At 40.9% G+C, this 1153433-nt stretch overlaps 7 protein-coding genes, 1 long non-coding RNA gene and 1 pseudogene across 24 annotated transcripts; 3 read left to right on the top strand and 6 right to left on the bottom strand.

Moving 5' to 3' along the window:
* Positions 1-41477: 41477 nt before the first annotated feature.
* On the bottom strand, positions 41478-88551 carry LOC125463526 (myosin-2-like). Of its 7 annotated transcripts, XM_059653811.1 has the most exons (40): positions 88348-88548; positions 88090-88233; positions 87850-88006; positions 87667-87694; positions 86855-86969; positions 86681-86773; positions 86465-86528; positions 86275-86373; positions 86051-86154; positions 85831-85969; positions 83138-83256; positions 82910-83059; positions 82645-82815; positions 81348-81654; positions 80880-80888; positions 80000-80067; positions 76246-76333; positions 76037-76154; positions 74253-74376; positions 74029-74165; positions 73675-73930; positions 73056-73298; positions 70228-70404; positions 69980-70125; positions 69534-69624; positions 68725-69114; positions 67389-67515; positions 67088-67206; positions 61424-61620; positions 60318-60501; positions 60045-60210; positions 59828-59952; positions 59354-59662; positions 59065-59268; positions 58846-58971; positions 55940-56110; positions 53419-53523; positions 52609-52704; positions 51285-51404; positions 41478-41480 (listed from the first exon to the last, which is right to left on the bottom strand). In XM_059653811.1, the coding sequence occupies exons 1-40, from the start codon at positions 88546-88548 to the stop codon at positions 41478-41480; spliced, it is 5790 nt and encodes a 1929-aa protein (XP_059509794.1). The 7 variants fall into 7 exon arrangements, with proteins under 7 accessions (XP_059509794.1, XP_048410811.2, XP_059509793.1 ...); XM_048554854.2 differs by lacking the exons at positions 41478-41480; positions 80880-80888 and adding an exon at positions 51078-51176 and having other exon boundaries at positions 51270-51404; positions 88348-88551; XM_059653810.1 differs by lacking the exon at positions 41478-41480 and having other exon boundaries at positions 51258-51404; positions 80880-80903.
* A 21159-nt stretch (positions 88552-109710) lies between these two features.
* LOC125463623 (protein SCO1 homolog, mitochondrial-like) lies at positions 109711-135511 on the bottom strand. 2 transcript variants are annotated; one of them, XM_048555140.2, is made up of 8 exons: positions 133862-135511; positions 133336-133585; positions 126855-126980; positions 125495-125585; positions 118893-119090; positions 114985-115077; positions 114096-114211; positions 109711-109945 (listed from the first exon to the last, which is right to left on the bottom strand). In XM_048555140.2, exons 2-8 carry the CDS (start codon positions 133474-133476, stop codon positions 109814-109816), a joined length of 897 nt encoding a protein of 298 aa, XP_048411097.1. In that variant the 5' UTR covers positions 133477-133585; positions 133862-135511; the 3' UTR covers positions 109711-109813. The 2 variants fall into 2 exon arrangements, with proteins under 2 accessions (XP_048411097.1, XP_048411095.1); XM_048555138.2 differs by having other exon boundaries at positions 133336-135511.
* Positions 133381-144312, top strand: LOC125463461 (manganese-dependent ADP-ribose/CDP-alcohol diphosphatase). Of its 2 annotated transcripts, none has more exons than XM_048554717.2 (4): positions 133381-133654; positions 138246-138889; positions 139532-139654; positions 143894-144312. In XM_048554717.2, exons 1-4 carry the CDS (start codon positions 133620-133622, stop codon positions 144190-144192), a joined length of 1101 nt encoding a protein of 366 aa, XP_048410674.2. In that variant the 5' UTR covers positions 133381-133619; the 3' UTR covers positions 144193-144312. The 2 variants fall into 2 exon arrangements, with proteins under 2 accessions (XP_048410674.2, XP_059509792.1); XM_059653809.1 differs by lacking the exon at positions 133381-133654 and adding an exon at positions 136047-136168.
* An 8296-nt stretch (positions 144313-152608) lies between these two features.
* LOC132210877 (manganese-dependent ADP-ribose/CDP-alcohol diphosphatase-like) lies at positions 152609-170481 on the top strand. The gene is made up of 4 exons (XM_059653808.1): positions 152609-153224; positions 159416-160048; positions 166418-166540; positions 170006-170481. Exons 2-4 carry the CDS (start codon positions 159454-159456, stop codon positions 170299-170301), a joined length of 1014 nt encoding a protein of 337 aa, XP_059509791.1. The 5' UTR covers positions 152609-153224; positions 159416-159453; the 3' UTR covers positions 170302-170481.
* Positions 170482-172078: 1597 nt separating this feature from the next.
* tmem220 (transmembrane protein 220) lies at positions 172079-196167 on the bottom strand. Its single transcript, XM_048554714.2, has 6 exons — positions 195546-196167; positions 184916-184945; positions 184716-184776; positions 180467-180590; positions 179231-179290; positions 172079-173348 (listed from the first exon to the last, which is right to left on the bottom strand). The coding sequence occupies exons 1-6, from the start codon at positions 195663-195665 to the stop codon at positions 173219-173221; spliced, it is 525 nt and encodes a 174-aa protein (XP_048410671.1). The 5' UTR covers positions 195666-196167; the 3' UTR covers positions 172079-173218.
* Positions 196168-212576: 16409 nt separating this feature from the next.
* map2k4a (mitogen-activated protein kinase kinase 4a) lies at positions 212577-347884 on the bottom strand. Of its 4 annotated transcripts, XM_048554942.2 has the most exons (13): positions 346990-347884; positions 310361-310489; positions 298211-298243; positions 283184-283289; positions 267637-267811; positions 262223-262342; positions 260844-260963; positions 258100-258151; positions 256938-257065; positions 222995-223072; positions 222747-222895; positions 218551-218596; positions 212577-214958 (listed from the first exon to the last, which is right to left on the bottom strand). In XM_048554942.2, the coding sequence occupies exons 1-13, from the start codon at positions 347075-347077 to the stop codon at positions 214845-214847; spliced, it is 1338 nt and encodes a 445-aa protein (XP_048410899.1). In that variant the 5' UTR covers positions 347078-347884; the 3' UTR covers positions 212577-214844. The 4 variants fall into 4 exon arrangements, with proteins under 4 accessions (XP_048410899.1, XP_048410900.1, XP_048410901.1 ...); XM_048554943.2 differs by lacking the exon at positions 298211-298243; XM_048554944.2 differs by lacking the exon at positions 310361-310489.
* Positions 238025-238137, bottom strand: LOC125463891 (U6atac minor spliceosomal RNA; annotated as a pseudogene).
* A 119614-nt stretch (positions 347885-467498) lies between the features above and the next one.
* Positions 467499-1068225, bottom strand: LOC125463642 (myocardin). 6 transcript variants are annotated; one of them, XM_059653806.1, is made up of 17 exons: positions 1068069-1068225; positions 857964-858074; positions 811688-811781; positions 713293-713538; positions 579255-579320; positions 554069-554124; positions 528826-528901; positions 526192-526353; positions 513289-513464; positions 505455-505586; positions 497325-497581; positions 493027-493180; positions 487957-488973; positions 484253-484348; positions 476996-477124; positions 476296-476371; positions 467499-474568 (listed from the first exon to the last, which is right to left on the bottom strand). In XM_059653806.1, the coding sequence occupies exons 4-17, from the start codon at positions 713351-713353 to the stop codon at positions 474003-474005; spliced, it is 3024 nt and encodes a 1007-aa protein (XP_059509789.1). In that variant the 5' UTR covers positions 713354-713538; positions 811688-811781; positions 857964-858074; positions 1068069-1068225; the 3' UTR covers positions 467499-474002. The 6 variants fall into 6 exon arrangements, with proteins under 6 accessions (XP_059509789.1, XP_059509790.1, XP_048411140.1 ...); XM_059653807.1 differs by lacking the exon at positions 857964-858074; XM_048555183.2 differs by lacking the exons at positions 713293-713538; positions 811688-811781; positions 857964-858074; positions 1068069-1068225 and adding an exon at positions 594568-595064.
* LOC125463643 (uncharacterized) lies at positions 594771-608719 on the top strand. The gene is made up of 4 exons (XR_007249882.2): positions 594771-595144; positions 597468-597602; positions 599171-599358; positions 600553-608719. It is a non-coding gene; the product is annotated as an uncharacterized LOC125463643 (long non-coding RNA).
* Positions 1068226-1153433: the final 85208 nt, after the last annotated feature.

Genomic DNA, 1153433 nt, shown 5'->3' with positions numbered 1-1153433 from the left:
GGGGGATGACCTACCAGAGGAAAGCCATAGTAGTCAGTTCTCTGGCACTGAGCCTGACACTGTGGCAAAGAAGGGAAGGGGGCAGAATAGAAAAGTACTCGTGGTAGGGGACTCGATAGTTAGGGGAATCGACAGGAGGTTTTGTGGTCAGGATCGGGATTCCTGGAAGGTATGTTGCCTCCCTGGTGCCAGGGTCCGGGACGTCTCCGATCAGGTGTATAAGGTTCTAAGAGGGGAGGACGAACAGCCAGAAATTGTGTTACATATTGGCACTAATGATATAGCCAGAAATAGGATTGAGGATATAAAAAGTGAGTTCAGGGAGTTAGGATGGAAGCTGCAAAGCAGGACGAACAGAGTAGTGTTCTCTGGTTTACTACCGGTGCCACAAGATAGCGAGGCGAGGAACAGGGAGCGGGCGCAGCTTAACACGTGGCTACGCAGCTGGTGGAGGAGGGAGGGCTTCAGATATGTAGATAATTGGGATGCCTTCTGGGGAAGGTGGGACCTGTACAAGAAGGACGGATTGCATCTGAACTGGAAGGGGACCAATGTCCTGGGTGGAAGGTTTGCTCGAGTAGTTCGAGAGGGTTTAAATTAGTATGGCAGGGGGGTGGGAACCTGAGCTGTATACCGGAGGTGAGAGTTGATGCAGGTGAGACAGTAGCAAGAGGTAGACCAGCTAGTGGGAAGGACTTTCCTGGGAAGGAACCAAGGGATCAGTTAATGTGTGTTTGCTTTAACGCAAGGAGTATCAGGAATAAAAGTGATGAACTTAGAGCATGGATCAGTACCTGGTGCTATGATGTTGTGGCCATAACAGAGACATGGGCTTCTCATGGGCAGGAATGGTTGCTGGATGTTCCAGGGTTTAGAACATTTGAAAAGAATAGGGAGGGGGGAAAAAGAGGAGGGGGTGTAGCACTACTAATCAGAGAGGGCATCACAGCTACAGAAGCTTCCATTGTTGAGGAAGATCTGCCTACCGAGTCAGTGTGGGTGGAAATTAGGAACAGCAAGGGAGTAGTCACCTCGTTAGGGGTTTACTACAGGCCCCCCAATAGCAGCAGGGAGATTGAAGAAAGCATAGGTCGACAGATTTTGGAGAAGTATGGACATAGTAGGGTTGCTGTAATGGGTGACTTTAACTTTCCTAATATTGATTGGAACCTCCTTCGAGCAGAAGACTTGAATGGAGCTGTTTTTGTAAGGTGTGTTCAGGAGGATTTCCTAATGCTGTACGTTGACAGGCCGATGAGGGGAGAGGCCATTCTAGACTTGGTGCTCGGAAACGAGCCGGGGCATGTATCAGATCTTGTGGTGGGAGAGCATTTTGGTGATAGTGACCATAACTGCCTCACATTCTACATATCTATGGAGAAGGAGAGGATTAGGCAAAATGGGAGGATATTTAATTGGGGAAGAGGAAACTATGATGCGATTAGACATGAGTTAGTAAGCATGGACTGGGAGCAGTTGTTCCATGGTAAGGGCACTATAGACATGTGGAGACTGTTCAAGGAACAGTCGTTGCGAGTGATGAGTAAATATGTCCCCCTGAGACAGGCAAGAAGGGGTAAGATAAAGGAACCTTGGATGACGAGAGCGGTGGAGCTTCTCTTCAAAAAGAAGAAGGTAGCTTACATAAGGTGGAGGAAGCTAGGGTCAAGCTCAGCTCTAGAGGATGACAGGCAGGTGAGGAAAGAGCTCAAAAATGGTCTGAGGAGAGCCAGGAGGGGGCACATGAAAGGCTTGGCAGAACGAATTAGGGAAAACACAAAGGCATTTTACACTTATGTGAAGAATAAGAGAATGGTCAAAGAAAGAGTAGGGCCGATCAGGGATAGCATAAGGAACTTGTGTGTGGAGTCTGAGGAGGTAGGGGAAGCCCTAAATGAGTTTTTTGCTTCTGTCTTTACGAAAGAAACGAACTTTGTAGTGAATGAAACCTTTGAAGAGCAGGTGTGCATGCTGGAATGGATAGAGATAGAGGAAGCTGATGTGCTGAAAATTTTGTCAAACATTAAGATTGACAAGTCGCCAGGCCCGGACCAGATTTGTCCCCGGCTGCTTTGGGAAGCGAGAAATGCAATTGCTTCGCCACTTGCGAGGATCTTTGCATCCTCACTCTCCACTGGACTCGTACCTGAGGACTGGAGAGAGTGGCAAATGTAATTCCTCTCTTCAAGAAAGGAAATAGAGAAATTCCCGGCAATTACAGACCAGTAAGTCTCACGTCTGTCGTCTGCAAGGTGTTAGAAAGGATTCTGAGGGATAGGGTTTATGACCATCTGGAAGAGCATGGCTTGATCAAATGAAGTCAACACGGCTTTGTGAGGGGCAGGTCATGCCTCGCAAACCTTATCGAGTTCTTTGAGGATGTGACTAGAAAAGTTGATGAGGGTCGAGCTGTGGATGTGGTGTATATGGACTTCAGTAAGGCATTTGATCAGGTTCCCCATGGTAGGCTCATTCAGGCGGTCAGGAGGAATGGGATACAGGGGAACTAATCTGTCTGGATACAGAATTGGCTGGCCAACAGAAGGCAGCGAGTGGTAGTAGAAGGAAAATATTCTGCATGGAAGTCAGTGGTGAGTGGTGTTCCACAGGGCTCTGTCCTTGGGCCTCTACTGTTTGTAATTTTTATTAATGGCTTGGATGAGGGGATTGAAGGATGGGTCAGCAAGTTTGCAGACGACACAAAGGTTGGAGGTGTCGTTGAGAGTATAGAGGGCTGTTGTAGGCTGCAGCAGGACATTGACAGGATGCAGAGATGGGCTGAGAGGTGGCAGATGGAGTTCAACCTGGATAAATGCGAGGTGATGCATTTTGGAAGGTCGAATTTGAAAGCTGAGTACAGGATTAAGGATAGGATTCTTGGCAGTGTGGAGGAACAGAGGGATCTTGGTGTGCAAATACATAGATCCCTTAAAATGGCCACACAAGTGGACAGGGTTGTTAAGAAAGCATATGGTGTTTTGGCTTTCATTAACAGGGGGATTGAGTTTAAGAGTCGTGAGATCTTGTTGCAGCTCTGTAAAACTTTGGTTAGACCGCACTTGGAATACTGCGTCCAGTTCTGGTCGCCGTATTATAGGAAAGATGTGGATGCTTTGGAGAGGGTTCAGAGGAGGTTTACCAGGATGCTGCCTGGACTGGAGGGCTTATCTTATGAAGAGAGGTTGACTGAGGTCGGACTTTTCTCATTGGAGAAAAGGAGGAGGAGAAGGGACCTAATTGAGGTATACAAGATAATGAGAGGCATAGATAGAGTTGATAGCCAGAGACTATTTCCCAGGGCAGAAATGGCTAACACGAGGGGTCATAGTTTTAAGCTGGTTGGAGGAAAGTATAGAGGGGATGTCAGAGGCGGGTTCTTTACACAGAGAGTTGTGAGAGCATGGAATGCATTGCCAGCAGCAGTTGTGGAAGCAAGGTCATTGAGGTCATTTAAGAGACTGCTGGACATGCATATGGTCACAAAAATTTGAGGGTGCATACATGAGGATCAATGGTCGGCACAACATCGTGGGCTGAAGGGCCTGTTCTGTGCCATACTGTTCTATGTTCTATGTTCTATGTTCTTACCTTAAAAATATTCCCACCCTAGGTAAAAGACATTTGCTATCCACCTTATCCGGGCCCTTCACTGTTTCATAAACCTCTACAAGATCACCCCTCAATCTCCTAGAGAAATAAGTCCCAGCCCATTCAGCCTCTCCTAATAACTCAGACCCCCCATTTCAGGCAACATCTTGGTAAATCTTCACTGAATCCTCTCCAGTTTAATAATACGCTTCCTACAACAGGGTGACCAGAACGGCACACAGTGCTCCAGAAGAGGCCTTACCAACATCCTGTATAACCTCAATATAATGTCCCGCCTCCTATACTTAAAGGTCTCAGCAATGAAGGCAAGCATGCTGAACATATTCTTAATCACCTGTCTGCATGTGAAGCAAATTTGAAGGAATTATGTACCTGAACCCCTTGGTTCTCTCTTCTACAACATTCCCCAAGGCTCTGCCATTAGTTATATAAGTCCAGCCCTTTTTGTTTTACCAAAACTCATTTATCCAAATTAAACTCCATCTGCCAGTCCTCAGCTCATTGACCCAACTAATGGAGATCTCTCTGTAATCTTAGATAACTGTCTTCACTGCCGACTATACCAATCTTAGATCATCCACAAACTTACTAACTGTGCCTCCTATATTTTCATCCAAATCATTTTTGTAAATGACAAACAAAAGTAGACCCAGTACCAGTTCCTGTGGAGCACCACTAGTCACAAGCCTCCAATCTGCAAAACAACCCTTCAACACCATCCTCGGTTTCCTACTATAAAACCAATTTTGTATCCATTTGGGAGGCTCACCCTGAATCCCATGTGATCTAACTGTACTAGCTATTCTATCATGCAGAACCTTATCAAAGGCTTTACCAATGTCCACGTAAACAATATCTACTGCCATTCCATCATCAACCTTTTTGGCTGCTTCCTTAAAAAATTCAATCAAATTTGTAAGACAAAATGTCCCTCGCACAAAATCAAGCTGACGATTCTTATTCTGTCCTTGCCTCCCCAAATGCACGTAAATCCCATCTTTCAGAATCACCTCCAACAACTTCGCCATAACCCATGTCTGGCTCACAGGTCTATAGTTCCCGGGCTTCTCTGTACAGCCTTTCTTAAATAAAAGGACAACACTAGCCAGCCTCCAGTCCTCCATACCTCACCCATAATTGTAGATGAATATTTCTGCTAGGCACCCCACAATTTTCTTTCAAACTTCCTACTGAAAATGGTATGGAAGTTTCTCATAATTACTTCAAACCCAGAACTAATTTCATTTCTTCAAAAAGCAAGATTTAGTAGAAGAATACAGCATCCAGGAGAATCATAGGTTATTTTATTAATGATTGTTACAAGTTGATGGAGAAATGTGACTCTGATGACTTCAAGTCCAGATTTGAAAGAAAGGGAATTATTGTCAGAATTGCTGATTAATCTATGTCAGATATTTTACAATCTAAAGAAGACCTAGAGAAAGCCATTCAGACAGTGATTGAAACAGAAAACTAGAAACAACCCAAGTCAATCTTAGGGGAGAAAATCAAACCTGCCATAGAAGATCAGCTAAACCCATTCATTCTTAAAGTATAAAACCAGAATTATGTACATGAAAGACCAAGACAACAAAGTGTGGAGCTGGATGAACACAACAGGCCAAGCAGCATTTTTGGAGCACAAAAGCTGACGTTTTGGGCCTAGACCCTTCATCAGAAAGGGCCTAGGCCCGAAGCGTCAGCTTTTGTGCTCCTAAGATGCTGCTTGGCCTGTTGTGTTCATCCAGCTCCACACTTTGTTGTCTCGGATTCTCCAGCATCTGCAGTTCCCATTATCTTTGATACATGAAAAACTAGTATGGCAAATATGACAGGCACCAGAAACAAAAAGTCTTCTTCAATACAGTGGAGCAAAGAAACCTCACACAGGTACAGTTCATAAAACTGAATGCTTTATCTATCATACAATAGTTGACTTTCAGAAAATGTACAGAAGTTGGACACAGTCTCAGAAAAGAGGAAATTGAATAACTAATCACACAGATAGGTTAATGCAATAGAATAATGTATAATTGAAGAAAAATAAAATGGTCTTAGGGGAAATAATGGCCCAGAACTTACATTTTGGCAAGCTGATATTTATGTCAATGATCATCTCATGAATTAAATATCAAGTCAAGTGTCACTACATCAACAGGTAGCCATTGTCCACAACTGGTAAAAGTGTTACCACATGTTTCAGGAAACATTGCACTTAAGATAAAAAACTATATGACAGGCAACTCTTCAATATAGGAGAAACAAAATAGTAGAAAACCTTTACATAATTCATAATCATAAATTCTCACTCCTGTGAGGGAATGCATTTTTGAACTTCAGGCTTTTCCAAATGGTGGAATATGTTAAACAATATAAAGTTAAGAAACTGTACTCTATAAGCAACTTGTCAATGGGAATCTGGTGGAAGATTCATCCCCGGACAAATAGCAGAAACTGAACAAAACACAGAATTCGTTGTTAGCATAAGAAAATTTTTAGTGAGATGAGATAGACTCTTGTGGCTACATTGGATTGCACAAGTGCTTTCTGCTGCTATCAACAGTCGCACTGTAAGAGGCAGCAAGGTATGGGCAGAAAAATGAGAAATATATGACATAATTTGCATGCCTCAATTGACAAATATATGACTGATGCAGCTCAGAGTGCAACACAAATAAATATCAAATAACAATGACAGATTCAAAAAGAAAATTGCTGGAAAAGCTCAGCAGATCTGGCAGCATCTGTGAAGGAAAAAAAACAGAGTTAACATTTCAGATCCATTGAATGTCCTGAGGAATGGTCATCGAACCCGAAACGTTAACTCTCATTTTCCCCTTCATAGATTTTGCCAGACCTGCTGGTGAATAAGAAAGCTTCAAACAGTCAGCATGTTAAAATAATAGCTTTACAAGTTGGAAACCACCACTGAAAAGGAACATCCAATATCTGAGACAATGCAAGGATGCAGTTGTTCTTTCAGCAGGACAAATGTCCTCTGTGAAGGAAATCCAAGAGCTTACAGACACTTCAGTTTAAAGAAGACTACAGATGTCAAACTAACAAAAGGAAAATCAGGTGTAGAGCTGGATGAACACAGCAGGCCAAGCAACATCAGAGGAGCAGGAAGCCTGATGTTTCAGGCTTAGATCCTTCTTCAGAAATGGGGGTGGGGAAAAGGGTTCTGAAATAAATAGGGAGGGGGGGGGGAGGCAGATAAAAGTTGGATATAGGAGAAGATAAGTGGAGAGGAGACAGACAGGTCAAAGGGCCGGGGATGGAGCCGGTAAAGGTGAGTGTAGGTGGGGAGGTAGGGAGCAGGTAGGTCAGTCCAGGGAGGACGGATGGGTCAACAGGGCGGGATGATTTTATTAAGTAGGAGATGGGGGTGGGGCTTGAGGTGGGAGGAGGGGATAAGTGGGAGGAAGGACAGGTTCATGAGGCAGGGATGAGTGGGGCTGGTTTTGGGATGCTGTAGGGGGAGGGGAGATTTCCGAAGGTTGTGGGAACAGCAACTCATATTCTGCTTGAGAACCCTGGAGCCCAATGGTATCGATGTGGACTTCATAAACTTCAAAATCTCCCCTCCCCCTACAGCATCCCAAAACCAACCCCACTCTCCCAGCCTCCCTAACCTGTCCTTCCTCCCACCTATCCCCTCCTCCCGTCTCAAGTCCCAACCCCATTTTCTACCCTCATTCCACCCTCCTGACCTGTCCACCCTCCCTGGACTGACTATCTCTCCCTAACTCCCCACCTACGCTCACCTTTACTGGCTCCATCCCCGCCTCTTTGATCTGTCTGTCTCCTCTCCACCTATCTTCTCCTCTATCCATCTTTTATCCATCTCCTCCTTTCTCCCTATTTATTTCAGAAACTCCTTCCCCTCCCCCATTTCTGAAGAAGGGTCTCGGCCTGAAATGTCAGCTTTCCTGCTCCTCTGATGCTGCTTGACCTGCTGTGCTCATCCAGCTCTATACCTTGTTATCTCGGATTCTCCAGCATCTGGAGTTCCTACTATCTCTACCTGCAGCAGACCCTGTCCAACAGCTATGTCCTTTAGGCCCTGATGAACTCAATGAGTAGTGCTGCTGCTGAGCCACAGTTAGGTAGCGGACATTGAAATTCCCCACTCAGAGCGCATTCTGTGCCTTTGTTACCTTCAGGGCTTCCTCCGAGTGTTGCTCAACATGGAGCAATACTGATTCAGCAGCTGAGAGAGGATGGGATGATCAGCAGGATGTTTCCTTGCCCATATTTGGCCTGATTCCATCCAACCTCATGGGCCTGGAGTCAATATTGAAGACTCCCTCCTGATTGTTTACCTCTGAGCCACTTATGCTGGGTCTGCAGTATTGGTAGGACAGGGTATATCTAGGGGTTCTGAAGGTGGTGTCAGGGACATTGTACAGTATAATTCTTTGATTTGAGTTTACCATTGTCATTTCTGGTGCCTTAGATTTTGTAGCAGTAGGTTGATAGACCATTTCCGAGGGCATTTAAGAGCCAAGAACATTGTTGTGGATCTGAAGGTAGACCAGACAAGGTAAGAACTTCAGTTTTTGCTGAAAGACATTTGTGAACTAGGTGAGTTTTTGTAACAATCAATCATGCTTCCATGGTCATCATTGTGCATTGAATTCTAGATATTTGTTTTTTGGAATTCATGTCTACTGAGGTGAGATTTAAACTCAAGCTCCCAAAACATTACCTAAATCTCTGGATTACTGGCCCAACTACAATGCCACTGTCTCCCCTTTCAGGTTTCAAGCTTCTCGACTATTGTTAGAGCTGTACTTATCCAGAAAAGTCAAGGATATTCCATCATTCTCCTGACTTGTGCATTGTAAGTGGTGGACAGTCTTTGGGGGAAAAGGAAGTGAATTATTCACAGTAGAGTTCTTCTGACATGCTGCTGCAATCATAGTATTTAATGGCTAGTCCAGTTAAGTTTCTGTTCAATGATAGCCCTCAAGATGTTAATAGTGGGGCTTTCAGTAATTGTAATGCCATTGAATGTCAATCTCATGCGTAAGTTTCCTGTATTCTTTCTCATATGCCTCTTGTAACTCATGTCCTACTAGAAGAAATGGTTGTAGATACTTCTGAAAAATTTTTAAGGACCTACCTATGACTTCATTAGTATCTATCTCATTATGTCACAGAACAAAATACTTCTGAGTTTATGACAAGAATAAAGTCTTACTTTAGCTGTAGCTGCTTCTGTGAAGGTACAAGCAACAATTGAATCTTATCAGACTATTCCTGCATTTGTATCCAGATGAGAACACTGACTGCAAATACTGACATGTGGAAATAGATACTATTGCATTGCTACCTGATTTCTAAAGTTCACACTGTCTGTCCCTCTTGCACTTCTAAAGTACATTTCAAGATCGTTATTGGATCTGGAATTGTGGGCCTGAATATTTTAACATCAACCGATGGGAGAATTTCTCAGAGGTGCAATATTTGTGTTCGCTATCAGAGAAATCTACAGCAGATGCTGGTCACTTTTTAGAACAAAGAATTGTTGGAGAATAAATGCAGAGGGAGAAAGGAGGGTAATAGTTTGCCGGAGTTGCCTTCGATCTGCACAGGGAACTGTTAAGATGATGTGGTCTGCGTAACCCTAACCCCGTCACTTCCTTTCTACTTTTTCAACAAAGTTGTACCTAAAACAGCCTTTCCATTCTCATCCATCTGCCACTGCCCAGCATTTTTATAACTAGATTGCAAGTCTAGTTTATGTGCACAAGTGTGTGTATGGTAGTCGCACATTTCTGAACAAGTGTCTCGGCCTGAAATCAGAGATAATGGGAACTGCAGATGCTGGAGATTCCAAGATAATAAAATGTGAGGCTGGATGAACACAGCAGGCCAAGCAGCATCTCAGGAGCACAAAAGCCTCACATTTTATTAGCTTTTGTGCTCCTGAGATGCTGCTTGGCCTGCTGTGTTCATCCAGCCTCACATTTTATTAGCTTTTGTGCTCCTGAGATGCTGCTTGGCCTGCTGTGTTCATCCAGCCTCACATTTTATTATCTCGGCCTGAAATGTCAGCTTTCCTGCTCCTCTGATGCTACTTGGCCTGCTGTGTTTATCCAGCTCTATACCTTGTTATCCCAGATTCTCCAGCATTTGAAGTTCCTACTATCTCTGAAGGAAAACCAAATAGTTTTCCAACCAGGAAACTACTTTTCATGTCCAAAAAGAACATGATGCAAGAAAATAATGAAACCTACATTATGGGGGAGGGGAGATATGGGATAGTAGTAAATGTGTTCATAGACACAGGTGTATAATACTAAAAATGAAAAAGACCTTGGAGGGGATGTCATACATTGATCTGAAAAGTTCGGAAAGGATGAACTCTGAGGAATGCCATAAATCCCACCCTCTATGATGATCTTATATTGTCTTGTGGACAGAATGCCTTAAAATCTTGAAGGAGTGTAGATCTGGTTGTCTCAATTTCTAGTGTATCAATATTCGGGCAGTCCCACACGTGAGCAGATCCATTCTTGAGTCTGTCCACAAGTCGATTTGTATGCAATTCAGAACAAAATGCAGAACAGTATAAAATAGATGTTTGTAAGTACAGGAAAATACAGTTGGAGCTTTAAAATTACACCGCCTACGGGATTGCATTTATAAGTACAACTGTTCATAAGTTGGACGCTTTTAAATCGGGGACTCTTCTGTAATCTGTAACTATTTGCAGACATGCAATAACTATATCTTGTTAAGTACAGGAGACATTTTCTAGTCTGATCAGGAGGTAGCTTTTCTCTATCATGCCACAGCAATCAGGCCCTGCAGTTTCCTACATTTAAAGAGGATGATGGCAGCAACTTCCATCATATTAACAGTGTGCTGAGCTGACATGCCCACACATTACTGTCTTATATTCAATTAGGTCCACTCTGTTCCTCAAACATTGTGATGCTCCTTATTTGTGGATAGCAAGAACTGCTGATGCTGGAGTCAGAGTCAATACAGTGTGGAGCTGGAGGAACCCAGCAGGTCAGGCAGCACCAGAGGAGCAGGAGTGTCGACGTTTCGGGCCTAGATACTTCACTAGTCCTGATGCATCTGGTCCTAACTTTAACTTACTTGCTCTTTTCCCATGTCTGCATGCCATCCACAATTTGTCCTTCCTAATGTAAAGCATGTTGAGGCATTTTCCTGCACTTGATGTTCACTGTAGCAATTACTGGTTGTTAGTATTCCATGATTAATTTAAAAGTAATTGTTAGATAGATATTCAGACTGTAACGCAGTGATTTCACTCACTAGATGAATTTTGCTGAAGGTTTTATGTATATATCACATGACACCATATTGTGTCAATATAAATTCTCCAATATACCTATGTCAGCCCATTCTCTGAATCTGTCAATGATTGGGGACCATTACAGTCTGGAACTGGAAGCGCTGCATTGGCCCTGACTTCAGCATTTGCTATCACTAGGGACCATTAGTACAGTTTCCATGGCTCAATCTATCACCAGTTAATTGCCTGAAGTGGTTTAATTTACTGCAAATATTTGAGGTAGAACATAAATTATTTGTGTATTATTGTGCAGTAAATTGCATTAAAGATACGTGGTATATATTTTGCCTGTATTTATGAGATGTTCTTTGAAATAAGCAGACATATAACATCTTAAAAGATATACTGCACACTGGGATAACGACTTTGCTAAAATAGTGGACAGAGAAATGTGATACAAACATGTTCAGCATTCAAACAACTTCAAGGCTTAAGAGATGAGTTACAAATCCAGATCTGCTACAGATATTATCTCATGCACTGTGCCAGGAGTCAGCCTGCACCACACATTCCAGAATATATACTTATGCTGCAATTAACACAACGTATATACCAATGTTTTCTGTTTGGCACACAAATTCAAGATCATGTTTATCCAGATTGTACCTATTTTGACATAGTAAATGGGGGGGATGAAGGATCAGTATGGTGCAGCGTCCACTGCTTTTTGTCATTTCTATAAAGGGCTTGGATGTAAATATAAGACAAATGGCTAATAAGTTGGCAGATGACACCAAAATTGGTGGTGTCATGGACAATGAAAGTTACCTCAGAATACAACAAGACTTTGATCAGATGGGCCAGTGGACCAAAGAGTGGCACATGGTGCTTAATTTAGATAGACATGAAGTGCTGAATTTTTGTCGGGCAAATCAGGGCAGCACTTACACATTTAATGGCAAGGTCCTGGGGAGAGTTGGAGACCTTGGAGTGCAGGTTCATAGTTTCTTGAAAGTGGAGTCACAGATAGACAGGGTAGTGAAGCAGACATTTGGCATGCTAGTGTTTATTGGTCAGTGCATTGAGTATAGGAGTCAAAGGTCATGTCACTGCTATGCAGGACATCAGTTAGGCCACTTTGGAATACTGCATGCAATTCTAGTCTCTCTGATATAGGAAGGATGTTGTGAGACTTGAAAGGGTTCAGAAAAGATTTACAAGAATGTTACCAAGTTTGGAGGGTTTGAGCTGAAGGAAAGGCTGAATAAACTGGGGCTACTTTCCTTAGAGCATTGGAGGCTGAGGGATGACTGTTTAGAATTTTATCAAATCATGAGAGGCATGGATAGGGTGAATAGCCAAAGTCTTTTCCCAATGACAGGGGTGTCCAAAACTAGATGGCATAGGTTAAAGGCGAGAGGGGAAAGATTTAAAAAGGGACCTAAGGAGCAACTTTTTCAAGCAGAGGGTGGGAGTGTGTATGAAACGAGTTGCTGCAGAAAGTGGTGGAGGCTAATACAATTACATTTAAAAAAGCATCTGGTTGGGTATATGAATAGGAAGGTTTTAGAGGGTTTTAGACCAAATGCTGGCAAATGGGACAGGATTATTTTGGGGTATCTGGTCAGCATGGACAATTTAGACTGAAAGGTCTGTTTCTCTCCTCTATATCTCTATGATTCTATAACTCTATTTGGAGTCAGTTTCCTGTGCCTGTTCTGCACCTGTGTATTTTTTTAAATTTATTCGTGTGATGCGGGCATTCATGGCCAGGCCAGTATTTATTTTCTTGCCCTAATTGCCCTTGAAAGGGTAATGCTGGGCTGCTTCTTGAAGTTCATATGATGTGTGTACTCTTAGTGCCTGGGAGGAGTTCCAGAAATTTGACTCAGCAACACTGAAGGATCAGCTAAAAATGTTCAAGTCAGGAATGTGTGAAGAATTTGCAATTGGTAGCATTCCCGTGTATCTGTTTCACTTATCCTTCCGGGTGGTGGGGGCCTCAGGTTTGAAAACTGGCATCTATGGAGCTTTGTGGAGTTGTTGCACTGCATTTTGCAGATGGTACACAATGCTGGAACCCCAATTCAACAGGTTGCCAGTTAAGTGGGCTCCTTTGTCCTGGATGATATCGAGCTTCTTAAGTGTTATTGGAGTTGCACTCACCCAGAAAAGCTGAGGGTATTCCAACAACTCCTGATTTGTACCTTGTAGATGATGGACGGGCTTTGAAGATTCAGGAGATGAGTTGCATATGATAAAATCCAAGCCTTTAGCCTGCTTTTCCAGAGACAGTATCTATATGTTGATGTGATTCAGTTCTTGATCAACCGTAAGCCCCAGGGTATTGATATTGGGGATTCAGCAATGGCAACGTTATTGAATATCAATGAGCAATGGTTACTTTCTCTCTCATCAGAAATGGTCAATGTGAATGAATGTTACTTGCTGCTTATCAGCCAATACCTGCTTGCTGTCCAGATTTTGCGATATTTGGAGATGGATGTGTCAGTGTCCAGAGTTGTGGACAGTGCTGAACATTGTGCTATCTTAGGAACATCTCCACCTCTGATCTGATAAAGCAGTGAAAATGGCTTGGACTAGGACACTATATTTAGGAATTCTCGCAATGATATCCTGTGCCTGAGCTGACTAATCCTCAATAATCACAAACATTTTCTTTTGAGGTACTTATGACTCCAACTGGCAGAGAATTTCCCCCCAATTTCCATTGATTCCAGTTTTTCCTGGGGTCCTTGTTTCCACACCTGATTAAATGTTGCCTTGATGTCAAGGGTAATATTTCTCACTTCCTTCAGTGCCATGGAACTGCTATGTTGGTAAAGGAAGTTTTGCCATTACATTACTCGGTCATCTAAACAATGTATTAGGTCCCTTGCATATGTAACTAAGGAGTTCACAGTCTTTTCTAAGCAATCTGCAGCTCCAGAAAGTAAATTTTGTGAAAGATGTAAAAATATTCATGTAGATTTTGAGTGTTCCTCTGGTTTCCCAACCCATCATGATAGAAGAGGCCCCATGTCATTACAATACCAATCATAACCACCACCCCCTCCTGCCCCCTCCTACCCCTGCAACCCTCCCTGAACCTTACCTTCAGGGCCCTGATGGAAAGCATATGGCCTGATTTTTTTTAAAAAATTCATTCATGGGATGTGAGTGTCAGTGGCTGGGCTAGCATTTATTACCCATTCCTAACTGAGTGGTGTGCTAGGTTTTTACAGAGGAGTAAAGAATCAGCTATGTTACTGTGCTCTGGAATCATATGTAGACCAGACTAAGTAAGGATTGGAGATTCTTCCTTAAAAAACATGAAAGAACTGGAGGGGTTTTTACAACAATTGATACATGGATGCCATTAGACAAGTTTGTATTTCCAGCCATTTATTGATTCAAATTTCACCACCTGCAATGGTGGGATTTAAACTAATGTCCCTCGAACATTACTCTGCCACTTTGAATTACTCGTTCAGCGGCGTTACCATGCCAATGCCTCCCCAAGTGCACTAAAATAATATAAAACTCAAAGACTACTGCTAGCCCCCAGCAGGTTATGAAGCTGAGATCAGTAATCACCAATTTCCAATCCCTGTGCCTTTGGTTAATGCCATCGTGTGTTCTTTTCTTCAGGAGCAGATTATAAACACCTCAGTTGAATAAAAAGATCATAAAGATGTTATCCTTTTCCGATAGAAAATAAGACTCCTTTACTTTAATCAGTGAAACTTGTTTTCACATTTTATACAATAATGAATACGATATGTCTCTCTACATCAATGGGCTACCTTGCTCGCTGCAGGCGAAAAATGTCTCTGAACTTACTGTTTATTCCCTCAGTTCTGAGGAAGTGTCTTTCAACCCGAAACATAAACTCTGATTTCTCTCCACAATGCTGCCAGACTGGCTGAGCTTTTCCTGCAATTTCTGTTTTCGTTTCTAAATTTACCGTGTTGATTCAGCACACTCTGCCAGTGCAAACTCAATAGAGTAGGCTATCTCCTACAGTAACTTGAAATCTGTTTAAAATCAATCTGGGGGGATTCATGGCTGGGGCAGTTACTTTGTAACGTATTATTGCATGTGGTCTCTGCAACATTGGAATTTAGAATGAACATATAAAATAATGACAGGTTCATTCTAACCAGGCCAAATAGTAGCACATTCAGCTGCACCCTTCTCTTCTCCCAGGCTGCCATCTCAATATACAAATAGAATACAAATTGACAGATGTTAGAAATGGTGCCCAAATAAATAGTAAAACTCAGGCATTGCCTTCGTCTTCTATTACATTTAATCACATGGCAGGAGTTATGCAAAGTCTAGTGTTGATTGTTTTTGCAGGGATCACAGAAACACGTGGCAGAGTATGAGTGCCGAGTTCACTGCAAGGCAGTGCTGTCAATCTCAAAGCATTCTTGGCTGCTAAAAAACATGTGAATAAGATTGCATCCAAGTACGTATGGACTTGTTTTTTTAACCTTCTTAAAAACATTAGATGATATTAGCACTCAAGCCCCCAGTTGGTTCTAAACCTCATGTAGAGCAATGATCAAATCTAGTTGTGGTCAGGCTCCTTCCATCATGGCTCACAGACAAGGACATTACCACCATATCACAGATGCCCCTACAATCAAAGCTTATATCTGAACATGCAAATTAGGAGCAGGAGTAGGACAGTCAGCGTCCTGAGCCTGCTCTGTCTTTCTTAACAACCCCCAACACATATTGTGTTGAGTGTGCTTTGAGAATCTACTTCTACATTAAAAATGATCAATGACCCAGCCTTCACTATTCTGGTGAAAGGGAGTACCACAAAGTCATTCTCCTCTGACAGAGAGAAAAAATTCTCCTCATCTCCACCTTCAATAGGGCACCCCCTTATACTTAAACAGTTTCCCTGTGTCTACTTTCTTCCCACAAGGAGGAAACAGCTTTTCAATAATTATGTTGTAAAGTCCCTTCAGACTGTTTCAATAAAATCACCTCTCATTCTTCTAAATTTCAATGACTGCAGATCTAATCCCTTTAACCTTTCCAACCGAGATTGTTCCCTCTTCCCAGGCATCAGTCAAATAAAAACTGAAAGAACTGCAGATGCTGTAAATCAGGAACAAAAACAGAAGTTGCTGGAAGATCAGCAGGACTGGCAGCAGCTGTGAAGAAAAAGATCAGAGTTAATGTTCCCGGTCTGATGACCTTTCCTCAGAATTTCTCAGATTCTGAGACATAGTATTTATGATTATTGATTCTGTGAGATAGTGTTTATGATATTGATTCTGAGAGATAATATTTATGATTATTGATTCTGAGAGATAGTATTTATGATTATTTGGAAAAGCGCAATTTGATTAGAAATAGTCAGCATGGCTTTATGAGGGGCAGGTCATGCCTCACAAGCCTTATTGTGACAAAGCACATTGAAAAAGGTAGAGCAGTGGATGTGGTGTATTTAGATTTTTAGTAAAGCATTCGATAAGGTTCCACATGGTAGGCCCATTCAGAAAGTAAGGAGGCATGGGATTCAGGGAAATTTCGCTGTCTGGATACAAAACCGACTGTCCAATAGAAGACAGAGGGTGGTAGTAGATGGAACGTATTCAGCCTGGAGCTCGGTGACCAGTTGTGTTCCGTAGCGATCTGTTCTGGGATATCTGCTGTTTGTGTTTTTCATAAATGACTTGGATGAGGAAGTGGAAGGTTGGGTTAATAAGTTTTCCAATGACATGAAGGTTGGTGGAGTTGTAGACAGCGTGGAGGGCTGTTGTAGGTTTCAAAGTAACATTGACAGGATGTAGAGCTGGGCAAAGAAATGGCAGATGGAATTCAACCCAGAAAAGTGTGAAGTGCTTCATTTTGGAAGGTCGAATTTGAATGCAGAATATAGGGTTAATGGCAGTGTAGCGGATTAGGGGGATCTTGGGGTCCACGCCCATAGATCCCTCAAAGTTGCTACCCAAGTTAATAGGGTTGTAAAGAAGGCGTTCGGTGTGTTCGTTTTCGCTGGCAGGGGAATTGAGTTTAAGAGCCGTGAAGTTATGCTACAGCTCTATAAAACTCTGGTTAGACCACACTTGGAATATTGTGTTCAGTTCTGGTCACCTCATTATGGGAAAGATGTGGAAACTTCAGAGAGGATACAGAGGACAATTACCAGGTTGCTGCATGGACTGGAGGGCAGGTCTTATGAGGAAAGGTTGAGGGAGCTAGGGCTTTTTTCATTGGAGCAAAGAAGGATGAGAGCTGATTTGATAGAGGGGTACAAGATAATGAGAGGCATAGGTAGAGTGGATATTCAGAGACTTTTTCCCAAGGCGGAAATGATGATTACGAGGGAACATAATTTAAAGGTAATTAGAGGAAGGTATAGGGGAGATGTCACAGGTAGGTTCTTCACAAAGAGAGTGGTGGGCATGCACTGCTAGCAGTGGAGTGAGATACATTAGAGACTTTTAAGCAACTCTTGGATAGGCACATGGAGGACAGTAAAATGTAGGGTATGCAGGGTAGATTAATCTTAGAAGGATAATAGGTCAGCACAACATCGTGGGCCAAAAGGTCTGTACTGTGCAGCACTGTTCCATGTACCTTGTTCCATGTTCCATGTTCTATGTTCTATGTTCTAGTCCAGAAGTGATCTCATCAATTCCCTACAGAAATGCAGCAAAACTTTTCTACTTTTATCTTCCAATCCTCTTGCAATTGTTAACAACAATTGTCGTGCATTCATAATCTTTTGTTGTATATTCATCCTAACCTAGTTCTATTTCCTTCCATACTGCAGAATTCTGCAATTTCTCTCCATTTATACAATATACCATTTGCTGGCTCTGGCTGCCAAAGATGGCAAGTTCTCATTTTCCTATCTTATATTCCATCAGCCAATTTTTTTTTCTACATCCCTTTACAGCTTCCTTATGTCTTCTTCACAACTTGCTTTCCTACCAATCTTCCTGTCACCTAGTAATTTAGAAACCCTACGTATGATCCCTTTAAGAGTGATAGAGGGCAGTGCCTGAGTACTGTGTATTCAGCATTGTCTCCCACAGCTGTCACTCTGTTTTCTGTTTGGATATTGAGTTGGTGGCTTAGGAGAAGAGAAGGGTGTAGCTGACTGTACTACCATTTGGCCTGACTGGAGTCAACTCTTCATGATTTTACATGGGGCTCTGTAAATGGCAATGTTGCAGAGCGAGGCACTAATGCAGGGAAAGTTTTTTTTGTTTCAGTCCCTATCACAAAGGACAATGCATTTGACAAACTAATGGAATGGAAAGCAGACAAGTTAGGGCTGATGACCTTCAGCCAAAAGTTCTAAAGGAATTGGCTTCAGAGATTTTGGAGACATTGGCTGAAATATTCTAGATCTCACAGGATTCCAGCCAATTGAAAAGCCATTCATGCAACAGCTCTGCTGGGGAAGGAGCTGATTCAGGAAGCAGGAAACTATTGGCCAGTTAGTCTAACATCTCTCAATTGAAAAATATTAGAGCCTCTTACTATTGAATAAATAACAGGGTGTTTAGAAAAATGTAATACAATCACAAAGAGATTTCTGAAGGAGAAATTATGTTTCACAAATTTGCCAGAGTTTTTTGAGAGTTGATAAAAAGCAATAATGTAGATGTGTCAGATAGGAGGAACTGTTGATGTGGGAGAATCTGAGATAACAGTGTGTGGAGCTGGATGAGCACAACAGACCAAGCAGCATCAGAGGAGAAGGAAAGCTGACATTTCGGTTCAGGACCCTTCTTCAGAAAAGCCCATTTCCAGCTCTACACCTTGTTATCTCAGATTCTCCAGCATCGGCAGTTCCCACTATCTGGATTGATTTTAACCCCACTGCGGAGGCCCCATTTCTGAAGAAGGGTCCAGACCTGAAATGTTAGCTTTCCTGTTCCTCTGATGCTGCTTGGCCTGCTGTGATCATCCAGCTCTACACCTTGTTATGTAATGTGTCACATTGGATTTCCAGAAGGCTTTTGACTAGGTGCCGTGTAAATGGTTATTGCACAAAGTAGCAACTCCTAATTAAGGAATAACTCGTTAAGATGATTGGCTGGCTGGCAGAAATAGAGAGTACATGTAAAAGGAGTTTTTCTTATTGCTGGGATGTGATGAGTAGAGTCTGTGGAGCTCTGTGTTGGGCCATCAATTTTTTATAATTTATATCAATGACTTAGGTTGGGGCAGCAGATGTATGGCAGATAAATTCAGAGCAAGATAAGTCAGCATGTTTGTTGTGAAAAAGACACAAGGTTGCAGACAGATATGGACAAGTTGGGCAAAAATCTGGCAAGTGGAGTATAATTTGGGAAAATGTGCAATTGTTCACTTTGTTAGGCTTCTGTTACAGAGGTGATTGATGCCTGGAATAAGGGGATTTGCTTATGAGGTAAGTTTCAACAGACTGAGTTTGTTTAAAATTGTAACTGAGAAGAGAGAGGGGTGACTTGATTGAAATATGCAGGATCCTGAACAGACTTGACAAGATGGATGTGGAAAAGATGGTTCCTCTTGTGATGAGGATGTGATGTGTACCTCACTTTCTTCCTTTAAGGTATTACTTGAAATCCAACTGTTTGAGAAGCTTTCCATCATCTGGCTTAATATCTATTTCTATGAATAAGCATTATATTTTGTTTAATAATGCGCCTGTAAAGGACCTACTGACACTTTGTTTTAATGTTAAATGTGGGATATAAATCCAGACTGTGGCTGGAAGCAGTGGAAGTGAAAACTCAACAGCATAAGAGAACAGTTGCTTCTCAGATTGTAATCTCACTTAAAGGACTGTGCTGACTAACCGATACGGGATGACTGCAACAGTTGGTAGACACATTAGAATTCACGGCCAGCTGAGATTTGTTAACAAATGGCCCTAAGATGCCTTCAGTTTTGAGACGTCAGTGTAAATCGACCTCCTTTCCCTTTAAATACAAGCTAGAAGAATACTGCTGACAATAGTTGGTTCAAAATGTTTCTAAAGTGATCATGTGTCTCAAGCTATTTAAAATCTTCTTTTTGCAAACGACGCAGAAAATGTATTCAGAAGGAGTTTAACACATGTAGGATTCCAATGCAGCTCTTCTAGCTGGTAACATTTAATAAACTCGCTTCAGTAAAGGTATGCATTAATGTGATGACTTTTACCTAACATTACCCATGTCTATTCATTTCCAAAAATGATGTTGCTTTCAATGCACTTAGCAAAATGCTGGGCAATTAGAATTTAAACTCGCTGACTTACACCTACATAGCATTTGTTACACACAGGAGGGCATGTCAATGCGTTTTAATAGCAGCTGAATGAACAATGAATCTGACCAGTAGAAGGGCTGGGGTGGTGAAAAACAAGGAAATTTACAACTTGGGAGTTAAGTGGATACGGTGGAATGGTTGTAGGGAAAGCGGTCCAAACCAACAGTAATGCCCTTAAAAGTTCTTTGAAAATCAGGATGGAGAATTCTTCAGGAAATGGGATTCCAGGCACAGGAAATAGTGGTTGGCCGCAAGTCTGGATTATGTTACTTATTGCTTTGAGTGCACAATGTATACTTTATTTACTATATTCATTAATTATGGTATATATTGTTGAATTTATACAATTTGGGAACATTTCTAAGCCAAGAGACAAAATGTTACATTGTTTTTTGCAAGGTTCAAGTTGCACTGAGTTTTTTGGAGGGCTTTTGCTGTGAGGCCTAGTGAATTGTCTCACTGTATTTCACTATGTTTACCTACAGTGTCTCCCATGGCTGACCGCAGACCCAGCTTGACACATACCATTATCCGAACAAATTATCACTTCACACATACACACCATAAGACCAACATTCCTTGCACCTATGCCCACTTTGAAAGGCTGTCATGCACCCAGTCAGGTGTTGGCAATCTGACATTGCTTCTCACTGGTAATGTAATGACACAGCAGGCAGAAAACCATGTTCCTCACAGCACATAATCAACATGGCTGACACTCACTTATATATAAAACCCCATTCTCTCACTCTAGTCGTTGCTTAACCACCAGGTTACCACACACTTTACCTGTCCCTGGCCACATCCCATCTAAACATCCCGTTAATCAGGATTACCCTGTCCCCGATGCTCTTGTAGTCTCACGGTCTTTCATTGTCCAGTGGGAAAACATCACATACAGATCAGCAAATAGACAAATTCAAACGTGAGATTTTATTTAAAGACAATGAAAAAGAACACAAACAAAACCAATAGGTTTGCACGACAGAGCAACCAACATTCTGGTATGATAACCAATATTGCAGACCATGATGGTCTGCTGCACAAGCTGTCTTCCGGCACCTGACCTGAGCTTCATCATTCACAAGTGAGCTTCTTCCTCCTTAATGTCCTCATACTCCTCCCTAGGAGACTGCTCCCAAGCCTCCAGTTCCTCAGCGTCGAACACATTGCCCCATTGCCTGCCACAATGGTGCTGAGTACAACACATCAGGATGATACAGCCCAGTCTGTCTGAACAACATTGGAGAGCCATCACAGACTATTCCAAGCAGCAGAACCATATCCACAGCACCACTATTGTCTTCTCCACCACAGCACTGGTTGAGTGGGGGAAACATTGTATCTGTACTCTGTATCAGTCAGGGGGGCTGTGCAAAGGTGGTATGAATCATTGTTATAATGCGTATCTCTTATCCTCCAAAAATGAGGTGTGGTAGGCATCTAGATTCACAAATACACTAGGATGTGGCTGCCAGGGCAGTGAGTACACACCTCTAGGAGATGGTAATGGTGATCACAGATCAGTTGGATATTAATGAAATGGAAGCCCTTCCTGCTGGTGAATTCTACAGTGTTGTTTTGTGGCCCTCTCAGTCCCATGTGTGAATTGTCGATGACATCCTTGGGGATGCCAGCTTTGTTCCTGAATCCCATTGCCCAAGCTGCAGCATTGACCTCATCATCAGGAAATTAAATGAACCAGTGTGACGTCATGCAGATGGAATCGGTCAGTGTACCGACATTTTTGTGTCTGAACAGCTGAAAGATCCCACGCAAGTCCCTTGCCATTCCCTGGAAGCAGCCAGTCACATGGAAGTTCAAGCTGTTACATTCACAGTCACCAGGAGAGGATGCTTCCAACTGCTACAGTCCTCAGGTCCTACTCCAGCACCCTGCACCACACCCTCACAATGCCGTGGGATGCCTGGAACCTGCATTGGCACAGTACCTCACATTCCCAGAACATGGAGATAGGGCTGAAGAACTCTGGGCTTCCTGTGGGGCCCACTTAATATGAAATGCCCTGTGGCAATGACCTCTCGCTGAGCTGGATGCTCCTCATCTTGGTGGATAGAACAACTCTGTTGATGCTCTTGGACTTGCTTTCATCCTTGGTCCAACATCCCATCAGTGACCAACATCCCATCAGCAGCTGGGCTCAGGGCTCTTAGTAGAAATGACTGACATTAGAAACACAGAGAGTCTTAGGGCTGCACGCAGTCCACCACATAGTGAGGCATGCAGCACCCCGATGCCAAAGGACATGTCTCCATCATTCTTTCAACCATAGCCTCAGTAGGTGCACCAACTTGGTGAAGATGCTGGCTGAGGGACAAACACATTACACCAAAAAAAACCACGAGTGCCTGCTGCATTCTGAACCCCTTTCATTTGAAGTCTATGTCAATCATTTGACCTCTCACTGCATTTAGTATAGCCTCTCGTTAAACCTACATAGCAGATGATGAAGCGATGGTTTGTGGCTTCTATGAACACCTTTGGATGTTGTAGAAATAATGGTTCACAAAGCAGCATTGGCCTGTTTTAACTTCATTATTACAAACTGCATCATTGTTGAGATACCCATGTTCAATTTGCAAATATGGTGCAAATCACGTTTGACCATCCTCTGACCCCTAAGCATCTTCAAACTGTGTACATAACAAATGGATATATAAATGCTTATAAATTAAATGCAACAGGAATGTGCAGACACATGTGTCAATGTCCAAGTGTGCAGAAAACGTGGATCTCATGCTTTCACCCATCAAACTGATAATGACACCATCCACCCTACTCAATTTTGCAGTCATTTTCTAATATCACTTGGCATTTAGAAGGCATCAAATGACAGCAGGGAGCACAATTCACAGTGCACTCCATTAGGACCAGGTCCTGTCTGGTTACCAAAGTCCCAAAGCTTCCATGTCCCCTTTTACCACACTCTCTGCCAACAGCCCATTTCTACCCATCTCTCTCTCCATGTGGAGACTCAGCACAATGAACTTCACCTACAACTGTGGCCATGCACCCTGAACTCCAGCATTGCACATTATAAGGAAGTGCACCCTGCTCCACTATGTTCCTCCTTTGGAGGGCTTGATGGTGGTAGCTATCCCCACTAAACCCCTTCCACGTAACTGCCCAGTCACATCGAGTTCATCCTGGCACTATCCTCAAATACTTCTCTGCAAAGGCCTGTTGCTCCATCCATCTACCCCCAAACTTCACCACCCTTGACTCCCTGATCTCTGCCTGCAGCCCCTGCAGGATATCTTTGTTTCCTCCTGAACAACTGACAGATAGATCCCCAAGACTGTATTCAACCCAGGCCTCTAACTGACATAGATGAGCAGCTCCTAGACATGACTGACCAGACCTGTGACCGGTTGTGTTTGCAGCTCTCTGACTGGTGATATACCTGACTGCTTGTGATGGCCTGACAGGGCTGACCAATGTGCACTCTTAGACTATAAATGGGCAGTTGACTGACCATGACCAGGTCCCTGGACTGTGTGCAGACAGTGCCCATGCATGACTCCTTGGGAGACAGTGGCCTTCACTTGGCTGAACTGAGGACCAGTTCCTAACAGTTTCTGACATGGCCATTTTGTTGAAATAATGTGCAGTATGTTTGCCATGCCAGTAATTGATATGTGCTGTAGGTATTACATTGATGTCTCAGTATGAGATACATCAAGATGTTCTCACTCTAGTCAGATTTTTACTGGTTGACATGATTAGCAGCCTGTATATATGTTTGTGCTAAACAGCTCATTAATATGAAAGGACTGATAACCTTAAGCTCTAGCAATACAAGGTAAGGTAGAAATGCTGCAAGTTTGCAAGCAAGTGGTTAATATGCCAGTACTGAGAGAGCCAGCAAGCCTCTCCCAATGTTTGAACTATATGCCCATCTGTGTGTGTGAAATCTTCCCATAGCAGCTTATCAATGCTAGCTGCCAATGCAAGTGTGTGTTTTTTAAACAGCTTGCAAGTATATCTAAGAGGCGACAAGTTAACAGGGCCAATGTCTGTGGATGAGTAATGTGAGACCATGGACCATGTTCTGAGATGCTGCTCAGCTATGCACAATGTGAAATTTTTGGCTGAGTACCTGCACTGCTTTCTATGTCGTAATTATGAGGGAAGATTGGAGAGTATAGGACTGTTCTCCCTGGAGAGACGAAGGCTAAGAGGAGATCTTATTGATGTTTTCAATATCAGGAGGGGTCTGGACAGAGTAAATGAGGAGAAACCATTCTAATTCATAAAAAAAAGTTGAGAACGAGAGTGAACATGTTTAAAGTGATTTGCAAAGGTAGCAGTGGTGTGACAAAAAAAACATTTTTGAACAATATTAAGCGATTGGGGTCTGGAAAGCACTGCCAGAAAGTGTGGTGGAGGCAAGTTCAATTGAGGCATTCAAGGGAATATTTGATGTTTCTATTCAAGTAATCAATGTGCAAATGTATGGGGAAAAGGTCAGGAGAATTACAGTAATATGCATTTGGAGAACTAACAAAGGCATGATGGACAGAAAGGTTTCCTTCTGCACTGTGTCACTTCTGCGCCCTTAAGTCAGAAGACAAATATTTCTCAATGAAAATATATTGATGCCATTTCCTTTTTTGTTTACTATGAAAGTTTATGAAAGAAAAACTTTGCAATGAAAAGCCTATAACTGTAATAAAAAATTCTTTATAAAGGCTAGTGCTCATTAAAACTGAACGAAACTAAAAATAATCACTGCAGTCAGAACATTTCTTCTTCACCAAGTGGGGCTTTTTTTCAGATTGCAATTGCTGACTGACATTCTAATCAAGAGTAGCCCAAATACTTACATCTCACAACCTGTGAGATTCCCTCCAGGGGCTTAACCATGGCCAAGACCTCTCAAGATATCAGCTTTCCAATCTTTGCATGTAGGCTAGGCCTGCAATTTAGTCTGGATATCAGTTTCTGCTAATGGTTCCAAATGTAGTTGAATACTATTCAGTATCATTTAGTCCCACTTGCTCTGGACAGGATGATAATCAATTTGGCCCCAAACATTCTACAGTAGTATGTTTCTCCAAGTTACTGGTAGAGACAGTTAGCAGGAAAAGTCTACGTGTATTTTACTAAACCTACTTCTGTTCCCAGCACAACTGTATATGTCTAACCCTTGGTTAATTATCAATTATTAAGATTCCATGTGAAAAAGCCTCAGTGAAATACAACATTTTAATGAAAGAAACCAACAGTTTCATCATTTAGGTGTATTTAACGAATGTTTATACAGATTCAGGTACAGCTGCGTCATTTAATGGTTAAACTGTCATCTTGAAAATTCCAAAATTTGGGCAAATCGTGAGTGAGATTTAAAGTAATCTGTTTCACTGTAATTGTCAATCAGTCAATTCTCCAACCCTTCAAAATTCCAATTTTCCAAAAGATGCAAAACTATCCATTGCCAGATATGTGAAGGATTTTGGTGGAAGGGAAAATATCAGAGTCAGTTTTCAAAGGTACAAACCATTTAGTAGGCGTTGACAAATGATTGAGATTCCTGAGAAAGAAATGTTCACCTCCAAAAAGGAATATTGAGTAGCAGTGACTGTGGGAACGTCATGAGTACTCTATTAACAAAGAAAAGCTCAGAGACGTCAAAACCTTAGTACCAGGCATGTTGCTAGCCATTGACTATACAGAGCTTTAATATTCTCTCTGCCCCTTGTCCTGCCTGTTTTGATATTGCATAATTAACATGTTAAATGGAAGAGGGGGAGTTCTTTAAAATTAGGTTTGTATGCATTTAGCATCAATTGGACATCCAAGGTTGAGTGTTATGGTTACTTGCATTTTGTTACCTCAGGACTTTAACAGAGCAACACATGTTCCCATTGCTCCTTTGTCACAACACCCTAGGGTAACATGGAATCATACAGTCAAACAGTTTGGATACAGAGCCTTCGGTCCAACCAGCCCATGCAGAACATAATCCCAAACTAAACTAGTCCCACCTGCCAGTTCCTGGCCCATAGCCCTCCAAACCCTTTCTATTCATGCACTTATCTAAGTGTCTTTTAAATGTTGTAATTGTGCCTGCATCCATCACTTCCTCTGTGAGCTCATTCCACATCTGAACCAACCTCTGTGTGAAATGTTTGCCCCTTATGTCTTTTCTAAAGCTATCTCCTCTCACCTTAAAAATGTGCCGCATAGTCTTTAAATCCTGCATCCTACAGAAAAGGTAACTACCATTAACTCTATCTATACCCCTCATTATTTTATAAACTCTTTTCCCAGAGTTATCACAAATGTGTATATTTGAATAAACCACCAAATTGCCCAATTTTACCTAGCATACCTAAGTCATCAAAAAGATTAAAAGTTTAGTCAAACTATCCAAAGTCCCCAGCTTACCTGACTGACAAACTTGGGTTAAAGGAAGAGGTCATCATCAGATTTCTGTATTCAACATGAAAATAATGATTTATTGTGAACAAATAGTCTCTCACCAATGTCAGTTAGGAAATATGAATTGCTAACTTATATCCCCATATTTTAAACTCTACCCCATCTTAAAAGTCCCCATTTATAAATAGATAGACACACAAAGAAAACAAGATATGTTTATTATGAATACCGAAATAAATTGGGGTAACACAGTTCAATGTCACTAATCTGGAACAAGATTTGATGTATTGCTTTCTTACACTCCCTCTCAAATCTTTGATGTTGATTTGAGTATGCCAATCCTAGTCTTTCATTCTCTGGCTGAAAATTCATCCTTTCAATGTCTCGGGTAGCATTTTATTTGTCTTTCAAGAGGGTTCTACAGAGAAAGGTGAGAGAAAGTGCCTAGCTGCTATTAGAGACTTCCTGGGATACCTCCATGCAGGAGGAGAGAAATAAATGTTTCATGATTTTTTCTTTGAAGGTTAAATATTTCTGCTGCGGTGGCCCCAATGAAGACCTTTTCAGGAGTTGATCAAAATGTTTTTATCCAGTAGTTGTTCCGTTGTTCAAACCAATCAGCTCTAGTCTATTTGCATTCACTCTGACTGTTCCAGGAAAAGCCAAATTGTAACAGAACACAAATGACCCTTCTTCAAAAGTACTGGACCCAAAACATTAATTCTGCTTTCTATCCACAGGTGCTGCCAGACCTTCTGAGTTATTCCAGCAATTTCTATTCTTGTTTCTGCTTTCCAACAACTACAGTCTTTATTTAATATTTGTAATCAGGCAACAATGTGCTCCAGTGTTTTTTTTTTAAACTGCAGCCATTTCCTTATACAGTCATCTTGGTTTAAAGCAGTATTTCAAATCCCATTCGGCTATTATCCTGTACTCAGCTGACCTTCATTGAATCCATTTCAGACTTTGTTAATTTTCAAGTTCTTCCCTAATTTCTTGTGCCCCACAAACCTCACTGATATCTGTCATCCTCCAAGGCAAACCTCTTTGCCATTGCCAACTTTAACTGTTGCATCATTGATGATCATGCCATTAACTGCTGAGGATATATGCTCTAGAATTTTTTTTCCTCAACCTTGGTCTCACTGTCGATCTTTTAAGACACTCCTCAAAATCTCCTTTTAACAACCTTTAGGTCATCTGCCTTTTTACAATACACGGACTGCAGCGTGTTGAACTTGGAAGATCACCACAATCTTCTTGAGTACAATCAGGGTTGACAATAAATGCTGCCCTAACCAAAAATGCCCACATCCCTAAAATGTATCAAAAAATGTTAATATAATGCTGTTGCTGTTCATGTGGAGGGTTTTCTGCTCCAAAGATGCTACTTGGCCTGCTGTGTTCATCCAGCTCTACACCTTGTTATCTCGGATTCTCCAGCATCTGCAGTTCCTATTATCTCCTCCTGCAGCAGACCCTGTCCAACAGCTATGTCCTTTAGGCCCTGATGAAGTGCTGCTGCTGAGCCACAGTTAGGTGGTGGACATTGAAATTCCCCACTCAGAGTGCATTCTGTGCCCTTGTCACCCTCAGTGCTTCCTCCAAGTGTTGCTTAACATGGAGCAATACTGATTCAGCAGCTGAGAGAGGATGGGATGATCAGCAGGATGTTTCCTTGCCCATATTTGGCCTGATTCCATCCAACCTCATGGGCCTGGAGTCAATATTGAAGACTCTCTCCTGATTGTTTACCTCTGAGCCACTTATGCTGGGTCTGCAGTATTGGTAGGACAGGGTATATCTAGGGGTTCTGAAGGTGGTGTCAGGGACATTGTACAGTATAATTCTTTGATTTGAGTTTACCATTGTCATTTCTGGTGTCTTAGACTTTGTAGCAGTAGCTTGATAGGTCATTTCCAAGGGCATTTAAGAGCCAAGAACATTGTTGTGAATCTGAAGGTAGACCAGACAAGGTAAGAACTTCAGTTTTTGCTGAAAGACATTTGTGAACTAGGTGAGTTTTTGTAACAATCAATCATGCTTCCATGATCATCATTATGCATTGAATTCTAGATATTTGTTTTTTGGAATTCATGTCTACTGAGGTGAGATTTAAACTCAAGCTCCCAAAACATTACCTAAATCTCTGGATTACTGGCCCAACTACAATGCCACTGTCTCCCCTTTCAGGTTTCAAGCTTCTCGACTATTGTTAGAGCTGTACTTATCCAGAAAAGTCAAGGATATTCCATCATTCTCCTGACTTGTGCATTGTAAATGGTGGACAGGCTTTGGGGGAAAAGGAAGTGAATTATTCACAGTAGAGTTCTTCTGACATGCTGCTGCAATCATAGTATTTAATGGCTAGTCCAGTTAAGTTTCTGTTCAATGATAGCCCTCAAGATGTTAATAGTGGGGCTTTCAGTAATTGCAATGCCATTGAATGTCAATCTCATGCGTAAGTTTCCTGTATTCTTTCTCATATGCCTCTTGTAACTCATGTCCTACTAGAAGAAATGGCTGTAGATACTTCTGAAGAATTTTTAAGGACCTGCTTATGACTTCATTAGTATCTATCTCATTATGTCACAGAACAAAATGCTTCTGAGTTTATGACAAGAATGAAGTCTTACTTGAGCGGTAGCTGTTTCTGTGAAGGTACAAGCAACAACTTATCAGACTACTCCTGTGTTTGTATCCAAATGAGAACACTAACTGCATATACTGACATGTTGAAGCAGATACTATTGCATTGCTACCTGATTTCTAAAGCTCACTCTCTCTGTCCCTCATGCACTTCTAATGTACATTTAAAGATCATTATAGGATCTGGAATTGTCGACCTGAATATTCTAAAATCAACTGATGGGAGAATTTCTCAGAGGTGCAATATTTGTGTTTGCTATCAGAGAAAGCTACAGCAGATGCTGGTCACTTTTTAGAACAAAGAATTGTTGGAGAATAAATGAAGAGGGAGAAAGGAGGGTAATAGTTTGCCGGAGTTGCCTTCGTTCAGCACAGGGAACTGTTAAGATGATGTGGTCTGCCTAACCCTAACCCTGTCGCTTCCTTTCTACCTTTTCAACAAAGTTGTACATAAAACAGCCTTTCCATTCTCATCCACCTGCCACTGCCCAGCATTTTTATAACTCGATTGAAAGTCTTGTTTAAGTGCGCAAGTGTGTGTATGGTAGTCGCTCAGAAAAATAATGGCTTGCTAATGACAAGAACCTACATATGAGTATTTCAATGTGATGAGATTGTTCCACTACAGTCAGCACACAGTCAAGCTATCCACTCTTGTTGCGCACCATTGGCTTTAAAGGTTGATATTCAACAAGCTGGACCATATTAACATTTGTACTGTCCATGTCCATTAAGTCCTGAGGTGGGATTAAACCAAAATGTTGGGCTTGAGGTAGAGATGCTATGATTTTTGCCACTAGTCCTTTTGTTGGGCTTTAAGTGGGCAAAAATTGGCCATTTAAGACCTGCAATATACCTAAAGATAAGCTTGTTAGTCACCTTCGTCACCTCCCCAGTAGAATGGGGAACAGCTCAGGGTTGGACAGAAAGGGGTGGACTGGCCAACCAAAAAAATTTTATGCACACTCCCTTAAGAAATCATACTGAGTAGGGAACCTTGACATCCAGCCACATTGTAATTGCCAACTACTAAATTAAATGACAAATTATTATTACGTGCACTGGTAATTTAATTTGTTCGAGCAATTGTTTGCTTAACTTTCCTAAGAAAACAGCAATTTTCAAACTTAAAACAGATTGGTTGCTTTATATTACTCTGTTGGACAGGTCCACAGCCTCAGGAGATTATTACACTAATACAGAGGAAACGTGGAGGTTTATATTTGCAGTTATAATGTCAGAATGCAAACTCAAGTTCTGTTTTCAAGTCAGCCAAAAGCAAATGAATTATATGCCACTGAAATAGGAATAAATAGTGGGTTTTGTGCAATTTGGCGTAAAAGTCTAATGCTAATTTGATGTACCTTTGTGCTAATTATGAAGTAATATACAACACTATCATGGGTTATCCTTTTATAGCTGTTTTACGTTAGCAATGTCGTAATCATTGACTCGGTATTACAGACAGCAAATTATCAGATTACTTTTCTGTAGCTGACGGTGTTGGTTTTATAAATAAACTAAACCTGATGAAGAGAGTAGCTCTTATAACCCATGTGGTACAACGGGTGGAAATTATATTAACATTTCAGTTCAATCCATCAGCCAAGTAAAATAAAAATGAAGTGTCAAAGAATAAACTTCAATTTACCATTTAATTGGACGCTGACTTTCAGAAAGACACAACATTACTGTGCCTACAACGACTATTGGGCAAGAGATAATTGAATCCTCATGAGCTTCTATTTTTGCAAAGTAGAACAAAAAACCTGCCACTTACTGTCACTGCAGACGTTAAACTATCTAAAGCATCATTGCAATCAAAGAAGATGAGCAAGGTTGGCTGGTTATATCCTTTCACCTATTTACTCTTAACCCCCCCCCACAAAAGATTTGGGTTCATAAATAAAATAAAGAACTGTGAATGCCAGAAATCTAAATCAAAATAGAAATTGCTGAAGAAACCCAATAAATCTGGTAGCATCTATGGAAAGAAACCAGTGTTAATGTTTTTATTCCAGCTACCCTATTTCAGAACAGGGTTGGGTTCATGATCTTTCACTTATTTTTCTATGGGACATTGGTAAGGCCAGCATTTGTTGCCCATCCCTCGCTTCCCATGTACAGAATGATTGCTACATCGCTACAGAGGGCAGTTGGAAAGGCAACCACATGAATGTGAGTCTGGAGTCATATGTAAGACCATAAGACCATAAGGCATAAGAGCAGAAATTAGGCAATGTGGCCCATCGAGTCTTCTCCACTATTCAATCATGGCTGATAATTTCCTCAACCCCATTCTCCTGTTTTCTCCCTGTTACCCTTGATCCCCTTGAAAATCAACAACCCATCTATCTCAGTCTTAAATGTACTCACTGACCTGGCCTCCACAGCCTTCTGTGACAGTGAATTCCACAGATTCAACACTCTCTGGCTGAAGACATTTCTCCTTATCACCATACTAAAAGGTCTTCTCTGTACTCTAAGGCTGTGCCCTTGGGTCCTGGGCTCTCCTACCAATGAAAGCATCTTCCCAACATCCATTTTGTCCAGGCTATTTAGCATTCTGAAAATTTCAATTCGATACTCCCTCATCCTTCCAAACTCCAATGAGTATAGCCCCAGAGTCCTCAAACTTTCCTCATACATTAAGCTTTCCATTCCTGGGAGCATTCTCGTGAACCTCCTCTAAACCTGCTCCAGGGCCAGCACATCCTTCCTGAGACACGGGGCCCAAAACTGCACACAATACTCCAAAAGTGGCCTAACCAGAGCCTTATAAAGCCTCAGTAGTGCATCCCTGCTTTTATATTCAAGTCCTCTCAAAATAAATGCCAACATTTCATTTGCCTTCCTGACTACTGGCTCAACATGCAAGTTTACTTTGAGAGAATCCTGGACTAGAGGTCCCAAGTTTCTTTGCACTTCCGACTTCGGAATTTTCTCCCCATTTAGAAAATAGTCCATACCTCTATTCTTCTTATTAAAGTGCATGACCTCGCACTTTCCCATGTTGCACTCCATCTGCCATTTCTCTGCCCACTCTCCTAACCTGTCCAAATATCTGAAGCCTTGCCACCTCCGCAGTACTACCTGTCCTTCCACCTATCTTTGTATCGTCTACAAACTTAGCCAGAGTGCCCACAGTTCCTTCATCAAGATCATTAAGTACAGAGAAAAGTTGTGGTCCCAGCACAAACCCTTGCAGAACACCACTTGTCACTGGCTGCCATCCTGAGAAAGACCCCTTTATCCCCACTCTCTGCTTTCTGCCAGACAGCCAATCTTCTATCCATGCTAACTTCTTGCCTCTAACACCCCAGGCCTTTACCTTACTCAGCAGCCTCCTCTGTGGCACCTTGTCAAAGACCTTCTTGAAGTCCAGGAGGATAACATCCATTGGCTCTCTTTGGTCTACCCTGCTTGTTACTTCCTCAAAGAATTCTAGCAGATTTGTCAGGCATGATCTCCCCTTGATGAAACCATGCTGACTTCGCCCTGTTTTACTATACACTTCCAAATATTCAGAAATCTTATCCTTTACAATGGACTCCAAAATCTTACCCAAAACTGAGGTCAGGCTAATTGACCTGTAATTTTCCATCTTTTGTCTTACTCCCTTTTTAAACAGGGGTGTCACGTTAGCGATTTTCCATTCCTCTGGGACCGTCCCTGACTCTAGTGATTCCTGAAAGATCATCACTAACACTTCCACGATCACTTCAGCTATGTCCTTTAAAACTCTGGGGTGTAGTCCATCTGGCCTAGGTGATTTGTTCACCTTCAGGCCAATCAGTTTTACTCGCACTTTTTTCTTGGTAATGGCCATCATACTCAGCTCTGCCCCCTGACTCTCTTCAATTTATGGAATTTTACTCATGTCTTTCACCGTGAAGATTGATGAGAAGTAATTATGCAGTTCCTTAGCCATTTCCTTGTTCCCCCCTACTATCTCTCCACCATCATTTTCCAGTGGTCCAATGCCCACTTTTGCTTCTCTTTTGCCCTTTATATACCTAAAGAACTTCTTACAGTCTTCATTTACATTGCTGGCTAGCTTGCCCTCATATTTAATCTTCTCCCTCCTTACTTCTTTTTTTTTGTTGGCCTCTGTTGGTCTTTGCAACCTTCCCAGTCCTCTGGTGTCTCACTGCCTTTCACTACATTATATGCTTTCTCATTTTCTTTTATGCTATCCTTGACTTCCTTAGTCAGCCATGGTTGCCTCATCTTCCCTGCACCATGCTTTTTTATCCCTAGGGATGAATTTTTGCTGCATCTCCTGAATTACTCACAGAAATTCCTGCCATTGCTGTTCCACTGTCTTTCCTGCTAGGCTCCTCTCCCAGTCAACACTGCCCAGCTCCTCCCTCATACCTCTGTAGTTGCATTTATTCAGCTGTCATCCCATTACCTCAAATTCTATCTTTCCCCTCTCAAATTGCAGAGTAAATTCAATCATATTATGATCACTGCCTTCAAAGTGTTCCTTTACCTTAAGCTCCCTTATCAAGTCTGACTCATTGCCCAACACTCAATCCAGCATTGCCCATTCCCTTGTGGGCACCATCACAAGCTGCTCCAATTTGTGGGTAAGATCAGGTAGTGGCAACAGAAAGTTAGTCAGTGAATGAGGTAGCTTTTTACTTATGACAACTGGTGATCTTTTAATGGTCGTTACTGAGGCTATAGTTCAATTCCCAAATCTTCAATCAAATTTAAATTCCATCAGTTGCCGTAGTGAGATTTAAACCCATGTTCCCAGGGCATTTGCTAAACTAGTGACAAAGAGTCTTATCAGACTTGAAGCATTAACCCTGTTTCTCTCTCCACAGATGCTGCCAGACCTGCTGAGCTTCTCTTGCATTCTCTGCGCTCGTTTCAGATTTCCAGCGTCTGCAGTCTTTTGCTTTTATTCTCGTAATATTACTGTTACACCGCTTCCACCATGAAGATCAGAAGTTCCCCTAATACTTCTCAGACCAAGTTCCTACTACACAGATATGCCTCTGGTCCTAGTCCCTTATTAATTTAATGGTTCATGTTGCGTATTTGTGCCAAAACACTGCTGACCTCAAAGAAAGTTTCCCATGTGAATCTAGCAATCTCTGGTCATTGAATTTTCCCATTCTGGATGTCAACTGAGGTCTGGTACCAATGTTGAAGTTGTAACAGCAAGCTAGTAAACAGCTAATGGCCTTACTGTAATCATAAATAACAAACCAGAAAGTTTAATGCTGAGATAATGGGAACTGCTGATGCTGGAGAATCTGAGATGACAAAGTGTGGAGCTGGATGAACGCAGCAGGCCAAGCTGCATCTTAGGAGCACAAAAGCTAACGTTTCAGGCCTAGACGCTTCATCAGAACAGGGGGATGGGGAGAGGATTCTGAAATAAATAAGGAGAGAGGGGGAGGTGGAATGAAGATGGATAGAGGAGAAGATAGGTGGAGAGGAGAGTAAAAGTAGGGAGGTAGGGAGGGGATAGGTCAGCCCAGGGAGGACGGACATGTCAAGGGGGTGGGATGAGGCTAGTAGGTAGGAAATGGAGGTGCGGCTTGAGGTGGGAGGAGGGGATAGGTGAGAGAAAGAACAGGTTGGGGGGTGGGGTGGGGATGAGCTGGGCTGGTTTTGGGATGCAGTGGGGGTAGGTTGCAAGAACAGCAACTCATATTCTGCTTAGGAACCCTGAAGCCCAATGGTGTCAATGTGGATTTCACAAGATTCAAAATCTCCCCTTCCCCACTACATCCCAAAACCAACCCAGCTCATCCCTGCCCCCCTAACCTGTTCTTCCTCTCACCTATCCCCTCCTCCCACCTCAAGCTGCACCTCCAATTCTTACCTACTAACCTCATCCCGCCCCCTTGGCCTGTCTGTCCTCCCCGGACTGACCTATCACCTCCCTCCCTCCCCACCTATACTCACCTCTACAGGCTCCATCCCCGCCCCTTTAACGTGTCTGTCTCCTCTCCACCTATCTTCTCCTCTATCCATCTTCGATCCACCTCCTCCTCTCTCCCTATTTATTTCAGAACCCTCTCCCCATCCCCCTTTTCTGATGAAGGGTCTAGGCCCGAAACGTCAGCTTTTGTGCTCCTCAGATGCTGCTTGGCCTGCTGTGTTCATCCAGCTCCACAGAAAGTTTAATGCTCTTGGCATCCTTCAATTGTAATTTTATTTTTCATATTGAGAATTCAATTGTTATATGACTGGATTAAAATAGAATCTGATGTAAACATCAGTAAACTGTGAAGAGAAGAAATATTTTAATTATTTTAAAATATGTGGTATGTTTTTTGTCAAAATTAGACATTCCACCAATTTATTTTTCGGCTGTAGTGAGCATGTTGAGCTGTGAACTTGGTGCACAGTTAAAACCCCAGTTACAGAGCATGCAACTTGGTGCAATTTGATGAAGGGTTTACGCAAGACTATTTGGATAATAGTGAGATTTGTTGCCAATTCAGTTGATTTCTGTTCCTGAGATTGTAAGAACTGCAACTGCTGGAGAATCTGAGATAACAAGGTGTAGAGCTTGATGAACACAGCAGGCCAGGCAGCATCAGAGGTGCAGGAAAGCTGACATTTCGGGCCTAGACCCTTTTTCTGAGGAACGGTCTAGGCCTGAAATTTCAGCTTTCCTGCTCCTCTGATGCTGCCTGGCCTGCTGTGTTCATCAAGCTCTACACCTTGTTATCTCAGATTTCTGTTCCTTGCAGCTTAGGGGTCCTCAACAGCACCATCTATGGCAAAGCATAGAATCACTGACAGAAACTTTTGAACTTTTGGTTTACAGTCTCCTGATGTTTCTCACAGTTTCAGCAGAATAATGTTTCGACAGGGACATTTTTGCAGTCATTAATACTGCATAACCTGGACCTCTGATCAATCTTATTAATGTTACAAAATAGTAAAAGTGTTTGCTCCTAATCTCCTAACATTAAAAAGTAATTTATGGACAAAGTGGAGTTCTGTACATGCAGGTGAAACTAAATGTGTGGTTCAGTCTTCACACAGTCAGAATGCACAGTAGTCAGTTCCTTTTGTGACCTGGGTCTCAGAAATTGCCTTCTGCACAAGACCAGGAGTGTGGCCCAAAGACAATTTCAAGTAGAGTGGAGAAAATTCTAAACTACAAAAATCCAGATTTGATCATTGGATCGATTCTGATTCACTTTGGAGCAAGTACTGGAGCGCAGTTGATTGGACTGTGCGCCATCTCATGATAGTTAGTGGATATCTAATGACCTCTGCTGGAAGATGTGTATAATGGAGATTTTATGAAAAGTGGGCTCAAGGTCCCCTGCTGTTCAGTTGCCAAACAACACATTCTTTATCCCTCCAAATCTCAATTGAGTGTTATCTTAACCAATTTCAGTAATATATTCAATGATAGCAGTACTAATATATCAGACCAATCAAATTGAATAATTATAAATTCTTAAAGTTTGATTGGATTAGAAAGTGTCCTGTTGCTTCTGTACTGTTCACTTTCTGGAAAGCTACTATGACGACAGGCATTGACAATGCCAACTCCAGGAACAAATATAGTCACTCATTTTAACTGGTTTATGGTTATTCTAGCAAGATAAAGGCTGTATAAGTTAGAAAGTAAACATTAACAGCCAAATCATGAATGAATGACATGAAAACAGTGGCAGCATTAAAAAGTCTTTAGACTGTTGAAGAACTGAAGGGAGAACAAAATTGTAAATAGATAACCTGGAATCTGGATGTGAGTTTGCTCGCTGAGCTGGAAGGTTAGTTTTCAGACGTTTCGTCATTTTTTTTATTCGAAAAAATATACTTTATTCATAAGATGTACAAAAAATAAAACATATTTATACACCTACCAAGTAAAGCAAGCCGCTCCGGGTTACCCAGGGGGTACGTACATCAACTAAAGGAAAACAACAAACAAAGAAGAAAAAAAAACAAAGCAAAGAAAATACCCCGGCAGTCGTCACCCCGCACAGTCCCAGTTGGCCCCCTGACCAGTTGGGGAAAGCGCCAGCTGGGCCCAGCTACCAGATAGGGCCCTTTTTTCTATTCTGGACGAGGGGTTTCATACGGTGGTCTTTCCCCACCGCGCCTTGGCGGCGGCTGCCCCAAGCTTTAGCACGTCCCTCAGCACGTAGTCCTGGACCTTGGAGTGCGCCAGTCTGCAACATTCGGTCGGGGTCAGTTCTTTCAGCTGGCAGACCAGCAAGTTGTCGGCAGACCAAAGAGCGTCTTTCACCGCATTGATGGCCCTCCAGGCGCAGTTGATGTTGGTCTCGGTGTGCGTCCTAGGAAACAGCCCGTAGAGCACGGAGTCCCGCGTCACGGAGCTGCTCGGGACGAACCTCGACAAATACCACTGCATCCCCCTCCAGACCTCCTGTGCATAGGCACACTCCAGAAGGAGGTGATCGACAGTCTCGTCCCCCCCGCAGCCGCCTCGAGGACAGCGTGCGGTGGCGCAGAGATTCCGGGCATGCATAAAGGATCTCACTGGCAGAGCCCCTCTCACCGCCAGCCAAGCAATGTCCTTGTGCTTGTTTGAAAGTTTTGGTGATGAGGCATTCTGCCAAACGACTTTGGCAGTCTGCGTTGGGAATCACACGACGGGATCCACCCTCTCCTTTTCCCGAAGGGTCTCGAGGATACTATGTGCTGACCACTGCCTGACGGCCTTGTGGTCAAAGGTGTTTCCCTTCAAAAATTTCTCCACGAAGGACAGGTGGTACGGAACGGTCCAACTACTCGGAGCGTTCCGCGGCAATGAGGCCAGGCCCATCCTTCGCAACACCGGGAACAGGTAGAACCTCAGTAAGTAGTGACACTTGGTGTTTGCATACTGAGGATCTACGCACAGCTTGATGCAGCCACACACAAAGGTAGCCGTCAGGGCGAGGGTGGCGTTTGGTACGCCCTTTCCCCCATTTTCCAGGTCTTTGTACAATGTGTCCCTGCGGACCCGGTTCATCCTCGACCCCCAAATGAAGTGGAAGATGGCCCGGGTGACCACAGCGGCGCAGGTCCAGGGAATAGGCCAGGCCTGCGCCACATACAACAGTACCGAAAGCCCCTCGCACCTGACAACCAGGTTCTTACCCGCGATGGAGAGGGACCGGAGCGTCCACCTGCCCAGCTTCTGCTTCAATTTGGTGATACGCTCCTCCCAAGTCTTAGTGCACGCCCCAGCTCCACCAAACCAAACACCCAGCACCTTCAGGTAGTCTGTCCTGACGGTGAAGGGGATGAAGGAGCGGTCGTCCCAGTTCCTGAAGAACATGACCTCGCTCTTACCCCTATTGACTTTGGCACCCGAGGCCAGTTCAAACTGGCCGCAGATGTCCAACAGTCTACTCACCGACTGACGATCGGTGCAGAAGACGGCGACGTCGTCCATGTACAGGGAGGTCTTGACCTGAAGGCCTCCGCTGCCTGGGATAGTCACGCCCTTCAGGCTCACGACCTTCCTGATGGATGCGGCGAAGGGCTCCACACAGCACATGAACAAGGCAGGAGAGAGCGGGCAGCCCTGCCTGACTCCAGATCTGACGGGAAAACTGTCCGATTCCCACCCGTTGATCGAGACTGCACTAATGATGTTGGTGTAGAGCAGCCGGATCCAATTGCGGATGCCCTCCCCGAACCCCAATTTGGAGAGGACGTCACTCATGGAAGCATGAGAGACCCTGTCGAAGGCCTTCTCCTGGTCCAGGCTGACGAGGCAGGTGTCCACCCGCCTGTCCTGTACGTAGGCGATCGTATCCCTGTCCGTGGGCTTCGTGTCATACAGTCTGACATAGAAGGATCTGCTGATCCTCAAAATGTCGGGCCGAGACAATGTCACCGAGCCGTCATCCTCCTTCAGCCAGCTAAGCACAGAGCGCTCTTTTTGCACCTTCTAAAGAAGAAACGCGAGCATGTCTCGTCCTGCTCCATGGAGCGGACCCTGGACCAGAAGAGTATCCTGGAGGCCTCCGCGGCGAAGAGTGAGGCTTGCTGGCCCCTCACCTCGCGGAGGTCCTCCGTGACATCGACCCCTACCAACTGCAGAAGGAGCAGGTTCTGCATCCTTTTCTGGAGTCGCAACAGCTTTCCCCACCTCTCTCTCACCTTCCTTACACCCTTGAGGACAAAGAACCTCTTGATGTTCTCCTTCACCATCTCCCACCAGTCGCCTGGAGACTCAAAGAGGGGTTTCACGGTTCTCCAACCGGCGTACTCCCTCTTAAGCTCCTCGACGTTCTCTGGGGTCAACAGAGGGGCTCTGCCAGTGAGATCCTTTATGCATGCCCGGAATCTCTGCGCCACCGCACGCTGTCCTCGAGGCGGCTGCGGGGGGGACGAGACTGTCGATCACCTCCTTCTGGAGTGTGCCTATGCACAGGAGGTCTGGAGGGGGATGCAGTGGTATTTGTCGAGGTTCGTCCCGAGCAGCTCCGTGACGCGGGACTCCGTGCTCTACGGGCTGTTTCCTAGGACGCACACCGAGACCAACATCAACTGCGCCTGGAGGGCCATCAATGCGGTGAAAGACGCTCTTTGTGACAGTCGGCCAGCAGGAGGCAGTGGTCAGAGAAGGACGCCGGTGGACCTGACCGAGAACGCCTGTGACACCTGCAGGGAGTCTACCCTTGAGCGAATAGACCCATCTGGCCGTGACCAGGTGTTTCTCCACTGCGCTCCATCTGCGGGGGTGCTGAAGACGTCGAGCAGCTTGGCGTCCTTCACCGTGCCCATCAGGAATCTGGACGTGACGTCCAGTTGACTCCCCCTACCCGCTGTCCCCACGCTGGATCTTCCATCTGCATCGATGATGCAGTTGAAGTCTCCGTCTAGGATGACCGGCCTGGACATAGCCAGCAGGGGTGGAAGCCTCTGCAGGATGGCCAACCGCTCACTCCGTACCGCTGGGACGTACATGTTGATCAGCCTCAGGGGAGCGTTCCTGTAGGTGACATCGGCCACTAGGATGCGCCCCCCCCCCCCCCCACTAGCTCCTGAACTTGAGAGATGGTGAATTTGCGAACCGCAGCAGAATAGCCAAGCCCGAGGAGCGACAATCGTTCCCCCCCCCCGACCAGATCGAAGGCCCACAGGTCCAGGCGCCGGACCATTTCCCGTACCGGCTGAGGTGCGGTACCCCGCACTCCTGCAGAAACAGGAGGTCCGCCTTGACGGTGGTCAGGTAGGCCAATGTGGACACACATCTTGCAGTGGACTTGACGCTGCGCACATTAATGCTTGCAACTCGTACCCTCATTGTGGGCAGTGACCGCAGTACCCTCCCCAAGTCCAAGGTCCAGCCCCTCCATCTGTCCCTACATGCTCATTGCCCGGGCTAACTTCTGGACGCTCTCCGGGCTCAGGAAACCGTCCGTGCTGCCTTCCGGGTGGCATCCCCCCGTCGGGGGTACGGAGGCAGGAGAGTCCGGCTCTGGGTCAGGCTGGGGACGCGCTGTTTCCTCCTTCTCGCCTGGAAGTTCCAGGGGGCCCTCCAGGGCCCCGGCGGCACGTGGCTGGGTGTCGGAGGGAGCCGCAGGACGCCTCCCGTCACCTGGAAGCGTGCTGCTGCTTTCCTTCTCCCTTGAGATCTTTAGCTTCTGCTTTGGGCAGGCCCTCTCTGAATCTCCCTTGTCAGAGGAGTTCTTATAGCCCCCCTGTAGCTGCCTCTTCCCGCCTGATGGCTGCGGTTCCTGGGCCCGCCGATGCGCCGTCCTCCTTGCTTTCCGGACCGTCGTCCACTCCCCTGGGTCGCCTGTCGCCGCTTCCGTCGACTCCGAGTTGTTGGGGGGGAGCGGAGCCTGGAGGGGCGCTTTGCCGGCCTCAGGCCCATCCTGTGTGGCTGGGCCCTCCTGCACGACCCTGCCCTCCTGCACATTAGTGGGGTCCTTGCAGGGCCCTGGTGCCTTCCTCTCCTCCGGGGTGGGGGGCTGGCCCTGCATTTCCCCTGCCGGCGACCTGGGCATAGGTGGTTCCCCGCCGCGGACATGCCCTATAGAGGTGGCCCACTTCCCCACAAAGGTTGCAGCTTTTCTCTTGTGGGCAATCCTTTGCAAGGTGTCCCTCCTCCCTGCAGTTCCTGCAGATGGTGGCTTTGCAGTCGGCCGCCATGTGACCTGACCTACCACAGGCATGGCAGACTTTGGGTTGCCCTGCATAGGTCAGGTAGCCCTTGATCCCGCCGATCGCGAAGCTGGATGGTGGGTGTATAATGTTCCCGTGCGCGCCCATCCTCAGCGTCACCTTGACCTGCCTCTTACTGGTCCAGATGCTGAAGGGGTCTATGATGTCAGTTAGGTCCCCTTCCACCTTCACATACCTTCCAAGGAAGGTCAGGACATCAGCTGCTGGCACATGCGGGTTGTACATGTGTACAGTCACCATACGGCTCCTCTGCGCTGGCATCACAAACAGCGGGACAGCGGTCAATACAGAGAGGGGGCCCTCACCTCCTTTCTCCTTGAAAACCTCCAGGAAGCGCTCGCAAAGCTTGGCACTCCTGAAGGTTACATCGTAAGAACCTTCTCCAGGGAAATCCTGCAGGCAGTAAATGTCCGCAGCAGCGAACCCACAACTGTCCAACAGGACCCTCTTCACGAAGAAGGTGCAGTCCACAGGTGCACCTTCATCCACCTTCTTCACAGAAACGCGGATGGTGTTCCGGACCCCCCGGCCTGGGGCACAAGCACTTGCCGCAGCCATCGTTGCAGGTTGACTGCTCCCCTGAACCAGCGTTAGGCTGAAGCCAGCATTAAGATCCACCGGTTGCAAGGGTGCACAGCCAACCCGACGTCTTCCTTCCACCTCCAACACAGCGCTCTCCTCCTCTCGGTCCACAGAAGAGTGGGTCTTTATTTTGTTCCACACGTAAGCTGGTTCACTGAGCTGGAAGGTTTGTTCCCAGATGTTTTGTCACCATTCTAGGTAACGTCAACAGTGAGCCTCCGACGAAGCGCTGGTTTTATGTCCCGCTTTCTATTTATCTTGTTAAGTTTCCTTGGGTTGGTGATGTCATTTCCTGCGTTGGTGATGCCATTTCCTGTTCTTTTAGTCAGGGGATGGTAGATTGGCTCCAAATCAATGTGTTTGTTGATGGAGTTCCGGTTGGAATGCCATGCTTCTATGAAGTCTTATGCGTGTCTCTGTTTGGCTTGTCCTAGGATGGATGTGTTGTCCCAGTCAAAGTGGTGTCCTTCCTCATCTGTATGTAAGGATACGAGTGATAGTGGGTCATGTCGTTTTGTGGCTAGTTGATGTTCATGTATCCTGGTGGCTAGCTTTCTGTTTGTCTAATGTCGTGTTTGTCACAGTTCTTGCAAGGTATTTTGTAGATGACGTTCGTTTTGTTTGTTGTCTGTATAGGGTCTTTTGACAGCTAATGAACTTAATAAGACCCTTTCCAGACAACAAACAAAATGAACGTCATCTACAAAATACCTTGCAAGAACTGTGACAAACACTACATTGGACAAACTGGCAGAAAGCTAGCCACCAGGATACATGAACATCAACTAGCCACAAAACGACATGACCCACTATCACTCGTATCCTTACATACAGATGAGGAAGGACACCACATCCATCCTAGGACAAGCCAAACAGAGACACGCACGAGAATTCCTAGAAACATGGCATTCCAACTGGAACTCCATCAACAAACACATTGATTTGGAGCCAATCTACCATCCCCTGACTAAAAGAACAGGAAATGACTTCACCAATGCAGGAAATGACATCACCAACCCAAGGAAACCTATACAGATAAATAGAAAGCGGGACATAACACCAGCGCTTCGTCGGAGGCTCACTGATGATGTTAACTAGAATGGTGACGAAACGTCTGAAAACTAACCTTCCAGCTCAGCGAGTGAACTCACATCCAGAACCTCAACCTGAGCTACAAATCTTCTCAAAACTCGCTATAACCTGGAATATTGACTTACAGAATTTGTGAATGTTTGTTCATTGTTAAATGAAAAGGAGAGGAGTATTTACCACAATTATGAGTGGTAAAGATGCTCCAGACTATTTCTAACCAGCTACTGTGAACAATTATGTACATTTGTACTCATGTAGCAATTTGCCATATTTAAAGTGATAATGGGAACTGCAGGTGCTGGAGAATCCAAGATAATAAACTGTGAGGCTGGATGAACACAGTAGGCCCAGCAGCATCTCAGGAGCACAAAAGCTGACGTTTTGGGCCTAGACCTTTCATCAGAGAGCTGATGAAGGGTCTAGGCCCGAAACGTCAGCTTTTGTGCTCCTGAGATGCTGCTGGGCCTGCTGTGTTCATCCAGCCTCACATTTTATTATCTGCCGTATGTAAAGGATAGCATATACATGCTCAATGGTATATTAGGTATGAGACATGTTTCTCGAGTAGTACATTGAAGAGCTAACTAGGTATTCGGCCATATTAGTTTCTATATTACTTAATGACAAATGACTAATAAATAAACTCATTGTCAAAGAGTCTTTCGGAAATAGTGACCATAACATAACTACAAATCAAGATTGAATGTGATATAATCCAATCTGAAATTAGGCACTTAAATTTAACGAAAAGAAACCAAGAAGGTGTGGGGTTCGTGTTGACTACGAGGAGTGGGGAAAATACATTATTACAACTTATGATAGACTCTTAACTCCTCTCTGGGAAATCAGTGACAAGCAATAGATGCTGGCATGGACAGAAATACTCAAATCTCAAGAATGAATAGTAGTGAAAGAAAGGTAGTGGGTAATTCTTAAAGAACTATTATATGATATACAACAAGCATACATTTATTGCCCATCCCTAATTGCCCTTGAAAAAGTGATGGTGAGTTGCCTTCTTGAACTGCTGCAGTCCACATGCTGTAGGTTGACCAATAATGCCCTTAGGGAGGGCATTCCAGGATTCTGAAGTGACATTGAAGGAACAGTGATATATTTCCAAGTCATCTGCAAACATCCCTGCTTCTAACCCTGTGATGGAGAGAAGATCCTTGATGAAGCAGCTGAAGATGGTTGCACCTAGGATCCTCAGGAACTCTTGCAAAGATGTCCTGTAGTTGAGATAACTGACCTTCAACAACCGCAACCATCTTCCTATGTACCAGGTATGACTCCAAACACCAGACGGTTTGCCCTGATACCCATTGATTCCAGTTTTGCTAGGGATCCATCATGTTACACTCATTCAAATGTAACTGTGATGACCAATGCTGTCATTTGTCCCAACTGTGCACAAAATTGGTCATCTTACTTAAGGAAGGAAGTAAATGTATTGGAGACAGTTCAGATAATGTTTCCTGGACTAATATCTGGAATGAGCAAATTGCCTTTTGAGGAAAGGTTGGACAGGCTGGGTTTGTATCTGCAGGAGATTAGAAGAATGGGAGTTGACCCCTTGCTGAGATATATGTATCTTGAAGGCCATGGGTGAGGTCCTGGAAGTGTGGAGATGACTAAGGTGGTGACATTATTTAAGAAAAGGGGTAAGGAAAAGTCAGGGAACTTTCGACTGGTGAGCCTTACATCAGTGGTGATCAGTTGTTGGAGGGGATTCTGAGGGGCACAATCTACATGTTTTTGGATAACCAAGGAATGATTAGGGAGAGTCATAAATAGCATTGTGCGTGGGAATTCGTGACTCACTAACTTGATTGAGTTTTTTAAAGAAGTGACAAAGAAGTTTGATGAAGGCAGAGTGGTGGACATTGTCTATATGGACTTCAGCAAGATGTTCAACAAGTTTCCCCGTGGTTGACTGGTTAGCAAGGTTAGATCACATGGAATCCAGGGGAGTTAGCCTTTGGATACAAAATTGGCTGGAAGGTAGGAGACAAAGGGCGATGGTGGAGAGTTCTTTCGCAGACTGGAGACCCATCACTAGTGGTGTGTCACAAGGATTAGCACTGGGTCCACTTTTTTTGTCACTTATATAAATGATTGGATGCAAATATAAGAGGAATGGTTAGTAAGTTTGCAGATGACACCAAAACTGGTGATGTAGTGGACAGTAAAAAAATACTTCAAGAAGTTATTTCAAAGTAAAATGGGACCTTTATCAGATGGGCCAGTAGGCAGAGGAATGACAAATGGAGTTTGATTTAGAGAAATGTGAGGTGTTGTATTTTGGAAAGGCTAACCAGGGCAGGACTTATAAACTTAATGGTAAGGTCCTGGGGTATGTTGCTCTACAAAGAGACCTTGGGGTGCAGGTGCATAGTACCTTAAAAGTGGAGTCACCGGATGGTAAAGAAGGCATTTGGTACACTTGTTTTTGTTGGACAGTGTATTGAGTATGGAAGTTGGGAGGTCATGTTGCAGTTGGGCAGGACATTAGTTAGATCACAATCGGAATACTGTGTTCAATTTTGGTTTCCTTGCTATAGGAAAGATGTTATTAAATTTCAAAGGGTTCAGAAAAGATTTACAAGGATGTTGCCAGGGTTGGAGGGATTGAGCTATAGGGAGAGGCTGAGTAGGCTGGGGCTACTTTCCCTGGAGTATCAAAGGCTGAGGACTGGCATTATAAAGGTTTATAAAACCATGGGGGTCATGAACAGGGTGAATAACCAAGGTCTTTTTCTCGGGGTAGGGGAGTCCAAAAATGGAGGGCATAGGTATAAGGTTAGAGTGGAAAGATTTAAAAGGGGCCTGAGGGGCAACTGTTTCACACAGAGGACTATGGATTGGAGGATACAATCAGATCAGCCATGATCTCATTAAATGGTCTAATATTTTGACTGCGAGCAGCAGCGGAGGTAAGATGAACCCGGAAGACTGCAACTAAGGTAAGGCAGTTTTTTAAAATTACTTACCGGTAGCGGACAGCGGTGTTTTCTTTTTCACAGTAGGAGCAGGAGCAGCGGTGGAAGTGACGAGGACCAGAGTGGCAGCCGGGAAGGAAAGCAGTGAGTAGGGAAAGGAAGGGAAGGGGGCAGAATAGAAAAGTACTCGTGGTAGGGACTCGATAGTTAGGGGAATCGACAGGAGATTTTGTGGTCAAGATCGGGATTCCCGGAAGGTATGTTGCCTCCCTGGTGCCAGGGTCCGGGACGTCTCCGATCGGGTGTATAAGGTTCTAAAAGGGGAGGGCGAACAGCCAGAAATCGTGTTACATATTGGCACTAATGATATAGCCAGAAATAGGATTGAGGATATAAAAAGTGAGTTCAGGGAGTTAGGATGGAAGCTGCAAAGCAGGACGAACAGAGTAGTGTTCTCTGGTTTACTACCGGTGCCACGAGATAGCGAGGCAAGGAACAGGGAGCGGGCGCAGCTTAACACGTGGCTACGCAGCTGGTGTAGGAGGGAGGGCTTCAGATATGTAAATAATTGGGATGCCTTCTGGGGAAGGTGGGACCTGTACAAGAAGGACGGGTTGCATCTGAACTGGAAGGGGACCAATGTCCTGGGTGGAAGGTTTGCTCGAGTAGTTCGAGAGGGTTTAAATTAGTATGGCAGGGGAGTGGGAACCTGAGCTGTATACCGGAGGTGAGAGTTGATGCAGGTGAGGCAGTAGCAAGAGGTAGACCAGCTAGTGGGAAGGACTTTCCTGGGAAGGAACCAAGGGATCGGTTAAAGTGTGTTAGCTTTAATGCAAGGAGTATCAGGAATAAAAGTGATGAACTTAGAGCATGGATCAGTACCTGGTGCTATGATGTTGTGGCCATAACAGAGACATGGGTTTCTCATGGGCAGGAATGGTTGCTGGATGTTCCAGGGTTTAGAGCATTTAAAAAGAATAGGGAGGGGGGAAAAAGAGGAGGGGGTGTAGCACTACTAATCAGAGAGGGTATCACAGCTACAGAAGCTTCCATTGTCGAGGAAGATCTGCCTATTGAGTCAGTATGGGTGGAAATTAGGAACAGCAAGGGAGCAGTCACCTCGTTAGGGGTTTACTACAGGCCCCCCAATAGCAGCAGGGAGATTGACGAAAGCATAGGTCAGCAGATTTTGGAAAAGTGTGCACGTAGTAGGGTTGTTGTAATGGGTGACTTTAACTTTCCCAATATTGATTGGAACCTCCTTCGAGCAGTAGATTTGAATGGAGCTGTTTTTGTAAGATGTGTTCAGGAGGGTTTCCTAACGCAGTACGTTGACAGGCTGACGAGGGGAGAGGCCATTCTAGACTTGGTGCTCGGAAACGAGCTGGGGTAGGTATCAGATCTTGTGGTGGGAGAGCATTTTGGTGATAGTGACCATAACTGCCTCACATTCTACATAGCTATGGAGAAGGAGAGGATTAGGCAAAATGGGAGGATATTTAATTGGGGAAGAGGAAACTATGATGCGATTAGACATGAGTTAGGAAGCATGGACTGGGAGCAATTGTTCCATGGTAAAGGCACTATAGACATGTGGAGACTGTTCAAGGAACAGTTGTTGCGAGTGATGAATAAATATGTCCCTCTGAGACAGGCAAGAAGTGGTAAGATAAAGGAACCTTGGATGACGAGAGCGGTGGAGCTTCTCGTCAAAAAGAAGAAGGTACCTTACATAAGGTGGAGGAAGCTAGGGTCAAGCTCAGCTCTAGACAATTACAGGCAGGCGTGGAAAGTGCTCAAAAATGGTCTGAGGAGAGCCAGGAGGGGGCACGAGAAAGGCTTGGCAGAACAGATTAGGGTGAACACAAAGGCATTTTACATTTATGTGAGGAATAAGAGAATGGTTAAAGAAAGAGTAGGGCCAATCAGGGATAGCATAGGGAACTTGTGTGTGGAGTCTGAGGAGGTAGGGGAGGCCCTAAATGAGTTTTTTGCTTCTGTCTTTACGAAAGAGACAAACTTTGTAGTGAATGAAACCTTTGAAGAGCAGGTGTGCATGCTGGAATGGATAGAGATAGAGGAAGCTGATGTGCTGAAAATTTTGTCAAACATTAAGATGGACAAGTCGCCAGGCCCGGACCAGATTTGTCCTCGGCTGCTTTGGGAAACGAGAAATGCAATTGCTTTGCCACTTGCGAAGATCTTTGCATCCTAGCTCTCCACTGGACTTGTACCTGAGGACTGGAGAGAGGCAAATGTAATTCCTCTCTTCAAGAAAGGAAATAGGGAAATGCCCGGCAATTACAGACCAGTAAGTCTCATGTCTGTCATCTGCAAGGTGTTAGAAAGGATTCTGAGGGATAGGATTTATGACCATCTGGAAGAACATGGCTTGATCAAATGAAGTCAACACGGCTTTGTGAGGGGCAGGTCATGCCTCACAAACCTTATCGAGTTCTTTGAGGATGTGACTAGAAAAGTCGATGAGGGTCGAGCTGTGGATGTGGTGTATATGGACCTTCAGCAAGGCATTTGGTAAGGTTCCCCATGGTAGGTTCATTCAGAAGGTCAGGAGGAATGGGATACAGGGGAACTCAGCTGTCTGGATACAGAATTGGCTGGCCAACAGAAGACAGTGAGTGGTAGTAAAAGGAAAATATTCTGCCTGGAAGTCAGTGATGAGTGGTGTTCCACAGGGCTCTGTCCTTGGGCCTCTACTGTTGGTAATTTTTATTAATGACTTGGATGAGGGGATTGAAGGATGGGTCAGCAAGTTTGCAGACGACACAAAGGTTGGAGGTGTCGTTGGCAGTATAGAGGGCTGTTGTAGGCTGCAGCAGGACATTGACAGGATGCAGAGATGGGCTGAGAGGTCGCAGATGGAGTTCAACCTGGATAAATGTGAGGTGATGCATTTTGGAAGGTCGAATTTGAAAGCTGAGTACAGGATTAAGGATAGGATTCTTGGCAGTGTGGAGGAACAGAGGGATCTTGGTGTGCAAATACATAGATCCCTGAAAATGGCCACCCAAGTGGACAGGGTTGTTAAGAAAGCATATGGTGTTTTGGCTTTCATTAACAGGGGGATTGAGTTTAAGAGTCGTGAGATCTTGTTGCAGCTCTATAAAACTTTGGTTAGACCGCACTTGGAATACTTCGTCCAGTTCTGGTTGCCCTATTATAGGAAAGATGTGGATGCTTTGGAGAGGGTTCAGAGGAGGTTTACCAGGATGCTGCCTGGAATGGAGGGCTTATCTTATGAGGAGAGGTTGACTGAGCTCAGACTCTTTTCATTGGAGAAAAGGAGGAGGAGAGGGGACCTAATTGAGGTATACAAGATAATGAGAGGCATAGATAGAGTTGATAGCCAGAAACTATTTCCCAGGGCAGAAATGGCTAACACGAGGGGTCATAGTGTTAAGCTGGTTGGAGGAAAGTATAGAGGGGATGTCAGAGGTGGGTTCTTTACACAGAGAGTTGTGAGAGCATGGAATGCGTTGCCAGCAGCAGTTGTGGAAGCAAGGTCATTGGGGACATTTAAGAGACTGCTGGACATGCATACCGTCACAGAAATTTGAGGCTGCATACATGAGGATCAATGGTCGGCACAACATCGTGGGCTGAAGGGCCTGTTCTGTGCTGTACTGTTCTATGTTCTATGTTCTAATATACTCGAGGAACCGAATGGCCTACTCCTCTGCCTAATTCGTATGTTTATATGGATGTCGATATGGCTACAACATGAGCTAATGTCAGACTCGATTCTGTAACACCATATAGGCATGATCTTTCTACCATTCTATTGGTGCACTTGTTAAGTATCCTTGGAACTACACTCTTGCCTAATTATTGAATAATTAAGCAATACACTTCAGAATTCGTAATCAGCATTTGACATCCCAGCAAAGCAATAGTAATAATTATTCTATTTCGTTATGAATGATTGCCTCTCCCAATGTAAGTAGAGCTAATGTTTCCTATTTGTCAATTGGCTGTTGTAAACAATGTATCTCAAAAACTAATGGAAGGACTTTGATTAAAAATAGTGCACGGGTGCCCAAAGAGAACTGAGCAGATTTTGTCAAATATGCAGATCTGGATCCAAATCTTAAGTTTTTTTTCTGCAAAGTACAGGGTAACTTCACTTTTCTTCAAGGATGTTGTTGATTACATAAACTTCAAAAACATTTTCCTTGCTGCTGCGTGGACACTGGGTCAACTGCAAACAAAACTTTCAAAGCAGATTGCTGGCTTCAGTTTGGCCTGACAAATGCTTAGTGAGATGAAAGGTCGTCATAAACAAGTTTCTTTCATTGGCTTTGCAGTTTAATAAGCATCAAACAAGATAGGGTAGAGTCTCAAGGAAGGAATTACACACTCCCCTGAATGACTACCACTGCTTTTATCTGTGTTTCAGTTGATGGCTCATCCTCTGCTTCTCTCCCATTAACACTTGTTTCTGTTCTGCATGCCACTTTGCTCCTTCTTTACATCAACTACTGCTGGTCAACATTTGGTTATATCCACATGTCCTACAGACCATGAAAGGTTATTTCTGGTTGGAAACTGACGAGATTAGGTCAGTTGCTCATTTTACAACACATCAACTTTATTTCCTTTGACTTCAATGCAATCTAGAATGTGTTATATTGTCAAATCCACTTAACTCTGGGTGAGTCTAGATTGAAATGATCACTTCTATCTTAATCTCATCAATGTCCTTCAATAACACAGCAAAAATTCTACTGTTCTCAATTCCTCATGGATATTACCAAACACAATGGATTACTAGTTAACCTGGTATCTTCTAAAAGCTAAAACACTCTGATGAAAAGTATAATGGAAGTTTACATGTTCATCCAGTCAACACCCATCTTTACTGCCAATCTAAAAACTTATAATTTTATTGTAGGATGTACTAACATGTCTAAATGCAATGTGCTGCCTTGGGAATGCTTCTACATCTTCTACAATGATAAAAATATCATAACGTGTTGGCTACAGTCAGGAATGCCACTATCAGAGAGTGTGATACATGCTTTATTTTTCTCTATTTCCTGCTACAATTGAAATCTGTTTTGTTTTAAGTATACATTGACCAAAGCAAGACTTGCTAAGAAATTCACATTGTGTGGATTTCTTCTTTATGGTGCTGAGCTGCAAGTCGGTATTCATTCTGCAGTGTACATTACTTTCTGTGAAAGAGAATTGGACAATACAATGTCAGTAGTAGCATTGAATATCAGATGTCTCAATAATAGCCAGAAATTCTGAACTCATTCTTTTACCTTGGTGGTAATAACACGGCTTTTAGCCCTCAGTTTGTTGACCTGTGATTCAGCAATATCTGCACGCTCCTCTGCTTCCTCCAGCTCATGCTGTGTCCTTCTGAATTTGGAAATGTGAACACTGGCCTGCTCCTCCTAGACAGATAATAATACATGACAAAGTTTATTCCAGACTCTAACTCCAACCTGACATTAAATTTGCATTATTTGTTCATGTACTTTATGGCATCAAATAGATTTGCCCTGCCATTTAAAATAATTGAAACAATCTGCAGCCTCTGACAGCAGCACGCATTCAGTTAAGTGCTGAGATCCAAAACTTTCTGACAGAGGTACCATCCTTCTCCAGAAGCTACACAAGAGTAGTACCTCACAGAGGCTCAGTATTTACGTACATATGGAATGGCACATAGTTGTCATTTGAAAATTAACCTTTCCAGAAGTGGAGTCTCATTCCTTCAGATTTTAGTTATTGCTGAAGCTTTTAAACTGAAATAATTTTAACTTTTTATTTTTGCTTCCTGTTTATTTAGCTCACTTTTAATTCCACCTTTATTTTCTTCTTTCTTTTGCTCTTCTGGGCCTGATTTTACATTGCTTTAAATATTCTAGCTTAACACTTCTTGATTTAGGTCATGCCCTGCTCATTAGCAATCCTATAATCTGATTGGTTAAGGAGTGGCAATGTTCCTTCTTTGTTTAGGCTCTCTAAGGCAACACTTCCCAAACGTGTTCCCACAGTGACCCCGTTTCAAGACTCCAATGGCATCACCGCCCTCAGTGTGAACTGTAAGAGTGGCAGGTAGGGGTTATCGAGCTATGAGAGTTGGGGGGGGGGGGGGGGGGGGTCTGTTAGAATGGGAGTGCAGTTGTCCTAACTCAGTTAGACATTACTGCCTCAGAACTGACCCCAAAACTTTAGCTCGTGACCCCACTTGGGGTCCCAACACTTACTCAGGGAAACCCCACTCAACAGCAGGTTCCAATGAAAGAAACCATAGAAAATTTAGGGGCAAATGGAAACAAAAATAGTCCATAATGCCATTTGATTAGCATTGAAGGCAAAGTGTAGTCGAATGCCTTTAACACAACAGCAACAGCAGTAGCATTTAGTGTCAAAAGGAATCAGTTTTAAATGACTTTACTATTATTAGGTAATTCTGACCCACCAGATTAAAGAATTCTATTGATCCAATTTGTACCTAAGAAATGAATTGAAAACTGATGTGTTGTAACTACAAAATTGCATAAATCTAATAATGAATAGATCTTAAGTCATAGTGAAGAAATAAAAAAAACTCTTTAAATTGACTGCAGTTTGCATTATCTATTTACTTACAGCATCTTCAACATTTCTCTTATAGGACTTGACTTTTAGTTGCAATTTGTCAACCAAATCCTGCAGTCTGCTCAGATTTTTATGATCTTCCACAGACTGGATGTGAAAAATAAAAAGAAGTTAAAGGAGGCTTGGGGGCCGCTTTGCAGAACACCTCCGCTCGGTTCGCAATAAACAACTGCACCTCCCAGTTGCGAACCATTTCAACTCCCCCTCCCATTCCTCAGACGACATGTCCATCCTGGGCCTCCTGCAGTGCCACAATAATGCCACCCGCATGTTGCAGGAACAGCAACTCATATTCCGCTTGGGAACCCTGCAGCCTAATGGTATCAAGGTGGACTTCACAAGCTTCAAAATCTCCCCCTCCCCCACTGCATCACAAAACCCGCCCAGCTTGTCCCCGCTTCCCCAACCTGTTCTTCCTCTCACCTATTCCCTCCTCCCACCTCAAGCCCCACCCCCATTTCCCACCTACCAGCCTCATCCCGCCTCCTTGACCTGTCCGTCCTCCCGGACTGACCTATCTCCTCCCTACCTCCCCACCTATACTCTCCTCTCCACCTATCTTCTCCTCTATCCATCTTCGTTCCGCCTCCCCCTCTCTTCCTATGTATTCCAGAACCCTCTCCCCATCCCCCTCTCTGATGAAGGGTCTAGGCCCGAAGCGTCAGCTTTTGTGCTCCTGAGATGCTGCTTGGCCTGCTGTGTTCATCCAGCTTCACACTTTGTTATCTAAGAAGGTACAGTGTCTTCATTTTTCGTTTCCTGTTCTTAAATAACAAGAATTAAGATCTCTGAATCCTTTACCTGGAACGTCATCTCTTTAACTCTCCTTTCATACTTCCGTGAACCTTTAATAGCCTCTGCTGCACGTTTCTGTTCAGCCTCAAGTTCATTCTCTAATTCACGTATCTATAAAAGAAATAAGTATTTCAAAATTGCAATTCTCCTAGGATCGTTCTAGTTGTATACATAATTGAATGCTGCTTCGCATTGAACTTATATGTAAACAATATCACAGTTTCTACATTGCTCAGCGATACACAATTTTAGATTTTTTACTGCAGATATCAGCCTAAGGCCAGTACTTGATAATGTACATTGCCTATTCCACAATTTAAGCCCTGTCACACTTTGTCCTTAGTACAATGACAACAGGGTTTTGGCATATGCACTTGGATGCTTATGTATGGCTCTATGTTTGGACAGCTCCATTTTAATGTTACAGGATACAATTGTTTCTTTAATAATAATTCCACAGAGAGTAAAAATTACATTTACAAACTTCATAAAGCGACCTTTAAACTACCTGGGCACATGTAATTTTGATTGTCCATGGACAATGATGGAACATAGAACATAGAACAGTACAGCACAGAACAGGCCCTTCAGCCCACGATGTTGTGCCGATCATTGATCCTCATGTATGCAGCCTCAAATTTCTGTGACCATATGCATGTCCAGCAGTCTCTTAAATGTCCCCAATGACCTTGCTTCCACAACTGCTGCTGGCAACGCATTCCATGCTCTCACAACTCTCTGTGTAAGGAACCCACCTCTGACATCCCCTCTATACTTTCCTCCAACCAGCTTAACACTATGATCTTACACCCTGCATAAAAACTAAGGAATGGGTCAGAATTGAATTTATGGCAGGTTGTTAAATTACATTCTGTATTTACAATTTTGTGGGCAAAAATGTTGGAGGTGAAGGGGGGGGATGCACCTGACAAATATGGAATTACTTGTGACTCAAATTTTCAGATACAAACTACTATATGAAGGGAAAAATGTTTTTATTTGCGATTGCAAATCACAATATTCATTGAATTGACAAAGAGACTAGAATCATTGAAGAAATAAAATGGGAGCATAAACAGTAACATCACAGTTGTATTGAAATCCTGATCTCCCGCCCCTGCCCGCACATTGCTGCACCATAGCACATGACTTCAGTGGTTCATGAATGCAGCTTATCATCACCTTCTCACGGACAAATAGGAATGGGCAATAACAGCTGGCCCAGCCAGCAATACCCACTGCCTGTGAGTGAATTTAAAAACACTCCCTCTCTAACAGCATTATGGGTCCACCCCACCACTTGGACAGCAGTGGTTCAAGGATACAGTTCATTATCACTTCCTCAACAGCACTAAGAGATAATAGACAATAGACAATAGACAGTAGGTGCTGGAGTAGGCCATTCAGCCCTTCGAGCTAGCACCACCATTCATTATGATCATGGCTGATCATCCACAATCAGTATCCTGTTCCTGCCTTATCCCCATAACTCTTGATTCCACTATCTTTAAGTGCTCTATCTAAGTCTTTCTTGGAAGTATCCAGAGACATAGCCTCCACTGCCTTCTAGGGCAGAGCATTCCATATATCCACCACTCTCTGAGTGAAGAAGTTTTTCCTCAACTCTGTTCTAAATGGCCTACCCCTTATTTTTAAACTGTGTCCTCTGGTTCTGGGCTCACCCATGAGCGGAAACATGCTTCCTGCCTCCAGAGTGTCCAATCCCTTAATAATCTTCTACGCCTCAATCAGATCCCCTCTCATCCTTCTAAACTCAAGTGTATACAAGCCCAGTCGCTCCAATCTTTCAACATATGATAGTCCCGCCATTCCGGGAATTGAGCTCGTGAACCTCCATTCTGGGAATTGACCTCGTGAACCTGGACAATAAACGATGATCCACCTGCAAATCCAAACTCCCATGGGAATGAATTTTTTTTTAAAAAAGGTTCTGAATTTGTGAAGCACTGGACTTTCTATGAATTTCAATGTAAGTAAGTAGACAGACTACATTTTCCTATTTGCTATGTGAAAGCAAAATAATTAATACAGGGTCACTACAAGCTAAGAGCATGTTTCAAGGGTGTTATTTTCTTTAACTTTTTATAGAGAGGACATATACCCAAACTAAAGCTAGCCTACCCATCAGAATGAAATTCTGCTCTTCAGCAGTAAAATTTGACAATCATGTCAAATCTAATTTCTGAGATCATTAAAGGCAAATATTAAAGAGCTCATACCATTGGCCAATTCCTACTGTATACACACCATCAGCAACTTAATTTGTGTCCTCTTTCAAATGTACCCAGAAGTAATTGTTTCTTTGTAAGTTTTCTTTCCATATTTTTTTACTGTAATAAGGACACTTTTAATATCAAAAGTTAACAAACTTTGGACATTTTATAAAATTCTATGAGTTACTTGCCCTTACATATTCACTTGTAGGAAATCAACAATTATTTATGCTGTGTTTGTTACAAATGTCCTCTGAGAAAGCCTCAACTTAAAAAATGTTTACACAGCTCACCCTAGTCTCTAGTTTTTGTATCTGTTTCTTTCCACCTTTTAATGCCAACTGCTCAGCCTCATTCAGACGGAATTGCAGATCCTTGACAGTTTGATCGAGGTTCTTTTTCATTCGCTCAAGATGAGCACTTGTATCTTGTTCCTTCTTCAACTCCTCAGCCATCATTGCAGCCTGATTTAAAGAACAAATGAAGTGGAGCTTCTGAAATCACGTCAAAAAGCTATTAAATAGGACAGAAAGTGCCCACTTCATTGGCACCAATTCCAAAAACATTCAGTCATTCTAACACTGCTGCTGTAAGATGCGCTACAGAAATTCACTAAGGCTTCTTAGGCAGCACCTTCCAAACCCACTACTTTCTGAAAGGATAATAGCAGCAGATACTTGGGAACATTACCATTTGCACACTCCCCTTTAAGCCACTGCCACCCTGACTTGGAAATATATTGTTGTTGTGAGGCTAAATCCTGTAAGTCCGTCCTTAATGACACTGTGGATCTACCTACACCAAACAGACAGCAGTAGTTTCCAAAGGCAGCTCATCAACACCTTCTCAAGGACAACTAGGGATGGGCAATAAATACTGCGCAGCCAGTCATATCCATATTCCTTGAATTATTAAAACAAAACAAGAGTAGGCCATTCTTCTTCCATCATTTTAGGTCAAATTCTTAAATCCTGCCAGCTGCATAATCCACATACACCTACCAAATAAAAATACTATCAGTCTCAATATTGGCATTTTCTATTGACTGTTGCCCAGCCTCAAAATTTTTTTAAGGTATAGAACTCTAGATTTCCACTACCCTTAGTGTGAATTCCTAAAATCAGGAATTCCTGATATCATTCTGAAATAGCCATTTCCAATTTTATCTTTATACCCCCTTATACTAGACTCCTACACCAGCATAAATTGTTTCTGTCTGCCCTGTCAATTTCTTCAATCATTTTAAATCCTTCATAAAACATAGGAGTAGAAGTGGGCCATTTAGGCCATTCAGCCTCCTCCACCATTTAATGAAATCATAGATAATCTAATAATCCTCAACTCCACTTGCCTGCCCTTTCCCCATAACCCATGATTCCCTTGCTGATTAAAAATCGGTCTGTTTCAGCCTTGAATATTCTTAATGGTACAGTGCTGGCCACCCTGTGCATTAAAAAAATTCTGCAGAATCACATTCTCTGAGAGAAGAAATTTCTCCTCATTCCTGCTTTAAATATGTCACCTCTTATTCTGAAATTATGTCCTCTGTTCTTAGACTCTCCCACATCTACCCTGTCAAGTCCTCCAAAAATCTTGTATGTTTCAGTAGGGTCGTCTCTCTTTCTTCTGAAATGCAATGAGTACAGGTCCAACCTCCTCAACCTCTTTCTAAGACAGTTCCTCCAGTCATGGTACCTGATCAGTGAACCTTCTCTGAACTGCTTCCAATGCCAGTATATCTTCATTTTTGATAAAAGGTCCATAACTGTTCACAGTATTCCAGCTGTGATCTGACTAGTGTTGTGTATACAAGGGGTTCTCCCATGACGTATATTCTGGCTGTAATGAATTGGCCATAATGCGGTTGATGAATAGAGGGACGACATTTGTAAAACAGAAACTTGTTGTTGGCTATAATGCAATTCCATCAAGTATGGATTGTATGTCATAAGTCTCAAATACAATATCACGCAGAAAACAACTGCCTTACTAGGAAAATTTCTGAAGTCTTAGTTTGAAGAGTTTAAGCTGAATACATTAAATGTATCAGCATTATTTAAAGATGCAATCCATTTAAATACAATTATGGACTGCAATGCTAAATTGATGGTATAAGTGAAAAATGAAGTACTATTTAAAATATGAATGCTGTTAAAACATGCATCTTTGTTCTTAGTATTTTTCCCTGGATTTTGTTACATATTTAACATGTTAGGATTTTTGAACTTGCTCATATAAATCATTTATGCCAAAAGTCGTTTGAATTTACAACCTGCTTATTTTCAGCACGAATTTGGATACAATGTTACTCAGGTTTACAATGCATTTTACTCCTACAATTAACTTCAATGCCAATGGGCTACACAGTAAAGAAATGGTCAGATTCCTCCGCTTCACTTATCCGAAAATCTATCCAGAAGCCTGTGCCCATGGAATGTCAGGTCAGGTCACCATTTAAATGGAAGAGGGAATTATACTAAAAATTGCTGACTTGTCAATTTCAGGGCAGTTTCATGAAGGGTTGCTGGTTGTGAGCTCTTTCGAACATAACTTTGCACAGCTCACTTCTTTTGAATAATACTCACACAATCATACAGTACTGACCATTGCTGGGATTTCCAGTGGCAGAGCTCTATTTAAAAGCCCAGCTGTCACTTCATTGCAAATATAAGGTCAGATTCGTAAATGTATTGCCTCTTTGCAGCATCACATGTCTGATAAACTGTCATTATAACTGCAGCTATAAGAATGAAACTACACAGGTGAGGAAGAATTTTGGAAAATATAATTGTTATGTGTCCTTTGTGCCCCTAATCCTGCTTTCCCATAGGCCCCATTATTTATCTAGTGTGATTTGCTATAATGCGTTGTTACACTGGAACACAACTATTGCGTTATAGCAGAACCCCTGTAATTGTAGCAAAACCTCCCTGCATTTATATTCGAGATAATGGGAACTGCAGATGCTGGAGAATTCCAAGATAATAAAATGTGAGGCTGGATGAACACAGCAGGCCAAGCAGCATCTCAGGAGCATAATGCTCCTGAGATGCTGCTTGGCCTGCTGTGTTCATCCAGCCTCACATTTTATTATCTCTGCTTTTATATTCCATTTCTTTTGACGTAAAGGCCACATTCCATTTCATAGATTAAGGTAAATCTGTGAGTTATTTTAGTTATTAAAATTTGCTCATCTTACATCAGCGATAGCCTTCCTGGCCTTCTCTTCAGCATTTCGTGATTCTTGAACAACATCTTCCATCTCAGATTGAAGCTGCGAAATATCAGTCTCAAGCTTCTTTTTGGTGTTGATAAAGCTAATGTTCTAAAAAAAATAAGAAAGATGACGTTTTGGTATTATGAATGGAATAAGGTGTCTCTATATAGGCATTTAAGAATGAGTAGTGTTTTGAGCTACCTGTGTATGAAGCAGCTGAACACGTTCACTGATGTCAAAGACTTCTTGTTCAGCAATTTTGCGAGCTCTGTCTGACTGCTCTAGAGCCAATGTAACCTCTTCAAGTTCGGCTTGTAGAAGATTGCTTTTCCGCTCTGCTGAGCTTAGCTGCTCCTTCAAGTCCCCTTGAACTCTCAAAGCTTCATCCAAATGCAGTTGTGTTTCCTGAATCGTAAAGTATTCAATGTAGGAGAGAATGCATTTGGCAATTTGACAATGTAAATGCAAGACATTGACCAACTTCACTTACCTTGAGCACTCCTTGTATGTTCCGGAGATGTTTCTGTGCTTCTGCAGCCTCTCGGTTTGCGTGACCCAACTGAATCTCCATTTCATTGAGATCTCCTTCCATTTTCTTTTTGAGCCTCAAGGCATCATTCCTGCTTCTGATTTCAGCATCCAGAGTATTCTGCAGTGCCTCGATGGTTCTTTGGTGATTTCTCTTTAGTTGTTCAATTTCTTCATCTTTCTCAGCAATCTTTCTGTCAACCTCTGACTTGATTTGTGTTAATTCAAGCTGAATTCGAAGCAACCTCTCTTCTGAATGTTCAAGTGATGCCTTTTTGGTAAGTGATTAACATACAAGGAATATTGTTCAAAGTGGATCCAACATCAACTTAATGATTAGATTATTAAAGTATAATAATTAGGCATTCTTTTGCAACTGTAGCTGTCATTTACTACCAGATAAATTACTGCATTAGACGTATTAAAAAAAGTTTACCTCTGCTTCCTCTAATGCACTTTGAAGTTCAGTCTTCTCTTGTTCAGCCAGCTTTTTTGCTTTATCCAGTTCATGAATTGTCTTCCCACATTCACCAACTTGTTCAGTGAGGTCAGAAATCTCCTCTGCACAAGAGGTTTTGAACATCAGAATCAGTCAGCAGTCCTAAAAAAAACCCACTTGAAATATTCCTGACTTGAATAGTTTGGAGACTTACGTTGCAGATTCTTGTTCTCCCTCTTCAGAGTTTCAAGATGATCCAAAGATTCTTCGTAAGCATTCTTCATCTTAAACAGCTCAGTGCTAAGAGACCGAGACTCTTTCTGCACTGCCTCCAGCTCAGCCTGGCATTCCTCATACTTTTGTTTCCATTCTGCCAGGATCTATAATGAAAAGGGCAAACAGGTTTTTATTTCTTTGGGCACTGCTCCAAGACTATTCAATTTGCCATTTGGCCCAGTGAAAGCTCTTTGTTTAAATGTCTATGCACCTTGTCAAAGTTTCTCTGCTTTTTATCAAGAGCAGCTGCAGCAGCATTAGCCCGCTCCACATCAATCATTAGATCTTCCACTTCTCCTTGCAAGCGCAGTTTTGTCTTTTCCAAAGAAGCACATTTGGCATTGGCTGCCTCAGCATGCTCCTCTGCATCCTGCAGTCGTTGGGCTAGTTTCTTCCTAAAATAAAAAGTCAAATTAGTATGCAGCTCAAAAGTAAAATAATCGATCCAAGAAGAATTAACATAAGAAGTAGGAGCAGGAGTAGGCAAGTGAACACCTCGAACCATCCACTATGATTATGGTTGATCTCATTTCAGCCTCAACTCCACCTTCCTGTCACTTCCTATAACCCTTTAACCCCTTACTCATTAAAAATCTGTCCATCTCCTACTTAGGTTTATTCAGTGTCCCAGCATTCACCAATCTCCGGGGTGGTGAATTCCACAAATTCATGACCCTTCAATAGAAATAATTGCTCCTTATCTCTGTTTGAAATCCACCACCCCATAGCCTAAACCTATTAGCTCTCACTCTGGATTTTCTCACAAAGGGAAACAGCTACTATAGGCCAATACTTAGTCAGTCCCCTTTAGCATCTTGTAGACCTCATTTGGTTCTCTTCTTATCTTTCTAAACTCTAGTGAGTATAGGTCTAAACTGCTCCATCATTCTTCGTAAGTTAAGCCTTTCATCTCTGGAATTAATCAAGTGAACCTTCTCTGGATTCCTTACTTAATACATGCTCAAATGTTTGGAAAATGAGGAAAACATGTACACCATAACCAACCTCATCCCGCCTCCTTGACCTGTCCATCCTCCCTGGACTGACCTATCCCCTCCCCACCTCCCCACCTATATTCTCCTCTCCACCTATCTTCTCCTCTACCAATCTTCAGTCCACCTCCCTGTCGCTCTCTATTTATTTCAGAAACCTCTCCACATCCCCCTCTCTGATGAAGGATCTAGGCCCAAAATGTCAGCTTTTGTGCTCCTGAGATGCTGCTTGGCCTGCTGTTGTCATACAGCTTCACACTTTATTATCTTGGATTCTCCAGCATCTGCAGTTCCCGTTATCTCTGATCACATATAATGAACCTACTTGGCCTCTTCCAGTTCCTCTGTGCGCTGGATTGCATCGGTTTCATACTTTGTCCTCCACTGAGCAACTTCACTGTTGGCCTTGGACATGCCACGCTGAAGCTCAGCCTTTGCCTCCTGTTCCTCTTCATATTGTTCACGGAGCAAATCACAGTCATGGCGGGAAGATTGCAGAGCATGTGCCAAGGCATTCTTAGCCTTTTCATACATAGCACAGAAAAAAAAAGAATTCAGAAAAGTCACCAAATCTTATACCTAAGAAAACCAATAACAAATTATTAATATGACAGAGCTTTACAAGCCAAAACATGTCATAAAATGATTGCAATATTTCATTGATATGTTATTTTACGAATGAACAGTATCTACTTGTAATATTTCGCCTCCATGGGCACTCTCTGTCAAATTGACTGTAGTACCAGGTTGCCAGCAAATTGGAATGTGACTCTTAAGTAACATGATTGTCTGCCATTGGTCTTGTAAACTATAAAATCATTTGTAAAAACAATAACCACATCAGATCTGAGAACAGGTTCAGTGATCGGGATTCAGGAATACTCAATTGTCCATAGGCTCTGATACAGGCAGCTATGCAAACGTTTGACTAATTGTTAAGTTAAATGATTGTGCATTCTTAAGTCAAGATACAGTCTCAGGAATTTCACCTGAGTTACAGGTAGCCTGTACTTTTTAAAAAACCTATCTCTTAAGGTTTAGGCCTTCAAGTTATTTGACAACTGATTCTGACCTGGGAAAGACAGAGGAATGGTGCAACATGGTAGAGAGAGAGCAGGAAAAATTCTGCACTGGAGACTTTAGTTAGGCAAATGATGAAAAGGAGAGATGTCGAACAGCTAAAAAGGGCCTGGGCAGGCTGACGAATTTTGTGAAGGCAATGTGATCAAATAGATGTGGTAATCCAAGCCAGGGGTCTTAGCTCAAGGGCCTGGATGCAGTGCCACATGGCGTTCAATGGCCTCACATGAATGGTTATGGTCAATGAATGTACCCTCAAATGCCACATCCCACTTCAGCAACAATGGTTTCATGCACTACTCAACACACCCTAGTTCCCTCAGTCATTTGCCAATAATTTCTATCATTTATGACTGATACTTCATATTTATAGCTTCAGCTCACCCTCAATCAATTAGCTGAATTCGAAGTAAAATTTTTTCTGAATGTTCAAGTGATGACTTTTTGATAAGTGGTATATACAAAGAATATTGATCAATGTGGATCTAACATCAATTTAATGATTAGACTATTAAATTATTATAATTAAGTAATTTTCTGGTTCACACACTTAGCACTGATGCAAGCCTCACACCTAGAGTTTATAGTGTTTAATCATGATATTCTAATTATCAAGAAAATGTCACACCACACACATTGCATTTCACTCTTTCGCAAAGGCCAAGGTATTGATTAACTGGAGGTGACAGGCTGGATGACATGTCCTTATCCACGTTCATAGCTGAAGGTTTAGCTAGAGGTAGGGTTGATATCATTGAAAACAGTGGCAGCTTCATATCTAAGCTTCCTTTTCACATCCGCTTTCTCTCATCACACAAACTCTTCTAATTTACAAGAAACAGATGACATAGGTCTGTAACTTGTGATTTCTTCCCTCCCACCAACATAACCCTACCTGTGTACCTTCTTCCTTCCAGAAACACATAAACTTCAAACCTGCTCAGGCATTGGTGGAAAATCAAGGAATGTAACAACCACAAAGTAGTTGGAAAAGCTCAGCAGGTCTGGCAGCATCTGTGAAGGGAAAAGCAGAACTGTTCTGAGGAAGGGTCACCGGATCTGAAACATTAACTGTGTTTCTTCCTTCACAGATGTTGCCAGGCCTGCTGAGCTTTTCCAGCACTTTGTTTTTGTTCCTGATTTACAGCGGTCATAGTTCTTTCAGTTTTTATGTGAGAAATGTAGAAAGGCAGAACATTTTAAATCTTTTTTTCTTTTGCTTTGGCATGCAGAAGCATTATTACAAACAACTGATCAAACAGAATTTTAACACTTAAGAGAAGAGAGATTCAGGCACAGTAGATAAAAAAAATTCCCCTAAAGGTGGCATCAGTTCATTATCTCTATTCATACTTCCAGTCATAACAGCAGCTTTGCAGGTGACTAGGGAACACCCATGAAGCAATCAGATAAATTCAATATTCAAAGAGACAATTATTCCAGAATTTGATCCAGTATTCTGGCTTTAAAAAAAGCCACACACAGGTTTCCCAGGCAATGGAGAATGTACCAGGGCCAAGAGTTTCTTTAGTGAAACCAACAGGCTAGGAAGCCTTTGAGCAGTGATACTGACCAGCTGCATAACCACCTAGGTTACAGGTTCCTGTTCATTGCTTCTCTTCTGAGAAGTAATTGACAAGTAACTCCCATCTTCCTGGAAATACATCACTGTTCCTTCAATGCTACTGGGCCACTCTCACTAATGGTACTGCAGGTCTACCCACACCAAATGAATTTTGGAGAGTCAAGAAGGCAGCTCACCACCGTCTTCTTAAGGGCAGCTGGGATGGGCAATTAATGTTGGCCTAGTCAGCAGTGCTCACATTATATCATTGAATAAAACAAAGGAAAAACCACACTTACCATGGGTTTCACATACCTCGGACTGCACTTCCCTGCCGTCATGTCTTCACAGTAGTAAATGCTGTAACCTATATAGATCTAGTTTAGACCCCTGACAAGGACACCAACAGGCATCAGGAGCAGGAACAGCACCAACAGGAGCTGCCTTCTGCTCAATCACATCCTGCTCCAGAGGAATGTAAATGAGGGACACTGATAGCTGGTTCCAAAGAGATGAGATGCCAACACAGGCATAGGATCAAGTCTCTGAGCATTTCAAAGCACCGTTCCCTTAGATTGTTCAGGGTGCCACTGATGTGTGGAAGTTCCTGCACCAGGGCTTCCATTCCAGCACAATGGGCACATATTAACAATGATTATCAAGACCTTTGTCGGTGGAGGTCTCACACTGTTTCCACCTCTCTGTTTGGTTCTGTGACACTCCCTGGAGTTCCAAGATATCATTTCCTACATGGAAAGAAAGAGGGAAGATGTGGCACAATGGCTCAGTGGTTAGGACTGCTGTCCCGCAGTGCGAGGGATGCAGGTTTTCAATCCTAGCTTTGAACGACTGTCTGTGTGGAGTTTGCACATTCTCCCTGTGTCTGCATGGTTTTCCTCCCACAGTCCAGAGATGTGCAGGTTAGGTGGATTAGTCATGGGAAATGCAGGATTGCAAAGATTGGATGAAGGGTTGGTGTGCGCTGAATGACCTGCTTCCACACGGTGGGGTTTCTATGATTCTATCAACATATTATTTGATGTTTGCATCTAATACAACATGGTTGAGATTCTGAATTTGGTTTGGAGTGTTTATTTTGTGATGGCTTTTATTCTTGCATTGTGTCCAAGTGAAGCAAGGTTAGGTTTGGAACAAGTCCACAGTTCCATCAGAAGAATATAGGATTTTGTCACAGCATTCTTTAAGGAATGGACATATAGTTCCAGGTTAGGATGATGTGTGGTTTGGAGGCAAATTTGCAGGCGATGGTGTTCCCAAATATCTGCTGCCCTCGATCTTCTGGTTGGTAGTGGTTGTGGGCTTGGAAGAAGGAACCTTGGCGAGTTGTTGTGGCGCATTTAATAGATGTTACACATGATTGTCTATGTGTATTTGTGTTGGAAATGAATGTCTGTGGATGTGGTACCACTCCAGCAGGCTACTTTATCTTTGATAGGGTTAAGCTTCTTGACTATTGTTAAGAGTTACATTCATCCAGAAAGTGAACAGTATTTATCACACAGATAATAAAACGTGAGGCTGGATGAACACAGCAGGCCAAGCAGCATCTCAGGAGCACAAAAGCTGACGTTTCGGGCCTAGACCCTCTTTTTGTGCTCCTGAGATGCTGCTTGTCCTGCTGTGTTCATCCAGCCTCACGTTTTATTATCTTGGAATTCTCCAGCATCTGCAGTTCCCATTATCTCCGATAGTATTTATCACACACTTGTATTGTACATTAATGACAAGGCTCAAGGAGTCAAGAAACATCTTACCTGTTGTAGGATTCCCAGCCTCTGACCTACTTAAGTAGCTGTCATATTTATATGACTGATTCAGTTCAGTTTCTGGTGATTGATAAACACTAGGATATTGATAGAGGGGGTGATTCAGTAATAGTAATGCCATTGAATGGTAAGCGCTGAATCTTTAGATGCCCTCTTTTTGTAGATTTCCATTGCCTGGGACTCATGTGACTTGATATTTTTTCTTGGGCACTTATCATCCCAAGCCTGAATGTAATTCAGATCTTTCTGCATATGAACATGTTTCAGCATCCAAGGACCTAAAAGTGCTGCTGACCATTGCAAACATCTCAGGTTCCAACAGGAAGGAGTCAGACACAAAAAATTAATGGCCATGGCTATCTTTGCAGCCCAAGATAAGCCACCTTCTCCCATTCTGAGGCTGTAGATTTGGCTGCAGCAGGTAGGACAATTCAGTGAGGATATCCTCGGTGAGAGTGATACACTGTTTCTTGATTAGGTTGTGTTAAAAGAGTTGCTTTTTGATCGAATCTTGCTTCCTTCTGAGAGCTATTCTCTCCCTCCTGCTTCTCCTCTGTATCCCTGAGACTTATACACTATGTCACCTCTTGATTCATCCTGTTGTGACATTGTACAAGGGGGTTGAATACAACTGCAACAAGGACTGGGAAAAGTGCTTTATGCGGGATCCTCAAGTACAGCGTGTGCCTCACCAATTTCAGTAGGCATTGGCAACTTTAAATGTTTTTGGAAACCACAAAATGCTTCAACAATCAAAGCAAGAAGCAGTAGATCTCCATCAGCAACTAATCCTAGGGGCCTGGGTTCATTTCCAGCCTCAGCCGACTGTCTGTGTCACGTTTGTACATTCTCCCTGTGTCTGCATGGGTTCCCTTTGGGTGCTCCGGTTTCTTCCCACAGTCTAAAGATGTGCAGCTTAGATGGATTGGTCATGCTAAATTGCCCATTGTGCCCGAGGATGTGCAGGCTAGGCAGATTAGCCATGGGAAAGGCAGGGTTACAGGAATAGGGTAGTGGGGGTAGGCCTGGGGAAGATACAGTTCAGAGGGTCGATGTGGACTCGATGGGCTGAATGGCCTGCTTCCACATAACAGGGGTTCTAAGATTATATGAACATGTAAGTATTCAGTGATCTTTCTAAATGTAAGTGATGTGGGTTATTTCCGGCTACTCAACACAATTTCATTACTCACAGTTTTGAGAGATAATCATAGCTGGAGCATGAGATCCATGACAGCAGTTGGCCCAAAATCTTCATTACACACCAAATGGTATTAACATTTGTGTACTTCTCATGGAATGGCTTCTCATTGCAACATGAATTAACAATCATACCAAAATAACATCGGAGTTAGTTAGCAACAGAAGTGTGTGCTTGCTCAATTAATGCAATCTTTGTAGCAAAAAAGGTCTTCTGTGGCATCAAAAAAATGAATGCACATGATTCTTGTAATGTTATTGGATTGACAGTCCACGTTCTTCAGGAATCTATATCTTTCTCTATAAAACTTGCTGGAGAAATTATGACTAGGAATACATTTAAAGTGTATAATATTACCTTAGTTTCTTCTTCAAGTTGCCTCTTCAGTTCTTCAACTTGATGTATAAATCCCTGCTTATTCCTGGTAAGTTGGGATATCGTATTCTCCTTTTCTTCCAGTTGTCTAGATATTTCACCTTCAGGAAAATTTAAGAAATTCTACATATTTTGGTTTCAAGAGTATATTTTGATTAGTTGTCGGTCAGCATGCCAATCTATGAAGCGTTCACATGGGTAGTATTGCTTTAAAGACTGGTTCGAAAAATAGCTATATAATACTCTTTTTGCTTATTAACACAGTTAACACTACAACACTCACCATTTTCTGTGCTTAACCGTGATGTTTGAGCCATCATATCATTAATGGAACGTGAATATTCATTATTTCTTGCCTTCAGCTCATTTACCTGATCTTCCTGGGTTCGACACGTTTTTTCAAGGTTGGCCTTTGAGAAAGAAAAATAAATTCCTTAAAGATCATTATCTTCTGAAGTAGACTTGGAACGAACTGAGGTAAAAAAAACGTCACTGCAAGTTCAAGTGGTACCAAACTCATCATTTTTTATGGGCCTTTGACCAAATGTCATCTAATGTCATTCAGAATGGGTTCTGCCCATGACATAGTAAAATGGTCATCAAGGCCTGGAGCTGAGTTTGTGATGTTTAACTGCCAAAGTTAGTAGCTGGGCAGTATAACAGCTTCCTATTATGCCCAGGAATAGAGATGGGGCTTGCAAAATGGGTTCGGCCAGCATGCAAGAGCATGGACGTTTCAGTGGTACCAGGACAGGTAAGGCTGCCCTCCCACCCACCCCCAAGTAGGACAAGTAGCTGATTATGTTCAATAAAAGCCTTATTGAGTTGCGTTGAATTGCAGTGATGCTGCGGGCCAGTTATTTTGCCTGGAGGTGGACACCCTAGAGAACAACAGACAGGCCTGAAAACTTTTCTTGCTGCTTGGGTACAAGAGCAGTCACAATGAACCAGCAGGGGGCTGCCTAGCAAAAAGAATTAATTTTTTTTATTGAATTGAAGTTGAGCTCATATTGAAGTCCATTCCCTGCTCCTTAGCTACCAACACAGCTTTTTGCCTCAGCAACAGGGAAATTTGTGTGGGAACAATGACAAAAACCACTAACACAGCCTGCTGCTGCTCTCAAATGGAAGGCCTGTGATAGGCCTGGTGAACTGGAGAGCCAACAAAGCTGCCAGGGAACCTGACTGTGCCAATGAATGGGGGCACCTTTGTGAGAATCTCCATTAGCATCCAGGGAGAATTTGGGTGAGGCTGGAGGACCAGGTTGGGGTTCAGGAGCCAGAAGCAGTCCAGACATCTGTTTCTATCCTGGAGAGAAAAAACTGCCACTTTGTGTGGAAGTCATCTACTTCAATATATCTTGAAGTCCAGCTGAATGTAAAGAAAAAAAGCTGATGGGGTTTATTATGTTCCTGTAAATATCCAGCAGAAACAAGAGCCAGTTTGAAAGAAAAGCTTTAAATGATTAGCCTTCTTTGTCTATTTAATAGAACGTTGGCATACTTTGAATCTTTAACAGTCAGTAGCAAATGGCAAGGTTCTGAAGACATGACATTGCATGAATATATCAGATCATATTTCCCAGATAAGAAAGCAATACTCATTGACTTGGACTTACTTTTGACTTCACCACAGATTCTATGTTGCTAGCCAGGTCATCAATTTCCATCTTCAGCTCACTCTTTTCCTTCTCCAGCTTCTGTTTCACACGTTGCAGGTTGTCGATTTGTTCCCCAAGTTCAGCCACACTATCAGCCTGCTTCTTACGAAGAGCAGCAGCTGTGGCTTCATGCTGGAGGTTTGCTTCTTGCAGCTCACGGCGCAGTTTCTGAAACTCCGCTTCACGTTTCTTGTTCATTTCAATCTGTGCTGCTGATGCGCCACCGGCCTCTTCCAGTCTGTCACTGATTTCCTCGAGCTCACGGGCATAGTCGGAACTCTGCTTTTCAATTTTAGCACGAGCTACACGCTCAGCGTCAATCTCCTCTTCGAGCTCTTCAACACGAGCCTAGAAATATGAACAATGTAACTAGTATTCTGAGGGTTAAACTGAGAGGAAGCAATGGCCTAGTGGTATTATTACTAGACTATTAATCCAGGAGCTGAGCTAATGCTCTGGAGAGCTGGGTTCAAATCCTGCCATAGCAGATAGTGGAATTTGAGTTTGATAATGAATCTGGAATTAAGTGTCAAATCCAACCATTGTTAATTGTCAGGAAAAACCCATCTGGTTCATGAATGTCCTTCGGAGAAGGAATCTGCTTACATGTAACTCCAGACCCAATAGCAATGTGTTGCTTCTTAACTGCCCTCTGGTCAATTAGAGATAAACATAAATGGTGAGCTAGGCAGGGATATGCACATCCCATGAGTGAGTGCAAAAAATCCAGTGAAATGTATTGCTTCCAAAGAACCCCTACAGTTTACCTGAAGTTCTTTTATTTTCTTTTGCAGCTGCATGCTTAGGTTTTGTTCATCTTCGATTTTGCTTTGAAGTTGGCTGATTTCAAATTCTTTCCTGTTCAAGAACACTCAGATTAAGAATGAGGTGTGTGGAGAAACAGGGCATTAATTTCAAAACTACTCCACCAAAAATCTATTCATATTTGCAAAATACAGCCAAAATTCATTAATCCTGTATCAATTTGTATGTGCAAGTTCTTGATTTAGATAATGGACACACCTTCATCATGTCATTAAAACTAACTTGGACAGACAGCTTATAATCTTCTGATTTCTATTCATCCAATTTACACGCTGTCATTGACTGCCAAATTAACTGCCATTTGATTACTATTTGTGGATAGTCTTTTCAATCCAAATATGCAATAAACAATAGCTATTCCTTGAGGACTCACGCAAATGTTTCTCACTTTTTAAATCGTTCTTCCATTTGTTGCTTGTCATTTTCCAAATCCATTATGGAGTCCTGAGCAAGTTTCAGGTCACTTTCCAGTTTCCTCTTGCTTCGTTCCAGGTCCAAGCGAAACTTTTTCTCTTGCTCCAGAGACCCTTCAAGCTTTGAAAGAAAAGGGACATCAAAAAGCATCACAAACAAAATACTTGATTTGTGAAAAATCAAACAAAGAGCCAATGTTGTACTTATTTTGTGGATATTTACATCATCAACTTGTTGCTCCAGTTTTGCCTTTGATTTGGTAAGAGTGTTGACTTTGTCTTCCTCGGCTTGGAGATCATCTAAGACCTGCTGGTGGGCCTCTTGCAAGGCTTTCTTCTCCTTTGTCAGCTTAACAATTGATTCATCATGGGTTGAAAGTTCTTCTGTGAGGTTCTTAACCTGTATGCGAATAAGGAAAAAAGAAAACACAATAGTCTGGGGCATGCACTCTGCTGACTGCAGTCTGAGACTCACAGAGATCTGATAGTCTCTCTGGTGAGAATTTCATCTCTCTCCTTCTAAAATGGAACTGCAACTGATCATAGCATTTTTTACTAGGCACTTAAAAGTGTGGAGTAGCAGGGAGGAGCAACTGTGATATTACATGACTTAAAGGTATTGACAGACTCCAAGAAAGAAATAAAAGGCATTGAAATTCATTATTCTTTTCACACAGAGCAAATTAGAGTTTGGAACATTGCTGTGATGATTCAGGTTTAAAAGAAATCCCCAAAAAAATTCAAGTTTGAAAAAAAAATTAGCACATAACAATTCACAAGAAATAAAATCAGTTCTTGGGGCAAGTTCTGTTGTTTGTCAACTGTCATTAATCCTGCCATTGTTAAAGATCCACTTACGCATAAGAAGTAACAATTTATACAGTTTGCAAAAGCAATGGGAAATTGAGAAGGTTAAAATTTTCACTCATTTCATGATGGCTGACTTAATGATTGGCCACAGAATATAGACTTCTCCAATTCCCAAACAATCCAAACCTTAGATTCGAAAATGAAAAGGCTGGGGAGCCAGCAAATGTATAGTGCAGGCATAAATGATTGCACAGTCATTGGCTTTCATTCTGGTACGTTGATTCAAAATTGAGACTCAATTTTTTTTGTTGTGAATGTGTGATGACCGTTTTAACAGTGCACATATCTTACACTAAATTCTACTTATCACAGGTCTATACTAGAAACTTTCATAGTAAATGTATAAATAACATACAATGGTTTTGGAGACAAATGTTTGTCTATCCCTCAGTTCAATACATATTTCTCTTTTACGTAAAAATACTGCCATATATTGCTTACTTTCCCCTTTAGTTTTGGTTTACATGTTTTATAGATGATAGCAAGTGATACTTTTTAGTCTAAATTTATCATCTGTTTTAACTTCCTTTACCTTACACCTTCTCTGTTCAGTTTTGTACAGAGAAGTAGTGAAGCTCTAGAAATCTCATGAGCTGGAAGAATTTCCTGTAGGTGGCAGGAGCATCAAGTTGATGATGCTTCATTACGTTGCAAGCAATCCAGGCTTAATTGTCACTTTTGCGATCCAGTGGACATATTGTCAAACACATTTCCCTGTCTTAGGTCTACTGCTCAAGAAGGCTGCAGCTAACTAGGGGAAAGTACTGCAGGAAATATACTCTGCGGTCCTCATTGCACTGGCAGTTGCAGTCTAGAGTCACAACATTTCATTCTTGGCCACTTGTGTTTTCCAAACAATTATAATTATGAGATCTATAGTAGTTGTTGGTTTGCTATCCATCAATGTATCAAGTGCATCATGCTGCCAAGTGTGTGAAGTCCCTGAGACCCAGAGACAGTAGAAGCATTAAAGGCATGGTCTCTCGTCATGCTGTCGTAGTGAGCTTGCTTCTAGATGTGAAGGTAAAGATTTAAGTTCTGACTGCCACAGCGATGTGCCATATTACATTCAATCAAACAGGTTGTGTAGAAATAATTAGTCTAGTCTGCTCTCTCAAAATCCAATTGTTTATCATCACCAGCAGAGACAGATTAACCTATGCTCAATTCACTGGTTTCTGTATCAGTGGAGAAGACTTTAGCCTGAAGGAGCTTGAAGGTTTAGATGTGGGGGTGGTGGGCAGTTACAGAAACTAGGGACAATGCAGGCATAATTCAGGAGCTGACACCAAGATGCATACACTCAGATGTTGTAACCGGGTTCTTTGCATGCATCAGCATTTGGAGCAACAGATTATCCATTGAAATAGGCTAATTGTTCACCTTGGGCAAAATTTCAACCTTCAAATTTACAGTCTGGGGAAGTTTTCATTCAGAAGAAGGGTCACTGGACCTGAAAGGTTGACTTTGCTTTCTACCCATAATTGCTACCAAACCTGCTGAGCTTTTCCAACAGTTTCCATTTTCATTTCAGATTTCCAGCATCTGCAGTGCTTGTTTTTGTTTTACAGATTGTGTCTGCCTGGATCAGTCAGAGGGCCTTACAATATTATCTCAATCATTTCAGAACAATCTCCTCAAACTGTTAAATGCACCATTATTTAACAATATTTTGGCCTCGCACCTTAATACTTCTTCCCGCAATTCAAACTGTTTATCCATGTATCTTACCCCAAAACGATCACCTCCTCCACATACCATGCCTAGCAGATCAAATGGACCTTCTTTGACTTCTCTCAAGTTTAAATATTGCCTTATTTCTAGTTGTTTCACTCACTAATTAATATTTATAAGGCATGATTCATTAAAGTGTTTACTGGCACTCCAGCACCATTAAATGTTTCAAAATTGCTCAAATATGAACAGGTGCTACAAACTTAATTCTTTAAGATACCAAGTAGGTGTAAGCAATATTTCTAATGAAGGAGGATGTAGGACAGTAAGTAAATACTATCACAGAATGTTGCTATTCACTGAACAAAGGTATTGTGTGAACAATGTGCATAGTAAAAAAATTTCAGCGTAAAGTGCAAACACAGAATATTTTTTCTGTATTTAAAGTATTGACAATGAAATAAGCTAACACATAATGATAGCAACTAAGATGATGATGATGCATACTTTGTTTTCAGTGGAGTGCAAATCTTTTTCTGCTTTAGCTAATGAGAGCTGCAAGTCATCAATTTCTGTCTTCAGCTGTGTGGACTCATCTTCAAGCTTCCTTTTCTTGGCTGTAATCTCGGCATTTATCTCTTCTTCATCCTCTAGCCTCTCGTTTGCCTCTTTGACCTTAGATTCAAGTTGAATTTTGGTTTTGATCAGCTGGTCACATCTTTCCTCAGCATCTGTCAAACTTTCAATTTCCTGAAAAGTAAGCAAAAAAATGTGTTTGAGGTTTTGAATTAGATTTGTAGCTCGGGTTCTGCGCGTTGTGGTTGGTTGGCTCGCCGAGCTGGTTCATTGTTCCACAGACGTTTCATTATGCTGCTGGGTAACACCATCAGTGCAGCCTCCAATGTGTTTTCCTGCCTGGTTTTTAAGCTCTGGAGTCTGTTGAATTGGAAACACAAAGGCGCTTCATCAGAAGCTGCGCTGAAGATGTTACCCAGCAGGGTAATGAAACGTCTGCGAACTAATGAACGAACTCGGTGAGCCAACCAACCACAACGTATTTTCAGTTCTATTTATTTTTTAAAAACCACTTCTGCATTTTCAAGTCATGAAATAATATTCTACGTACTGCCTGTACTTGCATTTGTAGGTCATTCTTTTCCTGCAGAAGGGTAACCATGTTCTCTTCTAATTCTTTTCTTCTTGCTTCAGATTTGGAAAAAGCATCATTTAGCTTCTTGAACTCCTCCTTCATGTTTTGCATGTCCTTTTCAGCTTGTGCACTCTTCAGAAGAGGCTTGATCTTGAAATACAATTTCATCCACGGCCAGTGTTTAACATTCATAAATGAACGAATGTTGTACTGGATAGTGAAGATACCATCCCTGTACAAAGCAGTATATTAATTCACAAGGAATGTGCTTCTTTTTTGTTTAAAAAGAGCTCATTATTGAAATTAAAGCTGAGAATATGCCTCATATACCTTCTTTGATTCATCCTCTGAAATTCTACTCGCATTAAGAAACCGCGACATACGGCTTGAGTGCGGGTGATAAGTACAGCCAACCTTTCATCTCTCATGTCTTCTAGACAACCTAGGACACCAGCTTTGAAGAACACCTACAAGTGAAGAAAATAGCTTTATGAATTAGTCTTTTGTCATAGTGCCCAATTTAATTATTTTGCCGGCGTCAATTAGCACTTTACCTTAGTGTGCCCAAATCTGTATTGGCTTTGATCAATATTGATGGAGGCTAGGAGTTTCTCAGAAGCCTTCTTGCTATCAATAAAGTGACCCTCTGGTATAGCACTTGGATTGAGTACTCTGTACCTGTTCATTTCAAAATGTGTATAGTTTGAGTTTGGCATTGGGAGTAAGTCAGAAATTACTTTTAAGGTTCTATTTTTTAATCTTAAACCTGACCTCTTAAATTCACTCTTTAGTACTTTAATCTTTTCCCTAAAAATGTCATTCCTACCAATATGTACAATAATTACTGCCTTCTCAACCTCACCTTTAACAATATGCTTGAAATAGAGATGTTCTTAATCCTAGCACCAGGAAAGGAACAAACCATCCTAAATTTATGCTCATTGCCGCAAAATCTCCTGTCTCTGCCGCTAACAGGAGAGTCCCCTATAACAATAATTTGATTAAATCTTGTCAAACATTGCCTAACATTGGTGGTGGCATGGTGGCTCAGTGGTTAGCACTGCAGCCTCACAGCGCTAGGGACCCGGGTTCAATTCCCGCCTCGGACGACTGTCTGTGTGGAGTTTGCACATTCTCCCCGTGTCTGCATGGGTTTCCTCCGGGTGCACCGGTTTCCTCCCACAGTCCAAAGATGTGCGGGTTAGGTGGATTGGCCATGCTAAATTGCCCGTAACGTTCAGGGGTGTGTGGGTTATAAGGGGATGGGTCTGAGTGGGATGCTTCAAGGGGCGTTGTGGACTTGTTGGGCCAAAGGGCCTGTTTCCACACTGTAGGGAATCTAATCTAATCTAAAACTATAAGAATCATTCCAAGTGTCCAATAACTGACTGGCCCTTCCATTTTCCTCATAGAGACTATCCTTTCTACAGTTCCAAAAAGTGAATGTCTGTTTGCTGGAGGATTAACCACTGAAGACTTTTGAATAACTTTCTACCTTTCCTGACAGTCACCCATGTATCTTTGAGTACGGGAGTTGGGAAGTCTTGTTGAAATTGTACAGGACATTGGTGAGGCCTCTTCTTGAATACTGTGTCCAGTTCTGGTCACCCAGTAATATGAAGGATGTTATCCAGCAGGAGAAGGTTCAGAAGAAATTTACCAGGTTGTTGCTGGGTATGCAGGGTTTTCATTATAAAGACTAGACAGCTGGGACTTTTTTCACTGGAGCATAGGAGGTCGACAGGCGATCTGATACAAGTTTATAAATGAGAGATAGAGTTAATGGTAGTTGTCTTTTCCATAGGCTGGGGAATTTCAAAGCTAGGGTGCATATTTTTAAGATGAAAGGAGAGAGATTTAAAAAAGGACATAAGAAGCAAATTTTTTACACAGAGCGTGGTTCACATGTGAAACGAACTTCCTGAGAAAGTGATGGATAATTACAATTACAACATTTAAAAGACAATCGGACAGATACATGAATAAGAAATGTTTGGACGGATAGGGCCAGGAGCAGGCAGGTGGGACTAGTTTAGTTTGGGTTTATGTTCAGTGTGAACAGGTTGGACCGAAGGACCTGTTTCTATGCTGTATGACTCTATGACTCTATATTCCCATTTTTATGCTATTCCTATTACGACATGTGTTACATTTACTTTTTGCTGGACAGATCTGGAATGAAAAGTATTATACGTTGCAAATTAAGTTAGTGGTAAATTGTGAGAAACTGCTTTAGGACCCCAATAAATTTGGCATATCATTTATTTTACGCTTACCATTTTCATAATGCATAATATTTTGTGGTGCTTATGAAATGTTTCAACCTCCAACCATTTACCTTTGTTTGAAATCTGCGTAGAGTATTCTGCTTGGAAATCCCTTTCTACAGATTCTGATACCTTCGAGTACGCCATTGCACCTCAGCTGGTGTATGACCAGTGAATTGTCAATTTCACCTGTACAGCGGAAAGAATGCTGTTATATTTTTTGCAATATATTTTTCCACAACAGTGAGAAGGCAGAATAAAACTGATTGCTGGGACATACCTGGAGTTTTTGTTTCATTTGGAAAAATGCAACGTACGAAATGGGGATGCGTGCTTCTCAAGGTAGACATTAGTTTGTTCAGATTCTCCTGTATCAAACAAAGAATGTAATAGCCAAAAGCAATTGATTTCTTGTCTGTGAATCACATAACTGTAAGCAATAAATAAGTTGGTATTTTATTACCTTGCTGCATGTATACATGTATCTAGAATTATAGCAGGGGACTGAAAGAGAGATGTTTTTAAAACGACATCATCTTGTTTAAACTTTTTTTAAACCCTTGTCAGATTCTAGAATTTACACCCTGAACACGTAGAATAAGAAAGCTACTTCCAGAAATGTCCAATAATTACCAGGAAAAATCAACTCATTACCTCCTGAAATGTGACACTTCCTGCATTTAACATTCCAGTCAAGTGAAAGGACTAGGAGACAAGATATCTACCTCATACAGTTCTGAACAAAGGAGGCCATTAAAATAACAACTTGACTTGCTGCAAATAACTCCCCAATCATAGAACATAGAACAGAGAACAATGCAGCACAGTACTATTATCCTAATCTAAGATCAAACTACCCTTCATTCCCTACATTTTACTATCCTCAATGTGCCTATCCAACAGTCGCTTAAACGTCCCTAATGTATCTGCCTCCACTACCACTGCCGGGAATGCATTCTACATGCCCACCACTCTCTTTGAAAAGAGCCTACCTCTGACATCTCCCCTATACCTTCCTCCAATCACCTTAAAATGATGTCCCCTTGTAATAGTCATTTCCGCCGTGGGAAAATGTCTCTGGCTATTCACTCTATCTATGCCTCTCATCATCTTGTACACCATTATCGAGTCACCTCTAATCCTTCTTCACTCCAATGAGAAAAGCCCTAGCTCCTTCAACCTTTCCTCATCATACCTGCCCTCCAGTCCAGGCAGCATCCTGGTAAATCTCCTCTGCACCCTCTCGAAAGCTTCCAAATCCTTCCTATAATGAGGTGACCAGAGCTGAACACAATATTCCAAGTGTGGTCTAACCAGGGTTTTATAGATCTGCAGCATTACCTCGTGGCTCTTAAACTCAATTCCCCTGCCAATGAGAGCCAACACACCATAGGGCTTCTTAACAACCCTATCAACTTGAGTGGCAACTTTGAGGGATCTATGGATGTGGACCCTGAGATCCCTCTGTTCCTCCACACTGCCGAGAATCCTGCCATTAACCCTGTATTCTGCATTCAAATTTAACCTTCCAAAATGAATCACTTCACACTTTTCTGGGTTGAATTCCATCTGCCACTTCTTTGCCTAGCTCTGCATCGTGTCAATGTCCCGTTACAACCTACAACAGCCCTCCACGCTGTCCACAGCTCCACCAACCTTCTTGTCATTGGCAAACTTACTAACCCACCCTTCCACTTCCTCATCCAAGCCATTTATGAACATTTCAACAGATCCCTGCAGAAAACCACTAGTCACCGAGCTCCAGGCTGAATACTTTCCACCTATTATCACCCTCGGTCTTCTATTGGAGAGCCAATTCTGTATCCAAACATCCTAATTTCCTTGGATCCCATGCCTTCTTACTTTCTGAATTAGCCTACCATGGGGAACATTATCGAATGCATTACTAAAATCCGTATACACCACATCGACTGCTCTATCTTCATCAATGTGTTTTGTCACATCCTCAATGAATTCAGTAAGGCTTGTGAGGCAATGACCTGCCCCTCACAAAGCCAAACTGGCTATTTGTAATCAAACTGTGCTTTTCCAAATAATCATAAATACTATCTCTCAGCATCCTCTCCAATAATTTGCCCACCACAGAAGTAAGACTGACTGGTCTGTGATTCCCGGATTATCCCTATTACCTTTCTTGAACAAAGGAATAACATTTGCCAACCTCGAATCATCTGGTACAACTCCAGTGAACAGTGACGACTCAAAGATCATCACCAAAGGCGCAGCAATCTCTTCCCTCACTTCCCATAGAAACTTTGGGTATATCCCGTCTAGCCCAGGAGTCTTATCTATCCTCATGTTTTTCCAAATTTCTAGCACATCCTCCTTCCTAACAGCAACCTGTTTGTGCACATCACCTTGTTCCATGCTGTGCTCACAGATTACAAGGTCCCTTTCACTGGTTAATACTGAAGCAAAGTATTCATTAAGGACCTCCCCTAGCTCCTCCACATACAAGTTCCCTCCACTATGCCTGATCGGCCCTACCCTCACTCTGGCCATCCTCTTGTTCCCCACATAAGTATAGAACGCCTTATCTACAACAAGATTTTTTTAAAATGAGGAAACATCAAATCTACCTCATTAACTCAGTTCCTCAACTTGAAGCCTTAGTTACATATCTGAAACTCCTGGTTTGTTTGAACCAACTTTAATTGCACAGCTTTGATTTTTGTTTGTCAGTCTTATAGTTACCAAATCAAAGAGTAGACAGAACCAGACTGGTGATCCCAATATAACTCAAAGTTCGGATTCTTGAAAATATGCTTGTTTTTCTTCTATGTAGTGAACCAAATGCAAGTTTACAATTGCCACACCTTCACCAGCAATTTGACTGTTTCCGAACTCCACTGTGAGGCACTTATACACAATCCATTGAAAGAACCTCATAAGGACACTGACTTACTGATAACTCTAATGCATGTGAAATCTTGGATTTTAAATAATTTGTAGCTTCTCTCCTTTCACTTCTTTATTTCTTTCCATGGAGGCAGATGTGTGCAAATGTGTCATGAGCTATTGCCTGATTTTTGAATGCTGTAGAAAAACCCTACTTTGTTTTTACCCTGAAGAATATGGTATGGGTCATTTTATATTGGACTTCACAAACAAGCTTTGGGGAAACAAAGTGTGGAGCTGGATGAACACAGCAGACCAAGCAGCATCAGAGGAGCAGGAAAGCTGGCATTTTGGGTCTGGACCCTTCTTCAGAAATGGGGAGGGGAAGGGGATTCTGAAATAAATAGAGAGAGGGGAAGGAGGATGGAAGATGGATAAAGGAGCAGATAGGTGGAGAGGAGATGGATACGTCATGGGAGGCAGGGATAGAGTCAGTAGATGTGAGTGTAGGTAGGGAGTTAAGGTGGAGGTTGGTCAGTCAAGAGAAGACGGATAGGTCAAGGATGCGGGAATGAAGCTGGTAGGTAGGAGGTGGGGGTGGGGGTTGAAGTGGGAAGAGGGGATTGGTGGGAGAAAGGACAGACAGGTTCAGGAGGCGGGGATGAGCCGGGCTGGTTTTGGGATGCAGTTGGGAGGCGGCGAGATTTCGAAGGTGTGAAATCCACATTGATACCACTGGGCTGCAGGATTTCCAAGCAAAATATGAGGTGCTGTTCCTGCAACCTTCGGGTGGCATCATTGTGGCCTTGCAGGAGGCCCAGGATGGACACGTCATCTGAGGAATGGGAGGGGGAGTTGAAGTGGTTCGCGACCGGGAGGTGCAGTCATTTGTCACGAACCAAGCATAGGTGTTCCACAAAGCGGTTTCCAAGCCTCCATTTCATTTCCCCCATGTAGAGGAGGCCACATCAGGAACAACGGATACAGTATACCACACACTGTTTCATAATCTTACAAAGGAAAATAAAAAGAAAGAAAGAAAAATGAAAAACCATCTCTAATATGGACAGAGAGGAGAACAGTATGAATTATTCCCCTCTTGCTCATTCCCATGATATTAGGAAGATTAAAGTTAACGGTGCATGTAAAAGAAAATTTTACAATGGATAACTTACCCTAAAAAGTGCAGACACTGTTTGGAATGAAGAACCTTTTCTCTTGGAACCTTTCTTTCCCGTACCCTCTGCAAAGTATATATCTTATCTTCATCAGTTCATAGTAGACTGTTGTATAATAATTTGTGTTAACTAAATCATTGTGTATTTTAGAATTTCTAACTTTGAATAGTTCTTTTAAATAAATTAATTAATGTTTTAAATCACATTTATTGCCAATTTCCAGTTATGCTCAGAAGCTAGAGAGGCAGGCACCTTCTTGAGTTGCTGCAGTCCTCCGTGTGTTTGTCTTCCCATTTGGCAATATGGACTCAATAGTGTGAATACCCTCGTCCATACTGTATAATTCTATGATGGTATTTTTCATAACAAGACTGATGGCGTTAAGACTCACACCATCAAGTGTGGGTTTTAATGAGCTACATATTGTTATGCTAGCCACAAATTACCAGGTCTCCAAACTATAAGGTGGTGAGGGAGGAGGTGACAGGGGGATCATGGTGGATTAAAGTCACAACTTCCTGGTTATCCACTCTGACCATGACCACTGAACTGCCAGAAGAACATAAGAAAAAGGAGCAGGAGTAGGCCATCCAGCCCCTCAAGCCTGCCCTGCCATTCAGTAAGATCTTTTTGTCGAACTAGCTCCATTTAATTACCCGCTCACCATAACCCTTAATTCCTTTACTGTTCAAAAATTGATCTATCTTGGCTTTAAAAACACTCAGCGAGGTAGCCTTAACTGCTTCACTAGGCAGGGATTCCACAGATTCACAACACTTTGGGTGAAGATGTTCCTCTTCAATTTAGCCCTAAATCTGTTCCCCCTTATTTTGAGATGATGCCCCCGATTCTCGTTTCACCCTCCAGTGGAAACAACCTCCTGCTTCTAACGTATCTATTCCTTTCAGAGTTTTATATATTTCTATAAGATACCTCCCTCATTCTTCCAAATTCCAATGAGGGCACTCTCAGTCTACTCAATCTCTCTTCATTAGCCAACCCTCTGAACTCTGAACTTAAGCTGGTGGACCTCGTCTGTATCCCCTCCAGTGCCAATACATCCCTGTCAATGATGTTAGGATTCATATCTGGATCTTTTAAGTAACATTAGAAATACTTCCAAATTCTTTGGTGGATTGCAGCTTTTCATATAATTTTATAATTTAAATATTGCCATGTGCTTTAAAAAGCAACATTTATGGTCAACATGAACAATATTACACTTGTTGAAACATTGTTAACCTTTTGAAAAAGATTGATTGGTAATTCTGATCCGTGAGACATAATACTTGAAAATAGTAAAAATAATGTTTACTTATAAAAATAATGTAAAATATAAGGTTACCTGCAGTTGATCCATAAAAACTGTACAGGTGTGCAAGAACCTTAAGTGAAGATTTCTGGTATAGTCCAATTACAGTTTCATTCAGAGGGTCCTTATTCTTGTCCAGCCATGAATTAATATTGTAGTCAACAATGCCAGCATAATGGATCAAGGAGAAGTGAGCTTCAATCTTTCCTTTAATAAACCTGGGTTTCTGGAAATTTACTGATTTTCCTAAATGCTGATCATATAATTTGTTCTTGAAAGTCATGTCTGTGGCTTTGGGGAACATGCATTCCTCCTCAAGGATTGAGAAGATGCCCATGGGCTTTGAACAAACAAGAACAAACAAAATACATTAGTTAATTATAACATTTAAAAGACATTTGGATAAGTATATGAATAGGAAAGGTTTGAAGAGATGCGGGCCAGGAGCAGACAGGTGGGACTAATGTAGTTTGGGATCATGGTCAGCATGGACTGGTTGGACTGAAGGGTCTGTTTCCATGTTGTATGACTCTATGATTCCATGAGAGACAATGAGATTTCAGCCTATAATCAATATTCAAGATCTGCAGACAAGGCTATGGGCCTTTTGGAACTTACTGAGGCATTCAAGAGGACTTTGAATGATTATTTGGATTAAAATGGTGTTCGAGCATATGAGGAAAAGGCAGCGGGTTGGCAATAACAGAACTAGTATAGGCAAAATGGGCCAAATGGCCTCATTCTACAATTAGCTCCATTCATAAAGAGTGAAGGAGAGTTGTTGGGGTAGTAGTAATGTCAGTGAATTAATAATCCAGAGCCCTAGGCTTATGTTCTAACTACATAGGTTCAAATCCCAGCACAGCGCAGCTGGAATTTAAATTCAAACACTAAATCAACAACTTAAAGATAGTCTCGGCAATGAAGCTATCTCATCATTGTAAAACCCATCTGGTTTAGTAACGTTGTTTAGGGAAGCAAAGCTGCCATCCTTAGCTTGTCTGGCTTTTACAGAACTCCCAGACCACAGCAATGCAGTTGATTCTTAACTGCTCACTGAAACGCCTAAACAAGCCATTCAGTCAAGGGCAGTTAAGGGTGTGGAAAAATTGCCGGTCTGGCCAGCAATGCCCACATCCCATAAAAGAACAAAGAAAAGAATTATACAGTAAGAAATCAAAGTAAACCTCTACGTGAAAGCAAATATGCAAGAATGACCATATGGTGAAGCACCAGTTGTTAGCCATGAAACGAAAACAATCAGGAGAGGAGTGGTTGACCTAGGTAAAGGCACTTGGTGAGAAAACAAAGATACAAAATTTCCCCTCACCTTTTCAATGAGCTCAATGCAAGCAGCCAGATCCATTCCAAAATCAATGAATTTCCATTCAATTCCTTCCTTCGTATATTCCTCTTGTTCTAAAACGAACATATGGTGGTTGAAGAACTGTTGCAGTCTTTCATTTGTGAAGTTGATACAAAGCTGTTCCAGGCTGTTAAACTTGGGAATAGCATAACGTGTCAGAATGAGAGTCACAGTTTTCACACTGTACTAACAAATATCATTGTTACCAGATTCTTACTAAGAATCTCACCTCAAAAATTTCAAAGCCTGCAATATCTAAAACACCAATGAAATGTTGTCTGGGTAGCTTTGTATCCAATTGATGATTAATTCGTTGAACCATCCACAGGAATAACTTCTCATACACTGACTTGGTCAGAGCACCAACTGCAGAGTATACCTAGAAATATAGGAAAATTAGTGTTTCATTTCTATCACTTGTTAAAACTGAGCAGACCCTCCTGGCCCAGCACATTACCTGTTGTACAGTTTGGCCTTTGCTAACAAACTCATTGCCAACCTTCACTCTTGGCAAGCATAATGCTTTGAGCAAATCTGCTGAGTTTAGGCCCAGGAGGTAAGCAACTTTGTCAGCAACTGCAAAAAGAAACCAAAAAAAAAAATTGGCTATTGAAGGTGAGTTTCTTGTTGTTCCAGAGTTGTAATTATTTGCATTTAAAGAAGTTACCACTACTTTTGTCTGTACATTTAAAAGTCCATGTTGGACTTACCACAACCATGCTTCCATTGGGGTCAAGCTCAGCCTTCAGCTCTTGGATTATAAGATCATGGGTCTGCTCCCCTCCAGAGACTCCACTCCAGAGACTCCAGTAAAATTCTGGATTGACACTCAGAGCAGTACTGAGGCAGTGTCGCACTGTCAACAATGTTATTTTTAATAAAGTATTAAACAAGCCCTGCTGGTCCACTCAAGTAGACCACTGAAAAGTCCACCTTTTGAAGAAGCGTGGGCAAGAGTTCATCAGTGTCCTGGTAAACATTTATTCTATAGGTAACACTACCAAAATCGATGGTCATCATTCCCATAGATATTTGTAAGAATATCCTATATTGTACTTCTTTGACTTTAGGCTGTGAAAAGTTTTATATAAATACAAGTCTCCCTTTTCTATTGGTATTGTCTGATTTATTTGATCTTGAATAATGTCCAGCAGGGATCTCAATGACATAATAGTAAAGTCATTATTTTACTTCTAGATTCAATTTGGTTCCCTGTCTAGATTTTGTTCTTCTGAAATACAAATTGATGCCAACAGCTGTTGACAATGATTCAGAGCTGAATCATTCTCATATGGCCTGCAAACGACATGTTGTACATGCACGTACAGGACAATACTCACATATGAAAAAGAAACTAGTTCATTTTTTGGAAGTAATGATGAGATTATTAGATAGCATGTAGGAAAACAAGTGATAAATAAACCCTCATAAAGACCAGTTGATATTATACCATAGCTTATGTAATAAAAGCGATGCAAGGATATTTCTCCAGAATGTTCCCTGGTTACCATAAAGTGCAATACGGCATCACTTCACTGAATTAAATTTCAAAATATTCAAAAGTCTTTGCATGGACATGCATCTATTTTGAGAGGACTTGAATATAAAAGCAGGGATGTAGTTCTGATGCTCTATAAGGCTCTGGTCAGGCCACATTTAGAGTGTTGTGTGCAGTTTTGGCCCCATTTCTGAGGAAAGATGTACTAGCCCTGGAGTGGGTTCAGAGGATGTTCACGAGAATGGTCCCAGGAATAAACAGCCTAACATATGAGGAACGTTTGAGGACTCTGGGTCTATACTCGATGGAGTTTAGAAGGATGAGGGGATATCTAATTGAATCTTACAGAGAATAAATAGCCTGGACAAAGTGGATGTTTGGAAGATGTTTCCATTGGCAGGAGAGACTAGGACCCAAGGGCGTAGCCTTATAGTAAAGGGAGACATTTTAGAACGGAGATAAGGAGAAATTTCTTCAGCCAAGGAGCGGTGAGTCCATGGAATTCACTGCTGCAGAAGGTTGCGGAGGCCAGGTCATTGAATACATTTAAGATGGAGATAGATAAATTCTTGATTGTCAAGGGAATCAAGGATTATGGGAGAAAGCGGGAGAATGGGGTTGAGAAACTTATCAGCCATGATTGAATGGTGGAGCAGACTTGATGAGCTGAATGGCCTAATTTCAACCCCTGTGTATTATAGTCTTAAAAATCTGCAATTTAACTTGGTATAGCTATTAATATCTTTTCATAAATTGTGTCAGTGCTCAACAGGTAACAAGCTTGGACAATCTTGCAGTTTCTTTACTTTTTTCATTCATGGGTCTTAGGAATGCCTGGCAAAGCCAACATTTGTTGCCCAACCCAAATTGCCATTTCACTGCATGATTTGGGGAGCGATTTTAGAGAGTAGTTACAAGTCAATTACATTACTGCAGGTCTGGAATCAAACGTAGATCAGATCAGGTATTGATAGCAGATTCCTTCTCTAAAGGCCATCAGTGAACTAGTGGAGGTTTTGTGATAATCAATGATAGCTTCATGGTCAGCATTACTGAGACTAGATTTATTGTATTTCCAGAGTTAATTAATTGAATTTAAATTCCACCAATTTCTGTCACTGGATCATTAGCCTGGACATTCAGATTACTTTCCAGTGACATTACCACAATGGAAACCAAACGAACTGTGGGTGCTGTAAATCAGGAACAAAAACAAAAGTTGCTGGAAGGGTTACCGGAACAGAAACATTAATTCTGTTTTTTTCCTTCACAGATGCTGCCAGACCTGGCAGAACATTGCCACAATGGCATCACTTCCATAAGACTTGAAACAAATTATCTGTCTGTCTTTTCTCCAGCCCCTTGTTTACAAGGGTTGAGTACAGACTTCCATTGAATTTTATTTGAGAATGATATTGCAATGGTTTACCATTGCATTCAGCACTTTGGCTCACCAGGAGACTCTTCCATTCTTACCAGCTACCACCGGGCATTTCAAAAGGATTTACAGGCTAACATCAGCCAGTTTGATGGGGTTACAAACTCACAGTCCCTCAGCCATTACTAATGTTTACTGATGCAATTAATGTTAATGAATTTAGAAACAACACATTTTTCAAGTAAAGTATAGCGACTATTTTGATTTAATCTACCTTCTGTGCTATCAGGCTCAGCTTGTTCTTCCCTTTGTTTCTGCTTGAACTTCATATTGCCATGGTGCATTGTTGCACCAGTTATTTTGTAGATGCTGTTTTTCTCATCATTGGTGAAACCCAAGATATCAATAGCTTGCTACAAATTCAAGGAGATGATATTACAATTAGTTTCTCGAACACAAGTGTTATCATGGTAATTGATATGCGCAATACTCACATCAGTAGCTAATAATTCTTCTTTGTCATCAATACTCGGGACTGTAACTTCACCTTGACTGATGTACGGGTAGTCAAAGGGATTTGTGCTGATAAGAAGCATTTCTAATGAAAAATACATTATAAAGGATGTTTTAAAATGATGCAGCATAATGAAAATAATTAGAAATGTGCAGAAAGTCATATGAGCTTTCAAAAAGTATAAAAGATTAATAGCTTCTTTACCAATAAGTTCTGGTTTTTTGTTGGATGTAATCTGGTAAAAAATGTGATAGCTTCTTTCATTTTGTTGCTGGAATGTCACTCTGGATTTTTCCAACAAATCTGGATGGAAATTCAGGTCAGTTACAACTCTCTTGCAAGTCCACTGATGTTATTCATTTAACTTAAAATTTAACAGACTAGAAATGCTTACATGTTTCAATGTCTGCCGATGCCAGTTTTGCTGTGGGTCCAAAATGGATTCTGATAAATTTTCCCTTCAGGATAAAATAAATCAACTTCAGACACTGCAGTTACTTTTGTTGTTTCACACAGAGGCAATTAAATGGCACCAACCTTTTCATAAAAATAGCATCGGTTTCTTTTCAGCATTTCTTAATTTCAGATATATGTTTGCATGTCAACTTACAAAACGAGATGAGTTGTCATTTCGTATTGTCTTCGCATTACCAAAGGCTTCCAGCAGTGGGTTAGCCTGGATGATTTGATCCTCCAGGGTTCCCTAAAGAGTATAATTTGTTTATGGTTAACAGCAACTGAATTGCAAGATAAAAATGCATTGAATTATATTCTTAATACACACTTTTGACTTAGCTGTTTCAGCTTTCTTCTTGCACACATCACCAAGAGCTGCAATTGTTGCAAAGTACTGGATGACATATTTTGTGTTCACAGTCTTCCCAGCACCAGATTCTCCACTGAAGAGTACAAAATTGGTCACACAATTTCTGCCATTCCTTTCATCAGTTAAAAACCAGACTACCTTACATTAAGGAGTTACATTTTTTGGTGCCTTTAACAAAATAAAATGTCCACAAAGGTCTCCCCTGAATAGTATTGTCAAATAAAATTTGACACCATGCCACACAGTTGAAAAGTTGACTAAAAACTTAGTCGAAGAAATAGGTTTTAAAGACCAGCTTAAAAGTGGAGAGAACAAGTGAAAATGTTTAGGAGGGAATTGCAGAGATTAGGATCTAGACAATTGAAGATCAAGCTGCCAATAGTGGAAAATTGAAAACAGGATGCAAAGGGGACATCACAGCACATCAAAAAGGTTGGAGGAGGTTAACAAGATGAGGAGAGTAGAAATAAATGTGGGATTAGAAAGTTACGATGGGACCTTTAAATTCAGGGCATTGCCAGACCAGAAAGCCTTGGAGGTCAGCTGAAAAAAAAATCAGTGGATAGGACATGCTGTGCATTAGGATGAGAGTTTGAAAGGGTTCTAGTTACAATAGGACATTACGAACAATGCATGATAGAAAGTGCTACAACAAGTAGGTATGACAGGGAGAGTGTTTACATTAGAATATTCATTAAAACATCATAGTTTACATACTTGCACATAAATATGGAAAGAAATTTGTAGACTTGTGTAAATCAGTTACTTACGTGATTAGGATAGATTGGTTTTCACGGTCTGTAAGGTAAAATACCAAAAAGGTGTATTAGAAATTTCATTCTATTTAATTTTAGACTGAATTTCATTGTAAATTGTGCAAATTGTTTGCAATTATTAAACAATAAAATGGATACATGAATACTTATTAAAAATACAGAAAATTTGCAAATTACCTGTTAACATGGACTGATAGGCATTGTCAGAGATTGAAAATATATGGGGAGGAGCCTCCTGTCTTTTCTTCCCTTTATAGGCAGTCACAACCTCAGGGCCATAGACTGGTAACTTTTTGTAGGGGTTTACAGTGACACAGAACAACCCTGAGTAAGTCTTAAAAAGTAAGAATACATTAATGTTGACACTTTGTGACTTATACTCGATTTTCAAAAATCAAACATTGAAAATATCCTTACATAGATCATCCAGGCTGCATAACGCTCTTTGAGGTTAAACAGCACACATGCTTCATTCAAGTGGGTCATCATAGCCATATCCTCAATTTTGTCAAATTTTGGGGGATTCCTTGGAAAGACATCACTGGGTTTCACAACAACTGTCTGAAATGGATAATTTAGTAAGTGTATCTATAGTACACTTTTATAAGTCATGACACTATGATTGTAAATAAGATAAATAGTTGCATTCATTAAAAAAAATTCAAGTTCACCAACCTTCCCATCTGCTCTCTCCACTTCAACCTTGGTACTGTCTTGGCTCTTAATTTTTCCTTTTACAAATACCAGCTTGGGGTCACTTACATAACAAGCAGTTTTGGCATCGAAGGGCCTGTTCTGGGCTTCAACTTGCTCTTTCATAGATTTGCGGAGAAATGGTGCAGCTGCTCCAAAAATCTTCATTTCCTCAAAGTTCATGGTTGCTATGTGTTCACTGTGTGTAAAAGTACAATCATTACAATGTGCTTCAATTACAGGTGAAACTGCAGAATATCCAAATGCAGCCAAAGTAAGTGTTGAGCCTGCCATTTCTGCTCATTTCCTCTAGTTGAACCATCACATTTCACATACAATCATCCTGACCAGTGTAAACTATCACAGAACTTTAAGCATACAGTAGTTACGCACAAAGATTATTCAACATAGATGCTTCCACAGTCTTCTTCATTGGTTGAGAAAAATCACTGTGCCTGAAATTGGCCATGATTTGGCCAGCAAAATGATAATCTACCAATTGCATTCTTTTGCAGCCTCTCAAGGTGGGTCTTCAAATTGCAGTCTGTTTTTTAAAGTGCAAACTGGTTGGCAGCTTTAGTCATGTAATTCCAGCCTTGCTGCAGACTAACAATCCTTTCAGCAAGTACAGCAACAAATCCCTTTGTTAACTTGATATTAACTTCAATATTCTAAATGTATATGACTATGGTATGTACTCGAGTAATGGCCAACCTCATATGAAACCTGACCTCCAACTCTCAGCAAAGAAGAATGCAAATTCTTTCCGTACCACTGGCTTGGCACTGAAGTCAAACTCGCCTTAGTGAAAACCTACTCTTCCACAAAATCACACAATTGTACACGATTGAAACCAGCTGTTCAGTTTCTCATGTCTGTACACCCCAAGATGTGCTGTAAAGGTTTCTACCTCATTGGTGTGCTTTGCATTCCCCCACACCCTATCGTCTAGTATGAGCAAATAATGGACATTGGAGAATGAAAATCAATCTCTTACTTATTGGTGAAAAATTTAGTCTTATAAATTCAATTTTTGCACCAATACATATGGTAACATCAGAATTAATGCTGCTCTGGAGTGGACCAAATCAATCATTGGTCTAAAAACACGCATTAAAATTTACAGTATATTAAATTGGTCGATTATATGAACACAGTACCTTTACCTAAATATGCATTCTGCTCAGACTGAAATCACTTCCTATTGCTGTCAAAATAAATTTGTTAAATAAAACTGATGTGCCAGGCTCCATCGGACTTTTTTCAGAATGAGGTAACTACCCAATCTTTCAAACTCAGCCACAGTCCAAAGAAAACATTTTGAACTTTGGTTTTGTATGACCTCTTCATCAGACAGGTGCTGGTGCATCAATCAACACCCCACTGGGGTTAATCAATCAACAGCTTGCATTGATGTGATGTGTCAATTCATGGGAACATTTACACTTGGCATTGTGCAAATGTATTTTGGAAGGAGTTGAAACACAGCTTCAAAGTGACTGTGCCTGAAGCAGAAGTGTATGACCTTTTCGAAAATGTTCAATAAAATATCGAGATGGATTCTTATGAAATGTCATCAACCCAAAATGTTAATATTGTTTCTCCCACCATTGATGCTGCCTAACTTGTGAAATATATTCAAAGTCATTTGCTTGTTTCAGATTTTCAGTGCCTGCAGTTTTCACTTTTTCTTCTATTGAGAGGGATTGCATTTATTTTGCAAGCCATTCACACCAAAATTAAAGTGAGACAGGGCTGCATCCCTACAACAGATGGCTTTTTGCCCATTATTACCCATTTAAGATGATTCACCGGCCGATAAACTTGCATGATGATTTGCTAATGTGTAACCTAGACTTTGTTGAGTATTGAAAGTTGGGAGCCATGGTGAATGTATCATTATAATGCTTATCTGAAGGGGAAAAAAGACATTTCTGTACTGGATATAAATTTCATGTGCGCTGTATAGAAGATAAAGCTAGATAAGCATTCTGTAAGTAGCTATTGCAAAAATGAACTTTGTTCAAATATCATTATTTACACTCTAGAAAAAGGCAAAAACATTCGATCACCCTTTGGCTCCATAGGTAAATTAGTTGCAGTGTTAGCAACCAACTCACTGATGCCCAAAAATATTCATTAAAGCCAGTCAATAACTGGACATCATGAGCCAAATTGCCATAGATTGCAGTCTAGAATAATTCTCTCAACCAGGATATATCAATAATAAAACAGAAAGTACCAGGGAAACTGAGAGGATCTGGCAGTATCTGAGGAATAAGAAAAAGCATTAACATCATGAGTCCAAAATGAAATTTCTTCTAAACCAAAGGGAGTAGAAAAAGTGATCTTTTCTGGAGGGATAGAATCTCATTTTCTGCACAGGCACTTTATAATGTTCAGGATTAAACATTTAAGTTAATAATTTCATACCATGGACTCTATCCTGTTTTTGAGTGGGCACCTTCTCCAAACCCCTACCCAAAGTTTTCTTTGCACTTTCTTTTTCTCAATGGAGATGGTGAAAACACCTACTATTGACACTTACTCATCTGGAGCTGGTCTAGAAGCAACCACAAATCAATTCAAATCCCCTTTGCGTTCATGTAAATTCTCGCAGGTAAAGGACACTCACCACAATCTCGCGCAGACTAGAACTCCGCCCAGGCCTCTCTCGTTTTATATGAAGAGTCTGATGTTTTCCCTGACATGTGATACATCTATATATGGTCAACTGAAATTGCCTGTGGATATTACATTGATGGGATTCTTCCAATTAAATCTAAAAATAGCATGAATAGTTCGATAAACTGTTAATTATTTCGATTTTTCTTCAAGGAATCTGGCAAAACAAACTATAGATCGAGGTGAGCTTTCTTTTCAAATCAATCATCGGCTTGAGGGAATGTGATTCAATAGTAAGTGGGGAGAAAAAGGTCATTTCTTCAATCGACGCTAAGAATTTTAAAACTTTGAGAGTTCTTTCTGCAGAAAGAAAGAACAAGCAAATAAATATTCAGGAGTTCAACTGAACCTGAAATTCCTCACCCTGTGGATCCAAAGCCAAGAAGAAATCTTCTCTCCTACCTTTGCTTTTTGCTCTAGGCAACCTTTCCAATTTGAGCCACTTTCTCTTCCTCTCCCATTTTCAAACAGCATGAATCCTATCACTACTACCACTCCACTCAGTTCCGAAGAGGAGTCGTATTGGCATGAAACATTAATCCTCTCCACAGATGCTGCTGGACTGGTTAAGTTTCCCCAGCACTTATCACGTGCAGCCAATACACCTTCTCTTGAATTCCTGCTTTGTGTTCACTTTATGTGTGGATCTCAGGGCAGACAGGGATGGGACTTGGGCATTTTATCCATCCCTAAACTGAGCTAATGTTCAGAGGAAATGTAGGAGTTTAAAAGCTATCCGGTCTGTCTTCCAATGGGAATCAGTGTCACCTAGAGACCACAGAGGGGTTAATATGCATAGGAAACTCATGGAACGTATGACAACTCCCAAGGAGAGTGAGAACAAACCCATGAATTTATCTGACTCAGTAAAATAATTGCCTTGTAACTAAAAGGTAGCAAGAAGTCCTATTCATCAGCTGAGATCGCGAGCAAAATAGATACAAATTTCCCTGAGCAAGAGAAACAAACTGGTAGTGGACATTTACTTTTGGGCAGGAAGACATGGGAATCACGGTAAGTGACAGCCTCTCGACTATGCCACTTAACTACGCAACGATTGCTCATTTAAAGCTTCACCAAGCTAGAACCTCGGCTGACTTTTGAAAATAATTTTCAAACCTGTTTTCCGAGTTCGCATGTGATACCTGCGTGGGAAAGAAGAGATGGGGGATTCTGCAGAAAGAAAGAACAAGCAAATAAATATTCAGGAGTTCAACTGAACCTGAAATTCCTCACCCTGTGGATCCAAAGCCAAGAAGAATCGCTGTTCTGCTTGTCTGGCTGTGAAGTGAGACAGAATGAAGTGCAAGTGAGAAGCTGACACAGCACCGCCCGGAGTTAATACTGTCGAACTCATTTGCAAATAGTCTTTCAACATTTTCAGAACTGACTGGCAGTAGATATATTTCCACTCCCAAATATTAACCTTGCGCTTAAAGATGTAACAATAATAATCACCAGTTTCCCCAGAGTCTAGTACTAGAGCATCACACAGATCTCATCAATAAGAGGTTATAAAATAACGGAGCTGGTCTAGAAGCAACCACAAATCAGTTCAAATCCCCTTTGCGTTCATGTAAATTCTCGCAGGTAAAGGACACTCACCACAATCTCGCGCAGACTAGAACTCCGCCCAGGCCTCTCTCGTTTTATATGAAGAGTCTGATATTTTCCCTGACATGTGATACATCTATATATGGTCAACTGAAATTGCCTGTGGATATTACATTGATGGGATTCTTCCAATTAAATCTAAAAATAGCATGAATAGTTCGATAAACTGTTAATTATTTCGATTTTTCTTCAAGGAATCTGGCAAAACAAACTATAGATCGAGGTGAGCTTTCTTTTCAAATCAATCATCGGCTTGAGGGAATGTGATTCAATAGTAAGTGGGGAGAAAAAGGTCATTTCTTCAATCGACGCTAAGAATTTTAAAACTTTGAGAGTTCAATCGATGATTTAAAACGTTGAAAGTTTAATTGATGGCTTTAAAAAAAGTCAGGTGTGATGTATTTACATTCATGATGCATTTCGTTAATCCTCACTAATTAAGTATTCTGTAACAGTGGCGCATTTTGCCACAAGTACAAGCAGTAAAGGTTTCAATATCCAGTCATGAACTTGGCTCAACTGGTCAGTATGCATCGTTTGTTTTGCATTTCTGTTTTGTTCTTCAACAGTTATCTGAAAAAGAGTGCCCGCAACTTCTTCAGGAAAGAACTTTGCAAACAACCACAAATATTTACATAAGGGACTATGCCGGGAGGAAGGAGGATTTTGACAGTAAAAAATCCATTGAAAAAATCTGGGGTTGGGGAGTGGTTGATTTTTTTGTCGCTCTGGAACTCCCGGGCGAGCAAGGCGTTTAAAATTCTCAACAGAAAGTCAGGCAACATTAACCCTCACTTTTTGTCAATTACAATCTCCAATAAGGTGAGTATCGCTAACTAAATCTCTTTTTGTGCAAATAAAAATATTCAACTGAAGGAAAATAATTAGTAAACTAAACAGATAAATTAAACGCGTAACAAAAAACATCAAAATGCTGGAGAAACTCAGCAGATCTGCCAGCATCTGTGGAGAAAAAGCAGTTAACATTTCGAGTCAGTGACCCAAACTTTACGACTGTTTTCTCCCCACAGATGCTGCCAGACCTGCTGAGTTTCTCCAGCACTTTGTTTTTGTTTCAGATCTTCAGCATCCGCAGTTCTTCATTCGGTTTTAAATTAAAAGCGCAGTTATGTACTTCACAGTATTTAGGTTTCAATGTAATTTCGGCCCGACACGTACAGTTCTGAGGCTGTATGGACATTAGTTTGAACTGAATGGCATTTTAGGCATTGTAGGTACTCCAGCCAATTAACATTATTCCCGGGACACCATCCTTTCACCCCGCTTCTAGCTATTCACCGAGTAGTGATGAAACTACAGGTACGTGGATAGGAAAGTTTTGGCGAGATATGGGACAAATATCGATAGATATATGTGAATAGTTCTATTTAGGAAACCTGGTCAGCATGGATGAGTCGGGCCTAAGGACCTCTTGCAGCACTGTATGACTATATGCCTCTAAAAGATCTGTGGCGCCAAAATGGGGAAAGAGCAAGACAGATTTTCAAATGGTACATGCAATTTTATTCCCTCCATAGGAAGGAGGAGGTGATGGTGATGTAGCACTAGTGTGGTAATCAAACGGTCTAGGATGAAATGGAAACAACTGCCAGTGTCTGAATCACACAGCAGTGACCTCCCCACATTGAGGAAGATTGCACGTGTAAATGCTGTGGATTGGCCTCTGATGCCTCCCTCACCTGCTGCCTTCAGTCTGTCTTAAGGATTGACTGTGTGCGCAAGGTGGCTGCATCTCTGCTGGAGAGCTGAGGACATCTGCCCACTGTGGGCCTCTGCATGAGAATGGAAGAAATGTGGAACTAAATGCATCAACTTGGGAATTGCAACCAAAATCACCCCAGTCCAGATGAAGAAATGAGCAGTTGATTTCACACAAACATCTGGGCATTTGAGACGAACAGTCTCCGTTGCCCACTGCATTGTTGGATGAATCAAGGGGAACAAAATGGGATGGTGACCTCCTATGTTGTATTTTGGATGTCTGTCATCCAAACACTCAATTGCACAATGATCTGTACTTGCAAGTATTCAGAAGGGAACTGGAAAGCTTCTCCAATGAGATTTTATTTGCAAGGAAAACAGCTGCCTTTGTCATCTCAGGCTAAATACCATAATAGTAACTTCAAATTAGTGTGCAACTTAAAGGCTACAGTGCTGCTGGTATTATCTTTCAGATGAAATACTTAGTGAAGCTCCTCTTTGCTAGCCCAGGCTCATGTAAAATGATTTGGATGAAAATATAGAAGGTATAGTTAGTAAATTTGTGGATAACACTAAAATTGGTGGTGTTGTGGACAGGAAAGAAGGTTATCTAAGATTACAATGGGATCTTGATCAACTGGGCCAGTGGGCCAAGGACGGGCAGATGGAGTTTAATTCAGATAAATGCAAGGCGTTGCATTTTGGTAAGACAAACTAGATAGGACTTATAGAGTAAATGGTAGGGCTTTGGGGAGTGTTGTCAAACAGGTAGAGCTAGGTTTGCAGGTGCATAATTCCTTGAAAGTGATGTCACAGGCAGAGTGGATGGCAATGAAAGCATTTGGCACACATGCCTTCATCAGTTAGAGTGCTGAGTACAGGAGTTGGGATATCATGTTATAGCTGTACACGATAAATGTGGTAATGCCGCATGTGGAGTACTGAGTACAATTCTGGTCTCCCTGATATAGGAAAGATATTATTAAAGTGGAAAAGGTGCAAAAAAAATTTATGAGGATGTTACCGAGACTGGAGAGTTCGAGTTATTGGAAGTGGCATGATAGGCTGGGACATATTTTCTCTGAAGTGTTGGATGCTGAGATGTGATCTGAGAGAGGTTTATAAAACCATGAGGGGCATAGACAAGGTGAACAGCCAAAGTCTTTTCCCCAGGAGAAGGGAATACAAAACTAGAGAACATTGGTTTAAGGTGAGAGGGGAAAGATTTAAAAGGGACCTGGGAGGCAACTTTTTCACACTGAGGGTAGTGCATATATGGAACGAGCTGCCAGAGGAAGTGGTGCAGATGGGTACAATTACAACATTTAAAAGACATTTAGACAGATACATGGATAGGAGGTTTAAAGAAATATAAGTCAAATGGAGACAGATGGGCATAGTCCAGTTTAGGAAACCTTTCGGCATAGTTGAATTGGGAACAAAGGGCCTGTATCAGTGCTGTGTGACCCTATGACCGTAAAAGTTCTCTGGCGCCAAATATAGGAAAAGCAAGACAGATTTTCTAATGGTATATTTGAAGTTTATTGCCCATCATCAGAAGGAGAAAGTGTTGGTGAAGTAGTAATAGCACTAGCATAGCAATCAAATGGTATAGGTGAACATTTTGGTGACATGCGCTTAAACCCCACTCTGCCACGAGTGGAATTTAAATCTAATTAACAAAATCTGGAATATAAAGTTAGTCACGGTAATGACGATCAAGAAAATGTTGCTAATCATTGTGAAAACACTTCTGGTTCACCAGTGTACTTTAGGGAAGGAAATCTGTCCTCCTCACATGGTCTGGTCTCCACACTCATAACTATGTGGTTGTCTCTTAACCACTCTCTGAAATATTATAGTAATCTACTCAGTTCAAGGGCAATTAGAGGTGGGTAACAAATGCTGGCCTTGCCAGTGATGGATATAACCTGTGAAAATAAAACAAAATAAATAAGATAAAACATCTAATTTTCTGCTCAGAGATCTCTTTCTTCCTGTGAAAGTCTGCCGAGCGTGAATTGGTTGCTGCCTTTACCGATGTAGGGGAGTACCTGATTTACAAATATTCAAATTACAAAAGTTCATACTTATGGACATGATCCCACATATGGTTTAATTTTAAAAGGCCCAACATATGAATATTTCCTCCACTTATGAATGGCTGCTTTCCATTGTCCTGCTTTATGTTCTGACTTGCAAACAAATTGACTTGCTAGCAGAGTTCAGAATGGAACCCACTTACAACGTATAACAGTGAATAAGCTGCAAACATTTTTAGAGTTGGGGGCAAAGGTGCTAGATCATGGTTCTCTACTTCTTGAAACAATATTTGTACAGTGCTTACAGGGTTAGACTGGACCTGAAGTATTGAATAGGAGATAAAATTAGAGGAAAATGTTCAAATGGAATATTAATATCAGGAGTTGAGTCATTAGTGGGTTTGCCTTTTGTGGCCTTTATTAGGAAACCAAACAATGTCAAACCTTGAACAATTGGAGTATTGGAGATGCTCTTAAAAATTATTATTTGATGCTATGCCATCCCTGACTATGGTGAGATTAATTAGGATTTTGGGGAGGATGAGTATGTGTGGGACTATGATCCAAAATAGAGCAGGCAAGAATGGAAACTGAAACTGAACAGGCGTAAATGATCTGTGAGAATTCAGACGCCATTTTAATATCACCAGAAGCTGGTCACCATCCAAGACAACTAGCCCATTTGATTGGTATCTCATCCACCCACTTACACATTCACTCCCTCCATCTTTGGCACACAGGTGGCAGCAGTGTAAACCAATGTCAAGATAACCATACAACCATAGGAAATACCTATCGACATCAGCCTTAAACATAGTTAAGGAATCTGACCCTGCAGCTCTCTGTGGCAAGGAATTCCAAAGAATCGATCCTCCGAGAGAAGAAATTCCTTCTCATCTCTGTCTTAAACTGGCACCCTTTTATCCTGAGACAATGGCCCTCTGGTCATAGACTCTCCAGGGAGGGGAAACATCCTGTCAGCATTTACCTGACAAGCCCCTTAAAAATGCTATATTTTACAATGAGATGAACCGCTGATTCTTCTATACTGCAGTGAGTAGAGTCCCAACCTATTTATCCTTTGCTCATAAGACAACCCCTCCATAACCAGGGATCATCTACGAGAACTTCTCTGAAGTGCCTCCAAAGAAATTATATTATACCGTAAATGAGGGGACTAAAACTGCTCACGTTACTCCACACATGGTCCCACTGTCATCTTGTGCAGTTGCAATAAGACTTCACTACATCTCTACAAGAAACCCCATGAAATAACGCCAACATTCCATTAACCTTCCAGATTACCTGCGGCTGCTGTGTGCTAGCTTTCATGTTCCATGTTCCAGTACCCCCCAAGTCCCTTGTGTGAAAGCCTTTTGTAGTTTTTCACCATTTAAGTAATATTCTATCCTGTTGTTCTTCCTTCCAAAATGAACAACTTCTCCTTTTCCCAAATCATATTCAATTTACCAACTTTATGCCCACGTACCTAACCTATCAATATCTCTTTGTAAATGGTCTGCATTCCTCTTGCAACTTGCCTTTCCATCTATTCTTTGCAAATATGGCTACAGTGCATTCGCTTTCTTCCTTTAAGTCATTCAGATATATTTTAAAACAGTTGTGGTCCCAACACTGATCCCTTTGGAACCAAACCGGTCAGGAGTCAAAATCTGCACTGCAGCAATACCTGAAACCTCTCTGACAGCACCTCTCACACCCCTGACCTATGCCACCCACATGGGCAACAGCAGCAGACCCATAGAAAAACCACCACATTCCCTCAACCATCCCTCAATTCATACATAATTCCAACTTGGAACTATAGTGTCATTCCTTCACTGTTGCTGAGTTAAAATCCTGGAATTCCCACCTGAACCACACCACAGGGACTGAACATTGCAAAAAGGCAATTCACCACTTCTTTCTCAAAGGCACTTAGAGATGGGCTACAAACATTAGCCTAACCAGCTGTGTCTGCATCTTGCAAAAGATAAAAACAAAGACATCACCATCTCAAGGAAACTTAAACAGATAAATAGAAAGCGGGGCATAACACCAGTGCTTCATCAGAGGCTCACTCTTGATGTTACCTAGAATGGTGACAAAACGTCTGAAAACTAACCTTCCAGCTCAGTGAGCAAACTCACATCCAGAACCTCAACCTGAGCTACAAATCTTCTCAAAACTCGATAAAAACAAATGCCTTGGCTGAATGGCTTCCACTTCCAAACAAAAATGAATGTCTTAAAAGTCTTGCTGAAAGTCTTTGGGCAGCTGTAGTAATGAATGGTGTGTGCATTTCCTTTACAGTTACCCCCAACATCTGCAAGGTCAAAATATTATTTGAAAATCTGGCTAATAGGAAAACTAGATAAAGTTTAGGATGTTAATCAAGATTCATCCATTTGAGAAACACCAAATTGTTACTAGAGGTGGCTTACCATTGGTTAAAATGAGAGGTATCGTTAAAGAACATTTCTTATAAACACCACAAAATCAAGCACATCCACCTTTGTGGTTGCACGCACATCACTAAAAAAAAAGCTTTGGTCCCTAACATTTACTAGTGTGCAAAAAGATCAGTGACTTCTAAATTGTATACCTATATATAGTACTGAACTTGTAGAATGAGCAAGACAGAAATTTCAAATGAGCCCAAGTGGGGTACTATGCTAGGATTGCACGATACCATTAATAACTAAATTAGGAAGGATCCATTGGTCACAATCTTTGTTTCATTCTTCTTTTCCTTTTGAAGATAAACTGGTCACTCTTTCAGAATGTTCCAGTGATATGCCAGGATTGTCTGAAAGCAGATACTGTTCTAGCCCTGATGTCCAGATTAAGGAAGCTTGCAAATTGGCTTTGGCTGTGGTGACTTAATTTGAGCAGGCTTGAAACAAACTTGTGAAGACCAACTATAGGAAATATTTTTTGAGAAAATAATGTTGAGAGTCTCACAAGTTAGTCCAAAAACCAAGACCTAGAGCAGTGCGCTGTCTGATTAATAAGTTCCATTCAGTTAAGGGCTTGAACTTGACTTGCATTCAATAATTCCTACTGGTAGATCTTAACTAATGGAGTAAAAGTCACAAATGTACTTTGCAGCAGTATAGTAAAGCAAAAGCTGACACCAACTCATGGAAGGAAATATTAAGGCCAGATGATAAAAGCTTTGCTAGAGAGCTCGGCTTAAAGAGGAACCTTAAAAAGGCAGCAAGATGTGAGGAGGTAATTTCAAACCTAATGGCCATGCTAACTGAAGGCATGGAGTGATTAAAATCGAGATGTGCAAGTTGTTCAAACGGGATAAGCATAGATACTCTGAGGGTTGTGAAGATAGAAATTGCAGAGTTAGAAAGGACTATCTCAGTGGAAGAGATTTGAAAGCAAGTATTTTAACAATAATTTTAAAGGCGAGATGTCACTCAAGTAGGACCCAGTTTTGATCAGTGAATACATGGATGTTAGTTGAACATGATTTGGTGTCAGAACACGAGCAGCTGAATTCTGGATTATCTCAAGTTAATGGAGAGTAGAATGTGGGAAACCTGAAAAGGATGCGCTAGGATTCCCAAACCTAGAGGTAACATAGGCACAGATGAGGATTTGATAGCAGATAAGCTGAGGCAGGGGTGGAATCAACTGATATTACAGAGGTGGAAACAGGCAATGTAATTGATGATGACAATATGTGCTTGGAACCTCTTGCAGTTTAATTTGATCATTTAGGGAAGAGTTCTGTTCGAAGGTAAATCCACATTTGGTATGTGGGAGGCTTTTAAGGAGAGGTTATTTAGCGTGCAGGAGAGACATGTTCCTGTGAAAATGAGGAATAGAAAAGGCAAGATTAGGGAGCCATGGATGACAGGTGAAATTGTGAGACTAGCCAAGAGAAAAAAGGTAGCATACATGAGGTCTAGGCAACTGAAGACAGACGAAGCTTTGCAAGAATATCGGGAATGTAGAGCGAATCTGAAAAAAGGGATTAAGAGGGCTAAGAGAGGACATGAGATATTGCTGGCAAACATGGTTAAGGAAAATCCCAAAGGCTTTTATTCATATATAAAGAGCAAGAGAGTACCAGAGAAAGGATTGGCCCACTTAAGGACAAAGAAGGAAAGTTATGCGCTGAGTCAGAGAAAATGGGTGACATTCTTAACGAGTACTTTGCATCGGTATTCACCAAGGAGAGGGACATGACGGATGTTGAGGTTAGGGATACATGTTTGCTTAGTCTTGGTCAAGATGACATAAGGAAGGAGGAAGTGTTAGGTATCCTAAAAGACATTAAGGTGGACAAGTCCCCAGGTCCGGATGGAATCTATCCCAGGTTTCTGAGGGAAGCGAGAGAGGAAATAGCCGGGGCCCTAACAGATATCTTTGCAGTGTCCTTAGACACGGGTGAGGTCCCAGAGGACTGGAGACTTGCTAATGTTGTCCCCTTGTTTAAAAAGGGCAGCAAGGATAATCCAGGTAATTATCGACCGGTGAGCCTGACGTCAGTGGTAGGGTAGCTACTGGAGAAGATACTGAGGGATAGGATCTATTCCCATTTGGAAGAAAATGGGCTTATCAGTGATAGGCAACATGGTTTTGTACAGGGAAGGTCATGACTTACCAACTTAATAGAATTCTTTGAGGATGTGACAAAGTTGATTGATGAGGGAAAGGCTGTAGATGTCATATACATGGACTTCAGTAAGGCGTTTGATAAGGTTCCCCATGGCAGGCTGATGGAGAAAGTGAAGTCACATGGGGTCCAGGGTGTGCTAGCTAGATGGATAAAAAACTGGCTGGGCAACAGGAGACAGAGGGTAGTAGTAGAAGGGAGTTTCTCAAATTGGAGACCTGTAACCAGTGGTGTTCCACAGGGATCTGTGTTGGGACCACTGTTGTTTGTGGTATATGTAAATAATCTGGAGGAAGATGTAGGTGGTCTGATCAGCAAGTTTGCTGATGACACTAAGATTGGTGGAGTAGCTGATAGTGAAGGGGACTGTCAGAAATTACAGCAGAATATGGATAGACTGGAGAGTTGGGCAGATAAATGGCAGATGGAGTTCAATCCGGGCGAATGCGAGTTGATGCATTTTGCAAGATCAAATTCAAGGGCGAACTATACAGTAAATGGAAAAGTCCTAGGGAAAATTGATGAACAGAGAGATCTGGGTGTTCAGGTCCATTGTTCCCTGAAGGTGACAACGCAGGTCAATAGGGTGGTCAAGAAGGCATATGGCATGCTTTCCTTCATTGGGCGGGGTATTGAGTACAAGAGTTGGCAGGTCATGTTGCAATTGTATAGGACTTTGGTTCGGCCACATTTGGAGTACTGTGTGCAGTCTGGTCGCCACATTACCAAAAGGATGTGGATGCTTTGGAGAGGGTGCGGAGGAGGTTCACCAGGATGTTGCCTGGTATGGAGGGTGCTAGCTATGAGAGAGATTGAATAGACTAGCATTATTTTCATTAGAAAGACGGAGATTGAGGGGGGACCTGATTGAGGTCTACAAAATTATGAGGGGTATAGACAGGGTGGATAGCAAAAAGCTTTTTCCCAGAGTAGGGGACTCAATTACTAGGGGTCCTGAGTTCAAAGTGAGAGGGGGAAAGTTTAAGGGAGATATGCGTGGAAAGTTCTTTACACAGAGGGTGGTGGGCGCCTGGAACACGTTGCCAGCAGAGGTGGTAGACGCAGACACGTCAGCGTCTTTTAAGATATATTTGGACAGATACATGGATGGGCAGGGAGCAAATGGACACAGACCGTTAGAAAATAGATGACAGGTTAGGCAGAGGATCTTGATCGGTGCAGGCTTGGAGGGCCGAAGGGCCGAAGGGCCTGTTCCTATGCTGTAGGTTTCTTTCTTTGTTTCAGAGCTGTGGGGTTGTGGTTGGGATTGGTGTCCTCAACATCCATGTAAAATAATAATATAACAGACAGCCAGTTTATTCTGACTTGTAATCACAGTCAAAGATGGCAATATATTTGTATTACTGTATCTTCTATATTCTAAGGCCATTAAATGGAGCCTACCCATCTGCAGGTGCGAAACAAGCCCACCACTACTGGAACAGGAATGAACCACATCTTCTGTCCCTATCGACTGGTCATCTATTCAACTGGTTTAGGAACAAGCATTAGATATGATCATTTCAGGTAAGGAACTCTCGTTGACCGAGGACTTCCCAACCATAATCAGATCAACTCACAAGTCATGGCCATATTTGAGTCACTGGACAGTCAGGAGTGGATTGTGTGACAAACTAACTAAACTCTCTGCTTATTTAAGCATCTGTTTTCTCTGCAGAGAGGCACAAGTATATGATATGCTGAAATGACAAGATCCCAGTGTGGGTTTCTATCTTGCAATTTTCAAACTCCATCAGCTTTTGTTCCTCACGAAGTGCGAGATAGAGATAGAGATAGAGATTTAAAACAAAAAGAATTCATGCACATGCCATATTCACGAGACAGGTAAGTTGCCCATCTACATCTTTAAACCGCTTTGACATTGACTCAGGATGACTGTTTTCAGCCTAAAGTCAGAAAAGTTACCAAGGTTCAACAACAAATTTAAAATTACTAGACTTTAGCTATTTAATTTATACTCATACTCTGTAATCTGTGTGTGACAGTGTTAACTCTGAGCATGTGTTCGTCAATGTTGGGGGGATCCTTATTACCTTCCTCATTGCAGGTTAAGAACTATAGAAACTATTTTCTTTCCTTTTTGGGAAAAGTGCAGAAAACCTGTCTTTGGAAGTCTTTTAGAATTGCCTTTAAAGAATAGTCTTTATTGTCACATGCACTCGAATGAGGCAGTGAAAAGTTTGTAATATCACCTCTCAGCGTCATCTTACGTAGGGTATCTAGGTAGATACTTTAAGTGTTGTGACAGAGTTAAAATTGTGAAAAATCATAAACTAGCATTGTAATACAGAGTTTAAAGCTCCAGAATGAGAATTAAAGGTGCCTTCAGAGTACTCAAATTACGGTGTTTACCACTGAGTCTGTGCCCACTAGTCCTCAGAACACAAGGCCTTGCTGCGTCTGCATGCCCACCTAAATAGCCAGAGCAGTACCGAGTCAACTACTCACTGAAATGGCAAATATATTCTTTCCTTTGAAAAAAACTATCATGGTAAAACAAAGAGATGAAAAAAAGCGTAGCCCTTCAACCCTCATCACTTGATTATAGCAGGATAAATGACATTCACATCTTGGAAGAACACTCCAATGCAGCACCTTATAATCTTAGATTTTATTTTCTGCCCTGAGTGTCTTCCTTGGGCATGCCCGTACCTGATCCAGACAAATGCCCTTCTCCTTTTACAGTGTTCAAGCTGGCTTTTAATAGTGTAGTTTATTTGAGACACTTGCCAGACTCTCAAAATTAGATGGCTCCTGCTCAGGTAAGCAGCCACTCAAAAGCAGCTTAGTGCTGACTGCATGCCACAGTTATTTAAACACTGCAGCAAAGCTAATTAGCCTATCTGTGGCTGAAGACACAATCATTTGTACGAAGAAGCAACTTTTTTCCTTCCCAAGAGACTTCAGGGAGTGTTAAGGTTCCTGCAATAAGATTAGTTCACTAGATTAGCTCCTGGGAGGTGAGTGAAGTAGGCCCATTTCCACCTGGTGTTTCGAAAAATGGGAAATAATCTTACTGAAACATACAAAACTCTGAAATGGCTTCCCAGGGTGGATACTGGGAGGTTGTGACCTTTGGCTGGGGAAGCTGGAACACGCACTCAGGACAAGATGTCAATTATTTGGGACTGAGATGGGAATCGTCCTTGTGAATTTTTGGAAATCTCTACCCCAGAGGGCATGAATGCTCTGACTTTGAATATATTCATAGTGGAATTTTGGGATTCAATTCAATTTAGTATCTATTTTTGTAATAGAAAGAGTAAAAAAAGTCAAGTTGAGGCAGAAGATTCATGACAATCTTATTAAATAGTGGCTCAAAGGGCCATTTGATCTCCTTCTCCAAAGATCATCTGTACTGTTTGTGTCTGAAGAAACAGGCATAGGTTAACCTGTTTCACCATACCTGTTTTTGAATCATAATAAATTTCATGGCCATAGAATCATAAAACAGCAGCAAAGAAGGAAGACAATTAGTGCTGAATGTTTTTGCTGTCTGTTTGAAATAGTTATCCAAAGTAACCCATTGTCCATCCTTTACCCTGTAAAAGCATGCGGCTGCTTGGAAGACATGTATTTGCAAAGGATTTTGCTTTAGAAACTCACTCTATTCTGCTGCCTTTCAGCTGTGATTTCTGGGTTCTTTATAAATTTGCAATTAAATGTAAACCTGCAGTGTCACATGTCCATTGAGAATTCCAAGTGAACAGAGTCCATTTTAATATAATTGCAAATAAAAGATAATTATTTAATCACTCTTATTAATCAATGAGCTTTATGCTGACGGAGCATTCCAAGTTGCTTCTCGATTCTCCATTAGTTCAACAAACAACAGATTACTGAACATCCCAAACATAAACAGAAATGGCTGGAAAGACCTAGTACATCTGGCAGCATCTGTGAATACAAAGCAGAGTTAACATTTCAGGCCCGCTGGCCCACAGAATATTCCAATTTATTAATACATTCCAGACCAAGCTGAATGTAAATGGCGTCTTCAGTAAATAACTGAAACTGACTAATATTTAATCAATCTTACCCAGTTAAATTAAGCTTGTTCAAATTTTGCATTAAAAACATGTTTTGCACCGTTTCTAATTAGCCTATCTGTGGCTGAAGACACAATAATTTGTATGAAGCAGCAACTTTTTTCCCTCCCAAGAGACTTCAGGAAGTGTTAAGGTTCCTGCAATAAGCTAACTGCCACTTTTAACTCTGACACCACAGTTTATTTGTGGTAGTTTTTTATGACATATTTTATCATTGCCAAGAAGAATGATCTTTCCATCGAGAATGTATGACGCACCCCCTGTCTCAGTAGGTACTGTTAGTTCTCTCTCTCTTGCTACTGGAATGTGCTGAGGCCAGAGAATTGCAAAAGTATGAGATGACCCCTTTCCTTGTTTCCCATCTCCTATCAGGTCAGCAGCTGCATTGAAGGAAATGACATCTCCCAACATGTCAAGAAGCATGACCACCTGTTGGGAGACTCAATTTGCTATAGCAGTTCTGATCTATCCAAAAAGCTCATGGCAGTAATCCTGAGAGCACAGTTATCATTCTGTATGCCTTATTGGGCAGCCAGACATCAACAGGATCCTTAGCACAGCTTAGAACATTACTATTCACTAAGGAAGTTGAATACCAACACCAATGGCACTCCATGTTTTTAGTCCCGTTTTGATGAGATGAAGCAACATTGGCCAGGATTTTACAACTAACAGTCTGAGATGAAGCTGTCTTACTTTGTACTGATGGCCTTAGTGACCTCCCCTATCTAGCAGGACAAGACAGACTGTAAATGTCACTTATATATCCAGCAGCAATCTAAAAAGGCTCAGGCATTGTAAAGTTCTGAAGAAGGGTCTAGGCCCGAAATGTCAGCTTTCCTGCTCCGCTAATGCTGCTTGGCCTGCTATGTTCGTCCAGCTCTACATCTTGTTATCTCAGATTCTCCAGCATCTGCAGTTCTTACTATCTCCAACTTTAATGCGCCTAACTCCCTCCAGATTACTGCTAGACATATAAGTGATATTCGAACTCTGTCAATTTCCCAAACCAAAAAGATTCCAATCATCCCAGAACGCTATGGACAATTTCAGTATGGCCAATGTATCTAACCTGCAGACCTTTGGTTTGCAAGAGGAAAGCGGAGCACCCAGAGGAAATCCATGGAGACACAGGGAGAGCATGCAAACTTCAGACAGACAGTAACCCGAGGCTGGAATCAAACCTGGGTCCCTGGCGCTATAAGACAGCAGTGTTAACCTTATTGATCTTCATTGAAGAGATTCCAGATGAAGGATAACATTGAGCAGCACAGGGTCTGGAAGATTCCAAATCAGTATCCATTATCCTAAACTGAGTTGCAGCCGTCTGTTCTGGCTGACAGACAATAGCAGAGACTCTGGTTGTGTCCTGGGGAGGTGGGAGTGTGAATGCTGTCTGGAAGTCACTGTCTGATTTACACTATAATAACACTGAGTGAATGCTGACAGCCCCATACAATCTGAGCCATTATGTTCAAAAATCACGAAAAAAAAAGTAGTAATTCTTATTCCAATAAACTTTCTGGCAATTTTACAATCTAAAAGTTGAATTTAATTTTCAAATGTGATTGTTCACTTTTAGTCAAATTCACCAAAAGAATTGATAAGTACTGTAAAAAAAGACCAACATTGATAATTATGAGGTTTATTACAGAGAAATAGTTCTACATTTACGATTTTTGTATTGGCTCCCAATTGTTCACATACCAATGTAAGACAATTAGTACTGTTTTCCTGTAACAGTAAACTGCTGAACTTGTCATTCAAACACGGTGGCCCTATAAGCATTGAAAATATTCCAGACAGCGTTTCCTTTTATCGTGCTTTAGTAACTTTATTCTTGATGATGATTAGAGTCTGTGCAATGCTCCAAGGAACAGAAACCCAGCGATGAGCTTATTTTACCAAATGCACTTCATCGCCCTTTTAATAGGCTTTAAAGAAAACCGATTCCAGCCAAAGAAATAGTTAAGGATAATAGAAGGATTAAGCCTTACTTAATTTACATGACATTAATCCTGTGGGGGTGACTTTTGCACAATTAAGTCATTTCTTGGAGATTTTCCTGCATAATTGACCGTAATTCAACTCCAGTAGTAACTAAAGTAGACCTTAGCTCATGGTACTAAGTAGAATCATTTAACACTGATTTCTCCCTGGCAGTTTAGATTTTCATTAGAATATCCTAGATACTCAATATAACCATGCACATAGTCTCTCAAATTTATTTTTTGACACAGTTAAATGAACAATGCTGTTTACAGGTTAATTCTGTTAACTCTTGAAAAGCCATAGTCCAAAAGAAACATTGCCAGAATATGTTTATGTTAGAAATGTAGGGTATATATCTGTAATCCAGCAGACTCAGACTGATCCTTGGCTTGACCAGAGACTTTGCCAGGCTAATGAGAGGTCATGTGTCCAATATACTCCTTGGGCCCCTGGCCTGTGCTGTCCAGGCACACTGAAACCAAAGTCCAGCATGTGACCTGTCTGCTTATTTACTCTAGCCATCTTGGTTTTGGTCACTGATATTTCTGAGGAACAGGATATGCTGCTGTCGAAAAAAGACAACTTTGAGGCTGCACTTCAGATACGCCAGCATCTCCGGTGTTGTTCGGTGAGTGGGAATCTACCAAAACACTAACTAGCAAATCCAGTCTATAACTATCTCTAAATCCTGTAAGTAACCCACAACTATTCCCTCTGTAACTAGCAATAAACCCACTTGTTGCAAAGTTCTGACTCTTTAAAATGAACTTCAAAATTGTACTGTAAGGGACAAGGGTCGATGAGGAATGTAAATATTTCCTACATTTCACACAATTCCTGTTTATCAAGACCTTCAGAAGTATGGAAAGGGAACATCAAGCTCAGCTGTCATTCTGTTCAATTGTCCATGTTCCTATGACTACCCCATCCCTGTATTGGAGGGGGTAGCTAATGTAATGCAGGGGCAAATACATTAAAGTATGATCACCTGCCTGAGGACCAAGAGGAATGCCAGTTTTCTTAAAACCAGAGACCAGCAAGGCTTTTGGTCTTCCAATTAGGCAGATATTCAAGAAAAGCAAGCATTAAACATTTTATCGCCACCTCACCCAAACTCAATTGGTTGCACTAAGCTTCTCAGTCAGAAGATTGCAGGATGGGGCTCCACACCATGACAAACCTTAGTAACTAGGCCAAGAGGCCCACTCAGTCAGAGATGTCACTGGCTTTGCCTCATTTAAACAAGGTACAATCTGTCTATTCCAGTGGTTTAACAGGATGGGGTTACATTAAACAATCCAAGGAAAATTTGTTTGCTTCAAAACTGTTTCCTGTAGGCTATGTCAAAAGCCCAAACAGCAAACAGTGTCATGGCTGTTAGCTACACAGCTTGTGCAGTGCTTTCCATTGCTAATACGGAGGAAAGCCATTGAAAAAATACACGTGAAGTCCTAAGACACTAGACAGAAGTTACACTACAGCGACTTGTAAATTCTCATTTGGCAGCACTCTCCAAACCCACAATCTCTGCCACCTAAACCAGATGCTGGGGAGCATCACCACCTGAAAGTTTCCCTCCAAGTCAGATATCATGCTGACTTGGAACTATATCATTGTTCCTTCACTGTCGCTGGTTCAAAATCCTGGAACTCCTTTGCCAACAATATTGCAGCTGTCCTTATACCAGATGCACTGCAATGGTTTAAAAAGGCAGTTCATGACCACTTTTTCAATTGCAATCAGAGATAGGCAACAAATGCTGTGCTAATCTATAACACCTACTTTTCATGAGAGAATAAGTAAAATGAAGACAGCATGGAGAGGTTGGGGCCTTTATCATTAACGCTGAAAAGATCAAGTTATAATCTGACAGAGGTCGTCCAGGTTATAAAGGATTAAAAGCAGATGGCTATAGCAGCCTGAAAATGCTCAAAATCATCTGATCTTGGAAGTTAAACAGGTCTGATAGTGCTTAGAATAAAAGGCCACCTGGGAATAGCAGTTACTATAGGCTTGTACTACAGTGGTAGTGCCCTTTCCTCTGGACCAGAAGATCCAGCTTCCACTCCCAACATATCTGAACAGGTTTATTTAAAAAATTATAAAGGATTATAATAACTTAAATAGAAATAGATTCATTTCACTGCTGACTGGCTCAGAACAGGAGCACACAAATTTAAACTAATTAATGGGTAGGTTAGTTGGAAAACAAAAGGGAGGTGCAGAATTCCACCACTCAGTTATAGCAGTGCCCATAAACTCATTTCATTGTTTGAAAAAGTGGGATGACAGAGGGTACGACAGCGTGTAGAACCAGATGAGGCGGCACGTGCCGAGAGAAGTATTGGTACTGTCTTAATCAAGAATCACCTGCAAGGTTTTGGGAGTTCTAATGGAGAATAAACACTCAAAACATTATAACCAACATATTTTCTCTTCACATTCTGTTTACTCCCTGTTCCATTTCTCGTTTCTATGATTCAAACTGCACGCACAGATTTATTTCCTTTTGACAAACATATGTTTTCAAAAGCAGTAGATGATTATATGCAAAATTGTATCCTTTTCAAAAAAAAAATTGCAGTCTGTTTGTGTTTTTTTTATTCGAAATAGTATTCTTTATTTCACAGAAATGGTCAGGTTGATTTTAGCTATATTACTTTTGGTGCACAAATCAAATATTTGCATTACTTGTGTTTAAAACTTCGCATGTGTGACGCTATAGAACTAGAAATCTCAGAACTCGTCTTGTTCTGGCCGTAGTACTCCACAAATTCACTGTTGGGTCCAACAAGATACATGATTATTGTGTGGTCAACCTGAAACAAATAGACAGCATTATGGAACTTAACACTTTGTACAAGAGTCCTTTAATTTATGTACCTAAATTAGAACTGAAAGTTCCTTCAGCTCCCTAATTTTATTTCAAACAGTAATGAATCTTTGTACCTGTCTTTCCCAGACAGTAGTTGAAGTACGGACAATGAATATGACTCAAACAAAGGAAAATAGGTTCTCAACCAACAAGGGAGCCAAAGGTATGGAATGATGGAATTATGGAATTGAGCACTACGCATCTGTGAACGTATTGAATGTGAGAGAGAGAGAGAGGGGCGGAGAGAGAGAAAATGATATACCACGTTCATGGTGTACTCGTCTAATTTGTATGTCCGGGTGTTCAAAACTTACTTAAAAGCAAAGGACTCCAGAAGCAAATTTAAAAATAACACATAAAACAAAACAACCACTGACAACATTCAACAGCCTCTCAGTCTTTAAAGCAACAGTTGATGCTAAAGTTTAGTTACAAATTGGCCCCAATCAGTTCTAAACTCTCAATTTCTGAGATCCAGCATCTGCATTCAACTGAGAAATGAAAATCTCTCTATAGTTGCTGTATATAAAAGTTTTATGTGACAATAAACTAGTTTCCAATGGGAGAAATGCAGAAATACAAAATAACTTACAACTCCATCTAAATTGAGGAAAATAAAGACTGAATGATCTGGTGCTCTTTCACTCATAGGGAAGAGTTTACTGAATTAATTAATAACAATTTTCATGGTCCACACAGCTCTCTTGATCAGATTATGATTATTTGTTTGAAATTAGCATTGTAAAAGCTTCCTTTGCATCTATTTTAGGATGTGAGAGAATGAAATAGCGGCATTGTAGTACATGTGCCACAGTATCAAGAATGCATACGCACTTTGAAGCTTTTTCCTTCCTGTTGTTGCATTTGCTACTTTTGCAGCCAATATTCATTTGAAACAGGGAAAATCAAACTTAGCACCAAGGAAATAAACTAAAGGTGGTGTAGAGATGCTGACACACTGGAAAATGGCTACAGCAAAATCCTGTTCAATCACACAGAGATTATTCAAGTGTTTAACTCTAATTTCTCAATTCTGTACACCAAAGTAATGTGGGTAAAATGTCAGTGTGGGGTATATTTTAAATATAAATTGACACCTTCAGACTTTAAAAGAGAATTTAATCAGAGAAACTGAAAGTAAACAACGCTGACTTTTCTAATGTTGATCTTGCCTAGCGCAAACCCTATGCAATGTAACCTTTATGCCTCTGTATAAGTTTTTCTGATCTGTAATGTAATAATCAATCAAAACATAGCGACAACTTTCATTCTAGAATGCTGAAGGAATTGACTACAGGTTTTCTGACAAATATTTTTTCAAAATTCATAGCAGTCCAAAGGATTGGAAAATATAAATTGGACAACTAACTTCAAATTAAAATGCTATGAAGGGTCATCCATCACTTGTAGACTTGTGGCCTAACTTGGAAGATATCTTTCACTGTCCTATGCAACAGGATAACGCATTTGATTGAAACCCATCAGATAAATAGGAATTTATTAAAATAGTGCTAAATAGTTGATTTGCAGAAAACAAATAACAGTGAATAGGCAGCTATCTAATTAACAACTAGCGAAGGGATGCTAGTCTTAGTAATAAGGTTGCCGTTTATATTTTTATAACAGATTAAGAGGAACTAATTGGTCAACAGTGTTCAAATTTACAGCCACCACTAAAGAAGGAGCAGCAGCAAATCATGAACGTCAACGTACATGATTTTAAAGGACAGGTCCAATCAGTTGGTGGAGACAATGCAATATAATGTAACGGAAACACGAGGTTTATCAGAAAAAAACCATAGTATGGATTATGTCCTAAATGGGACCATATTTGAGATGTTGTAACAGGACACAGAGATCTTGGAGTTTTATTGGAAAAGTCACTAAACAACGCTTCCTGACTGCTTAAAAAAATGTTGGGATGTTTAGCAAGAGACATTGAACGGGCTCATGGCTGATTTGTTTGCAACTCAAAACTACATTCCTGCCTAGCTATTACAAGTTTGCACGCCCTTGCTTAAGAGTCTATCTACATCTCCTTTAATAGTATTCAAGGACTCAGCTTCCACCATCGTTTTGGGAAGAGAGTTTTTCGGTTGAGATAAAAAAAAATGCCTCAACACTGTTTGAAATGGACAACTTAGTGACTCTTAGTTCCAGATCCTCCCAGAAGAGGAAACATCTTTTCCACATCCAGCCTGTCAAGATGCCTCAGGATCTTAAATTAGATTAAAGTTTTGGAGTTATATAGCATGGAAACAGGCCCTTTGATCCAACCAGTCAAGGCTGACCATAATCCCAAAATAAACTAGTCCCACCTGCCTACACTTGGCCCAAAACCCACCAAATGTTTCTTATTCATTTACTTATCCAAATGTCTTTTAAACGAAGTAACTGTGCCTGTACTCATCGCTTTTTCTAGAAGTTCATTCCACACAAGAATCACGATATACGCAAGAAGAATCGCCCCCTATGTTCTTTTTTAAAATCTTTCTCTTCTCACTTCAAAATATGTCCCCTGGTCTTGCAATTCCCCACCTTACAGAAAGGGCACCTGCCATTCATTTCATCTATAACCGTCATTATTTTATAAACCTTGATGAGGTCACCCCTCAACCTCTTATGTTCCAGTGATAAAAGTCCTAGCTTATCCAGCTTCTCCCTAAAACTCTCACCCTCCATTCCTGGCAACATCCTGGTCAACCACTTCTGAACCTTTTCCTGCTTAATAATATCCTTCCTGAAACAGCGATTTTTAAAAAAAAAGTTTTAATATACATTTTCTTTAATAGACGTTTTAATCAAGTCAACTTTTACTTCTCCAAACTCCAGTGGATACAAGCCTAGCCTGTTCGACCTTTGCCCTGAACTGCTTCCAATATGTTTTTATCCTTCAATAAACAGGGTACCAAAACACTGCGTGTAGTACTCCAGAAGTAGTCTCACTAGTGCCCTGGACAACTGAACCATAACCTCTCTAATTGTGTTCGATTCCTCTCACATACTGGTCAGGGCAGGTGTAGCATTTCCTGCAGTTGCAGGGTAAAGTGCCAGGGGCGGTGGGGCTGGTGGGGATTGTGGAGTGAACAAGGGAGTCACGGAGAGAGCAGTCCCTCGGGAAGGCAGATAAGGGTGGGGTAGGATGATGCGTATATCTTTTCGTAGCTTCCTTATGTCATCTTTGCAACTTCCTTTCCGCCTATCTTTGTGTCATTGGTAAATTTGGCAACTGTTCCTTCTGTCTTCTCATAAAGACATTTGAACAAGTTCTAAAAGGTTGAGTTCTCACTGATTCCTGTGGCACATGGCTAGTTACATCTTGCCAACCTAAAAATGACCTAGTGATGCCCACTTTCTGCTCCCTGTTGACCAGACCATGTATAAATATATATATCTTGCTAAGTTAGTTTAAAACTGTATTTGGCTTGGGTGAGGCCAGAGTTCTGCCTTCCTGTTTTGGAACAAAAATTCAGTTATTGAAGAAATTACAGAGATGACAATGCAGTTTACTCCAAAACATGAAGGAATGGTGTGTGAGGATAGATTCACTGCTTTGGACCTCTGCTTTTTGAAAACGAGAATATTAAGAAAGGATAGGATTTAAAATTATGGCAGATTTGGACATCTGAGACCATTAAAACAAAGACATTGGAGCAGAAGTAGGCCATTCAGCCCATCACAATTCAACAAGCTCATGATTGATTTGATAATCCTCAACTCCATGTTAAGCTTTTTCCTTTTGATTCCAAGTTAACCTCTTTGCATGCACAGCATTTAGGCACAGGGTATCCTGTTTGTCATTTAAGGAGATGCAAGAGGAAGTTTTATGTACTGAAAAGGTAGTTCATAAATGGAACAGATTATTCATTCAGCTCTGAAACAAGAAATCATAATTGGTTTCGGGAAGAAGCAAAAGTATGTAAATAACAACAAAAGGGGAGCTCAGAATTAATTATAAATATACCAAATGAATACTATGGATAAATGGGGTCAATTGATTGCAAAACTCCTCCTGCCCAAAAATGGTTACTATCATATAATGTTTTGGAAATAAAGACAATCAAATGTTGGCCAATGGCAATAATTGTACTTACAATATAATCATTGTCCTCATCTTTAGGTCCTTGGCTATAATAGACTCTGTACGCCCTCGATACTTGTTCTATTTGCTCTTGCGACCCTGTTAAGCCAATTAACTTTGGAGAAAACTCTGAAGAAAGAATCAAAGATTTATTTGTATTTCATGACAATACACACCTTTAAAATAATCCTTACACATTAACACAAAGAACTGCATTATCTAGCAGCTTTCACAAACTGAGGATACTCCAAAGTAATTTGAAGTGTGAGCTACAAATAAACACATGCCAACTTAAAGATCAAGTGGTTGAAGCCTTATGCACTAGCACCATACAGGCACTGAAAACATCAATATTATGAAGCAGATTGAATACTTATTTTCTTTCTATTTTCTTTTTCCTTACATATGGATGCAGCAATAGGCCTCAAGGAAGATTTTTTTTCAAAAATACTAATCAGAAAATTGAAAATAAATGGCAAACACAGCAAATTCTGAAGAAACAATAGAAAATAGTATAAGTAAAAAGATCAATCTGCCTGTTTTAAGATAAGGATTAAACCAGAAGCATTAAATTTTCTTTTTGCCAAAGCCGTTGAACTGTTCATGAATAACTCCAGAATTTTCTTTTTCTTTGAAAGGTTACTCAACCTACTAAAGGGGTTGAAATCAGTTTCAGTTAGGTAACTAGTTTGCAAAGGCTGGCTCGGAACATAAGATACAGTAAGCTTGGATGAAATACAGACAGTGCCTAAAAAAGTGGGGAAACAGCAGACAATGTTTGTCTGTAACCAGAGTTAGTTTGACACTTCACATAGATACGACTAACTTTCCCAAGGTGCACAATTCAACCATTTATAACCCGACTCCGCTTATCAATTTGTCGAGGTGTCCAATAACATTACCTTTGACGTATCTTGCCATGGCCTCAACATTATCCCGGTCAGGATCTATTGTGATCAGGAGCGGAGTCAGGTTTGGCAAAGTGGGTATTTTTTCTGTAATGGGAAGCATAAGAGAAATATAAGCTCACTCTAAACTAAATAAGGGCATCTAATGTATGGCAGCCATTAGACAAGTTACAACAACTCTCAATGCGTTCCCTATCCATGCAGAACTAAATAACCAAACTAACAGTTTCAAGGCCAGTTCCATACAGAAAAGATATTTTATGCAAAAATACAGGTCCTGCTCTAATTACATCTATATAATGTCAGAAGATTAGAAGGTATCAACAATTTTCCCTCAAAGTTAATAACTACATTTCGGTATTTTATTGTTGAAACATAGTAGATAGATTTGTCAATACTTGAATAAAATGGATGTTTTATTTCTTGTTTTTTCTATCTCCTATTGTCCTATTCTCCTTTATTCTTGTACATGATTACATCCATGACATACCATGACTATTATTGATTTGTCCGTAAATTACAAATATTATTTCACTGGCTTCGTTCTGAACTCAAAAGCTAACTCTAGATCCAAATCAATGCTTTCATATTTTATGAAGGATTTCCTGCTAAACCAAAGCTTCACACAGAAATCCTCAATCACCCATCTAAGATTGGTTATCATCTGTGTTATTTTACATGGGACAAACAGAGCCTTGAAGCACTGCAGCTAATACATAACTTGAAAAGCAGAATGCTGTAGATTCTGGAAATCTGAAAGCTGTTTTTATTGTAGCTGGTAGAGAACCGTTTCTTAACTTGCAGACAAGTGTGATGCTATAAACTTCAGAACTTTAACAACTGTTCATGGATTGAAAGAATTAGAAATTACTCTTTTGGGAATGAACTGTTTCTGGAGATAAAAGGAGAAGGAATTGAAAGCAACATGTATGTTAGCCTGGGAAATGAAGGAGTTGAAGCCACATAAACAGATTGTTTCAACAAGTGCTTGATAACTGGCTGCCTTATGCCACAGGGGCAAATGATTGCCCTGCAGAAGAATTCAGGGAATTAATGGTAGGACAGGCCATGTTTCAAACATACAGCTTACACCAAATGTAACAAGGAACACCAAAGCTATGTTGAGTGCAGCTGGCTTTCACTCTTGTTAAGAAAACAAGCAACAGACTTGGTGACTTTGGAAGTGCCATAAATAACGTCTCACCTTGAGCTTAACAAGACATAAGGTCCTATAAGAATTCAACTCCAGGATTCTTCAGCAGCAGTAGCACTCCGGAAAACAACAGTTTAAAAATTGAACCAAGGACATATCCAGAGACAGATGCTGTCAGTTTGAATTGTAACTAAATTCTACCATTAATTGGGCAAAGGCAAGTTGGGTTGTTAGGTTTAACTTGCTTATTTGAGGGGTTTTATTTTGGTTGTTACATACAGTAAGGTCTAAAAAATTATTTCAGTATTCGAATGTAAGATTTCTTAATAGTAGCTAAACGAAAGGCACCTTGTGGTAATTTACACAAAACACAAGGAAACCCAAATAGTTGATTGCTTATTATAAAGCAAAGTGTTCTCATAACTATTCAGAATGGATAGAAAAGTTAGTTTTGATTAAACATTGTTTTGGTTCTCACATGGCTTAATAAGATTGGCTTCTGTTACTAACCAGCCTGAAACTAACGAGTGACTAACAGAGGTTAGTAATATGGCGAAATAAAGTATGCCTTTACTAAAGTACTCTATAAGGAAACACTAGGCCTCCTCTGTGTAATCAATTAAAAGCCAACTAAATAAGTACACAACAATTGTTTAAAAAAAAACTTAACAGGTGATAGAAAACACATAAACCATATTTCTGGACATCCTCTAAACAACTTCAATACCTGTGGTGCATCAATACCTGGTCACGAAAGACAAAGTAAGTGGCATTGAAATCGACCTCCCAATCAAAAGCTGTGATACCTTGAAACCCCAACAGTTCTTGGCCACTCTGGATAGTGTCTCTACTTCTGTCCAGAAGAACCTGGCTCGAGTCCCAGCCCAGGACTTGATGGCCAAGGAAGGTGTGTTTGTAATGCAGCTAACAGGCTGTGTATCAACCTGTAAATCCTTCCAACATACAGCAATGGCAGGCAGTAAGAGCGGGTGATTCTACTAGTCAGTTATAGAGCCAGAGAGATATTCGGAACAGAAACAGACCCTTCGGTCCAACTTGTCCATGCTAACCAGATACTAAGTGAATCTAGACCCATTTGCCCATATCCCTCCAAATCCTTCCGATATATATACACCCTTCCAGATGCCTTTTTAATGTCGCAATTGTGCCAGCCTCCACCACTTCCCCTGGCAGCTCATTCCATACATGTACCACATCCTCTGTGTGAAGAAGTTGCCCCTTAAATCCCTTTTAAATCTTTTCCCTCTCACCTTAAACCTGTGCCCTCTAGTTTTGGACTCCCCTGCCCTGGGAAAAAGACCTTGTCTATTTACCCTATAAGGTTTAGAAAAAGTTTATAAAGGTTTAGAGTTACCTCTATAAGGTTTAGAAAACCCCAGCCTCTGACACTCCAGGGAAAATAGCCCCAGTCTGTTCAGCCTCTCCTGATAGGTCAAACCCTCCAACCCTGGCGACATCTTTGTAAATCTTTTCTAAACCGTTTCAAGTTTTGCAACAACCTTCCTGTAGCAGGGAGACCAGAATTGCACACAGTATTCCAATAGTAGCCTAACCAATGTCCTGTTGAGCTGCAACATAACCTTCCAACTCATATACTCAATACACTTACCAATAAAGGCAAGCAGATCAAATGGCTTCCTCACTATCCTCATGTGATGGAAAGGAAGTTCGAGTCTCTACTATCAGTAGCATTCATAGCTCCAGATCTCATGTAAAAATACATATTACTACAGGAACCCAAATTCCCTTATCATAATGAATATCCAACTGTCAACACCGCAATATGGGGGAGAAAGCTGCAACAACTATTCGTGTTGCCTGATGCTAAACAACAGAGTTACTGTCATATACATATAATAACAGAATGCGGGTCCTCACATCAATCAAGGATAATATGATCTAATCAGGATATTCATAAACTTCAAGTTAAAATTATTTATTCACATTCAATCTAGAGTCACATATAGACCAGACCAGGTAAGGATAACAGACTAAAGGACATTAGTGAACCAGATGGATTTTTATGACAATTAACAATGAGTATATGGTCGTAATGAGGCCAGCTCTTTATTCCAGACTTTTTACTCAATTCAAATTTCACCATCTGCCAAAGCTGTGATTCAAACCCATGTCCCTAAAATATTATTAGTCTGTGATCCTGAGCTAGTCTAGTGACATTACCTTCATGACACTACCTCCCCCTGGAAACTTGTATGTCTTAGAGTTAAATGATATTAATCTCCACAACATAATACAAATCAAAAGCAAACACCAGCTACTTGGGGGTGTATTATTCAATATTATAGATGGAGGTCGACAACAAAAAAAATGACTTTCCTCAGAAAGTACTCAGTATTTGACTGTGACTTGAGGCTTGACTCTCCCTTCTCTGTCACTGGCAGGAGAATACATTTTCCATGTTTCTCTAAACCTGAACTGCCAAATCCCCAAGCACAAAATGTGGCCTTCGAACAAAACGTTATGAAGATCCCTGCACTGCAAGACATGAGTCATCATTCTGTATGAACTTCTGGAAACTACACCATGAACATAAACTGGGAAAATATGGCATTTTAATGTTAGTTCACAGACAAAAGATGTTTTAAACATGTTCCACATCTTAGTGATGCACTGGAAAGTGATATCAGCATGAGCAGCAAAGCTTTTGTTTGCTCTCTGGTCTATATTTTTGATCAATGCGTGCTGCCACCTTTTCTGAAACATTTACCTATTTCATCCACAACAGCGACCATTTTCTCCAGTTCCTCAGGACAGATGTCTGGACAGTGTGTGAACCCAAAATAAATTAAAACCCACTGTCCAAGGTAGTCTTTGTTCGTCTTGAGCTGTCCCGTATGATCGATGAGTGTAAAGGGTCCTCCAAGTGCTGCCTTTCCAATACTGCGAGTTCGTTCCTTTTCAAGCACTAAACAATAGCCAAGTTTAAAATGTAATTACACCATTTCAGTCAAACACACACTCTGTATATCCCACAGCTCTAAATGCATTTTCAGAGAGCAATCTCTCGTGTCACATCTTTATTATAGATCCCAAAACAATGTACCTTAGGGGTATGTTAGGAATAAACACACATAGTAGAAAATAAAACATTGGCATATTATATGATCTTCAGTCCACATTAACAATCCTGTTCATCTTTTGTCAAGTATGTTTTGCACAAAACAAATATAACAAGTGCCAAAACACATTGGAATGAACAATCGCACATATAGGACATTAGACACCCAAAAACTGACAGCAAACACGATGTAGCTTTCAGACTAATGGGCCACAACATTGCCATGGATAGAATTTCTAGAGACTGAAGTCATCAAATGGAAGCCAGGACAAAGAGATTCCCAACCCAGTACCACTCTCCTTGGAAATGAATGAGAAACATTCAGTTTCAGTGCATACTTGAGATCAGGTGTCTTTCTGTTCTTTCAATCCCAGTAGGCAGTGGAGTTGCTACACCTCAGTGGTAAATACTGAAATAGCCAGGTTATAATTCGGACTGAAGATAGCCCGTGCTCCCATACCAGGACATCACTGAACCTATCCACTGTGCCAAATTATCACACTTCTCATCTGACATTCAGTACTGAATGAACAGTGATTTCCTCCTACTAAATATTGGCAAAATCAAAGCCATTGCTTTCAGTTCCCCATCACAAACGCCTTTTCCTAGCCATTGAACTCTTTCCTTCTCCCTGGCAACAGCCTCAGGCTGAATGAGATTGTTATGGTAATGTCAGTGTCACAAATGATTAGACCATCAGCAACCAAACACGCTTTCTCACTATGGCCAAGAGTAACTACTTCCTTCTCCATAACACAGCCCAATTCAGACCCTACTTCAGCTCATCTGCTGCCGATGTCCTCGTGCATGCTCTTGTTCGTACTGGACTTGATTATTTCAATACTTTCCAGACCAGCCTGATCTTTTCCACCATTTAGAAACCTAAGCCCAACCAAATTCTAAACTAAAAGCAAATATCGTGGATGCCAGAAATTTGAAAGTGCTGGGAAAAGTGGTTGTGGCTGAGAAATAAACAACACCAACTTCATAGATAGTAGGAACTGCTGATGCTGGAGAATCTGAGATAACAGGGTGTAGAGCTGGATGAATGCAGCTGGCCCAGCAGCAGAGAAGCAGGCAAGCTGACGTTTCGGGTCTGGATCCTTCTTCGGAAAAATTCTTTTCTGAAGAAGGGTCCAGACCTGAAACGTCAGCTTTCCTGCTCCACTAGTGCTGCTTGGCCTGTTGTGTCCATCCAGCTCTACACCTTGTTAACACCAACTTCATGTTGTACTACTCAACAAGAGTCATATTTGACTTGGAGTGCTGACTCTGCTTTTTGTTCATGTGACGTGGGCATTGTTGCTTAGGCCAGCACTTACTGTCCATCCCTAATTGCCCTGTTGAAGGGGCTGGTGAGCTGCCTTCTTGAACTGTTGCAGTTCTTTGGATGTAGGAACATCCATAGCGCTATTAGGAAGGCAGTTCCAGAATTCTGACTCAGCGACACTGAAGGAACAACAAAATATTTCCACGTGAAGGTGGTGATCGGCTTGGAGGAGAACTCGTAGGTGGTGGTGCTCCCACCTATTTGCTGCCCTTGTCCTTCTAAATGGTGTATATCAAGGTTGAAAAGTGCAGCCAAAGGAGACTCGGTGAATTGCTGAATTGAATCCTGTAGATAATACACACTGCAGCTACTGTGTGAAAGTGGTAGCCAGCATACTAATTAAGTGAGCTGCTTTGTCCTGCATGAATCAAACTTCTTGAGTACTGTTGGAGCTGCACTCACTGAGGCAAGTGGGGATTATTCGGTCATACTCCTGATTTTTGCCTCATAGATGGTGAACAGGCTTTAGGGAGTCAGGAGGTGAGTTACCTTAAGATACCTGGTCTCTGATGTGCTCTTGTACTGTATTTATGTGGCTAGTTCAGTTCAGTTTCTTGTCAAGGGTAACCATTAGGACATTGACAGGGGAGGAATCGGTGGTGGTAAATGTTAAACTTCAAGGGGCCATGATTAAATTCTCTCTTGTTGGAAATGCACATTGCCTGGCATTTATGTTATTGTTTCCCATGGACAGTTCAAGCCTGGATATTGTCCAATCTTGTTGCAATGGACATAGAGTGCTTTGCTATCTCAATAGTTATAATGGTGAACATTGCACAATCATCAGCAAACATACCCATTTCTAACTTTATGATGGAGAGTAGAACTAGATGAAGCAGCTGGTCGGGCCCAAGACACTTCCTTGAGGAACTCCTGCAGAGGTGCCCTGGAGCCGAGATGGTTGATCTCCCAAAATCACAACCATCTTCCTATGTGCCAGGTATGATTCCAACCAACAGAGAGCTTTTCCCCTTAAGTCCCTCTGATTTCAGTTTTGCATGGGCTCCTTGATGTTACATTAATTCAAATGCAGATTTGATGTCAAGAACAGTCACTCATCTCACATCTTCAATTCTGTTGTTTTTTTCGTCCATGTTTGGACCAAGGCTGTAATAAGGGCCAGAGATGAGTGGCCCTAGCAGAAATCAAATTGAACTCCAATGAGTAGGTTATTGCATTATCAGTGCTGCTTGACTGCACTGTCGACGACACTTTCCATCACTTTGCTGGCGATCAAGACTGAATGGGCTAGGATGGATTAGTCCGCTTTTTGTGCACAGGACCAACCTGGGCAATTTGCCACATTGCCTGCTAGATGTGTTTGGCTGCATTGAAAGAGGCTAGCTGGGGCAGGGCAAGTTCAAGAGCACAAGCCTTCAGTACTATTGCAGAAATATGCTCAGGGTCCATCCTGTTTGCAACATCCATTGCCTCTAACTTTCACATGGAATGAATCAGATTGGCTGAACTCTGACATTTATGATGCTGCGGACCTCCAGAGGAGGCCAAGATGGATCATCCATTCAGCACTTCTGGATGAAGATGGATGGCAATGATTCAGCCTTGTCTTTTGCACTGATGTGCTGGGCTCTCCCAACAACAATGAAAGGGATGTTTGTGGAGCCTCCACCTTCAACGTGTAGCTTAATTATCTTCTACCATTCATGGTTGGATGTGGCAGCCATAGATCTGATCTATTGATTGTGCGACTGTTCAACCCTGTCTATTGCATGCTTCCTCTGCTATCTGGCAATGCAAGGCATGTTGTCTTGTAATTGCATCAGGGTGACATCTTGCTTTTATGTATGCCTGGTGCCCCTGCTGCTGGTATGCCCTCTGTACTCTTCATTGAACCAGGATTGCTCCCCTGGCTTAGTTGTAATGGTAGAGGAGGGCATACGCCAGGCCATGAGGTTACATGTGTGGTCCTGCTGCTGATGGCCTATAGCACTTTGTGGATGCTCAATTTTGAATTGTTGGGTCTGTTCAAAACATGGCCCAATTAGTTCACTGGCAATGCCACGATGGAAGGTAGCCTCAATGAGAAGATGGGACTTTGTCTCCTTAAACACTATGCAGCAGTTACTCCTACAGTTACTGTCATGGATAGATGCATCCACAACAGGTAGATTGGTGAGGACAAGATTGAATATGTTTCTCTCTCTTGTAGGTTCCCCAAGCACCTACCACAGACCCAGATTAGTAACTATGTCCTTTAGGTCTTGATCGATCAGTAGCAGTGCTGCCAAACCACTCTTGATGGCAGGCACTGAAGACACCAATCCAGTGTGTACCCGTGTGGCTGTCAGCAACCTCAGAGTTCTCTCCAAGTGGTATTCAACATGGAGAATACAGATTCATCAGCCAAGGGGAGGTTATGCAGAAAGCAGCATTTTATTATTTGCCTGCATATGGCCTGATGCCATAAGTCTTCACAGAATCCACAGTCAATGTACAGAACTGCCAGGGGAACTCTTTCCCATTGCATATCAGTGAGATAGGACATACACAGAGATGGTGATATCTGGAACAATGTGTGTAAGACATGATTCCATGAATATGACTATCTCATGCCTCTGACTAGCTTGGTTAGTCTGAGACAACTCTTGCAATTTTGGCAGAAGCCCGCAAATGTTGATAAGGAGGACCTTTCAGATGCGACAGATTCCCATTGATGTGACCAGTGCCTGGGTTGATGATGGGTGATCCATTCAGCTTCATTTCTTTGATTAGACTTTGTAGCAGCTATGAGCCCATTTCAGATAACAGTTAAGAATCAGCCACATTTCAATGGGTTTGACACCACATGTTGGCCAGACCAGGTAAAGATGGTCAATTTCCTCCTCTAAAAGACATTAGTGAACTGGATAGGGCATTACTACAATCAATAGTTTTTTTTAAAAATTGAATTCAAATGCCATCATCAGCTTTTGTGGGATATGAACGGATATCCCCAAAACATTAACCTGGGATTCTAAATGGGATAAGCACCAATCCACTACCTCTACAGATGCTATCAGATCTGCTCAACTTGTCCAGCATGTTGTGTTTTTACCTCAACCAAACTCTGCTGGTCACATCCTAACACACACTAGATCCCATTCACCAATAATCCTGTGCTTGCTTATCTCTATTGGCTTGTCCATAAACAATGCTTTTATTTTACGGTTTTCGTCTTTTTCAAATCACTCCACACTAACTTTTCTTATTTGGGTAACTGTATCCAGATACCCACAAAACTCATTAGGACCTTTCTCTGTGTCACCTTTTGGTTATCTACCCAAACAGCTCTTATGATTCGGTATCATATATCATTTGGTAATACTTCTCACAACCAATGTTCCTCCTACGGTCCCAAAGGTACAATGCTCTGGGAGAAATAAAAGGCTGATTTTCCAAGGTGCTATGGTCAAATTCTACCCTCCTCCACCATCTACCCAATTTTTCCAAATCGGGGAAACCCACAAAACAGTCTCCATCATCAATCAAATGGTTCACTAGGCATTAAGAGAGTGAAAGCTGGACCTCCATTCTTTCAGGAACAGGAAGTCCTGCCTCAGAGCTACCAATCAAACAAAGGCTGATGGCTGTACTGAAATGGATGCTCACCTTTGGTAATGCACTTCAGACTTGTGCAGGCATTCAGCACTGGAAGGGATGGGAGGCAGTTTGGGGGTTGTGGTGAGGCAGCTGTGGTTTGGGAGGCTGGGCCAAGGTGTGCATGTGCGCGTATGTCTGTGTGCGTGTGCATGCGGGGAGGCTGTAAACTGTGGAGCTCACCCCTACCCCTGTCTGCCATCAACCCATGCAGAGAATTCCATTGAGCTTAGGGAATGTCATGGGCTGCCTTCTCCATCAGTTATGATCCTGAAGTAAGCATTAATTTAATGCTAGAGTGGCTCAATTGACAAGCGGGCAGCAGGCAGGACATCCACTAGATTTGAAGTGCCCTCACACCACCCCTGCCACCACCTTCAAACCCACCAAAAGGGGAATGTGAAACCAGCCCAGCATGTATCCAAAGCTGTGCAAATAAATTTAAAGGGACCACACACTGAAAAAAGAGGACAGGATGTAATAATTCAACTCAAATGGAACATTGCTTGGGACCAATATGTTGAAGAAACTATATAAATGCAAGTTGTTGTTGTTGAAAATGATCAAGGGTCATTTAAAGTTGCACATTAATGTGTGAATACAACTTCCATTCTTCTATGTCACTGGGATACCCTAACTGAATCAGAATTAACCACCTCCTCCTAACGGTTAGGATTCTATTAGCTCTCAAGAACAAACAACAATAAGTCTTTTTACCTAACAGAAGAATAATAGAGGAAAAATACTGAAACTTCTAGAAATTAAAATAGAAACAGGAGATGAGGTGTATACGCTCAACACATTTGATAGTGTCAGTATCAGGGAAACAGAGTTAGTTTCAAGCCAATGACCTGTCAGCAGAACAGAGGAAAGCCCGACAACATGAATTGTTAAAACAATTTCTCTCTTCCATGTTGTAGCCAACCTACTGAACACTGCAAGCTATTTATGTTTTTATTAAAGTGACTGTTTTTTTAATGGTGAAGGACCTGCATTTATGTGGCACCTTTCACAGCCAAAAGACATCACCAAACACTTTGCAGCCAATAAAGTATTTTTGAAGGGTAGCCTTTGTAGTAATGCAGACATCCAGCCTACTTTATTCTAATACATCAGGTATAAAGTTTAGAATTCAAATTACCAATTTTAGTAATTTCTGCATCAGCTGATAACGTAATAATATTTATTCAATTATTCATTTTACTTAACGATATAATATTCACCCTGGACCTCCATTGTTTCTAGTTTTTCAATGTTTTGAAGGAGCTCTGATCTATCCTTTGCAGATCTAAAGTGATAAAAGGAGGTCATAACCCAAACTTACTTTCTTCTTTTTCTTTCTTAAAGTATTTCATGACAGCCAACAGCACTCCTCCGACAGTAAAAGTGATTGCTAGAGACTTCCACGTTACAGGCTACTAAGAGAGAGAAAATGTGTCTCAGATAAAACAGAATATTAAACAAAATGATGGCCACAGATTTTAGCATAGCTTAGGAAATAAAATATATATATGAATGTTTTCCTCAGCCTTCTGCATACAGGATGTTCTGATCTATTTCTGTTCAACTGGGATGTAACTTTGTGAGGCAGAAAGTTATTAAATGAGCCCCCCCACACCTTCAGAGCAACCATCCACCAACACCCAATAAATTCCATGAAAAAGAACAGTCCTTTCAATTAACCAACTTTATTTGATTAAAAAGAAATTTTCAAAGGTTCACATTTATTTTGTACCTTTCACCATCTTAAAATTTCCCAAAGCACTTTACAGACAATGAAGTGGATTTTTAAAATACGTTCAACATTGTAACATAGGAAATGACAGAATTCCCTTCAATGTTGAAGCAGGCCGTTTAGCCCATTCAGTCCACATTGATCCTCCAAACAGCATCCCACTTAGACCATTCCTATCCCAGTAACTCTGCACTTCATATGTCTACGCCACATTGCTCATAGTGTCCAGGGATATGCAAGCTACGCAGCATGGCCAATCCAGCTAAGCTGCACATCTTTGGACCATGGGAGGAAACCCACGCAGATACACGGAGAAAGTGCAAACTCCACATAGGCAGTGCCCCAAGGGTGGAATCCAACATTCATCCCTGGTGTTGTGAAGCAAGAGTGCTAATCACTCACCCACCCTGCTGCCCCGGTGCAGGAACTAATTTGCACACAGTAAGATGCAAAAATAGCATGGTCATAGTGGCCAGTTAATTGCATTTAATGATGCTTATTGACCAATATATATTGGCCAGGGTGCAATGATAACTTCCCTGCTCTTCTTCATAATAGTGCCGTGGGATCTTACATCCACCTTAATGAATACTTCAGGCATCAGTTTCACATCTTATTCAATGGGAGCATCTCCAACAATGCAGCACTCTCACAGTGATGCAATAGAGAATCATACCCTGAAATCTTGAGTACAGAGCAAGACTTGATCAATTTAAGTATTTGATACAGTTATATATTTATACAAAAGAATGCCCAATCTTTACAAAACAAATCAAGTTAAATGGCTGAGTGAAATATAGTGAAAAGATGGGCATGGAAAGTTACATGATTGTTGGAGAATCTGGCTCTGCAGGTGAAGGTTCACGAAAATCCACCCCATCTATTTGGGAGGGAGCGGTCAATCATCATGCCTCTTTTATTCATCAACATCAACCACAGCCTCACTTACCCCACTCTTTCTCGTTCCACTACTTGATTTCTTTTCAGATGGGGATGGAGGCATTGTGCTGAAGCAGTGCACATTGTGCATGGAGAATTTTGTAGACTTCCATATCGGACTAAGATCTTTACTGAACTGTACAAACATAAAAAACAAAACTTGCAATTACCGAGCAGCTTGCACATATGCTACACATTCTAAAACAGGTTACAATCAGTGAATTATGTTTAACGTGGAGCAAATAATGTTTTGTATCCAAACACATAATGGAAGCATGCAGGTACAGCAAAGCAATCAGGAAAGTAAATGACACATTGATCTTTATACCAAAGGGACTGAAGTACACGTACAGTACCTCAAAATCCACCTAAGTTTGCTGATTTTGTGCTTTCCTGGATCTTGGACATTGAATCTCTACTGTACCTAAAACTAATAAAGGCCATGAAACTAATAATGAACCTATATATAGTAAAGGCACCTGAATATAATAAAGACCCTGAAGCAGATACTCACAGATACTGGCATCCAGGTTAACGCAAGACTAAATGTTTCTGTCAATAGTCACTCGGGCCAGGGACCTGACCTTACACAAAGGTTAAGCTGCAAATGAAGCAGCCGTCCCGAGTACACAATTGTCCAGCTCGGGTAGCGCTGCAGGTGCCCAGTAGTGGCCCTGAGACTGGTGGAACTACATTAGGTTCTCCAGCGGTCACATGTTTCTCTTGCCCCATTGGCATCTACTCACCCACATGTCCCTGGTGGAGAAGAACCCAGGGAAACCTGAGAATGAGATTCCCTCTGAAAGAATGCAAGAAAGATTCTGCTCCACAACAGGAACAAAATGTGGAAACTCATCTTTCTACAAAGGGAGAGACAATCTGCCTGAGTGAAGGAAGTAGGAACGAGAATACCTGAATCAAGGGATAATCAATAAGATGGAGTTGGAACGATCCTGACACTAGTCAAGTGCGCTATTTCAAAAATGTCTATTAGTCACACAACTCCAGTTTTTGGACTGCAGATTTGAGGGCCTGCATCTGTACATATATAAGGGAGTCTTGCTATGATTGAACAGGGTTTTTGGCATTAACACTAGCGAAACATTGTGGAAGTTTTGGTTTCTACATTTAAGGAAGGCAGTGGACACAGGAGGGCAAAAGGGTCACTCGATTGGTTCCTAGGATTACAGCATTGCTTGATGATGACAGGTTGAGTAATTTGGGCCTTCGGGGAACAAAAGGGGAACAAAAGGTGAACTCTTTGGAAGATACTAAATTCTGAAGAGATTGTGGACTGGGAAGGTGTTTCTCCTGCCTGTAGAATCTAAAATGCTGGATCACAGTCTCAGGTCTAAGGTTCAATTATTTAAACGCAAATACATAAAAAGCTGCTCTGCCATTCACCATGATCACAGCTGATCTTCGCTTCCTTTTCTCCACTTTTCCACCTGCTCCTGATATCCCTCAACTTCCTGACAGACCAAAGATCTATCTATCCCAGTCTCAAATGTAGTCAATGGTGCAGCATCCACAACTTTGGGCTGCAGAAGATTCACAACATTGCACGTGAAGAAATTTCTCCAGATCTCTGTCCAAATGATCAGTCCATTATCCTGAAACTGTGTTGCCTTGGCACCATAAAAGCCTGGATTGTTAACTGAATTCAAACTCCACCATATGCCATGGTGGGATTTGAACGCATCACCCGAGATCATTAGTCTGGGCCTCAAGATTACTAGTCGTGTGAAATAACCACTACACCACTGTCTGCCCCTAAAATACAGAATCCCCACAATGCAGAATCAGGCCATTCAGCCCATTGATTCCTTACTGACCATCCAACGAGTATCTCACTCTGAACCAGCCCCGCACCCGATCACCCTGCATATCCCATGGCTAAACCATCTAGACTGTGCATCCCTGGACAGAGTGGTGAATTTAGTCAGTCCACCGAGCCTGCACACTTTTGAACTATAGGAGGTAAGTGGAACACCTAGAGGAAACAAACGCAGACATGATGAGAATGTGCAAACTTCACATAGACAGTTGTCCGAGTGTGGAACTGAACCCAGGTCCCTCACAATTGAGAGACTGCAGTGCGAATATGCCATCATGGCACCTCATTGTAACGTTTAGTCAAGATATCTTTGAAATGATGCAATTAATAAATACTTAACTTTATTATTAAAGATTAAATATAACACAAGTGACGCTGTTTACCTGTGGAATTAAAGTTTGCACTAATAAAGATTCAGAAGAATAATTTTTTTAAAAAATTTTGCTTATTTTTATAAATCAACCTGTTCAAGAGATGTTATTATACACCTCTGAAGCAGGTGGAATTTGAACCTGGGCCTCCTGCTCCACGCTGGGCATGCTACCACTGCGCCAACTTGTGATAATTGCACAACACTTGGAATATATTTGATTATGGATTAGATTATTTCTGCTTCAATTCTCTACTCAGTAACACCTTTGCATCATTTGTAATTACATTACTGATCTAGGATGGAGAGATCAATTGACATGACTCTTGTGGGCTGCAAGTCTGGTAAGGGACAAATCCACATAAATATCCCTAAACATTTTGATCGATAGTCAAGAACTTTCTTTAAAAAGAAACCACCCTGGTAAATGCTCAAGTTGCTCAGAAGCCACCAAACACACCCTAAACATCATTTCACACCACATTGGAACATAGAACATAGAACTATGCAGCACAGTACAGGCCCTTCGGCTCACGAAGGCCCATGGCCCTAACCTCCACCCCAACTTGATACTACCATCCGTATGCCTATCTAATAGCCACTTATATGTCCCTAATGAGGCTGATTCCACTACCTTCTCCAGCAATGCATTCCATGCCTCTTCAAAGAATTCAATAAGGTTTGTGAGGCATGATCTACCCCTCACAAATCCATACTGACTTATCATGAATCAAACAGTGCCTATCCAAGTGATCATAAATCCTGTTTCTCAGAGCCCCTTCCAATAATTTTCCCACCGCTTAACTAAGACTAACTGACCTGTAATTTCCTGGGTTATCCCTATTCCCTTTTTTGAACAAGGGAATGACATTTGCCACTCTCCAGTCTTCTGGCACTATACCCGTGGATAGTGATGACAAAAAGATCATCACCAAAGGCCCTGTGATCGCTTCCCACAGAATCCTTGGATAAATCCTATCTATCTTCAAGTTCCTCCAAAGTCCTAGTATATCTTCCTTACTAACATCGAACTCCTCTAGCCTACTAGCCCTGTTTAACACTGTCCTCCCCTACAACTACGTCCCTTTCAGTTGTGAATACCAAAGAAAAGTATTCATTAAAGGACCTCTCCTATCTCTTTAGGCTCTGTGCACAAATGCCCGTTATAATCCTGTTCGGCTGTACCCTTTCTCTGGTGCAATTTTCAACACTTTGCCAATTAAGGCTAATCACGGCCCAAAATTAATTCTCAGGGCAATCATCAGCCAAGTTTGAAATGGTGCAGCAGCAGACTCGTGACTAGCTTGAAGGAGAGGTGATTTGTTAATGCTCCAGTCTTTGAATGATCTCTCTGGGACTTCCAGGGGAGAAACATATACATATACACACACACACACAGACACTAATGGATCAATTAATACATTATTCACTTAAGTGCCCCAATGAGGCCCAATAATCAATTCCCAGACAGGAATGCTTTCCCTATTCTTGTGTCTGGTATTTGTTACATACACAATGGGATCGACCCATGTACCATCTGCAACTAACATACTTTCATACTTAATAGAGATAACAAAGTGTGGAGCTAGATGAATACAGCAGGCCAAGCAGCATCTCAGGAGCACAAAAGCTGACATTTCGGGCCTAGACCCTTCATCAGAGAGGGGGATGGGGAGAGGGAACTGGAATAAATAGGGAGAGAGGGGGAGGCGGACTGAAGATGGACAGAAAACAAGATAGGTAGAGAGGAGAGTATGGGTGGGGAGGTAGGGAGGGGATAGGTCAGTCCAGGGAAGATGGACAGGTCAAGGAGGTGGGATGAGGTGGTAGGTAGGAAATGGAGTCACGTTTGGACATTGAGCAGTTTTCCGCCGCCTTTGCCTCCACACTTATTTCTTTAACTGGGAGCCTAACCCTCCCTCCACTGACCCCTTCATTCGCCTCCAACACAAGTCCTTCTCCTGGACACCACCCCCAGGCCTCCTACCCTCCCTTGACCTCTTCATCTCCAACTGCCGTCGAGACATCAGCCGCCTCAACCTCTCCACCCCTCTCACCCACTCCAACCTCTCCCCTGCAGAACAGGCAGCTCTCCGCTCCCTCCACTCCAACCCCAACCTCACCATCAAATCCGCAGACAAGGGTGGCGCAGTGGTAGTATGGCGCACTGACCTCTACATTGCTGAGGCCAAACGCCAACTCTCCAACACCTCCTCCTACCACCCCCTTGATCATGACCCCACCCCCGAGCACCAAACCATCATCTCCAACACCATCCACGACCTTATCACCTCAGGGGACCTCCCACCCACAGCCTCCAACCTCATTGTTCCCCAACCCCGCACGGCCCGTTTCTATCTCCTTCCCAAAATTCACAAACCTGCCTGCCCTGGTCGACCCATTGTCTCAGCCTGTTCCTGCCCCACCGAACTCATCTCCACCTATCTGGACTCCATTTTCTCCCCTTTGGTCCAGGAATTCCCCACCTACGTCCGTGACATCACCCACACCCTCCACCTCCTCCAGGACTTCCAATTCCCTGGCCCCCAACACCTCATTTTCACCATGGACGTCCAGTCCCTGTACACCTGTATTCCTCATGCAGATGGCCTCAAGGCGTTCCACTTCTTCCTGTCCCGCAGGCCCGACCAGTCCCCCTCCACCGACACCCTCATCCGCCTAGCCAAACTCGTCCTTACCCTCAACAACTTCTCTTTCGATTCCTCCCACTTCCTACAGACTAAGGGGATGGCCATGGGTACTGGCATGGGCCCAAGCTATGCCTGCCTCTTTGGAGGTTACGTGGAACAGTCCCTCTTCCGCACCTACACAGGCCCCAAACCCCTCCTCTTCCTCTGTTACATTGATGACTGTATCGGCGCTGCCTCTTGCTCCCCAGAGGAGCTCGAACAGTTCATACACTTTACCAACACCTTCCACCCCAACCTCAAGTTCACCTGGGCCATCTCCAACACATCCCTCACCTTCCTGGACCTCTCAGTCTCCATCTCAGGTAACCAGCTAGAAAGTGACGTCCATTTCAAGCTCACTGACTCCCACAGCTACCTAGAATACACCTCCTCCCACCCACCCTCCTGCAAACATTCCATCCCCCATTCCCAATTCCTCCGCCTCCGCTGCATCTGCTCCCAGGATGAGGCATTCCACTCCTGCACATCCCAGATGTCCACGTTCTTCCAGGACTGCAACTTTCCCCCCGCAGTGGTCGAGAATGCCCTTGACCGCATCTCCCGCAAACCATCCCTCACACCCCGCCCCCGCCACAACCGCCCCCAGAGGATCCCCCTCGTTCTCACAAACCACCCCTCCAACCTCCGGATACAACGTATCATCCGTCGACACTTCTGCCATCTACAATCCGACCCCACCACCCAAGCCATTTTTCCATCCCCACCCTTGTCTGCCTTCCGGAGAGACCACTCTCTCCACGACTCCCTTGTCTGCTCCACACTGCCCTCCAACCCCACCACACCCTGCACCTTCCCCTGCAACCGCAGGAAGTGCTACACTTGCCCCCACACCTCCTCCCTCACCCCCATCCCAGGCCCCAAGATGACCTTCCATATCAAGCAGATGTTCACCTGCACATCTGCCAATGTGGTATATTGTATCCATTGCACCCGGTGTGGCTTCCTCTACGTCGGGGTAACCAAGCGGAGGCTTGGGGACCGCTTTGCAGAACACCTCCGCTCAGTTCGCAACAAACAACTGCACCTCCCAGTCGCAAACCATTTTAACTCCCCCTCCCATTCTTTAGATGACATGTCCATCATGGGCCTCCTGCAGTGCCACAATGATGCCACCCGAAGGTTGCAGGAACAGCAACTCATATTCCGCTTGGGAACCCTGCAGCCCAATGGTATCAATGTGGACTTCACCAGCTGAAAAATCTCCCCTTCCCCCACCGCATCCCGAAACCATCCAGCATCCAGGTCATCCAGCTTCACACTTTGTTATCTTGGGTTCTGCAGTTCCCATTATCACTGATACTTTTCATACTTTCTCTCTCTGACCCTGAAGCCCCTCTCACCTACTTATTAACCCTGAAGCCCCGTCCCCGCCATTCGCTGACACTGAACACCCCCCCCCCCACCTTATTCATTGATATAGAAATCCCCCCTCCCCCCTCGTTTACTGACCCTGAAGTCCTCTCCTTCTCATTTGTTGATACAGGACCCCCGCCCCTCGCTCGCCGACCCTGAAGCCCCTCTGCCCCCGACTACACCTTGTTGAGGGTTGAGTGACCGCTGACCTCTAACTCACCGCCGGGTTTGCTGCCGCCAATTTCCGGAGACTGGGCTGCTGCCTGGAGCCGAAGCAGAAAGGGGTATCACGGAAAGCCTTGCGGTTCCAGACCCTGGAGAGAGCCCGGCCCCGTCTGCAGAGCTGCGCCATCAGCGCCATGGTGCAGGCTACACAAGCTTTAGTTCAATCCACACCCGGAAAGAGAGTGAGAGCCTCCTCCCACCGACAACACTGCAACAACATCCTCTCTGGAAAAAGGCAGCACTTCCTGCAGAGTAACAGAGCACTACGTAAATATTTGAATGAAAACATCGTGCAAAGTTTTGATGCTAGAAAGGTAGGAGAATGACATGATGCTCCTTAGAGAGCTGGGGCAAAGACGAAGGGCTGATTGGCCTCCTGCACCATTGTACTTATGTGATTTTGTAGGATGTGCCTGCACAAATTGGATACATAAGGAATATTTTGGGGGGAGAAAAAAAACTTATGAAACTAATCAAGTACATTGTTAGAAGAAAAGTATTCAAACATTATAATCACTTACCAGGTCACTTCATTTTATTGTCCACGTTACAACTTCAGTGAACATTCAGAAATTGAAACGAAACACTTACACTCCAAGTTTAAGGTACATTTGGGGTTCAAAATGATGGGACGGTCCAGGGACTAACTATAGAAAGACGGTTCTCATCATAGAAGGATCGAGTGCCTAGAAGTCAACAGTTTAAGATTATTGGCGAACTATCCAAAGACAAGCAGAGCACAAACTTTCCTTTATCTAGTGAGTAACAGGATCTCTAACGAACACAATGTTCGAGAAACACAGCAGGCCAGGCAACATCTGTGGAGAGAGAAACAAAGTTACTGTTCCCAGTCTGGTACGACTAGTTTCAAAAAAGTTTTTCCAGCATCCGCAGTGTTTTTCCTGTATTTCAGGATCTATAATACATTCCCTGAGAGTGTGGTGCGGGCAGGTTTAATCACGGTTTTTAAAGGAGGACTGGACCTTCAGGGAACTATGGGAATAAGCAGGATAGTTGCAGTCAGTGAATGGCCCCTTGCAGAAACAGTAATAGATACGACAGGCAGAATGGTCACCTGTGCTGTAATAGTGTTATGATTCCTTAAAATGTTTGTGATAAAATTGCTACAACGGCAAAATGCAAACCCCGAGTAAACAAGCTCATGTTGCTATTTACTGTATACACACTTGTCTTACTGCATATGTTCAAAGTTCAAATGATCACATTGCAAAAGGTGCATTTATTGCAATCAACATTATTTCCACGACTTCTCAGTTTTAGATCAAGTCTTTATACAGCAAATCTCTTCCAAGTTCTTCTCCCCTCCTAAAATAACTAAAAGACCTACTTGAATAAATCAACTGTATTGAGTTTGTGACACAATCTTAAAAGCGAAATAATCATCACGGTCAATCCAAAATGTAGAAACATTTGATAAAATGAGTTTCTCCATTTGCTCCCAATCCTGGGATTGGACTGGGAACATCTGGAAAACTTTTTTTTTGTTTTCTAAAGTTGCCAATATTTTTTCAGTGAAGGAGCAAATTACTGCAGATTTTGGAATCTATACTGAAAACAACCAATGCTGGAGATCACCATAGGTCAGGCAGCATCCATGAGGAGAGAACAAGCTTAACGTTTTGAGCCTGATGACTTTTCATCATAGCTGATGTGTGGAGGGAACAACATTTATGCTACAGTGGGGGGGGGTGGAATTGGTTGGAGTGTAGGGACAAGAGATATTGATAGTTCATATGAAATGACTGGAATGTGAGAATGGCAGAACAATGGCGTGTCTAACTGCCAAACTGGGAAGGACAGGCAGTCCCACTGGGGTGGAGGAGACAGAACATGGTGGCAAAGAATGTAACAAGCTAAAGGAAAGGAATGGGAGTTGGTTCACTATTTGAAAATGTTGAACTCAATATTAAGTCCAGAAGATTGTAAAGTGAAACCTGGAGGACTACAGTTAAAATGGACAAAACACCTGGTTAAATACAAGGAAGACTACTGAACGTTGAGGTTTTGTGAGAAATGCTCCGGTACTTGGCCCTAATCCAGGCTGCCTTTTAGGAATAATAAGGTGTGGAGCTGGATGAACACAGCAGGCCAAGCAACATCAGAGGAGCAGGAACGCTGACGTTTCCGGGCCTAAGAGTCTAGACCCGAAACATCAGCTTTCCTGCTGCTCTGATACTGCTTGGCCTACTGTGTTCATCCAGCTGTACACCTTGTTATCTCAGATAATCTGCAGTTCCTACTATCCCTGCCTTTTAGGAATGATGTGCAGACACAGGGAGACAGTCAAGCCCAGGACAGCCTGAAAGACCCTGCACAAATCCAGCTGCTGGTCATTTCCGGGCGAAAGTATCACAGTCTCAGAAATGTCGACGTCACGGCGGACACAAAACTTCCGGGTGTCAACAGGGGGAGGATCCAAAGACGACAGGCAGGAGGCTGGAAGAAGGCTAATACCGGATACGTTGATGGCTCCTTTCCTCCGGGTGCTGCCTGGCTTCTGCTGTTGTCCCAGCCTCCTATTTGCCTACCTTGGATTCCAGCATCTGCCGGAACATGAGGGGGCGGAGCGAGACGGGGAGGTGGACGGGGCGGGGCTCGGAGGGGCGGGTCGAAGGTGATGCGCCGTGTGTTGGTGGGGAGGGATAATGGGAGGTGACGTGACGTTGGGGGGCGGGGCGTGGGGTGTACGGCCTGGGGGTGGGCCTAGCGGTTACCGGTCTTCTCCGATAGTGAGGCCGCGGCAGATGCAGCCTGAGGCCTATTTTGGGATATAGGCTCCTGGGCGTCCATCCATTCATCCTTCTGGGGTAAGGAGCTCAGACTGGATTAATGATATCAGCTTGTTTTCCTAATGGGGACTCAGCATGGTTACAGTATACATGGAGGCTATCCGCCCCATTGTCTCTGGGCTTGCCCTCTGAGATAGTAAATGCCATATCCCACTTTTTCCAGTAGCTGTGCGTATTCTATTTTTTGTTGTAGTCCAATGTCCTGTTCCCGCCTTCACGACGCTCTCGGGCTATTTCAGATCCTAGCCAATTCATGAGTGAAAATGTTTCTCCTTAATTGCTGCTTTTACTAGTTGCTTTAAAATCTGTACCTTTGAATTCTCAAACCTTCTACCAGAGAAAGTGTGTTTCTCCCTGTTTACTGTATCTGCTCCCTTCTGTCAAATCTCTCAGTTATCACTGCTGTGTGAAAGATTTAACGATTAGATAGCGGATATTGAGTCCTAACTCTCTTATTTGGGTGTATGCTGAATCATTAACAGTGTTGTGGAGCAGAGTTGGTCATCTGACTGACCTGTTTGAGCTCCTTTTTTTTGTGTTCTTGAAACTTGGTTTAGGATAGGAGTATTGAGCTTTGGTATTTTTTTACATGAGCTGAAATTTAGAGAGGATGAAGGACAGAAGGAGAAACTGCAATAATTCAATTTAGAAGCAAAGATAGTACAAGTGAAATTATTGAATAGTTAATCAACCTCTGGTAACTCTAGTTTTGACCGTGTGGGGTTAACTGTCCCTGAACACAGGAGCAGGAATAGGCCCATTCAGTTTATTAAACCTGGTCCACAATCCAAAACAATCATGGCCAATTGAACACTTCAGTGCCAGTTACCCACATTATCCCCATACTTGTGCCAATGGTAATCCAGAAAGCTACCAAAAGCTCCTTTCAGTGTACTCAAAGACTGAACTACTGCAGTACTCTGTGTGGAGCATTTCAAAAGATTCACAACTTTGTGAATTTAAAAAATAATCATATCTTTGCAGTCCTGAATTGTGTCCAACTTAATTTTAAATTGTACACCCTGATTATACACTTTGCAACCAGGAGAAACCTCTTTCTTGTATCTACCCTTCTATCCCTGTGCGTATTCTGTAAATTTTCAATGAGTTGACCTCTTACTCTTCAAACTTTCAGAGAATACAGGTCCAGATTTTCCAATCTCTCTCCATAAGACAGTCCCACCATCGAGGGAACAAGTCTGAAGAACCTTTGTTGCGCACTCCTACACAATTGAAACAAGCCTTCATTAACCTGGACTTCAATCCTCTTGTGAAAAAGGGTAACATTCCATTAGCCTTCCTGATGACATGCTGCACCTGTATGTTAGTCATCAGTGACACGTCAACAAGGAAATCCAAGTCCTTTGCGTATATACACTTCTCATTATTTAAGAAATACTCTGCATATCTATTCCTCCTACCAAAGTGGACACACTCACATTTTTCCAGATTATATTCCATTTGCCTTGTTCCTCCCCACTTAAAGTCTGTCCAAATCTGCTGAAGCTGTTTTACAGCCTCCTCACTGCATTCCTGTTCGGCTCCAGGACACCAGAGAAACTCAATGCCATAGAATGGGGTGAGGCTGATAATGACAAATGCTTTTATAGATCAAAACGGATAGACCCGGGGAGATAGTGGGTTTCTATTTTACAAACTGTGCTTTTTAGACATATGTCAAACGTCCTGTTTTTGTCCAGTTGTCAGCATTACTGTCTTGTGGGCAGCATTCACGTCAGATTTGAATCAATCATTAGCAGAAATTGCTGGAAAAGCTCAGCAGGTCTATCAGCATCCATAGACAGAAATCTGAGTTAAGGTTTTGGGTCCAGTGACCCGTCTTCAGATCTGAAACCTTATTCTGATTTCTCTTCATAGATACTGCCAGACCAGCTTGCAGGAAATTTCTGCTTCTGTTTCTTATTTCTGGCATCCACAGTTCTTTTTACATTAGATTAATGTTGTCTGATTGGCTGCCTCAAGATCATCAAATCAACACAAAGCTGTGTTCTATAATCTGTGTACTCCATATTTGCCTCAGTCATTAATCATCTTATTAGGTGACTGTTTTTACTTCCTTTCTTTTGTTTTTAAGATGGTGGGCATGTGGAAGTGAAATATTTAAAAGGATGCAGACTGAAACAGCAGGACTCAACCTATGCTTTACTTTTGGAGTCATAGCAGACATTCAGTATGCTGACGCAGAGAATGGCTTTAACTATTCAAGGACGAGAGAACGTTATTATAGGAACAGCCTCCGCTTGCTGCGCAGTGCTATTAAAGAATGGAATGGAGAAGTGATCACTCCCAGGTTTATTCTGCAGCTTGGCGACATCATTGATGGATGCAATTCACAGCTAAAGTCCTCAGATCATGCACTTCAAGTGGTTGTAAATGAATTTGCAAAGTCTCTGTCTCCTGTTCACCATATCTGGGGAAACCATGAATTTTATAATTTTAGCAGGGAGCAACTACTTAACTCAGCTCTCAATAGCAAACACTTGAGAATTGGTAAACTCTGTGACAACGAAGACAACGGCATTAAATCTGACTTGGACTCTGATGATCCTGAGTCATTTTACGGCTACCATTTTAGTCCATTTCCGAAATTCCGTTTCATATTAACTGACACGTATGATCTCAGTGTTCTGGGAAGGAAAAAGGATAGCAAGAAACATCACTATTCACTGCAGAAACTGAAATCAAACAACAAAAATGAAAATCTTAATAGCCCCATTGGTAAACAGTAATTTTTCTGCATGCTTGTCGTGCAATTTTGGTTTTGCTTCATGTGCACTTCCTGTTGGTGTTTCCATTTTGATAAAGGCCCATGGCCAGCTTTAAAATGGAACGATCTGTGTAAAATAGAATGAATTGTGTAAAACAGAACAGTGTATAAAATGCCTGTGAAAAAGCTGTTGTAGTTGTAATTATAAACTTACCCTCTTGAAGGTGCTGCATGACAGTATCAGATGGAGAACGTAATTAGGCTGTCACTAGCAAGTTCCCATTCTAATTTGGACGGAGGGCTTTACAATGGATAATTTAAAATTAAATGTAAGTAATGCAGTAATGATGCCAACCCCATTTTTACTGGCCTCAAAACTCTCATTTTTGAATATGCTGCACATATTCATTGACACTGCGCCCTCCCCAGCACTCTAACTTGTATTCGGCATCAGTTTGTTTTTGGAAAATACTTGTATGTTGCATTTGCTGTGCTAATCGGTGGTGAGTACCTTTTTTTCAGAGTTCAGTTATTAGTTTTGTTTTTGTGAGATTGCAAGCCTCAAAAATAGCAAAAGACATAAAAATTGCTCAAAGTTGAACGATAAACAATGAATGCAAGTTGAAAATGTATTCGTTCCATCTATTTGATAGGACTCGATGGACTGAATTCACGCTTTCTGGCATTCAATGGAGGTTTCAGTCAAGAACAGCTGGAATGGCTAAACAAGATACTCACTTTCTCTGATAATAACCAGGAAAAGGTTGCAGTCATTGGTAAGTAATGTCATCCTTGACGAATTAGGTATAGTTTCAGTGACAAAATGCTGGTGAAACTCACTAGGTCTGGCACCATCTGTGGGTAGAAGACAGAGTTAACATTTCAAGTCTGGTGGCTGGTCCTCACGTACCACCCCACCAATCTCCGGATCCAATGCATCATCCTCCGACAGTTCTGCCATCTGCAATCCAACCCCACCAGCAAAGACATTTTTCCCTCCCCACCCTTGTCTGCTTTCTGGAGGGACCACTCTCTCCGTGACTCCCTTGTCCTCTCCACACTCCCCTCCCACTCCAACACACCCAGCACTTTGCCCTGCAACTGCAAGAAGTGCTACACCTGCCCCCACACCACCTCCCTCACCCCCATCCCAGGCCCCAAGAAGACTTTACACATCAGGTAGATGTTCATTTGCACATCTGCTAATGTGGTATACTGCATCCGCTGTACCTGTTGTGGCCTCCTGTACGTTGGGGAAACCAACCAGAGGCTTGGGGACCGCTTTGCAGAACACCTACGCTCTGTTCACAGCAAACAGCTGCACCTCTCTGTCACAAACGATTTCAACTCGTCCCCCCACACCCCCATTCCTCAGATAACATGCCCATCCTGGGCCTTCTGCAGTGCCACCACCATGCAACCCAAAGATTGCAGGAACAGCAACTCATACTTTGCTTGGGAACCCTGCAACCCAATGGTATCAATGTGGATATCTCAAGCTTCAAAATCTCCTCTTGCCCCAATCGGATCCCTAAACCCGCCCAGCTCGTCCCCGCCTCCCTAACCTGTTCATCCTCTCCCCTATCCCCTCCTCCCACCTCAAGCCGCACCCCCATTTCCTATCTACTAAATTCATCCTGCCCCCGAACCTGTCCGTCCTCCCTGGACTGACCTATCTCCTCCCTACCTCCCCACCGACACTTGCCTTTACTGGCTCTATCCCCACCTCTTTGACTTGTCTGCCTCCTCTCCATCTATCTTCTCCTCTATCCATCTTCGATCCACCTCTTTCCCCCCCCCCACCCCCATTTATTCAGAACCCCCTTCCACTCCCCCATTTCTGACCAAGGGTCTAGGCCCGAAACGTCAGCTTTTATGCTCCTAAGATGCTGCTTGGCCTACTGTGTTCATCCAGCTCTACACCTTGTTATCTCAGATTCTCTAGCATCGGCAGTTGTTTATTTTATTGTATGTTTGAAGTGACTAGATTTATCATGCATTTGTTCTGATCGTAATCTTGGTTTAAATAAATCACATCTGTCCTCTTGGAATAGAAATGGTGTGTGAATACCGAAAAAAAGAGAATTAATGAATCTGAAAGGTAGTTTTTAAAAACCAAACTTGTCTTAGGATGTTATTGTATGGCAGATACGATCTTTGGTGGTGTCATGAGCAGGTGATAGGTGCAAGTTTCCTGCCTTGTTTTGCAATCCTTGTTTTCTGTGTTCAGAAGTCAGATCATCTACTTTATTTCTATCATATTGCCACTTTGACGATTTTTGGAAACATTTCCACTTGGACAGCATCGATATAACAGCATGCTAGAAATGTCCTTCCAACACAAACTTTGAAGTTTTATGTGAATTTTGTTCTGGTACTTCAGTTTTATTCCTCTGACGTTTCTGTAATCTTGTAAAATAAAAAGCCATGCTCTTGAATTTTATTTTAATACTCTGATTATTGTTGAAACCATGTGACCACTGATTTGTAAGTACAACGTAAATTGTGTCAACCACTTGTATAACCTGTGTCTGTCTCACGGGTTATGCGTAACGCTCACTGAGATTTCTACTTGGGTTTACTTGAAAACTGTAGATACTGGCAATGTATATGTGGTTCAAGCGCAGCAGGCCTTGACCGTGAGGATATAAACTTGTAGGTAGTGTGCACTGTTTTTCTGTTTTGAGACAAATACTTTATCTCGTATATTTTCTGAATATTTGTAAGCACAGTAGGAAATACATAGAGGCAGCACGGTGGCTCAGTGGTTACCATTGCTGCCTCACAGCACCAGGAAGCCATGTTCGATTCCACCCTCAAGCGATTGTCTGTGTGGAGTTTACACATTCCTCCTGTGTCTGCCTGGGTTTCCTCTGGGTGCTCTCGTTTCTCCCCACAGGCCAAGGATCTGCAGGTGAGGCGGATTGGCCATCCTGCCCAGGGATGTGCAGGCTAGAAGGATTGGCCATGGTAAATGCAGAGTCACAGGAATAGGGTAGGGAGGGTAGTTCTGGGTGGATGCTCTTCAGAGGATTGGTGTGGAACCAATGGGCTGAATGGCCTGCTTCCACACTGTAAGGATTCAATGAATTTATAATACTTTCTTCTGTTCCATTCTTGTACATCTTACAGCTCACCATCACCTTCTCAAGGGCAACCAGGTACAGGCAATGAATGCTGGTCTGCCAGCGACACCCATGTCCCCACAAGTGAAACAAAAATTATCTGAGAAGACGTTGAAGTATTTCTTATCACAGAAATGTACAATCATGTGCACTGAGCCTTGACTTGTATTGATACGTATATTGATACCTGTTCACATCCTCAGGATACTCCTAAAGGACTTGACAACCAAAGGATTTTTTTTAATAGTACAAGTTTGCACAAGCAGCAAGTGATTAGATGATCTGCTGTGGTGTTGCTAATTGCAACTTTAGTCCTGCTGTGTGGTTCCCTTATCAAGGATAATTAGGGATGGGCAATGAATTTGACTTAGCCTGCGAAACCTGTAGCCATGACCAATTTTTTTCTAAAAAAACTCTAAGATTAAGTAATTATGTCCATTGGTAAACATAAGACTTTATAGTTTTAGATGTCAGGGCTATCCGTGATGCTCTGACTTGAGCAAGCATGCTAGCAACAGAGCGAGCTGGCACAAAATATGTATGTAAAGATGTCAAATGAAAGGACTGTACAAGACAAATTACAGGTCCTCTAACCAGGATATGTAGCTATGTTTAGAGTCAAACCTTGAATGAAAACAATAATTCCTTACCCAATCAGTGCTTTATTTCAGCATATAATCTAAATTGACACTGACTTTTTGTGGAAGTGCTGTACCATTGTAATTACCATCTTCAGTGTAATATCATCTAAAGGTTATGTGTTCTGGTTGGCAACTCAGATGGGTAAAGAGGTCGTTAGCTGCTCGTTTCAGCAGCAAGTTGAATAAAAGAACAACAGTTTGCAACTTCCAGGCCAACATTCCTTTCTCAATTGGCACTGCAATAGAGCAGATTAACTGGTAAAATCTGAACCAAATCAAGTTCACTGCTGCTAGCAAAGGCAACTGAACTTCTTTGGTCACCCTTACATAAATAACATTGTAAATGTATTGTGAAATTTCCTGTTCTGGATTTTCAGCAAATTTGCCATTCATTATTTTTTCCTCTCTTGTTCATGTTACCTGCCATTCATCCTGTAGACCAGTTGCACAAAATGTCTTGGCATCAATGCAAAGAAACTACAGCTTCACATTGATGGGTGATGTCCTGGTATTACCGCTAGGCAGTTAATCCAGAGATCCTGTTAATATTCTGGGGACTCGGGTTCAAATCCTGCCATGGTAGATGGTAGAATTTGAATTTAATAAAAATGTGGAAGTAAGAGTCTAATGATCGGAAAACTGCCAGTGTTACCTGGTCTATTCTACATGTGACTCCAGACCCACAGCAATGTGGTTGACTCATTACTGCCCTCTGGGTAATTAGAGATGGGCAATAAATTCTGACCTGGCCAGTGACGACATCATCCCGTGACTGACTTAAAAAAGACCTATAATGTTCAGGCATGAAATTGCACATATTAAGGTGCTTTTTAGTTTTAGCAGTCAATATGTTAGGATCTGTATTGAATGACTTTAGCTTCATTTTAAGATTTTCTACCTTCGGAGAGCTTCTACTAATTTTCTATGAGTATCAAAATTAAACTAGGATTTGCATGACATACCTGAGAAGCAGAGACATAGAGTTTTTAAGTTACTCTTGTTTGGACAGTAATGCATTGTCCTGCATAAATGTGCTGCAAACTCTCTATTGTTTTATTGGTCTCAATGTCTTGTACAGCTGCATTGGTTTTTTTTTTAACCAGTTATTTTTGACTGACTGACGAAAGTACTGGATGAAGTGTATATTTTTGACCAGGATTGAGCAACTCTGTTGAAAAGCATGAAAACATGTATCTAAAAGGAAGTGGAGTAAAGCTTAATGCAATTGTAAGCTGTTTTCTTTATGCAGGTCATCTTCCTGTCCACCCAGCCTCAACAAGTCCAATGTGCATTGCCTGGAACTATGATGAAATCCTTTCAGTGTTGCACGCACACACTAGCGTAGTGTGTTTTATCGCAGGCCATGATCACGATGGTGGTTACTACTTGGATGATCACGGAATTCACCATCTTACCTTGGAAGGAGTGATTGAAACACCACCGGAAAGCCATGCATTTGGTACCATTCACGTGTACGAAGACAGAATGATCTTAAAGGGAAGGGGCAGGATTCCTCAGAGAGTTCTACACTTTGAGAATCATAAGTGAATGAACCTGTGTTATAATCTTGAGACATACAGACCTTAATCACATGATGCTATGTATTTTCCAGCTAAATGTTGCAATGGATTTCTCCACTTTAATAAACAAGCTGAAGTGGCAGAGCAATAGAGTGTTGTTGAAAAATTAAATTCAAATAATTTAACAGTAAATTTCCACAGCAATAATTGAAGATTCCCACTGCGGTCACAAAATCTGATAGTGGTTCAAGTCTCTTCGGTTTTTGACGTAGTACACGCTTTAGCAAAACAGCGCTACAATTTCATCTGAAACCTTCCATTTTGCACTGCCCATGTGTTGCAGGTCAAGCAGCTTTTCAGTTAACGCACACAAACATAGGCCTTTGCTAGTCATATATTACATGTTAACAATAAATATTGCATGAACCTTTATCTTCATAAAGGTAGCACAGGGTGATCAAGATTTTGCAGTCCCTCCCTATAAAGACTTTCTAAAGGCATTTATAGAGAAGGCTTGTGTTTTTAAAAAAAAACATAAAGTATCAATGTAGGCGGGGGCCATGGGTAGAAAGGCGAAGGCAATGGCCTAGTGATCTTATTGCTGGACTGTTCGTCCAGAGACCCAGATAACCTGGGCTCCGTCCCCGTCTCTTTGACCTCTCTGTCTCCTCTCCGCCTATCTTCTGTATCCATCTTGTATCCGCCTCCCCCTCTCTCCTTATTTGTTTCAGAACCCCCTTCACCCTCCTCCCATTTCTGAAGAAAGTTCTAGGCCCGAAACGTCAGCCTTCCTGCTGCTTGGCCTGCTGTGTTCATCACATCTACACCTTGTTGCCCCAGATAACCTGGGGACTTGGTTTCGAATCCCACTATGGCAGATGGTGGAATTTGAATTCAATAAAATAACTGGAATTAAGAATCTAATGATGATCATGACTCAATTGTAGGAAAACCCATCTGGTTTACTCATGTCCTTGAGGGAAGGAAACTGCCATCCTTAACTGCTCTGGCCTACATGAGATCCAGACCTGCAGCAATGTGATTGACACTGAACTGCTCTTTGGGCAATTAGGGATGGGCAATAAATGCTGCCTGGTCAGATATGCCTTCATCCCATTAATGAATAAAAACGATAAAGAATTTGCTAAGTGGTGGAATCAGAGGATGATGATGGTTAGAGGATTTTTAGACTGAAAGTTGGTTTGTTTTGGGGTTCCCAAGATGTCAACACAAGGTTACTTGATAGAAATTTTCAGAATGATGAAGTGTTTCTTCTAGTGAATCGACTGATAACTACTGCTGTTGATTTCAATAATCAGAAAGAGATCTAACAGGTGACAACAATTTTTTTTTAACTCACAAACATTGATATCTGGGATGCTCTTCATGAAAACATAGTGGAATCTGATTCCATAAATAATTTTAAAGGAAGATAGGGCAAGATTTTGAGGATGAGCAACTTACAAGGTTACAGTCAAAAAGTGGGAGGCTGGGACTAATTTGGACCGCTCCTTCAGAGAACCAGTATAAGCAGAATTGACTGACTATTATCTATTATGCTGTAAAGTTCTCTGTAAAAGTTACTTCAATACCATCGAAATGGATCCAGCAAATAGAGAAACTGAACTAAAAGTCAACGATGAAATCTAAGTGCAACTTAGGACAGGATATTTATGTACTCATTATGCATATTAATACAATGTTAATTGTATTAAAAGGAGATTTATTTGTTTCTCTATAAATAGACAGAGACTGAAGTTCAACTCACAAATGAATGCTTGTAAAGTTGTGCAAAGATAGGCTCATGTCTTCACTGATTTGCCTTTTTGGAACATAATACTGAAAATGTAAGTGCCAATTATTGTTACTTCCAAAGATTCAGTTAATTATACACATCAAAACCACATGGTAATAATTAAGCTCATGCTTGAAACCTGGCCAGAGCTCAGAGTATGCTTCCATACGTTCAACAATGACCATGTCGTATGGACATAGGAAAGATGATTGATAAAATACCTTGTGGTATTTGATATTGGGTGGCTATTAATGAAATTAATCAAATAGAGAAGCACTGCTTAAAGAAACTTGTTTCATTGCTAAGGATACTTTTTTCAGTCCACTGATCTGTTATATAATTTAGGGAGTCCATAAAAGAAGGGAAAGATTGTAAATTGTTTGGAGCTATTCATGGAAGTGAGCATTTTTATATTCAAAAAACTTTGTCGGAGGAGGAGCAGAACCCAAGTCTTTTATATTTTAATGTAGGCATCTTATTTCAGTTATGATCGTGGAAATAGAGACTATAACACTGGATAGGTTTAACATAAATAAATAATATGTACCTCAAAGAAAAGCTTATGTATACAAAATGAGCCCCCATTAAAAGGAATAAAAAACTTATACTAGCATTCTTACTGAATGTTCAGTGTTAGAATGAAATTGAAATTTTGAGGATTAGTCTGGCTATGAATATGCCAGAGATCTAGGAATCAAAAGATTGACCATTCAAACTGATGTGCTCTGAAGGAGTGTTGCTTTTTTGCTTATTATTCACTTACGGCCATTTCTGGCTGACTAACATTTATTGTCAGTTCCTGTTGCCCTTGAGCAGGTATTGGTGAGCTGCCTACTTGAACTACAGTAGTCCATGTGCTGTAGGTAGAGCCACAATGACCTTAGGGAGAAAATTCTGGGACTTTGACACAGCAACAGAGAAGGAAATGCAATATATTTTTAAGTCATATTATGAGCGGCTTGGTGGTGTTCCCAAATACCTGCTGTCTTTGTCCTTCTGGATGTGGTATCAGTTTGGAAGGTGGTGTCTGAGGATATCTGGTGAATTTCTGCAGTGTTTCTTGTAGATATTACACACTGCAGCTACTGAATGTCAGTGGTGGAGGGAGTGGATATGGTCCCCATCAAGCAGGCTGCATTTCTGAAGAAGGGTCTAGGCCCGAAATGTCAACCTTCCTGTTCCTTTGATGCTAGTTGACCTGCTATGTTCATCCAGCTCTACACTTTGTTATCTCTGCTTTGTCCTGGATGGTTTCAATCTTCCTTGTTCTCAGAACTGCACACATCTTGACAAGTAGAGGGTATTTCATCACACTCCTTAATTGTGCCTTGTAGATGCTGGACAAACTTTGGGGATTCAGGAGGTGAGTTACTTGTTGCACAATTCCTAGCCTCTGACCTGATCTGGCAGCCATTATATTTTAATGGCGAGTTCAGTTGAGTTTGTGGTCACTGGTAACCCTCAGTATGTTGACAGTGGCTGACGGTAGCATTCAAGTGATGGTAACACCATTGAACGTCAGTGGCTGGTGTTTAGATTGCCTCTTATTGGAGTTTGCCAGGCAATTGTGTGACACAAATGTTACATTCCATTTATCAGTCCAAGCCTGGGTATTGTCCAAATCTTGTTGCATTTGAACAGAAACTATTTCAGTTTCCGAGTAGTTGGAAATGGTGCTGAACAGTGTACAGTTAATGGCAAATATCTCTGTTGGGCAGATTCTGACCTTATGACGGAGGAATTGTCATTGATGAAGCAGCTGGAGATTGTCAGCTGTACTGCTCATTGAGCCAACTTAAAAATGAGATGTAAGTGAAATATGACGTGACATTTTGAAAAGGAGGAAGTTCTCATCACTTCTCTGATGAAGCGTCATCTAGACTTAAAGTTGGTTTGCTGTCTCTCCTTGGGTGTTGTCTGACCTGCTGTGATCTCCAGCATTTGTTGGTTTCAGTATAGATTCCAGCATCTACGGTAATTTGCTCCTACAGTTATCCTGGCCAAAGTTTATCTTCAACAAATATCAAGAGGAACAGTTAACTGGTAACTCATCTCATTTGCAGATTGTGGAACCTTGCAAAGAATAGTCATTGGACATTTTTATCTGTAATATCTCTACTGCTTTATGGGAAGAATTTGAGACATCTAAGGATGTGATAAACTGTTGTATAAATGCAAAATAATTATTTAATACTGAAGAAGAGAGGAAAGGACACCAACATCTCTACCACAGTCACTGCCACAATTCTGACTTTCTGAATATGTAGTGTAAGGAAGAATTTAGGTGCAGTTTATATCAAACTGTTAATAGGTCACCGGTTAGATCTCAAGTGTTTAGATTTGCAACGTCCAGCTTTGGGGAAAGGTGGAATAGAATTCAGATGAAGCTCCTGGCTATGTTGCTTGAGACAAAAGGGATTGACTAAAAGTTTCTGAAAGAATGTTCACCATCAGTGTTGGCATGTGTTTGTGTTCAGCAGTACAGGCAGTATCCAGGTTGCTAACGGGTTCTGTTCTTAACTGTGTTTGCAAGTCAGTTTATACACATGTTGGAATACAATACAAGATGATACAAGGTAGCCATTTGTAAGTATCCAGAAATATTTGTAAGCGTGAACTTTAAAATTGCACCCCTCTATTGCATTGCGTTCATAAGTCAAACATTTGTAAATTGCCCCTGTGCCCCAAAAAAACAAACTGTAGTCACTTACTTAGAGGCATCCTGATTAATCTAAGCACTTACTGGGCATGTTGAGTTTTGGAAGTTAAGCTACTGACTTCCTGTGTTTGGAATAAAGAAACACAAAGTCTGAGACAGTCTGGAGGATCTGGTCAGGCAGTCAGACACATTAATTGTTTTTTTCTCATAGATGATCAGATTCAGAGTAATGATTGGTGATGTAAGGTCGTACTTGGTTCCTCGGTAAGGTCAAATACGGTACATTTGGTCAGTTCTGTGCTACAAGAAGTGTTAAATAAATTGTAATGAATTATATTTGTTACTCAGTTCACTGTTAGTTAGGGACTTTTAAAGTATACTTTTATTTCAATAGGTGTTACGCTTAAGAATAAAAAGGAGAAAATATTTGGTGGAAAATTCAACATTTTGAGAAAGGAGTAAAGACAGCATTAATGATGAATGTGACTAAAGTTCAATGAAACATGCATGAGAATTAAAAGGTGGTACACATTTGAGCAAAATGACAACTCCCAATGATAACAATTTACAAATATCACTTTTACGGGGCTCACCATCAGACTCTGATTTAACTTTTTGTAAGAATCCATATGGTTTACAATTAAATAGAAGAATCACTGTTTATTCTAGTTTCTAGTGCTAATCTGCCACCACAAATGAGAAAGTAATAATGATTTCAGTCATCTTCTTGTTTGTGACCTTCAATCTCGCTTAGGTAAACTGAGTTGTTGGGTCTGGTCTCTGTAAAAATCAATTTGGTAACTGTCCATACACTGCTGTTGATCCATATCTGCCTAGGAATGAAAAATTGATAACTGCTATATGTAAAAAATGCTCAATCATTTCTTATCCTTTGTCAGTTAGAAGCAAAGTATAGCTGCATCACATCAGGTACATTAGTGCAGTATGTGAGATTCACAAGTTGATGAAATACATGTAAGCCTATTTGTTGAGGAAACAATCAGAAAGAATGTGATATCTTCTAATATTTAAGACATTTTTAAAAGTTGACCTGCTATATTTAAAATAAAATGAGTATAGCTGAAGTGGGTGAAAGCTGATTGAAAAATCTCTTTTTTAAAAAATAAGGTCAGCAATTTATATTTGGTCTTGTCGCACATAAATGTTAATGTAATCACCTTTCGGAAGAGCTGCATGTGATGGCACATCCAAGGTTAATTTTTACTGTTTATGAAACAAGAAATTACATGGCTATAGATCCTCTTGTAAGTCCAGAGCTTGGGATGTAAAGCAAAGTTTTGATTTAAGAGATGTGGGAGCCAGTTAACAAGGGAATTATTAGGTGCGGATAGTTGAGGTTGGCTTTGTGGACTGTAAACAAGGCATGAATGTGGGGGAGGGAGTGGTGCTGGAGGGACCATCATGGAGAATATTATTTCATGATTTGAAATCCTTGGTCTCAATGTTGAGTGGCGAAAGCTGTAAAATGCCGAAGTGGAAAATGAGATGCTGTTTCTCCAACTTGCATTGGGCTTTGCTGGAGCACTAGAAACTAGATTATTATTAGCACAAGCCCGGGAAGAGTATCTAGTAGAATCCAAATTTGCAAAATACCTTCTTCCAACAAGAAAAATGCAATAAACCCATCTGAGATTGTGGATGGGAATATTTCTGTCAGCAACTCCAAAAACCTTGTTCTAGGGGTCAAAAGAGCTCAAGATCAGGTAACTTAAAGCTTTCAGAAAGTATCTTCTCCTAACAAAATTGGGTTATCTTAAAGGCCAATCAAAAAAAATGCTATGTACCTTGACCACCAGCTTAGCCATTCGTACTTCAACCTGGCTCAATTATAAGCTGCAAATTACATTAGAAACTGTGTTCAATTTTCTTCAAATTTGGCTGTGTCAATTTTGGGAGTTTTAATGGGGCTTTCATACTGACATCTACTACTGATTCTTCTCTCACAATCTTACACTGTTCACTTTATCTGCATCACATCTCTATAGTGGCACATTCATACTATGCTGCATTCACCAGCAACAGACATACTCACTGCTGCCTCAGTTCTGAGGAAGGGCCACGGACCCAAAACGTTAACTCTGATTTTTTTTTCCTTCACAGATTCTGCCAGACCTGCTGAGTTTTTCCAGCAACCTCTGGTTGCCGTGACCTTCCAGGTTTCCTAGCTCCAGTACTATATTTAAAACCCAACCATGTACCAGGTCGAAAGCTGCAGGCTAGGAATAAGGGTCTAGGCCCGAAACGTCAACTTTTGTGCTCCTGAGATGCTGCTTGGCCTGCTGTGTTCATCCAGCCTCACATTTTATTATCGAGGCTAGGAATAGCCCTTCCCAGTTGCAATGTGAGAGTTTGACCTATCCAGGCCAATAGTGGCACCCAGTTTCTGACAGGGACCTGGAATTAACATAATCCCACTTTGCGAGGCTCACATGCAGATTTGTGTGATGATCATTGTCATTAACCTCAGCCTGTCAATTCAGGTGACACCCCAAACCTTTCTATGTTTCTTTCAGTGTTGCACTGTCCGTCAATCCCATCAAGGTTTCAGCTTCACCACATCCCCAATAAGCATTTTTGTATAACTCTTAATCTTTTATTTTACCCCCAGTTTCTGGGCCTCAAAGCTTAGTAATGCCAAAAATCATTCTGCACTATACCTCATTGAAATCTAAGATCATGGTAATCCTAATAGACTCCTCCCACAACACGACAAGGTGCTCAGTTTTATGTCTGTGCTAAAAGGCAAGGCAGGATAGAAATACTGTGAGCCTTTAAGCTTTGGCCGTGGGGGCAACGTACAAGAAAGCAATGCAGAGATACTGTGTGCATTGAAGTAGGTGCAAATTGAGTGAGTACTGAAAGAGCAATGAAGAAACCCTGACATATGCACTTCTCAGACTATAAGCTGAGTGCCTGACCCCGTGCACAAAGCTTCCCAGCAGCAGCATTTCAATTTATAGGCGTCAGTGTATTTCAAAGTGTATTGAAGTGCAGAACTGTATTATACTTGAATAAGAGATCTATCATGCCAGTGCAGAAAGACTGACATGACCAATGCCAACATCTGTAGACAGAGGGAGCTGACAGTCGCTGCCCATGGAATGTTTCCTGAGACATTGGTGACTGCTTTCCAAGATGACAGACAGAGGACAGAGCAGTGAATTGGAAACAGCTAACTGCTCTGAATTTTATATCATGAATTGGCAATGCCCAGTAGTTTGGAGGATGGTAAATTCAGTGAGATTAGATAAGAATGACATACTAATCTATTGCAAATGGACTTTTGTTGCTCACCTTGATATTCGACGTTTGGTTGGAGACTAGGACATTTTGCCATTGACTTGACGAATCTTATATCAGCATTTTATTTCCCCAGCTTTCTTACCAATGCTCACAAACATTCAGGACTTAGGTAGATTCCAACCAAAGATAATGGGAACTTCAGATGCTGGAGAATCCAAGACAACAAAATGTGAGGCTGGATGTACACAGCAGGCCAAGCAGCATCTGTGCTCCCGAGATGCTGCTTGGCCTGCTGTGTTCATCCAGCCTCACATTTTGTTGTCTTAGATTCCAACCAAGTTCATTACACAAAAGTGTCACCCACTACAACCTCACTGTATAATGTATGTTTATTCTGTTATAAACATTTGGCTACATAACAGGCATTTCAGAGACAAATGCATGAAGCCACTGAAGTTGAGTTTTCACGGAATGAGATCTTAAAAGGCCAATTAAACGGTTGAAATCAATGTAATAGAGATGAATTTAACTTACTGACCTCACATTCAAACCTTTACTTTTTGCAATGTATTTGCTGCTCACAGTCTGTTCTCCTGTACATCGTCAAGACAGAATGCAGACAACAGAACACCTCTACTTTGCTCACAAGCTGACAGCAACCTTCCAGTTGCTTGCCAATTATGTACACCTCCTTGGTCTCATGCTAATATTTTTATTCTAGGCCTGCTCCAACACTCCAGCAAAGCCCAATGCAAGTTGGAGAAACAACATCGCATTTTCCACTTCGGCATTTTACAGCTTTCGCCACTCAACATTGAGACCAAGGATTTCAAATCATGAAATAATATTCTCCATGATGGTCCCTCCAGCACCACTCCCTCCCCCACTGGCTGATGAAAGAATGCTTCCAATGTATCCAGTTCAGAACCAAAGGTTGGAATTCAAGGCTGTAATTGAACAATCGAAAAATCTTTTAAAATCATCCTCTAATTGAGGCACAATAAAAGTGTATTGTCACGAGGGTGGGACAAACAGTCCAGCGCTCTCTGAAAGACAAAAGAGGAACTAAAGTTAAGATCAAGAAAAGTGTGCTGTGGGTCACACCACCTTAAGTTTGCCGCTCCATTGGAGGCAAGATTGCTTTTTCAAGGACCGTGGTAATCAATAGCAATTTGTCCAGTTGGCGGAAATGATGTACATTGGTTTCGCTCGTATCGAATCCCGGCAGGAAGATCAATGGAAGGATTGGATTCTGTGTCTGTAAGCGAGGAACATCAGCTCCCTGGCTGAGGTGACGGCGAAGGATCACGCTGTGCACTGGTCAGTGATGGGATGGACTTTGGTGAGTTACATTATTAGAACATAGAACATACATTGGACTTAGTGTTGCTGTTCGAGATAGCGGGATCCCTGCTGCTAATTAATTTCTCATAGCAGTTACTTTGCAGCAAGCACATAATGCTAACAGCTCTTTATGTGTCATTCACGAGAATGGGTTGATGTTTGTGGGCCTCGGGTCTACAGCAAGTGAAAGTTACAGGTTTGAATTCATTCCGAGCGTGCGAATTATAATAATATTTGAATTTAGTATATCCCTTTATCCGGTCGAAATTATTCAGAACGTTTTATTGGAGTTGGCGATTGATCCACACAAATATGCTCAAGCCATTCTTTCACACTTATTAAATTTTAAACGCAACTGCACTGTGGTAATTTATTATGGACTGAAAAGGCAATTGGCAAGGTACAAAATTGAAATACTGCAATAACGCATTGTCTTCTTTTGAAGGCTGTTTAGTTTCAATTCCCCCTTTGTCATGCCACTTGAAGCAGGAGTCAGCCAGATGCATCTGAAATACCAGAGCGGTACTTACCAACGTGTGTAGACGGGGTTAGGGCAGGGAAGGGGGGCCGCAGTGGGGTCATCAGCTTAAAGTGTTTGAGTCATGAACTCTGTGACTGCAACCAGGCTCTGACTGGATATTGACATCTACGCATTCTCCCCGTGTCTGCGTGGGTTTCCTCCCACAGTCCAAAGATGTGCAGGCTAGGTGGATCGGCCATGCTAAATTGCCCGTAGTGTTCAGGGGTGTGTGGGTTATATGGGGGATGGTTCTGGGTGGGATGCTACAAGGGGCTGTGTGGACTTGTTGGGCCGAAGGGCCTGTTTCCACACTGTAGGGAATCTAATCTAATCTCCCTCAGTTACAGATTCCTGTAACTCTAGCCGTGATACTCTGACTGGGTTGCAGCATCTACACTCCCTTTCTAATGGATTTCTCCTCTCTGTGCGCACCCCCCGCCCATGATTGATTGATTGTTGTCACATGTTCCCAATTACAATGAAAAGTGTTGTTTTATGTGCTTGCAGATGGTACCATACAAAGTGTGCCAGGGTAGCAGAACAGGGTGCAGAATGCAGTGTTACAGCTACAGAGAACGAGCAAAGAGTGAGGTTGGAGAGGTCCGTTCAAAAGTCTGACAGTAGTGAGGAATAAGATGTTCTTGAATCTGCTAAGTACATGTATTTGAACTTTTATATTTTCTGCTGGGTGGAAGAGAGTATAACTGGGATGGTAGGAGTCCTTGATTATGTTGCTTGCCTTCCCAAGGCTGTGGGAAGTATAGATGGAGTCAGTGGATGGTAGACTGTTTTTGTGATGGTCTGGGCTACATTCACAACTCTGTAGTTTCTTGTCTTGGGAGAGCAGATGCCATACCACACTGTGGACCCAGATAAGATACTTTCAATGGTGCATCTATAAAAATTGGTAAGATTCCTTGTGGATAGGCTGAATTTCTTTAGCCTTCTGCTTTCTGGACTATCCCGTTTGATATGGGTGCACCAGGACAGATTGTTGGCGATCGTCTCTCTCAGGAACTTGACACTATTGACCATCTCTAACTCAGCACAGTTGATGCAGTCAGGGTCGTGCCCTTCACTCTGCTTCCTGAAGCCAATGACCAGCTCTTTCCTTTTGCTGACATTGACAGAAAGATTATTGTCTTTACACAATGAAACTAAGCACTCAGTTTGTATTCTGTGTTGATGTTTGAGCTCTGGCGTACGATGATGGTGTTGTCAGCAAACTTGTACGTGGAGTTCCGGGTGGAATTTGGTCATCAGCATATAACGACTATGGCAGGGGCTGAGTACGCAGCCTTGTGGGGCACTGGGTTTGAGGATTATTTTGGAGGAGGTGTCGTCATCTGTTTTTACTGACTGTTGGTCAGGAAGTCGAGAATCCAGTTACAGAGGGGGGAAGCGGAGACTGAGGTCTTGGAGTTTAGAGATAAGTTTCTTTGGAATTATGGTGTTGACTATACTACTGCCTTAAATCTGTAGGAGCCTGACATTACTCATTTGTAAGTATGTCCCAGGGATGAATGTCGGGCCAGCAAGATTTTTCTGCCTCTCAAACCCACCCCCCCATCTCACATCACCACCCCCCCCTCCCTCGTGCACCCCCCATAATGAATTCCTGCTCTGTTTTCCCCGACCCCCACAGTTCTCATTCAGATGTTAAGACAGTTTTAAAACTCCAAATAGGGTTCAGATTGGCAAAAAGCTTCAGAAACATTAGCCTAGTTACTCCCTTTGCTGTCTTCAACTTTATTTTCTGTGAATTTACTGATTCCAGTGGAATCTTCAACCACTTTTGTAACATCGGGATTTTTTTGTAGATGCACAATCATTTTGATGTCTCCTTCTATTTGATTGGTGTTTTAAACAAATAGCGTGTAGTCATCCAAAGCAGTTAAGGTTTAAACAAATCTCCATTTCTCTTTTTCAAAGAGCTTGGTAACCCCACTCAAAGCAGCATCGTTGTATGCAGATACTAGCCCCCCTCCTTTTTTTTTGAATGAAACCAAAATAATCCAGATGAGGACAATCTGAACAAAGAACACAAAGTGCTGGAGAAACCCAGGAAGCCTAGAACATCTCTATGGAGAGAGAAACTAAGTTGATGTTTCGAGAATGCTATGATTCTTCTTCAGAATGCTTTTTAATTTTTGAACTTGCCTCTCTCAAATTCAAAAAGGCAGTGTTTGCCACTCAAATGAAAGATGGTTGCAGAAGGTTTAAATTGGTTTACAACAGAGAATAGAGATTCAACATGTCATCCAGAGCATTAAGGATTAGCTTCCTAGATAATAAAATGTGAGGCTGGATGAACACAGCAGGCCAAGCAGCATCTCAGGAGCACAAAAGCTGACGTTTCGGGCCTAGACCCTTCATCAGAGAGGGGGATGGGGTGAGGGTTCTGGAATAAATAGGGAGAGAGGGGGAGGCGGACCGAAGATGGAGAGAAAAGAAGATAGGTGGAGAGAGTATAGGTGGGGAGGTAGGGAGGGGATAGGTCAGTCCAGGGAAGACGGACAGGTCAAGGAGGTGGGATGAGGTTAGTAGGTAGATGGGGGTGCAGCTAGGGGTGGGAAGGAGGGATGGGTGAGAGGAAGAACAGGTTAGGGAGGTAGAGACAGGTTGGACTGGTTTTGGGATACAGTGGGTGGAGGAGAAGAGCTGGGCTGGTTGTGTGGTGCAGTGGGGGGAGGGGACGAACTGGGCTGGTTTAGGGATGCAGTAGGGGAAGGGGAGATTTTGAAACTGGTGAAGTCCACATTGATACCATTAGGCTGCAGGGTTCCCAGGCGGAATGAGTTGCTGTTCCTGCAACCTTCGGGTGGCATCATTGTGGCACTGCAGGAGGCCCATGATGGACATGTCATCTAAAGAATAGGAGGGGGAGTGGAAATGGTTTGCGACTGGGAGGTGCAGTTGTTTGTTGCGAACTGAGCGGAGGTGTTCTGCAAAGCGGTCCCCAAGCCTCCGCTTGGTTTCCCAATGTAGAGGAAGCCACACTGGGTACAGTGGATGCAGTATACCACATTGGCAGATGTGCAGGTGAACCTTTACACACCACCCCACCAACCTCCGGATACAACGCATCATCCTCCGACACTTCCGCCATCTACAATCCGACCCCACCACCCAAGACATTTTTCCATCCCCGCCCCTGTCTGCTTTCCGGAGAGACCACTCTCTCCGTGACTCCCTTGTTCGCTCCACACTGCCCTCCAACCCCACCACACCCGGCACCTTCCCCTGCAACTGCAGGAAATGCTACACTTGCCCCCACACCTCCTCCCTCACCCCTATCCCAGGCCCCAAGATGACATTCCATATTAAGCAGAGGTTCACCTGCACATCTGCCAATGTGGTATACTGCATCCACTGTACCCGGTGCGGCTTCCTCTACATTGGGGAAACCAAGCGGAGGCTTGGGGACCGCTTTGCAGAACACCTCCGCTCAGTTCGCAACAAACAACTGCACCTCCCAGTCGCAAACCATTTCCACTCCCCCTCCCATTCTTTAGATGACATGTCCATCATGGGTCTCCTGCAGTGCCACAATGATGCCACCCGAAGGTTGCAGGAACAGCAACTCATATTCCGCCTGGGAACCCTGCAGCCTAATGGTATCAATGTGGACTTCACCAGTTTCAAAATCTCCCCTTCCCCCACCGCATCCCTAAACCAGCCCAGTTTGTCCCCTCCCCCCACTGCACCACACAATCAGCCCAGCTCTTCCCCTCCACCCACTGCATCCCAAAACCAGTCCAACCTGTCTCTGCCTCCCTAACCTGTTCTTCCTCTCACCCATCCCTTCCTCCCACCCCAAGCCGCACCCCCATCTACCTACTAACCTCATCCCACCTCCTTGACCTGTCCGTCTTCCCTGGACTGACCTATCCCCTCCCTACCTCCCCACATATACTCTCTCCACCTATCTTCTTTACTCTCCATCTTCGGTCCGCCTCCCCCTCTCTCCCTATTTATTCCAGAACCCTCAACCCATCCCCCTCTCTGATGAAGGGTCTAGGCCCGAAACGTCAGCTTTTGTGCTCCTGAGATGCTGCTTGGCCTGCTTGTTCATCCAGCCTCACATTTTATTATCTTGGATTCCAGCATCTGCAGTTCCCATTATCAAGGATTAGCTTCCTGTTACCTGAAAGGCCTTAATTTCAATCCCAGGTCTATAAATAGAGAATAAATAAAAGCATTTGGTGACAAGACAGAAAGCTGATATTGTGGGCTGCCTAGATAAAGCTCCATATTCTTACAATCCTTTATGTGAAAAACATCCTCATCATTTCCTCCCTGCCCCATTCTCCTGTTGATTATCTTGAGCCTGTGTCCCTTGTTTGCCCATTTCATTACTGATCATCTCAAAATACACATTTTAAAAATCTCTGTTCCTTCTAGGTCCTCCAATTTTTCAAATATTACTTAATTACTATTAACTTTTAGCTGTTGATTTATTTGTTGTGTTCTGTGCCTCCTGAATTGAGTGTCCAGGTTTGTATGTAGTACTCTATAACAGGTATCAGATTAACCAGTCTTCTAGAAATTCATTTTGTGGTCAGTATCCCTAACGCACACAATCCAAATTACTTTGTGGAGTATTTTCAACAAGATGTCCAACTTCTAAAATTCCAGCTTATTGTCACATTTATGTTACCAACTCTATTAAAGATCTCACTGTTTGTTTATACTATGCTTTCATTGTTTTCTTATCCAAAATGGACCATTTTGGTTTGTGCATTGAACTGTGTCTGCCATTCATCAATCTATTTTCTACATGTTGAGATCAGAAACAATTTGCATTGTGTGATGTAAGAGCTGTACATTTTGTTACACTGACATTTCTGTTACTCTCCCTGTTGGTGAGGTGTACATAAGCTTGGTGATATGGCTGCTTAAAAATAGTTTGTTGGTTTTATTTACACTTCCCCAAAAGAGAGGGCAGTTGAGAAGGCGGTAGAACAAAATTTTTAGCAGTTACAATATACAACATACACAGTTTACTTCAGCTTGCCACGCTATCCAACTTAAAAGGTTGAACTAGCCTCAATCTAATATCTCTTGCACTTATCTTTAACACAAATGTAAATGGATGTAAAAGAACAGAAATGCAAAATTGACATTTTGGGTCGGAACACTTCTTCAGAAACCTGCTCCTCTGCTGCCTGGCCTGCTGTGTTCCTCCAGCTCCACATTGTGTTATCTCTGACTCCAGCATCTGCAGTTCTTACTCCTATAAGTGTAAAATGTGTGGCACAGTTACTTGTAGTGTGACAGAGCCTACACCTTTCAAATCCTGTAGATATCCATTTGCGTTGAACTTGTTTTCTATTCCTTATCCTGCTGATTGAATATATGACCAAATTCTCATTGATGTTTTATGTGTTCATTTTGATTACAAGTGTCTTATGAGTCATCCACCCAATAGTCATGGGACCCAGACATGAGAGAACCTCTTGGGAATGAATGAATTTGGTCACCTTAAGTAGCTGAAATGTAGAGGGAAGTGATTTGAAATTGTGCTTCTGGCAGCTGAGTACTCAATTATCAGTAGATAATTTATCGATATAACTTTGCCTGGTGATATGAACAGTAAAGAAGACTTAATGATGTAGTGAAGTTTATTAGAACGGGGATATTTTTAAACACATTTTTATATTTTTCAGATGGTGGCAAGATATGTGGACCTTAAGCTCATGAAAGAATGGCAACTGACACAGATGAAACAAAAAAGCTGAATTTTACTTTTGGAGTCATAGCTGACATTCAATATGCCAATACAGACAATGGTTATAATGACACATGCACAATGAGGCGTTACTATAGGAACAGCCTCCATTTGCTGAGCAGTGCTGTCAAAGGATGGAACGAAGAAGCAGTCACTCCCAGGTTTATTCTGCAGCTTGGAGACATCATTGATGGATGCAATTCACAGCTAAAGTCCTCAGATCATGCACTTCAAGTGGTTTTAGATGAATTTTCAAAGTGTTCATCTCCTGTGCACCATAACTGGGGAAACCATGAATTGTATAATTTTGACAGGGAACTATTACTTAAATCAGCTCTCAATAGCAAATGCCTGGGAAACACAGACGGCAGCTTTGAAACAGAGTCCAACCCTGATAATTCTGAGGCATTTTATGGCTACCATTTTAGTCCTTTCCCTAAGTTTCGATTCATAGTCACTGACTCATATGATCTTAGCATTTTGGGAAGGAAATATTGCAGCAAGAAGCATCGTGATTCAATGAAAATACTGAAGACATACAACAAAAATGAAGATTTTAATAGCTCAGAAGGTAAATTCAGGTTACATCTGTATACGCTGGTATTGAGTGACCTTAAATTTTTCTTCAATTAACTTCTTAGAATGGAGTCATTTTTAAACCCAAGTTTTATATTTCGCAGATGATGGCAAGGTGTGTGGAGTTTGAAATGCTGCCTAACTGGTCCCTTCTGAGCTCTAAACTAATAAAGGCAGAGTGGGATGTAAGTGGATTTAACTTTGGCCAATCAGAATGCTGGCAATGGTAAAGCCCCTGCAGGCAAAACAGGGGAGGTAGATCCCACTAACTTTCTGTTAAATCACACTTTCAACAGTTGTATAATTTATTTCAGGGGCATGATGCTGTTATGTGAAATAAGTCTTAAGTATGGAGCCATAATACATGTCCTGCAGCTTTGCTAGCAGTGATGTTGCAGGGACTGCAGTTCCATGAATGGTGAGTGTGCCTCCTACAGACTGGGGAGTGTGGAGGTATCCTCAGAGCAGTCAGTGTAAATTGAAAGAGTACATCTTTTTACCAACTTACTTGAACAGGAAGGCAGTGTCATTGACATCATCTTTGTGCAGCCACATTGCACTGGACTTGAGAGTAGTGCTCCCATGTTGCTGCCTTTCCCTCATCGCTGTGCTGGTCAATCACCTTGCTGCTGCCTTGCTTGCCATACTGCTCACTACTGGCCACTGCCACCACCTCTTCCCCACACCCACACCCCCCAATCCCTGCTTCCCTTGTTGCATCAGGGGCACAATGCTGCTACATGAAACAAGCCTTAAGCATGGAGCCATTTTACATGTCCTGCAGCTTTGCTAGCAGTGATATTGCAAGGACTGCAGTTCCGTGGATAGTTACGTTGCAAAAATACTGCTTGTTTAAATTAGTTGACTGTCTCAGCTCAGTGTGTAGCCAGTCTGCATCAGATCCCACTGTCAGTAAACTTTCTAAATAGTCGAACAGCATGGGGCTATAATCTTGAAATGGCTCCTGGCTGTTCTTTTGTTCTCAGGCACCTGCCTCACAGCAGTTTAGATTGGTTTAACATAACCTGAAAGTTAATCACTTCGCACTGCATTTCCAAATCTAGTTAATGTATATCAGTCCAAATCACATTTGGCCCCAACAGTGTCACCATTCAATATTTCACACTGCTGCAATCCCTCCAGTTACGATGTAAACGATTTAGAAAATACCTCCTACCTGTTTTGTAAGTATTTGTATGGTTTTCTAGTCTCCACAGCTTCTAGTTTAGTTCATTAATTATTTCAATGTGTGATTTGAAATTCAAATGTACCACGTCATATTTCTTCTTCATTTGGATTATTAATGTTTCAGGAATATCATTGGCTGTTGGTCAGACAGTATATTCTTCTGAATTGATGCTGACCGTTGTTAATTAAGTTATTGTTACAGAGCTGTTGTGTCCAATAATCGAGCATATGGAAGCAGAGATAATGGGAACTGCAGATGCTGGAGAATTCCAAGATAATAAAATGTGAGGCTGGATGAACACAGCAGGGCAAGCAGCATCTCAGGAGCACAAAAGCTGACGTTTCGGGCCTAGACCCTTCATCAGGGAGGGTAACTTCTTCAGGTTAGGCATCCCTGGAAGAGGCTTCGCAGTGAGGTTAAAATAGTATCAGAGATAATGGGAACTGCAGATGCTGGAGAATTCCAAGATAATAAAATGTGAGGCTGGATGAACACAGCAGGCCAAGCAGCATCTCAGGAGCACAAAAGCTGACGTTTCGGGCCTAGACCCTTCATCAGAGAGGGGGATGGGGGGAGGGAACTGGAATAAATAGGGAGAGAGGGGGAGGCGGACCGAAGACTGCACCTCCCAGTCGCAAACCATTTCCACTCCCCCTCCCATTCTCTTGATGACATGTCCATCATGGGCCTCCTGCACTGCCACAATGATGCCACCCGAAGGTTGCAGGAACAGCAACTCATATTCCGCCTGGGAACCCTGCAGCCATATGGTATCAATGTGGACTTCACCAGTTTCAAAATCTCCCCTTCCCCTACTGCATCCCTAAACCAGCCCAGTTCATCCCCTCCCCCCACTGCACCACACAACCAGCCCAGCTCTTCCCCCCCACCCACTGCATCCCAAAACCAGTCCAACCTGTCTCTGCCTCCCTAACCGGTTCTTCCTCTCACCCATCCCTTCCTCCCACCCCAAGCCGCACCCCCAGCTACCTACTAACCTCATCCCACCTCCTTGACCTGTCCGTCTTCCCTGGACTGACCTATCCCCTCCCTACCTCCCCACCTACACCCTCTCCACCTATCTTCTTTACTCTCCATCTTCGGTCCGCCTCCCCCTCTCTCCCTATTTATTCCAGTTCCCTCCGCCCATCCCCCTCTCTGATGAAGGGTCTAGGCCCGAAACGTCAGCTTTTGTGCTCCTGAGATGCTGCTTGGCCTGCTGTGTTCATCCAGCCTCACATTTTATTATCTTGGAATCTCCAGCATCTGCAGTTCCCATTATCTCTAGAATACTCTAAGTTTGCTTTCCATATTTAAGAAAGCTTGCAATGGAAGTGGTACAGTGAAAATTCACTAGATTTGTCCCCGGGGCGAGAGGATTTTCGAACGATAAGAGGCTGAGTAAATTATGTCTGTATTCTGTGGAATTTAGAAGAATGTCATATAATAACATTGAAGCACTCAAGATTACAAAAGGCTTGATAAGGTAGATACTTGGCTGTTATTTCTCCTGGCAAAGAGAGAGCTCAGAAGAGCCAGGAGGAGACATGAGAAGTCGTTGGCGGATAGGATCAGGGTAAACCCTAAGGCTTTCTATAGGTATTTAAGGAATAAAAGAATGACGAAAGTAAGATGAAGGCCAATCAAGGATAGTAGTGGGAAGTTGTGTGTGGAGTCAGAAGAGATAGGGGAAGCACTAAATGAATATTTTTCAACAGTATTCACTCTAGAAAATGACAATGTTGTCGAGGAGAATACTGAGATACAGGCTACTATACTAGGTGGGATTGAGGCTCACAAGGAAGAGGTATTAGAAATCCTACAGAGGGTGAAGATAGATAAGTCCCCTGGGCCGGATGGGATTTATCCTAGGATCCTCTGGGAAGCCAGGGAGGAGATTGCCGAGCCTTTGGCAATGATCTTTAACTCGTCATTGTCGACAGGAATAGTGCCAGACGACTGGAGGATAGCAGGTTCCCCTGTTCAAGAAGGGGAGTAGAGACAACCCTGGTAATTACAGACCAGTGAGCCTTACCTCAGTTGTTGGTAAAGTGTTGGAAAAGGTTATAAGAGATAGGATTTATAATCATCTAGAAAAGAATAAATTGATTAGGGATAGTCAGCACGGTTTTGTGAAGGGAAGGTCGTGCCTCAAAAACCTTATTGAGTTCTTTGAGAAGGTGACCAAACAGGTAGATGAGAGTAAACCGGTTGATGTGGTATATATGGATTCAGCAAGGCATTCGATAAGGTTCCCCACAGTAGGCTATTGTACAAAATACGGAGGAATGGAATTGTAGGAGATATAGCAGTTTGTTTCGGAAATTGTCTTCTTTCAGCAAGCCAGAGGGTGGTAGTTGATGGGAAATGTTCATCCTGGAGACCAGTTACTAGTAGTGTACCGCAAGGGTCGGTGTTGGGTCCGCTGCTGTTTGTCATTTTTATAAATGACCTGGATGAGGGTGTAGAAGGATGGGTTAGTAAATTTGCAGATGACACTAAGGTCGGTGGAGTTGTGGATAGTGACGAAGGATGCTGTAGGTTGCAGAGAGACATAGATAAGCTGCAGAGCTGGGCTGAGAGTTGGCAAATGGAGTTTAATGCAGACAAGTGTGAGGTGATGCACTTTGGTAGGAGTAACTGGAAGGCAAAGTACAGGGCTCATGGTAAGATTCTTAGTAGTGTAGACGAGCAGAGAGATCTCGGTGTCCATGTACACAGATCCTTGAAAGTTGCCACCCAGGTTGACAGGGCTGTTAAGAGAGCATACAGTGTTTTAGCTTTTATTAATAGAGGGATCGAGTTCCGGAACCAAGAGGTTATGCTGCAGCTGTACAAAACTCTGGTGCGGCCGCACTTGGAGTATTGCGTACAGTTCTGGTCACCGCATTATTAGAAGGATGTGGAAGCTTTGGAAAGGGTGCAGAGGAGATTTACTAGGATGTTGCCTGGTATGGAGGGAAGGTCTTACGAGGAAAGGCTGAGGGACTTGAGACTGTTTTCGTTAGAGAGAAGAAGGTTGAGAGGTGACTTAATTGAGACATATAAAATAATCACAGGGTTATACAGGGTGGATAGAGAGAGCCTTTTTCCTAGGATGGTGATGGCGAGCATGAGGGGCCATAGCTTTAAGTTGAGGGGTGAGAGATATAGGACAGATGTCAGAGGTAGTTTCTTTACTCAGAGAGTAGTAAGGGAATGGAACGCTTTGCCTGCAACGGTTGTAGATTCGCCAACTTTAGGTACATTTAAGTCATCATTGGACAAGCATATGGACATACATGGAATAGTGTAGGTTAGATGGGCTTCAGATCGGTATGACAGGTCAGCACAACATCGAGGGCCGAAGGGCCTGTACTGTGCTGTTATGTTCTATGTAAGATTTAGAGCAAGATGAGGCACAACTTTGAGATAAGAGGCTGAGATGAGGAAAAATGTCCTCATTCAAAGGATTGTAGATTTCTGGAATTCTGTATCCTGAGGATATACCATCATTGTCTATTTCAAACTTAAAAATATTCAAACTTCCTTGTGCCTCTCCTTATGTTTGTTGGTATAGTCATAATAGAGCAAACAATATATGCTATCATATTTGAAGACTATATTTCAGCCCTCTGTCTTTACTGCACCAAGAATGAGCATAGCAGGCTGGAACTTTGGTCTTTTTCAAAACCTTAAACCGTGCCCTTGGAAGTATGGAATAGGGACAAACTCCTCTGAAACTTCAGTGAAATAAAAATAGATGTAGCTTTTTTCCCAGCGCTTTTATTGCCTGTTTCTCACTGCTATTGAACTGAGTGGTTTGCTAAGTCATTTCAGAGGGTGGTTGAGAGTCAGTCACAGAGTCAAACAGCATGGAAAAGACCCTTTGGTCCAGCTTGTCTTTGCTGACCAGATCCTAAATTCATATCGTCCCATTTGCCAGCATCCCTCTAAACCCTTCTTATTCATGTACCCGTGAATGTTTCAATGTTGTAATTGTACCCACCTCCACTACTTTCTCTCTCAGCTCATTCCATATAGACAACACCCTTAGCATCAAAATGCTGCCCATTGGTTCCCTTTTACATCTTTGCCTGCTCACCTTCAACCTATAGCCTGTATTTCTGGACCCCCATACCCTGGGGAAAAAAAGACTTTGGCTAATCGCCCTGTCCATGCCTCTCATGACTTTACAAACGTCTATACGCTCACCCCCTCAGCCTCTGACACTCCATGGAAAATAGTCCTAGCCTATTCAGCCTCTCCCTGTAGCTTCAAACCCAGCAACATCCTTGTAAATCTTTTCTGCACCCTAAAAGGGTCCTATAGAAGGAAGACCCCAGAATCATAATTGGGCTGACCAGTGATTTGTACAGACATAACATGACATCCCAACCCCAATACTCAATGAACTGACTGCTAAAGACAAATCTACCAAATGCCTTCTTCACTATCCTGTTTGCCTGGGACTCCACCTTCAAGGAGCAATTAACTTGCACCCCTAGGTGTCTTTGTTCAGTAACACTCCCCAAAACATACCATTAAGTGTATAAGCCCTGCCCTGATTTGCCTTACCAAAATGCAACACCTCACATTTATCAAAATTAGACTCTCTCTGCCACTCCTTGGCCCATCGCCCCAGCTGATCATGGTACTGCTGTACTCTAAGATAATCTTTTTCACTGTCCACCACCAATTTTGGTGTCATCTACAAACTTACTAACCATTCCTCCTATGCTTACAGACAAATCACTTACATACATGACAGCTGTGGGTCTGGAGTCACATATAAGACAGACCAGGTGAGGATGACAGATTTCCTTCCCTGAAGGACATTAGCGAACTAAATGGATTTTTCCAACAACCGGCAATGGCTTCATGGTCACCATTAAGTTCTTAGTTCCAGATTTTTACAAAGTTGAATTCGGTTCCACCATCTGCCATGGCTTCGAACCTGAGTCCCCAGAACATTCGCTGAGTTTCTAGAGATTGATACCACTAAATCATTGTCTGTTCAAATTAATTTTAATTGACGAATTAGTTTGTGTGGATTTACAGGTAAAATTTGAAGAACCAAAATATTAAAGAAGACTAAGTCTCCAAGTAGCATTTCAAAAATGTGAGATGAGTTTTCATATGTTCAAAATCATTCAAACTTTAAAACTGAAATGTTCTAAAATATTTCATTAACAGGGCTCAATGGGCTAGAAAAACGTTTTGTGGCATTTAATGGTGGTTTCAGTCAGGAGCAGTTGGAGTGGCTGAACAGAGTATTAACTTTCTCGGATCTTAATCAGGAAAACGTTACAATTGCTGGTAGGTGCTGGTTCTATATAATCACAACGTATCGAATTCAGAATATATATCTACACTATGGTATCAATGGTACAATACTGTAGAGACATAGACAATGTACAGCATAGACCCTTCAGTCCAAGTTGTCCATGCCAACCAGATATCCTAGACAAATGTAGCCCCTTTTGCCAGCATTATGCCCATATCCCTCTAAACCCTTCCTGTTCATGTACCCATTTAGATGCCTTTTAAATATCATTATTGTACCAGCCGAATCCTCTTCCTCTAGCAGCTCATTCCATTAATGCACCAACCTCTGCGTGAAAAAAGTTGCCCCTTAGATCCCTTTTCTATCTTTCCCCTCTCACCTTAAACCAATGCCGTTTTGTTTTGGACTCCCCCAACTGGGGAAAATACCTTGTCTACTTACCCTCACCTTGCCCGGCATCATTTTATAAACCTCTATAAGGTCACTCCTCAGCCTCTGACACTCAGGGAAAATAGTCCCAGCCTATTTAGCTTCTCCCTATAGCTCAAATCCTCCCTGGCATCATCCTTGTAAATCTTTTCTGAATCCTTTCAAGTTTCACAGCATCCTTCCTATAGCAGGGAGACCAGAATTTAATTTAGTATTCCAAAAGTGGCCTAACCAATGTGCTGTACAGCCTCAACCCGACCTCTGAACTCCTATGCTCAATGCTCTGACCAATAGAGGCAAGTGTGCCAAATGCCGCCTTCACTATCCTATCGACCTGTGACCCCAGTTTTGAGGAAGTGGACAAGATGTTTTCAGTAAACATTCAACATATTCTTTATAAGTTAAGTTGTAATCTCATTACATACAACAAAGAGGAAAAATTATCCTATTTTAGATCTATGTGATATTTTTAACATGAACATCATAATTTGCTAACTTTAATTTTCCTCTCGATGTGATTTTCTCTTTAACATTTTCCTAAATTATTGTTATTGGTTTTAACTTTTCTGGTGTTAACTAATACCAACTTGAGGAATATTGTTCATTATTCTGCTCTGCCTAGTGATCTTTGAAAAAGGGAGACTTAAAACTCAGAATCAGCAAAGCAATGGTTGCCAACTAAAGTCCCAAAGCTTGTTTTTCTTTAAGTCATTCATGGGGTATGGGCATTGCTGACAAGATAATAGTTTAATGCCGTCCCTGTTTACACTTGAGAAGGTTATGGTGAGTTGCCTTCTTGAACCGCAACAGATCATTTGTTGTGGGTTGACCCAAAGTGCCATTGGGGAGGGAGTTGCCTCCTCGTGACACTGAAGGAACGGTGATATATTTCCAATTCTGGATGCTGAGTGGTTTGGAGGGGAACTTGTAGGCAGTGGGTTTCCCATTCATCTGCTGCTTTTGTCTTCCTAGATGGTATGGTCATGAGTTTGGAAGATGCTAAGGAGACTTAGTAATATCTTAAGTGCATTTTGTAGAGAGGCAGGCTAGGAGGTGGTGGTGTTCCTATGCATCTAGTGCCTCACTCTTTCTAGTTGGTAGGGGTCAAGAGTTCAGCTTTTTGACTGAAGAAGTGACTGGCAACCTACCCAGAACACCCAGTTTCCACCTCTCTGAACAAGAACTACATTCTGAATGCTTGTTCCTAAGGTAGGTGCACAGAGTTAAAACAATTCCTGACTTCGCAAGCCTAAGTCAGGAGAAAGTGGCAGGGAATTTTGAGGTTTTCATTTCAGCGAGGCAGGAGTTCCCTGGGAGTTAAGGCCTAGTCATCCTGGAAGGTGAGCAGGGGTTGCTGAGTACAGAAGTGTGTTGGATGGAAGGCCTACGTCCATAGATGGGCACAGTTACCAAACCATGCCCCAAAATTACACAGGTAGAGGTGAATACTGATTCATATAAATGTGAAATATGATCCAGAGTTATTCCCACAGCCACTGAAATAGGAGCTGTCACGTTTGCCAGAATTGATGAAAATTCAGGCCTATGACTGGCCTTTTATAGCATTGTAGATTTTAATTAAATTCTGTCTGTTACATTAATCGTTGGGAAACATCAACTCACATTTCTATATCTATTGTCACTATTTGTCAAGATAACCATAATCTATTTTAAAAACCCCCCAACAAACTGCAGGTGCCCGAAATCTGAAACAAAAACAGAAATTGCTGAGTTATGAAGAAGAGTTGCTGTACCCGAAATGTTAATCATAGAATCCCAACGGTGTGGAAGTAGGCCATTTGGCCTATCAAGTCCACACTAACCCTCTGAAGAGCAGCCCACCCAAATTCATCCCCCTACCCTATCCCCATAACCCCACATTTCCCATGGCTAACCCACCTATTCTGCACATCCCTGGACACCATGGGAAGTCTATCATTGGCCAGTCCACCTAACCTGACTGTGGGAGGAAACTGGAGCACCCGGAGGAGACCAATACAGACACGAAGAGAATGTACAAACTCCACAGATATTCTCCCGGGGGTGGAATTGAATATGGGTCCCTGGTGCTGAGAGGCAGCAGTGCTAACTATGGTGCTGCCCAACTCTGCCGAACTCTGCTTTCTATCCATAGATGATGCCAGATTTTCTGTTTTTTCTTTCAAGCCAGTTCTGTTTTTGTAACAATAACATATCTTTGACTGTGGCTGTACTGGAGCAGTAGGCTCTTTTGCCGTTCATCTAGGTTCAACAAACAAGTGAGACTGTGCGTCCTGGTATGCCACTTCACTCCACCTTTGTCCCTTAATACCTTTGAATATGAAAAATCTTATCAGTCAGACTTAAAATTTAAATTCAATTTAGCATTGGCTGTTGTTTGCAGGACAGAGTTCCGAATTTCAACTGAGTCTGTTTCTACCTCATTCCTTTGCTTTGATTTCAGACAAAACCCCTTTGTCCCAGATTCTTCAATTAGAAAGCTCCTGTCTATCTCCCCTATCTGCTCCTTTTCGTAGCTTGAGAATGTTAAGCAAAACGCTCCGTAACTTTCTAAGATTCAGCCAATACAACTCTAATTTGTATAATCTCCCTGCAGAAATTAACCCTTGCAATCCAGTTATCAATATTATAAATCCATGTTGCACTCCTTCCAATATCCATAATGAGTTGAGGTATTCTCATGATGCTCCAGGTATGATCCAATCAGTATAGCTGAAATGTGTCTTATACTCCCTTTATTTCAGTTCATTGGAGATAACAGCCAGCAGTCCGTAAGATGTTTATAATCAAACATGGCCTCATTAAATAGTTAATTTACTTTTTATTGAACACTTCGAGACAACACAGCTTTAAGCAAGGAAGTTATAAATTATTGGATCATCTTTCAAACAGTGACGTTCCCAAATGGCACGAACACTTCCTGAAATTATTCCCTGATCAAACCAGCAATATAATTTATGTCAGCGTTCATGTGTGATATCTGAAGCCAATGCTGGCTGATTGGATTTGACTGCTATCAATTTCATACATCAGAGTGAAAAAATGAAACCTTTTCCTTTTTATTGCAGCTCACGTTCCAATCCATCCACAATCTACAAATTCACAAGGAGTTGCTTGGAACTACGCTGAGATCTTGTCAGTGTTGCACGCACACACGAATGTCGTGTGTTTCCTGGCAGGACATGACCACAATGGTGGCTACTGCTTGGATGGCCACGGAATTCACCATCTTACATTGGAAGGTGTGATTGAAACGCCACCAGAGAGCCATGCATTTGGAACTATCTATGTATATGATGACAGAATGATTGTAAAAGGAAGAGGCAGGATTCAGGACAGGATTCTACGCTACAAGAAAATCTGAATCAAGTAATTTGTAACACACCATAGACATGTCAATGTGCTGTCCTACATGAATACCATGTAAAAACAGGTAGGTGGGATCAAAATTAGATCATTGCCTGCTAAATGTAGTAGCACCTACAGATTAAAATCTCAGATTCTGAGAGAGTGAAGCTGTCTGCTGTGTATCAAGTATCTGTGTCTTGATTTCAAGATTGTGTGAACAGTTGAAAGAATTAGCTTCCTGCCTTTGTAATCAAATGTTGTCCCAGATTTCTTGCTTACTTACTGATCTGAAAGGTTTTGCTTCAAATCTTACTCAACATTTCAGTGCAAAATCTAGGCTAACAAACAGTACCAGTGAGATGATTAAGGCACTTTTTCTGCAAGAGCAGACAGCCCCTCCAGGGTCCTGGTCAATATTTATTCCTGAACCAGCGTCACTAACCAAAAACAGATTATCTGTTCATTAACCACATAATGTTTGTGGGATCAGGGCTGCTGTGTCAATTCTGCATTAAAATAGTGACCACGTCATACTTAGTGGTTTGGGACAAGCTGAACACACGAAGGCCACTATAAAAATGCAAAAGGTTCCTTTACCAAGAAATCTTGAAAGGTTGTTTAAAGTTCCATTTGGCAAGTGACTCACAATCAGCTCTTAGAATCATAGCCGTGTAGATACTGGAATAGACCGTCAGAGTATAGCACTGTGTTCAAAGGCAGGACAATCCTAATAGCACAACTGGAATAAAATATTAAATATTTAAATTTATCATTCTGTTTTTCTCACTTTACAGTTGTGATACATCTAATATTTCAACTAAAGTTAGGCTTTTTTTAAGTAGGAGATAGATTTACAATCTATCTATAATGGTTCTACATAGATTTATAGATAACTAGTGAATTCAAACTGAGGAATTGTCCAACAATATAGATCAGTACTTAAAATTTTGGATCATTAACTGAAAGTCTACTGTTGACCAAATAGTCCAACTTGTAAAAGGCCCATAAAATAATTATTAATATAGTTCTCTGCTCTTAACTTTGAGGAAATGGTGACAATCCAGTGTAAATGAAGGCAGAGGAAAGGCTTGTACAGGATAGGGTGATAATAGATGGGTAGGCTCCTGCAAATCCAATGCTAGCACAATGGAATTTTGAATCACTGACGTTCAAGTGCAGCAATGAGCACAGTTCATCTGAATATTTATTCATAAACAGCTATTCCATTTTTGTCCTTGCACAGAGATAGATCACAATGGGGAAGGTAGAGACTCTCTCTCGCAGATCCAATCTCAAATGATGTGTCTGAAAACAGAACCAACCATACAACAGCCTTCAAAATAAACTTCAGAGACTTGTCAAAATGCCCACATCCCATGAATGAATTTTTAAAAATTTGATAGGCTGGAATGTGATTGAGGATTTTTTTATTTACACTTGTCTCTCTTTATCTGCTCCATTCAGTACTTTTTAAAAATAATAGTATTTTTTCTCTCTACAGCATAATTGTCTCTGAAGTTAACAATAGCAAAGGTCATCTTTGGAAAGCACTGGCCCAAATTTAGAGACCAGCAGTGATGTGATAGCATTCAGTACTATTCTCAAAGAACTCTACCCACAAAAATCTAGCAGTCTCTGTAGACTTCCATCTTTCTACCGTCTGTTTGAATGTGGTTCCCAGTCAAGGAAAACCTCCAGGTTTCCAGTAACAACAATCTCATTGAGCAGGGTAAGGAGCCAAGCGCACTAGCATTCTCATACGAAGAGCACATTAGAAAGTAAAATGCACTGAATATGATCTTTAAATTTTAATTAAATTTCACAAAAAGGCAAAATAAATAATTAAAACCTATACATAGGATTAAACGTACAACACATTTAGTTAATAAAAATTAAAAATGAGACTTTTATCATCATCAAGAAATTCAACTTAATAAATTTAAGAAGTCAGTTTTTCAGGACTAGCAATGCTTATAAGCAGTAAATATTAACTTAAAATACCAATTCAAAAGGTGTTCAACTAGATATTTTAAATTCACTTTAGTTTATATTTGAGTAGGTCTATGCCTAGCCTTAGTTATCACTCGTGTAAACTCATTGGTGGGGAAAAAAGCTGTTCAAAGTGTGGAAATGACTGAACAAAATGATTCCCAATGTGACTTAGATTTGGTGAGACAAACATGTAATGAATCTCAACTGCAGTAACCAACAAGACTGTGTAAAAGAACTGACATTATATAACAATGTCAACAAAGTTTATTTTGGCTAGAAGCTTGTGAAGAGTTGTTTCCTCACATGATAGTAAATTTTAAAACTGCTGACTTCAATTAAAATAACTAATTCACAATAACATTGTTACAGATGGACCTACCCTCCATTCTGTGTATACAAACATACACTGCTTCCAAAACAAAATTGTATAAAATCCATTAGGCACAGCAAACCTGTTGCTTTGTATTAGATCTATGACACCTGCCATAAAGGATGAGCTTGTTAGACCCAGCAATTATGAAATGATCCTAACCATTGTTGTACATTGATTGCAGATAGAAATTTTGAGATCTAAGATTTATTGCTGCTCACTATATCAAACATAATAGTGTTTAGTTCAAATTGCTAAGGCAATGAAAACTTCATTGCAAAAATGTTTCAACATAGACTAAATGCTGATGAAAAGTGTGGTTTCAGTTTGCAGCCTTCTGATCCAGAGATGTCAAATTGACACATACATTATAAAATTAACATAATTTAACTTTTGATTAATACTCAATTAAGTACAATATAGAGAAAAGTGATTCTCTTTCGCGTATCTAAATCAGCCAGACTGGCAGCCCTAAACAACAAATAAAACCCACTTGTTCAGTTTTAGGTTCAATCCATTTCAACCTTGTTCAAGGCCCTCCACTTGGTCCACTGGTTGGTTTATATCCATTTTAAATAGTGTTCCTGCAATGATCTGGCCAGGATGCTCGTAGTTCTTTATTGATGTAGTAATATAGCCATGTTATGAATGGCAGGACTGTAATGAGAACCGCAATGCAAAGTCTGAAGCCACCAAGGTGCCTGCACAGTACAACAGAATCGTATTCAATTCATCTCTATCTGAGATTACACAATGGAATAATCTGCGATTTAGTGATTTTTCTTAACTAGTTCATTAGGAGTTGAAATCTACACCATGACTCAGCATAAAACCTTCAGGTTCTCTTTGATAATGAGCAATTAAGATCACGCAAAAATTATAGAATGTTATTTTAAACCAAGGCTGTTTATATGTAGCTCTGGAGCAGGTAGTACTTGAACCTGGGTTTCCTGACTCAGAGGAACACAACCGCTCTGCGACAAGAGCCTCCAAGTTGCTGTACATTATTTTTAATCATTCATGGTGTGTTAGTATCACAGCCTGGGCCATCTTTTGAATTTTTCTTAATTTAATTGGTTCAGAGATGTTAAGACACACACCTCTGGAACAGCTGAGATTTGAACCTTGATATCCTGTCTCAGAGGCAGACACATGACCACTACACCATAAGAACCCACAAACGTCTGACTGTATTAACTGACGTTAAGTACATTTGGTAAAAGACGTTTGATCTATGTTACTTGGGCCCATATAAAGAGACAGTTACCAGCACAGGATGAGAATGCAGTCAGGAGATAAGATTAGATTAGATTACCTAGTGTGGAAACTCTCCATTAAGTTTTCACATGTTGAAGTTAATGGAGATGCATTTTGCTTTTTAAAGAATTTTTCTACATTACTATTGTTCTTCAACATATCAGAGATCAATTTACATGGTAACCTTCAAAACCTTGAAAAATTCCTTCAAAAAATTCCTTCAATTTACATGGTAACCTTCAAAACCTTCAAAAATTCTTTCAACTTATATGCTGAGTATCAAATCACCTAGTGTGGGTGATTAGCATTTTGAAATGTTATCTGCTTCCAATACAAAGATTAGGAACGAGTTTGATGTTTCTTAAGTTAACTGGTTCAGAGATGTTACAACACACCTCTGGAATAGCTGGGATTTGAACTCTGATTTCCTGCCTCAGGGGCCGGCACATTATCACTGCACCACAAAAATCCTCAGATTGAGGACTGTATTAACTGAGGTTAAGTACATACAGGTGAAGGCATTTAATCAATCATTACCTAAGCGCATATAAAGGGACAGTTCACCTTTCTGTTTACAAAGGCATTGGCCCCAGGGGCTCTGCTTGCTCCAGGCTCCTTAGTCACTAGCCTCCCTCGACCTCTTCATCTCCAACTGCCGTCGAGACATTAACCACCTCAACCTCTCCCCCACTCCAACCTCTCCCCTGCAGAACGGGCAGCTCTCCGCTCCCTCCGCTCCAACCCCAACCTCACCATCAAACCCGCAGACAAGGGTGGCGCAGTGGTAGTATGGCGCACTGACCTCTACATCGCCGAGGCCAAACGCCAACTCTCCGACACCTCCTCCTACCGCCCCTTGATCATGACCCCACCCCCGAGCACCAAACCATCATCTCCAATACTATCCATGACCACATCACTTCAGGGGACCTCCCAGCCACAGCCTCCAACCTCATTGTTCACCAACCCAGCACGGCCCGTTACTATCTCCTTTACCAAAATCCACAAACCTGATTGCCCTGGTTGACCTATTGTCTCAGCCTGTTCCTGCCCCACCGAACTCATCTCCACCTATCTGGACTCCATTTTCTGCCCTTTGGTCCAGGAACTCCCTACCTACGTCCGTGGCACCACCCACGCCCTCCACTTCCTCCAGAACTTCCAATTCCCTGACCCCTAACACCTCATTTTCACCATGGACGTCCAGTCCCTATACACCTGTATTCCTCAAGGCCCTGCGCTTCTTCCTGTCCCGCAGGCCCGACCAGTCCCCCTCCACCGACACCCTCATCCGCCTAGCCAAACTCGTCCTCACCCTCAACAACTTCTCTTTCGATTCCTCCCACTTCCTACAGACAAAGGGGGTGGCCATGGGTACCCGTATGGGCCCCAGCTATCCCTGCCTCTTTGGAGGTTACGTGGAACAATCCCTCTTCCGCACCTACACAGGCCCCAAACCCCACCTCTTCCTCCGTTACATTGATGACTGTATCGGCACCGCCTCTTGCTCCCCAGAGGAGCTCGAACAGTTCATCCACTTTACCAACAACTTCCACCCCAACCTCAAGTTCACCTGGGCCATCTCCAACACATCCCTCACCTTCCTGGACCTCTCAGTCTCCATCTCAGGTAAACAGCTAGAAACTGATGTCCATTTCAAGCCCACCGACTCCCACAGCTACCTAGAATACACCTCTTCCCACCCACCCCCCGGCAAACATTCCATCCCCTATTCCCAATTCCTCCGCCTCTTTTGCATCTGCTCCCAGGATGAGGCATTCCGCTCCCGCACATCCCAGATGTCCACGTTCTTCCAGGATCACAACTTCCCCACCACAGTGGTCGATAACACCCTTGACCGCGTTTCCTGCAACATATCCCTCACACCCCGCCCCCACCACAACCGCCCCCAGAGGATCCCCCTCATTCTCACATACCACCCCACCAACCTCTGGATACAACGCATCATCCTCCGACACTTCCGCCATCTACAATCCGACCCTACCACCCAAGACATTTTTCCATCCCCACCCTTGTCTGCTTTCTGGAGAGACCACACTCTCCATGATTCCCTTGTCCGCTCCGCTCTCCCCTCCAACCCCAACACACCCGGCACCTTGCCTGCAACCGCAGGAAGTGCTACACTTGCCCCCACACCTCCTCCCTCACCCCCATCCGAGGCCCAAAGATGACTTTCCATATTAAGCAGATGTTCACCTGCACATCTGCCAATGTGGTATACTGTGTCCACTGTACCTGGTGTGGCTTCCTCTACATTGGGGAAACCAAGCGGAGGCTTGGGGTCCGCTTTGCAGAACACCTCCGCACGGTTCGCAATAAACAACTGCACCTCCCAGTCGCGAACCATTTTAACTCCCCCTCCCATTCTTCAGACAGTGCCACAATGATGCCACCCGAAGGTTGCAGGAACAGCAACTCGTATTCCGCTTGGGAACCCTGCAGCCCAATGGTATCAATGTAGACTTCACAAGCTTCAAAATCTCCCCTTCCCCCACTGCACATCAAAACCAGCCCAGCCTGTCCCTGCCTCCCTAACCTGTCCGTCCTCTCACCTATCCCTTCCTCCCCCCCCAAGCCGCACCTCCATCTCCTACCTACTAACCTCATCCCACCTCCTTGACCTGTCCGTCTTCCTTGGACTGACCTATCCCCTCCCTACCTCCCCACCCATACTCTCCTCTCTACCTATCTTGTTTCTCTCCATCTTCGGTCCGCATCCCCCTCTCTCCCTATTTATTCCAGTTCCCTCTCCCCTTCCCCCTCTCTGATGAAGGGTCTAGGCCCGAAACGTCAGCTTTTGTGCTCCTGAGATGCTGCTGGGCCTGCTCTGTTCATCCAGCTTCACACTTTGTTTCCTTGTCACATAGCTGTCTTTACTGGTAGTGGTGTGTTAATAAAGTCATTTTCACAGCTGGTATTTTTACTCTGTCTCATGCCTGCCCATGCTCAACAAGGGTGCTGGGGGAAAAAGGGGGAAAAAATACACTGAGGAGTTTAGATCGCCTCAGAAAAAGAAGTATACAGGGACAGTTACCCCTTACAACTGCGAGTACAATTAGGAGATACATACCTTTAATGTTTCACGATGTGAATAAGTCTATTCAGAGACTGAGTTGAATCACCAACTGGTTACTCTCGTGTGTATGAGCACACAGCATTTATTACTGGCTTGATCACACAGGCCCAGCTATAAAGTTGCTTGTAAATAAACAAGCATTTAGGGGGATAAAAACCGAAGATGACTACTCACATAAGTATAGCATGTTGCGACTGAAGGTCGAGGGAGATTACAATTATTCATTTAGAATGTGCAGAAGTTGCAAAAAGCTACCTAGAATACACCTCCTCCCACCCACCCCCCTGCAAAATTTCCATTCCTTCGCCTCCGCCGCATCTGCTCCCAGGATGAGGTATTCCAATCCCGCCCATCCCAGATGTCCTCGTTCTTCAAGGGCCGCAACCTCCCCCCCGCAGTGATCGAGAACGCCCTCGACCGCGTCTCCCGGATTTCCCGCACCTCATCCCTCACACCCGCCCCCGCCACAACTGCCCAAAGAGGATCCCCCTCGTTCTCACACACCACCCCGCCAACCTCCGGATACAACGCATCATCCTCCGACACTTCCACCATCTACAATCCGAGCCCACCACCAAAGGCGTTTTTCCCATCCCACCCTTGTCTGCCTTCCCGAGAGACCACTCTCTCCGTGTCTCCCTTGTCCACTCCACACTCCCCCTCCAACCCCACCACACCGGGCACTTTCCCCTGCAACCGCAGGACGTGCTACACCTGCCCCCACACCTCCCTCACCCCCATTCCAGACCCCAAGATGACTTTCCACATCAAGCAGATGTTCACCTGCACATCCGCCAATGTGGTATACTGCATCCGCTGTACATGATGTGGCTACCTCTACATTGGGGAAACCAAGCGGAGGCTTGGGGACCGCTTTGCAGAACACCTACGCTCGATTCGCACTAAACAACTGCACCTCCCAGTCGCGAACCATTTCAACTCCCCCTCCCATTCCTTAGACGACATGTCCATCCTGGGCCTCCTGCAGTGCCCCTAATGATGCCACTCGTAGGTTGCAGGAACAGCAACTCATATTCCGCTTGGGAACCCTGCAGCCCAATGGTATCAATGTGGATTTCACCAGCTTCAAAATCTTCCCTCCCCCCACTGCATCCCAAAACCAGCCCAGCTCATCCCAGCCTGCCTAACCTGTTCTTCCTCTCACCTATCCCCTCCTCTCACCTCAAGCTGTACCTATATTTCCTACCTACTAACCTCAGCCCGCCCCCTTGACCTGTCCGTCCTCCCGGGACTGACCTATCCCCTCCCTACCTCCCCACCCATACTCTCCTCTCCACCTATCTTCTCCTCTACCCATCTTCAGTCCACCTCCCCGTCTCTCCCTATTTATTTCTGAATCCTCTCCCCAAACCCCTTTTTCTGATGAACGGTCTCGGCCTGAAACCTCAGCTTTTGTGCTCCTGAGATGCTGCTTGGCCTGCTGTGTTCATCCAGCCTCACATTTTATTATCTTGGATTCTCCAGCGTCTGCAGTTCCCATTATCTCAAACAGAGACACCAACTGGGTAGACAAACAGGAGACTGAAAGCACACAGCAGGCCAGGCAGCATCTGGAGGAAAGAAGAGGTTAATGTTTCGGGTATTGCCTTTCTTCAAAGATTTCATTAGAGGGTCAGTTTTTTTTTCTTTTTCAAAAAATGCCAAAGTTTGCAGCTATACTAGATCTAGATGAATACTTTGCAAAATCACAATGAAGCTGAATGACGAAATAAGAGAAATTTAACTCAAATATTTCCATAAATGCAGAAGAGGTTGCCACATTTTTAAAGGACTAGAGGATACCCTCTGGATAGTGAAGCACCTGCAATGTTTAACATCTAGTCTGTCCTTTTAAGACCAACAGGATCTTTTGCATAACAAAGTGCAGTACTGTCAACAGAACATGATATTATCTTCCTACCAAGCTGATAGAATTCATTAACAAGTTCTACTGAATGAAGATCTATTGATATAAGGATCTTAGGATCCAATTGCTCTGAAGGATGACAGATTCCAGATTCTCAGTTAGCTGCTTCCTCTATCAGTGTTAGTGCAATATTGGAAAACAAAGGCTTGTGGTCAGCCAGTTTGAAACAAAAATCTGCTAATTTTAGAGGTTTGGAACAGAATATTTTTGAAATGAATAAATTTGATCAAACTTACAGTATGAATTATTCAATGTGGCTATCAGTTAGAGGGCTTATTTGAAAGATATTGAACTGTACTCACTTCCCTGAATGTCGACACAAAAGAGTCCATATAACAATAATAACTAATCCCAGAAACTCCCTGTGAGACAAACCACAGTAATAGAGAAAGAAACAAAATTAGTAATTTCACAAAATAGCTTCACGGATTAAAGGCAGCAAAACAATTATTAAACAAATTATACAATGACATCTCATGTAATAAGAAACTTACACCAATGTAAAATGGAAAAAGCCGAAGTCCAACAAAAAAAAGTCAGTGTTCCAAAATAATGAACCTCTTTTCAATGAGGCATTCATAGAAAAATAACTTGCAGTTGAACCTTCTCATGTCTTTGGGACAGTGCTAAGCACTTTACTGCTTATGGAAGTGCAGCTACTATGTCATACAGGGGAACCCAACTGGGACATGGCAAAGTCCCACAAACAGCAATGGGCTATTTTACAACCAGCAGGCCAGCCAGATAGACCTCAATCAAACACATCATCTTAAAAATGGCATCTCTGACCATACAGCACTTCAGCCATACTGCAGTTTCAGCCTGGATCGTATGACATTTTAGATGTTCGTAATCTTCTCATTCACAGCTGCAAGTGGTACCAATTGTGCAAAACTGAAGATTAACAGCAAAGTTACCCAGTCTACTGTATTCATTGCCAAGCGTCTGGACCACAATCAGCCTGGGTACAAGACCAGGGAGAATCAAGTTCTGTGAACCATTTTGGACATGATTTGTAAGATATAAATGGGCAAAAATTAGACAAAGTGAGAGCACAGAGGACTAATTTCACTTGTATAGCACAAAACGTGCTATACCAAACGTGCTTGATTATTACTGAAAAGCGAAATCTGTTGCCAAAGCTCTTTACCTTGAACACATCACAACAAACACAAGAATGCCAAACTTTGAATGATCACAACTATTCATGTTACAAGGAAGAAAGTGGGGGTGGGCATGAAAACTGATTGGTTGAAGTGTTGGAACAACAGGGAACTATGGGCTCCGCAAGCTCATTGAAAAAGGCAAACAGTTTGAAAACATATTCTGTTCATTTGGACAGAAGTCTCCTGCAGAATAGGTTGCAGTGATTCGTCGAAATCTGAAATTCTTGCAAATAACAAGTGCAAAATAGAAAGCTTTGGCAATGTCTCTCCTTTCAGCAATACTCACACAGGCTTGGATTTAAATGAGTGACAGACATGAGGTGAAATGTTATTGTTTGTGTCAGTAGCATTGTTAAAATGGAAGCTGTGTACCGTCCTTCCTCTTCTTGGAAAATGTTATTCTTTGAAGCTTGATGAAGCCACCAGCCCCACAGGATTGCAACCATGGAACACATGTATATATGCAGTTCTGAAAGACTTCTCCAAATGAAGTTTTCTACAAAAGTTCAGAAGGTAGAAGAGATGATATACTGAGAGATGCAAGATAAACATTTCAGATAAGCAACTTCAAAGTATAACCCATCCTTTTCGTTGCTGTCATTGGAATGAATGAAAGACCTTGTAATTATATAGGACACCTTCCACAGACTCGAGATATCCAAAAGCATTTCTCAATCACTGGTGTGCCTTTGATGTGTTAGCAGTCTTGAAATGAAAGGAACTGCAGTGAAACCACTTGCATACCAGAAAGTCCCACAAATAATAATATTGCAAAAGACTGGTTCATCTATTTCAGTGACAGTAGTTAATTTGTTAAAAGCCGCCACACATTTTAAGAGGATGTACCTGCTCTACAACGCTGTGCTATCTGTGAAGAAAGGCAAGGCTTGGTTTAGCTTTACATTTGAAAGATGGCAGCAGCATCATTCTAGATTATATTCACATTTCAACAGTAGGGTGTGAATCCACAATCCTCTGACTGAAAGATAAGAGAGCTGTGATGGGGTTAAGGCTGACAGCATTATCCATGTTATTCCTCCCTTTACCAAGCCCATCGATAGCAAAGCTACTTTGGGTTAAAAAAAATGGACCAGTGCCAATGACCATTGGTGCTGATTTTAAACAGGACACTTTAGAAACCCAATAACACCAGTGAGAGATATGACAGTGAGTATTCAATTATGCCCCGTTAGCTGTTTCAGATCTTCTGGTGGCACAAATGGTTAAGCTTTATTTAAAATAAAAGGTTAACCCTGCATTCCTAAAATTTCAGGGGTAGCACAGATCAAGGCATTTGTAGTTTGGTTTGTGTAGTTTGTTGGTAACTGAATGTATGGGTAATAAAACAGGATAAATATGAGTCGGGTGGCACCTTAAGCAGGATAAATGCTAACTTTAACAATGCTAACTCACCAGAATAAAGGTGAAACCTCTTGCTCAGGTTAAAGACAGCCAGCCTTCATCAGGGGAAAAGAGGCTGGATGATTTGCCTAGCTTGGGGCTATAGGACAAATGCTATCGTAATGAAGGATAGTTAGTCTGAGTTGCAGCTGAAGCTCCAGAATCAACCAGAGTGATGTTTGTAAGCTCAGAAAGAGAAAAAGGATTTGCTAAGACTATAAACCAGCTGTGAACTAGAGCAGAATGCCATCAGAATCCAGGGGTATTTTTAATGTTTTGTTCAAAGCAAACATGCACAATTTGTAAGGCTTGGCCATGTACTGAAGAAAACTGCAAAGCTTTACAAGACAACTGGTCAAAACTTTGAAAAGTTTCTAAGTAAGTGGGTAACCTTCAAGAACCTCATATATAGCCAAAGACTTTCTAAGGGAGATTGATACATGAAAAGGGGATGATCAGGACAGGATTTCATTTTAATGTGTGCACCTGTGTTTTATTGTACCAAGGTAGTTATTTATTTCACACTGTTTTAATCGACTCTTGCATAGTTAATATTACTTGTTTGAGCCATGGAATTTGGGGGCTTTGTTCTTTTGACAAAGAACTGGGATTTTTAAAAATTCTCTTTAAACATTAATATTTTCTATGGGAATTGGAACATTGGAGGTATACCAATCCATGAAATTGGGTGGTAAGTGGTAATCAGCAAGATATTTCCTGATCCATGTTTGAGTTGATGCCCTGTTGAGGTCCTCCAGAGTCGCGCTCTCTTGACTCACTACCATTGTACTGTCATTTCTGGTACATCTGTTCTGCCAACGGGATAAGAATGATGAAGGAGACTGGTGATGGAGAACACTGGGAATGTGATGAACAAGTATAATTCAGTAAGTATGACCATATCAGGCTGTTGCCTAACTAGTTGGCTGGGTAATTTTGGTAAAGGACCCCAGAGGTTAGCGAGGAGGTTTCTGCAGGATTGATATGACTGGGTGGTACATCTTTTGTCCTTTTCAAATATTTTATAGCCAGTTGATACAACCAAGTGGCTCGCTGCACCACTTCAAAGTGCAATTAAGAATCAATCTCATTGCTAGGAGTCTGAGATCATATATTAGCAATACTGAGTAAAGAAGGCAGATTTCCTTCCTTGAAGGACATTAATGAAACTGATGGGTTTTTAATGACAATCAAGTAGTTTCATCACTAATACAGAGATTATTTCATTTTGTTTCAGGTTTGTTTAATTCACTGAATGCAAATGCCCAGCTATCATGACATTTCAAATGTTCACAATCTTATATCTTTGCATCATTCACCTAGACTTCTGCACTGCTTATCCAATAACATGACCACTATGTTATGGTACCTGGCATGCTCAATGCTAGTTCAACAGATATTACACATTTCTAATTTCTTTACCGTTCTCTATGCTTTGCATGCAACTACTGAAGGTGCAAAAAGTAACCAAGAAAAATACTACACAAATCAAAATAGTATTGCTGCGCAGTGAGGGCAACTTGTTTTAGCATCATTTCTGACACACTGACCACAGAAATTGCCCAACATTGCATGTGCGACATAACAGACTGAAATCACAGATTTTGGAAGAAACATCTCCCCTTGTTGAAGGGGTCAATGAGTGAGGGCCATAGATTTAAGGGAAGGGGCAGGAGGTTTATGGAAGATGTGAGAAAAACCTTCATCACCCAGAGGGTGGTGGGAATCTGGAACTCACCGCCTGGGAAGGTGGTACAGAAGAAGCCCTCATAGCATTTTAGAAGTACCTAGGTGTACACTTGCAATACCAAGGCATTTAAGACTATAGACCAAGTGCTAGAAAATAGGATTGGAAAAGTTAGGCTTCTATTTTTGACTGGCGCAGACTCAATGGGCCAAAGGATTTTTTTCCGTGATATAAACCTTCATGATTCTATTTTGAAAATGGCAGGGCTTTGAACACAGAATAAGGAAAACACTTGCATTGAACAACATGCAGAAAACTGGAGCTAGCATTAGACAGAAATCTGACAACAGTCACAAGCTGCTCGTCAGGAAATGAAAGAAGATCACTTCCCCACTAGCTGCATGAATGAAGCATCATCATTCAGGACAAATGACCATGTATTTAGAGAAAGTGAGGAACTGATAATACAGGAAATTACCTTCAGAGAATATGATGCAGGTTAAGCCTGGGGTAATCAGGTAACTTGCAGCAGCTAATCTCTTGGCAGAGAAATGACAAATGAAATGGGACATTTCCATTTTCCCTACCACTTCTGTTTACAGCTTTTCAGGTTTCGACGGACAATTTAGTGATAAAATCCTGCAAGTGTTTCTTTCCCTGCACACTTTGGAACTGGAGTGAAAATTTCTCAGTCCTTTTACACATTTTATAAGTTTTTTAAAGACCAGACCCTCACATTTGTCTAACCTGCATAAAAACATTATACAACAACTCCCATTTACACAACTTAAGGGCATAATATAATTGATTGAGGGTAGGCAATTGATGCAGAGACCCAGCTAATATTTTGGGGACCCAGGTTCAAATCCTGCCATGGTAGAATGGTGGAATGTGAATTCAATATTTTTTAAAAATCTGGAATGAAAAATCTAATGATGACTTTCAAGCCGTGGTCAATTATAGAAAACACATCAGGTTTTCTCATCTTAACGGAAGTAAATTCTGGCTTACACATGACTCCAGACCCACAGCAATGACTTTAGGGGTGGACAACAAACACTGGCCTAAACAGTGATGCCCACATCCCGTGAATGAATAAAGACAAAACCTAGCCTATTAAACTTGTTCCCCTATTAAAATGTGCCGAAGAGCTCACAGAAGTGTCAGCAAACAAAATTTGACTCTGAGTCCCAGAGACAGAGCAAAGGTTTGGACAACGGGGTAGGTTTTAAGGAACAACTTAAAAGGAGAGACATAGAGATATGGGGAGAGATTTCCAATTCATGGGTCTCAGATAACTGAAAGCACACTCACCAACAGTATGACAGAGAAAATCAGGAATGTGCAAGAGGCCATATCAGGGAAGAGTAGGAATGTCAGAGGGCTGTAGTACTGAAGACTGTTGCAAGATTAGGAAGCGTGCTAAGGCCATGAAACTTTTCATAAACAAGAATGAGAATCAACAGACAATCAATCTTTCAGTTCAACAGTAAGTATAACAGAGATACTGATTTGGTAACATGTGCTATCTACCTGTGATTGGTGGATTCAACCCAACAAGAAGGGACAATGCAGCAGGGACTACATAGGCAACCTATTGAACAAAAGAGGCCAGTTAAAGGTGATTTTATGGTGAGAAGTTCCTTTGTTTTTTGATCAATATCCACAAATAACACAAACGTTACCGAACAATTCTTTAAAAAAAAAGCCAATCTGTAAACAAATATACTTACAATCCAAATTCCTGCATCTGGATCATTAATCTATGACAAATGAGAGAAAAAAATACATTTTTGAGAAATGTTTTGAGACAGAATCATATAGAATTATAGAATTTTACAGTTTGGAAGGAATGGAGATCTACAATTGTTTGTTGCTTTGCTATTTAATTTCAATTACAGTACAAGGTGACTGAACGCATTTATGGTAAGATGAAACAATGTCAAAAAAAAAATTGGCAACTTGTGGGTTCAGAGATTTCACACTGGAGGCTCATTAATGTGGTGGTAAGTAACAGTGTTGGGATCATTTATTTATGTACCAGTGGTTTAAATAGTCATACAAATTTAACAACATAAACCTACCTTCAAATTTCTGGGACCTGCACACTTCCTAGATTTGCGTAAAATTAAACAGGCATTAAAGTCAATATTAGTCCTACAGCATCATGGGGCTGCTCTCACAATTGGTAGAGGTGACTGCTGGTGAGTTTGAACCAAGGGTCACTGTGCCTTAGTTCAAGACAAAGGTTGAGAAGGTGAGACCTTCACAGTGACCTCAGCCTGTACTGGAATTGAACCCTCATTGTTCGCATCGCTCTGCACCGCCGACCAGCTGTCTAGCCACCTGAGCTAACCAACCTCCAAAAACCTGCCATTGATAGTTAAGATGCTGAAATTTAAGCAATACACAATGGGAAACAGTAGGGTGCACTGTTTACCTTACTGTGAGGAGGCCCTCAGTGCATGCAAAGTACAACAGTGCATATGTGGATGGTATTTCCAGCATAAACAGTTTAAAGCTCATGAAATTGTAATTACCCACAGTTTGGTATTTAGTTTTGACTTCTGGAAATCTCATTACTTTTATGTATCCATTCTTTCAATCCCCTAAATCTCATCTGTATGTCCCACCAAGATAAACCTAATAAAAAGAGTTTTTTTTCATTTTGCCAGCTAAGACACATATTAAAATTATAAGTCTAAGTAATAAAGTTATTCCAAACTACTAACTACCTCTACATGAGTTACATTATAACAGATCACAGTTTACAGCACCAGCAGTGCTTTAGTACCAGTAAACACAACAAATGGTTTTAAACACTGAAAATAGGAGCTGGAGTCGGCCATTCAACCCTTCGAATCTGCTCAACCATTCAATATGATCATGGCTGAGCATCCAACTCAGTACCCTGTTCCCACCTTCTCCATGTTTCCTTTGATTCCTTTAGTCGTAAGAACCGTATCTAAATCCTTCTTAAAAACATTCACTGTTTTGGCTTCAACTGCTTTCTGTGGCAGTGAATTCCACAGGCCCACCACTCTCTGAGTGAAAAAAGTTCTCCTCATCTTAGACCTAAATGAGATACCCCACATCCTGTGGTAGTGACCCCTTGTTCTGGGGTCCATGGTCATTGGGACCATCCTTCTTGTGTTTAAGCTGTTACATCCTGTTAAAATTTAAACCTTTCCACGAGACTTCCCCCTCATTCTTATGATCTCTGCTGAATATAGTCCTAACTGATCAGTTCTTTCTCCATATTCCTGCAGATTAAAATAAAATATTAAAGGTTATCACTTTTTCGCCAACTCAATTTGTTGTGAACACACTTGAAACATTTTCGTGGCTAAGTGTCATGTCTATAATTATTATGACCTGACGCAATCTTGGCCTTTTTCCAGCTAGAATGTTGATGTCACAAAAAATTAGTTCATAATTTAGGAACTTAACCTTATAAAGGCTCAGACTAACAAATAATGAAATAGCATAAGGAAAACGTGTGGACTTCAGATGATATTTTTCCTTAGTGACTGTTTTTCTGCCCATGGACAGACAAATCCTTGGTCATAAAATTCCCATTCATTTTTTCAGATTGCTCCATAGTCTTGCTCTCCCTTTCTATAATCACCTTCAGTACCATAACCTTTTCAGTTATCCATGCTTCCAGTTATCTAGTTCTTCCCTCTTCAATAACATCAATTGTACATCCTTCAGCTGCATGGATCTAAGGTTCTGGCATTTCTTTAAATTTCTCTGACAAAATACATACCTCACATCCTTCCTTTAGGATGTTCCTTAAAGATCTACCCCTTTGACCAAGCTTTTGCTAACTTGCTTTAATGTTGCCTTTTGTTTCTTAGTACATTTTCTGTAAAATTCCTGCCTGCAGTGCCTTGGGATGCTGAGGACGTTTAAGCTGTTACATACATATACAGTCATTATTGCTGTCTGTGTTGTCAAATCGTCCTCTATTTTTCCATAAAATCAACCCTGATTGAAAGCCTCATGCTACACATGAGTCGCGTTATAATGGTTCATGGTGTGCTTAGTCTACAGCACCAGCATTTTTCAGTACCAATAAAAACAAAAAATGGTTATTAAACAAGGAAAATTGGAGCTGCAGTAGGCTATTTGTTCCTTCGAGCCTGCACGCCTTTCAATATGATCACACCTTATCATACAACTCAGAACTCTGTTTCCACTTTCTCTCTATGCCCCCAATCCCTTTAGTCCTAAGAATTATGTCTAACTTCTTCTTGAAAACCTTCTACGTTTCAGCTGCAGCCACTTTCTGTGGCAGAGAACTCCACATGCTGGATGGCAGTCAAGGCATGTCATAATGGTCTGATCAGTTTCTGTCTCTGTGAATTGCTGTGCAACAAATCTGTTGTAACTAAGTCAGTGTGAGCCAGCAGCCAAGAACAATGCATTCCATCAAAAGGAAGTGAGGCTGTCAAAAATGAAAGGGCCACATGTCAATCTCAACATAATGAGGAGAGGCATTGGCAAAAATGTTGGGAATTCAAGACAAGAATATGAATTTAAAGATATGACTGCAAGGGCAAATCTTACTGAAGTTTACATTCGACTTGTTGTCAAAGCGCATATAACACTATACAGCCTGTTCATAATATGTTCCAGAGGTAAGCCAGAGTTATTTCAGAAGTTCACTGTTCACCAGACTTTGAACTGCAAATATGCATGTCAATGACTTTGGTGTCACCAGAATCTTCTACAAAAGGTACATCTGCATAAAAACCTCAGTTCCAGAAAAAGCACCATCCCAACCCCCTCCACAATGAACTTTCAGCAGTCTGTCAATATCACACTTTGTTTCTGGCATTGTAATGAACCATGGGTATGTGGTCTGTACTTTGTACACTAAACTATAACTTCAAACAAATTTATAATGCAGAGTACAAAAATATTCTCTGTCTTTCTTTCCCGCTTATTCTGATCACCTAGTTCCATAGCAGCTGACAGCTTCCTGGTACCTCATCCAAGTAGCTATTCCCATAAAATGAGTGTCTGTAAGCTACCTTCACAAGTGCTGAACACAGAGACAGATTAATACAGCACAGGAATACGTCCCTTGGCCCAACTTGTCTGTGCTAACCACAATGCCATTCTAAATTAATCCCATCTGCCTGCACATGGTCCATATCTCTCTATTCCCTGCCTATTTACATCTGCCTGAATGCGTCTCAAATGTTGTTATCATATCTGCTTTTAACACCTGCCCTGACAGCATATTCTAGGCACCTTCCACCCTATGTGTAAAAAAAAATTGGCTCGCACATGTCCTTTAAACATTTCCCCTCTCACCTTAAACCAATGGTCCCTAGTATATAGCATTTACACCCTTAGGAAAAAGACTTGGACGATCCATCTTATCCAGGTCTCTCATAATTTATATACTTCAATCAAGTCGTCCCTCAGCCTCCGATGGTCTAACAAAAACAATCCAAAATCGTACAACTTCTATTTATAGCTAAAAACCTCCAATCCAGGCAACATCCCGGTAAACTGTTTTTACACCCATCACAATAATCTTATACTCACTTGTAGCCACACGTAGCATCAACTGTGTGTTTCTATACACCACCTTTAAAGTTCATTGAGTCAAAATCAGGACAAAATGTAACAGTTCTTTACATAAAGAGATATTTGGGAGGCTGAGTAAAAGCTTGGTTAGAGGAGTGGGTAATGTCTTAAAGAAGGAGAAGGAGCTAAAGAGGTTTGAGGAAATCGCAGAGTTTAGAAGCCAGGCAGCTGAAGGGCACAGTCACAGTTGGAGCTGGTGGAAAATGGGATGCACGAAAGGCCAGTGGTGGGGGAACAATGATGATTGCAGGCTTAGAGAAATTACAGCGAAAGGCTATACAGGGCTTGGAGCAAACTGGTGAGGATCTTTAAATTTGAGGCATTGAATCTAATAAAGGGTCAGTGAGTGCAGGGCTGATGGCAAATTAGATCCAGTGTGCATTTAGGATATAGAGCAGCAGAATTTAATGCAAAATTAAGTTTACAAATGCTGGAAAAGGGGAGAGTGGACAGGAGACGATAGCAGTAAGTGAGTTTGAAGGTGACAATAGCGTTGATAAGGGGTTCAGATCTTTGCAGCTACAATTCTTGGTAAAACAGATTGGAGAAAGAACCCCAGTCCTTTCCTCCTGTCCATCTGTCCCCTTGACATAAAGGCATGGAAATATAAGAGTAAAGAGGTTATCCTGCAACTGCATGAAACATGGTTGAATCAAAACTGAAGTACTGTATGCAGTTCTGGTCACCGCATTATAGGAAGGATATGATTGCACTAGAGACAGTGACAGCAGGGGAGATTTACCAGGAAGCTGCCTGGGCTGGACAGTCTGACGTATGAGGCAAGATTAGACACATAGAAGCATAGAAACATACATAAATGATCTGGAGGAAGGTATAGATGGTCTGATTATCTAGTTTTCAGATGACACTAAGATTGGTGGAGTAGCAGACAGTGAAGGGGATTGTCGGAGAATGCAGCAGAATAAAGATAGATTGGAGATTTGGGCAGAGAAATGGCAGATGGAGTTCAATCCAGGCAAATGCGAGGTGATGCATTTTGGAAGGTCCAATTCAAGAGCAAACTATACGGTAAGTGGAAAAGCCCTGGGGAAAACTGATGCGCAGAGAGATCTGGGTATTCAGGTCAATCGTACCTTGAAGGTGACAACACAGGTTGATAGAGTGGTCAAGAAGGCATACAGCAGGCTTTCATTCATCGGATGGGGTATTGAGTACAAGAGTTGGCAGGTCATGTTACAGTTGTATAGGACTTTGGTTTTACCACATTTGGAATACTGTGTACAATTCTAGTCACCACGTTACCAAAAGGATGTGGATGCTTTGGACAGGGTACAAAGGAGGTTCACCAGGATGTTGCCTGGTATGGAGGGTGCTAGCTATGAAGAGAGGTTGAGTAGATTAGGATTATTTACATTAGAAAGACAGAGGTTGCGGGGGCACTTGATTGAGGTCTACAAAATCATGAGAGGTATAGACAGGGTGGATAGCAAGAAGCATTTTCCCAGAATGGGGGACTCAATTACTAGGGGTCACAATTTCAAAGTGAGAGGGGAAACGTTTAAGGGAGATATGTGTGGAAAGTTCTTTACACAGAGGGTGGTGAGGGCCTGGAACGCATAGCCAGTGGAGGTGGTACAGGCAGGCATGATAGCGTCATTTAAGATGTATCTAGACAGATACATGAATGGGCAGGGAGCAGATAGATTCAGATCCTTGGAAAGTAGGCAACAGGTTTAGATAGAGGATCTGGATCGGCGCAGGCTTGGAGGGCTGAAGGGCCTGTTCCTGTGCTGTAATTTTCTTTGTTCTTTGAAGATAACAGCAGGAGGAGGCCATTGAGGCTTCTTACCTGAGAGGCTGGACTTATTATAGGAACAAGCGAAGGTTGAGAGGGGCACTTTTCTATTGGCAGAGGTGCTAATAACCAGATAGCATAGATTTCAGTTAAAAGGCAGAAAACTAAGAGGAGGGTTGAGATGAAAATTCTTCAGCAAAAGGGTGGTGAGAGTCTGGAAATCACTGCCTGACAGGATGGCTGAGGTCTCCCTTCATTAATTTAACAGTATTTTGGATATTCACTTGCATTGCCATAGCCTCCAGGGTTATGGGCAATAGCTGGAAAGTGGGGTTAATGGCATAAAGACCATGTCTTTTCATTTTACTATATTTTTAATTGTGATCTACAATGGGGAATAAAACGGAAAAACCAAGGATGGTGGAAAGGATTGCTGCAAGTTTCCAAAGTAAGCTACCAAACACTCAATGTAAGTGCTGTTTACACTGCTGTTTGATCCAGCTGGTGGGGCAGACAGTGGTGTCTATTTGCACATAGGTAATGTGGTAGTACATATGATGATGTAGTGTTCACCATCACAGCTATGAAACTGACAGCATTTTTAGGTAACTGCACAGCAAAGAGTGTGCATGAGTGGAGATTTGGCCAGCAACATGTTGCTGATTGATCTGGTGACTGGTGTCCCATCGTTTGTGACAAAGGCCTTTTGATGGACAACAACTATGTGACTGACTCCCAGGTAGATGAACAGCTTATGGGTGTTCATGTTTGGGCAGAAGCCATCAAACCTCCAGCAAGGTAGGAGCTGTCCTTTCTCTCTGCATTAAAAAAAACCTCAAGCCTGAAAAAACCCAATTTATTCACAGAATCCGTACAGTGTAGAAACAGGCCATTCAGCACAACAAGTCCACACCACCCCGCCAAACAGCATCCCACCCATACCCAGCCTCCTACTCCTGCATTTCTCCATGTCTAACCCATCTAACCTAAACATCCCTGAACACTACGGCCAATCCACCTACCGTGCACATCTCTGGACTGTGGGAGGAATTGAACCCAGGTCTTTGGCGCTGTGAGGCACCAGTGCTAACCATTGAGCCACCATGCTGCCCTTTATCTTCCCTCATCAGTTGCTGTAAGCTGTGGCTCTTAGACCTTACAATTGTGAGCCAATCATTCTTTACTTCTTGCAAACAAGTGAACAAACCTGGAGAAGGAACAGCGGATGCTGACCAGCCAAAATGAGCATCTCAGCAATGTGGACATTGAACTGCCTTCCCAGTCTGTCCCTCCACCCATGATACCCATGTACTTGTGTCTGTCTGCCTGTATATGTGTGTAATGGAGTTTTATAATAGACCTGGTGTTTTAATTAGTCGACTTCGTAGTTGATAATCTGTAGTCAACGTTTCCTCTAATTTTCTTTCTGGTTGTGTGGGTCTCCAAGATCCAAGCAGAGCAGCAACTTCCTGAACCAGCTGTCAATGCTGAGATCAGTGTGCTGACAGATAATCATACTCAGATCTTAATATACACCTTAGAGGGAACATTGTAGGTAGAATCTACTTGGTTGTAATAAATAGTGACCATTGATAGATACAGAAGCTGGCTCGAGCTTTCTGTCAACCTGGGTCCGAAAGAAAAGTAGACTGGGGGACTTTGCAAACTTTAACAAAATCTTTAACATTTGTAATGACTCAGTGCACTACCTCAATGTAGTCAGATCTTTATTGACAGGCACAGATGTGATGGCTGTAAACATCCATGAGTAAAGCTGCTCAAAGGGTTAGTTTTATAGTGTTGTGGACCGGACTAGTTTCCCTCACAATCTTTTAAGAAGGTCGCCTAGCCTTACGTTTTCTTAATTTGAAAATAAATGTAAAGTGTTGGGTTCACATGCAATTCAACTGTTCAAACTACTCGACGTTAAGCAAAATACAATTTATTCAAAAACTACAGTTAAAATACAAAAGGAACAAACTTAGAATAACTTAACTCCATTGAAAAACTTAACAGAATAATAGATATGGTAACAATTATTGATCAACTGTTCCTACATGGTAACATCTCATGAACCCATTATCCCACAAGTCCCTTGGCAAAAACAAAGGCAAAGTCAGCAACAGATTGCCTCACATGCAATCCAGCAGCAGAGAGAAAGAAAAAAAAATCACACGAAAACCCAAGACAGAATAGCAGCCAGGAGACATATAGTGCAGATTCCAACCCTGTTGACACTTCAACAAAAACAGCTGCTGAAACTGAAAGCTAAAATAACTGAAAAGTAGAAATCCTGATCTGTGAGACCTGGCCACACCCACCCAGGTTGCTTCTATTGTTCTAACTTTAAAAAAAAGGCCTCCCAAGTGGTTTAATTTTTGTACCTTCACTAGCCAGCTCATTACCTCTGTATTAAAACCTCTCTTCAAAAAAGACTAGGATAATATATCTCTTAAAGCCACAGCATCATCACAATAGAGATTGTGAATGGAAAAGAGACAGGTAAAGAGTTTTAGAGAGAGAATTCCAAACTCTAAGATCTAGGAAACTTGAAAGTATAAGCTAGCTATGAGGAAATGATTAATCTGTGATTCTTTGGTTAAAGTCAGAAGTCATATGACACCAGGTCATAGGCACTTCAACTGACGAAGGACCGAAAGCTTATGATTTCAAATAAACATTTTGGGCTGTAACCTGGTGTTGTGTGGCTTCTGATTTTATCCACCCCAGTCCAACACTGGCACCTCCACATCTGTGATTGAAGCACAACGGTCTCATGATCACTACACTCAGTGGAGGAAAAGGGATGATTGACAGGAACTTGTGGATTTCCATGTTAAATTGAGTATGTGCAGTTATTTCAGAATGCTGTCAGTTTCACAGCTGTAGTGATAGTGAACAGAGTATCATGACAAATACCAGCACAAAATCCTTTTTCAGAATGATAAAAATAAAAATGAGCTCTTCACTTAAGATTTACCAATTTTTCTTGATTACAAGCATCTCATTAAACTCTTTATCTACAAAATAGGTTTCTTGTCTTTATCTGTTTTTCCAAGTGTTGTGATCCCAGATGATGGGACTACTGAATGAAACAAATGCCATTACGAATCCTGACTTGATAAATCATATGTTAGATTTTTTTTGTTGTTTAGTTCATTAATATGGTGGTTAGGCATAACATTTACACAATTCCAATAGCCTTTCCTCCCTAATTCGAATATTAAGATTTATATCCCAAACTCCCCTGGCTTGGAAGTTCCACAAATGAGAAAAATGCTGTTGCACCAGTGATAACAAAGTGTGGAGCTGGATGAACACAGCAGGCTAAGCAGCATCTTAGGAGCACAAAAGCTGATGTTTCAGGCCTAGACCTTTCATCTGAAGAGGGGGATGGGGACAGGGCTCTGAAATAAATAGGGAGAGAGAGGGAGGTGGATCGAAGATGGATAGAGGAGAAGATAGCTGGAGAAGAGACAGAAAAGTCAAAGGGGCAGGGATGGAGCCTGTACAGGTGAGTGTAGGTAGGGAGGGGATAGGTCAGTTCAGGGAGGATGGACAGGTCAAGGGGGCGGGATGTGGTTAGTAGGTAGGAAATGGAGGTGCGGCTTGAGGTAGGAGGAGAGGATAGGTGAGTGGAAGAACAGGTTAGGGAGGCGGGGATGACCTGGGCTGGTTTGGGATGCAGTTGGGGGAGGGGAGATTTTGAAGCTAGTGAAATCCACATTGATACCATTGGGCTGCAGGGTTCCCAAGCAGAATGAGTTGCTGTTCTTGCAACCTTTGGGTGGTATTGTTGTGGCACTGCAGGAGGCCCAGGATGGACATGTTGTCTGAGGAATGGGAGGGGAAATTGAAATGGTTCGCAACTGGGAGGTGCAGTTGTTTATAGCGAATCGAGCGGAGGTGTTCTGCAAAGCGGCCCCCAAGCCTCCGCTTGGTTTCCCCGATGTAGAGGGGGCCACACCGTGTACAGTGGATACAGTATACCACATTGGCAGATGTGCAGGTGAACATTTGCTTGATGTGGAAAGTCATCTTGGAGCCTGGGATAGGGGTGACGGAGGTGGTGTGGGGGCAGGTGTTGCTCCAGTGACCATTTTCACTAAATTGAACAAACTGTGACTAACAGACAACCTTCTCATGAGGACTAAACTCTTGTTCTCTTCTGGGTGAAATCAAAACCAACTCATGGCTTTGTTCTGTTTGCCTGTCATAAACTAAAATGTATAAAGATCCTCTCCTTTACCACCCAGGAGTCTGCCAGGCACTTGAATCCAGTGATACATCTTCTTCAAACAGGTTACCATTCAAGAATAACTCTCTACTTAAGTCATTTCCCAAAATAATCCACATCTATTTACCTTTAGTTCCAAAACAATAATATTAATATATATTATACACCTTTCATCAAAAAGAACTACAAATTACATTTATACAGCACTTTTAACATAATAAAATCATTAAGACATTCCATGTAGACATTACATTTACACGACAGCAGGTCATATAAAGAAGTTATCAGATCAGATGATCAACAGTTTGACCAGAGTGAGGGAGAGAGATGTGAAAACGGAACTGCAGAGCTTGGGGGCTCACACAACTGAGGAATTGGCCAACAGAAATTATAATTAGGAATGCACAGCAACAGGTCACAGTTGGATACAATTACTTTATTTCAAAGTTGAAATGCTCCCATTTGGTCTGATGCAGTTGTCTAGTTACAGCTTAGTCTGGGATTAGTCTCAAATGAGTTGGAATTATTCACTGTGAGAAACTGGCCAACAGCTAGGTCTACAGCGAACTCCTCCAGGAGTTGAAGTGGACAGAGACAAGCTAATGGTTGGCTCTCACCTATCAGTACAGAGGATTAGGCGAGTCCCAAGAGTGCTTTTCGAATCGTGAAGTTCGGAGTTGGGACTTTGGTATGTTGTTCTACTCCCTGCGTGTGGGATGAGGTTTCCTGTCCCGCAGACTTGCAAAGAATGAAAAATGACACTGACCTGCACATAGGCAGCGAGCGCAAAAAAGAAAGCCATGCAGAAATTGCAGGCTCTCCAGGAGAGGAGATAAAGGGGAGGAGGGTTCGCATTCTGCAGAACTGCCTGGGATTTCACTGCCATGTTCCTTCCGCTTTCTTTTTCTCCTGAGAAACAAACCCTGGGACGCCCGGCTGACGTACAGAGTTAGGACCACCCCTTACGCTTTGCGGGAGAACACAAGCTGAAATTTCCCTATTACTGCGGGCAGCTTTCCTGAAAGATATTCTCCCCAGAAATCAGGTTCCCCCGCGGACGTTCACGTCCGCACCTACAAAGCAGGCTGCAAGTACAAACGTTCAAAGACAGCGAAAGGTGAGAAATGGGTCGGAGCCAAATGAAACCAGTAGAATCTGTTTTGCAGAATAAAACTCCAGTAGACGTTGTCTTGACCTGACCCAGACGTTTCTTTAAAACTTATTTTGTGGTTAGCGTGACTTCTTGATGTTCAGACATCTGTTTGCCAACGGTAGCTCAGAATTTAACTGGGCTTTTTTCTAAATAAAAACTGAACGTTTCTGATTTTTAACTCTGTCAATTTAACATGCTGGCACTGATCCCTGCTTCTGCAATCACCTCCGGTCCCACAACCCCCGAAGACATCGGCGGCACTAGCTCCAGCCCTCTTCACCGTCCCCAGCTTTAACTCCTCCATCAGTGGCACCATGTGACCAGCTGCATGGTCTCCAGGCTCTACAATTTCCTCTCCGCTCTCTGCCTCACTTCCCTTCTTTCAGGCACTCCTTAAGTCGGAGAAATGTACAGCACAGAAACAGATTGTTCAACCTTTACAAGATTGTGCACAGCATGGACGGAGTGGGAAGTATGAGGCCTTTTCCCAGGGTGGAGGGGTCAATTACTAGGGGACACAGATTCAAGGTGCAAGAGGGAAAGTTGAAAAGAGATGTGCGAGGCACATTTTTCACACAAAGAGTGGTGACGACTGCCTGGAGCGCACTACCAGAGGAGGTGGTGGAAGCAGCATTCGGGAAGCACCTGGACGAATATATGAATTGGAAGGGTATAGAAGGATACAGGTCCTGTAAGTGAAGGGCAAATATGGAAAGGCAAAATATGTCAGCGCAGGCTTGGAGGGGCAAAAGGGCCTGTTCCTGTGCTGTATTGTTCATTGTTTTTGTTTGATCCAACTCGCCCATTCTGACTAGATCCTAAATAAATCTGGTCCCATTTTTCATTTTTTGATACATATCACTTTAAACCCTTCCCACTCACATAGCCATCCAGATGCCTTTTAAATGTTATAATTATACCTGTCTCTATCACCTCCTCTGGCAACCCATTCAAAATATGTCCCACACTCTGCATGAAAAAGTTACCCCTTAGATCCCTTTTAAATCTTCCCCCCCCCCCCCCCCCTCACATCAATGCCATCTAGTTTTGGACTCCCGTACCCTGGGAAAAAGACTTTGGCTATTCACCCTATCCATGTCTCACATGATTTTACAAACCTCTAAGGCCACCCCTCAGCCTCCGACGCTCCAGGCAAAACAGCCCCAGCCTTTTCAGCCTCTCCCTGGAGCTCATACCCTCCAATCCTTGGAACGTCCTTGTAAATCTTTTCTGAACCCTCACAAGTTTCACAGCATCTTTCCTACAACAGGGAGACCTGAATTGTATGCATTTTTTCAAAACTGGCCCAACCAATGTCCTGTACTGCTGCAGCATGACCTCCCAAATCCTATACCCCATGCACTGACCAATAAAGGCAAGCACAACAAATGTTTTCTTCACTATGCTGTTTATCTGAAACTCCATTTTTAAGAGCTATGAACCTGCAGCCCAAGGTTTCTGTTCAGCAACCCTTCCCAGGACCTTACCATTAGGTCTATAAGTCCTGCCTTGATTTGCCTTACCAAAATGTAACACCTCACATTTATCCAAATTAAAATCTGTCAGCCACTCCTCGGCACATAGGCCCACCTGATCAAGGTCCCGTCACACTCTGATATAATCTTCCTCACTGACCACTACACCACCAATTTCAATGTCACCTGCAAACTTACTAACCATACGTCCGATTCATTAATATAAATAAAAAAAGCTGTGGACCCAGCAACAACCTTTGCGGCACACTGTTGGTCACAGGCCTCAGTCCGAAAAACAACCCTCCATCATCACCCTCTGTCTCCTACCTTCGTGCCAATTTTGTATCCAGATGGCTAGCTCTCCCTGGATCTCTTTCACCCAGCTTCTAGGCTCTTAATTCCTTGTGTGGCTCGGTTTCATACTTTTGTTCTCTCTTTCTCCTGCAAAGCACCATGCAATATTGTGATTTAAACAGTTGCCCAGTAATCTAGAACTTGACTTTTGCTGAAAAAAAAAATTTCTGCAAAAGCTTTTATTTAAAATATATAAAACTCTGAGAGACATGGAAAATTGAAGTTGTCAGAGTTTTTTTCCCCAGGGTAGAAATATCAAATTCTAGGGGGATTGGTTTTCAATGAGAGGGGAAAACATTTAAGGGAGATGTTTGAGGAAAGTTTTGTACACAGAAGGTGGTAGGTGGCTAGAACTCACTGCCAGGGGTGGTAGTAGTAGCTATGATGTGAGAGGCATTTAGACAGATACACGTAGAGGCAGGGAATAGAGGGATATGGATCATATGCAGCCAGTTAGAATTAGTTTAGAATGGGCATCATACGGTGGGCAGAAGGGCCTATTCCTGCACTGTATTCTGTGTTCTATGTTCTTCATTTACCATGACAATTTGCAAGAACACCAACTCAAAGGGAAAACAAACCTTTATACTCCATGAGAGGAGAGTGCTGATTGATTGACAGGTGAACTTTGATTGACAGAGGCATTGCCACAGAGGTTCACAGTTAACTGCCACGTTTTGTTTAAATTTTCAACCAGGCCAGTTAACTTACTGGGCAGGGCCTTGCCCAGAGAAATGAAGCAGCAAATGGCTGTCACTTATTTTGTTAAATAGAAACAGGCACAGTGTGTGTACATGTTCACTGTTTCTAAAGACCAGGCCCTGTACATTAATAAATGTCACTATCAGTACATGCAAATACACAAAGCCGAAAGCTTATCTGACAAACCTAAATTGATTGTCAGTATAATACTTTGCTCACAAAGCACATTCAGCAAATGCTATTGAAATACAGAAACACATGAATGTTGACCACTGTTTTGCAAGCACATAGACTGGTTGGACACTTGTGGACAGCCAAAGGGATATGTTGTTTGAGGTGACCTCCTAATCCTTGGTATGTACGGTTTACATACCTGGCATCACACTGGTACTGAAACTCATTTACCACGTCACTCATTTGTGTGATAGGCAGAACATCTCTTTGCTTTACAGCAGCATCCTGTTAGTGGTGAACGCCACATCTGTTGCTATTGCATAGTAGCTCCCTTCACCTGTTGCTCAAACCTCTGAGATACCTTACCCACCCAAGATAACTTGAGAAAGATTTTTCGGTATCTAGATTGAACACCTTCATAAATGTACTCAATTTGTAGTGAGAAGTGAACAAGTCAGGGTAGCCATTACTGTGCTTGGAGCTTTGCTACATCCTATTGCAGCATCAAGTTTGCAGAATGAACACAGATGTGGTGGTATATGTGAGGCTGCCAATGAAACTAATCTTATGTTATTTCATTTTGTTAAATGCATTGCACAAATAAAGTTGTTGTAACACTGTTCATATTATTTATCCACAAAGATTGCTTAAGGCTAATCAGTAAGTTATCAGTACTTTATTATGTCTATTGGTTTATTCAGTCAAACCCTAGTCTAAGGTTGTTACAGAGATAGTAGGAACTGCCGATGGTAGAGAATCTGAGATAAAATGGTGTGAAGCTGGATGAACACAGCAGGCCAAGCAGCATCAGTGGAGCGGGAAAGCTGACGTTTTGGGTCGAGACCCTTCTTCAGAAAGGAGACCCTTCTTCAGAAAAGAAGGGTCTTCTTTCTGAAGAAGGGTCTCAAACCGAAACGTCAGCTTTCCTGCTCCTCTGATGCTGCTTGGCCTGCTGTGTTCATCCAGCTTCACACTGTTTTATCCTAGTCTAAGGTTGATGTTTTCCCAGGTCTATTATAACCCAGTCAGAGAAAACAGCCAGGTGCAATGTTATGCACAGAAAATGCAGTGGACTTGAGAGCCTTGTGAGCTGCCAAGCATTTTTTTTCATAAAATCTGCAAGAAGAAATCACTGCATCAAAAGGAGTGGGTAGAAAACAGGAAATTACACAAGTTACAGATATTTACAACATTTGTCATGATCAGCTGTTTCAGTCCTCCTCACTCAAGGCTACAAAGTGACCTTACAAAGAGCTCCCAGTGCGTTTCAAAAAGCTATTTCTAATTCCAGTTCAGCTACCAATGCTTTGTTTTGACACATAACTGATAAAGATTATTGGGTGATATGACTGTATATTTGGAGCAGCACGTTGAAATTAGTCACAACAAATTTCCAAGAATGGGAATTCATATTCAACTTGCTTTTGAGGTGCTTTTCACCAGTAGATGGCAGAGACACATACTATTTTATATTAGCACACAGTAATTTAAAAATAAAATAAAATATTACTTCTACAAAAGCAAAAATATTTCAATTAGAAACCAGGCCAGTTCAGTTACTGCCAGAGTTAACTGCAAAAACTGTTAACTGCTGCTCTTTGAAGCTATGTGGCCAACAATTAAAGATGATGGTTCTGTCATTAACATTTGCCTCCTCCCCTTGCAGGGTGAAGTTATAGCTGATTATATTGTACAAGTATAGCTGCTACTCGACCAACCATTCCAGATCTCTCTCTCTCTCTCTCTCTCTTTCTCTTGCCCTCCAACCTCCCATCTGCTTGAACAGACAGCTGAAGAAGCAAGGGTCCTATAAAAGACCTCTGGAATCTATTGTTGACATTTAAATAAAAGTAAATAATTCAGATTATGAAGATCCCTCACTAAGTATATAGATAACCAACGAATCCACTATCCAATGCATGTTCTGTTTGTGAATGATTACTGCTGATCCTGTTTTAAAACCTAATTATATTTATAAATGACTAAGAAAGAGAATGGCCTGTCCTTTGCAGTGGGACAGAAATATTTTCAATTAACCCGTTCACATGCACTATGACACACCTTTGGGGTAGGTAGGACTTAAATCCAGAAACTCCTGGTCCAGAGGCAGAGACACCATTGCTGCATCACAAAACAATCTATTGTGCAGTGATAACAGCATTCAAACTGTCAGCATTCACTAAAATTACTCCAACAAAATTGAGAGAGTCTCCTGGAATCCGCATGTGAACAAAATAACTCGGAAATTCAGTTATTCTATACTTTCCAGACTATAGAGACAGTATCATAACCCCGTCCACCCAGGCAGACAGGTATCAGTGGAAATCCATTGAATTTGATGAGTATTTCTATTTTTACATTGTTCGCCTCACTGTGAGAACCCTCTAAATTTATATCTTGCTCTTCGAGGGCATAATTGGGTTTTAAGCAGCATTCTATGTTCAAGGTACTTCTACATTGTAGAATAGGATCATTTATTCCCCTGGTAATCAAACTAGTTCTATATAATAGAACAAAAATCAACATTCGTAGTCAACCCTGTAATGGCCAACCTATCATTTATTTGCCTTTTGGGAATTTGAAACTGAAAGTGAAGAATATTCCCTGCTGTATCTGTGTAGACTCTTACAGCAATGTAAAACACCCTAGACAGCCTACAAGGTATTAGCAGTAGTCTTGTCTTCAATTTAGACCTTTGTGGATTCAACCAAAATTTCACAGAGTTGACCATATGATCCAGTATAATAATTTGTGGCGTACTGAGGGTCTGAGGTACTGTTAGAAGCACAGTAACTGGTCTTGCCACACATTATTACAGGATTAATAACAGGATTCTTGGCATTGTGGGGGGACAGCGGGATCTCAGGGTCCACGTCCATACATCCCTCAAAGTTGCCACCCAAGTTGATTGGGTTATTAAGAAGCAATATGGTGTGTTGGCTTTCGTTGACAGAGGAATTGAGTGTAAGAGCTATGAGGTTATGCTGCAGCTCTATAAAACCCTGGTTAGACTACACTTGGAATATCGTGTTCAATTCTGGTTGCTTCATCATAGGAAGGATATTGAAGCTTCGGAGAGAATGCAGACGAGATTTATCAGGACGCTGCCTGGAATGGAGGGCACGTTTTACGAGGAAAGGTTGAGGCAGCCTGGGCTTTTCTAGTTGGAGTGAAGGATGATGAGAGGTGACTTGAGAGACGTGTATGAGATTATGAGAGGCATAAATAGAGTGGACAGCCATAGACTTTTTTCCAGGGTGGAAATGATTATTATGAGGGGGCATAATTTTAAGAAGGAAGAAGGCAGAGGGGGTTTGTCAGAGGTTGGTTCTTTACACAGAGCGTGGTGGGTGCGAGGAATGTGCTGCCAGCAGTGGTAGTGGAGTCGGATACATTTGGGACTTTTAAGTGGCTCTTGGATAGGCACATGGATGATAGTAAAATGTAGGGTATGCAGGGTAGTTTGATCTGAAAGTAGGATTATAGGTCGATGCAACACCGTGGGCCAAAGGACCTGTACTGTTCTATGTTCTGTTATTCACTGTGAACTTAATTAGTTGTTCTCTTGTCCTCACATTGCAACAACACTCTGTAACTACTTCATTAGCTGTGAGGCACTATGCTGGTGATGAGGTCACAAGAATTAGTATCTAAAAGAAAGTTATTTCTTTTAATCCCTCCACCTTCTGCCTTTCCTCACAAATCAATGTCTAGTTTTGCTTCAAATGTTAAACCAGTTTTCTTTTAAAAGGTTCAATGATCTCAGGTCTCTTAATGTTTTTTTCTCAATCCTACTAATCATGCCTTGTTACTAACTCTATTCAGTCTTCCTTCAATTGGCTTTCAGAGTAATGTACTTATGGTGCAGTGATGCCATCCCTACCTCTGAACCAGAAGGTCTAGGTTTAAGGCCCACCTGCACTAGAGATGTGTCATAACATGCCTGAACAGGTTTCTTAAAAGTATTGTTGCTTTCACTATTGGAACATCAGTATTAAGGGCAGAATTTAGTGCCCAATTTTAGTTAAGTGATGGTGGCCTTTATTAAACTATTAGTGGAAGTGTTCCTCTAGTACTATTAGGTGAGGAGTTCCAGTCTATTGACCCAGTTACCGTGATGGGATTTGTCATGTGGCATTTTGCTCACACCTAAGATTTAGGGTTCAGGATCATCTTGTTAAGAGATAGCAAGTTCAGGACAGTTTCCTAGGTTAGGGCTCTTCAGAAATCTGTTTCATGTATGTTGAAAGTGAATATCACTACACATGGTAATCCATGATATTCCAGGTTCTTGCAATCCCGAACTGCTATTACCCTATTACTTCTTACACTTGTCTGTCTGCAGAGACTTTAGCAATACTTTTGACAAAGTTTCACATGGTAGATTGGTCAGTACAAATAGATCACATGGGATCCAGGGAGAGATAGCCAACTGGATACAAAATTGGTTTGATAGCAGGCGAGAGAGGGTGGTGGTAGAAGGCTGTTGGTCAGACTGGAGGACTATAACCAGTGGTACGTCTAAAGGGTTGGTGCTGGGTTTGCTGTTGTTTAGCATTTATATAAATGATTTGGATGATAATATAAGATGGCATAGTAGTAAGTTTGCAGATGACACCAAAATTGGTGGTGTAGTGGACAGTGAATATGGTTATCTAAAAATACATCTTAAAATACAACTGGGTCAATGGGCTGAGGAATGGCAGATGGAATTTAATTTAGGTAAATGAACTCTGGGGAAGGGTCATCGGATCTGAAACATTAACTCTGATTTTCTCTTCCCAGATGCTGCCACTTCTACTGAACTTTTCCAGCAACTTATGTTTTTGTTCCAGAGCAGGTCTTAGACAGTTAACGGTGGGGCCCTGGGGAGTGTTGTTGAATAGAGAGACATAGGGTTTCAGATACATAGTTCCTTGAAAGTGGCATCATATGTTGATAGGGTGGTGAAGAAAGCGTTTTGCACTCAGAGAATTGACGACAGGAGATGGGACATCATGTTGTCGGTGTACAAGACAATTAGAATTACAATTCTGATCTCAGTTCTATAGGAAAGATGTTATTAAACTGGAGAAGGTGCAGAAAAGATTCAACAAGGATGCCAACAAGACTGGAGGATTTGAGTTATAAAAAGAGGTTGAATAGGCTGGGTCTTCTTGTCCTGGAGCTCAGAAAGCTGAGAGGTGACCTTGTAGAGTTTTATAAAATCAATAGAGAAATAAATAAGGTGAATACCCAAGGTCTTTGCCTCAGAGTAGGGGATCCAGAACTGGAGGGCATATGTTTAAGGTGAGAGGGGAAAGAGTTAAAAGGGAACTGAGGGGCAACTTTTTCCACACAGAGGGTGGTGCATGTATGGAACAAGCTGCTGGAGGAAGTGTTACAGGAGGGTACAATTACAATATTTAAAAAACATTTGGACAGGAATGGATAGGAAAGGTTTAGAGGGATATGGGTGAAATGAAGGCTAATAGTTCAATTCAGGAAACCTAGGGTTGGCACGGAAGAGTTGGGGCAAAGGGCCTGTTTCCATGTTGTATGACACTGACATGTGCCTATACATCTGTAGTTCCATCTCTTTCCTGACTGTCTGGAGATTTGGAGTATACCCTTGGCAAAGTGACTGTCACCTTCTGAAAATTTTACCCAAATGGCTTTATTTGAAGAACCTTTAAAGGTAACACCACTGCTTATGGCAGTAATTAACTCTTTGATCAAAATAGCGATACCTCCATCTCATCCATGCACGCCACCACCTTCCAGAATCTCCCTTGACCCTCCCTCGACCATGCCTCCATAACAGAAATGATATCACATCCTCATGCATTAATCAACACCCACATCTCATTTGCCTTACTTGCAAGACTCCTTTGTATTAAAATGAATGTCTCCGAGCCTTGCCATGGTTCTTTATGCCTTAACTTGACTGTATTCATACTTACTTCTAGATTGATTTATTTCTTCTTTTATACTGACTTTTGCATCACCCCTTACTGTACCTCCAACCTGCTAAATGAGTTTAAATACTTGCCAATCTCCGCAAAGATGTTTGTCCCGTTCCAGTTGAGATTCAACCCTTCAGAGTTGCATGGGTCTTACCTTCCCCAAAAATGGATCCAGTGATCCAGAAATCTAAAACCCTCCTCTTCCACCACACATTCATCTGTTCTATCTGTTCCTATACACAACAGGAGTAATTTAGAGATTGCATTTTTGAGGTCCTGCTTTTCAATTTGCTACCAAGCTCACAAAATTCTTGTTACAGGACCTCATCCCTCTTCCTACCTCTGTCGTTGGTCCCAATGTGAACAATGACCTTTGACCATTCACCCTCCCCTTTCAGGATCTGATGGTTTGAAAGGTGGTATCTAAAGAGGCTTGCAAACCTTGATGTAATATAGGAGGGATATAAAGGGATTTAACAAGAGTGAGAATTTGAAATTTGATACGTCAAGTAACTAGGAATCAAAATAAAATGGTGAAGTCAAAGATACTGGAAACAAACTTGTGCATGAATTAAGTAAACAACTACTTAGTAGGTTTTTAATGACAGACACAAAGTTTATAAACTTTTAAAAAAAGGCTGTTTCAATTTTAATGACCTTTAGAAGTATTCCAAAGAAACACTGAAGTATACAATAAATATTCATTGTTCCTTGGAATTGGTATCAGTGACTTAACATAGATCCCATTATCATTACTGAACTGTTAACACTGGATTGCAGAGAAACCACAGAAAGGAACATGAAGTTTGACAGTTTCTACAGTATTCCTGCATTTTATTTATATTTGAATTTTTCCAAAAGCACATGCCTATGTATTATGCATGTTGATGCAAAATTTGACTTGATATGATTTCAAGCAAAGGCAGAAATTAAGCTTTCACGAAAGCAAAATGTATATTTCAAGCTTGCGGTGCAGACGGGATTGACACTGCCAACATCATGTGGAATTATTTCAAATGCAAACACTGCAGTGCAACTGGGGTGTTGCAGCACAGTGATGTTTGAAGAAGGGAAAAGATGTAATTCAAATTACGAAGATCAGAATTAGTCAGTTCAGGAAAAGATAATTACAAATAACTGATTTGGACACTTTTTTGTCACATTTGAGAAACTACTAACCTTATCGCTGTGAAGAAGCAATATATACAAGCAAGATTGACGCTGAACTCCCATGTTAATGTTTCTGTTAATCCTAATTCTGCTTTTTTTGTACTATGAACTCTAAAATGCCACAGAGTGTCTGTGCCAGCAAGGTCAGCCACATTCCCTATTTTGAGATTGTGCATTGTTACTTGTTAAATAGTGAAGAAAATATACAACATTCTTGCAGAACGGTCTGTCCACGAATAAAACACAAAGGAGAAAACAAAATAAAATAACATCAAATCCACATTAATAAACAGAGATTCTAATTCATCAAGTCAACAGCTTACAACATCAATATTCAGATAACCGCTGATGAATCAAGGTAAACTGGGCCAGGAATGTAAGGTATTATTTTGCGGACCCTTCAAACACCTTTCAATATTTCGGCACTGAATATTTTAGGATCCAGTCAACCTCAGGAAAGCAAGAACACAAGTTGCTGGGAAAGCTCAGCAGGTCTGGCAGCATCAGTGAAGTAAAAAAATTAGAGCTAATGTCTTGGGTCTGGTGACCCTCAGAACACCAGACCCAAAACATGAAATCTGACTTATTTTTTCTTCACAGATACTGCCAGCCCTGCTGAGCTTTAGCAGCAACTTCTGTTTTTGTTCTTGATTTACAGCATCTGCAGTTCTTTCAGTTTTTATCCTCAAGGAAGCACCCAGTTTGCCAACGAGAACCAAAATCATAACTGAAAGCTGCTGATTTCTGTTTAATCAATAGACAAAATAAAGTGAGTAGTTTTTTTAAAACCAATTTTTCAAATGCCATTTGAGAAATAAAAAGTTCGTAGGTGTATCTGATGGTTATGTCATAAAAGTATCATCTTTTCTAGTTAGATAACAACTGGGGACTCTCAAATCCATATATGCTTCAGCTTCCTTCAGTCTTTATTCAAGTAATATTCAACTCCTCAATTCTTCCTGCAAAGGTGTATAAACTTACATTTTCCCACCAATGACACAGACTCTGTGTCATCCACATAACTTGTACTCCCACCTGTTTTTTGTGTCATCTACAAACTTGGCTATAGTATATTCAATTTCATCATCCAAGTCATTTATATATATTGTAAATAATTATGACGCTAGCACTGATCCCTGTGGCATTCCACTCATCGCAGCATGACTCTAGTCTTGAAAATGCCATCCACACCACATCCCAACTTTGCCTTCTATTAGCTAGCCTACTAACGCATCCACAATCTGTAGTGTGTTCCTTAACTTTTAAGATATTTTCCATCAAGTCCAGTGGACTTAACCTGTCTTTAGCCCCATTAGTTTTCCTCAGTACATTTCCTATAATGATAGTTAGCATATTTTTCCTTCTCCCCTTTTGCTCCTTGATCATTTATACTGTTGGGATACTCTTAGTGCCTTCTGTCATAATGACTGATTTATTTATCCAACTCCGCTGTCATTTCCTGGTTCACCATTATTATTTCCCAGCCTCATTTTCTCTTCCTTTTTATATATTTATGCTGTCGATCTTGCTATTACTTACAAGTTTATCCTCAACACTTATTTCTCTATTATAGCTTGCTGGTGTTTAAAACTTTCCACATCCTTTGGCTTACCACTAATTATTCTCAAATTGTACACGTTTTCTTTCAATGTGACGCTATCCTCATCCTCCTTGGTTAACCATGGATGGCTTATCCACTTTTTAGAAGTTTTTTTTCCCAATATAGTCAAACATGCCAACTTGCTGTCAGTGCTGGCTTAAATATGAACATCTGCACAATGACGACTTTCAATTTCTTTCTCAAGGCACCATACGAAGGTTTATTGATATTTCATTCGTGCCAATGACACAAAACGTATTGTAGTCTATCATTAGACAGACTACAAGGGACATAGGCTAATGCAATAGACGGACAAGTAGCAGATGAACTTTAATGTAGAGAAGTATGAAGGGACAGGTTTCAATCTGAATAATGAAAGACTATGTCCTTTAAAGGATACAATTCTAAAGGGAGTGCAACAGCAGAAGGACTTGGGGGTCTCTGTATGCACCAATTGCTGAACATGGTAGAATCTATTGAGCATATAGGATCCTGAGTATCAACACCCTTATAAAACACTGCTTCAGCATCAACTAAAGCAGTGCATCTAATATTGTTGGACACCGTATTTCAGAATGAATGTTAAGGTTAATAGGCGTGGGAAAAATTTGAAAGCATGATTCTAGATGACAAACTTCAGCTACAAGGATATGTTAGTTAAGATGGACATTTCAATCTAAGGCAGGCTGAGAGATTTCATGGAGGGATTCAAAATAATGAGAGATATGTACATCGTACATAGAGAGATAGGTCCCCTTTGCAGGAACGAGAGCGCACAATTTATTGGCATTGAGAAAAGAAGCAATGGCAGTGAAGTTTTTTTTTAAAATGCAGAAAATTGTTAGAATCTGGAGTGCTTTGGTCATATGGAAGATTTTGGGAGGTGCAAGTTTAATTGTAAAATCTAAGAACAATTACAATTGCAGAAATTTTTAATCAACTTTTGTTCAGAGCTGTTATGCATGTATTTGGAACCTGGGTGTTCTGGATCAGAAGCAGGGATACTACCGCTGCACTATAACTCAATTACAGTTATAGACAGTATTTGCAAGAGCCAATCCAAACTACTCCTTATTGTGTCTTTGCAAGTTTTATAGAATTGATTAAGCTCATAAGAAATATTAGGTAATAAAAGCTGTGGTTTTTCAGGTGATGCACTTCAGGAAGCTAATTTATGATACTCACTAACTGGGCACAGGTCTTTTGCTCTGTACTCTGTCTTCCTTGTGCATTGAATCACAAAGAGCTTAGTCATATGAGCTGTTACCCCATGTGCAGATCTGAGGCCTCCCAAACTCTAACACCCCTTGCAGGGCTCAAGGTCTCTCAAACTTCATGGTCAGTCTTGGATTGGATAGACCGGGTCTCCTCACTTTTTGCTTGGCTTGTTCAATTCTAATGGTCATCTTACTGATATCACTACCTATCACCTCATTATCATGTGAAAATTACTTTGTAAATCATCCCTTTTATTATAGCTTTCCCGTCTTGGCTTGGCAAGTCCATAGATCTTTACCAAGAGCAGATAGCACGAATAATGTGATTTATGTCTTTACTGAGAATATGTAATGTCACCTCCCAATAATTTAATATCATCCCTATGTCCCAACTGGAAAACAGCAAGATGAGAAACACTTAATTAAAATTCTACTCACCAATAGGTCTATTACATACAAGTCACAAAGCTAAACCTAGTTAAATCATTAAATCACCTGACTATATTTAGAATAAAAGCCTTTCACCTTAAAACAGTTTTCACGCTTGTTCAGGAAGAAGCACGGTTGATCTGAAGGAGCCTTCACCCAAGTGAGACAGTGGCTCAAGGAATATATCTGCGAATTTGATTTGAGGTGGAAATTTGGTGTAAGGGGAATAAAAGCTGTTTTACTTTTTGCAGTAAGCCTTAAGGTTTCCAAAGTGAAAGATGAGGAGGATGACAAAAAGGCATATTATCAAGAGGTCAACATGCCGTGAAACCAGTGATTGAGTGAAGTCACAAACCACAATCTGAAGTGAGTGCAGGGAAGGCATCTGATACTTAAGATTTCTAGTTGTTACAGTCTTTAGCGTGTGTTAAGATCCTAGGCTTTTCTTTCTCCAAAATAGCTTAAGATTTATACTTCTTTTGAAAAGCACAAATATTGCAGTAATTCACTAAATTACATATAATAATGATGACAGGCCAAGTGGAGTATTGCTACTATCAGTTGCCACTACCAAAAGGTGGCGATAGACCCAACCCCACAACTAGAGAACCGAATCACAGCCTTACTCAAAAAACTTCAAAAATCTGGACCGCGAACAGCTGTTGCGACTATAGCATATGAGAGCTGCTGGGAGCCGAGGTGACGCAGGGTGCTCACATCTGCCACATTCACAACTCAAGGAAATTTGGATCGGAGTTGAGGAGCTAGAATCCAAACTGCAGACCGTGCCACATTAGGAAGCTGGCAAGGAACCACAACACTTTACTCCCGCTGGAGGTCACATCACTCACCAATTAAATACTTCAGATTTAGTCTGAGATCACAGACAGGACGGTGTAACTGCAGGCGAGTGCAAGTGCCTCACCCAAAGGCTATGATGCTTGCCTGGTGTCAGGATTAAGGGAATCAATATTGTGAGCAGGAGGGAAGGGATCCAACTGTTATCTCTACATTAGTGCTAACAGTGTTAACAAGGCAGGACAACAAATCTGTGTTGATAGCAAAATGCCAGTAATACGAATAGTTGCTTTGCTTCGGTATTTGTACGGAAGGTGTCAAGTGATGATAATATACAATAAAATTATAAATGATCTAACTACTGTTGAGTAATATTGAACAAATTGATCAAACTGAGGATAGAATCCTGCCACAGATGGACTGTAACCATACGTTTTGAAGAATTCAGGGGTGACAGCAAAACTATTACAAAAATGTAATACTTTACCAAGATGCAGTACCAGAGCACAAGATGACTGTTATATCCAAAATTGAGAACGGTGATAGTCTCTAATTTCATGGATATGTTACATCAGCTCAACACAGTTATAACATTATTATTCTGAACAACTTACATAACAGGCTAGAAGTTGCAGTTAGCAGTAGGTACTGGAGTTTCAGAGAATGAAAGGCAATATCACAGAAACAGTTGGAATTTTGTTTGATGGTGTAGTTGCTGAGAAACTGCTCCCCCCAGCTGGACAGTCTAGAAATAAGAATCATAGTCTCGTGCTAAGGGGTCATTTAAAAACTGAGAATTAGAAATTTTCTTGGGCATGTTGTGAATTTTTGCAATGCTCACCTCTAGAGGACTGTTGATGAGTGTACTCAAGACTGAGTGATAGATCTAATGCACTCAGGTGGTTGAGAAACATTAAGGTAATGGGGAAAAAGTGAAGATGATAGTAAAGTTTAGCTACAATCTTACTGAATGAAGTAGCAATGCTTGAAAGGCCATGTGCTCCTTTTCCTGTTTAAATATTTTGCTTTAGAGTGCATATTTACTTAGTGCTATGTGTACATTTATTCACAATATAGCTCAAATTGCTGTGACTTTACCCATTAAATTCCTTTTTAAAAAAAATTTAGAAACCATGCCAATGATTGAAATATGCACAGAGGAATAAATGTCTCAAAAGTAATTACCATAGGATTCAATTTAGGAAATAAGAACAATTCAGCAAATAAGCAAATTTGAATTGATCCGCAGAGACTGCATGCTAATTGCCTTTTTAAAAACATCCTATACTACCCAAATTAGACCCAAATTAGGCAGAAAGGATGGCTGTGTAAGGAGTTAAGAGACAGAAATTCACATTGTCCTAAAGTGGATTTTGTTGAGCTTACAGAATTTTAAGCGATAGTGTATACTGAGTGCAGCGGTAAATAAAGCAGAAAATGCTGGAAATATCCAACAGATCTAGCAGCATCTGCAGGTTCAGAAACAGTTAATGTTTCAGGTTGTGACATTCATTAGATCCATCAGTCTGGCAGCTGTCCATTTACATCTTGCGTAAAAAAATTTTGTCTTTTTAAAAACAATTTTCTTTTTGCCCCCGTTGGGCAATAGTGAGGAGTTGCTGGAAGGAAAAGCAGACTGTTTAAACTTCAGCATGAACAGGCCATCTGTAGTCAACAAATCTTGGAGTGGGACTACCAGCTTTGCCAGAAGGTCTTTGTCTTGACATCAAGGAACTACCACACATTTGCATGTCTCTCGCACCATCTTATTTTTGACTTCTTGTAAGTATCTCTCTGCCTAAATTAATCAGATCATAGGTCATCCCTTCTCTTGCTATTCAGTTGTTGACACTTTTGATCACCTGCAAAGATTTGCTCTTCAGCCTGTCAACACTCCACTCACACCATCCATACTATCTTCTGACCTCTTAATTACCTGGAATTATCTTGTAATGATCTCTCCACCTATAAATTTTGTGCTTCTGCACTTCCCTCCATTTCACCTGACGAAGGCTTGTGATTTCAAATAAGCCTGTTCAACAATAAGATGGTGTCATGTGACTTCTGACTGGATATTAAATGCAAAGAAAATACTAGAAGTACTCAAAAGGCATGCTAACATCTGTGAAGACTGAAACATCAGAAGTGGAAAATGCTTCAAGAATAACAGGCTTCAGGCAAGTTCACAAAAGAAAGTCTTTTGTAAAATGGAGGTCAGGAACAATTAACAAAGACAAATTACTGGTTAGTTTCTGAAAGTTTTGAACTTAAAGTGGTCTGGAACTTCGAAGATTAAGCTGGAAGTGCCTAATCAAAGTATGAGGTGGCTATTACTCAACCTATTATTGACTTCCTGCATTCATTCGTGGCCTGAAAGAAGCTACTAAAACTGTCTCTCAATCTGCATTTGTTCTCCCTAACATACAGGGGATTGCAACTTAAGCAGCAAAGTATTTCAGTGCTTCACTTGGTAGTGGTGTTTGAGTCATGGTAGTTAGGAATACAGGAAATTTCCTTACCACAATGGCACTTTGTAGTTCTTAGTTCAAAAGAATCAGAGTATACAAAGAGCTGAATAGCTGTCATTTGAAGAGACAACCATCATGACATGCACTGGCAGAGAAGCACGTAGTCCAATTGTGAACTACATTATTGACACTATCAAATTTACAATTAAAGCTTTTTGCAAATGCTTCACTGCAGATGCTTGGCCTCAAGCTACTGACTGATGACAAAACACATTGATCTAGTCCTTTAAAAGGAACATATCAAGTTATGCATTTTTCCAGTATTTCAATTGAGTTTATTTTTGCAATTGTGTGTTTCAGATCTTACAAAACAAGAACAAGGTCACAGTCACGTTCTAGTTTTATTACAACTGACCTGCAGGCAAGAGTATAGAACTATTACATGAACACTTAAGATTCCATTTATAATGTTTTAAATATACGAAGAAGTCAAACCAGTATACAGGATCAGAAATATCCATGAGCTCTGTAAAATAATGCAATGGTGATGATACTCAGCGAGCTCCATTTTCACAGACAAGTAAGGCATTATCCCTGCACATCAGCTTTGATATTTTTTATACATTTTCTATGGTACAGGAAAGAAAATTAACCAAAGTTCACAATGTACAGTTCTTATTCTATTTTCACAGTTTGTGACCATTATACACCTTTTTTTAAAGATACACTGTAATATATTCCTCACCCTTAATAGATTATAATCTAAGATTAATATAGGAATAAACTGCCAATTTTTACAGGCATTCCACTCAAGAAGTTTGAAGTCCCTTGACATTCACATCAAGTTCACTTCTTCACCAGTAGAATTGAACACATTAATGAACTGCCAAGCAAGGCTGGTGGTGGGTCATAAGGGATTTTTGGTGGGGTGGGCAGATGGGCTTGTGTGTTCAGTCATGAAAGCAGACAAGAACAAAAATTCTGCATAATTTTATAACTTTAGTGACTTACTGGTCTACAATGGACATACTTACTGGATATACTTGTCTGTTACAAAAACTTGCAAGAAACTATCACACCTCCCCCCACCCCAAAAAACCAGCATACTTTCAACAGACACTGTATGAAAAATAGAATCTCACAAAGAATTCTCTTTGTGTAGTCCTGGATCACGTGTAGGTAAAATTAAAACCATCCTGTAGCTATCTCAAGCAACAGAATTCTTCCAGACATTTAGCACATCTGGACCTCTGCAGCTGGGTAGTCACAGCGGTGTTGCATGAAATCGGAAGACACTGCACCTAACATCTTGACTTGGTGATTTGCTCCTCTTACCGTTAAAGAATTTTCCTCAGTAGACAAGTACAACCAATAACTAAACCAAACTAGTGGGCAATTGGTGTTATCACACCACTGGTAAACCTGGAGGACTTCAAGGTTTACAGCAGTCACAGGTATACATTAATTTTTGCATAAATAATTTCTGGTAAAAAATAGCACATTGAACCACAATATGAGCTGTCGGTGGGAAACATTTAAGATCACTGCCAGGTGCTTACTGCATAATCCATATATAGCCTGCTTTTGTCTAAGATCCTAAGACATCAATGTGCACATTTACAGACTGATTAACAAACAGGAAAACATTCGTTGCTTCAACACAAGCTTATTTTTTTCCAGCATGCTTTGCTCTTTGAGCATTCTGCCCAAAGTTACACCATAGTTCACTATTCTTTTCTGTATATTTCAATAGACAATATTAAAACACTTTCTTCAGGTGCCTAGGCTAATTTTCCCAATAGTTACAAAGATATTGTACAGTGAATGACATTTAAGTCATATAAAAGTTCTGTTTTGGGAAATATCTTTTTGCAGCAAATCTTTCCTGTATCAATTCTGCTTTCTTTGCAATTCTCAGTCCACACACTTTTTTGGTGAAAGACATAGTGTTCAGTTATGTCTTTATTTAAAAATCTTTTCAACATTATTAACAGTAAAATACAGATTTTCTTTTCCTCCATGATAGACACTAACTATAAAGCAACAGAATTAAAATCAGCAAATCTATTGCACTTTGTAAAGCAAAATTCCTCAAGGTGTTTGCAACTGCACTGGAGTAACGTTTCCTGTTCGTGTACAAATTCCCTTTTGTTGAAGGCAACGCAGATATTTAGGAGTCTTGAGGGTCCTACTAAAAATATTCTATGCAATGGCGGGAACAGCTAGTCCAAGACTTGGTCTCTCCAGTACGGTATCGAAATGTCTCCAGCTTCAAACTCTTCCCACCAGCAGCTGCATAATATCCCACCAAGATCCAGACTGAAATGAACACACTGGCAGCCTCCATACATCTAGCCCGAAAAGGCAATAACATCCACAAACTCTCTTGACGACTTGGGTACTATGAGAAGGATGCTTTTCGAACGGACATGGGCAGACATGGATAAAATGGAACACCAATTTTTATTGCACAGTCTGTTTGAGCAAGTTAAAAATAGAAACACTGCAATGTGTCATAAAACAAATCTTTACACCTTGATTTCTTCCAGCCAGTTTAAGGCCGTCTTTTCAGCAGCAGAATCAATCGACATACATTGGGGAAACAGGGGTTGGAGGCATTTGATCCAAGATTCTGCAAACGTAACTTGCAACGTCCACCCTGCGCTCTTCATACATCAAGATGAAAGGATGCTTCTGAATAAATGAAAACAATTGCATTTTTCAATTAGGTACATCATAACTCTTCTTAAAAACATACATCACATACATGATTCAATCTTTTAGCAAAAGTCAATTATTAGCATTAGATTAGTGTTATATAATGCAAACATTTCTATCGGTAACCGCAAATCTACTGCATTTTAGAAAGATCGATAGATTCATCATTTAACAAAAAATTCATGCACTGACAATGCTGATAGTGAGCTTGGGATTTCAGCAGCATTGGCCGTGAGCTTTTCCTGGTTATGGTCAGATGAGGAGATTGGCAAAAGTATAACTTTGAACAAGGAACAGAAAAATTTAACATGAAAACATTCTAGCAATCATAGAACAATACAGCACAGATGACCATTTGGTTCATGTCACTTCTTTGAACACTGACAATTTAGTCCATTGTCATGCCTTGTCTCAACAGCCCTACAAATTAGTCACAGAATTTTCACAGCACTGAACAGATCTCCGCAGCTAAGCATATCCATGGTCATCAAGCATCCAATTATTCTAATCTCATTTTCCAGCCACAGACTTGTATGCTATGGTATTTCAAGTGCTCACTTAAATACTAAAATGTCTGATGTTGTCACCTCTACCATCCTTTTAGGCAGCGAGTTCCTGATATTCACCACCCTCAGGGTGATTAACTTCAAATTCCCTCTAAACCACCTGCTCTCTGGTTACTGACCTTCTACAAGTGGGAAAAGTTTCTTTTGAAAAAAAAATTCATGAGATGTGAGTGTCACTGGCCAGGTCAGCATTTGTTGCCCATCTCTAGCTGTCCAGTGGGCAGTAAAGAGTCAACCACATCATGGTGAGTCTGGAGTCACATGTCAGCCAGACTAAATAAGAATGGTAGTTTCATTTCCCATAAGGACATTAGTGAACTAAAATGGGTTTCATGGTCATCATTAGACTCTCAATTTCCAGATTTTTATCAATTTCAAATTCTACCATCCACCCTGGTAGGACTCTAACCTGAGCCCCCCAGTACAATATTTGGGTCACTGGATTAATGGTCTAGTTATAATACCATTAGCCCATTCATTTCTACAAAATATATGTCTACTGTTTCTATGCCCCATTTCTTCCTATAAAATATGTATTCAGTGGCGTTGTGAAAATTACAGAATCTAATTCCACCAATATTAAGCAGCGCGTTCCATTTCAAAAATATTTGCGTTTTTGCCAGTACCTTGAACTGTGCCCTCTGGTTAGCTCCTGATACTGGAAACAGTCTTTCCTTAATTACTTGATCAAAACCATTCACAGTTTGAACACTTGCATCAAATCTTATTTTAACCTTCATTTGGAGAACAACTCATGTGCGAGAGTCTCCAAGTTAAGTTCCTCATCCCTGGTACCATTGTAGCAAACATTCTCTGCACTTCTTCAATGGTCTTGATAATATTCCTAAATTTGCCTAGAATTGGATTTAATATTCCAGTTGAGGCACAACAATGATTTACAGCTTAATTTTTGTACTAAAAGTCAAAGCAAGAATTCTACAAGTAATTTTCAAAAAAATCACAACCTTAATTCCGTCTGCCAAATATGTACAAATAGTCCTCAGTTGTTTCATCTCCCCTAAAGATTCACTATTTAGTTTGTGACATTGTTTCCATCCAAAATTCCTCATTTAACTTTCATGGAGAAAAACGTTAATGTGCTATATGTCTGCCCCTTTCAAAAGTCTCTCTATATTACCTTCTTTACTCTTTACACTTGATTTTTGACCCAGCTACAAGCTTTGCATTTATTGCCTGTAAATCCAGGCCTAATTCAAAAGTACAGATTAAAGCGCGCAGTGGTTTTGAGACTAATTGTGGTGACACCACTGTACACATCCTTTCACACCAAAAGAGATTTACTATTACCAAGCTTCAATTTTAATCTTGCTAGCTAGTCTAGTACATGGAATGCCTTTGAATATCTTGTGAAAGTCCACGTGCACAATGTTCACTGTACTACCAACGTCCTCCAGTACTTCCTTAATTCACTGACTAATGACAAATTCAACCACAACCAGGTTTTTTTCAAGACACCTCAAATTGAGGATGTCCTCGACGTTAGAAATGACAACTATTCAACAAGGCAAGAACAGAGAAAGCTGTAAACTTTCAGCTCAAGCACCAGCTCTGGTTGGTTTGCATACCCAGAACAAACAAAAAAAAATCTGATCACTCTACAAAATGTCAATAGATCACGATATTGCTACTTTATTTGTTTCATATTTTCAAACATTGAATTCTTTAAGTAGAAAGCAAAATTCTCAATGTTTGAAAATATGGTTTTTTTTAAAACAGCACTATGTACTGCAGTGAGGGGGCTGTTGTTACAGAATCAAGGCTTTATCGTATAAGCAAACAAAGATTCAACAAGTCTGTCGGCATATATGCATAGCACAGCGGATCTTTTCCTGCATTTACAACTGATCGGGTAACTGGGAGACAGACTTTACTTTAGAACCAGGATAGCAGAGAAGAATGCCCAAAGTTGTTTGGAGATGATGTTAGGCTTTCAGGAGGTAGCTGGCTTTGCTGTGATGTCACTACTTGACTGGTTCATCTGCAAGCTTTCAGTCCCATGCCAGATATACGCTTTGCTACTGTGGTTAAGATATCAAGAACAAGATTTACCTCAAATGGTAAAAGGTAATTCATATTCTGATCACTCAGCTACTACAAAAAGTGATTTCTAGATTTTCTGTCTAGCAAAATGCTTGAACAAATGTCCAATGGATTACCCTTTGTTGTAAGTTTGTTGCTTTCATTATTCTGGGGAGGTACTCAGGAGCTTTTGTCGATTACGTTAAGAGATCCTGGATTCCTAACATTCCTTTACTTCTTCAACAAATCTGTTGATCACCTGGCCTTTATTTTTTTCTTGAGTCTCAGTGTAAAACATTATTTCATCACACACTTGTGAAGCACTTTGGGAGGTTTTATAACATGACCAGTGGTATGCAAGTTCAAACTATGTCGAGTGTCAAACACATTGTTAGTAACTTCAGAGAATTTTCATTATCATCTCCTTTGATTAATATGGTCGAACAGCATACGTCATTTTAGGAGTGAGCAAGGGAGTATGAAAGTCATACACATGGTTTTTGATGTGAAAAATCTTATGAAAAATCATTGTTACTTTTGTGGTATACAACTCAATTTATGTAATAGCGTTGCAAGCTTTCATAGGGGACTTATGAATATTGACTTTCATGTCCAATGAAATGGAGAACAGAACTAAATTTAGTAGCCAATGCAGATGGTAACATTTTCCAGCAGCCTTAAAACTAAACTGCAAGATCATAAGGCAAAGAAAATCTCTGTGCCACAAACTACAATTTGACAAAGTGGGCGGTCTGTCAACAGAAGGTATTTCATACAAATACTAACTGAGCTGTGCACATCACCATTATGGCCGCTCACTCACTATTTTGAGTGTCATATATTGGTATTAAAAATTAAAAGACAGCAATGCTTATTTGCTATAACCCATTGGCTCCGGCAATAAACAAAATGGAAATTTAGGACTGGAGCAAAAATTGCTATACAAAATAATTTAAACTCACCAGAAGCTCTTTATACTTTGGCCTTTTGGACTCATCCTTTGTAAGGCTAAGAGAGATACAAAATGTTACATACAGTAATATAGCAGTCAGCTGCACAGTATATTCCACGAATGTTAAATCCAAGTTCGGTTACACAGCATGCATTATTGGCCATTAATGGAGATTACTTCGTACTACGTCCTCTCCCAATCACATCCATCTCCACCAAATTCCTTCTGAAGATTTCAATTTTATAATATGCAAATACTGAAGACCCTAAATTGTAGCTTGTTTGTTGACCCTTCAAGACTGACCTGGAGGTACTACTGGCAGATTACTTCATGTGCAAGTTACGGGGTAAAGGCAAGGGAATGGCACGAAATCATAATGCTCATTTAGATATATTAGGAGCAACAGGTCACAAGGAAGACAGTTAGGCCCACTCAAGGGTAAAGGAAGGACGATGTGTGTCGACCCCGGGGAAATGAGTGAGATCCTTAATGAGTACTTTACATTGATATCTGCCAAAGAGCAGGATGTGAGGGACGCTGAGGTTAGGGAAAAGGTGTGAATAATCTCAGGTAGGTCAACACAAAAGGAGTACATGTCTCAAAATAAATTAGTGTAGACAAGTCATCAGGGTCAGACGGGATTAATCCCAGGATACTGTGGGAGGCAAGGTAGGAAATAAATGGGGCCTTACAGATGTCTGTGCATCCTATTTGGCCTTAGGCAAGGTTCCAGAGGGCTGGAGACTACTAATGCTGTTTCGTTAAGGAGGGAAACCGATAAACCAGGTAATTACAGCCCAGATACTAGTGGCGAGGGAGCTTTTAAAGAAGATACTGAGATACAGGACGTATTCACATTTGGAAGCAAATGGACTTTTAGTGATAGGCAGCATGGGTTTGAGAGCAGAAGTCACAGCTCATCAACTTGACTGAGGTTTTTGAGGAGGTGACAAAATGATTGATGAATGAAGGACAGTGGATGTTGTCCACAGAGTCACAGAAACAGCATGGAAACTGACTCTTCAGTCCGACTCGTCCATGCTGACCATATATCCTAAGTCAATCTAGTCCTACTGGCCAGCATTTGGCCTATGCCCCTCTAAACCCTTCCTATTCATGTACCCATCCAGATGCCTTTTAAAATGTCATAATTGTATCAGCCTCTACCACTTCCTCTGGCAGTTCATTCCGTATATACATCACCTTCTACATGGAAAAAGTTACTCCTTAGGTCCAGTGTATACATTTTGCCTCTCACCTTAAACCTAGGCCCTCTAGTTTTGGACTCCCCTATCCTGGGGAAAAGGCCTTGATGATTCACCCTATCCACAAGGCATTTAATAAAGTACCTCATGGCAGGCTGGTACACAAGGTAGAGTCTCATGGGATCAGGGTGAGCTGGCTAGATGGGTATAAAATTAACTTCATCATAGAAGACAAAGTAGCAGTGGAAAAGTGCATTTCAGAATGGAGATCAGTAACTAGTGGTGATCCATAGGAATCAGTGCTGGGACCTTTGTTGATTTTTTTTCTAAAAAATGACCTGGGAGGAAAATGGTAGTGATCTTGAAAGGTCAACTAGAAGAGGACACAGGTTTAAAGCAATTGGGGAAGGGAGGGCAGAAGTGCAGGGGAAACTTTTCACTTGGTGGATGTTGGGTGCCTGGAATGAACCGTCAGTGGGGGTGTTAGAAACACTACCAACATTTAGGGCATATCTTGACAGACATATGAATGGGAGGTGAACAGAAGGTTAGAAACCGTGCATGGGTTGTAAGTAGCAGGTCTAAATAAAAATTCAGAATTAGTGCAGGCTTGGTGAACCAAAAGGGGTCTGTTCCTCTGCTATATTGTATAAATGGTACTGCAGCAATTCTATGGTCCTGTAACAAAATCTTGGCAGCACCTTGAAAACGTGACCATCATCATCTCGAAGGATGCAAGTGACCAGTGTATGGGAGGTCTATCACTAAGTCACCCACCATCCCATTTTGTCTTTTGTTCCTTCCTTCATTATCAGAACCTTGGAACTTCCTTCCTAACAGCATTGTTCAGAAGCACATGACTGGAGTGCTCAAGAAGCAACCTCACCACCATGCAAACCAGCTTTCCATTCATTGTCTCCACCTATACGTCCCGCTGCTTTGACAAAACAACCAACACAAAGACCCTCCCATCCAAGTTACGCCCTCTTCTATACTATGTCAGCCCTCTCAGCCAGCTTTGGGTGCTCGAAACCAGAGCTGCTATCACTCCCTCACCCACCACTAAGAGCTGACCAGCTGCATTGCTCGTTGACTGGTACTATTTTCACGAGTATTGCTTTCACTCCTGGCCTGTCCTGGTGGTCTATGCCGCTGCTCTGGGCCTTCATCTACATTACTGGATTCTCAGTCCCTGACTTCTTCCGACACGCACAACTACAGCTTCAGCAATAGATAATGTAGTGTGGAGCTGGAGGAACACAGCAGGCCAGGCAGCAGAGGAGCTGACCTTTTCTGAAGACGGGTCCAGACCAAAACATCAGCTTTCCTGCTCCTCTGGTGCTGCCTGGCCTGTGTTCCTCCAGCTCCACGGTGTTATTGCTGACTCCAGCATCAACAGTTCTTACTATCTCTGAGTGAGTTACAGCTTCAGTAAGACCTTATGCACACATCCAACTGGTGTAACGTAACTATGTTCTGTTCATAATCACATCAACTGTGCATGCACAAATTGATTGTTAAGGACCTGTACTGCCAAAGTGTCACGGGTGCATGCACAGACTGCAATTCAGATGCTAATTATTCCATTCCATTATTGCTAAATGGCTTCCAAACCATAGCTCAAACCTTGTGAGACCTCTAGGTGGCAACAAAGATCTAATACAGGTTCATTCTTCAGAGTTTAACAGCAACAGGGCTAGTTTAAGTGCAATAAACAGCTAAACTGGAATACTTAAAAATTAAGGCTGCACTGAACACCCACAAATAGCCTGCAATAAGATGTCTTAAAATGGTCATTTAAAAAAAAATCGAATATTTTTCATAGCAAAGCTAACGAGTAATTCACAACTGACCTGTAGCCTTCCTAGTTCTGAAACTCTGTACAACAGATTTTGTCTTGCTCAGTGTTTAATTTTAAGAACACAGAAATAGGTGCAGAAGTAGATCCAATTCTGCCACTAAAAAAGATCATAGCTGATCTGGAGTCTTATACCTCTCCCCTCAAACTCTTGTAGATCAAAAGTCTTTAAGTGATCCAAGTGCCTCAGGATTCAGGCAACAAACTTGCAGACGTGTCTTTAAAAAAAACCTTGAAAGTGCGTAGTGAGTTGAAATTCTTAATTTAAATTTTGCATTTGCACTATACTTAAGAGCATCACAGGAAGGTCTTGTCATGGATGATCAGACAGTAAATGTTACCAAAAACATTATTTCCAGTAATTCCAGATTTTATAAAATTGAAGTTCAAGTTATGTCACAAGCTAAGAGAGCAGTCTTCTCATTTCACAATCTCAGACAAATAAAAATGGTTTACGTTCCCACATAGTGAAATAGTGAGTTCTTCATAAACAAAATTCTTGGATATGGAATACCGGTAATTTGAACATTAAAATAAGTTGGGACCAGAAGATTGAGGGGATAAGAAAAGAAAAAGGAGGAAAAATTAATTTGAGTTTTATTTGTACAGAACTCAGATTGGAGTATAACCTTAATGTCTAATCAACTTTATTCCACTTGAGTATTTAGTTCAATTTAAGCAGGTGGGTTAAATGGCTAGGCTGGTACAGGATGAAGTAACTATTGAAATGCACGTAGAAAAGTCTGAAAAAGTATATTCTACATCCTGCCAACCTCATACAGAAGACTCCAGAATGGGAAAAGCTCCTTCCTAGACGTCAAAATTTTTAGTGCTTTCAAAAGTCAAAGTAAATACTGTTATCCATAAGGTGCGAACAATGAAGCAGTCTTGATAGGAAACTGATGACAGCCAAGTACAAGCATTAGTGGCCTGAATCCTGGAGCTGCTGGATGGATGGTGCTGAAAAGACTTAGCTACACAACATCTGCTGTAACTAACAAACATTGGAGAATATTCTTGGTCATCTGTTTGATAAATTTGCAAGAACAAACCTAGGAAAAAGTATTTAAAATACTCAAATGAGAAAGCACATAGGTGAATGAAACCTTTTATTTGCAACTAACTAATCAACTTCACTCTTACCACAAGTTAACAAAGTTGATGAAGCTGGGAGAAAATGCTCTCTCTTCAGAGTTGCAAAGCTGTGGGGGATCTCCTTTTACTACCTGGGTTAGTTGATCAAATACACTGTTCCATTTTGGATACGGGAATCGTCCAGTGGCGAGTTCATACTAGAGAACAATTAAAAAAAACTTAAGTTACTGCAGACTTTGTTTTCAGTGCACTGATTCAACTCAACATTTTGAAAGGCCAACAGACATGTTACTTACTAACGTGATCCCCAAACTCCAAACATCTGATCGGACATCGTAGCCTTGTCTTGAAGCACTCGGATCTATTCTTTCAGGCTTTTTTTTTAGAAAGGGGCGGGGGTAGAGCAGGGAGAAAAGGAGAAAAAAGGAGGGGGGAAATTTATTGATGTCAACTGTTCAAATTACTTTCTCCAGTTAGCTACAATGACACATTTTTTAAAAAATCGGGAAATGATACAAATACAAAACAAAATTAATGCACACTTCCCTGAAACTAGATAAAGAGCTTGAATGTGTTAGTTTTGGAAGAAACCAGACAATACATCTTATCCAGTCTCTAAGATTCTTCACAATAAAACAGCACATAGTTTAATTCAAAGTGCATACAATTGCTGAGGGATGACTTCCCCCTGGGTTTTGATTCCCCAACCAGAGGAGAGCACCATGCCTCCAATCATCTAGGCCATTAGGGGAATGACTAAAATCAAAAATTCTGCAGATTTACACAAACCTGATGCTTGCTGGCATAGGAAACCGAGCGAATTGTGCAAAAGTATATCAGCGTTTGCGATACATTATAATAAGCATGTTTATCTCTTATAGCTTAAGAATTATTTAGCTCTTTGGTTCATAGATATTACAATGTTGCATATGTAGCCTTGACAACTTGAACAGTGAATTTATAAAGTGCTACAGTTTTGCAACATCAGAATCACAGATGTATCACCAAAAACAGACTGCACAAACTCAAGTACGTTTGACTATTGTGGGAGACTGGAACACATTTCCATATTTGACACAAAGTGACAGAATTAATGAAGAAACATCCTCTCTGAACCCAAACATGAACAGCGCACTCCCTACAGGAAATGTTTGAATTCCTTCATCCTCAGACCAGGCTCTCTTCTGACATCTGTAAATGCTTCTAATTTGTACCTGTGTTGTGGGCCTCAGCCAACTAATTTCTTTTAAAGATCCTTTCAGGTAGCAGATGTGTCTTCCCAATAATCTGAAACACAAATGTACCTAGAACTTGCAATATCAAATTAATAAGCTAACTCACACTCTTAAACAATCAAGCAGAACCTATTCCTTCAGAGCCACGTATTAACTTTTAGGCTGTTTAAGTTAATTAAACCATGAGAATGACATTCTGATAACTGCAGTGCTATTCAAAACATGATCATAGTTTCAAAAATGTTTGCATTCCTCTCCCTACCCTCAACTTCAGATACTGGTTAGGCCTCAATTTGTAACATACCAATTAACCAGGCAGACACCACTTTAAACTATGTTCAGAATACGTATGAATTTTATAAATCAAAATATTCTCCACTGCCATGGATAAATGCTGAATAAGTAATATCCCAAAATATGAATGATGCCTTACTCTCTTCTTCTCTGATACTAACAAACCTTCTGCATTCTTCTAGCTTTTTAACAAACTAACTTTAATACTTCTGAAGGAAACATTACAATTGCATTTAAAGCGTGCTGATACTTTTAAAGGAAAATTTCAATAAATAACATATACATTGAGTTACTATCGTAATCATACATACTAAACCACAATCACCTACTCATCTTTTTCTCTCTGAACAACTGATAGTCTGAATATGCCAGTTTTGAAAGCTAGTAAATAAAAATAATATATGTTAAATAGTGCAACTTTCATGTATAAACAGAAGCCCCACTCCCACCAAGGATTTCTGATTTGTTTAAAATTCTAATTAGTGCTCCGTCTTCATTACTTACATCTAGCCAAACTCTCTTCATCAATCTGGACTTACAAGCCACTACTAAACATTTAAATAATTTATTTCAAAACAGCGATTTCTAGGACGAGACCTTAAGACTGATACTTTTCCTTATCAAAAATTTTTAACAGCTTAGATTTTTAAAAACATTTTCTTTTAGTTTTCATGTCATCGTTACAAAGTTTGACAAACTGACTGTCTAATTAGGTGTTGCTCCTCTAGACTGTGTAAGAAACGCTTGAAAATTAAAATAAACAAAAGGGAATTGTGAAGGAATATTTACTCAGTCCATACATTACTTTGAAACAGTTAAGAGAATTGTAAGCCAATCCAACTTTGCACTACAGTTTTTCAAATTGTTTTCCATTTGGTAAAAACCCTACATAATGTGTTCTTTGCTGGCCTTAGGGATTGGGGCGGGGTAGTTGATGGGAATGGAGAGAAGTGAAGGAGACAACGAGAACGTTAACTTCAGTGTTTCTGGGGCTGCAAGAAAAGGAAAGGTCCCCACCTCCACCCTTTGACAGTGTCCCTGCCCCTGCCCTGCTCACTTAAGGACTGCACGCACAGCTGGTGGCACATTCATGCAGATGAACAAGAAAACCCTGGTGCATCTGTTTATTGATCCTGTCACAAAGGTCCCTGGTTCAAAAGAAAATCAATGCCCAATTGAGGCACATGGCTACAAAGAACAGTCTCCCTACTCTTGTTGCTGAACCCCTTTATCCCCACATTCTCTTCCGACAAGGGTCTCACATCCCATCAATCACCTCCGGTCAAGGATCCTGCAAACATCCTAGACCTCAGGTGGGTGTTTTCCTGGCAGCAGCCACATGACCATATTATTCAACAGAGCTGCCAGCCTCTGATTGGGTGGCAGGCCTCATTAGTAGGACCTCTGCTCTTTGGGTCCCTGATCAAGTAGGGTGGCCTTATGCTGACCAGTCATGTGCCTTAGTGGAAGGTGGTATGATGGGCTTTTCCCATGAGATGGGTGATGGATGTTGTCTTGACAATGACATAATTCTCTAATGGAACTTACAGAACCATGAGGTGTATGTAGACAGGGTCTGCTGGCTTTCTGCAGTACTTCCAGTAGATAGCACTTATTGCAGTCACTGTGCATAGATACTCAGTTCAGTGACAGACTACTGTCATTGAACTTTTTTAATGCAGTCAGATCATTTAGTCAGTCAAACAGTCCATCATAGTTCTGACTATTTAACAGCAGACTGCTTTGCAAACTCATGATATTACAATTGTTGGTCACATTTGTCAGTTACCAGCTTAACCAGAAGTCTCTTTTCCCAAGGCTAGTGTTCAAAACTGGAAGGACTAGGGTCCTCCAAAAGCCATAGATGAGTATGAACTAGAGGGACATACTTGCTTCTACTGTTTTAAGAGTTTACAACAACTTGCATTTATGCCTCATTTAATATCATAAAATGCTTCAAGACTATTTAGAGGAATGCACTCAAACATTGAGCCTGAGAATTACACAGGGAAGAGTATTTGAAGAAGGGCGCTAGGCCTACCCGCAGTCACAGATAGCCTGGAAGAAAAGTTGGGTAAAATCAGCAGTTTTGTGCAAGGAGAGTTGAGAACACAGTAGTGCTTCTCACAGTAATAATTTAAAAATCTAATTGCAATCAAATTTCAGTCAGGCGCAAAAGAAGTGCAATGAAAGTTTGAGGTGAGATCAGGGAGAGTTAGCCATTTGGATATAAAACTGGCTCAAAGGTAGGAGATTGGGGGTGATGGTAGAAGGATTGTTTTTCAGACTGGAGACCTGTGACCAGTGGTGTGCCATGAGGATCAGTGATGGGTTCCCTGCTTTTTGTCATGTATATAAGTGATTTGGATGTGAACATGGGAGATATGGTTACTAAGTTTGCCGACGAGACCAAAATTGGTGGTCTAATGGAAAGCAAAGGCTTTCTCAGAGTACAATGGAATCTCGATCAGATGGGCTGGTGGGCTGAGCAGTGGCTGATGGAGTTTAATTTTGATAAATGAGGTACTGCATTTTGGAAAGGCAAACCAGGGCAGGATGTACACAGTTAATGTTAGGGTCCTGGTGAGAGTTCCTGAACAGAGAGATCTTGGGGTGCAGGTTCATAGGTCTTTGAAGGTGGAATCACAGGTAGACAAACTTTTCTGAAGGGTCTGTTACCGTGCTGTACAACTCTATGACTTTGAGAAGCAAAAGACAGCTAAAATTTCAGTAATAAAAAACCCACTGCATCATCCAACAGGTATACATGCTTTTTTTAAAAATTGAGATTACATCAGCTAGAATCAGCCTTTTAAATAAGCTACTTATGATGCAAGCACACAATCACTCAAAATGACTTCATTTTTGGGTGACCTTCAAATATAAACGGCTGTGATTGCAGTTTCCTCCTTCTGCCCACCATTCGACCAACAACCCTGCACATTCACAGTAATTACAGTTGGTGTCTATGTAACGAATATTTATTCTGAGAAAACACTACTAAAAGTCAGAAACAAGTTGTTTCATTAGAAATGTATAAATTAGATCACTTTCAAATAGGCACTTCCAATTCAAACGTTTTCATTTCTATTTATACTGTCAGTTCATCTGCTTTATTTCAAATGTCACATGCATTCAAATGCATAGACTTTAGGTTTAGCCCTTTACTGTCTTTGTATATCCTAGTCTTAACTGTTGGTTGACTTTGATTCATACTCACTCTCTTCTTGTCAATGGTTCTTTTTAAAAAAAATTTCCTGCATTAATATTTCGCTTTTCACCTTGAATCTACTCCTTACTTGACCACATCATTCAAATTTGACCCTTACTCGCACTATTCAGTTCAAAATGCAATTACAGGATCATAAAATGCAGGAGCAGAATTAGGCCATTCAGCCATCATGCCTGCTTCACCAATGAGATTACTCTGATCTGATAATCCCCAACTCCACTTTCATGCCATATTGCCATAATTCTTATTCCCCTACTGGTTAAAAATAACCCAGCCTCAACAGCCCTTTGTGGTAAAGAACTACACAGATTCCCTACTCCCTAACGCAAAAAAAAAACCTCATCTGTCTGAGATGGGTGATCTTTTATTTTCAAGATTATGTCCTCTGGCCCTAGAATCTCCCAAGAGAGGGAAAACTCGTGTGAAAAATTGACAAGATTGTGAACAATCTATGACATGAATAGCAATTAAAATGAGCTCTATGAAACAGGTAAAAGGATGGAAACTAATCTGCTCTCAAACTGTGAAGTAATTTGGGAATATTTTCCAATTTAATTATGACCTACCTTTGGCTCAATTAAGACCTCAGGCAGAACAGACAAAATTAAAGCAAATTAGCAATTCGTCACACTAAAACTTGGGGATCGCTGATAACTACTAGCCAATGTATGTCAGGGTATTTCAAAACAGTTTTGTCTGAGGATCTAAATACATTCAAATTGTGCAGGGCTAGTTAGAGTCAAGTATCTTCCTTAGTCTGAATCTTTGTAGGCATAAACATAGGTTTTCTACTCAGCACTCACCAACCCATAATTTCCTATCCATTCACCCGAGTAGTTGCAGAATTGCAAGCCATGACATGCATAAGAAAACAAATCCTGGCTAAGGCCCCGAACAACAACCTTAGCAATGCTTCAAGTGATACTTAATCTTTTCAAATTTTAGGCAGAACTGCCACCTGAAATCATTATATTAACAAATAGTTGCTTTTTAAGCCTGAAGCAATGTCCATTTTTGCAAAGGCACATGACCAAAACAGTTCCAAGTTGGCAAAATTGCTAGAACTTTAAATGTGTTGAAAAATGTAGAAAGCCAAGCAATCTGATTCTGACCAAGATTTGCATTGATTATTATTCACAAAATCACCACAGTGCAGTGGATAGAAATGTCCTTCAGATTGTTCATTAAAATGCTCATAGCCCTTTATCACTAACCAAAGGGAGAGAGGTCAGATTTCGAGTGAAAATAATTCCTGCTAAAACTCCTAGCCTTTTGCAACTACTGCAGCCTTCCTAATAGCAACATAGAAAATATCAGGAGGCCATTCAGCCTTTTAAGCCTGCTCCAACTTCTAATGATAATAACACCCTAAACATCTAAATCAATAGTCTGTTCCTGCTTCTTCCACATACCCGTTGATCTCTATAGCTCAAATGCTACACCCAGCACCTTCATTAAATCATACAACGTTTTGGCCTCATCTGTTTTCTGTGGTAGAGAATTTCAAGAGCTCACCACTCTGGAGTGAAGAAATTCCTTGTCATCTTAGTTCTAAATGGTTTACCCCATATCCTTAGACTGTGGCCGGTTTTGAACTTACCTGTCTAGTCCTGTTTGAATTTTATAGGTTTTTGAGACTTTTGTCTTTGTTCTTCTGAACTTCAACAACATAATCCAACTGATTCAACCTCTCTTCATGTTCCAGACTAACCATCCCAGGAATCAGTCTGGTAAACTGTATCTGCACTCCCCCGATAGCAAGAGCATTCTTTCTCAGATAGAGAGCAAAACTGCACACAATAATCTCTGCATGGACTCACTAAGGCCCTGTACAATTGAACCAGACATCCCTGCTCATGTACTCGAAGCCTTTAGCTATGAAGACTAACATACTATTTGCTTTCTTTACCACCCGATGCATTTTCCACACTTTTTCAGTCACTGGTGTGACACCCACGTATTGGTGCACATTGCTCACTCTCAATTTCTCACCAGATAATAATTTGCCCTTCTGTTTTTACTCCCAAAAATGGATAAACTCTCACTTATCCACATTATACTACATCTACCATGCATTTGCCTACTCACTCAGCTTTTCCAAAATGTACTGAAGCATTCTACAGAACTAAAACACTCAGTAACTGGATTGGACTTTAAAATTCAACACATTACAGTGCTACATCTGTTTTGCTTTCTCCTTACTGTAAAAGTTAGTTTCAATGAGTTTTATAAAAATAAAAAGGATCATTTTTATATCTGGTAGATAAGCAGAAAAACTGGATTAGTTGATTTAGGTAGGAAAACATGAAATAAAAATATAGTTCTAAAATAGTGTGTCCGTTTTCATATTCAACAAAACGTTGAAAAAATACAATAGTCATCATTTCCACATTTACCCTGCAACATACATCTCTATGCAACTACCACAGTTAGGGATTTCAAATAAGAGTTATCTGACAACGTTATTGCAATAAAATAGTATCAAATATACATCAATAAAATTGAGCTCTGCTAATTTTACACTTTCTCTTATAACCCCTCTTCCTATACAAATTCAGTTGGCTGGATAGCTGGTTTTTGACACTGACATCAACAATGTGGGTTCAATTCTCGTACCAGCTGAGGTTACCATGAAGGACAGGCATGGCGACCCATAAGTTAAACCACTGCCAGGTGGCTCTCTCCAATGAGACAGCAGCCATACAGTCCGCTAAGATTGTGATGATTTTACCTCATTATTTGAAAGATACCAGTCCATATTGCTGAGGTCACCACATTATACAGATTTAGGTACCAGCACAAATACTTGCATCTGAGTCACATTAATTTCAGAAAGGATGGTATCATGGACTAAAACCAAATATGCCCTAAATTTATGAAGAAAGGGGAATCGTTGTTTTATTCTTCAAGCAATACTAGGAATCGTCTCAAATCCAACCAGTGTTTGGAAACAGTTAAGTGCCTTCATATTCAGTGAAGTGGAATACAGTTAAAATTTGAAATGATAACTATTGAAGCAGTTTGAGTACAGCAAACGTCAATTAAAATTGGACTCACCATTGTCAGAGTGTATCCATCAAGACATGCCCTTTTAGGAGTTAATTTTTAATAATTAGGAAATGGAAACATTGCACAGGACATTTTGCAGTTCTAGCATAGATTATATGGTAAAGAACTAACTAGACAATAATAACAATCACGAACAGGGATTGGGGACCTCAAAACTTCCAAGTATTTTGGCAACGTGTTTTCTTTTCAAAATAGAAGCAACCAACAGTTATACAAAATGGGTAAGTAATTATCAGAAATTAGACCACTCAACATGGCCTGGGAACTATCCCTTTCAAAGTCAGATCTGCTTTCAATTCAATTAACAAGCTGGCCTTACTACACCTTAACTCAGTTTTCTTGCTTTTATGTTATTTCACCGAAAAAATACTGAACATTCTCTCTTCGCAATTTCTCAAATGATCAAAGCCACAAAAGGCCAAGCAGCATCATAGGAGCAGGAAAACTGATGTTTCGGGCCTAGACCCTTCTTCAGAACAGGTCTCAGCCCGAAATGTCAGCTTTTCTTGCTCCTATGCTGCTGCTTGGCCTGCTGTGTTCATCCAGCTCTACACCTTGTTATCTCAGATTCTCCAGCATCTGCAGTTCCTACTATCTCCGAAAGCCTCAACAGTTTTTTTTGAGAGGGGTTCCCATTACCATCTGTGTGAAGGTGTTTGCCAATATTATTGCAATTAGCCAAAATATAATTTTAGCATTATGCCACCTTACTTTGGACTCCTCAGAATCCACTTGTCAAACACCACCCCATCCCAAACCACCGCAACCAGCCCACCGCCGCCCCCTGCCAAGAGTGTTGAATACAATGGCTAATTTGAATATAAATGTTGAAGTCACAAAGGTCTTGCAGGTCATTATAACTTAAAGATGATTATTTGGTGCAGTTAAAAAAACCCTTTTTCCTTTAAATGAGTCTTGACATTAAATGGAAATACATACATTCATAAAGAGTGTAAGTAGTTTCTGGAAAACCAAGTCTATAAACAACTACGGCATTAAGGCCAGAATGAACATTCTATTACAACAAAAACAGAAATTGCTGGAAAAGCTCTGGTTTGGCAGTATCTGTGAAGAAAAAAAAGTCACAGTTAATGTTTTGGGTCCAGTGACCTTTCCTCAAAACTGATGGTAGCTGGGAAAACCTCAATTTATACGCAGAAAATAGGGAGGGGGAATGGGGTAAGGAGTAAACGATAGGACAGAGCCTGGACAGAGACAAGAACAGTTGGACAGACAAAGATGGTGATTACGATCTGACTAGGAGGGTGAATAGGTGTTAATGGGGACTATTATTGATTAATAATAGGTGCTATGTCATGGCAGGCTGAGATAACAAGGCATGGTGTTTGGGGTAGGGGGCTGGTTCATGGGAGAGTTAGGCCCTAAAATTATTGAACTCTATATTGTGCCCAGAGGGCTGCAAAGTCCCCAAGGGGAAATGAGGTGCTGTTCTTCCAGCTTGCGTTGAACTTCAGCAGAACACTACATCAAGCTGGAGACAGATGCTGGCCAGGGAACAGGGTGGTGTGTTAAAGTGGCAGGCAACTGGTAGCTCAGAATCTTTTTGCAAGCAGAACGTTGGCGTTCTGAGAAGCAGTCACCCAGACTATGCTTTGTTTCTCCAATGTAGAGGAGACCACATTGTGAGCAGCGGTTGCGTAGATTAGATTCTGGAAGTGCAGCTTCACCTGGATGGTATGTTGTATAGTGGGGAGGGAGGTGATAAATGGGTAGGTGTTGACCTTCGCCAGCTGCATTCTTTCAATGGTTGTACAACAATTCTGGCAGCTAGGAATTTTCCTTCAAATTGAGATGATCAATTAACTAGTTGTCTGACCTGCTGAGTTCTTTCCAGTACTTCTTTATTCCAAGTTTCTAACAGAGTATTTTCCTATTTTGTTGATGAATATCAGGAACATGGCTTTGCACAAGAGGAGAAAAGTGCTGCTGCTCTATCTTTGGCCAACTGTTTCTTTTGACAGAGATGGCAAGAAAAGAATTTGGGTAACTTGACAGTATTTGCACCAGTGTCAAGGAAGTGATTAACTTAAACATTCAGAGAGAAAGCTAACAGGCAGGTGCAGCAAGTAATTAGGAAAACAAACGATACCTTCATTTTTGCCACAAGAGCATTTGAGAACTGTGATCTTGGTGCAATTGCGGAGAGCACTTGAGACCAGATCTGGATCCTGTGTCCATTTTTAGTCCCATTTCCAAAGGAAGGATACAATTTGCATAGAGAATGCCCATTGAGATTCAAACAAGCCAATTTCTAGAATGACAGGACTGTCCTACATATAGAGGCTGAGGCGACAGTGGCTGTATTTTCTCAAGTTCAGAAGAATGATGTGATATCTCAAAAGCATAATTTCTTTTTGAAAGGGTTAGCCAGGATAGGTGCAAAAGAAGTTTCTTCTGGCTGGGATTTCTAGTCAAGGGACATCCTCACTGGTGAGGGCAAAGCCTTTGGGTTTCAGAATGAGGAAGAATTTCTTCAGGAGTGGATAGTGAATCTTCAGCATCATTAATCAGCAAGGCTGAGATCATTTAGCATTTTAGATGCTAATGACCACAAGGGATATGGGGGATAGCATGGGAAATTGACACTGAAGTCAATGATCAGCCATGACCTCAACAGCAACTCAGGCTGGAGGGACTGAATAGTCTATTCCTGTTCTCATGCTCCTATAAACCTGTTCTTCCCGCTATTTCAATGACCTATGTACAAACCTTCAGGCTGCATCTCAACACTTCATGAATTTCCACATGAAGACGCCAGAAAATCTACCTACTGCAGGGTAATTCACTTTCTTGCCAACAAGCAAGATCTTGAAGCCACCACTTACTCTGCCATACCAAAGCCCATTACAATTAAATGTTGTGAAGGGAGCCACATTTTGAAATCTATCAACCGCAGATGTCGCCCTCAATAAATAATTTTGATGAAATGTTTCATTTGACTCGCACCAACTTCAGTTTGGATTTTCATGACAGTATCACAGCATGGCTTTCCTCCTTTCTTTAGCAGCTGCTTTTATATTTACAAAGCTTTGAGCCTAATCCCACGAGTCCACCTATATCTGAATCTATTTCCTTTTGATTATCAGAAAATAGTGTGCTAGACTGAGAAAATTCCATTTGAAATGAAAACTATTCTAAAAGATTGCCTTTTCTAGAACATCTGGTACGCTAACTTTATTCCACAGGAAAATTTAAGGGACATAAAACTTACTTTACATAAGAGGAGTGATACAATTTTTTGTGAAAGCATTGCAGATAGCTTAAACCTAGGTTTTGATTCTTGGTTTTTACTTCATAGCTTAGGTGACAGAGGATTTTACATATTTTATTCACATGAATCATCTTCCATGTGTGTTTAATTGTCCAGATGCTGTACAACAGCATGGGCCATTAAATATTTTACTAATCAGCAGTTTGATTTCCTGTTTTAGATATAATTCACAAAAAAAGTTTGATCTGCTCAAATTTATTATGCTGCAATGTCAATCCTTCAAATCTCAGCTTTCAACTGGGCGGAAAATTAGGTTTTCAAGTTCATTTTCAGACAATTGAACTCAAGAAAAGCACACCCACTTCCAAAGCAGAAAGTAAGCAGAATTACATTCAGTGAAGCTTTACTGGATTACTTTTCATGCTTATATTTCCTTGTCAAGCTGTAAACTAAGTTTTCTTTATTCCCAAAATATTTCTCCTTTTCTCGAAGATAATGATCCCCCACAGATGACACTCCCGCTCTTGAACCCCATTCAAATGCCACTGTCCACATTTACAATGACTGTGAAAAGGCTAAAAGAAACTAAGGGAGGTCATAAAATTCTGTGGTCCTGTCCTTAGTTGACATCTTTTGACTTTCAGGAGGAATTGATAAAATCATATTCAGGTGTGGAATACATGCTATTTTCCTTCAATATTCCAGAAATAATGGGGCCCATTGACTTCACATTTGCCTATGTTGAAGTCCACCAATTCCCCAGATAAGTTTGGTGTCAAACACACCAGACGACATGATAACTCTCCATTGGGAGGAACATTTGACATTTGCCCCCCAAAACCAACTTTCATTTTGTGAACACCATTGTTAAATGTGGTTGTACTTAAAATTAAAGGTATCCACCTCAGTCAACCTTCTCTCTTCCCTCTTCAGTGAAATATTAACATTGTTAATTCAAATTTTAAAAAGAGACATACTTGCTAGAATTCAGATTCCTTGAAATTCATCTCATTCCCATCAAAAATAAATGGTTCTGTGGTTGATGGATGATACACTAGCATTTCCTTTCCTTTCCTCCCATTCAGAAGTTTGTGTTTTATTTTTGGCACTTTTGACTAATTAGTTCCCACCACATGCCTCAATTTCCTCTTGAAATGCATCTTAATGGCACATTTTACAGAAGTACCCTTTAGCTACACTCGAAGCAACATTTTACGAAGCAAACTGAATTCTAAAAGTCAATTAATGTACTTAATTTTCAACAACTTTCTACATTATGAAAGACAAACATACACATAAAGGCTAATCGTCCTGCGCGCGCGGATGTGCGCTGATGTGTGCGCGCGCGTGTGTGCATGGCGGGGGTGGAGAGAATGGTGTGAAGTACACATTTCATATGAAAAGTTTATGGGTTTGATTTCTGGTACATACACTAAATTGCCTACTTAAGTGTGTGCATTATCTCACTGTATTGACAACGCTGTTGTGACAATGTTGCATGTTTTTGAAAGTAAGTTTAATTTGTCAATTTAAGTATAAAAAACTCAGATGTCCAACGTGGTAGTCGATCATGAAGTTCAATATAGATGCCAAAAGCAACAGCATATTTTTCCCCTCAGTGAACAATGATGGCAGAGAAGAGGGAAACCACAAGCCTGAGGATAATGAATGAGCACACAAGATACTCAGGTGGTTTCTTTAAAAAAAAAACCGGAACTGTGGATGCTGGAAATCAAACAAAATCAGAAAACTACTGGCAAAGTCAACGGATTTTTCCAGCAACTTCTGATTTTGCCCCAGAGATTGATACTTATCGTTTACTAACCATCTATGTTTTCAGCACCTGGGAAGTATACACTACGACCCAATTCAGATCAGCTTTTTTCAATTATTGCTACAGGAAAAAGGACAAGGTAAGCACCAGTCAATAAGACCAAGGCTGATCTTTGACTAAATTCCATATGTCTACCTTTGTTATTTATCCGTTAATACGTTTAAGTTCAAATTCTGCTCAAGTATTCACCAATCTCAAAGACGAAATGAAGCTTAAAATAAATATAACAATTGACATCAGCTGAAATTGCTGACATTCATATTTTTCAAATAAAGTCTTCTATTGATGAGTGGTTATAGCTAAACATATTATAGTCGCAAGACTGCTGGTCATGGCCTTGACAAAGTTACCAATTTTTTCCTGGCAATTCTGAATAGCAGCAAACCCCAATTTGTAGCACCAACAGGAGGGAGCCTATTCAATGGTATATTTGATAAATTGTAACAATTCTCCAACCTTCTGCTATTTTGCACTTTTTCCTCATAGCTTCAATACTTGCAAGATTATGCTTTAAAAGACAACCATTTGAGAATTAAACAGCTTATCTTTGTAAAGCAATGTTTCCCCCATAGTCCAACAGTTGACATCACAGTCAAGCTGAACTCTTCCTTACTTAAAATTCACATTCAGTTTCTAGTAATGAGTCACTGGAGCTGGAAACTTGGCTGATATTCCCTTTTCCAAAACTAATACAAAAAATCCTAGACCTCAATTGCTGCCCAGCTGAGGTAACTTAACAGCACAGACCAAGGACGACATTTGACCTTATACTCTACACAGTTTAGCTCATCACCTCAAGCTATTCAGCATAAAATTGAGCTAACTGGAATTTATTTTTACTCCACTACATAAAGGATAAGAAATAAAAACAGTACACAATACTTCATACAGTGAGCTTCAGTAGAGTTCACAAAACACTTTGCAAATTAAAATTCAATCATACTAAGTCAGGAGTCAAAAATGTGTTAATAGATTAAGCAGTATTAATACAAGTATGTTTCTGATTATCTAACATTCTCGCCTCCAACAGTAAGTTGGATGAGCAAACATCCCCGCTCCCAGGATTTGAGGTGTAATTGCTAAAATCTCAGCGTAAGGGACAAGAAATACAAATTCCCAACCACTATTGTTCTTACTAAGATCTCGCCAAGACCCCAGGTCATGTGGTGAATTGGAGGAGGGTGTTTTTCTGGCAATCTATTTTCTTCAATCACCACCAAAAACATAGTGGTTCATTTCACTTCACAAAATATCTTCCCTCATTTGTCTGAAAAATAGACACTACATGTTAAAGCAATACAAATACCATACAAATGCAAATTCTCAGCTGAAAGCATGCAAGTCTGAATCAAAGCTGTGAATTCAAATCCCACTCAAAAAACTTGTGCAAAAGAAAAATCAAGATTTATACTGCAAATCAGCATTGAGACAATGCAACGTGATCAGAACTGCAGTCTGATCCAAATGACATCAGACTTTGGCAGTATATGAAAGATCCATGATATTATTTTGAAGGTGGTTAAAGGAATTATTCCAGGTGTACTGGCCAATATTTGTCCTTTGACCCACTTCACAGGAAGAAAATCTCTCCATTTAACTTGCATTTGTGGGAACTTAACATGTGCAAATTGGATAATACACTCCCAAGATTACAACATTACAACAAATCTCATTGACCATGAAGTGCTTCCTGGGACCATGAGAGACAGTAAAAATTCAAGTTTCTTGTCTTAACTTGGAGTTACAAACATTTATTGCCACATTTCATGTAATCAAATAAAACTTCAAAATACAAAACAGAAGTACACCAGACACTACTTTTCCTTTATTATTCAGACATGGTTCCTTCATTCCTAAGTAAACAACATGTCCAAGGAGAAACCATTGTGTAGGCCTCAGACCAGACAAGTTATTTTGAACAATGGCAGAAACCTCTGAAATTCACATCATTTCCTCAAAATAGTCTTTAGATTTGTTTGAAAGATTGATCAACCGGAACAAGGCTGACAGTGTACTTCGCACATATATCTCACTTACTGATAAGTGAGACTCATTACATTCGTGAAATATTCTGTTTAAATGCATTGCTGTTGTATTTCGGAAACATGTCATTAGTTTAGTGCTTATCAGATCAATAATTTTGATTTAGGTTGATGATCGAAGGTGCTGCCAAAACTGAATTATCTTTAAGTATTATCTGATTAGCAATAACTAACTGGATGACAGAACGTGTAAACATCGATTTGATAGACGATTGCAATGATAATTAGCAATATTTGCTATATTATCTGCAGGATTGTTTGGCAACCATTTTTATTAACTAATTAACAACTTTTCACAGGTTATTACACACCTCTGGAGCAGGTGAGATTTGAACCCAGGCCTCCTGGTCCAGAGTAGGGAACCTATCCCTGTGCCTTAAAAGGGCCCTAAACATGGTTAGATGACGTGGAGGAGATGGCAATGCTTAACCATTTGTATTCTAAGGCCTCTGGGCCTGTTCCAAGGGGACAGCTAACCTTCACTCCACTGCTTGGCAACATAAGCAGCTGAAGGCAAATTTTCATTGGATGAAATAACAATGTTGCCCAGTTGCCAACTCAACATCAAATCATGACATACTGCAAGTACTTTTCTCAAGATATTCAACACCTTTGATCCATTGCTCATCTCCCTTGACTGAGCTGTATCTTGCACCGAGCCTGACTGAACTTGGACCTCAGCTTCAAATCCCACCTTAACCTCATTACCAAGACAGCTTTTCCACTTCCTTCCACATTGCCATTCTACTATCTCACCCAGCCAGCTGCGAAACTCACCATGCATTTGCCACCCCAAAACTGTGACAGGGCTGAAACAAAATTCTCTAACCTCACAAGCATCATTTGTGGCTGGTACGCAATAAGAAGCATCATATTGGTTTATTTGTATCCTTGTCAACCTGTCACAGTAACATCCTCAGTGAAGTGACAAGAACTTTCACACCTGTTTTCCAAAGCACACTCTGCTAACCCTCAATTTTACCATAATTGGCTCAATCTTCCCCAAACTACTTCGCCAGAACACACTTTTCCAAATTCAGCATACAAAGTCTTTTCAGCTTACTCCATTGATAATTGAGTCACCAGTTATTATTCTATCACCCTTTAGAATTCACTGACTGATTTCAAGTTTTATTTTCTCTGCACCTTCAAAAATCTCAATTTTTCATGACCATCCTTTGAGATGAGCACTTATTTTCTGCTCAGTGTTTTCCAATTCCTTTTGGAACACAGGTGGTCCCTTGGTCTTGTGAACAGTATGACAAACTAAATTGGTTACTTATTGCAATGAAGGTGAGAATAATGGTCTTTTCCCATCCCCATGCATACATTGTAGAGAAGTTCTGCTTGGAAAAAGGATAATGAAAAACATTTTCGCATCTGACTAAAAATGTAACAACAGTCACAATAATACAATAGCATCAGATGAACAGTCCACAAACAACCCAATAAACCTAACTTCTGAACCACAATTCAAAGCAGAATTAAAAACCAACTTATTTTTGAAAACTGCATTTCTTCAGTATAACAAATACCCCGACTTGGTGTGATGGAGGTCAGCTATTAATTTGCTAAAATTTCAAACTGGTTTAACTGTTTTTAAATAAGTACTTGTGATCTTGTTATTTTTAGCAAACTGCATTCTACTTAGCTGACATTATTTCTTGTATTATCTGAACTAAACTATGACGAAAAGAACCTAGCTGATCCAGCCTACCATTCGATTAGTGACCCTAAAGCTGGTTTTTGTTTGGAAGGTCTCTCAATAAGTTTATCCCATTTTTGTATGGTATTGAAAGTTAAATGTACTTTGTGCCAGTTGGTATTTCAGACCTCATATTCCAACAGTCAATTGGTTTTAAGGCTTTAAAGCAATATCCGGAACTTATTTGAAGTCATTTCATGCTTTCATAAACATTTAGATACACTGTCAAATTGCTTTCGAAATAATAAAACATTTTTAGAGCTTCAGGTAAATCAAACACTGAATGCCAGTCAATGTTGCAATTTTTCTACAGTAACTGAAGGCAGCATGGCTAAGGTCCACGTTATTAACATCACCCGTAGGAATTCCTAAAACGCCAATGCTGTGAGCAAAATGTACTTTATCAAAGGGATGCCAATGATGTCACCTTAATACTTGAGTAGTTTGAGATGAAAAATATCTCAGCTCACTCATTCAGAATAAGTTGAATACAGCTAATGATGTCAACAGAGTTTAGGGCTTTTACTGCCTAAACTTAGAACATTACATCAGTTGGTGCTGGCCCATATTAATGAACTTAGTTCCAAAGCTTAGGTCATGTCTACACTTAGTAATTTCAAAGTCATTTTTGGCACCATAAGATGTAATTCTTCTAGCGAAGGTGGAATAAAAAACCAAGTATTCTATTTATTGCACATTGCAAAATGTTATAGAAATAATTTACAAAATTACTTGTTTTACACTATAATCCAAGGATACAAATTTAGTGTAAATTATTAAATAATCTGCCAAGGAAGTTTTAAAACTTACCAAACCAATACATGTATTTTTTTCCAACTTTATATATAAATAATCAATTTATTTTTCCATGTTACAGAAACTGCTAAAACAAAGTCTAATCTAGGACAGAAACTGTTATTGTATCAAACAGGAAGTAGCATATTACGATTCAAGTCACATATCTTTTCCCTGAGCTCACTTGGACTGGGCAAGGCCAAATTGCATAATGAATGTGAAGTTACATATTCATTAGACGCAAATACAAACACAAGAATGACCATCATTTGAAGGGCTACCAAATTTAGATAGGAAAGTAAAGGATGTCACTCGCTAATCCAAGACACAAGTGTGCATACTTTGAAAATTGTTTTTTTTAAACAGTACAGAATATGCCTCCACCATGAGGTCAGTGACAAGTGGGATTTTCTATTGAATGAAACTCTAGCACATTAACTGTTTCAATATTAGTACAGTGTGAATGCTGTAAAGTTATTTTTTCACAAATTTTGTTGGATCTTTGATATTACACTGAAGCCACAAAATTTGATTTAAAAATAAGAATGGGTTAAAATTTACTGGAATTGCAGCATAAGCAATTGAGATGACTGTAAACAAGAAAAGTGTAAATTTTACAAGTATAGTTACTGGTGTTGATAAAGGATTAGACATTGCAGATATTTTCAACCAATAAAAATGGCAATGCCAATAGGAAGCATATTAAAATAACTACCATTTAGCAACTTTTAAGTTCAAACACTGAATTGGGTCATTTCTTCTTAGGACATAAATTAGCTTAAGAAATCATAGTCAATTGTTTACCCTCCATTGTGGAGTAACACAGCTCGACTTCAACACTGCTACTGGAAAGAAGATTGGTTACTTGGCAAGTACCAGGGATGAATGAAGTCCGCCATTCCTTCTGAACTCAAAGCACTGAATTTCCCAACTTTTCCCATCTCATTCCATCACACTCTCCATAAATAGCTCTATTTTTCTCATGTATATTACTCTGATTAAATGCCAGCTGCTGAAAAGTATTGGAGCGCTCTAATTAACTCTTGCGCTTCTCTGGAAATCAAGCAATCTGAAATGATTAACAGTAAACATAGAAGTATGTTTTGAGTTCTAAAGGAACTGCCGGCCTTTAACCTCTTATTTTATTAGGTAATTATAAATAAACAGTTGTCACATTGTGCTTAAGCAAAACAATTGCGCAGAAAATGCAGCATAAGAACAGGCCATTTCACCCAACCAGTTTGTGCTCATTTTTGGCATCCAGTATTAACAACGATTACTCCTTAGGCACATTTAAAACTGCTGGGAGGAAAGACTCCTCTACCACAAAAATACCTTCAAACTTTGTATGCATGAGCAGCATGAAGTCTCTATTTTCTACACCAGATGTCCTTGTGTGATCCAAGCAAGATTACCTATTTAGTGCTAAACAGATCCGAAGTTGATATCAATGAGCTATCATTAATTAGAATTAGGCTGAGATTATGCCCAACACCCTCATTAATTCTCAAGTTTACTCAGAAGTTGAACTGCAGCATATTTCCTATGTTTGGATGGATGCTGCCACTCATTTGAACAACACGTTAGTCATTGTTAAAAGGGATTGAGTGGAGATCCAAATGAATAACGAACTTCAATTGCATACAAGATTAAGGATGAAAATGTTGATTTCCCGAATGTGGACAAGAAAGACTTCCATTACTTATGAGAGGCGAAAGGATAGGACAGCATTGTCAACATCAGGATTAAGATCACAAAGACATCCTGATTATAAATATAATTTGCAATGCATCATGGACAATAAGAATTACAAAAGTGACTAGTTACTTGTTATTTTCCCTGTTTTCACTCAGAACCAGTTAAAAATAAATGCTGTTGCAGCAATAGGGTCATAATTTTGGGCTCACTAACAAATCACCATTATCTTGGGCTGTCAATGAAATATTTCACAACCCTCAGACCACACCACGAACACATTTTCATTTATTCTCGGTCTGTTTTCACCACTGCTTAACCAAGCTTTGAGCCAACACCCAGTGGCCATGTGACTTAATATTGCCATTGGGACACGAACTCAGCAAAAAAAAGTAAACAAACAACACAAACTTTAGACATACGAAGAGATTATGAGAAAAATGCTCTCTACATTTAGTTCCATTATTAAAATCAGGAACAAAGCAATACACAGGGTCACATTTTAACTGATTCACATGAGACACAATAATCTAGTTCCTTGGTTGCTCACATCAATGATGCAGACAGACTGCAGTCTTCATTGACAATTTGTCTCAACATACTTTCCCGGAATCATTAAAAGTAATTCTCGTAAATTCAGTTTAAATTCTTGTTCCATTTGTTTGCAATAGTCCAGTTATTCATTTAACACTTACATTGTTCTCCACTTGACCTCAAAAGGCATTTAATACTCAGTCTACAGTAATAAGGTCACAATGCTGTTGATTCTGCCAGCATAGTACAATTACAATCTTAACGTCTTACTGCCCCGGGAAAACATTTTTGTGCTCTGCCTCAAAGTCAGATAAGTCAAAAGAACATACTCCCTTCGACTGGCACTCAATTGACATCCTGAAATGTATAAATGCAGCAAAACATGGAGAAAGCTACTCAGAGCTTTTGTCTCCCCTTGATTAATGCTTTCCCAAATCCACTGCCATATCACTCAAATTAAGCTTCCATTGTAATACTAGGCTGTCAGATAAAATGGCAGAATTTCATAAACTGTCCCTGTAATATTCCGTGCATCAAAAAATCTTGGCAGCTGGAGCGCCTGAAAATAATCCATTTACAGAGAATGAACCATTCACAAGTTAGAAGTGGCAGAGCAATTTGCGAAATTTTAAACTAGTTAAATTAACACATTGATTGACGTGCCGATGTAATTTGCACCTTTTGGTGTTTGTTAACCCAATAAACAAGCTACATGACGACTGAATATATTCATCAGCTGCAATTATACTGAAGAACAAGAATGAAACAAAGAAACGTTCATTCCCATCAGTGTTCCAATCATTATTGCAGCATTATAGGGCAGTCAATTTGCAACAGAAATTTTTTCAGCATATAGAACATAGAACAGCACAGAACAGGCCCTTCAGCCCACTATGTTGTGCCGACCATTGAACCTCATGTAAGCACCCTCAAATTTCTGTGACCATATGCATGTCCAGCAGTCTCTTAAATGTCCCCAATGACCTTGCTTCCACAACTGCTGCTGGCAACGCATTCCATGCTCTCACAACTCTGTGTAAAGAACCCGCCTCTGACATCCCCTCTACTTTCCTCCAACCAGCTTAAAACTATAATCCCTCGTGCTAGCCATTTCTGCCCTGGGAAATAGTCTCTGGCTATCAACTCTATCTATGCCTCTCATTATCTTGTATACCTCAATTAGGTCCCCTCTCCTCCTCCTCTTCTCCAATGAAAAGAGACCGAGCTCAGTCAACCTCTCTTCATAAGATAAGCCCTCCAGTCCAGGCAGCAGCCTGGTAAACCTCCTCTGAACCCTCTCCAAAGCATCCACATCTTTCCTATAAGAGGGCGACTAGAACTGGATGCAGTATTCCAAGTGCGGTCTAACCAAAGTTTTATAGAGCTGCAACAAGATCTCACGACTCTTAAACTCAATCCCCCTGTTAATGAAAGCCAAAACACCATATGCTTTCTTCACAACCCTGTCCACTTGGGTGGCCATTTTAAGGGATCCATGTATCTGCACACCAAGATCTCTCTGTTCCTCCACACTGCCAAGAATCCTATCCTTAATCCTGTACTCAGCTTTCAAATTCGACCTTCCAAAATGCATCACCTCGCATTGATCCAGGTTGAACTCCTTCTGCCACCTCTCAGCCCATCTCTGCATCCTGTCAATGTCCCGCTGCAGCCTACAACAGCCCTCTATACTGTCAACGACACCTCTAACCTTCGTGTCGTCTGCAAACTTGCTGACCCATCCTTCAATCCCCTCATCCACGTCATTAATAAAAATTACAAACAGTAGAGGCCTAAGGACAGAGCCCTGTGGAACACCACTCACCACTGACTTCCAGGCAGAATATTGTCCTTCTACTACCACTCACTGTCTTCTGTTGGCCAGCCAATTCTGTATCCAGACAGCTAAGTTCCCCTGTATCCCATTCCTCCTGACCTTCTGAATGAGCCTACCATGGGGAACCTTATCAAATACCTTGCTGAAGTCCATATACACCACATCCACAGCTTGACCCTCATCAACGTTTCTAGTCACATCCTCAAAGAACTTGATAAGGTTTGTGAGGCATGACCTGCCCCTCTCAAAGCTGTATTGACTGCATTTAATCAAGCCATGATCTTCCAGATGGTCAGAAGTTCTCAGAATCCTTGCTAACACCTTGCAGACGACAGACGTGAGGCTTACTGGTCTGTAATTGCTGGGGATTTCCCTATTTCCTTTCTTGAAGAGAGGAATTACATTTGCCTCTCTCCAGTCCTCAGGTACGACTCCAGTGGAGAGCGAGGATGCAAAGATCTTCGCAAGTGGCGAAGCAATTGCATTTCTCGTTTCCCAAAGCAGCCGAGGACAAATCTGGTCTGGGCCTGGCGACTTGTCAATCTTAATGTTTGACAAGATTGCCAGCACATCAGCTTCCTCTATCTCTATCCATTCCAGCATGCACACCTGCTCTTCAAAGGTTTCATTCACTACAAAGTTCGTTTCTTTCGTAAAGACAGAAGCAAAAAACTCATTTAGGGCTTCCCCTACCTCCTCAGACTCCACACACAAGTTCCCTATGCTATCCCTGATCGGCCCTACTCTTTCTTTGACCATTCTCTTATTTCTCACATAAGTGTAAAATGCCTTTGTGTTCTCCCTAATCTGTTCTGCCAAGCCTCTCTCGTGCCCCCTCCTGGCTCTCCTCAGACCATTTTTGAGCTCTTTCCTCGCCTGCCTGTAATCCTCTAGAGCTCAGCTTGACCCTAGCTTCCTCCACCTTATGTAAGCTACCTTCTTCCTTTTGACGAGAAGCTTCACCGCTCTCGTCATCCAAGGTTCCTTTATCTTACCCCTTCTGGCCTGTCTCAGAGGGACATATTTATTCATCACGCGCAACGACTGTTCCTTAAACAGTCTCCACATGTCTATAGTGCCTTTACCATGGAACAATTGCTCCCAGTCCATGCTTCCTAACTCATGTCTAATCGCATCATAGCTTCCTCTTCCCCAATTAAATATCCTCCCATTTTGCCTAATCCTCTCCTTCTCCATAGCTATGTAGAATGTGAGGCAGTTATGGTCACTATCACCAAAATGTTTTCCCACCACAAGATCTGATACCTGCCCCGGCTCGTTTCCGAGCACCAAGTCTAGAATGGCCTCTCCCCTCGTCAGCCTGTCAACGTACTGAGTTAGGAAACCCTCCTGAACACACCTTACAAAAACAGCTCCATTCAAATCTTCTGCTCGAAGGAGGTTCCAATCAATATTAGGAAAGTTAAAGTCACCCATTACAACAACCCTACTGCGTCCACACTTTTCCAAAATCTGCTGACCTATGCTTTCTTCAATCTCCCTGCTGCCATTGGGGGGGCCTGTCGTAAACCCCTAACAAGGTGACTACTCCCTTGCTGTTCCTAATTTCCACCCATACTGACTCAATAGGCAGATCTTCCTCGACAATGGAAGCTTCTGTAGCTGTGATACCCTCTCTGATTAGTAGTGCTACACCCCCTCCTCTCTTCCCCCCTCCCTATTCTTTTTAAATGCTCTAAACCCTCTAAATATCATACATTTTCCATTTGTTGTCGTAACTAATTGCTTCAGCCCTCGAAAACCCTCAATGAGTGCCCATATTAATTTTTAAAAAATGAAATTGGGGGTATGGAGTTGAAAAACTGTTGTGCCAATCATGACAACCCTTTTGGACACCTTTCACAAAGCAAACATTAGTCGCAACTCAAGGATTTCAGTATCGTTTAGTGAGAGAATTTGAAATTTTTATATTGTCAACTTGATGAAAAATACCAGCACTAACTATAGCTTGTATTTCCACTATGATACAACTAAAGCTTAGTGAAAGAACAAAAAACAAAATTATACTGGCACTGTAGTCAAAACATCAAAAGTACACAGGAACAAAATAATGCAATGTTGAGATCCAATATACAAATTCAACCACATATTCCAGTGACAATGGGAATTACGCGAGTTACAGGTGAGTCACCAATTAGCTGCAAAGCAGAAAAAACATTAGTGGTGACCTAAGGAACAGTGATTTATGACAAATCTGTAAAAAGATCAATTTAGTCAGAACAGGTCATTAATTACAAACACAGTAACAAAACACTCATTACAAGTTTCAACTATTTTACAGAACATAGAACAGTACAGCACAGTACCGGCCCTTCGGCCCACAACGTTGTGCCGAACTTTTACCCTAAACCTCAGGTCTATCTAACCTCCACTGCTACCTGAAACTATCATCCATATGCCTATCTAATAACTACTTAAATGTCCCTAATGAGACCGACTCCACTACCCTCTGCGGCAATGCCTTCCATGCCCCTACCACTCGCTGAGTAAAGGACCTACTTCCGACATTTCCCCTGTATCTACCTCCACTCACTATGCACCCTTGTAATAGTTACCTCCAACCTAGGAAAAAGTCTCTGGCTGTCTACTCTATCTACACCTCAGGTCATTTTGTACACGTATATCAAGTCACCCCTCATCCTTTGTCTTTCTAAAGAGAAATACTGTAGCGCTCTCAACCTTTCCTCCATTCCAGGCAACATCCTGGTAAATCTCCTCTGCATCTTTTCCAAAGTTTCCACATCTTTCCTGTAATGAGGTAACCAGAACTGGGCACGATACTCCTGATGTGGCCGAACAAGGCTCTTGTATAGCTGGAGCATAACTTCATGCCTCTTGATCTCAATCCCTCTATTAATAAAAGCTAACACACCATATGCCTTAACAACTCTATCCACTTGGGTGGCCACTTTTCAGGGTTAAACTCCATCTGCCACTTCTCAGCCCTGCTCCACATCCTATCAATGTCCCTTTGTAACCTAGAACAGCCCTCCACATTGTCCACGTGACCCACCTTTGCACTTTCCACGCCTTCATCCAAATCATTTACAAAAATCACAAATAGATGAGGACCCAGAACAGATCCTTGTGGGTACACCACTCATAACTGAGCACCATGTTGAATATTTTCCATCCACCACCACCCTTTGTCTTCTAAGGGTCAGCCAATTCTGAAACCAATCTGCCACATTCCCCCCTATCCCATGCCTCCTTACTTTCTGCATGAGCCTACCATGGGGAACCTTATCAAACGTCTTACTTAAATCCATGTATACCACATCCATTGCTCACCTTCATCCACATGCTTGGTCACCTCTTCAAAGAATTCAATAAGGTTTGAGAGGCATGATCTACAAACCCATGCTGACTATCGCCAATCAAACTGTGCCTTTCCAAGTGGTCATAAATCTCAGAGCCCTTTCCAATAATCTGCCCACGGACATATGGCGAACTGGCTTGTAATTTCTGAGGTTATCTCTGTTCCCTTTTTCCAATCTTCCGGCACTATACCCATGGACAGCGAGGACGAAAAGATCATTGCCAAAGGCCCTGGGATCTTGACCCTCGCTTCCCAAAGAATCCTCAGATAAATCCCATCAGGGCGGGGATGGGGACATCTATCTTCAACTTCCTCAGAATTCCCAGCACATCTTTACTAACATCAACCTCCTCTAGCCTACCTGCCTGTTTCACAATGCCCTCCTCTACAACTAGGTCCCCCTCAGTTGTGAATACTGAAGAAAAGTATTCATTAAGGACCTCTCCTTACTCTTTAGGCTCTGTGCACAAGTTCCTTTTACAATCCTTGATCGGCCCTACCCTTTCTCTGATCATTCTCTTGTTCTGCACATACATGTAAAAAGCCTATCCACCAAGGTTTTCCCATACTCCCTTATAGCCCTTTCTTCAGCTCCCTCCTGGATAACTTGTATCCCTCTGGAGCCTTTTATGTTCCTCTTTTCCTAAATCTGACATAAGCCTCCTTCTTCCTCTTAGCCAGTCATGGCTCCCTCACTCAACATCATCTGTGCCTGCTAGGGACAAACGTATCATACACATGCAGTATGCATTCCTTAAACAATCTCTACATTTCTGTGGTGCTTTTTGCTGACAGCATCTGTTCCCAACTTATGTTATCCAGTTCTCGCCTTCCTGAATTGCAAACATCCTTCTCCAAATTGTAACCTTTACCCTGCCATACGTACCTATCTTTATCCATGACTGTTTCCTTTATGATAGAGTTATGATTGCTACCAACAAAATGCTCTCCTACCAACGAACACCTGGGCCAGTTCGTTGCCAAGCACCAAATTCGTGGCCTCTCCTCGTGTTGGTCTATCTACATGCTGTGTCAGGAATTCTTCCTGAATGCACTGGACAAAATCTGCTCCATCTAAACTATTACAATTAAAATGTTTCCAATCAATATTTGGAAAGTTGAAGTCACCCATGACTACAACCCTGTGCCTTCTGCAGCTTTCCAGTATCTGCTTTCCACTCTGCTCCTCTACCTCTCTGCAACTTTTAGGGGGTCTGTAAAAAAATTTTTAAAAATCTCAAAAGGGTCTTTAAAAAATACCCGAAGTGACTGCTCCTGTCTTGTTCCTGACCTTAACCCAAAATGACTCTGTAGACATATCATTCTCGAACTGCCTTTCAGTAGCTGCCATACTCGGCTTGACTAGCAATGCCACTCCCCCACCTCTTTTTTCCAACCTCCCTATCTCTTAAAGCATCTAAATCCCAGAACATCCAACAACCATTCCCCTCTCCGAGTTACCCAAGTTTCTGTAATGGCCACAACATCGCAGTTCCAAATACCGACCCATGTTCTAAGTTCATCTGTTTTATTTTGGATACTTCTAGCATTGAAGTATACACACTTCAAACCATGTCTGTGTCTGCAATTACGCTCCATCGGCCGCATTTCTTTACAAACCACCTTGTTCCCTGCTGTGTCTGCCGGAAGACCAAATACCTCATCCTCTGAATCATAAATCCGGTTCCCCACCCCCTGACAATCTCGTTTAAACCATCCCGTACTGTTCTAGCAAACCTCCCTCCCAGGATATTTTTTCTCTTCCGGTTCACGTGCAACCCATCCTTACCGTGCAGCTCTCACGTTCCCCAGAATGTGCTCCAATTATCTACACAATGGAAGCCCTTCCTCCTATACCAGCCCTGTAGCCATGTGTTTAGTTGCACTATCTCCCTATTTCTTACCTTGTTATCACATGGCACTGGTGGTAATCCAGAGATAACTACCCTCTTTGTCCTGAGCTTCAGCTTCCAACCTAACTCCCTGAACTCATTTTTCACATTCTCCATCTTTTTTCTCCCTATGTCATTGGTACTGATGTGTACCATGACTGCTAGTTGCTCACCCTCCCCCTTCAGGATCTTGAAAACATGATCCACCTCATCACGGACCCTGGCACCCAGGAGGCAACATAGCATCGTTTCATCTAGTTTGCGTCTACAGAACCGCCTGTCTGTGCCTCTTACTATTGAATCCCCCACTACAACTGCTCTCCTATTCTCCCACCTTTCCCTCTGCCACAGGGTCAGGCTCAGTGCCGGAGACCTGTACGCTATGGCCTTCCTGTGGTAGGTCATCCCCCACAACAGTACCCAAAATGGTATACTGTTGAGGGGAACGGCCACAGGGGTGTCTTGCACTGTCTATTCCCTTTCTCCTTCTTGACAGTCACCCAGCTACCTTTTTGCTGTACCGCTAGATTCAGCTTTATTCTGTTTTATTCGGCATCTAGATAGACTTTACTTCTAAATGTAACTTGTATCACATCAACAGGTCCTGACTAAAATGAATACGAGATACAGTCAGCCCATTCACATAAATATTACAGAGTTTGAATAATAAACAATTGCCTTCCAATTTGCAGTCGACAGGCGGCGTGCAAATTATCAATGAGCTGGTGAATCTCAGATTTAGTTCCTGGAGATGTTTTTAATTAATCTGTTCAGACAAGTTACGAGACACATCTGCAAGTAGCAGGTGGGTCTTGAGTTCAGATCTTTTGGCCCAGAGGTAGGGATGCTACCAGAGGGCCTCAAGACCCCCAAAGATTAGGTTTCTAAACTGTGCTAAATTAATTCAGCCTGGGAACCACAACTGTGTTTGCAGGTGTACAACAATGGTCTTACTATTCCGGAGGGAGAAACTGGCTCAGATCCTGTTTGTTCTGTATGTGTACTGATGCCTGCTGGAAATACTGACTCATTGTTAAAGGGACACTTGCTCTCAGTCTCGATGCCCTGTGAGCCACATAGTTTACAGACATTGCCCATACACGTACACACACATGTAATATGGTCAACATAAGCCTTCCAACAACACTAGTGCAATCATTCCACAACATGAGTCAGAGCTCGCAAAGAAATAAGGCAGTCTTGCACGAGAACACTGTGATCAGATGCAAGTATACCCCTGGGGCTCTATGCTAAAGTGGAAGAAGGCACAAAGGATAACAAAACTAGCTCTTAACCATCAGAACAGGCTTAGAAGCATCATTTTGGAGAAGCAGAGGAGAATTTCATTCAACTGAAGTTTAAAAAGCTTTTGTATTAAGTATTGGATTTATTAGTTATGATATTCTAAGACAGAAAATAAACAAAACTGGAACTATTGGACAAGAACATATATGCAAAATACACAAGTTCAGTTAGAAACAAGGATATTTGTGTTTCTTTCCACCCAATTGCACTTTCAGGTGGACGGTCAAAGCTAGTTTTGCATTGCTGATTTCTCAACTGACAGGAAGCATGTTTTTACTTCTGTACTCTTCTCACTTTTATGAGATAGCACCATGTTCAAATTCAATTCCAACCGGAAGGGGAGCAGGGATTGAATGCTCAGCATTTGAGCAAAATGCCAGGTGTCACACAAGCTTGGCTGAATGCTGTTTTTCTTAATGCTTCACAATGTAACTGCTAAAATGGCAAATCGCACTGGACAATGCGTTTTGGCGTTTAGGCTGTGATCAATTTCCAGAAGCCCTTCCAATAGATGTAGATACAGTGGGGGAAACTGGTTCGAACACCACCACAAATTTAAACTAAATACATCAAGTTCTAAGTTAATCTCCACAATGGTGCCAAGAAATTATAACTGATTGTTATAAATACCCATTTGGATCACTAATCATCTTTACAGAAGACTTTATCTGGTACGTGTGACATGCGACTCCAGAACCAAATGGCACTCTCTTATTTGCACTCTGAAATGGTCTACCCAGCCACTCAATTTAAGGGTGGGTAGTAAATGCTAGCTCACTGACACCCACATACCACGAATGAGTTTAAAAAAGTGTTAGCGAGAAAGTTCAAGTTCCCAGGGCACGATGTGATAAAAAGAAATTATTCTTGCATCCTGCTCAAACATCTTCTCTTAATTAACATCACAAATACATCGCTGGGGCATTAATTTCATCGCTTTGTGTGAGAATTTGATGTAATTGGTGGACAAGCTTCCTTACATAACAACAGAGCCCACTTCACTTCTTGTGGTGCTGTCAGAATATCCTGCAAGTTAATACAAGGTTGATGCTTGCACAGCACATTCACTGGAATAAAATCTATCAAAGTTCTTCACAGGGACATTAGAGCCAGAAAGCAGGTACCTGACTAGGCCATTCAGCAATTGAAGCCTGCTCTAACATTCAATATGATCATGACTGATCATCCAACTCAGCACCCTGTTACTGATTTCTCCCCGTGTCCTTTAATCCCCTTATCCGTAAGAACTGTATCCAATTCAGTCTTGAAAACATTCAATGCTTTGGTCTCAACTGCTTTCTGAGGCAGAGGTCTACAACCTCGCCACTCTGAAAGAAGAAACGTCTCCTCATCAGAGTCCTAAATGACCTACTGTGTCCTCTAAATCTGTGATTTTAAAAGATAGTGTAACAATGAACTACAAAGAGATATGAAATGAAAGGGGAAAAATGGTAGGGTTTAGGAAGCATATTAAAGAGAGACAAGCAAGGCAGAGGGTTGCAAGAAAGAAATTCCAGAACTTGAGTCCAGGCTGGGTTGTTTCACTGATATTGGGAACTGCAGATGCTGCAGAATCCAAGATAACAAAGTGTGGAGCTGGATGAACACAGCAGGCCAAGCAGCATCTCAGGAGCACAAAAGCTGACGTTTTGGGCCGAGACCCTTCATCAGAGAAGGGAATGGGGAGAGGGAACTGGAATAAATAGGGAGGGAGGGGAGACGGACCGAAGATGGAGAGAAGATAAGTGGAGAGGAGAGTATAGGTGGGGAGATAGGGAGGGGAAGATGGACAGGTCAAGGAGGCGGGATAAGGTGGTAGGTAGGGAATGGAGGTGCGGCTTGAGGTGGGAGGAAGGGATGGGGGGGAGGGTACGAGCTGGGCTGGTTTTGTAATGCAGTGGGGGGAGGGGGGGGGAAGAACTGGGCTGGTTTTGGGATGCAGTGGGGGAAAGGGAGATTTTGAAGCTTGTGAAGTCCACATTGATACCATTGGGCTGCAGGGTTCCCAAGCGGAATATGACTTGCTGTCCTTGCAACCTTCAGGTGGCATCACTGTGGCACTGCAGGAGGCCCATGATGGACATGTCGTCTGAGGAATGGGAGAGGGAGTTAAAATGGTTCGCGACTGGGAGATGTAGTTGTTTGTTGCGAACCGAGTGGAGGTGTTCTGCAAAGTGGTCCCCAAGCCTTCACTGTTGCCTTGTAAGACCCCTGGAAATCTCTTCTGAACAGCACTTTGGGCATAGCCACACCAAAAGATATTGAATTAAGGATGTAGATCAAACCACCTTCAAGGAAAATTAGGTCAGGCAAAAAACACTGGCCAAATGAATGATACTTACACCTTGTGAAAGCATGAACAAAAGGATAACTGAATATATGGTGGTCGATGATGAACTACTTATGATTTGCAACACCCAACTGCTAATATCAGTGTTTGTGCAATTGAAGATTACAGAGATGGGTGGTTGGGGAATTGATGGCAGACTAGGTTTGTTCTGAAAATGAGGAATGAGAATTTAAAAATCAAGACAGTTTGACAGAATAAAGTCATGCTAGTGAACATAGGGATGATTGGAGAACAGGACTTGCAGTGAACTGAGAAAAAGGTGTGCACAACCTCATTTACAAACTACAATATGAGATGAAGTTATTTCTTTAGAAGCTGCAGTGTTTGATTCTACATAATTTACCTTGCTGTGGTCATGTTACTGGTTATTAGCATTGGTGGAAATTCAGACTTAGTTCTTTTAAAGCAAATTGTTCAAAACTGCGTCTGACCATTTTTATTTCTTTTTAAAAATAAGCCAGCTTGACAACTTTGTTGCAAGCCAGTCTCCCTCCCCACACCCTGTTTTGGTCTGCTGACACCTGTATAACACAGTTGCCTTACAGAAGTCGATGTACCTGCGAAGTAAAATTTTTCAAGAAATAAACTTCTATAAATAGCAAAAATTACACACTGAAATAAAGTTCAAATTGAATTTTCAATTTTTTTTTATATATTGTTTATTGAAATAAAAATCAATTCTCGGAGCTCATAGGTAAAAGAAAGATTTTAAAACTCAACCTCATTACCATAAGCAATAATGTGATAATTCCAAATTTCTGTTCAATCTAGGTCTAAAGCACTGAGATAAAGAAACAACTATTCCTAATGAACATATTGCTCTGTTTATCTCAAAGGGATGGGTCCATAAATGCTAGACTTCAATGGAGCTTACATTATATGGTAAAGAAATTAGATCACAGGTGGTGTTACACAGGGGGTAAAAATCGGACATTTTTATCATTATGATCTATTTCAAATCCAACAACTGACCAACACAAATGTTGGGTGTTGGAATAAGTGGTGAGGAGATATACTTTGATTCCATCAAAAGAAACCTATAGACACATTCGAAGAAATAATGAAATGTATATGCTTAATGTATATAGGATTGATAATGGATCCCTCCAAGTGTACCAGGGGAAAAAACTATTCAGCAAAAGTTGAGGGTTTTGAGGCTGGAGTCTTAATGTTAAATATTGAAAATTAGAAGAGTAAGATTGAATGGGCAAGTTGGGTAACATTTTCAAAAAGTACATTTCATAATAAACTAAATTAATATAAATGTTTAAATTTAAACAAAAATATATCAAAGCTTTCCAAACAGACATTTTAGGCTTCATTAACTTCTGTCTGCAGTAATTTCCTAGTTAGTTCCCTACTTTGATTTATACATTCTTCAACTTCTCAGTTGTGCTTTGCTGAATTTTATTTGAGAGAATCAAGAAAACTGTGAAGAAAGAATATGGAACTTTTTGCAACCATTGTAGGGTCTGTGTGTTATACACAAGGTTTAACACATAACATTGATATTAAAGGATAGGGCAACTTACTTCCATTTAATGTTTTCATGCCATCACAGTATCCTATAGTGATTCACAGCCAACAAAATACTGAAATACAGGAACTGCAGCACTCAACTAGCATTCAGCAAGCTCTATCAGCTATGCGATAATGTCTAGATAATCTGATCTTGGTGACAAAGGCAAAAATATCAATCAGGATGCTAGGAACACTACTTTCGGTTTTCCATCCAGACAGGGTCACAGGAACTTTTAACTTCTGCTAGACCTGGCATTGGTTTAACACTTCAGCTGAAAGTGAACAAAGCACCAAACAACACTACTTTATTGAAAACTATACATGGCTATCAAGACAGAACTGCAGTCCAGAGACAATGGGAACTGCAGATGCTGGAGAATTCAGGCCAAATTGGCTCCCACCTTTTGGGGACAAAGAGGAAAACCAGGGAGATATGAATCGGTTTTTGGGCTGACCTTCGTTCTGTATGTAGATGCATCCCTTACACAGGGTAAAAGGTGGGAAGTTCATAGCACAAAAAATGTAATAACTCATCGTGCTTGTAAGTAAGTTTAGAGGAATTAGAAGTAAAACGAACAGAAAACTTCATATTGATCATGAAAAATATGATCAAAGTGCAATACTCCCAAAACAAGTGGATTTCGCGCAGCATTGTTTCACGAGGTAATGTGCGACAAATGAGATAGCTGCCATTATATTTAAATTGAGGTTTCTAAAATATTAAATAAAATACAAGATATAATAGCAAACTGATATCAAGTAACCTTGCAGCTGTTGGTTTTTAATAAATACATACATTGAAGGAAGAAAAATCTGCTGTCTCTATCAGGCCCGGCTTGTGTTTCCTGTCCTGTGCCAACATAGTTGACTCTTCCATTTCCCTCTCACGTTACACAACTGGCAACTTCGCATCAAACTCTCATGGATACCATGGGTAACAAAAGCAAGCACTGCAAATTAATTTTTTTTACATAAAAAGATGCATTTGTGGTATTTTGTGGTTTCAGTGTAATAACAGAGTGTTTGCACAATATCTTCACTGATGACTGGGACTTTATGATCAGCTACAGAATCCTTTGTGATGGTTTGTGCATCCAGGAAGTAAATTATTAGCTAAAAACACAATTTAAAGTAGAAGTGTGAGCAGCAGCAATCATATAAAAGTAAATTAAACTATTTTACTTAAAGTCAGCAGAAATGTATAAAAACTTCCATTATAAGTTTAAACTAGTTTAAAAATTAATAATGAGTGAACCAACGTCTCTATACAATTAACTTGCGACATAATTTGCATGGACGAGGTTGGTGAGTAAGAAAGTTTTCAGGGAGAAGCAATTGTTAGGTAGGTGCCAAAGAGAAAGAAGAAGAAGGAAGATGACAGGTAAATGCAACGTAGGTGCCCAAAGCATTGGAAGAGGTTTGGAGCAGACGGACGATTTCCCTTATGAAAATCTCAGCTCTCATTTCCAAAATACACAGGATTTGCATTAGAAATGTCTGATCATAATTAATGTCACTATTTGTTCAGACAGCACGGGCTGATAATGGTTCTGTTGCCATTTGCATATTTTTGCTGTTTTCTTATACCAATAACAGACAGTAAAAGGTGAATGTTCCTTCACTGGCTCACCCTTGCCCTCTTTGACCTGTCTGTCTCCCCCCACCTATCTTCTCCTTTACCCAGCTTCCATCCGCATGCCCCTCTCCCCCTATTTATTTCAGAATCCCCTCCCCCATTTCTGAAGAAGGGTCTGGACCTGAAACTTCAGCTTTCCTGCTCCTCTCATGCTGCTTGGCCTGCTGTGTTCATCCAGCTCTACACCTTGTTATCTCAGATTCTTCAGCATCTGCAGTTCCTATTATCTCTAGCTAAAGCATAGTACTGTCCAATTTTCTGGCAAGAACATTTGTTTAGTAAGAAACAGTTTATGTTCAAGTCAGGCAATGAATCGCCTTGCTAGAACAAAGCTGTCATTCTTATTTTCGAGGTACAAAAGCACATTTCTTAGTGTTAGGAGCTAGTGTAAACATTCAGTAAATCCTCCATGGACATTCCTGTAAATCTTCTCTATTAAGTCCATATTACTACATAATTGTTATTAAAAATTACATTCCACAATTAGAAACTCACTGAAACACTGGAGTTAGGTTTAGAAGTTATGAAGGCATCGCTGTATGTGTCATTTTAAAGATTAGTCTTTTAATTACAGGAGCTTCATTTGTAGTACAGTTTAAATGAAAACAAAATATATACACACATCCTACAGTTTAAGGGTCACCAGACTGATATTTAATTCAACTGAGAAATAAATACTATTTTGCCTTACTGCCATGTATGGTCGACATCCTGCATCTCTTGTTTTGGCAATAGAGTCTACTAGTTGTCCACTAATACCAAAATCACAGAGTTTAATATTGTCATTCCTGTCCATAAGAATATTGGAAGGTTTGATATCTGTAAAATTTAAAACAAGTCATTGGATATAATGCAATAAGATCAATATCTTTTACAAAGAACATCAGACTTTGTATAAAAAATGATAGGGATTAAAATCTTTCTTGGCAAGAATGAAGAAAACAGAAAAAAAGTCAATTATTCAAAGACGCAGCTGATGAGGGCAACAAATATTATCTAACACGCTTTTAATAGCAATACAAAGTTCATAAGTGGTTGATTAAATGTGATATCCTATAAAAGTTCTGCAGATAAAATTTATAATCTGACATATTACAGGCATATATATAAATCAGTCATTTTGAATCCATGCACTGTGCTAAATTATCTAATCTCATGACTACTCAATTAGAACTTTTTCTCTTTCTGCTAACTTGGTAAATATTTTGATTTAAATCATCAACTCATGCACATTGGAGATTGAGTTCACAGACTCCAGTGGGCAACAAGGCAGAAGAGACATTCATCAATAAATATTAGCACAACATCCTTAAAATTTCCACTTTTTCCAACATACTCATCATTTCAAAGTATATGCATTTTTGCAAGAGCTATTTTTGTTGGAGCTGTTAAAGTTGCCTTAACTAGACTGTTCCAACTGCTTCCAGAAATGATTGGAATGATAGATGTATTAGGAATCTTGTATGTTTGTCATTGTTACATAATCAGTATATGGGCCAGAATGCACAGCTGCAGTCCACTTTGTCTACATTGAATGGTAGATCTGGTCTGACACCAATCAATCCTCTCCAGCTCTAAGACAATTTTTAAAAAAACAATTTGTTTTGTTTGTTGATGACAAGTCCAAATTTTAGTAATTAATGTTTGGTGAAATTAATTTATTTCTATTTATCGGAACAGTAGTTAATTTATGCACTGGTTCCACTATTTACCACCTAAAAAGACAATAAAAAGACATGTCAAATCCTTCCATGGTGTAACATATCACGTTTGCATGCTTTGATAATTGCTGAAAAAATAACTAAATTTCGATATGGAAATATTTATTTTCCTTAAAACACTAGGACTCTTACCTCGGTGAATTATTTTCAAGTTTTCTTTTAAGTAGTTAAGTGCTTTCACAGTCTGGAAAAGAATAGTTACAATGTTAGCCTTATGCAAACCAGTTAGAGGAACTCCAGTAAATCAAATCACTGGACATACAAATTCATGAGGCAGAACTTCAAGATAGTGGAGAAAGCCCACAAGTAATTTGATTTGCCAATAAACGGTGTTTTAAAAAAAACCGAAAACAGAGATGCAATAATTGTGAAAAATATTAAGTTTCAATTTGTTCACACCCAACAGCCTGACCTTGCAAAGAAAAAGGCATTGAAAAAGATTACATTAGTGCTCGAAAAGTGCAGGAATGTGTGTGTGCTTGGAGTACTTTCTTTGGATGAGATCACCACGTCATCAATACAACCCAACATATTTTCCATAATATCATACTGTACTGCAAAATCATGGAACATCTCTGTGACCTTGCAACTTCAGCGAGAGAATGAGACACGTGTGCAGGCAGGTATTCTTCCAATTCTTCAAGGTCATCATGGTAAGAATCTTCCTTTTTGTTTGTAGATATATTTGCTCACTTCCATGATTCGTGCCTCAAAAATGGTCATCCAGAGTAGCGCCTGCATTGTCAGTGTTCTGACATTCACAAAGGAAAATGGCTTCTTAGGCTTTCACATCGGAAGAAGTGGCAACTAGTTGGTACCATCCACGTTACTGCAACCATGGCAAGTGACATGTTCCAATTTTACATTTAAATATTAAATATTAAACAGCTGATATCTTTAAGTGCTAAACATGTCTCTTGGTGACGTGGGCAAGGCCACTTACAGCCATTGCTGCTGGTTTGCCTGGATTTTGTGCTACATTATGACCTAACTCCATCATGATTGGTTGGCAAAGTTATATGATAAGCATAAATGTTTGGTTATGTGGGTTACCTCTCAAGACCTTCAACCCATTGCTGGCATCCTTATTAAATTTCCTATTCTACTGGCAGGAATGGCTGACCACTTTGCCACAATTGGGGGTTTTTGGATATCTACATTTGAAGCATTGTGATTTCATTGTATATTCAGGTTGAAAAATTCAGCTGCAATGAATATGAACTTGAACACTCCCGGGTCGATTGGAACATTAAAGATGGAGGCAAAGGATTCAATTTTCAACTGGTTTCAACAAAGCCATTATGTCAAAATAAGCAATTTATGTTTTTCTAGAGTGTCTTTAGAAGTATTTTAAAAATCACATTACCTTCCTTAAAACACCTAACTTTTTTTGGAAAAGACAATTAAGCATTCTCTAAATTACACAAATCAGTATGACCACCAGAGCATTAATACTTAACTGGAAACTCACCATAGCTATTGATGAAAAAGTAATTTATTTGTTGCATCATGTTTCAAAATAGCTTCAAATTTCCCAGTCTTTCAAATGATATATATTTTGTGTAAGATTGAATATAAGCATATATTACTTAACTATAGTAAAATACTTTATGATGTTGACATAATACAGCTTATCAATAAAATGCATCATTTGCAAATGAGATGGCATGAATTAAAAACATGGAAATGAATTTTAGTCAAAAATATTCATCTCATACGTAAGTGAATATATGGAAAAATCTCACCAAGAACGTGACAATGATGAAAATTTTTAACCTCCGCATAAATATAGGGCAAGCTCTATAACGCTGAACTAAAGTCAGATACCTAACTTCAGCAAAATAAAGTTACTCAATGAGCAGTAAAAGCTTTTGTACTAAAACTGTGTGTAAACAAAGTAGCATGGAGAATCTGATAATCAAGTAATCCTATCATACTATTCCTCATGTTGAAGGTATTACATTTTTGAACCATAAATCTGAATAGTGAATCGAAGGATCAACTGGATACTCACATTTTGGTCTAACAAATGCCACACTTAAAGGCAGTCTTAAAAACTCTTCCTAAGACAGGCTTGAAAAGATGTAACACTTTCATTTAACAATTTCATGTAGAAATGGATCAAAATTTGCACAGCAATTTCACTAGTGCTGGCAGAAGATAGTAGCGTAGTGATTATGTCACTGGACTAGCAATCTAGAGGACCAGATACATTGTGGGGAAATGGATTTAAATCCCACTATAGCAACTGGTGAAAATTGAATTTTATTAATAAAGATCGGGACCCAAAACCCAGGAACAGAAACAATGCCAAGGAATCTATTTTTATCTTAAAAATCTTTTTCATTAATGAAGTTCTTCAAGGAAGCAACTCTGCATCTACTAGGTCTCGCAGCAATTTAGAGGACTCTCAAAAACTCTTTGAAATGGCTTAGGAAGTCACTCAGTTACAAGGGCAATTAGGATAGGCAAAACTGCAACACCAAATTCCATGACAGAATGAAGAAAAAAAAGTTAGTGCAAGCAAGTTGGACTGCCTCAGGCCTAATCAGATAATAACTGAGCATGATATCACTTGGAAAGTGGATGAGTTTGCTATTTAATTAAGTCTATGGAAATACATGTAAGTTTTTTTGGTTTAGTTCACAATTACAGTTGAAAGATGTTATGAACATTTTAGTACCCTTGGTCCACTGCAAAGCTCAGAGGCAGACTATTTTCCAGAAAACTAAGAGTTAGACAGATACCCAATAAGCAGTGAAATTAGTTTCCTATAAATTGTTGTAGTCATGTTATAATTCATTATGGAACACTGACTACACATTTAAAATTACTCCTTTCGTAACCTGTATTAAAACACGCAGCAAGTTACTTACAGCTAATGTGATTTTGCCTAAGATCTCTTCTGGGATAACATCATCTAATGCACCGTATACATATTTATAGAATTTGTCAAACGAGGTAGACATGAGCTCCATGCATATCCAACAATCACCCTGATGAAAACAGAATTAAGAATCAATGTTAAGATACAAATGCTATTTTGGGCACAAGACTAGTCTTTTTTTTTAAATTCATGAAAGAGATACAAAACATTACCACAGAACTGCAGGATATTAAACTCGTCAAACACATGCCGAAACTTGAGTATAACATAGCAGCCTCTTAAGGAAGAAATTGAATATGGCAGTGTGTGTCTAGGCCTGCTACTTCATGAACTGGGGTGAAAGTCTTGAGTTTGTTAATATTACTAGCAGAAGCAATTAGAATAGTCAAATAATTGAAGTTCAACATTGACTGGTCTAACATTTTTTAAGAACCTGGCTCACGTACATGAATTACAATGATTTTCACATAAACAGTCTTGCAGCACTGGTTGGTGAATTAGTTCTCCATTCTATTGCCCACTGCTTATTTCATATTGCTCTCAAACTGGAGAGAAAGGAATACTGTTCAGTCATGCTTAAATGCAGATTTATTGTTAGGAGAGCAGCTGAACGCTGGCAATCTCCCCTCCCTGCCTCTTTACAACTAAGAAATGTACATTCAACCTGCAAACTTTTGAAACTTAAAACAAATCATTTTGGAACCAATTTCAGCTGCAAAACAACCAATGCGTGGAAATAAGTATTGTACAGATGCAGGTTTACAATAAGTAGCCAGGTTTTCAAACGGTTAGGATTCCGATACCTGTTTAATGTAATGCTTATACTGTACTTATGTAAATTTTAATCTTAAAAATAAATTAGTATGATTTCTATATCGAGATATTTTGCATCAGGAGACCGTCACATCACTTAGAATCCGTCGTGTTATTTTCACACCCTTGTAATTGCACTGAAATATTCATGTATTCCAACTTAACCTTGAACCCCCAAACCCCCACCTTTTCTCCCCCTGAACCTGCTTCAATGCGCTAATGTCACATATCTAATAGATCTTATGAGAAGTATGAACTTGATCTTCTCCTTTTCAAGAGGCGGATAGATTTGAAACATTCTTTTTATTGGCTTGCAATTCAGGCATAAAATAGGAGGACAATTAATCACATTGAACGCTCCTTTTTTGTTTAAAACTTTAATCTGTCATGACTCTAAACAGGTTATAAACGACATTCTATACAGTCTTTGCATTTACTGTACTTGAAATTCAGCTTGAACGTTAATTAAATTGGACCACATATACCTGAGAACTGATGGATAGACTCACACTTTGTAGGTTTAAGTTGGTGAAGTAACTTGTTCATTTATCTCACCTCTCTGAAGAGCGCTCCATAAAATTGAACAATATATGGACAATCACTACTCCTCATTACAACATCTAGATCCATCAAAAGCTGTTTTTGTTCCTTTTCATCGACCGTTGATCGAATTCGCTGAAAGATGACAATATTATACATTACAAGAGTTTTGTTACTTATTTTTTAAGCAGTTTCCAAATGCGTTTTGCTCACAATAAAATTGAACATGATGGACTTTAGTTTCTATCATTTAAATTCATATTGTTCGGCTAGAATTAAGTTTAGTGAGAAAAATCAATACTTGCAATACTTTTCCAAACTTTACCACCAACTCATACTGATGTTTCGAACATATAGAATTTTATTCATCCTAAAATTAATACACAAAAATGGTAAACATTAAATGCATTAATTTTTGCATTCAATTCAGCTATTTCAAAATAATGTATAACCTGTGCCTAAAAAGCACAGTTGTTGATCTTGCTCAATTGGAAAATTGTTATAGGCTGACTTAAATATCCTTTGAAGTAACATTCTCCTTCACTGTTTCAGAAGCAAGGTAGTCAATGAAAAATAAATTTGAGCTAAACAGATGAAACAGCATTTACGGTTTCACCTATTTGGGTAGTATAACACAAATATCTCCTGAACATCTTAAAACAAAACTTCTACATGTGTTCAAAAACAAGCCAGTTCACACCATTTGTCCTACCTCTAAACACGAAGGAAAAGTGCTCGCATGAGAAAAGTCCCAGCCTACCCATGCACCTCACCTTCCAGTCCCAGCAACATCCTGGCAAATCTTTTCTTAGCCCTCTCCAATCTAATAATAATCTTTCCTATAGCAGGGCAACCAGAACAATACACAGTTCTCCAAAAGTGACCCGACCAAAGTCCTGTACAACATCATGACAGGCCAACTCCAAACTGTATGGTCTGAGACATGAAGGCAAGCATACCAAAAGTCTTCTTACTCGCCCTGCTCACCTGTAACACAACTTCCAAAAAGAACTGTGTCCCTGAACCCCGAGGTTTCTGTTCAACCAAACTGACCAGGGCCCTAACATTGACTATACAAGTCCTGCCCTTGTTTGTTTTACCAAAATGCAATATCTTGCATTTACCCACATTTAATACCATCTACCACTCTTCAGCATACTGGCCTAATTGATCAAGATTCCTTTGTAACCTTAAGGACTCTGAAAAAGTACTATGAGAAACTTGCTAAATCTTGAATTGATAGTTGCTAATAAATCCAGCAAAAGACTCTTTACTCAGATTGGAAAGAATCTAATTCATGTTACCACATGGATTGATTGAGGTGAATAATAGATGCCTTAAGGGAAAGTTAAACTAAGGACATGGAGAAACATGCATGTTTAGATATGCCGGATGAATTAGGGTGAGACAAGACTTGTCTCCATCTACTAGTTTTAGCAGATCCAAATAATTTTACCCTCAGCCTGCAAAACCTAGTGGTACAAGTATGTCTTGAACGATGAAAACGGCACGAAATACAAATTGGCATGTGTTACAAGACAGCGTGCTTAATAAGCATACAAATAATAAATCATTTCTTTTAATTAAAAAAGTGCACTGGTAGTGTCCCTATCTCTGAGCCACGATGTTCAGGTTCAAGTTCCACCTGCTTAACAGTGCATAATAATATTTTTGAATAATGATTATAAAAACAGTTTAAATACATTTTTAAAAAAAAAAATCAGCCCCGAGAGGGCTCTTGTTGCAAACTGGTAGCATCCCTCCCTCTCAAACTAGAGACCGAGGCTCAGGTTTCACCTGCTTCAGAGATGTGTCATGATATTTTGAACAAGTTGATTAAGTGGGGGAAGAAAACAAAATTTTTTAAAAATGACTCCAGTGACATTGGTCAGGAACAGGTTCTCGTGGTGCAATGTTACCATCCACACCTCTGCACCATTAACCCAGGCGCCAGGCTTCAAGTCCCACCTGCTCCAGAAGTGTGTATCATAACATTTCTGAACAAGTTGATTGAAAAAAAACAAAAGAAAACAAAGCAGATTCAATTCCCCCCAAGTTCATTTTGATTTAGCTCCTTCCTGCTCTCCCTGCACCATCCCACTTCACTTTTGATGTTTCAGTGCCAATAATGGGCCTTGCTGGTAAAGATTTCATTGGTTACTGAAGTGTTTTATTGGTAGTGGTTCATGTTTAACAAAGGAGAAAAACCAAAAAAAAAATCAGAAGTCGTGATTTTGGTGGTAGGAAAGCTGCTCAATTGGTGTGCTAATACTTACAGTCAATGTCAGAGACATACAGCATGGAAACAGACCCTTTGGTCCAACATGTCCATGCCGACCAGATATCCTATATAAAACTAGTCCAATTTGCCAGCATTTGGCCAATATTCCTCGAAACCCTTCTTATTCATATAACCATCCAGATGCCTTTTAAATATTGTAATTGTACCAGCCTAAACCAGTTCCTCCAGCAGTTCATTCGATACTTGCATCAACCTCTGCACGAAAAAGTTGCCCCTTGGGTCCCTTTTATACCTTTCCTCTCTCATCTTAAACCTATGCCCTCTACTTTGGACTCCCCAAACCCAGGTAAAGACCTTGTCTATTCACCCTATCCATGCCCCTCATGATTTTGTAAACCTCTAAGATCACCTCTCAGCCACCGACGCTTCAGGGAAAATAGCCCGAGCTAATTCAGCATCTCCCTATAGCTCAAACTCCAACCTTGGCAACATTCTTTTAAATGTTTACTGAACTTTCTACTTCCATAACATCTAGATAGAAAGTAAAAAAAACCGGTGGCGGGGGGCGGTGGGGGGTGGTGGGAGAGATGGAGGAGGAGGAAGAAGGTTTGATGACATAGTGGCACTATTGCTAGACTACTGGCCCAAAAGGCACAAGTGACAGTCTGTAGACCTGAGTTTTAATGCTGTGATTTCAATTCAAAAAAGTAACCAGACCGAGAAAAGGGTTCTCGTGACACATTGACAGCATCCCTGAGGCCAAAGACCCAGGTTCAGGTTCAGGTTCAGGTTCAGGTCCCAGAGGTGAGAGATAAACATTACATGAGGATAGCAAATGTGGTTCCCCTGTTCAAGAAGGGGAGTAGAGACAACCCTGGTAATTATAGACCAGTGAGCCTTACCTCAGTTGTTGGTAAAGTGTTGGAAAAGGTTATAAGGGATGGGATTTATAATCATCTAGAAAAGAATAAATTGATTAGGGATAGTCAGCATGGTTTTGTGAAGGGAACGTCGTGCCTCAAAAGCCTTATTGAGTTCTCTGAGAAGGTGACCAAACAGGTAGATGAGAGTAAACCGGTTGATGTGGTGTATATGGATTTCAGCAAGGCATTCGATAAGGTTCCCCACAGTAGGCTATTGTACAAAATGCAAAGGAATGGGATTGTGGGAGATATAGCAGTTTGGATTGGAAATTGGCTTGCTGAAAGAAGACAGAGGGTGGTAGTTGATGGGAAATGTCCATCCTGGAGACCAGTTACGAGTGGTGTACCGCAAGGGTCGGTGTTGGGTCCACTGCTGTTTGTCATTTTTATAAATGACCTGGATGAGGGTGTAGAAGGATGGGTTAGTAAATTTGCAGACGACACTAAGGTCGGTGGAGTTGTGGATAGTGACGAAGGATGCTGTAGGTTGCACGTGTGAGGTGATGCACTTTGGTAGGAGTAACCGGGCTAATGTTAAGATTCTTGGTAGTGTAGGTGAGCAGAGAGATTTCGGTGTCCATGTACACAGATCCTTGAAAGTTGCCACCCAGGTTGACAGGGCTGTTAAGGCGGCATACAGCGTTGTAGCTTTTATTAATAGAGGGATCGAGTTCCGGAACCAAGAGGTTATGCTGCAGCTGTACAAAACTCTGGTGCGGCCGCACTTGGAGTATTGTGTACAGCTCTGGTCACCGCATTATAAGAAGGATGTGGAAGCTTTGGAAAGGGTGCAGAGGAGATTTACTAGGATGTTGCCTGGTATGGAGGGAAGGTCTTACGAGGAAAGGCTGAGGGACTTGAAGCTGTTTTCGTTAGAGAGAAGAAGGTTGAGAGCTGACTTAATTGAGACATATAAAATAATCAGAGGGCTAGATAGGGTGGATAGGGAGATCCTTTTTCCTAGGATGGTGACGGTGAGCATGAGGGGGCATAGCTTTAAATTGAGGGGTGAAAGATATAGGACAGATGTCAGAGGTAGTTTCTTCATTCAGTAGGAGGGGAACGGAACGCTTTGCCCGCAACGGTAGTAGATTCGCCAACCTTAAGTACATTTAAGTCATCACTGGACAAGCATATGGACGTACATGGAGGAGTGTAGGTTAGATGGGCTCCAGATCGGTATGACAGGTCAGCACAACATCGAGGTCCGAAGGGCCTGTACTGTGCTGTAATGTTCTATGTTCTATTTAATCAATCTGTTCAGCAAAGTAAATCCAGGAACAGGCTTTTGTGATGCAGTGGTAATGTCCTTACCTCAGAGCCAGGAGGCCTGTGTTCAAGTCCTACCTGCTCCAGACATGTGCCACAACATGTCTGCCACGGTAATTGAAAACAAGAATAAAGCAGACACTGAGTGGTGAGAAATCCATTGGGTGTAAGAGCATTTCTGGATGTATACAGGAAAAAAGCGGACTCAGTATGGTCTGCAGAACAGTCTATCCTGGACTGGGATTAGCCTACATATGGATTCAACAGTAAACATAATAAACTATGTTCCTTACTAGTTGAATTTTGTTTTGTTAAGCAAAAGGTATTAGGGGATGGGCAGGTACAGATCAGCAATGATCTCACTGATTGGTAGTACAGGATCGAGAGACTGAATGGTCTATTCCTGTTGCTATGTTCTTACATTCCTAAATTTCAAGAACAGAATCAAGAACTCAAATGATATTTTTAAAAGTATGTTAAATGCCTCTTCTTCACTATGACCATAAAAGGTCCAAATCAAGGGTAATCTTCCTAGATAAGCATGTGCTTATTTTAATGGCTTTCAAGATTCAAAAGGAGCTTAAGGTGTTTCAACCCAGTCCTTGTGCAGGCAGATCCAAGATGTCACCCTTAAATTAGCAGATGGTCAAACCTACCAGAATTACGACAATAATTATTAATGTAGGAACTTTCAAAGTTAGGCTGCTGCAGTAGAGATGCTATACTGAAATGAATGTAACTAAATATTAAGTGATTAGGACAAAGCAGAAACATGCACTCACAAACTAGCTGTAGCAGAGAAAAATCTGGAAATTTAACACTCATGGCCCAGAAATAGCACTGCTAATCACCAGAGCCATAAAATGAAAATAATATGGAAACTAAAATCATGTCATAGCCTTGTGCTGCAAGTTAAAGTTCCTATTCATCTTTAAGATACATGTCAAAAAAAGTTTTTGCACAGAACTTAGTGACCAGTTTTTGTAATTGCTTACTTTCACAGCCATAACCTGTCCACTTGGGTTGTGGATCATTTTGTTCACAGAACCATAGGCTCCACGTCCTATTTCCCCAAGGTCCTTCAGATCATCTGCTGTGAAGTCATACAACTGTTCTGGAGAGATTTTCAATTTCCCTGAAGACTCAATGCTGTGAGTTCGCAGCCTTTCTCTGTAACAGGATTTTAAGAATGACCATTAGAATTAGAAAAACGGCATTTTAAATCACAGTTACACTCCAAATCACAGTGTATTTGTGATCTTAACTGTGATTGCAGTTATTAAAGCATTAGTTTGATATATTCCCCTATTTGCCTGCCAAGATCAGCCATGGTAGCAGTTAGAAACCCGGGTCACAGACATACGACATCTTTGCCACTAGTCCAGAAGATACTAGCTCATTTAGATTTCAGTTTCCCAGACAGATGTCTACAGCTACCTCTAATCAATGGCACCCCAACAGAGTTGGCTACTGCATTAAGCAGCCATTATGATTTGATGTCAACCAAAGGTGCTCTTCTCAACAGCAGAAACACTGCACCCTCATTTCTAATGGGATGGATGCAGGCTGCAATCTTTGAGATGACTTAAGAATTCAAAATTGAAACTTTTAAATTTTGCGTTGCTTCCTATCCCATTTATACATGAGGCATTCAGTGTAATTGCTTGAGAGCACTCTAAGTTAGGAATACACTTCAGAGGGAATAATTACAAAATTCAAATCGGTTGAAATGTAACTTTTCAGCAATATTGGTAAAAAGAAGTTGCCATCATCGTCCAACTATCTCTGCCATTATCGTTTACTTGTCTAATGGAGAGGCGATTTCTAAATGTCTAGGTAAGCAGACAGACTTAGCAGTCAACTGATTTCTACTGCAATACAACCAAATTTGAATTTCACACGTGCATTTTGGCATTGTCGACAGCATTCTATTAGTATTCGCAAAAATCATGATTTGAATCAGTTCTGTCACATTGCCCAAAGTAATCTCTTTGTGAAAGAACAAATTTAAATATTCACACATTGATGTTCCACTTCCCACCCGCAGTTATAAATACAACCCGAGTTATGAAAACTGAGTATGAATGTACATGCTATTTGATAAATAGCTCATCGAGATGGAGGACTGTGTTCACATTTTTTTTAAATCTCGAAATAAGCAATTAGTGTGCCAGCATCATTCATATACATAATTGATTATTTAACGGTTAGAATTTTAGAAATTGCATGTCCTTCAAACAATGTCACAAAGACCATGTTTGATGATACAGTACTTTGCACATTACATGAAAAAGTCCTTCCAACGAAGGTCAAATTGTAACCACAAAATGTAATTCGCTTTCATTATTCAATTTTCTGTCAACAGGTATCAAATGGAATGCCTTGTAGGAGTCGACAGAATCTACCATTTTTAAGGCTGAAACCACCTGTTTTGCTGCAACGTAAAAACCCATTGGAAAAGTTAAAAATAATGCAAGATTTTGCTCTCAGCATTGCAAATGGCAACATCAAACCTATTAATCAACCTCCAAAAACACAACTAAATTCAACCTGAAACATTATCACACTGCGCACAGAATTACTTAAATTCTAATCACTACCAGTTATTTTAAGTAAATGCAATAACAATTGAGACCATTTTAAACAATTCCAAACCAAAGTTACATATTAAAATTGTCTGGGATATTTCTGCCATTGATCTAGTTCTCTCAAATAAAAATGCAAACTATGGCTATCAAGTTCAGTAATTAAATTTGTTAATGTTTATGTTTACTGGGGAAACTTCCAATTGTCAGCACCAACTGTAGCCCAAAGTCAAGTCTTTTTCTATGTGAAAGCTGCAAGAAAGCTGCAACAAATACTGTGAATTAAACACAGTATTTCTGATGATTCAATAATTTATACTTCTTTTCAAATAGGTGCAATAACTGAAGTGTTTTCACAAAGCAAAACAAAATTTCCTTTCTTTAACTCCATACTCCTACATAAGACACTGTTGGACTATACCCAAGGCATCAGTCAACGCTGCTGGAACCTCTTCATCAAAAAGATTTTCATGCAGCTGTCAAAACTTAGCATACAAAGCTGATCTTTCACACCTCCCAAAATAGCTACAGCTCTACTTTACTACTTTAATGGGTGCCTCAACAGTGCTATTGCATCAGGATTGAACTTCCACATTAAGATACGCACTGCGCATGTCAAAAAGAGCAACTCTCTTACAAAGTTTAGGGAAGGGAATGCGCACCAATTTAGCCATGTCTAGGCCCAAAACATCGGCTTTCCTGCTCCTATGATGCTGCTTGGTCTGCTGTGTTCGTCCAGCTCTACACATTGTCATCCCTTTTTATACAAAGCTATTTTGGTCAGGTTTTAAAGGAGTTTTGAATTTATTAATAAAAAGGTACACAAAAGTTTGATAAGAAGATTGCTCGATGCAACACAGTGCAAATAAAATCCATGTTTAACAAGGCATTCCAATTATGTTTTCCTAAAAATTACATTGTAGAACACAATTTTTCAAAGGATTCAACCTTAAGTAGTTACTGTTTTTAATAAGCTTTAAATCATTTAACATTCTGTGCTAAACATAATCAGTAATGGATTTCACAGGTACAAAGATTCAAATAAAGGCATTTTTACAAAGTTTAATAGGAGTAAACCCAAACAAGCAAAGAATTATATTTGGGCTAGGATACTTCCTTAGAAGCTTAAGACCCAGACCTCACACAGCATCCAAATTTGGCACTCAAGCTAACAAACATGTATGTGACCTGATTATTTGGATTACTGTCCAATTTCTCATCATTCTTGCCACCATGACATGCTGTACTTCCACCAGCACCACTGCGCCCCCCCACCCCCCTAGTTTTTGAGTTCTGAGGAAGGGTCACTGGACCCAAAACAATAACTGTTTTCTCCTCCATAGATGCTGCCAGGCCTGTCGTGCTTTTCCAGCAACTTTGTTTTTGTTCCTGATTTACAGCATCCGCAGTTCTTTGGGTTTTTACACATTATTGGATGTTGGAATTATAAAGTGGAACTCAAATCCACAGCGCTGATTTTGTTGACCTCAGCAAACGAACTCTTCTCCATCATAAAAAGCATTTTGAGATACGGCCCAACCTTCCAGTGTCTCAGAGTTTAGGAGGATAAAATAGATGGCGCCCATCCTAGTGAGACACAGAATCAATGTAGCAGATGTAGTTAATAATGGAAACTGTTTCCAAATTGCTCTTACCGACAATGACCAAACCTACAAGTTCTTTATATTGGTGTCCATTTCATTCATACATTCAAAGTTATGAGTTTTTTGTCTTATCTTGTTGTAATCTGTTAAAACTGGAACAAATGTGTCATATTCAAGATTTTGATTTGAAGTAAGCTTTACTTCAATTTGAAAGGATCTTGCATTTGTTTGATTTTCTGGATTTCACCACCTTGGTTGATTTCTTTGGCATTCTGAAATTGACTAGAAATTCAAAATACGGACAACTGCACAGGCATACGCATGCTTGCTAAAAACTTACATCTGTATACACTCCTCCCTTAAATATACATGGTAACTAACCAGTTTTCATAATTTCAACTAGTTTTCTATTTTTAATGTTACGACTGTTTTGGTGCAACTGAAAGGACCAAGGTAACATGCAAACATGGCAAAGTCAACCAATGTGTGTTGAAAGATGACATAAAACAGCTTCAGAAGTAAGTAGTCGGACAGGATGGAGATTAACATGACTAGCCCGCAGACGGTGCACTGGGCAGGAAGTTCAGAGAGTAAGCGGTATTGGGCAACTGGAACATCTGTTTTTTCATGTTTCAGCAGCAATTAACTCTCAAGTCGTCCTCTGGAGGATGCCAAGTGAGAAACAAGGTTAAGCTATTGGTTTATCTAAAGATGCATTCAGGCCCGCAATCGTGGCAAGGAAGTAGGTGTGCCAAGTGGCAGAGAAAGGTTGAGGTAGAGACTTGGTTCAACTGAGGACCCACTTGGAAAAAGAAAGGAAACCTGACTATAGGAGAGAGCACTGAGAAGAAAATAAATTTTAGAAGTTTACAAGTTACAGACCGAGGTTCAGAGCTGCAGTCGAAATGTGCATACAAGAAAATAAGAGTTGGCAACCACTCAACCCACTGAATCTGATCCTTTCAACTTCCAATACCGTTTTCCTTACATTAATCCCCCACATTCCTTACTTAATATCTTTAAATTGTATCTTCAACGTAACTATATTTGGCTTTAACACTCCATGACCAAGCATCCATAGATCTCCAGGGTAGAGAATCCTAAAGTTTTTACCTGCAGCTCATTTCCTGGTTTGCAAAGTCATGGCATGGCTCAAGGTTTCTCTTCAGCTGAAACTGGTATTTTCAATATACAGGCTTGAAATTTGATTTCAACAAAGGAACTCTTACTGTACCTTTCACTCTGTACATTTCAACCAAATGTTGATTAAATTATTAACTTATTTACTGAATTTATCAATCCTAGATAAATAACCACTTTGGTTTGTCCGGGTAAACACGTTTATTGTCTTACTCATGATAGTGATAGTCCTTTGGAGATATTAGGAACTACAGATGCTGGAGAATCTGAGGTAACAAGGTGTAGAGCTGGAAGAACACAGCAAGCCAAGCAGCACCAGAGGAGCAGGAAGGCTGACGTTTTGGGCCTAGACCCTTCTTCAGAAAAGGAAGGAGGGTCTCGGCCCAAAACATTAGCATTCCTGCTCAGCCTGCTGTGTTCATCCAGCCTTACACTCTGGTGATTGTCCTTTCTCTGGTTTAGACATGAAATGAATAAAATTGGCAACATTGCATTTAGAACTTGACTTGGACAATTTTCAACTCCTTGCCTTTGATTGGCAATATTTCAATGGGAGGCAGTATTCAACTGCTCCCATTTCCAAAATAGTGGGTGTGGTTGCAGGAACAGAGGAAAACAAACTTCAATCAGAATTAAGTTGGGAGAAAAAGGAATAAATTGAAACTTGACGAAATAAAGATTAAACAGATGTATTTTTTGATTTTTTAAAAATCTAACTTTTTGAAAATTTAGACAATAAAGATACATCTGAAGTTTAATCTGAAAATGCTACATGTTTCATTGCAATAACTAAATACAAGCAAATTCTGGGAGTCTAGAAAACAGCACCCTGCCTTGTCAACAACCCAAAAACACAGGTTGTAGTCATCTGTCCATGCATAAAAAGGTGCCTTTAACAGATCCAATAATTAGAATATTAGAGCAAACTATTAGGAATTAATAAATGCAGCATGCACATTTCAAATCAGTCAGTTGCCTATGATCGCAAAAAAATATGGTTACAATATAGACCCAGTGCTAAGGAGTATGTAGAAATTAAAATTGAAATATCAGCTGCTTCAAATATAAAACTGCATACAAAGTTTTTAAAAACATTAAACTTAAAGGTACGCATTTTTAAAACAAACTTACGGTCTTGAAACTTCACCCAAGGGTGTGACAAAACACAGTGCAATACCATTTTAGCATTGTCACTACTGTTACTTGTGTTTCTTACCACTTAAGTCGGTAAAGCATTTGTGCTATCGGTTTGTTGTAAATAATCTCAAAAATTAATGGATGGATTTCAACAAAACTTGTTACAGGTAACATACAGCTCAAGGCAGAACTACGTTTTGGTAAAGATGTGGATCCAGATCATGTGGAATTATTATATGGATTCACTGACATTGAGAAGTTAGGTAAACTGACTTCTTGAAAGTTTTCCTTAAAAAATAAACTGTCAGTTGCTTGAGAATGTTGTGAATTGTCTCAGTCACTGTGGCAGAATTGTTCATGCTGTCAAAGCACGAGCAAGGTTTTCAATTCAGGCTGTCAAATGTGAATTGGTGTGGAATCAGTTAACTAAAAAAAGTCATTCAGCTTTGTAGTTACAAAGCATCAACCGGGCAGGAAAAGGCTTAATGACAGCTACATAATTGTAATAATTTTATCACAGCATGATGGCTACATATGCTGTCTTCACTTGTATGGGCTGCTATCTGGACCTGAGAAAAATATGTGCAGACATGTGCAACTGTGAGCAACTATGTCCAAGAGTTCATCTTAAATGCATGTGCACAATTCCAGACCTATTTTGAATATGACAACATGACGTGATGACAAAGGGAAAAATCAAAAATGGGATGCTAGTTAGGAGGGTGCTAGAATTCCTGATTTAGGAGACAACAAAAGCACCAAGGGTTTCTGCAAATAAAGTCAACCAGAGTGAAGATCAGTACTATTGCTTTGGTAAAGGTACATGAGCCATCTTTGATGGAGGTGGTTTGGGTTTAGAAATTCATTCTGGGTCAAACAGTACGGGTATAGTTAATCTATTCAGGGCAGCACGGTGGCTCAGTTGTTAGCAGTGCTGTCTCACAGCGCCAGGGACCTGAGTTCGATTCTAGCCTCAGGCGACAGCCTGTGTGGAGTTTGCACATTCTCCCAGTGTCTGCGTGGGTTAACTCCAGGTGCTCTGGTTTCCTCCCACAGTCCAGAGATGCGCAGATTAGGTGGATTGGCCATGCTGAATTACCTGTAGTGTTCAGGGATGTGTGGGTTATAGGGGGATGGGTCTGGGTGGGATGTTCCAAGGGTCGAACTTGTTGGGCCGAAGGGCCTGTTTCCACACTGCAGGGATTCTGAGTTAGAAATTCTCAGTAATTGTCAAGAGACATAGCTTGTCTGTAACAATTTAATGAATCTTTATCTAATATCTGTGCTCACTTGCTTCGGTATTTTTATTTGAGCAGCGAACACCTTCAGCAATCATTGGTCAGCTTACATAATGTTTCCAGATACTTAAGTGCGAGTGGTGCCCACAATCTTTAGATTCAAGAGGCAAATATCCACAGCTCAGGTTGTGGGTGAGGTTGCTGATTTGCTTGTCGTGCTGGCTTGTTTTCATTCAGACGTTTTGTCACCATGCCAGGTGACATCAGTGGAGCCTCCGATGAAGCAATGTTATTCACCTCCACTTGGAATTTACACTGTTCTGGTCCGTTATGGTGAGTAGTGTCATTTCCGGTTTTGATCCGCATGGGTTTGTATGTGGGCTGCACTTCTATATATGTTTGTTGAATGCATTATGGGTGGAGAACCATGCCTTTAGCAATTCCCGTGCATATCTTTGTTTGGCTTGGTTAAACCTGTCCCAGTTAAACTGATAGCCTTCAATGTCTGAGTGTACTGTGATTAATGCTACATTAATACTAATGAACATGACTAGTATCAAAAATGGCATGATGAGCTCTCTTTAATATCGGTACACTCAGACAATGAAGACCATCAGTTTAAATGAGTGTACCGATATCAAGGGAAGATCACGTCATTTTGTTGCTAGCTGATGTTCATTAGTATTAATGTAGCATCAATCTCGGTACACTCAGACAATGAAGGCCATCGGTTTAACTGGGACAAGTTTAACCAAGCCAAATAAAGACATGCACGGAAATTCCTAAAGGCATGGTTCTCCACCCATAATGCATTCAACAAACATGTAGAATTGAACCCCATTCAAACCCCATACATAAACCCATACAGATCAAAACCGGAAATGACACTACTGACCAGAACAGACCAGATTGTATAAATTCCAAGTGGAGGTGAATAATGGTGCTTCTCAGAAGCTCCATCGATAATGTCAACTGGCATGGTGACGAAGCATCTGAATGAGAACGAGGCAGCTCGGCAAGCAAGTTAACAACCTCGCAAATACCCACAAACCGAGCCAAAATGACTGTTTGGAAGTAATTCTTGCAAAAAGACTTAGAAGTGAGGATATTTTCGATTGATACAGAAGTATATTTAGGTAAATTCTGACTCAAATCAACTGCAATCTAATAACAGAAAAATCAGTTAAATTATACAGCTACATCCTCAATTAATTTCCATAATGGAGCTTTACTGAAAATGGTGAGAGATTCAAGCAAGAAGGAAAACCACATACAATGGCTTACAAAAATTTTTTAAAAAGAATTTCTATTCAGTTTGTGAGAATTAATGGACCCAAGAAGCAATCTACTGAATATAATCCTTAATTTCTGCATGTGAAACAAGGCAAACAATCCAGTTCTGGCCGCCTTAGTCAATAACTCAGCACAGGAGTCAGAAACAACTGCGCATACTGTTGAAGGGATTGCCTTTTGTTCAGGACTTAGTAAATGAAGAAATAACTGCTTTGATCAAACTTAGCTCAAGTGGTAGGCCATCAACTGCACAGACATTTGTGGATTCAAATTCAACTCCACTTTTAAAGGCACATAATCCAGGTTGATATTTCAGTTGAAAGAACATTAGCAAAGAATGCAGAGGTCATGGAAGGAATTCAAACTTAGGGCCTAGCTACCAAATAAGAGTAGCAGACTTACTGTCTCTAAAATCCCATCCACTGTTCAGTAAGATCCCTTCCAATCTGACTGTGCTTCAACTCCACCTCAACCCATTCATAAACTTACTTACTTGTAGTTCAAGTATCTGAATATATCCAAGGCTGAATTGACAATAACTCCTCACTGGAGTGATGAATTCCAAAGAGTGATTCTGAAAAGAAACTGTTTTAAATGGGAAGCCACTTATTTTGAAACTGTGCCTAGTTCTAGATTCTGTCAAGGGCAAATGTCTTCTCAACATCTATCCTATCAAACTTGCTCAGAATCTTACATGTTGCAACAAGATTGTTTCTCATTCTTCTTAAAGTCAGTGAATATAGGCCCAATGTGCTCAATTGCTCCCAAACTGACCCCTCACCCCAAGGATCAGGTGACTGTACCTTTTCTGAACTGTCTAATGAGGTAGGCCTGCCAAATAAATAAAGGGCATCAAAACTGTACACAGCCTTACAAATGCCTTGTACAATTTGCAGCAATACTTCACTACTTCCATTTTCCATGCAGTAAGGCCAACATTCCATTTGTTATGCAAACTACTTGTCATTTCTGCTGGTTAACATTAAGATTCACAAAGACAGCCAGACACACTGTGCCACAGCATTCTGTAGTCTCTTCCTGTACAAATTACATTTTGCTTTCTATTCTGCAAGCCAAAGTTGACAAGTTCACACTGTTCACCTACAGTCAACACGATCTGCCAATATTTTGCCCACTTACTAAATCCATATTCCTTTGTATGCTGTGTCCTCTTTGCAACTGGTCAGTTCACCTATTTCTGTATCAGCATTCGGCCACAACACAGTCAGCTCCTCCAACCATGTAACTAATAACGATTATGAACAGTTGGAGGTGTCACTGAACTCTATGGCACCCCATGAAGTCGGTATATCAATATACCAACCTAATCATGACCCATACCTTCTGACTGCTTCCTGTTGAATGCAGAATCCATGAAATTCACTAAAAATGATACCAGTTCAGGAATAATTCAAGAGCAAACATACAAGATAACAAGAACTTCTTCCAATTGGAATAGCAAAAGGTTATCTTGAAACAACATTCAACATTGAGGGATAAGAAGGATAATCCAGCAAAACTATTTCCAATTCTAAATGGTATGAAGGAACTTTAAAACCAAAAGAACAAAGAACATTAGTTTATTTCATACCAGTATTATTTTAGGATATGAAACATCAAAACAGAAAGTGGTAAAAATGATCATTCAAAACATCTAACATAAGTGAATAAATATTGACTGTTTCTTTAAAATCAATACATTCACAATGGAATCAACACCCTGCTGCTGCCGTGTGAAACACAAATGATTCCAAAACCAAAAAAAAGTCATGGAATAAAGTTCCACATGAACCAAGTGAAGCAATAGAATTTGCAGCGTAACTGATTTGTAACACAACTCACGCCACATATTCTTACAAGTGAGTTACGATAATGGGGCTAGTAGAAACTGATGTTGCAGAATCTGAGATAACAAGGTGTAGAGCTGGATGAACACAGCAGCATCACAGGAGCAGGTAAGCGGACATTTCTGGTTGAGATCCTTCTTCAGAAAAATCAAGCTGAACTCCAATTCGGACTAACACATATCAATTTGCATTAGGCAGGGGAAACGCGCATACTCATCATTCACAAAATTTCCGTTCGGCTGAACGAGGCCAGTGATAACAGTTATGAAACTTGACACCAGCCAACACAAAGCCACCCACTTGACTGGTATCCCATCCACCACCTTCAACATTCATTCGTTTCACCATTGACACAGCACCAGCAGTGCAGTGTGTACAATTTGCAAGATGTATTACTGCAACTCAACATTGCTTAAAATAGAGGTCTCAGGTTTGGACAGTGCTCTGCCCGAGAAAAACAGAGGCAGATGCTTAGGAACATAATCACGTGCAAGCTCTCTGCCAAGCTACACATCATCCTTAACTGTGGCTTGATTAAAATCCTAGATTTCCATTCTTAATGGCATTCAAAGTGCTCTAAACCCCAAGAAGTGCAGCTCACCACCTTCTCCAGATCAATGAGGAATGGACAATAAATGTTGGCTTCACCAGTAATGCTCACATCTCATTAATGAATAAAGAAAATATCATTGTAAAATGCTCTATTCATATCTAGTAATATATTATAAACCATGCATATTTATATCCTAACATAACAAAGTACATGCTGTTTCTGGTCCCCCAACAAGTCAGAACTTTATAATGGAGATTGCACTGACGGCTCGGATGAAAATGCACATATAATATGGAAATGAATGATCAAATCTAACAACTGGTTCCAGAACAACCCACTTTCAATTGGACATACTGTGCAATCTTGAATCTTTTGAACTTTTCCCACTTCATTTCCAAACCACTAATTTATCATTCACTGGACCTAAGTTCCAAATATCCAGGGTCTAGGCCCTGTGAACCTATCCCTCCAAGAAATGGGAGTGTAAACTATGATGAGTAACCACAAAAAGTGTGGTAAATGAGTGCTGCTAATGGGAATAATTGACAAAAGCCAACTTAAAACATAACTGAACAGATATTCAAATTTTGCTTTGGGGTTCTCAAATGCACAGGACATTATTGGATAATGGGCCAGTACAACATGTACACAAAGGCTTTTTTTGAAGTCAAACTTCAAAATAGGTAATTCTTAGAACATGGAACAATACAGCACAGAGCAGGCCCTTCAGTCCTCGATGTTGCACCGACCTGTGAACTAATCTAAGCCCATCCCCCTACACTATCCCATTATCATCCATCTGCTTATCCCAGGACTGTTTAAATGCCCCTAATGTGGCTGAGTTCACTACATTGGCAGGCAGGGCATTCCACGCCCTTGCCAGTCTGAGTAAAGAACCTGCCTCTGACATCTGTTTTAAATCTAACACCCCTCAATTTGCAGCTACGCCCCCTCGTACAAGCTGACATCATCATCCTCGGAAAAAGACTCTCACTGTCCACCCTATCTAATCCTCTGATCATCTTGTATGTCTCTAATAAATTCCCTCTTGGCCTTCTTCTCGCCAATGAGAACAGACCCAAGTCCTTCAGCCTTTCTTCATAAGGCCTTCGCTCCAGACCAGGCAACATCCTGGTAAATCTCCTCTGCACCTTTTCCAGTGCATCCACATTCTTCCTGTAATGGGGCGACCAGAACTGCACACAATTTTCCAAGTGAGGCTGCACTAGCATTTTGTACAGTTGCAGCATGACATCACGACTCCGAAACTCAGTCCCTCTACCAATAAAACCTAACACACCGTAAGCCTTCTTAACAGCACTATCAACCTGGGTGGCAACTTTCAGGGATCTATATACATGGACACCAAGATCCCTCTGTACATTCACACTACCAAGAATCTTGCCATTAACGTGGTATTCTGCCTTCCTATTCTTCTTCCCGAAGTGAATCACCTCACATTTATCCGCATCTAACTCCATTTGCCACCTTTCAGCCCAATTCTGCAGTTTATCCAAGTCTCCCTGCAACCTGCAAAATTCTTCCACACCGTCCACCACTCCGCCGACTTTAGTGTCATCTGCAAACTAACCCATCCACCTATGCCTGTGTCCAAGTCATTTATAAAAGTGACAAACTTGTATCTACCTCCAGATTTAAAATTTAACTGATCCAGTATCCACTCCCATTTATGGAAGAGAGGTCTAAACCTCTACTACCTTTTGTGCGTCAAAATGTTTCCTAAATATCTCCTGAATGGCCTGCTCTTAATTCTCAGTCCAAGACCCCTGGTTCTACAATCCCCAGCCCGTGAAAATAATTTTTTCTTTTTTTATTGTTAGTTCTGTTGAATTTTGTAACAAATCCAGTTGACGTTGTTATTTTTAAAATCTGATATGCCAATTAGTTGGCTAATACAATAACTGCAATAAGTTTTTTTTTGATACTGTGGACTTTGGGGTGAGGGGACAAGTACAAGTTTAAAAAACTAAATCCTGTAAACTGTACAATGTTTGAAAAAACCCACCCAAGCTAGGTGGTTCACACTTAACTGCCCTCTGGACAATAAATGCTTACAATAGCAACTATTTGCATATTTACCTTTAGAAGTAATCATCCTTCTTCCCTTTTCTGGCCTCTACGTGGCTCTATATTCACAGAAATGTGGTTGACTCTTACATGGTCTCTGAAATGGCCTAGCAACTTCAGTCCACTGACACACAACAGTCACAGCACAACATACTAGAGGTTCAGGACATTGTGGAACTGAGTCCTGTGTGAACTGATATCAATTTCTTGCCAAATTACTCATTCATTTTCATTCCGTTATAAACTGCCATCAAACGAAGGCCAGATGTTTCTCACCAATAAATGCAATAATTATGCAATCAGGCACACCATGTTTCTCCCAGATGCCTCCTAGTGGGCACAGTGGCATTAGTTCAGCTCACCGACCTGACCTCTCCAGTGAAAGAGCCTGGCAGTATCCATAACCAGGACTCAACAGGAACGAAAACAATTCAATTCAGCATAATAGCACACAGCAGATGCCCTGCTTCAAGCTACCTCCAATTAGCACTGAAATGTAACTGATTGGTGAACAAGAACTTTATTGAAAATATAATGTAATACAAGACTCAATTAACCAAAGAATTTAAGTTCTTAGATTTGTCATTTTCAAAATAACATTAGTTTAAAAAAACTGAGCTTGTGCTTAATAAGCAAATTGTTTGCATAATATGGCAAACAAACTGTTTAGCTGAAAGGATCTCCATATCAGAGAGTGAATGCAACTGTTAGTGGATTTGAACAATGGTAAAAATCCACACTGTTCTATGATTAACAATTATAATTGGGATAGGAGAGGACAAAGATTTAATTAGAGAAACATTTATCTGAGCTTCAATTACACTGGTCATTTGAACAATTCTCCAAAGCTCTTCACCATCAAAATGTCTGTATCACCCTTGATTCACTTTTTATGGCAGATGACATGAACCTGCACTTTTCTACCAAGCTCCATGTAGGCAGCCTCCATACTGAAATCGATGTGAGACTGAACAAAGTATTCACCAGCTCCAAAGCAGGCAGAACAAAACTGGAGGAAGCATGCCCAGTTATGACACCCAAAATACTCAGCCAATGTACGCAAATCAGTAAATTCAGCGAGGATGCTGTCAAATGGTTTAGACTATTCCAAGGGCAATTCACCTGGATCAGGCAAGGCCCATGGTTTGTGAAGGCCCAGAATGAGCATTAGATGACTTTTTCTTAAGACAAACCAGCCAGTTGCATGATGTACAATCATGCAACACCTCAGGGCTGGAGGAAATAAATGTTTGTTGATGCAGTGCAAATCAAGTGGATTGCTTTATCCTGCATAGTGTCAGGCTTGAGAGTTGAAGTTGTTCTCATCCAAGCAACAGGAGAATGGATAGTCAAGTGGTGAGTTATTGCAGGGCTCCTAGCTCGAGCTAGTCTTGTAGTTCCAAGTATTCACACGGCTAGTCCAGTTAAATTTCTGGTCAAAAGTAACTCCCAGAACATTGGCAGTGGGGGATTTGGCAATGGCAATGACACCGCACGTCGAAAGGTGATGGCTGGATTCTCTCTTGATGGAGATGGTCATTGCCTGGCACTTATGTGGCACCAATGTTATTTGACCTTTCGCAGCCTAATCCTGGATACCATCCAGATCTTGTTGCATTTGGACACAAATTGTTTCAGCATTTAAGGAGTCAGAAACCATCAGAACTGGGGACTCACTGCACCTTATGATGAAAGAACTGTCATTGATGAAGCAGTTAAGGTTGTTTGGGCCCAGGCCACTACCCCAAGGAATTCTTGTCGTGATGTCCTGGGGCCAAGATGATACCCCTCTAACAACCACAACCAACTTCTTCCATGCTAGGTATGACTCCATTTTAATGCAGGGGTAGAACAAAGCTGATTAAGTGCAACCGTAACTGTTAAATAATATCTCTGCTCACAATTGGTTTCATTTTTTCAATTAAACTGTATTTTTAAACAAAAATGTAAACAACTCCAAAACATGTACAATATAACCATGGATCACACTACTATGCTCCTTTTCTTCATAATAATTGACTTTAGCAGAGAATGTTGCTCATGCTAGTTATTTTACTTATTCCACTCATACAGAATGCTATATTTGATTCGAGTGTAACAAACATATGTCCCAACTCCCAGCGCAAAAATCAAACTGGTCAGCTCAATTACTTGATTGTTACAATAACTGAAGGGGGTTTCATGTGTTCTACAGTTCAGTAGCTTCATAACACACACGCGATACCAATCGCCTTTTCTTAGCACTTCACTTTTTTTCTTAGAAAACTTCCAATTATGATCACAGAAGTTTACTGTCCATAACTACCCATGTCTGCTCTCAACATACTTTGAAACAGCTCAAGGAAACTACATTTTAATTAGAATGGGTTGGCTGCACCCTTAGAACCACTTGTAAACTCTACTGAATTCATATGAACGAACTCAAGCTTTAATTCGGACCTAATTGCTGCAGTGAAGTTTTAAACCTTTGGAGCAAGAAAATACTGTCTCATTAAAAAGGAGGACCCGAGTTAGATACAACTTAGTCTTTGCAATTCCCACATTTAGACTTGCATGGAGCAGACAAGCATTTTGGCTTCAGATTAGCAACCTGTTCCAGTAAAAACAAACAAACTACAAAAGGTACTACAAAAAAAAACTCATGGATTCAAGGGCATTTAGCATGGAAACATGGTATAAATGCACAACTAGCAGACTGTACAACTAATCTTCAAAGTATCTTTATAACATGAAGTAATGCTCTGTTAATGTGATTTGATGTCTGAAGGAACACAAGTCCGACTATCAGCTTATTGCTCCAGCATCCAACAGAACTGGTCATCAAGCACAGCATGGAATGAAACACAAAACATGTCTAACCAACGGGAGCAATAATTTTCAGGCTACAGTACGGTTCACTCTTCCTGGTTAGAAAAGCAGTAAAATAAATTAACAGGTTAGTCTTTTGTACTGGTTACAAAACAAAAAATGGTTGCAAAACATTGTACCAGGATTTCCCAGATGCATACTTGACCAATCTTAATGCTTTAGACTGTATAACTAGAAGGCTTTACTCACATATGTGGGTTCTGAAAGTGAACTCCGCCCGTTGGATTTATTGGAAGCCTTGCTGTGGTCTTGATGGCTGGGTTGGCAAAATTCAACTTCAAAGCTTTGCGTTTAACTGTTTCAAAAAGATGAGAAACAAAAGGTCAGAAAAGATAACGTTAAAATCATATGTTCACTGTGTCTTCGGTTCAACATCTTTGTTCAATAATTGTATAACCAATAACGATTAGAATACAAACATGTACAGACCTCAAATATAATTTCATTGTGAAAAGTCTAAGAACTTTCAGGTTCACTTAGAGGTCTTGAAAACAGGAAGGAAAACTGCATCTTGGCTCCAAACAGGGTGCGAATGAATTAAATACATTTGCACTATAACAAAGACAACTGCTTTTCTCCATTTTCCATTAAACAAGGTTATAAGCTGTTTTGTTTACAGATTATCACTAAGAGTTCTGTAAAGCAGACAAAACGCTTTAAGTTTACCAAGGGATGCAAGTCATTTAAAAGAAAAATCTCACTTAGAATATGAACTGCTGGCTAGTTTTGCACCACGGGGCAAATTTTCATCAATTCTATAACTCAATTAAAGACTCTTAAGGATACATGGCTGTATAATGAAAGCCAACTACATCAGTTCAATTTTAAAATTCTGTAATTAACACAAGTATTTTATTTTAAATATTATGTGATGCATCAACTGAAAGAAAAGGAGGGCAAAATTAAAACTCTTATGGACAACTTCGCTTGGCTGCTGTCTTTTGTGACAATATCAACAACGACCTCATGACAGGCTACGTAGGGGGTTCTGGGATTTCAAACAATATCACACCACACTTTGTAAGTTAGTAACAATGGAGTGAAAGCTGCTTAAAACAGCTGAGCACAATGCTTGGTCATTCAACATCAAATCTCCTTCCAGTGGAGTTTGTCAGATAGAGATCAATCAAGAATGGGAATTTTAGCTGAAGTTTCTCTTCCCCGTCAAACGCTAACAGATTAACTGTCACATTAACTCCATTGCCCCATCTGAATCTACTTAATTGTTCACCAATTCGGAAATGAATCTGGAAGCTTCCGATAGTTTATTTTCTCAAAGCTAGTTTGCAAAAGATAAAATTCTAGTCAACCGAAAATTGATTGGCATGGGGAAATTAGGCTAATTTCAAATGAATTGATGTAAAAATATTTCTCTATGTATCCAATGTGTAACTGAGCTGTTTTCCTTATGCTTATACAAATATGTACATTTCAACTTTAAAAGGTACATCTGTCATTTGATCAGCAACCCCCCCACTGACATTTTTCCCCCCATCATTTCAAATCTACCAAACAAGAAATACTGATTTTGTCACTGAACTAGCTGTGCAGCAACACCAGATGTTTGAGATTTTGCCTGTATTCCAATGCATTGACAAAACTAGATTTTTTTAAATTCAAACTATGTAGGTGTCACTGACAATGCTAACATTTATTGCCTGTCCCTAATCTCCCTCAGGATACTAGTACTGAGCAGCTTGCTAGGCCATCTCAGTGTACAACTTCGCAAAGACAACTAAGGATGGATAAAAAAGCAACACTCATCTCACAAACTGAAATGTTTGCAGTCAAATCACATTCCGGTGAATCTTGAGGCATATTTTCTAATGGTGGCCTATAAAATTACATTTCCTAAAGGGCACAAGTGAATCAGGTATGTTCTTATGACAATCTGGTAACTACTTGGAAAATGCTGACTTTTAGATCTAGAAAGTAATTAAATGATCTAAATTCATCATTTCCCAAAGTGAGATTTGAGCTCACATCTTCAGACAATTATTTTAGGCCTCTGAATTACTAGTCCAGCAATTTAACCAACACACTACCACACCCATAATTATGGCATAATCACGCCATTACATTATGGGGCTACACACCCAGTTTACTGCAGTCATCTATTAATAACTACTAGTATTTTTACCTTTAACATCCAAATGCTGAGCTGAAACTAAACACAAACATTTTTCATTCATCTGTGGCTACATGAAACTAAAAACTGCAGAATGCTAAGGTGACAAAACAATGGGTATGCAAATAAAGGTTGCATTACCGAACTGTACAGAAAATAAACAGGTTTCAATGAAATTACTTCAAAGCTATTTTTCCCCCCCCCAATACAACGAAGTCTATATTTTGTAAACTTGAGTTATAAAACTCACTCCAACCACTTGGGGTTTGCCTTTACTAAAAGGAAAGGCAAGTCAGACAACAGTACATTTTATTCAAAACACTACTTCCTCTTGCTCTTCCAAAAGAATAAACGAACTCACCACAATTCTATTATTAGAAAAACAACAATTCTAGGCTACCGGAAAACATATCCAATCAAGTCTCCATTCCTTCCAAAGTTAAGCCATGGCATCATTAAATCTTCAAGCAGTTCTACTGTAAAGTAGGGGTGACAACTTTAGATCAGTCCATGAGCCATCACAGAGCCAGACTGGAAAAAAAAAATCAAAATCTGGAAGAGCTAGCAGTCAGAAATAAAAGTGGAAAATTCTGGAGAAACTCAGTAGCGTCTGTTGAGAAAGTAGAGTTAACATTTAGAGTCCAGTGTGGCTATTCAAGGAAGAACCAGGTTAACTCAGGAAGTAGCATCACTGATTGGATACTTTATCATAATGTGTCATTCAGCCTGTAAGGAGAAAAGAACTTCTACTTCTTCAGCCTCAGCATTCTGCTCAGGAATGCAACTTCACAATCTCTGAAGGCAACTGTGAACAGGTGCCTCCCTTGCATCACACATAAATGTTCAAAACAGCTTGAGTTAATCAAGCTGGGGTGTATATGCCCTGCCTTAAGACACCAAGCCATTTTTCAGGAGCTATAATTAAACAGCCAAGTCGTGAGGTTGGGGGAGACACATTGCAAATCAAACAAAGTATGCAGACTCTGATCCCACTCCTATCTGTGCAGTGCATGTCAAGGAGAATCGCCAAGGTGCAAACAGCTTTTTGGGCTCTCGCCTTACTGCTGAGAACTCCAAATTCATCTTTCACTCTACAGTCTGTTCAGTAGAGCTCGATCCTGCTCCCATTTCATATTTCAAATGTTATATAGAGAGCACTCTGTGGTCATTGAAATCTGATGCGCTACAGTTCAGCAAATACTTTTACACTAGATTAAACAAGGTGAAGCCCACAGACAGCACAGCTTCCAACACCACCTGTTCTCTAGCAAGCATGTTTTAGATGACTGTATACAGGGGAGTTCGAACAAAATGCTAGGGATGTACCAAAGGCTGTTAGGTCTTTTGAGATCAGAAAAATCAGAGGTCAACAGCTAACTGGCAGAGTTTATTTGACTCTGCAAGTGGACTGTCATAGAAGGACTGGAAATGTACAAAAACACGCTTCTAGGTGGCAGCATGTAAGAGATGGAGGAAAGGAACCCTTACCCACAAGCAAAATTTGAGTGGGAAGAAATCAGAAGTTGGCAGCTCATCTCATTGCTTGCCAAGAACTACAAAATGCTAAAGTTATCCCTAATGAAAATAAGCATGATACAGGAATTGATGATCCAGCCCTGTGCCAGCAACAAGGTCACAAACTTATATTGCTTAGGAATATGATCATTAACTGCAGGACAGGGAGGTGAATACTTGCTTCATCACCCTGGGCCAGGAGAAGGTTTTCGACAGAATGCTACAAACCTACATTATGGACACCGACTTCAAAATAGACCCTATTTCTGATTCGGTCCCCAAACCCAAATGCTCTACAAAACACCAATTCAGTGGGTAGGATTTGGCAGGATTTCCGCTCAAGTCTCAAGTTAGCCAGGGCATTCCTTTCTCCTATCATGATTGTGAGTTTGTTCAACCTATTGCCTTATCCAATAGGAATGATGCAGGCCATAAGAGGGTTGAACAAACCAAGGAGTGGAGGCTTTGACCTGAATGCTTCTTTCTACATGGATAGCATCACCTTCTGCTTGGGTCTACTGATACCATAAATACCAATGCAGTTTTGTGACCAGTTTGAAAGTGTCATGGGAGCCTAAGTAAAACACGGGGCGGGGGTTGTGGGGGGGGGGGGGGGGGGGGAGAGGAGAGGAGAATCAGACCACATTCTTTGATCCGTTCACTGTCAGGGCAGACTACCTGATGGTGCTGGCTTAGCATTAAAAAACCTCAAAGGAGCAAGCAGCCACAGCAAAACAGAAACTATATATATATGGGAGCGATGCACTCTCTCCATTGCAGCTAAATACCTGATCATCAGATGACAGGTACTGTGTTGATTCAACTGCAGGTCTTCCCATAATCTGCAGTTGCACCTCAAGGGTTACAAAGTCATTTCCACTTTAACTCGCTATCAAAAATGGACCACCTTCATGGGAACACATTGTACCAACCTCTAGATAGAGAAAGAATGTTCCGAATCACCCTCATTCAATTTTGAGTTCAACTGGGTCAAGCTATGCATAGATCCTCAGTATGCAAATCACTAAGCATCAAAGGCCAAGGTTCAACCTGCTCCATGGAGTTACAAAGGGTGAATTTGATTCTGTGGCAGCATAGCACTGAGTTGGGCTATGGCATTCCATCGGTCGTCAATGACCCATTTATTGAACCAGAAGTCCATTTAACAGTGGTCTGCATGTGGGAACAAATCCTGTCAAATGATTCCCTGAGGAGACAGTCACTGTCATTTCGAAGCATACACACACCATCACTAGAAATTCCAAACACTGAAATGCATTTCAGCTGGTGATGGAGGGCTCACATTAGATCATGTTTGTATGTCTGAAATTGCCAATCACAGTTCAAATAGTCCTGAGGTTGAAAAAACCCACTTAACCTCTGTCTAGAATGAAACCTTGTAAAGAAGAACTGGAAAGGGTTTCTATCAAGTTTCATACTGAGCAGCTCCTTGATGTAGGATTCTGTGTTAAAGGCTGCTCCCAGAGGCACACATGAAGGTAATCAACTATTGCTGGAGAATTAACTTGGTGAAAAGCATTTTTGGTCTTCCCAAAGTGTGCTGGCTTTCAAGTAAAAGGAGAACATTATCCATGACTGAGCACCACAGACTGGTACAGAGCAAGGGCTGAGAGACATGTTAAAGCTTGGGGAGCAGCCATGAGGCACTATAGGAAAGGCCACCATTTAAAATGTTTTAGCCATAGTACCCCAAGTCATTTAAAACTGAATAAAATCCCTCAGGCAGGCTATTTGACATGTTATGATCATTGTAGCAGTTTCTTAGTGTGCAATGGTTCCAGAGCTATTCTCCAGCCAGTTCCATATTGCAGATACAGGCGTAGGAAACCTGACTGCTTCTGAGAGGAGATCGACCCACACTGGAGAGAATAGGGCCTGAATTTATAGCCATCTTGGTAAGAGTAAAAATTTTTGCTTTTTTCAAGAAAGCATAATTACTTTGAGAAAAACTCAGTACTGACATGAAATAAGGTAATGCCAAGAGGGAAAAAAGCTTAGGAAATAATGATACATAAATCATTTCACAGTGGACTTGCCATAGTTCAGATGTTCCATGGCTCTGGTTCAGAGAAAATCCTGTACTGTTAAAGGAAACAGCCATAAGGGAGCACTTCTTTTTGCGGTTTCTGATAAGACAAAGCAGTTCATCCAGAACACAGATTTGGGTGAAATGCATAAATAAAAAATGTCCAATCAAGCCAAAAGATCCATAAATACAAAAATTATTTTCATCATGGGAAACATAACTTTAATCAAGGATACAACGACAGCAATCTTGTACAGAGGATCCCAGGCATACATCAATATTCCAAGACAAGTTCCCACACAGCAGAAGAAATATGAACACTGGGAAAAGCAAAAGCTGTGAAGAAACTACTCATTCTTCTGCAAATATTGAATAATAATTCTTTGTTAGTATGATTTCAAGACAATTAAAATGTAAAACTGAGGCAGGGATCCCTTCTGTGCTCTACAAAGTAGAGGTTAATCACACAAATAGCAGCATTCTTCCAGTTAATTACTTGCTGAAGAAATGTGTTTTGTAGCTCTAGGTGTGCTCCAAGATTCAGTGGACTAGACTTTACTGGAACAGGGTTATTAGTTCAATGCTTGAAACAAGTTGTATTAGTGCAGTCACAATATAGTTAAATATCCTCAATTAACATTAAATGTTTCAGACCCTATTCCGCTTGTTTAGCCCTTCCAAGTACACTTATAGACTTGGCTAGAACACAAAAATGTTGGGAAGGAAAGCAATGGATCCAATTTTCACCAAAGTGGAGTCAAAACACCGTATAAAAAATTAAATTTCTGTATTTTTCTTGTAAAATGATAGCCAAGTGGCAGCAGCCAGTTTAAAATGAACTATCAAAGTCAATTTTCAAATCATTCATCATTTTACAGTACCTAACCATCAAATCGGTGTTGGGAAGGGAGAATTGTTTAAATGAGAAACAACCACCCTTTGCAGTCCTGTAATTTTTCTTTGGCACTCTAAGCTTCTATAGAGATCATCTCTTCTCTTTATAACAATTATAGTAGAGACTGTGTGTGTTGAATTATGCCCATGTAGGTGCTTCCAAGTCTGCAAAAGTTCAGATTATCCCACATTAGTAAAGATTTTACAGGGTGTTTTCAAACAAAAAAAACCCTTAAAAGGACTTAGATTTCAAAATAATGAAAGACTTGTCCTTTGAAATTTGAAGAAATTAGTTAAAACTCCAAATCGGGGTCTTGGAATTTTATGTTTTTCCTGAAAGGGTCATGGGAAATTAAGATTTTCTTAAAGGATCTTCTAGGACATTCAGGAGGTTAAAAAAAACAACATACTTTAATTGAGCAAAAAAATGAACAAGTTACTTTAATTCAAGGAAATATTTGCGCAGTTTTTTGAACTGGGATCTTTAATAAAACGACTGTCTGATGGAACATCATAACTCGCAAGAAAATGTATTGAAGGGAACTAGGAGCAGAGTAGGCAATTCAGCCCTCGAACATGCCCCACTCAACATGATCATGGCTGATAATAAAATGTGAGGCTGGATGAACACTACAGCGCAGAACAGGCCCTTCAGCCCTCGACGTTGCACCAACCTGTGAACTAATCTAAGCCCCTCCCCTACACTATCCCATCATTATCCATATGCTTATCCCAGGACTGTTTAAATGCCCCTAATGTGGCTGAGTTCACTACATTGGCAGGCAGGGCGTTCCACACCCTTACCCCTTTGAGTAAAGAACCTGCCTCTGACATCGGTCTTAAATCTATCACCCCTCAATTTGTAGCTATGCCCCCTTGTACAAGCTGAAGTCATCATCCATCATGATCCCATCTTTACAACTGCCTCCTGTGTGGTGGTCTTCAGGTCAAACATTCAATCATCTTTCTCTCATGAGACAGCAACTTTATAATCCTCTTGGACTATGGAAACTTCACCTTCCTTAATAGCACCACAATTATGAAAAGAACAATTTGTCAAATGATACTTCAAGTGGCCACCACAATCAATGAACTCCAGTTACTTGGACTCAAATGGTGGCACTGACCTTGAAATCCTCCGAAGATAAACTTATTCCCATTGTTTTCATGTCCTTCCATGGAGCCATAAAAATATTCTTAGCATTAGCAAAATTGGAAGGACCACAGATATACTCTCTTGACTGTTCTTGGGACTCAACCTATGTGGCTGATATATTCACTATGTAGATATCAAGATACTACAAAAAGGTTACAAACTCAGCTGACTTATTTTAAGCACAATGATTCAAATCCCAAATAAATGCAAAATACTGGAACACCTCAGCAGGTCTGGAAACAGAGTTAAGGTTATGAGTCCAAAATCATTCCTCTTTCTTACAAGGGGGAATGAAATACACAAGCATGAGATCTTGCTACAAGTGGTGTCTCATAAGACCATATCAGTAGCGTAGACATACTAAAGGTGCCCCTAGTTAAGGAAATAAAAATCCAGAAGTGGAGACAATTCAAATGGTTCACGGGTTTCATTCCTAAGACGAAGGGGTTCTCTGCAAGAAGGGTTCAGCAGTTAGGGCTACACACACTGGAGTTCAGAAAAATGATAGATTACCCGTTTGGAATAAAAGATTCAAGGGGGACTTGATAAAGTACATGCTCAGGAGGATATTTCATGTCATGGGGAGAATCTAAAACTAAGAGCTGATGTTTGTGAAAAGAGGTTTTGTATTGAAGATGGAGGTGAAGAGCAATTTCTTCTCTCAGAGATCACTAACCTGTGCAGTTTTCTATCACAAAGATCAAGGGAGGCTGGTTCTTGGATATTTATTCAAAACAGTGAGACAGATTTTTGATGTGCAAAGTGGTCATAGCACTAAAGTGGAAGTGAGGCCACAACCAGATCAAGTCATGGCTTGATTCAACGGTGGACAAAGTCAAATGTAATAGGGCACCAGATTTATTTGAAATCACAAGCTTTTGGAGCACTGCTCCTTGATCGGTGAAGTGATTGAGTGGGTCAGCAGGCTTGGGGGTGGCTATCTATGCATTTATGTCATGGCTTAACAGATTATTGTTAAGACATTTTAGCCACACCAGTTTTTCTCAAAAGGTGAAGTTTTCGTCACTGGTCTGAATAACCAATCATTTTCTGTGAACTGCAGTCATCCATTGGCCAGGTATAACATTCAGCTCAAAGTCTGACAGAATCATCACTGGAGTTAATACTGGTCAAGTGCTTTTTTTCTGATATTGTACTAGTTTAGAAGTTATAACACACGATATAGGCATAAACTGACCTACATTAATGCATGACATTTGACTTGCATTAAAGAGTTCAAAAAGGATTCAGAAAAAAACTTGATTGCATGCCACCAGTGCCCTGTACAGAACCTGTCAACACCATTTACCAGTGATTCACAAAGAACTGCTGTCTGAAGTTTCTGCAGGACAGTAGCCAACACGATGCACAAATCTTAGGTAGCCTCGAGTCATCGGCTCCAACATCAGAGTACAACCCTTTCTAACCTAGTTATTTGTTTTCGCAGTAAAACAACAAAAACAGCAGGAATAGAAGCCTTCACCAGCTATGTTAGATGTCTCCCAAGTAAACACTGGCTCACTCAGAACAGAAATATCTACATCAGTGGCTCCCAATCTTTTCAATACCAATGCAAACTTCAATGAGATAAAAAATTCCACGGCACATCCACATTTTATTTTTAAGCTGAATTGATGACTTGTAAATGTCACATTTGCGTGCACTTTATATAGTCATGGCCTTACAAGAGATGTTAGCAACCTAGTACGTGCAATGAGCTAAAGAATAATTAATAGCATTAGTGCCTCAAATTTTCTGGCAAAAATACACCTGTGAGTACAGACATTTCCAAAATACGATCAACTCAATTATTTCCAGTTATTCACAAACATAGGTTCAGGATTGAACTAAGTAAACTGCAATTTACCAGTTTAGTGGGAAACCTGGGCCTGCCAGTGCGTGCAGAGTCTTTTGATCCAGGTTGTGATTGAAAAGACGGCCATATGCAAATCTTGCTCCATTGACAAGCACACCCTCCTGTCGTTTCCATATATGCTGCATTGGAAATGCTAGCTCACAGAGATATGTTGTCTCAAACGGCAAGAATACAGTAAAGTCGTGGTCAGAGATCAGATAGTCATGTACCAGACAGTCAGCTGCTTTTTCAATCTTCAGTTTCATGACGAATGTTCATGCAAGTGGGGTGCCAAATCTCAGCACCTATACAATTTTGAACATCTATTCCGCTGGAGGCTTGTGCATTCACAGTTGACAGGGGCACCGGTGTCACTTGTGACATAGCACATCAGTTGAAAATTACTGGTCTACATTTCGAAAAAAAAATCAAGCTATTATGCTATGATATGAGCACTTCAAATTTTTAAACAATTTTCCTTATGCACATAAGATTATGGCAAAGCTAATGCAGTAAGGAATAGTTTCAATTTCAAACCCAGCAAGACCTCAACAATGAAGCTGGCCAAGTCCTCCCAGGTTGGGCCTTGGACAGGTGGTGACAGTACCCAAGTACCTTACGTTCACTGATCTGCTTGACACAAATACATATTATAGGTAGTACTGACCATCTCTCAGTTCTTAGGAAGCCAAACAGGAGAGACAGTGGGTTAAATCAGAATTGCATTCAGCCACAACATAAACCTCACGGCCTCATATCCTCCATAATCTACTATCAAACCTAGCTCAATGAACTGCACAAAAGGACTTACCAGAAGTTGCACACTGCATAGCTAAAATTGGGGTGTCTACCGAGTGGAACTACAACCCAGAGGCTACAAGCATGTCAAACAGCAAACAATGAAGCCAACTGATAGCACAACTAATGGATTGATTGATTTAATTATTATTGTCACATGTAACAAAACACAGTGAAGAGCTTTGTTTATGAGTGGTACAGACAGGTCATAGCAAGCAAATGATGTACAGATCAAAAAGACTTAAGAGGCATACAGGTTACATAGCACAGGGTGTGTACTAGGTGAGATCAACATTAGCAAGATCAGCATTATTTGAGGCTAGAGAGGCCATTCATCAGTCTGAAAGTGGGAAGAAGCTGTTCTTGAACCTGCTTGTGTAGATGTTCAGCTCAAAGCATTGCAATATGACCACATACAATCACAGTCAGGACTCCTGACCTTATCACAGCCTTTGACCAAGCATGGACACAACAAATGAAATCAAGAGGGCACAGTGACTTCCCTTGACTTCAAGGCTACATTTGATAGTGTGGCACCCCGTCCACCCGTACAATAGGAGGTAAATTCTCCACTGGCTGCATTTACACCTAAGAACAAAGGAAGATCACTGTGCTTGGAAGCCAATCATCTCAAACCCAGGACAGCACTGCAGGTGTTTCTTAAAAAGTCCTAAGTCCAACTGACTTCAGTTCCTTCAAAGATCTTCTCTCCATGAAAAGTCAGGTGGGGAGATGTTTGCCCAGATTCCAGTATTCAGCACCATTCGCAAATCCTCAGACAGGCAGCAAAACCTCTTCATATTTGAGCTATTGCTAAGTGACAAGTAACATCTGCACCAAATATGCAATGTATATCTGCAACAAAAAAGGAACCAAATCAGCCCTTGATATTCAAAAAAGGTATTGCCATTACCGAATCTCCCACTACCAATATTCTGGGCATTGACATTTGTCCAGAAACTGAAGTGAATCAGTTGTTTCAATACTGAGGGTACAACAGCAGGTCAGACTTGGTTCTCACACAGATTAAAAGAGAAAACACAACGTGGAAACATTAATCGTAAGCCAGAGAATTGGGAAATTTTAAAAACCAAAATGACAACATTATGGAGGGATAAAGAGAAGACAAATAAACTTCTTAGAAAATGAGGTTTAGGAAATAATAGGGAAACATGAAATAGCAGAGGAATTAAATAAATACTTTGCATCAGTATTCACAGCTGAAGGCACTAAGGCATTCCAAAATTCCTAAATATTTAAGGGGGAAAAAAGGACAGAAAATAAATATGATAATTATTACTAGAGAAAAACTGCTAGGGAAGTTATTGGAGCTAAAAAAAGCCCTACACCGGATAAGATGCATCCTAACATATTAAAAGCAGCGACACAGATGTACTATAGCACTCTTCCAGGAATCCTCAAATTTTGGAAAAGATCCGGAGGACTGGAAAACTGCCAATGTCTCATTTTTGACTAACGGTGTTACGACAGAAAAACCTTAGGCCAGTTAGCTTAACATCTGAGATTAACAAAATGTTAGAGTCTACTATAAAAGATGAAACAGAGTATGTAGAAATGCACAATAAGATCACACTGAATTAGAATGACTTCACAAAGGGGAAATCATACCGAACGAATTGATTGGAATTCTTTGAGCTAACAAACAGGATAAAGGGAGAAAAAACAGTGGATATAATATCCTTGGGTTTTCAGAAGACGTTTGACAGGCTACCACACTTTCAGCTACTTAACAAGCTAAGGCCCCACAATTTGGACATTGTAAATTCGGAAAGGAGGATCGGCTAACTAATAGAAGTCAAAATTAGGTTAAGGGGGCACTTTCAGGATGGCAACCTGTAACGAGTTGTGTGCCACAGGAATGAATGCTGGTGCCATAATTATTAATAATATATATTAGCAGCTTGGATGGGGAAAGTCAATGCACTGCCAAGTTTGTCAATGGCAAAAATAGGTGGGAAGCTAAGTGAGGAGAATGACAGTCTGCAGAGGGATTATAAACAGGTTAAGGGAGAGAGCAAAACTTGGCAGATGGAATACAATGTGAGAAAATGTGAAGTTATGCACTTTGATAGGAAGAATAGAAGAGCTGAACATTATTTAAATGTAGAAAGACTGGGAAAAGCTACAGATCTGAAATGTGGGAGTTCTCACACGTGAATCACAAAAAGCTAGCTTTCAAGTTCAATGGGTAGTAAGAAGCAAAATGGAACATGTGCCTTTAATTCAAAGTGCATGAAATATAAAAATCAGGAAGTTTTGCTGAAACCGTACAAGGCACTACTCAGATGCAGCCGGAATACTGAACAGTTTTGGGCCCCTTATCAAATGGGAAGTATAAGGATACTGCAGGCAGTACAAAGAAGGTTCATTAGACTGACACCAGGTAAAGTGAGGTTGACTTACGAAAAAACGCTGAATCAACTGGGCCTGCACTTATTGGAATAAAGAATAATGAGAAGTGATCTCATTAAAACATGTAAGATTCTTAGAGGACTCGACAGCATTGATACAGAAATGCTGTTTTCCTCTTGTGAGGGTCACAACCAAAAGATAAATATGCTACGCCTTAAACTGATATTTTAAGACAGAGATTGGAAGAATTTCTTCTCTCAGAGGGTTGTGAATCTGTGATAAAGAATTCCACAGAGAGCTGTTGAGCCTGTGTCAATAAGGATATTGAAAAAATGTTTATCTCAGCCTTGAATCAGTTAGGGAATCAAGGATTATGGGGGAAAAGGCAGCTAAGTGGAATTGAGGATAATCAGATCAACTAAGATCTCACTGAATGGTGGAGCAAACTTGATGGTCTGAGGCCGAGTCGTCTCCTTCTGCTGTGTCATATGGCGAGTATCTCACTTCCAGACTGCCAAAACTGTCCACCATTCACAAGGCCCAAAGTCCAAGTGTGATGGAGTGCTCTCCACTTGCCTGGCTGACTGTAGCTCCATCAACAATACGCGTTAAAAGCAGTCACAAACAATGTTGGAAAAACTAAGCAGGTCTGGCAGCTTATCTGGACAGAAAAACAGAATTAACGTTTCAAGATTGGTAAATCTCTTCTTCAGAAGAGGAGGCACACCAGACTCAAAATGGTAACTCTCAGTTTCTCTCTATGGCTGCTTATAGACCTTCAGAGTTTCTCCAACATTCTGTGCTTGATTCAGATTTCCAGAAACTGCAGTGTTTTGTCTGAATTTGTGGATAAAGCTATCCTCTTGATTAGCATTGTACACATCAACCGAAGGACAGCAGCAGTGTGGAATATTTGTAAGACACACTACAGCAACTCAACCAATGCTGCTTTAAGAGCACTTTACAACTCCACAGCCACTATAAATTAGAAGGACAAAGGCAGCCATTGCACAGGAACACTACTACTTGCAAACTCTCCTGCACACATCGCCACCATCTGGAACTATATTGCCTTTCTTGAATAGGCACCAGATCAAAATTGAAGGACTACATTCCAGACATTGCTGTAGCTGCACTACGTGGTTCACAACCTCCATCTTCTCAAGGTATGTGCAACAAATGTGGCCTTGCAAGCAGTTAACCATATCCCATGAATAACCAAAAACACAGTTACATTTATTTTCCCAACAATATCAGAATATGCTTGAGCTCATGCAAATCAAGGAAAACAGTTAAAAATCAGCCGAAGCACTAAACCAAAACTATAAATTTTCATACATAAAGAATGGATGGACGTTTCAATGCATTTAGCTAACATTCAAAGACATCATGCATAGCATGCTTAGGAATCAAAAATTGGGCAAGTTTCTCTACATTTAATACGGCTTCCCTTTATCATAAAAACCATAAAAAATAAATGGAAAACCGAACAAGTCTCAAAGATGATAGTTTTTTAAAATTGCAGAAGAAATATGCTTGCTACTAGTTAACAGATCAAAGAGGAGCACCGCCACCACCATCATGTCCTATTCCTCTCAATACACACTAAGTATAATAGGAACATTTCAATTTGATAACAGGGTTGTGGCAAGGGGCTGGCCTGTTCTGATAGGCAAAGTATAAACTGTAAGATTATTTTGGCAGAGTGTTACACATTTGCTGACATCCTAAATTTCATAATCTTCTGGGCTAATTAACTGTTAGTGCCAAGCTGACATCTCAATGTTAATTTGTAACTATACATAGGTATAAAGTTATCACAACATTAATTCCTGCCCTTTCCATTGACTTAAACTTGGTTACACATCTGATCGTGTGGATCGGGTGTGGTCTCATTAAAAGTAGCACCTTGGGTGGTTTCGATCCAGATTGCTTATTTGTGAACATTGCAAAAATGAAACAATTATGCTGGAACATTGATAAGTATACTGTCAAATGGTTAGGCCTTGATGCCTTTGAAAACCACAGGATTCTTCCATCAACAGATTTGTGTAGAATAATCCATGTTTCTATTGTTGCAAAACTAACGTTCCTTTGTTTCAGTCCTGATAAACACTGAAGATTATGCATTTCAGAAGTAAATGCTAATAATCTCCATCTGCCAAGAAACCCAACAAAAGTTCCAACAGTTACTGGTACACAATTTCACATAAATCTCATGTCACGAATATAGTGACTGACTTGCACTTTGCACTGAAGTTCTGACAATCACAATGTACGTCAGCACACTGTAGAAAAGTGCCAAAATATTCGGAACGCCAAAGTGCTATTTGCTAGACCAAAAGTTTTATAGACTGTTAGTTGGAATGGCAGTAGACAGATACCCACTACCCAGTTATCAGAGTCAGAAGCAAAGTTTCAGAATACAGTACCAAGAAATAGGAGCTTACTTTGCTCGTTTCCACAGACGCTTAGCTGAACGCCTAAAGCAGAGAAAACAAAAAAATTTTTTAGAAATAATTGTAAGACAACAAATTTTCACAGCTACCACTGTACTTTAAAGTCTTATCAGAAGGCTTTGCACCAAACACTGTTGGCTAGTCTACTGAAAAATTAATCGTTTGACATCCTTGACTCCTATAGTTAAAAAGGATAAAAGTCAATTTACAGCTAATCATTTCAATTCATAACATCTTTTTAAAATGTTACATTTCTGTCCAGTCAATACTTTATGTAGGAGTTAGAAAAAACAAACAAAAAAACTGTACATACTGCAAGAACCATGACCAAGTGACAAGATGATCTTAATGACATCTTTTGCATTTTCCTTATATTGTATTTTTACATGCATTTAGATTTTATTTTTGCAAAGAAGTAGTTTCACAAAACAGAGAAATATCACAGAGAAAAGTTCTACTATGCACAATCCAATTAGTTTTGATAACTGAGTAAAATGGCCTTTCTTTACACATGGTAACATACTTTTTTAAAACATATAAGCTGCACCTTTTAATTTTTTTTCAAAAAATTGGAACAGGAATTTTTTAAGTATATTTAAGCATAATTCCTTTTACTCAAACAGTGCATGCTGCAAAAGGACTTCGAATTAATGCTTGCATTGTTAAACTATATGAGATGACATTGTGGATTCATAACTGAATAATTAAGACAGCCAACTGAAGGAATCAATGATCTACATCATGGCATAATTACGATGTTGCATTAAAATTATTCACCATATTCATTAGGCAAAATGAAAAGTACTGCAGCTGAGAATTAAACAAAGCACTCATTTGCACAACAGTATACAGAAAATGGACATTTCACTTCTTGGGTCTGCATTCAAATTTATTGCAAACTTATTTGAAATTCTCTTGTGGCACCATACATTAAATTGTAGCTAGGTCATTGACTTACATTTTATCTTGCAAAGAACTTCAATAGAAAGCAAACTTAAATGGTCAATACTTGGAATCATATACCACCCGTGCGTTGAAATTTCCAAACGGCTAATGGATGAGATAATCAAACAAATCACCAAATGATTGACCAGAGGCAAGTTTTAAGCAGGATCTTAAAAGGAAAGGTAGAGAAATTTTAGACAGGAGTTTCAGCACATTTAAGGCCCGAGGTTGAAGGTACGTCACCAACGGTCGTGAAAAGAAAGCGAGAGCCAAAGAAGCAGCTTCTGGAGGAAAGTAGGGTTAGAAGAGTTCACAGAAACTGGAAATTCAAAGGCCAGGTAAGAATTTGAATGCTTTAGAATTTTAAAATGGAGACATTCATGGACTTGACTTCAGTGTAGCTCATTGAGCACAATATAGATAGGCAAACAGCATTCATATAAGTTAGAAATGTGAGCAGCAGAGACTACAATGAACTTAAATCTACACGGTGGAAGGAGAGAAGTCTGCTAGAAGAACACTGGATTAGTTCATATGTTACTGACTTTTGTGCTTCACGATAGAAGAGAACATTTATCATTCTCGGCACTTTGTGTCTGATCATCTCTGGGAATAAGTGGAAATTGTTTTGCCAATTGGTACTGAATTGGGGCATGAAATGCTGAAGGCACTTAACAAGATGAAAGCTCATTTTGCAGGGCGTGAACAGCCAAGCATCAAAGGTGGCTTTCAAGTCACCAGAAATGGTTTCAAGCATGCATTCTTCACATCAATATCCAGCCTAAAACTACACAATCTAGTCCTGGACGGAAGTGGTTTCTGGAATCAGTGTCAAATATCAATATAAAGTGATAATTTCTTCCGAATGTCATGCAAGAGTTCACAGTGGAAGAGTTTGCAGACAGATCTAGTTATATTGTTGTTCTTAGCACTTTGCAGAAAAATTACTGCCACAGAATTGTCACTTACATATTAGCAGTTTTGAAAGATTACTTTTAATTACAACTGGTTATAGTGTTAAAATCATAGTTTTAGCCTTTAGAACCTGCCCACTGTCTTCCAAGCAAGACACTTAAACAGCAACGCAACCTTATCATTGCCTTATGTCAGTGTGCGCTTACTCAGTCCTGTTCTATTTTCTTATTTTTCAGATGCTTTACACCAAGACATAATGCCTGCAGTATTTCATTGAGGTTGATCAGCTCAAAATTAAACTATATTGCCTGGAGGGGCTTTTGTTGCTCTTTTCTAAGCATGACTTAATTACAAAGTTGAACTTTCAATGATAGCCTCTTTAAGAATATTAAAAGTAGAATTCCAACAGTGAACATAAAATTTCCCAATATGCACCTTCCTTATCAGGACGGTCTGACAGGTCTCCACTTCTTCCTGAAAGCGTGTGGCCAGAACGCAAAGTGCCCATCCATCAACACCCTTCTTTGCCTGACTGAACTAGCGCTCCTTTTGAGCCACTTTTCTTTGAACTCATCTCATTTTCCACAAGTCAAAGACGTGGTCATGTACCTGGATGTCCCACTCCTTCCCAGATCTCTTGAGCTTACGTGCAATATTCCTGGTCTTATTCCCAGACCCACAACTTTTCCTCCAATACACCAATGATGTCATCAGTGCTGCTTCCTGCTCTCACCTGGAGATGGAAAAATGTCAGTTTTGCTTCTCAATTTCCATCCTCTCAGCTTCACTTAATTCATTGGACACTTTGCTTCCCTGCTTTCATTTCTGGGGACAGGTTGTAGACCAATATCTATTAAAAACGGACGGACTCCTGCCGTTAACTTCATTACACTACCGCTTAGCTTGTTTGCAACGTAGAGTGACGGCAACAGCATGGGTTTGTTTCCCCACACTGGCTGGGATTGCCGTAAAAGACTCTCCTTCTCAATCTCTCCCCTCGCCCGTGGTGATCCTCAGATTTAACTACCACCAGTGACTCACTTTCTCTCTAATGAGACAGCAGTCCTATGGACCTGTAAGGCTTTACCAGGAATACAAGTATATCTCACCTCAGGTCTTTCTCTTGCGACTTATAATTTATCTTTGTACATAAAACAGAACTAAACTCAAACAGGAAAGTAGACAAAGAAACAGGTATAGCTAATGAAAGACAAGAGGTGGGAAGGACGTATCACTGTGACCTGTCCTGTGGATTCATATTTCATTCAAAATTCATTCGTAACAGTCTCATCTCACCTGAACACAGGACAGCCGATATGGCAGCAAATACAGCATCAATACTCAGCACAATGAAGCAGAGATAATGGGAACTGCAGATGCTGGAGAATCCAAGATAATCAAGTGTGAAGCTGGGTGAACACAGGCCAAGCAGCATCTTGGGAGCATAAAAGCTGACGTTTTGGGCCTAGGATGAAGGGTCTAGGCCAGAAACGTCAGCTTTTGTGTTCCTGAGATGCTGCTTGGCCTGCTGAGCTCATCCAGCTACACACTTGGTTACAATGAAGCAATTACTGTTCTTCATCAATGGTGACAACAATAACTTTCATTATATCCTCCTTTTAATTCAGTAAAAAGGTCAGGAGTGGTATCAAGCAAAATGACACTGAAGCTTGCGAGGAGATGCTAGCAGATGAGGCTTGGTTAAAAAGATGGGTTTAAAGAGGTCTTAAAGAAGGGAAGTGAGGCAACGGGAAGTGACAGTGCTGTACTTGACATCAGAACTGAAAGCAGAGTGGAACGATGAAAACTGGAATTGCTAAGGAGACCAAGATTAAAAGAATATAGATATTTCAGACAGGTCACGCTAGAGGAGGTTAGAGATATCTGTGGAGTCAGTCAAGGAAGGATTTGGAACAAGGATGAGATTCCAAGATTGATGCACAATGAAAACCAGCAAGCGCAATATGAATACCTGCAACAGGATTTACTGAGAGTTGGGACACAGGCAGCACTGCTTGGAATTGCCTTGACTTTATGGAGACAGAAAATGGCACACTGTTAAGAATCTATTGAGAGAGTCAGGCCTAAAAGGTGACAAAGGTGAGAAATAAAATATTTTAGTAGCCCATGAGCTGAGACAGGATTAGCATGAGATAATGTTAGAGAGGTGGAAACTGCATTCATAGTTATGGCACAGTTATAGCTTAGAAGCTCATCAAATCTGACAGTAGGGTTGTAATTGCCTGTTTTCACCCAGGACTAATGTCCCAGAGTGGGTCAGCGTCACTGATTCATGTTTCTGGCACCAGCTGGAAACATTGTTGTCGTCTTCATAATATTTATTTCAAGCGTTATGGACCAGACCAGACCCGTCAAAATATTTTAAAGGTAACCTAGACCCTAACTTTTTCTTATTTTTAAAAAGTGAAGTGCATGTTCCAGCTGTGATGCAACTGGTCAAACTACTTGACATTAAGCACAATTTATTTAAACACTGTAGTTAAAATACAAAAGAAACACAAATTTAGAATAACTTAAATCAAATAATAAATACACTAACTATTGCTAATTAACTGTTAACATTCCATTAACATACCCCTTGACAAAAAGCCAAATTCAGACAGATTCTTACATGCAGTTCTCCAATCCGGGAGGAAACATCAAGAGATTTCTGAGAAAGCAACAGCTAAGAATCATTCACTGCAGCTCCAACTGCAACACTGAACAACTTCTGACTGCTAAAGCTTAAAAAACAACTAGAAGGCCTGTTCTGAGAGCTGGCCACACCCATTGTTCCAACTTTTTTTGGAAAAAAACCTACAGGCCGGACACATTGTTCACTCTCGTGGTTTTGGTAGAATGCTTAGCACCTCTGCCTTATAACCATTCCAAACCAAACATAAAACCAGGACAAAATCTCCAAGTGATGGCAATGTCACAGAAAGAAGCTTCCAGCTATCCTTCATTGGACGTTGAACAGGTAGTGAGACAATTTAAAAGATCATATGAAACAGAAACAGCCCATTTAGCCATAAAGACCTGTTCTGCCCTTTCTGAAACATCGTGGCTGATACACAATTTAACTCCACATATTAATCTTTGTCCCCTATCTCTCAAAAAAATCAACCTTAGAACTACAATATACAACTTATCTAGAATTAATCGCCTTGAATGTTCCAAACTTTACCTCCCTTTGTGTACACACATTTCTTAACTTCATGACTGAATAACCTGACTTTAAATTTTTATATAATGCTTTTTCACCTTACATTCCCTGAACAATGGCAATAATTCCTTTTTCTATTTGATTTACTTTCCATGTTTCCTTTGGAATTCCAGGAACTAAAGCAATAATTTGCATAATCTTTCCTCGTAATTTAACCCTTTGATTTCTGGTAAGCCATTGCATAACTTGATTCAAAGTGAATATATTCTTTCTAAACTACCAGAATTCTATTCCAGAAGTGGTTAAACCAGTTTTGTACTACAGAGGCAAGGTTCCTAAGATTCTACAACACTGGACAGAAGGACCAGCATTCCGTTAGTCTTACTATTTTCTGCACCTATTCAGGACATTTTAATGATCGCTGGACCTGGACAAAGTCTGTTTGAACCACTACTGTTTCTAATTTTTAGTTGGGAAAAACATCTTTTGCATCCTTTTTGAGATGAGCGCATAACTCACGCCCACATTTAAGTCAAATTTACCGGAGATTTGCCTATATAATCCATCAATACTTCTGTAGTCTAATACTTCGAACCACACTGCTTACAATGCTGTCTACCTCTAGGTCATTAGCAAATTTCAGATGGGTGGCTTTTTATCCTGTTGTCCAAGTCATTATTAAGTGCAGTAGAGTAGCGGATGAGGAATTCTGGGTATGAGCGTATATGTAGAAACTGAAGCTGTACTTTCTGATGCGGTATGGAGGCAGCTGGTAGATGAGAAAGAGCATGGACCAAGGATAGCATCCTGGGGGACTGGAGAGACAACATAACAGGAGCAGGAAAAAAAACACTACAAGAGGCACTCTGGCAATAATTATGTGATAAGAGTAGAATAAAACAAGTGCAATCCCACCCAGCTAGCGATACTGGAGTTGCATTAGAGAATGGTGCAGTTAGTCTCCTGGATGACTGCAGACAGGCCAAGAACAAAGAGGGTCTGTACACCATTGCCAATCTCTCAATGTTATAGGTGACATTGTTAAGAGCAGTTTTTCTTCCGTAGCAGGGGCACAAAACTGATTGGTTAAATTCTTCCAGCATGGTCAGTTATTTTCAAGAATAGAGGAGAATGGTTGATTTGCTTTGAAGAAAGCCATGATCATGGCAGATTTGAACAGTGAAACAGTACTCATGGGCTAGGGGTGTGGTGGTGGTGGTGGTGGTGGTGGTGGGGGGGGGGGGATTGAAATCAGGAGAAACTTTATCCAAGAAAGGATTGCGACAAAAGGACTTTATCTGGAACTCATTTTCCTAAAAGGTTGTGACTGCTGAGTGAAATTTTCAAGACATAGATCAAGATGTCTGTTAGGCAAGGATCACAAAGGAAAAGGAACTAATGTGGGAAAGTGGAGTCAGGGTGCAGATCAGTCACGATTTAAGCAAATAACGGGACAGGTTTCAGGGCTTGAAAAGCGGACTCATGTTCCTCTGTCACCCCTCCTTGACTCAGCTAATTTACAACAACCAGCACAACCACAGCCGCATCAGTTAAGTATTTATTTATTCTCGCTAGAATAAGCATTGTTATTTTTGCCTCTGGCTACACAAGGACAATACCATACACAGTTCACTCCAGCAACTTAAACTTCTAAGAAAAAACAATTTGCTCATTGCATTGTCTGTCACACAGGTAAAAATTTACAAATGACAATATTTAGATTCTAGATTCACAATCCAGATCACTTAACTTCAGCACAATTTCAGACAACTACCAATAGGCTATAATCATTAGAAAAAAAGAAAAACCCAAGAACTGCAGGTATCTGATTTCCAGTACAAAAACAAATTGCTGGAAAATCTCAGGTCTGGCAGCAGCTGTGGAAAGAAAGCTTTGGGTCCTGCAACTCATCTTCAGAACTGACTGTCGCAAGCAAAAGGTTCATTTATGTGCTAAAGATGGGGTGGGAAGAAGTGAATGATTGTTGCCCAAAGAGAAAGAAGAACAGTTGAATAGGCATAGAAATGGGTGAAGGTCAGCTTGGGAGAATGAATATCTGCCATTCGGGACCATTAGTGGCTGACAACAGGTTGTTTTAAGTAGCTGGCTGGGAAACTACAGGGAGCATGGAATATGTAAGACTAGACTGAGTGAAGTGCAGGTAAATCGCTGCCTCACCTGGACGCAGCAATTTATGCACTTCACTCAATCTAGTCTACTACATCCACTGTGCGCTCTGGAGACAGAGTGACAAGGCAACCTCTTTGCTGAACCCTCCGTTCTATCAGGAGGAATGCCCATGAGCTTCAGTTGCCTGCCACTTTAGCAGTGTTCCCTGGCCAACATCCATCTCGTGCTTGTTGCAGTGCTCTAGCCAAGTTCAACTCAAGCTGGAAGAGCAGCACCTTAATTTGGACTTCGGAATCTTACAGCCTTCTGGATTGAATATACAGTTGAACAACTTTAGGGCCTTAGTGCCCTCTCCCATGTCTTTACACCAAACGCTACACATCTGGCCTTGTCTGTGGTAGCAGCCAATGCAATAACAACTCACTGTCAGCCACTAATGGTTCCATATAGCAGCCATTGATTCTTGCAGGTTGACCTTTACCCATTTCTTTGCCCAACAGCTTTCCCCATCTCTCTCTCTCTCTGGGATCTAACTTCACCTATTGTTTACTCCATCACCCTCCTGCTATTCCAAATTGAGTATACATACCAACTTTTACCCAGCCAAAAATCAGTTCCGAAAGGAGGTCACCTGACCCGAAACATTAATCTGCTTTCTCTATAGATACTGCTAGTTCTGTAAAGTTGTTCTAGCAATTTGTTCTTGAGGCTATTAACATTAGCCTTCCTAATCTTTCGATATAAGAAAGTTCATTTCACATTCATATTTTCATTGCAAATAATAAAACAAAATTATTTAAGAATACGAAGACTAGAATTCTATAAAATAATGCTTGGATAATTACATTTAAATACAATGCTTTACAAACTTTTGGATGTGAGTTTGCTCGCTGAGCTGGAAGGTTGGTTTTCAGACGTTTCATCACCATTCTAGGTAACATCATCAGTGAGCCTCTGATGAAGCCTTCGTCGGAGGCTCACTGATGATGTTACCTAGAATGGTGGCGAAACGTCTGAAAACTAACCTTCCAGCTCAGCGAGCAAACTCACATCCAGAACCTCAACCTGAGCTACAAATCTTCTCAAAACTCGCTTACAAACTTTTTCTTAAATTTACTTACATTGAATTAAAAACACTTTATAAAGTGAAATGTTATTTCTCCACGCAAATCAATCAAAATATCATTTGTATTAGTCAATTTCATGCTTTTTTCCCCCACCTAATGCAACAACCCACGCCTAAATTCTGCAGAGGAGTCAGTTCAGTTTTAGAAAAAGTGGCACTGCTTCTTGATTTTAAGCTGACAAACCAGATGTGTTTCGACTAAACTGATCATAAACACTTGACAATCAAGAACAAAATCAAAGTCTAACTATATCAAGCACGTAACAGATTCTATGTAGAAAGAAATTTCATTATCAGTGGTTGTTATTGTAACTATAAAAATTTAAACTTCAGGACAAATGCCGCTGAAATGCCATAATGCATATCAGAAATAAAACTTGCTGACCAACTTCGCTTCTTGACATTTGATTTTATGTAGGTTGCAGTATCAGCCAATTTTTTTTAAAGTAAACAGGCATTCATAGAATGCAGGAATACATGGGTACAGCACATCAATTCCAGTAGCTGTCTGCTTTTCAAAAGAGTAAGTGCAACAACTTTAAAGGAAATTTCTGAACCCAGCATTGAAATAGCCTACTTGTTGTGTGTCACAATAGGACAACACCAACAATCAATATCATTATAGGGGAAAGGAACAAAACTTAGATAAGTATCAATATTTTAGAAACTGGAACTGAGCACTCAAACCGCATAAAATTTTCAAAAGGAAGAAACATAACGAGCAGAATACCTTTAATTGTGCATATTCATAGCAATTTATGGTTCATGTAAAACAAATTTTACTTTGTATCATTGCTAAACAGGTGGTATATATCTAATGTCTGGCTCAAACCCAAAAGGACACAGGACTCAATCCCTCACTACTTCAGTTTGACACCATTAAGCATTGTAAATACAGTATCAAACCAGTCGACAAACTCTTTAGAAAGGTTTACTGATCATCCTGATAGCCAATTTCAATGCTGTGTCTTTCACCCCAATGTAAAACATTTACGTTTGCAATTGTCCCTGCAAGCTTCAAAGTAGATGCAGATTCTCTCCTTAGCAGGGCGGTTGTGTCTCCAGCTGGAGATCGGCTATGGTGGAATAACGTGAAAACAGTGTTTGCTGTCTCACCTCAAGCTGGTAACAGCAGAATAATGTATTCTTACATTTCCAGCTTTATACTGTGCCATTAAGTGAAATACTTCCTGCAACAAATGAATTGAATAATTACTCACAGCACAGGCACCTTTTTGGGAGCACCAAAAGATAGTCACTTCATTTAGATCTATTAGAGAACGTAGATCTATTAAATCTCACTTGCTCAGATCACAGAGAGGGGGGCAGGGAGCACAAGCATCTTATTTTTCTGCATAAGTCAATTACATCAGACAGTTGAGAAAAGTACAATGTTGCGTATCTTTTCAGAAAAACGTATACAGTCAGTCCCTGGGTTATGGCAGGCTCTATTCCTAAACGAACTCCCAAGTCAATTTATACACAGATCCAAACACAATACAGTAAAATAGAAGAGTCAAATAGCCATTTGTGAATACAAGCAAATGTTTGCAAGTTGGATCATTAAAATTATTTACATGGGACCTAGTTCACAAGTACAGGCATTCGTAAGTTGGGGACTGCAATTCAAACAAACAGTCAGTGCTTTCAGCCTGCTATTCCATTAGACCATACTTACTACTTCTCAAAACGGTTTGCCCTCTGTTTTCCTGTCATTTTTATTATACTTGCATAAGAAAAATCTAACAATCGTCAACTCTGAAATTTTCAATTTACCTCTCCTGAAAAACCATTGCAGATTCCCACCGTTCTTTGTGCAAAGAAAGTAACTCCTGACATCACAGCTGAGTGGCCTGGCTTCAATTTTAAGTTACGCCTCTCTATTATGGACTCTCCCACCATGTGAAACTGTTGTCCTTTATTTTATCTCATCAGCTCCTTTAATCAAAATGAACACCTCAATTAGATCAAATCTTCAAAACTCAAAAAGAAATACAAAATTCTTTCATTGAACCAGTCTTCACAATTGCAAGCAACCACATTTTCCTTTTCCCTGGAGACAAAAACTGAAATGAAGTCGAACTGCTGTATCTCAAATGCCAGGGAGTTCAGCAATTTGAAAACCATACTTTGAGCTGTGTAATACAATGTTGCTTTTTGAATCACCTCGGGAACATTTGCGACACAGGGCCACAGAGGGCCTTTTGAGTTAAAGTTCTGCCTGACACCAGCCCTCTGATTAGTTAAACGGCAGTGTTAAAAAGATTTGGGCGCCAGAAGCAAAGAGAAACATCCTGAACCTGCAAACAGGAAATATCATCTCTCCGGCTTTCCATGCAAAAGCAAGACAGAAAAACCAAGCAAGCTTGAGAAAGCATCCTTAAGCAAGACAACACATAGATTAACCTGGTCATCTATCAAACTGTTTATAGCCGTCATCCTAAAGACATGATTGGTAAAATTAGAAAAGTCGAGCGAAAATAACTTTCTACGTTGATGTTTGGATTTTGGACGCTTGGAGTTTTGTTTACCCCACCTAAATTTTTTTTCCCCCACCTATAATGTGTTAAGTGTTTGCCTTTTTCCGATTTCGATTATGGATGAAGAACGTGTACACATCTGTGGCTTTTGAAAAGGCTATATTTTGAAGTTGCATAGTAGAAGATTGCAAATTTTTTGCTGACTTTTTCCAAGGTAAACTGCTATAACAAACAGAAATATTTTCTGTTAATGATGAAACTTGGTGCGAGTTATTTTTGTCCCAGGCAGCAGCAAGCCAGGCAAACTGATCATTTTTGTTAGCTTGTTGCAATTTTATTGACTTTGTGACTGCATTTGGAAAAGTAGGACTTGGCCATTCATGCACCCTTCCTGGTTAATTTGTAACACAACTTAATCCTTTTAATGCCCATATTTTTCTTCTAAATTTGTAATGCAACTCCTCCAAAACACAATTTTTCACAGTAGCTGAGAGCTGGACACAACACTCAAAATAAATTGTAGCTAAGTGTCGTGACACTGTCACATATTTGCCATCCTTTTTCTTTCGTGCCCCCCCCACCCCCCCGCCAACCTACTTAACAGAAGGTCAACACTGCATTAGCCTTTTAAATTATTCTCCTTCCATCTCCCCCCAAAAAAGTGTGGTACGAATGCAGACACGCTCAGAACATAAATTCAAGTCTGTCATACAACTGCACACCGATTAAATCGAAACAGTCTGTTCAATAGCACATTCAGTTCAGATACTTCTAATTACAATTGACAAACTCCAGAAAAATCAATATCACTGGCTCAAAGGCTGCAGCAGCCACTATTCCTGAAGAAAAACCTCACACGTAAGATCCCCAAGTGCGAAGCATACTATGTTCTTGTCCTCAGTCACTTACCAACCATAAACACAAAATGTCTTGACACTGGGTCCAACAAATCTTCCAGGGATCTGCAATTTTGCCTACTGTCCCAGCATCATCATCATTAACTGGTGACTAACCAAGGCAATTTGATGCCCGTAGGTTATTTTAAATCAACCTGTTCAGTTTTATCATGACATACATCTGGCACAGGTAGGCCCTAACCCAGCTCTTCACTACAATTTTGTCACCAAGAGCCCCTTCGTGCACCCTTACACTTACTAACAGAAACAGGTCTACAGACAGCAAGAAATTCTCCTCTTATTTAAAGACAGCCTAGGCTTACTAAACAATAACGCATTGTTAGATGGGAATTTCAACTGAGGAGGAAGGAGGAAGTTGATTCAGGAGAACCATTAAATTGCACCAATTTATTTTGAAAGATTCAACTGGCCAAGGATAGGTGGGGCAGGGCAATTAGCGGTAAAATAACACAGGTCACTAACCAAAAGTGTAGTAGTCCTCATTTTTTGAATGAAGTTCGCCTCCACATACCAACTTTCCCACCCTCCTCCCCTCTGGATCTTGATCTGGACTGAGGAAGGGCTTCTGTTTGAGATTTCTGTGTTTCAATTCTGTTTAAAAAACACAAAATAAAAACATGTAATAGATAGGGCAATTGTACCCGCCAAAGAAAGAAACAGGGTACTTCTTAAAAGAAGTGAATACAGACCAGCAAGGAAAATTTCTTTCTGCACATATCAACACAACAATGAACAAGTCTGAATCTTACTAATTTTTTTTAAAAAGTCCACAAATAACAGATTGTATTTTCTAAATGTCCCACAATACAGAAATGACGGGATTCATACAATGGGATGATGTAATGTTCTAAGGACAGACATCTGAAAACCCCAGTGGCTATCAGTTGCCCCGGTTATGCCAACAGGATTAGGAAACATGAATTCACCAGATGACAAGAGTGTAAAACCGACTGCAATCTAAAATGGTGCATCAGAACCATTCCCCAAACACACTCCCACACACATCCCAATGCCTTATTTCCTCCAATTGCCTTCATCCAAGCTGATCACACTTTCTGACGCCCACTATTGACACACCATAATACCCTTTAAATCCATCTTTAACATTAGAATTCCAGCTTTGATTTATTTCTCCTAGACTTCAGTGTTGGCTCTAAAATTTGTTTGTGCCTCTAAAGTATCCTGAGATGTTTCCTATATTAAAAGACACTATTAATATTATGTTGTGGTGCTTAGATGATTGCCCACCATACAACACACCTGATCTTAGCAGACTTTGCATACCACTGAAGCAACGTGTTTGTAGGATCACCATTCCAACTCAAATGGAACATTGTTCAGCGGGAAATTAAAACCAGTCGTGCAACACTGGATCTCTTTTGGGAAGCAATAGCTTGTTTTTGTTTTGTTAACCATGGATGCAAAAGGAGGTACTTGACTTTTAAGAGTCTTAAGATCTCCAAGTTCTTTTAAACTTAGCTCACTCAAACGATGTGCGTGAAAACTCCCATCAGGTGAACATTTAAAAGATTTTACAATAGGAGTTCAAAAAGCACCACACCGAAGGATATCCAAATAGCATAACTGCTTTCTTACAAATAATTAGTTACTCAAATATATTCCAGCAAAAGTTAGGAACTGCAAGCTGGGAGAACAAATACTTCAACTTCTCCATCTTCAGCAAGAGGACCTCATTTCACAGTTTCAAAAGGCTGAAGAATCAAGATTGCGTTATTTTAATTACATCAAAACTTCAATAATATAAATTAGTTTAAAATTCTGATCAGCATATATGTTTTGAGGAAGATTTTGCCATTGACATTACATCCATGTTGAACAAATCAATCTTTTGCTTAACTGCTTTGGCATTTATTTACTGCGAAAATATAACTTCATAGGTTAAAGTTTAGTTAAGTGGCTTAATTTGTGGAAGGAGAAAGAAATGTCTTTTCAATGCACTGAATGGTAAAATTAAACTCAAATAAACAAAAAGAAAACAAAGCACTATAGAAGCTGCAAATCTGAAGCTCTGATTGCACTGAAATTCAATGACGATTGTCAAGTTTCTCTGTCAAGTCAAAACGAAGCCAATCAAAATCTGAAATCTTAGCAGAGAACAGCAACAAAAGTGGTCTGTAACAGTGTAGGACTGAGTTAAAAAGGAAGATGCAAGACAGCTGACCTCTTGCTTTTCACCTGATTGCAATCTAGATTTGTTGAGGCAGAAAGACTAGCACTAAATGTAAAGAAAATGAAAAGGCAGGCATGCATGAAAGTAAAAAGTGCGAGTTAACAGCATATGCACATTGAGAGAAAAGTTTAACAGCCAAATTTAGCAACACAATGCAGCAGACTCCTGAATTTTAAAAATTACTACTACACAGATGGCGGCCTAGTGGTATTATCACTTTACTATTAATATAAAACACTTTGCTCATGTTCTGGAGACCAGAGTTCAAATCCCACCACAGCAGAAAGTGGAATTTGAAAATCAAATTAAAAACACTGAAATTAAGAATCTGATGGCATCCTTGCTTATTGGAAAAACTCAAGTCACTCACTAATATCCTTCAGAGAAGGATATCTGCCTTCCTCACCTGGTCTGGCCTATGCGCAACTCCAGGTCCACAGCCATGTATGTGACTGACCCTCAATGGCTCTTCACCCAGTTTTACCAATTGCTATGAAATCTCGAAAGAAAATTGAAACCAGACGAACTACCTGGCATCGACATAGGCACCAGTTTAAAAATAGCAGAAACAGCCTAGTCAGCCTTTCAAAAATCTTCCTTACTAACATCTGGGGCCTGGTGCCAAGTTAGGATTTCTGTCTCAGGCTAGTCAAGAAACAGCCTGCCAGTCACACTCTCAGAATCACACCTTACAGGCAATGTCATGACAGCACTATCACCATTCTTGGATATTTCCTGTCCCACCAGCAGGGTGACAGCACAGTGGTTTATAGTTGGAAGTCTTCAGTATTGACTCCAGACCCTGTGAACTCTCTCAGCTTCGGATTAAGCACGATCAATGAAACCTCCTGCTGGTTACCATATACTATCTTCCCTCTGCTGAAAAATGAGTACTCTCCCTCATTGAACAACACTCGGAAGCACTGATTGGCACCAGAGCCGTAAATATCCATTCCCACTGCCACGCTCTGTAGTAGTGTGTATTATCTACAAGATGTAGTGCAGAAATTAACCAAAATCCCTCAGACAGCTTCCAAAACCACAAACACTTCCATTTAGAAGGGCAAGACCAGTAGATACACGAGAACACTACCAACTACAAGTTCCCCTCCGAGGCACTCACCATCGTGATTTGGAAATACAATTGTAGTTCTCTCACTGCCGCTGGCTGAAAATATGCAATTTCCTTCTTAGCAGCATGGTGGGCAACCCACAGCACGTGGATTGCAGCAGTTCAAGGTGGCAGCTCACTACAACCTTCTCACAGGCAACTCAGAATAGGTAGCACATGCTGGCCAGGCATCAATATGCACGCTCCATGAACAAAGAAAACAAGCATTGTCGCCACTGATGTAATCAAAGTCAACGCTGATCTAGTTTCTGTTTCAATAAACAAATTTAGATCAGAAAGTGACAAATTCAAACAGTAAACCATAGAATCTAAATGGTCCGACTTTTCTTTGCTCAACACTGCATTTTTATGGTTAAGACCAGTCATCCTTCACCGAATATTCCCAACAACCATTCCACTAGTTGTACTGCAACAGATTAGTCTTCAGTAGTATACTGTTTGAAACTTCGCAAATTATTGTTTTTTAATGTAGCTACCTTCTAAAACTGTACTATTAAATTTATTTCTTCCACTGATAACTCATGCTTACTACGACATGAGGGACAGTTTTGGAATATCGTTTGTTCATTTTCGATCCCTGTAAAAATGATTGGAGGAATTTGCTAAGTGGTCACAAATCTATTTCATTTTAAGAGATACTTATGCAGATGCAAGCACCTCGGCATCTTAAAAAGGACAAAGGAAGTTGCAGGAAAGTACAGATAGTAAGAACTGCAGATGGTGGAGTCAGAGAGAACAGTGTGGAGCTGGAGGAACACAGCAGGCCAGGCAGCATCAGAAGAGCAGGAAAGTTGACATTTCGGGTCAGGAGCCAACTTCAGAAATGGGGACTGGATGGGAGCTGTAAATAAATAGAGAGGAGGGGTGAAGCTGGAGAAGGTAGCAGGGATGGTGATTAGGTGAATGAAGGTAGAGAATGATGGTGGGAATTGGTCAGTGGGATGGAGGGATGAGATAGGTGGGAGAGAAGATGGACAGGTTTGGTTAGGTCAGGGAGGCAGGGATGAGGGTGGGTTAGGCATTAGAAGGAGGCCAGGAGTGAATAACCAGTTTTCAAATCTCCCTACATCCAGCCTCATCCCATGTCCAACTCTCCCTCTCATTCCCACCTCCTTAACTTGACACAACCTGTCCAGCTTCTCTGCCTATTCACTCCACCCATCCCACTGAAGAATCCCCACCACTGCCTACCTGCATTCACCTAATCACCATCCCAGCTACCTCCCCGAGCGCCAGCTCTTCTCTCTTCTTCCCAGGTCACTCCCCCTCCCCAATTCTGAAGGGTCCCAACCCAAAACATCAACTTCCCTGCTCCTCTGATGCTGCCTGGCCTGCGGTGTTCCTCTAGCTCAGTTTTACAAGGAAATACTGTTGTTTTCTGCCCCCCGCAAAAAAGAAATCAGAATACTCCCCTTTATAATAGACAAAATATTAACAATGAGAATTCTGATACACAAAATTTTTCCACTATCATAAGAAGTGTCATAAGTTGTGTCTCTCTCCCTCTTGTGCATTCTGGTTAATACCAAAGAAAAACAACCCAAAAAGCTGAACAATGGCAAAACACTGGAAGGCAAACCATGCTTAATTATGGGCAGTATTATGTCACTCTTCCCTTTAATCCTGATTTGTCATTCAATAAAGATCATAGCTGATATGGTCAGAGCCTCAAATACACATTTCAACCTGCTCCAAAAATCTTTTGACTCCCTCATTAGTCCGAAATCTACCCCTGCCAAAGTAGTTAATGGCCATGTCGCTCTTACTCTAGAAGAATTTCAAAGACTCTCAACCCACTCAGACTAAATTTCTTTCTTGCTTTCAATGGAAGATCTCTTATTTTTAAAAATGTCGGCTTTCTCTCATCTCTTCCCCCAAGGGAAAATATCCTTTCAGCATTCACCTCATCAAGTGCTCACAGGATCCTTTTTGTATCAGATAAGATTACCTCTTATTCTACCACACTCTAATGGATATCAGGGAGCGTGTTCAACTGTTCCTCATAACCCAGCTATCAGTGGAGCAAACATTCTCTGAACTGCCATTAATGCAATTATATATTTTCTTAACCAGGAGACCAAAACCATGCAAATACTCCAGCTGTGGCCTCTCAGATACTCTATAGAATTACAACATAACATACCCACCTTTAGATTCCATTTTCATTGTTGAATAATAAACGCCAGCATTCTATTTATCATTTACTGTACCAACATACCAAGTTTGAGAGATTCACATACAGGTGGTTCACAATTTACGGATGGTCATATTTACAAATGAGTTCCTATAATAATTCTGAAGATCCAACATGCTGTTTTTTCATACTTACTGCTGGCAGTTTTATATAGTTTTGTATTGTTTTCAGACCTGCTTACAAATTGGATTTATAAATACATAGCACAGAACCCATTCGTAACCTGGACTGCCTGTACAAGGGCACCAAAATCCCTCTGAACCACAGAGCTCAGCAGCCTTATCTGCCAAATTTATGCCCAACACAAGGAGGCTGCAAGAGGAAATAGTTTATGTTCTCTTCACAATTTTTCCACCTTTGTGGTAACAAATTTTTCTACCGCACAATTGATTCTTTCATCCAAGTTATTCATATATATTGTGATCAGCTAAAGGCTCCAGCATAAATACTTTTAGTGCTGATCATGCACTGATACTCATCATATCTTGCCAATTTGAAAATTACTGATTTATGTTTGTTCATTCTTTAACGCCTCTTAACTATTCCTCTAACTTCACTATTGTGTTTGCCTCAACATCATGAGTTCTTACTCTACGTAGTAGTCCCCAATGCGGCACACAGGTAGTTCTCCTAATAACACATGTTTCATTAACACAAATTGGCTGTAACGCAGCTGATGAATAGTGGTCACTGTTTGGATAAGGAACTGTCTGCTGTGCAGGTATAGCAATTTTCCTATAAATGCAATTTTCCGTTATGATTTTCTATAACGCGAGGTCACACAAGAACTCAGCTATTGCATTATAGGAGAATTACCTATATTCCAAATGTCTGCCAGAAATCTAAGTAAAGCACCTCCCTAAACTCCCCTGCATCCACATTGGAGTTTTCTTTTTTGAAGAAAACGCAGACAATAACTTACATGAACATAGTTTCTCTTTCATAAAATCTTGCCAACTCTGATTGATTGAATTTAGAATTTTTCAAGTGTTCTGCCAGACGGAGTCAAATATTTCAGTTTATTTTAACTTGAAAAATTATTTAATTTTCGTTGTGGTCCAATTTAGTAATCAAACTTTATTAATCAATAAAATACATCAATAATACACGTGGGTGTTAAACTGACAATGGCATACTTACTATCTTGCACTGGCACATTTTCTTACTCCTATTATGCCCAGTCAGGGCAAAGGTTGGAAAATACAAATAGGTTGCACTTTTCCAACATTATTCACTGTCATCTTACAGGAAATGGAAATTTGAACAAACAGAAAAATAGTATTAAGTGACAAAGTTCACATTTCGCTGGGAACACTTAAGAACTACACAGCAGATCAAGCATCAGCATTTCACATGAGGCAATTGCAATTCATTTAATGGTCAGGATACAGAAAGATTTTGAAAGTTACCACATGTTAAAAAAAATTTTTTCTTTCAGCGTTGATGGGCTTTGGTTCAGGGCTCATGCAAAAAAGGTTACTGACATTTTACTAAATTTAAAGATGTGATTTTTTTTAACAGCATCAATTTCTAGGGACGTCAGTTGACTACATACAAATTGAACCCATTTGTGAGCAAAAACTGCAATGCAGAACACTGATTTACTGTAAAAATGGAAGGTCTTATGCAGGCACTTTGTGTCAAATGCTCACTAATTTTATATAATAGAAAAACCAAGCAGGGTGGAGGAAAGCCTTTGCTGTGCCCTTCTTAAAAATGGTTGAAGATTCCTACTGGCCGCTTTCATGACACTTCATAAAATTAGGCTAGAGTGGAGGATCAGTTGGAGGCACTTGCTCCAGCTTTCCAACCCTAGTAAAAACCACAGGCTGCAAATACCAAATTGCTTCAACAGCAAGAAGTCACCACCTTCACATGCAATTTAATGGTCTGCAAACCTGGAGGCTCAATTTTGATGCCAGTTAAGATTCCAAGGGTGTCCAGCACATCAGATTTCTGTAATCTGAAAAATCCCCAAACCATCCTCAGTATGAACTAAAATGGAGGCACTTAAGGAGGACTACTCTGCCCCAGGACGAAATGCAATTATAACTGGCACTGCATATTTTGTGAACAGATCAACAATTTTCTGCTCATGGCAAAATACAAAACGCACTTGACACCATATTAAACTTTCACCAGCTGCAAGAGGTAAAAGGGAAGAAACCACAGAGGCACAGGACCTTCAAGTCAGTTGCGGCTTGAGAGCTGTGGCAGCACAGTTTACTAACAGGCTTGGGGAATATGTATCAGAGATAGCAGGAATTGCAGATGCTGGAGAATCTGAGATAACAAAGTGTACAGCTAGATGAGCACAGCAGGCCAAGCAGCATCAGAGGAGCACACAAGCTGACATTTCGGGCCTAGACCCTGAAGAAGGGTCTAGGCTTGAAATGTCACCTTGTGTGCTCCTAAGATGCCGATTGGCCTGCTGTGTTCGTCCACCTCTACCCTATGTTATCTCTTTATTTAGGGAATATGTTACATTTTCAAACAAAAACTGTGGACAAGATCCTTGACAGGGATTAAGCAGCTCACACCTAAACCTCAACTCCCTCGCCAACCCAACGTCTCATATCCTCATCTCTTCTAGGACTGTATTTTCTGCTCTTGTGCACCCTTCTATTGTTTGGTCTGATCTATCAGATATCACAGGCTCCAGTCCAGTTTCAGCTTCCACTTCTGCTTGGTATTAGCTGAATTCCAACTTGCCCCAAAGCATCGTTACTTGCAACTTATCCACACCAAGCTGAGCTTGTCAAATGTGTTTTTGTTTACAGGCCCATTAGTGTCCTTTCCACTGATTTTTAGCCTTGCCTTTAGACCCTTCTACAGTCTCTGCCGATCTATGTTTCCACCTTTGAGCCCATATTCCCCAAACAATTAGCTCATGTGACTTAATTTTTGCACATTCACCTCTTCACTGGTACTAATACCTTCAGTCATTGAACGCTGACAAGCTTATGAGGCAAAGTGTCACTCTTAAAAATCTCATCGAAATCCATTCATTTAACCAACACTTTGGTCATCTTTTCTGGTCAGGCACTAACAAATGGAAATGGTCTGATAGAGAGATGTGACATCATGGGCCAAAATTTCACTATTCTGAAGCTGCATTACATTCCTTTACTGAAGTTCTGCAGTTCATAGGGGTGACATTCCTTGAAAAATCTTGTAAATACTGGGTTTTTTTAAAAATAGACGAACAGCCTTCAAAAAGTACGTCACTAGCGTCCAACTGGATTTAAGTTGTCAATTCCTTTTAAATGTCCAAAAGCACAAGCAACAAAGCAAAAGCTGGCTTAAAATGTTTTCCTTCAAAACAATTTGTACCACAGTTAGTGGACAGATTTCAAATTTTCTGCAGAAACCACAGATACCTCATACTATCGCCTGATCTCAGGTAGGGCAGTGAGAAGCAGCTTTAAAGTTAGTGTATTTTAATTGGGAGTTTGGGGGGGCGTCCAATGTCTAGTCACAATATACACATTAGATGCCAGACAGGGACAGGATTGGATTTAGTACTTTTGCCCTTTGTGGTTTAATATCTTCCACTTTGTCAAAGTATTGGAAGGTATTTTGTGCTTTCCTAAGTAAATCCCAGCAAGGAAGCAAAGATTCCAGGGTAGGATGAGCAGCAGTAAAACAAGTACCAAAAACAAAACCTGCATTCCAGAATACCTCTCTGAAGACAAAAAAATGCAAGTTAAGAAGTGTTTACATATGGTCAGTCTCACTCTACAGCAAATTGCAACATCTTTAGGTCCTAAATTTGAGCTTTGGTCTCTGCAGAGCTAGCTGAGCTAAGCTCAGCTCATGCATTCTCATTACCCTCTGCATTGGAGGGAAAATAAAACTGGTAATTGCTTCCACAGCTGAATGATTTTCAGTGGACCATACCTGAAAGAGCACATCAGAAACAAGGCAATATTCTTCACAAATGGCCTTTAATAATATCTTCTAAGCTGAAAAGTAAATTAAGGGTCCTGAGGCCAACAAACTCTGCCCTCAGTTGAAGAGGATAAACATGTGGTGGAAGAGAAGAGATTTTACACAGAAATGCACTGATGTTGTGAAAAGGTTAATGCATGTGGGCCACACCAAGCCACTAATAAATTTGAAACCCCTCGGCTAGATTGTCTCAAATGCTTTCTGCTCACATTTCCTGACAAATACATTTACCGATCACAGCCGATAAAGCTAGTGTCACTATTTACTGTAGCTACACCCTTGCCTACAAAGTTTATTTAATGCTACACTGCAGCAAATCAGACTCGATCAAGCTTTACACAGAATCAGGCAGAGCACAAATTTGTTATATAATAGGACAAAAGGCTATCTAGGGCCAAAAATAAAGGACTAAAAAATTTGTCATTTGAACTATCTCTGGGCCAGGAGGTGTGGGCTCAAGTCCACCTGCTGCAGTGATGTGTAACAATATTGCCGAACAGGTTGATTGGAGAACAGTTTGTCACGGGTTGAGAAAGACGCAATAACATGACTAAAATACCAGGAGTCATTTTATCTTTGTTGGGATGCCAGGAATAACTTCTACTCATGAGACAGCATTTAACTCAATCACCAAGTTTTCACAAATACAAGTTAATTCTACATAGCTAATGATCTGAATTCTATTTACACCATGCGCTGAACTTGTACAGCTAAAAAATTAATGAAATCTGTAGCACATAAACAGTGCAATTTTAAAACAATGCGATTTCAAACCATGGATCATTTCAATGCAGCAGCATATTACCCAAAAGCAAAAAAAGTTGCATATCATAACTATATTGCAAATTTACAGTTAGTCTCTTTTCTCAGAGGGGGAAATACAAAGTAAAATGAAGCAAATGCTAGCTTGATTCACGGGTTAGAAACAGACTGTGCATAGAAAAGGCCACTGTATTTTTCAAATGCTCACCACGATTTTTAAACACAATTTGTTCTCCTGATTCTTTTAAGTGAACAAGTTTTCCACTGGGGAAGTAACTGCCATACCAAAACATACAACTTTTAATGAAACAACAATGTTGCATTATGATTATAGTATAGAGACCAGAGACACAAGAAATTAGAAAGTAAAAACGTTGATCGATTTTGTAACAAACAGCATAGCACATTTAAGAACAGCTCATCGATCAAACCTTGGGAACATAAGATGCAGATCACAACAAATTAATGCCTGCATATCACATGCACATTTACCCTGTGCAAAACTGTCCAATTATTTAGCACTGGAAAAGTACATGGCCAGATGTTTATAATCAATGGACGGTAAGTTAACTGGTAGGTGCCAAGTACATTGGCTTGATTATGCAAAATAGTTGACAAAAGATTATTTTTTAACAGTTGACAGTTTTATAAAGTTTTTTTAAAAGCTCCATCTCCGAGCAGTTATTGCCTTAAACACATTGCAGAAATAATCAACATCGCGCTGTAAAGACAAAAGCAGGTTGAGGTTCATTCATAAATAGACCAAAAAAATCTGGCAATAAATAAACAATAGGCCATAGTTAGAGAAATAGTGCAATTTTTCAACAAAAATATATCACACTACAAAAAAAACTCAGTAAGATTGATCCATTCTTGACTCACTAAAATAGTTAGATGTAGTTATTAGATTAAATAGCACGGATTGACATTGAGGAGGAAGGTATTAGACTACAGAAGCACAAAGAGATTGATTAGATGAGCAGATCAGTGGCAGATGGAGTTTAGCGCTGATAAATATGAGGTGATGTACTTTGGAAGGAGGAACAAGACAAGGGAGTGCTCAATGAACATCAGAACACTAGGAAGTTGAGAGGAAGCTTGGTTGTTGGCAGATCCCTCAAGCTGTCAGAACAGGTTGAGAGAGCAATTAAGGCTGCATTCAGGACGCACTTGCCTTTAGCAGTTGTGATATAGATTCTAAGAGCAAGGTGGTCATGTTGGAGCTGTACAGAATTTTGGTTAGGTCACAGCTCGAGTCAAGTGTGTCGTTCTGGTAATCACACTATAAGAGGCAAGGAATTATACTGGAGGAAATGCAAAGGAGATTCATTAGAATGTTGTCTGGGTTGGAGCACTTTGGTTATGACAGCCTGGATAAGCTCATGTTTTCTTCTTTTGAGCAGTGAAGGTTGAAGGGGGACTTGGTGGAAGTGTATTAGATTGAGGTGAATAGAAAGCTTCCACTTAGTTGAAAGGTTAACAAGGGGACAATTTCAAAATGAAAAGGCAGGGGCTTTATGCGGGATTTGAGGAAAACGTTTTCCCCCCCTGGTGGTGGTGGGGCGGGGATTTCTGGGATGTACAAGCTGGGAGGGTAATTGAGGCATGAAACCTCAACATTTAAAGAGTACTTGCATGAGCACTTGAAGTGTTATAACATTCAAAAGGTAGTGCAGGTAGTAGTACATCTTTATCAGTACAGACTAGATGGGCCTCTTCACATTGCTTGGTTCTATGACTCAATGAAAAGAGGCTCACAAATCTTTGCAATGCCTTCTTCTAAACCTGAGGACTGAGGGTTTTAATGGTCAGAAGATTCAGAGAATGGGGAATAAAGTAAACTTACCAGGAACAGAAATAAATACCAGTGGCAGCAGAAATTACGAGAAAGTAGCAGATGCAAACACTGGTGAGGACAACTTACATAACGGAAATTGATTGTAGCCAAAGGCATTTGTAAGATGTGATTAATTTTAGGTAATTAATCCATAACAGAATAAAATGTTCAAGAGCTTAAGTAAAAGCTGACAAATCTACAGAGTCTTACCACCCTACATAATTAGAGGTCTAAAGAATTAGTTGGATACAGTGAGGATTTTCCAAAATCCTCTAGACTTTAGAACATCAGCAAATGTAACATGATTATTTAAGTAAGGAGGAAGAGACAGGCCTCTTAGCTTGACAGTCATCAGAAACTGGTTGAAATTTATTCAGAAGGTCTGAATGCAGGGAAAAAAAATCATACAGATTCAACAGTTTTACAAAGGGAATTTGTGCACAAAAAATTCAAATTTGAGGATATAACTCGTAAGGTAGATAACTGACTGGTTTACCTGTGATAATGTAGATTATTTTTAAATCAACTTGATCAGATATGTCATGAGATCTATGCGGCAGGTGGGATGCCGATCTATGCCCTCGGGTCCAGATGTAGGAACACTACTAACTGTGCCACAAGACCACGTGGATGTGGTGCATTTTTAAATCAACACTTTCAGATATGTTGTAGTACACCTTTATAGCAGGTAGGACTTGAACCCAGATCTTCCCACTCAAAAGGAGTGACACTATCACTGTGGCACAACAGTTCTCCCAGTAGATGTGGTTTACCAGAATTTTCAAAACGTGTATGTTGGATGTCACATAAATGGTTTGACAATATATGATAATGGCTCAGAACTGGTGTTATAGTTGGCATGCTGAGATGAGTCAAGCATTACTGCTGGGTCTCAGTTATTTATAATCTGCATTCATGATTCCAAAAAGGTATCAACAGCAATTGACCAAGTTTTCTCAAAATGCAAAGTTGTATGGGAATGTGAGGTAAGAGGTCACAAACAAACAGATAGCAGAAGAGGTAGGATAGGTTCTGAAAGACTGGACAGTAATAAAGGCATAATAAAAGTGTAAAGATGAGTTTAATTCACATCTGGCAAAAAAAGCAGGCATATAACTTCTAAGTTGATGCTCGGAAAAAGTTGAGCACACTAACACAGGAACGCAACGTTAAAATGCCAGCACATCAGACGATTAGCAAGGTAAATGTTGACCTTAATTGAAAAGGAGATCAGAGTACAGGAACAAGGATGTTTTGCTACAATTTTATAGAGCTTTGAGAATCTTGAGCACTGCATGTAGTTTTTGGCACCATATCCCAGAAAAGATAATAAAAACTGCAGATGCCAAACACCTGAAAAGCAAAATTGCTTGTCAAACTTAGCCACATTGACAGCACCTGTGCAGGGGAAAACAGTTAATATTGAGTCTGAAGGGTCAGTGGACTCTCAACTTAAACTTAGTTTTCTCTGCAAAAATACTGCTGGACCTGTTGACTTTCTCCAACAATTTCTGTTTTTGTTTACTCCAGAGAGGAAATACTTGCCTTAGAAGGAGTACAAGAGACCTTTAGATTGGTTATTGGATTGAGAGTTGGTCTATGATAAATAAATTGAGCCTAAGCTCTGAAATTATCACCGGTGATCTCATCGGCTACCCCGCTAAGCACAGAGATGATATTTCGACCTGCACAAGTGAGAATACGTTAGCACAGCTCTAGATTAAACGGTCTGTCATTTAGGCTGAGATTTCAGTAAGGGGGCTCAAGGGTTTATAGGGAGAAGGCTGGACAATGGGACTGAAAAACAAAAATCAGTCATGATTGAAGGATGGAGAAGACTTGATGAGTCAAATGGACTAAGCCTATTCTGATCTCTTATGATCTACATATATTCACTTTGAGGCTGTGAATCTCTGGAACATCTACCCTATATTCAAATTTAGGATTGATTACCTGAGGGATTACAAGTGTAAGAAAATAAAAGGTCTTTGGAGACAGTGTGGAAAACATGAGCCATGATCTCACATAGCAAAGATTCTGGGGACCATATGATCTACTCCTGCTTCTTTATAACGGGTTGCTCTTGGTATACGCATCCATTTTAGTCTTCAAATTTAAATTCTCTGAGCATTCTTTGCTGAAAGACTGCAAACAAAGCAAATTGATGCAGGAAACCCATGCAGTGTCAGAGGTCATTTAATTCTTGCTTTGGTCTTCAAATGTTTCTGCAAAGGACATTACAGTGCAGGTTAACAATTCATTGGAAGTGATGTCACGGATAGACAGAATAGTGAAGGTGACGTTTGGTACGCTTGCCTTTACTGGTCAGTGCATTGAGTATAGCAGTTGGGATGTCATGTTGCAGCTGCAAAGGACATTGGTTAAGCCACTTACGGCATACTGTATATAATTCTGGTCTCTTTGCTATAGGAAGTATGTGGTGAAACTTGAAAGGGCTCAGAAAAGATTTACAAGGATGTTGCCAGGGTTGAAGTTTGACCTATGGGGAGAGGATGAATAGGCAGTGGGAGGAGGGGGGTGGGGGTGTCCCTGGACCAGAGGCAAAGGGGTGACCTTATAGAGGATTATAAAATCAGGAGGGGCATGGGTACAGTGAATAGTCAAGGTCTTTTCTACAGGATAGGGAATTCCAAAAAAACGTAGAGGGCATGGGTTTAAGGTAAAGGAGAAGATTTAAGAGAGACCTAACGGGCAACTTTTTCAGAGAGTGGTGCAAGTATGAATAAACTGCCAGAGGAAGTGGGGGATGTGGCAATATTACATTTAAAACACGTGGATTGGTATATGAATAGGACCGGCTTGGCAGGAAATGGACCAAATGGATATCTGGTTGGCGTAGACAAATTGGACCAAAGGCCTGTTTCCATGCTGTACATCTCTATGACTCTAAGTCAATTACCTACTTAACAGTATAGTCAGAGCCAAAACTGGTGACTTATTCCTCACTGTCTGTCCTTTAAGTTACTGCAGCATTTCACGAGGTTAATTTTATGGGCCGATGTCTTTATTTTTCACTACTTCAGTTTGTCATATCTGCCTATAGTATTTCAAGATAAATTTAAGCTTCTGGTATTGGATGAAACATAAGGAATTTTCTCACCAAGCACTCAGTATTAACACACTAACTACTTCTGTGACTGTGAGAAGTATTTCAATAACAGGCCATCACATTGACTCTAAAGCTACCTTTAAGCTTCTCAAGAAAACAAAAATGCAGCAACTGCACTGTAGGTCAAATTACATTCTACAAACAGAAAGGAGAAATTAACGTCTTGGATCAAAAGGTATGATTCTGTAACTACCACGCCCAACCCCTGTTAATGGTACTAACATAGTTAAAAGTTCCAGAATTTCAAATTGCTGACTGAACTAAGTTGAAGAATGTGTTTCAAATGCACATGCATTATTTTCTGTCAATCAAACCCCAGGTCTATTAGTTTAAATGTTGCATACCTGCCAAATACTTAACTGTTTGAAGGCATGAATATAAATGCCAAAAATCAGTCAGAAATCAAATTCTATCAACTAAGAATGAAGTGAAAGATCCCATTAAATCCATTTCAAAAAACTGCTAAACAGTGACAGTTCAACAAACACTGCAGGTGCATCTCACTGCTTCCATAGCAGATAGCCAATTTAAGATTGTCAAAGTGTAAACATTAAACCGATAAATCCTGGATAAAATGAACAATTAAGTGTGCATGTATGCCAAAAGCTACACAGCGAGGGCAATAAATAGCAGATAAAAGTCAAAACAATGTGCATTTCACAAATAAATCGGGAAGCTGCAACACAGAAATGCCTCATCCTTCATAGCATTGTCATGTTTACTAGGCGGTTCTGCACATCATCTCACCTGCTCACATTATCGTGCATATGAGAAAGCAAGGAGTCATTCGGTCAAAATGGCCCTATGTGCGATGTGCAGTAATCCATTTTATCAATATCCTGTTTATAACTCATACCACCAGGATGGATACCATCAGCAATGCAGACAATACTGGTGCTCCAGCTATCAAACCTAAAATGTATCACTGATTGCATGTACCTCAGAAGGATGAATAATGAATTACTACTACTTGGCATACAAAACAGTTCAAGTACTCAGTGATTCTTATTTAGTGCTCTTCAACAAATGCACCACATCATTCACAACAAGGAAACTGACCAAATATATGTTATGCCTGAAACTGGCAGATAATGCTGAACCTCCTGGGCATTTCCTAAATTTCAACCTTTACTCAATGTTGATCGAAAGTTAAAATGAGTGTTTGAAGAACGTCGATAATTTGTCTTTAGAAAAGACATTTCAGAGGATGAAACAAAGAATTTCCATGTCTGCAAAGAGATCATTACAAAAAATCTACATTGGATCAACCTGTATTTTTATCTGGTTTATGGACAGTAGTACTTCAAATCAACTGGAATGACCCATGGAAGCAGAATAATGGGAGCTCTGAACATCAAGACAACATTTAGCTTGACAATTTCATGAAGTGTTAGGGTGGTTTCAATGCGCAGTTCGGTTTCTTGCTATTTGGAATTTTCAAAATGAACTTATTTATTGCTACCACTGCACAGAACAACTCTTAAAATACCCACCCTTGCTTGCATTCTGTTGCTATGTCTACTGAAAGTCACCTCCACACATCTGTTCATCTCTCAAGCATATGAAAAAAGGGACCACTGCCTGTTTACAACACACAAACCACTAAGGGTGGTAACGGTGCACCCCATGACAGTGACCACTAGCTTGTTTTTATCTTCTATTTTCAGTATTCTCAATTCAAATAATGCAGCCATAAGACGAAACAGGGGTAACATTATGATCAGAGATAAACGGGAACTGCAGATACTGGAGAATCCAAGATAACCAAGTGTGAAGCTGGATGAATACAGCAGGCCAATCAGCATCTCAGGAGCACAAAAGCTGACGTTTCCGGCTTAGACCCTTCTCTCTGATGAAGGGTCTAGGCTCGAAACGTCAGCTTTTGTGCTCCTGAGATGCTGCTTGGCCTGCTGTGTTCATCCAGCTTCACACTTGGTTATCAGGGGTAACATTATATTTGCTTAAGTGACTGTATACCTTTCTTAAAACTTGTAATTCTCAATCACATGAAATTTTCCCATGCCAGTTAAAACAATGTAAATAAAGTCTCAGAACTGGAAAACATTTATTACATGAAATGCCCTTCAGCCACAGTCAGATTAGTAAAGACTCATCTAAGGCCTGCAATTACTTAAGCCAGAAATTGGAATATGTCCACCATCTGTTGTGAAAGCACATAAGCATGCTTGTTCAAGATCACAGCATTACCAAATTATTGTAAACATATCTGCATAATTCCACTCATGTTGGGTTACATTGATCTGGACTGCAACATTCACTAACAAAATGTATAAACCAGGCTTGCAAAGCAAAGCATCCCAATAGCTCATGAATACTATGCAATAGTAATGCGACCTTCCATAACAGACTAAAGAATAACTTGCAACTTAAAATCAAAAATACCCAATCTGTAGTAATCCAATAAGCTTGTCCACTGACCAACTAAGTTCCTGCAACTGGGAGACAAAAAAAAATACAATTTTCACTGAATTTTAGTCATTCAACCTCAACTACAGTGCTGAGAATGAATCTTTAGACATCAACTGAGAAAATATGGAAGAACTTAAGGTTGGCACAAAGTTCGATCTTGGAAAAAAGAAAGAAAACAGAATCAACTGAGTTCTGAGGAAGGGTCACCAGACCTGAAACGTAAACAGTTTTTTCCTTCAGATGCTGCCCGACCTGCTGAACTTTTCCAGCAACTTTGTTTTTGTTCCGACTTTACAGCATCCGCAATTCTTTTGGTTTTTAAACAGCATCAACTGATTGAATATGCCTATGTTTCGCAATCAAACTACCACATTCCACTGACATTGCAGTAGTGAGGAACGAGACTGGAGAAACAGGATCAAAAATAAGTCAGATGATCTAAAGCTCTTCTCTTCAGGTGTTTATCAAATTGCATTCGTGAAATCTATGATTGAACTTGTTTGCACCAAGCCCCAAGCATGACATTCCAGATCCTGATTAAGTTCTGAGGAGTCATATCAGACTTAAAACATTAAAACGTTTCACTGTCCTCAGATGCAGGCCCAGTGAGTTTTTCCAGCATTTTGAGTTTTTACTTCAGATTTCCAGCAGTGGGCTTTATTTCCAGACCCTAGCCAAATGAGGCAAAAAAGATTTCGCATTGCCTTTGGTTCAACTGCAGATCATTACATCTGTGTTCTGTACTGCTGCGAAAGGAACATGTAGTCCAGACCACCATCCCACAAACTACACCTCTTGATCTTGTACACCTCTATCAAATAGTCCTCTATCAAAAAATCCCAGACTCTGAACAAACTATCCATGCAAGAGAAGTCCCTCATTCCTAAAACCTATACTGCATTTCCTTCTTAAAAGTGGTGTCTGACTTGGACACAACAATACAGGGAAGGCTGAACCAACTTTTATAAAACGTTCTTGGTAACTTCCTTGCTTTTGTTTGCTACGTCTGTTTATAATTTAGAGTCTATTGCCTTTTTAACCAATTGTTTAACCTGCTCTACCAACTTCAATAAATTTGCACACATATACTCCAGGTCTCTGTCCCAACACTTACTTCAGAACTGCAGACTTCACATTGGTAGAACAAACAGGCACAAAATGCATTAATTCACATTTCTCTGCAATTAATTTCGCTTGTCTCTGTCCACAAGTTTATGCCCCCTCTGATATTCTCTATTATCCTCTGTGTTCATAATACTGCAAAATCAGGTGTCAAATTTGTATAATCCAAAACCAGCATGAATCTGTCTGCACCACACTTTCAGGTATGGCATTCCACATCCTGTTCAAGGAAATAAAGTTGTTAGCTATTTTCACTGGGGCATTGGAAATTCAACAGAAGGATGCTGTGAATTCCAGATGAGTTGAAGAATGTACACTTGTCTAACGGTACGACCACGAAGTGAAGCCAGGAACTGGTCATGATTATGGTCTGTGACAAAATGGATGGCACTCCAAACAGCTACGGCTTCTTGAGGGGGCAAAAGCAAGTGGCCATGTCATTTTGCAAACATTAAGAGATTACTGTTATATAACAAAATAATGGATGACCTCCAGCATTTTGAGGTGTGAATCAGTAAAAGGGAGCAAAAAGATGATCATCCTGTTTCTAAGAGTCTGGTGAGTGCTTGCCCTCTAAGCGGCCTAGTCGAGGCTTCAAAGGCTGTACAGAAGTTCCAGAATGTTATCACTTCAAATGCAACTAAAAGTGACATAGCATCAAGATGCTTTACCTAATAGGAAAGCAATATCATTTAGCCAGAATGTCCAGGGGCCCAAACTTCACCCAAGTTAAGGAGATGCAAGTGACAAAGTTTCCTCAAGTGGTGCAGATGAGAGAGAAACAAATATTAAAAGTATAGCGCCATTAGGATAAAAGGAGTAGTGCTTCATTACTAAACCATTCCTAGATTGTTGAAGCAGACCACAGAGATTGAAAAAAAAAGGACAGGAATCACCTCACACAATTATAGTCTTAGGGTGGTTACAAAAGGAGACCAATCAGCCCATTTTTTCCTCTACTCAGAGCAACTCAGCTAGTGCCACAGTGATACCAATTCTCCACAGCGCTGAAGATTTTCTCAATTCAAATTTTTATCCAATTTCTTTGTTCAACTAAAAGTGTCAACACCTCCACCACACTCAGGCAATGCATGCCAGATACTTACCATTCATCATGTAAAGGTTTTCCCTCTTAGGGCTTTTTTCTTTCTTTTACCAATCACTTAAAAAAATCAGTAAACTCTGGTTCTCAACCTATGCCACAGCTACTTTTCTTCCCCTGCATCCTCTATTCTCTCATTCAAGAGAAAAAACAAACACTCTTGCCAGGTGAAAGTGACTTTTTGAATTAAATTCAGCATAATGTATTCATCACAAACAATGAAAATACCTCCAAATGGGGAGATCAAACAGAGACTGGGAAAGAACTTTACAATTTGCCTCCATTTGGTACCCAGAAGCAAGACCTAGAAGCTCCCAGTTCAGTCATTCTCATTCTTTATTTTGTTCTATTCTGGCCTTTCTGTCCTTGTCTGCTAGTGTTCCAATGAAACTCAAAACAGGGTGAAAAAAAAATTATTGAATGGACATTTTTTAGCCTTTTGGACTGAGTATTTAGTTCAGACAGTTTGAATTGTAACCTTTGGTCCCATCTTGTATGGCTTCTCTCCAGTGTTAGATGCTAATAGGCTCACTAAACAGTAGTAAATGCAGGAGGAAAACTGTGTTTGGAGAACTAGCAAACAACACAATCTGAGTTGTTTCACACAACCTGATGGCAGGAACTGTACCAGTGAGTCTGCAGGATGGGAACTGGAAAGGTTTCAGGGAGAAACTAGCTTGAGGAGCAGGAGAGAATAAACAGCCAGGATGCCAGAAAGCGAGGGAATGAAAGTTGTGCTGCTGTCATCTGGAATGGGATGGTATGCCAATGGGTGGGTAAATAAGGGTTGGACTGCCACCACAGTGAGAGCACAGGAGGTCACAGGAAGCAGCGTTGGCAGCAACACCACAGGCTGCAGTGAGAGACTAGGCAGGAGGGAGCTTGTACTTCCACAGCTGTACCATATTGCTCCTCAACAGCATTAATCAATAAACGTCCTCGGCCTATGGGGACGAATGGATGTGAAAGATGTGCAGGTTTGACAGCACATGCAAGAGTGAGACTGAGCTGGACTCTCACCTACTCCTTCCTTCATTCTCCTGTCAACATAAAGCAGAGGGGAAAGGAGGAAACCACAGGCTATAAGGCAACCCTTTTCATCTGGAGTTCCATAATGACCATCTAGGAGCATGCCCCAGACACAAAGTATAGGTCAACGTTTGCAACAGAGGCAGGCCATTCAGCGGGTCAACCCTGCGCCATTTAATCAACCAACATTGTATTTAACAATATCTTTTAACCATACTGTCCACCACAGCCTTTACTGACATTGACGAAAAACTTAAAATCAACCTCTAAATATACTGAAAGACTGAGCTTCGACAGCCCTCTGTGGTAGAGAATTCCAAAGATTGGCAACCTGAGTAAAAAGATTTCACAACTCAGCCCTAAATGGCATCCCCCTTATTTTTAGACTTGATTCTAGGCCAGGAAAAATATTCAGACCCTGAATTAAGAACATTGGCAAACACAAAGTAGAGAATCGATGGTCCGTAATATGATAAAAGCTCTGCAACAAGTCCTCCAAATGGACCTGTTCCCCTAAGCTATATTTATCATGAAACCTTCTGACCCAGTTTGTTTAAAGTAAAACAGGAATAACTATTTATTAATCACAAAAAGTAGTTCATAAAGTTCTAGGAATGCAATGATACAAACCTTAAAAACCACTAATGACCTGGAGTACTATCCCAAAATCCCCCTTTTTTCCCCAAGCTGGTGCTTAAACTTGACAGAGGAGACAAAACATTAGTACTGGAGGTTAGCTTTTAGGTTTAAGATAGTGCGAGCAGTGGTAGGCCACGTGGCTGGACGCAGTATTGAACATGAAGCTAGCAATTCTAATCTCCAAAAGCACTGAAACCTACTGAGCACTTGACGACAGTTTGTTGACGAAACAGTTCAATCTTTGAAAGAGTCGGAGTTGGGTTGGTTCCTTCTCTGGACAGTCTCCTCTTAGTATCCTACCAATTAGGCTGTCATGTTAAGGCCCTTTGCCAAAAAATGGTCTTCTCATTCAACCTTCACTGCTCTAAATAGTTAAAATGTAGCACAATACAGGCCCTTCAGCCCAAGACATTGCACCAAACTTTTACCCTAAACCTCAGGTCTATCTAACCTCCACTGCTACCTGAAACTATCATCCATACGCCTGTCTAATAGCCGCTTAAATGCCCGAGGCCGACTCCACGACCCTCTCCAGCAATGCATTCCACACCCCTACCACTTACTGAGTAAAGAACCTACCTCTGACATTTCTCCCGCATCTACGGAGGTAGATGCGGGAGAAATGTCAGAGGTAGGTTCTTTAAAACTATGTCCCCTTGTAAAAGCTACCTCCACCCGAGGAAAGAGTCTCTGGCTATCCACTCTATCTATAGCTCATTTTGTACACCTCTATCAATTCATCTCTCATCCTTTGATGTTCTAAAGAGAAATGCCGTAGCGCTCGCAACCTTTCCTTGTTGTAAGGCCTTCCCTCCATTCCAGGCAACATCCTGGTAAATCTCCTCTGCATCTTTTCCAACTTTTCCACATTTCCTGTAATGAGGTGACCAGATCTGAATTCGATACTCCAGATGTGGCCGAACAAGGCTTTTGTATAACTGGAGCCTAACTTCATAGCTCTTGAACTGAATCCCTCTATTAATGAAAGCCAATACAGCGTACACCTTCGTAACAACTCTCTCCACTTGGGTGGCAGCTCTCAGGGAACAGTGAGCATGAACCCCAGGATCCCTCTGCTCCTCCACACTGCCAAGAACCTTTCTGTTAACCCTCTACTCTGCTTTCAAGTTTGTCCTTCCAAACTGAATCACCTCACGCTTTTCAGGGTTAAACTCCATCCGCCACTTCTCAGCCCAGCTCTGCATCCTATCAATGTCCCTTTGTAGCCTAGAACAGCCCTCCACAATATGACCCACATTTGTATTGTCCGCGAACTCGCTTATCCACCCTTCCACTCCTTGATCCAAATCATTTACAAAAATCACAAATAGAAGAGGACCCAGAACAGATCCTTGTGGTAAATCACTCATAACTGAGCACCATGTTGAGTATTTTCCGTCCACTACCACCCTTTGTCTAAGGGTCAGCCAATTTTGAATCCAATCTGCCACATTCCCCGCTATCCCATGCCTCCTTACATTCTGCATGAGCCTACCATGGGGAACCTTATCAAACGCCTTACTTAAATCCACGTATACAACATCCACTGCTCCACCTTCATCCACAGGTTTGGTCACCTCTTCAAAGAATTCAATAAGGTTTGAGAGGCATGATCTACAAATCCACCAAATTGTGCCTTGCTAAGTGATTATAAATCTCAGCCCATTCCAATAATTTGCCCATCACTGACATAAGACTAACTGGCTTGTAATTTCTGAGGTTATCCTTGTTCTCTTTGTTGAACAAGGGAATGACGTCTGCGTCTTTCCAATCTTCCGGCACTATACCCGTGGACAGCGGAGACGAAATGATCATTACCAAAGGCCCCCCTCACCTCCCAAAGAATCCTTGGATAAATCCCATCAGGTCGGGGTGGGGGAAGAGCAAGGTGGGGGGGACATCTATCTTCAAATTCCTCAGAATTCCCAGCACATCATCTTTAGTAACATAACCTCCTCTAGCCTACCTGCCTGTTTCACAATGCCTTCCTCTACAACTAGGTCCCCCTCGGTTTTGAATACTGAAGAAAAAAAGTATTCCATTATGGACCTCTCCTATCTCTTTAGGCTCTAAACACAAATTCCCTTTACAATCCTTGATCAGCCCTACCCTTTCTCTGATCATTCTCTTGTTCTGCATATACGTGCAAAATGCCTTGGAGTTTTCCTTGATCCTATCCGCCAAGGTTTTCTCATGCTCCATTATAGCCCGTTCTTCAGCACCTTCCTGGATAACTTGTATCCCTCTAGAGTCTTTTCTGTTCCTCTTTACCTAAACCTGACAGAAGCCTCCATCTTCCTCTTTACCTCATTCGACCTCTCTCGAGAACCAAGGCTCCCTCACTCAACCACATCTTCTCTGCCTGCTAGGGGCAAACATATCATACACATGCAGTATGCATTCCTGAAACAATTGCCACATTTCTGTGGTGGTCTTCCTCGACAGCATCTGTTCCCAACGTACGTTATCCAGTTCTTGCCTAACTGAATTGCAACCACTCTTCCCCTGCCAACTTTACCCTGCCATATGTACCTATCCTTATCCATGACTATCGTGAAAGCAGTCATGATTGCTACTGCCAAAATGCTCTCCTACCAACAGGTGTAACACTTGGCACGTTGTCAAGCACCAAACACAAAGTGGCCTCTCCTTGTGTTGGTCCATCTACATACTGTGTGTCAGGAATCCTTCTTGAACGCACTGGGCAAAATCTGTTCTATCTAAACTATTACAACTAAAATGTTGCCAATGTTTGGAAAGTTGAAGTCACCCATGACTACAACCCTGTGACTCCTGAAATCTTTCCTGTATCTGCCTCCCAATCTGCTCCTCTACTTCCCTGCAACTATTAGGGAGTCTGTAAAAAAAATACCCAACAGAAAGTGGCTGCTCCTTTCTTGTTCCTGACCTCAACCCAAACTGACTCTGCAGACATATCATTCTCGAATCTGTTCATTACTTCAAACAGTACCCTCTTAGTCCCCCACCAAATGGGCACTCATTGTGTCTCCTCTCCAAGGGCAATCCTTTCTTGGACCCAGCTGCCCAAGAACTAGCCATCGACTGAACGTAGGGCTGTGTGGTTTTACAACTCCACCCCCTCATTTTTCCCTCCAGACTGGAACGTTTAATGGCCATTTTGGCACACAGTCAGAGGTCATGTCGTTGAACTCCCTCTTAGCTTTGGTTGGCTCTCTGCAGAGTGGGGGGGGGGGGGGGGGGGGGAGTAGAAAGAGGGTGGTGCTGACTGATCAGCAGACAATCCAAATACATGCTAATTCCTGCTGTCTCCAAGGGCAACTTAGCAGCATAGGATGGGTGCTGGACCTAATCAAGAACCTTACGTAGAATCCTAGTCTTATGAATTTTTTTTTAGAAATGTTACATTGGAAATTATAAAAAGGGAAAGTTTCAAAGAACGAATAGGGTTATAACACTATCTTGTCTGCACCTGTCTAGTCTCCCTCATCAAAACCGAGGTGACAGCACTGCACAGTGTCAAAAGGGGAAAGGCAGCGTCCACCAAGGGACTGAAATTTCATGAAATACATACAGTTTGATCTGTATTGCACTGTCAAACTTGAACTGTTATATAACAATCTGGGAATAGTGTGGTGGGTTGGGGGGGCGGTGCAAGTTGTCTGTCGCACAGAAAATTGGGTAAGGTGTTAAGTGAACAGCCAACATTCGCAGGACTTTTCCAAAGCTAAGGGCTGGGGCGGCGGTAAATATACATTACTATAATATCTCAGCATCAGAAATAGACAGAAGCAACCCCAAGATAGCTTGCTGCAATATCAAAAGCATTTCATAGAATATTATTGAATGTTAAGAAGAAGAGGGGAAAATTTAACAGCTGTTGAACAATAACAGAAAGCTTGATGACCAGAAGTAAACTCCAAAAACTATTAAAAAAAAATGGTAGGTTGGGGAGTGGTGGGAGCACAGAGAAGAATAAACAAAATAATTCAGAATAGAAGCAATAGTAACAGCAATGTCAATAGCAATAATTGCCTTTACTCTCCAAAGTGATTTACGAAGAGTGACCAGTTTCAGTACAGACAGCCATGTTGCATGTAATGCAGATAGGTAATAGATGGTGAGTCGAATGGAGTCCCAAATGCGCTTGAAACTGCTCCCTTAAGTTCAAGAAGTGCAAAGTCCGAGGGCATATCGAATGATTTGTACAGGACAGAAGAGCGCAAAAGTGAAGGCAAGGAGGCAGTCAACAGCTGTAGAAATACTGCAGTGAATAGAAAGACAAAGACTAAACATACTGGTGTTTGCAAATACAGCTCTAGCTTGAGAGATAAAGACTGCAGTGAAGTGGGAATCACAAATGAGGAGTGTACAGTAAAAGATAGATAGGAAGCAGCTTCAAGAAGATTTGTCTCATGACATTCCAGGTCAAAGAACTGTTTGCAAGTAGTAATAAAATAAATCTTCACAACTCAAATATGGAAATACAGATAAAATAATTTAACTACCATGACTGAATACCTACAATTTGGCTGTAAAGAAAGTGGATTTAACATACTGGATTTAACTGAAATGACTGCTGTCGTCACAATTTATTGTAATTCCGAAGTGCCTTGTTTAACACAAGTAATCTTATTAGCTGGGCCACGCACAGAAGCTAAATTTACATTTACAATTGCTGGAAAATACAAAGCTGTAATTTAATCTTGCTGCACTTGCCAGTTATAAAGTCGGCAAAATTAGAATGTGTATATGCTGACAAATGAAAGTTATGCATATCTGTCTCAAGTTCCTCTTGCGTTTCCCCCCAGAACAAGGCTGAGTAAATCTTTAAACAAATAGCTGAACACTTTTCACAATGCAGAAAGCAAAATTCTGGACACATTTTAGGCATTTGTATGCTACCACGCAGCATAAATTCTAGCCAAAAAGAATAGAAACCCAAGATCAGATTACAGCTCTATGTCTCAAAAAGAGGAGAATTAAAATTGCACATCAGACCTGTTAATTTTGCTGTGAAATCATATATGCTCAGTAGAAATTACACAATTTTATAGAAGCAATCCGAAGCCCAAATACCAGTAGACTATCCCATACAGAAGCGCCCAAAATATCCTTTCAATAACAAGGCTGCTGTCATTCACCTCCCCTCACCCTCTGTCCACATACTGTCACCTCAACCAGACCATTTGTTCTGGCCCCTCCCAAACATATGTGCATCTCTCTTCTCCTAATCAGGTCCATTGTTCTGCTTTCTACTTTAAACATTTCCCCAACATAAAACGCAAGATGATTCAGAGAATTGCTTGTATATAAGTACCTATGAAGGCTGTTGATTAAAAGACGACAGGAAATGTCATTCATGCATAGACTAGAACATCAGCTATGCAACAGCTCTAGAGTTGAGTTGTCACACTTTTACAGAATCAGGTTCATTTCTGATAACACTGACAGAACCAGAGTTCCAAACATTTGGACAACAAATGTAGCCACGACAAAGAAAGTTGGAGAGCTGAATAAAAAAGCAGGACGGTACATCAGCAGACAGGTTGTACGGTTGGCGTAAGTGAAAGAAGGTATCTGTTTATTTGTACTTAGGTATATTTGTGAATTTCTATCAATAAATGTTATTTGCAGACAGTGAGAGTGAGCAATGAATTGTTGGAGTTACATCTCTTAGAATAAGATTGTGCAAGGCAATATTGGAGAAAGGCTTATAAATTAATTTTACCTGATGCCATTCTGCAACAACAACGAACAGAGGCCTTTTAGTTCAATCTCAGGATCTTGGGACTACCGGTCAACCCAGTTATTTCCTATCCTCATTTCCCTGAAAACAGTTTTAGTAGACCACCGCCTATAGCTTGAAACAGGCCACTTCAGGAGGTAAAAACATATTGGTGTGAAATAAAAGTCTCATGCACCTAGAACAGGCAGATTCTCTTCCCTTTAGGACATTTGGAAACCAACCGTGAATTTACAATTATTCCACCGCCTCACATTCACCTTTACTGTAGTCAGCTTTAAAATGAAGAAAACTTGAACTCTGAACAATGGTGGGATTTGTCTTACCTTTTTCAGAGTTAACTGCCAGATCTCTAGATTAGCAGCTTAGTGATAGAAGCAGGATACTTAAAACAAAGTCCAATAATGAAAGTTGACATAAGAAACGTTACCAGGTCTGGTAGCATTCGTGAAGGAAAAAAAAAGCTGACATTTCAGGTCTGGTGACTCTTCCTCAATTAACTTTTTTCCTCCACAGATGCTGCCAGATCTGCTGAGCTTTTCCAGTAACTTTGTTTTGTCTCTGATTTACAGCATCTGCAGTTCTTTCAGTTTTCATAAGAAATGTTAGAATCAAGATGTACTTTATCAGATTTGCTTTCACTATTATGCAGAATAAACACGAGTATGATATTTATGAATACGAATCCTTTAATACTTTAGTTATTCAAGTCATTGTGAAAATCCAAAGAGCTTGTAACTAATTTGCGTAGAGTCGTTCCTTCATATTCTCTGGGTCAAGAAAACACATGGCATTCCCTCTCTAAAAATACAATTGGTGCACTTGCAACTGTTGAATTACAGGAGTTTATTATAATGGCTCAGAGTTATCTCTGTTGACAATAAGTTATGACCTCGCCAATAATGCTCTCATCCCACGAAAGAAAGTAGTATAAATTCATAAATGTTCATGTTGTGCTAAAGCTAAAACTTCTTGTCTCCAAATTGAAAGGAAGGACATACTTGTCTTGGAGGCAGTGCAAAGATTCACCAGATTGATCCTTAAAATTCAGCTGTTACCCAAATGAGGTGTTAGGTAAACTGGGCTTTTACTCTCTGGAATTTAGATAATTCGGAGAGAGAAAACAGAGAGAAAAGATCCACAAATGAAATCTACAGGATTCTGAAGGCATTTGCAAATATAGTCATCAAGGAGGTTATTTCCTAGGGAACGAGACCACAAATATTTACAAAAGAGCTATGGATACTTGGACACTGGGTTCCATTTTGATGTCTTAGGGAAATCGCAGGATTTGGGAAGCAGGACCTTAACTTAGATGATCAACCATGATCACATTGAATGGCAGGTGATTGAGGGCCCATATGATCCACTTCTGCCTCTATGGTTTTTGATTGGTTGATCATCACAGAAGGGGGAAAAAAAAATGAACTGATGGAAAATTGAACTGCACACTAAATCACAAAAAGGGTATAAATCATTTTAGGGTTGGAAATTCAGAACAATTGTATGACAACAATATAAGTTGTACCTTAACCTATACAGACTTCCTACAAAAACTCAAGCATCACACATATGGAGTAGGAATCATTTGGCGTGTTCTGCCAATTGACAAGATTTTTTTTTCCTATTCATTTTGTGGGATATGGGTGTCACTGGCTGGCCAGTATTTCTTGCCCATCCCTAGCTGCACTTCAGAAGGTGGTGGTAGGCTGCCTTCTCGAACATGGTGCCAATAAAGTGGGCTGCTTTGTCCTGGATGGTGTCAAACTTCAAGTGCTGTTGGGGCTGCACTCATCCAGATAATTGGGGAGTATGCCAACACACTCCTGCCTTGTGCCTTGTAGATGGTGGACAGGCTTTGAGTTGTCAGGAGATGAGTTACTTGCCGCAGTATTCCCAGCTTCTGGCCTGCTCTTGTAGCCAATGTGGTGAGTCCAGTTGAGTTTCTGGTCAGTGGTAGCCTCCAGGTTGTTGACAGTGGGTGATTCAGTGATGGTAACACCATGAAATGTCATTGGGCAGTGGTTAGATTGCCTCTTATTGGTGACGGTCATAGTCTGGGATTTGTGTGGCACGAATGTCACTTGCCACTTGTCAGCCCAAGCCTGGATACTGTCCAGATCTTGTTGCATGTGAACATGGACTGCTTCAGGATCTGAGTCATCACGAATGGTGAGGAATATTGTGCATTCATTGGCAAACATCTCCACCGCTGACCTTATGATGAAGGGAAGGTCATTGATGAAGCAGTTGAAGATGGTTGGGCCTAGGACACTACCCTGAGGAACTCCTGCAGACATGTCCTGCAGCTGAGATGATTGACCTCCCACAACCATCTCCTTATGTGTCAGGTACGACTCCAATCACCAGAGAGTTTTCCCCCATGATACCCATTGATTCCAGCTTTGCTAGGGCTCCTTGATGCCACACTCGGTCGATTGAGGTTACAGATTGTATTCTAACACAATTCTGTTGCTAATGATGGCTGACAGCATCTCATGGATGCCCAGTCTTGAGTTGCTAGATCTGTGTGAAGTCTGTCCCATTTAGCATGGTGATAGTGCAACACAACATGATGGAGGTTGTTCTCAATGTGAAGGCGGGACCTCACCTCCACATTGACCATTGCACAGTCGTTCTTACCATACTGTCATGGATAGATGCAACTGCAGTTGGCAGATTAGCGAGGATGAGGTCAAATATGTTTTTCCCTCTTGCTGGTTGCCTCACCACCTACTGCAGACCCAGTCTACCAGCTATGCCGTTTAGGACCCAGCCAGCTCGATCAGTAGACTTGCTGCCAAGCCTCTCTTGGTGGTGGCCATTGAAATCCCCCACCCAGAGTACATTTTGTGCCCTTGCCATTCTCAGTACTTCCTCTAGGAAATGCTTCAACACTGAGGGATGATTCGTCAGCTGAGGGGGGACAGTATGTTGTGCAAGGAAATCTCCTGCTGTTTACATGTTTAACTTGAAGCCATGAGACTTCATGGGGTCTGGAGTCAACGTTGAAGATTCCCAGATCAACACCTTTTTGACTGTATACCACGCCGTCGCCCCCTCTGCTGTGTCTGCCAGTGAGGCAGGACATATCCAAGGATCATGATGGCGGTGGATCATGGATGATCCACTTTGCTGTCCATCCCTTATAGCCATGATTCCCTTGTCAACTATTGTCAATATTATTAAGTACAAATCCAAAGTGACTCAAGCACCTACTACAAAAACACCCTGTATAATGGATTTGGCAAAACAGTATATTACACACCAAACTGCAATGCCACATTGAAAATTACAAACCTCAACTGCAGACTAATGTGAGCAAACAAAACAACTAAGTCAAATTTGCTGCATAAAAATCTGTACACTATGTCTATGCATCAATAGAATCGTAGAATCTCTACAGTGTGGAAGCAAGCCATTCAGCCCATTGAGTCCAAACTGACCCACAAATAGCATCCCACCCAGACTCAGTCACCCTACGCTATACCTGTAATCTTGCATTCCCATTGTTAATCCATATCCAAGCTACACATCTGTGAACACAATGGGCAATTTAGCATGGCCAATCCACTTAAATTGCACATCTTCAGACTACAGGTGGAAACCAAACGGAAACACACACAGACACGGGGAGAAATGTGGAAACTCTACACATACAGTTACCCAAGGCTGGAATCAAACCCAGGTCCCTAGGGCTGTGAGCCAGCAGCACTAACCGCTGAGCCAACATACCATCCATATTTCAGTATTTTGACAAATTTTACATTTCATCTACAGATCACCTCTGCCACTATACAGTGCAAACAAGACGACTATTAAACTCATTTATTATATCAGTTCCGTGACAATTACATTTCAGCTCAACTTTTTTTTTAAATTCGTGGCTTGAAATGGGGTTCATTAGCAAGCACAACATTTAATCCACAGCTCGTCAGCATTGAATAAGTAGCGGTGAATATCTTCGAATGGCTGCAAACTATGCATGAAGGGACTCTCTGTACACTGATGAGAGTTTTGACCAGAGCAAAGATGAAGCAGTACGATATGTCTAAGTCTGTTACTTTATAGAAATGTTTCCATTCACCTGTTGTTATTGTCCTTCTACAGACTGAAAGTCAAGCATTTCAGAGATGCCATTGAAAAAGTCTTGATGAGTTGGTGCATAGATGTACAGCACTGGAAGGGGTAGGGCTTCAAAAAAAAAGGTGGATAGACAGCAGGCTATTTTGTCTTAGATGCCGCTGGATTGGAGTGCAGTTATACCTGCATTCCTGTGGCCAAATAATTCCATCACAGTCCCTACTTTGTGGTTGGAAATGTGGCAAGTCAAACGTGATGCTCATTGCGACATTGGCTGGTTCAACTGACATCTTGATCAATAATGACTGGCAACTTGATGGAAGGGGATGGGATGATCATGAATCATTGCCTGATATTTGACTAACATGAATTTTACTCAGCCTAAGTGTGGATGCTGTCCAGAACACAAATCAGAATAACCATTAAAAAGAATAAGACATAGGACCAGAAGTAGGCCAATCCAGCCTACTCTGTCAGTGAGATCATGACTGATCAGATAATTCTCAACTCCTCTTTTCTGCCTTTGCCCTTACAGATTAAAAACAGATTGCCAGAATGGGCTGCTTTACTATCTGTGGAACTGTGAATGGAGCAGAACACTCATCATCAGCAAACAGCCAAATTTTGACATCATATTGGTAAAGTTATTGATGATACATTGGTTGATAGTTGGGCAACGGATGTCAGCCCATGGAACTCCTACAGCAATGACGACAAGACGAAATTACAGCCTTCCACACAATCACAACAACCTATATTTACCGAGTAAACGCCAACCACAACAGAATTTCCACCTACCCACTCTCCCAATTTTTAATTTCAATTTTATCTTTAATAGAATACTGTCTTGATGTCCAAAGGTAGACACTCATTTCTAGAATTTAGCTCACTTATTATTTTAAAATAAAACTGCAACTGAAGCCCAGTGGTCCTGTTAGAACTCAAACTGGGCAATGAGTAGTTTTAGTGGATAAACACTACTGTAACAAAATTGACAATCCCTTCCTTCACTCAGGTTATAACAGACTCTAGGTGAATTTGACAGCAATTTGTCACACTGGATTTGTCCTACCTATTGTGGAAAGAACCTACCTTGGCAATGTGATAAACTACCAAGGAGAAGCTGGTTTCACAGCTGTGGAACAGTTTGGCAAGAAGTACAACTTGTTGTGAAACCCAGATCTTCAGCAATATTTCTGATGAAGGGTCTAGGCCCAAAACGTCAGCTTTTGTGCTCTTAAGATGCTGCTTGGCCTGCTGCGTTCATCCAGCTCTACACCGTGTTATGTCTCTTCAGCAATATAGCCGGGATATGATCAGGAAACTGAACACTTTCTTGACATCATGTGAAAGCAACCAATTAGGTGAAGACTGATATCTGTGAAGTTGCCAGTACATAGTTTTTGATCATTACTCAGCACTTGTAACTGAAATTACTGCAAATACTTCAGTTCCATCTTTGGACCGGACAGAGTACTGAATGTTCGTGAAGCCTCCTGCTCCCATTAATTCTTTAATTCTCTACTGCATACAACTGTACAGCTTTAATCTGACTGTTATTGTTTTCTATCTCTGTCAATAGCATGCAAGTTTATGGTGTATGCAAATTCTACAGTGAAGCCTCAAGTTAATTGATCATGTATAACTGATGGATTCATCATGCTCCTCTACAATTGTGACTGAAATCCCAAGATGTTGATGGGGGTTCAGCCTGATCACCTGACTCAATAGTAATGGAGAGGGGGACATGCCAAGAACAAAATAATAGAAAGCACTGTAATCCAATGCTGTTTCTGCTGGTCGCCCACAGCATCCAGTGGTTGCCCAATTCCGAACTGCTAGACCTGTCAGAAAGAAATAACGCGTATTTACATAGCACCTCAAAACTTCCCAAAAGCAACTTTTCACATTTTTTTTTCCCCATCCATCCGAATGGGGCAGGCTAGGCCTTTAATGTCCAAAACATGGCACCTCCAAATTGTGCAGCATTCCCTATGCACTGCACTGAAGCCTCAATAATGATGAATCTGCTAACATCTCTAGTGGAATCTGAACCCACAACCCTTGAATTCAGGAAAGAGCTTATACATTGTGCCACGGTCAACATATAAAATCTAGCCCATTTAGCATCGTGGCTTTACTGAGCATATGATTGGAGGAAGCTCAGTGAAAATGTGTGTCAGCCTCCACAAGAACACTGGTACTGCCGCAAGTAGATATATACACACACACACACACACACCAGGTACACAAGTCGTGAAAACAAGACAAAGTAGGTGAAACGGTTTTTCAAATCATTTGACATAATCAAGTAATGCAATAAACAGCTTTAGAAGGGAGTGAAGAGTCAACCATAAGTGCAAGATCGAAGTCATATGTAGTCCAGACCCAATTAAGAACCACTTTTGATGCCTAAAAATGCAATACTGGACGATTAGCCATTTACAACAATTTAACAGCTTCACAGTTGCTTTTGGAGCCTTTCGTTTAAGATTCATTTTCTTCAAAAAAATTCAAATTTACCCTTTATAGTTTGGTTTAAAATTAAGAGCTCTGACATAAATGCAAGTAAATAAAAAATGATTAAAAAACCTCAGTATACAATTATACCGAGATACACAAAAGCCAATTGAAAACAATCAAATATACTACACGCCCTAATGTCCCATGCAAGTGAACAGTTGCAAAAGAAACTTCCACTACTACAGCAGTAGGACATGTCAAAGAGTACAAACACACTGGACCACCACCATGAATTAGTCTCACAGGAAAACAAAAACAAATCAGAGTCAATACATGGAATTCCTGGCTCTGCACTAAAGATTCTGTTTAATTCAACTTGCACAGACTAAAAGTACACCAAAAGTACACTTTATTCCAGTCAAATGTTAAATAATGAATTTGCCCAGAGGACCACAATAGTCCCATAAGATATAGTTTTTACATTAACCACTTCAGCATTTCTGTTGCTATCCAACAGCACGACAGACTCGATTGCCTTGCAATTCGTACCTGAGAACAACTGCATGTAAAAAGAACCAATTAATCAAATTTTAAAAGTAATAACAAAAATACATTAAATAGACGTATGCCAAATTTACAATACTATACAAACACTTACTAGAATTACATGTTAGTTACAACACAACCCACTGACAATAAATTAGATATTGAACCATTAAGACTCATGGTCAGCTTACAGGAGGCAAACTATAGGCCCAATATAAAAACCGCACCTCAATGTCTACAATGCAATAGGAAACGTAAATGCACATCATTTTGGAAATACGTACAATCACCGGCTTGCAATTCTACAATTCTATTAGGAAAGGAAGTAAACGTTTGCAGTTCCTCTATGGAGTGGGTTATCAATAGGGAAATCGACATAATATAAATAGTCAGTCTAAATTCCGGTGCAAATTATGCAGCAATGTTTATAAGCTATAACATTAGGCTCAATTATTTTCCCAAATTTACATTTTCAGAAAGCAAATGCTGGTATGGCAATACAGTCAAGCACCAGTATTGTGGCAGAATATGGACACAGATGCAATTCTCACTCACCAGTCTATCTCAACTACAGCCACGCTCAAAGAAGTAGGTACTACGTTTTTTTAAAGGTACATTGCTCAAGCACATCTAATTCTTTGGAGCAAAGATTAGAAAGTTTGAAAAAGTAGGCTAACCATATATTCAAATTATGATATGAAGCACAGAGGCAGCTCACGAGGGGCAAAAGGAAAAGAATTGGTAAACTTTATAGGTAAATCAAAAGAATGGATAACTGTCTTGGAGTGAACTGTAAAACAATAAATTAATCCCAATTAGATAACGGATATTATCAAGCTGGAGGGTTCAGAAGAGATTTACCAGGTATGGAATATTTGAGTTATAAGAAGAGGTTGGATAGGCTGGCACTTTTATCACTGGAGCATAGGAGACTGAGGGGTGACCTTTACAGAAGTTAATAAAATAATAAAAGGATATAGATAAGGTGAATGGTGTCTTTTCCCTACGATGGGGGATTTCAAGACAAGGGGGCACATTGTTAAGGTGACAGGAGAGATTTTTTTAAAAATGACATGAGGAGCAAATGTTTTACAGACAGTGGTTTGTGTGTGGAATGAACTTCTGGAGGCTGTGGTGGATCCAGTTACAGTTACAATATTTAAAAGCCATTTTGCTAAGTGCATGGAAAGGGTTTGGAGGGATATGGGCCAGGTGCAGGCAGGTGGGGCTTATTTAGTTTGGGATTATGGCCAGCATGGACAAATTGGACAGAAGGGTCTGTTTCTATGCTGGTTTACTCTGATTCTATAACCTAACATGGACAAGGAATAAGCCTGTTAGGCTACATGGTTTGAGTGGGATAGTGGGACTGATTCAGAGGGCTAGCTTAAACTCCATGGGCCAAATGGCCTCCCACAGTACTCTGCATGACTCTAGAACTAAGCTAGATCTAATATTGTAAATTATCATAGCAAAGCTCAATCGCTCAAAGTTAGTCATTACTGCCTTGCAAACTGCTTGTGAGATACAAATTCTATAAAATGTTATTTCTGCATGTTATCATGCTGATTTTAATAAAGAGGCAGTACGATATGGCTGAGAAGATAGTAAAGATGACATGAATGAATAGTGTTACTTTGGTAACATTGTTACTTTTGACACAATGCTAAAAAATTGATCTTTTTTCCTACAAATTTGCAGCTAGCAGCAGATACACTAAATTTATATATTTGTTTTTGTTTTATAATTAAAAAAAGTGAACAAATTTAAATGTTAAGTATTGACTTAATAAAATCCTTTTTAAATGCTGAATTAACAACCTATGAACCAAAACAAAATGTTAGCACTTAAATATTATTTTGCCAACCATATTCCAGCTAGCTATGAAATACACATTTTGTCACTTTCCAAATAGATTTAGCACTTAGTTATGTTCCAAGTTCTCCATTAGCCTGTAATACCAATATGTTCCTATGTATTACATAAACAACTTTAATTTTACATAAAGGTCCCAAGTACTGTACCATGAGAGAAAATGGAATATAGATCTGAAAAAAAAGCTAAAATAGGTACTAATAGACTAAATGTTATACCAGTACTCACTGCAGCAAGCCAAAAGAACTATAAAATTGATGATTGCCTGGGTGAAATGCCAAAGTTTAAAATACTCTAATGTTAATGGAACTATAATGTATCGCACAGTAACGAGGGGGAGGAAATGGGACACAGTAACATCTGGGAGGAAATGGGGCAGTGAGAAGTACACTATTATACTGTACCGTAATAAAATCCTTACTAACGTTCCAAAGTAATTCACTATGTTCAGCACTTTGCGCACCTGGGACATGCCAACACGACATTACTTGAATTCAAATGAGTTATTTCTCAGCAAAAAGAGAAATAGTGGACGTATGAATAGAAGCCTAAAACTGTCAGTTGAAAAACCCACACATTACACTTTTGTTCTCTGCAATTCTGCGAACATTTGGAAGTATTTAAAACAACGCCAACACGATTCTTTTCTCGGGCGAGAAATGGTGAGTTTTTAAAAAGTGCAGTGAAATTGGAGGTGCATAAATACACTCAACACCTTGGACATCCCAACGTACAATGAAGAGGTGGCCTGGTCCGAGAAGCTGTACGTGTGGCACACTGCGAACGCTCCTTTAAAACAAAGCAGAGAACGGACAAGAGGCAAATCTCCGATCATGCAGGATTGATTAACAAAATTATACTGCAACCAGAGAGGGCTTACCCTGCATGCAGGTAGTTGTGTTTTGCTGCTGACTCTGTTGCTGCTGAGCTGAGCTGCTGGAGTTGTTGCTGTAGCTGGGAGTCGCCATTGTACAGATAATATTCCAAAGGAGGTTTGGGGGGGGGGGGGGGAGAGGCTGCAATGCAGCAACTCGCTCGCACGGTCACTGGTTTCTTTTAAATATATATATATATGTACACAAAATTTTAAAAAAAAACACCCCTCCAGACACACGCTTGAACAGAAATCTCTTAAACACTTAAGAAGTCAAACCCCGCCGGCGCCCTCAACAAAAACCGGTTAAAATCTGCCTCCTGTCTTCCTTCAAGCAACATCTCATCACCGGAAACACACGTACATTTTTTTTTAAAAAACTTGGTGGTACAATTAAAACTCTCCGGATTCTTTAATATATGAAAAGAGACAAATTGATCTTATTTCGAACTTAAAAAAATAAACGGAGAAACTGTTTCCACAGGAAAAGTCCACAGGCTTGTTTATAAAACAGATTTATCTCGGTCAGACTTGACGAATTTACCGCCCCTTCTCCCTAAACGAAAATAAAGAAATAAAAAATGAAAAAATAATTTTTAAATTAGGAACTGCCCAAATGCCTGGAGGCGCCACCACTGCAGCCCTGACAAAGAAGCCATAGAAGCCCTGCTGTCCACCCCCTCCTACTCCTCCACTTTCCAACTGCCAGAAAGATCCCCTCCGAGTGTGTCAAGGAGATTTCATACACATATATATCCTATTCTTTAAAAAAATGTGTGCGGTCCGAGCTAGCGTGTAATCACAGAAAAATTCGGGGAAAACCCTATTAAGAACACATCCCTCCTGGCGTCACTTCTGACTGAGGGAACAAGATGGGAAAGGGAGTTGGAAGAGGTGGGGGAGGGGCTGGACAACACACACGACGACTCTGGGAAGTACGCAGGCGCGCGACCGCCCGACCGCCCTGCACCCTGGGACACGTAGTCCTCGACCTCGACGGAAGCGCGCCTCAGGCCAGGCAGCGAACTACAATCTAACCAGGGGTCACCGCTTCAGGAAGGGGGCGGGATGTGGCGCCGGACGTTTGTGCGTCATCGACCCCGCCCCTCACCGCAACCCCCTGCGACGTCCCGCGTCGTTTGTGACGCAGTCAGCAACGACATGCAGGGGTTTAGCAACTAGGAGCCACATGGGGCAAGGTGACCATTTGACTGCTCAGATTGTTGCAAACTGCTCACAGTTAACTGCTGAGCCCGAAGACATTTTTCCTGAGTTGATTATCCCGCATTTATTTTTATTTCTATGGTAGGCAATTTCCAAAATTGTGAATAGAAACTTCATTTCTTCACTTCTGAGTTTAATTGAATGTGAGCAAATTGTTATTAAATTTCCATTATTAAGTAGGAAATAAGTGGGTAGTGGTGATGAGATCATAAGTTGTCAGTGCAGAAATAGGCCTTTCAGTAAATAAATATTGCTTCATCATTCAGTGATATACCTTAACCTCACTTTCCTGCTTTGTCTCCAAAACCCTTGTTTCCCTAATGCTTTGGGTGCATAAGTTCCATTCATTCCATGGTAGTGCTAAATCTGGAATGTAAAATTGCTATGAGTAATAGTGATCATGAGAGATAATCAATTACTAGAAAAGTATATCTGGTTAAAAGTTTTTGAGAAGATTTGTACCTCGTGTTGTCGATGGGGTTGCAGCCTTCTTCACTGAGTCGGTGTGTTTGATTGCAATCAAATGCACTTGCTCTGAGCAAGTTTGCAACCTCATCTGTTTCTATAATCATGCCAGAATCTTCTTGAAGGACGACACAGGTTCAAAGGATCAAATGGTAAACTCTGCTCCCATTTCATATGTTCACAATGCCCTTTATGAAAGTAAATCTGCAAACTTTATGTGACTGCAAGCAAAGTGGTCAGCTCTTTACTGTCCTCTGAATGGCTTAGTGAAACATTCAGTTCAAGGACAATTAGGCATATATAACAAATATATATTCCTAATATTTAGTGTATATATATTGTATAGTATTTTATATTATATATATATGTATAAACATTTGTAGGCCCGAAACATCAACCTTCCTGCTCCTCTGATGCTGCTTGGCCTGCTGTGTTCATCCAGCTCTACACCTTGCTGTCTCTATTGCCAATAACATTCCCTTATCATGAAAGTAAAAAAAAAGAAATTTCAAAATCCACAATCCTATCAAACTGATTTTTTTTCCTCTATTCTGATTTTGAGCATTGTGCCTCTGGGAGCTTGTGTCGTTCTGCCTTGGAATCAGGAGTTCCAGGTTCAAATCTTATTCCTTATTGACTATAGATGGAGTGTGTATGATGCAGTGAATCATTCTGCAGCAGGTAGTAAGAGTAGGAAAGATCCCTGCCAGAGTAATGACCCTCAAGCTCTAATCACCTGTGTCTTTAACAGATCGAGAAGCCTACAGTCCTTCATAGATTGTACGTTGATGGATTGTTCCTATATATGTTGCCCAAAGATGATTTGAAGGGCATGAGATATTGCAAGATGATGCATTCATGGTCAGTTTGTAATCTTAATGTCATATTCAACATGGAGTTATGAAGCCCTCCCATTGGCAGGGATGTCAAGATGACACATGTCCAAAGGTGCTAAAAAAATGTAGTTGGCAAGAATGTTGGAATTGGTCACCCATTAATCCACTTGACTTGAAAATAAACCAAATGAGGAGCACTAGATTGGAAAAAGAAAGCTGAACGGGAAGAGAAAATATTTGAAGAACCGGGGGTAACTTCTTTGCATGCTCCAGAGAATTACAATGCTCCAACGACCTTTCCAAATAACACAGCCATTTTACAATGGTACATCTTTTGAGGGCTTTATAAAATTTACCTTGCGCAACATTGAATTAACATGCTGTGACCAGCAGCTGTAAACCTTGGTTTCCTTCTGCAGATTGCGATATGGTAAAGTCCAATCTTAGCACACAATCTCGAGTTGGAGCAGAGCTGAAGCAATGCTCAAAGACAAGGAATAAATGGAAGACTGGCAGTTTTTGCTATTTTTCTGCATCATGGATATGTTTACAGAGACTAACAGGGATCTTAGACCAACATGTTAACCCAGAGGGTGGAATGAGCTGCCAGGGGAAGTGGAGGAGGCTGCTACAATTGCAACATTTAAAAGGCATCTGGATGGGTATATGACTAGGAAGGGTTTAGAGGGATATGATCCAAATGCTGGCAAATAGGATTAGATTGGTTTAGGATATCCAGTTGACATGAACAAGTTGTACCAGAGTCTTTTTCATTACAATACATCTCTATGATTCTATGACTGTAAGGACATTGATAGAGAGTAGTTGAGGACTGTCTTGATAAATTATCCTTTGCCTCTTGATGTTACAACATCTTGCCTCCCCTTATCTTTCCTGATAGAACTGCATCTGATTAAGAGTTCACTATCGAGAAGAATTATGTATAAACACCAACAATTTTGGAGCACTGATATACTACCTTTATGAGAGATAATGGGAACTGCAGATGCTGGAGATTCCAAGACAACAAAATGTGAGGCTGGATGAACACAGCAGGCCAAGCAGCATCTCAGGAGCACAAAAGCTGACGGGTCTAGGCCCGAAACGTCAGCTTTTGTGCTCCTGAGATGCTGCTTGGCCTGCTGTGTTCATCCAGCCTCACATTTTGTTGTCTTACTACCTTTATGGGCAGGTATAACAACACATTCCTGAGAAAGTTTACATAAAATATTTCAAAATGTAATACAACATGCAAATTGTTCCTCAGGTAATGAATCAAAACATGTTTTGATATGTTTCCAGTAATGAATTTTAAAATTTCCACAGTTGAAACTCATCTAAAATACATTATTAGTTTTTTTTGTAGCATCATTCATTAAACAATTCATCAGTTGCTTTCCAGATAGACATTTTTTAAATTAAAAAAAAACTCATGAATTTACTTGCTATCTAGTTGTGTGCCAAAGCTGAATAATTAGCTACAATTGAAATATGATTTGTTCCACCAGTGCAAACAGCTAAAACTTCAATTATGTTTTTAAACAAGACTATGATTAAGAAATAGTAGGAACTGCTGATACAGCAGGCCAGGCAGCATCAGAGGAGCAGGAAAGCTGACGTTTCAGGTCTGCACCCAAGAGTCTTCCTTTCAGTTCTGCACACTTTCACCAGGAAATAATGGAGTTTGAATGATTGCAAACTGTTTTTAATTTAAGCAAAATGTTGAGATTGCCCAGCTTGAATGTGTAATTTTTTGATGTAATCCACAAAGGACCATAAGCACCTCTGTCCACAAGAGAAAGTGGTTTCATACGGCTTGAGAGACATCACATCTCAAAGAAGAGGCACAGCAGAGAGGCAGGGGTTTGAGTCCATTGACATCGTTTTGCACCATAATCCAGCTGTTTAGCCAACTGAACTAACCAATTTTCTGACATTTTCGGATTTTTGGAAGTCTCACAAGACGTGAGTTTAGGTACTTCTTGTGTGTAAAAAGGGGTATTTGGTAGGCAATTGCTAAGCAATAATTGTTCTGTTTACAGCACTATATGTAAGTGTGTGCTGATTAGATGCTGTGATCATTTTAGATGAATTTCCAACATGATCTCCATTTATCCTGTCTGATTTCTTTGTCCTGGCTGAATCCCCATCTGTGCTATTTTAAGGTGCTTTCCAGTAGCAACTCAATTAATCAATGTGGCATCCTAACAGATTACAATATTTGATTAGCAACTTACAAGTTTAACGTAGAAATCTTACAAGTCATTTTCTAATTTCTGAGTAACAGTGGTGATTGTGGGCAACTGTAGAAAAATAGCAATGAAAACTATTACGATGTCTTAAAACTTCTGCACAACTAACTACAGTGGACTTAACACTATGCCTGGATGGCTGAGAAGTGTCTTTTCTATTTCCTGACATTTTAATGACCAACATTCAAGAAAGGGCAAAGAAAATGCTATAAAGATAGTTGGAAGTTTTCCTTGAAATGCAGCATTATTGGCAGTAACAATTGAGTTATGCCTGCTTCCAACCACATTCGCAGGAACTTGTCCATCAATTTGTAACATGCTTTGAATCCAAATGCCTTAATAATGAGGCAAGGTGGCAACAGCAAAGGAAAGGAAAGGAAGTAAATCCCACACTTTGGATTCCAAAGCTTGTGGGATGCACTGCCCATGTACCCACAGGTTTGTGGATTCAGAATTATTTTGTACAGCCTTAGAATTCCACAGCAGAAACACGCAAACTTGAGCAGACATCATCTTTGAATCATAGATCGGCTGATGATATTATGTTACAAATCCAATTGGTTCAGGGATGGGTTGACCACCTGAATCTAGCCTTACTGTCAAACCCCTAATTGCCTTACAGCAACTGGGAGAAACAGTAAACAACAATCTAATTCAAACTCAATGCTAATTGCATTCGAATCTCCTCACAAAATGTACGGCCACAGAAATTAATCTTGGACATGAATATTGGACAATGTTAAGCATTTTTGTTTGACATTCTCTGTCTGATTGTTGAGTTCAGGCAATAACCCATTTAAAATAAAGACATTAAAGCCTGTTTTAAAACAGTGGACTTAGGAATGTCATTATTCATTATGCATTTTTCTTATTGTCTTAAAGAACAATAAAGTGTGCCCACTAAATAATTGAAATGTACTTAAATAAGTGAATAATAGATTTAAGAGTCTATGTGAAAGGTTCTACAGATTTTTTCCAAACAGTGAGTTTACATCGCTTCCATTTTTATTCAGAAAAGGAAGGACTTATTTCCTCCTTAAATAAAAACTGAAAGAACTGCGAATGCTGTAAATCAGGAACAAAAACAGAAGTCGCTGGAGAAGCTCATCAGGTCTAGCAGCATCAGTGAAGAAAATATCCCTTCAAATGTTCACTGGAACATTAACTGATTTTTTTCTTCACAGATACTGCCAGACCTGCTGAGCTGTTTGAGCAACTTCTGTTTTTGTTCTTTATTTCCTCCTCCACGTTTGCTGACATTTAAAGCAAAAGTAAACAGTTTTGAAACAATGCTAAACCAAAAAAAACTAACTGAAGTTTGTATTATATTATGTATTCACCATTGTTCACCAAAATGATGCCCACCAATCAAATTTAATTCCAGTAAATTATAGGACAAAGTTCTGCTTGATTCAAATTATGAGAAAACTATCCTGGAATTATTTATTTAACCTTCTTGTCATAATGTATTCTTCTGTACTAACTGCAATCGTAGCTTTTCTGCCTTTTATATATTAATGTTGTTTGCACTCAAAGAGTGCTGTCAATGAGAAGGTAACCAACAAGTCTACAATCAGATTAAGTTGTCTCTTTGCTCAGTGGTGAGCTTAATGCAGCATAAAGTTTCTTGAAATAAATGAGCAAGTGAGATGTATTTTCACTACCCCAATAAACGCAAAACTGTGATGCTCCAGCCAGAGTAAGTGGTGGGTGTGGGTACAGATACAATATTTAAAAGATCTTTAGAAAAATACACAAATAGGAAATGTTTGGAAGGATATGGGCCAAGCACAGGCAGGTGGGATTAGTTTAGTTTGGGATTATGGTTGGTTATGGTTTGGGCATGGACTGGTTGCACCGAAGGGTCTGTTGCCATGCTTTATGACTCTATAATGTTGGACTTCTTATTTGTTTATTTTTCTACATTTTGTACTCAAAAATCTGTACTTAGGTACCTTTGTGCCTAAGATGGCACGTAAGTGATGACTTGTAACCTTTACACTATACTCATGTGAGCACGTGACAATAAAACTAAATACAAAAGGAAAGAACTGCAGATGCTATAAATCAAGAACAAAAACGGAAGTTGTCCCAAGCACTCAGCAGGTCTGACAGCACCTGTGAAAATAAAATCAGAGTTAACATTTTGGGTCCAGTGACCCTTCCTCAGGACACCAGACCCAAAATGTTTTTTTCTTCACAGATGCTGCCAGACCTGCTGAGCTTTTCCAGCAACTTCTGGCAATAAAGCTATTTCAGTTCGATTTAATTAAGACTGAGATGAGAAAAGATTTCTCCACTCAAAGAGTAGTGAATCTGGAATATTCAAGAAAAAGATAAATTTTTTTTTACAGTTTAAAGGCATCAAGGAACTAAAGAGTGCAGGAATATGGCATTGAGGTAAAGGATCAGCCACAATCATATTGAATAGCAGAACAGGTTCATTGGGCCAAATGGCCTACTACTACTACTACTCTTCGTTTTTGTGTTTGTACATTTGTAACGTATTCACTGCAATGTTTAGTTAAATTACATTCTACAAAAGTGATCGAGTAAATATGGCATCATTATTTTGGAGATTAGTTTTTTTTTAAATTTAATGAAGGAAATTTAATTTAATTTTCCATTAGTTAACTTAAGCATCCCTTCATTTTTCTCTCATTTAACATACATTTTCAACTAAAAACTAGAGAACAAGAATGCAACTTTCAACCAATATTCACGAATAACCACATTGCAGGGAGCAACTCAGTGTGACTCATCCTCTTGATTTTCCAGCCTTAGTTTTCATGGAAGGTGACTCATTGTTGCTCTGCCTCTTAGTCAATCTGAGATCTGAACAATTGCAGCTCATATCCTTCACTATAACTGCCCAATTATGGCAAAATATTTAACTACAAGAGAAAGAGTTTCATGGAAATGCCATTAGTTGGTTGCCACCATGACAACTGTCATGATTTCTGATACTGTTTTCAAAACCACAATATAAAACCAAAAGACCATAAGACATAGGAGTGGAAGTAAGGCCATTTGCTCCGCCATTTAAATCATGGCTGATGGGCATTTCAACTCCACTTCCCTGCACTCTCCCTATAGTCCTTGATAAGAAATGCATTCTACAAGAAAAGACAATATCCTGGGAATGTTAAATTATTGCAACAATTGTCAATAGTTAATTAAATTGTTCGGAAACTTTGGATGTTGGAGAAACTTGACATTAAATTTCAGAGTTAATGTTTCATGTCCAGTGATCCTTCTTTGGAACTGATTGTAGCAAGGAAAAGGTTGGTATATGTGCTGAAGCTGGGATGGGGGAATGGGGGAGAGTAAACAATCGGTGGAGATGAAGCTCAGAGAGAGCTAGTAACAGTTAGACAGACAAAGAAATGGTAAAGGTCGGCCGTGGGAATTAATTACTGCTGAGGGGTCAATAATGGGGATGGTTGTGGAAGAAGCCCATGTAATGACAAAGCCTGGTGACTGGGTGTTGTTTGAGGATATAGGAGAGGGTGCTTAAATTTGAAATTGTTGATCTTGAGTCCTGAAGGCTGCAAGGTAGCCAAGTGTAAAATGAGGTGCTGTTTTTCCAGCTTGCTTCACTGGAGCACTGCAGCAAGCCCAGAACAGGGATGTTGGCCAGCGAACAGGGTAGTGTGTTGTAATGACAGGGAACTGGAAGCATGGGGTCCTTTTTGCAGATAGAGCATAGCTATTGGTGCAGCATGCTCACAATGTGGTCTGCTATGCAGTGGAGAGATGAAACAGAGGCAGGGTGACCACTTCACAGAATCTTTACCCATTCCTTTGTCTGTCTACCTGATGTTCTCTCTCTTTGGGATCCATCTTCATTGACTGTTTACTCCTCTCCTCCTATCAGCCTTTCTTAAGTATATTTACCAACCTTTTCTGAGCTATAACCAGTTCTGAAGAAGGGTCGCTGGGCCTGAAACATTAACTCTGCTTTCTCTCCACTGATGCTGCCAGACCTGATGAGTTTTCCCAGCAATTTATGTCTTTGTTTCTGATTTCCAGCATCTGCAATTCATTTTTTTTTTGACATTAGATCTCATCCTTCAGCCTACAAACTCTTTGGCAATAATACCAGATCCTGATGACTCATTTCTTGTGAATCCTTCTACAGAGGTATAATACAGCAGAGGCTGGAAATCTGAAATAAAAACAAAAGCATATGTAGAAATATATACTTGATGGGTCAGTCAACACATCTAAGGAGAGAGAACTAATCTAACGTTTCAGGTCAAAGATAGGCCATGCGATAAATTTAAGTCAGTGGAGAAAAACTACTTTTCTTAATATATTTTAAGGCCTAGAACTGAGTGTACAGGATGTAAGTTTGAAATTCACAGATGACACAAAACTTGGGAACTGTGAAGAGGATTGTAATATATTTCAAGAGTAAATAGGCTGATGGAATGGGTTGACAAGTGGCAGTCAAAATTTGATGCAGAAAAATGATTCATGTTTTTAGGAAGAATGAAGGGAACCAATATAAAATAATGGATACAATTCTATAGGGAGCCAAAGAGCTGTCACTTAGGTGTACACATCATTGAAGGGGAGTTTGCAAAATTGGTTAACTCAGACTTATAGTAACAATCATAAATAGACCCATGTGACAGGTTCCAGGGATTAAGAAATCTCCATTATATGTATAGAAAATGTAGTTGAATTCTTCAAAAGTCAGAAGGAGTCTAGACAAAGCAAATAGGTTAGTATCTAGGATTGGCTAAAATGTTGGGAACCAGATGCCACCAATTTAAGGTATTTGGCAAAAGAAGAAATGACAACATGAGAAATATATTTTTGTAGCAAGTGGTTAGGTCCAGGATTACCGGTCTGAATGTTTGGTGAAGGCAGATTCGATTCAGGAATTCACGAGGGAATTGTTTACTTATCTAAAGAGAAAAATGTTTGCAGGGCTATAAAGTAAAGGCATGGTAATAGATCAGGTGAGTTGCTGTTGTAAAGAGCTGGGCATGATGGACTAATTGGTCTCTTGCCTTGATGTAATTATTCTATGAGTCTGTAAATATATTTCAAAAATCTACAAATAAATGTAGAAAATACAGGAGATACACTGTAGCACAATCAGCACTGGATACAGTTGGGAGTTCATCCAAAATGTTGGCTGAAACATTAGCCCATTTTTTTGTAGATAATATTTGTATTCTGTCTTTTCACGTTGAAATATTTCACACAGCTTTTTAAGTCCAATATCCATTTTGTCAGGTAATGTTCAGAAGCTGACTGGTTTGTGTGCATTTCCAGCTTTGTCTATTTCTGATTCTAAACTACTTGATTCCAGCCTGAGGTCCAGCTTCATTGGACATTTGAAAGTGTGTCTCATGTCAGCTGATTGCTTTGTGGACCTGGTTGTAGTTGTAAAGAAACCCAAGCAACTCCACAGCTAAGAAAGATTTCACAAAGGTGATGGTGGGAGTTGTGGTATGGGGAAGAAATTGCAGATGACAAAACCAGCAGTGTAGGAATCCTTTACAATATTAAATAACTTTTAAGTGTTTGAAGAAGTTAATTAAATTATTTACATTTCTGAGCAGTTGCATTTAAATAAATACTTAAAACAAGAAAAAGAAACTAAAACTTACTATTTATTAAAAATCCATCCATTTTACTATTGTTTCTCCTCTAGGAGTGCCGTAATCATGTATTAAGTTGAGTAAACCTTTGTGGACAGCTGTTGCCTATGGATAGGTTAGTCCCAATGTGTTGCATGCATACGCAACATTGGCCCAGTTCTTTAAACATTAGGCATGTAGAATCCATTTCTAAAGTCTTTCCCTGGCTCTTAACCATGACTGCCAGCTGGTCCACGAGTCATTAGCACTAAAAAAAGAGCAGTGTATTCATTGACAGCAACATCAATCAGATACTGTGCCAGGTTGTAACTCAGCCCCCAACCTGGACTTGCCCTGACTACTAGACCACCTCAGATGAGAGTTAAGAGTCAACTACATTGCTGTGAATGTGGATTCACGTGTCAGCCAAACTGGCTAAGGATGTCAGATTTCAAACAAAGAACAAAGAACAAAGAAAGTTACAGCACAGGAACAGGCCCTTCGGCTCTCCAAGCGTGCGCTGATCGAGATCCTCTGTTTAAACCTGTCATCAATTTTCTAAGGGTCTGTATCCCTCTGCTCCCCGCCCATCCATGTACCTGTCCAGATACACCTTAAAAGACTCTATTGTGTCTGCATCTCCCACCTCCGCTGGCAACGCGTTCCAGGCACCCACCACCTTCTGCGTAAAGAACTTTCCACGCATATCTCCCTTAAACTTTCCTCCTCTCACTTTGAACTCATGACCCCTAGTAATTGAATCCCCCACTCTGGGAAAAAGCTTCTTGCTATCCACCCTGTCTATACCTCTCATGATTTTGTAGGCCTCAATCAGGTCCCCCTTCAACCTCCGTCTTTCTAATGAAAATAACCGTAATCTACTCAACCTTTCTTCATAGCTAGCGCCCTCCATACCAGGCAACATCCTGGTGAACTTCCTCTGCGCCCTCTCCAAAGCATCCACATCCTTTTAGTAACGTGGCGACCAGAACTGTACGCAGTATTCTAAATGTGGCTGAACCAAAGTCATATACAACTGTAACATGACCTGCCAACTCTTGTACTCAATACCCCGTCCAATGAAGGAAAGCATGCCATATACCTTCTTGACCACTCTATTGACCTGCGTGGCCACCTTCAGGGAACAGTGGACCTGAACACCCAGATCTTTCCTTCCCTAATATCCATTAGTGAACCAGCACAATTTTTACAACAATAAAGATAGCTTCACAATCACCCTCATTGAGATTTCTGATTTGAATACCAAATTTTATTAAGTGAATTTAACTCCATCCTCTGCCATGGTGTGATTTGAACCCAATTCCCAGTGCATTCACCTGGCCTCAATTTTAAACTGTCCAAAGCCATTTCCAGTGCACTGGCAGCTCTCCTATATGATGGAAGATTCTCCACTCCCCAGATTGGCAAGAGTTACAAAAATAATCAAGAAGCTTAACTTCACCTTGGACAGAGAAGGCTCCTTGGTTGCAAGCCATTCATCATTTCCAATAATCAGTGCCTACATTGCTAGAGAACCATTGTTGCAGCACACCAAGATTTTATTAACAGTAATTCCCATACCGTGAGTTCCATCAACCCGAAGGTTTAAGGGAATCACGTGCATGGGGTCAGTGGCTCCAAGTTACATTCCATGACATTCCAAATTGGGCACACATTACAGTGTTATCTCTGAGTCAAAATTCTCAAACTCTCATCTTAATGATGTTGTAAAAATACATTCACTGTATAGCTCACAACAGGTTAAGATATCGTTCCAGTAACACCTCTTTCAAGTGTCCTTACCGAATGACAAGAATTGCTAGCTTTGTCAGTGAGGCTCGTATCCTGAAAATACATGTTTGAAAAGTGGAGTAGCGACTGATGGACTGTGAGAATATTGGACACATTTAAATGGCTGAGATTTGACTGAGGCAGCCAGAGACTCAGGTGGCCAGGTTTTGAATTGTAGTGAGTATTATTGGTCTGTAGCCTGAGCCTGAACTTGGAGGATTTGTTGTCAACACACACTCATTGTTGTATAAATCATTTCAGACACTTCAATACAATGACCAATTGAACACAAATCAAAATAGCTCACTCTCATAGAGTCATACAGCACCAAAACAGACCCTTTGGTCCAACCAGAACATGCCGAACATAATCTTAGGCTAAACTAATCCCACCTGCCTGCTCCTGGCCTAAATTCCTCTGAACCGTTTCTTATATCCATTCAAATGTCTTTTAAACGTTGTAATTGTACTCACATCCACCACTTTCTCAGAAAGTTATTCCCACATGTGAACCACCCATTATGTAAAAAATTTGCTTCGAATGTCTTCTCTAAATCTCTTTCCTCTCACCTTGAAACTGTGCCCCCTGGTCTTGAAATGCCCCATCTTCGGGAAAAGACAACTGCCGTCAACTCTATATATACCTCTCGTCATTTTATGAACTTCTATCAGGTCACCGCTCAACTCCTGCGATCCAGTAAAAAAAGCTCCACACTCCCCTCCAGCCCCACCACACCCGGCACCTTCGCCTGCAACCACAGGAAGTGCTACACTTGTCCCCACACCTCCTCCCTCACCCCTTTTAACTCCCCTTCTCATCCCTCAGACAACATGTCCATCATGGGCCTCCTGCAGTGCCACAATGTTGCCACCCGAAGGTTGCAGGAACAGCAACTCATATTCCGCTTGGGAACCCTGCAGCCCAATGGTATCAATGTGGACTTCACAAGCTTCATAATCTCCCCTCCTCCCCACTGCATCTCAAAACCAGCCCAGCTCGTCCCCGGTAACAAAGTGTGTAGCTGGATGAACACAGCAGGCCAGCAGCATCTCAGGAGCACAAAAGCTGACGTTTCAGGCCTAGACACTTCATCAGGGAGGGGGATGGGGAGAAAGTTCTGAAATAAATAGGGAGAGAGGGGGAGGCGGATCGAAGATGGATAGAGGAAAAGATAGGGGGAGAGGAGAGTATAGGTAGGGGGGAGATAGGTCAGTCCGGGGAGGACGGACAGGTCAAGGAGGCGGGATGAGGTTGGTAGGTGGGAAATGGAAGTGCGGCTTGAGGTGGAAGGAGGGGATAGGTGAGAGGAAGAACAGGTTAGGGAGGTGGGGACGAGCTGGGCTGGTTTTGTGATGCAGTGGGGGGAGGGGAAGAACTGGGCTGGTTTTGGGATGCAGTTGGGGAGGGGGAGATTTTGAAGGTTGTGAAGTCCACATTGATACCATTGGGCTGCAGGGTTCCCAAGCGGAATATGAGTTACTGTTCCTGCAACCTTCGGGTGGCATCATTGTGGCACTGCAGGAGGCCCATGATGGACATGTCATCTAAGGAATGGGAGGGGGAGTTAAAATTGTTCGCGACTGGGACGTGCAGTTGTTTATTGCGAACCGAGCGGAGGTGTTCTGCAAAGCGGTCCCCAAGCCTCCGCTTGGTTTCCCCAATGTAGAGGAAGCCACACCAGGTACAATGGATACAGTATACCACATTGGCAGATGTGCAGGTGAACATCTGCTTAATACGGAAAGTCATCTTGGGGCCTGGGATAGGGGTGAGGGAGGAGGTGTGGGGGCAAGTGTAGCACTTCCTGCGGTTGCAGGGGAAGGTGCCGGGAATGGTGGTGTTGGAGGGGACTGTGGAACGGACAAGGGATTCTCGGAGAGCGTGGTCTCTCTGGAAAGCAGACAAGGGTGGAGATGGAAAAATGGCTTGGGTGGTGGGGTCGGATTGTAGATGGCGGAAGTGTCGGAGGATGATGCGTTGTATCCGAACTGCCCTAAGAGAATTCCCCTCGTCCTCACATACCACCCCACCAACGCATACCACCCCCTTGATCATGACCCCACACCCGAGCGCCAAACCATCATCTCCCAACCCATCCCCAACCTCATCACCTCGGGGACCTCCCACCCACAGCCTCCAACCTTATTGTTCCCCAACTCCGCACAGCCCGCTTCTATCTCCTTCCCAAAATCCACAAACCTGCCTGCCCTGAGATGGAGACAGAGAGGTCCAGGAAGGTGAGGGATGTGTTGGAGATGGCCCAGGTGAACTTGATTTTGGGGTGGAAGGTGTTGGTGAAGTGGATGAACTGTTTGAGCTCCTCTGGGAGCGAGAGGCGGCGCCGATACAATCATCAATGTAACAGAGGAAGAGGTGGGGTTTGGGGCCAGTGTAGGTGCAGAAGAGGGACTTTTCCACGTAACCTCCAAAGAGGCAGGCGTGGCTTGGGCCCATGCGGGTACCCATGGCCATCCCCTTTTTCTGTAAAAAGTGGGAGGAATCGAAAGAGAAGTTGTTGAGGGTGAAGACGAGTTCAGCTCGGCGGATGAGGGTGTCGGTGGAGGGGGACTGGTCGGGCCTGCGGGACAGGAAGAAGCGGAGGGCCTTGAGGCCATCTGCATGAGGAATACAGGTGTATAGGGACTGGACGTCCATGGTGAAAATGAGGTGTTGGGGAACGGGGAATTGGAAGTTCTGGAGGAGGTAGAGGGCATGGGTGGTGTCACAGACATAGGTGGGGAGTTCCTGGACCACGGGGGAGAAAATGGTGTCCAGATAGGTGGAGAAGAGTTTGGTGGGGCAGGAGCAGGTGGAGACAATAGGTCGGCCAGGGCAGGCAGGTTTGTGGATTTTGGGAAGGAGATAGAAGCGGGCCGTGCGGATTTGGGGAACAATAAGGTTGGAGGCTGTGGGTGGGAGTTCCCCGAGGTGATGAGGTTGGGGATGGGTTGGGAGATGATGGTTTGGTGCTCGGGCGTGGGGTCATGATCAAGGGGGTGGTAGGAGGAGGTGTCAGAGAGTTGGCCTTTTGCGTTGGCAATGTAGAGGTCAGTGCGCCATACTACCACTGCGTCTCCCTTGTCTGCGGGTTTGATGGTGAGGTTGGGGTTGGAGCGGAGGGAGCAGAGGGCTGCCCGTTCTGCAGGGGAGAGGTTGGAATGGGTGAGAGGGGTGGAGAGGTTGAGGCAGTTAATGTCTCGACAGCAGTTGGACATGAAGAGGTCAAGGGAGGGTAGGAGGCCTGGCCGTGGTGTCCAGGAGGAGGACTTGTGTTGGAGGTGGGTGAAGGGGTCAGTCCCCGCCTGCCTAACCTGTTCTTCCACTCACCTATCCCCTCCTCCCACCTCAAGCCGTACCTCCATTTCCTACCTACTAGCCTCATCCTGCCCCCTTGACCTGTCCATCTTCCCTGGACTGACCTATCCCCTCCCTACCTCCCCACCGATACTCTCCTCTCCTCTATCCATCTTCAATCCGCCTCCCCCTCTCTCCCTGTTTATTTCAGAACCCTCTCCCCATCCCTTTTCTGATTAAGGGTCTTGGCCCAAAACGTCAGCTTTTGTGCTCCTAAGATGCAGTTTGGCCTGTTGTGTTCATCCAGCTCCACTCGGATTTTCCAGCAACTGCAGTTCCCATTATCTCTCCCAGCTTATCCAACTTTCTTTATAACTCAAACCTTCTTTACCCAGCAACATTCTGGTAAACCTCTCCTGAACCCTCTCCAGTTTCCTTTCCATAACTGGGTGACCAGAACTGGACCCATTATTCCAGAACAGGCCAGTAGCGGAAATTTAATATCAGTTGTGGGAACTTGGACTGGAGTTGGAAGTGAGCGTTTTGTTTGCTTTATGAACAGCTCATGATAGCTCACATAATAACCTCGGTGTTGTGAGGGTTTGAAAGGTGTGGGTATGCCTGCTGGAGAGTAAACCCCTGCTCCTGTTAATCTCAGTTTCCCCTATTCATTTGATCTAATTTGGTCCAATAAGTTTTGTATTGAAGATTTTTGTTACTGAATTGAATCTCCCACACAGTTAGAACTGCATTAGCTGAATTGTATACTATGACCACCCTCTACTGGTCATAATGATATTACAAATCAAGTTATAGTAGTCCATGAAATAAAATCTGCCCATAATTTTGTGTTCTTTGTCTGCAGTTTTCCAAAAAGTTACAAAATCTCAGATATTCATTCTAGTTGTGAAATGTTGCAATATGTCTGTTCAGTAGAATGACATACAATGGAAAAAGTAACAAGGCAGTCTTCAATAATATTCTCGACAATAATACACAATGGTGCTGCGAGGACTTAGAAAGATAAACACGTGTGGAGAGAGGAAGGCCAAATTAATATTTCACTTAATGATTGTTCCTGATATAGATGACACTTCTTAGTGGGCATTGATACAGTAAACTAAGTTCAGACTTATTATGTCACCTGGAAGTTATATTTGGAGCTTAGCTGAAAATGACGGGTCTGGTGTTGTATTTCATGTACTTGCACAAGTAGGTATTGAAACAAGCAGAGCAAGGGTTACGACTGAAGGAGTGTAGATCAGTGTGCCACAGTGGGAGCGGTTCCTGAGGGGAATTATTTTTCCAATTTCAATCATTGTTTTCTCCTCTTGTCTTACTGCATTATCATTTCTGTAATTTTAATTACCTCCCATGCCCCACAACCTTCTTTCATATAATCTTCTGCCATATAATCTGTTCATCACTAGAATAGTCTGCAAGATGTCATTAACCTGAAACATAAACAACACCATCAGTTCAATCTCACTCAGAGATATTAGGAACTGCCGATGCTGGAGTCTGAGAAAACGAGGCGTGGAGCTGGCTGAACACAGCAGGCCAAGCAGCATCACAGGTGCAGGAAGGCTGACATATCGTGTCTGGGTCCTTCTTCAGAAAAAGAAAGGGTTCAGACCCAAAACGTTGTTACCACCAGTTCAATGTCCTGCTACATAATGTGAGACGCTCTTATCTGGCTGACATTTTTGTCAAGATATCACAGAATCTGCTTTCTGTTACGGGCTCTAATATTAGCCTATCAACACACAAACCAGCCACTGTGGTATTGCGATACTTGCTATGGAAGTACCATTGGCTTAATAGCCTCCACACAACATTGATTTACTTAATTAGAGTCATATAGTCTGTGGTTTGGAAAATGTGTGCTGCACATATCCCAGTTTAATTTTTCATACAGATCCATGCATTTAATGACCCTTTTGCTTCATTTAAATTATTGGCTGAACTCCTGTTAAGTGAGACAGCCTGGAGTGCTTGTGCCATTGTCATCCCTAAAACATTGCTTGCATTATAATGTTATTACACTAAAGAAGCCTTCCTTCCTTTCCTTGTGTTCATTTGGTGGAAGATATTACTCTTCATCGAATCCCGACAGTGTGGAAGCTGGCCATTCAGCCCACTGAGCCCACACTGAACCCCCCCCAAAGAGAATTTCACTCCCTAACCTATGATCCTGCATTTCCATTGGCTAATCCATCTGCCTGGCATATCCTGGACACCATGGGCAATTTGACATGGCCAATCCACCCACCCTGCATATCTTTGGACTGTAGGAGGAAACCGTAGCAGCGGGGGGAAGCCCACACAAACACAAGGAGAAAGAACTAACTCCACAGAGACAGTCACCTGAGGCTGTACTCAAATCCTGTTCCCCAGAGCCATGAAGGAAGCAGTGCTAGCCACTGAGCCACTGAACCACCCCAATGGGGAAATGAAACATTTTATATTTTCTACACTGATGGCCAGCATCAAAATCTGCATAGCATCATTAGATGCAGGGTAATGTTCCATCTACTCTTTGTTAACAATGAGTCTTAATCTCAGTGACTCTCAGTTGCCCATTTCCCATACCAGCTGTCCTGTAGTCCATGAGTACAGTTGCCAATTAGTGCTGAACTATGAGAGATAATGGGAACTGCAGATGCTGGAGAATTCCAAGATAATAAAATGTGAGGCTGGATGAACACAGCAGGCCAAGCAGCATCTCAGGAGCACAAAAGCTGACGTTTCGGGCCTAGACCCTTCATCAGAGAGATGATGAAGAGTCTAGGCCCGAAACGTCAGCTTTTGTGCTCCTGAGATGCTGCTTGGCCTGCTGTGTTCATCCAGCCTCACATTTTATTATCTTGGAGTGCTGACATATGGACTGTTTTAAGATAAATGATGGTGCATGGAAATAACACAATTAGATTAAGCAGTGTTAACATGGGACAGAATTTTCCCCATTTTGGAGGTGGCATGAGGTGTGGTAAGAAGGGGTCCTGACGAGTTACTCACCCACTGCTGGTGACATCACCATTTAAGTGCAGGTCAACAATAGTCCATGGGTGACCTTCTTGACCAGCCATCAATTAAGGCCCTTAAATCGTCAATTAATGACCATTTTCACACTTCAATACACTATCTCCTCACCTGTTTACCTTCTAGCTAGTTTCCCAACTGGGAAACCGGTGTGACTGGATGAGGATCTTCCATTTAGCCAATCTGGGGGCAATTGGAAGTAATGATAAACTACAAGAAGCTGATCTTGCCACCCTGTTACCGTTGTCTCTGATTCCCTTTGATTCCCCTTTCTCTTTGTAGCCCCATTCTTTGGCAAGAAGATAAAATTCACTTACCTTCACTTAGGTGAGGAGTTTGCCTCAGCCAGCTGTCTTTAGGACTCAGGAACTGCAAGTGCCCGAATAACCAACAATTCTGGCGACCTCCACTGCCAGTGTCAAGATCTGAGATAGACCGAGAAACCTGCCATGCTCACCTGTGATTGGCACTCAATAGGATGAATTATCTCGCCAGTGGGGGTGGTATGTTAAGTGGCGCAAAATGTCTGTGTTATATACCATCTATAAATTGCATGCAGAATCCACCAAAGGTCTCTCAACAACATCTGTCAAACCTGCAAACTTTCATCACTAAGGGCAGTGAATACCTTGGATCACTGACGCTTGCAAGTTCTCCTCGAGAACACTCACCATTCTGACTTGGAACTACATCACTCTTCTTTCACTGTCACTGGGTAAAGATCCAGGAGCCCTTTTCCTAACAACACCATGGATGTCCCTACGCCCCTAGGATTATAGTGATTGAAGAAGGCAGTTTATCACCCACAATAAACCCTGGTCTTGCCAGTCACACCTAAATTCCATGAATAACTAACAAAAACTAAAACGAATATGCCTGTCCCATACTTAGTCATGAAAAGTGGAAAATTCCACCAATGGTTTTACAAAAGGGAAATCATATTTGAGAAATCTCTTAAGATTTAGATAAATGTGAGGTGCTGTATTTTGGAAAGATCAAATCAGGGCAAAACTTATCAACTTAATGGTAAGATCTTAGGGAATGTTGCCGAACAAAGAGAACTTGGTAAGCAGGTTCATAGTTTCTTGAAATTGGAATCACTTGTAGATAGGATATTGAAGAAGGCATTTGGTATACTTGCCTTTCTTGGCCAGTGCATTGGGTATAAGAGTTGGAAAGTCATTTGTGACTGTATAGGATATTGGTGAGGCCACTTTTGGAACACTGCATTCAATTTCAGTCTCACTGCTGTAGGAAAGATATTGTGAAACTTGAAAGAGTTCAGAAAAAATTCACGAGGATGTTGCCTGGGTTGGAGGGTTTGATTAATAGGGAGAGGCTGAATAAGCTGGGGCTATTTTCCCAGGAGTGTTGGAGTCTGAGGGCTGACCAGGGAGAGGTTTATAAATCATGAGGGCCACGGATAAGGTGAACGGCCAAAGTCTTTTCCCCAGGGTAGGGGAGTTCAAAACTAGAAGGCATAGGTTTAAGGTGAGAAGGGAAAGATTTAAAAAGAACATGAGGGGCAACTTCTTCATGCAGAGGGTGGTGTGTATTTGGAGTGAGCTGCCAGAGGGGTTGGTGGAGAATGGCGCAATTACAACATTTAAAAAGCAGCTGGATGGGTATATGAATAGAAAGGATTTAGAGGGAAATCGGTCAAATACTGACAAATGAGGCTACATTAATTTGGGATATCTGATCACATGGATGAGTGGGACTGATTTCTATGCTGTAAATCTCTGTGATGCTATGACTGTATGACTGCCACAAGTAAAGATAGCTTAAGAGAGATCAGAGCCTGTAGTGCTTCTGGATTTTCAGAGGGCATTCCATAAGGTGCCACACTTGAGGTTCTCACATAAGGTTAAGACTCATTGGATTGGAGGAGTGGAGTGGTTAACAGACAGAAAACAGAATGTATGAATATGAATGATTGGATCATTTTCACTGTGGTAGGTTGTAAGCGTTAATGCTTGGGCCTCAGTTATTTACAATTATATTTCAATGTCTTACAGGCATTCAGAAATTTTCTGACACTTCAAGTTGGGCAAGTAGGCCATCTTCCCTAAACCACTCACTGTCCTGCTTGGAACCATATCAACAGTCCTTGGATCTTACCAAAAATATTGGTCAAAATCCTGGCACTCCTTCCCTAACAGCATTGTGGGTCTGTCTACACCAAATGGACTGCTGCAGATCAAGAAAGCAGCTCAGCATCATCTCGTCAAGGGTAATTATGGTCTGTGCAATAAATGTTGACTTAACCAGTGGTGCCCACTAGGCATGAATGCATATAAAAACTACAAAGAGGTAAGTAGTAGTAGCCAGGTAAGTAATAGTGCCAGAATTTGAAGATGGACAATAATATGCAGAACTGTGAAATTATCCACTTTGATGAGAAGAATAAAAAGCAACAGAATTTTTAAAAGGTGAAAGACCAGTAAATGCTGGTATTCAGAAGAGCTTGGGTGTCTGCACAGACAAGTAGCAGAAAGTAAATCTGCCGATACCACACATAATTATGAATACAAACAGTACATTAGCTTATATTACAAGGTAATCACAGTCTAGCTACAAATGTACAGAGTTTTGGCGAAACCATACATGAAACACTGCGTACAATTACCTAAGGAAAAACACACTTGCTTAGAGCAAGTGCAGTGATAGTTCACTGTAATGATTCCTGACAATGAGACGGTTGGCCCAGAGGTTGGAGCAGCACGGTGGCTCCAAGGTTAACACTGCAGCCTCACAGCACCAGTGACCTCGGTTCAATTCCACCCTTGGGTGACTGTCTATATGGAGTTTGCATCTTCTCCCCATGCCTGAGTGGGTTTCTGCCAGGTGCTCTGGTTTCCTCCCACAGTCCAAAGATGTGAGAGTTAGACGGATTGGCTGTGCTAAATTGCCCATTGTGTCCAAAATTGTGTAAGTTAAGTGGGCTAGCCATTAAAATGTAGGGTTACAGGGAAATGGTAGGGGATGGGTGTGGCTTGGATGCTGTCTGGAGGGGCTTTGTGACTTGTTGGATTGAATGGCCTGTTCCCTCGCTTTAGGGATTCTAAAAAGATATTGAGTAGAATGGGCCTTATTCTCTGGAATTTCAAAGAACAAAAGATGATCTCAGTTAAATAGTATGGAGGAAGATAAGAATGGAACCAAGTGAGTGGAGGCCCAACTAGATGAATACTGGTGGACAAATGTTGGAATAGGATGGCATGGTCAGCCATATCCATTGCTGCAGGCAGGCTGAGAGGATGAAGAGGGAAAGTTCACATACAATGCATCAAAATATCACATTTGTGACTTTGGTAACAGCTTTCTCAGTGTGATGGCAGGACAAGTTAGTGGGAGACATTTTTATGGACAGCCTTGGAAGACATGATGAAAAATCTAATAAAAATATATAGCAGGAAGTGTTTTCAGTGAATTGAAGGAGTAGTGAATCATCTATGCAGCTGGAATCTGTAATTCTAAATGAATTATGTTAGCTTCCTCATATGTTAACCAACTTGAGAAAAGAGTCACTTCGGGTGGTCTAGACCCACCACAGAAGCACAATAATTTCCCGATCAATTCCATGTTCAGCTCATCACCTTGGAAGCACTTGACCCAGATTTGGACACTCATAAACTTCATTGCTCATTGTGAATTCAGGCCAAAATAATCAAGAAGCCAAAATTTTACAAAAGTACATTGTTTCTAGTTTGCCATTACTGAAATTTAAGGGAGTGAGACAACAGAAAATGAGAAAGCTAGTGTAACAGACTTCCTTACATTAAATTCAACATGCCATGAGACTACATTTACATTTATAAAAATGTATGTCACTAACTCATGGACATGCTATACTGAAAAGGGAACGTGCCTCCATTTTTGGTGTGGCTTTATTTTTGAAAGACATTTGTAAAGTAGATTTCTAAAATCATTCATTGCTATTCATCTTTAGGAAACTGCCTCAGGCATGCAGTCAGAAGAAAAATAGAATCAGTAAAGAGAGTTCAATGATTCAGTGACGGTTCTCCATAGATCACCAGCATTTGTTGTTTTCAGAGTTCAGTGATACTTCAGGATCCCTTTCATGAATAATGAACATTTAAAAATTCATGGTAATTTCTCATATCAGCAAGTCCTAGAGACAATGTGGTTAAATTTTTTTTTCCAATCCAGTATTCAAAATTATTATCCAATATCTGATGCAATGCGATGAAACATTGTATGTTAAGGTGCATCTGCACATAAATTTCTCATAGCCTTTTACTGCACTTGCCAGAAAAATTTCCAGGTCAAGGGATTATTCAAAAAAACGTTTTGCCCACCTTTCTCCAAATTCAGTTAACAAGGAAGCAGTTCAATATACATATTTACAGAATATGAAAATTATCAGAGAGTTTTAATTGGAACATTTCATTTGAAAGAATTGAAAATGCCAGTATGATAAAACAAAGAACTGTTAATGCTGGAACTCTGAAACAAAAATTGAAAGTGCTGGAGTATCTCAGCAGGTCTGGAAATATCTGCATAGAGAAAAATTGAGTTAACATTTCAAGTTCAATGACCTGAAGGTTTTTCTCACCACAGCTGCTTCCAATCCTGTAGCATTTTTCTGGCACTTTCTGTTTTTGTTGTACAAAATGCTAGGTATTTGTGCAGTGCCATTTTAATAGTAACTTATGAGAAATAAACAAAGGATTTTGATTGAGAAAATGGGATAAAACTGTTTCCATTCGTCGCAGAATCAACAATCAGTGAACACAGAATGAAAATAATTAAAAAGCTAACCAAGAGGAAGCTGAGGGGAAAAAAGAAGCACTTAGAGAGTTATTGTGGTCTGGACTGAACAGTCTGTATTGATAATGGAAGCAGATTCGATGATAACTTCCAAATATAATTTGAAAAGGAGAGATTCACTGCAGTAATGGGCAAGGGGAGAGGATGCAGGAATAACTGGACTGATTTTTCAAAAGTTAGCAATGGCCAATTGGGCTAAATAGCCTCCTTCTGTACTTAAACATTCCATGATTATAATCTCATGTAACGCATTGTCTTTGCTGACTCACTGCGTACAGTAATTATGTGGTTAAAATAGGACAAATAAATTTAATAGATAAGTAAATACTTTGTACATTGTGAATACTCAGTTCAATTGGATTGCTTTCGCGAATGCACTAAGCATAAAAAAAATTTAATTCAGTAAATGTTGATGGTTGGCGGAAGTTGTGGACAATGGTGTGTCAGTTGGTGAGATTGGAAAGATGAGATTCTCCATGTCAAGAGAAAGGAGTTTAATTTCCGACCCAAGGCTTTAATGGTGATTTGAGAATCCTGCTATTGAGTGGAAAGAGCTCAATTTGCATGCATTAACATCTCATCACTACCTAATCTTGCCTCATGTATAAACAGGTTGGTAATTGTCCAAACAATGGAATAAAACTGGATGGCAACAGTTTCCAACCTGAAAGTCTAAGCAGGTAGTTGGTAGCTTCAACTCCCTGTTTCCTCTCAAATTGGCAACCATTTCCTAACAGCACAGGGGCAGCAACTACCTGCATCCATAGTCTATGAAGGTTGACATTGGACTGGCACCTGCCTTACCACACCATCATGGCTCATGGCCGACTGACTTATGCTATCGTTCACCACTTCAACATCACACTTTGGAAAACACTGACACCTTTCATTCACCTGACCGCTTTGCTCAGAGGGACAAGCATCCATTGTATCAGAGCAGGGTACATCTCAGTGCTCTTACTTGGTCTCTTAACACTCATTCCATTTTCACTTACTTGGATGCTCACAGCAGCTCTTCCAGGCCTTGCCTTTCCTTTTACTGCATTGACACCTCATTTTGACCTTACAGCCTCACAGCATTTCTGTCTTGCCTTGCCTTTTAGCTCGGACACAGAGACAGGCAGCTTGTCTTGATAGCCAGCAGTGATCGGTAAAAGGGATGGGCATATTGGTCATGATAAGTCAATGCCACAGTTTCAACAGGTGCCAGCAACTCAAATGGCAAGCACACTGCCTGTGCTTCAACCAAATGTTTGTGTCTCAAAGTCAAGGCGGAGAGATCCTCGCTCAAGACAAGGGGAATTGGGATTCTACCATTGTGAGTCAAGAACATCATCCAATCTCAGGCCAGAGGCTTGGACATGATCAGTCAGCTGCTTGGGGCATTCAGGGTCAGAGCTTACAAATTGTTACTTCTCTGGCAGTGAGCCATGGTTGGTCTTTCTCCTTCAGGCCAGGAAATAGCAGTAGGTTAGTCAATGAGCTGAGCACAGGTCAGTAAGATGTGCAGTCACTCATCAGTCAGGCTGTTGGTCAGATGGGCAGGCCAAAGGCGGACCGATGGAGTTATCAGGAGTCACTGCTATGGTTGGTGAGGTTTGTAAGTCAACTGTGGGAATTAGAGGCAGGCTGCTAGGATGTCTATGAAACAATTGTAAAGGGGTGCAACTTAACCTATGAGGCTGGGAGAAGAGGGAACATTAGAGCGTACAGGTTACTGCAGGAGAGAGGATCATTGCCAGGGACTGTGCATCATGATGGTTGGCATGGCTAATCTGTAGATTTGGGGCTCGGGGGTAATGTTAGGAGATGAATATTTTAATGAAGTCAAGTTCAGAATTGCCAGAGGTGCAAGAAAGCAGGAAACATAAAATTGTGCGGGGAAGGTCACCTTGACTGTGGCTGAACTGGAGATTCACACTGTGAAGTGTAACATATTATCTCATCCAAACCATAAATTGCAATTGAAATTTTTAAAAAAGCTGCCATCACTCCTGTAGTGGGTGGAGTTAGTAGTTTCTAAGTGAGGAAGTGAGCTTTACTCGTGAGTGACTTGAGGCCCTTCAAGGGACAATTAGAGCAACTGGGCACTTTCACAGTAGATGTTTAGGACATACATAATCACAGAGGCCTGTATGTGCCTGCTTCCTACAACTAACTGTGTCAAATAAAATTCTAGGCCACAAACATCAGTGTCTCTTACAGATTGATGATAGTCATCTCTGTGAAGCGGAAATGATTTACTAGTTACCTCTAGAGTGTCACCTTTGGCCACAAACCAAGCTCTTGTAGGCTTTGGAAGGGTACAAAGCAGATTGTGTCTCAATTTGACCTGTTACGTTCCTTTTTTTCCTTGCACAAGCTCATTGGAATCATGACAATGGATCCAACCACAGCAGGAGTTATTGTCAGTGAGGCTGAGATGCCATACAGGTTCAGGAAAATGGAGGAGGACCATATATGCCGGCAGCAACCTCCAACATCTGCTGAACATCATTCGCATGAAGGAGCCTCACCTGAAGGTCTCCTGAGGTTTCAGAGGAGCTACAGGGGGCCCAGAATTCATGTCCTTGATTCATTTTCTCCAGGTGAGGGAGGCACATTACCAGCCCAGAGTGAAGTTGTCCTGGGACACCACAACAGAACTATATCATCTGCTGGCAAAATGACAAAAATGCATAATGCTTTGTAACCAGCTGCTTCCAAAGATCCAACCTGTGTTCGATCGTTTAAAACTCAATCTGTGAAATTATCAAGGCTGTTACTATGCAACTTGTGCCAGATCAACGCAGCCCATCAGGAAACCATGGAGCAGGTGGCAGTCCTCCTCAAAGTGATGGTTTGATGCTTGTATCAGTCGTGGGAGGGCCATGCATTATGCTCCACACATAGTGTCCCCAAAATGATTACAAGCTGCACTCTGCACAAATCCAGCAGGCAAAGGGGTTGATATGAAGGATGCTGGAGAGCAAGGAAAACAGTGGCAATCTTTTGAAAAGGATGCTGAGGACATTGGGCAGGAGGGACATTACCTTCACCGTAACAGATTACAACATTTTGCCAAAAAAAACCAATTCCAGCTATGCTGGCTGAACCCAGAATCTTTCGTGTGGAGATAGGGGGTCCATTTGCTGAGGTCTAAGTGCCTGTCATGGGTATTGCTAGAATAGAAAAGATGAATCTTTCTTTCTGACATTTTTAATGAGACTGTTCTTATCTAGAGTGGTAATACTCCGTGTTTCTCTTTTGTGTAATAAACTTTTATGATCTTTTGTGAAAAGTGCATTGACTTCCTTTTAAGAATATTTTCTGTGACTGGTCTCCACACTAAACAAATTTCAAACTAAAACTGTGTTCTACTGAATCAGTTTTTGCTCTGACTTGTCCAGTATTTATCTGCTGAGATCATAACGTAAGTAAACTCAATGTTATATGGATAGTTTTTGTTGTGGTTTCTTAATGCTAATGCTCCTTTTTTGCAAAATAAAACAAGTTTTAACAAGGAAAGTACAGGTTTTTATTTTATTCTTCATCAATCTTTACTTTATTTCCTTAATTTTGTTTTATTTATTTTAAATATTGATCATTGATTGACTCAAATGTCCCATTAATGAAGCAGTATCAAGCAGTGATTCACCTAAAAAGTATTTGGGGTTGATTTGAAAGCCAAACAGCAGGTTGGGGATTGAGGTAAATGTGAAAGGCTGTCTAAGTTCTAAGGACAGAGTATTTTAACTCAATGTCTTCATCTAAGTACCATGTCGCAATGAGAACAGGCAGGAAACATGGCTCAGAGTGGTTATGGGACAGAACAATCAGAGTTTCAGGAGGCTCTCATTCAACAGGAAGATCCATTATATTTGCCATACTTGGCAGTTAGATTTAGTTGGAGTGTCAGTGGACCATATGAATAGCACTGTAATGTAGAAGTGGAGAACACTAGAGATTTAGAAAAAGGGAGAGGAAAACCCTCTAAGGTCACAGGAACATGTTGTTTGTGCAGTGAATCCAGATCATTGTGGCCCTGCATTCCAGAGCAAACTGTTTCCAGAGAATGACAGGCTGTACCCTGTGCTTCAGAACCACAAGGGCAATTGTGCAAGTCAGAAACCTGGATGTACCAGGTACTAATGTGAGGCATTGAAAGTATTCAGACACTTATTTAGGGACTGGCAGCTACAGGGCCAACTGCAATGAAGACCATTACAACCAATGCCTTGATGCCAGTCATAAGTCCTCTTGCAATATGAAACTTTGATGAATTTCACAGCCACTATAGGCAGGGGTTGTACAAACCAAGAAGGAAGTCATGTGCATCAGCTTCCTGCCCATGCGATTATATAACTTGACAGCTATCAAACCCATGAGCAAGTTGGCAGTGAGTCCAGGTGAGAAGAGGATGGTCCAAAGAGAGTGAATATTGGTGTTCTTTATCTTAAAGCAGTTGTGGCTTTGCTGTGCCTGTAGTTGTATCCTGAAAAAGACCCATTGGTGTGCAAGCTTTCAAGGATCAAGAGCATGATTAAACCCCAGACCCTGACAGTGACATTCAGCAGCAATTAGCCTTCCTTAACTCTGCCTGGGAAATACCAAACAGATAACATACCAGATCAAGTATTGAGCATTTCATAGAAAATGGAAAAAATCTGGTGAAAGAAATAAGAATGACAGCAACAACTGCGAGTACATATCTACCTAATTAACCTGTTCAAAGATGATATTACACGGTTCAGGATTAGATGTGATCTGAACCTAAGTCGCCTAGGCTAGAGGTAGGGACACTCCAAATGCACCACAAAAGTCCTATAATTGAATGCAAGCGCAATAAATGTGTTGACCACACAATGTGCTTTGTGCCATAGTCCTTTAATTCTGGAAGGAGTTGGGATTTGGTGAAATATTGAATGATGATGTGAGTTACAGTGGTTGCATTAACTGACTTTAATCTATAACTTACCATCAGTAGTAGGGGTTTGGCTTGAGTCTATTATACAGGGTGTGATAACAGGACACTTAGAAAATACATACAGGATTGCACAAAGTTAACATGTATTTATTAGAAGGAAGTCATGGTTGATAAACCTACCAGAGTTCATTAATAATAGTCATCGGAATAAATGAGGGACATCCAGGTGTGTTTGGATTTTCAGAAAATTTTTGTTAAAGCCCAAGACAAGGAGTTAATGTGCAGAGTCAAAGCATCGGAATTGGGGGTAATATACTGGCATCCCCCATGGCCAGGATGTCTAGAGCAAATGAGCCTCAGGATATGTAGTAGTCTTTTTTGGACATTTTCATTCAGTAGGTGCTAAACATATGGAATTCTCTACCACAGAAGGCTGTGGAGGCGAGCTAGCTGGATATTGTTCAGAAAGAAGTAGATAGATTTCTAGAAGCTAAAGATGTCAAAAGATATGGGGAGACAGCAAAATTATGAAGTCAAGATAGATCATCAGTAATGATCATGTTGAATGGTATAATGGGGTTGATGGGCTGAATGGCCCACTCGTGCTCCTAGTCTCTATATTTCTTATATTTAGAAGTAAAGGAGTATAGAAGATGTACTTCAATCTATGCTCAGGGTATTTTCAGGATAAGTATCCTATGTCTGGTTTAGTTAGGAGCAATTATTCTGACCTTTGAGTATCCTCTTGCTCCTTACATCTTCATGTGAATGCTCTTCTCAATGGCTAATTTTTTTGAACACACAAGTTTTACATTCTTCAGATTATACTGTGGGATGGGTGCAGAGGAACTTATGCGTAAGAACGTGTGATTCTCAGTACCAATGTTTATATGATAAACCAAACGATCTTCCAAGTTCTGTATGCTTCATATCAAATTGAGATTCCAATTGTGTTCGTAACCAGGCAGACAATGGCCAACCAGTATCCATGAGCAAATGGACTTTAAATGCTTACTTTTTTTTTACAAAGATGGAATAATGAAGCAAGGAACCTGGCATTCACTCGTATTACTTTAAATTAAGTTAAATGCATGCAAGGGACTCTTCTTCCCACAGAAGCCGTTAGCTCTATGGGCCCCATTGATCACACCCTATGCCAGTCAAGAATCAACAATTTATGAAAGGCAGGGACATGCTGCTCCTTGGAATACATTGAGGTCACAGTGCATTGGTTTTCTTTGACAGGCAAGAGAAAGTGATCCGGTGAATACACCTAATTAATGAAACTTGTTTACCTATGTTCTGGCCCTTGTGGCAACTGAAACCCACCTGTATTGTAGAAGCTGAGTGCTCTCATGATCTTTACTGGCACATTTTAGGTGCTCTAGGCAAGTTGGACAATTCTCTGATGGCCTTGTGATAAACTAAATTCTCCAGAGGCAATAGAAAATAATTTGCTGTATTTGACACTTAAATTTCAGACAGATCACTTCATTGTGGAAAAGAATGACTACTCAGAGGTTTCTCTGCACATTACATGAAAAATACTTACATCTTGCCAGTGTAGAAATATACCCTGACCTGACAATGCAACAGCGCTTGACAATAAAACTTGTTTATTCTTTGTACAACCTGATGGATTTGGGTAAGCATTAATTGACACTGAATTCATATTGACATTGCTACACTTTGAAAGTTGATATCTCTTCCCACTCCCAAAATCAGGTTTTTCTTGGAGGCACTGCCTGCTTTTCACCAGCTGTTCATCATCATCACTGGTGATGTTACCTAGAATGGTGACGAAACGTCTGAAAGCTAACCTTCCAGCTCAGCGAGCGAACTCACATCCAGAACCTCAACCTGAGCTACACATCTTCTCAAAACTCGCTACCAGCTGTTGTATTTCACGGCGCTGAAGTGACTTGCTGCTGCATAACAGTCTCAATGGGCCATTCAGATCACAAGCAAATGGGAGAGACTTTGAGTCATTTCACTTCTAAGGTGAACTTTTACCTATTTTTCTTTGCACCCAATTCTATTTGATATTAACTTTTCATTGTGGGTATTACATATGTGGTTGTGAACCAGAGGCTGCTCACTCATGGACAACTGTACTACTAAAGGCGATTTTGGCTTTCAAAACGCACGCCTTTATTTTTCCAATGAGATTTGCCACATATTATTAGCTACAAACATACAAAAAGACAGAAACAATCACATTAAATTGTTAATTCATGAAGAATTTTGATCTTATTTTTGTCTTCTTGTATATAATTCAACTACAATTATAGAAGCAATCAAATTAAACATTCGGATTACAGAGCATTTAGGAGACATAAATTTAATTACATTCTTTATGGTCGAATCATACATGTTGGAGTTCTACCATCAAATTCTATCCAAGTGAAAATGCAGGATTTCCGAAAGCATTGCTTCTTCTGTCTTGCTTGTTTCTATGAAATTATGAATCAGTAACGCAGAATTATGCCTCACAGTTAACTCTGAGGAATGCCATACAAATTGCACTGACAAAACCAATTCCTTAGTCATTCTGGAACAACCTGTTTGACCTTCCCTGAGGGTTCAGTTGGTAAAAAGCAGTGTGCAATTGAACGATACACTGCAGGACATTCCAAGGCTGATCCCGAAAAATTTGTTAGCCAGGTTCAGTTGGAAGAACAGTCTGTTATAATTGACCTCAGCACTCAAATTTTCAAGGAAAGATTGTAAGCTGGAATTCACATGGCAGAAAATCAGTCAGCACTGTCGGCAGCATGGTGGCCCAATGGTTGCCACTGTTCCCTCACAGTGCCAGGGACTCAAGTGTTATTCCAGCCTTTGGTGGCTGTGTGGAGTTTGCACATTCTCTCCACGTCTGCATGCATTTCCACTGGGTGCTCTGGTTTAGATTCCCTACAGTGTGGGAACAGGCCCTTCGGCCCAACAAGTCAACACTGCCCCTTGAAGCATCCCAACCAGACCCCCTATAACCCACACACCCCTGAACACTACGGGCAATTTAGCATGGCCGATCCACCTAGCCTGCACATCTCCCGGAAACCAGAGCACCTGGAGGAGACCCACGCAGACACATGGAGATTGTGCAAACTCCACACAGACAGTCTTCTGAGGCTGGAATCGAACCTGGGTCCCTGGTGCTGTGAGGCTGCAGTGCTAACCACTGAGCCACCGTGCCGCTTCCTCACACAGTCAAAAGATGTGCAGTTGAGTTAAACATGGGAAATATAGGGTTGTAGGGTAGGGGGTGGATTTGGGTGGGATGTTCACTGGAGAGCCAGTGGAAACTTAATGGGCTGAATGGCCAGCTTTCACGCAGAAGGAATTCATATAACTTGCACCAATACTCCCTTTGCCAAGTGATAAATCTAAATATTAGATAAGGGTTGGACAGACTTAACTGGGACAACATCTCATCAATGCAGAATAACCACCTAGGTGAGGTAGTGGAGGACAATCAGCATCCATCAAAGTGCAATGTCATTCAAACACCACACTTTGGAGGAGAGGAATAGTGAGAGAAAATCAGAAAGAATAAAATAACTCTAAAGTCTATTAAGTTAATTTGAAAATGTCTTGGAAGAGCAGTAGAATACTATTCTGGTTTTGGAAGGAATGATGAGTAGTGAATAGCTCAGCTGAAAGAAAGAACAAAGAACTTGAACTTTTTAGCTTTATCAAATCCTCAATATATCCCATTGCTGATTCATGTGGAGTCATTACTATTTTGTGGGGCAAGCGTTTTGTGGAAGAAAAGTCCTACAAACAGAAATGAGGTGAATTTGGTTCATGAATTTTGTTTAATGTATAATAATGAACAGGAAGTGGAAATATTCTATGTGCTTTCTTGAATAGTGTAATCACATCTTCATTGTTTTCTCTAAAGGATGGTTTCTCTCTGGTTACAGTTAATGTTGTCTCGAGATATATCCTGTTCTTATGATGCCTATAACAGTGCTAGAAAAATTAAGCAATTTGGGCAATTTTCTTTCTGGTTTATCTGTTTGGATAAATGGAGACAAAATGGGAAAGGTTCCCTTTTGAGCTTGCAATTCTCCCAATTTTCCTCACAGCATAGCAACTAGGTAGTGCAACATATGAAGGAACAGGAATAGCATAGATCCTTTGCTCTCAAAGTGTTAGAAACATTTTTTGTTTATGCATTCAGCTCATTCAAATCAGCATTTACAAATTCATCTTACTGTACTGCAACTGAGTATTTTTCATGACATCCCTTGAATTCACTGTGTATCATTGCCTGAGTGGTTTTACCGCTGGAGCCTAATATGTTGCCATTATTAAGCTAATGCTCATGAGCAGGAGTTTTTCGAGAATTATTATTAACGTTTCACAAGACAGTAAACACAGTTAGTCAGCTCTGTATCCATTAGTGTTGGAGCTGATTCAATCCAAACCCAGATTTCCAAAAGGAAAGGGCCTGCATACAGGGCTTAATTTGTCATTGTTTAGTAGTGCAGAACTTGAAATGCAATAGATTTTGTTGAAGCTATTCATCTTTCACTCATCAGAGTAATGAATACTGGATATCAAAATAAAAGCAAAACAACATTTACACTGTTTGAGGGAAGACTATTAATTGGTTAGCAAATGGCTGGAATACATCAGTTAATGATGATTGACAGTTAACAGCCAAAATCAGTTAAAATTGTTCTCCAGGCAAGTTGACACTGATTGGTCAATGCATTTGCCTGAAGTAATTTATCATTAGTCTACTATCAACAAAGCAGAGGTACGTTGTGTGATGGATTACTCTCTAATTGCCTGAATCAGTGTAGCTCTAACACTACTCAAGAAGCTTGACACCATCCAAGACCAAGCAAAGTACTGGATTGTCATCCTATCTATTACCTTAAGTATTCACTCCCTCCACCGGTGAAGCACAATGGCTGCAGCATATATCTTTCACTGCATTGCAGCAACTCACCAAGCCTCCTTCAATGCCACCTTCCAAATCCATAAGCTTTACTATTTAGAAAGGTAAGTACAGCAGAAACAAAAGATTACAATTACTTGCATGTTTGCCTCCAAGACTCACATCAATCTTACTGGGAAGTATAGCACTGTTCCTTCACTATCACTGGGTTAAAATCCTGGAAATTTGTCCCTAACAACTTGAGAGTGCTCTTACACCCCAGTTCAAGAAAGTGATTCACCGACAAATTCTCAAGGGACAATTAGAGATCGAGTGTATTAAAGACTGTTGCTGACCCTTGTTTGGTTCTCATCCAATTGCTGGCTTTCTCCAGATCGCTGTCCTTCTTCCTGAGTAACTCCTTTTTAACCAGTCACTTATCTCCTTTTTAGCCACTCTCTATCCTTTCCTAACATTCGTCCTCCTTTCTCAGTTGACCCTTTTTGTTTCGACTGACCCACTTGCCATTAGCCACAGCACGCATTGGAGGCCACTGCTGACGTTGCAGCTTCCAGAACTCTAATGTCAGTTCATCATGGAACGTCTTGGAGTTTCACAGGTTTCATAGATAAAGGGATATAGATGTAGGGACACACAATATCAGTCCAAATGATCCAGTCTATTTATTGATTCCTGTCACTAATTCATGCCAACAAGTTAATGGAAACCAATGTCTAAGTCATTAACTGCATATCATCCTACACATTCAATCCCTATACCGCTGTTACAATTTATTACCCACTAGTCATTCTTGTCCTGTTTCTCATCTTCTCAAGGCAAAAACTTAGGCTGGAGAAGCATACCACAAATGCCAACATATTCTTCAAATTTCTATTCTATTTTGATTCTACCTGTGATTTCAATAATAATATGATTCAGGCTGCTCTATGAAGACAGCCCAGCCTAATCCTGCACAGTCTGTATATACTAAAGCATTTGTATTTTCAGAAATATTCACAGAATATTGCAAGAAAGGAAGAGTGTGACTTTTCTTTCCCTGGCTCAGTGCAGTTAAATGTGGCATTTCTAAGTCTAATTCGATTTAAGATCAGAACATCCAAGAAATCTACATTCAACCTATATTGTCTATATGGGTGAGTATTATAATTTATTTGCTCAGTTGCCAATGGAATCTCTTGACTGACTATATAATTGTGCTTAGAGGCAAATAAAACTTCAGATGCTGGAAACCAAAGTGGACAAAGAAGAGTCTGGACGAACACAGCAGGACAGACAGCCTCAGCCAGAAAGGAGAGGTCAACGTTTTGGGTATTACCCTTCTTCAGGGCCGGAAGTGGGGATAGGGGGAGCCGCTGATAAAGAAGGGGGAAGGGGTGGAGGTGGAATGGTGGTGATAGGTAGGCACTGGTAGCAGGTACGATCTGGTTTGTTGGTGGGAGGCATGAGTCCGGTTGATGGCTGGAAGGGAGAGCCAGAAGATGGAATGGAAGGGAGGAGGTGGGATTGGAAAGGATGTCGGGGGAGGGGGGGGGGTGCGGTGGTAGGGGTGGGGGGATGGTTGGTGGGTGGGAAGGTTATTTGAAATTGGAGACATCAATATTGCACCCTCCAAGCTTTAGGGTACTCAGGCAGAAGATAAGGTGTTGTTCTTCACATTTGCTTAACAATTCACTGCAGCATGGGAGGAGGCTGACGACGGACATGTCGGAGAGGGAGTAGGGCGGGGAGTTGAAATGGGCAGTGACCAGGAGGTTAGATTGGCCGTTAAGTGCCAGGTGGAGATGCTCGACAAAACAGTCTCCTCGTCTATAGAACGACGCCTTATCTTCTTGAATCCGGTTGGCGGTTGGAAAGGAGGGTTAGAATACATGACCTTATTTCCCCCTACCTCCTCCCTTCCATTCCACTTTCTGACTGTCACATCCAGCCATGAACTGGATTCATCCCTTCCATCAACCAACCAGGTCATACCTACCACCAGTGTCCACCTATCACCACCATTCCGCCTCCACCCGCTGTTATCTGCAGCTCCCTCTGCCCCCCCCACATCGAGCCTTGAAGAAGGATAATACCCGAAACATTGACTGCTCCTTTCCTCTAGATGCTGGCTGGCGTGTTGCGTTCTTCCAGCCTCCTGTTTGTCTTTACAGTCGTGCTTGCCCAGTGAAGGATTTATCCTCTCTCATTTATTTGAGTTGCTAGTTAATTGGCAGCACATTCTTGGCAATGCTAACTCGACAGTGAAAGACCCTGGTTTGCATTAACATTCTGCTCCATGATTATCTGATACGAGTTTGATTGCTTGGCAAATAAAATGTACTTGGATTAATATTCGCCACCTGGAACCTTTTTATAAGAGTAGGGAATTAAACTTTATCTTCATTCGAATATTCTTGTCTGTTAGTGAAACAGTAAACAAATTATAAAAGTATGAAGAAAGAGAAAAAATGTCAAAAGAGCTTCGAGTTAAGGGAGAAAAAGGAATTTTCAAAAGCAGAAAGAGTATTGAGAAAGTATTCCTTGCTAAACAGATGCTCTTTTCGACATTCACAGAAAGTTCACAATGTGTTTGCAGAGCTTGTAAGTAGCCAGAAAATACATTTTTTGAGCCATTCCAGAGCATTTTGCATTTGTGGTTTATGCTATTTGTGATTGGCATGAGGTTGCTAAACAAGTACGTGAAAACAAATCAATTCAAGTCGCTGCATAGCACCAGTCTGTGAGTACATGCCAGTGATTAACTAATGATGCAAATGGTACGTTTAAATACCAGCTGTGCCGACAGAGGATGTTGGAAAGGCGCCATCTATTTGGAAGAAATGCAATTCTCCTTGCAAAATTAAACTTAACAGTCAAGGATTACCAAACATGAATTAGATATACTAATTTAAGCATTTTTAGAGATGAGTCTCACTGGAATACACAGATTGGCCTTTTCTTTTCTTTATTGTGAGCGACAAAAAGCTGCAGGCCAAATGATGGCCAGAAGATGACAGAACTGATCCTGAGAAACAATCCATAAAAATTAAACATCTCTTCAATATTTTTAAAAAGATGTGTCAGCAACTTTAACACCAAAATAGTACCAGGTGGAAAATAGCACTTTGGCCTTAATCGCTGCATTGGCCATGAGAATTTATGAGAAGAGTTATGAGAACAACTGAACAGTTATGTTTGTAATATTCTTGTTTTCCATTTTTAAACCCAGCATTTTTATTTACTCAAGGAAATAAACCAACTTATATAGGATTCTCTTGGTGACGTATGTATGATTGTCAATGTGTTCTCAAGATGTGGGCATATGGATTTGTTGCACAATAGATATCCCTCTGAAATGTCAATGAAAGTAGCTAAATTTATTCAAATTATGTATTACTTTGTGAATCAAAAATATTATTCTAATCTATAATTTTATTTCATACTTGCTGACTTTGTAGGTAGCTTGTTGCTTCCACATTTTCAATCACTTAAGCATGCCAAAGAGTTGACTTCGGTAACCCTCAGACGTTTCTTTTTCTAATTCCTACCCAGTGATATGATCTGACAGTGCGTATATGTATATTTCAAGCTGGAACACACTTGGACTCTCTTCCTCTACCCCTAGCCAGACAGTTTGCCAACACTAATCATGGTTCTTGAGAAGAAAGTAATATTGTAAAGAAATTAATTTCGAAAGATCAATGGCAACTGGCTCAAATTGAACTTGCTTCGAGTCTCAGGTTCGGAATACTACAGGCGTGATTTCTACACAACTCAATCTTGAGATAGACGTCCAAGTGGATCTAACCTCCCCAAATATTTGGGTTTATTCTACTGTTAATGATGGTTCAATTTTACATTTGGATGGGGTTCTCAAGATATCATTGCCTGCAGAAGAACAGCCTCAATCTGGAGAGACTGTGACCATAGTATCATTATCAACAGAAAAAGGAATTTTCACCCTGCCTTGAAGATGTTCATGGAAGCTGAATATGTTTCATTTCTTCAAACTAGTGTTTTAATCTTTTCACAATGTTCAAAACAGAAGATGGGAAAGCAGAAGAAGAGGTTCAATATTTCAGCTTGTTGTCTCCCACTTTAATGAATTAGATCCTGAAGATTTGTCTTTTCAATTAATTCTCTCCTGATAGTTTTCAGGGCTTTTGATTCAAATTATCATCAGCTTCACAGGTCAGGTCCCAACTGTAGTGAGAACCAGACATTCTAGTCTACCAATAAGTTTTCCTTTCTGAGCAAAAGAAATTGGATTACATATATTTCTTGAATATCTTAAAATAAGCCTTTAAGTGTTTGAAATTGACACCATTGGCAAAAGAGCCTTGGAGGTGAAGGTGTAAGAGCATGAAAATATATGTTTATGGGGAGAACGAAAGACTTGGTAGAGGGTGTAATATGTGGATGAATAGTGATATGCTAATAGATCAATTGCATCTTCAATTATGCCAGATTAGATTAGATTCCCTGCAGTGTGGAAACAGGCCCTTTGGCCCAACAGGTCCACACTGCCCCTTGAAACATCCAATCCAGACCCATTCCCCTATAACCCACACACCCCTGAACACTACGGGCAATTTAGCATGGCCAATCCACCTAGCCTGCACATCTTTGGACTGTGAGAGGAAACTGAAGCACCCGGAGGAAACCCACGCAGACACGGGGAGAACGTGCAAATTCCACACAGCCAGTCGCCCAAATCTGGATTTGAACCTGAGTCCCTGGCACTGTGATGCTGCAGTGCTAACCACTGAGCCACTGTGCCACCCCGTGATGTTAGATCCCATGGAACTGGAATACGAGTGTGGTAGATTCCAGGGATATCCTGCTTAAGCCTCTCCAGGTACATAATACAAACAGTTAATGAAGGTTTTTCAGTATTACTAACATGGGTGCAGACTCCCTTCTGTCAAAAACACCCAAACATCAATTTTTATGTGACAACATTGACAAACTTGTTTCACTCACTGTCACATGATCAATGTAGAAACATAGGAACAAGAACTAGTTGTTTAGTCTCTTGAGGCTGTTCCACCATCCTATAAGATCACAGCTAATTGGTGATTTTAAAGCATATACCTACTTCATCTGAGAGCCCTTCATACCTTTAGTCAAGGCAAACCAGAAACCTCAGGATTGAAATTTATAATAAACTTAGCCTCAATTACTAAGTAACTTGTACCGTTGTGTCAATATATTTCCTAACTTCACTCCTGAAATGTCTGGCTCAAATTTTAGGGTTGTCCAAGAGCTCCCGACTAGTGAAAATCATTTCCGTGTTTACCATATTGGTTCCCAATAATGTCTTAAAATCTCCAACCAAGTTACCTGTTTAATTCAATAAATTCAATACAGCTTTTGTAATAAATCCTCATAATATAAGCCTTGGAGTCCAGGTTCCATTCCAGTAAACTCATCTGCTTTCCCTCCAAGGTCAATAGATAATTCCTATAGTTTGGAATGCAGAACTATCCTCATTTATGTGGTAGAATCTTCCACTTTCGGAGGACAATTTTTGGTGTGGGCATGGAAGTGAGCCCCACTTCCATCTGAGGGAGGGTCACCTCCTCTCACGTGACTACATGATTGTCAGCTGACTATATACACATGCCCAAACAGCACTGCGAGTGTTGTGGTGCGGGTCAATTGTCGTGATGCATAATTAAAAGGTACCTGGAGAAGCATTCTTTCCATACAAGTATTGAAAGCCAAAATAAAAGATCCACCTCCACGTACCGGCACTAAATTCTCAATATTTGTGCTCTATTTACAACTTGCTTTTTGTTTGGTCAGTGTGTGCTGGCTACATTGGGAATCAGTAGATTTTATCTACTCCTGCACACTTGTTTTGTGCTATATCCAATTTAAAATTGACTCAGTTTCTTGCCCACAGTAAGTAGCTGTCTCACTTCTTTTAGGCAATCCCTCAGGATCAGGATGACCTGCTTCTGAGATAGCTGATCAATCCAATGTACAATCTGGAGTAACATCCATTCACGCAATCACTTAGGGTTGATTGAAATTTAACTTGCACTGACAGGCAGCTTAGTTAAGTATTGGATAATTTGCAATTTGTTTGAAAGTATTAAAGTCCCTAAATTGAATTCAAGTGGAGAAAATTTAAACTTCAACTAAATGTCAGTTAGATTCAATCCAATGCTACATGTGCAGGAAGTCCCATTTGTACCAAATTTCCAACTTTGTATTCTCTTTATGGCCCATCTGTTCTGTGATCACGCTGTGCCAACAAATATTTCACATCATGGTTTTTCAACAAAGAAGGTCTATGTGTTCTTAGAACATGATGTTTAATGTCATGCAGAATTTGTACAATCAAATAAATTATTTATAATGAAAACAGAAAATGCTGGAAAGTTGTTTTGATTTCAGATTTCCAACATCTACAGTATTTTGCTTTTAGTAAATTGTTTATTTGGACAGTTTATAGTTTCATTCCATGAAGATGATCAATATTACATTCACGTGGTCAGTTCCAGGAATTTTAAAAAGAATACAAATGATTGGAATTTTTTCTCCATGACCACCCAATACTGGAGAAAAACCATTGCTATGACTGTATTTTCAACCATGTATGTGTTAAATTGATGTTGAAGTTGTGGATTTATAGAGTCATACAGAATGGAAATAGACCCTTTGCCCCAACTCACCATGCCAGTCAAATGTCCTAAATTAATCTAGTCCCATTTGCCAGCATTTGGCCCATGTCCCTCTAAACTCTTCCCTATTCACATAACCATACAGATGCATTTTAAAGGTTGTAATTATACAAGCTCCCACCTTCTTCTGACAGTTCATTCCAAATATGCGTCACCCTAGGTGTGAAAAAGTTGCCCCTCACATCCTTAGTAAATCTTTCCCCTCTCACCGTAAACCTATGCCCTCTAGTCTAGACTTCCTACCCTGGGAAAAAGACCTTGGCTATTCACCCTATCCATGCCCCTCATGATTTATAAACCTCTACAAGGTTGGTCCTCAGCCTCTGTTGGTCCAGGGAAAATAGCCCCAGCCTATACAGCCTCTCCTTATAGGTTAAACACTCCAACACAGCAACATTCTTGTATATCTTTTCTGCACTTTTCAAGTTCAATAACATCTTTCCAATTGAAGGAAGACTAGAATTGAGTGCAGTATTCCAAAAATAGCCTAACCAATGTGCTGGACAGCTGCGACATGACTTCCCAAGTCTTTTACTCAATGTACTGACTAATAAAGGCAAGCGTACCAAACACTTTTCTCAACAGCTTTGACTCCACTTAAAAGGAACTATGAACTTACAACCCAATATCTCTTTGTTCAGCAATATTCCCCAGGACCTTACCACTAAGTGTATAAGTCCTGCCCTGGTTTGCTTTCCAAAATGCAACAACTTTTGGGACAATATACTACAGAAAATTTAATGTTTGAGAGCATCATGCCAGATAAAGATCAAAATCATTTGTAAGACGAGTATTCAGATATTGTGATATCCACCCCCTGAGATTTTTTTTATTACTTGTGAGGTGAATTAATGGCTGGGCCAGCATTTATTTCCCTTCCCTAGTTGTCCCTTGAAAAGACAGTGGTTGCTGCTTCTTGAGCTGCATCAGTCTATGTGCTGTAGGTGGACCCAAAAAGCCATTAGGGAGGGAATTCCAGGATTTTAACACAGCAACAGTGAAGGGACAGTGATATATTTCCAAGTCTGGATGGTGAGTGGCTTGAAGGGCATCTTGCAGGGAACGGGGTTCCCCTGTGTCTGCTGCCCATGTCTAAATATGTTAAAAATTCAAACTGAGCTGATGACAGTTCCCAAGTTGCCCCCCTGAATTCGCCTGGGTTTACTTCTTCCTGCAATCTATTGTTACCCCTCCACCCACTGCAGACCATTGTCAGGACTTTATGGGGGTATGTGAGAGTATTGGTCTTACCCTGGACATCTGCAAGATAAAGGTCCATCACCAAACCTGGCCTGGCCTGGCACCGTAGAGCAAACCCTAATCATCAAGCTCCTGAGGGAGACCTTAGAGAACATTGACCACTTCCAGAAGTGACCTATCAACCAAAACAGATCCAGTAGCACGTCCAGAGTGCTTGTATATCCTTCAGCCACCCGAGGAAAAAGGTTTTTGAGAACAATAGTGAATCTGACATTGAGATCATGGTTTACAGAGCTGTGATATGGTGGCTCCCACTCTCCTGTATGGCGCTGAGAAATGGACTGTCTACAGCAGACACCTCAAGGCACTGGAGCAGTACGACCAACGCTGCCTGCACAAGATCTTTTAAATTTGCTGGGTAGAAAGATGCACCAACACCAGTGTCCTCGACCAGGCTAACATCCCCAGCATCGGGACACTGGCCACCTTTGATCAGCTATGATGGACTGGGCATGTCATCCACATGACCGACACGAGGCTCCCTGAACAGGTGCTCTACTCCCAGCTTCAAAATGGCAGGCGAACTCCAGGTGGACAGAGGAAGCGTTTCAGTGATACCCTCAAGGCCTTGCTGGCGAAGAACGGCATTCCCACAGACACCTGGGAATCACTGGCCCAAGGCCACCCAAAGTGGAGGAGGAGTATCCGGGAAGGCATCCGAGCACGGTGAGACTTGCCATCAGGAAAAAAAAAACGGCAGCCAGGCAAAAGGAGTGCACTGCCACATCAAAATCCTACCAACCACTTCCTGTGACCACCACTTGCCCAAGTGTAACAGAGCCTGCGATAGCCGCATCAGTCTGTACAGCCACCTAGAGACTCAGTCTGAGTGTGGAAGAAAGTCATCCTTGCCTGCGAGGGACCACCAATGTTGATTGTTTGATGAAGATGTTGTTGCAATGACAATCACGAGCAGACAATTTCTCAGGTCTTTCAATAAGTGGTGAGCCATTCCAGCTGCAGTTTACTCTGTAGTACAATGCAGAGTTTAAAACCACAATTGCAAGTTTTGAAAATGTATTATTATATTCCTATCTGAGTGAGAGAGGAGTTTTCCCAATGAGCTGCCATGCTCCACAGGGGAATGCAGGTGATTTTGAAACAATTAGGGATCTTTGGCTCCCAAATTGATCCAGATGTGGCAGATTTTATCTCCTTCTATAATGGGGGATAGATGTTGTCTTGTCTATTATTGTGACAATGATTTATTCTATTTATGAAAAAGTCATTGTTGTAATCACCTCAATTGTCCTTTGTTCATGAACTCAGTCCCTTTTGGAAGCGGCACAGTGGCCACAGAATATTATATAAACCGTTTGAAACTCTTTCTCATTGAAGAAGTCTTCTGTGTTCATAGCTAAGACCGTCTTCCTGCTGTGAAAAGTACAGACAACTTGATGTTTGAATGAAAAGATCCTGTGCCTGGTGTTGGTTTAACATGCTCACAACAGTGTTCACTTGGATTGAAACCCCATTTGAAGATCCCTGAGGTCACAGGAATATTAGTGGCCAGCTTGATTTTCTTGATTCATTCATGGGATGTGGCCATCTGTGACTGACCCCTCATTAATTGCCCATCCTTCATTGCCCTGGAGTAGGTATAGTGAGCTACCTTTTTGAGCTGCTGCAGCACCTTCAGCGTGGGTACACCCACAATGCCATTAGGGATGCAGTTCCAGGACATTGACCCAGTGATGCTGAAAGAATGGCAATTTATTTCCAAATCAGGATGGTGAATGGTTGGAAGGGAGATTGCAGGTCATAATGTTCCCTTGTACCTGATGCCGTTGCCCTTCCAGATACTTTCTAAGGAACTATGGTGAATTACTACATCTTGTAGATGGTACACACTACTGCTACTGACCAACAGCAGTAGAGGGAGTGAATATTTGTGGATGTGATGCCAATCAATGTGCTTTGCCCTGGACAATGCCAAACTTCTTGGGTGTTGCTGGAGATGCACTTATCCAAGCAACTGCTGTTCAATTATGTGGTTCCAAGAAATGTTGTCTTAAAATTTAATACAAATACAGCCTAAATTAAAGAAAAGAATATTTCAACAATTACAGTTTATTTTCAGGCAATAAGGAGGTGATGGCCTAGTGGTATTATCACTGGACTGTTAATTCAGAGACCCAGATAATGTTCTGGGGATAATAAAATGTGAGGCTGGATGAACACAGCAGGCCCAGCAGCATCTCAGGAGCTCCTGAGATGCTGCTGGGCCTGCTGTGTTCATCCAGCCTCACATTTTATTATCCTAATGTTCTGGGGACCTGGGTTCAAATCCTGCTATGGCAGATGATGGAACTTGAATTCAATAAATATCTGGAATTAACAATCTAATAATGACTGCGAATCCATTGTTGAGACTGCCATCCTTATCTGGTCTCACCTACATGTGACTCCAGAGCCACAGAAATGTTGTTGACTCTTAACTGTCCTCTGGGCTATTCAAGATGGGCAAGAAATGCTGCCCAGCCAGTGATGCCCTCATCACATGAATGAATAAAGGAAAAAAAAAACTGCCTTGGCAGAGACATTTCTAATCCTGGTAAGTGATTATTTAAACATTCAGTACTCATTCTCTTTAAGTGGTAGCTAAAAATCACATTCCAGAAATGAGCATGTTCACATTGATCTTGACAGTTATAATTTTAGGCATCAGCTATCCCAGGCAAAGTACTGAACCCTATCATACCAGGTTCACCTCTTCTTTCTTATGCAGATCAAGAAATTTAGCATGTCCATGAGGTCCCTCACCAACTTCCAGAGATGCACCATTGAAAGCATACTGCCCAGGTGCATAGTAGCTTGACACAGCAACTGCTCTGCCCAGGACCATAAGAAACTACAGAAGCAGGTGTGCACAGCCCAGACCGTCACAAAAACCAACCTTCCATCCATGACGCAATTTACATAGCTTGCTGCCACGGTAAGGCGGCCAGCATCATCACAGACCGATCGCATCCAGTTATGACCCCATACAACCTCTTCCATCAGTCAGGAGATACAGAAGCCTGAGCACACACACAGGTTCAGGAGCAGCTTTTTTCCAGCCGTTATCAGACTGTTGAATGGACTCTCATCTTAAATAATGTAACCTGCAGTGTAATGTGTATGTCTCTAAGTGTTTTTGATCTGTACATTCTTTGCATGCTGTGATTCGTTTGTACTGCTCACAAAAAAAGCCTTTCACTGTTTGTGGTACATATGACAATAAATCAATCCATCCATCACCTACTGAACAATGTTTGGGCAGTGATGCCATTTTGCCTTAGGTTTCACACCACCTGGTAAATGCACAATGGCTTTCTTAATTGGTTCTAAAACTTCCTGTAACTTGAAATACTGCAGTGCAATGATCCTAACATTTTACAAGACCAAAAATATTAGGACTAATTTTCTGTCTTTCTCATTGGTGTAACTAAGACATGTGAGGACCCAAGTGAACAAACCCAAACCCATCTCCATACTGGATCTGCAAACTGTGTAAATCTTTGTATTCAGTTAAACCATGACAGGGACAAACTTCTGAAAAGTATGGAAGTATTCATGTAAATTGACTGAAAGTCTCAGTCCCGTATGTATCAGGAGTTACACAGAGGTATTCGTATGTCCATGTTTAATTGGCATTGAAGAGAATTAATCTTACATTTTAGGAAGACATTTTTGGAATTAGAAGCATTAGAATTAGGTTTATTATCAAGTGTACGCAAGTCCAGAAGTACAGGAGTACAATGGAAGGTTTACATTGTTCCCCCTCAAGGCACCATCTTAAATACAAAGTACCTAGGCACAAATTTTCGGTACGAAATAGATAAATAAGGAAAAAATAAGTTATTACCTTATAGTAATTACAGTGTAAATTAGAAAGTAAGAAATAAAATTAAAAGGATGAGGTATGTTGTGGAATTTAAGTGGTCCCCCGTCTCTTCACATTTTGTTAGGGGAGGAACATGATGAAAGTTGAGATGGCTGTATTCACGAACCAATCATATTGCCACCATTACAAATGAAGTACTATATGACACTCAAGCTCAGGTCTTTGGTATTCTTCAAAGACGTTGCATCTGTGGATTCAGGTGCACCTGATCAGGTTATGTTATCTGCTGAAAGCTGACCAAAGGAAACCACCATCACAGGATCAAATTCCCACAAATTTCCAGCCATTGTGAACTTCTATTTCTACATGCCCTTCTCAATGAGCTGCCTTCTTGAATTGCTGCAGCCCATTTGGCCTAGGTGGACCCACAAACATACATTGCAGCATTTTGACTCAGCAACCAAGGAAAGATGATATACTTCCAAGTAACGATGGTGAGTAGCTTGGAGGAGAGCTCACAGGTGGTGGATTTTCCATGTTTCTGCTGCTCTTGCCCTTCTTGGTAGCAATGGTTATTGGTTTGGAAAGATGTTGTCTGAGGAGCTACAGTGAATTTTGTATCACAGAAGACATTTCTAACATCAATAAATGACAGTTTACACAGCCAGCTAACAGGTCTCAAATGATGTTTTTTTCTATAGCAAAATACTTTTAGTCAGTTCACACTCAAGAAGGGAGTCAGGATTTGACAACATTCCCCAAAGTCCCCGAACTCCAAATAAATTCTAGCCAATCAATGTTTTTCAAGCATTGGCTGTATGTTGAGCTGGAGGAACACAGCAGGTCAGGCAGCATGAGGAGCAGGAAAGTTGACATTTTGGGTCTGGGCCCTTCTTCAGAAGAAAGGTCCCGACCCAAAAAGTCAACTTTTCTGCTCCTCTAATGCTGCCTGACCTGTTGTGTTCCTCCAGCTCCACATTGTGTTATCTCTGACTCCAGCATCGGCAGTTCTTACTGTCTCTGAATGGTTGTATGTTGTCCTTATTTTACATAAGCACAGGCAGCAAACTCGCTTGGGATTTTAATCGAGGAACATTATTTACTCCTATACACTCTCTTGGAAGGACTTGTCTATATTACATAAACACATGATATACTTAAGACAGATACAGTGAGAGAAAGGAATTCCACATCTGCAATTATAAAACTGAACAGAACAGTTATCAGTTTACTTCAATAACAGAGTCCAGTGAGAAATGTTCTTTCAATACTGGGTTAAAGTCCAGGCAAGCCCAGCGGGCTAAATACAGGGTTGAATGGACTTCCATCAGAATAAGATTATAGCATTATAGCTGGGCACAAAGAAAAACTCAAGCTTATTGGAAAGTTTCAATTTTGTGAAAGGGAAATTATATTTGGCCAATTTATTATATTCCTTGAAGGAGTAACTTGCTATGAATAAATGGGAACCTGAGGATGGACTGTATTTAGAGCTTCAGCAGGTATTTGATAATGTACCACAATCAAAAAGCTATTGTGGAAGATAAAAGTTTATGCTGCAGGATGGGGTAGCTTATTGGCATTGATAGTAGATTGATTGATGGACTGGCAGAAAACCGAGAGCATGCAAAAATGGGCTAACAGGATCAACAGGATGTGAAAATTGGAATATTGCAGGAGCCTATAATGGGATCTCAGTATTCCATAATTTACATCAATGAGTTAAATGAGAGAAGGGCTAGAGTTTGGGTTAAATCTGTATTAAGCTAAATCTGCAACTGACAGAAATATAGGTCTAAAGGAAAGGTGAGAAGCAGGCATTAGGAGTTTGAAGACTGATACAGGTAGATCGAGTGAAAGGGAAAAAATCTGGCAGGTGGAGTATAATTTGGGAAATGTGAAGTTATTTATTTGGACAGGAAGCATGCTAAAGCAGGCTATTACTTAAACCGAGAACAACAACAGAAGTCTAAAGTGCAACGTTATCCAGGTGATCATGCATATGTCTGACAAAAGATTAGTCTGCAGGTACAGTGCTTGTGCGGGTTGTCATGGTGGCACAGTGGTTAGCACAGATGCCTCACAGGACCAGGTTTCTGGGTTCAATTCCACCCTTAGGAGACTGTCTGCGTGGAGTTTGCACACTCTCCCCGTGACTGTGTAGGTTTTCTCTGGCTGCTCTAGTTTCCTGCAACATCCAATAATATGCAGGTTTGGTCAATTGGCCATGCTAATTTGCCTGAGTGTTCAGGGGTGTGTAGATTAGGCGGGTTTATAGGAGGATGGTCTGAGAGTTGGTGTGGATTTGTTAGGCTGAAGGGCCTATTTCTACACTATTTGGATTCTATGGGGTACAGCACATAATCAAAAAAGCTAATTGGATGCTATGTTTTATTACAAGGGGCGCTAAACATAAAAGTAAGGATGTTATCCTTTTATGGGGCATTACATTCCACATATTGTCTGCAGTTTTAGTCTCCTTATTTAAGCAAGGACATAAATGCATAAATGAGAGTTAGCAGAGGTTGATTAGATTGATAACTGAACAAACAGCTTGATTTATGAGGATAGACTGTAAAAGTTGTGTTTGATTCCACTGGAAGAAAAAACCCAAGTACTGAGGATGCTGGAAATCAGAAATCAAAACAGAAATTGCTGTTAAAAACTCAGCAGGTCTGGTAGCATCTGTGAAGAGAAAGCAGAGTTAATGTTTTGGATCCAGTGACCTAATCGCAGCTAGAGAAAGGTTGGTATATATGCCGAAGAAGGGGTGGGAAGGGGCAAGGATTAAACGATATATGGAGATGAGTCCTGAAGAGAGAGAACAACGGTTGGAAAGACAAACAAATGAGTGATGGTCAGCCTGGAGTTATCAATAGCTGCTAACGGGGACCATTAGTAATCCTTTGTATGTGGATACTGATGGGGTGGTAACTGAGAACTGGGGCAATGCTATTACTGTTGTGTGAGGGCTGAAGTGTGGGAGATGGGTTGGGCATGGCTGAGGGCTCTATCAACCATGATCATGGGGAATCCTTAGCTGGGGAAGAAGATGGACATTTCAGAGACCTTCTTCTCGCAGTTGACATCATCAGAAACAATGTGATGGAGATGGAGAAACTGGGAGAATGGGAATGGAGTCTTGGCTGATGGTGCGAAGGGAGATCCTTCATGTATGCCCGACTCTGCACCAATACATGCTGCCCTCAAAGCTGCTGTGGGGGTATAGACTGTCACACATCTCCTGCTGGAATGTGGTCTTGCAAAGAAAGTCTGGCGACAGGTGAAATGTCTTTTGTTGTGGTTCGTTCCGAGCAGCTCCATGATGCAGGACTGTGTACTCTGCAGCATGTTCCTCAGGACGCAAACCAAGATAAACATCAACCACGCTTGGAGGACCAGAAACTCAGTGAATGACTCTCTTTGGTCTGCCTGAAATGTGTCGATCTTCCAGTGCAAGGAGTTGACTGAGACCCAGTGTTGCTGACTGGTACATTCCAAGGTTTCGGGCTACGTGCTGAGGGACACACTAAAGTCTGGGCAGCTGCTGCCAAGGTGCAGTGGGGAAAGACAACTGTCTGAGGTCTTTCAGCCAAAATACAATGGGGATCCGTTTGGTTATCAGATCCACCTCGTAACTCAAGTACATGTAAATAGCATCTAGTGTAAGTAAGACATACCTTGGGTTGTTTATCTGGTCTGCCAGGAAAGTTAAACTCCAATGTTTATTTGTTTCTCCATATGCAAAGACTGTACAGAACTGAACTACTCTTGTGGCTGTGTGTGATTATAAAGATTTTTTTATAGAGACAGTATATTTTTGAAATTAAAAATAAACTTTGCTTTCTCTCCACAGATGCTGCCAGACCTGCTGAGCTTCTCCAGCAATTTGGAGTTTGGAATTGTGAGGGATGACTTGATTGAAGGGTGCAAGATCCTGAAAGATCTTGGCAAGATAGACGTAGAAAGAATATATTTCTCTTGTGGATGATTCTGGAACTGGGGAACACTTTGAAAATTGGTGGGCATCCTTTTATGACAGTTATGGTAATTGTTCTTTCTCCTAGAGGCTCATGCAACCTTGTAATGCTCTAACTATGGAGGCCATAGAAGCATGGTCATTCAATACTTTTAAGGTAGAGATAGATAGATTTTTAAAAGCCAAAAGAACTGCAGATGCTATAAATCAGCAACAAAAGCGGAAATTACTGGAAAAGCTCAGCAGCTCTGACAGCATCTGTGGAGAGAGAATTTAGCTTGTTTTCGGCTGTTCTTTGATTTTTTTTAGCAGACTGCTCAAAAAGGAACAACACATAATAAATAGCTTCCAAAATTTGAAGTTTCAGTCAAGTGATGGCTGGCCAATGTCATACAATGGAAAGCATTTGATAGCCTGTTCATGATAGTAAGGTAGGCTCCTACACCTATATGCTCAAGAATCATGGATACAATAGAATATAGATTATTGCTTTTAACACTTTCTTGGGCATAATTAGTGTGATTGACCATTTTTGTTAGAGTGCCGGATTCAGAGACTGGAAGCCTGGGTTTATTGTCCTCTGTCTTAGCATTGGGCCCTGAAAATTGAACATACGAAATTCCATTAGGGGAACTGCCCAGGCTTATTCCTTGTCATATCCTTATGGAAACGTCTGGAAAAATAGTCAACCTGTAATTCTAAAGGTCAAGTCATCTACTCTTGAAAGGAATGCTGCTTTTACCAATTTGTAATATTCTCATACTTGCTTGTCATGAAAGTAGCAACACAAAATGAACAAGTTATTGCATTATTTTATTGAAAGCTCTCTTACTTTAAAACAAGTTTTGGGCCCAGTTTATTTGAAAGATTGCACCTTGGAGTTCAATGTGATTGAGAGGTAATAGGGACTGAAGATGCTAGAGAATCCAAGATAACAAGGTGTGGCTCTGGATGAACACAGCAGGCCAAGCAGCATCTTAGGAGCAGGAAAGCTGACGTTTCGGGCCTAAACCCTTCATCAGAAAAAGTGATTTTTTTCTGATGAAGGGGCTAGGCCCAAAACATCAGCTTTCCTGCTCCTAAGATGCTGCTTGGCCTGCTGTATTCATCCAGCTCCACACCTTGTTACTTCAATGTGATTGGTTGTGGAATCTAAATCAAAATGCACATGTGGGGTATATGGATTTTGTTTTCTTGAAAAGCTCTAGTGGGTTTTTTAACAGCTAAAGCTAATGTAAACATTAAAGACTAGCCTCTAGGTCCATCCTTTGCTAAGAGTGCTACAATGCAGTCTGTGGCCTTTGATCACATGATTATATTCAGGTATTTAGCTTAACTGCATGTTAAGTTTCCTAAAGGAGCATCAATTTTAAAGCAAAATTGTAATATAAAGGCTATCAACCCAATCCTGGTCAATGAAATAGTTTCAAGTGGCACAGTCTACCTATTTGAGGAATGCCATTTACGTGGAGGCTGAATTGACACTGAGCTCCTTTCTTAGCCACAATTTAAGCATTTGTATGTTTCTAAGCAAAGTGGCTGTTCAATTCCAGAGGTTGGTGGAGGAATCTCTACAAGAAAAATTGTTTCCTTGGTAAGGAAATGACATGCAGCCTGTCAAGAGGAAATCAATCCCAGGCATTCTGACTTCATGGCAAGGGAGCTGCCACTGAGGCAAGCCTGATGTGGCCAGGACCTGCAGGATCTGGCAAAACATCAGGAAAGAATACCGAATCTTGAGAAACAGGATGAAGCCCAGTGCCATCTCCCTGCTTTAGAAAGAATGCAATGCTGAACTTTCACCTTCATTTCTTCATTTTTCTAATTTATACCAAGATGTTGGACCTAGGTATCTTTGTACCTAAGACTGTGCCGGAATTACTGACTTTTGTACACGTTTTGCAGTCCTCATGTCACCCAGTACTTCAGCATGTGAGACAATAAACTGCATTCTAATTCTAACAATACTGCTGCACAAGAACAGGATCTGGCTGAAGCACATACGCAAAGACAATGTTTATCCTTGTTAATGGTTTAACCTTTTGTTCTACAAGACACTAAGCAGCAAGAGGTTATCTTGCCACTGTTCCACTCTGACTGAGCAAGAAACCCAAATTTGACAAGAGGACACCGATTTGAAAACTTAACTTTCCTTTTCTTTCCACTGACGCTCCTTGACCTCCTGAGAAGTTCAAGCTGGGTTTCCAACATTTTGTTTTTTATTTTGTAAATGCAAAAAATGTTTGTTTTAAAGGGAATGATGAAACTGTTAAAATTAGGAAGCTACCCATGGCAACATGAGCACAGAATCTAATTCTAAAAGGGTTTTCATAAATTGAACAAAGATTTACATTTGTGTAGTAATTTTCACAACCACTGATGTCTCGAGGATAACCTAGGAAACCAGGCAGCCAATTATGTGCAGCAACGTGATCACGGCCAGAAAATCTATGTTTGTAACGTTGATTGAGGGATATCAGGATATTTCCCTTCTTCATTGAAATAGCATCAAGGGATCTTTTCCATCCATCTGAACAGGCAGACACAGCCATAATTTAACATCTTATTTAAACAACAGTTTCATGCTCTCTCAGCCTAAGTTAGTTAGTTAGTTACTTAATTAGGGTGTCAGCCTTAATTTTTGGGCTGAAGTCCTTGAGTAGGGCTTGAACACAGATTCAAATGGAAAATCTCCTAATTGCTTTCTAAATTTTGAGAATGCAGTATGTCCCTGAGACTGTGCAGCTATGTAGCATTTTCATGGCCCATTTTCAACATCTCCGCTCTATTCTTTTGTACAGTGGCCATTCAACCTCAAGAACAACACATACAAAGTAATTTAAAATCACTCAAGCAGATTTTCAACCCTTAATTTAAGAACTGGCTTTGTGAGTCAGCCGCCAGTTATCGAAATCGCTTGGTTTACTTCTCCTGAAATGACTAGGATGGAAATCAGACAGAGATCATATTTATTGGGTGGACAATCTGCAAGAACGTTTTAACATCATCCAGACCTGTTGGTGAACTCCCACACCCATGTTTAAGCCCTCATCAGGAGACACTGGTAAAACTGACAATAATACAGAAAGATACTAAAACCGCTGGTGAAAATATTGTAGCTTTTTGCATAGTGACATAATTTGCTTTTCTGTCATTCACAGAAATACGTAGAGTAGAAACAGTCATTTTAACCGGTCTGTGCTGACATTTATGCTTCATATAAACCTCCTCTTGGCCCCCTCTTCACCCAAACTGATAATTTCCTACACATTTTACAAACCTATTTCTACATTTTTATGACTAGGCTTTAGAGTATTGATTAATGGGGAACATGGGTGTGGGTGGATGGGGAGCTGCTACTGTTGTGTGCACTGGGACGTGATGTGCTGGCTTAAGAGTTATTCATACGAGAATGTTCATCTACGTAATGTTCCAGGGACTTGGGTTCAAATCCCAGGGGCTGGGGGGAGTTGTGTGGTAGTGGAATTTAAATTTGCTATAAATCTGATTAAGAGTCTAACGATGACGATGAAATCAATGTTGACTTTGGAAAAACCCGTCTGGTTTTAGGGAATCCTTTAGGGAAAAAAACAGTCCTCCTGGCCTACGTGCAAATCCAGACCCACAGCAATGTGGTTGATTCTTAACTGCCTCCTGGGCAATTAGAGATGGGCAATAAATGCTGCCTTGCCAGTAAGATCTGCATCTTGTGAATAGATGAAGTAAAAATGGGCTCCTGATAATTCTTGGTGTCCATGATTTAGAAATTCTATACCTAGCTGTAGCAATCTGTTCCACTGCACTACTGCCTTTCGTGACGAAGGTGGGCAGGGTGCCTCTGGTCTCCTTTGAAAGAGGACAGTATAGTGATTTTTAGCTATAAGCACATCAGTGAAATGATGGGTAGTTATGCTGAAGTTTGTCTTGAGCTCAAAGTTAGACAATAGAATATATCCAGGTGACTGTCACAGCCACACACCCAGTTGCAAAATTTTTATCAGTGACAGCAAGTTCTTAGTGATGGTAATTTGGGAGACACAGCAAAAATTCATCCTTAGGAAGAAGAAGCATGGTACAGGGAACCATTGCTAACTAGGGACATCAGGAATAGCATAAGAACATAGGAGAATACATATAATGTGGCAAAAGGCAGTGAGAAACTGGGGGATTGGGAAACTCACAAAGACCAACAGAGGGCAACAAAATAGATTTAAGGATGGAGAAGATTAAATATGAGTGTAAGCCAGCCAGCAATATAAACGAGGACTGTAAGAGTTTCCTTAGATATATAAAGGTCAAAAGAGAGGCAAAAGTGGACATTGGACAACTGGAAATGATGCTGGAGAGATAGTAGTGCGGAACAAGGAAATGGCTGAAGAATGGAATAATTACTTTGTGTCACTCTTCACAGTGGTAGACACAAGTAATATCCCAAAACTTCAAGAGAGTCAGGGGACAGAGCTGAGTATGGTGGTCATCACCAAGGAAAAGGTGCTAGAAAAACAGAATGGTCTGAAGGTGGATATATGACAAGGATCAGATGGACTGCACCTCGGAGCTCTTAAGGAGATAGCTGACGAGATAGTGGATCTATTGATCTGACGAGATCTTTCAGGAATTGCTAGAGTCAGGGAGGGTCCTGGGGAATAGGAAATTTGCTAATTCACATAAGCCTCCTCTTGGCTTCCTCTTCACCCAAACTGATAATTTCTTACATATTTTACAAACCAATTTCTACATTTTCTGACTAGGCTTTAGTTTGACACCTCTATTTAAAAAGGGATTAAGGAAAAGAGTGAAAATTAGAGTCCCATTAAGCCTGACCATGGCCGTGGGTAAGATTTTAGATTCCATTGTGAAGGATGAGATTTCTGAATACACTGGAAGTGTATAGTAAAACAGGGCAAAGTCAGCATGGCTTCATCAAGGGGAGGTCATGCCTGACAAATCTGTTAGAATTCTTTGAGGAAGAAACAAGCAGTTTAGACCAAGAAAAGCCAATGGGTGTTATCTACCTGGATTTCCAGAAGACCTTTTGACAAGGTGCCGTGCAGGAGGCTGCTGAGTATGATAAGAGACCACAGTGTCAGAGGCAAGGTGCTAGCATGGATAGAAGATTGGCTGTCTGGTAGAAAGCAGAGAGTTGGGATAAAGGGGTCTTTCTCAGGATGGAAGCCAGTGACTAGTGGTGTTCCACAAGGGTCAGTATTGGAACCTCAACTTTTCACTTTATACATTAATGATCTTGATGAAGGAACTGAGGGCATTTTGGCTAAGTTTGCAGATGATACAAATATAGGTGGAGGGACAGGTAGTATTGAGGAAGTGGAGAGGCTGCAGAGGATTTGGACAGGTTAGGAGAGTAGGCAAAGAAGTAGCAGATGGAGTACAATGTCGGAATGTGTGAGGCCATGCACTTTGAAAAGATGAACAGAGATATGGACTATTTCTAAATGGGGAGAAAATTCAGAAGTCTGAAGTCATGGTCCTGAGGGCTTCTGGTCCAGGATTCTCTCAAGGTAAATGCACAGTTTTAGTCAGTAGTTAAGAAGGCAAATGCAACCCTGGTTTTTATTTTGAGATGACTTGAATATAGAAGCAGGGATATGCTTCTGAGGCTCTATAAGGTTCTGGTCAGGTGACATTTGGAGTATTGTGCTCAGTTTTGGGCCCCATATCTCAGGAAAACTGTATTGGCCCTGAGCAGGTTGAGAGACGGTACATGAGAATGGTCTCAGGAATGAAAAGCTTGTCTTATGAGGAACGTTTGAGGACTCTGGAACTATACTCCATGGAGTTTAGAAGGATAAGGGGGATTTAATTGAAACTTACAGAATACTGAATAGCCTGGATAGAGTGGATGTTAGGAAGATGTTTCCATCAGTAGGAGACACTAGGACCTGAGGGCGCACCTTAGAACGGAGATAAAAAGAAACTTCTTCAGCCGGAGAGTGGTGAGTCTATGGTATTTACTGCCACAGAGGTCTGTAGTGATGAGGTCAATGAGTACATTTAAGATGGAGATAGATGCATTGTTGATTATCAAGGGTTACAGGGAGAAAAGAGGAGAATGGGGTTGAGGAACTTATCAGCTATGATTGAATGGCTGATAATTCAATGACTCACTGGGCTGAATGTCCTAATTTCTGCTCCTATGCCTTATAGTCTTATGGTCTAATTCCTTCAGACATCATTTTATGCTCTTCTGCTTTCATACAAATGGAAAAATAGCCTGATGGTCCTAATCAAACCAGCTCTTCAGAGCATCTTGCATTGTAATGACAATCTGTACCAAACACCAGCATGTTTAGTCATACCGTTGAAGATGTAAGGAACCAAGGTAAGATGTTAGCATTGATTGAGTTGCATTGCATGGATGAGGAGGAATAAACTCTCCCAAAAGGCAGTCTTCATGGGGCCTATCACAAATCAATTATTGCCCAAAAATGATCACCAATTTGTCCCATTTATGATTCTAGCAAAACACACTCTAGGTCGAATGAGAATCATGGAGGAATTGACTAAACAATTGCAATTGCAGATAAACTGCCAATGAAAGCATTGGGTAAAGGTCAAAACAAATCTTTTAACACAGTTATTATCCAAAAGGTTCTCCACAGTACTAATGTCTGGACCTTATGAACTTTGGGAAACAGATTTCTTCTGAGCAATATGTGTGACAAGATTACAAATCCACTAATTGAAAACTGGATTGTGATTTCATGGCACATTACATAATGGAAATGTGTTTAATGTAATGATTCTAATGAGGCCAGCCAGGTGGACCTCATAGAATATGAATTCCCCGATTGGGGATGTTAACCAGGTCTAATCAGAGAGCCCTCGCTGACAGATAAGAACAAGAGTGTCAGACATTCTGTTCACTCAGAGAGCTGGATCAGTGTCAAGGATTCTCCATGTATAAATAAAGGATGACTTGGTGATAGGATACCATCCTCTGTTGAGTTATTTCAATGATGACAAGAGAAAAGCAAGATCCTCAGCAAATTTGTTCACAACAATCATCTTTGAGTTAGAGTAAGTATTTCTGACATCATGCTATTATTTGGGAATCTTGACCCGTTTGATCCTATTGTTGAATTAACACGTTCTTTCCACATACTAGAAAGAATGTTACTTTATCCAGGCAAATAACATTGGGGCAGATGAAAAATAACATGCAATTCTCCTGATAGTTGTGGACCCACAGATTTTTCAGTTATTATGAGCATTACTTTCCTTGAGACACAAACTACGAAAACATTTCAAGACTTGATGGATTAAGAAATATAATGTCCTCAGTCTCCTCTAATTCTGAGACACTATCAGTTTTACTCAGCAATTTGAGAACCAGAGGAATCCATTTTGGGATTTTTGACTAGGTTAAGCCAACTGATGGAGGAAGTTGACTTTAGTTTAACCCTTAATGCAATGCTGAGAGACTGTCTGGTATGTGGGATTCATGATATAACCACTCAAAAGCACCGAAGTGCTGAAGCTCAACTGGACTTCAAATAGGCACAGCTGGCTTTATCATTGGAAAATACAGCAAGTGGAGCATACGAATGCAGGGTAATCCAATGGAAGTGGACATCCTCGCCAGTCCAACAGATCTTAGGAAACACCACTTGTGTGAAGGCAATTGCAAAGCCTCACACAGGACATATCCTGAACAGAGGGACTCTAGGTCATTCCACAGAAAAAAACCCAAAACGAAACAAAGCCTCAGCCAAATAGTTAAAATTTTCTACAGAATCCGGGTCAGCAAGACATTGTTGCTGTCAGTATGTGGATGCGAGACATCAAAAAGAGTCCCACTAGGCCTAAACTGAGTCAGAGAACTCATGGACCAGTATCCAGGAGAGTGCACACCCTGGAAAGTCCACCTACATCTAGCTTGGAGCAGTTAAATTACTTAGCAACATTCAAATCAGAACCAATCAACTGAAACAGCTGGTTAAATTGTCAGTTAATTCTAATGAAGATTTATGCTGCTGTGACCATTTCAGTAATTGCAGAACCAGTCTTAAACAAAATTCAGTAATTGCAGAACCAATCTTAAACAAAATTCATACTTTTTTTCAGAAGGTCTACGAGCTATCAAAGGTGCCAAGGCCACATTGCATGTTGACTAGAAGCAATTCCACAATTCTGCAAGGCCTGCCCAGTGCCATTTGTCTTATGGGCAAAAGTGGAGGCAGTCATCAAAAGCCTGGAAAGTGAAGGAATCATCAAACCAGTCCAGTTTGCAAAATGGGCAGCACCAGTCATATGGTCTGTGAAGATCGACGTGTTGGTTCACCTTTTGTGGGGATTTTAAACAAACAGTAAACCGCTGCTCATAGCTGGATGAAGACCCAAACACCTGCATAGAGTATTTATACGCATAGCTGGCATGCGGGGCTGTCGTTCATGAAACTGGATATGAGCCATGCATACTTGCAAGTGTGGTTAAATAAGGATTCCTAGTGTATGATATAATTAATATCAATAAGAGTTTGTACCAAAAGGACTCTCCATGTGCAAATAAGGAGTCAATTGGTGACGGGATACAGGCGCATTATGGAGTTATTTCACTTACATCATGAGTTATACTTCTGCCAAAGATTCATGAAAGGCCTGGGAGGAAGAAATACAATGGAAACATGGGGCTGAGTCTTATTTTTTCTTTGGTGAAATGCAAATTGCAATGACCTTTTCAAAGGTTTTCTTGCCATGAGACCTAACAAGATTTTTCATCATATCTTATTAAACTCACCTCATTAACAACCTCCCTTTGTGGTATGAACCCTCACTCCCACTTTGCAATGCACCCTTCTTGGAACAACTCATCACTCAGTGGATGGCCACTAAAAGACCCTTGTGCCTATGCTATCTTTAAAGCACATTGTGCACCTGGACAAGTACTGTTCATCTGAAGCTGCCCTACACAATTCCTGACATGTGCCCACACATGGCAGATAAGGGAAAATTGACACCATGTTTTACAGGAGATACGCAGATTGAATGTGCTCTTCTCCCAGGACTAGCAGTGGAGGCCATGACACCAGAACATGCCAGCCTGGTCCTAAGTTGCCACTTGGGTCAGTGCAGTCCCAGCCATCTGGAGGAATGCCCAGCATTGTAGGAAGTTAGTCAATGACCATCTCTGCTCTACCAGTGTAAGTGCTCCATTGTCCTTTTTATGCCCCAAACTCATTGTACCCACTTCTCTCATGCTCCATGGCTCTGACTATTTGCTTACTGCAAATCTCACCATATCTCATGTCCCTTAGGCCCTTATAAAATTCCACTTGTGGTTTTGATCAATATTAGTTCCCTGTATACTTGGTCCACATATTCTCTGGTATCTCAAAATGCAATACTCGCTGTTGTCAAAACTCTTTGATAAAAAGGATTTGCTTTTAATGTCTGCTCTGAATGGATAACTTTCTCCAGAAGTTTGAATAAATTGGCCATGAACACCACATACATTAAGCCATGTAAAACAACTCCAAAAGAAACTGATCAACCTAATTCTCTGCAGTGGGACTGTAGGAGAGTCTATAATTTCTAAAATATAATTTTCAAACTGATAACAAACTTCGTCTTATTCCGTTCATGAAGTTTCTGTAGTCGACAGTTTTAAATGTAGGACACTCTGTCCCTCACTGTTAAATGAATCACAGCAATGAAATCTGACAAGATGATAGATTAAATGGCTTTCATCATCAATGCCAACACACATTGCTGATTAAATAATGAGATGGGTTGATCAATGTTAGATATCAGGCAGAGAACAGGAAATATACCTAACGGTTTTCTCAAGCAAGGAAAGATGGTGTAGTGATTTGTCCACACTACCAGGATGCCAGACACCTTATTGCCAAAGACAATACTGAAATTATTCAACTTGAGGGAGAAAAGTACAGACTTACGCAGAAATAATTGGAGCTCTAAAGGATGCCAAAGAATCACTTCCAAAGAACGCTATTACGACACTAGAGGGGTCAACTTCATTGGTTATGAATTGAAAGAGGTGGGGTTTTGTTAGATTAATCTTTGTGTGTAGAGAACACAAAATAAACACTGAAGAAATTAAATTCATCTGTGAAACATAATGTTCTATGGAAAAGTGTCCGCACTTCCAACTGTGCAGGCTTTTGAGTATTTGCTTCTACAATTGCAAAATGGTTTTGGTTCAGTAAATTACAGGACCATTGGTTACACATAAACATATATGAACTGATAGCCAATCTGGAGACATAGATAAAAGTTTATGCTGATTGGAACTTGAATATTGGAGGGGGTGAACATTTACAAAAGGTAGGAAGCTAGGAAATGGTGAAGCAGTGGCTCTGTTAATCAATCATAGTATCAACACAATTGATAGGGATGACCTAAAATCAGGAATCCAGGGTGCAAAGAAAGCTTGATAAGAGATGAAAAATGATGAAGGCAAGGAGTTTCTTGTGGGAGTTGTGTACAGATGGTCAGACAGTAACCACATTGTGGGATGGAGAATAATGGAAGAAGTAATGGAAGCTTATCACATAGATATGGTGACAGTCATAGGGGATTTTAATCTACTAATAAACTGCAAAATGTTAAGTGTACAAAAGCAGGCCACAGGATGAGTTCATATATTTTCATGATAGTTTCTTAGAACAACATGTTTTGAGCTTACTAGAGAGCCACCAAAGAAGACTTGGTGTTGTGCTGTGAGTTAGAATACATGTCATCGTAATGAAGGGAGCACCTAGATAGCAGTGATCATAAAGCAATTGAACGTTATATTCAGTTCAGGGGAGAGAGGAGAAAGCCTGAGACTAACATTTACTTTGGTAAGGCCAATTACAAAGGCGCAAAAGCAGAGCTAACTAAAGTGAACTGAAAAATTAGGTTAAGGGCTTAATCAATAAAAATGCAATGGCAGCCATTTAAGGGAATAGTTCAAAACAGAAAGAAAACCTCCAAGAGGATCCACCATCCTTGAGAAAAAAATTGAAAAAATATCAAATGTAAAGAAAAAGGAAATAATTGCACAAAAAATAATACCATGTCAGAAGATTGGAAGGCATTTAGAAAACCAAAAAAAATGACTAAAAGCTTAACAAAGAAGGAAAAATTAGAGTATGAGAAAAATCTAGCTAGAAGCATAAAGCAGACAGCAAACATTTCCATTAATATTTAAGTGAGATAAGAGTGAACAAATTGAGTGTTAGTACTATTGAAAGTGAGTCTAGGGAATTAGTAAGGCAAAGTAAAGATATGGCAGAATAGTTAATAGTTTATGTGTCGATCTTTACTGGATACAATAATTTCCCAGATATTGTCATAATTCAGAAAATGGAAAGCAGGGAGGAACTCAAGACAATTGTACTCACCAGGGAAATGGTACTAAGCAGATGTTGGAATTTGAATTCAGTAAAAATCTGGAATTAAGAGTCTAACAATGACCATGAAACCATTGTCTATTGTCAGGAAAAACCTAACTGGTTTGCTAATGTCCTTTAGGGAAAGAATCTGCCTTCTTTAGCGGGTCTGGCCTATATGTGACTCCAGACCCACAGAAATGTGGTTGACTCTTAACTGCCCTCTGGGCATTTAGGGATGGGCAATAAATGCTGGCCAAGCCAGAGATTCCCTCATCCTGTGAATGAATTTAACAAAAAAAGCAAATGGTTGGAACAGTGAAATAACAGGTTTCTCGACAGATTCATAGCAGGGGTACATTGAAAGGTTTGAGGTAATCAGGTAGAATTAACATGGTTTTGTGAAAGGGAAGTCATTTTAAATCAGTTTGCTGTGGATAAAGGAGAACTGATGGATACATTGTACTTGGATTTTCAGAAGGTATTTGATAGGGTGCCACATCAAAGATTATTATGGAAAATCAGAGGTAATGTTTGTGATACCAGATTGACATGAATATAATATTGTCTAGAAAACAGAGAGCAGAGTAATCATAGGTGGGATATGAGGTATGAGTGCTCTACACAGGGCACACTTGCTACAATTTATATCAATGAATGTGAAGACATCAAAAAGTAGAATTGCTGATGTCACAAAGGTAGCTGGGAAAATGAGTTGTGAAAGAACATAAGGAAGCTACAAAAGGAATTAGATAGGCCAAGTAACTGGGCAAAGATTTGGCAACTGGGAAAAGCTGAAATTTTCAATTTGACAGGAAGAATGGAGACAAAACATATTTTCTAAATGCCAAAGAATTGCAGAGCTTTCAGCTGTAGAGCATTTACTGTTCTAGTGCATGAATCATGAAAGTTTAATATGCAGATAATGAGAAAAGCTAATAGAATATTATCATTTGTTGCAAGGGGAACTGAAAACAAATGTAGGGAGACTATGCTTCATTATGCAGGGTATTGGTTAGACCACATCTGGAGTACTGTGTACCATATTGTGCGCCATGCTAAATTGCCCACAGTGTTCAGGGATGAGTAGCTTAGTTGGGTTATAGGGGATGGGTCTGGGTCGGATGCTCCAAGAGTTGGTGTGGACGTGTTGGGCTGAAGGGCCTGCTTCCACACTGTAGGGATTCTTTGACTCTATGATATTAGTCTCCTTATTTAAGAAAGATACAAATATGTTGGAAGCACTTTAGAGAATGGATTCTCTTATGAGGAAATGTTGAACAGGCTAGACTTGTACCCACAGCTGGTTAAAAGACAACTTGATTGAAACATCTTGAAGGGTCTTGACAGTGTGGGATGTGGAAGGGATGTTCCCTATGGTGAGAAATGTTGAAGGAGCAGTCATTGATAAATAATGAGGGGTCGCCCATTTAGAATAGATATTTTTCTTAAAGGGAATTTTTGGAACTCTCTTTCTTCAAAGACTGTGGATAAAGTTTTTTTGAATATTTAAAGGTGACAATAGGCAGATTCTTTGTAATTGTGGGCGGGGTGCTAAAAGGTTCTCAGAAGTAGGTGGGAGTATGAAGATGAACCATTCTGGGTTTAAAAAATTAACTCTAACACTCTCCACAGATTCTGCCAGATCTTGCTCAGTTTATCTAGCACTTGCTCCGTAATTATGAATAGAGTCCAGGGATTGCTTCCTGATTTAACAAGATTTTATCAGGGCTTTCTCAGACTCCCAGTTGGAATTCTTTGCATCAAAAAATAGATGTCCAGCAAAAGAAAGTTGAAGGTTTGATGAGTGGGGAAAGGTGAATGAGGGGATGATTCCGATTTTCATTTCTAGATACAATTTAGCGTTTCTGGTGTAATTCTTAAAACAGAGGAACATACTTTTAAGATTTTTTTGGGGTGTGTAATTTTTGGGGTAAGTCGCATAATTATGCAATGCAAGGGTTCAACCTTGAAAAAATACTATTGACAAGACTAGAAGGCAAAAATTAAAAAGGGAAGTTGCAAAACTATGGAGGCAGAAAATTTCAGTCTTTAGACATGCTCAAAAGTAACTGAAAACATTTGCACTTTGAAGGAAAATAGGGCTAAAAGCGTGAGAAGGAACTTAAAGTGCAGCCTTGATCTAGCAGGAAAATATTGGAACAGTCAAAACGACAGCTGCTGTGACAATTGTGCTGTGTGAGATGGTGGTTAGAAAGGTGGCCTTGTTACTGCAACATAACAACACCACGATGGGCCTCAAAATAAATGGAAGCAGCTACAAGGCTGCAGCTGACCACCATAATTGACTGTGCATTCAGTTAGCTGCTGATATCCTTGCAGTAACTGTATTTGGCTTTCTGCTGCTTTGGATCCTGTGGAAACAGTTTCCCACAGTCATTGTAGAATAGACACGACATGGTTGTTATAAATATTCTTTGCAACTTGGTGAATGGGACTAATCAATTATTTGTTTTGGATTAACTTGGCACTTGCCTTCTTTCATCCAGGAAAATTACAACATGAACACTTTCCTGGATGGGTGCATCTCCAACAAGACTCACAAACATTGAGACCATCTAGGGCAAAGCAACCTGTTTAATTGGCACACATTCACCAATCTCCCTGAAACATTCACTCTCTCTGCCACTGGCACACTGTGGCTACAGTGTGTACCGTCATTATCTGGGCTTCATCAGCACCTTCCAAACCCACCATCTCTACCATCTATTTGAACAGGGGCGGTAGATATATGGGAACACAACCACCTGAAAGTTGCCCATCAAGACATCCTTCATGGTGCCTAGGAAACAAATTGCCATTTCTTCACTGTGACAGAGACAAAACCCTAGAACACAGACCAAAAGTACCCATGCCATGCATTGTCTCATCACCCTAAAGGCAGTTAGAGATTGGAAGTAAATCCTGGTCTTGTCAAAATTACTCACATCTCATGAATGAATTCATGAAAACACAAAAAACTCACTGTTTCCAAGCCCTTCCAGGTTATACATATCACACCAGGCCTGATGGCACCATCTACTTTGGAAGTTGGATTCACCACTGGCACTAACAAGTTACTGAGGTGAGATACATATATATCTCTCAGCAAACAGGAGCAATTATTTTTCATACTTTGGCACTTAAAAATATTACATTAATATCTGCGATAACAAGGTGTGGAGCTGGAGAAACACAGCAGGCCAGGCAGCATCAGAGGAACAGGAAAGCTGACGTTTTGAGTTGGGGCCCTTTTTCAGAAATGGGGGAGGGAAAGGGGATTCTGAAATAAATAGGGAGGGGGGACGATGATAGAAGGTGGACAGTGGAGCACGTAGGTGGGAGATAAGACGGACAGGTTAAGGAGGTGGAGATGAAGCTAGTAAAGGTGAGTGTAGGTAGGAAGTGGGGGTGGGGGTTGGTCAGTGAGGTGGGAGGAACAGATAGGAGGGAGAAAGGCAGACAGGTCAAGGAGGCAGAGATGAAAGGGGGAGCTGGTCTTGAGGTGAGGTCAGGGGTGGGGAGATTTCAAAGCTAGTATGGTCCACATTGAGATAATTGGATTGTAGGGATCCAAGGTAGAATATGAGGTGCTGTTCTTCCAGTTTCCAGGTGGCATCGTTGTGACACTGGAGGAGGCTTAGGATGGACATGTTGCCCAGGGAGTGGGAGGGGGAGTTGAAGTGGCTCGCGACTGAGAGGTGTTATTGCTTGTCGCGAACCGAGCATAGGTGCTCCACAAAGCAGTCTCCGAGTCTCCGCTTGTTCTCCCTGATGTAGAGGAGGCCTCATCGGGAACAACAGATACAATAGGCCACATTAGCAGATGTACAGGTGTATTGGGATGGCTGCTGGCTTCTAACTCACTCAAGATTGGAGGTCTATGCCAGGATTTTGGTGGGTCACAAAGTGGCATTTGGGAATCATTCTCTGGTTCACATTCCCAGTGCCTAAACCAAGCTCATGGGAAGGATTGTCTCCATTGTGTTTCTCGGGTGAAGTAACAGTTCACAGTAACTGAACACAGTTTAGAAATAAATAACTAATTATTATTTGTAGTGATCAACTCAACATTGGGCCTTAGCCATCTGCTTTCTTAAAAATCAGACAATCCAGAAGTCAGAACTATCATTTGCTTCCAGGTTACAGCCCAAGGCCTAGAACCCATTTTCCTGGTTCATTGCAGGCTGATTGTGGTATACTTTGTTAGCTGCCCCAAATCTATGATCTGCTAGGGGCTACCAGGCTCATGCAATTGGAGCATTTCTTCCAAAAATCTCTTTGCAACATTGCAGTCCTTGACTGAAGAGGTAATCTCCTCAAATATTCTACAGTAGAAACAACATGTCACAATGGGAACAAAAACAAAGTTGCAGGGAAAGCCGAGCAGGTCAGGCAGCATCTGTGAAGGAGAAAACAGAGTTAACGTTTCAGGTCCGGTGGCCCTTCCTCAGTTCTGAGATGCTGCCAGACCTGCTGAGCTTTTCCAGAAACTTTGTTCTTGTTCCTGATTTACAGCATCCGCAGTTCTTTTGTTCTTTAAATCACAATGGGCCCTGATGGGCACTTGAAGATTGACATTGCAGTCAAATCAATTGGATGCAGGGAAGAGTACTGGTGCATTCTGGAGTTATTTCCAACCAATTTATTGAGAACGTTTTCAATTTAATTTTAATCTAGGAAAATATTAAGATTTAATTGAGGGATTAAAGCTATTATTAAAGGAGTTACAAATAGACCAATAGGAAAGATCAAACTCATTGTGCAAGCAATTCTGTGATGTTTTTCAGAACTATGGCTTTTCTGACACAGTTCTTTTGCTCTTGTATGTTATCTCTGGCTGGGTGTGTAGATAACCAGGAGAGGTGCTAATAGAACTATAAAATCTTTCCTCAGCAACGTGACATTTTTTAAAGAGACGGTGAATTAGAGGCTAATTGCATTTATAGAGTCATAGAGCTGTATTGTACAGCATTGAAACAGATCCTTCAGTCCAACTCGTCCAAGCTGACCAGATATCCTAAAATAATGTAGTCCCATTTGCCAGCATTTGACCTGCATCTCTCTAAACCCTTCCCATTCATATACTCATCACATACTCATTTTAAATTTTCTAATTGCACCAGCCTCCACCACTTCCTCTGGCAGCTCTTTCCATACAGGCACCGCAGTTTGTATGAAAAAACTGCCCATCAGGTCCCATTTAAATCTTTCCCCTCTCACCTTAAACCTATGCCCTCTAGTTTTGGACTCTCCAATCCCAGGGAAAAGACCTTGTTTATTCACCCTAACCATGCCCCTCATGATTTTATAAATCTCTAAAAGGTCACCCCTCAGCCTCTGATGCTCCAGGGAAAATAACCCCAGACTATTTAGCATGTCCCTACAAGTCATTATTCCGATTCTTAAAATAGGGTGTCAAATGAAAACAACATGCAACACTTTTTGTGTGGTACATCATTTAAAAAGAAATGCCAGTGATTTGCAAGAAATTGATGTTGGAACATCGAATTTTTTTTTCTGATCTGAGCACAGTAGTTTCTTTTGTAAGCCCCATAATAAACACAAGCCTTGCTTATCAAACCAGAAATCCACATCAACAGGAACCCCCTGATAATCAGTGTTCTAAACTTCAGGCATCCAACCGCTTCGAAAGAATCAAAAAAATCAGAAGAAATCCCAGCATTTGAATTACGGAAATAAAATCCATGACCCTAGTACCCCCTAGTGGTTGACTGATATACTTCCCTCTTTCAAACCCTAGAGAAAACATTGGACTAAAATGGAATGTTATTAAAAGACAAAAATAAAAAGAAACTTCTGAAAACAGATGCGAATCTGAAAGGACTTTGATTTTTCAATGAAACAAAATGAAATTAAAATAACATTGAGAGTTTTCCAGTAATTCTTTCAATATTTTGTTTAATTTTCTGATGTGACTGATATTTGGTATCAACTTTCTTACAACTTACCAAATTCTGGCACAAACTCATATTCAGATACCAACATTTGTCAGCCTATACAGGGTGCATAAAGTAGGGGTCTAAGGAAATTTATTTTGTTCAACAACCTATAATATTCCACTCCTTAATTGCTTCAATCTTTTTCAGCGTATTGTCTGATCATGCTGGAAACTGTAATACTTACAGAGATTCTTTTGAAGTTCAAGGTATAAATCAGAGAAATGACACTCTAATCTGAACAGGATGATTTCTAAGGATTTGTCTCGATTTGTTTTATGTTCCAAAATACGAACTAATTTTTGTTTTTCATGGTGTAAGATGTGTCTGATGTTTTCAATATAAATATTTTTGTTTCACCTTTTCTTCCCCATCAATTCCCCTCCACCCTGTTCTATTTGTAAAACTTTGATGACTTGCTGCCGTACAGTTTTGAGTATCCAATATTCCACAGTGTCTCAATTTCTACAATATTTCCTGTGATTATGCTATTTCAGCAACTTTTCAGTTGAATCAAGTCCTGAAGTTCTCTTGTTACAGAAACATATAAATGTACAATACATAATACAGCCATTTGGCCTATTGCAGTTGCACCAGATCTTCGAAACAGCCACCCACTTAGTGCCACTCATCTGTTTCTTTTCCCAGAGCCATGTATAGATGAATCCTTTCTGGCTATCCATCCAACTAAGTTTGAGAAGTTATGTTTGAATCTTCTTCCACCAACATTTAGGCATTTGCATCTCTGACGAAAGTTCTCACCGTCTCCCTTCCACTGTAGGCAGTTCAGGAGATTTGTTTAGAAACATAGGAGCAGGAGTAGGCCAATTGACTCCTCAAACCAGTTCCGCCATCTAATATCATCACGGCTGATCATCATGATCAGTACTGTATTCCTGCCCTCCCTTCATATCCCTTGATCCCTTTAGTCGCAAGGGCTATATCTACCTCCTTTCTGAAAACACAATGTTTTAGCCTCAGCCATTTTCTGAGGTAGCAAATTCCATCAGCTGACCACTCTCTGTGTGAAGAAATTCTACTCGTCTAAGTCTGAAATATTTTACCCCTTATCCTTAAACCATCACCACTGACTCTGGACTCCCACATCGTCCTGTATCTAATCTGTCTAGTCCTGTTAGAATTTTATAGGTTTGTAAGAGATTCCCCCTTATTCTTCTAAATGCCAGTAAATACTATCTATCTGACTCAGTCTCTCTTTGTTTGTCAGTCCTGCCTTCCCTGTAATAAATTTAGTTAACTTTTGCTGCATTTTCCCTGCAGCAAGAACATCCTTTCTCAGATAAGGAAACCAGCACTGCACACAATATTCCAAGTGTGGTTACACTACTGCCCTGTGTAATTGCAGCAAGATATCTTTCTTCCTGTATTCGAATCCTCTCAGTATGAAGGCTAATATACAACATGTGTCTTTACTGCCTACTGTATCTGTGTGCTTACTTTCAGTGACTGGTGCACAAGGACATCCAGATCAGGCTGAACATTCCCCTCCCTGAGTTTACAGCCATTCAAATAATAATCGGCCTTCCCTTAGACTAGAAATGAGCAAGCGTAGTTTCACCACATATCTGAGTATTTCGAGATATTGGGTTGGATGAATATCCACCATATCCATTGACATTCCCAGCCCTCACAAGGCTAGTTACAAACAGCAGCACTCGACAAGAAATACATTAACCATCTAATTTGGACCATTAATTCAGTTGAGCCTTTCGCTTTCTCCAATTTACTTTACCCAACATGACTGCTAGAGGGAGCTATAGCAGTGCCATCATTAAATCTGTGGATAACCTGTAACTGAAAATATTATATACTTTTCTAACTTACATATGAATGGATCACCTTGTATATTTCTTTGGGAGTATTTCTTTAATTAAAAAGGACTGTAACCATTGTGGTATTTCCAGTCCTGGACCCTTGGAGTATTTGCCTCCTCTATCAGAATGTGGTAGTGACTAAGATGTATTTGCTGCTGCCAACCCTCCTTTGTGTTTGTGATAATGGGAGCTGCAGATGCTGGAGAATCCAAGATAATAAAATGTGAGGCTGGATGAACACAACAGGCCCAGCAGCATCTCAGGAGCACAAAAGCTGATGTTTCGGGCCTAGACCCTCTCTGATGAAGGGTCTAGGCCCGAAACGTCAGCTTTTGTGCTCCTGAGATGCTGCTGGGCCTGCTGTGTTCATCCAGCCTCACATTTTATTACCTCCTTTGTGTTTGCTTTGTCCAGGGTCTATCTGATGATTAGTGGTAGAGGATATATCACTGCAGAGTATCTATAGAAAAGGTACTGTTCTCAAATAACGAGAAGATTTGATAGATAAGGGCAACTACATTTGTGCTGGCATACTTAAACTTGTTGGGGACTGCAACAGATATATCTGCTCCCTCCAAAAGCAAGGCAACAGGTCCTTGTCTCCACCTAGAGACTGTGAGAGCCAACCATGAATGAGTGGAGTCAGTGCAACTTATTAGAATATAGGTGTTTGTTTTATGACTGGCACAGACTCGATGGGTCAAATGGCCTTTTTCTGTGCTTTAGATCTCTATGACCCTATAATGGTATGACATTAGCCCCTTCAGAGCCATTGCATGACATAACAATCACCCTTAACATGTATAATCTTGTCGGTGTCTGAGTAAAATGGGCCCTGATGAGATTTATGGCCAAGTTGTGCGACAAGTCTGCTGAGGCCCGTCTCAATGTCAGTTGACCATCCTCTATGCACTTGCTGAGTAGCATGGTGAGTATCTCACCCCAGGCAGCAGCAAGTTAAAAGTTAACGAAGATTATAGATTAATAAATGCCTTCTTAGTGCCATATTCAGCTTTCAGTCTTACCAAACACATCGAAAAAGGTGCACATCAAGAATTCTTGACATTGCCATCAGAGCAGAGATCAGTCAAAGTCAACTTGTCAGCTGGCTGTGAGGAACCTCTATGTTGTTTGTCATTAAACCTGGATCAGGGCATGACCCATGGGCTCCAGCTGTTTGTACTCCACATTGACAAGTATTGACATTTGGCATTTGCCATCCTCGTGGCACCTCTTAAATCTAGTTGCAGGATGCTTAGGGTACACAGCCTTGCTTTTCAGGGCACCCAAAAACTAGCATTGAAATATTGCTGCGAGCACACTTGATGTGTGCAGAAACAGACACCAGCTCATGGACTGGGCCAGGTGATGGCTCAGGGCTGCTCGCTGCTGTCTTGCTTGTTCACTTAGCTCAGACATGCATCCTAAAAGCCTTCCCTTCCCTTAACCTGTCTGTTAGCAGACTAACACTTCAGCCAAAGTGCCGTATTGCTGCTGCCTAGTGGAGGGAGAGTTATCTCTGTGATTTGCCTTCTGTGTGCCAGCTGCTTGTGTGGCAAAAACCAAATGGCAAAGCTTGAAAGTGGGTCAGGGCTAGTGCTCAGTCAATCAAAAAATGTGCGGGGAGGGTTGCTCATCACAATACTTACTGTGATTGATAGACATCCCAGTTGGGATTGTGAGTTGTTTAGACATGACCTTGCAGGGGGTGGTGTTCCGTTGTATCTGTTGCCCTTGCCCTTCTAGACGGAAGTTGTCGTGGGTTTGGAAGGTGCTAACAAAGGAGCCTTGGTGAATTTCTGCAGTGCATCCTGTAGATAGTATGAACTGCTGCTACTGAGCAGTGGGGGAGGAGAGAGTAAATATTTGTAGATATAGTGCCAATTAAGTGGGCCTCTTTGTCCTTGATGATGTAAAGATTCTTGAGTATTGTTGGGTCTGCACACATCCAGGCAAATGAGGAGTATTCCATCACACTCCTGACTTGTGCCTTGTGGCTGGTGGACAAGCTTTGGGCTGTTAGGTTATGTGTTAATCACTGCAGTATTCCTAGCCTCTGACCTCCTTTGTGGCTATTGCATTTGTGGGTATTCAGTGGTGGCATCGTCCAGGGGCAATGGTTTCTTCTTCAAGTTGGTCATTGCCTGGCATTTGGGTGATGTGAATGTTCCTTGCTACTTGTCAGCCCAAACCTGGATATTGTCCAGATCTTGTTGCATTTTAACATGGATTCCTTCAGTATCTGAGGAGTTGTGAATGGTGCTGAACATTGTGCAATCATTGGCGAACATCCCAACTTCTGATCTTGCGATGGAGGGAAGGTTTTTGATGAAGCAGCTGAAGATGGTTGGGCATAGGACACTACCCTGAGTATTCCCTCTGATTCCCATTGACTCTCATTTGGCTAAAGCTCCGTCATGCCACACCTGGTTAAATGTGGCTTTGATGTCAAGAGGAACTGAAGAACTGGGGAAAGGGAATAGTCTTCGAAGGAGGAAGATGAGGACATAGAATTGAAGGAAGATCTCCTTCTATATGTCAGAGTTCAGCCAGACAGGATCTGATTGACACCCAGGAGGACTCTTCTTGTTCATCAGTGGGAGACAGAACACACCTTTCTGGCCAGGACAGCCCAGAGCAATATGTTCAATGGTGCATCCGTGAAATAAGGAATCACCTTTCTGGTGCTTGTCAGACTTCTCCAGGGGTGATGGGGAACGGGGAGAGGTCTGTAAGAGCAATGATTACCACCGCAGTGGTGCTCCTGGATTGCATTGAATGAATGGGGTGTGTGGGTGCATGCCAGAGCCTTCAACTGCAGAAAGTGCTGGCTGAGGGCAAAAGCCTCTGCCTGCCAACTGCACAAAGTTTGCTGTTTGAGCTGTCACAGAACCTGCTTGCCTCTGAAATGATAAGCAGAAGATTGTACAACGAAATTCACCACAGGCTGTAACAGACGCGATGCTGTCTAAGATGATCACTGTCATGCGCTGACCTCAAAACGGAAAATCCTGAATTCTGTCTTTTTTTTTCTGAAATAAGCTACTTAGGCTCACTCTGTAGTCAGTTTGTGATTGCTCAAAGTTTTTAGAGGCTGAATTGGTCTTTGTAGGTTTTACTTTGTTCGTCTAAATAAATTTTCTATTAGCCTTAACAACCAAAAACAAGCCTGTTGACAATGTAAGAGAGAGACAATGGGAACTGCAGATGCTGGAGATTCCAAGATAATAAAATGTGAGGCTGGATGAACACAGCAGGCCAAGCAGCATCTCAGGAGCACAAAAGCTGACGTTTCGGGCCTAGACCCTTCATCAGAGAGGGGGATGGGGGGAGGGAACTGGAATATTTATTCCAGTTCCCTCCCCCCATCCCCCTCTCTGATGAAGGGTCTAGGCCCGAAACGTCAGCTTTTGTGCTCCTGAGATGCTGCTTGGCCTGCTGTGTTCATCCAGCCTCACATTTTATTATCTGTTGACAATGTAAGCCAGTTTTGTGGCAGTGTCTGAACACTTGTTTCACACTATTGATGAGGATCAATTTCACCTGTTGACTGGAATTTTGCAGTGAGGGCATGGTTTCTTGAATGTCTAAGGAACAAGCTGATCTCTGCGTGGCTAATATTCTGTCATCAATTTATTGTTATTAATTGGTTCATGGCATAACCTTTGTGGCAGTGTCAGGAGCAAGACCTTCAGTGGCTATTAATTAGACAAGCTTGCATTGGAATACTTTCCGTTTGCCTGGATCTCCAACATCCCTCAAAGCTTGACACCATTCTGGACAAAGTAGCCCACTTGATTCAAGCCCCATTCACTGACTTCAACATTTACAGCCTTCACCACTGATAGATGATGCTGGCAGTGTTGTAGTCTACAAGATGCACTGCAGTAGCTCACCAAGGCTCCCTACAGCATTTTCCTAAACAGTCACCTCTACCACCTAAAATGAAAATGGGCAGTATGACATGGGAACACCACTATCTCTGAGCCACACACCATGTTGTCATGGAAATATGTTATTGTTCCTTCACTGTTGCTGGGTGAAAATCATGAACTCCTTTTCTAACAGTACAGTATGCTTCCCTACATCCCAATTATTGCATTGGTTCAAGGAGGCAGTTTACTATATATTCTCAAATGTAATTAGGGATGGGGGCAATAAATCCTGGCCTTGCCAGTAATGCTCACATCGCATAAAAGAATAATAAAATATCTTGCTTCTCTGAGAAATATTTTTCTTGAATTCTCAGAGAATTGTTTGCCAGAGTGGTCCAGACATTCTCACAGGACACGTAAACACTGAACTGAATGAAACCATCTGTTTAATAATGAGAGCAGCCTGGCCTGACCTTCCAGTAAACCCTGTCAACCATCACCCCTTCTAACATCAGGTGATCTGCCACCTTGCCAAATCTCCTCCTTAAGGTGCATGACATGCTAAATCTACTTCTGTTCAAAGATGTGTATTGAACCACTTTCTACTGTTTGAACTATTCTGCTGAGAAACATCATTGGAAGACAAAAGAAAAGCAATGATGAAAGACTACTTACATGTTTTCTTTTATTTGAGTGTCCTGAAGACATAGAACATAGAACATAGAACATAGAACAGTACAGCACAGAACAGGCCCTTCAGCCCACAATGTTGTGCCGACCATTGATCCTCATGTATGCACCCTCAAATTTCTGTGACCATATACATGTCCAGCAGTCTCTTAAATGACCCCAATGACCTTGCTTCCACAACTGCTGCTGGCAACGCATTCCATGCTCTCACAACTCTCTGCGTAAAGAACCTGCCTCTGACATCCCCTCTATACTTTCTACCAACCAGCTTAAAACTATGACCCCTCGTGCTAGCCATTTCTGCCCTGGGAAATAGTCTCTGGCTATCAACTCTATCTATGCCTCTCATTATCTTGTATACCTCAATTAGGTCCCCTCTCCTCCTCCTTTTCTCCAATGAAAAGAGACCGAGCTCAGTCAACCTCTCTTCATAAGATAAGCCCTCCAGTCCAGGCAGCATCCTGGTAAACCTCCTCTGAACCCTCTCCAAAGCATCCACATCCTTCCTATAATAGGGCGCCCAGAACTGGACGCAGTATTTCAAGTGCGGTCTAACCAAAGTTTTATAGAGCTGCAACAAGATCTCACGACTCTTAAACTCAATCCCCCTGTTAATGAAAGCCAAAACACCATATGCTTTCTTAACAACCCTGTCCACTTGGGTGGCCATTTTAAGGGATCTATGTATCTGCACACCAAGATCCCTCTGTTCCCCCACGCTGCCAAGAATCCTATCCTTAATCCTGTACTCAGCTTTCAAATTCGACCTTCCAAAATGCATCACCTCGCATTTATCCAGGTTGAACTCCATCTGCCACCTCTCAGCCCATCTCTGCATCCTGTCAATGTCCCGCTGCAGCCTACAACAGCCCTCTACACTGTCAACGACACCTCCGACCTTTGTGTCATCTGCAAACTTGCTGACCCATCCTTCAATCCCCTCATCCAAGTCATTAATAAAAATTACAAACAGTAGAGGCCCAAGGACAGAGCCCTGTGGAAAACCCACTCACCACTGACTTCCAGGCAGAATATTTTCCTTCTACTACCACTCGCTGTCTTCTGTTGGCCAGCCAATTCTGTATCCAAGCGGCTAAGTTCCCCTGTATCCCATTCCTCCTGACCTTCTGAATGAGCCTACCATGGGGAACCTTATCAAATGCCTTACTGAAATCCATATACACCACATCCACAGCTTGACCCTCATCAACCTTTCTAGTTATGCTGAGGGAAACTCAGTGCAAGAGTCAGGATGTCACATTGCAGCTTTACAAGACTTTGTTGAGACCACACAGAGTACTGCATTCAATTCTGGCCACCACATTACACTAAGGATGTGCAGGCTTTGGACAGGGTGCAGAAGAGATTTACCAGCATGCTGACTGGAATAGAGGGTATGAACGAGAAGGAGGAGCTGGAAAAACTCTTTGTTTTCTCTGGAGCAGTAGAAGCTGAGGGCAGGCAAGACATTCCGAAGTTTCTTATAGCTATTGAAGCTCCTGAAGTGTACTATAAGAAAAGTGGCAGCCACATTGGTTTGGATATGAGGAGAACTCCCCTGCTCTTGTTTGAAATACTGACATTGGATCATTTCTTTCTCCACCTAAGGCAGGAGGTTGAGATTTGTTTTATTGTTTCATCTGAAAGATGATTAAAAAGAAACCGAAAACTCTGAGTAAAAACTGAAAGAACTATGGATGCTGTTAATCAGAATCAAAAACAGGAATTGCTGGGAAAGCTCAGCAGGTCCAGCAGCAACTGTGGAGCGAAATCAGAGTTAATATTTTGGATCAAGTGACCCTTCCTCAGAACTCAACTGAGAAAGGGTTCTGAGAATGGGTCCCTCGACCTGATACGTTAACTCTGATTTCTCTCCACAGATGCTGCAAGACCTATTGAGCTTTTCCAGCAATTTCTGTTATTGATTCCGAAAACATTGAGGGCTGTTTAATGCGAGATCCTGAGTCTAGGCAACTTTGCCTGACATTCCATAATATTGAGTAAAACTCAATTACTTTATGGAAGAGTGGAAAGACCTACCTGTGGCACTTCAGTGACTCCCATCCTAGTTGCTGTGGTTAGGTCAAAGGTGGAGATGTTTTACATGCAGGTTGTATCAATCACCAAAGATGGTGAGGTTCCTAAACTTGCAATCCATCACTCAGCCACTGAATCCTGATAGTACATAGACACATTTGATTTGACAGATACAATTGGGATGTAGGAATATTCTGTCTCTCATTTCTTTGCCATTGTAGCCAGTTGCTGCTTTCAGGCTGGCAGACCTCTTTGGCCCAACAGCATTTAGAGCTCATCTCTTACCCTTATTTGACTTCTAAAGCAGACCCACCACCCCCATTGGGCATAAGAGGGGATTCAGGAGGTCACAGGGAAAACCAAGCCTACACAAAAACTAAAGTCCTGCACATTCTGCAAATCTGAAATCAAAGCAAAATGTTAATTATACTTGGCAAGTTCAGGCAGTATTTGGGGAGAGAAACTGCTTTAACATTTTAAATCCGTAACCTGTTATCAGCTCGAATGGACTGAAAATCCAGCCCCTGCTGTTTCTCCACCCCTCTGAAAGTACAGGAACACCTGTCTATATAATGTACAAACCAGGCTATCACATTGAAATAAAGGTAATGGAGTGGTACTCAACTTGTAAGACTATAAGACTAAATTAAAAAGAAAATTCCTGTGCAACATTGCCATAGACAAAACACCCAAGTTATGTTTTGAGGAAGGGTCACCGGACCTGAAACGTTAACGTCTGGCCCAGTTTGCCCCATCTGTTTTTTTCCTTCACAGATGCTGCCAGACTTGCTGAGCTTTTCCAGCAATTTCTGTTTTGACACCCAAGTTATGAATAGCTTGGAGTAGACCAACATTAGAGATTATTTCACTTTGTTCTCTGGTGATGCTCAAGTACAGGAGATTCAAATCACTGTTGGTCATCAACTAATACTGTGTAGCATGACAACAGTACAACCAGTATATTCCATTTTCAGAGAATTGAAGGAAGGAAAGAGAATAATTTAAGATTTATGAGTTTAGGAACAGAAGTAGGTCATTCAGCTCATTGACCCTGTTCCCTCATTCAGTTTTTTCATGGCTGATTGAGCACTTCCATATTTTTACCCATCTCATCTGCTTCTTTCTGTACATCAGTGAAAGATTTCTGATTACCGATCTCAACCTTAAAGGTACTCAACAGCTAAGTCCACAGCCTTCTGTGGTACAGAATTTCAATGGTTCACAGCCCTCTCAGTAAAAGGATTTCTCTTCAGTTCCGACCTAAGTGGCATTTCCCTTCCTCTTAAATTGTTTCCCTGGCTCTAGACACTATAACCAAGAGTGAAAAGTTACCTGCATCTACCATGTCTATTATTTTAATATTTTGTAAGTGTCAAGGAGATCACCTCTCAAAACCCTAGAGAATGCAGGCCCAGTTTGCCCCGTCTGTCTTCATCAGACACTGCTGTCATCCCAAAGCAAGTCTGCTGAACATTCATTGCACACCCTCTGTGGCAATAGTATCTTTCCTCAGATGAACAGACAAAAACTGCACACAACACTCCAGGTACAATCAAGCCAAGACCCTATTAATTTGAAGCAATATTTCAATACTCCTGGGGCACAGCTACCTTGTTTCAGGGACAAATTGAACTAACATTTTACTGAATATCTAACACGCTCAAGGGATCCTCAACTTAAGCAATATGACGAGCAGAACACAAAACTCAAAGTATGAACAATTTCTCAAAACAGCAACATTATTGAATAGAACACCACATGGGATCAAGTCCTCTCATAAGCAACCCTTCATCTCTTCCACAGTTAGAATTTGTACTTAGTGATTTTACACATGTCAACAATTTCACTACACGCAGTTGCACAGATACTTCTACAACCACAGAGAAAGATGGTTTCTCTGCAGGATATTTTCAGATGTATGTGATCTATTGTAGGATCAGAATTTCCACATCTTTGCAGGTGCTGGTTTATTCAGAGCGCATGAAGAATCAGCCTCCGAAAGTACAACCACACTGCTGAAACTCTCATTTCTTTAGCATGCTACACTGAACCTATCGATCTTGCAACAATACTCCATGTTGTTCTGTAAAACCCTCATTGCAACATTATACAAGGATCTTGATGGCTTGATCTTGCGTTCCTCATTTATTATTTTTATCTGTGTTCGATTGAAATGCATTGTAAGTGTCTTGACTGCACTACCATTTGACCCTAATACGTTTGAAAAGAAATTGCAGTGAAACAATTGTTGCTTATATTTTTGTCAGATTTACCCTTCCTCTCCTGAAGTCAGGAGGTCATTGTGACCTCAGTTTTCACAAGCGCTGACAATTCTTTGGCATGCCACCCAGAGAACCTTTTTCAAGCCTTTGCCTAGGTAATAAATATTAACACCCACACACCAAACCCTTACTCCTGCCCAAACATAAGCTGCATGGAGTGACAATAATATTCAGGCCAGCAGACGTTGATTGAATAATCTTCCTTGTCAATCATTTTTGAAGATTACCCTGATGGAAGTAACTGGGATTGATGCTACAGACATAAAGTTTAGTGTCACAGAGATGTACATCATGGAATTAAAACCTTCGGTCCAAACCGTCTATGCTGACCAGATAGCCAAAATTAATCTAGCCCCATTAGCCAGCATTTGACCCATATCCCTCTCAAACCTTAGTGTTCATATACACATTCCAATGTCTTTTAAATGGTGTAATTATACTCACAAGGTTCTTTTCAAATGGAGTGTGTTTGTTTGCGTCGCTATTTGCTGTGAATAGACCGCTTGTTGCATATCTTGTTGTCAGTCCTATTCTGCCTCTAACACACTGGCTAAAGATAGTTTCAGTGAATCATCTGCCTGCCATCAGTTAAACCATCACAAAAGACAAGCCTCGCCCACCCTTGTTAGATGTGCACGCTTCAAGTGGTGAAGCAGTGCAAATTTTCACTCAGGGTTGGGGTTTGGTGGGGGTGCACATTAGTACATTGGGCCCTGTAACCCCAGCACACAGATTGCAGTCAGTCACAATGAGTGAATGAGTAGGGTAGGTAAATGAGTGAGTGAGAGTGAATACGTGAGTGAGTTGGTGGGTGAGTGAATGAAGTTAATGAGTATATGGGTGGATATAGTGAGTGAGTGAGTGGGTGAGTAGGTGAGAGAGTGAGTGCGTGAGTGAGTGAATGAATGAATGAATGTGTGAGGGCATTTCTTGATGAGTGGTTAGGAGAATGGATGAGTGATCCTGTGAATATTGAGTAGGTGGGTTATCGATTGCAAACAGATTGCATTTAGTGGGGCTGGCTAAGAACTGTTTGGTTCCTTGACTAAAACGCCAATGAGAAACCTACTAGCCAGAACTAGGTTTGTCCTCAGTGATATTACTCTGTAGGCCATGCCGCAAGTTGATTTGCACCTCTCCCAATGAGAAGCTGATCTGATTGCCTGGTAGCTTTTGTAGTATCAGGCCTTCCTGGGTTTAGTAGTGGCCGCTGCTGGGGCTTTAGCAAGGTGCCTGAGAGAGGAAGCCATGGATCCTGGACCAAGGAAACCTGGGAAAATTTAACAGGAAAGGATCAGGAATATTTAGCCAGTAGATTAAAATGGGGAAAGGGAAGGGGAAGGGGGTGCTGGTGGTGATGGGGTGATTTGGGTTTTGCAGATTATTGGGAGTGTGGAGGGAAGATGTGATGAGAGATAATAGGAACTACAGATGCTGGAGAATCTGAGAAAACAAAGCGTAGAGCTGGATGAATACAGCAGGCCAAGTAGCATCTTAGGAGCAGAAAAACTGACGTTTCGGGCCTAGACCCTTCCCTTCTGTGACTTGTCATCAGTATTTGAAGGGCAACCTTTTAATATAGTATCACCTTTTTCTATTTTTAAGAACACCGTTGTGCACTCCTGCTCACATTTCCAAGTGAACCATGGGCAGGTTAGGATTGAGGGCATTGACCTTTAACCATTTATTGCCATACAATGAGGAAATTTCTAGTTTTGCTGCTAGCCTTTGCTCCATATTGTGGCTGTGAGCTCAAATACAGGTGGTAAGGTGGTGGGTTGGCATCTGCCCTGTTTTACATGTTTCCCTGCTGAAAATGCACCCAGTCATAGCATTTAACATCCAGCCTAAGGAATCATGTAGTGGGGCCCTGCTGATGGATGCCAGTTTGGGAATACTCAGAAAAATGTATTGACATTCAAAGGATTGTGATTACTTTGGTATAGCAGGGTGAAAAGAGCGAATGGAGAAATTGAAATGTGATGGAACTTTATCTGTAAAATATTTTAGATGTGTTCCTTAATGGGGAAGTAATCTTTCTGTTCAATGTCTATGCTACAAAATCCAGAAACAACATTCCCCACTCTCTGTACTTTTCCGATAGGTTTCTGCACTGCTCTTGACTTTGTGCTCAATTATCTACAATTTCAATCCATTGATGTGCACTATGGGGAGCCTTCAATGAAAATAATGTCGCTGTTCATCTTTCATGCTACATGTCAGTCTTTCCTTGGCACTAGCAGTAAATAACAATTGGCAGCAAAGGCAATGTGATCAAAAATGAATTTTTCTATATCTGAGTTACAGCCTAATAGCCTGAAACCACAAACGTCTGAGTGTTATTGATCCTGAAGAATAGCTCAGAATTTACTGGAATAGGAGGCTGTTCCATCAGCCACATTCCTTCAGCCTTCAGCAACTCTTTTGCATGGCATGGTTCTGTAGGTGTGAATAGATACTGTTACAATGATTACAATGCATTACAGATTATTGGGTTGTTTGTTCAGTTGAATTCTGTCTACGTCCTCCACATTTGAATTCTGTCTACGGCTGAATTCTGTCTACTTCCTCTACAACTGCCTCCAAAAGCTCCGGATTTAGTTATTCCGATGGTCTCCATTAGCCAGACAGCCGTCCTTAAACCTATGTAAACTTCAGCTCAAGCAAAACTGCACTGGTTGTAGCTTTCCTGTTACCTTCAGTGGTTGTCAACTTTTCTCATCCTTTTTTTAAAATTCCTTGCTGTCCTCATCCCTTCCTATTTCTGGAACCTTTTTGAGCTCAACACCTCTTCCCTGATAGCCCCTGATTTTGAAGTTTTGGATATTCTTGTGATCCACCCAGTGCTTCACAGGACATTTCTTTACATTGAAGGATGTGAAATAACCCCAGTTGCTGTTGGCTGGCATGGACTCTCTGGGCAAACAGGTCTCTTTTTGAGCCATGTGACTCTAGAATGGTTCTATAAAAAATATGTAAGTAACATATCACTTACTCTTGGTCATTCAATTTATTCTCGCCATCTTCATTTGATTTTTTTCTCTTTTCGATCAACGCTTACAACAATAAGTCAAATCTTCAATACATTAACTTTCTATCATTCACAACCAATACTTGGTTGTTGTTTTTCCTCAGTAAATGGCATAGTTTTAATGCCCATTAACCCTGATAGAAAAAAACAACACTGTTGGTTAGTTATGTGTGTTAAAGCAGAGAGCCAAAATATCAGAATGCTCAGACTAGGCTAGGTGTGCGCCAGTTATTCTAACAAATCTCTGCAAGAAAACCACAATTTGCATTTCCCATAAGTGTTACGTGTTTCCTTTACCACCATGTCCCTATGTAAGAAATCATAAAACCATTGTTTTAGAAGTCAGATGCAAGCGTGGCATTAGCATCCATCTTATTAGAGGGAAGCAAATTAATTCAACTCGTGACCCAGGCTTCATAAGTAGACATGACTTGTGAGCTTCAGGGTCATGTAGGGAGTCTTTTCAGAATCCTAAAGCAACCTGAACATATATATTCCATACAGTGTATCATTTGAGGAGATAACAAAGGCATTCCAAAGTTGCTCTCTACTTGTGGGTGAGTGCTATTGGGGTCAAGTACAACAAAAGCAGTTTTTTTCTGGAACTCAGAAACACATTTTTACTTTCCAAAGGTAAATGTAAATATTTAAAAGTTGTTAAGCCATTGATATTGTTGGCATACAGCCATTTGTACCATTTGTATATGGAAATAAAGTCATGTTTTCATTATAACTCATAAACAGTAAAACATTAGTACCTGTCTATTATTACTAGATCTGTTTTCTTGTAATCATTACTTGAAGTTATTAATTTAAGCCACTTTGACTTGGACAAGCTTTGGGAAAAATATTGTATAAATCAGTCTGTAAAAATGCCTGTGAAGGATGGTAAGAGATAACAATTGACAGAGTTCATGTTCTAGTAGAAATGGAATTGAGGTAGTCTGTAACCAATATAAACTACAATACAACCAACTGAATTGATAATAATGAACAGCCTTCTCTCATGGTCCTTTTGAATTCTCCTGCCATTTTGAACATTTTGAATTGCTGCACTGCCAGATACAGTTGAACCTCAACTCTATTTAAAAATGGCCAATTTGGATGAACAGTTGCTGCTGTGGGATAATTGTTTTCTCCAACCTCAAAGTGATGTGAGCAATGGTGAGTCAGTTGGAAAAATATGGCGAGATCAGAAAAATGAGATTCTTGACATTGAGGAAAGAAAATCTGATTTTGGTGTCAAGATTTGAACAGCAAGATAGGAATCTTGCTAATGAGTGTGAAAAGCTAATCTGCATGTATTAACATCTTGTTATTCTTGATTCATCCCTCATTGCTCTGAAGACCTATCATGGCTAATGAACCTAACCTACACATCCCTGAAGAATATGGATAATCCACCCAATATTCACACCTTTTGGACTGTGGGAGGAAACTAGCACCCAACAGAAACCCACGCAGATATGGGGAGAATGTGCAAACTCCACACAGGCAGGCACTCAAGGCTGGAATTGAGTATGGTTCCCTGGCATCATGAGGCAGTAGAGTTACCACTGAACCATCAACACTAGCATTGCAAAACTGCTACCAGGCCCCTTAGATAAAAAGACAGGCATCCATCCTTTGGAATGAAAGGGTTTACATTTCAGGGCTCCTCACTTGCTTGCTTACACTCACTCAAATTTGCCTATTTGGATGTTCTCAGCAACTCTGCATTGACTTGTCTTTTTCTGGCTTGCTAACTCATTCAGAACTTACAGACTCACTATATCTCTGCCCTGTTGTGCCCTTTCAGCACTATGCCTAGACAGCTAGTTATGGCTGCTATTTGCCAGTGGTCAATCAGTTGAGGGAGTATAAATGATGCTGTGCAGCATCATGCCACATCAATGCTGCACTTGCACCATGAGTCAGCAGTTACAATGTGGCAAATACAATGCAAGTGCTTCAACCAGATGGCCATGTCTTCAAATTGAAGGGAAGTAGTCCATGGTCAAATCACAATGGGCTGTTGTCAGTCAGAAATTACTGGTACAGTAAGTCAAGGATGTTGTTTGAGAACAGTCCAGGATAAGTAGTATGCTTCTTGGGACATTCATAGTCAGAGGTTCCATATCACTGTGCAACAAGTAGACCACGATCAGTCCCGGGGTGCAGTGCAACCAGTCCAGGAGATTAGTGTTAATTCAGTTAAGGAGCTGCACAGATATCAGTCAGGGGTCTGGTCACTCATCGGTCAGGCTTTCTTCCTAGCTGGTTCGTAGGTCTAATGTGACATGGCACTAAGGGCAGGTATTTCACATCACTTCAATTGGATAGCTGCAGTTACAAACAGTAGTCAATCTGATTGGTGATGATGTATAAAATTTACATTTACCACTGCAAGATTCTAATTTCAATCGACTCTCATCTGTGCCACTTAAGTGCTCTCAAAGGCATTCTTTTTGTATTTCCTCACACTATGCGTGATGTGAAGGGCTATTCATAGATGGCGGAGAGATGGACTTTAAAAATGGCAGCGGTGGCAGGGACCCTGGAAGGCCCAGGCAGTGGTGAATACTCCTGCTGCCAGGGAGTACAAGATACTGCAAGAAAATAACCACAGAGGCATGGTGATGTAGTGATCAGTGGAGAATTGTGTAACATTGTTCACAACAGCTCATGGACAGAAAACTAAATTGAGACTTAGCCCAATTTTTGGTAAATTTCTGCTCTGCATTTCACCTGAGAACAAATGAACCTGAACATTCATAATCCTAGGTTCATAGGGTGCACCAGAAAATTGAAGAGTAAACAAGTCACACAGCAGGAAAAATTGAATGCCAATGAACAGAGACTCCACCTTTTTAAGATAAAAGGACTAGCCTCTTTGGCACTATAAGTATCTTTAAAATGTAATAAAGAAGTCTCTTTGGAAAGTATAACAAAGTGTGGAGCTGGATGAACGCAGCAGGCCAAGCAGCATCTCAGGAGCACAAAAGCTGACGTTTCAGGCCTAGACCCTTCATCAGAGATGAAGGGTCTAGGCCCGAAACATCAGCTTTTGTGCTCCTGAGATGCTGTTTGGCCTGCAGTGTTCATCCAGCTCCACACTTCGTTATCTTGGATTCTCCAGCATCTGCAGTTCCCGTTATCTTTGGAAAGTATGTTGTGGCCCTGGGAACAACGTCCTGTGCCTCTTAGCCTGAGGCTGGTGTTTCTAAAACTGAGTATGAATCAACCAGTTGTTAAGGTTAGAAGAAAATTGAGAAGTCTGTTATAAGGAAGAACTGTAGTTTTGGAAATTAGCCCAAAACACAGCAAATTATGCTGAGACCATCAAAAGCAAACAGATCTGACTGATCCTAAGGCAAATCGCCTGCGGTTGTTATCATATCACAGCCAACATGTGATAGACAGCACGGTGGCTCAGTGGTTAGCACTGCTGCAGCACAACGCCAGGGAGTTGGATTCGATTTCCACCCTTGGGTGACTGTCTGAGTGGAGTTTGCACATTCTCTCTGTGTCTAAGTGTGTTTCCTCAGTGTCTGGTTTCTTCCCACATCCAAAGATGTGCAGGTTAGGTGAATTGCCATGCTAAATTGCCCCATAGTGTCCAGGATAAGTGGGTTAGACATGGAAATTGCAGGGGTAAGAGAATGGGTCTGGCGGGATGTTCTTTGGAGGGGCAGTGTGGGCTTGTTGGGCTGAATGGCCTGTTTGCACACTGAAGGGATTTTATGTGCTATCTCCTGCTTACCAACCACTGCTGGCCTGTGGCTGAGATTTTGCATGGCCACCAATCTTTCTTTGCAATAATAATCGACAATGAATGCTGGTTCAGAAAGTGATATTTGCATCCAATTAGCACATGAAAATAGCCAGTGAGGTTAAAGAAACACTGACAATTGATTTTACACTCACAACTGTTATATAGAACAGTTAGCACCTGAAAAGATTAATTGACATCATGAGATAAGCTTTATCAGTCAAGATATAAAGCATTGCTAGCAGGAGGTAAACAGTTGTTACCAAACTCTCCAAATTGTTATTCATGTGCAAAGTCCATATAATTAATATAATTATAACTAATGTGTATTTCCTCTTAATTTGAACATGTCATCTCACAAGAAGATACCAGTTTTCCGGAAATTCAATCCACTCCACATGATATCAAGAAAAATTTAGAGGCAACTGGATCCTGGAAATGCCAGCGGCCCTGACAACATTCCAGCAACAGTACTGAAGACTTGTACTCCCAAATTTGTCACTCCCTTAGCCAAGCTTTTCCAGTACAGTTACAACACTGACATGTACACGACAATGTGGAAAACTTTCCAGGTTTATCCTGTACTCAAGACATAGCAGAAGTCTAACCTGGCCAATTACTGCTCTATCAGTCTACTCTCGATCATTAGTAAACTGGTGGAAATAGTGCTAACAAGCAGAACCTGCTCAGCAATAAACTGCTCAGTGATGTTCAGTCGACTTCCACAAGGGCCACACAGCTGACATCGTTACAATCTTGGTTCAAACATGAATAAAAGGGCTGAATTCCAGAGGTGAGGTGAGGGTGATAACCCTTGCCATCGAGGCCACATTCAACGAAGTTTGACAGCAAGGATCCCAAGCAAAACTAGAATTAATGGGTATCGGGGGCCAAGTCTCTGCTGGTTGGAGTCATACCTGACACACAAGATGAATTTTGTGATTGTTGGAGATCAGCCATCTCAGCTCCAGGACCTCTCCGCAGGAGTTCCTCAGGTTTGTGTCCTAGCATCTTCAGCTGTTTCATCAATGGCCTTCCCACCATCATAAGGTCAGAAATGGGAATATTAGCCGATGATTTCACAATATTCAGCACCTCCTGTGTGAGTTTTCTCTGAATTCCCACACAGTCCCAAGATGTGAAGGTTGGGTGGATTGGCCAGGCTAAATTGTCTAGAGTGCCTCGGGATGTGCAGGCTAAGCGGATTAGCTATGAGAAATGTAGGGATGGGGGTATAGTTCTGGTTGAGATGCTCTTTGGAGGGTCAGTGTGGACTCGATGGGTTGAATGGCCTGTTTCCACACAGTGGGGACTCTATGATTCATTTGCGACTCCTCAGATACTGAAACAGACCATGTTCAAAAGCAACAAGATCTGGACAATATCTAGGCTTGGACTGACATTCGTACCCCACAAATGCCAGGCAATGATTATTTCCAATAACAGACAATCTAACTACCATCCATTGGCATTCTGTAATGTTACCATCACTGAATCCCCCACTATCAACATCTAATGAGTTACCAATGAGCAGAAACAACTGGACTTGCCACATAGACAAAGTGGCTACAACAGAAAGTCAGAGGCCAGGAATACTGCAGTGAGTAACTCACCTTCTTACTCCCCAAAGACTACATCTTTGTAGATCATCTACAAGTCAAATGTCAGGGGTGTGATGGAATACTCCCCATCTGCCTGGATGATGCAGCTGCAAAAACGCTCAAGAAGCTTGACACTATCTAGAACAAAACAGCCCACCTGATTGGCACCATAACCACAAACATCAACTCAATTCATCACTGATGATCAACGTCCAGATCCCAAAACCGAAAAAAAAATGCTGTCATGAAACTCAGATGTAAATCAACTAGTCATCTATAAAATAAACCCATACTGCTCATCAAGGTTGAGCCTATCTTCTGCCAAAGACTGTGTTGGCATTATTGGTATCAGTAACTTAGAATCATACCAATAAATCTACCGAAGACATCTCAGATGGATCTGTAGGATGACCACAATATATAGTATGCTGACAGAAGGGTAGATTTAGCTCCTAGAATCCTTTGACACTTATAGCTTCTTGAAGAGGAGGAAGCAGGAAAAGGACCCTGTGACAGGCAATCAGAAACAGAGTTAGATTCATTGTACCTGATTGGAATTGGTTCTTGTTCTACTAAAGAGAAAGGAGCTAGTTGATTGGTCAGTCTCTGTAATGTGGTTAAGGTCTTTTTTTTTAATTGTTAACGTTGTATTTGTGGTAACTAATTAAATGTGTTAAAGATAGCAAAATTAAGTGAATAATATAACTAAATAACTGACACTCATTAAGGATGACGATTCAGGTGATGTGCCAAGGCTGCAGCATGTGAAAGCTGCTGAATACCATTGTGATCCAGGACAAATATATCTGCATTAGATGTTTGAAATTAGTGCAGATTCAGATCAGAGCTTATGAACCGGAGGCTGAAATAACAATATAAGATGCATTAGAGACAACAAAAATTACCTGGATTAGTTGTCCTAAGAGGCAGTCATATGGCGTAGGAAAGGGTCTTCTGATTTGGTCAGTGATCAGGATCAGTAAGTTGTGGTTGTGTGTGAGGCAGATAATGGGATCCTGAGGGCAGATGAGCAGGAATGTCAGCCCATGCAATTTCACAATAGATTTGACTATAAACTTCAACTCTTCAGGGTTCTGTGAGACTACATATCAAATATTGTATACAGTTTGGGCCTTCTTATTGAAGGGAGAATCTAACTGAATTGGAGATGGTTCAGTGGAGGTTTACAAGACTGAAAGCTGTAATGAGTGGGTTGTCTCGTGAGGAAAGGTTGGACAGACTGAGCTTGTTTCCATTGGTATTTGGAAGAGTGAGGCATTTGAAGTTGATGTTGATTGAAGCTTATGAGATTCTGCATGATTTTGACAAGTTGGACATAGAAAGGATGTTTCCTCTTGTGGCTCAGTCCAAAATTAGGACAGAAATGAGAACTATTTTCTCTCAGGGGGTTGTGTGACTTTGGAACTCTGAAGAAGGGTCCCGACCTGAAATGTCAGCTTTCAATCTTGTCAGATGCTGCCTGGCCTGCTGTATTCATCCAGTTCCACACTGCGTTAACTCTGACTCTAGCATTGGCAGTCCTTATCATCTCAGAGCAGTAATATTCTGCGATAGAGGAAGCAGAAGGGTGATGCTAAACGAGTAGTTTCTCATAAAAGAAAGATACAACTGAGAAATCAAACAAAGCTTCCTGTGTGAAACAGTTGGTTGATGCTTTGAGCTAAACGTGATTCTTCTGAAGCTCTAATGACTCAAAATGTCATCACTGTGTTTTGCCCTGCAGATGCTAACAGGCCAGGTAGGACTTTCCTCTGCTGTTTCTGTATTATTTTTATTAGATTTTCAACATTCACTGTACTTTGCTTTCAATAAAATTTCTTGAGTATTCAAAGGTCTTGGACTGAAAGAACCCCCCTCCCCCCATGCATTTGGATTAGGTGCTAAGCAGGGGAGGCAGTGGTGAAGTGGTAATGTCACAAGACTAACATTCTAGAGCAGCAGGAAAATGTTCCAGGGACATAGGCTCACATCCCACCATGACAGATGTTGAAATTTGAATTCAGTGAAAACCGCAATAAGGAGTTGACCCAATGGTGACCATTGTTGGTTGTTATTTAAAAAAAGTGTTCACTCATATCTTTGAGGGAAGGAAATTTGCCATCATTACCTGGTCTGATGTACATGGGTATCATGATTATGTGGTTAACTCTTAACCACCCTCAGGGACAGTCAGTGAAGGCTGACCTAACCAGTGATGCTCATAGTCCAGGAATAAATTTTTAAAAGCCAACTAATGTGAGATATTTGCTTACCAGTACTGTTTGTTGAAATGACTATTCCTTTGATAAGATTTAGATTTAGGTTAGGCTTTGTTATCAAATTCAAAAGTTCTGGAGTACAGTGAGAAGTTTTCCATGTCACCCATGCAAACACCTAAGTATAAAAACTTAAGAACAAGGTACAAAGATATAAGGAACAAAATTAAAACTTAAACGTTACAGTCGTTCTTGGTATTAAATCAGAAAATAAAGAAATAAAATTAAAAATTCAAACATTGCCAGCTTTCTGAAGTGCTTAGCCATGCTAGGTCTGCACTTTCTACTAGGGCTCGATCTTGGGCTGGATAAATACACATATTGCCCTTCTCAATGTTCTTTCAGGTTTCTTTTCATTGATCATTAGCTGGCATTTCAATATATTGTTCAGAAAGGCACAGCATGGAGGAAAGAGAATGGTTTGTCTGTTATCAATGCAAAGAGCCGCAGCTCACACTTTTTGGCATTTCTAATGTCTGATTTAGTTTCAGTGTCAATGATCAGTCCTGTAAAAAGACTTCATGTCCCTTACGGGCCAGACTTTTTTTTTTAACCTGCCTAACGTCTCGAGGAATGTGACAAAATGCAAAGATGAGTGAAGGCTTTTGTCATTGGAGTCTGACAAATGAAATGTTATAGAACATAGAACATAGAACATTACACAACCTCTTCCACACAATCATCTCATTGTTATTACATCCGGTTGAGGACCAGGCTATGGGCCAGCAGCAAATTTGTTTCATGTTACTCACAACAATCACATCCCAACTACTCTTTTCCCAAATTGGCAAAACAACAAAAACAACCTGCCTGTATGCAACTCTCAAGATAAAATCCATAGAATCATAGAACCCCTACAATGTGGAAATAGGCCTTTTGGCCCATCAAGTACACACAAGCCTCCAAAAAGCATCTCACGCAGAGGCACTTCCCCTACCCTATTGCTGCATTTCCCGTTGTGAATCCACCCAGCCTTGCACATCCCTGGACACTATGGGCAATTTAGCATGGCTAACCCACCTAGCCTGCACACCTTTGCATTCTGGAAGGAAATCAGAACATCCATGATGACCCCACATAGACATGGAGAGAATGTGCAAACTCTACGCAGACAGTCGCTCGAGGGTGGAATTGAACTCGGATCCATGGCACTGTAAGGCAGCCATGCTATCCATATCATTCATGTTATTGCTTTATGATGAGGTGTAAATATTGACCAGAGGCTAATTTAAATTCCATTTAACTCATAGAACACAGCTTGCAAAAGTTACCCTTAAACTTGCATAAGTGTTTCAGGTGCCTATACAGAGGCCCATGGATTATTTAACCAAAACAGGAGTGACCCAAATAGGGAGAAATCAGCCTTTTTTTCCATCCAATAAATTGAGAGTGTCTAACATAATGTACATGTAACTATAATTATAATCAAAGTATAAAGTTCAGCAAGTTTAACAACTTGAAACTGGGAGTTCGCATAACAAGGTAAGAGAACAAAACCTTTTTAACAGTCTACTTTCAGCTAGAGAAGGCATTAATATCAAAGTCAAACACCCCTTATTGCAATATTGAGATCAACTGGAAATCTAATGAAAGAGAAACTAGAGAAAACTATAGCCACCCTTGAAAGGCCATGGCAACATGGGGAATCCATTTCTGAGATTCGAGAATATCTTTTGACTTAAGTTCCGAGCTTCATTGATTAAAGAGTTTTTTGATCTAAGGATAGAAATCCTGATTGGTTTGAGTTGCATCCATGGTTGTTCTGTCCTCACAGATTCTGTCCTCTACTGGGTCTGGGCATCAGGTGTCTGTCTTGTACTCTTGAGGCATTAACTTAGACCCTCCTTCAAGTCTGCTCTATCTCTGTCGTATCACATCTAAGAGTGACCATTGTCTGATTCACAGGTGTATCAAGAAACTCTTTTACTTCCATATTCATACAAAAATAAAATCACTACAGTCTTATTGGACCATGGGGCTGATCGCTCATTAGAGAAAAAAATACTGATGGTGATGATGGTTCCATCTGAAGGTCACCAAGCCTCAGATGAGGGGAGAGTCCTTCATAGTATACTCAGCCAATTGAAACCACGCTGTTGGTGTTACATTGGATTACAGACCAGCCGTCTAGTCAACTGAGCTAACAGACCCTAGACTAATGAACAGCGTACTAATTAATGCTCTCTTGTGTGGTTCTACCATTCCTGTCTTCTCAGAGAATGTGACTGTTGCTATAAGAATGGCGTCACATACGTCTTTATCATTCACATCTTTCTTCATTATACTGCAGTAACTACATTAAAAAATTGTTTGTTTGTATGACTTTGCTCTGTGTATTATTTTACACAGACAATAAAACCTAGGTCAATAAAGCATAGAAACAGCACATTCAGAAAATAAATATGAAAACAATAAAATGCCCTTCCATAATCTTTACAGATTAGATTGCCCTGCTCTGATAGCTCCAACTATTTACAATCTCAGTTCAGTTATTATTGCACATGTCAAGGTACTTTTTATTGGGGGTGGGGGAGATTTTTAATCTAAACTTGTTTTCCATACTTCAGGCATCGTCCATTTTCCTGCCTGATGCAGCGGTAGATTTCAGGATCTAGTTTATACTCAGTTAATGGGATTGTTCTGCTAAAAGAAACCTTCCTTAGGTAAGGAAGGTATATCATTTGTGCTTGAATTTTGTTTCATAGGTACCTAGGTGAACTCAAGCAAAGAGCAGAAGGTGGGTGACCCACACTTAGGATAAAGCGACTTAAGGAACCGCTGTTGCATTGTTTTTAAGTCTATTCTCTAGATTGGTTGGTGAAGGCAGTCGAGAATACATAAGATACAAATGCCTGCTCTTCAATATCCCAACGCCTGCTGGACGATATACATCTACTTCAACAAACCAATTCTAATTAGTTTTTTGTCCAGGGCAGGATCATTTAATTTTGCAAAGTTCATCCCCTAGAAGCTATAATACAAGATGCTTTTCTCTTCTGATTTGGTGTCTTCTGGTCAGAATATGAACTATACGTGACAGGTTCCATCAAAGACAGTCAATGAATGTGTTTTATTTTAAGGGTAGGATGCTGGAAATCAAGCTCTACTATTCCTGGAGTCATTTCCAAAGTTAAATATTTTCTCAAGTATGCAGCACTCTACATTACACCTGTTTGTTAGACCTAAGGAGACAGAAAGCACTGACCACAGGAATTATTACTTATTAAAGATACATAGATGCTAGTTAAAGGCAAACAATTATGAACCATTGACGTATAACTCCACTAGTTAAAACTCTAAACCCCTTAAAAAACTCTTCTAACACACATATGCAGAGAGACACAAAAACGTGGAATGCTATTGGTGGAGGAAAATGCTGAGAAGGCCCCATGTTTGCATGGTCTACCGAGATGATGCTTTTGGCTTGTCAAGGCTTGCTGCAACTCAATCTTCCTTTCCCACCTATTTTCACTTGCTTGTATGAAGAATAGGATAGCTGGTTCTCACTTATGATGTGTGCTTAAAAGGCATAGCTCGCTGCAACGGATGATGGAAATAAACTATGAACAAAGTCAGAAGTTGCTAGAAAAGATCAGCAGGTCTGGCAGCATCTGTGAAGAAAAATCAGAGTTAACGTTTCAGGTCCGGTGACACTTTCTCAGAACTCAATAAGCTAGATTTCTTCAGGCTAGAGGTGATTCTTTTTAAAGAAGAGAAAAGGACCAGTCCAACAGCATTTCATCAAACATTCACACCCACAAGCTAATCACCTGCTGGGGAGTCAATCACATAGTTGTTGATAGGCAGAAGGCCTTTGTCATCAGTAAGTGTTCACCAATCCATAGACCAATCAGCGACTTATTGCTAACCAAATATCCCTTCATACACAGCCCCTCCTCCACCTCACTTTAGTAACCTCCCAAACTGCTTGAACAAACTACAGTGCAAATAGCACGTACAATGAGCATCAGCTAATTCGCTTTTAAAATGTGCGGCAATCCTTTCCACAAATCTTGGTTTTTAAAACATTCCTTTTCCCATTTCAGTCCATAATCAAAAATCCAAGATGGGATCAATATACCTTGTGACATGTAATGCAATGCCGAGAGATTTTGTAGTATATATTACAGAATACATTACTATTGGAGAAAAATGTGCCAATCTGCTCTCTAGCCTGTACCTGTCTGTTATGTATTGAAAATAGTGGCAGATAATTTTAGAAAAAAAAGAGTTCACCAAGTGTGGGATTAAGGCGCCTGAGTAAAACGGGAGCCAGGAGGAATCAGGGGAACAATCTCCACTGACCGAGTCATTCCTGATACAAAGGAAAATAGTTGTGGTTGTTAATCATCTCAATTTCAGGACATCTCTACTGAAGTTCTTCAGGATAGAAATGTTATCATCAATGTGTTCAGCGTCATTATTATACACCTCTACAGCAAAGTGGGACTAAAATATTGGCCTTCTAGGTTAGAGCAGGGACATTACCACTGCACTACAAGACCCCTTGTGTTTCTCAGTGTAGTGTCCTTGATGTAATCAAGTTCAGTTGCTTTATCAATGAATTCCACCCCCCCCCCCCCATCATAAGCTTAGAATATTTGCTTGCTAATAATGTTCAACACTATTTGTAACTCCTCAGTTACTGAAGCTTTCTAAATTCAATTCCAGAAAGACTTGAATATCCAGCTTTGGCTGACAAGTGGCAAGGAACATTTAAGTCAGACAAATGTTAGAGATGATCATCTCCAACAGGAGAGAATCTAACAGTTGCTCCTTGACAAAAACAAAGCTGCTGGAAAAGCTCAGCAGGTCTGGCAGCATCTGTGAAGGAAAAAAAATAGAGTTAACATTTCAGATCCAGTGGCCCTTCCTCAGAACTCAAATCACCAGTCACCGGGCCTGAAACGTTAACTTTTTTTTTACTTTATAGATGCTGCCAGACCTGCTGAGATTTTCCAGCAATTTTGCTTTTGTTTCTGATTCACAGCATCCACAGTCCATTCAGTTTTTAGTTGCTCCTTGACATTCAATGACATTATCATTACTGAATCCCCCATTATCAACATTCTGGTGCTTTCGTTGACCGGAAACCGAACTGGACTAATTAAATAAATGCACTGGTTACAAAAACACCTCAGAGATGAGAAATCCCACAGCAGGTAATTCACTGTGTGTGTCCCCACGTTTCACCCACTATCTGCAAGGCACGGGTCAGAAGGCTTGTGGAATACCATTTGCCTGGATGAGTGCAGTGCCAACAACACTCAAGAATCCTGAGAGCATCCAGGACAAACCAGCCACTTGATTGACCTTATATCCACAAACATTCATTCCCTCTACAACCAAACCAGAATATCAGCAGCATGTACGGTTTACAAGATGCTCAGCAGAAATTCACCAAGGATCTTGAGACAGCACATCCCACATCCATACTCAGTAAGCTCCCCTTCAGGCCATCCAGACTTGGAATTGCCATCCCTTCACTGAGGCAGCATCAAATTCCTGGAACTCATCTTAAGAATGTAATTATGGTTCAAGAAGGCAGTTCACAACTACTTTGCGAAAGCAACTAGGGATGGGCATGAAAAGCTGGCTCTGCCAGTGACACCCACATTCCAGGAATGAATAAGAATGTTGTTGAAGCTTTAAGTCTTGCATAAACACAAAAAATTCAAACATTAAACACTTACAACAACATATATGTTACAGAAGCCAAGGGTGCTGATGGTTTTAGGCCTTAACATTGGAGAAAGTAGCAGGGAACAATAGGGTCCCCAGACTCTGGGTAATTCCAAAAGGCTTCAAGGCTTCAACATATTCAACACAATTTTAGAGAATTGGTCCTGCGTATTAATGTATGTAGCGTCTAACAAGCATAAATGAGCCAGATAATGACTGACTGATTATCTTACATTGATTATTAGTGTAGCTATTATCACACAGGATTGAACAGTAAGTGCTACTGATAGTGCGATCACAAGGGGCAGCTCAGTTGCTCAGTTGTTAGCACTGATGCTTCACAGTGCTGGGATCCTGGGGTTGGTTCTACCCTCAGGCGGCTGTCTGTGTGGAGTTTGCATTTTTGTAACTGTGTCGATTTCTGCTGGGTGCATTGGTTTCCTCCCACGGTACAAAGATATGTAGCTTAGGTGGATTGGCCAACCTAAATCTTTTGTGATGTGCAGGCTAAATTGATTAGCTGTGGGAAATATAGGATTATGGGGACAGGGTAGGGATCTGTGCGGGATGCTGTTCAGAGGATCAGTATAAGTTGATGGGTTGAATGGCCTGCTTTCACAGCGTAGGCGATCTATGGTTCTATGTAGGTGTTTAATCCATGATAACCATAGGTAACAGGAGACATTGTGTTTGGGTTTTGAAAGCGTAGGCTGATTGGATATCACAGCTCTCTGCTTATTATGAACAACAGAATGTTGGGGTGTGCGGCCTGAATAACTAGCATTGCACTGGCACGCAAATCAGTTTATGATGTTGCTCAATTATACAGTAGACTAAAGCATGTGTTAGACTGACATTAGCTTCCTTTAATGGAAAATATGGCTCCTGTAGTTGCTGCATTGTGTCAGAGCAAATCAGTTTCTTTAACCTGTGGTTCAAATTTTAGGCAGAGGAAGAGAATTAAACAAAATATGCAATCTGGCCAATATTCAATGATAATTGACTAAATTGAAAATTTCTATTGACCAATGTAAAACATTATTCACCATAATAAACCAATATTAGAATTTGGAAACAACTGTCAGGACAAAATAATCTCAATGATGTGTTTTTCATTTCCTCTACGTCAATAAGTCTATAACGTCAATTCTATGCTACCAATCCAGTTGTGCCTGCTGAGATTTACTGCAAGATTATATATATTACAGTGAGTCACTCATATGTAACATTTATCTTCATGATATGAAACATCCTTTCCACAGCTTTCCACAAATGCTTGGTTTTATGGATGATTTGCTTTATTGGTTTAAACAGTTGCATATTTGAGGTACAGGTCAGATGAAAATTATGGTTTTGACGACTTTTTGATTAATACATACAGCTGCTAACCCTATGAAGGAAAGCAGATTATAGTCTTATCCTCCATGCAAGGAGCGGGCTATGTTTCATTGTGTTATGATCATATAAACAATCATCTTTAGTAATGTGCTCATTCCAAAACATGACAAAGATCTCGTAATCCTGTATAAAACATACCATTGTGGTATGCATATGTAGCACTGTAAAATAATGCCATCATTTCATTCTGTGCCCCAATACAGTTACTTTCAGTATAATTCAAAAGGTAATTCATCTTCAGCTTATCCAGAGGCCCAAAAATTTTGCAATCGGACTTTTGAACCAATGAATTTGAACAAGAAAGGATAAAATTTAGTCCAATATTTTCTTCAAGTGATGATCAGAAATAATGCCTGCTTGGAATTGTAAATTAACTGCACGTTGTCAATAAATTAACCAGAGCAAAAATGAACCTTTATATTCATTACATGTCCTGTGTAACTGTCAACTTGTATCATTATGTATCCTATGAAAGTTGGCAGCGGCGGCTGTAGAAAGGGCTCTGGCAGCCACAAAATTAAATGAGTCCCCATTTAATGTTTGAACATCATATACTATAAATGATAACAATCATTAGGCAATGATTATCAAGTCTCCAATCTAACACCAGGTTTTGGAAGACAGCTACAAACAGTGAGAGCTTCCCCTGAACTGATCTGCATCAGTTCAAAATAACATAAAAATGCTGTTCCAAACTGTTTGTCTCTCTATAAGCTGAAAATGAACCAACATCTCAAGTATTCCAGAAGTTATTGCAATTCAGTATGTTTTGAAAACTAACAACAATATTTTGCATTGTAAACGTGCACCACAGTAATGCACTTTACTCAGAATTCTATTATTGCTGTATTTCAAATTAAACAACTTCCAAATCTGTGCAACCGTGCCCTTATACTGCAACATATTTTTTTTTACCAAGATAGAAACATGGAAACATAAGAATGAGAGTTGGCCATTCAGCCCATCATTATGATCATGGTCGATCAAACACATTATTGTCTTTTACCCACTCCATTCCCATAAACCTGTAGGCCACTGGCAATTAGAAATCTGTCAACCCCTGCCTTAAGCATCTTCAAATATCCTGAGCTTCCTCAACCCTCTGTGGTAGACAATTCAAAAGTTTCACAACTGTCTGAGTAAAATCATTTTCCTTGTATTAAACCTTCCTGGTATCCACCTTATTTTAAATCGTGCCTCCAGTGCTCTTGGCTTCACACCCAAGGGAAACATCTCACCTGCATCAACCCTGTCTATTTCTTTAAATGTTTTGAAAGTTTCACTGAGAACACCTCTCATTGCTCAAAACGTGAGAGAATACAGACCTAGTTTGTCCAATGGACTCTTCTTTGGTCTGTTCTGCATCCTGAGAACAAGTCTAGTGAACCTACATTAAATCCCTACTATGACTAAACTACACACAGTACTTCAAAGTGCTTCCTGACCATGCCTTATACGATAGAAACAAGACTTCACTACTCCTATCCTCCAATTGTCTTACAATAAAGGCAAACTTTCTATTAGCTTTCCGAATAGCTTGCTGCACCTGCATATTAGCCTTCAGTGGCCTATCGACAGGCATTTAGGTCCCTTTGTACATCTACACTTTCCAATCTATAACCATTTAAAAAATACTCTGCATATCTGTTCCTCCTAACAAATTTGTTAACTTCACATTTTTTCACAAGACATTCAATCTGCCATGTTCTTGCCCATTCGCTAAACATGTTCAAATATTATTGAATCTGCTCTACATCTTCCTTAGAACACATATTCCTGTGCAAAAATGAATAATCCACAGCTAAAGAGTTTCCATGAATTACAGATAGTCATCTTATTGAATTGTTGATGAAAAATGTGGTATCAATTTTAATGATTACTCAGAAATGGAACTGCACTTCCAGTGTAAAATGTAAAATTCACGTAAAATGTTTCCAGTCACATGATCATGAAGAACCTGAATATTGCTGAATACAGAAATAATTTGCTGAAGCTTTTGATCATGTACTCATCAGGGCAAATGCTAAAATGTAAATTTCAGAGGACCGCAACAATTTAAAAAGTGGGAATAAAGCCTGCTGACTGGTATAAAATACATGGCTGGTTTACATTCATGTTGCTGATAGCACTATCAGTATTCAGATGTGGGAATTCCAGATAGTTAATTGCAGATTTCAATTTTGGTCGCAAAATGCCTGAGAAACAATTAATACAATTTCTGTCTCTAGCCAAAGGTGAAACACAACTTAAAAGTTAAAGGCGATAACAAGGTACAGAGCTGGATTGACACAACAGGCCAAGCAGCATCAGAGGAGCAGGAAAGTTGATGTTTTGGGTCGAGAGCCTTCTTCAGAAAATACCTACTATCTCTTAAAAGTTAAAGGATCAGTGATTCATGTTGACTGTAAACAGCTATTGATGAAGAAATACAGTATGGCAGTGTGTTAGCGCAGCCTTCAGCTGCCTGAAGAAAAAGGTTTTCAAGAACAACAATGTTGGATCCGATGCTGAGATCGTGGATTATAGAGCTGTGATGCTTCCCACCCTCTTGTATAGCTCTGAGACATGGACTGTCTACAGCAGAATCCTCAAGGTACTGGAGCATTATCACCGATGCCCGCTGCACAAGATCCTTTGAATCTGCTGGGAGGAAAAACACATCAACACCAGTGTCCTCAACCTGGGCAACATGCCCAGCATTGAGGCACTGACCACTCTTGAGTTGCTACGATGGCCTGGGCATGCATTCCACATGACCAACATGAGACTCCCTGAGCAGGTGCCCTACTTCCAGCTTCGAAACGGCTGGCAAGCCCCCGGTGGACAGACGAAGCATTTCAGTGATATCGTAAGGCTTCGCTGGTGAAGTTCGGTATTCCTATGGATACCTGGGAATCACTGGCCCAAGGCTGTCCAAAGTGGAGGAGGAGCATCTGGGAAGACATCCGAGTACCTCGAGACTTGTGATCAGGAAAAAATGGGAGCCAGTTGAAAACAGCGAAAGGAGTACACTGCCACACCAATATCCCAGCCACCACTTCCCGTGATCGCTACCCGTTCCAAGTGTAACAGAGCCTGTGGTAGCTATATCAGCACCTACAGACTCACCCTGAGAGTGGAGGACACTCATCCTCATCTGTGAGGGACTGCTGATTGTGATACTTAAAAGATCACAACATTAAGAAGTAAAAGAATCCAATTCTGCTTCCACCACGAAAGCTTTAAAGCAAAACAATTCACTTAATCTGTATCTGTAACCTTTTGGATTATAGAACTCCAAATATTCCTGCATGGAATAGTGAAGCAGAACGATTCAAATATTTGCTTTAATAGCTGCAACATGGAGATTAATGATGGGAGGTTCTGGATACCTTTTAGGAAATTCATATCTCCACAGAGTGCAAAGATGTATATTTAGCTATTTATCATCCATCACATGGAATTTCTTCCTTTGATTACCACTCCATGAACTGTAAATGTGAGATATACAGTAAAGTGCCAGTGCCTGGTCTATGATGAATTAATGAATTTCTGTTGGAATATTGGTAAAGTGTTACATTAGACCTCAAATTCTCTGTCATGGAAGTGAAAATGACAGTGTTTCTAGGAAAATATGGACAGCAGACGACAAAATGGTAAGGGCAATACCAATAGTTGTGGTCACTACTTTGGCAATGTTTGACGCCCTAATGTATTTGTGCATAGTCATAATATTGATGGGAATAGTAATGTAAATTGGACGAGGAATAGTTCTGAGTCAGAGAGTTATTGAGTTTTACAGCACAGAGAGTGTAGCAGTTTGGAGCAATCTCCAGTTTTAAAACGAAAGATTAAAAAGAAAATGGCGTTTTGTGAAGAACTGGTCAACCTGGCATCTGGGGACAGAGCTCTTCAGAGGTATGAAACAACTCGACCAACAAACTGGCACCCGCCAGACATCATATCAAGGGACAGGCATAGAAATAGTAATGAACCCGAAACTGTGAACAATGGAGCCTATCTCGTTAATGGGATAACGATTTACTCTAATCTGAAAACAGTTTGGGAGTCTCCATGAAACTTCAGTTACCACGAATAATAAGATTAAACCGGCCCCAGCAATCACCGGAGATGCTTGTGAAATGGAATTACCTGATGCACGGAGCCGGCCGGCCCTTTGGAATCACAAGGATAAAAGAGGCAGCAGGGCCAGCTATCAGGGCTGTTCTTCTTCTTTTTCACTCTCCTCGCCCTGTGCTCGCTGCTCCTCTGGACACCAGCCCCTTGGGGCTCAAGATGTCGAACCTGTCTGTGACCTCAGACTTTGGAAGTCTGCCACAACACCCGAGGCAGACAGGGAACCCTACCGGACAAGCAACAAGTCCCTCTGAGACCGTAAGAACCCTTTTCAGGCCTGGGACACTCGTGCTCTGGAGTAGTTGGTTAGGCATAGGGGGGAGGGTTTTGTGTGATTCTTAAAGTATAAGTACCCTGTAAATCGTGTAAGGTTCAAGATTTACATTGTGTCCACTCCAGTTTTCTTATATTTTATATCATAGTATAGAGTGTAAGTTTTATCAAGGTATTGTGCGGATTGGGCAAGTTGAATTTTTCTGTAAGAAAGTTCACTGGTAAGTTTGAACTCATATTTGAGTCCATCTGTGTTCCTTCTGGGTACACCAATTTTGGCTGAGTTCACAGCAGATCCCAGACTATAAGTCCAGTGTCAAGGACTGGAGGGTGATCCGGGTGATTCGAACTGCCCACTCAAGGGGCATTGGTGGTCAGGATAAGCAGTTTGATCTCTCTTTTTCTCTCTCTTGGGGGTACTGCCCGAGTGGGTAGGTACCAGGTGGCCATTGTCCCACCAACAAGAGGGGGAATCGCCCAGGCATTGGTGACACTCACGATTACTGTGCGGGGATAAGTTCCGCTGGTCAGGTTATAAACAGTGAGTTCGGGTCAGTAAACAGTGAGTTCGGTTCAGTGCTCTCTCCAGCGGAGTTTCCCGAGTGGGGCATTCGGGTTTTTGAAGTTTCAGTCCCTGCTGGAGAGAGACCACCACAGTAGTTGGGGAACCCCACAAACCGGCCTGAGTGCGTAGTAAAGAAAAGAGGCCCCTCTACAGAGCTCCTTCATGTCCATACTGCTCATCAACCACCGATCTACTCCAAGCCTATTTTCCGGGACTTGGCCAGTAACCTTGCATGCTATGCCACTTCAAATGATCATCAAATGCTTCTGAAATGTTATGATGGCCCCTGCCTCTGCCACCCTTTCTGCCAGTGAGTTCCACACATCCATCAACTCCTGTGACAAAATTATCTTCCTTGAGGCCCTTTTGCCTCAAATCTATGCCCCTTCATCACTAATGCCTCAGCTAAGAGGAAAAGTTCTTTCTCCATACACTCTTTGTGATTCTCATAGTTTTGTACACCACTGTCAAATGCCCTTCAGCCTTCTCTGCTCTAACAGAAACAATTCCAACCTATCCAGCCTCTCCTCATAGGCAAATTGCTCTGGCCCAGGCGACAACTTGATGAATCTTCCCTGCACCCTTTTGAGTGAAATCATATTGTTCTGATTATGTGGCAACCGGAACTGCACAGAGTAGGCCAGTGGCCTGAATAATGTCTTATACACATCCACATAACCTTCTTGCTCTTGTGTATTCAAATATTCAACTAATAAAGGCAAATGTACCATATCCCTTCTTCATCCCTTTATCCACCTATCTGTTGTCTTCAAGGATCTAGGGATACACACACCAAGGCCCTGCTAATCCTCTGGATTTCCTTGGGCCCTACGATGCATTATGTACTCTCTTGCTTCATTAGTCTTTCCAAAATGCATCAACTCATGCTTTTCAGGATTAAATTCCATTTGCCATTATTCTGACGTCTGACCTGCCTGCATGAATGTAGGAACACAGGAATGGGAGCAGGCCATTCAGCCCCTTGAGCTTATCCCATCATTCAATAAGGTCATGGCTGATTTGTGACCTTACTCCATGTGCCTTCCTTGGGCCCATATCCCTTGATACCCTTGCTTCTTAAAAAATAATTATCAACTTTAGATTTAAATTTAACAATTGCATTAATATCGACAGCCATTTGACGAAGCGTGTTCCAAACCTCTACTACTCTTTGCAAGTAGGAGTGCTTTCTAACATCTCTCCTAAGTGGCCTGGCTCTAATTCTTAGACTGCGCCCTTGGTTCTTGAATCTCCAACCCCTGTTGAACTGCTTTATGTTTATTTACTCTGACTTTCCCTATTAATATTATGAAGACCTCAATGAGATCGCCCTGAACTTTCTAATTTCAAGAGAACAAAGGCCTACTTTGTACTATTTCTCCTGGCTACTTAGCCCCTGAAGTCCAAGTACCATTTTTGTAAACATGCATTGAACTCCCTCCAGACCCAGAACATCCTTGCTAAGGTGTGATGCCCAGATCTACTCACAGTTCTCTAAGTAAGGTCTAAATAGAGTTTTGTATAACTGCAGCATGATGTCTGCATCCCTATACTCCAGCTCTTTAGATATGAAGGCCAGCATACCATCAGCTTTTCTGACAATGTTCTGCATCATTTGTGGAATTTTAAAGTGGTATGCACCTGAACCCCCAAAGCTCGTTGGACATCCATTGCATTTAACTTTGTTAAAACTATCCCAATCTATCCTTTTCAAACCTCACATTCGCTTATATTGAAATCCATCTGCCACTGCTTTACCCATTCACCTAATCAATCACTATCCTTTTGTAATCCTATGCTATTATCAACACTAACTACAAATCCGCACAATTTTGCGTTGTCAGAAGATTTGGATACTTGGCTTTTTATAGAATTATCCAAGTCGTTAATGAATTTTATTAATGTTAGTGATTATCTATATTGTCCTTAGTCTAAAAGATTCTGAAGTTTTTGACTTGCTCAGCGAGCGCTAGCTTGTTTTTGTTCAGATGTTTCGTTACCGTGATAGGTGACATCATCAGCGAAGCCTCCGATGAAACGGTGTTATTCTACTCCGCTTGAATTCTACTGTCAAGCCCACTATGATGAGTACTGTCACTTGCAATTTTGATCTGCATGGGTTTTTATATGGGGTCTAATTATATATGTTTATTGATTGAAGTATGGGTGGAGGACCATCTCTAGGAATTTCTGTGTGTATCTATGTTTGACTTAGGCGACTACAGTTACCTTGTCCCAGGTAAATTGATGGCCTTCATTTCTGAATGTACTGATATTAAGGAGGGTATGCTGTGCCATTTTACTGTTAGCTGATGTTCGTGTATTCTGATGGTTAGTTTCCTTCCTGTCTGTCCGATGTAATGTTTTTGGTAGTTGTTGCATGGTATTTTGAAAATCATGTTGATTCGGCCTGTTGTGCGAATGGGGTCTATAATACTTGTAAGTGTTTGTTGTAGAGTGGCTGTGGGCTTGTGGGCCACCATGATTCCTAGTGGTCTTTTGAGTCTTGTTGTCAGTTCAAGTATGTCCTTGACATAGGGCAGTGTGGCCAGTGTGTTGGGGCATACTGGGTCCTCCTATTGTTGTCTGTTTTGTAGGCACCTGTGGATGAAGTTGCAGGGATATTGTTTAAAGCGAAGATCTTGTATAAGTGTTCTCCCTCTTTCCTGTACAGTTCTGGAATGTTGCAGTGCGTCCTGGCCTATTTAAATGGTGTCCTAATGCAGCTTTGTTTATGGACGTGAGGTAGTTGCTGTGCAAGTTGAGCATTTGATCTGTCTGGGCTGCTTTTCTGTACACAGAGGTTTGGAACTCGCCGTTTGTCATACACTCTGTTTAACATCCAGAAATGGAAGTTGATTGTTGTTTTCTTTTTCCCTGTGAATTTAATCCCTGTGAATACACTGATGATGAAGTGGTGGGTCTGTTCTAATTTGTTGTGTTTAATAATGTCAAATGTGTCCTCTACATACTGGATCCACAGTTTAGGTTGAATGTGGGGAGATTCTTCCTCATTGGCTGCCACACCAGCAATTTTCATGTCATCTGCAAACCTACTGATCAAACCTCTTACATTCATGCTCCGATCATTATTGTACACTACAGACAGTAAGGGTCCCAGCACTGAACCTCGTGGTATACCATCAGACAGAGGCTTCCAAGCACAAAAGCAACCATCAACCATCACCTCCTGTCTCCTGCTACTCAGCCAATTTTAGATCCAATTTGCTAAATTACCCTGGATCCCATGGGCTCTTACGTCTTGACCAAGTCTCCCACATAACCTTTTCAAAAGCATTACTGAAGTCCATGTGGACTACATCCACTGCATTTCCCTCATCTGTACATCTAGTCAACTCCTTGAAAAACTCAATCAAACCTGTAAGGCATGTTGCTCTCAAACCCACCCCCAGACAAAGCCATGTTGGCCATCCTTGAGTAATTCTTGTCTCTTCAAGTGGAGATCAATTTTGTCCCTCAGAAATTATTCTCATGGTTTCCTTACCACTGATGCTAGATTCACCGACCTATAGTTCCCTGGTTTATCCCCTACCACCTTTCTGAATAATAGCACCCCACGAACTGTTCACCAGTCCTCTGCGCCTTTCCTGTGTCCAGGGAGGAGTTAAACATTAATGTCATGTTTCCAGCAACCGTCTCTCTCGCCAACTCCCCACAGCAGCCTCTTCTGTGGGCCAAGATACATATCCAAATTTAATTCCACTAAAAATACTAAGACATCCTTCCTCTCAATTGCAATATTTTCAAGTGTATCACAGTCTTCTTCCCTGATTTTGATACCTACATCATATTTCTCTATTGTGAACACAAATGTAAAGCACTCATTTATGTCCAGTTCATTTGCTATTTAGGTACCTAAGACACACCCTAATCTTTTCCTAGTCATCCTCATGCCCCTAAGATACTTACAAAATGCCTTTGGATTCTCCCTTCCAGTGTTTTCTCATAATATTCTCGCATATGCCCTAAGTGCAAGATGAAAACTTTTGACAAAATTTGCCCTTATTTTTTAAACAACACTCACGTTCTGTATGACCAAAATGACTCTGTGAATTTATCAGGTATCAGATGCGAAGGAAAGCCAACAGCTGGCAAAATCCAAATCCGTAATTTCTAGACTTGTGCACCTCTTGAACTCTGCACTTTTTTCATGATTGGTTGCTGCTGGCAATTGCTGCATCCTGTAGCAGTTCAAGTTACTCAGAGCAAAACTGAAGTTTAAAATCGGGTACAAACCACATTACTTACCCTTGCTATGGTGTATGCAAATGAGTGCTGTTTGGACTCAGTGGGCTGATTGCAATAAAGGAATGTGGAGAAGAATTTTAATGGCGGAAATGTTTTCCACTCAATCGTCTTGCTCCATTTCTATGCTGCTGATGTGCAGACAAGAGCTTGGAATTCAACTCCTTCACTTCTATGTATAACATAAACTAACCTCACACTTTAACCTGCGACTCAACATGAGCAACATCATGGGTGATCCACAAGGAATATGATGGAATTAACTTGATATGAATGTAGCACTTGTCTGAGAGATCCAATGTGATAGGGATTCAAGCTGCTGTTTCATTAAATTAAGGAGAGCTGTTTGTATCAACTTTGGTCCATCCCACAGTACGTCTCCTCTTTCAAGACCGAAACAATTCAATTTTGGAATATAAACCATTGCTGTATCAAAAAAAAACATCAATCAAAAAGTAGGAATGTTAAGACAGATTGTGGGATGGAGCCTGGAAATAGGGAACAGAGCCGAGAGATGTGGAGATCAAAGCTGCAAGATAATACAGCAATGCCGGGAATAAGAGATCAAAGCTGGGATATTACAGATTTATTTTCAAAAAACGGAAACAAAAGAACATATGAACAAAAAGAGAAAGACCACGCAGAATTCATTGGAAAGATGCAAACAACAGAATTTAATCTGTGTGTGTTAGTACCAGTGATAATACATTGCATACTTTCATATCTTGTCAATCAGGAAAGTCTATTTAATTGAATGACATAAAAATTCAAGTTTCTAAGTATTCATTACATGGCTGTAATGAGTTTCCACTAGGTTGTTACACCAAGTGCTAAAAGTACTTGCATGTGGGACCACACAGACTGCTATAACAAAAAGACCTATTGTCAGAGAAAAACTTTTAAAACAAAATATTAAAATAGCATAAAGTCCAATTGAGAACCTCCAACATATGCTTTTGAAAGCTTTAAGTTATGAACAGCTGAAACAAAATACCATGAAACCATTAAGTTTTTGAAAATTCCTTATTGATGTGAGCCTAAATTTAAAGGGGCAAATTTATTCTCATGCAAAGAACATGGTGTTCAGAACTAAATAAATGAATTAACAGCACAAATACACATTAATGAGTTTGATTTTATACCATTCGGGAGATGTGGTCATAGGGACATCAAAATTAGGGACGCGATATTAAGGGATATATGACTTTTAAAAAGGACTGAATGGGAAGTGTGTTGGTTAGAATGGCATGGAATGATAACAAGAAGGGATCTTTTGGTTCGAGAATTCATATGTGAATGTAAGAAATATGGAGTCATTAGCTGGCAGGCTACCTAACAGTAGTTATATAGTTGAACAAAGAATAAGTCAGGAAATATTGAAGGCATGTAAAAAAAATGCAGAACATTAATCGTAGATGAGTGGATTTCATTTGGATTGGGAAAATCAAATTGGCAAAGGTAGCCATGAAGAAAAGTTCATAGACTGTATTTGGGAGAGTTTCCTAGAACGATACATAGTGGATTCAATTAATCATAGGTTTTTTTGAATGTGGGAGTGTGTGCTGAGGCAGGTTTATGAAATGGTCTCAGGGTAAAAGATCCCCAAGGGAACTGTGACATAACATGGCAAAATTTAGCATTCAGTTTGGAATGAAGAAACATGCTGTGCTCAGCTTAAAGAACGGTTAAGTACAAAAGGATCAGGGCAGGCTTAGTTGGAGTAGATTAGGAAAGGAGTTCAGCAGAAATTTGACTAAGGAACAATGGCAGAAACAAATAGTAATAGCTCACAGCTCACAACAAAGATACATTCCAATAAGGAAGATGGATTCTAAGGTGGGGATAAGCCAACTATGGTTAACTAGGGAAGTAAAAGATAGCAACAAATTGAAGAAAAACGTACAAAATAGCAAAGATTGGTGGTAAGCAAGCGGAATGGGAAAGTTTTAAGAAACCGACAAAAGACAAATAAGAAAATAATAAAGAGGGAGAAAGCAAACTTTAAGGGTAAACCTGTAAATAATATCAAAAGCTTCATTAAACATACAAAAGGGTAAAGAGAGGTCAAAGTAAGCAAATGATCCTTCGAAAATGAGACTGGGAAATAATAATGGGAAGTCAGGCAATGTCAACAGAGTTGAAAATACTTTGCTTCAATCTCCATTGTCGAAGACACAAGTAGTATTCCAAAATTGCTAAATATTCAAGGGACAAAAAAGAGGAGAGGAAATAAGCACAGTAACTATCACTAGAGAAAAGGGCTGGGAAAACTAATGTGGCTGAAGACTGATATGTCCCTGGCCCTGGTGGGATGCATCATGGGACATTAAAGGAAGTAGTTACAAAGATAGAGGATACACTGATAGTAATCTTCCAAGAATACTTAAATACTGGAAAGGGCCAAAAGGATTGGAAAACTGCCAATATAACCCCTTTATTTACAAGGGGAAGGAAACAGTGAATAGGTAACTATGGACCATTTAGTTTAACAACTGTTTTGGGAAAATGTTGGAGTCTGTTATAAAAGAGATAATAGCAGAGCACTTAGAAATACAAAATATGATCAAGCAGTCAGCATGGCTCAAATGGGAAACAATGCCTGACAAATTTAGTTGACCCTGTTGAGGAGACAACAAGCAGGATACATAAAGAGGAAGCAGTGGATGAATATATATGGATTTTCAGAAAACATTTGAAAAGGTACCACACATTAGAATTAAATAGGAGCCCGTGGTTTTGGAATAATGCATTAGCATGGGTAGGGGATTGTTAACTAATAGTATACAGAGAGCTGGAATAAGGGGCTTGCATTTTCAGAGTAACAACTTGTAAGTAATAGTGTGCCAAGTGTGATCAGCGCGAGACCAGTACGTTCACAATAAATATTAATGACTTGGATGAGGAAAATGGACATATTACAGCCACATTTGAGGAAGGCACAAAAATAGGTGGGATGATAGGTGGTGCGAATGACACCAAGAGTCCATACAGGGATATTGACAAGTTAAACTAATGGGCAAAAACATGGCAGATGGAATGTAGTGCAGGAAAATATGGAGTTATACTCTATGGCAGGAAGAATAAAGAAAGTGAGTATTATTTAAATTGAGACAGAGTGCTGAAAGCTGCAACACAGAAGGATTTGGAGGTTCTCATGCATAAATCACAAAAAAGCAACCATCTGAGTTCAACAAGTAATAGGGAAAGCAATTGGATTGTTGCCCCTTATTTCAACAAAAATAGGAAGGTCTTGCTAAAACTGTACGAGGCACTAGACCACACCTGGGATGCATAGCACACAAAACAACACTTTTCACTGTATTTCTCTACATGTGACAACTTAGTCAAACTCAAACTAGTTTTGGTTCCCTTATCGAATGAAAGATATGCCAAATTTGGAGGTAATTCAAGAATGGCTCACTAGGTTATCCTGGCTATGGAGTGATTATCTTATGAAGAGAGATTGAGTAGGTTAATCTGTACTCATCAGAGTTTAGAAGAATGAAAGGTAACCTTATTTAATAATACGAATTTCTTCGGGGAGAAATTCACATGGTGGCTGCAGAGAGGTTGTTTGTCCCTTATTGGGAGAATTTGGGACCAGAGGGCATAATCTCAGAGAAAAGACGCACCCAGTTAGGACGGAGGTAAGGAGGAATATAATCTCTCAGAGGGAAATTAATGTAATTCTTTACTGTAGAAGTGTGTAGAATCAGGGTTGGTAAGTATTTTCAAGCTAACATAAAGAGATCAATAAACAAATCAAAGGGAAAAACAGGGAAGTGGACTTGAGGATCATCAGATCAGTCATGATCTCACAGAATGGTGGAGCAATCTAAATGGGCTGAATGGCCTACTTCTGCTCTTACAATTTATGGTCTTATAACATTTAGTTTGTTTCAATAGAAACAATACAACAAGGCTAGAAGTGGTGAGAAACTCTCATGTCACTTCCGCATCCCTCTGGCCACAATATACTGTAACCACAACCAGGAGAAGGCAATCTTAAGAACTTAACATTTAAAACTTGGAACAAACCTGACCAAGTGGCTGCCTATTGATTAGCAATGTAGTATTTGTTCTGCTGCTCAACCTTTATTAGCTCTTCACAACTATCTCCAGCTGGCATTCTTTTTGCCTGACATGACATTACTTAAAATGCAGCAAAATAATTCATATCTTTTAGCTTTAGGCTACTTTAAACACATACCTATGTAAATGGCTTAGAAGCGCCAGAGATGTAATGCTCAATGTGGTATACTTAGAATCAAACCTATATAAGCCATGAGCAACTGGGCTGCATTGAAATTCACATCCAAAAGGAAAATTGGCAGTGTGAAAGAAACTTTCACCTAATTAATAACACCCTTTTCTCTTTTATACATAAAGTATTTTTAATGGAAATCCATTTAATGCCTAAGATTTATTCACACCAACATTATTTCAACTAATTATGCAATACTGATTCATTTTGTCTTGAAACATGCAAAGTGAAACTCGCGTGCTTTCTTTCTAGCAAAAAACAGTCCCAAATCATACCAAGCACCTCAAGCACCTTCATTGGAATATAACTTCCAAAGCAATATCACAGAAGTGCTATCCATTATTTAATAGTTACCAGAGAGGGAACAAAAATCTGACCCTGTTTATGAAAAATAAATTGGATGCACAGAACCTTGCTTGCACATTTTCCAGTACTACAATTTTTCATGACATCTTGTGAATAGGTAGAATCTGTTCATGTTGCAGGTTAAGACCATTTCATTGATGGAGCAGTATATGTGAACTAAGGATGTATATTTAGCTCACTCATAAACGTACACACATGGCGTTCAGTATTATAATCTGCTACTCGTTGCTTTCTATTATGTGAAGCATGTTTAAGGGAATTATGCCTGTCCTTCCACAAGCTCTCTTGTGTTATAATGGACTTATAAAGAAAGCTGGTGGACCATTGCCTTTGTATGGCATTTTAATCTGACAGTCTGTGCAACCAGTTAATGCAGAATTTTAGACTGCTTTATTGACTTTTCATCAGTGTCATGCCAAGTGATCAAGCCATGGTCACAGTTAGTGCAAACTTGCCAAGTCATTCTGGGTAAAATTTACTATCAGTGCTTTTAAAGCCAGTTAGTGAACAGGTTTGGCAGGACAATACCAAGCTATTCTTTACAATAAAATTTCATGATAGGATGATGGAGCCAGATGTACTTTGAAGAAGAAATAGGTCACCTAGACAGGAAACACTTTGTGGAAACACCAACAACTTCAACTTCTCATTTACTTCAATAATGAAATTCTGATTTCACCAGTTTACTTTTGTGTTGTGCAAGGGGTTAGCATTTCACTCCCCTATCATTCATCACAGAAAGGAGGCTCACTTTGCTTTGGAGATAGAAATCAATACAAGTTGCCTGCTACGTTTTTCTGTGCAGCTGCAATGTCTGATCGTTTGCCAATGACTTGATTAGTTGAACCAGATTTGTAGGTTTCTATTCAGGGGTCAATCAGAAAAGCAACCCAAATCTTTAATTATTTCATATTATCTTCTTTTATCCCCTTTATAATTTATAATTCTTGAAAAATGTAGTACCAATTAAATTAATAATTAATACCAATATAGGCCTCACATATAAATGCTAATTGGATTGTTAAGCTCTTTATAATGGTCCAAGCTGCTATTGAAATTTGTAACAGAGTGAAAATCTGTAGTACGCAGTTTCAGCTGGGAGGGAGAACAACTCGTTTTCATTCTGCCACTGTGTTGTGACAGACTTTCTTAGTCCATTTGCAAGAATATTAGGCTGGAAAAGTATTTTCAAACTTGATTTGCTTGCACAGTTATTTGCTTGCTTCTGATGTAATTCTGAAGACATCCTGGTCACCGATTGCATTTGGGTCAATTTCCAGCTGCCTGGACCAATCTTGTCCCTGGACCAAGATGAGTCAGAGCAGGAGAATAAGGCTAGCTGTGGAGTACTCCTCCTCACTAAAATCTAATTCACCCTTAAGTTATGTACGTCCTAATTCTGGCATCCATTATCTGTCTGTCACAAGTTCAGTGGTAATGGATGAATGATGTAGCAGTCGATGTATATCTAGAGACAGCTGCAGCCATGAATCTGCAAACAGGAAGATCAGGTAATAGAGATGTTTTACACTGGAGAAAAGCAGAAGTGGAATTCAACAGCCCCCTTTTCAAAAGAATATTCTCCAATTGCCTGAATGGCTGCAGGTACAACAAAACTCAAGTAAAGCTTGGCATCATCCAAGGCAAAGAGACCTGCTTGATAGGCACTCCATTCACCATCTTCAACATTCACTCCCTTCACATCCAACATACAGTAGTAGCAGCATGTACCATTTACAAGATGCAGTGCAGCATCTCACCAAAGTTCATTTGGCTGCACTTCCAAACCTGCAACTTAACCTAACTAAAAGGACAAAGGCAACAAATGCATGGGAACATCACCATCCACTAATTCCCCTTGAAGCCACACACCATCCTCATTTGAAAATATATTGCTGTTCTCTCAGTGCTGTTGGATCAAAATCCAGGAACTCCCTCCGAATTGCATTCCGATTCTATCAATTGCTCACCATCACTTTCTTGAGAGTAATCAGGGCAATTTCACTGACCAAAGTGATTCTTTTTGAAAGTGCTCAAGTCCAGCTGTTATGGAGTCAAATGAAGCACTACATTTAGAAGTTTTGATATTGACTTTGCAGTCCTAGGAGAAGCCTGCCCAAGGTCACTGCACTGACGCAATCAAATAAAAAAATACATTTGGCCACCTTCAAAAACAAGCATTTATCAGATAAAGCACAAGAGAAGAAAGATGTGAGCCAGGAAATTCAAAACTAGATTGCCTCTCTGGCATTCAGCCTTTTGGGCATTTTGGGCACAAATCAGTCTCAGCAGCAGCCTACGATATCCACTGAAACTGATCAAATATTGCATGGGCTTGTTTTCCAATAAATGCAATTTTGGCCTAATGAGCAGGACAGAGAGAAGTGAAATCATATACTGGTCTGCTCTGAGACAGTCACACCCCAAGCCCAGGATTTCAATTAGATACAATCTGCAGTGGACAAGTTCACTTCTCTCAGTGGCACATGCTCCCCCTCACTCTCTTGAGTTGTCTACATTGACACTGGCACACATACAAAAGTTGCCAAAGAATGATTACCCTGGGGCAGATTTCCAACATCAGACTGGGATTGAAGAAGATTAAACTGAGAGTCTATTGATTAATTGTTTCTGCCCTTTCTGTTTTCTGCATGTGAGAATAGGTCTGCGTGTAGCAGTCATGCCAAGAAGCTCAGTCATTTTTCATCTGAGCTACTTTTGGAAGCTTCTGAAGATCAGCTGGCAGGACAAGTGAGACCCTGAGGTGATTACTTGAGCTGTTATGCCAGGTATCTATACTGCATTGAACTGGTCATGTAGCCAAATGCTACTACTTACCAAACCTTCTATAGAGGCTTAAGTTTGAAGTGTGCTTTCATGGTGGTCAAAGGAAGCACAATAAGGATTTCTGAAGGCTTCACTTAGATGTTTTGATGTCACCTTTGACTCCTGGGAGAAATTCATCCAAGGTCACTGAACTTGGAGCAACCAAATTAAAAAAAAAATGTGGCTGCCTTCAACAGCAAACTTATTTTAGAGACCTAGGAAAAGTACGAGGAGAAAATTCCATGCCAGCAACTTGTCCAAAACTAGCTCATCTGCGGTATTCAGTCCTATGAGGAGTAACACATTCTGACCATGAGTTAATCATTGTAGTTCCCTACATACCTGTTGGAACATGATAGAAATACTCATGATGATGAACATGGTCACCTTTGACTTGAAAAGTGAACAAAAAAGAAAACATAAACCTGAACTTCCTTAAAGTCTGTGTGTGGAATAACCTTCCAGAGAAGTGGTAGATGTGGGTACAGTTACAATGTTTAAGAGACATTTGGATAAGTACATGAATAAGAAATGTTTGGAGGAATATAGGCCAAGCGCAGAAAGATGGGACTAGTTTATTTGGGATTATGGTCGACATGAACTAGTTGGCCTGAAGTGCCTGTTACTGTACTGTATGACTGTATAATTCCCTGGGTTGGCCGAAATGGCACCAGATTCTGTAGTCCAGAAGTTCCACTTTTGAACACAACATTCACTATTTTTTCCTGTGGTGTGGCTGTGGACTGATGTTGGCAGGGCAAGAAGCGGGGAGTGTTGCAATTTTCATATTCGTGGTTTGCGGAAGTAACTACTTTAAAGTGCAGCTTTCTTTTGTCAGATCTAGTCAGATAGGCTTTAGACCTTTCAAGAGAAAAGCCAAAATTTGTCAAAGTTCTTTAGAGATGCAGAGGACCCATTGGGACACCTTTAGGAGAGGTTAAATGTTGTTCAGTTTTGTTAAAAGTAGATATGATTATTTATAAAAATGGATTGGCTCATTGGTACTATAATCTGTCAAGTGAATCATCAATCTGTCAGACTATTTAAATCTAGTCTTTAATTTTTTTTGAGCAAGCTTTTTTTATCAAGAAGGGTGATTGCTATATATTTCACTGTAAAGCTGAGGCTATTGTTAAAGGAATTGTGACAGTTACCACAACCTATTAATATGACAGCATTGAACACAACAATTTGCAGCTCCATTGACAGCTACAAGTGTTCATGAAGTAGCCTTGTGAATTCAACTACTTGTTTGCATAACAGATTTTAAGGTGTGAGAGGAAGTCAAATGTAGTAAATTAGTTTTTATCAATGACAGTGTTTGTTTTAAACAGTGGATTATTCATTACTAAGTTAGGGTGTTATCCTTTTTCATCACAGCATGCATCCTGAGGGTGTAAGAATAAAGGGGCACACAATTACAGAAGATAATGGGAACTGCAGATGCTGGAGAATCCAAGATAACAAAGTGTGAAGCTGGATGAACACAGCAGGCCAAGCAGCATCTCAGGAGCACAAAAGTTGACGTTTCAGGCCTAGACCCTTCATCAGAGATGCTCTCTGATGAAGGGTCTAGGCCCGAAACGTCAGCTTTTGTGCTCCTGAGATGCTGCTTGGCCTGCTGTGTTCATCCAGCTCCACACTTTGTTAACACAATTACAGGAGTTGGCACAAAGTTAATATGGAGAGCATGAGGGGAGGATTATGGAGATGGGCGGAGGTGAAGCGTTGTGAGGGAGCAAGAGCTGAAGGGATGTAATTTGTTCTATCATGTTTTTAAAAGCTGGGATGAAGTCCCATAGCTCTGAGGCAGGCCATTTGGACAACTTGCCTCCACACCCAGCAGCCTCCTGTGTCTGCTTCCCTAGAGAACTCTCTCCAGGGTGGCATATCTGACCCCAGTCATCACTCAACTCCTGGGACAAAGCTCAACCTGTCTGGGACGCTTTCTCTTGAGTGAGATTTGCAGGTTGAGAATTGTCCTGACTCTGTGTTCCTGATGTGGGAGTGAAATTCCAACTGCATTTCTATTTATTGGTCTCAGCTTTACAAACTAAAATCTCAGCGTGTTAAACACAAAAGTGATGACAGGTAGATATTTAAAGCAATTTCTCGAGATTCTTATGCTTAACACCAGAATTAAAACAACAATGTGATAAAATGGGTTAATTCTGCCATTGAAATGGAAAGGGTTCACTTCATGTGTAAAAATGTGAACATTTGATTCGAGGATGAACAAGAAAGGAGATGTAGGCCTGAATTTCCACAAACGTAAAAGGTAACAAGGTAAAAAACTTTCTATTGTATCCCTTTGAAAGTGAAATTACATACTTCTGAAATATGGTCACCGACTTTTAAAACAAAACTACTCAGTTGCAATGTCACACCTTGCTGGTGACGATATCATGCGTATCTTATAGACCAAAAGCAGGAACACTACAATTGTGTCACAGTGCAGTGTGGTCACTGTTAGTAGATGAAACACAGAAACCATTTTGTGCAAAGCAAGCTACCACAGAGAACAGTATAAGCATGACCAGGTATTCTGTTTCAGTTATGTTGGTTAATGAATAAATACCGGGTAGGACAATAGGAAACATGCCCTGTTCATCTTTGAAATAGTATGCAAGATCTTTCACAACTTTTTTAAAAATATACTTGATAAACTTAAATGGGAGACCCGAAAAGTGTGTATGAAATGTAACAAATGAATTAACTGATCTCGTAATCTCCCTCTACAGAAGACAAACTCTTGGAAAACTCATTCTACTCCAAAAAAACTCAAGTTATCAAGAGGAGTTGCTGGAAGTTCAGACTGATCTGGTTTTCACTCTGATTGATCTTGTGGAATAACGTCCATAGTGTTCCTTACCAACAACTGGAAGAGAAAGGGTGATAAGACTCTTTAAATTAGGATCTCCTGCTTAGGGACTCACCATGCTTTTGGATTTTAAAGCTCACAGTTCTTTGAGAAGGTGACCAAACAGGTAGATGAGAGTAAACCAGTTGATGTGGTGTATATGGATTTCAGCAAAGCGTTCGATAAGGTTCCCCACAATAGGCTATTGTACAAAATGCGGAGGAATGGAATTGTGGGAGATATAGCAGTTTGGATTGGAAATTGGCTAGCTGAAAGAAGACAGAGGGTGGTAGTTGATGGGAAATGTTCATCCTGGAGACCAGTTACTAGTGGTGTACCGCAAGGGTCGGTGTTGGGTCCACTGCTGTTTGTCATTTTTATAAATGACCTGGATGAGGGTGTAGAAGGATGGGTTAGTAAATTTGCAGACAACACTAAGGATGGTGGAGTTGTGGATAGTGATGAAGGATGCTGTAGGTTGCAGAGAGACATAGATAAGCTGCAGACCTGGGCTGAGAGGTGGCAAATGGAGTTTAATGCAGACAAGTGTGAGGTGATGCACTTTGGTAGGAGTAAACAGAAGGCAAAGTACAGGGCTAATGGTAAGATTCTTAGTAGTGTAGACGAGCAGAGAGATCTCGGTGTCCATGTACACAGATCCTTGAAAGTTGCCACCGAGGTTGACAGGACTGTTAAGAAGGCGTACAGTGTTTTAGCTTTTATTAATAGAGGGATCGAGTTCCGGAACCAAGAGGTTATGGTGAAGCTGTACAAAACTCTGGTGCAGCGCACTTGGAGTATTGCGTCCAGTTCTGGTCACTGCATTATAAGAAGGATGTGGAAGCTTTGGAAAGGGTGCAGAGGAGATTTACGAGGATGTTGCCTGGTATGGAGGGTAGGTCTTACGAGGAAAGGCTGAGGGACTTGAGGCTGTTTTCATTAGAGAGAAGAAGGTTGAGAGGTGACTTAATTGAAACATATAAAATAATCAAAAGGTTAGATAAGGTGGATAGGGAGAGCCTTTTTCCTAGGATGGCGACAACAAGCACGAGGAGGCATAGCTTTAAATTGAGGGGTGAAAGATATAGGACAGATGTCAGAGGTAGTTTCTTCACTCAGAAAGTAGTAAGGGAATGGAATGCTTTGCCTGCAACAGTAGTAGATTCGCCAACTTTAGGTGCATTTAAGTCATCACTGGACAAGCATATGGACGTACATGGAATAGTGTAAGTTAGATGGGCTTGAGATCGGTATGACAGGTTTGCACAACATCGAGGGCCGAAGGGCCTGTATTGTGCTGTAATGTTCTATGTTCTAGTAGTGGGCAGTGACTTTAACACTTTATCACCATGGAATGACTTGTATAGCCTTATCATGTTTTGAAGTGCATTGAGATATTCATACCAATGAATTAATCTGATGTACAGTCACTGTTGTAATGCGTGAAAACATTAGAATTTATTCAGAAGGTCCCAGGAAGGAAGTAGCTACAAAGACAGTAGGTGTCCTGGTAGTAATCTTGCAAGCTTGTAGAAAAATGCCAGAAGATTGCAATGCCCTCAATCAAAAGGGGGATGAGAAGTAAGTTAACAATAGGCTAGTTAGCATGACATCTGTCTTTGGGAAAACCTTAGGGTCTGTTATAAAGAATTTAATATCAGAACATTTACAAAGATATCATATAATCCAGCAGAATCAGCATGACTTCATGAAGGGCAAGGTAACAAAGTGTGGAGCTGGATGAACACAGCAGGACAAGCAGCATCTTAGGAACACAAAAGCTGATGTTTCGGGCCTTGACCCTTCATCAGAAAAGGGGGATGGGGAGAGGATTCTGAAATAAATAGGGAGAGAGGGGGAGGTGGACTGAAGGTAGATAGAGGAGAAGGTAGGAGCAGAGGAGTGTATGGGTGGGGAGGTGGGGAGGGGATAGGTCAGTCTGGGGAGGACGGAAAGGTCAAGGGGGCAGGATAAGTTTAGTAGGTAGGAAAATGGAGGTGTGGCTTGAGATGGGAGGAGGGGATAGGTGAGAGGAAGAACAGGTTAGGGAGGCTGGGACGAGCTGGGCTGGTTTTGTGATGCAGTGGGGGGAGGGGAGATTTTGAAGCTGGTGAAATCCACATTGATACCATTGGGCTGCAGGGTTCCCAAGCGGAATATGAGTTGCTGTTCCTGCAACCTTCGGGTGGCATCATTGTGGCACTGCAGGAGGCCCAGGATGGGCATGTCGTCTAAGGAATGGGAGGGGGAGTGGAAATGGTTTGCGACTGGGAGGTGCAGTTGTTTACTGCGAACTGAGCGTAGGTGTTCTGCAATGCGGTACCCAAGCCTCCGCTTGGTTTCCCCAATGTAGAGGAAGCCACACCGTGTACAGTGGATGCAGTATACCACATTGGTGGATGTGCAGGTGAACATCTGCTTGATGTGGAAAGTCATCTTGGGGCCTGGGATCGGGGTGAGGGAGGAGGTGCGGGGGCAGGGGTAGCACTTCCTGCGGTTGCAGGGGAAGGTGCCGGGTGTGGTGGGGTTGGAAGGGAGTGTGGAGCGGACAAGGGAGTCGCAGAGAGAGTAATCTTTCCGGAAGGCAGACAAGGGTGGGGTGGGAAAATATCTTTGGTGGTGGGGTCAGATTGTAGATGGCAGAAGCGTCTGTGACACCACCCACGCCCTCCACCTCCTCCAGAACTTTCAATTCCCCGGCCCCCATTTTCACCATGGACGCCCAGTCCTTTACACCTGCATTCCTCATGCAGATGGCCTCAAGGTCTTCTGCTTCTTCCTGTCCTGCAGGTCCGGCCAGTCCCCCTCCGCCGACACCCTCATCCGCCGAGCCAATCTCATCCTCACCCTCAACAATTTCTCTTTCGATTCCTCCCACTTCCAGCAGACTAAGGGGGTGGCCATGAGTACCCCCATAGGCCCAAGCTATGCCTTTGTAGGTTATGTGGAACAGTCCCTCTTTTGCACCCACACTGGCCCAAAACCCCACCTGTTCCTCCGTTACATTGATGACTGTATTGGCACCGCCTCATGCTCCCAAGAGGAGCTCGAACAGTTCATCCATTTCACCAACACCTTGCACCCCAACCTCAAGTTCACCTGGGCCATCTCCAACACATCCCTTACCTTCCTGGACCTCTCTGTCTCCATCTCAGGCAACCACCTACAAACTGATGTCCATTTCAAGCCCACCGAATCCCACAGCTACCTGGAATACATATCCTCCCACTCACCTTCCTTCAAAAATTCCATCCCCTATTCCCAATTCTTTCACCTCTGCCACATCTGCTCCTAGGATGAAGCATTTCACTCCCGCTGATCCCAGATGTCCTTGTTCTTCAAGGGCCACAACTTCCCCCCTGCAGTGGTCGAGAATGCCCTCGACCGTGTCTCCTGCATTTCCCGCACCTCATCCCTCACACCTTGCCCTCGCAATAACCACCCAAAGAGAATACCCCCAATCCTCACATACCACCCCACCAACTTCCGGGTACAACGCATCATCCTCCGACATTTCCGCCATCTACAATCCGACCCCACCACCAAAGGCATTTTTGCCACCCCACCCTTGTCTGCCTTCCGGAGACACCACTCTCTCTGCGACTCCATACTCCCCTCCAACCCCACCACACCCGGCACTTTCCCCTGCAACCGCAGGAAGTGCTACACCTGCCCCCACACCTCCTCCCTCACCCTCATCCCAGGCCCCAAGATGACTTTCCACATCAAGCGGATGTTCACCTGCACATCTGCCAATGTGGTATACCGCATCCGCTGTACACGGTGTGGCTTCCTCTACATTGGGGAAACCAAGCGGAGGCTTGGGGACCACTTTGCAGAACACCTCCGCTCGGTTCGCAATAAACAACTGCACCTCCCAGTCGCAAACCATTTCCACTCCCCCTCCCATTCTTTAGATGACATGTCCATCATGGGCCTCCTGCAGTGCCGCAATGATGCCACCCGAAGGTTGCAGGAACAGCAACTCATATTCCGCTTGGGAACCCTGCAGCCCAATGGTATCAATGTGGACTTCACAAGCTTCAAAATCTCCCCTTCCCCCACCGCATCCCAAAACCAGCCCAGTTCATCCCCTCCCCCCACTGTATCACAAAACCAGCCCAGCTCATCCCCGCCTCCCTAACCTGTTCTTCCTCTCACCTATCCCCTCCTCCCACCTCGAGCTGCACATCCATTTCCTACCTACTAAACTCATCCCGCCCCCTTGACCTTTCCGTCCTCCCCAGACTGACCTATCCCCTCCCCACCTCCCCACCCATACTGTCCTCTGCACCTACCTTCCCCTCTATCTTCAGTCTGCCTCCCCCTCTCTCCCTATTTATTTCAGAATCCTCTCCCCATCCCCCTTTTCTGATGAAGGGTCAAGGCCCGAAATGTCAGCTTTTGTGCTCCTAAGATGTTGCGTGGCCTGCTGTGTTCATCCAGCCCCACAATTTGTTATCTTGGATTCTCCAGCATCTGCAGTTCCCATTATCTCTGATCACAATTCATGAAGGGCAAACTGTGTTTGACAAATTTATTTTAGTTCATTGAGGTAGTGAGAAACAGGATAGATAAAGGGGAAACCAGTTGATGTAATATACTTGAATTTCTAAAAAGGCATTTACATGGTCCTGCAGCTAAGGCAACTTAAAAGGAGGCTATAGCTTTGGGGATAGCATGTTAGTACAGATAAAGGATTGGTTAATGGATAGAAGGCAGAGAGTTTGTGTCAGGGTGGCATTTTCCGGATGACAACTTGAAGTGCCACAGGTATCAGGGCTGGATCCACAGATACTTACACCATACAATAATGACTTGGATGAAAGGGAACGCAGAATAACCAAATCTGTCACTGGCACAAAGAATAGGTGGGAAGGCAAGTAATGAGGATGAGCGAGAGATCCTATTGAGGCCTACAGGCAGGTTAAGCAAGTGGACAAAACTGCGGGCATATTAAAAAGGCCATAATTTCGGACAATGTGAATTAATATACTTTAACAGGGAGAATGGAAGAGCTGAATGTTACTTTAATGGAAAAAGACTGCAGAGAGCTACTGCACAGAGGGATTTGGGAGTCCTTATGCATGAATCACAAAAAGTTAGCATTCAAATTCAATGGTAAGATGGAAGATAAATAAAGTTCTTTTACTTCAAATGGAATAATAGAACCCCCTGCAATGTGGAAACAGATCATTTGGCCCATTGAGTCCACACTGATCCTCTGAGGAGTATCCCAACCAGCCCCTCATTCCTCCCCCACCACCCTATTCTTGTACTTGCCATGACTAACCCACCTAGCCTGCACATCCCTGGACAATTTAGCATGGCCAAACCCTTTAACCTGCACAACTTTGGACTGCAGGAAGAAACCGGAGCACCCAGGGGAAACCCATATGGATATGGGGAGAATGTGCAAGCTCTGCACAGGCAGTTGCCTGAGGCTGAAATTATGTCCCTGGGGCTGTGAGGCAACAGTGCTAACCACTGAGCCACCATGCTTTTAAAATCAGGAGGTCTTCCTAAAGCTGAACAAGACGCTATTCAGTCTACATCTGGAATACTAAGCACAGTTTTTGGTCCCCTTATTTAAGCATACATATCCTGACATTTGAGGTAGTTCAGGGAAGGTTCACTGGGTTGATACCAGGTATGGAGGGATTGTTTATGAGCGAAGGTTGAGTTAACTGAGATTGTACTCATTGGAATTTAAAGGAATTAGAGATAATCTTACTGAAACACATAAGATACTTAGGGAGCTTGACAGGGTATCTGAGGAAAGGTTGTTTCCTGTTTTGGGTGAGTCTGAGGCCAGCATATGTAATCTCAGAGTAAGGGGTCATTCGCTTGAGACAGATGACAAGGATTTTTTTCATCAGACTGTATTAAATCCATGGAATTATTTACTTCAGTCGGCTGTCATGGCGTTAGGGTATTTGAGGCTGAGATATACAGATTTTTAAGTTATAGCAAAAAGGCAGGAACATGGGGCTGAGAATTATCAGATCAGCCACGATCTTATTGAATGGGAGAGTTGACGCATGGGTCTACTTCTGCTCTGATGTCATGTGGTCTAAAAGATTGTGATTTTGATGCCTTAAAATTAAAAGAAAGGCCAATTGTAATGGTTTTGTTCTAGCTTTGAGGCTAGAAAACAGCTTTCCTTCTACTACACATCTCAGTTCATTGGATTGCTCCAATCCACGGTCATTATGTTGTTTGGAACAAATGTAGATTTGAGCTCCATTTCTTCTGCTGTTTATTTTTAATGACAACAGGCAACACTTGACCTAATGTCAACATGATCTTGGTTGAAGAGGGATCTCAAAAAGACAAGGTAAGTAAAACTAAACACCAGTTGTATCATGATACTTGATTTATTAAGAACACCCAGTTCCAAAACATTTTTTTTAATGTTTATGTAGCTTTTCTTTTAATACTTTGGCTTCTAAACTATTGCCGTTATATACACAAAGCAAAATTTTTATTGTGTTAAATGGTACACCATGAGAAAATACATATATTTACAAAGTGCAAAAATAAGGCATATATGAATACAGAAAGAATTTAGCCCACAGGGTTGGTCAAAGTACCAATGATTCTTTGAGGCAGTTTGATATGGTGGTCATCTTATACCAATGGGCTGTTGCTCCCTACATTAGTCTCAATTGTCATCGTGAAACACTGTGCTTTCGAAGGCTTTTTTAGCAGTGAAAATTTGAAAACCTGATCATATTTACTGAAGGCAGGTACTGTTGTTAGGTCATGAAACAGGTTAGATCTTTGAATATCTAAAAGGAAATCTCCTTAGGTCTCATTTCACATCAAATCTTTTGTGGGATGCTTAGCTCAGAAAGCAGGTGGCACAATTTACATTTGCTTAAGTACTAGAAGTTGGGAATTATTCATTTTGTACAAAACATCTTGCAAGTTAACATACCACCAGGTTATGGTCCAACAGATTTACTTAAAGTCACAAACTTCCGTAGCACTGCTTCTTCGTCACGTGAAGTGCACTTCACTTGACAAAGCAGCAGTGCTCAGAAAGATTGTAATTTTACATTAACCTGTTGGACAACAACCTGGTGTCGTGGGACTTCCGACTTTGTCTACCCTAGCCTAACATCTCCATATCATGTTAATATGCTGCATCCTGTGCTCAGGGCAACCTCACCGTAAATCTCTTTGGTTTATTTCAATACAATGGCAGAATACAGGTTTCACCAAGACCCACAATTCTGACTCCTTGTGCTCCTAGCCCGTTGTAACAGGAGGTCTGCAGAGGCAAGACACTTCTTCTGAGGCAAGCATAATAGAGAAAGGCCATTAATGGCACCAGTCTACGAGCTGCGTAAGGAAAATCAAAGGTAAAGAAAAGAAGAGGGCAGTAAATAGCAAAACAAAACTGCCATATATTGAATTGTCCAATTTAATTTTTTAGTATTTACTATAAACAACTATGTGCTTTTAATGATGCATAGTAAAACTCAATGAACCAGTGGCAACACTCTAGAAACTGTAGTTGTGCTGTTTGTACCAATTACTTGTTCAGAGAGGCAGATCTCCAGTTTCCCTTGCTGCTCAATTCCATACTTGTATGTAAAACCCCATGTAAGATGTTACTTATCACTGGATTTGAAACAAATGAGTTCATTTTAAATGTGAGAACCTTGAGTGTTTTAACTTACAGCGATTTTTGCCACAGGTAGAGGTCAGGTCACGGAGAGGTAGAGCTGGGCTTCTTTTACCCAATGTGTTGACTTCAGGTTTAATATGGAAGATATTTGGTGAAGAATTTCACAGGTAACAGTTTGGTCATATGGATTTAAAAGGTGGAATTCTGATCATGCCTCTTTATCTTGATGCAATCAAAAGTAACATGCAAGCTGCAGTTTTACATCAGCAATGTTACCACATCGTATGCACTGCTTGTCAATTCTGATTGGGTAACACTTATAAAACATGGGCATAGAAAATGTCTAATAACAAGCAGACTGTATAGGATTAAGGAAGGAAAAATATAAGAGAATAAGTCAACTGGTGATGCCCTACTATATTTCTGATGCACTATCTGAATATAGATTGCCTATCTCTGGAATGGCACAGGCCTCCAGTATGAGCAGCCAACACCAGGAAGAGAAAATAATTTTTGAATGGGTGTATAACTTAGTTCCAATTGAAGAACCACCACAATCATGTACAATATAAAATACTGTACATTTTGCACAAAAAAAAACTTAAGTTCTGAGGAAGAGTCACCGGACCCGAAACGTTAACTCTGTTTTATCCTTCACAAATGCTGCCAGACCTGCTGAGCTTTTCCAGCAACTTTGTTTTTGTTCCTGATTTACAGCATCCACAGTTCTTTTTCAGTTTTTATATCGTATGTTTTGCCTTTTATGGTGTGGAGGTGGAATATGCTGCAACAGGAAAACAAGGCATCTAGATTATTGTTGAGGTGCAATCACATTGAGGTTTCCTTGCATGGTTCCAATGGGCTCAACATTATTTGCTCCTTGAGTTGATGAACCAAGAAAGGAGACTGAGCTTAGTAAGGGGTGGTGAGTTGTTGTCTTGGCAATGTGATACCTGAGTAAGACAGATCAGCGGTATAACTGACTGCTGTTGTTGTTTTACCAGGGACTCACTGATGTTACTAGGAAGAGTAGGTTTCTTTTCCAGATTGGAAGACTGTTCATTCAGCTCAAGTTAAATCTGCAACAAACACTCAGTTCATTTGTTTCAGAGATACCAGGAACTGCAGATGCTGGAGAATCTGAGATAACAAGGCGTACAGCTAGATGAACACAGCAGACCATGCAGCAGAGGAGCAGGAAGGCTGACCCTGAAGAAGGGTCTAGGCCTGAAATGTCAGCCTTCCTGCTCCTTTGATGCTGCTTGTCCTGCTGTGTTCATCCAGCTTGACGCTTTGTTAACTCAGTTCATTTGATTCTGATTTGAGTTGTGTTGGGAAGCTTAATAGTGTTTTATGCTGGCAAGCTGTTTCAAATTGTTTTTTGTTTTAACTTGAGTGGTACCTCTATTAGATTTGGTTTGGTTTACTTTAACATCTATACAGGTTTTCTGAGCTTAAAGGAAAAAGGGACGTGGCCTTACAGGGTGAGATAATGCACACCACATCAGAAACGGAAATTACTTATGTGCACTTTGAGACTTTGGTTTGAAATTATGCAACTAATACAAAAATGTTACTCGAAAGAATCCATTCAGTTCCTGCCTTTTGCTGCCAATTATGATTACGTTAATAATTTTTTGAGATGGCTCAAGTCACTCTACTGACAACTACTTCTAAAACAGTTGCTTCGAATACACAGGCCCAGATTTTGCAGTAGCAATCACTGTGAAACAGTCAGCATTCAACGGCATCATTCCACTGAAATTCTCAACAACTGTAGGAGTTTGTATGTACACAGAATATTACACAAAATCCAGTCTGTGCTGTCTGTAATAGTTTGCTTTTCCAAAGCGTGCAATTTTAACTGCAGTCAATGGAAATCTATTGAATTTACACGAAATTCCACTAGTGTTGGTTTCACTCTAAAAACTACTGATAAATTTATATATTTTTGAATGTAACTGGGTTTTTAGTGGCATCACTTCATAACTAGTGCAGTTCCAAAATCATTGGCCCTAAAAGAAAGTTAAATTTTGGGGAATGTTTATATTTTCCATTAGGATAAGAAATTCCGTGTTTCTATTTTTCTTTTTTGAAGCTTGTATTAGCTTCGATCTCAATTCAGTCATAATCATTTACTTTGCTTTCTGAAATTTTAAAATCATAGAACATCAGATGTGTTTAACTTCCTAGCTGGATATGAGAGAATATTTCAAATGTATTGGCTATTTACTTGCTGGTTGGCATCTTTGAAGTTTACACTAAGATATTCCCTGGTGTTTGATGTGAATTGCCAGCTGGAAAGGGAAGATTATGTCACAGAGACGACTACTTCCTTCGGGCAGCTTTCTTTGAAGTCAATGGGCAATGCCCTCCCTTAGATAGGGGTCTCAGAAACCTGACCATACTTTGTCATTTTTGCAATTTTCCAAATTAGTAGTAAATTTAGATAGTTTGAGGTTTACCTACTTTGTTCCATTTGCTGATCAATTTTGATATTTCAGAATTAGGTCGTGATACAGTAGAGGGGTTGGGGTGCCAAAATAAAATAATGTTCTTTTCAAAAATTGATTTGGTCAATATATTTTCCAATTGGAAAAGCATCATAATGTCAATACACAAACAAAGCCATTGTAATGCTGGTCGTGAATGACTTTTGATTCTCGTATTTCTGACTAGGGCTGTTACAGTAGGAGAACACATAGTCTCACATTGCTGCTCAAGTCAACAATTCTCTTGGTTTCAAACCTTTCATCTACATATTTGTTTTTTAGCCTGTCATCCATCAGGAGATCTGCTTGCTGGCCTTTTAAATTGTGCAAAGATTCTTTTGATGGCTGTAGACAAATGTTTTAGTATTTCTGTAAAAACAGATAACTCTTTACCTCCTAATAGTGACATCTTGGATTTATAAACTTAATGCATGAGAAGCAGGGCTTGAAAGAAGTGAGCTCGAGAATTTCAGGATTAAATGAAACCTGATGCAGCACTTTGGATTTGGAATATGCTATAAAGTTTGCTCCAGTACGTTGCAATAGTCGAACATTGATCACCATTGCTTTAAAGAAAAAGAGACAGCATTTGCTTTGTAAGTCTCCCATACAGAGGCTGCAAAATCAGTAGGAAACATTTTCTGCAATACAGCACAAGAACGATTTCCAGGCATGGATAGACTTGTAAATTGTTCAAAACATTGATATGGGATTAAGCAATTTAACTGTCAAAAATGTACTGTTGTTATCAATTATACGAGTGTGCAAGGGATGCTAAAGCCCATGTGTTTCATCCAGTTTACAAGCAACCACTGTCATATCACAGAGTCACACAAGACAATGTGTTAACATTGGAATGGGATATAATTAAATGTAGGTTAGAATGATCATTCATACCTTATAGGCATTATTGAACTCAAAAAGGCATTTCAGGAAATATTAGAGATTAAGAGGGAGAATAAATAAGGAACTTGGACCATGAATTGCTGCTCTTGGGTTGATGTACTTTTAAGATGATTGTCTATCCCTTTCAATCATTTTGATTCCTATCATCCATTTTTCAAAATGATCTGTGCATTTTACTGATTGTTTGAAGAAGTCTGTGCAAGTAGTCAGCAAATAGGTAAACTAGATAATCATAAGGAATGGCAGGATAAAACATTGTGAGCATTAAATACTAATTAACTGCACAATACCTTTTATGCTTTTAAAAAATTTTTTTTGAAAATAATGAATTAATTAGGGCGAATAGGCCATTATTATTTTTATACCAGCCACACTACTACTAGAAAGGGGAAACAAGCAAATCCTTTGGAAAAGATCTTCCTCAAACTTCACAATCGTGAATTGGCCAGAGATTTCTGTATAGTATGCCATTCAAAAGAGGCAATGTGAAGTTCTTTTCATTTAAATATCATTGTAGAAAGGGATAATACAAGATACAAAATGATACGAAAATACTTTTTGTTGAGCACTTTGTTGCCTTGAATAAAAATTACCAAAAATAGACTATTTTCTTTACACTAAGACAAGGATTGAAACAGGTGATGTCTAATTTTAATTCATTCTTGTTCCCGTTAGAATCGATTTTTCATTTCCTTATTTTTTTTAAATTATGGGCCTCAAGATTACTTGTGGAAAATATAAAAAAATAGTTTTTGTTGGTCAGTTCCCAAGTTAGTTGTAAAACAATTGCATATCATACCAAGTCTGATGCTGGCTTGCTACTGTGCATTGAACTCAGGTTTAACATTTTCCTATGCTCGTAGGGAATCACAACCTCAGCACAAACAATTTTTTTTAACCTTGGTTTTGCTTTCTTTACAAAAAAATGATTGGATAATTTACCACTTTTGACAAAGTGGTACCCTTTTTGGGGGTGTGGGCATGGGGGAGGGACAGGGGTTGGCATGTTGCTTCATTAAATATCAAACATGACCTCCTTCCTCCAACACCCTCAAATACTACCAAGTCTATTAGAAAGCATCTGTAATGCAAAGCAATACACTGCACATTTTCATAAACTTATTAATTTTTGAAAAAACTACCAAACATCTGCATGGAATGGCTTCTAACATTTTAACACCTAAAAACGTCTAAAAAGAAGGCAAACAGTGACAACTCCTCTACTGTTAACTGTGCAAAGTGAACCATAACATATTCACAATACAAATAATCAAATACTTGCATAAAGTAGTGTGACATTGCAAATGCGGTTCAGAAAAGACGCCAGTATTGTAATACTTTCCATTATTCAGGATAGCAAATATTGCTTGTCTAGTAAAGAATCCTTTTCTCGATAAAAGTTATAAAAAGTCTTGCAAAAGATATGAGCAAATGTAGACTATGTACAAAAGATATAATGCAGATTGTGTGCACGAGGCCAGAATGAGAGTTGGCCAATATTCTCAGTCCTTTTAGACCTTTCCTGCCAATTCAGTCAGATTTAGATGTAGACTCTTTGGCAATGGACTTTATGTTCACTTTGCTTCCAGTAAAACGCGGTGAATGCACTTTATAAAGCTTTTAACACTTTCAGTAACCTGGATATTACGACATGCAACAACCATAGAGTAATCATCTTATGGTTGATCAATTTGATCATTTCATTGACTTTACCTTTGCCAACATGGCTTCTTTGACTGGTATACCTTAGCAGTATACTTGTATTTTATCTAACACCCCAATTTGAATGGCGTCAAACATACTTATAGTTTTTAGCCGATTCTGCATATTACCATTGTAAATTCATGGTTGTGTTTAAGTTCAGATCTGTAACATCCAGGAAGTCTGCAGAGAAGATGCTTGGTGTGGTGGAGCCAGCAGATCCAAAACCAGCTGCTGAGCTAGGTGGTGTGAGATCCAACCAGTCCATGTTCTCTAAGGGAGTTTCTGTAAGACCGAGGTTCACAACATGGGCATGCGTGGGGGACGGTGACATCTGGGTATCCATCGGTGACAGGGGGTTTTCCAGAATGTCTCGAGTATTCAGCATGTCCTCTCGGGCGTTGCCAGAATAGCCCTCGGCCACGTTGTCTAGCTGGGAATCTTCACTGCCAATTTTAAGCAATGCAAGATCGCTGCCCCGATTCAAAGAGCTGCGGGAATTCAACAGGGCCTGAAGCTGATTGTCGCTGTTGCTGGTGCAATGGTCAAATGATAGCTGGGGAGGAGACATGCGGCTAAAAGGACTTGACGATGTCCTAGGCACAGATACAGTGGAAGTTCCTGACGATACCGTGATTTGAGGCAATGTTTTCTGAGCACAATGATGGTCAGTTTTTGCATTTGGTGGCATTTCTGAAAAGGAGATAAGTTGTACTAAGAAAATAGCATCAGGAAATAAAGTTTATTGCTTGCAGGAAGTATGAATCAGGAACAATGAGAAAATCAGAAAATTTGTCATTTAGAAGAATGCTTTTGAGAGGGATTGAAACTTCATACATAGTTGATTTTGTAAATAAACTTGAATAAAAAATGGTCTACAACAGTTTTGAAGATTTGCTGTTGAAATAAAAAACATGTTTCTTAAATACCATGTACAATGCCTACAATGAGATAATCTCTCATGTATTATTCTCACACAGGGCAGAATTTAATACAGGCAATAAGTGGGTGAAGGTGAGGTACATCCATTTGTGGAGAGCTGGTGAAAGCCCAGGGTCATTGCCAGCGAGGCAACATGCTTGTGTTAAGTGCTAGTCAGTGATAGCTCTCCCTGGGAACAACGGGCAGAAATCTGATCCCTGACACCTGCCAGTAATGCACTCACCAGAGGCTCAGGATCAGTGAAAGGCCCAGGTTGCAAGTGGCTATGAGGACGGTGGGGGAGGGTGGGGTCTGGCAGTGTGGGGTGAGGTCACTAGCAAGGGGGCCAGGGTGGTGTGAAGAAAGGGCACGTAGGTAGCTCTCTGATCCTCCCCAATGCCCCGACCTCCATGTCCCCATTGTGTATTGTATAAGGAACCCCTCCTCTAGAGAGTTTGCTTTCCACACTTTCCTGATGGTGACTGCCAGGGAAAAGGGCTGTTTAAGCGGACATTGCTTGTCCACTCAAGGGTCTCAAATGTGCTGGGGCAGGAAGGTTGACTACATGCCTTCAGGGGGTCCCAAACACCATCTTCCCACCTGCAAGGGTCCCAATGCCTTCAAACCCGCTTCAGGGAAGGGCATTAAACTCCATCCACGATCGAGCGTGTTTGTAATTTTTCACAAGTGGGATAGATCAGAGTTTAACTTCGCCTGTACTTTTATCTGATCTTAAAATGTAGACTTTTCTCGCTGTAGCAAGGCAAGATACACTCTTCAGAGAGAGAATAAAAGTTACATTTCCCGTGTCAGTTATATTCGATTACACTTAAACCACAATGAATTTGAGGATTTTTAACTTTATTTATGAGATGTGGGTGTCACTGGCTAGATCAGCATTTATTACCCACAAAGTAGTTAACAGAGAACCGTATTGCCTGCGGCTACATGGAGGTAAGGATGGTAGATTTCCTTCCCTCGAAGACACCTGCGAATCAGACATTTTTAATAAGAGAATTGACAGTAGTTGCATGGCCACCATTGGACTAGACTTTTATTTCAGATTTTTATTGAATTCAGTGGTGATGGGATTCAAACTCATGCCCCCAGGAATATTAATGTAGCTTTCTGGATTACACTGCAATGACATTACCACCACACCATTTCCTCTTCAATTCAGTTTACCATGCATACCCACAATGAAGGCTTGTTTGTAAATCTGCCATATTGAGTGTGCCACATTTGGTATGGTATACAAGAAAGGCAGGCACATATTGCATACCATGCTCATCTTTGTTTTATATTAAGAAAGAGTAAAAAAGATTGATGATACCAGTTGCCTAATATCCAATCAGAAACCATTACAGTTGTTTGTAAAAAATGAACAATAGTGAACTTAGGGAAGATAAATTACCAGGATTTTACAATAGAAAAGAAACAGCTCACGCTCAGTGACTGAATAATTTTTGATTATCCATTGTCAAGGTAACAATTCTCACCTCCACTCTCAATCAGCACGTCCAAAAGATCATCCATCTGGCTTCTCGACATTTGCTGCAGATATACAAGATTAAACTACATAAAGTAAGTCTCAACCAAAATGTATGCTTAAAAACAATCAGCTGATCATCACATAGTGAGCAGAACATAGATCTAATCAGTCCATATTAAACAAGATTTATCATCTTACAATTTAATAAAATCAATAATAACTGACTTTTCTAAGGCTGTACATTTATAAACCTTAAAAAAAACACTAAATTACACAATTATCTAAAAGTAGCTGAAAAAAATCCACGTGATCATGTTAATACTCTGCATGTTACAATTTTCATTTTATACCTTTGTAAACTGACACAGATAAAATGTCAGTAGAAAAATCAATAGGATTTTCAAAATACAGTTCTCATCAAAAACTGTGGGATGGTATTACTGGAACTGCTGTGAAGAAATATCTGTTCAAGTAGTAGGAAAATAATTAAAAGAATCAAGAACAGTAAAATAGAATTATGCAACTACGCAATGCCTTCTACAGTGTCAGAAATGAGCTGATATATATACCATTTATTTAATGAATTTCTAAGTATGGTTCACTGTCACGTGAAATCTGTAGTTTGCATTTCATCCGAATAAAGCAAGTTTAGCTGATTACAAGGAAATGCTGAAACTGCCCAATGATGATCTTCAATTATTTCTTACCTGTTTCACTGCATCTTCATACGAAGGAGGTTGTTTGATCTTGTTAAGGGTTGAGTTTGAACTACAGAATTGAGTAGTATTGATGACAAACTTTTGGCCATGTTGATTTGCAGAGTGAGAAGCATTCATCTAAATAAATAAACCCAACAGAAATATACCAAGATTATTAATTAGTACTAACAGCTACTTCTACCTCAATAAAAAAAATGAGCTTATTTATTACTGGGGACATGCCACATTACAGTCGAAGAGATTACCCAAGGAGATACTTGTCTGTCGTGTTCACACCAGTCAGTCATCTCACCAAGGTGTGATTTGTCTCTTTATTAAGATGCTTATTCACTTATTGCCTGAATGTTAAATTCACAAATTGCTCACATTTCTGAAAGTCATTTTTCCAACAAATCAACTATTGGACAAAAGAAGAGTTCGAGGGCTGGGCTTCTTCAGTTCTACTTTATGCAACTGGTTTTAAAAAAAAGATTCTCGATAAAAATGGTGGATTGCAGTTCTGTGCTACATTTTTGCACTGCAATTTAAGCTTTAGGGAAATGCTCAAACAATGAGTAAATCTGGAGTTTTAAACTGTTTCAAGAGAGAACTGAAGATAGGATGAGTGATGGTAGATGATGTAATGGGCGTAGCTGACGGGAGGAGGTATGGGAGGAGATGATGGGAGCGATGGAGGCATGGGGGCAGTTCTGGTTCATGGTGATTTCTGATTTCTTGGAGGTGCTCACAGCTGTATGAATAGTTAGAGGGAATGTAGCTCCACAGACCAAATATAGAAGTGGTAGATCTCTACTTGCCTAGTCAAATTCCAGTCGACGATGAATGCTGGCACATTGTCCAGCATTGGTGCATGACAAATGTACCAACTTACAGCTGACAAAGGAAATTTTGAGCAATCCATTGCAGCTTCTCATTAGTAATCACAATGACACTCTTACAGACCACTTTAACAACTGTGTCCTCAAGTAAGAGAATAGATGTATTATTATTGTGAATTTTGACATGTCAAACACATCAGTTTTAAAATTGCACAGCCAAGAAAAGTGAGTGAGTTACGATTGGAAGGCAAGTATTTGCCCCTCTACAATTTGTTATGATCCCAGTTGATATTAGTACTGGAAAGTCAGATGTCATAATGAAAATTGGCTTGCTCGTTCCTAAGTTCTTTCGGTTTTTTTTTACTTAGTATTTCTCTCACTTCTTTTCCACAGCTCTTGTAGGCATGACGACCAGGATGAAGTTCTGCTCCTCTCTCTGACAGGATTTCCATTCAAATCTTTTCTCTTGTTCACTGTCATTAATTTTGCTGTTGTTCCTTGTGTTTCCATGGCTAAAACACGTTCCTTAATGACGACCTCCGGCTCAGACTCACACCACATGCATTCCAACTCAAGTTTCATCCTTAGTGATTTGAATCCACCTACCATCATAGGCGTCTCCATGTTGTTCAGTGTTCCACAGACATCTGTTCTCGCTGCATCCTGAGATCCATGCTCAGTGCCATGCATTGTCATATGCACACTCTTGACATCTCTCTCCATCAGCATCACATCACACTGGCTTAGTGGTGCCCTGCTGCTCAACTCCACTTCATCCTCCGACTCACTTGCCACGCCAACAAGAAACTTTTCCTTTCAGGCTTCAAGGAACACAAGGGGATATCCATGGCCCTCCAGAAACTGCCACCCTTCCCCTTTCCTGTGGTTCAATCCCCTGTACCACCTCCTGTTCTGTATTCATCATCCCTCCTAACCTTCCAATCTCCGATCCTGATCGTTCTGTCCTCAGCAAAGGTCTCAGTTTTATCCCTCTGTGACCCCTCCTTCATGAATATCAGGCACAACATGAACTCCTCTTTCATTGACTTCGCCTCCATATCCATTTTGATGCACAAGAGACCTCTCACTGTCCTACAGAGCCCTTCACCCACCTCAAACACTCTCCCTCGATCTGGACACCTCCCTCTGGGTATTTTCCTGTACTCAACCTGTTCATTGAGAACTGTCAAAGTGACACTGGTCGCCTCAATTTCTCTGCCCTCTCACCCATTCTAATTTATCTCCCCATGAGCTCACTGTAGTTAGATCCAACCCTGGCTTTGTAATAAAGCCTGCTGATAAGGGTGGTGTTGTTATTGTCTGGCAGACTGACCTCTACATTGCAGAGGCTGAGCGCCAGCTCTCAGACACTCCGTCCTATCACCCTCTGGACCGTGACCCCACCATGCAGATGTTTCATCACCCTGCTAGGTGATGTGCCTAGGTAACCTCCCCCATCCCCTTTTTCCAAAGTCTCCCAACAGCTCGCTTCCACAAATAGGAATGCCTGGGCAGATCCATTGCTTCTGCCTGCTCCTGCGGCACAGAGCTCATCTCTTGCTACCTCGACTCAGTTTTTCTCCCCTTACCAAGTCCCTTCCCAATTACCTCTGTGATTCCTCTAATGTTTCATGTCAGTTCTGAATTTTCAGTTTGCAGGCTCCAGCTGCTTCCTCTTTAACATGGATGTGCAATCCCATTGCACGTTCATCCCCCATCAGGTTGGTCTCAGGGCTCTCCACTTCTTCATGGAAAATAGGCCTGAATCATTCCCATTCACGACTGCTCTCCTCTGTCTGGCTGAGGTCATCCTCACTTTGAACAACGTTTCCTTTAACTCCTCTCAGGTCAAAGGTGTGGCCATGGGTACCCACATGGGCCCCAGTTAAGCCTGTCACTTCATGAGGTATGTGGAACATTGCTTGTTCCAGTCCTTTTCCGGCCCCCATCAACGATTCTTTCTCTGGTATATCAATAATATCATCGATGTGGCTTTCTCTCTCTCATCCAGAAATGGAAAGGTTTATTGATTTCATATCCAAATTCCATCACTGCTCTCACCTTCACCTTGGTCCAGCTCTGATTCCTCCCTTCCCTGCCCTAACGTGTCTGTTTCCATTTCTGGGGACAGGCTGGCCTCCGATATCCACAATAAACCCAAAGACTCACACAGTTATCTTGATTATTCATCCGCATACCAGACTTTATTTCATTCTTCCAGTTCTTCCGTCTCCGTCGCATCTGTTCTGATGATGCTAACCTCAACAAGTGGGCCTCTGAAATATCCACCTTGTTCTTCAACCGAAGATTCCCCTGGACCTTAGCTGACTGGGTCCTCAGCTGGGTCTGACCTGTCTCCCGCACTTGAGCCCTCACCCTCTCTCTTTGCTCCCACAATAGCTATAGGGTCCCCCTTGCCCTCACTTATCATCCCACCAGCATGGACATCCAGAGGATCATTAGCTGCCATTCCCACCATCTCCAGCAGGATACCATCACCAGACACGTATTCCCCTCCCCTTCCAAACACACCTTCCGTAGGGACCATTCCCTCTGGGACACCATGACCCACTCCTCCTTCATGACCAACACCCAATGCCCAACGCTGCACACCCCCCCCACAGCCTCCACAGCCCCATGCATCCTCCCCTGCAAACACAGAAAGGTGTAACTGCTGCACATTTATTTCCTCTCTCCTCAGTATCCAAGATCTCACATATACACCTTTTAGGTGAAGCAACGCTTTACGTGCACTTCCCACAATCTAGACTACTGCATTCGCTGCTCAGAATGTGGACTCCTTTACAGTGGGGAAACCAAGCGTAGACTGGGTGACCGCTTCACAGAACACCTATATTCTGTCTGCACAAAGGACTCTGAGCTTTCAGTTACCTGCCACTTTGTCTGTCCAACTGTTCTTTTTTTCCCTTTGGGCTCTATTTTCACGTATTATTTACGCCTTAATCACCTTCACCCACTCGAACTTCTGCATAAAAACAACCTTTTCCTAGCTACCATCAGTTCTAAAGGTCATTGAACCCAAAACGTTAACTCTGATTTCTCTCCAGAGATACTGTCAGACCCGGTGAGGTTTTCTGGCAATTTCTGTTTTTGTAGCTTGATCCTAACTTTGTGTTTATTGAAACTCTGGATGCCAGATACTGAACACATGCACAAGAGACTGCCAGTGTACCTTTAGCCAAAGGAATAAAATATATTTTAAGTAAGAAAAGTGTTAACTATAGTATGTGGGGCAAAGCAAAAGATTTGAAAAATTCATTCATCAGAAAATAAATCAAACTAAGTTTTTTTAAAGTCCATGGGATGACTGGCCAGGCCAGTATTTATTTTCCATTCCTAATCAAACAGAGGTCAGTCAAGAGTCAACCGCATTTATATGAATGATTTGGATGAAAATATAGAAGGCATGGTTGGTAAGTTTGCGGATGAAACCAAAATTGGTGGCTAAGTTGACGGTGAAGAAGGTTTTCTAAGATTATAAAAGGATCTTGATAAAATAGGTCAACGGGCTGAAAAATGGCAGACGGAGTTCAATCTGGATAAATGTGAGGTACTGCATTTTGGTATAATAAACAATGGTACGGCTTCTACAACTAATGGTAGGGCCTTGGGTAGCTGGGGCAGGTACATAATTCTTTGAAGTTTGCATTCAGATACAGTCAGGGTGGTTAAAAAGGCTTTTGGCACGCTTGACTTCATTGTTCAGTCCCTTGAGAATAGGAAATGGGAAGTCATGTTGAGGTTGTACAGGGCATTGGTGAGGTCTCTTCTGGAATATTGTGTCCAATTGTCATCTCCCAGTTATAGGAAGGATATTATTAAGCTGGAGAGGGTTAGGAAGAGATTTACCAGGATGTTGCGGTAGGGGAGGTTTGAGTTATAGAGAAAGTCTGGATAGGCTGGGACATTTTTTCATTGCAGTGTAGGAAGTTGAGAGGCAACGTGATAAAAGTTTGTAAAATAATGAGAGGTATAGGCAGAGTTAATGGTAGTTGTCTTTTCTCTAGGATGGGGGACTCATTTTCATGGTGAGAGGAGAGAGATTTAAAAAAGGCTTTACAAACATTTTTCCCCCTCCCACACAGGGTGGTTCACATGTGAAATGAACTTCCTGAGGAAGTTGTGGATGTGGGTACAATTACAACATTTAAAAGACATCTGGAAGTGTACACGAATAGGAAAGGTTTGCAGGGATATGGGCCAGGAGCAGGCAGGTGGGAATAGTCTAGTTTAGGATTATGTTCAGCGTGGGCTGGTTGGACCGAAGGGTCTGTTTTCATGCTGTATGACTCTTTGATATCACTGTGCCTCTGGGGTCACACGTAAGTCAGATCAGATAAAGATGGCAGAATCATTTCCCGAAAGACATTAATGAACCAGATGAGCTTTCCCAACAAATCAAAGATGGTTAAAGTTTTTGAGAAGGCTTTTAGCTTGGGTTGTGGATGAGGTTGTAGACTTGCTTGCCAAGCCGGTGTGTTCGACTGTAGATGTTTTGTCATCCTGCTAGGTAACATCGTCCGTGCGTCTCTGGTGAAGCGTTGGTGTTCTGGCCCGCTTGTTATTTATATGCTTTGGTTAGCTAGGTGATTGGCATCACTTCCGGTTCTGTTTATCAGTGGATTGTACATCGGGTCCAGTTCAACATGTTTGGTGATAGAGCTCCAGTCGGAATGCTGGGCCTCCAGGAATTCCCGGGCATGTCTCTGTTTGGCTACTCTGGATGTATTGTCCCATTCAAATTTGGGTTCTTCCTTGTCCATGTGAGTTGAGACCAGTGAGAATAGGTTGTGTCTCTTGTGGCTAGCTGTTGTTCATGCATCCTTATTGTCAGTTTTCTTCCTGTTTGGCCTATGTAATCTTTCTCACAGTCCTCACATGATATTTTATACATTACATTCATTTTATTGGTTGTGGGTATGGGATCCTTTACGTTCAACAGTGGCTGTTACAGGGTGGTTGTTGGTTTGTGGACTACTCTGATACCTCAGGCTGGTGGTCTTGTGGTCATCTTTGAAATATCTCCGATATACAGTAGGGTGACTGGTGTGTCTGGCCGTGTTGTGTCTTCTTGTCGTGGTCTTTCGCAGAGGTAACAGTGGATTATGCTTTTTGGGTATCCATTCCTTTTAGGAACTCTGTGCAAGTGCTCCTATGTGGAATTTTTAAAAGGAATGGATAGCGAGAAAGCACAATCCACCATTACCTTTGTGGCAGACCACAACAAGACAACACAATACAGCCGGACACACTGGTCACCCTACTGGACATTAGAGACATATCAGAGTTGACCACAAGACTACTTAGACCCCGAGGTCCACAAACCAACAATCACCTGTGGCAGCTACTGATTAACTCAAGGGATCCCATGCTTATAACCAATAAAACTAATGTAATACTGAAAATACCTTGCAAGGACTGTGAGAAACATTATGTTGGCCAAACTGGAAGAAAACTGACAATAAGGATACACAAACACCACAAACCACCAAGAGTCAACCAATTCTCACTGGTCTCAATAAACATTGACAAAGAAGGACGCAAATTCAACTGGGACAACACATCCATAATAGCACAAGCCAAACAGAGACATGCCAGTGAATTCCTGGAGGCAAGGCATTCAAACCATTACCCCACTAACAGACATGTTGAGCTGGATCTGATATACAAACCACTATAAAAACAGAACTGGAAATAATACCAATGACCCCAGCAAACCGAGGCATATAAATTACAAACAGGACTGAACACCAACACTTTACTGGAGGCAGACTGACAATGTTACCTAGCGGGGTGATGAATCATCTGCAATCAAACACAGCAGCTCAGCGAGCAAGTCCACAAACTAATTAACAATGGTTTCACAGTTATTGCTAGTTGTTTAATTCAAGACATTTCTTTTATTCAAATTCTATTTTCCTCCATAGCAAGAGTCAAACATTGGCCCCCAGAACATTACTGGGTCCCTGGCTTAATCAGTTGGTGATAATACCACTAGGCCTGACATTATTCTTTTTATCCTATCCAAATCTTAGTAAATAGTATCCACCATTTCCACACTAAAGTTCCCTGTTCAGACTTGGTCTGTAACCAATTTCGTTTTGGTGTATTTCGTGCAGTCACTAGATGCCTTTTCTCTCATCTGATCATCTCTCCCACAGGCTCCTAAAACAAACTGCAAACTAAGCGATTACTTTATTTTTTGGACAACTGCGAGATTTCCCTAAATGCAGCGTCAGGCAATCCTTTGTTCTCTGGCATACACCACACACACTGATTGACTTCTCGGTTTGTCTCTGCATGCCATTGTGCCCCTAAGGGGCGAAGGAACAAATTAATACTCGACCTGATTTGTAAAGTATCTCAAAGTAGTTTCCTAGGAAATTAAGCCTTTAATTATAAATACCTTTCTGAGTATCTGCTGTCGTATTATATGTTGTTGGAGCTGTTGTTGGAATTGTGGGCTACCATTTTGGTGCTGAGGCTCCTGTCCTTTTGTGGCCTATAGTAGAAGGGATAGTGAAGATATTTGACATTATTCAAAAGTGATTCTTTAACCTGGCAGATTTTCCAAATTATTATTCTCAATAAATGGTTACATTTTCAATAATTATTGCCAAAAGCTTAAAAAAATGTAAAGTCAGTTTCTTCAGCTGTATATACGGTTCTTCCTCTGCAATAATTTATTGGCATTGATGTGGAACCTTACATAATTACAGAACCTTTCACAAGTACTAGCATTTGAATGACTGCAACTATGTTTCCAAATCATGCAAAGTTTAAAAAAAAATTATCACATTGATTTTACAGGTTTCAAGAATGTGTGCGTGTTGTTGGTACGTCAGGGGACTTGTCACCTGACCGAACAGCAGCTGAGAGACTCTTACTGCCCCCTTCTTACTGATCAGGTAGAGGTAAGGCTGTTGGCACACCCTTCTCTGGGATCAGAACCTCAGCGATACAAGTCCCGCCCAGCAAGAGTAGCCAGCCATTTGGAAGCTGGCAGCTCTTAACACTCAGTAGAGCCATGCAGGCGGCTGCGGCTGACAGCATAAGTACAGCCCTAAAATTCCAATGTTAAGGAGGAACCAGGACAATGGGAAGGGATGTGGTGTGGAGTATAGGGGCTAGTACCAGCAGCTGTAGGCCAGGCCTTTAGGTGGTCTATAACTGTCCTCCTAAGGGCTTTGATTGGTACTGCAATGGGACTGTAGGCCATAGGCCTTCCTCTTCAGATGCTGTTGGAGGCACAGAGGTGGTGGTTTAAGTATGTGAAAGAGGACAAGAACTTGAGTATTTTAAAGATACTTCTTAATAACATTCTGGACTTGTTAAATTCTGTGTTCCCATGCTAGTCTTTTTGTACTATTTCAATTCCATAACAACACAACGTATCTGTATCGAGGTACCATGTATCTAAAATAGCGCCGAGAGGTGACATTACAAACTTTTCACTGCACTCATTTCGAGTGCACATGATAATAAAGGCTAGTCTATTTTGTTCTATTCATCATCCTGCATAATTAAACTGTTTTCACCCCACCCCCATCTGACCACATAAGCTAACTGTCAGAGTCTGTCCCTTATAGACACTGTGGTTAGTGTGATTCTGTTATTACATGAGGGAGAAAGCTACAGTAATAGCACTTATCAAACTTCAGTCTCTCATTTAAGATGCTACAATGTCACATGTTTTTCATTGCAGGCAGTGATCATTACTCCAAGTTGTAAGTCTACACAGCATGCAGAATAAAGCTTAGTAAAAACATAAAGAAATAGGAGAAGCAGTAGGCCACATAACTTCTCAAGACTACTCTGCTAATCTACACAAGCAAGTTTGATTTTTTACCTCAACTGTTTTACCTCAACTGACCACTCCCCGCTTGATGCCCAGAAAGATCAAAACTAAAACTATCTCAATCTTAAATGGGACAAAGTAGAGAGAGAAACATATCTAATGAAGGATGCATTGCTTTGGAAGTAGTACAGTGGAGATTCACTGATGTGATGCTTGGGACGAGAGCATAGTCCTATGATAAAAGGCTGAGAAAATTGGGCCTGTACTGTTTGGTGTTTAGGAACATAGGGAGGTGATTTCATTGAAATGGACACAACACTGAAGGGACTTGGCAGGGCAGGCATTGAGAGGCTGAGGAATCTAGAACAGAGGGGTACCATCTCAGGTTACACACATTGAGAGGAATTTCTGAGGAAGGGTCATCAGATTTGAAATGTTAACTCTTACTTTTTTTTTCTTCACAGATGCTGCCAGACTTGCTGAGCTTTTCCAGCCACTTCTGTTTTTGTTCTTGATTTACAGCACCTGCAGTCTTTTCAGTTTTTAAATTTACTCAATACCAGAGCATTCACAACCCTCCAGAGGGAGAGAATTCTGAATATTTAAAACCCTTTGAGTTTAGATATCTCTACTTATCTCAGTCCGAAATTATTGAGCTCTTAGCCCGAGGTGGTACCCCTCTGTTCTAGATTCCTCAGCCCGGGAAAAGAGCCTCTCAATGCCTGCCCTGCCCTGTTGTGTCCATTTCAATGAAATCACCTCCCCATGTTCCTAAACACCAGACAGTACAGGTCCAATTTTCTCAGCCTTTTATCATAGGACTACACTCTCATCCCAAGCATCAAATCAGTGTATCTCCCCTATACTACTTCCAAAGCAGTTACATCCTTCTGTAGATATGTTTCTCTCTACTTTGTTCCATCAAGCATTCCAAGGGCAGTTACAACATAGGGATTCAATGCCAAATTTCCTTTATACTATTCAATCAAAATACATTAATTAGGGGATATTTTTCCTTATTTGTCTCTGGGATGTGGGCATCATCAGGAAAGCTTGTTTCCCGTGCCCAAAGTGCTCTTGAATTGGGTGACTTGCTAGGCTGTTTCAGAGGGTTCTTAAGAAGCAGCTACATTTCTGTGAATCTGTAGTCACATGTAGGCCAGGCCAGGTAAGAGTGGCAGATTTCGTCCACCAAACAGATTATAACAAATGATAGCATTTTTTTAAATGGTCATATAATAGAGTAATAGAGTTATACAGCATGGAAACAGACCCTTCAGTCCAACCAAGTCATGTCACCCATAATCCCAAACTAAACTAGTCCCACCTGGCTGCACTCGGCCCATCTCACTCCCAACATTTCTTTTGCTAATCCAAATATCTTTTAAAAACTGTAACTGTACCCACATCCATCACTTCCTCTGCAAGTTCATTCCATACACAAATTATTCCCTATGTGAAAAAAATGCCACCCATGTCTTTTTAAAACCTTTCTCCTCCCACCTTAAAAATATGCCCACTAGTCTTGGAATCCCCCACCCTAGGGAAAAGACACTTGCTCTTCACCTTATTTATACCCTTCATTATTTTATAAACCTCTGTAAGGTCACCTCTCAACCTCCTAATGCCAGTGAAAAAAGATCCAGCCTCTCCTTTTAACACAAACCCTCCGTTTTAGGCAACATCTCTGGTAAATCTCTTCTGAGCCCCTTCGATGATGTGCAGATGCCAGTGTTGGGATTGGGTGGACAAAGTCAGAAGTCACACAACACTCGGTTATAGTATAATAGGGTTATTTGAAATCACAAGCTTTTGAAGCACTGCTCCTTCTTTAGGCTCTTCACCTGACAAAGGAGCCGTGCTACGAAAGCTTGTGATTTCAAATAAAACCTCTCCAGCTTAATACTATCGTTTCTATAACAGGGAGACCAGAGCTGGACACAGTATTCCAGAAGAGGCCTCACCAACATCCCGTACAACCTCAACGTAATTCATCTTTATTGAGATTCGCTTTCAATTCCATATTTATTCAGTCAATTCAATGCATATCCCCACTGGTCCAATGACATTACCATTCAACCACCATCTCCTCATCTTGCAATGTATAAACTTCCACCTGAACAGCTGATCCTACCTGAGTTAGCTGAAAGTTTTTAAATCTTTTAAGCAGTGCCACTGTAATTGATAATGGAAAATGGTTCAGTTTTGGCCATGTTCATTTGCCACACCCTTGTGCAGTATGTGGGCAGGAAATGTGCCAACATTCCAAAACTACAAAATACCCTGTGATCTGCAGCAAATTTGACCTTTACCTGCATCTTGAGTTGGCTGTTGCAAGCCGGAATGGGCTGAAGCTGACGGGGTGAAACACTGCGACCGTCTCCGTTCTGGGGGCCAGGTGACACCGGCAGGAGGAAGTGATTGTTTGGAGATGGGGGAAGGCTGGCATGCTGAGGGCTGCTGGTCAGGCCTCCCACTGGAGAATGCTGAGGGGAGCACTGTGGACTCAGAAATGGCGGAGACCTCACTGCATTGTGCTCTACAGCTTCCACGCATGCCTGGCTGTTAGCCATTCCCGATGGGGTACCGGACGTGTTCAGGTTCTCTGTAGAACTGTTGCTGGATGTGGAGGATATCATCGGGGTTGCATTTCTATCATTCACCTGCTGTGCTGCAAATGGACAACTGGACATCAGGTTTTCCTGCTTAACAGCTACACTGAAGAGTGACTGGGAGGATGCCTGTGGGTCATGCTGGTTATTCTGTTTCTGCTTCTGAAGTTGTATCTTCAATTCCTCCACTTGCTTTTGCTCCATGTGGAGCTTCCAGGTCAGTTCATCGATAACTTTCTGCTTCTCCATGAGCATTTTGTCCTTATGGGTGTCAAAGCCGTCCATTTCCACTTGGACGCTGCCTCCATTCATGCTACTCATCAGGCTGTCTTCAGCACTAAGGTGAACGGGGGAAGGCACAGGCACATCGCTGAAGGTATCTGGCAACCCGCTCAAGTCAGATCCGGTGACAGAGAGATCGGACGACGCCGGGGAAATGGGAGGTGTCGAGCTGGTGCTGCCAAACGGGTAAAATCCGTTGGGCAACACTGTGGTCGCGGTCTGAGTCTGAAAGGTTGATAGAGTGGTCACGGGAGTCATCGGGAAAGTCACGGCCGTCATCTCGCTGACCGACCCTGACGAGCTGGTGCTGGTACTGCTGGCTGGCAGGGGGCTGCTCTTTGAGTCTTGGAACGGTTTCAGCCTCTTCATGAGTGCGGTTTTCGTACCAGACACTGGTAGACCTCGTATTCTCAGCTGCTGCCTCAACTCGGATACCTGTGTGTGGTGAAGAAAGAAAGCCCAAATTGTGTAGGGTTAGTCCGAGACTGAGTCAGTAACAAACACCTCTATTCAGACACCCTACTGACTGCGGAAATACATGATGTTGCTTTTCTGGTATGGAATAGAAAGGAATGTACTTATACGGAGTCTTTCATATATGCAAGGTGTTACAAGGTACTCTGTAACCAAAGACGTTGTTTAGAAATGTAGTCACAGCATTGGCATAGCACTAAGAGATGAACGCATTTAAATAGTGGTTTAAATCAACATTGGGGAAACTTTCAAACTTCTGAAACGTGTACCCTATTCTTTATGTAGGAAAAAGTGACGACAAATTTGTTCTTAGCAGTGTCCTGCAAATTTTAGTCGGACAAATAACTGAGCAATTTTCTTTTGCAGTGAGAACACATCATCTTCAAAGCAGTCATGGATCCTTTAATGCTCACTTGTAAAGCCAGTTAGAACCTTCCTGTAATCATTCAAAAGATTTAGATGGTTTTGATTCAGACAAGAAATTATACACAAAGAGTAAACACATGTGACATGAAGGTTGGAGGTGTCGTTGACAGTATAGAGGGCTGTTGTAGGCTGCAGTGGGACATTGACAGGATGCAGAGATGGGCTGAGAGGTGGCAGATGGAGTTCAACCTGGATAAATGCGAGGTGATGCATTTTGGAAGGTCGAATTTGAAAGCTGAGTACAGGATTAAGGATAGGATTCTTGGCAGTGTGGAGGAACAGAGGGATCTTGGTGTGCAAATACATAGATCCCTTAAAATGGCCACCCAAGTGGACAGGGTTGTTAAGAAAGCATATGGTGTTTTGGCTTTCATTAACAGGGGGATTGAGTTTAAGAGTCGTGAGATCTTGTTGCAGCTCTATAAAACTTTGGTTAGACCGCACTTGGAATACTGCATCCAGTTCTGGTCGCCCTATTAGAGGAAAGATGTGGATGCTTTGGAGAGGGTTCAGAGGAGGTTTACCAGGATGCTGCCTGGACTGGAGGGCTTATCTTATGAAGAGAGGTTGACTGAGCTCAGACTTTTTTCATTGGAGAAAAGGAGGAGGAGAGGGGACCTAATTGAGGTATACAAGATAATGAGAGGCATAGATAGAGTTGATAGCCAGAGACTATTTCCCAGGGCAGAAATGGCTAACATGAGGAGTCATAGTTTTAAGCTGGTTGGAGGAAAGTATAGAGGGGATGTCAGAGGCGGGTTCTTTACACAGAGAGTTGTGAGAGCATGGAATGTGTTGCCAGCAGCAGTTGTGGAAGCAAGGTCATTGGGGTCATTTAAGAGACTGCTGGACATGCATATGGTCACAGAAATTTGAGGGTGCATACATGAGGATCAATGGTCGGCACAACATCGTGGGCTGAAGGGCCTGTTCTGTGCTGTACTGTTCTATGTTCTATGTTGTACTCACATATTAATCTGTAAAAATGAATGATCTTATCCCCTTTCTGCAGGTTATCTTTGGTAGGACATGCAGCTTTTGCTCTGCAATTGTCCAATGTCATTGAATTTCATGTCATAAGTAACATTTGCAATTATTGCTTTTTCTAGTTATGCAACATATTTATGAATGGTCATATACAACCTAGAATGCATGACAGAAGATTGATCGTACTGGAATGTTCTAAGAGCTGCACTGGATTTTTCAATAACTGATGTACAGTTAGCAACACTTCTGTTTCTTCAAGGTCAATCCAATGACAATTGTATTTCATATTGTACGGGGACCCGTTAGAGTGAAGCTGCGCTATTGCTGGAGTTATTACAAAGCTGAAAATGTACGTCCGACTATATTGAGATTTAACTTGTTTTACTGACCAATTTTGTCTTTGTAATGAACTATAATTCCTGGCAATTAGACTTTCAAAACTGGCGTACACTTGTTTTTCTAGGCCCCAGGTTTTACTTAAGATATTTTTTGACAATCATTTGTGTTTTAGCAGTTGAGACTCTTTTAGTATCTGAATCTTATGAATGTGGCTTTGCTTATGTAAAGCATTATTATTTGCAAAGGGATAGTAGGAACTGCTGATGCTGGAGTCTGCGATAACAAGGTGTGGAGCTGGAGGAACACAGCAGACCATGCAGCATCAGAACAGCAGGAAAGCTGATGTTTTGTGTTTGGACCCTTCTTCAGAAATCTTCTTCTGAAGGGTCCAGACCCGAAACATCAGCTTTCCTGCTCCTCTGATGTTGCCTGGCCTGCTGTGTTCCTCCAGCTCCACACCTTATTATTTGGAAAGGTGTGCTTGTATGCTTCTGCTGATAACTTCACAACTAAATGCAATGCCCAGAGTGTAAATGAGCCAGCAGGATTGATCCCTGCATGATGTAGTGGCGCTATCAGTTTATTTACACATCAATATTTCTGTATTGTCCAGTTCAGGTTGCAATCCAGCAAATGCAAACTATACGCAGTGTGATGTAAGAGCCTGCAGAGGGAACTCTTTCAAGAAATGTACAGTTCAGCATAGTCAAGTTGGAAGTTGCATGCTGTAAATTAAAGGGAATATTTAATAGGATGCTAAAGGTTGCGTTAAATTATTGTTTCCATGAGGTTTGCATGATTTATTTCCAGGTCAGTTCTGTGGGTTGGATGCAAATGGCTGTCTAAGCATCGTTGAAAACTTTCTGTGCAAAATGCCAGCAAAAACTTTATAACCTTCCCATTAAGAACACTTCTCAAGACAGCTTACCATTCATTGTGTCCAAGAGTAACTTTAGCAATGTTGCAGTGAATGCCAAGCTTGTCAGTTGGTTATAGACAAAAACATAACTGAAATAGCTCATATCAATCAATTACTGTCACCAGGTTATGTTATTCATTATTCTGGCTTCAGTAGTAAATGCAAATCCATCAGGTCTGGCTAGGTAACCAGCTATATAGTGGTGTAACTCAAGTGATTCTAGCATTGATACCCAAAGTATGATGTAAAATAAGATGTAATGTACCTGTAAGCTGCAATGAAACAGAACATAATATCACTGAAGTGTAAATTCCTTAGTGCAACAGCATTTCAGCTTGTCATTCATTTACCAGGACAAACCAGTAACACTTGCAAATGAACGTACTGGTCATACTGGAGCTCCACTTTGAAGTATACAAGTTATTCATAAGTTTCGCTGTTTTCTTCCTTGCTGGTTGCTGGAGCCCACCAAAACAAAGCTTATCAAAAAATGACTAAGACTACTCTAGTACAGTACCCGTCCGTATGAACATAATGCATATGTACGCCAAATATAGAAATAACTGAATCCCCTGTGGTACTTCTGAAAGCTGAGTTTGACTTGTTGTGCTTGTCATTTTAGGAAGCAATCAACACAAAGTATTATAAAGAAATGATGGGCACTAATAGACGAAACAATGTAGTTTGGAGACTTTTCCTCATGCAGAGAGTGGTGTAATTGCGGTAGATTCCGACGTGTGAAATGTTCGAAACATATTGCACTGAAGTATTTAAGGGGAGTTTTACAAGGGCACAGCTGCGGTTTAGCAGCAAAATAAATTGTGATGTACAGCTCGCTCTGTTGGTTTTCGTCAAACAGCGTAACCTCCCGCTAACTGGAAGATTGTTTTTCAGCTTCTGCAATAAGCAAGCATATTGGGAATCTCCATACAGAGAAAGAATAGCAAACATTGGAATCAATGCATCACATTCTTACTGTGCACAGGAAAACTGCTGGAGCTTTAGTAACCCCACCACTTATAAGCTTTCCAAAGAACACTCTTCATTCACTGGCCCTGCTGGGTTTCTCCAGTCCCCTGATGAAACTGAAGTGGAGAATTTGCACAAATACTAGCGATATGGTACAAGTGAATGTTTTTAGCTGTTTATGTTGTTTTCTAGGGTCTTCATTGCTATGACCTCCCATCCTACACGTCCACCTGCTCCCTGACTTAATGACGAGGTATTTTCAGACAAACTTTTAGTGTCATAAGAAAATGAGATGCTATTTTAATATAATTGAAATAAATGTACATTTTTAATTACAACCTATAAGTTAACATTGTATATGACATTGAACATACTTTTAAGTCATCCAGATTGGATGGAAGAGGTCCAAGTTTCAAAGGAGGGCCACTGGTTTGACTGGACATTGCAGACTTCACTGGGGACAAACTGCTGCTTGAGGCAGTAGTCGTTGAAGTGCAAGTGTTTCGGGAAAGCTGTTCACCAGACTGCCTGTAAAAACATTTAAAACATTCATTGTACCTACAGAAACACATCTGCTAATCACAATGCTCTTCTCTTCTCATGAGGTAGCTTGTTGCATGGCAGTGATTGTAGATAAATTCATTTACTTATTTTACCTTCTATTGCAAATTTAATCATAGTGACCACGCAACTAGTAGACAATCAAAAGAACTATCTGATTCACCATATGTCCTTCATACAAGGAAATCTACAGTTCTCACCCAGTCTGGCCTAAGTGTGATTCCAGGATACTGGGATCAATTCTTCACTGACAGTCCAACAAGCCATTCAGTTCAAAAGATGGATCACTGCCATCTTCTGAAGGACACTTAAGGCTCGGCAAGCAGCCTCCCATGAACAAAATACAAAAGAAAACTTTCATTGTTAATCTGAACTATTAATCTACTTTTCCCTTCAAATTTTAATAAGTCAGTTCCAGCATTTAGGGTCTCTCTTTGATCTACTGTCGATTTTATGCACTCGAACACTAACTGGATAACCATCTCAAAGATCGGTGCAAAAAGAATATGAGAAATACAATATTGTAGTTGAGGGAAATCAAACAGATAAACTGGCAAATGTTGGAAAGGTCAAGAGGTAATAGTGGAGAATGTAACAAGGTTAACAAATCAGATTGGTGTCCTTTCATCAGATCTCCTTCACAAATGACGGACCTGATGAGAATACACTATACTTAGTTATGTTTATTTTTATTTTGTAGTTCATCTCAGCTGGACTTTATCTCCTGATTTCTCCCAGTGCTACAGAGCAAACTGAATTGATTATCCCGTTTAAGGCTGTACACATGATTGGAGCTTGTATAGACCTTCCCTTTGTGGTAATTGTGCTCCAAATAATAACATTTCCACAACTTTTTTTCACATATCTTTGTTTCTTAATTATTTCACATCCAAAATAAAGCATGGTTAGTGAGGTCCTAAAAATAATTGCGTTTTCTTTAGGAGTGAGCAGTGAAAGAAAACATAGATTTGTCTAGAAATTGTCAGGGGGTGCATTTTACATGTTCCGCAGTGGGTGTATTTTTGGTGTGGATCGGGGCATATATTACGGATCAGATGGCCAACTCATCAGCATCCTGCCAACCTCCAAAGTGCCTTAGTTTGGGGGAGGGGCTGAAATCAGCAGTTTGATGCTATATATACAAATAAGTAATTAACTGAATGTCAATTTGGTTTGTTAGCAAGTCCATTGATCTGAAAAATTGTACTGCCCATGGCAAAACACACTTGGCATGGGCAGTCCAGGAGGAGTGGGCAGGCTGCTTTTTATTATATAGATGATAAAGCTAGCAGGAAAGGGGACGGAGCATTCTTCCCTGCACCATAACTTCAAGGTGTATCTCTTCCCCCTTCTCATGCCCCACCCACCCTACAAATCTCAGCCACCCAACTCCTCTACCAAGAATTTAGGATCCCTCACCGCGTTTAATCCCAAGGAGTTACTTTTCTGGGGCAGTCATGATCCTCTTTGAGTTCCTTTCTGTCGTGACTGATAATGAGCTCGAGTGCTGCTGGGATTGATGGAACTGGTTCCAAGTGCTGAGACTTTCTCCCATTGCAGGAACTACCACTATTAATCAATGTATTTTTCAAAGGGTGCGATACAATGTCAAGAGTGATAAAGAGGCAGCCGAGGTGCGCTCCACAGAGCTATAATTACTTACTATACTGTACCTAAGTTAATTTCATGAACAATCATCCTGATATTGTGAAATGTTAATGCATGCCTTGTTACAGGCTTGACACAATCCAGGACAAAGCAGTTCACTTGATCAGCACCCCATTCACCCTCTTAAACATTACCTCCTTTCAACATTGACTCATGCTGTTATAGCATTGCTTGCAGTTACAAGATGCACTGCAGCAATTTGCTAAAGCTCCTTTGGCAGTACCATCTAAAGGTGCACTGAAACACTACCACCTACAACTCGACTTCCAAGCCTCATAGCCATCCTAATTTGGAACTCTCTTACCATTTCTTAATTGATGTTGAGTCAAAAACCTGGAACCGTCTTCCGAACAGTCCAGTGCACCTACACCAAATGAGGCAGTAATTCAAGAACATGGCTCATCAACGCATTCTCAAGAGCAGTTAGGGATGGACGAACCAGTAAATCTCATAAAATAACAAAACAACAGTTTCTTTGCAGGTAGTCAGGCTATTTAATACGCAACGAAAACAGAAGTTGCTGGAGAAGCTCAGCAGGTCTGGAAGCATTTGAGAAGAAAATCAGAGTTAACACTTTGGGTCCACTGACTGTTCCTCAGGTCTGAAATGTTAACTGATTTTTCTTTACAGATGCTGCCAGACCTGCTGAGCTTTCCCAGCAACTTCTGTCTTTGTTCCTTATTTACAGCATTCACAGTTCTTTCGGTTTTTTATTTAATACATAAGTCAGGTGCGAAAATCAGATAAGACCCATGTGTGAGAAAATGGGATGGTATGGTGGCTCAGTGGTTAGCACTACTGCTTCACAATGCCAAGGACCCAGATTCAATTCCAGCCTCAGCTGACTGCGTGGAGTTTACACGTTCTCCCTGTGGCTGCACTTGTTTCCTCCGGGTGCTCCAGGTTCCTCCCATTGTCCAAAAATGTGCAGGTGGTAGTTTGGGCCCATAGTGCCCAGGGATGTGTAGGTTAGGTGCCCAGGATAAGCCATGGGAAACGTAGAGGTTACACGGATAGCGTAGGGAGGCGAGTCTGGATGGGATGTTTTTCAGAGAGTCAGTGTGGATCTGTTGGGCTGAATGGCCTGCTTCCACACTGTAGGAATTCTATTCTATTTCTAAAACTGCAGGTCTCAGTTTATCTATATGAAAGGTAACAGTGATGAACAGCATACATAATATTTTCAGCTGTGAGAGGGCTACTTTGATCTGGTTATCAAAAGGTTACACAGTACAAGAGTTGTTGAGTATCTAAGATTCTATTACTTGTTTTGCAATACACTGACGAGTTGGAACTTGATGGAATGAAGATGCAACCAAAGCATCTTTATGGAAGGTGCACTTGAAAATTCAACATCGGTTCAGGCACATTGTGGTAGATTTTCAACTTGCTTCACAGGCATCAAACTGCCATTGTGGATGGCATTGAAAATCAAGCACTTGCTGTAAGGGGTGGCCAGAATGCTAGCCTGACATCTCAGTGGGAGGTTTAGAAACTGTCATGTTATTTCTGAAGATTTGCATATTTAACTGTCTCTGTCTTGCTAATCATCTATTTACTCTTTCTGTTTCTGTGTGATTAAATAATGTGTATGTGAATATGCTCATTGTTTTTAAATCTCAATTATACATTTCATCTCCACTAATTTCCAGTTTCACAATGATGGGGAATGCATGATGGGAAGCTCTGTTTCAAAATATCACTATCAAAGAGTAATTGTAAAGGCTGCAATACCCTGCTTCTTTACTTGCTGTGTTATGGCATGCACAAAACTGATTAGTTGATACTGGGATCTACCAATGGTAACTGAAAAAAAACTGAACTATCACAGTGACAGGAGACCAATATTTTTAAACTCTATCACAGGATATGGGTGTTACCAACAGCATCTGTGTTTATTCCCCATCCCTAATTTCTCTTGAGGCGGTGGTACTGGGAAGCAAACGTCTTTCACACAACTGAATGGCTTGCTGAACCATTTCACAGGACATTTAAGAGTCACATTTTTGTGAATCTGTAATCATATCCAAACTAGAGCAGGCTCGGAAGGCAAATTTCCTTCCCAAAAGCACATTAGTAAATCAGAAGTGGTTTTTTTACGAAATCTCAGTAGCTTCATGGCCACCATTAAAAATTATATTAGTTTTTTCCCTCATATCAGATTTATTCAACTGGTTGAATTGAAATTCCTTTGCTGGGTTTGAATCTGTGACTCACAACCATTATCGTACTGCTCAAGTGTCACAACATCTTTATCATTCACTTTATTAACTACCCTTTTAATGGTGATCAGATTACAGGGTATTAGACATGGAGACATTGTGTCATCTTCAGCTAACATCTGTAAGTATGCCTTTCTTCAGAGCTTATGAGATAGTGATCAGATAATGAAGCTAAATGCTCAAAAGACATTCACTGTTTTTCAATGCTTTAGCCTACTCACTTTAGAGATGTGGCCAGAATGTTCTGATAGTTATAATGATGCTGTTGATGGTGCTGCTGCTGGCTTAATATCTGCAGCTGGAGGAATAGCTGTTGCTGCTGGAGCAGCCTGGCATAGGCTGAATCCATTGGAGGTGGGGACTTTTCTGGCTTTTGATCCGGTGGAATGTATTGGTGATACTTCAGTTTCTTCACCTTTGGTTTTGTATCCTTTGGCTTCTTGTGGCGCTGGTTTTTTCCATCAGGGGATGGTTTTGTCTAATGTTTATGGAAGAAATGAAAGGAAATATTTTAAACTTTCTACACATTGAGCCATGTAATGAAGAGAAGAAAGAATTAGAATTTATGATTCATTCTTGCTGTTGACGTATTGCTGGAGATCTAGGAATTCAATGTGACATGTGATACAAACATCATTTTATAATTTTCAGGTGGCGACAGTCTGAAGTCTGACAGGCAAACAGATGTCTCAAGATGTGATAGTAATACATTTTAGACTGCAAACAGATGGTTTGGACAAAATGGGGTGTCAAAAGGAGAGCTACATCTGGGGTCTTGTGAAACTCATTGATAAATCCAACAATGAATTCACATTACAGGTTGAGCAATAACGTAACGCTGTTCTGGTTTCACACCCAAATCTAAGCTCGCATTGTATAAACTGGGCTTTTAAGGTCCAAATGCATGACAGGATTAAGTCTCGTTTCATCAGGCCTTCCCTAGTCTCTTATGTTGAAAACCTGATGTCACAAAGGTCTCATTTATCACATCACCTTTTCTATATTTTTCAGACTGTGCTATGTCCTGACCTTTCATGTAAGTTTTTAATAACTTACATGCAGATTCTTGATCAAGTGAACTTTTTCAACCAATCCTATTTTCTTTTAGATCCAGTTGTTTCAAAAGTAAATTTAATTTAAAATAAACTTCCCTTTGCAAGTATGCTTCATGCACGGATGTAATCTGTGTTAAATTTTGAAATGAAACTAATTTGGGTCAATTGAAAACAAAAAAAATCCTTTCTGTTCTGATGGATTGTTGTTGACAATGCAGTACTATGGTAGTTATAACCGTTGTGAAGGGATTGAATGGAATGAAGTAACAGCAGAGTGCCAACCCTGCAGGAGGTTTGAAAGAATAAAAAAAATCTGGTTATTGTTAATAAATTTGAACCTGTTCTTCAACATTCCAACCCCAGCATGCAAAAGAATCCTCAAAAGAATTAAAAATGGTATCAAAGGTAAATTTTCAAAGCATAGCATCCTCAAACATTTTAAAAACACTGAATAAATGCAGGACTGCCAATAATAATCTCATATGATACATGGAAGTGCTGTTGGTTGGAATGTGTTACTACAGCAGCATTATTGCTTGGAAATTAACATATCACACCTTGCTACCCTCTGATGATTACTTTGAGAAGAAGTTATCAGTGCTGGGTCTTCTACCTAACCAAAAGATACTCGTGCACATATCAGTTCAGTAATGCAGGTAAACACAAGGCACTGTATATTTTATTATATATTTAACCCTTTCTTATATACTTACATGTTGGTCAGAGCACAGAAGCAGGCCACATGGCCTAACAAATCCATGACAGTGTTCTGATCCACACAAGTTTTTTTCTCCTTTCTTCTTTCACCACATTAACATATCCCCCTATTCCTCCATTCAAGTTTCACTCAAATGCCACTACTCTAGTTATCTCAACTATTTCTTCTAGCAGTCAAATCCACTTTCTAAGTAGTCACTATGTAAACAAATTTCTCCTGAATGCCTATTGGTTTTAATAATGATTATCTTTAATAATGACTCCTCCCCCAGTTCAGATCTTCTGTGGGAATGGAAACATCTTCTTTATGTCTACGTTATCAGAATAATTCAAATATGTACAGATAGGTGACAATTGGCAGATTGCATAACTATCGGCTAAAGAGAAGAAAACAGAAGATTAGGAGTTTTTCAGATGTGCAAAAGGTTGCAAGTGATATTTCATAACGTTTGGTTCTGACACCATGTTTATAATCCTGAAGAATTTATCAGGTCACACTCAAAGAGTTCCAACCTGTTCAATTCTTTATGAAAGCTTTAATTTCTTCTTTCAAAATAACCATGCCAGTGACTATATTTTACATCATCTTCAGTCCTTTCAATATTTTTTATAATATGGAGATGAGAACAATTTGCAGTTTTTCAAGTGTGGTAAACCAACTTTGTATAGAAGTTTCATATAAATGGCACACTCATGTTGCAAATCTATGAATGGATTTCTGAGTTCTTCTCTGTATTGGCTAACGTCAACCAATTAGTAGCCATCTGCAAACTTGCATTTTCAATTCATTTCCAGTTCACTATCCCAGAGTGTGCTGGGACATTGAGTAAATTTAAGTGTGACATTGTAAGATGTTTGATTAGTAATGAGTCGAATGGCTTTGGAGACAGGCAGGAAAGTGAAGTTGAGGTCAAAATGAGATCAGCCATGAACACATTAAATGGTGGAGCAGGCTTGAGAGGCTGAATTGCCTACGCCTGTTCCTCGTTTTAAACTGCTAATATAATTGATGAGCAACGATAGTTTCAGTATTGAACCATGTGGCACATCATTTCTGACCATTGTCAATTTGAGTAACTACCTTTAATCCTATCTCTCATAATTTCTCTTACTTAGCCAGTGGCTGTACAGTTGCTGCCTCACTGTTTATCTTCGAAACTTAGTCATGGGTAAAATTACTGAAAGGCTTTGTGGAAGATCTGTTGGAAATTTAAATACATTTTACATTTAGTATTACCCTTACTTAGGCATTCTCTTATTTCTTCAAAAAAATTCTATAAAGTTGGGGAGTTGTGATCGTGCTTTCTGAAATAGAATCCCTACAGTGTGGAAACAGGGCTTTCAGCACAAGTCCACAACGATCCTCAGAACATCCCACCCAGACCCATCACCCTGTAACCCACCTATTCTACACACCCATGAACACTACAGGCAATTTAGCATGGCCAATCCATCCAGCCTGCACATCTTTGGAGTGGGTAAGAAACTGGAGCACCCAGAGGAAACCCATGCAAACACAGGGAGAATGGGCAAACTTCACACAGACGGCTGCCCAAGGGTGGAATTGAACCCGGGTGCCTTGTGCTGTGACGCAGCAGTGCTAACCACAGAGCCACTGTGCCACCCTGTCAGTGTCGACCACAGACCTGTGTTATATTTGCAGTTTCCAAATATTTTTCCATTAAATTTTTGACGAAGGATTTAATTGTCTTTTCTATCATCAACATGAAATCTAATTGCTGGAGAGCTCCCAGACTTCTTCTATTTCTCTTTTTAAGTACAGGAATTAATTTAGCTGTCTGCCAGTCCTCTCACATTATATGCAAGAAATATAAAAACTTATTATCTATTCACTAACGTCCTTTAATATGCATCATTGCAACCCATTCGTCTGGTTTTTTGTCATCTCTAAAGCTGTTTAGTTTTTCATTATTTATCTTTTGTATTTATGTCCTGACAATAGAAAGCGAGGTAATCATGTCCATCATGTTAACCTCCATGATAAATCTCAAGAAGAAATAACTATTTAATATTCCTGTGATTGTCTGTTGTTGCAATTAGTTAATATTACAATAACTATGCTTTAAAAACTGTAACTTTTGGTTGATAAAATGTTCTAGGTGCTGTGATTTTAAATAAAAAATAGATTCATCTGGGCAGGTTTCCGGAGAGGTCTCTACTTGCAGGTCAAGGGGCAAGTTTGGCAGGTGGTGAGAGGTGTTTACACCCAGTATAATAGTGACGTCTTGGAATCATAGAATCACAAAATCCCTAATATCTCTTGTGGAAATGGGATGCTGGTGAGCATCTTGGAAGAGGGTTTGACTTTTAAGTATAAATCAGGGGCTGGGGATGTAGTAGGGGGCCACATTATTTGTGTAATCGCACCATATGAGAAAAAAAGTTTGGAAGCACCTGGTAAATGAAGGAAGGATTTCCAGCATCCATGTACTATTCATATCAAAGGATAAGTTCAAAGTTACAGATAATTAATTTATATTTCTATCTGGGAAGAGGCCTTGTGTGTGACATTGCATTGGAAATAGGTCTAGGAGTTAAGAATTTTTTTGCTTTGATATATATCAACTGTGTTGGTCAAACATGGTGAAGGCATAGAGAAAATCAGAATCAGAAATGAAAGATATTTCCAATTTTGAGACACTGTGCAATTCTGCACATAATGCTCATGCTGGGGATGAACAGGGCTGGAGGATTTGCCCAGCCTAATACTTTTGGGAGAAATCTCAAGACATTCTATCTCAGAAGGTAACTGAGAAGAGGAAATAAATTCACAGTGAATTCTTGGACATTTTATTTGCTGCATAAGAAAAGAGTCCTGTAAACTTTGCAAAACCTTTATACCCTGCACCTCCTTTAGTGACCTTTTGCAATTATTGTCATTTGCATCGGTATTCACCAAGGAGAGGGACGTGATGGATGTTGAGGTTAGGGATAGATGTTTGCTTAGTCTAGGTCAAATTGACATAAGGAAGGAGCAAGTGTTAGGTATCCTAAAAGACATTAATGTGGACAAGTCCCCAGGTCCGGATGGGATCGATCCCAGGTTACTGAGGGAAGCGAGAGAGGAAATAGCCGGGGCCCTAACAGATATCTTTGCAGTGTCCTTAGACACGAGTGAGGTCCCAGAGGACTGGAGACTTGCTAATGTTGTTCCCTTGTTTAAAAAGGGCAGCAAGGATAATCCAGGTAATTATCGACCGATGAATCTGACATCAGTGGTAGGGAAGCTACTGGAGAAGATACTGAGGGATAGGATCTATTCCCATTTGAAAGAAAATGGGCTTATCAGTGATAGGCAACATGGTTTTGTACAGGGAAGGTCATGTCTTACCAACTTAATAGAATTCTTTGAGGAGGTGACAAAGTTGATTGATGAGAGAAAGGCTGTAGATGTCATATACATGGACTTCAGTAAGGCGTATGATAAGGTTCCCCATGGCAGGCTGATGGAGAAAGTGAAGTCACATGGGGTCCAGGGTGTGCTAGCTAGATGGATAAAAAACTGGCTGGGTAACAGGAGACAGAGGGTAGTAGTAGAAGGGAGTTTCTCAAATTGGAGACCTGCAAACAGTGGTGTTCCACAGGGATCTGTGTTGGGACCACTGTTGTTTGTGATATATGTAAATGATCTGGAGGAAGGTGTAGGTGGTCTGATCAGCAAATTTTCTGATGACACTAAGATTGGTGGAGTAGCTGATAGTGAAGGGGACTGTCAGAAATTATAGCAGAATATAGATAGACTGAAGAGTTGGGCAGATAAATGGCAGATGGAGTTCAATCCGGGCAAATGCGAGGTGATACATTTTGCAAGATCAAATTCAAGGGCGAACTATACAGTAAATGGAAAAGTCCTAGGGAAAATTGATGAACAGAGAGATCTGGGTGTTCAGGTCCATTGTTCCCTGAAGGTGACAACGCAAGTCAATAGAGTGGTCAAGAAGGCATATGGCATGCTTTCCTTCATTGGGCGGGGTATTGAGTACAAGAGTTGGCAGGTCATGTTGCAGTTGTATAGGACTTTGGTTCGGCCACATTTGGAGTACTGTGTACAGCTCTGGTCGCCACATTACCAAAAGGATGTGGATGCTTTGGAGAGGGTGCAGAGGAGGTTCACCAGGATGTTGCCTGGTATGGAGGGTGCTAGCTACAAAGAGAGGTTGAATAGATTAGGATTATTTTCATTAGAAAGACAGAGATTGAGGGGGGACCTGATTGAGGTCTACAAAATCATGAGGGGTATAGACAGGGTGGATAGCAAAAAGCTTTTTCCCAGAGTGGGGGGCTCAATTACTAGGGGTCATGAGTTCAAAGTGAGAGGAGGAAAGTTTAATGGAGATATGCGTGGAAAGTTCTTTACACAGAGGGTGGTGGGCGCCTGGAACGCGTTGCCAGTGGAGGTAGTAGACGCAGACACGTTAGCGTCTTTTAAGATATATTTGGACAGGTACGTGGATGGGCAGGGAGCAAATGGACACAGACCGTTAGAAAATAGATGACAGGTTAGACAGAGGATCTTGATCGGCTCAGGCTGGGAGGGCCGAAGGGCCTGTTCCTGTGCTGTAGGTTGCTTTGTTTTTCTTTGTTTCTTTGTTTCTGATTTTACTGCCAATTACATTCCAGAATCTTAGGTGCAGCATGCTTCCAAGTCCCAAAATGTTTCTTTTCAACTTTTATGATACATGAGGAAAAAAAACTATCAGGTAAAGATTTTTCTTTGGTAAACAAAGTGATAGAGGACAGATCTCTCTGAGTCAACAGCATTACAAGCTGTTCAGATGCTATTTCTATTACTAGGTTGTGCATTGGAATGAATCAAATAACAATTGTGCTCTGACAGGATATTACATCACTTAAGATCCTGTGAGGACGTGGCAGTGTGAATGCTAAAAGAATGTCTTTTCTAGTGGAGTATCAGTGAGAACTAAGGGACAGAGTTTGAAATATAACATTGTGCATACAAGATATAGGTGAGGAGAAATCTTTTCTCTCAGACGGTAGTGTGTGTCTTTTGGAAATTCTTCTCCAGAGCGCATGGAAAGTTGAGTCTGGAATATTTTTAGGACAGCGCTAGATAGATTCTAACAGAGCGCTTAGTGATTATTTAGAATAGACAGAAATGGGGAGATAAGACCACAGTCAAATCAGATATAATTCATTTGAAGAGTGGAAAAGGCTGGACTATTCTTGCTCTTATTTTGTATGTTCCTACGTGAAGGATCATAGAATCCCCACACTGTGGAAGCAGGCAATCTGGCCCATTGGGTCCCACCGGCCCTCTGAAAAGCATCCCATTACACCCACTCCCTTACCTTATCCTTGTAACTCTGCATTTCCCATAGCTAATCCAACTAGCCTGCACATCTTTGGACTGTGGGAGGAAACTGGAGTACCCGAACAAGACCCACACAGAGACGAGAGAATGTGCAAACTCCACACCAACATTCGCCCAAGGATGGAACTGAACCTGGCTGCCAGGTGCTGTGAGACAGCAGTGCTAGCCACTGAGCTACAGTGCCACTCTGATGTGGATGAGCTGAGACTTGACGCCAAACACTGTTCACCTCCCAACAACAACAACTTGTATCCTGATACTTGTTCTCAGGTCGCAGAAGCTTTGTATTGAAATAAAATTTGACATCTGCATCAGCAGAGATTAAGACAGTCAAAAGAGGTGGACTTTATAGAACCCTTAATGTAGAAAAGAAAGAAGGCAGGCAGATAAAGAGTGGAGACATTTCACACGGCATTTCCAGATTTTACGGTCTGGGAAGCTGAAGACATAGCATCCATAGGCTCAGTCATTAAAATTATGGGTGCTCAAGAGGCCAAAATTGGAAGAAGGCATAGATTTGAAAGGTTGTAGGACTGGAGGATGTTACTAAGATTGGGAGTGGTAAAGTCAAGGAATCAAGATATTGCCAGGCTGGAAGCTGATGTTGGTCAGTGAGCATCATTGCAACGGAGAATTGAGAATTGATGCGAGTTTTGCATGAGGTCAAGTTTCCTGAGGGTGGAATCTGGTCCTGGAGAACTTTGGAAGAGTCCTTTCTGGAGTTTATAAAAGCATTGATAAGGGATTTAGTTGTATACTTATATTAACCCATTCCAGCTTTGTATCAATGTGGAAGCCTGGCCACTGACAGTCTAAATTTTTGTAAAAAGTACAACTTGTGACTGATTTTAGTGGAGTTTCCAACTTTGACCTCTCCAAAATTTCAGCAAAGCAGAAGACTGAACTGGTAAGGTCAAAAACCTACAGCACCGTAAACCAAAACATATCTTTTGACAGAAGAAAGACATGAAAAGCTGTTAAAACTTTTAACCCTCTGTGGAACAGGAAGCCAAACATTTTCATAATTATCCTGTGGCAAATAATTAAAAACGTCATATTCTACATTTTACTCCAAGTATCTGTCTTTTACATCCTTTCCCTGCAAATTAATTCATTGGAACATTTCACTTTTAATTTTCCATTGAAGTATGTCATTAGAGCATGTTTAATAGCTTTGTCTGTTGTGCTCTGATGATAAGTCTCACTAGAGATCAAACCAAGCTTACTTTAACTATAGCTGGCACTGGTATTGGTGTGCTAATCTGCCCATTCAGCTGCTTTTGGCTTCCTGGCTGGTTGATCTGGTTGCTAGATGTAGTCCTGTTTGGATCACACTGCTGGGAGAGGTGAGGCAGATACTGTAAAATATAAAGGAAAGAAGTTAGTCAGCTGCATGGTTTGCGATTATTCCATGCTTTTCAGATTTGACCCTACTCTTTCTTTAATTGTGCACATAATCTTTCATCTGGAAACTTGGAAACACATCATGTATAGGCAAATATGCTCTGATATATCAAGTTTGCAAACCTGTGAGGTTGTGGTTGTTTTGGTGACAATTTGATACATTTCTATCTAAGGAGTTGGGCACTACCAATACTTTTATCTTGTACAGCCAGATCTAAAACACTTTGAAGGCTAAATTAATGTTTACCACTTTACAGTGTAATATCACACCCTTAATCAATAGATAACTAATTTACCTCTTAAGCATCTCTGCTGCTACTGTCCTCCACTTATTATGGTGAATATCACCCTCATATCAAACCCCACAATAGCCAGCTGCCAAGACATAATTTATGACAATGCATTCAAGCCTGTTTATTCAATTTTCTTCTTTAACAAGATGAAGCATATTTAGCATTGCAAATGATTCTGAAAGGATCCCTGGTGAGGTCAGCTTAAGCTCAAGTCAAATTAGAGTTTCGAACTATGAACCAAGGATGTAAATCTGCAGTGACGTAGCACCTTACATGACAGCAAAATGTCCCAGAGCCCTTTACAGCTTACAAAGCAATAAGGTGAGAGTAGCATCAAGTGAGATATTTAATTTTTCAAATTTCCAGCTCTTAACTGAGCTGACAACCTGCTGCTGATAAATTAAGACAATAATTGTGACTGCACAATTAATCTGTAATAGTTATTGAGGAGAAAATTGCGAAACAATATGAACAGAAGGAACTTTGCATAGTCTGAGCTTAAATTGAGATTTGCAAATTGTGTGCACAAGAACTTGGTAGACTCTTCAATCCTGGATCCAGAAAACGTAAACACAGAAACATACATCCAGCTATAAAAGCAAAATTGTACACAAACACAAGTAAAAAATATATACTGACAAACTACCTGCTTTGAAGAGTTGTTTTGACTGGTTTTAAATCTCAGTTGTGTGAGCATTTAGAAAGCACTTATAAAAGACCATTTAGAGGATTCTTATAAAGCCTGAATAAATCTTTGTCAGTAATACCCTTAATGCTGCAGATGTGAACAGTATGCTGTTTTCAGCAAACCCATAACACACGCACGCCAAAGGCTGTTTCATTTTTCACCTTGTTCATTTTGCTATTCCTGCCTTCAATCTCATTTACTCACTATTATTTTATTGACCTATTTGTTCTTGCACATATATTTCAGACAGAAGGTGAGGAACACAGTTACTACCAGTATTCTCCATAGCTGGGGCTTGAGATGGGTGCAATGGACACTTTCACAGACTTCAATCAACATTTTATAACTTCTGAAGACTTTAAAAAGCAATCCTTTTGAAAACCACCTATCAAATTTTCCCAACTGACTGCTGGGAGTAATGCTGCACACAGACTTAAAACAAACAGGTTTCCCCTGCTTTATTCTTAAGATAATCTTAAGCTGTCAGTAAGGATCGAGAAGCGAACTCTCAAGAGATCCAAGCAGCAAAAGGGCTGGAAAATTATGACATTGACAAGTCATTCCGTGATTCGTTTCTAAGACCTGTAGCTGTGGAACTGGAGCCTGCTGTAAATTCCTGGCAATTATATACTTATGACTGTTTGACAGTCATTTATAGCTGAAAACATTTGCAACAAAACTGAGCTGCAAATGGTCTTTTAACCTTGCAAATATTTTGCAAACGGTCTTGCATTTGCCAAACTAAGAGTAAGCACATGTAATTGGACCTTTCAGCTACACAGAGCTATCCATCAGATCAGATGGCTTCACTTAAATGTTCAGACACGTGAAACCAATAATAGTTTATCAGTCTCTTGCCACAAACTACAATTGCTGGCACATTGACAATTGTGCCTGAAAAATCATCATGACCAGTGCCAAGTACACCAGATATTGGTATGAGGGGCAAGAGTTGATGCCAAGATACTGTCATTTTCAGTTCGACAACCATTCAGCAAACATAGGACACAGTAATGATCATTGCTCCCACCTGCAGTGTAATATTAATTTATCAAATATGAAGAATGTGGAGATAACATCATAGACAGAACTGACACTAGATCAAAATGCACTTGATGGAGATTTTACATAAGTCTATGCAATGCCTCTATACCTAAGTTTCTGGACAATGTACACACAAATATTATGGTATACACATATATCAGCTGAATACAACAAAACATTTTCTTGGCAGTTGATTATTTACCTGTGAATTAATGACAATGGCAGCAAATCTGTGAGTAAAATACTGCAAGCACTCAGCACATGAAGCTTTTAGAGTGTCAAAACACTAACAGTTTATTGACGGAAGAGATTTCCCGTGAGATCTGAACCACGCATAAATTGCTGGACAAATTGTGTGCTACACCACCAGCCTTGTGAAAATTGCATCATGCCATCAACCTTTCCATGTATTAAGAAACTGGTCCATTTACACTGTTAAAATGAAAGATCTGCTGCGGAAATCTGGGGCTGGTCCTCAATATAAAGGCGCTTTCAATGGCTGAGTTTACATTCTTACAATCACATTTTAACTCACTGAAGGGAACAATCAAAATCAGGGAATCTTAGAGAAGGCAGATGGAATCCCTGCCTTTATTCATTGAGACACTATTTCGGACCTGAGAGGATTTGCTGCAACTGTACAAAAAGTTGTTAAGGCTACAGCTAGAGTTTTGTGTTGTGGAATTCACATGATAGGAGGGATGTGCTTCGACACGAGGAGGTACAAAGGTGATTTACTAAGATGTTGCTTGGGCTAGAGAGTTTGGACAGACTGGGATTGGTTTCCATGGCACAGAGGAGACTGTGATGGGACATGATTGAGATGTATAAGATTATGGGAGACATAAATAGGCAGCAACTTCCCCTTGATGGGGGGAGGGGGGGGGCGGATATCAATGATTTCAGGTAAGGGGCAGCAGGTTTGGAAGGGCTGTGAGGAAAATCTATTTCACCCAGAGGTGGTGGGAATCTGGAACTCACTGGGGTGGAGAGGTAGAAACCATCACAATATTTAAGTATTTCAATGTGCAATTGTGATGCCAAGGTATACAAGGCTAAGGGTTAAGTACTGGAAAATGGGATCAGAACAGTTAACTGGTTGTTTTTGAATAGCACAGATTCAATGGGCCAAGAGGCCTTTTCTGGAATGTCGACCTCTATGACTGCGAATTCTCATTCCTTTAGATTGTAAATCGTTTCTACAGGTTCTAAAAAATTCAAATTAAAGTATGTTTTGTAATTTTCCTCTCCCTAACTTTTCATACTCTTGTTGTACAATCTTTATTTCTGTTCTGTATTGCTCCTTTTGTGTCAAATTTGACTCTATTTCCTTGTACTTTCTTCACTGTTTTTCCGATTTATTCCTCTCCATCATTGAACTAGTTTGGGGGATAATCTTGTTGTTTACTAAGATCCCAGATGCCCATGTACTTCCAGCCCCTGGTGCTACAGGAAGGTAAGCTATTGGGAAAGGAAGAAAAATCTAACAAATGGAATATTCTGTCAAATGACCTAGTCCAGCAAGCTCTGGCCTATAACTGTTCCCTTTGTGTGATTATACGAACCCCTTACAGCTCATTTGTCGATAAGGTTATAAATTACTCATGGATTTTTACTATCCATTAATCCTTGCCCTCCGTACACCCTGCTGTTTTGAAACCCAGTCATTATAATGGAGGGCATTTCCACCATCCTGCTATAGTAATGCTGGACCAGACAGGTGGAACATGCAGGGGAAGTGATAGAAGTGTCAGTTGGACACCCCTGTGGAAACCCCTCAGATTCTTCTCTCAGAGCTACAAGAGGAGATCCTCTTTGGAATGTCAAAATTTCACATCCTAGACTTGGATTCAATGTATCCAAGTTAATACAGTGATTCACTGTTTTAGTTTACATACAAATTCATAATTCACTCTATGTTCTTTCCTCAACATTTTGGCCGTATCTATCATCTGTATTAAGGTCATCGGCCCTTCTGAAGTATTAGTCATTTAAAAGAACCATCTGAAAAGTGAGTTTTGGCAGCTTCTCAAAGTCTTCCACTAGATCAGAAGATAAGTACAAATATGTAAAGTCACTTAACCCACCTTTCTTCCAGAAATACCCTACATTCCTTCCATTCCACTATCTATATTTCTTAAATAATTCAAAGGTTTTTCACTTCCTTCACTATGCATTCCATTCCATGTGTGAAGAACAGTTTCCCACTTCATTCTTAAATTTATTAGTAATTATTAATTTATTAATTAATGTTCTATTTCAAGAGAGTGAGAAATAATTCAGTCAGGCAAAGTAAGAAAAAGAAATTTAATTTTAAATTTCAACGTGCTCAAGAAACAATTTATGATCTGAAGGAATGAGATTTCACAGTTTTTGGATCAGAGACTCTGAATGGCATTCCAGAGGCATATATCCAACTATCAAAATGGGTTCTCAGCTCATTAATGACCAGTCCTGAATTACTGTGGTGAATTTAATTCATTTCAATAGCACCAGCGCAGCCATTTCTTGAAACATGTGGGGAGTTGATAATAAGATACTATTTTTGGGAGATTAATGACAAATAAAGCCCAAGTTGACCTATTCTCACAATTAGTTGGAAATAACTACCCTTACTTATCTTCCCATATTGTGTTCTATATGCCTCTATAAGGTCATTTTTTCACTGACTCCATTCAGGTTCAAACCTCTCCAGTATTTTTTCAGATGTCAGATATCAAGATCACTGTTATGCTGCTGTTCTGAACTGCCTACGCCTTTCAGAGGTAAGCGGAGGCAAACATGTTCCTCATGGTGTGGACTGAAAAAAAGCACTGCTTAGTTATTGAGCATGCCTTGTCGCCTGCTGATTTGATATACACAGCTCAGCATGCTATTTGCTTTAACTCTGCACAGAAACATGAACAAGAAAATTTTGCAATAAAGCTGCATACAATATTGAGACTGTGGTGCCTGTTGCAGTAGCTTAATGGAAATTCTGAAACACTGCAATTAGAATGCCAGGCCATGACAATGAAGTGTATGCTCCTTCATAGCCACTTTGGTTCAACAATATAAAAGTGGCATCTGACACATTGGCCAGGTTATTAATTGTTGTTGCCTTGATGACGGAGTGGCCACCTTTGAGGGCATTATGAGTTGGCTATGTTGTGTGAACTAGAGTCATCTTTCTTATCAGGTCAGGCAGAGGTGGAACATTCCCTTCTGGTGAACCAATGGGTTTCCAAGGCAACCTAGCTATTTGAATGGCTAATATCTTCAGGCCAAATACTACCAGAGGCACTAGACACAAATACACTACCCATCAAAATGCAACCTTCTCAAATTTACTACCATTAAAATGGCCCAGGAGGAGATAATGGATTTGCTCCAGTTGATGGGGCTGCCATTTTCCAGGCCTTCCAGTGAACACTTAGGCAGGAATCATCACCTAACAACAATGGTCATGCCCTCAGGCAAAATATCTGAACAGTGTGAGCTTCCTTTACAATCTTCTTCACTCCCAGCTCCCTGAATTGACTCTGCACTGCTTCTGTTTGACAAGAATGTCCGAGATTTATGAATTCCTGGTCAAAATCAATATCACTAAATAAAAAGTAAAAAGGAATAGCAAAACAAGTGGACTTATAGTGGTCACTGGAAATTGTTTATACATTCTCATTTGACTGTGTTATTGCGAAATCCCATGTCTGGGTTTCAAAAAGGTTTCAAATAAATCTATGAAATGAGCTAGTTTCTTTCTGAAGTGAAAGAGTTTCTGCAAACTGCACCATTCTATTGTCAAGGAGGGCTGATTACTTGGTATGAAACTTTTGCTAGTGGTAGCTGTCAGAAACTACATGATATAAACAGATTGCATGTTACTTCAATTTAGTCCCATTCTCTTTAAGTGCCTTCATTATGATCAGTTCCTCCTCCTGTAACAGAGCTAGGACTGGGTATCAACTTAGAGACATTTACAAAGAACAATCTCACATGGCATCTGCTCTGACTGTGCGACCTGCGAGGAACTTCAAGGCCTTTCAAGTGATACTTGCAGGTCTGACGAGGTATCAAGATGGCCTCTTTAGTGTAAATATGAAATTACCATTAACGTCCGGTACAGTTATTCAAAAAGAAACTGAAAGCAAATCTAAAGACAAAAATCATGCTTAATTGTTCTTAAGGAAAACTAAACGGCTATCGATCTTGGGTAACCTGAAATAACAACTGAAGGTATCAAGAAACTCAGCAGGTCTGGCAGAATTTGTGGAGATAGAAACAGAGATAACGTTCCGAGTCTAATATGACCCTTCTTTGGATCGAGTCACACTGGATTCAAAATTTCAACTACAATTTTCTCTCTATACTTGCTGCCAAACAGACTGGGCCATTCTAGCACTTCTTGTTTTTACTTCTGATTTTTAGGCGCTTGTTTTCTTAACTCGTGAATGACTGATATAATGTGATGCTTCTTTGTTCAATTAAATATCAGAATTACTGATATATTTCTGCATTGTTATTTTTGTTCCACTGCACTGCATCATGAAAGAATTTAAAAAGTGGGCTTGGGTATACATGTGACCCGATCATCTCAAGAACAACATATCTGTCTTTTAATAACTGTGAGCTGAACGGATGTAGTGTTAAAAGAAAACTACATTTTCAGCATTAAAGCAACTCAGATGGTCAAACAACTTACTTTTATTTGGTCCTGGGTATAGACATCAATAATCATTCTAACCTTGAATGGTGTTGTTATGTTTCAGATACTGACCTCTAGCCACAACTTGATTATGGTCACACATACGCCAAAGGCCTGAGTCATAGTGCCAGGTCTGTATCACCACCTGATAATGGACACCGGAGCAGTGTGAATTTTGTGCATGCTTGTGTACAGGTGCAAGGCAGTGCTCATTCATCCCGATGTTGACTAACTTCTGCAGTTAACAGATGGCCAATTAAATCACTAATGATACCAGCAATCGGGGAGGTGCCGTCCTGGTGGTATTAGCACTAGACTATTAATTCAGAGCCAGGTAATGTCGTCGGGCACTGGGTTTGAAGCGTGCCATGGTGGTTGGTGGAATTTGAACTCAATGAAAATCTGGAATTAAGAATCTAATGATGACCACAAATGGATTGTCAGAAAAAACAACTGGCTCACTAATGTCCTCAAGGGAAGGAAACTGCCATTTATCCCTGGTCAGGCCTACATGTGACTCCAGACCCAAGCAAGTGGTTGACTCTTGAACTGCCCATTGAGCATTTACAGATGGGGCAATAAACACTGGCCTAGCCAGCAATGCCCTCAATCAGTGAAAGAATTAGAAAAAAAAGAGAGAAGCTCGATTTAAACAAACATTCTCAGTCTTTTTAATCAGCTTGAAACTTGAGCACTTTATCACTATAAGCACCAGGAAGCAAAGTTTCAATGTTAGACCTTGCTACACATGATTTCCTCAAACTCAGTCCAATTGATTTCAAATTCAATTTACAATCTAATTTGTTAAATTGTAAATCCAAAGCCCATTTTACAGTGGGTTATTACATTACCTGTGGTATGAAAGGTGCCCAGCAATTACAGCTAGATTTGTTACAATCAGAGAAATAATCTTGATCTACTACTTCAGGGCAAGAGTGGTAACCTACCTGTATTGTAGTAGTTGCTAGAGGTGACGATGACTCTGTGAATTTTGGCTCAGACGGCGAACTTTCTGATCCCTGGGATTCCTGACTTCTGGGTTGCTCTGGAGACAGTGCATCATTGCTGCTGTCTTCCTCAAAGGAAAACGTATCGGGGGCTTTCGGGAAATTAACTTGGCCAACTGTCGACAAAGGGAAAACCACAATGTCAGCAACTTGCTTGTGCAAATGTCAGGTACAGTCTGAATTTTTGATGTGTTTATTTTCTGTAGGTTTCTAATGAGCCAAGCAACAGCTTCTGAAACTAACAGAATGAAATACCCTGAAATATACACATAAAGGTGCCTTTTAATTGTATGATATCGAAAGCAAACGCAGTAACAAAACTGAAAACCCAATTCTATTATTGCCCTGGGGGAAACTGTTAAAATGATTTCAACGTAGTCCCATTTATCAAATAATAAACAGAAACACCTAGAAACAGTTCTAAGTAATGTACTAAATCTCACAGTATTTAATCTTATAAGAATCACCTTAATAAGTTATTGCCTCAGCTCACTCCTTCATGCATTAATTTTAAAGTAAAGAAGTTTTAATTTTCTGGTTCAGTGTGGAGATTTATTCTGAAATTACAGAGACCCCTGACCCATGTCATGCATGGCCTACTTTGAGACAGGCAGTGAATCTAGTCATTCAAAGCCAATAATACATGACGACATTTATACCCAATGTGGTATTACTTGTGCCAGTTTATTGAAAAGTAATTCATGGTTCTCAAAGCTGCTTTCTTTCTCTTTGAAGCTGTATTGCTTTTTGTTCGAAAATGAACGCAGGGAATTTTTATCGCTAAAAGTGCTTGCAGGGTTATTTAAAAACATCAACAATTAATGTGTAAAATCATACTAAAGTTATACTTTCATACAAGGTCAGAAATCTGTTCTTCACCCACCCTTTGTTTGCTTGCTTAGATTAATATGGTGGGTCATGTGGCATCAGCCTTTATGTGCAACGTGGTAAGCCAGTTTCGACACACAGCATGATGCCACAGCATATCACCCTGAGCTTAGTGCCTGCTTTTCTAACATTCTAGCAACCATTTCAGTAGCCTGTGGGACTGCACTTGGTAGTGTCACTCTGATACTCGGAGGCTTTAATTTGAAAATACAAATACAATGGCATGTGCTGATGAGAATTGTCATTTTACAATATTTAATAACAGATTTGAAACCAAAACAACACTCCTGATAGGCAGTAAGAAAGTTTAAACAAGAATATGACTGCAAATATTTACATGTAAATCTGACATGAATAAATAATGGATTATTTTCACAAATGTTTGGTCTGAGGTCAGGAATGCTGTGCAATTTCTACATTTTCACCCAATATTAAGTACTTCCTCAGTCTACTTTCTACTTCGGACAGATCTGGTACGTCTCAGACAGTCAGCACACTTATTCACAGGGTTCATTTGAAAATTTCCTGACATTCATTCAATGAACAAAGTTTGTTTCATTGAGTCTATAAAAAGAATGACCTATGAACCATAAGGTGATATTTTGTAAGAGACTTTTATTAGACATAGATTTCACTCTACTTTGTGGACAAGATAAAGCCCTGTTAAAAACAAAATTAAATCCATTATAAAATAGAAAAAGTTGCCAAGCTCATAAGGCAACAGAATATATGTTTTCATAACAGAGGAGTTTTAAAGCTTTCTAAAATATCTTGGATCTTTGTGGAGACTAAGGAATGTGCACTGCTGTAATGGGGCATCATTATTTTTAAGATAGATATATACAAAAGTGAACTCATGAAATGACTCATACTAAGTGTTATTACATGCCCTGCTTGTTGTCATTCACTCGCCCAGACAGCAGTGAATGGTCATGTCTATACAGACTTGACAAAATGCTTTTACTAGAGAAAGAACACAATGTTCCTGTGGCAAAGACTGAATCACAGAATGAAGTCATTCCAAGGTTTCCTTTAGCCATGCTGTGTTACTATCACAGCGCGCAAATTGCAAGGAAGTTTTCCAGGATTATGGGATCACACTGACAACAGCTCTTGACCTCGGAGGTCTCCAGATAACTGAAGTGTTGAGAAATGGGACTATCTTGACATAGCCAACTGTAGCTGTTGATGGGGTAGAACATTACCTAATGGACTGGAGACTGTACCTTGCCATGTGATCTGACAAACAGCAATTCTGGTATTTATCATTCAGTCACACACTTAGTCAGATACAACAATGGGAAAGCAACGGCACTTCAGTGAAGGTGGGAGCAGAGAAATTTTTAATCTGCCACCCAACCATTCCATCAGTGTTTAATTGACTGTTAGTGTGTACACTGTGATCAAAATATTGTGTGACACCTAACTATCCTATCACCTTAAGCCCTAGATAGATCTTCAGAAAGTAACAATTCCTGAAAACAGTTGCTTTTGTTGCAATTGTGGAAACTTTGTTTCATTGTTTTAATGTTAATAAAATATTAAACCAAACAGCAAAACTATTCACAGGTGGGAGAAAACACTTATTAAGCAAAGTAAAACAAGGGGTTGCTTCCGTGGTAAAGTGCGATACAAAACACTTTATGGTCTTTGCAAGAGCAAGTGCAACAATACTATGGCCCCACTACTCAGCTGCGTCCAATTTTAAACTCTGCCTTCGAACACAGAATCAAAAAAACTATTTGCGACAAGGTCTGGATGTTGCACTGTGTCACACACACAATAGTCCTTTGTTAACAGGATCTTGATTCAAACCTGCCTGAGACTAATGGGTGAACAGTTAACTTGATGCTTGGGTTACTAACCCTTCTGGATAGTCCTGGGCTATCCAGGAATTTCAGATTTTCTGAATAACTCTCAAGCAACCCAGGTAGGAAAAGTAAATTTAAAAGATCATTTCAAAAAACCCTCTTCTTTCCAAGTTAAAAAATATTGTAACGGAGGAAAATGGAAGCTTCACTGCATGAAGCAGTTGCAATTTGGAGACTGTGTGATGGCAAATCCAAACAGAGTTGGGATAAACAGTATAAGAGGTGGAAATTTGCCATTCAAGAGTAGAAGAGGTCACACTCCTGACATTGTGACTAGAGTGCATTATTGGTGCCCAGGAGAAAGAGCTCATGAGGGATCCTTGGTGGATGTCTGAAATGGGGAGTAGTTTATTTTTCGTTATTAATATCCTTTGTATAAGATTATATATCAGTGGTCTCAGTACAATATCAATCTTTTAAAAAAGAACTGAAATAGCTATCAGACTGCTACAGATGCTCTAATTGAGCTGATTCCTTGACACTTTGGAAGAGTGTCGCATCTTGTCTTTTGTAGGAAAAGTGCTTATCTGAAGCCCATATCACCCCCAATGGCTTGTGCCTGCAACTCTGAAAATGACTGAAACTCCAGGAGCACAAAGCAAACAGGACAGCAAATGGTCAACATGGCTTGGCTGTACAAACATGAAGACACGTATGCTTTAGGTTTGTCACTGTCACTCTTATTTAAAGATGTCCTTTCACATGATTTATACACACTGGCGCACTACATGCTACAGAAAATATCAGACAGCAGTATTTATGGACTGATAATATAAAACAGAGAGCTCATGTTACAGACACTGACATCTAGAGGCATGCAGGCATACTTTAAGAAGCAAAAGGTCAAAAAGCTATTAACTATAAGAAAACTGTGAGGCTCACTCCAAGGCTCTAACAGTAATCTTGTGGCAGCTATTTCATGATTTGAATACTTCTACCACTGTGGGAGGAAATTTACTGATCTGTAGAATCTTTAATATCAACCTTCTAGTTTTCTTAGTCCAATACTTTGCCTCACTTTTCCCCATTAATACTTATTTCAGTAATGTGATCAAGTGTTTGAGAAAAACAAGGGCCAACTTTTTTTTTCCTTTATTCATTCATGAGAAATGTGTCACAGGCTAGGCCAACATTCATTGCACATTCCTAATTGTCATGGAGAAGATAGTGGTGAGCTGCTTTCTTAAACCGCTGCATTCTTTGGGGTGTCGGCACACGCGCAGCCTGGGATGTTTACTCACCAACAGTTACTACAGTGCATCCTGCGGATGTTATGCAACGCTACCACTGTGTGTCTTTGGTGATGGAGGTGAATGGGGAAAGGTGGTGAGTACAATGCCAATTAAGCAGGTTACTTTGTCCTTGATAGCATCAAGCCTCTTGAATGGTATTGGAGCTGCATCCACTCAGGAAAGTGGAAAGTATTCAATTACACTTAGATTTGTGCCTCGCAGATGGTAGTTAGGCACAGGGGATATGGAAGGTGAATTATTCACTGCAGAATTCCAAGTCCCTGACTTGCTGTTATAGCCAGAGTCTTCACATGGTTGGTCCAGTTGAGTTTTAGGGGAGTGGTACCTCCTGGAATGTTGAAAGAACAGAGGTACTTTCATGCAAGAAATTCCCCCATTTTGTTCCATCCCTCAATTTCTTCTTGTATAAAATTCAGTGTTTTTGACCAAAACATGACATGTGAACGCAAGTAGTTCAATGCTGCCTCTTCTGGTTTTCAATTTAGGCAGTGAATGTTGGTGAGCTGCACAACCTTAGAAACATTTGCATTCAAGCTTAGTTTGTTCCCATGCAAGATGCACACAACTGAGCAGGGATCACTGCATTAGTGACCATGAATAGCAATCTTTACTGATGTTTCCTCTCATAGTCTAACGCAATAAAGCCTCCAGTTCTGACAACTTCTAGCACATGAAGGGTCAAACCTGAAAACTTCATCTATCTGTGTGAGCCAATACGATCCCAAGGAATTAACTTACTGAGTCACATGGAGAGTTTCAGAACTTTGTTTAACTTTGAGAAGCAAGTTGGACTTATTTCAGCTAAATAAGGCACTGACAGTAATTACTTAGTATTTCATAACTCAACTACTAATATCACATCTTTAAAATATTACAAACACTTAGTGAAAAATTCTCAATTAATCTACGGCTGAGTAAATAGCTAATGATAAGTTAACATCTTATTAAATCACGATAACCTAAATGGGTTTGAAAATATCGCGATTGTCTATCAATGGTTCGTTGAGAAACAATCATCTATACGACGTGAAGGTGATGGGTACCATACTCTGCCTATCTTCAGCTGAGCCAATGCACAAATGTAATTTGCCACAGGAGCCTGTGAGTCTGTTGTAATCTCTAAACATAATGGATTCAGCCTCTGCGCTGGACTTTATCCTTCCAGGCTCTGTGCTGAAGGTGCTGACAAGGACCTGGATATAAACAGCTTCTGATTCATCCTTCAGCTATGTGCTAGATGTCAGCAGACAGCCAGCTCCACATCAATCTGCTACCTCAAATTACAGTTCAATTCGACATCACTTCTTATAAACTTGGTAATGACATGGACATTAGTTGTGGTTAAAGCTGTCTGTATTGTGAATCTTTTTTGTTCTGGCTCAAGGACCAAACCAGTGTATTTTATTCAGTCTCCTTGTGATTCATAACAATCACGCCTTTAAATGTCCTGCACACAGGTAGTGGAATACAAATTATTTCATTACTCCATATACTGATGGATACTGACCTACAATATAACAAATATTTTGAAGAGATTTGACAAAAGGTCCTTTTTATCTGCTACTATCACCTTCCATCAGTTAAAGAAACAGTAACTTGAAGAAATAACCAAAGACCATTGATCATTAATTGCACTCTTCAAATAAACAACAGCTAGAAATTTTCTATTCACTTCAACATCAGTGACACTTGATTTCTTCAATAAAGTAAGCAAAATAGTCACTACTGAAGACTGCACAGTAAAATAACTTTATACATGATACATGTAATAACTTTTTTATGGCCCCCTTATCTGCCCATTAGCCTCATACAACATAAATGTTGTTTAAGGAAACTGCATCATTCCATGGGTATAATAATGTAAGTGGATGAGTAACAGGCTTGTAATGGTGAAACAGAAAATGCAAACACAAGAGATAATTCTGAAATCTTGTCCCTCCACCAGGCAGCTGCACACAGCATGACGGCACAGCTGACAATTGGCACTATAACACTGCAGCCATCTATGATTCTTAGTCCCTGCAAATCCATTTTCCCTCCTGGGGGTGTCGGATCCCTTGCATGCCTTCTGAAGGGAACATTTTCCCCTTCTCTGTCATGAATTCTATATCACGAATAAAATGGTACATTCGTTTTAAACCATGTTCACCAGCTGACTCTTTCACACAGGGGCCATTACAGTGTTTTATAAAAGACAGAAACAGAAATTTGTACTCTTGTTGCAGTCTTCAAAAATTACGATCTTGAATGATTTGCAGAAAATCAACAACACGTCAACGACATGATGTGACATTGAAGAGAATAGAAAATACTAGTGTTTAACAAATTGAACCCGACACAATACAATGGTACAATGCAGCTAATAATCCTGCACTAAACTAAGAAGATCTGTGATTATTAACTTCAAACAGCTGGAATGGGTGGAGTTAGGAACCCAATGGATGTTGTGGTCAACTTTGACCTCATGGTGAATTTCACTGAAAATGCACTTGGTAGAGCAAGGTACAAGTTATGGTTTAAAAGCAAATGTCTACAAAATACAGTACTTGTAACATATCAAAACAGAACACTGACATCCATTCACCAACATCAAACATGAACTGTAAGCAGTGGAGAATTCACGTTAAAACATGCAAGAGGAAAGCCACAAGTTAACATGACAGCGTTAGCAAACCCAAAGACTAATTTCCTTCAAAACAGATTAAACAAGATGTTTGGGATGTAATTTTCCAGGTGATGTTGGGGTCTCATCTGTGCTGTGTCCCCCAATGGGATGTACTATCAGCAATCTGTTGTTCCTTCAGCTCAAGGGGCAGAGACTTGCAGGAAAGGCACTCATGGTTTTCTGAGAAACCAGCTGCGCAAATGGAAGTTTTAGCAATGATGCAGGATCATTGAAAAGTCCCTCTGTGTAATGATTCAGTGATACAGAGCCTAAAATCAAAACTGCACTGACAAATGCCCGAGTATCGCTGTTTATAATGCAGAGCAGTCCATTGGCTGGCAAGGAGATCCACCTCAAGAGGTCTCCAGATCTCAAACTGTTGATGGCAGAAGTTGAATAAGCCATTATTGTGGGGAGGTTGCCATGTGGTGCTGGCAGTGGTAGCGGATAGCCCAGGCCAACTGCATATGGTACCAATGCAGATCTTGCCCTGAATTTAAACAGTAGATCCCGAGACAGATAACTTGACACTGCAAAAATATATATTGTTTTGTTGCTGTTCGTGCTTTGAATTCTGCCCTAAATGCTTTTGGGATAAGTTCAGAACGCAAGCTAAGACAATAACATCCCCCGCTGAGGACGTGCAAGGCCTCAGTTCCCCAAGTGTAAGCAATTAACAGGCAAGAGATGCAACTTGAGACTGCAAGCCAAAGGGAAGTACCACATGTGGTCCTTCATAAAAATAAACACACTCCACACACACCTGTTACCACAGCAGGAATTTCTGTCCTTCAACAAGCAGGAGCGTTCAGGTCAGCTGGGAGGCTGAAACGTTATAAATACATTTTGCTTTCAACTAGCCAAATTCTGGTTTTCTTGTGATAGGAGAAAGGCCAGCAATTTCTAGATTATAATGATGCTGACTACCTCATTGTTAAACTCTCCTTCGAATTAATTCTGAGTGTCCCAAACTTCAAGAAACCCAGCGGTTAAAAGGATACAGAAGTTAAATACTTTCCCCCATACTTGATTCAAATGACTTGCTTAACCAAACTAAATTCCTCTGACTGTTGTGATCTTTCTAAGATCTCCTGCATTCGGCCTTTCACCATCTCTTTGCTCTGATTTGTCCCTGCCTTTCCGCAGCAGCTACTTCTCCCTCTCGCCCCTGAATCAGAACCTCCCCTCTTCTGCCTCCTGCACTGCCACAATGATGCCACCCAAAGGTTGCAGGAACAGCAACTCATATTCCGCCTGGGAACCCTGCAGCCATATGGTATCAATGTGGACTTTACCAGTTTCAAAATATCCCCTTCCCCTACTGCATCCCTAAACCAGCCCAGTTCATCCCCTCCCCCCACTGCACCACACAACCAGCCCAGCTCTCCCCCCCCACCCACTGCATCCCAAAACCAGTCCAACCTGTCTCTGCCTCCCTAACCGGTTCTTCCTCTCACCCATCCCTTCCTCCCACCCCAAGCCGCACCCCCAGCTACCTACTAACCTCATCCCACCCACTTGACCTGTCCGTCTTCCCTGGACCGACCTATCCCCTCCCTACCTCCCCACCTACACTCTCTCCACCTATCTTCTTTACTCTCCATCTTCGGTCCGCCTCCCCCTCTCTCCCTATTTATTCCAGTTCCCTCCCCCCATCCCCCTCTCTGATGAAGGGTCTAGGCCCGAAACGTCAGCTTTTGTGCTCCTGAGATGCTGCTTGGCCTGCTGTGTTCATCCAGCCTCACATTTTATTATCTTGGAATCTCCAGCATCTGCAGTTCCCATTACCTCCCCTCTTCTGACCTTTTTGATCCCTTGCTCCCTCTTGTCATGGCCCAATATTGAAGGCCATCTTCTCGGTTCAATGGCAAAACTGCACCGGGAAAACGGATATTCAGTCAAATGCTCATTGGGTCCTGGAATAAGTTAGGCAGGGTCTGGAGGGAAAAAAAAATCACTCCTTTGAGTTTACCCAATCTCCAATCAGCAGCATCTTGACCTCTCCTCACCATTCCACTCTCTCTCTGCACCCAATTGAACTTCTGCACTCTCTTTAAACCCAAACCTCCTGACGTCAGTCCTACATTTGCCAGTTAATTGATTGAGCCCATGCCCCATTACCTCACTCTTGCAATTTTGCTGTAATATCAAATAGGATTGATTATTTCCAATCACTATTTTACATTTTTTAAAACTTATTCATTCACAGGATGAGTGTGTGTTGGCAGCATTTATTGCCCATCCCTAATTTCCCAGAGGGCAGTTAAGAGTCAACCACAATGCTGTGGGTCTGGAGTAGGCCAGACCAGGTAAGGATGACAGTTTCCCTCCTTAAAAGGGCACTAGGGAACCAGATGGGTTTTTCCAACAATTGGCAATTGATTCATGGTCATCATTTGACTCTTAATTCCAGATATTTTATTGAATTCAAATTCCACCATCTGCTGTGGTGGGATTCAAACCTGGCTCCCTGGCACATCAGAGATAATGGGAACTGCAGATGCTGGAGATTCCAAGACAACAAAATGTGAGGCTGGATGAACACAGCAGGCCAAGCAGCATCTCAGGAGCACAAAAGCTGACGTTTCGGGCCTAGACCCTTCATCAGAGAGTCTCTGATGAAGGGTCTAGGCCCGAAACGTCAGCTTTTGTGCTCCTGAGATGCTGCTTGGCCTGCTGTGTTCATCCAGCCTCACATTTTGTTCCCTGGCACATCATCTGGGTCTCTGGATTAACAGTCCAGTGATAGCACCACGAGGCCGTCACCTCCCCAGGATTTGCATACAAAATTATCTCTTAAATTACCTCCTTTGCAGTTTTTGTTAAGAATTCAGTCCTCATGTGCTATTCAGCAGATAAAAACAGGGAAACTGAAAACATGAGACATACCTGTCCATGTCATCAAGATACAGTCAGAGTTTTTACAGCATGGCTCTGGTTGCCAAGGTGTAATGGAGAGTGCGGTGGTTTCTGAACTCTGCGATCCGAGTTCAAATCTTGGTGTAGCCTCCTTTCTGGGGTGGCACAGGGGCAAGCACTGCTGCCTCACAGCACCAGGGAGCCGGGTTCGATTCCAGCCTCGGGCGACTGCGTGTGGAGTTTGCACATTCTCCCCGTGTCTGCGCGGGTTTGATCCGGTTTCCTCCCACAGCCCAAAGATATGCAGGTTAGGTGGATTGGCCATTGGCTAAGTTGCCCATTGTGTCAGTGAGGTGTAGATTATGTTGATTGTAGCGGGATGGGTCTGAGTGGGATGCTCTGAGGTTCGGTGTGGGCTTGTTGGCGCAAAGGGCCTGTTTCCATTCTGTAGAGATTCTATAACATGAAAGGATATCATTGTGTCCATCCTGGTCATGAAACATCCATCTATTCTAATTCCATTTGCCTGCAACTGGTCCACAGCCCTGTACGCTATGGCGGTTCAAATGGACGACCAGTTCCAAGTTATACTGATTCTTTACTGTTTTGACCCTCCAAATTTTATGCCCTTAAAATTTTTATCTTATAGCTTGATAACCAAACTCCACGGCCAGGATTTTCCACTTTGCAGCCTACGTTTGGGGCAGTGCGTGGTGGTGCTGCTGTCCATGCATGCATGTTCAGTTGCCAATGATCTCTCTGCAATAACCACGCCTAGCCCCCCACCCCCTACCACCCTGCACTTACCAACAATACAGCTTGCCAAATCAGAGTCCAATTTACATGCTCAGAGCTGACTACCGATCTGCTCACTGAATTGCAGGGCCCAAAGTTGAAGTCCTGCCATGTTAAAAGCTGCTGGACTTTGATTGGGCAAAAAGCCCGAGAGGTCATTGCTGGAGGTCTAGCCTTCAGTGAATGCAAAGGTGCAAAGCCAAGCCTTTTTGTTCTTGGTCTCCCAGGTTGGGGTAATGGAGAGAGGGGCATCAGGAGTGATCTGGAGGCAAGGAGGAGTGGGCTGACTTTCAGCAGCTTCCACCTTGCCTCATCCTCGAAATACCCCCCAAAAAGGGCAAATGGAGGCCTCGTCACCAACCCGGCTGTCATATTGCCCTGGTTCCAATTGGTAAATGAGCCACTGCCTGTAAGAAATATGGGAAATTAGGCCAGTCACCTGTTGAGGCTCTTAAGTGGCTGTTAATTAACCATTTAAGAATTTTAATTGTTGGTGGCTCAGGAAGGTCCCCAGTGAATTTTCTTGTCTAGCTCTTAATTCTGAGGCGGTTAGAACAGGGTGAGTTTCTTTCTGGGGCCAACTCACTCAACCTATTTACCCTTGTTGCTACCTTCCTCACTCCCACTACAGAAGGGAAAACTGCATCCATCAAAATTCATGAAGTTACAGAAGTTCTTTGTCATAAATGAAACAAACTAAACAATGAGTGGTCTCTGACGTGTACTTTCATTACAAAATTTTTTTTTAGGCTAAATTTTCTGAACCAAAGAATTGTTCCAGAGCTGCAATGGTCGCTTGGCCCATCGAGGCTGTACTGGATCTCTGAATGAACAATTTGCCCAAGTAACACTAACCTTGGTACTGGTCTCTGTAATCCTGTTCATTCTTCCTTCTTAGGTTCTTGGCCCTTGTTTTTTAAGGCCTTGATTGAACCTGCACTCAGGCAGAGCTAATTTTGCCAACTAGTTTAAATCTGTATTCTCCCGTTCTCAATCCTTTTACCAGAGCGAACAGTTCTTTTCTCTACATCTATTATTTAATTTAACGTTGACCTGGACTTGTGATTCCTGCAACAAAGAGGCCCAGTTTTATTATTTTCCTTTTTTCTCTCCTCTCATGAATATACTGACATGTTCCTCCTCTCCACAAGCCACTGATTCTCCACTCCTCCCTGAAGGCACCAACCTTCCCCAAACCTCCTGAGGGTGTGGGGTCTTCCTTCGGCTTGATTCCACTAACACGCACACAACGTGGGCATTAATCTTTGGATTGAAAAGCAGTTGAGATTATTTAGCTGGTGGAACCATCGCTGTCAAAAACAACCAGGTCCCCACTGAAGAACCCACATGCACAGAACAGAAACCACAGGATATCAACCAGCAGCAGCAGCAATTTTGATTTGGTCCCTTTCTCGCCTGAACGATGAGACCAAAGCCAGAGCCAGAGCCTTGCTTGCTCCCATTGCTGATGATGGTTCACTCATTTCAAACTGAAGACCAAATCCAGTGCCATTTTTGATACCTTGCTTCAGTAACAATGATATATTTATCATTAAGTCATCAAGAAGAAATGACAGTTCCTCCAACACGTCCTGTAACTTACATGTTTTGGCATTTTCAAGACCCTAGTTGACATGAAATATGAAATCATGGATAATACTCCGAACATTGCTGAGTTTTTTTCTTAGAAGTTCAGATAGTACAAATGTCTAGTTCCAAGATTCCATGCATAGGCAAAATGTTGGAACTGTTATCATAAAACAATGGAAAAAAACAAATTTTGCCAAATTACACTCGCACATTACACCGCCAATGTGATTCAACTGGCACAAAATCACTGAATAGGTTAGATTAATGACAGCAGAACACATGTGGGTTAAGTGATGCTTCGATCATTTGATGAATTTCATATCACGAATAAGCAAATTTATCACAAGATGTCTTCCAACTAACATTACAAGTTGCAAATCACAGGGGTTCCAGGAAACTTACTTCTGTGAATTTTTATGAGCATGATAAAGACAAAAGATAATCGTTTAAATTGTGCAATCAGAGCGCTAATGGGAAAATAAAACAACTTTCATCAGGAAAACCATCTGTGCTTTTTAAAGAAATCCTTGATCATGATTGCATTATATATCCACCAAAATAAAGCACAAAATGGATGGTTCCAAATGATCTCAGGTACCTAATTACAGTTGGAAAAATAAAGGTAATGATGCGACTAAACGTTTATCAAGAAAATCTCAGCAAGTGCCCGAAACACAGCATCACTCGAGGCAACAACCCTCTTAACTTCTCTTTTCATTTCCAAATTGCCTGACAATATAGTGGAAAAAGAATCAAGATTCCTGAGTTTGGGAAATAACATTGCAAATTCTCTCTCACAGCAGCAAACAAATATGTTCATTTTAGCATGAATCCTGCTGAATTTAGATGATGCCAATGTATAAAACACAAATAGTAACTGCACAAATCCCAAACGGGGCTCACACGCGAGTTTTGTAAATACCATTGATTGCCTCTTTGACGGCTGAATCTACAGGAATTATATTCTTCTTCACGAGTTCCAAGGGTCCAGGTCTTTGGGCTATCTTCTCATTGAGATCATCAGCTAGCCTAGCCCTTTTGAGTTTCATTTGAGTTGCTTGAAGTGTACCTTCTGCAGCTGTGTCTATTGGACCAAAAGATAAACTTAGCAACAACCGCCAAGACAAAAAAATGTCCATTTTATGCTGGCTTTAGGAAATTTCCACACAAGTAATCGGTCTCATTCAAACCTTATATCTGAACATACTGCTAGCAGTAATTTCAGTTGCTTGGTTAAGTGCAGTTGTATAATTGTGTGAAAACATTGACTTCATTGTAGTTGCTTGATCTGACCTATCAGCTTCCACACCCTTGTTAACCAATCTTCAACAGTTTAGCATTAAGGTTGAAAACCCTCCAAGATTGTCAACTAGGCTCTGGGAATTTGAAACTAATATCTGGTCAACAGATGAGAAACCCTGGAGAATAATCATCTTTGAATACTTTTGTTTTATTAGTTATAAAATATATTGCAGATGACACAGAATTGAAAGAAATGGTGGACTGTCTCAAAAGGCAGAAGGAATTGACAGGTTGACCTTCTGGAATGCGTCCATTGACCAGCTGACAACCCTCTGTAATGTCACTCCTCAGTCAATTCAAGTGTTGGGATGGTAAAGTTAGCTTGCTCTTAGATCATTTTGTTGCATGGGGAGTTGGTGGCATCATTGTAATGTCTTTAGACTAGTAATGTAGGTCTCTATTTCTAGAGACACAGGTTCAAATCTCACCACAGCAGTTGGTGGTCACTCTTGTATCATGATGCTTCTGGGCCAGTCGATGGTTTTCAAAGATGCTATGGGGTAGAGCGATTGAGAGACTTCAAATAGTTGGCCAACAAAGTTTCTTTAGGAACAAAACCAGAAATTGCTAGAAAAGATCAGCATGTGTGGCGTGAAATCAAAGTTAAATGTTTCAGGTTAAGTGATCTTTCTCAGAACTGATGGGAGCTGGGAAAATGGATGTGAGTTTGCTCGCTGAGCTGGAAGGTTCGTTTTCAGACGTTTCGTCACCATTCTAGGTAACATCATCAATGAGCCTCCGGTGAAGCGCTGGTGTTATGTCCCGCTTTCTATTTATCTGTTTAGGTTTCCTTGGGTTGCTGATGTCATTTCCTGCATTGGTGATGCCATTTCCTGTTCTTTTTCTCACAGGGTGGTAGATGGGGTCCAAATCAATGTGTTTGTTGATGGAGTTCCGGTTGGAATGCCATGCTTCTTGGAATTCTCATGCACGTCTCATGCAATCCAACCAGAACTCCATCAACAAATACATTGATTTGGAGCCCATCTACCACCCTCTGAGAAAAAGAACAGGAAATGACATCACCAATGTAGGAAATGACATCACTGACCCATGGAAACCTAAACAGATAAATAGAAAGCGGGACATAACACAAGCGCTTCCTGGAGGCTCACTGATGATGCTACCTAGAATGGTGACGAAACGTCTGAAAACGAACCTTCCAGCTCAGCGAGCAAACTCACATCCCGAACCTCAACCTGAGGTACAAATCTTTTCAAAACTTGCTAGCTGGGAAAATGCCAGTTTATATGCACTCAACAGGGTTGGGGGGGTGTGGGTTAATGAGTAAACGATAGATGGGGTTAGAGCTCAAATTGAGGGAAGAACAGTTGGTCAGACAAAGGAACGGATAACAATCTGGCAGGAAGGATGACTCGCTACTAATAGAGACTGCTAGTAGCTATCAAAGGGTTGTGTGTACTAGCAGACGATGTGATAACAAGAACTGGTCGGTTGGGACTGGGGAAAGGACATGGGACAGCTCAAACCCTACAGTTATTGAACTTGATATGGAGTCAGAAGGCTGCAGGGTCCCCCAAGCAGAAAATGAGGTGCTGTTCTTTTAGCTCACGCTGAGCTTTGCTGAAGCACTACAGCAAGCCTGAGACAGAGATATTAGCCATGGAACAGGTCAGTGTGTTAAAGTGGCAGGCAACTGGAAGCTCAGGGTCTTTTGCGTGGACAGAAGTCTCTTTAGGTGCTGGTCAACAAGTTGAGATGGTTGGCCCTGTTGGAATGGTGTACATTAGTAGACAGCTGACAGATTTGCTGCTAAGTTAGTCATTTGGACATTTCAAATTATCAGGTCGTCAGGTGTTCTCAGCACGCTTACACAATGCCCTCTTGCACGCCAATTTAACCTTCTGTGCTGAGGAATTGCCTGCTCTCTTTGGCAGACAGTGGCAGGTCTCCTTATTGTTTCTGCCTGTGTCTGTCTCTCGTGCCAAGCAGATTGCTCTTGCTGAGTTCACCTCATGTCCAATCAGGGGACTTAATTTAAAAGCAGTGACATGTAATCAAAAGTTCAATGCGACCCAGAATTCAATTGGCTTTGGTCATCCTGATATTGCTTTGTAAAACCAGCCCATATTTTTGAAATAACCAAACCAGCAAAGCTGCCTCAATCCTCATAAATGCCTCTGTACAGTGTCACAGGAGGTAAATTGCTTGGCATTTAAAATTTTTGAGTCATTTTTATTCAGATGGATACTATTACAAGGCCTAATATTTTTACAGAAAACTTGGTACTTACCTTGTAGTATATGCATATTAACTAGATCTGCTTTCTCAGGTCTACTCCGAATCTTGTGTTTTAAGTAGTCCTCTGTCTGTAAATCAAATAATGTTATTGAGTGTCAAGTTTAGAAAGTGCAAGCTCATTAAAACATAAAGGAACAAAGCATAACGTGGTATCAAATAGCCTGATCTATCAAAGAATTTTAGGAGCATCTTTTGGTGAAGAGTCAAAAGTAACCATCTGTATGAGCAAAATGCAAGACTTCTAAGAAGTTCGCAATTTAGCATTACAAACAGCTGAATTGCTGACTATATATAAGGCTACATGTGTTCTTTTGAAGTGTACAATCATTTATATATATATCACATCATACTCTTATCACCTGACAGAATGTCCATGAACAAGCATTTCATTTAATGAAATACAGACTTCTTGGGCTTACATTCAAATATTAACAGTTACTTGCTGGCGAGCTGTTTGGCAGACATGAAACCTTGCAGCTTGGGGAGTTGCAAATTGAACTTGAAAAAAACCTCTTTCGATCAATTTGAAATGACACAGCCTTTCATCATGGAAAAAGCAACCTATTTTTGTTGCTTGGGCAAAGATGAGAGGTTTGAGCACTCCAGGCAGAAATTAGAGAATAATAATAGGCTTGCTGCAGCTAACATCAATGTGCGGTCCTATCTGTGAATAACAAATTGTTGAATAGTGAGAAAAAGTATCCTTCTGCCTTCTTATAGGCTTTAAGTTCCTGGTAATGGGTGTCACCAGCTGAATTGACATCAAGGATATCATCTTTCATTACTCTAGCAACCATTCTAGCAGCCTAAGGGTAGAATTGTCAGAAACATGATTGCTGAACACATCCAGTTGCAGACCATCATAAACAACTTACCTGAAGGGTGAGAATACCCCTGCTTTCTCTATTTCATGGACACCACAAAATGAATGAGCTGGCAAGTGTAAAACTGCTGCATGTCTTACATAGACCACACACCACGAACAAGGTGCTCAAGAAAATGGGCCCTCTGGAATTTAGAAGGTTAAAGGGTGATCTGATCGAAGTCTTCAAGACATTTACATGAAAGGACAATGTAGATAAAAGATAATCTATTTCTACTGGGTGGGGATTTTGAAACTAGGGGCATAGTTTGAGAAGAGGGCCAGACTGTTCAGGAGGGATATTAGGAAGCACTTCTACACACACAAAGTGATGGATGTTTGGAACTGCCTTCCACAAATGGCAATGGATGCTGGATCAGCTGTTAATTTTAAATCTGAGATGGATAATATTTTGTTAGGTAAAGGTATTGAGGGATATGGAGCAAAGCCAGGCATATGGAGTCAGGCTACAAATCAGCCATGATCTCACTAAAGGATGGGACAAGCTCGAAGGCTTGAATGGTCTACTCCTATTACTATGTTCCCATGTATATTTCTAAGTCTTGAAGGATGTGGACAATGGCAAGTCAGTTGGACAAATATGATGAGATTCTCAAAAGAACCAGATTCTCACACAGCGGGGGGAAATAATGTCTGATTTCTACAAGCAGGTTGTGAACAGCAAGACAAGACTCGCAAGACATCTATTTGCAGGCATTTCCATCTCATTAGAGCCCAATATCACTTCCTTTATAAACTACTTCCCATTATTCCATGTGCCATACAGAAATCAGACATCGACAATTCCCAATATGAAAGTCACAGCAAGCAACAGGCTGCTCCAGCTTCTGCTCCTTGATCCTCTGCTCCTCCGCCTTGGACAGCAGTCTACAACAGCTCAGGGCACATACTGTGGGCAGTGACTATTTACCACAGTCAATCAAGGGCAGCTCAACATAATGACAATGTGCAGGAAGTGATAGCGCAGTGATCCGCACGGGTTACTGGGGGAATGCAGAGCCGGTTAATTGACACAAAAACTCTGTCTTTAGTGGGGTGCACAATTGTTGGTATGGCTGTTATACATCGATCAGTGAATCTCTACATTGTGGAAATAGGCCCTTGGGCCCAACAAGTCCACACAGGCCCTCAGGGCTTCCCATTCAGACCCATCCCCCTATGACCCACCTAATCGACACATCCCAAAACACTATGGGCAATTTAGCAAGGCCAATCCATCTAGCTGCACATCTTTGGACTTTGGGAAGAAACTGGAGCACCCGGAGGAGACCCGCGCAGACACAGGGGAGAATGTGCAAACTCCACACAGACAGTCACCCGAGGGTGGAATCAAACCCAAGTTTCTGGTGCTGTGAGGCAGCAGTGCTAACCTCTGAGCCACCGTGCTGCCCAATGATCATTCATTGTAGCTCAAAGGCCAGGCAGTCCCTGTTTGTTTTTGGAGCCAATGCAGGTTTTTCTTTGTATCTTTCTTCGCTTCTGCTGTTGTTGAATAAAAGTTAACATTTTCAACTGTTTGAAGGCTTGGCCTTACACTGGGTTCTAACGTGGTATGGTGCTAAGAATGTGTAGCTTCATTCTTGTAGCTGCAGTTTCAAGGGCAGTCAATCAAACAGGTGTTGTAAATAGCATTTCCGAACGTGATCTTGAATCTGCAATGGAGTGTCACCCGTGACAGGTATATGCCATCAGAAGATTTTCTTTTTCATTACAGTTATATGAGATAGTTCACGCAAATTTGCAGAGTGGGAGCTTCCAGAAAACGCAGCAAAATTGAAGCTTTTTTGATAAATTCAGACCTTTTCTTTCATTGGAATGTTTCTGATTTCTGTTGGGTGGCTGGCTTTTATTTGATATTTCCAGACATGAGGCTGAAAGGGCAATTTAGTGGCTAGCAGCTTTGTGTAATAGTTTGTTGCCATAGGAGAACTACAGAACCACTGGTGAGACACTAGAAAATGTTCAGTAACCATGTATGATTTGCAGAAATGGTTCAAAATGTTTAAATATAGTTGAGCAACTGAATCATTGATTCATACAACACAGAATAGGGTTGTTTGGCTCTTTGTAATCAAACTGGCTCTTTTGTAAAGTTATCCAATTAATCTCTGTGACAATCTCCCGTGGATCAGCAAATATTTGTCAGCATATTCAAAAGTTTCCCTATGCAATCTATTCATACATAGATTTAAATGCTTCTCATTATGACTAGAACACATCGGAAACTTGACACAAATATGACTCTGAGAAGTTAGGAGTTGTGGTTGAGGAGTAGTATCTTGTGGGGGAGGAGTTTAATAGGTTTTCCACAACTGGATTCAGTTAGATGCAAAGTTTATATCAGATGACCACTGCTAAGAAGCATAGTCTTATTCAAGTGCCTCTGATCATGCAATTTAGAGGAGACATCTGGAGATTTACTCTGAAATCAAGTTTCTGGGATTTTCTGTGTGTTGACATGAATTATTATAGAAATTCAGCTTACACAAAGGATTATGAACCTCATTATGTAAATTTATTCAATCAAGTTTATTTACTATCTAAACAATAATGCAAATTTCCAAAGAAACTTAATTGCACAATAAGAAAAGAATGACACATTCTTTTGATATTCATTCCGACCAGTATTCACAATTTTTGACATTGTCTGATAAAGGGACATAGAGTCATACAGGCATACAGCACAGAAATAGGCTCTTCAGTCCAACTCGTCCATACCAACCAGATATTATAAGCTGATCTCATCCCATCTGCTAGCATTTGGCCTATATCCTCTAACTCCTTCCTCTTCATATACCCTTCAAGATGCGTATTAACTTCTGTTATTCTCCCGGCCTCAAACATCTCCCCTGGCAGTTCATTCCAAACACGCACCATCCTCTGTGTGAAAACATTCACCTCCTTCCCCTTTTAAATCTTTCCCCTCTCAATTAAAACTCTGCCTTCTACTTTTAGACTTCCCAGCCCTAGGGAAAAGACCTTGGCTATTCACCCTTTCCATGCCCCCTCATTATTTTATAAACGTCAAGGGTCACGGGCAAGAGATAATGGGAACTGCAGATGCTGGAGAATCCAAGATGACAAATTGTGGAGCTGGATGAACACAGCAGGCCAAGCAGCATAGGGTGCTGCTTGGCCTGCGGGGTTCATCCAGCTCCACACTTTGTTATCTAGGGTCACGGACAAGATTGGTTGTGAATTTTGTTTATGATGACACTTCCAAATTTTGGTCGCATTCATTAGGACAATTTTTAAAATGTAAGATTCAGAGTTACAACGTGGCTTGTAAGGCAATCTGTTTAAAAAGAAAATGTGCAGAGGTGGAGAGGATGGCTGTCTAGTCTACTGGGGGACACACATCCCCTTATGCGACAGTTCAGCAACTTGAATGGGATGAGACTGTGACTGTTCCAGATTAAACTGGGGAAATCCATTCACAGGTAGAACAAATATGTGGGAGGTGTTTAGAAGTACTTTAATGCGATACAAAACCAGTTATACCCCTGACAGGTAAGAACCTGTCAAAAAGTATGTTACCTTGGATAGCTCAGTGGCAACATGAAACTAGAACGAAAAGTAGCTCACAGCCTTGTTAATCAGAGAGATACAAAGAACAACAAAAGATGACAAACAACTGAGTTACAAAAATGAAGCATAAAAGAAACTTGCAAGTGATATCAACGTCAATATGAGAATTCTGTATTAGGTTATAGCTTGACTGCTGTCAAGTCTTACTGCAAGCGTACAAGGTGCAGGTGAAATCACACCTGGACTGCTGTGAGCAGTTTTGGTCCCCTTATTTAAAGGAAAATATGATTTCATTGGAGTCAGTTCAGAGAAGGTTCATGAGGATAATCCCTGGTATGGTGAGATTGTCTTCAGAGCAAAGGTTAACCAGTCTGGGACTCAACTCACTGGGGTTTAGAGGAATGAGAGTTGATCTCAGTGAAAGCTACAGGATTCTTAGGGGATAACAAGGTGTAGAGCTGGAGGAACACAGCAGGCCAAGCAGCATCAGAGGAGCAGGAAAGCTAATGTTTCGGGTCTGGACCCTTCTTCAGAAATGGGGTAAGGGAAGGGGATTCTGAAATAAATAGGGGAGAGGGGGAGGCAGATGGAAGATGGATAAAGGAGCAGATTGGACGAGAGGAGACAATTCTTAAGGGGCTTGACAAAGTAAATGCTGAGAGAATGTTTTCTCTCACGGGAGAGTCTTGTACCAGAGGACAAAAGCTCAGAATAAAGGGGCACCAATTTAAGACTGAAGTGAGGAGGAATTTCTTCTCTCAAAGGGCTGTCAGTCCTTGGAACTCCTTGCCACAAAGTTCTTGTGTATATTTAAAATTGAGATAGACAAATTTGTAATCATTAAGGGAGTCAAGAATTACGGGGAAAGGGCAGTAAAGTGGACTTGAGGAAAGCCAGATCAGCCATGATTCAACTGAAAGGCAGAGCAGGTTTGAGGGGTCGTGTTCTTATTTCTTATGATCACTTTTGTGCAGCCATGGAGTTGACCACTCTAGAACACTTATCCCATATACTATTGGTTCCTGGCTAATTAGTTTCTTGCTCTGTTTGCTTACACAACAAAAAGAAAGATGGTATCTAATGATCCTAATTAAATTTTGAAATGATGACTAAATTAGTGGAAAAGGTGATGTGTAAAATATTCAACGGGCTTCCAAAGCTACTTCATAAACTTTGTTGTGAGAGATTTAGCGAAAGTTAAAGCTCAATATAGTTGAAGGCAAATTATTGAATTTGAATAAATATTGAATTATGGAATTTGGCTGAGTTGCAACAGACAAGGAATACAGATGATTGGCAGACAGTAAGTGGCTAATACCATTTCACAGGGACTTGCGTTAGGACTTCAACAATTGATTAATAACAATTTAGGTAACGGGACAGAGGGCGACAAATCCAAGCTTATTGATGATACAACGAGAGTTAACATTACAAGTAATGTTTACAATGAGATACTGATGAATGAAGCGAATGTGCAAAATGGTGACCAATGGATTTTGCTACAGGCATATGGGAGGTCATGCACTTTATTAGAATGATATCTTGAATTCCACATTAGATGATGGACAGATAGTATAAAAAAAACTAGACTTTACTTGCTGAAATTTCGAAGGTGATTTGATTGAAATTTGAGAAGAACAGGATAAAGAATAGAGCAAGAGGAAGTATTTTCACTCATCTGAAATCTAGGATCAGAGGAAATGTCTTCAAATTAGGGGCACATATTTCAAGAGGTGTTTCTACCCACGAAACGTGAGAAAAGTCTGGAATCCTCCTTTGCAAACTGATGGTTGGTCAATCACAAATTTTAAATCTGAGATCACTAGATTTCTGTCTAACAAAGGTGTTAAGGGATAAAGGTCAAAACATAGCTCTATTGCGTCAGCATGAATGATGGAACAGATCCAATGGGCTAAACAGCCTCTTCTGGCTCCGATGTTTTGTAACTCCTCTGTAAAGGTAAACAGTGTCATTCTAAGCATTGTACATTGTAAAATTAATCCGTATAAGACACTATGGAAGAACAGATTTATGAGCCCATCCATGTCATCGTAATACACATCATGTGTTAAATGGGTAACTACCAGATGTTCTTTGGATGGGCTTAACATTTTAATTTCCTGCCCTAATTATTCATTTGAATAGTGCTTTGAAGATGATGGGAAAGTAACGATGTACTGAGGAAAATAGATCTATTACAACTGTAGATCAATGTTTGTTTATATTTCATGTGCGATTATATTTGTATTCTAAAATATTTGACGTTCTTGTTGTTTTTGTCATAACATAGCAGAGTCTGTAAAATATCAAATACTAAGCAACATCATCTAATCTGAAGTTGTATTGGCAGTACATAATCTTGGATGTGATTAGTATAGCCTTAAAAATCGATTCTCATCCTAGGATTAAATATTCACTCCATTGTGCCTCTGCTGACTGTTTGAAAGAGCTATCTAGCTCATTTGCTCTTCTCCATATCCCAAAAGTTATTCCCTTTCAAGTATTTATCCATTCCTGGTTAGGTGAAAAAGACATTTAGTCACAATTTGTGATTATCATTCTGTGCAAAAGACTAACCATTCTATTAATTTTCAACCAAACCTTAACTGGCTGGAAAACAGTAGCAGGGTGAAGTCAGTTTCAAATTGAAATTGGACAAACACTGGATAGGGAATAACTTATAGGGATATAGGAAGAGATGAGTGGATGAGTTAAACAGTTCTTTCAAATAGCCAGCAGAGGCATGATGGAGTGAATATGTAACTCTAGGATGAGAATCGATTTTAAGGTCATATTAATCAAATCCAATATTATGTACTGCCTATATAACTTCACATCAGATAGTGTTGCTTAGCATTAAACGTTCTATGGACCCTGTTGTGTTATTACAAAAACAACAAGAACATCAAATATTTTAAAATACAAATATAATCACACATGAAATATAAACAAACATTGATCTGCAGTTGTAATAGGTCTACCTTCTTCAGTGCATTGTTACTTTCCCATCAACTTTAAAGCACTATTCAAATGAACAATTAAGACAGGAAATTAAAATGTTAAGCCCATCCAAGGAACAGCTGGTAGTTACCCATTTAATACATGACATGTATTACGGTGATATGGATGGGGCTTATGATATGGGTTCATAAATCTGTTCTTCCACAATGTCTTGTACAGATTAATTATAATGTAGAACCCACTTATAATCATATTAAGATGTATTTGCCGTTCACGATATTTTGGGGCGTGTCATTAAATCACAAAAGTATACACATCTACAAATGTATGAATTATGAGCAGAAGTTGACCATTTGTCCCTTTGAACCTATTCCAAAAGATCACGGCTGATCCATTGCTGTTTTGACTTCCATATTCCCACCTAAGTCTGACAGATTTTTGTTAGGCAGTGGAATGAAAAGTTATCTACCCGTGTCTTGAAATATTCGATGATCAAGCCTCTTTCACTTTGGGGCAGAGTTCCAAAATTGCAAAACCCTCTGAAAAGAAAATACGTCACATCTCTACCCTAAAACGGTAAACACTATTTTTAAAAGAATGCTCCCCTAACTCTGGACTCACCCACAGGAGGAAACATCCTTCCCACATCCACTTTGTCAAGACCATTCAGGATATTACATACCTGAGTCAGGTTGGCCTTCACTCTTCTAAACTTTATTGACAAGAAGACAAACTTGCCCAGCTTTTCTTCATAACTCAACCCTCTCATTTCACTGGCCTTCTTAATTTCCCACTGGACCTGTTACTAACATTTGTGACATTTTTATCCCTTCATGGGATGTGCATATTACTAGCTGGCCTGTCCCAAGCTGTCTTAGTGGTGAGCTGCCTTCTTGAACCACTGAAGTCCATGTGTTAGAGGTAGACCCACAATGCCTTTGGAGAGGGAATTCCTTGGTCTGGACCCAGCGACATTGAAGGAAAAGTGATACATTTCCAAATCAGGATGAGTAGTAGCTTGGAGAGGAAATTGCAGGTGCTGCTGTGCCGATTTGTTGGCTGCCTTTGTCTTTCTAGGTTTTAGGTTTGGAAAGTGTGTTGTAAGGGGTCTTTCTTGGTGAATTTCTGTATCCTGTAAATGGTACACACTATTGCCGCTGAGCATCAGTAGCAGAGTGAGTGAATGATCACTCTGCAAATCAGAATTCTGTGGTCATTCTTCATTTTGGTAATATTTCAATTTTTTCCCCTCTTGCTAAAGGGAACAACTTCACATTTTCCAATGATTGTTCACTATCAAATTTTTGCCAACTCACGTAACCGATCTACATTGGCCCGCATCCATGTTATGTCATATGCACAGCATATTTTCTGACCTATCTTTGTATCATCTACAAATTTAGCTTCCCTCATCTAAGTCAGTCATTGACATTAATTGTAAACAGGTTGATGCCCTCAGCTTAGACCCTTGAGGAGCTCTACTTATCATATTCTGCCAATCATAAAATGATCCATTCGTGCATACTATCTGATTTTTTTAACCACCCAGCAAATTTCGGTCGTCATGCTGGTATATTACCCACTGCACCATGTGCTTTGACTTTATGAAATAACCTTCAATTTGGCAATTTATCAAACGCATTCTGTAAATCCAAGTAAAGAATGTGTCCGGGTGTATCTTTACCCACTGAGCATGATACTCTTTCAAGTAACTCCAATAACTCCAATAAGGATACAGAATTGGCTGGCCAACAGAAGACAGCGAGTGCTAGTAGAAGGAAAATATTCTGCCTGGAAGTCAGTGGTGAGTGGGGTTCCACAGGGCTCTGTCCTTGGGCCTCTACTGTTTGTAATTTTTATTAATGACTTGGATGAGGGGATTGAAGGATGGGTCAGCAAGTTTGCCGACGACACAAAGGTCTGAGGTGTCGTTGACAGTGTAGAGGGCTGTTGTAGACTGCAGCGGGACATTGACAGGATGCAGAGATGGGCTGAGAGGTGGCAGATGGAGTTCAACCTGGATAAATGCGAGGTGATGCATTTTGGAAGGTCGAATTTGAAAGCTGAGTACAGGATTAAGGATAGGATTCTTGGCAGCGTGGAGGAACAGAGGGATCTTGGTGTGCAGATACATAGATCCCTTAAAATGGCCACCCAAGTGGACAGGGTTGTTAAGAAAACATATGGTGTTTTGGCTTTCATTAACAGGGGGATTGAGTTTAAGAGTCGTGAGATCTTGTTGCAGCTCTATAAAACTTTGGTTAGACCGCACTTGGAATACTGCGTCCAGTTCTGGGCGCCCTATTATAGGAAAGATGTGGATGCTTTGGAGAGGGTTCAGAGGAGGTTTACCAGGATGCTGCCTGGACTGGAGGGCTTATCTTATGAAGAGAGGTTGACTGAGCTCGGTCTCTTTTCATTGGAGAAAAGGAGGAGGAGAGGGGACCTAATTGAGGTATACAAGATAATGAGAGGCATAGATAGAGTTGATAGCCAGAGACTATTTCCCAGGGCAGAAATGGCTAGCACGAGGGGTCACAGTTTTAAGCTGGTTGGTGGAAAGTATCGAGGGGATGTCAGAGGCAGGTTCTTTACGCAGAGAGTTGTGAGAGCATGGAATGCGTTGCCAGCAGCAGTTGTGGAAGCAAGGTCATTGGGGTCATTTAAGAGACTGCTGGACATGTATATGGTCACAGAAATTTGAGGGTGCATACATGAGGATCAATGGTCGGCACAACATTGTGGGCTGAAGGGCCTGTTCTGTGCTGTACTGTTCTATGTTCTATGTTCTAAGTGGATTAAACAGGATTCCAACTTCACAAAGCCACACTGACTTTTCCTGATTACCTTGAGACTTTTGAAGTACCTAGCTAAAACCCCATTCGTGGTCAACTCAAACGTCTTGCCAAAATAGATGTCAAGCTAACTGGCTTATTGTTTCCTGTTTTCTGCCTTATCCCTTTTTAGATAGAGGGGTTACATCAGCTCCTTTCTAGTCTAATAGAACCTTTTCAGAATCTACAGAACATGTGAAAAGTAATGGGAATGCATTATTAGCATTAGCAACCTATTTTGAAACCTTGGGACAAATTCCATCAGGAGCTGGGGACCTCCTCAATTTGCTCAGTACTGCTTGCTTGATGATTGCAATTTCACTAAGTTCCATTTCCTGATTTATACCTATTCCTGGGATGTTTTTTACACTTCTGAGGCAAAGACAGAGGCAAAATTTTCTTTCATTTGGTCTGCCAGTCTTTATTTTATACCATTAACTCCTCACTCTAATTCACTAGAGGACCAATGCTCACTTAATTCACTCTTTTCCTTTGTAAACATCTGTAGAAACTTTTGCTATCAAATAACATTTCTAGCTAACTTCTTCTCACACTTGAATTTTTTTCTTCTTGATGAATCATTTAGTCATTCCCTGCTGTTCTTTATACTCCAATGAATCATCTGACCTACGACACATCTTTGTTAGGGGAGGTGGTGTCGTAATGAGACTGTCACTGGACTAGCAATCCAGAACTGTTCTGGGGACCCAGGGCTGAATTTCAAATAGTGAAATATGAATTACAAATGAAAACAAAATCGAGAAATGAAAAGCTGCTCTATTGGCAATCATGTAGCCGCTGTCATAAAATGCTGTCAGGTTCACTTCAGGGAGAGAAAGTTGGCATCCTTACCTGGTCTGGCCTACATGTGAATAGTGTAGGTTAGATGGGCTTCAGATCAGTGTGACAGGTCGGCACAACATCGAGGGCCGAAGGGCCTGTACTGTGCTGTAATGTTCTATGCTCTATGTGACTACAGACCCACAGCAATGTGGTTGACTCCGACTTGCTCTTTGGGAAAAAAAACGCCGGTTTGGCCAATAATGCTTACACCCACAAACACATTTAAACCAAAAATATTTTTCCTTTTCTTCTTCAGATAACAATGAGTAGTTGGCCCTCCTTTTGGAATTTTCTTTCTGCTTGGGATGTACTAATTCTGAATATTCTGAAATATCTGTTTTAATATTTGCCACTGATTCTCTACTGATCTATCCCCGAGCCTACAATCCCAGTTAACTTCGGTTCACTCAGATTTCACACCCACATTTTTGTTCCTATTTGTATTAAAAATACTAAGTATTATTGAGTATGTTTGGACTGCAGTCAAAATAACTTGATACTCCATTGATATAATTCATACAAGAGAGCTCCCTGTTTCTGATTGTGCAGACTTCTATGTTCACTACATTGATCAAAGCCCTGAACAATCCATTAGTTTTAGTTCAGTGCAGATTTTAACTTGTGTAACACTTCAAATTAGCTTGAGTTTTAATTTGCTGTTACTTTTCATCAGCTACTGGAGAAAAACAATAGGCAAAAGATTTGCATTCATCAGCATTGCTGTTGCGAGAAAAGAGATGAGGGGGAAAAAAAAGTCAAGCAGCTTCATTTCTTAAGTAAAGGCCATGTGTTTACTTGTGTCGGTTCAGTAAAGCATTAATTGCTAAGATTCCCATTGCCCTTTCCCAACAATAAACATTAAATGCAGTCATGGAAAATGTGTGCTCATTTCACAGAGGTGATGATTTCATTTTTCATGCCCTCATGATCTCTCCACCAGTGAATGCAGTTTGTGACAAATTAGATTCTTGTATCATGATCCATTATCAAAAGTCCCTAAGATTGCCAAAACACATTTCACTTACCAACATCACAACTAGTAGTGAATGAGGTTTTCTGCCGCTCCACATTCCCCTCCCCACCAAACAACTTCCTCAACTTAGTAGATATCTGCATAGGAGTTCAACATAATGCCCAGAGGTGAAAGGGCTGTGTTTCAACCCCAAAGTCATCCAACCTTCATGTACCCCTTTTGCTATACTGCATTTTTTTGGACACAGTCTTTCAAAAGGACACTCATAGGATAGAAAGAGTCAAAGAGAAACAATTACTGCGGATTTCCATTGAGTAAGGTAGACTGTAGGGGTTTGAATCAGTCTTCAAAAAGTTGAGATCTCAAAGATGTTAAAGGACAAAAGGTGAAACCAAAGTTAAAGTTCTGATTTGAAGTCAACAGGCCCAAAGTGACCACAGCTTAGAATAAATTTTCTTTCTTAGGTGTAGTGTGGTACAGAATTTTAGTGGAAGAATTTCATGTTAAGTTACGTAGTTTGTCCAAAAGAACTGCGCAGGAATATATTCTGAAATATCCTGAAGATGACAGACTGACATATAGGTTGAGATGATGCGCTATGGCATATAATGTTTCTGATGTTACTGGTAGTTAGAAATGAAGTTTGCCTGGAAGGCAGCAAGTTAAGTTAAACAGTGGAAGCCTGGGAATGAATGAACATTGTCCGGATTACTTTAATTTAAAAGGCAATTAAAATTAACTAAAATCAGGAGAAGTGCAATGAAAATACAACAGAAACTGAATCTATCTCAAGACGTTCTGCTTATGTGACACGGCAATGGGTAGATGTGACAGATGCATCTGAATTTCTGAGGCAGACCACCTGAATTTGATTTGCATGGTTTTACAATTTACAGAGCTCAGTAAAAGTTTTTCTTTCCTTATAGTCTACCAGTCAAATATACTCATAATATTTTGCAGGTGGCTAAATATTAGTGTTACCCTGAGTGAGAAATAAGATCAGGTTCCCTTGAAATGTCTACTCTTTATGTAAATTAGAAATGAAAAGCTGGTGAATATTTGTAACTTAAGAGTTTGTAATTCTACACAAGGGTGGATGGGACACCACTATATTTAATGTTTCTTAAGGAGCTTGTGCGTCCCCTTCCTGTTCTCGTCCATCACCTGGCAAGTTATTGTCCAGCCTGCAGTACGAGACACCATTCTGGAGGGATTTAGTGCACAGAGTTGAATAAGACAAAGATTGCTATATCATGATGCCTTTAAAGGGCTTTTGACGTGTTCATTCATGTAGTTTATCTGTTATTGAAGCTTATCACCTTCCTTTCAATGAATATCTTACTTAACATTAAACAGAACCAGGCTGGATCTATTTATTATTTGTACAAAGCAAGACACAAATCTTTTTCTAGTTGGCAAACTGCAGGTTGCAACATTGCTGATTTCTGCCTGTTAACTTTTAACCGATATCTCTGCAGTTTCTCTTCATAGCCTTTCAGAAGAACCAGAACTCAAATTAATCTAATATCCCTTTAAAGGGACACTGGAACAAACATCAAGTCTTTAAAGGAAATAAACAGTAATTGAATTAAAGTTTCAGTCCCAGGAGTAATGATGTACTCCAGCCTTTGCAGTCTCCAATGGTTGTGAAGACCTCAAGCGTAACAGTGGACAATTAATGTGTCTCTCCAGGCACTTTTGAGAACAAGAATAACAACTGATGAGAAATAGGCAGCCAAGTCTAAGAACCCCTTCCATGGCAGACTGACTGCATCTAGCTTGCCATAAGATGATCCTCTGACCCGTTTGTTCCTCTCTGCACATGGTAGCCAACGATGAGGAGTGTGTGGCTGCAGTTCAGCCAAGTTTTGAAGAGCAGTCGCTACAAGATCTGACTCTCTTCTGTGTTCTCAGCTCTGAATCAATGATAATTGCCTATGCATCTTAAATGTCACAATCAAACAACTATTAAACCAAATGTCTCTAAAACACATGGGCTGCTGCTCTAACTTCGTTCTTTGCATCACCAGAATTACTTAATTTCCAGCCTTGAGAGTCGTGGAATCATAAATCAACCACTTTGTTTTAAAGCCAGTTATTAGATTCTGATGGTCTAGATGCTTCAAAAATTTTCCATCATTATAATTTGCGTGAAAATTGTCAAAGTTTATACTTAGAATACCACAAGTAATTATCTGCATTCAAACTGATCCTGGAAATGATTTCCACTTTCCAGTTTGATGCAACAAGAAGCAATTGCTTCTAAGCAATGCCAGGTATAGTTTAGTCGGGAGTATAACTTTCTCAGAATGGTGCGGGTTCGGTCCTAGAGATTTGAGTACACCAACTCAACTGACATTCCAATGAAATACTGAGGGTCAGCTGTAGTTCTGGAGGTGCAAGTTCTCAGTTGAGAGGTTCAACTGAGGCCTAATTTTTTGTCTCAAGTGTTTGCAGACTGGCACATTCCGAGGTCCAGAACCATGCGCTGAGGGATGCACTAAAGCTTGGGGCAGCTACTGCCAAGGCACAGTAGGGGATGATTATTGTCTGAGGTCTTGCTGCTGAAGGTAAATGGAGTCCATTCAGTTGTCAGGCCTTCCTAGTGTCTCAATACTTGTAAATATAGTCTTGTATGTGGAAGAGTTGTCTTTACTTTGTTTGGATATGGTCAAACTCCAATGTTTGTATGTTTCCTTGATATGCCACGGTAAAGAACTAAACTGCATTTCTGACTTTGTATATATAAAGGCTTTTTTTATGGATCAAGTATATTTTTGAAATTAAAAAATGGGTCAAATATCCCATTGCAATTATTCCCAATGACCGATTCAAAATAAATCCTTAATCAACAATACTGGGACAGATTGTCACATGGTCATGCACAAATTAGTTATATTTCTTACAGAGCTACAGTGGCTGGACTGTAACTTTGTAATGTCCTGATATCAGAACACATGTGAAATATTTCTTGGATAATGGGAACTGCAGATGCTGGAGATTCCAAGATAATAAAATGTGAGGCTGGATGAACACAGCAGGCCAAGCAGCAAGCTTTTGTGCTCCTGAGATGCTGCTTGGCCTGCTGTGTTCATCCAGCCTCACATTTTATTATCTGTGAAATATTTCTTCACCTTTTAACTACAAATGTGTAAGTTTATATGTAAAGGGCAGTCATGTGGATGCCTTTTGTAAAATAATGTCTGTGCTGCCTGCCTTCAACATTTTCTACTTCTTTTTCAGCTTCTCAGAATTTTCATTTTCCTATCATTTTAGTTCTTCTGGATTTTAAACTTGCATCTTTTGATTGCTAGGCAACTCACCATCAGCTCCACCAAATGTGTATTACCTGCACAGTGGTCGAATTTGACTCCATTTTCTCAGGAAGGGAGTACCATAATCACTTCAAGAAAAAAAAAGACAGATATACCTATCATAGCATTCAGTTATTTCATAAATAACGTCTTGTCTGAAGAATCTGATTTGGAAGTCCTTTTCATATTTTGCTCAATGTATTAAGAATGTGAAATGTGACAAGAAGAAACTGATATTTTGGGATAGATCTAATTTTTAGCACAATGTCAAATCTCTCAAAATCACAACAAAATCTCCTTTTACATGTTTAATCATTTCTGGTGAAGTAATATAAAACACCTTTCGTGAAAACTTTCTGAAATTTGTAAGACAATTAAATAAATTATAATAACTTAAATCCTATCACTAAGTGCTATTTTTAGTAAAAATATATTTCAGTCCTTGATTCTTGTATGATAAATTTATCTGGAAAATCCAAAGTGTCTCAACATTATTAATAATGTAATCGTTAATCCAACAAGACACATCCGTGTCATATTTAGATTTCATACTAAATCATTTTTCCTGTTTCATGAATAAAATGTGTTCACATCTAAATATGAGATAACAAGGTGTAGATCTGGATGAACCCAGCAGGCCAAGCAGCATTAGAGGAGCAGGAAAACTGACGTTTCGGGCCTACTCCCTTCAAGCCTGCTGCAAATTGCTTTGAAATTCAAACCATATTAAATTTTTTAAAAATATAAATGAAACTTATTTCCAAGCACAGATCCATATCGAGCTGTGTCTTATGTTTCATTTTTAAGTTCCTTTTTTTTGCAAAGTTGAACTGAATTGAAAAAGGCAAAGGATGCAAATCCAATGTGGAAGATCATTCTAATTTTTTGCATGTTATTTAATTCTTCTACCCAGCACCTAAGTTCAGAACCACTCCTTATTACAACCCTCCATTCACACTCACCACAACACTTTATACAAGCCTCTGCAATGGGTGAGCTCAAACTATTGTCATGGTGTGGTGCATTGTGGCCGGCAGCGAATGAACGGCAATCTCCATTCATTATTCTTACAGCTACATACAGACTTTGCAGTGACAATGGAGCAGCAACTTCCAGTGTTCCAAGACTTTTTTCCAACATAGTACACCAATCTGTGGCGTCTAGGAACAGGCCAACCTGTAGCAAGGCTCTTTAAATCATTTGGAGTGAGTGAATGATCTCACTCATACAGCAATTCTGGAAAGTAATTGAGGGAGATTATGTTGGCAGACAAAATGGGGTTTCAGACCACCAGGTTTCCTGCAGTTCTGTGGTCTATCAGTACTCAGCTTATATCTTCAGTCCCTACTATGTTCCCTATCCAGCAACTGGTCTCCTTGACAGGCTGTAGTTAAGCAGGGAGCATTTGAGAGTAGGCAGTAAAACCAGGCAAGTACTAACCATGATATGGGGCAGTCCAATCCAAGTAGGGAATCAGACTCCTCATCTCAGGGACCTTTGTAAGGCTTGGGTTTTTTTTAAATGGAGTGTACTCTTGGTCCAAAAACAGTGCTGTTATGACGCTTAAATTGTCAAGCTTAGGAAACCTCAGCTTACACTGTGAAACCTATAAAGGAGGTTAAATTAGAGGCATTGATATCATTCCCCCGGAAGGGGTTTGTGGGCCCCCCTTTTCCTCAACCTTTGAAAATCCCAGAGTGGACAGATTGGAGTAGGGGTCCAAATTATTGAAAATTTTAACATCTGACCGCATACCAACTCAGACTTTGTTGTTTTAAGATTCTATGGCCCTGTACTACAGACTCTAATCCAGGAACTAAAAGTTGAGAGAGAGTAAATTAAATTTAATTCATTGTAAATATCATGTCTAGAAAACTAAACAAGACAAGAGAAATAAGGATAAAGGAGAGAGAGAGAGAGAGGGAGTGAGGCAGGGGAGTGGCGGGGGAGTGAGGGGGGAGAGAGGGGGGAGAGAGCAGGGGGGGTGGAGAGGGGCAGAGAAGCAACAAAAATATTATTAACATCCAATACAAATTAAATCTTGTAGGAATGAAAGTCCACACTTGTAAAAGCAAATATTTGGTGCTTGATGAAAATTTGTTTGCTATTAAAATAATTGCAAGAGTGATAGCCTTTTTCTCTGACATATTTACTGGCCAGTAAAAATAGCAAATTTATGCAAGGATTTCAATATGGAAATTTCTGGTAATGTACTGTTTCAGCACTGCCTGTGAAGAATTAGGGAAATCAAGACAGTATTGTTCTGATTTATGCGTTTAACTGTGCATGAATGGACTGTGAAAGTTGCTGTACAATTTCTTCCATGATAATGATGAGCAATGGGAACATCAGCTATTACAATGTTGCAGCATACATTCATTTCTATTTTAACTCACTTCACAGTTTATTGTGTACTAAAGAGGAAGATAGCACAGTGTAAATCATTCAATCTAATTTTTTTGCAGGTTCTAAATTTTATTAAGAAATTCAGCTACTTTGAACACAATGCTGGGCTGATTTTAGCTCATTTAATGGCATAAAAACTGTGACAAAAATAAAGCTTTTGCACAGAAAGACATGTTTTCTCAGATAAACACAGAGTAAAATCCTTTCATGTAGAATCTCTGCAGAGCGGAAGAAGGCATTCAGCCCAATGAGTCCACACTGTCTCTCCAAAGAGCATCCCGCCGAGACCCAGCCTATCCCTACAACCCTGCATTTCCTATGCCTAACCCAGCTAACATGCACACCTCTGGATACCATGGGCAATTTAGCATGGCCAATCCACTTAACCTGGGAGAGACTTAACCTGCACAGCTGTGGACAGTAGCAGGAAACCAGAGCACCCAGAGGAAACCCATGTAGACATGGGGAGAATGTGCAAACTCGGGTCTTTGGTGCTGTGAGGAAGCAGTGCAAACCACTGAGCCACTATGTCACCTATAGCAACATGTAGGAAGCAGCGTTGTGTATACATCCATTGATATCCCAGGGAGAAGGAAGGTGGTCATGCAAGTTGCACTGTTAGCAGCTTGCATCCTTGCTTGCCCTGGAGAATCAATGCACATCTCTTTTGGGTTACTAGAAGCTGTGGAAGGCAAACAAATTACCCCTCCCTATTTCATGAATACTAACAAATTCTCCATAGTGTAACTCAACATTATAGGCCCCAGTACATCTTGATCCAGATATGAATGAAACTGTAGGTTCTTCAAAAGACATTGATATTTTATCACTAATCCAATTTCAACCACACAGATGGAACGGTGTTTCCATTTCATGTTGAATTAAGCTTTCTGGGAGTCTATGAGTTCAAGTTCAGTTTAGTTACTTTGTCTACAATAGTCTGACTGTCTGAATCTGGAAAACAATTGTTTTATCTTCATAAGGTGAAGACAGCCTTTTAGCTCATAGGCTTTTATGTGGTCTTTGCTCTCTATTTTGCCAAAGGTGACCTGGTGGATAACAGGGTTTGTGACTAATTTTTCCATGCAATTTTAAATCACAAAATATATTGCTAAGATTTTGATGACAAAAGGTGCAAGGACTTCGGATTTTATTTTTCTCACTACTGAAACAACAGACCAGTCCATATGTTGCTTTTAAGGTTCGTCTTTGAGCGACATTCCTGTCATTATTTTCCTATGTTGAATAAATCTGATTAAATAGGAGAGCCTTAAATTGCTTTGATACTGTGCTATTTTTGGAGATTATATGAAAATTTGGCAGCATTCCCAAATATCTTACATCAAGAACTTATAGTGAAACTTTGCCATGCTAACCCTTACATGAGAGAGATTAACAATACAGGTTTAATGTGACAAGGGCATTCATCAGAGTCTTGCCTTGAGCGCAAGATAAAAAGTTTTGCCATTTGAGGAATTTGCAACACCTAGTTTGCACTGCTGTTGGGAAAGATTGCAGTAGCTTTATGGGCACTGAGGCTCGACTACTGTTCCCCGTTCTTCGTCTGGCTCTCAAACTTCCATAGTTATTATCACTGTCATAACACCCAAGCAATGAAGAAGTGTCAACATTGCTTACAGGAGAAGTATCCTCAAGTAACATGTTTTTCTCTGAACCGTACAGGAAGCACGAATTGACATGTTTTATGCAGACAATGTGGCTGAGTCATAACACCGTTGGAACAGCAATCCAGAGATTCAGGCTAAATCTCTGGGGACCTAGGTTTAAATCCCTCCAAGTCAGAATAAACAAGGCAGAAATGAGAATGTAAAGCAGGAATGGTGACCATAAAATGAACAGAAAAGGTTGTTTCATTAATGTCTTGACCCAGTCAGGGCTATATGTGACCTCAGAACCACAGCAATGTAACTGACTCTTAACTGCTCTATGAAATGGCTGAGCAAGTCACTCAGTGCAACAAATGTTGGCTGTGCTCATGATACCTACATCTTGTGAGAGAATAAGTGATTGATTATATATTGCATTCTTGTGAATAAGTTAAACAACCAAAAAAGTTTATTTTGCTGTGTTCCAACAATTACAGGATCAGTGTCTACTGCCAAAACTACCAGAGTGAGCAAATGAAGGAAACATGCAGAGGCATTCAAAACTCTTACTGTGCATTTTTTGGTGAAAGAGAGAAGGATCTCATTGTAATACAATGACAATGGGAAACATGTAAATGACATAAGCAGCAGTTAGGTGGAAGATCAGGTTCAGAAACAGCATGTGGTAATGATACAATGACATATGTGGACTTTACATTCTTGAGCCACTTGTTGGAACCGCCAGACTGAAACCATGCTTTACAGATTGGAAAGATCTTTGGTGTGTCATAGTCATACATCGTGGAAACAGACAAAATTTCCAAAACAAACTAGCCCCATTTGCCTGCATTCGGTCCATATCTCTTAAAATCTTTCCTATTCATGAACCTCTCCAAATGTCTTTAAAATGTTACAACTGTACCTGTATTTACAACTTCCTCTGGCAGCTCATTCCACCTACGAACCACCCTCTGTGTGAAAAAGCTGCCCCTAGGGTCCCTTTAAAATCTTTCTCCTCTTACCTTTACCTCTCTAGTTTCGAAATGCCCCAACCTAGGAAAAAGACCACTGCTACTCACCTTACCCACGCACCTCATCATTTTAGAATAAAACTCCATAATTTCATCCCTCAAACTCCAATGCCCCAGGGAAAATAGTCCCAGCCTATTCAGCCTCTACTTGTAACCCCTCCCAACTCCTTTATTCAATGGTGTGAGCAATGAAGAATGCGTTTGGCACACTTGCTTTAACTACCCTGGCTACCTACGATGCATCTTTCAAAGAACTAGGTACCTGAACTCTTAGGTCTCGCTGTTCGTCAACAACCTCCAGGTCCCTTCCATTAACCATATGAGTCCTGCCCTTTACATCTCCCAAAGTGCAGTGCCTCAAATTTATCCAAATTAAACTCCATCTGCCACTCCTCAGCCCACTGGCCCAATTGATCAAAAGCCCTTTGTAGCCTTAGATAACCTTCTTAACTATCCACTATACCACCAATTCTGGGGTCACCCACAAACTTACTAACAATACTTCCTAAAATCTCCAAATTGTTTATATAAATGACAAACAATTGTGGACCCAGGACCAATCCCTGTGGAACACTGCTGGTCACAGGCCTCCACCAATGCCCTCTGTCTCCTCCTGTCAAGCCAAATGTGTATCCAACTGACAAGCTCTCCCAGAATCCCAAGTGCTCTAACTTTACTAATCATTCCACCATGTGGAACCTTGAAGTCACTTGATATAAGTTTTCATAGGTACAGAATGCCAAAATGTACTGCATTACAAAATACATGCTATTTGAAGGCACAAAAATCTGTAGATCGGGGGGAGAAATGTTTAATGGCAGAGTCAGGTGCATTTGGACACAATCGCTTCACTGGAATCCATTTGAAGGGTGTTAATGGAGGATCTGTGAATGGATTAATGTTCTCTTTCTGACTGAGAAAATTAGTCATGGCCTGTTCAGTTTATCCTGATGGTTATAGCTCCTGGCAGCATTCTTCGAAACCATTTTTGAAGTTTTTCCTTCCTTGATGTTTTGTTAGCATGGGTTAAGACTGAGAAATTTATGTTACAAATTTGGATAAAAACAGCACATTCGATTAGAATGGCCAGGTCAAATCTGTCATAACACCTGCCCCACATTTAAAAGCACATTTTAAAGTAAATGGCAATTTTGAATGGAGTGTTTTTGAAAATGCGTCACTTCATCCCAACCCTTTCTCTGCCCTGACTGAGTTCTCTGGCTAGAATATTTTTTCTTTTCTTTAACTTAGTTTTCTGAACAGACTTGAACTTAATCTGTTAATTGCTAATTTACTTGTGCTCTTCATGTGATCTAAAAATTTCATGCATTTGCAGCTTAAAAATGAGTCTCTAAAGTCAATGAGTTTGCTTAACTCTTAATTGCCCAGTGAACATATCACTTGATATGAAAGGATGTCAACTATATATACATTTTCACCCATTGTTCATCTTTTAAATTTGGTGTAAAAATAAAGCACTCAAGACAAATAAAGTGCATATTCAACTAATCAAAACTGTTGTGCTGCTTTATTACTGAGTTCAGTTGATTTGAATCAAAGTGTGACGAATTCAACACCACAATTTACTCATCAGATATTATCTTTCCTAGCAAATAGCTTTCTAGTGGTGACCTTTATCTCCTAATGCCTTGCAGTAAGCTGCTTCACTGTTGCCAGGTTAGTACAGTGACTCCCGACAGATGAGCCTTACACAGCTGACAGAAATCCCAAAGTGAGCCTGGTGGATCAGGTAGGAGGAGTCATTAATCTGATATCTTCCCCATCACACTGTTATAACTTGCAAGCCCCGCACTTGCAACAAGGATAAGTGCTCATCTTTCTGAATACTGCATTGCCAAGGGTTTAGTCAGCACAGAAAGGTACCGGACTATGGGACGCTCTCTCATTAGAGGGAAAGGCACAACTGGTGGGCTTTTTTATCCTAAGTGTCACATGCCTCAGGCAAGCAGAGAGTTTGAGAAGGAGACTCTTTCATGGTAACCTCAGCCAGTGTGGGAATTGAACCCAAGCTGCTGGCATCGCTCCAAATTGCAAACCAGCCAAATGATAAATGATTCCATTGCTTTTTAGAGTAATGTGCAGCTATTGCAGGACAAGTGTGATATTGCTTAAGGATGCAAATTTAGACTGTGTTTCGAAACAATACCTTCCATCATAGACTACCATTTCTTGGCATAAATATTTCAAAAAAAACCTTTTGGGACATTGTGGTTCCACCAATTGAAGGCAGCCTACAACTGCAAGAGTGTTGCAAGGTAATCTCAGATCCAAATACTTGGCCAGTGGATTTGAAATTGCTACGAAATAGGTGATCAATGAAAACATATATTGAGACAAGAGATGTACATACCGCGACTGAAAAAGACATGTTAGCAAACAAAGCATCTGGGCCAGAAGATTGAAATGTTCTGCTTCATAGAAGGTAGATTTTTGGTAAATAGTGTAAGGCACCACTGGTGTCACCACAGCATATACAAGAGCATGAGTCAAGAGTAATTTGTTGGATATTGCAACAAAACATTATAGTTCAATGTATCTGTGCAGAAGGTTGATGAAAGAGCTTTTATCATTTCACCATTTATTCGTAGAACAGTAGGAAAAAACTCCCAATTCTGGTTTATCCTGCTATCCAATTGATATGTTTTTGACAGCATATTTCCTTAATCTGGCACACTACGTAGCACAGTGAACTAAATGTTGGTCTGCCAGCTGTATGAATCTACATTTATAACAGGAGTTGGTGTTCATACCAGTTAATCAACTGACAAGACACTTTACCAGAAAATAAATCACAGAGCAATGCTTTCTTTGTATACAAGTCTCCCTCATTTAATTTAGTGATTATATAATAGATTGATTCTACTTATACACAGCAATAAAACATTATTGTTACCAACTAATTGGATCATTTTAATCGACTTTTTTTAATGCACTTCTTTAATGGGTTTCCGACAGTATATCTGCCAGCAGTGTTCAACTGTTTCGAACAAAAACAAAACATATTCTTTCTTAAAATATGCTGAATGTTTTGATGGGTAAAGTTGAATTTCGACTCACTATTTGATCTTGACCCACTGATTGCATTATGAGAACTGGTTTGAAATCAGAGTGCCCTGGACAATTAATCATCATTAATCTGCATAATTACATGGTGGACTTAAAATCTCCAGAACAGTTCTGATGTAAAATTGTGCGCAGCCTCATATCATGTTGCACATACAACGTCTGTGACAGGACGAGAATAATGTAATTTCAGAGCTCATCGAATCTGACAACATGATTGCTTCACAAATTGTGTTTTTTTAAAACCAAGAACATAAACTTAGTTTCAACTACTTTCTGCCCTTGCAACTCACTGAGAAATCCAAGAGCAATTAGAATGTGATAGGCTGGGACTTCTTTTTCTACTGAAGCATAGGAGGTGACCTTACAGAAGTTTATAATATCATGAGGGGCATAGTTAAGGTGAATAGCAAAGATTGTTTTGTCCCTAGGGTAGGGTAGTTCAAAATTAGAAGGCGTTCTTTTAAGGTGAGAGGAGAAAGATTTAAAAGGGACCTGCAGAGCAACTTGTTCATGTAGAGATTCATTTGTATGCGAAATGAACTGTCAGACGACATGGCAGATGCGGTTATAACACTGAAAAGAAATTTGGACAGATACTTGAACAGGAAAGGTTTAGAGGGATAATGGAAACTGCAGATGCTGGAGAATCCAAGATAATAAAACATTCCTCTACATTGGAGAAACCAAGCGGAGGCTTGGGGACCGCTTTGCAGAACACCTCCACTCGGTTCGCAATAAACAACTGCACCTCCCAGTCGCAAACCATTTCCACTCCCACTCCCATTCTTTAGATGATATGTCCATCATGGGCCTCCCGCAGTGCCACAATGATGCCACCCGAAGGTTGCAGGAACAGCAACTCATATTCCGCTTGGGAACCCTGCAGCCCAATGGTATCAATGTGGACCTCACCAGCTTCAAAATCTCCCCTTCCCCCACTGCATCCCAAAACCAGCCCAGTTCGTCCCCTCCCCCCACTGCATCACACAACCAGCCCAGCTCTTCCCCTCCACCCACTGCATCCCGAAACCAGTCCAACCTGTCTCTGCTTCCCTAACCTGTTCTTCCTCTCACCCATCCCTTCCTCCCACCCCAAGCCGCACCTCCATCTCCTACCTACTAACCTCATCCCACCTCCTTGACCTGTCCGTCTTCCCTGGACTGACCTATCCCCTCCCTACCTCCCCACCTATACTCTCCTCTCCACCTATCTTCTTTTCTCTCTGTCTTCGGTCCGCCTCCCCCTTTCTCCCTATTTATTCCAGAACCCTCACCCCATCCCCCTCTCTGATGAAGGGTCTAGGCCCGAAACGTCAGCTTTTGTGCTCTTGAGATGCTGCTGGGCCTGCTGTGTTCATCCAGCCTCACATTTTATTATCAAGGTTTAGAGGGATATGGGCCAAATGCAAGCAAATAGGACTAATTTTTAGTTTAGGAAACTCGACCAGCATGGACACGTTGGACTGAAGGGTTTGTTTCCATGCTATATAACTCTATGACTCTAGTGGCTGAAATCAATATTACATGTGCAATCAAGGGGGAGCTAGACATTCATGTATGGGAGAATGAAATCGAAGGTTACTGTGTTAGATTTAGATGAGGAAAAATGGCAAGATGCTCAAGTGAAACACAAAAGTCAGCACAGGCTCTGGGCTCAAATGGCTCTGTTTAAGGCCACATATCATTAAGAATTCTTGCGTTATTCAATCACTGCTTGAATTAACACCACCCACAGTCATGACTATGTTTGCCATTCACGTCCTCATACCTTGGCTCTTTCCAGGCTTTTCCTCTGTTCATGGAATGCAGCTGGACTCTTCAGTGCTGGAATAATAAACAAAACAAATCCAAACTGATTAGCAGGAAGATCAATATCTCCAATTCCAGATTGCAAAATGACCCATAATTACATGTGAACATATACTTGCTCTAGTCAATCTCACAGGATGCCACGCTCAGTTCCTTGATTCCACAGATTGTTTCCCTGTGACAGAAACTGAAAATTGACCTCTTTCTAATGTAATAACATATAATCAACACTAAATTATCTTGTACTTGTAATCATAGCAACCTTCCATGAAAACAAAATTTACTCTTGGATATGTAGCATACGTTATGGCAGCATTAACGATTTCAGACTTAAGATGACCTAAAATGCATTGTTCCACATTTAATCAAAACCTTGAAATGAGCAACTTGCTGGAATTTCTGCACAACTCACCTAATAAATTTGTCCTGCAATATTGAACACAACTTTCAGGTTATTTAGACACTGAAACTTTTATAAAAATAACTGTCTGCTTCTCCAAGATATCTATGCAGTGAAAAGAGAAAACTGTTTCGTCATCCAGTAATTCTACATTGCTGTCAAACACTGGTGTCAATCACTGTGGAAAATGCTACAACTTAGCACAACCCTTGTCTACTCTTGAAGGGAACTGCACCTCTCCAAAGAGCTGTCTGCTCCAAACATTGCTTTTGGAGAATTGGCTGTTCTTAACTTATGGGCTGGAGGGTGACGCTGAGGTCAAGTTGGTGTCACATCCTGGCCCTCTTCATTGAACTCCGGTAGGTTTCTCAGGTCATAGAGTTCTAAGACATCCTACAGAAGTTTGCTGTGTAATGAGCCAACATGATCTGCGAATAGTTAAATTGATTATGAAAGAGGTTAAGTTGCATTTGGAAATTCTCTGTTCAACATTTATTCACATTTTAACACTTAAAAGAACTGTATCTGAGAAAGTCCCTCATGCTTGCAAAACAGCATTAATCGTAGCTTTCCACAAAGATAATATCTGCACATCCAGTACATATCACTCATAAGCCACAAAGACAAGCACCTCCTCATTACACTCTGGTTTCTTTTAATGTATCAGTCCTGCTGATATGATCCTTATCTGTTCACCTGTCAGCTGTCATGAAGAAGAAACCAATTTACAAAGATCTAGCTGCAGCAAAGTTATCTCCACTGGATTTTCTTTTTTTCTGATAGATACCTCTCAAATTCGGTGAAGTATTTAATGGAATTGCACCTACTTTATGCAGGTTACACCTAAGTACATTAACACAGATGTCAGTCATGATTATTTAAAAAGTAGAAATACAGCACAATGTTGGTCAAGAAACTGCATGTCCCCACATCTTGGGCATGAGGAGGGTAGGATGGCAGGAGTTGCCCTCATATTTTTTAAAATCACTAGCCAACAGCTGGTGTCAACTGAGTTTCTGACAGGCATTTTTATTGATTCTGGTAATGAGGATTATTGACTGGCCAGGGTGATAAGCAGAAACTGGGGAGGAAAAGAGCAGATGATGTATGGTGGTCCTCAGCTCTTTGCAGATTTATTTTGTAGAAGAAAGGCGAAGGATGTCCCTTGCAGGTTCAACAATATGACTTCAATGTAAAGTAAGTGAGAAAGTTAGTTTCCTCCTCTTAAGGACCAACGGCTTGACTGCTGGGCACCTGAGAGTATTACAAGTCACTTCCTGGGGATGAAGTTTTAAAGAGGTCCTGAAAGAAGTGTTTCATCCCTATCTGCATGGACAGAAGGATCATGCTGGTTTCAGACTTTGGGTGCTGACATCTATGTAGAACCCACAGCCCACATGCTGGTCAGTGCATTGCTCACTGCACTTGAGTCAGTGCAGATGAGTTCAGAGTTATCATCAATAAGTTGCTTTTTACTGAACCTTTAACATATTAAAATATCCCAAAATGATTCACTGTGTATTATGTCTACTTTGCCTTTAACAAAGTTCACCATTAAGGTCTCCCTGTGCTGTGTGCATTTACTATTTTGCTCTGCATGGTAGTTAGTGTTTTGTGGCTCTGCAAGTTAAAAAGCTGGCTTGCTGTAATGTCTTCTTCATAACTTACAATACCTTTACGATCTTATATAAGTGAACCCATAGAGTTAATCAATCTCTGAAGAGTGACTGATTATTAGGCTATTACTGTTAACATGATACACAGGAATGTTATCAGAAAAGATTTGAAATGAAGCAATGTAAGAAGAAATTAGAACAGATGATGAAAGATTTTAAGGAACACCTTAAGACAAAGGGAAGATGTAAAGATAGAAGAGACGGGAGGAAATTTTATATCACAAAGGCACAATGTTACAACAGTCTGTTGCAGGCTTATACAGGGTTGGAATATAAAAGTAGCAATGTGCTTCTGAGGCTTTATAAAGCTCTAGTTAGGCCCCATTTACAATACTGTGTCCAATTTTGGGCCCACACCCCAGGAGGGACATACTAGCCCTGGAGCGTGTCCAGTGGAGATTCACACGGACGATCCCTGGAATGGTAGGTTTAACGTATGATCAGTGGCTAAGGATCCTGGGATTGTACTCATTAGAGTTTAGAAGGTTGAGGGGAGATCTAATAGAAACTTACAAGATAATGTATGGCTTAGAAGGGGTGGATGCTGGGAAGTTGTTTCTGTTAGGCGGGGAAACTAGAACCCGTGGGCACAGCCTTAAAATTAGAGGGGGTAAATTTAAAACTGAAATGAGACGACATTTCTTCAGCCAGAGAGTGGTGGGCTTGTGGAATTCATTGCCACGGAGTGCAGTGGAGGCCGGACGTTGGATGCCTTCTGGGCAGAGATTCTCAAATTCTTGATCTCACAAGGAATCAAGGGCTATGAGGAGAGTCCAGGGAATTGGAGTTGAAATGCCCATCAGCCATGATTTAAATGGCAGAGTGGACTTGATGGGCCGAATGACCTTACTTTCACTCCTATGTCTTATGGTCTTATACAGTCACCATATCACAAATAATAAGGATGATTGTGTTGCACACATACAGTTGTCATCATACAAGCATTCAATACTAGCACAGTACTTTGGAAGAATACTAAAGCTATAGAACACTGTGTTTGGACTGACTGGAGGACAGCACAGTGGCTTAGTGGTTAGCACTGCTACCTCAACGCTCCATGGCTCTGGGTTTGATTCCACCCTTGGGCGCCTGTCTGTGTGGAGTTTGCACATTCTTACCCAGTCTGCATGGATTTCCCCTGAGTGCTCTGGTTTCCCTTCACAGTGCAAAGATGTGCCGGTTAGTTGGATTGGCCATGCTAAATTGCCCATAGTGCCCAGGATGAGTAGGCTAGGTAGATTAGCAGCCGGAAATGCAGGGTTATATGGTAGGGGTAGGTCTGAGTGGGAAACGCTTCAGAGGGTTGGTGTGGACGAGATGGTCCAAATAACTGGTTTCCACACTGTAGGGATTCTATGGCTTCATTAAATACTCTGAATTTTTTTCAGGTTGGTGTGGCTTAATCAAGTATTCAGTCATGCCTAATTCCAGCCACTGCAAAACAGGCCTGTGAAAAAGTAGATTAGGCTTTTGCTTTCTGCCTTCCTTTTCATCAACATACTCACGACAAAGATGGGGTCTGTGGTTTAAAATGGGGGGTGGGGGGTGGGGGAAAGAGGTGGGGAGATTGGGTACAGTCAACTCTTTGCACCTTCTTTGCTCCAATTTAAGCCTACCCACTCCACCCACTGAAGATCTCTTGTATGCCCCAAATAGTCACCTGAGGCTGCACAAAGCCTGATGCATTGGAATACAGTCACACTGGGAAAACATTTGGAAAGCATTGCCCATAGAATGGTTCATACTTTACAAGAATGTGATAACATGAATGAGAATATAACCATTAAATATTGTTACACATTACAAGCATATGTCACTTCATTACTCACAATGCTATCGCTATATTGCAATAGAATAGCAATATATTGCTACTCACACAAAGTAATATGATTTTCCCTTGAGCATCGGAGACTGAGGGGTGACCTTATGGCTGTTTATAAATCATGAGAGGTATGGATAGGGTGAGTAGTCAAGATCTTCTCTCCCAACATAGAGGAGTCTAAAACTAGAGGGCTTAGGTTTAATGTCAGAGTGGAAAGTTTTAAAAGGGACCTAAGGGGCAACCATTTTCACAAAGAGGCTGGTGGGTATGGAATGAACTGCTGGAGGAAGTGATGGAGGAAGGTACAATTATAGCATTTAAAAGACATTTGGATGACCATGAGTAGGAAATGTTTAGAGGGATATGTGTCAAATGCTGGCAAATGGAGCTAGATTTATTTTGGCTATTGGTCGGCATGGATGAGTTGGAGTGAAGGGTCTGTTTCTATGCTGTAAATTTCTTTGACTCTATGACTCTATTTTATTTCTTGCAGATCTTAGCTCTCTTTGTGTCAGTTTGAGTGAAGTGGAGAGATGTCTCACTTCAGCACCCTCATGCATGTCGGAAGTGACTTTAATTTTCCATCCATTGATTTTAATAGCCCACTTTCCCTGTACTTGCTCTTGCACTGAGATGGATTCCAAATTGCACTTCTAATATCATTACTAGATAAGAACAGCATGCAGCACTAGATGGCAAATGTTCATAGGTCATCGCCAAGGCGAGAACAAACTGGGTCCTGGAAACACCGTGCTTAGCTTTGAATTTGTTTGTCGCTGAAGTTCACACATTGGAGCAGATCTTGAATGAGTCAAAATACTCAAGAGAAAAGTCAATAGCTGTAAATACGTGAGAGATTAAGGTACAAATTTTCAGTTCTGGACTACAAGTTTGAGGATCGGTGTGAAAATGAGTGTCACTTCACATCAGAACAGGTTGGCTTTTGTGGAGCAATGACCTGGTTGTCAGCTCATTACATTTGCATGCACAAGGTACATTGTGAATCATGTGGGAGGGAATGGCAGGAAGTTGACACAATCATGGGGTCAGAGGTCCTGGTGTCATACCAAAGGAGTATCCAAATAGGCACGTGTTCCCTCTAAACAGGAGAATTACTTGGGCTCTGAGAGTGGTTGCCTTCAGCTAAGCATCTGGTCCTTATCCCTGTCAGCCTGCCTCCCTTCTCCAGAGAGACTTCCATGCTTGACTTGCTTCCTTTACCCATATCCAGTGTACTCCAGCCTTCCTCTCTCAGACATTGAATGGATCCATGCAATCTAGACTGTACCACCTCCTCTTAATCAAGACATGGTACAGACTAACATTCCCCAAAAAGGACAAAGCAATGGCTATTCACTTCAAACTTATGGAAGTTTACCACCTCACCTCCTGAAGGCCACTTCTACGCAGTCAGGATTCTGAGGGCATGTCCTGCTTGCTCACAGAGAACTTAAAATTGTGAAGAGGAACTTCATTCTGGTGAGCCAACCTTTTCATGAGCATGCACAACATGCATGTAGGCTTCCTGATGCTTGCTGTTTGGAAGCTTTGCCCACCAGTAATGTCAGAAAAAGTTAATTGCAAACCTTCCTCCTGCCACTGAGAATCTGACTGTTAACCAATATCCCAAACAAGTTCACTGTCTGCCTTGCTTCTGGCTCCCAGAAGTACATAAGATTCTGCCTGTGAAATGGGATACTGACACACAAAGAGTTTGCACCATCAAGACTTATCCCACTGTCTGTGACCTCTGAGTTTAATGATTTTTTTCTTTATGGTCCATTTTGCTTCACTTTCTACACTAGAAATGCAATCTTCCATATTTACCAGAACCCTTAGAGATATCTTTTTGCATGTCACAGAAGAGTTGCATATTTGCTTGAAGCTCAGTGACTTAATATCAGGAGCTATTTTGTGGACAGCAAGATTGCCCAAACAATGTTGAGCTGAATGACATGCTATCTGTTTGCATGATGTTGACAGAGGTGGGGGTGGGCATGTTAATTAGATCAGGATGGGAGCATCCAGAGTGTGGATAAAACATGGCATGAGACTTCCACTGTTCACTTAAACTCATACAGCCTTTGGTTAATACAATATTGCAAATTGTCACTTGATAGCACAGAATCAAATACTATTGAAAAGACAGACATGTCATCAAAGCTTTGCATGGTTCATGCAAGAAGGCCAAATTTCAAATGATCAAAACAATTTATACTGCAGCAGAAAAAAAAGGTGCTGCAGGAAAGTAAGGGTTGTCAGCGTGACTGATTAGCTTATCCATTGCCATGGTGAAAAGAACAGGGAACTGTAGGCTTCCTGAGTTCCTGGGTAATGTGTTTCATTTGTTGTTGCTATACAAAATATATCTTAAATACTAGGGCACATTTTCTCCAAATAAATAAAAATGTTGCAACTTAGCTTTTTATTGAATTACCCAGGATCCCCGGCAGCTTCTAGCTCATTGCTGCTTTCTTCACAGCAATGCCTCAGTTAATTGGAGCCAAATTTCCAACTAATTAGTAAATTGCTCTACCTGTTGATAACAGGGTGGTCTCGCAGTAATGTGACTGGGCTAGTAATTCACAACGTCAGGCTTTAAGGCTCTGGGGACATGAATTCTAATCCTACCATTGCAGATGGTGAAATCTGAATTGAATCAAGCCAAAACAAATCTGAAATTAAAAGTTAGCCTCACGATTCCTGATAGACATTAAAAAACCCATCCAATTCACTAATCTCCTTTAAGGAAGGAAATCTGCTATCCTTACCTGATCTGGCCTATACATGCCTTGAGAACCATAGCTGATGTTTATCTGCCATCTGAAATGGCCGAGTAAGCCATTCAGTTCAAGGGTAGTTAGGGATAGGCAATAAATGCTCAATTTGGCAGTGATGCCCATATCCCAGGAACAAAAAAAATCCCTTGAAGATAAGTGAAATAGTAATTGAATAGTCTAATCCACTGACAGATGATGGCTTTGTCAAGATTAGCACTCGGTTGAGATTTATAACATTTGACAACCATTGGAATTACATATTGTTATCCTATAAGCTGTGATTAAAGTATGAGATGGCCACAGACGCTTGCTATCTCCTGACAATGTTAACTAAATAGCCTGCTGTTTGTGTAGTTCTCGAAGCAGCACCCTTCTATGTGCTGTGATGGTTCACACCTCTACCAAAATTCTGGGCAGTGAGTTCCAGATAGCCACAACCATCTTGGTGAAATAATTCTTCCTTAAATCCCCTCTAAACCTCCTAAACGCTAACGTCTATGTACTTCGGCTATTGATCTTGTTCTTAATGTTAGTGTTATTTATTTGCAGGTGTGCATACAAAGTAGGCATAATTGGAAACTTTCATGCAACAGCAGAACACTGCAAAATCAGAACAGGCCCTTCAAATACTCTCCTGACTTTTCATTTGATCTATGCATTTAAAACAATTGCAATCCTCTGCTCCCTCCCAACAATTGAATTTGCACCTTTTAAAAGAACCCACTTTAATGTTGCTTTGTTTCTACATCACGGCAAAGCAGTGATCATGGGCAGTGCCTTGGTAATCTGTTGCTTAATTGTGAGGCCCTGGTCTCAAAACGTTTTTCCAAGTAGATAATAAACACAGTAGATAATGAGCACAGGCTTCTCTTTACAAGATGGAAAACTGTACTGAGGTGTGGTCTCAGTTGTTACTGCATATATTCAAGGAGTAGCTCAGGGGGCTGATAAAACCCCGATTGAATAAGAAACAGTTCATGGCAGAGATTACCCAAAAGGTAGGAAAACAAATTTCGAATATTGGCGGAAAAGGAAGAAAGAAATGTGTTTAGACAAAGGATGAGTCAGCTTCCTGAGTTAAGTTTCAGTTTCATTTTGTTAACCTCTAATAGTCTGCAGAGTAATCAAGAGAAAGCTTTCACAAATACAATTTGCAAATTGGCGTAAAAAGATAATAATACTTCTACATTCAAGGAAGGTGTTGGTGTAGTGGTAATATCATTGGACGACAAATCCAGTATCCTCAGTTAATGTCCTGAGGACAGGGGTTCAAATCCACCCTAACAGATGATGAAATTCGAATTCAATCTAAAAAGCTGGTCTAATTATGATCATGAGACCATTATTAATTGTCAAAAGAACTCATCTGGTCTGGCCCATATGTGACCCACAGCAGGTGGCCAATAAATGTTGGTTTAGCCAGTGGCAACACATATCCCATCAATTAATAAAACATTGCAACAAAATCGCTGAGCTGGTAATGCCAGAACAGTGTCCAGTGTGCCTTCCAATGGGACAGGCTTTGGGAAGTCAGTGGAATTACGTCTGACTGTCTTGGGACAATGGGCACAGGAACCTCAAGTGATCTCTGGAGACCACCTGCCTAATAGCAAACTTCTACTCCTGCTCTCCTTTTGGGGAGCAGAATGGCAAGCCAATCCCTACTCCCAGCCCTACCCTGGAAAATACATTGACCTAATAGGTGAGAAATAATTTAAAACATGGAACAGTGAGAAGTATAAAAACAAATTTCAGTGTTTTGTGTCAGAGAGAGAAAAAAAAGCATAAGGCTTGAGTAAAAAAAAGTCAAGTTCCTCTGAGCGGTCTAAGTTTCTTTCCTTTGACTCATCAGAAAAATGATTGATTTATAATTGAAATTCAGTATAAAGAATTTATTTGTTCTTTCTCTGTTGGCTGTGCTCCTGTTCTTTCATTTCTCTTCAAATTTATTTTGACTAAATTTTCTGTGTTTTCTTTCCCAGTTCACTTTGATTTCATTTGTTCCAAATCTTTTGCAGAATTAATTTCTTCCACTTTGCCATCCGTGAGGAAACCTTGCCTTTACCTGGCTCAATACCAATTCCAAACAACCTCTGTTTCAGTCAAACACATCAAAAATTTAACCAAAGTACTGTAAAATCATCAGACACATCTCTCCCATTTGAACTGAAAATAGCTGCAATGTCAAAAATTCTATCTCATTGCAATTTTTTATCATTTCACAGGCAGGCTGGCTAGGTCAGCATTTATTGCCCATCCCAAATTGATCTGAGAAAGTTGTGGTGAGCTGCTTTCTTGAATCCCTGTAGTTCACATTGGATGCAACCATGGAGCAATTTCTAAGGTTTGGATCCAGTGACAGTGAAGGAACAAAGACAGGGCACTATGTCAGAATATTGAGTGGCTTGGAGGGGAATGTTCAGGTGATGGTGTCCTCATGCGTCTGCTGTTCCTGTCCTTCTATGTGGTGCAGGGTGCAGGTTTGGAAGATACTCTGGTGGAAGCACCTAGATACTATCTTTGGAAGGTGCTATGGCGAGTTGCTGCACTGCATCTTGTAGACAGTACATAATAATGCCAATGTATGCTGATGGAGGGAGCAAATGTTTAAGGTAGTGGAAGAGGTGCCAGTTAGCTGGGCTGCTGTGCCAGTGCGCTGAGTTTCCAGAGTATTGTTGGTGCTGCGCTCATCCAATCCCAGGGTCCTGACCTGAAATGGCGACTTTCCTGCTCCTTAGAAGCTGTCTGACCTACTGTACTCCTCCAGCTCCACATTTTATCATCTCTGACTTCCAGTATCTGCAGTCCTTGCTATCTCCCACTCCCAGAAGATCATGTCTGGGTGAGACAACTTGTTTAAATCTTGCAAAGTGCTATGGACAACCCTGAAAGACTTTGCAGATTTATATTCTCTAGGATTAAAATTTATTGTTGTCATCACTTTACTCCTTACAGAGGAAAGGTTTTTGTTAAAAAAAAGTCCTGCTATAAATATTTATTCCTATGAAAGCAAGTATACTAAATTTTCTTCTACACTGATTTCAAACTCAAAATGCTACACTGTAGTGCAAGCTGCTTCAACGACACTATAGAAAATGTACAGACAATGCAAAATCACTGCTTGGATATGGTCCTGTTATAGCCCTGTCAACTTATAAAGCAGACAATGAAATTTTACAAACAGGTTGAATGAAAATCAACTAACCTGTGAAGTTCATGTTTTGGGATGTTTCAACAGTTTGAAACATCATATCATCATTTTGCCCTCACTAGCCACCTCTACGTGGTCTGAACAGCTCTTCAGCATTATACTGTAGCATTTCAGGAAGCAATATAAAGAAAGTAGGTAAACATTTATGAGCGAATGTCTCTGCTTTCCTGCACATGTGTGGGGTCACAGTCGTTTAGTAAACAGATTAGGGGACTAAAAGTTCATCGTGGGCAACCAAGTTGGAAGCATCATCTGAATTAGCCTTGTAAACATGACAATCTCGATGATGGCTTGTTTTCCTCTGTCTAATTTATCATCATTTACTTTGCTTTTGATTTTCCATATCTTCAAATTCACACATGTTCCTTTACTGAGTACACGCTGAGTCCTATTTGCACAAATATTCCTTTCAAAGTTACAGAGTGCAGGGGGCAGACTTGGTTAACCGTCTCAGTGTTTCTCCATTCCTTTCAGGCTTCTGTTACACACTTTCAGTTCCAACATGCTACAACAGGAAATTTTTTGAGGGACAGTTTCAGAGCTGATCTCATCAATCTGTACAGCACTTTCTTAACATGTGAATGTTTGAACATGGCTCGATGTTGAGTTCCAACTTTGCAGTTTAAAGTTATAGACAGACACTTTAAACAGGACTTCAGTCCACTGCAGCTTCAAAGGTTTCATAAGACTTAGAACTTGTAAGTGATACATTGGAGGAATGGGAGGCTATAACAGAAATAAAAATTCGAAGCTGCATTTCACACCACTTGAGTTAATTGTAGCAGAGGCTGTCGTGTCACCATTATTCTCAAGTGAGAAACACAACGAAGCTATTTAAAATAATTTTAAAATATAACTCTAAAAATGATTTTGAGTGTTTTGGTGCAGCAATATATTCATAATTTTTAAAAAGATATCAATAACAAAATTTAATTTCTCCAATTGTTTCACTGGCAGAGGCAAGATTTGATCCTAAAAGAACTGTATATACCTGAGATTTTAACCTTAATGGTCAGGTTTGTGATCTCAGTTGGAATATAGAGTTGTACGCTGCCCAGCAAAGATACATTGGTTTGGTTTTCCACACAAACCATTGTATTGTTTGTTGATGGGATATGGGCATCACTGGCAAAGCAATAATCTATTGGCCAATCTTTGCTGGTCTTGAGGATGTGGCAGGTTGGGAGGTACTGTCAGGAATTACAGCAGTTCCTGAGGTGCGCTGTACCCACAGGGCAGGAGCTTTAGAGTGCTGATCTAGTGAGAGTGAAGGACCAGTAATATTGATGCAATTCAGATCGTACGTGACCTAGATGGAAACTTGTAGGTAATGGTATTTCCATGCACTGGATGTTCTGAAGAAGGGTCATTGGGCTTGAATTGTTAACTCTGTTTTCTTGATGCTGATGCTACTAAATCTTCAGAGTTTCTCCAGCAATTTTGGTTTTTGTTTCAGATTACCAGCATCTGCAGTTCGTTGGATTATTATATTGGCTTCCCATGTTTGTCTTAACTGCAAAAGCCCCAGATTAGGAAGGTGCTATCAAGGGAGGTTTCACAGATTGCTGCATTAAAGATGAGCGAGATGGTGTGGAGATAATATTTATTACTGGACTAGTAATCTAGACGATCAGTCTAATACTCTGGGGTCAGAGGTGCAGTACCCATCATCAATAAAACTGATCGATTTAACAAAATCTGGAATTGATAGATTTGGTAATGATGCTGGTTCATTTGATGTACTTTTGTTGAATGCATCATCTATTGTGTTATGTGGCACTATCACTGTGCTAAAATGAGACAGATTCAAAGCAGATACAGCAGCTCAGAACTAGAGCAGTGGGGTGAGTCGTGGCAGAATCAAATTCAGCGATAACCTGTAACCTCATAGCCCAGCATATTCTTCTGCTCACCTCGTCAAAGGCAGTTACAGACTGGCAGCAAATGCTAGCCTTGCCAGTGATACCAACATCCCATGAAAGAATCAACAAAGACCTGCAGACAACTGTCACCGTATGCTATTGGTGTGATTTTTAAGGCATTATACAGAGCCCAAAATGGCGGAATGTTTTATTTATTGATAAAACATATCAATGTTTTATATCCACATTGATATAAAATGTGGATCATTAATCAAAACTTAACTCTGTAAATGATTAACTTAAGAGCCTTAAACACTGGAGTTTAGAGAAAAAAAACAAATTTAAAAAAGCTAGCACACTTTGAAAATGGTTGCAAAGTCACCTGACCTGAAAGTAGCTGGATTCTTAGGACTATGCAAAGACACAGCCAATGACTTGGTCTGAGGCAAGGCACACTGCTCAAAAAATGTAAAGCCATCCTCCAACGTTGAAGTGAGAAAATAAATGAATCAGAAAAGACAGAGGGTATTGCTGGAATTAAGCCTTCAGTATGAAGCTTGTTACACAAATGGGATGTCTGAATAAACCTGCATTCACATTTAAGGATCACATAGGAGAATTCTAACAATGGACGATTAAAATTCATGCGAGATGCCATGATCACAATGGCTTGGTGGATTTTGCAATAGCGACTTTCAGAAATCTGGCGTAAAACCCTCAATACTGACTGAATCTCGCTCACCAGAGAAAACTAAGCTCCCAGTTAATGTCTATGATGTGGGTTCAAATCTCAGCAGGGTAGATGGTGGAACTTGAATTCAATATGAAAAATCTGGAATAAAATCTGGAGTCCAGCGGTGGCTTTGAAACTGCTATTGAAAAATGTAAAATCCCATCTCACACACTAATGTCCTGTAGATAAGGAAAACTGTCCTTACCCAGCCTGGTCGGCATGTGACTCCAGGCCTGCGGCAATGTAATTAACTCTTAATGGTTCCCTGTTCAATTAGGATGGGCACAAAACAATGACTTTGCCAGCAAAGTCAATCATCCCATGAATGAATAAAAAAAAGTGCAAAGTAATCAAGACACAAATATGACTAGGGAGCAGGAGAAAGACAAAGCAAGAAAAATGGAGAACAACCATAATGCAGTCAGGTTCTAAATTCATTAAATTCAATAGTGAGACCTCAAGACTGATTTTCCAGTGAGGCGTGTACAATCAAAACCTTGTATCAACTCCTATGACTGATCAGTTCCAAGGAACCAGTTAAACATAAATCAGCTTTAGGCTATAAAGCTTTCCACTTCAAAAAGACAACCAAAGGATTTCAAACAATTTTTTTAAAAAATCTTTCTAGGTATTGGACTATGACCACATAGGAGCTGAATGCTTGAGGTCACATTTTTATTATTTTTCTTACGAATTAAAAGGTAACAAATTTGCTCTTTCTTTGACTCAAGAGAAACTTTGCTCACTGCAAAACACATTTAATGACACTTGGAGAGAAGTACCGTCTCTTGCAAAATAAAAGTTAACCCTTTATTGTGACCAACTGATGAGGTTGACCAGTGGGAAGTCAGCTCACACCTGCACGCCTAGTCATACCATTGCAGATTCTGATTAGAAAAGGACTGATCCTTTTGTTATTCTCTCCTCCAAAAAACCTTTTGTTCTAGTTCACACATGAATGATTCATGGCGAGGTTGTGCAGGGCTAAAGGGACATGTGGAATCATATCCCAACCTGAATCAAGTGTCTTACAACAGGAATCAAAAAAAAGATACAATTAAGAGAAAAATGTCAATTCAATTCCGAGTACAGCATAGTCTGAACTTTTCATTTCAGGAAACTTTGTATTAGCAAATGACTGACTAAGCATTTACTGATGGGTATACAGTACAATTTTGAGCAATTTATTAATGCATTGCATATGCAGTTCATTACATCAATTGACACCAGTGTTTCAATGGGGAATGCTACTCTGCATTGAGGGAATTTCTTGCATTACATAGTCAGTTATAAGTTCTTTATATTTCATAAAATATATTCTTGCACATATTAGATACTAGTCCATCGTATGAGAAGTGCAATTCCTGCAGAAGTATTGTAAAAGACGAAACACCATAAAAACTACAAGCCAATGTTTACAGACTGTGTAAATACATGCATAATTTAAAGCTGACTTTTAAAAATTGAAGAAGGTCAACTTTTGTTTAAGAGTTTTTCTTCTTAACTGATGTGCTCTTTCATTATTCTGTCTTTTTGTAAGGTATTAATCACTCTTTGTTCAAACATATTTGAGAGAATTAAATTCCAGTGCACCTACTTCAGTGCGTCAACGAATGCAGACCACGGATTTCCTTTCAGTCTTGCCAATGTAGAGATGGCTTTCAGTTAGTTAAGTGAAAGGCAAATGCCAAACCCTCAGCAATCTACTGGCAAGCATCCAACATTTCGATGAAATAAAAAGAGTAGTGATCTAATGATAGGAATGAGTGTGATTTCCTATTATCTCATGGGTTCTATTAAATACATTTGTATCTATTGGAAAACAAAATTTCCCAGTGATTGGGAGTTCAGTGCACAAACAACATGAATAAAAGGTCAGAGATAATGGGAACTGCAGATGCTGGAGGGTCTCTGATGAAGGGTCAAGGCCCGAAACGTCAGCTTTTGTGCTCCTGAGATGCTGCTTGGCCTGCTGTGTTCATCCAGCCTCACATTTTATTATCATGAATAAAAGGTCATCTGATTGTACAACAGTTTGAAGTATGTTGCTGGTGACAGAAAATAATTCTCTCTCATTTCTTGGTTACTTTAGCGGTAACTTTTCCCCAGAAATATTAATTTCATTTTTACATAAACTCATTTTAATTTGATACACTGAGTGGAACTTGAAAAGATGTCAGATGCTCTGTGATCTTAATCCATGTGCAATGCAATAAGTACTCTACAAGATGCCAGTTAGATGCTTTAAATTAATGACTGACACCACAAATGCTCAACTCCATTTAACACTGTAATTTTTAAGTAGAAAGTCACAGTGATCTTTGTAGGATCTGCAGGTGTTATTCACAAATTGGTTGTGACATTTAACTTCTGTTAGTCACATTTGACTTGAAGTGACTATTTTGCTGTGGTGCATTGCTATATAATTAGGTTGTGTTGCACAAAATCACGTTTGGTTCGTGGAGGTCATTTTTCCCGAAGGCTGATTTTTCTTTACACTCTTTAGAATACTAGCACCTGATAAGGATTCTGGCATGGTCCTTTCACACCCTGTCATGTTCAGCAAAGGTCAGATAATGGCATTGACATTGGTTATATAGATCTGTGTTGAAGGAATTTCTTGCATTATATAATCATTTATTAGTTCTTTTAAATTTTATAGAATGTGTCCTTGGACATAGTAGGTACTAATCCATTGTATGCCAAGCACAATTCCTGCAGAAGTATGGTAAAATGATGCAATGGTGGCTCAGTGGTTAGCACTGCTTCCTCGCAGTGCCAAGGATCTATATCCGATTGTCGCCTCGGGTGATTAGGTGGAGTTTGCGTGTTCTCCCCATGTCTGTGTGGGTGTCCTCCAATTTCCTCCAGCAGTCCAAAGATGTGCAAGTTAGGTGGATTGGCCATGCTAAATTTCCCAGAATGACTGGGGAGGTGCAGGCTAGGTGGATTAGCCTTGGACATGCAGGGTTACAGGGAGAGGGGAGGGGAGTGGGTCTGGATGGGATGATCTTTGGATCAGTGGTGTGGACTGAAAGGGCCAAATACCCTGTTTTCACACTGTAGGGTTTCGATGATCCTACCTGCCTGATTGAGTGAACAACTTTATCACATCATAAAAAGTCCCAATTACAAAAGATGAAAAGTCATAAAAATGAAATGTATACGCATTCTATATCAAAGATTATAACTCAGTATTTCTTTTTAATACATATCTACGTGTCTATACATATGGATATTGTCATCTGTCATGTTGTCAAGCATTCACTTTCCAATTATTTATCAACCTGTCCTGTGATGACAGCCAGTGAAGCTGTAATAGTCCACTTGTTAATGAATTTACATCTGTGAAATAGTAGGCCATTTCAAATCTCAAATTTGAGGCATCACAATGTATTTCATGACCACTTTGCAAAAATCTACTTTATTGTGTTCAGTTACCCCCAGCATTTGCCCCTAATCTTGAAGTTCTTGGAGCCTGCTGAAGCTGCTACTTGAATTTAATTTTTAAAAGATTTCATTTATTTGTTCATGGAAGGCAGGCATCACAGGCTTAAGGCAGCATTTATGGTCCACTTCTGAGGGCCCCTGAAGCTGGTGGTGAGCTGCCTGCTTGAATTGTGACAGGGTATAAGGACATCCACAATACTATTAGAAAGGGAGTTCCAGGATTTGTCCCAGCGACAATGAGGTAAGGTATAAGAGTCCTAAGTCAGGATGTTGTGGGACTTAGTGTAGAAATTCGACTGGATGGTTTTTCCATGCACCTGCTTTCCTTGTTCGTCTAGATATTACAGAACATGGGTTTTGAAGTTGCTGTTGAAGGAGCCTATGTGTATCGCATCTTGTGGATTTCACTGCTGCCTGATGATGAGGTCATGTAGCTCAGAAACATGAACTCTGCGTTAAGCCTTCTATTTATTATGCTTCAAACCTGGTCCTTTACATGTAACATGTCGATGAAATTTATTGATTCTCAGCGTTGTCATCTTTCTTGTTGCTTTCTTCACCTTCCATCCTATGTCCACTTCAGCTTATAAATAACCAGGCTACTAAGCCTGTCCAGAGCAAAAAAAACACTTACTATTAATTATGGAAGCATTTTTCTGCTCCATACTCACCTTTTTCTGCTGTTTTCAATGAAGAATCTACACCTCATGTGTTACTATTGGCTGATGTTAACTCTATAACCATTGAATTAGGACTAAAATCTCTCAATCAATTTCTTCAAATTCCATAAATTTAAAGCTGCTCATCATGTACACACACAGAAATAACATTTGGGTCCGGTAGAGCAAATTGGTCCTCCAGCTCAATTTGTTGATTACCAGCAAGCTGTGACTATGAGTCCCAGTGGCAGCTCCTTAGTCTTGGGGGGGTGCGGTGGGGGGAGCAGGGAGCATGAACAGTATGAATATACTGCCAGCCAAGATCCTTAGAAAAGTCTGTTTGAGGATTAAACAGCAATTGGAGATGGATTATTGAAGCCAGGTAGGAGTCATGTCAATTTACATCCCACTTCCACCAATTCCTGTTCATGCCTTCTGTGCTTGATGACTTACTCTGACCCCTGACATACAACGTATTGTACTTAAAAGCTTTCAAATCTCTCTGTTCCAACTGCAATGTCAGTGAAAGCCTCTGGCCTGCCAAGATCTCAAAACTCCTACAATTTTGGATTGTTGAGAATATCTAACGTCCGGTATTAGTTGTCAGGGCCTCAGCCCTACAAGCACCGGAATACCCTTGATAAACCTCTTCGTCCCCCTCGCCTTCATTAAATGTACCTCCTTGGTAGAGATTTTGTTCACCTGCCGTATTATCAGTTTATGTGACTGTCGGATTCTCGATAATAATGCTCTTGTAACATGCTTTAGGATATATTACTCCCTTAAGGCTACTAAATAACTGAAAGCTATCGTTGAATGAGATCAAATTTTCATATACTTCAGCTTCTACACCTTGTTTTGAATGATACCTTGTTTTATTTTTGAATGTTACTGCCAGGATTAATTAGATGTTACTGGCATCCTGGCCTTTTGTATAATATTGCTGGTAACTCAATATTAACAGATTCACTTCAATTCTGCAATAGTAATATAATGTGAAAAATGCAGTACTTTCTGAATAACTATTCTACTTAAATTATTTTTTCAGAAGCACGGTGCAGAAGGTTTAATAATGATATTGGTAACTGTCTATGCTTTGTTTCTGACATGGAATGATTTCAGTGTGTATAAACATGCTGATATGGGGAAGCAATGAATGTTACAATAAAGGAGTAGTAGGGGACACAAAATCTTTGTAATTAATATGTATTTTCCTAGAATCAATGTTTTCTTATCTGCTGCATCTGAATTAATAAATTGCAGTGTAAATACAAATCAGTTCTGACCTTTCACTGTGAAAACAATATAGTTCCTATGCTTAATTTTGTAGCCAGAGCATATCAATCCTTCCCATCAGCATAAAATTAGCCATTATATTTCTTGATTACTCTTTTACAAACACAAAATGTAGACAATTTGGCATTCCAAAAGAAAATCAGGCACAGTACCATTCTGGTTCCTCACCTGAAGGTCCTGCTTCAAGGTGATCTACCATCTGGATTTGGAAATAAACTTCCTTGCTTTCATTCTTGCTGAGGCTAAGTTGTGAACTCTCTGACCTAACAGCACTGTCATAAGCATGAGGACTGCAGCAATTCAAAAAAATTAGCTCCAGCCACCTTCTCAGAATTAATAGGAGTGGGCAATAAACGCAAACATCTGATCTGTGTTAATTGGATTCTTAAGGTTAAAGATACACAGATGATGGAAAGTGATTGATTAAGTGTCTTGAGAACATTTAAAGAAAGGCTTATCAGTCATTGGAATAACATTTTGCTTTGGATTTTGAAATTTCCTTTAAATATTTGTTGTTGGTGTTCCTTTAAGTGCTGGTCAATTGTTTTATTTAGTTAGTTACTTTTACAAAACAGTATATCCGGGATACTGTTTGTTAGTCAGTAAAAGGCAGCCACACATACATGAATTCTTTAAGTAAACTATCAAGAAAATGCTTTACATATAGTTTCATTATCACTACCTGGCTCGAGATCCAACTAACAATCACTGTCCACGTATCAAATATCTTTTAAATGACAAAAATCTACATTTTTTCCGAAAACGACACACAAATCATTCCAATTATTATAAAACTGATTGTCCGATATTGTGTTTATCTTGGTTTTCCCTCACTAACTTATATCCCAGCCTTCAAAATAAGATTTAAAATGTTAAAAGAAGAAAAATTAAACAAAAACTTCCCCACAGATGTAATGCTCTGTTTCTTTTTGTAGGAGCATACCTTCCATCACACTCTGACTTGGAAATGTGGGCATCTCTTTAAACTTGGACTTGTTGTCGATGGGTTTGTCCAAGTTACAACTAAATAAATTAACCATTAAACCTCTCCCAGTTATTTTAAGGCTACCACAAACTGAGTGTGTACAATTTGGAGTACGCTTAGTTTGTATTGGTCAGATTCAGAGCAAAAGGAAACCTTGGGTTATAACAAAATCTGTGGGTTTGTTTCTCCAAATGCCTTCAAAAGTAACTTTAAGGTGAATACGAAAAACTTTTCAGGGAGGGTTTATCCAGTGTTTAGCTTTTTATTTCAGAGACAGTGACTGACCCTGTTAAAGGGATAGGTGCTTGCTATAAAAGTAAAGTATGGGAACAATATTATTTTCACTGCGAAAATTCAGAACCCATCAGTGCTCATGTAGCAACTGATTAATTCAGATGCAGCGGATAACATTCTAGGTAAATACGTGATTAATCACAAAAATATTTGCATCAATTTGGGAGCAGAAGGTTTAGGTACTGCATTTAAATGATTTCATATATACATGATGTGGTCCCTGCCACTTCCTTCTAGTAACATTCATTCCTTTCCCATCGCAACATATTTTGACTCGTGCTGAATAATTCTACATCAGATTCCTCACTTCATTTAAGTATTTTCATGTCCATCATACATGCAAATTTCTGTTAAAGTATACTTCAACTAAAGGAAAGAAATTAGCCTCGATAGGACATCAAAATATGTTCATCATAGTTTAACTACTACGTGACCCTAGACATGCAGACAAGATCAAACAACACCATTAGTGTCAAAGATTAGTGCAGTATATAGTTACAAGGTTATATGTTTTTTTGTCATTCCAAGGAAAAACCTCTAATTCTGAGAACACTGCCAAGGAAAATCTGCTAACAAGATACTCTAAAAAGGAAAATAAGCATAAATATTCAAAGTTATTTGTATTTTTCTAGAACAAACTGAACAAGCACAATCTACCTTAAAATGATAGCTATGTAAACGTATTGACAATTAAAATGTATCAATAAAGCTAAACTTATTTTTAAGATGTGAGCATGAGTGACATTTATTGTCCATCTCTAGTTTCCCTGAGAAAGTTGTAATAAAACAGAGTGAATTTCTGGCAACTTCAGAGAATCGTTAACAGTCAGTTAGCTTAGTATGGAACTGGAGTCACACGTGAACAAGACTGGGTAAAGGCAACAAGATTTCCTTCACGATGTAGTTGGGTTTTAATGACAATACTAACATTGTGGTCACATTTACTTTTTTTTGGTTTCAGATTTATTTCATTCGAAGTTAGTTTCTCAAGTTGTCTGGATATTTGTTCATGTTTCTGCAAGATTGATCCAGTAAGGTAAGCACAATGCTGATGCAAACAAGTAATACAACAGACAGAACCTTACAGAGGTCTGAGCAATGTGGGCTAAGGTGAGATGTTGAGACAGAAGTCCAGTGAGGACCATCTCAACACCGAGATCATCTTACCCCATCTTTTACTCTTTCCACAAGCAGGGTGGTGACATTCTCACTGAGCAATAGTGAGTTGCCAGTTGATGGTGGTTAATGCTTGGTAATTGTTGATGGCCATACTCACGATTGGGGTCTTACCAAACACATTGAGCAAACTAGACATCAGAAAAACCCAGTAAGTGGGTGCTCGGCAGGTTCACATCCCACATCCCACGAACACTGGCATCTTACATGTGACATGGCATATCTCCCATCCACTTACAGGACACTTCTGTGCTTCAACGTTTCACTTTTGGCTGCAATGACAATTAGCAATGAAATGCTGCAGCAAGGCCGCTCTGCGCTCAGAGGCATGTACCTAGCTCGCTGTCTGGAACAAGCTGCATCGGTGGGCTCTTCACTCACTATCATAGCACTCACTCATTCTGAGGCTACCTGAATGCTCATATTGTCGCTGTTTTGCCAAATAGTGCCTTGCCTTTTTATGGTCTACCCCTTCAGGAACGAGATACCAAGTTCCTATTACTGTGATCTTGCCATGCCGTTTAGAGCAGTCACAAAGCTTGTAACAGTTATCAGAAAGCCTCAGTCAAGTCAAGGGGCATTTGCTTTGCTCAGGAATCCCAGTAAGTTAGTCAAGCTCAGCTTCCGATCCCAATCCAGGGCCTACTTGGGTGGTTTCAGTCAAGCAGCCCACCTCCTTGTTTGCCTTACCACACTGCTCCAGCCAACTGAGGCTGCTTTAATGCAAGTGGCAAGCTCATAATCTGGTGCCATGGCTTCCACAACTGCTGCTGGGGGAAGAGGTCCCGCTGCTGCAGGACATTGGGTTGGGGATCTGCGCCCGCTAGGCAATGTGCAAAGTGGGGTACTGACATTTCCCATCCAGCACCCCCACCCCACACACAAACCCATCTGCCATGGCTGGGGCAGACATCAGGAACCTTGCAGGGCAGCCCTGGACTGGCAGTGCTTGGACAGGTGCGCAACAGCCCTTTAAAGATGATATCTGCGTCAGGGATACTGGTCAATCTGGGGATACTCAGTGAGTGGCGAGTTGTTCTGGGAACTCTGTGTAGTAAGGCGGGGCAGAAACCGGATGTGATACACGCTGTTGGAATGGGAATAGTAAGGGTAAGATTTGGTGACAAAACATGTCTCATGGAAGAATCCCTCCAACAAACCTGATACAATTTGCACTTTCCCAAAAGAAAAGTAAGATACAGCTGAATGGGTCTGAAATGCTGGAGTTATTTTCCCATGAATACGCCCCAGTGCTGTCCTGGATAAGAAGGTTTCTACAATTAATCCTTTGATTGCTCAGAATCTTTAGATACTCTGGTGTTTTTAGATGTGAACATATCATGGGAAGCAGTAGGTCATTTGGCCCCTCGAACCTGCTCTATAATTCAATAACATCATGGTTGATCTCAATGTGCCCTCAATTCCACATTTCTGGCTCCAACTGCAATAATCTTTGACTCCCTTGTTGGTCGAGAATCTATCTACCTCTGTTCCAAATGGCTCGACTTCCAAACCTCTCTGCAGAAGACAGTTCCAAAGACCCATGACCCTCAGAGAAAAGCATTTGTCCTCATGCCCAGGGAAACATCCTCTCAGCACCTACCCTGTTACAAACTCTCAGGGTTTTATATGTCTCAGCAAGATCATCTTTAGTCATCACAAGCTGCCTAAGAGGTCATAATTTGTTAGAAACTCAGCCTTCACGAATAGAGATTGAGGGCTGAATTTCATCAGGCCCTGAATAATGGGAGCATTCAGCAGGGGAGATATGGTGGGAATGAAAAATTGATATGCTTATTGGGAGGATATTTAATTGGGGAAGAGGAAACTATGATGCGATTAGACATGAGTTAGGAAGCATGGACTGGGAGCAGTTGTTCCATGGTAAGGGAACTATAGACATGTGGAGACGGTTTAAGGAACAGTTGTTGGGAGTGATGAGTAAATATGTCCCTCTGAGACAGGCAAGAAGGGGTAAGATTAAGGAACCTTGGATGACGAGAGCGGTGGAGCTTCTAGTGAAAAGGAAGAAGGTAGCTTACATAAGGTGGAGGAAGCTAGGGTCAAGTTCAGCTAGAGAGGATTACATGCAGGCAAGGAAGGAGCTCAAAAATGGTCTGAGGAGAGCCAGGAGGGGGCACGAGAAAGGCTTGGCAGAAGGAATCCGGGAAAACACAAAGGCATTTTACACTTACGTGAGGAATAAGAGAATGGTCAAAGAAAGAGTAGGGCCGATCAGGGATAGCATAGGGAACTTGTGTGTGGAGCCTGAGGAGGTAGGGGAAGCCCTAAATGAGTTTTTTGCTTCTGTCTTTACGAAAGAAACCAACTTTGTAGTGAATGAAACCTTTGAAGAGCAGGTGTGCATGCTGGAATGGATAGAGATAGACGAAGCTGATGTGCTGAAAATTTTGTCAAACATTAAGATTGACAAGTCGCCAGGCCCGGATCAGATTTGTCCTCGGCTGCTTTGGGAAGCGAGAAATGCAATTGCTTCGCCACTTGCGAAGATCTTTGCATCCTCGGTCTCCACTGGAGTCGTACCTGAGGACTGGAGAGAGGCAAATGTAATTCTTCTCTTCAAGAAAGGAAATAGGGAAATCCCCGGCAATTATAGACCGGTAAGTCTCACGTCTGTCGTCTGCAAGGTGTTAGAAAGGATTCTGAGGGATAAGATTTATGACCATCTGGAAGAGCATGGCTTGATCAAATACAGTCAACATGGCTTTGTGAGGGGTAGGTCATGCCTTACAAACCTTATCGAGTTTTTTGAGGATGTGACTAGAAAGGTTGATGAGGGTCGAGCTGTGGATGTGGTGTATATGGACTTCAGCAAGGCATTTGATAAGGTTCCCCATGGTAGGCTCATTCAGAAGGTCAGGAGGAATGGGATACAGGGGAACTTAGCTGCTTGGATACAGAATTGGCTGGCCAACAGAAGACAGCGAGTGGTAGTAGAAGGAAAATATTCTGCCTGGAAGTCAGTGGTGAGTGGAGTTCCACAGGGCTCTGTCCTTGGGCCTCTACTGTTTGTAATTTTTATTAATGACTTGGATGAGGGAATTGAAGGATGGGTCAGCAAGTTTGCAGACGATACAAAGGTCGGAGGTGTCGTTGACAGTGTAGAGGGCTGTTGTAGGCTGCAGCGGGACATTGACAGGATGCAGAGATGGGCTGAGAGGTGGCAGATGGAGTTCAACCTGGATAAATGCGAGGTGATGCATTTTGGAAGGTCAAATTTGAAAGCTGAGTACAGGATTAAGGATAGGATTCTTGGCAGCGTGGAGGAACAGAGGGATCTTGGTGTGCAGATACATAGATCCCTTAAAATGGCCACCCAAGTGGACAGGGTTGTTAACAAAGCATATGGTGTTTTGGCTTTCATTAATAGGGGGACTGAGTTTAAGAGTCGTGAGATCTTGTTGCAGCTCTATAAAACTTTGGTTAGACCGCACTTGGAATACTGCGTCCAGTTCTGGGTGCCCTATTATAGGAAAGATGTGGATGCTTTGGAGAGGGTTCAGAGGAGGTTTACCAGGATGCTGCCTGGACTGGAGGGCTTATCTTATGAAGAGAGGTTGACTGAGCTCGGTCTCTTTTCATTGGAGAAAAGGAGGAGGAGAGGGGACCTAATTGAGGTATACAAGATAATGAGAGGCATAGATAGAGTTGATAGCCAGAGACTATTTCCCAGGGCAGAAATGGCTAGCACGAGGGGTCACAGTTTTAAGCTGGTTGGTGGAAAGTATCGAGGGGATGTCAGAGGCAGGTTCTTTACACAGAGAGTTGTGAGAGCATGGAATGCGTTGCCAGCAGCAGTTGTGGAAGCAAGGTCATTGGGGTCATTTAAGAGACTGCTGGACATGTATATGGTCACAGAAATTTGAGGGTGCATACATGAGGATCAATGGTCGGCACAACATTGTGGGCTGAAGGGCCTGTTCTGTGCTGTACTGTTCTATGTTCTATGTTCTATGTTCTATTAATATCAAGGAAGAAAGTATGGCCACTGTTGAGAGGTGGGTGCAACTGAAAAATCTAAGTATGAGGTTTGAAATAAGTTTTGTATGGAGTAGATGGGAGAAACTGTTTCCATTTGTAAAAGAATCAAAAATTGAGAAGAAAAGGTCTGAAGTGTTTTACCAAAGTAAATAAGTACAAGGTGAGGAAAAGTAAATTCACTACAGCGTGTAGTTAGGTTCTGAAATGCACTGCCCAGAAGTGTGGTGGAAGCAAGTTTTGTTGTGACATTCAAGAGGGCATTTAATGATTACTAAAATTGTAATAATGTACAAAGGTATGGAGAAAGACAAGAAATTGACAATAACTCAAAATGCTCAGACAGCCGCTGCATGATCAGAGCTTGATGGCCTTTTTCTATCTTGTAACAATATTACTTCAAGATGCACCTAAAACTCCAGCATTTAAGCACTGTCATCTCCAGGAAAGACAATCCTGGATAATATAGAGCTGTCAAATAGAAAATACGAGGGTACCAAATATGTGTCTCTTCATTTAATTTTCCTTTAGCTTTTACTACCCTCTACCATAGCCCAAGCAATTAATTTGATTTAGTGCATATTGGTGTGGAGGTGCAGCTGAAGGGACTTGAAATGGCTAAAGTTTTTTTTGGTTCAAGAATTACATCTGTATTTCAATCAGTTCAAAAGAGGTTACCTCTTGCTGTTTATACCATAACTGATAGTAGTGGCTTTTTGCTTTCTTGTAATTTAAACAAAATCAATTTAAAGTAATTACATGCTCATACATTTGGACAAACTAACATATTCCATGTACTTACGGGGCATGATGCCTTGGTCTGCTAGCTGCTCACGAGTTCGGCGTTGCTGGAGTCGGAGTTGGAGAACTGTGACAAAAAAACAAAATTTGCAGTGATCAGGAAGCAGGCATTCATCATTGTCCATGAAGAAGCTGTTGGTAGCTGAATGCATTTGGGCTCTGATAAAGGAGGATGATCTTGGTACTTTTTTTGAGGTCAGCCAAGAAGGTAGCAGGGCAGGTTAGGATTATGCTGACAGACAGTAGGCAACTTTACATATCCATCACTGCCGAAATACTTACTCCCTTTTAGATGTTGTAAGTCCTTTGGAAACAGACACGTTTTTGGGAATCTTATTTCACTTCACTTTTTCTAAAAAATAACCGTGTATAACTTTTACCAGAACATCACCTTTGACTTTTAATTATTTGATCCTTATCTCCTGCTTGTATGAAAGATGTTTAAAATACAACATGTTTTATATTGCAATGCTACCTATCCTTGAATTATGTGGCTTTTACCGAAGGAACATTAATGCACAGCATTACAGTGTGCTCACAAAGTGGTAGCTCCATTGAGGTTTGGGTGACTGCAACAACAAAACAAAGATCAAACAATTTTTAAACCACAAGATATGTTGTTGTCTTGGAATTGCCAGGACGTATGTGGTGTACAGGCTGTGAAGTTTACAGAAATACAATCAACTGCTGTTATTGTTGAGCCACACGATGGGTATGGAGGAAAGCACAGGCTACTGCCTGAGGTCAAATACTGTGGTACTGAAAAAATAATTTTAAGATACCTTCTGCCTCTCAAAAAGAAAAGTCAGTTTTATTATTCAGCAACCACAATTTAGCAATAATATTTTTAAGTATGCATGGGAACTTTGGGGTATCAAGTGGAAAGTAGATCCGGTTAAAATTCCGAGTTGACTAAGATTTCTCCTCTTTGCAATATCAGGCGGAACATTAGGTAAGTTTTTCCAAGGTTGGAAACAAAAGTGGGTTCTGGAGGCATCCACCAGCATGGGAAAATTAAGAAAAAAAAAAGTGTGGACGCTAGAGATCCAAAATTAAAGCAGAAATTGCTGAGAGATACTCTGCAGGTCTGGCAACATCTGTGGGGAGAAAACAGAGTTAACACTGAGTCCAGTTCTGAAGAAGGGTCACAGGGAATCAAAACATTAACTCTGTTTTCTGTGCATGGACGCTGCCAGACCTGTTGATTAACGCCAGCAATTTCTGCTTTGTGGTAAAGTGAGGAGGACGGCTCTGGGAAAGCAATCAGATTGAGGGTGGCAAAGTAGAACTGTGGCCTGGCTGGATTGGTACTGCTAACAGCCTCATATGGAGGGTGGATGCTGCTGTGGCAGACAGGAGAATGTGAGGGAGCTCCAAAGGTGGAGTCACTCACTGTAATTGTAGGGATGTTTTAAAATTTAACGTGGCCATAGTTGTCAGACTGTCACTGTGGAGGGGGACTTTGGGGCAGAGCATACTCAGTGTGTTTGGTTGAGAGAGGGAGGGGAGATAATGCGTCTTCTCTGGCTGCCTTGGTATGCTGCCAGGAGGACCCCTCCTGAGAAGTGCCTCTTTTTGCCGACAACACTGAGACGCAATCTCCACCAAGGCAAAAGATGGAAAATTATAGGCTGATTAGCCTAACCTCGGTAGTTGGTAAAATTCTAGAATCCATTGTCAAGGATGAGATTTCTAAATTCCTGGAAGTGCAGGGTCAGATTAAAACAAGTCAGCATGGTTTTAGTAAGGGGAGGTCGTGCCTGACAAACCTGTTAGAATTCTTTGAAGAGGTAACAGGTATGTTAGATCAGGGAAACCGAGTAGATGTTATCTATTTAGACTTCCAAAAGGCCTTTGATACAGTGCCTCACGGGAGGCTGCTGAGCAAGGTGAGGGCCCATGGTGTTCGAGGTGAGCTACTGGCTTGGTTTGAGGATTGGCTGTCTGACAGAAGGCAGAGAGTTGGGATAAAAGGCTCTTTTTCGGAATGGCAACCGGTGACGAGCAGTGTCCCGCAGGGTTCAGGGTTGGGGCCACAGCTGTTCACTTTATATATTAATGATCTGGATGAAGGGACTGGGGGCATTCTGGCAAAGTTTGCTGATGACACAAAGATAGGTGGACAGGCAGATAGTACTGAGGAGGTGGAGAAGCTGCAGAAAGATTTAGACAGTTTCGGAGAGTGGTTCAGGAAATGGCTGATGAAATTCAACGTGAGTAAATGTGAGGTTTTGCACTTTGGAAAAATGAATACGGGCATGGTCTATTTTCTAAACGGTGAGAAAATTCACAAATCAGAAGTGCAAAGGGATCTGGGAGTGTTGGTCCAGGATTCTCTAAAGGTTAACTTGCAGGTAGAGTCCGTAATTAAGAAAGCGATTGTAATGTTGTCATTTATCTCAAGAGAGTTGGAATATAAGAGCAGCGAAGTGCTTCTGAGGCTTTATAAGGCTCTAGTTAGGCCCCATTTAGAATACTGTGGCCAATTTTGGGCCCCACACCTCAGGAAGGACATACTAGCCCTGGAACGTGTCCAGCTGAGATTCACACGGATGATCCCTGGAATGGTAGGTTTAGCGTATGATGAACAGCTAAGGATCCTGGGATTGTACTCATTAGAGTTTAGAAGGTTGAGGGGAGATCTAATAGAAGCTTACAAGATACTGTATGGTTTAGAAGGGGTGGATACTAGGAAGTTGTTTCTGTTAGGTGGGGAGACTAGGACCCGTGGGCACAGCCTTAAAATTAGAGGTGGTAAATTGAACACTGAAATGAGACGACATTTCTTCAGCCAGAGAGTGGTGGGCTTGTGGAATTCATTGCCGCAGAGTGCAGTGGAGGCCGGGACTTTGGATGCCTTCAAGGCAGAGATCGACAAATTCTTGATCTCAAAATGAATCAAGGGCTACGGGGAGAGTGCAGGGAAGTGGTGTTGAAATGCCCATCAGCCATGATTTAAATGGCGGAGTGGACTTGATGGGCCGAATGACCTTACTTCCACTCCTATGTCTTATGGTCTTAACTGGCCAGTTAATTGACACTATTGCGTACTCACCACTGCTTAGATTTTATTTCCTGGCTACCTCAGGGAAGACCTGTTGGATTGGGGTGGTGGTGGGGGGCACGGGGTGGCAGATTGTGTCGGGGGCCCATCCATGTGCCATTTTAAAAATTCTCCTGCTGCACAACAGCAAAGCCATCCCTGCACAGTTGTTATCTTTCATCATATTCTCTCATCTCTGCCAGAAAGGTTCCACTGAGGGAAAGGTAATCAGGATCATTAGTGACCACAATCACTATCAATGGTAATCAGCGCACGCCTAACAAAAGGTACATTTGCAATGGAGAAAACTAGCTATTACCACTGTCACCTATTTCTTTGTCAACGTTTTAGGCAAGGACTCAATCATTCAACACTATTTCTTGTCCGGTCTAGTTGTCACTGAATGAGTGCATGACTGTTCATACAAATGAACAACTGACCACTGAGACTGAATTTGGACAATAGTAATGGCACTTTATCTCTTCTTGGTAGTAGACTGGCAGAAAGGCATTTCTTTTAAAAAGGAACAAAACATTAAACAGTTAGGGCTTGTACAACTTAATAAATGGACAAGAAGATTGAACTTTGATGCAAAAGCAAAATATAGAGGATGCTGACCAACTGAAATAAAAATAGCAAATGTTGGAATATGTCAGCTGATTCAACAGCATCTGTGCAGGAAATGTTGTGATTTAACGTAGCTCTAAGGGACGTTAAAGAAGTAAAAGCAAGGCTCAATCTTGAGCAGTGCTTCAGCCTGTGAGTTCAGGGCAGCATCCCATTACCTGTACTTCTTAAAGAGTACATCACTGAATTTTATTGCCTGCAGGTCACTTCAGACAGCTGCAAGGGATTATGTAAAGCTGCATCTATTCAGCAAGAAATGCTCTTCCGGTGCAGGGGTGGTGTCTGGGCCTCTGGAGCCAGGAGGCCTGGGTTCAAGTCTCATCTGCTCCAGCCGTAAATGACAACATTTCTGGACAGGGTGATTTAAAAATACCTGTATTTGGCCAGGTGTTCTTCATGCTGTGGACATTTCTGTGTTTTAGGGATGCAACAATAATTTTGTCTGGTGCATATGTATCTGTGTTGTCCTTTTGTTAGTAGAAAATGCATGATAGCAAATCCACAGATTCATTGTGAAGGGGAATCTGGTTCATGCTAATATGTAGGAGAATTAACAATATTTCAATTCAGTTAAAGTGTAAATAAAATCAAGGGTTCTGATGCTGCACTGAGGGAGTACTGAAACTAACTTTTTTAAATGAAGCATTGTGTACAGCCATTATATGGAATTATCGCTCACATGGTGCTATTCAAAAAACAAGGAGTACTCTTTATAACTTGGCAAATGTTTCTCAGTTCTGACGAAGGGTCACGGGACCCGAAACATTAGCCCTGATTTTTTTCTTCACAGATGCTACCTGCGGAGCTTTTCCAGCAACTTCTGTTTTTGCTTCCCTTTCAACCAATGCCACCAGTTAACTCCCCATTCTTAGGGGCAGAAAAACTGCAGATGCTGGAATCCAAGATAGACAACAGGAGGTTGGAAGAATGCAGCATGCCAAGCAGCATCTCGGAGGAAAGGAACAGTCAACGTTTCAGGTATTACTCTTCTTCAGGACTGGATGTGGGGATAAGGTGCTATTCTTTAAATTTGCGTTCCGGGTTGCTTCGACATTGGAGGAGGCCGTGGACAGACATGTCGGGGGGGGGGGGGGGGGGGGAATGGGGAGTTGAATTGGGCAGTGACCGGGAGGTTAGTTTGGCCGTTACGGGCCAGGCAGAGATACTTGGCAAAATGCTCGCCTAGTCTATGTTTGGTCTCAGAGAAGACCACATCAGGAGCACCGGATGCAATAGACTGAGTTGGAGGAGATGCAGTTGAAGCTCAGTCTCACTTGGAAAGGCTGTTTAGGGCCTTGAATGGAGATAAGGGAGGTGCTGTGTTGCATCTTTTACGGTTACAAGGGAAGGTACCAGGTCGGTTGGGGTGGTTGGTGGGGAGTGTGGCGTGAACTATGGAGTGGCAAAGGGAATGGTCCCTGCACTATTCTTGATGACAGTTTGTTCGATGAAAAAGTAGTCACCGTTACCATAAGCATTTCAATACGAGCTGCGCAGCAATGCTATTCCCCACCCCACCCCCCCACTGTGTGAACGACTTTGAGACTCCTGAGAAATAAATCACTATACTGATGTACAAGCAGGCCAAGCAGCATCTTAGTAGCAGGAAAGCTGACGTTTTGGGCCTCGACCCTTCATCAGAAAGGGTCTAGGCCCGAAACGTCAACTCTCCTCCTCATAAGATGCTGCTTGGCTGTGTTCATCCAGCTCCACACCTTGTTATCATGGATTCTCCAGCATCTGCAGCTCCTACTATCTCTGACACTAATGTACCAGTTCGGCAACCAGCCAGCCATATCTTTGCAATAGTATGATACTCCCTCTAGTGGGTGCTCAGGATCCAACCACTTAGTCAAAGGGCACATTCCAAGGTTAGATCTAGATGCAGTGCCGCACTTGTCTATCAGGTGACTTCAAAACGTTCAAATATTCTTTAAAACTAAAATTCCAGAATGTCAATTTCCCACTTCTTTTTGTTGCTAGTTTGAAAGTCTGTCGTCATTAAATCAGTGTTAAAGTCTTACACTCAAATATAACCTGAAATTTCAAAAGGATTATTTAAGTATTATTTAAGAACCAATCCGTGGTATCCGCGACAAACAGCTGCACAAAGTTGGAAGACAAACAAAAAGCACACCCTTACAAATATATGGTTAAAAAAAACAGGATGCGTAGCTATAAACAAGTATTTTAAACAGGATCACGGCAGTGTGTGGTCCCGGTGCTGAATATAAAGTAGAACAGAGAGAGAGGGGAAAAAAGTGGTCACCGAGAGGTTAAACACTCAAACCCCCAAAAGATAATTCACCACCAGTGTGCAGCATCTATGCTGTCATATTAAACTCTCTCCAAGAGAGTTTGTATGGTGTGGATATGCCAGACTCTGAGCCGGCCATTGTGGATATGTTAATAACCAATGTTATATATGTGTTTAATTGAGATAGCTTTGCACTGAATGTATACATTTCTGTTGTCGAAAATGCAACATGTCGCGAGTTTCAGGGTTATGTTTTTTTTTGTTTTTAAATAAAGTAGGTATAAATTTTACATATGCAAACCCAAACGGTGAATTCAAAAGCGGCAGCAGCTGGAATCCTATTTGTTACTGAACCAACAACGCCCAGTGATAGAAGCCATAACTTGTCTGGTGACTAATAACTGGAGGGTTTCGCAACAGTTTAAACAGTGCACATCTTCACAGTACAGTTCAATATCGTTTATTTTCTTTAAAAGGGAGATGCTTCCAACTTTTTTGGGGGTGGGGAGAGCGGTGTGTGGGAAGTAAAGTTTAAAGAAAATTCGATCAGCAAACCTCCTTTTAATTCCTGGGAGATGAAATAGGAGTGTGCATGACAGCTGTCATCCCGGTTTCCACATACTTTGCAAGGCGTAATCCCTGACTCTGCGGTGTAGACCATGCTCAATTCCTCAAACGGTCCTAAACCCTACAAGCTCCCGACTTCAGACGGATACCCACTAACTGGCTCCATACTTCGGTGTTTCCTTCAGAAACCGAAATGAATGGGCAGGAAACACTCCGTTCAAATTGAGATCACACACTCAGCACACCCTCTGGTGTTGCTGTAGATAAAGCTTCTGACATTCGTGTTGGAACCTGCATTAAATATTTCCTCACAGGTCCCGGCTGTTCTGTGGGCCACAAGGCTGAACTGATAAATTCAAGTCTTTGGGGAACCTAGATTAAAAATAGAACCCTCTCAAAGGCAGGCTGCTATAGTTAAACCTCAGGCTGAAGTGCTGAGGCCCCTCTGACCCGGCCACCGCAATCCAACCAGATGATTTCGACACAACTGATCAAATTAAACTGGTAAAAATAGCACCTCCAGTTGTCGGGCTGTGAATGTATCTGCCAGGCAGTTGCACCCTTGTTTGAACGTCAAGCAACTTGTTTGCCCAGCTAAGAACTCCGCACAAATTCCGCACTCTTGTTGCCTTTGCTGCTGCATTGTTTGATATTCCTGCGATAGATTTTTGCCGGAAAGATTTTTTTCCATAATGCAAACTTTCAGCGGGTGCTTTATCAAGTTAACACGCCTGCCCTGCTCCCTTTGCAGTCAATGGTAGCTAACACGCAGGGAATGTCAGTGGGCAACTGATATGACACGGCATCATTTTATTCTTAAAGTCCATTTATTTATTTATCGCCCTGCGCCAATTTCCATTCATCATGCTCATGTAACAAAACTGCTGTTTGGACTAATGTGCGGAAGAGAATATAGCAATCCTATGTGAAGAGCTTTTCTGTGGACTTGTTAATGAACACTGTATAAAACGTTATGTCTGTGATTCGAGAACTTATAGCAATAATAATAATTGTGGTTAAATGCTATTAAATCTAGTCCCGAACTTATCAAATGTCAAATGGCTGGTTTTATTAACACTTGTCTTCTAGGCTAATCTTGATTTTTCCATTCTGTAAGGTTTTTAAAAGTTAATTTTCCCCAATTCCTTCTGAAATGCTGAGCATGTGTCTTTTTCAATGTCGTCATAAGTTGTGTCTAAAAATGAAAGGATTGTCTCTCCGCAAGAAGATCAAAAACCTCCGGCCTATATTCTCTCCAGTTTTGAAGAATAATAGCTAATTTCATTTTAAAAATACACATAATTCTTTTAGGTCTCCACTGGGTAAATGCAGGAAAGATGTTTCCCATCATAATTCAATGGGACACAGTCTCAGAAAAAGGGGCAGGGCATTTCAGACTGACACAAGAAGGAATTTCTTTGCTCAGAGGCTGGTGAATCTTTGAAATATTCTTCTCCAGAGTGATGTGGAGTCTGCATCATATTTAATATTGGGATGAAAAGACCCAGCACCAGGAATTACAGGTTAAGGCTACAGGGTAATCCATTGAAGACTGAGATGAGAAATTTCTTCACTGAGAGAGTGGTGATCCCGTGGAATTCTCTGCCACAATGTTTTGAAGCCAAAACATTGAATGTTTTCCAAGAAGGAGTTAGATATCGTACTTAGGGCTAAAGGGATCGAAGGGTATGGGAATAAGTGGAACAGGTTATTGAATTAGATGATCAGCCATAATTATATTGAATGGTGGAACAGGTTCAAAGGATGAATGGCCTACTTCTGGTCTTACTTTCCAAGTCCAACAGGTTTCACATTTCAAAAACAGTAAGCAATAAGAGTATAGTGCAGGAAAATGCTGCTGTTGGAAGATTTTCCTTGAGCTCACTGAAAGGCAGAGTGGGCACAAAGGGCTGAATGGCCTGCTGCTGTGCTTATTTCTTGAGTCCTGACTTCTGTCCTCTTTCCAGCTGTCTATGTGAAAGCTCTTTCTCACCTCCGAATCTGAATTAGGATTCAGCAGGAGACAAGAGTGGAAGCAGAGTAGCCATCACTCAGCTTGTCACCCTGATGTATAGAAGATCGAGGATTGACCCAACTGGTGGTGTTAAAAACACATTAAACAGTTTTGATGCGGCTGGGAATCAAGAACAATCTTGAACTTCGGGTGGAAGAAAGAAAGAACTTTTGCCATTAACAGAATCATAGAAATCAGAGAGGTCGCTTCTCCAAAAAGATATGAATACATAACTGCTTTGACTAGGAGATTTCATGACTGAGATCATTAAATTTTGTTTGGTATTTGATATGGAGACAAAGCAAATAAGGAGTGTTGAGGTACAAATCAGTATGATTTAACCGAAGGACAAGACCGACTCAATACATTGAATGGCTTACCCCTATACCTATGTTCCTATATATTACAGATATGACATTTAATGAGTTACCTAAATACTTAGCACTGAGATTCTGCATCTTTACCTTTATTAAGTGAAACTGAATGTTTCAGAGAAAAACATACTGTGCTAACCATGCACTTAGGAACATCTCCTCAACTGGAAGTTCAGAAACATTACTAAGAGTCTCTCTCTTTCTTGTGAGAGTCTTATTCTGCAGCTGACTAACTGAATGTACCTGACAGACTGCACTTCATGCTGACAGTGAGCGTAAAGTGAAAGGGTGGTCCAACCCCATCATTTGCTTCAGTAAGCATGAACATACCAGAAAATTAAACTAAAAAAATTATTTTGCAACAATCCAACTATTGTGGTGTCCATGTGAAGCAATCATTCTTCTGATTGAAGTGCAAATCCCAACTTTATTTCAGAATGTTCATGAGGAATCAGCAGTCCCTTCCACAAACGGTAAAGGCACCTCATACAAACAAATTTTGAGAGCTGCCATCATGGATTTTTGAGCACAATTATACTAGAAATTGTTATGTTTGAAATGATGTTTTTCAAATGTTCCCTTCATTCAAATCATGCATTAGTTGGCAGTGGCTAGGTGGATTGGCCATACTAAATTGCCCGTGGTGTTCAGGGGTGTGTGGGTTATAGGGGGATGGGTCTGGGTGGGATGCTCAAGGGGCGGTGTGGACTTGTTGGGTCGAAGGGCCTGTTTCCACACCATGGGGAATCTAATCTAACTTGTAAAGTGTGTTATCAAGCAGTCACTAATAGATAGCAGAGAGTAGAAAGAAAGAAAAAAGAAGCAAAATTGACAATGAAGACGATTGGTATGCATTTTTTTCCCCTGCACCAGAACAACTTTCAGTAATTTTTTTTTGAAAAGAATGGTATCTGCATCCCAGAATCCACATACGGCTGGGTTTTGAAATATTTCAGATGAATACAGGTTGTTTAACTAATAGCAAGCAGCTGCCAAGAAAACATGCTGTTACAGCTCATCCTGATAGGAAGGTTTACAAGGTAACTGTGTATATCTTCTTTTGAAATTAACAATTTGGGTTGTTTATTAACACATGACGTTTTATATATAACTGTGGTTACAATTATGACAGCCACAACTGCATTCACAAAAATTACATTGTGCAAAAGCATGATGAGATCCACAGCAAGGTAGGGTGTGAGACCATATGACAGGCTGAACTCTAAAGCAGTTGGTTTCCATTCTATTCAGTTTTTCTTATGAAGCTTTTTTTAAACATTCCCATTCTGTTCATACCTGCTTGAGCTCACCCAAATGTACATCATTTGAGAGGTGGAGTCAGTCTCAGGTGCCTCAAGAATTTTCTTCTTTGGTTTAACACTTAAGTTTACTTCCACTCATGAGATATATAAATATTGTTGATTTCTATTACTAGTCACTTTTCTGACGTATCAAGCATCATCCATGTCTCAGCTTACAGAATTCTTGCTTCTGACAACACCAAATTGAGGCTGACTGTCCAGTGTAGTTGAAACATTGACCTCATTCACTGATGTTCTGAGTAGTGAAAAGTGATGAGGAGACATAGCAAAAGTTCTTTATTTGAATGCACATGGTGTTTGTAACATATGGATGAATTGATAAGGTTATACATAAGAGGTTAAGAATGGTAGTGTAGAGACATGGATTACAAAGTGGCCCCATGACTAGGACTTGAATATTCATTAGTATCCCTGTTAATGAGGGATGAGATCAGTATAGTGTTGAGAAATTATCTTGTTATAGACAAATCGAGATGTAGAGCCAATCTGACCAGATGACTAATAGAGATCCCCTCTAACATTCCGGAAAATTCCTGCATTGTGAGGCAAAACAATTTTTTGTGCAGTTAGATGATCTAATTTGTAATGCCAACATAGCTAAATTTCACTGGAATTTGCCATCTGAAATAAAACTGAGCCAGTATCTTCATGTACTTTCAAACAATTCCTGTTGGGACCATATGCGTACGGGGGAGGGAGAAACCCGAAATAGTTATCACGCCTCTGTGTATGTCAAGCTCAAAAAGTCTGACAATATTCACCTTTAGGGCTACCACACACACACAACAAAGTTATTTAGGAAAGGTACTGAATGGAATCCAGTGCACGAGAAATATACCCCAACAAAATAAGAGACACAAAGGAAAGAAAATAGATGAAGAATATTCCTTATTTTTAATGCCAATATTATCGGAAGGCTCCTGTCTGACAATAAGATCCACTGAATACCGTTCCATTATCAACATGCCAGGGAACCAGTTACAGTTCTACAACAGGGGTTTTACCCATGAAGTTCTCTGCAAAGCCTGTTATTTGTCCATGCCTTCTAATAATCATCATCATCCTTCCCAATGTTAAAAGGGAGTGATTTTTTTGAAAAAAAAAAGCTGTTGAGCCTTTCTTTTGTTTTGCGCATTGCATAAATATTCTTAACTGCCGACACATGAGATTCAAATTGAATGGGTTACCACATTGTGCTTTCATTTGTACCATCTGGATTCAAATTCAAGAGCACTAATGGGCTAAAGACACCACTCTATACCTTGTCAGATGACCAAATGAGGTTGGGTAGATTCAGCCAAACTGAGGCCCCAGGTAAACTATTGACCTGTCTTTCTTGCCAAGTACTGACTGAAGTGCAGTAATTGATTTTTGTCTTTTTAAAACTTGCTCTACTTCTGGATTTCAAGTGTTTAATTGACAGAGACAAACTTTAGCTCTTTTTGTACCAACCGTGCTGCTTATAAAACTTTAATGTTAAAGTGCCACATGTTAGGGAATATTTATAGCCATTATCTGCTAAAGTACATTCAGTTGTACAGGGATGAACGCACCTGCCACTTACCATACCTGGCTGTGCAGCAAAATATAAAATGCATCTTTTTTTTAAGAAATTCCAGAAAAGACACATTCAAATCATTTCATTTGCTCTTTAAATCACCAACATTCAGGTGAGTTTTGATTGCCAGGCTGGATTTGAGGCTCCTTCCAACACAATGACATTTCAATTTCCAATCCCCAGGGCTGTCAGTACTTTCCACTAACAGCCAATGCTGCACAGTAGCACAAGGTAAAGCAAAGTAAGACAATGAACATAGAATTTTCCACAAAGCACCACTCAACCATGATTACAGTGACTGAAAACACAGAATAATCTGACAAATTCAAGCACTGAAGGATGGAAGGAGGTTAATAAAATGGCCATTAACTCCAGTTAAACTGACATTTGGAGGAACTCCAGTTCTGTTTCAGTCTCAGTCAAACTACCTTTCTAGTGGGCAGTTAAAGATCAGCTGCTCGTCAGTGTAATAGAGTTTAGATCATAGACATATACCAACAGGTTGGTGTCAGATGTTGCAGATGTCAACATATTAGCATCTATGCTGACTGGAAAGAATGATGATAATAGGGAGTTAGGGTGGAACGGCTTTGGGACAGCAACCACATTAGTACATTCTGATGTCACACCGGTAACATTGCACCAATAATAAATTCTAATTTCCATAGATAATTATACTTGAGACTAATGTCACATTCAAGTTAAATGGTGTTATTAAAGATAACTAGACTAAAAGAGACTTTTGGTAAAAACACTATGAATGAACGGATTAGTTTTAAGGGCAGCAAAACTGTGAGTTAAGCTTACATGGGAAGTTAAAAAAAATACACTCTGAAGCATTTATATTGCCAGATAGCACAAATTCTAATATTGTAGTATTCTAACTCCATCATACGCTCCAGGACTATACATGGGATTTAACAGGACACTGCACACAATTTCATATCAGAAATGTTTCAAAGATTATAACTTCACCATTTAATTCTTGATCTCCACTTCTATTAATTGTCCAGGGCTCTGATTTCAAATCAATTTCACAATGCAGTCAATGGGTTGAGAACAAATGAGCGATGCTTTGGACGTGAAGTCCAACATTGCTGATCAAAAATGCTTTATAAAATAATGCATCTTGTTTTTGTTCCAGTCATTTTAAGACATTGCTGCTGGCACATATACAACAGGAAACTGATTTGAGGAGCAGCTGAATTTCATAAATAAGTCAATAGAATAATTCACTTAATCTTGACTTAAAATGGTGAGTTGTTGTCCCAACGGTTTAAAGCAAATGATCATATTTTCAGTAAATTTTATAAAGGGACATGGGTATACAAAGAAAAGGCTGCCCTGAGACGGAATAGAAGTGGACAATGATTGAACTGTTTTCTGGTAGAGTTTACCATCAACTGGCTAAAACACATAGAACACGACTCCCATTGTAAACATAGAATCAGGTAACTAATGGCCCAATATTTAGTTCACTGATGCAGGACCATGTAGTATAGATCTCAGAAATGTGCTGTGAAAGACAAGTATCCAATTTGTAACAAAAAAATGTACATAATGACTTGTATTGATCCATGAATCAAAAATCAAAAAGGGTAAAAATTCTTTTATCTGCCTGCTGCACAGACACTTTAAACTGTAATTTTTGTTGCAATATCCCACTGTCTACTCTCACGCCGTTTGTATGTGCTGTGGTGGCACTTGTGCTTTTTTTTGACAGTTTACCAAAAAGGTTAGAAAGTTGCATGACCGTATTCAAAGTAATGCATGTTTCAAAGTCAGGACCAACTGTGCATCATAAGTATTTTTGAGAAAAGAAAGTTTGGCACTAATTTATTTTCCAGGGGAAACTCTAATTTGATGATTGTTTTCTGGCTGTCTTGCATTCACTTAGCAGTAAAATATAGCCCATTTCCTTTATCTAAATGCCTTGCTTCCTATCAATGCTGTTAATCCTCATAATTTTACATTTTTAAAAAAAAGTTGATACTTTCAATTAAAAAGTAGGAAATTCAATTATTTCTGAAATCAGAATGATGAATAAACCATGTAATGTCAAATTCAGTTATAATTTATTTCAGGAAGGTGGCAGTGTTGTCACAATGTTGAAGAATTCGATAATTATAAATTTAGTGTGAACAAATTTCATATAAAAAACTCATGTACAATATTTGTATAATCTGACGACTCTTGACAATGATAATCTATTGGCATTTTTATTTGTGGCAGCAGACAATGCTAAGTTCATTAAAAATTTTACTTTAGTTAATTGACTAGATCCTTGTTTGCAAACATATTATAAACAAACAGCATGGTGCAATTTCTTAAATAATGTGAGTTCAGTTGCTCAGTTTGCAGGACAAACGAGTACATCTGGTTATGCATAATCGTGCGTGAAATGCATGGCTTTATAATTAATTAATTTTAAACAAGTACACAAACAAATTCACCTCCAATGTAACATTGTTTGACAATAAACAACTAAATTGTACAGTTTATACGATCATTTAATCATGGCTGTGCGGTGGACTTTACAACGACTTCAACAATTCTAAATTTAAAAGAAGGGGAAAGACAAGAAATTTTTTGCTGTGCGCTAGTTTTATTAGTAGACAAAGAATGGGTGAGGGCCAATCGAAGCCAAAGATACAGTGGGGCATGTCTTTCCAGAAATGGTGCATTGGTTTTCAAGGACACATTCGGATTGTTGGAGGTCTTACTCTGTTCTACCCCTGCTCTGTCAACAGGCTTATTAGGAAAATAACTTGTGCTGATTAAATAAAAAAAAACTCAGGTGCTTTCAGTTCAGATTTGGTTTCAATTGAACAGGTAAGGGACTTTTGTGAAACAGTGGTAGTGCCCCTACTTCTGATTCAGAAGGCATGGGTTCAAGTCCTGCCTGTTTCAGAGGTGCATAATACCATCTCTGAATTGATTGCTTAGAAAACAATTTTAAAACAAAAATGAAACGAACATCAATAATTACCAAACAAGTACACTGAAGTAAGTCTGAAAGAGGTTAATTCTCTCTTTAAACCTTGGCAAATACACACACCATTGATCTTCATCTTGTTTTACAGCTAGCCTAGGACAGGTAAATAAGTTGACTTATAGAAAATGCGATAATTGCAAACATCTCAAAGCCCTAATGGCCACCTAACTGTTGCACTTTGGAAAGATCCACACAACATCAGCATCTAACATTACAAGAAGTAGACCGGTATCAACATTTTTACGTTCCCTTTTAAGTTAGATGTGGCTTTAGCTGTGAACGATCTGTCCAGCAAAGTCTAAGAATTAAGTTAAAACTAAAGCCAAATGACAAAAGTTTACAGAAACGTAAGAAAGTGCAACAAAAATAAGTTTCCTGATAGCTAATTAACCAGCTCATATCAGGTTGATCCCTTACCATCTCTACATCAAACAATATGTCTTCATTGTAACCAACTTCCCCTGGAATACTAAAGTGAAGTTCGAACATGTCATATATACATGTTTAAACTTAAAGCAAAAGTAACTGATCATGCGACAAGTTATACTATGTCTTACCTGACCTGAACTTGCTTCGGATCAATAGAGAATGTTCCGAGCCCAAGAGTGTCATGTTGATAGTTACAATTCCAGCAATATCGGCCAAGACCAGTTGAAACTATCCTCAATTTCTCAAACCATGAATTAATTCAGACAGGGCGGGGGGGGGGGGGGTTTGAACGTAAAAAAAAGAGGCAATTGGTCACAGTGCAATCGAGAAGTGAGAATTCGTCCAACAAAAAGGTCCTCTCTCTCACACGTAGACGTGAAACGACTTAGTTTCTGAGCTCTTGCAGCAGGGGTAGCTGTGTGCAGCGAGAAACTCTTGAAAAGGTTTTTTGGTCCCATCCACCCTCCCCCTCGGCGAGCAGACAGCAACTGGTCACACTGCACGGCGCTGGGAAGGGCTAATTAACGTGCAGCCAGCTCGGACACACCTACCACAGAGGCTTTTACCATCATCATCATCAGCAGCAGCACCGCGGAGATTTTGGCTCCGAGGAAGCCTGTGCTAGCGGCTATCGGCTTAAAGACTTTCGGAGCTTTAGTGATCATGGATAGTGACCGTGCCAGCTCGTCACCTCGAGGATGGGAGGTTGGGTCTGTTGTCCCGGCCAAGCATTTGCTGATGTTCAGAGCTGATGAGCAGTTGTCACAATTAGAAAGCGGTAGTGAGGGAGAAATCCGAGTTTTTCCCTGTCCGTGGGGAGACTGTGGGACATCCCAGCGACAGAGTAACGAGGAAGTAACTCAAATATTGGGTCACTGAATAATTGGGTTGGCTCCGATTGCTAAATTCGGAGTTGGAGATAACGGGTTTGCTTATGGTTTCATAATTTAGCATGTTAAGAGTCTTTAAATTAATGCAGCACGCCTACCGCACCCCCCTCCCCATAAAATTGGACAAAATCAGCCCTTCCGTTCAAACTGCATGAACTGACCCCGCCGCCTAAATACTGGAACAGCAAAATACAATGTAATCACAGGAACTGTCGGTACTTTCCGCTGCTTCCTATTGATATAATTATTAAACCTTTTCGTAACGCGAATTACTTTTAAACATGTAGGTATATATAGTTTGGTCATATTAAACTTTGTTGTCCATTTCTTAAATTCCAGTTTCTTTAATGAAAGTACTGTATCCAACTCATGATAAAGTCTGGTCAGATTGAAACGCTGGTCATATTAAATTTAGGGTTTTCCATTCCTTGAATTACAATCTCTGTAATGACGATACTGTATATAACGCATGATATAAACTCCGCTCAGATTAAAACGCGAGGTGGCGTCCTACTGGCCCTTGTTTCGCTTTTACAGCAAGTTCCCTTGCGGGTTTTATGTGTTTGGGAGACAACAGCTGGGGAATGTGTCACGTTACTGCGTCCCTCCCCCGGCCTCACATCCAGTGGTGCACGGAAACCCGTTCGCCGGACGGACGCTGTCCGAACACAGCGCACAGCGCCAGGGCACGGGTTGGGGGCGTTTAAATTCTGCCCCACGGTTCGGGGACGCCGACAATGTGCAAACAATTAAACACCTCGGCAATCCAGATTTGAGGCTGATTCCTTTCCCCCCCCCCCCAAAAGTTGCCTGCACGCAGGCAGTTAGAGATGAGACAACACAATGAAACATAATTTGCGCGTTAAGGTTAAATAATATCTGTATTAATGTAGAGATGAAATTACATATACTCTGACTGTGGTACAACTGCTTTTGGCTTTGAACCAACCGGGAAATGTCCCGCGCCCCGTTAAGACTCGAAACTGCAACAGGGGGAGTGAGAGCTCTGTCCTGGATTGAAATGCAATCACATTTCATATTCCCCGGGAAGGAACCTTTGGCCGTACTTCAATGTTTAAATAATATTTTTTTAAAAAATTGCGTGATCTTCTTCAGTTACTGAACGAAGTTGCAGTTTAGCAGTTGGTGAGACAGCGGTTACAAATAACAACTCTCACGGCACATCAAAGGATTTTCCTTCGGGCCGCACTGGAGTAACGTTGGCGGTATGACGGCGCAGCTCTGACAAATGCGACTCCCGCTGGATTAGTCAGCTCTGCAGTGATCTGAGCTGCTAGTCGTCTCAACCCAGTACGACCAAGTCCGGTATGCGTAAGAACAGAATACCCACAGTGCAGAAAGAGGCCATTTGTCCCACTGAGTTTGCACGGACCCTCCGAAAAGCATCCCATCCTCTCCCCCAAGCCCAAATTTCCCATAATTAACGCGCCGACTTACACACTAAGGGGCAATGCAACATGTCCAATCCACCTAACGTATATATCTTTGGACTGTGGGAGGAAACCCACACAGACACGGGGAGAACAAACAAACTCCACACACTCATCCAAGGGTGGAATCAAACCCAGGTCCCTGGCGCTATGAGGCATCAGTGCTAGCCACCAAACCACCCACACCTATTCTGATTTATAAGGATCAATGAGTGAATCCATACTTGAAGATCTTCATCCCTGTTCGCCATCTCAAGGACAAAATGCCGAGTATACCCTCCCAACTCCCAGACCATTAATGTGCTGTTTCAAAACAAGCACACTGCACTATCAAGGAATGTCTGGGTGACTGAATTCCCAGGACAAATTTTAAGAGCTACCTCAGACTCTAGTCAAAATTGAAGTTTTCCAAAACACTGCTGGTGGCAAATCTCAGGGGGAAAGAAAAGTCATTAGGGTACTTAGAAAACTATGCACTTTTACATTTTATTCATAAAGTGTTTTCATCAACCAATTTGCAACTTTGAGGCAGGTGAGACTTGAACCCAAGCCTTTTACCCCAGAGAAAGGAACTGCACCACTGCATGACAGAATCCTCAATAAAAATAATGAATTGCATTAAACTGGGAATAGAACGGCGGTCAGTTGCTTGGAGCGCAGCTGAGTGTTCTGTTTTTTTTCCATTAGGTCTTCGAAAGCTATTGATGGAAGAGAAGGAGGTTGGTCGTCTGGACAGTCCAGAATCATCCAATTTGGTGATTAAGAGATTGTTAGTTTTCCAAATGACATGCAAATCAAAGTAGACTTGTACGGTGACCAGTGGTGAGTATTTGGAATGTATCAAATGTTAAAATGAATAGAGCTAGACAGTCACAATGATAAGTAAACTCATACTGAAGAGGTTGGAATTGGACGGGGTTATGCTATTGTGTGGGGAAGCTGGAGACTAAAGGAGTCTTCTTGGAATTAAGCTCTCTGCCTCATTTTATGACGGTGCGAATACCCTGTTTCTGCCCATTACTGAATCACCCTGTTATCGTTTTCTGCAAACAGTACAGACCAACTCATGAAAATGAATTCATGATCAAAATTTGTTTCAAAAATAGAGATTAATGTATGTGAACATTGTTATGATCCCCATTGGGAGCAATAACTTTTAAGATGAAATTCAAATCACCAGTGGATGGCACAATAGTTCACATGACAAGGTTAATCACATCACAAATTAAAAGCAACACTATTTCAGCACGCAACTTGACAATGAAAATTCTCGACTGTTATTTTTACTTGTCTCTTATTTGGACACTTCACTTTTGAGGAACACTTTCCTCTTCCAGTTCATTCCACCTACGAACTACTCTCTGTGTGAAAAAGTTTCCCGTCAGGTCCTTTTTAAATCTTTCTCCTTTCACCTCAAAATTATGCCCCTAGTTTTGAAATCTCCTACCTTAGGGGAAAGACCTTGGTTAATGTTTATGCATTGGTTTAACCACTTAAAATGCATGTAACATAAGATGCCCTGTCAATTTTTACTATTCTAGCCAGTGTATAATTGTTCAAATGTACATACCATCCATCCATCTCACAACTGTGGAATAAGATTGTCCATTTACTATAAGAAATCTACAATCACTTGGAACTGGTTTGATGCTGTTCTCCTCATGGAGGATCCTTGCAGTAGGATTGAGTTGCATGCACATATAAAAGATTGGTGTCTAAGCCACAATAATGGTTAGGTCCTGGACTCACATTTTATTTTTAAGGAGAACATGCGCAAAAGTAGAACTTATTTGAAAATGGTGATTCATATTTAACAATTAAATTTTTGACATTTGGTGCTCCTTAATTGAACATTACAGGTACCTATAAATCACTGACTTTTCCTCTGCGTAAGCACAAATATCTATGGTACAATTCTGTACAAGTGGAATCCTATGAACTAAAATCCTTAGCCAAATCCTGTTCTTAGAACAGAGAAATTAATGCATACCTCTCCATTAACAATTGCTATGCTTTCAGATGACCTGTGTAATAGAAGCCCTCATATTTTCAATCACACAGAATGGGCACTGCACAGGAACCAAGGAAGAGCTGAATTTGAGCCAGAGGAGACAGTTAATCTGTGACAGCAGCTGCTGCTAGTGTGGGACTAAAGTTAACACATGTACAGTAAGAAGAATGCAAGTAATGCTCTAATATCTATAGGTTTGACTGTTTCACAGCATAAATGGACACAGGAGAAAGACAGTAAAATTGGTGACATTTCAGAACATGATCTGTTAAATTCCAAAACTGAACAAGATGCAATGTATTCTCATGTTGTAAATACGTCCATGACAGAAAACTACTCAGAGCGTGCACTAACCTGCTTCTCACTTTTACTACCTAAGGACTATGTCACAACAACTTTGAAACAATATTCAGATCACTGGAAATGACTGCCTGTTCATATTACATGCTGGTTCAACAGCTTGGAAGACTTAGATGATTATTCTGCAGTCCTGTACAAAAATAATACCCAGTGCTGTCTCATATTCAGTTATGAAAGAGGAAGAATTTTTCTGAAGGAGACAGGAAGGTAAGGATTTTCAAATCTGTAATGACGAAATTAGAAGTAAATGAAAAAGAGACTGAATATTGAGTTTATGCTGTTGCACATTAATGTTCATGAGGAGGTATCGGTGTTGGACCGGGGGGTAACAAGGTCAGAAGTCACCAGACATCAGGTTATAACCCAATGGGTTTATTTGAAATCACAAGCTTTCGGAGTGCTGCTTCTTCATCAGATGAAGTGACATTCATTTTGAGAAATAGATCAACCATGATCTATTTGGAAGGTAAATGAGGTTCATGGGAAATGAATTACCTACTCCTGTTCCTATAGAACTGAATATTTTCCCATTGATGGCAGTGCTAGTATTATGTGACTGAAGTTTGGGCATAATATAACATAGATGCACAGGAAAATACCTTCTCTCCTCCAGAAACTTGAAATGAATATGCCCGTCACAAAGTTAACTGCGGCACTTTGTGTGGTTGGGAGACACCTCAAAAACTCAGTGTGCAGAGCCTGCACCTGTCTTCACATTGTGAGAGTTAATAAATCAAACCTGAATGTTGACAAGGCAATTTGCAATTTTTAAATGCTGACAGAAGAAAAAACGTGAATAAACATTGTGATAATTGGAAATAAAGACAGGAAGTGGTTTCATAAAATATTTGGACCTGGATGGAAAACACTGGGTGCAATGGGCTGTGACTGTCCTTTCACCTCCAACAATGGGACTTGCATCTCGTTCGGGGTGACAGGAGGAAATGCTCAAATCTCTGCCAGGTCAAAGACTTCAATGTGGAGTGACTTTGGGCAGTGTTAACCATGCTACTGGTGGCCATAAGTACCAAACATTAAAAAAAACCCATAACGTGGGACAAATTGAGTTAACTTTTCAATCTTATTCAAACATTCCAGCAAGATATCTGGTCAATTGAAAATTATTTCTGGTAAATCAGATAGCACCCTTCCGAGAATGAGTTGAGAAACAACAGCAACATTTGTAGCAAGCGACAACCGATGTTGCTCCATTGGCTGGAGCTCGGAATGGTCTTTCAGTGGTTCTGGGGTATTGAAAGAGGAGGCTAATATCCTTTTTATGCTATCACGCTCCTCCTGATATCCAGTTCCATTTCAGTGACCATGCTACAATGGAAACATGTCAGAGGAGAAAAAGAGCATCATCAACCATTCGTACAAATGCACTTCTGTCTTTTATAGCCTTGGTGTAAGATGCTGGAGGGTCTGACAACCAGAAGGAGAAATCAAAGTGACAAGCTTCAAGCAACCACATGCCTGTTATAGGATGGGTTCAACAGCACCTGCCTGGAATTGCGACATGTCTTGAAATTCATTCCACTTGTTATAATTTAGCAATATGAAACAGCATCAGAATATGCCAGTACAATACAAGGGATTCCCTTAAAAGTATACACTTCTGTGTTTCAAGGACAGTCAAGTTGCATCACTAATTTCTTTTCCTGATTGTCAGTTGCAAAATAACAATTTCTAATTATAGATACCTTTTCTAAATATGTATTCAGCTGGTACAATTAAAAAGGATTTGATCCCCATAGTGTGACATAGATTATTCAGTAATTATAAATACTTCAACAGAGACAATGTTAATGGTATTTAAAGTTTTGCAGATTTCTAAAAACTTTGGAATAATCTAGTCCAAAACATGTAAATGCCAGAGCCAGTCTAATAGCATTACAAATTCATCTTTTTTGTCCATTTCTGAAAGAGCTTTAATTAGAATCAGATATATACAGACACACAAACTACATTTGCAGGAGAAGGCCAGCTGTAGACAAAGATTTTTAAATTCTGTGCCAGATAAGCACATTGGGTTAGGTAATCCATACTAATGATATTCTCAGTGGATCTGAATTAAATAAAGTGTCAAACTACCTTCTTAATTTAATTTGAATTTAATCCAAATTAAACAACTTTGAGTTATCCAACACCATTTAATTCAGGTCAGGTTAAATTTAAGAAGTCTCAAATCTTGAAGCTTAATAATGAATTAATTGGATTTCCCCTGTGCACTGTGTGAATATTCATTAAGCAAACCATACGTAATGCAAATTGTGTGCAATTAGTGCTTTAATTTTGATATATAAATGTAAAGTTCTGCTTTTCATGATTTTCATTTCATTTTATTCAGGATTTGCAGCAAAGGGAACACTATATGGACAGTTGCTTGGTAGTCCAGATGTTTGAATATTTTTAAAAATATCATGTTGCTGAAACTTTTTAATCTTGCCCTCATAGGACAAATGCAGAAATGTCAAATTTCACCCAAACACAACCGCTTATAGCATAGAATTATCTTAAATCTTAAATATGGTTCCACAGTTGTGTGGCACTTGATATATAATCCTAAATGGTCCAACAGCTACCTTAACCAGTAGAGCTTATAACATGGCTCATTTACAGTTGCTAGATGTGTCAAACATCCAAATGCAGAGATTGAGTCTCTGCAAACAAAGGGATATGATCAAGGCTTCTGCAAATTTTCTAACTGATTGCTACTGCTTTCTCCATGGCAATGTGTTGGCCAATCAGAGTGGACTTGTCAACCAACCAGCATCCTGTCGTATCAATTGTTATGATTGTTTTAAATTTGGTTTTCTTACAATTTGCCTGATGAGTGCAGGATGAAAATATTTGGGAACATGTCTCTCTTTTCAGCATTATTGTGAACCACAGACTTTGCACTTTTGCATTCAAAAAATTACTTTTCAACATTTCGTTGAACATACTTTTCTGAATAATGCACTTATCTTTAATTTTCTACCATTTCTCTGATAAATGTGATGAATGAACAATTATGGACAGTGCTCTGATGCTGGTGGATTGCTTTATAAACTATCTTTAGCAGTGCTACCGTTTAACATCTTTCACAAGTGTCTATACACATTTAGGATTTGACCCTGAGATTATGCATCTACCAAATTTGAAAGCATGATTCCACCCAGTTCATTAACTAAAGCTGCTCCCCCACCCATTATCTTTTCAGTACAGAGGTTAAGATTGAATTTCAGTCTTATCTTCTCTCATCTCTGTTCTTGAGATCAAAATTAAACTAGAAAGTCTCCTACTCATTATTTCTCTACCAAGATGTCACAACTGTCGAACAGTTCAACCAGCTTAAGACTGTGGTTTATGACCCATTGTTTTAGTTGAGGAATTTATTTGAACCTGGCAGTTTATGCAGGAATAGAAGTAATTGAGGAAACTTTTAATTCAGTCCTGAGCCAGAACTCCCAAATCAAGACTGTCTGAAAATTATTGGTTAATTCCAACTGATCACTGTGTGCTGGGGATAGGAAAAGACAGAAAGGAATAAATTCACCGGTACCACATACATGACAAGTTACTCTCTTGACTGAGTGTTAGCTGCTTCAGGCAGGCTGTTTACACACATGGGGAACATTTAGGCATTTCACAGTTGTACCACCAAATGTTTTGGGAGTGAACTTGTTTGCTGTTCGAATTCTTAAACTGGCCATCGTGACATACTCAGAACAAACTGAATGACACCCAATTTCAGTGTTTTGGTGCATACCAATGTATCTTATTTCCACTTCCTATGCAATAGAGAAGTTCATGCAGAAGATAAAGTGAAATTCAGACTCATAAGACTTCCTCTCAAGAAAGATTTGCATGTGGGCCACTGCCTTGAGGGGTTATATAAGGGGTAACAATGTGATAATTCAGTGCAACACAGAAAGCTTCTTTGACAATTTGTTCTGAAATAACAGTAGCATGTGAACATAGGAATGGAAATACTTGTTTTTATATTAAGGGCATCATATACCGGACACATTCAGTGAATGGGTACACTTAAACAATTTGAAATTAAGGTTCAGCTGAATATATATATAGTGCTATCACATTAGGTTATGATGGGAATGTGTTCCTGTAATCCCTTATTACAAACAGTCAGCTGTGGCCCAGCTGGCAGAATTCTCACTTGTAAGTCAAAAGGCTTAGTCTCACTTGAGAGGACTGGTCACAAAATCTAGACTGATGCTCCAATGCAGTGCTGAGGGAGTGCTATACAGCCAGAGGTGCCATATTTGGGAAAACATGTCACATTCAGGTCCTGTGCGTTCTGTAAGGTCGATGCAGAAGCCATGTCACCAGTTGAAGATGAAGAGATGAGTTGATATCTTGGCTGATATTTATCCTTCAAAAATAGTGCTAAAAGCGACAAACTTGTCAATCATCCATTTTTGTTTGTGGGATCTTGTTCTGTGCAAATCAGCAACCACATTTAGATTACAACCGTGAGTACACTTCCAAAACAGGGCTGGCCTGGCTATGTAGGCAAACTAGGCAGTCATCTGGGGTGGCAGGCTTTGAGGGGGAGGTGCCAAATTCAGCATTTCAAATGTTGAGTAAATATACATTCTCACTTTTCTCTATATTGAAGCATTTGAGTGAGGGGGGGATTTAAAAGTCATACTTCACCTGAAGCACCAAAAATCTGGAGATGGGCTCGATTCCAAAGTACTTTACATCCCAAGAATGCGAGAAGTACTACTGTACATGCAAGAAAGCCTTTTCTTCTTATATCATAACACACCAGGAGAGTTATTTCAATAAAATTCTACTTAATTTCTCAATTATTGGGGAAATTGAACATGCTTATTTTCCCAGGAGGAGTTATAGCAAGATAGAGATAAAGTGTTAATATGACAACCTATTTCCTGTTGAACAAACTCCTGTTTGGATCTGGCTTTGGAACGGATAACTAAAATATCAAAATGTGTATTTGTGTATTAATTCTTCATTGTCATTGAACTGTTTGCTTTGTTGCATACGTAGATATCAGGATGTTGCACAGTTATGGACAGAGTCTGCAGCTGGGGAGTGCGTGATTTCCAATGTGCACACAGTTACTTGCACCAGGAGAGCTGAAACAGAACTACACCCTTTCAACAAGCCAACATTTGTGGTTTTCTCTTTTATATGCGTCCCAAAAGCAATAATTAATTTTTATGCTCAGTCACTAATAGTGCTCAGTGATTGGGGACTTGGAAACCCGACCAACAATTCTGTCATTCAGTTTTCTCTTGTTCTCTTGCAGAAACACTAACAGACAGAAATTGAACCTGACTGCATTCATATGACTGGCTTCAAACAGATGCAGTGATGGTCAAGTTTAGCGTTAACTATCATGCACTCTCACAATGCTTTAAAAATGCATACAATCTGAAATCAGGCGAGATATTCTCTAGATGGCTGGAATGATCATCTCAAAGAGCCTCCAAGCTTTCATATCTGATAATGAAGGGTCTAATGCCTGTTGAGCACACTTCAGGGAAGAAGAAGCATTCCCAGGTATTCTAAATACAGCTACAGCTTAGTTACAAAAACTGTATGTTTTATTTTAATTGATGTGTAAACTATCCACATATTTTCAGTCAACCCCCAGAATGTTGATAGTGCTTGATGCCACACTTGTTTGAATGCAGCCTTGATGTCAAGGACTGCTACTCTCACCTCACCTCTGGAATTAAGCTCTTTTGTCCACGTTTGAACTAAGACTGTAATGAGGTCAGGAACTGAATGGCCCTAATGGAACCCCAACTGGGTGACACTTAACAGGATATTGTTGAGCTGGTACTGTTGATGACACCTTCCATGACTTTACTGATGATCAAGAGTAGACTGATAGGTTGGAAATTAGCTGGATTTGATTTGTCCTGCTTTTTATGTACAGATCATACCTGGGCAATCTTTCACACTGCTGGATACAAACCAGTGTTGTAACTGTGGTGGAACAGCTTGGCTAGGGGACCGGCAAATTCTGGAGCACAGGTTTTCAGTACTGTTGCTGGAATGGTGTCAGGTCCCATAGCCTTTGCAGAATCCGGTATCTCTAACCGTTTCTTGGTATCACATGGAGTGAATCAAATTGAGAAGCCTCCTCCTCCAGTGAGTTGTTTAATCATCCACCGCCATTCATGACTGGATGTGACAGGTCTGCAGAACTTAGATGTGATCTGTTGGTTGTGTGGTTGCTTAGCCCTGACCGCTGCCTATGTGATTTGGCACGCAAGTAATCCGTTTGGTAGCTTCGCCGGGATGACACCTCATCTTCAGGTAGGCCTGGTGCTGTTCCTGGCATGCCCTTCTGCACTCTTCATTGAACCAGGATTGATCTCCTGGTTTGATGATAATGTGCGAATGGGGGATATGCTGGGCCATGAGGTTACAGATTGTGCTGGAGAACAATTCTGCTGCTGTTGATGTCCCACAGCACCTCATGAATGTCCAGTCTTGAGTTTTCAGTTCTATTTGAAGTCTATCCTATTTAGCACGGTGATAATGCGATACAACACTTTGGAGGTTATTCTCAATGTGAACGTGGGATCTTGTCTCCACAAGGATTGTGCAGTGGTCATTCTTACCGATACTATCAGACAGAAACATCATGATTTGGCAGATTGACAAGGACAAGGTCAAGTATGATTTACCTTCTTGTTGGTTCCCTCACCATCTGCTGCAGACTCAATCTGGCAGCTATATCCTTTAGGACTCAAACAGCTCGATCTGGGGTACAGCTGCTGAGCCACTCTTGGTGGTAGACATTGAAATCGCCCACCCAGAGTACATTTTTGGTCCTTGCCATCATCAGTGCTTCCTCCAAGTGTTGTTCAAAATGGAGGAGTACTGATTTATCAGCTAAGGAAGGACGGTATTTGGTAATCAGCAGGAGGTCTCTTTACCCATGTTTAACCTGAAGCCAGGACACTTCATGGGGTCCAGAGTCATTGTGGCAGACTCCCAGGGCAACTCCTTCCTGACAGTACACCACTGTGCTGCCACCTCTGCTGGGTCTGTCCTGCTGGTGGGACAGGACATTCCAGGGACGATGATGGTGGTGTCTGGGACATTATCTGTAAGGTACGATTCCATGTATATGCCTATGTTAGGCTGTTACTTGACTAGTCTGTGAGACAGCTCTGCCAATTTTGGCATGAGCTTACAGATGTTGGTAAGAAGGATGATGCAGGTACAAACAGGGCTGATTCTGCTGTTGTCTTTTCTGGTGCCAAGGTTGTTGGCAGGTGCTGTGTCTGGTTTCATTTCTTTGTTGATACTTTGTAGCGGTTATTACACCTGAATTGCTTGCTAGGCCATTTCAGTGGGACATTGAGATTTAACCATGTTGTTGTGGGTCTAGAATCACATGTAGGCCAGACCAGGTATGGATGGCAGATATTCTTCCCTGAAGGACATAAGTGAAACAGCTGGGCTTTTCCAACAATCAGCAATCGACTTATGTGCATAAGTTGTTAATGGTACTGGGACAGAGGGACAGCACTTACATTAACCTAGGTGTTATTGATGTGGCAGAGAGTACAAAAGCAGATACGTAAAAGGCACTGATTAGGCCTCAGTTGGAGCATTGTGTACAATTCTAGGACATGCTACTTTAAGAAGGATGTGAATACATTGGAGAAAGTGCAGTCGAGACTTATGAGCCTGATAAGAATGGCAATGTGAATCATAGAATCAGTAATGTGAAACATAGAAACCCTACAGTGTGGAAGAAGGCCACTTAGCTCATCGAATCCAGACCGACCATCCAAACATCATCCCATTTGGACCCACTCCCCTAAACTATCACTGTAACTCTGCGTTTTCCATGGCCAATGAATCTAACCTACACATCTCTTTGGACTGTGGGAGGAAACCAGAACACATTGGAGGAAACCAGCAAAGACATGCGGAGAATGTGCTCAGGTGACTGAGAAACTCAGTCACCTGAGGCTGGAATCGAACTTGGATACCTGGCACTGTGAGGCAGCAATGCTAACCACAGAGCACTGTGCCCTCCCACCCCCAAACAGATTAAAGAAGTTGGGACTTGTTTTCCTTCAAGATAAGCAGGTTAAGAAGAGATTTAAATAAAGGTTTTAGAATCATGAAAGCTCTGGACTTATTTGTCAGAAAGAAACTGCTCTCAAAGATGAAGAACTGGAGGACACAGATTTAAGTGATTTTTGGAAGAAGTGAATGCAAGCAGTTCGGGTTTGGAACATACAGTCTGTGAATATTGTGGAGGCAGTTTCAAAAGGTCATTGAATTATGATTTAAATAGAAACAATTTGCAGGATTATGGGGAAAATGTGAGTGAATAGTCCTCAATTATGAAGCTAATTCAGAGTGCCATTGCAGACACAATGGGATGAAGGTCATCATTTGCATTGTATAAAATCTGTATCACCAGTGAGAAATATCTTTGTGTTTTTCTGTTCAAAATAGCGTGAAAGGATCTCTTCTGCATTCAGTTGAGTTTGAATGTCTCAATGGAAATCATCTCTGACAGTGTAGCACTCACACAGTACTGCAGAGAAGTGTCATCCTATCCAAGAGAGTCCAACATTCAAAAGTGATTTTTTTAATAATCAAAGACATATCAAAAACAGCAGAGACTGTTTAATGCAAGTGATCATCACCAATCTAAACTGTATCCTGTATATTGTCTTCACAGCTGTGGAGCGACAGTTCAAAACTCTCTGTGAACTCAGAAAGTGACCTTTGAAACAGTAGCCAAGTTATCTCACTAATGAATAAACACTCTCCTCCCCACCTGTTGTAAAGATCTAGGCAGCCCTCAGTGGAAGAGCAAGAGCTGAAAGTTAAAGTCTTCTAACTTTTTTTCAAGTGAGGCTGTCTAGAGAGTGAGACATGATTCATTTGCTGTTTTGTTGTTTGCAATACAGAGGCATCAGGGATTTGCTTGGTATTGCAATTTGGGAAGTCAAAATGACCTTGGTGTGAAAAAAACAGTCTTGAACATGTTGTTTATTATCAACAGCTGCTCTGTTAGTGATGAATGTAGAAATGAAGAAAATGTTGAAGCATTGGTTTGATTTCTGTGTACCAGAGTAATGTTTGGAACTTATCAGACAAACACATGAAATTGTGCTGAACTGTGGTTTCACAGAATTTTTAAAATTCCATCTCATTTTCAGTCTTTAAGCGTATGCTTAAATCCTAACTTCTTGTTTGCTGTCAGCAGTCACTCGCTGATGTATATGATTGTCCACCCAGGAAATTCTGTCTCAATGGTCATAGATTCTGAGTGTCCTTATGCCAATGGTAAGCCCAATCCTACAGTGCATCTCTGATAATACAATTGTTAGTTATTCCTGGGAGATGGAGTTGGTCCTTGGTTTTGAGATCGGCAAGGAAAAATCCAACTACCTGCTAATTTAAAACTTTCCCTGAAATTTTCATTTTTATGTGCTTCATTCCAATTATCAAGATCATTTGCATTTTTTAACATGACATATGACTTTCAAATATCATGTTATTGAATGTAGAAGATGATCAGTTTCATGTTTCTGTTCTGTTATACTGCGACAAGGTCAAAAATAAAAAAAAATCTTTCCTTTATATGCTGCAAACGTCACCTTTCTTATCGAATGTAAGTAGTTATTGTGGAATATCAGATAGCCTCAGTTGCATCATTATCACCAGTCTGAGTCCCTTTCTAAAACTTGATAGCACATTATTCAGGCTGGCATTATAGTACAGTGGTGAGGAATTGCTGAGTCATCACAAGTGCCATCTTTTAGGCAAGACATTAAACTGGATCTCAAAAGTTTGCTTGGTCAGGTGAGCTTAAAGAGGAAGAAATTGGTCAATGTCTATGATGCAAAATAATCTTGGAGTGAATGGAGGCAGTTCACTGCACGTGATATTCTTTCTACTGACCTTCACAGTACTGTCAATCTCTGTCCTTTGAATATTCACTGTCACTTCAACTTGACTTGAAATTAAAATTGGAAATAATTTCTAAGTGCAGGAAAAATGAAAATGGTGTTGTGAAAAGTTGGCTGCAAATTTGCAAAGATACTGTTGATGGCAGAGGCCAATTTAAGCTTCAACAGACCCAGGGGTGCTGTTCAAAGCTGAAGTTATTTTTTTGCTCAGCTGATTTCTATCCCTGGCCTCAAGGGGCCTTTGAAATGGCTTTGTAAGCCATTCAGTTGTACCAAACTATGACAGAAAAGTAAAACAAAGAAAGCATCAGACAGACCACTGGCCTAGACACTTGAAACATCAACAGCACAAAGTCAACCCTATGAAGTCATCCTGACAAAGATATGGGGACTTGCATTTAAATTAGGAAAGGTGTCCCACAAATTAGTCAAGTAGCAGCCTGACTAAGCCAACACAGTATGGAGCTGGAGGAATACAGCAGGCCAGGCAGAATCAGAGGGGCAGGAAAGAAGACATTTCTATGATGCCGTTCCTCTGATGCTGCCTGGCCTGTTGTATTCCTCCAGCTCCACACTGTGTTATCTCTGACTCCAGCACATGCAGTTCATGCGATCTCCGCCTGATGTAGCCATGCTCACAGGATTATATCTGATAATGTACAAGAAACCACTAATACAATCATTGGGTATGTTCTGTACTTATGGCAGGGGAACCTAGTAGAGGAGGCAGTGAATTGGGAGTTGCATTGGGAATTCTCATAACTGACTCTGCATTCCTCAAAAAATTCAAGTCAAATCTGGGCAAGGAAATGTCCTGCTGACAACCAATTGCCTCCCCACCCTGGCTGATAATCAGTCATCCTCCAAATTGAACCCCTCTTGGGGGGGGCAACACGGTATGTAGGAAGGGCAGAAAATGTCCACTGGTGACTTTAATGTCCATCACCAAGAGTGTCTCAATATATAGGCACGATACAATACAAAGACAAGAGCCACTAACCACTGAGCAGGCTAGGCTGGAAGGGATATAACCACTAGGCTGGATTGTGTTTGGTGGTGAGAGGACCAATAGGGATTAAAACATAAAGCTGAAAGAACTGCAGATGACCTTATAGAAGTTTATAAAATCATGAGGGGCATGGATTGGGTAAATAGACAAGGTCTTTTCCCCAGGGTAGGGGAGTTCAAAACTAAAGGTTTCAGGTGACAGGAGAAAGATTTAAAAGGGACCTAATGGGCAACCTTTTCATGCAGAGGGTGGTGCGTGTATAGAATGAGCTGCCAGAGGAAGTGGTTGAGGCTGGCACAATTACGACATTTAAAAGGCCTCTAGATGGGTATATGAATAGGAAGACTTTAGAAGGATATGTACCAAATGTTAGCAAGTGGGACTGGATTAATTTAGGTCAGCATGGATGAGTCGGACCAAAGGGTCTGTTTCCATGCTGAATATCTCTATGATACCTTCCAAGTCTATGATGTTCACCGTCCAGAAGGATGAGAGTCGTAGAAGCATGTGTATAACACCACCCTTCAAGTCACATATCATTTTGACTTTGAAGTATATCATCATTCCTTCACTGCTGCTGGGTCAATATCCTGGATTTCCCTTCCTAACAATAATGTGGGTGCTCCTACCCTCCCTGGATTGCTACACTGAAAAAAGGCAGCTCACCACCACTTTTTCAAGGACAAAAAGACATGATTGGCTGAGCAAATGACATTCAAAATAATGCCCCTAGGTGTTTTACAGCCAATTAAGCATATTTGTTTCTAATTGTAATAGTTTATAACATGCCTTTAAAAATAGGTAGGGAGTCCAAGATGCTCTCTGCAGAGGAGAAGGTAGTGATTGATGACAATCAGATAAAGCAAGAATAAGGACATGTGAGATATCAAGGTGTAGAGCTGGATGAACACAGCAGGCCAAGCAGCATCAGAGGAGGAGGAAGGCTGATGTTTCGGGTCTAGACTCTTATTCAAAAATGTGGGAGGGGAAGGGGATTCGGAAATAAATATGAGGTGCTGTTGATGGAAACCCAAGCAGAGGTTTGGGGACCACTTTCTGGAATACCTACGCTTGGTTCGCAACCAACAAGTGCACCTCCCAGTCGTAAACCATTTCAACTCCCCCTCCCATTCCTCAGACGACATGTCCATTCTGGGCCTCCTGCAGTGCCACAATGATGCCACCCGAAGGTTGCAGGAACAGCACCTCATATTCCACTTGGGAACCCAGCAGCCCAATTGTATCAATGTGGACTTCATAAGCTTCAAAATCTCCCCTCCCCCAACCGCATCTGCAAAACAGGCCAGCTCGTACCCGCCTCCCTAAACTGTCCTCCAATCTATCGACTCCTCCCACCTCAAGCCCCACACCCATCTCCTACCGACTAGCCTCATCTCACCTCCTTGACCTGTCCGCCCTCCCTAGACTGACCTAAACCCTCCCTAACTCACCACCTACACTCACTTTTACTGGTTCCATTCGCGCTTCTTTGGCCCGTCCGTCTCTTCTCCACCGATCTTCCCCGTCATCTATTTTCTATTCGCCTCCCCCTCTCTCCCTATTTTTTCAGAATCCCCTTCCTTTCCCCCTTTTCTGAAGAAGTGTCTAGACCCAAAACGTCAGCCTTTCTGCTTGTCTGATGCTGCGTTCATCCAGCTCTACACCTTATTATCTCAGATTCTCCAGCATGTGCAGTTCCTACTATCTCTGTAACAATCAGAAAATGTGAGGAGTTTTACTTCAAACACAATTTGGAGAGAAAGGGAAAGTGGTTGACAATAACCTAAAGAACATGAGAACATAAAAAATAGGAACAGAAGGAAACTGTTCAGCACCTCATGCCTGCACTTACATTCAATAGGATCATAGTGACCAGACATTCCTCTGTTCACATTCCTGTGTTTTCCCTATAACCCTCAGTTCCCCTACTGATCAAAAATCTATCTATCTCAGCCTTAAATATACCCAAAGACTCTGCCTCCACAGCTCTCTGTGGTAAGAAGTTCTAAAGACTCTGAATCCTCTGAGAGAAGAAATTCCTCCTTATCTCAGTCTAAAATTGGCATTTCTTAATTCTGAGACTATGCCTTCAGTTCCTATGATCTTCCATGAGGGGAAACATCCTCTCAGCACTTACGCTGTCAAGTCCTTTAAGGATCCTCTAGGTTTCAATGAGATCACTTTCCATTTTTCTTAATTCCAATGAGTACAGTCCCAACCTGTTTAACCTTTGCTCACTATCATTCTCTCCATTTCAGGGATTATTCTGGTGAACTTTCTCTAAACTGGCTCCAATGAAGTGATATCTATTGTTAAATAAGGGGACAGAAACTGCTCACTGCACTGCAGGTGTGATCTCACCAGCACCTCATACAATTGTAGTAAAATTTCCCAAACTGTTATACTCCAACCCCCACGAAATAAGGGCCAGAATTCCAATAGTACTCTATTAATAATGGAGAGCAGTATTGGGGGGGGGGGGGTTGCTTGGGGAAGAGATTATGAAAATGCAGAGGACTCTGCTCTTTATGGTACAGAAGGCATTGCAAAGCCGGCCAGAAGCAGAACAGCAGATGGGATTGCGCTCACTCCTCTCCATCAAAAGAGAATTGCAGTATTTATAAACCATGTAAAAAGCTTGCTGTAGTAAATAAAGTGTGCATTACCATGTCAGAGCCACAAACAGAAGATCATGGTGCCAAATTGTGGTTTGTTTTTATTGATCTTAATGTTTCAGATGATTGATTTCAGACGTTTTAGCTGGAGGATTCATGGGGCTGTCCCCCAACAGGAATCTTCTTCAAGGGAGAAGAAATGGAAGGAGGAAATATTTCTTTAAGCTTGAAGGTGAGACCATAATAGAATTTGATCTCCATGAAGCCTTCTCATGTAGAAGTTACGCTTGTCATCCGTCAAAATTATTTACCCATTGAATCGAGGTACTGTCAATATTTTTATCAAAGAGATATCCACTTAAAATATTCATGGAAAGTAAGAAAAGAAACTGGCAAGGAATGACCAGTGTTCTACCGGAGAATAGTTGGTTGGGCTCAGATCCTGGTTTACTCTCAGGGGAGGCAGAGCTTAAAACCACAACCACACGACCAACAAATGGAATGAGTTAATTCATCTATCTTCATCTGTGCTTCCCATATTAAAGCTGAGATGCTGTTCTTGTGGTCAACCAACATTGTCACCAATGGATAGAAACATAATAAAGCCTCTTATAAAAACCCCCTTTTCTGAGATTCTAGTGATCTGGCAGGGGTTTCCCACAGCCCAAATACTAGCAACTCACCCATGATTTTCCTGTAATTCTCAGTTGACTGGATGGCTAGTTTGCAATGTAGAGTGATGCCAACAGCACAGTTCAATTCCTGCACTGACTGGTCACCATGAATGTCTCGCCTTCTCAAACTCTCGCCTTGTCTGAGGTGTGATGATTCTCAGGCTATGCTCATCATGTTTTATTTCTCTCTGTCTAATGGGAGAGCAGACCTCCGACCCTTCACTTGCAAACCATTCAAAGTTCCAATAGTAATTGGAGGCGTCAGAAAATTCAACTCTTTCTGTTTATCAGCTTCCCTTTAAATTTTGTGAGCTAGCATTTTACATGAACATCACATTCCAACAGATAGTGACCCATTCATTTTGAATAAGAGAACATTGGAGAATCTAAGGATCCTTTTTGTTCGAATTTTAATGTTTTGAAACTGATAAATCACTCCACTGAAGAAATGCTTACTTCGCTTCAGAAAGAATTCAGGCAAACTGGCGATTAATAACATAGAACATCTAACAGCGGGTTAAGATAGCTCGAAGGACTCTATCTCATACTGATTTAATTAACAATGAAACAGAACCACTCCCAAATGTCTTGGACATTCATTTCAACACCTTATACTGCAGCCTGTGCAACACTCGGTCAGCCTGACATCTGCCTATGATGCTCTTTTGGGTTTCAAATAAAATCATCTGTTACGACACAATACACGCCTGTGCCAGACTCACCACTGAGGCCGTTCGGTAGCCTTCAATTCTGGTTCATTTTTACTTTTGCAGCATGTAATTTGTATATTAACTAGCATTGTTTATACAAATGACACAATCTATCAGTTTTTTTTACCTCTCAGCTTTTCTTATTTACTTCACACAGTTAACGGAAGAACATTTCTTCAATTTAACAGCAGTTGGTTTATTTAATTGTTTTTTCTCTCAGTTCATTCCTCATTCTCTGAATGCTTTGGCTCACTTTGCAGTGCAGCAATCCCACCTTGCCACATATCTGGGTCTTGCTCATATGCCAGCGGTAGGTTGGTTATCAATGACAGAATGCATGAATCTGATGTTCACTGCTGGTCATAGAGCAGCAGTTGGCTCATCTTTTCCACATCCTAGATTGATTGCAGGAAACCCATTGATGACCAGCTGAGGCAGTATCTCTCTTTACAACACAAGATCTGAACCTGGAAAATTTATCAATCTGTGTGAATCGATTATTGCAATGATCAAAATATGTGGTTAATGAGTCATGGAGGAAGAATGTTTTGATCTTGCAAAGGTTGATCAATTTTAAGGTTATTCTGCAAATAAGTGCTCATTAAAGTTAGTAAACTTGGGCTCCAGTTCTTTCCTTCACCAACAGCTCTTCCTGGGGTGAGCTTGAAAGGCAGGATGTGGCATTTTGTTTGACAGGATTGTAGTCTCACTGACGAATTAGGACTCTCACTTGCTGGTGGAGAGCCAGCGATGTCAATGTAGGTCCCTGTAAGGGTCAAACAAAACAGCTCCAGAATTGATTTTCTGAAGAAGTGTCTAGGCCCGAAACATCTGTCTTCCTGCTTGGCCTGCTGTGTTCATCCAGTTCTATGCCTTGTTATCTCAGATTCTCCAGCATTGGCAGTTCCTACTATCTCAGCTCCAGAACTGACCTGACAGCAGGCAATGCTAATTGCATTCATACATATTGAGAGACGACTTCAGAAATTCTGATAGTGTAGTGGTAAGATCCCTGCCTCTGAGCCAGGAGTTCCAGCTTCAATTTCACCCTCTCCAGAGGTGTGTAAAAGTATCTCTGAACAGGTTGGTTAGAAAGTAGAAATGAGAGAGGACCTCAAGTGGAGGGACAGATGTACAATGCAAAGTATTGGAAATGTCTGACAGAAAAGCTGTCTCGGTTTTAACATAATTGTATCAGCCAGTATTCTGTGGATTTAGTTGTGATTATAAATTAAGTAGATGATAATAGAGACATAGAAAATAAAAGCAGGAGTATGTAATTCAGCCATACAAGGCTGCTGTGCCATTAAATATGATCATGGCTGATTAACGAATTCAGTTCCCTGTTTCCACTTTCTCCTCAGATCCTTTGATTGTTTTTATATCTATATCCATCTCGAAAATTTTAAATGCTTTGGCCTCAACCACTTACTGTGGCAGAGAATTCCACAGACTCACCACTCTCTGGGTGAAGAAATTATGAAAACTAAAAGGTGGATTTGGTGGTGGGTTTACAAAATAGGAAGATGGATTTTTTCTTACACTCAGGCAATTAGAACTAAGTTTAGTTTGGGTAACCTGATTGGCATAGATGAGTTGGACCAAAGGGTTTGTTTCCATCCTGTATGACTCTATAATGGTAACTGATATCTTAAGTTCAATATGCTGTAATACCTGGACTTCGATTTGGCAACAAACACCATTACAATGAGCTGGCATACCATTTCAAAATGACTGAAAAAGTCACCAGACCTACCAAAGATGTGATATTTCTAGCAAACTCTGACATGGATTAACAGGAGACAAGATATTAAAACAAAGAAAATTGGAAACAGAAATTGCTTGAGAAAACTCAGCAGGTCTGGCAGCATTTATCAAGAGAAAACAGAGTTAATGTTGAGTCCAGTGACCCTTCCTCAGAACAGGTCAATTTCTGTCTTTGTTTCAGGTTTCCAGCATCTTCAGTTCTTTGTTTTACTAAAGAAGATGTTGTAGATGCTGAAGATCTGAAACCAACAAAAACAGAAATCACTGAAGAAACTTGGCATGTCTGGCATCATCTTTGCAGAGAAAAGAGAGTTAATATTTTCTCTTCACAGATGCTACCAGACCCGTTGAGTTTCTTCAGCAATTCCTGATCTTGTTTGCTAACAGGACACTGGGCTGGGCTGGTCTGCTTTTTCCCTGTGAAAATTCACAAATGCATTTGAATTCATTTGAGGTATCTAGTGCAAAATGCAAAGATAAATAAGCAACAACTTTCTTATCTGCAGAAACTGCCAGGGACAAAGGAAACTGACTGAAATCAGTAGGCAAAAGAGTGATTCCATTCAATGGCATCTTGATTGTTTTGACAATGGGAGACTAAAATTCCTTTGTTAACATGGATTGCCTCCATTGTGTTCTAATAGTTGTCTATCACATGACTGAAATTTTCCTTGGTGAAAAGCTTTGATAATGCAATGGTAATCAACATCAAGAAAGCCTGCTGGATGGAACTGCAACAGCTCTCAACAGTTCACTTTCTTCAAGCTTGGACCCAATCCTTATTATAAGTTGAAATACATCGTAGAGGTAAACAAATTAAAACAAAATGAAATTTCAAGTGTCATAGCACCCATTTTGGGAAAGTAGAGAATGCAGTTTGGATACAATACAAATGGGCTTCATGACCATTAAAGAAACAGCAGAACGTAACAACATATCATAGGGTTCAACATTTTTTTCCAACTACCACCATATAATCTGTCCTGCTCTGCATGCTTATATGTGTCTATGTGTATTTTTGTATGTCATGATGATACTATGGCTCTAAAAGGTGTATTTTATCCTGGTTATTCTTATGAAGAAAAGTTGATACATAGGTGCCAAGCAATCAATCCAATAAAGTAAACAACTTGTGAGGCCTTGTTTTTTTTTAAAAGTTGGAAAAATTTAAGCTGCCTAAATGGTTGGGGTCAAGCTCCGACAGAATAAGGGTCTCTTTTTAGTTTTAGCTTTCACCATCTGTTGCTGGGGTCTTGAAGCTAGATGTGGAAACTCTTATTCCTCTCTCTGTTACAGATAAAAGCTGAGGTTCTCTTCCTGTTGCTAGAATTGCATACGAGACAATTTGTTTTATTGAATTTGCCTTTGCCTAGAGAGTGTTTATGGAATGTTACTACATTGGAAAAGTTAGTTAATAGTGTTAGTATGCACATTAATTTGTTAAGAATTTCAATAGAGTTATAGCTAAGCCAATTCATTTTTTTTCTTTTTCTTTTGTATTTTAATTATAGTGGGTGAATAAAATGTGTTTTATTTCCAGCCTGGTAGTTTGACCAATCAAATTGCATCCAGACCACAATGCCTTATATTTACCTGTAAAATAAAAAAAGGTTAGCATTTAGACTATCTTCTTAATATAGTTTGAGTGGGTTTGGTTTGATTCATATCCGTGTGTGTGTGTGTGTGTGTGTGTGTGTGTGTGTGTGTGTTTTTTGCAGGGTTGAAGACAGGTTTTACCTTTTTAATAAAGTGTATCACTTGGTTTACAATAAAATTAAATATTTAATATATTATAATTCAAGAGATCTGCCTGGCTCATTTCTTGTGTAGCTCTACGTATAGTCATGAGCACGCTGAATAGAAAAATTACATTTTTCGAAAAAAGAAATACTCTGTTATAAGCAACACCAAAGTAAAAGGAGAGGAATTCATTTATCCTTCTGGATTTGGTCATAATTTCTACGCAGGCAATAGAAAGATTAAAATAATTACTGTCAATAAATTCAAGCCCGGTATACACTTGGGACGTCTTCTGACTGTTTCACGCCAAGTGTTTTCCAGGTAAAGAAGAAAAGAGGATTTATACATAATTACCCCTGTGGGCTTTTCAATTCAGACATTAAAATATTTTAGCTGTTCAGGTTCAGGTACATCTGCACTTTGAGTAATGTAGTAAAACAAGTAATTCCCATTGATTACAATTGGGAGAGATGCAAACCAGGCTACTGTTTTGATAATCACCCCTTTTACCTTATTGCATGACATTAATATCTATTTTGTTAATTTCAGAGTTAAGAAGCACACAGAGATGTCACCCAACATTGACATGCTCCTGAAGCTGTTTCTACTGCTTGATGCCACGGTACCCACAACCTTCTAGCACCTCATGCAGATGGCTATTGTTTCCCTGGATCCAATTATATAAACCTATTTCAAAAAAGACTTTTAATTAATCCACAAGATACGTGCATTGCTGACAAATATCATCCCTAATTCCATTTGAGAAAGTTATGCTGCCTTGTTGAATAGCCTGTAAGATTAGTTGAGAGGGCAGCTAAAAACCAATTACATTGCTGTGGGACTAGTCAAGGACACTGGATTTGTTTCCCCTAAATTTATCAGTGAAATAAATCTTGTTCCATGAATTAAAGAGATTTACAGAGGTTGAGTTATTGCAGGTCAATGGTTAGCTTAAAAAAGGGGAAGAATGTAGCAATGTTAAATGCTGTGTCAACACAGTTCACAGTTGACTATGTACAAATTCCAAGAATAGCAATATCTGGTGTGCATATTGACTGACTACCTGAACCAATTAAATACATAGCTTCAGTCCTTGAAGGGACTCCCTGTATTGACTAATCCACTCTAAATAGAGTTTTCTCTTTGGAAATGTTGTTGCACAGTTTTCCTTCCAGCCTTTTATCTTGATATTATCTGCTTATGTTTAATGATTCATCTCACCATATATACTTCCTTGAGATTTGTTGTATCACCATCAAATTGATTTTGTACTTTTTCTTGTTTGTATAATCCTGTATTTACTGATCATGTGGCTACAGTGCATTCTCTATTTCACTCAACTTTTGTGATTTTGGAAATATGAATTAGGTGTGGTCAAACATTGACTAACAAACCCTTACAAAAAATGGAGGACAGGTCTAGGCAATAGCCAGCAGGCCTTATGACAGAGCCAATAAAGCTATCGTTTTCCATTGATGTCTCCATCTACTGGTATTCTCACAGACTTATATCGCACATCAGCATCAGAAAATGTGACACAGTCTACTGCCTTATTAAAAGAAACCAAGTATAATTAAAACAATCAGTGGAGCTGAGGAGAGAAACTTGCTTGAAAAATGGACTTGCAAGCTTCCTGTTCTCAATTAAAATCAACTGCATTCCTAAATATCCACTGTTGCTTAAATAGATCGCATTGCCAAATGACGACATATCTGTAACATTCAGTTTACTGTAAACCTGAAGTTTTAATTCTCCACATTGTTTTTGAGTACACAAACAAAAAAAAACACTGAATTATTTTTCACTTAAATCTTGAAATACCTTCAGATGTATTCTTAGTGAAGAGCTTATAAACAGATGGACTATCTGGACTCCTGCAGAGCCAATCATGGTGAATCAGAACTCTGAACGTCATGCAACAGCTAACCTCCATGCCATTACCTTACAGAGACTACATAAGTCACATTCCATTCTTATTAAATGATATTCTCAGACTTGTATTGGCATTTGGGGATGGAATTTCACAACTTTATTTTGCATTCTGTGAATCAGCATTCTTTGCTTTTTGTGAATCCCCTTAACATGTATCTGATCTTCATTATTCGTCACTTGTCACGCTTAGCATTCAAAACAAAGCAAGTAGTATCAAACTGAGGGTCGATATCTGGCATTTAGCAGTGCCTGGGGAATAAAATGAGCTTTTATTGTATTGGGGAGTGGTCCTGGATGGTGGGGAATGATCCAGGGAATTGGCAAAACCGGGTGTGAACCATTTTTTCATTCATTCACAGGATGAGGGGGTTGCTGGCTAGGCCAGCATTTATTGCCCATCCCTAATTGCCTAGAAGGCAGTCAAGAATTAACAACACATGTAGGCCAGACCAGTTAAGGATGGCAGTTTTATTTGTGATTATTAGTGAACCACTTGAGTTTTCCTGACGATTGACAAGGGATTCATGATCATCATTTGGCTCTCAATTCCAGACTTGAATTAACAATATGAATTCAGATTCCAACACCTGTCATGTCAGGAGTCGAACCTGGGTCCCTAGAACATTACCTGGGTCACTGGATTAACAATCCAGCGATAATACCATCAGCTGTGGCCTCCCAAAAAAAATGGGCATGATGGTTGTCATGTGCAATTACCCACAGCTACTGATTGTTGTTCAAATCTGGCAACCTCATTTGAATGATCTCTGTGTCCAATGAGTCCTAACCCAGTCAGTCACTGACAGGATGCATCAGCAGCAGGAACGAAGGATGGCAATGCTAGTACCACTCAGCGTGAACTTGCATTGCTTAACAGGGAGATACACTGTAACTGGAGATAGCGTTTTGAGGTATTAAATACCCTGAAAGTGCTGTAATTTAATAAAAGGTGACATTACATGCAAGAGAATGGGTTCCATATTTTTCCGACAGAGCACTGGAGGTCTTGGTGGATGAAATGGAAAGGAGGAATAATGTCCTGTCAGTGGGGAAGAGGAGGTCCCCCGGTCACAAACACAAAAGGCAGCCAAAGCAGCTCAATGACACAAGCCAAACCATGAAAATGCAGATAGATTCGTGCAAAGGGCAGGTGTCTAAACAATTTATTTTTGAGGGCTACTTGTGAGATTATTTTGAGGCCTTATTTTGATTTTCAGGGCTAATTTCTGATTTTCAAAGAATATTTTTCATTCTCAATTTTTTTTTCTGAAACAATGCAGTTATATAAGTAACATTGATGTCAACTTTTTTTTGAGGTTTCCTTCAATAGAATATTGCACATTAAATGTTTTAATTTGGAATTTATAAATAAATTGTTTTTATTAATTTATCGTAATATCCACTTCCTACTCTGAGCAGCTGCAGGGCCCACTGCTGCCCATAATCTCCCATCCAAAACTCAAGCCCAGCACAGAAGATTAAGTAATATGTCAAAAATGATTAGTTTTCCTTCATAATTGACAAACATCTAAAATTTTCTTGAGTATTACTGAAAAATGATACATTATTGAAGCTTTTCTCTCATGGTTTTACAAAAATATCAATTCCAATGGAAATCCAATATTAATTCTGCATGAGAAGAAATCCTGCTCAGCTGGCAAGTGGATTTTGATTGTGAAGGTATTGCCATGGAGAATGTACCCTTTAATGCTGATTGACAGTTAACAGCTGGGCTTTGTTTAAATTTTAAACCAGGCAGACTGACAATGGCTTGTCAGGGCAATACTCAGAGAAAAGAAGCTGTGAATGGCTGTCATCCCACTTTATTGAAAAGAAACAGGCATTGTGTGTATGCATTCTATCTGCCTACAAACAGCAGGACATCTCTGTTGCTCCAGACCAAACCTGAATGACATTCCTAATTTGATTTGATTTTGATTTGATTTATTGTCACATTTATCTAGGTGCAAATGAAAAGCTTTCTTTTGGGTACAGTAGAGGCAGATCATACCATACTAATTACATGAGAGTAAAGAACAGAGTGAGGAATACAATGTCATGGCTGTAAAGAAGACTCACAAACAGCAAGGTCAACATTAAACTTAATATTTGAGAGGTCCATTCAGGAGTCTGATAAGCGCATGGAAGAAGCTGTCCTTGAATCTGTTGATACGTGTGCTTAAACTTTTGTGTCTTCTGCCTGACCAAAGAGGTCATAAGTGATTATAACTGGGGTGGAAGGGATCTTTGATTATGTTGCCTTCCTGAGGCAGCAAGAAGTATAGATGGAGTCAATGGATGAAAGGTTGGCTTGCGTGATAGACTGAGCTGTGTTCGCAACTCTCTGTAATTTGGTTTTCAGTGAAATTTCTCACATTCAGATTTATCGAGTAAATGTTGCCCAATTGCAAAATCGCAAGTAACCTTCGACACAGTGTGGCAAGCACAATCTGCTCGTATAGGGCCAGTAACTTCCTCGTTGTGAACAACTGAAAGGACATTTTATTTGTTGTGATTTGCCAGTCTTTAGGATGCATGGTCTATATATCTGGCATCACAATCATTCTGAAATGCATACACCACTTCAGTCATTTGTGTGTTAGAAAGAGCATCATTTTGGCTTGACCGCAGCATCCTGTTAGTGGTGAACGACACTCAGAGTGCTACTGCATAGCAGCAGCGTGAAAGAACGTAGCTTCACCTCTGCTCAAATATATAAGCAACCTTACCCTCTAAGTATTATTCGAGGTAGACTGGGCGCTGCTCAGGACCAACAGTCATTGATATTGGCTGTTCAGAGTTTGTGTGATATACAATGAGAAATGATCACATCAGGGAAGCCCTCACCCTGCAGAATGACTTTGCTATGCCTTATTTCAACATCACGTGTGGTTGAATGGAGGGACTTAGGGATACAGGTTCATAGTTCCTTGAAAGTAGCATCACAGGTAGGCAGAATAGTCAAGAAGGTATTTGGCATGCTAGCCTTCATTCATCAGGCACTGAAGATAGGAGTTGGGATGTCATGTGGTGGCTGTTTAAGTCACTTTTGGAATACTGTGTACAATTCTGGTCACCTCAGTAGGGAACACCACAGCCTCTAACCACTCTAGGACATGTTGGCCAGGGATAATGGGTCAATGGGGTGATAATCTGCCTGCTATTACTTCTCCATCATTCCTGAAAGGAAGGGAGAAGATGTGAAACAATCAAAACACAGACTTCAGCGCAGACTTAGCTCTCAGAGATAAAATGAATAGGTAGAATACCTTCAGCATGAAAATCGATGTCCCTTTACAGGACTACATGAACCTATGCCAGAAGTGAAGAAAGAACAAAGTTCAAATTTTTAGCAGAATTTAGCGAGTCTCTTAAGTTAACAGCAATATATTTTCCCTACAGTGAAACCTGGTTTGTGTGTGACTGCTGGGCTTTCTGTTTTGCACACCAGTACAAAAAGGCATGAAAACACACAGCTAGTTCGTGATCTGCCCGACAAAATGCAATCTTACCTCCAAGTGCTAAAACAAGTGTTTTTCTCTGGTACTCAATTTATCACGTCCTGAGCTACTCCATTCGATTTTTTTGATGTTTTTAAAAATTCCCTTTGTGTGGATTGGAGAGCAACTTGTAGGGAAACACCATTCACCAGATACATGTAAGATGAAAGATAAGAAAGGAAACACTCGGCATACTTTAATGACAAATAAACATTGTCCATGACGACCATTTCATTTCAAGTTTTTTTTTAACAACTGGAAGTCATCTGGCTGGTCTTTTATTTGTGGTACAATGAATCAGACAGGACCAAAATCACTGTGGGGCTGGACAGAAGAAAGCAGAGGTGGGAGATGGATAAATTCATCAGAAAGAACCATGCTTCAGAATCAATATTTGACCATGTTAAAGGAATATAGACTTTATGCTTTACTTTGGTGATTCTGTACATTGTCACATTTTCTGTGAATGGGTGGTCCGACATGTCACATTCTACTAATTTGACAGGAAGTCACATAGAAATATAGTTCAAAAGCATTTTTGTACTCCGTGTAAATTACATCAGAATTCTGTTAGAAATTATGAATTGATTTGTGCTGTTATTTCTCCTAACTTGGTGGCTGACTGGAATAACAGAGGTCATGAGCAAACATTACAAAATATTACCACAATTCCAATGATAAACATCGGGGGCAGACAGAAACTAGTTCAACTGCTCAGTAACCAAGAAGCAATCTGATTTGAGATTGAGTTATTCCTAAAGGCTTTGTTTCTGTGCACCTTAGAATGAGTTTATACTGCAACATGAAGACTGTGGCAAAGCAGTTTTGTAAAGTTTACAGGACCTGACCTGATTACTGTCATCGACAAAATCAATTGATCGTTTAACTTCATAGCATGCCTACAGTGTGGAAACAGGACCTTCGGCCCAACAAGTCCACACTGAACCTCACAGCATCCCTCCCAGACCCATCCCCCTATAACCCACACCTCCTTGAACATTATGGACAATTTAGCATGGCCAATCCACCTAACCTGCACATCTTTGGATACTGGGAGGAAACCGGACCAGTCAGAGGAAACCCACGCAGACATGGGGAGAATGTGCAAACTCCACACAAACAGTCACCCGAGGCTGGAATCGAAGCCGGGTCCCTGGTGCTGTGAGGCTGCAGTGCTAACCACTGTGCCACCGTGCCGCCCTAACTTCTTCAAGAAAAGGGACCTGAGGGGCAACTTTTTCACACAGAGGGTGCTGCGTAAATGGAATGAATTGCCAGAGGAAATGGCAGATGCAGGTAGGGTTACAACATTTAAAAGACATTTAGACAGGGATATGAATAGGAAAGATTTAGAGGGGACTGGCCAAGTGCAAGCAAACGGGATGAGTTTTATTTGGGAAAACTGGTTGGTCTTGACAAGTTCGACTGATGGGTCTGTTTCCATGCTTTATGACTCTATGTCTGACTAACACTCAGTTTGAGTTCTTTCTCCTTCTTATTATCCTGCTTATTTTTCTCCAAAATTATGCTTGCCTCCTTAGTTGGAAATGCCACATAGCACATTCTACTTTCTTGTTTATTTTGTGAATGGCTAGTGGACCAAAGTGTATACTTGAGCTTCACAGGAAGGGATATTCTCCTCTCTCATAATTTCAAACCTCCTCAACTATCATCACAATCTAATCTGACTTCATCCATCTCCAGGGACAAATGGCACTGTGCTAGTGTTTGGGCAGCTGCAGTTGGCACTGTGGTATTGAATGTTGCAGCTTAGATCTAGAGGTCAGATGGCATTATGAAATACTGCAGCACTACAGGGCTCATTGTGCCTGTGTCACAGTTGGAACCCCTGGCTGATGGATCTGTCCAGCAGCTAAATTCTGGCCTTCTCTGTTTCTTGGGAAATCCTTCAGAATTGAGGACAATGTACTTCCACTTCAGATCCATATGCTTGATAAGTCCACAGGTCAATCTGCAGACTTCACAAGGTAAATGGTGCTTGAAGATAGCCTATTGTGCTCTCTGTCCAATACCTCAACTTGACCTCAACATGGCATGGTTTCTCAATCTGTTTGGTGCCTTCCTGGCTAAACCTTTGTTATTTTGACCTGTCACAAGCCAGGATCGCAGGGCTTGGCAGACAGATTTCATCACTCCGAGGACATTTTGAGGACATCCCTAAAGCAATTTTAATGTCTTTCTGGGAGTCTCCCACTGCAACTGTTTCCAAGTGAAACATTTGAATTGGGACTGCCGGGTCAAAACAAGTCTGAACACCAAAGTTGACTCCCTATCCTTTCTCAATGCCAGCTGATAGCCATAAAGGGATGGATCAATCTAACACACCCTTTTCTCTCCTATCTGAGCTTGGGGGCCTTACTGCAATCATCAAAGAAGAATCAGCAGTTCATTTGTTTCTGCATTTTTACTTGAAGTGAATCAATATCTGCACAGGTGTAAGATATTGTAAAAGGCAATTTTGGCAAATACTTGTACGTTCTTTAAAATGTTTCTCTCTACCATACACTATTTATTGGTTTAATTGGATTTTTTGAAGTTGCCAGACCTATTGGCCAAAATGTCAAGTATGGAAGTCTTCATATTGGATACAGCCTCTTGAATTATCTATGTTTGGCAGTCTAAACTGTTCTGTGGACTTTGTAAATGATCTTGCACCTTGAACTTGAAAAAGAACAACTCTAGCCATGGCTCAATGGGACTGTAAACTAGTGCTGGAAGCTCCATGCCTGCCGCTATGAAAACAACCATATCCGAACAGTTGTAGAGTCAAGCACTGCTGAAAAACATCATCAATCCATGATTGTATGGGCTGGCACAGCATGCAAGATACAGAAATTTATGGCACTGCATGCACTACCCACTGTAATATATTTGGATTTGTGTGTTTTCTCATAATCTGCTAGAAAAAGAAGAGAAACTAGGAAAAGCAGAGAACAGCATCATTTTTGTTTCTTTTTAATGAGTTCAAGCACCTTCTACCATACTGGGTGTGGACAAGAGAATAGCTAAAAAGCTAACATGAATTTACTTGTGTTTAACAATAAGTTGCATTGAGTTTAATAATTTAATACTACCATTTAATGAATACATTAACCTTAACTTTAACGGTTAACTGTATTGAGTCCTTGCAGCTCACTATTAACCATGTATTTGCCAAATTCACCACTCTCATCTAGTTTTTATACATGCACTGTTTGGTACTGCTGTTTGATGAAAATTAACTATATATAGGAGGCAGCAGATACACTTCACAATCGATTCTTATATGTGCTATGTTTTCTAAGACAACAGCCAGGAATTGCATTATCCAGAATCATTGAGTTATAGAAATGTACAGCACGGAAACAGACCCTTCGGACCAACTCGTCCATTCAGACCAGATATCCTAAACGAATCTAGTCCCATTTGTCAGCATTTGGACCATATCACTCCAAACCCTTCCTATTCATATACCCATTCAGATGCCTTTTAAATGTTGTATTTGTACCAGTCTCCACCACTTCCTCTGGCAGATCACGTACCACCCTCTACATGAAAAAGTTGCCTCTTAGGTCCGTTTTAAATCTTTCCCCTCTTGCCTTAAACCTATGCCCTCTAGTTTCGGACTCCTCTATCGTGGGGAAAAGACCTTGGCTGTTCACCCGATCCACATCCCTCATGATCTTATAAACTTCTATAAGATCACCCCTCAGCCTCCAATACTCCAGGGAAAATAGCCTCAGACTATTTAGTCTCTCCCTAAAACTCAAACCCTCCAACATTGGTAACATCCTTGTAAATCTTTCTTGAACACTTTCAAATCTTACAATATCTATCCTGGTTTGTTTCATTATTAAATGACTAATGCATGTTCAATGATGGGTGTGTGTTTGTGTGTATATCTGGATTCCCAGCACCTGATTGCTGCAAAGGGAAATCAGAAAGCAGTGTGATTTTTGGTCATGCACTCTTAAGATCAGGGTGTACGCAAATCCAAGAATCAGAAAGTTCTAAAATGAACTGCAAATCCAGGCTGCATTATAGCATCAATAAGTACAGAAGCAATGAAACGCAAACCATAAACCTTACCAGGAGTAAGGCTGATCATGGGAAAATAGACTTTGCTAAATAAGAGTGGTTCGAGGCAACTCTAAAGGTCAAAACTCAGATGATGTTGACGATTCACACTTCAATCTTCACTTTTCTTTCCCATTCAAGTTCTCATTTGTCTGTGATGTAATTCCAGGATTTTGTGCTCATATTTTGTGAGTTTCATGAGAAATGCATTCCTTCATCTCAACTTCCAAACCCTTGACTTCTATTACCTTAAAATGACAAGGGCAGCAGATCCTAGGCTGCAGGTTGCTCTCCACGCCACATACCATCAGGACTTAGAAATATATTGCCATTCCTTCAGTATCACAAGGTCAAAATCCTGGAACTCTGTTCCTAACAGCAATGTCGGTGTCCAAATGCTCCAAGGATGCGACAGCACATGAAGACAGTTCACAACCACCACCTTTGGGAAAATTCGGGATGGGCAAGAAATGGTAGACCAGCCAGCAATGCCCACATCTGTGAATGAATTTATATATGTTTTTAAAACTTTATTTTAACAAAATGGCTGAAGGTTTGGTGGAACTGTCAAAATCTTTAAGCGTATTGGCATTGATCCTTGTGTTGCTTGACAGTGTGGACCCTGGAAGGTATCAGCCAGTGCCAATCTATTTAGATTCATTGTCAATGAAGGTATGTATCAGATACTGTGCATAACGTGTGGCTGATCTGCTACTGTGTCGTGTCACCATTCAACACAAATTTCTATTCCATTAGTTTTCTGCAAATATTTTCACAATTGTCCACCATAATTCTGACAGAACATCCACAGAATTGACATAAAAAACCACAGCACCAGTTCTCTGTCGCTAATGCATATCTTTCAATGAAGTTATGAACAGTAATTGGGAGAATTTCTATGAAAACGAACTTGAACTTCATTCCTATATCAAATAGTGATGGTCACCTTAAGGGCTGAATGATGTTTGCAGGTATTTCCTGATTCAGATTCAGAATTCGAGAAAAGTTGGTCTCACAGGACAAGCCTTATAAAGATATTTTGTCGACTGCAATAATATTCCAATGTCCAAACAGATGACATGTTTATGTAATGGACAACAACGATAATGCACATATTCCTTTCTAGGCTGAGGTCTTGGCTCTGCACTTCAAAATCAAATGACGTATCCCATACAAGGCAGGTTAGACAGAAAAAAATAAATTCATCCATTTTTATATAAACTAGTGGAACTTACTTATGTATAAGGCACAGAATAACTGACATGTCAGCACATTCTCCCGTTTTCCTGTTCTAGGTGTATTATAAACTAATCAAAAATGAAATCTACAGATGATATTTTATAAACATACTGCACAATTCTAATAAAATTGTGTTTAGATTCTATGAAAATTTTGATGTTTTTACAAGATCTCCCTGTTAATGTCATAAAGCTTAGCATTCTAATTAAAATTACCAAAATAACCAAGGAACAGCAGAAGAATGAGGCAGTCCATCAACATTTTAATGATATTTGCCATGTGTCCCTTGTTGAATTTAAGCAAATGATTTTTCAGGAGCGCACAAGCTTGGCAGAAGAAGCTAACTCCACCATTAGCTCACATAAGCTGCAGCAACGTGCATCTAACTTGAGTCTCAACTTTCAATCTCAATGACAGAATATAACTTAAACGGCAAATTTATTGAAAAATTGGTGCATGATCTTTGAACCTGGAAGTATTTAAAAGACTCACCATAAAACAAGGGCACCAGCAACAAAACACTTAATGGCAAACACATAAGAATTTCAAACATTTGCAGTACTCTCCAAAATGGTGAAGTTTTGTCTCCATAGACTGAGAGACAATAGTAGGTTTGCTGTGTTTACTTTTGCTGATTTTCCTGGAGAACCTGCTGGTAAAGACAGATGATTGTAGCTTGTTGCAAATTGCTGGGGTCTAAGGTCAATTCCTAGCCACTTGTCAGTTGTAGGTTGGAGACTATTCCTTTCTTCTTAAAAAAAAGATTGTTTCAAACTTACAAGCAAACAAGACATCTGGAACATGCCATCATAAAACAGGAATGGTGGGAGTTACAAATAAATAAAATTATAATTAGCTGTATGTATAGTTAGAGGCTTTTGTGGTGCAGTGGGAGGCATCCCTGTGCAATTCAGAAACTCTGTGCTTGCGTCCCACTTCAGGATTTGATGGCCAAGGAAGGTGCATTCATAATGCTGCCTATCAGGTTGAATAGCAATCTGAAAATCCTTCCAACATATCCCATTGATGAGTACGAAAAGTCAGAGAGATTCTTGGTCAGACGTGTGATGGAAAGAATGTTGAAGCTTCCAATTTTAGCTCCAGACTGCTGGAAGTATGTAAAAGTGCACATTGCCACAGCAACTTGGAATTTTTTTAGCAAATTGTGACCTTTGCTGTACCCAGACTTACAGTGTGTTTGACTATTGTATTCTGGCAGCACAACATTTAATTTCCAGCTCTGTTTTGTGAAAGACGCATGTGACATCTACACATCGACCAATGCAGCTGTCAATCTGACTACAAGAAATAGCACAGAGATCATACTTCATTTTTGGAGAGGGTTGAGAAAAACTTGAAGGGTTATTGAGGCAACACCATTAGGCTACTGTGTTGATACACCTTCTGGCAATTAGTCTCAATGTGGTATCAGATCTTTGCATTGTGTTCAAATTAACTTGATTTCTAGATGAGATAATGGGAACTGCAGATGCTGAGAATCCGAGATAACAGAGTGTGGAGCTGGATGAACACAGCAGGCCAAGCAGCATCTTAGAAACAAAGTGTCTAGGCCCGAAACATCAGCTTTTGTGCTCCTAAGATACTGCTTGGCCTGCTGTGTTCATCCAGCTCCACACTTTGTTATCTCTTGATTTCTAGATGCTGGAATTTGACAATGATGGTAACAGCGTGGATGCCTCACTTGGTCACACTTTCTCCTCTGCATCGGGAGATTGTGGATTCAAGATCTAGTCCAGAGACTTGAATATAAAAATCTGGGCAGAAACTCTGCTGAAGTACAGATAAATTGCTCCAATGTGGGAGATACCATCTTTTATATGGAGTGTTAAACCAATCTCGAGCCTCTTGCTCGGGTAGGCATAAAAAGGTCTTATTGCGCTCTGTAGTAGATGCCTGTCATCTCAGTCAATATTGTGCAAACAACATCACAGAAACATAATCATTTTGTAGGATTTTGCTGTGGACAAATTGGCTGTTGTGTTTCCCACATGACAACAGTGACTAAACTTCAGGAGGAATTCATTGGCCGTGAATCCTTTGGCATGATATGAAATTGTGAAAGGCACTTTATAAAAGTAGAGATAACACTATGTGGAGCTGGAGGAGCACAGCAGATCAGGCAGCATCAGAGGAGTAGGGAAGTTGACATTTTGGGTCGGGACCCTTCTTCAGAAATGGTGGTCTGGCCCGAAATGTCAACTTTCCTGCTCCTCTGATCCTGCTCGGCCTGCTGTGTTCCTCCAGCTCCACACCGTCTTATCTCTCACTCCAGCGTCTGCAGTTCTTACTTCTCTGACTTTATAAAAGTAAGTCTTTCTTTGATTTACATGTTGAAGCTGGAAGAATTCTGATCTGTGCTCTGTCCAATGACAGCCAGTAAGAATTAGAGCTATCTGACACAGACTGTAGTTAGGAACCAGAGTGGGAAGCCACTTGAGATTGCTGCTCGACAAGGAAAACAAAACATACCTCCTTTATAACGGTAAGGATATTGTCACTGTCTCTTCCGTTAAGATTTCCCTTTAAAAAAGTCCTTTGCAAATTACTTCCCCAGGGTTTTGCTCCCTGTGGACTTTGTACAATTATTAATTGCTGTGTTTTGAACGAACTGAAGAATGTTGTTTTTCTCCTTCAATATTTCAATATGTTTGAAAGCCAAAAAGAAATTGTGCTATGCCCAAAGGAATGCCTAGTCTAATCCAACATAAAAGGCAGTCTGATATATATTGATTGTAAATGTTGCCTGTTTTCTTCATTTATCAGGCAGAAATAGAAATCTCAGTGAATGGCAGTACCTGGCTGGAACTTCTTTGACTGTTACAGTTAATATTGTGGCATTAATTAAAGATCTTCCTTGAATATATCGACTTTGGATTGAAACTGGAGGATTGACTTGACAGGACATACTCATAGTGCTTGCTGTTGATTAACCGTAGTGCTTATACATTTAATCAATGAGCATTATAAAGCTGCAGAGTCTGAGGAAACAGTGGTGCTTGTGAAAAGAGGAACATTGATCAGATAACAAGCTGAGTCGTCCGTTCTCTGGATCAATATGAGTAATTTGGGAAGAATAGTTCAGATTTTCAAATTTTCGTCTCAGACATTTTGAAGGAAGATGACATTGGAGTAAAATTCAATGAGCTGCTTTGGGGTAGAGTCAGAGAGCTGTGCAGCACAGAAACAGATCTTTCAGTCCAACTCATCCATGCCCCAGAAATGCTACATAAATCCAGCCCCATTTGCTAGAATTTGTTCCATATGCCTCTACATCCTTCTTCTGCATATACCCATCCAAGTGCCTTTTAAATGTTGTAATTGTACCAGCCTCCACCACGTTCCCTCATTCCATACACACACCACCTTCTACATGAAAAAGTTTCCTCTTAGTTCCATTTTAAATCTTACCCCTTTCACCTTAAACCTAAGTCCCCAAGTTTTAGACTCCCCCACCCTGGGGGGACATCCTTGTCTAATTACCTTATCCATGCCCCTCAGGATTTTATAAGTCTCTGTTAGGTCACCCCTCAGCCTTTGATGCTCGACGGAAAATAGATCCAGCCTATTCAGCCTCTCCCTATAGCTCAAGCTTTCCTACCCTGGCGACGTCCTTTTAAATCTTTTCTGAATCCTTTCAAGTTTCACAGTATCCTTCCAACAGCAGGGAGGCCAGAATTGCGCTTGGTATTCCAAAAGTAGCCTAAGCAGTGTCCTGTACAGGCACAACATGACACTCAACTCTTATACGTCAATGCACTGTCCAATAAAGGCAAGCATACCAAACACCTTCTTCACTGTCTTGTTTACCTGTGACTCTACTTCTAAGTAATAATGAACCCACACTCCAAGGTCTCTTTGTTCAGCAACACTCTCCAGGACTTTCCCACTAGGTGCATAAGTCCTGCCTGATTTGCCTTTCCAAAATGCAGCAGCTCACATTTATCTAAATTAAACCCCATCTGCCACTCCTTGGCCAGTTGGCCCATCTGAACAAGGTCCCGTTGTAGTCTGAGGTAACCTTCTTCGCAGTCCACTACACCTCCAGTTTTGGTGTCATCTCCAAACTTACTAACCATAACTATTATGTTCATATCCAAATCATTTACATAAGTGATGAAAAGCAGTGGACAAGCACCGATCCTTGTGGCACACCACTTATCACAGGCCTCCAGTCTGAGAAACAAGCCTCCACCACCATCCTCTGCCTTCTACCTTCTAGCCAGTTCTGTATCCAAATGGCTAGTTCTCCCTGTATTCCATTTGATCTAACCTTGTTAATCAGTCTACCAGGAGGAACTTTGTTGAATGCCTTACTGAGGTCCAGATAGATCATGTCCACAACTCTGCCCTCATCAATCCTCTTCATCACTTCTTCAAAAAACTCACTCATTAGTGAAATATGATTCCCTATGCATAAAGCCATGTTGACGATCACTAATCAGATCTCTGCCTTTCCAAATACATGTAAATCCTGTCCCTCATGGTTTCCTCCAATAATTTTCCCACCACCAATGTCAGGCTCACCGATCTATAGTTCCCTGGCTTTTCCTTACTGCCTTTCTTAAATAATGGCACCATGTTAGCCAATCTCCAGTCTTCTGCACCTCACCTGCAGCTATTGATGATGCAAGTATTTCAGCAAGGGGCCCAGCAATCTCTTCCCTAGCTTCCTACAGAGTTCTAGGGTACACCTGATCAGATCTTGCGGATATATCCATCTTTATGCATTTTAAGACATACAGCACTCCTCCTCTGTAACATGGACATTTTTCAAGATGCTGCTATTTATTTGCCCACACTCTCTATCTTCCGTGTCTTTCTCCACAGTAAACACTGATACAAAATACTATTTAGTATCTCTCTCATCACTGCGGTTCCAGACATAGGTGGCCTCGCTGATCTTTTAAGGGGCCCTCTTCTCTGCCTAGTTATCCTTTTGTCATTGATATATTTGTAGAATCCCTTTAGATTCTCCTTAACTCTATTTACCAAAGCTATCTCATGTCCCCTTTTTGCCCTCCCGATTTCCCACTCAAGTATACTCCTACTGCCTTTATATTCTTCTAGAGATTCACTCGATCTCTGCTGTCTATACCAGACATTTGCTTCCTTTTTATTCTTGACCAGACCTCAATTTCTCTAATCATCCACCATTCCCCACCCCTACCAGCCTTGCCCTTCACTCTCACAGAAACATACTGTATCTGGACTTCCATTATCTCATTTTTGAAGGCTTCCCATTATCCAGCTGCCCCTTTACCTACAAATATTTGCCTCCAATCAACTTTTGAAAGTTTCTTGCCTAATACCGTCAAAATTGGCCTTCCTCCAATTGAGAAATTTAACATTAAGATCTGGTCTATCCTTTTCCATCACTGTTAAATCTAACTGAATTATGGTCACTGGCCCCAAATGCTCCCCCACTGACACCTCAGTCATCTGCCTTACCTAATTTTCCAAGAATAGGTCAGGTTTTGCACCTTCTCTAGTAGGTACAGCCATATAGTGAATCAGAAAATTTTCTTGTATGCACTTAACAAATTCCTCTCCATCCAAGCCCTAAATTTCAGACATGGATGGTTTATGTGCATTACAGAAATTGCAGAAGAGAGAGAGAGAGACAAGAAACATCAAGAGGCGAAGTAGAAAAGAAAATGGAGTTATTAGTGGGACTTACATAGTAGCACACAAACTAATGCACAAGCTACCATGATAATGTTTCAACAAGTCATGGATTCATACAGAATGGAAACAGACCCTTATATCCAAAGCGACCAGGATGACCAAGTTTCCCAAAGTAAACTAACCCCATTTGCCTCCATTTACCCCATATCCCTCTAAACCTTTCCTACTCACATACCTGTCCAAATGTCTTTTAAACATTGTAACCCCATACCTGCATCTCCCTCTTCCTCTGACTGTTCATTCCACATATGAACCACGCTCTGTGTGAAAAATTAGCCCTTTAGGTCCCTTTTAAATCTTTTTCCTCTCACCTTAAAATTACACGCTGTAGTTCTGAACTCTCCAACCCTGGGGGAAAGATCTTTGCTATTCACCTTATCTATGCCCCTCATAATTTTATAAATCTCTGTAAGGGCCCCTCAACCTCCAATGCTCCAGTGAAAAAGTCCCAGCCTACCTAGCCTTTCCTTACAACTCAAACTCTCCAGTTATCTAATTTCAGTACGAAGTAATTGCACGTGATTGTTTAACATGTTGACCCGAAATGCTTTATGCTTTCAATTTTTCTGAAGGTTTTAAACCAATTGTATTAAATAAATTAAACCTCCAGTTGAAATAATGAATGACAGTATTTCAGATGAACCACTCAAATGCAACTGATTCCTCCAGGCTAATATCTTGTAAGGCTTGGGGTAGTAAGAGGATTTCCAATTTACAAAACCTAGTCATAATGGTGCACTTCAAGAGACAAGTATATACCTGAATACATTGTTCTTTCACCATTAATGGGTCAATATTCTCTGCCTCAACTCATTGTGGAAGCAAAGACAGCAATATCTTAATAAGTTCTATCTATACAATGAGGGCAAGTAGGGTAATAACTCTTTACTCTTCAAAAATGGGAAAAAAGTAGATTAAAATGAAGAAAATTATAGCAAGCAAAGTGATCTACTCATTTTGCAAAATTGTAAGTTGATTTACAAAATAGTTTAAGTTTGCATTTCCATTAATAAGTCTACTAAACTGCTAGGAATATATCAATAACTACATTATTATACTTATTTTCAACATTGCTGTGTGAACAACTACAAGACTTACAATATCCATTCAATTCAGGAAGATGGACTTTGCCATCAGATCTGGTGGCAGCCTATATGTTCAAATTAGCATTTCAGTCAATGACCACACATGTTTACAACTTTAATGTAAACAAGGTTTGAGGCTATTTTTGGTTGCAGTAGCTAATTGCCTCTCTCTGTCTGACAGTTGATGAGATAAAACAGCTTCTTACACCTTTAGCTAACCCTTTACCCAGACCCCTCTTTGATAAAAGATAATTTGCTCCATTTGTTGAGTTACAATTTAGATTTTTAAGTGTCTCCCATCTTGGGGCCGAGCTCCTGATATCCATTTGACAGGTGTCAGCTGTTTCTAGACATTCCATCCTGAGGTAATGTAGATTAGGGCCCAGCCATGTAAAACATCTGAAAGATCGTTCAGGGAAAATTCCAATTCCTGTGGATAAACACAGGTTAGTACAACTTTACAATGTACAGGAATCAGTGCCATGATCTGTTATCTCTTTCTTCTCACCCGTAATGGCACATAAGGCAGACAAAGCACCTGTTTAGTCTGTTTCCAAGGCTAGATTATCCTGGAACAGGCTGCTAGCCTGTCACAAGAGGCTGTAACTTGGTGGGGGAGCCACTCTGCATCAAGCATGACGGATCAGCAGAATCAGTTGCTCTTTCTGTCTGCCACATGGTCCATTGGTTGATAATGTTGTGAATGCACCTTCCTTGAAGACTAAGTCCTAGAATGGGATTTGAACCGGGTGCTTCTTGCGCAGAGGCAGGGACATTAGCCCATGCCATTTAATTTCCTTCAATTGTCTACCTAAAATAAAAGTCTATCAATCACAGGCTCATCCCTGATGAGGGAGGAAATCTTGATTCATTCATTTGTGAATAATCCTAAGGTCCCCTTATTGAAGTGGCCAACGGTTTCTTAAATGATACCAGATTTTTGCTCTCAGTATGCTGTCTGGAAGTCAATTCCATGTGATTATATACAAAGAAACAATTTCTGAAAACCCTTCTTAAAGTTCCCTTTTTAATAGTCCTGAAATTGAATTTAATGCTGCATTCCAGTATTACTTTTTCCATTTGCTTCCATTATTTTCCATTATTTCACAAACAATTTTCGATTTACTTCTTAGATACTTCCTTTCAAAGTTGAAAAGCACAGGATTCTCCTGTCTTCCTTCACAATTCCCAGGAAGTGTTCCCTGCATTGTTCCGAGCAATTGAAAGTCTCTGCTTTTTCTCAAATTATCAGAATTGGACAGAGGATTTTAAAGAAAATCTGAAAGAACTGCGGATGCTGTAAATCAAAAGCAAAAACAGAGTTGCTGGAAAAGCCCAGCAGGTCTGGCAGCATCTCTGAAGGCAAAAACAGAGTTAACGTTTCAGGTCCAGTGACTGTTCTGAGGAAGGGTCACCGGACCTGAAACATTAACTCTGTTTTTACCTTCACAGACGCTGCCAGACTTGTTGGGTTTTTCCAGCAACTTTGTTCTTGTTCGAGGTTTTTAAAGCGTCATCTCACCAAAGTGCTTGACAGCTTGATTGTTTTGTTAGGTTGATTAGATTTATAAAGTCTTGGAGACTGCAGCTTTGCATTACTTACGCACATTGACCAAAAACTGTAGTAAGCATTCTGGGACTTGTTACCCTCCCTCCCTAATATTTCACCCCATTCATGGCACGGTGGCCCAGTGGTTAGCACTGCTGCCTCACAGTACCAGGGACCTGGGTTCAATTCCAGCCTCAGATGACTGTCTGTGCAGAGTTTGCACATTCTCCCCGTGTCTGTGTGGGTTTCCTTGCACAGTCCAAAGATGTGCAGGTTAGGTGGATGAGCCACAAGAAAAGCAGGGTAACAAGGATGGGTCTGGGTAGGATGCTTTTCAGTTGGTTGGTGTGGACTTGATGGGCTGAATAGCCTACTTCCACATTGTAGGGATTCCATGAATGAGCAAGCATGTCACTAATTCTGCCTTTGAATGTGTGTGTTGCACTTGTATGCTTTAAATTTAATTTGTTTTTGACAGTGGTGTGCACATTGAATGGGCTGCCAGAGGCAAGTACAATAGCAACATTTAAAAGAAAGCATTTGGATACGCACATGAATGAGAAGTGTTTAGAGGGAAATGAACCAAATGCAGCAATTGGAACTGGCTGAGTGGTGTTCTGGTGAGAATTGGTGGTGAGTTAGAATGCAGTGGCTGAAAATCATTCAAATGAGGCTAAAAGCACATTGTCCTTTATTACATGACGAATTGAACACATAAGTAAAGATGCTCTGCTTCAGTTATGCCTCATCTTCTTCGGCAATCCAATGTGGTCAAGAATGACTTGCTTCTCCACTAAAAATGAGTTCTATGGTGAGTGATGAGTCCACTTCATGACCTTGTGTCTCTGTTACAGTTGAGGCACAAGGGATTCGGGAAATGGGAAAGCGGAATGCCCAAATTGGCCCACACTGTTTCTTTTTGTTAAAGCCTGACTTCAACTTGCTGTTGTCACTAAGGCTAGAGGTTTACAGATCCTTCCCAGATACTTTCCTTCTACTTCATGAGCTCTTGGGCCAAACTTTCATAAGTGTTAGTGAGTTTGTTGCATATTTTCAAGGCAGCTTTGAGGCTGCCATTGAAATGTTTCCTCTCCCCTCCTCAGGCTCTGTTGTGGTGTCAACACTCAAAGTAGAGTGCTTCGTTTGGGAGCCTCCTGTCATGCATGTGTATGACTTGGCTCCTCCAGCAGAGCTGGCTGAGCATGGTTACAGCTTCAATGTTGGGAATGTTTGTCTGATCAGAGATTCATAGAGCACGAAAACAGACCCATCAGTCCACTTGTCCATGCCAACCAGATATCCTAAATCAATCTAGTTCCCATATGACAGAATTTGGCCCACATCCTTCCAAACCCTTCCTGTTCATGTACCCATCCAGATGTGATTGTAATCACCTCCACCACTTGCTCTGGCAGCATGTTCCATACATGCACCATCCTGTGCATGAAAATGTTGCCCTTCAGGTCCCTTTTCACTCTTTCCCCTTTCACCTACAAGAACACTAATTGGTGAGCTTATCCTTCCAATGGTTACGCAGGGTCTTGTGGAGGCAGCTGTGGTGTCACTTCAAGTGAAGTGTGTGCTGTACATATTCTAAATCTCTTGGGCATCAGTGGGGGGGTGTGAGGTGGGGGGATGGGAATGTTTGGACCATGATCTGTGCAATGTGTTTGAGTGCATGGTCTTCAAACACACTTTTCCTCAGGTGACTGAAGGCTGTGCTGTCACACTGAAGGCAGTATGAACACTGTTGCTGGTGTGCGCCCTTGTTGATAGTAGGCCCCCCAAAAAAGTGGTCCACTTTGTCTAAAGCGAATTTTGATAACAGGGGCTGGGGAGCAGGATGTGGTGCAGCATGGTGTGATGTCAGGAAGTTGATGGACGAGTTTTGTCTTCTGAGTGTTTCATGCAAGGCCAATGTTCTTAAATGCCTCAGTGAAGATGCTGACAATGGATTGGATCAGAGTAGTAATCACCAAGTAATTACACTGAGTTTCAATTCCTGACTTGAAAGCATCTAGTTTCTCACCAGTACCTGGGAGAATAGCAAGTTGTAAATAAATGAGGAAAATAATGGGACTTACATACCTGCAAAAAGGACCCTTAAGCCTACTTGTGAGATTTTCATATCACCACTGAAACCTGATGGGATGAGCAAGCTGCTTTTTTCAACATTGGCAATCTCAGTTTTCCATTCTCATGTATTTTCCCAACTTTCTTTCCCAATGTTGCTTCAACTCTGGGCATGTTCAGCCGAATATGATTGCAGGCAATGGCATTAGTAAATAGTTCTGTATAATTTTTAAAAGTCCCATTCATTGATTGGCTTTATAGATTGGAGTCAAGGGAAACTCAAAGAAAACTGGAGGAGATTAAAATAACCTCCAAATCAGAATAAAAGAAATGCCAACTGTTGTCTTCCCATATTGAATGCAAGGAGTGTGGTGAGGTTTCAACTGCAACACATGAGCACTCATTTATCTTCTTATACTGTCCCGCTTTCAGGATCATTACCACACCAGAAATTCTTGTGTATCTTTGACTGACAGAATCAGTGCCCTCATTATCCAGGGCTGGCTTTGAAACCTGGAGTGTTCTAATTTCTTTTGCTTGTTTCAGCGCAAAGTCTGGGACAAATCCTACAGAAACTGACAATTCACTTAGCCAATTTTCACTGACATATTTTGCAACTTCAGCTTGCAACTGCAGCCACACGCGAAATGCACATTTATTCTTAAGTATCTGCCTTAGCTGTGCAGAGAACCTCCTCTAATCACAAACATTCTTCAACATTTTGAATTCTCTTGCTGCTGCACATATCAGCAACTTGAAGTTCGAACTGGGCGTACTATCAGCTGCTCCTTCTTGATGTATGAGACGACAGGTTATGCTGGGAATACAGTGCGCACAGCAGTAAGTTGGTAGTCTTGACAGCACTGAGTGACATGTGCAGGCACGAGGAGCTGAACAAACACCTTCAACCATGAGAGACCAGAAGTAGTCCATTTGGTGCACTGAATTTTCTCCACCATTTGATATAGCTGAACTGATCATCCGCAACTCGACTTTCCTGCCTCTACCCAGTAACCCTTAGTTCTCCTACTGACTAAAAAGCTGTTCAATTCAGCCTCAAATACAATTAACAACCCAGATTGGATAGCCCGCTGTGGTTAAGAATTCCACAGACTCATTCCCCTCTGAGAGACAAAATTCCTCCTTATCTCTGTCTTAAGTGGGTGACCGCTTATTCTGAGTTATACTCTTCCACAAACACAATTACTAGTTTATGTTTGTCTGAATGAACAGATTTGCACCAATGCAAGTTTGGCTTCAGTGGGAAGAGAGTGGCAAGTACAAGGGGTTGGATCTTAGGGTTCAACTTTAACATGAAGTCAACCATTACTCAGGTTTGTCCAGTCGGTTGAACAGAATTAGTCATTTCTTTTAATCAGTGAAACTAGTTTTGAAGGTACATCAAGTATGTTATGAGATGACTGCATGTTACGCCTTATACCGTATTGCAGTTGTCAACCATATCTGCTTTGATTCATAACCAAATATTAGAATATTAACTTTTTTGCTGCCCACTTCAGCTGGGTCAGTGACTGATCACCACATTCATTCACATCAAAAGAGTCATGGTGTGTGCACTCATTGACATCACAGTGATGTGAGGCAGATCTGAATACCAGCCAGTCATCAGAAATTTACAACATTCATGAATAATATCAAAATTGTATACACAGTCTAACAAAATATACAGTTAGGAGACAATTAAGACATTAAGCTGGAGCTCTGGCCGAATTTTGAGACACTTTTATGCTGTGGAATGTATCCATTGGTAGGAAAAAGGGTTGAGACAGCTCAAAGTTACAACTTTCAACAGCTGTCAAATATCAATGTATCTCTTCTGTCTGGGCTTGATGGGAGGGATTGCTTCCAGAGATGAAACAAGTGTATTGTAAACACAGATAACTACTCCTACTCGTCCTCTCTGGCAAATGCAGTTCTAATGTTGTTTACTGAGGCTCACATTTTTAACCATATACATTTTGCATGTGGATTCTTCTGGCAGTTGTGGTAATACCCCAACAGTACATATCCACATTGATGAGCACAGTAATTTGTGGATGTATTGGGCTTGGGATCTAGCACAGAGTGGGGCATAGAAACTAGCAGCTCATTAATGTCAATGGAATAGAAAATAAACAAGATGCAAAATGGGCAGCTGATTCAATATTCTATTCCTGCCCAGGATCCTCACAGCACGCTTCTGTCCATTGGATAACTAAAGAACCTATGTTTCTCCCCGCTCCCAATTCTCTTGTTGTGGATGAAAAGATTTTGGTGAACCCTTTCATCTTGGAAATCCAGACGAATAATCCTTCAGCCCAGTCCAGGTCCAAGGGTACATGGGTTCAAATTCTACCGATGGTAACTGATGGAATTTAGTTTCAATTCGCAGAAGTGGAATATAAAACTAGTGCCAGGAACTGTGACCAAGACAACGATCAACAATAGTACAAAAAAAACCCATCTGTTTATGAATGTCCATCATCCTTACCCTATATATGTATCCACAGCAATGGGCTTGAGTGTCAACCACCACCTGAAAGGAGGCTCCTAGTTCATGGGTGTTTAGGGATGGACAACCATCACTAGCTTTGCCATTAGGCTCACATCCCTTGATAGAAGAAAGAATTTTAAAATCTCCCCACCCTTCCCCAGTATTGTTGATAAGGTAACAGGACGTAAATCACAGGAACAAATTGGTTTTTTTCTTCTGCCCGATGCACTTCTCCAGTGTGCCTTGTTTTGGGAGGCCAGTGCTCCTGGGAAACATAACCTGTAGCTAGCACAGACTTGTGGAGGTGGCATATTGGGCTTCCTGCAGCATCTGCAGGCTCACAGACGCAGTGGCAGAAGTGGGTTTGGGTTGGTGCAGGTGGCATCAGCAGCATTGGCGAGGACTGAGGGTGGAGGCAGCGTTGGTGGAGATGAGACAGCACCGGAAAGCGGTGATTCTTGTTCCAGCGGCACAACGTGGGGACTGGTAGCTGGCTGCTCCAGGCCCACAGCTAAGCACATTGAACTTTATTTCCTAATGTTTCTGCCCTTATATTCTACGTTTTGGTTTATTTTTCTGTGTTTTAAGTTGGAGCCGGAGAGTGGCAACATTATACAACACTTTTCACTGTAATTTGTAACAAAGTACACGTGACAATAAGTAAAACGGAAATAAAATTTATTGAGAGATAATGGGAACTGCAGATGCTGGAGAATTCCAAGATAATAAAATGTGAGGCTGGATGAACACAGCAGGCCAAGCAGCATCTCAGGAGCACAAAAGCTGATGTTTCGGGCCTAGACCCTTCATCAGAGAGCCCCCTCTCTGATGAAGGGTCTAGGCCCGAAACGTCAGCTTTTGTGCTCCTGAGATGCTGCTTGGCCTGCTGTGTTCATCCAGCCTCACATTTTATTATCTTGGCATTTGTGTGTAACTCAGTTCTGCTTTCACTGCTTCCTAAACTGACACCTAAATCACCCCTCTAATCCTTAACCTACCCTATCAATATTCATCTGCATTTGATCTTCCCTGCCATTGTCCCAGAATAGTTTAACAGTTTGGATAAACCTCCAGATTAGCACTGTTTAGAGAAAGAGTAACAACAACAGGCAGGTGATTGCAGAGCCAGGGAAAGAAGAAAAATGACCAGATTCCCTTCTGTCTTTGGCCATCATCTACTCTGATGCCAGTGCTGCGTGCTTCCCATCCAACAATGATGTTGTTGCCAGTGCCTTTCCAATGGACTGAGAATCCTTAAATAAAACCGAAAGAAATGTAGATGCTGTAAATCAAAAACAAAGACAGAAATTGCTGGAAAAGCTCAGCAGGTCTGGCAGCATCCGCGAAGAGAAATCAGAGTTAATGTTTCGGGTCTGATGACCCTTCCTCAGAACTGAATCACTGGACCCGAAACGGTAACTCAGCTGTCTCTTCACAGATGCTGCCAGACCGGCTGAACTTTTCCAGAAATTTCTGCTTTTGTTTGGGAGTCTTCAATGCTCCGCACCATCCCCAGTTCTTCCAGTCTTCACTTGCTGTTTGTTGTGGAAACGGCACCTTGAATGGTGGAGTGGAGGGAAGGCTTGAGATTTACTGTGCGGCTCAGAAAGGTGGGTGAAGCTGAGTGGAACAATGTACAGGTCACAAAAGAAGCAGCAAGTGTGTGAGAGGGGCGTGCTATTTGATTGAAGTGCTAACAATGCTAACGGTAGAAGAATTTGACAATTACCCAAAGTTCAAACAAATTCAAAGCAGCATGTTGTTTCTCAGTCTGTAATGGGGTGTCGTGTGCGTGTGAGTGTAAAAACAGTGTTCACTTGTGATTTGAGGAGACGCCTTTGCAGCAAGGGTCTTAAACCTTAGTAGTCTCAGGAAAAGTTGCGGTGTTGCAGAACAATAATTGAAGAGATACAGAGAGGGTCTTACTTGGCAATCCTTGTAAGGTCAATTAAATTCCTGCAGCACTGCAGCAATATATTGGAAATTGCTGGCGCTGACTGACTGCGTTCCCCCTCTCCATGCATGCTAATTTTCTTTTTGTGTAGCACACATTTATGGGAAACAAGAGCTTCTTCTTGCTTCTTTACCTGTTCAGTAGGCAGCTTGGTATGAGTTTCCAAAAATTGCTGTTTCTTGGCAGTAATGTAAGCTCCCTTCCTCTTTACAGGGACAGATTGAATTTAAGAAGTATCAGGCAATACTGGATTTCCTCCTTTCCAACACAGCAGCTACCTCCAAGCAGCATTTTAGTTGCAGAGGCTCACTCCCATCTAAATAAGTATGATCACAACACTGAGTGGAATCTTATAAGGATCTGAGTGACATGGGTTCTCAAGAGATTTGTAACATAGTCAACAAGAAATCCAATGAAGCACATCTCAACATTGGGAGCATCTCCACCTTTTGTGTATCTGCTGTGCAGTGTGACAAAAACTCTCTAGGCAGCAGCAAGTTGCTAATTAAGGGGGGTTATTACTTGTTAAATGCCTTGTTAACAGACCAACTGGCCTCATTAATATTCAACTTCCTACCTTACTGAATGCTCCAAACGAGCAAGATTTCAGGAAAACTCAACAAAGAAACCACAGCAGACACCTGGTGAAAACAATCTGTTGCTATCTCCATAGGATCTGCAAGTTAGACACAAGCATCTTAGGGGATGGTCAATGGACACCGGCCATAGTTATCTCACATCCACAGGCACTGGCATCCAAAATGCCAGCTTCTGAGAACCCTCATGGCACTTGTGAGATGCCTGTGCATTTCAACGTTGCACGAACAATTATCAATATAATGCTATAAGGACACTGGATATTCAGGGGCACTCAGGGTCTGGGCCATATTCCATGTCAGGGCTCCACTCACTGTCGTAGCCCTCACTGACTGTGAGCCTACATTGATGTTCACAGCATCCCTGTCTTGCCTTTCCTTTATGCACATTTCCTTCCTCAGCCAGAGATATCAGGCTCATATTACTGCTGTGATAATCGGAACTGCAGATGCTGGAGAATCCAAGATAATAAAGTGTGAAGTTGGATGAACACAGCAGGCCAAGCATCATCTCAGGAGCACAAAAGCTGACATTTCGGGCCTAGACCCTTCATCAGAGAGGGGGATGGGGTGAGGGTTCTGGAATAAATAGGGAGAGAGGGGGAGGCAGACCGAAGATGGAGAGAAAAGAAGATAGGTGGTTAGGAGATAGGGAAGGGATAGGTCAGTCCAGGGAAGACGGACAGGTCAAGGAGGTGGGATGAGGTTAGTAGGTAGGAAACAGAGGTGTGGCTTGGGGTGGGAGGAAGGGATGGGTGAGAGGAAGAACAGGTTAGGGAGGCAGAGACAGGCTGGGCTGGTTTTGGGATGCAGTGGGGGGAGGGGACGAACTGGGCTGGTTTTGGGACGCGGTGGGGGAAGGGGAGATTTTGAAGCTTGTGAAGTCCACATTGATACCATTGGGCTGCAGGGTTCCCAAGCGGAATGAGAGTTGCTGTTCCTGCAACCTTCGGGTGGCATCACTGTGGCACTGCAGGAGGCCCATGATGGACATGTCATCTAAAGAATAGGAGGGGGTGTTGAAATGGTTCGCGACTGGAAGGTGCAGTTGTTTGTTGCAAACTGAGCGGAGGTGTTCTGCAAAGCAGTCCCCAAGCCTCCGCTTGGTTTTCCCAATGTAGAGGAAGCCACACCGGGTACAATGTATTGTCCATTTTACCCGGTGTGGCTTCCTTTACATTGGGGAAACCAAGCGGAGGCTTGGGGACTGCTTTGCAGAACACCTCTGCTTGGTTCGCAACAAACAACTGCACCTCCCAGTCACAAACCATTTCAACTCCCCCTCCCATTCTTTAGATGATATGTCCATCATGGGCCTCCTGCAGTGCCACAATGATGCCACCCGAAGGTTGCAGGAACAGCAACTCATATTCCGCTTGGGAACCCTGCAGCCCAATGGTATCAATGTGGACTCACAAGCTTCAAAATCTCCCCTTCCCCCACCGCATCCCAAAACCAGCCCAGTTTGTCCCCTCCCCCCACTGCACCACACAACCAGCCCAGCTCTTCCCCTCCACGCACTGCATCCCAAAACCAGTCCAGCCTGTCTCTGCTTCCCTAACCTGTTCTTCCTCTCACCCATTCCTTCCTCCCACCCCAAGCCACCCCTCCATCTCTTACCTACTAACCTCATCCCACCTCCTTGACCTGTCCGTCTTCCCTGGACTGACCTATCCCCTCCCTACCTCCCCACCTATACTGTCCTCTCCACCTATCTTCTTTTCTCTCCAGCCTCGGTCCACCTCCCCCTCTCTCCCTATTTATTCCAGTTCCCTCTCCCCATCCCCCTCTCTGATGAAGGGTCTAGGCCCGAAACGTCAGCTTTTGTGCTCTTGAGATGCTGCTTGCCCTGCTGTGTTCTTTCAGCTCCATACTTTATTATTCCATATTACTGCCGTGTTGCCTATGCCATTCAGTGAACTCACAAACTGAGGAAGCTTGTTGTGATTGTCAGTAAGCCTCAGCCTAATCAATGGAGAGAGCCTTTGCTTATAGGATCCCAGCACTTGTAGGTTAAGAACAGCCTCTGATACTAGTCCAGAGGCTTGGACACGGCCAGTCAGCACAGTCAGGAGTGGTCAGGGTCAGGATACTCTCTACACAATGGGTCAAGATCCAAATATAAGGCATCCCACCACCCATGCTGACACACTCTGCCCTACAGGGGTTATTTTCCTCCTGGAGTGAGAGACAGTGAGGTATTAATGGAGATGAAAATGGGTGACCCAGCTGGTACTGTTGTTGCAGGTGGGGAGGGTACCTAAGTGAGTGAGTGTACAGTGCTGAGGGCATGGGTGTGTAATGGTGTCAGGGATAGCATGGGTGATAACCAGTGAGGGAGGATGTTGCAGACAATAGTAAGTGGTAGAGGATGAGCCTTGGAGGGAGGTGGAGAAACAGTGATATAGTGTGAGATATCAAAGAGAAAATCGCGGCACTTAGCCTAGTGGAGTGGTCAAGGTCATTGGCATGCTTTCTACAAGTCTGGGCATTCCTTCAGACTGCCACAGTGGCCACGCTGGCATGATGAGGAGTCGTAGATCCTCTGCTGGTCTTAGGGAAAGGCAATGTCCCACCTCTGCACTATATCATCTAGCAGGACCTCCACTATAAATTGAAGCACAAAATGTCCCTCCTCTGCCATGTCTGGGGAAACTGTCATGAACTGTGCAGGGCAGCTCTGGACTGATGGTGCTTGTCCAGGTGCACAATGCACTTTTATAAATGGTTTGGGCGCCAGGAATGCTGGCGGATTCTGGAATATCCCAGCAGTGGCAAGTTGTTTTGAGAATGGTGTACGGTAAGATGGGACTGGAATCCGGCATGAAGAAAACCAGAACAGCTGAGCTGGTACTTAATGAAATGAGTATGATAAAATACATCAAGGGAAATTGACAGATCTTATGGAAAAATACCCTCCAAAACACGTGACACAATTAGCACTTAGCCACAGAGAAAACAAGACTCATCCCAGTGAGTTTGTCCTCTTGCTGATGTTATTGGGGTGGGGAAGAAATGGATGCTACGCTCACTCTCTGCTCCTTTGCATGCGGTTAGATCCCAGTGAGAAATTTGGTCAATCTCTCACCAAAGCAAGCTTCGGACTACATCACACAAGAAACTGCGAATGACACTGATTGAAGATTTTTTTCTCAGTTCAGTTTATGAGGTAATCTGTATTCTACCTTTATTCAAACCACTTTCTGTACTGAAATCTCCCCATACAAGACTAAAGTTGCAAAAAGAGGTCGATGAAAAACTTTCCACACGCTCCTCTTCAACATAATCAGTAACTCCCCTCTTGACTTTTGAATTTAATTCAAATAATCAAATAGTATGAGGGAGAAAGAAGATTTTAAAAAAAACTTGCCTGTATATCGTGCCTTATTATATCTCTCAGGACTTCCCAAAGCACTTCATACACAATGAATTATTTTTTGAAATGTTATGTCTGAAGATATAAAAGCTGTCTACATTGTATATGCATGATGTAAATACATCACTGTATTTGCTAAGCCTTTTTTAACATTTTCAGAAGAGTAGAATTGTGCATTAATTAACCAGTTAGTACACTTTATGACAAACCCGTTGCATGGAGTTTGCAAGTGTTCTCACATAGCTTCCTTGGGAACGCAAAGACATGTAGGTCAGGGCTGATGGGATTAGAATGCCTTAATTTGAAAACTGAGTGCTGTGGAAGCTCTGGACAAATTCCAGCGTTTGGGGTTACAACACATTTTTGCAAATCCCGGCACAGATTCTGTGATCTTCATTCAAAATGAACTGAAAAGAAAGAAGGCGACTGGGTCAATGAACCAATCATGGAGTTAAGGGTAGCATAAAACCCAGGGCTAAGCAAATCATTTTTCTCCTACTTTCATCAATGGACATTCCAAAACTTATTTGACAGGCACTTTGATGGTTCTGAAGGAAATATAAGATTAGTTTAGACATCACCACTTTAATTGCTTGGCGTGTAGGTGCATTGATCGGAAATTTAATGACAGCCTTTGAGTCCACTGAAAACTATGGAGGAATTACTCAGGCCATTGTTTTAAATTAGATCTGAAATTCAAAACTATTCAAATGTCACATCATAACAATTGTACAGTGTCTAATAAGCTATGTTGGTTGATTATGCTTTGGCCCATATTGGGTTTATGCCCATTTTAGTGAGATGATAGAAATCCACAAGCTAGCTTGCGGCCTTGACTATGTTATTTATGGTGTTTGTGACGTCCATGTTTATCTCGATTGTTAAAATGATCACTGTGAAAGTGAAAGTTAATAACTCAGATTTCACAACCAAAAACAGCCACTAGTAATGAAAGAATCAAATGCTTGACCTAATCCCTCCTTTCCCATTCCCCCTCAAGACAAGTTGGAACACACTCTTAAAGGATCCAATAATTATGTACCAATACTGGAGGCAGTAAGCAAGAGGGAAGACAAAATAAATTACACATTGTACCTTATTTCAGAGGCAATAGAATGGAGTCTGAGCAATGTGGGCCATGGCAGGATTTGTGACAGAATCAGACGAGAAATCATGCAAGGCTGATCTCAAGAACTGGAGCACCTTGCTGCATCTTTTATGTGTCTGTGAAGCATGAGGCGAATTTCTCTCGAAGCAGCAGTGAGTTGCCAATTAAGGGAAATTATTGCTTGTTAACTGCCATCAACTGCCCTACTGATACCTTAAATTGTCTCCTTAATATTCAGCTTCCTATCTTATCAAATGCACCAAACATCCGAGATGTTGAGGATTCTTCACGTGGAAATCAGAGCAGGTGCCTGGCAAATTCACTTACCTGTAAGGGAATCCATATTGGTCACTAGACACCAACATCTCAGCACGCTCTCTATAGGTACTGACATAATGCACCCCATGTCCAGGGACATTGGCATCTGACATGTGATAGCCTCTAAAATACACCCCAATGGTACATATCCGATCCACTTGCACTTCAAAGCCGCACCTTGGGCCACACCAGCAACTCTCACTGTAACCCTGCAGCAAGGGCACTGTGTGTTCAGAGACACACGCCCAGCTCATGAACTGGACCAGGCTGAATCTCCAGACTGTTTTCTCACTGTCCTAGCGATCACACACACTGAGCCTAGACGGAAGCTCACAGTTTCAGTGATTTATCTTGCCTTCCCTTTGTGCACTTTGTCTCCTCAGGCTCAGAGACTAAGCTGATAGTACTGCTATCTTACCTTGCAGTTTCGCACAGACGCAAAGTCAGAAAGTTTGTCATTGTTGGCAGTAGTCCTCAGACAAGTCAGCAGAGATAGCCCTCACTCAGTGGGTGCTGGCACAGTAAGTTAAGGGCAGCTTCTGATACCAGTCAAGACCATGATTAGGGTCAGTCAGGTGCTCAGGGTGGTCAGAGTTAGGATATTCTCCATATAAAGGGTGAGAAGCCCACGACCTGCCTTGACTCTTTCTGCCCCACTGGAGGCTACTTTCCTCCTGAAATAAGAAAGAGGCAAGAATTAAGGGAGATTGGCACAGCTGTTACAGTTGGTACAGGTGGCAAGGGGTCCCAATTGAGTAGGCAGCGCAGAAGGCATGGAGCATTTGTGATATCAAGGGTTGGGTTAGTGGAGATCAAGTAGAGAAAGATGTTGCAAACAGTAGTGAGAGTGACAGAGAATGAGTGCTGGTGGGAGGTGAGCCCAGAAGCAGAGGTAGACTGTGTGTGAAGCAGCAGAGAGAAAAAAAGGTGGTACACATTCTAGCTGAGTGTCGAACGTGACTGGTTTTCCTCCTATAATGCTGGTTATTACTCCAGATGACCCTGCTTCTGGGCTCACCTCCCACCAGCACTCATTCTCTGTCAATTTCACTACTGTTTGCAACGTCTTTCCCTACTTGATCTCCTGACCAAGGGGGGGCAACCTTGGACCAGGCTGGCATGGTCTGGTGTTACGGCGGCCACTGCTGGTCTTGTGGGAACAGAACACCACTCTGTCCACTTGTCCTCCAGTTCCCTGCCCATAAACCAGGCCACCTGTTTCTCTTCTCTGTCAGGTCAGCAGAAAAGTTGAGGAACCATTTGGGACAGCTCGAGATTAACTGTGTTGGTCAGGCTTTTAAAGATGGCAAAGGTGAATATCTGGTGAGCACTGAGATGCTCTGGGAATGGTGCACAGTACAATGGGGATAGAAGCAGATGTCAGGGATGCCATAAAGGCGAGGCAGTTAGCTAAGATACTGTGAAAATTCTTGCTAGGCTTCACAATGATAATCTCTCCAAAGGCTTAGCGCAATTTTCACTCAATCAAAAAAAATTCCGCTCATAGGCCTATTATTTTAAGTTTCTCAGCTTATAATGTTTTACACCACACTAAGAAAGGGATGGTAGCTTTTCTTTCCCCTTTGTACATAGTGACACTATTTTATGTAATGCCAATTTAAGTCACTAGTTAAAATGAAGAAAGTAACACAAGACGTGCAAGTAAATATTGTCTCTACGACCTCAGAACATTTCAAAGTACTCTACCACCAATCAAGTATTGCTGAAGTACTGTCATGCCGGAAATTCACGATATGTACAGTTAACTTGTGGACAAAAAGCTTCCATGAAAAGCACTGTGATAAAGTCTAGATAATCTGTTTCAGCTAATGCTGGTTGAGGGACAAATGTTGCAGGAATCCTGGAAGAACATCTCTTTATTTTCTCAAAGTAATGCCATGAGATCTTTCACACCCATTTTAATTCAGCCGGAAGGCATGCTTTAGCTCAACTGAACTTTCACTGAAAGACAGCTCTTTGACAGTGCAGCACACCCTGAAGACAGCCGGAGGGGTGTCAGACTAGTTTTGATGTTCAGGTCAGTGGATTGGGAAGTGAGATTCCTACCACCGTCCACAGCTTAAAACTGTGTTTTGTTGGCCAGTATGTCGTCTATAAAATTCTGCTGACGTCTGTCTTAAACGAAATGCAACATTATATCAAATTGGAAAAGTTTAATAATGATTCTTAAAGAATACCAAAGCACTTTCCATCGAATCATGGCCAAGTTACACATTATTGGGTCCCACATGTCATCTAACAACATTCTAAAAGAATGCAAGCCCAAATTTAAAAGACCAGTACTTTGCACAAATAAAAACTTATTTAGAAGAGAAATCAACCAGCTCAAAAATGTGCAATTGCAATAACATTTGCTTGGTTTTCCTGACTATTAAAATGTCATGTATAATTTAAAGGGTTATGGTTTCCTTCCTCAGAAGCATTTCATGTGTTTAGTTGGGGAATACAGTGGTTTTTAAATGGAGTGTGTTTATGGTGGGCTAATACTCTGTGGTAATATCATTCCCACCATAGACAGTAGCAAGCATAGTGGCTATAACAACTGGACTTCTTCTGTCCCTCCACTTCCCATCCAGCACATCCTGCAGCACAGAGTTTGGGGGAGAGAATGGGGTTGCTGATGTTGGGGGAAGGAGATGGCGAGATGTTTGAAGGGGAGACTGACTTCTCTTGTGGAGCCAGGACAGGAGGATTCCTGCTGCTAAATATTCCAGAGGCAATTGTCTTCTGACGTTTCAGAGAGAAATGCTTTCTCATTTATTCATGACATGCAAATGTTGCTGGCTAGTCCAGCGTTTAATTGACCTTTCGCTCTTGAGTGATCATGGTTTGCTGCCATGTTGAATTGCTGCAGTCCATCTGATGTAGGGACTCAGTAGTGATGCCGGGAAGGGAGTTCCAGGATTTTGATCCAGTAGAAGGAAGGGTAACATATTTCCAAATCAGGGTGGTGAGTGGCCTGCGAGGAATTTGCAGGTAAGGTATTTCTGCGTCGTTGGCTTTGTCCTTGATGATAGAGGTCTTGGGTTCGGACGATGTTGTTGAAAGAACCTTGGCAAGTTACTGTAGTGCATCTTTCAAATGGCACGCAGTGTTGCAATTGTGTATGGTTGCTGGAAGAAGTGATTGTTTAACACTGAGGACAGGGTGCTGATCAAGTGGGCTGTTTAATCCTGAATAGTGTCAAGGTTCAGGGTGTGGTTGGAGTTACACTTATCCAGGCAAATGAGAACTCTTCCTTCACACTCCTGACTTGTGCCTATAAATAACGGACAGGCTATGGAAAGCCATCCTGCTTTAGTGAGTCTGGTAAAGTGTGGAAACTTTCACGTTCAGGCCCTGGTTAAAATGTCATTTCACCATCTTATTCAAGTAAGATTGATAAATGCACTGAACTGAAAAGGACTCTGCTATAGTTTTAATAACATCTATATCAGTATAATTTTGCATACGTTCCATCATTCTGGTATGGTATTCGTGTGGATTTTGAAACAATGGTCTCAATTAGATGTTAGAAAAGATTATCTCTCTTCTTATTAAGAATAGTAACAGAATTTTACATGAATGAATCCATAAAGAATCTATCCTTGGTCCCATCTAACCCTCACACAAACTGCACTTTAACAACATAATCTGAACACAAAAGCTCCGGTTTCTAGTTGTAGGTTGATATTCCCCTGCTGGCCCTCTCCACCACCTCTCTTGATCCCTCCAGTGTGTCTTTGTTGTCAGACTGCTTATCTGATCTCTAATTTTGGATGAGTCATATTTTCCTTCAGCTAATCATTGGCAAGACCAAATCAGTCCTGGCTACGAGCTCCATATTTATGCCATTGCTTCCATTCCCCTTCACAGTTTTGACTGATCTATTGTCAACAAACTCGTATCTGAGTTGGCCCTGACTTTGAGTTTCTAACCCTAGCCTCTCTCAAGCTCAAAGACTGCTGACTGCCACTTCTGCAGAATTGCCTGTGTTAGCCTATTTATTCTGAAGCACGTGTACCTGGCTTCATAAGTTGCCAATATGGTCACCCAGTGCCCTCCTGGCTGCACAACCATCCTTCACCCTGCTGTGTTCATCCAGCTCTACACCTTGTTATCTGTCACACTCTATTAACTTCAGCTCAACAAAAACTCTGTGCCAGAATCTTATCCTCCACCAAGTAGTATTCACCTATCATTCACCACCGAATAACCTCCACTGGTTCCTGGCTCCCTTTAGGAATCTAAGACTCACAACTTTGGAATCCCCTGCTTAAATCTCTCCTCCTTTCAGACCCTCTTTAAAACCAACCAACCTCTTTGAACAGTTTGGTGCTGACCCTGCTCCACAATCTCTACAGTTGGCAATTGAATGGCTTCTGAATAGGTTTCTGTGAGGGGCCTATGAGGTATTTTTCTCCATTAAAATTGCCATCTAAATGCACAACATTATTAAAAGGAAAAACAAGAAGTCCGTTGGTTGCATTATACGGACCCTGTCAATTTTTTCACCTAAGACATTATCATTGCTTAAGCTCTACGCTGATTCTGTTCATCAAAAGGGCTTCTCAACGCAGTGCTAAAACCCAGTAACATACTGCGTACCAGCTGTTCTCTCCACATTGGTCAATGTTTTTATACCTACACTCCAGCAGCTGGAAGACAAACCAGCGAAGCTCCAGTGCAAATGGGAGGAGAACATGAAATAACAGGCTGGATTAACAGCAGCACACAGTGAAGTAGAGTTTAAGTGTACACAGTGACCTTAAACTCTATCCACGGCACAGCTCAGTGCTGGTATTTCTCAAAGGCAAAGAAAAATGGAAATATTCACAATTTGGAATGAAATAAAGAAGTTATGGCCAGGGATCAGCTAATTGCTGAAAAAAATACTTTTAGACTCATTTGGAAATTGCTGCTTGTTGGCAATCTCAAATAAACATTGGCACAGGGAGACGAGTTTTGAATTACCATCTCTTACCGGGAAAACAAGCAGCCAAACAACGCAAGATTGGGAGAGAGATTATCCGATTAACGTACACAGCCCACCCAATGAAGTCTTCAGAGGGTGCAAGTGCAGAACCTTGCTCTGCCAGGGCCCACATACTGTACAGCCTTACAGTACAACAACAAGGCACAGGCCAGGCACTTCCCTGCACCTTTCACTCATTGCTATGGCTAGCTGTTAGATAGGATGTTACCCTTCATTGTAATCTTTAGTGTTTACATTCAGCTGCAGTTTAACCCCTCGACCTGATCTTATCCAGAAAGCTATGTAGAGTGCAGAATTAGAAGAGAGATCTGAAAGTATAAAGCATTCTGATGAATTGCAACATGTAAACCTTCCCACTGACAAGAGACCAGCAACATTTAGAATAGGAATTTATTCTGCCTTGTAAAATTAAAAAAAAATACCTAACTCAATTGGCTTCAGCAGAACGTTCACTGACAATAGGTTGCAGGTCAGGTCTGTAACAAATTTCAGCGTGTTACGTGCAGCCTCATTAAAGCTTAACGCTAATTTCCTGACTTCCATTATCAATGACTAACACATCTACAGTACATGTAAGGTCAGCCGTCTGACAATAGTACAATATTTTCAAATGCCTACAATCGCTAATACAAAAAAGAGGGAAAGCAATTTGAGAATTAATATCCCTTGTTACCAGGCTTCCTGTTACCACAATTAACACTGCCTGATTCCTAAACTGGCCAAGAGGAGAGAGTGTTTATATAATGGCTGCCTATTGGCAAGTTCTACCGAAACAAATTCGCCTCAAAATACTTTCATTTGCTTGCAATTAGTGTAACGTATGCAACATAGCTGATAAACACAAAGAAGGAAAAGAAATATTTTTATCCCATTTTTTGACAGATCCTGTCATTCTAGTTACATTCCTCCACTTGCTATAATGGTCTCCTTTCATTATGGCCTAAAATATAGATGGGGACAGAGCTATGTTTCCACATCCCTGACTCGTGCTTTACAATCTCTTCCTGTGCAGCTTTAAAAGTCTGGCTGGATATTACAGACCAAGAGCCAGATTGCAACTCAGAGTGATCTTCTGGTAGGAGCCTTTCCTGCGAGAATGCAATGCCATCCGTGTAATCAGCAGGTGCCCACAGGCACATTTTAACCACCAGTCCATTTCCTATCAGAAACTCGGAGATCTGTTGGTCGTCTCTGGCTTAGTGGTGCAGCGAAGGGGTCAGGAGGACCTCATTGGACAGGGAAAGGGGAAGAAGAGAAAGATGACTGTAGAGAATTTGATGCTCTGCTGCCCTCGACTGGGCTGGAGTTTGCACATGTCACCAGCGATGCAGGACAGAACAAAGGTGAGAAGATTGAAAGCATTTCAAGATCGAGGAAACGCAGCAAGAGTCAACAGTGCAAGCATCTGTCAGGTTCCAATGTCAGTTTAAGCAAACACACACGGATGGGAGGATGATATGATGTAGGTAACAACAGGATCTGCAACTGGGGGAACTCCCTGCGCACAGCAATTTGTAGCAACGCAGGTGGCTGCATTCATGTGGACTCAGGAACTGAAAGAGCACACTCTGTTTGGTTTAAGTCTGCGAAAGACAATGCTCCTCTGTCAAGTAGCCGAAGTCCATCACTTAAAAGATATTTATAGTTTTAAGCCATGACATAAACTTGCTGAAATGGATTCTGCATAGGCAGGTGATGTAACAGGAAAGAAGATTCTAGGATGCTGATTGGAATTGTCACAGGAAACTCATTACAATGAGACAATAGAGACTGGGTTATAATGTGACTGAACAACTGAGGCACTCAAGGAGGAGAGCCAGTTCAGTGCGGTTTCCACACTTAATTTAGAAACAGAATTTGGCCCTTGGCCCTTGGCCCTTGGGGCAACTCTAACATGACAAACTGTCTAGTTTTGTGTCTATGCTAAAAGGCAAGACAAGATATACATACTGTGAGAGATAGTGGGAACTGCAGATGCTGGAGAATCCAAGATAATAAAATGTGAGGCTGGATGAACACAGCAGGCCAAGCAGCATCTCAGGAGCACAAAGGCTGACATTTCGGGCCTCGACCCTTCATCAGAGAAGCTCTCTGATGAAGGGTCTAGGCCCGAAACGTCAGCTCTCTATACATACTGTGAGCCTTTAGCCACTGGCTGCAGGGGTGGACAAAGCATATAGTGGCAAGACAAGGCAGAGATGCTATGAATATTCAAGTAGGTGCAAAGTATATGAGCACTAAGAGAATAGGCAAGGAGCTGTGAGAGGCACTCTGGTCAAATCCATCAGATGGGTGCCTGTTCCTGCATGCGAAGTGCTTGCTAGCTGCATTGCAATGACAGGTATCAGTGTAGTCCAGAATGAAATCCTGAAGTACTGAACAGTATTATAGATGAGTATTATGGGGGTGTAGTGAGGTTGGTTTGTGTCTGATGCTAACCTCCATGGACAGTGGGTGAGGGGTGTTGTAGGTGGGCACTGCCCATGGAGTGTGCTCTGAGTTGGATTTTTAAAAAATATAGAATCCTTACAGTGTGGAAACAGGCCGTTTTGCCAAACAAGTCCACACTGACCCTCACAGCATCCCACCTAGACTCATCCCCCTATTCATTTCTTTCCCCTTTCTTTTGCAATTTCACTCTACAACGGCATTTCCAATGACTTGTCCCATTATCCATTCTTTAGCTAGCTGGGTGGGGAGAGGAATGCAAATTGTCTGTTTTTGATTACAGCCCAGCAAATGTGTGTGCTTGATGTATGGACTATGGAGAAGGCTGTGTGACCAGCATTAATTTGTCTACTTTATGATACTACAATGGCTCAAACACAGTCAATATTATATATGCCATATCAAGGTAACCAATGGCATGGAGTCCAGAAGTCAACACTTTGGAGAAGAAGTGAAAAAACTGGCATAAAGACATATACATCTAACAAATGCAAATAATACAGATGAAAATTAACAGAATATATTAGTATGATGATCTACTGTTTTATAGTTAAGTACTTAAGGTTTTGGAGTAGATCTGTAGCTCGGGTTGTGGGTGTTGAGGTTGGTTGGCTGGCTCACTGAGCTGGTTTGTTGTTCTGCAGATGTTTCATTACCGTGCTGGGTAGCATCCTCAGTGCAGCCTCTGATGAAGCGTTGGTGTGTTTGCCTGCCTGGTTTTTAAACTCTGGAGTCTGTTGTGATGGATTGCCTTACTTCTGGGTTTCCTCCATAGTGGAATGTATGGGTTGAGTTCAATGTGTTTATTAATAGCATGCTTTGTGGAGTGCCATGCTTCTAGGAATTCTCATGCTTGTCTCTGCCTAGTCTGTCCCAGGATCTTTGTGCTGTCTCAGTCGAAGTCGTGGTTCTCCTTGTCCATGTAGATTGAGATGAGTGAGGTTGAGACTGCAAGAAACACTACATCGGACAAACAGGAAGGAAACTAACAACAAGAGTCCGTCGACACCAACTGGCTACAAAAAGACACGACCAATACTCACTCATCTCAATCCACATGGACAAGGAGAACCACCATTTTGACTGGGACAGGCTAAGCAGAGACAAGCACGAGAATTCCTGGAAGCATGGCACTCCAGAAAGCAGACTGTAAATAAACACATTGAACTCGACCCCATATATATTCCACGATGGAGGAAACCCAAAAGTGAGTCAATCCATCTCAATGGACCCCAGAGTTTCAAAGCCAGGTGGGAAAACACACTGTCACTTCATCAGAGGCTGCATTGAGGATGTTACCCAGCACAGCAACAAAATGTCTACGGAACGACAAACCAGCTCGGTGAGCCAACCAACCTCAACATAGTTAAGTATCTTTATGCAACTTCAAAACAGCCCTAAGCACTTAGTAGTCAATGCGGTGCAGTCACTCTTGTAAAACAAGAAATACGAGCACTGATTTATGCACAAGATCTCACAAACAGCAATGTGGTAATGATCAGATCATCTGTTTTAATGATGATATCAATTAAGGGGTAAATATAGTTGAGGATAATGAGTCCAGCTCCTTTACTCTTGCTCAAAATAGTGGAATCTGATCTTCCACCTGAAACAGTAACTGTGCTTTAATCATTTATCAAAGTATGCACCTCTGACCGTGCAGCTGTCCCACTGTGTGCCCTGCAGTTTCAGCCTGAACTACCTGCTTACATTTGGGTGGGTGCAACTTAGTTCAGAGATATGAATGCTGCCGTTGAGCTACTACTGACACATGAGCTGTGGGCCCACCTGAGATGTTAGAGGTCAGCTCATTGATTGGATAGCTCCCAATGAACAAAAAGTCGGAGAAATCTGAGTACCTGAATTATTGCAACAGAAGTCTGATCAGTAAGTAAAAGGAACAGATTTTCAGGGTTGGATGAAAATTTATTGGTGATTCAGTGTGTTCAAAAGGGAGATTGAAACAATTATGTCTTTTGCCCAACGCAGGGGAGCCCAAAACTAGAGGGTGTAGGTTTAAGGTGAGAAGTGAAAAATTTAAAAAGGACCTCAGGGGCAACTTTTTCACGCAGAGGGTGGTATATGTATGGAATGAGCTGCCAGAGAAAGTGGTGAAGGCTGATACAATTACAACATTTAAAAGGCATCTGGATGGGTATATGAGTAGGAAGAGTTTATAGGGATATGAGCCAAATGCTAGAAAATGGGACTAGACCAGATTAATTTTGGATATCTGGTCAGCACAGATGAGTTGGACCATAGGGTTGGATTCCATGCTATGCATCTCTTCAATTCTATCTGCAAAATAAGATGGAAATAAAAAATACTATAAAAATTATCTTATTGTAACTAACCGTTCCTTTTCATAAGTTTAGTAATCCATGTCGGAGCAGTCCAGATTTGTCTTGCTGATTTATCAAGCTCCGATGTTCTTGCTTTCTCCTACGTCGTAGTGGATTGAACGTAATCAGATCATCAGATTCTTGACCTGTTTGACGTTTGCTATCATCTTACAATCACTTGTTCCCGTTACAAGAGTCCTCGGTCCCTGCACCAATGAACTGAGGTAACAGTAGACCTCTGATGACAGGTCTTGCTCAGCATGCAGAATATACACACCAGCAGAAAGTAACAGATTCGGATCTTCATTAAAAAAAGCAATTCCAGCATGTTATTGTGAATGTGCCACAACTATAAAAATACTGGCAAAAGGATAAATCTGATTCAATTAGTGAGTAAGAAATTTATTTAAGGTCACATCAGCTCTTGGCACAGAATAGCAGATGGCCTTTGGATCTCCTATTTCATTGCTCAGATTCAGTTACAGGTTGCCCTTGTGAGACCCCATTGCACTATTTACGAGTATTAGTCATAGTGAAACATTGACTAGCATTTAAGTTGCAATAATAAGACTAAACTGTTTTTATTATTTCACTGCAGTTATCCTGTACTTGATTGGGTTGAAAAGTTGCCACCATTTCAAACATAATCAATGGGCACCAAAAATTAATTTTGAGAGGCGCAGAAGTGTGCAGTAGCCCCCTAGACACAGAGAATACAACTGCCTTCTGCATTGGTGAACTGCTCACATAAATATTCGGCTACATTGAAAATTGGAGGGAAGATCATTGAAATAAACTCTTCCTAGCAACGAGGCTATCACCAAAAGTAACACCCCACACTACAATTAAAGATTTTGTCAATAAAGCCAAAAACCAATGGGGCAAAATTGCAATGGTGTTCTCCCAATTTCCTGATACCACTCAAGAGATAACATGCCACTTGCTGGTATATGCCACCTTTGACCCACTGAGATTTGCCAACGTATTACAGCAACACCTCACCATAAGGGGTCAAGGTGGATCTGTGGCACTATGTGCATATCTAGTCCCAATCTACTCTCCCTATCTGTCAGGGACCAAAATAGTTGGCAACTGTCCATTACTGCGGAATTGTTTATCCAGTTTGCACTTACAGCCATCTTGGCTGAGAGCTAATGAAATTTGAATTTATAGTCTCTTCAGAGAGTCAGACTGTTCCTATCTCTCGGTCCCAGCGGAATCCTGACTGCATTTTATGAGGGAAGGAACGCTTGATCTTATCCCGTGTACTTACCGCCTGTAAGTTATCATTAGCACTGCTGCCTCACAGTGCTGGGGATCCAGATGGATTCCACCTTTGGGCCACTATCTGCGTGGAGTTTGCACATACTCCCTGTGTTTTTGTGGGTTTCCGGTTTCCTCTCACAGTCCAAAGATGTATGGGTTAGGTGGATTGTCCATGCACAATTGTCCTGCAGTGTCCAGGGATGTACAGGAAATGGCTTACTGACTGAGCTGAGGAGCTGTTGGGAATACTTCACTGGGACTCACCCATAGTACCACTGACTTTCCAGGACTGACTAGGATTCTGAGAATCAATGAAACCTGTGGGCTGCCCACCTGGAGTCACTTAAAATTAAATATTTAAGATGACCATCCCTTTTACTTACTAATTGCAAAAGTATTGAAGATTGGGGGAGAATGGCTGCTGGATTGAGGCCATGTGATGGAGCTTCCAGGTTTCACTGAGCCAGATTTCACACATTCATAGAATACCTACAGAGCAACAAGAGGCCATTGAGCCCATAAACTCTGCACTGGCCCTCTGAAGAACATCCCACTTTGACCTGGGAACCCCATGCAATTCCAGTACCCACGCATTTCCTATGCCTAATCCACCTAACCTGTACATCCCTGGACACTGCAGGACAATTGTGCATGGACAATCCACCTAACCCATACATCTTTGGACTGTGGGAGGAAACCGGAAACCCCCAAAAGCACAGGGAGTATGTGCAAACTCCACGTAGATAGTGGCTCAAAGGTGGAATCCAGCTGGATCCCCAGCACTGTGAGGCAGCAGTGCTAACTTCTAAGCCGGATTTGTTCACCTACAGGTCCTGGTAGGAATATCTGAAAGAAATTCAGGACCTTGAAATCAGAATGTGGCTTTCAGACTAAACATTAATTGAATGAATTGTTATTGACTTCCTCAGGTGACTTTGAAGGGGGCTATAGAGGTTATATTGGTCAAGGATGATTCAGATTTTTCATTGGTAAGAGTATTATAGAGAGTAAACAGGAAAGTGGTTAACCAGATCAGTCATGATTTCATTGAATGGCAGACCAGACTTGATGGGCTAAATCGTGTGCTTTTGCTCCTATATCTTATGGTCTGTTTTCTATGTGCCTGCAGAAAATTAATCCTATTTTGCTTTTAATGCCTTGCAAACTAGAACAATTTTTCCATGTTAATTTTTTATAAGCAATTTTAAATTCACTGATGCAAGAACAGAAATTGCTGGAAGAGCACAGCAGGTCTGGCAGTATCTATGGGGACAAGTCAGAGTATACATTCATGGACCAGTGACCCTTCCTCAGAAGCTGCTGCCTCACAGGGCCAGGGACCCGGGTTCAATTCCACCCTCAGGTGACCGTCTGTGTGGAGTTTGCACATTCTCCCCCATGTCCGTGTGGGTTTCCTCCAAGTGCTCTGGTTTCGTCCCACAGTCCAAAGATGTGCAGGCCAAATGGATTGGCCATGCTAACTTGCCCATAGTGTTCAGGGATGTGGAGATTAGATAGGTTACAGGGGCTTGGGTCTGGGTGGGATGCTCTGATGTCGGAGTGGACTTGTTAGGCCAAAGGGCCTGTTTCCACATTGTAGGAATGCTAGATTCAATTTCTAGCGATTTCGGTTTTTGTTACTGATTTCCAGTATCATCAGTTCTTTCAGTTTTTATTTAACTTCAATGATCTCATCAGCTGCAATGAGGTTTACAATTGCAAAATAAAACAAACCATCTAGAAAATACCTGAAAAGGTGATGGATATTATGGCAATGTTGGGGGTGGGGGGGAGAATGGAGGGGGATGAGTGAAAGGAGTGACATTTAGTAGAAGGAACATCTAATATACTTGATTCACAAAAGAAAATATTCTCATTTAAATAATACTGACACATTTTGGGTCATTTGACTATAAAGTGAAAGGATAATTTGACTGCCTTAAACTGAGTAAGGCTACAGATGAGAATCTGCTTCCAATTCTTGTTCACAATCTGCACCAAATAGAATGTGTGGATGTATGGCATACACAATGTGTTTTATATAGAAGCGAATGTATATAATACAAAAATATACATGTTCAATTAAAATTGGAAACAAGTTCCCCAAGGCTATTAGCTCCAATCAAAATGCAAGGACAAAACTATAATTCTCATTGCAAAACATCTCAGAAAGCGAAAACAAAATGCTAAATAAAATATGTTGTTCACACAAACTTTTAAGATTTACTTTTTCTTCTGAAATCTTTAATTTAAAAGAGAACAAACTAGGCAGATGGCTACCTTTACAATAAACACTAATATTTTTGAAAAGGTGGATGCAGTAGGTGTCTTTTTTCAAGAAATATTAAACGATAATGTAACTTAATAAAGGAAACTATAACAGTGTGAGGTGGCCATGATAGATTAGGGGAACGTTTCTTAAAGGAATGATAGTGGAAAACCAAACACTCGAAGAGCACTTGGGCGAATTGCAACAATTGTTCATTCCCATCTTGTGCAAAAGTTTAAACAGACAAGGTGACCAAATCATGACTTAAATTGAAAATGAAACTTAGCGTTGGGACAGACATACAAATTGGCCAGAGAATAGACCTGAGAAGTGGGAGCAATTTAGAATTCAGCAAAGGAGGACAAATGGATGAGTTAATAATAAAAATACAGTATGAGATTAAGCTTTTGGGGGACATAAAAATTGACTCAAAGATATGAAAAGAAAAAATGATTCGTGAAGACAAATACAGGCCCCTTACAGTCAGAACAAGGAAATTTATGACAGAGAACAAAGGAGTAGTTTGAAATAACTCCACAGGTGCCTGTATCCCATAACCAAGTCAAATGGATACTACGTGACATCTGTCCAGCATCCTCAGAGCCAGGTCTCAGAGTAAACAGAACTCTCTTGCTTCTGTTTGCATCTGTCAGTCAGGGCTCCCTGATTGGACCAGGTTAACAGCTCCAATCAGGGATCTTGAAATCAATGAGGTCTACCTGGCTGACCTTGTTACAGTCATGACAGGGCTGACCGACTAAATACATACTTTTATTCTATATTCACAAGGAGGACACAAATAATATACTAGAAATGTTAGGGTTCACAGGGTTTAGTGAAAGGGAAAGACTGAAGGAAATTAGTATTTGTAGGGCAGTGAAGTTAAGGAAAGTACGGGACTGAAGACAGCGCTGAGTCTTTGGGATTTACTACCACAAGAATTCAAGGCCAAAACATTGTATGATTTCAAGAAGGAATTAGATGTAGCACTTGAAGCTAAAGGGATCAATGGATTTGGGAGTAAAGGAATACAGGCTTTAGCATCACATGATCAGCCATGAAGATATTGGCGCGGACTCTTTTAGTGGGCTGTCTCTGGTTTTGGTTGACCAGTCACAGGAAGGATATTATTAAGGTGGAGAAGGTTCAGAAAAGATTTACAGGAATGTTGCCAGGTATGGAGGGTTTGAGATATAAGAGGCTGGATCGGCTGGGACTGTTTTCACTTGAGCATAGGAGGTTGAGCAGTGGCCTTATTGAGGTTTATAAAATCATGAGAGGCATAGATAAGGTGAATGGTAGGTGTATTTTCCCTAGGGTGGAGGATTTAAAGACTGAGGGCGTATTTTTAAGGTGAGAGGAGAGAGATTAAGAAAAGACATGATAGTCAATTTTTTTTTAACCCAGCAGGTGGTTTGCTAATGGAATGAACTTCCAGAGCAAGTGTGGATGCAGGTCTAATTACAACATTTAAAAGGCACTTAGATAAGTACATTGACAGGAAAGGTTTTGAGGGATATGGGCCAGGTGCAGGCAGGTGCAACTCGATCAGTTTGGGATTGTTCAGTGTGGTTTGGTTGGATAGAAGGGTCTGTTTTCATATGATACGACTCGAAGTCTCTTTCAGAATGAACGGTGGAGCAGACTTGTGAGGCCAAATAACCTAGTCCTGCTCATAGATTCTATGTTTCTATAACAACATGAGTGTGATGAAGGAGAAAAAGCAATGACTGATTTAAAATAACAGGGCCAAGCAGAAGGAAATAAACTGTTACTGGCCACCTTAGCGCAAGGAGATTATCGAGGATGGTGTGGGGGAATGAATACATACATAACAGGCAATTCTTCAGCTGAGAAGACCTTTGCTGACAAATGAGATGAGTTTTGCTGATGTACATACATTGTTAGTGGACAACCTGGATTGTTCTTCTATGTAAACGTCCAATAGTCAACAAACAGGGTGTATTAATTGTTGTAAACTAACCCCTGATCTTCCTCATCAGCGATATCTGTGTCAAAACCTGCAGTCTATATCAAATGCATTAACAAAAGAGTGGACAAGTATTGGCCTACTGTCTGGAGTGGATATAATTAGAGCAGCAAGTTTCTGGTTTTGGATATAGAAGGATTCATGCATCATTCTTTTAAATCCAGCTGAGAGAACAGGCTTAAGAATGTAAGAAATGAGAGCTGGACTAAGCCATTCAGCCTGTCAAGCCTGCCTCACCATTCCACAAAATCATGGCCTCATCCCTGCTTTCCTGTCAGCTCATAGCCCTTAACTTCTTGATACTTCAAAAATCTGTCTGTTCCTCTTTAGCTATTTTCAGTGATTTAAACTCCACAATTCTGGATTCCAGGGGTACATAATTCCAGACATTCACTACCCTGTCAGAGAAGAAATCCTTCACACCTCAGTTCTGAATGAAAGTCCTCTTATTCTGTAACAACATTTCTCAGTTTCTATCACTGATGGAAATGCCTTCTCAACATCTACACTATGAAGCACCATGAATAAGATCACCCCTCAGGGGGACCAAAACTGTACACAGTACTCCAGGTGTAGCCTCACCAACACCCTGTACAACTGTAACAAGGCTTCTTTATTTTTAAACTCCAACTCTCACCATAAAGGTAAAAATTCTATTTATCTTCTAAATTAGTTGCTGTACCTACATGTTAACTTTTTGTGTTTCGTATGAAAAAACATCCAGATCCTTCAGTGCTGCATTTTTCTATACACCTCTCTATTTAATTGATAGTCTGCCATTTGATTCTTCCTATTAAGGTGTATGACCTCACACTTCATTGCACTGGACTTAATCTGTTAGGTTTTTGCCCACTCACTCAACCTATCTATATCCCACTGCAGATTCTTTATACCCTCATCACAATGTGCCCTCCAGCATGAAAATTTGGAAGCAGTACACTATGTACCCCACCACTCCTTCCAAATCATGAACACAGACAGTAATTGTCTGAGGCCCTAAGACTGGTCCTTGTGGCACTCCATTGGTTATGTCATTCCAACTTGAAAAAGGCTCATTAATCTGAACTCTCTGTCATTTGTATGTTAACCAAATCTGAATGAATGCTAATATATTATCCCCAATGCCGTGAGCTCCATTCTTGTGCAATAACCATTAATGTGACACCTTATTGAATGCAACATGGAAATGCAAATCCATCTCATCTACCATTTCATCATAATCAACCTTGCTTGTTACATCCTGGAAGAACTCTAGCAAATTTGTCAGGTATGATTTCCATTTCACAAAACCATATGCACTGCTTGCTCTTCACTTTTCTAACTGTATTTCTTACTTAGCAACGGGCTAAAAAATTTGTCCGAACAACAGATGTCAGGGTAACAGGTCGAAAGTTTGTCAAGTTCTGACTTTCTTGCTTCTTGAACAAGAAGCCACATTGGCAGTTTTCTAATTCCCTGGGATCCTCCTGGAATCCAGAGAGTTCTGGAATCTTTTAACCAATGCCACCAGTGTCTCTGAAGTCATTGTTTGTAAACTCTTGGATGCAGGTCATCAGATCCTGGTGATTTATCTGCCTCCAGTTCCATTAGTTTATCAAATACTTTGCCCCTCATGATATAGGCTGTTACAAAGCCTTTCCTGACCGTAGCACCTTCCTTTTCTGACATTTTAAGATGTTTACAGTGCTCTCCACAGCGAGGACCAATGCAAAATATTAGTTTAAATTATCTCCCATTTCTTGTTACCCTTTGTCAATTCTACAGTCACATCCTCCAAGGCTTGCAGTTACATTAATGGCTCTTTCTTTATATCTATTGAAGCTCTTACTTTGATTTTTATATTTCATGCCAGTTTGCTTTAATAATCAATTTTTTTTCTTTTTTTAGTTGTGCAGTTTGTTCCTAAAGATTATCCCAATCCTCATGCATGCCATTGGTTTATACCACATCATATGCCTTGGTTTTTGATTGGAAACTCTCCTTGTCCATCCTCGTTAACCATGAATCATTCATTCTTTTTATCAAGTCCCTCTTTTTGAGCAGAAGCATTTTTTGCTGAGTGTCACAAAACATATGCTTAATGTCTGCTCTTCTTCTGACTTTCCTTTTAGTCTACTCTCCTAGCCACTCTAGACAACTCTTTCTTTGTACCACTGTAATTGCCCTTTTCATAGAACACTGGCTTGAGACTGGAGCAAGTTACTGAAGATGCTGGAATCTGAGCTGAAAGCAAAAATGCTGGAGATCACAATAGGCAGCATCTACGGAGAGAAGGCAAGCTAACATTTCAAGTTGAGGCGACTCTTCATCAGAACAGCAGAAATGAAGCATTATCTCAACTTGAAACATCAGCTTGCTTTCTGTCCATGAATACTGCCTGACCTGCAGCAATCACGAACATTTTTGTTTTCAGGTTTGAGGCCACAGTTGCTCTCCCTCAAATTGAATCTGAACCATGTTCAACCATGTTCTGATCACTTTCCTCTTAACTATCTGGTCATTTATTAATCCTATCTACTTACACATGACTTGATCTAAAGTAGCCTGTTACTAATAGGGTGTGCAACACACTTTTAAACAAGCAAGCAAGGGTCTAGGTCCAAAATGTCAGCTTTTCTGCTCCTCAGATGTTGCTTGGCCTGCTGTGTTCATCCAGCTCTACACCTTGTTATCTCAGCATACTCCATGCTGTCTACTTTACAGTGATGTTGATCTGCTGCACACTCCTCTCAGGTCTCAGACTAATATCTGGAGATGGGATCTCCAGCATTGGAGTGCTGGCTGAGATGATTGTGTTCAACTCTCTGGAGTAAAACTTGAACTCAGAAACTATGGGCTCAGACTGTTAGTGTATTACCAACATGAGTTAACATGCATGATGAAACAGATGGATCTACACTGGATACAAAAATAATTTTAAAAATGCATCTTCCCATCAGATCTCACACTGATGTGTATGTGTGCACTCCAGAGAGTTAAATGTAGCTGTTGTTCCCTAACCCTTTCATGCAGTCTTTCATATAGTCATCAATGCTCATATAACACAAGCCTCAAAACACAGAGCCCCATAAAATGTTGAAAAGCACCTCTTTGCAAGCAAGGCAGCCTGTAGCCATCGTTGTCTGCATGAGGTGCTTAACTGTCAGATATCAAAATGTTTACTTTGTTCCTTTTTTAAAATATACAGTGTTTAACGAACTACTCCACTTAAGAGGACTGTTTACCTTCATGTACTCATTTTCAGATTAATTCATAGCAGTGAATGTAGCCGTGACAAGAGCAGCCTTACTTAACAGCATTTCTTTTCTTGGTGAACCCTAGTTATACGTAATCAACTCTACTGGATAGCGGATCTGCAGCACAAAAGTTTCTGGAAATATGTCCATGTAGGTGAGGTAGAGTCCAGAGGAGGAAAGGAAATTTGGCTGTTGTCACCCTTAGGAAATATTTCTGCTTTTATTTCGTAATGCACAACAGTGAAAAAATTAAAAATACCACTTCTATTCTAAAAATATAGTACTGAGGCATCTCCTAAATAAAGACAAGTGACTGCAGTACATAAAACATGTTTTTTATTAGCTCTGTGGATTTGAAAATATTCAAGTGTTCTTGTGTGTACAATAACAACTCAATTGTTAAAATGCAAGAATGTTCTTTCCCAAACCAGACTAACACATCTCTGCATGTTTTTTTAAAAGGGTCCGGCAGAGTGCTGAAAACGAAAGGGAACAGCTCAGGTATGGGAATTAATGTGTAGCGGTGGCTCAGTAAAACATAGACTGAAATAACTAATGGTTCTAAGGAATGCAACAAGGGGGCAGTCTAACAATTAAATGCAGATGGGATGATTTGTTTAATAATGAAAGTGAACCAATTTCCATGCAATGAAGTAACATTGCACACTGTAAAAAGGAAGAAATACAAACCTGAAGAAAAAAACAAAAGCAAAATATGAGCTGAATATTTATTTAAAAATTGCCTGATCTCCATAAAGCTCTAAGCCAATTACTTCTTTATCCAAGTATCAACATTGCACATATGGAACTGTTTGTGGTTCAGCTATTTGGGTTTGTAAACCTGGAACACATTTTAACATTATGGCTGTTGTATATTAATGCAAAAGGCTCTTTTGGAATTGGGGGATGGCAGATAATTAAAGCATGGCCAAATGCTGATCCCAGTAGCTGCCCCAAAGCTGGAACAAGATTCAATTTTCAGTGAGTTAGTGTCGGGCTGCTGAGCTTCAGATGATCCCATTGACTTGTCATTTAAGACTCTTTTATTGCAAGAAAATGTGGATTTACTCCTAATTGAATATTCTGGGTCAACTCCATTGCAGGAACGTAGGTGAAGCTGCAGCTGTTTGAAGGACTATAGCAGCAAAGGCACAATCATTTATGTTCCGCTGATCCCGGAGATTCTTGGAACTTGATCTGAGCACTCCCCAAAACTGGTGGAAACCAGGTTGGGCTGGGAAGGGATTAGGACAGGAGTTGATGGTTAGATGCATGGAGAGGTGGTAGTAGCTGCAGTTAAAATAGAGCACAGAGTTAGAAGACTTCCCTAGAGTTTTCTCGTTCCTGACTGAATGACCAGCCTTTAAATTGCAGACAGCCAACTTTCAATTACCTGTATTAAACACATGGATTTAACCTGAAAAACGAAATGGAAAGAATCAAAATCTTCATGGTATGCTAATTTCCACTGTACTTAAACACTTAAGCTTGTCTTTTCTATGCTAGAGTGCATTAAGGGAGCAAAAAAATAGCGATAGGCAATTACAGTTTGCAAATTGGGCTAAACCCATTGCTTTGATTTGATTTCATTTATTATTGTCACATCTTCTGAGGTACAGTGAAAAGTTTTGTTTTACTTGCGGTGCAGGCAGATCATACCATCTAAATTGCATTCGGGTAATGGAGCCAAGCAAAGATTGCAGTGTTATGTCTACAGAGAATGTGCACAGGGAGTGAAATCAACATTAAATTTAAAATTTGAGAGGTCCATTCAGAAGTCTAATAACAATGGGGAAGAAGCTATTCGAGAATCTGTTTGTACGTGCATACAAACTTTTACCGTTTCTACCTGAGTGAAGAGGGTGGAAGAAAGTACAACCAGGATGGGAGGGATTTTCGACTATGGTGGTTGCCTTCCTGAGGCAGCAGGAAGTATAGATGGAGTCATTGGATGGAAGACTGGTTTGTGTGATAGACTGGGCTGTGTTTATAGCATTGGGTAGTTTCTTGAAATCTTGGGAAGAACAGTTGCCAAACCACGCTGTGATGCAACCAGATAGGATATCTTCTCTAAAAATTGGTAAGAGTCCTCTTGGACATGCCAAATTTCCTTAGCTTCCCGAGGAAGTAGAAACATTGTTGTGCTTTCTTGACCATTGTATCAACATGGGTGGACCAGGACAGATTGTTGGTGATCGTCACTCTCAGGAACTTGACCCGCTTGACTATCTCAGCCCTACTGGTACAGACCGGGGTGTGTCCTCCACTCTGCTTCCTAAAGTCAATGATCACCTCCTTCCTTTTGCTGATGTTGATGGAGAGATTTTTGTCTTTACACCATAGTGCCAAGCACTCAATCCCTTTTTTGTATTTCGTTGTTTGAGACCTGCCCTCTGACAGTGGTATCGCCAGTAAACTTGTAAATGGAGTTGGGGTAGATTTTGGCCACACAGTCATGATTGTATAAGGAGTATAATGGGGGCTGAGCACACAGCCTTGCCAGGCACCCGTGTTGAGGATTATGGTGTTGTCGCTTATTTAAGGAATCACAAATTTGCAGCCCCCCAACATTACTTAGAATAAGCAAGATTGTAATATGAGAGTGATGTAAGTTATAAGAACGTTTTGACTAGTGCAAGGCCAGAGAAGGTAGCTGGTTACAGGGAGGCAAGTGCTTGCCTTTAGCTCCACAAGCTGTTGTTTAGAGTTATAGAATCATACAGGACAGTAACAGACCCTTTCGTCCAACTTGTCCATGCTGATCATGCCTCCCAATCTGACCTAGTCCAATTTGCCAGCATTTGACCCGTACCCCCCAAATCCTTCCTATTCACATATCCATCCAGATGTCTTTTAAGTGTTGTAAGTGTACCCAGCTCCACCACTTTGTCTGGCAGCTTGTTTCATGCACATACTACCCTCTTCATGAAAAAGTTACCCCCTTAGGTCCGTTTTAAATCGTTCCCCTCTCACCTTAAACCTATTCCCTCTAGTTTTGGACTCCCCTACCCTGGGGGAAAAAAGGACTTTGGTTGACTGTTCACTCAACCCATGTCCTTCATGATTTTATAAGCCTGAAGAAGGTCACCGCTCAGCCTCTGATGCTCCTGGGATTTCAGGACAGGCTCAAAACTAGTCAGAAAAAGAAACACACAGGTTGAAATCAGGCAGTGAGGAAACACTTGTGAAGGCATGAAAATTGTTTTTTGGCACAATGCTGTCACCTTTTTTTTTTGATGTTGATAATGCCCCTCTTAATCAAATAATAAGTAATTATTAGAGATCAGAAGAAAGCAAAAACATTCATCGGGCCAATGAAAAAATTACGAAATTTGTTGTCTATATTTTTGGATGATTCAGATTAGGCAGATGTACTGGGGTTGATACAGACAGATGAGCTGAGGGTGACATAGGTAGATGTGCTGATGGGGTGAAACTCTTGAAGTAAAGCAAGACAGATTACCAATCTGAGCAATGGAAACTTTCAAGCACATAAACTCATTGATACACGACGAGTATCCAAATCACAATGCTACTACATCAAATTCAGTTAGTAACAAACAGTAAAGTTTAAAATATCGAACCATGTTATTTAAAAATAGACTTTGAGATAAAATGCAAGCAAACAAATTCAGATACCTTTTCATGTCAGGTACAATGCAGTAATATAATGCATCATATATATTTCACTAATGTAGGTCTCAATTCCCATTTCCTACGAGTACCTTGTGGATAATTGTTCCTCCATTTTGTATTCCAGCCATGCTAAGATTATTCCGCACAACACAGTCTAATTAAACAAGGCTGGATTTGCACAATGGAATCAGACTGAATTTTTCCTTTATTTAATTGTGGGACATGGGTGTCACTGGCTGGCCAGCATTTATTGCCCATCCTTAGTTGCCCTTGAGAAGGTGGTGGTGGTGAGCTGTCCTCTTAAACTGCTGTAGTCCACTTGCTGTAGGTTGACCCACAATGCCATTGGAGATGGAATTTGATTTTGACCCAGCAACAGCGAAGGAATGGCAATATATTGCCAATTTGGGATGGTGAGTGGCTTGGAGGGAATTTGCAGCGATGGTGTTCCCATACATCTACTGCCCTTGCCTTTCTAGATGGAAGTGGTCATGTGTTTGTAAGGTGGTGTCTAAGGATCTTTGGTAAATTACCACTGTGTATCTTGCAGATAGTGCGCTGCTGCTAGTGAGTGCTGGTGGTTGAGGGAGTGGATGCTTCTGGATTTGATGCCAATCAAGTGGGCTGCTTTGTCCTGGTTTGTGTGTTCAAGCTTTGTGAGTGTTGATGGAGCACCACTCATCTGGGCAAGTGGGAGTATTCCATCACACTCCTGACTTCTGCCTTACAGATGGTGGCCGGGCTTTGGGGAGGCAGAGGTGAGTTACTCACTGCAGTATTTCTGGCTTCTGAGCAACTACGACAGGGCCACAGCAATCATATGGCTAACTCAGTTCAGTTTCTGGTCAATGGTATACCCAAGAATGTTGATAGTGGGGAATTCCACCGCCCAACCTCATTTGACACAGGATCCTGAAAGACAGTAAACAAGAGAGGCTGTTGACTGTTAACAAGAGAGTAGTCTGGCCTGGATTTGCACCCCATTCCAAAGATGAAAAGTCACTGTTTTAAGATGGTGGACTACCCAGTCTCATTTTTTCTGCAAGTATCCCTGTACACACAACTGAGCACAAATCTCTCTCTTACAGCATGCATTAAATGTAACTTTCTTACTAAATGATCATTGCATTATTTTGGTACGTTTCTAGTGCTGTGTTCATCAACAAATAGCAGTCCACTCATCTGGATAAATTCTGGATAAGTTTCTTTACAATGAAGGTGGACAAGGGAACAACAAAAAGATTAAAAACTAAGTCCAACTTTATTACTTGACTTCTTAAAAATTGTAACATGCATGTTGCACGCTGTGAAGCTAAATCCTTTGCAACAATACCTGCTGTGTCATTTATCTGGCCAAGAATAAAATCAGCCATATAAAAATATGGATCATAAAGGGACTTGCTTGAATCCACTTTTTATATGGATCCCAAAGCAAAGCGGAAAAAAGTGAATCCAGTGCAATTAAGAGTTTGCAGACACTCCAAAGCACTGTATGTTGAGAATATGTGGCATTAAGACACTACACATGCCAGCATGTGTTTACATTCAAACTGGAGAGGTTTAAATAAACATGGGTTTCCACCAAATACTTTGTGCCTGCAGGATGATTATTTAATAAACACTGGCCAGTCATTACAATATTTACCTAATAGTTCATGGTTCTTATTCTAAAATCTTTCTTTTTCTGTTGCATTAATTTCCTGTTTCTGACATTTGCAACATTTTAAACGTTGCCAGGAAATATAGCTGGTACGTGGAAACCAAAACAAAACTCGTGCCTGTTTTGCCTCCTGATTTTAGGACCAATGAAAGGAAACATTTATTGTCAAGTAAAAGAAGTGACTGTCTCCAACTCTCAGTAACACAGAAAGTTATTGCATTGTTACAGTGGTGTGACACATGAAAGCAAAGCATTTGTATTCTAAATAGAAAGTAAACAGAAGCATTTTTATAGAAGATTATGAATAATAATTACATGAAGAGAAATCATGGTCATACACCCGTACCCTTAAGTTTTCTATTTCAGAAGTTTGAAAAGAAGTACAATAATTATTTGATAATGGTGATGGGTGAACCAAAATTGAGAAAAGCACATTTTTGCTTTTAACTGAAAGGCTAAGTAAAATCTATTCTGTCGGGGCACAGAAGTTGAAAGAAGCGAGAGAGGTAAAACACATATCAATGTGTTGGGGACAGAAAGCTTGGATTTAATATATATAAGGAGATTACATGTAATGGTTATAAGGAGATCTACATGCTCAACTGCATTCAAAGATATAATTTAGAGAATTAGCTGATGTTATGAATCTTGATGTCAACTCAATGAAGAATGAAAAACATGGATGAGCATTTACGATGCTGCATTTCAAAGGACTAAGATAAATAATTAATTCTTGAGATTATGATCCTAGTGAACTTGATTAACGTTATTAAACTCTGCAGCTGAAAGAGACAGGATGGTGGATGTAGATGAGAGATGTGTCAAGCAACTATTTTAATTACCTTTTGTAGAAATATTGAAAGTAGAAAACAATTTTCTGGTATTCTGTCATTTAACAATGAGTGCACCAATAGTAACAGAATTATGAACAGATCTTTAAAAAAAAGAGCATGGTCTTATTCAACAGTCAACACTAGTCTTAGCCATAATGTAAGGAAAAAGAAAGAACTACAGCACAATTCACTGCCCATGTCAATGTCATCTTTATTTATGTTAACAAGAGTATCGTTGCTATTTAATGCTTGCCACTATATGACCTGAAAAGGACTATTTGAAAAATCAACTTATTATATAATTTATAATTTTTTGACGACAGTGTTAATATCTTCAAGGCAGTGTATTTCACTAAAATACTATTCAGTTACATGGAATGTATTTTCAGCTGTGAATAACTTAGTTAAGTTTGTGCTGATTCTAATGGACTGTGATGCACTGAAATGTCACTGTTGTTCGTTACATCCTTGTAGGACAGGGAAGGATATGTTGGGGATAACAGGAAAAAATCCAGAAGGATTTGCAGTGAAAAGTGGCCTGAAAACAAATCACAGTTAAATTTGTAATATTGCTGCTGCTTTCTGTGAAGCCATTAATGAGAATGACCAAAATAAATCTGTCCACGATGAAGAGTAGTTGGTAAGTATTACATCAATGAAACATGTAATAAGAGTTTTATAGTATTTCCTGTACTTTGAATTGGAAAGTATATTTCTTCTCATTATGAAGTTGGGAATGAATTGTTACTAATTTTAAAATAAGTGAGTTTGTGCAATTAGGAAAATTTTATTGATATAACAAATTGCTGGAACATGAAATGTTTGGAGCTTGGAGCTTGGATCTATATGAAGTAGAGGATGATAAAGGGCAGTGGGGACACTGCAAACCAGTGAGATTAGTTTTGGAATGCATCAAAATATATCACCTCGTACTTCACTGTACTGAATACTTTCTGCCATCTAACTGCCAATAACACTCATGTCCTCCTCTATGCTCCTCACAGTTCATGATGCTTGCAACTTTTGAAATTGTACTCTGTACATGAGATAATTCATAAAGCAGGAGTTCTGGATTTACAAATATCTGACCTACAAACCCACTTGTACTTACAGATGAGATCCTCTGCCAGGTGTATTAATATTAATTTTAAAGAGCCGACATGCAAATGTTTGCACATACTTATTAACGGCTATTTTAGCTTGCACTGTGTTGTGTTCCATCTTATGTGTAAATTGACTCACAAATGTCCACAAGAATGAAACCCATTTGTAACCCAGGTACTGCCTACATGTCAAGAAAAACAAGCTTCCCAAAGCTAATCACTGGGGATTTCTAGTACAAACTTACCCCTAGCCTATAAAACACACATTTAAGTTGTTTTAAGGTATATTTACTTTATTTTTCTGCTTAGTTGATATATTTTAGTCAGTAATTATGCTGAAATGAATGAAAATAAAGGGTACAATACTAAATGGGGTGCAGGAGCAGAAGGACCAGTGCTAATTGTGATTATTAGTAGAAGGTCAGTTTGAGAGAGTTGTTTATAAAGCACACAATATTCTTGGCTTCATAATTGAGGGCACAGATTTCAAGTGAGGAGGTCATGCTGAATTTATGTGAGACAATAGTTTGGCCTCAGCTGTATTATTGTCTCCAGTTCTGGACACTGTATTGGAGTTGGATCGGAAGAACGAGAAAGAGGTTTACTCAAAACAATTTCAGGGATGAAGAACTTCTGACCAATTGTAGAATTGGGACTGTTTTCTTTGCAGAAGAGAAAGCCTTCGAGGTGATCTGATTGAATACTTCGAGGTAAGAGCGGTCTGGAAAGAGTAAATAATATGAAAACATCATTCAAAGAAGGATCAAGTGTGAGAGGACACGGATTTAAGTGTAATTAGTAAAAAAACAAAAGAAAAATGATGTGATGAATAATTAACAATATCTGAGAGTGTGGTGAAAGCGGGTTCAATCAAAGCTTTTTAAAAGAAATAAGATGGTTATTTGAAAAGGTGCAAAGTGCAGGTTACAGGAGATGGCACTAATTGAGGTATTCATTTGAGGGGTCAGCATGGACACGATGGGATAATTGGCCTTCCTCTGCACTACAGCAATTCTGTCATTCTGAAAATCATAAAGAAAGAAATTGTGTTATGGCGCATTTCACATTCAAAGTGCTGAGCAGTCAATGTATTCCTCTTGAAATGTAGGCATTATTATATGGCGATGAACTTGCACACGATAAACTCAATCTAATTGCTATTAATTTTTTTCTGGTGTAGACCAGGACACTAGGTGAATACTCCTACCCCTGTTTTCTTCAAATATTGGCATCAGACCTTTTAGATCCAGACAGCCAGAACCTAGGTGCAACATCTCATCTTAAGTATGACACCCTGGTAAAGCAGCTGTCCCTTGCTACAACATTGAGGTGTCAGTGTAGAAACTCAGGTTCCTGGGGTGAGGTTTGGCAGCCTAACTTCTGCTTCTGAGGCAGCGTTGTGACTATTGAGCCAAACTCACATGTAGCTTATAATCAAATCATTCAAAAACATAACCTACTAAACATAAGTAAGTGTGCCCTTGGGAACAAGCAGCCATCTTGTGTCACTTAAACTTGTTGTTTCAAAATTCTGGCAAACCAATAAGCAAAGTATACTGGAAATGAATTTAGAATCAAGCATGAACCATTTATTTAAACCACTAAATAAGATTGTTGATACAGTGCTGTTTGCTGTAGATTTTGGGCCATATATGTGAACAAAAAGGCTTTCAACTGACTACTGCTGTAGGGAACAGCTTAACAGCATGAAACTTGCCACTTTGCATCGTGAGGCAATACTGCATAAATCAAAACATTAGTTAACAACTGGGGGCACACCTCACATAGAGGCCTATCAATTCCACTGAAGTCAGAATTGATTAACATTCAAAAGGCAAAGAGTGTTAACAGAGGTTGTTCTGGAATTCATTAGAAAGCGGTTCAAACAGGATGAGATTGTAAGTGTATATAGACATGCAAATACCTTTGTCAATTCAAAATATACGACTAAAACTTTACTGAGAGGTGCATTTGATAGAGGTGGCTTTTGAAATCGTTCAAATAGCAGACATGATGTGATAAGAGAAAGAAATACACAGACATGCAAATCCCTCTGTAAATTCAAAATCCATTAGGTGAATTAATTGGACTCAAGCTTTATTTTGATTGAATTCAAAATGCATACTTAAATAAACAAAAGAGCCTGACCAAAATACTTTCAACCTTCTGCAATCAGTGCAACTTTATCAGCCATCAAGCCTTAATTGGAAATTTGGTGATGTTAGGCGAAGCCATCCTTAACGACTTAGCCAGTGAATCATTGCAATAGATTTGGTTTTTTCAACTTGTGTAGTTCATGTTCAGATGCCAAGAGGTCAAGAATCTGGGTGCCTAAAATTGGGCTAGCAGGAGAATGGCAGCTGGAAATAGGTCAATGTCAGCCTTGCAGGTTATAACTTATGACATATATCACTGATGTTACAAGGCAGGTTACTCAAGGAACCCAACTAAAATGAGCAATTGGAAATTCTACTGCATAAATGTAGACTTGCTGCATATATAAAGGGGCCTTGGATGACACACCTATGAATCCAGCTCAGAGACGATGTATTTAGGAGATATTTTAAGTAGAATTTTGGCCTAATGTGAGGCCCATTACTCCAGTCAGAAGAGGATTTTAAAGTCAAGACTGTCCATCTCCCTGAGATACATTTGTCACAAAGGTGGGGTAATAGTTTATATTTTGTAATAATAAATAGCTAATCTAGCCACAAAATGGCCACAAAGAGTCCTACAAAATGTCTCACTCTTGTGGATTGAGCTAGCATTGGGCCAGACGATACCATCCCATGAAGAAATTAGCAGACAGCTTTCTCAAATTTAAGGAAAATTTCCTCAGGGAAACTGAAATCCATTGAAAATGCATCCCCTGAAAATGTGAATAGCTCCTCCTATCTCACCAACAAACTGACAAACTGACAAGAGCCACCGTGAAAGAGTTAAACAATTAATTATTTTTGCTAATAAACAAAATATGCAAAAATATCCTAGACCAAGGCTGACCTAATACCTAACATGGAAACAAGACTGGACAGTTTTGCAGCCGCAGTCATTTTAAGTTTCAATCCGTAGAATATTCTGGCAATCAGCAATCATTTTGTGCAGAGACAATGAAAGAAATATTTTGAGGCAGTCACTGTTTCTGAAGAGGGAGACCTGAAGATGATGCACAGCAATGCTGCGCTGAACCAAGCTGCTGACAGCTACAACTTACAGTACCGTAAATGTAAAACAAAAGAGCATTCATTCAACCCTAAGACTTGCTCTGTTCAGGCCATCTATTGGAGGAATCTCCAGCTATGTGGTTACAAAATTTGATTTGATTCTTTAATGTTGCATGTACTGAATTACAGTGAAAAGTAGGGTTTTGCAATGCTACCCAGACAGATTATACCTTACATAAATAACTGCTTTTTGTCTGTAATAATGCTCTTTTTCTAACAAAAAAACACTCACTTTGGAATTTGTTAAAAATGTTCACAGTACTTTAAGTCTCTGATCCTTCCTGTTAATTTGAACACTGATGGCAAAATCAAATTGGCAGAGGGAAATCATTTTTGACATTTGAGTACAAATATCTTTACAAGGTAAAGACTCATGGGCAGCATCATAATCGAAATCCCACATTCAAAGTGATTAAAGTGTCCTTATAGGTTTGAATCTCTTACTTTCTTTCAAATGTTTTCACAATTAATAATCGAAGCACTCATTTCAGATGTCTGAAGGAAAATGTGGAGAGGACGGGGAGGTGGTCAAGAACGATGAACTTTATTAGTGATATGCATTGAAATAGCTTGAGTAGGAATTTTAAGGGAATGAAGACAATTGCTGAGAAGAAACAAACTATCATCCAAATCTGACTGTACAAAGACCACGTAGACAATTGGCTGAACTTCAAATACTTTTAACTTTAATAATCACAACTAGCTTTTCCATCTTATTGAAACCAGATCAGATGCAAAGGGTTGGCACAGATACCCAACAACATTGGATGTTACTGAATGTGTAGGTCATATGATTAACTTGACTAGTGATCCAATGGCCAAGACTAGTAAAAACCTGCTCATATCAGAAGACTGTGAGCAATTTATTAAAACTACATTAGGAAATGCAGAATTGGTTGTTTTTTTGTTAAAAGTGTTAAGCTTTTTATTTCTGGATGACAAAAAAAAGACTTTTTAGGCCAGTTGTAATTTTGAAAGTGTCGTTATGAATTGTGCTGCTCTGTATCTGACACAACATCTAAGCTGTTTCTCCATAACATCTGGCATTGCAACATTAAAGAATGCACTTATTTATGTCCATTAATTTTGTTGTTCTGATCATGAACTCAAGAGATTAAAATTTGATTGTAGGAACTGATTGAACAAACATTTTCCTGAATGATTAAAAATAAAAATCACCAAGCTCATGGCATTTCACTTGCAGTTACCTGTACTGTTCTACAATTACTCTGTGCAAAAAAAACTGTAGTTTAAATGCTAACATTTGTTACAAACGTCTGATAACTCACATTTGTTATTTTTAAAAAGTTATATTTTATCCACATCAAGGAATCTAAACTTTCTACCTTACATGCATGTGCATGGTGGATGGAAGAAATTGAAAGCTTGCACCTGTTTCAGTCTGTACATGCACAGAGTTATAAACTTTTCAGAAATCAACAGTGCAATGATTTGACCAAATAATTGGCTTTTACTTCCTCACAAGGCTCTCAGAGTTGCAATTATTTAATATGTTTAGTGTCTGTGGTCACCTAATTAATGAGACTTTTAATCTAAACCTTTACTGCTTTCACAGAAGTATAAACACAGCCTCTGGTTTGAACCACAGACGGACACCTTAATACAGAAAATTAGGGACAACATTTTAACATGCACAAGTCCTATTCATGATCCTCAGTCAGTGACTTAGGCACGTGGTGAGCAGGTTTTCACTATACACAAATTATTTTTGTCAAATCTGACCAGCCAATTGTACTTAACAGGGGTCTACAGATCTATAAGGACTAGTCATGCTTGCTAAATTCAGACCTTTGCATATGAGCAAATCCATTCATTTGGATGTCTGGAAAAATTGAGTCTTCAGTCCAATTTGGGATATTGGTTTGCTGTAACCTCTCCTCACTTTCTTTTGAGGCAATCAGAGTTCCCCTTCAGCATTATCAGTCATACTCCGGAGAACAAAGACTTTAAATTCAAATTCGATGCAGCTCAGCAATGCTGCCTGAAGGTAATGCTGATCCTGCAATGTTCTGTCAGCTCCCATCTGTTCCTAATTCCAGATTCCACACCTGGCCCACAGATGGAAAACACTGCATGTGCCAATGGATGCAGGAGGCCGCACAGTCTTGTCCGCAAGTTCGAAAAAGTCAGACAGATTTTAGATCTGCAGAGGCAGTCAGGTATGGGGGGGGAGCAGTGGTGTGGGTAGGTGGGAAAGTGGAGTTAAGGAGTTAAGAGCAGCCAGGATTTCACTGAATGACAGACCAGGCTCAGAGATGAAATGGTCTATCCCTGCTTCTATTTCTTATAGTCTTATGATCTTAACATAGCTCTTTGCTACTTACTACCTCATTTGTTGCAGCACGGTGGCTCAGTGGTTAGCACTGTTGCCTCACAGTGCCGGGGCCCGGATTCAATTCCACCTTTGGGTGACTGTCTTTGTGAAGTTTGCACATTCTCCCTGTGTCTGTGTGGGTTTCCTTAGGGTGCTCTGGTTTCCTCCTACAGTCCAAAGATGTGCAAGCTAGGTGGATTGGCTGTGCTAAATTGGCCATGCCATCCAGGGATGTGCAGGTTAGGTGGATTGACCATGCTAAATTGCCCACAGTGCCCAGGGATGTTTAGGTTTGATGCGTTAGACATGGGAAAGGTAGGGGAAAGGGTCTGGGTAGGAAGTTCTTTGGTGGGGCGGTGTGAACTTGTTGGGCCGAATGGCTTATTTCCACAATGGAGGGGTTCTATGATTCTTTTTAACACTTTTCTACATGGCTAAAACAAGCATTCAGTATTACCTTCCCCCATAAATAAAGGTTGCTTAATGAGCTGAAAGAGGTCTGCTAACATTCATTACACTTAAAAGAGATAATGGGAACTGCAGATGCTGGAGAATCCAAGATAACAAAGTGTGAAGCTGGATGAACACAGCAGACCAAGCAACACCTCAGGAGCACAAGAGCTGACGTTTTGGGCCTAACGTCAGCTTTTGTGCTCCTGAGATGTTGCTTGGCCTGCTGTGTTCATCTAGCTCCACACTTTGTGATCTATTACACTTTAAAGACTATGCTTTGGAATAAATGGCACCATGATAGTTGCCAATAGACAACCATACAGGACGTTGAAGTTCACAGAACTACAGTTCAATTGTTTGGGAACCACTCCAATAAGAGTTTGTTTTAGGTTCTTTAGTGTGTTGTGGGCATCACTGGTAGGGGCAACAATTATTGTCCATCCCCAGAGGACTTTGAACTGATTGTTCCTCTTGGCCACTTCAGAGGTCATTTAAGAGTCAACCACATTGCTGTGTGCCTGGAGTCATGTAGGCCAGATGTGGTAAGGGTGGCAGATTTCCTTACTTAAATGACATTAGTGAACCTCATAGGTTTTTACAAAAATCAACAGTTGTTACACAGTCACCATTAGATTAAATTAGGTTTTAGTTCCAGATTTTATTGCACTTAAATTTCACCGTCTGAACCCAATTCCCAGAAGATTAGCCTGGATCTGTAGATTACTGTTTCCAATAACACTATGTCGCTGTCTCCCTGTGTAGTTCTATGAACTTCAATCAAAAGTAGTGGATGGAATCAAAAGAGTCTTTTTCTTACAGAATGTTACATGAACACTTTGATAAAAGTTCCATTCAGAAACGCTAATGAGGTGAAACTTATCAGTGGCAGGAGTGTGAATCTAGAATATGATGAACAGGCTGTCACTTGTTTAATTGTTTTTAATCTTCTTTCCGCTCAAGTACTCAGAACAATCGGTAAAACTCCTAGAGGAGACTTGTTTTCCAGTTGACCTGTCTCTTATTGGTAGGTTTGAAATTAAAATCTTTCCTATATTTTTGAAGTAATGGAAAATAAAATCTGATTCAGTGAAAAAATTGCTGAATCACCACAACATCATTTTGTTTTCTTGGCACACAGCAATTGCATAATGCAGAGATGTATAGTTTTTGATTTGATTTGATTTATTCCTGTCACATGTACCGAGGTACAGTGAAAAGTGCCATCTTACGTGCTTCCTAAGCAGATCATACTCTCCAAGTGCATCAGGGTAATAGAACAGAGTGCAGGGTATGATGTTACCAGCTGCTGAGAATGTGCTGAGATAGGGCTCTCAACTGTCCTCTGAAATAGCCCGTCAAGCCTTTCAGTTCAAGGGCAGCTAGGGTCAGGCAAAAATTGCTGGCCAGCCAACAATACACAGTCTCACAAAGTGAATAAAAAGAATAGAAGTTCAGGCAACCCGATACTAGCTGAGTTTCAAGGTATGACCGCTGCCTTGCCTATTCCTATCAGCAATTCCTCGCAGACAAGGATAACTCCCTTCCCCTCTCTGGGTGAGCCCACAGGTAGCTATGCAGACTGATACAGCTACCGAGGGGCTCTGTTACACTCGGGAAGGAGTAAGTGGCAGCGCGCTCCTTTCGCTGTTTTCTCCTGGCTTCTGCTTTTTTCTGATGGTAGGTTTGGAGGTGTTCCATGCCTTCCCAGATGCTCCTCCTACACTCTGTATGTTCTTGGGTCAGGTGTCTGCCATCATGGCACCAGTCACCAGTGTTCAATGTAGATTGCAGTGTTTCAGGTCAGCAGTTTTTTTGTCTCAAAGATGACTGAGATTGCTGCACAGCCACCCCTGTGCAGTTGCTAAAACTCCACAAATTCTAACAGAAAGAAGCTCTATATGGAAATGAATCTGCAGATGTTGGAGGCAGGTATTTACTGTTTTTTCTACTGGAATCAAATTTGTTTGAGGATTTCCTGATTGACTGTGAATAATTTGATGGAAGAGCAGAAGACAAGCAAGATGGATTGTGAAAATTTCTTCCTGTCGTGGTTTTGCCAAAATTATAGTTAGTTATTGGAACATCCACCACAGGTATTCCTGGTATAGGTCTCCTGTGAGCTATAATCTCCAACACTGAGCCTGGATAATCACACAACACCAGGTTACAGCTCAAAAAGTTTATTTGACATCACAAGCTTTCCAAACAAACCCATTGGGCTATAACCTGGTGTTGTGTGATTTCTGACCTTGTACACCCCAGACCAACACCAACACATCCACATCATCAGACAGGGTAGACTATGATGAAAGTAACAGTGTCCACAAAACTAATCTTTTAGCAACTGCTTTTTTTCTGGGTGACATGAGCATTGATTTGACTCGCACACTTGTGGTACTACTAGCTGGATGTCACATTGTTAGAGGTGTTCGTGTGCACATAGTTATTTTCCTCAAATGGCACGGAGAAAGCATTTTGAGACACAATTAGCGTGTAACACCATTTTGACACAAATGCAGATTTTCATTAACAATAACAAATAAAGTAATAGTCTCTTATCCATATTCTAATCAACTGCCTTGAGCAGAAGAGAGCAGCCCCCCCACCCCCCACCAAACCCATTCTTCTGTAAGCCTTTGCCTGTCTCATTGTAGGTTTCAATGCCACTCCAGTGACCACAGTATGGCTGAGGGACAGCTATAGGGTTTGGGCAAATGAGACTGCAGATGACTTCGTAGGCTGACCTCATGCAGTTCTGATCTTAGAACTGCAACTTCTCAGCATGGGAAATTGCATTCTGGTCTGGTTGTGAACATAAAAAACATAAAAAACAGGAGCAGAAATAGGCCATATTGATCATTGAGCCTGCCCCACCATTTAATAAAGTCGTGGCTGATCTTTTCGTGGACTCAACTCCACCTACCTGCCCACTCTCCATAACCCTTGATTTCTTTACCATTCAAAAATTTATCTATCTTAGCCTTGAAAACATTCAACGAGGTAGCCTTAACCACTTTACTGGGCAGAGAATTTTCAGATTCACAACCATCTGGGTGAAGAAGTTCGTCCTCAACTCAGTCCTAAATCTGCTTCCCCTTGTTTTGCCCCCGCGTTCTAATTTCACCTACCAGAGGAAACAACCTCCCTGCTTCTAAACCTATCTATTCTCGTCATAATTTTAGATGTTTCTATAAGATTCCCCTCATTCTTCCAAATTCCAGTGAGTGCAGACTCAGCCTCTCCTCATATTGCAACCCTCTCAATTCCAGAATCAACCTTTTGAACCTCGTCTGCACCCCCACCCTGCACCCCAACACCCCCCTCACCCCCACCCCGTGCCAGTACATCATTTCTCAAGTAAGGAGAACAAAACTGTACAATATTCCATTTGCCTTCTTAATTACCTGCTTTACCTGCAAACCAACTTATTGTGATTCGTGCACAAGGACACCTAGATCCCTCTGCACAGCAGCATGTTGCAATTTTTCACCATTTAAATAGCAGTCAACTTTGCTGTTATTCCGAACAAGATGGATGACCTCACATTTACTAACATGGTACTCCATCTGTTAGACCCTTACCCACTCACTTCATCTATTTGTATTCCTCTGCAGCCTTTCAATGTCCTCTGCAAACTTTGCTTTACCACTCATCTTAGTGTCATCTGCAAAGTTTGACGCACTACATTTAGTGCCCACCTCTAAATCGTGTATGAAAATAGTAAATAATTGGGTCCCAACACTGATTCCTGAGGCACACTACTAACCACTGATCACCAACTGGAAAAACACTCATTTATGCCCACTCTTTGCTTCTGTCAGTTAATCATAATTCTATCCATGCTAATACATTGCTCTATTACTTGTAATGCTTCGCACTTCTCCTTATGCAGCAGCATTTTGTTCTGTACCTTGTTTAGTGCCATCTGGAAATCTGGATACACTACACTCCACTGGCTTCCATGCTTGAGTGCTCGCGCCCGAGAGCTCGTCCACTGTGCTCATAAAGTCGTCATAATGGAAGGCAACAGTAAGGGCATCGATTAATAGTCTAGTGATAATATTGCTCGGCCTGCATTGAGGAACATTGACTTGCAAGGCATATGCCTGGTCTTCAAATTCAGCATTGATGATATTGGGTGGCTTCAACTCGTGCTGTCATGGAAGTTTGTCACATTTGGGTCCACAAGTTCATGAATGTAGTTAGCCACTATGTCCAATCAGAAAGTGGAAAAGATGGGCTTCAAACTCTGCACAAAGCCTGGTGCCAGGATCCTCTATGTTCCTTTGTGTTCCACAGAGTTTCTGACAGGCCAAAAAAACCTTTCCTCATGCATAACTAGCAGCCTCCTTCTATGGTTCACACTCAAAGTGCACATCTCAGTTTTCTGCAGAGGAATCCCATGTGCAACCTCTCCCTCTGGCAGCTCAGCCCCTGTGTTTCTCCTCATCCCATGCCTCAGCTGCAGGCTGCCCTTGTCCTGTGTCTCACCTCATTCAGATTCCACCTTCATCATCTAAGTGACATGCAGTGTCAGTATCTGAGCTGCAGGCTAGGAGGGTGAGAGTAAAGCTATTACTTTTTCATTGCTGCCTCCTGCTGTTACCCTCTACTTGAACAAGTCAATGGACTTTGAGTATCAAAAAGACAAAAGACATGTGGACAGTAGTCTGGGGCAATCTGTGCAAGTCATGCAGCACTCACGGGTATATAGTTGATAGTGAGCGAATTGTGAGATGTGGGTGTGAGGCTAACACCAGGACTAAGATTTTGAGAGTGAGGAGCAGCTGTAAATGTCGAGTGTCATGATTTATCGAGATTTTCGGTCCATGATTCAATTAAACTGTGGTATAACAGGCAATGTGTGATGCTACTGACTCACTTGGCGGAATTGCGATGTTTGAAGGTGAATTCACAGACCTTGAAAATCATGGAAGTTCATTGAATAAAGACACAATGGGGTCAACCTCTGCCTTTATCTGCCATGACTAAATATTCCTACAGCTTTCACACAGTTAGTATGAAGGGCTTCCTGGATTGCTAAGGATAGAGGATATTTTGTCCATCTCTCCATTTGTTCCACAAAGGTGTCCAAGCATAGTCTCAGAGATCCCTGGAGCTGCACTCTCCCTACTGTGCTATGATTCACTTTGCCTCCTACATTCCTGAGCTCCTGCTGATGTGTACAGTCACTCAACAGTGGATTTAGCAAATTACAGTCACCGGAGAATGGATACAGCATACTAGACAACAAAATGTGAGGCTGGATGAACACAGCAGGCCAAGCAGCATCTCAGGAGCACAAAAGCTGACGTTTCGGGCCTAGACCCTTCATCAGAGAGGGGGATGGGGTGAGGGTTCTGGAATAAATAGGGAGAGAGGGGGAGGCGGACCGAAGATGGAGAGAAAAGAAGATAGGTGGAGAGAGTATAGGTGGGGAGGTAGGGAGGGGATAGGTCAGTCCAGGGAAGACGGACAGGTCAAGGAGGTGGGATGAGGTTAGTAGGTAGATGGGGGTGCGGCTTGGGGTGGGAGGAAGGGATGGGTGAGAGGAAGAACAGGTTAGGGAGGCAGAGACAGGTTGGACTGGTTTTGGGATACAGTGGGTGGAGGGGAAGAGCTGGGCTGGTTGTGTGGTGCAGTGGGGCGAGGGGACGAACTGGGCTGGTTTAGGGATGCAGTTGGGGAAGGGGAGATTTTGAAGCAGACAGGGGTGGGGATGGAAAAATGTTTTGGGTGGTGGGGTCGGATTGTAGATGGCGGAAGTGTCGGAGGATGATGCGTTGTATCCGGAGGTTGGTGGGGTGGTGTGTGAGAATGAGGGGGATCCTCTTGGGGCGGTTGTGGCGGGGGCGGGGTGTGAGGGACATGTTGCGGGAAATACGGGAGACGTGGTCGAGGGCGTTCTTGATCACTGTGGGGGGAAAGTTGCGGTCCTGGAAGAACTTGGACGTCTGGGATGTGCGGTCCCCACCCCTGTCTGCTTTCCGGAGAGACAACTCTCTCCGTGACTCCCTTGTTCGCTCCACACTGCCCTCCAACCCCACCATACCCGGCACCTTCCCCTGCAGCCGCAGCAAATGCTACACTTGCCCCCACACCTCCCCCCTCACCCCTATCCCAGGCCCCAAGATGACATTCCACATTAAGCAGAGGTTCACCTGCACATCTGCCAATGTGGTATACTGCATCCACTGTACCCGGTGTGGCTTCCTCTACATTGGGGAAACCAAGCGGAGGCTTGGAGACCGCTTTGCAGAACACCTCCGCTCAGTTCGCAACAAACTACTGCACCTCCCAGTCGCAAACCATTTCCACTCCCCCTCCCATTCTTTAGATGGCATGTCCATCATGGGCCTCCTGCAGTGCCACAATGATGCCACCCGAAGGTTGCAGGAACAGCAACTCATATTCCGCCTGGGAACCCTGCAGCCTAATGATATCAATGTGGACTTCACCTCTTTCAAAATCTCCCCTTCCCCAACTGCATCCCTAAACCATCCCAGTTCATCCCCTCCCCCCACTGCACCACACAACCAGCCCAGCTCTTCCCCTCCACCCACTGCATCCCAAAACCAGTCCAACCTGTCTCTGCCTCCCTAACCTGTTCTTCCTCTCACCCATCCCTTCCTCCCACCCCAAGCCGCACCCCCATCTCCTACCTACTAACCTCATCCCACCTCCTTGACCTGTCTGTCTTCCCTGGACTGACCTATCCCCTCCCTACCTCCCCACCTATACTCTCTCCACCTATCTTCTTTTCTCTCCATCTTCGGTCCGCCTCCCCCTCTCTCCCTATTTATTCCAGAACCCTCGCCCCATCCCCCTCTCTGATGAAGGGTCTAGGCCCGAAACGTCAGCTTTTGTGCTCCTGAGATGCTGCTTGGCCTGCTGTGTTCATCCAGCCTCACATTTTGTTGTCTTGGATTCTCCAGCATCTGCAGTTCCCATTATCTCGAATACAGCATACTTCCAGGCTGCTCACAGTTACTGCATGATCTGCATTGGAAGCAATTGGCATGACTTTATGATGTACCTTTATGCACGCTTCCATATGCAAGCTATTGAATTTAAGTGACTCTTACTTATGGTACATTATGCCACAGACAGTGTGGGGGAGTCGGGGGGCTCATTAAATCTCACTGTCTATTTAATAAGGGGGTAAATACGTCACTTCCAGACGATAACCAGGCTCATCTAAAACTGACAGAAAGATATTATATACATGTACAGTAAAGGAGTAATAATGTGCAAAAGCACAGCAAGTGTGTTTTCACAGCCATCATTAAAGTTTAAAAAAAAAGCTATTTCTGTCCCTGCATTTAGAATACACATACTTCCTGGACTGGATGGCCTGTTCTGGTTTGTTCATAATTTTAGGCACAGACATAAAGACTAAGTGTTAATCTTTAAATTGAAAGTTGATGAGTTAACACCAAATGTAAAATTAAACTGCAGGGACGGTGGCAGCTCTAGAAGGCAGGAAATAAACACATACCATCTGTCTGCAATAAAGCATTATCCACAACTTATTGATACGATCTTGAACAGTACCACACAAACAGACGCAACCCTGAATGTTGAAGGAAAATAAAAATGAGGGATACATAATTTTGATCGCACATTTATGCATCTGCAGAACTTATTGCCAACAACATAAACCAGACTGCCAAGTATTTTTGTTGAGTTAACACCTGGACTACATGCTTGAAGACAATATGAAATATCCTTTCTTAACCAGTGTGACTGAAAGATTGTACATTCTATGAATTACACAGTGAAGACAGAAATCCCCATTCTCTTTCCGCAGTCTGCTGGCCTGTTCCTTCTGGGTGAAATTGAGGAATGTCATCAAAGAAAATGCATCCAGAGGGGGATGAGAAACTACCTATTTTATTTTTTCACGTTCTTGATTTCTTAATAAAGCCATTATAGATCTTGAACTTTAAGTTTCAAAGTTCAGATGTCCATGTGATTTTAACATGCAACCTTGGGCCAATTTTTTGCAAAGGCATCTTTTCAGAAAGTAGTTATCCATTCTTCATTTCAACGGTGATCCATTAATTGAGCAACAATGAAGAGACCCCTGTCATTCTGTTTACGATATTCAGATGACCACAGGTGAGGGTGTCAATTCTAAAAGCTCAGCAACAAGAGGCTCATTACTACAGTCAGGGGGAGGTTTGTGTTCAGGGTACAATGCAGGCATTTTTATTGGCATTATTTTTCACCATGGCTGACGTTAACACCAGCAATTTGGTCGAAACTTGCACAACACCTGTCACCTCAGCACAAACTTACAACAATATATTGTTAGCTGGCTGCTATACTTGCTTTTATCTGACCTTATCCACTTCGGGGTCAGTATGGCCAACTGCAAGCCAAATGCACACACTGAGCTTCCACAGCTGCCATCCCCATCTATAAATATCCAATTGCACTTTCATGATTCCAAGTACTTTTTTTCCAAAGGATTGCAGCCCAGTATTTGGCAAAAGGTCATAAGTGATGGCCCTGAACAACTGTTGTTCAAGAACTCTGTCTGCTCTGATGCACGGGTTGTGTTATGCCAGTAAGCAGGACAAAAATTCAAGCACTTTGAAAAATTTGCCTGGATGACGCTTACCCTGACCATTGTGCATGAACAGGAACTCATTCGTCTGTTTGAGGAAATGATATTAGAGCAGGATGAATGACATAAACCGAACATGAATGAGTTTGGAAAACTGAAGGGCCATGTCAGACACAATATGGTTCTTCAGTAAGCATTTCACAATAAATGTAAACTGAGCCAGTTTGACACCATTGGTAAATTGGAGGTATGTATGGAAACCAACATTAGATTTTCAATTAAAGTTCCAGAAAATAAAATCTTGCTTAACCTCAGTTCAAAATGAAGAAGTGTAGGCACAGAACTGAGAAACTGGATGCAGCAATAAATCTGAGACAGTGATTAAAATATACGCAACAGAAACCCTAGGGAGTTGGCATCAATGACCTTGAACATTGTGTCTTTGACGATTCTGGCCAACTTGCACCAAAGTGGGAAACTATCCCACAAAGAATTTCACTCGCTAAAAATCTAATCATGTTCTGTACTCAGGTCCCAAAATTAAATATTGGATTCAAAAGCTGTGGTAAAATAATCTATAGTTCTGCCTGCAAACAAAATGCATTTTACTTGCCTATGACTCAATATTTCTGAAATGAATTGGAGTGAATACAGGACGAGCTTTCATGTCCATTATGGTGTATGGAACTTTGGTAGCTTGCTGTATACAAAAAGGAAAACTATTTTGAAGATGTTTGAAACTCTTCCATTCTGCTGTTTCAGTTTATAGTTATAGAGCTTTTACAGTACAGAAAGAGGCTCTTCAGCCCATCATGTCCATGCCATTCATCAAACATCCATCTGATTTAATCCTACAGTAGAGCATTTGGCCCATAGCCTTGTATGCTACGGCCTATCAAGTGATCATCTAAACACTTCAATGTCTTAAGGGTTTCTGGGTTCACCATCTTTTTAGGTAGTGAGGTCCAGTTACACACAACCCTCTGAACAAAAATGGCTTCTTCAAATCCCCACGAAACTGCCTGCGCCTTATCTTAAAGTTATGCCCCCTTACAAAGCAGTAAACCTTCTCCCTATCTGTATCCTGTCTATGCCACTCAGAACTGTGTACATCTCAAACAGCCTCTCAGCCTCTTCTGCTCTAAGGAAAACAACCTCAAACTATTTAGTCTCTTTCGATAATTATCTGCACTTGCTACAGCGTATGCAACAGAAAAAGAAAGTCTTCAAAAAATCAGATTCGTTAGCTGAGCTTTACTCACAAATCTGGCAGTAGAAATTCACAATGTGATGACTCACATTGCACTAATTGTTAACTGCACTTCAGGTTTCAAAAAGTACAGTGTCCATCAGAAAATGTCTCCTCTCAGCTCTGCCTCCTGCTAAGGGACTTTATTTTAACATCAGTTTTGTCAGTTTTCAAGAAGATCACACAATGTGCAATTCAATGCTGAAATATTGCAGCTGACAGACAGTTAATAGGAATGACATGTGGCTTACCTATTTGAGATAATGGGAACTGCAGATGCTGGAGATTCCAAGATAATAAAATGTGAGGCTGGATGAACACAGCAGGCCAAGCAGCATCTCAGGAGCACAAAAGCTGACGTTTCGGGCCTAGATCCTTCATCAGAGAGGGGGATGGGGAGAGGGAACTGGAATAAATAGGGAGAGAGGGGGAGGCGGACCGAAGATGGAGAGTAAAGAAGATAGGTAGAGAGGAGAGTATAGGTGGGGAGGTAGGGAGGGGAAAGGTCAGTCCAGGGAAGACGGACAGGTCAAGGAGGTGGGAGCTACCTACTAACCTCATCCCACCTCCTTGACCTGTCCGTCTTCCCTGGACTGACCTATCCCCTCCCTACCTGCCCACCTATACTCTCCTCTCTACCTATCTTCTTTTCTCTCCATCTTCGGTCCGCCTCCCCCTCTCTCCCTATTTATTCCAGAACCCTCACCCCATCCCCCTCTCTGATGAAGGGTCTAGGCCCGAAACGTCAGCTTTTGTGCTCCTGAGATGCTGCTTGGCCTGCTGTGTTCATCCAGCCTCACGTTTTATTATCCTGGCTTACCTATTTAATACCTTTTATTTGTTCATGGGATTTGAGTGTCACTGTGTAGCCCATCTTTCATTGCCCTGGAGAAAGTGGTGGTAAGCTACCTTCTTGAACCACTGTAGTTGTTGAGGTGTAGGGACCCCCACAATACTGTTAGGAATGGAGTTCTAGAATTCTGACCCAGCAACAATGAAGGAACTGTGACATAGTTCCAAGTTAGGCCGATGTGTGGCTTGGAAGGGAATTTGTAGGTTGTAATGTTTGCATGCATCTGCAGTTGTTGTCTTTTAGGTGGTACAGGGCATAAGTTTGGAAGCTGGTTTGGTGAGTTATTGAAGTGCATTGTGTAGCTGGTACTTACTGCTCCCCGGTGTGCAGGTGGTGAAGGGAATGAATGTTGAAAATGGTGAATGTGGAGCCTATGAAGTGGGATTATTGTCCTGTATTGTGTTAATCTACCTGAGTGCTGTTGGAGCTGTGTTCATCCAGGTAAGTGGGGAGTATTCTATCTCACCCCTGAGATGTGCCTCACTGATGTTGGACAGGCTTTGGAAGGCATAAAGTGAATTACTCACTGCTGGATTCCCAACCTCTGAACTGCTCTTGTAGCCACAGTACTTAAATGACTAATTCAATTCAGTTTCTAATCAATGGTAATCCCCAGGATGCTGATAGTGTGGAATTCAGCGACGGTAATGCCACTGAATGTCAAGGAGTCACGGTTAGATTGTCTCTTGTTGGAAATAGTCAGTGCCTGGCACTTGTGTTGCACAAATGTTATTTGTCACTTGTCACTTGTCAGTCCAAGCTGTGACATTGTCCAAGTTTTGTTGCATAAGGACACAAAATGCTTCAATACCTGAGGACACACAAATGGTGCTAAGCTTTGTGTAATCATCTGTGATCACTCTTACTTCTGCCACCTATTTCTTCTCTTGCCAGCTATTCATGGGACAGTGGCCACGAAGAACTCACAACTTCTTTTCCCCCAGGGTCAGCAGCAAATAGAAATGGAGCTAAAAATATAAAGACACAACCTGTCCAAAATTGTTGGTTAGCCATCACACCTCATCACTGAAATATGTATATAAATTGCCTGGAAGTTATTATGGCAATGAATTACAGCTTTTGGCTTTTATATGAAGTTCAATGTAACTGTTTAAATAAATAAAACAATGTTTTTGGCAGCAAAAGACTGCACTTAAGCCTTTATAGGTGTACCTGATACTCTAACAGAATGCCAGCTTAGTTCTTCCAGCATGTGTTTCATATGAAAGTGCCAAGATTTAACCCAAAGCTTCATTACCTTCTTAAATTAACATGGATAGAAGGCAGCTCCTGCCACACAGTACTCATTTATGTTTGTAAACTCCTTTACACAACAGATTACTCAGTCCACAATAATCCTTCATCTTTCCTTGAAAGATAAGGTTAAGGACTGATTAAAATGATGCTTACAAATGCTTTGGAAGTGAGCGTATCCAACTAGTATAAAATGCTCATATATGCCCATCTACCAGAGGAAAATACAATAAGATTGAATTATAATGTAACTAACACTGTATTAATATGTTACCAACATAAGTATAGTTAGGACTCCTATGTCTGTGCCGAAAAGTGCATCTTATCTTTCATTTGCAACGTTTAGTAAAATTTAATAGTCTACCCAAAGCTGAGTTTGGATCATTTGACTGGATGGGAAAGTGAGATGTACAGACCCTATCCACTTGCTGACAGCTCCCTATTCTCCCCTATCCACCTACCATTGTTGATCAAGTTCTGGGCAGAAAGTGTGGAGGATGGTAAAGAATGTGAATGGCCTACTGAGAGACTGGTTCAGTCACAGGCTCTCATTGGGAAAGGGAGATCCCACAGGATCCATTCTTCTCCTTGATGTCAACATCCTATTTGTCCCCAGCTGGTTAAACCCATTGTCATGACCCCTATGCCAGACATACGCATCTCTATCCAGGTATCCATCCTTCAGGAAATCTGACGGAAATACTGTTAGGGACCACCGTCACCCAGTGGCTCTGCCAGTGCTGGCAAGCTGCTATCTTCTGATCGGCTGGAAACACTCTGAGGGGTGGAGTTTACATTCTATGTGATTTTAATAGGATATGAGGCCCAATGCTATCCTGGGAAGTGCCAGACTAGCTTGCAATTGACATCAGTTCGGAAGAAGAGTCATACTGTACTGGAAATGTTAACTCTGTTTCTCTCTCCATGGATGCTGCTAGACCTGCCGAGTTTGTCCAACAACCTCTGGGTTTGCTTCAGCTTCTAATTGTATCGGGCCTCCCGGACAGAAGCATGATGTGGCTCGGACTAATTCTTCAATCGCCCCATTCCACTTGTAATCACTGAAAACAGCCACATTTATTATCTATTTTCAGTGATGCTCGATCCAGGCATTTTGCTAGTGAGATATGACAGTTATAGCTGCAGCAACACATGTAAATATGTGCACTTTATTAAACATTTCTTCTTCTTCCACATCTAAGGCATTAGATTTCCTGGTTTCATTTGGCAGTTTGGAAATACATCGCCTCAGCCAGGTAACAATCCTAAATTGGTGAATTCAGTGTTTACTGACTGACAATACTTCTTTCAGAACAGTCAAACTTACCAATATCACAGCACAGAAGAATAATTTGATGATTATAACAACCACTTTCCAATTGGCTAATACTTTTTATTTAAAGCAGGAACATTTAGTCATCTGAAAATATGATGAGACCATTTACCTTATTTCATCTGATTTAAATTTCTTTAATGTCAATTCGGCAATTTTTAACAAAACTATTTCTTTAAGAAACTAATTATTAACAAACTCCTTGTTTGAAGAAGGACATTCTTGCTATTGAGAGAGTCCAGTGAAGGTTTACCAGACTGATTCCCAGGATGGCAGGACCGATGTATGGGGAAAGATTTTAAAATCCTGATGGGACTGGACAGGCTAGATGTTTTCAATGTTGTGGAAGTCCACAACTAAATGTCACAGTCTAAGGATAAGGGGGAAGCCACTCAGGACTGAATAAAAACCAGAAGAACTGCGGATGCTGTAAATCAGGAAGAAAAACAATGTTGCTGGAAAAGCTCAGCAGGTCTGGCAGTATCTGTGGTGGAGAGACCCTCTGAGGAAGGGTCACTGGACCCGAAACGTAAACTCTGTTTTCTCCTCCACAGATGCTGCCAGACCTGCTGAGTTTTTCCAGCAACTTTGTTTTTGTTCCACTCAGGACTGAGATGAGGAAGAATTTATTCACTCAGAGAGTTGTGAACCTGTGGAACGGTCTCCCACAGGAAGCTGTTGGGGCCAGTTTGTTAGATATATTCAAGACAGAGCTGGATGTAACCCTTGTGGCTAAAAGGATCAAGGAGTATGGAGAGAAAGCAGGAGTGGGAAACTGAAATTATGATCACATTGAATGGTGGTGCAGGCTTGAAGGGCCGAATGGTTTGTGTCTGCATTTATGTTTTTTTTATCACATGCATCAAATGGCTATTGATGTTGGGCTTGCAGGCGACAACTGGGGTCCTCATGATTGTAGGTTCTTTGATTCAGGTTTTAAACTCCAAGTTTACATTATCTAGTAGATACTCCTTGTATTTTTTCCAAACATCAATCCTTCCCAGCATTGTGGAGCTTGGATCTTTATCTATACTTCTCAGTAGTAACTTAGAGCAGTCTGCTGTGAAGTGATATTTCAAACTATTACAGTAGTTTTTTTTTAAAAATAGGAAACCCAAGCTTCATTTTTTCTCCACAAAGTTCAAGAGGAACACCAGCTGTTAGCTTCCCCAGCCCCAAACATGAATGTCTGGAATGGAGAGAAAGAAATGAGACGTATCGAAATAAAGAGACAGCATGTCATGTTTTCTCCCCACCCCCGTTTTACCTAATGTACTTATAAACCACTAAAACCTTTGTTTTTGGTCAAAAATCCTCTTTGTTTAAAATGCTTCAACCTGATCAAAAACAAATAGCATTTTTCAAAGTTTATTTCAATCCAGCAACTATTCCACTGTATTAAAAAAAAATCTCTACCATCAATTTAATTCCAGCTGAATTGCTTCTCAAAATTTGCAGTTTCTCAGTTAGGTTGGAGAAGTGAATTTTGTAGGTTCTGTATTAATGCTCATTCACTGTATACCATTTAGTAATGAATTTTACTTTGCAATTTTGCTGGACTCCGAGGAAGACAGCAGAAGTGATTTCTCATATGGTTTTATCAACTTCCTTGTCTACCTTAGTTTTACAATGAAGAAGCGTGCTTATGTAGAAACACCAAGGTTATCCATGTATTTACAATAAGTTACACAGCTTTAACAAAGTGTAAATAGCACTGGCATAAGGAATTAGATTTGTCTGCCAATCTGTGATGAAGATCTTCCCCACATCATGACCAACATTCCAAAAAAACCCAGAAAGCATGAGGAGAACTCATAGTGAGGTGAACAGAGATGTGGTTTGAGCATTAACTATTTTGGATGAATTCCACGAAGTCTGACCAGCTTTTAAAACACACATCCTGGCAGCTACTTGAGAGACCTGGACTGGGAATAAAAATCATTCAATTTTAGACAAGAGCTATGCATGTCCATTCAAATTCAAAACAACACGCCAGTACTAATGAGGCACAGCATGGTACTGGTGCCACCTCCTGGTTCTCTGCCTAATACTCACTAACAATCAGCAAAACTCTGTGCTCAGGGTTCACTCAGACCAGAAACTGCATTCAAACTGATACAGAAAATCTTAATGAGAATGTATTGCTTACCACTTGCAAGTTTCTTTTTCACGTCAAGTGATGTTTGCTCATATTTTAGGGCTCTCCTTGTCCCACTTGCTATCCTGTCTTCAGCAAAAAAAACGGCAGGAAGGCAAAATAGCTGGGCATTGCAAATGGTGTGGCTGACCAGTCCTCAAGGAACATACAAAAGGAGCCAAATGGCAACTCATTAAAAAATGCCATCTGCCCTTAGCTTTCTAGTTCTACCCAGCAACACAGATGAAATCAGGCAAACAATATGCTTTATACTTCATAGTGCTGCACTTTAGGTCCAAAAACATGACATATTTCAATTAGAATTCTTGTCAAATCTGCTTCCTCAGTTCCAGGAGAATGAACAATCATTGCATTCTTATTGATGAAACAAACACACCCATCAACTAAATACTATAGAAGGCAGAATCTTATAAGGGTCTAAGTGATGTCGGCTACAGTAAAATGTTGCGGAAGAATATGGTGATAAAAAGTCCAGTGAGGTGCATCTCAATGTCCAAATCATCTTCATCCATCTTTTATGCATTTCACAAGTAGCATGGCAAGATTCTCGCTAACAGCACATTGTCATTTAACGGTGATGAATGCATGTTAAGGTCCTTGTCAACGACCCGGTCACCTCATTACCAGTCCGATTGTGATCTTACCAACAAACTAGATGTCAGGAAAACCTGACGAGGGAACCACAGCGGGTACCTGGTGGGTTGAATTTGCCAATTTCTCCAAAAGACCTCGAGGTTGGACATCAGGCACCATCATTCAGGCTACCTTCAACGGGCACCGTTCACATGCACTCCAGATTCACAGTCATTGGCATTTGACATGCCAGCCTCTAAGAACCCTCATGATACATCTCTGATCCACTTAGGGGATGCTTCCGTACTTCAATTCTGCACGGACTGCTATCATCATAAAGCTGTAGCACAGACACGCAAATGGGCTGGGCCGGGCTGCACCTCCAGGTTCTTTGGTCACTATTCTAGTACTCATTCACTTGAATCCTCTCAGCATCCTTCCCCTGGTATGTTGTGTTTTTGCACTTTGCTCCTTCAGTCAAAAATACCAGGCTCATATCATATGGCGTTCAATGTAGACATAAAGCAAGGAAGCTTGTTGTAGCTGTCAGCAGGCCTCAGTCCAGTCAAAGGGAATAGCTTTAGCAAAAGGGATCCCAATACAGGTCTAATATCTCCAGGTCACTCTCTGATATCAGTTAGGTACTGCTCAGAGAAGTCAGAGTCAGGTTAGTATCTTCAAAAAAGCTGAGGAACTGAATGGACGGCAGTAAATGCCCTATCTTGATATTTCTTATCCTTTTGTAGACTGTCTTCCTCTTGGAATGAGTGAGAGGCAGGTATCACAGAATATGAAAGTGGATGGCACAGCTATTTACTGTTGGCGTAGGAGGGAAAAGGGTAGACATTGTAGGCGATAGTGATCGAGATACAGCATGAACCTCAGTGGGAAGTGGATACAGTAGCAAAGATAGGGTGAGTTTGTGGTATTGCTGAAAAGATGAACTTAAGCTGCCAGAGTGGAAAAAGTCATTGACCCTCTTTCTGCAGTGTTGGGCATTCCTCCAGATGGCTGGGACCGCACTGACCTAGAGCAAAGGGAACAACTTTAGGCCAGATATGGTCTGGTGGCCCTGAGGAAAGAGGAAATCCCACCAGTTGTGTCACCTTGTCTAGTAGGACCTCCAGGTTGCGAAGTGGGACATCAACATCCTTCTTTCTGCCTTGTCCGGGGAAAACATCAGGATAGCTCGGGACTGACAACACTTGTCTGGATGCTCAATGGATTTGTAATGGTAACACGGACACTAGTCAATTCTGGGATATTTGGTCCACAGCTTCAGGGTAGGATGGGGTGGAAATTACATGAGATATTGCCATTGGCTGTAAGCACTGAGCTTGATAAGTTATAGTGAGTAAACTCCCTCAGCCTTGTGGCGAGAATTCCTTCACCAAAGTTGACATGACCTGCATTTGCCAAAACAATGCAAAATTCAGTTCATCATATTTGTAAGGAAAATATGACACATGCTTAAAATCTGAATTAAAGAAAAGAAAATGCTGAGAAGTACACAGCAAGTCAGACATCGAGAGACTGGGATTAACTAAATAAATTTAACCTTGTGTTGGAACTGCAAAAAGCTAGTGATCTTACAAGGTTTTAAGGAAATACAGAGGCAATAAAATAAAGGAGGGGGAAAAGTGAAGGGTCTTTAGTAGAACAGAATGCAGAAGCGATTAAAGGACAAATGGAAGTATGTTGCAAATCAAAAGGATTAAGTGAGAGGTATAAATGGGATAAAGAGCATCAACAGCAATCCAAACAAATGAAATACAGGTTTATGACCTGAAATCAACAAACTCTCTGTTGACTTTAGTAGGTCATAAAGTGCTAAATCAAAAGGTATGGTGCTGTTTCTTAAATTCACACTGAGCTTCATTGGAACAAGGAGGAGCCTGAGGGTGAACGTTCAGAAAGTGAGTGGTGAATTAAAACAGCAGGTGACCAGAAACTCAGGGTCTCACTTGTGGACTGAAAGGTGTTTTCCAAACTGGTCACCAGTCTATCCTTATTCTCTCCAGTGTAAAAGAGAGCAGACCATGAGCTGCAAATACTTTCTGCAAAATTAGTAAAACTACAAGGGCATCACTGTTTTAGCTGGAAGACGTGTTTTGGTCTTTGGATGGTGGGAAGAGAAGATGTAAAACAGCAGGTTCTGCATCTCTACTTCTCAATGGGGAAGAGGTCCTGGGGTTCACAGATAAGTACAATAGAAGTCACCATAAGAATGGGCTCTTTGAAATGGTAAAATGGAAAGAGGCAATGTGTGTGATGGTATGCTCAACCCAGAGGTGATAAAAATGGTGGAAGATGATCCACTGAATGTGAGGGCTGCTGGCACGGAAGATAAGGACAAGATCAACATTATGGTGACAATGGGAGGGAGGTAAGGCGGGGAGAGCAGATGTTACAAAATGGAACCCATCAGCTTGGCCTGGACAATGACAGAATAGAAATCTTTGGTTGAGCAGAGAGGAGGATTCATGGGAAGCATTGGAAAAATAGCATCATTAGAACAATGAGAGAAAGAGAAATTGGAAGTAAGGAACATAAAGAGATACAAACCAGGAACAACATGAGCCACTCAGCCTCTCAAGCCTGTTCTGCCATTAGGTAAGACCATGGTTAATCTGATTACTCCACGTTTCCATCTATCCCTGATAACCTTTAACCCTCCTGCTTATTAAGATCTATCTACTTCTGCCTTAGCGAGAATCTATCTGTACTGATTGTAATGAGGTCAGCTAGGTGGACCTTGTCGAATATGAGTTTCCTGATTGGGACTGTTAATCTGGTCCAATCAGGGAGCCATGGCTGCCATATATAAACATAGATGTGAGAGGTTTTGTTCACTCTGGCAGCAGGCTCTAAGGGAGCTGGATTTGTGTCAAGTTCTCTCTATGTATAGATAAAAGATGCACTGGTAACAATGTGGATTTCACCAGCTTCAAAATCTCCCCTCCCCCCACTGTATCCCAAAACCAGCCCAGCTCGTCCTCGCCTCCCTAACCTGTTCTTCCTCTCACCTATCTTCTCCTCCCACCTCAAGCCGCACCTCCATTTCCTACCTACTAATCTCATCCCAACCTCTTGACCTGTCTGTCCTTCCCGGACTGATCTATCCCCTCCCTACCGCCCCACCCATACTCTCCTCTCCACCTTCGGTCCGCCTCCCCCTCTCTCCCTATTTATTTCAGAATCCTCTCCCCATCCCCCTTTTCTGATGAAGGGTCTAGACCCGAAACATCAGCTTTTGTGTTCCAGAGATGCTGCTTGGCCAGCTGTGTTCATCCAGCTCCACACTTTGTTATCTTGGATTCTCCAGCATCTGCAGTTCCCATTTTCACTGAAAACAGATACTGCCCTCTGTGGAGCTATTTCACTATCTACCTCTGCCTTTGCAAGGATCTAATAACCTCTGCCTTCTCAATGATCTACCTATCTCTACCTTCGCAAGGGTCTATCTACCTCTGTCCTAAGACATTCAAACGTTCTGCTTCCACCACGTTTTCAGCAGTGTTCCCTCTCATTTTCCTTCTGGCTATGTAGTTCTCAGAGGTCCATGAGTAGCAGTGAGTTTCTGAACAGAAAGTCAGTGCCATGATTGGTATGCCAACTCTGATCACCATGTACCAAACCTTGCAGTGCATCCACACAGCTTAGAGGGAATGTTGCCTTTGAGGAAGTGAGTTCCAAAGGCTGGTTGTCAGATGGTCATCTGTGAGGACAGAATTGTCCTAATCTTTGTCTTGATTGGATGACACTTTACTTTAAACAATGACCCCAATCTAGATTCTGCCACAAGGACAAAAATGCTTTCCCTTTCCACCCTGTCAAGCGTCCTCGGTGTCTTAGAAATTTCAATCAAGCCACCTCTTATTTTTCTAAACTCCAGCAAGTACAAGCTGAGCCTGTTCATTCTTTCCTCACTAGATGATCGTAGAAATTCTCTGAATTGGTTCCAACTCAGTAAAACATCATTTCTTAAGTAAGGAGATCGAGACTGTACAGTACTCCAAATATGGTATCATCGATGAGCTTTATCACTGAATCATAAGCTACTTTTACATTAAATTGCCCCTGCAATAAACAACAGCATTCCAATGGTTTTCCTAATTACTTGCTGTAACTGCATACTAGCCTTTTCTGGAACACCTAGATTCCTCTGTATCTCAGATCTCTACAATCTCCCATCATTTAGATAATATGCTTTTTCACTCTTCCCACCAAAACAGATGATATTTTCTTTTTCCAACATTAAACGCCATTTGCCAGATCTTTGCCTACTCAATTAACCTATCTATATTGGTTGACAGCCTATTGCTGAAAGATAGATAGAAAAGTTGAGAAAGCTAGTTGAAAACTGACTGCATGAAGGTATAGGAAGGGTGGAAATTAAAAGTAATGTTCTAGAATGCTTTCATTCAGGGTGACGGTAGGCAACAGCACTGATACTGTTACCAAAAATAGATAAGGGAGGGAAACTGGACTAAACTTTCAACAAAAATGTTTCACGTATTCCCCCAAAACATTTGCGCATTCCTGTTCTTTTGATGACCATAACGCTCTCTATTTGCAAAATAATCAGCTTCAACTGGAAATCAGTTCCTGCAAACACATTGCTAATAATCAAACTAGACCAGATTGTTAATCATTATCAAAAAGTAAAAGTAAAAATTTGCAATATCTTTTCAGCAAGTAGGCTACTTTATTTCTGATCTTTGAGAAGAAAGCATCTTATTAATAGAGCAGTGCAGCTTCAAGTCACATAGAACGAATGTGATTGATACAGAAAAGAAAATCCAGCTTAAGAGTGAAACAGAATAGTCCAAGTGATAGCCAGTTCTTGGTGTTAACTTTAGGAAGTCATCTCCAACTTATACAAATAAAAAGGTCGGCCAGAAACAGCATTTCTCCTCCCAGGAGCATAGTGGTTGATTGTGGGCTGTCAACATAATGGTTTCTGGTTCCTCACACACACTTCTCACAGCAATATTTGTAGCAGCAGTTTCCTGCTGTGATTAACTATCTTTGTGATGGGTCTTATTCACCCAACTCATTGTTTGTGCTGCCTCCAGTTTTTGACTCAGAAATTAGCATCGTGCTCAACTGCTATTATTGCTGGATTAATGCTCAGTCTGACTGAACCAGGGAAATTGATGTTGTTTGTTCAGACTGTCGCAATTTATAACCCTACAATGCTTTCTGCAGTGCTGGTTAGTAAAGAGGCGAGACATGTCAGAAAAAGTATAAAGCCTTAGAAATTACTGTCAGGTGATGACTCTCCAACACATTCCTCCACTTAGTTTAAGATGAATGAGTAATGTCTATGTTAAAAAAAACTGGATAAGGGAATGTCATCTGTACACATTCATTCAGGGTGTAGATAATGGAAATAAAATTTTATGGAAGATTTCCTAATTTCCTATCTATAAAATACCCTGACAACCCCAAAATCATAATCTAACTGATGTGGACATGGCAACTTGTTTCCTAGATGCAGAATGTGGGCATTACTCGACCCACAGCATTAGTTTTTTGGTATTGCTTATGACCATAAGGCCATAAGGCATAGGAGTGGAAGTAAGGCCATTCGGCCCAGCAAGTCCACTCTGCCATTTAAATCATGGCTGATGGGCATTTCAACTCCATGACAATTCATAGTCTCATATTTCTCGCATTTTTCAAAAAGTCTCATTTTAATTCTTCTACCTAAGAAAGTACAGACAATGTCCCTAATGACTAATGCCCAGTGGCTCTGACCTCCATAATCACAAAGTGCTTCGAGAGGCTGGTCACAACTCACATCAAGTCTCATCTCCCAGCCTCCCTCAATCCCCTGCAATTAGCCTACTAATGTAACAGGTCCACAGAGGATGCCATTACCCTAGCCCTGCACTCATCCCTAGAACATTGGGCAACAAGGATACCTACATCAGACTTCTGCTCATCAACTACAGCTCTGCCTTTGACTTCATGATCCCTGCTAGACTGATCTCAAAACCCCGAGGTCTCCATTCTACTCTCTGAAAGTGGATGCTCAGCTTCCTGACCCATAGGTTGCAATCAGTGAAGACAGACAACTGCACCTCCTCCAAAATAACCCTCAACACTGGAGCCCTACCAATGGTGCATTCTCTACTGTAATCCCTGTGCACCCACAACTACGTAACCAAATTCCGAATGAGCGCCATCTTCAATTTTTCTGACAACACCACCATGGTAGGATGGATATCAAACTACGATGAGTCAGAATGCAGAAGGAAGATGGAGGGCTTGGTCATGTGGTGCAATGAAAACAATCTGTCCTCAATGTCAGCAAAACAAAAGAACTGATCATTGACTTCAGAAAGAAAGGAGGAGAACACGCCCCCATCTACATCAACGGAACTGAGGTAGAGAGGGTTGGCTGCATCAAGTTCCTAGGAGTGACAATAATTGACAACCTGTCCTGGACCTTCCACATAGATGCGACAGTCAAGAAGGCACAACAAAGCCTCTTCTTCCTCAGGCGGCTCAGGCAATTTGGCCTGTCCATAAGGTCCGTCACCAACTTTGGCAGATGCACTACAGAAAGCATACTGTCCAGGTACATAACAGCCTGGTATGGCAATTGCTCTGCCCAGGGCTGTAAGAAACTACAGAAGGTTGTGTGCACAGCCCTGACCATCACAGAAGACAAATTCCCATTCCTGGGCTGTACTTACTCATCTCATTGCCACAGAAAGGCTGCCAACATCATGAAAGACCCAGAAATAATGGGAACTGCAGATGCTGGATAATCCGAGATAACAAACTGTGGAGCTGGATGAACACAGCAGGCCAAGCAGAATCTTAGGAGCACAAAAGCTGACATTTCAGGCCTAGACCTTTTCTGATGAAGGGTCTAGGCCCGAAACATCAGCTTGTGCGCTCCTAAGATGCTGCTTGGCCTGCTGTGTTCATCCAGCTCCACACTTTGTTATCATGAAAAACCCATCCCACCTCAGTAATGTTCTCCTACAGCCTCTTCCATCAGGCAGAAGATATAGAAGCTTGAACACATGCATCAGCAGGTTCAAGAACAGCTTCTTCCCTGCCGTTCTTAGAATGATGAATGGACTGTCTAACCTCAAGCAATGCTGATCTTCTTAATGTTGATCTTGCGTATTGTACATCCTGTGCAGTGTAACCTGTATACCTTACTCTATCCAAGTTTTTTTTCCACTCTATGAGCTCTACGTATTTGCTCACTGTGATGTGCCTGTACTGCTCGCAAGCAAAGCTTTTCACTGTATTTAGGTACACGTGACAATAAATTAAACCAATCAATTTAAATTATGTGCCCAGTTTTTCTCAAAGGGTGGAAACTCCTCTACAGATGATGAAACTTCTATCTAAGTAACTGCACTAGCATCTAACTCATCCTATTTTCATACTCTGATCACACTTTTGATTACTAAAGTCAATAGATTGCAGAACATTTATGATATAGGTTAACACTATCATTGCAACTATAATTCTCCATTTCAGTATCAGTGGATCCACAGGCTCTGATACTTCACATTTATTTACATGTGTGGAAAAATTACAATTCAAAACACAGCAACTTAACTGAACAAAATGGAATAAATACAAAAGGTATCCCACCAAATATATTTCACCATATGCTGTTAGATTTTGGAATGGTAAACAGGAATTCTGAACATTATTGATATTATTTTCCAACATCTATTCCGCTCACACAGCACTAGTCATGATTTAGATAATTTTGTCAGATGTAGATAATAAATACAAAACCTAACAGACCACTTCCAATTTCCTATCCTTAAAATCATAACAGAAAAATCATAATTCAGTCAAGTTGCTGCAAGGGGAGGAGTTGAGAGGGAGAGTCCTTCATGGTAATCTCAGCTGGTGTGGGGATTGAACCCACGTTTTTGCCACCACACTACTTTGCAAACCAACCAACCCATAGGCACTATAGAGACATGGTGTATCATTTCCCAGACACATCTCTAGGTATCCCACCGACTGTTGAGTGAGGAGGATGATCATCAAGTAAAAGCATTAAGAATGAAAATTGCTCACACTATGGAGCTGTAGGCTGTTTCTCCTGCCCGGACTTCACCAGCTCACCCCACCCTGCCTTCTCCCAAATAGGATATTTCCTATGGCTTCCTAGAGCCTTGTATGCTGGATTCACTGGGCAGGCTTAACTCTGTTATTGCGCTGGGTCCCAAATGAGCCACAGATGTAGGGTCTTCCAGTACAAGGTGCCAGCCATTATAAGAGAGGTCATGAATTTTGTGAGAAAGCAGAGTGTTTTATGGATCAGGATGTGTGTCATTTTATGGAATTACAATGTGGGAGCACTGAGCTCCTGATAAATACTAAAGCCTTCTAATCTTATATCTGCACTGATATAAACAAATGACCTGCTGCTTCGGTTTGAAGAGGTTCAGCATTCACTATTCTGCTTTATATTGGAAATTACAAAGTCTTCTTTTGACATAACAAAAAAAACATGATTTGGGTTATTGGTGCCATGTTTTCAATAATTTGTGAAGGATTTTGAAAATACTTTTAATGAAGGAATCAAAATGAAGATTTTGGCAGAGGTCTGGAAATATTCTTTCATTTAAATGTAGACCATTGTCACACCTCTTGCCGACACTGATTGATAGTGATTTCTGTTTACTCTGCTGGTAATGTCTTACTCTTACGAGTAATACTCTATAATTAGAAATAAACTGGGTTATTAATGATAATCTTCCCCATCAGTGATAATTCTCCACATCGCCAGTTCCAAAAATAAGCAGTCATGAACATAGTTGTAATTTTATTTCACAAGATTCTCACTGCTTGCTCAAATGGTATGTGTAGTGTGTGGTCAGAAGGAATTATCCAAGAAATATGGCCAACTTAATTTCTTCAAGGTGAATTGATCTCACTTTGGCTAGGAGCTGGGAGACCACCTTGTGGAAAAGGTAGGTATGGCTTGGAATTAATCAGTCCAAAGTGGTCCCTTGGTGGAGCAATAGAATGCAGAAGAGGTAAATGTTTTTGATTGCTTTTCTCTCATTGTCCTGGATTTTTATCCTGCTTTTTATTGTCCCAGGAAATCACCTTATTTTTAGGTGGAAAATGCCTATGTTGTGATTGCATCCTGTGCGTACACGATCATTAAGTAGCTCTGTTACTGTTCATTCATTTGCAATTTCCTGAGTGTGCTTCTCTTCTCTACCAGTCAGGCGACTTCTACTAGATGCAGTGAGTGTGTTTTTGGCATTAAAACTCAATGAGGTCACAATGACTGTGGGGTTACTTAAATTAATGGAAAATGCACCATTGATCAGTAGGTAACCCCAATGGACAGTGATAGATAGCTACCATGCATAAGGAAGCATATTAGAGTTCAGAACATTAAATGTGATGTCTAAATACAAATATGCAATTAATCATATTTTTCTCATTTAAACACCATAATTTAAACAGCACTGAATATTTGTGTCTAATTTGTGTTTTGTCATAACTGAAATCATTTCAAATTTGCACTTAAATTGCACTGCAACTTTGTGTAGATTTGAGCCTCAGTAGTTCAGTCTGGATGATTCATTCTATCACATGTAACAGTCAGAATTATGGACACATTCTGTCAGTGACCTGTAGCTAGAATGGGATCTGTCTTGAACTGAAGATATCGGTTTGTTGCTTGCCTGGTTGCTTGTCCTGGAAGTGAGTGAAATCACCTCAAAATTTGAAATGATCAACAAAGAAATCATCTAAATACTAACATTTATGAAGCTGGATGTTAAAGCTATGTTCTTGATACCATGCTTCAAGCTTATATTGACAGTGCAATAAAGCAAACATTACAGAAACTCATATAGGTTACTGGACTCAAAATGTTAACTCTGATTTCTCCCCACAGATGGTGCCAGGCATGCTGAGTTTTTCCAGCAATTTCTGCTTTTGTCACAGACCAGTCAACTTGTCCCAATCCTTGAGTAGTGACTAATTTATTGAAGTCAGTATCAAATAATCTAATCATCATAGCAACTCTGCTCAATCGAACATTTTCATCAGGGTGATGGCCAAACACTTCTGCTACAAATTGTTATCCAAATATCCAAAGAAAATTTATAAATTCATGAAAACATAAATGTGGAAATTCTAAAGCTGCACAAAGTACTCCAGATGGGGCTCAAAACAGAGTACTATATTAACAAACTTATTTTTATTCCTGAATTTGAATTAACATGCAATTAACAGAAAAACAAAATGCAATTTGTCTTCCTAATTGCTTGTTGCACCTGCACATTAACTTTGTGTAATCCTTATAATGACCACACCCCAGGCTCTTTGAATGTTGAAGTTCTAAGTTTCCCGCAGTGTTCAGCTTTTCTATTCTGAAGACCAAAGTGAATAATTTTATACTTCTCTATGTTATAATCCACCTGCATCTTGGTGCCCACTAACTTAGCCTGTCCATATCTCTCTGCAGCCTCATTAGCAAACTTAGATCCATTATACTTTCACCGCATCAAATTATTTACAAAGATTGCAACCAGTTGTGGCTGAAGCATTGATCCTTGCAGCACTCCACAATGCACTTCAAAATGTTCTATTTACGCCCTCATCTATTTCCTGTTTGTTAAACAATTCTCTATCCACGTGCATACATCACCCCTGACTGAGCCCTTATCTTGTCCACTAACCCATTCTCGGACATGTTAATGGATACTTTTTGGGAATCCAGATATATTACATTTACTGTTTCCCCTTTATCTATACTACTAGTTATTTCTTCAAATAACTTAAGCAAATGTGTCAAAGAAGATTCACTTTTAGCAACACTATAGTGACTTGTTCTATGTATGCTATGCTTTTCGAAGTACATTGTTAAGGCTTCCTTAATAGATTCCCACACTTACACGAAAGAAAAGTAACTGAAAGACTCATGGAGGAACTATTTGGATTTGAGAGTGCACTGGAAATCATTACATGGCTGTAGCATGTTCAATGCAATGATGCTTCCAAGAGATAAAATGGTCAACATAATAGTATTGATTCCAAACTGTATGTGTGTCAAATTCATTATAAACTCAGCAACCTTTGTCCAATAATTGGTAATCAGAAAATGACCTGCCACAAGAATATCATATTGAAACAACACTTAAATAGAGGTGGATTTAAGAAGTTCTCGTTGTCCACTCACTTGTATTTGCTAAATGTAAAATCACAATTTTCAAATTCAACTATTGTGGTCTTGTGTCGTGTTGTCTAAATTTATACAAATTAACCTTGCTAACAGAAACATTCAGTAACCTAGGAACAGTTGTATAAACAGTTCCATCTCATTTCAAAAATAATCTGCAATTACAACCAGATGTGTGTAATCTCTTAACTGTAGCTACCAGAAAATCAGACAAGAATTTTCTTTAAATCACCCTCGAGAAATTCTGGCAATTGTTGGCATTCTTAACTCTTAATGTTACTCTTTAATCCTTCAGTGACCCACTTGATTGCTGTTATTGCCACAGAATTTAGGTTTTACTCTTTATCAGCGTAATGGTAAATGGTACAATAACACAGAAATCGTAACTTTTGTAACTTAATTTCAATTGTTCACATTATTAAATTGTTTCAGCTGCACCTTGACATCTGTACAAAAAAAATGCAAAGAATATCTACAGGTTGCACAGTGAGGATGCACTTCATCAAAATACTGGATCATTCTTCAAAGATGAATTGTATTGAGCTAAAGAGAAAATATTTCATATTTACAAAAAAGTATTCAGCATGATTCATTTAACACCATTCTGCCTTTTTGTAAAGCTTCTTACGCATGGTAGAATGAAGTGATCACTCTAAGAAAAGCTTCCAAACTCTTCCTTTACTGGGCAGGAATGATCTCTCAGAAGTCAGCAGCAAAGTCTAGTCCAGATCTCTGCAACAATGAGCTATATATAAAGGAGGTGTTAAGGGATGGGAGTTGTTCACTATGTGGAGAGACAGCAAAAGCTTGGGTTACATCCATTAGGGAAGACCTCCTGAATTAAATGCAATGACACTTTTTTTAAAAAAAACATTTTGAAATTGCTGACAGGTCAATACTTACTGCCCATCCTTAGTTGCCCTTGAGAAGGTGGTGGTGAGCTGCTTTCCTGAACCACAGCAGTCCATGTCCCTCTATAGGTTGATTCTAATGCTGTTCAGGAGAGACTTCCAAGATTTTGACCCAGTGACTGGTTTTGATATGACTGTATCTTCCGTGGGATTAAGGATCCAAAGATGAAAGTCCAGCCAATCAACTGCTGAGGTCTATTGCACGAGAGAGACTGAGGGTGGATCTGAGCCCAAAAGTGAATATGCAATAGAGGTTATGAGGAGGTGTGGGAAAGGGGTTGGTAAAATGGCATTTAAGTGCCCCTTCAGCAGGCCACCTTCATAGTCCCCAACACCAGATCCCTTCATCAGCCTGACAATGGGTGATAACCCACACCCCACCCCAATTCCCAGAGCCCACCCCATGCAGATACACCAGGGTCAAGCTTCTGTGTAGCAGCTGGCCTGCCTGCTGCCTGGGGCCTAAGGAGAAAGTCTGAGGGTCGTCTCACCAGCCCCTTCTTGGCACGCCACCTACAGCTTGTTCCCAGGGTCAAGTGGTCTGGCTCAGATCCCCACCAATTCCACACCCTCCTCTCCTGCAATGTGGGAACTGCGCATTTAGACACAATTTTTATTGAGGTCGGTCTAGCCTTGTGATCCATATTGTGGACTTGTCCTTGAATTCACCTCTGAATCAAGGCAATACAGAAGAATGAAATTTCCTTTGAAACCCACTCTCTCTTAACATTACTTCACTCACATTCAAAAGAAGCTAATAAAACATGTGTAATCATAAGAAAGTATTCTAACAATCATGAGTTTCCAATTAAAAACATCATGCTCTCATACATAAACACATTCAGTTCTGTAGAAATTAAGCTTCTAATTCTATTTACATATCTATCACTTGTCGTGGAAAATTGATTGTATTATTGCTTTGACCAAAATGTACCTCCATAAGAAGTGAATCTAGATATTCTAAAAATATATCCAATGAGGAATATCTGGAATTCCTTTGACTATTAGTCTCTGACTGAAGTGGCATTTAAACTCAGATGATTAGGTTCTGAAGTGAAATACTAACCGTTAAGCAATGAATTATTTAGTCAGCATGAACTTTTCAGTGGTTTCTGTTTCAAATTTTTGAACATCATTTTGTTTCTGGGCAGCAAAGCTATCAGCACCTCTTATTACATCATCCTCACTGTTATTGACTGCCACTCAGATTTTGAAACCACTTGTTTGGTATGAAAGCAATTTCTTCGATGTCTCACAGGGGTATTTATGTCCTAATCTTGTGCATTAAATTTAAAGTTATTTTGTTTTTAGTTTTTGTTACATATTTCCATTCTTTGTGCCAAAAATATGTTTAGTGTGGTCATCGTTAACTCTGCAAAGCTTAAATATATACTCATTCAACAAGCTTAAGTGATGAAGAGTCACTTTATCACTTGTACGATAAAGTATAAAATAGTGAAAGATTAGGTGTTTTAACTCCATTTCACAAATTAATTGCATTTTAAGTGCTTACCTCAAGCTGCACAAACTTTCAAGAAGATAATCTTGAGATATCCCAGAACTTGTTCTTTAAAAATCTATTTAATCCCATTAGACTTATTTGTTGAGGTAAAACTAAAATTGAGTGATACAAATAGGTGAAGACCTCAAAATTCTGAAGGAGCTTTGATAAGGGAAACAGGAATGGAACAAATATTTCCCTTAGTTGGAGAGTCAGGGATTAGGGAATCATTGATTTATATTTGTCGCCAAAAAAGAGGAAAAAAGAGGTCATGTGAAATTTTTTTTAAACGTAGAGTGTGTTGCAATGTTCTCGAACAGGAAACTGTTGCTGCAGACACTGATGTGTCTGTTTAGGGAATAGCAGATTAAAGAAAAAGTGAAGAAGAGGAAGACAGGGATAGAGAGTGCAGTAGGATTAGTTCTGGAAGGGTGTTTGGTCTTTCCTCTCTTTGAGTACCCTTATGGTTCTGTAGTTAAATTAGAGTCTGATTTTAAGAGCCTAAATCTTACAGCTTTTGTACTTAAAACTTAAATACCAAGCAGTCTGGCCTATAACAAGATCTTGGTCAACAGGTGACCTCCTGGCACTAAAATCAGTGAGTGAACACACAGAAACTTTAGCAGCGGGTCAACTGTGGAGACTTAGGAAGGAATCTGAAAGGCAGTTGGTGTTAAACCTGAAGGTGCAAGCATATGTGTTAACCACTGAATGAGTGTTTTCGAAGGTATTAACTTGGAATTTCTGTCGTGCAATAAAAATTATAGATTGCTTTAAGAAAAGTGAGGCTGAAGAGCTTGGGCTCAAGTCTTTTTCAATATTATTCATTTCTCTTTTCTTTCCATAAATCTTCATTTGTCACTTGTTACTGAATACAGAGAAAGCTGGAGAATTGTTGTTGGATCTTTAGTATGACATTGAATATCTCCATGAGTTGGAAGGGGTGGCTGATTTTCTGCTTTCCTTCCTCTCCTTTTCCATAGACAGTGGGAAGTTCACCCTGTTAGAATTCACAACTCCAGGCCTCTCTCCTACTTACAGCACAGACATTTTTCCTCCATTTTGTCTGAATTGAAGCATCAATTATACTCATTACCATTAACAATAGAGATACATAAGTGCTTTGAAAAACACTTATTTATAACAATGTAGACTAAGCATATTTGGTTGTATTGCTTTACTTCTATTTGACATAGCATTTGGATAAGCAAACTATTTAGATTCTACATGCAGAATTGTGATGGAATTAAAGCCCTTCTCTTCTACTCATTGTTTCTGTTCAAGTATGTAACAATATATTGAAATTTTAAAGGACTCTTTTCAGCAGTTTACTATTAATTCATTTCAGCATACACTAATATATAAAATCCTGGTATGTGTGAAATGAGTTGCATTGAGATCACTGTCACATTTGCCTTAGGACACCAGTTCTGTTTTCAAATAGATGCCAATAGTTAATGGCTGTAACACATATTAGCACAGAAAAGTTGAGTCCTAAAATCATCTTGATTAGATAAAGTCACAAGTAGTTGCAATGTTAGTTTCCTCTACTGTTCTATGATTAAAACCACAGAAACACTTCCAGAGATGTTTCCTTTACCCGGGTGATATCTTGTAATTTGACCTCTCATTTGGTGGACTGACACTGCCAAATTTAGTACAAAAGTAAAATGATTCCTGCACTTTTGACTAGTCTAAGTCATTGCTTAGAAAACTAGAAAGATCTTAACTAGATATCAGTCTGCACTTCTGATTTCACCGGAGAGCAAAACAAAATGAAGTGCAAGAAGAACATCAGATAGATTGGGTTGAAGGCAAAGCTTTCACATATGCTGGTATTACTTTTTCACTCTCCATGACCAAACATTTTGTTCTGCTTTGTTTTGGATTCTTCCTCATCCAAACTGCTCACTTATCCAAATTGCAAGTGTGAAAACTTGGCGGCCAGTAGGTGCAGGGAAGTGATGGCGCCTAAATGCCCACTATTCTATTCTTGGATGGGATGAGAGGAGTGCCTAGGTCTCTTCATTATGCAGCCTCTTGGAAATCAAAAACTGTTCATTTGAGGATAATGTGCCAGCACAATTAGGTGTCAGCTTTGGATCAGTGGGCGCATTCTCGCCTCAAAGTCAGAAGGTAGTGAGTTCTACTCCAGAGCTACGTGCACATTATTCAAACTAGCAAACTTCTAAGTTGCACTGCCAGACGTGTTGTCTTTTGGTGGGGGAATTAATATAAGGCACATGTCCTCTCAGCTAGAAAGAGAAACAATGAACAAACAGAAGGGGGATTTAAATGATTTCTGTATTTACTTATCAAGCAGCATCCCCAAAACAAGACTGAGGTATTGCCGTCTGTGGAATGTTGCTATCTGCAATGCGCTGCAACATGTTCCTACAATGCAACAGTGATTACACTTCAAATTTACTTTATTTCTGTTCTCCTTCTGTCTCTAATAGTCTTATCACTAAATTGCCAAAACCTAGTTCACTATCATACTGTGCACTTTGTCTGAACTTTAACACTTACGATAATTGTAACATTATCATCATACAAGCTGGAGTCTCTGAAAGGCTATGGACCCATGTCTCACCTGACAAAGCTCCATAACCTCCTTAACAACTAATAGATTCATGGTATATGTCAAATGTCAGCGGTAAAGCACCAGTTTGAAGATAACCTAATTGTACATGAAGGGCCTTAAGCAACAAGCATTAAACCCAGACGAAGGCACTAACACTATTGAAAAAAGATTGTGATTCACAAGAATTTCTTAGCAACTCAGTAAGTTAGATCCAATTAGCAGCAGATATTATGTAATCAATATTTATTCTGACAGGAGAACAAAGGGTTTGTAACTTAGTAGCTGCTCAAAAAAAAAGTCCTGACAGCTTTTAAATTCAGTCATGTAAGAAAATAAGTTGCATAGAGGGCAGCACTGATACAAAGACAGGCCACTGCTGTTTTAACCAAAACTCATCCTGGAAGAGGGCTTCAGCTTCCATCTCATCAGTGACTTGGTGGCTTGCTTCTGGAAATAACACTTCACAGCTTCAGAGAGACATGCTGTTGATATTTTTGAGTATAATGCAGAAGAATTCTTAAGTTCATTGAAATTTTAGGGTGAGAAAATCACTTGGGAAGCACAGCTTATTGGACTTTTAAACACTGCTTCACTGCGCATCGACAAAATCTAAGACAAATCCATGAACAGCTTATTCTCTGACTGTCATACAACAGTTAGTAGCCACCTAATTTATGACTATCCAACAAGTAAAGCTTGGCCTACCATTCTTCCGTTCAGTAAGAGGTGGCAGTGGATGCTCGGGCAGTAGGGATGGAGCTTTCATTTCCGTGGTCACACAGTCATTCTTCGTGGTGGAAATGTCAGTGTTCCGATGACCTGGGTCAGCGTTCTGGTCCACACCCTCATTTTTGGTCACTCCGTTCAACTTGCTTGGAGTAGAATCTGGTTCTTTTGGCTGCTCCACTTTGAATTATTTAACTCAACGAGATTCATTAAAATTCAGTCAACCTGCAAAATTTAAAAAATGCAAACGTCATTGGGCATTTCCTTGCTATCATTTCCTTGTATGAATTTAAACTTTTTGTTCCATGCTTAATTGATGCATTAACCTTCAACATTACCCTACACCCCCCCCATCATGATAACCAACTCATAAGCATCTCCAGGTTCAAACCCATATCATGCAGATTGATGTGGTGTAATTGCAAAATTTAGTATTCCAAATATGATTTAGATAATGGCCAATTAGACTTTATAGTCCACAACTACGTAGTTGGTAGAATACAGTCAGAAAGATTGAATTATTTCTTGACGTTAATTTTTGTTTTATTATTGATGAAAATTCATAGTTGTTTTAGAAGCAGGCATCTTCCATCTTATAAAAGGTACATATACTCTATTATAATGGCATCATTTCAAGGTTTCTTTTTGGCCCAGGGGAAGTTGGGCAGGTGGACTGGAGTGTTGCCTTGTCACAATTTTGTCAGTGCAGTGGCTTTTCTGGTATTTATACATCTTGATGTTCATTTTCCATTTTTAAATCTCAAGAGAAATTGCTTAAAGATTAGAATGCTTTAATGTTTCAGGAACAGGTGGATGGTGGGTGAAACATAGCTGCAAACGTCTTAATTTTTCAGAAATCTGTATCAAGGTTGCTTTCATGCTTTATTCATGTCTGAAGTTTAAGTCGAAAGTCATGGTGCATTCTATTACGCTCACACCTTGAACAGTATTTGCTATTCACAACATTTTAACATCCCTTAGAATTTCTTCGCCCCACTAGTTGACATTTTTACCAAATTTCATTTTCGTTGAAATACTAAATCGAAAGCATGTTCTGCATGCATGCAGCTACTCCAACAGGAATTACAAATTAATACTTTATAATGTGATTCGCCTTGCCACTTGTGGAACGATTCTGCTCATTTTCTTTGCTCTGCAGAGCTAAACGAAAGCCCTAACATCAACTTCAAGTCGACTGACTTCGTTTGCAGGCTCAGTTATTGTGCACGGAGTCAATTTACAATTTCCACATAACTTGATTACATTTTATTTGAAATGCCTGAACACATTTAAGAGGAGAGGAACGTGCCTCACTTCAAGAATTGTTGCCAGCAAATTAATTTACAGACTGTTCCAAGAGCAGGTCTTGTGCAGTCTCCAGCTACCCATAAATATTAATGACACTACATTCTCTATTTCTGTACACGTTAAGGGATCCAACATTAGTTCAGAAAACATATCATGAGCTGTTTATTCCACTTATCTATGGCTTTCCATAGATTAATTTATTCCAATGTTTTGTTTAAACCTTTACCTTTCCAGTTCCCTCTGCTTTCTTCCTTAGGCTGATCTCATTTTGAAACAGATACCTGCTCATTTTTGAAAAATTATTTTCATATTTTATGTAACAAAAACAGAAATTGTTGGCAATTCTCAGCCGGTCCGGCAGCATCAGTGAAGAGAAATCAGAGTTAACATTTCAGATCCAGTGACGCTTCACTTCAGAACGGTTCTGAAGAGGTGTCACTGGACCCGAAACATTAGCTCTGATTTTTCTCCACGGATACTGCCAGACTTGCTGCAATTTTCCAGAAGTTTCTGTTTTTGTTTCTGATTTCCAGCATCCTCAGTTCTTTTGGGCTTTTTGTTTTGTGTTTTATCCATCAGTTTATCACAAAGTAGCAAAAAAGCATGTAAAGTACTGATGGCATTGCAAAATTAAATATGCAAAGGATTATTTCAATCCACTTTCCTTTTATTCAAGTCAGAAGTCATAATGGGCTAATTTTGCACCTCTTTGGGGCAAAGGGTTTTCCATAGCTAGACAATCCAAAAAAAATACAAACTCTTCTTCTACCATTAGCTAACTTATACAAGCTTAAGCTCATTAGGGGATGGTGAGCAGTTAAACAAAAAGGTTGCTTGTAATAAACACAGAGAAACTCAGCAGGGCTGGTGGCGTCTGTGGAGAGAGAAGTAGAGATATCATTTCAAGTCTGGTTTGACTCTTCATCAGAAGTCACACAAAACCCAGGTTACAGCCCAAGATGTTTATTTGAAATCACAAGCTCTCGGAACATTGGTCCTTCATCAGGTGAAAGAGCAGTGCTCCAAAAACTTGCCATGTCAAATAAATCTGTTGGACTATAAACTGGTGTTGTGCGACTTCTGATTTTGTCCACCACAGTCCAACATCAGCGCCTCTACATCATGACTCTTCACCAGAAGAGTTCAGCGTCATTCTCCTAAGTGTTTTAAAAAGATGGATGGTGGAGATCGAAGATGACAGCGGCTGAGTAGGCAGAGTTCAAGCTCTTGAGCATGTGTCTCATCCATTCCATCTGCTTTTCTTTTTTTCCTTCCTTTCTCAATTCTATTTTCTTTTTATTTTCTCTTTTTTAGTTTACTTCCACCGACTGGTGAGAGAAGTGGCAGTCAGTGGCATAGAGGTTGGCGAGCTGAGACAGGATGCTGCCCAGTGCGGGAGAGAGTGAGCCCTTGCAGGGAAAGGCCAACATGGTGTAAGTGCAAGCCCATGGCTTAAGAAAGGACTGTAACGTTTAACACCAAACATTATTTATTTATTTTTCCATTCTAAAAACAACAGTAATGATTAACTTCTTAAGTTTTTTTTTCTAATTTTGTACCTAGATACCTTTGTATCTAAGAGGGCACAGGGAATGGCGACATTGTGCACTTTTCATAGTACTCCTGTACTTGAGTACATGTGACGATAAAATCGAAATTTACATCTAAAGATTAGTATTCTCACTGACGTCAAAGAGAGAACCCCAGAGAAGGGCTGCCTCTGCCCCACAAGATGCCTGTTGGTCACACATTTCCTGTCATTACATAACCCTCTAAATTTAGCACTGAATTCTAAATATGTCTAACATTCAAATATTGATATATCATTCATTTTCATCTTACAGTATGTCACTTAATCGTCACACCAGTCACAGAGGGAGTGAGCCAATCCCAAAACAATTCTATATTGGTCAACGTTTGGCGGAAGTTTTCCTTCTTTGTAATCCATTTTTTCACTCCAGAAATGTCCCTATCTTCCATGATGGAGGAGCTCAGCACATCAATGCAAAAGATAAAGTTGAAGCATTTGTAAGGATCTTCAGCATGGAAATACAAGTAGATAATCCATTTCGGCCTCTTCCACAGGCCCCAAAAGCACAGATGCTAGTCTACAGTCAATTTCATTCTCTCAGATATTAAGAGATGGCTAGGAGCACTGCATAGTACAAAGGCTAGATGCCCTATCGACATGGGTGATAAAGTATAAAATAGTGAAAGCTTAGGTGTTTTAACTCCATTTCACAAATTAATTGCATTTTAAGTGCTTACCTCAAGCTGCACACATTTTCAAGGTAATCTTGAGATATCCCAGAACTTGTTCTTTAAAAATCTATTTAATACCATTAGACTTATTTGTTGAGGTAAAACTAAAGTTGAGTGATACAAATAGGTGAAGACCTCAAAATTCTGAAGGAGCTTTGATAAGGGAAACAGGAATGGAACAAATATTTCCCTTAGTTGGGAAGTCAGGGATTAGGGAATCATCGATTTCTATTTGTCACCAAAAAAGAGGAAAAAGGAGGTAATTCGAATATTTTTTTAAATGTAGAGAATGTTGGAATGCTCTCAAACAGGAAACTGTTGCTGCAGACATTGATGTGTCTTTTTAGGGAATAGCAGATTTAAAAAGAATGAAGAAGAGGAAGACAGGGATAAAGAGTGCAGCAGGATTAGTTTTGGAGGGTGTTTGGTCTTTCTTCTGTGTGAGTACTCTTTATGCAAATGGGATCTTGGACAACAGGTGACATCCTGGCACTAAAATCAGTGAGTGAACACACAGAAACTTCGGCAGTGGGTCAACTGTGTAGACTTAGGAAGGAATCTAAAAGACAGGTGGTGATAAACCTGAATGTGCAAGCATATGTGTTAACCACCGAATGAGTGTTTTGATTCTCTCTCTGATACTAAGAGATGGCTAGAGGCACTGAATAGTACAAAGGCTAGATGCCCTATCAACATTACAGCAAAGGTACAGAAGAGTTGTGTGGCAGAACTTGCTAAATCCCTAACCCAGCTCCTCCAGCACAGCTACAAGACTGGCAACTACACAATTAATGTGGGAAGTTACCTTGTACACAAATAGACAGACAAATCCAATGCATGCAATTATCACCCATACATTGACTGTCAATCATCAGCAAAGTGAGAAAAGATGTCATCAACAGTACCAGCAAACTCAGTTCCTGAGCTCATTACAACCAAAGTTCAAACAAGGTTCAAACTTGGACAAAACAACTGAACTCCAGAGGGCAGATGAGAGTGACCACCGTCATATCAAGGTGACATTTGATCAGTGCAGCATCAAGCAATACTTGCAAGCTTAGAGTCAATGGGAGTTACTGGGTAAACTCTCTACCAATTGGAGTCATACCTGGCACAATGGAAAATGGTTATGTATGTTGGAGGTCACAGATCGAGAATATTTTTGCAGGAGCTCCTCAGGATAGTGTCCGAGGCCTGCTTTATCGTGTTCCTGCTGTCATTAGGTCAGAAGTGGAAATGATATTTTTTATAATTGCATAGTATTAGCATCATTTGTGACTTCTCAGATAGTGAAGCAGTCCATGCACAAATGCAACCAGATGTGGACAATAACTAGGCTTGGGTTGTCAAACAGAAATCAATATTTACATCACACTGGTGTGAAGCAATGATCATCTCCAACGACAGACAATCTAATAACCACCCTTTAACATTCAATGGCATTACCATTGCTGAATTCCCCACTATCAAGATTTTGAGAGTTACCACTGACCAGAAACCGAATAGGGCTAGCCACAAATATTGTGGTGAAGACAGCATGACACAGGTTAGGAATACTGCAGCAAGTAACTCACCTCTTGACTCCCCAAAGCTTGTCCACCACGTACAAGGCACAAGTCAGGAGTGTGATGGAATACTCCCCACTTGCCTGGATGGGCGCAACTCCAACAACATTCAAGAAACTTGACACCATCCAGGACAAAGCAACTTGATTGGCGTCACATCCAGAAACATTCATTCCCTCTGCTACTTTTGCAAAATAGCGGCAGTTTGTACCATCTATAAGATGCAGTGGAGAAACTCACCAATGCTTCATTCCAAAACCACTGCTGTCTAGAAGGGCAAGAATAATGGAGATACATTGAAACAACATCACTTGCAAGGTCCCCTTCAACTTATCCGAACTTGGAAATATATCTTTGTTTGTTGCAGCGTTGTTGAGATAAACTCTTGGAAATCCCTTCCTAACAGCACATAGACAGCAGTGATTCAAGAAGGCAGCTCACGGCCATCTTCTCAAAGACAACTGACAATTGGCAACAAATGCTGGTCCAGTCAGCACAGCCTACATCCCATGAATGAATACAACAAAATAACCTTTTTATTATGCAACTGATTTGCAACTGAATATGCTTTGTACATTTTCATGAGTTCCGCTTAAAAACAGAAGGCACTGCATAGCTACACAGTGAGAAAACTAATTCTGTTTGAAGATTATTTCAAATCTTGCTTATCCACAAATTTCTTTTAATCTAATGTCTGGTTTGATCTGTCAATATAAATGTCAGTCTGATTTACTGTCTTATCTCACCACTTAATCACGTCTGAAAAAGGCAAGCCCACCAAATTCAAACTGTGCCATAATGGAATATACAGCAACAAACACATCTTTCTCCCATTTAGATGCACCTTTTATTTATTTCTACATTGTGATGACAAGCTTACGAGCTATTGTCTCAATCAGCTCTTGCCTGTACTTTAATCATTTTAGGATTGCTTGTTCTGTCACATTGTTACTGGTTGGAAAGATATAGCTGAAATGTCAGTTGGGAATGGATCAGAGGAGAGGGATTTTCAAGAATATCTCAGCAAAGGAAAATTTTAAAAACTTTAATGGCAATTATTAAATGCCCATCTCTTCAGTGACTGAGTAATGCAGTAGATTTAAAATATTCTTTCGCTTTTTTGAGCGAGGGTCAAGATTAGCCTCGGTTAATGGGATGAGTGTTTTTTCATCTGGTGGAATGTGTTTTAATAGTGGAGCACCGTGAGGATAAGTGCTGAGGCTTCGGTTATTTATCAGTAAGATTAGTGACTTAGAGGAAGAGTTAGAGAGTACTGTGTCCATGTTTGTTGATGGCTCAGGGTAAGGTGAAAAGGTTAACGGTGGGGAGGATATGGGTGGATTAGGTGATGGGACAACAAAATAGCAAACAGAGCATAATGCAGGAAAATGTGAAGTTATTTATTTTGTGCATAGGATATTATTGAAAAGGTAAGAAAACTAGCATACAAATGCAGAAAATAATTAAGATCACAAATGGCACATAGGCCTTTATTTCAAGGATACTGGAGTATGGGATTTTTTTAAAAAAGTTCTTTCATGTGGTCTGGGTGTTTGCAGTAAGGCCACTCCTTTCTGCCTATCCATAATTTGCTATGAACTGTGTGCCATTTCAGAAGGCAGCTAAGAATCAACTAAGAACAGTGCTGGGGTCTGAAGCCTGTGACAAGTGAGGATACCAACTTTCCTTCCACAACAGGCATTAGTGAACCAGGCGAGTTTTCACAACAGTCAACAATACTTCCATGTCACCATTACAGAGACAACTTTTGAGTTTAAATTTTATTAACTGCATCTAAATTCTACCAGGGTCTTGAACCCAAGTCATCCAGACCATCAATTTGAAAGGAACTTCTAAAAACGGGTAAAGTGAATTGTATCCGTGCTCTCTGGAAAAAAAGCGGAGTTAACGCTTCGGGTCCAGTGATCCTTCCTCAGAACTGACCCTTCCTCCAGTTCTAAGGGAGGGTCACCGGACCTGAAACGTTAACTCTGATTTTTCCTTCATAGATGCTGCCAGACCCGATGAGTTTTTCCAGCAACTTTGTTTTTGCTCCTGATTTACAGCATCCGCAGTTCATTCAGTTTTTACTGTGTTCTTTGAAGTTTTGCAGACAAAGAAATGTCCTCGTTCAAACAAGTGAGTGTCTAAAAGGGTTTGATAGGATGGATGCCGGGTATTAAAACTGCCAGTCAACGAATCTAAAATACCAGGACACTCTCAGAATAAGGAATGTAATCAATTAGGATGGAGGTGGGAAGAAGTTACAACACTCAAAGGGTTGATCGGCTCATTGGAATGTTCAACGCCATTGGACAGTAGATGTTTCATTATTGAATACATTTATTTCTGGGACAGACAGCTTTTTAGATGCTCACCAAGTTGACGGATATGGAGAACATGTGGGCAAGTGGAGTTAAAGCCCAAGATCAACTATGATCAAATTAAATGATGGAGCAGGTTTGAAGATGATGTAGTTTATTCTTGGTCTTATTTCTTTTGTTCTAACTTCAACGTATGGGCACAGATGCACAACAACGGTTGCCTTGGTTTGGTTTCAAAATTGGCTGATGTTGTTCAGAAAGATCCCATGAACTTGAAAAATATCACCCTGTATCAACTTAGAGGTACCGCTAAGGCTGTATAAGATCCTGTTATACTGCATGTGGAATATTGAGAGTGGTTTTGGGCCCCATATCTAAGGAAGAATTTGCTGGCCTTGTTTTACAGGATGAAGGGCTTGTCATATGAGGAGCGATTGAGGGTCTCTAAGTCTGTACTCAATAGAGTTTAGAAGGATGAGGGCGGATCTGATTGAAACTGACAGAATACTGAAAAACCTGGATAGAGTGGATGTGGAGAAGATGCTTCCACAAGTAGGAGAGATTAGGTCCCGAGAAGAACTGCCTCAGGGTGAAGGGATTTTCTTGAACCAGAGGATGGTTAATCTCTGAAACCAATACCTACAGAAGGCTGAGGAGGCCAAGTGATTGAGTGTATGTAAGACAAAGATAGATAGGTTCTTGACTGGTGAGGGGATGAAGGGTTGTTGGGAGAAGGCAAGAGAACAGGGCTGAGAAACATATCGGCCATGATCGAATGATGGAGCAGACTTGATGGGCCAAATGGCCTAATTCTGCTCCTGTATTTTATGGGCTTATGGTTTCACTTTATGTCCTTTTGATGCACGCTTGGTACAAATTCTTTCATAGTACAAAAACATGTTTTCATGTGGTTGAGGCTGAAACATGTTCCAAGAGTAAACAGGAGAATTGCAGAATACAAACTGAAGCATCATATATTTGACTTGAAAGTGCTTGTTCCTCATAGATAGCTGAAATATAAAGTATTCCATTCCCTAGAAATATCAACCCTGAGAATGGTGAATGTATATTTGAAACATGGAATAAACATTTTGATAACTTTTAACTGTCAGGACTAGATGTGACTCTCAAACCACAGCAATGTGGTTGATGTCTTAACTGCCTTCAGTTTGGCCCGAGTAAGTCGCTTAATTCAAGTTAATTAGGGACAGGCAACAAATTTTGGCCTTGCCCGTGATATATACATCACATCAGAGAAGAAAGTTAATTTCAAGTTAGTGGAAGACATAAAAATAGGTGGGAAGGCAAGTGGTGAAGATGGTGCAAAGGAACTGCAGATCAAGTGAGCGGGCAGAAACTTGGCAGATGGGATATAATGCAGGAAAATATAAGCTTATGCACTATTGCAGGAAGAATAGAGAAGCTGAATACTATTTAAATGGAGAAAGAGTGTGGAAAGCTACAGAACAGTATTATTTGAGAGTCCTCTTGCATAAGTCACACAAAATAAAACACACAAGTTCAGCTGGTAGTATTGAAGGCAAGTGGAAAATTGGCCTTTATTTCAAAATTAACAGAGTATTAAAATAGGGAGGTCTTGTTAGAATTATACAATGCACTAGTCAGGCCATAGCTGTTAGACTGTGATAAAAGCAAGAACTGCAGGTGCTGGAAATTGAAAGTGAAAACAGAAATTGCTGGAAAAACTCAGCAGGACTAGCAGCATTTGGAGAGAAATCAGAGGCAACATTTCATGACAATTTGTCAAATGCTACCACACCTGCTGAGTTTCTCCAACAATTTCTGTTTTTTTTATACTGTGAACATTTTGGTCCCTTTATCTAAGCGAGGATATACTGACAATGATGGCAGTCCAGAGAAGGTTAACTTGGTTGATCCCAGGTCATTTTATCAGTACATTAAGGAGGTTGGGCCTGGACTAATCATAGTTTAGAAGAACTGGCACATATACAGAAATACAAGATGCTTAGGGACCTTGAGAGGGTAGATGGGGAAAGGATAATTCTCCCTGTGGCACAGTCTTGGATCAGAGGGCATAATCTCAGAGTAAGGGATTGTCTTTTTAAGATAGAGATTGGCAGGAATTTCTTGTCTCAGTGGGCAATGAATCTTTAGCTTTCTTTCTTGCAGAAAGTTGTACAGGTTGTGCAAATAAAGTATATTCAAGACTGAGACAGTCAGATTTTTAATTAGTAAGGGAATCAACAATTTTGGGGAAAAGGCAAGAAAGTGGAGTTGAGGATTATCAGATCAAACATGATCTCATTGAATGACAGAACAGACTTGATGGGCTGAATGGTCTGCCTCTGCTTCTACATCTTACTAATGAGCTTAAAAACAAAGAATCTAGTGTTATTGTAGACTCAGCTGTGGCTGTACAAGTGCTGGGCCTAGTCAGTCCTGTAGTTACAGAGAATTCACAATGGTTTGGCACTACACCAACCAACTATCAGAAAGAACATCATCAGAACTGGTGGACAATAACACGTATTCATAATGATCAAAATATTCTTAAGCTTTTTTATTTGGCTTAACATTATGTTAGCCACTTTTTCCCAAGTGGTTATGCAAATCTCATTTCAAGAGGATATTGTAATTACCACAGATTTTATCAATCCAAAGTCTTTCTTTCAAGCTTACATTTTATTCCACCACATGCCTTCACTGAAATAATACAGAAAATCACTGCTGACAGATGAAAATCCCCAAACATGCTATTAATACTGAACTGTTCAGAGTATGAGCAAGGATCCATTAAGAGTAAGTTATGCCCATTTTTTGAAGTGATCTGGCATTGTGGGATAGACAAACATCTCAGGATGTTATTGATATTGACTTCCATATGGCATTTACTTTTGTTTGCCAAACAAACTGTCATTCACAAAAGTGAACCTCTACAAAAATGACATAAGCATGGGTTATGACTTTGGTGGGAGGTAAGAGGCAGAGAATGGGGATGAAGAAAACACACGATTGTTTGAATTTTTTTTATTCATTCACAGGATGAAGGCATTGCTGGTAACTTCTTTCTTTATTCATTCATGATGAGGTCAGCATTTATTGCCCATCCCTAATTGCCCAGAGGACCATTATGAGTCAACCACATTGCTGTGGGTCTGGAGTCACATGTAGGTCAGACCAGGTAAGGGTGGCAGTTTCCTTCCCTGAAAGACATTCATGAATTAGGGGTTTATCCAATAATCAACAATGGATTCATGAAAATCATTAGACTCTTAATTCCAAATATTTATTGAATTCAAATTTCACCATCTGCCATGGTGCGATTCAAACTCAGGTCCCCAGAATTTTATCTGAGTCTCTGGATTAGCAGTACAGAAATAATATCACTGAGCAATCACCGCACCCCCTTCCCCGCCCCATGATAAGTGATGCTCTGTAGAGATCTGCTCAATATTCTTAGATTTTCATCTGATATTGTCAGTGATTAAGATGAATAGAGACAGGTACATCCCAGTTTGCAGATGATACAAGGAACCAGATTTTACTGGAAGAGTTGGATGGTTAAGCCAAGATTGGAGTCAGGCGTGCTGTCTTTGCAGGAAAGTGTGAGATGGATAACAGAGATGAATGGAGGGCCAGGCTGGCAGACTAGACTGCATGTTTCCTGAGACAGTGGTGCAGTTTTAATAATGAATTGAAGGCCTTCAAACCCGCACCACAACACCATCCCATTAGCCCTCCATGCATATAATCCATATCCTCACGTAACGCATATCCCATTCCTCCTTCATACTTCCCATCTTCCTCATATTCACTGAATATTCATCATTAGCAAACTTCACAAGGTATTTGAAATGAATATTAAAAATAAATCTCATTCAGACACACCAAACTAAAACAAAACAACTCTTTCAAGATATATAGTACCTTGTTCTTTGCAGACAGAAAGAATGTGTATGTATAGTGTATCTGTTTCGACTCAATAAGACAGGTGACGGCCATTCACCATTTTTATTTTGCTTTGTTTTTAACCTTACAATACTGCCATGCAGCAGTAGTGCTTATTTACCCCAGCACTCATTGTGTGAGTGTGTAGGCGCAGAACACAGTGAGGAACGCCAGGTGTGTTAACAACTCTACTAACATTCCAGCACCAGCAAAGCACAAGTGTGGCCAAGGAATCAGTGACAAGCAAAGCCCCAGTGCTTACGTGAAGGAACAAGTGAGACGGAGGGTAAGGACTAAATCAAAATTGAATTGGAAGGGAAAATAAAGCACTCCAACCCCCACAGTGCCCATTTCTCCCTAAAGGCATCAAGAGCGTGGACAGCATGCGCTCTGCTCTGTTACCAGGGATACCTGAGCCATTCACTGGTCGATTTGTCAAGACAATGCACAGACCAAACAGGATCAAACTGCTTGGTTTAACTAAGCTTGGCCATTAACTGTCAACCATCATTAATAGGTACATTTCCCTACGGCAATCCCACTACCAATCAGAGTCCACTTGTCAACCAGTCAGCACTATTCTCCTAATCAGCTTGTTAGGGTGAGGGTTAGGGTAAGGGTTAGAGATGTTATTACACATCTCTGAAGCTGGTGGGATTTGAGCCCAGATCTCTTGGTTCAGGGTTAGTTACTCTACCACTATGCTACAAGAGCTCCGAATCTTGCAAAATGTCCTGATGAGTACTGGATGAAAAGCTTCACAAAATGTGTCTTTTTCCAGCGGTACTTAAGTTATTAAGGAGTCTTGCCTCAACGTTATACTTTCAATTGTTTCTTTACAAATCTGCAGAAACTATATTTGACTTTGCCAAATATAAATTTATTACCAAGTAGTTAGTCTAGATACCAAATCTTACTCAAATTGAGACAATTCTGTAATTGTTTTGCCTCAAAAATGCAAGTCGGTCAAGAAAGGGAGAATAAAGTTGCATTTATGTAACACTTTCTGCATCTGCAGGACACTTCAAGTGTACTTCAGATAATTAAACACTTTAAAAAAAATCAGTCTCTGCTATTATATAGTTATGTACATTAACCAATCTGCACACAGCTAGGTCTAGCAATTATCAGTGTTAACAATGGCAAGTTAATGTATTTTGGTGGAGTTAGTTAAGGAATGAATGTTGTGCAGGCATTAGGAAAACCTTCTGCTCTTCAAAGACAAGTTGCAGGAATTGCAAGTTTGATGGGGACATCAGTTTGAAATTTCATTGAGAAGACAGTACCTTACCAATTCATCTTTCCTTCACTGCTGCACTAAAGTGTCAGCATAGATTACAATAACTATCGTATGGGATTTGAACCAACAACATTGTGATTTAGCTGAGTGTGAGATCCACAAACTGAGTTCAGACTTCAACAAATGAATTCCAACTCCACTGCAGCTAAATGGCAGTTGTAGAATGGTACATAATCAGATAAGAACTGAGTGCAAACAAGTGGATAAAAGATCTGGAATTAGCAAAAATGCTTTATGTAGCAGGTTAAGTGAGTCTAGACAGGTGACTTCCCCTTGACTGAAACAATAAAATATAATAAGGGGCTTCCAAGTTTATTTCATAATTGTGCAGATAAGAACTACCACCATGCTGATATCTTTCAAAACCTTGTATTTTGTTATCCTCTAGACATGTGCAAATTGCTTGGGATGTAAAATTGTCTAGACAAACTTCACCTGACTAATTCATTGAAGAATTCCAAGGAATTTTTTTAGCCCGCATCCCACAGGCCAGCAGCAGCACCTGTTGTATATCAAGGAGACAACATTTCAATCCCAAATCCTCTTAATTCAATGCCAAGCTCTGCAGTAGATCCAGGACAACACGTTTTAAATTGCAGAGCTGACCAATCAAAGAGGTTTCCGAGATAAGGTCATTTAATACATGATTTGGAATTGAAACACACCGCATCAAATCTAATTTTTTACTTCCTTTGAGTGTATAGTTCAGATATTCCACTTTTGTTTGACAAAGATGACACTTCTCCCAAAAGGTTTTTCAGCAGACATCTTCAAGTTCTCAACCTCACTCCGAGAAAATAAAGTTTATCGAAGTTGTATAATATTGGCATAAACACCTCAGTTCCAACGTGTGCTTTGCTTGCACAGTCTGCACGAAGGTCCACATTTGCATTATAGAAGTGATGCAGGTTAACAATATAAAACATTTCCCCCAGTGCACTGACATTTATTATGACAATAGACAGTTTGCAATTCAACATTCACAACTCACTGGTAATAGTGGGTTGGAAGGATCTGGAAAATTGCAAAGCAACCTTTAAAGTAAATTCTTATAACACTTTATTGTAGCAATTCATTATTTTCTGAGTTTCCAATGACTTGAATAAGTGCTGACAGCATGGAAATGTTGACTACAATAGGAAAAAACATTGGAGGCATGAGGGTTAAGTGAATAGGTGAATTCTTTCCACAATGCCCGTCATTTTTGTTAATACTTTATCAAGATACGGATACCAAATATTATTTTGTTGAAGGCATCAGCAGTTCTATATAGGACAAATAGTCAAAATTTTTTTATGATTCCGGGGTTCTTTCTTATATTCTGTCATTCATTTTGTCTTTTCATATTGTATTCTTCTGTGTTTTCACTTTGCTGTGTCCATTTTCCTAGTTAATCAAATCAATATTCAAGGTAACAGCCGAAAGTAGACCTCATTAACACTAGACCGTTACTCTTGTTATTACTTTTCGATTCAGTCACATTAACAGTCCAAATGTGGCAAATTGCATTTTTTGTTGTCAATGACTGAGTTGAGAGTGTAAGCAGGTAGGCTCATTTGTTTGTGGCTCCGAAAAGCTTAAAATTTCAAGATTCACAAGCTGCAAAGAAAGAAATGTAAGTAAGACAGAAGTATGAGATTGCGAGAAATCCCAGGGGCCAAATCCCACAGTAAGCCGATAAGCAATGGAAGTGAACATTCAGTGTTCAACTGCTGAAATCAAACAAATGCCCACTGAAGCAACGTACAGCAATTACATGCAAAGCACACATTGCTATTTCCCCTACCAGAACAGACGCTAGACAATGTTTGGCTGGGATGTATATGGTGTCTTTGCAAAAGGGTGTTTTCTCCTGGTGTTTCAATCAAAAATTATTTCACCAGTTGTGTCTGGAGTTTCCTCTTTTATACAGCAGTGTTCAAACCTCAATAAATTTAAAGATTCTGATATTCTTTTTGGCAACTGGTTTCATATCAGCATTCAATATTAGTGATTATACTTTCAAAGAAACTTCGAATAAAATTACTCACCCAATTTTACAGTGTACTTGCTGCCTGGCCTTCCAGGTATTTCTAGCATTGTTTGTTTTTATATCCAATTTATTTTGCTTTTGAATTAGTAGCAGCCATCCTTTCCTGGTATCCCAGTTAGTAAATGGCGTTAACATTTCCTTCTCTTAAGGTACTGTCCTCATTGCCTTCAAATTGCTCACTCCTCAAAAAAAAATTCTTGAATTCCAATTTTGATGCAAACTACTGGCCCAACTCTGAACTTCCTTTCCTCTTCAATGTTCTTGAATGCACTGCTGCTTCCCAAACCAGTCTCAATCTTTTCCAGAACTGCATTTTGGAATCAATCCCTGCAATTGGCTTTCCACCCATCCACTGTACTGACCTCATTAAAGCCAAAAACAATATTCTGTATAATTGTGACATGAGTAAACACTAACAGCTTCTCCTCCAGCCCTCAAAACTTCTGAGATCTCTGTATTTCTCCAAACAGTTTTGTTGTACATTCCAGATTTTAATCACATTTCATTGGCATCTGTGCATTCGTCTGATAAGGCTTTTAGCTTTGGAATTCCTTCCCTAAGCCACTCTGCTTACCTCCTTTTAAGTGTTCCTTCAATTCTTGCTCTTTCAACTGCGCTAGCATCTTCTTATATAGCTCAGAGTGAAATTTTATTTGCTAATGCTCCGGTCAATCACCAGGAGACAGTTTACTGTGTAATGTAAATACAAATACTACTGAGGTGAGCAGTGGAAAATAATGGCTAATTCATCTGTAATTTCTTCCCCCCTTTATTTAACAATGTGTCAATATCATAATGATTTGTGGATTTGATTGTCTCAAGTCCCATTATTTTCTGCGTACCAATTTTTATTCTTATTATGCACATTAACCTTTTCTTGATTTGTTTCGAGTTTCCTTATAAGATGGCCTTTATCTTGGTTTCCAACATAAAAATGGATATAAGATAGAAATAAAACTCATCCGTCATTTCCTTATTATCCATTAGAGTCTAACTAGCATCTGTCTTTAATGGAACCACATTCATATTTGCACCTTTTTTGTCTTAACATGTTAAGAAAAACCTTTGATGGCAGCTATTTGCTTCTGGACTTTCAGAGCATGATGTGGTCTGGTAGTGATCAAATTCCTGATACAATTTTAGAAAATATTCAAAATGGTGTTCTGCCCTCATGGTGAGGTACAAAGGATATTATTCTATCTTTTGTTGGCGGGTAACTGCATTCTGAGAAGAATTATTCTGGACTCCTGAGGACAATGTTCTCATAATCTACATCATCACATTGCTAACTTTGGCAGTTGTCGGGAATTCAGCCAACTCAACTTGTAAACAAAATCCATCTGTGCCTGTCTTGACTTCATGTAGCTGAAACGTTACCCTGACCAATGTAAAATTGTATCAATTTTTTTTAATCTCATAGTCTGCTTGTCAGAGATGCAGGAGGTTTTAAAGATTTTTGTTCTTCCATGGGATGTGGTTGTCACTAGCTGGGCCAACATTCGTTCCGTCTCTAATTGGCCGAGAAACTGAGTGGCTTGCTGGGCCATTTCAGAAGGCAGTTGCTATGGGTTTGGAGTCACATGTCTGTCTGACCAGCTGACGAAAATAAGTATCCTTCCCTAACAGATATTAGCGAATGAGGTGAGTTCTATGAAAATCAATGCTAATTTCATGGTCACTGTTAATGAGATGACTTTCAATTCCAAATGTTGCTTATTAATGGAATTTAAATCCTGCCAACTGCTGTGCAGGGATTTGAGCCCATGATCCAGAACATGATCCACTGTCTCAATATTGCTGCTCCTGTAATGTTACCGCCATGTTACCCTATCCTCAGGTTGCCAGCTGTTGTTCTGGACATACGAAAGTACAAATCACATTTGGGTAAATAGTGTACAAAGATATGGACTCAACAGGATGGAAAATCAGCAAATCTTAGGCTTCTTCACCCTGCTAAAAGTGACATTACTCTGCCAGAAGCTTTCTGCTTTTTGTATGGGGAAACCTGTGTGGGACAGATTTGAAACAATTTTACCATTTCTAATAATACTATCCATCATTGGGAGAATGGTAAATGCTGACACACTGCAAAGTATAAAATGTTGAATAGAGTATGGGCTCTGTGAGGCTTGGAAGCACATAAAAGGAACATGAAAGCCAGGACAGAGTCTGAAGGAACCCAACCTTCATTGTCAGAAGACTGAAGGAGGGGTTGGGTGGTGAAGATGATGAACAGAGAAGTGATCTTGTTAACATATAAGATGCTGTGAGGATTTGACGGGCTGGATGCTCAGTGGATTTTTTTTACCCCTCCTAGGGGATTCTGCAGTAAGGGGACATATTTAAAAACTTAGCAGTGTCTCATTTAAGACTGAGATGAGAGAAAAAAAAACTTTATCTCAGAGGGTTGTAAGGCTGTGGAATTCTCTGTCCAGGGTAGCAACAGAGACTAAGTCACCAAATGCACTTGACGCTGAGCTCGAGCTTTGATTGACAATGCAATCAAAGATTATGAGTGGCAGACAGGAAAGTAGAGTTGAGGCCATAACTAGATCTTATCAAATGATGGAATAGGTTCAAAGGGATAAATAGTTGACTCCTCCTAATTTATGTGTTGTCACACAATAGTAGAAAGGAGCTGCCGGTTTTGCTGACTTGCTTAAGGAAATTAGGCCAAAATGATTCTACTTCCTATGGATAACAAGCCCAGTGAAAGAGTGTGACAGATATTATAGTGGAAGGTAGTGGAGACAGTTATTTCTATCTACATCACTCTGAGCATTGTCACACAGTGCCAAGAAAGACTTAATGAACTCTGGAATTGGTACAAAGTAAGTGAAGCTACAAGGGTCTGTGCACATTATCCAACTATGATACACATGAAAAACACCCTGCCCTGATAAAGGAAATAAATTATCAAATATTATCATTCAAAAGAAACCTCTGGAACAATTCCTGCGCCTCCTTTCCACTGTATCACTGCAAGTTCTTGGAGTCTGACACAAAAACAGACTGAGTCTGATTTTAACTCTGTGTAAACAATTGGCTTTTCATTGAGTTAAAATAGGCCCCATAGCATGAGACTAAATTAACTTTTTTTACAATGTTTTCTTCTCACAAAAAAAAGCCCAACTAAGTATCCAAGAATGTCTGTGGTGCAGAAGAACGGACACAACAAGAATATCAAATGCACAGGATGAGAGAGTAATAAAAATCACCAGGGGAGACATAGGAGGGCCAGTCAGAGTTAGGACACGTGTAAGGTGAGCTGTCCAAAGGCTGGCGAAGTGGGGGATTGGTAAAGTGTGTTGAAGCAGTAGCGTTTCAAGGCTTAGAACTGTCTATTCCTGAGTTGTATCATCTGCAGAGTGACATGCAAACATCAGCATTTTGAGAATTAATGCTTTCTTTTATTTTTTTAGGCCACCCTCAAAAAGGAACTTGAGCCTGATTCAAAAGATCAACCTGTTCACCAAATCTCTACAACTTCAGCCCCAGCCTCTCCAATTATTTTATAACATCTCATGTCTTGAACATCAGACCTGATATAACCATTCGGAAGTATGTAGCTGTTGAGTTGGAAGGAATATGAGGGTGAAGCTCTAATTACAACAAAGAAGTTATATGAATTAACAGATCAAGGAAAAACAATGGCCTTGGCTAAGGAGCCCATGCACCCAAATTGCAGGAGACAAATTTTAAAAGAACAGTGATGAGACGGTGTAGCAAGCCTAATGTGAACTATAGTAACAAGTCATCAGGAAGAATTTTTAAAGTCAGACATGATGACCAGATCGGTAGTTGAGGCTGATACCTTGACAGGGCCATGTCACAGGGATTGCAGTACTTCAGTGGTAATGTTCAGTCTATGTCATGCCAGCTATCTGACCCACTAGACACATGCCCAACTCCAGTGGCCTGGACAAAATGGTAATATAGTGCTCTATGTTGCCCCATAACAAGTTATCATCCTTCTCTCATGCCATATCATGAGTGATCTTGATGCCCAAATCTACAATCAGAGAAGAAAGGAAGCAGAAGTGAATCTTTTGAACATATTTGCATTTCTAAGACAGCTGTCACTTTGGTACTTGATTCAGACAGAAATATCTCAAACAACTCTCTCTGTGTGAATACCATGTAGAAGCTTGGGATTAGAAACAGCAAGACATAGACACATTAGTAAGATGCTGCCTTATAGTCTTAGTTATAGTAAGTGATTGGTAAAGTGTGTTGAAGCAGTAGCGTTTCAAGGCTTAAAACAATCTATTCCTGAACTGTAGCATCTACAGAGTGACATGCAAACATCAGCCCTTTGAGAAGACAAACAGCTGATCTCCTACCTCTTAATCTCCTGTATTAAGTTTATTGATTGGATAGGAGATGCTGTTTCCTGTCTTGGATCTCAGGCAGTGTCATTTTGAGATACTTCTTCTCTTGCCTGTGCAAGCTGCCATGATCTGGTAATAGGATAATCAGTAATCTCTCTCCCTGCTTCGTCGTTCTTTGTTTCAGGGAGGAGCTACTCTTTTCACATGCTAAATGTTACATGCTCCACTAATCTGTGAGCCCCTTGCTGGGATGGCATATAGACCAGTGTCAGACACCTGAAATTAGTGTTACTCATTCCAAAGATTTGTTCAATTAAAATTTATGCAGCTCTGCGTAACTCATTATATCGGTGTTCCTCCTGAATGTAAACATTTTTCTTGAATTATTAGCCATGATTGATTGATTGATTCATGTGATACAATAAAAAGTGTTGTTTTGTGTGTTTTACAGGCAGACCATACCATACAAAGAGCATCAGTGTAGCAGAAGAGTGCAGAATACAGTGTTACAGCCACAAAGAAGTTGCAGAGAGGGACAGATCAAAATTAACATTTGAGAGGTCATTCGAAAGTCTAATAACAGTTGTGAAGAGGCTGTTCTTGAATCTATTTGTTTGTGCATTCAAATGTTTTACAGGAAATACAGGATTACAGGAAATATCCCTGGTGACCAAACAACAATGTTGAAACACTTTTTTTCAGCAGAGAGTGGCGGGACCTGGGCGGAAGTGAAGTCGGAGCAGAGAGGCAGTTGGGAAGGTAAGTGATTGTTACTTAAGCACTTACCTCAAAGCCCCAGGTCCTACACAGTGGGGCCTCCCTCCCTCCCTCCTCCTCCAACCTGATTAAAAGTCCACAGACTCGCAGCAGGAAGGGCTGGAGTGTTGATCAGAGGCCTACAGATGGGTGAGTCTCTGCTTTAAAGATTAGAAAATACCTACCTCGACTGGTGGAGCCCTCCATTCCTGTTCCAGCAGCAGGAACAGTGGGAGCTCTAACCAAGAAGGATTCTTGTGTCTTGTTAAGGTAAGGCTTTTCAATTTATATTTCTTGTATGTTGTGTAATTGATTAAAAGTTTAATTGCTCAATTGAAAAAGACCGTAGCAGAGAAGTACTAGAAATTATTTAATACATAAGTTGTAGAAGTTAACTAAATAAGTAGTAATGGCTGGACAGGTGATGTGCTGTAGCTGTATGATGTGGGAGCTGGCTGATCCCATTGTGAACGGCAGCGACCACATCTGCAGCAAGTGTTGGTTGCTGGAAGAACTCCGGATCAGAGTAAATGATCTGGAATCTGAGCTTCAAACTCTGCGGCACACCCGGGAGGGGGAGAGTTACCTGGACACTTTGTTTCAGGAGGCAGTCACACCTGGTAGATTAAGTAATTCAAATTCAAAAAGTGGTCAGGGACAAGGTGTGACTGTAAGTGAGGCAGGTAGAGGGATTCCGAGTTCAGGAGGGCAGGAGCCTCAGCCCTTGACCTTGACCAACAGGTATGAGATTCTTGCTCCCTGTACGGATGAGGGAAAGGGCTGTGTAAAGGATGGGCCAGCTGACCATGGCACTGTGGTGTAGAAGGCCATTCAACAGGGGGGACCAAAAATACAGGTAGTTGTTATAGCGGATTCTATAATTAGGGGGACAGATAGTTTCCTATGCAAGCCGGATCGAGAGTCCCGCATGGTGTGTTGCCTGCCCGGTGCCAGGGTGCGGGACATCTCCGACCGGGTTGAAAGGATATTGGAGCGGGAGGGGGAGGATCCAGTTGTTGTGGTCCATGTTGGGACTAACAACATAGGCAAAGCTAGGGTAGAGGGCCTGTTCAGGGATTATCAAGCACTAGGAAAGAAATTGAAGTACAGGCCCTCAAGGGTCATAATGTCCGAATTACTGCTTGAGCCACGTGCTAATTGGCATTAGGAAAAGAAAGTTAGGGAAGTAAACATGTGGCTAAGGGATTGGTGTGGGAAAGACGGATTCCATTTCATGGGGCATTGGCATCAGTTTTGGAACCGAGGGGATCTGTACCATTGGGACGGTCTCCACCTGAACCGATCTGGAACCAGTGTTCTAGCGGAAAGGATAAATAGGGTGGTCAGTAGGATTTTAAACTTCTGAGTCGGGGAGGGGGAAGGGAAAGCGAAAGAGACAGGGAGTATGGAGTTAAATGAAACAATAAGCAACAGGATAGCATGTGTACAGGTGGGTTTAAGCTCGAGGCAGACTAGGAATACAGCAAAAAGAAAGGACAGCTTAAGGCATTTTAGGATTTTTAATATCACTGATAATGATAAGAAAGTTAGCATTAAGGCAATTTATCTAAATGCTCATAGTATTCGCAACAAAGTAGATGAATTAACAGCACAAATCCTCTTGAATGATTATGATGTGGTAGGCATCACAGAGACATGGTTGCAGGGAGTTCAGGACTGGCAGTTAAACATTCAAGGATTCACAACTGATCAAAAAGACAGGGAGGTGGGCAGAGGGGGTGCGGTTGACTTGTTAGTTAAGAATGAAATTAAATCTACGGCACTGAATGACATAGGGTCAGAGGATGTGGAGTCTGTGTGGGTGGAATTGAGGAACCACAAAGGCAAAAAAAACCACAATGAGAGTTATGTACAGACCTCCTAACAGTGATCAGGACCAGGGGCGCAAGATGCCCCGGGAAATAGATAGGGCATGTCAGAAAGGCAAGGTCACGGTGATCATGGGGGACTTCAATATGCAGGTGGACTGGGTGAATAATGTTGGCGGTGGATCCAAAGAAAGGGAATTAATGGAATGTTTGCAGGATAGCTTTTTGGAACAGCTTGTGATGGAGCCCACAAGGGTGCAGGCTATTCTGTACTTAGTGTTTTGTAATGAGCCTGACTTTATAAAAGACCTTAAAATAAGGGAACACTTAGGAGGCAGCGATCATAATATGGTAGAGTTCAGTCTGCAGTTTGAAAGAGAGAGGGCAAAACTGGATGTAATAGTGTTACAGTTAAATTAAGGTAATTACAGGGGCATGAGAGAGGAATTGACAAAAATCGACTGGAAGCAGAGCCTAGCGGGGAAGACAGTAGAGCAAAAATGTTTCTGGGTGTAATTGATGACACAGTACAGAGGGTCATCCCAAAGAAAGCTTATTCGGGGTGGGATTAGATAGCTAGGGCTGACAAAGGAAGTCAGGAAATGTATCAAAGAAAAAGAGACAGCCTATAAAGTGGCCAAGAGCACTGGGAAATCAGAAGATTAGGAAGGCTACAAAAACAAACAGAGGATAACAAAGAGAGAAATAAGGAAGGAGAGGATCAAGTATGAAGGTAGGCTAGCTAGTAATATTAGAAATGATAGTAAAAGTTTCTTTCAATACATAAGACACAAACGAGAGGCAAAAGTAGACATTGGCCCACTCCAAATTGATGCTAGAAGGCTAGTGATGAGAGATAAGGAAATAGCTGAAGAACTTAACAAGTACTTTGCGTCAGTCTTCATAGTGGAAGACATGAGTAGTATGCCAACAATTAGGGAGAGTCAGGGCCAGAGTTAACTATGGTAGGCATTACAAAAGAGAAAGTGCTAGAAAAGCTAAAAGGTCTAAAAATTGATAAATTTCCTGGTCCCGATGGGTTACATCCTAGAGTTCTGAGGGAGGTGGCTGAGGAAATAGCAGAGGCTTTGCTTGTGTTCTTTCAAAAGTCACTGGAATCTGGGAAAGTCCCAGATGATTGGAAAATTGCTGCTGTAACCCCCTTGTTTAAGAAAGGATCAAGGCAAAAAGATAGAAAATTATAGGCTGATTAGCCTAACCTCGGTTGTTGGTAAAATTCGAGAATCCATTGTTAAGGTCGAGATTTCTAAATATTCCCAGAAGTGCAGTGTCAGATTAGAACAAGTCAGCATGGATTTGGTAAGGGGAGGTCGTGCCTGACAAACCCATCAGAATTCTTTGAAGAGATAACAAGTATGTTAGACCAGGGAAACCCAGTGGATGTTATCTATCTAGGCTTCCAAAAGGCCTTTGATAAGGTGCCTCACGGGAGGCTGCTACACAATGTGAGGGCTCATGGTATTCGAGGTGAGCTACTGGCTTGGATTGGGGATTGGCTGTCTGGCAGAAAGCAGAGAGTTGGGATAAAAGGCTCTTTTTCGGAATGGCAACCGGTGACGAGTGGTGTCCTGCAGGGTTCAGTGTCGGGGCCGCAGCTGTTCACCTTATACATTAATGATCTGGATGACAGGACTAGGAGCATGCTAGCAAAGTTTGCCAATGATACGAAGATAGGTGGACAGGCAGGTAGTACAGAGGAGGTGGGGAGGCTGCAGAAAGATTTTGACAGTTTAGGAGAGTGGTCCAAAAAATGGCTGATGAAATTCAACGTGAGCAAATGCGAGGTTTTGCACTTTGGAAAAAAGAATACAGGCATGGTCTATTTTCTAAACGGTGAGAAAATTCGTAAAGCAGAAGTACAAAGGGATCTGGGAGTGTTGGTCCAAGATTCTCTAAAAGTTAACTTGCAGGTAGAGTCCGTGATTAAGAAAGCGAATGTAATGTTGTCGTTCATCTCAAGAGGGTTGGAATATAAAAGCAGCGATGTGCTTCTAAGACTTTATAAAGCTCTAGTTAGGCCCCATTTAGAATACTGTGTCCAATTTTGGGCCCCACACCTCAGGAAAGACATACTGGCCCTGGAATGTGTCCTGCGGAGATTCACACGGATGATCCCTGGAATGGTAGGTTTAATGTACGATGAACGGCTGAGGATCCTGGGATTGTATTCATTAGAGTTTAGAAGGTTGAGGGGAGATCTAATAGAAACTTACAAGATAATGTATGGCTTAGAAAGGGTAGATGGTGGGAAGTTGTTTCCGTTAGGTGGGGTGACTAGGACCCTGGGCACAGCCTGAGAATTAGAGGGGGTAAATTTAAAATGGAAACGAGGAGACATTTCTTTAGCCAGAGAGTGGTGGGCTTGTGGAATTCATTGCCACGGAGTGCAGTGGAGGCCGGGACGTTAGATGCCTTGAATGCCTAAATTCTTGATCTCAGAAGGAATCAATGGCTACGGGGAGAGTGCAGGGAAGTGGAGTTGAAATGCCCATCAGCCATGATTTAAATGGTGGAGTGGACTTGATGGGCTGAATGGCCTTACTTCCACTCCTGTGTCTTATGGTCTTATTATTTTCTGTCATCAAAACTGGTTCCTTAGATCGGCAAAGACTGGAAAACTCATGATAGCTCCCAAAGGAAATGGGCCTAAAAGATCACATTGCTTGTGCACGCATTAAGTGGACATTTATTGAAAGACAGACCTTCCACTTCATGGAGTCCAGAATTTTGTTACAGGCAGATTTCAAAGCCACATGCACAGTGTCAAAGGCATCATCGAATTTTGGGAACCCTGTAAATCCAGAATGCTTGATAGTTCTGTTTTGTGTATTGTAGAGTGAATGCAAAAGTGAGGAAATCGTCAGTGAACGTGTTTAATGTTGTGGAGTACTGCTGCCCACCTAATGCATCAACAACCACGTGCATTTATTTAGTCTGCTTATTGTGTGGATTTTGAGGAAAACCTTGCTGAAAGATCTACCAGTCTCTGCTCTGGGACTTTTACCTCTATGTGCAGTTGATTATAAACTTACTGACTGTGCATTCCCAGCATGCGGCTGCAAAGTTTCATCAATTTGCTGAAGTAGACAATCACCGCAAAGAATTCTTAAAGACAGTCAACCAGCAAATGAAAAGCAATAAAATCAAATAATTCAAAAACTTCACAGAGCAAAATAAAGATTGAAACATGCGCAAGAAGAGAAGATGCAAGTTGAAATAGCATGAAAAGGTATAAATTATACAAATTTTAAAAAATATATAGTAAATCATAACAGAGACATTTAAAAACATTGTACATATTTTTCACATCCAATCGGTTATTTTGTAGCAATATCACAAATCTGGCCAGAAATGCCTAAAAACCCAGACATTTTTCTCTTGGGCTCTATTTCTAGAACACAATAAGTGGATGAATTGAGTGACTGTTCTTGTGCTGATGTCAGAAGAAGGAACTAATGAGAACTAAGCACACTCAGGACCAAAGTTTCCTGCAGCACTTTAGGATTTGCCTTCCACGGCCATTCCATTATCTACCCTGGTATTTTATATTCTTCAGACACAAAGCTGCCCTTTCCACCAATGGTTTGGCTCTGGCTGCAAAATTCTCAGCTGTTTTATGTGGAAGGATAGAAATCAGGAATTTCTCTCTTGTCCCCACAAGGCCTGCGTAAAGGAGAGGGCTGGCAATCCAAATTCCAGGAAAAATCGGAAATCTGGCCTGGGCTGAGTCCCGCGGGTGCTGGTTTTGGGATGCTGCACTTGGAGTTATTACTCAGATTGGCATTAAAAACGTAGATATAACACAATGAACACGTTTTAACATTTTATGGTTCTTTTAACAGCGATATTAGTGTTGATAATTGGAAGTTCTTGCACAATTAAATGATTTTATTAGCTGCTGGATCGGGATGGGGAAAGGTAGGGGTAGGGTGGGAGAGGTTTCACATTGCAGCCTGTGCTGGAACAGTGCATGATATATCAGACTTGTAGCATTAATTTATACATGTCCTAAATCCTGGAGTTGGGAGCAATGGTATAATTGTGGCTGACACAAGCAGGTCACCATCAAAAACACTGCAAATTCCAATGTGTTAAAAAGTAGAGTTACAGACTGAAATCTGTCATTGTCACAGACGACAGTGACCCTAACGCTATCAGTACACGTTCCAGCAAATGACCAAAAGTTTGGTAAAAGAGTTAGGCTTCAGGAATGGAGTAAAGAAGGAAAGATAACGGAAATGTCAAAATTTAGGAAAGGAATTCCACAGTCAAGGGTTTCAGCAACTAATGGTACAGTCGCCAATAATTGAGCAATTAAATGTATAAGAAGCCAGACTGCTAATTTTTCTTTTCCTTTGTTCTTCTCTCGGATGTGAGTGTCACTGACAAGGCCATTCCTTATTGTTCATTACTAATTTCTTATACAAGGGTTTCCTGATAATGGAGCAATCTTGCAATGATGCCACAGAGCTGTACATTGTGGAGCATAAATAGCACAGTGTGGGTAGAGTTCAAACGCACTGCTTATTCTGAAAGAAGACTACCAGATTGTCATATTTTCACTCTAGAACAGTCAAACATGACAGCAAATGGATATGAAAGAAGGTAGATCAGTTTTTACCACTCTGTAACTTTTAGGTTAGTACCTGTTTATAGCTATTATCACCATGTGCTATCAACAATTCCCAACAGAACAAAATCATTGGTATCAAACTCTGCAACTAAGAAATTCAAGATATTGGATCCATTTGTTAGATCAGCAAAATTGGCAAACATGGAAAGTACAATTTCTTACATTTCGAACAGCTTCAGCATTGGATGTTAGAGCAAATAAAGACCAGGTTAACACATCGAAACAATATCAGATCATGTAGTACACAGACAACAGATCACTGAGAAACAAATTAATTGTGATAATCTCAAAACAGTTTCAGATGAAAATTTCATTTCAAATAAAAAAAGACACTGGTGAGATCACACTTCAATAGCAGATGCCAACTTCCAAGAGTCGGTCGACAGTTTCATGAACAAACTGTACTAGATGATCCATGCAGCCATGGCAACTTACAATGAGTTCATTTATGACTGAATTGTTTTAGGCCCCTTAGTTAAATCAATTACAGAATTTGTTTAATCAAAACAGCATCTAATTCTAAAACAAGCAGGCTGAATGGCAGCAAAACAGAATCTGAAAAAAAAACTATACAAGAAACATGATGTGGAGATGCTGGTGTTGGACTGGGGTAGACAATGTCAGAAGTCACACAACACCTGGTTATAGTCCAACAGGTTTATTTAAAATAACAAGCTTTTGGCCCCTCTCCACTACACCTGATGAAGGAGCAACGCTACGAAACCTTGTGATTTCAAATAAACTTGTTGGACAATAAGCTGGTGTGTGGTAAGAAACATTATACAGTGAAATATCCATTTAATGCAGAATGATCTGCAGTTTGTTCACTAAATAAAGCACAATAAACCACATGACCAGAGGAGACAGCTCTCTCAGCTAAATATTATATCACGTGACAACATCAGTGCACAATCCTAGGCAATCTAATACTACTGTATTTATCACAGGCATGAGTTCAAAACTTCATATTAGTGAAGAAAACATTGTTCAGCTTTTCCAGAAATAATGCATTGTATCAGGAGGGTTCTTGAAGATATGCTACAGTGTGAGGGACATATTAAGAAACACACCAAATCATTCCAGTTCCCAATATGCATGTTTTTGTCTTGAGAGAGTATTGAAGAACATGTCAATACTGCACGGAAACAAGCCTCTTTACATGAAGCACAACACATGGATGGCTACTTACCTTCCGAGTGGGGCTAATGATGGGATCCAAAACTTATAATGGTACAGAAGAAGAATGATCATCCTTAGTTTTCTTACACTCCTCCAGTTACATTAATGCAAGTTCTTTCAGCCAGATCAACTGGCATAACTGAAGCAAGCAGAGATAATGCAAAGTTGCCAAAAGAACCTCCAGTGTTTCTATACCTTGTTACAGTCTTTCCTGAGCTGTCTATTGAAACATATCAAGTAATTCAAAGATTTCGAGATGAGTGGGAACATTCAGGAAAAGACAATTACAGTAAAATGCAGTTATAAAACAAAGTAATCTGGATAATTCATTTAAGAATTTATGTAACTATTAATTGTTAAAATTGTGACAGCAGGACCCTAAATTTATGCTGCAGCTGTACAAAACTCTGGTGCGGCCACACTTGGAGTATTGCATACAGTTCTGGTCACTGCATTATAAGAAGGATGTGGAATCTTTGGAAAGGGTGCAGAGGAGACTTACGAGGATGTTGCCTGGTATGGAGGGAAGGTCTTACGAGGAAAGGCTGAGGGACTTGAGGCTGTTTTCGTTAGAGAGAAGAAGGTTGAGAGGTGACTTAATTGAAACATATAAAATAATCAGAGGGTTAGTTAGGGTGGATAGGGAGAGCCTTTTTCCTAGGATGGCGACGGCAAGCGCGAGGGGGCATAGCTTTAAATTGAGGGGTGAAAGATATAGGACAGATGTCAGAGGTAGTTTCTTTACTCAGAAAGTAGTAAGGGAATGGAACGCTTTGCCTGCAACGGTAGTAGATTCGCCAACTTTAGGTGCATTTAAGTTGTCATTGGATAAGCATATGGACGTACATGGAATAGTGTAGGTTAGATGGGCTTGAGATCGGTATGACAGGTCGGCACAACATCGAGGGCCGAAAGGCCTGTACTGTGCTGTAATGTTCTATGTTCTAAGCAGCCTTGCAATGTTACCAAACTGCACATCACTTCGCATAAACAGAACAGCATGGTCTGAGTTAGAACACACGGTCCATTTTGCAAGAGTGTAACTAGTCTTGAGAGCATATGGACATGAACATGAATAAAGTAGCTTAATTCTTTACCTCGTGACAATAAGATCAGAGTCTTGAATATCTATGATCATGCAAGGAGGGCAGTATTTAGTGTTAATGTACAGTAAACATGTTACTTTGAGGTCTCAATTTCCCTTCTCCTTTACTAGTCTTAAACAAAACCAAACACAGTGTGACATCAAACCACATGATAAGTCAGAACCAAGTGGTGTGCTAGGCCTTCAGAGAGGGCAGTTAAGAGTCAGCCACACCACTGCAGTTCTGGAGGTACTTGTAGGTCATAAAAATGGCAGATTTCTTTTCTGCAAGGGCATTTGTGAATCAGATGGATTCAAAACTCGATATTACTTTGTCTCACTGAGACCAGCATTTATGTTTCAGATTTATTAAATGAACTTTGATTTCATCAGCTGCCATGGCAGGATTTGAACTTGTGTCCTTAGAACATTAGACTGGGCCTCTGGACTAGTTATGCAATGACATAATGCCACCATCGCTCCCTTGAAAACTTAAAAGGTTATAGACTTGGAAGATGATAAAGATAGGGAAAGCTCAGAGTGTAGAGAGATTTGAAAACCAGGGTAAGCGTTTTAAAATGGTAGTGTCATTTAACCAAGCGCAAATGAAAATTGGAAAACAAAGTTTGCAGAGAACTTGATATGACTCAGAATATGGGCACCTAGGTAATTAAGCTTATAAAAATCAAAACATGGGACGTTAGTCAAGAGTGCAGTGGAGTGGTCAAATCTTGAAGCACCAATGGCATCATTAGAGGTTTTAAGAGACCAGGAGCTGAAGCAGGGATGGAGTTGGGAGATGTTATGAGATGGAAAGAAAGTCTAGAAATAGCAGGAACGTATAGTTGAGTTTGTGTTTTTCACATAACTTGCAAGGGAAGTATGTCTTATAGAGCTGTAGATACTTTTAATCAACCTGCCCAGCCATAACTCTGCAGCAGGTGAGACTTGAACCCAGGCCTCCTGGCTCATAGGTAGGGCCACTACCACAGTGCCACAACAGTATGAGATAGCTGTATTTTGCAAGGAGTAGGAGTTCAATAAACATAGCATCCTCTCAGATGTACTCGTTTTTAACACCAATGATGGAGGGTATTTCTGACAGCTGCCTGTAAAGATGGCAAAATGATTCTGCCACCTACTCAAAGCTGGCATTGAGAGTGGCCCAACCAGTTTTGGACTCAGGCCCCCTTTGAATGTAGCTAGTGAAAAGCAGGCACTAAATGCCTGATCTGAGAGGATGGGTATTCAGGCAGCTCCCACGTTATTTTGACAGCTAGTGAGTACTGGAAACACAGCCGGGGCTCAGGGCCCAAAAGAGGGAAGGTACATGGGCAGCAGTGAGCTGCTGTGGCTCGCCACAACACATTTTCAGGAACTCGCCTGAAATGTCAGGAAGCCATGCATTTTGTGTTATGTTTCTAATAAACTCAAGAGATTCTCAAGTGATTTTGAAGTGTAGTCACTCTTGTAATGTAAAAAAGCAGCAAACCAATTGGCATCGAGAAAACTCCAATCAACAATGATGAGACAATGTCCAGGATATTGGCCAGGATGCTGGAAAAGACTTCCTGTTAGTAACTAATAGGTTCAATGGACCAATAGTAAATACCTAATAGATGAAGATAATAAGATAAATAAGTATTGGATGTTGATGAGTTAATTAAATTGAGATTCATATATAAACAAGAACAAGGCAGCACAAAGGATGGCTGGTTTAGAGAGGACATGTAAGCTCTGTGGCAAACAAAGTCATCTCCAAAGTATTTGGATGAGGTGGTACAGTGCCTGAACAGGGTCAACCTTTCACCCAGGTGCAGAAAGGTCCTTGATCAGATTTTCCACCCCACAGCCAATTCAAGCCCCAAACTGTCCAATTAGCAACTACTTAAGGTCTTGTCCTACCACAGTTGGCATTAAGCCGGTGGCAGTTTGAACGGTCAGTCTGCATGTGGATTGCATACAGGTAAAACTGTGTAGCTTGCTTATTGGCAGCCAGGCTTGGGACAGGGGACAGAATCCTCATTCAAAAGCATTCTGTGCCTGATAGAGAAACACACTATAGAGTCATAGAGAACAGAAACAGGGTCTTTGGCCCAACTTGTCTATGCCAAACAGCTTTCCTAAACTGAATTAGTCCCATTTGTTTGCATTTGGCCCATATCCCTCTAAACCTTTCCTATCCCACTTGTCCAAATGTCTTTTCTTATTATATTTTATAATATTATGATTGTTTCCAATCTCTACCACTTCCTCAGACAGCTCATTCAATATATGCACCACCGTCTGTGTGAAAATGTGGTCCCTTTTAAATCTTTCTTGTCACAACTTAAACCTATGCCCTCTAGTTTTGGACTCCCCTACCCTGGGGAAAAGACTTTGGCTATTCACCTTATCCATGCCCTTCATGATTTTACAAAGCTTTATAAAAATCACCTCTCAGCCTCCTGAGCTCCAGGGAAAAATGTCCTCCAAGCCTGATCCATATCCTCTATCTAAACCTGTTGCCTATTTTCCAAGGATCTGTATCCCTCTGCTCCCTGACCATTCATGTATCTGTCTAGATACATCTTAAATGACGCTATTGTGCCCACCTCTATCACCTCCGGCAACCTGTTCCAGGCACCCATCACCCTCTGTGTAAAGAACTTTCCAAGCACATCTCCCTTGAACTTTTTCCCTCTCACCTTGAAATCTTGACCCCGAGTAACTGAGTCCCCCAGTCTGGGGGATGGGGGAAGCTTCTTGCTGTCCACCCTGTCTATGTCTTTCGTAATTTTGTAGACCTCAATCAGGTCCCCCCTTAACCTCTGTCTTTCTAATGTAAATAATCCTAATCTACTCAACCTCTCTTCATAGCTGGCGCCCTCCATACCAGGCAACATCCTGGTGAACCTCCTCTACACCCTCTCCACAGCATCCACATTCTTTTGGTAATGTGGCGACCAGAACACTGTGCAGTATTTCAAATGTGGTTGAACCAAAGTCCTATACAACTGTAACATGACCTGCCAACTCATGTACTCAATACCCTGTACGATGAATGAAAGCATGCCGTATGCTGCCTTGACCACTTTATTGACCTGCGTTGCCTCCTTCAGGGTACAATGGACCTGAGCACCCAGATCTCTGTGTACCAACTTTCCCCAGGGCTTTTCCATTTACCAATGGTTTGCTTTTGAATTGGATCCTCCAAAATGCATCACCTCGCATTTGTCTGGATTGAACGCCATCTGCCATTTGCACATTCTTCCCGTGTCTGCATGGGTTTCCTGAGTGCTCTGGTTTCCTCCCACAGCCTAAACATGTAACAGCTAGATGGATTAACCATGCTGAATTAAGGTGGCACGGTGGCTCAGTGGTTAGCACTGCAGCCTCGCAGTACCAGGGACGCGGGTTCATTTACAGCCTCAGGCAACTGTCTGTGTGGAGTTTGCACATTCTCCCTGTGTCTGCGTGGGTTTCCTCCGGGTGCTCTGGTTTCCTCCCACAGTCCAAAAATGTGCAGGCTATGTGGATTGGCCATGCTAAATTGCCCGTAGTATTCAGGGGTGTGAGGGTTATCGTGGGATGGGTCTGGGTGGGATATATCAAGGGGCAGCGTGGACTTGTTGGGCCGAAGGGCCTGTTTCCGCACTGTAGGGAATCTAATCTAATCATACCTAGCCTCTCCTTATAGCTCAAACCTTCCAGACTAGGTAATGTCCTTGTAAATCTTTTTTGCACCCTTTACGGTATAACAGTACCCTTCCTATAGTAGGGTGAGCAGAATTGTATGCAGTACTCCAAATGCAGCCTTATCAATTGTGGGGAAGGTGGCCTACCAAGACCTATCTCACTGTCATTGCTGTCGACCCCTCCCCTGACAAAGCTCTCCATGCGAAATCTTGAAAGCCATTCCCTCCCTGGGCCTGGGTTGCCACTCAATTCTAGGCCTCCAGTAGATGTCATCCTGACTGCAGACATGGCCATTCCATTCATGCACCCATTCAAAAGACTTCTACGTGGCCAGCAGCCCTTGGTTATAAGATTTAGGATCCCAGGTAGGAATAAACATCAAATGAGAGATAATGATCCACACAGTACAATCAGATCCTAAAGTGAAGCAGGTATGTGAATTAACAGGAACATGCTGAACATAGCCAGCAAAATTCAACGTAAAATGATTTCATTTATAAACACTTTTAAGGGTTCAGGTTACATTAGTGGAGCTACACATTGTACCAATCTTTTGTGTAAAATAAAGTGCAGACAGCTAGAGTGGTCAGTATTTGAATTTTTACAGGTGTTGGCACTTTCCTAAGGTTTCCAATTGCTTTGAAATTTAAATTCTTGTTCACAGTCACATCATGATGCACAATGCAGAAATGTTGGGCAGAACAGTTTTGTTGAATATTGAGCTATCAGTTTCCTGAAGTAAAATTGGCTGGGATCTTGCATATTTCTTGTAACTTCACACACTTCGGCATACATAAAACTAAACCAATTCCACCTGTTGGGGTCTTGAACACATCAAGTTCTGGATTTAGGAAGAGGACATTTCTCAACTCCGTGAATTTGTTCTGGGAAAATGAGGCCTGGGAGGCCTGGATTATCATTCTGGGGTGATGGGTTAACCAGGATGTCCATGCAGACAATGCCGGAACAAGAGTGGAGGAGGTTGTGCATGAATATGGGCTTGGTGGAAGGCTTGTCTGTGTGTACTGGCATTGTAGTCATCTTGGACTGTTCCTTGAGACTGAGTATGATGTTCTTCCACTTCAGAGTTGTGGGGTCTGAGATGATGAATCAGGCCAATGCTGATTCTGCGCTCTCTACCTCAGCTAAAGCAGGTGAGCAGGCTTCTTAGATAATAAAATGTGAGACTGGATGAACACAGCAGGCCAAGCAGCATCTCAGGAGCACAAAAGCTGACGTTTCAGGCCTAGACCCTTCATCAGAGAGCTTCTTCCTCTGTTTGTGCTTGGTCTCCACCTGGGCCTTTTGGAGATACTTGTATAAGCATCTTCATGGCTTCTTCTTATTGCCTTTGTACAGTCTAGGCACGATTCATAAGGACAAGGCGGGCTACCACATTTTCTCAGGCATGCCTTCAGGTAAAGCCTATCTCTGCAGACTGACACATGGGCAATTCTGTCCAGAGACAGTCTTGTGTTTGGCTTTGCAAATCTCACCAGCTACTGTGGGCTCAGGAGAGGTCCACACAATGACAACCCCCTGATTGGTTCCTGAGCAGGTGGTTACAGCCTTGTGTGTGGACAATGCAGCAGAAACAACCAGCCTGCAAGGAGAAAACATCTGTCCATCTCTCTCTTTCCTTTGCATGGAGAAGTAAAAGAAAATCCTTGTAGGCTAGCTACCATTCCTCACTTTTCCTCTGTAAGTTGCTCTTTCTCTAAACAAACGTCCTGTTGAAAAGACAAAGAGAAGCCACTGATAGGAAAAGTCCTTATCCAATGAATGAAAGACTGAGAATCAGTGTACCCAATGATCAGTAAAGCATCAGCAGGAATTGAATGAAACCAATTCAAGAAAACAACACAACTGGCTATACTCTGAATGGGTGCTATCAAATCGTCTTTCCCTGAATTTTATTTTTAGCCACATAATATTTAAGTCTTGTCAGTCCTTGTTTATATGTGTGAATGGGAATTTTGAAAAAAAAATGATACAGTTTGTTATTGATTAGCAACTCAACTCATCTATTTTTTGTGATTGGTTAAAAGCACAGTTTGTGGACAATAATTGTTTTTTTTGTAACAGGAAAAAAAAAGTGTGCATGCTTATTCTTTTAACTTGAACTGGACAGTTAGATAGAATTGGGGCAATACAGATGTTCACATTTGTGATGATTCTGGGGATAGTGGGTTTGATTTCCAGCACATCACCCTAGGAAATCTTGGCAGGATATATTTGAAGAACTTTTCTCTGCCTTCCTGGTAGCTACTTGCTGTGACGGAGCTCAGAGTAGAAAGCTAGTTCTGTAAGTCTTCAGTCAGGCATGTAGATGAAGTGGTCCATTTAACATAGCTGATTAATTGAACAGTACCTCAATGCTTGCAATATTTGTTCTGATAAATGAGACTTTGGAACGCCTTATTTTGCCTTTGCATTTGCAGGATTTTGTGGAGGCACCACTGATTTCAGATAGTGTTTTTTTTAATCAATTCATGGGATGAGGGCATCACTGGCTAGGCCAACATTTATTGCCAATCCCTAATTGTCCAAGGGCAACTAAGAGTGAACCATTTTACTGTGGGTCTAGAGTCACATGTAGGCCAGATCAGATAAGGATGGTAGTTTCCTTCCTTAAAGGACATTAGCGAACTAGATGAGTTTTCCCACCAATTGACAATGGTTTCATAGTCATCAAAACACTCATAATTCCAGATTTTTACTGAAATTTAATGTACCTATTCATAGCAACCTATTTACATTACATCAACCAAATAAAGCCTTATCAGCGAGAATTTAATTCAAGTGCATAATTTCTTATAAAAAGAATTTAATTCAAATGCACAATCCCTTATACCAAACATTTTGAGCTAGCAAGCAAATTGTGAAATGGCAGGTACCCATCCCTGATAGTGGATGGTTGTGAAATTAGTCATGCAGCATTAATTTATTAATGGAAACAGATTTAAGTCAACAGTCAGAGTACAACAGTAATTTTAAAAAAAAAACACTCCCAGGCTTGTCTTCAAAGATTTCAAGGGCAGGACTTTGAAACTATTTAGCACGATAGGTGTTTCTGACAGATCTAACTAACGCTTGGGCACTTCCAATTGACAGCTCCTTTTAACAGTTGGTTTTGTTATTCAATTGACATATCTTTTGAGCTGGACATTGAATAAGTTTATGCACTTATGTACATTCAGGTCTACCTTTAAAATTACCATAGACCACCTTACCTCTCCCCTTGTGACCTCTCCCAAAGGTACCCTGAACCGTATCCACAGAGGAATGTTATCTCTCTCCAAACGGGTATTCTGGCTATCCAAATTATTGCATAAAGTTTTGAGCTGCTCTTTCCAGGGCTAGTCTGTGTGTTTCATGTTTCAGATACCCATGCGGAGAAAACTATTCAGACATGGGGAAGTGAGCAGTTGCATCCATGAATCACACATGTGAAACATAACACCATTCTTACCACTGTGAAATGGTAGTTCCTGTGTTTGAGGGCAGGACTTCTGTGTTTCCATCAACTCTACCATTTTTGCATTGATGGTTGGACCCCCCCATTGCAGCACAAACTCAGACCAAACTTTTGAAGGTTACCATTTACAAAATTTGCATTACCTAGCCCTAGGAATAAGAGCAAAATCTGTAAACATAGCACCAGCATGTATTTAAGTAACACCTTTAATGCAGTAACCCCTCTCAAGGTACTCCATAGGAGTGTTACCAAACAACTGTAGCATTAAGCTACATAAGGAGACAGTTAGACAGGTGCCCAAACTTGGTCCAAACGCTAGAGTTTAGAAGCATCTTAAAGGAAGACAGACAACGATAAAGAGGTTTTGGGAGATAATTCTAAACCTTAGGACTAATGTAGTTGTATACTTTCCGTGAGATTCTGAGGCAAAAAGAATTGAGAAATAAAATGTAACATTATATTCACTGAGAAGAACTTTTATATTTACGATACATTATCTGAACAGGTAGGTCTAATTGTTCAGCTTCATACTAATCAGATCATGTTGATTTCCAACTTGAGTCTGAGTTTCACAGGTCTCAGACCATTGCTGCTTCAATTAAATCTTATGATTAATGCTTTGAATGACAAAGGCACAAGTTAGGAGCAATAAAGTGTTTATTACACCACTAATTTCTCACAGAATCTTAGGGAGTCTGACCACAAATAAGGGGAAGATTTCCAACATGAGAGTTTGTGGCTTGATGTATTGTTCTTCATGGTCAAATTGGAGGACTTGCATCCAAGGGAAAAACTGGAGATGATAACTGTGATCACTTACTTCTTAAGTACACTTGCCAACTCATGGGCTTGTATTGCTTTACAATCAGAATATTTTCAACCCTTATTCAATTTCTGGTATGAACACAACTGAGAATTCATCAATTTAAAAAGCCTTGGGTTATAGTATACATTCACAACCAAGTAGACTGAACAAGAATCATATCATAACACTTATTTACTTTTACGTATTCAAGCTTTGGGAGACTGAAATAAATCAGATATGAGAACTTTCCATTGTGTTCAATATTGCTTCTTGTAATTGCGAATTGAAATAAACATGTGGAAGTAAACTGGCCATTGTTATTTTTCACCAGTAGTTCACTGGATGTGAATTATCACCTTAGGCATGATCATAGAATTCTGACAGTGAGGAAACAGGCCATTCAGTCAATCAAGTCCTCACTGGAGCTCCAAACAGCATCCCACCCAGACCCACTCCCTACCCCATCCTTGGAGCCCTGCATTTCCCATAGGGAACCCACCTAGTCTGCAGATCCTTGGAGACTACAGGCAATTTAATACGGCCAAACCACCTAACATACACGTCTTTGGGCTGTGGGAGGAAGCTGGAGCACCCGGAGGAAACCTCTGCAGACTCAAGTAGAACATGCAAACTCCATACAGACAGTTGTCCAAGGATGGAATTGAACCCAGGTCCCTGGTGATGTGATGCAGCAGTGCTGACAGTGAGCCAATGGCAGTGTGGAAACAGGAATGCAGTAAAATCAACAAAAATGGAGCCAGGAACAAACAACAGCCAAGTCATTCCTTGTAAGGTACTTATACAGATCAACCAGTACAGAAAGAACATATCAAGAGCACAAAGGGCTGAGGAGCAATGCATCCACACAAAGAAGATCAAGGAAATATGCATAAACATGACTAAGATATTACGTGGGGCCTTAAGCAAGCAAACTTGAATTTTTTTTTAAAAAAGTCAATTTTTGCAAGGCAGCCCAGTAGCTTAGTGGTTAGCACTGCTGCCTCACTGTGCCAGGGACCCAGTTTTGATGCTATCCTCAGGTCACTGTCTGTGCAGAGTCTGCACATTCTGCATGGGCTTCCTCTCAGTGCTGTGGTTTCCTCCCACAATCCAAAGATGTGAAAGTTAAGTTCACTGGCAATCCTAAATTTCCCATGGTCCTCCAGGGATGTGTAGGCTTGAAGGAACAGCCATGGGAAATGTAGGTTACAGGAATGGGTCAGTGGTGGGTCTGGACGGGATGCTCTTGAGAGAGTTGGTGTGGACTCGATCAGCTGAATGGCCTGCTTCCATGTGGTAAGGATTCATTGATCCACTGAGATTGCTCGTGAGATCAGCATTTGTTGACCATGGGTAATTGCAATTGGTGATCTAAAGCTAGTTATGAGTTAAATACATTACTGTAGACTTAGTATCACAGCTGGGCGAGGAGTAGAACCCATATCCTCACAACAGTCTGGAATTCAAGGTTATTATTCCTGTTATGGACCAGACCCCTACAAAATATTAAGATAGCCTAGGCCCTAACTTTTCAAAGGCAAATGTAAAGTGTTGCAATCCAAATGCAATTTGATTGGTCAAACTACCGATTTAAAGCAAGACACACTTCATTCATTCACCTCAGTTAACATATAACAAAAGAAAGAAGGAATTGGAATCACTTAATTTTACTGGGAAACTTAACACAAGACATTTTTGAGCCCCTGAAGGCAGAGATCAGATTTTCTTTCCTTACATTTATAGGCTGTTTCAGTCCATGGACCTGTGCATATGTTGGAGTATGAAAGGTTCATGTACCTGAGTTGGGTTTGTTATTATTCATCCACGCAATGAAGGCATCACTGGCTAGGCCATAATTTATTGCCCATCTCTAATTGCCCAGAGGGCAGTTTAAGAGTCAACCACATTGCTGTGGGTATAGAGTCACACATAGACCAAACTAAGGATATTCCCAACAATTGACAATGGTCATCAATAGACTTTTAATTCCAGGTGGTAATTTATTGAATTCAAATACAATCATTTGCTGTGGCAGAATTTGAAGCTGGGTCCTCAAGACATTAATTAGTTGCTGGATTAATAGTGTTGTGATAATACCACCAGGCCATCACCTCTCCATTTGTTGCCTGCAGATGAACTAAATCTGTCAAAGATGCAGAAGGACAAGTTACAATTTGAGCATAAGAGCAGAATATGGTGCACACACTGACCCCCCCAGGTGCCGGCCCTCTCTCACGCTGTGCACAATCTGCTCTATCATGGAGTTTAACCCTTTGACATCGGTCCACGTTGACTCAGTGAACAATTTTCCTTTTTTTTAGTTTTTGGAAATTCTCTTCTACATGTTATATCTTTCCTTTACTCCTACAAAGCTGACAAGTAGCATCCTATAGCCAAGAACATCCAGTCTACCACAAACCTGAGCTTCTAGAATGACTGCCTCTATTGTTGCAGATTAAATTCTACAAAAGAAAATAACAGACAACACTAAACAGTGATAGACTTCCGTGATGCAAGGCATCAAAATATTTGATATTGTCTCACTTTTCTCGTCAGATTCTTAAACAGTACTTTATTTTTTTGTCATCTTATACCCATGTTGAAGCAATGCAGTTGAAACATGGGGCAGTGACGGTGAACTAAATTCTTAAACAATGATCAGATTGATTAGATTAGATTAGATTCCCTACAGTGTGGAAACAGGCCCTTCGGCCCAACAAGTACACGCTGCCCTTTGAAGCATCCCACCCAGACTCATCCCCCTGTAACCCACACACCCCTGAACACTACGGGCAATTTTGCATGGCCAATCCACCTAGCCTGCACATCTTTGGACTGTGGGAGGAAACCCACGCAGATACGGGGAGAATGTGCAAACTCCGCACAGACAGTCGCCCGAGGCTGGAATCGAACCCGGGTCCCTGGTGCTGTGCAGCTGCAGTGCTCACCACTGAACCACCGTGCCGCCCCATTGGTCATAGCTAGACACTGAAAACCCACTTCACTCCCCCCACCCCCACCATCCAATCCCTCTTCTGTTGTAACTATCTCCTCAACTTTCCTGCTACCAGAAGCATTTTTAAAAAAAATTTAATAGAAATAGCTCTTTTCTTTATGCAACTTTATTGCCTGTAAAATGAATCCAACATGTATACACTCTGCCAGGTGTTTATTTCAAAGGGGGTACACAATAGAATAATAATTACAGAGTAGCATGGAAGCACAGTGTCCTTTCATATTCCAATTGTTTTTAATGACTGAGGTACAACAGAATAGGCATGTTAGAAGTGCCAGCCTTATTCACGGAAGGAATCAGAGGGTTAAAGACACGGATACTACAGAAATGTATCTGTAAACATAGAAGGTCTGCAGACAGATGGGCTAATGTGTGGTGTCATAAAGCACTGGGTTTATGACATATAATAAATTCTGCACCATTTGCCAGTCACCAACTGCATAGTATTCCAGATAAACTTACAGTAATGACGTCCTAATCATTAATCCTGTTTTTCAAATCACGTCATACAACAAGGGCATGGAGTGCGCTTTGCCAGCAAAATGAAAGATCTAAAAGAGGTCAACACAGAGATGAGCCTGCAAGGGTATATGTTATAAATAATAGCCCATACCAGATTGTAATCTCATCACCAGCACGATCAAAATCACTGGGGAAAACATAAGGTGATTTCTTACTCTTTTTGCCAGACTCAACACTGCAAACTAGAAACACTTGGAAGCCTGAAGATAGTGAATGATGCTGGTGTACAGTTACAAAATGCACTGGCAGTCCTCTGGTACCTCACCCATGTGGACATTCCTCATATGTGAGCTTCAACATTGACAGTCAGCAGTTCTGAAGAAGTAAAATATCAGACTCGAAACTGTGTTTCTGTCTCCAAAGATGCTGCCAAACCGGCTGAATTTCTCCAGCAGTTTCTGCAGACTGCGTAAGCACAAAAGAGCTTTGTAGCATGATGTAATTCCTGAACCTCACAACATGGTCACCGGTAAATCTCCCTGCAATGATCAATGTGATATATGGGCTTAGTATCAATCAGCAACAATAAGAAGGATAAGAATTTCAGTGACCTGAGCAAGAAATTCCCAGAACTAATAATATTTGAATGGTCAGGAAACTTATTTCTTTATTCATACATGGGATGAGGGTGTTGCTGACTAGGTCAGCATTTATTGCCCATCCCTAATTGCCCAGAGGGCAGTTATGAATCAACCACATTGGTGTGGGCCTGGAGTCACATATAGACCAGACCAGGTAAGGATATTAGTGAACTAAATGTTTTTTTTTTGCTGACAATAGACAAGGATTCACGGTCATTATTAGACTCTTAATTCCAGATTTTTATTGAATTCAAATTTTACCATCGGCCTTGGCAGGATTCAAACCCAGGTCCCAGAACATTACCCGGTCTCTGGATTAATAGCAATACCAGGGATAATACCTTCAGGCCATTGCCTCCCCTTAATAATAAACTATGCCAGGACAGCGCCTAACTACCAATAAACTTAATTGATCATGAGTGTTTTGTAATGTCTTACAAAAGACACTATACAAGTGCAAGTATTTATTTCTTATATTAATAAAGCAATTAGGTGTTGTCAAATTCATGTTTGTTATTTTCTCTCCTGGTTCAGATTGCCTATTGTAGTCACTTGAAACACTCAAGTGGAGCAGCAACTTGTAGAGAGGTGGAATATCCCACAATGATTGAAAATCAATGAGTGCTCACAGAATAACAGTTTGATAAATCATTGGATAGTGAACAGAAACTGAGACCCAGACTAACAGTTACATTTTTCCATCTAGGAATTTGAAGCGCAGCTATGTCAATTTCATATATTACAATCGGAAACCACTAAAGTCATTGTAGTAAGGTAGGGTCTAGATTCTATTTATGCTTAGCATGACACTCAACAGTTAATTTGATAACAATTTCAATGGGTTGATCTTATGAGTTAAAACTAAAACATAGAAATAATGGCAATTCAGTACGTGTTAAGCAGTTGCTGCTTTTTCTTCTATTGGAAATAGATGAAAACAAATTGAGGAAAGGCAAAATCTCATAACTTAGTTCAAGAAATGACTTGAAATGACTTAAGAAAGATCATTTACTAGAAACTGCTGCATCTGATTAGTAAAGATGATTTATAGACCCAGAGGATGGCTGGGACACAAATACATGCTGTTTCATTAGAATGAACAGACATTAGAATTATTAACTCACTGAATACTGCAATGCTGCACGTGCCAGAGGAAATATTGGAGTTGCAGTTACATTTGACAATGAGGATGGAAAGCATTAAGCTTGAAACTGAACCAAAAGCACAGAAGGAAAGTAATAAAGTTCACACAGAAACAGCAGTTTTATTGTTTCCAGCTTTTGAAAAAAAAAATCAATTGTTAATTGAAACCTAGAGGAATGGATTTGAAACTCACTTTTGCAGTGTTTTAAAGCAAATACTTAACTGTGTAGAATCTGTTAAGCAAGGAACCAAGTCAACAGCTAATGAACTGGTGATGCTTTAGGATCCATCTGATGCCAGTGGTTATGTTACAGAAAGATAGCTCAGCCACATTGATTTATAGAAACTACTGAGATAAAATGTTTCTGGGAAGAGGAATTGGTGAAACCTTGAAGAACAATAGAACAAGGATATTAAATGGAAAAGAAAGCAAAGTACTATGAGGATACTGGAAATCTGAAACAAACACAAAAAATGCTGGAGAAACTCAGCAGGTCCAACAGCATCTGTGGAGGGACAATCAGAGTTAACATTTCGAGTTTGGTATAACTGTTCTTCAAAATTGTCTTAATTCTGTCCACTGACTTTACAGTACATTTAGCAGTTGATAGTGATATAGGACAATGCCTCTAGAATGTCACAATGCACTGGCTTTAAGAGGTTATTTTGTCCTAATTTCTTAAAAGAGAAAGATTGAATGAGAGGCAATGAGCAGTCAAAAGAAAATAAACAGCTCGTGAAGCCTTGGGATTGTTTTAAAAGTGGGAACAACAGAAAGACCCTGAATAGGCGTGGTCGACTCTCATCGAGCCAGGATTTTTAGTTTTGCTTTCAGCTGTTACTGTTGGGGTCTTGAAGAAGTAGAAGCTATTTTTTTTGCCTCTCTTGGTAACAGCCAAAAGCTGAGGGTTCTCTGCCTGCTATAAGAGTTGCATGTGAGATAATCTGTTTCTTGAATTTGCCTTCTGCCAAGGGTATGCTTATGGGATGTTACTATATTAGAACAGTTAATTGGTAACACACAAACAATGCAACAAAGTGTGGACATACCTGCTTGACTCTTTCTGATTCCCATTCATTGATTGAGCACACAACAATGATGTTGGTGTAGGTAGTTGGATCCAGTAGTGAATTCCCTCCCCAAAGCCCACTTGGGACAGCATGTCCCACATGTCGGTGTGTGATATCCTGTCAAAGGCCTTCTCCTGGTCCAAGCTGATGAAGCAGGCATCTACCCCTTGCTCTGCATGCAGGCAATCATATCCCTGAGAAATGCAAGGCTCTCAGAGATTGTCCTGCTTGGTATAGCACAGGTCTGATCAGGGTTATTCACTGATCCCAGAATATACCTGATCTGGTTGGTGATGACATTGGAGAGGATTTTGTAATCTGCATTCAACAGTGAAATTGGTCACCAATTTCTAAATTCCTCCCTATCCCCCTTTCACTTGCGGGTAAGGGTGATGATAAATTCCCTCATGATTGCCATATACCTCGAGCAAGTCCTGGCCAATCAAGTCCCGCTGCGCTGAATATAACTCAGCCAGAAAGCCATCACTTCTGGGAGTTTTATCTTTTTCTAAGGACTCATGGGCCTTAGTCAACTCATCTAGAGATATTGACTGGTCCAGCCTTGCTCATGTGCTGTCGTCTAGGACCTCAGTGATAGAGAACAGGAACAACCGAGATGCTGCGCAATCTGTCGGCTTTGTATCATACAGACTAGCATATAAGGATTGACTGAACGGACGTCAGTCTGAGATGATGTTACTGAGCCATCATCTACCTTCAGGCTGCTGAGCACAGAGCTCTCCCTGTGCACATTCTGGAAGACGAAATGCGAACACATCTCATCCTGCCCCACAGAGTGGACCTTGGATAGGAAGATTATCTTGGAGGCCTCCGACGCAAAGACTGAGGCTGGCTCTTGGAGATCCTCCATGACATCAACCCCCATCGTCTGCAGCAGGAATAGGTTCTGCATGCTTTTCTGGAATTTGAACAATTTTCCCAGTATCTCTCTGTCACCTTCGGAACACCCCTGAGGGTAAAGAACCTCTTGGCGTTCCCCTTGATTGATTCCCACCAGTCCACAGGAGAGTCAAAGAGGGGCTTCATGGTTCTCCAACCTGTGTAATACTTTTTGAGCTCCTCAATATTTTCTGGGGTCAATGTTTTATCTTCAGCTTCCACATTCCCTTGCTGCCCTGCAGATCGTTCACATTGTAAAAACAGTTTGATATTCTGGACCTGGAAAAGTGCTGTCTCCCACCTGATATGGAATCAAGTCAGAATCTTTAGCAACTGTTTGCAGGTAATGTGAATGGAAGATTTTTTTATTTCTAAGTTAGTTATTCTAATTTGGGTCATACTTAAAACTCCTGCCTGACGCTTTGGAACTGACAAAGTATTTTGGAACCAATAATTCAAGTTACTAATGGAAAACTTATAAATCCTAAGTGATTCCAACTTTTTTAAAAATTGGACGTATTCACAAATGTAATGGAACTTTTGTAAAGACTGGTACAGTTTTATGGACCGTGTGTTGCCCATTGCCAGCAGTTTGATTATCTCTGAAATTAAGTACCCTGCACTGTAATAATAAACAGGTGAATGCAGCTATCCTTATACAGTTATCTGCTCACAATCATTGTGCAGTAGTTAAGGCACACAAGCATATTTGACAAGTCTCCTCATGATCTGTAAAAACAAACACAATACCGTCTGAAAACAATCCAATCAGTCTTCCAGTAAAGGTACTGAAATAGGAAAAATGATCACGCACATGACGGCTCCATTTGTGGCCTGCTAGATCCCTTTATTCAGCCTTTGAAGTCCCACTCTGGGGAACTCCTACTTGTTAACTTAAGTGCATATCATATAGGCTACAATGTTTTGAAATTACTGGGATAGGATGTTCGTAAAATGCAGTTCCTTCACCCCAGTCCGACATCCAGCAATGAGGCAGGAGCCTTTGCCATCCAGCCAGGAAGTAGATTTTGCCTTTCATCCATTAACTGAAACCAATTACAGAGGAAACATCAATGATCCAGCTTCACAATGCAACTAAACAAGTGTTCATTCAACTGGTGTAATGGATCCTCTTTTACGAAAAGAGGTTTTATGTAGCTCTTGCCACTAAAGTGTTAAAACATATGAAGAGAAAGTGGGACCAAGGTAATGAGTTGGATGGTCAGCAGTGATCATGTTGAATCATGCCACAGGCTCTATGGGAGAAATGGCCTAATCCTGCTCCTATTTTCCGTGATCTTTGTTAATGGTTGTGATCAAAAGATGGTGGCTGCAAGTAGAATGAGTCAGCTTGTGTAACGCAAGAATGAGTACATAGTGATGCTGTACAGACAGGGTATTAAAATAAATTATTTGTGCAGAATAAATAACACCTACTGCAAGTTAATGTTGAACCCGATATTCTGCCCTTATTGTTTCTGCATTCACAATGGGAGTTCTGTAAAACACTGATGAGAGAGCTGGTTTGTGGTCTGTGTCTGAGAATGGGTGTGGGGAGGAAGAAACTCAGGAAGCTTTTCAGGCATACAGAACCATCAATGCTTCAGAAAGCAGAGACAAGCCCCTGCTGCTTCTATCTTTTCTGCTTTTTTTATGTGGGGACTTTTGTCTAACCTGGAAGCACAGGGTAGTTATTAATGACTCTCCTCCCGATAGGTTCGGAGGAGGGAAGGCATGTAATCAGATGGGAAACATTGGAATAATAAATCCTTCTCACATGTGGTTGGAAAGTGCCAAACATGATGCGGCCAATATGTAAAGCCAGTTCCAACCAATTGTACACATTCAGAGGAAACTAAATACCACATGTGAAGATAGGCCCACCTTCCAATGGTTGTTGTAGCATGTACATATTTTAATATCAATCCCTAGAAGGAGATAATTTGTAAATGTGCCACAACTATCAACTTGAACCATCTTTTCCAATCAACAATGTTGCAACATCAAACTAACATTGCAACTGGAAATGAGCATCTATCAGGTAAAACGATTTTCTGAATCTCCTCCTATCGCTTCACTTTCCAAAAGCAATTGGTACATTGAACTTACTCCTTACACATGGCAGCATCCTCTAAGTGCACCTCGAATTCAGAGTTACTGTTAACTTTGTAACGAGACAAAGACCATTCCCTGAACTGCTGGGGCTTGTAGCATTGCATGCTTCTGTAACTTGAACACAAGTAGCTAACAGCAAAGACTGGCCAGTCTAATTGTTTTTGATGCATTTTTGGGTGACATAGATTTGTCACAGTGTTCCATTGGCTTCTATTGATGATGGCTGAGCCCACAGAATCTTAACACCTTTGTATTGATCAGATTATTATTCACAGTCAAATGCACTCTTGTTGGAAGAACCTGGCACTGAGTTATCTTTCATTATTATTAAAAAAGTGCAAATAAATTTCTGCTTATTCAATCTCCTGTATCCATTTGACTCCCTTTCTGTGACCTGTGCGATCAACACAATCAGATATGAAGGTTTGTACGGTGACGAGAAAAGCAGCTAACTCTGGAATGAAAAAGAGTGGTGCTTGTTTAAAAAAGCATACACACTTGTAGGGGAAAGATGCAGTCTGAACAGTGCCAGGCTGTGACGTCCAAAATTGTTCTGTATGCTTCTGGACTTCATCACATCTTTATTATCCTATAGATATTAGTCATTTCTTGGACGTGGAAGAAAAAGTTTATTTCTATTCAATATATCTAGTGATTCCCAGAAGCTCAAACTAATCACACTTAGATTCAGTTGTTGCAGCTCTGTCAGATGCATTTCTCAGATAACCACCATGTGCTGTTCAATACGCAGGCTGGAGTGCATAAGGTGTTACGTTCTATTCACTTTCCCGTAAACCTCAGAAAATTAGACAATAAGTCAAGATCTGTGTTTGAGATGAAGATTCTAAAACATGTTAAAAAATTTCATGTACAGATTATAAGACAAATAATAAGGTGCTTGAAATTGCAAGGGTAAAATGAACTGTACAAAACTGACATCTAGAAAAGTAAACTTGACTATTTCAATCTTTTGATAACAGCTGAAAAGGGACACAGAGATCTCCTCGAGAAAGTGAAGGACACTAGAAGCAGCGGTCAGTCAATGTGCAATTGGATGACTAATGTCACAAAGCAGTTGCAAATGAGTCACAATGGATGTGTGAAGATGGTAGAGAACAGAGAAGATTGACAAAGTGACTGAAGATCGCCTTGCAACAGTAACTACAAGCAGCACAGTGCTGTACTGAGTGACGTAGCACCTTGACCACTGATGTAAATATACATGAAAACATAGTTCATAAACATTTTCAAATAATAACAAAATATCACACTTTTCTTGGAAAAGATACATTGCCTCCATATTTCAATATAGCAATTCCAGTGTTACTTTAATAGGTCTAAATTGAAGAAGGCTAGCAATCTGACATTTATAGATTATTTTTAAATGGCCTGTTCTGACATACCTTTGGAAAAGGTGATACTTAAACCTGGGCCTTCTATCTCAAAGAAAGCAACGTTACCACTGTGCCACAAGAGCTCCTGTTTTAAACTTGTATAATTAAATACATTAAGAGTCTTTAGTGGCTTATTTTCTTTTCTCAATTGCAGCATATGCACTTCAGATGGTAAAATGTTGTGCCCTATTGAGTTACAGCAACATGTTACAGTTACTGTATGGTCTGCTGGCACTTCTCCTTAAGCTCTGCATTATGATTCTGAAGCTTATGTGTCTTTTCAAACCCAACTACGTTCCTGTCTATCCACTAGGCTTCCTGCTGCACCTAACCTGCTTATACTAATGTGCAAAACAGGAGCCAAAGTAGATCATCTGGCTTCTCGAGCTGCTCTGCTATTCAAGATGATCTTGGCTGACTTGTGTTTCAAATTCCACATTCCTATTTACCACCAATAACATACGATTTCTTTACCTATTCATGTCTGCCTTAAAAATATTTAATGACCCTGCGTGATCACTTCTGAGACAGGAGTTCCAAAGTCACGGAATCCTCTGACAGTAAAGCAAAATCTCCTCACTTATGTCCTAAAAAGAGCAATGTCTAATTTATAAACAGTGCATCTGATCCTGGTTTCACCAGAAGAGTGTCCATGTTAACCTAAACCGTTGCTGATCTTAAATCCTTCAATCAAGTCATCTCTCATTCTTCGAAATTTCAGTGGAAACAAGTCCAACTTGACCAAAGTTTTGTCATATGACAGCCCATTCATTTTAGGTTTTCATCAACAATGTCCTCTGAAACATCTCCAATGGGGTTACATCTTTCCTTAAACAAAGAGACCAAAACTGCACTTTTGTTTTTATTCATTCATGGGATGTGGCCATTGCTGGCGAGGCCAGAATTCATTGCCCATCCCTAATTAGGCAGACGGTGGTTAACAGAAAACCACTTCACTGTGAATCTGGAGTCACATATTCTCTAGACCAGGTAAGGATGGCAGCTTCCTTTCCTAAAGGACATTAGTGAGCCAAATGGGTTTATCTTGACAATCGACAATTGATTTATGATCATCATTAGACCTTTATTTCTAGATATTTCTGTTATTGAATTCAAATTCCACCATCTGCCAAGGTAGGATTTGAACCCAGGTCCCCACAACATTGCTGGGTCTCTGAGTTAACAGTCCAGTCCAGTGATAATATCACTCGGCCATCACGTCATACCTGAGATATGATTTCACTAAGGTCATGTATAACTCAAACATAAGATCCATACGTTTATGATTAGTTCCTCTTTTAACAAGGGGTAACATCTTATCAGCGTCCTTGATCAAATGTTGGACCTGCATACTAGCTTGCTATGACTCATGCACCAGAATAACAAAATGCCTCTGCATCTTAGAATTCTGCAGTCATTCTCCATTTCAGTAACACTTTGCTTTTCGTTCTTCCAGCCAAAGTGAACAACTGTGGGCTTTCCTAAATTCTACTTTTTCCATCTGCCAGGTTTTGGCCCATTCACTCAATTTATTTATATCTCTCTGCAAATCCCTCATAACTTTTTCGTTACAAACGTTCCTAACTATCTTGGAGTTGTCTGTGAATTTAGCTGCCATGTCATTGTTCCTCTCATCCAGATCGTTGATGTAAGTTGTAAAAAGTTGAGTCCTCAGCACAGATCCTTGTGGGACTCCAATTGTCTCTTCCTACCAATCAGGTAAAAATCCATTCATGCATGCTGTCTATTTTCTGCCAGCCAATCTTCTATTCATGCCTGTTTGTTAACCCTTATAACATGAGCTTTTAATTTTTGCAACAGTCTTTGATAACCTTTGAGGCACCTTAGAGACGGCCTTCTGGAAATCCAAATAACACATGTCTACAGACTGTCCTTTATTTCCAGTGCATACTACTCCTGCAAAAAAAGCAATAAATCAGTTGAGCAGGGGTTTCCCTTTAATGAAACCATGCTGATTCTTCCCAATTACTTTGAGTTTGTCCATGCATATGGCTATAAATCTCTTTAATGATTGATTCTAATACATAGCTAGTGACAGACATCAAGCTAATTTGCCTATGGTTTACCATTTTCTCTTCTGTCCCTTCATGAGCCTGCTCTCATATGGTGCTGTTCTTTGTTCTTTTTCTTGAAGAGAAGTTACATTTGCTACTTTGCAGTTATAAACCATTCCTGAATCTAGGGAATTTTGGAAATTTTAAATCAAATGCATCTACTTGTTCTTAGCCACCTCTGTAAAGACCCTAAGATGAAGTCTATCTTAACCCAGAGATTTGTCAGCTCACAGCTCCATCATTTTCTCAGTACCACTTGCTTTGTGATTGTAATTTCATTAAGTTCCTCTTTCCATTCCACCTCCTGATTTACAGCAATTACTGGAATGTTTTTGGATTCTCTAGAAAAGACAGAAAAAAAAACTTGTTCACTACACTCATTAATTTCTCGATCACCAACTTAACTCCCCAGTCCTAATTCCAACAGGACCAACACTAACTTCACTTACTTTTTAAATACCAGTTGCTATCCATTTGTACATTTCCAGCCATTTTCTTATATTCTAATTTATTCCACCTGGTTACCTTTTTAGAAATCCTTTAAATTTTGACCAAGCAACTAGCTTGCATTCAACTCTGTGGAGTTATATGCTTCATCCTTAAGTTTGATGCTTTCCCTAATGCCTTGAATGAAACATGGCTGCAGGAGTGAGGGGTTACTTTAAAAACATTTCCTTGTGTTAGTAATATATTTCATCTGCAATTTCTGACATACTTCATAATCATTTCTGACTGTGTCTCTTTTGACTTGTCCCCTAACATAGTTAGCTCACCATTCAGCTAGTTCAGCTTCCAAGCCCATATAATTACCCGTATTTAGGTTTAAAATACTCATTCTGAGCCCAATCTTCTCTCTTTCTAACTGGATGTAAAATTCAATCATATTGCGCTTGACTTTTTGCATTTCATATTTCTTCTTTCACATGCTCCAGCATTTCTTGCAATTTGTTATTGGTGTCCAGTAAATCATTCTCTGACTGTGAATTAGTGCTATCTGCAGTTCACTAGTTTACTGTCAAAGCCCAGCTCTGTTGTTCTGTTCTTTTTCAATTTCTTTCATTTAAAGATTGTGTTGTTAAAATTTTTATTCCCTGCTAATGGTACAGAATGCATTTTCCTATCCATTCACTCTTTTTAGCTTGCTATGTTTACCTCTGCTCAGCCTTCCATCTTGCCAGCTGTGTAAGTTTATGCTTTCTCAGTTCCACCGTATACAATCTGCATGACATTGTTCAGTTTTGGAGCATCTTTCTTTGGGTATCCGTTTGATTTCAAGTTTTAAGGAAAGATGTTCTGGTATTGTCTGATTGGGGCGATGTTACTTTACACTCTGGCATCCACTTACAGCTTCAGATTTATGGTGTCAGCTTTAGGAGGTTGTGCTGAAGGAGCCTCACACCTTGAATCATAGAGATGTACAGCATGGAAACAGACCCCTTGGTCCAACTCATCTGTACCAACCAGATATCCTAAATTAATCTAGTCCCATTTGCCAGCACCCTCCCTATTCACAAAGGCATTCAGATGCCTTTTAAACATTATAGCTGTACTTGTCTCTACCACCTCCTCTGGCAGCTCATTCCATACACATAGCACTGAAATCTGAGTTTCTTTTAAACATTGAAACTGTGCCTCCATCCACCATTTCCTCAGGAAGTTCATTCCCTGTGCAAACCATCCTCTGTGTAAAAAATTTACCCCTCATGTCTTTTAAATTTTTTTTTAAAATCTCTTTCTTCTCACCTTAAAAATATGTCCCTTGGTTTTGTAATCCCCCATGCTAGGGAAAAGATACCTACCATTAACACTATCTATACCCTGATAACAAAGTGTGAAGCTGGATGAACACAGCAAGCCGAGCAGCATCTTAGGAGCACAAAAACTGACATTTCTGGCCTAGAACCTTCATCAGTTTTTGTGCTCCTAAGATGCTGCTCGGCTTGTTGTGTTCATCCAGCTCCACACTTTGTTATCTCAGATTGTCCAGCATCTGTAGTTCCCATTATCTTGGATACTATCTATACCATCATGATTTTATAAGCATCCATAAGGTCACCTCTCAACCTCTTGGGCAGCAGTGAAAAAAAGCCCCAGCCTGTCAAGCCTTGATTATTCAAACCTGCCATACCCGGCAACATCTGGCAAATCTCCCCGAACTCTCTCCGGCATAATAATATCCCTCCTCTAACTGGCAACTTCCACAGTATAGAGAGAGTCATAGAGATATACAGCACTGGAACAGACTCTTTGATCCAACTCATCCAAGACAATCAGATATCTGAGAAAACTAGCCCAATTTGCCAGCATTTGGCCCATATCCTGCTGAACCTTCTCATTCATATACCTATCCAGATGCCTTTTAAATGTTGTGATTGTACCAGCCTCCACTACTTCCTCTGGTAGCTCATTCCATACATGCACCACCCTCTGCATGAGAAAAGAAGCCCATTAGGTCCCTTTTAGATCTTTCCCCTTGCACCTTAAACCTACACCCTCAAGTTTTAGACTCCACCACCCCAGGGGAAAGACCTTGCCATTTCTGAAGAAGGGTCCCAGCCTGAAACGTCAGCCTCTGTTGCTCCAGGGAAAATAGCCCCAGTCTATTCAGCCTCTGTCGATACTTCAAACCGTCCAAAGCCTGGCAACATCCTTATAAATTTTTCTGAACCCATTCAAGTTTCACAACATCTTCCCTATAGCAGGGAGACCAGAATTGCATGCAGCGTTCCAATAACGGCCTAACCAATGTCGTCTTTGGCCGCAACATGATCTCCTAATCCCTATACTCAATGTACTTACCAATAAAGGCAAACATACCAAACGTCTTCTTTGCTAGCCTATACACTTGCATCTGCACCTTCGGGAACTATGAATCTGTACACCAAGGTCTTTTTGTTCAGCAACGTTCCTCAGAACCATGTCATTAGATGTATAAGTCCTGCCCTGTTTTGACTTTCCAAAATGCAGTACCTAGACAGTGTTACAGCTCTAAAAACACTGATCCAGGTCAGCTTAGTACCTTTTCTATTTTTAAAGTTTAATCAAGGATCTCAATAGAAGCATATAAATCAATCTCTGTCCTCACATCCCCTCTGCGGAATAAAAACAAAAACAGAATCACCCTTGTCCTTACATATCATCCATTCACCTCCATATTCAATGTGTCAGTCTCCATCATTTCTGCCAGCTGCAATCCGAGCCCACAACCAAAAATATATTTCCATCCCTATCCTTGTTTGTCTTTTGTAGGCACCAGTCTCTCTTGTTTGCTCCACACTTCCCACCATCCCCACCACCCCGGCACCTTTCCCTGCAACCGCAGGAGGTGCTGCACCTACCCCTACACCTGCCCCCCTCACCACCACCCTAGGCACCAGACAAATCTTGCACATAAGACAGGGGTTCCCCTGCACATCCATCAATGTGGTCGATTGTATACGCTGCTCCCAATGGGGCCTCCTCTACATCGGTGAGACCAAGCGGAGGCTCAGAGACCACTTTGTAGGGCACCTGCACTCTGTTCATGACAAACATCAACACCTTCTTTTTGAGAACCATTTCAACACACCCTCCTATTCCCTGGACGGTACATCCATCCTCGGCCTCCTCCAGTGTCACAATGACGCCAACCAGAAACTGGAGGAATAGCACCTCACATTCCACTTTGGGAGACTACAATCCAATGTTCTAAATGTGGGCTTTACTAGTTTCAAAATCTCCCCACCCCCCTGGCCTCATCCCATGCCCAACCCTTCCTCTCATCCCGCCTCCTTGACTTGACACAACCTGTCCATCTTCTCTCCCATCTATCCACTCCTCCCACCTCACTAACACCACTGCCAACCTGCACTCCCCGATCACCATCCGACCTACCTTCCCCCGCCCCACCCCTCCTCACCCTATTTATTTCGGAGCTCCCTTCCCCCTCCCCCATTTCTGAAGAAGGGTCCCAGCCCGAAACGTCAGCTTTCCCGCCTGACCTGCTGTGTTCCTCCAGCTCCACACTGTGTTAAACATACCAAACACCTTATTCACTATCATATCCACCTGCATCTCCACCTTCAAGGAAATATGAACCTGCAGTCTAAAGTATTTTTGTTCAGCAACACTCCCCAGGACCTTACATTAAGTATGTAAGTCCTGCCCTGATGTGCCTTTCCAAAATGCAGTACCTAGACAGTGCTACTGCTCAAAAAACACTGCTTCAGGCCAGCTAAGTACCTGTGTTTTTTTTCTATCCAAACTTCAATCAAGATGCAGATTTTAATAGAAACATATAAATCCAAAAAGAACCCACTCTACTCCCTATTGTAGATCTGCAATAAAAACAGAGAGCTTCTCTTTAAGACTAGCCACCTAATTGTTCTGACGTGAGCTCCCCCACACAGGTTTCTCTCAGGTCAGCTGTGAATTTTGCTGTTTGTTTATTTTTCTTAAAATAATCTCTGATATCCAGAGGTAACTGCGTAGGTTTTTGCTGGATCAGAGAGCAGTGTAAGTTTCCTTATCTGTTTGAATCACTTTACATGCAGTCACTGACTTGGTCTCCCTTCCTCCTTTTTAAAGTGCTGATGTTTTAATGCTTTTTACCCAAAGTTCCAAAACAATGCAACTGCTTATAAAACAGTAATTACAGCTCTTATAAATCAAGGTAGTCAGCTCCAACACTGAAAATACCTCAAAAAGGAGCAGCTCTTACAGCTACAATTGTTTCCTGTCCTCCATCCTGGATTACCCAGAATCCTTTTATTTTTGTTTTGATTCCTTTTCTTCTTCAATAGCCCTGCTGTTCTGCTTTGGATAAATTGTATACCATCTTCTTTCCTGTTGTGTAAATTTATTTGCACTAATGGGGTTTTCCACAGGTTCTTCAGTTTGATGCATATGCCAGCCATTTTTATGTGTCTGTGATATCATGTGATCATCCATGACTCCTGTACTTTTCTCACTGTCCAATGAACTTTCTTTTGTTGCTACTCTGCTGTTGCTAATCCTCTGACTAAACTGAAGGCTGTTAACATCTTTATCTGATTATTTGTGGTTTGTTGTATTCTTGCAGTAACTACAGCCTTTGGTATCGTGGGTTTGTCTTTTTCAATCAAAACTTCATTTTCATAACGATACACAGTGCCGCAAAGGTTTTTAGTCTGATTCTTTGAATTTAAACTAGTTAACTTCATTTATTAATCTAAATAAATTGTCAATAGGCGCACCTGTATCTTCTCACACTTTGAAACTCTTATCAGTGGATCCAATGTTTGACTTTAGCTGAAGATGTGTGCTACATTTCTCAAACATTTGCTGTCCTCATTCATGTTGTAGCTGTTAACGGAATCTAACTCATCCTCTCCGTCCAACATAGGGTATAACTGTCCTTTCCCTCTTCACTTATGCTTTTCAGAAAATTACTGATTAGTGATCAGCAGTCTGGTGTAAACTTCTCAAATGCCATTGCAACATTAACAGCCTCCTAATTCTTCCACAGTTAGCATTCTGCACTTCTTGCTCCCACAACCACCATTTTTACATGACTTACTCAGCTGCTTTTTCTTTCTCTCTCTGGCACTAATTTATGTTGATTTTTCTCAAGCTCAATCAGAATTTATTTCATGTATAATATTCAAGTTTTACTCTCACCAACTACTGCCACCGTATTATGTTTGTAGTTCCTAGAAGTTTGAAAATAACTGCAGAGATAGCAAACACATTTCTCAGATTATAACATGTGCTTTGAACTGATACACTATTAGTTTATTAGTTTGATGCAGAGTCTGTGTTGCAGTCATGGTGTTGTGCATCCTGAATACGTACGTATACAAACAAATGAATATGTAATACCTCAATCGTGTAATTATATAACTAGCAAAACTTTTAAAATGTCTGTTAACCTTTGAAAAGAATAACAACTAAAGTTCTCTTATAGGAGCAAACCTACCATGTTCCTTAATTTGATCCACTAAACATGGCAAACAACAAATTTCCATTGTTTGTTTTGACAGCATAAAATCTTGGTGATGGAGAGACTGTCATAATTTTACATTGAGTAAGCATGAAGCTACTCTAGTTTCAGGGTTGTTTGAAATCATTGTTTTATTATTAGGTGTCATTGAAATTTTCCTCCCACTTGTTCATCCTCTCAAGGACTTTCACTTGGCTCCATGATTCTTTAAGCAAAGCAGTTAGGAAAAGCCTTTAGAAGCCATGCTGCCTGACTTGAGAAGCTGACGCAATATTGCACTCAATGTCCTCAAAAAGACAGTCAACTGCTCCAAGTGAGGCTAAAATGCTGGATGCCATAAATCAGGCTGCCTCACTTGGGAAAAGACAAAATTAATTTTCCATGTGGCTGGTCTCATTCAAGATAGATGTTCGGAAACTATAATCAGAGCAGTGAAAAGAAAACATCTTAACCACTGTCCGAGACTGAATATATGGAACGACAGATATTATCCGAACTGAAATTTCTATGCAACACTAAGATGCACTGTAAATATTTAAATGGTGAGAATTAGAGTATATTATAAATTGCATTTAAATACTGTAGTAATATAATGGTTTCACATCTTTCTTTTGCCCTACAGTATTTAATTTCTCATGAAAAATATATAACTGATGACAAGGAGTTATGACTAATTTATCAGTAAATAGAATAACTCATCAGCACTGCAGTCCAAAAACAAAAGCTCAAAACTCTTATATAAGACGAACAGACTTACAATCTCTGTTGTATTGATAAATTCTGTGCTAAAATGGAAGCTTCATCCAGTACACCTTTAAATAATTGTAGGGAAGATCACAGAAGCGTTATAGAAAACGCTTTTCAGCCCATCATGACACCCACTAGAGATAGTGACATTGCATTAATACCACTGGACTGGTAAGCCATGAGAGAAAGCTAATGCAGTGGGGACACAGGTTCAGAATTTCGGAATGTAAATTCAATTCCGGAAGTCTGGAATATAAAGTTAGTCTCAGACCATGACAACTATCATCTATCTGGGTCACTACTGTCCTTCATGGAAGGAAGTCTGCCACCCTTAACTGGTAAGCCTATGTGCGATTCCAGATCTCAGAAATGCTGGTGAATCTGAACTTCCCTCTGAAGAGGCCTCGCAAACCATTCAGTTTAATGGCAGAGAGGGCTGGGCAACAAACGTCCACTTTGCCAGCAATGTCCCAAATGCCACAAAACAATAAAGCAAGCTATCAATTTCTTGAAGGAAGAAAAGGAATAATTTCAGATGTGGAAAATATTAAAGATCAAATAGAACATTGACAAGTATGAAGTCACTTGTCAGAATTCACTCCACACACTCTGCCTTCAACACAGGACAGAATTACTCTGCATCATTCAGTGCCACAAGGACTAGAACAATCGTCATATTAAATCCTTAACGAACAGCAAACAGGAGAAAATTCCTTTAAGTGCAAGTATGTTCAGGACTTTGTCTTTTGCGTCATAAGCGAAAGCAGATGTGAGAAATGGCCATGACAGAACAGTAGAGACTGTGCTACCTCACCAGTAGTGATAACTTCCCTGGGGTAGTAGCAGCTGAACATTAAACAGCAGCTGACTACACCAGAGGAATTCAGTGCTACTGAAAAAAAAGTCTTTCAAGATCAAAGCATACTTGCCAACTTTGCTGATTTAGGTAGCAGATTACCAATATTTCTTTTTTATCTTGCATATATCATTCTTTGTCTCTATTCTGCTGCTTGCAATTCCTCCTGTCAATGCTCATTAACTGCCATGAATAATGAGAGCAGACAGTTTTCAACCTTGAAGAATCACATTACAAGATCTCTAATGAGCAAAAACCTCTTTCTCATTGGAATCCCAGGAGCTATGGAAAAATACCACCTTTCATCTTGCCTTGAAATAGCTATTTTTCAAAATGTCAAATCCTGTTTGGCTCCTCACATGTTCAGAAACAGAAGGACAACTGGACAGACAGCCATGTCCCTTACAACCAGGAGCACAGGCATATTTTTCCACGGGTGTAGTGCTGTCAATAAAAAGCCTATGACAATCTTACAATTGAGGTTGCTTGGTTAATATAAATAACCCAACATCTGGAATCTTAATGCCGCTGAATGGAAAGCAAATTAGCAAAAGTACATGAAGATCACAAGGGTCTCTACTTCATATCAATCTATCAAGAATTTATTTGAAATTGTGTTCAAAAGATCTACATCAACTTGACACTTGTACCTTTTACCACCCTTTTACTGTTGAAAACGTTCGTTCCTTCTTTTGAAACAAGCCAGAAACAAACCATTTGATGTTTCATTTGAAAATAATTAGGTTGAAACAGTACAGAGGAAAGCCATTCAGTCCACTGTGTTATGCCAATGCCTCACTTGAAATAGCCAATGAATCGCACTCCCATTCCCTTTCTCTGTACTCCTGTATTTGTCTTCCACCTTTTAAGTATTTGTCCAATTATCTTACGGATGTTACTCCTGAATCTACCTTCACTACCCTGTCAGGCAGCAAAATCCGGTCCATAACAGGACATTCTGAAGATACTCATTAATGTGTATTTAAAAGAAAGGCAAACTAAATCAAAGCTTGTAGTTACTTATGTCCTGTGTGCAAAACAGTAGGAAAATACATGTAGGGAAAGTATGAAAGTGGTTACATAATCCAGAGGCCGAGAATAATGTCCTGAGGACATAAGTTAAATTCTCAAAAAGGCAATGAGGGAAGTTAAATTCTGTTAGTTAAATAAATCTGGAAGAGAGCTCATCTCAATAATGGTGACCATACAAATACCAGGCTGTTGTAAATTATGACCTATCTAATGCCTTTTTATGGAAAGAAATCACTGAATTATAATATTGCTGTGGAAGCCATTTGGCCCACTGTCTTGGTACTGGCTCTCTAAGCATTTCAACTCAGTGTCATTGCCTTTCTTTTCCCCGTAATTTTGTGCAATGTTTTCATTTAAACAAATATCCAATGCCCCCTTGAATGCCTCAGTTGGACTTGACTCCACCACCCTTTCTGGCAGTGCAATCCAGACCCTAAGTATTCACCATCTGAGAAAGTTTATTTTATGAGCTTGAAGTTGATTCTTTCACAAAACACTTGAAAACACTGTCTTGATCTTGCTCTGATCATGAGTGGGAGCAATGTCTCCTGACCTACCTTGACAAGATTCTATATAAATTTGAAAACTTTTACCTTTTTTCTCTGAGGAAAACAGTTACAACTTCTGCAATTTGTTTTATAACTGAAGTGCCTGTTTCCTGGAACCATTCTTACAAACCTCTCTGAACTCCATCTAATATATTCAAATCCTTCCCTTAATATGGCAGCCAGAACTTTTCATAGTATTATAATCAAGATCTAGCCAGTGTGTTATATAAATTCATCATAACTTCCCAGCTCTTTTACCCCTTTTTACGAAGACTAGAATATGGTGTGCTTTAATAACAGCTTTGTCTACGCGTCATGGCACCTGTAAACACACATCTCCCTGCTCCTGAACATGTTCTAGAATAGAACCCTTTATACTGCCTCTGTATTCTTTGCACCAAAGTGCCTTACAGTTCTCCACAAACTTCACCAATATATCAATGTCTTTCTGACGTTCTACACTGTCCATCTCACATAATTGCCCTAAGTTCTGTGTCATCGACAAACGTATAAATTATCATCTAAACACCAAAATCTCCATTATTTATATTTTTCGGAGAAAGCAAGGATCCCAACACTAATTCCTAGGAAATTTTACTTCAAACATATTTCCAGCCCAAAACTACCCATTAGCCATCATTCTTTATTTGCTATCCCTCAGGTAATTTTGTATCTGCACTGGACCGATTGCTTTCCTCAGTATGTTGTTTAGCACTGTATCAAACACCTTTTGGAAGTCCATAACAGCCTTCCATTCATCAATCCTCACCTGTACCTCTTCAAAAAGCTCCAGCAAGTTAATTAGACCTGAATTTTCCTTAACAAATCATCATATAGCCTACTTAGGAAAGTGCAATGATTCTCAAGCCCCACTACTCCCAGGTCACCACACAAGTTAAATGATTTAATCCAAGTATGCAAAGTCCATGATTTACTCTCATTATTGCTCTAATGTCTGGATTCATTGATCAAAATTAGAGCCATGAATGAAAATGTGTTAATTAATGTATAATAAGCAGGAATGTAAAGTTGGAACTGTGCTTCCAAAATGTCGGCTATGGGCAATGACCAGTTGGTAATCACACTGGAAACGACCAGGCATGTATTCAAACTGTGCCCAAACTGAAGGTTTAAGAGCTCAGTGCTGCTGAATTAATGTACAGTAAGTTGTTTTCCAGTCTGATCTTCATCATGTCACATCACAAAGGCTTGCTGCAATTTAAATCGCTTTACAAATAGAACAACGACCAAGTTTATATTTTCACTGAATTAATGTAACGATGTTGTAAACTGACTTTTTAACCCAAGGTTTTGGCAAGACTTGGGATTTTGCCATCCTTCAATAAATAGTGGCATAGCAATATAAAAATATTTACTTAATGCATTGAAGTGACTTATGGCAAGAGTAGCTACAAAACAAAATGTCATGAGTGTTATGGCGTCAGGTGCCACAGACAGTATAAATATTCACTGTACACTTGTTTATAGGAAAACCCCATCTGCACTTTGCTTAAATAGCAGACACGCTTATGACTTGACTTTCTGGAAAATAAAACTGGAATGAATGCAGCAGTCCAACATGCTCACATAATCACCAAGTGACAGATGAAAGACAATTGGCTATTATCAAATGGCTGCAGACATATCAATGTGGAGGGTTGAACACTAAGCGATGGTCACTGTTTATAATTGGCTTTCCAGGATTTGGCAGAGTCAAGAGTCCAGCGCATTTCTTACTTGTTTAGACATTTTTCTTAAAAGAAATAGTTTTTCTTGAGGGCGGAGCTTTGACTGTGAAATAAAAAGTGTTACTTTAAAACAATGTTTTAATTATTAAACTGTAACAGCAGCTTGCTCGTATTATGTAATAACTTCAGTCTGGAAGTTTAATAGAAGTCAATAACGGTATTTGTTTCTGTGTATAATATTGAACAAGGGAAGGGGCCCACCTATTTTCTATACCTATTGTGTGCATTCCAAAAAGTAGAGGTGTGCAATAAACAGAAACTGAAAATTAACACCTTTTTTTAGGATTTGGATTTCTGTCATTTTTTTTTAAATGCCCAAAATAAAGTGCTGTGAACATGTCTCAAGTCAAGAATTTGCCAGTAATGCATTTCCGATCAGGTTTCCTTTGAAAAATTATCATGTGGAAATTAATTAGAAATGATTTTACCTTTTTTTCCATATTAAAAGATGTTTATATGTTTAAATCAGTGTAAAACAATTACAGCACAGAAGGAGGTCATTCATTCCATCCTGTCCTTGGAAGCTCTTTGCAAGAGCAACTCTGTTCATTCCTATCCTCTTCCAGCACTCTGAATTTGTCTTTTTCTCCAGGTGATTATCCAATCCCCTTTTGGAAACCATATTTAATTCTGCCTCCACTGCATTCTTTGGCAGTGCATTTCAAATCCTAAACCATCACTGCACGATAGAAACATCCTTGTCTCACCTTAAAGCTGGATTCTCTGACTCTTGACCTTTCTGTCAATGTGAACATTGGCCTACCTTACACAATTTTTGCCTGGGCCCTTCGTGATTTTGAACATGTCTATCAAAACTACCCTGAAGCTTCTCTTTCCCAATGAGGTCTAACCTCAGGTTTTCAATCAGTGTAACTGAAACACCTCATCCTTGGAAACATTTTCCCGAGCTGTTTCTTCACTTTCACTGAAGCCTTCCCATCCTGCCTAAAAGGCAGTGGCCTGAATTGGAAATCATTGGAGGCTGAAGCAGTGTATTATTATATACCCCAATTTCTGTGTTTTTGTCTCCGCTTAGAATTATACCATTTATTTCATGTCTCTTCTCTTTATTCAAACAAAATTTATCACTTCACACATCTCTGCTTCAAACTTAAACAGAATCTATTCTCCTCAGTACTTCCAAGTGACCTGTCATTTGCATACGTGGAAATTGCAATCTCTACACCCAAGTCAAGGCCATTAATATAAATTAAGAAAAGCAACGGTCCATGGTAAACTTTCACCGGACTGAGGAACTGTTCATCAACACTATGAGTTTTTGGCACACAGTCATATGTATCCATACAGCAAATGTCCCTTTTATCCAAGGGTTTCAACTTTGCTGGCAAGCCTATTATGTGGCACTTGATCAAACATCTTTTGGAAGTGTCCCAATTAAAACACGAAAGTGTTAACCCAAATTTTTTGTACCAGTTTAGTTTTTAAAAGAGGCACTGACGACAAGCCTTCTACCTTCAATTGCTCCCAAAATGTGCACACAGTCAACTATTAGTCATATTAAATAAACCCTTTTATTAATCACAGTCCAATTCCAATATGACCAAATTGGGGTAGAGTTTAGTCTTTGCTGCCTGGGTCATAATCTGGCAGAATGAACTGCCCACCCTTTGGAAATTCTAACCCACTGTTATTCAGTTCATTTCGATGGAAAGAAAACGGAGTGGTTTCATGATTAATATGGCAGCCCTTTCTCCCTGCTTCATTTAATGGTATGCACTGTTCAGTATTCTGAAATACTTAGAGAACAGAATTGTGCAAGTTTCCATCGATCACTTTACTTTGATCATCTGAGTGCAAAGAATATTAGACGGTAAGAAATAAGAGCAGGAGCAGGCTGTACTGTCCCTCAAACTTGCTCTCATCATTGCAGAAAGTCATGGTTGACCTTCAAATTCGACTCAATTTTCCAATCCATCCACTTTGAATGTCACCAACTGAGGCAAGTGGAGGCCACGCACAAGAAGTGGAAAAGTGCATATAGAATCCAGCGCATCCCATCTATCTGCCTCCTCAACCCAAATCATCTGTGGCAGAGTCTGCAGCTCCAAAATTAGCTCTGATGAAGAGTCATCTAGAGTCAAAACATTTGCTTGCTCTCTGCCTGACCTGCTGTGGTTTCCAGCAATTTTGTACTCAGAAGGGAAAGAAGTTGGCTTTGTGAAATTTCCTTTCTTCTTAAGAGAGTTATTGACCTCTTTAAGAATTGTAACAGTTTCTCCAGTTCCACACCAATACATTAGATGCTAGTTGTTCTCTGAAAAGGTCCAGGGAGCTAAAGTTTGAATTAATCTGGGACTGGTCCAACAAGATCTTCACTATACAAAGTGCAGAGGTTCAAGCATGCAAAGTCCATCATCAGTTCAACAGCAATGATCTGACAGATGATGATCTGAGTGCAAAGAATATTAGGCGGTAAGTAATAAGAACAGGAGCAAGCTGTACTATCCATCAAGCTTGCGCTCATCATTGCAGAAAGTCATGGTTGATTCACCACCCTCTGAATAAATGGAGTTCAGGGGCCCAAATGCTGTCAGTGAAGTCTCCCCTTATATACTACTAATGCCAGGAGGAGACAGAGAGAGATATTTCATCTCTAGCAATGGAGAAAGTAGCTTGCTGCTGCAGTGAAAGTGTGTAGCTCTATCAGCAGCAGAAGAATTAGATCATAATTGATCGATCCAGAGTGGGAAACACTTTTTGATGTAACTAAGAGAGAAGAAGCGTGTCTAGGATTCACCTGGGTCCAACTGTGCACTTCAGCCTTCATTTCTCAGTCCTTCTCCTTGTTATCTGACAATGGAGAATGACTTTATATATAAAAGTAATGTGAGTGTTTGCATATTTTGTGTTCTAAAATTAAGGCAACAATATCCATGCCAAATGTATCATTAGAAACATAAGATTAATTGATGTTTTACGTGTTCGATCTACAAGAAGTTTAAAACTTCAGGTCAGACTTGCAAATCGCTACAATTCAGTGATGGGAACTCTGTGGCAAGTTGAAACTGTGAATCAGGGCTCATTTTGAGTGGAGAACCCAGAATGCAACTTGATGCTTTTGACATTGAAATGGTGATGCATTTGGCTGTTTACTATTTTACTGTCAGGATCACTGTTAATAGTGCAGAAGCAGATGTGATCGTGATGTACATTACATAATCACAACCCAGGGCTGAGGTATATGACGGGCCAGTGGGGGTCATGTGATACAGTGATACTAACCGTCCCTCTGAGCCAGAAGATTCAGGCTCAAGTCCGCCTGCCCCAGAGTTATGTCACAGCATGTCTGAACAGTTGATTAAATTAACTATAAAAGGTGGATCAAAACATTGAATTGGAGATGCTCGCAGTTGGAAGGAAGACAAGACAAAACCATAAGATGTAGAAGCAGCAGTAGACTATTTGGCACATTGAATTCACTCTACCATTCAATTACATCATACTGTTAAAGTGATTAATGTTCTAACAAAGATTAAGTTAGGTTGTAAGAATTAAATGGAGAAAAAGTGAAATCAGTTTTGATCAGATAATTCTGAAATCTAATTTTCTTCCTATTCCTTATAACCCTTGATTTCCCCTACTGAATAACAATCTGTCTATCTGAGCCTTGAATAAAATTAATGAGTCAGACTTGAGTGGCCTCACGGGTATAGAATTCCACAACTTCACCACCCTCTGAATAAATGGAGTTTGGGGGCCCAAATGCTGTCAGTGAAGTCTCCCCTTATATACTGCTAATGCCAGGAGGAGACAGAGAGATATTTCATCTCCAGCAATGGAGAGAGTAGCTTGCTGCTGCAGTGAAAGTGTGTAACTTTATCAGCAGCAGAAGAATTAGATCATAATTGCTAGATCTAGGGTGGGAAACACTTTTTTGATGTAACTAAGAGATAAGAAGCATGTCTAAGATTCATCTGGGTCCAACTGTGCACTTCAGCCTTCGTTTCTCAGCCCTACTCCTTGTTATCTCTTGTCGCACCCAGTCACTTTGGAGAAATTGGCATCCTCTCTCTCTCTCCATCTCTTTGCATTTCCTCACATCCCTCTCTACCACTGCTATTTCATTCTTATTGTTTTGCAATTCTTTCTAATAGTCACTCTTGCCAACTGTACTGGATCTACTGGCTACATATTGGTCCAGTCTTTGCCATGTTTTAGGGAACTGAGCACAGCATGCTACTAAGAAGGTGAGAACCAGAGCTGCTCTCTTTTTCAGAGCCACCAACTGCTGTTTGAGACTTGTAATTCTTTAGACATCCCTGATTGTTACGGACAGGATGCTGAGGCATCCCAGTTTTCAGGTTGTGGATGTCTTCTTGATTATGCGATAAAGGTTAATTAGGTAATGAGCACTGATTGGTTAATTACCTTTGAGCATGGATAAAAAGGGGCTGGCCTTAGAAAGGGTGTACATGGTGTGTACGACTAGCTTCAGGTTAGTTGCAATCAATAGGCATTTCAGGATCTACAGAGTATCATTATTCCACAAAACCCAAATTTTATCTGATTTACGAAGTTTTTGTTGGGTTTTTACCTTGAGGTAGAGTGGTCCTTTAAAGGGCTCTTTAGCTTAATTTGTTTCATGAGTTAACACAGCATAAAAAGGGAAATGGGTACCATACATAAGCTCAGACACGTACACTTTATTCAAGCCAGTCAAAGAGAATTAATTTTACTAGGCAACTCACTCTTCACAAGTGAGCTGCAGGAGATGATGATGGTGGGGTGAGCTATGGAAATCTTACACAGGAAGGCATACACTTCTCTCAGCACATCTGACCTCTGCCCAAGTGCTGTATCATTTATGAGGAAAAGGATCATGGAAAAGCAGGGTTTCCTTCAGCCCTCATCTTGCTTTCAATAAAGAGTTTCAGAAAGCCTAGGAAAATATATCTCTACCAAGTGCTTGAGGGAGCCAGATTAAGGGCTCTATTAAATGTAGAAATCTTTGGAATTGGCCTTTAAAAGTGTCTGTATTTGCTTTGGATTAAAACTCCACACACAACGCTCTTTCGATTCAAAATCCCCCTCAAAACATTGTTTTGAAATATGGTGTGATTTTATCCATTAATATCATTTTGCAAATTTGTAAAATGTCACTTTACAGCATTGAATGAACATAAATCATATGAGGGAAAATTTAAAAAATATTGGAATCCGTGTGTAAACCTTGAACTTTCTTGTGCCAAAAGGAATTTGCATAAAACTGCAAGAAGGGCATATAACTGTATCATTCCCATCCTATTAACCTGTTAAACTGTAAAAACAACATACGCAGTGCGTTGTGCAACAATGATTGGTAATAATGTTTTAGAATATACTGAAAGCAGAGTATTTAAACAATATAGCTCCATAAACAGCTTCAGCACTATACTATAGATCATCTGGTTTCATACCAGACTGTTGAATATTTGTCAAATGTCTAGATAATGTCATTTTTCATCAGCTTTTCAGCTGGAGGAAATAAAGTTAAAACTATACTCTCAAATATCATAACAATACACAGACTCAGACTCAATTTAACCCTTTAACCTTTCCATTAAAAATGTCATTAAATCTCTGTATACAGACTTAAAGAACTGGGCCAACTGGGTAGAAACAATAAAACAGATTTTGTTAACTTCAGTAGAACAAGTTCTAATACTATAACAGTGCATGACAAGCATTCATTTATAACTTTTATGGGGTGTCCCAGACTACAGTTATTTAGAAAAAATGACAAGGTAAATGAAAGATCAAACAAACAGTATCCTTTCTGCTGGCTTTGGATGGATTAAAATGGCTAATAATCTGTTATGCATGAAATTTTGTAATATATCTGACAGGTTCATTACATTGAGGTATTCTTGTTCAAAAAGAGAGACAGCTCTCCTCTGTTGTTATCACTTGCTCCCAGCCAACATCAAACATGGCACTTGAACCAATATGATAGGAGCAGGGTCTCTTATATTGGCACTGCAATGCTGTAGGTTTAGCAGCATTCAAGACCAGCCCAGTCAAAATGCAGTGTGAAATTAAGCCCCTCTGTGCTGATTTCTGGCAACTGAATTTTATCATGATTGTCTCTCCACTTTTTCATTTTCACCTCCTGGCAAGTGGTGCTGTTTGCTGGCAAACTGTTCGAGTTTAAAGTAGGGTGTGGGGAAAAGGAGGGGAGAGTCGTGTCCTTGCTGGCCACCTGCCCAGATTTTGCTAAGGGCTTGTGGATCTGGCATCAAAGACAGGAGCTCTGGCCAGTATTACCCTTCCACAGGTTGGTGGGTTCTGATGTCACCTGCAGTGTTCCACTGCTGGACATCACTTAAATTCATCACCATTCAGAAACTATGGAAAGAAACAGCAGACTATTCTGACATTACCTTCCCCATATTACAGGCTTGTCTTCAAAGAAAAGATAAAAAGTCATTATCTGTAAAAGGCATTGAGTTTATGCAAACAATTTACAAAAAGGTAAGGAGTACAATAAAGCAGAAAGAACAATGAGTTGATAAGATTCTTTATGAGAGAAAACATTTTTCCATTGATGAATTCAAATGAGCTCACAACTAAAGAACGTCAAAATAAGTTCCAACTGCTAAGACCTGGTTTTGACTCTCAACTTGCCTGAATTTTGAACTCAGCAGCTCTTTATGTAGAAGCTTCTATAGGTCTCCAGTTAATTTCATTTCATTTTTATTCATTTGGAGATGCGGGTGTTGCCAGTTACACCAGCATCAATTGCCCAGAGGGCAGCTAAGAGCCAATCATATTGCTGTGGTTCTGGAGTCACCTTTAGGCCAGACCAGATAAGCATGGCAGCTTCCTTTCCTAAAGGACATCCGTGAACCAGATGGTATTTTTTTCCCCCAGCAATCATTAATGGATCTACAATCATCATTCAACACTTAAATCCAGATTTTTAAAAAAAAAATTGAATTTAAACTCTACAATTCTACTGCAGTGTTTGCCATGAATTCAGCCATGCTGTTTTTCAGGTTAATATATAATTCTTCCCATTCAGGCTCTCTTGCATAAAAAAAAGTCTAAAACCTGGTCAAGGCAGAATACATCTCCCCCACAAGAGAAATAGGTTAGTTTTAAGTAACGCAAGCTGGTTTCAAGCAATGCTAAGATTGCTAAAACATGGGCCACTGCTGGGGCTTGCAGCCATTCACAGCATGCTAAGTGTACTAACTTAGTATGAACTAACAGCCAATGTGAAGTTAGCATACTGCTTTTGTGAACAGCAAAAATGCAACATGGTTCTAATGATCATTTCCAAAGGCCTGTGAATGTTGACCCCAGACAGTCAAAACTTGGAAATGTCAGTTAGAATACTTCATTCAATATCAAGTGTTGTACAGAAAACAAAAAAAAGTGGGGAGGAAAGACTGAAAGAGAGAGATAAAAGAGAGTAGAGAAAAGTCAAACTATTTTTGTAATATATCAAATAATAACTAAAATCTTAAGGAATGAGAGTCTTTGTGGATAAGTTAATTAAGTAGAAATTAAGGCTTTGACACTAGTAAAAAAAAACACATCTACCTAAAAGGACATGGTTAAAAAATTAATTTTCAGATTAATTACCAGATAGGTTAATCAGGTAGAAATTAAGACTTTGACACTATTAAAAAAAAATCAAATTTACCTAAAAGGTCATGTCTTAAGGCAGTCTATCCTATTGAGGGGATACGTACCACACTTCAGCATAATTCCAATTGCTAGAATTCCAAAGCATTTACTGAGATATCAGTGCAACAAAACATAGAGTCATAGAGTTACACAGCAAGGAAACAGACACAGTCCAATTCATCCATGCTGACCAGGTTTCCTCAACTAACCTAGTCTCACTTGCTTGCAGTTGGCCACCATCCCTCCAAATCTAGCTTATTCATGTATCTGTCCAAATATCTTTTAAATGTTGTAACTACCTGTGTCTACCACTTCCTCTAGCAGTTCATTCCACATATAAACAACCCTCTGTGTTGCTCCTCAGGTTCCTTTTAAATCTTTCTCCCTTCACCTCTGAAAGCAGGGGCCATTAAATGGGCTGTGATGAACTTTTGTCTTAAATTTACTTTTTATTGTAACTTATGAATTTACTTAAGATTAATACAAGCCCCATTGTAACGTGACTTATAACACTTTTCATTGTATTTTTCTTGTAAAAGCACACATGACAATAAATTCTAAATGCATGTGCTGAAATAAAAAGAGGCACCTAGTTTTAAACTCCCATATCCTAGGAAAGAGACCTTTGCCATTCACCTTATTTATGCCCCTCATGATTTTATAAATCTCTATAAAGTCACCCATCAACGTCCTACATTCCAGTAAAAATAGTCCCAGCCTATCCAGTCTCTCCTTATAACTCAAACTCTCCAGTCCTGGCAACATCCTTGTATATTTTTTTTAAAACATCTCCAATGTATTAATATCCCTCCTACAGCAGTGTGACCAGAACTGTACACATTACTTCAAAAGTGGCCTCACCAAGGTAATGTAGGATTTCTTAAGAAACAGATTAAAACAACAGCAATTTTCTGATTTTCTTACATAATTTTGCAAAAAAGGGCACTAGAATGATGACAAATTTGCTGCCGAATAATAGAAAATGTTGATAGCCTCACTGCTATCATAAGATTTGAATTTATACCACTTTGAAATTAAGTCCTTCTAATTTTGCCCCATTGTAAATTTCTTGCATTGCAGATTGTATTCCACGGCCAATCAGAATATGCAGAAAATGACTGGAGAACATGTCTGTTCCAAAACAAACATTTCTAAACCACTGAAATATGCCTCCCAGGAAAATAAATACAAATACAAACTATTGCAATATTTGTTGTTGCAGACAAATCCTGTACATTGTGAAGAATTTGGCAGTACCCCAAAGGATTACTTTAAGAAGCTAATCCACATATTCAGAAGGTAGCAAAGCCTGGTTGATATAAGTTACGGAGTCATAGAGATGTACAGCACAGAAACAAACCCTTTGGTCCAACTTGTCTATGCCGAGTACATATCCTAAATAAATCTGGTCCCATTTGCTAGCATTTGGTCCATATCCCTCTAAATCCTTCCTATTCATGTCACCACCCAGATGCCTTTTAAATGCTGTAATTCTCAAGTAGATCATCCTGAAAATTAACGATTTATTCCTACTCCGTTTTCGGTCTGTTAACTCATTCTCAACCCTTAACAGTCTAATATATATTCCTACATGCTCTCATTTTTGCTTAGTAACCTCCTGTATGGGACATGATCAAAAGCCTTCTGAAAAGGCAAATGCACAAGCAAATGCATTGGTTCTCCATTAACTATGGCACAAGTAACATTCTCAAAATGCCCCTGGAGGTTTATCAAAAACGATTTCCCTTTCAGGAATCCATGTCAACACTTTGAATCTGACTATTATTTTCTGAGAATTGAGGGACATCAGAACTTAAAGTGAAAAATTTTAAAGAAGAACAAAGCTTCAACTGGGGTCCTAAGTGAGAAGTAAATAGTATGCAATATGTCGTGGCCTGATTATCCACCATTCTCTAATTCCTTAAACTCAATAATACACTCAATCTGAAATGTCAGGAGATTGACAAGTGTTATTTGGAATCAATCAAGCATGAAAGAACTTGCTATTCAACCCAATAACTAACAGGTGAAATATATGTATTTGGGTGGCAGCTATAAAAATGGTAAACAGTGGAACACCCCAACACAGACTTTTTGCAAGACCCATGACTTTAAACAGCTCCTTAAGTGGCTAGACAGCCTTTTCATTTCAATGTGTTGCTCAGAACATCAGAGTCATGAAGAACGTCAATATTTCCACTTTCTCCAACTGTCCCCAAACTTCGGTTCTGTGTACAACACAGCTCATCTATCTAAGTTATTGCTTAGCCATCATCCTTAACATCCTTTGGCCAGTTCAGAATGATAATACGTCTCCTTAATCCTACAGAATCGGTTGAACTAATTACCTTTGCTGCAATGGAGAACTAACACAGCAGTCATTACTACATGCAAAACTGCACTGTATAAACAACAACAGTGACACTATCAGGCTACTTGCAGCTTTCCAGAGGAGATCTCATTTGTTTGTGATGATTGACTGATGATTACGTGCGTTGATCAGTTTAACAACATTCCACTGGAACATCACAAATATTTACAAGTCCTTTACACTTAGCGAGGAAGAAGGATGTCAAGATTATATTGCCTTGATTATACTTGTTTTTATTTTCATAACGGGCAATAAATGCCTGACTATCCAGCTATGCACTGAATTAATAAAATTACTTACCATGTATACTTAACAATGGTATATTTCCGAGATAGTGTACATTACGATGTCAAAATTGCATCTCAGGTTATAGTACTTACTTTATACTTACTCTGTTCTAAGTGGATGACCAATGATAAAATCAATTGGAATCTATTCTTACCAAGATAAGTTTGATTGAACTGGTGCCTGCAGATGATATAATGCATTCTGCAGACAGTTTTCTTTTACAGCAAATAAAAATGGAAAGACGCTGCATGATGGAGTAATTTGCCGTGAAGCACACCAGCAGGTTCCAAAAGACAAACAGTTGTATGACAAATGGCAAATGTGTTACAAAAAGGCCTTCAAGAAACAATTTGACAAGATCCATATGTAGCAATTTGAGTTAGATTTTGCATCCAAGCCTGTGAATAACTAAAGTGAGCAAAACCTATAACCTCAAATGCTGCCAAAATGAAAGCAGTCCAATTGACACTGAGGATGTACAGTAATTACCTTAAAAGAAATGGCTTGAAACAAACTGTGCTGACCTCAGATAAGAGAGGATGTGTCTGAAAAGTTCATGCACAAAGTAGTCATGACTGTAAAATAGCTGAAGCACTGTTAATTTTTTCCAAAGTTCTTTCTCATACGTTTTTCTTCACCAATGCAGAGACCATCAGTTCATTTACCCGCTTTTTATCTTCAGCTAGTTCTAATACCACAGGTACAATATGTTCCAGACAATAATTTCAGGCATTTCCCTAATACATAGAATTTAAAAAATGCCTGGAAGTTATTAAAAAGCAGTAATTTAAGCAAAGGGTTCAATTCCATGATGCTAGAATGGTGTTTGAACCCTGATATTAGATTTAGGCATTCAAATTATCCTCTGGTATCTTGTGATATTTAGAATTGAACACATTCGGTTTTACGTAGCCGTTTTGCTGGTTTAATATCCTACAATCTTTATGTGTGGGCCGTCAGCTATCAGAGTATTCCACATTGCGGACATGTGATGTCCACATGAATAGACGACTGGTTGCTGTATCATTAATGGAAGAGTTCTGACATACATCAAACGCGGCCGAAAGTCAAAGCAGTGAAGCAATAATTTCTTTTGTCATGTGGACGCACAGGAATGCCCAAAAGCAATGAGCAGTTATAAGGCATGATACAAGTTCTGATGCATTCAAATTGTTATAACTCTGGGAAATAATCAATGCTACAAGGAAGCTTTCTCTTCAGATAGATGTGCAATATCTGCGACATTAAAAATATTACACAAAGCATATATATTCCGTGTATATCTACTTTGTGTAACACAATGCTGCCTGGATCAAAGTAAAATAACAATAAATTTGTCCCGAAGAGGAAGGGAATGGGTCAACAAATAGTAAGAAAAGCAACTGGGAAAGTGTCAGTGAGAAAATGTGATTTGTAGCCAATCTTCAGGAGATCAGTCAGATTAGAGAAAGAAGCTTTATGAAATAAAGTATAAATAATGAAATATTCTGCCCTTTTTAGCAAATATAATTGCTAATGTTCAAATAGCATAAGAATTCAATTAAAACTCATCATTTACGTTAGGCATGGTAGAACTAAATTAATCTGTCTTTGGTTTCAATGACATTTTTACTTAATGACCTCACTTGTTCCCAGCAGTCTAGGCATCAGTTTGGGTTTTCAAGTAGTTGCCTACTTGTACACAATGTGAGCATTTGTGAACAAGGATACTTTGTTGAGGCATGAACATGGGAATTTAATATTTGCATTTCAGAGCTGTTATGATGCCAGGTATGTTTGCTGTACAATCATAGATTGGTCTATTATATCAGGCAGTATATTCTCTTTGGCTGTTTACAACAAACAATGTACTAACTCAACCAGTCTGTGCTTGCAAAAGTTATAACACCAATGTCCAACATTGCATGGGATTATACAATTGGATATTTGCTGGATAATACTGATTGTGCAAAGAATTCTTTGGACAATCAAGTCAGGACTATCAGTCAGGCTCGCAGTATGACGTATTTGCAACTGCTAGAAGCTGTATATACTCGTACATGAAGGCTTGTTCTTTGCACATAGAGATAATGCATGTGTGCACATAGCCATGTCCTACACAGGACTATAGCCTAAATGTGCCACATCCTATACAAGGCTGTATTCTAAACTGGGCCATAGCTGATGGTTGACCATATCTACATTGGGCTGTGTCCCTTACAGGACCACATCTGACATTGGTCCTGTTTTGGTTCGATACAATAGGTGACAGCCATTCATTGATTAATTTCTCAAGGCAATGCCTTGATCACTCAGTCAGCCTGCCAGATTAAAAATTTCAATGAAGATTAACAATTGTTTGTTAATCAGAGTAAACATGTGCAATCACCATGGCAAAGCCCCTATCTATGATCAGGGACCTGGCATTACTAAGAGGAGGGACACTCCTTCTGCTATCACTCAATTGAGGCCTGGGATCCACAAACAATGCAGGGCCAATGGCGAGTATTGTAGCCAGCAGCAGACATTATTTCACTGGTGGTGCTGCAGTTCAAACCAGCCTCTGCCCCCTGGCGAGCCAGCAGTTTGAAGCAGATCGGAATCCCAAAAGTAAATGGTGCCTTAGTTCAAAAAGTGTAACTTTATTTCATTATTACCTTCGCTAGAACAAGTAGCTTGTTCAATGTCTCATCAGAAAGATTATGCTGTTTCCGTGTTGTATTGACACATCAAGCCTTTAGTGCTCAAAATCTGGGAGCTGGGCATGAAATCCTAAAGTACCAACTCCGAGCTGAGTCAAATGGACACCCAGACGAAGATCGGTCATTGACCCGTTTATAAAGTTACTGCAGATTGGTGAAACACTAATTAGTTGTCATCATTCTGTCAGCATGGTAAACATTTTGTTAGTTTTGGATTCTGAGTCCAGGGAGAAATTTTGATCATCTTTAAACACTTTGCATGAAAAAGTGCTTTCTGAGGTAGTTTCTTTAAAAGAGTTTCAGTGGTAGGAAATTTAATTATTTAAGTATTTCTGATTGTCCTATCCTTTTCTACGCACTCTTCAAATGTGTTAAACTAATTGAAAGCAACAATTTAATGAAGCAATTAACAAATTACTGTTTGACAGAGGAAAGCTGAAGAGCATCTTCTATTTTGTGAGTGTGATAGTTATTTATCCGTGGGGAAATATTTTTCCGGCAATTAATCAAAAATAAATGAATTCTATCTGTATAAACATCTGACAGAGAACTTAAGAAGAATCTCGGGAGACTGAGAACAATATACAAGTCTTGGCTTGACGTCAGCTTTTCAGTGTTAATATTTTTTGAATTGGATAAAATACCTGGAAGTAGCTTTAGCAATGGATGAGCTGTAGAAATTTCACTGGAGGTCAGAGGAAGTAGAGAAGGTAATATTGTCAGGCACAAGGAACCTGGTGGTGAGGGAATGTGGTTAATCCTCAGCTAATATAGATGACGGGCCGAATCGTACATTTTCCTGGCTGAGTGCAAGTTGCCTCGAGTGTTTTTTGGAGAGCATCTTGCCATGAGGCCCAGCGAGATTTCTTGCTGTATCTTACCCAACTCGCCTCAAAGATGACTGAACTTGTCACCATGGCATTTGATTCTATCCCCATCTTAGCATGCTTGGTTCCCAGGACAGCTTGTCACTCAGTCGATATCTGCTGAAAGACTGGCGTCCATCATGCCCATGCTGTGTGCCTCGACAGACTTTGGTAATCCAGTGTTGCCCTTCACTGGCACTGTAAGGGCACATCGGCCACAATGCTATGCTGCCCATGCTATATAGACAGTACAGTTGACAATGCCTTGCACATAGAACACCCACTCTCTCACAGCAATCTCTGTTTAATCACTATCCACACAATTTAACTGTCCTTAGCAAAAACCTTTTCTCCTTGCTATTTTGTACCAATGTCCACTAGAGACTCTCAGCTTCTCACTGTCCAGTAGTGGTACATTACCGTAATATTAAACAAAGAACCGCAGATACTGAATTCTCAAAACAAAAGCATTTAATGGTAAGGTCCTGGGGAGTGTTGCCAAATAAAGAGACTTTGGAGTTGCAAATAGACAGAGTAGAGAAGGAGGATTTTGGTATGCTTGTCTTTAGTGGTGAGTTCATTGAGTATAGGGTTTGGGAGGTCATGTTGCAGCTGTACAGGACATTGGTTAGGCCGCTTTTGGAATACTCCATTCAATTCTGGTCTCCCTGCTATAGGAATGATATTGTTAAACTTGAAAGGGTTCAGTAAAGATTCACAAGGATGTTGCCACAGTTGGAGGGTTTGAGCTATAGGGAGAGGCTGCAGCTATTTTCCCTGGAGTGTCACAGGCTGAGAGTGACCTCACAGAGGTTTATAAAATCGTGAGGGGCATGGATAGGGTGCAGAGCCAAGGTCTTTTTCCCAGGGTAGGGGAGTCCAAAACTAGAGGGCATAGGTTTCAGGTGAGAAAGGAAAGATTTAAAAAGGGCCTAAGGGGCAACATCTTCACACAGAGGGTGATCTGTTTATAGAATGAACTGTAAGAGGACGTGTTAGAGAGTGGTACAATTACAACATTTAAAAGGCTTCCGGATGGGTATACGAATAGGTTTAGAGGTACATGGGCCAAATTCTGGCAAATGGGACTTGATTGATTTAGGATACCTAGTCAACAAAGACAAGGTGGATTGAAGAACCTGTTTCGGTGTTGTATATCTCTATGACTCCCCACGGAGAGGCCATAGTTATAGTCACTGCCAATAACGAACCCATCACGTAGATTATCATACCCTCCAATGCTGTTCCATGAGCTTTGCCAACACTTTGGGATGTCCCCATCTCTGTCCTTGTCCTCAGCTCTGTGTATGCCTCTGCTTTGCCGTTCCCCCTTAATTCCCTGACACGCTTTTGGCAGTCATCTTGCTGCTATTCCTATAGGCTCCTTTTGCGTCTGCCCTGAAGAAGAAATGGACAGAAGCACCACCCCACCACGTTCCTCACCCATCCCATGACTGCATTCGTCCCAGATCTCTGGCCACCTTCAATAAGCAGCCCTGAGGCATGACAGAGTGGACCCCTGGCTGCTGTGTGAACAGCTTTCTGATTGATACAGTGTGATTCCCCAGCTCAGTGGCCTTATCGGACTGACTGCTGACCACTCTCCACACTGTCATCAGCACATCCCTTGGTCCAAGCAGATGATAGTCCAGAAGCAATGTGTGGACTGTACACATGACTGACAGCGACCACCCCCAAACACCCCCACGTTTGACCGGCCTGAGGAGGAGGAAGGTCTCTTTATCCATGACAGAGTTCAGATGCATCACGTGCTTCAAGGCAGACAGGACCTGATAGACTTGAGTAGCCCCTGCCCATTTTCCAATGTGGCCATTTGGCTGTATACACATGCAGGACGTTTGCTATGCAGGCAGCTGGCACTTATTCTGGGTGTTTGACAGGTATCTTGGATTGTCATTCGTAAAGATGACACCCCTTGACTGGACACATCCCTAATGACAAGCCGTCTGTCTGCATCAAAGAACATGTTGATATAGCAGTGTTGACAACCTTGGGCCGAAACACCAATGTACTAACAGATGTACTTAGGGTGGCTGTCCATGCGTGCAAGGCGTCCTTGCTGCAGCATTTCTGTGTGAGTTGCTAGTGTGCCCTGCTACTGAAAGTCTGTGCCTCCTAAGTGGCTTGCAAGTGGATCAGAGAGGTGCCATGATTGTCATGGGGGGTTTGCCAAGTGTTGGATGCCAATGTCTGTGGACGAGGGTTGCACACAATTGGTGCCCATGGACCATGCCCTGAGATGCTGTTTGGTGTTGGGTAACACGAAGACTCTTGGATCCAGTGTGAGCTGAATTCACCAGGTACCTGCTCTGACTTTCATGTTGAGATGCCTGGCTTGTGAGCTGCGTTTGGTAAGATAAATAGCTAACCATTACTGACGTGAGTATCAACAGAACACTTAGCCAGCCATAATTCACCTGATCTGGCACCTCGCCATTGCCTAGCAAGGAGCCTGACTTGCCACTTAAGCAAAAATGATGCAGTGAGTTGCTACTGTCCCAAGTCACTTAGGCCCCAGTAATTTTCTGCCCGATAAAATCAAGAGGTGAAAGCAAACTGGAGGCAGCCTGATTGGATAGCCATGAACAAAACTGGTTGGTGTCGGACCTAAAAGAAGCCCAAAGCTAAAGTGGTAGTTCCTAGTGCATAGCTGCCCAGGTTATAACCATGAGCTTGCTTGTACATATCTAAGGCAACTTCATCATACCTTCTGCCAGAATACTGGATACCCTAAAATGCAATAAGACAAACCTAAAGACAATCTGATGGATGAAATTGGAAGCTCAAGTGAAGATTGAAGAGTAGAAAGGCAGTAGTGTAATAGCATGGCCATGGCAATGAAGTGATAATTTTGGGGCAGTTGTTAAGAACTCAAAGATTTAGTTTTTAAATGCATGACATAAAACAACACTATTCAAAAACATGAGAGGGAATCAAGTAAAACCACAGTACACACTATCCAATGGCCATGAGCAATGATGTAATATTTAAGTAGCCGCCATGTGGGCCTGAGAGAAAAAGTCATTACCAAAAGCTTTATTCCTTTGTCTAAATTAAAAGCGGTCCACCACTCATAACCTTCCCAGAGAACAGAGGAGCATCAATTTCGCTTGTAAGAGGGTAGTTTAAGTAAAATGGATATATTTTTGAATGCAAAATATTTTCTGCTGTGAAATATGACCAGGGCTCAGTGCGATGGGGCAGCAGTGCTGAATTTGTGAGATATAGATTTTGAGACGTAATAAGCTAGATTGGGTAAAAGACCCTGAAGTCTTATCACACTTATATCAGTTACTTTATCTTTGCACAGAAGAAACAGATTGAGCAATCTAAAGATCTGAAGCATAAAATGCTTCTTATTTTGATTACGTCTGAGTTAAAGACTGTAAATGAGTGGCTTGTCTCGACGAGAAAAATTAGTCATGTTCTCCTCTGTTTCAGAAGAAGGAATATTCACAATCAAAATACAAAATATCCCACAAATAATTCTACAAGAGATACTATGTTATCAACATCCTGTACAGGCATCAGCACAAGCAGAATTATCAAAAACAAAATCTTTCTGAATTCCTTAAAAATATTTATTTTGTTTGAACTGACACCTTCGGCTCAGCTTCAGCAACAATATCTGCATGAGGTAAATGGCCAGGCCATGCAGGTTTTTGGTTTTGATTTGGCAAATAAAGACTTCACATTGTCATTGAGACAACTTGTTATCATGAATTACACTGTGTGATTCTACGCCAATGTGCTTGTAGTGAGTTTGGATGAATTTTCTAAACAAAAAAACAGGAAAACACAATTCAAGAAATGGGATACAGTATTACCTGTTCAGCATGGAAAAATCAGAAATGAATATTGTTCAATCTCACGTGGAACTTGGCATTGATATTTGAAGTGTCCAATATCACAGTATTTACCATGTGAAGTAGAGCTACCAAAATATACAAGATAAGAAAGTGTGGAGCTGGATGAACACAGCAGACCAAGCAGCATCTCAGGAGCACAAAAGCTGACATTTTGGGCCTAGACCCTTCATCAGAGAGGGGGATGGGGAGAGGGAACTGAAATAAATAGGGAGAGAGGGGGAGGCGGACTGAAGATGGAGAGAAAAGAAGATAGGTGGAGAGGAGAGTGGAGGTGGGGAGGGGATAGGTCAGTCCAGGGAAGATGGACAGATTAAGGAGGGGGGATGAGGTGGTAGGTAGGAAATGGAGGTGCGGCTTGAGGTGGGAGGAAGGGATGGGTGAGAGGAAGAACAGGTTAGGGAAGCAGAGACAGACTGGGCTGGTTTTGGGATGCAGTGGGGGAAGGGGAGATCTTGAAGCTTGTGAAGTCCACTTTGATACCATTGGGCTGCAGGGTTCCCAAGCGGAATATGAGTTGCTGTTCTTGCAACCTTCGGGTGGAATCATTGTGGCACTGCAGGAGGACCATGATGGACATGTCATCTGAGGAATGGGAGGGGGAGTTGAAATGGTTCGCAACTGGGAGGTGCAGTTGTTTATTACGAACCGAGCGGAGGCGTTCTGCAAAGCGGTCCTCAAGTTTCTTCTTTTCTCTCCATATTCGGTCCACTTCCCCCTCTCTCCCTATTTATTCCAGAACCCTCTCCCCATCCCCCTCTCTGATGACGGGTCTTGGCCTGAAACGTCAGCTTTTGTGCTCCTGAGATGCTGCTTGGCCTGCTGTGTTCATCCAGCTTCACACTTTGTTATCTTGGATTCTCCAGCATCTGCAGTTCCCATTATCCCCAGTATACTGATAGTATTGTGTATAATTTTCATCTATTTACCTAAGGGAAGATCTACTTGTCACAGAGGGATTGCAGTAAAAATTCAATGGACTAATCCCAAATGAAAAATAAACATGTTCAACCATATATCATTCTACAACTAGGAGTACTGCAATTTACTATTGCCTAAACTAACTTTTAAAAATGTTGAAAAGCACGTAAATGCTAAATTGAGGCAGTCAAGGAGGTTTTGTGACACACTGGGTAGTGCAGCAGATTGTCAAACAAGGAGAGATTGATGACACTTTGGCCTAGATTCTCTGCAGGTTAGAAGAATATGAAGGGGTCCCCTGGAAGCATCCAAAATTCTTACAGGGTTTGACAGAGTAGGTGCAGGAAGTATAGCTCCACCAGCTTAAAATTCTAGAATCAAGGGACATATTCTTGGAATAAGAAGTCCGCCATTTCGGATCCACAGGAAACAGAATTTTTTTCACTCTGAGAGGTGTAAATTTTTGGAATTCACTACTGAGGAGGACCATAGAGATGAGTGACATCAACACAGAGATATGTGCATGTCTAGATACTGAAGATGTCAAGAGGTTATGGGGATGGTGTGGGAAAATGGCGTTGAGGTGTGTAATGAGCCATGGTCTGGTTGAATGGTGGATCTAGTCATGAGGGGATGACTGGCCTACTCCTGGTCCTATTGCCTATATTCTTTTCCATTTCAAGATGTTGTTGTACTCCCACATTGTGCGCTTTTGCAGTGCATGAAAAGTGAACTTGGTAAGAGCTTGTGTTCCGATCATGTGCTCATATGATCCGATGTTCCTACTTCAAAGACATGAAGTGGATAAAAGCAGATTGGATTGTTTTTGTTAATTCTGGAGATGATTCAAGCAAAATAAATTCCTGATTATGTCGTCCATCATTTCACACAAAACCCCTGACCATGGGGTATGTTCGAAGTAACTTACCGGTACTGAGAGGATTAGATTATTGCCATGCACAGTGGCAATCAGGAAGGTAACTGGAGATAGATGGCAAGAGTACTGATGAGTTAGATGTTATAAAACTTGTTTAGCCTATACTATATTTTCTGACTCTAATTTTAACTGTAAACTTGTTTAGATGATTTCGCTTTATAAATTACAGAGGTGCGTGTTATACTTTCCAACAATCCAAAGAGAATGTGTGAGCACAGCACATGACCATGCCTCATCCACTGGGAAAGAACTGAAATGTATGCCACTCTGCTAATCCATTTGTTCCTTGGGGAGAAAAAGCATTGATTTTAGATTAGCAAAAATGTAGCGCACTTCTCGAAATCACTAGACCATTGAATGAGAACACAAGCCCTGACCCATAACATTATCTTTCACACTCAGTCACTCAATACTAAGAAATGAGAGAAAAGCCATATAAAAGACTTAAAGGGCATTAGCTCCACTATCATAAACATTTTGAACAGCTACTAAAAGGCAAGCTGTCCAAAAGTTGATTAAAATCAGCCAGGTTAAAGGTTCATCTTGTTTACTTTTTAAAAAAATTAAATAAAATACTATAATCTATTGTGTTGTACAAGGCTTTTTCCAAGAAAAAAAACATACAGAAACCAGATACCTGTCTCATTTGTCTAAGCATCTTTCATTAAGGCTCCTCCAGTAACTGGCACAAGTACCTATATGTTCCATTAGATCAGCCAGAACCTATGTACAAAAATAGCCTGTTAATGAGGGCAAGTGACAGCTGCAATCACTTTAGCCAATCTCCTCGTGTTGTGTATGATGGCACCTCTAAAGTCTACATGATGCAGAAAGAGTTTCCCACCTCAAGTTACCAGAAATAAAATACCCGATGTTGAGCAAAAAGCTTGACGGTATTTCACAGAATGCAAATACTGTACTCAGTGTGCACAAATCTTTTACTCTGAATTCATCCTCACCCACAGATGGATTTGAAGGTATAGTTTATAGAGAAGATAAGAAAGTTAAAAATGTTTGTGATCATGTATTTCACCCATGTAATCAAGAAGAAATTGGCACAGTGCAGCAATATCATATTAGTTAATAAAAGGCAAAAAGTAGGCACATTTCCATGAAATTTAGAAAGGCTGAATGTTATTTTAAATAATATTTACACAAGCATGTTTTCTAACACAAATGTTCTTTCAGCTTGTAATCCTTTAGGCTTTTCTGACAAGACATTTCTAATAGTCGTAAATTTAATGGGCAAATCTGTCAGTGTAATAAAATTAGCAATGAAATCCCAAACAAGAGATAAAACCACAGGCTAAAAACCGTGTAGGTGTTGGTGAAGCACACTTACAAGCAATAAATCTGAGCTGAACTTCCTGAACTTCTGATAACAGTGCACCTAAAGCACATGTTCTTTCCATTACAGACAGCCAGATACAAGGCAAAATGTCACAGTAAAGAACAACATGAAGGTTGGAACCTGTAGAAAATGAAAGAAGAACCAGATAGGGAACACCAAACATGGATTATTAAGGCGATGTAAATTGTGTGCAGTAAACAGAGACAGACTTCTTAGATAATGGGTATGACATCTGATTTTAAATTCATTTAAGAAAATGTTCTGGAATGTTGTTCGCATTTTCACTTGGCATATGTATCTGTGAGGAAAGGTTGCCACATATATTTTAATGTTCACAGAATGTTCTTACTGGCCACTGCCCATCTACTCCCTCCAATGCCATTCAATTTTCTTGCTTCAGAAGATCAAGCACATAGAATTCCTACAGTGTGAAAACAGGCCAATCAGCCCAAAAAGTCCACATCGACCCTCAGAGCATTCCACCCAGACCCATCCCCTTTAACCCACCTAATCTACACAACGCTGAATGCTACGGGCAATTTAGCACAGCCAGTCCACCAAACCTGCACATCTTTGGACCATGGGAGGAAACCAGAGCACCCAGAGAAATCCCACACAGACACGGGGAGAATGTGCAAACTCCAGATAGACAGTCACCCAAGGGTGGAATCGAACCCAGGTGCCTGGTGCTGTGAGGTTGCAGTGCTAACCACTGAGCCACCGTACCACCTCACTTAGATCCCGTCTGTTGTAGCATGCAGCCTAGGCCAACTACTTACTGATTTCCCTGCTCACCCCTTCTCTGTGATAATATATCAAGTCTCTGTTGGGTGATCCTTCCAATAGCATGGATGATCTAAGAAGTCTGTGTCAGTGAAGTCCTTGACAATAACATGCTAAATAGTTTTGCTTTGAGGACTAGCTATCCTTCCTTAGTTACACAGAAGCAAATGAAACACAGAGAGAAAACCTTCACATGCTGAGAAACAGTGTCTGCCAAAGACATAGCAAAGGAGAGTATATCTTTTACATGGCAACCTACTGAAAGTTCAAAATACCGTGTTAGTCAACAACATTGCTTTAATTGTGATTTATCTCCTTGTGCTGTTTCTCTCACAAATGTATTCCTTATTTGCTTCTATTTTACTTGATGAGTTAGTCTTAAAGGTTAGTCACTGTGATGTGGTAGTGTACCATCTGATATCGTGTTGTGAGGTCCACTTTCTGTATCCCTTGCAGGAAATCATTGCTGTTGATAGTTCTCAAGAAGAGTCAGTGGAATCAGAGCGTTAACTCGGCTTTCACTTCACGGATGCTGCCAGACACGCTCAGTTTCCCCAGCAATTTCTGGTTTTGTTTTGGATTTCCAACATTCATAGTTCTTTATAAATAAGAGCCAACACAGTGTGGAGCTGGAGAAACACAGCAGGCCAGCTAGCATCAGAGGAACAAGAAAGTTGACGTTTCAGGTCGGGACCCATCTTCAGAAATGGGGGAAGGGGAAGGGAGCTCAGAAATAAATAGAGAGAAGAAGGGTGGGGCTGGGGAATGTAGGTGGGGTGGTGATAGGTGAGTACAGGTAGGCAGTGGTGGGGATTGGTCCGTGAGGTAGGAGGAGTGGATAGGTGGAAGAGAAAATGGACAGGTTGTGTCAGCTCAAGGAGGCAGAGATGAGAAGGAGGGTCGGTCATGGGATGAGGCTGGGAGAGGCGAGATTTTGAAACTGGTAAAATCCACATTTAGACCATTGGGCTGTAGGGTCCCGAGGTGGGATATGAGGTGCTGCCCCTCCAGTTTGACACTGGAGGAGGCCCAAGATGGACATGTCACCCAGGGAGTGGGAGGGAGAGTTGAAATAGTTCACAACTGGGAGCTGTTGTTAATCATGAACAGAGTGCAGGTGCTTTACAAAACGGTCTCCAAGCCTCTGCTTGGTCTTACCAATGTAGAGGAGGTCACATCGGGAGCAGCAGATGCAGTAGGCCAACTTAGTGGATGTGCAGGTGAATCTCTATCTGATGTGGAAGGTTTATTTTTGGTACCTTGAATGGTGGTGAGGGGGGAGGTGTAGGGGCAGGTGTAGCACTTTCTGCGGTTACAGGGAAAGGTGTTGGGGTTAGTAGGGAATGTGGAGTGGACAAGGGAGTCACGGAGACAGCAGTCCCTCCAGAAGGCAGATTAGCTACACAGGAGCAAATGAAAAGCAGACAGAAAGCCTTAACATGCTTAGAAACAATGTCTGCCAAAGACATAGCAAAGAAGAAGTGAATGTATTTTCGGGAGGGGTTAGTTAGGGAAATATTTGGTTGTGGGGTCGGATTGTCGATGGAAGTGATGGAGAATGATATGTTGGATACGGAGGTTGTTGGGGTAATAAGCAAGGACCGGGGGGGAGTTTCTAACTTTAATTTTGTTCGGGGGAAGGGGTTTGAGGGCAGAGGTGCAGGAAATGCAAGAGATGGATCCTGGGGGGAGAAAACAGAGTCAAGATAATCAGAGATAAGTTCAATAGGACAGGAGCAAGCAGAGACAATGCATCAGCTAGGACAGTCAGGTTTGTGGATTTTGGGAAGGAGATATAAACGGGTGGTGTGGGGTTGGGAAAAATAAGGTTGGAGGCTGGGGGAGGGAGGTCCCCTGAGGTGATGAGGTTGTGAATAGTTTGAGAGATGATGTTTCGGTGTCACGGCATGATCCTCCCACTGCCAAAAAAATAGTACATCCACAGTTCTTTGTTTTGGGTTAATGCTGTTGACATGTCAGTTGTTTTATGCAATCAGTTTTAGGCGCAATAAGTGCACCAGTTAAAACAGAAATTCATGCAATACACTTTCCACACTCTCCTCCATTCTCATTCTTCAGAAGAGAACACTGAAAATCAGAAGGACCTAGAATGGGTTGAGAAACCAAATCGACCATGATTGGATAGTGGAGAAGACTCGATGGGCTAAATAGTCTAAATTTGCTCCTAAATCCTATCATCTTATGTTTAAGATGAAGCACCAAACAGGAGATGTACCCTGTAGTGACTGGTGTAATATCGGTATCTGCTTTTATAAAGGTATGTGTAGACAGCTCATTAGTACCAAAATGCACAAGCATTTGTGCACCTGAACTTAAATACTTGTGCTGAACTCTGCTCACCAATGTCTCGCTGTACAATGAAATCTCAACTGTTATTACGTACATGTCAGGACAGTCAGCTCCTTTCTTTGATATCAGAATCCTTAACAAGGTCTGGCAGGCCATCCAGATTCTCATCACTCTTAAATATTAAAGTTTAAATGGTGGTTTTGATTTTTTTCCAACATGAAGTCAAAGAAAGACTTCTGAAGATAGTCTCACACCTAATGCTCGATGGTGAACTGGCACTTCTGATTCTTGTACATTTGGAAACTTTGCTACATGTACCATATAATTATTATCAAAAAACATTGTAACATACAATACATTTTAAAATAACATTAGTTCACATTAATTTCAACAAGCTTAACAAAATTGCACATTTACAATCCTATATCGTTAACTCCCCACTTAGCTTGACTTTCTCATGGCATCATCCATAGAAAAGCAGGAACCTGGTCCAATACTATGACATGCTGTTAGCTGCATGAAATACATCCTTATACTGCTGTAGTCAAGAATTATACTTGAACATTATTTTATGGCAGTCCTGAGTGTCCAATTAATGAAAATTGCAGTCATTCACCTACAGAAAGATTATTCAAATGCTCTCAGGATTTCAGGCAATGTTTTGGACTTTTTTCTCATTCCGCCACTAAGGTACATGTTGAAGTAAAGCTCCCAGGAATGCCTCTAAATTACCCAAGTAGCCACTACTTAGTTGCCATGATGGTCAATGCTGACTACATCACATGATACATCTCAGTTTTGGGGGGGCGGGGGGGGGGGAGCGGAGGGGTTTGGGGATATTGGTTAGCTCAGTTGGGTTTGAGGCTAGATTGTGAAGCAAAGTGACGCCAAAATCCTGTGTTCAATCCCCGAACCAGTCACCTTCTCAACCTCATCCCTCACCTGATGCGTAGTGGTACTCAGGTTAACCAACCAGCAGTCATCCCTCTCTCTCTCTCTCCAATGAGAGAATAGCCCTGCAGTTCTTTGGGACTGTGGTGACTTTAAATAACAATCACAGTTGTGTCTGTTGTATTAACATTTCACAGCTAGAAAACAATTTTCCTTTAAGAGAAGCACTTACAGTATTATCACCATATCACTGTGTATGATCTGATGGAGTAATATCTCCATCTTACTGAGGCCACTGGCAGCATGGCATACTGAGGGAAATGTGCAAAAGCTTATAACTAAATTCATATTAGCCGAGATTTGGATGTACCTGTGATTTTAATATATTGAGAAACCAGAAGCTGTAGCTTTATTGAATTTTTCATTAACGCATTGCTGGCATCCCTTTCTTATGTTACAGCAGCAAACATAAGTATCACCTCCTTTGGTTCCCTGCTGAAGGTGCAAAGCTCACCACCACATCTACAGCAGATTGTGATAGCAGATCAGATTAAGACCAACTGCGGGTTCACCCAATACCCGTGGAAACAATTGTTGCTGTAAGAGTCAGAGCTCACCACTGAGTGGCAGATGCCTTCATCAGTTTGTACCAGCTTCTGGGCACTGAAGCCAATAATATAACTATCAGCTCATTCCACGAAAAGCAAGGATTGATAATTGGTCTTTCGTTTGCTGGATGGCTCTATCCACTCTAGAGAGAGCGACAGATTGTGTCAAGTTACGCTAACATTGACAGATCGAACTGAGGCATGTGTCTCTTGTGCCACATCAGCTTTCACGTACTGTGAACATGATCCCAAACAAATCCGTCTGACTCGGTTTCTGGTGAATCAGTGAGCAATCATGTAGCTCTCACTGCCAGCTGCTAAATGCACTGGACAAAAAATGCTCATCTGTCAAAAGATTTTGCAACATCAATGAGCTAAGAGGACTTGGAAACATTTCATGCAGTTTTATCAAATGAAATGAAAAGTTACAGCAAACCCATGGATTATTTTGCTTAAACTTATAAGTAATCCCACACATGCATGAAACTTGCACTTCAGAATTACAGCAACAAAACCCAGCTGGAGCATTTTAACTAACCACACATAACATCACAACACAACCTCCTACACTCACATAATGGACAAAAGCAACAAATTATCTTGGATCCCTTTCTTTCTAAATTCCCAACAGTTTTCCGGGTTTCAGTCGCTTTCAATAAACCTGTTACTTGAGTGGCATATTCTCTTAATGTTCCTTTGAAGAGACTGGCTCAGAAATTGCTGGAGCATGATCCATTTGTTAGATGTTTGCCCTTTATCCTTCAGCTCACAAATCTTTTTGCACTGACATTTCTGGAAATGCAAGCTGAAAACAATGCATCAAGGGCAGAAGGGAATCTGGGACTTTGATAATAGGTGCAACCAACAGACTATTGCTTTAACCAATGAGAATAAAAGACAGAAACAAAAACAGGAAGAATGGAGTGAATTGGAATCAGTACAGACACAGAAAGCCAAATTTAAAAAGGGAAAGAAAGATTGAGAAAAATAGAACAATTAAAGATGTTAAAACCCTGTGAGAACAGTTTGCTAACTGTGGGAACGGTTCTTTGTAAATTCAACAGTTCATTTTCTGAGCCAAAAGGTTTGAGATATATTACAGGACCATAAATCCTGTAATTATATAAGGTTCTTAGATCATAAAGTAGCAACGTCAGAAGCAAAGAAGTTAACAACATTATAGATTCCTTGTGCAAAAACGAATCTGACTTTAACTGGATGTAAGAGGCTAAAAAACCATGGCTATTACCAGTCACTTGACTATACAGCTACAAATTTAAAATGGACCACAGAGAGACATGACCAGATGTGCAAAGACTTTTGAAGCATCAGGAGTTTGTAAATAGAAGCAATAGAAGTGTATGAATTCCAGCTTCACAAAGAAACAGCCTTCCAGAGGACAAACTTCAGAGGGACTCAGCAGAATGGAGTTTTGCCTTGCGGATCCTTTGATTCCTCAAAGTTTAGATTAGATTAGATTATATTCCCTAGAGTCCCTTCAGCCCATCAAGTCCACACTGCCCCTTGATATATCCCACCCAGATCTATTCCCCTATAACCCACACACCCCTGAGTACTATGGGCAATTTAGTATGGCCAATCCACCTAACCTGCACATTTTTGGACTGCGGGAGGAAACTGGAGCACCTGGAGGAAACCCACGCAGACACGGGGAGAATGTGCAAACTCCACACAGGTAGTCACCCAAGGGTGGATTTGAACCCAGGTCCCTGGCGCTGAGACTGCAGTGCTAACCACTGAGCCACCGTGCCGCCCCAAAGTTAACAATACCAGCATGTTCAAGCTTTGAACTGTGTTAAAAAAGAGCTAAGAATATCTTGTGTGCAAAGCTCCAACAAGAAGGCTTGTAGAACCACTTTCACACGGACAGTTTGACTGAGAGAAACCAAGGAATGCTGTTCTGTTGAAGGAAAGTCAAGCAGTAAAAAAATGTGTGGAAACCACAGAACTAGCAAAGACCAAGCAACATAGCCAGAGACTTTTCCCCAGGGCAGGATTGACTGCCACGAGGGGCCATAGTTTTAAGGTGTTAGGAGGGAGGTATAGAGGAGATGTCAGAGGGTGGTTCTTCACCCAGAGAGTTGTGAGCGCATGGAATAGTTTACCAGTGGTAGTCGTGGAAGCAGAATCATTTAAGTGACTGCTGGACATGCACATGGACAGCAATGAATTGAGGGGAATGTAGGTTAGGTTATTTTATTTTTGGATTAGGATTATTCCACGGTATAACATCGTGGGTCAAAGGGCCTGTAATGTGCTGTACTTTTCTATGTTCTATGTTCTATGTTGTAACATGCAATTCCTCCTAAAACCTCATTTCCTGCTAGTCAGTTCAAGACAACACCAACTATTAAACTACGCAGGACATCATACGTACTGGAGCAGAATTGAAATGTTAATTACTTCGATTTGGCAACAAGAAACTCAAGGCAACAGATCCCAACTATGCAACAACGAGGTGTCTTGGGACTATCTTCTGAAAAGTATTCTTTTGTTTTATCTGTACTTGTTATGATCTTAATATTGTAATTTCTTGGTGAAACTTTATCCCCAAAGAACCTTCAGCAACAATTCATAATAAACTCACTTTTAACTTGTTTAAACAAAAGCCTGGTTGCTGGTCTAGTTTCACTTGAATCATTACAAATTAAGAACTGGAAATTAATCTCTGTTTAACAAACACTGTAGCGGACATGCCTGACGGTGTTAACAACCAGCCACAACAATTCATGACAAAATTAACTAGTTTCAAAATGAAGCAGTTTATTTAAAATCTTGAATCTGAAGCTGAATTTCCAATTTTAGGAGACTAATACCATATTGCTACAATTACCCCAATTATTGTAATGGCTTCTTTGATCATGGTGCTTCTCTTGCTTGCAATAAGTTGCTGGCTCATATACACACTAACAAGCAGACCTGCTGTGAACTTGCTATTATCTTGTTCCCAGTCATTTCAAAGCATATTGTTTCATTCTTGATATGTCAGAAACTAAAAGTAGATGTTGTCCACGGTTATGATTAGCAAGTAAACTCAAACTAAATACTATATGAATCAGAGTACACAGCTCCCTTTCATCTTACACTCCTTGCATGAGGAGAGGAGGAATACCTATACTTCTAGGTCCTTAAACCAGACTTCAATGGATATCACATAGTTATAATCCTAATGCTTCTGCAGTATAGAGATGCATATTCGATATAAGATGTTACTGAAACAATGTCCTTAAGGACTGTGAGGGAATTCTGAACAGTTGATGAAAATGTTGTTGCAGTCAGCACTTGCAATGGGTTCCATCATGTTCCAGAACCTGAAGATGACTAGAAGACATTTCTAAGCCCTTTTATTGCATTAAAGTTGATGCTGTACACAAGTGAACCTATTAGCAATCCAGTCAGGCTGCAGATAAAACAGAGATTTCTGAAGAAGGGTCCCGACCTGAAATGTCAAGCTTTCCTGCTCCTCTGATGCTGCTTGGTCCGCTGTGTTCATCCAGCTTCACACTGTGCTATCTCAGATTCTCCAGCATTGGCAGTTCCTGCTATCTCAGGTGAAATAGGGAGCTGGATTTTGTTTCTTGACAGGAAGAAGGGCGCAGAATGGAAACTGAGTGGTCCACTTAGTCTTGGCCTGGCCACCTCAACATGTTCAATCAAGAATCTGATGACCATCTGGTGGGAAGGAGCCAAAATGAAGATCAGAGCATCACTGTCCTAATTGGCATTGAAGGCCAGTACATCATGCAGCTATGAGGCAATGCTGTACAGGAGCATGGTCACAGTTAGTTTGCTAAAGGTCTCCTGATCTTCGAACGTTTTTATGTTCTGTTGAAGGTTCAAAAATATTTTTTAAAGATTACTTTATAAAATGATCCAATGTTGCCATCTTTGCTGTCGGATTCTGCTGGGACATTTAACCAGAGTCTCAGCAGCCAGCTTTCTTTGCCAATGAAATCTTGTTGATGACTTAAGAGGTTAATAATTGATAAAATTTTGATCCTAAATAATTAAATTAAATAATCAATAAATTATTAATCCCTGAATGGTTGGCGGATTGCTGATTTTGTTGCCCACTGCCTGCAGTAATTTGGGAGGCAGGCATGATGCTGCCAATTCACCAACACATCAACCTGACCTACTTTACAGTGCCAAGGGGAGCACTGTTCCCCATTTCCCAACATTAATTTGGCCCATGAGATCAGCTTGCACTTAGCATGTCTAACAGCTTTTAGTGTAATGAAAACATTGACAACCACCATCTAGATTTTACAAATGCACCTGGTAGAAAGCATGTTCTGCCAAATAGCACACTGAGGAATCGCAAGCTTACTGTTCATCATGTTCCACTTATCAATGCAGATATTCTCATGGCTAACTTACCAGTACTGTGCAGTGGTTACTGGGATTCTTTTCACTTCAACTATTTTCTTTCCCTGTAAGGATTGACCACACTGCAGGAGCAATATTGACAGTCATATACAATGTGTAGCAAATCTGTACATCTTCAAATCAAACAAAAAGTAAACCTTTGCAAAACTTGACATCCTCTCATACGATAGAGACAAGTTAAGGGCTGTCAAAAGCGCACGTCATCTCCTGCTTCTCTTCAGTCTAACATAATGCACATGACTACAAGTATTCCAAATAGTTCCCAGGAACTAGGCATTTTTCCCCAGACTGCAATGTTGATAATAAGACTTCAATTTTCTGTAACACATGGATCAAACTTTCCCAACATCAGTTAAGTCTTCTGATATAGAAAGTTTACAGTGTTGAACTATGCAGAGTGTTTTATTTTATGGTTTCAAAGTTGTAACGATGGCTAAGATTTTAGGATTCCACGTCACGAAATTGTTGTTTGTGAGCATTTAATTTTCATGTTTTTTTGAATATGCCAATATTCACAAACTGACGTGAAACATAAATACCGAGGCTGTTTATGATCAACTTTTAAAAATCTGTAATGAAGGTATTGGAAATAAGTTATCTATAATTTGAAGTAAGACATTGAAATTGAATTGGAAAGTCAAAATTGCCATTTGTGGATGAATTGCTTGGTTGCTTAGTGTTAACATATATTGCACAGAGAGAAGACACTGAGGTCACAAAGTGTGGGGCTGGAGGAACACAGCAGGCCAGGCAGCAGCAGAGGAGCAATAAAACTGAAGTTTCGGGTCAGGACCTTTCTTCTGAACTCCAGCTCCAAACTTTACTATCTCTGACTCCAGCAACTGCAGTTCTCACTGTGTCAGACACTGAGGTGAGCCTAGATTTTCCATTGTGCCAACAATCCTACTGAAAATCTGGTTCCTGATGATGACTAAGGTAAACTTACCTGCGCCAGTCAATATAAGTACTGCTGGGTAGGCCCCTGGTGATAATTCTGCCATGTGGAGCCCGTCTTGAACTGATGTTAGCGATTAGTATTGAGAAGACAGAGGGATGGAGGCAACATTACTGTTACTGCTGTCTTTCAGAATCTCCAGTGCCATTGAAAAAGGCAAAAATAATGTTTAAAGAAGTCAGCTTGGAGCACTGGCTGACTTCAATTAACTGTCCTGCAAGTGGATTGTGTTCAGTGTGGTCCTAATTAAAATGTAATCCCAAACTGTCTCTTCCCAAATACTTAAGTCAGTACACAACGACATCCCTAAAGCCGAGAATTGCGGAGAAATGTAATGAAAGGAAACCTGTCAGAAGAAATATTTCCTTAAATTTACATCAATCGGAATATAGCCACCTTAAGATAAGGGGACTGATCAAACTTTTCTTGTCAATTAGGCGTGCAGAAGAAGAGAAATGTCTTAAATCGTGGGGAGACAATAGATGACCCTGAGGATGGATAAACACTCCCAGTCATTCCAATAATGGGGTCTACAAGGAGGTGGAAGAGAAATAACACAGATGTGTGCAGAACCATTTTCTCAATTGTTTAATCTTTTAGTGCTTTCATTACTGTCACATTTTCTGATATGTAGAAGCTGTGAGAAAATCCACTCGACAACAAGCCAGGGCTGAGTTGCTCTCCATCTTTGAACAGTTGAAAGCTTGCAGGGGCATCAGCACATGCAGTGACTGATCCCCAATTTGTCAAATGCTTAATTACCTTCATTTCTGACGTATCATATCCCTGCTGCTTGGTTGAGAGCTCTTTCTACTCCTCTCACCTGCTGAAGCTAATTCAGCTTCACCTTGTAAAAGCTCATGATGAGTGTGGCAAGTGAAGAATGAATTTGGAAAAGATTTGAAAAAACTTCTTCAAGCATGACTTCTGGATATTTGGTGCCAATTACCTTTATTCACTGCAAGTGCTTCCAAAAGACAGAAGACACGAATCATAAAAGTTAAAAAAACAGACAGATTAACATTTAAACCCAGTTTACCTCTGTTATCACTAACACTTCAAAAGTTTGAGTTATTCCAGACTTGGATATCACTTCATAGAATCAATGAATCATACAGTACAGTAGGATCTGCAGCTTATGCTGAAGTTTCTCCTGAAACCTACATTGATTGATTGGAGAGTATCTTGCATTCATGACAATCAACCTGGAAAACTAGGCTGAATTTTAACTTGCAATGACAACTTTGGAAGGAAACTAAAAGAGGGTTAAAGGCAAAATTTTGTAGATGCTGGACATCTGAAGCAAACTTAGAAAATACTGGAGAAACTCAGCAAATCTGACAACATCTGTTGACCGAGAAAATGAGTTAACGTTTCAAGTCTAATATGACTCTTCTTCAGAACTAGAGTTCAGTTTGTCTTCAGTTCTGAAGAAGAATTAACTTGGGAAAATGACAGCATGTTCATGGTTCTAAACTGTTGCTTTCTGCATTGAACTGTAGTGTCTTCAACATTGGCAGACTGGCAATTTTAACACAGTAGTCGCTAATTTACAGAATACTAAAATAGATCTTTAAACTGAGCTGTGGGTCAGCAGGCTTTGTGCAACTTCACAGAGAACACAAAGTGAGAGCACAGCAATAATAATGGGGCTTGAAGACCCAACAGAAAAGTTAGCAAATAAGCATTGAAGAGTTACAGCTTCATTTGTACCTACTTGAGTGAAAAATTTTGATCACAGTATTTATGCTGAGCAATTACTTTTGTAGCATTGAAGGTTTAAATGTCTGATCTCCACTTTGGAGTTTTGGTCACGCAGGACAATATGCATGTAACTGATGCTGGTAACCTGGACTTCAGAAATTAACCATCATAATCAATGCTTTAGCACCAGCAGAAGCAGCAGAGAGTAGTTGATACCAGTAGAGACATTACCAGGGACACCAGCTTCAGGAGTTGTGCATGTAGGAGCTCCTTCCAGACCTACAGATCCCATGGATGGGAGATACAGTTTGCCACAGGACAAGGGGCCTGCAAGCAAAGGATAAGCACCCTCATCCTGTCAGATTACTAAATACACAGAGTTAAGCAGTGGCAGACATTTGCAGCCTGTTGAAACAAGAGGAAGCAGATCTGTTCACCATGTTGTGCCGGAGACTAGCAGAACTACTATTGCACCTTGTTTCGGTTTTCTCAAGACCCTGCTGGAAACATGTGGAAGATCTTGCGGCCAGCGGCACACAAATGTTTAAAGTAGCAAGCTCACAGCTCACTGACCATGGCCTGCAATTTTGTCAACTTTGCAATCAATGATACCAGCTTGAGGGCAACTGGGTGCTTGGTTTCTCAGCGCTGTATCACTTAATAAATACACAGCATCATAGTCTGTGAGCAATTAAGGAATTGCTGATCACCCAGGGGTGTTCATCAACTATCACAGCAGCCACCCCAATGTGAAGATGGTGCACAACCATGAAAAGATGGTTATGCAAGAATGCCAGGCAGGAGCCAAAATGCTTTCATCTTGCAGGAATCCATCCTTCCCAGTTGTCTGTGTTCCTTGAAAAAGATTACCAGCTGGCTGACTGGTTGGAGAATAGGGATGTTCACTTAAAACTGGCACAAAAGAGCTGGCTAGCGCTGTCCAGGATTGAGGCAACAAAAGTGATATGACAACCTTATGTGTCGTGCAAGCCACTAACACACTGGAGATGCACTTAGGCCCTTGGACAGAGTTGGAGGGCTGGCCAGTATACACTAAACAGAATAGCGGTGGTTCAGTTGCTCAGCACGATATGATACAGCTGGGAGGATTGACCTTGCAGAGGGAACAAGGTACATGCCAAACAGTCTCTTCAGATGAGCCTGAGAAGGAGGTGATGGTAGAACACGAGCCAACAAGTGCATGAATAGTTGCAGGCATTGCTGCCCAAGATGCCCCCATTATTGCAAGGTTCATTTAATTCTATCTGTCCAATTGTCTGACAGTCCCTACACGCTGTCTTATGCTAAGTGGTCCTGCAAACAACCAATCATCCTTTTCAGAGTCCCTCACTGCTGGGGGTTCATAAGTGTCTAAAAACTGGCAACACAAGAAAAGGATGAAAAAAAATAATCATTATGTATGTCAAAAATGAAACAAAAACACAATATAAAGCAGTCTAACATTGTGTAGCACGCTCATGATCCACTACAAGTCTTTACACATCTTCTCCCTCGTGCTCCTACACGATGCAATTTCAATGCCTTCAGAAGTTGTAGATGAAGAATGTTTATAATCTCCGATGGTCTGAGATGCAGTTTTGTGGGTTTTGGAGTCTGAGATACCTATGAAAGACAGCTCTATTTTTACTTGTGCAGGAGGCAGACTTTGTCATCAAGACACAAGGCTGCACATTGACTGGGGAGATAATGCCATGCATAAGACGTGGAAGTACTCTGAACTGAACTTGTGCTTCCACATGCACCCTCTCCATCAGCCCACTCACAGCCCATTGCACCAGCATTGAACTGGAAAACACTTTGCTGCATTCAATTAGGTGGTGAACCGCCAAGACTGAGTTTTCATTTCACTTCCAATTCAGCCGTCCTTCATTCAGAAACTAGATGGTATAAATTCTTATCAAGTAAATCAGAGAGATTAGCTGTCAGCTGCCAGTCAACATGCATGCCTTCTTTCAGATGAACTCAGATGAATACTTCAAGCTCTTCAATACCTTGGAGCTCAGGGTTAAAAATCTCTCTGTTCACAGAGATACACATCTCAAGCATCTGCACAGGATGCAGCTTAACTTGCTTTCTTAGCATTCACTTACATGGAGCCTCTGTGGCTCACTTTACTTTATAGCACAAGTTGTCCTGGTAGGGTTAGTGAATAGTCAAGATGGTGGAAATGTTGTATTGCATTGGACGACACACATGTCAGCAGTTTCACTGGCAAACATGCTTCATGTACATGGTCAAAGGGGAGCAGTCCTTCGTGTCATGATGGGGCACGACAGACAGTTCAATAAAGTTATTACCACCAAAATCAGTCAAGGTGCTCATCTCATTCCAGTGAAGAGGGTCGTAGATAGTCACAGAATCTCAGAATTATTTTGGCACAGAAGGACACCATTCTGCCCATCATGGCTGAACAAGTTCAATTTTTTTTTATTAATCTCTTGTCTATTCCCCATATCCTTACACAATACTTAACTGAATAATCATCCAGCAACCTCTTGAATGCCTCAATTGATCCTTTTCCCACCAAGTTGCATCCAGACCCTACTTGCGTTCTGTCAAAATATTTTCTCACATCAATCTTGCTTCAGTTGCAAATCACATTTAATCTATGTCCTCTTGTTTTTTTTATGAGCAGGAATGGTTTCTCCCTATCTACTCTGAGCAGCCGGCTCATGAACTTGAAATCTTTAATCAATTTTCTTTCAAAATTCTCATCTCCAGGGAAACCGTCCTAACTTCTTCAATCTATCTTCATAAATGAATTTCGATAACATGAAGGAGCATTAGCTTGGAAGGATGATTTGGGTGACAGTCATTGAGTGGATATGATGCGTACAATACTGAGAATTACTGTCCATGAACCTTAAAAGTGGCAGAATTAAGGTGAGTCCTGGCCATGTGAGAGGTAGCAGAGTAAAGATTAAGGCAGTCGTCCTTGTGGAATGTAGAAATCATTGACCTTTCTCCTGTGGTGGTGGATCTTCCCGTTTCCCTCAGGACACAACACTGATCTAGCCTGCAATGTGAGTTCACCTGGGAGTGGTGGCTTGGCCTTCTGTGTTATTCAGTGGGAAAAGAACTGTCCTTCTCTCCTCCACCTTCACCATATCTCTGTCCATGAAGTGAGGAGCAAGTTCCCTTCCCACCTGAGCCATGTCTTCTCAAAATATAAATACGTTTAAGAAACCTCAATAAGAACAGAAGGCTCATTGTGAATGTGCTACCACTCACCAACTTCATATAGAAGGGTGGTCAGACCAAAAGTCAAGTAGGTAAGTTAAGAACACCTACTTTCAGCACCTCATGGTCACAGATGACTTACGAGTGTATGACAGCAGGTTAGTTCTTCTAGTTTCTCTGCAGGAACATTTCCTGAAAAGAGTACACTGGGGACAAGAACATCCTCTAGGTGGGCAGCCAGAGCTCAGTCGTCAGTGGTGACTACAGATCTAATCCTGAAGTAGAGATAATGGGAACTGCAGATGCTGGAGAATCCGAGATAACAAAGTGTGGAGCTGGATGAACACAGCAGGCCAAGCAGCATCTTAGAAGCACAAGAGCTGACGTTTTGGGCCTAGACCCTGGGTCGACGCCCGAAATGTCAGCTTGTGCGCTCCTAAGATGCTGCTTGGCCTGCTGTGTTCATCCAGCTCCACACTTCGTTATCTCTAATCCTCAAGTAGAATGTTTGAGGGTGCAAACATGTTGGGTTCAGCAGTAAGATAACCCGAGTGGGCAAATGAATACTTTAACTTGTAGGTTAGGTTAAATGTCAAGTGTTTACATAGTTTGGCATATATGTATCAACAAACTGAGAATCAAGATTTGCTTAAACAGATTAAAGATGCATTATAGATGAGCCAAAACTGAGATGAGGTAATCAACACCCGCAGATTCAGGACATTGTCAAGAAGAAAATGCCTGGTCCAGAAATCCAGGATGCTGCAAAAAACAAAATACTTGCTTCAATACAACAGTTTTATTTTTCATTAAGAGATTTCATGAAATTAAAGGTCTCCCAAATGATATGGGGCAGGGAAGTGTCCCTCCGTGATGGAAATTCAGGAGATTAAGGATCTTCTAACGGACTGACTTCCTGGTTTACCATTGTCAACAAAGCACATCCAAGAAATGTAAACAACATCTAGTAAAGAGGTGTTAATACCTCACATAGAGGCAAGAACAGAATCGAGGTAAATAGTCAAGCCAAAGATTCACCAACCTTCTGAGTCTAACGAGCACTGCAATGCTTCCAAACCACCTGAATTTCTGAAGTTAAAGACTTGGGAGGAAATGGGATAGCAATAAATGTAATTATACACATGAATGTATAAATGTTAACTGTGGAGAAAGGTGCTTGAGAAAAGATGTTGCATATGGTAATGGTTCTGAAAGGTTTAATGTTCAAGAATGCATTAGCCCTTGTAGCATTGTCTAACTTACTACTGTAACTTGTACCTCACTTCTATCATGTAATAAACTACATGTCCTTCTGAAAAGAGCCCCTTCTTATTTAAGATTCATTCATGTTCGCCCTCTACTACTGTAAACCAAATAGTTCCTCAGATTCAGCCAAGGGAAGAGGATGGTAGCAGCAAAATACCACTACCACAAACTGGCAGTGATTGGCTTTGCAAGATACACAATAATCCTTCCCTAAATCTTCACTTCTTCTCCTTACCAAGTTCCTTAAAACTTCCCAAACCAAACACTGACCACACCTCCAAATACCTCCTTCTTTGGCTCCGTGTCTGTATTTTGACATATTAAGTAACCACAAAGGCATTTACATTTCTTTTATGTAGTTAAAACGATTGAAAGGTATGTTGCAATATTTTATCTCCCTCACAGATGCTGAATGTTGCCAGTATTTTCTGTTTTTATGCCTTCACTTACATTTAATCCTGCTGCACAACCTGGAGTATAACACCAATTACATCTGCCTCTTTTGGATGGAGGCCTGTGTTACAGTCCTTCAATTCATCTCTTCCAAATCTCGAAGGGTGTTGATGTCAGAGTTATATCAGCTTATACATCATTATACCATTAACATGTGCATGCATATTATATTTCAGGGACAGGCATGATCTCTGCCAGGGACGGTTACAACTATTACTCTGATTGTTGACAAGGGCTCCCAATAATGACAGGTCATAGTTTTAGGATAAGGGATAGCAGATTTAAAACAGAAATGAGGAGAAATTACTGCTCTCAAAGCATCATGTATTAGTGGAATTCACTACTCCAATGTGCTGGATCCTGGCACCTTGCTCCTGGATCTCATGCTTACGCTTTTTGTTAAAAGGCTTAACAGTGAGAGCAAAAACTGACAGGCACAGTCTTGCTGTTTCCATTAGGTATACATCATTCTCTTGTATTTTAGTTATGTGCCTTCTCCAGGTACATCCAGGAGCTTACCCAATGAGGGGTCATTCAATCCCCTTTCAATCAAAAGAATTTGGGTGCTTTTTCAATCATGCGTTTAGTGAGCATGATTTCACATTTAAGCTTTCAGAATAGTACATGATAATTTTACCTGAATTATGCGGTTTTCTGCTGCAGCTTCTTTCTCAAATTCGTTGTGGTTCCAATATCCCTTAATTTCAGTGTTCTCTCCTCAAGGCTGCTGGCTGGAAATCAATGTAAATACATCCTGCTGTCAACTGCATGTATAAAATTCCTTAAAAGACACGAAATGTAACAAATGAAAATGCAAGCCTACCTTGTACAAATGGGATAAATGTTTACAAGTTTAAGATGTTTTATCCCAGAAACCAGAATGAAGATTTAATTCCCATTTGGGCTGTGCGTCAGATATTAACAATTATGTGTGAAGTTCTGGGTTTAAATAAAAGGATGTTTCTCAAGTTAAGTAATGTTAAGCTTTCTCATATTTCTTCTTGAACATCAGTATTAATGTAGCAAAGTGAAGCATTATACACGCAAGAGGAAGACAGTGATGTGCAATTCAATCACTTAAAAATTGAAAAAAAAACTACTATTCCACAGTCTCATTCTCTTGAAAATATTATGTTGACTAGGACGCGAACTGCCCTGCAGCAATATTGGAACCATCCATTTTGTGGTCCATAATACTGCTCACCAATGGCAATGCAATTATTTGAGGTTAGTTAACTTTCCCTAGTCTTGGGTAAATGCATGCAGATGCTCAGAATTATGCAAAAAGAAGCTGGCATTTGGAAGCAGGAGTGATACAAGTTAAAGCTCTCCACGGAACACATGTCTATCTGGCTCTTAATACAGCACAACATCTGCAAAGGAAAAGTTTATTTTAAAATTAGAAGCAGCATTAATTTACAATGTACATTATAGTTTCAAGAAGTATCCAGCGATCCTGAAAATTATTTATTTAAAGATTCTTTCTGGCATTCTTTTAGTAAACGCAGTGTGGTGATCCTACTTGCAGACCAAACAGATCTGGACTTGCTGACAAATCTGATGGAATGCACCAAGTTACCAACCTATCTGAATTAATGTCATTGCATTGTGTAACTTGTATTTCAAAGCCCTCCGAATCTGCAGAGCTCAGTCAGCTCTGAATAATTGTGTTTCAAGCCCCATTTCAAAAAAAAATCCTTAATACTTTATCTTAACAGGCACAGCCCTATAGCAGAGGGAGCTTCCACTCAGCTTGCCATTATGCATTATTTTCTGATATGACATGTTTTCTGTCTGCAAGGAGCAAAGAACTTGCTTTTCTACAACCTCAGAATGTCCTGAAGCTCATGGGCAAATCAATTACTTTCTGGCACTTTGTCACTGTGATAAGAGAGAAAAATTCTGGAATCAAGATTTCCCACAAAGCAGAAAGGAAATCAAATATTCACAGAGATTTTCCTGAGTTAAATTTAAAAAACAAGAGTCTTTCATGACCTCAGCACTGTATCAAAGCATATTTAAAACCAATGGTAACAAAGCGTAGAGCTGGATGTCCATGGCAGGCCAAGCATCATCTTGGGAGCAGAAAAGCTGACGTTTTGGGCCCAGACCCTTCATCAGAAGGGTCATTTTCTGATGAAGGGCCAAGGCCCATAATATCAGCTTTTCTGCTCCTAAGATGCTGCTTGGTCTGCTATATTCATCAAGCTCTACACTTTGTTACCTCAGATTCTCCAGCATCTGCAGTTTCTATTATCTCTTTTACAACCAATGGAATAGTATTCAATTATTGTCACTATTATAATGTTGGGAAGTGCAGCACCCACAACAACAATGAAGTAGGTGAACACAGAATCAATGCAAGTGACGTTAGCTGTGGCAATAAAAACTGATTGCTCATGAAATGATGTCCATCTCATTGAACTGTCCAAATCTTTGGAAAGGGACTTGAACCCTAGATAATTTGATTCAGATATGAGGAAGTGTTATCTTTTTTTGAACTAAATAAAAATATTTGCGATAAAAACAATTTAGGAAGGCCTGATAGTTATTGTGTTACCCCCAACCCATGGCTATTATTGTCTCTTTATACTGGGTGACTCTGGACTCTTGTGCTAATGTTGTACGTGTATTGTATTCAGACTGGCTTTTCTATTCATCCATTGTATCTGTGCATCAAAATACATTTTTCTTAAAAATAAACTTCTCATTTAAAGTACAGAACAAGTAACAATGTACATAACTCATGAAGTGAAGGGTAGTGGAAATTGCAACAGCAATTTTCATAATAATTAGTTTTGGATGGTTCCAGTGCAATAGTGGAGGAACTGAAATTACCCACTGCTCACAATGGGAAAAATTATGCCTCGACATTTATGCCAGAACATTAAGGCTGTTTACACCCAATTACAGGAAAGATCAATTATTGTGTACTTTATGAAAATAAAATATTTACTGTAGTTAGCTGAACTGAACTTGACCAGACTGTGTATTTAGCAGAGCAGACCAAGCCAGACTGACTAAAAAAAAATTGCTGGACCTTTCAAGCATAATTTATGTTAGCTATGGAGAATGAACCTAATTAATTACTGTTTGATCAACCAAAATTACAATGACGCATTTGAACAGCTTTTCTGAAGTGCATTCAGAACATCCACTTGACATTTTGCTCAGATTAACATATCTGTGCTCCAATGAACTTGATTAGAAGATTCTAAACCACACAAGACATCTATGCATTTGGTGCAATGTTTTTGATATATTTTTTCAAATTGTTTGAGATAGGCTTCCATGAAAGATAGATCGGAATTAAATCCAAGTCTGCATTGTTACGCGAATGCTTTCATTGCAAATAAAAACTTCACAGTGGTGTTCCCAGAAACCTGAGCACATTGAAAAATCTGCAGCTCCACATGACAATTTCATGAACACAAATATGATAATGCAATGATAAAGCTGGATAAGGGCCATATCGCAGTCTTCCTGCCAAACACACATAAAAGAAATCTGCTGCTTAATGTCACAGCATCAACACTCTCCCACAATGAGTATGAATTACGTTACATTTGAACAAACAAATGTCATGGGTGAGTAGTCATACATCTGCTGGCACGTGTACAGCTGTGGTTTAAAAACCCTGTCTCCTAATGCCCTCCAGTAAAAGAAGAGGAAATAAGTTACTTCATATTCAGTAGAATTGCATTTAACTTGATATAGTCATCAGCATGAAACACTCAGATGCGACTGTTCGATTAGAACAGCACATCATCAAGTGGCAGCATTCAACTAAAAAATGTTTGCAGGAGGCGTAGTGTGCAGAATTACTGATACAATGGAGAGCCATACAATTCCAATGCTTGTGCAGGCTATCCTGTAGTCTCGAGAAAGTTAACATCTAGTGATTTAATGCTTTGACTGCAAAGCATATTTCTTTCATTGTAAGATAATAAAATGTGAGGCTGGATGAACACAGCAGGCCAAGCAGCATCTCAGGAGCACAAAAGCTGACGTTTCGGGCCTAGACCCTTCATCAGAGAGGGGGATGGGGGGAGGGAACTGGAATAAATAGGGAGAGAGGGGGAGGCGGACCGAAGATGGAGAGTAAAGAAGATAGGTGGAGAGAGTGTAGGTGGGGAGGTAGGGAGGGGATAGGTCAGTCCAGGGAAGACGGACAGGTCAAGGAGGTGGGATGAGGTTAGTAGGTAGCGGGGGGTGCGGCTTGGGGTGGGAGGAAGGGATGGGTGAGAGGAAGAACCGGTTAGGGAGGCAGAGACAGGTTGGACTGGTTTTGGGATGCAGTGGGTGGGGGGGAAGAGCTGGGCTGGTTGTGTGGTGCAGTGGGGGGAGGGGATGAACTGGGCTGGTTTAGGGATGCAGTAGGGGAAGGGGAGATTTTGAAACTGGTGAAGTCCACATTGATACCATATGGCTGCAGGGTTCCCAGGCGGAATATTCACCTGCACATCTGCCAATGTGGTATACTGCATCCACTGTACCCAGTGTGGCTTCCTCTACATTGGGGAAACCAAGCGGAGGCTTGGGGACCGCTTTGCAGAACACCTCCGCTCAGTTCGCAACAAACAACTGCACCTCCCAGTCGCAAACCATTTCCACTCCCCCTCCCATTCTCTTGATGACATGTCCATCATGGGCCTCCTGCACTGCCACAATGATGCCACCCGAAGGTTGCAGGAACAGCAACTCATATTCCGCCTGGGAACCCTGCAGCCTAATGGTATCAATGTGGACTTCACCAGTTTCAAAATCTCCCCTTCCCCTACTCCTGAGATGCTGCTTGGCCTGCTGTGTTCATCCAGCCTCACATTTTATTATCTTGGAATCTCCAGCATCTGCAGTTCCCATTATCTCTGATACTTTCTTTCATTGTACGCAGTTTTCCACTTTTTCAGTAAGAGTATTCTGAAGTCAGATTAATCCAGACTTCAAATAGCACAAAAATATAAAATATATCTTTTCAGGGATAAATGTTGTCCAGAGAATGAGGAAAACTCCCATGCCCTTGTTCAAATAATGTATTTGAGCAAGCAAGTGAAGTCCAAGTTTAATATTAGACATGATGGAAAGATTTCTCATGTGACCCTCACTAACAATGTGTCATGATAGTAATAATTAAAGTAAATCTGAAGTAAAATACAAGATTCTCTATTAATTTGAAGCCCACACATTTCAATTCTTAGAAACAGTTCTTTTGGCATCAGAAATAAATGAAAACAAGATTGACAAAAATATATCCAAAATGGCAGCTGTCATTCATCTCAAATTGCCTGATGGTTTTTATTTACATATTTTTCAGATCTTTTCATGTCAGGAGTGAGGTACAAACAGCAAAATTACAGTCTTCAGCAACTCTCTAATGACCACTTAGGCTCACAATATTTAGGGTATCGCCGTATACATCATTGCCCCACAGTCTGCACACTCCCCTGGCTGGTGTGTTGCTGGAGTTATAGTTCACTTCTTTTGTACTCTTTCAGAATTTTTCTCATCTGTGGCAAACCATAATCCAACACAGCCATCAGGTATATGAAGCAATAATACACCAAGTGTAAATTGCTGAGACACACTTCTGACAGTCTGACATGTGACAAATTTCAACAAGATATTTGGGGATTACCATGGGTCTCTGGGCCATCTGAACTTGTTTTCATTGAACCAATGTAGCATTTCAACTCAAAAAAAAATCTGATCTTTGTCTGTTTCATACAGTTTGTGAAATGCTGTTATTGGTTCTGAAGAATAGACTAGGCCTGAAACATCAGCCTTCCTGCTCCTCTGATGCTGCTTGACCTGCTGTGTTCATCCAACTCTATGCCTTGTAATCATCGCTAATTCATAGTGGTTACCAGAATATGCTCAACCAGTAGGGATTCTTCTGAAAGGTCTAATGAGTTTAAAAGTTAAATGCAACTGGTGTCAAGCACGATCAGCAAATCCAGCAGGTGGAATTATCAAATGATGCCATCTAATAAGTTAAGCAATATTTTCATGGTCTTCCGTTAAACAAATCAATTGCAATATAACACAAAGTAATTATTGCCCTTGCTTTAGGAAGGGCTCTGGAGGTGCAACAAAGAACAGTGGTTTCTGAGGTTCTTTAAACAATGATATCTCAGTGTTGCTAGTAGGGTTATATTTAGCTGCACTCTCAGTATCCTGTAAAACCCATGCTGAATTGCACTGATGCATGCATGTGACTGGCACCCATTGGAGCAGTGAGTGTTGATTTGGTTTGCTTCACCTAGCTACCTGTATGCACTCAAGTATCTGAAAGGGCAGTCAGATTTGTTTCAGTCAGAGGGCACAGGCACCTTCATGACAACATGACTTAATATGAGGTTATTTTATTAATTTCAGCTGTTGGACAGGCATTGGCAAAATTCCCAATGGTTTCACCCCACCAACCCCAGCCTACCTCACATTGCCACCTCATAAACGTTAACTTGTCCTGTTTGTGGATCTTATGAATGACATGAGGTTTTACGCTTAATGAAATATTGTAGGCTACATTACATGATTAAGGCAAATGCAGTTCAATGTAATGGAGAAAGGAGCAAGTGACTCACTGGCACTGTACAAGGTAAATACTTAAACATGAATAATTATTTCCATTTCCACTTGCTTAACCTATTGACAGGGCTCAATCGTTCCCTCAATGTCAGCAAAACAATGGAGCTGGTTGTTGGCTTCAGGAAGTGGTACGGAGGATACCTCTGTATCAGTGGTACTGAGGTGGAGGTGGCTGAGAGCTTTGTTGCCCTGTTATAGGAAGGATATTATTAAATTGGACAGGATTCAGAAATATTTACAAGGGTGTGGCCAGGAATGGAGGGTTTGGGTTGTAAAACAGGCTGGATAGGCCTGGAGCATTGGAGGTTGAGGAGTGACCTTAAGGTAGTTTATAAAATCATGAGGAGCATAGATAAGGTGAATAGCAAAGGATTTTTTTGTAAAAGGGGGAGAGTCAAAAACTAGGGGTCATATTTTTTAAGGTGACAGGAAAAAGATTTTAAAAAGAATGTGAAGGGCAATATCTTAACATATAGAGTGGTTAATGTATGGAACAAACTGCCAGGGGAAGATTGGATGCAGGTACAGTTACAAGACTTCAAAGATATTTGAATAAGTTAATGAGTAGGAAAGGTTTGGAGGGATATCGGCCAAATGCAGGCAAGTGAGGCTCATTTTGTTTGGGAACATGGCTAGCATGGATTGATTGGACTGAAGGGTCATTTTCTGTGCTGTATGACTCTATAGATATCACTAACTATGTCCTGATCCATACATGTTGACACTACAGTGAAGAAATTACCTTTACTTCCTCATGAGGATAAAGAAATTTGGCATGTCCACAATAACCTACCAATGTTTATAGACACACCACAGAAAGTATCCAATCCAGATGCAACACAGTTTGGTAATGCAGCTGTTCTGCCCAAGACCACAAGAAATTACAGAGTTGTGAACACAGCCCAATCTGTCATGCAAACAAACCCTCCTTCCATTGACTCCATCTATACATCCTGCTGCCTTGGGAAAGTATACAACATAACCAGAGACCCCTCCCACCTGGCTATATTCTTTTCCACCCTCTTCCATCAGGTAGAATATACAGAAGTTTGAAAACATGTACCAACAGATTTAAGAACAGCTTCTTCCTTGCTTTTATCAGACTTATGAACGGGCCTCTCATATATTGGAGTTGATCTTTCTCTGCACCTTCTCCGTACCTGTAACACTCTATTTTGCATTTTGTTCTATTATCCTGATATAGTAATGGAAGGTAGGATCTGTCTGGTTAACAAGCAAAAACAATACTTTTCAAAGCCTCTCGATACATGTGACAATAATAAGTCAAATCAAATCTGTGGAGACTTCTATTTGTTTTTTAATTAAACTACACAGAGGTATATTTCAAGATGTGTTGGTCAGTTATTGAGCAAACAAAAAACAAAGTCGAACTGCAATGTGAAAAAATAATTCCACGTACATGGTTCAGGCAGCCTCTTTCATCACACCCACTGCATACACCTCACTCATTTCCCATTAATGCTGTTATTAGATTAAAGATCAAACCTAGTACCGCAATTAGTCTTCTTTCCAATTAAACAGTTAATATACCATCGTGGGTTTTATTATTATTATGTGATTCATGTAGTGCTTCTACTTCAGAAGTACAGTCAGATTTTCTTATAAATCATAATCATAACGAATTGCACATTGTTATGTTGTTTTCACAGCGGTATTGCAAAATTATGCAATTTCTGCAGATGGGACTGGACATTGATCAATCATGGTAGATTCTCAATAGCTCTTCATCTTCAACAAACATCTTTCAGTCAGGATTTAAGACGGTCCAAATGACTCTCACCGTAAGCAAGTGAGCACCTTATTTTTAGATATTTTCTCATCAACCCGTTCGGAGATGTTATTACACACTTTTGGAGCATTTAGGACTTGAACTCAGGTCTCCTAGCTCAGAGATAGGAGCACGTTTAACCTGCTGGTTCTGTACAGTACAAATTTCCATGATTCCTACCTCTGAAAAATGGAGTCTTATGGTGCAGTGGTGGTATCGCTAGCTTCAGGCCAGTAGTGTTTGATAATGTGACAGGTTGATGAAAATAATTTTTAAAACGGGTAAATTTTAAACAGAGTTGAGGAAGAATTACTTCTCTCAAGGGGCCATGATTCTATGTATTTCACTATTCCAGATTGTTGTGGATGGTGGGACATTGAGTAAATTTAAGGAGGAGAGAAACAGACTTTTAATTAGTCATGGGATGAGGGGTAATGGAGATTGGGCAGAAAAGTGGAGTTGAAGCCGAGATGAGATCAGCCATGATCATATTAAATGGTGGAGTTTGCCCGAGCTGCTGAACAGCCCACTCCTGCTCCTAGTTCTTATGTTCTTATGTTTTAGAGAGATAGGAATTGCTTGAAGACACACTGAAGTGTTTTCTGAAGGTGAAATTTATTTTTATTTTGCACTTGTTGTGATTTTCCCTTGGCTTCCCATATGTGGGAATTGGTGGCTTTCCTCTCATGAAAATGACCCAGAGATATGATCTCAAAGAAGAGCTGCAAAACTTTCCCAATTGATTGATCATAATTCATTACTTAATCAACATCACTAAGAGACCGCTTGCTCATTATCTTAATTCTATTTATGGCCTCTTGTCTAGTGCTGTAAAAATCAAAGCAGAGTCAGTAAAGTTTTCACAGTCTCAGAACTTCAGTACTTTATTTAGTGCTTGGACCTGTATTAATAACACTACAGAATGAATTTGGCTGGAGGAAGACAGCGTATTGCAACTGGCATTTTTGGTTTATGAATGTGGTGAGCAAATCTTTCCGGATCTCAATCAAACAACATGTACAAAAGGTCAAGGGATCAGTACCTCAAATATTAGCAATCTTGAGCTAGGCACCATTGTGTCATCATGTTACACAAATTGTGTCTGGGCAACAAAGGGCTATGTTCTGCAATGACAAAACCATATTTATTTTCAATGCTATTTGGATATGCTATTTTGTTTAAAAGATACTTAATTTGTTGGGCTTCTTATTTTTCTTCTCTGTGTTTCCTTTTTCTCTTTCTGAACTTTTCAGGGTGGTAACGGAGGTGGTGGGGGATATTTAAGGATGGAATGGTGAGTGAAAAGCAGGAAAGTTTCAGGACAAAGATAGAATAACAAAATCACTTGAGACAGCCCAAATCAGAAGAGGAAGGATTGAAGAATCTTAGGTGGGGCAAATGACACTGACTTTAACATTGTAGCTTCATTACACTGAAAGGCATCAATTAAACTGTAAAATGCTGCCGTCTTAGGAAAAGCCCACTTACTGACCTAGAATTGCAATAAGCATGATGTGTAAAGAAACCGAAAGAACTGCGGATGCTGGAAAACAGAAACAAAAACAGAAATTGCTGGCAAAACTCAGCAAGTGTGGCAGCATCTGTAAAGAGAAATCAAAGTTTTGGGTCCAGTGCCCTTCTTCAGATTAGGTGTGTCACCTTGTTTACCATGGACTACACAGTTTTTAAAACTCAAAGAACAACGTTTAAAGATAAGAGACTTGGCATTCCCTGAGTAGGGATCACTTGGAAGCCCTTTGAAAAATGATGGCCAAGATCTGATTCCAGGGTTCTTGACCCAATTCATAGGTTTTCTATTTTTGGGAGGAGCTTTTAAAGAATGATTGCTCACCAAACCTGGCTAAATCTACTGGGAGATAGCCATGCTTTACTCCTCTGCAATTTTCATGGAGTGGGCCAGGTTTTTAGGGTGCTGTAGTTCTCAGCCACTCAAAGGTGTCTTGAACCATAGTCTAAATTACTTTTGTAAGTTATGTTCAAAAATGTTCTTTTCATGTCCTGAGTTCTGAGGAAGGGTCACCGGACCCAAAACATTAACTCTGTTTTTCCCTTCAGATTCTGCCAGACTTGCTGAGTTTTTGTTGTTGGTGTTGTTGTGTAAAGAATGGCACTTGCCTGCTCAACAGCATTTTGTGGATTGTATAGAAATAATGAACCTATAATGGCATATTAAATACAAACTTTTTTAAAAAGTGACATATATTTCTGACTTTCAAAATGTGAACAAACAAAACCCTTTCTAGCACAGAGCAATAAACATACCAGTCGTCCAGAGCCTTTCAAATTTAAAAATTTGAAATGACAAGGCATTTAAACTCTGTGAAGAATGTGCTGGAGATCAGACAGCTACAGCTGTCAATCAAACTGGAGTATAGCAGCATCAACACTACAGTCGTTGTCTGGGCTCTTGGCCAGGTGGCCTTTTGTTTATTGCCACAGCCCTGATTCTGGTCTTTCGAAAAAACCCCACCTCCATAGCCAGTTTCCCCTATGGAACACCCAAACATTTTCTGGTGGCAGCTGGCCCATGTTCATCTGGAATCTAACACCCATGACGATACAAATTGAGCCCAGTGTGCTGCAAAGCTTGGATTTTCTCCAGTTCTCACCATCTACTTTGAGGATGAGAATGGGGCCCAAATTTTCAGCTTTACACCTGACAGTTACAGATCACCAAGTTGTACAAAGCTAACACTTCAACCTCGCACAGCAATCCCTTCAATGCTACTGGCCCTCCACAGTACACCCCTACTGCAGTCACCTCTTATTTTGTCAGGAAGTCTAATCTGCCCTGTTGACACTCGCTTTCCAGACCTTGCCCTATCTTGCTTCTATTCAACTCCATGTCACAGTTGTCAACTTGATTTGGTGGTGGGAAACTAGCTTGAAATGAATGTTGAGGCAGGCAAATTTATGGCTGATCATACTCAAAACAGTACATCAACAGCTGACTTCACAGTGAAGGTACACAAGGTCTGGTGTCAACTGCTCACAAAAGGCAGCAATGCTTCCCGAGTAAGTGTGCATCTCTGCTTCCAGGGCTCTTCAAACCGGCACAGGGTTTTCCCATAAATTGTCTGAGTGAATTTATTTCATGATGATCCCCCCTTTCTTCTTGGCTGCCTCAAACAATCTTCTGTCACTGTCTCTTCCACTGCCACAAGCCACCACATGCTTTCTGTGCTTTGGTTCTGTTCACTGAGTGGGAGGTGAAGGCCTCGTGGTATTCTTGCCAGGTCCAGAGACCCAGCAAAATTCTGGGGACATTGGTTTCAATCCTGCCATAGCAGATGATCAACTTTGAATTCAGTTAAAACTAAATCTGGAATCAAGAGTTTAATGATGACCATGGAATCTATTGACAGAAAACACATCTGGTTCACACAGGCAAAGCGGGCTGCCTGAAAAATCCATGAAGTTGTCACCAGTGTGTCATTCCAAGTGCAATTTATAGTTGTGTCAACCATGACTTGCCTGTTAATTGAGCTTTAAATTACATTGAACTTGAATCAGGCTCAAACAGAATTTACAAGAAGTGGTATCTTATTGGTAACTTCTCATTTTGCAGATTGGCTGGATGATTTATATATCCCCACTGGAGCTGTAATGTAAGATTCTCCTTTCTGAGATATTCTGGTGAATTATGTTACCCATCCGCCAACAATGCAGACGTTGGCCTGTGATTTATAGTCAGTGACTAAGTGATGATGATTACAGTTGACCTTAAAGAAAGCCTTGCTGAGTGATCAGGCAATTTTTGTAGTGAGAACTTTGACTCTCTTGAAGTGCAATTGATTGTACAAATGTTTAGTTGTCAGGGTGAAGGTCAGCCAGTGTGAAGGTCAGCCAGTGTCATGTTGCAATGAAATCAAGATGTTCAAACCAATCACATCAGAGAATGCTCACAAGCAGCAAAACAACAATTGAAAAATCAATCAATTCTGCACTTTTTTAAAAAAAAAACCATCAAAGTTTAGCATTTATATATTGGGAGAAGGTAGAAAATGAAATATCATGAATAAATTTCAAATCCAGTTGTCTAATAATATCTAGGCATTAATCACAATTGATAAATTTAACAACATTCTCAGGGCCAGATCAGTCACTAAGCAATTATAATTGCTAAGTTCACCATTGAAAGCCCAGTTTGACTTCATCAAGCAAGGTGTAGAAGGAGGGACACTCTCACCAATTGATTTCACTTATTGCCAACTCGGGTGGGTATTAGACAATGTCCGGGCAGCAGGAGACAGATTGCATCTTCAGGATCTCCAAACTAATCTGTGTTCATACTAAATCTTGATGTTGAATCCGTATTCTAAGACGCAATGACAGTGAATGCCAACAAAACTCACAAATTTCAGTTTATTATCATGAAGCCAGAATCACACATAATGTGTTCACATCAAGACCTTGGCAGCAAGTTAATCCATGGTCTTCCATTTATCAAGGACAAGACAGCTGGCTCCCTGGTACTTTCCTTCTCTCTGCTGAAAAAATACACGCTTGCAGTCAAGTTAGGTTTTCCTCACTGCTTTTGACAACAAAGACAAGCATTAAAATCAATTGTCATAGCACACCTCCATACTTTATTTCACCCATTGGGTTCTATACAAATCTTTGAAGCTACATTGCATGTGAGTAGCACCACAGTCAAACAGACAATTAAATAATGTAAAAAATAAAATGAATTTATGGTCAAAAGAAGTGAAATAACATCATCAAGTCACCCTTTATTTACTAGTACACTGGCTATAGCCCAGCTCAGAGGCAGGCTTCAAACACAGAGATTCTAAACCCCTGGTTATATTGGTCAGCCAAGACTTTCCTGATTGGCCCAGGTTAACAATCCCAATCAAGAACCTCACAGTTAACAAGGTCAACCTGGCTCCAATCACTACATCCCATTACACCACCATCACACACCCCCCAACCCCCAACCGATGCCAAGTTTGGGATCTAGGCCTAGTCTTTCACTTGTAGATTCTCTTGCAACATATTCACCTCAGGTCTGGTTCCTTCAACTCAGACACAAACACAGATGGTTCTGAACCGAACTGTGGCCCATCTCTTGTGTCTTGAACATCTCAGAAGAGTCTTCTCCTCTGCTTCTGGCAACACTGGTATTGAGGCTGTATCCATTTCAGACTCTGCAGTTTCCTCGATGCTAGATGGAAGGAGAGCACCTGTGGCTTCTGCTGGGCCTTTGGGCTGTTCTGAGGCCAGCTATGTTTTGCTCCTGCCCCATTTGTGAGGTAATCCACATGTTTGCTCGAAACTGTATCACATACCTGAAGTCTGTAAGTCACACATCAACCTCACCTTATACCCATATAAGGCCATTTCTGTGGTTCTGGCATCAAACTTCATCCCCGAATTAAATTTTCTCTCTCGCTTAGAGGAGGCATTTGACTAGCATTAGAGTTCCTGCTGCCATTTCACCTTAAGCCCACCCCAGGTCCCGGAATATCAAGTTTAACCTGGTGCAGAGTCTTCTCCCCATCAGCAACTCTGCTGGAGCTATCCCTGTTGCTGCGTATTGGGTGGTTCTATAACTGAACAGGAACTGGGACTGTTTGGTCCCAATTGACACTGTAGGCTTTTTCTTTAAGCCCGCCTTCAACATTTGGGTCACTCTTTCTGCCAGGCCATGAGACGATGGATAGTATGGAGCTGTCCTTATGTGAGGACTGCTATTGGACTTTAGGGAATATTCGAATTACCTGTACGTAAATGGTGTCGCATTGTCCATGACCAATACTTCCGGGAGTTCGTGTGTCGCGAACGATGTTCGCAGCTTCTCAATCGTCTTTCCTGAGTTTGCTGAACAAACTTTATATACGTCCAACCACTATGAATGAGCATCCACAATGACCAGGAGCATTGAGGCCACGAAAGGGCCGACACAGTGGGCATGCAGTGGAGGCTAGCATTTACCTAGTCATTCCCATGAATGTCTAACTGCTGGTGGGAGCAATTTTTGTCCTAGTTGGTACTCTGGGCATTGCCCTACCAATGCAGTTTTGTCAGCATCCAACCCTGGCCACCAGACATAGCTTCTTGTTAACATCTTCATCTTGGAAACCCCTGGATGACAATCGGGACAAACCGAGTAATATGTCATACTCAAAATGATCTGGTCTCTCTGGGTGTAGATACGTTTCAAGTTGTGATGGTCCTGTTGGTTCTCCTATTACCACCAGTGATTTCAGTTTTGCTGGGACAGGATCAACTTGTGTCCACAGTTATTAGTACATCATCTTGGGGAAGCCCTTGTAAAATGTTCTCCATGGTCCTCTGGAAAAGAATGGTTGCCGATACCCCAAACGGTGGTCTTGTATATTGATAGAAACCCTTATGGGTACTGATTGTAGTGAACTTCTGAGACTCCTCATGCAGCCGCACTTGCGGCTCATGTTCAGCTTTGTAAAGGACAGCCCCCTCTCCCTGCCAACTTTGTGTACAAGTCATCCATGTGAGGGATTGGGTATTTATCCAGCTGCGAAAAGTGGTTTATTGTTTGCTTAAAATCCCGACAAAGGCAAACCCCAACATCAGCCTTCATAATTGGTACGACTGGTGCTGCCCATTCTGCAAACTGCACTGGTTTGATAATCTCACTCTCATTGCAACTGAAGTAACTGCATAGAGTGTGGTGTGCCATCACCAAGTCACCCTTGATTTACTAGTGCACAGTACAGTGGCTATGGCCAGCCAGCTTGGAGTCAGTCCTCAACTGAGGAGATTCTAGTCACCTGGTTGTATCAGTCAGCCAAGGCTTTCCAGATTGGCACAATTTAACAACCCCCATCACAAACCATGTAGTTAATAAGGCCTAGATAACAAAGTATGAAGCTGGATGAACACAGCAGGCCAAGCAGCATCTCAGGAGCACAAAAGCTGATGTTTCGGGTCTAGATGCTGCTTGGCCTGCTGTGTTCATCCAGCTTCACACTTTGATATCTTGGATTCTCCAGCATTTGTAGTTCCCATTATCTCATTTAACGAGACCTACCTGGTTCCAATCAATACAAGGGACACATTGACATTACCAGAGAGTGTAAAATGATAAAGTCACTCTCGACCTACCAGACCATAGGCTGCTCTGTCATTAGAGTGAGATGGCTGGTAGTGGTTGAACCGAAGAGTCACCAAACCTCAGACAAGGAGAGAGGTTGAGAAGGAGATTGATTGAGTCTTATGAGGATGTGACCAAGATGAGGGCAGACCAGTAGGCGTTGCCAATACGGACTTTTGTAAAGGCTTTGACAAGGTTCTGCAGGGTGGACTAGTCAGTAAGGTTAGATCACATGGGATTCAGAGAGACCTTGCCAATTAGATACAAAATTCTCTTCTCAAAAGGAGACAGGAGATGGCGTGAAGGCTTGTTTCTCAGACTGGAGGTTTGTGACCAGTGATGTTCCGCAGGGAAAAGTGCTGTGTCCACTATTGTTTGTCATTTATATAAATGATTTGGATGATACCGTAGCAAGCATGGTTAGTATGTTAGCGGATGACACCAACATTAGTGGTATAGTAGACAGTGAAAAGATTAAGAATACAAAGGGATCTCAATCAATTGGGCCAATGGTCTGCGGAGTGACAGATGGAGTTTAATTTAGATAAATACAGGGCATTGCATTTTGGTAAGATGACCAAGGGCAAGGCTTGTGCAGTTAATGATAGAGCCCTGTTGAACAGAGAAAAGTATAGGAGGGGTTCAGGTACATCGTCCCCTGGAGGTTGTGTCACAGGTGGACAAGTTGGTTCAGGCAGCATTGGCATACTTGCTTTCATTGCTCAAATCAATGAACATAGCTGTCCAGGCCCCTTTTGGAGAACTGTGCACAGTTCTGGTCGCCCTGCAATTGTAAGGCTATTATTAAATTGGAGAGGGTGCAGTGAAGATTGACAAGGGTGTTCCTGTCTGAAGGGTTTGAGTTATGAGAGACTGGATAGGCTGGGAAATTTTCCCCACTGGAGTGTACAAGATTGAAGGGTGACCTGATCAAGCTTTTATAAAATCATGAGGGTCACGGATAAGGTGAATAGCAAATGTCTTTTTCCTAGGGTAGGGGAGTTTAAGCCTAGAGTGCACATTTTTAAGGTGAGGGGAGAAGGATTTAAAATGGACCTGAAGGGTAACTTTTACATACAGAGGATGGTTCAGATGTGGAACAAACTGCCACAGGAGCTGGTAGATGCAGGTGCAATTATAACACTTAAATGTTTATTCAGGTACATGAATAGGAAAGGTTTAGTGGGATATGGGCCAAATGAGACTAGTTTAGTTTGGGAAACCTGGTCAGCATGGGTGAGTTGGACTGAAGAGTCTGTTTCTGTGCTGTGTGACAGTCCTTCATGGTAGCCCCAGCTGGTGTGGGAACTGAACTCATGCTTTTGGCATCACTCTGCACTACAACAAACCATCAAGCCAAGGGAGCTAACTGAATGTACACACTGCCTAATTAATCAAAAGACACATAAGGCAGCCTTAATTTTATCACTGGAGTTTTAAAATTTGATTTTGTCTTTGCAAGTTACTCAATTCAGCAGGATGTCCTCCTCAACAGATGCACATGACATAATCCACACCAAATTTAACATTGATTAAAGCATTTGCTGAAATTTGTTTTAGAATTATTGTTACAATTTCATTATATGAGTCTAAATATACCCCACTGAGTGAAGGCTGTTCATGTCTGGTACATCTCTACAGTACGTCAACACATTTAACCACAGGAAAGAATAGCGAGATTGATCTCAAGTGTAAAGGGAATGAGTATAAGAACTCAACAATGTAGAAAGAAAGCAGTTAATGAGGAGCATACAGGGGTAGGAGTACAATTAAACACTGTGAATAAAGGGGACACCCAAAAATAATATTCCAAATTAAGCCAAAAAAGTAAGGTCAATCAATTTAAACCAGTGAAAAGTAAATTTTAAACAGATGTTAGATGTGCAGTTTAGGTGTATTGGCCATGCTAAATTGCCCATAGTGTCCAGAGAATGTGCAGGCTAGGTGGATTAGCCATGGGAAAATGCAGGGTTACAGGAAGGGCGTTGGGTCTGGGTGGGATGCTCTTTGGAGGGTCGGTGTCCTGCTTCCACACTGTAGGGATCCTATGATTCTATGATTAGGGCAAAGTATTTATTCCAGGAGTGATAAATATTAAGACAAAACCGCCAGATACAGCAATGGTTGCAAAATCATTAACAGGGCTGTAACCACAACTTAATGTTATGATTGCCTTTGGAAAAATGCAGAAAGACGTTGTTGAAAAGATTCAACAACTAGTAATAGACTAGTAATCCAAAAGCTGGTCTAATGCTGTGGGTACATGGGTTCATCTCTGTACATGACAGCTGGTAGCTTTTAATAAACTTTGGAACTGAAAGTAGGCTCAGTAATGGTGACCGTGAAATCCATGTGGATTGTCATATATAAAAATAATCTGGTTCGGTAACGTCCCTTAGGGAAGGAAAGCTACTGTCCTTGCCTGCTTTGGCCCACATTTGACTCCGTGTAACAACAATTTCTCTGCCATCTGAAATGTCCTCAGCCCTCTGCCCTTGCAAGCTATTCACCTCCAAGGAAATTAGGGATGGACACCAAATGCTGGTCTTGCCTGTGCTAAGAAAGAATTATTTTTAAATATCCTTGGGTGATTTTATGGAAACAAATAAAACCAAGAACCGCCGATGCTGAAGATCTGAAACCAAAACAGAATTTGCCGGACAAGCTTAGCAGATCTAACAGTACCTGTGGAGAGAAAGCAGAGTTAATGTTTCGAGTCCGGTGACCTTTCTTCAGTTCTGAAAGGTCACTGCTAAAAAAAATCCGTGCAAAGTCATGGGCTAGAATTTACTTACGGGTTCACAGCAATGCCAGCATATACTGTACAGGAATTTGAAGTTTAAGGAAAGAAGATTATACGACACATTGCAAGGCTATCTCTGAACAGTTGGAAAAATTTGCAAGTGAGAGAAATCAATGAGTATGAGAGAATGAGGGAGTACCAAGAAACAGCGTAAAAATGAATCACTGAGTGAGTCAGAAAAATATTCAGTGAGTCAGAGATTTAGTGAGAGAGTCAGAGAGATAAAATCAAGCCTTTGTCCAGACACTTAACTCATGAAGTTACTTGACTTATAACTAACTTATTCCAAGGTGACAGCGTACATATTCATAAAATGTGCCTGGCAGAAAGTCAGGACTTTACAGACATAGGAGAGATTTTGCAAAACATTCTGTTTACCCAGGGACAAGGGGAGGATGGGGCTAGCTCGAAGAAGAGTGCTGGAAACTTCACAAAGACATCAGGATCAGTTGCGTGCAACTGAATGAGAATGAACTCACAACCTGACCAAAGTCCTCAGCGATATCCTTACCCTAAATAATTAGCTGTGAATATTTGCAATGCATTCAACTTTCCTACATAAATAACTTTTTCACCATACTTAGTGAGTGCCCTCATAGTTAATTCTGGAAATTGCTCCGTTAGACATTTAGGAAATGACAGTCATTCATCATTAGAATCAAATTACCTCTCCCACATTCAAATATACTGAAATCTGGAAAAGTTAGACTTTTTTTAAACACGGCAAATTGCCTTTCATTTATATTTATAGGATAGCTTATAAGAACTCTCAAATTATATAAGAAGCCAGTATTCTTTGTTTAACTAAAACTATGTTAGTACAGGTCAGTGTAAAACTGTGATGAGAGAAAGGGAACACTTTGCCAATACAATGCACTCATAGGGGCCATCTTTCATGAGATTACTTCGAATCTAAACTAAAGAAAGGAAATATCAGTAACTTTTACATATACCTGTAATATTTTTTCAATTCAGTAGGCCAACTAGATCAGTGAAAGAAAATTGCGAGACATACTAAATGATTCAAAGCCTAAAATACATTTTGTAAGTTGCGTTTTAACAAATTTCACTTAAACTACAAGCAGAATTTGTGACTTAATGTTAAGTCCATCTCATGCACATAGGCTTAGTTGCCACACACGGCAGTGGGCTTGAAAAGGCTGTCCTGATTGAGCTAGCGTCCATTCTTTCCAGCACTGATGTGGCCGGACTGCTAGTCCTTTCTAAAATTATGGCTTTGACAACATCACAAGAGCTGCAAGGCACTTGAGGCAGAAATTTATGATTGTGCCAGGAACATAAAAGCTGCTGTCGCTGTGCGTCAACCTTCTGTATCAAATTAACTAGACTGCACAGAATGCCAGCAGGGAAGTTTCATAATCTGTTTCTCTCGGCAGGTAGTAATACTGCTTGGCAGTTTTTGTTTTGTATTGGTTTTGTTACTGCTGCTTTAAGTTACAAAGTTTTTAGTCCCCCTACAATTAAAGCAATAGACAGTTTGTTGAGCATACCATCAACAAATCAAAAATTGACTTCAAGCCACTTACTGGGGCAGACAAGCAAAAACTTGGTCCAACTGATAAGATTTAAGCAAAATCTTGAAAAAACAGAGAGATAGACAGAGGAAAAGGTATAGGGAGGGAATTAGAGCTAGGGCTGTAAAGCAAAAGTTAACCATCTTCCTATGGTTTTGGAGCAACGTTTGTAACAATAGCCTAGGACATTAAAGGAAGTATGTACAGAGATAATGGATGCAAAGGTGAGGGAGACACAACAAGTCTGCAGAGGGATAGAGATTGGTTACGTGTGTGGGCAAAACTTGGCACATGGAATATAATGTTGGATTATATATGGTTATGCACTTTACCAAGAAGATTAGAAGAGTAGAATATTATTTAAATGGAGAAAGATTGCAGAAAGCTACAGAACAGAAGGATTAGGGAGCCCTTGTCCACGAATCTCAAAAAGCCAGCATCCAAGTTGAGTGAGTGATAGGGAAGCCAAACAGAATGTTGGTTTCTATTTCAAAACTAATGGAGTATAAAAATAGGGAAGTCTTACTGAAACAATACAAGGGAGTTGTCAGATTACAGCTGGAATATGTCAACAGTTGTGTCGTGTTACCTCAGGAAAGGCATTCTGGCACTGGAGACAGTTTACAGAAGGTCCAAGACATTGCTCAGGGTATGGATGGTCTTATGAGAAGTTCAGTAGGTTTACCAAAATTAAACAGATAACTGAGAGGTTATTTCCCTTCTGGGAGAGTCTAGAACCAGAGAGCAGAATTCTAGAATAAGGGATTGCACATTTAAGATATAAATGAGGAGGACTTTCTTCCCTCAGAGGATAGTGAATTCTTCACGACTGAAGGCTGTTGAGGTGGGTCCAATAAGAATATTCAAGGCTGAAACAGACAGATTTTTAATCAGCAAAGGAATCAAGGATCAGGGAAAAGGCAGGAAGGTGGAGTTCAGGCTCATCAGACTAGCTACATCTCACTCCGTTGTAGAAAGCAGACTAAATGTCTACAAGTGCTACTTTTGCTCCCAATGTCTCATGGCCTTAAGGTTGGAAGGATGGGGCTTATTTTCACTGGAGTTTAGAAGATTGAGGAGGGACCTGATTGAAATCTATAAAATCCTGAATGGTATTGCTAAGGTGGATGTAGAAAGGATGTTTCCTCTTGTAGGTAAGTCCAGAACCAGACGCTGTTCAAAATGTGGAGTTGTCTTTCCAGGACATTGTTGAAGAGAAATGCTTTCTTTCAGACGGGTGCACAACTTTGGAACTCTCTGCCTCTGGAGATGGTGGAGGCAAGGTCATTGAATACTTTGAGCATATTTCTCATTTTTAAGGCTAAGCGAGATAGATTCATATTAGGCATGGGAATTAAGGTTATCACAAAATAATTGGGAATGTGAACTAAATCACAACAGATCTGCTGTGATGTTATTGAACGGTAGAGGAGGAATGAGGGGTCTAATAATGAAATTAAGTCACATACTCATATGTATAAGGAAGAAGGTGCATGGCCTCAGGAGTAGTTGCTTCAACATTATACAGCCATGTCAGCAATGAAATAAGCAGTTTATTTTAGTTTTGTGTTTTACTTCCAGAATAGCCTTTATCCTGTTAACACTCGATATCATGACAGCTCATACTGGCGACACTATAAGAAGTTGCGGTGGTTAAACGAGAATTATATTCTTTATAATAGGGAGGAGTGGAATAGTTGGAGGACGATCACTGGCTACAATCCAGTCTTAGGGTTTAACAAATTAATAAACCATTCAAGCTTCACTCTTGCAGTTTACCTTTTCATCTATACTGTTGGGTTGGATTACTGCCAACCATTTGAATGCTCTCGGATACTATTTGCTGGGAACACTTTGCTTCAATCATCTCTCCGTTTTTTACTCCTGACAATGACTTAATCACAATTATTGATTCAATGCTTCGATGTCAATGTTTGCATGAACACATAACATCCAGCAGACTGGTCACCAGCGTTAACATTCAAAGCAGCCGTCAGTAAACAGAACCAGACCTAAAACCATATAAAAATGAAATAATACTACTCATAAACTTTACAGGGCAGATTATTAAAAACAATAGATAGTCTGGAGTGACTTCAAGGCTGTAATCCCTCTTCAAGGTTCAGATGTCAGGGATCTGCTGAACTTATAAATCAATCAAGTTTTGCCCTTATGGTTTACAGCACAACCTGAATTTCCAAATGAGATAGCGATGTTAGATTCATCTCCTTGTTACTTGTGACACTAATATAACCGGCTGAGTAAATCTCATTGATCTTGGAGAGGGCTGTCAAACTTTTAAAACCAAGCTGCCAGCTCTAGGAAATGGCTTCAAAACTATACTCTGATACCAGTAGGATCCCATCCTCATTGATCCAGCACAGCCATTTCCTGCCTCTGACAGATGTTAACTGAATGTTCTCTGCCGATTTCCTGATAGGAAAACTTGGACCATCACCAGAATGCAAGGAAGCAGACTGAAGTTCAGGTCTCTCCATCTGCTTAGATGATTTTTTAAAAAAATCGCTCAAGGGATTGCTGGGAAGGCCAAATATTTATTGCCCATGCCTCGTTTCACTGAGATTGAAAATGCATTAGAGGTGGATAGGTTACTGGGCGGCACGGTGGCTCAGTGGTTAGCACTGCCGACTCACAGCGCCAGGGACCCGGGTTCAATTCCACCCTTGGGCGACTATCTGTGTGGAGTTTGCACATTCTCCCCATGTCTGAATGGGTTTCCTCCGGGTGCTCTGGTTTCCTCCCACAGTCCAAAGATGTGCGGGCTAGGTGGATTGGCCATGCTAAATTGCCTGTAGTGTTCATGGACGTGTGGGTTAGATATGGGGAAATACCAGGGGTAGGGGAATGTGTTAGGGTGTGATGCTCTTCAGAGGGGTGGTGTGGACTTGTTGGGCCAAATGGCCTGTTTCCACACTGAGGGATTCTATGACTAGAGGGAACAAGCATTAAATTGCCGTACTCTTTATTCCTCAGGGATGCACTCAGCATGTTAGCAACTCAGAAAGAACAGCCTGATGCATACTGGTGCGACACAAAGTTGACCAAACGGGGTGGGAGGGTGAACTGTGAGGTGGATCCAGAGATGTATGATTTGCACAAGTTGAGCAAGTGGGCAAATCCGTACAAGTTAAATAGGATAATAAGGTGGATAAATGTGAGGTCATTCACATTGATAGTAAGAATAGAAAGATTAATTATACCATGGCGATAGATTAAGAAAGTGAGAGGTCTTTGTACAACAGTTGCTGAAAGTAAGCATGCAGATGCTCTCACAATTTCTGGAGATAGACTATCAACCAATACAAATGATAAGGCAAGTGACTCCCACAGCAAACCTGGCTATACATACTCACATTATGCTTCCTGTACATCCCGCAAATGTTTTATTACCCAGCAGGATCAGGAGTGTGCCACTTGATAAAATATTCTGAATAATTGAGATGTACGCATAATCAAAGTAAAACACATTCTATGGAATACAGACATAATGCAGGTGGAATGCATGTCACTGTGAAACTTTATTTACAGCATAAATATTAATGCATTTAACGAGGTGTAGAGCTGGATGAACACAGCAGGCCAAGCAGCATCAGAGGAGCAGGAAGGCTGACGTTTCGGGCCTAGACCCTTTTTCTGAAGAAGGGTCTAGGCCCGAAACAACAGCCTTCCTGCTCCTCTGATGCTGCTTGGCCTGCTGTGCTCATCCAGCTCTACAGCTTGTTATCTCAGATTCGCCAGCATCTGCAGTTGCTACTATCTCTAAATATTAATGCACCTTGGTCTTAAATGAAAAAACAACTTGCTGACAGAGAGCCTTCTCGCTTGCACCCTCAGCTGCCTGCTTGACATGGCAGTATATTGCAGTATTTGAGGAAAAATTAACTCAATTTAATTCCATTATTGATATTTTGTGTGGCCATTCAGTTGAACAAGCATATTTACATTGAGGTAAATAAATTAAAGAAGAAGTATAATAATTGTACAGAATAATACAGCAAACTTCACGGTACTTGAGGTATATAACTTATGCCAGTTTATCGAGTGTGCTTACTCATAATGTGCAGTTAAACAAAGTTTGCTGTACTTTGTTCCCAGTTTCAGTCTCAGGCATATCTGTTCAAACATTGTCACCTTCCATCTTTCAGTATGGCTTCGTTTTCCTAGATGTGAATCAAAGCATGGATGGCCAGGCCCTTCTCCATGTCCATTCCATTTCCTATATTTTCTTGTCTCAACCACAGTTATGATGAAAGCCCATTGATTTCAAACATTAACTCTGTTTCCCCCTTCATCGATGCTGACTGGCCTGCTGATTATATCTCACATTTCCTCTTTTTATTCCACCCCTAACAACTGGCCTGTTCCCCGGCACCTACTCAGGCAAGAGTAAAAGATGCCCGTTACCTCCTGTCTTACCCCAGTCGAGATATCTTGAAAACTCATTTCAGGTAAAACAATGATTTACTTTTTCTTCTTTTGATTTCATTTATTACTGTTAGCATCCTAATGCAATCATGTATAAATGACTCTCTACCATGAGGCATGCACTGTAGGCAGACACCTTAAGCTCACTCCAATAAAGTTTCGTATTGAACATACTATTGTGCTATAGATCAAAACAATTACATTTACTCCTCACAATGTGCCCTGAGAAGCCCAAACTCAGATTGAGTGACTGCTTTATTGTGCAACATCTCTTTCAGTTCCCAAGGTTGACCATAAGCTGATCAAAGATGGCAGCGAAGTAGGGCAGTCCAGACAGAGCTCTTTTGCTCTGTCTGTTTATTTCTCATTTCCTTCTTTATTTTTCCCTGTTTTCTCTTTATCTCTTGGTGCTTCTTCGCCTTCCCTGTGGCAAGTCTTGGCCTGGTCTCTTGGCGGCTCATGATCGGCCTTGTCCTGGTCTCCCAGCATTATATCAGCTCGGTGTCTCTGCGACTTGTGGTGGGCCTCGGCCTGGTCTCTTGGTGGTACGTTGGCCCGGTCTCTCGGCAGCTCATGGCAGGTTTGAGCCCAGTCTCTGGGCAGCTTGTAGCAGTGTCTCAGCTCAGTGTGCTACTGGGACCTGTCCAGACATGTTCCTGAGAACCTAGGGAAGATCGGAGAGGTGGCAACTTCAGCAGCAGCAATAGCACCACGGCCCAACACAGGAACAGTAATTATTGAAGGTATCTGCAGCTGTGCCATCGAGAACAGCCTACTAAGGTCTCCCAGAGATTGAGATAAACGGAGGGCTCATCAAAGACTGTTGAACTTTTATTCCTTTATTTTCTGAATTTAAATTAGGAAAGACTTTAATGTTAATTATTACCTTAATTCGTCATTTTTCTACTTATTCTGATGAAGTTATGCTTAACTTTTTAAACTCTGTTTCTCTTCCAACTTTGTACCTAGGTACCTAAGATGACACCTTGTGTGGTAACATTATACACTTTTCATTGTACTCCAGTACTTCGGTACTTGGGTATATGTGGCAATAAAATTTATATCTAAAAAGGCACCTGGTCACCGGTCATTTTAATTTTCCTTCCCATTTTAATCTCTCTAGAGTCAACCCATCACGTTATCCCAATCAGGCTCAAAGTAAGCTTGCAGAACTGAATCTCACTCCTCAATAACACATTTTACAGCTTTTCAAATCCTTTGAGTTCAGCAATTTCTGATCACAATCTCTCACCTTTTTACTGTCACCTCATAGAAACATGGATCTTCCAGGCAAAGTACATTTTCTAGCTTTTGTTTCACTTGAAGTATGGGTCCAACATGCTTTAGTTGCAATGAGGCTTTCTGCCTCAACATCCCTTTCAGGCTAGGAGTTCAACATATAAGATCTTGAACTACAGTAGAAGGAGGATAGCACATGGCCATTTGAGTTAGCTCTTCTATTCAGTTTGATTAGGTTTGATCTTTGGCTTCAACATTTTCTTGTTAACTCCCATTTGAACTAAGTTGAATTCAATCATTTTCAAATGGCCACCTTTCTCTGGAGGAGCAAAGAAGCAATGAGAAATAGAAGTCCTGTGGTCTATTTATGAGCAATGTGTTAGCTGATCGATACAAACTGCAGCCATTCTGTCCAACTGCATTTGACTAAGGAGATAAGAATATCAATTTAAGTCATTAATTATGACTTTCACTTTCAACACAGATCTCCCTTAAAGCTCAATCTACAGATCAACAATGGAAAAATCACACTGTTGGTCGATACATCCCATGCCAAAATTACATTTGGCAGTTCCACCTTAAAAGTCAATCCCTTAAATTTGCAAACAGTGCGTGGACTTATTCCTTCTTCAAATGCTGTAAATACAGTGGTACCATGTTCTTTGCAATACAGTCCTGAAATTGAGGTCAGGGCGACCATCAGTCGTAGATTATTTCACACGTGTTGCCAACTAATTCTGGAGTTGATCCATCAGAACAATACTCTGGTTCAAAGCATTAGGTTTTGCAGAGAAGGTTGACTTGCATTACCTTGACTTTCCAAGTCTGGGGGACAATTTCATCAAGTAACATAACTTCTTAAAGAGGTCCAATAGTGCAGATACATAGAAACCTTGCTCTCTGGTCTGGGAATAAGAGCAACACAATCAAGTTTTGTCTAAACAGTGATTTTAAAATGATAAAATTTAAGAGGCTTCAGCCAGTCACCACATCAATCCTCAAAGTGCATAACCTAGTAATGAGACAGAGTCAAGCCTGTTGGCCCCAGGAGCAGAATGTCAGCAAGTGGGTGCTGAGGTAGTCTGGCTAGAAGACCTGCCTCAGCTCTCTAGGACTTGCATTGCTGTTGTTTTAGAGGTCATTAGGGCCACTGTCTCTCAAGCTTCACGCCCATTCACTCACGCATTCTCTGTCACCCCTCATACTCTCCGAGTCAGCTCAGTAACTATTTACTTACTTTAAACCATCAGCAGATGCCAGAAACCACATGAAGATAAAAAAAGCCAACTTACAGCAATCTAATACAGATCTCACACCTGATAGCAAAATTAATTCCCGTTCATAAAATCTATTCAAAGCATTAAACCTCAAATAGTTACTCTCTTGGGAAAATAAACAATCTTCTATGTCAAAGATGATTAATTCTGAAATAATTTCCTTAAGCCGTCAAAGAATCTAGAAATTTCTGCTGATGATCTTATTGCTTTTGAAACTCAGTCAAACGTTCACAAAGAGGTCTATTTAAACTGAGTAGCAGATGCTGTTTTATATAACCTGGGGCAGATGGCCTATTGACCAAAGTAGTTGAGCAGAGGGTTTTGTTTACAAAATCACTAATAGTCGACAGCATTTTTTTGAAGTTTAAAAAGTGAAGCATATAAAAAGACTTCAAATCATGACTGTTGTATAGACCTCATACACAGTATTTGCAGCTATTTCATCAATTCATAATTCCCACATTGTGGTTTAAGGCCCTTGGACCACCCAACAAAGGGTTAACTTTACTGCAGCATTGTGCTCAAATGGCTCTTTTGAGTTCAAGCTTTTCCACTTGTGTGAATCATTCCTGTCCCTTTCTCCATGTGAAAAATTAGATCGACAGGAGACGGAAATGGGTCCGATACCTGCCATTTACAAATGGTTGATAAGTCCTTTGTGTCTCTGGAAAAGTCTGGGCAAATGTCTTAGAAAGCAAGAAACAGGAGCAGGAGTAGGTCATGTGGCCCATCGAGCCTGCTCCACCTTTCAATAAGATCATGGCTGATCTTCTTGTTGACTCAGCTTCCCTTACCTGCTCACTCACTATAACGCTTAATTCCTTTAATGTTCAAAAATCTATCTATGCCTTAACAACATGCAATAAGGTAGCCTCAACTGGTTCACTGGGCGGGGAATTTACCAGATTCATAACCCTTTGAGCGGAGAAGTTCCTCCTCAACTCAATCCTTTGCACCCCCTTATTTTAAGGCTGTACCCCTTTGTTCTAGTTTCACCCACCAGTAGAAACAATTTCCCTGCTTCTATCTTATAAATTTATGAAGGGAATAAATATGTTTCCATCAGATCGCCTCTCATTCTTCATCATCGTAATGAAAATTGCACTACCAAGCATTTTATTTCACACAAAGCAACGTAAAAATTTTGACCTGGTTATCAAGAAGTACAAAAAACAAGCAGAAAAGACTGAGGAAAAGTGATGAAGCCAAAACTGAGAATCATTGGCAAAAGCCTGGGAATGGGATATGTTATGACTGGTTTGATGGATTCAATACTGTATTCATTTAAATCCTGTCTCTTTACTATCACATTTTCACAGCGGACGACTTTTTGGCTGGATCATTCAAAATGTAACTATAGGACCACTGAGCCTTTCACTCTTTTCATTAAGTAATAAGACTTTCTATTTCAGTAAATGTCAAGTTTTATTCGTTTTGAGAGGTGGGGAAAAATAATTATAAAATTCGGGGCAGCACGGTGGCTCAGTGGTTAGTACTGCAGCCTCACAGTGCCAGGGACCCGGGTTCGATTCCAGCCTCGGGCGACTGTCTATGTGGAGTTTGCACATTCTTCTCGTGTCTGCATGGGTTTCCTCCGGGTGCTCTGGTTTCCTCCCACAGTCCAAAAAGATGTGCAGGCTAGGTGGATTGGCCACTCTAAATTGCCCGTAGTGTTCAGGGGTGAGTGGGTTATAGGGGGATGGGTCTGGGTGGGATGCTTCAAGGGGTGGTGTGGACTTGTTGGGCTGAAGGGCCTGTTTCCACACTGTAGGGAATCTAATCTAATCTAAAAATAATTAAATCATCTCATCATATACTATATTGTAGACATAGGATACTAACCATCTGAGAGCTCCTGTTTTCCACCAGATGGGTTTTCCAGAACGAGAATGATGACAGTGAAAATTCTTCTCAGAAAATTCTACAACTAAACAGGAGTGAATAAGTGAAGTTCTAAGCATTTCTTGTAGAAAGTTCTGTGAAGACACAGTGTGGTTCAAAGCATGAAAACAAAAGCAGAATATTAAATGAGATAACCTGTGAACTGTGTGGTTTTAGTAGTAAAAGCAAAGCGTATCTAATCTGTTATCTTCACATTTGTGTGAAGGGCAAAAGGTAAATCAAGCAATGCAGTTGAGAACTACATAATTGTATTGTAATGACATGAAACACAACTGTTTCTCCCACACTTGGAATCACTTGTGTTACATACCTTGGAGCTATCACTCTGTTCATATTCGTCAAATGTATATACATCTTATGGTATACTTTTGTCCCCCATATAACACCCTAGCTCAGTTGCAACACTCTCACTGTGAAGAAGCTGGTTCAAATCCTACTATTGATCAGAGTGTATAACCTAGTTTGATGCTTCACTGTGGTATCATGTGAGAGCTTTCTTGTCTTTCACATAACGTACTGAATCTGGGATCCACTCACCCCTGAACACTACGGGCAATTTAGAGTGGCCAATCCACATAGCCTGCACATCTTTTTGGACTGTGGGAGGAAACCAGAGCACCCGGAGGAAACCCATGCAGACACGAGAAGATTGTGCAAACTCCACATAGACAGTCGCCCGAGGCTGGAATCGAACCCGGGTCCCTGGCACTGTGAGGCTGCAGTACTAACCACTGAGCCACCGTGCCGCCCCGAATTTTATAATTATTTTTCCCCACCTCTCAAAACGAATAAAACTTGACATTTACTGAAATATAAAGTCTTATTATTTAATGAAAAGTATACCATAGGGTTGCAAGAAATTCGGTGGTACTTCTGAGAGACACAAAGCAGCAGTTAGTAATCTGGAGACCTGGACTACAGCACCAGCAGAATTTAAATTCCAATAACTAAATTAATGCATAATAAAGATGCTAGTCTCAGTAACAATGATCTTGAAGCTACTGGATTATCATAAAAATTTGATTGTTTCACTATAGTTCCCAGCAGGGAAGGTCAGTTTCCAGTCTGGCCTCCTATAGGACCACTGAGCCTTTCACCCTTTTCATTAAATAATAAGACTTTCTATTTCAGTAAATGTCAAGTTTTATTCGTTTTGAGAGGTGGGGAAAAATAATTATAAAATTCCAGACCAATATCAATGTGGTTGATTCTTAACTGCTCTCTGAACTGGCATTGCAAGACTTCAGTTGTAAGAAAGAACAAGGCTCATCACTACCTTCTCAAGGGCAATTAGAGATATGGAATAAATGCTAGCCTTGATAATGATACTAATATTCCTTGCATGAATTTCTAAGAAAATACAAAAGGAACAGGAAATATCTTACGTTGTCCTGATGAATGTTCATCCTTTAACTAACTATAGCAAAAATGAATTATCTAATTATCCATTCATTCATTTTCTTATGGGATCTGACACAGCGCAAATAAATGCTGCAGTAATGCACTGATTTGAAAGCCATGTGGGACAAATGGATACATCCTGAAAACATGAAGGAGTAGTACAAATTTGTTACTTGTAACTGTCACTTGGAACTCTACTCGAAACAAAATTCTAATGTCAAGAATGAGGAGGAGAATTAATGCTACATATTCTGAATTTGGTTTTCAACTTTCAACAACTCAAGACTATCACTCAGAAAGCTAACTTTTCCTGCAGATGTGAGGTTAGGGAGTGGAAATTCCAGTTCTGTGCAGTGCTGTGAACAAACTCTGTAAAAATATGGCAATAAAGAGAACTTTACTTCTATAAGCCAATTAGTTTAAATAAATTACTCAATCTTTCTTGCGTTTTTTGTACAAATACAGTCTTAAGAAACATATTTGCATTACACAAGGTATCAGTTAACATTTCTCCTCATGTTTTTGCAAATGCATGGACAGAAACTGACTAATGAAAGCTGTTACTGAATACTCTGCAACTAAATCTGTCTGGTGCCTCAGATGCACATGGACAAATAGAGGTGTACAATGCCTACAGGTAGTCCTTTAGACAATAATACTTGTGATGAATGCATGGATCATTCAAGCCTTCAATAAAAGACAGATTCACACTGGAAACTTTGTTAACTGAAAATGTTAAAGGTACTCTTGTTCTGCTGTTATGTCAGGAATGCCAGTCAAACAGTCTTCAGTTAATAGCAAGGAGAGGTGTATCAGCAAAAGATGTAGCAGAGATGGGTGTACACACAAAGTTGGCATTTAGGTTAATGTAATGTTTGTTCCTTTTCCATGTGTTTCCATTTCAGTGGGAGGACATTTGTTCCATGTACATGAAATAAACGACCAGGGCATATTCCTACATGATTTCAAGAAAATTAAACATTTTTTTAAAGTTTTAGGGAAACAACAATAGTTATTGGGTTTCTCAATTATAAACACCAAACTACAAATTAACTCAGGATATGCTTACTTTACAATTTAAGCATTGTTACAAAGCCAATTATCCCTCCTTAAACACTCATCGTAATCTAGAACATCTCATCAGTAGTGAATTTGCAAGTCAAATCAATGGTCAACTATACTGTTTTCAGAAAAAGGACATTGTACTGACATACAGCAGCTTTGCATCTCCATCAGAACACACAAGTAACAAAAATAATGCTGGACCTACGATAGGGTGGTGACTAAGAGTGTAGAAACAGCAATTCTAATGGATGTCAGCTGCAGGTTGTGGGATTACACAGTGTAAGTACTCCTTGAGCTGCAGAATGTGAAATTCAAAGTCCATCTAGTTGTGCTCCAGAATAGAGAGCTGGTTGATTAAGTTCAGACATAGAACACTTCCAACCCTGATGGCCTAGCCAAGGAATTGCAAAAGAACGAAGGGAAGTAATTTGTAAGTAGGTGGATCTGTGGCAGAGGCATGGTAATGAAGATAGAAATGGTAATCCTGAATTGAGGAGAACATAAAAAGCATATACTACCTTGATGAATGTTATGTTATCGAGGCTGAAAGAGATCTAGGATTGCTTGTACGCACAGCACTAAACAATCATCTTGGAGCAGCAAGCAAGATAGCTGAAGGATTCTTAGATCTGTTGTCCCAGGAAGCCAGGACTAGATTGGGTCTGTCATGTCGCACATGTACATACTAATTGATTCCTGAGGTGTAGTACTAATCTCTGGTCAGCAAAAGTAAGAAAAGCATCCGAGTCCTGGAAGTATGCAAACTAAAACCATCAAAGTAATCCCGAGAGTCAGAGGACTGAGTTATTGAGGAAGGCTGGAGAGACTCATAATCTTATTCCATCCTTGAAAGGAAACAGATGACCATATGAAGTAAAGAGTAAGTTGAACAGAAAAGGTTAATGCAGAACACTAATTCAAATTAAACTATAATGGCAGTTAAAGGAGACATATGGATAAACTTACAAAAGAAAAATTCAATATCAATGTCATAAGCACTCTATCATGCATTGATTAATACATGAAATTGCCTTTGTGGTGGTACAGTGAAGGCAGAGTCTGATCTGGAATTAGTCAAGGGCTGGTTAAATGTTATGCTAAAAAATGATACATTCTATTGAAGAAAGAATGAAGAAGACCAAATGGCCTTCCTGAAATATATTCCTATTGTTTAAAGAATTTTTTTCATACAGCTGTAATTCTGATAGGCTCACTTATCATTTTTCAACTTCAACTGGGCTTATAGATGGTTGCTGAGATGTAGCTACTCAACTAACTAGCTACAAAATAAACAACACAGTATCCAACAATAATCTCCCCAATAGTAAAATGAAACTGTGTGAGAACAGGAACTGTTACCATCACGGAACAGTAGGTTACCTTATTTTATGACACAGCGGGAGCAATCCTTTGGCCTCCGAGTCAAAGGGTGCAGTGCTTGAACTTCGCCTTGAATAATTCCCAAATCTTTGACATTTATTGACTTACACTTATTTTGTAGGCATAGGAATTCCCTCCACTTTTTCATATGCAAGCCCATGTGATCTTCCTACCATACACCATGTGATGCTATTGGCCATGTGAGAAGAGTTCTTGTTACAGTCTGTTTATCAGCCATTAATACTTGCAATACTTTAACCCATATGTGAAAACAAAAGAATATCATCTTCTGTATCAAATTGAACTACGAATACCATTTTTTTACGTTATTCAACTCCTTCATCACATACACAGCATCATGATCAATTTCCCGTATTTATAGACAACGCTCACAGAGTTCTCCAACAATCCGACTGTGAGATTATCCTCAATACCCATGATATAGAGACAGGACTTGACACATTTAATTTACTGATAATTCTTGCAATCTGTATAAGAGGATGATATTACCATATCATAAAAGGAAGTGAAAGCTTCGATGAGAAAAGGTACCATGAAATTCAACAAGGTACAAAAAACATGTATGTGCAAAGTAAACCCTTAAGTGCATTGATGAGTGCATTGATGGCATTAATGAATTTCATATTCTTCAAAAGGTCAGCTTACGGAACAAGAGCACATCAAGCAGTATTCAAAACTGTCACTCCTTCTTTGCCACAATACAAAGGCTCACATGGGGGTGAAATTAACCTCATATTTCAGGATCCAGCTAACCAAAGTCAAAGGAACACAAAGGGGAATTATTTCCCAAGCTAAGGGAGATAGGTTTGCATGTGCACAGCAAGTTAAGTCCCCCAAAAAATGACACAAGGTCAGGATCCTTTGATCACCCTGCCCTCCTTGCGTCCCATCAGTATAGAACTGAAGAGGAGTGGGTATGCTCCTTGGTAAGTGATTAAGATGTTAAAAAATGAATTAAAATTTTTTCAACACCTGTGGGTCATGGCTGATGACTCTTCCTAAATTTCCATTTGTAGATGACTTTGCAATATGAACATGTCTTATGCAATTATTTCACAATCAGACCATAAGACCATAAGACATTAGAGCAGAAATTAGGCCGTTTGGTCCATTGAGTCTGCTCCGCCACTCAATCATGGCTGGTAAGCTCCTCAACCCCATTCTCCTGCTTTCTCCCTGTAACCCTTGATCCCCTCGATAACCTTAATTGTCTCTTAAAAACTTTATTCCAGTTAAATATGAACGTTTCATATTTTGATGTTGCACTGGAATAGCTAAAACAATAAACTATTTTTAAAAATAGAAGAACATAACTCCATACATGGAATTATTGTTGACACCCATGTCACCTAAGATGAATAATTATGTTGGACACTAGGCTTCTCTTAACTAATATGCAAAATTTTACCACAATCTACCATTAACATTGTCAAAGCATCACAATGCATGCTGTGTGTTTTTCCCTTTCTCGGTGAACGTTGCTTTTCAGCCTAAAGGTAGACAGGATGATAGAATCTTTTGTGGCCCTTTTCATGCTGTGAGGTTTTTCCTCATTTGCATAACATGTAGAATGTGGGTTGTGTTGTACAATTTCACCACTGTATAAACTATCTGTCACAGCAATTCATTTTCATAAGCACATTTTGAAGATGTTCATTCCTAGTAAGTGATAAAATATACTGTCAGGATTTATATTATGAAACGTTAGCACTTAGCAGTGCAGCAGGGAGCCAGTACTTTACCAACGTAATTATTTATAGTGGAAAAAGACATAAATGCATCTTATTATAAATCATATTTTAAATTCTAAATGTTTCTAGCCCCCCACTCACTTGATTTTCAATTTGTCAGTTTTTTTAAAAAGTCTGTAATGGCTGAATTTAAGTCCAAATCAGCTATGGGACTGCATGTGACTCAACAGGACAACTTTCTCCCCACATATTGTTGGGACCAAGAGGCTGGGCATTCCATGAGGAAGCGAGATCCAGAGTATAGGATTTTCTTCCTCTTCTTTCTTTCTCTGCTGGTGGCCTGACTCATCATTAAGACATTGTGTTCAATATGTGATGTAGTTCAATGGACAAGTTGTCATCAGGTTAAATGGCTGGGAGAAAGCTTCTCCCCATCATGAACATCAGCGCTTTTGTCCTTCAAGGAGGGCCTCAGGGTGCCTTTGAAATGTTTTCTTTGTTGTCCCCAGGATCTCTGGCCATTTGACAGTTGAATAATCAAGACAGGAGAAATGGCTTTTGGGTATCAGCGTAATGTCCAGTCATCAAGTATGATTTTTGGAGGTGTTTGGCTAAGGCAGTAACAGTTTCATAACAAAGGCTTCTGCAAGTTGGTAAAAATAATCTGGTATACTGAGTAGGTGGCTTCTCACTCCTGTATTGGCATGAGACTGCCAACTCACTTAACATGATTACTGGTGATCCACCCTTGCTGATGGACAGATAAGCCTCAAACTCAAAACACATATGTACCCTTTGCTACTGTTATTGATTTTTCCAGGAGTACTCAAAAGTATTTTCTAGAGGTGGTGACTTAACAGGAGCTCTCTTTGCTATTGTTTGCCTTGATGGAAGTATTCAGAGGTTTACAAGTTAGTATCAAGAAATCTAGGGCCACTTCCTCCTGATCACATACCTCTATCTTGCCATCACCTCTTTTGGGACTTTCCTGTAGGTGGGGCACAGCATACCCAGGAATGGTAAGGGATAATTCTAGGGCTTTGGCTCTAAGAAAAGATCCACTGAGCAAAAATAGATCAGGATGCTGTTACTTGACTCTTCAGTGGGATAGGCTCTCTGAATTTTGGCACAAGTGCCCATACGTCCGTGAGAAGGTACTTACAGGGTTAAGGTTGTATCAATGCTGCACAAAAAAATCATTTTACGACATGCTGTGTAGTGTGTTACTAAACTAACTTTCAATTGGTTTCACATTGCTATTTTTCTGTGATTTATCTTCCGAACTTGCCAGCTGTTTACAGATTTTAGAATTAAGCTTAACTAGAATAAAACGTCCAGAAGTTCCACTAATTTTAACGTACTGTGGGTGGTGTAGTCAATAAATCTAGTCAAGTGCATCAAACATAAATCTTAGGAATATTCATTAAACCCTTGGAATGTAAAATGCAGCTAAACATTGAGAGCAACCACCAGCCACACAGCAGCAATACCTACAACCTCATAATATCACACTGAGTTCTTAAAATGATGGCATGAGATTTGATTGCATCTGAATCATGGTGTTAATGTGGTACACACATATATATTGCCTATGTCCAAGGAGATTGCTGGTGGGGTCACAGCCTTAATATGACTAGCGCTGTCATCTGTCTAGTCCTGTCACAGCCTCAGGGGAGTCCAGGCAGCAAAGGGAAAGTCTCTCTGATGAGACATGTGCACCATTTGGCAGCAACTCCATTCTCTTGATCCTTACCTCCACACTCAGGTAAGTATTTGTTTTAAAACTTTTTTGCTGGCAGCTATTCATGGTTCCTATAACTATAATATGTTTGGTCAGTTGTTAACCAACTAATTATGAATGCAAGAGGCATGCTGTTTTCAGTGTAAACCAATTTCCAATTTAAATATTGCTGTACTCATCGAGCCCAACACAAGAATTTCAAATAAGCACAACAATTTAGAGATAAAGGTGATGAATAGATGGCAAAGTTAACTCCCATTGACTGAGACATTGCCATTATGAAAGCAATGGAACACATAGATTCTCATGCTCCGTGATTAAAAAATGCCACAAGGCTTGAACAGATTCCTTTTGTTTGCAGCAAACGGATCCCTGTGTATGCATACATGTTGCTGCTAAAAATATGAATAAACTAAGCATCTTCTGTTAGATATGATTCTGTGTTCGGGCAGCATTTCCGGAATAATTCTGAGTATGCTAACAACTACACTTTTAAAATAATTGGTTGAGTTTATGATTCAGCTCTTACCTTTATTCCCCCATAATGTAAGTTTTGATGATGTGAAATTTGGTACTGTTGTGTTTGTCCTGATGAATTGAAGACAAAACAGCTTTAGCAACATGATCTTTTTAGCAATTTCCAATTTGGATCTTATAACAGATGGTATTTCCCTTTCATAATAAGGGACTTAATGGCTGTTTTAAATGACAAATTGTGATGGAGCCAATGCATAATCAACCATATTTCTAACTAGACTTGGAGCAGAATGCTACAGTGCTCTCAATCAGATCCCTTTGGATACATTTTGTATCCATGCAACAAATCCAATTTCTCTCTGCAGACAATGATGCAAACATAAATATTTGGTTAATCAGTGGAACGTGCACATTGCATGATCCCTGAAACAAAAGGATCCAAAGTCAGGCTGTTCTGCTTTTAAAAAGTTCCTATGAGACTCTTTGTATTAAAAACACTGAAATGAGATTGTAACTCATTATATGATATCCAACCAGAACACCACATTTTCATCCTGCCAGCGTTCTCATACACACTTTCATAAGAAATGTACATAATATATTTACATTGTCATTTGGATCTTGGACTAAGATACAGGTAGGTGGGTTTTGTTTTCCATTCTTTGAAGGCAACCTTTAGTGAAGAGGTGAGAAAGCTAATCGGAAAGATGATCTTAATACATCATGACTGAGAAAGTAAGTGACTTAGTAAGTGCCTAACGAGATACCCCTTATATTCATTGATGAAGTGTTTACATTGCCCAGTTTATGACATACAGAAGTGCAAATAATTTAGGACACTAGAAGGTTTAGTTTTGAGAGCAATTCAGAATAAGTAAGTTTCAGTTTCAGGCTAGCACAAGACCTATTTGATCCTAGCAGTAGCCTCTGGTTTTTAGTTCAGAACAGGAGTTTAATCTTAGCAGCAGGGCAGTTTGCTATGTTTTGCAGAATCTCCAGGTTGTGAGAGTTTGTGGAGGTCTTTTGGTTGTCAGAACTGAAAAGGAATCCAGGTTATTTGAACTAGATAAAAATTCTTAAAACAGTTCCAGGAAGGAAAACTGGAAAGATCAATTAAGTCAAAAATAAGAAGACAGAAGTTAAAATATTTTCAAATTGTCTCATATCTATCTAATTTTACATAACATTATCATTTTCTCCTTTGTGTAATAAATTTGTGTTAAAGGAACATTGCCGGCTTTGTGCAAATATGTTCAGTAGCAATCTATAACAATAACCAACTGTAAAAACTAAACTTGTAATCTATCAGGTCATGTTTCACTCTGGGATATGAATTCCCAGAATTACCCCTCAGCTGGGACCAGGCAGTCACTGCAAAGATGCTTTGAAATCTTAGTGTATTCTTCAGGTGAATTAGAATTAGTGGGATCAAAAGGAAATGCCTATTTGAAGGTCATACTCTCTGTCTTCTTTTACATAGTACTTTGATTTGATCCAATTAACATAAAATAACAAAACCTGAGGAAAGTTGAGAGAAAGGAGAGTTAAAGTATAGACATTTCTACACAGCACAAAGGAAGATTGTTGATGCAATACTGAGGCCCAACAGCGCCACCACTGGCAAGACGGTGTGAGTGTGGAACAACAGGTTTACATGGAGAGCTAAAAAAGCACAAATATCCAGTACATGAATAGCATGAGAATTTATAACTGTACAAACCCAAAAACAACATAAAAGGCTTTGAAATACTATTAAGACACTGTAGTGAAAAGTACACAACATACAATGTATTATGTATGTAAAAGACAATGATGGAAATCTGAAATAAAAATGCAAAGTGCTGAACATTCCCAACAGTTCCAGCCGCATTTATAGAGAAAGAAACAGAGATAACATTTCACATTGAATATTTATTTATATTTATTCTATTATTAATTATTAAAATATTTATGCTATTTCGAAAACCAAATTCTTTACTAGCGACTGCTTTAGTTTAGTCCAGGCTCAACCATGCCTGAGTGTTAGTAATCTTGCCTCGAAGTGAGAAACTTGTGTGTTTGTGATCCCAGTACTAAATATCAGCTGATACAAGGTAGAACTGAGGAGGTGCTGAAGCAATGAAGATACTATCTGCTAAAGGAGGTCTCAGAACAATGCCCCAGTTAGCCCTCTCAGTGTTTCAGCCTATCACACGAACTGACGCCACACACATTGTGGAGTTCTCTCCACTCCTCCAGCTAGCTGATTCAGTGTCTTTAGAAGTGGATTACCCGATCAATATCAAATTCTGTTTGTAGAATTTTGCTGTGCACACATCGTCTGTGATGGTATTTACAGTACAAAAGTGAATACACCAATGCAATATACTTTTCAAATTGTGCTTTTTTGGGCAGAAAACAATTTGAAGCCATCCCGACATGCACTGAGATCTCAAGGCACTATATATTAAAAATAAGAAAGACTTTCATTTGTAGTGATAAGGCTCTGTCATCACAAACAACAAGAATTAGCTTCAAAAGTGGCTGTGAAGCTCTTTCAGAGGTAATTGCCAAAAGAAAATAAATAAAAGAGCCAAGAAAGCAAGGGAGGCTTCCTGTAATGGTTCAGATCAAGAACACTGCAGACACCCGAGTCTTATGTGTTCAGTTTGGTACTGGAATCCAAGAAATTGGCTTCTTCAATCTAGCAAACATTGCCTGCTAAATATCAGACCAACGGAAATGCCTATTATATTTCTAGACAGAACTAGACGAAAGAGGTTTTGGACAATTTTCTGTCTCTTGAGGTGAGTTATAAGAGAACAAAGTATTCCTATTGACTCACTGAACGAGCCAGTCTGCTGCAATGTTCCATTCAAGAAACTTATAGTCTGTCATTGCTGAATTTAATTTCTGAATTGCAAGACTCTGTGGGAAAACCACAGTTCATTTCATCAGGTTGGAAAAATGTTCAAATGATGCAAATGGCTATTTGGATTGTAAAAGTTAATGTCAATCAGCAATATGTAATTGCTTCAAAAAAAAATACATTTGGACATTCGCCAACAGGTCGCCCCACTCTGTGTTCCCAGTGGGAAGCTCTGCTCAGGTCAGGGCCATTTCAAAACCACCTTTAAGTGCATGTCACATTGGCAGCATTGAGCAAGTAAACTGATCCTTGAGCTTCCCTGGAGAAAGTTGACTGAAATATTTGAATAAGCCACTAAGAATGTTCAGCACAGACATCAACCTCAGAAAAGTCATTCTCATCATCCTCAATCTGGCCGCATGATTTAAATGCCAAAATATACTTCCAAATATTGGTTCAACATTTTATGTTTGAGGGGGAGAAAGCTTTCTACTGACCATCCATTTTTCACAAACAGTCAGCGGTTAAAAATTTCACCTGTTCCTTGGAGACCAAGGATTCACTCCTGTGTATTTTGGGATGGCTCTGTCAGAATGCAGGAAGCCTGCCTGCCTGTAACAAGTAGCATGTCACTCACAATTACAGATGGGTAGATGACAATGTCAGGACTTGAAACCCTTCTGCAATTTTGAGGTACAAATTGGCAAAGTGTATCCCCATTCATTTGTAAAAGGCAGTGAACAGTCTAAGCTGATGTCCTTTACAGGATTGCAGGAAACTGTTCCAGATATGGCACCAGCAGAGTTTTCTGAGCATGGGGAAAGCTGGGATCAGAGGAAAATGAATACATGACCTGACCTCGCAAAATTATTGCAGCAAACGACGAACCTTTGAGTGGGTTCCCATTTCACACCCACACCTTTTCATTAATCATTTCTGGCGCAGCTCATTTACAGAAGTGCCAGGATTCTTGCCCACTCCCTTTCAATAAGATGAGTTGACCATGGCTGCATAATGTTCTGCAGGAATTCAAATTATGTTAATATGGTCCATGCCTCAAAACGGTTGGACTCCTTCCAATGTAAGCTGCACGTAGGTAACTCCACCAACTTCCTACCACATGCTGAGTGAAAGGTCTCCTCCACATTTCCATTTACAACTGTTATGAATGTGCAGAGTTCCTTTGACAGTGGTAGAGGTCCGGGGATAGAGTGAGTATGCACAAATATTTGCTTGTAAAATGTGTCCCATTTGCTGGCCATCAAAATGTTATCAGCTATTAGCATGTTCCAGCAATAGTTGACTGTATGTGATAACGTAAATGTCTCAAGATCATGTCTGTCAAATTTATTACCTCTCACTTCAAAATGATCAACCCTGTTACCTTGTAGTGTTACTGCAAACTGCCACAAGATGGCAGGACATTTCAATTTAATCACTCAATTCTTAAATCTTCCTACTTTGGATCCCTGTACCGTGTGATAGTAAATTCTTTGATGTTCTGTCACTGCTGAATCATCATGAAATTTGTCTAGTGTGCTTGATGACCCTTTAACTAAGTGTTTAGTTCAGGTGTTCCTTAGAAATGTCCAGAATGAGTGGCAATAACATTTTTATTCAATTCCATTAGCATTTCACTCAAACTCATGCTGGAAGACTGTGCTCTGTTAGATACGGGATGTTGCCTCATGTTTTGAGGTCCACCTATCTTTCTATATAAGTATCAACATGGGAATAAAATGGAGCAGGATGTCACATCAAGCAGTGTAAGGCATGTCAAAAAAATAAGGAGCACTACAGAAATAACTGGTGCTGAAACAGTGGTTGGGTAAGTCAAAATATCTATGTCTCTCTGCAACCCACAGCATAAAAGAAAAAAAACATAGATAAGCTGCAGAGCTAGGCTGAGAGGTGGCAAATGGAGTTTAATGCAGACAAGTGTGAGGTGATGCACTTTGGTAGGAGTAACCAGAAGGCAAAGTACTGGGCTAATGGTAAGATTCTTGGTAGTGTAGATGAGCAGAGAGATCTCGGTGTCCATGTACACAGATCCTTGAAAGTTGCCACCCAGGTTGACAGGGCTGTTAAGAAGGCATACTGTGTTTTAGCTTTTATTAATAGAGGAATCGCGTTCCGGAACCAAGAGGTTATGGTGAAGCTGTACAAAACTCTGGTGCGGCCGCACTTGGAGTATTGTGTTCAGTTCTGGTCACCGCATTTTAAGAAGGATGTGGAAGCTTTGGAAAGGGTGCAGAGGAGATTTACTAGGATGTTGCCTGGTATGGAGGGAAGGTCTTACGAGGAAAGGCTGAGGGACTTGAGGCTGTTTTCGTTCGAGAGAAGAAGGTTGAGAGGTGACTTAATTGAAACATATAAAATAATCACAGGGTTATACAGGGTGGATAGGAGGAGGCTTTTTCCTGGGATGGTGACGGTGAGCACGAGGGGGCATAGCTTTAAATTGAGGGGTGAAAGATATAGGACAGATGTCAGAGGTAGTTTCTTTACTCAGAGAGTAGTAAGGGAATGGAAGGCTTTGCCTGCACCGGTAGTAGATTTGCCAACTTTAGGTATATTTAAGTCGTCACTGAATAAGCATATGGACGTACATGGAATAGTGTAGGTTAGATGGGCTTCAGATCGGTATGACAGGTCGGCACAACATCGAGGGCCGGAGGGCCTGTACTGTGCTGTAATGTTCTATGTTCTATGTACACACTGCAATTAACTTAAAAGACAGCCACCCTGCTCTATCAATTTATAGTTTTTATTCTTAAAGTCAAAGCTTGTGTCATTCCAGAAGGATTGTAAAACTGCACAAAATTTCAGTTTTGCATTTGGCAGTGAGCGCATACTTTATCCCAATGGGACAGCAGTAAAGGCAATTTGATTTCTCTCATGTCATGTAGAGTCCTCTCTGTCACAATTGGGAAGGTGAGGAGAAAGACCCCAAGAACTACCACAAGAACAGCTGATATGGGGACACAACCCATGTTCTTGGCATTGCTCCGCCTCACACTTTAGCTATCTCGCTAGCCATGCTTGATTTACACATCTGAAATGACAACTTTAAAAGATGCCAAAAATACCCGAAGAAAACAGATGTAATATAGAAATCTCTTAAGTGTTCCAGTTATCTAGTGTCAACAGTATTATCTTGACAGCTGAGTCAGTTCTAGGTGTCGTCGTAAAGGCTGTTGAACACAAATTTACCTGCCAAAGTTTTCAGAGTTTTAATGTTTTTTTTTCATTGATCTATTAGGTGTTAAGAATTTTGCTCTTTACTACAAGGGAGCTCAAATGTTTCAAACCATGATCAACTCCAGCACAAGTTTAAGTGAAAGAGCAAAACAGATGCTAAAGCGTCTCTGTGCAGTTATGGGGGAAGGAAGTGGAAGACTGTTGACCTGTTTCAAAATAATGAAGTGAACTGCAAAGGTAGTCCAGAGCAGAATCTAGAATAAGGGACCAAAGTCTTAAAATTGGTACTAAACCAATGGAAAGAGAAAGCAGTTTGTGGTCTTTGCATTCTATGGCATTTTAGAGACTTTAGGATGTCAGAACTTCAGAGATAGAGATTTGTGTTGGGATCTAGGAAGGGAGATTGATGTTTAAGAAATGAAAGTAATAAATTTTGTGGCTAATGACACAGATTGATGAGACAGAGCTGCAGGGCAAACAAAATATCCTCAGTCACAGTCTCTTGTCGTATTCAGATGATTCAGCCTTAGCAAGCTCAACGTGTTTTTGAGTTAAAGCCTGGGATAATGTTTTTAAATATGACTGACAAAAATATCTTGAGATATCTATTTGTTAACTGAATCAATAATAATAAATTCATTGCCTTGACTGCTGTGAGTGTGCTACATTGAAGAATTCAACTAAATAAGCAAAGCCTTCAAGAATGCTTTTCAGCTGCCTTTCTAGTAAAGTGATGATGTGTGATTCTAGAGCAACTACTCAGAGATCTAATTTGTGATATTTTTCAGGACCTTGACCTAAGATCATTGAATTGCACCATTTTACACAGACTAAAACAAATATAGTCTCTGACAATTAACTGGAACTAATATAGTACAATTCCCTGGAGGTTGGTATGACCTTCAGCAGCTTAAGGTTCAGATATATAGCACTGGGATGATCTGTATCGAAGCCCAACTGACTGATAATTTGAAATTGTGAGACCAATTATCATAAAATGATCACATTCAAGAACAATTTGATCCAGGTCATAACTAATCACCTTCAAAAGACAGGCAGTATCCAATGAAGCAGCAGTAGAAACAAAAAATTAGAAAAAAGATTGGGAGAAAAGCCCTGAAAATATAAAAGCGAAGAAGTTTGTGACATATATCTTTGAAAAAGGCTAAATCAAACAAATCTTGACAGAGGATTCTTGAAACAGTTATTGCAAGGGGAGTTGTTAGGATGGGGGAAGAGGAGAAGACGTTCTGGAAGGATATTTGGGACCAGATCAGGACATAGCGATCTGGACTGGGTGAAGGTGGGAAACAAGTTGAAATGTCAGGAGCAGAAAACAGCCAGAATAGGTCAATTTGAGGAGCTTGAGGAATAACTCCAGCGCCCTCAACCACAGAAAAATAAAGTGAGATATATCTGTTACCTTCTTTTTGGTCTAACAACCATCTAATATTCAGTCAAAAGTGCACAGAGCCCGATTTAACTAGACCAAGTGTGAATAAGCATTGGGATCCTATTCATTATTAAAGTTGGCTAGTATATCCATTTCAAGCAATCACCCAGGCCATCAAATCAGAAGACCCAATAATATCAAGGCAGCCACAGTGAGAGGAGGAACAGAATATAAAGTTTTACAACACTTTGACACCACTACCTCCTTTTCTTTCCAAGTTGAACCCTATACATTATGACAACTTTTGACCTAAAGAACCATTTCAGTGGACTGTCTGTGGGATCTGTTGTTCTTTCCTTACAGGGACCATAACCAATCTCTAGGGTGACCATCCTATGAAGAGGTTTTATAATGTACTAGCCAAATCTCACTTGGAATCCAGTGCCCCAACTTCGTCACACAAAGCAAGACAAGTATATTCAAATCTACAAATTAGACTTGCACTCAAACAGAGAGAAACAAGATTGATACTGACAGTAATGTGATGGCTCATAAATAATTTGAAGATGATTTGCCAAAGGAAAAACAAAATGATGGTGTTCAAAATAGACAGGTGCTATAGGTGAGGAATCAAGCTAAAGGAAGAATGAACTTCACTGCAATCAGTGTCCTTTCTTCATCTTGGCCAAACGTTCTGCACTTGTATATTTGTAGCAACTTTTCTATTGTTATCATTTACAAGTGAATTTAATACATAATAATTGAAGTTTCCCAATCGCAACAGTAGTCATGCACTAATGGAAGTAAACAGATGCCTTTATGGCTATATCATTTCCCTATGTTAATAAGATGAAAAACACACACTGGACAAGTGTTGTGTAGGAACATTTGATGATTCTAGGTACTGTGCTTTCTTGGATACTGATTTGCAGTAATTTTAAAAAAAATAACCACATGCACATTAAATCCAGGAACATGTATTTGATTTGATTTGGTTTGATTTATTTTAGTCATGTAACCTAAGTACAATGAAAAGTGTTGTTTGCGAGCAGCATTGGCAGATCATTGTAAGCAAGGACATACAGATCACAGGGTGCTTAGACAGAGTGAGGCACACAGGATACATTGTACAGGAGGTATTCAAAGCAAGATCAACATTAACAAGATCAACGTTAATTGAAGCTAGATAGTCCATTCATCAGTCTAATAATGGCTGGGAAAAAGCTGTTCCTGAACCTGTTGGTGCATATGTTCAAACTTCTGTATCTTCTGCCCTGATGGAGGAGATTGTAGGAGAGCATTACTGGGATGAGAGGGGGATTTGATCATGTTGGCTGCCTTTCCACGGCAATGAGAAGTGTAAGTGGAGTCCGTGAATAGAAGGTTGGACTTCCACGATGGGTCTGGGCTCTGAACACAACCTTCAGTAGTTTGTTCCAGTCCTGAGCAGAGCCGCACCAGGTCGTTATGCACTTGGACAATTTGCTTTCAATGGTGCATCTAAAACAGTTGATGAGGGCCCTTACGGACGTGCCAAATTTCCCAAGCCACCTGAGGAAGAAGAGGCATTGTTGTGCCTTCTTGACCATCACATCTACATGGAAAGTCCAGGACAGGTTGTTGGTTTCCATAATTGCTAGGAACTTAATGCTCTCAACCCTCTCAACCTTCGCTCCATTGATTTAAATGGGGGTGTGTTCTCCTCCTTTCTTTCTGAAGCTAATGATCAGTTCTTTTGTTTTGCTGACATCGAGAGAGTAATCATTATCATTGCACCATGACACCAAGCCCTCTGTCTCCATTCTGGATTCAGACTCATTGTTGTTTGATATCCTTCCTACCATGGTGGTGTTGTCAGCAAAATTATAGATGGCATTCATTTGGAATTTGGCTGCATAGTGGTGGGTGTACTGGAAATACAGTACAGTTTTGTGCTCTAGGCATTTTCTATCAAATTTAATGCATGGAGTAAAACTGTGTTGTTTTGGTCACTTTTACATCAGTCATTCATTTATATTGGACAAAACTGACCTCATCAAAATCCATCTTTTTACTTACTTTATGCACTTTTTATTATCTTACCTATTCAAGCAGCAATCTTCTTCTTTTTTAAAGGAACACTCCACTTCAGTGATACTTTGTGGCAGGGAATTCTATGTTATAGCCACCACTTGTCGAAGGGTAGTTTTTCCTAATTCTCTTTGAAACTGATATTGTACTTGATTTCAATTTGTGCCCTTTTGGTACCAACTTGAAGATCAAAGAGAACAATTTATGAAAATAAAATTACTTCATTATAATTCTTCGCAATCTTGAAGACCTCTATCAGGTCATTCTTTAAAAGAAGATTCAGCACGAAACTATTTCCCATTGGCATTTTGCAAGTGTGGTGAAACACAATGCAGAATGCTGGAATTTCTTTGACTCGAGTGAGAAATTGTCATGTCATCACTCATGAATTAAGGAGTCTTGCTGCCTAGTGGCGTGATATTTCACTGGTCCCAGAAGAGTATCTGGCACATTTCTTCCAAGTTAAATTCTGTGCAAACTGCTTAAAGCTAAACACAAAGCACAATGCCAACATAATTTCCTAAAAAAAACATAAATTGTGTATACCAAGAGGAATGGCCTAATCTGTGTCTTCTATTAAAAATGCAGTGTCAAGAAAACCTGGGGACTCCTCTTTATATTAATTAATGAGATACCCTTACTATATGCAACTGGGTCACACAGTACAGTGTAGCTTGATGGCACATTTTAAGTGTGGTGAGCATTTAATTAAAATGAAAGTCGACTCTATATACTCTGCCCAGCTCTGTCTTTTTTAAAAACAGATTTCTTTTTCTTTCAGGCAGCTGAAGATTTTATTAATTTGTGTTTTATCTTGTTGGTTGAAAATACTTCTAAATGTTGTGTTTGAAGGCATCAAACATTCAGACAACTTGAAAAGGACAAGTAAGACACCAAGATGACAGACAGTCAATATGCTGTTTCCCCCCACGACGTTAAACAATTACCAGTTGGCTGGCTGGGCCTGAATGTTGACGAAAACTTCACGTTCATTGTGTTGGGAAGTCACTCGTCCCAGGCATTTGGCAGATAGCGTCTGGATCAAGTCTTCTTTTTAGCTTGTATAAAGGAAAAGAAAGCGAGACAGGTCCAATAAAGCTGTGAAGTCAATTTTTTAAACAGAAAGCAAGGAACGCTTCGGCTAAAAAAAAAGTTTATATAATTGGAAGAGAATAAGGAGTCATTTTGTTTAATGCCAGTAATCTCAGCCACGTGACCAAGAAGCACTGGATTCCATCAAGGATAATACGGCTTTAAATAGTCAAAATAGTCTACTGTTTTTCTGTTGAGATTTGGACTTCTTTATGTGACAGGCAATATTGAATTTCAGTTTAACATCTCTCACCAAGGGTGTCAGAGACTGGGAGGTTAGTACCAGAAAGTAAAGTTTGTTGGAATACACAGAGGCTGATGTTATTCTCAAATGACAAATATGTTTTAATTTGTTTAAAACATTATGAAAATTAGCATATATAGGCCTTTGTTTTCTGAATATCATCTAACCTATGCAAGAATTAATATATGGTAAACTGCAGAGACAGAGTCATAAAGATAGTATCACCAGGCTAGTATTCTACAGCACAGACTCTTGCTTTGCGCACAGGGGTTCACATCGTACTCTTGCAACTGGCAAAATTGTAATACAATGAATTAATTAAACCTGGAATTAAAAAGCTAGTCTTAGTAATGGTGACTATGAAACCATCAGTGATGGCCTTAAAAACAGATCTGGTTCACTAATGCTCTTCACAGAAGGAAATGTGCCATCTCATGCTCAGTCTGACATACTCCAGACCCATAATAATTTGCATGACACTTTTCTTTTGAAATGGCTGAGCAATTAAGCCACACAATTCAAGGCCAATTAGGGAGAGACAGCAAATGCTGGTTGTGTCATCAATGCCCACAAATGAAAGAAGGAAGGAAGAAAATGATGTTTTAAATCAGTCTCCACAATACTGGCTTTTAGCCATCAAGCAGTTTGTTATCTTTTTCAAATGTTACTGCAAATATGAAGCCTATATGATACTCACAGGCATGCTTGTACTTTGTTTAATTATTTAACCACTCTTATTCTCCTCTTTCATTTTTCCCTGTGTCATGCTTCATTTGCCGACTAAGAGGTCAGGAACATTTAGTCTTATATTTCTGTAAATGTCTTGATGTATTTGGTTGGCAGATCAGAAGCAAAAGTAGAGTGTCTTAACACCTGACAATCCTCCCAAAATCACCCCACCGCCACACTTCAGCCCTCCTTTTGATGGAAAGTGCTGTTTGCTAATTGCTTCCAAACCCAAGATCAGGCGTTTACAGGACAAGGAATCACTGACATGTATGATGCAAAAATCTGCAGAATACATCATGAAGGGCAGAAGTGGGCATTTAATTTTTTTGTCATTTAGATAATTACAGGAAATAGGTCCAAATCAATAACAGCTAAAGACATAATTACACTTTTCACTGTAATTATTGCAACTAAAGTGATTTATGGCAGAGTGGAAATGTGTTTTTTTTAAATATTCTGGCCGTGGGGCTTTAACTAGAGGAGATGGAGTCAAAATGATGAATTTGTCAGAGGTAATGAGTGGTTGACTGGAGGAAGCTCCTACTCATGTTCAAAAGATAAGGCTGAGAAGCCTGCCAACTGAGTCATTTTATACCCACTGAGCAAACCCTGCTGCCTAACCTAGACTGCCTTGTCAATGGAATATAATGAAGCTTCAGCAGCACTCAGTGTGACTTCATTATCTAGTGGCTTTTGGAATTGTCAATTTAAACATATTAAACAGATGGCAACACTACTGTAATAACCCAAAAGGTTGTTACGTTATATAGTTCTTTGAGAGATGGAATGAAACAACCTTGGTAACCAACCAGGTCAGAGAGTCATAGACATGTGCTGCATAGGTACAGACCCTTCAGTCCAACTCATCCATGTTGATCAGATATGCCACATTAACCTAGTGCTTTTTGCCAACATTTGACCATATCCCTCCAAATCCTTCCTATTCATGTATCCATCCAGACACCTTTTAAATGTTGTTATTACAGCAGCCTCCACCACTTCCACAGGCAGCTCATTCCATACATGAACCACCCTCTGCATGAAAAAGTTGCTCCTCATGTCCCTTTGTATCTTTCCCCTCTCACCTTAAACCTAAGCCTTCTAGTTTTGGACTCCCCTAAACTAGGGAAAAGACTTTGGTTATTCACCCTATCCAAGCCCCTTATGATTTTATAACCCTTCGTAAGGTCAGCCCTCAGCTTTCAATGCTCCAGGGAAAGTAGCCCAAGCTTATTCAGCCGCTTCCTGTAGCTCAAAACCTCCAAGCCTGGCAACAATCTTGTCAATCTTTTCTGAACCCTTTTCACAATGTCTTTCCTATAGCAGGGAGACCAGAATTGATTGCATGGGACGAGTGCTACATTTGCTAATTTGGAGACATTACATTAATGTGAGCAATTGCGTTGATACCCCGAGGCACTTCAAAGAAATATAATCTGTCAATAAAGTAAACAAGAATATATTTAGAGGATTACATAAAACCAAAAGCAGGGGGTGGGTTTCAAGGGGAATCTGAGTAAGGTGAAGAAGCAGATTGACTTATTTACAGGATTCCAAAACTTAAGGCTGAGGTAGCTGAAGATATATGTTCCTCAAAGATATGGAAAAGGGAACAGGGTTTCACAGGAGCTACAGTTACAAGGACACTGAATTTCATAGGCCGAGGGACTAGATTAATGACACAGGAACAGGCATGGTCACGAAAGGATGTGAACACATGGGTGACCGCTTCAAATCTGATGAGTTCGGACGCCACAAACAAATCTAGGTCAGACAGCACAACGGTGACGGATGCGTGGAATTAGTATGAGCTCAAACAGGAGTGGCACATTGAATAATGTGCCGAGGTTTATGGAGGGTGGGAGATGAAAGACCAGCAGGGAATGAAAGTTGAGTAATTGAGGTTACAAAGGACATGAACGAAGAGTTTAGCAGGAGATGTGTTGAGGTAGGAATGGAGTCAGGATGTGGCAGTGCAAGCAGGTTAACTTTGTGCTGGAAAGGATTGTGGCATACAGAGCTTAGTTTGGGGTTAGGTAGAAATGGTTGAATTACATAAAACTGGAGGTTGAATCAAACAACCACAATGATCAAAGAGGAGGAGAATGGAAATGATGTGCAATTTCAGGTGGGCACTGATGTGACTACATTTAGTATTCTCAGCATTCAGCTCAGAAAACTGTTTAGGACTGAAGTTAGGACTGAATGTAAATTTAAAACTGGAGGGAACAGAGTAAGATCCATGGGGACTCCACTAATAGTGTAAGTGACAGAATGAGACAGAGGTGATTGTTTGGTTACATTTGTGCAAGTGTATGAGGAATGTAAGCTGGATGGAGTTGGACAGAGAATTGTTGAGAGGAGGTTGCAGAGTGGCTAAGGAGAACCAAGAAGGATAATGAGACATGTTCATGGGCATATAAGTTGCAATTGCTGACTTTAAGTTTTCTGCAATAGGATTCTTCAAGCTATTCTGGTGTGAGAGATCACCTCCAAATATTGATACACATCTTGTGACTGCATGTCTTAACCTCCAAAATACAGCAATCAGTACTCAGTATGACAAGTGTATGAGCCATTCTTGCTTTAAGATAAATGGCTTGCTAAGAACATCAATAAATGCAGAAGATTCAAAAATCTGTTTGACAGATGGAGGAGATCACAGACTTCAGGAAAACCATCATCAACAGCTTGAAAATTAAAACTAAAACTATTGGAAAATAACAAGACTGATGAATCATGCTTTATGGGCATTTTTGAATTTTTTCGAAAGAAAGACAAATCTTGCTTGCAAATATTAATATACAGTTCAAGCCTACTTGAATTTGCATTAGTGTGAAGAGTTTATACCCTGATATCAGGGCTAGTCATATAAACACTAGCACAAAATAAAATAAATTAAATGTTGGTAGAGTTGCTCAGCATCATCAGATAGTGGTTATACGTCAGTTCTGCAAAATATCTAAATCAATCTGCTGGACTTGAACAGTAAATAACTTTAAAGGTCTTTACATTTTCAATGTATTATCAGTAGATTTTACCAACAATTGCCAGCATTTACCAGTAATTATCGCAATGTGGTGTTAAATTACGGCAGCGAAATGGTATTGCCAATTTGAGAAACAGTAGTAAGTCTGGTAATTACCCTTTGTGTTCTCTGAACAAGAAACTAAATGATCCCAAACAAATAAGAAAAATACACAGCTATAAAAAACAAGGCCAATATCTTTGCCCAGCTCTTAACTTGAGGGAATTTAGATAACTACCTCCTAATTGACCATTAGCATTCTCTTCTGTAAGTTAAAAATTACCCTTTGTTGTATGAAATATACTATTTTGTGTGAAATAAATAACCAAATATATTGGAATATCCTTGATTTTTTTAAAGATTGGGTGCCATATCAATTATTAGAAGGCTTTGATCAGCTGAACATTGTGCTATAAACGATAGGATTAAGTTCATATCAAATAATAAAACTGCTAATCACTAAAGACGAAACGAGAAAGAAAGTTTTTGTTAAGCATTTCCAATTCGGAAGAGAAAATAGAGTAGGATGTTCTTTACTGTGCAAAGCAAGCTTATCAAGTAGTCACATGGTAATGAATGAAACTATAATTGCTCAGGTCACTGTGAAGTAAAATAGGGATGATTTCTATTTCAGCACTGATGGAGCATCCTGGCAGTGGAACTGGAAGCATGTAGGGCTTTCCTTATTTGAGGAAAAACTGGCCATGCATAGTCATGCTGTAGCCCTCTAGCTAGATATGCAGAAGTGAGGGGCACAGCTATCTCTGCAGCCAAGGGTGGGCACAATGTGAGCAATCCTGGCATCATCAAATTATTCTGGCAGGAATTTTAAATGGCATCCACTCATTGCAAGCCAGCAGTGTCATGATCTTTGGAAATTGCTGCTGCATCCTCTCACCGTTTGCCTCCAATTCTACTTATAAAACTGCTGCCACTCTAAAGAAACACATGTCTCAAGCTGCTACCAGCAGGTTCAGTAATACATCATTAGAGTGTTTCCTTCAAGCTCTTCAGGAAAGTCTGGATTAGTAAATTTGCAGATGACACAAAGATTGGAAATCTGTGAACAGTGAGGAGGATTACCAGACAATACAGCAGGATATAGATAGGCTGAGAAATGGCATGGAAAAATCCAGTGACGTAGCTTGGGAGATGTTATGCAGGATGGAAATATACAATCAATGGCACAGCCCTGAGTTGCATCAAAATACGACGGGATCTAGGCCTACAGGTCCACAACTCCCGGAAAGTGGCAACACAAGTGGATAAGGTAATCAAGAAGGCATAGAGCGTGTTGCCTTCATCGGTCAGGGCATGTCACATTGCAACTTTACCGAGCTTTAGTTTGGCCATATTTAGAATATTGTGTACAGTTGTCGGCGCCACACTACCTGAAGGTTGTGGAGACTTCGGAGAAACGGTTTACTGGGATGTCGCCTGGTTTGGAGAGTATTTGCTATGAAAAGAGATTGAATGAACTTGGTTTTATTTTCACTTGAACTGAAGGATGAGGGGTGACCTGACAGAAGTTTACAAAATTATGACAGATGTGTATGAAATGCGTGGTCAGAGTTATTCTTTTTCAATAAGGGTAGAAATATCAATTATTAGAGCTTTAAGGTAAAAATGAATAAGTTTAAATGAGAAGTGAGAGGCAAGATTTTTACACAGAGGGTAGTAAGTGCTTGGAATGTGCTGCCAGAGGATGGTGTAGAAACAGATACATTGCAATGTTTGAGAAGCATTTTGACAGGTACATGAATAGACAGGGGATAGGAGGATAGGGACAGCATAGAGGCAAAAGGTTTTCAGTTTAGAAAGGCATCATGTATTGGCACAGTCTTGGTGGACCAAAGAGCCTGCTCCTATACTGTACTGTTCTTTGTTGTATGGAAGGCATGAGAGAGGTCTTTCCCTACAACGGAACCACACTCTGACCTGACCAAGTCAGCCTGAATGGAGATTGCAGCAAACATTAGGAGCCAAAAGGCTGCACTAGCACATTCAGGTGTGGAGAAGGCTGACATTTCAGCAGAGTGTCCTCTTGTCAGGACAGCAAACAGTATATTTTTGTGACTGAAGAGATTTAACAATAATAAATTCTAACAACCTTAGTGCATGAAATCGCATGAGACCTGAATGAGTGGCAGCCCGTTGATGCACACCAGGTTATGTAGGTTGCGTGAGCAGACCATCATCTCTCAGAGGGCGCAATGCAGGATTAAAGAGTTTATCCGCCCGGTGAGAGTGAGAAGCCACCAAATCCTTCCATCTGCCTGCAAAATGTCCCACAAAATCAGCAAACTTTCCACTGGTGGAGAAATTCAATGACATTGTGATTTTTAGGTCTACTGCCAGAGCATTGTCTCCCATTCCTCAAGGCTGTGGCCATCCTGAAGAAGCTGGCATTCGTCAATGGTTGATAGCTGTGATGTCAATCACCTTGTCACTCTGAAATTTACAGGCCATTGGCCTGTGTGTAGCACATTCAATTACATGCCATTACCGATCCTTCATCATCTGCACCCTTTGGCTCCTGCTGCATGTGGTCAATGGCCCTTAACTCCCAAATCCTCTCCTCCTCCACAAACACTGGGTACCCTAGATGCATCGTAGCTGTACAACATAGACTGTGGATAAACAGGACCAAACATATGACCAACAGAGTCTACAAGACCCTTGTTCATGCCCTTGCTGCTGTGGTTCAATGAAGATCCGGGTTGACATGGTGGCTCATTCGTAGGCACTGCTGCCTCACAGCGCCAGGGACCTGATTTGATTCTACCCTCGGGCGACTCTCTGTGTGGAGTTTGCACATTCTCCCTATGTCTGCGTGGGTTTCTTCCAGTTGCTCCAGTTTCCCACCACAGTCCAAAGATGAGCAGGCTCTGGGCCACGGGATATGTGAAGTTATGGGGATAGAATAGGGGTAGGTGGGTCTGAGTTAGAAGCTCTTCGGAAAGTCAGTGTGTATTCAATGGGCCGAATGGCCTACTTCCACACTGCAGGGTTCTATGATGTGATTATTCTTCTGCTTCACACTGATCACTCCTTCATAAGACCATAAGACATAGGAGTGGAAGTAAGGCCATTCGGCCCATCAAGTCCACTCCGCCATTTAAATCATGGCTGATGGGCATTTCAACACCACTTCCCTGCACTGTCCCCATAGCCCTTGATTCCTTCTGAGATCAAGAATTTGTCGATCTCTGCCTTGAAGGCATCCAACGTCCTGGCCTCCACTGCACTCTGCAGCAATGAATTTCACAAGCCCACCACTCTCTGGCCGAAGAAATGTCGTCTCATTTCAGTTTCAAATTTACCCCCTCTAATTTTAAGGCTGTGCCCACGTGTCCTAGTCTCCCCGCCTAACAGAAACAACTTCCTAGCGTTCACCCCTTCTAAACCATACATGATCTCCAACAAGCCCTCCAGGTGATCTCCAGTTCATTTTTCCGTTGATGCAGGATGTTTCTCAACACTTCTTTTGTTATTCTAGAGTACCATCCATTGTGAACCATGCTTTCTTAGTCACCTTTGACCATCTCTCTATCTCCCTCAATGCTCCCATCAGCCTTGGTCTTTTTACACTATCTCTGGACTCTCCCAGCCTCACCTTTACACATCCTGGATCATTTTCTCCATCAATCTTGACATTCCCAACGTCATCCAGCTCTATCCCTCTCGATTCCCCAAAGCTCCATATGTCTGCCACAACTGACCCTCCTTCAGAGAAGACGGTCCCACTCTTCACTGGCAAGCAAACACCTGACATCAACAAAACAACTCAACTTCTACTCTTCTTTTCCAACAATCTCAAAAAGAAAAGAGAAGCAGCCCTCACTCAGTCAATATCTACTTAAAGGACTACCTCACCTGCTCCATGCCAGCTTTAACCACTCATGAAAATGGCATATACATTGTTCCAAAGGCATCATTTCATCTGGTAAATTTATGTTCAAATGAATATTCTCGTCATGCTAATAGACTGCTGCCTCTTAGTCAACAAAATTTGCGAATTTTAACCTAACATCTGGAACCTGACATTTTATTGCCAGTTCATTGAATTTCCCCTATTCACTTCATTTGTCACTCTTTTCATTATCATTAAATTCCACCACGGCATCAAGTTTGGCTGGACTCAAAGGTTCATTGAGCTGTTCGTATGATACACAAATGTGTACCAAAATTCGAACTTTGGAGTTGCACACAATAATACATGCTAAGAACTGACTGTCTATGAGCTGTGATTCTTTCAGCTGAGCATTAATTTAGTGCCATACAAAGTAAAAACAAACGCAGTGTAACTGGAAAATTATCAATAAAACTCACCATACTTCTATTGCCAAAACTAATTATCCACAGATACTGGAAAATGCACAGTCAGCAGAAAGAACAATGTTTCAACACTTTAAAACTTCACTCACTTCATTGAGGCTTTGAAGCACTCGATCAATCTGATTTCTGTTCTGACTGATTACATCCTCAATTCCCTCAACAGTGTGAAGGGTTTAGGGATTTTATTTTGCCTTCATTGACCTTGAAGCAGTTTAGGTTTTCCTGAGGTTGTGAACAACATCATATAAGTACAAGCCCTTTCGAGGTAATTGCTCTTCGAGCTCTTTGTCCCAGAGTTTATTGTTCTTGCTGTTTCAACAAATTAGCACATATGTGAGCAACAAGCTCAGCCCAAATTACTACAGTATAAATCCCAGAGTGTAAACACGGAACAGGAAGTGCTGCTGTTACGAACATGAGGTTTTCGTGCCATTTCTGTAATCAATACTATTATAAAGGCAAATTGGTCAGTTCCTCTTTAATTACGGATAATGACTGCATAATCTTAGCAAAAATAGCACTGAAATATGCACAGTTTGGAAATGTTGTGAACCCCTTGAATCATCTGTGCTGTATCACCATCGTCAATTCATCAATTTTTCCTTTGGCAAAGGGATGCTGATTCTATCAAGTTCTAATGCATCCAATTTACATGCCATAAATTCAGAAGATGATGATGATAAATAAGTGATCTCATTTCTGGTGCCTACTCATGGAGAACAAGAAGTATGTGATTTGATTCACGACACCATAATTGATCCTGATCCCAATCTGGTTTAAATTTGCTTTGCACTATAAGTTTGAACCATTTTACCCCATGCAGTGCACTTAATTTCAACTTTTGCATGGATGCGCGGCTCTCGACTGTGTCGAGTGCTTGAGTGAAACAGCAATGGGGAAGCTAGACAGACTACAGCGAACAGAATTGAAGGATGAGTTGATGGATTCAGATGAAATGAGGTTGTGAGAAGGCTTGTGATCTGGACCCGAATCACTGATCTGGACCCATTGAGAGCAAGTAACTGTCACAGCTCTACATAACATGTCTCACTACTTTGTTACTTACAAATAAAATCACCCAATATTCACTGTGATCTGAAGTTTGTAAGATCACATATCAATACCATTCATATGCAACTCATTGAAACGTGACTAACAGATCTACTTACTAGATTTCTGACTGGTTCTCTGCGCCATATCCAGTGTGTGAATCGTGGAGGTGGAAAGATGGAGATGGAAACTTTGTCTCCCTTATGAAAATGCCCAATCCCAACAGGCAAATCTAAAAAAGTATTATTTGTCTCTTGCCTAAATCTTCATGATTTTCTGATTATAAACTTATTTCCATTACATTAAAGGGTGTTCAAATATTATGGAAAAATAAAACATTTGATATCCTGGCCTGAGATAAGCTTTCCTTTTAAAATAAAAAGAGATATGAATGGTCGCGCATTCAGTCAAATGTGATAGCATTTGCACTCAACATTCTTTCAGAATTATCCAAACATTTCACAGAAAGCTCTTTCATCCTGAAGATTTTGGGAATATTTTGCAAACCACAGACACTTGTACTCAAGAAAGTGATTTGAGAAATTTTGAACTACCCCTCTTGTCCCATAAAGGAAAAACCAGAGAGACTTGCAAATGAGATATACTGGTCCAACCCATCCTGTATTTCCAGACAAGAAAATTTAGGTTGGATTTCAAAATGTGAAATTGAATGATCAAATTATGACTGCTTCCATCAATATTTTCCTTCACGTGTTTCAGGATACTCGGAAGTTATAAAAAGAGTAATATAAATTTTTTTTTACTCTATAACCCTAGGTTTTTCCCTTTTCTATCTATGGTTCCCCAAAAATATGACATTATCCGACCTTAAAAAAAAATCAATCAGTCATCAATATAGAAAGGTCCATTTTTAAGGTGTGGAATTTAGGCTGTTTACAGTAAAAACACATTGTTTTTGCTTTGTTTACTGCATTTCTTGAATAGTTTTAAATGCATAATTCTACCGAATTAGTGAAAATGTTTTTTATATATTTAAATCCATGTGAATTCATGGATATAAAAAATTCATGTGAATGAAATGTTTATCCAATTCAATGCTACTAAGTAATTCACACTGCACTTCAATTAAAAAAGGCCTTGAAAACATTGTTGCACCACTAAACCTTAAGAAGCACCAGGGTCACTTTTAAAGCATAGTTATTTTTACAAAAAAATATTAATTATACCATCTTTACAATTACTTTGCAATATTTGTGTTAAATCCCCAAGGCCATTTCCTTGTTGTTGCATTTTGTCAAAGGGCTGTGACAACATGGGCATTCGGAATTTTCCCAGAACACATTGTGATTAATAGTCCTGAAGGATAAGTCATTCCAAACAGCATCCCGCCAGGGAAACAAGAAAAAAAATGTTGTCATTTTCACAGTCAACTGCACACTTGTTACAGTTGTTTACAGTTCAGTCATTACTTGGTGCAGATTCAAAAATGAATCCCAGGAACTGCCTTAAACAAAGTGCATTCTCATGGAGAGGGATCACCAACAACAAACTCCTTTTATGTGGCGCATTACTCTGGCTATCCTTCCAGGAACAGTAACTGTTTCATGGAAGGAACATTGGCAACAATTAAGGGAAGTCCTAAAACTTACCAAATAAAAAGCTCACAATCACACAATTGTACATTGCATCATATAATGACAGTAATGGCTTAAAGCAAAAGAAGTGCTTTGAAAATAGTGTCCCATTTCCCATGATGGCTCAACTTTACAGAAGCACGACTCGGAATGGGACTGAGATACAGTCTAGCTGGTTCCCAGATCTGATCTCCCAATATGTTAAATTAACCAATTTCAATTTGGCACACAGCTTGGCTGAACTGGAGGGTGAATGCAGGGAGAAAATAAATAGCTAGAAACTCCATGCCTAGTCCAAGACGACAAAAGGTGAGGCTGGACGAACACAGCAGACCAAGCAGCATCCGAGGAGCACAAAAGCTGACGTTTCGGGCCTAGGCCCTTCATCAGAGAGGGGGATGGGGAGAGGGAACTGGAATAAATAGGGAGAGAGGGGGAGGCGGACCGAAGATGGAGAGAAAAGAAGATAGGTGGAGAGAGTATAGGTGGGGAGGTAGGGAGGGGATAGGTCAGTCCAGGGAAGACGGGCAGGTCAAGGAGGTGGGATGAGGCTTGTAGGTAGATGCGGGTGCGGCTTGGGGTGGGAGGAAGGGATGGGTGAGAGGAAGAACCGGTTAGGGAGGCAGAGACAGGTTGGACTGGTTTTGGGATGCAGTGGGTGGGGGGGAAGAGCTGGGCTGGTTGTGTGGTGCAGTGGGGGGAGGGGACGAACTGGGCTGGTTTAGGGATGCTGTAGGGGAAGGGGAGATTTTGAAACTGGTGAAGTCCACGTTGATACCATTAGGCTGCAGGGTTCCCAGGCGGAATATGAGTTGCTGTTCCTGCAACCTTCGGGTGGCATCATTGTGGCACTGCAGGAGGCCCATGATGGACATGTCATCTAGAGAATGGGAGGGGGAGTGGAAATGGTTTGCGACTGGGAGGTGCAGTTGTTTTTTGCGAACTGAGCGGAGGTGTTCTGCAAAGCGGTCTCCAAGCCTCCGCTTGGTTTCCCCAGTGTAGAGGAAGCCGCACCGGGTCCAGTGGATGCAGTATACCACATTGGCAGATGTGCAGGTGAACCTCTGCTTAATGTGGAATGTCATCTTGGGGCCTGGGATAGGGGTGAGGGGGAAGGTGTGGGGGCAAGTGTAGCATTTCCTGCGGTTGCAGGGGAAGGTGCCGGGTGTGGTGGGGTTGGAGGGCAGTGTGGAGCGAACAAGGGAGTCACGGAGAGAGTGGTGTCTCCGGAAAGCAGACAGGGGTGGGGATGGAAAAATGTCTTGGGTGGTGGGGTCGGATTGTAAATGGCGGAAGTGTCGGAGGATGATGCGTTGTATCCGGAGGTCGGTGGGGTGGTGTGTGAGAACGAGGGGGATCCTTTTTGGGCGGTTGTGGCGGGAGCGGGGTGTGAGGGATGTGTTGCGGGAAATACGGGAGACGCGGTCAAGGGCCCCCCCACAGTGATCGAGAACGCCCTTGACCGCATCTCCCGTATTTCCCGCAACACATCCCTCACACCCCGCCCCCGCCACAACCGCCCAAAGAGGATCCCCCTCGTTCTCACACACCACCCCACCGACCTCCGGATACAACGCATCATCCTCCGACACTTCCGCCATTTACAATCCGACCCCACCACCCAAGACATTTTTCCATCCCCACCCCTGTCTGCTTTCCGGAGACACCACTCTCTCCGTCACTCCCTTGTTCGCTCCACACTGCCCTCCAACCCCACCACACCCGGCACCTTCCCCTGCAACCGCAGGAAATGCTACACTTGCCCCACAACTCCTCCCTATCCCAGGCCCCAAGATGACATTCCACATTAAGCAGAGGTTCACCTGCACATCTGCCAATGTGGTATACTACATCCACTGTACCCGGTGTGGCTTCCTCTACATTGGGGAAACCAAGCGGAGGCTTGGGGACCGCTTTGCAGAACACCTCCGCTCAGTTCGCAACCAACAACTGCACCTCCCAGTCGCAAACCATTTCCACTCCCCCTCCCATTCTCTAGATGACATGTCCATCATGGGCCTCCTGCACTGCCACAATGATGCCACCCGAAGGTTGCAGGAACAGCAACTCATATTCCGCCTGGGAACCCTGCAGCCTAATGGTATCAACGTGGACTTCACCAGTTTCAAAATCTCCCCTTCACCTACTGCATCCCTAAACCAGCCCAGTTCGTCCCCTCCCCCCACTGCACCACACAACCAGCCCAACTCTTCCCCCCCACCCACTGCATCCCAAAACCAGTCCAACCTGTCTCTGCCTCCCTAACCGGTTCTTCCTCTCACCCATCCCTTCCTCCCACCCCAAGCCGCACCCCCATCTACCTACTAACCTCATCCCACCTCCTTTACCTGTCCATCTTCCCTGGACTGACCTATCCCCTCCCTACCTCCCCACCTATACTCTCTCCACCTATCTTCTTTTCTCTCCATCTTCGGTCCGCCTCCCCTTCTCTCCCTATTTATTCCAGTTCCCTCTCCCCATCCCCCTCTATGATGAAGGGTCTAGGCCCGAAACGTCAGCTTTTGTGCTCCTGGGATGCTGCTTGGCCTGCTGTGTTCGTCCAGCCTCACATTTTGTCGTCTTGGAATTCTCCAGCATCTGCAGTTCCCATTATCTCCATGCCTAGTCCAATCTGGTTTCCTCTCCTGGAGAGTGTGTATATCTGGATTACAGGAAAGAACGCAATGTGGTTTCTCTGTAACGCATCTCAGAAATGAACAATCTTCTCAGGCTCATGAAGAACAAAAATGTGTTTATTTGTTTTCTTGGGGTATGTATGTGACTAGAAGGGCTAATGTTTGTAACTCATCCCTCAAACTGAGCGACATGTTCAACCATTTCAACATATCCAATGTCAGTCCAATAATGTGCAGGCTAGGTGGATTGGCCATGCTAAATTGACCACAGTGTCCAGGGATGTGCATGCTTGGTGAATTAGTTTTGGGAAATACGGGGTTACAAGAATGGGGTAAGGGTGGTTTGGTTGTGATGGTCTTCAGAGGGTCAGTGTATACTTGATGGGCCAAATATTGTGCTTCCATGCTGTAAGGATTCTATGATTTAGACAATAGGAGTCAAACTCTTTGCTGTAAATCTGGAACAACAGGATGACAAGATTCCTTCCCATTCATGAACCCAGTTGGTTTATAATGACAATTATGGTCTCACGGTCAGCATTGCTCTGACAAACTCTCAATTCCCAAGTTAATTAATGGAATTTAAATTCCACCAGGAATTAGATGGACAGACACAAGGCATGTTCAAATAGTTGTGGAATTTGAGCCTTTGCGCCCATAACACTAACATTGACTTCTGGATTACTTGACCAGTGAAGTTATGACTGTGCACTGTCTTCCCTTGAAAGAGACTCTTTGGGCAGTGGTATCTCAGGGAACTATATCGCGGCATATGCCACAGAAGAAGAAGTTTAAGGCAGCTCTGAATTTCAGCTACAAAACCTCAACTCTCCTAGCCAGTGAAGAAGCAATTCAGTGCAGGATTTTGCAGATTTGACCTTCAAATTGGGATAAGGCAGCAATTCTGGGGCAGTTTTGTGTTCGAGGCGCTGTAACGAGTCGAAGAGTTCCCTAATGTCATGGCCACTGGAGGTTTATCTGGACATTGGGTGCAGACTGAGATTGATCACACTGCCTTCACTATATTCTCTGTCAAAGAGTACATTAACAATGGTCACTTGGCTGCAAACTAATGGACAGGCTACAGTTGTGGAAAAAAAAGCCAATGATGTTTTGATGACAAGTCAAATTGCACAGGCTGTGAGTTGGGCATTCACAATTGACCAATGATGTCAGTGTGAAGTTCAATCCATTTCAAGGGTGGAGCTTCCTTTGGATTAGGAAACTGAGCTAAACTCAGTGACTCTGCTGCAGAATCAAGTTGTAGATGTATCAGTATGGAGGGGAGCAATTACAGACTGGAATATGAGAAAACAATTGTGGGACCATATACATTTCTTGTGGTCCACAGAAATCACTGGGAAAGGTATTACTTTCCTTTCCTGAAGTAACCTATAATGGTGCCTTTAACGAGAGATGTTTTAGTGACTAACACACACTTCCAGTGGAAGACCATACTTGTATTGCATTCTACATACATACAACATATATACCACATTAAACATATCTTTGGACCCTGTATAAACATAGATTAACAAGGTTCCCAACTTTAATATGTCAGGGGACTTGTTTGGGGCTATCGTCTATTTGAAGTGATGTGACAGATCCAAAGCTGATGCCAGCTTATTACAAAGTTTCAGCTTGTTATTATTCAATTTACATAAATTGTGCACAGAGAAGGGATAGTCAAGATGTTGTTCCCAGGATGTTCATGGCACATTTATTTAAGTTAAAATAAAAATCTCATGAACAGAGGATAGTTATGACATTGTTTAATTTGTTTGTGGTATTTTAAGTTCGACTGTTGGCTCCTATGTCCCTGAAGCCAGTTCCAGAGTTTAAAGGTTGAATCTTACAATTTTTTTGCTACATGTAAGTTTTGCTAAGTTTCTTTTAGGTTTCTCACCATGAGATCTTGCAGTATGTTATCAACTCACCACATTAACTACCTATCCCATTCCAATAGCATTCCCTCTTGTCAGATTCTAGTCCCATTTGACCACTCCCTTTTCCCAGAACTACACGGCACTTTCAGCTTATCCCAAATTGGACCAGCATCCCTCGTGCCGGTGCCATCTTTTTCTGCTGTTAGTCGGGAGTGCACTGCGCTTTCCTGACATTGGCCCTGGAAGTGGCAGAGAAGTGAAAATAAATGATCTTCTTTGTGTGCAGGGAAGTGGTGGTCCTGCTGGATGGAAGACACTTCCCTCAGGACCAGTAAAAAAGGATATGTCATCAGACCATGCCAATCTAGCCTGAGATTGCCATCCAGTCTCAGCCATTTGGACAAATGCCCAACAATGTAAAATGAAGTTCAATGTGCTTTACCACTCCACCTGTTAAGTGCCACCAACCCCCCTCTCTCTCATACCTCACATTCACTCTCTCTGTGTCTGTGCCAACATGCCTCCAAGGATCATGCATTACCAATCACATTATTAACTGCAATATCTTCCCTTACACCCTGACATCCATCCCAATCCCTGTCATCACTTGCACCGCATGGCCTCTGTTCTGCTTCTTCTCTCTCACTCACTCACTCAGGACAACCCCTTCCTGCACGAAAGGTAACAGCTGTACCATTCACTTTCATATCCATTAAGACCAGCTTCATAATACCAGAGGAACGCATTATAGGACAGAAAGAGTCAAAATGGGTGGTGAATGTCCACCACTTATGAGGAAAGCATCCTGATTTGGCCCACCCCAAGTGACGGATTAATCAGAATTCCCTGGGCTAACATGGGAGGTTTCCCTTGATCTAACCTGCTGGGATTCCTGAGCGAAGGCTGACGTGACTGAGGTTTGCCGACATCTACAACAATCTTGGCTTCATGGGCCAAAGTGTAAAAAGGGAAGACAAGAAAAGGCAGGGAGGCAGTGAGCATCCAGGTCCAGAATAGTGACACACTGTATCTTAAATGTACAAGTACTCTTTAAGTACATCATTTACTGCTGTGTGGGAAAAATCAAAAACGGATCAAGTTGTGTCGTAGAGGTCGTTCAGCTCCCAGACTCACTTTTGATCCATTCAACATTTTCTTTTTATCCAATATAAGTATTTGAACATCATACACACACTCTGTTCTCCAGTTGCTCACGTTAAGGAAATTTCTAGCACTTATGACTTTAAAGTCATAATTCACATGAAACCATCTGATTGTTTTTCTTTCTTGAACATACAAAGCAAGAAAGTTACAGAACACAAGACCATTCAGCTCATCTTAACTTCTCCAGAAAAAATCCTATTGATCTCAACATCCAGCTGTTTCTCTGATGATTTTTGAGTTGTCACTGTGCTGGCAGCGAGCAGATGGCACAGAGATGTAACGTGGTCCAGTCCATGAGATGGGTATCTGTCGCTGAGCACACAGTGTCCTTGCAGCAGTTCTAAAATGAGTGTTGCTGTTGCGTCCGGAAGTGAATTGAATTGAAGTGCAGAAACGTACAATAAGCGGATCAGAGATGAGCAACAAGTACTCATGTCCATGGCTGTAGGATGTATATGGCAGGTGCCCAGGAAGTGCGCCATAAGACGTTTTTGCCCAGAGTCCAACACTGAATCAAGTGGCAAACTGATGTCACCCACTTTGGATTTCATGCCAAGAACTTTCGGTGTATAGATTGCTCATGCTGGGAAGTTCCATATTAATGCGGTGAGGTGTGCAGCCAATAAGGTTAACAAGTAATAATCCCTTTTAATAGGGAATGCACTGCTGCGCAGAGAATTTAAGTCTGACACCTGGAACTTAGTTAAAAGATGCAGCAAGTTGCTCCTAGTGTCAAGACAGGCTGGAACTGTTGCATGATTCTTCCACATTTCCTGCCATTGCCCACCCTGTTCGGTCTCCTATAAGATTCTGCCCAATGTTCTTAAGACCTTCTCACAAACCCAATGTGCACCTGTAGTGAATAAAATTGTGTCTACAACAGTGCAGCACTGTATAAAGAGGCACAGAACATGGTGTTCAAAACTGAGCTCTGATTCAAAACTTATCGTGACAGCAAATGAGGCAATCACAAAAAAGAAACTAGTGTTGGCAAAGAAACAACGAGAGAAGAAAGGTCAAGCTGATAAATAAAGAAGAATCTGAGTTGGAGTTTCAAGATGTGAGATGCTATTCCAACCTACTGCTCAGTTCCACTGGTTCTCCCCACACCCTCGTCCCATGAGTGGGACATTTTCAAAGTTTACAGTAATAAGATTATGATAACATTCACACGTTAGCATTGTCCTTCTTCAAAACAAGGTTTTCATGTGGTGAGGCACTTACAGAACCATGGCAGAGGTGATTAATAAGCTTGTGAGAGCCGGAAAATTAATGACATGGGCATTCACATGAAACAAAGTCAACAGAAAATCTAGTTCCTCCTTTTAAGTTAAAAGCAACGGCATCACTTCTTTAATCTTTTTAAATATCAGACAAAACTGTGAGTTGCTTGCTTGTGACTTGAGTTTGCCAGAGTAGTGACACACTGTAACTTAAATATAGAAGTACTCTCGAAGTACGTCATTTACTGCTGTGTGGGAAAAAACTTAAAAAGATCAGATTGTGTCATAGAGGTCGTTCAGCTCCCAGACTCACTTTTGATCCATTCAACATTTTCTTTTTATCCAATATAAGTATTTGAGCATCATACATGCTCTGTTCTCCAGTTGCTCACTTTAATGAAATTTTTCGCACTTATGACTTTAATGCCACAGTTCCCATGGAGCAATTTGATTATTTTTCTTTCTTGAACACACAAAACAAGAATGTTACAGAAAGCAAGACCATGAAGCTCACCTTAACTTCTCCAGAAATATCCTATCAATCTCAATATTCAGTTGTTTCTCCGTTGATTTTTGTGTTGCCACATCTACGGTTGTATCCAAATGTCTATTCTGAGTGTTGACTATTCTTCATGTGAAAATTAACTTCAAACATGAAATACTTGACTGGGTTATTTCCCACACTTGCACTGGTTATGATGATACACTTTGCTAATCATTGATTACTATTCTCTCAAGCCCAATCAGGGATGGGCAATGAAAACGCTGGCCTTACCAACAACACCCACAACCACATAGCCTGCCATTACACACCCCCTGTTAATAGTCACTAACAGTCCTCATTAACATCTACTCACCCTCCCAGCCTGATCGTTAGCAACTCCTTTGTCTGTACAACTGTCTTTTCTCTCTCTTTGGGCTCGATCCTATTGTTTACTCCCTTCCCCCGCTCACCTCCCAATTTTCTGCATATAAACTGACATTTTCCTAGCTGCCATCAGTTCTGTGAAAGGGTCACCAGACCCAAAATGTTAACTCTGTTTTTCTCTTCGTTGAAGCTGCCAGGCCTGCTGAGCTTTTCCAGCAACTTTGTTTTGTTTATGATTTACAGTATCCGCAGTTCTTTCCGTTTTTAACAACACCCACATCCTTGAAACTTCATAATAGTAATTTATCAGAATTGCCATTAGTACTGGATGTCATCTGGCACTTAGCTGGTTAAGTGGAATCAGTTATTCTATAACCTTTACAGTTTATTTTAAATCAGTCTGCTTAGATGTGTTACAAAACATCTCTGGTGCAAATGGGACTTGAAGCCAGGCCTTCGAGCTCATAGGCAGGGGCACCAATGTTACAATAGCCCCTCCTGTGACCTTCTAGCCTTGCTCAGACATAACATTCTCATGCCAAAGCAGGAAATGTACAAAGACATTACAAATACACATAATGGGAATACATATTGCTGAAGATGTTCTTACTTTGGGCAATCTGAGTTTTCATTTCTATGGGCCATGTGTGTACGGGAACGGGTTTGTACCTACTTTTTCACCTGTAACAATGACAGTTATGAATGCAACTATTTCTATGGGTAGGGTTTGAGGTGCATCTACATTGACAGGGAATGCTGAGAAGCACATGCTGGGAGTAACTAAAAATTACTAAGACTAAGGTTCAATCAGTTCCAACCAATACTATAAGCATATAATTACCATACATACAACCATAAAGTTGTATGTCTGTAACAAGCACAATTTAAAATTTCAATTTTGCTTCCTTTTGAGTGGAGATGTAACTCAAGTTGCTGACATTAAGAGAATATGTGTTCTAATTTCAGATTACTGAGGTCACAGTGCCTTTTGCAGATCTCTAGGCCCACAAATCTTTCCATATGACAAATCAACAAATCAGAAAAAATATAGTACAATGCAACTATGTTACCTAAACTTTCAAGGACAGAGAGTCAAGAATCTAGCTTAATGGCTGAGTATTGGAGATGCCTTCGGTACGCTATCAATGAAACATCTGAAAAGAAATCAGCAGAAACTGAGTGGACGACAAGCATTTGTTCAGAATGGCCTCAAAAGGTACTGAACAATGCAGAGAAATGGAAAGAAAATTCACAGATGTTTGTTTCATCAGTCAGCTAAATTAAGAAAAAAGCACTGAGTCTGCTTTTATATTTTCACAATATTATTTTTAAAAGTTCTGACAACAGCTCACCTGTTATAGAAATCTGGGAACATATCCTATCCAAAAATGAAACAAGACCCAAATATAATTTTCCCATGTGTTTAGTACGAATCCAAAAATAAAAAGGTATGTTTAGGCACTCCCTTGTTACTGGATATTTTTGCCATGGGAACTACTATATTGGGCAGAATCAAATTAGCTTTGAGCTTATTTTACTGACATTCTCAACACTGATTACTCTCTTCTTATAGGTTCAGTCTGGCTACTCATAATGATGAAGAGCTTTCAAAATGGCAAGTGTTTCCTGGTTCATAACGGTCACACAGAGTAGCAACAAGACAACTTGAGCAGCACAAGGTGAATCAGGTACTGCTCTCTCTTTGGGGCAGGAACAAGCTTGTAACTACTTTTTCAACTGTAACAATGACAGCTGTAAAGTCAACCTGTTTAATGGTTAGGGTTTGAGGTGCACCCACATCTACATGAAATGCTAGGAAGTATTGATACATGCTGGAAATAACTAAGACTGAGGTCACAAATCAGTTCCAACCAATAATATAGGCATATAATTACCATGCATACAACCATAAAGCTGTATGTCAGTAACACTTTCATTGTGAAAGCCTCAAAGATATGCCTGTGGTCATTGAATAAACTGTTGTATAACCACAATAAATGAATGGAATGGAAAGATACTTTTTGAAATGAGACTGCATTTCAACAAATGATTGACAATACTAAGAATTCATTCATACTCCTTTCATGTTTAGTGTGGACTTATATGTTGAACCAATGTTTCATTCTGCAGTCATTTGAAAAAAATTAACTGAAATTAATGGATCCAATTTTAGTTCCACTCAAACCTCATTCACTTGCACCAATTTAAAATCCGTCCCAAACGAAAACAATATTACAGCCTAGATTGGAAAATAGTTTTTGCAACAATCTTACCCTGAATGATGTGCATTGGGGACTCACACAATTCTGATATAGTGGCTCGCTGGGAATTGCCCAGGATGTTGATATTTCTAATACCGATTTAGCCAGTGTCTGACAACCACCAAAAGAAGTCTCTAACTCTGAGACAGAAATGGAGACTTCTGAGGGTTCCGATTCACTCACTTGAATGTTAACTCTGGAAAAGTTAAATGGATCAAAATCTGCTCAAACACCTTGATAACCACAAAACTGATGCCCCTGACTCACCATTTTATTACCTGATCTGGAAATCTCCTCCGATCTGACCCAAAGCCCCTTGAATCAAGTCCCTCACAATCTTGACCTGATTTGAGCACCCTATCTTTTCAGCCCCTGACTCCCTCCACCATCCCCTCCATTGAGAAACCCCGTCAGGACTTCCCCGGGATAAATGATTCCAACAGCAGAAATTCTGTCGCCCCGCCTTGTGTCTACTAACCAATCACAAGCCCGCAGCTGTCAAATGCAACCAGGAAAGGTGACTGCTATTGGTAATGCACCCCCTGGAAACCCACACTGCCATGAGATTGAACCCAAAGGTAAAGGAGGGTAGGGTAGCAGAGTTGGGGTTGACAGGGGAAGGAGTCAGAGACTACGGTAAGGGATTGACATCCAGTGCACCCCTTCCCAATGCCCTAATTAGGTCCAAGTGTCTTTGAACAAGTGAGCCCATCCGACAATGAACAAGCAGTTCAGACAAATTTTGCTTTCTTACTTGCCCATGTGGCAACTAGCCCACCTACCAGTGGTTGAATATGATTGATTATCCACTAAAGGGAATCGAATGCCCACCAAAGGACCTCATTTGGCATCCAGGTGGGAAGTTTCATGGACTTACTCAGCTGGATCTGGGGGTATACGGAGCTCTGCCATCCTACATGCACCTCCTGTGTTAAATGAACCCTCTGCCTTGCAGCTCACCACTACAGGGGCAGATAAATTTCAGCCAATCTGAACACAGTAATGCTGCTTTTAAACTTCACAGTTCCTGACTGGTATCGCACATCATTGAAATTGTTTTCAGTTAATAACAGAAGAGACAGTACAAAATATTTTATAAGATGCTTATATTTTCTGTATCATGGAAATAAAGACACTTTATAACTAATGAGAAATTCGAATTAGTATATTTGAAGTTAGATGTTACAAATGGGAGAATGTCCCCAAATGAAGACTGAAGCAATATATTAAAGAGGCCAGTAATAAATGTGGCCGGGGTAAAGTTCACCATACAGGTGTGATGCGTGATGCAATATTTTTTCTCACAAGGGCCATGATGTAATTGGAACCACTACACACTCTCAAATGACTGCCATACATCTCCACATCATCCATAGTACAGTGGGAGTACTAGGCTTGCAAAGGGTTTAGTGAAGTAGTAAGAGTTACCAAGTTTTCACTCTGATAGGCAGCCAAAGTGAAATTGGCAACATTTTAACTTATTGTTTTTGGACAGAACTATAATTATTTATATTAGTCCATGACTCACTTGTGAACACAGTGGTATTTTGGGCCAGAGCTGTCCAGTCAGTTTAGTACTTTAATATTTCATAGCTCACAAAGACGCCTTTTGTCTTTGCAGAGAGGTTACAGACAGCTTACACACTATTAAGTGGGAATATTAAAGTGCACTTCACACTTGTAGTACAACACATTAAAAGTCCTCTTTTTACAATTTATTTTAAAATGTACATTTTTATAATCTCTCACACATATTCATGAAATATACACCGGAGATAGTGAAATTTTTGGTTCACTTCACTGGTGAGGAAGATCTTTGTAAATCATCTTTGATTGCTTGTACAATAAACTGAGCATTTAATTTGATCTTGATTCCGAGGCCTCTACAGTCAGATGAGTCATTACATCAAATCATTCACTGAGCGAACAGAATAAATTTTGGATCTTATTGAAAGACATGCCAGCAGTGGCTTTCTTTGCTTCTATCAATCATAGCTCACCACCGTTGACAAATGTTGCTGCAACCCCTAAACAGCATTTAACAGGTTAGATGATATAATCAGGACAATCCTCAACAACGACATACAAATCAAATCAAAAAAGGTTTGGAGGAAATATTTTACACAGGATATGGAGACAATCCAGAACCCATATGGAATGTTGAATCGGATGGCACCAATACCCTAAATAATGGGTAGCTGAATGTAAAAACAAAGGAAAAGGTATGCTAGAAGAATGAGAAAATGAGACTGGAGTAGAAGGATGCTCATGTGGAGCAGAAGTGCTGGCAAACTGTTGTTTGCGTGTTTTACAGTCTGCGTAATATTCCCCCCAGCAAAATCAATCAAAATATCATTCAACTCATGTATTTCCCTTCCTCAAAAGGCAGTCAAAGCAGAATTTTTAAATACTTTTAAGGCAGAGTTAGATGGATGCTTGATTTCAAAAGAGATGAAAGATTATCTGGGATGAGCAAGTAGGTGCAGTTGGGAATAAAATCAGATCTTATTGAATGGCAGAGTAGGCTCAAAGGGGTGAGTTGCCTGCTGTTGTTTCTTATTGGCATGTTTGCAGTACTTGTGTGGTATAAATGAAAAGTAGGATGTCGTGAAGTGAGCTTGATTTTGGTCTTTGCATGCGTCACACTAGATCGAATTGTTTCATAGTGACTACTGAAGTTATACTCAAGGTGCAGTGATATTCTTGGGGTAGACAGGACAAACATTTCCTCTGTATCAAATTATATCAAATTCATAAACATTTGAGGCTGACACTGGTTAAAAAGGTGGAAAAGTATTCTATTAGACAATAATAATGTCCCATATCTCCATGGCACCACCACTGATAAACACAGATACAAATGAAATTTAGGTCAGCTGTTTATTAGTGACAATCTAATGATTACAAAGCTTCCTTGCAAAGATACAAAGAACCCTCTCTGATCGACCTGTGAAGGAGATGGAACCACATTTTCAGGTTGGGAACTCAATTTCCTAAAAGGTTAGTTAGCTAAATTTGGAGAGTCCAGGAAACTGAATAAATATTTTTTTTAGAATATCGGCAAGAGATGGAAAAGTGTGTAAAACATTTCTAGGAAAATGGAAGATGTTCTTGAAGAATAACTGAATGGCTCATAACAAATAAGAAATTCTCAAATCAATGGCTCCGTACTGAAATAACAAAGTGTGGAACTGGATGAACACAGCAGGCCAGTAGCATCTTAAGAGGACAAAAGCTTACTGAACATCTCTGTTCAAACTTTAACCTGAATACAGTACAGCATCCAGACTAGGATCTTGCACTTTCTTGAGATCAAATGAGAAGACAAGCTGAAAATAAGGATGTGTTTCCATTCAGGGCTGTCTCTTTTTTCCATGCATGATTACATTTTTTCTCAGCCAATTGCCCTTGCTTTTATGAGTAAAACACCATATTTGATGAGCAAGTAGGCAGGAGGCTCTGGGTCCCTGCTAGGACCTTCTGTGCTCCAATATCCGAGTGCCATATTTGAAAGGCACGGGGCAATACTTCTCTCTCTGCAACTCAGGAGTAACATTCAACCTCTGGTCATCATCTCCAAACACCCCAAAGATGTCAGAAGCTGGGGAAAAAAAAAACAGCATCATGTTTTAGCAATGTCTGCTGAAGGTAGTCCGAGGGAGAAGGGAAGTTATTTTCCCTCGTGATGACAATAGGAGTCCATCCCACTGGCAAAAGCAGACAGGACAGAGGTGCCTCCATGCTCAGAGATGCCTCAAAGGAACCTAGCTCTAGGGCTGCAGGAGGATGAAAGATCTGCTGTGCTCCTCCAGGATATGTGCTATGATCTATTCAATGCTTCCTGTTCCATATGAGTGTGAGTTTTGTATTGTAAGATTACTATGGCAGAGGGCAGTCAAATACAAGATGTGTTACCATTCGTCTCCATCATATTACCCTGATGTACTTATGCAAGGTATGATTTGTCTGTTTAGCACAAAAAAAATACTTTTCTCTGTATCTCAGTACATGTGACAATAATAAATCAAATCAAATCAAATTTCAGTCAATCTTCATTGCAACTACCAATGTAGCACCACAGTGGCACTGCCTCTTCCAAATCTGCCAAAGGTAACTCTTAAAATATTGAATTGACTTGAATTTAGCTTTATTGTCACATATCCTCAATGATTGCTGTGAAAGGTTTATACGTCACCACACAGAATGTCATCTTTGGTGCAAAGGCGCCTAAGTACAGCTTCTTCAGTTACAAGATCTTAGGAAATATAGAAATAAAATACGCAGCACTACAGAAATAAAAGTTCAGAACTCGTGGCTTCCAACCCAGACCACATTAGCGCCTGGACTCTAGAGTGCACCAGGCTTCAACTTGAGGATCATGAGGCTGGGACACTGTTCCGAGTGTTGCCTCGAGACTGGGAGACCATGCTGAGGCCATGCCATGCCAAAACAGAAAAGGAACTACAAGACTCTGAGTCACTGAGCTTTCTTCATAATTAGGAGAATATACCTATCTAACAGCTTTCCACATGGGACAAGGATACAACCACAAAAGCATGGCTTTGGGATGAACACCCCACGGGTACACGTGCCATATCTGCTTTACTGTTTTCATCAATTGTAGCTCTTTCATGACAGTGAAGCACCTTTCATTCTGAACATTTTAACTGCAATTTCTTCCACATCGCATTCTTCCTACTAGGACCATTCAAAGCTCTGGGGACTGATATTTGTAATTATGAAATATCAATGCATTGTACTCATGTAGGAGAACAGCGTGCAACAGAAACAAGAATGTGCCCAGATGTTTGGGTGAAGACTGGCCGAAGGATCCTGACCTTATTTGAGAGAAACAGGCTGCATAGATGATAGAAGATGGAGGAAATTTTGTCTGTGCTGAAGAGAGAGTGAATACTGACTACCATCTCATGAGAAATTAAGTGGAGGCAGCTGGGTAATAGCAATATTAATGACCCAGCAATCCAGTACATCAGACTGCTGTGGGATCACGGAATAAAAGAAATCACTGCAGATGCTGGAAATCTGAAACAAACACAGTGAATGCTGGACAAACTCACCAGGCCTGGCAGCATCTGTGGAGAGAGAAACAGAGTTAACATTTTGAGTCTGATATGACTGTTTCAGAATTGCCAGACCTCTTGAGTTTCCACAACATTCTCTGCGCTTGTTTGTGGAGTAATGGGTTTGAAATTTTGGTAGGAATAACAGGAAAATGGACTATGTTTTAAATGCTAAAAAATTGCAGCACACAGCAGAGCAGAGGGACTTGGGTGTCCTTGTGCATGAATCACTAAAAGTAGGATTGCAGGTGCAGCAGGTAATTAAAAGGGCAAATGGAATTTTGTCTGCCATCACAAGAGGGATGGAGTTTAAAAACAGAGAAGCTGTGCTGCAGCTGTATACAGCCCTGGTGAGGCCATACCTGGAGTACTGTGAGCAGTTTTGGTCTCCTTACTTGAGAAGAGATATACTAGCACTGGAGGGGGTGCAGAGGAGATTCATTCAGTTGATTCCAGAGTTGAGAGGGTTGGATTATGAGGAGACACTGAGTAGACTGGGTTTATACTCATTGGAGTTCAGAAGAATGAGGGGAGATCTTATGGAAACATATAAGATTATGAAGGGGATAAATAAGGTGGAGGCAGGGAGGTTGTTTCCAATAACAGGTGAAACTAGGACTAGGGGGAATTGCCTCAAATTAAAGGAAGCAGATGTAGGACCGAGGACAGGAGAAACCTCTTCATCCAAAGGGTTGTGAATCTGTGGAATTCCCTGCCCAGTGAAGCAGTTGAAGCTACCTCATTGAATGTTTTTAAGGCAAGGCTAGATAAATTCTTGAACAGTAAAGGAATTAAGGGTTATGGTGAGTGGGCGGGTAAGTGGAGCTATGAGTCAAAAACATCAGCCTTTTTCTCATTAAGTGGCAGGGCAGACTTGAGGGGCCGGATGGCCTACTCCTGCTAGTTCTTATGTTCTTATAAAATCCAACATGGCTGATGAGGAAAGTTAAATTCAATAAAATGCTTGGAACTAAAAAGTTACAAAGCAACAAACCATTGTCACTTGTCATAAAAGCCCATCTGGTTCAATAATGTCCTTTAGGGAAGGAAATCTGGCCTCCTTACCAAGTCTGGCCTACAGATGGCTCCAGACTCAGAGCGGTGGGATTGACATTTAAATCAAGCCATAATGAAGCCTAATAAAAGAGTGAAACCAGATGAAACCAGCATTGACGCTGGCACCAGGGAGGACAATGATGAACACAGCTTTTCAACCCTGCCTAATTCTCTCTTCAAACATCTGGGGCCTTGTGCTAAATTGAGAGTGCTGTCCCACAGACTAGTCAAGCTAAAACCTGATAGAATCATATACATGGATTATATTCAACAGCATTCCAGAAATGACCATCACCTTTGCTGGGTATATCCTACCCATCAGCAAGAGAGACCCACAGAGATTGCAGCACGATGATGAAGGAGCTCTCCTGTGAGTACTCAACATTGCCTCCAGATCCCAAGAAGTCATAGAGCATCAGATCAAACATGGATAATGGAACATCATACCAATTACCACATACTGTTCCTCCTCAGCTGATGAAGCAGTATTGTTCCATGTTGAACACCACTTACAGGAAGCATCAGGTGACACATTCACAGAATGAAGAATCACAAAGAGTGGGTCAGTTGTACCCTGACTGGGCAAGCTGGTCAACTTCAAATCGACACAGCTGCTAGACTGGGTCTGCAGCAAGTGGTGAGGGAACCATCTTGTCCTCATTGATCCGTCTGTCACAGATGTGTGCATCCATGTCAGTATCAGTAAGAGCGGTCACTGCACAGTTCTTGTGGTGGCAAAATCCCATTGTCAGATTGAGAATTCCTTCCATCTTGTTCGGTGGTACTTACACTGTGCTAAATGGAATATACTTTGAACAGATCTAGCAATGCAGAAATGAGCATCCAAGGAGGTGTTGTGGGTCATCAACATTAGCATAATTTTGATCAACTACAAGCTGTAAGCTCATGGTTTGGTCTTTCCCCACTTTACCATTCCCACCAGGCCATGAGATCAACTGTAGATCAATGAAGAGCACAGTGAGGCATGTCAGGAGCAGCATCAGGCTACCATACGTTGTCAACCTGATGAAGGTACAACATAGGACTATGTTCATGCCGTACAGCAGGAGCAGTGTGTAACAGACTGTGTAACTAAGCTCATCTAAGCAAAGCTTGATCTCAGAATCAACAGATCAGATCCATCTAGTGGACAACTAAACAACTAACAAGAGGTTGGTTGTTTTTCAAATATTTCCAATGATGGGAAAGTGCAGTATGTCAGGGCAAAAGACAAGACTAAAGCTTTTGCATCCATATTCAGCCAGAAGTTCCAAGTGGATGATCAATCTCAGCTTCTTCCTGAGGATGCCAGTGTCACAGTTTCAAGTCTTCAACCAATTCATTACCTGTGATGACAAGGAATGGCTGAAGATATTAGATATTGCACAAGTATATAGGTCCTGTGAACATTATGGCCATTGGACTGAAGATCTGCAGGTTTGAGGCAAGACAGCAAAGCAGTCAGCAAGCTTCTTCAGTCTCATGTAGCTGCTGAGGTGGAATCAAGGTGGAAAGGAAAAAGTGACTTTGATATTGGTTCAATAGTTGTGCACGTGTGTCAACCTTCTATACAAGCAGATGCTCGACACAAATATGGTCTCCTTCAATCAGTTATAGTTGCTGATTATTTATACTTTCCCTGTACACCACTTTGAAGGAAGCCAATCATGACAACCACTCAACCCCACATCATGTTTAGCAATGCAAAGATCATTGAGGCTGCCATTTTCTGCTGCCTTCCAGACGAATGTAACTTCCAGAAAATGGGAAAATCAGCCGGAAGTTTGGGTTTCAGTCATCAATGGGCATAGTTTGGCTCAACTATATTTCTTACCTGTTGCAGTCTGAGGTTTAAGTCTTATAAGCACAGTGCCGATATTATCCTGCATAACTCCACACTAATGCTTTGGCTAGAGAATTGAAGATGAGATTACTGGCACCAAGAGAATAAATTAAGTTGCATTTAACAGCAAACAGAGGTTCTTAACACTTTAAAGATATGAAGCAGGCATTCCCTTTAGTACAGGAATGCCTCTGTGCTAAATGTGGCCTGTAGACATGATTGTCCACATTTCTTAAGCATTGACAAAAGGTTAGACTTCTATCTGCTGTAGTTTAGAAGAGCTAGAGTTGATTTGATTGAGACACATAAAACTCTAAAGGGTCTTTATGGGTCATGTCGAAAGCATGTTACCTGTTAAGGCAGAATCTGGAAGTAAGGGCCAATCCCTAAAAATGAAGTGTCACCCGTTTACGGCAAAGATGAGAGATTTTTTCTCACAGACATTTGAGAATCTTTGGAACTATGTTACTCAAAAAACAATGTTGCAAAACATTTGCATTTTTTTTTAAGGCAGAGGTGGATAGATTCTTCCTAAGCAAGGGGCTGAAAAGATATTGAGCCAGGCAGGAAATGTGGGGAAATTAGATCTTATTAAATGTCAGAAGAAGTCCAAGGGGCTGAATGGTCTAATTTTACTCCTCGTTCATATTGCTCATATTGCCATGTTCAGCCTTAGCCTTAACCTTGAGTGCACTTAATCATTTCACTGTGTTCCCCACTCTAAACATGTTGCTCTCTCCTGTCCTTGTTCCCTTTGCCCCTGTTGTGACTGTCCCCTCTTTGTTCCAGGATCTACTACTTGATTAAAATAAAGCAGAGTTGCGGGTGTTGGAAACCTGAAAAAAAAGCAAAAGCTGCTGGAGAAGCTCAGCAATTCTGGAAAAGAGTCACTAGATTTAAAAGTTTTAAGTCTGCTTTCTCTCTCCACAGATGCTGCCAGACCTGCTGAGTTTCTCCAGCTATTTCTGATCTTCCCTCTATTTATAGGATCGTTCAACCATGATCTTCAAGTTCCGATCCATACTGTTCATTTCTTTTACCCAACCCATGTCTTTCTGAATCTTTGGGGGCAGGTCCCCTTCTGGATTGAGCCCCACATGCTTGTTTTGATCAGGTTTGCAACACCATAAATGACTGAATGTCAAGCTGAGTTTTAAAATTTGTTGCATGGTAAACATCCAGTTAAAGTGAAAATATTAGTTAGCACACACAGATAGTATATTCACAATTTTTGGCTTGTTGATGGTATATCATTTCTTTGCCCAACTCATAATTTGGCCACTCTCGGTCAAAAATAGTGATATTATCTGCTCTGTACTGCTTCCAAAGTCAGGTCTAGGGCTTAATTTGGAATAATACAACTCGACAACAAGCTGAATGTTATTTCAACATTTAGGATTCTGAAAAAAAATAATTGTTAGTAAGCAGACTGGAATGTGCAGGCCACCAATTTCTTCTCATGTGTGTGTCAGAGGGAGCAGCATTATTAGAACTACTTAAAAAAGGCATAAAGCTAACAATTACTGTAAAGACTTGTGTCATTAATTTAAACATCTTTCTTAGTTTGTGCCATTTGGCAAGATGTGAGTATTTGTGCGCTTAACACTATACTATCAACAGAATGTTCCTATTATCAACATTCTGTCAAATAAAAATTCATGTAAAAACACAGCAAGCAATAATATGATGCAGACGTGGTTATACAGAACTATTTATAAATTGGTAAACCGCTGCATGGGGTCTGGGATAATTGCAAAACCCTTTACTTGTTGTCCCTTCAGCTCGACATGGTATCTGAAACAAATTACTTCATCCACACCTTAAAGTCTTGCAACGATCTATTTTCAGATCAATGTCAACAGAAAATAAACTTTGCTGAAAGTATATTCTTGGATGATACCGAGAATCTGAGCTTGGAATTCAATGTGTTGAATCTCATATCTGATTACAGCACTCATGTAGTCTTCGGTTCTTACTTCCTGAGCAGGTTATCACACCCCAGTTATACAGCATCCACTAAAACTCAATCCAAGAGACTGAATCATACAGGGGCATAAACAGGGTGGGCTATGGCAAATAATGTGACAGAATCACATGAGGAACCCGGTGAGGTCGATCTTGATGTCAGGAACAACCCACTGCATCTTTTCACCAAGTTCTGGGTGTTAAGGTGAGATTCTCATTAGACTGTGGTAAGTTATCTACGAAGGGGAATTATTGCTTGTTAACAAACTTATTAACTCCACAGCCCACCTCATTAATATGCAGCTTTATACTATACCATCTAACACAAGCGGACTGCACATTGAGAGTTTGGATGTGGACCTCAAACCTGGTGAATTCCGCTCACCACTTGCACCACTAGCAGAAACATGTCTGGGCACACTCTATGAGTACTGGCCACAAGTACCCCATGGCTACAAATATTGGCATCTGAGATGTGCCAGTCTGCAAGAACTCTCATGTCATATCTCTAATTCATTTACAGGACATGATTTCACTTCAATGCTGCATTTCGGGTACATGGCAACTCTCACTGTAATGCTGCAGCAAGGGCACAGTGCGCTCAGTGACCGACACCCAGCCCGGGCTGCATATTTCAGCTGTCTGCTTGCTCTCGTAGCACTCAACCAGTCTGTGTCTACCTGGATGCCTTCACCATCCCAGTCTTGCAGTTTTGCACCTTGCCCTCAGTCAGTGATATCAGACTCACATACTGCTCTATTGCATTCCATTTAGCACTGACAAAAAGCCAGGAAACTTTCCATGGCTATCAGAAATACTCTGAAGTAGTCGGGGGGTTCTGGCGCAGTATGTCAGCAGCAGCCCAGCTTCCAGTACAGGGGCCTGGACACAGTCAGCCAGCCACTTAGAGTGGCAATGTCACAATCCTCTCCATACAATGGGAGAGGGTGAAATGTCAGGGAGCCCATAAGCCGGCTCGATTCTTTCTGCTTATTTGGTCAGGCCTGTTTTGCTCTGGAGTGAAAGACAGGCAGGTAAATTGGAAGATGAAAGTGGGAAAGCACAGCTGTTACTTTTGGTATAGGTGGTGACGTGTCCTGAGTGAGTGAGTGTGTAGGCAGCGCAGAAGTTAATGCAGGGTTTGTGGTGTCAAAGGTTTGGCAGTAAATGACTGTGAGTGTGGGCAAGATGTTGCAGGCAATAGTGAGAGTGGCACAGCATGAGCCTTGGTGAGAGGTGGCTACAGTAGCATGGACAGAGTAAGTGTGAGGAGAGAAGGTTGCAGTACTTATGGTAGTGGAGTGGGGAAGGTCATTAACCATCCTCCTACATTGCAAAGAACCCCTCCAAATGACAGGGACTGCACTGACCTAGATGACAACCTTGAAAAAGTTTGGCATGTTCAGGGCTTCTACTGCTGGTCCTGGGGAAATAGCACTTTCGGCCTGTACACCATCTCACAAGGCACCAATTGTACTTTCTCTGTGCGTAGGCAAAATGTCAAGGACCACTAGAGGCTGGTCTGGACCAACAGTGTTTTGAGTGCACAACAATCTTTTAGAGATGTCACTGGTACCAGGGATGCCAATCAATTCCAAGACATTCCAGCAGTGGCTGGCTGCTTCATGTATGGCAAGTGGTAGGGCAAGGGGATTACCACAGGATTGGGGTAGGTAGTTAGTGAGAGATAGTGAGAAAACTTACTGGGACTCAAGGTGAGAATTCCTCCCAGAAAAATAAATGCAACTTGCACTTAGTCAAAGATGTGTAAAATTCAGCTGAGAGATTTAGCCCAACTTAAAATCCAAAATGTACCACGCTTGGGGGAATTGACGTTATAAAGTTTGAAAATTTCTGACTTGCAAAGGTCCACATCTGCGGGAAAAAAAATTTCATAAAAGCCAACACAATACACAGAATTTGCCAAACTGACTCATCCTATTGTTACTTTACACACTGATTGGTAAAATAATGCAATCTATGTGATGTGTTGTGAAACATTTCTCTAGGTAATAAGATTATCTCATCTTAAGTCTTTATTTTCAAATGGTAATTATGTTATACCTACTTGTCCTTTTCATAGAGCTTACATTCTGCGATAAACTTAACACACAATCAGCTTTATCCTAATTTCAAGCCAATACTAAACACTGAACATGATACGTTCTACAAATAAACACTTATTTTCTAACTATTTCGAGTGTACTGTGCAGGTTTGTTGTTAGCTTTTTGGCAGCAACTTGATAAATCAAGAAAAATATTATGAATAAACCAGTCAAAACACAAAGAAGGAGTAACCAGCTTGCAGGATGTTATAATTCATTACTCTAAAAATCGTATCAGTAGAATAAAGAACAGGGAATACTCCAAATTTATTACAGACTAAATTGAAAACAGTATTTTCCAATAACTGAAATTACAAACCTAGCTTCTATATTATTTTTGATAAGCTCTACACTTAATGTTCTGTAGCTTAGTGGATGATTTTGAAAATTTAAAAAACTTAAAAGTACATGTTCCATGTTTTTAAATTGTCCACTGTGTATGACGCAGTTGAGATAATTGAGCCATTGGATACACGCATTCCTTGAGAATAACGTAAATTCTATTTGACCAGAATAACTCTGACAATGTCAACTTTCCATGTATCCATTAGCTTTATCATTTACACTGAATTCTGCAAGCATTGAGACATGTTGTGCACAGACTAAGGGGATAAAAATGTTTATATTTCCAGTGGGCGAGGAAATCATTTCCTAGAAAGCGCTGGAGACATCCAGGGGGTGAGGGTGACTAAATGAAGTCCAAAGGAGAAAAGTAATGGAATCATCAACCAAAACTAATTTCTGAACACTTATCATTACAAATTTCAAAAGAGCCACTGGCAAAGTTTATCCTCCCAAAGATTCTGTCAAGAAGGAGTTGATTTATTAGGGAAACATCTAAGATGAAGAACCTAAGGAACAAGAAATGTTTTTTAAAGGATTGTAGCAGTTCTGATTGTGCATAATGAAGGTATTTGCATATTTATAGAGGATAATGTTGTCAGAGGGAATTGAGATAGGGATTCAGCCATAATATTGACCAAAAGTGTGGGATCAAGAGGTCGAAGGGCATACTCTGCCCCTAGTTTCTATGTAACTTGGAAAAATCTATGCAACATAATTTATGCAGCAAAACAGGACGATATTTCGGACTATAATGGCTATATTTCAAATTATGAACCTTTCAGCCTTGTTTATTTAAAGCAAATGTTCAGATGGAACATTTAACCAATTGGCTACAGATAATGGTCACCTTCACTACTCGTAAGGATTAAAAAAAATCAATTATGAAGAGTAAAAGTTCAAAATTAAGCTAAATATATGACTCTTGCTGTGGAGTTTCAACATGTTTCAAAAAGCATGTGCTCTTGCATTGCATAACTATGTAACAGAAGTTAAAAAGAGACAGGAATTTGAAGAAGAGACTCGAGTCTTATATTTGATGCTCAGACCCTGACTAAACTCAGATCTTACGGACAATACACTGACTTTGATCTCACTGATTTCCGATTTTGAAAATCAATTAACATTTTTCTCTAAATAAAAAAAAACCAAAAGAACGGCAGACATCAGAAAGTACAAACAGAAATTACTGGAAAAGGTCAGCAGGTCCGGCAGCATCTGTGAAGAGGAATCAGAGTTAACGTTTTGAGTCCAGCAATCATTCTAAGTTCTGGAGAAGGGTCATTGGACCTGAAACCTTAACTTTGATTTCTCTCCACAGATGTGGTCAGGTCTGCTGAGATTTTCCAGCAATTTCTGTTCGTGTATAACAATCTTCTCTCCTGGCATTCGATCAGTTCCTGTGGCTAGGAGCATGTAATTTAAAATATAGAAAAGTAGCATTTATTCTCTAACAAGGAAAGTTTTCATTTTTATAGTATATATTAAGCTTTCATATAAATTTGTGTATGTCCTTCGCTTTAAAAAGTCCCCTGCCCATGCTCATCCCAGATTTCAAAACACTGCAAGTTACACCAAATGACTGGCAGAAGTCAAATTTCTGAACGAATATGCACTCACTTGCTTTATCCAGAAAATGACTTACAATACTTCACTCCTCCTTTGAGCTTTATTTTTCATGCAGTTCAGGATATTTTTCTCAAAGGAAAAGGAAGGAATTTTGGAAATGTCCACAGGTTGAGTTAAAAGCACAGGTCCAAATGCAGTTTGTGCAAATACCTATTTTCACATGTAGAAGACTTACAATCCAGATTGTTCTTCTTTACTTGACAACTTGGTTTGAAGCCTCTAACTTTTAATTTTTTTTTACATTGGCAACAATTCATAGAATTCCTACAGTGCAGAAAGAGGCTATTTGGCCCAAGGACTCTGCACCAACCTCCAAACTGCATCCTACTCAGACCCAGACCCCTACCTTATACGCATAACCCCATATTTCCCATGGCTAACCCACCTGGCCTGCACATCCCTGGACACTATGGACAATGTACCATGGCCAATCCACCTAACATGTGCATCTTTGGACTGTGAGAGGAAACTGAAGCACCCAGAGAAAAGCCACAGAGACACGGGGAGAACATACAAATTCCATACAAACAGTCACCCAAGATTGGAATCGAACCCAGGTCCATGGCACTATGAGGCAGCAGTGGTAACGACTGAGCCACTGTGCAACCCGTATTTTTCCATCATCTGCTGTGAATGGGTTCGAAACAGGGTCCCCAGAACAATACCTGGGCCTCTAGATTAACAGTCCAATGATAACACCACTACACCATTGTCGCCCCTATGAGAAACAGAACTAGAGTTTCAGTACTTGGAATCAGGGTGCTAGCATGAGTATTAGATACACAATGCTGAGTATAAGAAGCTGAAAAGACACTGACTCTAACATAGAAGGTTCAGATAGCATATGTAGCAGCAGTATGAGACAGCCTCCATTAAAACTTTCTTAATCTGTGACTTCAAGTATGTGTTCCTCCAGCCTGAGATATGACACTCAACACTAGACAGCTATCTTTTTCCGTGCACATGTATTTTTCTAACAAAACCCAGGCTTTCTAACATTCGTAAGCTAACTTTAGACACAGAGCAAGTATGTTGCAATTGACTATCATGGTAAATTGAACAAAATATATATCTTACAGGATGAGAGAATGCAACAAATCACATAACCCTGTCACCTGAGCTCACTGATCAGGAAGTTGTGAACCTCATTTATTAATAAGCTAAATCATATCTAAGCTCCACAATCACATTCCTTGCTAAGTAAAATACAGTTCTGTCTACCTTTCACACCTTGATAGAAACTATCCCTTGTACCCAGCCTTAATGATACGAAATACCTATAACACATTCCTTTCAACCAGGAAGTGGACAACTTAATCATTCTGCTAAAACTGGATTCATGGCATATAAAACCTTTGTAACTCATGCAATACAGCCATTTAATGCACTGTGATTTCAATCAAATAATACTGAAACAGGAATTAAGGTAGTAAATCTCTACCACATGTTTGTAGTCAGCATCAGATAACAAGTAAACATCTTGTTTGCATTTTTAAATTATTTATGCATCAAAATTCAAAAAGTGTGGAACTATAGCTGTGAAGCAACATTATCTACCCTTTGTTTTTGAAAATTGGAGGAAAATGTATAAAAATATGAAACCAAGAGGTGGAAAAAGTTACTTAGCCTATAATGCCCACACTACATTGATGTGTGGATATTGTACATTCGAGACATAATTAAATTGTTTGGCTGTTTCCCACCTGTGTCAAGCCTCTGGTTAAGTTCCTCTCTGACCCTATCTAAAAATTATGAAATTCGGGGCCCCTATGGTAAAGTGGTAGTGTTTCTACCCTGGACTAAGAGGGCAAGGTTCAAGTCCCACCTACTCCAGACGTGTGTAATTACATCTCTGAACAGACTGATTAGAAAATTAGGATAAATAAAAGAATTTAAAATGATGAAATGGTGCTATTAATGTTCAGGTAACCTTCAACCATCCTTCTCAATGGACATTAAGCTTTTGAAGCTGACCTCGAATTGAGCTATTCTTTATTTGTTCGACCTTAAAATGGGGACGGTGAAGAAGATTTACCCAAGATTCAAATTAACTTTAGATTTGTTAACTTTTGACTTGACCAAACAGCCATATGTTTACAATCAAAGTGATGCAATTTTTTTTCTGCCATCCTCACCTGCAGATTCCATTGTTTTAAATGGCCCCCATACCCAACAACGTGCAGTTATTTCAGCATATTTTCCTCAGGCCAGAGGACTCTTCATTGAACACATGTGAACACTGCATTGTTTCTGAGACAGGCTGAGCAAATCCACATGTCACATTTGCAACTGGGTTTTCCATTGGTCTGTGCAATATCAAGAGCATAAATTTGTCCTAAAGTGTGACTGATGAGATATTGGCCACACAATAGAGAACCATAGCTCAAGATTTAAATTAACATGTTAGAAGTATAACGTCAGTCCTTGGGACACACTGTGAGCCAAAAGCAATGAAACTGGGTTCAATCTTACACATACAATTGGCAGCAAACTCTCCCAGCTCAAGGTTAATTTTCTGTTGAAAATTTGCAAGGCATTTCAAAACTATTGTTTTCCAATAAGGTGGGAGGCATGTCTTTCCAATATTTACCACAGGTGGCACTCTTTTGCTACATTCTGTGGAAATCAATCCGCCTTTTGATACAAGGTGTTTGATACATTGACTGAGCTACCGTGAAAACTGTAGTGGGTATGAGACCAAAGAAGTCAGACTGTTTAGTAGGTTTCAAAGCCATTTTGTGGAACAAAATAAATTAAGTTAAACATTGCAACTATACAATACACCACAAATACTATTCTGAAATATGCCCAACACAAACACAACACTAAATATGAACTATAGCATACCTATATCAGTGATAATGGGAACTGCAGATGTTGGAGAATCCAAGATAATAAAGTGTGGAGCTGGATGAACACAGCAGGCCAAGCAGCATCTCAGGAGCACAAAAGCTGACGTTTCAGGCCTAGACCCTTCATCAGAGAGATCTGATGAAGGGTCTAGGCCCGAAATGTCAGCTTTTGTGCTCCTGAGATGCTGTATGGCCTGCTGTGTTCATCCAGCTCCACACTTTGTTATCTTATACAGCAAACCTAATAGTGTGTGCTATTGATGACATAATGGGATACACAAAAAAACTCTTGCACTTCTCTTTTAAATTTGAGAAATGTCAGAAATTACATTGAAGCAAGAATCAAAATACGGTTCACCAGTGAAATTAAAATAGCAGATGTAAATGATGGCCTAAAGGTATTATCACCAGACTATTAATCTAGAAACACAGGTAATGTCCTGCATTGTGTATAGTATTGTGCTTTAGGGATGGAAATCTGCCATCTTTAGCTGGCTTCCATGTGACTCTAGACACATAACAATGTATTTGACTCTTAACTGCACACTGAAATGACATAGCAAGCCATTTCAGCTGTAACAATTACGACATAGTCTGAAGGAAAGAAATTAAACTGGATGGACTACCTGGCCATAACATAGACTTAAAAAACATCAATGGCATTGTGAGTCAAGCCACAGCACATGCACTGCAGTGTTTCAAGAAGGCAGCTCGGTACCACATTCTCAAGGGCGACTAGGAATGGGCAATAAATGCTGGCCAGCCAGCGACACCAATGTCCCATGAGTAAATAACAAAAAGTCAAGCAGTAGCTGTTCAGTCACAACCACCAGTTAGGGTGCTTCCATCCCTAATAATATGTCAACAGTGTAAGCCCACCTTTTAGTCCCAACAGGGGAATCCCATTTCACAATCATCAGCAAATGCAAGGTTGGATTCCTTACTGTGCTTGTGAAAGACCCAACACCTATTTCAGAGAACTGTTGCAGCTCTTAAAATGGTCCTACCCAATTTTGGGTGAGATGTTTTTCAGGGGAAACTTACAGGGCCAAAGTAAAAGCAGTAACACTTGGAATTAAGTGATACTTGTCCAAATTAGAGTCTCGGTTGAATGTTTACATAAACAGTTTAGGTCAGTACCAGTCATTTCCAAGATGCCCTGGATTTTTTGTTTATTTTGTTCCTGAAAACTAAGCCTCACGGCACCCATTACAATAAAGTGCAGTGCCTCACTCCAAATGTCAAGCAGGTTTGTCTTCTAGTTACATTTTTCTCCACAATGCTTTCTTGTTAGGAACATGCCATGACCAGGCTCTGCAGAAACAAATGCCAAAATCTGTTCATCACACTCACAGTGTTTGCATTACAGTTTAGCCAGTGAACTTTTCAAGATAAACTTTCCTTAAGTAGACAAGTAGGTAGAAATGGATCAGAAGGTGCTCAGGTTTGATTTACTAGTTAATAAGTCATCACAGTCAGCAAAAAAATACTGATACTCACTGTGCAGGTGTCAAGTACAATGATAAATATATTGACTCAAACAAATTTATGGAAACTAAGGGTAAAAATCACTCTGACGGCCAATAACCTCAAACATTCAATAAATGCAACTGTGAAGCCCTCAGAAGCAAGTTTTATTAATTACTAAACATTTATATTATGTTAATGTTATGTGAGAGACAGGGTACACATTAATAAAACAAGTGACAGCATTCTTGACTTGCTGAAATCATATTTGTTGTTCGGGAAAGCAAACTGATGTATAAAGTGGCACACATGAGATATTTGTCAAAGGTAGCCACTGTGTTTGAAAAATACCCTATCCCAATTTTGCTTTTGCACCTAGGGCTCACCTTCTTCTCAACCAAAATTTCAACTGATGCTGAACCAAGTGAGTTTACATAACAATTGGCAACACTTGCCATTAAGCCAGCTCTCCAACTCAGATTTTATTGAATTCAAATTTCACAGCATTTGAACCTGTACCCATAGAACACTGGTGTGGAGTTCTGGATTGCTAGTCCAGTGATGTTACTACTATGCCATCCCCTCTCAATCAGACAGAAAGCTGCTGTCAAAGAAGCCATGGTGAATGGCGACAGTGTATGCTGTAGACAGTACAAACTAATGCTACTGTGGAGAGAATGAATGGTGAATGGGGTACCAATCAAATGGCTTCCTTTGTCATTGGAAAGCTTCTTGTGTGTTTTTTAGAGCTGCAAACGTACAGGTAAGTTAGGGATATTCTAACCCACCCCATTGTTATCATCTCTTGAGGCTTTCTTTACTTGGGTATGTGCATTGAGAACAGCTCTCCACACAACTTTCAACTTCTTCAGAACTGCTTCCGGTGCAGCATGCTCAGCGCTTATGTTCCATGCTCTTGCTAGCAAGCATTCAGCACATTGGCTGGGCCACTTTTGGAACAGTGCATTCAGTTCTGGTCTCCCTGCTGTAGGAAAGGTGTTATAAAACTTGAAAGGGTGCAGAAAAGATTAATAAAGACATTGCCAGGTTGGCGGGATTGAGCTATAAAGAGAGGTTGAGTAGTCTGGGGCTATTTTCTCTAGAGCTCTGGGGACTGAGTGGTGACCTCATAGAGGCTTATAAAATCACAAAGGACACAGATAGGATGAATAACTAAGGTCTTTTTCCCAGGTTTGGGGAGTCGAAAACTAAAGGGCATAGATAGATTTAAAAAGCGACCTCAGGGTCAACTTTAACATTCAGAGGGTGATGCTGTATATGGAATGAGCAGCCTGAGGAAGTGACGGAGGATGGCATAACTACAACATTTAAAAGGCATCTGGATGGGTATGTGAATAGGAAGAGTTTAAGAGGGATATTAGTCAAATGCTGGCAAATGGGACTAGGTCAGATCGGCTTGTCTGGTCGGCATGGGCAAGTTGGTCCAAAAGGTCAGCTTCTGGCCTGTACATCTCTATGAGTCTACAAAAAAAAAAGCACAGTCAGTACACAGTTTGCATCTTAATCAATAGGCTTGAGATAACAATGCATCCTGATTTCACTCCTGTCTTTAAGCAAATCACATCTAACTTCATTTATGTTCAGAAAGGGAAATGGAAGAAGACTAAATTACCAAAGAAGGGAAATATATATGATCATTAAAATTTGCAGATAACTGTTTGGAAGTTGTTTTCAATGCTTAATGGCTAATCAAATGCATTTTTATGAAATAATTTGTATATGTAGAAAGTAATTCGGGAATAGCTGCGTCTGCATTTCCTAGTTCAATTTAAGTCATAAAAAAAGATTAAATGCAGATAAGTTTCTTGCTTTTCAAGTCAAGAAATCTTACCTTACAGGGGTAAATCCATTGAAAGCTATGGTACACTGTTTGAAGCAACCCAATTGAAGCATTTAAGGTTATGCAGAGGCTGAAAGGCAAAACAAAGCAGAAAATATTCATTGCATTACATGCTCAGATACCAAGGAATGTAAATTAAAATGAGGTAGTTAGGAAAGAAAGAAGAATGAAAGTACTCATGCCAAAGAGGTCAGTGTAGATTTTGGCAACAGATAATAAATACAGACTGAAATATCAACACTGATGTATTTGGAGCCTTTTGTTGGTTTTACAAGGACAATAAATGATCAAGGTTAGAAAGGTTAACACAAAACGACAGCACATTTGGAGGGGATTCTGACCGGATGGCCTGATATTAGGTACTGCTCCTATCTGATAAGGTATGAATTACAAGGAATTTCAACGTTCCAGTCCTGCTAAAAGTCAGCTAATGTATGAATTAAGCGATCAAGCCACTATCTTACTGGGAAATTCAGCACACAGAACTAATGTTGAGAAAATAAATATCATGTAAATATTTTCAAAGAGCATTTCAACTGCTCAGTTCACACTTCTTTGCTCAAGAATAATTTATTCATGTACTCACAAGATTTGTTTTCATAGTTTTCTTTAAGAAACAGCAGTGACCCTTCAAAGTAATTGCTTCAAGTCGAACATTTGGCATCAATTTAGCCACACACAGTGAAGTATAAACTTCACAGGAGCATGTTCTGTGTATTTCAGCCAATTAATTTAGTTTATGCTGAGATCAATAAAAATATCAACGACTTATCTTTTTTTTAAAAACAATAAAGATCGTCTTTGAAGACTCAATTCAACTGAAGGATACTGTGGGCTTACCAAATAGATTAAGATTGGAGTCATGTACAGTAAGACAGTAGCAGTTAACCTTATATTGATGTCATGTCTATGTGTTTTTGAAATGAATCATTTGCTATTTAGATATTATTTTCAGTCAAAAATCTATCCAACAGCTATGGATTTTGATGATCACAATACAAACAGCAGGACACTGTGGACCTTCAAGCCAACAGCATTTATTTTTTTCTTGTTGCTGGTATACTTTTATAATCAACAATAATTCAATAATATTCAATTTGACAAAGATTTGTCAACTTAATGCACTATATATTTGTGAGTTGATTCACACTTTCTTCACATGACTGCAATACACCAAAGTCATTTTATCATATGAAGCAATGTTGAATGCTTCTCAAGGGACTAATAAGACAGCACAATATGATTCTTACTTAATTACCTTTGGTCTTAACAAGTATTTGCCATGGAAAGCAACTTACCTCGGAAAGTAAAATACGGCAAATTGCATATTTTGAATGCAATAATTTCCAAAAATTTTACTTAATACATTACAAGAGATGCAAGATTCTCCAGGGGGTAAAATAATTTATGTCAGCAATCTCATTTGAGATAGTTTCGCTGAAGATCTGTCATTTCACGAGTGTTTTACAAGTGTTTTACCAAGGGTTAGATCCCCTGTAAGTTAGAAATAATCCACTGGTGATTCCAGTCTGATGACATCTCTGAAAACTAGTGATATCAGAAAATTCAGCTCAAATTTCACATATCTCCTGCATGAAGAGATTCATTCCAATAGTGCCACAACACTTTGGAAATAATTAGGCCAATCTTTGCCAAAACAACCGAATTTAGCAAGGGATAGCAAGAACTGCAGATGCCGGAGTCAGAGACAACACAATGTGGAGCTGGAGGCACACAGCAGGCCAGACAGCATCAGAGGAGCAGGAAAGTTGACCTTTCAGGTTGGGACCCCAATTTCTGGGGAAGGATCCCAACCCAAAATGTCAACCTTCCTGCTTCTCTGATACTGGCTGGCCTGCTGTGTTCCTCCAGCTCCACGCTATGTTATAACTGAATTAAGTAAACTATGTTTCAAAAGGTTCTTTTAAAAAAAAATTCTTGTCTTGCCCTTATCGGGAAATCTGGAGGTTATCAGTTGAGTTTCCGTCATAGTCAGTCAACTGGTTCTGGGCCTATGTCCCCCTCCAGACAGTTAAGCACTTAATCCAGGCTGACACTGAAATCATTATAATTGTGTATTTGTCAGATTGACCTTACAAGAACATAAGAACATAAGGACTAGGAGCAGGAGTAGGTCATCTGGCCCCTCGAGCCTGCCCCGCCATTTAATGAGATCATGGCTGATCTTTTTGACACTCAGCTCAATTACCCGCCCACTCACCATAACCCTTAATTCCTTTACTGTTCAAAAATTTATCTAGCCTTGCCTTAAAAACATTCAGCGAGGTAGTTTCAACCGCTTCACTGGGCAGGGAATTCCACAGATTCACAACCCTTTGGGTGAAGAAGTTCCTCCTGACCTCAGTCCTAAATTTGCTTCCCTTTAATTTGAGGCGATGCCCCCTAGCCCTAGTTTCACCTGCTAGCAGAAGCAACCTCCCTGCCTCCACCTTATCTATTCCCTTTATAATCTTATATGTTTCTATAAGACCTCCCCTCATTCTTCTGAATACCAATGAGTATAAACCCAGTCTACTCAGTGTCTCCTCATAATCCAACCCTCTCAACTCTGGAATCAACTGAATGAATCTCCTCTGCACCCCCTCCAGTGCTAGTATATCTCTTCTCAAGTAAGGAGACCAAAACTGCACACAGTACTCCAGGTGTGGTCTCACCAGGTCCCTATACAGCTGCAGCACAGCCTCCCTGTTTTTAAACTCCATTCCTCTAGCAATGACAGACAAAATTCCATTTGCCTTTTTAATCACCTGCTGTACCAGCAATCCTACTTTCAGCGATTCGTGCACAAGGACACCCAAGTCCCTCTGCACAGCAACGTGCTGCAATTTTTTACCATTTAAAACATAGTCCATTTTCCTATTATTCCTACCAAAATGGATGACCTCACACTTATCAACATTGTATTCCACCTGCCAGATCTTTGCCCACTCACTGAGAATTTTGGAGGAGTTCTGAAACCAAGGTTTCAACTGTCCTTTCAGATGAATGTTTTTGGAAGTATTTTGAAAAAGTGCTTTGTCCCTGATGTCTTGGTCAAACTTATCCAATGATCAACTTCAATAAAACAGATTATCTGATCAGTATCACTTTACTTTTTGTGGGAGCTAGCTCCATGCACATTGTTTGCTGCATTTTCTACACCTTAATTTGAATGATTGGTCACTGTTGTATGCTATCAGCTACTTAATGGTTTGTGGAAGATACAAATCTAAGCATCTTGTACAGGAGGTTGCATCTGCATTGATTAGGCCATACTGTGGCAGATTTTGTATTTATTGGACTACTTTCTACTAGTGAATATTTGCAGGCTGTCACAGGGTTATAATGTGAGGGAACAGGTCCCGAAAATCTCTTAACTTTCCCGTCATAATGCCATACCCAATGGCGCTGATGAATGGTTTTTAGGCACACATATTATGGCAGAAATCTTTCTATGGCAATGGAGCTGGGAGGCTGTCGGGTTGGTCCGCAAGGAAACATTGAAAACATTGTTTGCCAGCTTTGCTTTGAATTAAGTTTTTCATCAAGTCTCTGTTGGTAAGAGGAGATAGCAACATTCTTATTAATATTCTCCTGCCAAGTCTCATTTCAACTTTATAGAGGATTATTCATTTTCTTTTTGCCAAACAGCTTTCCTTCAAGGTCATGAATTTCCCCAAAGGGATGCATTAGAATCTATTATATTCATACATTTTCCTTGTTTGACTGGTTTGTCAAGTTCTTTTGCATTATCCAAGTTATGTCAGAGACTTTCAATAATATTAACTTTATGAAACATAACGAGCCAAAACTTGCTGGCAAAATAATAGCAACTTATGGAAGATCATTGTTACTAATGTGTAACAAAAGCCCAGAGACCTGTGGTGAGGAAGAGATGCACCTTGAGTGCAAAATGGAATTCACCACCAGCCTCCAAAAAGCTGTAAAGAAATTGTTGCATTTGTGCTGGAAATAATTAATTTTAAAAGTACCACAGAAAGTTGGACCTGCTACTTAATAGCGCAAGGATCCCATTAATGAGATCATAAGTTTCCAAAGCCTTCCTCGCTTGTGAAACCAGGCAGCAAGTGATGATAGTTCTGCACTGTCTCAAAATAAAGTCAATGCCAGCATTAGGTTAGGTCAGCAAAATTTATAGTTACCCTCACGGCCCTGTACTCACCCCTTTCCCTCTTCTGTATCTGTAAAGGTTAATTTGTAAGGAAATGAGACACCAGGCTTATTCCACAAGTAACAAAAGTTTTGACTTGCTAGAAACAAAATGTTGGCAGCAGCTGCTTTGAGCCCTTGAATACTAGGGATTACAAAGAGGAATAATCTGGGCTATGGATAGAAATAATGAATTTTGCCATCCCCATTTTCCTACACCTAATTTGGTAATAAACGTTGTTGCAAAAATGAAATGTTCAAGCTGCTTTTTCAAAGATATGCTATCAAATCTTTATGTTCTAATGACAGGTAGATATATTGATCTCACCGCTCGCCAAGGTCTAAAACGTCCAAGGGATTTTCAGCAATTTGCAACGTAAAATTTACTGGGGTTGGAGGATGATGGAAGCTGCTCATCACGAGAGATTCTACTTCAGACATATTCTGATTCTATTGGTATTATTCAACCACACAGAAGAAGTTCAGACATATGAAGCAAACTGAGGGCAAACCATTTTAAAATATATTAGCCTTTGGTACACTATCCATGTGAACGCAAATTATTTTCCAAATGAAGTGCAGCAAGCATAAGAAGTACTCAAGTGACTTAAATAGCACGTACAAAGCATAAAGAATAAAACAAATGTGCTGCGAGCATAAATTCAAATTGGAGGTTATGACATCGACATTATTATTGTCAGATGGTCCCACTGAGAACTAAACATACCAGGCTGTAAGATATCGGGATGGCCAGGGAAAATGGCAGAGGAGGTGGAGTTAACTCACTGATAAGGAACAAAATCACTTCAATGGTCAGGGAGGACATAATGAGGGGAAGGCATTCAGTGGAAACTATATCGATGTAACTGAGGGAGCAGTAAAGGATCTCAAAATGGAACAAGTGTTGTGTACACACACCCTGGTAACAGCTCAGAAGTGCCAGATGGTATAAATGGAGCAATTATGGCAACTGTGTAGCAAAGCCAGAGTAGTATTAATGGGGGATTTTAACTTTAACATTGATTGTGAGAGGCAAACAAGTTCCTGTAAGGAAGGTAGCAAATTTCTGGAGTGTGTCCAGTTCCCCATACCAATGTTTCTTGGTTGTAACAAGGGGACAAGCAACATTATTAAATCCAATGAATAGTGAACTGGATTTAATTAGTAATCTAATGGTGCGTGAAGATTTATCAAATAGTTATTATAACATGATAATGTAGTGATTGCAAGTGAAAAGCATGAATCAGCTACCTGAGTTTTAGATTTAGGGAAGGTTGACTTAAATAGATTGAGACAGAGACTGCCCATAGTAAACTGGAAAAATCTTCTAATGGGTAAAATGACAAAAGAACAATGGGATAGTAGGAACTGCAGATGCTGGAGATTCTGAGATAACAAGGTGTAGAGCTGGATTAACACATCAGGACAAGCAGCATCAGAGAAGCAGGAAGCCTGACATTTCTATACCAAAGGGTCTAGGCCTGAAATGTCAGCCTTCCTGCTCCTCTCTTGCTGCTTCCAGCTCTACACCTTTTTATCAAAGAACAACGGGGGATGTTTAAAGAAACATTCAACACAATACAAGACCAGTTTCTACCCCTCAGAGGGAAAAGTTGCACTTCACAGAAAAAATGGCCAAGGGCAACTAAGGAGGTAAGGGACAGCATAAAATTAAATGAAAGGCAGAACAAAAATGTTTTAAAAAAAGCACAGCTCCTGCTGAATGGGAAAGATTCAAAGACCTGCAAAGAGCCACAAAGCAGCTTGTGACAGCTAGTAAAATGGACTATGACAGGAAACTTACCAGGGACATCAAAATCGATAAGAAGAAGTTTTATAGTTCCTTATAGGGAAAGCAGGTGGTCAGGAGCAATACTGGCCCACTAAAGAAAGTAAGTAGGGGTATTGTCAATGACTATGTGAAAATGGCAGATACGTTGAATAATTATCTTGCTTCTATATTTACAAAAGAAGAATAGGTTAGCTTGCTGGAAATCTCAAGGAAACTAATTGAGGATTGGGAACAGGGAGTGAATAAAATTAATGTAAGTAAAACATCGGTAATGTGGAAATTAATGGAATTAGAGAGTGATAAATGCCCTGGACCTGGCAGTTTCCATCCTAAAGGGCCTAAAGGAAATAGAGGAGGACATCGAAGATGCCCTAATTAAAATTGTTCCGAGTTCCCTAGTTAGGAGTGATCCCTCTGGATTGGAAAATTGCTCATTTCATTCTGTTTTTTAAGAAGGATGAAAAAGGAAGAACTCGGGAATGACAGACCATTTAGCCAAACATCTGTGGCTGGGAAATTGTTGGAACCGATAACTTAGGATAGGGTAATTTTCAGTTAGCCAGGAAGAGCCAGCATGGATTCATGACAGGTGGGTCATGCCTGACAAACCTCATCGAGAGTTTTGTAGACGTGACTATGGTGGTGGTCAGGGAAATGTCTATGGGTATTGTTTATATAGAATTCCAGAAAGCATTTGATAGATAATGTTTCTTATATGGGACTCTAACACAGATGCAAACAGAATTGAGGGCAAATTACTGACATGGCTGAAAAATTGGTTGAATGGCAAGTGACCAAAAACTATGGGTAGGTGCTCAAATTGACAGGATGTGATCAATCCAAAAGGATCTGTATTATGGAATCAATTATTCTAACTAGTTATGAACAATTGAATAATGGCATAGAAAGTCCTGTATCTAAATTTTCTGTTGACACAAAGCTAAGCAGCCCTGTAAATAGAGTAGATGATTACACATATATACAAATGAGCAAGTGAATGGATAAAACGGTGTAGGAGGGAGGTCAATGTAAACAAGTGTGAGATTATCCATTTTGGATTGAAAAATTATAGATCAGGATACTTTCTAGATGGTATGGAATTAAATACAGCTGATGTCCAAAGAGACTTGGGGTTCAGACGCATAGATTTTTAAAATATGAGAGATGCAGAAAATAATCAAGAAAGGTAATAGAATACTGGCCTTTATGTGCATGCCGTCTCTCGAGTTTAGTAGTTTAACGGATCAAAATCGTCAAAATTTTAACAGGAAAAGACAGGATAGATAAAGATAAACTATTTCCACTGATCGGCAATTGTAGAATTAGATAGTCTTGAGAACTAGGGCCAGACCATCCCAGAGAGATGATAGGAAACATTTCTACACACAAAGAGGTGGCACAATGTTTAGCACTGCTATCTCACAGTGTCAGGGAACCAACAAAGAAACAAAGAAACCTACAGCACAGGAACAGGCCCTTCGGCCCTCCAAGCCTGCGCCGATCAAGATCCTCTGTCCAACCTGTCATCTATTTTCTTACGGTCTGTGTCCATTTGTTCCCTGCCCATCCATGTACCTGTCCAAATATATCTTAAAAGACATTAACGTGTCTACCACCTCCGCTGGCAACGCGTTCCAGGCGCCCACCACCCTCTGTGTAAAGAACTTTCCACGCATATCTCCCTTAAACTTTCCTCCTCTCACTTTGAACTCATGACCCCTAGTAATAGAGTCTCCCGCTTTGGGAAAAAGCTTTTTGCTATCCACCCTGTCTATATCCCTCATGATTTTATAGACCTCAGTCAGGTCCCCCCTCAATCTCTGTCTTTCTAATGAAAATAATCCTAATCTATTCAACCTCTCTTCATAGCTAGCACCATCCATTCCAGGCAACATCCTGGTGAACCTCCTCTGCACCCTCTCCAAAGCACCCACATCGTTTTGGTAATGTGGTGACCAGAACTGTACACAGTACTCCAAAGTGGCCGAACCAAAGTCCTATACAACTGCAACATGACCTGCCAACTCTTGTACTCAATGCTCCTTTCAATGAAGGAAAGCATGCCATATGCCTTCTTGATCGCCCTATTGACCTGCGTTGTCACCTTCAGGGAACAATGGACCTGAACACCCAGATCTCTCTGTTCATCAATTTTCCCTAGGACTTTTCCATAGTTCGCCCTTGAATTAGATCTTCCAAAATCCATCACCTCGCATTTGCCCGGATTGAACTCCATCTGCCATTTATCCACCCAACTCTCCAGTCTATCTATATTCTGCTGTATTCTGAACCAAGTTCAAATCTAGCCTTGGGTGACTGTCTTTGTTGAGTTTTCATGTTCTTCCCACATCTGCATAGGATCCCACTGGGTGCACTGTTTAGGGTGTTGGGTTGGGTCTTGGTGGAATACTCTTTGGAGGATTGGTGAAGTCTCAATGAGCCAACTGGCCTCTTCCTGCACTATTGAGATTCTCTGATTCTAGATACTTGGAACTCTCTTCCACAAGATATGCTGGGGATACATTTTTGTCAAGCAAAAGTATTAAGGGATATGGGCCAAAGGCAGATATATGGAGTTAGGTCACAAATCTCATTGAATGGTAGAATAGGCTCAAGGGGCTGAATGGTCTCCTCCTGCTCATATGTTACTATTTGAAATTAACCTCATAACATGAGGTTGGGTTGGGTCACTGGTTGCAAATGCATTGTTCTGCATGGATGTGGAAGAATAATGCTTTTAAAATAAAATGTTGTTGAAAAATTAATTGGCATGATGACATCCCAACACTGAAGAGCTGGAAACTGAGCTTGAAAATCTGCAATGCACCCTATCTTAGTTATATTTCATGAAAGAGAGTTTACCATTGAGAAGAAAATTTGTCAATGATAGGAAGTGCCACTTTAGGGTCTCAGGAAAGCATCAAATGACGTCCTGTACCTCTGCATTCAGTACAAGTGCACTAACTTAATCTGCACAATATTTACTTCTTAGCAAGGTGACTTTGAACTAGCCACTCAATATTTTGCAAATTTTATAATTACTGGTTACTAAACTTTTCAATAATTTACTGATACAAAATAGCCCAGAATAAATGCGGGAAATTCTTTCTTTCTACACTACAACAGCAATGTTGTGAGGTTGTGGAAGTCTTTACAGTCGAAAGTTTAATATTTCCTTTCAGTTCTGTATAACACTAAATATTAGCTAACTGATCATCTTCCAGAGTCCTTTCATAGGAATGGAAAGTATGAGGCTTTTTCTGAGGGTGCAGAGGTCAATTACTAGAGGGCACAGGTTCAAGGTGCATCAGGGGAGGAGTTTAAAAGAGGTGTACATGGCAGGTTTTACATGCAAAGAGTGCTGAGTACCTGGAACTTGCTGACTGAGGTGGGGGTGGAAGCTGGCACAATAGCAGCATTCAAGAAGCACCTGGACAAATACACGAATAGGAAGGGAGTAGAGGGATACAGAATCTGTAAGTGAAAACAGTTTTAATATGGAAAAGGCAAAATGTGCCACTGCAGGCTTGAGGGCTGAAGAGCCTGTTCCTTTGCTGCATTGTTCTTTGTAAAACAATGAGTTATAAAAACCTCTGACAAATGTGTTTTACATTAACATTTTGTTAGACTACATCGCAGGACAGCACACAGTAAACAAGAGCATAGTAAACCAATGATAGAACTCAAACAATGGGCACAAAACTTTTGAAGTCAAAACTGAATTACAGAATGCCCTATGATTCATCCCAGGATTTGTGTACTCTCTGTACTTTTAATGGATTTCTCCAAATTATCCACTCTAGTAACATATAAATTTCGCACTATTTAATGAATAGACTTCGTGGAATAATGAGACACTTTACACAACATCCCCCTTTTGAATTTTGTGAACAATTATGTGAAAACTTTGCATGACCACATCTTGCTAAGTCTTGCCTTAGATTAGCTGTGTGAGTTAAGTTTAAAACTGAACGGCATGTTATTATAAACCTATAGTGTAAGTAGATGTGAGAACATTAAACAAAACATGCAAAGCATAACTGTGGAACTATCTATGAAAATTTCATTTAACTTACATGTTGCAAGCATATGTAGTTCTAGGAGTGTTCCCTGTTGATAGATGTTGATTTTCTATCAGAAAATCCCATTAGAGGTAAAGTTAATTAATCACCATCAGATATTCAGTTCTCAGAAATATTAGAATCTTTGAAGTACTGACTTTGTCAACAAATATACAGATCTATTCCTCTGAGATACTGGATACTATGTTACGACATGACTTCATTGTAAATGATACCAAGGTCTAGAGTAAATTTAATAAATGATTCTTTCTCTTCATCGACCACAATTCAACTCAATTATAAAAAGTGACAAATGACAGTTTACAGTCAGGGAAAACAATGTCTATTATCCTTGTCTGCAAACTTAACACTGCATTATATGCCAATGGATGAGTCATAGATAACTCTCATGCCAAAATAAATCATGATGACTTTGATTTGTGCCGAACTGATAGGATTATAAAAGCATTATGACCATTTGTAGATGTCATGACAGAGTTGAGACTCTGGGATGGGAGTCAAAGATTAAATTCAAAATAAGTGAGCAAAATTCTTGCAATTAAACATGTACAAACATGGAGAGCTAGTGCTTCAATACTTAGTTTCTCACATTCAAAAGGAATAGCCCAATAGATTTTCACTAAACATAAATTTCCATTTTGCAAACAAATTTATGTTGTGGTTTACAGCTCCAAAAACAATCTAAATATTAGAAACTAGGAAACAAAATTTCATTGTTGTAATACTTCCTCAACATCATTTGAATGAGCCTAATTCCTGCAGTGGAATGGTTCCTCAAGCTGAATTAAAATTTTTCAAGAATGCAAAATACAGGTACCTCTCTGGTACATTTTTATTCAAAGTAGATAACATAGCAGATTTCTACTGGAGACAAATATAACAAAGGAAAATTGAACTTGACAGGTGTTGACAACATGGAATGACTTGGAAAAATAATGCCTAGGTACAAAGTGGGCAACACATTTTTCAAAGATTGACTCATGGTCAAACAGTCCAGGTTAAGGCAGAGATGGTTAAATTGTAAAAATCAACGTTTTTCACATTCATGAAGGAACATCAGTATTACACTCACTGATCCTCCGGGAACAATTTCATGAGAATGTAGCTGTTGGAGTGATGTCATTAGGCAGGAGCTGAATTCCTGCTTTTTCAATGGCGAGTTCAAATTTAGAGATGATGTCAGTGGCCTGTGTGTGGCAGGTCGGACCTCACTCTGTCTCCCATGGCAGGTTTCCATTTGCATGCCACACATGCTGATTGCATGAAACATTTTGTTATGTCTCACCTTCAAGACTAAGTCAGCTTCTACCACTTCCTCTAGTGACTTGTTCCATATGCATACCAACCTCTGTATGAAAACGTTCCCCATCAGATCCCTTTTAAATCTTTCCCTCTCACCTTAAACTTATGCCCTCTAATTTTAGATTCCCCTTGGCTATTCGATTTATCTATGCCCTCATGATTTTGTAGATCTCTACAAGGTCATTCCGCAGCCTCCCACACTCCAGGGAAAAATTTCCAGGCTATGCACCCTCTCCTTATAACTCAAACCCTCCAGTCTTGAGAACATCCTTGTAAATCCTTTCTAAAGCCCTCCCAGTTTAATGACATGCGTCCTAAGGTAGGGTAACCAGAGTTGTAGGCAGTAATCAAAATGGGGCTTTACCAATGTCTTGTACTGCTGTAACTTAACATCCCAACTCCTATACACAATGCCCTGACCGATGAAAGTAAGCATGCCAAATGCCTTTTTCACCACCATCTACTTGTAACACAACTTCGAAGGAACTATGTACCTCTGTATCTCTCTGTTTGACAACACTCCCCACTGCCCTACTACAAACAGTCTAAGCCTTAACCTGGTTTGTGTTACCAAAATGCAACACCTCACATCTATCGGAATTAAACTCCATTCGCCACCACTCAGCCCTTGATGGAGTTTAGGAGGATGAAGGGGGATCTGATTGAAACTTACAGAATACTGATCGGCCTGGATAGAGTGGACATTGAGAAGATGTTTCCACTCGTAGGAGAGACTGGGACCTGAGGGTACAGCCTCAGAGTGGAGGGAAGACCCTTTCAAATTGAGATGAGGAGTAATTTCCTCAGCCAGAGGATGGTTAATCTGTGGAACTCATTGCCACAGAAGGATGTGGAGGCTAAGTCATTAAGTACATTTAAGTCAGCGATTCTTGATTAGCAAGGTGATCAAGAGTTCCTAGGAGAAGACAGGAGAAAGGGGTTGAGAAACATATCAGCCCCGATTTTTGTTTCATTTGTTGACCTTTGCTGAATGAACTGCAAACCACACAATAACAAAACTGCAACTAGCTCTCTATGAAAATGCCCTGAGGATAAAAACGCAAGTTAAACTGAACCAAGACAGCCTTCTTAAGCTCTATCCACCTCTGTGAAAATGTTACCTGTTCTGGGTTGTCCTCCAGCCAATCTTTCAGTTAATTATCCATCATTTACAAGATATTTTTTGATCTGATTTGTTTTCCCAATCTTTCAGGGTTCAGTGAAATGCTTTTAAAGCTATTTAGCTCCATTTCTAAAACTAAAAACATTTCCTTGGAGTGTCATCACTGCAAGAAACACACACATCAAATCTCCAGTTTCCAACCTAAGTAAAGCCGGCTGTTCCTATGATGCCATCTGTTTTATTCTGAATATATTAAACAAGCATGGATCATCTTTTAAACTGCCATGTTTTTAGGTATTCCAGAAAACTCTAAAACTCAACATTTTAATTATCTTGCCTGACTAGTTTTATTGTTTGCAGAATTGAAAAATCAGCACAAAAACAATAATATAGAATCATAATACAGCACAGAAACAGATCCTTCAGTTCATCCAGTCTGTACCATCCATAATCCCAAACTACATTAGTCCCACCTGCCCGTACTTGGCCCATATCCCTCCAAGCATTTTTTTATTATGCATTAATCTGAATGCTTTCGAAGTGTGGTAAATGTACCTGTATCCACCACCTTCTCTGAAAGTTTATTCCGCACACAAACTTCTCTCTTTTGCCGAGAAATTCTGTGTCTAATGCCACAACTCTCACTGACACCTGAAAAAGGAGCGAGAATTCTAAAGCTTGTGTCTTCAAATAAACCTGTTGGACAACAACCTATTGTCATGTGATTTTTAACAATGTCAATGCAAGTTGTGTAGGATAGTTGTGAAGTTGTCCAGGAGCTCTTTAATAATCCTCCTGTGAACCTGTTGCATTATCAGCTAAAATCTAATTTCACCTTGGCAAACCTGCCCTTGCCATGTAACTGCATGTGTCTCCTATCCATGCTGCTGGTATTTTATATTTGAACTTTGATCACTTGGAAAATAGGGGAAAGCAAGAGAGCAGAAGAGGCACCCATTTCTGATTCATAAACAACAGATGATTGTGGCTCACTTCCTGGACAGCACAGGCCCGATCACTGAAATCATGAACGACAGCAATTCAAGAAGGTAGCTCATTAATCTGGCATTTAATGTAATCAAGTGTGAGATGCACTGACTTTTTACAAAACATTTAACAGCAGATGTTTGTTCTTTCGAAAATGAGTGCCACATTGCAATTTTCTTGAAGTTGTCTCTCACTGATTTTTCACAAGCTGATTCGGATGAGGTGGAAGTAACAGAACTAAAGCATACAAAATCAACATGAACAAAAGAACAGATTTGTTACTTAGGATGGGGAAAAGATGTCAGGGACTCCTACTTTTAGCTCGCTATCTCTATAGTCATTCAACCCTGATTTGATAGGTGTTGGGGATTTGTGATAGGTACATGCACACTGTTTCCCTCTCTCAAATTCAGGACTGGAAGCCTTGCTGATTCTACCCTGTGGACATGATTATTCCTTGTTATTTCAGGCCTCTTCTCTATCCTGTGTAAGCACTCTATTCCCATTCAAGTCAAAGCACACATTAGAGTCACAATTGGGCATGATACTGATAGAGATCAGAAACCAGTGAAAATATAATCCAACAGAAGAGGTCAAGACCCTCAAGTGAGAAGGAAGAAAAATTGCCAGCAACAGTAAAGTGTCTTGTGACATGACATTTAAAATGTTGACATCACTCTTGAAAAGTAGAAAGATCTTCATATGTCTTGTGAATTCAAGAACAAATAGTCTGGCAGTGGTTCAATAATCTGCTGTCATGGGTGAGGGACTCTTGTTATGGTGAGAGAATAAAAAGGCTGGGATAGTTCTACTTAAAGTGGAAAACATGAAAGAAAAATTTAATAGTGTTCAAAATAATGAAGACTTTGATAGAGAAAATTGAGGAAAACTGTGGGTGGAATTTTTCTGGGTATGGCATGGGTGAGAAAGTTGGGAAAACACAGTGAGAATGAAAACATCAGAATCTCAATACCAAGAAATAGCTTCCTGACTTTTTCCCCTTAAGCTTGAAATGGAGACTTCAGAACCTCACTGTTGCAAAGCAACTACTTGTTTTCACACATTTATATCTTATTATTAGCCCAACTGATTATGACAGAAATTGCTGGAGAAATTCAGCAGGACTAGCCACATCTGTGGACAGAAAGCACATTTAACATGTCAGGTTCAGTGACCGTTCTTCTTCACCTTGGCTGTACATTACTTGCAATTTTTCTCTCCTTCCCTAAGAAATTAGATGACACAAATTCTTGGCATCCCAATTCTTAGCACTGATCTCCCTGGAGCGAAAAGACTGAGAGGAAATACAATAAAGTTTTGCAAAAACATGAGCGGGTTCGATCGAGTAGATACATTCTCAATCATAAAAGAAACACTTACAACAGAGCATAGATGTGAAAATGCAGCAAGGGTGACACTAGAGAAAAAACTATTTTTTCATACAAAAAGTACTCAAGGTATGGAATGCACGACCTCGAAATGTGGTGGAGGCAGCTTCACGTTTGCTGCATACACAGCATGGTTTTACTGGGTAGTAATCATGATAGAATGACAGAATCCCTACAGTGTGGAAACAAGCCATTTGGCCCAACAAGTCACCCCTCCAAAGCGTATCCCACCCAGCCCAATTCCCCTACCCCTGCATTTTTCCCCAGGTCTAAACCACCTAATCTAAACATCCCTGGGCACTATGGGAAATTTAGCACAGCCAATCCATCTAACCTGCAAATCTTTGGATTCTGGGAAGAAACCAGCACACCTGGAGGAAACCCCACCCAAGGGAGAACGTGCAAACTCCAGACAGACAGTCGTCTGAGGCTGGAATTGAACCCGGGTCCCTGGAACTGTGAGGCAGCTCTGCTAACTACTGAGCCACTGTGCCACCACATCATGTGCAATGACATGGGAACAAGGCTGGAAATTGAAGTCGGTGCAGGCAAGATGCACCAAAATAATTCTGTGACCGACATTCCATACCTCCCGATTACTTGCGTGGCCATCATCCAACTGTATCTTCGCCATAATGTACCTGAGTGCTCCACGGCACCATCTCCATTGACCCTTTGTCTAGCCAGGTCCACACTGGCAAAACACCAGCCTCACCACGCCACACAACTGGTCTTGGACCAACACACACATCACGTCCGCTCTTCAACACTTAGTTTTGGGTCTCCTACAGCTGAAATGCTTCTGCCAGACAGGAATATATACGCATCTCATGCATCTACACAGGATGCATCTTATGGTTCTTAGCGTGCTTTCTGATTGCTTGCTCAACTCGTGCTCAACTTTGAGTCTGCTAGCCTCTGTGGGTCACATTGTTTCTTAGCACTCAGGCTTCTAGTACTCAGTTACAGGTTTCCTAGCTTCTGTGGGATTGACATGTCACTGTATAATACTGGGATATGTCAATGTCATACTTGCAACATGAGTCTACAGCTTACAGCAAATGCACAGCATATGCTTCAAACAAATGGTCATGTCAGAAAGAGGTCAAGGGAGACTACACTCAGTCAACTGGTATTGTCACTGTCAGTCAAGGAGCATCACTGACTGTACCGTGACAGGAGGTTGGCTAAGGTAAGACAGGCGCTGGGTCCGAACAGAGTTTGGGATTCTACATCCTTGCAGTTTGGTGTTTGAGCCACGGACAGTCTCTCAGGCTAAGTACAAGCAGTCTAAGGATTACAGGTAGATCACTCAAGGCTGTATGCAGAAAGCAGTCTGGGGTCTGGATTGTGTTCAGTTGGGGCTGCCCTATCACATCTGTCCATGGAGCAAGGTCCTGGTGTGTTTGCTCAATAATGGCCAGAGATAATCAGGAGGACAGTTCACAAACTCCTGCACAAAGTAAGCAGCTCATGTCTGAGGATGGGTTTCCTTGCAGTGTGTGGTTGATGGAATGATTATTTACAGGACAAGGGGGAAGTTTGAGAAAAAAGGCTGGTATCACGGGACCTGGAAGACTTCATATGAAGGGACAGGGTACTCTTGAATGGGTATTATCACAGGTCACAGGCAGTCTGGCACCTACATGGGGACAGTGTATAGCCAAGATGGGCATGGCATGGGCTCGAAGTAAAGTGCGGATATTTGTATTCACATAAAGGGGCTCAATAGAAATGGGGGAGAAGGTTCAAACATGATGTGAATCACAGGGGCACCATAGGCCACAGCATTGACCTGTGCTGCTAGGCATGTCCAAGCTGGCTGTGTCTGCTTGCATGGCCACCTTTGGTAGTGTGTCGGAGTAAAGTCAGCCCCCTTCTCACAAACACCTCCAAGTCCCTTGGCCACAAAGCATGTAGTGAACTTGTCTTTCTGGGTCCATTCCCTCAGGAATAAATGTACAGGACCACAGTGTGAATGGCATATGGCCAGATGGCATTGGTGTGAAGACTGGAAGGACCCGACAAGGGCGACCACTTCAGACATATGATTACGGGAGAAGGGCAGTGAAGAGCTCAGCTGTAATGAGGCAACATGTGGAAGGCTGTGTGAGAAACATTTCTGCATGCCCTGGCAGACTGGTATCTTCACTCAACTTTTTATCTGGAAGTGGAAACATTCAGTCTTCTGCACTGAAATGAGGGTGTGTTGCCAGATGACGCAGGTTTAAGTGGAAGAACTTGAGGGAATGTGGAAAATTTCTTCTTCAAACAGGCAGTTATCATAATCTGGAATGCACTGCCTGAAAATATGGCTGAAGCAGATGTAAAGAAGCTTTTAAGAGGATAAGTCATAAGATGAACAATAATAAATTAATAAGAACATTTAAAAAAGATAAACGCGCAATACAATTTTAATAACAACCAAAAGAAATGTGGATGCTGTAAATCAGGAACAAAAACACAAGTTGCTAGAAATGCTCAGTAGGTCTGGCAGCATCTGTGAAGAAAAATCAGAGTTAACTGAAACACTGACTCTGATTCTTCTTCACAGATGCTGCCTGACCTGCTCAGCTTTTTTAGCAACATGTGTTTTTGTTCCTGAATACAATTTTAATGTCCTGGCGGAAATTGACAGAAGTACAATTGTTTATGCATAACCAACAAAAAGGAGAAAAAATCCATCAGCGTACATGCTCCATGCCATCATTGTGCAGTGCGAACGTCACAGGCTAAAGTCAGAAAAGTGTCAGTGATAGAAAGAGGAGAAATCTGGTCTTCATGCTGCCAACCATCAGGATGCATCAGATGTTTTTACTTTAATAGGCTGTAGTTCCCAGACTATCTCCTATCCTGGGCACTGATAGTGTATTTACAGGAACAGGTAATGAAGCAATTGGGACATTTTGGGAAGTTCTCCAATTCAGGGTGGTCATAGTCTGACAACCAGCAGGCACTCAGCCACCCTTTAGAGAGCCTACCTAGTTTTACTAGCCATGTGCGGAGGTATTCTAGCCCCACGTGGCAATGGCAGTGATTGCCATCTCCTAAACCAAACAGTCATATATCTTGTGTCAATCAAAGAATCGATTTGTGTAAAAGTGGCTGAGGGAAATGAACAGAATTGCAGTTATGTTGTTGAGCTGAAGTGGACTGCTCCCACACTGATCACGGAGTCATAGAGTTATACAGCGTAGGAACAGACGCTTTTGGTCTAACTTGTCCATACTGACCAGATAGGCTAAATTAATCTCATCCCATTTGCCAGAATTTGGCCCATACTTGACTAAATGCTTCCTATTCACGTACCCATTCAGATCTCTTATAAGTGTTGTAATTGTACCAGCCTCTTCCACTTCCTCTGGCAGCTCATTCCACAAACACACACTACCTTAAGTCCCTTTTATATCCGTCCCCTCACACCTTAAACTTACACCATCTAGTTTTGGACTCACCCAACCTGAGAAAAAGATCTTGGCTATTCATCCCATCCATCCCTCTCATGGTTTTATAAACCTCATCTCTCAGCCTCTGATGCTTCAAAGAAAATTGTCCCAGCCTTCTCAGCCTGTCCCTGTAGCTCAAACCCACCAAGCCTGGCAACATCCTTTTAATTTTTTTATGCATTTTCAGATTTAACAACATCTTACCTATAAGCAGGGAGATCAGAATTGAATGCAGCATTCCAAAAGTGGCTTGTACAGCTGCCACATGACTGACCTTTGTACCTGGGCTTCCATCTTTCTCTCCTCTCAGAACATTCTTTTAATCCTTTTCTCAAACTTCCACCATTCTTGACTGTCTTATCTATATCCAAACATTTGAAGGAGAGAAAACCGCAAAGCTCTGTCGAAAGAACTAGGAAGTGAGACCAATCAAGTTGTCTTCCCAAAGAGCAAGCACTAAAATATGGACCAAATGGCCTCTTCCTGTTCTGCTTCATTCAGGCTTAATGATTTGGAGGAGAATTACAGCACAAACAGAGTTGGAAAGCCACTATACCACCTGTTTGTGACCACAGCAATAAATTTCGAGACCATTCTTAATTACTCTTCAGTGAAATCCACCAGGGACAGTGCTAAGCTGTTCCATTTTTCACTTGGGCATATAGGATTGTTAAACATATGATGTGGGGTGACAGCCAAATGAACTTTGGCACCCCGCATTTATTTTCTTTGCAAATTATGTGCCCATCACTCAGTTTTGTCTCTTTTAAAATAACTGAAAGACTTTGCAAATGAGTGATTTAATTTATTTAACTATACTACAAAATTACATATTTTTCACATTTTCAGTGAAGCATCTGTTCAGAAAGGAATTTTCTATATTGAGCTCTATTCTAAAATGTCATATTAAAGTAAAATGTTTAATTTCCTTTTATGTACAAGTTTTCACACAAAACATTCCAATAGTTTGAATTTACTATTCTATCCCAATATGACGTTATGGGATTTGAAGTTAAGTCCTGTTACATGTGCTGTAGAGGAGATGTACTTATTACAGCAAGTCAGCCAACAAATTCCTTTTGCAGCCTAATTCTTGTAATTCATGAACCAATTAGGTCACAACATGAAGGGCATATGTCAAGGAGTTTGTTTATTTGACTGTTAGTATTTAGTAATCAAGTTTAAATTTCACTTACAAATTACATCCTCCTTAGAGATCTGTTGGAATCCCATGGGAAATGTTCATGGTTTGTCAGTCCCGATAACCTGTTGCCCAGAACAAATTCTGAATTTATATGCACCAGCTTTCTAAGCAGCAAAAACAAAGCTTTTGGAAGCATACAGAACTAATTTCCAACTAACAGGACCCATATCAGCAATGTTAACATTCTGGTAAACCAGCCGAAGGGACACTGTTTTCCTTGGCGATCACGAAAATTTCATGTTCTTTCTAATTATTAGATAAGACCAATAGTGTTGAAATGTCAATAATTTATTTCTATATGCTTATAAATAAACTGATCACAACATGCCATGACTATAACTCTACAGTATCTAAATCCCATCAAGTTTAGCACATTGAAGTTGTCAGAGTTTAAACGGATTTTAAAAGATATCCGCATTTTGATTAATTTTGTTGATCATTCCTTTTTTAGCTAAAAGATACTTACTTTACCTAACTAAAGGGTAGGTAAAGTCATGGTGCAGGAAAACAATTTTGCACTTGAAGTTCTACTCTTACTCCGAAACCAGCCTTTAATCCAAGCAGAAGTCCATTGGGTTACCACAAGTGGAACACCAATGACTTTCTTGTCAAAAGAGACATGCTGTGTAGGATCATCTTCCCTCCAGAGCTATTCTATTTAATGGGTGCTGGAAGTAGGAACTGATCAATTTAAGACCATCAATCCATTGGTAATACTCATGACTTCTTCTGGAACAAACTGCCAGGCAATATGTTTATGCCCTTATCTCTGAGCCAGGACCTCACTGTTTGAGTCCCAATACAGGACTTGATTTGGGAAGATGCATTTTCTTATGTGGTCAAACAGGCCAATTGTCAACCTGCAGATTCATCCAACACACCTAACGGCAGGAGATAAGAGCATGAAATTCTCCTGGTCACCATGTTCAATGTAGAGTAGCAGCCCTCAAGCTATAGCATCTGGCTTAAAGCTATCTCACAAGTAAAACAAGCCATGTGAAAGATGTTAATGCGTATACTTTTTCTCGTGTCTCTGGATGTGGGAAGAGATTTCAAGGAAAACTTTGATTTTTTTTCACAACTAGCTACAAATTTCTTTTTTTTTGCTTTCAAGCCCAAAAGCCAGCTTTTTAAAGGACAAGTAGTCAGCAAGAAACTATTTTCCATTGTTCCATGGGATGTGGGCCTCCCTGTTCAAACAAGCTTTGGCTGCCCTTTTCCAGCTGCCTTTAAACTGGGTGATTTCTGAGGCTATTTTTCAGAGAACAGTGAAGACTCAATAACATTAATGTGGATCTGAGTCACATGTAGACAAACAGATTTCCCTGAAGGGAAAATGGTAATATTTGGTAAATAGTAACAGAGGCAGATTGCACACATGCTCATTACACACAATAATGTGACAGGGCTCTTAAGAAAATTATATTCCCCTGAGACTCTTTCCCTCCCTATGCTCTCAATTATTCCCTGTCCCTGTGCAATGACTCATGAATACAGGGAATCCATGATATTTTTATCTTGATACAGCAATTCTTCACTGCCTGCAGCAACTGATTCAAAGACAAGAGAATTCCAAATTTCAGGTTTCCACTAAATATAGCTGACAAACTTCCAATTACCATAACTAAGTATAGTTTTAAAACCACAATGCCTGTGAATATTATACCAGTAGGAAGTCACTAATCACTCTGATGTGTACATTTCCCTTTAGTCCGATGAAAGAGTGAAAAAGAAATGGCAGAGAAGTTTAAATCACATTTCTCCAATGACACAGAATTTTAGACAAATTAGTGACAGAAGGAAAATATAAACATTCACATATAGACAGGCAAAAGCTCGGATACAATAAGTTCTCTGAATGTTTCATGTAAACGAATCTTGGGATAATTTCTCTCAGACGTTTCAGACTGCTCAAGAATTGGAAACTTTTGATAAAAGATTGAAAGCTATGGACGACTCATGGCAATGAATTAACTGCACAGTTACAGCAGATAGGAATACAAGCAAAAGTGGATTCAATTTTATTCTGAAGAGGAATGTGCATGGAAAACATGTTAAGAGTGATCACGCTCGATTACAGATAAAAATGATATGAGTCACCCGTCATGCTGGAAAGTAGAAAGAAAAATAAATGTCTTTTGGGTGGCACAGTGGCTAGCACTACTGCCTCACAGCGCCAGGAACCCGGGATTCAATTCCAGCCTCGGGCAACTGTCTATCTGGAGTTTGCACATTCTCCCCTTGTCTGCATGGGTTTTCTCTGATTTCCACCCCAGCTCAAAGATGTGCAGGTTAGGTGGATTGGCCATGCTAAATTGCCCATAGTCTCCAGGGATGCGTAGGTTAGGTGAGTGAGATATTATTGGGATAACATTTCATTGATTTCTATATTCCTATAAATCAGTGTCCTTTATCTGCTTACACAGAAGTATGCAGACACTGCCTTAAAACTTCCTGCCCAACTAGAATTAGGTGTAAAACTTTGTAACCCCATATCTTCCTACAAATAGGTAGGCAGACACTGCCTTAAGCTTCCTGCCTGAATAGAATTAGAGATAAACTGTGCAAATCTTTATCTTCCTGCATGGGGGTATGTGGAAACTGTCTCAAATAAGGTTAAGTGAGGAGCATTTGTAAAGGTGTGAGGCTTCTGAAGTATGTAACTACTGTTTCTGACAAAGGGGCCAGGGCACTGACTTTTGTTCAAGCCAGACAATTCAGCGGCTTGAAATTACATTCTACCACTTCTGCAACTTGAAATCTCCTCCTGTCATTAGCAGTCACTTTGTGAACGGTCGATACGATATCCTGCTCTCTTTATGTTTTTGATGTAGTAATTGTTTTGTATCATGTCATTGTCTGTTGTAGTGATTGTTTCATGTATCATGCCATTGTGAGATGTAAAATTGCTTTATGTGTTATGCACTTGATAAGGTATAAAAAGCAGGCACTGTCCGCTGCTCGGGGAGAATCGCTTACGAGATTCTGCACTCTGTGCCGGGTTGAGTACAGTGATCCTCCGCAGCTTGTACTTGCTTTGTAATGAAGGATTTGTGTTTTTCTAAACAGGTCAATGTCTTGTTATTGCAGCAAGTCCGCGAGAGTCTCCGAAAGCGAACCGAATGAGTGAGCCATGGGAAATGCAGGATTACAGTGGTGTGAGACTGGGTGAGATTCTCTTCGGAAAGCCATTCGGACTTGTTGGACCAAATGTATGAGTTCAGTACATTTTACTTGTACATCAGGAGACATCAAGCCTCTTTCATTTGAAGGAATCTGATGTCAATTTGAGGTCTACACTTCAAGACTGAGGCAGCTGGTGCTAACACTGGGTCCATTCAGACTCGGTACTGCCTGCTACCTCAACATAGCTTTCTGACATTCATTCAACATCATGTGAGCAGGGTTGTGCCTATCAAATACATACTTAACAAAAGCTCATCATTGTTTCACTCAAGGCTGTCCCACACCAATTCCTGAGACAAGGTGTCTAACGCTTAGGAATTAATATGAGGACACTTTGACCAGTTTTGCAATGGTGGGGCAATATTGCTGGTGACCTTAACTCACTACACTGGTGGCTGACAGCCACAGTGCTCCTAAAATTAAATAAAAAGGCAAAGACATGAGAAGGCTCCCAGGCTCGGTTTCCCACAGGCAGTTTACCAGGCTGATTCCTGGAATAGCAGGACTAACATATGAAGGGAGACTTTATGTATTCATCCACAAGATGTGGGCATTATAGCCCATCACTAATGGCCTAGAGTCAGCAGTGAACAATTTTCCATTGTCTCATGTGATGTGGGCTCCTCTGTCCAGACCAGCATTGGCTGCCCACTTCCAGCTGCCCTTAAAATGAGTGGTGTCTTAGGCTATTTCAAAAGACAATGAGGAATCAACAACATTAATGTACATCTGACTCACATGTAGGACAAACAGATTTCGCTAAAGGGCAAACTATAACAAGTACGACCTAACACACATGCTCATTGCACAAAGTGTCAACCACATTGCTGTGGGTCTAGAGTCATATGTAGGACAGGCCAGTTAGGAACAGCAATTCCTTCCCTAAAGGACATTAGTTAGCCAGATGGGTTTTTATAACAATCAATAATGGCTGAATAGTCAATGCGACAGACTCAGATCTCCAGTCCGTAAGATGTGACGTTAACACTAAACCCTCTGCAAATTGATAGAATTGAATGCAGCCTAAGTCTGAGAGGAGATAGCAACATTAAAAAATAGAAAAGAAAAATCACAGCATTGGTATAATGAATGACCTTCTCAGGGTTGAAACACACGAGTGAGGCAGATTAAAATTTGTGGGATTTTATTATTCTGCAGTGTCTTTGGGTATGCCCGCTGTTGCCATGGGCTACCAAGAGCAGAAGTGTGTTTCGTTGGTTGTACCATATAAATGGTACATCAAGGTCATTTAAAAGTTCAAGTACACATTGGTTGTTGAGCTATTAAAACAGGCTTTGATATATCTTGAATATATCTTCATATATCTATGCTGACCTGTTTTCAAACAAAATCTACGGACACTTAGACACTGTATAGTGCAATCATTCACAATGTTCTGCTCAGTGAATCTGAAGCACGCGCCAGTTAATGGCACGAATTTTATGGTTGATAGGAGCATTATACTATTGTGTAGCTTCTCTCTTAGTGTTCACGTTCAGCTGGCTGAGCACTTTTCACATCTTGCATTTCTGTTCTTCTGTATAATCCTTACCTTCCCAAGGCCAGAAGAAATCAAGTGAGGGTCAAAAGAAGAGATTGCCTTCTGCTGCCAAGAAAACTCAGCAATCTAAACCATTTATATTTCCCAAAAGCAGGAGAATCACAGACATTACCTTCAGAAACACTTAAATAAAAGCAAACCACTGCTTGATTTGGAAGGTTCTTCAGTTGGCTTTAACAGAGAATGCAACAATAAAACAATTCAGAAAGAACCATCACCCATTGATCAGTAATAAAATGTACCATGTTTTCCTTGTTCAAGTCTGATTCTGAGGGTTGTGTAAAACAGCATTATGTATTAAGGAACAAAGCCAACACGTGTAGATTTAGATTGAATTTTCACAGTTGTCCACCAAATTAGAGCAATATAGTGCCAATACTACAAATCTGAAACAGTTATATTTGACTCCAGGCGTCAACTCAGTTTCTCCCTCCATAGATACTGCCTGACCTAATAAGCATGTCCAGCATTTTCTGTCTTAACTTATGAGCTGTTGTCCTGGGCTACCAGAACTCTGTTGGAAATCTGGCAAACAGCTCGGAAATGTTGTCTTGGTAAGGAGGAGGTTCATCAGGTTGATTCCAGAAATGAAAGGGCTCTTGTACGAGGAATGGTTGAATAGCTTGGGCTTGTACTCGCTGGCATAAGAATGAAGGGTGGGATCTGATTGAGGCATATAAAATGCTGAAGGGGATCAATAAGATGGATGTTGAACAGATGTCCCCCACCTTGTAGAACAGTCTCAAACAAGATGGTGTAGATAAAGAGTAAGAGGAGACAAGTCAAAACCAAGATGAGGAGAAACTACTTCTCTCAGAGGTTTGTGAATCTGTGGAACTCACTGCCCTACAGCATAGTGGAAGTGGAATAAATCAATAGATTCAAGAGGGGAATAGATATGTTTCTGAAGAAAAGCAGGATTAACGGCTATGGGGAGCAGGCAGGGAAATGGAGCTGAGGCCAAGGTAAGATCAATGATGATCATGTCAAATGGTGGAATGGACTTGAAGGGCTGAATTGCGGATTCCTGCTCCTAATTCCTATATCTCTATATCCTTGTTGTCAATTACATAGCAAGTGGGTAAGAAAAATACAGGGGCTTTCCACAGTGAGGGTTCCCACTCCCTGGACTCACAAAGGACCCCTCATAAGACAGCCGCCAATAACTCAAATATGGAAATTGTTAACCATTTATCTCAATTATGGTACAGTCCTGAGACCAACTGATTAATCATCTTATCACCACAGTAAATATAAATATCAAGATTCAGGCTTTCCATTTAGCTACTTTTCAAAGGCAATCCGTAGTTCTGGTGTTTGAGTCAAGCCAACATTCTGAAAAAGAAGAAATACAAGACATTCTGCTGAAAAGGATGTTTTTGTTTAGCAAATTTAATTCCTTTCTTTGTTCTTAATGTCATGCAGACATAGTTTATACATAATCGCTGAATAGATCATATGTAACATTATTTCATAACATTCATTTCAGCTACAAACCAGCTGAATCCCATTGGCGTGAACCAGACCTGTCTCAAAGGTATGTCTCCTACCAGTGCCAATTCTTAATTCGTGGACACCTGCCAATATAATCTACCAGTACAGTTTATGATGTGCCTCTTTCCTTAGCACTGGCAAATGTACTATTTCACACCGTAACTTTCGTTCTCCCTTCATAAACACAATTATGCACACAGGCATATAAAACATGTGATTGTGCATTAGATTCTTAATTCAACTGTAAATACATGTCTTAGAAACAAACCAGCCTAATTCTTAATTAACATTTTTGGTGTGAGCACCAGATCATAGCATAAAAATGGCACTTCATTGGCATGGTTTTCAGTTAGCTCAAAGTCACATTGCTCAATTCAGCTTTGGAAATCTTCACATTTACTCTGCTTTATGTTCTTGACTTGATTTGCTTGTTCACTCATTCAAAATAAAAAAAAGCTCTTTCCTAAAGTAAGATCAGAACATCAATTTGGCAGCACTTTCAAATACTTACTCCTAGCTGAACTAAATACTAAAGGATGCACTTTTCCTTGCAAAAATCAGAGTGATTGTACTAACAGTGTAAGCAGTGGAAGAACTAGGAGTAGTGATATGTTTATTATAAGTGAAATCTCCATGGCATTGTTTCGGTTGAACCAGTTGATACGTCAAATAACGCAAAATGTATCGGTCTGAGGTTCCTTGTAATAAAAACAACAAGGCTGTAATATTACAGGTGATTATCTGCTGACAAGACTGTGAAATGCTGCAGACAGCTTTACAAAACCTGTGCCATAATTCCAAATAATGCCATCATTCAGCTATGCTTAGCTGCACCTGTCACTTGAACACTACAAAATCATTTGCTGGAAAGAACAAATCCTATAATCAACTGATGGCTAATTGCCATTAGCGTGACAGTTAGCAGATGGATAATAGTTTCAAATGTTTGGGTGTATGTCAGAAGAAATCAGTATAAGATATGGCTGCCTTTCTTTTCCTTATTCAAATGCCTGACACTTTAAGGTATGACAGCCTTAAGATCTTCCATATACTAAGGGCTCCTCCTTAGCATTGTTTGCCTGGATATGCAGAGTGTGATAGTGATAATATTAGAGGGTGCTACTCACATGGGACTTTACAGATAGGACATCCCAAAATTCAGTTTTTCTTACGGAAAGACTACATCCAACTTGTCTTCAAAAAGAAAAGTTTGACAGACAGTTTTCATCTGCTACAGCAGACAAACAATACAAGAATCCAGCCTTTCTGCAACTGAGCCTCTCTAATAAATATCCAGAGCATCTCAATGTCTTCCCATCTCAATGAATGTCCCCTTTAATCTTTGTACTTGCACAAAAATAACTATCAGAGCTGTGTATTATTAAAAAAACAACTAAATTTTAAAGGGAACCCTGATGTCAGCTGTATATACGCACTGGTAAACACAAACGTATGAAATAAGACGAGAGGTAGATCAATCAGTCCCTCAAGCCTGTTCCACCTTTTAGGTGAGATCATGGCTAATACGTTTGTGTTTCAAATTCCACATTCCCACCTACATCTGTTAACCTTTGATTCCCTTGCCTGACAAGAATCTATCCACATGAATCTATATGCTTCCTGGCTTGGTATGGCAGCCTGCCAGCCCAGCGTGGTGGTGTCTCAGTGGCCCAGCGTGGCGGTCTCTCAGTGGCCCAGCATGGCGGTCTCCCAGTGGCCCGGCCTGGAGGTCTCCCAGTGGCCCAGCGAGGTGGTCTCTCAGTGGCCCAGCGTGGCGGTCTCTCAGTGGCCCAGCGAGGCGGTCTCTCAGTGGCCCGGCCTGGCGGTCTCTCAGTGGCCCGGCTTGGCGGACTCTCAGTGGCCCGGCGAGGCGGTCTCTCAGTGGCCCGGCGAGGCGGTCTCTCAGTGGCTCAGCAAGGCGGTCTCTTGGCCTAGCATGGCAGTCTTTTGGTGGCACTTGGTGATCTCTCGACCTGGCGTGGCCTCAGTGTGGACTGCCAGTCTCACGGTGCCGTCTCACTGTGGGCAAGCACTTAAGAAAGGCTGTGATGTTTGAACTTTCAGCTTTATTCTTTTATTTTCTACTTAAAATTGAGAAGGTCTGCAACGTGTAACATTTAACCTTATTTTGTATGTTTTTTGCCACACAATAATTACTGCAAGGTTTGTATTTTTTACTTTGTTCTTAAGATTCTGTACTTGGGTACTTGTATTAAAGATGTACTTTTGCATTTGAGCACTCATGACAATAATATCAAAATCAAATCACTTCTGCCTTAAATAAATACATTGTAACCATGCTTCCACATCCCCATCCTTCCAAAGTGCAAATATTTCTCCTCATCTCTAACTTAATACAGTGACCTTTCAATTTAAAATGCTAGATTTCTAGTGTTCCCTATCACTGGACTGACCCACAAGAGGAAATACACTCTCCACATCCACCTTGTCGAGACCATTCAGGATCTCACCCCCTTCAATCAAGTCCCTCTTCACACTCATAAATTTCAGTGTAAATAAACCCAGGATGTCCAATTTATTCTCATAAGATGACCCATTGAATCCTGAGATTAATCTTGTCACCTTCCTTTGAACAGTCTCCAATGCGTACACACCCTTTCTCGAAGGAGACCAAAACAGCACACAGTATTCAAGATGTGACCTCAGCAAGGCACTGTATTTTTGAAGCATAACATGCATACTTTTGAAATCCTGACAATTTGTCTTGTGAGAAAACAGCATCCCATCAGCCTTCTTGATGAAAAGACATCCCTTTTAACCTCACTTAGGCAGTTGGTTTAGCTTGAGTCAGAGAGATATACAGCACAGAAATAGAGCCTTTGGTCCAACTTGTCCATGCTGACCAAACATCCTCTATAAATCTAGTCCCATATGCCAGCATTTGGTCCATATCCCTCCGAACCCTGCCTAATCACATACCCACCCAGATGCCTTTTAAATGTAATCACACCAACCTCCACCACTTCCCCTGGCATCTCACTCCATATATGTACCACCCTCTGTGTGAAAACATTGCCCCTTCAGTCCCTTTTACATCTTTCTCCTCTCACCTTAAACCGATGCCCTCTAGTTTTGGACTCCCCAACTCCTGGGAAAATACCTTGTCTATCTACCCTCTCCAGGCGCCTCATGATTTTACAAACCTTTATAAGATCACCCCTCAGCCTCCGACACTGCAAGGAAAATAGTCCCAGTCTACTCAGCCTCTCCCAATAGCTCAATTTTTTCAGACCAGGCAACATCCTTGTAAATCTTTCCTGAGCCCTTGGTTGCATGACAGGATATACCGACTTATGAGGCTTCGGAATATTTTCTGTAGAATCAGTGGTAGAGTCATCATCTTGGCAGAGATGACAGATCTAAGCTGTTCTGGGTTTCCTCTTTGTTAGTCCAACAGGCTACTATAGAATCACTCTTTACAAGGGTGAAAGCAAAAGAAGGATAGAATTTCTTTTATAACAATCAAATTCAACTTAAGGCATATTAATGGTCAAGAGGAAAGTTCCAAAATATATGTCAGGCGAAATTTCCAATATATTATCACTTCAAGAGATGCAATAACAAGCTCAGTGGATTGGAATCATTGGGTGACTTAAGAGCTGCAAACGAAAAGCTGTAAATGGTCAATGCTGGGTAAATGGAAAGTATCCAGCTTGAAACTTATGTTTATTGTACTGATGAAATGATAAAAATGAATTTCTGCTGGGAATTAGATTTTGAAGTTCACTGTGAAGTTCAAAATTAGTTACTTAGAACTTACAAGTTTCCTTTAATTTTGTCAACTATTTTTATTTGCGCTGTGTCTCAATGTATCCCTTTGATCTAACGAGTAACTTAGAACATAAAACAAACAATACCTTGTCAGATGAGACTTTCTTTATTATATTAGCACAAAAGTACTACTTGAACAGGCTTATTTTTGGATTTCAGAAAGGGTATTAGCTATAGCTTTATAGGATTCTGGGTTATTTATTTAATGTTTCAAAATACAAGGCTTGCATGTTAAGTTATGAAAAAGACTGTTAGAATAATGGCCTTGCAACCTATTGTACCAGATCCATCACACAACTCTGGAATTTTTCTAGACTGCAACAGAGGATTTTATTTTATTCTCCTTTCATTTCATTTGAAAAATATAGGACAAATGAAAGATATAGGACAAATGTCAGAGGTAGTTTCTTTACTCAGAGAGTAGTAAGGGAACGGAACGCTTTGCCTGCAATGGTAGTACATTCGCCAACTTTCGGTACATTTAAGTCGTCATTGGACAAGCATATGGACGTACATGGAATAGTGTAGGTTAGATGGGCTTGAGATCGGTATGACAGGTCGGCACAACATCAAGGGCCGAAGGGCCTGTACTGTGCTGTAATGTTCTATATCTATATCTTCATCTCAATTAAGATGACAATAATATGAGCAGCCAGCCCCAGTGACTAAAGAGGGAAGAATGGTAGTTAGTACCGTGAAGAAAAGGCAACCAAGTTCACTTAGCCAAGTTCTAGGGCAAGAAAACTTGCTGAAGGAAGTGATTGTAGGAAAGTTAGAGGGATGTTGATCATGAGGGAGAAAGAGAACGATTATGTTATATACAATATAGATGTTCTATATTGAAAATGGGAAGCACTAAAGAGGAAAGTGCAGGACCATTATGTGGTGAGAAGTGAACGCCCCCTTGACCTGTCTGTCCTCCATGGACTGACCTATCTCCTCCCTAACTGCCCACCTACACTCACTGTTACTGTTTCCATCCCTGCCCCTTTGACCTGTCTGTCTTCTCTCCACCTATCCTCTCCTCTATCCATCTTCTATCCGCCTCCCCCCTCTCCCTATTTATTTCAGAACCCCCTTCCCCTCCCCCATTTCTGATGAAGGGTTTAGGCCTGAAACATCAGCTCTTGTGCTCCTGAGATGCTGCTTGGCCTGCTGTGTTCATCCAGCTTCACACTTTATTATCTTGGATTCTCCAGCATCTGCAGTTCCCATTATCACTGATGCAGATGTCACAGGTTTGATGTGAATGTCACCAATTATCAGGAGACCTGGAAAAAGGCACTAGAAAGGCACTAAAAGGCACAAGATCGGTAGGCCAAAAGTTCAAGTTACGGAAATGTCAATTTGAACTTAGGATGTAGGATCAGAATGATGCAAAGGTTACAAGTGAAGATTTGGAAATAATGAGTGGTTCAGGCATCTGGGATCAGCACTGGCAGAAAATGGAATAATGGCAATGGAAACTAAACATTGGGTTAGCTCAGCTTGGAGTAATTGGAAGAAGGGCAGTAGAATGTTTTGTGAGAGAACAGTCCCATAGAATAAGGAAGGAAGAATCTGTAAGGCAATTGAGAGAGAGTAGCCATGCTTTAGGTGGTATAAATGGAAATACCAAGAAGATCAGGACAACAAAGACCAAAGACCTCTTGGATGGATATAGTGGTAAGAGACTTAAAGAAGCCGGAGGGAAAGAGCAACTGGTGACTGACAGGAGGAGATGGAGAAGAGTCATGAACTAGCATTTTTATGGCCTCAAATAAAATGATGCTGTAGAATCCAAGATAGCAAAGTGTGGAGCTGGATGAACACAGCAGGCCAAGCAGCATCTCTGATGAAGGGTCTAGGCCCGAAACGTCAGCTTTTGTGCTTGGCCTGCTGTGTTCATCCAGCTCCACACTTTGCTATCTAGGAACCATATATTACCATTTGTGCCACTTCACCATGTGTGGTCAACATTTTGACAATGTCCTCAAAGAAAGGCAACATACTGCAGATGCTGTAAATCTGAAACAAATAGAGAGAATGCTGGAGAAATTCAGCAGTAGGTCCAGCAGTATCAATAATTTTCAGTCCAGTATGACTCTTCTTCTTCAGACCTGGATGGTTCTGAAGAGGTTATACCAGACTTGAAACGATAACTCTTTCTCTCTCCACAGATGAGGCCAGACCTGCCGAGTTTCTGTACTTGTTTTTTGATAATGACCATTTTGCTCATGTTAGTGGCAACACAGCATGTGGATGTTTGCCAGAAGCATGTGGCATATCCAAAATTGTCATAATTCAATCACAGAGATGAATCAGCATCAGTCCTTCAAATTATTCACCCAACATTCCCACCAACAGAATGTATTACAAACTATATCATGTACATTATATACTATGAACATTATAATTTTGCGGTGGTTATTTTTATTACAGTTTACAAAATTGTATCAGAATATACTTCAAATGTATTTCATTGGCTGTAAAGCAGTTTGAGAGGACTAGTGTTATGAAAAATGCCCTGTTAATTCACATATTTTTTCCTATTGTAACTACACCTGTACTATCTAAACTTTTTAAATGCAATTTTAATGCATTAAATGAGTGAGGTGTATTATCCAATTTGCTAAAGGAGCCCTTGGAAAAAATGGTGTCAACGCTGCCTTGTGTATGCTTACCACCACCATAACTAAGCACTTAAGAATGGCTAAGATAATAAAATGTGAGGCTGGATGAACACAGCAGGCCAAGCAGCATCTCAGGAGCACAAAAGCTGACGTTTCGGGCCTAGACCCTTCATCAGAGAGGGGGATGGGGGGAGGGAACTGGAATAAATAGGGAGAGAGGGGGAGGCGGACCGAAGATGGAGAGTAAAGAAGATAGGTGGAGAGAGTGTAGGTGGGGAGGTAGGGAGGGGATAGGTCAGTCCAGGGAAGACGGACAGGTCAAGTGGGTGGGATGAGGTTAGTAGGTAGCTGGGGGTGCGGCTTGGGGTGGGAGGAAGGGATGGGTGAGAGGAAGAACCGGTTAGGGAGGCAGAGACAGGTTGGACTGGTTTTGGGATGCAGTGGGTGGGGGGGAAGAGCTGGGCTGGTTGTGTGGTGCAGTGGGGGGAGGGGATGAACTGGGCTGGTTTAGGGATGCAGTAGGGGAAGGGGAGATTTTGAAACTGGTGAAGTCCACATTGATACCATATGGCTGCAGGGTTCCCAGGCGGAATATGAGTTGCTGTTCCTGCAACCTTCGGGTGGCATCATTGTGGCAGTGCAGGAGGCCCATGATGGACATGTCATCAAGAGAATGGGAGGGGGAGTGGAAATGGTTTGCGACTGGGAGGTGCAGTTGTTTGTTGCGAACTGAGCGGAGGTGTTCTGCAAAGCGGTCCCCAAGCCTCCGCTTGGTTTCCCCAATGTAGAGGAAGCCGCACCGGGTCCAGTGGATGCAGTATACCACATTGGCAGATGTGCAGGTGAACCTCTGCTTAATGTGGAATGTCATCTTGGGGCCTGGGATGGGGGTGAGGGAGGAGGTGTGGGGACAAGTGTAGCATTTCCTGCGGTTGCAGGGGAAGGTGCCGGGTGTGGTGGGGTTGGAGGGCAGTGTGGAGCGGACAAGGGAGTCATGGAGAGAGTGGTCTCTCCGGAAAGCAGACAGGGGAGGGGATGGAAAAATGTCTTGGGTGGTGGGGTCGGATTGTAAATGGCGGAAGTGTCGGAGGATAATGCGTTGTATCCGGAGGTTGGTAGGGTGGTGTGTGAGAACGAGGGGGATCCTCTTGGGGCGGTTGTGGCGGGGGCGGCTGTAATGTTTGGACTTTTAGCTTTATTTCTTTCTACTAATTAAAACCAAGAACGTCTGCAATTGTAACTTTTAATCTTATTTTGTATGTTTTACACAATACTATAATTACTGTAATGCTTAACTTTTAACCTTGTTCTTAAGATTGTGTACCTAGGTATTTGTGCCTAAGATGGCACCTTGTGTGGGGTCATTATATGTTTTTCACTGCACTCCTGTACTTTTGTGCTTGAGTACACATGTCAATAAAAATCAAAATCGAAATCAACAATTCACTCGCATGATAATTATGAATTTCAATCAGGAATGGCTACACCGCTTTTGGCAAATTCACACTTTATATCAGAGGCCTTTCCCGGTTCAAAACTGGGCAGAAACATCACTAAATGTCAAGCTTTGGTGTTCACGAATGATGGCAAAGTTAGTTGCTCCTGTCTGTTGCTGAATCAAAATGGAATTTGCTCTTAGGGCTCTTCATGCACTGTGGTAGTGCCTGTGTCTCTGGGTAAGGGAGTCTAGGTTCATGTCACACCTGCCCGGATGCGTGCCATAACATATCAGAATAGGTTGATTAAAATAAGACTTAATTTTATAGGCCTTGGCAGTTCCAGTTACTAGTTGCGATCTAATTCAATAAAACCAAAATAGAACTTGGAATCAACCAAACAAAATTACTTGAAAATGAAGAACTGATAATGATCGACTTTGAATTCCTCATTGACATTCCGAATGAAAGAAATGATGTGATGAATTTGGAGAAACTATATTTGTTCCCATATTTAAAACTGCTACACACAGTCTTGTGCCTGGAGAGATCCCTGATCTCAGAACTACGTCTAAATCATTAGTCACTAAGTACACAAGAGAAAAACATCAAAATTTGGCAAAAGTATTTGCCATTAAATGACAATGATGCAGAACAGTGAACTGATATGAGATTCGACCACACCTATGGACAATTGATTCAACACCCATACCATATTCTGTCAGATCACTGTAAAAATAATCAAGACAGGCATTGTAACCAGCAACACGGAAAAATGTTCAGAGAGGTGTCATGCATGAAAAAGTACAGCAATTCTAATCTGACCAATTTTCAGCCCCTCAGCTGACTCTCAATCATCACCAAATTGATAGAAGGTGTCAACAACATTGTTGTCAAGCATCACCAATACCTGGCTCAGTGACGCGTAGTTTGGATTCAACCAGGAGTACAATTTAGCCCCAGTTGTTACCGCAGCTTTGTTACAACCTAAACAAAAGAGCGAACTGTGAGAAGTAACAGTAGCTGTGCTTCACATGAAGGCAGAATTTGAATGTGGATTCAAGGATCCCGAATGAAAGTGAAGTCAACAGGAATTGGTGGTGGGGAACATTCTAGTGGTTGATGAGCACAAAGAAAGATGGTTGTGGTTGCTGGATACTGATCATATCATAAGACCGGAAGAGTTAGGAACACGAGTAAGCCATTTGGCCTCTCAATTGTGCACCGCCATTCAATACTATCATGGCTGCTCTGACACATCATCAGATATCAACTTCAGAACATCATGAGAAGAGTTCACCAGTGAGATTTCCTAGGCCATAGAAGTTGGAGCATCAGTAGATCATTCGGCTCCTCAAAACCACTCAACTGTTTGACAAGATCATGGAGGAACTGATTCTTTCTTTTCTTAGGACGGTGAAACAGTGGGTGAGCTGAGCCTGGGCATCGTCTGCGCATCACCCCCCCGCTCCACCCCGGCTTTCTTTCTCCTTTATTTCTTCTTTTTTCATTAGCTCTTTTCCTTTTCTGTTTCTTTTCTCTTAATTTTCTTTTCCTTTTAAGTCCAGAGAAAGGCAGGTGATGGAGAAAGACTCTGGTGGCAGCGACAGCAGCAGCAGCAACATCTGGGCGAGCCAGACACGGTTTCATGCCAGCCTGGGGTCTCCAGCCGAGCGAGTAGCACATCCCGGGTCGATTCCCCACTCCCCCACTCCACCCCTAGGCTGGACTCACAGGCAAGGCCAACGATCCAGGTCCATGGCTAGGCCAGGGCACCTGAAGGAGAAGCGGCAGTCTCAGCAGTGTGGCAGCCTCCTGGTCTGATGGTCTTGTCTCGTGTGGAAGTCTTCTTCGTCTTCGCCTTCCAGGTATTCCAGAAACCTTACAGCTGGTCTTGGCTCAACATAGCAGCCGTCTTTGGCAGAGGCTCCCATAGCCTTGCATGGTGTTCTTGTCCCAGAATGGGTGTCTTGTCCCAGAATGGGTGTCTTCTCCTGGAATGGGTGTCTATCCCAGAATCGCGATCTCATCCAGGCAGCGTCTTCAGGTAGCCCATCGTTCCTTAAATGGCTTTTCCCGAGCCCAGGAGCCATTAATTGATCTGTGATGATCTTTGTCCTTAGTTTACTTTTTTAATTACTGATAAATGACTTCTGTCATCTATGTAGCTGCCACAGTGAGGCAACTTATAAACTTTTCACTGCATTTTTCATGTAGAAGTACACGTGACAATAAGTTTCCATTTTATTCTACTCTTTTCTACACAGCCCTGCCAGCACTGCAAATTGTCAGCATGTTACTTATCAAGAGTGTAGCTTTGACAAATAAATATTTAAAGACTCTGTTTTCCTGGCATTTTGAGAAACAGAGTTCCAAAGACTCAGGATCCTTTAAGAAAATAATCTCCTATTCTCTGACTACCCTTATTTTTAAACATGCATCTCTAACTCCAGATTATCCAACAACAGGAAACATCCTTCCACATCCTGGGATATGTGTTTCAAATCAGATGCTTTGTGTTCTTCTAAGTAAATCTAGCCTGTCACATCTTTCCTCATAAGACAATCACCATTCCAGGCTTTGGTCTGGTAAAATATCTCTGAACTACTTTCAATTCCATTACATCCTTCCTTAAATAAGTAGAAGAACACTGTACACAGTACTTAAGACGTGCTCTCAACAATGCTCTCCATAACTGGAACAATGACATCCCTACATTTGCAATCAAGTCTTCTCACAATAAACAATAACATTCTAACAGGTTTCCTAATAACTTGCTGCACCGACATACCGGCTTTCAATATTCCCGCAACAGGACACACTGAATTGCAGAGCTCAGCAAATATTCATTATTATGACAATATGTTTCTTTCATATTCTCCCTCCCAAAATAGACTATTTCACATTTTCGCAGAGGGTACCCTACTTTCTAGATCTTGACTGGCTCATCCTACCAAACATAGCTCATTTTACTTTTCTTATACCTTCTTCACAATTTACTTTCAAACTTATCTTTGGGTCTTTAACTTCGGCAGCCATACCTTTGGTCCTTTCATCCAAGTCATGAATATAAGGTGCAAGGGGGTTTGAGGCTCCAGGGTTGGTGCTTATGGTACAATAGAAGGTACACAGTTATAATCTCGGCTGATGCTACTGACAAACAAGTCAGATCCCAGCAGGAACCTGGCCTGACGTTTTGTTTCGGCTTTAATGAAATGGTTACTGAAGAGTAAGCGCTCAATGCTGGAGGTTTTGCTTCGTCAATAAAACAGAATCTTTTGAACAAAATAAATGAAGTTAATGCAGAAGAAAAATCAAACCATCTTCTAAACTGTAGGTGCTTTCCTTAAGTTTAGAAAAAACCAAATTACAGAAGTTGCTTAACAGACTTCAAGGCTCAATTACCTTACCTTGTTGGGGGTGCAGAACAATCTGGAATAAACAAAAACCCATAGTTTTGTAAAATAAACCCATTCATTCTAAAGCCAGGCCTCAAAAGCAGTTTTAAAAGAAATCCCCATGGCTACAGGAATACTTACAAGTTAATTATTAACTTTGGACACAGAGAAAATACATTAGTTACTGACTTAAAACCCAGAAAGTCAAAATTACACCAACTGATATAAAAAAAACCCAAATTTTACATCACAGGTCCCCCCAAAAAGAATGAAAATGTATCTTTTGAGGCATTACATTATTCATCGCAAGTTATTGTACATCTATAACATACACAAATTAGATGGTAATGTAAATTATACACTGAGCTGCACTGCCATCACTTTTAAACATCAGAGATAATGGGAACTGCAGATGCTGGAGAATCCAAGATAATAAAATGTGAGGCTGGATGAACACAGCAGGCCAAGCAGCATCTCAGGAGCACAAAAGCTGACGTTTCGGGCCTAGACCCTTCATCAGAGAGGGGGATGGGGAGAGGATTCTGGAATAAATAGGGAGAGAGGGGGAGGCGGACCGAAGATGGAGAGTAAAGAAGATAGGTGGAGAGAGTATTGGTGGGGAGGTAGGGAGGGGATAGGCCAGTCCAGGGAAGACGGACAGGTCAAGGAGGTGGGATGAGGTTAGTAGGTAGCTGGGGGTGCGGCTTGGGGTGGGAGGAAGGGATGGGTGAGAGGAAGAACCGGTTAGGGAGGCAGAGACAGGTTGGACTGGTTTTGGGATGCAGTGGGTGGGGGGGGAAGAGCTGGGCTGGTTGTGTGGTGCAGTGGGGGGAGGGGACGAACTGGGCTGGTTTAGGGATGCAGTGGGGGAAGGGGAGATTTTGAAACTGGTGAAGTCCACATTGATACCATTGGGCTGCAGGGTTCCCAGGCGGGATATGAGTTGCTGTTCCTGCAACCTTCGGGTGGCATCATTGTGGCAGTGCAGGAGGCCCATGATGGACATGTCATCTAGAGAATGGGAGGGGGAGTGGAAATGGTTTGCGACTGGGAGGTGCAGTTGATTGTTGCAAACTGAGCGGAGGTGTTCTGCAAAGCGGTCCCCAAGCCTCCGCTTGGTTTCCCCAATGTAGAGGCAGCCGCACCGGGTACAGTGGATGCAGTATACCACATTGGCAGATGTGCAGGTGAACCTCTGCTTAATGTGGAATGTCATCTTGGGGCCTGGGATGGGGGTGAGGGAGGAGGTGTGGGGACAGGTGTAGCATTTCCTGCGGTTGCAGGGGAAGGTGCCGGGTGTGGTGGGATTGGAGGGCAGTGTGGAGCGAACAAGGGAGTCACGGAGAGAGTGGTCTCTCCGGAAAGCTGACAGGGGAGGGGATGGAAAAATGTCTTGGGTGGTGGGGTCGGATTGTAAATGGCGGAAGTGTCGGAGGATAATGCGCTGTATCCGGAGGTTGGTAGGGTGGTGTGTGAGAACGAGGGGGATCCTCTTGGGGCGGTTGTGGTGGGGGCGGGGTGTGAGGGATGTGTTGCGGGAAATACGGGAGACGCGGTCAAGGGCGTTCTCGATCACTGTGGGGGGAAAGTTGCGGTCCTTAAAGAACTTGGACATCTGGGATGTGCGGGAGTGGAATGTCTTATCGTGGGAGCAGATGCGGCGGAGGCGGAGGAATTGGGAATAGGGGATGGAATTTTTGCAGGAGGGTGGGTGGGAGGAGGTGTATTCTAGGTAGCTGTGGGAGTCGGTGGGCTTGAAATGGACATCAGTTACAAGCTGGTTGCCTGAGATGGAGACTGAGAGGTCCAGGAAGGTGAGGGATGTGCTGGAGATGGCCCAGGTGAACTGAAGGTTGGGGTGGAAGGTGTTGGTGAAGTGGATGAACTGTTCGTGCTCCTCTGGGGAGCAAGAGGCGGCGCCGATACAGTCATCAATGTACCGGACCACACTGCCCTCCAACCCCACCACACCCGGCACCTTCCCCTGCAACCGCAGGAAATGCTACACCTGTCCCCACACCTCCTCCCTCACCCCCATCCCAGGCCCCAAGATGACATTCCACATTAAGCAGCGGTTCACCTGCACATCTGCCAATGTGGTATACTGCATCCACTGTACCCGGTGTGGCTTCCTCTACATTGGGGAAACCAAGCGGAGGCTTGGGGACCACTTTGCAGAACACCTCCGCTCAGTTTGCAACAAACAACTGCACCTCCCAGTCGCAAACCATTTCCACTCCCCCTCCCATTCTCTAGATGACATGTCCATCATGGGCCTCCTGCAGTGCCACAATGATGCCACCCGAAGGTTGCAGGAACAGCAACTCATATTCTGCCTGGGAACCCTGCAGCCATATGGTATCAATGTGGACTTCACCAGTTTCAAAATCTCCCCTTCCCCTACTGCATCCCTAAACCAGCCCAGTTCGTCCCCTCCCCCCACTGCACCACACAACCAGCCCAGCTCTTCCCCCCCACCCACTGCATCCCAAAACCAGTCCAACCTGTCTCTGCCTCCCTAACCGGTTCTTCCTCTCACCCATCCCTTCCTCCCACCCCAAGCCGCACCCCCAGCTACCTACTAACCTCATCCCACCCACTTGACCTGTCCGTCTTCCCTGGACCGACCTATCCCCTCCCTACCTCCCCACCTACACTCTCTCCACCTATCTTCTTTACTCTCCATCTCTGGTCCGCCTCCCCCTCTCTCCCTATTTATTCCAGTTCCCTCTCCCCATCCCCCTCTCTGATGAAGGGTCTAGGCCCGAAACGTCAGCTTTTGTGCTCCTGAGATGCTGCTTGGCCTGCTGTGTTCATCCAGCCTCACATTTTATTAACTTTTAAACATCTCACTGTCTCTAGCATGTGTGTACTGGACAGACAGTCTGTGATGACATTTTCTTGTCAAGCACATAAAAGATTTTCAAAAGATACAGCTGAAGAATTAAGAACCATCAAAATTGCCCAAAATCTTGTCCCAAAGTTTTTCTAGCAAAATCAAAGGAGTATCGTCCAAACAAATAAGTTTTGTCAACATTATTCATTCATATATTTCAAAATGATGGAGAGATGGCACAGAACTCAATGTCTCTTTTTCAGCATTTGAATATTTTTGATGCTATGCAGTCAGGTTCTTTGAAAAATAGCTGACAGGTCATTCCATTGCCATCTCACTGCCTTGCAATAGAACAACCCTTCACACCTATGTTGCTAGCATAGCAACCAATTTGAATGACTTAGTATTATTTTGCCCAGCTAAAGCCAGTGCCATGGTCAGTCCAAGTTTCAAATTTTCAAGGCCAATTTCATTCATTCAAACTTTCTCCCATTTTTCAATAAGTTTGTTAAGGGTATAATGTTGGTGCTGAAGTTGAGAACAGACTTGTGAAAGAAACCACTCACGTCAACATAATGTCTTAAACACGAAAAATTTCAAAACAGTCTGCACTTCTGACTCTCTAGGTGTCAATGGGCCTTGGCCCACACTGTGGCTCAAATCTAGTAGAGGGCTGTAGATTAACTTGGCTAGCGGGCTGGTTAATTGATAGAAAACAAGAAGTGGCTAAGAAGAGGCAGTTTCAAATTGTCAAGTTATTTAGAATCAACAGCAATGACTTACAATGAAAAGACACAGGAAAGTAAATAAAACTGTCATATCTCTGATAGATCACAGCTGATTTCTCATTAGAGGGAGATGACTGGTGGTGAGTTTAATCCGAGAGTCACCACAGCTCAGGGGAAGGGGGAGGTTGATAACATGGGACCTTCATGGCAACTTCAGCCAGTTGGATGTTGGTTAGCTCAGTTAGCTGGATGGCTGGATCATCATGACAACAACAGCATGGGTTCACAGAGAATATTGTATCCAAGTCTGTTGACATACAAAACTAGGTGGGAAAAATAAGCAACAAGGAGGACACAGAGGCTCTGCAAAGAGGGATAGTCAGGACAAGTGGCAAGTGAAGGATAAAGTTTTGAAGTATGTGTTTATTTACCTTGGTAGTTAAACATAAAACAAACAGATTATTTATCAAAAGACATTAAAAGACTTGATTGTAATTATACAAGGAATAAGTAGATCATGACGCAGGTACATTACGCAGTTAGGGATGTGAATGGATTATTGATCTTTTTTACAAGGGGATGGGATTGGAGTAGAAAACTAATGAAGTCTTGTCACAATTGTACAGGCTTTTGGGAGACCACATTCAGAACACTATGTCCAATATCTAAGGAGGGATATACTTGCACAGGAGACAGTGCAGTAACACTAGACTGGTCTCTGATATCAGATGGCTGTCCAAAGGCTCAGGATAAGGGACTAACCATTTAGGGCTGAGATGACAAAATATTGCTTCAACCAAAATATTGCAACACTCTGGAATTCTTGATGTCAGAGAGTTATGCGTGCTCCATTACTGAATATTTTTAAGGATGTATCAATCAGACATTTGCACTGCCAGGAGACCAAAGATACGGGGAGCAAACAGGGTCTTGGAGTTATGGTCTACTACAGCTCTGATCTCCTGGTGTTATTGTAAATCTACTTGATGCATCGGCAGTTTGATGTAGCACTTTACAGCTTTCCAAACTGAACACAAGTTCAGAGCATATACTCTGAACCCATTTTGTTTCCTTTGTCTATACAGTTTTCAGTTCTACTCTTGTTAGTCTCTTCTTTTTCCTTTCAGATAGCAACTATTTAAGATTCTGCCATTGACAGTTTTTCTAGGAACATTTTTCTTCTGTCTGTTCAGCTGTCCCACTGACAATCCCTTCAGATTCTATAGCATCACCTCTCGTGTCATTTAACGTCCACTTTTTTCCATTGTATCATCAACCGTTCCCCCTATTCTTCACTTTTTTTTCCCATTCTCCCTTTACTTACTGTTTTCTGGTTGAAGCCATTTTACATTTTGAACTCTTCCCAGTTCTGGTGAAGGACCAACAAACTGAAAACAACAGGCAAAACATTCTCCTCCCGAGAGGTGACGAGAAAGAGACAATATTGGGTAAGTTAGGCCTGGAGAGATACTTCATGCCATCTCTGGTGGGACTGTGTTGACTCTCCAACAAGTGACTGGTTAATTAACTGAAACTTAAGAGCCTCAACTCAGAACCTCCCCTGATTACCCGCCTTCCAAGCTGGCAGGAAAAGTAATTGTTTCCCATCTGGGTAACCAAGACAACACATCTACTGGGTTGTGAGGGTGATAGCCGCCTACTGCCCTAGCCCTCAATCTGCTGAATCCCTCTCTTTGCAAACTCAACAACACAATAAGCAAAGCAAAATGGCCTGCCTTCTCATAGTTGGATGCGAACAGGCACCAAATGATGGTCTTTAGGACCCAGAAGCAACCAGCCTTTGAATGGCTGCCTCCTTCTGTGAGCCAGATCACCACTACTGGGGTCTGCTACAGGCTAAGGAGCTAATTTGTCAGCTGTTAACAAGACGGTTGATCCCTGATCCAGCATGCTTTCTTGGTGTCACATACTTTGAGTTGCTGAACATCCAACATGCTTGTCCCACACTTATCCTGAATGAGGGAAAATCTTGGCTACCAACTCTATTTCTCTCTTCACAGATGCTGTTTACTTCCAGCATTTTCTATTTCCAAATTTCAGATTTCCAGCATCCGCAGTGCTTCGTTTTTGATAAGAGGGAGTAAGCTATAGCTCCTGTTTTTCATAGAATTCCATGGGACACAAGCAGCACTGGCAAAGCCAACACTTGTTGCAAATCTACAGCTGCTTTTTTTTGCCTGTTCGGCTCAAATCCTCCCACTTGCATTTCAGCTCTGACCAAATCCATTTTATCCTTACACAAAGGCACCCATGGTCTCTGGATACACTCAGAAGAAAAAGAAAACCAAAATGTGTGTCGAAAAAGGATTACATCTATCCTCCCGAAACAGCTCAAAGAATTTAGTACACAATGATCAAGTGCAGAAATTCTTTTGTAGGGAAATACAGGGGTCATTTTACACATAGCATGATCACACAATGATTTATAACTACTTAAATTGTTAATTTAGTAACACTGGTTCACCAAGGACATTGGCTTAGATCTTGGCATAACTCCGCTGACATTATCATGGAACATTTGACTTCCACAAAAAAAAATGGCAAAAAGAGCTTTGAGCTCAACATCACAGGACAGTTCATCCTGTGACATTCGTGCCACACATATGCCAAGCAATGACTGTCTCCAATAGAAGACAAGCTAACCACCACCTCTTGACATTCAACGGCATTACTATAACTAACTTCCCCACCATCAATGTCCTGGACTTGGCATTGACTACTAGAGCAGGTCAAAGGCTTGGAATACTGCCGTGAATAATTCACCTCCTGACTCCCCAAAAAAACGGCCCACCATCGACAAGGTACAAATCAGGAGTGATGGAATGCCTGGATGGGTGCAGCTCCAAAAAAAAACTCGAGGTTTGACACCATCCAGGACAAATGGCACCCCATTAATCAGCATTCACTCCACCCGACGCCTACCATTGGCACTCAGTAGCAGCAGTGTGTAGATTGTATGAATCTATGTTACTGAGTATAGTGGTGGTGGAGGGTAGTCAGATGGTGGTGGTGAATGCTTGCACATGTGGTGCCAGTCAAGTGGCTGCATTGTCCTGAATGGTGTATACCATCTATAAAATGCACTGTGAATTTCTGCAAAGATCCTTAGACATCTTCCAAACCCATGACCACTTCTATATAAAAGGACAAAGGCAGCAGATATATGGAAACACCGCTTTATGCAAGCTCCCCCCAAGTCGTTCACCATCCTAACTTGGAAATACATAACTGTCCCTTCACTGTCACTGGGCGAGATCCCTAGAATTCCCTCTGTACGGGCATTGTGTGTCTACCTATAGCACAAGGACTACTGTGGTTCAAGAAGGTAGCTCACCACCTCATTCTCAAGCGCAACGAGGGACAGGCAAAAAATGCTGACCAGTCAGCAATGCCCACATCCCATGAGTGAATAAAAAAAACAACAGGGAGCAGATCGGATCCCAAGCCAGTTCATGAATTATGATGCTAGACATTAATCCTTTCCTTGGTGGTAGATTTATCATAGATTTCAGCTTTACATAACTCTGCCTACTACTGACTATCCCAATATCTCAGAAGTCTGTTTTTATTTATCCACAAGATATATCTTCAATGCCCTTCTCCTATGCACATCTTATTGTAAACCAAATTTCACCAAATCTAACCAAATTAAATTAAGTCAGGCTCATTAAGAGTACTGTAAATTAATGCAACATTTCAAAGGGAGTTAAAAGAATATTTAAATTAAAATGTCATTGGAATATTGATGCAAATTTTGGGGAAAATCACACAAACTAAATCAAACCAAAACAAAACAGGTAATGAGACAGCTCTTTAGAGGCCCTTCTCCAGTGTATGCTTCACCTTGATTATACAACTTTCCATTAACATAGTTAGTTCAAAATTACTTCATTGGCTTGGATTCACAAAATTCTCAGAATTGGGATCCTTGGTTATGACAGAAGCTGATCATAATGAGAGCGTCTTACGAGAATATTTAGAATGCTTTCTTAAAATCAAAATGCAAATTTTAAATACTGCACTCACACATCACCGAGAACAAAGGCAAATTTTATTTGACGTAACATTTCTAGAATGATCAGGAGACAAGTAACAACCAGAAGTTTATCAATAATTCTATTCTGCTTCTGTAAATGAGAAGTTGTCCAAATATCCACTCTGAACAATAGTAACTCTGCTTCGAATAATTATTTTCTGACGTATTATCACAACGCTCATCGCCTACAGTGAATACCACAGTCAATGGGGAAGGAACATTAATATCATTTTGAATGGAGAATGTGGCAGATTTTGATGGAGTATTTACAGTCAATCTATTTGGCAAAGAATGACTGCTAACAGCATTTGAAGAAAATTAAATATTACGTTTCAGTATTCTCACCCAAATTGTATTCACACAGAAGAAAATCTGATTACTTCTCAACACTATTGTGCAAAGGCAATGTCACTTTCTATATAAACGAATGTGTAGCTCATCCAGATGAAGGCTGACACACAAAACTACCCTCCTGTATGATATCCAACTGTTATGTCTGAGAGTCTAGGCTTAACATGAAGCTCCAATGACAGCTTAAAGTACATTGTTATTAAAATAGACTGATAGACACAACAGAAGAAAAACCATGCCCTGAGAAAACTTTATGTAAAGACGCATACTTACAAAAGGTTAGTATACATAATTTTAATAACTACTACTTAAAGTCAATAAATTAAACACACCCATGATTAATGTCAGTACATATTCATCAATTCAAAAACATTCTAAGTTTGGCTTCAGAGATTTAATGACTGAAGACTGTCTTCATTGCTGCATTCTTTCTTCTAGCACTTCAGCAATAAATACACCACATTTTATTATATTTTACACAGCAAATGATATTGCTCATGTCAAAACTATTATATATGACATATGATTTTTAATGATGTATGATCTAGTTTTCCAGCTGTGCATCAGAAACACAGAAACACTACCAATGGCCTTCAGGCATCACTGACTGCATGATAACAATTTTCAATCTTTGAAAGAAATGGTCACATTCCCTTTGATCCAGTGTCATTTGAAGGATAGATATTTTGTTAAATCATATTGTTTTGTCATTATGAATAGTGTCAATTATACTAATGAAAAAGTATCTGATTTCACACGGAACTGTTCTGAACAAGGGTCACTGAACCCGAAACGTAAACTCTGCTGTTTCTCCACAGATGCAACCGGATCTGCTGTGATTTTCCAGCAATTTTTGATTTTGTTCTCATTTCCAGCATCCACTTTGGGTTTCTTTTTTTGGTTTTCTGCAAATGTGTATCTCAGCACTGTTACAAATTAGTTGCTATTTTTATATCTTGTTTGTCCCACTCGCCAAAGAATTATACAGGACCATCCTTCAAGTAATGAAGCCTTATTAACTACATTGAGATGCTCCTTAGTTTATTCAATGGGAGGCAATGGCCTAGTGGTATTATTGTCGGACTGTTAATCCAGAGACCCAAGCAATAGTCTGGGGACCCGGGTTCAAATCCTGCCACAACAGATGGTGGAATTTGAATTTAATAAATATCTGACATTAATGGTCTAATGATGACTATGAATCCATTGTTAATTGTTGGAAAAACCTATCTGGTTCACTGATGTCCTTTAGGGAGGCAAACTGCGATCCTTACCTGGTCTGGCCTACATGTGACTCCAGACCCACAGCAAATTGGCTGCCTCAAAACTGCCCTCTGGGCAATTAGGGATGGACAATAAATGCTGGTCTTGCCAGCGATGCCCTCATCCCATGAACGAATAATGAAAAATAAATCATGTGAGCATTTAATGAAGACTGTAGGTCTAAGGTCCTTCAGAGAGTACAGGACAAATTTTTGACTTAGTTGGGAAAACAGGGTGAGGAAAGAAAAAATGAGATCCTCAACTTTGAGAGCTAAAAGTCTGTCAAGAGGTTCTCATTATTCATCTTACTTGTACAATCTCATAAATGTTTCAGGAATGCTCAGAGAAACATATCTGTATGAGCGGTTTGCACATGCCCATTGACAGAAGCCCCTCAGGTTCTTTGCCATGGCCTGTCTGTACTTCAAGCCTTGCCTGGGAGAAGAGGAGGCAACACAATGTGGTCCTCTTTCGCAAAAGTAACCATCTTCCACAGAGTCAGATGATACAGAAAACAGTACAGCAGAACAATGGATCATACCCCAATAAAACATTTTACAAGTGTTGTGACCCCTGGTAAAACTACCAAATTTACATCTCAGCCTGACTTGGGACCAGTTTCTTGCTTTCATTTAAAGTAGGCAAAGGTTGAGATCCCAGCTATTTACTGAAAATAACGTCATGCGACTCCACAGTTTTGAACAAAATTTAGCATTGCTTTACAAAGTTAGAACTGTAAGACAATCCTCAATATTTACAACTCACACTCTCACATCCAGAATTAATGAGGTGAAAATGAGCAAACAAACTGCGGTTAAACCTACAGACTACAGTGTAAAAGGTCAAATGTATTCAAGGCAGATCCCACCCAGGCATCCGTCATTCTGTGGGTCACCAAATCTTATTAAAACTCTATTTCCTTTGCAGGGGATTAAAATTGTTCACTGCATAGATAGTTTTAGAAACATCATTAAACAATTCCCTGACCTGATCTGCCCAATGACTGCTCACCTCATAGCAGTTCAATATTCTGCTGAGACAGGGTTCTACAGTCATCCTAAGCCTGCACACCAGCACGTACTCAGCAGCACAATTCCAGGTGTTTCGCAGACACCAAGTTTCGTTATCTTGGCCCTGCTCTGGAATACCTGCAAGCTCCAATATTTCTCAGGCTGAACCAAGCACGTACTGCTTGTGCATAAGACCTTAACATTTTTTATTGGGAAAATGTTATGATGAAGAAATACATAAGCAACTCAAACAGAGACTGCATGGCTTCAGGTAGATGACGAATTTACTGGATCCTTGATGAGGTAACAAGCAGGATAGATAAAGGGTAAGCAGTGGATGTAATATATTTGTCTTTTCAGAAGGTTTTTAATAAGGTACCACACCTACTTAATAAGACAAGAGCCCAAGATGTCAGAGTTAGTATGTTAGAATTGGCTGACTAATTGAAGATACAGAGTTGAGATGAGCAGGGCATTTTCAGGGTGGCAACCTGTAACTATGGAACTCTATGGGGATCGATGCTTGAGCCACAATTATTTCCAAGATATGTAATGATGAGGAAAATGAATCTTCTACAACCAGGTTTGTAGTTGACATAAAAGTATGTGCAATTGCAAGTGATATTGATGACACGAGCAATCAGCAGAGAGATATAGACAGGCTAAGTGTATGGGCAAATACATGGCAGATGGAACATAATGTGATAAAATGCAGTGCACTTTTCTGGGAAGAATAGGGAAGATCAATGTTATCTAAATGAAGAAAGATTGCAGGAAGCTACAAAACAGAGGCATTCGGGAGCCCTCATTCATGAATCACAAAAAGCTAGCAATCAACTTCAGCAGGTAATATGGAGGACTTTGGGATACGAGCCATTATTTCAAAGGGAATGGAATATAAATGTAAGGAGGTTGAGCTAAACAAAACAAGTATTAGTCAGATCATCCATGGAATACTGCGAATTGTTTTGGGCCCCTTAGGTATAGTGGTACTGCTGTATGAGGAGAGGTTTAAAAGATTAAAAGTTAGAAGGATATGAGGGAACCTTACTGAAATATATACAACTCTAAGGGGACTTGACAGGATAGATGCAGAAATGTAATTTCATCTTGTAGAACAGTCTAGGAACTGAGAGCATCATCTTCAGACAAAGGAATGTGCACTTAAAACAGAGATGAAGAGGAACTTTTCCTCACAGAGGATGGATTTCTTTTCCAAACAGGGCTGCTGAGGCTGTGTTGTAAAGTATACTCAAGGCTGAGACAGAAGGATTTTTAATCAGTGAGAGATTGACAGTTATAGGGAAAAATGCAGGAATGTGGATTTGAGGATTATCAGCTCAGTCATGATCTCATTGAATGGCAGAGCAGACTTGATGGGCTGAATGGCCTATTTCTGCTCCTACATCTTATGATCTGGTGAGTAGTGGTTCCTTGAAGTGTCCCAAGAAGAGATTTTTGGGGGTCCTGCACATGGTTCCTCCTGCTAGGTGCTCAATGTCACTGCCATAACTCTTTCGGAGGGAGGGGCACCAGGAATGATCGCGTCATGATAATGTGTGTGTCTGTGTGCATATCCAGCAAATACTGAACAGGCCCGCGCTGGTACTCTGTGGCAGCTGCTAACCTGACCAGGGAGGCAGCCAAACATTCACATGCCAGAAGCTGCAGGGTCCCAGCAGTGTTTTTGCAGTCAGTTTGCCCAGTGCCTCTGACAAACCTGCTGACCGATCCTGCAGCTGCTTGTGAAGTTATCAACGGCTGACACCATGGGGTCCTCTCCTACCCAGGCCTGGTCCCTAGCGGTCCTCTGAGTATCAGCGACCTAGGGCGTTTCTGTCTCAGTCACCTCAGGAGATGTGGCAGTGATGTGCTCACCAGCAAATGCTCCTGCATCTAATTTAGTGACATTACCAACTGAGGTGTCAGTATCTGAACTGGCAAAGTGTGCAGGAAGGACTCTTGCTGGTGCATCTTGCGAGGGATCTGTGGCTTCTTCCTCAGAAACTGATTTCTAGTAAAATTCAGCCCTACCTGGTTTTGTTAGTTGCATCCATGTGAAACTACAATTTCAGCCTTCCAAGTAAATATGTAAAGAATGATATCTGCATAGGATGATGTACATATGGGTTCGACTTCTCACAAGCACAATTGAGCCATGCTTCAGGGCTCACAGATTATTTCAACTGGCTGTTATTGTAGCTATTAGAGCATTCAGGACTGCTTAGGAAGTGTAACAAATCTTTTACACATTACACCATTGTAAACATTTTGTACAAAGGAGAATCAAACTATCTCTCATTTTCCCCCCAAATATCATTAATATGTGGTTTAAAACAAACAAATGATTAAAATTAACAAGCCATTTTACTTGAAAATAGTCCTCAAATATGCTTTGCTTTAAATTATACGCAGTTTTTTTGTCTAAGTTTCAAAATATATGTTTTAAGAATTCAAGGATGGATTTCTTTTTAATGAATACAAGTTATTCTGGAAAGACAAAGTAAGGGAGTACAGGATAGAAAAAAGATCTGTCGATTAATGGGTGCACACTCAGAAAGTGCTCCTCACTCTTTTCCAATGTGCATTGGCAGGATAATACCTGGGTTCACAGGACATTAAAGTGGGCCCAACTGCAGCTGTTATTGAGTTAGTTAGCTTCCGTAATAAAATCGGGCCTGACAGATCATTTGTTTATTTCATTTGTTTAATTAATGAATGTGGTGGCTAATCACCAAAGCATATTCACACAAGGCCTCAGATTTTTTTAATAATAGAATAGGCATTTATTACACAGTCAAGTTACTTAAATGTATCAAACAGTATGGATTGACCACAGCTCCGCCTCCAACACCATTATCCCCTCCAGGCTGATCTCAAAAATCTTAGACCTAGGTCTCAGTACTGCCCTCTACAACAGGATCCTCAGCTTCCTGACCCACAGGCCGCAATCAGTGAAGACAGACGCCTGTACCTCCTCCAGGATAACACTCAACACTGGAGTCCCTCCCGGAGATGTCTCCTTAGCCCCCTACTACACTTCCTGTACACCTGTGGCTGTGTTGGCAAATTCTGAACAAATGCCATCTACAAGTTTGATGATGATACCACCATGGTAGGACAGATAACAAACAACAATGAATCAGAATACAGAAAAGAGATAGAGGGCTTGGTGATGTGGGACAATGAGAACAACCTCTCTCTCAATGTCAGCAAAACTAAAGAACTGCTCATTGCCTTCAGAAAGAAAGGAGGAGAATACGCCTCCATCTACATCAACGGAACTGAGGTTGAGAGGGTGGAGAGCGTCAAGTTCCAACGACTGACGATAACCGACAACCTCCTGGACTTTCCACATAGATGCAATGGCCAAGAAGGCACAACAGCGTCTCTTCTTCCTCAGGTGGCTCAGACAATTTGGCATGTCCGTAAGGTCCCTCACCAACTTCTACACCATTAAAAGCATACTGTCCAGGTGCTCAAACAGCTGGTATGACAACTGCTAAGGATTGTAAGAAACTACAGAAGGTTGTGTACACAGCCCAGACCATCGCAGAAGCCAACCTTCTATCCAAGGACTGTATTTATGTGGCATTGTTGCTGCTGAAAGGCTGCCAGCATCAACGATCCATTGCACCCCTGTCATGCTCTCCTACATCTTCCGTCGGGCAGAAAATACAGAAATTTGAACACATGCATCAACAGGTTCAGGAACAGCTTTTCCCCAGCTGTTATTAGACTGATGAATGGACTCCCTAAATTTAAGTAATATTGATCTTGCTGAGCGCACATCCCATGTGACGTAATCTATACGCCTGTAAGGCTTTTTGTCACTCTACGATCTGTATATCCTTGCTTGCTATGATCTGCCTGTACTTCTCACAAAGGTTTTCACTGTACTCAGGTACACAGGACAATAAATAAATTAAATCGAATACATAAATCAAATAACCTCAAAACACACGTGTCATGTAAAGATCTTTCAATTGACACCACGTGGTCTGCAGTCACCTGTTCTCTGACACAATGCCAAATTTGGAAGTATTTAGGTATACACTTGCCAAGCAACGAAGATTATGGGCCAAGGGCCTGAAAATGGGAGTAAAAAGTTAGGTGGTTGTTTTTGCCTGGAGCAGACTCGATGGGCTAAAGGGCTTTATTTCAGTGCTGGAGCCCTCTATGACTCTAGGGAGTTGTTCTGGGACAATTGTAAACTTATTTTGTTTAAAACAAAAGTAAAACTCTTCACAGAAAAACCAAATCCAACCTTCATCTATTTCAAACTCCAAACTCCAACAATAACATAAATACAGAGGAATTACACACTTTTCATCAAAAAAGCCAGTCTCTCAATTTGACAGGGTGTTTCTTAACAAGTAAATCACATTAAGAAAAGCTAAGAGGCAATGATGAGCTTATTTTTTAAAAAAATCAGCGAGGACTTTTACTTCAAGTGTTGTGCATTCAATTTGCATTTCACAAGGATCATTATGATTTGGGGTTATGGAGCAGATTCACATGATTACCAGGCATGAAGAAATGTGATCAAAAATAAAGTCTTGACCTCACCATGTCAAGATGTAGCAGGCAACCTGCACCAAGGCCAAGAGTACAAAACTGCAGGCTATCCTGACTCCAATTTAGGCCTGAGTCATTTAAAATCTCTGTCCATGATTGCAAGAATATCACAAGTTGTGTAACTCGGAGCATAAAATCTCAACATTTGGTATTTCATTCTAGAGGCATAAATTTCCTTGGTGTTGATATCATTTGCAGTTTTAGATTACAGACTTTTTGCATTGCATAGAAAAACAAGGCGAGTATCACAGTGGTATGACATATATGAAAATAAATGCTTTGCAAATCCTATTTAATAGTTAAATGTGCAGTGTTAGCTGACTATAAGATATATTGTGAGCAAAGGACGAAACAACAAAATTATGCCCACAACATTTAAATCTGTATCATATGTCGCTAGCAAGCCATTGTGCTCATTGAAATACACCAGGGTGGCAAGAATTTCTGATTTCTATCGCATTTTCTTGACATGCTTGGTGTAACGTTGAACTTAAGTCACTAAGTAAATGTCAGATATTCCCAACTAGTGATAGAGCACAAATAAACAGTTATAGATAACACATACAGACCCTTCTTCAGAAATGGGTGAGGATCCCCACCTGAAATGTCAGCTTTCCTGCTCCTCTGAAACTGCCTGGCCTGCTGTGTTCCTCCAGCTCCGCGCTGTATTATCTCTGATGCCAGCATCGGCAGTTCTTATTATCTCTGAATGAATGGTTTTGCCTGATGCAGCAGCCCAATATCTAACTCAACACACTCTACAATACAACAAGATTGACAGGCAAGCCTCAGCATTTAGTAACTAACAGAAGACCAAATACCATGAGGCACAAGAGGATACAGCTCTAATAGAAAAGTGATTCAGAATAGATGAGACGATTCTGCAGCACAGTTGACAAACAAGGAAGGCAAAATCAAGTGACTGCTTCGATCTAAACAGTCTTCCAGAAAGACCAAAGCTCAGAAAAGTGTAAATTTAAGTGGTCTGGAGTTAAAATGTAATTCATTAAAAGGTGAATGCATGGTTCATGTAAAAGGTAAAGCATTTAAGATATATATATATGTGTTTGTGTGTGTGTGTGTGTGTGTGTGTACATTTTGATTACAAAACTAATATAAATTGAGCTATTTGTTCCACAGTGCAGCAATATGGAGAGTACAATAATGATCATGCCAGTTGGCATAAATTAGATATCTGTTCATAAGGAAAAGAAAATGCAATTTGAGGAAGGGCCAGGCATAAGGAAGTCAATTGAAAGGACCGGGTCAGCAAACATCGGAGGGCCTGACCTGTGAATGAGGTAAGTACAAGGAGAAATGTAGGCAGGAAATTTAAAATCATAATTCTTCTTTCTTGAGAAGCTACTAGCAATGCAGGGTCCCGCCAACGTAGACTAATTTACGTTGCTACATTTGTTTTTGTGAGAATGCAACATACAAGTCGAGTAATTCAAAATTAGCTGATTTGCAAACCAATTTGTTTTATATACAGATCATTTAGACCTGCTTACCTGAGCTGTAGCTCTCACGTCCTTTGGAGTAATGAATCAAGCAAGCTACAGGGTTAGAAAACTCCTTTTTGAGGGAATCATCATTGAAGACAGCTCATGGTTTTAATCTGATTTTACTGCACACAGTCTTCTAATATATTTTTGGCTCCTTGATACCATTTGTTGGACAGCCAATTGGTCTGTATAGTTTATTCAGTTTTATCTCCCTAAAGGTTGGAAATTACCCTTAGATTATTTACAAACAATAATTCGCTTTAATAATGTGAAGTGTATCTTTCCCTTATCATGGATTTATCGATCCAGTTCATGAAAATCTATTGCAAAATTCATCCTTCAAATGCTGACATCACATTCACGGTAACAAGGTTTCAATATTTTATAGCTACATTTCCCAAAACCGGTTTGTTTCAATAAACTGCTTGCAAAACCACATAAACCACAAGGCAGCAGTTGCGATAATTAGTTGAACTTATACAACATCGAACAGAATTGCTCTGCACTTGTTTTAACATTACAGAATGCAGCATCTGTATACCAGACATGACTACAGTCAGCATTTTTATGTTACTCATATAGAGCAAAGTAAGTTCTATTGGGCTACTAGCCCATCCAAAGCAGAAAGTGACTGAATGTCAGGAAATATTGAAACCTCTTCCAAGAATTAATTTAGTAAAGAAAAAGAATGGATATTTAATTAAACAACTTTTTCCAAAAGCAGCTTAATTGATTTTTTTTTCATTAAAGTAAAACAGTCCTTATGTGACTGTTACTTAAGCCAAAGTATTCACATAAATTTATTGAATATAGTAATATTTAAGACAACAGGATTTTTGAAATTTTATTAATGAAATAAAAAAATGTGAAACTGCTTTCCCAGAAAGTTCAGCTTGACACACCTGAATATAGAATAAAATCCTATTCAATTTTAAGTCATGAACAAAGTAAAACTGACACATCCAAAACAGCTGTGGCAAAATGCATTCAGAAAAGTATCAATGTATAATAGATTAATTGTAGGTCAGGTCACTACAGGCCAAAAATAATCTTTCTCAGTAGTTTTAAAGTTGGAGAAAAGATATTTGTAGATGGAGGAAAGTTCAAAAAGATTTACAGGGCAGGAGGGTGCAAGTTGAAGGTTGGTGCAGTTTATATTTTAAGACTAGTCTTCATTAAAGTGACACAGGGGCTAAGGACAGGAAGTTACATGGTGGTAGAGTACGTGTGTGTGCAGTGACTGTGGAACAAGACTGCACTGGAAATGTCTACAATTAGTTTTTGTTCTCCAGGTCAAGAATGCAGATGAGGAGAAAGGCCATGCCATATCTTGTCTTTTCAATTCCAAGCTGGGTTCAGCATCCAGAGGGGGGGGGGGGGGGGGGTGAAGCTAGGGAATAATAGCTGGGTCTGGGATTGCTCCAGGGAGCAGGGAAAGTCAGGAAATTAATTACTGATCTTCTCAGTTTCTTTCCTCTTGTGTAATCTTTACTTCGTCAATATCTATGTGTTCCCCAATGTGTTCTTAAAGTCAGCCTGTTGCTCTAAATTCATGCCATGATCCCTGATGTTTCAGTTTGATCAGATTTATCCTTTAATTTAATAATCTATTAACATCCCTTTTTGTCCTCTTCACCACCTCTTACTTTTCCCTACCCGAAACATTCCAGTAATCTTAAAATCACAACATTTACCTTCCTCTTTAGCTTTATAATTTTCATCAACTAAGCTGACTTTCCTAGGATGCTTTGCTTTTACTTTCTGTGGTTCTTGCCTTCTTCAGATCAGTTTATGACAGACCTGTATGCTATCTAGTTTTTACATTGCCTTTATCTCCTTCTGTCCCTTGTTCTCACCCTAGTTACGTTTCAGTCCCTCACTGTCATATATTGCCTCACAGCTAGTGCTCCAGATATCCCTTCAACTTACTCTGCATGGTACATTTCTCACTCCTCCAATGTGAGCACATATTTCGGCTACGTACATTGACGTAACATTTCAATATGCTGCATTCAAACCTCCCAAAAGTACACATGGGCAACAGCAGAGTATAACAGCTAAAAGACAGAAATGCCGAAAGTTGTGGTGTTGGGGTGAATGCATTATTATGAGATACAGGGCAGCGTAGTCACGACAGGTACAGCAAGGGGTGTTGGGAGTGCAGTTCTATTCAGAAACACACCAACTCATCATTGTAAAGGAGGCTAATGGCAAGGAGAAGCTCATATGAACAAAAACAGTCAGAGCAACAGCCTCAAATTGGGGCCCGAAGTGCAAAAGAATGGGATTCTTGAAAAGTGGAGACAAGTTGCAATTTGGCAGCCAAATAACTAAAGATAAGTATAAAAATGCAGAGTTGTTTATGTTTAAAATAAAATGTGCATCTGTTAATCAGTAGCTTTTAAACTTAAATACACAGAAACCAAAATAATTAACAGAGCACTTGAAAGAAAATTCACAAATTTGTGCACATTGCCATCTGTTGGTCAGACTGTAAAATTCAAGTGGAACAAGTTTACATAGGAGGTTGCCATTATAAATATGCATTTGACAATTTATAATAATTTTTAAAAAGCTAGCATCAAAATGCAATAACAGGACAGCATTGATTAGAAGATATAAAATTACAGTAAATTACACAGTATGCCAAAGAAATCTTCTGTTTTCTTTGCTGACATAACATAGTGAGTAAAAAGTACAAGCCCAAATATGCTTAGCTGTCAGTCCTAAAGGAGACCAACTCTTCAGGAGAAATAGAGAAAACCACTGAATACTTTCAACATATTGCGCATTATTCTTAGAATCAGCTTCTCCTGTTTTGGATTAACAACAACTTGAAACTCTACAGCACCTTAAAGTAGTAAAATGCTCCATGACATTCCACAAGAGCAGTATTAAGCAAAATCAACACAGCACTACCCATGGAGAGATGAGAGCAAATATTTAAAAGCCTGCTTAGAAAAGTAAATCGTAAGGAATATCTGAAAGGAGGAAAGTGAGGAACAAAGACTGTGAGACGTGGGGAAGCAATTCTAGAGTTTAGGGCCCAGACTGCTGAAGGTTACGAACATTGGAATACTGGAACATGAGTAGGCCATTCAGCCTCTCAAGCCTGCTCTGCTATTTAATAACATCATGTTGCTTTGTGACTTCATTCTAAATGTCTGTCTTGGGCCCATATCCTTAATTCCCTTGCTTCGTAAAAAAAATTCTATCTTAGGTTTAAACTAAATTAGCATCAACCGCCATTTGAGGAAGAGACTCCAAACCTCCACTACTCTGTGTGCAGCATTGCTGGTAGAATGATTGGAATCGCAAAAGCTCAAGAGACCAGTTTTAGATGAGTCCAACTCTGAGACTAGAAGAAATTCATGGAAGGATTTTGAAACACGATTCAGAGTTTTAAGTGTCAATGTAGGTCAGCTGGCTGAGTCATGTTCAGTGAATACGACTTGTTATGAGCTAGGACATGGGCAGCAGAGTTTCAGATGATGTCAAGTTTAAGGAGGATCAAACTGAAAGTATTTCTATTGGCAGATAACGTGGCCATAGGCAACTGAGATTTCACTTCCATTATTGAAAATTCTCACTAGTGTACATGCTCTAATTTAGAGAGAAAGAATGTTCTGAACATATTTGAAGAATTATTGTGAATTGTCATACAGTCTACTATATAGTATTGACTAGGGTTAGGGTTAGGGCTAGGGTCTCATTGTAGAGTTTCCACTTTGTCTACCCACTAAGGAATATCATAAGACCATTTGTCAAATATATTTGTCACTACAGCATTTTCATAAAAATTACTGAAAAAAAACAAGGAGGAATGAAACACAGGAAATAACTTTGAAGGAGGAGAAAAATAATGACCACAGACTGAAACATAATGTGATAGCAGAACATGAAATAAAGGAGGTAGATAAGTAACTAATGGAGATAAAACAAACAGAAGACACTATTATTTCCAAAGTACATTTTGGGGCCGTTAAGCAACAGTACAGCATTCTTTAAGCACTTATGATAGCACTGACAACTATGACCCCTAAATAATAACTATCAGAGGCAGCTTACTATGCACTGTAGTGAACAAAAGTAGTTTGGTTTATACTTTGCCCAGTGCTTCTTATTTACAAACGTGAGAGTAAAAAACTTGTGTTGGCATTTAGGAATCTCTTTTGTTAAAGATATACTTCTGGCTCCACAAAAAAATCTTTCAAGTCCATTTAGTCAATTCTACAGGCATGGTGCATTTACAGTCAATGAAAGTAGTTTTCAGATAAGCTTGGTCTTTTTGTTGCCAAGTTGCTCGCTATCAAAAGAAAAATGAAAAATTTACTGTTTTCAGGTCTACACACCTTTCCAGTTTCAGATGAAGTTTAACAACTTGACCTTGCAATTTTGAGAGAGATATGTTACCATATGAATTTCCCTGGTCTTCCATTTGTCATATCCTCCCTCATATATACTTGAAATCCATACAAACCTCTAGAAGTAACATTGTACAGAGCAGAAAATAGTAAAACCACAGATCCACCCCTAGGATTGCAAGGTGTTTGCTTCATAGAATGTTTAAGTCTGCAGTAACACATTAAACTTACAGCGTTCATATGAGTGACAGTTAGAAAACAGGGGCAGACAGGCAGATAAAGACAGACTGGCACACACAGGTGTACAAACGTCAGACCTGTTTGTAGTCACAAAATCAAGTAATTACAGTTGGTCTATAGTTAGATCAGTATCTCTGTCAATAGTGCTTAAACTTTCAGCCTGAGATTACTGCCGATTCTTTGCTGAAGTTCCAGCTGACCTGTTTTCATTGGTTAAAACTCATCAGGTTTGGCTCAGCCACCAGAGTCTGCACTTAAATGTGAGAACACAATCAAAAGCAAACAAATCAATCAGTCAGTCCCTTTAAAACCGTTTAATTAATGACAGCTTCAAGATGTGTGCATGCCACAGCAAACTTGCTATTCTCCGCTGTAATGGGAATAATCTATGCTGGCAGAAAAATGGTTTTACAGAGGGTAAAAATGGACCAACACTCTTCATAAAGTGGAAACAGGAAAACATTGTTTGTTGCCTGATCATCTCAAGGAATGTCAAGGTAACAAGAGGGAACATCAGTACACATATTTTTGGCTTAAAAATACCTCAAAATGATTCATCTGAAATCTAGAATCTTTGTTTCCTCAATAACCAGCTGTTCCAGGTCCTCCTTACACACACATTTCACCCTCAGAACTCATGAATAATTGCACTATTTGCAAATAATGCCTTTCTGACAAATTCAAAACAGCCCAAACAACTGCTCAGACACACACAGATTATCTCTGTAGTTTCAGAGTTAGACACTATGCACAAAATCCTATGACTATGGGTTTAGACTGTTAAGGTGTTAAGAATTTAACCACCCCACTTCGGCACCGGGTTGGTATCTGATAATAAATAAGGACCGGTTTGTTTGTGGAACTGAAATTGGGCATATTCACCAATATTCACTGGTGATTCTTACCTGTCACCAGCCTGAGAATGCCAACCCAAGCAACTGCACCTTCAAGGGCAAATGTGGGACATTCAGACCTTGAGTGTGAAGTAATATTGTCTCACCTGTCCCATGTAGTACCTGTTTCCCAGTTTAACCCTATCACTACTTATTGAAATTCCAAGCCCTTCTGTGGCATGTTGTTAACAGCACTTTCTGCAGAATAATGGAAGGTGATCGAGTGCTTTGAGAGGGAAGATAGCCTGTCTTGGTGTGGATATAGCCTGATTGTGGCCACAGTAATGGCCAGATTGAGCGTATGCATTATTTCGCTATGAGGAACTGTGTCTTGAAGTTGGAGCTGACAAAACTCAAAACCGGTGAGGTGGGCCTGCTACGGGGAATGACATCCTGCTGCAAATCCTATGTTTGTAATTTTTATTAATGACTTGGATGAGGGGATTGAAGGATGGGTCAGCAAGTTTGCAGACGACAAAGGTTGGCGGTGTCGTTGACAGTATAGAGGGCTGTTGTAGGCTGCAGCGGGACATTGACAGGATGCAGAGATGGGCTGAGAGGTGGCAGATGGAGTTCAACCTGGATTAATGCGAGGTGATGCATTTTGGAAGGTCGAATTTGAAAGCTGAGTACAAGATTAAGGATAGGATTCTTGGCAGTGTGGAGGAAGAGAGGGATCTTGGTGTGCAGATACATAGATCCCTTAAAATGGCCACCCAAGTGGACAGGGTTGTTAAGAAAGCATATGGTGTTTTGGCTTTCATTAACAGGGGGATTGAGTTTAAGAGTCATGAGATCTTCTTGCAGCTCTATAAAACTTTGGTTAGACTGCACTTGGAATACTGCGTCCAGTTCATGTAGCCCTATTATAGGAAAGATGTGGATGCTTTGGGGAGGGTTCAGAGGAGGTTTACCAGGATGCTGTCTGGACTGGAGGGCTTATCTTATGAAGAGAGGTTGACTGAGCTCGGACGTTTTTCATTGGAGAAAAGGAGGAGGAGAGGAGACCTAATGTAGGTATACAAGATAATGAGAGGCGTTGATAGCCAGAGACTATTTCCCAGGACAGAAATGGCTAACACGAGGGGCCATAGTTTTAAGCTGGTTGGAGGAAAGTATAGAGGGGATGTCAGAGATGGGTTCTTTACACAGAGAGTTGTGAGAGCATGGAATGCATTGCCAGCAGCAGTTGTGGAAGCAAGGTCATTGGGGACATTTAAGAGACTGCTGGACATGCATATGGTCACAGAAATTTGAGGGTGCATACATGAGGATCAATGGTCGGCACAACATCGTGGGCTGAAGGGCCTGTTCTGTCCTGTACTGTTCTATGTTCTAATAGAGCCCAAAATATCCAGTCTTTCTTTTTACATACAGAGAACATAGAACATTACAGCACAGTACAGACCCTTTGGCCCTTGATGTTGTGCCGACCTGTCATACCGATCTGAAGCCTATCTAACCTGCACTATTCCATGTATGTCCATATGCTCATCCAGTGACGACTTAAATGTACCTAAAGTTGGCGAATCTACAACCGTTGCAGGCAAAGCGTTCCATTCCCTTACTACTCTCTGAGTAAAGAAACTACCTCTGACATCTGTCCTGTATCTTTCACCCCTCAATTTAAAGCTTTGCCCCCTCGTGTTCGCCGTCACCATCCTAGGAAAAAGGCTCTCCCTATCCACCCTATCTAACCCTCTGATTATTTTATATGTTTCAATTAAGTCACCTCTCAACCTTCTTCTCTCCAATGAAAACAGCCTCAAGTCCCTCAGCCTTTCCTCGTAAGACCTTCCCTCCATACCAGGCAACATCCGAGTAAATCTCCTCTGCACCCTTCCAAAGCTTCCACATCCTTCTTAAAATGCGGTGACCAGAACTGTATGCAATACTCCAAGTGCGGCCGCACCAGAGTTTTGTACAGCTGCAGCATAACCTCTTGGTTCCGGAACTCGATCCCTCTATTAATGAAAGCTAAAACACTATATGCCTTCTTAACAGCCCTGTCAACCTGGGTGGCAACTTTCAAGGATCTCTGTACATGGACACCGAGATCTCTCTGCTCATCTACACTACCAAGAATCTTACCATTGGCCCAGTACTTTGCCTTCTGGTTACTCCTACCAAAGTGCATCACCTCACACTTGTCTGCATTAAACTCCATTTGCCACCTCTCAGCCCAGCTCTGCAGCTTATCTATGTCTCTCTGCAACCTACAGCATCCTTCGTCACTATTTTTGTAAACTTATACATCTTGGATCAACTTTTTTGTTTATCAATCTGCATTTCAGATGCCTTCATTCCAAGTTCTGGAACTACAAGACTGAATCGTAAATTATTTTGTCACCTACTTTGTGAAATTATACAAATTCCGAGCACCATACAGGATCACACAGAAATCAGGATAATTTCTGAAGAGTAAAAGGAAAAATAATACTACATGGGATACTTGAATCTCTAAATGAATTCACGATCAACTTGCCTCTTGCAGTGCAACATTTTTAACTCCAAATTTATTTGTTCATAAATTATCTCGTTATGTAAATGAAGGTCAGTTTATGAGAGAAAATAAATACACAATCACAGATAATATAAGCAGGTTACTCTGGAATGAGAAGCACATATGCACATAATTAATCATGAGATGAGGTGCTAGAGCAAATGGTTTCACTCAAGTGTACTTGCTGCAATCTACCAATGCAAAGTTTTAAAGTGGGCTAGATGTTCATCCTGTATTACATATGATGATGAATTACATGCAAGTGGGTGCTGTATTTGGTATCTCACCTGAAGTATATTCCCTGATTGGTTTGTCACACAGTAAACTCACTTTACTCGCTCTTCGTGACTGTCCAATCTTGCTGTGATTAAGTGTGAAGTTTGCATTCTAAAACCGAGTTTGTGTTAATGCCTAGTAGCAAATGAAATGAACTAGTTATGTAGTTGTTGAGGTCCATGACCTCAACAAGATATTATGCTCAAACTTATATATGTAGAGGACAATGAGCAGTCATTAGGTCAGAGTTAAACTTGGGTAGCGCAGTGGCTCAGTGGTTAAGTGCTGCCTCATAGTGCCAGGAACATGAGTTCAATTCCAGCCTCAGGTGACTGTCTGTATTATGTTTATACATTCTACCCGACAGTGTGTAGGTTTCCTCTGGGTGCTTCGGTTTCTTCCCATGGTTCAAACAAATGCAAGATGGGCGGATTGGCCATGCTAAGTTTCTCATAGTGTCCAGGGATTTGTAGGCTAGGTGGATTAGCCATGGGAAATGCAGGGTTACAGGGATAGGGTAGAAGGGTGGATCTGGGTGGAATGCTCTTCAGAGGGTCAGTGCTGACTCGATGGGCTGAAGAGCTGCTTCCACACAGCAAGGTGTCTATGAAACTGTTGATTACAACTCATACCAAGGTCTGTGACAAAATAATTCTGCATGTGTGATCATAGGAGGGATTTTACCAAACGTTTATGGTTTTGGAAAGCAAGACTATAAGGTTTGTGCAGGATTGCAGCTTATATCATCATAACATAGTTGTTAATTTTATGTGTTGCCGTAAAACGGCATCTTTTCAAAGCTTTTCATCTTCCCTTAAGGACGCTTGCAAAAATATAGTTGTAAAAAGGGACTAACTTTTTATTACATATGTAAGAAGAACGCTGATTTGTTTGCAAGTAGACTCTGATTGATAGAGGTTTTGACATGGAGAATGCATCAGTTTGATTATTATTGATAGTTAATTGCCATGCATTGCTTAAATTTAAACCAGGCAGTAACTCTGATTGGTCAAGACTGAGGAAAGAATCATATACTGGCTATTACTTATTTTATTAAGTTGAAGTAGGCACAATATATGTACACGCTTTTCTCTGCAAAGAATATGACTATGCTATTACATGTAGCCTTTAGTCTGTAATATTGGGCTGACTGAAACTCTTAGATTGGTTATTAGTGTACTTCTTTACACATCCAGTATTATTTAGTGAATGTTGTTTTGTTGTGAAATCGCATCTAATATTCAACACGACATTCTGAATTTGAAAGAATGAGCTGTTACAGTATGGTAAGGTATATTGCATGTTCCAAACAACCAAATGCAAAATGTCATTTGAAATGATCTGCCAATCTTTGGGACAAAAGCTCTATGTACGTAGCATCACAGTGGCATATAAATTCATACGTCAAACAACTCATACTTTTAGTGGCTGTATGAAATGATTAGCTTCACCTGTTGCTTCAACTTTTGAGATACCTTCATCTGAGATAAACTGGCCACTTGTCATGACCAAAGGTGGCCACCTTAGGCCTACTCATGAATTTGTACTTGACCACGTGACCATTCATGACCATGTAGTCTTTCAGTTAGTTCCCATATCTTTCCTTCACCAGGCGTTCTAACTCATGAGGAATATAAACACTTCATTCTCGGGATATACCTTTTCATGATTTTACCCATAATCTTCACCTTTAGAAAACTAACAATATGTCAAACCTCAAACTGATTCTCCCTAGTTCTTTAACATTGTTATGGTGATAAACAAGAATTCAATAAGAATGTTGTTATCTGCATGTACATGCTGCAGGCAAACACTGTCCTGTTTTTAGCCTTTACTACATTAAAGAGGTTTACTCTCAGTGGGAACTCTCACAACTTGATGTACTAAAAATAAGAACAATTATACTGTTCCCCATTCTTTGGAATTTACCTTACCATTATGTTTAATTTTAACTATAGTTATCTGTTTGTGTATAAGCATTCATTTAAAACAGTACCAATGATTTCTACAGAATTATATGGTGAAACGGCTTGCTAAATAAGATCCTAGCGCCATAAACTACTGTTTCAAAATTAATGTAACATTTCCCAAATAATACAACTCAAAACAAATCAATAATTATTTGTAGCTTGATGTTTGAATTGGAAAAACAGGAATCAATAAAAACAAAATAACTGCATACCTTAGGACATTGGTTTCTTCAGTGCTTAAGCATTTTACCATTACTGGGTACAAATTTAAACACTTCCATATGACTTTTAATGAGGTCGTGGGCCCTTCTTTACACAATTATTTTGTTCCTTGCTTTTCATCACACTTAAAAACATAATGAAATCTTTGAGGATGAATGCACAAATCATTGTGTTTAAGTCTGCCTCTCACCAATGAAAAATGCAGGTCTAGCTCAGTGTGATTATAATAGTACCTAATGCGGAAGTAGGTTTATTTCAGCACTGAAGGCATAGAAGATGAAGTTTCTGCTCGCCAAATTTAAAAAAAATACTTTCAGATGAGATCATCTATTTACAAAAGCTTTTTTTTCCACCGTTCCTGAGCTTGTTTGTGTAGAAAGCAGCTATACATATTTGAACAAACAATTTACTTGCCAGTAACTAAACATTTGATAGAAGCTTGAAATTATTGCTTCATGCCAATAAGCAACACAATTTATTTTGTTGAATTCAATCTCTCTCACTTGTTGACACTGATCTGTCTCCGATGCACAAATGGAAGATTGTGTTCATGCATCAGATTTGCCAGAAAGGCTCCACAATTACTCTTCTTAAATGCGACTTTGTGTTGTAGCAGACAATGGAAGTGTGGCTGCCCTAAGGATTGCTAAACTGTCTGAATACCTGGGGACACTGAATATAAATGCAAAGTCCGAACGGTCAGGGCAAAGTCACCTATTTTGAACCAATGGTGTAATGGTACACATTTAAAAGGTCAAAAGTTTTTAAAAATTGTCTTTATTCGTTGGTTAATTATTATAAATACTCAAGCATGGACTCTATTCCTTATCTTCACCTTTATCGCTCCATTGGGGAACAGTATAATTGTTCTTATTTTTAGTACATCAAGTTGTGAGAGTTCCCACTGAGAGTAAACCTCTTTAATGTAGTAAAGGCTAAAAACTTGAAACAAACTCATTTCTCTGTGACTTCCAATGAAGACAATGGCTTTAGTACCTGAGGATGCTGTCAGAAGACAAACATACATCTGGCTGAATACAATAAAATTCAGCTTACCAATTAGGAATGCTATTCATCAATATATGTAAGGCAGAGCTAGATAGGTTCTTGATTGGTAAAGGGATCAACGGGTGCTGGGGGAGGCAAGAGAATGAGGTTGAGAAACAAATCAGCCATGGCAAGGCAGATTTGATGGGCTGAAAAGCTTAATCTGCTCCTATGTCTTATGGGAAGTGAACACTAAATTACCCTGTAATGAAAGGAACACATTGTAACAATTATAATAGAGGGCATTAGATTGCATTCCTTGTTGTTCACTGACAGAATATTCTCCATGTCAGGAAATAGGAACAATTAATAATTACTGTATTAATACCATAGAATCCCTATAATGCAGGAAGAGGCTATTCAGTCCATCACATCAGCACCAACCCTCTGAAGAGCATCCACTCAGACCCATCCTCTACCCTATCCCCATAACCCAATGTATACCATGGCTAACCCACTTAGCCTACAAATCCTTGGCTAATGCGCCGAACCTAACCTACACATCTTTGAGAGAGGGAACCCAAACCCCTCACAGACAGTAACCTAAGGCTGGAATTGAACCCAGGTCCCTGGCACTGTGAGGCAGCAGTGCTAAGCATTATGCCACCGTGCCACCCATGACTCAGATCCACATGTCTTCAAGAGAAGAGAACTGAGCAGAACTGGAAACCAGAGATAGTAGGAACTGCAGATGCTGGAGAATCTGAGATAACAAGGTGTAGAGCTGGATGAACACAGCAGGCCAAGCAGCATCATAGGAGCAGGAAAAGCTGACATTTCAGGCAGAGACCTGTTCTGAACAGTACAATGGGATCTTGATCAGATGAGCCAATGGGCCAAAGAGTGGCAGATGGAATTTAATTTAAATAAGGATGAGGTGCTGCATTTTGGAAAGGTGAATCAGAACAGGTCTCATTTTTCAGTAACACTGCCCAGGACCTTAGGTGTATGAGACCGTGGACTGCAGGTTCATAGTTCCTTGACAGTGGAGTGCCAGGTAGATAGGATGGTGAAGAAGGCATTTGGTAAACTTGCCTTTATTGGTTACAGCACTGAGTATAGGAGTTAGGAGGCCACGTTATAGCTGTACAGGACATTGATTAGGCCACTATTGGAATACTGTGTGCAATTCTGGTCTCCCTGACTTAGGAAGGATGTTGTAAAACTTGAAAGGGTTCGGAAAAGATTTACAACGATGCTACGAGGGTTGGAGGGTTTGGGCTTTCCGGAAAGTCTGAATAGGCTGGGGCTATTTACCCTGGCACATCGGAGGCTGAGGGGTGATTTTATAGCGGTTTATAAAATCATAAGGGGCAGAGTTTTGGTAAATACATAAGGATTTTTTCCGAGGTGTGTGGGAGTCCTAAAGTAAAGCATAGGCTAAAGGTGAGAGGGGAAAGATTTAAAAGAGACTTAAGGGGCATCTTTTTCACACAGAGGGTAGTGCATGCACGGAATGATCTGCCAGAAGAAGTGGCAGAGGGCTGGTACAATGACAACATTTGAAAAGCATCTAGTTGGGTATGTGACTAGCTGGGGTTTAGAGGGATGCAGGCTAAATGCTGACTTGATTTATTTAGGAAATCTGGTTAGCATGGATGCGTTGGATCAAGGGGTCTGTTTCTGCTCTGTATATCTCTATGACTCTCAATATTTTAAAAATATTAAGGCACCTTTACAAGATCATACATTCAAAGGCTGCATTACAGATGTTAAACTATTGTGCAAGTGTGATGCCATGGCTATCCTGGTCATTATATAGCCTTAGAAACCTAAATAATAAAAGAACAGAACACTGACCACACAATATATCATTTGGATAAGAATAAATACTTAAGCGTGAATTATGTCGCATACAGCAGTTAAATTTTGGATCAAGTTGAGAAAAACTGTATCTGTGCCTGAGTTATTGCGCTCCTTTGAAGTCCTTCAAATCAGTAAAATTTTGGTAAACACATATGGTTTGATGAGCAAAAAGGTTTTATCCAAACTTTGCAATGAACATTACAGGACATAACTGTGCACATTCAGTTTAAGACTAACAATCCCTGTTTATGAACATGGTCTGTAATGCTTGTTTGAAAAAATAGATATAAAGTTATATGGTTAGAATACGGAGAATCTGCCCACATTTTCTGAAACAAGGAAGTAGATATTTGCCTCAAAGAAGGTGAACATTAAAGAAGTAAATAAGAGACCTCAATTGGCACTTTATTAGTGACTAACAAGAAGTCCCATTTGCAAACAAAGGTGTGGAATGCTATGAGATCTCTTATAACAAGCTTATTAGGCACTTTGTGGGTTATATAACCAAAAGATTACAGGTTCTAGCTCCAGACTGTACTGCTGTCTCCATGGATTGAGAAAAGACTGTTAAAACTAAGCTTAAAGCTTTGTCTTCCTGACCACGGTTCAGAACGTTTTACTTTCATCACATGACAGTCTGCTAATACAAATCAAATCCAAGATTTGACTTCATTTTAAATGTCCACTATTTGTTGAACTGCCTAATAATCCATAATGCCCTAACTGAGAGGGGTGCCCTACTACCTTGTGTGCATGTGCCTGCATTTTAACATCTGAGAGGCAATCAGTAACAAAACAACGTTGTAATGGTTTTATAGTTGCCAACTAAGATATCTGGATGCTGTGGTTGCTGTGTGATTTCAGGTAAGCAGCCACAGAATTCATTTCAACTGGCAGCAACATTTATTAAAAAAACACTGCCTTGCTGTTAATGAATTAACAGATGCAGGGAGGACATCAACAGTGCTTAATCATTTCTCTAGGCAGAGCCCAACTCATAAGAAAAATATTTAAACACAGACAATCTCAGGACAGTGGATTACATGTACTAACCTGCAGCAGTAGTGTCCCTACCCTGAATCGGGAGGCCCAATTCATGTCCCAACTTCTCCAGAAATGTGTCATAACCTTTTCAAACAAGTTAGTTTGAAATTATCCCCCACAATTTATTGATTTAAGAAACATCCAGACAGTCCAAAGGCCCCCTGACCATGTTACAAATCTGGTTTTATACCACACTGAATTTACCCACTTTGGGTTTCAAAACCAAAGGATACATGTAAACAAATTAGAGATTAATTTATTACAAGCCACTGTTGAATGTGCCCTAGAATCGGAACAAAGAAATGCAGGAAGGCCATTCAGCTCATCAAACCTGTCTTACTGTTTAATATGAATGTGGCTTATCAAACATTTTAGTGCCTTTAACCACCATATCTTCACAAAACTGTATGCTATTGATGATCATAAATATACTGATCTCTAATTGAAACATACATTAAGACCAAACTTCTTCAGCCCTCTGTGGTAGAGAATTCCAAAGGTTCATAACACCTCAACTAAAATAATTTATCTACTGTCATAAGTAGATCCCTTTTATTTTTACATAGTACCCCCGGTTCCAGATTCCCCAACTACTGCTGTCATCTTCCAGCATTGGTAACTTGGCCATTCCTATAAATATTTTGTCAATTTCAATAAGATCTCATCTCCGTCTTCAAAAAAATCTCGTCTCCATCTTCAAAACTCTAAAAATAAAGGGCAGTTTGCCCAATCTCTTTATTCAGGACAGTCCCATCATCCTGGGAACAAGTCTGCCGAACTTCCATGACACTATCTCTGTGGCAATAGTAACTGCCATGTTTTTGGCCACTTGCGAAGCTTTTGAAATCCTCCTGAGGTTGCTTTCCAGCTTCCTCACAACAAAGGTTCTCACTTCGTTTTGTATTATCTATAAATTTGGTAATATTACATGTAGTCCTCAATTCCAAATCTTCTGATATATCTTGTGAAGAGTTGGGACCCAAATACTGATCCTTGTGGTACCCACTAATCATTATAGTCAATGATTACCACTCTACCACGACCTCAAAAGTATTCAATGACCCTGTCCCCACAGGTATCTGTAGAAGAGAAATGCAAACACTCACCATTAATGGGATTTTTAATCTGTGCCCCCTTGCTTCAGGCTCTGCTCCAAAGCAAAACATCCTTGTAGCATCCACCCTATCAAATCCTCTCAGAATTTTGATATTTCAGAAAGTTCACCCTCTCAATTCGTTCAACTCCACTGAATACATCCCAGCCTGTCCAGCCTTTCCCTCCCTTCTTGTTGTCAGTCAAATAAACTTTCCCTCAATTGCTTCCAATGCACGTACATCCTTTCTTAAATAAGGTGACTAAACCTGCACACAGAAATCCAGTCTCACAATTTAGCAAACTGCTGCAAAACATCCTTTTGCAGATACTTTTGATCAATCTGGTCAGATATTTTTTAACACAAATCTCGAAGAGGTGTGGTTTAAGATTCTGACCCACTACCAAAGGGCCACAAGAATCCTTTCCTACATTTACTTCCATGCCCTTTGCAATAAATGATAGCATTCCGTTTGCCTTCCTGATCACATGCAGTATTTGCATGCTAATATTTGAGATTCATGTACCAGGACACCCAGATCCCGCTATACCTCAGAGTTCTGTAACTCTTTCTATGTAAATAAATTGCCATCAAACTAGGCAGGTTCACTTTTCTACAAATTGTGTTCCATTTGCCAACATTTTTTCCTGCTCGCCTGACCTTTCTTTAATCCTTTGTTGACTCTTTCTGCTCTTTACAACTTTCTAATTTTTCTACCAGCAAATTTAAAAAGCATACGTTTAGGCTTTATTACTCTCAGTCATTGACATTTTTAAAACAATTGAGCCTCCTACATGGAGCCCTGTGGTATACACATAACACCTACAAACCTACACATGATCCATTTATGTTTGCCTTCTGATTCCTATTAGCCAACCAGTCCTTTATCCACACTATTAGGTTATCTCCTCCTCCACGAACTCTTCTTTTATGTAGATGCAGCACTTGGTTTCCAGGAACCATGTTTTCCACCACAATGAAACTAAACTAGATTTAGCACTGCAACTGCCGACAGGAATAATACATACTTAGCATGTTCTGTTTCATAAGTTATATTAGGCAGGTAAATTTTGTGCTCAAGAAGATCTAATCTGTAGAGACAAAAGATTTGTTCTTCAAAGGGAATGGAAACCTCAAGCTTAGCATGGATACAATTCAGTTTCAGGCTCCTTTTACCTGCAGCTGGGAAGGTCGGCTGTTCTGTGATTTAGTTCAAACACTGACGTTCTTCTGAAACATACAGAATGAGCCAAATGACCCATCAGTGACTGAGCTTCAAAAACAATCCAGATGTGCCTTCTTTCTTGTGAAAATCCATAATTCACTCCCATTTCCAATGTGTTTGAACCATGGGTTTTTTACATCAGGATAACTGCAGTGAGATACATTTGTGTCTGAAGTAAGACTTTATTCTGATCAAGCTACAACATTTTCATAGTCTTCTTCCAGAAGTAGGAGGAGAAAAATAAGCTTTTCCCACGCTTAAACATGCCATTTTATTTTAGTTACGAACAACAATGATTCTCAGATATAACCTTTAACCATTGCACTACAGAATTCAGTCTAAGAGCCATACACTCACTGCTTTCTTTGTCTGCGCCCTTACTAAAATTTCATATTTACATTTCTTTTCCTTATCTACATCAAGCAGAGCAAGTTTTGCAATCAAACATATCCAGGGCGTGCAGATAGCCGTCCACAAAAATGCCATGAGGTTTCACAGTGTGGTTTCTGTAGACAATACCGGACAGTGTCTCAACCGGAATTATGGTATGTTTCGAATATTTTTTCATGCATCAGTGGAGAGTTTAGCACAACATGAGGCAAGGAGCGAATCAACAGAATAGGCACAAGTGAAGCACAACTCCTTTCCATGCCTGACTAAAATATCAGGCTGAGGCCAGGAGTTTAAATTTATGACAATTAATGTCACAAAGAGGAAGCCACTAAGTTTATTGGCTGCATGTAGATGTGAAACTTACAGATTGTGTACAATGCTCCATATTGTACTGAGGTACTGTAAGCATACAATGGAGGGTAATTCACATCAGTCAGTACTATTCCAGAACAAAAAAATATCAAGGATAAAATTGATAGTTGCAGGTTTGAGAGTGGCCTGTCATTAGTTCCAATGAAAAAGACTTTTAAGGAAATTCATTTTGTGTGTAATCATCACTGGCAAGGGTAGAATTTATTGCCCATTCTTAATTGGCCTGGAGAACACAGGGGTGAGACACCTTGTTCATTACAGGCCTCCATCTGGTCTACCCAGAATTCCCTCTATAGTGGTTTGATATAACAGTCATCACAGAGGGTAGCTATTTGACAACCATGTTGTTGCAAACCCAGAGTCATGCATAAAGTAGGCTGGGTGAGGATGGCAGATTCCCTCACCTGAAAGGCATTGTTGTTAAAGCCACTTGAGTTTACCAATCTGGCAGTTTTGTAGTCGTTGTTAGCGAGGCTCAAGGTCTGTCAAGATTTATTAAGTTAATTTGCATTTGCCCAGCTGACATAATGGGATTTGAACTCCTGTCTGCAGATAATTAGTTCAGGTTTTTGAATTACTCAGCCAATATTCCCACGAAGCTATTATCTACAACTTTGCAGGGAAGTCGAAACAGAGCAGTGAGTCCTTTAGTGCATCAAACCTCAAAAGATTAATGCAATATAAACAGCACTATTTATACAGAAAATTACAAAAATGAACAATATCTTGCTATTGGCAAGATTAAAAAAAAGTTCACCATGACGAAAGTTTCCAGAATATTAGACTTTGTTCTCGAATTGTTTGAGACAGTAGCCTAGCATGGTCTGTAATCAAATGTTTATTGATTTATCTAATAATCAACCATATTAAATCAACAGAATAAAAATCACATACAACTTTTGATCTCTGGTAATTCCTTTCTCTCATCAGTAAGTCAAAAGTTAATTTGCACCTTATTTTCAGGACATAGACATAAATACAGGCAGATTTACATTTAACCGTGCATTAATCATGCCCCTCAGACTTGGTAAAACAAAAAAATTAAACGATATTTTATTTATTTAGAAAGCGCTTAATTGTGGACTTGATTTAACAAGGATTTGGATTGGATGAGAAAAATGATAAATCCAGAAAATAAATATCACGTTTCTTCTGACTTTAGGGAAAGAGGAGGTGAAAATCATGGCTCTACATCAGCTGGAGCTGTGAATGCAATAAAATCCCAGATAGCAACACAGAATAAATATAAGCCTTTGCATATAAATAGATAGCAAAAGATGAGGCTTCTAATTGCAGAGATGAACACTATGGAGGACTCAGTTCAATAATCCTTTTACCAGTCTCCCTAACATACCAAAATTATCCCCATATGCACAAAAACTGGCAATTTGGGAAATTACTGTTTAAATTCGCTCTACCACATATAAAGATGCACACATTAAAAATATTGTGTCATCAGAGCCTTACCAGACCATAGGGCTGGCTCTCTGCTGAGAGGGAGACAACTGATGGTGATTTCACCGGAGGGTCACAATTCCTCAGGTGAGGCGAGAGATTGAGAAGGAAAGTTCCTCATTATAACCCCTGCTGATGTGGGGATTGAACCCAACAGTTTTGAGATTCTAGGAAATTGTGCATTGCAGTAATGAAACTTTGCATTGAGTCTCATGATTGTAACAAGGTTAGCCAGCTGGACATTACACATTAAGTGCTCCAATCAGGGAGCCCTGGCTGACATAAAAATGTTGAGTGTCAGAGATAATGGCACACTGATAGCTGACTCTGAATGAGGCAGTTCTATAGTCAAGGACTGTTCGTGTAAACAAAGGGCGGCTTGGTGATGGATACCAGCCTCTGTGGAGTTATTTAAGAAGGTGCACGGAAGAGGTTGATTGTGCAGAAGGATAGATTTACAATTTAGTGGAAGGAGGAAGTTCAGAGAAATAAGAAGTACTGATAAGACAAAAAGAAAAGGCTATGACGGGCATGAGGGAAGATATGGAAAGTGAAACAGGGAGGAGAACAGGGCAAAAGCTTTGGAAGCGAGAGATTGCACGGATGAAGAAAAATTAAGCAAATTTTCTACGTAAATTGAGATACAAGCAAAAACTGAACTTTCATCTCTGAGTAAGAACAAAGACCTACAGATACTAGAAATTTGAAACAAAAACAGAAAGGACAGGTGAAACTCAATGGGTCTGGTGGCATCTATAGAGAGAAAAGCAAGTCCAGTAACCCTTCATCCTATTCTGATAAAATATCACTGGATTTGAAACGTTATCTCTATTATACTCTCTAACAGCTGCTTCCAGTTCCACTGAGTTTCTCCTGTAATTTCAGCTTTTGATTTATCTCTGATTCATAGATTTAATTAAAACCTGAGATTGATGGGGTTTTGTGTCATTCAGTTCCTAAAAATGCTTTGGGTCTGAAGTTCTGTCACTTTTGAGCAAATACATGAATCTGTGTGCATCACATGAAGCTACATGTTGACATTCTGCCCTCACTAACAGAGCCACGTCACCCTAATTAGCTGCAAATTACAATCACCTCAAGGTTGTTCTGATTTCTATCAAACTAACTGGTCTGTGGAAATCATCTGACCTATTCTGTGCTTCTTATTGTTGTGATTTTTATCTCAAGCTTAAGGAACAGCAGTCACTAAAAGCAGCTTATCAGATCCAACTAGCTGTGAATGCTACAGAGTGGTGTCTGTAACTACATACAAACTCTAACATTCTTTAGTGTTCAGATGCTTTTGAATCAACTTGTCCATAAATATTATTTCATGCCTCTGCAGCAGGCGGGATTTGAACATGGGTCTCCTGACCCAGAGATAACCAATGCACCATGAGAGTCCTGAAGACTCAGCACTTTCTAAATAAAAAAAAACCTATTTTTTGAATCAACCTGTTCGGTGTTGCTATCATACACCTTTGGAGCAGGGACTTGAACCCAAGCCACTCAGTTTAGGGCTAGGCACGATAACAGGGCCTTCCCCAGCATTTATACTGCCCACATTTATCATGGTGAGCTGCTTATGTTCAGAAAGTGGTGCTTTCTGCAATTACCATCTATATCAATTACGAAGGTGAGCTTGCATTGCATCAAGCAAAACAACTCTTGTCAGCATATTTTTTACACAGAATCATAGAATGTTTCCAGCGCATAAGGAGAAACTGGCCCATCAAGGCCAATTCTCTTCAACAGGAACTCAGTAAGTCCCACTTCCTTGCACTTTCCATGGAGCCCTACTCATTTCTTTAGGTGCTTTTCCAAATCCCTTTCACTAGCCACAACTGACTTCACCTCCACTGTCCTCTCAGACAGTGCATTCCAAACTGTAACCACTCACTGCAGAAAAGAAAAATTCTCTGTTGCTTATCCATCAAACTTACATTCTTCATTGCTGGAACCACTCAGACTCTGCATCTTTTCTAAATCCTTCTACAACCTTTCTAAAATGCATGCCCATTATCAGATGCAACACTCCACTTGAGGCCAAACCAGCACCTGCCTGTCTACATGCTCCCTCCTCACTATCCCAGGCCTCACAGACAACTTCCAGGTGAAAGTGATTTACTTGTACTTCACTCAAACTAGTCTACTATATTCGCTTCTCACAATGTGGTCCCCTCTACACTGGGGAGACAAAGGGCAGACTGGGCAACTGCTTTGCAGAACTTTAATGTTCTGTCCACAAAATGACACCAAGCTTCCTATTGCCTGCCACTTCAACACACCACCCTGTTCCTTCGGCAATATCTCCGTCTCAGGCTTGCTGCAGTGCTCCAGGAAGAACAGCACCTCATTTTCCACTTGGAGACTCAACACCAAGGTGAATAATTGTAGGGCCTGACCACCTTCTCCCATATTCTATCCCCAATCTGCACACATCAGGCCTTGTCATCACATGGTCTGCTGCTAGAAGCCACCCATTATCAGCCACTAATGGTGTCAATTAGAAGTTTTTGATTTCCCAGACTGACCTTTACACATTCTTTTGCCTGTCCAACTGTTGTTCTCTCTCAGGGCTCCATCTTCACTGATCACTTATTCCTCTCCTCTGCTATTTGGGGCGGCACGGTGGCTCAGTGGTTAGCACTGCCGCCTCACAGCGCCAGGGACCCAGGTTCAATTCCAGCCGCAGGTGAATGTCCGTATGGAGATTGCACATTCTCCCCATGACTGCATGGGTTTCCTCCAGGGGGACTGGTTTCCTCCTACAGTCCAAAGATGTGCAGGTTAGGTGGATTTGCCATGCTAAATTGCCTGTAGTGTTCAGGAATGTGTAGATTAGGTGGGTTACAGGGGGACAGGTGTGGATGGGATGCTCTGAGGTTCGGTGTGGACTTAAGACCATAAGACAGAGGAGTGGAAGTAAGGCCATTCAGCCCATTGAGCCCACTCCACCATTTAAATCATGGCTGATGGGCATTTCAACTCCACTTCCCTGCACTCTCCCCATAGGCCTTGATTCCTTGTGAGATCAAGAACTTATTGATCTCTGCCTTGAAGACATTTAACGTCCCGGCCTCCACTGCGCTTCGTGGCAATGAATTCCACAGGCCCACTGCTCTCTGGCTGAAGAAATGTTTGCTCATTTCCATTTTAAATTGACCCCCTCTAATTCTAAGGCTGTGCCCACGGGCCCTGGTCTCCCAGCCTAACGGAAACAACTTCCCAGCGTCCACCCCTTCTAAGTCATACATTATCTTGTAAGTTTCTATTAGATCTCCCCTCAACCTTCTAAACTCCAATGAATACAATCCCAGGATCCTCAGCTGTTCATCGTACGTTAAACTTACCATTCCAGGTATCATCCGTGTGAATCTCCGCTGGACACGCTCCAGGGCCAGTATGTCCTTCATGAGGTGTGGGGCCCAAAATTGGACACAGTATTCTAAATAGGGCCCAACTAGAGCTTTATAAAGTCTCAGAAACACGTCACTGCTTTTATAATTCAACCTTCGAGATAAATGACAACATTACATTCGCTTTCTTAGTCACGGACTCTACCTGCAAGGTAACTTTTAGAGATTCCTGGACCAACACTCCCAGATCCCTTTGTACTTCTGCTTAATGAATTTTCTCACCACTTAGAAAATGTTGGGCCGAAGGGCCTGTTTCCACACTGTGGGGATTCTATGACTTCTATTCGATGACCACATCTTCAGCATATATATATCAACATTTTTCTAGCTACACTCAGTTCCAAAGAAGAGTCACTGGACCTGAATCAAAATCTTTGATTTCTCTCCACAGATGCTGATGAGACTTTCCACCAATTTACATTTTTATTTTTGATTTCCAGTATCTGTAATTCTTTGGTTCTTTTGTACACTAGGGTTCTATTTATAAAGTACATGTTGCCAATAGCTCTATTTAATTAGGAAAGTTGATGAATCTCTCTTCGTCTGTAATGCATCTCTCTTCCAAAGCATGTAGTCTTCTCTTGGCCCTCTCCTGTGCCTTTGCCTCTCTCCCCATCAGACCTTTTATTTTCATTTTATCAGCACTTCTTATTTCTGTGAAGTTTTAAACAATTTTCTCAACTAGTTCCACCAAATTCAACAATCTGCACATATTCACACCTCAATCATGCACTTTAGATTTTACTCTTTATGTTGTTGAGGTTGGTTGGCTTGCCAAGCTGGATTGTTGCTCCGCAGATGTTTCATTACCATGCTTGCTAACATCCTCAGTGCAGCCTCTGATGAAGTGTCAGTGTGTTTTCTCATCTGGGTTTAAAACTCTGGGGTCCATTGTGATGGATTGCCTCACTTCCAGGTTTACTCTGTAGTGGAATGTATATGGGGTCGAGTTCAATGGTTAATTAATAGCCTGCTTCGTGGAGTGCCAGGCTTCCAGGAATTCTCATGCTTGTCTCTGCCTAGCCTGCCCCAGGGTCTTGGTATTGTCCCAATCAAAGTCATGGTTCTCCTTGTCCATGTGGAGTGAGATGAGTGAGTATTGGTCGTGTCTTTTGTAGCCACTTGGTGCTCACGTACTCTTGTTGTGAGTTTCCTTCCTGTTTGTCTGATGTAGTGTTTCTCACAGTCTCTGCAGGGGATCTTGTAGATGACATTGTTCCTGTCCATGTCGGGGGTGAGGGGGAGTGGGTCTTTAGTTCGGGTGAGCACTTGTAGGGTTGATGTGGGTTTATGTGCCACTCTGATGCCCAGAGGTCTTGTGGTGAGTTCTGACGTGTTCCTGATGTAGGGTAATGTGATGAGTGTATCGGGGTATATAAAATCTTTCTGAAGCTGTTCCTGTCGGCATCTCCTGACCGAGTTCTTTGGATATCCATTATCCTTGAACACTTGGAAGAGGTATTCCTCCTCCTCTTGGTGTAGTTTCGTGTTGCTGCAGTGTGTTGTTGCCCTTTTAAATAGTGTTTGCATGCAGCTTCATTTGTCTGTTCTGAGATGGTTACTATTGAAGTTCAATACCTGGTCTGTGTGTGTGACTTTTCGGTGTATTTTGGTTTGCAGTTCACCCTTTGCCTTGCGCTCTACGATGAGATCCAGGAATGGGAGCTGTTTGTTCTTCTCCTCCTCTCTGGTGAATCTTATTCCAGTGAGGGTTTTGTTTTTGAGTTTGTGTGTCTCTTCTAAGTTGGTCCGTTTAATGATGACAAAGGTGTCATCTACATAGCGTCTCCATAGTTTCGGCTGGATTTGCGGAAGGGCAGTCCTTTCCAGTCTCTGCATCACTTTATGTTGTCTTTTCCCATACTTTGCGACCAAAAATGCAGCTCTTCAAGTTTCATGCAGCTTTCCATTATTGCTCCGCCTCCGCACTTCTCCCATACTTGAGTAGGTAAAATGTCATTTCAATTTAGCAAAATTGCTTTGGTAAAGGCACTCTTGGTTTTGAGGCTTCACAACCAATTCAAGGAATGAGCACTTCTGGCTCCTCCAACTACTCCAAGCTAATATTAAATTAATGAGAGAGTTAACATAAAATTGCCCTGGTAACATTGTTTGATGTACCACAGCTAAATATGCACCACAACCTCTCTACAACTCAACCAACTCACTGCTGGGGTAGACAAAAGAATATACAGCCAATGTTCAACAATGAGACATCCAAGCCGATGCCTTGCAATGGTTTTGGCCAACGGTGCCCTCTGATAGGATCAGTAGAATCGCCAGAGACAGACAGTTGGCTTTTACTAGTGAAGATACTGGCCAATGGTATCCTTGGACAAAGCCAGCAGAATGAACAGAGATAGACAATTGGCTTCGTCTGTGAAGATATTGCGTCACCAACATTCATCGCCCGATATAGAAATCATCCATTGCCAACAGCACACATTTTCTCTACTCTGGCTAGTAGTCTGCATGTAGACTAGGCACAATTTACACTTAGCTATTTTCACTGGAATAAAAGGGCTGGGTGATGACAAAATTGTTGGTTCTTCACATGTGCTCAAGTAAGGATCAAGAAACATATCACTGATAAACAGTGTTTGAGAATTCATGCTTCATACTGTAACTCTAATTGCTTTCCAAAGATCATTTCTCAAAATCAGTGAGGCTTTTGCTGACTATATTAAGGGGTAGAAGAGGTGGTGGGGGCAGGAGAAAATCAGTTACATTGACTGCAATAATGCAAGTGGAGCCTGTGACGATAATTAAAAAGGCGCAGTGAAACAAGGTCAATGTCAACACATTTTGGAGAGGTCATAGACAAAAAACAACCCAAGATTCTGCACAAATTGGAACTGATTCAACAACCTGCTTCTCAGAGGCCATAAGATTGGAGAATGAGAACAGACTTGGAACAGCCAATATGAGCTTGACCCATTATTCTAGTCATAATCAGACACAAAGATAAACAATGCCGAGCCAAGAGACAAAGATCAAAAATTACAAAATACAGGGCTGAAACATACTAAATGATGTTTGTATGGAAGTAAACACTGGACAAGTCCGAGGTGTGAAATTTCCATTTACTAGCTGTATACATAAGGGATCACAATGTGGCAAAACCATAATAATTAAAAGCAACAAATTATGTTCATTAAAAGGGCTGTTGAAAGCTACTGAGCTACAGCAGTATGGATCTCTTATCAGCATTTTGTAATTTCTCTCTCATTTTTCTCTTCTTCACTTTCACTGCCTCGACTCAAGCCTGCTTAGATTTAGAATTGAAAGTTAATTTACCATCCGTTGCTTAAAAGATATAAAGAGAATTCCATAGAGGAAATGTAATGCCAACAACCAGGTTGGTAGTGAAAATAAACAAGGTCTGTCAGTTTCTTTTTCTAACTTCTCCCATCCACAAATTGTTAGTTACTTGGGAGATGATGCTGGGTGGTCTTTTGTACTTCAGTAAAGCATCTTTTTTTTTCATGTGCAAGTCTTTTTTGATGTATTCCTAATGAGAATAACAGTGCTTTTTCTAGAAGCAGAGTTAATCTATCTTTTCCCTTTTCCTGGAAGCCCTTCCTATTGAACTAAACACAGAAAATTTCACCCAAGAACTTCTCGGACTACATAGCTCAGTTGGTCACCTGAAACTCCCTGAGCCATTGGTCAGTTAAAGACTATTAAAAAGGACAGTCTTACACAGAGTGTCTTCACTTGGCTCCTCACTTAAAGAATAGAAATCATAAAACACAAACTGAAGGGCCTTGCATCTTCGACTGATAGAGACTGGTTACCTAGCACGTCACTTTATCACATGTGGTAATACCAAATGAAACAAAAACTAAATATCAGGTGCAGACATAGAAAACTTTGTTGGTGAACAATCGTGAACCTACGATGAAAATAGTACTGCCCTAATATAAAATGGTGCAATTAGGCTATGCCAGTAGTGCAGAAAAGAATCATGGCAAATGACTAGATTGTCCTATGGGGAATATTTGGACAAGCTGAGCTTGTTTTCACTGGAGTTTGGAAGGGCAAGCAGTGATTTCATCGTAGCCAATTCTCTCTCCATGGACATTCATAGAAAAATGATCAAACGCTGATTGGAGACTTGTTTCACAGTTTTCCTTTCCCTTTTATGTAGTTTGAAAAGTTTAAGAACTTGATAATATGTTCCAAGTCAATCATAGAATCCTACAGTGTGGAAGCAGGCCATTTGATCCATCAAGTCCATACTGACCCTCAAAACAGCATCCAACCCAGACCAACCCTCCCACCTTATCCCTGTAACCCTGCATTTTCCATGGCTAATCCACCTAGTCTGCACATCCCCTGACACTGTGAGCAATTTAGCATGGCCAATTCACGTAATCTGCACATTTTTGGACTGTAGGAGGAAATTGAAGCACTTGGAGGAAACCCACACAGACACGGGGAGAATGTGCAAACTCCACACAGACAGTCGCCCAAAGATGGCAACTGTGAGGCAGCAATGCTCACCACCTAGCCATTGTGCCATGGAAAATAAAGCCTGGTAAACTTTCGTCCATCAGGCCTATTCAATGCCCTGCATCAGAGATTCTGTAGTGATGGCGTGAGACTTCATTGGCACCAGATGAAATGTAATCAGCTTTTAAACAAAGCACACATAACTATTCAGTGAGAAGGAATCTTCTCAACAGCTGTGAAGTGGGCATTGCTCAACATAGGGTGTTCGCAGAGCAATTCATTCAAAAGCAAGGTAGTGAAGACATGTGTTATCCTCAGTCAGCCATGAAAATAAGCACCAGCACCAAGCTCCATTGACTGCCTTCCCTAGCTCTGAACTTACTAATTCAAGTATAAATCATTTCCACATTCACAATGACAAGACTATTCAGCAGCTTATAAACTACAATGAAATCACTGCTTGCCCTTCCAAACTCCGGTGAAAACAAGCCCAGCCTGTCCAATTATTCTCCATAAGACAATCCAGTCATTTCAGTTATTAATCTAATAAACTTCTTTGAACCACCTCCAACAACATCCTTCCTATGAGGCCAAAACTGCACACTACTCAAGATGTGACCTCACTAATGCCTTGCTTAAATGAAGCATAACATCATTATTTTTGTGTTCAATTCTTCTCCAGATAGCATTCAAATAGCCTTCTTGATCAATTGCTGTGCCACCATATACTCATGTTTTGTGGCTTATGCATTTGAACGTCTATATCCCTCTGCATCTCAGAATTTTCTAATCGTTCTCTGCATAAATACTAGTGGAGTTAGTTCTGTTGCTACTTAATCAAATTATTCAGGGGCAGACAATTTGTTCCCAGAGCCAGTTTGAATTACAGACAGCAGGTAGAAAACCAACAAAAGTGGGTTTGATTTATAAATTCAGAAAGCCAAGCTAAAAATTCAACATCATTAAATCTTCTGTTTCTTTTGATTCATGTCCAAAACCTACACAGTTGTATCTGGTTTCAGCTATGCTATGGAGTTGGCAGTATAAAAGTGGGAGTTACCTTTGTACAGGAAAGAAGACATTCTCATGCCTTTCTTATGGCATTTTATGGATGATAACAGCATATGAGTGAGATTGTGGTGGAGAAGTAGTCTCAATAGACAAGAAATCTAAATGCCTAGGCTATTCTCCAGGGACATGGGTTCTCATCACAGCAGCATGGCTAATCTCAATAACAGTAACCATGAGATTCTCATCAGTTGTTGTAAAAACGCATCCATTCACTAATGACTTTCAGGGAAAGAAATTTGCCTTTCTTACCTGGTCTGGCCTACATAATGCTCTAGAACCACAGTAATGCACTTGGCTTTTAATTGCACACTGAAGTGGCCCAGCAAGCCACTCAATTTGGAAATGAATTAGTAATGGACAACAAATTCTCAAATCCAATGAATAAATGAAGAAAAATAAGTCACTCTTCTTAGTCAATGACCAGAAGATGGCTAGAGTGAAAGGAAAGATAGAGAGGCGGACAGGTAAATTTAAAATAGAGTGGTCAAACAAAGGGGGAACCAGAAACAAAACAACCACATTCAATATTTCCGATAGTACTAGAAAGATTTCCAGAACGTTTGTATTCATTAGAACATCAAGATTTGTCACGTGCCACTCTGCAATCCGTCTCCCAGCACAATTTTCCTGTTCACAAATGCAACAAATGGTTACCAAAATTAATATGTTCACTCTGCAATTTTTTATTGACTATGTTTCAGTCTCAAGTTACGTCTCAGAAAGCCAAGCCAACCCACAGTTTGGCGCATCTTCGAAATCTCTGGCACTCCCACCTCAAAGCTTAGAGAGGGAAAGAAATGGCGAGCTGGTGCAATAGAACAGATCCTTCTTATACTGGGACTGAAGTGGACCATTTGCTTCAAGCTAAACCAGCACAGCAGTCCCTGCACTGTACAAGAAGAGAAAGAAAAATGGAAAAGAAAATTCCTTTCCCTCATTCCTCACCTTGACGTACATAGATAGTCCAACAAAAAGATAAAGCAATTAGGGCACTGTCTCAAAATGTCATCATGGCACTGACTAATGTTGCTTTCCTTTCAATGCACGAGAAACAAAGCTATTAAAATGCCATTCATTTTAATTTCTGAAAACCCAAATGTTGAAAGACACTCAAACATTAACGCACCCATATAAACTGCTCATAAACTAAAATCTATCACTGACAACAAATTGCTTTTGAAATGGGTACGAGTAGGACATATAATGGCTACATTTGTTTTGGCTTTTACTGGAACAAGCATTCTCTGGCTCAACCATTTACTTAGGTTCCCTGCATCAACAAAAATCTATTAAGAGTTGGAGGGCTTCAAGTAACTGTAGAACTTGCATGAAACTTAAGACGCCAAGAAGAAATCATACAGCGATCTCCTGATACAGTGCAACCAGCCAAATTTAAAAATATTACACATTGATGAACCAGCGCTACACTCTAACCCATGCACTTTGTGAGTGCCGCTTTCATTGTTCACAGCATGGGACCACAGACTAACTCAACTAAATGCTCAACTTCAGAGTCTCCCTTAATAATAAGAGTTAATTCCCAGAGTTTGCACATGGAACATTCAGAAAAGGAAGCGGGAACAGGAGTAGGCTATGTGGTTCACTGAGTCTACCTGGCCATTTAGTTAGATCCTGACTTATGACTTCAATGCCTTTTTCCTGCACCATCGCTATATCCCTTAAGTTTCTAAAATCCAGAATCTTTCATTCTTGGAATTCTAAAACTCACTACCTTTCCAGTGTTATGGACCAGAACAATCCCCTACACATAGATCAAGGAGATAGCCTAGACCCTAACTCATATTTTACTTAACGGGAAAAGTAAGGTGCTATGTTCCACGTGTAATTTGATTTGACGAGAGAGTTACACTACTCAGCTTTAAGCAAAACACACTTTAATCTTACTCTACAGTTACAATACAGACAAAAGAAAGAAGAATTAGCATAACTTTAACTCCATTGGAAAACTTAACAGAACAATAGATTATTTAACTATTAAATAGTAATTGTTCCAATATAGTAACATCCCAGAAACACACCCTTGGCAAGGGCACATGCAGTAAAGTAGATTATCTCGCATGCAATGTTTCTCCAGTCCAGCAGGAAACAACATCAACAGAAAATTCTGGCAGAGAGAGAGAGAGAACTGAAGCTTTTGCGATAGCAGGGAGAGATGTATGGCAGCTTCAAAATCCCAACAGCTACTGGAAACTAAATTAAAACCCTGGCTGCGTGGGAGCCTGACTCAACCCATTTATGCTGCTTCTATTGTTCCAACCTAAAATCAAAACAAGGCCTCACAGATAATGGAAACTGCAGATGCTGGAGAATCCGAGATAACAAAAGTGTGGAGCTGGATGAACACTGCAGGCCAAGCAGCATCTTAGGAGCACAAAAGCTGACGTTTCGGGCCTCACAAGTTGTTTACTCTATTGGCTTGGAACAGACCACTCCTCATTTCAGTTTCAACTTCTCATCATAAATAAAAGCCTCTTAAAGCCATAGTATCTTCATACAAGTTAATAACGTCCTTCTCATCTGTGTCATAAAAGTCATAGCTCTTATTTGGTCCCCATGCCAGCACCCCCACCCTTATAGGCAGGAGAAATATCCAACCTGAGTCCACCTATTGCTTCATTTGTCACTTCTCTCAGCTCTGAAGAATATAGATCCAGTTTTGTCAACCTCGCCACAGAGGACAATCCTGTCTGTTGGACAATTTACTAAACCTAAATTGCACTCTCCCTATGGCAAGCATATCCTATATTGGGTGAGGAGACCAAAACTGTACACAATACTCCAGGTGCAGTCTCACAAAGGCTCACAAACGGAATACAATTGTAACAAGAGTTATTTTTGTTCCAGCACTCAAATCCTCTTGCAACAAAGGCCAACATACCATTTGTCTTCCGAATTGCTCTTGTATCTCAATGATGTGATGGGGATGATGTGATGGGACAGTGTATCTGTTTGATTAGTGATGTGAGAGTTTCTGTTCAAACTGCTGTGACTGAATCTGTGTCAAGGGATGCAAAATATGTTTAACAAAATCTAGCGAAAGAGCTCTCTTTGCACAGAGAGTGATGGGCGTGTGGAAAGCACTGCTGGCAATGGTAGTGGAATTAGATATTTTAGAGACTTTTAAACGACTCATGGATAGGCACATGGATGATAGTAAAATTTAGGATATGCAGGATACGGCCTGTACTGTGCTATACTGTTCAATGTTCTATGTTCTATCAAATCTAACAATGTATCTGTAAAATCTACTATTCACTTCTTTTCATTCATCTGTACTGTAAGTATCAGACTCCAGCAGATTTACTTCCGACATGGGGATTTATTTCTACTGAGGGGATCTTACGCTCTTACATTGAGCTTTATTGCTGATAATTCTTATGCATAATTAATATGTCTGAAGTTGTCCTGTGAAAGTTGCCTGTAATGGGACATGCAAGGTGTGGAGGCAGGATATCACACCAACAGCTTAAGTGAGACTAATTCTGTTATTAAATGGCTTGCTGCGTTGGGAGCTTCAAACCACCTGCCTTCTGATAATTCATTCCTGTTTCTCTCTTGAGGAGAAGCCTGCTCTGATTCTCTGGTAGGAATATGTATTGGTTAGTGGTGGTGACATTAAGTAAATTTGCACCACTGCATATTTGGAAAGACAATAGTACAGTGAAATGACCGAACCTTTAATGGCTTGGGTTCTTTCAGGATTTGCTAACTCTACAATGGAGGCACTTAGCATACAGGCAATGTATTGCAATGCAAGATATGCAGCTGAAAGGTGCTTGAAATGGCATTACCCAGCTGGGGCACAAAGAACTGAGCATAAGATTCCAATTCATGTCATTGTCCCTAGGCTTGCTTTTGAATTCACATTCTGTAATTGCCCAGACACCACAGGTTTGTATAATTTAATCCAAAGAACAGAAGTTTCCTTGCATGCTTATTCTGAAAGAAAACAACCTTGAGTGATATAGTCCTCGGGTTTACTATTTGTTGCCAGCTTGTGTAGGCACCTCAGTCGCCTTGGAAATGGAAAACAATTAAAAAAAACACAAGCTCAAAGAAGACAGACAGATTAACAGAACATCTGACATTCTAATGTCCGGTTAACATAGTCTGTTTCTATAGATACGGAGTGGGTATTAGGGCAAGATGTAGTGACAAGAGGTTTTTAAACAGCAATGCTGAGCTTCATTTCGTGCAAGATAAAAACCCACAAGCAAAGAAGGTGATAATTTGACTTGAATGGAAAGGGGAAATGAATAACTAAGAGAGACAAGCTCAATTAAGCTTCTTCACTGGTTTCTGTAACCACTAACTAATAACACTTGCTGTTTAAGAACAACCTTCTGACGAACCATCACAATCATCCAAATAATTCAATTACCAGATGAGGGCAGAGTTGGCATTTATTGCCCATCCCTAGTAGCCCACAGGACAGACAGTTAAAAGTCAATCACATTGCTGTGGATGCGGAGTGACATGCAGGTCAGACCAGGTAAAGATGGCAGTCTCCTTCCTCTTAAGGGCACGAATGAACCAGATGGGATTTTCCGACAATCAGCAATGGATTCATGGTCATCAGTAGGCTCTTAATCCCAGATTTTTATTGAATTCACAATCCACCATGGCAGGATTTAAATCCAGGTGTCCCAAAAGGCCCTGGCCTTTCTGCATTAACAATCCAGTGATAATATCACCAGGCCATTGCTTCCCAGTCTCGTGGAGTAACAGGCCCAAAACTGACAGGGCAAGTGACAGCGGGGAGATTCACCTGGTGAATCTGGAAGGCCATGAATGAGCCAACCACATTGCTGCTGGTTGGGAGTCACATGTAGACAACTCTAAGAATGGATGACACATTTCTTCTCTGAAGGGCAATACTGAACCAGATGTGGTTTCCTGACAAGCTAATGGTTATGTGTTATCTCCAGTTCTGACATTACCTTTTTATGCCAGATCCACTTAATTAACAGAATTTAAACTTCCAAACCACTATTTGTGAACTGAGTTCCCTCAGACTATTCGACTAGGTTTGTAATGTTGGAGCAATATCAAACTATCTCACTTCTTGCTGAGCAAATGTAGAAACCACAAATGATTATCATTCTTTCTCAAACTGAAAAAAAGTCCAAAGAGCATCCTCTGAAGTAGACGTCCATCACATTTTTCAGAATTCTCTGGGGATGCTTTCTGAAGTTGAATGATTGAAAATCCAGTGTATACATACTGAAATGGTCTTCTTAGTGAATATTTCAACTATAAACAAATCATTACCATTGCCCAGTTTTGACAAATCATAACACGAATGCCAATCCTTCTACATACCTTAAAGTTTTGTGCAACTTGTTTGCTTTTCTATTCTGACCTTTTACATGCAACTGATGTGATGAAGAACTCAGGAACAAAAAGTTCAAGAATTCCTGAAATTCTCGCTTTTAATAGTAAGCTCTATAAAGAGGTCAGGCAAAGAACTGGACAACTGCCCACTAGTAAGACACAGACACATCAATAGAATGATCCTAGACATTCCACATTAGGCAATATCTTGGCATGCTGATGAAAAAAGGAAAAGGGGAAGACCAAAACATCCCAGTTGATGGCTGGGTCTATAACAAAGATAAAAAGCTCTGGAATCTGCAGTCTGGAATTCCCTCCATCACCTCGCTGCCTCTCTCCCGTTAAGGCACTTTAAAGCCCACCTGCTATTTAGCTTTTGGTTTCCTTGTGCGGCTCATCAAATGTCTGATACAGTGCCTTGAGTTGATTTATTACTCTGGAGGCATTGTACAAAGCAAGTTGTTGTTGAATCACCACAGAAAATAGATCAACAAACTCATGCAGTTGTAAAGAAGGCTAGAGGCCATCCTGTATTTTTTCGTGGGGGTTGGAGGGAAGGGCTAGGGTAATAATAATCTGAATCAATCAAAACCCATACTGCTCTGTTATTTGATAACCATATCTAATCGCTATAAATGCCGTAGAGATAATGGGAACTGCAGATGCTGGAGAATTCCAAGATAATAAAATGTGAGGCTGGATGAACACAGCAGGCCAAGCAGCATCTCAGGAGCACAAAAGATGACGTTTCGGGCCGAGACCCTTCATCAGGCCCGAAACGTCAGCTTTTGTGCTCCTGAGATGCTGCTTGGCCTGCTGTGTTCATCCAGCTTCACACTTTGTTACCTATAAATGCCGTAATTTATTTTTACCATTCTCAGATCATTCCATTGTGCAGCCAATTACTTCCATGTAATTCAATAGTCCAGAGTTTCTAGGTCTATAGTTATCCAACCCCTTGTGGGGGAAATCCAATCTCAGCTCAGCATCCTCACATAGTTACATGGTTGAAATGCATTCTGAGTAATCAATTCAACTATTCTCCAACATCAGCTTTAATTTTTTTTTAGAAAAAAGCTACTGGAGACACAGGCTTCAATATAATTTTGGTATTTGAAAATTCATAGTGCTATTCATAGAATCACAGAATCCCTACGGCGTGGATTCAGACCTTTTTACCCAACAAGTCCACAGTGACCTTCCGAAGAGCATCCCACCCAGGCCCTTCAGCATCCACCCCCCCCCCCCCCCCGCCCCCCGCAACTCTGTATTTCCCATGGCTAACACACCTAATCAACACATCACTGAACACTATGGGCAATTTAACATGGTCAATCCACCTAGCCTGTGCATCTTTGTGGGAGGAAACTGGAGCACCCACGCAGACACAAGGAGAACGTGCAAACTCCACAGAGACAGTCACCCGAGGGTGGAATCAAACCCGGGTTCCTGGTGCTGTTAGGTAGCAGCGGTAATCACTGAGCCACTATGCCACCCACTATTGACCTGCCAAAATAACTATCAAATTACATTATACTAAAGAGGTCCTCTCTTGAAGAGCTTCAAGTGCCTTGTAAAATACATAATCATAACTAATTGTGTGCAACTGTTCAACAAAAATTAAAACATTGCTCTAACAAATATTTCACAGTTCTTTCTTCTTTTGCCAAGTAAGTACAATATCATATTACCAGTAATTTAGAATAGATTTATAAGTCATGCTTTAGCTATAATAAAAGGAAGCCATCTGCATAAATCCAGTTCTAAATGATTTACCTTTCATCTCTGCAAATAGATTACAAACATCTGTAAGATTAGCAACTACTTTGTTTGTTAATGTAACTACTCATGCTACACTTGACCACACATTTTTTCATATGCACACATGATAGGAAAGCCATTACTGTTCCAACAGAGCCTGATGGCCCCACCTCTCCTTCACTGCCTTTGAAGTTTTCAAAACCTCACAGTAAAAATGATATCCAAAAAAAGTGGACTTCACTGATAGAGAACAATTACACAGTAACACACTTATCGGTTGCTTTCTCAGTGAAGGTCTTCACCTAACACAACCTGATGGCTACTTGCTGATAAAACAAATCTGTGATATGCACTGAGCCACCTCTGCGAAGACAGGTGCACACAAAGACAAGCAGCTAACAGCAAAACCTCAGTTTCCTTCCTGCCACTGCATTTAGCTTACAGCATAACTCATTTGTCATCGACCCAACTGTCTCCCTGTCATTTTCTTACACGATTCATCAGGCAAGACATAACCGACCCTTGTTCACAGCAGACCCAACAAAATCAAAGGGGCTGGGAAGCTGAATAATGATAAAGCATAAACAATGTGCTCTTTCCTTTTTCCCCTACATTCTTAACGGGATAAAAGCATCGCTGACCAGGCAGCATTTATTGCCCACCCCAGAGTCAACCACATTGCTGTGGATCTGGAGTCACATGTAGGCCAGACCAGGTAAGGATGGCAGATCTCCTTCCCTGAAGGACAATAGTGAACTAGACGGATTTTTTTCCCAACGATCAACAATGGATTCATAGTCATCATTAGATTCTTAATTCCAGACATTTTATTGAATTCAAATTCCACTATCTGCCAAGGCAAGATTTGAACCTGATTCCCCAGAATGTCATCTGGGTCTCTGGATTAACATCCAGTGATAATACACCAGGCCATCACCTACCCTTGATGAAATTCCAGCCATTTAGACTATGAAGTGTGATTATTTCTATCTCATGGGAAGTTTCCTTGTGGGGCACCAAGGAGCCTTAACCCCCTATAGGAATGCAAAGCTAAAATCAAAATCAAGTGTATCTCAAGAAAAAACAGAGAATGCTGGTGAAATTCAGGAGGTCAGGTAGCATCAGTGGGGAGAAAGCAGAGTTAGCTTACATTATTGGAACGGACTGTTTATTACACATTCCACGGCACTCAAATTCGCAATCTTGGGTTATTAGCTAAGATAGTTGGAAACTATTAATTTGAAAAATGGTCCCACAGTTGACGAACATAAATACTGAGATCTTGATAAGAAAATAGCTAGCATGTGGGTATGTATGTGATGGGGGGGGGGGGGGGGGTGGGCAGTGGATGGTGAGGGTGCACAACTGCTACAGAACAAGATCTTACCCCTCGGCTAAACATCATCATTCAGCCAGGAGGAAGAGACAGAGAGGGTTTGACACTTATTCAATCAAGGACAAACTCACCAGGCAGCCAGGAACTTTGAAAATAGTAAAACAGTTTAATTCTATGGATCAAATGCATTTTATACATGAACAGTTGGAATTACAGAATCAGAAGGACTGATTTTCCTCCTGCTCAGCAACCAGAAACCAGATGCAAGTGTCATTAAAATGGCCATAGTTTTACCCACACCAATTCTTCTGTGAGTCCAAGAGCTGTGATTTCAATCTCCCCCTCTGAGCTGGCAACAGGAACACCCACCGTTAGCCCATGAGCTCCTTTACATCTTCATATTTACAAATTGCCTCTCCATGTAATTGGGCCTAACTGCAGGCTTGCGGTTAAGCTGAGACATGCATCAGGAAACTATTGTGACGGACTAATCAGGATAAATAACAGCAAGAGAAGCTTTGGCCAGAAAAGGCCCAGAAAGGGAGAAAAATCTCATTCGTGTATATTCTGACGAAGAGTCACCGAACCTGAAAACTTAACTCTGCTTTCTCCCCATTGACGCTCCCTGACCTGCTAAGTTTCGCCAGCAATTTCTGTTTATGCTCGAGATACACTTGATTTTAGATTTGCTTTCCTAAGGGCTATAGAGAGCTAAGACTCCTCGGTGCCCCATAAGGAAACTTCCTGTGAGATAGAAACAATCATGCTTTACATTCTAAATGGCTGGAATTTCACTGGGTGTATTTTTTGTTCCCCATCTGGTTTCTGAACTGATATGTTGTATACATTGGTACCCAGCACATGAGGGCAGTGTGACAGCAAATGTAATTCTTCGGGATATACATTCACACAACAATTAGTTCTTAGCTAGTTATGAATACTATCACAATTTAACACAAACCCTACACTTCTACCTACCTCCTTCAAGTACAATGTTTTCCTGACCTTCAACAATGTCTTACCCAAATTGTGAGACTTTTCCTGGTTTCTGTTCATTCATCTTTCATTTCTGCTCTTTATGTTGCTTTTTCCACCTGATTGTTACATTGAACAAAATATTCTTTCTTGGTTTAGAATTTGCGTGTCTCAGTGAGGTTCTTCAATTAATTGGTTGAAGAGACAAACTTTTGCTTGTTCTATTCACACTTCATATTGAGGGAAGCATCCCAGAGCAGAAGTTCTGTTCCCTATTATTCTAGAGTAGGCAGTGGGAGCTGGCTTCTTCAACTGCTGCAGTCTTTGGGTTGCAGGAACGCTGTTAGGCAGCAAGCTTCAGAAGACTTCACTGCAACAGTGAAGGAAACAGTGAACATAGTTCCAACTGCGGAAGGGATGTGGCTCAGAGAAAACTTCGTTCCCAACCATAAAATGAGATTACAAGGTGTAGAGCTGGATGAACACAGCAGGCCAAGCAGCAACAGAGGAGGAGGAAAGCCGACGTTTTGGGTCGAGACCCTTCTTCAGAAATATTATTGCATTACAGCAAATTTTGTTTTAGCTGCAACTTTATGAACTGGCACTCTTGATAAACTGGCAAAAAATTATATACCTGAAATACCATGAAATTTACTATCTTATTGCAATGTCTGCGATGTCCGAGTCGTCAGGTGGGGGTACCAGTGGGAAGGCTCTCTGCCAGTAAGTTTTATTTACGACAAAGTTGCATTATTATTTAAGTGATTTATGCTGTAAGTACAGTACAACAGTGCATTACATTTCTATTGCTTAATGTCTGTTTTTACATTGATAATGTGGACCTCTTGATCAACCAGAATATTTGATCACCTGTTACACTCGTACATGCCTGTTAATAAAGAGTTTGTTGTATTTTTAAAGAGCTGGGAACTACTTGTATATGCAAACGTTCCAGGGAGTCACATTAATCAGCTATATTAGAGAGTCATCTGATGTGCATCAAGGCCAGCCCAAACTATTTCTTTTGTACAATGTAACATGACAGGAATTAAACAAGAAAAGCTTTTCTTGTCCCATGCTTGAAGTCTGATTACTTCTTTGATATAGGAACCAAAAAACAACCAGAACGCATTGCACAGTGACAGAAAGAGACTGCAAGTATTATCTAAAATATTCTAAACTAATTTATGACTGATTTGGAAAATTGAAGCAAATTAGCTCCAGAAGGAAAAATGGAATACATCACATAAAAATGAAAAATAAATGGTCAACCAGCAAAACAATAAATGAATAGCTACTGCCCATGACATACTAGAACACTGATAATGTTGTACAGGCATTTGAGAAGTTTAAACAAAGAGTGCAGATTAATATTCAGTAGCTTACTAACAGGCATTAGTATTGAAGAGAGGATGGAAATAACATTCTGTGGCAAAGGATGAAGGAATAAATGTATTCAACAGCTGGGAGTTGACTAAAGAGGAAAGAAAAAACTCAGTCAAGATTTTTGAAAGCTTCAGCACACATCCATCACCAAAATTGAATAACCAGACTGACCATATGAATTTCAAAGTCTCAGACAGGAATTAAGTGCACTTATTAACAGCGTTGGACCAAAGTTAAAATATATAGCCAGAAACTTAAGGATACAGATAAAAGGCTGATAGATTGACTCATTTGGAGGGCTGCACAACCCAAAGCACAGAAAGCGCTAATCAGAAAGGAGGGAGATCAGGATATTGCAGGTTGTAGACACTGTTAGAGCACACAGACACGGCTCGAGCAAAAAGGTGACGACTCTGATTACACAAGTGGCCAGCCACCGGAGCAGGGCGGATGCTGTGAAACGGCAACAAAGCAATGTACAGCAAATAGAGAGGAAGATGTGAGGTGCTATGGATGAATGATCACATGAATTCACAGACAGAAGATGTCATCTTGTAAATAGGTCATCTGCAGAACTTGTAGAAAGGGGTGTAACTGAGGGAAGGTACACAAAACAAAGCAAGACAAATCACCAGACTGAGAATAAACCAAAATTTTCTTACCATGTAAGGCACCGGTGAGTTTAAGAACATGACAGAGAAAGCAACTCTACCACTGTATGAAATGACTGAATGCGACAAAGACTCACTGCCATTCAGATAGAGAAGTAGGTGAGAAACGATCTCACATCACTAAATCTGATGGTGAAAATTGATACTGGAGCACAGTCTGCTGAAAGTAGGCCAGAATATCTTCCCTGAAAATCTGGAAAACAGAATGGCTACCTAAAGAATGGTGTTGTGAAACCAAATAATATCATGTTAACAACGTAGACAGGAACTGAGATTTGAGAGCTAGAAAGAAACCAAGACAAAGGAAAATATGTGAATATTCTATGACACTGAATCAAGTGGTCCAACTCTTCAGAATTCAGCAGTGTGAAGAACTGCAGATTACTTCAGGAAACCATGAGGTAAAAGAGGTGACACTCAGATTTGAAGTAAACATACCCACTCAATTTGTTTCCTGATTCGAGACAAATGAAGATTTGATGCAAAAATTCCCAGAGAGTTTCAATGAGATGATTGGATACTTAAATTACCATAACACTACTGACCCAGCAATAAAACCAAGGATTCATTACCCCAAGTAATCTATCACTGGAATTAAAAGGAAAACTTGAAAAAGAGCTCCAAGAGATGGTGGAAGAAGGAGGAGGCTGCAAGCTGTTGGTGAGATAAAAAAGGAAGGTTGCAAGTGCAGAAAGAGAGACAAAAAGCTATGAGAGAAAATGAACAGTTTTAACTCTGCCACCAACGAAATATTCAGTTGTTGTCAAGAAGCAGGAAAACTGGATTTCACTGAAGCAATGGATTTCTTGAAAATGAATGCGGAATATCTCGCTAATGGTTGCATTAGTCAAGGACAACTGTATGGAGGGGAAACAGATGCTACTTGAACAAACACTGTCAACTGGCAAATTTAAATTGGAGATGCAGTTGAAAGGATAATAAAATCTTCTTGCATGATGCATATGTGACAGGAAGACAGAGCTGTGACTTTACCGGGACATTTATCGCAATTTTCTTGTGTGAAGAATTATGTCAGATATTTTGAAAAAAAAACTTTATCACTAATGTATTCCTTTTGACCAATACCAATTCAAATTGTCTGTGAAATGAGCTGGTGAGAATGAAGAAGTGGGCCTGGAGAATAGCTTTTGGGGGAGGTGTTGGAATATTCTGAATCTATTTCCAAACCGGAAGTTTGATTGGAGGATTCTGGAAAAACAGGCAAAGAACCAGGCTCCACGGCTTTGCTCCTGGGCCCTTCTCAAATTCGCCCTGAGTCATCGAGGTCAAAGACCCAACAGTCAAAATATCACCTCAGCAATGCAAGTTCTTCCTGCCGAGCAAGTGATATATGACGAAAGCACCCACATCGGACGAATTTAAGGAATTCACTGAACAGAATGGGTTCAACACCATTGTTTCATCACCATACTTACAGTAAGGGAAACAGGCTGACAGAAAGGCAAGGCCAGGGAGTCCAAGAAATCCTTTCAAATGTCAAAGGACAAGAAAAAAAACCCCACAAATCCTGCCTTATTGTCAATCTATTCCACACTTCTGAAGGCTGACATGAAATCATGTGCAGAGTTAGTGAATGCAAGAAAACAAGACTAAAAATAATACAGAACATAGATCAGTACAGCTCAGTACAGGCCCTTCGGCCCATGATGTTGTGCCGACTTATTATTCTACTCTAAGATCAAACTAACCTGGATTCCCTTCATTTTACTATCATCCATGTTCCTATCCAAGAGTCACTTAAATGTCCCTAATGTATCTGACTCTACAACCACCATTGACAGCATATTCCACGCACCCACCACTCTCTGCATAATGAACCTATCTCCAACATCTCCCCTGTACCTTCTGCCAATCACCTTAAAATTACGCCCACCTAGTGATCTGGAAGAAGTAAGAACATGTGGTCCTGGGCTAAAGTGCCAGGCAATGATCATCACCCGCAAGAGAGAGTGTGTTTGGGTGTGAGTTTGCTCGCTGAGCTGGAAGGTTAGTTTTCCGACGTTTCGTCACTTTTTTTTTATTTGAAAAAATATACTTTATTCGTAAGATGTACAAAAAATAAAATATATTTATACACCTACCCAGTCATGCAAGCTGCTCCCGGTTATCCAGGGGGTACGTACATCAACTAAAGGAAAACAACAAACAAAGAAGAAAAAAAAAACAAAGCAAAGAAAATATCCCAGCAGTCGTCACCCCGCACAGTCCCAGTTGGCCCCCTGACCAGTTGGGGAAAGCGCCAGCTGGGCCCAGTTACCAGATAGGGCCCTTTTTTCTATTCTGGACGAGGGGTTTCATACGGTGGTCTTGCCCCATCGCGCCTCAGCGGCGGCTGCCCCAAGCTTTAGCACGTCCCTCAGCACGTAGTCCTGGACCTTGGAGTGCGCCAGTCTGCAACACTCGGTCGGGGTCAGTTCTTTCAGCTGGCAGACCAGCAAGTTGCGGGCAGACCAAAGAGCGTCTTTCACCGCATTGATGGTCCTCCAGGCGCAGTTGATGTTGGTCTCGGTGTGCGTCCCCAGGAAACAGCCCGTAGAGCATGGAGTCCCGCGTCACGGAGCTGCTCGGGACGAACCTCGACAAATACCACTGCATCCCCCTCCAGACCTCCTGCGCATAGGCACACTCCAGAAGGAGGTGATCGACAGTCTCGTCCCCCCCGCAGCCGCCTCGAGGGCAGCGTGCGCTGGCGCAGAGATTTCGAGCATGCATAAAGGATCTCACTGGCAGAGCCCCTCTCACCACCAGCCAAGCAATGTCCTTGTGCTTGTTTGAAAGTTCTGGCGATGAGGCATTCTGCCAAACGACTTTGGCAGTCTGCGTGGGGAACCACACGACGGGATCCACCCTCTCCTTTTCCCGAAGGGTCTCGAGGATACTACGTGCTGACCACTGCCTGACGGCCTTGTGGTCAAAGGTGTTTCCTTCAAAAATTTCTCCACGAAGGACAGGTGGTACGGAACGGTCCAACTACTCGGAGCGTTCCGCGGCAATGAGGCCAGGCCCATCCTTCGCAACACCGGGGACAGGTGGAGCCACAGTAAGTAGTGACACTTGGTGTTTGCGTACTGAGGATCTACGCACAGCTTGATGCAGCCGCACACAAAGGTAGCCGTCAGGGCGAGGGTGGCGTTCGGTACGCCCTTTCCCCCATTTTCCACGCCTTTGTACATGGTGTCCCTGCGGACCCGGTCCATCCTCGACCCCCATATGAAGTGGAAGGTGGCCCAGGTGACTGCAGCGGCGCAGGTCCAGGGAATAGGCCAGGTCTGCGCCACATACAACAGTACCGAAAGCCCCTCGCACCTGACAACCAGGTTCTTACCCGCGATGAAGAGGGACCGGAGCGTCCACCTGCCCAGCTTCTGCTTCAATTTGGTGATACGCTCCTCCCAAGTCTTAGTGCACGCCCCAGCTCCACCAAACCAAACACCCAGCACCTTCAGGTAGTCTGTCCTGACGGTGAAGGGGATGAAGGAGCGGTCGTCCCAGTTCCCGAAGAACATGACCTCGCTCTTACCCCTATTGCCTTTGGCACCAGAGGCCAGTTCAAACTGGCCGCAGATGTCCAACAGTCTACTCACCGACCGACGATCAGTGCAGAAGACGGCGACATCGTCCATGTACAGGGAGGTCTTGACCTGAAGGCCTCTGCTGCCTGGGATAGTCACGCCCTTCAGGCTCACGTCCTTCCTGATGGATGCGGCGAAGGGCTCCACACAGCACATGAACAAGGCAGGAGAGAGCGGGCAGCCCTGCCTGACTCCAGATCTGACGGGAAAACTGTCCGATTCCCACCCATTGATCGAGACTGCACTAACGATGTTGGTGTAGAGCAGCCGGATCCAATTGCGGATGCCCTCCCCGAACCCCAATTTAGAGAGGACGTCCCTCATGCAAGCATGAAAGACCCTGTCGAAGGCCTTCTCCTGGTCCAGGCTGACGAGGCAGGTGTCCACCCGCCTGTCCTGTACGTAGGCGATCGTATCCCTGATGAGCGCGAGGCTCTCAGCGATCTTCCTGCCCGGCACAGCACAGGTTTGGTCAGGGTGAATCACCGACTCCAGGACAGACCTGACCCGGTTGGCTTTGACCTCGGCCAGGATTTTGTAGACCACATTCAACAGTGAAATGGGACGCCAATTCTTAATTTCTTCCCTCTCCCCCTTCCTCTTGTAAATGAGGGTGATGATGCCCTTCCTCACACTATCGTACACCTCCAGCAGGTCCTGGCCGACCAGGTCCCACAGAGCAGAATACAGCTCGACCGGTAAGCCGTCGCTCTCGGGAGTCTTATTCCTCTCCAAGGACTTGAGGGCTGTGGTCAGCTCATCCAGGGATATCGGCCGGTCCAGCCACTCCGTCGTGCCGTCGTCTAAGACCTCCGTGATAGACGACAGGAACGACTCAGAGGCTGTGCTGTCCGTGGGCTTCACGTCGCACAGTCCGGCATAGAAGGATCTGCTGATCCTCAAAATGTTGAGCCAAGACGACGTCATCGAGCCGTCATCCTCCTTCAGCTGGCTTAGCACAGAGCTCTCTTTGTGCACCTTCTGAAAGAAGAAACGCGAGCACGTCTCGTCCTGCTCCAAAGAGCGGACCCTGGACCAGAAGATTATCCTGGAGGCCTCCGCGGCGAAGAGCGAGGCTTGCTGGCCCCTCACCTCGCGGAGGTCCTCCGTGACATCGACCCCCATCAACTGCAGAAGGAGCAGGTTCTGCACCTTTTTCTGGAGTCGCGACAGCTTTCCTCGCCTCTCTCTCGCCTTCCGAACACCCTTGAGGACAAAGAACCTCTTGATGTTCTCCTTCACTGTCTCCCACCAGTCGCCCGGAGACTCAAAGAGGGGTTTCACGGTTCTCCAACCGGCGTACTCCCTCTTAAGCTCCTCGACGTTCTCTGGGGTCAACAGAGTCGTGTTGAGCTTCCACGTCCCCTTGCCGGGTGGCTGATCGTCCTGTAAGTGACAGTCAGCCAGCAGGAGGCAGTGGTCAGAGAAGAACGCCGGCTCGACACTGGTGGACCTGACCGAGAACGCCCATGACACAAACAGGAAGTCTATCCTTGAGCGAATAGACCCGTCTGGCCGTGACCAGGTGTACCTCCGCTGCGCTCCGTCTGCAGGGGTGCTGAAGACGTCGAGCAGCTTGGCGTCCTTCACTATGCCCATCAGGAATCTGGACATGACGTCCAGTTGACTCCCCCCACCCGCTGTCCCCACGCCGGATCTTCCATCTGCATCGATGATGCAGTTGAAGTCTCCGCCTAGGATGACCGGCCTGGACGTAGCCAGCAGGGGTGGAAGCCACTGCAGGACAGCCAACCGCTCACTCTGTACCGCTGGGGCATACACCTTGATCAGCCTCAGGGGAGCATTCCTGTAGGTGACATCAGCCACTAAGAGGCGCCCCCCCACCACCTCCTGAACTTCAGAGATGGTGAAGTTGCGCCCCCGCAGCAGAATAGCCAAGCCCGAGGAGCAACAGTCGTTACCCCCCGACCAGATCGAAGACCCACAGGTCCAGGCACCGGACCATTTCCCGTACCTGCTGAGGTGCGGTATCCCGCACTCCTGCAGAAACAGGAGGTCTGCCCTGACGGTGGTCAGGTAGGCCAATGTGGACACACATCTTGCGGTGGACTTGATGCTGCGCACATTAATGCTCGCAACTTGTACCCCCATTGTGGGCAGTGACCGCAGTACCCTCCCCAAGTCCAAGGTCCAGCCCCTCTATCTGTCCCTTCATGCCCATTGCTCAGGCTAACTGCTGGACGCCCTCTGGGCTCAGGAAACCGTCCGTGCTGCCTTCCGGGTGGCATCCCCCCGTCGGGGGTACGGAGGCAGGAGAGTCCGGCTCTGGGTCAGGCTGGGGACATGCTGTTTCCTCCTTCCCACCTGGAAGTACCGGGGGGCCCTCCAGTGCCTCAGCGGCATGTGACTGTGTGTCGGAGGGAGCCTCAGGACGCCTCCCGTCACCTGGAAGCAGGGTGCTGCTTTCCTTCTCCCTTGAGATCTTTAGCTTCTGCTTTGGGCAGGCCCTCTCCGAATCTCCCTCGTCAGAGGAGCTCTTATAGCCCCCCTGTAGCTGTCTCTTCCCGCCTGGTGGTTGCGGTTCCTGGGCCCGCCGACGCACCTTCCTCCTTGCTTTCCGGACCGGTGTCCACTCCCCTGGGTCGCTTGTCGCCGCCTCCATCGACTCCGGGTTGTCAGTGGGGAGCGAAGCCTGGAGGGGCGCTTTGCTGTCCTCAGGCCCATCCTGCGGGGCTGGGCCCTCCTTCATGACCTGGCCCTCCTGCACATTAGTGGGGTCCTTGCAGGGCCCTGGTGCCTTCCTCTCCTCCGGGAGGGGCTGGCCCCGCATTGCCCCTGCCGGCGACCTGGGCATAGGTGGTTCCCCGCCGCGGGCATGCCCTATAGAGGTGGCCCGCTTCCCCGCAAAGGTTGCAGCTTTTCTCTTGTGGGCAATCCTTTGCAAGGTGTCCCTCCTCCCTGCAGTTCCTGCAGATGGTGGCTTTGCAGTCGGCTGCCACGTGACCTGACCTACCACAGGAATGGCAGACTTTAGGTTGCCCTGCGTAGGTCAAGTAGCCCTTGCTCCTGCCGATCGCGAAGCTGGACGGTGGGTGTACAATGTTCCCGTCCGCGCCCATCCTCAGCGTCACCTTGACCTGCCTCTTACTGGTCCAGATGCTGAAGGGGTCTATGATGTCAGTTAGGTCCCCTTCCACCTTCACATACCTTCCAAGGAAGGTCAGGACATCAGCTGCTGGCACATGCGGGTTGTACATGTGTACAGTCACCATACGGCTCCTATGCGCTGGCATCACAAACAGCGGGACAGCGGTCAATACAGAGAGGGGGCCCTCACCTCCTTTCTCCTTGAAAACCTCCAGGAAGCGCTCGCAAAGCTTGGCACTCCTGAAGGTTACATCGTAGAAACCTCCTCCGGGGAAATCCTGCAGGCAGTAAATGTCCGCAGCAGCGAACCCACAACAGTCCAACAGGACCCTCTTCACGAAGAAGGTGCAGTCCACAGGTGCACCTTCATCCACCTTCTTCACGGAAACACGGATGGTGTTCCGGACCCCCTGACCTGGAGCACAAGCACTTGCCGCAGCCATCGTTGCAGGTTGGCTGCTCCCCTGAACCAGCGTTAGGCCGAAGCCAGCATTAAGATCCACCGGTTGCAAGGGTGCACAGCAAACCCGACGTCCTCCTTCCACCTCCAACACAGCGCTCTCCTCCTCTCGGTCCACAGAAGAGTGGGTCTTTATTTTGTTCCGGATGTAAGTTGGTTCACTGAGCTGTAAGGTTTGTTCCCAGACGTTTCGTCACCATTCTAGGCAACATCATCAGTGAGCCTCCGACAAAGCGCTAGTGTTATGTCCCGCTTTCTATTTATCTGATTCAGTTTCCTTGGGTTGGTGACGTCATTTCCTCCATTGGTGATGTCATTTCCTGTTCTTTTTCTCAGAGGGTGGTAGATTGGCTCCAAATCAATGTGTTTGTTGATGGAGTTCCGGTTGGAATGCCATGCTTCTAGGAATTCTCGTGCGTGTCTCTGTTTGGCTTGTCCTAGAATGGATGTGTTGTCCCAATCAAAGTGGTGTCCTTCCTCATCTGTATGTAAGGATACTAGTGATAGTGGGTCATGTCGTTTTGTGGCAAGTTGATGTTCATGTATCCTGGTGGCTAGCTTTCTGCCTGTTTGTCCAATGTAGTGTTTGTCACAGTTCTTGCAAAGTATTTTGTAGATGACGTTCGTTTTGCTTGTTGCAAAATACCTTGCAAGAACTGTGATTGGGACAACACATCCATCCTAGGACAAGTCAAACAGAGACACGCACGAGAGTTCCTAGAAGCATGGCATTCCAACCGGAACTCCATCAACAAACACATTGATTTGGAGCCAATCTACCATCCTCTGAGAAAAAGAACAGGAAATGACATCACCAATCCAAGGAAACCTAAACAGATAAATAGAAAGCGAGACATAACACCAGCGATTCATCGGAGGCTTACTGATGATGTTACCTAGAATGGTGACGAAACGTCTGAAAACTAACCTTCCAGCTCAGCGAGCAAACTCACATCCAGAACCTCAACCTGAGCGACAAATCTTCTCAAAACTCGCTAGAGAGTGTGTTTATTGCCCCTTGACGTTCAACTTCATTACCATTGCTGAATCCCCAGGATAAACATCTGAAATTGAAATGGACAAGTCACATCAAAACTATGGAAAAAACTGTAGGACAGAGGCTCAGAATTCCATTATGAATAACTCACCTATTACCTCTTCAATGCTTGGCCATCATCTACAAGGCACAAGTCAGGACTGTAATGAAATATCCTCCACTTGCCTGGATGCATTCAGATCCAACAGAACGCAATACGCTTGACAATATCTTAGGCAAGGCTTGATTGACATCCCATGTACCATGGTCAACATTCAGTCCATTCACCACCAGCAGGTAGCAGTACGTATTATCTCCAAAAGACACTGTAGTAACTCAAGGCTCCACCGCCAACACCTCCAACAGCAACTTTTAAGAGATAATGGGAACTGCAGATGCTGGAGAATCCAAGATAACAAGGTGTGGAGCTGGATAAACACAGCAGGCCAAGCAGCATCTTAAGAGCGTAAAAGCTGACATTTCGGGCCTAGACCCTTCATCAGAAAAGAACCATCTTTAAGAAGGAAACTTAGGAGCCACTTTTCCAGGGTAATTAGAAACCGGGTTAGCAGCAACATTTAAATCCCACAAAGGAAATCACTGAGGTACAAGACAGAAATAATTGACATTTCAATAAACATGTAAAAGTTTCAATTTCTTATTTGTACTTCTCTCTTAATTTATAAGCATTTATGTGCATTTGCTGTGGCCATGCTATTTGAATGAAATTTTAAAAAAATTATTTTACCACAAACATTAATGAAGGAACTGTTGAAGATGTAAACACGTGAACTTCTTATCATTTTCATATGTCAGCAATTACAAATTAATTTCAATAATATGAAATTATTTCTGACGATACTTTAAATTTCTTTTACGTATATTCACACAGATAAACATTGTATCATGGTTCATTTTGCATAAATGGAAGATAAGTTGGGATGAAGATCAGCTTTTCTATGCCAGAAACAGATCGACCTCCCAGTAAGGACTACATCTGCTGTTCCCTTCCACTGCAGCTGGAGAACATGGGTTGTGTAAAGTAAGTAATGACAGTGCTGCAAACAACGAGTGTTATGCAGTTGCATTTATGAGAAGGGCTGATCTCCAGAACTTAAAAGTACCCCTTCATTAGAACTTGTCAATTTTGTTAAATGTACTTGTCTTTTTTTTAGAAACTGTTGCATTGAATGATAAAATACTACTGTAACATTAACATTTCACTTCTGTCTAAATGTTTGGATGCAATTTGGAGACAAAGGATTCAAAAACACTGTGCACAGCTGGGTAAAGCTGTAAATATTAAAAAAACTAGTAATGGCAACTTATGTCTTCTATGTTCACAAATAGCATTTTATTTATTTTAATCAAACTAGCAATACTGTAGAGCAAAACCACTTCGTTTACTGATGATGTAGCAACCGTGCTTCAGTGATTCAACTGAAAATAGAATGTATGATGCAATCATTAGAAGATGTGTTTATTTATTGTTAAGATAGCAGTAAACTTCAAAGTAAGCTTATCCATCATTAGTCTATTTCCATCAGGAGACAACAGGATACGCCATTATAAAACCACCAGTAAGAAACTACATTCACACCTTTGAATCAAATGTCTCACTAACAATAGACAATTGATCTAACTTACAGATTTTCTATAAAATGTTAATACATGTTATTCTTAACATTGACTTTGTCTCAAATATTTAGAAAAAGCTTCCAATTGTTTGTGTGGACTATGTTAACTATACACAATCAGCTGGTCACACTGTTGGTCCAATCTCCTGAAGTACAGGAACGAGCCCAGCCCCGCAGCTTTATTTTGTAAACGTTGAGTGTGTGTAACAAACTGAATTAGAAAACATCATTTTTTAAAAGTGCATGGCACAAAACAGCGAAGAAACTTCAAAAGCAAGCGATGCCAAAAAGAAAACAGCCTTAAAAAATTTCAAATGATGTCATTCAAATTACTTTATTGGCTGATGATAGTGAAACAAAAGTAGGGAGTGTAAATGTACTCCAAAGGCATTCAAAAGCCGTTGTAAAATTAATTTATCAGCACTTAACGTGCTTTTGCAAAATATTTTTTTATAAAATTGTTTTGTGTTATATATCATACTATTCCAAACTGAGGAACTACATTGTCAGACACGGTATACATCTATAAACAGAGTACCATCTTAGTCACAACTCCACTACTTGGAGCACCAAAGCAACAATATATAGTTCCATGTGGCACAGAGTAAAATCTTTTTAAAGTACGCAGGATGAAAGGTCTAGTATTCGTATCTACAAGAGTGATTATCTCAAAACCTCAGAACATAAGATGATGGCAACAAATGCTTGAGTAAAACCAAGCATTGTAAACAATGTAAATGCCAAATTAGATGAGGAAAATCAAGCCAAGATAGTGCCAGAGAGAAAAAAGAAAGTGAGATTGAGTGCAGAAATAAAATAGTCACTATCACATCAGCAATAAATGCATAATTCCAGTCCCAGATGAACTGGGAAATAAGTGATGTTGTATAGGCATTTGGTACATTCAAACAAAGTGCTGTAGTTTTCTGAAAGGCACCATTGAAAAAGCAAGGGTCAGATACATTCTCTTCTGAGTGGCAAAGAATAGTTTAGATTTTTTCACCAACTGGGAGCTGAGTGAAGATGACTATAAATAAAAAATGAGCACTTTTTTCAGAAGTTTAACACACAACTCCAACCAAATGTCAGCTTCTGTGCTCCTCAGATAGCTTGGCCTGCTGTGTTCATCCAGCTCTACACTTTGTTATCTATCCCCCAACCAGAGTCTATCCAAAGGATTTGCTGTTATGAATTTCAGAGCCTGAAATAGCCTTCATTTGAGTTGACTTGAGGAAAAGTCAATATGGTTAATGCAGTGAAACAGCAACAAAAGAATGCAGAGCTTACTCAGAGAGGTGTGCTAGAGCTGCGGACGATCGTGAATTCACAGACCAAATGAAATGTCCCACATGCAAATCCAACTGCAGAGTGTATGGAAAAGATGAGCAGGATGAAGAAAGAAGATAGTAAAACAGGTACCAGAGGCAGAGTATCAGGATAAATATGCACCAAATAAAACCAAAACATTGAGATCCTGGAAGATGTGGGTGAGTGTAAGAACACAATAGATGTATGAACAATACAATTGATTGTAATGTCTGAATGTGACAGTTCACAGAAAAAAAGAAATTCACAGAAGCATCAGAGCAGCAAGAAGGTGGGAAATAAGCTCATAGCATTAAGGCTATAAGTGAAGCTTCAAAGCACAGAGTAACATCAACCTGCTCAGCCTACGCCTGATGATCACTCCCAAAAATCTGAAACAAAATAGGTATGCAAAGAAAGATGTTCTGAAAGAAAAAATGTTATTTGATCATCATACATTGGAACTGAGATTCAACAGCTAGGGATGACCTAATCAGAGGTACACACAACAAAATTAATTGTTAACTCGATGATCTATGTCAGTAAAACAGTCAAGCTGTCCCAGGTTTGAGCAGTTGTGAACAGCTAGAGTTGATCTCAGTAAAACAGAAGATGAACCAGGTGTTGCTGAGAGTCTTAGATTGTGTCCCCTTAGAAAAGCACTTTCTAATCAAGAGTGAGAAAGATCTTGTCCCAGAGAGTTTCGATGAGATAGTCAGATACCTTTAATAACCTGAGCATCACATCATTCCAGAGAAGAAACCAGTGATCCATTCAAAAGGGAAAACCGATAGTATCTGCATCCAAAATTTTGATACCAGCTGAGATCAGATCAGACAATAGAGAGAGATATTTTGGCAGTAGTGCACGAATGTTATAAATCCCTTACCTTCTTCTAGGGGACAAATTTCAAATTGGAGTACAAAATCATCCACTAGAACATAGCTATAAGAAGCATTTGCATAGTGCACCATCAATACTGCAAAGGTTACGCACAAAAGTTGACGTTTCGGGTCGGGGCCTTTGTTCAGAAATGGGAGAGGGGGAAGGGAGCTCAGAAATACAGAGAGGAGGGGTGAGGGTGGGGAAGGTAGGTGGGATGGTGATAGGTGAATGCAGGTAGGCAGTGGTGGGGATTGGTCAGTGAGGTTGGAGGAGTGGATACGTGGGAGAGCAGATGGACAGGTTGTGTCAGGTCATGGGGGCCGGGATGAGAGGGAGGGTTGGTCATGGGATGACACTGGGGGCCTCACCCCAACTAGATGAAAGATCTTGGTGCTAAAATCCATCTGGTTGCGAATGTAACACCACTGAAACCAAATCACTAAATGCAGACCAGCAAAGGTGAAGACTTAAAGTTGCTTTTTTGATCACTTTTTTGACCAAGTGACTTAGGAGCAGTTTAACAAGGTGCAATAAACAGAGCCAGCAGTATGGCAGTATTGGTCAATCAAAGGTGAAATTGCTCGAGAAAATATTCTACTGTGTACCTCACAACCCAAACAAAACTGGGAAAACTTCTGTGATGACACTTGAAGGACAGATAAGAATAGGGACATGCAAGATCAGATGCAAGTGATAGGCATTCAAAAAAAATAGCATCTACATTCAGTATGTTGTGTCAGAAGCATAGACAAAAATAGTTAAGAGAGAAGATTACACCAAATCGGTACCATCCAGTTTATGATATTCTGTGGGAGCTGTGGTGTCATGCAAAACCTAGAATAGCATCAGACTGACACAAACTGTCACTCAAAATCCCTGTTTATCAAAAAGGTGAAAAATGTGAGTGCTACAATAGCCACCCTAAGCATCTCCAGAAAGTCAAACAATATGGGTAAAACACATTAGCCCATCGCCAGACCGGTGGACTTAATTTCACATCTGGAAAGGTTATTGTAAGAAAAATAGCGCAAGACCAAGAAAGATCCAAACCTTGCCTTATTGCCACTATTGTCTTCTGCTATGCTCAAGGTTGACATGAATTGCCCAGCTATTCAATGCCAACAATATCGGAGACCGCTGTCTCAGAAGGTATTTTCTTTCGGTCACTTGGCAAATGTACCAACTCACTGATGGTCACAGAAGGAAGTCAACACTTCAGCAAAGTGTGTCAAATCCTCATCTGAGCCAAAGGCAAGCTAATCATGTACAGGACTGAATTCTGGAAAGTGGCAAAAGTAAATGGTGAAGCCAAGACTCTAAGATCAAACAATGGCAAAATTGAAACTAGTAAACAAAAGTGAAAAGACACAACCCCTTTTCTATGCCTGGGCTGGTAAAGTAGGAAAGGCTATCAGACACAAGAGCAACATCTCGCATGAGGGAAACAACATCACTAACAAGTGAGCAACATTAATAACAAGTGAGATAACATCATTAATAAGCAACACGACTTTACTAACTAGTGAAATAGCAGGATCAAGTCAAACCACCTCATTAACAAGCAAGAAAACATCCAGAAGGAACAAGGCAACATTACTAATAAACAAAACAAGGGACACAAACTCACTAACAAAGGAGACATCACAAACAATCAAAACAACATCACTGATAAGTGAAATAAGATCACTAACTAGAGATGCTACATCATTATCATTGATAAGCGACACACCAGGTGGAACATTAAGCATAGTTTCTACAACACATAGGCAAGCAAGATGTGCACCTTCTTGACTAAACACTGCTGCACAGTATGTCCACGAGTGTAGTTGACTAAATAAAAAAAAGTGTTTGATTACTCCAACCTGATTTGGGAACGATGTTGTCATGCACAGGTACACTTGTATATTCAGTCTGCCACATCACTTGCTACTACCTGTACAGTGTACTGAAGCAACAATGTAACACTCCACCATACATGCAAGATCCAAGAAATATAAACTCAATGAAAGTTCGAGCATGTGTGTTTAAAAGGGTGGTTATTTCAAACTTCTGTGAGCCAGAAGACCTGATGTTCTGATTCTACTTCAACCACGTGGAAAAATTTAACTTGCTCCAGAACACTCTGGAACTCAATGGTCAGCAGTCTATTTCTCTTCAACTGAATTTTTCCCCATTGTCCTTCGGTATATTAAGAACAGTGAAAGTTCTTAGAAGTACAATTTTACACCAACCTTTTCCCATTGATTTTGAATGGACATAAATGCTTGCCACACTACTGTTGATGGGACTAATGCCAAAAGACATATTCAAGTCCTTTTGATCTCATTTGTCTTACCATAAAAGTACCTCTGCTCGATAGCCTAAAAGTTTTCTTGACAACTTTATTAGGATATTTAACATGAACATGCTGCTTTAACAAAGCAATTTGACAGATAAATGCAGCAAAATGTACTTTCGAAAGTACTAATCACCAACCAACTTCAGAAACTGTTCTCTTAAACTTAACAGCATGGTCAGAGGTTTGCAAACATTTGATATGGGTTTAAGAACCCAGTGGGCCATAGCTAAGGCACAATGTGAAACAGTTTATTTGTGTTTGCTCATTTTTGGCAGGTCTCTCACACATTGCAAAAAGGTATCACAGGAAGCATTCCTTCAAAACATTCAAACAATTATTGATTGTCAGGGAATGTGCCAAAAATGATTAAGTGCCCCTGCTTCAACATTACCTGAACCAGTTTGTTCAATGTTTGTGCTACTGACTGGTGTATAGTTGTGAGATTGCAGGAAGCACTTTCTCCAATCTTGAATAGACACAGATATATGGTTTGAAGTCAGCACAGCTAATACCTGGGAAGTTTAATATAACAAAATACACTTACGTATTGTCACACAAGTTGATTTTACTTGGTATGATTCTTAATGTATTTCAAGTAATACATCTGACTTGAATGTCATAATTAAGTTATTAGAGGTCACATGTAGCGAATAACAAATACTGTGGATGCTGGTAATCTGAGCCACTCAAATGGAATGCTGGCAGTATCTGGGAAGACAGAAGCACAGTGAATGTTTCAAGTCAGGTACAACCCTTTAACAGAACTTGCAGTTAATGTCCTGTTCAACTGGCAATAGGATTCCAGGCATAAGATATTTTAGGATAAAACAGCTACCACTGATCTCGTCACCTGCAGTGACAGTGTTTGACAAAAAGTGGAAGATGTTTGAGAAAATTTAATGGTTATAAACTTTGGGTAAGTTTTTGTGTCACAGGAATGGGCCTTTCAAATAATCAGGTCTAAACAAGTGGTCTGCTCCACATGAGGCCACTTCAAGCAGAGCTGGTCTCTTGTCCATTAATTTGTGCTGTTACAGACCCAGAGACACTATCTGCCATCCCTGTTGCAGTCTCATTGTTCCTCACTCCAGGGATGCAACACTCTCCTGCTAAATCCAATTCACAACCACAATATATTCAGAAACACAAATTATTTCCAAAAACTTAGTCATATCAGAAATTCTGAGGTTACTTTACCCAAGAGTTGGGTGCCTGTCTTTTAATTAACACTACTGCAGGGTCCCACTGAAATCAATGATTCTTCTTTGCTGAGTTAGCCATTGCCTGGTCCTGCATGTTTAAAATGAGCAAGTCCGACATCCCATCAGCTGGTAAGTCTGTGTGGTGTCAGGGTAGTGCCCTATTGTTTGCATCAGGCATGCAAATTAATCGCCCAGGCACCAGCTAAGGGGAGACCATGCATCTCCAGCAAGATGCTAGCTCCATACACAGAACTCAAACCCAAATACTTCACTTCATTCGGGCTAACCGACAAGCTGCAGTTCTTTCATTACAGGGATCTTTTTATGCAAAGGCATCAGTTTGTTTCTCATTCCATTTCAATTCTTACGACTCTCAATGCTGCCTGCAACCTGGCCTTTAATTTCTTACTCCTTCTTAATTTCCTCCTGTTATACTTATTTCCCTGTCTTTTTAAAGTAAAAATTTTCTTCCAGTTGACTGCACTAAGACCAGAATCTTTTCAGTCTCTGATCCATGTGGGCTATGGTGAGATGAGTGATAAATCAGGTGAGGTGTTTAGTAAGGCCCATCTCAGTATTGAGATTCTCTCACTGTATCTTGTATGCGTTCCTCAAGGGGAGTGGTGAGGTTTTCACTAGGCAGTGACAAGTTCCTAATTGATGATCATCATTGCTTGTTATCTGGTTTGTAAAAAGCCTGACTCACCCATGGGTTGTGATCTTACCAAACTCTGTACAAACCAGCTATTGGGGCAACTCAACATGGAAACCAGAGTGGGTTTCTGGCAGCTCCAGCTGGATGTTTGCTCCAACGGACATCCACATCACCCATGGCCAAAACCTGGAGAGGACACTGTCCACGAACACGTGTTTCAGATCCGTGTCCACCCACAGACAGTAGCACTCTACTTTCAGGGACACATTGCCAATGCACTGACAATGTGCCTTGTAAAGGGCAGACTATGTAAGCAGGGCACACCAGCAATCAGTGGCTAACCACTGCACTGGGTACAGGTAAAACCCAGGGTCAAGTACTCAGTCCATAGCATGGATCAGGCTGTCCACCAGGGCTGCTCCCTTGCTCTCTCAACATGCATTTTCTGCCACCACCAGCTTCCCTGGCCTTGCCATGCCATGCTTGGCATTGGCAATTGGCACAGTCACACACTTAGGCTGGCAGACATACTGTGCAGCGTTTCTCAGGCAAGAGAGCGAGCACCTTGTCTTTTGACAGTGTGCCACATCACTCACACGCCATACTCATGGCATCTGCTGCAAGTTGGCCATGTCTCAGAGTGTCAGGGGAGTGGTCCACAATGAAGTCCATGGGGGCACCTGTCAATCAGAAGGCGGAGCCCAGCATGGTTAGTCAGGGCAATCTTTCATACCAGTACCCAGGTCTCGGGTCTAGTCAGGCAGCTGGTCAGGGTGCCTTTGCACAGGAGACCATGTCATTGTGCCCTAGGGAGTGGGTCACAGTCAGTTCCTGGTCACCATAGGGGCCAGTCTGGTCTGATACAGGGGTTTTAGAGGTACTGCAAGGTCAGGTTGCTTGAGAAAGTAGGCTCGAGAGTGGTCCTGTCACCTCTGTTCACAGAAACCTAAAGGGAAAAGGAACTGAAGGAAGCCAGGGGACAGGGTGGCATGTTGTGCGTGCATGTATGTGGCTTGGCTGATTCACAAGGGAACAACATTGTTCTCCAGTGTACATTACCCTGACAACTCAGGCATGTTGGGTCCCTGGTCCCCTCGATCCTGCAGCACTGACCCGCTCAGTGTGTTGCACCTCCCAATTACTGTTGACACTCTCAGACATACACGTCTGTTCACACAGCCAGCTGAACAATAGGTAATGGGGAGATTGCGAGGAGGTGACCTCAGGTTGCAGAATGAGTCAATGCCAGTGAGTGCAGGAGGCAGTGTATATAATAGTCTCTTCAATGTACTAACATCTGGAGAGATTGAGGAACTCTCATCTGTAAGAGGTAGGGTGGTCCTTGGGAGGACGGATGCGTCTGTAACACACAAGCAGAGAAGGCATTGCAACCAGTGATTATTAACAGTAATCAACACCTGGTTAATGAGAGGTTAGCAGGAGGATACGAAGTGGCACCTACTTGGGTTTTGCTGCATGATGCCTCCATATCGCCATAGGACAGGGAGCAAGTATCTTTCCTCAGATAGGATGGGGACACAGATGTCTAGTGCTCCATTTTGTGTACAACGTCTTCTCCAGTTATAATATAATGGGGAAGATTGAATGGGATGTAAGTGGATGGCACGGCTGTTAGTGTTGGTGCATGTCGGGGAGTTGAGATGTTCGAAGAGAGAGTAAGGAGGCACTGCCTCCTAGAAGTGAGGGAAGGGGCTTGATACAACAGAGGGGAGGTCACAGCATAAGCATTGGTGGGTGCAGTGGCACTGATAGAGTTGCAGAGAAGACACATTTGCACTTACCCTGGTGGAACTAGAGAAGATCACTGCCTTTCTTCTTGAAGTGCAGCCCAGTTTTCCTGACCACCGAAGTGGTCCAGTTGGCAATCTCTGACCAGGTTGATATGTCTCGATGGCATGGCCTCCCTTGCTGGTCCTTTGCAAAGTGAACTTAGAGGACCTATCCCCTCTTCACTCCCTCACCTAGTAGCACCTCTAGGTCCGTCTCTAAGAAGCACGGTACCTGCTTCCCAATCTCCATCATCGCTAATTCTTTCCACAGACAAGCAGCACAGCTTCCAGATGGCAGGGTTCTTGCAGGGGTTCAGTGTGTTTTGGGAGATGGAGTGGTTGCAAGGGATACTGGTCTAGGGGTGCTCCATTGTTGAGTAGCTTAGAGTCATACAGCATGGAAACAGATCTTTCGTTTCAACCAGTCCATAGCGAGTATAATCCCAAACTGAACCAATCCTACCTGCCTGTGCTTGGCCCATCTCCCTTCAAACCTGTCTTACTCATGTCCTTATCCAAATGTCTTTTAAACATTGAAATTGCACCCACTTCCACCACTTCCTCTGGAAGTTCATTCCACACATGAACAACGCTGTGTAAAAAAATTGTCTCCAACATAAATCTTTATAATCTCTATAAATCTTTCTCCTCTCGCCTTAAAAATATGTTCCCTAGTTTTGAACTCCCCCATTCTAGGGAAAAGACCCTGGCCATGCACCTTATCAATGCCCTTCATGATTTTCAAACCTTGATATGGTCACTCCTCAAGGTCCGAGTGAAAGAAATCCCAGCCGATTCAGCCTCTCCTTATAACTCAAACCCTCCATGCCCAGCAACATCCAGCTTAATGGTATCCTTCCTGTAGCAGGACATGAAGAATGGGACATAGTACTCCAGAAGAGGCCTCACCGAAGTCCTATACAACCTTAACAATCCCAACCCCTGTACTCAAAGGTCTACACAATGAATCTGGGAACAGTATGTGGCTAGTCAGGGCAGAAATCAGATGGGATTCTCACTGCGAGTGCTGAAGCACCAATTCACCAAATGTTGGCAAGGTATGGCAAGAAAAGTCACACGATGTTGTGGCGAGAATCACTGCACAAAACTGGACACAATTCACACTTTGCCAAAAAAACAGTATAAGAGTCAACCCATAGAATTACTCCTCATCACAGCTTAATTCAGGGGACAGTAAAAATAAAAGAAATCCCTCTTTCAATGGTACTTGTACTTCTATCAGTTTCCTCACAACTGCTATGGTTAAATAAATGCTACAACTGTTCAGAACTTGGCCGACCCAGTCCTCCGGCATGATAGTCAAAGCAGAAGATTACCATCACAGAGAATTACGAAAGGTAAACTGTCTGTCCTCTGAAGTGGACTTGAATGATCCCTTGCCACAGTTTCAAAGAACAGTGTTGGCCAATATTTATCCATCAATATAAACCTAAAAACACAAGCAATCTCGTTATCGACACAGTGCTGTTTGTTGACTTAACTATCTACAAATTACCTCAAACATTTCTGATATCATGGCTCCACCTCAAAAACACTACATTGGTTATGAAATAGTTTGAGACGTCACAAAGTAGAAAAAGGCAACTGTCATATTTTCCCTGAAAATAGATTAGCACCTTTGAGTGTCAGCCAATAATGTGGCAGATTCTGAGATTGTGAAAAGGTGCTACATGAATACAAGTCTTGCTTTCTATATAGAATAAGTGTAGCAATGGAGCCCAGTTTCCTGCATATGGAATGCTGAGAATATAAATCATGGAATCACAGAATCCCTACAGCATGGAACGTGGAACATAGAACATAGAACAATACAGCACAGAACAGGCCCTTCAGTCCTCGATGTTGCGCCGACCTGTGAACTAGTCTAAGCCCATCCCCCTACTCTATCCCATCATCATCCATATGCTTATCCAAGCACTGTTTAAATGCCCTAATGTGGCTGACTTAACTACATTGGCAGGCAGGGCATTCCACCCCTCAATTTGCAGCTATGCCCCCTCGTACAAGCTGATGTCATCACCCTAGGAAAAAGACTCTCACTGTCCACCCTATCTAATCCTCTGATCATCTTGTATGTCTCCATTAAACCCTCTCTTAGCCTTCTCCTCTCCAATGAGAACAGGCCCAAGTCCCTCAGCCTTTCCTCATAAGACCTTCGCTCCAGACCAGGCAACATCCTGGTAAATCTCCTCTGCACCTTTTCCAATGCTTCCACATCCTGCCCGTAATGAGGAGACTAGAACTGTGCGCAATATTCCAAGTGAGGCCGCACTAGCGTTTTGTACAGTTGCAGCATGACATCACAGCTCCAGAACTCAATCCCTCTACCAATAAAACCTAACACACCATATGCATTCTTAACAACCCTATCAGCCTGGGTGGCAACTTTCAGGGATCTATGTACATGGACACCAAGATCCATCTGTACATTCACACGTCCAAGAATCTTTCCATTGACCCGGTATTCTGCCTTCCTATTATTCTTCCCACAGTGAATCACCTCACATTTATCCGCATCTAACTCCATTTGCCACCTTTCAGCCCAATTCTGCAGTTTATCCAAGTCTCCCTGCAACCTGCAACATTCTTCCACACTGTCCACCACTCTGCCGACTTTAGAGTCATCTGCAAACTTACTAACCCATCCACCTATGCCTGCGTCCAAGTCATTTATAACAATAACAAACAGCAGTGGCAGGCCATTCAGCCCCTCAAGTCCACAAAACTGGTTTTGAGTGAAATTAATTGTGAAGAACACCTACCTGAGAATACAGAATCTGAGTTTACAGCAACCACAGAAACCTAATCCAGCAAAACAAAGACCAAATGTTGTGAAAATGACACACTCTCTTCCAAATATAACAGTCTGGAAAATAGTATTCAATCAAGACTGCTATTTGTGTCACAAATAATAAATAGTATGCACAATATAGTTTGTTCCCACACTTAGTCCTCTGCAACTTTGATTTCATTGGCACTGGAAGCAGAAGTTGACTTTCTTCACTGGTGCATAAAAGTAATTCTAATTTACGAGCTCCCATTATCATCACCTGCTGGAAATGTGATACCATTCATTACACTTTTAAAGTTAAATCACTTAGCTAAATCATACAAGTCAGACACAGCAGCATTAATGCTGAGTGACAAATATACCACAGGTAAACAGCTTCATCAATGCCGTCATGGGACATTAAATAGATGTAACCTGAGTGAATGTTTCTTACCGGAATTATCCTACAAAGGAAGTTTTACCAACATCTTCTACAGCAGGCAGCTTTGTCCATGAGTCTGTATCACTGCAAAATACCTTGAATCATGACAGCAAATTTAACATTTTAAACTAGATTTATTAAACTAAAACATATCTGGTATTTTCACAAATTTACTTGCAAAATTGAATCCAAAACTAAATGGTCTTGTATTTAATAGTTTTCTTCTACACTAAAAGAACATTTCAGTTCCCAATAATGCAGACATAACAATATTCCTAATAGTCACTTTCAATATAAGAGGGGAAACTTTTTTTAAAATGGTCGACACTTAATGCTAGAGTTTGCTGTGCTCAGAGCCTTTTCGTAATTTCAGAGCGATACTGTTTAAGAACAAATGCAGTATAGACTCATTCAGCACAGAAACAGGCCAACCAGACCACGCTGACCATGTTCCCAAACTAAACTTGTCCCACCTGGCTGTGTTTGGCCTGTGTCTTTACAAATATTTCCTGTTCATGAACTTACCTAAATGTCTCTTAAATGTGGGAACTGTACCTTTGCTCAACACTTTCTCTGGCAGCTCATTCAATTCACAAACCACTCTCTGTGCAAAATGGTTGTGTTAATGATCTTCAAAAATATTTCTCCTCTCACCTTAAAAATAGGTCTCCTTGTTTTGAACTCCCCCACCCCAGGGAAAAGATCCTTGTCACTCACCTTATCTATGCACCTCATGATTTTACAAATTTTAATAAAGTCACACCTCAACTTCCAACACTCCAGTGAAAAAAAAAGTCCAAGTCTTTCCAGTCTATTTTTATATCTCAAACCCTCCATTCCCGGCAACATCCTGGTAAATCTTAAGGGAGGACGAAACAGTCAGGGTGGTAAGATATAAATTCCAAGGTAAATTAGTTCTGTCTGACATGGTGGCATCATGAGACTACCCCACCCACCTCCCTATTTTCTGCATGTAAACGGATGTTTTCCCAGCCACCATCAGTTCTGAGGAAGGGTCACCGGACCCAAAACGTTAACTCTGTTATCTACTTCACAGATGCTGCCAGACCTGCTGAGCTTTTCCAGTAACAATTTTTGTTCTTGATTTACAGCATCTGAGGCTCTTTTGGTTTTTAGTACATATTTCCCGGATATTCACTTCGTTGTAATTCCATCCTGACTTGGGAATTTAATTATTTATGGCATGTGGCATCGCTAATTGTCATCAGCACTTTATTTCTTATTCCTAATTTCCGTTACGAAGGTGATGATGAGCTGCCTTCTTGAACCACTCCAGTTCATTTGGCATAGGTACACCCACAATGCCTTTTGGGAGGGAATTCCAGGATTTTGACCCTGCAACAGTGAAGGAACAGCAATACATTTCCAAGTGAGGATGGTGAGTGGCTTGGAGGGGGATTTGCACATGATGGTGTTCACATGTATCTGCAGTCCTTGGCCTTCTGGATAGTAGTGGTCCTAGATGGTAATGGCAGACTAAGGAGACTTGCTAAATTTCTGAACAGCATTTTCTTGGTACAATGCCATTACTGAATATCAGTGGTGGAGGGAGTGGATGCTTGTGGATGTCGTGCCAATTAGGCAGGCTGCTTTATCCTGGATGATGTAAAGCCTCTTGAATGTTGTTGGATATCCACTCATCCAAGTGGGGATTATTCCAGTACACTCCTGGCCTTGTAGATGATGGGCAGGCTTTGGGGAATCAGCAGGGTGTATTACATGCTGCAGGATTTCTAGGGTCTGACCTGCTCTGGTAACCATTGTGTTTATTTGGCAATTGCAGTACAGCTTCTGGTCATTGGTAATGGCCACAATGTTGATTGTGGAGGATACAGTGATGGTAATGCCACTTAATGTCAAGGGGAAACCCAGTTCTGAAGAAGGGTCACTGGACTCGAAACGTTAACACTGTCCCCTCCTTCACAGATGCTGCCAGACCTGCTCAGCTTTTCCAGCAACTTTGTTTTTGTTCCAGATTTGCTAATGATTGTTCAATGTTCCCACTTCAGACCTTATGATGGAGAAAAGATCATTGATAAAGTATGTGAAAATGGTTGGGCCTAAGGCACTACCCTGACGATCTCATGCACTAATGTCCTGAAGCTGAGATTGCTGACCTCTAACAACTACAACCATCTTCCTTTGCACCAGGTATGATCTAACCAGCGGAGAGGCTTCCCCTGATTCCAGTCTTGCTAGAGCTCCTTGATGCCACACTTGGTCAAATATGGTGTTAAGAGCTGTCATTCTCAATTCACCCTTGACATTCAGCTCTTTTGTCCACGTTTGAACAAAGGATGTAATGACGTCAGCTGAGAGACCCTGGCTGAACCTGACTGCCTGAGAACAGATAAATGAGTGCTGCTTGACAGCACTGTTGATTGAACTTTACTGATGATTGAGAGAAGACTTTTGGGCATTAATTGGATTTGTCCTGTTTTTTTATGCACCGGCCATTTTCTACTTTGTTATATCAATGCCAGTGTTGTAGTTGTACTGGAAGAGCTTTACTAGGAAAGCAGCAAGATCTAGAGCACAAGTTTTCAGTACTATTGCCAGAATGCTGTCATGGTCTATAGCCTTTGCTGCATCAAGTATCTCCAACTGTTTCTTGATATCATGTCGAGTGAATCAAATTGGCTGAAGACTGACATTCAGATGTTGGGACCATTTGGAGGAGGCTGTGATGGAGCACCCACTTGGCACTTCTGACGAAAGACTGTTATAAAAGCTCCAGCCTTATCTTTAGCACTGATGTGTTGGACCATCACCTCCCACATCTGGGCAACAATGACCTGAGAATGTGGTCACATTAATTTTGAAGAATTTATTTATTACCATCTTAGACATATTTTTCTTGTGGGTGGGATGAAAAAGGGATTGCTGGAAGTGTTTATGATACCAGTAATACAAAGCATGTGTGAGGCCTCAGCACAGCAATCAAACTGATCTACTTGATAACGTGCTCAAGAAGACTCTATTTCTATTAACATTTCAAACCTAATTCCTATAAATCAAAAAGTGGCTAAATCACCTACCCAGCAAGATACCGGATACACAATTATAGTGCAACTACTAAATTGCACATAAAACAATAAACACTAATTTACCAATTACTCTTTGGTGATATGATGAACAAGTAAGGTGTTTCCTCATTCATGGTCATAAATGAATCATTTTGAAAGCAGGCATTTAAGATGGGCTTGCAGCCAGGGAATAATAGTCTCCTAACATCAGAAAAACTACACTTCTTTTTAGAAGGTGGAGCATTCATTTCATGTTATAAGAAATGATCATTGGTGTAAGAGGACTACAGAGCAGAGTTAAAGCAGTGGAGTAGTTGCTTCTTTACAATGTGCAGCGTCTTGATGAACTTTGTTAACACATGTCGACACTTCAAGTAATAGTCAAATCTACATTTCTATGCCATGGACCGAAATACTTTGTGATGAGCGCAGGACGAATTTTAACACAAGGCAATGCTTCAGCAGGTTTAGTGAAACACACCTTCTGCAGTCACTATGCAGCAAATCTACATAAAAAACTGAAATTGCTGGGTAACCTCAGCAGGTCTGGCAGACCACAGGAGAGTCACTGGATACAAAACATTAATTCTGTTTTCTCTCCACAAACGCTCCAGACCTGCTGACTATCACTAGCAATTTCTCTTTCTCTGTGTTTCAGATCTCCCACATCTGCATCTTTGTTTTATTTATATGCATGCAGCACATCCAGTTCAAATGGTTTCAATGTTCCTTGAATTTGAAGGTCAATTCTACATCTAATATTTGATAAATTACAATTCTCTGAAAAGGTAGAGATAAGATTTTGGTCCTTCAGGGGCACAGCTGATCTTACACTTGTTCTTATTAATACACTTGCACCTTCTCTAGAAAGTAGATTTGAATAAGCATTGAATTATGATAAACCTAACCTGACAAAGTATAACTATTTGCTGCAAAACAAATAAAGCATCATTATTAGGTTCTGTTCCAGCACGAATAGACGAGTGAAGTCAGTACCTTCCAAGAACATCTATGCCAGGACTTCTGATTTGTTGAGCTAACAATTCAAGATTAACAAACACTTGAAGCAATAACCAGCTGGTTTCCAATAGGTCACTTTTTGAAGGCATAAGCAAGGAAACATCACTTGGAAAGTGCAGTTGAAATTTATGTTCAATTTCAAGTGTAGGGTATACAGAGGTAAGACTACATAATTAACTCTCCAGCATGCTTGCTTTCTGGCAGACAATCAGAACCTTTTAACAAGAAGTGTGAAATTCTCGTGATTATGTTTGTAACTAATATGTTTCAGTCCATCTGTGTTTACATGTGACACACTAGTGCTTATCCTCCATGGGAGCAATAGTTCTAAACCCTTATCCATTCTGACACCATAGTCATTTTACTCTCCTTTTCACTGATGTTAAAATGATGATGGGGTCTCTTCTGTGATCACCAACTCTGCAAAGGCATGCCAGGAGATTTTAACATCCTCCATTAAAACAAAATTCCCTCGATCTCCTTCTTGAATCTTTTATCTTAAGATTATATCTGTGCCCCTTTGAGCTCCTCCTGCAGATTACTGAAAACTGTTTGTTTTTATCTGTTCAGGTGCAACAGCTGAGTTGAAGCACCACTGGTATTCTGTGTTCATCATGACCTGATACTAGCTAATGCCACACAAGTTCAATTTAAAATTAACACCAAAGACAAAAACTATTTTACTACCAAGCCTCAAGTGCCAAGCATAAGCAGAGAGTAATAGCACTTGGATGTTGTGACTTCCACAGAAAGGCAGATGGCTAAGAGTCATAGAGCACGTGGAGCATGGAAACCAACACTTCAGTCCAACTTGTCCATGCCGACAGATATCCTAAATAAATCTAGTCTCATTTGCCAGTATTTGACCTGTATCCATCTAAACCTTTCCTATGCACGTGTCCATCCAGGTGCCTTTTAAATGTGGTAACTGTACCAGTCTCCACCACTTCCCCTGGCAGCTCCTTTCATACAAGCACCACCCTCTGTGTGAAAAAGTTGCTCCTTTGATTTAAGGTTGTATTTTTTGATTCTCTCACCACACCTGCTCATCATCAATCATCAGTGCCAGTATTCACTCCGAATTTTAAGCATATCATCAGAATACTCCAGTCTAATGAAAACAGCCTCTTTTTTCAATCTAGAGATAGTAAACTGCCGATGCTGGAGAATTGAGATAACAGGTGTAGAACTGGATGAATACAGCAGGCCTAGCAGCATCAGAGGAGCAGGAAACCTGACGTTATGGGTCTGGACCCTTCTTCAATGTCTTCCCCCCTCTCTACTAACTCAACGTTCTAGTTATGGTTGGAGTCTGATTGTGGTATTGCACAGGTTCACATCAGATCTCAAATTTATATCAATGTAATATATTCCCAAAAGAAATTATAAAATATACATCAGAAATACTAATGAACAAAGGATCAAGTGGGTATAATAAAATCACAATGTGGTTCCGAGGACTGGAAACCATGCAAGTTAAAACTAATGAAGGTTTCTTAAATATTTCTGCTTGGCAGAGAGACATGATTCAGCAGGATGTCACTCGGACATTCTTCATTCAGGTCCAGGTTCCATATGATCTGGCTTCATTTAACGTTGAATACAGGAGATGGGATGCCATGTTGTAGCTGTACAGAATATAGTGAGGCCATGTTTGGAATACTGCATACAGTTGTGGCCTCCCTGCCTAAGGAAGGATGTTGTGAAACTTGAAAGGGCTTGGAAAAGATTTACAAGTTTGTTGCCGGGACTGAAAGTTTTGAAAGGCTAAATAGGCTGGGGCTAATTTCCCAGGCTCATCAGAGGCTGAGGGGTGACCTTATAGAAGTTAATAAAATCATGAGGGTCATGGATAGGGTAAAGAGACAAAGTCTTTTTTTCCAGAGTAGGCGAGTCAAAAACTAGAGGGCATAGGTTTAAAGTGAGAGGGGAAAGATTTAAAAAGGACCTAAGGGGTAACCTTTTCGCGTACAGGGTGGTGCATGTATGGAATGAGCTGCCAGAGGAGGTGATGGAGACTGGTACAATTACAGCATTTAAAAGGTGTCTGGAAGGGTATATGAATAGGAAGGGTTTAGAGGGATATAGGCCAAAAACTGGCAAATGTAATTAATTTAGGATAGCTGGTGGGCATGAACAAGTCGGACTGAAGGATCTTTTTCCATGCTGTACGTTTCTACAACTCTATAAATTAACCTTAAACTTATTTTTATTCTGGGACTACAACAATAATTTGTGTGATCTCTCCCCTTAATTTAACTTTTGGAATCAAGGTATCATTGTATCAATTCTATGTCACACTATGCATTTCCCTACACCTCACCCCTATGGTCAAAATAGCAAGTCAAGTGTCTAAAATGGAACATCATATTTCAGCCCACTAAGGCATTACATGGTGTACTTGCTCTCCCTTTGTTTTCTAATCTTGGATATACAAAGGCCAAAATGACATTGGTAATCAAGCATTTGATTTGTGATTTTGATTTTATTTTTCTACCTGTCCATGATATGTTAACACGGCAGATCCTTTGGCCCTGCACTGCTTGCCGTCTTTCACCATTTTGTTTGCAATGATTGATTCCTTTAAGGTCCTAAGTGGTCAAATTCACATTTGCCTCAATTGAGATCTATTTGTCATAGTTTGGTCATTCATTTAGTAAAATAACACCTTTTAATACTACCACTTATATTGCTTATAATGCCACTTTGTCATCATCGGAAACCTGCTGCCAATTGAGTACCCACCCATTATCTCTTCTAATTGGCTGATGGCCAAACTCCTGATCAGCTCAGGTGTCATTTCTTTTTACTCTTATAGGTGCTTAATACCCGATGTTTAACAAATGCCTTCTGGAGTTTTAGACAGACAATATCCGCAGACATTGTCCTGTCCACTACTTCAATCGCCTCTTCAGAACAAAAGAAAATCCAATCCAGTTCATCAGCATGATCTATACTTCAGAAGATCTTCTACAGCTTTTACACTTGTCAGAGATTAAGAAATAATTATTCAGTGAAACTTGGTTTCATTAAACCTAAATAATTTTGGCTCTGTATATGATCAAAATGAAAGGACAATAACTGCTCCAACTGTACCATCCAGTAAAATTTTATTTGTCCTAAACCTATAACCCTATAAACATATGGCTTTTAATTGAACAAAAGAATAGACGTACACCAAAACTCTTATCAACTGGAACCTGTGGGAGCAGGAGTGTGCTGGTTGATCAAATATTCTGGATTTCAAGGTATGCATAACTGCAATGAACTCTAACCAAGCAAAGCTTCGAGACATCAACATCCCTGAAAAAAATCCATGTAAAAACATCAACACACCTCCTAAAATCAAGTAAAAATACACAATAAGTAGCTGAAGTGTAATGCAGGAGATATACACATCACTGTTTACTACCATCCACATTATGGTAGATCGTGCTTTTTGACATACAATTTTTGCATGTTTATGAAGAGTGCCGGTTGATAAGGTGCCAGTTAAAACAAAGCTTGCTGTATTACTGCTGAAAGGGTGTGTTCATTTATGGAACTAGGGGTCACAGTTCAAAAATAAGGAGGTCTCCCATGTAAAACAGTGAGATGAGTCATTTTCTTCACCCACAGGGTAATCAGTCTTTGAAGGTCTTTTCACTTCAAAGCAATGGAGATTGGGTTGTGGAATATTATTAAAGCAGAGCTGGCTAGATTTTTGACTCAGGTCAGAGTCAAAGGTTATTGGGGGTGGGTCGGAATGTGAAGTTGTGGACACACAGTCAGATCATCCATAAATCTTAGTAAATGGAAAAGTAGGCTCAAGGGGCCAAATGGCCTTTTACAGATCCTAATTTGCATGTTCATATGTTTGTATGCACAGGGGTATGTGTTTTCAATAGGAAAATTAGCTTCTGATGTAATAAGAGTAATCCTAATCTTGTTAAGTATTGCAAGCAACTTAGATGGAAGAGCTGTTTATTACATGAAATATGAGAACATTGCTGGAAATACACGATAGCTCATGAACCATTGTAAAGAGAAAGACAGTTTAATACTTTGAGAGAGGTCACCCTTCAACACAAACAGTTCTTTCTCCTTAAGAGGCTGACTGATCTGTACATTTCATTTTTTTTTTATTGGATTTCCAACATTTGGCATCTTCCTTTTTGGCACCAATATACCGACAGTATCATAACTGCAATTACAGGACAGATCAAACCCTTCTCAAAATATATCGAGGGGATAGCCCAGACACTAACATTTTTTTTTATAGCTAAGTGTAAGGCGCTATGTTCCAGATGTACTTTGATTGGCTCATGACTTGGCTTTTGCAAAACATGTTTTATTTTTACAACAGGTGGAGGTAGCTATGCAAGGGGGCATAGCTTTAAAGTGAGTGGAGGTAGATACAGGCAAGACATCAGAGGTAGGTTCTTTATTCAGACAGTGGTTGGCACTTGGAATGTACTGCCGGAAAAGGTAGTGGAGTTGGCCTCATTGGGGGCTTTTAAGAAAATATTAGATAGGCAAATGAATGATAGTATAAGGTAATGGTGGAGGTTAAATAGACCTTAGATTTAGGGTGAAAGTTCAGCACGACATTGTGGGCCAAAGGTCCTATACTGTGCTGTATTGTTCTATGTTCTATGTTCTAACGCTACTAAAATACAAATAAAAAAGAAGAATTGGCATAACTTTAACTCAATTGAAATACATAATAAAATAATATGTTATTTAACTAATCACTAACTGTTCCAATGTAACAAATCCCATAAACACATCCTTGGCAAAGGCAAATTCAGCAGAAGAGATTTTCCTCATGTGCTACCTCCTCTACATTCCAGGAAACAGGGACACCACATGAAACAATCTAGCAGCAGGGAGAGAACTCAAGCTTCTTTTTGCTACATCAGAGAGAGAACTGTATCGATTAGCTTCAATAGCTAGCTCCAAACCCCGACTGAAAGCAAAACTAAAATCCTGGGCCTGTGTGAGCCTGACTTCACCCACTGATGCTTCTTTTGTCGGAGTTTAAAAAAAACACACAGCCAGGAAGCTCAAAACTATTTACCCAATGCTTCTGAAGAGACTTTGCATCACCACTATGGCAACACCTGTCTGCAAGAGATACAGCACAGAAAAAATCTCTCTCAAAGCTGTAAATCTCTCTTAAATACAGTACCAACTCATTTTGCCCACCTGCTATCAGGGCACTCTCTCAGAGATGTTCTAGCATCAATGCCAATAAGATAAATGGCTCAAGTTTCAAAAATCTCATTCTTCCTGTAAGAGCCGGGACCTACATGGTCAATACAATGCTGATTATAATCTCTAAAATAAATCAAAGTGTATATCCACACTGTACTAATTGTGTTTCTTTACTTTTTATTCCCAACTTTATTCCAGTTTTAAAGTTCCTTTTCATAACCATTTTAGTTATTAATCATCAGTCCCAACTGTAGCAAATGCTCATAATGTATCATTATTTTGGAGCATAGGTCCCAAAGGAGAGGAAAATGTACTTCACTTTACAGCTCTGCGAAGATATAAATGTTTTTATTTAAAAGATTAGAAAGAGATTTTGAACAGTGAGTTCAAGTAACCTTTCCTGAAGGTCATGTGATTTCAGCTGACTAGCAAGCCACCTGGGAAGATATTTTCCAGATTGTTTGCTGACTTCACTTATTGATCCTGAGGTAAGAAAAAGGAAAAGGAGAGAGGTTGATTCGGAGAGAAGAGGTCCACAGCAGGAGAGTTACTTTTTGTAGCAGTCTTCAGATTGGTAAAATAAAACCAGAAAGTGCTGCAGAAAATCAGCAGGTGTACACTGAAAGCAGAGTCAATGTTTTGGTTCCAGTGGTCTTTCTCTGAGTTTCTCCAGCAGTTTCTGTTTTTGTGAATTGGACAGATGTCTTGAGAAGAAAGCTTCAGAAGCAGAAAGCTTTCGAACTTTCTGAAATGAAGGTGTCATGCAATGCTGTTGAAGACATGAGTTTAGGGAACTCATGCTAAGTAATGCTAAAGGAGCAGCATGGTGGCTCAGTGGTTAGCACTGCAGCCACACAGTGCCAGGGACCCAGGTTTGATTCCAGCCTTGGGTAACTGTCTGTGCGGAGTTTGCACGTTCTCCCCGTGCCTACGTGGGCTTGCTCCGGTTTCCTCCCACAGTCCAAAGATGTGCAGGCTAGGTGGATTGGCCATGCTAAGTTGCCCATAGTGTTCAGGGATGTGTGGGTGGGATGCCCCAAGGGGCAGTGTAGACTTGTTGGGCCGAAGGGCCGGTTTCCACACTGTAGGGAATCTAATCTAATAAATGAGCTAAAATTAACAGTTGTTTTATGGATCTCTGGGAGAGACATTAACTAGTAAATACCTTTGAATGCATGGATAGCAACTATCTGCCAAAATGAAATACATGATAGTCTTTTCACTGAGGTTTGAGAGGCTGTAAGGTTCTTCTTGCTCCAATAAGAAGGATGAATCTTTCTTTCTGATGATTGTAATGAGATTGCTCCAACAGATCTTGTATGATATAGTCAGTACTTTCTTTTGTGTTTAAAAACATTTGGTAAAAGTACATACGCAGTCTCTAGGGAATAGGTTCAGTGACTGACTTCCGTGGTAAACAAAAAGAAAAGTTTATGGTTCTGTTGGGCTAGGTTTCACACTGGGATCTGGTCTGTCTGGTATTACCATCAGCTGGGAACGTGAAGCATTGAAGAGAGCTATGAGCAAACTGTTTTCCTTTTCCATGCAATAAATAATGACCAATTTCCATTTAAACTTGATTCAAAGATAACACAAGGAAAAACTGATTAGTTACTTGGCAAAGATGTGGATCCAGATACAAATTCTGAAATGATTTTAAAGGACACATTAACATTGGGAAATAAGGCGAATTGACTTTAAAAAAAATGACTGCTGTTGATGGCTGTAAGCTGCAGCTTGTCTTAGCTGCTGTTGTGAAATTTGTCAGAGCTGTCAAAAAGCGAGCAGCATTTTCACAGCAAGTTGTTGCATGCGTGTTAGCCTAAAAGTATATGTAAATATATTTATATTTTTTATAGGTACAGACCATCAGCCAGGCAGGGAAAAGCCTTGAAGAAGACTTTCATAAAGTATGAAACCTATCAGCAAAGGATAACTTTAAAAAGAGAAAAGCTAAGTATGTGTTGAGTGAGCTGCTCACTTGTTTTACCATAAGTTTTAGGCATTACAAATTATTGGATATTAGCGCAATACATGTGAAATTATAATAAAATCTTTTGTCAACAACTTCAACATATTTTTACATGTTAATGTCAAATTAGCAAAAGACTATTTGCAAATCAGTAAAGTGAATATCGTATCGAGATTTAGAGGTTAGCAGTCATTACCAACGGATGTTTTAAATGGGAAAAAGATGTCGCAAGGAACAATGGCTTTAAACATAAATCTTGAATAACTGAAGCCTGTTTTCAATGGAAAATGGAAGGATGGACCTGGCTAGGGGAAGAACAGAGTGTCAGAGGTGTCAGGTGTAGGGAGGTCAAGAAATCACAAACAAAAAGAAATGAAGGATGCATTCTGAGCATACAAAGCTGAAAAAAGCTGTCGATGAAAAGTACATCAGGAACACGCAATGTTTTGTAAATGGACATTTGATATTGAAGAGATGGAGGGATTGGTCAAGAAGAGTTACATAAAATCAGTGCTGGGCAAGAGATTTTCTGATGTAAGTTTGGCGTATGGATGAACAGTTCAAAGAACATTGACAAGAATTTGCAGCTTGAAAAAAATATGCATAATAATTGCAAGTTAATAGGAAATGAAGAGCGGGCACTGTTGAAGATGAGAATAGTAAATTGTGGCAATAGACTGAATGTGTGAAATATGAAGCTGAACTCTGGATTGACCAAACAAAGGCTGTGCACACATGACATTTGGGTCTGGAAACTTGTGGTAACATGTCGGTGCTGCTATAATATGAAGAATTCATTTTTGGCACATTATCACAAAATAAAACAAACTCTATGTATTTTAATGCAACGAGAAACAGTTCTGCTGTTTTAGCTGAATTGCCATCCCTAATTCATTCCAATTATAAACCCTGATACAAAGATTTGTTTAGGACATGCTGAAAGGTTTAAGTTTTATTTGTTTCTAACTTGGCGACTTGCAAATCAGCAACTGCGCTTGTAGACATAACTAAGGAACATCTCGAGATAAGTTTAGTATATTTCACTGGAAGGCAGCCTGATGCTGGAAGAGAAAGTAATGCATTGCTACACAGTGCAACAAAAGGGCGACGAACATCATGTTCTCTTGTCTATTGCAACCACTTCTCTACTCTATGGACTCCGCATCACTTTTCCATTCCTTATGAGGTTATATTCATTTAGGAGAGTAGGGAAAGGCCAAGAGTTACATACTTCAGAAGGACTTACGGAACAAACTTTAGTCTTTCTGCACTCAGTAGCTCAGAGCATCTCATATGGGCAAGCCAATGACAATGCACAATTTCATCATAAAAAATTTCATTTGAAATCATTGTCTCAAACAGGCTTATGTTGCATTACTAATAAAGGTCAGTGTGAAATTTAATACAGCGCAGGAAAGATTTCCTCTAGTTTCTATATTTCAACTGCCTCAACCAACGGCTTGTCTAACTTGTGTGTGTGATAACAAGGTATAGAACTGGATGAACACGGCAGGCTAAACATCATCAGAGGAGCAGGAAAGCTGACATTTCGGGTCTCGGCCCTTCTGGTGAAGGGTCCAGGCCCAAAACGTCAGCTTTTGTGCTCCTAAGATGCTGCTTGGCCTGCTGTGTTCATCCAGCCTCACATTTTATTATCTTGGATTCTCCAGCATCTGCAGCTCCCATTATCTCTAGCTTGTATGTGTCTTCTTTTCACCCTCCAGTCGAGCTATGTTCTTGAAGGAATGTCCACCCATGTCTGGGAGTGACTGGTATGTGCAGCAACTTTGAAATCACCCACCAGTTTGAAAAAGAGATAACAGGGAGTACAACTGGATGAACTCAGCAGGCCAGGCAGCATCAGAGGAGCAAGAAAGCTGATGTTTCGGATCTGGACCCTTCTTCAGACCTGAAACGTCAGCTTTCTTGCTCCTCTGATGCTGCCTGGGCTGCTGTGTTCATTAGCTCTACACCTTGTTATCTCAAACTCCAACATCGGCAGTTCCTACTATCTCTGAGTTTAAAAAAGACATTAAATTTAAAACACTTAAGGAATGCACCAAATCGGTGAAAAACTGTAGCAACAACCTGAAGAAATCAAATCAACAACTTGTTATAAATAGCATTTATAAGGCATGTTTTGGAGTGTTTCTTTCAATTTACATTAAAACAGAATTCGCCCAGATAAGGGGAAAGTGTGAAGTTATATGGAATTGGGATCATGCCATACAATTAAAATTGATTTCCTGTTAAACCATAACGCAGTTGTCTCACATATGTCATGAAAAGGATTGTTTTCATGCAGGGAGGCATGAACTTTTCGTGATTTCGGCTGTATTTATATACAATATTGTGGCACTGTATTGTCGGAAAAGGGTAGTGTGTAGTAAGTGCAATTTCAGCAGTACTAGAATGCAACATTATTGTAGGAGAAAGTTAAGAAGAAGAATATAAAATTTCTTTTTGGGTTGCATTTGGCAGCATTTGAATGTAGAGGGTAGGTCATAACTGACACATATATGTTGATTTGAAATTTTGTTTTTGATTCTAAATTGAAATTGTTGAAATAAATCATTAGCAACAGTAGTCTCAGGAATATGAACCTATTTCACATCTGCTATTCCAAACAGTTAGTTCTTATTCGTACTCTCTACTTTCTGACTTGCAAACAACGTATCTACCCACTGTTACTTATCCTCTGACACTGATCCTGTCAGTTTACTTATAAAACCCCATTAGAAATTAGATATTGAGATTAGATTAGATTCCCTATAGTGTGGAAACAGGCCCTTCGGCCCAACAAGTCCACACCGCCCATTGATATATTACATCAACGACACTACACGCGTCTACCTCTTCAAACAGTCCAATTGGGAACATTTTACAAACTGGTTATTGTGGAAGTAGGCAGGGGTGGGTACATTTGTGAGCATTCATTTGTTCTCCAGCCATCAACCTAACTGCAATTTAATGAGGGACAATGTCCATGGTAGCCTGCCCACTCACAGCTAAATTAAAATCATTAAATAGTCACAACAGCTGCTTCTTGCCCTGACATAATGTTTTGGCTAAAAACAGAAGTTCCTGGATTTACAGCATCCATAGTTCTTTCGGTTTTTACAATGTTTTGGCCAGTTGGAGATGGGAGGAAACCTAGCAGATCATCCTAATTGTGCCTCACAGGTAAAGGGAAGTAACAGCTTCACACTCTTCCACCAAAGTTCTAGGATCTGCCCTATCCCCTTTAGGCACTGATTCCCCATATGGCCTGGCCATCATGATTTCTAGTCCCTAGCCCCTCTAACCCTGTAGCTCTCCTTACGGCCCTGCCACAAGATTCTGCGCTTACTGGTCTTCAGTGCTCTTGCTTTTTAAGTCTGCGGTCTACTCGCAGTCCCAGCCGTGGCCAATACTCTTGATGGCATTGCTGACAATCAAATGGCAGTAGCATTCCCTCGAACAACGAACTTGAAGTCTTCCCGAAGCCAATTGCTGTTCCGTACAGTCATCTGAAAAATCCTGCCCAATGGGATTAAAAAAGCAATACTTGTCCTCCAAAATTTAACGATTTTTCTTATTATAATATAGTTTTGAAATGTTCTTCTAATTTTTCCTTTAAATTTTCATCTCTTAAACTACAATCAATGTTCAACTGCCAGAGTTCCCTGGACATATTGTACCTTCATTCCTAAATATAGGTACAAATGTTCCCTACCCACAAATTCTTTGGCTTAATATCTCTTTACAACACATTATTAAATATGTGCAATGGTGACTGTTCTATCTCTTCCCTAGATTATTATAAATTGCACGGGTGCAAACTGTCTGGGCCAGGGGTTTTATCCTCTCCTTTCTTGTTTTATCTTAAATCAGATTTGTTTTATTTTTCTTGTAGCTCCAAAAACCAGCACCCTTTAAGTTTCTAATCACCACTGTTTCTCTTACTAGTTTAGTGTGAGGGAAAGGAATTTAATTTGGCCATTTGCCTTAAGTATGTAACCTGGAAACAGACTTTTGAAAAAAAAACTTTCTTTTCATTTATTTAAAAAACGCTGGCTTTTTTAGGGTTGGTATCTGCTTTTATTTTGAAGTTGCCCATCATCAGATTTGTACCATCTTCCCATTGAGCTTACTCCATTGCTAAATTAGACCACAGGACATTTTCAGTCATTAAGTCTAACTATAATGTGGACAGAATGATCCTGAAGACAGGTAATTTCATTAGATCCAGGCTTTAGCAAGTAGATTTATATCTCAGGACAGACTCCTGAAAGTACAAGCCAAACAGCACTTTTTTTTTCCTGCAAGTGCACTCAGTACATGGTTCAGAATGTCAGTGCGAAGACTTGATATTATTCTCGTCTTGCTAATTCTGACACACAGACTGCTTCAATACTGAAGCTGGTGTGAGTGGTGATGAACATTGTGCAATTATCAATGAACATCCCCACCTCTGACTTCATTCTCAGGGAGTTGAAGACAACTTTACCTAAGACATTTACCTTGCAGTGACAGCACGAATTAGCTATTTGAATATATACATGTGTAATGTAGTAGCTACTAGAACAAGTTATAGGTTGGGGATTCTCATTCTCATCCTCCATTCCCAAAGTCCTCTAACTCTCCAGCCGTGTGAAGGAATACTCTCAACTTGGCCAAATCAGTCGAGCTCCAGCAACACTCAAGAACCTCAACATTATCCAAGACAAAGCAGCCCATTTGATCAACATCCCAACTACTACTTTAAACATTCACTCCCTTCATTACCGACTGCCAAATCCAACAGTTTTTAAATCAACAAGGTGCACTTCAGTAACTTACCAAGCATCTTTTAGCAGCACCATCCAATTCTACAACCTCTACTACCCACAAAAACAGTCTCAACTGATGCCCAGGAGATAGCAAGGACTGGCAGATGCTGGAAGTCAGAGTCGATAAAACGTGAAGCTGGAGAAGGACAGCAGATCAGACAACATCAGAGGAGCAGGAGTATCGACATTTCAGGTCTGGGCCCTTCACCATGACTGTGTAGTAGCTGTTTGTCTCAGGGGGTGGTTGAAGAGCTTCAGGGTAGAGGAGATAACCAAGGGGTTGCATTAGGACAGCAACCCATTGAGATCTCTTTGGAGGGAGGAGGAAAACTTCTTCAAAGTGGGCATCCTTGTAAGAGGTTTCGCAGTATGGTTTTCACAGACTAGGAGACAGTAAGGACTGCAGATGTTGGAGAATCCAAGATAACAAAGTGTGAAGCTGGATGAACACAGCAGGCCAAGCAGCATTTCAGGAGCACAAAAGGTCTGTGCTCCTGAGATGCTGCTTGGCTTGCTGTGTTCATCCAGCTTCACACTTTGTTAAGTGTAAGAGATTTGCATGTTTAAATTGTTTGTTGCTGCTAATGTTAAAAATTCATTTCAGCCATAAAGCTATTCATTAAAAAGTGCTCCTCAATATCCTGGAAATGGGCTAGTTAGTGCTAATGACAAGGCACTTTTATTCCCTGAGCCAAATAATTCATCTTTTCACCATACTTCAGCCACAATAATTTCTCACTGCAATCACTGAAGGAGATTTTATGTTCTCTAGCTCTCAAAATATACATCTGAAATACATCAATGTATAAATCAGCATCATGCGTACACTGGCAATAAATACAATGAAGATTTTGTTCTATCTTTGGACATTATTGGTTTTGTTTGCTTCATATACTTTAAGCCAGGAGGTAAGATTCTCATTTTGAGTTGGGACCCTAACGCCAGGATGCATGAAAGGGATGCCGGTTATGCCTGAGCTGGTGAGTACCTCTAATGTGCCCATGTACCATGAAAGGACTGATGACGTTGAAAGGCCAAGCCCTCATGATCATCATCTGGAAGCACATATTAAGAACAAATTTCACACACACACACACACACACACACACACACACACGGTCTAGTATGGAAGGCAGCTGCATTCTCCAGGCGGACTCATGGTTGCTGACTTTGTCTAAAGTTGCTTCTGAGGTCACTCACTGAGGTAGCCTCCATCTTCTGCTATAGAGAAAACAAAGTGTAGAGCTGGCTGAACACAGCAGGCTAAGCAGCATCTTAGGAGCACAAAAGCTGACGTTTCGGGCCTAGACCCTTCTGCTCCTGCCTTGTCAAAACAGCTTGCGGGAGAACATTTGCAAAGTCTTCAGTGAACCATCACCTGCCGAAGTCTGGCTTCCACATTGACCAAGAGCTGTGTTCTGGTCAGGCCGATTCTCACAGCCACTAGTCTGAAGCATAATGGAGCCACTCTCAACCTGAAGGGGTTCATAGAGCACACTGCAAGCTTCCTACTGGCCACAGCTTGCTTCAGGTGTCAGGAGTAGGCAATACCACTGCATCAGGTGACAATGCAGCCCCCATCTCATGTCCTGCATCAGGATGCACAGTTAATGAAGTTCATTAACTGGCGTGTGATCACTGTGCCAAAAAAAGCGAGAATGAGGGAGCTTTGCCACCCATCTCCAGTTTAACATTTACAACCCCTACAGTTCAGGTAAGATTCCAGTCATGCTCCAACTTCTCAAATAGCTTGTTTAAATCTTCAGTGATGTGATGATATTGTTGCGTATTGGCTAGTTTGTTGAATATCTTGTATCTCTAATATATCTCTGAGCTACACAGAGATGATACCAGTTCTAAAGCCAAATGTAATAAAATGTGAGGCTGGATGAACACAGCAGGCCAAACAGCATCTCAGGTGCTCCTGGGATGCTGCTTGGCCTGCTGTGTTCATCCAGCCTCACATTTTATTATCTTGGAATTCTCCAGCATCTGCAGTTCCCATTATCTCTAAAGCCAAATGTGTTTATTTACATGTATTAAAATATTTTAGAACTCTCAGAATTTCAAAAGCCATGGTCTCAGCCAGAATCCAGGTTTTCCCAGTAGAAACTTCTGTTTGATTCACTCTCTAGCCTTATCCATGGATTTAAGCAAACCAGACACAACTATATGGATCAGTTAGCAGGGCAAAACAATACAACACTGACAATTTGAGCTATTTACCTTGACAGTAATTGTGAGCTGTCTTACACCTCCTCCAAAATCACTTAGTGGGTAGTTCATGTTGGGAAGCTGACATGTCATTAGTGATTCAATTCGATCAGTCTACTTGTACTGTTCTCTCCCCTACTCACTACAAAAAATGTCTTCTATTGCCACATCAGGAAGGTAAGTGTATGTGTCCCCCAATTCTGCATTAAATTACAGGCAAGGAGAAACTGCCTGAGTTGCTTCAGGTAATTTATAATTCTTTACAAGGGTTAAGAAAATTCACCATCAGTCAAAAAAGGGAAGAGGCACATCCCATCCTGGCTTTCAGATCTCCATTTGGAACTTTGCTATTCTAAATAAACAAGAGGTTATTCATTTCACTTTAGGGATCTAATAAAACAGCAGAAATTTGAGACAGAGAGCAGTGCATTTCAGAAAAGCTTTCCATTCATGATTTCACTGTAGTCAGTCGTCCATATAATTTTGCCCAAGAGATGAATAAATTAACAGAAACACAGTTTCATGGAAAATAATTGCATCAAAATATCTGTAGGCGCCATTTAAATTATTTTTACAGCAAAAATAATTAGTATACGTTTCAACACAAGAAAATGTGTGAACCTATAATTGAGTTTATTGCAAAAGGTGATATCTTTCGAGGAGTGTTGCTGAAACTGATCTGACTCAATTCCAAAGCCAACAGGCTAAACATGCACAATGCAGTCCATCTCACCATTAAACAATTAGAAATATTGTTGAGAAAGTACTCCAAGAAAACAGTCATTCTTCTGTAGAAGGGACGATAAGAATAATTGTCAAAACAATTTTTTTACACAGTTTTAATTAATCCTTTCGATGTCAGTTCCAATTTCTGTTGACTGTATGCTGAACTACTCTAACAATTTCCTGTTCAGCCTCCTACAATATACCTCCATCTGTTATAACTTGCACTAAGTTGCTTTTAACCTATCACATCTGTACTCACTGACCTGAATCTTAACTACAACATCATAACACTCGCGAGCTTCAACCTTCTTTGTCTTTTATCTCCTCGACTCCCACAACCGTCTGTGCCACTGGTCTCTATCTATCCTCTTGCACATCCTCTGATTTGATAACTCTACTATTTGTGGCCAGGTCTTCAGTTGTATGCTCCTCAATTTCTGGAATTCCCTCTGTAAATTTCACTCCCACTCTACCGCCCTCTCCTTTAAGACACTCTTTAACTCCTGTTCTAGGCTTCACCTCAAGTGTGATACAATAAAACACTGAATAGGATTGTTGGGGAGAAGACAGTGCAATGAAATGTCACTGGACTGGTAATTCAATGGACCAGCTTAATTGTATGGGGTATGAGTCCAAATCTCACATAGGAAGCTGGAATCGAAAGCAGCTCTCAGTAATGATGGCCCTGCAGTTATCAATGACTGTTGTAAAAACCCATCTGCTCACAAACATCCTTTACATAAGGAAATCACCATTTTTATATTGCTACTTCACCCAAAGGGTTGTGAATCTGTAGAATTCCCTGCCCAGTGAACCTCATTGAATGTTTTTAAGGCAAGGATAGATAGATTTTTGAATAGTAAAGCAATTACTGAATGGTGAGTCCACAAAAAGATCACCCATGATCTTTGTGAACAACAGAGCAAACTTGACGGGCCAGATGGCCTACACCTGCTCCTATTTCTTGAATGTGAGACATGAGAACAGAAAAGGACTCCAGATTGATAGCAATATGGTTAATTCTTAATAAGCCTCTGAAAATGCTTAACAAGTCATTCAGTTCAAGGGTAATTACGGATAAATGCCAAATGCAGGCCTTGCCAATGATGCCCACATCTCTTGACAGGAAAAAGGAAAAAATTTAAAATGGTGGCCATGAGTCTATATTATACTGTAATTAGACCTTAGTTATCAGTGTGACATGCAGCAATGGTCTCCACTCTTTAGAAAAGGTAATGAAATGTCAGTGAGGATATAACTGGGGTGCTGCCTAGTATAAGGAAAAACATGTATCAGAAAAGACTCAAAATGTTGCACCATTTATTATTTGAATGGCACAGATCACTGGGCAATATGACCGAAATGTCTAAAAAGACAAGATGTGATGGGTTAAATGGCAGCTCCTTCCTGTAGTTGAGGGGCTCAGAACAAAGGCCCATAGATATAGGTATAGGACTAACCAGAAAGAAAAGTCAGCAGGAGAGGCCGGTTCACACAAAGATGGGAGATCACGCATTTGACTTTGCGCATTGGTAGTTAAGGCAAAAACATTGTCAACAATCAGCGTTAGATTGGAAGCTGGATGAAGAAAGAGGGAATGAATAAATCATAGAGTCATAGACTGCATGGAAACAGACCCTTCAGTCCAACTCATCTAAACTGACCAGATATTCGAAATTAATCTAGACCTTTTAGCCAGCATTTGGTACTCTAAACCCTTCCTATTCAGATATCATTCCAGATGCCTTTTAAATGTTGTAATTGTATCTGCTTCCACCATTTCCTCTGGCAGCACATTCCACACATGCACCACCCTGTGTGTGAAAAAGCCAGCCTCTACACTCCCTAGTTTTGGACTAACCTCTCCCCCGCCCCCCCACCCCTCGGGAAGAGACCTTGGCAGTTCACCCTATCCATGCCCCTCATAATTTTATAAACCCCTATAATGTCACGTGTCAGCCTCCGGCATCCCAAGGAAAATAGCCCCAGCCTATTCAGCTTCTTCCTATAGCTCAAACTCTCCAACTCTGGCAGCTTCCTTGTAAACCTTTTCTGTACCCTTTCAAATTTTGCAACATCTTCGCGATAGCAGGGAGACCAGGATTGCACAAGTATTCCAAAAGTGGCCTAAGCAATGTGCTGTACACTCATGACACCCAACTCCAACGTTCAATGTACTGACCAAGAAAGGCAAGCATACTGACCACCTTCTTCAGTACCTTGTCTACCTGTGATTCCACTTGCAAGGAACTATGAACCTGCATTCCAAGGTCTCTTTTTTCAGCAACAATCCCTACAGCCCATGCCATTAAGTGTACAAATTCTGCCCTGACTTAACTTTCCAAAATGCCGCACCTCACATTCGTCTAAATTAAACTCCATCTGCCACCCCCCGGCCCTTTGGCCCATCTGATCAAGGTCCTATTTATTCTGAGGTAACCTTCTTTGCTGTCCACTAAACCTCTAGCGTGGGTGTCACCTGCAAATTTACTTATCATACTTCCTCTGTCCACATCTAAACACCTTATATAAACAATGAAAAGAAGTGGACCCAGAACTAGCCCTTGTGGCACACCACTAGTCACAGGCCTCCAGTCTGAAAAGCAACCCTGGACCGCTGCCTTCTACCTTCCAGTCAGTTCTGTATCCAAATGTTTAGCTCTCCCTGTATTCCATGTGATCTAATCTTGCTAACCAGTCTACCATGAGCAACAGATAGTCAGAACTGCAGATGCTGGAGAATCTGAGATAGCAAGGTGTAGAGCTGGATGAACACTGCAGGCCAAGCAGCAGAAGAGCAGGAAGGCTGATGTTTTGGGCCTCGACCCTTCTTCAGAAATGGGGGAGGAGAAGGGGATTCTGAAATAAATAGGGAGAGGGGGGAGGCGGATAGAAAATGGATAGAGGAGAAGACAGGTGGAGAGGAGACAGACAGTTCAAAGATGTGGGGATGGAGCCAGTAAAGATGAGTGTAGGTGGGGAGTTAGGGAGGGGATAGGTCAGTCCAGGGAGGACAGACTGGTCAAGGGGACAGGATGAGGCAAGTAGGTGGGAAATGGGGGTGGGGCTTGAGGTGGAAGGAGGGGATAGGTGGGAGGAAGGGCAGATTAGGGAGGTGGAGACAAACTGGGCTGGTTTTGGGATGTGGTAGGGGGAGGGGAGATTTCAAAACTTGTCAAGTCCACACTGATACCATTGGGCTGCAGGGTTCCCAAGTGGAATGTCAGGAGCTCTTCCTGCAACCTTCGGGTGGCATCATTGTGGCACTGCAGGAGGCCCAGAGTGGACATATCATCTAAGGAACGGGAGGGGGAGTTGAAATGGTTCACGACTGGGAGGTGCAGATGTATATTGCAAACCGAACCATACGCCTATACTTACCTTTACCGGCTCCACCCCCGCCTCTTTGACCTATCTGTCTCCTCTCCACCTATCTTCTCCTTTATCAACCTGTTATCCGCTTCTCACTCTCTCCCTATTTATTTCAGAATCCCCTTCCACTCCCCATTACCGAAGAAGAGTCTAGGCCCGAAACGTCAGCTTTCCTGCTCCTCTGATGCTGCTTGGCCTGCTGTGTTCATCCAGCTCTACACCTTGTTACCTACCATGAGGAACCTTGTAGAATGCCTTACTGACGTCCATACAAGTCACGTGTACCCTTCATCAATCCTCTACGCTATTTCTTCAAAAAACTCAATTAAATTAGTGAGGCATGATTTCCCACGAACAAAGCCACGCTGACTATCCCTAATCAGTCCTTGCCTTTCCAAATATTTATAAGTTCTGTCCCTCAGTATTCTCTCCAACAACTTACCCACCACTGATATCAAGCTCACTGGTCTATATCAGAACTGAGTAGATTACTTAAAATCGAAGTACTTACTCACATGGAAATTAAATGGCACCATGGGTAAACGGCCTGGTGAGTTGTAATTTTTATGTTATTGAATGTAAAATTGTTTCCAACTATAATAAATCTGATTGATTTTCCTTCACCAGTTGATAAAGGATTTTCAGCCACTTGGAGGACAATGTTATTTCAGAAAGCATAAGTCCACAGCATGAAAAGTGGTGTTTTTTTTGCAAAGTAATGTAATTTAGATCACAGATATATTTCATGTGGCATGAAACAGGGTATATACAATGGAGGATCTGCAAAAGACCTCGTAATAACAGGATCTGAGTGCCCTGGTTTGAAGTACAGCATTATGAATGCTTAGACGCCAACAATGTTCTCATCATTCAGCTCTGCTGTTTGCAATGCTGTTGACATTCTCAGCAGTTCACCAGCGCTCTGGTATCTTACATCTTCTTTCTGTTTAATCATTGCTATCAGTCAAAGACTAAATTAAATTTCAAAGCAGTAAGAACTTCTTGACTTGCTTTCTTCATCATCTAACAAGCCTTGAATAAACAGTTATTCATAAACCAGGTCAATATTTTGTAGGAGTTACCAAAGGACATCCATTTCATGTGGAAAATGCTGGATATCCTATTGGCATGAACACCAGAGTGCATTATACAAACATGAATAACCAAGTTTACTTTTCGTAACCACACAACCATCAGAGTATAGCTGCTTGGTAAATATTGAGATTGCAATTTCATCCCACTCCCCCAACCACACACAAATTAAAGAAATATACAATTATAGAAAACATAAATAATGAATTCACAGCATGAAAGCTAAAGAGATACTGGCTACGAGACAGACTACAAAATAAAGTCCCAATGGTCCAGCAATAAATTCCAAACTAATAACCCTCCAATAATGTGACAATTGTAGACAATGGAACATAATGTGAAGCTTTCTTGTACTTTTCATTTTTAAATAAATACAACATCAAACAGTGACAGGAACCCTGCTTACCACCGCCATCTGTTTATCTAATAACAGAAGCACTGAAAATGTTGAAGCAAAGTAAGTTTAATGCTGATTTACTTTGGATTCACCATCAGTGTCATTGAAAAATGTGGATGAGAGAAAGCACTCCTCACTTTACACCAATCCACCCATCTCATTTTTGACGTTCAACGCTCACCATTGGTAGTCAACAGTGTGTAAGTGCAAAAATGATCCTGTGCTTCGGCTTTCCTGCCACTTCAACACACCACTATGTTCTCTAGCCAACATCTCTGTCTCAGGCTTACTGCAGTGTTCCAGTGAAGGCTGGAAGAATACTTCATTTTTTGCTTGGGAATTCTACTGCCTTCTGGACTCAATGTCAAGTTCAACAATTTTCAGGATTGAGCTCTCCCATGTCTTTATCCCAACGACCACAAATCAGTCTTGTTATCACATGGTCTGCTATTACACATAACCAATTGTTAACCACTAACAATCCCCATTAGCAGCTATTCACCCTCATAGCTTGATCAATATCCACTCCTTTGTCTGTCTAACTGTTCTTCTCCCGCTTTGGGTTCTATCTCCACCCATCACTTACTCCTTATTCTCCCTCCCCATCCTAACTTCTGCATAAAAAACAATATTTTCCTGGCTGCCATCAATCCTGAGGAAGCATCACGGGATCCAAAATGTTAACTCTGACTTCTCTCCACAGATTCTGCCAGATCTGGTGAACTTTTCCAGCAACTTTTGTTTTTGTTTCGGATTTCCAGCATCCACTGTTCTTTTGGGTTTTATTTATGTAATCATAGATTCACCTGGGTAGTAAAATAAAGCTTTCTTCAGTCAGGCTCAGGTACATCAAAGCGTTAGACATGATGAGGTACTTTTCAGCAACATGGTCACCTTGACAGAAAGAGACATTTTGGCTAACTTGGAAAAGCAGCAAACATGTAAGCTGTAATAATTTAATAGACAGTATAAAGAACAAATTCAATTTCACTGTAACAAGTGGACACCCAATAAAAATGCATTTTTGGAATCATTTTAACTCGTAACATTTTATTCAGAATTTCCAAAGCATGCATGTACCTATATTGTACTTCCTTAACTGGAAAAATACTGAAAAGTAAACCTCCACAGGACCTGCCCCCAGCCGAAGCCAGGAGGGGTTACTGCTTTTGCCCCTTTTAGTGGGACCTCTGCCCGTCATGTAAAATTCAACCCATCCATTGTTCAGGTGCCAACACTAACAAAAGGGCTATCGGCAAATGCAGAGCTCTTAAAAAGTTCCATTCCACATAACATTTTGCTATTTAGAAACTGACTCATGAAGGATAGCCCTTTCCCATTCTTGCACAGCTAATTGCTATTGAATATTCATCTGAACTATACAATTGGATATGCACAGAATTATTGATTGTGTTCGGTCGAAATCTGTGGCAGAAAGGAATAGTCTGATAATTTGTCAATTTGCTAATTTCATTCATGTGTTGATATTTATTTTCTGCACTAACTGCAGGATCTTTGCAAGATTATTTTGGTAATGTAACTGGATACGGAGAATGGGTGTTCTAGTAACCATCGTACAAACAGCAAATTGTTTTTTTTCAATTCCGAGATTAGAACCATAAAGTGCGTACTTCAAAAATTAAATCTAAGTCATAGTTTCTGTTTCTAAAATGTTGAATTTTTAAGACCATATCAAGCAATTTATTTCAGACTTTGGTGGTGGTGGGGTAATTTGCATGAATTATATATTGATCTTAATAACAATGGTCACGATTTCATAATTGAGTGACACAAGCTAGACAGAGGTCCTGATTCAGACCGCAACCATATTTGCACATGTTCATCATTTGGGAAAAGAAAACAAACTGCAACTGAATGTCTGATTTTGTGACTAGAAGCATTAAATGCTTTTAAGTCAAGAAAGTTTAGTATTTTCCAACAGGTATGGCTGCTAGTTTGACACAGTAGTTACCATCCCTGCCATTGTGGGGTCTGAGGCAGGGCAGCATTATTGAAATTTTCTCTGTCAGATACCAAGTGTTCAACTTTGAGGTGCTAGAACACAGAACAAAAACAAAGTTGCTGGAAAAGCTCACCAGACCCAAAACATGAACTCTGTTTTTCTTCACAGATGCTGCCAGACCTGTTGAGCTTTACCAGCAACATTGTTTTTGTTCCTAATTTACAGCATCCACAGTTCTTTTGTTTTTTATTTAGTAATTTACTCACTGCCATATCTCTTCTAGGCATGCCCACCTTGAAGAAGTTCTGTTCCTCTCTCGGATAGGATTTTTGTTTCAATCTTTCTTCTTCCCCACCGGCATTAACTTCAATCACTCTTTGTGCTTGACCAAGTATTTGCTAAAACATATTTCGACAGCTATGCCACATTCCTCCGTCAATGCCAACTGAATTTTCATCCGAGATAGTAGGAACGGCAGGTGCTGGAGAATCTGAGATAACAAGGTGTAGTGCTGGATGAACACAGCAGGCCAAGCAGTATCATAACAGCAGGAAAGCTGACGTTTCGGGTCTAGACCCTTCTTCAGAAATGGGGGAGGGGAAGGGGATTCTGAAATAAATAGGGAGAGAGGGAGGAGGCGGATTGAAGATGGATAGAGTAGAAGATAGGTGGAGAGGAGACAAGCCGGTCAAAGAGTCAGGGATGGTGCCAGTAAAGGTCAGTCTAGGTGGGGAGGTACGGATGGGATAGGTCTGTCCAGGGAGGACGGACAAGTCAATGGGGCGGGATGAGGTTAGTACGTAGAAGATGGGGGTGGGGCTTGAGGTGGGAGGAGGGAATAGATGGGAGGAAGGGCAGGTTAGGGAGGCGGGGACAAGCTGGGCTGGTTTTGGGATGCGGTAGGGGGAGGGGAGATTTTGAAGCTTGTGAAGTCCACATTGATACCATTAGGCTGCAGGGTTCCCGAGTGGAATATGAGTTGCTTTTCCTGCAACCTTTGGGTAGCATCGTTGTGGCACTGCAGGATGCCCAGGATGAACATGTCGTCTGCAGAATGGGTGGGCAAGTTGAAATGGTTCGCGACTGGGAGGTGCAGTTGCTTAAGGCGAACCGAGTGTAGGCGTTCTGCAAAGTAGTCCCCAACCCTCTGCTTGGTTTCTCCATTGTAGAGGAGGTCACAATGGGAACAGCGGATGCAGTACACCATATTAGCAGATGTGCAGGTGAACATCTGCTTGATGTGGAAAGTCTTCTTGCACCTTGGATAGGAGTAGTGAGGGAGGTGTGGATGCAGGTGTAGCACTTCCTGCGGTTACTGGGAAAAGTGCCAGGTGAGGTGGGGCTGGAGGGAAGTGTGGAGCGAACAATGGAGTCACGGAAAGAGTGGTCCCTCCAGAAAGCAGATAAGAGTGGGGAGGGAAAAATGTCTTTGGTGGTGGAGTCGGATTGCAGATGGTCCAAGTGTCAGAGGTTGATGCATTGGGTCCGGACGTTGGTGGAATGGTACATGAGGACGAGGGGGATTCTGTTTTGGTTTTCCTTGGGGGGAGGGAGATTGAGGGATGAATTGCAGGAAGTGCAGGAGACACGGTTGAGGGCGTTCTCGACCACTGAGGGGGGAAGTTGCAGTCCTTGAAAAAGAGGGACATCTTAGATGTACAGGAGTGGAATGCTTCATCCTGGGAGCAGATGTGGTGAAGGCGAAGGAATTGAGAATAGGGGATGGCATTTTTGCAGGAAGGTGGGTGGGAGGAGGTGTATTCTAGGTAGCTGTGGGAGTCAGTGGGCTTGAAATGGATATCGGTTTCTAGGTGGTTGCCAGAGATGGAGACAGAGAGGTCCAGGAAGGAGATAGAGTTATTAGAGATGGACCAGGTAAACTTAAGGCTGGGGTGGAAGGTGTTGGTGAAGTGGATGAACTGTTCGAGCTCCTTGTGGGAGCACGAGGCGCCGCCGATATAGTCATCAATATAACAGAGGAGGAGGTGGGGTTTAGGGCCAATGTAGGTATGGAAGAGGGATTGTTCCACGTAACCTACAAAGAGACAGGTATAACTTGGGACTGTGCCCGTACCCGTGGCCATCCCCTTCTCATCCCACGTGCTTTGAATCCTCCCAGGATCACTGGTATCTCCGTTATGTTCAATGTTCCATGGGCAGCTGCTCTCACCACATCTGAGATCCACACTCAGTGCTATGAGACCTCACATGCACAGTCTCAATCTTTCTCTCCAACAGCATCGCAACACAATGGCTCAGGGATTCACTCTGCATCACTCTGCAGTTCCACTTCATCTTCCGGTTCATTCACCAGGCTAATCAGAAATCTTTTCTTTTCCTTTCAGGCATCAATGCCCATAAAATGCAACAACTCAGAGATACCCATGGCTGTCTGCAACCTTCTTCTCCTCTCCTTCCTTCTGACTCCATTCCCTCTCCCAACTCCACTTCCTGTCAGGTATTCACCATCCCTTCTCACCTTCTGCTCTCCGATGCTGAACGTTCTGTACAGAGCAAAGGCCTCAGCTTTATACCTCTGTGTCCCCACATTAGGGAATTTCTGACACAACATGACGCCAATTCTTTTTTCCGCCGTCTTCGCCTCTGTGCTCATTTCTTTGCACAACAGTCCTCTCCCCATCCCACAGGCCCCGTTGCCCAGTTCCAACTCTCTCCCTCCACCTGGACCCCTCCCTCCGGCGCCTTTTACCCGCATTCAGCCTGTTCATTGAGAACTGTCGACGTACTATTAGTCACCTCAATATCTCTGGTTCCCTAACTAAATCGGTTCCAGCTGCCTCCTTTTTACCATGGACATGCAATCCCTTTACATGTCCATTCCCCACCAGGAGGATCTTAGGGTTCTCTGCTTCTTCCTGGAGCAAAGACCTGAACCATCCCCACCCACCACCCCCCTCCTCCTCCGCTTGGCTGAAAAAAATCAGTTTTGAGTAAGGGTCACCGGACACGAAATATTAACTCTGTTTTCTCCACCACAGATGCTGCCAGACCTGCTGAGTTCTCCAGCAACTTTGTTTTTGTGCTCGAATACAGGTCTGATAGTTCAAAGATCAAACTGACCAATTTTTTATTGCTGTACTGGTATGCATTGTTTTCTGCACTTATACCATGAAAAATCAATTAGCTAGTCATGCATATCATTCTCCCCACACTGCCACCTTGTGCTCTTTAAGGAGGGAAAGTGTGGGGATGCTTGTGGAGGATGGCAAGAGGATGCCAAAAGCAAGGAGAGAATGGAGGCTGCAGAATCAAAAGAGAAGTCAGGCTTCTTCACATGTTGTGCATCCTCTCCAATCACCAGCTTTAAATGTGGGAACCAGGCAGCCTGTATCACAACAAGTATTTTTAAAGCAAATTTCAAATCCACTACCCTGCTAATCTAAGTGTGCACAACTTTCACAGACCATATTTCCTCTTGGTCAGCTGTTAGCCATGCCTACTGTCTATGAGTAACCACCTGTATAAATACTGTAGGTACAAGAGCAGGCCAGAGAATGAGCATTCTGCCACTCTTTACTCAACTACTGTCTCACGAGTGCTTGTCCATCATCAACAGGCATAAGTCAGATTGAATACTCTCACCTGCTCCTACAAAAATCAAGAAGCTCGATACCAGCCAAGACAATCCAGCCTGCTTGATGACCATCTCATCCATCACCTTCCATATCCATCCCTTCACCACTGATGCACTCAGGTAGCAGTATACAAGACGCACTGCAGGAACTTGCCAAGGCTCCTACTACAGCACTTTCTAAACTTGGGAATCCTATCACCCGGAATGACAAGTGTAGCAGATGCAAGGAAACACCATGATCTGCAAGTGCCGCACCAAGCCAATGAGCATCCAGATTTGGAAATGTATCACTGTTCCTGGATTACAATCCTGGAAATCCTTCTCAAGCAGCACTCCATGAATTGTACGAATAAACAGTTATTTTTTCCTGAGCTGAAGCCAGTGTCTCATTGAGTATTGCAGGGATCAGAGCTAGGATCCCAGCTATTTGTGATACATATTCATGACTTAGGTGATGGAACATACTGTCATATCTCCAAGTATGCAGATGATTTAAGCCAGTTGGGAGATGTGTTGTGATGAGGATACAGAGACACCTCACTGTGATTCAGACAAGTTGAGTGAGTGGGCGCATGCATGCTGGATGAAGTGTAATGTGGATATGGGGGTTATCCACTTTGGTAGCAAAAACAGGAATGCAGATCATTATCTGAATGGCAACCGATTGGGACAAGAGGGCGGGGGATGGTGTTATAAGGCCTGGATGTCCTGTATACCAGTTGCTGAAAGTAAACAGGCAGGTGCAGAAGTTTGGTGAAGAGTCAAATGATATTTTGGCCTTTAGAGTAAAAGGATGTGACTACAGGAGAAGGTAACACTTATGGCAATTATACAGGCCTCAAGGGGACCACACCTCTGTGCAGTTGTGGTCTCCTTATCTGAAGAAAAATGTTCTGCCTAATGAAGGAGTACAACAAAGATTGACTCCTGGAATGGCAGAGCTGATGGAGGATGGGAAACTGGATCAGTTAAGACTATATTGATTAGAATTTTGAAGAATGAGTGGAGGATCTCAGAGAAACCTATAAAGTTCTAACAGGACTGGACAGGGTGAATGCAGCAGGATGGTCCCGATGACCTGGTTGTCCAAAATTAGGAGTCTCAATATTATGGTGTGGGGCAGACCGCCTAGGACTGAGATGAGGAGAAATTTCTTCACCCAATAAGTGGTGAGCCCATGGAATTTCTGCCACAGATAGCTGCTGGAGGTCAAAACATTGAATGTTTTCAAGAAGGAGTCAGGTATTGTTCTTAGAATTAAAGGGATTAAAGAGTATGGGGAGAAAGCAGGAATAGGGTATTGAGTTGGATGATTAACCATGATCATATTGAATGGAGTAGCAGGCTCAAAGGGCTGAATGGCCTACTCCTGTTCATACTATCGATGTTTCTATGTTTCTAAAGACTGCACTAATATAAGAAGGAAACTCACCATCACATTCTCCAGGCAAATTAGGCAGTAAATGCTGGCTGAATGGGTATGAAAGATGGGGAAATTGTGAACAATTGCAGTTTGAGACCTTTCTGAGACAAATGACAAGAAGTTATTAAAATACAAGTCCTTATTTAATCTACACACTGTTCCACATAGGAGGGTCAGCAATATTGCACAAAGCAGTTATTATATAAAGAATTTCTGCTATTATTATTAGAATGAGTCATGAATCATGTTCAAATGTTCCTAACTTCATGGTCTCCAGACCTGAAACACACTTCACTTAATTATCATCCACCCATTTAATACAATTATTGTTGTTTGCCTACCAGTCTCAGAACTGGGGTTGTAGATTACAATCTCATAGACCACCAAGGTCATTATTAGATTGACAAGGCAGGAATGCTACCCTGCAATGCAGACACATATACTGGGCATTCTGCAAACTCTCCCTAGCTGACAGCTCTGCAGTTTGGCTGTCAAGGCCCGGTTAGCAGCTTCCGCGCACGCTCTTTGCAAATGTTAGAAACAGATTAGAAAGGTGATTGCGAACTTAAGGAAACCAACAAGGACAGATCTGGTCATATACCAGGTACGTAGTCCACGCAATCAAGCCACAAAGTGGTCCGGTGTTGAGAATGTTGAAGACACGTTAAAAGTTTTTATGCACTTTTACTGCTGATCCTTTTATTCACGTCAGCAATGTACTCATCCAAACAAATTGAAATCAGTTAGAAATATCAACATGCCATAAACCAAACCCACTGCAATTAAGGCTTCAGAATTTCTTTTAACTGGACACAACTGGAATAACTGGAAATTGTAACGAGACATCAGCCTGACTCTCCCAGTTAATTCTGATGAGAACTATTTTGGATTTAGTTGACCTTTTGTCTGCCAAACTGGGGCCAGATCAGCTGGTTAACTGCAACCAGGCCATTCAGTCCAGTTGCCCAAATTCGATGACTTGTTTTGGGTTCAAGGGAAAATGGCATTTCACTGTCACATCTTCCTATTGCTAGTAAAAAAAGAGCAATATTTGATGCATTAGGAATTTCTGCAAGATATCTTGGGACAACAAAGCAGCATTCGTTTCACCTGCTTGTTACTAAAAAATGCCCATTATACAGGATGGTTCCAGGTGTTCTTCTCACCAGGTAGAATAGAGATTTTAAATAGCTTCATACTAGGCTGCAATAAATGTTCCCTGGTTATTCTCAAATATTGGTCCAAGGCTAACTGCAAAGTGATGTGCTGCCAATTCAGCTCTTGCTAGCTTTGTTGACGGAGATGCAATGATTATGATTATTTTAAAACATCACTGAGATTCCAGTTAGAGCTCCCTCCACAGAAATAATGCTTTTTTTTTCACAAAACCACGCTGCTTTCTCCCTGGAGATAACAAGGTGTAGAGCTGGATGAACACAGCAGGCCAAGCAGCATCAGAGGAGCAGGAAAGCTTATGTTTCGGGCCTAAACATGCATTCCTGAAGAAGGGTCGAGGCCCAAAATATCAGCTTTCCTGCTCCTCTGATGCTGCTTGGCCTGCTGTGTTTATCACTCTACACCTTGTTACCTCAGATTCTCCAGCATCTGCAGTTCCTACTATTTCTGCTTTCTCCCTGTTGTGCACAGTATCTAGGTCAAGTTTCTGTTCAGTCAATTTCTCAGATTATTGGCAGAGATCCTAAAGATCTCTTATTTCACAAGTATTCTTCAAGGTCTGATTCAAAATACACCAAACATTAGCTGGAAAGCATATATTAACATGTTAATCAAGCTGAAAGCTAAATTTCCAAGTTTGTTCTCCTGTACATTAACACTTCAAACTGATTGCCATTAGCTTTTTTATCGCAATGGTCAAAAGGTGCTGCTGGCGAGAAAAATCACTCAAATATCAAAGAAAAGTTCAGGCCTGAATTGGAATTATACAGCTCTTTACATGGGCACCAACAGGTCAATGCAGTTTGCAGTCCCTTCTGAAGTACAGACACCAATGAATGTAAAACATACAGCAACCAATTTGTTTATGACAAGACCTCACAGCCCTCTACCCCTAACTCAATCAGGACCTTGTTTGTGTCATGCTGATCGCATAGAATCCAGGGAGACCAAGCCATTTTGACAAAATTGGCTCAAAGGTTGGAGACAGAGTGGTAATGGAGGGTTGTCTTTCAGACTGGAGGCGTGTGACTAGCAGTATGCTGCAAGGATTGGTGCTGGGTCCACTGCTTCTCGTCATTTCTAAACTATTTGAATATGAATATAGGAGGATGGTTAGTAAGTTTGCAGACGACACTAAAATTCGTGATGTAGTGGACAGCGAAGAAGGTTATTTCAGATTACAATGAGACCTTGATCAAATGGGTGTATGGGCTGTGGAATGGAGGAAGGAGTTTAACTGAGATAAATGTAAGGTGCATTTTGGTAAGGTAAATAAAGACATGTTTTAACACTTAATTGTCCTGGGGAGTGTAGCTGTGGAAAGAGATCTTGGAGTGTAGCTTCACAGAACCTCGAAAGTGGAGTCTCAGGTAGGACAGTGAAGAAGGTGTTTGTTGTGCTTGCGTTTATTTATCAGTGCATTGAGTATAGGAGTTAGGAGGTCATGTTGAGTCTGTACAGGACATTGCTTATGCAGGACACTACTGGAATACAGTGTTCCATTCTGGTCTCCCTGCTAAAGATGTAAAAATTGTAAGAGTTCAGAAAAGATTTACAAGGATGTTGCCTGAGTTGGAGGTTTAATCTATAGAGAGAGGCTGAATAGGCTGGGACTATTTTCCATGGAGTGTTGGAGCCTGAAAGGTGACCTTGCAGAGGATTATAAAATCATGAAGGTCATGGATAGGGTGAACAGGGTGGGGGAGTCCAAAACCAGAGAGCAAAGTTTTACGGTGAGAAGGGAAAGATTTACAACAGACCTATGGGCAACTTTTCATACAAGGGGTGGTGCATGAATGGAATGAGCTACCAGTGGAAGTGGAGGAGGCTGGTACAATTACAACATTTAAAAGGCATCTGGATGGGCATATGAAGAGGAAGGGTTTAGAGGGATATGGGCCAAATGCTGGCAAGTGGACAGAGATTAATTTAGGATATTTGGTCAACATGGATGAGTTGGACTGAAGGGTCTGTTTATTCACTGTACAAATCTAACTTTATGACTGAAGGATAAGTATTAGCCAAGAAGTGGAAATAACTTCCCTGCTCTTCTTCAAAATAGAGCCACTGGATCTTTTTATGTCCACTAAAGATGTCAGAGAATGTTTTTAACAGCACCTCCATTAATACAGCACTCCTTCAATGCCACTCTAAACATTTTGTAATATGGGGAGGTTTATTTTGAAAAGTGTAAAACCTGGAGATTGCATCGTGTTTTGCACTCCATTTAGCATTAAACTACACTAACTCAGATAAAACACTATTCAGACACATCACAGGCTCATATAAAGGTTCTAACTCTCATTTGTGAATTTTACCATCCTTGTGATATGAATGGGACTGCCAATCTAGTGCCAATTGGGTTGAATTACGAGCAGCTGATTCTGTGGGCATGTATCAGCCCATGTGAAACTGGAATATTAAGGCTAGACTAGTTTATCTTAGCTGACAGACTGAGGAGACTGTTACTTCAACATTCTGTGCCTGTGTTCCATCTCGGATACCGAAAGATGAAATAATAAGTGTTAAGCCACAGTTAACCTGGTCCAAGCTCTTCACTTCTTCCTTGAGGTGGAGAAAGTGCAAAGTAAATTATAGCTGAATCACAATCATTGAAATGTCAGAGAAGTACTTCTTGCTGCAGCTGAATATCATAGAATCCTGACAGTGTAGAAAGAGGCCATTCAACCCGTCCAGTCGGCACTAACCCTCCTGGAGAGTATCCCATTTAGACCCAGACCCAGACCCAGCCCACTACCTTGTATCCATAGCCTCACATTTCACCATGGGCAATCCACCTAACCCACACATCTTGGTACTGTGGGAGGAAACTGCAGCACCTGGAGGAAGCCCATGCAGACAACATACAACTCCACATAGACAGTCACCCAAGGCTGGAAGTGAACCCAGGTCCCTGGCACTGTGAGACAGCAGTGCGAATCATGGAGCGTCTATGCCGCCCACTGTATAACAGCAGGTTTTGTTTTACATATTGGGTTTTACATGTTTTTACCTGATGGCTGTTTGGTTTCAAACTGATAGCAGCAAGAATAACAAATTAGTTAGAAGATAACTGAACATCACTTTATTGTGTGCTGTCTACGTAAAACGAGATTTATGATTGACGAGGGATTGAAGCCAATATACATAAGTCGGACGCTAATTAGCCATTTCAAACACGGAACATGCTGAAGAAACTCAACAGGTTTGGCAGCATCTGTGACGACAGGAACAAAGGTAATGGTTCAAGGCAAGTAAGGCTTTTCTTTTTAGACTTATGAAGATAACCTGCTGAGTTTCTTAGCATTTTCTGCATTTACTTCACATCTCCAGCATCAGCAGTCTTTGGCTTTCCATTTTAGGTGTTTAGTCATAATTCACAACAGGACTGTAGGCATCTATCTCCTTTACAGAGACATAGTTAGTTCAATGTCATGAGGGACACCACTCATGTCAAGTTTGAAGTGAGGTAAAGGAGCACATTGTGTGAATTGCACAGCCAATGTGGGGATCAAACCCACACCACTAGAATTATTCTGCCAAGAACAGCCAAACGGCCAAAAGAACTGACCACCTGCCTATATTGCACACACAAACGAGAGGCAGGATTAGGTCACTTGCCCTGAGGAACCGAGTCATGAGTCAACAAAGGTCATGATTGATTTAATTGTGGCCTCAGGTTCATGCCTTTAAAATACTCAACGACTCTGCTTCCACCAATCTGAGAAAGGAAGATAAATGGCCTTCTAAAATTAATGAATTCTTCTTTGTCTCAGTCTTAAATGGGAGACCCTTTATTTATAAATAGCTTCTCGTCGCTCTGATCTCTCCCACAAGGTGGGGGGTGGGGGCATCCTTTTCGCATTCACTCTGTCAAGCTTGAGTTTAGAAGGATGAGAGGGGATCTGATTGAGGCGTATAGATTATTAAGGGATTGGACAGTCTGGAGGCAGGAAGCATGTTTCCACTGATGGTTGAGTCCAGGACCAGAGGACACAGTTTAAAAATAAGGGGGAGGCCATTTAGAACAGAGTTGAGGAAAAACTTCTTCACCCAGAGAGTGGTGGATATATGGAATGCTCTGCCCCAGAAGGCAGTGGAGGACAACTCTCTGATACTTTCAAGAAAGAGATGGATAGAGCTCTTAAAGATAGTGGAATCAAGGGTTATGGGGATAAGGCAGGAACAGGATACTGATTGTGGATGATCAGCCATGATCATAATGAATGGTGGTGCTGGCTCGAAGGGCCAAATGGCCTACTCCAGCACCTATTGTCTATTGTCTATTGTCTAAGCCCCCTCAGGACTTTGTGTTTCAACAAAATTACTTCTCAAGTTTCTCAAATTCAATTGGCATAAATCAACTGTTTCAACGTTTCCTTACAAAACAACTCCTTCTTCTCATGAATCAATCCTTACTATACTGTTTCCAAAATAATTATGCTTTTTCTCAAATAAGGAAAGCAAAATTATACATAGTACACTCAATATGGTCTCAGCAATGCCTTGTAAAAGTGTAGAAAAACTTCCTTCCTTTCATACTGTATTCTCCTTGCGAAAGGCAAACATTCAATTTCCCATTATAATCACTTGCTGCATTTGTATATCAACTTTGTGTGATTCATCCATAGATAAAACAGTAATAACAATCTGAGCACTATTTAAAGCCTTAGGAAATTTAGCAATTGTATGGTAGCAGCATTGCAATGCAAAAACCCAAGAGTTTAATTTATTTACGTAATTTAGTTTGAACTCTTTGTACAAATGCTGGTGAAAAATTACTTGTGAAGAAGTCATTTGTACCAGAATGCAGAAATTCAAGTATGATATTTATCCCTAGCAGACCAGAAAAGAATAAAATCCAAACAATTGGCCTGACCACAAAAGTTTCAAAGTAAATTTAGCAGAAAAATACAGTGTCCAAAATTAAAAGCAGAGGATGCTGGAAATCTGAAATAAAAACAGGAAGTGCTAGAGAAGCTCAGCAAGTCCGCCAGCTTCTACAAGAGAAAAATAGAGTTAACCTGTCAAGTTCAATATGACTTTTCCAGAAGAATTAATTTTCATGAAGAAGAGTCATATCAGACATGAAACGTTAACTCTGTTTCTCTCTCCATAGACGCCACCAGGCTTGGTGAAATTCTCCAGCACTTTTCGTTTTTATTCAAAATACTGAGCACAGAGATACAAATCTGCAAGAAGTGGAAAGTGCAACTCAGAAGGTAAATAACACAAAAATGAATGAAGTTCCTATTAACTATTAGTAATTTGTTCACATAAAAACATGAAAGAAAGCAACAGCCAGCTCATTATTATTGATCTGCCCCTTTAAGAGAAGAAGGTTGTGTAAGGACATTGCAGATAGGGTCAGCAAAGTCGCATCAGGCAGCTGTAGAACAAGACGCTACTGATTTCTGATGCCTCCCAAACTCAAAATTTTGGATTGTTTTGTTTTGTAAGCTACAAAAATTGGTCAACTTTCAACAGAAAGGAGACCTTGATTTTAATGTTTGTTCTTCCAGTTCCATGGCCAATTCTTGTCAAAGACATTATATGATCACACTGACTATTAAGAACCTGCCAAAATGTGTTAACTTATCAAAAGAGCCAATCTAAAATCACCAGGCTTCCACTTAATTCTACTAGGAAGTCAGAAAACAGCAGATTACCAGTAGCATGTTCTACTCAGCTACTCTTTATCTGTCCCTCTGTTATCTTACATCACTGTATTGTGTTTTAAAACAAAATTTGTGTAGACCTGTAACCAATTTTCAATTTTGTTGATTGCTGCTATAAAACTGATTTAAATAAATGCCTCAGCACTAAAATGGCCCATGCAAATTAGTAAATGACATCTTCTGCTATTGCGACCACTGCATTTGACCTTCTTGCTTTATCCACGTTTTGCTTATCCACATTTTGATCCAGTGGTCCATGTTATTCTCTTGCACCACATCTTCTCCACAATCATCACTGTGGGGCCACTCCTGCTCTGCACTGAGATCATGACCTCCATTATCACCAGGGGGCCTGAAACCATCAAACACGATGGTATCCTCAAACCAAAATTCTCATTCTTATATCCTCCCAATCATCTCAAATTCTTTTGAGTTACAAGCTGCAGAACCGCACGTCTTGTTTGTCCCTCTTCCCTGCTCTTTAATCATCCTTGCATCTTCATTTTGTACTTTGTTTCTTTCAAGTAACTAAGAAGTCCAAATTGACCAGGCCGTGGAGAATGAACAAGTACACACCGGTGAAAAAGACAAAGCATTATGAATGATTTAAATGCATGACACTGCACATAGTTTATAGGATAGCACAGAAAGGGGAGCATGTTAGCTGCAACCAGAGTGGGGCAGGGATAGCACTGGTGCAGAAGACAGAGATGAACACCTTGATGGAGCAGCCTACAAAAGGATCACTGTTAAATTTACTGCAACTAAATGGCTGGCTCTTTGGGAATCATTAATTTCAAGGAACACTGAGGGGAACAGTGCCAACATGCCACAGGACCTGAGCCTGGAAGCCAGCATTTCCAGAATGGAAGTCACAGTGAGCTGAATCTGCATGCTTGTGAACCCAATCATGATATATTACGGTCAAATTCTCAGTCCCCACCGCAGCATAAGCAACTTCTACCAGAGTGAGTGCTGCAAGAAGTCATGCAAGAAACTCAACCTGCTGTCATCGCAGTCATGTGCCACGGTGTCGGCATGGGGTCACAGCAGCTGACAGATTACTAGGATTGCTAAGACACCATCTCAGGGGAATGACAGTACAGAGCAAAACCTGCTGCCCTCTCTCAGCAATGGCAGTATTCAGTCCCCAGGCACTGCCACTCTGCAGTGCCCCTTCATGGTTACCAATCGACTAGCCATGCCAGAAAGTGGATACCCATAAAGAGGTGGTGCAGCTCACCACTCGAACTTCTCAGCCTGCACTACTCTAGGTATTCCTCAAAGGAATCTGCAGTCACTGAAGTTCAGCAGGCCATGCATTAACCATCCTGCAGCAACTACTGTAGAGTTGTATGGGCCAACAGGGCAATTAGGGATAGGCAAAAAATGCCAGCCTAGTCAGTGATGACCACATCCCATGAAAGATTAAAAACGACAGACGTATGGAGGACATAGTAGGAACTGCCGAAGCTGGACAATCTGAGATAACACAGTGTGAAGCTGGATGAACACAGCAGGCCAAGCAGCATCAGAGAAGCAGGAAAGTTTGACTTTTCCAGTAGAGACCCTTCTTCAGCATATTGCTTCAGTTCATCAATGGCTCAGTTTATCACATTTCATGGAATCATAGAATAGATTCTCCACATTTAGCCCGTCGAGTCCGCACTGACTCTCTGAAGAGCATCCCACACAGACCCACTCACTACCCTATCCTTGTAACCCCTCATTTCCCATGGCTCATCCACCTAGCCTACACATCTTTGGGCTGTGGGAGGAAACTGAAACATTCAGAAGAAACCTACGCAGAAATGGGGACAATGTGCAAACTCCACACAGGCAGTTGCTAACTATAGAATGAAACCCAAGTCCCTGGCACTGTGAGGCAGCAGTGCTAACCACTGAGACACTCCATGGTAGTGTGACTCTTTTATATGTGATCAGTCCTTGGTTTGTCACTGGAATCAGTGATGAAGTCAGCAGGCAGCACTTTGACTTGACTTGGTGGATCCAGTGTAGCTGACATTGCCAGCTGAAGGTGTCAAGAATGAAGGCACCATAACTCCATGTGTTAATACTCTGCAACGATCTTCATGGTTTCCAGCCCATGGTCACAGGCCTGCTGGACTTTGAAGAAGAGGAGGTGCTTTCCTGTCTTAAGCAGCATTGACAGGCACTAGCTGCAGAGAGATACACATGCAGAAGGTGCATCTTGTATCATGTGGCTATCTGCAATCATAGCAAAGACATGTACCCACTGCTCCTAGTGCTCCCTGACAAGAAAGGATGAAATATAATTTGCTCACTCAGTCACAAAGAAAGCACCTTGATTTCACGATACTGAAAAGCAAACTGTGGTGTACTGCAAATGTCTCGCATTTGGAAGGAGTCAGATGTCAAATGTTCATGGCCTACCAACAGGGCAATGTAGACCTTTGTTATGGACCAGAGCATACCCCCTTAAAATATATCAAGCTGATAGCCTAGACCAAAACTTTTTATTTTATGTAAAGGCAAGTGTAAGGCACGGTGTTCTAGATTTGATTTGATTGGTCCACTACTTTATTCTCACAACACAGTTAAATTACAAACAAAAAAAAGCAGAACTAGCATATCTTTACCTCTATTGGAATACTTAACAAAATAATTTATTATTTAACTATTGATCATCAGCTGTTCCAATACAGCACCATCCCATAAACACACCCTTGGCAAAGGTAAATTCAGTAAAACAGATTTTCCTCACTTGCGATCTCCTCTCCAGTTTCAGGAGAAAAGAACACCAAAAGAAACAATCTAGCAGCAGAGAGAGAACTGTATCTATCAGCTTCAACAGCCAACTCCAAACACCAATTGAAAACAAAACTAAAACCCTGGGTCTACGTGATCTTAATTCTACCCTCTCATGCTTCTTTTGTCTTACATTTAGACGATAAAAGCACTTTGGGAGATCAAAGCTGTTTCCCAATTGCTTCTGATGCAGATATGTTGTCACCATGGTGCCAACACCCCTCTTCAAAAGAAACAGAACGGAACATCTCTTAAAGGCACAGTATCATGACACCTTGCCTGGCTCTGAGGTCACAGGTGTGGTTGTAGCAGGTGGCAGGTTCAAGCAAGGACATCCTTACGGAAATGTAGGCATCGCACATTGTATTCCATGCAGACAGTCAGGTCTGTGCAGATACAGTCATCTTCTTCCTCCTCCCCATCTGAGCAGCTGGCCATATTCTGTGTTGCCCCTGTTCATTCTCCCAGGCATGCAAAATTCCAAGCAGAAAGACTGCTCATGTACCCATGCTTGGCAGCCACTAACATTTGCAGAAACTTTCAATGTCAGCAAAAACTGCTTCAGCATCTACCACCTCATTCCCTCGAAAACTTGATAACTTTCAACAAGTCGGTAAAAAAAAATTAAACATTTGTGGAATCAAGGCAATAGTCTGAAGAATTGGATCAACCCTGGAAGCAACCCTTGGTGGGTTCTTTTCGCAGCTGAACAGGTATTCAGCTCTGTGATATTAAGAGAGGGAGCTAGCTGCAGCAATAAGCCCCAAATAGACACCACCGTCCTCAAATCAGTTCTGCTGGCTGATTGACATCAGGATCATCTGCTCTGCATATTCCTGGCTGCCAGCTACTGAATGTGCATTAACTAAGCAAAAAGCATCCTAAAAGTGTCCTCTTGCCATTGATGCTATTTTAGTCTGCAACAACATGCACTGTCCATCCAAAATTCTTACCAAGTTTGCAGTGCATATATATGTGAAATCAGGTAAAAGAAATTGCAAAAGTTTTCAGCGCTGTTCACTGCATGTCACAGCAAACTGTCCAATGTTCGCAGAACTTCATAATGTTTCACAGAGAAGCTTACTCACTCCTTAAGCTATCTGAGCCGATTCTCAAGCACAATACAGTACGATCAAGTGCTACTGGGCCAGAAGACGGTTGATTGTAATGAACTGTGTTGATAAATATCACAAGATATGCAACTCAGAGAAAGAATAACAATGGCAAAGTAGAGGAGCTGGATACGCAGGGTCAGTTTAATGAACAAGGTGGGACGATAAAAGTATTTGAGTAAGACATGATGGAGAAATAATAAAACAATGCCTCAGGACAAGGTAAAGCATACAGCCAATGTTGGAGATCTCTGTACAAAAGCACAGAATGTAAAAAACAAATTAGGTAAGCTGCAAACACGTATCTAAATTGGAAACTACAACATGGTAGACATTACAGCGACATGGCTGTAGGATAGTCTGGACTGGGAACTAAAGATCCCTGGTTATACGGATTACAGAAGAGATAGAAAGAAACAGCTGAGGGGGTGGTGTAGCATTATTAATTAGAAACGGAATAATTTCTATGGTGAGGGAGGGTGTGATGAGGGGAAAGTACACATTTGAGACCCTAAGGGTGGAAATGCGGAACCGTAAATGAAAAGAAACACAATAGGTGTCATATATAGACCACAAACTCGCAGCTCATAAGTGCTAGATCATATAAATACCAAAGAGGTGACAAAGCTGGTGGTCAGATGCAGGTCAATGGACTTCCAGAAGACTTTCGATAAAGTCCCACACAGGAGACTGTTAACTAAGGTGGAAGCCCACAGAATTGAGGGAATTTGTTGACATGGGCAGGAAATTGGTTGAAGGGCAGGAAGCATAGAGTTGGAATAATGGGTCCTCACATTAGCAGGATGAGACTTGTGGTATCCTGCAGGAATCTGTTTTGGGACCTTAATTGTTCACAATATTCATCAATGACTTGGATAATAGCATAAAAAGTCCAATGTCCAAATTTGTTGATGACACAAAATTGGGCAGAATTGTAGGCAGTGTTGATGACAGCATAAAATTACAACAGGGCACTGATAGAGTAAGTGAAGGGGCAAAGCTGTAGCAGATGCATTTTAATACAAGGAAGTGTGAGGTTCAAAAAAGGATGGATCAGGGCATTTTGTAGAAGACACAGAGTTAAATACAGTAGGTGTTCAAGAAAATTTGGGGGTTCAAATGCATACCTCTTTAAAATGCCATAAATGGGCACAGAAAATAGTCAAGAAGACTAATGGAACACTGGCCTTCATATCTAAAGAGCTGGATTATATGGGTGTTATGCTGAAGTTATACAAAACCCCACTTAAAAGTGCTGTGAGCAGATCCGGGCAGGAAAGAAGGATGTTTTGGCTATGGAATGGGTTCAACACAAGCTTATAAGGATGATACCTGGAGTTCAGGGGTTAAATAATGTGGAGAGATGAGACAAGTTAGCCCTTTATTCTCTAGAATTTAGAAGGTTACAGGATGATCTAATCAAGGACTTCAGGATATTAACAAGGCAAGACTGGTTAAATATTCGCAAAGCTAGGAGCATAATCTAAGAACTATGGCCAGGCCATTCAGGAGAGATGTTGGAAAGCACTTCTATACATATAGAGTCGTGGTAGTTTGAAACTCTCTTCCTCAAATTGCAGTCAATTGTTAAGTTTAAATCTCAGATCGACAATTTTTTAACAATGTCAGCCATCAAGCAAATATGGGCCCAAAGCAGGTATATGGAGTTAGGCTACAGATCAGCCATAATCTTATTGAATGATAGAACAGGCTTGAGGGGCTAAATGGCCTGCTCCAATTGCTATGTTATGTCCCTGCATGGTTAAGTAATCATTGGTTTCGTAGCCCAAAATATATAAAAACTATAAAGCAGCAACTAGAAACTTTTTTGCTGAAGTCTGTGGCCCTGCTTCTTTTATGTAAAATAAAATTAAAATATTGCCCTTCTTGTGTAGTTTTTTTACATGCTGTTTTTGTCCCTGGGGCTTTGGAAAGCACATTATTAAGTTTCACCTCATCTTTACTCCTGTCAATCTCCAATGGCACCCATTGGAGAGACTGCAGTCTGCAGCGAATTCTTTCCATGCAAGTTTCCATAAACACTGTGATTTAATAAATTTTACACACCTTTCATAGAAACTCTCCCTAATATCAACAGAGTATTTTAGTACAGTTTGATTATGTAAGCAAAGGATGTGGCCGATGGAGAGAAAGCGATGACTTGGCAGGTTTCAACCAGTGCATACCAGGAGAAAGAATAATGAACAGTACAATTTGCAATGGTGGAAAAAAAACAAATAGGTTTGCTAAAATTATTCATAAGAAGAGTTATTTGTGGCACACCCTATAGAGCAATGAAATTCAATGATGTTGGTCAGCCATCTTGTCCATGTTGAGGTCTTTTACTTCCAGACCTTACAAAACAAAATAATCACGACATATCACAGATTAATACCCGTGAGTGTGAACATTACAAGGTCTGAATATTAATCATCACTCATGGAATCACACAGTACAGAAGAGGCCTTTTGGTTCATTCAGTCTGTTTCAACAAAACCTCTCTAAATCTACACGAGACCCACTTTCCAACACTTGGTTTTGAATGTCATGAAATTTCAGGTATTCGTCCAAGTCAGTCTTAAAGGTAATGTGGTTACATGTCTCAAATACCCTCCCAAGCAGCATATTTCAGATGCTGAGAATTTTTTTAAATTTCAAATATATTATACTATATTCAACAAAATGTTTATATATCTACATAGATCCTGATGAAGTTCAGTTCTATACAGTAGTATACAAACAAAGAAACAAACTTTGGAGTTTGATTTTATCCAACAAACAAACCAAAGGCATTTCTTACTTGTACAAGATTATATTTACATATATTTGAGGCATCAGGATGGTCCAGTAACTGAATGGACCCCCACTTAATTTTGACTGAAAGACTTTAAACAGTGTGCCTTTTCCCACTGTACCTTGGCGGCAGCTGCCCTAAGATTCAGTGCAGCCCTCAGCTCATAAACCTGGACACTGAACTTTGCCAGTCTGCGCCACTTGATCAGGGCTAACTCCCTGCTCCGGAAGGCCAGCAAGTTTCAGGCAGTCCAAACAGTGTCTTTCACTGAGTTATCGATCCTCCAGGTACGGTTGATATTTGTCTCAGTATGCGTCCTGGGAAACAGGCCATAAAGCACACAGTCCTTTGTCACAGAGGCACTTAGGATGAACCTCGACAAGGGCCACGCAAATCTCTCCAGACCTAGTTTGCAAAGGTACATTCCAGCAGGAGATATGTGACAGTTTCTGTCCCTCCGCAGCTGCTTCAAGGGTAGTGGACGGTGGCACAGAGAGTCCGGGCATACATGAAGGATCTCACAGATAATGCCCTTCTTACGACCAGCTAAATGATGTGTGCTTGTTACAAAGTTCTGGGGATGAGACGTTCTACCAAATTAATTTGACAGGCTGCTCAGGGAACAATCTAAATTGACCCACCCTCTCCTTTTCCCTCAGGGTCTAGAGTACACCACATGTGGACCACTTCCTGGTGGAAGAGTTGTTTCTATTTGACTTGAATATCTTTAATATCAATCACTGCTTTACATCTCTGTTAACTTTATAAACATCCCTTTAATCCATTCTTAACTCCTCTTTACATTGATAGTTGACAAGATAATTGTGTAAACAATGTACCAATAGCACCCACACTGAAGACTGACAGTAGTGATTGAACAGTATGCATCTTGTGCAATGAGAATGAAGAAAGTTTCTTTGAGTGTAAAACTACAATCAAATCTTTAATCTGTAGAATGTAAGTAATAGAAGTAGGAGCGGGCCATTCAGCCTGTCATGTCCATTCTCACATTCAATGACATTACATCTGATCTTCTATCTTAGCAGCATTTTCCTGCACAATCACCGTATCCTGTGGTTTCTTTAATATGTAGAATTCTATCGATCTCGGTCTTGAACGTACTCAAGAACTGAGCCTCCACAAGCTTTTGGACAGAGAACGCCAAAGAATTTATAATATTGAGCATCAATAACTCATCAAATTTGTGAAACAAAAATGGCTACGATATCATTGCTTATCTATAAGATAATTCATTTGTGACAGATCTATTGAGTGAAAAGTTTAGATGATGTGACATGTTTGAGCTGTATATTCCAGGACAGCAGTGGATCAGCCTGCAATAACCATGCAGCACTTGGATCAGGGGCCATGGACAGGGCTGAGTCCCAGGCCAAGGCCTCTAATTTGTTCCTCTTCCCTCCGTTGGGCTGCATCATGCTGCAGTACAGAGAGTTAATAGGTAGCTACAACACAAATATCTTCACAGAGCTTTGCAAAAATATTAAACAACATAAACATCCCTCAGGTGGCAATTTCCCAACCTCAGCGATGGTGTAAAAAGCAAGTGGAGGGAACTGATCCTTTTATATAGACCATTCCAGGCAGCCTGGGTGTGGGGATCTTAAACCAGAGGATATGTCACCTAGCACACTTTTGTCAAGCATCTACTTGTCTGATAAAAAAGGGAACCAATACTTGCCCACTTCACAGCAGGGATTGTGCTTCAAAGAGTTATCCGTTGGGCCTAAGCTCTTTGGCCTTGAGATTCATTCAGAAATAGTAAGGGAGCCTTTTGGATAGATTTAATATTTTGTAATGGCATAGTGGTCACAAATTAACAGTGTAGTTTTGTGGTAGAGAATGCATCAGAAAGTAAAGCAATAATGTCTTTATGCAATCCATAAAACCTCCAAAAGTAAATCCATTATTCTAATAATCCCCTTAATGTTGTTATGCTTGAGTTTGATGGTCATCCTATAATGATTGAGCTAACTTTTGTACTGACCAGACTGGAAACTAATTTCTAATGCATTGCATTGCAGTTTCAGCTGGTGTCAAAGGAAATTTGTGAGAAAATTTATATGAAGAGGGACCTCCAAATTACAGCCCCTGGGTCACATGCAGCAAATCATTTGTGCTTATATTTCTTAACTCATTGGTTTGACCTTTTTGATTTTAATAGGTTTGGAGGTTTTGTAAAAGTTTGTCTTAGCCTGATTATTGCAGTGATGGAGATAAGTCCCAAATTACAGGAACTAAAGAGGCTAGAACCCACTCCTTGAATTACATGCAGACTAAAGCACAGTTGATTTAAACTTTCGATATGGCCCATGAGGCTTCAAGGTGTGCACCACAGTGGTCTTGAACAAACTAAATAAAGACAATTCGGGTACTTCAATAGATTTCAGGTTGATAGTTGCTTTCAACATATATATCTCCTCTACCAACACAAAGTAAATAACATTTTCTAAGACATTAAAGCTAATTTTAAATATTGTAACAGCAAAATAATGAAACACTACAAAAATATATTATTTGAAAATATTCACAAAATATATATTGAAACTTATTTACTCGACAAGGCAGAAATATTGTAGATTTCAACAAGCAATTCCAGCTCATAACTGATGAGTTTAATAGTAAATGATATTGCAACAGTTTCTGCATGAATTTGTTTGCTTTATATTTTGGCTCAAATGTGGAAGTCATTGTTAAGCTTAATACAATGCATATAAGTGGCCATAACCTTCAATGCTGGCTAAACCTTGTGTTGCTTCCATAAGGTCATTGGTATCATTTGTTTGATTGGTATAGCAGACTGATGTCACAGTGTCACCTGTGGCTCAGCAATAACATTCACACGCAGAGCCGAGTTTGTGGGCTCAAATCCCATTCCAGAGCCCGAGCACAAAAATCCAGGTTAACATTCTAATAACAGCACTGTTCAGATGAAAATTTTATCCAAGCCCTATTTACTCTCAAGGTATGGATTGCATTTCATTGACAAAACCATGCATCTATCAATACTCTAAGCCAGTTGCCTTTGAAAGAGAAGTTGTGTTTTTGAGGTTGTGTCAACCATCAGGGGAGTTAGATCAATTTTGATATTGTGGCACTGTTTCATTTGTAAGAACTGAGGTTTTCCTTTAGGCTTTTATGCATTGAAAAAAAGTGTGAATTTCATTTAATAATTTAAGTATCTAAACGGTTAGCTGTCATTGAGTATATGAGTTGGGAGGAAATGTTCTGGCTGTACAGGACATTGGTTAGGCCATTTTTGGAATACTGTGTTCAATCCTTGCCTCCCTGTTATAGGAGAGGTGTGTTAAACTGGAAAGGGTGCAGAAAAGATTTACAAGGATGTTGCCAGGTTGGAGGGTTTGAGCTAGAATAGGCTGGAATGATTTTCCCTGGAGCATAGGAGATTGAAAAGTGACCTTCTAGATTTTTATAAAATCATGAGAGGAATGGGTAGGGCGAATAGTCAAAGTCTTTTCCCAGGGTAGGGGCGTCCAAAACTTGAGGGCATAGGTTTAAGGTGAGAGGAGAAAGATTTAAAAGTGATCTAAGAGGGCAGCTGTTTCATGTAGAGGGAGATACATATATGGAATGAGCTACCAGTTGAAGTGGTGGAGGCTGGTACAATTACAACATTTAAAAGGTATCTGGATGGGTACAGGAATAGGAAGGGTTTAGATGGATGTGAGCCAAACGCAGGCCAACAGAACTAGATTAACGTAGAATCTGGTCTGCATGGATGAGTTGGACTGAAGGGTCTGTTTCTGTGCTATACATCTCTATGACTTTATGACTTAGTGTTTGACACTAGACCTACTTAAGGATGTCCTATGGCACAGAAGGTCAGAGTTCAGGTGCACATCAGGATGTGTTGTCAATGGAAAGTGGGTTTGTTACATTGCCAAACAAGTTGATTGTCAGCCTGTAAATCCGTCTAATACACCTGCTGGTAGGTGGTGAGAATGGGAGGGTCTCCTGGTCAGATATCCCATAGAAGACAGAGGCAAATGATTACAGCACTTTGCCCATAAATGTGAGCAAATGCCCTAAGGTCAATGGCCCATCCACTGGACATGAGGACAGGGCAACAGCAGATCGTTTTATATCAATAATTCAGATGCTGACATGATGTCTCAATCTTATAGCACATATGACACATAAATGTTTTGAAATGATCGAATTAGGGGACACATAATGTACACAGAGTGAAAGTTCTTGGCCATGATCCATGGTTTTCAACATCACTTCCCAAAGTATTGAACTGAAAAATGCATACTCCCCTTCATAGTTGCAATATGTCCTTCAATCAATCCCCACAACCTGCCTATCTGGCCTCAAATTTCCCAAAACAAAAACCTACTTTCTCTCAAAGGCACTTAAGGCACCTGCTCTTTCACGCTGCAGTCTAACAGTGGCCATTGCTAACGGCTGCAATGCTGAAGCTGCTGGTAATGGGCCTTTTGACGGCCAGAAAATCTAAGGGGGGAACACTGTCCTTTCTTGAATGGCAGCTTCAGTGGACTCTCAACTAGCAGCCACTCCAATGCTTCTCAGGCCCTGGCACCCACAAGGCCTGGGTTAGTTCCCACTTTGGACCATATATATCAGGGGCTTTGAACGCAAGTATTTCTGTATTTACCAAAGTAATCAAAGGACAAAGCTGCTCACATACTGCTCAAGAAATGCAAGCTAATTCAGCTTTCCTAATTTATACTCCCTTCAAGAGTTCATGCTGATCTTCAACAAAGTGCTACACTGCTCAGGTATTTCTCTCCAAGGATGCACTACGACTTCTCTCAATAGATTCAAAGCAAAAACAGTGACAGCTTGGGGGAGTTATGGGGTGTTGGGAGGAAGGTGGGGGTGAAATCAGTTGGGAATTGAATAATTGAATAAACAGACTGTTACTTGGCAAGGCTTCTGCATCCATTAATATCCACAGACAACCCTGTAATTCGTTCACCTTTGCCCGATCTTCTATTAATACCACACAAGTAGCTGTTTGAGCTGTATGATATTTTAATCCATGGGTATACTTGAACTTTAATAGCTTCCACAGAATGAATACATGCAATATGAAGCAAATTAAGTTATTATTCTTTGGAGTCCAATATTTTCATCAAAATGGGGAGTATTTCTGTTCACCATCATGTTTCAAAACTTACGTATTAACACCATCTCTTACAGTCATATGTACAAGAAACAGTCGAATAATCTTTTGAAGACTTATTTGAATTTTTAATTAAGAATAAAAACCTTAATTGTATAAGCCAAATTTGGAGGTTAAAAGCAGTGACAAATCTCCCTGTACTGATGAAATGACAGGATTTGCCTCACCATTGTTTTGATTTGTCCCTAAACGTGCTGGCATCTACAAGGCAAGAAACAGATGAAACCTGTATTGCTTAATTTAGACTATAACTGATTCAATTCCTCTGCCAACTCCTTCTTTCTTTTCTTTAAGGCATTCACTCCTTAATATGGTGTGTTCAACTGTCACCGTACACTATTTTGCCAAACTGGCCATTTTATTCTGAGCTAAGGCCCTACAGAATTTTACCCGACGGAAAAAATTCCTGACATCAGATTGCAGCCCAGGTCACATGGTGGGTGGGAGAATGCTAAAGCAGACTTTGTCTTCACTGTTCAATTAACGGCACAAGGTTTGAGAGGCAGCTAGTAATGGGCGCTGGCAATAGGAAGTGCAGAAGCTGGATTGCAAGCACTTTACTTAAAAGTAAATGCACTAATTGTAACAAAGTTGGCACACGCACACACACGCACACAGCAGTAAGAAGAAGATTCCAGGATCAAAGGCATGTCCTTGTAAGTGCTCCTGGAGGCAGCAAGGAAAGGGCTCCTCTTCCCAGTCAGTGAAAGGAGATGTAGACTGAACTTCATCAAGTTGCCATGAATGATGTTGCAGTGGCAAGGAACTGAGGAGCAACAGCAGGAATGCACTAACATAGGTGCAGCACTTCAAGCAATTCAAGTGACCTGGTGAGGTGTGGTCTGACATTATCAACATCACGTTCACAGTCCTGAATGTCACAAAACTTTAACAATAAAATATGGGAAGAGGTTGCTATCCCAGGTAGTGCACATGACCGGGTTCACTGCAAAATGCAGAGTAACCTTACAACAGGGGTCTCTGGTCAGCCAGCACTGAACACTGCTTTGTCAACACTAAAGGATCCCTTGCAGTGAGCCTCCCATTGACACAATGCTGGATAGTGGAACTGGCTTAGAAATGGTGAGTGCCACTATGGAGGACGAGTGTCGCTGTGCATGTCTATGGGTGTAGAAGGGTCCACAATGTCAAACAGTAGAGAAGGACTGGAGGCAGAAGCTGATTGATTATTGTACTGACCCATTCAATGATGGAGGAAGTAATGAAGCTCAGAGGGTTTTCAGCAGTACAGCCTGTCACTGGGGTTGAGGCAGATGTGGAGCCCACAGAGACAGGAACTTCACAAAAGCTGCCACTGAAACTCCTGATGAGCATTACCATGGCAGATGGATGGCCGGTGAGGAACACAGGGAGCTCCAGCTACACAATAGGCAAGCAGAGCTGGGGATTGGGCAGCAGTTTATCATCTCTCATCTCTGTCAAAAGGTCAACAGGAAGGTGAGGCAACAGCAACAGCAGCAGAACTGCATGAGACATCAGAGAAGGTAGAACCATCCGAATGTACAGGTACATCTTCCTTCACCAGTGCACACTCTGGATGGCTGGTCTACAATGCAGTAAGACGCCAACAGCACAAGTTCAATTACTACGCTCACTGAGGCTACCACGAAGATCCATCTTTCTCAACTTCTCCCCTCATCTGCGGCACGGTGAGCCTCAGGTTAAACCACTATCAATTGTTTCTCTCTAATGAGAGAGCAGGACTATGATGACTTTACTTTTACATAGCTGGAGCAGGGTGATTAAAATCGGAACAAAAGCTTCCAACGTAATTGAGAAACATATTTTGCCTTTGCTTATTCTTAGCAGCTGGTTTTCTGATGCTTCATGTTTTAACTTGAGTCTTTGCAGTTACAATTATGTGCTTCAAATAAAATGCTAAGTATGTCACTTTAGTCATAACTATTTTCTCCATGCCCTGGTGTCTTGGTAAACATTCTCAGTGGATGCACTGTCTCTCACCATAAGAAACAGGAGGATGAGTCGGCATTTCAGCCCTCAAGCCTGCCCTGCCTTTCAAAAAGATGTGACAGTAGCCTAAACTAACAGGTGGTCTGAAGAGGGGTCACTGGGCCTGAAATGTTAACTCTGTTTTCTCTCCACAGATCCTGCCAGACCTGCTGAGTCTGCCCAGCAATTTTGTTTTTGTCACACCTTCCTACCTGTCTCACGTAAACCCTGATTACATCAAAAATCTACCTCATTCAGTTCAATGATTCAGTGTCCACTTATCACAGAGTGAGGGAATTCCAAAGATTAACGGCTGGCTGGCAGAAAACGTTCCTCATCTTAATAAATTGAACTTTTTGTACTTGTTTGTTCACAGGATCTGGGTGTCTCTGGCTAGGCCAGCATTTATGGCCCAAATCTAGTTGCTCAGAGGTCAGTTAAGATTCAATTTCACTGCAGTGTGTCTGGCGTCATAGGTGAGAATGGCAGATTTCCTTCCCTAAAGGACGCAGACATTAGTGAATCAGATGAGTTTTTCCAACAATCGACAATGGTCATCATTAGACTCTTAATTCCAGACTTTTGTTGAATTAAAATTCCATCATCTACCGGGTCCCCAGAACATTCGCTGAGTTTCTGGATTAATATTCTAGGCCCTTGCCTCCTCTTCAAAACTGTGCCCTTTTTAGAGATTCCCTCCGTTCGGGAGCCATCCTCTCAGCATTTATCCTGTCAGGCATCCTTAGAATCTAACACATTTCAAAAAGAACAACCTCATTCTTCTAAATTTCAATGAGTGCAGGCCCCACCTGTTCACCTATATCTCATAAGTCAACTACTTTATCCCAGGAGTCCACTGAATGAAACTTCTTCTTCCTTCAATAAGCAGATCAAAACTTAATTCTGTGCCCCATACAACTTTAGCAAGAATTCCCTACCTTTATTCCAACCCATTCCCACTGAAGACAGACGAAGCCTTCAGTTTTCTAAATAATAATGTGCTCTCTTTGCATTTTGACCTTAGTGCTTTTTGAAGAAGAGCACCCAGACCTCTCTGTGCCACAGAATCCTATCTCCATTTGGATAATATTCTGCTTCTATGTTCCTGCCAAAGTGGACAACTTCACATTTTCCCATATCATATGCCACCTGTTGAACTTGTGCTCGCTTGTTTAACCCATCTACATCCCTTTACGGACTTAGCATTCTCTTCACAACTTGATTTCCTTTGTGTCATCAGCAACTTTGATTGCAATACACTCTGTCCCTTCAATCAAGTCATTAACATAGATAGTAAATATTAGTTGCCCCAGCACTGATCTGTGGCACCCCATAGAGTATTCTGCTGACCTGAAAATGACACATTTATGCTGACTGTTTCCCATTAGTTAAAGAGTCAAAATTACTTATTTGTTAAGAATATTCCTTCAGAAGGGAAAAATAACAGTAGCATTTGGAAATGATGGGACTCGTCCAACCTAATCTTGGAAATTTTAAAATGGAACTCCTGTTCGAAGTACCATCATTCTCAAGTTTTGCTGGTTTTCCTTTACAATGTGCCGTGAGACAACTGCCAAACTATTTGCTACTCCATTCCCGTAATTTGTCCCCAATGCCATATTCTTTTTGCCGCTTCTCAATTTACTTCATCTTACCCCCTACACTCTTCAAAATTCATCATCCTCTCCTGGACAACTGGCTTTGGTCTTTCATTTTGGTAATCTTAAAAATTTTCTTTTTCAGAAATGCTTTAGAGAATTGTAGAATGAGTAACTACTCCAAACAGGATCAGGGAAAGTTCAAAGTTGAATTCACGACACCAGAAATCTTTTGAAAGCTATCGATAACCTCTGAGTTAAGAAGTGGGGAATTCTTTAGCTCTTCCTGAAAACAGGAGTGTGCACTGCCAGATGAGGCTAGACCGAACTTGGATGTCCCATTGTCACACTGAATGACAACATTTATCGGTTAATAATAATCACCTTGGCAAGGATTCTGGGAGGTGACTGCCACCTGAGCCCTAAAAAGTAAAAACCTTCAGGAAGAGGGAAAGAAGAATAAACTAAAAGAATTAGCTTTAACTTCAACAGTGAACATAATTTTCCAGTAAATGTTAATCTTCAGTATTTTAAAACGTGTGAGCACGTCATAAAATTTTCTTCTCAAACAGGGTATCTCATACTTCAATGTGAAGGTCTCCTTCCATACACACAAATGAAGCAAGAGCAGAAGTCGGCCATCTATCCCCTCAAGACAAGGAAGATGAGTGCACCACAAGCAGATTGATGTGAGAGGGGATTTGTGCATTGGTAAGTGTCCCCATCTCTGACCGGTTTCTGTTTCAAATCCCACATTCTCATTCAGAATAAGCTGATGATGGTGAGGTAATTATTATCAGAGGAATGTTTTGGTGGGTTAACATTTTCATGTTCATGGCCATATTTTTGAATTTATTCACGTTAGATATTTTTGATACACATGGGAGTCATGGGGGATGCAAACAGGAAAGTGGGGGTGACACGACAGCCAGATGTTATTATTTTTAATCAGCCTGTTCACACAGTAATTGCATCTGGACAGATGAGAGGTCTGGCCGAGAGATACAGACATTACCAATGCACAAATCCCCGAGAATCAACCTGCTTGGGGTGCACTAGTCTTTCTTGGCCCCACATCCAAAGGAGGGATTTGAACCCAGAGCTTCTAACTCAGAGCTAGGGACGCTATCCCTGCATCACAAGGACTGCCTAGTCATAATCTTAGCAGAAGGCAGACCAGTGCCAACTAGCTCAAACCTGGTCCTAAGACCCACGCTCCAACAGTGCAGTTTCTGGAGCTGTCAACAATCTCATTAACAGCCACATTTTACTCAAAAGATGTTTATTACAAAAATATGAAAAGAAAAAGTTAAAAAAAATGAAGACAAGTTTACTGACTCAAAACTTTCATTTCAGTCATTCAGGTGATGCATAGAGATAAACATATACTCAACATCTCTTTTACTCCACCTGCCGGGACAAACTCGACATAATTGGAAAATTAAATGAAAATAGTTGTGAGAGAATAGCGAAAGAGTGGATAGCCTACAGCTATGTATTAACATTCTGTCAACAGAAAGATTCCAACTACCTTGAGCAAACATAAAATTTGAATGTTAAGTGTTCACTGCCCCACCTATTGCAAACCAGCAGTTATTACATCAGTTTAATCCTGCAGGTACCAAAAGCTTCCTGCTATTGAGAGAAATACATAACTACTTCAACATTCAACCCAGAGTGCGTAGTGAGGGGTGGCGGGGGAAGCAAACGTAAAGTTTAAAAACTACCTCTGCGTCCTGACGCTGAGTGTGAAGGTCGCAGTTTCTTGCAGCTTATTGCTAAGTTTTGCAGAGGAAAGACTTCCTTCCCTGTGTAACAATTTGTTTCTCTCTCTCTCTCTCTCTCTCACATTTTGGAACAAGAGACCTGACAGCTGCAAGTGAGCTACAGGGAGACTGGAACTTCCAGCGGACAAGCTGCTGGTTATAGCAGGGAATGGAGCTGGCGGAAAGAGCCGAATACCCTTAAGTGCGGAAAGAGCCGAGCTCGCGTTGATGCTCAGCGTGTTAATGTAGGAGCGTTCCAGCAAAGCCGGCTTTGAAAGCTGCTCCTCTAAGGACAGAGTCAAACCAAAACATCTTGCTGACGGAAACCGTCGAATAAATTCTGATCCTTATCTCTTCCAGATTTTATTTTAAAAAATGACGAAGATCAAACTGTTGCAAAAGTGTGTTGTACGACTGGAAAAAAGGACCAATTGGCTAAAAAAAATCTGTTAATATTTGACATAAGACTTGACAGTCTTATGGAAGTTATATTCAGTTTGCAATGTGGAAATATGAAGCACACTGTATAGATTAGTCAATCGGTATGGAAAATTCACATTACAATTTGGGAGGAGGTAAATTGGAGCTGGGCAGGCCCATTTTCAAGAGGTTGCAAAAGTAAACAGCACTTTTTCCCAACAGGATAAGGCTTATTGCTATCATGTATGCACATCTATCTCTCAATGGACAGTAAGAGATCAATCAGTGCATCAATACACTGCACTGCAAAATGGTGAGAAGAGGCTGTAGTGTGTGGTCATGTCAATTTTAATACTGCCAAAATATTGAGATTCATACCCATAGGAAAATGGATGTCGACATCAATTCAGCCCTGATAAGGGCTAAACTTGCTAGAACTCTCCATGTGAAGTGCATGGAGTTAGAACTATGTAATGAACAAAAGGCACTTCCATCATAGAGATATGCCATATTATACAACAGTGTCAACAAGTTTCAAAATTATGTTAAAGAAACTAACTCCAATTCACCATTCATATGATTATCCGCAACACAGGCATAACCAAAATGCTTCAATATTAATGATATTTGAACAGTTATTCAATTTTTGTGTCTATCTCACCACATCTGGGCCAGGCAGGAATTCTGCTTCGAGCCAGGGGTGCTTTGGATGAGTGAGGAAATTACTACCCTTAACATCTCTGACTGACCATGAACTTCCATCCTACTTGGTGGTTTTACTGACCACGTTTCTGCATAATAGTTTGTTAAGGCTGTTGTAAATGTTTATTATTTATTTTAAATGTTTTATTTACTCCTTCCAAAGATTGTATTACTAATTACTCACGCTGATGTTTGATTCTAAGCACTGTGGTTTGCTTTTAAAAAGAAGAAACATGATTTTGCTTATAGCTGATGTCACGCAATTGTTTTTTTTCTCCCATTCCAACTCTCAAAACAAACAAACATCAGAATCAGGAGGTTTCAGAAGATGAAATAGATTGGAACCAATACTGTATAAATGTTTTATTAAATACTCATAAATTCCTAAAACAAAATTACTGTAAATAAAATCTGTCTTTTCACTGAGAAGGTAGATACAATCCATGATATTTCTCAGGATAAGTCAGCTAATATTTGGCCTTGTAGAGTCAGTTGGATACTGTCATGATAGAAAATGGTTATAAGGTCATCATTTATTTAATGAGACATGCCCTTCAAAGCTGCAAACTTAAAGTTATACATTGCTGCATGCAATTAGAATTTGATGAGGGAACTTTGCACTTTAAGCCCATACTACATCCCCTCATTAGAAATATCAGCTGAACTCAGCCAGATTTTCTTTCTCATTAAAGAAAATTCACTTTGGAATCATATTTGACAAATATTATCAAAATGTTTCCATAGGTAAGAATTTAGTTAGTGGGTGAACTTCTTTATCATCTCACTCTGCATGTGATAGTGCTAAAACAAAGTACTACCTAAAGAAGATCTCTTCACAGGCAAAGTACCCCACTACAGCCTTTTTGCCAAAGAGGGAGAAAACCCAGAAGAAAAAACAGATACAATGGATCATGTTGCACAATTTGGTCAGTGTTCTGAAACAAGAGAAAGATTATTGTTTCCAACTATTTCATGAAAACTTGGTGAAACACTAGCCTCTCACGAGTGCCAAGAAATACAGAAACATTTAGGCTATCCAAATAATTTTATCGTATAGGTTCTTTTCTAGGTCCAGGACTGACCATTTTAATTCATCAAAGTGGTGGACCTCAATTCTTCTTCATACGATGCACTACTTAAGAGAAAAGCTCTCCCACTTTGCACATCTGTTATGCAGCTCCATGGATGCACTATTAAAACTTGAACTCTTTGTAAATATTCCCTCTCCTGCAGTCTCCTCAAATTGCACTCTTGTTTCAAACAGAGCCATAAGATATTTCATGAGGGCAGCTGATCGTCTTTTTAAAATCTGACCAGAAAGACAGCATCTCCAACAGTACAGAGCTCCCTCGGTATTTGACTAAAATTTTAGCCTTGGTTTAATTGTCAAGTCTATAAAGTGGGATTAAGCACTCATCTGTATGACTCAGAGTAAATAATATTATCATCATTGAACCAAGGCTGACATTTGTCACTCACTCTCTCACCCTGATTACCATCAAAAGATTTTGGAAGGAGACCAAATCCTCTCGTGATCTGAAATGTGTGCTTTCCACTGCACAACATGAACATGACACAATTATCTTTATTACAGTACACTTCTAAATGGAATTCATGTAGACATCTCCCTCTCTTCAGTGTCCATAATTACAGAAAATACCCATGTTATGATCCCAGCTGATGTTATGACTAGGTAAGTCAGATCCCAGAAAAAAAACTAACTTAATTGATTTGAAAAAAAAATTGTGGCTTTCAATGGAGCGTACAATAAGTATCGTACGCAGGAGAAATTAAGAAAAAGGTATCTAAATGTAACAGTTTGAAAGATTCAAAACATATAGCTAAACAAAATCCCATTTATTCCCCAACACCATTATGGGGTGACATGTTGGCTCAGTGGTTAGCACTGCCACCTCACAGCATCAGGGACCTGGGTTTGATTCCAACCTCAGGTGACTGTCTGTGTGGAGTTTGCATATCTGTGTGGGTGTCCTTTGGGTGCTCCATCAGTCTAAAGAAGTGTACAGAGAGTGGATTGGTTATGCTAACTTCTCCATAGTGCTCAGTGATGTTTAGCTTAGGCATGGGGAAATTGGGAGTAGGATAGTGGATCTGGGTGGGACGCTTTTCAGAGGGGCGGTGTTGACTGAATGGCCTGTTTCCACACTGTAGCGATTCTTTGATGACCATCACTTCACTGCTACTGAAAAAAGAGCAGAGAAAATTTCATTCATTATTCCCTTAACTACCCCGAACAACTCTTTTTTCTCAGAAAGTCTATTCTTACATTTGACTTCAGTCAGGCCTCCTTTGAATTTCTGAAGAAGGGTCTAGACCCGAAACGTCAGCTTTCCTGCTCCTCTGATGCTGATAGGCCTGCTGTGTTCACCCAGCTCTACACCTTGTTATCTCAAACTTTCATTCCCTGTAAGTTTGACTTTAACAGCTTTTCTTTCCTCAATTCCTGTCTTGTGAGTGGGGATGACATTTTTCCTGAACCCTCACACTATTGAGACCTTAGACTTTTCCAGCCTTAACTTTTAAAAAAATGCGGATTTTTAACAAAACACTGCTGGTGTGGAATTTTTTGTCAGCTAAAATGCTTAAATTGAGATGACTTATTCCCTTAACTGCTCTGAAAAACTCTTTTTTCTCCGAAAGCTTATTCTTACATCTACTTCAGTCACGCCTCCTTTGAATTGAATTTGGAAGCTTTTAACGAATCAAAAAAAAACTTGCTCGTCCTAGCTTCTGTTAAGCTAATGACTTAAAGTTCTTTTCCTTCTCCTGTCATAAAAATCTCACAATATAAATAAACTTCCATTCACCCTCCAGGAGGATGATCATGTCTGACACATACAGTACTGGTTTAAAATCATGGTTCCAGGAAAACTAGTTAATCATTATAGAAATTCAGATTTAAAAAACAACAATATGCCACTATTTTGAAATCCAAACTCTTAAAAAATAAATATACGTACATAAAAAACACACACATTTCATTACACCCAGGATATACAGCCTTTATATGGATCAAATTTATTTACACATTTAAAATTTTCCAGAAATTGCTTCTTCCTCATGCATACTCAGCTATTGTTTCCTTTTCGAGCTCCAGTTACTGTCCTTATATCATGCAAAACTTGGAAATGTTTTCAGAGTGAACTTTACAATCTCAGCAGGAAAGATACGCTTGAACTTGCCAGACATTGGGAATAGGAAAACATCTCTGTTCTGATTCTCCGACCATTAATTTGAGAGCAAAGCTTCCTGCTTTGATGCATCTATCCAAAATGCCTCTTGCCATCACATTTGCAAAAAATGAGCTAAGTTTATAAAAAGCTAACAATAGGAAGTCCAATGAAATGAATAAAGTCAGGAAAAAAATGTTTGTTCTGTGGAGGCAAAGATTCCACATCAGACAAGGCTTCTACCCTTAACAGTGAAATGGCATCATAACACACAATATCTCAGTATAAAGGTACCAACATCATGTTTGTTCAGTCTGTCTGCACCATGGAGTAAATGTAGCGCTCTCAGTCAGCTATGTGTATGAAATGAACCATAATATTAGTAAGTACAAACTGTAGACTGTGTGTGTAAACCTGTGATATTATAGCCTTGTAAATTGTTACTGTTGTAAATAAACATTGAGACACCTATCTCACAAGAATCCAACTTTCTCTGGCATATAGAACAGTACAGCACAGAACAGGCCCTTCAGCCCACAATGTTGGTAAGTCATATATTACATTGGCTAACATATAGCAAACTACAAGTGGCATCACTCTCTTGTTTTTAGCATTCAATCATTTCAAAATGGATTCTTAATAAGCTGTGATGAAGGTAATGTTAATTTGGCAGATGACAAAAATGCATATGCTCATACTATTTCTTTGAAGATGACACTGCAAATATGAGAAAGACATTTTCATGATAAAAACAACATTTATTAGTTAAAAATCTGAAATAAAAGAAATAAAATGCTGGAAATATGCAGCAGGTCTGGGAGCATCTAAGGAAGAAGAAAAACTGACGACTTTTCAAAAAACAATTGACCTTAAACATGTACAAACGTATCAATAGGGGACAAGGGTGGTCCACTTGGCCTTTCTAGCCTGCTCCATCACTCGATAAGATCATGGCTGATCTGATTTTATCTTCAACTCTACATTTCTACTTAACTCCAATAAGATTTTGTCCCCTTGGTAATCAAGGATTTATCTCCTGCTGCCTTAAAATATTTAAAGATTCTATATTCACTGCCTTTTAAGGAAGGGAATTCCAAAGACTCACCATTGTCTGGGAGAAAAAAAAATCCCTCGTTTGTTTTAAGTAGACGACAACCTATTTTTAAATGATGAGCCCCAATTCCACATCCTCCCACAAGAAGAAATATCCTTTCAACATCCATCTGGTGAAGTCCCCAGAGGAACTAATTTCTTCCAAGAAAGTCGCCTCTGAATCTTTAAAACTCTAGAGGATATTGGCCTAGCCAGTCTAGCCTTTCCTCATAAAGCAATTTCAGGTATTAATCTGGCAATCCTTTTCTGAATTGCTTCCAATGCATTAAAATCGTTCCATAAGTACGGTGAACAGTATTGCACACAGTACTCAAATGTGGTGTCTCTAATGTCCCATATATTTGGCACATAAACTTTACTCTTGCATTCAATTTCCATCACAATAAATCATAACATTCTATGAGCTTTCCTGATAACTTGTTCTACCTGCATACTAACCTTCTATGATTCATACACTAGTGCACCCAAATCCCTCTGCATCTCAGACCCCTGCAACCTTGCATCATTTAGATTTTATTTATTCCATCTGCCAGAATGGACTATTTTCCACATTATACTCCATTTGACAGATCTTTACCCACTCACTTAACCTTTCTATATGTTTTTGTAGGTTTTTTTGAATCCACTTCATACCTAGCTTTCCTACCTACATTTGATTCATCACTCCGTTTCTACTTCCACAGATGCTGCTAGAACTCTCGAGTATTCCTAACATTTTTACTTTTTGTTTTTGATTTCTAGCAACTGTCGTAGTATTTTGCATCATTATTAGCTAGAACCTTACCTGGGTCAAAACTTCAATAAATCTTCAAATCCCTAAGATGCATAGGGTTAATCATTTAGGCCCATTTAAGAGTACGGAACCTACTCCTTAAATGGGTCAATATTTACTGTAGGTTGTAACTACACTATGAAAGTCTCTCAGCTGCTTTATCAGTTTTCAACAAAGTGTATGAAATCTACCCAAAACACGGCATATTTACAATCTTAGCAGTTTTACAATTTTAATAAGTGATGTGAGAATTGGACCCTGAAGAAAGCGGGCAAAATTTACACAACAGCTGTCAAAATGTTGACAGAGTGAAGATGTGCAGAAGCAGCTGGATAGGCAGAAAAACAAATGAGTCTGTTAGATCCAGTGTAGAAGGTCAGGAAACCAAAGGTCATTCAGTAGAGTTACAAAGAGAAAAAATGCTAGGTACTGACATTAGAAACAAAGATCTGACAGCCTCGTCCTGGCAGCAATTAAAGAAGAAACTGAAGATAGAAACAGAAGCGGGAGAAAGAAGTCAGATGGATGTGTAGGGGAGATAAATGGCCTAGTGGTATTATCACTGGACTGTTAATCCAGAGACCCAGGTAATGTTCTGGGGACACGGGTTCGAATCCGACCATGACAGATGGTGGAATTTGAATTCAATAAATATCTGGAGTTAGCATTCTAATGATGACCATTAATCCATTGGCAATTGTTGGAAAAGCCCATCTGGTTCACTAATGACCTGTGGGGAAGGAAACTACCATCCTTACCCGCTCTAGCCTACATGTGACTCCAGACCCACAACAATGTGGTTGACTCTGAACTACCCTCTGGGCTATTGGGGATGGGCAATAAATGCTGCCCAGCCAGTGATGCCCACATCTTCTGAATGAGTGAAAAATAGAAGGTTGAGATCAGGACTGAAAGAAGATTGAAGAAAATGGTCCTAGTTCAGCTTAGGAGACCTGATTCGCATGGACAAGTTAAGCCGATTCCATGCTGTTTGACTCTGTGACTCCAAGAAGAAAGGTGATGCTAACAGCTTCACTAAGACTATGGTACATGAAAAATGAAAATGGTCTGACAAACATGTACAATTTATCATGTGACAAACTGAATAGTATCAACATTTTAAATAGACAAAATGGTCAAACATACGAAAGAAATAATCTCAGTGGTCAGCTAAATTGGAAAGCTAAATTGAGTTTTTTTTTCTTAAATAAAGGTTAAGAATGAGGTTCTAGCAGGTTCTAATAGATTTTTTTTTAGGGAGGCTTCCTGAAAAAAGAGAAAGTGAGGAAGTTGATTGTTAATGACTCTTAAAGATCTATTTGTCACTTTAAACCTACCCTGTTTCTGACAGTAGAGATGAAGCTCTAGCAGTGAAGCAAAGGACTATGATACCTTTTTTTCCAATCCAATCCAATTCGGAGATATTTTATTTTCAGGAGACCATTCACAAACTAGGAGGGAGTTGGTGCGGTGTGAGGGGCAGGGATGTTGAGGTGGGCATCCTATTTGAAGTGATAAGATACCTTTCAGTTGAGTACCAACAGACCTGAATAGAGATTGCAGGAACAGTTAATATAATGGTGATTTTTGTCACTACTGATGTTGTCAAGAGTTTGGATGCCCATCTTTTGCCAAATTGGCATAGTATTAACTTACATTATAAACCAACAGCATTTTATACATTGTGCTGCATCACAGAGAAATCGTGCACCATACTCTGGCAACTAATCCTTTGCTTTCCTTGATGTGCCACGCACATGCCTTCATGGAGCATTCAGTGCAATGTGAATACACTTGGATTGATGTCCATGAGCTACTGCAAGTTATAAATATGCTGTCGGCATCATTTTACTGCTGCCGCTCGTCTGAGTTATATAAGATGACTGGCTGGCTGGAGACTTCTAGCCTATTGCCCTTTTACTTTGAGAATAAGATATCGATACAGGTTGATATAAAAAAAACCCTTTTAGAACTGAGATAAAGAGAAATTTCTCCAATCAGCAGTAAGTATATTTTCAGAACTCCCTACACTGGACAGATGTGGAAGTCAACAGTTATTGAGCATGTTCAAAACAAGGAACAATAGATATTCTAGATACTAATGAATCAAGGGATATAGGAATAGCATATTGGTGAAATGGTATTGACATAGATAAAGCTATGCAACGATGGAACAGGCAGGTGGAATTAGAGAGGGGAAGGAATATTCCCACTCTGCTATTTCAACATTTCTAATGTCTAAACTTAAGTAATACAACTTGACCAAGGTGTAAATAGTCAGTGCTCAGAGGTGGGTGAGAGGCTTTCCGAAGCACATATGAATTTAGTGCTTTATCTTCTTCTTCAGCTAATCACTTTGCCTGCAACAGAACTGTAGCATAATCAAATAAAGTGTAATGTTGAGTTTTAAAGATGGTTTATTCATGGTATTTTAAAATGGAAGTTTCTTCTGATTAGAGAAGTATCCAGGAGGAGAAGATGGCAAAACAGTGTTCTCCCTAAACCAAGACCCTCACTGTATTCTACCGCACTCAGGCTGACAGCAGCAATACTACTTAGATCATAAAGCCATAAGATAAAGGAGCAGAATTAGCTAATTTGGCCCAATAAGTCTGTTATGACATTCGATCATAGCTGACATGATCTTAACCCCGTTCTCATGCCTTCTCCTGTAAGCCTTGACTCCCCTGCCAATCAAGAACTTATCCATCTTTGTCTTAAATACACTTAATGATTTGCCCTCTGCAGCAATGAATTACACAGATTCACCACCCTTTGGCTGAAGAAATTCCTCTTCTTCTCAGTTCCAGAGGATCCTCGCTTCACTCTGAGGCTCTGTGCCATAGTGTCCTAGTCTCTCCTACTAGTGGAAACATCATCCCCACCTCCACTTGATTCAGGCCTCTCAGTATTCTGTAGTTTCAATCAGATTTGCCCTCATCCTTCTAAAGTCTATACACCCTCTAATGCCAGGACACCCTTCCATAGGCATACAGCCTAAAAACTGCTTATATGCTTCCAAATGAGGTCTGACCAGAGCCTTTTACAATTTCAGCCGTCCATCTCTATTCTTGTATTCCAGCCCTGATGAAATAAATGTTAAGATAGCTTTTGCCTATCACAAACTGCCAACTGAATCTGCATGTTAACCTGAACGGAAGACTTAATTAAAACTGCCAAGTCCCTTTATGCTTCAGATTTCTGAAGCCTTTTCCGATTTAGAATGTAGTCTACATCATTAGCCTTATGACCAAAATGCATAGTTTCTTACTTTCCCACTTCATATTCCACCTGCAAGTTCTTTTACCACTATCCTAGCCTATCCAAGTCCTTCTGCATGCTCCCAGTTTCCTTAACATTACCTGCTCCTCCATCTATCTTTGAGTCATCTGCAAACTTAGCAATAATGCCCTCAATTCCTTCATTCACATAATTAATATATGAAGTGAATAGTTACGGTTCCAACACAGACCTCTGCAGAACTCTAATAGTCACCAGCTGCCACTGAAGAAGACAGCAGAGCAGAAAAAGCTTATTAGAATGTAGGCTTAAAGAGCATCATAAAGTTGGAGAGAGAAAACAAAATTAAGGAAGGGTTAATTTAGAATCTTATCACTTCATGTTGAGGCAGCTGCAGAGCATGGTCATCAATCTGGGAATAACCATCAGAAAGGCCCCAGATTTAGCCCAAAAGCTCGAATTTCCCGGCTTCTTGCACTTATTCACAACACCCTAATCAGAAACTAGCACAAACTTTATTTTGATGGCAATGACTGGGAAAGAATTCTCAAAGATGGGGCACCATTTGGGGTGGCATGGTGGCTCAATGGTTAGCACTTCTGCCTCACGGCACCAGGCACCTAGGTTTGATTCCACCCTCGGGCAACCGTCTATGCGACGTTTGCATGTTCCCCTTTGTCTGCGTAGGTTTCCTCCAGGTGCTCTGGTTTGCTCCCCCAGTCCAAAGATATGGAGGTTAGGTGAATTGGCTATGCTACAGAGTCCATAGTGTCCAAGGATCTGCAGGGTAGGTGGATTGTCCACGGAAATGCAGGGTTACAGGGATAGGGTCAGGTGGTGAGTTTGGGTGAGATGCTCTTTGGAGGGTCAGTATGGACTTGATGGGCCAACCGGTCTGCTTCTATACTGTAGGGATTCTATGTTTGAGAGCTCATATGTTACAATGGTGAAGTTAACCATAATGCCTTTACAATCTGAACAATAATTTATCAAATTTGACAACAAGTGGGGAGGCCTGACACTTCAGTTAAAAATCACATCAGTTGCATGTAGTCCTTCTGTTGATTGCAAACAGTAGAAAACCTACACAGAAGTTTAATCTGGTATTTAACAGCATGAAAAAAATTTACATGATTAGTAAACTCTCAGCTTCTTAAGTACTGTTAGGTAAGCATTTTAAGAAAATGGAAAAGCTTTAGAAAGCACATTAAAAAAAACTGTCAACAATGGTTTCAGATACAAGGGATTTCCGTTGTGCGGATATATTGAAGAATGTAGTGTTGTTCTCCTTTGAGAAAAGGCTGTCATGCGGACATTTGGTTAAGGCATTCAACATAGAGAAGAATCCAGACAAAGCCAATAGACAGAAATTGTTCCCTTTGGTGAAGGACTAGAATAACGAATTGAAGAGTGAATCCATGCCCTCATTGAGCAAAAGGTGTTGCGTGAAAAATCCAGAGAACAGCTCATTTGCCTGCACTCAGCAAGAGATAGCGAAGCGAAAGTTAAATACCTCAAAGATAAATGTTCTCATAAAAACAAACTTCTTCCAGAGAAAAAAATAAGTTGAATGTTATGTAGAAATGAATTTTCTGCTTCTTCTCAAATTTACGAATCAATTAGCTGCTGTGATTGCTTACACTTTGACGTCTGTGAGATTACATGGCTCATAACATTTTTGTTGGCCTTCAGTGTGCTTTCAACCGAAGGTGAAATTAAAAGATAATTTTAGTTTTCTCTTCCTCTTTCTAGTTCTCTAAACTATCTTCCAGCTGAGAGGTTGCTAAGTGAGGATCGTCAGCTGTTATTTGGTTGTTGTCCCACTTGAAGGTGAATTACTGGGTCAGGGCTTCCAGTTGTCTGACAAGGGTATAATAGATAAAAATAGGGCACCAATGCAGCTACTACCAGTCTTCTCCCAATGGATCAAGGTTCAAAATGACCAATCACCATACAACGAATTGAGCTCAAAACTAGCTCACTTTCTGCACCAGGTTACGTTCGACTCCAAATTGCTGGGTCGGGATAAAAATGGCCAGAACTGATGGAGCGCCCGATCACCTTGCCTCTTTAGCCTGTGAATACAATTTTAACTGAAAAGGAAAGGGAAATGAAAATGTAAAATAACATATCAGAGAAAATTCTACCTTTACAACGTCTATAAAAAATAGTAAAATCTGTATTATTTTAATTTTCTACCTTATATAAAATATACGTACTTATCTTTATCTTTTCCGCATTTATGTGAAATTGAAATAATAAACCATTGATGGAGGAGATACGAGTTTTAGGCACCAGCTATCCAATCAGTCTTCTCAGTAAAGATCGCTTCCCACTTGAGATCAAATAAATAAAGTACTTAAAATACTCAATGGCGCCAAAGTACAAGTATAATATTGCTGAATAAGTAAATATTTAGTGATAAGAACAGTTAAATCACTGTTGTTTCAGATTATTCCCGATATCACAAAATTGAAATCTCCAGCAGAGCTGTTAAACTTTATTTTGTTTTAACATCAACGTAAAGAGTAAGGTCTACGTAGAAAGAGCTAGGTGAGCCTGATCATGCATGCATAAGTAGTTAAAACTATGTGCAAATATGAGCCAGTAAAAGAGATATCAGTTCATATTCTTAAGTATATTTGAGCATATCAAGGAGAAAAACAGCACTCCTAGATTACCTTTAAAGTAGCATCTAAATTAGAGAGTATAACTTCAGTTGCATTCAGACATTCATTTGGCTGCAAGTAGTATAATGCCTACACAAAGTAGCAAAAGGTGTTTCATCCAATATTTAACAGCGTGAATAAAAATTTGCATGTTGCGTAAACTCCCAGTCTCTTAAGCGCTGTTAGTTAAGTACCGTAAGAAAATGGAAAGGCTTTAGAGAGTGTGTTAAGAAAAAACTGACAAGAATGCTTCTAGATACAAGGGATTTCAGTTGTGAGGATAGATTAGAGGAGGTGGTGCTGTTCTCCATGGAGAAGACTATTGAGAGGAACTTTGCTTGAGGTATTCAAAAACAAGAAGGATATAGATAAAGCAAATAGTGACTGTTCCATTTGTTAAAGCAGTTAAGAGCGAGAATTAATGTGATTGACAGAAGGATGAAAAGCAACATTGGAAAACATATTTCTGTTGAACAAGTGTGTAGGTTCTGCAATTCACCACCTGAGAAAGTGATGGACATAGATTCAATTATGAAAATTGGATAAATCCCTGAAGATAAAAATGAATTGCAAGTTACAGGGATAGGAGTGTGACTTGTTGAATTACTCTTGCATTAAGCCAACATGGATCCAGTGGGCTACATAGTCTCCTGTCATGTGTTAATCAATTTAACTTCAATCATTACATAGTCATCAACCAACAGAAGTTACTCTACACATGTATAACACAACTTTTATTTACACAGCACGGCTACTTCTGTGTAAAGACAGGATTTGTAGCTAACAATGCCAAAGTATACTCTTTTAAAAATGTATACTTCTTGTGCATGCGTCTTGTTCTGTTAAGAGGTTCCATACCCATGTCATATGAAAAAATTTTGAATATCAAACATATTTTTGGGACTTAAACAGTTGCGCATAAACATACATTTCACAATGTCAAACATAATAAAGGAGCTCCAAATAGATGTTCTGCCAATATTGTTGAAAGTGACCTTCAGAAGTATAGCCAATATGAAGCATAAAGCCTGTTGGAATGATCCATTACCTTACACTAAATATTATTAATTGGGACACAATATCGATGCTTGCTGCAGTCAATGATATATTTGCTTTTGGAAATTCTAGCTGAACTAGTAATTACCAATCAGGCACAAAGTTCAAGCGCATGGCGTACTATTTCCCTAACAGGATAAACCAGTTGGCACTTATATTATGAAACCCATGTTATAACCCAAATCTCTTTTGGATTACAAATATCTAATTCTAGTTCGCCCGGGAACAAACCATGCATATACAAACATTGGATGTGAATAATTTTATAAATAACCTAGTTAAATAGCACTGAGTTTATGTTTTCTATTTTGAAGTCTTTGCATGGTAAATTGCTCTGTTGTTAGTTTTTTTTAAATTAACTTTATGAAGACATTTTATATTGAATGCGTCTTGGAGAATTGTTTTGAAGGATTGTTGAAACTGGATTTACTTCAAGTTTTCTGGAAATAACTGGTGTGGTTTCTTTAAAAGAGATTGTTGAAAGGATTTTTTTAAATTAGCGTTTCATAGAAATCACACAAGTGGTAATGTTTGCTTGTTTAGCAAAGATTGTTGATCAAGAGTGCTTTGGTTTCTGTTGTTCAGCTGGGGTTAAGAAACTTCAAGGACAGTATATCAAGTTGTTGATCTTCAACATTTCTGTAAAGAAAACTCCCTTGTTGAGTTCAGCATGAAACCTTTTTTTACTTCTGAAAGAGTATTTGGAGGGACTTCTCAATATTGTATTTCCTGAGCAAACTGTGTCTGCAATGATACCAGAGACAATCATTTGTGATGACTGACTTGACCACAAATGCTGATTCAGCCATGTTCTCTAGAGGCGCAGCCTCAAGAGGCCAAATGGCCTACCCTTGATCCTATTTTTTATGATCTTATGCCAGTGCACACTCTCTCCTATGCAATGCTTGTTTTAAAGAAGTTCATTCGTGGGATGTGGACATTGCTGTCTAGGTTAGTAACAAAAACCCATTCTTAGTTGCCCTTGAGAGGATGGCAGTGGGTCACCTTCTTGAACTGCTACATTTGGTGGTACACCCACAAAGCCGATATGGAGAGAATTCCAAGATTTTGGCCCAGTGACACTGAAGGAATGGCAATACATTTCCAAGTCAGGACAGTCAATAACTTGAAGGGGAAGCTTTAGGTCATGGCATTCCCATGTTTCTGCTGCCCTTGACTTTCAAGATAGTAGAAGTTGTGTGTTTGTAAAGTGCTGTCTAAGGAGGCTTGGTGAATTTTTGTACTGATTTTTATAGAGTGTCAGTGATGGAATGAGTGAATATTTGTGGATGTGGTGTCAGTCAAGCGATTTGTCCTAGATGGTGTCAACTAGCTAGAATCCCATCACACTCCTGTCCTATGTCTTTTAGATGGTGGAAAGGCTTTCAGCAATCAGATGGTGAACTGTCTGCTGTAGTATTCTTAGCCTCTGACCTGCTCTAGCATCTGTAGAACTATCCAGGATGTTGATAACTGCATGTCAAGGGGAAATGGTCAGATTCTTTCTTATTAAAAATGATCATTCCTTGCCACTTGTGAGACATGAATACAATTTACCTATATAAAGACCCCACATACTTTTATTTTTCTGAACTTTTAATTGTGGATTGAAATCAGAAAAGCATCATTTTAAAACCCAGCGATGGTCGAATAATTGTAGCATTGTTTAAAAGCAAATTACCTGATACTCATTGTAAGTGCTGTCTACTCAGCTGCTTGTTCCAATGGGAGGAGAACTCTGGCTACAGATGAGCTGGAGCCTAAGGGATTGTGTACAAATAGAGATTCAGCCAGCATCAGGTCACCGATTGGTCTATGGAATTATCAAAGAAGGAGATCTTCTGCATGCCAACAACTGAATGAGTGTTTCCCAAGTAGCTGAATAGCTTGTGTGTGAATATTCGGGGAACAAACAATTAGATCTCTGAGTGGGAAGGAGCTGTCCCTATCCTAAAGCAATAAAAACTACTCCAAGTCTGAAGAAAGGCCAGTTTCTTCCCCCTCAGCAACTGAAAACCATGGCTTTCTATCCAGTAAGTCAGAGACTTGTGAGCATCAATCCTATGTCTCCTGTAAGCAAGTGAAAGTACCTGAAGAAGAAAGATCAAAGATCAAGGCCCTAACAAGTTAAAAGGAGTATCTCAGCAAATCCTGTGAATATGACTATTGAACTTCCCAGTCTTTCCTTCTGAAATAATATCTAAGCTTTTTCTCCTGTCTGTCTGTATGTGTATGTAGGGAGAATTTATAAAGTTGTGGGGAAAGGTCACCGCACCTGAAATGTTAACTCTGATTTTTTTCTACACAGATGCTGGCCAGACCTGCTGAGCTTTTCCAGCAACTTCTGTTTGTGTTCCAGAATTTATAAAGCATTTTGAGTCTTAACTAGTAGAGTTATATGTAGGTCCATAATTGGTTATGTCATAGAGTCATAGAGTCATGCAGCATGATTCCCCAGAACAGTCATCTGAGTCTCTGGGTTACAGCTCAACGATGGCACGACCATGCCATCACCTCCCTCACTATCCCCCAAAGCCCATCAGCCTCTGATGCTCTCAGTCATCAGCACTGATAATCTGAAGTGACAATTCCTCTAGTTTTTAGCTCATTGTTATCTGTTCTTCCCCATATTCAATTATTGAACCAGGCAAAAAAAAGTGAAACCAGAAAAGAAAAAGAAAACAAAATTAGACATGACTTTTTTCCCCAGTTCTAGTGAAAGGTCATTAAGCCAAAATATTAAGTGTATCTCTCTTCACAGATGCTGCCAGTCTTGCTAAGTTTTCCCAGCATAACCTGTTTGCCTTTCAGCTTCCCAGCATCTGCAGTATCTTTATCCCCTCTTTAGTTCCCATATTAACTCTCAGTGCACAAACTATAAGTGCAAGGTGATGCTGTTATGAATGAAAACTGCCAGCAATGTTAATAATCTATCCAAAGACAAGAAAATGCTGGAAATACTCAGTTAGTCTGGGAGCGCAATAGAGACCATTCTCTGGGGGACTTCTGCAAGGCCATTGAACCTTTTTGGACCCTGTCCCTCAGTCCACAGTGCCACACTAATGCAAGATTGATTCCCATAGCTATCTGCTGCCATTGCCTTCTCTGTGTAAGCCTGGAGGAATTTCTGGTCCTGGAAAGAGGAATGACCTCTCTCCACCTTTGAACTTGCGGCTTCAAGGTTAATGCCTTTGCATCAGCATTTCCTTGTCATTTCCAGAATTTGTTTCAGCCAGAAGGAAACTGGACTTTAAGAGATACAGGCTAATTCTAAAAAGCATAAGTTGGGTTTGAGAATTGCTAGCCTTGCATAAGCATGGATGCCCTGTGAGGTATTTAGGCACTTGGTAAAATGTTGAGAGGTTGGCTGGAAGCCAAAATTATGATGATGACAAAAAAAGTTTGCTTTGCTGCTGCTTGTATCATTTAGATTGAGCACTTGGTATTTGTACATTGTAAACAGCAGTCCAACAATGAGCGTTATCCAATTTTAGCCCCCTACAGTTCTTTGCATCTTTTGCAACCACAGGATGCTCCACAATTAATAGAATATTGTTCAAACGTAGCCACTTTTCATATGTAATTCAGAAAAAAATTGTTGCCTAAAATATTACAAGTGGTTTTGTTAAAAAAAGGATTATGTTTCATGTGATCGCTTAAAGTTGGAACACTGAAAACCCATTGACAACTTTAAAATTTCTCATTGCTTTCATCTCTTTGAAATGCAGCATAAAGAGATGCATTTTTAATTCCCAGTAATGTTCTCTGGCCTCGCATTCTCATCATTTTTAATTCATAAAGACTTGGCTACTGCAATGACAATAATTGCAGAAGACAACAGGAACTTCAGTAGCAGACTTTGTTTGGAATTACTAAACTAAAATATTAAGTAATGAATTCTTAGTCAGGCTGGATGATTAGATTAAGAGTGTAACCTGCTTTATTCATGGTTGACTTTAAGCCACTTAACCTTTGTCCATACATGTCATGATGTTAGTTGAAACACTGCTGCCTTCCAGAAAACCCAAAACCATTTTTTTTGGTTCAATATGAAACACAGGAGCAAAATGTTCCATGTATGTTGCATTTTAAGGTTTTCTTTGCAGAAACACAAAAGTAACACCAGATTAGCACATTCATACTTGGAGGAAGTGACATTGACCTCAGCAAAAATAAAATACCGTGGATGCTGGAAATCTGATATTAAAAACAAAAAAAACAGCTCTGGAAAGACTCGGCATCTGCTGTCTTGATCTGAAATACTAGTGTCATAGAGTCATGCAGCATGGAAAAAATCCTTCAGAACAATTTGTCCACTTCAACCAGATATCCTAAAGTGACCTAGTCCCATTTGCCAGCATTTGGCCCATGTCCTTCTGAACCCTTCCTATTCATATACTCATCCAGATGTCTGTTAAATGTTGTAATTGTACCTTGTTCCAGTGCATCCTCTGGCAGCTCGTTCCATACACGCACCACCCTCTGCATAAACGAATTGCCTCATAGGCTCCTTCTAAATTTTTTGTCTCTCACCTTAAACCTGTGCCTTCTAGTTTTGTACTCCACTACTCTGGGGAAAAATTCTTGGTTATTTATCATATGCATGCTCCTCGTGTTCTTATAAACTTATATAAGGTCACCTCTCAGCTCCTGGGAAAATAGCACCAGCCTATTCAGCCTCTCCGATTCCAGCAACACTTTTGTGAATCTTTTCCGAACCTTTTCAAATCTAACATCTTTCCAACCGCGGGGAAACCATGATTTCTATGATGCAATTGAAGACATGATTGGCTATAAGCCTGGGTTTTGGAACAAGTGGAGCTGGACTGTAGTCACTCTGCTGTTGTGTACGGTGAGTCCAGAGCCATCATTGACTACAGCTCGATTACCTTCCCTTTCTCTATGTTTTTTAGCTGGTACACACCATGGCCATTCTGGAACAAAGACTCATTCTGTCAGATCTTCTTGTCTTGCCCTCATTAGGACAACTGATGAGAATACCAATGTTGAGGGAAATCAGTGTATATGTTGTAAGAAACGTTTCATTGATAGCGAGACAGTTTATCAAAAATTACATTGGCACCTTGATCAAATGGGAAAGTGGGCTGAGAATTGGTAGATACAGTTCAATACAGATCAGTGTGAGGTGTTGCACTTTGGAAAGTCAAACCAAGTTAGGACTTACAGAGTAAACGGTAAAGCTCTGAGGAGTGTTGTGGAACAGAGGGACCTAAGAGTAAAGGTACATAGTTCATTGGAAGCAGCGTCACAGGTAGACAGGGTGGTGAAGAAGGCATTTAGCATGCTGGTTTTCATCAGTCGAGGCATTGACTGTAGGAGTTGGGATGTTATGTTATCGTTGTGTTAGTCATTGGTGAGGCTGCACTTGGAGTATTTGTTCACCCCATTATAGGAAAGACATAGTTGAACTAGAAAGTGTGCAAAGAAGATTTACGAGGAATTTGCCAGGACTAGGCAGCCTGAGTTATAAGGAGAGGTTGGTCAGGATAGATCTTTATTCCTTGGACTGTAAGAGAATGAGAGCTGACTTCACTGCGGTGTATAACATCATGAGTGGCATAGATATCATGAATATATGTAGCCTCTTTCACAGCGTTGGGGAATCTAAAACAGAGGGCATAGGTTTAAGATGAGAAGGCAAAGATTTAAGAAGGACCTGAAGGGCAACACGGAGAGTGGTTCGCATATGGAATGGGCTGCCAGAGAAAGTGGTTGAGGCAGGTACGTCTAGAGGAATATGGGCCAAATATGGGCAATTGGAATTGGCTGAGTGGGCCCCATGGTCAGCATGGACCAGTTTGGGCTGGAGGACTTGTTTCCATGCTGCATTACTCTGTGACTCTAACTAAACACAGTATCCAAAACGTGGCCTAGCCAATGTCCTGTACAACCACAACATGACATCCTAATTCCTATACTCAACGCATTTACCAATGAAAGTATGCATGCCAAATGCCTTCTACACCAACCTGTCTACTTGTGACAGCACTTTTAAGGAATTTTGCATCTGCTCGCCAAGGTCACTTTTTTTGACAACATTCCTCAGTGCCCTATCATTAACAGTACAAGTCATGCCCCAGTTTGCCTTACCAAAATACAACACCTTACATTTCTCCAAATAAAATTCCATCTGCCACTCCTTTGTCCAACTGATCAAGATCCCACGGTACTCTGAGACAGCCCTCTTCACTATCCACTACACCACCAACTTTGATAGCATCCTCAAGCTTACCAGCCATATCTTGATTCTTCACTTCGAAATTGTTTATATAAATGATGAAAAATAGTGGACCCGGCACTGATTGTGGTGGCGCACCAGTGTCTCAGGCCTCCGTTCTGAAAAGCAGCCCTCTACCACCACGCTCTATCGCCTACCTTTCGCCAATTTTGTACCAATTGACTAGCACCTTCCAGATGCCATGTAATCTAACCTTACTAACCAGTCCACCATGAGGAACCTTGTCGAATGCCTTGCTGAAGTCCACACAGACAATGTCAACTGCTCTGCCTTCATTGAACTTCTTTGTCACTTCTTCAAAAAAATCAATCAAGTTTATGAGACATGATTTCCCACACACAAAGAATGTTGACCTATTGTCTATTGTCTATTAGGATGCTGATTGTGGATGATCAGCCATGATCATAATGAATGGTGGTGCTGGCTTGAAGGGCCGAATGGCCTACTCCTGCACCTATTGTCTATTGTCTATTGACTGTTCGTAATCAGTCCTTGCCTTTCCAAGTACACGTAAATCCTATCCCTCAGAATCTCCTCCAACAATTTACCCATTGTTGATGTAATGCTCACCAGTCTATAGTTCCCTAGCTTTTCCTTACCACTTTCTAAAAATAATAACATCACATTAGCCAACTCCAGTCTTCTGGCACTTCACCTGTGGCTGTCAGTAACAAAAATATCTCAGCCAGGGGGACAGCAATCACTTCCTTAGCTCCCACAAAATTCTGGGATACACCTGATCAGGTCCTGGGGGTTTATCCATGTTAATGTGTTTTAAGATGTCCAGCACCTTCTCTTCTGCAATATAAGCACTTTAAGATATCACTCATCAGTTCACCAAGTTCTTTAACTTCCTTATCCCTCTCTACAGGAAATCCTGGTGCAAAATTCTCATTTAGTATCTTACCCATCTCCTGCTGTTCCATCCACAAAGATGGCTTTGTTGATGTTTAAGGGGACCTATTCTCACCCTAGTTACTTTTTTGCCATTAATGTAATTGTAGGATCTCTTTGGAATCTCCTTAACCCTATTTGCCAAGGCTATTTCATATACCTTTTATGCCTTCTTGATTTCCCTCTTAAGTGATCTTCGACTGCACTCATACCCTTCTGGCAATTCAACTTGCTGTTTATACCTGATATATGGTTCCTTTGTAATCTTGACCAGAACCTCAATTTCTCTAGTCATCCTGCATTTCCTACATCTACTAGCCTTTCCCTTTGAACTAACAGGAAAATAGTATTTCTAAACTCTTGTTATCTCATACTCCCCCATCTTTCTAACCACCCCTTTACCTGCAAATAGCCTCTCCCAATCAATTTTTTAAAAGTTTTTGCCTAATACCGTCAAAATTAGCCTTACTTCTTACACTTATTCTGTACCTCTCTGTACAAATGTTGTCTGAGCTTCCAGCAGCTATTTTGTAGTCACTAAACATCTACTTCACTATTTAATGGGGCGTTATGTACCAGATTCAAAATCATTTTTGCTTCTTATTGGAAGTGACTTTTATTTCCATTTGAATAGATTTCTTCTGTTCTGTTGGGACTGTTTTCCAATCTGAACAATTTTGTATACTTCCAGAATTCATAATTACGTAGAAATCTTCAATCTCTTTTGAGATCTCTGGTTATACTCCTTCCTCTTTGAAGATTTGCTTTGCTCGCAACTCAGAACAACTTGCCATTTAGCTCGGTATTTGAAACATCAGCTTTCCTGCTCCTCTGATGCTTCCTGGCCCGTTGTGTTCCTTCAACTCCACACTGTGTTATCTCTGACTCCAGCATCAGTTGTTCTTACCATCTCTTCCCATTTAGCCATGATTTTTTTTTCATTTCTTTACGATGTTTTAGCTTAAAGGTAAAACAGATTTCAATGTGAATAAAGAGATAACAAGGTGTAGAGCTGGATGAACACAGCAGGCCAAGCAGCATCAGAGGAGCAGGAAAGCTGATGTTTCAGGCCTAGACCCTTCTTCAGAAATATGAATAAAGTTGAGGAATGCAGTAATCAATGGTAGAATAGGCTTTAGGAAAAAACTTGCATGATATGATAATCCCCTAGAAGGCCATGGGGAATTACTAATTCACTCAGAATGCACTCTTTTCAGACTTGGAAAACCTATGGACATTAGTAGTCATTACTGTGGTTGTGGACTATGAAGTAGACTTTATTAGGCTTTCTGTTGTATGACTAAAGAATTGTTGCTCACCCAGCATTCTTCCAGTCTCTGGCATTGGCTGTTCTATTGTATAAAGTTGATCAGTGAAGATGGGCTTAAGTGAATTGTGCTGCTTGCCTTGTTCTCAGTATTCATTTCTTCACAAAATCTTTGCTGAGATCTGTCTCCTGAACTGGTTCACTGATGTTGGGACAGTTTTCCAAACTGAACAATCTTGCATATTTTCAGAATTCATAATGAGGTATGAAATCTTCAGTCTCTCTTGAGATGTCTGGCCACCACACTGCTGACTGAGCCCTTCAGTACAGCTGGCAATGCCTACGTATCCATTTCCGATCTGTCTTTTCAAAGCAAAGCTAGAATAACTATTTTTTCTCATAAACTGGTAGGTTTCCCACAGTCATGAAGTGTCATTGATGCTAAATACATGTGTTTTCGGCCAACAACTTGGCTGATTTATGGTTTGGCCAGTTTGCAACATGATATTGGCAAATGACAGTGCAATTTTCATCAATTATTTGTTCCTGTCAAATTTGGTTAATCTGCTTTAATATAAATGTAAACATAGCAACATAGAAAATAGGAGCAGGAGGTCCTTCGAGCCTGCACCATCATTCGACATGATCATGGCTGATCATGCAATTTCAATATCCCATTCCCTTTTTCTCTCCATTCCCTTTGTTCTCTTTAGCCACAGGGGCCACAACCAGCTCCTCATTGAATATATCTAATGAATTGGCTCCAACAGCTTTCTGTGGGAGAGAATTCCACAAGTTCTCTCCTCTCTGAGTGAAGAAACTTTTCTTCATCTCTCTCCTGAATTGCTTACCCCTTATTCTTAGACTGTGACCCCCTAGTTTTGGATGTCCCCAACATCGGGAACATCCTTCCAGCATCTAGCAGGAAGTAATACCATCTAGTAGTAGCAGGAGCAAGCCATTTGACCCATTCTGCCATGCAACATTTTCAGGATTGACCTTCTATCTCCATGCCAAGCTCCTGCTCTCTCCTCGTACCCTCTGACACCGTTAGTTTCTAGAAATATATTTATTTCTTTCTCAGATATATAAATTGACTTCACCTCCACAGCTTTTGGTGGTAGATAATTCCACAGGCTTTCCCTTCATGTCTGCCTGAAATCACTAATCATACTCCCGAGGCTGTGACTCCTTGTTCTGGACCCTCTGGCCACAGGCACGTCATTCTTAAATCAAGTCTATCCAGCCTTATCACTATTTCGTACATTTCAATGCAATTCCCTCTCATTCTTCTAAATTCCAGTGTTGACAGACTCAGGCAATTCAATCTCTGCTCTTTTGACAAACCTGCCAGCCCAAGATCAGTCTGATGAACATTCACTATAATCTCCCCTGCTCTTTTGACAAACCTGCCAGCCCAATATCAGTCTGATGAACATTCACTATAATCTCCCCTGCTCTTTTCTAAGTCAGGAGACTAAAACTGCACACAATACTCCAGCTGTGGTCCCATCAAGGCCCTGTACAGCTGCAATAAAACTTTCTTGCTTCTGTGCTCAAACTCCCTTGAAATTAATGTCAACATGGCATTCACATCCCTCAATGTTTGCGGCCCTTGGATGCTTGCTGTCAGTGACCAACATTCCAAGTCACTCAGATCCTTTTGCACGCCAACATTTTCCAAGCTACCACCATTTAAGTCATGTATTCTGTTCTTCATACGAAAGTGGACAACTTTACTTTCATCCATGCTATGTTGCATCTGTCACCTTTTGACCACTCTCCTAAATTGTCTAAACCACTCTGAAAGATGCATATGCCCTCTTCATGATTTACACTTGCATCCGGATTTCGTGTCATCAGCAAGTTTGGAAATGTTACATTAGATTTCTTCATCCAAGTTTTTGATATATGTACTTATAATGAATAACCTGGGCCCAAGTACTGATCTCTGCAGTACTATACTTGATTGATTGATTGATTTTACTGTCATGTGTACCAAAATATAGCCAAGAGCTTTGTTTATGAATGGCACAGGCAGATCACAGCCAGCAAAGGATGTACAGATTAAAAAGACTTAGAGGCATACAGGTTACGTTCCTCAAGGCTAGAGTCAGTTCAACAGTCTGATAATGGACAGAAAGAAGCCGATCCTGAACCTGCTTGTGCGTGTGTTCAGGTTTCGATATCTTCTGCCTGACGGAAGAGGTTGTAGGTGATCATTACCAGGATGTGATGGGTCTTTGACAGTGTTGACTGCCTTTCTGCAGCAGTGAGCCATATAAATAGAGTCCATGGATGGAAGTTTGGCTACTGTGATGGTCTGAGCTGTGAACACTATCTTCAGTAGTTTCTTATGGTGCTGGGTGGAGCAGTTGCCAAACCAGGCCGTTGTGCACCTGAATAGTATGCTTTCATTGATGCAGCTGTGGAAATCAGTGAGGGATTGCCACCATTTCCACTCAAAGATGACCAAATTATCCCTTCTCTCTGTTTTCCTGTCTGTTAACCATTGTCAATCCCTGTCAGCAGATTACCATCAATTCCATGTGTTTTGATTCCACACAATATCTAATTATGTGAGGCTTTATCAAAAGCTTTCTGAAAATCCAAATACACCACATCTGCTGGTTCTCCATTATCTAAACTATTAGCTATATATTCAAAAAAGACTCCAGTAGGTTTGTCAAACACAATCCCTCTTTAAAAAAAAACTGATACTGACTTAGTGTAATACCATAGGTACCAATAAGTGTCCTGTTATGACTCAATTTATAATAGACACTGGCATTTTCTCTATTATTGACGTTAGGCTAACCAATCTGTAATCCTGGTTTTCTTGCTCCCTCTTTTGGCTTGTTGGTCCCAGTATCTCCTTGGGCATTGAAGCAGTTCTTTTCTTCTATCATTGACAATCTCACCAGATTATTTTCTCTTTCTGCACTCTGCCATGAGTCTAGGAAGCCAAATGAAAACTATCACAGAGAACCCCGGAAGTTGTTGGACAATAATAATTAGTTTCTGGGCAAATGTTCTCTTTGAATGAATTGACTCACTTGGCATCAAAGGAAATTGAGGTCCTAACATGCATACTAACTCAAAGTGAGAAATGTTGATCGTGATCTACGTGTACATTTTCAACTATCTTACGTTCCTTGGCTTTCATTGTAAGTGTAGCATTCCTCTGTTGTTGACTCTTATATCACCTATGCCATGTACTTTAATCTCTGTAGCTGTAACTTCTGCTCATTCGCCCCTGGTAACTGCTTTGATGGGATAGTGACTTCAACACTTGTATCCAGTTTAAATTCATAGAACATAGAACATAGAACATAGAACAGTACAGCACAGAACAGGCCCTTCAGCCCACAATGTTGTGCCGACCATTGATCCTCATGGATGCACCCTCAAATTTCTGTGACCATATGCATGTCCAGCAGTCTCTTAAATGACCCCAATGACCTTGCTTCCACAACTGCTGCTGGCAACGCATTCCATGCTCTCACAACTCTCTGCGTAAAGAACCTGCCTCTGACATCCCCTCTATACTTTCCACCAACCAGCTTAAAACTATGACCCCTCGTGCTAGCCATTTCTGCCCTGGAAATAGTCTCTGGCTATCGACTCTATCTATGCCTCTCATTATCTTGTATACCTCAATTAGGTCCCCTCTCCTCCTCCTTTTCTCCAATGAAAAGAGACCGAGCTCAGTCAACCTCTCTTCATAAGATAAGCCCTCCAGTCCAGGCAGCATCCTGGTAAACCTCCTCTGAACCCTCTCCAAAGCATCCACATCTTTCCTATAATAGGGCGCCCAGAACTGGACGCAGTATTCCAAGTGCGGTCTAACCAAAGTTTTATAGAGCTGCAACAAGATCTCACGACTCTTAAACTCAATCCCCCTGTTAATGAAAGCCAAAACACCATATGCTTTCTTAACAACCCTGTCCACTTGGGTGGCCATTTTAAGGGATCTATGTATCTGCACACCAAGATCCCTCTGTTCCTCCACGCTGCCAAGAATCCTATCCTTAATCCTGTACTCAGCTTTCAAATTCGACCTTCCAAAATGCATCACCTCGCATTTATCCAGGTTGAACTCCATCTGCCACCTCTCAGCCCATCTCTGCATCCTGTCAATGTCCCGCTGCAGCCTACAACAGCCCTCTACACTGTCAACGACACCTCCGACCTTTGTGTCGTCTGCAAACTTGCTGACCCATCCTTCAATTCCCTCGTCCAAGTCATTAATAAAAATTACAAACAGTAGAGGCCCAAGGACAGAGCCCTGTGGAACCCCACTCACCACTGACTTCCAGGCAGAATATTTTCCTTCTACTACCACTCGCTGTCTTCTGTTGGCCAGCCAATTCTGTATCCAAGCAGCTAAGTTCCCCTGTATCCCATTCCTCCTGACCTTCTGAATGAGCCTTCCATGGGGAACCTTATCAAATGCCTTACTGAAGTCCATATACACCACATCCACAGCTTGACCCTCATCAACCTTACTAGTCACATCCTCAAAAAACTCGATAAGGTTTGTAAGGCATGACCTACCCCTCACAAAGCCGTGTTGACTGTATTTGATCAAGCCATGCTCTTCCAGATGGTCATAAATCTTATCCCTCAGAATCCTTTCTAACACCTTGCAGACGACAGACGTGAGACTTACCGGTCTATAATTGCCGGGGATTTCCCTATTTCCTTTCTTGAAGAGAGGAATTACATTTGCCTCTCTCCAGTCCTCAGGTACGACTCCAGTGGAGAGCGAGGATGCAAAGATCTTCGCAAGTGGCGAAGCAATTGCATTTCTCGCTTCCCAAAGCAGCCGAGGACAAATCTGATCCGGGCCTGGCGACTTGTCAATCTTAATGTTTGACAAAATTTTCAGTACATCAGCTTCCTCTATCTCTATCCATTCCAGCATGCACACCTGCTCTTCAAAGGTTTCATTCACTACACAGGTCGTTTCTTTCGTAAAGACAGAAGCAAAAAACTCATTTAGGGCTTCCCCTACCTCCTCAGGCTCCACACACAAGTTCCCTATGCTATCCCTGATCGGCCCTACTCTTTCTTTGACCATTCTCTTATTCCTCACGTAAGTGTAAAATGCCTTTGTGTTTTCCCGGATTCCTTCTGCCAAGCCTTTCTCGTGCCCCCTCCTGGCTCTCCTCAGACCATTTTTGAGCTCCTTCCTTGCCTGCATGTAATCCTCTCTAGCTGAACTTGACCCTAGCTTCCTCCACCTTATGTAAGCTACCTTCTTCCTTTTCACTAGAAGCTCCACCGCTCTCGTCATCCAAGGTTCCTTTATCTTACCCCGTCTTGCCTGTCTCAGAGGGACATATTTACTCATCACTCCCAACAACTGTTCCTTAAACCATCTCCACATGTCTATAGTTCCCTTACCATGGAACAACTGCTCCCAGTCCATGCTTCCTAACTCGTGTCTAATCGCATCATAGTTTCCTCTTCCCCAATTAAATATCCTCCCATTCTGCCTAATCCTCTCCTTCTCCATAGCTATGTAGAATGAGAGAGTGTTATGGTCACTATCACCAAAATGCTCTCCCACCACAAGATCTGATACCTGCCCCGGCTCGTTTCCGAGCACCAAGTCTAGAATGGCCTCTCCCCTCGTCTCCCCTTGTCTGCAGCATGCAGCATGTAGTCCCAAGTATGTAATTTGGGGTGTCTGGAACACTCATTTTTCCTTCTAAAGTGTATGCCTGCCTGAGAAAAGTGTCTAAGGACTGTGTCCAACTTCTAGAGGTGCTTCTTATTGGTCTTGCCTGCTAATATCACCTAGAATGCTGGCAACATCGGGTAAACCATATAAAATGTTTTCCAACATCTGCTGAAAAATTGCTCAGGCTGAGAATATACCAAATGGCAGTCTTGGTTCAAACCCTTCTGGGCATTAATTGTTGCATATCTCTGGGAACTTCATCCAACCTCAGTTGCAAGTACGCATGGTTAGAAATCACACGACACCAGGTTATAGTCCAACAAGTTTATTTGAAAACACAAGCTTTCCGGGTCTTACTCCTTCTTCAGGTTGAGAGAGGTAGTATCAGACACAGACCTTATAAGTGAAAGATGAAAGGTTTACACCAATGACGAGGATGTACTAAACAAATCTAAGATGCTGTTAAATCTTTAACCAGTTAGAAGGTTGCTGTGTCTCCTGAAGTCTGACTTGGAGGACATTTACCTGAAAATCTGAGGCTGAATGTCCTTGACCACTGAATTGTTCCCTGACTGGGAGTGAACATTCCTGTCTGATGATTGTTGCATGGTGTCCATTCATCCGTTGTCCTAGCATCTGCATGGTTTCGCCAATGTACCATACCTCAGGGCATCCTTGTCTGCAGCATGGAAGAGAGACAACATTGGCTGAGTCACATGAGTATCTGCCATGCCCCTGGAGGTGGTGTTTGCAGGTGTGATGGTAGTGTCCATGTGCATGATCTGACACGTCTTACAGAGCTTACAATGTCAGGGTTGTATGAATTTGCAGTTCACGTTGTCCCAAAGCCTGGTATAATTGTCTGTTTAAGGTTTGGTGGTTGTTTGAAGGGGAGAAATGGAGGTGTGTGGAAGATCTTGGTAAAGTGCTCATCATCATCGAAAATGAGTTGAAGACTGCGAAGAACTTGGCATGGTTTCTCCGCTCCTGGGAAGTACTGGATGATGAAGGGTATCCTCTTGAACATATCCTGTGTCTGTCTTCTGAGGAGGTCATTACGGTTTTTCGCTGTGGCAGATCAGAACTGGCAACCATTAAGCATCGTATCCTATTCCTCTGAGGGTGTCCTTCAAAACCTCCAGGTGTGCCTCACATTCTTCCTCATCCAAATGCATAGGGCTTGTGTATGCATAGGGCTTGTCCAGAGGTGATGGCCGTTTCACTGTTTAGGGTGGAAGTTAGAGGAGTGCAACATTGTGAGGTTAACCATCGTCTTGCAGTACAGTGAAGTGCAGAGGTGTTTGTCCCTGATGGTGTCTCAGAAATGAGACTGATTCTAAAGGGTAGTCCATGGCAATTCTGATTGTGGGATGAAACTTGTTGATATCACTCTGTAGTTGTTTCAGTGATTCCTTGCCATGAGTCCAAAGGAAGAAAATGTCAGTGTTTAATTTCGTCAGCGGTTCTGTGCAGCACAGAAGTCTTGTTTGAAACTACGTGTAAATATTCATACACTGGGGAGCAAGTCTGGTCTCCATGGCTGTTCCATGTGTCTGGATGAAGAACTGGTTGTTGAAGATGAAGATGCTGTGGTCGAGGATGTAGTGGATGAGATGTAGGATGGTGTCTGGAAATTGTCTATGGTTTACTGTCTGTTTAAAATCCCCACAAAGGCGAATCAATACACTGGGCTTTCCAATCGATATGATTGGAGCTGCCTATTCTGCAAACTGGACTAGTTTGATGATTCCTTTGATCTCCAGCCTCCTTGGGCCTGAACCTCTTACTACAATCAATGATAACTAAACCAGCTGCTTCTCATAAGAGACAGGAATCGAAGTTGTACCCTTAATCTGTGAAGGTTCCCCGGTATAGTTTATTAGTCTAGCTGAGATCTCGTGCAAACTTAAAGGTTGGAGTCCGATGTAAGTTTTGTTAAAAACTGGTTCTGCAAAGACTGAAACAGCCACACCAGTATCAATCTCCAGTAGAATCGGGTGACAATTTAACCAAGATAACAAAATGTGAGGCTGGACGAACACAGCAGGCCAAGCAGCATCTCAGGAGCACAAAAGCTGACGTTTCGGGCCTAGACCCTTCATCAGAGCTGCTTGGCCTGCTGTGTTCGTCCAGCCTCACATTTTGTTATCTTGGAATTCTCCAGCATCTGCAGTTCCCATTATCTCTGACAATTTAACCAGATGTTTAGTTTAATTGGTTCTGATTTGAATGTTGCTAAACAATGTAACCGCGCCACACCAGGTGTAGGTGGACTGTCCAGGGTGTGCACTCTCCTGGATACTGGTCTATGAGTTCCCTGACTCAGTTCAAGCCAACTGGGACTCCTTTGCGGTCTCGAGTTTGCATACTGGCAGAAACTGCATGGCTTGCTGGCCTGGAATCTGAAGAAAGGTTTACCCATTTGCCCAAGGCTTGGCTTTATTTCAGAGTTTTGCTGTGGGCTGATCTAGAGTCCCTCTGTTCAGGATATGTCCCGAGTGAGGCTATGCAATTGACTTCACTCAAGTGGTGTTCCCCAAGCTCAGTCAGCCTGGCAAAAATGCCCGGTTTCATTGAAATATTCTGTAACTCATATGCTTCCAATGATAAAGCCAGTTGTAGTGCCTGTTTGAAGCCCAGTTGGGCTTCAGGTAGTTGGAACTTTTGCACGGTTACATTATTAACCCCACACACTAAATGGTCTCTCAGCATATTATGAGGGGTTAAAGCAAAGCCATATGCTTCTGCTCCGACACCACCTCCTACCGCCCCCTCGATCATGACCCCACCCCCGAGCACCAAACCATCGTCTCCAACACCATTCATGACCTCATCACCTCGGGGACCTCCCACCCACAGCCTCCAACCTCATTGTTCCCCAACCCCACTCGGCCCGTTTCTATCTCTTTCCCAAAATCCGCAAACCTGCCTGCCCTGGTCATCGCATTGTCTCAGCCTGTTCCTGCCCCACCGAACTCATCTCCACCTATCTGGACTCCATTTTCTCCCCTTTGGCCCAGGAACTCCCTACCTACGTCCGTGACACCACCCACGCCCTCCACCTCCTCCAGGACTTCCAATTCCCTGGCGCCCAACACCTCATTTTCACCGTGGACGTCCAGTCCCTATACACCTGTATTCCGCATGCAGATGGCCTCAAGGCCCTCTGCTTCTTCCTGTCCCGTAGGCCCGACCAGTCCCCCTCCACTGACACACTCATCCGCCGAGCCGAACTCGTCCTCACACTCAACAACTTCTCTTTCGATTCCTCCCACTTCCTACAGACAAAGGGGGTGGCCATGGGCACCCGCATGGGCCCCAGCTATGCCTGCCTCTTTGTAGGTTACGTGGAACAGTCCCTCTTCCGCACCTACACAGGCCCCAAACCCCTCCTCTTCCTCTGGTAGATTGATGACTGTATCGGCGCCGCCTCTTCCTCCCCAAAGGTGCTCGAACAGTTCATCCACTTCACCAACACCTTCCACCCCAACCTTCACTTCACCTGGGCCATCTCCAGCACATCCCTCACCTTCCTGGACCTCTCAGTCTCCATCTCAGGCAACCAGCTTGTAACTGATGTCCATTTCAAGCCCACCGACTCCCACAGCTACCTAGAATACACCTCCTCCCACCCACCCTTCTGCAAAAATTCCATCCCCTATTCCCAATTCCTCCGCCTCTGCCGGATCTGCTCCCACGATGAGGCATTCCTTTCCCGCACATCCCAGATGTCTAAGTTCTTCAAGGGCCGCAACTTTCCCCCCACAGTGGCCGAGAACGCCCTTGACCGCGTCTCCCGCATTTCCCGCAACACATCCCTCACACCCCGCCCCCACCTCAACCACCCAAAGAGGATCCCCCTCGTTCTCACACACCACCCCACCAACTTCTGGATACAACGCATCATCCTCCAACACTTCTGCCATCTACAATCCGACCCCACCACCCAAGACATTTTTCCATCCCCACCCTTGTCTGCTTTCCGGAGAGACCACTCTCTCTGTGACTCCCTTGTTCGCTCCACACTGCCCTCCAACCCCACCACACATGGCACCTTCCCCTGCAACCGCAAGAAATGCTACACCTGCCCCCACATCTCCTCCCTCACCCCTATCACAGGCCCCAAGATGACTTTCCATATTAAGCAGAGGTTCACCTGCACATCTGCCAAGGTGGTATACTGCACCCATTGTACCCGGTGTGGCTTCCTCTACATTGGGGAAACCAAGCGGAGGCTTGGGGACCGCTTTGCAGAACACCTCCGCTCGGTTCGCAATAAACAACTGCACCTCCCAGTCGCAAACCATTTCCACTCCCCCTCCCATTCTTTAGAAGACATGTCCATCATGGGCCTCCTGCAGTGCCACAATGATGCCACCCGAAGGTTGCAGGAACAGCAACTCATATTCCGCTTGGGAACTCTGCAGCCCAATGGCATCAATGTGGACTTCACCAGCTTCAAAATCTCCCCTTCCCCCATCGCATCCCAAAACCAGCCCAGTTCGTCCACTCCCCCCACTGCACCACACAACCAGCCCAGCTCTTCCCCTCCACCCACTGTATCCCAAAGCCAGTCCAACCTGTCTCTGCTTGCTGAACCTGTTCTTCCTCTCATCCATCCCCTCCTCCCACCCCAAGCCGCACCTCCATTTCCTACCTACTAACCTCATCCCACCTCCTTGACCTGTCCGTCTTCCCTGGACTGACCTATCCCCTCCCCACCTCCCCACCTATACTCTCCTCTCCACCTATCTTCTTTTCTCTCCATCTTCAGTCCGCCTCCCCCTCTCTCCCTATTTATTCCAGAACCGTCACCCCATCCCCATCTCTGATGAAGGGTCTAGGCCCAAAACGTCAGCTTTTGTGCTCCTGGGATGCTGCTGGGCCTGCTGTGTTCATCCAGCCTCACATTTTATTGTCTTGCTTCTGCCAGTTCTCTTAATCTGGTCAAAAATCCTGATGCAGAATATCCTGGTTCTTGAATTGCCGAGTAAAACTGATAGCAGTGCAGAATTAGAAGAGGCTTGCGGCCATAATATTCCTGAACTAAATCGGTCACCTCTTGAGAGGTTTTAGTATCTGGTGCCTCAGGGAAAGTTAGGCTCCTAATAACTCCAAAATCTGTGGGAGGTTGCAGGAACAGCAACTCATATTCTGCTTGGGAATGCTGCAGCCCAATAGCATCAATGTGGATTTCACAATCTTTAAAATCTCCCCTCCCCCTACCGCATCCTAAAGCCAGTCCAGCTTGTCCCCGCATCCCGAACCTGTTCTTCCTCTCACTTATCCCCTCCTCCCACATCAAGCTGTACACCCATTTACGACCTACTGACCTCATCCCGCCCCCTTGACCTATCTGTCCTCCCTGGACTGACCCATCTCCTTCATACCTCCCCTTTACTGGCTCCATCCCCGTCTCTTTAACTTGTCTGTCTCCTCCCCACCTATCTTCTCCTCTATCCATCTTCTTTCTGCCTCCCCCCTCTCCCTATTTATTTCAGAACCCTCTTCCCATCCCCCATTTCTGATAAAGGGTCTAGATCCGAAACGTCAGCTTTCCGGTTCCTAAGATGCTGCTTGGCCTGTTGTGTTCATCCAGCTCTACACCTTGTTATTCAGGATAATTGCTCATTGCTTTTGATTGGCTGCAATGTCATTTGCACAGAAATAATAACATATTCTTTCCACAGTCTGGGCCCAGACTTTGATGGCAGGATTGAACGAGCCATGTTTTCCAAATAATGGCATAATGCCAGAAATGCTTATTCCAACACAAAGATGACTTTGTTCAAGAATTTCTTCAGGAACATACTTTTCTCTTACTGCCACTAAAATAACTCCACAGAGCCCAACAATCTGTCACCAAGCCACTCTTTATTTCCACATGGAATGTCCTTGACACTGATTCATCTTCCTCAGAGCCAGCTCTCAGAGTGAGCAGATCCGCTGATACTCCTGTTTATATGTGTCAGCCAGGACTCCCTGATTGGACCAGGTTAATGGCCCCAATCAGGGAACTCAAACTCTAAGAGGGACACCCGGCTGGCCTTGTTACAGTCACCAACACTATCTTCTACAAAACTTTTTAAAATAACGTTCTCTAGTGGCAGCCTTTATAAATCTACGTACTGAAATTGCAGCTTAATTTGTGATCCCTGGTCCTCTTAAATCTTTAACTTGCCCTAACATTTCTATTTTTGTACACTCTATCATTTTCTGCAGAAATAAATTCAGAAGGCTGCCTGATTTTGCAGTCCTGACCAGAACTTATTTTCTGGCTCTTTCATTTTCATTGTAACTGCACCTCATAGAGCCCAATGTTGACAGTAACAAAGCTCACTATGGGAGACAAGAACTCTTTCTCAATCTCTTGACTTGCCATTCCATTTTTTCCAGAGTTTTTCACAAAGTTATTCCCTTTTCCCTTTGAGGCCTCTAACTTTATCTCCTGGAGGTATTAGTTACTCACCAAACAGTTTCCTTCATTCAGTCTTCTGTATGTTCTATTTGCGGGTGCCTTTCCTCTCCTTTCCCAGCCCACATCCTTGCTTTGTACCAGCTCTTGAATGCAGTTTTGGAAGTGTTGAACCTACACTGTTACTGCTTCCAGGGCTGCTACTGTTTCTCTCTATCCGTAATTACATTCATGACTTCAGTTGCTGACCCTCTTAAAGTAGTCATGATATTAAAGAGATAGCAGAACACCTCCACTCAGTTCGCAACAAACAACTGCACCTCCCAGTCGCAAACCATTTCCACTCCCCCTCCCATTCTTTAGATGACATGTCCATCATGGGCCTCCTGCACTGCCACAATGATGCCACCCGAAGGTTGCAGGAACAGCAACTCATATTCCGCCTGGGAACCCTGCAGCCTAATGGTTTCAATGTGGACTTCACCAGTTTCAAAATCTCCCCTTCCCCTACTGCATCCCTAAACCAGCCCAGTTCGTCCCCTCCCCCCACTGCACCACACAACCAGCCCAGCTCTTCCCCCCCACCCACTGCATCCCAAAACCAGTCCAACCTGTCTCTGCCTCCCTAGCCGGTTCTTCCTCTCACCCATCCCTTCCTCCCACCCCAAGCCGCACCCCCATCTACCTACAAACCTCATCCCACCTCTTTGACCTGTCCGTCTTCCCTGGACTGACCTATCCCCTCCCTACCTCCCCACCTATACTCTCTCCACCTATCTTCTTTACTCTCCATCTCGGTCCGCCTCCCCCTCTCTCCCTATTTATTCCAGTTCCCTCTCCCCATCCCCCTCTCTGATGAAGGGTCTAGGCCCGAAACGTCAGCTTTTGTGCTCCTGAGATGCTGCTTGGCCTGCTGTGTTCATCCAGCCTCACATTTTATTATCATGATATTAAAGAGTTTTTTTTTACTGGGCTATTTGCTTATTCTCCTCCTGGTAGGGGTCAGAAACCTATCTCCAGCAACCATGTGGTATTTTCCAAGACAGCCATTGTTGGCTTCTGTGGAATTAGCCATCTCTGCCAGTATGTGGTACTGAGGTAGCTCACTGCCATCAACCCTCCTTTGCCTTTGCTTTATCTTTGTCTATTCAGTGATTACTGGAACAGTGCCGAAGAATATTTATAGAGTATAACATAAGAACATGAGAGCTAGAAGCAGGAGCAGCCCCTCGAGGCTGCTCCAGCATTTGATACTGTCACAGCTGATCTCAACCTTAACTCCACTTTCCTGCCCTTCATCAATTACTAAAGCTTTTCCTAAAAATTTGTCTATCTCCTTCTTAAATTCGCTTAGCTTTCTGGCTTCCGCTGCACTGCCACAGGCCCTTTCAGAGAAGTAATTTCACCTCATTCCTGTTCTAAATCAATTACCTCTTGCCCTTAAACTATGACCTCTTATTCTCGATTCCCCTACATGCGGAAAGGTCCTTTCTAGTGAACATGGAAAGGTATTGTTTTTAGATAACAATAACGATAAGATTTATAGTAACAAGGCAATAAGTAGAACTAAATTTATCAAGCATAGTCCCTAGAAGCTAGGGAGCTGGTACAGATCCCATCAGTTCCCTCTGTAATGTAGACTATAATCTCATGTCTCCACTCACAAGCTTGCTTGTGTTTGATATGAATGGGTGGAGCCAATGTAACATGAAAACTAACCCTTTCAGATTCTTATACAACAGCTATGGCAACATCTGAAGTTGGAAGTGAGCAGTAGGGTGACTGAACCAGGAGTAGATCCGATCCTTTCATTACCTTTCTTTCTTCATCAAGCATATTGATTGAAAAACTTCCGGACATCTTACATCTTTTAATTTTCAACGTCTTTAATGGATGCAAATTCAGTTATTAACACAGAAACATTCCTCTTCGCTGCATTATTGAACCTCTTTTCTATTTACAACAGTGAACGTGCCAACGTTACAGATGTTGGAAGATGGAAATCAGGTTTTTGCTTTGATATATGAATCCGGCGCCTCTCCAGTTATCGGCAACACCAAACTACATATTAACAAATGCTTTGATTTGAAGTTGCAAATGTTGGAAATCTGAAATAAAAACAATTCAGAAACTGTTGGAAATACACAGCAGGTCAGGCAAAAATCTGCAAAGAGAAAATATCTGTTGAGGATTACACACCTGATATATTCACCTATTTTTTCTGTGAGCTGGATAGCTCAGCATGTTTTGTTTTTGCGAAATATTTTATTGCCAGAAAGCTCTCCAACAATCTGTCTGGCACAGTTATATGCTGCTATCATTCTGCAGACAGCAACCACCTACAGGAGATTAAAATGACTAACACATCCAGCTTTTACTGTTGAAAGTACATTTGCCGCATCATTAATTCATATCAGGGGAGTATAGAGACTTAGTGTGAAAAAAATCATAACTTCTCTACACCTTTGAGTTGATAAGCTTTGTTGCAAACCTAAAACACACACATGAGAAAGAGAAGATAAGTTGTTAAAGGAGGATTCTATCGATGGTAACATTTTACGGACTCTGCCAACAACTTTTGGCCGATTTAAAGTTCAGATATCCTTTTCAAGCTAGTGTGGTGTCACATTGAGTCAACAGCTGTGCAAACGCTTATGGGTATCCAACAAAAAAATTGCACTGTACAGAAGGAATCATTGAAATGAGACTGCTGAAATTTCTCAATAATAAGCAGGAAAAACGTGAATTGTTTTAATGGTTCAGTTATAAACACTGAACTGCCTATATTTCCTATTAAAATGCTGCCTCTGGTAATATGAATCTTTGTAAGCCATAGCAAATTTGACCGTGAACTTGTCATTGATAACACAATGGCATCAGCTGCACTCTAACGCCAATATATGGAAGCTCTTCTTTGGCAGCTCTCCAGTATTTATGATTCCAGCAGAACAGGAGGAAACATGGTGTTTTGAATTGGAGCTTGAGCAGGGTTTGGACTCGGAGAAGGGAAGTATGACATCTGGCAGGTCAAAGGTGACCTGTTACTACCCTGAGGGTTTTGGATTAAAATAGAAACCAGCTCAATTGGAAAGTTGGAAGAACATCAAACTGATGACTTTGACCAGAGTCTGAGATTAAACTATTGACCACGAGTGTCAAAACTTTAATAGTAACTGTTTCTATTTGATATTGAAATAGGGTTAAGACTTTCTAGAGTCCCACATACTAAATGGTCTCTCAGCATTTTATGAGGGGTTAAAGCAAAGCCATATGCATTGTGATGGTAGTGTCCATGTGCATGATCTGACACGTCTTACAGAGCTTACAATGTCAGGGTTGTATGAATTTGCAGTTCACGTTGTCCCAAAGCCTGGTATAATTGTCTGTTTAAGGTTTGGTGGTTGTTTGAAGGGGAGAAATGGAGGTGTGTGGAAGATCTTGGTAAGGTGCTCATCATCATCGAAAATGAGTTGAAGGCTGCGAAGAACTTGGCATGGTTTCTCCGCTCCTGGGAAGTATCTGGGATGTGCAGGAGTGGAATGCCTCATCGTGGGAGCAGATGCGGCGGAGGCGGAGGAATTGGGAATAGGGGATGGAATTTTTGCAGGAGGGTGGGTGGGAGGAGGTGTATTCTAGGTAGCTGTGGGAGTCGGTGGGCTTGAAATGGACATCAGTTACAAGCTGGTTGCCTGAGATGGAGACTGAGAGGTCCAGGAAGGTGAGGGATGTGCTGGAGATGGCCCAGGTGAACTGAAGAGTCCCCTTCTTTCATCTTGAGTGTACGTCATGTTATACTTTGCACTGATTTTCACACGTACAATTCTCTCTATCTGGTCCTCTGAGAAAAAAAATCCTCCAACGCAAAATCTTAATTGGAACTCAGCAATAAAGTTGTGTTTTGCAAGCATATACAATTACTTGGGGCCACTACTGGCCATAAGTCACAGCCTGCTGGGCTGCTCTCTTTGCTCCAACCATGACTGTGGTTAAGGCATCAGCCAAACATGATTACTGGTGATTGACACCAACCTTTCCCATCATAAAGCAAACAGCTGGTGAACATTATTGCTTAGAAACACTGCAGCTTTTTATAACTTCAAAAAAGAACAGATTCCAATCATGATTTCTCTTCCTCTAGGACTGCATAAATTGCCGAAGACTGTTGTTTTCAACAATAAAATCACTGGAGGGGGCTTAGCGGCTCTAATTACTGAGTAAAAGTCATACAAAGTTTGCTGTGTCGATTTACATTCAGTGCGACCTGTCAAACATGCGGGTGAGACCAATGGTCAGTTGCTCCAGTCTGACATCCAAACATGGGTGCTCGCCACGCCCACCCAATAGATTGACAACTCTTAATGTAAACCAGTCCTGCAAAATGTCATGACTCTTGCTCGCTAATTAAAAACAGCCTCTTTTCCCTTTGCCTTCAAAGACTTTAAAGATGTCAAAATGTTGCAAAATAGGTTGGTGAAGCTTTAACGAGATTGCAGGGATATTTTTGATAATTCAATAGGGAGTGTGCTAATAACATATACTGGAGATATGCAAACTACTGAGACTTTACGATATATTACTTGACTGGGTTTTGGTAGCTGACCTCCAACATTGAGATTCTGACAGGGACAGTCATGGAATGACAGTAAGATATTTAAGGATGTCTAAAACCCAGACTCAAAACTGGGAAATAATTACAGTTGAAGGTGAGGAGAAGCCAGCTGTGCACCCTTCTCCAGCTTAGAAGACGCTGTTATGAAAAAGAGTCATATCAAACTCAAAACGTTAGCTCCATTTTTCTCTGCACAGGTACTACTAGACCTGCAGAGTTTCCTCAGCATTCTCTGATTTTATTATCCATGAGACCTCAGGTAGTTTTCGTGAATTATGGCCCGTGGGTCCAAGGTCATCTGATTAATAGTGCTTCACACAAATGGCTATGATCAATTTGCAATTACATCCTTAAGCTTTCCCATGGCCAAAATTTGTATCCGACACAGCTGGTCGTTTCAAATGCAAGACTTGTTGATTACAGATGTCTTTAACATAGACAGTGTAAGTGTCAAATTAATGCATTTATTCCTTGAAGGACTTCACGTTGATCACAAGTAGATCTATTGTCCTCAGAGACATTCACACACACAAAATCTTCATGCTCCTTTCTTCCTTGCTCTTCCTGCCAACCCCATCAAAATGTGAGCTTCCACACATCCCAAGTACCTCTTTCAGTGACGTCTCTATCACCCAACATTGCTCTGTGAGCCTCAAGGTGGCAGCTTAGCCATTGTAATTTGTATGATGCATTGTCTCCCTGTCAAAGTGAGGGGTGCGAACCGTTGATGATACCCTCCTCCTGCACAGGCAGTGCACAAAGCAAGGTCAATATGAGATTTGAAATTAGAGAGGTCCATTCAGCCATCTAACAACAGCTGGGAAGAAGCTGTCCTTGAACCTGCTGGTGAGTGTGTTAAAGCTTCTGCTTCTTCTGCCTGACGGAAGAAGTTGGAAGAGGGTATTACCAGGGTGGGAGAGATCTTTGATGATGTTGGCAGCCTTTCCACAGCAATGAGAATTGTAGATGGAGTCCATCAATGGGAGTTTGGCTTCCGTGGTGGTCTGATCAGTGTACACAACTTTCTGTAGTTTCTTATGGTCCTGGGCAGAGCAGTTTCCAGACCAGACTACCAGATAGAATGCTTTCTATGGTGCATCTGTTAAGGTTGGTGAGTGTTCTGAATGGACATGCTTAATTTCCTTAGGTGCTAAGGAAGAAGAGGTGTTGCTGTGCCTTTTTGACCATTGCATCTATGTACGATATCCAGGACCGATTGCTGGCTATCGTCACGCCTAGAGGCTTGACCCTCTTGACTCTCTCCACCTCAGCTCCTTTGATGTTGATAGGAATGTGTCCTCTTTTCTTCCTGAAGTCAATGATCAGTTCTTTTGTTTTGTTGACATGGAGAGACAGTTTGTTCTCATTGCAGTACTACACCAAGCACTCTATCTCCTTCTCATATTCTGGCTCATGGGTGTTTGATGTCTGGCCTACAATGGTGATGTTGATGCGTTCCAAAGTGGATCGTTCAAGTGGACAGATTGGGAACTTCTGACAAAGGTGGAGCTGGAGCTGCAGATAGCTGCTCTGACTTCCTGGTTGGGAATTGTCACTGTCTCGTTTTCCCTCAGGCGTACGAATAAACAGCAAAATGCTTCAAAATGAAGTGAGAATAGCCAATAATCAGATATTAGTACTTGCAAATGGGCCACCTAACGCTCACTGATGTGACTATAGTCTCATCATTCAATCCAAGGGTGGAAAATTTTACTTTCTTTTCTCGATGTCAAAGTATTGTTTTTTGATGTCACCATCATTGCCCCACATCACGCAGGGACTGGCAAAATACTGTCCGTTGCCTTTATACTGTTTTAATACATATATGCAGGTTTATTTTAATGCTTGTATTAACCTATTTATTTCAATTCCATGTTAAAAATCACTCCAATCAGGAAATATACTTCCTGGGTTTAAGAAACAAGTGGTTTCTTTGACAGAGACATTAGTTCCATCTGGGAACAATAGGCTGGAACATCGTCTGGTTTCAGCTTTACCTCTTTGTGCTGTGTACTTGTAAAGAGGAGGATGTAGGCGATAATGAACTTGAATGTTTATCCCCTGCTCTCTGATGCTGATGTTTAGTTGGATATTAATATATTTTACATTACTGACGTACTTCTTCATCAAGTTTGTGGTTCAACCTAAAGTAAACCACATTAAAATGCATTACAAAAATAAAACGTAATGAACAAGATCAGGCAAGAACAAGATTAAGCATCGGTTATGCAACTTTAAGCCTAACCCGGGTCCCATAAATCACTAATGCCAAAGGAAAAGGTGTTAAAGGGGAGAACTAATGAGTAGCACTGGTTGGGGCTAGACAGGGGAAAGGCTCCTTGAAATCTATGCCTTGAAGCTCAAGAAAAAGAACTATAGGACACAGCCCAAGCAACCAAACGTTTAGTCTGAATGAGGACCTACAAGATCAGGGGATAACTCTCCTCTTTGTTTGCAATTCTTATCACCTGCTGTATTTTCGATCAAACATCAAAACAGAACCACATACAAGATACTGAAAAAAGGGCACACACTCAGACCGCAGTTTCTCCTGGTTGGCATTACACACAGGGGACTTGCTGCAACCTTTTCACTCTCTCTCTCACCATTGTGTGCTTGTAAACACATTCAGAAAAATCTGGCCTGTGAACTTCACTGAGTAAATGCTACATGCATCTGATTGCAAAGTTCCAGCTGAATCCAATTACGCTACATTGGGAACGTGAAGATAACGTCCTGATAGTGGGAAAATTCAATCAGATTGTGCAGCAGTTTGCTGAGAGGAGGTGGTGATTTTCCAATCACTCCTAAGTGAACAGCTCAGGCTGGTTTAAACTGATAGCACATTTGCACAGTGTGTTCTGCTGCACCTTCATGAAGTTAATTCTCTTATTCAGGGCACATGTAATAGAATGCACCCTGCATCTTAAACAAAATGCACTAAATGTGTTGGCTTCCCTTTATAATTCCCTATCGCCGTGTAGCAAATTTTGTTTCTGGTAAAGGGAATCTGACAAACATCCCAGCTTTAAGTCCCAGTGCGGCTCAGCACATCAGCTGACAAGAGTCCCACGGCTGCTTTCCCATGAAACAGGACTGACGAACAGACAGTCCTTTCCCTCCAGGCTGAGCTCATGCTCCGTCTTGCAGACTGTCTGAGTACCAGGGAAATATGTTGACCAATTGGACTGCCAGCCAGTGGACAACTTGAATAATGTTTCTCTAACTTCCATAACCCTGTTGAACTAATTGGAATTCATACAGTTAGATAACACGCTCTGTGAATCATGCCCTGTGAGTTAAACAAAGCAGGCAGGAACCCAAACAATAAATTGCATGGCACAGCAAAATTGCTAACCATCCCACGGTTCTGCAACACTGTTGCCATTTTAATGGTATTTTTAGCTCATGACTTGCACCCTAACTCCTCAATAAAAACCAAATATTGAATGGCTAATACAGCTAAGCCAAATCAACTGTTTGTCTTAACTAAGTGATATGAATTCCATTTTGCAATTTCAAGTGTTTTCAAGAAGTCTTTTTTGTTGCTAGCTTTGTGTCTTGCTTAACTTTTTTTTATTTCACTGATATTATTAGTTCATATTTCTATCTGCTTTGCCCAAGATTAAAAGCTAATGCTGGATGTATAGAACTGCATTTTAATGTTTAACTGCCCAAATGAGAGTTCTATCATGCAGTAAAAATGGAAAGAACTGCTGTAAATCAGAAGCAAAAACAGAAGTTGCTGGAAAAGCTCAGTCGGTCTGGCAGCATCTGTGAAGAAAAAAGCAGTTAACGTTTCGGGTCTGGTGACCCTTCCTCAGAACTTGGTCAGCAGACCCAAAATATTAACTCTGATTCTTTTCTGCACAGATGCTGCCAGACCTGCTGAGCTTTTCCAGCAAACTCTGTTTTTATCACACAGTAATTCCCTTACTTATGACTCTTTTAGTTTCCACTCAGTATTTTTTAAAATCAGCGTCAATAATTGCTTTATATCAATTGAAACACAAATGTTCAATTACCCCTGTGTTATATGTGAGGAAATGAATGTTTACAGTGGTCAAGGAACAACCACTACTGAGTTGTAATAAGAGGAGGCTTCTTTGTACTTTATTGCTTTACAGCAATGAGGTACAAGTTTTGTTAACTATTCAGATATTGTTGCTAAATTTATTGCGGACCGAGCTGTCTTCTCGAATTCCAGAGCTATTCTCTTCACTTCTTCTTTCAAGCCTGCATGACTCCAAGAAATTGGGTGGAACTTATTGCTCTCTCCCACATTAACCCTTTCAGTCTCATTGACTTGTACAACAAATCCCTGGATTAATTTATGCCTGCTCTTTATGTGATGTAAAATGTTCTGTTTTGTGAAGTTGTAAATTGAAATGGCAATTTCTTTTAGTTTGCATTGATCTTGTGTCTCAATATTATGTGGAAGAAAAGACAAATGTAAAATGTCCTTTTCTTTTAATTATGGAAATCTTAAATTAATTTGATGGATGATTTTGATTTATTACAAAGCTACTAGGGAATATGTCTATCTTTAACAACACAAGAGGCAGTGACAATTTGTTCCTTGACCAGCCTTTATCGTGAAATAATTGAAACAGAAACCTAATGAAATAGAGAAAATAGTATTGTTTGTTTTTTGTAGCATCCTATGCGTAGTATTTCAGGATGGCTGTGTGCTTGGTTATATTTTTCTCGTTATCTCAGTTAATTATTGCTCAACAATCTCGCAGAATGGTGCTAATTGACCATACCTGCAAAATGATGGATGGATGTTACTGCTCACAGAGAGTTCCAGGACCGTCGATTCTTGCTGACATTTAATAGTCCCAGCGGCTCACTGAACCAGCAGATTGCTTGGGAACTTTTTCAACTTGGCTCTGTACCAGACTGCAATGTTCACATGTTGAGGTAGTTTTGTCCCTCTAATGTAATCTGCAGTCTGCTCTCTGAATTACTCATCAGATATAGCTGTGTCTGATTTATTCTTAACATTTGGTTGCACCTTAACACATTAACCATATACGATACACTTAAGGGTTGATGTTCACAGACTTAAAGGCATAAGGAGGGTGGCAAAAGTCTCAAAATGACATTGACAAATGTATCATCTTATTTGCGCCAATGTCTTTCTCCCACCATTTTTAGAGGCACCTGCTGCTGAATGTTGCTTGTTTCAGGACATGGCTATGTTGACAATTTGCAGTTTGGGATTATTATATCATAAATAGAACTGTAATTAGCATTTAGAAATGGAACTGGTCAGAGACGTGCAACTTAGGAACAGAAATGGACCAATCAGCCTTCTAAACCTGCTTCCTATTCAATAAGACAATGGTTGTTATGAATTACACATTCCCAGCTATTTCCATTAAACTTCGAATCCCTTGCTGGCATCATGCATGGCCCATCCGATTTCAATGACTTGAACAATCCCCTCAAATGTCAATTACTCGTCCGTTCAACTTAACAAGGCCCAATTCTCAAAAACACTGACCTCTCAGTTGCTGGAACTGCTAAGTTATCAGGGCACATCCGTCACTCTGCTTTCCAGTGTAGAGGTCAAGTTAACTTCTTTGAAAAAGTATGCAAATTGAACAACGTTGTATGAAGGAAAGCAAAGAACAACCGCCTTATGGTGGATTTTTAATTAATTGTTGTTCGGAAGTACGGAACTTGAACATAGCTATGGCTTTTCATCTTGCTCTCATCAGAACAACTTGCAAGAATGCCAATTCAAGGGCAATGCCACATTTATTCTGTAACAGGCGAAAATGGATTGGTTAGCTAGATGACTCTTTCTGACAAAGGCGGTGTTATTGAAAATGTACTCATTAATGCTGATTGACAGTTAACTGCCATACTTTGTTCAAATTTTAAACCGGGCCAGTAAACTCTGATTGATCAGGCCATGTGCCTGAGAAATAAACCAATGAATAGTTGTTATCTTTATTTTGTGTTGAATCAGGCACAGGGCAGGTACATGATCTTTCTGTACGCAAAGAACAAGGCTTTCCATCTACATATTCTTCTAGTGCAAGAAATTATGTCACATGTCAAGCCTGACTGAAAATCCTAAATTGATTGTCTGTGTGATTCTTCACACACTCAGGGTCTTTTTTTTGCAGACAGAAATAACATGTACATACTCTCTGCCTGTTTCAACTCAACAAAACAAGTGACGTCCCATTTAATTAAAATTAACTCACAATGCTACTCTGCCAGAATAATTACATGCAAAGCATTTGTTTGTAAATGTGTCACTACAATATTGGCACAGTCCTAGAGTTATAGTGTCATACAGCATGGAAAATGACCCTTCAGCCCAACTCATCCGCACTGACCACATTCCCTAAACTGAACTATTCCCATTTGTGTCTGGCCCATATCCCTCTAAACCTTTCCATCCATGTACTTGTCCAAATATTTTTAAAATGTTGTAATTATGCTTGCTTCTACAACCTCCTCTGGCAGCTCATTCCATACACACACCAACCACTGCAAGAAAAGGTTGTGCATCAGGTCCCTTTCAAATCTTTCCCCTCTCACCTCAATCAGATATTTTCTAGTTTTGGACTCCCCTACTCAGGAGGAAAGACCTTGGCTATTCACCTTATCTATGCCCCTTCTGATTTCATCAACCTCTGTAAGTTCACCTTTCAGCTTCCTATGCTCCATGGAAAAAAGTCCTAGTTTATCCTGTCTTAACCATATCTTTTAGTCTTGGTAACATCCTTGTAAATATATTTTTGCATCCTTTCCAGCCTGACAACATCCTTCTTATAGCAGGGTAACCAGAATTGTACACCGCTCACCAGATATAGCCTCACCAATGTCTGTGCAGCCGCAACATGATGTCCCAACTTCAGTACTCAATGAATGCAAGCTTGCCAAATGTTTTCTTCACCACCCTGTCTATCTGTGGTGCCACTTTCAAGGAACTATGAAGTGCACCCTTCGGTCTCTCTGTTGGACAGCACTCCCTGAGGCCTTACCAGTAACTGTGAAAATCCTGTCCTAACTTTTCTTACCAAAATGCAATACCTCCCATTTATCTGCATTAAACTCCATCTACCATTCCTTAGCCCATTGGCATAGAGTTATAGATTCATATGGCACAAAAACAGGCCCTTCAGTCCAACTAGTCCATGCTGAACATAATCCTAAACTAAACTAGTCCTACCTGCCTGCTCATGGCCAACATCCCTCCAAACCTTTCCTATTAGTGTACTTCTTCCACATGCCAGCCACCCACTGAGTAAAAAAAAACTCATGTCTTTTTAAAATCTCTCTTCTCTTGCCATAAAGTGTGCCCCCGAGCCTTGAGATCCCCATATTAAGGAAAAGACAACTATGAACAACTCTATCTATACCTCTCTATCTATACTATTTTATAAACTTCTATAAGGTCACTTTTCAACCTCCTCCGCCCCAGTGAAAAAAGTCCGGGCCATTCCAGCCTTTCTTTACAACTCAAACCTCCCATGCCCGGCAACATCTTCATAAATATTTTATGAACCCTCTCCAGCTAGATAATATCCTTCCTATAATTGGGTAACCGGAAATAGACACACTGAGTGGCACGGTGGCTTAATGGTTAGCACTGCCACATCCCAGGGCCAGGGACCTGGGTTTGATTCCACCCTCAGGTGACTGTCAGTGAGGGGTTTGCATATTCTCCCCGTGTCTGTGTGTGTTTCTGCAGGGATCTCCAGTTTTCTCCCACAGTTCAAAGTTGTCCAGGCGCAGTGTATTAGTCATGCTAAATATCTTGTCGTGTTCAGGGATGTGTAGATTTGGGGGCTGGGTCTGGGTGGAATCCTCTGAGGGTTGGTGTGGACTTGTTGGGCCAAAGGGACTGTTTATACACTGTAAGGATTCTATGATATTCCAGAAGATGTCTCACCAATGTCCTGTACAGCCTCAACATGACTTCCCAGCTCTTGTATTCAAAGGACTGAGCAGTGGAAGGGCAAGCTTGCTAAATGCCTTTTTAACCATCCTGTCTATGTGTGACGCACACTTCAAAGAAGTAGGTACCTGAACCCATAGGTCCCTCTGTTCTACAACACAACCCAAGGCCCCACCATTAATTCTGTAAGCCCTACCCTTGTTTGTATGAAAATGCAACAACTCACATTTATCCAGGTTGAACCATCCCATCTGTGATTTTTTGACCTATTGACCTATTTGATCAAGGATAAAAGACCCTTATACAGACAACAAGCAAAACGAACATCATCTACAAAATACCTTGCAAGAACTGTGACAAACACTACATTGGACAAACAGGCAGAAAGCTAGCCATCAGGATACATGAACATCAACTAACAACAAAACGACATGACCCACTATCACTCATATCCTTACACACAGATGAGGAAGGACACCACTTTGATTGGGACAACACATCCATCCTAGGACAAGCCAAACAGAGACACGCACGAGAATTCCTAGATGCATGACATTCCAACCGGAACTTCATCAACAAACACATTGATTTGGAGCCAATCTACCATCACCTGAGAAAAAGAATAGGAAATGACATCACCAATGCAGGAAATGACATCACCAACCCAAGGAACCCTAAACAGATAAATAGAAAGTGGGACATAACACCAGCGGTTTGTCGGAGACTCACTGATGATGTTGCCTAGAATGGTGACGAAACATCTGAAAACGAACCTTCCAGCTCAGCGAGCAAACTCACATCCAGAACTTCAACCTGAGCTACAAATCGTCTCAAAACTCATTAACCTTTGTAATCTTAGAATATCTTCTTCACTGTTGACAACACTACCTATTTTGGTGTCGTCCACAAACTTACTTACCATGCGTCCTACATTCACATCCAATTCATTGATATAAATGATGACCTACAGTGGACCCAGCACCGATCCCTGTGATACACCGATGATCACATACTTCCAGCCTTAACAACAAGCCTCTACTACCACCTTTTATCTCCTACTGTCAAGTCAATTTTCCATCCAATTTGAAAGCTCTCCCTGGATTGCATGCAATCTAAGTTACTAACCAGTCTACCACGTGGAATCTTGTTGAAGGCTTTGCTAAAGTTCATGTATTCAATGTGTACCATTCTGCTTCATCAATCTTCTTGGTCACCTCTTCAAAAAGCTCAATCAAATTTGTGAGGCATGATTTCTCACACACAAAGCCATGTTATTGTGACTATTAGTCCTTGTCTTTCCATATCCTTGTAGATCCTCCTCTTAGATATTTAGGAAAAGGTATTCTCTTGGATTCTGAGTCATGGTTTTCTCCCATGGATGAGCCTTACATGCCTTATAATCTAATTTACATCTTTCATTGATGCATTTCCAGTTTTTAATAATATGGCTTGGACATTATTAAGAGAGCACTGCTCCCCTTGTTCAATGTATTAAAATATTAGGTGTTACCAAGTATATATGTCTCTCTTTGTGAAAGGGAGACTGAAAGTTGGAGAGATAGACTCAAACTAAACAATTGGTTTATTTCAGATAAACCATGCGCATAAGGGGAAGTAGTGTCATAGCAGTAATACTACGGATCCAGTATTCCAAACCATTGGACTGAGTTCAAATCTGACCACAGCAGATGTTGAAATTTGAAATTGAAAGAAGTCAGGAGTAAAAGAAAATCTTCTAATGGTGATCACTGTCAACTGTCTAAAAGTCCATCTAGCTCACTAATACCCTTCGGAGAAGGAAATCTGTTGTCTTTACTTGATCTGGACTACCTGGCACTTGAGACAGACAGCAATGTCCTTGATTCTTACATCTGATTAGGGATGGACAATAAATGTTGGCCTAGATTGCATTGCCCAAAACTCATAAACGAACTAAAAAGACCCAAATTCCACTTTAACAGGGTGAATAATCAAATATTTGACATTTCTTGGAATGTTAAAGGCATCAGCTTAGGCTGTCTCTAGGTGTAGATCTACTTTATCAAGCAAATTATTACAGAGGTGGTTCATCTTGGTTTTCTGCTGTTTCCTGGCAAGATATTATGGAGTAATTGATTAAGAGCGTGAGTCTAAAGTTTATTATGTAACAATGATATATGCTCACATAACAGGAACTGAGTCCAACAAGATTTCATAGAAGAAACGTTCTGATCTTACTGTACAGACACAATGTTGACAGAAGGGTATAGTTGATCACCTGACCACAGTTAATTTTTTCAGGTATTAACGGCTTTATACACCAAGCAGGAATATTACACTTCAACGTCTTTAAAAGAAACAAAGATAATCCATAATTGAAAAAGTAGCTTTGGTAACAACATGCATGTGTGAGAAGATGGTATTTTTGTTCTATCTGCCAGTGTTTGACATTTTCCTTGTATGTACTCCATGTCATAACTTATCAAAAGCAGCCTGAAGTGCAAGGTGGCTTCTTTGCAATTTCCTTCATATTGAGAAAACAAATTTAACAGTTTGTGATCTGTTTTGATCTTAAACCTTTGTCCCAGCAGACAAAATTCTTAAACTGAGTTCAAATTCCATCATCTGCTAGGTTCCCAAACATTACCTGCATTTCTTACTAGTCTAGTAACAATATGACTAAAGCATCACTTCCCCACAGAGTTTGGTTAAACTCCTGAAAGATTTATATGAAACTGAGAAAGCCTAAGCTCAGTTATATGATAAATTTAGGAAGAGGCTGTCATGACCATGAATTGAAGCCACAGATTAAGGCTTATCTTGATAGATACATGAACAGGAAGCGAACAGAGGGATAGAAACCATGCGTGAGTAATAAGTAGCAGGTCTAAATAAGGACCAGGAATCGCTGCAGGCTTGGTGGGCTGAAGGGTCCATTCCTGTGAAGTATTGTACTGTATTGTTTAAGTCAAACCCTGTGTTGTATACAGATGCATTCTCTCTAGTGTTTGAGCACTATAATGAGTATCACTAAGATTGTATTTAACCGTATGTTTCAAAATCTTTAAATGCATGTTATATATAAATAATTCGGTTTATTCTACTTTAACTTCATTTTTTGTGTAATAAACTTCTATTCTGTCACTGAAATGACTACAACATTGTCTGTTTCAAGCAAAGACCAAATCCTTAAAATTAAAAGAACTATCAAACCAGATTCAGTTTGAGCGCCGACCTGTTCAGTAATAACTTCAGCTGGGATCATAACAATATCCAGAGGTTGAAACAGCCAGGGAACTTCAATCACCACCATTGAGTGAGGGTATTCTTCAGCCAAAGGAAGTAGCATGGATCCAATGAGTAGGAAATATTGTGGAGAAAACAGAATGTATTTGACTTCATATTTAGTAGAAATATTGCAAAGCATTATGGCATGAAATCAGAGACATTTGGCAACCTGTAAAGGAAAACCAACATAAACCTGAGCATATAACTCTGATCTTGAAGAATAGCAGTGACCCACCAACAACTCAACAAATATCCAAGAAATGTATACAGAAGTGGAGAGAATGGAGACTGTAACAGACTATCAACTTAGAAAAGCACCTCAATAAGATCAGGGAAAAAAAAACTGCCTTAGAGATGAATCTTGTAATTTTGTTTTAAATTTTGGGAGAGAAGCAGAAAATCTAAATAATGGAAATAAAGACTTGAGGGGAATCTGAATTAATGGATTAACAACATTTGTCTGATAGATCAGGAATGCCATAATCATGTCATTTCATTTGGGGACAAGAGAATCCAGAGAGAAAACTCATGTAGGGATATTGTAACTTCATGTAGAACTTTCTACTGGGTGCATAAAATCTCAGTAAACAAAATGTTCCTGTTGAAATGAATGCAAACTACAAGAATACAAAACGTATATGATTTGAGTTCAATGAAAAATTGAAACAGCCCCTGATATCAATGCAAAATAGCGATTTGACACACTGAACTGTTAATCAAAAAGACATCACACTGACTGGAACCACTCTTATTGTTATGGGAGCATGTTTTTCCCAAATGTCAAATCTTTGCTTAGATGCCAAAAGAATTTAATGATGCCTGGCTTCTAAAGTTGTATAAGGGAGCCATTTTATCCAATATGTGGAATGTTTGAGATTGGAGACTAACATTCCAACTAATTGGATTGCATTGCCTTGGCTCTCCATTGATGTTTTATTAATGAAACATTCTATGTTTAACATTACTTAACTAATGCAGGCTGGATTTTCCTGCAAACCACTGCCTGAAACCAACAGAAATACTAACCAAATTAGGCTTGAGGCCTACCAGAACTCCTCACTCCCAAGAATATGCTCAGCTTTGGCAGGGAGTACCTCCTTTCCTCCTCAACTTGAACCAACCCAATGTGCAGCTGGTTGAGGGGATAACATATTACATCTTAAAGCAGTAAAAGTGCCACTGTGGATGAGCTATTAATCTGACCCCTCCCTCTCTTTCAGCCCACAGCTGGTGTCAAACAGGAAGAGAGATCACTTCGGTCACAGATCTTCTTCAAAAATTACTTACAGAAATCTGCCAGCATAACGTCACCTTAAATGATGTTGTTGATCGCCTTTAGGAAAAGTAAGTGGTTTCTCCACTGCCCCAGTAAGTAATTGGCCCCACCTAAGCAATAAGCATCAACTCTACACCCACCCTGGATATTAAATAAATCCGAACCAAATCTGAAGGGCTGGGGCCAGGTCAGAGTGAGGACTTGGAAAGCAAATCCACCCATACCCCATCTCTGCTGTTGAATCTGCACTGAAGGAAAACTTAGCTCCTCTTCCAAAGTCAAAAAAGAAATGAGCTTTCAGGCAATGTATGTGAAACCTTCTACAATTGTTAGTGTTAACCATTGCCCCACACCGGTACAGAATGTTATGCCATTTGTAATGCAAGAAAATATTTACTTGCGATCCAATTTAGTTGTGTCTTTTTTACAAATTACAGTGGAAGTTAGCAGATGAGAAATGTGCTATTTCTGCTCTTCCTACATGGAGACATTAACCTATTTAAACGCTTTAACCCCATGTTATAATAACAGCCAGAAGAACATAAAGTGGTTGGCTGCTAATATCACCATCATTACATTCTTCTCCCATGAAAACAAATCACGAAATAAGAAGTGACTGAACAGGATCTGAAAAATGTTGAGGAGGGAAGAATTCTAACTGACAAGCTTGTGGTCGCCTGAATGCTGCTCACATTATTCCAAGCTATTGTCATTGTAATTGGAGCTGTGTTTTTACTTCAAGTCCCACGGGTGGCATAGATTATAAAATTCCTCTTTCAAACAACAAATTCTATTTTAAGTGGTCTATTTTTGAAAGTAAAAGTGAACATGGAATTAGTGGCTTACAGCCAGAGCATAAATTTGTCCACAGGAAATCACCCCTTTAAGCCTGGCTGCTGGTACTGTGAAATTTGTGAGAATTCTTTCCTGGCAAGTAGAAACTTGTGATGATAATAATTGAAGAATACAGGTAATTAGTTAATAATGTAGATAGATACCTTCACTGAAACAACTTCTTTTTTTCTTTATTTAACCAACTTTTCTAATCAAACTGTTCAGAGATGTTTTTACACATGTCTGGTGCAGGTGGGACTTGAATCCTGGCCAACTAGTCCAGGGACAGGGACAGTACCCCCACTTTTAAGCATTTTTTTTACATTGAATAATCATTCAGTGAACAGTTTTGGCTTATGACACATTATACAGGTGACACAGTTTTCCAACTGTGGGATCTCTGCCTATCGTCATGAAACTTGCAATTAAAACTGTCACTTCGACTCATTACAAGGCCAAGATTTTGCTTATCTATTTAAAACAAACTGCTTCACTGTGAGCTGATCCATTGATCAAAGAATTATAAATGACACTGTCCATGGAGTATGATGGTGCTTGTGAGTGGAAATATAAATCATACTAAATTGCTGATTGTGACGCATTCTCATGTTATTTTTGTTTCAAAAGCCAACTTATAAAAAGAAAGTCAGTGAGAAAAGCACAGCTTCTTCTGAGTCATCTGGAATAGTGTGTTCAATTTTGGATGCTGTACCTTAGGAAGAATGTTTTTAGTCCTCAACAGGTAATACATCAGCCAGAAGACACTAATGCTTAGGGAGTTTGATAATGGAACGTGAATAATTCTGAGCTTTTCCAATAATTTCTGTATCCGTTTCTGATTTCCAAGCATCCAAAGTTCTTTTGGTTTTTGTTGAGAACTGTTCTCATGCCACCAGATGCATCTTGCCTCCTCTTCCCTTTTCAGCATTCTGAAGGATCTGGTCTATCTGCAATATCAAATCCTGAGTAACTAGTTTCCCTTTGGTAAGGTGCCTTTCTGTGCAAGAACAGTGGGCATAATTCCTGACACTTTAATTCCTGCTTCTTAGAGCCCACATCTCCAAACATTTCTTACAGGTGGAATAACTATGTCATTTTTTATAATCGTTTGACTGTATTTGTTTCTTGTAAGAGGAAATCTCCTGTCGCTTGGAAAGCCAAAGTCCAGGTGATTCAGGGTCCTGGTTAATCCAGACACAAAGGTTAGTAAACAACATAATAGTGCCAGCTATAGTTATGTGCATTTGTTTATGATTCTGTCACCACAATTTTGTACAGTGGGGTTGAGATTGCACAGCAACTCTGTTCACCCTGAAAGCAAGACAGTTACCTTCCAATTGCCTTTTATTTCAATTGTTGCCTTGTCCACATGCTGAGCTTTCTGTCCATAGCGTGCAGCAGTGCTCCAATGAAGCTCATTGCAAGCACAAAGACTCTTTCACCTGGGCACTTAACAGCCTTCTGCCTTTTAAGTTCAACATTGAGTTCACATCCTCTGATCTCATTTTGTTCCATTTAAAACTTCTGTTATTTGTTTTTAATGAAACCATTTATGAGGTGTTATTCTGCAAATTTGACAAGTGCAGGTACAAGTCTTTTGTTTGACTAAAGAGACCCTCAATTACTGTGTGAATTCACCTCAAAGTAGTTCTGTTGCATAAGAAACTCAAAGTTGACTGTTTATGTGGAGAAATGAAATTTTATTTTGAAGTGAAAGCACTGGCTTTAAAATCATATGATATCTTGAAAGTTTGATGCAAGTGTTTGAAACAAAACAATTTTTTTCTAGTATGAAAATTTTATTATTAAAATAATTTCAGAGGAATCTTTTATCTCCTTCAACAGGTGGTTCAAGAGAAAATGTGACTGTTTAATTGATGTGGTTACAGGCACTTAACTTTAAGAAGGCAAATGAAATTTTGACCTTTATTGCATTTCAAAATATGGAAGTCTTATTAAAATTGTTCAGGGCATTTTTGAGCCGAGCCTGAAATACTGTGCACAACCTTGATCTCTGTATATAAGAGAGAATATAGAGGCAAAAGAGATTCATTAGACTGAGTCTCAGGATGAAAGGGGTGAATTATCAAAAATAGTTTAAAGTATTAGACCTTTAATCATGCGCATTTAGAAGAACAAGGATGATTGCATTAAAACATACAAAATTATGAGGGGATTTTGGACGGTAGATTTTAAGGAGATGTTTCTATTAGTGGGGTTGTCTCGAAGTGGAGAATATTGTTTGGAACAAGGGGACACTTGCTTAAAATTGAACCGTGAAGAAACTTCTTCTGTCGGAGAATAGTGAATTCCTGGAATTCTCTAACCCAGAGAATTGCGGAGGATATTTCACTGAAAGCATTTAAGAAGGAGTCAGCTATATTTTTGAAATATTGAGGATTTGAGGACTCCAACAAACCAGCATGAAAGAGGAATTGAGGCCTTGGATCGATCAAACAAGATTTTATAAAATGGTGGAGCAAGTTTGAAGAGCTAAATGGCCTACACTTGCCCCTGTTTATTCTGTTCTTCTCAGGATTTTGGCTCAGGATTAGAAGGCATATGAAATTACTCAAGAGCAAGAGCCACACTTTGGGATTTTTGATCATTGTTTTCATCATTGAATGGATTTGCATATCAAGATTTGCTTAAGTTTTACTGTTGTGCTTTGAAATAAGATGAATTCTCCCAGGCTTTATACAAATAGGACCAAAGATGCAATAGATTTGTATTGAAACCTGATTGTGGAATGTCAAAGCTGACACACTGAGGATCAAATGTGTCAACCAAGGTCCAATAGGCAGGATTGACCTCGAGAAGCAGGAGATTTTCTCTCCCTGGTGTGGGAGAAAGGTAGACCTTCTTTATGATTAACAGCAACTGAAGCAGAATTAAGGTGAAAGATCACAGACCCGGAAAGTTAACTCTGTTTTTACCTCTCTATTAGACACCTCTAAACCTGTTGAGCATTGGTAACATTCACTATTTTTATTTCAGATATCCAGTAACCACAAGCTGCTTGCCTTGGAAGTGGAGAAATTGAACACAGCTTTATTTTAAAGAAAGTACTTGTAAACCTGGAGATGGAAGCTTACCTTAAAAACGATGAGTATTTATCTCCTGTTAGAAGTAAAGGCAGAAATTAATACAGGGGAGAAGGATGCCATTCAACCCATCATGCCTGCACTGGTTTCATCCCTGAGTCTCAATCTCCTTCACACACCATTTCTGTCTCATCCTCTCGAAAGCTTCACTTAAACCAGTCTCAACCACATTTCCGTGTGGTGCATTCCATACCCTAACTGCGAGAAGAAGTTTTTTTTATCTCACATTACTCATTCTTCATTTGCGTAACACTTTAATTCTATGCTATGGCACACCTCCCCCACACCCCCCCAACCCCCACCGCCCCCCATTCTTTTTATTTAAGATTAGGAACAGCTTCATCTTTTCTACCATGACTAGGCCACACATGATTTTGAAAAACTCTATTAACTCTCCTCTCAGCCTTTTCTCTCCACCAGTCCCAACATCCATTTATATAACAGGGCTTCACAGCGTCCCAAAGCTCCTGATAGCTAAATAAGATTTTAATTGATCCATGGCACCAAAAGGCCTCCACATATGCACAGACAGCGGTAGCGACTGGCCACAGGTGAGGCTGGGAATGCTGATGCTACCGGAAGCTGAGGGGCAGGTAGAGGCAATATTCTGTGCTGATGACCAGCAGTTTCCCCACCTGGTAAACTTAATTGTCTGCCATTCCTGAACCTGCCTGCCTGTTTGTGGGAAATCTGATTATGTTTCCAGTTGGAGAATCACAAAATAAGTGAAGTATTGACTTTCAAATGTAGGCTTGTATTCATCGCTTCAGAATGATGCTGAGTTCCTCTTTATGCATGTATAGACTAGCAGCTGAATTGCGGTTAGTGTTGTATAAGGTAATGGTTCTGAGGGATTAATCTTCATGTTACATTTTACTGATTTCATTTACAGTCTGAGTGGTGACAAGGGGACCTACTGAAGCTTTTGAAAGTAATAGATGTACCTGTACCAGCTTCCTAAGATCCTAGGGTTTGCAAACCAAGGCATATAAATAACAAGTAGACAAAACACCAATGCTTTACTGGAGGTGCACTGACGATGCTACCTAGCAGGATGACAAAACATTTGCAACCAAATCCATCGGCTTAGTAAGCATGTCTACAATCTAATCCACAATCCAAACCACAAATTGTTTTGGTATCCTACTGAAACTATTGTCAATTGTTGGAAAAACACCATCTGGTTCACTGATGTCCTTTAGGGAGGGAATCTGGCTTCCTTACCTGGTCTGGCCTACATGTGACTCCAAGCCTACAGCAATGTGGCTGATTCCTAACAGCCCTCTGGACAATTAGGGATGGATAATAAATACTGGCCTAGCCAGTGACACCTTCATCCTGTGAATGAATAAAACAAAATAGAAAAGGGACTTAATCTTTTAAGCCCAATGTGACTCTGCTTCAGTACTCGTATTGGATTTGAAGTATTAACTCTGTTTTTCTCTCTCCACATGTGCTGCCAGACATGTTGAGTTTTTCCAAAACTTTTCATTCTTCTTCCAGAACCCCAGCTTCAGCAATGTTTGCATTTACATTATTTAACTAATGGAACAAAGTACTCAGATATTTCAATATTTTGCCATTCCAACCGATGGAATTGTACAGAGACAGAATGGTTTGATTTGTGTTTGATTGTGTTGGTAATATTCCCAAGGAAATTGAATCTGTTCAGTAATATAAGGTTTAGGATTCTGATTGAAGATGACATTGGCTTTGGGTGTTTAGCTCTCTACAATTATATGAGCAAACACACGCCAGCAATAACATCACCTTCAGAAGAGGAGAAAATGGGGAAAATTGTGTAAGGTAATTAAACAGAAGATTTCTTAAGTTTTGACTTTTAACATTTACATTTTTAATATGTATGTTACAACATCAGAATGCAGAAATGGCAACATGTTCAGCCTTAAATGCTGTTTATTTTTATGTTTAAATTAGATTAATAGTGTTAGACTTCACCTCACTGATATAATTGCATATTCAACAAAGCTTAAGTTATCAAATCATATTATAAATAAGGCGAGTGATGGAAGACCTAAATTTGAGTGTATTATTTAGATGTTGCTAAGACTTCAAGTTGGCATTTCAATAAGTGTCAAAAATAGAAATATATCAGGTATGTAACAGAAATCTCACAGGGAGGAGCTGAATTTGTGGCTGGGACATATTTTGTATACAGGATACAAGTTAACAGGAGTTAAAACTGGGATTCTGACTGCTAGAAGCTTTGCTGAGGGCAAGAATTGCAAATAAAGAGTATAAATTAAGTTCCAGTTATTGAAGGGAAGCTAGAATTCCTTTTATCATTGGTCAAGATTTGTAAATGCAGAGTGTCAGTTAAAATTAAGTTGTTGCAGGTATGCAATGGGAAGTCACTTTCCATTAGTCTGGTGTGACAAATATTTGGTGAAAATTCGTCAGTTGTTTTCACAAAAATTTACCATTTAGGTAGAATTATACAAAGCCAGATAACTGCACAGAAGCTGGTATTCTGTCACCAAGTCACCCTTTAGTTATAAGTGCACAGTACACTGGTTGTGGCCAGATAGCTCGGAGCCAGTACCCGGACTGAAGAGATTCTGAATCCCCGGTTTATATTTATTTTTATTCTTTCCATTGAACTGAGAAGATTCTAAATCTCCTATTCATATTGGTCAGTCAGAGCTTCCTGATTGTCCCAGGTTGACAACTCCAACCAAGGATCTCATAGTCCACAAGATCCATCTGGTTCCAATCACTACACAAGGGCTGTCTGCAGAAAAGGTACAAAAATAGGACACTTGTCAGGGTTATTTGCATTAGAGGGGAGTTGTGGAGCAGGAGCGGGTGGGGTAACATTTATTAAGAGGGTATGTGAGGGGAGCTTTTGCTGAGGCAGAAAGCTAGGTGTTAGAAGTTGTCTGGGTAGCATTGCCAGCTTGTGGGCAGCTATTGTGAGTAAGGGATTTGCCTTATGAAATCCATCTCCAGCTATTAGATCACCACTGCTAGGGCCTTAAGAGAAAATGAAAGTAAAATCTTTATTAGGCAATTGCTGTTCACAGAGACCTTTCAGCAGCAGCGGTAACGGAAGAGAGAAGTGACTAGCTGTGGTGGCAGAAGGTGGGATAAACTAGGCAATTACAGCTGAAGTTTTAAAACTGAAAGAGGGGTTTTGCACATGTATTAGAATTAAGTTGACTACCTTAAAACTTCAAAATGCATCATGAGTCAAAAGTTTAGGTTCATGGAACCAAGAAGACAATACCCCATAAATCCTGGAATCAATAGAAAGACAGAACAACATACATAGAATATATCAAACGTACCTTGCCTCAATTAATGAAATGATAACTATTAATCTCGGTTCTCCAATAAATCCTATTAGTTTGCATGCTAAATTAATGATTGGCCTTTTTGCCAGTAATCCCTGACAAGAATATCCTTGATCTGGGATTTAGTATAGATTCCAAATACCATCAATGGAGTTCAGTGATGAAGACAGATGAATGCTGTTTTTACAGTATGTTATTACATTAGTGAGAACATATAAGGCAATACATCACATCAGTCATGGGATCACTCTCGTGATATGAAACAGCTCCCAATGGAGTCTAAATTTGGCCCAGTGTTCAAAGGAAGATCCAAGAAGAAGAGACTCAATTAACTGGAAGAGTGGCTGAAATCCAGGATAATTGATTTCTGTAATAGCTAGTCCTAAATCAGAACAGGAACACAACCCCCATTCTGAAGTACTGGCATAGACACATTGAGATTGATAGGAACCAGACTGTTTACCATTGGTCCGGAGTGTATCAGACATCACCTTGTTACCTAAAAGCTCATCACATAAATTGGCACAAAACAAAAGACCAAAAGAAACAAACCATACAGGCTCTCATTGGTGTTCATAATTTACCAGCATACAATCCAGATACTGTCTTATTTGTACTTTGCTTGAACTAATAATCTCAACCCAGATTGCAGTAGGAAAATACTAGCTTTATTATTGAACCATGGAATCTCTTCCCCCTGTTTCAAACTCACTCATTAAACTGAGACTCCTTTTGAGATATAATAGTAGACCAGGGAATGGAAAACATTGTTTCCAGCTTGATTCACTTGTGCAGTCAGCCAACCAAACTACACTATATGTTTTGTGCTGAAATATTCAGGATAATTATTAATGCCTTTACAGAGCACGTCATCACTGATAATAAAGCATTTGATGCAGAAGTTCAGGGTGTGCTTACTTTGGATATCAACTGATCATTGACAGGGTGCTGTGATGTAGCAAACTGAAACCATCAAGTCAAACAGACTATTTTACTTGGCTACATAAACAGACCTCTATAAAGCTCAACAGTACTGAAGAGGGGCTTAAATATTAATCACAAAGAAGTTTGCAAAATGCAGTAGTGTGTGAAGATGAAAGATTGGCCACTTTCATATCAATAAATGCAAATGAGAGTTTAAGCCTATCTAAAGGATACAGAAAAAGAATATTTCCAATACTGATGAATGCCTACACCTAAAACATTAACCTGGCTTCAATTCTTTACACACCTTGTCAGAGTTGTTGTTTAATTTTAGCACTTAATTTTTATGTTTCAGCATTACTTTAGCTAGACTTTCCTGAGTGCAAATGAAGATTTATAATGATTTGGAGCCTTTCAAGTTAATGCTCAAACCAGCAGAAAAAACTAGAATCACAATGTGGGATTGAATTTTCCCAAAATTTGGCTAAGTGTCAATTCTGAAGAGTTTCATGGAAGGTTTCTCTCTATGAGCTGCAGCTAATTTCACTATCCATGCCTCCTTGTCACCAATATTGTGCTGACCCTTAGTGGTTGTGCTCACTACTGCTGGGATCCTCCAGTGTTTTCAATGCCGGTACCATAGTTAAAGCTCAGATATGCACCAGATCAAATATTGAAAACCAGGAACTGGACTTCAATGTTGCAATTAATGTTTCCTACTCACTCACTTGGGACACCTCCCTACCTTTCCCAACTGCATCCAACACTAATAGCCACTTTTATTCCTCTTAATCCCTACCCCAAAAAATAGCCCAGAATAGAGCAAAGAAGGTAAATAAGGTGTAGGCAACAGTTGTCTGCTTTCCATCTATGAGGACAGAATCTTTGCTTTAGTGGGTGTGGACTGTGACTGCTCATGTGGTGTACTCATAACATCTGCGTCTCAGTCACCAAGTAAGATTCATGGTCAAGTGCTGAGCTTCTCTCCCATAAACACCACTGTTAACACACCCTTGTTATTCCCAAGCTTCTATCCCTACTTCACAACAAATTCCCTCTCTTGTCTTCAACACAGTCTCCGGCATGAAGAAATCCACCGTTCAAAGTCAACTCATCTTCCTCCACCTCTGAGGAAGAAGACCCATACTCCTCACGGGAGGAACCAGCAAAGCAGTCTCATGCACCCTCCCATAGCTTAGAGACTGACACCTTGGATGGTTACCTTTGCAAGATTAGACTCAGGTGAGAAAATCACCGGCACTTCTCCAGAGCTAACCAAGGGAGAAAGCATCACAGTTTGTTGGTACACGGGGGACTGTTGGAGACCACGCGCTTGCTCAGGTCCAGGCAGTATGCTGGTAATTGATAACATTGTGAAAATGTATTTTGTGAGGGAGGCTTTGACATACTTGTGTGAGGGTTGGAGCAGTCTGACAATGCCATCAGTGCTGTGGTGGCTCTGACATGTCTCTGGCTGTCTCCATGAGCAAGTTGGTGTGTCCTGCAGACTGCAAGGATTATTGGCCGTACTTTGCATTGTACTGCAGTAGATCAGTGCAAGTATAGGATGTGACAGCCTCAGCTTGAGGAGACATCGTCTGGCCCTCGATGCCTCCAGTGGAAGAAAATGTTGCATTATGTACATATGGCATTGTCAATGCTGTCTATGTAAGGGCGAGAGTAACCAGCACTTGAACTGCTCCAGTGAATGACTATGTTCTATCATGGTGTCCTAAGGTCACTTCAGTCAGTGTGCCACTGCATTTCTCTTCTCTGGAGGACATTCTATTGAAGGTAATAGGTTGTGGGCTTCACTTCTTCTGCATCGTTTAGTGGATAGTCTGCATTTGAAGACTGTTTCATATTCTCTAGAGGTTGATGCTGATCCTAAGCTTCCAAATGCATGTGTTCCTCCTCCGTTTCTATAGCCAGTGATAATGCAGTGAACACAAAGGTAACAATCAATTCTGTGTCTGAATCTGTTGTTGAGAGTTCCAATGTGGGGTATGTCAGAAACAGCCCCTTCTCACTCATGCAATCAGTTGTCAATCTTAGCACATGCAAATTACATTGAACCATTGTCCTCGGTAGATTGGAATGTGAAAGCTTCCAACTGGGAGGGCAATGGGTGCTTCTGCCTAGTATTGTTTCCAGAACAATTCACCATTCAGTAGATGTATCCAATAGATTGCAACCAATTATGCACTTGCCATCTTTTAAGGACTGCTGTGCTTCCAGCCAAGCCCCTCACCAGCAACACAAGGGTACAGCAGCTGGACATGCTGCTCATGGCACACAGAAAGTATGGTTGATATTCCCTTGCATATACAACACAGTTCTTTCACCTCAATTGCTTTTAACATATCAAGCCACAGATTACCTATCCATCATTCTATCTTAAAGTGCTCTTTAAGTCATTACTACATATTCCCAAATGCCCACAGGAAACCTGAGTCTTGTTACTGTCTGGTAGAACATCATCAAATGAGGCAAGCATTCTGATAATTCCAGACATGAGCTTTTGTTTTCAGCCAGCAAAACCGATCTTAACTGAAATGAATAGAGGTTGCAGCTTTCCCCTACAAAGCCAAAAAAAAGCGGCAACTTTTCAACAGTTCCTGATGGTCTTCTGCACCAAGCTAAGATCTACCAGAACCAGATGTTAATCAGACCCTCTGTGCCTCATAGTGCCCAACGCAGTTAAGCTCTAATATGGATAAGGTGAGTTTCCCTCACCTCAATGTCCAGCTTAATTTCCTCCATGTTGCCTGCGTTCTACTAAAGTTACATTATTCATTAAAAAATCAATATCTAACGTTCTAAACTTGGTGTCGAAGATTTATTGCTTGCAATGTCTGGTTAGGAACTACTGAGCAATTTGAAAAGCCATTGAAAGTTTTAAATTCACTGTGTTGTGATTTTGGAGATAGTGAGGCTGATTTGGTTTGGCCAAGTGGTATTATCGCTGGACTGTTAACCCAGAGACCCAGATAATATTCTGGGGACCTAGATTTGAAATCCCACATGGCGGATGGTGGAACTTGAATTCAATAAATATCTTGAATTAAGAATCTGATGATAACCATGAATCCATTGTTGATTCTTGGAAAAACCCATCTGATTCACCAATGTTCGTTAGGGAAGGAAACTATCATCCCTACCTCGTCTAACTTACATGTGACTCCAGACCCACAGCACTGTGGTTGACTCTTAACTGCCCCAGGCAATTAAGGTTGGGCAATAAATGCTGCCTGGCCACCAATGCCCATATCCTGTGAACGAATAAAGAAAGAAAGCTTGCAGTCCTTGTATCATAATAAGCTAGAATCCTGGCTCAGGGTTTCAAAAGGAGATCCAGTGAGCAAAATCTTAGAGTTGATTCTCCGAAAACAAAAAAAAAAGTGTCTGCTGAATTCTTTTGACTCTTATGATAATATGCTTAGGAATGTAAAGCAATTAATATAACAAATGCATTTTTTAAAAGGGTAAAAGCATCAAGGGAAATATTTTTTGAAGCTTAACGATGTTGGTGATACAGCAGGGAAATAGTTGGAATTTAAAAAGGTGTGTTTATATATTGAATGATGGACTAAGCGTGTGCTATTTCTCAGTTCGTTCTAAAGTATTGAAAGCTGACTTGAGTAATGCATGATAAGTAAAGAGTTGAAGATTCATATTCGAGCTTTGAGCATCTTTCAATATATCGGTTTAGATATCCAATAGAACAAGCCAGTAGTGGCCTTAATTACTTAGATCTTAGAAGATGTCAACTGCATCTGAATAAGTAGAGCCAGGTCCTTGTAGACAGAAGATACCGTATCCAAAGTATTGACAGACCAGTTAAGATGTTTAATTGTTTGGTTAGCAAAGCTAGGAATGAGTGCTTGCATTTGCTACATAAGGAAATCTAAATCTTCAATTTGTCTAAGTCTAATTCATTCTCATTTAGTTTGTAATTTGCATTTTATAGATAGCATTAAATGGTTGTTTACAGTTTAAATTCTCGATGTGCGAGCTGTCGGCTAGTGATTTTTCAATGCGAGCAGTGAAAGAGCACGTAATTAAATATCAGCTAAAACTGGAATGATTCAGATAATCCATTAGCTTTGGCACATATTATAAGCAGCCAATTTTGAGCAACTTGAGAGTGTGACTCACAATACAGTGCCAGAGTGTCTCATGGAGTTAAGCAAAGGAAAAGGAGATGCACTTGATTGCTTCTGCTGAAATAAGACATTGTATTGTTGAGTAGTTCTGATGAGTATTTGAGTCTTTAAAGCAAATATAAGTTTGCCTTTCGGTCTCTGACATTTTTGTTTCTCATTTTTTTTAAAAAAAACAGCTTGGTAGGAATAAGATTGAAACTGGTAATAAAAATGTAAAAAGCATGCATACTAGAGTTATGAATTAATACATTAAATTAGACATAATGCAGATGATGTGTCAGGTGATGTTTTGTAGCTGCAGTATGTGGTTCCTACTGGACACCAAGTTGATCCAGAATGAACACTCTTGTAGCACGTCCTGGCTGCTTGAAAAATGATTGGATCCAAGTTGATGAGATGGTTGCCAAGCTGGTTTTGGGATATGGTTGCGGGCAGGGAGATTTTGAAGCTTGTGAAACAAGCAGAGGCTCAGAGATTGCTTTGTGGAACACCTATGCTGGGTTTACGGCAAACGACTGCACCTCCCAGTTGCGAACCATTTCAACTACCCCTCCCACTCCTTGGACGACATGTCCATCCTGGTCCTCCTCCAATGCCACAGCGATGCCACCCGAAGGTTGAAGGAACAGGACCTCATATTCCGCATGAGACCTCCGCAACCAAATGGTATCAATGTGGACTTCACAGGCTTCAAAATCTCCTCAACCCCGACCGCATCCCAATTCAGCCCAGCTCATCCCTGCCTCCCTAACCTGTCTGTCCTTTCTTCCACCTATCCACTCCTCCCACCTCAACCCCCACTTCCACCTCCTATCTACCAGCCTCATCCGCACCTCCTTGACCTGATTGTCTCCTCTCCACCTAACTGCTCCTTTATCCATCTCCCCCTCTCTGTCTATTTATTTCAGAACCCCCTTCCTCTCCCCCATTTCTGAATAAGGCTCCACACCCGAAACGTCAGCTTTCCCACTCTGATGCTACTTGGCCTGCTATGTTCATCCAGCCCTAAACCATGTATCTCAGATTCTCCAGCATCAGCAGTTCCTACAATCTCTGATTAGCAGATACTCTCGCATCCTCTTTGGCCGCAGGCAAGGTTGCAGTATGCTGGAGAATGTTGCTAAATGGAGAATGGTCAATGTTGCTCCTTTGTTTAAGCTAGGAAACCAAGATAATCCAGGTAATTATAGGTCAGTGAACCCGATAACAGTGGTAGCTTTTGGAAAATTTACTGAGAGACAGGATTTATTCATATTTGTAAGTGAATTGATTTTTTAGTGTTAGGCAGCAAGGGTTTGTGTGGGGAAGGTCATGTCTCACTAGCTTGATTGAGTTTTTTGAGGAGATAACAAGAATGATTGAGGAGGGAAGGGCAGTGGATGTTGTCTAATCAGATTTTAATAAGGCATTTAATATGATACCTCAGGGCAGGCTGGTATAGAAGGTAGAATTTCATAGGATCCTGGTGAGCTGAATAGATGGATACAAAGCTGGGTTGGTCATTGAAGACAGACAGCAGTGATGAAAGGGTGCTTTTTGGAATGGGGATCAATGCTGGGACCTTTGTTGTATACATAAATGATTTGGAGGAAAGTGTAGATGATCTGATTAGTAAGTTTATGGATGATACTAAATAGCCCGAGTTGCAGATAGTGAGGAGAATTATTAAAGGATACAGAGAGACATAGACAGATTGCAGATGTGAGCAGAGAAATGGTAGATGGAGTTTAATTTAGACAAATGTGAGGTGATGCACTTTGGAAGATCAAATTCATGTCCAAATTATACATTAAGTAGCAGAACCCTTAGGACCATTGACATACAGAGGGATCTGGGTGTATGGGTCCACAGATGCATGAATATGGCAACACAGATGGATAAGGTGGTCAAGAAGGCATACAACATTTAGAATACTGCATGCAATCTTAGTCACCATATGGCCTGAAGGATGTGGATATTTTGGACTGAGTGCAGAGAAGATTTACCTGGATGTTGCCTGGTCAGGAGTGTTTTAGTTATGAGGAAAGGTTGGATAAACTCTTACCATTTTCACGGGAAAGATGAAGGTTGAGGGATGACTTGATAGAGGTGTCTACAATATTATTAGAGGCATAAAAAGGGCGCATAGTAGAGGCTTTATCCCAGGGTGGAAAGGTCAAATTCAAGAGGGCACTGATTCAAAATGAGGGGGTTACGTATAAGGGAGAAGTGCGGGGAAACTTTTTCACACAGTGTGGATGGTGCCTGAAAAACACTGCCAGTGAGTCTAAAGAATGATTAGAAATTGGCACAGACTTGGTGGGCCAAATGGCCTGTTCCTATGCTGTATTATATTATTGTATTGAGTAAATATTTGGCACATGTGGCTTTGTGAAAGGACATGAAGGAAGGAAATGGTGTTGGAGTTACTTTGATGGTATGGAATGGAATAAGTGTGAAAGCAAAAAATAATTTCAAATCTGCAGATTTTGAATCGAAATGGGTGCGGATAAGAATCAACTAAAACAAGAAGAGATTGGGAGGAGTTGTCCATGGCTACCTAACAGTAGCTATACATTTGGACAGAGAATAAATCAGGAGATAATGGCGGCACATAAAAATGCAGAAAAGTAATCATGGATGGTTAAAATAAGTTTTTGTGGAAAATCAAATTGCCAGAGATAACCATGAAGAAAATTTCATGTACGTGTATCAGGGCTGTTTTCACCAGCAATACATTGTGGATCCAACAAGTATATGGCTATTTTGATGATATTGTGCAATGAGAAAGGTTTAATAAATTATCTTAGAGAAAAAGATCCACAAGGAAACAATAACCATGACATTGAAGATTTACCATTCAGTTTAAGACTTCAAGTTTCCCTACTACAACTAAATCTAATTTGTACCTTTGTTTAGCAAATCATTCTGTTGGGCTATGCTTGTAGACAATCGGTATCCCAGTTTTGGCTCCTGTTTACTTGCAACTCCATAGAAAAAGGTATCCCAACTGGAATTCAGTTCCCTTCTGTGCACCATAAATTCGCATCACTTTTTTAACAGTAATTTAAAAAGTGACAGTAAGCCACAATTAATGCTGACATGTTGCCATATCTGCATTTTAATGGTGTAATTTTATGGTGTTAATTTTTTTTGTTTCTGATTTCCAGTATCTGCAGTTCTTTCGGTTTTTGTTTGTTAAATGTTGTACCACCTCCATCCAGATGAATGCCTTTAACCATTTCAACAGAAAAGTGAAAGTAATTACATTTTATATTGTTAATTCTTATAATGCGATAAAATAACAAACTCTAATGTCTTGCTGATGCAGTTTCTTCACATTTGTTTGTTTAACTCACATGTATATTTGACTTCAGTACTCAAGATTATGCATTAAGATCTGCATAAGTTTAGTTTTGTTTTAACAAAAACTGTTGTTAATTACCTCATACATTTTTCTCCATTTTCATCTCTAATAAAGATGATATATTATTCAACAGATTCAATTACTTCAGGAATATAACTAACGTTATCAAATACAACTTATAGCTATTCTGTCTCAGTCTGGTAGCTGGGTTTGTCTAAGAATAATGATCAGCTGGCATTATTACAGCAAAATGAGAAAATGTTTGCCCAGAAAATTAATTGTATCAATCATTTTCTTTGGGACAATGATCATTACGACGCAAATAGTTTGATACAATTCACCAGTTGTTAGATTGATTATTTTTAATGATTGCTGTCCCTGAAGGGTAATGCCTTGTGTTAGGGCGAGAGCATTGAATTACTTATTGAAAAAATGGGGAATGTAGGATCTGTTAATTGTTGACTGTATACTGATGTGTGATACAGAAGAAATAAAACCATCATTTTATTTGATTAATAAACATTTTTCTCAAAAGTTTGAATTTAAAAAAAGAGGTAGCCTGGACTACCCGGTTAATCATACTAATAAATCTCACTTTTGTCTTTATTTTAGATGAAGAAGAAAGAAGTTCTGGCTATGAACACAAATAAATAGGGAGCACCTGCTACACTGGGTGTTGATTGAGAGTTGAAAGATAAAGGTAGCCTAAATAGCTGAGTAGGGAGAGCATTAGACTGAGGACCTCAAGGTTCTTGGCTCAATCTTGGGTTTCAGTAAATAAACAGTTCTTTTCCTTCTCGCATTTATTGAGGGGTCTCGAAGTGCCATAGTGGTAGAATTCCTACCCCTGGGCCAGGGGTTCAAGTTCCGGCTGCTGTGAAGGTGTGTAATAACACCTACGAATAGATTGATTTGACAAATAGTTTGAAAGATTAAGGAAGTCAATAAAACTCTCCTCATGAAGAAAATATACACATCTTGTTTTCAATATCTTTAACTGGCTTGAAACCTATGACACCTTTATTTATACCAAGTTTTAATATTCCTTTTTGTATAGAAACAGGGTGGTTGGAATATTACAGTCCTTGTTTTTAATCTAACCTGTATGTATGAATTTTCTGGATTGCTGAAAATATCCGTATTTAGTTAAGTTATCACTTAAGAGTGATTGAAGTGCAAAATGGGTCACATGGTTAGTAGTGATCATTTAAATATTTGGTTTGTGCCCAAATTAAAAGAGATATGACAGAAAGTTTGTACTTTATTGAGATAGTTAGAATGTAGCGCAATATGATTTTACAATAGCTGTAATGCATTGTGGTGTGTTAGAGCTCACCATTTTTATGGAATTACTTGTGTTTTATGTGTGCTGACAATGGTAATTTTAGATAATAAAATGTGAGGCTGGACGAACACAGCAGGCCAAGCAGCATCTCAGGAGCTTTTGTGCTCCTGAGATGCTGCTTGGCCTGCTGTGTTCGTCCAGCCTCACATTTTATTATCTTGGAATCTCCAGCATCTGCAGTTCCCATTATCTCTGATGTAATTTTAGATAATCTATTTTATACAGATTGACCTTCTTACAGTGGTCAGTTCTTTAATATTCAAGCCTCATTTATTAAAAGAAATTAAAACAGTGATTACCCAGAAGCAAGGGTCCTATCTGTGTCTATGGTCCAGTTATTCAGGATTAAGCCCACATCACACAACATTTTGATGTCTTCAAAGACATTCTAAATCTAGCATCATGAAAGTTACTAAAGATTTTGAAGGAATGTGGCTTCTGACAAAATGATTGTAGACATTATGTAGACATATTCACTGCTGACTACTACTGGTCTTGAACTGAAATCTTGTGCTTGAAATAGGGCTTTCCTGAAACAGATTGATACATTAATTTGGTATTTTTTTGTAGTTAATATTGTCGGAGGCATTTAGAGAATAAGTCCATGATATACTGCTTGTCCAACTATGAACTAGCTGCGAGTACACAGTCATTAGCAAACAGGAAATCACGAATTATGTCCTTGGAGACTTCAGATATTTGATTTTGATGCCAGGATCATCATCATAGAAGGAATCAGCGCATAGCAGAGAAGAACTTGCTGCAGAGGGTTCACATTGGCTCGCAGCCATGTTTAATTCCATTAGAGATGGCAAAAGGGTCAGAAGTCTTACCATCATCCAGGACATGCGTGAATATGTCAAGGCAGAACTGTAGAACTATTCGGTGCAATCAAATATCTCCATTACCCTCCAAAGGACCCAACTGTATCAAAGGCCCATGGTGGGGTCAATAAATCTGGTGCCAAGGGTCAGGATCAATTATTCTTGGCATTCCTCCTTAGGATGTCTAACTGCAAGCAGCAGATCAGAGCTTCCTCTACCTTTTCCAAAACTGCGCTAACATTCTGGCACTAAATTCTGGCCGAGATGTCATTTCGAGTGGTTCAGAAAGATTCTAGTGAAGATATTGCTGGTGATGCAGAGGAGTGAGATTCCTCTATGATTGTTGCTGAGACTGAGTTCCTTTCCACTTTAACAGGCATCCTTGGATTCTTGCAATATGGTCTCTTGCTGTCTATCGATGAGAAGATACATAACAGAAATACCAATGCAAGTGGACCATATGGCACACTGCAAAAGGGAAGATGTTCTTAAACTTGAAAGAGTTCAGAAAAGATTTACAAAATAAATTGCTGGGATTGGAGCTATGAAGAAAGGCTGAATAGGCAGGAGTGTTTTCCCTGGAGTGTTGGAGGTTTTATAGGGGTTTATAAAACTATGAGAAGCGTGGCTAGGGTGGTTAACCAAGGTCTTTTCTTAGGAAAGGGCAGTGCAAAACTAATGGCATAGGCTTAAGGTAAGGGTGAAAGATTGAAAAGGGACCGGGGCAACGTTTTCATACAGAGGGTGGTGCATCTATGGAACATGCTGCCAGAGGAAGTGGTGGAGGCTGGTACAATTACAACATTTAAAAGGCACCTGGATGGGTTTATGAATAGGAAGGGTTAAAGGATATGAGCCAAAGTCTGGAAATTCAGACTAAGTCAGTTTGAGATATGGTTGGCATGGATCAGTTAGACTGAAGTGGCTATTCCTTTGTTATGTAACTCTGACGCCCTGACTTCCTCTCTGAATCTGGTAATGAGGTAGGTTAAGTCTGCATCAAACTGAATGCCCTTACTGCAATACTCCTGTTCATACTATTCTACACGTGCGAGACCTGAACTGATGTGAACTGAAAGAGTTTAATCACCTTCTTGACCAGGCATTGGCCTCCAGCATTGGAGACCTCAGATTGCATAGCATCGGCTCCTGAAGCTGTGCTACTAGATAGAGATTTGGTTGCATTCACTACTTCCAGCTGTGTGGGACAGTCATGGTGAGAGCAGCTGATGGCAATCCACGTCAGCCTGTTGATTGCTTCTTCATTAGTGGATGAAGACTGATTGCTGATATTGAAGTATCCTGTCCAGTGCTAGCCTGTTTGCACTACTCACTCACTCTGAGCATACCTGGATGCTAACAACATCTCTACTTTGCCTTCCTTTGTCCCCTCAGCTAGAGATACCAGGCTCACAGTACGACTGCATTTCCTTGTGTTTGGACAGATACAGGGTCAGGCTGATTGTCATGGTCGTCAGCAGGACTCAATAAAGTCAAGCGACATACCTTTACGCAGGGGGTCCTGGTATAATAAGTCAAGTGCAGCATCTGAGACCAGTCAAAGGGCTCGTACACAATCAGTTGCCACTTGAAGCAGCCATAGTCAGGAAGATCGCCACAAAAAGGCTGAGGAGCTGAATGTCAGGCAGTCCATCACTTGTCTTGATGCTTTTTGCCCTATTGTGAGCTGTTTTCCTCCTGGAATGAGAGATGGAGGTATTACAGGAGACAAAAGGGGGTAGCCCAGATATAACATTGGTGTGGGTGGGAAAGTATCCCGAGCTCAGAGGGCCTGCAGGGTCAGTAGTGTCAGGCATTGGGGTCAGTGACAGTGAGTGAGGGAGAATGTTGTAGGCAATAGTGAGAGTGTTAAAGTATGAACTTCAGTAGAAGGTAGGTACAGCAAAGAAAGTGGGTGTGAGCTCTTAAGAGAGAAGATGGTGGAACAGGATCTTCCTCTTTACTGTGCACTGACCTGAAAGGCAATCTTCAACCATGTCAGCATGGCCTGGTGTTGTAGCCTTTTCTGCCAGTCCTGGGGAAGAGGACATCCTACCTTTGCATCACCAAGCAGGAGCTTCAAGTTCTTTCCTGCAAAGTGGGTAACAAATTTCCTTTGTCAGGAATCATTAAGTGACACACCAGACTGCATGTGCTTGTCTGGGTGCACAAAGGCCTTTTAAAGACACTGGTGCCAGTGATATCAGTCAATTTCAGGATATTCAGGCAGTAAAGATAACCTTAGGTTCAAAACATTGACTTCATTTCTCTTTTCAGAAATGCCGCCAGTTGTGCTGAGTTTCTGCAACACTTTCTGTTCACTGGACATTTACTGGGAGGTCTTGATTTGAGGCAGATTAGCTTCAGTAGTTGCCTAATCACAATAAGTGATCACAACATTAGCTATGAAACATTTTGAGATGCCCCGAAGATATGAAAGGTGCCAAAAGACAGAGTTCTTTTCTTTATTATCCACACTGGTATCACGCTGTGCACATTAATAAAGTACTGGGTAACAATAGTCAAACACATGAATTACACAATGGAATTTTGTACCAAAACTAAGTTGTTGAAACACTTAAAATTTCCACAGCTGGATGTGTCAGCAGAGTTGTTGGGGTTATTTAAATCACATTAGGGGACAGGGAGTTTTGGTATAGGCCAGGCCTGTAAGAGTGCACACTGAGAGGAGAAATATTATGAAAACAATTTCAACAAATTTTACTGGTGTGTCTTTCAGCTGGGTCTGTTTGTTGTCTGGGCCGACCCACCAAGACACAGTGTTGAAGTGTGGCCATACATACCGCCAGGGCTTTGAGTGGTAATTAAATACAGCTGCTTTTCCAGTTAACAGTGACTTGTTATTTAGATGATAGTGCATGGAATAGAGACTTTACACACAGGATATCTGCAAGGAACTCAATTCAAATTGAATTTGGTTACAATGTGTATATTCATGTAGTTTGCACATGGTTTGCTCCTTGATTGCCGTTTATTGTAATTTATTAAAGTATTAAATAAAATTGAACAAAGTGATGGCAACTGAACTGATAATAAAACATAACCTCCAGGTCAACTTTTTGATATTTAATAATGGAATTGACTTAATTCCTAAAATCAACTCTGAAGTCCACCTACATTGTGTACAAGATTTTAATAATTGGCACCAAGATACAACCGCAAAGACATCAATTGTATATTTTACTTCTTTTGCAAATTTTCTTCAGATTAAATAAGTTCCACATCAACCTGCACAAAGCTCAGGATGAGTGTGTCAATAGACATTGTATTACACAATCAAGTTGACGACATTACTGGATAAATGGTTCAGAATAAAACTCGGATGACTGACATGATCCTCTGAACCCTGAGCACGTTTTTACACTTTTCCAAACATCCACTCCATCTCCATTAATGCGTCTTGTATTAGTTCTGTGAATTTATTAATTGATCTCTGTCATAGACTGGCTGCTACACAGTTCACAGGAAACAGCTGCGCGTGGAAATTATTTCAACATTTATCTGTTATTCATCGTAACTTTGTTTAATTCTCAACATAGCAAAACTTAATGACAGTAAAGTTGTACTGATGTAGCTGAAATCAGAAATGTGTTCTTTGTTACCATTTAGTCATTATTAGTACACATTAAGGAAATGTTCCTCCACCCCAATATTCCTCCTGATCATTCAACTATGCCATTAAATATGATCTACCAGTTTTGTTTTATTCATATAAGGATAAATTTTGAATTCAAGCTGCCAGCATGGAGCCTTGTGAGCTGGACGACATATGAATTCACAGCCATTAATATGCCTATGGGATCACATATTCGTTCCTTTGAATGCACCAGTCTTTCTTATTATTCTTCTACTAATGCAAATAAGCTTCTGTTAGTTTCATTAAGTTGCAAATGTGCTGCAGGGGATGAATAGCAATTAATAGACTTCTCTGAAAGAGCAACAATATTGATATTTTGAAGCATGTGCAGAATGTAAATAATCCACTAATGAATGACCTGCATAACTGTTTAGTAAAATGGCCATCAGCTGCTAGATGCTATTCTGATTGTCTCTGGTTAAACTTAATTCACAGCAGACACTTGTATGGCCTGCATTCCTGTCAAAATAAAACCCATAAAGCAGAAACAATAAGTACATTTGGTTTTAAAGAAAGCATCCTATGACTTTTGCTATTTCTTGAAGATTACTAATGTCTGTTCTAACAGTCAAAAAATGTTTGCATTGCTAGATTTAAATGCCACTCCCTATAATTCACTGGTATGTCAAGTAATTCCAAAACTCTACAGTATCTGAAAATACTCTACATTATTTCAAACACTAGGAATTCTATCTGTAAGTGAATTGTAACATTTGCAATTGACTCGCAGCTAAGCAGCTCCACTGTCGATCTACTGAGTTTAATTATCCCACTGGCATTGGAAATGGGTTGAAGAGATTCTCACACTTTTAATTATTCTATTAACAACTTGAAATTACTCTTTTCATAAGTTTAGTAATAATTGAATAACACACATGCAATTGGTGGTATTGTTTTATAGTAGGACCGAATTATGAGCTATCATTTCAGTACAAAATATTAAGCCATAGATATTCTGTTTATAATGCTGCCTGTAACTCATTAAATTGAATGGGCTATTATGAATGTTTTGATTGGAGTCACTACACTTACATAACATTTTATTTTTAAAAAACTGGTGTGAAAGCAAGAAGAAAATGCATTAAGTTCAAAATTACTCCCCAAATTTAACATCAGATAACACATTTGTTATGACAGCTTGCATCATAGGTCTCAATTTCTGAAGGCGACAAAGAGTACGTAATTGAACGTATAGCACCAGAAACAAACAATTCAGATCTAACTAGGTTATGCGGCTGCTAAGCTTTATCAAACAGTATAACCTATTACTTCTTTCTCCCTCATGTGCTTACATAGTTTCCCTTTCCCTTAAATATGTTTATGCTAATTGCATCAACCACTGCTTGAGATAGAAATATAGCCAGGTTTTCCAATACATGAACATGGATATGATAACCCAGGAAGCAGATGCAAACACAGTATCTGTTCCTACTGAAGTCTAGAACTTGCATTAACTTTGTTTTTGCATGAGGCTAATTTTAAACTCGTCAACTACTGAACACCAATGTTAAATCAAATACAGCTGATCTCTGAAGCAAGAGTTTGCAATTGCCAGCTGTGAGCTGAATCTAACTAAGAGCACAATGCAGTTTTTCAATTATAATATCAAACCAGTTCAAGTGGTAGGTACATTAATTTGTGTTAACAATAAATTAGGTCCCAACTGACAAGTAGTCGCCAATATTTGCAAAAAGCTTTCATGAGGAGGGCCACTTGTAGATCCAAACATAATTAGATCACAAAAGACAAATAGTCACAAATTGAAGATTCATAGAAATAAAGTTTTGAAATAATTTTAAATAGATGCTGCAAATCAGAATTAAATTAATTTGTTTCTATTTGGCCGCAATTTCTTCCCATTTGAAGTTAATGGGTTCAAGAATGAATGTGGTACAAAATGAACTGAATGATTATCATTCAGAGGTTAAACGTTCTCTGAAGATGGTACAAATGTGTTTAACTAATTAGTTATGTGTTTACTCCTCTTTGTGATTACGTCTATAACCTTTGTTTCAATTTAAGTGGTTGATGCTGTCTACATTTATATTTGTCAAAGCAGCAAACTCGAAAAAAATTGCTATTTGCGTACAAGCCTATAGTTAGTGTCTATAGCATCCTTTGATGACTCCTTATGTAGAATAAATCACTTGTTTAATGTAAGTGGATGAGGATTAAGTTGGGCATAATGCAATGTCATAGGAACGTGGTGAACATTTGCACACTAACATAGCGTATGGGACTCTTAGTTTCTGTTCTTACTAGGGTCATTTGTCAAATTAAGGGAAAATTACTTCTGCCTGCTATGTGTAATAAGACTGATTGTAAAGAAAGAGTTTAAGATTTCATTGCATAGAACACACAAAGGAGATCCAATCAAACATAGTACCAAACCAAATAGTACCAAATCTTGAAATGCTTTTCAATATTGAAGACTTGACAATTCGATATTCTTAAGAGAAATTTCAAACAATAAAAATCATAAGGCAGATATCAACATTGATTATAGCTTTTGTTTAAAATGAAAGGTAAATGGGTTGTAAGAAAGCCAGACTTTGCACATGCTTTGCTCTGTAAGTAAAATAAGATTAGTGACCACAACATAATGTAATGTAATGCACATCAACCTTGTTCAAGCCCATAAACAGTCTAGACAAGCGCCTGGAGGAGATGCCTTGGCACTGGAGGATGGATCCGCAGGGAAAGATGAACTTGCAATTATTCTATGGTAAAAATGACATAACTAATTACTGATCCTTGAAGAGTAACTTACAACTTAATCCAAATTTTATGCATAGCTTAAGAAAAGCTTTCTTTCCATATGGCAGACATTTCTAATACCGAAATCTTACCTCACTGTTACATGAGCAAACATTGTTCATTCTTACAGTCTTTCAGTGCAGCATTCTCGAATACCAACTATTGCTGTAAGAAGCAATTATATTAATGCAATTGGAACTTGTTCATTATTCTACATAAGGCATGTGGTGCCAGGTTATATGTGGTTGAAAGTAAGAGGGATAATTACGAATATTTGAGATGCATAGATCCACTGACTTTGAGTTATACACTTAAGCACAAAGTCCTTGTCAATGACCTAAAGATCATAGAATCCTTACAGTATGGAAACAGACCCTTTGGCCCAACAAGTCTACACTGACCATCAGAACATCCCACCCAGACCCATCCCCCGACAACCCACCAATTTACACATCCCTGAATGCTATGGTCAATTTAGCATGCCCAATCCACCTACCTTGCACATTTTCAGACTGTGGGAGGCAACCAGAGCAAACCCACACAGACACAGGGAGAATGCGCAAAATCCACACAGGCAGTTGCACACAGGTGGAATTGAACCCAGGTCCCTGGTGCTATGAGCCACCATGTTGCTGATCAGCTCGCTCTCTTTTCCTTCCTAACTCGTCAGCTGTGGCTCAGTCACAGCTCTTTCCCTTTGTAACTCATTGCTCATGGGCCCAGGGCCCACTTCAGTAACCTGAGGGGGTTCTGCATTTTTTTTTGGGGGGGTGCCATCTTTCAAATGAAAGATGAAACAAAGGCCCTGCTTTCCCTCTCAGGAGGGCATAAATGCTGATTATGGTGAGTTGAAATAGGGTGGGTACAGGCTTGAGTGGATAATCAAAAGCAGTTGGGTGAAATGGTCTGTTTCTGTTCTGTAATTTCTAACCTTTTCCTAATTCTGCTGAAAGGCTACTGACCTAAAACATTAACTCTATCATTCTCTCCACAGTTACAGCCAGAACTGGTGAGTATTTCTATCACTTTCAGCTTTTGCTTCCACCCCAAGAATATTCTGCATAAACTGTACTTTGTCTATAAAACCTCACCTCCTTTTATTCTTTGCCACATTTTAAAAATAATCACTCACAACAAACCCAGAGATCCAAAGTCACAATGGAGAATGCTTGTGTAAAATTTCCACACTGTAATTATAAATAACAAGGTGTGGAGCTGGATGAACACAGCAGGCCAAACAGCATTAGAGGAGCAGGAAAGCTGACATTTTGATTCTGGACTCTTCTTCAGAAATTATACCCAGTATCGTGCTATACTGGTAGCACTATATTGAATGGGTATCCAAGCGATAATGCCTGTATGACTAAGTTTGAATTGTTCATAAGATTTTAGTTCTTGTCAAGTTAGTTTTTTTCAATATTTAATTATGAAATATACAAAGTCAAAATTATTAAAAGATGTCAAGCTTTATAATGGAGATAGAATTCTTTCTGCAATCTAATCATCACCTACCATTTACCTATTAATGAATTTGTCAATTCTGATCCAATCGAATTGGTGAGACAGAAACCAAGACACCTTGGTAACTAGATAGTAAAATGTGAGGCTGGATGAACACAGCAGGCCAAGCAGCATCTCAGGAGCACAAAAGCTGACGTTTCAGGCCTAGACCCTTCATCAGAGAGGGGGATGGGGAATAAATAGGGAGAGAGGGGGAGGCGGACCGAAGATGGAGAGAAAAGAAGATAGGTGGAGAGAGTATAGGTGGGGAGGTAGGGAGGGGATAGGTCAGTCCACGGAAGACGGACAGGTCAAGGAGGTGGGATGAGGTTAGTAGGTAGGAGATGGAGGTGCGGCTTGAGGTGGGAGGAAGGGATGGGTGAGAGGAAGAACAGGTTAGGGAGGCAGAGACAGGTTGGACTGGTTTTGGGATGCAGTGGGGGGAGGGGATGAGCTGGGCTGGTTGTGTGGTGCAGTGGGCGGAGGGGATGAACTGGGCTGGTTTTAGGATGCGGTGGGGGAAGGGGAGATTTTGAAACAAGGTGTGGAGCTGGATGAACACAGCAGGCCGAGCAGGAAAGCTGACATTTCGGGTCTCAACCCCACCTTTCTGTATTTTCACATCAACCTGTTCAGAAGTTGCTATCACATTAAACTGGAACAGATGAGATTTGAACTCAGCACTGTTGGCCTAGAGGTAGGGGCTCGACCACACAGTGCTTCCCTAAGACACTTTGTTGTGCGAAAAGAGATTATTAACTACTTAGACATCCTGCTCCTTCCAGAAACTCATCCCACCTGTTCCTCCTTTAAACATTTTTACAAGAGTTGGTGATAGTTATTGTGGTCATCATCACTGAGATTATTTTTCAAATCCAGGTTTGTTAATTAAACTTAAATGCTACCAGCTGCTGTAAGATTTGAAGCCCTGCCCCAGAGCATTAACCTGGGTCTCAGAATTACAAATCTAGTGATATTATCACTGCTCAATGATCTCCCTGCTTTCTACCTCATTCCCCCTTTTATAACTACTCAATAAATTAAAAAATTAAATTCACCTTCTCACTTCACTACTTGTTACATTAACAATACTTGCTTTTGATCTGTGTTTGATACAATGGACAATTGATTGGCACAGTCTAAATACATGGTCTAAAATACTTGTAACAAAACAAATCAGTGAGATGATATTTCGGCATTCTACATAGGAAAATTCACTTTATGGCAACTTCATAAATAATGGAATAAATTTCACCCTCGCCACTAGTGATAGAGTGATCACCTGACCTTTATAGAGACTAGATAAACCTTTATTTTGCTCAGCCTGCATTAGGCAGTGAACATGTAAGTTTATCTCAATTTACAAAAAACATAGCTTACTGTCCAACTGTCATTTGTACTGAGCATTGGAAGATATATCTCACATTCTGGAAGACTTGATACCAAATTGACAATCTTGAGTAGGAAATGCAAGTCAATCATTTAAATTTACCGTTGTTTTAATTATTTTAAACACAAACAGCAAGGCTTGTACATCAAGACAACTTTCAAACAAGAGCATGCAAATGCGATATCATCTTTTAAATATATGATGATTAATTCTCGGTCAACTTTATATCGCTTCTAATGAAGCAAACCAAGAGTGGACCTGAAGGAAATTTGATGCAACAAAGGACCAGGTCAACAGGTAACAAAGGAAATAGCCTTTGTCAGAAAATTATCCAAACAGGTGACATTTAACTGTCCTTCAACTTATTGACTCTCAGTCGGCAAATACTTTGACAGAAAGGTAGGTGTATGCAATATAGCTTGTTTCTGTTCTTAAAAGGTGCAGTGTAACATCTGAAAAAGAAACTTTAAATGGTCAAAGCAATTTCACACCACAGGTTGATTACTTTCCACTTTGGCACATCTGCCAAAATACATTTTCAACATTTCTGAAAATAGTTCCAATTTCTACACTTTTGGTCACTTTTTTCCACTATTTTGCACAATTTTAACTTGTGAAAAATGTAATCTAGTTTGCTGATTTGTTGCAAAATCAATGATTGTAGTGTGAATCGATGGCACTTCCATAAATTTTTCAATATGTTCGAATTGAAAAGGGGTAAAAATAACAACAGTTAAATGAAACTGTAAAAAGAAAGCTTAAATCTGCAAGGTTTGATGACTTTATGGTGTGAAAGCCAGCGTGCGTCATTCCACTTTAACCTGACAAAAGATTGTAAATGATTTCATTTTCGAGCCAAAGTAAATGGGTTTCTGTGTTATTTCAGAAGACATGGGCTGTTTAATTTTGCACTCCAAAAAATGATTGCACCTAAGATGACGAGAGGAATTTTCCAATGGACATCGTGGGGGACCGGTATAGATGGGGCTGCGCAGTTTGTTTTAGGACCAACCATGGTGAACGCCTTTCTTGTTTCCTTTGCCTATAGTGATTGACGCAGCCCCTTGATGGTCAGCAGTGAATAGTTGCTGTTTTACTAGTAGATCCTTCTCATCCACCCAGGAGTGACACAAACACTGTAAAAAGATGTGACCCCCAGAGTGAATATCTGAGATGTGATAGACACAGGCATGCCAACATTAAATGAATGGGTAGATAAAAACAACAAATTTGGGTGAAAGGTAAGGTGACAATAACACCAAGGCAGCTGTTGACTGAGTAAAGAAGCTCTAACGAAGCTGAATACAGTGAGGATGAGTAATGGAAAACTATTCAGAGGCAAGTCATCTAGTACAATAGAAGATGATCATGGCTGTTCCAAGCCATTCATCTCAGCTGCACAGTGTCACTGTTGGAGATTTGCAAAACAACATCTAAGACTCAACTATCTACAGTTATTTCATTAATATCCTCTGCTCCACCATAAGGGTAGAAATGGGGATGTTAATTAATGATTGCTCACTGTTCAAATCCACTTGCAAAGTTGCTGCAAACAGCAAGATCCAAAATTATCACCTGCATTACTTGGAATGTTATGAAACGGGAAGTGCCAACTTCCAGGCTGGCATCAAGACTGCAAAGGTTCCAGATCTTCATCTGAGCAGGAAAGATAAAATTATGCCATCATTTGGCCTTTTCTTCCCTGCTCTCTCTGGGCACCGGACCAATCACCATCTTTTTAATGTAACATGTGCTCAACTAAATCTTCATCATGCCTTCTGATCAATTGCAGGGGAGGCATGTCCAACTCAGTCCCTTGTACTGGAGTTACCGTACTAGGCTCGTAGCAACTCAAACTGTGCACAATGTAAAACAACCCATCCTCCACTTTACCAGCCTCCGAGAACGTCTTCAATTCCCCCATAGCCATTTACTGCAAACTTCCTAAATATGATGGTATACTATATTATTGCTGTCATTCACATTATCAGGTTATGAGTCAAATTAAACCTGAATCAATGAGGAAGTATTTACATTGCCCGCACACTGTCAAGCTAGAAGCAGCAATGGGCAGTAAATAGCAAAATGAAACACAGAAGAGGAAGTTAGTAGAGCCATACAGTCATGCAACATGGAAACAGATCCTTCAGACTAACTTGTCCATGCCAACTCGGTTTCACGAGCTAAACTAATCCTACCTGCATGTGTTTGGTCCATTTCCCTCCAAACCTTTCCTGTTCATGGACCTGTCCAAATGTCTTAAATTTTGTCACTATGCCTGCATCTATCACATCTTCTTGCAGTTCGTTCCACAGCCTATGTGTGAAGAAGTTGCCCCTCAGGTCCCTTTTAAATCTTTCACATTTCATCTTAAAATTGAGCTATCTGGTTTTGAACTCCCTTTTGCTGTTCACCTATCGATGCCACTCATGATTTTATAAACCTGTGTATGCCTGCCCTTCAACCACCTATGCTCCAGTGAAAAAAATCCCAGCCTATCCAGCTCTTCTTCATTACTCAAATCCTCCAGTTCTCGCAACATGGCTTGGTAAATCATTTCTGAACCCTCTCCAATTTAGTTATATCCTTTCTACAGCAGGGTAACTAAAACTATACACCATGCTCCAAAAGTGGCCTCACTAACATCCTGTACAACCTCAACATGAGAATAAAAAAGGCTAAGGGAATTTTGGCCCTGATTTCAAAGGGTGTGGCATACATAAAATAGGGAAGTCTTGCTAAAACTATTCAAGCCACCATATAGACTGCACCTAGAATATTGTACACAGTTCAATACTCCATTGGTCTCCAATATTTACACTGCCATAGGAATCGCCAGATACTTGACCCACTGAGAGCTCATGGTGTAGACAATAACATTGTCAATCGTCTCTGTTGATTTTGTGCAGAAAGGCTGCCGTAGATAAATGGGCTTGGTCTGCAAGGGCCAATCTATGTGAAAATGATAGTGAAATACTCTTGTGTTATACTTCAGTGAGATTGATCACATCCCTTGTTAGTATGGATGTATAGCTGTAACTCAGACACAGATTGTGCCATGCTTTGCTGAGATGTGATCATTTCTCGAGTGAATAATTATTGTCTGTGAATGTGTCTTTATCATCCACATGGAACAATGTTAGAAGCTTTACATTACAACATCCATTTTGAAAATACATTTTTATTCATTAAGTCTGTGTAAGTATCACTAAAGCAGACTTATTTGGCACATATTTAGTATATTAAAATCCACCCCAGTTGCTAGCATTTTGGACATCGACAGAAACAAACCTTAACTGTTTGACGAGGACAGTTCAGTTCTGGAAGTGATTAATGTTATTTTTTGTGTGTCATTTGTTCATATACAAATTAAGTAATGGGCATTCAGTTTGTTTGAATGGTTCAGACAGCTTTATTAACCACTTAGATTATGGCTAGCAGTTACAAGTATTCTGTGCAACCTTCTGCTTATGTGTTTTTTTGCTGGGCTGCACACAGCAGCTAATCGTAAGATTTCATTCTGGTCTCGGCTCATCAGCAACCACAGCTCTTAAAGCATTAAAACACAACAATTAGCAACAGAATTCAATCACTTCAGACATTTGAGCCTCACCAATTTTGCAGCAAATCATATGACTAGGTGAATCGCTTCGCACATATGGCGCAGGTGAAAAGTCAGCGATAAGGTCTTTGCGTTTTCAGTAGACGCAATTTGCTTTTAAATCTCTGTTCACAGAACTTTGTAAACCTATCTCGTGAGGAGAATACATTGGAGTACAGTGAGATGTGACCCTTCCCCTAACTGGAACGGGTGAACTGCTTCTTTCCAGTGTGGGTGATCACACGATAACCTGAAAGCACTCCTCAGTGTGAATATATTGATTGCATTGCAGCTCTCTGGAATCTTCATAGCACTTTCTGCTGCCCGGGTAATCATTGAAACGCTTTCTAAAGTGAGGGCAGATGAATGGAGTGGAACTGATCTGGTTCTCCCAGTGAATGTGGCTTTATAAAACGCTAATCACATTCAGAGGAACTGGAGTCGGCCATTGATCCTGATCCAACGTTCAATACAATTATTGGTGATTGAACACCGCAATGCTATTTACCCACCCCCATCCCTTTTACCGTATTAACAACAATGGTAATACAAGATATTAAGACCATAAGATGTAGGACCTAAAGTAGGCCATTCAGTTATGTTTCTCAACCTCATTCTTATGCCTACTCCCAATAGATTTTGATCCCCTTACTCATCAAGAACCCATCTATTTCTGTCTTAAATACACTCAATAAATTGGCCTCTTCCACCTTCTGTGACTATGAGCTCCACAGATTGAACCCCCAGTCTTGGGCTGATGAAATTCTGCCACATCTCATTTCTAAAGGATCATTCCTTTACTCTGAAGCTGTGCCTTGGCTCCTAGTCTCTCCTATTAGTAGAAACTAAACAGAAATCTATTAATGAGATAGTAGATAACACGGCGTGAAGCTGGATGAACACTGAATATTTTCTGAAGAAGGGTCCTGATCCGAAACGTCAAGCTTTCCTGTTCCTCTGATGCTGCTTGGGGACCGCTTTGCAGAACACCTCTGCTCGGTTCACAATAAACAACTGCACCTTCCAGTCACGAACCATTTTAATTTCCCCTCCCATTCCTTAGACATGTCTCTCATGGGCCTCCTGCAGTGCCACAATGATGTCACCCGAAGGTTGCAGGAACAGCAACTCATATTCCACTTGGGAACCCTGCAGCCCAATGGTATCAATGTGGACTTCACAAGCTTCAAAATCTCCCCTTCCCCCACTGCATCCCAAAACCAGCCCAGCTTGTCCCCGCCTCCCTAACCTGTTCCTCCTCTCACCTATCCCTTCTGCCCACCTCAAGCCGCACCTCCATTTCCTGTCGACTAACCTCATCCCGCCTCCTTGACCTGTCTGCCTTCCCTGGACTGACCTATCCCTTCCCTACCTCCCCACCTATACTCTCCTCTCTACCTATCTTCTTTTCTCTCCATCTTCAGCCCGCCACCCCCTCTCTCCCTATTTATTCCAGAACCCTCTCCCCATTCCCCTCTCTGATGAAGGGTCTGGGCCTGAAACATCAGCTTTTGTGCTCCTGTGATGCTGCTTGGCCTGCTGTGTTCATCCAGCTTCACACGTTGTTATCAAAGATTCTCCTTAGCTTGGACCTAAAGGGCACCCACTTCATTTATTAAATTGTGCCTCCTAGTTCTAGTCTCATTGATCAATGAAAATGTTCTCATCTGCATCTACCCTGTCTATCACTGTAAGTATTTTATATATTTCAATAAGATAAGATAAGCAAAAAAAGAATACAGGCATGGACTATTTTCTAAATGGTGAGAAAATTCGTAAAGCAAAAGTACAAAGGGATCTGGGAGTGTTGGCCCAGGATTCTCTAAAAGTTAACTTACAGGAGAGTCCGTGATTAAGAAAGCGAAAGTAATGTTGTTGTTTATCTCAAGAGGGTTGGAGTATAAAAGCAGTGATGTGCTTCTGAGACTTTATAAAGCTCTAGTTAGGCCCCGTTTAGAATACTGTGTCCGATTTTGGGCCCCACACCTCAGGAAGGACATACTAGCCCTGGAGCGTGTCCAGCGGAGATTTACATGGATGATCCCTGGAATGGTAGGTTTAACGTATGATGAACGGCTAAGGATCCTGGGATTGTATTCATTGGAGTTCAGAAGGTTGAGGGGAGATCGAATAGAAACTCACAAGATAATGTATGGCTTAGAAAGGATGGGTGCTGAGCAGTTGTTTCCGTTAGGCGGGGAGACTAGGACCCGTGGGCACAGCCTTAGAATTAGAGGGGGTAAATTTAAAATGGAAATGAGGAGACATTTCTTCAGCCAGAGAGCAGTGGGCCTGTGGAATTCATTGCCACGGAGCGCAGTGGGAGGCCGGGACGTTAAATGTCTTCAAGGCAGAGATCGATAAATTCTTGACCTCACAAGGAATCAAGGGCTACGGGGAGAGTGCAGGGAAGTGGAGTTGAAATGCCCATCATCCACGTTGTAAATGGCGGAGTGGAATTGATGGGCTGAATGGCCTTACTTCCACTCCTATATCTTATGATCTTATGTTCTTATGGTATTATTACCTTTCATTCTTTGAAACTTTAGAGAATACGGGCAGCATTTGCAAAATCTCTCTTCATAGGGCATTCCGGCCATCCCAGTTTCATTCCACTTCCTCTATGGCAATTATATATTTCCTGAGATAAGGAGACCAGAAATGCACACAGCACTTTAGGTGCAATCTAACCTGGGTCCTATAAAAAGGAATTCAAAGCATTTGTACCTCTCTCTGTCCACTACGGATTCATTGGGTGTGTGAAGACTGGATGGGGGAAATGATGAGTTTAGGGAGTAGACAAGGAGGTTATTTAGGGCAGCTTGGTCCAGTAAACTAGTCGGGGGAGAGAAGCAGCACAGGCAGCTGATCAGATTGTCTCAATCTTAGTTACAAAGAAGCTCCATGCGCCTGTTGGAGAAGAAGATCAAGGCAATGGGGGAGCACGGGTACGGAGACCCTTTCAAAAAAAAACTAACGTGAGACAAACAGGCATACATATTTCTGCCTGTGGTGTGATTAACAGCGAGAGTCCAGACACTATCGTTTCTTATGAACTTGCCGGTGTCTCAGCAGAGTCGATACACGACCAAATCTCTTCCCATATCCTGAGCAGCTGGACAGCCTCTCCCCTGTGTGAACTTGCTGGTGTCTTAGCAGGAGCAATAACTGAATGAATTCCTTCCCACATTTGGAGCAGTTGAACAGCCTGTCTCCAGTGTGAGTGCGCAAATCCAGTCCCACAGAGAGAACACTTGATTAGCTTCTCATCAGTGTGAACATGTTGATGTTACATCAGTTTCTGGGAACTTTTAAAATCCTTCTCCCATTCTGGACATTTAAACGGTCTCTTGTGTGAGCTCGCTGTTGGCTCAGCAGGTTGAATAACTGAGTGAATCCCTTCTCACATTCGGGACAGGTGACTGGCCTTTCCCCGGTGTGACTGTGCTAATGGATTTTCAGGGCAAACGAGTGATTGAATCCTTTCCCACAATCACCACATTTCCACATTTTCTCTCCAGTGTTAGTGCATTTCTGTTTTGACAGGCCAGATGATTGGCTGAAGCCTTGTCCACAGACAGAACACAAGAACAGCTTGTCTCTACTGTAATGAGAGCTTTCTCCTTTGATATTCACAGGCCAATGTAATTCAGGCTACATTAAATGGAGCAACTCCATCAGCTTCTAGTGTGATGCTTAGTTTCAGTTTCCCAACTGCAATTCCTGCTCTTCAATAGCTTCACAGTCTGGTTAAAAATTGATTCATCAGAATACTTATGAGACAGTTGCTGTCTTCTTTC

This window comes from Stegostoma tigrinum, chromosome 22, assembly GCF_030684315.1.
Source record: "Stegostoma tigrinum isolate sSteTig4 chromosome 22, sSteTig4.hap1, whole genome shotgun sequence".
In the NCBI taxonomy this organism is placed as follows: domain Eukaryota; kingdom Metazoa; phylum Chordata; class Chondrichthyes; order Orectolobiformes; family Stegostomatidae; genus Stegostoma; species Stegostoma tigrinum.
The sequence above is the reverse complement of the archived record's forward strand: the minus strand, read 5'-3'. Positions and strand labels throughout refer to the sequence as shown.

Bases quoted from the DNA above. Each gene is read 5' to 3' on its own strand.
- LOC125463461 (XM_048554717.2), top strand. From the start codon at position 133,620: ATGAAAACATCGTGCAAAGTTTTGATGCTAGAAAG. The intron at 138,890-139,531 runs GTAAACAGTAAT...TCTATTTGATAG, and splicing joins AAATCTTAATAGCCCCATTG to GACTCGATGGACTGAATTCA. The intron at 139,655-143,893 runs GTAAGTAATGTC...TTCTTTATGCAG, and splicing joins GGAAAAGGTTGCAGTCATTG to GTCATCTTCCTGTCCACCCA.
- tmem220 (XM_048554714.2), bottom strand. From the start codon at position 195,665: ATGGCAGTGAAATCCCAGGCAGTTCTGCAGAATGCGAACCCTCCTCCC. The intron at 184,777-184,915 runs GTAAGTATATTT...TTTGTTCAATAG, and splicing joins CAGATGCAGGAATTTGGATT to GTTGCCTATGTAGTCCCTGC. The intron at 173,349-179,230 runs GTGAGTACAGTT...TGTACTGTGCAG, and splicing joins TTGTGTCGACATTCAGGGAA to GCACCTTGGTGGCTTCAGAC.
- LOC125463623 (XM_048555138.2), bottom strand. From the start codon at position 133,476: ATGGCGCTGATGGCGCAGCTCTGCAGACGGGGCCGGGCTCTCTCCAGG. The intron at 119,091-125,494 runs GTAAGTTTGGGT...GCTATTGTTTAG, and splicing joins TAAGAAAGAAAAAGAAGAAA to TGCTTGAAAAGGAACGAACT. The intron at 109,946-114,095 runs GTAAGTACAATT...TATTTGTTTCAG, and splicing joins ATGAGGACAATGATTATATT to GTTGACCACACAATAATCAT.
- LOC125463642 (XM_048555181.2), bottom strand. From the start codon at position 585,841: ATGGTCTACACCGCAGAGTCAGGGATTACGCCTTGCAAAGTATGTGGA. The intron at 505,587-513,288 runs GTAGGTTACCAC...TATATTTTACAG, and splicing joins TAGCAACTACTACAATACAG to TATCTGCCTCACCTCTCCCA. The intron at 476,372-476,995 runs GTAAGAAATAAT...TACTTTATGTAG, and splicing joins ATGAAGATGCAGTGAAACAG to TTTAATCTTGTATATCTGCA.
- map2k4a (XM_048554942.2), bottom strand. From the start codon at position 347,077: ATGGCGACTCCCAGCTACAGCAACAACTCCAGCAGCTCAGCTCAGCAG. The intron at 310,490-346,989 runs GTAAGCCCTCTC...TTTTTTAAACAG, and splicing joins CACAACTACCTGCATGCAGG to AATTGAAACACAGAAATCTC. The intron at 214,959-218,550 runs GTGAGTTTAAAT...TCATTTATTCAG, and splicing joins CAAAGTATAAAGAGCTTCTG to AAGCATCCTTTCATCTTGAT.
- LOC125463526 (XM_059653810.1), bottom strand. From the start codon at position 88,548: ATGAACTTTGAGGAAATGAAGATTTTTGGAGCAGCTGCACCATTTCTC. The intron at 82,816-82,909 runs GTGAGATTCTTA...GCTATTCCCAAG, and splicing joins CAGGCTTTGAAATTTTTGAG to TTTAACAGCCTGGAACAGCT. The intron at 70,405-73,055 runs GTATGCATCATC...ATTCGCATACAG, and splicing joins TGCACTCCACTGAAAACAAA to GTTAAGAACCTCACAGAAGA.
- LOC132210877 (XM_059653808.1), top strand. From the start codon at position 159,454: ATGGCAACTGACACAGATGAAACAAAAAAGCTGAATTTTACTTTTGGA. The intron at 160,049-166,417 runs GTAAATTCAGGT...TTTCATTAACAG, and splicing joins AGATTTTAATAGCTCAGAAG to GGCTCAATGGGCTAGAAAAA. The intron at 166,541-170,005 runs GTAGGTGCTGGT...TTTTTATTGCAG, and splicing joins GGAAAACGTTACAATTGCTG to CTCACGTTCCAATCCATCCA.